Below are 1,153,433 nucleotides of genomic sequence, written 5' to 3'. Positions count from 1 at the left end.
CCCTCCAGGGCCCAGCTCCATCCCTACCAACTGCGGCCTTGACCAGACTGGTGGTCCTGCAACTGCCATTCCTCCACCCCCTTCACTCACTCCCTTCTGTTTAGCCTATTGGGCAACCACTCAAGGCTTCACAGAGGCTCTGGGTTGAGAAAATGACAACATACAAGTCAAAACAACAATCAGTGTGCTAAATAATCTATAGGACACATGGTTCTGCCACTCCATAGCCTCCCCTGGTACAAGTTCTTCAGGCAAAGAAGTCCAGGAAACACCCTTCAGACACAGGCAGAGCATTGGGGACACCACAGCCCTGGGTGATATCCAGTCTGGCAGAGCAATGGCAGGCAGGAGGTGGTGGGAGGGGTTCATGGACATGGTGGAGGGCTTCTCTTGAGCAAATCCAGGGGTATACACTAACACCCTGAGGGCTGGGAATTCATGGCTGCAGCTCCAGAAGATCCTTGAGGAAGTCCTGCTGGGGGTGAAGCCCACATGGACATGGCGTTCTGTGGAGCTCTGTCCACCCGAGCAAGATGTGTCCACCCGAGCTGCATCCTCCTGGCCCTTGTAGTGAGGACCAGCCAGCTCAGAGGCAGCCAACATCCTCAGAAGGTGCTAGCTATACAGCCCCTGCCTGTCCTCAAGGCTTCCTCAGGCCTGGAAGCCTTTCCTGTCCCTCTTCTCTAACAAGCCCCCATGCCTTGTTCATGACCTAGCTCAGAACTTTCTTCTTAAACCCAGGAGCCAACCTGAAGGGGCTGAAGTTATATAAACGATAACTTATAGCATAAGGATAAAGCAAGAAGTAATGAGTCTATACCAATAGAGGTAAATATTTGAAAAAGTAAATAAACAGGGGAGAAGGAACAGTTCTTCCTTAAAGTAGGATTATAACTACTAGGAATTAGAGGGCATGATGGAAATAGAAAACACTTGGCAAACACTCACCATTTTAGCTGTTTTAAGCAAGAATCATCAATAGAAACAAACACTCATGAGTGAAACTGTAGAGAAACAAGATGCTTACATTATCTCAAAGCACCTTCCCTTAAAATGGTTAGTAATTGCAAAGAGGAAAGTAGTCACTTTATGGTAGAAAAAAATGTGGCAGACTCCACCTTAGCCAGGTGATCAGAGTTAACATAATAAATAATAGAGCATATTGGCCGGGCGCGGTGGCTCAAGCCTGTAATCCCAGCACTTTGGGAGGCTGAGGTGGGTGGATCACGAGGTCAGGAGATCGAGACCATCCTGGCTAACACGGTGAAACCCCGTCTCTACTAAAAATACAAAAAACTAGCTGGGCGTGGTGGCTGGCGCCTGTAGTCCCAGCTACTCGGAGGCTGAGGCGGGAGAATGGGGTGAACCCGGGAGGTGGAGCTTGCAGTGAGCCGAGATGGGGCCACTGCACTCCAGCCTGGGCCACACAGCGAGACTCCATCTCAAAAAATAAATAAATAAATAAATAAATAAATAAATAATAGAGCATATCAACCTCATGTACCATCTGATATGATGCCCCAAGAAAGGCACAACATAAACTTCTGTGGTGCTCTTAAAAAATCCTGCTGAGCGTGGTGTCTCATGCCTGTAATCTCAGCACTTTGGGAAGCTGAGGCAGGAGGATCGTTTGAGTCCAGAAGTTTGAGATCAGCCTGGGCAACATAGGGAGACCCTGTCTCTATAAATAATTTAAAAATTAGCTGTAGCATGCTGTGGAGTATGCCTGTAGTCCCAGCTGCTCAGGAGGCTAAAGTGGGAGGATCACCTGAACCCGGGAGGCGGAAGTTGCAGTGAGCCAAGATTGTGCCACTGCACAGCAGCCTGGGCGACAGAGCAAGACCCTGTCTCAAAATAAATAAATAAGTAAAAAAAAAAAACCAAATTATTCACAACCTGAGGAAATACCAGCCAAATCCAAATTGAAGGACATTCTACAAAATAAGTGTCTAGTATTCTTCAAACGTTTGAAGGTCATGAAAGTGTAAGTTGAGGAGCTATCCTAGACTAGAGGAGACAAGGAAGCTTGGCAACTAAATGCTCTATGTGATCCTGGATTGGCTCCTGGTCAGAAAAGGACATTAGTGGGGCAATTGACAAAATTCAAATGAGGTTTGTAGTTAATGTCAATTTCCTGGTTTCGATGATGCATTGTAAATGTGTAAGATGTTAACATTTGGGGAAAGTGGGTGAAGGGTATCGGGAATTCTTCGTACTGTTTTTGCAACACTTATGTAACTCAGAAATGGTTTTTGACAAAACAAAACAAAAACCTTTCCTCTTCTGTCCAACTTCCCCAGAATCACTCCCACAGCTGTGAGTGTCACCTGCTCCTTCACATGTTGTATTGCTATTGTTTACACATCTGTGTCCCTCAGGCTTTGAGTTCTAGGACAGGAACTCTGTTTCTTCAATCTTCAACTTGGCCTCATTTTAGAAGTCATGTTTGGATTGAGGCCAGCTGTCCCTCTTCCGAACAACTCTCCACTCTACCCCTTCATTATCCCGCTGTAAAAGGCAGTGCTGTCCAGTCTGTTGCTCAGACCTAAATTGTAAGGGTCACAGTTGACTCCTCTTTTTGTCTTATCACACAGTGGGTCCACCAGCAAGTCCTGTTGGAATTCTGCCTCTAGAGTTTATCACCAACCAGACCACTTCCCTGTTCCTCCACCAGACCCCTCATCTGAGCCTCCATCACTTTGCAGCTGAACCTGAGCCTCACCTTCCCAGCCGGCTTTCCCCTGCCTCACCCTCAAGTCCACTTTCCATGGGGCAGCCAGAGGGATCTTTTCAAGGGGAAAGTAGGGTCTCACATCACTCTTTGCCTAAAACCACTCCCTGCCTTGGTTTTCCAGCAAGACCCGTAAAAGTCCCTACCTGCTCCGGGGCCCTGCCTTCCTTCTGCCCTCACCTTGAACCTGTCCACCCTCCCTCATCTGACTCCAGACACACACCTTCCAGCTTTGCTGCAGTCAGGGCAGGTTTGTTTACATCTCTGGAATGAGGATTTTCCTCAGCTCTTCCCACGGCCATCTCCTTCTCAAAAGTCAGGTCTCAGCCCCAGTGTCACCTCTTCAGATAAACCTTATCTGATCTGGTAGCCAAAATCCTGTTCTTCCCCTGACACTCTTTGTCCCTATATTAGTTTGTGGTGGCTGCTGTAACAAATTGCCACTAACTGAGTTACTTAAAAGCAACAGAACTGTACTGTCGACAATTCCGGGAATTCCAAGTCCAAGGTCAGGGTTGGTCCCCCAGGGGCTGTGGGGAGAATCTGCCCCAGCCGTCTCTCCTGGCTCCTGATGGTTTGCTGGCGATCTCTGGTGTTCCTTGGCTTATAGACACGTCGCTTCAGTCTCCACCTTCATCTTCACATGCATTCTTCTTGGCACATGTCTGTCTCCAAATTTCCCTTTTATAAGGACACCAGTCGTATTGGATTAGGGCCCACCCTACTGACTTCATTTTAATTTGATTACCTCTGTAAAGACCCTATCTTTTTGCACCACTGCACTCCAGCCTGGGCGACAGAACGAGACTTTGTCTCAAAAAAAAAAAAAAGAAAGAAAGAAAAAGAAAGATCCTGTCTCCAAATGAGTGTACTAGGGGTTCGTGCAGAACATGTAAAGATTTTGTGGGAACATAGTTTGACCCATAACAGTCTCATTTCCTTGTTACATTTAATTAACAGCCTTTATAATCATCTTTAAGTATGTTGTTTACTTGTTTGTGTTCGTATCCTATCTCCCCACACTATATCCAACATAAGTCTCCTCCAACCTCAATGCTTGGTGCTTTTGCTCTGCACAGGGGGAACTAGCCTATATTTCTACTGCATTGGTCAGGATACCTCGCTCAGGCTGCCCCAAATGAGAGGAACTAGTCCTGCCCTCATTCAGTTTCCACAAGCAGCCAATGGGATTGTTCCACATGCGTTACTTAGCTCAGTATCCAGCCAAAGGTTCGCAGCATCCAACCCTGGATCCAGCCATGAATCTCAGAGCCTCAGAAATGCCCTACAACATAGTAGATGCTCAGTAAACACTTGCTGAAGGAATGAAGGCTGCATGCAGTTTGGACTTTGACTCAGGTTGTGTGCCCTGCAGTCAGGGGCTTGTGCTGATAGTTCTAGGCAGCAGCTGTGGAGCTAGACTGCTTGGGTCTGCCCTTGTGCTGTGAGTTGTGGGCATGTTACTCTTTGCCATGCTTTCTCCAACTGTAAAATGGGGACAATAATAAAAGTAATAAAAGTATCTCCCTGTAGAGTTGTATGAAATGAGTTCACATATGCAGACAGAGTGCCTGGCTGATAGGTAGTGCTCCATGCTCACCCAGGCTTGATCTGAAATCTGAGAAATGTCCTGGTAGCCAAAGGAACCAAAGCCCAGAGAGGCTTGTTGGGTCAATCAGGGATGTAGAAGTTCCAGGTTTCTGCTCAGACCCCTGCTTCAGAATCCTCATCTGCCCCCAAGGAGAGAACAATTGAGCACTAGGGAGATTTTGACCATAAAAGCTTTTGTCAGTCACTAGCTGGGTGGACTTTGGGGTTTCACTGGTGCTTCTGGCTGATTGAGAAGGAAAAAGAGGATCTAACTCCTCTCACTCTTTCTGAACTCCTGCAGTGAGGTGTGGAGCTTCCAGATGACTCAAGCAGGACCAGTTCCTTGGAATCAGCCACTCTGGTTCAAAACCATCTGTGTTGCAACAGGCTCACTCAGCCACCCCCAGAAAAGCTGACCCACCACTCACTCAACTGGTTTCCTGATAAGTATGCCTATATATAGCCATACTTACAGAGCTTTGTATAGATGCATGCACTTGGAAACCAGCAAAGCTAAAAATACCCCCTCCTCATACTTAATTTACTTGTTTTCTGTAGGTTCCTCATTCTAAATTTATAGCTCAGGAGACTGGAAATTGTTGTCAGAAAGCAGTGACCTTTCTGTGGTCACGGGCAGGAGGGGGACCAGAGGACAGGCCCTGTCCGGGAAACTTGGGGATGAGGTCTCAGTCCCAGCTCTAAAGGCAACGTGTTGTGATGCTTTGGGATATCCTCCCCCTTGCAGGGCCTCAGCATCCCTCAACCAAAGGAACAACTGCATATGATGGTGTAAGGTGTTTCTTTTGTCCTTCTATTCATTGGCACCCAGCTTGACGTGCTAAGTGCAATTGTATTCAAGGGAAAACTCAATACAGATACACCAGAGCCATTGATTTCATTCATTCACTTGACAAATATTTATTGAGTGCTTGCTATGTGTGAGACAAAAATCTCTACTCTCAGATAACTTATAACTTACATTCAAGTCAGAAGAGACAAATAAGAAAAAAAATGCAGTAAGCATTTAGTATGTTTGATTGTGATAAATGTCATGGAGAAAAATCAAAAGGCGGGTATAGAGGAAGGGTGCAATTTAATTAAGGAGGTTAGAGAAGTCCCCACCAAAAGGTGGGGTTTTTTTTCTTTTCTTTTTTTTTTGAGATGGAGTATTGCTCTGTCACCCAGGCTGGAGTGCAGTGGCGCAATCTCAGCTCACTGCAACCTGTGCCTCCCGGGTCCAAGTGATTTCCCTGCCTCAGCCTCCCAAATAGCTGGGACTACAGGCACATGCCACCGCAACTGGCTCAATTTTGTATTTTTAGTAGTGACGGGGTTTTGCTATGTTGGCCAGGTCAGTCTCAAACTTCTGATCTCAAGTGATTTGCCCACCTTAGCCTCCCAAAGTGCTGGGATTACAGGCATGAGCCACTGTGCCTGGCCAAAAGGTGGTATTTGACTAAAGACATGAAATGAAGCTGTGCCCAGTAGTGCAGGGAGATAGCCACACAGATACAGGGAGGAAGGGTCCCAAGCAGAGGAGATACCAATGCCAAGGGCCACAAGGGAGGAGTGAGCCTGGTGGATTTGAGCCACTCTGTGGCTGGAGCAGAGTGAGCAGGGAGACAGTGCTAGGTGCTGAAAGCGAGAGGGAACATGGGCTGTTGTGATGACATTGGCTCTTACTCCGAATGGAAGGGGACACCATTGGAGGGCTGTGAGCTAAGGAGGGACCTCTGCTGACTTTCGCCTTCCCAGGGTGGTCTGGCGGCTGAGTTAGTTCACAGCTGACTGCAGAAGCACAAACGTGGAGGCCGAGAGACCTGTAAGGAGAGTATTGCAGACCAGGCAGGGGTGGTGGGGGAGATGGGGAGAAGCGGTCAGAATCTGTATACAGGCCGAAGGTTTTGCTGACAGATTGGGTGTGGGGATGAGAGTAACAGAGGCCAAGTGTGACTCCAAGGCTTTTGGCCTGAGCAATGATGGAAATGCCATGAATTCTAGTAGAGAAGACTATAGGAGGAGGAAAGATCAGGAGCTCTGTTTTAGGCCTATGAGGTGGGAGATACCTCTTCAACCTCCCTGTGGAGGCCATGAGTGGACAGTTGGATGAATGAGTCTGGAGTTCGGGAGAGGGTCTGGGCTGGTCATACACATTTGAAAGTCATCTCCATGTACCTCTACATGGTACATAAAGCCGCAGTCCTGGGTGAGATCGCTGAGATGGGCTGTGTGTGTGTGTCCAAGCACTAGCTCTGGGGCACATCAACATTCAGAGAGCAGGTGAGGAGGTGAGAAGAAACCAGCAAAGAGGGAGAGAAGAATCAGCCAGGGAAGCATGGGCTTCAGTTTGTCTGCAACAAACGGGGCCTTCAGGGTCCCCTCCCAATTTTTCTCTGGGATGTTCCTGGGACCTAGGCTCCTAACTTAAGGTGTCCCTTGGTGTGCTGGCATCCACAGCTGGTCACAATGAGGAGTGTGGGGAGCAGGAGGCTGGCAGCCCTGTTCCTTCTGTGGAGGGGAGAGGGCCCCAGGCTGATGGGACAAGGGGTGTGCTTCACTAGGGCTGGAGAGGCAGGAGCCGGCTTTGTCCTGATACTGCTTTCCCCCTTGGACAAAGAGAAGCTTAGGTTTTCTCTTGTGACAGAAACCAAAAGGGGAATAACTGCTTGGGTTATTAACCATGAACATAGTTCTGAGTGTTGTTAACAAAAAGGAGCAGAGTGGTCTCTAACGGATATCTCCATTCACTTCCCCCCAACACCTTGAGAATTTGAAAAACCTTTCTTCTTTGCCTGCCCAGACATAATGCCCAAGTCAGGGTTTTCCTTAGGACCTCTAGGATCTAATCATGGACAGAGCAGCTGGAAACAACTGGAGTGTCAGGCCTGCAGGCTTCTGGGACTGAGAGTGCCAGCTTGGCCCTGCCAGGGTCTGAGCCTGACCTGATCCCAAATGGAACCTTGAATTGTTTCTCAGTGTGCCCACACTTCAGCTCAGTTGGAAAGCCCTTGTCTTACTACCACTAATTAGTCACTTTCATTGCATACTTACTGTATGCTATGGTTTGAATGGCCCTGCCAAAACTCATGTTGAAAGTTAATTGCCATTGCAATAGTATTTAGAGGCGGGGCCTTTAATAAGTGATTAGGTCATGGGGGCTCCATCATCATACATGAATTAATGCCCTTATTATGGGAATGGTTTAGTTATCTCAGGAGTGGCTTTGTTATAAAAAGCATGCTCTCTCTCCCTTTCTCTCTCTTTCTCTCTCTTCTACACACATGTTCTCTTGCTCTTCTGCCTATTTGCCATGGGATGACATGAGAGGAAGACCCTTGCCAGATGGCAGTGCCATGCTCTTGGACTTCCCAGTCTCCAGAACCAGAAGTCATAAATTTATCTTCTTTACAAAATACCTAGTCTGTGGTATTTTGTTATAGCAGCAGAAAACAGACTAAGACACTGTGTCAAGCATTTGACATATAACACATTTTATCCACAAGAATCCAACTATAAAAGCTTACAATAATTGAATTCAGATACAACACAACTGACTCCATGCTCCACATCTCTTCTTTATTCTCACCATAAAGAGACTCCAAGTTTTGTGCAATTGAATTCTTTGGCTCTTACTTAAGGTGTTCTGACTGGGTTTTGGAGTATTGGTATCTTTTGCAAACAAGAAAACTGAGGCTTAGAGGTATTAATTTACTTGCCCAAAGTCACTCAGAAAGCTGGAGATTTGTACCCAGATATCTTGACTCTGTAGCCTGTGGGCTTCACCCTCCTGGCATAGGGCTCCCTTATGCCTCAGAAGTCAACTCACTTGACAGTTGGGAAAACCGAGGCCCACAGAGGAGAAGGCCTCTGACAGAGTTGAACCGGGCCCAGGAGTTCTTTTGTGGGCTGCCCACAGCTATTTAATGGAAACTCTTGAAGTATGCACCATGGGCATGACTCAGGGAGATGGTGGGGAGGTGGAGATACCACAGGGCAGAGCACTGGCATGGTGCCCCTGATGCTCAGTGGCCCTGTGACATTCAGCATAGGGCAGGACAGACAGGAACTCATCTGGGAAGGCAGAGATGAGCCAGTGGAAATCCTGCCCTTCAGCAATACACCAGCTGACCCTCCCTGAACCACAATGCGGCATCACACCTCCTGCCTTCCCCAACGGCCTCCCCACCACCACACCTGCCGAGATTCCAAGCACTTTTCAAGGCCTGGCTCTCTTGACCTGCTCTGGGAAGTATCTCCTCCCCGCCTGCCCCAACCCACCTCCCTGCAGCACTCAGAGTTGCTTCCTCTCCTTATTAGCGCATTCTAAAGGCCTTTCTCTATTGCTAGGCTCAAAATGAAAATAACAAGCAGCAGGGCTGATACTTGACTCCAAAGCCTGGGAGGAAGGTGGATTGGAGTTGGTAATGGTGGTGTGATCTGGAATAGTGGCAGTGGGAATGGAGGAGATGGCTGAGGCAGGAGTATTGAGGAGATGAAATCACCCAGATTTCAAGGGTGAGGAGAAGAAGGAAGGACAATGATAGCACTGGCATCTTAAGCCTGAGCAGGGGACAGCAGGAGTGCTACCAAGAGAAATGGCTCCTCCCAGTCCCTTTCCCAGCCATACCACACTCCATGGAGTCAACCCAGGCCTCACCCCAGAGCACAGAAGAAACTGATGAGGTGAGAATGCCAGAAACCAGGTCACAGAAATTAAAGAAATCCTACAGGGTTTGGATACATACATACATACAAACATGTGTGTGTGTGTGTGTGTGTGTGTGTGTGTGTGTGTGTGTGTGTGTTTAATCAGGTAGAAAGACAAAGAAGCTCTGTCTTGGCTTTTGGATTCAGTCTCTACTCTATCCACACACTGAGACCACAGCCGGGCACATGTAGGAACATGCCCTCCTTCTAGAGATCTTGTGGGGACACATTGAGGAAATGTATTTTCATGGCAGAAACATCTCTGAGGAACTCTGAGTTCCTTTTTCTGATATCCAGCCTCCTGCCCCATGTTCACTGAGGTCTGGCCTGTGGAATGTGGGGAGAGGGAGGTGGCCACTCCCGGGCCTGTCCCACTCACGGTAGCTTCCCGTGTGGCTCTCAGCCTTTTCCTCTTGTCTGGCCATAGGATGTCATTGCTCAAGTATGAGAAAGGGGAGTGTCTTCTCAGGTTGGGCTCCTGAATGACAGCATTTTCCCCCCACAACCAGGGTCAGCTACATCATGCAGTGAACTACATCAGATTTTACTGTGGGCCAGGCGCAGTGACTCACACCTGTAATCCCAGAACTTTGGGAGGCCGATGTGGGTGGATAATTTGAGGTCAGGAGTTTAAGACCAGCCTGGCCAACATGGTGAAACCCTGCCTCTACTAAAAACACAAAAATTAGCTGGGCATGGTGGCAGGAGCCTGTAGTCCCAGCTACTTGGGAGGCTGAGGCAGGACAATTGTTTGAACCCAGAAGGTGGAGGTTGCAGTGAGCTGAGACTGCGCCACTGCACTCCAACCTGGGCAACAGAGCGAGACTCTGTCACAACAAAAAGTTTTCTGTATTGTAGTAAGCCTCTGTAGTTTGGGGGTTTAAGCGTTATGTTACCTTAGAGAATATGGATGTTACCTCAGAAAGTATGGGGAAGTTTTTTAAGAACTATAAGATAGTATAGGACTATAAGGTATTTTAGACTGCTTCTGTTTTTAAATCCCACGTTTTGCAGTCTGAGAAGGCCGTTTGGAAGGGCCAGTGGGGCAGGTGACACCAGCTTGGGTTGTGCTAGGACCAGCGCTCCCCTGGGGTGGCACCCACTGGCTGTGTGAGATCAGCCATGTCTCAGAGCCCAGGGACCACTCAGAATCAGCCCCTCCTTTATTATGCCGATGAGCTCACAGAGAGATAGAGAGCCTAGGTCACGTGACACCTTCCCTGTTACCATGTGCTCACTGGCAACACGGATCCTTGTTATGGTGGAAAAATGACTGTGGAAGATTGTTGTAGCAATGGCTCCCAATCAAGACGCCTCCTTGTTTCTACATCATTGTGTTGTCCCTGCCCACACTGGCTCCGGGCTTGACCATGGGATTTGTTTTGACCAATGGAACGTCAGCACATGTGATAGAAGCAAAGGCTTGACAGGCACTGGTGCATCAGGGCTTGCTCCCTCTTGCTGCTGGGACCCCTTCTGCTATTGCAGGAAGAAGTCTGGGCTGGCCTGCTGGAAGGTGAGACCAGGGAGCAAAGACAAGTCAGGCCTGCTGAGTTCCACTAGTTCCCAGTTACTCTCAACCAAAGGACGACTTGTTCCCCCCGGGAAGATCTGGTAATGACTGGAGATATTTTTGGCTGTCCTACTGGCATCTAGTGGGCAGAGGCCAGAGATGCTGCTACACATCTTATAATGCGCGGGACAGTCCCCCCATAATAAAGAATTCCTGGTCCCAAACGTCAGCAGTGCTGAGGTTGAATAACCTGCCCTAGACCAACCAGCCCCCAGCTGACCTCCCAGCTGACTGCAGCCCTGTGAGTGAACCCAGGTGAGACAAACAGAAACTACCCAGCTGATGCCAACCTAAGAATTATGAGCAATAAGAGAGTGAGTGTTCTAAGCTGTTAAATTTTGGGGTGGATTTTTATGCAGTAAAAGTTGATACAGAATATTTGGCTAATGGATCTATCACTGGGAATTTCCATACACGTTCTCACTCTTCATAACTGGGAATGCTGAGGTGGCTGGTCTGTGTGCATGCACACTCCATCCTGTGGATATTTACTTGTTTGGTGCTGTCTGTTACTCCACCCAACCTCCTACTATTGTGGGCCAGTTACTGTACCAAGTACTCTATAAGTATTAATCCATATAATCCTCATGACAACCCCATGAGGAATTGTTCCCATTTTACAAATGAGAAACTGAAGCTCAGAATAACTCACTTGTAAGAATGGCCACATGAGGGTTTAGCTGTCTCTTACTTTTAATCAGTGAAATTGACCTATTCGTGAAGAGGCAGATGCTCAGAGTCACATGGTTCCTAAGTAGGGCCAGAATTTGGACGTCTAGCCCAGAGTCTATGCTACCTCCTGTCAGTGATGCTTCTTGGCCTCACTCTGTGCTCAGCCTTTTCATGGACTGGCTGCCCCTTCCCTACCCCAGCTGCTGCCTATTGGGAAGGCTTGGCCACTATTGCAGCTCCCAGATGGCCACAGGTGTACCTCTCTTGTGATACGTGTGCTTTGAAACAGCACTATCTAGAAGGGTGAGTGTGAGCCATGGTTCACAGGGTCAGACTCCAGCCTGGAAGCCCAGCTCCAGTGCTATTCACTGTGGGATCTTGAGCAAGATCCATAATGTCTCTGAGTCTGAGTTTCCTTGCTGGCAAAGTGAGGCCAGTGTTTACAATCAGGGTAGCACAGGACAAAGTCCCAGACACCTGTGATACAAGGCAAATAAGGGGTACCAGGTCCCTGCTTTCAGGGAACTTACAGTCTGATGGGGAAGAGAAACACGAAACAAGCACAAGAAGGTTGATAAGGGGCCAACCAAGTGTCAAGGTTGACCCGACAGGGTATGCGTAAGGATTAAATAGATAGCGATTGTTAATGCATTTAAAAATTGTCCAGTGGGGTGTGCTTGGAAGGTATAAGTGGAATGTAAATTCCAGGTTGCAGTGATTGATCTCTCTCTCTTTCTCTTTTTTTTAAGTGTTCATATGTAAAATTAAAAAAAAATATTTCCATAGGTTACTGGGGAACAGGTGGTGTTTGGTAACATGAGTAAGTTCTTTGGTGGTGATTTGTGAGATTTTGGTGCACTCATCACCCGAGCAGTATACACTGCACCCAGTTTGTAGGTTTTGTTTGTTTTGTTTTGTTTTGTTTTGAGATGGAGTCCTGTTCTGTCTCCCAGGCTGGAGTGCAGTGGCACAATCTCGGCTCACTGCAACCTCCGCTTCCCGAGTTCAAGTGATTCTCCTGCCTCAGTCTCCCAAGTAGCTGAGATTACAGGTGCTTGCCACCATGCCCAGCTAATTTTTGTATTTTTAGTAGAGATGGAGTTTCACTGTGTTGGCCAGGCTGTCTCGAACTCCTCAGGTGATCCGCCTGCCTTGGCCTCCCAAAGTGCTGGGATTATAGGTGTGAGCCACCAGGGCCAGCCCGCAGTTTGTAGTCTTTTATCCCTCATCCCCTTCCCATCCTTTCTCCTGAGTCCCCAAAATCCATTGTGTCACTCTTATGCCTTTGCATCCTCATAGCTTAACTCCCACTTATGATTAAGAACATACGATGTTTGGCTTTTCCATTCCTGAGTTACTTCCCTTAGAATAATAGCCTGCAATCACATCTAGGTTGCTGCAAATACCATTAGTTCATTCCTTTATATCGCTGTGGTTGATTTCTAAGTCCACGGCTGCGACCTTGCTCTTCTCTCTGGGGGCCTAGGCAGTGAAACAGAAAGAGGGGTACTAGTAAAGACATCCAGAAAATAAAAAGTAGCTTTTCTTTCAGAAAAGAGTGATAGCTCCTGTGATTTAAGCATTTCTCTCATTCTCTCTGATTATAATGGTGCTGCTGCCATTAAAGCGTAGCAGTTACCAGCCAAGACCCTACAGTGGGATGCTTGGGTTCTAGTTCCAGCAGGAACCTTGGGCAAGCACTTAGCTTCTCTGGACCCCAGTTTCTCATGTGTCAAATAGGGAGAATAATTGACCCTATCTCATGAGGCCATTGGGAGGATTAAAGGAGCTAAAGAATAGAACAACACATTGCATGCGTTGTTATCAAAGCATTAGCTGTTTTCTATTATTCTGCCTTGTTGCACACCCCAACCCTCAGCCTCTCTGAATTCTAAGAATTCTGTCTGGAAGAGGAGTGGCATGTTCCCTGCTGTTAAGGAGTCTCTCAGGCTGACTGTCATTTGTTCCTTTTAGGGGCCCTGGAACTTTCCCTCCTACCTTCCCCACACTCAGGGATTCAGCACCTCCTACTTCATTATTGCTATTATTAATCAAAACTTCAAAGGGAATGTATAATCCTGGTACAAAAATTGAAACATACAGATAAATAAAAAAAAATTAAAATCAGCCCCAATACCACCATCCAGAAAGAACTATGGTTAACATTTTAGAGTTTGTCTCTTTCTAGACATTTCCCCATTCAATACATTTGTTTAAATATACATGTACATATATTAAGGTCAAGGGGTCAGCATTCTCAGCCTTAGGCCTTCCATAGAGGCCTGTCCCTTGGGTGGGGCATAAGACCACTGTTGGCTGCTCGGAGCCCAGGACCTTGGAAGGTCAGGGGCAGGACCTTTCTGCCTGACTCCACTGTGCTCCCCAGCCCCCAGCTGAGCCTGGGGCTGCCTTCCTCCAGCTTTGCACGAAATGCCCATCTTGGAGCTGCTTTTGATCCATCCCCTGGAGGTGGCTTATTGTATGGGATGATTGTGTCAGAAGGAAAACCCTCCAGCATGTCCCTGGGCATGAATTGGGCCTTTATGTGAAGAGCCAGTCTCTGCGGAATCCTAGCTCCTCATAACCCGCTCTGAAAGCTGACTACGACATCACTGTTAACTGGCATGGAGGGGCTGGGCGGGAGGCTGCAGAATATCTGCTGCTTAACCGCCAGAGAACTTACTGACGAATGCAAGGGTGACATTCAACCAGGCTTTCTCGACTCCTCCCAAACCCTGGACAGTGATTTCGCTTTCCTTTTATACCCTGGAATTTCTCAGAAATCTTAAAAATCACAATGACTATAATTTAGTAAACACATATCCTGTGCCAGGCCCTTAACAGTCATTGTGTTCATTACATTTCATCTACACCTTATATTTCACTTATATTTCATCTTCACCTCCATTTTAGAAGGCAGATAAGGAAACTGAGGCTCAGCAAGACCAGTGGCTTGACCCAGGCTCTGCCACCAATAAGGGTTGCAGAGTGGGACTTGAATCCAGGCAATGACTCTCAGGCCCATGCCCGTTATTTTTGCATAAAAATTAATGTTATATTTTATTAAGGTGACCCATACCCGTAGTTAAAAAGCAAATAGGGCTAAAAGGCAGAGCAAAAAAACCAGCAGCTGACAGCCCCGACTCTTTGCCTCCTCTGCCCTGCTCCTCTGAAGCACCACTTTCCACTAGGCAGATGTCTTTTTCTGTCTTTACTTTAGATTTCTTTTTTTTTCTTTTTCTTTTTTTCCTGATGGAGTCTCACTCTGTTGCCCAGATTGGAATGCAGTGGCATGATCTTGGCTCACTGCAACCTCCACCTCCTGGGTTCAAGCAATTCTCCTGCCTCAGCCTCCCAAGTAGCTGGATTACAGGCACCCGTCACCACGCCCAGCTAATTTTCATATTTTTAGTAGAGACAGGGTTTCACCATGTTAGCCAGGCTGATCTTGAACTCCTGACCTCTGGTGATCCATCTGCCTCAGCCTCTCAAAGTGCTGGGATTACAGGCGTGAGCCACCGCGCCTGGCCCTATTTTAGATTTCAAAATGTTCAGTTAGGTGCCATTTCTCAGACAATTTTTTTTCTGGAATAAGTAAGACACCATCACTCCCTTTCCCATTTCTTACTGATTGCAATTTCCCCCAATTCCTTTATTGGGTCTATCAAAGGTATAGCAATAAAATGCCCCACTACTTATACATGCCATATAATTTACCAGTTCTTCCCATCTCCCGGTCACTTAGCGAGACTTCCCTCCCCAGTTCTCTGTCCTACTGTAGTAGCTGAGCTGGCTACTCTCTCCCTGCCCTGAGATTTTACTTATCTTTTGCTGCCCATGTTCCCGGAGGCCTTGGCTTCCTCTTTCATGACTTTGAGTTTTTGAGTCCTGTATTCCAGAAACGGTTTTATTTTCCCTTCATATTTGATAGATCATTTAGCTGGATATAAAATTCTGGGTTGAATTTTATATCTGGGTTGAATCTGAGTTGAAAATCATTTTCCTTCAGAATTTTGAAGGCATTTCTCCACTGTGTTCTGTTTATTGCTTCTGATGAGAAGTTCTATGCCCTTCCTGCTTTCATTCCTTTGTCTATTAGGTGTGTTTCTCTTTCTAGGACTTTCTGGATGTTCTTTTGATCATTTGGTTCTAAAATTTGATACTGATGTGTTCTGGTGTGAACCTTTTTTTTTTTTTTTTAAATCTCCCTGTACTGGACAGCTTCTATTAAAATTTTTTGCTTTAGTTATATTTTAAGCTTCAAAGAGCTTTCTTCTCTGACTGTTCCTTTTATGTCGTATTTTTCCAAGATTACTAATTTATAGCTTCCTTTTTGTTTTTTAAAGGTTTTTCTACCTGCTGTATATTGTCAGTGTCTGATTCTTCTGAGTCTTTTCTTTTTTTTTTTTTTTGAGACGAAGTCTCACTCTTGCCCCCTAGGCTAGAGTGCAATGGCACAATCTCGGCTCACTGCAACCTCCGCCTCCCGGGTTCAAGTGATTCTTCTGCCTCAGCCACCCGAGTAACTGGGAATACAGGCGCCCGCCACCACGCCTGGCTAATTTTTGTTCTTAAGTAGAGACGGGGTTTCACCATGTTGGCCAGGCTAGTCTCAAACTCCTGACCTCAGGTGATCTGCCCACCTCGGCCTCCCAAAGTGCTAGGATTACAGGCATGAGCCACTGTGCCTGGCCTTTCTGTTTGTTTTGACCTGTCTCATTTCAAATATCTGGTGATCCTTCATATTTAAGAGCAAGGAAGTCTTGTAGGCTGGTGAGCATCATAGTAGGGTGACCAGATGGCTAGAAGGCTGTTTTACTGAGAACTTTCAAGTATTATTTTGTGGAGATCTTTTCCTAAGAGTGGAGGATGTGGGTGAAGAAGAAGCTCAATCTATCTAGAGAAGAATCTTCCAATTGCCTGCCTGGAAAGGCAGTGACACCTAGCTGCTAGTGTTCTGGGAACAGCCAAAGAATCTGAGAGTCCGTAGTTTATATATATTTTTAAATTACTCTCCCATTTTTCAAACTCCTGCCTCACTGTCAAGCTGTGCTGTGACTAGTGTCCTGAGTTCCAGACCTGACTCACAGCATCTCCAGGTCAACTTCTCCAGATAATAAATTTCTGGTCTCTTCCATGTAAAAAGAGAGGAGGGGGTGGCCTCCTATTGTTTAGCCCTGGGTCTCACCCCTGCTTTCTGTGGTACCTGGTGCCTTTAAGCATCAAATTTTTGGAGATTCCATGGAGCACCTTAGTTCACTTCTCATTATACACTTCTCTTGTGTGCATGTGGGGTGTGACTTCCTCAGCTCTGTGCAGAGACTGCTCCTCTACCTACCTGCCTATCGATAAAAATGTTTGGAAGTCTTTCCTCCCCAGTGGTTGTCTTCTTATCACTTCATCCTTTTGATCCAATGGATTTATAATTCCATTATTAATGGTTTTCTTTTTGTTTGTTTGTTTTTTTTTTGCAGAGAGGCGAGTGAGGTGGGATTTGGAAAGATGTATCAGTTATCCATTGTTACATAATATATCATGCCAAACTTCGTGGCTTAAAGCAACTGTAATTTACGATCTCTCATGATTCTAGGAACTGACTGGGTGACGCCTTTGCTGGTTTCACCTGAGTTCATTCATACCGCTGCATTCAGTTAGCATTGGCTGGCCTGGAAAATACAAGTTGGTGCCTGTAATCCCAGCACTTTGGGAGGCCGAGACGGGCGGATCACTAGGTCAGGAGATCGAGACCATCCTGGCGAACACGGTGAAACCCCGTCTCTACTAAAAAAAAAATACAAAAAACTAGCCGGGCGAGGCGGCGGGCGCCTGTAGTCCCAGCTACTCGGGAGGCTGAGGCAGGAGAATGGCGTAAACCCGGGGGGCGGAGCTTGCAGTGAGCTGAGATCCGGCCACTGCACTCCAGCCCAGGCGACAGAGCCAGACTCCGTCTCAAAAAAAAAAAAAAAAAAAAAAAAAAAAATACAAGTTGGTCTTGTCCACATGATTAGTGATTGGTGCTGGCTGTTGGTTGGGGTTCCTTAGCTCTCCCCGCTTGGCCCCTCATCTTCTAATATGTTAGACTAGCTTATTTAAAGGGTGGTCTCAGGGCAGTGTTCCAAAAAGTTAAAGGCAACATCACTTCCCCTGAATTATGTTTGCCAAAGCAAGTCAGATCAGATTCAAGGCTTTTTATCTTAATGGGAGGACTGACAAAATCACACTGTAAAGAGGCTTGTTTCAGGAATAGGAGAAATTATTGCAGCTATCTTTGTGAAAAATCTGTAAGAAAGTGAGAAAAGATACATGTAGAATGTCAATCCACCACGTTTAGCGGGAGGTCTTCGCATGCTCTTTGTATTGCCTGTATGCTCATACAAGACCTTTTATAGAATTTTGTTAACCAAACCCTCATGGCTTTAGGTAGTTACAAATACATATACCACAACCTCATACTGGGGAAAGAAGCAGAACACACTAATTCTCATTAAAAGATTTGGAATTGGAGAAACTTGGGTTCAAGTCCCAGTTTCACTACTTATTAGCCTTATTATCTTGAGTAAGTAATCTCTCTGAGCCTCAACTTCCTTAGCTATAAAATGTGGTTTTGCAGCTGGGCACAATGGCTCATGCCTATATCCCAGCATTTTGGGAGGCTGAGGTGGGTGGATCACTTGAGCCCAGGAGCTTGAGACCAGCCTGGGAAACATGGCAAAACCCCATCTCTATGAAAAATACAAAGATTTAGCTGGGCATAGTGGTGTGCCCCTGTAGTCCCAGCTACTCAGAAGGCTCAGATGGGAGGATGGATTGAGCCTAGGAGGCTGAGGCTGCAGTGAGCTGCCATCAAGCCACTATCTCTAGCCTGGGTGACAGAGGGAAACCCTGTCTTAAAAAAAAAAAAAAAAAAAAAAAGGTTTTGCATATAATAAACGAATTAACATATGTAAAATGCATACTTAGCACACTGTCTGGCACTGGGAAAGGGATCAAATAATAGTAGTACTGTTAAGTGTTTTTCTTGGAGACAAATTCACATCTCTAATAATGTAACCACTGGAGATGGAATTTGAGAGTCTAATTTAAATCCAGGCTCCATCACATAATACCTTACAGGACTGCTGTGAGGATCAAATGAATTCAAGCAGAAAATGCACCTAGAAGCATGCCTGGCACATCACAAATGCTCAGGACATGCTTTGTGTGCATCCCTGATTTCTTAGGTCACGGCACCAAGCATGAGCTTGGCTCCAACAGGGCCATTGTGATGAATGGCACCTGTCAGGTGTGGGGTGCATTTTCTCCCACAGGGATCAGCCACAGTGTGAAAAGCCATTTTGTCTCTTCTTTAGGGTTCTTTGACCCTTTCTCACACTCTCAGGAGGTCAGCTCCTAGGTGTGCCTGTCTCTACATCTACAGCTCTGGTTATTAACCTGTGTCCTGTGGGTGAGCCTCATGGGGCTAAGATTAAAGGAGAAGTCAAAGGGATCTGAGAAAGAGCCAGAGGGGCTCTCCTGTCAGGGAGGGGGAGTGTGCTTCACAGTGAATGACATTACGGACCCCATTTCACTGCCTAGCCACCTGCTTTTGCAACCTGCCTGGCCATGAGCCATTTGGAAAATGTGGTTGACTAGAAAGGCAACCACCAGTGAAGGGAGCAGGTTCTCACCTTGTGCATACTACAGATATATTTAAGTGTCTGTCAGGCAGTCTATGTGTCCTCATCCTAACCTCTGGGTTTGGGTATATCAAAGAAATCCCTCATACTGCCCCAGGGAGCAGATGGGGAAGGATCAGATTTGTTTGGCGAGTTGCAGTGACATCTGTCTAAGATAACCCGCAATTCCGGAAGGTGTTTTCTTACACTGGTTCTTCTCATACAGTCACATTTATGACCAACTTCTAAGGCTGGAGATTTTTCTCATGAACATAGTGTTTTGTAGTTTTTAAGGAAAACAAACAAACAAACAAACAAACAAACAATAATCCCAGCAGAACTGCAACATCTGAGCTAAATCTTCTTGCCCCTGAAGTTTAGTTCTTTATCATCGTCCTCTTTTGTGACTCAAAGGCAGAGAGAAGAGAATTCACCCAAACACTTTGAAATATCTGTTGGCTGACCCAGTCCTGGGGAGGGCTGAGCAAATGTGGTGGAGAGGAGCAGAAGAGTGGCCTGGAGCCGCACTTGGGCATCCTGGGACACTTGGTGGCAAGCAGAAAGGGAATTCTGGAGCCCGTGGCACGTAGTGTGAGGTCTAAGCAGATCCACTGCAGGCACCACCTCCTCCCCTACTGGAGGCTGCCTGCCCTCTCCAACTGTCCTCACTTACCTGTGTCACTGGCCACCACTGACCCTCTGGTGGCGAGGTAACCAGACCCAAGGCAGCTGGGGCCAGGGTTCCCCAGTTAGCTGATGACCCTCACCGCAGGGATTCAGTGACTCACTCTGAATGAAGCATCATAAATTTCTTCCTAATAGCACACTTGTCACTGAACCATTCCAACAATTTGGCAGGGCAAGCCATTTGGCTCAAGGCAGCAGAGGTAATCCTCTGTTTATAAAGTGTCTCCTGCTGCGCACTGCAGAGGGGTGAGGACCACCAAGTTGACCTCACAACATCCATTTGGAGCTTGCACGATCATGCCCACTTTACAGATAAGGGCGTGGAGTCCCAGGGAGATCATATGGGAAGATTAGTGACTCAGGGCCGTCTGGGACAGACCCTGGCACCTCACCCCCAGCGGGTAGCACCGTGGAGTGGCTGGCAGCGGGGGCCTTGGCAGCAGACAGCTAGGGTTTGAATCCTGGCGCTGGGTGACCTCAGACAGGTTCCTTAGTCTCTCTAGGGTCTCCTTCCCTCATGTGCGCAATGGGGATAATGCTTAACTAATGGGGCTTACCTAGAGATTCAGCACAGTGCCGGCGCCCAGCAAGCGCCCCGAGTGGCTGTTTGCTGGCGTACGGTCTCCAGGCAAGCGCCACGTGCCTCCTGGTAGCTCACTCAGCACCGCTACTGGGCGCCCTGCGTGCTTCCTGTGGCACTCTATCCTCTGATTGCTCTTCTGAGTAAAGAAAGGTGGCCATCGACATTATATTAGTTAATACCCCCAGGGGGCATTTGGGGGAGGTATTATTAGCCCTAGTTGACAGGGGTGGGAACTGAGGCTGAGAGTTTGGGTGAGTTCTCCAAGCCCCCCCCCGCCCAGGGGCGTGCCAGAGCCAGGGTCAGACTGGGAATTCATTCCCCAACACAACAGTTCCCAGGGGAAGCCCATGGTCGGGGACCAGCTGCCACCAGGGAAGTTCTGGATGTGGCTAAGTATTTTTGTCGCTGCATTCTTCCCAGGTAGCTCACTCCCTGGACTCTGGACAGTTGCCAAGGAGGTGTGAAGGGGAAGGCAGAAGGAGGACTTCCTGTGGAGGGCGTAGGCCAGGCAATGAGGCAGCCGAGCTGTCGCTTCCGGAGCTGACATTGCACATCTCGCTCACGCACGCGACACTGCTGCAGACGAGGCCTCATGCCCTCCCGGTTTTCCAGAGGCAAAGGAGTCACAGAGAGCTCCCGCCCCTTGCCCCCGCCTTCCCTGGCGCCCACCTGTGCTGCTGCCCTACTGCCTTCCATCCGGGAGGATACAGCCGGCTAGGGCAGTTTGGAATCCACATCCAAGCCTAATGACCCTTCCCCACCACCACGGGCGCCGCAGCCCTCTCTTCCTGCAGCAGCCTCTGGTCCTCTCACCAAACAGGCCGGAGCCTCCTTCAGCTTCTGCGTTGGGGGCGGTTGTGGGTCAGGGAGGAGCCTCTCCTGCTTCCGCCACGCATCCTGGGGACACAGAGGTGGCATCAGCCTGGGACAGCGTCTTCAAGACTCCACACCTCAAGCCTCCCTCTGTAGGTCCGCCATGAAGCCGGGACTTCGTTAGAGGACCAGGCGGGTCCTGGAGCCGGCAAGGTCCTTGCAGTGCCCTGTCCCGCCGCAGCCTCCCAGCCCCCGCGGTGCCCCACGCCCCTCCATCTCCACGCTCCGAGCCGCGCGCCCCCGCCAGGTCCACGCTGACTGGAGGCGCCAGACCCAGCCAGAAACGTCGGGAGCCAGCGCCGCCAGACTGTGCTGGGCTCGGGCTGAGGAAGCTGAGGGGCCCAGTGGCTCCCCAGGCGGGCTCCTGTGAGGGGCTCAGGAGAGCACCCGCTCCAGTGGCGGCGGGCCCTAGATGCTACAGACCGCCCAGGGGCCACAGTTGGGCAGTCCAAGGCTGCCCGGCCTGTCACAAGATTTCAGAGCTGCTAAGGGACTGGCTTCCCCTGCTGTCACCGACACCCCGAGAGGGAGCTGCGGGGTGGGGGAAAGGTGTAAGCTTGGAGTTCCAGAAGCTAGGGTGGAATGTCCCCCCGCCCCGCCCCGCCCTCGCACGCGGGCCGTGTCTTTCCTCCGAGGGTGACCCTGGGGAGGTCCTTTCACCAGTGGGCGGTCTCCGCACAGCTTCAGAGCCTGTGACATGGAGGGCTGCTGTGGAGGAAGGAGCCTAGAACTTGCTAGACCTTCACACACACCCGCCCGGGAGCCTGGCCTCCCTGCGAAGCAGTCCCTGACATAGAAAAGGAAGGAATTAGCATAATCATCAATTACACTCTCTCCACTAGCTTCCCTGTGAAAATAATTTGCCGGTGCCCAGAGGCAGGGCTCCTCTAAACAGCCACCAGGTCGGGCGACGTGAGGCTCAGGGAATTGTGGAATCAAGCTAATTAAGTGGAAGCCGTCCTCCTGGGGCTGTGTGTTCCTGCGGCTCTGAACGCATCGTCTTACACACAAAAGCAACTCTAGAAAATGTGGAGAAGCAGGGAGTGATGCCAATGACGAAGATGATTAAAGGGTTGGAAAATGAGATGGACATCAGATTAAAGATCAAGGCAACTAGGACTGTTTAGCCGGAAGGAGGAAAAAATGAGGAGCAGGAGCAGGCAACTTAATCATCTCTTCCCGTGTTGCATGAAGAAGATACCCCTCCGCTCCTTTCCTCCCCGAGCCTGCGCTCTCCCGCCCTCACTCCCTGTATCTTTATCTCACGCATCTTTGTGTTCTATTTACTTTTCTCTCTCTCTTTTTTTTTTTTTTTCGAGACCAGATCTCACTCTTTCAGGCTAGAGTGCTGTGGCACGACCATCACAGCAGCCTCCAACTCCTGGGCTCAAGTGATCCTCCCACCTTAGCCTCCCGAGTAGCTAGGATCACAGGCATGCGCCACCACACCTGACTAATTATTAATTTTTTTGTGGAGATAGGATCTTGCTGTGTTGCCCAGGCTGGTCTTGAACTCCGGGCCTCAAGTGATCCTCCTGCCTTGGCCTTCCAAAGTTCTATTTACTTTTCAATTCATTTTGACCTGTATGGAGCATCTACTCTGTGCCAGACACTTTACCAGATTCTGGAGCTAACAATGATGAAAAGACAGGGTTTCTGCCTTGCGGGTCAAATAGAGAAACGAGTCCATAACCTTAAACTATGCATACTGTAGGACTGTAGTGCTTCAGATGCTACGGGAGCTCAGGAGCAGTGTGGGTTGCTCAGCCCTGTTTGGGCTTCAGGAGAGTTTGATGAGATGATGCCCAAGTGGAGACTTGAAGAATGAATCAGTGAGCCAGGTGAGGATGGGTGGGAAGAGCATTCTAGACAGCAGAAGCAGCCTGAGCCCAGAATGTCAAATGCAGTGTTTGAAGGCAACTACGGCTGGCCTTTACTGAAGCCAAAAGTAGAGAAGCAAAAAGGGTGGTTCAGGGTGTGGCCAGAGGGTCAGGCAGGGCCCAGATCCCAAGGTCCTGCACCCTGGGATAGGGAACATGAGCTTTATCTGGAAACCAGCACTTCCCAGAGTGTTGAGAATAATATAGGTTACATGCAGCGTTAATAAAAGTTCCAAAATAAATAAAAGGTGCTTCTTGGTAAAATAAGTTGAATTGACCTTGAGTTAAACCAGTGATTCTCCACTTAGGGCTGATTTTGTCCCCCTACCCCAACCCACCCAGGGGACATTTGGCAAAGTCTGGAGATATTTTTGGTTGTCCCAATTTGGGAGTGGGTTGCTATTGGCATCCAGTGGGAAGAGACCAGGGATGCTGCTTATCATCCTACAATGCAAAGGGCAGAACCCTACAAAAACTACTTCCCCCATCCTCAGGGCTCCCACAGCCCCTGCACAGGCCCTGCAGATTGTTCGTCTCTGTACTATCACGGTCTTTTTGCTGGTTGTTTCCCAGCAAAACATTAGGACTGTGCGGGTTCTAATGACTGGGTTCAGGTAGCCAGGATTTGGAGGAGGGCAGAGGAAGATGTGGAAGAGAGGACATCCTGGCAGGGTTGGATGGAGGTGGCTACACTGGGTGGAATCTGGCTCTTTGGGGATACTTCTGCCATCAGTGTTGGTGGTTGATTCTAGGGGCTCTTTCCATTTTAGCAGCCCCTCACCAGCTGTGCCAGGGGCTTGGGGAAATTAGACCTGACCCTGAGGAGCTGGCCAGGTCAGTTAGAGTCAGGGACCTGCTCTGTGCTGGGCACTGTGTGGGTGCTGAGAAGACCATCCTCTATGGTCAGCTTCTCCTGTTTAATTTTTCTTCCCAGAATCTTGTAACATATCTATTTTTTCAGTTGGTTTGCCTGTCTCTTCTCTCTCTCTCTCTCTTTTTTTTTTTTTTTTTGAGATGGAGTTTCGCTCTTGTTACCCAAGCTGGAGTGCAATGGTGCAATCTCTGCTCACTGCAACCTCCGCCTCCTGGATTCAAGCGATTCTCCTGCCTCAGCCTCCTGAGTAGCTGGGATTACAGGCATGTGCCACCACACCCAGCTAATTTTTTGCATCTTCAGTAGAAATGGAGTTTCACCACGTTAGCCAGGCTGCTCTCAAACTCCTGACCTCAGGTGATCTGCCCGCCTTGGCCTCCCAAAGTGCTGGAATTACGGGTGTGAGCTACCGCATCTGGCCGCCTGTCTCTTCTCTTCACTCCCTTCCCCAGCCCTGAATGTCAGCCCCATGAGGGCAAGGCTTTTCATCTGTTTTGTTCACGGCAGTATTCCCAGAGTCTAGAGCAGCGACTGGCATGTAGATTGTGCTCAACTAAAATTTGTTGAATGGGCCAAGCACAGTGACTCATACCTGTAATCTCAGTGCTCTGTCTCTATGAAACATTTAAAAATTAGTTGGGCATGGTGGCGCACGCCTGTGGTCCTAGCTACTTGGGAGGCTAAGGTGGGACGAGCTCTTGAGCCCAGGAGGCAGAAGTTAGAGTGAGCTATGATTGTACCACTGCTCTCCAGTCTGGGTGACAGAGCAAAATTCTGCCTCAAAAAATAAAAATAAAAGTAAAAACTGTTGAATGAATGAACGTCTGAATCCCTGTCCTGCTCTACGGCTAGCTCAGAGTGCCTGGTGCTGGGGTTAAAGTCTACCACGGCAGGAACAGGAAATTCCGAGGAAGTCTCCTCCTAAAACATGTAGCAGTTTTTCATTATCCAGAGTGATCATTCTGAAATTGCTTCAGGGGGAAAGATGTGGGAACTTCACACTTCCACCCAGGGTGCCCCCTCAACAATCTGGAATGATGGACTAACCATTAGCAGAGGGAAGAGGGGGCAGGACAGGATGATGCAAAAGGCCAAGCTAGCCGACCACCAAATGAAATTGTAGTCACTTGACAGGACAATGGCATGAGCAAAGGTCTCCTGCCTCCCGGAACTGTTGCCAAGCATTGTGACACACAGGCCTAATCGCATCTGAGTGCGGTGCTGCAGAGGAACGGCCCACGCGGCTGGCAGGGCTTCAGTCACTGCCTGCTTGCCTGAGGAAGCCCATGCATCACAATGGGGGCCAACAGGGCTCCCCAGTTACACACGGGGAGTGAGGACCAAAGCAGGAGAGCGAGTGCCTACTGGTCCCCTTGGAGACAACACAAGAAAATAAACACTTGTGGGTAGAAGCAGGTGTCCAGGCCTAGTCAAGGTTGCCAGGGAATTTTGTGCTAATGGGGATTCTGTTTACCCCGAAGGCAGCAGCTTGGGCTATGAGCAGAGCAAGGCTGTTAGGAATCTGGGTTCAAATCTCAGCTGACCCTCCAAGCTGTGGGTTCCAGGCTGCAGAGGCTAAAAATCTCCAGCTGTCCTTTTGAGCTTTGTGGCCCCAGGAAAGTCACTTATAAAAGGTGTGTGTAGGTGAAGGCAGGGCTTGTTATCTGCTCTGCTAAGCTACAGGTTTATTGGGAGGCTCAAAAAGATAAGGAAGGGTGGGTGTGATGGCTCACGCCTATAATTCCAGCACCTTGGAAGGCTAAGGTGGGAGGATCACTTGAGGCCAGGAGTTCAAGACTAGCCTGGACAACATAGCAAGACCCCATCTGTACAATAAATAAAAATATTAGCCAGGCATGGTGGTACATGCCTGTGGTCCCAGCTATGTGGGAGGTTGAGGTGGGAAGATCACTTGACCTAGGAGTTTGAGGTTATAGTTAGCCGTGATCCTGCCACTGCACTCCAGCCTGGGAAGAGTGAGACCCTGTCTCCAGAATTAAAAAACAATAATAAAACATAAATAAAAATAAGTTGAAAAAAAGGTAGAGCAAGAGGAAGGGCCTTGAACCCTAAAGTGTGTAGTGTAGGTGGGAATGAGGGGGATGCAGCAGTGCCCCCCAGGATGGGGATGCGCATCAGAAACAATGACAAGCTCCCTGGGGGTGGCCTTTGAGTTACCAGTGGGAACCAACTGGCTTTCATGCACACACCTCACCCGCAGGAGATGCCTTCTCAGTCCCTTGGGTTGTTGGAATTCTACTTAAGGCCTCTTTATGGACAACTCCCTGGAGGCCCAGAGACACACAGGTCATATGGGCTGTCTGAATGATTATTATAGTAATTTATTACATAGCGTATAATTTATAGTCGGCTTATAGTCATATAGCATTTTCAATTTGTCAAGCTCTTTCCCACAAATGTAATCCTTAAATAACACCAAAAGCTAGGAATTGTTACGCTCATGTTACAGAGCACAGTTTTACAGAGGCTCAGAAAGGATGGGTGAATTTTCCAAAGTCACACAGCCAGTTAGTATCAGAGACAGGCTTTGAGTTCAGGCCTCTGACTGCAGGTTAGCTTGGTGTTTGCTGTGTACATAAGACTGTTCTCTCCTTCCATAGTTCCATTCTCGCCTCCTTTTTTTTAGGGTCTTTGCTTTGGAGCCCACTTTTTTTGTTTGCGTTGTTTAACCAATCTCCCCTGACAAATCTAATCAGAACCCTCTTTCTGACGAGGACAGCCTGGAATACAGAATTCTCTCCGGGACAGACTACTGTTCTCAGAGCTTAGCCTGGGCAGCTTCCTCAGCTGGTGCCATGCCCTTGGGGTGGTGCACCTGGCAGGGCTCCTTACCTAGCCTGTGCTCCCTCTGCCAAGAGAACCTGCCATCCTCAGTAAGGCAGACATAATTATTCCAACATGTATAGATCGCCTGAGAAGGTGATTTCCTAGATCTCCCAGATATGAGATGATGAACACTCTCTCTCCTTAAAATCAGTACAGTCCACTCACTTCCCTGTGGAAAGGGAAGGAATTTTGCACTGGGATTCTGAATGCTAGGAATAAAACGAAGGAAAGAGAGCGTTAGTTTACAATAAAGATTAAAATACTCTCTGATGTTTAAAATAACTCTTCATATACTACCAATTAATTTCACAATCCATTACTACATTTATTCCTTACAATAGCCCTGTGAGGTATTATCAGCTCAATTTGAAATATAGGGGAAACTTTGGTTTAAAAGTGCATAGATGACTTGCCCAAAGTCACAAGGCTGACACACAATAGAGATGGAACAAAGACTTGGTTCTTCTAAGAGTCCAGGGCTTCACAGATGGCAACAGCTGTTACTTTCCGTAGGTGAAAAGTTATCAACAATAAATTCAGGCTGGGCGTGGTGGCTCAAGCCTGTAATCCCAGTACTTTGCAAGGCTGAGGTGGGTCGATCACTTGAGTCCAGGAGTTCAAGACCAGCAACATAGTGGGACTCCATCTCTACAAAAAATTTAAAAATTAGCTGGGTGTAGCGATGCATACCTGTGGTCCCAGCTACTCAGGAGGCTGAGGCGGGAGGATCACTTGAACCCAGGAGGTTGAGGCTGCAATAAGCCATGTTCACACCACTGCACTCCAGCCTGGGCAACAGAGTGAGACCCCATCTCGAAAAAACAAAAGACAAAATTCAAAGGTTGATTAAAAGTAGGGACTTCTTCTTTTTTTTTTTTTTTTTTGAGACAGAGTCTCACGCTGTTGCCCAGGCTGGAGTGCAGTGCCGCGATCTCGGCTCACTGCAAGCTCCGCCTCCCGGGTTCCCGCCATTCTCCTGCCTCAGCCTCCTGAGTAGCTGGGACTACAGGCGCCCGCCACCGCGCCCGGCTAATTTTTTGTATTTTTAGTAGAGACGGGGTTTCACTGTGGTCTCGATCTCCTGACCTTGTGATCCGCCCGCCTCGGCCTCCCAAAGTGCTGGGATTACAGGCCTGAGCCACCGCGCCCGGCCAAAAGTAGGGACTTCTAATGAGAATCGCTTTAAATTCCATAACATTATTACTTTTCTCCAAGAATAAGAAAATTAGGCTAAGGCATCTAACTGATGCTCACCACAAACCTATGATCCAATATTATAGCAGGTACATGAAGACGGATAAGAGGTATGTATTAAGAGACTCACCAGCCATTGCTTGATGTTGGGTCCATGGCCGTTGTCCAGGACTTTGACTTTAAGAGAGTCCGGGCTGGTGTTGTCTCTGAATAGTTACAGAGCAATACTCGGTTTCTTACCCAAATGTCCAGAGGAATTTAAGAATAAGTGTAAATCCGCCAGGCATGGTGGCTCATGCCTGTAATCCCAGCACTTTGGGAAGCCGAGGCAGATGGATCATGAGGTCAAGAGATCGAGACCACTCTGGCCAACATGGTGAAACCCTGTCTCTACTAAAAATACAAAAATTAGCTGGTCATGGTGGTGGGCTCCTGTAATCCCAGCTACTCGGGAGGCTGAGGCAGGAGAATTGCTTGAACCTGGGAATCAGAGGTTTCAGTGAGCCACGATTGCGCCACTGTACTCCAGCCTCGTGACAGAGCAAGACTCTGTCTCAAAAAAAAAAAAAAAAAAAAAAAAAATAAAGAAAAATAATAAGTGTAAATCACAGTCTCCACCTTTAAGGAGTTTACAATTTGTCAGGAAGGTAAGATTTATTATGAAATCTTTGCATGGTCATGTACAAAACAGAATGGAATTGAATGCTCATCTGCTTGGTACCTAGTCTGAGAAGGCTTCTTGAAGGAAATAGGTCTTGAGAATGGGTAGGACTTAGAGGGAGAGGAAGGAGAAAGGGTTTCCAGTCTGATGGAGGTTGAGGGTATACTAAGCAGCAGAAGGGTATTGGGGGTGCATGGCTCCCAGGGCCACCCTGCCCACACCCCTGGCACTCTGGTCATTCTGCATACGTTACTTGGGTCCTTGTACAAGCCAGGTTTTAACTCTCAGCCTTTGTACCTGCTATTTCCTCTTTTGGAAAGAGCTTCCCTCCCTTGTGTTTTTGTCCCCCATCTCTCATGCCTCATTTACCTGTTAAACTCTTCTCTCCTGCCACTTCAATTTCTATTCTACCACGAGACTGTCTCTGACCCACTGTGGTGCTTTGTCTTCCTCTTTGTGGCACTAACTGCGTGGAGCAATGTTTTGTTAGTGAGTCTGTGTCCTCCACCAGATCATGCCCCTTGAGAACAGAGACTTCTTTCTGTTAATTTTTGTATGGTATTTGTTGAATAAATATAAACAAAAGATGGAAATATTGAATGAATGAATGAGTAAGTCTGCAAAAAGATACTCTCGCTATAGGTTCACCTAGAATCAGTGGTGCCCTGGGCCACTAGATGAAATATGCCTAACAAATTGTACAGGATTAATGATTCTGCAATGAATGATCAATGAATTGACTGAGTTATATATACATGAGAGTGAAAACACATCGTCACTATTCAGCTGACTTGGTTGACATTTTTGTGTTAACCTTTTGCCTTGAAGTTGGTGAGGCCGAGACCTGGAGGATTAGGAGGAGTTCATCGAGGGTAGGGTGCAGAGCATGCTGAACAGCCTGTGCAGGGCCTAGAGGAGAGAAGGCATGGGCTCAATGCAAGTGGTTCAGCAGCAGCTCATAGGCCATGAGCAGAATCTGGAGAGGCAAGAGAGGAGGCCGGAGAAGCGAGCAGGGGCCAGAACTCCAAACGAATCCAACTGCTTCCTGAGGACAGTAGGATATAATTAGAACCTTTAATGTAAGCAGGGTGTGTTGTCATATTTTTTTTTTAAGAAAAGAAAGAGAACCTTGACTGAAATGTAAAGAATGGTTGAAGCAGAATAAGACTGGAGGCTGCTGGGAGGCTGGTTTTAAGGCTGTTGCAGAAACCTGGGTATGGGATGGTGGGGGCTGGACTAGGGTGGTAGCTGTGGGTTTGGAGAAAGGTTAAGGAGGTAGAATGGACACACCTTAGTGACAGTCAGGATTGGCGGGTGGTGAGGGTGCTGGTGGTGGGAGTCTAGGAAAAGGAGTCGAGGGTGATAATGCTAAGGGGTCTGGCTTGGGAAGCTGGGTGGATTTCAACTGAGAGAATCTGTGGGAAGAGGTACAGCTGGGATGAGAGGGAGGAAAGAATAAGTTATTTCTAGGAATTTTTCTAAACATAGGTTTTGTTGAGGGTCTTGATTATATGATATATATACATACACCTAGATGGTTTTCCAATTAGTATAATTGCAGTAATTCAATTAATTAATCTGGTTACTTAATGTAATTGAAATAGTATGCTTTTTCAATTAATGCAATAACTGTCTTTCATGCTATTATAAACTATACGCTATTATAGAATCTTCACAAACATTAAAGGGCAAAATGTAAATAAATATGTGCACTGTAAGAGAAAATGAGGGTTAGGGACACTGATTGAAGGGGTTCCTCTGCTGCACTCCTACAAGAGCAGGACAGCCTTAGCAGCCCACCCCCAGCATCTTTTGGGAGAGGCCTGTTCTTAGGACAGAGAGCGAGAAGAGCCTACAGTTGTACCCAGGAGGCCCCAAGGGCATCACTACAAAAGGGGCAGGGGACCCAGGGGGAAGTCAACCTCAGGAGCGAGGGCGGAAGGGGCTCAGGGGAAGATCTGTGACTATGAAGGGGATATGAAGAAAACTTTCCCAACTGACTGGCAAGAGAAAATGAGTGTCTTTGAAAGTATTCTGTAATATCAAAAACGGAATACAAATTTATGGAACTATCACTGTTGTCCACAATCAAAACTATCCATTTAAAACTGATGGAAATTTTCCTAGTATTCATCTGTAAAACAACAGGTATCATGAAGGAGACTTTTTTTATCACCTTCTCCTTTGTACCTTTTGAACCATTCAACTATATATATGTGTGTGTGTGTGTGTGTGTGTGTGTGTGTGTGTGTTATCTCCACCTCCTGGGTTCAAGCCATCCTCCCACCTTAGCCTCCGGAGTAGTTGGGACTACAGGCGTGTGCCAGCACGCCCGGCTAATTTTTGTGTTTTTAGTAGAGTTGGGGTTTCACCATGTTGGCTAGGTGGTCTTGAATTCCTGGCCTCAAGTGATCTGCCCACTTCCGCTTCCCAAAGTGCTGGGATTATAGGTGTAAGCCACTGCTCCTGGCCACAACAACAATTTTTTAAAAAATTCTGTAAATCAGTTCTCACATGCACTTACTCATTATTATTCAATCATGTAAAGACAAATCAGATCATCAGGATGTTTTGGAGTCAAGAAATCATAAAAAGAAAGGCAGAGATTATGTCTCACAGTAATTTTATTCAATGGAAAAGCATGAGGCCCATGCCTAGGATAACATTAGATGATCACATATTGAACTAAAAGTAAATGAGTCACAGTGGCTTTGCAGAGGGAAAGGGCATGGCATGAAATGGACAGGATTTAGATTCCAGTTGGGCTAAACTTCTTGGTGCCTCAGTTATTTTCATCTGTAAAATGAGTATAATTAAACTTTTATAAAGAAACATTATTGGACTCAACCAGGATAACCTCTGGGAAGCCAGCTGGCACCTGTGACCTACAACTCTCTGTGTGTCTGTTTGCTGAATCTTAGAAATAATGATTTTCATGTGCAGGAATGCTTCTGACCACAAATAATGGAGAAACCTGACGAGATGGCTGGGATAAATAGGGGCTTATTTTTCTCACTGTATAACATGTTTCTGGAGTCAGTAAGTCCAGGGCTGGGGTAGGGTGACCAATGTCCAGATTTGCCGAGGACCATTCCTGTTTTAGCATCTTGGGAAACCTCCACACGGTTGGTCAGCCTAGCAGTAATGGTCATCAGTTCACCATCAGGAACCAAGGTACTTTCTTCTTTTTCCCTTGGCCAGTCTGACTGTGGCTTGCTACCTCGTGGTTGCAAGATGACTGTTGCACCTTCAGGCATCACATCTGCATTCCAGGTAGGAGGAAGGGGGATGGCAAAAGGATCCAAGGCATTCTCTTAGAGAAGTTTACTTCTTATTCTGGAAAGAAAGTGTTCCTCAAAGACTTCCACTTATAGCTTATTGGCCAGAGTTGTCTCACTAGCTGCAAGAGTAGCTGGGAAATTGAGGTTTTGTTTCCACGCTGGTAGAAGAAGGCTAGGGGAGAAGGCCAGGAGAGGCTTTTGGGTGACCCCTCCGCAGTGTCTGGCCCAGCTCCTCCTCTTTCTCGCACCCAGCCACAGTGTACTGAACACCTGCCATAGGACCGGCACTGAGCTAGAATCTGTGATGGACAGAAAGACGAATAAACGCAACCCCCAGCCCGATTAAGCACATGACCTGCGACAAAGACGACTATGTCAGAGGGCAGCTGTGAGAGTGTGGGAGGTGCTGTGCTGCCAAATCTCCCTGAGATGCAAGTGTGAATGACAAGCTTGGAGGATTAGCTGGGTAATATTGAACATGATGTACTTTCCAATAAAGGTGGATCCCAAGATTTGAGGACAGGACTTGGCAACGAGAAAGCTTCGGAGAGAACAGCCAGCTGGGTGTGAGAAGAAGGAATGTGTGTGCAGGGGTAAAGCACCTCTCACCCCTGAAAATGACCAGGCTGGGGGCTTGCCGTGGCATTAGGGAGCCATTGTGAATACAACAGTGTGAGAACGGAGATCTGAGTGACCGTGGAGCACACCAGCATAGAGCCGCAAGAACTCCTTGTGGAGATGAGTCACCACCCACAAATGAAGAGTCCAAACCTGCCCTTGAGAAAAAGAAGACCAAACCTTTATCTCCTGCCTGAGGATCCTGCTGGGTGCTCAAGTCTCACCTGGCCTGGTTTCCTATCCTTTCAGCCTCTGATGCTAGCCCCCTCCTCGCTTTTCAACCTCTCTCTACTTCCCTAGCTCAGTTGCTAAATCCACTGCTCGGCCCAGGTCTGGCCAGCCTCTAAGCCAGGCAGGCCAGAGGCAGCAGCCTCAGTTGCCAGCCAGGGTTGATGCCTGATGCCAGCGACCCGCTTGGGTTCCTAAGCAAGCAGCAGCGTGCTCTGCCTCCCCTGCACTGGTACTGGCCAGGTCACAGCACAGATGTGGCTCTAACCCCCCCCCAGTAGCCTCAGAGCCACGGGAGCAGACCTGGAATTATCCTGTAGATTCTTCATGTGAACTCATGGAAACAGAAAAAAATAAAATAAAAAGCCCTCAAGGTAGGAGAGTTACTGTCATGTTGACCATGAGGAAATGAGGCCCAGGGAGGCCAGGTGAGCAGCTGGAGGTTACCTGGACACTCAGGGTCAAGGTCGGTGATAAGGTAAAGCCCTAGGACTCCAGATTTGACCCAGTAGTTGAAACAAACCCAAGAGTTGCCCCCTTTTTATTTTTTTGAGAATGAGGAAAGCTTTACTCAGAGCACACCTGTCCCCTTCTACATCTCCAGTGGTTCCTAAATTCTAGATCTGGACAGTATGAAAAATTCAAGTTCTTGAAAACTAAAAATCAATAATGCATATTTCCTTTGGACATACACAGATGTAAAAGCATTTTTTTTTTTTTTTTGAGACGGAGTCTCGCTCTGTCGCCCAGGCTGGAGCACAGTGGCTGGCTCTCAGCTCACTGTAAGCTCCGCCTCCTGGGTTCACGCCATTCTCCTGCCTCAGCCGCCCGACTAGCTGGGACTACAGGCGCCTGCCACCTCGCCTGGCTAGTTTTTTGTATTTTTTTTAGTAGAGACTGGGTTTCACCGTGTTAGCCAGGATGGTCTTGATCTCCTGACCTCGTGATCCGCCCGTCTCGGCCTCCCAAAGTGCTGGGATTACAGGCTTGAGCCACCGCGCCCGGCCAAAAGCATTTTTTTAAAGGACTGTGAGACTACGTACAAAGCTGATTGTACGTGGCACTTTTGGAGAGAGCCTTCTTCTCAGGGCCTTCTTCTGGGAAAAGAATCAATTCTCCGGCAGTTCTCTCACAAACTTTCTTTTTTGGTTTGATACCTAGCTACTGAGCAGTGGTTGAGGAGGTTCTTCCCACTTCAGGCTACTAGTTCAGAAGGGCTCCTCATTCCAGGGTATCCATCAAGCAGGGACTGCAAGGACGTCTGGGTGACCCGAGCCCTCTGTAGGGTATGGCCAGCAGGGACGAAGGGACCCGTCCCAGGCATTGGGTTGCTCAGAAGCTCACCAGACAAAGACCCCAAGAGGCAGCCAACAGGGAAGACCTTATTGTCCACTGCAAAGCCACATTCTGATGACAATAAAAGAACACCCATGCAAGAGCCCGTAAGACTGTAAGAGAAGAAGAACCAACATGGATTGTGCTCCTACTTGTGCCAGGCACCGACAGTACCAGGATGCCTTTGCTGAGGAGAGAGAGTTTGAGGAGTAACAGCCTTCTGTTACTGAGCAAAGGGTGGAAGCGGTGAGAACTCTTCATTCACTCACAAACTCTTCTCTGGTAACCATGTCTCATTTTGTGTGCACTTGCTGGTCTTTGTGTCTTCACATTGCATGCCGTGAAGACACCTCTATTAAAGCATTTTCATAGAGAAAAAAAAGAGGTCTTACATTGAGCATCTGATTTAATCTTCCCTAAAAACCTGCAGAGATGGGTACTATTATCCCCATAATATAGATGAAGAAACTGAGACACGGAAAGACTAGGTTATTTGCTCAAGCTCTCTTAAGCTCTTAACCACTACTCTATAGCTGCTTTGGAGAGAAACCAGAAAACAAAAAAGGGTGGAGGGGAGAAAACAAACACATACATTCCTCTCAATCATTATATTAACACTTGAAGGAAGGGAGTATTATCCCCACTTTATAGGTGAGGAAACTGAAGCTTAGTTAAAAGGTGTCCCGAGGTCACATAGCTGGTAAGCATTGCTCCACGTATGAAGTCCAAGCCTGTCAGCCTCCAAGGCCCAAAACCCCTGATTCCCAAATGATGATTTCCAGCCAGGGAACTATGCTTCAGCATAGTTGGCATTGGAACGAAACATCAAGCAGGGTTCACTGGACAGAGGTGGGAGGGCAGGCAGGCCATGCCATAGGCCTGCATCAGCAAAGTCCCAGGGTTTCAAAATGCATGATCTGTCTGTCAATAGATGAAAGGCACCTAATGACACATTCCTTTAGTACAGTTCTCACTGGACAATAAAATGCCACATCTCACTATTTTGAGATGTGAAAATGATTGCAAAATAAATATACATTGAACTCAGAATATGAAACTGTATATAATAAGATGCCAATTTGGTAGAGGGGTGTGTGTGTGTGTGTGTGAGAGAGAGAGAGAGAGAGAGAGAGAAAGAAAGACTACAAGAAAATCCACCATCTTGTTAAGTGGATTTTTCAGGATGTGAGGCTCATAAATGATTTTTGTTTTCTGATTTTACTTTTCTGTATCTCAAACACATCGAACGGTACCTTTACAGCTATGAAAAGAGATCTTATTTGCTTACAAAGATGCAAGGCACAGCTTTTTCCTGATACCATTGACACAGAAAGGATGAACCTCTCTTTATCCCATTGACCCTCCTCCTCTCCTGTCTTGCCAGCTCACAAGTTGATTTTCCAAGACTTTCCATTTGTGAGTTCTTGATGTTTAGTTCAACATCAAGGATTCAACATTCAAATTTGTTAAAACAATTTTGGTGGGAGTGGAAGAGATGATGTCCGATGTGATCTGCTTTGAAGACCTCAGGGAGGGCTATAATTTACCCACACCTGAAACACACATGTGAAAGCTTTAAGTTTCCCCGAGCTGTTCCCATCTGACCAGGGAAAAGTGTGGAATCCCCTGAAATCCTCAGCAGATCTCTGAGCACACAGCTCCTAAGTCTCATCCTGCTGTCTCTCTACCTCACTCTGCCCTTACATCACTGCCTGTGTAGAAAGCAAACCCTTAAACTCAAGTTGAAGTTGCTATAATTTTAAAAGCTTTTAGAGATAAAATCAACCTGGAACGTAGTGGTATGTAATGACAAAGTTGACAGTTGACTCCATTTACTTTCGTTCTTATGACTTCATTTCATATATTCCCATTTGTATTTGAAGGGGTTTATCACAGATGCTGTTATTTAAGTGTTATTAAAAAAAATTCTGGAGCTAAAGAAAAAGAAATCATATACAAGGAATGGCCACCTGGATTGACACAAAAAAGTTGTTCCAGTTTAAAAGTAGTCCTTGGTTTGACTTAAAAAGAATTCAAACATCCTTTTCCCCCTAGATTTGAAAAGTATGTCTCCTTCTCCCCACTCTGTATTTTTTAAAAGGTCTTGGGTTCCATTTTCAAAATAAGTTCTATATTTTTAAGGGTGACACATACCAAGTAACCAGAAACTGGCCTTGGCTTGGAAAACCTCCCAGTTCTCATCAACATGCAATCACTAGCTCCTTTCAGCATGATGAATACTATTGATTGGCTCAGATAGGCTTGTGACCCAGCAGGGGTATTAGACATTGGCTATAAAACATCTCCTTATGAATTTTTTATTGGCTTGAGTGTCTGGAGAGCTGGGCAGCTGCCTCCCTGAGTGCTCTCCCTCCCTCCTTGCTCTCCCTCCTCCTCTCTGCGTCTCTGGGCTGATGATGCCACTCTGCAGGGCCACGTTATTGGATCAGAGTGATTAGCTTTACAGCCTGTTTTTCCGAGTAGAATCCAATTTCTTTTTCAGGTGCAGTGGGCTTACGAGTAGTCATGTGCTTTTTGTTTTGCGATGGCATCACAGGATTACTAGAAGATGCAGTAAACTGAAGTCATTTCCCATTAGCCATACTCCTCGGGATACTAAGACAATGTGTCACTCTCCACTTGCAGCATCACAAGCACTTTTCAGAAGAAAGAATGCCTTCTGCAGCTCAAGGAGAAGCTGACAAAGAGTTGAATTTTTCATACTGTCCAAATCTAGAATTTAGGAACCAATGGAGATGTAGAAGGTGACAAGTTTGCTCTGAGTGAAGCTTTCCCCATTCTAGAAAAAGTAAAATAAAATAAAAAGGGGGCAACTCTTGGGTTTGCTTCAGCCACTGGGTCAAGTCTGGAGTCTTGGGGCTTTACCTTACCACCCACTTCAGTGTGAGCTTGATAAATCCTCAATAGGAGTCTCTGAGAGATTACCGAGGCTCTCAGACAAAGCAGACTCTCGAGAAGCATCATGGTAGGCACTGCCAAACACCTTGGCTCACGATTCTCATCATAACCACAAGAGAGGAGGAACAGTGCTCCCACTTTTACGCTGGTGGAAACTGAGTAGCTGAGAACCTCGGTAATCTCTCAGAGACTCCTATTGTGGATTTATCAAACTTACACTGAAGCAGGTGGTAAGGTAAAGCCTTAGGACTCCAGACTTGACCCAGGGGTTGAAGCATACCCAAGAGTTGCCCCCTTTTTATTTTTTTGAGAATGGGGAAAGCTTCACTCAGAGCACACCTGTCCCCTTCTACATCTCCATTGGTTCCTAAATTCTAGATTTGGACAGTATGAAAACTTCAAGTTCTTGAAAAATAAAAATCAATAATGCATATCTCCTTTGGACATACACAGATGTAAAAGCATTTTTTAAAGGACTGTGGGACTACGTACAAAGTTGATTATATGTGGCAGTTTTGGAGAGAGGGAGAGAAAGAAATGGAAAGGAGGTGGGTGGAGGTAAGGAGTGATTATGTTATTACAGGAAAATAGCACTTAGTTTTATCTGTAATGTTCTAATACTTTTTAAAAAGGACAATGTGTTCATGTTTTACTTTAATGATTGTTTTAACAATGTATATATAGAAAAAGCAAGTGTATCAAATAAATGATAAATTTTGAGTCATTAAAGAAAAATTCAAGTTATCATGTTTAGAAATGGGCTTTCTTCACAATAACACTTGTATCTAGGTGAAATTGGGTTAAAATAAACTTCAAGCACCAATTTTGGGGAGAAAATAAATAACACAAGGTCATTGGGTAGTCTGTGGAATGGAGAGGTTTGTGGTGATTGGGTACGGTGAATGACTGAGGGATTAACATGTGTGTATGACCTCCTTTCACATGTGTAGTCTTCTCTCTGGTTCTGCTTCCTCTGTAAAACATGATGGACTGTGAAAAACTCATAATGCAAAGTGAGGAAGAACCTTGAGTCTCTGTGGTTGACTATCCCAAATAAGTCTGCCCTCCTTACCTATGGGTTCTGCATCTGTGGATTCCAGCAACCGCAGATCAAAAATATTCAGAAAAAAGAGCACGCCTGTCCTGAATATGTACAGACCTTCTTCTTGCCATTGTTTCCTAACCAATACAGTATGAAAACTATTTACTTAGAACTTACGCTGTATTAGGTACATGTAATTACATTACATTAGGTACATGTAATACATGTCTGTATTACAAATAATCCAGACATGACTTAAAGTGTACAGAAGGATGTGCATTTTATATCAGGGACTTGATATCTGCGGATTCTGGTATCTGATATCTAAAGAGGTTCTGGAACCAATCCCCCGCAAATACCAAAACATGACTGTATTTTGCTGTACAAAGGAGAAAAAAAAATAAAGTAAAGGAATCAGGAAATGCCATGTCGTAAATGAAAGTGAGAATTCTTCCTGGTTTCAGTCTCTGCTAAGGAAATCCAAATCCAAACTCTACCTGGGAACCGTGGCTAGTTTTAACAAAGTGTATCACTCGTCTCATTCACAGCAACCTGCATACCTGAGCCATGAGGCTACAGTTACCAAAAACAACTATGCCAAAAGAAACTGTTCTTTGCATCTATCTCCAGAGTGCTTATCACCATAGCACAAATACACCATTTGTTCTTGAGCCATTGATATAAATTGCTTGGTAAGTTTGAAGAATAAAAACAAATACACACCCACCTAGTCCCTTCTACAGAGGCCACTTGAGATAAATACACTAAGAAGACTGTATTGTGTCTGCCCCTAGATATTAGGCATTTTCCTATAGCTGCTCCCTGATTTTATAGACTAAAACTCCCAAGTGAACAAGAACTTGTCTATTTCTAGACAGAGAGCTTCTAGAAGCTAGTTTCCAAGCCAGAGTGGATGGAAGTGTCACGTTGTGGATATTTCAAAACTCACGAGCCTGACCCCTCTGTTGGAGTGGTCATGATTTTCCAGACAGCAGCTGTTAGCCCATCCATTTCATGGTTATTACAGACTCCTTGGATGACAGGATCCTTTGCCATTCCTCTGCGAATATCTCATACTGATTACACAGTTTCTAAGCCCTCAGGACTTTTCTGCAAATTTGCACGTATTAGTAAATTTCTAATCAGGGAAGATGTGCAAAATACTGCATTAAACTCAAGGATAATCATTCTGGAATATCATAGTTGAAAGGAATTCCCATTGGTCCTCTAAATTGCCGTCTGCACCTACAGTCCTCAACCTCAGTGGACCTCCTTTTTCTGCTTCCCTTTGTTTTGCCCTCAGGAAGTAACAGCCCTTTGTAGAATTATAAAGTCACTCTTTATAACTATGCTCTCCATAAGTTTTGGAAGGCCTATTTTCCTTGTATCTTTAGGCTTTTCGTCATGGAGTAAACTGGACAAAGTTCAACCAGTTTCTTTAAAACTACAACTGTGATGATGAGGGCTACGTGGCAGGAGAAGGTCTGAAGTCACATGCATCTTTGAGGGACACCGTCCCTGGTCTCATGACAAAGATGACACAAGATGACAGGGCATGTGGGAAGGCTGTTTGTATCTGCCTTGCAGTCAGTGGGTGAGAGAGTGGGTTGATTCTGATGACTATGGTGAGCTTTTCCTTCCTCCTATTCTAAAAAGGTGAGTGGCCGGATGTTGCATGGTCTAGAAAGTGTCCTTCGCATGAATATCAGACATTGTGAAGATCTATGAAGACTGGATCTTATGAGATTGTATTTTTTTTTTATTTTGGTGGAAAATGTTTTCTTAACTAGTAGTGTGATCATGACACAGAAGTCTATTTCCACCTCCAGCTCAGAGAAATAGTGTGGGAGCAACATGGAAGGAGCAGAAAATAAACTTTTTCTTCAGGCTTTAAGGAAGGGTAGCTCCCTCCGCAGGTCAGCGAATGACTTTCAAGATCACTTTTGTAACCTCCTTTGCCCTTAGGCCCCTGCAGCCAGGCAATTTCACTGCCCACAAAAGGCAGTCCTCATGCTTGTGCTGTCTTCAAGTCTGTCCCCAGGCTGAAGGTTGCCTTCTCTTACTTATTCTGACTCCTTCAAACCAACCTTCAAATTCAGCTTAGGGATGGATACCTCCCCTTTTATTCCAGCCCCTCTTTATTCCAATTGAGAACCTGTCAGTATGAGGCAGGAGAATAGGGTTTGGAGACAGGAACATAAGGACTTCCTAGAACTAAATCAAATGGGAATACTTCAGCTATGACAGGAAATATCCTCTCTATTTACATAGGGCATAGGCCGAGTAAATAACTTTGTAACTTTACTTCATCCTCTTCGTTTATATAGGATGTACACCAAGTAACCACTAGAAACCTCTAGAGGGTATTTAAACCCCCAAAAATTCTCTAAGGGGACTCTTGAGCCCCTATGCTTGGGCCCATTCCCAGCCAGTGGAGGATACTTTCATTTTCAATAAATCTCTGCCTTTGTTGCATCATTCTTTCCTTGCTTTGTGCATTTTGTCCAATTCTTTGTTCAAAACGCCAAGAATCTGGACACCCTCCACCGATAACAAGTAGACTGATCCCACCATTAGGCAGAGACCTGATTCATCCCTCCCCCAAATCTTCCTTTACCCAGATACCAAAGCTGGCACAGAACAATGGTCAATGATGTTGGTGAACCCAGTTGATGAATTCTGGCTCCACCCTTGCCACAGTTCTTTTCCTTCCTCCTGTTCTAGAAAGGTGAGTGTTACATAGGTGGTCTTTTCCCACCTGCTGTCTCTTGTCACCCCTTTATGTCTGCACCTCTGCATCTCAATCCATAGCTCCCAGTCTCCGCTGCTGCTTTAGGAGGTCGTTAGCAAGTGTTTGTTGACTGGCTCTTGAGAACAGAACGCATCATGGGAAGTTACGTGACAGACAGATCCTAACCTGGACTGGTGTGTAGTTTCAATACTTTCGGCAAATTATTTACCTAATAATGGGTGTCTACAAAAACAACAAGTCAGACAACTCTATCTTTTCTCTCTCCTCCCACTCCTTCCCACCAAATTTCTTGAGAGAGTAATCTGTATCTACTGCCTTTATCTCACACCTTGTCCATTTAAATCCGATTTCACTTCCCATGCTCCCTCCACACTTATGCAAACTCTGACATTGCTCACATCTATGTAATAGCTTTTCCTGAATTTTATCCTTGCTAATCTTCCTAATGAGTTTGATGCAGCTGTTCACGATTTCCTTGAAAATTTTCTTCCCTTATCTTTCGAGTGACTGGAAAACAGTTTGCCTCTCACCTCTCACTAACTTACTTCTCTCTCCCTGTTGGCTCATCTGTGCCTTACTTAAAACACAGGTGTGTCCCAAGATTTCTCTTCAATTCTGTTTTTCTTCCTTTTCTATATTTCCTTTCTGATGATCTCAAGTACCCATACTATCTCAATTAACACCTCCATGCAGATGTTATCCTAGTCCAGATCTTTATCCCTAGGCCAAATATCTACAGAGTTCTAGTTTCAAATTTTCTTTTCTTTTTTTGAGACAGGGTCCCACTCTGTCACTCAGGCTGGAGTGCAATGGCACGATCTCAGCTCACTAAAACCTCCACCTCCTAGGTTCAAACCATTCTCCTGCCTCAGCCTCCGGAGTAGCTGGGATTATAGGCATGCACCACCATACCCAGCTAATTGTTGTATTTTTAGTAGAGACAGGGTTTTACCATGTTGGCCAGTCTGGTCTCGAACTCCTGACCTCAGGTGATCTGCCCTGTTCTGCCTCCCAAAATGCTGAGATTATAGGCGAGAGCCACTGTGCCCAGCCTGTATTTTTTTTTCTTTTAGAGACAGGGTCTTGCTGTATTGCCCAGGCTGGAGTGCAGTGGCACAATATGGCTCATTGCAGCTCTACTTCCCAGGCTCAGTGATCCTCCTACCTCACCTCTCAAGTAGCTGGGACTATAGGTATACACCACCATGCCCAGCTAATTTTTGTTTTTGTTTTTTTGTAGAGAGTCCTGTCATGTTGCTCAGGCTCATATTTTCAATTGTCTGCTGGATGGCTTCATCTAGATGATTCTCCTAGTCTTTCAAATGCAGGGGTTAAAATGAGAACAAATAATCTTGTCCCTCCAAGATAACTTCGTTATTTCCTCCTCCTAACTTCGTTATTAATATTTGTAAAAGAACATAAGCCGCTAACATTGAAATAAGGTTTAAAACAGAACATCTTTCACTCCTCCATCTCTCTTAAGCCCATATCTAATAAGTTGACTAATTACAGAGTCAACATGCATTCATTGAATGCCTACTATATGCCTGACTCAGGGGATGTAGTGTGGAAAAAATAAAGGAGAGAGAGAGAGAGAGATAAGGTGAGCTTATGGTCTAACAGGAGAAAGACATTCAGCAAACAATTTCACAAATAAGTTTATGACCACATATAAATAGTGCTTGAAAAGAAAGCTAGATGCTGCTCTGAGAACTTATTTTAAAGGCAGGACAGAAAAATTATTCTTTCACTTGATGAATATTTATTGACTGTCTCCTAAAGGCCAAGCACTGTCTGGGTGCCAAAGTGTCAAGCCCACCTCTGCAGTGCCTCTCAAGGCTTCTCCAGCACAGTACAGGTCCCTATTCCCTGTTCTTCAAGCTTCCTAACGGCCCCTCCTAAACGGTCTCTCCACATTTCAACTCAGCCCAAATGCCGCTATCAGACGAATATTCCTGTAAGGCTGCTTTCTTATATTAGTTGCAGTAAAGAATTCAAGGCTGAGCACTGTGGCTCACGCCTGTAATCCCAGCACTTTGGGAGGCCAAGGTGGGCGGATCACGAGGTCAAGGGATCGAGACCATCCTGGCCAAAACGATGAAACCCTGTCTCTACTAAAAATACAAAAATTAACTGGGTATGGTGGTGTGCCTGTAGTCCCAGCTACAGTCCCAGCTACTCGGGAGGCTGAGGCAGGAGAATCCTTTGAATCTGGGAGGCAGAGGTTGCAGTGAGTCAAGATCACGCCACTGCATTCTAGCCTGGCAACAGAGGGAGACTCCGTCTCAAAAAAAAAAAAAAAAAAGAATTCAAGACCTCATCTGAGGCCTGACCTCCCATCTTTCTTTCTGGTCTTATCTCCTAATCCCCTTTCATGTTTACCTGTCTTCCAGTCAAACAGGATTACTCCGTGTTCACAAACACATCCCATGCTTTTTTACCCAAAGTTATGCTTTCCACTTGGAATCCCATGTGGTCTGTTCATTGAAAGCCTTCTTTCCTCTTTCAAAGTTCAGTTTAATGGCCTTATAACTTAAAAATTTGTGCCTTATTCTCCCTAATATCTTGCACCAATGGCAAGGACTTCGTTCTATTTATATTTATAGTAAGTCTACTCACCACTCTGCACACAACTTGCAAAGGAACCTTCTCATTACAGATGCTTAATAAGTATTTTCTTATTTTTGTCAGTAATAAGTAAATGCTTATTGCTGACAAATAATTGTTGTCAGAAATGTTTTCCTAGTCATTTTGCATGCATACATTACAATATCTCTTTCCAACAGCATTGTAAAATCTTTTTTTTTTTGAGGTTGAGTCTCGCTCTGTTAACCAGGCTGGAGTGTGGTGGTGTGATCTCGGCTCACTGCAACCTCCACCTCCCGGGCTCAAGCAATTCTCCTGCCTCAGCCTCCCAAGTATCTGGGATTACAGGTGCCCGCCACCAGGCCTGGCTAATTTTTATATTTTTAGTAGAGATGGGATTTCGCCATGTTGCCCAAGCTGGTCTCAAACTCATGAGCTCAAGCGATCTGCCTGCCTCGGCCTCCCAAAGTGTTGGGATTATAGGCGTGAGACAACACATCCGGCCTGGATTTCAAAATCTTTAAAAACAGAGGCAATGTTTTCTTCCTTTCCCTTTGTTTTCTCCGTAGTTCTTAGTATAGAACTATAAATAGAGCAGGAATATAAATATTAGCCAAATGAACAACTGATAAGATACGCTTTTTCATAGGAAAATAAATATTACATTAAAATCCATGGCTATATTCCTCAGTTTAAGATAATGCCATTTTGGATCTTAGGAAAAGAAAAACCTATAGCTGGTATATTAACATCCACAAATTTCTTTTTTTTTTTTTTTTTGAGATGGAGTCATGCTGTGTTGCCTAAGCTGGAGTGCAGTGGTACAATCTCGGCTCACTGCAACCTCTGCCTCCCAGGTTCAGGAGATTCTCTTGCCTCAGCCTCCTGAGTAGCTGGGATTACAGACGCACACCACCACGCCTGGCTAATTTTTGTATTTTTAGTAGAGACAGGGCTTCACCATGTTGACCAGACCGGTCTTGAACTCCTGACCTCAAGTGATCTGCCTGCCTTGGCCTCCCAAAGTGTTGGGATTACAGGCATGAGCCACTGTGCCCAGCCTCCATAAAATTCGTTAGCTATTTTTTGGCCTTTGTAGTTTCATAAGCAACTATTGCTGCTCTACAAGCTATCACTTTTTATTGGCTTATTTTTTAACTCTATCTTGTTAAATTCCATTCTTGGTCCATTAAAAAAGTTATCTTGTGGCCAGGCATGGTGGCTCACACCTGTAATCCCAGCACTTTGGGAGGCTGAGGCGGGCGGATCACAAGGTCAGGAGATCGAGACCATCCTGGCTAACACGGTGAAACCCTGTCTCTACTAAAAATACAAAAAATCAGCCGGGCGTGGTGGTGGGCACCTGTAGTCCCAGCTAGTCGGGAGGCTGAGGCAGGAGAATGGCGTGAACCTGGGAGGCAGAGCTTGCAGTGAGCCGAGATCGTGCCACTGCACTCCAGCCTAGGCGACAGAGCAAGACTCTGTCTCAAAAAAAAAAAAAAGTTATCTTGAGTTTTCCTGATAGATTATCATTATCTATAAAGATAATTTTGTCTCTACTTTAAAATAGTTATATCATTTCTTTCTTTTTCTTATCTTATTGCATTGGTTAGAACTTCCAGATCAATATTTAAAAAATGAGAATAATAAGCCTTTTGCCTTAGTGGGTTTTTCTTTTTATTTTCCTACTAGCAATTATTATGTTAGCTGTTGGTTTGAAATAAACCCTTTTGAAAAGCATTTGTCTATTCTAAATCATGAAATCGCATCTAATTGTTTCTTTTTATATTAAAACTTTATTTGCACACTTATTAAATTGCTCTGTCAAACTGAACTACATAACTTAAGTGAAGTGGAGATTGGCAACTATTTGGTGATGGGATCAGTTATAGAGTGCCAAGCCAGATAACTTAAATCATGAGTCATTTGGTCTATCTTTACTGATAAAATTATCAAGAGAATTGGTGAACCTACATTAGCCTTTGTGCCATTTAGACACAAAATCTCTGGGAAAAGGTGACAAAATATGAAAATGCTCATGAATTCGCCTATCCTTTCATTCATCATCTATTCATTCATTTGATAAATATTTATTGAGTACTGCTATGTGCCAAACACTATTCCAGCATTGAGCTATAAGAATAAACAAGATGGCCGGGTGCAGTGACTCAGGCCTGTAATCCCAGCACTTTGGGAGGCGGAGGCGGGTGGATCGTGAGGTCTGGAGATTGAGACCACCCTGGCTAACACAGTGAGACCCTGTCTCTACTAAAAATACAAAAAAATAGCTGGGTGTGGTGGCAGATGCCTGTCATCCCAGCTACTCGGGAAGCTGAGGCAGGAGAATCGCTTGAACCCAGGAGGCAGAGGTTGCAGAGACTCTGTCTCAAAAGAAAAAAAAAAAAGGCACCAGGCACGGTGGCTCACGCCTGTAATCCCAGCACTTTGGGAGGCTGAGGTGGGCGGATCATGAGGTCAGGAGTTCAGGACCAGCTTGGCCAACATGGTGAAACCTCGTCTCTACTAAAAATACAAAAATTAGCTGGGAAAGGTGGCGTGTGCCTGTAATACCAGCTACTCTGGAGGCTGAGGCAAGAGAATTACTTGAACTGTGACCTGGGAGGTGGAGGTTACAGTGAGCCGAGATAGCGCCACTGCACTCCAGCCTGGGCTATAGAGCGAGACTCTGTCTCAAAAAAAAAAAAAAAAAAAAAAAAAAAATAAACAAGACAAAGTCCCTACTCTTGTGGAGCTTTCTGTCTAGAGAGGGCAAACAAATAGCAAGTTAACAAATAAGCGAACAAGATTTTTAAAAATAGATATTCACGGCCGGGCATGGTAGCTCACGCCTGTAATCCCAGCACTTTGGGAAGCCGAGGTGGGAGGATCACCTGAGGTCAGGAGTTTGAGACCAGACTGGCCAACATGGTGAAACCCTGTCTCAAAAATTAGTCTGGTGTGGTGGCAGGCCCCTGTAACCCCAACTACTTGGGAGGCTGAAGCAGGAGAATGGCTTGAACCCAGGAGGTGGAGGTTGTAGTGAACCAAGATTGTGCCACCGCACTCCAGCCTGGGCAACAAGAGTGAAATTCCACCTCAAAAAAAAAAGAAAAAAGATATTCGTAAATGCTATAAAGATAACAAAATAAAATGATATGTTAGAGAGTGACTTATGGAGATGGGATATTTCAGCAAAAGCGGTCAGAGAAGGCTTCTCCAAGGAATGATATTTGAACAGAGACCTAAGTGACAAGAAGAAACCAGCTGTGTAAAGATCACAGAGACACTGCAGGCAGAGGAAATAGCAAACGCAAAGACACTAAGGTGAAAACGATCTTGGCATTTTACAAGAACAAAGAGAATGATGAGGAGCAGTGAATGGAAGGAGAACAATAAAATACAAGGTTGGAGTGGTAGGAGGACCAGATGATGGTGAATAATTTGGATTACATGTATTCATGAAAAGAATTTTTAAGGATGATAGTAATACATTTGATAAGATGAAATACATTTAGAAAATTTACAGTGCAAATTATAAACACATAAAATTAACGGAATATCTTAAATAGACAGGAAAAATGCCCAAATAAGGCAAATAAGCTCTTTATTCCATTCTATTCCACAGCCAACTCTCATATACTTGTGTTTTGTCACTTTGAATGGCAACAAAGATTTGAAATGATAACATGCATACATTCCTGGGGGTAAAATTGCTTATGCAACAGATTGTGAGCCAAGATCTTTTTGACAGTTTAGTACGTTAGAGAGACATACTGTCCTAAACAATTAGCATGGGATTTCCAAAGCTGAGGAATCATATCATCCATACTAGTTGCAGTCTTCATGGTAAGTCAAACAGAACCACATGACTTAGTTCCTTTCTTTGTACTTTTATTGGAGAGAACCAGCAAATGAAACACTTTGTGCCCACTAAAGCTACCCCAAAATAAAATGTGTAACAATTGAACTTGGATGACTCAGGGTGGTCATTCTCTGCGTCTTGATTTAGAAGATGGGGCTATTTTGGGTTTGTCCTAACTGGTTGGTTGTTGTGGTCTCAGACCAGGCCCAGCACAATGGTCAAAGCAGTGCTTTGTCACATGGCACAGAAGCTTGTGCCCACAAACCTGGCAACCTTCTGTCCCTTTGTGAAAGAACATCGAATCCCAGTGTGGTTAGATTCTGCTGTGGCAGCCTCCAAAACGCTGCTCATGGCTTTGTTACATTGGAGTTTTAAAATTTCACATAGTGATCATGTTTTTGGAAAGAGCAACTCACCAGTGAGTTTTTCTGGGTTGTGGTGGTTGTCGTGGTGATCAGAACCAGACAAAGGCAGGAGCAGACTCCTCTACTCACATACGACGGGGAGCTCATCCCTCCTCAGGCAAGCAAGGCACTGGGCACAGGGCCTGGAATTAGAGCAACCCCTCAATGAAGGTCATCTGCTTGATTTTGGATTTCACATTTACCTAGCCCCCAAATGGATTAGTTAGCAGTCTGTAGAGCAGCTCCCAAACAGCATTCCACAGAACTAGGCCAGCCCATTTTTACTGGTCTCCAGCAAAAAGAGAAGAAACTATTTTTTGAAATAATTGAGTAAACATTCATGCATACATGTGAGATGGTTTAAAGTGATCATTGGTCACTTCTTGTGAACTGCCTTGACTCTGATATTTTTGTCCTGCCTACCAGGTTTTTCTTAAAGTTGACACACTCTGGCTTTTAATAAAGAATGTTGTTAGTGTATGGTAGCAATTGTTGGTTTAAATATCCTTATGTGGCAAAATTTAAGGGTAAAATATGGAAGAAAGTTTTTCTAATTATCTCTACGCCAATCTTCCCCCAATATTTTAAAATTTTACAGAGCCCAGCACTCTGAATCTGGAAACCCCTATCTGAATGGCTTCAGTCTCTAGTTTTCTGGTCTTACTGGTCCCTACTGTAGTATATGGGATGGGTAAATGCTTACTCCGTAGTCTCTTTACCAATTTACACCCTTTTCTGATGTGGTATCTTACAACTGAAAGCTGGAGACCGAAAGAGAGAGAAGGGGCATGCCAGGGAAGCAGGAATAAATAATGACTATTATTTATTTATTTTATTATTATTATTATTATTTTTTTTTTGAGACGGAGTCTCACTCTGTCGCCAGACTGGAGTGTAGTGGTGCAAGCTCTGCTCACTGCAACCTCCGTCTCCTGGGTTCAAGTGATTCTCCTGCCTCAGCCTCCCAAGTAGCTGATATTACAGGCATGCACCACCACGCCTGGCTAATTTTTGTATTTTTAGTAGAGACAGGGTTTCGCCATGTTGGTCAGGCTGGTCTTAAACTCTTGACCTCAGGTGATCTGCCTGCCTCGGCCTCCGAAAGTGCTGGGATTACAGGTGTGAGCTTCCACGCCTGGCCGACTATTAATATTAATATCACTAGTATTTATGTTGGTATTACAGAGGGGCAGAAAATAAGGCCAAATAAAATATACAGTTTTTTAGAATGATAAATATAGAAGGAAGTTTTTCTAATGAGTATATCAACTTGTGAGTGATTTGTTTTGTGATAATATGAACAATTTTTAAAATTGCATGCTTCTGTCCTTTCAACTTTTGCTGCCCTTAGTTTGCAAACATAAGTGGTACTTTAGACATTCCTTTCAAAAAATATTTAATGCCATAGGGCAAATGTAGATTTTCTATAATTAAATCAGTCTAAGTCACTGCTTACATGATACAGATGATAAATAAGAATGTAAAATAACAAAGTGGCTATTTTTGTCTTAGCAGGACTTCCTGGCCACAGTACAGGACTCTGAGGTGCAGGTCTTGCATTCAGCTAAGCCACTGCTTTGCTGTATCTCACTGAGAAATGGCTTAAGCCACATCTGTTCCCTGTTTATGAATTTGAGATAGTAAAATTTGTCACTAATGGTTCATCATCAGGTTGTTGATTAAAACAGATTATTAGAAACAATGGCCTTATATACTGGGAAGGCAGTTACTTGTGTCTTTATAGGTCTTATAGCTACAATACCATGTCTATAATAAATAATAGCATGAGGAAGACTGGGTCCGGTGGCTTACCCCTGTGAAGCTGAGGTTTGAGCTCATAAGTTTGAGACCAGCATAAGAAACATAGTGAAACCCTGCCTCTACCAAAAATACAAAAATTACCCTGGCATGGTGGCATGCATCTGTAGTCCCAGCTATCTGGAAGGCTGAGGTAGGAGGATCACTTGAGCCTGGGAGTTGGAGGTTGCAGTGAGCCATGATCACGCTACTGCACTCCAGCCTGTGTGACACAGAGAGGCCCTGTCTCAAAAAAAAAAAAAAAAGTAAAAATAAATAAATAATAACATAAGGAAAAATTAAAAATTTGGATTAATAAATTTGTAATGCTATTAATAACAGTTTTTATTTACCCTGCATTTATTATGTGCCAAGCATTTTGATAAGTGCTTTTTAAATGTTGTATGATTGGCCCTTTAGAATAACCTTGTAGGAAGGCACAATTACTACCTTCAACTTAAAATTCAGGAAACTGGGGCTTTTTGAAATAATTCCGCAAGAGTAACAAATGGCAGGCTGAAAGTCCTCTTGGGAGACAGGCAGCCCACCTGTTCCCATAGAGCAGTGTGACTCCCTCTGAATCTCTCTGTGTTGACCAGGCTAGTGAGTATGTATGTCCTCCTCCAACACCTAATAAGGCAATATTTTCCTTTTTCTTCCTCTAGTTCCTTATGTAAAGAATGTTTAATTTCCCTTTGTCTTTTGTCATTTGACTTTCATTTCCTATTTTGGGATTTCTGCTTCTCTCACACGGAGCCTTCTGTTCTGCCCTGCTTCATTTCTCTTCTTGGTGGATTTGACCTAAGTTCCAGTTTTTGTGCCTTTTCCTTTATGTTTCAGTTCCTTATATAGTCTGCACGAAGCCAAGTGAAGTTACCTTCTATGGCTGACATCCCTTTTCTGTTCACTGGAAGTTTTCTAGTTTTCCTGTGTTCTTTTGATACGTATATACTTATCTAAAAGGGGTTTCCTTTGGAGTGCTCTAGGTTAGACTTCAAAAAGAAGTTTCTGATTTAAGTGCTGTAGTGTATTAGAATATTTTACTGAGAAGGATTATAAAGTGCTTACAGGTTTTTTGTTTTTATAAAGAAAGAATAAACAATGACAGAAGGAAGACGGATGGAGGGGTTGGAATATTATCTTGCTGAGATGCAGAGGAAGGGAGAGAGAGAAAGAGAGAGAAAAATTGGTGGCTCTCACTGATGGCATTCTAGTTGAATTCTGGACTATTTGTACTATTTCAGAACACAGAATAATAGAACTCAGAAATGATCATTGTCACAATATTGGATATTTTGTTAGGTTTTGTTTGGTTTGGAAGTAAGGATGTTCCTCTACTCAGTGTGTTTTAGGTCCTTATCAGAAATTCAGGTTCTAAATGGTTCAATAAAGTGGCCATGGCAGCAGAGCACATGGAAACAAATACTGGGTTCAGGGCCAGAGACCTAGACCAAGTACTGGTTTTCCTGGTAATCAGCTGTGTGATCTCTAGCAAGTTATCTATCTTATCTCTGAGTTATCTCTGAGTCTGTTTTCTTCCTAGTATAATGAGTGGAAAGGATTAGATAACCTACTGCTAAACTTTTCATACACTATAGTTCTCAGTGTAACACATTTTCCCTCTTTCTTGTAAAAACTTGGAAAATTCTCATTACTAAAAGAAAGTTATCTGTGGTGAGGAAGACCATCAGTAACTGCAGCCTTGCCCTAGTTAGATCTTGGCAACTAATACTTCCAAGTTCCCTACATATGTGCGTATCAGCTATTTTCTAGAGAATGGTAAAATTCTGTTGTAATGTCCCTTCACAATTGTGATTATGTCTGAATCAAATACCTTGTTTAGAGGTTATCTAAACTCCTTTTCAGAAGACATACAGCAACATGTCACGCAGGTTTGTAGACTAGAAGCAATAAGCTATACCATATAGCCTAGGTGTGTAGTAAGCTATACCATCTAGGTTTGTGTAAATACACTCTAGCATACTTCATGACAAAGTTGCCTAATGATGCATTTCTCAGAACATAACCCTGTCATTAAGCGAAGTATGATTGTAATTGCATCACATCCTACACACAAGTCTTTATTTCATCCACTTTCGTTTATCTCTGAGCTACATTAACCAAAAAATTGAACATTACATTCCAAAGACAGCGCAAAGACAACTTAGTATCTCCCCACTTATTCCTGTAAAAGAAAACTTTATGAGTTTATCTACAGTTATCTATAATGTATTTTCTTATACTTTAATATCATTCTCATCACAGATGAAGAAAACAATAAAATAAGTTACACTATGAATACTGATTTTCTTAGATCTTCAAAGCCTCCTCTTCTTTCCTTTCTCCTAAAGCAGATATAAGAACAAGGTTAGTGCCTGCCCTGGGTTTTTCTAAAAAGTGCAAAAGAATATAAAATGAAAAAGTAAAAATCTTCTTTTTATTCCTAACCCCCAATAATATTTATCAGAGCTAACTACTATTAATATTTTCTTGTGTAGCTTTCCAGAATTTTCTAGGCATATGCAAGACCTAATTTTTTTTTCATTAATGAGATTATGTCATGGATGCTTATATGTATCTTACCATTTTTAAAAACAATTCATCTTGAAGATATTTGTATGTCATCACACAGGGAACAGGCTTATCTGCTAAAGTTCTTTAAAAAAAAAAACTAATGAGGCCAGGTGCAGAGGCTCATGTCTGTAATCTCAGCACTTTGGGAGACCGAGGAGGGCAGATCACTTGAGGTCAGGAGTTCAAGACCAGCCTGACCAACACGGTGAAACCTCATCTCGACCAAACATACAAAAATTAGCTGGGCATGGTGGCATGTACCTGTAATTCCAGCTACACGGGAGGCTAAGGCAGGAGAATTGCTTGAACCCAGGAGGTAGGGGTTGCAGTGAGCCAAGATCGTGCCACTGCACTCCAAGCTGGGGGACGTCTCAAAAAACAAGACAAAACAAACACCTAAATGAGATAATTCTGTATCATGATCAACACCAGATATGGGGTGCATTCTGCTCTCAAAAATATTAGTTTCCTTCCTCCCTTTCTTTAACAGAAGAGTCACCTGGATATGTATCGTGATTCTGGAGGATTCTATCATTCATGCGTAGACACAGATGTAGAAAGTCACAGAATCACAGACTTTCTGAGGGGATGGCTCTTACAGATTGCTTGGTTCAAGTGGCAGAGCCTGTACCAAAACCAAATCTTTGCTTTCAATTTGGTACTCTTTTAATCCTTTTTGTTTCTAATGTAATTCTGACTTGTATTTATTGTTTATCTTAAAAATTAAAGTATGGTATGTAATGGTGTTAGATGATGGTTATAAATCAGGTAGTATATGCTGCTCAAAGGAGACAAGTTTTAAATTTTCATTTAGAGAAGAAAGTTTTACAAGTATCTTTGTCATTTTGCAATGTTTGGTGTCCTTGTGTTTTACCTAGGGGTGTCTGTACCTCAAAGCCTTTAAAATGCTGATGGAAGGAGTGGAGATCCAGTGTTCAGGATAGAAAAGAGGTGGGTAAACATCAAGAATCCAGGAGAATGCTCTAATGTTGGAAAGGGAACAAAAGTTGGGAGCCACTTGAGGAGAATAAAAGGAATTATGGAAGGAGTTTGGAATACCAGAAAGCGTGAACAGTGATTTTTACATTGCATTTGTTCCAAAAAAACATTGGTTTGTTTGAATATAAGACAGGCAGGAGGAAAATCTGAAAAGTGAAATTACTCAATTTGATCTAAAAAAATTAATGAATAACAGATTGAGCAGCATTGCAGTGATGTAGAATAAGCTCTTTTGTCCTGAGGAGTCTAGCTTGTTTTCCTCCTCCAAGGGAGCTAACTGCCTTAGATGAGGTTAGGCAATCTATCACATGACTCAAAGTCAGGCGGCTCAGACTCCCATCTGAAAAATGGAAATTCTGAAAAACTCACGTTTGCATCATAATGATTTACTGAAGGCACAATAGAGCAGAGAAAAAAAAAAAAGACTTAAGGCCTAAATTTTGGCAATTCAAGTGGTCTGTTATTTAAAAGTCATTCAAAGCATAGAACTATAGAAGTGGAAGGAATCTTAAAGGTCATGAAGCATCTTCATTTTACAGATGAAGAAACAAACACGCACCCAGAGGCTAGTCTAGCTCTCACAGCAAGTCAGAGGAGCATGGGATTAGAATCCAAATCTCCCCAATCAGTGCCTGGGTTGTACTACTGAACTTCCACGCACAGAGCATTTATTTCCAGTCATCTGATGTTTACTCCATCCCATGGCAACACTCTCTTTAAAACAATGACTTTATGTTCATCTTTTCTCTCTTCTAATTGTATGAAATTACACATCTAACACAAAGGAATCAGAATCACATATCTTTACGTGAGAAAAGTGTTTAACGTACATCTAAATTATGTGAAAACACTTATTTTAGAAGTGGGAAAATCATGGCTGTCCCTTAAATCTTTCTGATCCAAGACTGTAAGGGTGGCATTGAAACATTCACATCACACACACACACACACACACACACACACACGCACACCATATAGACAGAAACAGACCATGCCTATTGGGTATAAAATAGAGAGTGTAGGAGAAAGGATAAGAGTAGAGAGTCTTATTTGATTCATTTCAAAATACTGCTGATTATAATTCACCTTTTGTAGTGATTTGCTAGTCAAAAACACTCAACAACAATTTACTGAGTGCTTTCTGCTTCTTAAGCACAAAGTATTCAAATATGAAAAGACATAATTTCCCATTCAGGATGCTCACAGTCTAGAGGAAGATATAAGTAAGTCAGGCAACAAGCAGATTTGGTGTCATATGCTAAAAGTACAGCTAACTGGACAGTTGATTTTTAGAAAGCAAAACCTTTTTAAACATTGTACTTAGCAATTCTTCAAATTTCCAGTTTCTAAAATGTTTTAGAATATTTTGTTTCTATTCCATCCACAAAATGAATTTAACACTGAGAAACTAAGTCAGTCAAACAAGGAGTAATATTGGTTCTCTCCATAATTAGATGACATAAATATATACAAGAGTCTTTAGCCAGTTAAATTGAAGCATTAGTATATACTTTTAAATATTGATGGAATTGTGGAAGGCAATGAGTCCGTTTTTTTGCTATTAATATCCTATGGCTATAGATTTACATACAAGTTAACTAATTGCTCTATTAGGTGGTATTTTTTACATAGCACAGAATTTGAGAGATTCTGGATGCTGAAAATATAAGGTTCAAACAAATGAAAATTATATATATATATATATGTATATATATATATATTTTTTTTAGATGGAGTCTCGCTCTGTTCCCCAGGCTGGAGTGCAGTGGTGCAGTCTCGGCTCACTGCAAGCTCTGCCTCCTGGGTTCACGCCATTCTCCTGCCTCAGCCTCCTGAGTAGCTGGGACTACAGGCGCCCGCCACCTCGCCTGGCTAAATTTTTGTATTTTTTTTAGTAGAGACAGGGTTTCACCGTGGTCTCCATCTCCTGACCTCGTGATCCACCCGTCTCGGCCTCCCAAAGTGCTGGGATTACAGGCATGAGCCATCTCGCCCAGCCTCTTTTTTTTTTTTTTTTTTTTTTTTGTAGAAACAGGGTCTTGCTATTTTGCCCAGGCTGGCCTTGAACTCCTAGCCTTAAGAGAGTCTCTCACCACAGCCTCCCAAAATGCTGGGATTACAGGTGTGAGCCACTACACCTGTCCCTTTTCTCTTTTTATTATGAGTGACATATGACAAAATGGCATATATTGTAGGTTGTAGGATGATGTTACTATTTTTTGGTGTTTTGCCCTCACAATTTACTCATTCATTCATCATTGGTTCAAAAAACAATTTTCTTGCTCAATTTCTCCATCTTGTTTCATTTTTCTCCATTGTCACTCTTTCTTTTCTCACTCTGAGAAAATCCAATATATGAAAACCTGTATTTACCCAAAAGAAAAATCAGAGAGTGATTATTCCCCTTGAGCCTACAGGCCAGTTTCAGTAACCTGCATCTCCATTCCAAAAGGCAATTCTTCTCTCCTCTACCAGGGGCAGCTGTGGTATTCTATTTAAAGGTAATTCCTGAAGATTTTGAGGGTAAAAAGATAAAGAACTAGCATTTCAGAGTGATGAGAGCAAGGTACAGTTAAATCATTTAATTAACACTCCAAAGCCTGGGTGCTTCTGTCTTGGGGTTATTGTTATCCCCTTTCCTCTCTCTTTACCTTTATGGAAGTGTCACTTTCCCCTTCATATTTGCTTTGTCTCTTTTCTCTCTTCCCCACTTTCATGGCCACAGTAAGGACTTGAAGTATTCTCTTTTTTCATAGTTGCTACATTTTATACTTTTTACTTTTAGTTTCCTCGAATTTGCTCATCCTTCTCTGTATTGTTCCAATTTTACTATACGTGCTGCCAAAGCGAGCACTACTTTTAGCTTTTCAACTAGTGAATTTAGACATTTATTATTAGGTAGGTGCAAAAGTAATTGCGGTTTTTGCCATTACTCTCAATGGCAAAATTACTGTTGCAATTACTTTTGCACCAACCTAATAGTTTTAAAATCAAACCAAACCAAACATAAAAGTGCTTTTTATTGCTCCATGGTCCCTAATGAAACTTTTTCTGTGGAATGATAGACATGGACGGGAAAGGAGTGCTTTAGGCCCTGCTTACAAGAGCAAACTCCTCAAGTGTGATTTAAATGATTCAATTAAGTGACTGTTTACAAACGTGAGGCTAGGGCTAAGGAAAACCGACTATATATGGTGGAACAGCCAGGGAGTCCTTAGAACAAGAAGCCTTTCCACCCCCAGGTCTGAAAAGGCCAGGAGAAAGAGCTCTTCTCAGAAGCCAGAGCGAGCTATAGTTGTGTGGGTAGCGTGACCTTAGGTAGAGGAAGACAGTCACTGCCAAACCAAGGTTGGCAGAGAGGGAGCCCCAAACTCAGTCTGCTCTGTTTGCCACAGTGTGGAGAAATTTTATTATAAAAGGCAAAGACGGAGATTGCAATGAGCAGCCTAGCTAATAATCGCGTAGGGCAATAATCAGGCAGGCCAATCAAGAAAAGGGCCAATCAAGAAGGGCCAGGCCCTGGTGGCTCATGCCTATAATCTCAGTACTTTGGGAGGTGGAGATGGGTGGATTGCTTGAGTTCAGGAGTTCAAGACCAGCCTGGCCAACAAGATGAAACCCCGTCTCTACTAAAAAATACAAAAAACTAGCTGGGCGAGGTGGCAGGCGCCTGTAGTCCCAGCTACTGGGGAGGCTGAGGCAGGAGAATGGCATGAACCCAGGAGGTAGAGCTTGCAGTGAGCTGAGATCCGGCCACTGCACTCCAGCCCGGGCGACAGAGCGAGATTCCGTCTCCAAAAAAAAAAAAAAAAAAATACAAAAAATAGCCAGGCATGAGGGCAGGCGCCTGTAATCCCAGCTATGTGGGAGGCTGAGGCAGGAGAATCCCTTGAACCTGGGTGGTGGAGGTTGCAGTGAGCCGAAATCACGCCATTGCACTCCAGCCTGGGTGACAAGAGCAAAACTGTTTGGAACAAACGAAAGAAAGAGAAAGAGAGAGAGAAAGAAAGAAAAAGAAAGAAAGAGAGAGAGAGAGAGAAAGAAAAGAAAGAAAGAAAGAAAGAAAGAAAGAAAGAAAGAAAGAAAGAAAGAAAGAAAGAAAGAAAGAAAGAAAGAAAGAAAAGAAAGAAAGAAAAGAAAAAAAGAAAAGAAAAGAAAAGAAAAGAAAAGAAAAGAAAAAAGAAAAGAAAAGAAAAGAAAAAAGAAAAGAAAAGAAAGAAAAGGGCAAGGGTCCCTTGACTCATCTCCGCTACTGGAATGGGTAAAATGACCAGCGGGTAAAGAAAAGAAAGATCTTCAGAGTCACTGGTTTTGGGGAAAGATGAATGAGTCCTTAGTTGAATAGACGATGGTTTGTGACAGGGTCTGGGTGTGGTGGACTTCTGGCCTCCTCTTCTGTGATAAGAGTTAATCTTCAGAGATTTGGTGACAACTGACTTCATCTTGTAGCATGTGTCTTTAGGCAGATGGAGGGAAACTCAGAGAACCTCTCTGTTTTGCAGTTTTTCAAGTGCCTTTAGATCAAAGTAATCAATATACCAAAAAATATATATATATATATACCAATATACATATTTTGGGATGGCATTTCCTGAACTCCTTCAATGGTGCTGGGGTTCAGAAACCAACATCCTAAAGTATGGCACTTTAACATGCTGAACTTCAGATGAAGCCTCTCAGGGTCTCTCTGACATGCCCCCAACCCTCTCTGCACTCGCTCTCCCAGAGCACAGGGCGAATCTGTTCTCTGAAGTTCCCTGATTGGCCTAAAGTCTGGACCCACCAAAGAAGAAAACAATTACCTGTGGTCCCTTCCCTGAGTTTTCAGTAACCAAACTCATATCACAGGAAGAAAAACTGAAGTTTGTCAACAAATCTGGACAGACTTTTGTCACAAATCATTGTCTGCTCTGCAGGCCCAACAGACTTTGTCTCAGGCCATTGTATGTTCTTCATGCCTATTGAATTCCCCAAAATTCATTTACTGCTACCCTAAAATCATCCACACTTCCCCTACCTCCCTTTCTCCTAAGAAGAAGGGTATATACAAGCATCTGTGCCCCATTGCGTGGTGGCATAATCACTCTGTGATAGTTCCCCTATGCATGCTAATAAGTTTGTATGCTTTTTCTCCCGTTAATCTGCCCTTTGTAAGTTGATTTTCTCCTTATGAAAAGAGAAATATTGAGCTAATTGGGCTTACTTGGTATATTAAATTATATGGGAAGCATTACCAAATAATAAGTAATGCTAACCTTCTTTGGATTATATTTGTGTGAATGTGTTATTAATATGTTTCAGAAATTATATGAAATTCATAGAAATTTGATAGGCTGGTATAACATTATCAGTCATAATTCTGGTTGCATGCAACAGAAATAACCAAATTTTCTTCTCAATTGTGTTATCATCATAATGAACTCTCATCAGATCTTTAACCATGAACATTTGAAGTCTTGTTATTCTCAGCTGGCAATTGTTTACTGTGATCTTTTTCCTTTCTCCCCTGTTTCCTTATGTCCTAACTACTTCCTTTTCCTTACAGGAAAATCCATGGAACCGTAATCTATGGATGGCTTTAGGTAAGGCTTATGCTCTAGCAAAAAACCAGAGCAACTGTTAGGCTTACGAAGATAAGCTAGTTTCCACTGAGGAATGATTTCAGTGGGGTTCCTGAGGGCCCACTCTTGGCAGTAGTAGCGCATCAGTCATATGGAATTTGAAACTAATCCATAAATTGGGGGAAAATCCTGGATTTTGTGGTTAACCAGAACTCCCAGAGGTTCAAATGGGCAGAAGTCATCCTTTGAAAGGTGGATGATAGCACGCATATATGTTTTTTGTTTTTTGTTTTTTTTCTTTTTCTGAGATGGAGTCACCCAGGCTGCAGTACAGTGGTGCCATCTTGGCTCACTGCAACCTCTGCCTCCAGGGTTTAAGCAGTTCTCTGCCTCAGCCTCCCCAGTAGCTGGGATTACAGGTGCGTGCCATCACGCCTGGCTAATTTTTGTATTTCTAGTAGAGACGGGGTTCACCATCTTGGCCAGGCTGGTCTTGAAGTCCTGACCTTGTGATCCATCCGCCTTAGCCTCCCAAAGGGCTGGGATTACAGGTGTGAGCCACTGCGCCCGGCCAGCATATATGTTTTAAGAAAAAATATTTACTGGAACATCATGTGGCTTTAGAGCTCCTTTTTGCTCAACTTGGAGGCTTGTATATAGCATTGACAAAACTGAATATTGTGCCTATCTCTCCCCTAATTTTGTTAGTAGAGGAAGCTTAACTAAAAACAAAGCTGACTGAAACTGCTGTTTCTTCAGACACTACCATCAAATACATGAAGGAAATTTCTTAAGGGAAAGGAACAAATGCTGTGTCCAGGGCAGCAGCTAACAGTTGGTTTGCAGGAATCCTGAGTGGTGGATGGCAAGCTTGGCTTAAACCCGGGAGGCAGAGGTTGCAGGTTTCTAATCTTTATGTTCTTCTAGTGGGTCTCCAGGTTACTATGGCTTGTGTTATTAAATTAATGACAAAACTGGATACTTATTTAAATCAGATCATTCTATAGCAAGCTGTGGTCCTTAATTTCCATCACACTTTGTTTTTTTTTTTAAATTTTTTAATTTTTTTGAGACGGAGTCTCGCTCTGTCCCCCAGGCTGGAGTGCAGTGGCGCGATCTCGGCTCACTGCAAGCTTCGCCTCCCCAGTTCACGCCATTCTCCTGCCTCAGCCTCCGGAGTAACTGGGACTACAGGTGCCCGCCACCACGCCGGGCTAATTTTTTGTATTTTTAGTAGAGACGGGGTTTCACCGTGTTCGCCAGGATGGTCTGGATCTTCTGACCTCGTGATGCGCCCACCTCGGCCTCCCAAAGTGCTGGGATTACAGGCGTGAGCCACCGCGCCCGGCCACCATCACACTTTGAATAAGGATTATGGCCAACTGGATTCAAATACTGTTGAACTGCCGATATTACTTACCTAAGCTTTGACTTGTTTGATTTGAATCAATTTGGTCCCTTGGAGCTCCTGTTAAGGAACACGCTGCAGTTTTTTGGTATTATTCTAAATACCAAATCCTATCTAATAGTCATCATGATAGTCCCCCCGGTGTGCTGTATCCTCTCAAGTCTTAAACGTTTCTATGCAGCCATCCATTGAGCATTGAATGATCTCACTTTGACTAGATCAGCAAGAATATAAAGAATTATTCAACTGATGTGATGCTATGACTTGTGAATTCCATATGGAGAACAAATAAGTCAATTTATGATGGTGACAGAGAGTGGCATGAACCAGATATGTTTTTTAGAAAGTTTTATTTATTAATTTTATTTAAAATTTTATTTTCAGGAATGGGATTGACTGCAAGGAAGCACGAGTGAACTTCCTGGGGTGATGGAAATGTTTTGTCTTGATTGTGGTAATGATTACATTACTATGTTTGTCAAAATTCCAGAACTTTAAACCTAAAAGGGTGAATTTTACTGCATGTAAATTATACCTGACTAAACATGACTTTTTAAAAAGGCCTGAAATCTTAACTACTCAGCTAAAAATAAAATAAAATAAAATATACAATTTAGGTGCAAAACAACTTTTGTTTTCAGGACTGACAGAGGTCCAATGATTGTATTTATTTATAAAGCTAATAATCCAATCCAATATATCAATATAAATACTTTTAAATAGGATATAAAAAGTTATGAGATTTTTAAAAATAAGGATTTAGACTGCAAAATATTTATTATGACTACAATGTTGCTGAAGCAATGCTATCTTTAAAAATATCTCAAACACAAAATAACACTCTAATGCTGTTAATCATTGCAATGATTTAAACTTCCAGAATATTACCATAATGCTGCTTATATTATATACTGAAAGCCCTATATTTAATAGTTAAAAACAAAGAATTATTTAATACCAGCTAGCTTCATTACTTGATAGATTAACTTGCTTGATAGATCAACATTACTTGATAGATTACTTGATGGATCAACCAGCTTCCTAAAACATAATTGTAGCTCAGCTTCTAAAAAAGGTGAAAGAAATTATTACATTCAACTGAACTAGATTTTAAAAATAAAGACTATCAAGAACATAGGAAGAGGTAATTAAATGATGGGTCCTCTTAAGGTTTCAATAGAAGCAAATAACATCCAAGAAACCATTTACGAAAAACTCACCCTCATAATTGCCTTAGAGACCAAAGTCACAATTTTACAGCCAAGATCTTTGGAAATCAGACAGGTCAGTGTGACGGTTAATTCTGTGTCCAACTTGACTGGATTATGGGGTGCCCAGATATTTTGGTCAATCATTATTCTGGGGTATCTTCGTAAGGGTGTTTTGGGATGAGATTAACATTTCAATTGATAGAATAAAGCAGAGTGCCTTCTATAACGTAGGTGGGCTTTATCCAACCATTTAAAGGCCTGAATAGAATGAAAAGGTTGGCCCTCCCCAGAGTGAGAGAATTTTTCCTACTTTTTAACTGTGACACGGGATTTTTCCTGCCTTTGGACTTGGACTAGAACTACACCGTCAGCTCTCCTAGGTCTCAAGCTTGCTTACCTTGCAGATCTTGGGACTTGCCAGCCTCCATCATTGCTTAAGTCAATTCCTTATAATAAATCATATAAATACACACACAGGTGTGCCTCAGAGATACTGCAGGTTTGGTTCAAGACTACTGCAGTAAAGTAAATATCACAATAAAGGGATCCACACAAATATTTTGGTTTCTCAGTACATATATGTTGTTTATACTACACTGTAGTCTTAAGTGCGCAATAGCATTATGTCTTTAAAAAGTACATACCTTCATTTAAATATATTTTCTTGCTAAAAACATGCCGACAGGGACATAAAGTGAGCACATGCTGCTGGAAAAAACGGTACCAACGGTACCCATTTGTAAATAACACATTATCTGCAAAGTGCAATAAAGTGAGACACAATAAAATAAGTCATGCCTGTATATCCTGTTGGTACTGTTTCTCTGGAAAACCCTAATACAACCTGCTTTCAAATCAATTTAAGACCCTCCTCCTATAAGCATTACATTGAGGCAAATGTGGTTGCAACTTTGTCCTAAAAATTAGGACAAAGAGACCTTTGTTGCTATATAACAATATAAAAAAAACAGTATGCCTACCTCTGGACGTATTTGTTACAAATACCAGTATTAGATTGTAACTGCCAATCCTTTAAAACCAGTTTTAAGATGGATATAAAGCCCTAAAAATCTTGCAGGTTCCACACTGACACCTGAAAAACTTCCAATTTACAAAGGCCAATGTGATATTTTTGGAAAACAAAGGAAAATGACACATACCAATTTCTGTCATTTATTCATGTCATAAATAAAGCCACCTTTATTCCACAACTCTTTCCACTATTTTTCTACGGCCAGCTTTTTTTAAGGTTATAGCCTTCAAAAACTTGAAATAGAAAATTTTAAGGATGCAACCATTAGAAAATGTTCCCATACTAACATTTAACATTCCCCGTTTATCATTATGTTTACTATCATGTAATTTCCAACATAATCTTATGAGGAGGTCAAAGGCTCTACGAAGAACGCCGTTTTACAGTCTACCTAGGGAGGCAGTGACTGTGAAACACACCACACCAATGACAGGAATGCGGGTCACTGTGACACGGCGGATCCCTCTGCAAAGTCAAAACTGCAGTTCACTTTACGCTGACAGAGCTTCTTTCCAGGACCCCCACCCCCACTCGAGGACAGGAGAGTGTCGATTTCCCAAGGTGTCTGGCACTGCTTCTTGAATATGCAGCTCTCATCTGGTTCCTGGAAGGTCATCCTGGTTCGCGCAGGACTCGGGACGGGGCGCTTGGCTTCTGCGGCACCCACGCTGGCTCCTCACCCGGTGACCTTCAGGCCTCTGAGCTTGGCCTGACCCTAGAAGGGCCACCGCCCTTCACAGCGGGCGGGCATGGTCCTTCCCATGGCCCCACCAACTGACGCGGTGGCCCCAAGGGTCCAGGCCCGCCCTTGCCCCACTCCCGCGGCGGGGCCCCCCACAGTTGGTCCCCGAGGGCCGCGCCCCGCTCCTGCTCGGATTTCAGCCCGCACCGCACCCCAGCCGCCAGGGAACCTTCCAGAACCCTGCCCCTCTGGCTTTCTTCCGAAAGCCCAGGGTCGCTGTCCAGGAAGAAACTTCGATTCATTTATTGAGCGCCGACTGTGTCCAGGGCCGAGGGAGGGGAGGGGTTTCCACGCGGGGAGACCCCTCGGTTCTCGCCTCGGTAAGCGCCCGCTTTCCAGCACCTCGAGTCGCCCGTGGGCCCCCACCCCTCGGGCTGGACCCGGTCCTCAAGGAAGACCCACGGCGGAGCAGGAATGGACGAGGAAAGCCGCGCTCCTTGCCCGCCTCGTCCCCTCTATCCGCCTTCACCTCACGGGACCCCAGGGAAGCCGCTGGAGCTAAAATTAGCAACCCGCGCGGCGCGCGCTCACGTGCGCGCGGCCGGGCGGGGGCGGGGAGCAAGGGGCGCGGTCCGGGTGACTCACCGGCTCCGCCCCAGTCGCCAAGAACGCGCTGACGTCAGGCGCTTCCCCGAAGGGTGACGTAAGCGCGCCACGGGGAGGCCGAGGCAGCTGATAGAATGTTCTGAGTTTCGATGCCTTAAAGGGACCAGGCTTGCTATCGTGAAACTTCTGGGGAGATGACTCCACTCACACACCTGCAGGCTCAGAACCCATCTTGTACCCTTTTATACTTAGAGAGTTGACTGTTGAGATGATGATGAACACGGTAGAACAACCGAGCCTAGTTGGAGGCTCTTTGAAGTCCCAGAACCTCTTCCTGGAAGCCCTCCTTGGTTAACCAGATGGACATCTCAGTTGCCCTCTGAGCCTGAAGCAAGTGTCAGGAAGAGTTTTCTATGGCCCTTGACTCTCTAACCCTTCCCTTATGGCGTCTCTGCTGTCTGATGCCTCTGCTGTCAGAGAAAAGCTGTAGTTTAAATATTTATTTTTGAATCCATCAACTTCGGCCAACTAGGCCCATTTATCACTGTTTCAACTGTGTCTAAACTGTCATTAGTGGTGTGACCAGAAACCAGTTAATATCTTTGGGTGGTAAATTCGTGGACTGATCTCCAAACCCTCCTACTATGCTAATATTGCCAATGAAGGTTTCCAGAGGCCAGGATCCTTGGCCAACACATCATTGTAAACAACATGACAGCCTTACAGGGAACTCACAGTTTACTGAGGTTTGCTCTGTGCCAGGTGTTTTCATGAGCCTCCGTCCTCCTGTCGTTTAATCCTCTTCTCTGAGGTAGGTACTGTCCTCCCCATTTTACTGATGAGGATAGAAATCAAGGCACGCGATTAAGCATGTTTCGCTGGGTCACACAGCTAATGAATGGCGAGATGGAAGTCAGTCCCAGGTCATCAGGCTCCAAAGTTCATGGTTTTGGTGATGAAGGTGGGCTGTGAAATGTGTGTCTTATTCTGTGCATGTGAGTCCCCTAGACCCAGCTTTTCCACTTGTAACACAATCTCAGTACCTTTCAGCAGGTAACCCGCGCCAGACCAGATCTCCAGAGATGGAGGTGGCGGACCTCAGGGCCCAGACACGGGAAGGTGTATGAGGAGGCATCGCATCAAGTGCCCACCCTGTGCTTGCAGAGCCTGACCATGAGCACCGCCTTCAGTTTTGCATCTTAGGCACCCCACTTGGCTCTCCATCCCAGCCCTGCCAGGCCCACCCTTGACTCTGTGTTTCCTTTCTGGAAACTCGAGAGGCCATTCTACTTAAAGAGTCCTCACCTGGCCTACCAGCGACCAGATGTGCCCAAGTGCAGAAGAAACACTTTGTTATCTCCTCTATCATCGTCCCCTCTCAAGCATAAAACAACATAAAGTTTCCCATCGGAACAGCATGATTGTGCCAAAAACAAATTAGAAACAACAACTACTTCGCAAAATTTTGAGCAAAGTGATGGTAACTGTGTCCTGGAAATGAAGCAAAGTGAGTGAGCCACTGTCACTGTTACCGTCTGACAATCACTACTGGTCCTTGGCTAACTATTGCAGCCCCTTCCTCAGGCTACACATGCCAGGTGTACCAGAAGCACCTTCCACCTCCAGCTGACTCCTGGGAGATGTTTAGAGCTGACTCCTCTCCCCACCTGCCCCCAGTCTCCAGCCACCAGCAGGCTCTCTCCTTGGTGTCCCCAGCTCCTGCCCCTCATACTGATAGAAGCATTGCCCACTGCTCTTCCAGTTCTTACAGGTTTCCTAGTGCCTGTGACCAAACACCTTGTGTGTGCTCCTCAGGAGAGAAAAACTGCTGGCAGCCTCAGGTATTGTTGGGGGTGGGGGGATGGGGGTTCTGTGGGGACAGGAACTTCTTCCTCTGTATTCGGGGTGGACACACACACACATGGAAACTTAGAGTGGTATGCTACCTCCAGGCCAACCAGGCAAGCCCCTGTTTTATAACTAAGGTCTAGGTGAGGTGGCCTCCCCGGGTCCTACGGCCTGTTAGGGGTAGAGATTTCTAGTTACTTGACTTCCAGCCTGCTTCTTTTCCATGGATCACACACACACCACTGTTATAAGATGCAGGTAGGACAAAGGGCATGAATGTGCATGGCAAATGGGAACATGTCATATATACGATGGAAGGGAAGACAAATGATATGAAGTAAATATAGACATGAAATCATAGGGAAGGATTGGAGAACACGATTTCTGATAACCACTGGCTATTCCCACTTCCTCTTTCCTTCTGCCTCCCACCTTGTTTGAAGACAGGTGAGCTGTTCCTCCTCAGACCCAGGAATCATTTCCCAGTGGAATGACACAGTGAAGTGGATTGCCATTTTTAAACCTTCAGTAATAAAGATCTTGTTTGTCATTTCAATTTTAATTTTTTATCTTCCAGTCTTTACTCTCCATCATTTCTTTATCCCAGAAGCCCCATTAAATGTCATTAAGAACCATAAATGTAACTGGCCACTAATGTGGAAGGATTGTGATCTCCGGCAAACAGCCCTGGCAAGCAAAAGAACAGGAATCCTGGGTCAGTGTCCAACTGTGCCTGTGACTCATTGTGTGACACAAAGCAAAGCTCCACTTTTGCGGAAGGAGAGCCATGGGGCAGCGAGACACACATGGTCTGCACCCTGACAGAGGTGGAAGGGTTTCCCTGCTTGCTGGAAGCTCGGGGGTCCCTGGTGGAATCCAGTTCCATAGTAACTCCTTAGCAATGGCCATGAGCTCTGCCTCCAATGGAGACACTACCATGGGTTGGGCTGGATTATGGCACTTGCCCTTCATGACATCATTCTCATAGGTTAGGAATGCACCCTGATTATTTCTAACTCCACTTTAATAACTTGTTCTGGATCTGCCCTCCAGGAATTTATTTGAAACTTTCATTCTATTTATATTTCAGCCTGTACAGCCTTTTCAGGCAACAAGTAGATTTACCATTTATGTAAAAACTCTTAAATTCTAAAACACAGGAAGTGCTGCATAATGGTTTGTTATAATAATAATCACAATAATTTGATATCTGTATTGTTACACATAACAAATATTATATTACAGTTTGATGATAATTATTCATGCAGATGGCCTCACAGGCTTCATATTTTCAACCACTCACTAGCTTTCTGTTTATCCCCCCACCCATCTCTCCCCAACCCCAATCAAAAAGAATCTCTTGGCTGGGAGCAGTGGCTCATGCCTTTAATCCCAGCACTTTGGGAGGCCGAGGCAGGAGGACTGCTTGAGCTCAGGAGTTTGAGACCAGCTTGGGCAACATAGTGAGACCTCATCTCAATTTTTAAAGATTTTTCTTTTTTTATATGGAGTTTTGCTCTTATTACCCAGGCTGGAGTGCAATGGCATGATCTCAACTCACCACAGCCTCCGCCTCCCGGATTCAAGCTATTCTCATGCGTCAGCCTCCCGAGTAACTGGGATTACAGGCGTGTGCCACCATGCCTGGCTAATGTTGTATTTTTAGTGGAGATGGGATTTCTCCATGTTGGTTAGGCTGGTCTCGAACTCTGGACCTCAGGTGATCTGCCCGCCTTGGCCTCCCAAAGTGCTGGGATTTCAGGTGTGAGCCACCACGCCCAGCCAGAAATTTTTTTAAGTGTCATAGTGAAGATAAGGGGCGGGGGAAGCATTTATTAATGGAATGAGGTGCTGTAATGGGTGCAACTCTGCGCAGAGACTTACCTAAACAGATTCAATGTCCTCTAAGGACTTGTTATCTAAGATGAACATATGGTAGGTGCTTGTCTTAGTCAATTTGGGCTGCTATAACAAAATACCATAGACTGGGTGGTGTAAACAACAGATATTTATTTCTTACAGTTCTGGAGCCTGGGGAATTCAAGATCAAGGTGCTAGCAGATTAGTGTCTGGTGAGGACTGGCTCCCTGGGTTACAGACAGCTGCCTTCTTGCTGTGTCCTCACGTGGCCTTTCCTTGGTGTTGTGCCTGTGAAGAGAGAGAGCTCTCCTATCTTTTCCTCTTCTTCTAAGGGCACTAATTCCATCATGAGGGCACCATCCTCATGACCTAATCTAAACCTAATGATCTCTCAAAGGCTGCACCTCCAAATACCATTAGACTTCGAGTTAGGGCTTCAACATACAATTTTGGAGGAGACACAAACATTCATTCCATTTATTCAGTGCTCAATAAATATTGGATGTATGAATGGATGGAATAAAAAAAGGTAAACCTGCGTGGTAATTGGATAGAAAACACATGGACATACAGTCATGTGCCACATGACGTTTCAGTCAATAATGAACCGCAGATATAACAGTGGTCCCAAAAGATATAATGGGCCAGGAGTGGTGGCTCACACCTGTTATCCCAGCACTTTGGGAGGCCAAAGCGGGCAGCTCACTTGAGGTCAGGAGTTCAAGACCAGCCTGGCCAACATGGTGAAACCCTGTCTCTACTAAAAATACAAATATTAGCTGATCATAGTGGCAGGTGCCTGTAATCTCTGCTACTTTGGAGTCTGAGGCAGGAGAATAGCTTGAACCCGGGAGATGGAGGTTGCAGTGAGCTGAGATTGCACCATTGCCCTCCAGCCTAGGCAACAGAGCGAGACTCTGTATCAAAACAACAACAATAAAAATTAAAAAAAAAAAAAAAGCAAAAAGATATAATGGAGCTCAAATAATCCTGTCATCTAGTGATACAGTTGTCATAACATAGTAGTGAAACGTATTAATGTTATTTTTTTTTTACACAGAGTCTTGCCCTGTCGCCCAGGCTGGAGTGCAATGTCACAATCTCAGCTCACTGTAAACTCCACCTCCCAGATTCGTGATTCTCCTGTCTCAGTCTCCCAAGTAGCTGGGATTACAGATGCCTGCCAACATGCGAAGCTATTTTTTGTATTTTTAGGAGAGATGGGATTTCATGTTGGCCAGGCCAGTCTCGAACTCCTTACCTTGTGATCCGCCCACCTCAGCCTCCCAAAGTGCTGGGATTACAGGTGTGAGCCACTGCACCCAGCCAACCTATTAACTTTTTTATGTTTAGATATGTTTAGATACATAAATACCTAACATTGTGTTCCTGTTGCCTACGGTATTCAAAATAGTAACATGCCATACAGGTTTGTAGCTTGGAGCAATAGGTTATACCATATAGCCTAGGTGTGTGGTAGGCTACACTACCTAGGTTTGTGTAAGTACACTCTATGATGTTGGCACAACAATGAAATCACCTAACGATACATTTCTGAGAACATATTCTTGTTGTTAAGTGATGAATGACTGTATATGACATTCTGGAAAAGGCAAAACTATGGAAACTAAAAAGATCAGTGGTTACCAGGGGTTGAGGAGTGGGGATGATGAACAGGTGGAGCACAGAGGGTTTTTGGGGCAGTGAAACTATTCTGTAGGATACAATAATGGTAGATTCTTGTGTTTAAAAATCTGCCCTAACCCATAGAATGTACAACACCAAGAGTGAACCCCAGCGTAAACTATGGATTTCATGTATGAATAATTTGTTAATTAGGTTAATTGATTGTGACAAACGTACCAGCTGGTGGGGGATATTGATAAAGGAAGTGGCTATACAAGTGTGGGAAGAGGAAGTCTGTGGGAAATTGAGTACTTTCCGCTTAATTTTGCTGTCAATCTAAAACTGTTCTACACAATAAAGCTGATGTTTAAGAAAGCCAAGTGAGGTGCTAACACCTTTCTGTAGAGTTCATTCCACTGTAGCGTTACACAGATTTGGGCTGGAATCTGAGCCAAGCCCTGTAACCTGGGGGAAGTTACTTACCCCTCTAATCTTAGTTTCTCTAACTTTACAGAGATTGTAATGCCTTCCTCAGAGTGTTTTGAGAGCTAAATGCAAAACTGTATGTAAAGAATCTAATCCAGCACCTGGATATATAGCATGGTAAATATATACAGGCCTCCTCATTCCTCCCTATGACTGTGATTCTTATCTATTCTGATGGCTACTATTTTCAAAGTCAGGCCAGGGCAAGAAAGCTGTCTTGGGTGAAAGTGTCTTCTACTAGAAAAGAATCTGTGCATGAGGGGCCTGTGTGTCCTCATTTGCTCATGTGTGTCCCCAGAGGTGCTGGCTACAGAAGGCCAGACATGCACTGGAGCCCCGGATCAGTGTCAAGCCCCTCACTCAGCTTTCTCCCGTGAAAAGGTCAGGATGATGGAAGGCTGTCATATTTAGATGATGGCTCGCAGGGAAGCCTTGGTGGGTTAGTCACCTATGATATGACATCATATTGCCACTCAATATAGTAACAGCTGTTGGTTGCTTTGGGGGGCAGAGGTGGGGTTAGCTTTAGTTGACCAACCATGCCTTGAGGATAAATTGGATGGGATCAGATGGGAAGATGTGACAAGAAGAGAAATCCTCCTCTATATAGGATGCTCTGCCATTTCCTAAGGATTTTCAGCACCTCGCCCCAAAATGTGAGTCTTGACTTTTTCTCTGGCTTTGGGGCTAAGTGGGAAAAATGTTACAGGAGAAAGGTGTTTGGTCAGGAAGCCTCCAGCTGGGGGAGTACCCATTGTGGCCCTGCTGGGTGGGTGACACCGGAAGAGGGGTGGGAAAGTGAGCAGTTCGGTGCATATGGCGCTCAGTGAAGTGATCTGAGGGATAGGGATCAAAAAGTCCAGGAGTTAGAGTGCTGCAGAAGCTCTAGGTTGGATTAAGGTTTTTACTGACCCCTCTTCAGGTTACATAACACCTGCGGGATGACCTGTGGCATCCCAGTGAGGCAGTGATGTGGTCTCGGTCTCATCCTGGATGAAACCGTGATTTGGGGATACCATTAGTCAGTGCTGTAGTCGATGTAAGGCATTGATTATTCATAATAGGAAGCAATTGGAGTTGGTTAACACCTTCCTTCTAGTGTGTTCTCCTTCTTGACTTTCCTACCTCTTCTGGGGCCCTTGTGTTTTGGGAATAGAATGCTTTGTATCAGCAGTGTAACATGGATAGGTTAACTGGATATAGGCTGGGTATGGGGAGAGCTGGTTCTTCCTGTGCTTAAACGGAATAAGTCCAGAGTGAGGGAGTAAAGATGTTAGAGAGGAAAAGCCCTGGAATGAGGGTCAAGAGATCTTGTTTGGCAGCTAGTTCTGCCAAGTAAAGGCTGTGTGACCTTGGGCAAGTCACTGTTTCTCTTTGGATTTTGGTTATTCCTCTCATCTGTAAAAACGTGTGCACTTGGGGTTCTTCCAGCCCCACTGGTCCTCTTCCATCCTTTAAATGTGGATCTGTGGTTCTGTTGTTGGCAGCCCAGAAAGGGCACAAGTTTGAGTGTCTGGCTCTGCCATTTGTTGTGCGACCGTGGACAAAGACACCCCTTCTCTGAAACTCAATTTTCCCATTTATAAAATATGGATTTTTGTGAGACATCAGTGAGGTAAGGAAGCTGAGAGCCTTTTCGGAGGCACGATGTGGATGTAAAGCAACACCCTGAGTTTGGACAGGGCAGGTGGAGTAAGGCAGGCTGAGGGGTGATGTTTGGGGTTACTGGCAGGTTGAACTGTGACCAGGGGCATAGATGGGGTGGAGGTCATGGTCAGCCAGGCCATAGAAACCCCTAGCCCTGTCCTACTCAGTTCTTGTTCCTTCCCCAGCAGCCGAGGGAGGGAAAATAGTTGAGAGGTTATAAATGACGCTGAAAACAGCTCACAGAAGTGGCTGCAAACTGTCTGAGGGGGTCATGCTGCCGGAGCAAAGCGTGTGCTGGGAAGCCATCCAGGGTTTGGGGACCCCTGAAAATTGAGCAACCTCCTGGTTCCCATTGGTGCCCAAGAGGATGCACCGTCTGCACTGCCTGGCATCACTTCCTGGGAAAGTGAAAACTCCTCGTACGGCGACTAATGGATCACGACTGAACAGTGACCAGAGTGACTTGTCTTGAACCGTCTCTGAGGGAAAGTCACAGATTCCCTAGAGAAAGTTTCCAAATTCCTGTTTATTCTTCACATAAACAGATTAACCTAGGGGTAGCGATTTTACTTAACTCTTCCTTTCATGTTGCAGGGAAAGTGAAATTGGCCACTTCTTTGAAGCTGTTCTTTGAGCCATAAATATAATTTCTCTTCCCACCCACAGAAAGGGGTTTTCTTTTTCTTTCTTTCCTTCTTTTCTCTTTTTTTTTTTTTTTTTTTTTTGAAGCCCCAGGCTCTGATACGTTCGGAGGTTGGCAGGAGGTGCAGCTGCCGTAGGAGCAGCATGTTGTCCCCCTGCTGACTCATCTGACATTAACATAATTATGTTTCAGGAGTCAAAGTGATTTTCAAACTATGAGTAATGCAGGGTGTTAGAGAGAGTGTTTACACGGCAGTGGGCATTTCAGCACACTCAAGTAACCAGCTGCTGCTAACAGCTGCAATGAGTGAAGGAATAAGAAAATGCTCTCAGGAAAAACAACCCTTCTGTCTCGTGTCCGTTTCTGTGCAAAGGATTCAGATGTCATGAAAGGCAGGTGAACTTAGAGTTCCCTAAGAACCAATTCAGATCTAGCATTGTTATCTGAATGCCTTGATGTCTGATCTTTTTATGGGGAAAAAAATGTCTTTATAGCTTATTTTCCATTTACCCAACTCTAGGGAAAGGTGGATTTAAAGACTTTAGCAAATTATTTATTTTTTATGATGTTACCAGTATTAATAATTATAATAATATTCTAAGGCTGTGCTGCTGCTTCTAAAACAGGAACAAGGACAAAACCCATTTCCCCCAGTTTTAAAGACAGGGGCAGAAGCCCATGGAGAGGGGTACTGGGGAATGTCTTCTTAAAGCGCCTTTGTCTCATTATTATGGGAAAAGTTCTGAGAGACATGGAGTGCAGTGTGCCAAGTATTTAGACCTCAGGAGCGAAAAGCTGGGCTCCAGTCCTGTTCCAGAACTGAGTATTGGAATGGGAATGCCTCAATTTCCTCATCTCATAGTGAGAATATTAATAACACTTTCTCTGCCTACATCAGAAAAAGAGCCTTGAACTTTTGTAGGGTAGGGACAGGGTCTGCCCACTACTGTAGCCCCAGTGTCTAACTTAGAGCTGTCACATAGAAGGTGCTCAGTAAGTATTTGCAGAATTAACGAATGAGATAAAAGCTATAAATGCCAGAGCTCTGCTCTTGTGGTTTGCTATTGCATCTAGCAAGGTGTCATTCTCATGGAGAGTGGTCAATAATTTTTTTAATGTGTTAAGAAAAAAATTGTGAACTAATTATACATTCACTTATACATAAGTTATTCATAAACAAATTGGTTATTATTTTGGGGCTACCAAGCTGAATTACACACAAAAGTATTTCTGTTTACTTAAGAATGTCTTTGATGACCAACACAATTTTATTAAGCCTTGTCCCTTGAGTATACATCCTTTGCATGCTCCACATTTGCGCCCTCATGGAAAAAGAAGGAGCCCCGGAGAAAGAGCACACCAAAAACATCGACCTACCCTGAACTAAGAGGCTCAGGTGTGCTTTTGTGGACTACTTGTATTGAGTGATCCCTTCATCCTGGACCCATTAATAATTATTGTTAGGCCTACTTCAAGCAGTAAATCTAAGCCAGTCCATTCACGGCAAATCAATCCAAAATGGCCGTTAAGGAGAGTCAGGATCTGTGGTCCCATCCCAAATATTTGAAGATGATGCCAGAAAGCAAATTTAGTGTGTCCTCCTGGTGACTGTCATTTGGTATTTCTGTCCTAGGCCAGTTCTCCAATGGGGTAAATGCAGGGTCAGGCATTTCTAATGTCTAAACCTCCACCGCTCTCTTTCTCTCAAAGTTGCATGTCCAATACAGTCGTAATTTCACCTCCCCAACTCCGTCGTTACTGTAGTTCATTAATGTTTGTTGGACCGGCATCCTAATTTGGGTGTGGACGACTATTCCTTAAGGCATCTCAAGTAAAAAGGCTCCTTACTTCTGATCCTGGTTTGTTTATTTTAAAAATACTTGTAAACAATTTAATACTAATTTAATAGTGTTTTTAAGTTAGTAGCAGGTTGCTGAAGGATCCAAATGTTTAACATATATTCTAAAATAAACATTGGCTGTTTAGAGCCGTTACAGAATAAACTTATTTGAATTTTTCCCCTAGTACCCTTTTCTTTATTTCTTCTACTCTTTCTTCTTTCCCTCTTTTCCCATCTCTCCCTCCATATTCCTCCTCCCTGCCTTCTTTTCTTTTTATTATCTTGTGTTTCATTTGTTTGTTTGTTGCTTTTGCTAAATGTCTTTCTAAAAAGTATGTCTGGAAGGAGATAAGAGAAACTAATTAAAGAGCCTAGGACGAGGTAGAGAGACTTTTCATCGTATACACTTTCTGACTTTGAATTTTTAATCATGGCAATACTTTTTGCCCAATAAAAAAGTTAACCAGAACAGAGTTGTACATCCTTCTTGTTTTCATTTTTCCACTTTTCTAATGCGAGCCTATTTCCTTCTTACTAGGATGAAAGACAGGAATGGCTTCCAAAGGGAAACGGGGAAAAGAGAAGGGAGACGGTAGACAGAAGCTCAATGCCTGTGTGTCCACAGTGGAGATGCAGGGGAAAGAGCTAGTGTAACAGAACCAATACATTTTTTTTGGCTTTTTTTCTTTTCATTTGAAATGTAAACATCTTCCCACTTCATTCTTTCCACCTCATAAGAATTCTTCTTCTTCTACAACATAATTTTTAATGATTGTACAAGAGTCCCAAGTTAATGTAATATTTTTGTACTGTAGTTTACCTTACTAATACTCTATGTTAAATATTTGGGTAATATCTGATTCATCAATATTGTAAATAGTACTGTAATAAACATTATTGTAGCTAAATCTACGTTCATGGCAATTCTTATTTACTTTAAATATATTTCCTCAAAAAGAATCAACATATTTCTCAAAAATAAATAAACTAAATAATATATGAATCATACAGTCTTTGATATATGTAGCTCTTGATGTAATTTTAATTTCTATAAACACAAAGAAATTTTTTCCATGTTTGTTAACTAGTTTATTTTCTGTTTATGAATCTTCTGTTCAGAGCCTTTGCCTGTACATCTGTTGGAATCTTAATATCTGCAGTGATTTAAAATGTTTTATACATATATAAGATATATCAACAAAGACCTCCCTATTATTTTTTTCGAATAATAATAATTCCCTGGCTTGACATTTACATTTGAATGGAAGTTATATTTATATATTTTTGGCACAGAGAGATTTTAAGATTTAAAGTAATCGAATCTGTCAATTTTTTTTCTGGAGAATGACTTTTTCTCATATAGAACTTTAAAAACTATTTCATATTTTCTTCTAATAGAAAACAGCCTTTTAAAGATAAAATTTCCATATTTTATGTAATTACAGGGAAATGCACAAATCTTAAATAGATCATTCAGTGAGTTTTGACAAATGACAGATGCATATGCTTTTCAAGATATAGAACTTAAAGGGTATGACTTTTTCAGGTGATGGTTGCACATATCTATGAGGATACGAAAAAACAATGAATTGTACCCTTTAAATAAGTGTGTTATGTAAATCATATCTACAGACCTTTTTAAAAAATAAAAATTACCATCATTCTGGAAAGCTTCCTCGTGTTCTCTCCCAGCCTGTCCTCACTCCCATACTACCTATATAGGCAACCACAAATTTTAGTTTTTTCATCATTAGTTTGGTCTGTTTTTGACCTTTATGTGGAATGGAGTCACACAGCATGAACTCTTTTGCATAAGGTTTCTTTGACAGCGTAATGTTCTTGAAATTCATCTGTGTTGGTAAGCTTCAGGAATTTGTGTCTTTTTGTTACTAAAAGTAAGCTTTCATTATAGTATGTCTATATGACAGTTTGTTTATTCATTCCTCTATTGATAGACACCAGGCTGTCCCCAGTTTGGTCCCATTATGAATAATGAAACTGTGAACATTCTTGTAAAAGTCCTTTTATAGACATATGCTTTCATTTTTCTTAAATACCTATGGATGGAATTTCTGGCCATAGGATAGATGTATACTTCATTTTATAAGAAACCACCAGCCTTTTCTCCAAAGGAGTTATACCATTTTACACTCCCACAAGCAATGCATGAGAATTCAGTTGCTCCAAAGTTTTGTCAACGTTTGGTGTTGTCAGACATTTTTATTTTAGCCATTCTGTTAGGTGTGCAGTAGTAGCTTATTGTAATTTAAATTTGCATTCCCTTGATAAAGTTATTGAACACTTTTTCATGTGCTTCTGATTTTTCTTTATTTTATTTTAATGTGTATGTATTTTACATCTAACTATGTCTATCCATCAAAAGTTATTTTGATTATGATTTGAGGTAAATCTCTAGATTAATTTTTTTCTAAATAATCAGTTAACCCAGAACAATGTATTGAATAATACTTTTATTGTTATTATATATATTTTTTTGAGATGGGAATCTCACTCTGTCGCCCAGGTTGGAGTGCAGTGGTGCAATCTCAACTTACTGCAACCTCTGCCTCCCAGGTTCAAGCAATTCTCCTGCTTCAGCCTCCTGAGTAGCTGGGATTACAGGCTCCCACCACCATGCCTGGCTAGTTTTTGTATTTTTTAGTAGAGATGAGGTTTCACCATTTTGGCCATTTTCATCTGGTCTTGAACTCCTGACCTCAGTTGATTCCCCTGCCTTGACCTCCCAAAGTGCTGGGATTACAGGTCTGCGCCACCGCGCCTGGCCAATACTTTTATTCTCTGCTAATTTGTGATGCTTTATTTACCATAGAGTTCTCATATGTACTGTGATCTCAGAATATCTATTCTATGTCTTGATATGTACATTTTTACACTTGTTCTTTTGTCAGTTCCATACTCTTATTTATATTTGCTTTTAAAAATGATTTAAGAGCTGGCAAGGCCCCTGTCTCATCATTCCTTTTCATGTTCAACATTTTCTTTGCTGCTGGGCGTGGTGGTTCATGTCTGTAATCCCAGCACTTTGGGAGGCTGAGGCAGGCTGATCACCTGAGGTTGGGAGTTGGAGACCAGCTTGACCAAGATGGAGAAACCCCCATCTCTACTAAAAATATAAAATTAGCTGGGTGTAGTTGTGCATGCTTGTAATCCCAGCTACTCAGGAGGCTGAGGCAGAAGAATGGCTTGAACCCCGGAGGCGGAGGTTGCGGTGAGCCGAGATTGCACCATTGCACTACAGCCTGGGCAACAAGAGTGAAATTCAGTCTCAAAAAACAAACAAACAAAAAAACCCCCACATTTTATTTGCTGTTCATGCTTAATTATTCTTTTGGTTGAACGTTAGAATGATTTTGTGAAATTCTGAAAAGAACACTATTGAGATTTTTATTGAAATTATATTGACCATTCAAATTAATTTGCAAAGCACTGATGTCGTTGCCATAAAGCTCAGTATTCAAAGCTTCTACATTTTCCAACAGCATTGTATAACTTTTTTATATGGGTCCTTCACATTCTCATTATAGCTTTTCCAAGGCAGTCCACAGAAGTTTCCAATGTCATCATTGTTGATTTTTGCTATTGTCATTTTATCTTTTCTAAGTTATATTTTCTAATTGGATAATAGTTCTATATAGAAAAGCAATGTAGCAAATTTCTATATACAAATTTTTATACAGAAAATTTGTATATACAAAAGGTACTGGCTTTTGTGTCTTTTTTATATTTAGCAGTTTTCTTGGGCTCTCATATTGAGTCTAATAATTCTTAGTTGAATTGTTCTTTTGAATTTCTGGGAATGTAATTATATCATATACAAATAATTACAAATCTATTTTCTCCCTTCCAGTGTTTGTGCATCTTATTTTTGTAAGTGCCCTATTTCATCGGTTAGAACTTTCAGGTCAAAATTTAGTAAAACTGGCAACAAACTATATCTTTGTTTTGATCCTGATTTTAATAATATTGCATTAGTATTTCATCCTTAAAGATGACTTTATTTGAAATAAACACTTTTTGTTATGTTAATAAAAGTTCTTAAATTTGTAATTATTTTTTAATAGGAACCAGCTGTTGAATTCTAATGTATTTCCTGCATTAATTGAGAATCTTATTTGGATTTTCTTTTTTAGCCTGTGGATGTCATATGTTACACTGTTGGATTTTAAAGATATTAAAACATAAAATTTTTTATTTTAGATTAAACCCTCCTTGGGTTATTTTCATACTGTTACCTGAATTTGGATTTTCTTTTCTACGTTCACAATTTAGATAGGTTTATTATCTTCTTTTTTTGAGCTGTCTTTTTCAGGGTTTTACATCAGGGTTATCTCTGTTAAGTAAATTAGATAAATTTTCCATATTTGTCAATGTTTGAAATTACTGAAACATAGTGATTACGTATTCCTTAGGAATTGAAAGATTTTTTTTTCCTATAAAGTTTTCTTTTTTTTTTTTTCCTATAAAGTTTTCTAGGCCTAGACACATTTTTTTCCTGGAGGGAAATCTTTCCTTTTTTTCTTTTTTAAGTTCTTCAGCCATGATTGGCATATGTGGGTTTTATACTTCTAATTTTGATAATGTATATATTTTCAGACTATTCATTTCATCTAGGTTTTCAGATTTAGAATTTATAATTTTGCAAAGTATTGTCTTGTATTTAAAATATCTCCTTATCTGGTGCAGAACCTCCCCTTTTTATTTTCTAATTTTATTATCCATAGGGTTTTTTTTCTTCTTTAGTTTCTCTAATATTTGTCTACTTTATTACTTTTTTAAAAAAGTGCTCTCAAATTAATTCTGTAAGTTTTCCTGTGTCCTAATTCAGTTAGTTTTGGTTTTGCCTTTAGTCTTTTCTTTCTACTGATTTCTTAGGGATTTTGTTGTCATTGCTGTTTTTATAAACTCTTGAGTTGAAAGCTTTTATTTTTCCTTTCCTTGAAAATAAAAACAAATAAGATTGTAACTTTAACTTTTAGTACAACTTTGACAATATTTCACACCTGTTGATATATTGTGCTCTTATTTTAATTATCTTCTAACTGCTGTGTTCTTATACTTTAATTTTTGTTTTGTTTAATTTTTGTTCTGTCCTTATGCTTTATTTTTTGTTTTAATTTCTATTATTAATAGCTAGTTATACTGCACTGTGATCAAATAATCAAGCTTATATAATTTTTGTTTCTTGAAATATTTCCCATTTTGGTATATTCATCGCAAATACTTCCTCCTGTTCTATAATATCTTTTCATTTTGTTTATATTGTCTTTTTTAACACATAGTTTTTTTGTCTTAATGTGATCCAATATATCCCTCTTATTTTATTGTTTGTATGTTTGTATCTTATATAAAAAATTTCTGTACTTGATGATAATGAGTGTATCTTCCTATATGTTGTTTTTTCTCAAGGTTGCAAAGTTTTGCTTTTCACATCTGTGTCTTTAATCTTTATGGCTGATGTGAGTGAGAATCTAATTTCACTTGCTCCCATATGGATAACCAGTTATCCGAGTTCCACAATTTCCTCCCGTTGCTTTGTGAGGCTATTTCAGTCACGTACAGAGCTTCCTCGTGTACATAGGATATTTATGGGCTTTTGTTCGGTTCCATTAGTCTATTTCTATTCCCTATGCCAATACTACCACAATCTTTTCAGTAAGTCTAAATATCTAACAAGACAAGTCCTGCTACCCTCTCTTCTTTTTCTTCCAAATTTTATTGGCTTTTCCTGGCCCATTCACATGAAATTTAGAATTAGCTTCTTAAGAATTGTGCCCATTTTGAGGATTTTTAATATGAAAATTTCATCAAATCTATAAACAAATATGGAGATGGCTAACATTTTTATGGGAATCTTGCGTGATACCACTGCACCAGAGGTGCCACCAAGATGGCTAACATGTTTATATTACTGAGTACTCTAATCAATAAACATAGTAATTTTCTCCATTTATTTAGATCTTCTTGTATTTTATTCAATAATACTATTATAGTTTTCTTCTTAGAGGTCTTTCATACCTTTTAACAAATTTATCTCTAGGTGCCATATAATTTCTGTTACTATTATAAATGGGATTTTTCCAATATATTTTCTAATTAGTTATTACTATTAAGAATGCTATTGATTTTTGCATGTTTTTTTTGTATCTAGCAACCGTTGCTGGATAGTTTTTAGTTCTAAGAGTACGTAAATGTTCTTGAGTTCTTTATGTAGACAATCACATTTTCAGCAAACAAGAACAGTTTCTAATCTTTCTCTTTTTCCATTCTTTTATATTACATCAGTTAAGAACTTCAGTATAATGCTGAATAGAGGCTTAGAACTTACATCCTTCTGTAATTTCTGACTTTAATGAAAATGTCTCTAAAATAGTACCAGTTAACATGATATTTGCTTGTAGAGTTTTGATGTATAGCCTTTGTCAGGTAAGGAAAATTGCCTTCTATACCTAGTTTACTAAGATTTTTAAAACCATGAATGAATGCTATATTCTGTCCATACCTTTTCTGCATTTATTGAGACACTAAAAAGATAAAAAATAAAGGAAAAAGGCCTTCCTTTTTAATTTAATAAGTTTTTGAATCTTGAATTATTCTTTCATTCTAGAGATGAAATTCCACTTGGTCATGATATTTTCTTTAAGGTTTTATATCTACATGAAAAATGAGATTAAGTTATAATTTTCCTTATTTGGATTGTCCCTGTCTGGCTTTAATATCTCAAAAAATAAGTTAGGAAATTCTCTTCCTTTTTCCCATCCTCTGAAAGAATTTTTGTCTTTTAAAGCAGGGCTTATCTATTTTTTAAAAATCTGGTAAATATTTGGGCCTGGTGTCTTCGGAGATGGAAGAACTTTTGATTAATAATTTAATGTCTTTAGTAGCTAAGGCTTTGTGCTGGTTTTATCTGAATAAATTACCAAATTTTAATTTCTTTCTTGAAAATTATTTATTTCTTCTAAGTTTCCATATTTATTCAGATGGAGTTAATAGTATTCTTTTATGTATTTTAAAATCTCCACTGTATCTATTTCTATCCCTTTTTATTCCCACTTTCTGTTTGTGTTTTTCTCTTTTTTATTGATTGTTTGTGCTCAGGGTTTATCTTTTTCTGTAAGTTGTTTTAAAAAACTAACTTTGTGTTTTATTCACCTTCCCTAAATATAATTTCTTTCATTCTTCTCTTATATTATTTTCCTATTTCTAGTTTGGATTTCTCTGTTGTTCTTGCCTAGTTTTTTAAGTTGAACACTTACTTATTGTGCTGTTTTTAATTTGTTTTTTCATTTTGCTTTTACTAGTTTTTTTCTTAAGTAGAACTTTACTTGTCCTTTTGACTACAGCAAGGACCTCAGCACTTTTTAATTACATGTGGACCCTGTTCCCCATCTTATTTTTATTCCAGAGTTAAAATTTTTAAAGATAAAAGTTATTTTTAAAAAATATTGTTTTTTTTGTTGTTGTTGTTTGTTTTGTTTTTTTTTTTTTTTTTTTTTTTTTTTTGAGACGGAGTCTCGCTCTGTCACCCAGGCTGGCGTGTAGTGGTGTGATCTCGGCTCACTGCAACCTCCGCCTCCCAGGTTCAAGCAATTCTCCTGCCTCAGCCTCCTGAGTAGATGGGACTACAGGCACGTGGCGTCACACCCGGCTGATAGATTTTGTATTTTTAGTAGAGACAGAGTTTCACCGTGTTGGCCAGGATGGTCTTGATCTCTTGACCTCATAATCTGCACACCTCGGCCTCCCAAAGTACTGGGATTACAGGCGTGAGCCACCGAGCCCGGCCCAAAATAAAATATTCTTTAGTAGTTCTTTAAGTGACAGTCTGTGGTTGGTAAACTGTCTTCATCTTTGGATACCTGAAATTCTTTATTTTTCAGGGTATAGAATTCTAGACTGATAATTGTTTTCCCTCTGCACTTTCAACTTATTACCCTTATTATCTTCTAGAATCTATTGATGTCTATGAGAAGGCTGCTATCACACTAATTTTTATTCCTTTGTCGATAAAATAATTTATCTCTTTAACCTTTTTTTAACTCACAGATAAAATGATACGTATTTATAGTGTACAATGTGATGTTTTAAAGTAAAATTATAACATGGAATGACTAAATCTACCTAATTAACATGTACATTACCTCACATTATTATCATTTTTGTGCTGGCAACACTTAGCATTCACTCTGTTAAGCATTTTTCAAGAATGCAATATATTCTTATTAACTATAGTCACTATGTGGTACAGTAGATCTCAAACTTATTCCTTCTAGCTGAAACTTTATATCCTTTGACCAACATCTCTTCAACTCACCAGCCCCACCCCCATCCTACCCCGACCACAGCCCCAGCTCTCGGTAACCACCATTCTGCTCTCTACTTCTGTAAGATCAACTTTTTTCAGTTCCCACATACGAGTGAGATCACATGGTATTTGTTTTTCTGTGCCTGGCATATGTCACGTAACATAATGTCCTCCAGATTCATCCATGTTGTGGCAAATTACAGGATTTGTTTCTTTTTTCACAGCTGAATAGTATTTCATTGTGTACGTATACCCCATTTTCTCTATTCGTTCATCTGTTAATGGCCACTTAGGTTGATTCCGTATCTTGGCTATTCTGAATAATGCTGCAATGAACATGAAGTGCAGATATCTCTTTGACATACTGTTTTCATTTCCTCTGAACCTATTACTCAGTAGTTGGATTGCTGGATCATATTGTAATTCTATTTTTAATTTTTTGAGGAACCTCCATACTGTTTTTCATAATGGCTGTTCCAATTTACATTCCCACTGACGGTGTGAAAGGGTTTACTTTTCTCCACATCCTCACCAACATTTGTTATCTTTTGTGGATAATAGTCATTCTGACGAGTGAGGTGATCCAACCTGTTAATTTACAATTATCTCTTTATCCACGGTGTTCTGCAATTCAATTGCAATGTATCTTCACTTCTAGAAAATTCTCAGCCATTATCTCTTTAAATATTGCATCACTGTCATTTCCTCTTTTCTTTCAGAATTTTTATTACATGAGGGTTGGTATCTATGAGAAGGCTGCTTGCTGTCAGACTAATTTTTATTCCTTTGTAGATAAATTCATTTAACTCTTTAATCTTTTTTAACTCACAGATGAAATGATATGTATTTATAGTGTACAATGTGATCAATCTTCCATGTCTCTTAATACTTTCTCATCTTTGCCTGCATTCTGGGTGTGTTCCTCTGCACCCTTTTCCACTTCACTAATGCCTTCTTCAACTTTATCCAGGCCAGAAATGTTCTATCTGGTGCATTTTAAATTCCAATGTTTATACTAATCATTTCTGAGGTTTTTTTTTAGTTGGATCTTTTTTCTACTTTTAACCGGGAGTAGAATCCTGTCCTGACTATTCACTTTGTTGGCTGTCTTCCTTAGCATTAGATTTCTTCATGTATTTTGAAAGCTGAGTTTGCCGGCTCATTTCAGGGGAAAGTGATGTTTGTTTGGTTTGGTTTTCTGTCTTTTTCTTTCTCACTCAGTGCTCATCCCTCCTTCTTCTCCACTATTGCAGTGGTCCACTCAGCCCTCCAGCTCCCCGACCCAGAACCAGAGTCTCTGGGAGCATTTCAGGGTTACTGCTGCTCAGTGATGATAGGGACAGAGCGGACCCAGTCGTGGACTCATTCCCAACCACCAGGCTGTGTCTGTGTCCTCCCACACCCCTAGGCAAGAAACTTCTAGGAGCTAGAGCCTCAGGCAACTCTCTGGAGTTTTTTTCTTTTTTTTTTTTTTTTTTTGAGACGGAGTCTTGCTGTGTCGCCCAGGCTGGAGTGCAGCAGCACAATCTTGGCTCACCACAACCTTTGCCTCCCAGATTCAAGTGATTCTCCTGCCTCAGCCTCCCAAGTAGCTGGGATTACAGGCGTGCACCACCACGCCTGGTAAATTTTTGTATTTTTAGTAGAGACAGGGTTTCACCATGTTGGCCAGACTGGTCTCGAACTCCTGACCTCAGGCAATCCACCTGCCTCAGCCTCCCAAAGTGCTGGGATTACAGGCATGAGCCACTGCTCACGGCCTTCTAGAGCCGTTTTATTTAGTCTTCCTTTCCAAGCTTGGGAAGCTCAGTTCCATGTACCTTCCCCATCATAAAACTCTAAGCACCACAAGGACCAGGGCAGTATATCTTTTTTTAATCACCATCGTATCCCCAGTGCATAAAATAGTGCCAACACATGGTAAACTGAGTCAATGAATGATGGCTAACATATCAAAAACTGAAGGACTGAACTTTTGGAGTTTAACCTGGAGCTTTGTTTACTCCCAGTCCCTCTGGGAAACAGTCAGCCTAGTACACAGCACAATTTATCTGTAGAAGAGAAGAAGTATTGGTGTAGGGATTAAAAGACCTTGGTTTCAGGGCTGGTTCTGCTCTTGCCTAGTTAAGCCACCTAATCATCCTAAATCCAGGATTCCTCTTCTATAAAATGAGCATCTCATGGAAGAATGACAATGCTGTATCCAGATGTGATGGCTGCTTCATTAGCCTGGGCTCAGAGAAAAGCAGAGCAGATCCCAGCCGATATGGAGTAGGGTGAATGAGAAATAAACTACCTTGGTTAAGAAACAGATTTGTAGGCCGGGCTCATGCCTATAATCCCAGCACTTTGGGAGGCTGAGGCAGGTGGATCACAAGGTCAGGAAAAAAAAAAGAAAGAAACAATTGTAGAGTTCTTTGTTACTGCAGCATAATTTAAGCTATCCTGATGGACACAATTACTTACTTGTATCCTTCTCAACAGAGTGTGAACTCTATTGGGAGGAGAATGCTTTCATTTTCACTACTGTTTTCTTTCAAATTTCTACTTTTTTTTTTTTTTTGAGATGGGGTCTTGCTCTGTTGCCCATGCAGTGGCACGATCTCTGCTCACTGCAACCTCTGCCTCCCAGGCTCAAGTGACCCTCCCACCTCAGCCTCCCGAGTAGCTGGCACTGCAGGTGCATACCACCACACCAGGCTAATTTTTGTATTTTTAGTGGAGACTGTTGGCCAGGCTGGTCTCAAACTCCTGAGTTCAAGTGATCCACTTGCTTTCACCACCCAAAGCACTGGGACTACAGGCGTGAGCCACCATACCTTCACTTGCTTATGTAATATGTGATAGTCATTCTTCACTCTATCTTCACTACTAAGGACAAGCATATTAAAATCCAGTTTTAATTACCCTACATTTGCAGCACTCTAATTTTCTGAGAAAATTGTGACATTGTCTAGGATTCCCAAAACTATAGTAATACATTTTGTTTGTTTATTTATTTTGAGACAGAGTCTCGCTCTGTCACCCAGGCTGGAGTGCAGTGGCACAATCTCAGCTCACTGCAACCTCCACCTCCCGGGTTCAAGTGATTCTGTCACCCCAGTCTGCTGAATAGCTGGGACTACAGGTGCCCCCCACCATGCCCGGCTAATTTTTGTATTTTTAGTAGAGACAGGGTTTCACCATGTTGGACAGGCTGGTCTTGGACTCCTGGCCTCAAGTGATCTGCCCAGCTTGGCCTCCCAAAGTGCTGGGATGACAGGCGTGAACCACTGCGCCTGGCCATAGAATAGTATATTTTAAAGTGCTATGGTACCTTTTCCAGAGAGGGATGGGAAGACAAAATTTTTGACTTGGATGTAATTTAAAGTTTTCATGAGGACATGCAACATGATTATGTGTCTCAGTAACACAGTGCTGCCTAAGGGCTGGCACGTGCGCAGATCTGCCGGCCCCTGCAGGACTCTTGGAGTTTCTGGTCCTGTGTCTCAGCGGGGATTCTGCTCTTATGCTCTCGGTGTACCTGACTTTAGTGGAAGTCCTAGCCACATTCCTAGTTTGCTCCCCTCTACCTGCTTGAGATGGAAAGTCCAAAAACCAAGAACTTTTTGAGTAGATATGTAAGAAGAGCTCAGCAGTACCCTGAGTGAACTGCATGAACCCCATGGCATTTCTTATGGGTGTTGTAGGAGTTTTATTTTGTTGTTGTTGACGTTGTTTTTGTCAATGGAAGAATGTTTTATGGAATTTAAAATACAAAAACTGTCTGTGGTTCCTTAGACACTTGCACTGCAATAAAATTATACTTTATCATATAGTTATTAATGGTTTGAAGAGAAATAAACAGCATAAGCAAAATATGGTCCATACTATGAAAATGCAAACCACACAATGGTGACTTTGATTTTCATAAAATGAAAATCATAAAATAATTACGGAGTACCCAAAGACATACTTAATATATACATGTGAAATATCTTACACACAGATATAATAAAAGTTTGTCAGCATTTTGATATTTGAGGTTTTCAGATACATGGCTTCTAGATAAAGGATATAATTGCATATTCTTAAGGAAATACAGTTTTATTATTTCAAGGAATAGACATCAGAACTCAGTTGATAGGATGCTATTTAGAGTCCTCTTTTAGTGAGTATAAAAAAGCAATTCATAACAAGCACATTGGTTTCTGAGTAAAATGAAGCTTCTGAAATGTGTGAAGAATGCTTGAAAACAATGTTTTGTAAGCCAGTGAAACATCTCCCTTCCCCTCACTTACAGGATTGCAAAATTTAGCAAATGAAAATATACCAGGCCCAGGTAAGCAGGAATTTCAAATAGAAACAAAGAATCTTTAGTGTACTATATCCCAAACATTGAGTGGGACAGACTTATATTTGCGGTTTATCTGGAATTCACACTTACCTGAGCACCCTATCCTTTATCTGGCAACCCTTCCCACCTCAGAAGTTAACCTTCATTGTGCACCACCTTTTGGAAAGGAACCAGGCCAGCCTCTGTAAATTCTGTATTGGTGAGCCCGTATTAATGCATTTTCTTTTGCACATTTTGAGGCTTATAGAGAGACTGAAGTTGCCAACCAATGGCTCTCAAACCCAATGCACCCTGGCAAAGCAAAGTAGGGCAGCCTTCAGAACTTCTCCAAGGGGAGGGCTGTGTGGGTTCTCCCCCACAAAGCTCTATTTTAGTCACAGTCATTAGTGCTGGAGAAAACACACACTGGTCATGAGATTCACCTTTTGCCATGTCGCAAGAAAGTCAGTAAAACAATGCCTGAAAGAAGGCTTGGGCTTCGGTCCCCTGCACTGAGCGCTCTGCAGTCCACCTTCTGAAACATGCCTGTGCGTCTTTTCCAACTGTCAAAGCTCCTGACATCTGTCCCGGCAGAGGGATTGAGCAGCACTTTAAACCAGAGACTGAGTGATTTCAGGCAAGTATTCCGGCCTTTCCATGAGACCTGTGCTTAGGAGAAAGGAGAAGAAAGGCCAACTTGACTGAGCTCTTGATAGAAATACATTTGCTTACTTAATCCTCATTAGCTCCCGCTGAAGTATGACTCTCAGTTTACACACCGAGAAACAGGCTCAGAGAAGTCAAGCCCTTGCCGAGTCACAAAATCAGTAGCAGAGCTTGGATTCCAATCCAGGTCTCTTGGGTTACAAAAGGCTGAGCCCTATTTCCATGCTGCCACCCTTCGTCTCTCTAGGGAAAGGGAGAGTGCTAAAGAATGCCAGGGTTATGGAATAGTCTAGAGGAAAACATAGACTGTCATGGGGCAGGCTCATTCCTAACCAGTTTCTGAGAGAAGAATATGAGGTATAACAAAATGAAAATGGGCTTCATAGCTAGACACTTCAGTGTCTGACGCCTGCCTCCACTGCTTTTTAGCTGTGTGACTTTGTTATCTAATTTCTCTCTCTGTTTTTGTTTTTGTTTTTGTTTTTGTTTTTAAGCAATGGCATCTCGCTATGTTGCCCAGGCTGGTGCAGTGGCTGTTCACAGGCATGCTTATAGTGCACTACTCTCTGGAACCCCTGGGCTCAAGTGATCCTCCTGTTTCAGCCTCCTGGGTTTCGTTTCTCTTTATCAGTCAAGATGCCAGCAGGAAATTGATGGCACACACAGCACGTTTAACTGAGGAGAGTTTAGCAAAGGGACTATTAACTGAGGCTTGGGCAGGATTACAGGAACCCACAGGGGATGGTGAAGCACTGAGGAACTAGTAATCGCAGAAAGCCATCACCACCCGGGCTTACGGGGCAAGAGGAGGGAATATTTTATTGGATCCTATTGAAAGCTGGCATCATGGACAAGAGCCATCTGACAGGGGCTGTGGCCCTGGAGAAACACAGCCACTGTCAGAACAATGCCCTGGAACAGAGGTCCTAACCTTGACCTCTCTCTTTCCCTAGCCAGGAGCACAGGTTATAAGTCTGTAGAGTTTAGCCCCTCAGGGCACAGAGGAGGGCAGGAAGTGGATGGAAGGGGTGGGGCATAGTAATTGGAGAATAACAACACTCCCGCTGGGCATCAGTTTCCTTTTTTTTAAAATGGGGATCATAGTATCTACCATGTGGCATTGTTGTAAAGATTAGAAATACATGGACTGACGCATTCAACAGGTATTTTCCAAGTACCTACCATATCCTGGGCTCTCTCCCACAGATACAGTGATGACCAAAACAGACCGTATCTCTGCCCTCATGGTAGGTGAAACGCAAGAAAGCCAGACGTTACATAAGTATTTACAAGGGGGAGGAGATAAAATATCACCTCTCACACACAGGGTACTCATAGTACTTGTAAAGAGCAGCTATAATTATTTCTTAAAGTCCCCCAAAGAGACCTATGCTGCATACCACTTCTTGATTTCTTACACCAGTATGTATTTATGAACAACTTTTACCATCCGGACAGATTTTCTCCCACCGGAATACAAAGTTCTGAGAGTCCTGAAAGCAGAAAACAGCTGTTACTCCCTGTGTTACTCAGGGTTCTCCAGGGAAACAGAACCAGTAAGACGCATGTGTATAAGATATTTATTGTAAGGGACTTGGCTCATGCAATTACAGAGATTGATGGGCCACTAGATCTGTAGTCAGCAAGCTTGGGGAGAGCCAGTGGTGCAGTTCCAGTCTGAGGCTGGCAGGCTCAAGACCCAGGAGGAGCTGATGTTTCAGTTCAAGTCCAAAGGCAGGAAAAAACTGATGTCCCAGCTCAAAGGCAGTCAGGCAGGAGGAATTATCTTTTACTTAGTCTTTTTGCTGTCTTCAGGACTTCAGACCACCGGATGAGGCCTACGTACACAGGGAGGACAATCGGCTTCACTTGGTTCATCAGTGTAAATGCTAAGGTCATCCAAAACACCCTCACAGAAACACCCAGAATCTTGCTTGACCAAATATCTGGGCACCCCATGGCCCAGTCAAGCTGACACATAAAATTCATCATCATGCTATGCTGGAGTTAAAATTCTTTATAAAGTTGCCCCTCACTTCCCCCTCCTGCCTAACATGGCCTCTCTTTTTCACCTGGAGTCTCTCCAACTGCGGCTCCCAGGCCACCTGTATGGAACTCTTGTGGGAAATTTCTGGTCACTCAGATCGCAGGACCCCAGGCAGGCTTTGTGTATGAGGATACCTGGGACAGAGACTCAGGAATCTGCATGGTAAACACAGCCCTGTGGCTGCCCATTCTCCAGTCCTGTGATCACCTTATGGTGTCCCCTCTCCAACCTGTCAGGTACCAAAAGGAGAAGAGAAACCCTACAAGATAAGATGTATTCTGAGGGCCGAGGGGGTGAGGGAGCCTCTAAGGGGACAGGGAGAAGTGCCTGAATAGTGAGGCCGATCCACAGGATGGTGAGAGGAAGGATTACTAACAGCCGGGGAGTGAAAGGCAAGTGGGGCTCCTGTGTGTGGCAGCTCTGGGGCTGCTGAGCCCTGGGGATGCAAAGGCGCTGCTGGGGCCTCCTGCCTGTCGACCTCTCCAGACTCAGCCTGGCTCTCTCTGCCTTGCCCCCATGGCCAGTCCTGGCGAACTTCCTTCAGTTCCTCAAACAGCTGAATCCCTTCCTGCCTCAGGACCTTGGCTGGTGCTGTTGCCTCTGCCCAGAGCCCTCTCCTTAGGATTCTCTGCTTGGCTGGCACCTTCTCCTTCAGGCTTCACCATCAGGGGAGCTCTCCGTGGAGGGGCCACCTCAAACCACCCCATCCAATGTAGGGGCTTCCCTCTGTTTCAGCACCTGTTTGCTTTCCCTGAGAATTTATGAAGATATGTGGCTTTAAACATTTATTTGTGTGTGAAGCAGGAGCAAGTTTCATAGGCCACATATTCATGTGTGCAAAACTGTAATAGATTATATTTTGTAATTCTTAAATTCTGAACCCTCCCTCTGTCACAGAAAACAGAGTCTTCTTCAGATAACCTCAGCCAAATGAAGGGTTACAGGGTCATTTCCGGTTATCGACCTAGGCAGATTTTCTCACATTCTTCCTAGAGGGGCTCTCAGTTCTAGGGGTGTGTGTGTGTGTGCGCGTGTGTGTGTGTGTAAAATGAGGGTTATTTTTGCCCTGGTGCCAAGAGAGAGAAGCACCTGCTCTAAGGTTGTTGCTCTTTGTCCACAGTGGCTTTGTTGGAGTGTGGAGTCCCCTGGGCCTTTGGTCATTGGCACCCATCCTCCTGACTTCCTTCCAAATGACCTAGGATCTGTTGTGGTCTCCAGTGGCCTTGGCATTCTCCTTTTCCCAAAATTGTTGGGTCCTGTAGCCTCTCTCGACCCTCCGGGGTCCTGCCCGTGGGCAGGGGAGGTCTTGGCTCCTCTTTTTGCACTAGACTGTGAGTCTGTCCTCAGCCCATCTGCCTGGATGCCTCACTCAGCCATGCCTCTTCTACCTTCACACACAGGCTTCTGGGGGAGGTCACCTGTGGAAGGGGGCTCAGGGAACCTCCATCCTGGGGTTCCCTAATTAGTTGTGAAGTTTCTATTATCTCTTGACCCAGAGCATGACTGGGGAAGGAGGACCCACACAGGCAGCTCCCTTATTTCTCCCTCTCCCCTTTCTCCCTTTTCTCCTAAGCTGGTGAATTTTTATTTGGGGCAAGTCAGTGGGAGGGAATACTCCTCTTAGGACATGGCACTTCCTTCCTCTTTGCTGCTCAAAGTGCAGAGTTAATGATGTAGCAGTGACTCCACGGGGCATCTTCAGGACCAAGCACAGTGCCTGGCATGCAGTAAGCACTAAAGGAGTATTTGGTGAATGAATGAATGACTACATCAGTATGAGTTTGCCATCTTGAATAATATTCCTGCCCTGAATAACTTTGGAGAACGTGCCAAAGAACTTCATTTGGTGAGAGTTTCCAATCTCCACCACAAAGTAGCTGTCGCCCGTGCCTCATGAGTGGACAGCATGAGCCCTCTGGAAGCCAGACATGAATTGACGTAGGAGAAAATAAACATGTGAAGCACTGAACTGGCAACAGGCTCCAGTTACCTTTGAATTTTATGGGAAGGCAAAAAATAGCCAACAGTTATCACGTTAAGCCTTAAAAAGTGACTTTGTGTTCAGGTCAGTGCTGCAACCTTAGGAATCCCAAAGATAATTGACGGGGAGCCAATTCTCAATTTTACCTAAGTCCCTGGAGGGCCCTGGGGAAAGTACAATGAGCAGCTTCTTACTGTGAAAGTGACACTGGGCTGGGCCCTCCACAGGGCAGAGGAGCCCTCTAGGTGCAGAGAAGTTCTGGGAACTTTCTGCACTGACCAAATGAACGTTTTTACTGACTCTGACACAAGTTTTGCCTTTTTCTCTTAAAGTGGAATGGGTGAGTTAGAGTGAAGGCGGGAGAAGAAGATTACATTTTGGAGAAGAGCTTCCAAGTTAAAAACAATGGAAGCTAAAAAATAGAGGAAAGTGATGTATTTAAAAGATTGTGTTTGATAGAATCCTGCAATAATAATGTCATGCTTAAATTACACATAATTGGTGTTCAATAAATGGTGGGGATGAATACATTAATAAATTAAGAATATTTGTACCTATGAGTTTTTATCTGCATCAGACAGACTTTTTGGAAAGCTGACCTGAGAACTAAAATATTCCTTTATGATGTTGTTTCTATGGGAAAATATGTTTTGCATTCCAAACAACTGACTTGTGAGTGGGATTTTGCAGAAGTCAGGATTGCTGCCATGGGGTTGGGTTATGTGACGCAAACCACAATCTCTAGTCTGCACCTCTTGTGACCAACCCACATGCTTAGAAGCCCACAGGCTGGACTCAGGGACGCTGCCATTGGTCAAAGGACAAAGTTTTGCTAACATGGAAATACCCCAGAATATGAACTTAAAACAGAGGGCAGAAAACAGCAGATAAAATCCAGCCTTTCCATTTGAAAGTCAGTTGTAACTTCAGTTAAAGCGAAGCATTAACCATTCATTCACACATATGTGTGTATCTCCTCTCTTTCTTCCCAAGTCCACTACAGGGATTTAAAAAATGAATTATCTTAAATGACAGAACAGGAAGACAGATAACAGCAGACAAGAGATGTCAACAGAATTGTGGAAAATGGGGAGTGTGGGATGGGGTGCCGGCACTTAGTTTAGCAATGCAGCAGTCTAAGCAAGGCACCTGCTGGGGCGGCAGGGGCAGGCGGGGCGGGGGGTGGTGCAGTCCCTCTGTAGACCCCTGTGAGACTCAGCATGTGGGGTGACAGTGATTGTGGGAGGTGAGTGAGAGGGGGGATGTTGAGATCAGGGAAAATTAGCCATTAAGCCTGACTCAAGAGGGCTGTCCTCAGTAGCTTCTTCTACCCCTGCAGCCGGGAGTCTACCCCTCTCGCCTTGAGAAGCTTGTTTTAAGGAGATGTTGAAACCCAACAGAAGAGGCTTAGGACTAGGAGACTCCAGGCAGGGCGTGGATTAGTCAAGGGGACTAATTGAAACAACACTTTCTCCACTCCCCACCCTGCTCAGAAATAGCCCTAACCCGGCATGTTTCCACCAGCTCCCACCAGGGAAAAGGTAGACCCAGTTGGCTCAAGAGTAAAGACAGGTTTACTGACATTGTGTCTACCAATAAAGAATCACATCTCATCACCCTAGGGTGTCACCACCGGGAGACATGATTCATTTCGCACAAAGAGCTTTGGATTATCTTTTTAGAGCTTTGGATTATCTTTTTAGCGCCCCAAGGCCTATCATGTTGGGGCAGCAGTAATTACCTTGTGGGTAGGATGAGAAGGACAATTACTCTCTTTTTAAATTTTAATTTACTTTTAATCAAAGTAATACATGTACAAAGCTTAAAAACTCTAACAATACTATAAGGCTTATAATGGAAAACAAAAAACAAAAACCAGTCTCCCAGCCCATACAAGCCCACACCTGATTCCCACTCCCTGAAGGCAGTTGCTTTCTATTCTTTTCACTGTTTCTTCTCCATATTTATCAATCATGTGTGTATACTGCTCATTTCCTGCTTTTTCCATTTGGACATTATTTATTTCTCATCTTGGACATTTTGAATTTTGATTTTTTCCTCCACCATCCACATAATCACTCCTTCAAATGCTCAAAATGATGCCATATTTTAGTCACCTTCATACTTGGCAATAACTTCCTTTTCAAAAATATAAGTAATACATGTATATACATTTTTTCTGTGAATATGAAGGCGTATTTACATTTTTAAAACAAAATTATTCTCCCAATCCAAAGTCATCTAAAATATAGCATCACTTTGAACATTTGAACCCAGATCATAAGAGAGAGTCTATTTTTCTGCTTTCACCAGGCACATTCTCCTTGAAGTGGCCATGAATGGTGACTGTGGCCGGGTGGAGAAATGTGATCCTAGCATACTCCTCAGCATCACAGCAATCCTGGGTTGACATAGTCATAATAATGCAAACCTTGTCTATTAGCTCTCCACTCTTAAAATCAACCTACCCACAAAGCAAGGAAGACATGAGAATGGAAACAGAGCTCATTGTAAATGTTTTCATTCTTGATGCAAAATTAAAGGTACAAATAGCAGACAATGGGAGCAAGCGAGAGACAGAAAGAAGGGAACTGTGCTGATATCCTCAGCTAATGTACTAGGGAGTCAAAAGTTACTTTCTAGATGGAGAAAGAAATAGAAGATTAAGTATATCATATAAGTGTACAGCGGAAACCCATAGTAGAAGTAAATTATAAATAAAAAAGTTGGGGGAAGGGAATAGGAAGTTATATTCTATTTTATAGAGGTGAGTCAAAAGAGTGCCTGTAATTCCAGCTATTCAGGAGACTGAGGCAGGAGAATTGCTTGAACCCAGGAAGGCGGAGGTGGCGGTGAGCCAAGATCACACCACTGCACTCCAGCCTGCGCAGCAAGAGTGAGACTCTGTCTCACAAAAAAAAAAAAAAAAAAAAAAAAAAAAAAAAAGAAGAACAAAAGAATGTCTTAAACTGACCAAGAAACTGTTTTTAAAAAGTCACATAAGCATATTTTTTGGAGTTAGGAAGTTCACCATCCAAATAATTTTAAAAAGAGGCCGTTAAAGGTAGTAGTCTCTGGCAGGTGGCATGTGTGTGGGGTGAGCCCTGCTAGTTTTCAATATAAACACTTCCTTATTATCTGATTTCTTTTCTCTTGTGCATATATTACTTTAATTTTTAAAATGTAACAGGTGGAAATACTCAAAAATTGAATTCAGTGTGAACACAGGAGCCATAAATGCAGATACTCATTTTTCAGTGGCCATCTGTATTATTGTGCCATCAGAAATTGCACATTTCCCGGGCACCACTTTGAGTGGTAATATAAGCTTAATGAGTCTCCTGTTGAAAGACTTACCAAGTTAGCATTGGATATGGGCAGCATTAGGGGAGCAGGATAATGTACTTTCATGGCTCTTACTATAAGGTAAGTGCACCAACCACATAGATGAGGAAGAAAGACTGCACGGAAGTGAAAAATATTCCTCTCTCATGGGTCTGGTTTCTTGTACATCTTTGCAAAGAACACGGCCCTTGGTAGCCTCTCCGTTTGTTGAAAGAATACAATTCATAGCAATACATACAAGACCATCCACCATCTGATCCCAACTTTCCCAGCTGCCTCTTCCCCTGTATCCTGTACCAGGGACATGTGGCTGCTCTCCCTTTCTGGAGAGAGACATACTCCTTTTTATGCTTCCTTATCTTTGCATATTCTGAGTCCTCTACTTGGAATACTTTTCCCCACCTTCTTAAGGGCATGTGTTAAGACCCCTCTTCCTAACGGAGCCTCCTGCACCACAGTCTCTCCAGTCTCCTTAGACAGAGAGGACCTTTCCTGAGTGTTCTCACCAGCCTGTGCCCTTCTGTTCCTCAACTATATTCAACAACTGCCACCAGGCTCCTCTTGCAAGGGGGAAAATCTAAAGTGATATCTTGGCTTTTTTTGAAAAAATATAATCCAGAAGCTCAGGAAACCAGCTGAGAAGGTCACTGGGATGTTCTGGCAAGAGCAGAGGTCGGGATGTAGTTTTGAAAACATAGGTGCTCTTTAGACACCCGATGGCCAAGGATTGGCCATGGGGAATGCTCTCCATCGCTCGGCCCCAGTCCATTGTGTGCGCTCCTCCAATCAGCTGGGCTCAGCTACGTTTGTGGGCAGATTTGCACTGTATTCATTTATCCTTGATAGTGAGGCATTCTGCAGTCATTTTTAAACTTTTTAATCATGGGAATTTGCAAACATACACACATAAATCCTCATATACATGAAATCCAGCTTTAACGATTATCAATACTTTGCCTATCTTATTTCATCTCCCCTTCCGCACACTTTTCTTTTATGGGGTGGTAGGGTAGGGTGGGAATTTTTATTTATTTTTATTTATTTATTTATTTACTTTTGAGAAAGGGTTTCATTCTATTGTCCAGGGTGGAGTGCAGTGGAGTGATCTTGGCTCACTGCAACCTCTGTCGGGTGGGAGTATTTTAAAGCAAATCATAGGCATCTCAGAGTATGTTTCTAACAGATAAGGACTTCTTTTAAAATTGCAGTACAATGTACATAACAGAAAATGTTCTGTTTTACCCATTTGTAAGTGTACAATTCAGTGGCATTAAGAACCTTCACATTGTGTGCAACCATCACCACCATCTGTCTCCAAAACATTTGCATCATAAACTGAAACTCTGTACCCATTAAACAATAACTCCTCATTTCTCCCTCAGCCTAGCCCCTAGTAACCACTATTCTACTTTCTGTCTCTGGATTTGACCATTCTGGACACTTCATCTAAGTGAAATCATACAGCATTTTAAAAAATCTGGTTTATTTCACTTATAATGTTTTCAACTTTCATCTAAGTATTTTATTCCTTTTAAAGACTGATAAGGGCTTTTAAGATAATAATCACAACATATCTAACAAATTTAATTACAGTTTTCTAGTACCATTGAATTAGCTAATCTAGATTCACATTTCTAAAAGTATGTCTTTAAATGTCCTTTTACAGTTAGTTTGACAGAATCAGGATCCTAACAAGGTCCACACACTATATTTGGTTGATACGTCTCTTAAGTCTATTTTAACCTACTATATTCTTTCTTCTTATTTTTCATGCCATTTATTTGTTGAAGAAATGAGGTAATTTGTTCTGTAGAATTTTCCTCATTCTGGATTTGGCTGATTACATCCTCAGCATTGTTTAACCATTTCCTCTATCCTCTGAATTTCACAAAAACAAATAGTCAGATCTAGGGGCCGGATTTCATTCAGGTTCAACCCCTTTGGTGGGCTGTGCTCTTTCTATTACATCACAACAAGAAGCCCTTGTATCTGATGGTCTCAATTCTTGAGATATTAAAACAGATCTATGGGTTTGGGTGCTGCCAGCCCAATACACCCATTGATAATATGGCATTTAAAAATAAGTGTTCTTGCTTGTGGTGGCTCACATCTGTAACCACAGTGCTTTGAGAGGCTGAAGTGGGAGGGTGGCTTGAGACTAGGCATTCAAGTCCAGCCTGGGCAACAAAGTGAGATCCCATCTGTACCAAAAAAAAAAAAAAAAAAGAAATTTAAAAATTAGCTGGGCATGGTGGCATGTGCTTATAGTCCCAGCTATTTAGGAGGCTGAGGCTAGAGGATCACTTGAGCCCAGGAGATCAAGGCTGCAGTGAGCTACTATGATTGCCCTAATGCACTCCAGCCTGGATTATAGAGAGAGACCCTGTCTCTTTAAAAACAAAAAAAGTGTTCTTAAGACTTTGTAAATGATTGTAAGCATACCTATGTGTCTGCGTCTCTATTTATATCAGTCACCATTCTTAGCCCTAGGGTTGTCTTTATTTTTCTGTAGATCTTTAGAACCTCCCCAAAGTCCCTGTTCAATCTGTGATGTTCAGTAGCCACTCCCAGAATTCCTGAGCTCTCAGATTTCACGTAAGATAGCTCCCTATTTCCAATTAGTCCTTGAGTTGCCTGCATATGGGTGCCCATTCAGGCACACACATCCACCTAGAAGGAATCGTCACCCACCCATCTTGGTAGCCTGCTCCAATGTCTGAGCACTCACAGAGCATCAGTCTTCCCTCGGTCTGGTCTAGCCCTCCCTGTGAAGTTGAATTCCATTTCCTCCCATTTGGGGCTCGCTGGAGCTGAAGAGCAGCTGGCCAGCAGCCCCTGTAGATGAGGCCTGGAGAAATGATGCATGAGGCTAAGACACATCCTAGGTAGTCTACATGCTTCATGAATGTAATGGAAGATTGGCAAGGACTATAACATGTTTTATTGTAAGTTTCTAGCTGGAATTCATTATTTTTCTTTTAAAATTAAATACAAATAACTTATTTATAAAAAGTAAATATTCAGAGACTATGAACTAAACAAACAGACAAACTAACAATTTTCCAGAGTTGGCATTGTGCTTATTTTGTGCCGTTATAAATAAACAGAGTCCTACTGGTGTCAGATTTAAAAAGTCACTCTACCTCTTACACATTTTGCCTTACTAGGGTGGAAGGGTCAAAGAGCAAGGAGGGAGAAGACAGAGCAAAGGCAGAGGGCAGAAGAGTCTCAGATGAGGGTGTCAGGGGGTACAGGAGAGCCTGGGTCTATAGACACAAACAGAACATGTTTTTGAAACTGCCCAGACTCTATTTCAATCTCCAGTCTGTAAAATGGAGATGAAGCGCCCTGCCTGACCCCTTTTTAGGGTTGTGGGAGATGCAGCCGAGCTAATGGGTGTGAATGTGCTTTGTGGGCTGAAGCTACTGGGCCCCTTACAGGCCTACAGGTCAGGGGAAAGAAGAGAGTGTTGCCAGCACCTGTGAGCAGAATTAACCCATTGGTTGACTGCCTGGCCACCTGGACTTAGCATGTATTGAACTGAATACATGTGCAGGGGCTCACAGCCATTCCGATTCTACAGACTGGTTAAGTTTCACAACAGAAATCGAGGATAATTGCAGGGTTGTCAATTATTGTTTTGCCATCTACTATTACAATTCTATTTATTTAAAAAGTAAAAGGATATTTTAATAATATCTCAACCACTAAGGATGGTAAGATGAGCAAAATAGGATACTTACTCCCAAGGAGTTAATAAAACTGTAGGGAAACACATGTATAAAAATATGTACATAAAGACCAAATAGATGTGTAGCCCCTAGGACTCTTTTGCTTGTTAGAAAAAAACAGTACAAAATGGCTTAACAAAAAGTGGGGACTTGCTGGTTCGTACAACTGAAAACTCTGCAGAAAATGTGGCTGCCACCCAGTTTGATGTAGAACCTCTTGACTCTGTCCTTTTTCTCCAGTTGCACATGGCAACCTCAGCAGCCCCAGGCTACAGCCCCTTGCCTTCAAGGCCAGCTAGTAAGCTGCCTCCAGCAGCCCCAGCCCTGTACTCCCGCAGCACAGTGGCTCTACATAGATCCTGAACCCCTTCCTGGACCCACCACAGTGGTCCCTGGCCTGGTTTGCTCTGACTGGTCACCCAATGCACAGGGACCAGAAATGTGAGGGGAGTGGCTTTCCCAGAGGAAAACTGGGAAACCATTACCTGATTGGGATGGATAGATGCTGAATGGCCAAGAAGCCAAAATATCCTCTAAGAACTATGGGAACACAGAAAAGGTGTGTCCATGGCTAGCTTCACAAGCCGGATGACCTGTTCAGTCCCACCCTTAACAGGTTTCACTTTGGCTTAATGCTTTGCTGTCACTGACTTGACATTCTCAATAATTTCTGAACAAGGGGCTCCCCATTTGCATTTAGTTAATAGGCCCCGCTAATTACATGGTTAGTCCTGGATGTGACTTAACATTATTTTACCTACACAAGGAAGTGACTTTGAAACTGGATTTTGAAAGATAAAATGAAACAGCAGTTTTGCAAATGGAAAGGTTTGGATGGCAGGAGGAGGAGGAAATTCTGTCATCGACAAGAATGTTGGATGTGAGAGGCTTGATGAGAAAGTGAAACCACTAGCGCCTCAAGCGGTTGGGGCTTAAAGTGCCTGTGGGGTGTGGCCCCAGTGGAGTGGGAACAAAATATTCCTTCAATGAATTAATATTCAACACAAGTGAAGTGAAATTTAACATAAGAAAAAATAGTTTATATTTTTTAAACCTCCGTGATTCCAAATGGCCATTACAAGATAACTCCTCTTTTCCGTCTCACTTTTCTACTGCACACTAAGGCTAACTTTCCCGTGTAACATAAGTGCCTACTGATCTTATCACTAGCGTGTTAGCAAGGTTAGCATTCCACTTCTGTGATTTCACCACCCAAATATTTATGAATCAGAGAGATGTTTCTAAGAACATGTTTTCCAATTGTTTACTTTATAACAATAATAGTGTGCTTTAATTACAAAGGTGACGTTTTACAACCTAAATAGAACAAGCCTCAGTTGTGTGGGAGTTCATTGCTTTGGTGATAAAAGAGAAACACAGACAGTGACTCAGGTGGAACATTTGTTTCATTTTCACTTTGTGTTTCCTTTGGTTCTACATGTCAGGACATGTAACAGAGCCAAGGCAGTGGAGTGCTGTGGGGAACGTGAAAGTTAAAGCTAACGCTCTGTATGTCAGAAAGAAAGGACAAGGTCCCCTCTCACCCACGGGCTCCCTTTCAAGGCCAATGCGAAGGGGGAAAAAGAAGGTGGCTTCCCTCTAGCACATAAATGGTGAACTAGTTAACAGTCAGTGTTTTGTTCCCAAATTCTTTAAAGGAATGCTGAAGAGATAACACTTGTTCTTCTGAATTGAGAATCTCTTTGAATTCTCACTGCTGTCTTATTTCCATTTAAATTAAGCCTAAGAGGAGAAATTAATGTTGGGGTATCTGCTAAGTGCCCAGTGTGGAGCCTCTTTCTGTCTTGTTCATTCTTGGATTTCCAGCTCTTTGAACAATGCCAGGCATGCAGTAGGCACTCAATACATACGTGATTAATAAGTGTATGAATTTATTCCTCACAGCACTTTTATGTAAGGAATAAAGTTGGCGGGGGCAAATTTTCAGATAAGAAAACAGAGACTAAGTGTTGGAAATTGAGGGAAAGAGGTGATTTGTCCAGCAAGGCACATCCAATACAGAGAAAATATGGGGCCTCCTCAGTGACTCACTTTTATGTGACCAGGTATGTGTCTCGTCTGTAGAACCTTGGTCAATAGGGAATGACTACAAGAAAAAAGGGGCCCTTAGAAAGTAATATCACCATCATGATCATCATCCTCATTATCATCGACTGTAGACACAGCGCTTACAATCACAAAATTGAAGAACTGTAAGGAATTTCAGAATTTATAATAATAGAAACTCCCATTTACTAATGTGTTGTTATATTCTGGGTACTGAGTTATCTCTATTTCTCTCTATATATATATTTAGCCAGCTAGCTATCCATCCATTTATCTATCTAGCAATCATCTATCTATCTTTTCACCCCCTGCCCCATATGAGCCTTGCAAGGTGGGTCATACTGGCTTTACGTTCAATGTCCCAGGCCAGCAAGTGGCAGAGGTTGAGACTCTTGCTGCCTTCTGGAGCCCTTCCCTTAGCACAACCTCCTTGACTAACACAGGAGGAATCTGACCCTCAGAGAGGGACCTCAGGTTTCTCAGTTAGTGCAGAACCAGAAATTGAACCTTGGCCCAGTGTTGTTTCCACTTACCACAGTGTTCTCAGTGTAGATTAGAACACTTTGGATTTCTTTCTGTTTCGCTTATGTAAGTCACTGTGAGGTTTAGCAGGACAAAAACTGAGCTTATTGAATATTAATTCATCATTCCCTCTCCTACCTTAGAAACGATTTTGTTTTTTCCTGGATTCCATCTTAGCCCCTGGCACATTGTAGGCGTTCAAGGAGTGCTTGATACATTTAATTAAGCTAGGATTTGATTTGGATGGAATCTCAGTCTTAAGCACCCCTTAATGGCAGGACTGGAAAAAAGTAGGCAAATACACTCTTTGAAAGACACACAGTAATATTAGTTTTTGCCTTCATGAAAGTTTATGCTTTCATCTTTTAACAATTAGCACAACCACACTATAAAACAATTGGAAAATTCAGAAATATATAAGTAGAAGAGAGAAAAGGTTACCCACTCATACTTCCAACAACTACTTTTAATATTTTATGGAAATTTCTTTATTTCCCTTATTCTATGTATTTTGTTGTTTATTTATAGCTTTTATTGAGTTATGATTGTTCTGTGTTGATATGTATCTCGTTTTTTAAAATTTATTTATTTTTAATTTTTATGGGTACATAGTAGGTGTGTATGTTTATGGGGTACATGAGATATTTTGATACAGGCATGCAAGATGGAATAATCACATCTTGGGAAATGGAGTATCCATCCCCTTAAGCATTTATCTTTTGTATCACAATCCAATTATACTCTTCTAGTTATTTCTAAATGTACAAGCAAATTATTTTGACTACAGTCACCTTGCGATGCTATCAATAGTAGGTCTTATTCATTCTATTTTTTTGTAACCTATTAACCATCCTCACTTTCCCCCACCCCCACTACCCTTCCGAGCCTCTGGTAACCATCCCTTCTACTCTCTATGTCCATGGGTTCAATTGTTTCATTTGTAGATCCCACAAATAAGTGAGAACATATGATGTTTGTCTTTCTGTGCCTGGTTTATTTTACCACATTTTCTCTATCCATTCTGTGCCTGGCTTATTTTACCACATTTTCTCTATCCATTCATCTGTTGATGGACACTTAGGTTGCCTCCAAATCTTGGCTATTGTGAACAGAGCTGCAACAAACATGAGAGTGCAGATATCTCTTTGATATACTCATTTCCTTTCTTTTGGGTACATACCCAGCAGTAGGATTGCTGGATCATATGGTAGCTCTACTTTTGGTTTTTTGAGGAGCCTCCAAACTGTTTTCCATAATGACTGTACAATTTACATTCTCACCAACAGTGTATGAGGGTTAACTTTTCTCCACATCCTCACCAGCATTTGTTATTGCCTGTCTTTTGGATAAAACCATTTTAACTGAGGTGAAACGATATGTATCTTGCCTTTAAAACTCACATTATCTCTACAGCATTCCTTAAGTTGTAACCTCTTTGTGAATATCTTTTAAAATAGTGGCATAGCACTGAAAAAAGACTTATTTAAATAAGTGTCTAGTTTGTCAATTCTCAATTATGCCAGGCTGAGGATCACTGGCTTTTCCTGGTTCTTGAAGGACAATTCCTGGTCCTCATTAATCACTTTATAAGAAAGCTAGCTGGGGCAAATATTGTTATCCAAAGCCTGAGGGAAAGCACAGATTACAGCTGTGAACCAGTGACGTAGATTTTCATGGTACTTGGTAATTATCTGTAAATTTCCAATAATCCACACTGACACTGACTCCTACATTACGCCTTAGGCCCCACCCTGGCTCTCCTTCCTCCCTCTCTCTCCTCTCCCCCCTGAGTCTTTCCATTACTTTGATATCCCCAACATGCTGATGGCTAGAGACCATTCCCTTCTTTGACATCCCATTGCTAAGCATTTTGTCCCAAAATGCACTTATTAGTCTCTTCTCACTTCTACTCCCTATAATACCCAATCAGTTCCTTCCCACCCCAATGCTATGCTATATAACATCTGAGATAGGGGGATTCCTCCCCTCTCCATCTACCCTAACAACGAAGCTGCTGCCAAAATCCAAAGATGTCTGCCTGGAAGTTTCCCCAAATCATCCCCTCCTGTTTTCCTCACCAGCCCTGCCTCAGGTGAGGCAACACTGCTGTACTCCCAAGACTGACCAGGTACCTGCTTAGGGTACCTGTAATGGGGAGGGCCCCCAAAAGTGAGGGAAGCCCAGCTTTAATGAAGCAATCCTGAATTTTTCAATGACAAGATCCAGGGGGAAAAGGCTCTTTTAATTTCAGTACGCATAAGAGCATTATGTTTTGTGAATAATTTTTATTTTGAGTGAACAACATATGAGAGTAGGGATACCACCATCTTCTCAGTTCATCCGGCCTCCGATGGCCTCACCTGACCAGTGTTGCAGCCTCCTGATGGCCCTCCATGGGCATCTTCTCTCCCATCCAGCCCACCCTCAGCCCTCTACCAGCAGTCTTCTCAAAAAACATCTGCTTGTGTCCATCTGCCACTGACAGACCCTGTGACCCCCTCCCTTTGTCTCTGGGGATAGAGTTCAAACTGATTATTACATCTTCAAAGCCTATCACACTCTGTTCTTCCCCGACTTGCTTCCCTAACGTCCCCTCTCTTTCATGAATACTCCTGCTCAGCAATTGCCTCACTGTTCTCCAAACACACTGCATGTTCTCTCCATTCTGTATTTTCATCCACTGAATGAATGCATATTCACTGTGGGTCTGGCATGTGCCTGGAACTGTGCAAAGAGCTGGAAATAAGGACAGAGATGAGTAGGGCACAGCCCCTTCCTGGCACTGACAGCCTCTTCATATGACTTTCTCTATGCCTGGAATGCCTGTCCACTTCCCTTGCCTAGAAAATGGTCAACTCAACATCCAGCTCCACAGTCACCTCAGCCATCAGCTCTTGCCAGCTCTCCTGGGCAGAGCCATCCTGCCCCACTTTAGCCCTTGCTGCATCAAGCTGTAACTATTTGTTGTCAAGTCTGTCTCCCCATGAGCTGTGAGCACCTGGAAGGCAGATATGCATCACTGTGTACCTGCAGCTTCTGACACCGTATCCAGCATATAGTTGGTGCTCGTTAAAATGTTGGAGGACTAAACATACATACATACATATATAATATATATATATATAATACCTACTATATTGCTGCACATCTGCTTCATGTATATTAATTTGCCACCTAAACAAGATTTTTAACTCCTCAGGTCAAGAAATGCTCTTGTATTGCCCTTCTATCCCCAAGGTGCCTAAGTAGACTGCTGAGAGCAGTGTCTGGTAATAGGACACAATTTTGATGCATTGATTGATAGGCATAAACTCACTGGAGTGACTCACTTTGCCCTCTGCCACTCTAGTTTCAAGTACAAGTTCATCATCTGATGATTCAAGTTCATCGTATTTTGGGAAAATAATAAAAGTCCAAAAAGCTCTATTCAGTTTACTCAGTCGATAACAGGGCTTATGTTTGTGGTTAAAGCAAATTATGAAATAATTGCAAATTTGGCAGAGGGGAAAGTATCCCTGAGGGCACAGGGATCTGGAATTTATTAAGCATGAATCCTCTGGGACATCAGGAGTAAGAATTTTCTGGTAAGGTCAACTCTAGAAGCATCTGTGCATTCAGCAGGACTTCGGTAAAGCGAGGGTGCTCATTTTCAACAAGGGAGGCAACGCTAAAGAAAAGTAAACACACGTCATGCTCTCTAAGATTCTGAGGACAGTATCGCTTAATATAAGTTTTGAAATAAGTCAGATCTGTGTTTAAATCAAGTGCCCACAAGCAATTTTCTTAACCTTTCTGTGCTTTGGTTTCCTCATCTGTAGAACCGAGATTAAAAAAAACCTACCTCACATGTTATTATAAGGATGAAATAAGATACTGGGTATTTTTAAAAGTGCTTACTATTGTGCCTGGCATGTAGTATGTGCTCAGTAAATAGTAATTACTAAATATGACCTGGCCACACATCAAGATTTTTAAATTTGTTTTCAAATCAGTCAGTAAGTCAGCCTGAGGGACAGAACTTTCCATGAGGGTCTAGACACTTTGGTGTCTCAGGTTTCCACATGACTTGGTAGCTTCAAGGGTAAGGCATGAAGAGGGAAAAATGTAATATTTATTTAATGGCACTTTTGAGGGTGAATTGTTTTTTAATTTTGGGGGTTATGCAGTAGGTGTATATATTTATTGGGTATGTGAGATATTTTGATACAGGTATACAATGTATAATGAAGGTGCATTGTTCGTTAATCCCATGATTAAGGAAACAGATATAAATGAGGAAATAGATATTATCCTCATTTTACAGGAGAAACTGAGGTTATAGGACCTTCTCAAAACAAAATAAGTGGTGGCAGCAGGAGGATTTGAACTCAGTTCTATCTGACCACAGGTTCTTTCTGCCATCCCTGGCTTCTACCCTGCACCACCCCCTTTTCAGCCCCAGGGATAGTATACCTTGTCAGCCACTAGCTAAGGATGCCCCTGAAATGTTTTAGGGTGCTCTTCTCACAATCAGCTTTTTTCACCTTGACCCTAATCTTAGCAAGAGCAGCATCTCCCCGGGCAGAGGGAAAAAAAGGGGTTCACGAGTCTCAATGGCTGCTAAGGTTCCTTTTGGTATGAGAATTTATGATTCTGACACCATGGAGAGCCACATTTCCTCTGTAAGCTCAGTTTTCTCATCCATCAAATGAGGGCCCTGAACTGCATCAGAGCATCCCAAGTTTCCCGTGAGCACTTGCCAGGAAGTAGTATGTATCGTGGCTGTGCACTCAGACTTGTGAGTCAGACTGCCTGGGTTGAATCCTGCTCTACTGCTCAGTAGCTAGGTGACTTCTGGCAAGTTATTTACCCTGTCTGTGCCTCAGTTTCCTCATCTATAAAATGGAGATGTTCACAGGTCCATCAAAGGGTGGCTACAATAATTAAAAGCATTAACTGTATGTGAAGGGCTTAGTACATAGCCTGGAACACCCAGAATGCTACATAGCAGCATTTTACACTTAGAAAGAAGGGAGGGGGCCGGACGCGGTGGCTCAAGCCTGTAATCCCCGCACTTTGGGAGGCCGAGACGGGTGGATCACGAGGTCAGGAGATCGAGACCATCTTGGCTAACACGGTGAAACCCCGTCTCCACTAAAAAATACAAAAAACTAGCCGGGCGATGTGGCGGGCGCCTGTAGTCCCAGCTACTCGGGAGGCTGAGGCAGGAGAATGGCGTGAACCCGGGAGGCGGAGCTTGCAGTGAGCTGAGATCCGGCCACTGCACTCCAGCCTGGGCAACAGAGCAAGACTCCGTCTCAAAAAAAAAAAAAAAAAAAAAAAAAAAAAGAAGGGAGGGAACTAATCCTCTCAAGATCCCAGGAATAAAACTTTTGGCAGCCGATGCTAAACCCAGAATGTATTTGATATCTTCTCTCTTTCCTTAGATCTATATATGTTTAATATAACACAACATTTTAAGGATTTTTTACTTAAGGCAGACACTCAAGTAAGAACTCCTTTGTTTATCTCATGGCCCTGGTACACCTGTGTGTGTGCTCATGTCCAGTTTGAGAAAGATGGAAGTGAATGACTTCTAGGGTCCTTTTTGCTATGGTGTCTTTTAGTTCTGAGAATCACCACCAAACATCTGCACCTGTTCAGGTGCAGACTGAGGTGACCAGCTACCTGGTAGCCACTCATGTCACCAAACTGGCATAGAGATGGTAGAGCTGCCCGAGCTACAGTGAGAATTTTGCCTGAAGGCACAGGGAGAAGCAGAGCCTGGCTGCACTAATTCTGTACCACTAGCCCATGCTGCAGACTACATTTTCTGTTTCAAGCTAGATGAAGAGAAAATAAAGGAGGTTGGGAAGTAGAGAGGGGCAGGGATTAAAAAAGAAGGAAAAAGCGCCTGCAGGATTTTTTGTTTGGATGTTAGAAAACAAGGAAAATGCACAAGTAGTCACAATCTTTGGGGGTCCTTCCATCTTCCACCATATATATGCCCTGTGTAGCATTTGAAGGTAGGCATCAAGACTCATTCTTTAACCCCGTTTAAGCATCCTGAGCAATGATGGTATTTGATGCCCCTTCCCTTATAAAAAGATTTAAATGTGTATAGCATTCAAGCAAAATATTAGCAACACTCTAAATTCTAAAAGTAGAGAAATGATTAAATAAATCATACAACATCCATTGGCAAGTTATGGTAATAAGAATCAGCATAGTGGTTACCTCTGGGAGGCAAAGGGGTCTAGTTGTTGAGTGGTGGGTTCCCAATGTGTTTTATTATCAAAATGTATACGTATATATGTGTGTGTTCTATGTAATCTTTTGCATATATGGTATACTTTATAATGACATATTTTTAAGAAGAAAGACCATATACCATTCGAGGTAACAAGAAAAAGAGCAAATTTCAAAGGTGCATGCAATATAAAATCGTAACTATATTTTACAATCATGTACATGAGAAAAAAGATTAGAGGGAAACACACTACAGTGCTGACAGTGTTGAGATTGTGGGTAATATTTTTTTCTTGTCTGTTTCCCAAATTTTCATAATGACAAAAAAATTATAGTAAAACTTTCCCCAAAGAAATCTTTTATTTTCAAATCACTTTCACATCTACTATCTCATTTGATTCTTACAACAACCTAGGGGGAGTCAATGCTAAGTAGTTCCGTTTTATAGACTGGGAAACTGAGACATCATGTTTATGACTTGTATACTCACTGTATACTTACTCAGTTGACTGGAGGTAAACCTGTGAATGAATCCCAGGTCTCCTGAGTCCTGCTAATCCCCTGACTTCCAGGACTTCATTTTGGATTCTGGGGTCTCCAGGATTTAATCTCTCAAATGGGAGTATCTGCTACCTGGGTTTTGGCCCTGTAGACCAAGGTAGATGTCTATGGTTGTTGATGATGGGCTACATGTAAGAAGTCCCCAGAGATGTAATCCATGCCTGGGGTGTTCTGCCACGCCCCTCTCTCACAAGGCACCTAGTCCATGGGGATGAAAACTCTTGGAAGTATTGGAGGTGGGAGAAAGGCTGTGTTTAAGTTGGACAGCATTTCTTAACTCTAGTTTTTGGAGGGGAAGAAAGGTTGCATAAATGGGTCTGCCCCTGTGGTATTCAGTGCCTTACCTATGATGTCTTCTCTCTCCCCATCTCTCTTAGGGAAAGTTGCCAGAGGCCCATAGGGTGGCTTTGGCAGAGGGTCCCCATTCAGGACCATCAGAGCTCAGTCCAAGGCTCCTCACTTCAGAAAAGTTGGGAGCCTTAGAAAGGGGGAGTGCCTTGCTCAAGCATATCAAAGACAGAACCAGACCCTGAACCCAAATCCCCTCCTCCTAGCCCAGGATACTTGGCAGGGCCACCCAGCATTGAGGAGAGCCCCAGGTGTGTGGTGGAGTTGCTGTGATGGGGAATGAGGACCGTTCTCATCGGTGTCTGCCTGGGCTCTCATTCCCACCCCCTTATGATTGTCATTCCTGGAGATCGCTCGACTTCATCCACTATTTGCCACTGACAAGGGGTACTCAATGAGTTCCTGGAGAGATTCAGGGGCACCTCAGAAAGCTTTTCTTGATTCATAATTAACTAATGATACCACTATTGAGGGCTGACCGGGTACCACATCCTCAGAGAAATGTCATAACAATTTTATGCATTAGGCACTATTGTTAGTGCCATTTTTCATTTGAAGAAATGACTTACTTAAGGTGACACAGCATCTAAGTGCTGAATCCAGAATCCAAGTGCCTTCCACACTTTGGTGCCTACTGTGTGATGCTGCACCTGTTTCCTGACAATGCCCATTTTGGACGCTATTAAACTAGCAGTCACCACATTCAAACTGACTTTGTAGAAAGAGTGGGCTTCAGAAACAGAATAAAGTATAAGAAAATCGACTCCACTCCCGTTTCAAAGCGAAGAAGTAGGTTGAGCTAGGCAGACAGGGCTGGTAGTACTCTGCCGCTCCTCTGGTGGATCTTACCTTGTGTTTCTAGCATTCTGGGTGCGAATACAGTCTTAGGGTTTACAGAACAGAGTAATGGGGCAGAGGAATGTGGGAAGGGATTGTGCACTGAACTAAGAAACTGCTAGAACCATTAAATATCTCGAACTTTTTTTTTTTTTTTTTCGCGTTGGCTCCCTGCAATGTTTTTCTGTTTAGATTTGGTTGCCACGAGTGGGCTGTTTTCAATTACCTAGTTCCTTCCCCTCCCCTTTTTTATTTTTTCCCTTCCTTTTGCACATGTCCCAGCATGAAGTCTCCAACTCTTATCTCACTCAGCAAAACATACCAAGGCTGATCCGAATGTGGATTCCCCAGGCCGTTCACCAGCATAAAACCTCAGCAATCTTCAAGTCTCTGCTTAACCGTCTTTCATTGAGGATTAACCCCTGAAATCACCCTAGCCAGGGCTTCCTTCTAAGGCAAGACAGCCATTCTTTGGTTTGCGTCGAGAGGAGTTTTGGTGTGGAAAGTTTTTCTGTGCGCTCCTCTGCATGGCACTGGCTGTGTGTGTGCTGAGAGTGCGCACACTGGACATTGGTGGCATTAACTTAAGTCAGGGTAAAATGAGGATGCAAAGGACTCAGATGTTGATCACTCTCCTGTGGCAAAGACCTCAGGGGCTCTGCCTTGCTCTGTTCTTTTCCAGTCTCAATTCAGCAGGCATTTCACGGTTCTCCTGGGGGCTGAGGGGAGGGAGGCAGGCAGGAGTAGCTTTTGTTTTCCTTGGATAAGAGTTTCATTCAAGTGGGAGTGGACTTAGTTCTCTGTCAAGATTCTTATCACTTTCAGGGTTGAGAATGTCAGGATCAGACTTCTGTGAACAGCGGACAGCATTTCTATCCAGGTGTAACTTGGAGATTCCAAACTAAGAGTAATTAGAATGAAGCAAGATTAATAAAAGGAACTGGAGGCACAATGGTAATAAAAATAACCCGACCAGGGTGTTAGGGGCTTCTCCCCCCACCCCAGTTACCCTTTCCTTCCCAAGGCAGAGCCCCTGACGTTTTGTGGAGGCCGGTCTGGCTGTTTATTTACTTGACGACCTAACTGGAATTTCCCCTTAAGGACGGGACCAGATCTCCACAGATTTGGCTTGCGTGTATTAATGGAATCATAGTTCAAGCTGTAAACTGGTGAAAGATTTCTGTTTCACAGCAGAAAAAGAGTAAAAAGCTTCACGTGTTCTCCCTCCTCTCCTTGCTTCATTTTATAATGGTGCTATTTATTCCAGGACAATCTATAAGTAGATAAAATAGCTAAGTAGAGATACCAAATAACTTCATTCAAACGCACAAACACTCCTCCATCTAATCCCGCCCGGTGTTCTCGGGGTTGCTCCGACACGCCCGGGGTTTACCTGCGCGCACTCCAGCGGGAGGGCGGGTTGTGGAGGTGTGCTGCGCGGCGCGCGGGGGTGAGGGCGTGGGAGCGGAGGGTGGGGCCGGGAGAGCCGTTACCAGGGCGAAAAGTAAAGCGAAAACACCCGCCCTGCACTTCCCGCGCGACGCCGCTGGAAATCGGGTCAGGTGCAGAGCCAGATCTCTGAGGATCCCGCGTGGAACCCCAGGGTTTCAGGGCCCGCCGGGGCGCAAAGACTTCCGAGGCCGCCCTCCGCGTGTTCCCAGGCCCATGGGGAGAGGGGTGCTCTGAGTGAGGTCGGGCTAGGCGGCGAGGAACCCCGGTGGGGGGAACTGGGGACTTCAAGTGAGACCCGGGCTCCAGACACCTCTAATTTCTACCCCAAATTACCAAACTATGACCTTCGGCCGCCTCTCTCCCAGAGGCAGGTGGAAAGGAGGTGTTTCTGCCCTTTGCCGTGCCCCCACACCCTGCGGCCGCGCAAGTCTCCCTCCCACGCAGGTGCGAAAGTCCCGGGCCACACTTATGTCCACAAATAGTCATCCACAGGCAGTCAAGAAGGTTACTGGTTCTGCCACTCTCTGAGGAGAAACTTGTGGTCGGGGAATAAGAATCAGGATATCGTTTTTAAGGTTTAAACCCAGTTCTGCTGAGGTCTCAGCGCGAATCTCGGCTACGGGGCCCCGCCTTTCCCGCCACCCTGGCTTGAGGGCAGAGGGGATTTCTGCTGCGGGTTCCGCCTGTGGTCAGTGCGTCCCCATTCCGGGCCGTCTGGTCCCAGTCCAGTAGGCTCTGGGAGCAGAAGAACCCGTGAAAGCTGAAGATGGGTTTTCCCTAAATATTGCCTGAGAGCGGGGCGACCCCCAGGCCTGGGCAGGTTCGCGGACCCCAAAGCACCTTCTCTTTCCCCCTAGTCCTGGCCACTGGCTTCCGCCCCCTCCTACGCTCCCACCGGGCTGCCTCTGATTCCTCCGGGACTCCGATCTTTTCACGCTCTTGTTGGTTTCACTGAGACGTTCTTGTCAATTTCAAACGCTTTGTGATTGAAAAAAAAAGAAGAAAAATCGAACCGATACGGTCCTACCACTCGCCCTAGTCTCGGAGCCCGGAGCTGTCCTGCGTGTGCGTCTATGTGGAGGGTCCGGGGCCGTGGGCTCCGGCGCACGGTGCCAGCAGAGGGCTGCCCTCCGCTTTTGTGTTAACCGGCGGGCTTCTCGCGGTCCCCGCCGCGGAGGTCACACCCGGCGGGTAACGGCGTGGATACACCGAAGAGTGACTTTGGACACCTTCCCCACATCACAGACTAACGCTTCTGCCCCTATTCTGTCCCTGCTAGAGAAGTAGGAGGCCAGTGGGGGAGGGGGTATTTTCCTGAAGCTCCAGAAAATGACCACGCATTTTAGAGAAAGGTCGTGCCCGCTTCCCAGCCTCACCTAGTCTGGGCTGGGGCCGGGACCCGCCTCCCCACCTTCCCCGCCCCCCCGCTCCTCAACCTAGCGGAGGGAGAGATGCCAGCGCGGTGGAGTCATGCCGCTGGCTTGGGCACCATTGGTCATGCCTGGAACACGCAGCAGCGAGTACGCACATCTGGCGGCTATCCCAGGCGACTCCGGTCCTGATATGGAGAGAGAGGGCGGGCTGGTGTGTGTCTCAGTAAGCGAGGCTGGGGGAACGCGCCTCGGCTGGCTCCTCCCCGAACTTGCATCACCAGTGCCCCCCCATCTCCACCCGCCTTCCGCCCCGCCTTGGCCCCTCCCCCACCCCCCTTCCTCAGCTCCGTTCGGCCGGTTCTCCCGGGAAGCTATTAATAGCATTACGTCAGCCTGGGACTGGCAACACGGAGTAAACGACCGCGCCGCCCGCCTGAGGGCTATAAAAGGGGTGATGCAACGCTCTCCAAGCCACAGTCGCACGCAGCCAGGCGCGCACTGCACAGCTCTCTTCTCTCGCCGCCGCCCGAGCGCACCCTTCAGCCCGCGCGCCGGCCGTGAGTCCTTGGTGCTCGCCCGCCGGCCAGACAAACAGCCCGCCCGACCCCGTCCCGACCCTGCCAGTCCTCCGGACCCTGGCCGCCCCGAGCGGAGCCTGGAGGTGAGCGCTGGAAGCCAAGGGAGTGAGCGCGACGAGGGCGGCTTGCCTTCATTCCCTTCGCGCCCCTCTAAGTAACCAGTCCGCCGACCCCTGACCCACCCCAGATCCGCGCCCCCAGTCTCCGGCTTGGAAATAACTCTGGCTTTAACTTCTTCTAAGCCACCGCTGCTCCTCGGCGCTTTGAAAAGTTTCCCGCAAAGCGAAAGAACTAACTTTCTCTTTTGACTTGGGGCGCGAAAGGTTCCTGGTGACGGAGGTCTGGCGTCCACTCTGCCGCCAGCCTGGAGCGCCGCTTCTCTCCGCAGACGGCGCTGGCTTGCGGGGCTGGGAGAGGGCGTGAGGTGGGTGGGCGGGTGCGCTGGGGTGTCCGAGGCTGCCCAGCTCGCCGTCCCGCTGCATCCCTCGCTTCGAGACACGGCACTGAGGGAGCCGATCCTTCCCGGGGTTGGCAGAGAGGCACGAAGGCGGGAGGCTTGCGGGAGGGCTGCCCCACGCGCCGAGAGGAATGAATGGGGAAGGGGCAGGAGGGCGGGCGGCGTCGCGTGCGCGGCCGCTGGGGGTCGCCCTGGGCACCCCGGAGCGCCGGCGGCAGGACCGTGAAGGCAACCCCGAGAAAAAGTTAGCTGGGATAAGTTTGGAAGTGGAGAGCGCTGGTGTCGCGCTGTCCCAGGGCGGACGACGGGAAGGGCTCCCGGCACCGGTTGGTGTCTGGAACCCGAGCCCGGGACTCCCACACACCTGGGACTCTCACTCTGGCTTTTCCTTCGGCCGGTCCGCGGGAGACCCACCGTGGCGGGGAAGCGAGGGTGTGGAGCCAGTTGTGCAGATATTTGAGAGAATGGCTTTGTGGTCTAGTGCCAGGACTCTGAGCGCTTACACTGCAATCGATGTCGTTGAGCCTCAGTATGCCGAGCCGGGAAATAGGGGCACATGGGCAGTACCGGCCCCCTCTGCGTGTTGGAGGGCACAATGCAGTGGTTGGACCAGATAACTGCTAAGGTCCTTTCTGTCTGGAGATTTTCAGATTCTAGGGTGGTGTAGTGGGAAGAAAAGGAGCCAGTGAGGGGACTTGAATGCTGTGGGTCTCTATCTAATGTCATTGACCGGTGTCCAGACAGTGGGGGAAAGGGGACTTTTCTGCAGGGCATCTTTTCCCTCACCAGTTTTCTTTCCACTGGATTCCTTCTCCTTCTGTGCTCCTCCTATCCCCATTTTTGTCTCTCATCTACTTCCTTTCCTCCTAAACATTTTCTTTTCCCTAATTTCATTGCAGAGGTCACATATGCTTTCTTACAAATAAAATAGTTACTAAATCCTTGATGAAGCCAGAAAAAAAAAAAAAAAAGGAGAGCCAGAAAATCTGGATGTTCTCTCAATGTACCCCTTTCGTTGTAGGTGACAGTCATATCTTCTGTTCGAAGTTTCTGTCTCCACAATTTAAAGTGAAGGCAAAAAATTGGTATTACTGTCCCCGTTGTTTTGCAGTTAGCATTGGTTGTAGAATAATGCTACAACATACAGGCTCCTGCTTTGAGGATATCCTGGTCAAAGATGGGATGTGGTGAGGATTGCAGTTACTGTCAGAATTGTTTCAGAGACAGCAAAGAAGGCAGCACTGGGGCTAAGTGCTGCAGTGCTGCACCCCCCGCAGTGGGGCTAAGATACAGCACCCAGCATCTGTGGCAGTGCTGGGAGCCTTCTTTCTCTCTCTCTTCCTCCTTGCCCTTTAGCCATTATAGAATTCCTTTCTCTCCATGGCTCTTTTCTTCGATAGCCCCTCCCTATCTCAGTCCTGTCAAAGTCTCCTCTGTGGTTGGTACCAAGTGCCAGGACTCTTGACCCCTTATCTACCTGGCTAATGGCTCTGTTCTCTGGTTGCCTTGTTGGTTGATCCCTTGAGGTGGTGATACCTATTGGTGATGGAGCAAAATGAGCAGTTGGTGGGTGGTCAGCAGCTTGGCATGGGATGGGCCACTCACCAGCTTTATGACCTCAGGCAAGTCATTTTTACCTCCCTGGACCAGTGTACTCATTACAAAATGAAAATCTGACCTAGATGATTCTAATATTGAGAGGGTGTGATTTCCATTAGATAGAGTCCATGATTCCTTTCTTTTTAAAATTGGCTGGGCATGGGACAAGGCCAGTGGCTTCAAGTGTTACCCAGCCAGGGGAGGAGGAAGGACATAGTCAAGATGCCACAGAAGCTTTCCAAGGGAGAAATGGTTTATAAGTGAGAATTGGTTTTCTTTCAAATATGTAATGGAGAAATGCTGGTGTCAGCAAATAGTGGGGTGACATCTACCTGGTCTGCGAAGAACTTGGGGTCAATCAGAGTACAAAAGAGGCTCTGAATGACCTGAATTTCTTGAAGGTTTTAGTTAATTCCTCACTAACAGGGCTTTGTTGAATTGATAACAACAGAATGAGTTTTTCCTGAAATGGAGAAGATGGAGTCACAGTAATAATGACTACCCAGTGTATATGTAAATCTCATATATCCTTCTTAACAGCCCTTTGGGGCAGGCAGTTTTGATCTCAAATTACAGAAGAAGAGAATGAGAGGCCCAGAAAGCCTAAGTGATTTGTTGGTGAGTGCTTAGTTTGTGATTGGCGCTGATAGGTTCAGAAACATTGTCTCTGGCCCTTGATGACCAGCTTTGCACCTACAATCTTCAAGAGGTCTGGGAGGAAGACCAAGATATGAAGAGTTAGTGAAAGGCCAGTATTGGCTTCCTAGTAACATAAGATGGTTAGCGAGCAATGCTTACTGGAAAGAGGATGAAAATTAAAAGTGAAAATTCAATGTAGCTGTAGCTACTAGGAAATAAAAATCTGGGAGCTGAATTTCCAGTTAAAGGAATACATGAGTAGTTTCACTTTCTTGAAAATGATGTAACTATCAATGATACAACATGATTTCTGATTGGAAATAATCAAGCAGAAACAAAATGCAAGTTCTTGGTAGCAAGTCTGAACAATTTTATGATCAGCATAGAAAGTCAACTCTGATCTGAGGTCCCCAAACAATTTTTTTCAATGATCAGGATGTTTGAGGATCTCAACTTTCTGAAAAATTGTCTGATGATTTAACTTCATTTCCTTGTGGGGACACAGCCTGAGTCTAGGCTGAATCATAACTCAAGAGACTGAGTAAAAGAATAACTAGAAAGTATCCCAAGAAGTTAAGCTTTAGCCTAGTGCCAAGAAAACCCAGATATCTACAGATACATCTGTTTTACTTTCTGAAAGACTTCTAACATTTTTACAACCATTTCTGTCCCCAAGTAAGCCCACCCAATGCTTTCCATAAAAGCATTCCATACCACTGACATTCTTCAGCTTCTTTCATTGGGACTGCTGACTTTACATAAGAAGAAGGGTCGGGATGGGAGTCACAAACAGCAGACCCCAAGCCCTGAGATCTCATTAATAAACCTAGTTGGGTGGCAAAATGGAACTACGCTCTACTGCAGTGAAATTCAAAGTACCATGTAGAAGGGAGCCATCCAGGCCTCCGAACAAAGACTAGCCCAGTGGTAGCTCTGAATGTCATCCCTGAATCACTCACTGGGTTTTTAATAAAGTTGGAAAGGGCAGGGAAACATGAATGCATGGGAGAATCTTAAGCCTCTGGCTTTAGAAGTCTAGTTTCTCAGAGTTTATTGCCTGACAGTGACAGGTATCCTCCCAGCATCCTAAGATTATAGGATTAAACTGAGAGAAGAACTTCAGTTCTGACTCATTCTTTGGGAAAAGAATTACATACATAGCCTGGGTTTCTTTGACTAGTCAAGGGCAGCTTTCATTGGCCTGGAAGTCTTGCCTCCATTGGTGTATGTTAGATCTCTAGGGGGAGTTGAAGTCAGGGTATTCTATTCAGAAGCCTTTGAGATCAAAGAGGGTGACCAGCCGCCCTCCCTCCTGGACCCCACAGAGCCTCTGTCAGAGAGCCAGCCCTGGGCTGGAGAGATCTCTGGGAGGCCTAGTAATCATGGAGCTCCTGGCCAAAGGAATGTTTTCCAGGGCATATTCATGTATTAGTTCCTCAATTCCTCATAGGATATTATGGGAAAATAGGGTGATTGTTACAAGCCCTCTTTAACAGAGGAGAAAAAGCCACTGGGAGGTACAATGATAACACATGATGGAGTAAGTGGGCTTCAGATTTTCATCTTCTGACCCTAGTATGAGAATTTTGTGGATAAGAGACCTACTTGCTCACACTCCCAGAGGGCAGGTAGCAAGCAGCCTGGGTGTGCACCCTGACATAAAGATTAGCAGTTCATTAAACAGAGTTCAAGTTATCCCCAGGAATCTCTACTTAGCCTCGCCTCCATCACTTCATTTCCAGGCCTCCCACCTACCTTAAGGCCTGTCCCCCAAAAATTTGCTCTGGTTTTTTGTTTTGTTTGTGCAATATAACATAATACTGGTTTGTTTTTGTAATGTGTAATAATATTTGTTCATTTTTTGCAATGTACAAATTAAGGGCATGAATCCTGGAGCCAAACTAACTTAATTCCAAATCCTGATGCTGCCCCATATTAATTCTGTGACTTTGGACAAATGACTTAGTTTGTCTAAACCTCAGTTATCTCATCTATAAAAGGGGGCTAAATCCTAACTCACTGGGTTCTCATGAGGATTAAACGAGATAGTGCCCCTAAGGTTTCTGGTATGAAGGAGGCACTCCTTAAATGTTTGAGACTTGCCAGAGGGCTTCTTCGCTGTCTGGACTGTGCTAATGACCACAGATCCCTGGTGAGAGGAATGCCCAGACCACACTCATCCTACACTCATCCCTACACTCATTGCCCCTTGGAAACCAACTGCAGGGAGGAGGGGGAATGGCCACTGCTGGAGGGAGTACACAGCAGGCCAAGACTTATGGGGGACTCTTCCAAATTGGGTCCGTGTAATTGTCACTATTTCTACTCTTTTTTTTCCTTTTGTCATCCTTTTGGGTTCACTGAGCTATAGAATAATAGAGGGAGATGAATTTAGCAACTACATCGCTGAAGCTTCTCCCCCGGAAGTTGGGCCCAAGCAATGGGAATGAGAAAGGTAATCTTGGACTATGGGGGACATTTGATTTGATGGCCCCATCCCCACTTCATTTATTCAGTTGGCTAGTGAGGCATGGCGAGTCAGGTGCTGGGCCAGGCTCTGGGTAAAGCAATGGTGTAGACTCAGTGCTGGCATTGGAGGAGCTCTCAGTCATTTACCAGACACAGACTGGGTCCTAGAGAGCTGAAGTGACTGGCTCAAGTCACTGCTCTTTAGTGCCAGAGCCAGCCCCCGGGTTCTCTGTCCCCACACCCAGCCTAAGTCTCTCCCTATACCACAGGTCTGAACAACTCCCACACAATACGGCACCTCACTTTTCTTTAAGGCCTTTTGCTTTGCCAACCTTAACCTTAAAAATCCAACTCCCCATCCCCTGCCAAAGTCTGGGGTGAAGAAACACACCTGGCTACAGTTACCTTTCTCATTCCCACTGCTTGGGCCCAGCTTCCGGGAGAGAAGCTTCAGAGATGTATTTGCTAAATTCAAGGATTCCCCACTTTGTGCTTTTACTTCCACTCACTGATAGTTTCAACTTGATGTCAAGCCTCTTTGCAAAAGAGGCTGAAAATGAGGTTACTCATGATTTTTAAAATGGCCTCACTGATTTTTAAAAAATGTTCTTCCTCTTTCAGGACTGTTTGAGGCCACATTTGCACATAGGCACACCAGCAAAAACTCATAGCTCTTGTGAATTCAGAGTAGCCTGAAACATCATCCCTAATACACTTCAAATAAGCATTTTGTTCATGTCACTGAGCTGTGTGTATTTTAAGAACCTGTTTTACTTAAGATGAGGATGGCATGAAACGAAAACAAAACAGAAACCCAATGGCTTATGGGACTTTTCTCTGAGGGTGGAGTTCTGGTGTTGGAGGTCTGGTGGAGGAAAGGGACTTGATCCCATGCCCCAGAGCCCCTGAAACAGTTTGGGTTTCAATGTGTCTTTCAGCAAAATGATGCTTCAACACCCAGGCCAGGTCTCTGCCTCGGAAGTGAGTGCTTCTGCCATCGTCCCCTGCCTGTCCCCTCCTGGGTCACTGGTGTTTGAGGATTTTGCCAACCTGACGCCCTTTGTCAAGGAAGAGCTGAGGTTTGCCATCCAGAACAAGCACCTCTGCCACCGGATGTCCTCTGCGCTGGAGTCAGTCACGGTCAGCGACAGACCCCTTGGGGTGTCTGTCACAAAAGCCGAGGTGGGTTCTACCACAGGTGTTCATTCTTTTAGCACATGTTTTGCTCACAGCCACTGTGTGTTGGGCATGTTCTAGGCAGGGGGCTGTTGTTGAGAGTGAAACAAACGAAACCCCTGCCCTCAGGGAGCTTACCTTCTCCTGGGAGGAGACAGACAATACATAACATGTAAATAAGAGATGAGTGCAAAGGAGAAAAAAGCAGGGAGTGAGGCAGAGAGAACAGGTAGGGGTGGGGTTGGTGGGTTTAAAAACTTTTCAGGCCAGGCATGGTGGCCCACGCCTGTAATCCCAGCACTTTGGGAGGCCAAAGTGGGATTATCGCTTGAGTTCAGGAGTTTGAGACCAGCCTGGGCAACACAATGAGACCCAATCTCTATAAAAATATTAGCTGGGCAAGGTGGTACATGCCTGTAGTCTCATCCACTTGAGAGGCTGAGGTGGGAGGACCGCTTGAGCCCAGGAGGTTGAGGCTGCAATGAGCCATGATCACCTCACTGTAGTCCAGCCTGGGTGATGGAACAAGACTCATTTTGCTTTTAGAGACGGTGTTGCTCCATCACCCAGGCTGGGGTACAGTGGGGTGATCACAGCTCATTGTAGCCTCAATCTCCTGGGCTCAAGCCATCCTCCTGCTTCAGCCTCCCAAAACACTGGGATCACAAGCATGAGCCATTGCACCCAGCCGGGGTTGCTGTTTTAAATTAGGAAGTCAGGGAAGGATTCACTGAGAGTGGCTTTTGAGCAGAGGTCAAAAGGAAAGGAAGAAGGAAAGAGGAGAGGGAAGAAGTCATATGGGTATCTGGTAAAAGAAATTCAGGGCACTGAGGTGGGAGTATTGGTGCCTGGTGGGCTGTGCAGTGGGACAGAGTATGGGGGTGGGAGATAAATAGGGGCTGGTCATATTGAGTCTTACAGACTATTGTTGTATAGATGTGGCCCTGTGCTCAGAGTGAGGTGGGAAACCACAGAAGGGTTTTGAGCAGAGAAGCAACAAGATTCAACACACACACACACACACACACACACACACACACACACACACGTACATTTTTTTTGAGATAGAGTCTTGCTCTGGCACCCAGGCTGGAGTGCAGTGGCATGATCTTGGCTCACTGCAACCTCTGCCTCCCAGGTTTAAGCAATTCTCATGCCTCAGCCTCCCAAATAGCTGGGATTACAGGTGCCCGCCACATGTCTGGCTATTTTTTGTATTTTTTTAGTAGAGACGGGGTTTCTCCATGTTGGCCAGGTTGGTCTCGAACTCCTGACCTCAGGTGATCCACCCGCCTCAGCCTCCCAAAGTTCTGGGATTACAGGCGTGAGCCACCATGCCCAGCCTTGATTTATATTTTTAAATGATCACCCTGGCTGTCATGTTGAGAATGGGCAGTAGGGGCAAGACAGAAGCTGAGTGCGCAGAAAGGAGGCCGTGGCAGGAATCCACGTGAGTGGGTGTGGCGGGGGGGCTGCGTCAGGAGGGAGCAGTGCAGGTGTGGAGAAGTGGTTGGCTTTGGATCTGACTTGAAGGTAAAGCTGATTTGCTGATAGATTGGATGTGGGGTATGAGAGAAAGGGAAGACTCAAGGGTGACTGAGTTTTCTGGCCAGCACAGCTGTAAGAATGGAGCGTCCATTTGCTGCTGAGATTTGGGATTATAGGGGTTAGGGTGGTGGCAAGAGCAGGAGATCTGTTCTATTCTGCACCCCTGTGGAGATGTCAAGCAGGCAGTTGAATATGTGAGTCTGGAGTTCAGAGGAGAGTCTGGTCTAGAGATAATAGAGTTGGAAATTATCAGCATATAGATGGCACTTAAAGGCCATGAGTCAGGATGAGGCCACCTTCTGTGTCCAGTTGTTCTGAAGAAGCATGGAGTGTGGTGGTCCCTATTTGTATCACTACTAGGACCCAAGCACCCAGACAGTAGAGCAAGGACCAGGCAGCCTGCCCCACCCTTCCCTGTAGCAGTGTTCACAGCCTTGGGACCAGGTGTTGCTCCAAGTTCACTTCTGTCTTACACACTTGCACTGTTCCACACTTGGCAACCTTGCATAAGACCCCTGGAATAATAAACATGGTGAGAAGTCTGGGAGGCGGCTTCTGGTGATGTCATAGTGGCTTAAGGATGTCAGAACTGAGGTTCCACCATTTTATTGGCCTTTTCCTCGTGGTGGCAAGTGGAAGTGTTTCACGCTTACTAAACTGGCATGACTGCAGCCTTTGGGCAAGGAGTAGTGAGACTGACCTAAAAGATGGTCCTAGTTCACCACTTGCAGGTGGCACCCCAACATGGGCCGATTAATGCCACTTTGGTTGGGAATGGGCTTAGGTGCCTTCTCTGCAGGAGCATCATGGGCTTCTCCCAAATTTGGGAAGCTGGTGCTCTGATGCTCCAGGTGAAGTCAGAGGTGAATGGGGTTTGCCCTTGGGTCTTAAATCGAAGAAGAGGCCGGGAGAGGGTGGCTACGTGATGATCCTGAGGTCGTTCCTGGTTCCCAAAGAAAGGAGATGTTTACCAAACGGAATCTGTTTCAGCTTTAAATGATTACAGTTAGTACCAATAGTTATCAATTTGCATATTATCCTCATCTCAAAATCCAAATGCATTTTCAATATTGGCTAACTTTTACTAATATATTGCTGGTATAATTTTAACTTTGATTTTTATTCTTCACTCACGTGTGTGTGTGTGTGTGTGTGTGTGTAGGGGTTTTCACACAAAAGTCTAGAGCTTTATTTTGTTGGGGTCCTTTAGCGCTAGCACTGGACCTTGTCTGCCAGCTTTTGCTGGCAGTAAAAGGCAGTGTATTTGAGATAGGTGGCATTTCTTACTACCCTTTAAATGTGTCCCTTTTGGATTTTATAGGTAGCCCCTGAAGAAGATGAAAGGAAAAAGAGGCGGCGAGAAAGAAATAAGATTGCAGCCGCCAAGTGCCGAAACAAGAAGAAGGAGAAGACGGAGTGCCTGCAGAAAGTAAGTGCCTTCTAGCCTTCCCCTTCCTCTCGCTCATGCCTATCCTCACCAGCTTCATGTGGCTGTCAGAAGAAGAGTTAGAAAACCCCTTACCTGGTTATAATTTCCCAAGAAGGGCCTTGTAGCTGGTAGCAGAAATGCCAGTTGCAGAATAAGGAGGTGGCAAAGCAGTAAACACAATGGATGTGACTGTGGATATATAAAAGCAGGTGTGTGAATTCGTCTGATGCCTGACTCCCAGCAGCCTCGGCCAGTTCATACATGTCCATCAGCTTCCAGGCTGCAGGACATGCCAACCCAGTTAAAGAGGCTTCACTTGACTGTTTTCCTGAGAAAAGGAAGCTGCCAGCTCTCATTTGGCTCACTATGAATAGCCTTTAATTAATCTCTTCAAACAAGTAATTTCCTTAATCCACAAGCAGTGGTTACATTTGCTTTGCATTCTTGTCTGGTTCCTAACTCTACAGTCCTTCTCCCTGGCTTAGCCAGCAAGCTGAGCCCCTGGCTGTGTTCAGCCGGCCCGCCTTGAGAGAGATAGAGCTTTTGCGGGTAGGCAGGGTGGCCGGTGGTGCCCAGCAGTCTTTCCAGTGGTTGTGTCCCTCCTCCAAATGTGGTTAGGCCAGGGCAGAGTCTTAACCCAGGTCCCACAGATCCCCAAAGGGTTATGTTGATTGCTTCAGGGGATCAGTGAAAATTAGGGAATTTCGTGTGTTGCCATATACATTTTTTCTGAGGAGATGAGCTTCTCATTGAGATCTGTGACTCAGAATCGACTAAGCCTCCCTGAGTCTGGATTTCTCCCCAGCTCCCAAGGCCCTTTTGGGTTCCAGAAGACCTGCATATGGGCTGTTGACTCATGCAAATGAGGTATCTGAACTATTGGTTCCTCTGCAGCTTCAGTATTAGTAGAGTCACAGGCCGCCTCTGTGGCATCACCAGGGCTTCTCTGAAGAAGAGGGTCTGCATTTTCCTAAACCTAGTGCTGCTCTCCCATCTCCCATCTTCCTCTCCCAGCTTGATGGGCCCCAGGGTGTCCCAGGTGCACCCCTGCATCCAGGCAGCAGTCCAGGCCACTCCCTCCTCACTGGCCCTTGATGCCTCTGTTGCTTGTCCCCCAGGAGTCAGAGAAGCTGGAAAGTGTGAATGCTGAACTGAAGGCTCAGATTGAGGAACTCAAGAATGAGAAGCAGCATTTGATATACATGCTCAACCTTCATCGGCCCACGTGTATTGTCCGGGCTCAGAATGGGAGGACTCCAGAAGATGAGAGAAACCTCTTTATCCAACAGATAAAAGAAGGAACATTGCAGAGCTAAGCAGCCGTGGTATGGGGGCAGTTGGGGAGTCCTCACTGAATCCTCATTTTATACCCAAAACCCTGAAGCCATTGAAGAGCTGTCTTCCTGTGTACCTCTAGGATCCCAGCAGCAGAGAACCAACAAGGCGGGAGGTCCTGAAATGACTCAGTGGGCCCTTCCCATTCTGCCCCAGAGTGGGTCTCGGACCAGGGCAAGTGCATCCTTGCCTCAACTCCAGGATTTAGGCCTTACCACACTGGCCATTCTTATGTTCCAGATGGCCCCCAGCTAGCGTCCTGCCTGCCTTTCATCTGGATTCTACAAAAACCAGGATGCCCACCCTTAGGATTCATGCAGAAGTGTCTGTACCTTGGGTGGGAGGGATGGGGCCATCTCCTTCACCGTGGCTACCATTGTCACTCGTAGGGGATGTGGAGTGAGAACAGCATTTAGTGAAGTTGTGCAATGGCCAGGGTTGTGCTTTCTAGCAAATATGCTGTTATGTCCAGAAATTCTGTGTGCGAGAAAACTAGGCAATGTGCTCTTTTGATGTTTGTGTCACACAACACTGATGTGACTTTTATATGCTTTTTCTCAGATCTGGTTTCTAAGAGTTTTGGGGGGGTGCGGGGCTGTCACCACGTGCAGTATCTCAAGATATTCAGGTGGCCAGAAGAGCTTGTCAGCCCCTGGAGAACAGAATTCTCCCAGTGTTAACACAAAATCCATGGACAGCATGATGGCAGGTCCTCTGTTGCAAACTCAGTTCCAAAGTCACAGGAAGAAAGCAGAAAGTTCAACTTCCAAAGGGTTAGGACTCTCCACTCAATGACTTAGGTCAGGAGTTGTGTCTAGGCTGGAAAAGCCAAAGAATATTCCATTTTCCTTTCCTTGTGGTTAAAAACCGCAGTCAGTGGAGACATATTTGGAAACCCCAGTCAGTGGAGCCTAGGTGGTGCCCAGGCTTTAGCATTATTGGATGTCGATAGTATTGTTTTTGTCATGTAGCTGTTTTAAGAAATCTGGCCCAGGGCGTTTGCAGCTGTGAGAAGTCACTCACACTGGCCACAAGGATGCTGGCTACTGTCTGTTAAAATTCTGATGTTTCTGTGAAATTCTCAGAGTGTTTAATTGTACTCAATAGTATCATTACAATTTTCTGTAAGAGAAAATATTACTTATTTATCCTAGTATTCCTAACCTGACAGAATAATAAATATTGGAACCAAGACATGGTAAACACGTGTTGTGTTGGTTTCTGTTCATTTAAATCTGTTGGTTGTTGAGATCTAGCCATTCCCTGCCTTTCCCTCCCCATTATGGGGGTTGCCTAGCTTTAAACTTCTCCAGATGTCATCCTTTGCTCTTTGGGGCATCACTAGATGGGATAGTTGACTTTCAGTCCTGTTCCTCAGTCTCGGGCACCTTATGCTCAATTTCTCATTGACAAACCCTGAAACACGGCACCAAACATATCCTTTAGATCAACAGTTTGGTGTTTAGAATTTTGATATAAAATCTGAATTGCTAGATACCTTAATTATTTTCTCAGAATGTACAAACACCTGAAACATACACCTACTGTTCAGCTTGAACCTTTGACCCCTAACATTCTGCCACAGAACTCCTCTCAGAGAGTTACTCACTTGAGTTACATCTGTTATGTCTAAATGTGTGTCTCATTGTTGGCAAATACATATCAGAAAAGAATGGGAAGGGGTACTGGAGGAAGAAAGAGAGAACCGTTTTAGACAGCATGGGTGTGATAATTCAAAGAAAGGTATTCCACTGAATTTCCTGGAATTTCCAGGGCATATGATTCCTTAGGCCTGCAAGAGAGCCAGGCCCCCTTGCTTTTTGTGCTTCTCTATAACGTTCACAGGCTAGACATAAAAACTGGCCACTTGCCACTGGTGCCATTCTTCAGAGAGTCACTGTCTTCATTAAATGTCAGATTCATTCGTGCGAATTCTGTGCCTACTTCTTTGACCTCATGTATGGTTCCTTTAAATGATCACTTATGACACAGGTGTCTTCATTTTACTCTCTTAATCGCACATCAGGGGTCTTTCCTAGTCTGTCAAGAGCCATCTGATGTTAATACCATTCACCATTTCTTTCAGGAGATAATCTATGTTCCTTTTCTTGGTGGAGGGGAAAACGTCCCTTGCATTTACCTTCTAGTTATGGGTAGAGGCACCAGCCACCAGCCATTATAAAACACAAGACAATTTGTAAGCTGCCATGGACAACAATGGATTAGAGAGGAAGGAAGTTGGGGGTGGATGGTGGCTGTGGCAAGAAAACTTGATGTGTATGGTAAGTGTAAATGAAGTTCTGTCACAAATGCATTAAAAATTGTTTTATGTAGCCAAGGTTATGTTTTGATACTTTAATTTTAAAAAGGATGATGACTATGCATTTACCATCAAGTTATTTCGTTTCTTTTGTTTCACAGTTAGAGGAAAGGGAAGGTGGGGGGATCTGAGAGAATAAGCTTAGATGGGGCCACCACCATTGTCAAGCACCCGGTTTGACAGTGTCTTTGCACCGAGCTGTCTCCTGTTGGTAGTGGTGATGTCACACTGCCAGGGTGTGGAAAGCCACCCTCCCTTCCCTCTCTTGCCTTCCACCTGCCCCCCTGGCTTTCCCTGAGAGCTGGCCTGATACCTCTTTCAGAGTCAAGAGCTTTTAAAGGGTTCTGGCCCAGGGCAGGAGTTCTGGAATGGAATCTTTCCACTTTCTGTTAACTGAAATACTATTTTCCATCCGTATCCTAATTTCTCCCCAGGGGCTTTGAATAAACCTTCAACACGCCAACCCATGTCAAGCTTTCTCCTCTCTTCCCTGTCCCATAACCTCTGGTTGGGTTCATGTACTGTTTCTTTGTGGAGTGAACAGTGTTTCCAATTAGAATCTGCCTGAAATGAGGCCACATTTGCCCACTGAGCATCCTGTGTTCTTATGGTGGCTCTCCAGAAGATTTTAACATGGTCTCATCAAACACTGCTTTCAGGAAGGAATTTACACTTAAAAGGACTGTTGAGGACTAATGCTAACAGAAGCTAACATTTATTGAGTAGGACAATACACTAAACACTTCACATGTATTATCTCATTTAATCCTCACAACAACTGCTATCCCCATTTTACAGATAAGGGAGTGGAGAGCTCAGTAACTTGCTCGAGGTCTCACAGTGGATCTTTCCAAAGCTGAAGCCTATGCTTTTTTTCAACCGCAATGGTTTCAAACAAGAGTATATACATTTGTGAGTGTGTGTGTAGGGGGTAAAATATACAAAAAAATTGCCATTGTAACTATTTTGAAGTGTACAATTCAGTGACATTAAGTACATTCACAATGCTGTGTAACCACTACTATCTAGTTTCAGAACTTTTTCATTGTCCCCAAAGGAAATCCTGTACCCATTAAGGAGTCACTCTTCATTCCCCTTCCTTCCAGCCTCTGGCAACCACTAATCTATCTTCTGTTTCTATGGACTTGCCTGTGCTGGATATTTTATGTAAATAGAATCATACAATATGTGGCCTTTCAAACAATATGGCTGGCTTCTTTCACTTAGCATAATGTTTTCAAGTGTCAGCCTAGTGTATTATGTAATAGTGCCTTATTTCTCTTTATGGCTGAATGGTATTCTGTTATATGGATACTCTACATTTCGTTTATCCATCAGTTGATAGACAGGTGTGTGTATGTTAAGAAAGAGCTAGCCTTTATCTTCAAGGACTAAATCTCTAAGGTAGGATTTCGGGCCTATCGAGCTGGGAGAAAAGACAGTTGGAAGCAGGGGCTCCTTCTCAGAACTTCCAGGGAACAGCTTGGAAATAACTTATTCCTGGGCTAGCTCTGTGGGCACGGCAAGGCAGGAGGTATAGTGGCACCTGTTCCCCATGGGTGTAAATGGCTTCCAAACTACTTCTGCATGGTAGAGAGGTGAGTAGAGGAGGGCCTTTGGTAAGCTCCCGGAATGTAAGCTCACAATTTCCATCCTACCCTCTTCTCCTGGCATTTCACAGGGTAGGGGGTAAGAAGAGGCATGGGGCAAACACTGGGGGCCTTGAGAAAATATCTGGGCTCCTTGACACAGGATGTTGGTATAAACATGATGGAGGGGAGGAATAGAGGTGGCCCCCCGGATAATTTAATCCCCAACTCAGCGCAGCCCCTTCCTGAAGTGGTTGTCCTGGATTCTCCATAACATGCACACACACACACACACAGAGAGAATTAATTATGCAACTTATTTGGCTTGCCCAAGCTTTTTTTGTAAGTTCTGTAGTAGTTCAGAAGGAAGACATTAAAAGCAGCAACACTTGTATTCAAATAATGCCTCCACTGCCTACAAGTTCTACGAATGTAGGTAAGTTACACAACTTCAGTGTTTTTACCTGTAAGATGAGAAGAGTTGCACTAGTATCAAACTGGAATGGAGTTTGATACATAGTATGGCACCTAGGAGAAGCAATCTCTCATGTTATTATTAAAGGTTGAGGTTATTACTAAAGTTTTCCGTTGTCAGCATGAACTGAGATCTTTATGGAAGAGTGGGCTAAGAACCAAGACTGCCAATTCTAGGTTAGAAAAAATTTTAAACCATGTACTCAGATGGTTCAAATTTATCCCATTATCTTGCATTCCTATAGACCCTGTCTAGTTACTGAATCTTTTGAATTGGGAGTGAGGAAAGGGAAGAAACCACACAACATTTTCTCATTTGAAAAAATTTTATTTTGGCACCCACTTGAGTACCTGGTAGGGTGGGGCTGTCCTCTGTGGGGGCAAAGGAGTATTAGTGAGGGGATCATGGCCCTGGCCTGGGGGATGACAACAAAGGGCTATGTGACAGCAACAGGTCACAAAGGGAAGCAGAAGATAAATATGGCCGCAAAGGGGGTTTAGGCAGAGAGGGTGATCACTTACTGTCACTAGGACTACAGTTTGTAGACTCTCAGGGAGAGAGACTACAAACTGTAGTTAAAAAAATCAGAGGTGGAGGTCAGGGGGTTAGACCCAGAAGAAAACCTCTCTGGAGCCCACCCTGCATCTCTACATCTTGGAAGAGTCTGCAGTTCAGGCACCCCACAGAACCCCCATAGCAATCATCTGTACTCCCACCCCCACCCCGGCCTCTGGGAGGCTCTCAGGCAACAGCAGGGGCCTGTGGGGTGGGGTGGGATTGAGAAACAAGCTGCAGAGCCATCTTTGTGACCCAGGAGCACCACTGGTCCCTCATCTGCCACCGAGGCCAAGGAAGACCCAGAGACCTGCCTCACCAGCCCTGCCATCGTGCTGAAAGACAGCCATGAATGGTGATTCTCTGCTGCCGTATTATACGGCCCAGAGTGGCTCCAGCATGAGCATGTTCAACACCACCATGGGGAGACTGCAGCGACAACTGTACAAGGGGGAGTATGATATATTCAAATATGCACCGATATTTGAGAGCGACTTTATCCAGATCACCAAAAGGGGAGAAGTGATTGATGTGCACAACCGTGTCCGTATGGTGACCATGGGCATTGCACGAACCAGCCCCATCCTCCCACTCCCAGATGTCATGCTGCTGGCACGACCAGCCACCGGCTGCGAAGAGTATGCTGGACACGGCCAGGCCACCAAGAGAAAAAAACGCAAGGCAGCCAAGAACTTAGAGCTCACCAGGCTCCTCCCCCTGAAGTTTGTACGGATCTCTGTTCACGACCATGAGAAACAACAGCTGCGCCTGAAGTTTGCCACTGGCAGATCTTGCTATCTGCAGTTGTGTCCTGCTCTCAATACACGGGATGACCTCTTTGCTTATTGGGAAAAACTAATTTACCTCTTGCGGCCACCTATGGAGACTAACAGCAGTACCTGTGGCATTCCAGCTGAAGACATGATGTGGATGCCTGTGTTTCAGGAAGACAGGAGGAGCCTAGAAGCCGTGGATCTTCAAGGAAAGGGGGATCAGGACCAGGTCAGCATCCGGAGCCTCCACATGGTCTCTGAGGTATGTGGGGCCACCTCTGCTGCTTATGCTGGAGGGGAGGGACTCCAACATGACTTTCACAAACCCACTAATGTGCTCAATGTATCCATCCCCAAAACATCTACGGAGCTTGCTGAGGAGCCAGCAACAGGGGTGACTAAAGAGGCAGCAGCAGCAGGGGCAGCTGCAGGGGCAGCAACAGGCACCGTAGCAGGTGCCTTGAGTGTGGCAGCAGCCAATTCTGCCCCTGGACAAGTGAGCGTAGCCATAGCTGGGGTGGCCACCATAGGTGCAGGAGGAAGCAAAAGCAACATGGCCATTGCAGGCACTGCCAGCATGGCTCCAAACAGCACAAAGGTGGCCGTGGCAGGGGCTGCAGGCAAGTCCTCAGAGCATGTTTCCAGCACGTCCATGAGCCTTTCCCGAGAGGGCAGCATGAGCCTGGCCATTGCAGGAGTAGAACTGACCAGCAGGACTGCTGCAGAAACAGACATGGATGCAGCAGCGGGACTTCCTGTCTCCACCCGGCAGAGCAAGAGCAGCCTGAGTGGACAGCATGGAAGGGAGCGAACCCAGGCCAGTGCTGAAGCTTGCAAGGAGGGGAGGGAAAGAAGGGAAAAGGACAAGGCTCTTGGAAGGAGTTCCCGTCGCCGCAGGACAGGTGAAAACCGCCACAAAACAAGGGGGGACAAGATTGCCCGAAAGTCCTCCAGCAGGTCCTCATTCAGCCACAGAGCCAGTAGAGATGACAAAAAGGAGAAAGGCTGTAGCAGCCCAGGGAGCAGCAGGCACGGGGACTCGCATAAAGGTGTCAGCCACACGCCCATCTCAAAGGAGTCCAGGACCTCTCACAAATCTGGGAGGAGTTTATCGACCACCAGCTCCGGATCCAGCAAGAGACTTGGCAGGATCAGCTCTTTCCTGAGGAACGTCAGAGCCAACCTTACTACAAAAGCAGTGGGCACACCACATGGCAGAGATGTGGACATCATGGCTAAGACGGTGGAGAGGAGCACCAACGTGGCCATCGCCGAGACAGCAGAAGGTGGCCAGGGGCTGGAGATGGTTGGTTCTATGACACCGGACATCATGAAGACAATGACTTTTGAAACCCATTAAATAAGACCCAGAGATGGAAGCTGTAAAGGAGCCCAGAGCTCATAGGAGTGTCCCTGGAGAGCCTATTCCAGCATTCTTTACTGCCATTTAAATAAAGAACCATACATCTGAGAGTGGCTTGCTGGCTGAATTTTTGTGTCCCACAGCCCAGCAGTGACCTCACAGTGGATTCTGTGATGTCAACTGTGCTGCAGCCTGAGACCCCAGGATCCAGTCAAGGGGAGCCCCACCTCACACCCATGCTCAGCAGAGCCTAGATGAGTGCTCCAGCCTTCCTCAACCTCTTCCTCGCTTTGGTTCGCCAGGACTATGGCTGAAAGTCTGGTTGGGAGCTTGGAAGCTCTACCTCCACCATCTCCCCATCCTTTTTATAAACTTGTCCCCCAAGCCCTGGAAGATACAAAGACAAAGCAAGAACAGAACTCTCACCCCCTTGCACTATTCAGCGGAGGGAGTAAGGGAGCAGCAGCATGTGTTGGCAACCAGAGCAGGGAGGAACATTGTCTAGACTTAGCAATTCCACTCTTAATTATACTCCCAAGAAACACACATGTTCCAGGAGACAGTCATGAGAATGTTTATAGCAAAATAATACTGGAAAGTGCCTAAATTTCTGACAACAGAATTGAGAGGGGTATATGCAGTGACAAAAAATGACAGCTACATATATTATATGCATAGATAAGTTTTGCTCTTTCAAAAACTTTAAAAAGCAAATTGCAGAATAAGATAAAATTCTACCTATAGGACAGTTCAAAAACAAGATCAAATACAAATAATATGTTACATATGTGATACGTGTTTGGTAAAACAAAACCAAGGGAGTGGGAAAAAATTCAGGACAGTGGCTTTCTCTGGGGTGGGAAGGCAAGAGATTGGATCAGGGAGGTGAACACAGTCTTTCAGTGGCATTGGGAATTGTTTTAGATCCTAAGCAAGGAGGTAGGTACAAGGATGTTTATTATTTTGTTGGGTTTTGCATTTCAATATTGAGTTTTGCATGTTAATACCTCTGGAATCAGAATGGTCCTACAATCACCGTGGCAGTTCTGATGAAGTTATTGCTCCAGACATATATTCGCCAATTCCTTCTCCTTAATGCTCTCATTTTTACGCAGGCACAAACGTGATCTAAGTCTGAAAGGCCCATTTGGTTAAGATTCAGATGTGAATGACATTATTACAAAAAGCCTTGGGAAAGAAAGAATGATATCCCTATTTTACAGAAGAGGACACTGAGGCTCAAGAGGGTAACTTGCTCCTGTCACACAGGGACCTTTGCAGATCTACCAGCCCACTTCTTTATGCAAAGACCTGCCTGAGACATGGGAAGGAAGCAAAACCAGCAAATCCAAGGAGAATCGGGCAACACAAGAACCTGAGACTTAGCAAGTTCCTACCACCATGGTCTAAACTTTATAGAGATGAGCACCAAAATTCCTGGATTGAGAGGAGGGAATGTGGGGGCAGGGGAGATGCCTGGTGGTGAGCTGCTGTGAGTTGGCTTTGGAACTTCAGTGAGCTCAGAGTCCTTAGTTGGCCTTATCTCAAGAGTGTCCAGACCACCCTTAAGCCATGTCTGGCTCCCAGGCTTCGCTCCCCAGCCTCTGCCTCAGCTAGAAACAGACCTCCCTCCTGGAATTCCAGGCTTTGCTCCCCACAAGGGACCGCTTCTGATGGGGGCTGTATCTCTTTGCAGCCCAGTCCTCACCCAGCTGCTAATAAAACACTTAAAAGCCAGGCCCAGAATGGTTTCTCCATACCAGATCTTCAGAAAATTTCTTCTGCTGGGATTCCAAAAGCAATTAAACCACACATGAGGTGGTTACCAGTTAGGTCACAGCATCCTTGCTACTTGGACCTCCATAGTTAATTCCTAAAGCTACTTTTGAGAAAAGTCACACACTTCATTATGAAGGTAAGGAGAGGTCTCTTCTGTCCATAGAGGGAATTGTAGGCATGAATCTAGGAAAGAAAGGGGGTTGAAAAAGAAAGAAGGCCCAAGACTTACACGCAGCCACCATTTCCTTCTGCAAAACAGGGCTCCTGACCCCAAGATGAGGAATTAGTGGAGTGAGTCAAGTTATTCTTAACAAAGGGGAGAACATGCCAAAGATTAGACATGAATTGGCTCTGTGAGGAAAACAACCTCAGAATCATTAACCCAGAACTCTAGAGAAGATTGGGGGGCCTGCAGGGAGATGAATTAATGGTTTACTCTCGACCAGCTTTTCCCTTGACCCAAGTGGGGAAATTACAAAAAGATCACATCGCATTCCTTTAATCTTCTGATTTCCACACAGGCAACTGTAGGTAAACACTGGTCTGGAAGACAAAAATGCAATACAAACATTTGTACAGCCCTTAGCAGTTTATAACACCCTTGAATTACGTGTTCTCTTCTGATTCTCACATCTCTCCATTTTGCAGATCAGGTTGTCTAAAGGACTTGCTCAAGGTGGGAGGTGATGGGGCAGAGGGAACAACTCCAGTGCAACAGCTTTTGGGCACCACCGACGTGTGCTGGCCACGGGTCCCACATGGAGGTACAGAGCCGGTGGAGGACACAGGACAGGCATATGTGTGAGTAATTATTGCAACTCTGAGTGATGGATACAATGACAGATGCATGTTTAGGGAACAGGATTTGTTCAGAGGAGGGATTTTGGGACACGGGTCAGGAAAGGCTTCACAGAGGAAGTGGCAGTTTTGAAGGATAAGTAGGGCTGTGTGCCAGGTGAAGAAAGAATGGGGAGCAAGGGTAAAGGTAGAGGAGGTGTGGAGTGAGGGGTGGAGAGAGGGAATTAGGCCACGGAGGAAAATGTGTGCAAAGTACAAAGACTTGAAACATCACAGTGTATCGGGGCGATTGTTGGGTAGAGGACCAGGGGAGAGGAGGGACACAGGGCAGGAAAATCAAGTAGCCAGATCTTGGGGCCGTGGGGTGCTGTGTGCATGTCCAGCCTTTAGGAGCCACTGGAGGCTGATGTCTGATGGCAGTGAGGGCTGTCTGGCTCCAGGGTGGAGACTTGATGGGCAAGGGGCTTCCTGGAGCCTGGGACCCTTCAGAAAGCCATTGCACTAATCCTGGCCAGAGATGGGAGGCCCTGAACCTAGCTGGCTGTTAGAAGACCGGGGGAGAGGGTCAAGAGGTGTTGAAAAGATGAAACAGAACAATTGGCTTTTCCATGCCCTGAAAGACAGAGCACACATGGGTTAGGCCTGACACTCTCCTAAAGGAGGCAGAACTGACAAAAGTGGAGACATCTTCCCTCTACCATGACTGTTGTTCTGTAAAGGGGGCGGCAAGCAGAGGAGCTCATGGCAAGCAAGGAGGAAGATGTTAAGGTGTGAGAAAACAGCTTCTAGACCCATGAGGGGCAAAACACAAGGATAAGGCAGCCGGGTGGGGCTGCGGGGCTTCAGCTCTAGAGACCTCTGAGAGTAGAGGAGGTCTCTACTCTCTACTCCTTCCTTTCTCATCTGCTGGGAGCTGGGTCAGATGCTCTCCCATTGAGCTCTTCTCCGCGGAGCATGAGTCGCCCAGTAGAGCCTCTGGTGGCCATGTGCTGTTACTGCAGGTCAGGGCTAGAAGGAGGGGAGCCAGGACTGAGGCTAAGACACAGTCACCCTTCCCCTTTTTCACACCACTATCAGCCTGGTGCTGATTCACTTGTAATCAGCTCAATCCCTCAGCTGGCGGCCACCCCTGAGCAGGCAGCAGGAGAGCTGCGAGCTGGTAAAGATGAGTCTCATCCAGGCAGTGTGGCTCTAGTCTCCTGGCAGTGAGGTGACAGAGCGTGGAATGGCCGCAAGACAGGTCCCCCGAGAGGCTGGGCTCCCATCAAGGGGACAATGAGTGACTGCCAAGAGTCGGGGTGGGGTGGAGTTAGTGTCAGGGTCCCTCTGCAGGCTGGTGGTCATTTGAGAAACACTTGTTGAGCACCTATGATGGGCCAAGATGGGAAATCAGGCACTGTGAAGATGCTGCCATACATAGCAGTAACACAAACCTAAGTAGGGATGGCTCTCGGGCAGCACACAGAAGGAGGCTTCGCTGAGAGGGGAGGTCTGAGCGGAAACAGCAGGCTGAGCACTCCTGGAAGAGGCTATGGCATGACAGGGAAAGAGAAGGGCTTGGGCGACATGGGTCTGTTCACAGATGGCAGACAAGCTCAGCGTGCCTGGGCGCAATGTGTGATGTGCTGGAGGAGAGCCGGCGGTGGGGGGTGAGCAGTGGGAAGAAGCATGAGAGTGTGAGGAAAATTAGGCTGGAAGGAGGATGAGCTCTGGAAGGGAGGTGGAACTGACTAAAGCAGAGCGCCTTCCCCCTGCAGGGACTGTTGGTTGTAAAGGGGACAGCAAGAAGAGAGGAGGCTCACGGGAAAGCAAGGAGGAGCGTATGGCTTTCCAGGTCTCCATTCCCTAATGCTGCATAACTCCCCTGAGTCCTGGGATTTTTCACTACCCAAATGGGAGCTATAGTGCAGGGGTGAGGGGTGTGCACAGCTGGGCTCTTCGAGAACAAAAGGTCAAAGGAAGCCCAGACTCTTCCCCTTTGCCAGTTTAGAGAACCTGAAATGTGTCATGAAGGCCCATGTCTTCCCCACACTCTCTAATGGGAGCTTTCCCACAGATGTGCCAATGTATTGATCTCTCTTCCCGGGGGCGGCTGAAGGATGAGGCCAGTCAGCATTGACCGCAAGGAGCCCCAACTGGTACGCCAGTGTGCCATTCCAATGTTGTCATTTTCTGCGTATGCCATGGTCTGCAAAGGGTTGGGAAGCATCTTCCTAGACATGCACACAACACAGTGCATGTGAACTATGAGGGCAGAAGCCAGGAGCAGCTGAGAGGCACCTTCCTTAAAGAGCTGGCCTGTTCCTCACAGCATCAGTTGATGCCAATCTTGTCACCCCTGTTTTCTCTTCCCACTGACATCGGCATAGCCCCAGAACCCTGTCTTAAAGCAATTTATACTGGTTCAAGGAGAGATGAGAAAAATGTGGACAAATATAGTATATTTTTCATAAAACTTTTCATAAAGTTAAATATATTTTTTAAAGACCTGTTCTGGCCGGGCATGGTAGCTCATGTTTGTAATCCCAGCACTTTGGGAGGCTAAGGCAAGTGGATCACCTGAGGTCAGGAGTTCAAGACCAGCCTGGCCAACATGGTGAAATCCTGTCTCTACTGAAAATACAAAAATTAACTGATCTGGTGGTGCACACCTGTAATCCCAGCTACTCAGGAGGCTGAGGCAGGAGAATCACCTGAATTTGGGAGGCAGAGGTTGCAGTGAGCCGAAATCCCGCCACTGCACTCCAGCCTGGGCAACAGAACAAGACTCTGTCTCAAAACAAAACAAAACAAAACAACCTGTCCTTTCCTTTGAGACTATGTCCTTCCTCCTGTATCTTACTGTTTTATTTTGAAGTATGACACACATGCAGAGCAGTGCACAGGTCAGAAGCAAACCACTCAATGGTATTTCACAAAGTAAGCAACCCCAGGCAGTTAGCACCCGGATAAAGAAACAAAACATCATGGCACACCCTCAGTAACCATCTCATGATCTCTTTCAGTCACTACTCCTAGGGGTAACCACTATCCTAACTTCTAACACCATAAATTAATGTTGCTTCCTTTTCCCACTACATATAAATGGAATCACATAATAATGTACTTTTTTGACTGTGGTTTCTCTCACCATCATGTTTATGAGATTTGTCCATGTCTTTTCTGGTAATAGTTCATTCATTCTGTTTGCTATACAACATTCCATGGTGTGAATATGGTACAATTTATTTATTCATTCTGCTGTTGATGGGCATTTGGATACTAAAACATCACTGCTTCTCACTTGACTGGAGCAAAAAAAAAAAAGAGAAAAAGAAAAGAAAAGATTACTGCTATGGACATTTGTACACAGATCTTTTGGTTAAAATGCTCATAAATTTTCGTAGGGTATATACTTAAGAATGGAATTGAATATATGCATATTTTCGGCTTTAGTGGATACTACCGAGCTATTTCCCAAAGTGTCTATGCCATTTTACGCTGCCCCTTGGCATATATGAGAGCTCTGGATGTTTCATATCTTTGTCAAAATTTGATAGTGTTTATCTCTTTCATTTTAGCCATTCTGGTAGGATGTAGTCCCTTTTCTCCCTTTTTCATGATAAAATGTACTTTAAAAAAATACAATATGGCCCGGCACAGTGGCTCATGCCTGTAATCCTAGCACTTTGGGAGGCTGAGGTTGGAGGATCACTTGAGCCCAGGAATTTGAGACCAGCCTGGGCAATATAGTAATGATATAGGAGTTAAGAAGAAATTGCTTAATTTCTTCTTACTGCGAGTCCTTGGTAAGGTTTTTCTTTTCATGAAAAGCAGTCCCAAAATAGTTTCTTTTTTTTTTTCTACAAAGAGCAGCCTGTAAAATCGAGCTGCAGACATAGACAAGCAAGCCAGAAGCTTGTACAGGTGAATGCCAGCAGTTGTGCCAACAGGAAAAAGCTACCTGGGACGAGGCATGTTCAAAATGGCAGCTCCATCTTCCCTTCCCTTTGTCAAACCACATGTGCAGTAAGGAGAAGACAATACAGCACCAGCCAGGCAAAGACCCCATTTACATAATAAGATTCCCCCAATACTATGTAAACATCATACTGGTCAAACCAATCTGTGAGCCCTACATAAATCAGACACTGCCTTCTCAAGCCTGCCTATAAAATCGGGTGTAGTCCACTGCAGGCTGGGTTTTCCCCTTTGGGAGGCCCTCTCTTTCAAAAGGGAGAGAGCTGTTCTCCTTTCTCTTTCTTTCTTTTTTTTTTTTGAGACAGAGTCTTGCTCTGTCACCCAGGCTGAAATGCAGTGGCGCGATCTGGGCTTACTGCAAGCTCCGCCTCCCGGGTTCACGCCATTCTCCTACCTCAGCCTCCTGAGTAGCTGGGACTACAGGCAGCCGCCACCACACCTGGCTAATTTTCTATTTTTAGTAGAGACGGGGTTTCACTGTGTTAGCCAGGATGATCTCGATCTCCTGACCTCGTGATCTTCCTACCTCGGCCTCCCAAGGTGTTGGGATTAGGGGTGTGAACCACTGTGCCCAGCCCTCCTTTCTCTTTCTTTTGCCTATTAAACCTCTGCTACTAAACTTACTCCTCGTGTGTGTTCATGTCCTTAATCTTCTTGGCTCCAGATTATGAACCCAGGTATTTACCCCAGACAACAACACTGCTTCAGTGAGACCTCATCTCTACTAAAAAAAAATTTAAAAATTAGTTGGGCATGGTAGTGCATACCTGCATTCCTGGCTACTTGGGAGGCTGAGGTGGGAGGATGGTTTGAGCCTGGGAGGGGGAGGTTGCAGTGAACCAAGATTGCGCCACTGCACTGCAATCTGGGTGGCAGAGTGAGGCTCTGTCTCAAACAAAAACAAAAATGATATGATGACCTACAGAAGATGGTGGTTTTGTACTAAAGTCCTTAGTGGGCAAATGAAAAGTTGGCTTCCAGATTTCTTTTTTTTTGAGACGGAGTCTTACTCTGTCGCCCAGGCTGGAGTGCAGTGGTGCGATCTTGGCTCACTGCAAGCTCCACCTCCTCCCAGGTTCATGCCATTCTCCAGCCCCAGCCTCATGAGTAGCTGGGACTACAGGTGCCTGCCACCATGCCCAGCTAATTTTTTGTATTTTTGGTAGAGACGGGGTTTCACTGTGTTAGCCAGCGTGGTCTCAATCTCCTAACCTCGTGATCTGCCCGCCTCCCAAAGTGCTGGGATTACAGGTGTGAGCCACTGCACCCGGCCTCCAGATTTCTTTTGAAATTTCACACCTCTAAAACCTCAAAGTCTTATTTATACATTTTAAAGGATTTTTCATTGCTGTTTGAAACAAGCGTTAACAAACGAACAAAAAAAAATCTCCTACCATCCTGTTCCAGTACTTTTAGTTTTATAAAAAAATCTAGGCACAAACACAGCAGGAATTTGGGTAGGGCTCAGCTAGGTGATTCTTCTGCTCCCTGTGGTATAAAGTGAAATTGATCAGTAATACTTAGCTGGAGCATGGGCTGGCCTGGAGGGTCCAAGATAGCTTCATTCACTTATTTGATAAGACTTGAGGGAAATTATTAGAAGGCAGGGTTCAGCTAGGATTGTCAACAGGAATGCCTATGTGTGGTTTCTCCAGCACAATGGCCTCAGGTGGTCAGATTGGCTTCCCTCAGAACAAACGTCTTAAAGTAACTAAGGGAAAGTTGCTTCTGACCAAGCCTCAGAAGTCACTTGGAATGACAACACATTTTGTTGTTCATGCAAGTCTTAAGGCCAGCTCAGATTTAAAGGGAGAGAAACTAGACTGCATTTATCTTGGTAGAGAAATGGCAAGGTCACATCATATAAGAGCATGTGGGATGGCAATACTATTGTGACTCTCGTAGAAAAAATACCATTTTCCACGCCCTCACAATCTATCCTGCCCCCTAAGAAAGTAAACCTGGCCAGGATGTATCTGAAGAGTACTGAGAAATTGCAGCAGACATCTCTATCTTTTGTACTTTCCTTAGCTCCCTCTTTTACACTCTGCCTTCTTCCCCCTTTTCACTTTATTTTCTTATTTCCCTTTCTTTCCCCAAACCTTTTAGTTAACTAAACTCATAAGGACATGTCTTAGTCCGTTCCTCCCCATCTCTCCTACACATCTGTAAATCTTTGATCCCTGGGTGACAGAGAGATTACTGAGATACTTAGACCCATAGTATGTCAGGCTTGGAAGGGGCTTGACTAATCCCAGATGCACTTTTACATATGAGGAAGTTGAGGCCTAGAGAAGGGACTTTCCCAAGGTCCTACTTCAAGTAAGTAGCAGAGTTCTGGCTAGCACAGCATAAAGCATAGCCTAGAGTGGGTCTCAAAGAATGTCAACAGCTTCCTTTCGGTTTCGAATGCCTGGAACTAAAGCTGCTTGTTTCCGTTTCACATTAATTGCCTCATCATTCCAATGTCTTTAGGCCTCTTGGTGAAGGAATGAAACTAATGCTAACAAGCCCCTGTGCCCAGAGAGGCCTGCCCCAGCCCTGGCTTTGGTCCAGTCTTCAGAGATGGATGAGGGGCTTGTGAATGGAGCAAGTTGGGATCAGTGCAACAGCCCCTGCATCCAGCCCCTGCATCCAGCCCCTGACACCCCCGACACAGCAGCTGCTCCTTTCTAATGCTGAAGTCCAGGGATTCTCTGAACTCTAACACCAACTGGCAGCCTACAGGCCACTTTTGAAATCATCTGGGCATCTAGAGATGGTGAATTTAGCTGATAATGACTGCGGTCAGGCTGAGGATAAATCTGAGGTGATATAGGCCAAGAAAACACAACTCTCTGGTCAGGCCCAAGAGGCAGCAACTCCGTCATGTTCAAGTCTGTTTCCTCTGATAACAGCTCCAAACAGGCGGAAGCTAAGGCTCAAGGTGGGGGTTGGGGGAGCCCTAGTGGGGCCACCAGACATCCCATAGCATTAGCGACTGGATCTTGAGAGGAAGATCAAGGCTGTGGTAAACAGAGGGGTTTGGCACTGTGCTCCAGAATCTGAATAGTTAATGATGTGGAGAATGACCTTCTAAGAAGCCTCTCAGAACTTTTTTTTTTAATCCACCAGCACATTGCTTTTAGCCGCAAGACAGCAGCTCTGCAAATCAGTGATAAGCTGAGAGTCCCACCTGGGTGTGCTGTCACCGTGGGGCCACAGTGAGAACCTCAAGGCTTCTGTGTGCCTGGGGCAGGGGGAGAAATAGTCTCCACGGAGGACTCTGTTGATAAGAAGGTACTGAAATAATTATTTTAATTAGTATAGCCTGCAACCTCCTTTAGGGGAGTGGCCGTGTTTCTGGGTATCCAGGTCTACCACAGTTTGCCACATATTAGGAGCTCCACAAATATTTTTTATATTTGTTATAAAGACCTTCTGGTCCTCCATCCAGGCATGATGGCATCCATACATCCCCTCCTTCTGGCCTCCTTCCAGCAGATCTCCGCTAGCTCTGACAGGAGGCCTAGGACAGGGAGAAACCCCACGAAGGATTTTTGGCTTCTCCTGGCCACAGATTCAAGACTAACAAACCCTCCCCAAGGGCCCTCCAAGGGGAGTGGTAGAAACAAGTTATGGAGGGGCCTGTGCCTTTCTTCGTGCCAGGGTCCCTCCTTCCAGCTCATGGATTCCTTCTCTCCAAAGAAAGGAAGGGGCAATTTCTTTCCCTTATACTCCCCTAAAAAAGGAAAGGAAAACTTAAAACAGGAAGAAACATCATTAAACCAGATGAAACATCATGAGCTAACAGTGCCATTTCCCAACCTGTGGTTGGCCAGAGCCTGAACCTGGCCATCATCCACACAGCCTGCTGCCGTGGCTGCAGCAACTGAAGTTGAAATTGTAAGAGCAGCTGCCACGTCGGGCACGGAGCCAAGCAATTGGGAGCCCATCCGGTGTTTCTCTCCAACCTCTGCAATCTTTCTATTGCATCTTATCAGGGCTGCCGTGTGTCATCATAGCCTGTACTGAGTGTTTCCTCTCTGCCAGCCACTCTTCTAAGAACTCTACAGGGATTATTGTGCTTGGTTCTTTCCCCACAACTCTATGAAGTAGGCATTATTGTTCCTATTTTACAGATGAGGAAACTGAGGCATAGAGGAGTTACAAGAACTTATCCAAGGCCCTCAGAGGTGGAGCCAGGATTAAATCCCAAAGGGGTGACACTGGAACCCACACTCCTGGCCCCACCATGGGCTGACTCTGCAAAATGCATGGCCTTAGGAGGCTTCCAACCTACACTGTGGTGAGTGGCTGGTCTACAGTCAGCAGTCAATAAGCTCCATGCCTTAGAGCACTGGGCACCATACCAGGTGCCACTCTCTCCCCTGGCTGGGGGACAGCTCCGTTTCTGCCGCAGACATTGCCTTTCCCTCAGGCACAGGAGTGTCTTGGCCACAGGGAAAATGAGTTACATGTGTAGGTAGTGCAGCAGCTTGTTACTTCTAGAAAAACAACTTGGAGCCCCATCTTGCTGTCATCTGCTGCGCCTGGAGTCACTTTCAAATCTGTCATCTGTACCTGTGGGCTCTTCGTGACACCTCAGACAGTCCCAGGACAGACCCCAGCAAGAAACCCCAGTCTAACATAACCTGTCTGGCAAAAGAAAATAGAAACAGGCCAGGCGCGGTGGCTCATGCCTGTAATCCCAGCACTTTGGAAGGCCGAGGCGGGCGGATCACGAGGTCAGGAGATCGAGACCATCTTGGCTAACATAGTGAAACCCTGTCTCTACTAAAAATACAAAAAATTAGCTGGGCCTGGTGGCAGGCGCCTGTAGTCCCAGCTACTCGGGAGACTGAGGCAGGAGAATGGTGTGAACCCAGGAGGCAGAGCTCGCAGTGAGCCAAGATCGCGCCACTGCACTCCAGCCTGGGCGACAGAGCAAGACTCCATCTCAAAAAAAAAAAAAAAAATACAAAATTAACTGGGAGTGGTGGCACATGCTTGTGATCCCAGCTACCCGAGAGAATGAGGCAGGAGAATTGCTTGAACCCGGGAGGCAGAAGTTGCGGTGAGTGGAGACTGCACCACTGCACTCTAGCCTAGGAAACAAGAGCAAAACTCTGTCTCAAACAAACAAACAAAAACAAACAAACAAACAAAAAACAAACAAGAAAATAGATACAGCCCCTGGAGAAACTGCCTGACCATACACTCTCTGCCTTTAAACAGAAACTTCCTAGATCACTACGTCCCCTTTCCATTCTCAACTAGCCATGCAGTGCTTGCCTGCTGGTTTGCCTCTACTTAACTCCCCCGACTCTTGCCCCCTCTTACCTCTCCTTTCTGGTTCTCCTGTTTCTACACTAGGGGTCCACTTCCCACGGGTTGTCTCAATCCTGAGTCAGACTCTCTGTCCTCCTCCTTCTACATCTGCTCCCACCCCTGTACCCAGCTCACTCCCTTTCTCCCACACTGTCTTTATTCCAATTCCTTGCTTTTTCCTGGCTTCCTTGCCTTTTTGCCTTTACCCAAAACCGAGGATCCCTCCTCACCCAACTCCTATCCCATCACACACAGCTCCCACACCTACCGCATAACTCTAATCCTCTCTCCTAGGCTCCAACACATTGAGGAGGAAGCCTCAGGGTCCAGACAACAGAGGACCCCCTGGCAGGCTTCTCAGTGGGCCCAGGGTGAAAATCTGCTGGCCAAAGGGATGATGAGACCTGTTTCTTACAACTCAGTGCTGTGTGCTCTGAGGCTGAAGCTGTCTTCCTCTGCCATTTCCCAGGGGCACAGAAGCTTGAGTCTTTTTGCATTAATTCCCTGGCTTGCTTTGACTCAGAGTCCAGCGTTTGGTAGCATGCTAATTTATGCAAACCAAATGCAAACGAATATAGAAAACTATGTGACCCTGGATTTACTGGAAATCAGAGTCTCCTCTTACAGGAAGACTTAGGGAAATTTTGGAATCTACTTCCCAAGAGAAATATTAAAATAGAATGGCTTTCAGTTTGGGGTCGGGGAGGGATGTGGCCAGAAGTCATTCAGAGGAAAGAGCATAGTCTGGGTTCCGTGTGCATCCTCTAAGCCACCCAACAGAAAGCAGAGGAAGAAAAAGCATCTGGCTGCCAAGCCTGTGCCTTCTTTCTCCTGTCTTGACTCTGAGCTCTGGTTTAGCTCCACGGCACGCCCGAGAACAGAGCCTGTGGGCTGTACTGCTTCTTTGGAAACAGGGGCATTTTATTTATATCTTACTTCCCATGACAGCACTTCACTATTCTCCTCTCACCTTGCATCTCCCTACACTGTCCCTTTTGAACTCGGCTCTCATTGGGTATGGCTGATCGAGTGCACAGTATGTTCTAGGACATTGTTCTGGAACCCGATCAGGGGTTGGGCATTCTGGAGGTTCCTATAAAGCAGGCCTCAGAGGCTAAGGGGCAGATCAACTCAGCCACAAAGGCTTAGGTGCCTCATTTCTTGAAGAAGGGAGAAAAGGACCACTCTGTGAAAGGACAGGAGGGATGAAGGTGGCCCCAGAAGCCTCAGCCCATTCTTCTGATCCAAAAAGAAATGTGCTGAACAGCCCCAAAATATAGAAACTGACCTCTTCTGGCCAGGAGCAGTGGCTCATGCCTATAATCCTAGCACTTGGCAGATCGCTTGAGCACAGGAGTTCGAGACCAGCTGGGGCAACATGGCAAAACCCGGTCTACAAAAACACAAACAAATTAGCCAGGCATGGTGGCACCTGTCATCCCAGCTACTCAGGATGCTGAGGCAAGAAGATCACTTCAACCTGGGAGGCAGAGGTTGCAGTGAACTGAGGTTACACCACTGCACTCCAGCCTGGGCAACACAGCCAAACCCTGTCAAAAAAGAGAAAGAAATAAAGAGAAAGAAAGAAAGAAAGAAAGAAAGAAAGAAAGAAAGAAAGAAAGAAAGAAAGAAAGAAAGAAAGAAAGAAAGAAAGAAAGAAAGAAAGAAAGAAAGAAAGAAAGGAAAGAAAGAAAAAGAAAGAAAGAGAGAGAGAGAGAGGAAAGAAAGAAAGAAGAAAGAGAAAGAAAGAAACAGAAGAAGGAAGGAAGGAAGGAAGGAGAAAAGAAAAAAGAAAAAAAAAGAAAAAAGAAACTGACCTTTTCTTAAAGATCTCAAGAGAAGGAAAGATTCTTCCAAAGTCTTTGTAATAGTCCAGTAGTTCCATCAGATTTTTTTACTCTGTTAACATAAATGCTTGATGCTGCATGGAAATCATTTTGTTCTGGTACTTTCCTCGAGGTAACTAGAGAACCACTGTTCCTGGTTATTCAGATAATAGCTCAGCAAAACCTTCACATATGTTGCGAAAAGACCTTAAGACAAACTCCCCCAAGATTCAGGGACCACCTTGCTGCCTCCCTGAGAGATCACCCAAACTCAACCCTCTACTCCCAGGGCATAGGAGCTGTGGGTGCTGATCCATATTCCCCTAATGACACAAAAGTTTGCTGAAGGCCAACTTTCAGCTAGTCAATATTTGGAGTTGCCCAGAGGAAGGAAAAACTGCTTATCTGTATATTTAAAATGGGAAGGACGCACTGGGTATCAAGCACGTCATGTATACTATTTCCTCTAAGTCTCACAACAGTCCCATGAGATCTGTATTACTCCCATTTTACAGATGAGTGAACTGAGGCTAAGAAAGTTGAAGTCATTTGCTCAAGGTCACAAAGCTGATGAATAGCTGTGGCAGAACCTTTTAATGCTCATTAGTATCCATTTTCTTCATTTTTAGACACATGCTCAACTACATTTCCTAGCTCTCTTGCAGTTAGGCAGGCCACATGACTGAGTTCTGGCCACTGAAATGGGGACAGAAGTGATTTTTTCCACTTTCAGGCCTGGCCCATAAAGACTTTGCAGATGAGCTTCCACTTCCCTTTTTCACATCACTATCTGGATGACCCTGGGTACCATGGAGCCATGTGATGAAGACGGGAGGAGTTTGGATCCCTGAATGACTACATGGAGCAGAGCACCCTTCATCCTGCCCTCTGCTCCCTGCACTGGACTATGACTTAGATGAGATAAAGTTTCACTGGGTTATGCCACTGAGAGTTTATCCTCAATAATAGCATGGTGGGGGCAAGATCTGAAACCAAGCATGTCAAACTCCAAAGACCATCTTTTCTCATTAAGCCATATAGCCACACAATATAGCAGAAATGTAAAAGTTAAACTATAAAATGTTATCTAATCTCACACTTCATGTCTCCCCCTCCATGCCTCTCCCATAACCAAGAACTAGATTCCTAGAACCAAGAACTTTAGATTCCTAAAGATTTTAGAGAAATTGCATATATAAAAACATAAAATCAAACAAGCAACTGATAAATATTTGTTGACTGCATACAACAACATGGGAGACAAAACTGCTTTTGTTGTTATTGGAGAGCTGGAGAAAGCCTTTCAGCATTCATGCCAAAAAGAGTCCTCTCCACCACCTTCCTCCAAGAACCACTTCCACCTGTGGCTCCATCCCATGGATGTGGAGCTATGAATTTACAGGACATGGAACATGGTTGTGGCCATCATGAAAGCCTACCAAAGCCATTATCAGTGATTGATAGCTCACCATTGCATCCTGTCATCCCTGCCCCAAGGCAAAGAGAGCTGAGTAAATGTCATATAGGGACTATACTATGATCATGATAAAAGAAACAGACTTAATCAACTTTCCCCCCACAGGCTGTCATTCTATCAAATATAAGCTAAAATTAGCCAGTAGTTTTGGCATGATAGAATCAGACCAATCTGATTTTGAAATGAGGGACAGGAAAAGGATTATTGGCAAGAAGGGAAAAATAAAGGGGAAAGGTTTTAAAATTTTTCCATTAAGATAGGAAATCGGCTGGGCGAGATGGCTCATGCCTATAATCCCAGCACTTTGGGAGTCCGAGACGGGCAGATCACCTGACATCAGGAGTTAGAGACCAGCCTGGCCAACATGGTGAAACCCCGTCTCTACTAAAAATACAAAAAAAATTAGCCAGGCGTGGTGGCAGGCACCTGTAATCCCAGCTACTTGGGAGGCTGAGGCAGGAGAGTTGCTTGAACCTAGAAGGTGGAGGTTGTAGTGAGCCAAGGTCGTGCCTGGGCAACAAGAGCAAAACTCTGTCTTAAATATATATATATATATATATATATGAAATCCTTTATAATTTACAGGGGCTAGGAAGATCTCTCCTGTTCCCCTCAAACATTTCCACCAAAGTCTAGGGAATAATTAATTTTTTTTCTTCTTTTTTTTTTTTTTTGAGACAGCCTGTTGCCCAGGCTGGAGTGCAGTGGTGTAAACACAGCTCACTGCAACCCCACATGCTTGGATTATGGGTGCTGAGCCACTGTACCCAGCGAGAGAACTGATTCTTGGTCTTAACACTTTGTCCCTCCCCCTTTAAATGCTGGGCTGGTCTCTCTGGAAGAGTAACCCACAACTGTCTTATTAATCAATTATGCTTTATTGTGATTCAGAACTTGGGGGGAATTAATATTTATTGAGTCCTTTTAATCTGCCAATTATGCTTTCAGGATCTTTAAATACATTGTTTTGGCTGAGTGTGGTGCCTCAGACCTATAATCCCAACACTTTGGGAGGCTGAGGCAGGAGGATTGCTTGAGGCCAGAAGTTCGAGACTAGCCTCGACAACATAGTGAGAATCTCTCTCTACGACAATTTAAAAAATTATCTAGGCACGGTGGCAGGTGCCTGTAGTCCTAGCTACTCACGGGAGGCTAAAGTGGGAAGATCACTTAAGCCCAGGAGTTTAAGGTTGCAGTGAGCTGATCACACCATTGCACTCCAGCCCAGGCAACAGAGCAAAATGCTACCCTTCAAAACAACAATAACAACAACTATATATAGTTGTTGTTGTTTTTTTTCTCAATTTTCACCTTTTACAAATGGGCAAACTGAGACTCAGAGAAGCTTAGTAATGGCCCATGACCACAGTGGCAGAAGCTGGATTTGAACTCCAGTCTGATTCCAAAGCCCTTGCTCATTGCACTATGCCAGTGTTTCTTTTTTTTCTTTTTTCTTTTGTTTTTGGAGATGGAGTCTCATTCTGTCAACCAGGCTGGAGTGCAGTGATGTGGTCTCGGCTCACTGCAACCTGCACCTCCCAGGCTCAAGTGATTCTCGTGCCTCAGCCTCCCAAGTAGCTGGCATTACAGGTGTGCACCACCATGCCTGGCTAATTTTTGTATTTTTAGTAGAGACGGGGTTTCACCATGTTGGCCAGACTGGTCTCGAACTGCTGACCTCAAGTGATCCTCCCACCTCGGCCTCCCAAAGTGCTGGGATGACAGGCATGAGCCGCCGTGCCCAGCCCGGTGTTTCTTGATCTAGGGTGCTCTTCAGAATCACCAAGGGGACAGTTAAAAATACAGATTCGTGGCCTTGGCCCCAGCCTCCTCGATCACTCTCCTGGGGGCAGGGCTCAGCAATCTGTGTTTTCCAACACCCCCAGATGCAAGTGGAGATGAGTCAAGTTTGGGAAATATCACACTGTGCTTTGCTGTGGGAAATTGGAAGAGGGTAAGTCGAGCGGGGATGGTGAGGGAATGCAGGGAGGAGGGAACAGAAAGGGACCATCTACAGTGCTGCTCAGGCCTGGCCCTGCTTAGACAGACACTGGCGCCTGTCCCAGGAGTTGAGCTCCTGACTGTGGAACCTGGGGGAAGAACCTCAAATCAAGAAACGGACTTTCCAGTCAGATGTTCTCCACATCTCTCCTGTGGAAAGGGGATACCATGAATGCAGAATTCAGCTGCGAAAAGTCATCTCCAGGCCTATTTTTAAATTCACCATAAATAAAGAAAGAAAAGCCTGTCAACATTCAAAATGTGCTAGTCCCTTTTCTGCTTCAACAAAACAGCCTTGATTTAGTGCTCACTACTTCCAAGCCTGTGACCACTAAGAGACAACTGGGATGAAGTTGGCTGCCACGCAGTCTTGGAAGCCAATTCATAAAGAATGGTGCCAAAATCGGGATGAGGGTACTGTTTGGGTGTGAGGAACTGAATGGCTACCTTAAAAAATTTTAGTATATTCTTGTATATACACAGGGGCCATAAGAGCTCGACTTGGGAATTGTAATAACTGCTGCCGTTTACTGAGAGCTTAACTTTTTACAGATACACAATCCCTTATCCACAGGTTGACCATATAATTTATCATGCAAACCAGGCAATTTTGAAAGTGTAAAGGAGGGGTGGGGGAGCTATCAATAATTTCACCAGGACTACAATTGTAAAACTGGGATGTATGATCACCTGATTTATCCAAAACCCTGCAAACGTGCTTCAAGTTCAGGCTTTTTTTAGATTTTATAAAGGTAATACTGTGTACATGCATATATGCGTATGTGTATACATACTGTATGTATGTAGGGGGATCCAGGATAGTACCTCATAATCAAACACATTATATTTCTGCAGCAAATGTATGAATATTCGCCCCAAATTGAATAGACACATCAGGTCAGATTCTGCTGACTAATGATTTATGAAAAATACTTTTTCATGAAAGTTTTCAGAGAAACTTGGAAAATTCTTTTTAAAATTGTGGAAAGGGCTTATGGACCTGTACCAAGAGATCTGCTAAGTAGCTTTAATTGCGTAGCAGAGACACTAGCTGTCCCACTGTAAATACCTTCTCCTTCTCCCTCGATACTAGAACCTCCAACTTGTGTTTGGATCCAAGGCTGTCTGGAGTAAAGACTGTGCTTCCCAGGCTTCCTTGAAGCTATGTGTGGTCATGTGACTAAGATCTGCCAATGAGATCTGTAAGTGGAAAGATGTGATCAGGGCTGGTAGTTACCCCACATGCCCAGGTAGAGATGTACCTGTTGTTTATAGCTGGCGTTCATTCTGATTAACTGAAACCCACGCCTTACTGGTCGTTAAATATTTTCAAAATTACTCCCTGTGTAAAACTTTTAGGAAGTCTCCTTAAAGGGACAGGCATGTCCTTCTGCCATCCCTCAACCTTACTTCCTGCTGGCTAGAATGTGGACTCTGATCACTCACTCCACTTTGGATCATGAAGATGAAGGCCACAACCTGGAGAGGATGAAACTGAAAGCTGGAAGGGTCCTGGGTCTTGGTGACTCCTTGGATGGCCTACCTTTGGATTTTTACATGAGAGAAGAAAACCTTTTTGTGTTAAGTCACTGGTCATTTGTGTTTTCAGTCTTTCTCAAAATAACTGTATGCTAGGGTTTGCTCTGACCATGCTGCTTAACAAACAACCCTGAAATCTCAGATGGCAATTGTATTTATTTCTCATTCAATAGCCTGCACGTCGGATGTTGTGGCTCTGCTTCAGACTGTGGGTCTTCGTCCTGGAACTAGCAGACACTCAGGACAAGCTCTCCCCATAACCCGGAAAGCTCAGGAGATGAAGCCAAAACACAAACCCATTTAAAGCTCCTGCTAGTGTTGCTCTCATATTCCATTGGCCAAAACAAGTCACAGGACAGCCTGACATCAAGGGGAGAGAAAATAGGGGAAGAGAGGATAAACACCTGCTGTTGATACACAGAATTGACACATGTGCAACCCAGGCCTACAGCTGCACAGGCACCAGGGGCTTCTGAGCATTCTAGGCTCCTTCCAGCCCTCCCAGCATCATGAGGGCGGAGTGGGGGGACCACTGCTCCCTCCCTGATCATGGCCTGAAATTCCAAGTGTTTGCCCCCGACCCTAACCCCGATGACACTACCAAGTAGGTGGCAACAGGAAAGTCTCTCTTCCTTTGACTGCCCCTCTCTACAGTCACCCCAGACCACACACCAGGCTGCACAGGTGTCTCTGGCAGTCTTTCCCAAAGGGGTGAGGGGAAATGTTAAAGATGGGAGCTCTGCTGCCTTACATTTGTGTGTCTCCCAAGGCTCCCCTTCTTCCAAACTTCCTTTGAGAATTTCTACCCAGTGGCTGTGTGCAGGTCCTTCCCACACGTCCAGGAGCACCTGGCACTTCTGGAAGTTTGCTCAGGAAGGAAATGCATTTCCTACAGTTCCCCAATAAACCTCTCCAGGGGCCTCATTGTCCAACTGCCAGGACCCACCCCCAATTCATTAATTGTAAGGTTTAGGGAGGGGATTTGGCAAATCAGCCTCAGCCACATCCAAACGCCTGAAAGAAAACACCAAGAGAAGTTGCGGGGGGCAGGGTGTATGTTGGGGATATTGCCAGTAGGTAAGTGGGTCTGGGGGAAGAACAGACCTGGAAGATTTTACCACTGACTATGTGACCTCTGGCAAACCAATCCCTTTTCTGGGCCTTTATTTGCTTTAGTGTTATTTTATTTGTTGAAAGAAGGGATTGCCTTTGATGGCATTTAAAGTTTCTTCTAGTTCTAACAGCCTGTGATCTAAGGAGTAAGGGGTGAGAAGGAAAAGACCAGCATATGGGTGCCCAGAGGGACACAGCATGGTGGGGGCTCAGTCACCCGGGGATAGCATGAGGCTGAAGTTCAAGTTCTTCAGTCCTTATCAGATTGTAGTCCTTAACACCAAGCTTAGCTTTACCTCTCAGCCACATTCAGGGCCATGGACTAAAGCCACAAAATTTGTGCACAACAGGGGCTACCTATGATGACGACTGCAGTATATATGGCACCCCCCAGAGTTAGAGCAGTTCTGGCCTCATCGCTCACAAACCTCAGTTCCAGCAACTCCAAACTACCCTCAGTTCTCAGCACACGTCATGGTGCCTTCCACAGTTTCCTTTCCCTGCTACACCGCTATCCCTCGATCTCCCTTCCCCTGCCCCCACCTTCCCCTGGCTATTGCCTACTCATCCTTCAACGTTCAGCTGAGCCTCCTCCCCACCCAGGTTCGGACCCCCTCTGCATCACTCCCTTATCACTGTACTCACTACACTGTATTGTAGCTATCTGCTGTGAACCTCTAACTACTGTCCTACTAGACTCTGAGCTCCCTTGGGGGCTGAGGGGAGAAATTGTGTCTTATCTATCTTATTTTATGCCCAATGTCTTTCACAATACCAGACAAATGATAAATGGGCAATGTTTGATGCAAGAACAAAGAAACAAACGAACTGGGAAGGAAAACTGAAAGGAATGTCACATGTAGATGGTATAGGCCACCTTTGTTTCTCCCCCACACCCCAGCTGCCACACATACTACATCTGTAGTTCAGTGAAATCATGTCAATAAACACCAAGGGTGAACAGTAACCTTTGAGCTAGGGAAAATAAATTGCCCGGGGAAGAAGCTTGTTGTCTGGTAGGCAAGAAAAGCCTTCCTTAGTGATGGTGGAGAAGAGAGCAAGGTTGGGGTGCAGGGTCGACTGGGGGCAGGATAGTCAGGAAAGAAGTCTTGAGGAGAGCAGGACTTGAGGGGCCAGTGGTGAGGAGGCTGGGTTTGGTGGGCAAATGGAGACCAAGCTGTCACACACCTGTGGCTTCACCAAGACAAGAAAGAGCCTGTGGCCTGGCCAGAGAGGGGGAAGAGGATTTCAGTTGGAAATCTGAGTATGAGGTGTATGCGAGCAGTGGGAGGGCTCCAGCTGAAGGGGACTGAGACGCAGAGGGACCCAGATGGCAGGAGCAGGTGGCGTCCCTCTGCTCCCTTCTCCCACTCTCCCTGACTGTGCTCAAGGTGTCCAGAGCTGCCTCAAGCCCGGTGGTCTAAGTAGGAGACTTGGTGATGCTCCCTCAGGGACTGGCTTCAGGAAGTTAAGTGGGCCTGATAATCTGGCGGAAATTTCTGTTTGCTTTAGAGAAGATGATTAAAATTGCCTAGTCACTGGATTTGAATACTCAAGAATGAGTTTAATTGAGAAGAGAATGTTTCTTTTTAGATGATGCAATAACTTCCATTGCTGGGTTTGTTTGCACCAAGGGGAAGAACTTAAATATCTGAAGTGTCTGAATTGTAGTGGTTGTTGGAGAGGATGTTTGACTTGTCCTAAGATGATGGCCGAGGTGGGAGCCAGGGCTGTCATGAAGTGTAAGGATTGAACCTTACCCTGAAATCTCCATCAAAGAGGTCACTTAGCACACATTAAAACCCATGCATTCACCTCAACATACCCTATGAATCTGCACTCTCTAGAGCCAGGAGCAGCCAGTTCAGGATTTTCACTGGCCTGGCACCCAGCTCGGGTCCCACTTCACTTCCCTTCGAAGTCTGTCGGCCGAGAGACGGCACTGTGCGCCTGCACATGTTTGGGCTGTGTTCGCCTGTGTGGGTGCAGGTGTGCACTTGCACATCGCTGGCTGTGCGTGGTCTTGCAGCATGCTTAGGCAAACCTCTCCCCAACCTGGGTCTGGGGCCTCAGACATAGTGAAACTGATGCTGTGCGAACACGTGTTTGATTCAGTGTAAATGGAGGTGGTGCAGACGAATTGAAGTTTTGCATCAATACAGTAGAACTTGCATAATCCAAGACCGCCTGTTTCTTCTCTCTGCCTTCCCCATCCAAATCATCCCCAAATCATCCCTGAGAAGCCTCTGCTCCCAACAGTGTCGTCCCTGGGGGCCTCCATCAGAGAAGTGTGTGGGAGAAGCAGGTGCAGATGACAGTACTCCCTAGTCCAGCTGCCTCAGAAACTATTCCTGGGGTCGGTGGCGTGAGAGACCCACCCACCACCACGTGTCGTGGGTGTCTGCCCCAGCACAGAGTTCACACCCAGTCCCCCGATGGACCCCCTTGTGCGGGGGTCTGGGCAACGCGTGGACTGGGCCACAGCCCGTGCCCCGAGCGAGTGGACTGCATTCTGAGGCACCTGCTCTACTTCTGCCCAGGCCAGGTGCTGTGGATCCAAGCACTGGGCATGGCCACAGCGAACTTTCCTGAACAAGTAGTACTCTTCCAGCTGATGCATGCACTGGCATTTATTATGGTTGGGCCAGTGCTGGAAGTGGAGATGTCTATAAGATGGTCATGAGGATAGGATGGAACCCATACTCTAAGAACACAAATAAGGCCATGGAAAGGCATATCGTGGGTATCTTCAAAGAGGACTTCTGCGGCGAGATCTTCAATGTGGCCATCCTTGGCTACCGCAGACCTGAAAGAACTTTGATTCTTTAGGGTCACTTTTTTCAGCAATTCAAGGTGATATTGAGGAAGCTAAGAAACGCCTACATTTACCAGAACATTTGAAACTTAAAGAAGACCATTTCTTCCAGGTTCCTAAAAGCAAACTAATGAATGGCCACTGATTAAAAAAAATCTTATTTATTCATTCACTGTATTCTAGTATTTCACTGCTTAAAACTGTCCAGTCTCACCTCGGTCATAGTTGTAAAATCAAACACTTTCCTGCAGCTGTGAACTAGTTTAAACAAAACAACTTAATTACTATCTTGTGCTTCAACTGTTAAATTATTAACAGGTTTCATTTATTTAAATACATAACAAGCTTTGTTTAAAAATCAAGATTTTCAAAATATGTTGATTAGAATGTACCACTAGAAGGGTATTAAGTGTCTTATAATGGAAATGAAATGTATGTAAGTATGGGCTAAAAGGCAAGTCACTAATTTGAGATGAGAACTATAGTTCTCATGGCAAAAACCCAGCATGTATGTACTTGTATAGCATATACTCCTAAACAGAGAAGACTTATAAAAGTAAATACATTAAATAGGAATTTTATAGTTTATTATAAGCCTAAGGGGAAAACTCCAGACTTTGTATTTGTGATATATGATGCATTAATATATTATTATAAGCATGAAGACATTTGTGAAATTTTGTTTTTTGTCATTTTCTTTTTTTTTTTCTCTTTCTGTCATTTATTTATTTATTGACACAGGGTCTTGCCCTGTCACCCAGGTTGGAGTACAATGGTGATCCAGGTTTATGGCAGCCTTGACCTCCTGGGCTCAAGCAATTCTCTCACCTCAGCCTCCTGAGTAGTTGGGACTACAGGGGAAGCCACTGTGCTCAGCTAAATTTTAAAATCTTTCTGTAGAGACAGGGTCTCCCTACGTTGCCCAGGCTGGTCTCAAACTCTTGGCTCAAGCAATCCTCCCACCTCAGCCTCTTAAAATGCTGGGATTACAGGCCTGAGCCACTGCACCTGGCTTTAGTCATTATCTGGGCAGTCACATCGTTGCACCATTTTCATTTCTGTATAGAGCTGCCTCAGTTCTAAGTGGTCTGGACTCCCTCTGCAGATCTTTATTGTTGTTAAGACAGTAAGATAAACTTTTTTAAATCTATAGATCTCCTTTTTGTTGGATAACACTTCTTTCTTCTTCAGAGTAGATATTCTTGTAGATATCTGTAAGACTTTAACATTTTTCTTGACTTTGATTTTTTTTCCTTTTTTAGGAAAAAGAAAGATACAACAGACTTCATCTTTAGGTTTCCTCAAGATTTAAGTGAACACATAAAAAAAAAAATTTAAAGGAACACATAGCCGTTCGTTTATATGTACCAGTTTCTTAACACACACACACACACACACACACACACACACACACACACACACTGCTTGTTTTCCCTCTAGCCTAAGAGCCAATTAAACTATAAAATACTTATAAAATTATTTATTGTTAATGTAACTATATGTTCCAGGACAAATCTAAACTGGTGTAGTTGTATACACACAATGTAATTTAATGCTAGTCTAAGAATGCTTGTAGCCTGAGAGAAAGGCATAGGTTTTGTTAAACAATCTTCATACTGTAGATTTTTTTCGTCCTACTGACTGTGATTTTTGGCCACTTGAGTCTTTTTGTTGATATTGGCAGAAAGTTGAAATCTTTGGATATTTAGAAAATTAAGATTACAGATTGCGTTGGGCCCCTTCAAACAGTATATTGCATTATTGTTCACTTTAGTAATAGATTTGGTGGTTGGTTTGGTGGAGGGATAGAAGTATATAGAAGGTAATTTTTTAAAATAATTCACTATGGATCATTTTTTTCCTAATCTGCATAAATTAATTTGAACTGACTTTAATAAAAATATTTTGAAAGTACATAGAAAAACATCTGAAACAGTTGTTGGACAAAAGGAAAACATGTATAAATTTAATTGGATTGTGTTTTACTTTTTGGTGTATGAATTTATGGTAAACAATGCAGCTTGTGGCTTTTTTCATTTCTTTATAGAGCTATGTAGAAAATATTATTTTTAATATTAGAAATCCTATACTTGAAAGAAGCCTCAATTATATGTGGCTTTATGAAGCAAAGTTAAAAATAAACATGAAAAATGTCAAAACATTTGTGTTTGTTTTGTCTGACTAGCTTGCTGTTAATTATGTTCTCTAAGTGTGTGAATGTTTTTTGATACTTTGTTGTCACCTTCCATTTTGTTAAACAGCCATTGCTTTTAAGATGGAATGGTGTGGTGCATAGAGGTTAGTAGAGGTTAGTTAACTGTATCTACATTTTTCAAAGTTTTATATTAATTATCTATTATAAGAAGTTACAAGGCTGGGCACGATGGCTCACGCCTGTTATCCCAGCACTTGGGGAGGTCGATGCAGGCGGATCACGAGGTCAGGAGATTGAGACCATCCTGGCTAACATAGTGAAACCCTGTCTCTACTAAAGCTACAAAAAATTAGCCGGGTGTGGTTGCGTGCACCTATAATCCCAGCTACTCAGGAGGCTGAGGCAGGAGAATCACTTGAACCCAGGAGGTGGAGGTTGCAGTGAGCCGAGATTGCGCCACTGCCCTCCAGCCTGGGCAACAGAGCAAGACTCTGTCTCAAAAAAATAAAAAATAAAAATAAAAGAAAAAGAAAAAAAAGAAGTTACAGTAGTGCCATTTTGATTAGTCTGAATGTTCTCAGGCCTTGAAATAAATTTTGACTAAGCAATTTTTTTTTCAGAGCAGGAGTGGAAGTTTATTTTAAAAGCTTTAGGCCAGTAAGGAAAAACAGGAAAGGAAAGAAGGAAAGTACAACTTGGAAGAGGGCCAAGCAGGCGACTCAAGAAACCAAGTGCACAGCTTGACATCTTGACTTGGGGGTTTGATTTGTTGGCATTCTTCCAGGATCTTATTGGGAAGCTGCTGATCAGTTTCAGGTGTTTTCTATCTAGCAGGAGTCTACCGTTCCCTGGCGCCAGCTGTGACCAATTATTACTTTAAACAAACTGTTAACAACCACCTGGCCATCACCTGATGGTTGCCCAACACTTTGGTGTGTGTGTGGTGGGGAGCCTTCTCCTGCCCTGCTCATACCTGACTAGCTACCTACTGTAACATTTACCCCTGCCTTAAGAGTCCAAGACCCCAAATCTTTGGTGGAAAGTGGGTGAAGTCCAGTCTTCTGTAACTGTTTCCTGCTGACGAGGGGCGGTGGTGGTTCTGTGAGTCTCAGCCTCTCACTGTCTAGGCTGAGATGGCTCCATGAGTTGCTGAAAGTGGTATCGAGCCAAGTCCAAAGAATACAGAAGCAGGATTTCGCCTAGGTCATATCCCACAATGGGCAGTCTAGAGGCCCCTGTAGAAGGTGATTCTTGAATATTGAGAGGACGGTGTCCCTTATTGAGGATCATCTGGAGCTTAATGGCCTTACTTTGAGGTGAAAAGGCATTACTTATCTTTCTGCTTAAAAAGGAACCTCAGATCTTCCAGGGACTCGCAAGCGTGTTCAGGAGCTGAGGGCATTGTTTCCAGCTCTGGTGTCTCGGAGCCTTTCCACAGCTTCACTCAGGTGTGATGTATCCAGCTGGCAAGCTCTGAGACTAAGTAACTTTTTAAATGTTCCTTCTAAGTCTTTTTTTGTTTAACAACTCTATTCTTATAATTCTTAAAATTGTGAACAACTAGCCACACTACAAAGTTAGTGGACATAGATAGTCATGTTATAATCAAAGTAAACTTACCCAGCTGTTAATAAAACTTGCAAAATCATATGAAGCATATAGTCATGAATTGCTTCCTGGTAATTAATCATGGTGGCCATAAGTCAGTCCAGCCATTGCTTTCCCATTTCCCAGGCCACAGGCTCAATAAGGGCTTTTCAAATTCCTAGATATTAGCTGGGCCATCTGGCTTTGTTTTGGCCGAGTAGTATCCAACTCCTCTTTCCTATTGGAGGGAAATCTTTTATATAAGGTCTTGGTGGGTGGCCACTTTGGAGACTAAAAAGGCCAAGCCCTCCTTCTCTCTGCACTCAGCTATCCAGGTCATACGCCTGAACCCCAGCCAGAGCCAATACTGTATTGCTGCCAAGACTTCAATCTTGAATGAGTGACGCATAGCCCAGAAGCACTAGAATTCTTCCACTGTGATGAGGAATCCACACCAAGCCACTCCGGCTAAAAGGCATTTATTGTGCTTCCTGGTTTTTTTCCAGACTGTTTCCTCCAGACTCACACCACACGTTTCTTCCAATAAATGTCCTTCCTGGTTACAACAACCAGATATTCTTGGTTTCTTGCTCCTGAACATGTTCCCCCTGATTATGGCAGGCACTGTTGGTCACCCAATGGCTGCTCCCCTTTCCTTTCTTTCTAATAGAACCCCAAGTTTTTATTTCTTCATATCTCTACCTGGCCCAAGCATAGGGACCATGACTGGTCAGTCCTATCGCCTTGTCCAGCGACAGGTCTAAGGTTAGGCCTGTGACCCAGCTCTAGCCGAAGAGACCTGAGGGGAAGCACTGGAAGCTTCTGGGAAAGGCTTTCCTCACTGATTGTCTTCCTGCTTGAGAAGCTGCCACATGAGAAGAAAAGCTTGGAGCCACTGCAGCCATCTTGCCACCACGAAGGAAGGCAGCAGCAGCCCTAAAGAAGGCAGAGGGAGCCTGGGTCCTTGATCTCTCAGAGCCACCACAATGACCCTGGAATCACCTCCCTCTGAACTGTGGATTTTCTGTGATGAATCGGCCCTTGTCATTTAGTTATCTTATACTAAGTGTTTTGTTATTTGCAGCCAAAACATTCTGAAAAACTGATTCTCTGAATTTCACTATTTTCCCAAATAATCATCTGCTGTTGGAGCTGGAAGAGATCTGGGAGATCTTTGAGTTTCTTTGTAATAGAAGAATCTGAGTCGGATATGGAGGCAGAAGCAGAGGGAGAACCCAGGCCTCCTGAATCTTATCTTGTGATGAGCCTTGCCCTATGGTGGTCTCCCCAACACCCTGAGGAGGTGCCCAGGACATTCCACAGGGAGCCATGGGGCTAGAGCCTGGATTCTGACATCTGAGAATCATGGGCAAAGGGGCAAATAAGAAGGGGCAGAGTGAGCCTCTGCTGGGCTTGGGCAAGGCTGTGGGCTGAGACACCTAAGATGCCAGAGTTGTGTTTCCAGCTCTTTCTATCAGGGCTCCTGTTATATGCCTGAGTGTGTGCATGTGTGTGTGTGCACGTGGGCACACACCAACCTCTGCCCTGGGTTCCACTTTTCAGCCTCCCTGAGTCTCTAGGATCTCCTGCTTCCCCACCAGCCTGGCAGCAACATCCTCTTCCTCTCATGGATGAGTCCTTTTTGCAGTTTCTGGTTGGTTTCATGCCCTTTCTTTTTTTCTTTTTTCTTTTTTTCCACTTTTTAGGGCTTTATGTAGAAAGTGTATATGTAAGAAAGTAAAGCCGTTTCCATTTACAGTTTACAAACTAGAACCAGTGGAGTTTGCCTTGGAAGCCCAGTCTGGGTAACCAGTCATGCCCAGGCTGGCACAGAGGAAATCAGCATTCTTCCTGTACACCTGTAGTCAGCAGGTGAGATGAACAGGGCTGAAACAGCTCTTCAGTGTCGATTTTCATCACTGTGAAATCACAACTGTATAAATTTCACCACTGTATGAATCTACATTTATAGAGTGAAATGGGAACTGCTTTGACAACAGTAATTGTGGGTATATTCAAAACCAACCATAATGGGAAAAAAATACAAGTGCATCAAATAAAGCCACAGTATTGTTTCAGAATACCATTTGGATAGAATGCATAAGAATGTATTACCACACACACATGCACGCGCGTGCGCACATGCAACTGAAAACCATGTTGCCCAGCCCAGAGTATTTGCACTTTATATGCAGGTGTATAAAAAATATATTGGGTACCTACCAGATGCTCACATCCTATAGATTAGTAGTTGTTCCCCCAAATCCAATGTAATTCAAGAATTCTCATTTTCAGGAGAAACATTAATTTGGGTAAACCAAGGATTTTTATGGTAAAGATGTATAACGACTCTCAACTGAATTATCCCTTAAGTATATTTGTGTATATGTGTATGTAGAAATACATTTACCTTCAATAGGACATAGTATTTTTATTTTTTAAAATGCAGTGTTTTTTTTTTTAAAGAAAAATTGCAGAATTTACTACACTAAACCCTTCACTTTTTTCACGCCACTTCACAATTTTTCCTACAGCTATGCCTGGACAAAGACAGCTCAAAGAAAGGCTAGGAATTCACTTCTGGGCCTTACAAAGCTTCAAAAGAGTGAACCAGATCTAGGGGGAACATTGATCCTGGATGCAGCTGGCTGACTGAGGTGCTGGTGTGCTGTTTCTTCAGAGGTTTCAGGAAGGCGGCCCCAGCCCAAAAGCACCCTTCCTTCACCTGGGAAGTCAGTGCCTGAGACTCCACCATTAGAGATACAATGCAAACCTTCCTGGGAGACAAAACTCCTCATATATTGCCTTAAAGTGAGTTTTTATGATCCTTTCAAGAGGGTCAATGTTGAGAAGAATCCAAGTGGAGAAAGGACCAGGTTGGTTGAGGGTAGCACCAAAAGATTCTCTTTTTCACCCAGAATAGGTGCTGCAAGTCTGTCCTGCTGGTGATGCACATACTGGAGAACAAGAGGGTCGTGGAGACAATTATGTAAACTTCCAGGGAGAAAAGCTGGGCAAGGGGAAGGGCATGGAGGTGGGTGGTCAGGTGTATCGGGGCATATTGTGGAGAGAAGTGTAAGAAGCATGTGGTTACTTTGGTAGTGGACACTAGAGAGCCATTGAAGGTTCTTAAAGAGGAGAGCGACATAATCCAAAAGCCAAATCTGATGGCTATGTGGACAGGATTGAATGGAGAGACTGGCATCAGGGACTCCAGGGAAGACATAATGAAGGACTGAACATGGCCATAAAGGAATGGTAGAAAAGTCACAAGAAAGGCACAAAGTAGAATCCAGGTGACCTTGTCCCCAAAGACTTGTAGGAAGAATGCTGGTTCCCTCACAGGGAACTAGAAACGGAGGCCAGGAAGCTGGTTTATAGGGAAGAAATACCGAGTTCAAGGTACCTGTAGGTCATCCAAGTGGAGATGTTATTACATCATTAGTATTGGCTGACAAACATTAAGAGATTACTCTCTACCAGGCACCATGCTAAGCCCTTCACATGCATTATCCCATTTAATTCTCATAGCATCCCAAAGGGTAGATATTTTTATCCCCATCTTACAGATGAGGACATTACAGCTCCAAGAGATTAAGTATTTGCCCAAGTTCCCACAGCTAATAAGAACCCAGGCCCCTGGCTCCAAAGCTCCTAACCACCATGAGGCCCTGGTGCTTGGGGAAGAGGTCAGAAGCTGGTCTGTGGCCACAGAGATGACAAGGGAGCTCTTAAGAATGGCTGGGACCTCACTAAGGAAATTCGAGAAGGAAGAGGAGAGAACGAATCTTTATGGCGTATCATTAGACAAGTCACTCAACTGTCACCATCTGTCAGCTAACCTTGAACGAGACCTCTAAGAGCAATTTCCCTATTCCCCAGGATGTAAATGGGGTTTGGAGTTGGCATTGACAACCCACTAACAACAGCTCACAAGCTCACTAGCAGAGTAACCCGTAACTCAGTGTGAAGGAGGCTGTTTGCTCCTTCCACCCTCTGATCAAGACAGCTTGTTTTTCTAAGTAGGACTTCTTTTCTGGATATAAGTCTTGGGACAGAACTTTGAAGCAAAATCTGGATGCAGAGGTGGAGTGGGATGGGAGGGAGCAGGTTTAGGGGTCACTGCACTTTTCAGTTATTCCTTGGGAGCTTCAGACATAGTCTGGAGGGTAGGGGGGACATTGACGAGACGAGAGAGTAGAGGATGGCCTGTGGAGGAAGAGAGGTGGAGGAGACAGAGGGACAGAGCATGAGGGCTCGAGGGAGCAGGGCCTTGGAAGCATTCGCCCTCTCTCTGTGCTCACTTTTATCCACCAGTTCCCCACTCTGTGCCTCTTCACTCTTTTTTCGTCTTCTAAAATAAAAGACATTCAAGGGAACACTTACACTGAACCCAAATTGGTTTCCTTTCCCTCCAAGCCAGGTGTCAGTGGCACCTTCCTCTCTTGGTCCCCCAGCACGATGCCTCCTCCTTCCTCATCCCATATCCCTTCTGGAGCCACATCCAGCCCAATTAACCTCAGAAACTTCTCCTTCATCAGGCTTCCCTGAACCCCATGAGGTGAGCCTCGAGAACTTGGAGAAAAGCTCCTACTCCCTTACCCCCAACCCCTCTTAGGACCTGGTGAGGAGAGGTAAGATGGGTGGGGGGTATAATCCCCGCTCAGCCTCCCCATCAAGTCTGTCTTCCACACTCCAGACCCCAGGGTCCAGCACACTTTGGGTTCCTGACACATGTTTGTGGAATGAATGAATGGGAAAATGGACATGTAACGAAGGATGCCAGAGCAGAGCCTGCTGAGTGGAGGAGGCTTCAGTGAATCATGGGGCTCTCCATGCCTCCAAGGCAAAGCTGTGAAAACCATTAGCTGCGAATCAAGTCCAGCAGGCCCAGAGCAAGCTTCAGTCGCCCTGGCTGCAGAGTTCACACCCTGAGCGCCCATCCCCAGACCAGCAGCCTTGCCTCCTACACCCAACTCCCCCAGTGAGATCTGGTCTCAGGCCTGCCTCATTGTCCACACAGGCCAAGGGTATGGGGTAGAAGCTCCCAGCAGGCAAGGACTTTGGCTTACTCACCTGTGTACCCCCACGGATAGGCTCACAGTAAGTGCTTAGTAAATACCAAATGAAGGAAAATAGAGTTATTTGGTGTTTGTTCTGGTCTGAATGTTTGTGCCCCCCCATCCCCCAAAAAACTCATATGTTGAGATCTTAACCCCAACATGATGGTATTAGGTGATGGGGCCTTATCAAGGTGATTAACTCCCAATCATAGGCCATTGGGAGGTGATTATGGTGGCGCACTCTTGAGTGGAATTAGTGCCCTTATAAAAGAGGCCGAAGAGGGACCTCTCACCCTTTCTACCATGTGAGGACACAGCCAGAAGGCAGGCTTCACCCAACACTGAATCTGTCAGCACCTTGACTGTGGGCTTCCCAGCCTCTAGGATAGTGAGCAACAAATTCCGGTTGTGTGTAAGCCACCCACTCTATGGTACTTCGTTACAGCAGCCTGCACGGACTAAGACACTGCTCGTTAGGTGCCAGCAACTTTAACACATAGATGTCACTCAAACCAAACAGCAGTTTTGAAAGGCGAGTCCTCCTGTGCCTATTTTTGCTGATGAAACTAACACAAAGAAATTAAGAGACTTCCTAATGGCTACCAAGTATTTTGGTAGCAGAGACCTGGCATTGGTTCAAATCAGGTCATTTTGCTCTTAAAGCCATGTTCGTTCCACCAACCATAAATACCCAAACCATCTGGGTTCTGTAGGAGGAAACTGAAAGAGAAAATCCTGGCGTCCCAGAGTCCACCCAGGTGTAGTGCGCTTCCCTTCCTTCACCCCACTTAGGAGAGGCAAAGGAGGCACGGAGTAGGGAAGGATGGCAGCTCCTCCCACATCTCCAGGTGGCTTGCTACTGAGGCCTCTCAGATGCCCGGCATGGGGGAGAAGGGGACTCTTCCTGAGACCTAGAGGTCCTGGATAAGGACTGATTGTCAAGGGTGAGCCTTCAGTCTACCCCAGGCCCTGATGGCCGCATCCTTCTGCCGGGAGCCATGCTCTGAAAGTACCAAGTGTTCAGTGGATGAGAAGAGAGAGCGAGTGAGCCTGGCAAGGATAAACCAATCCCCACTTGACCCCAAAGCAATGTGAGCTGGTTAAGAGAGTGAGCTTGGCCAGGAAAGTCAGTCAAGACAGAAGCCCTCAGCAGACAGCACCTGAGACAGATTGACATCAGCCCAGCCGGCCTCCACCAGCATGCAGAGGTGTCTGAGACGCACTCCAAAGGGCCCAGCTGGGTCAGCAGATTCCAACTGAGACTGTGCTCTGCCTTCCAGAGCTGTGTGCCTGTAAGCAAGTCACTCACCTCCTAATGGAGATCATGATGTACTTCACAAGATTGTTATGAGCATCGAAAGAGATGGGGCATGTGAGTGAATCCCTGCCCAACAAAATACATGGAATAAATAGAAAAAGGCATTCAACTAACATTTGTTAAATTGAACTGTTCTTATGTCTAGCTAGATGTGGGTTTCATAGTTTTACTTGACTGGATTTGGGTTGCATTTCCTCGTATGTCCTCATTTTCTCTTTTGATTTTTAAGTGGGGAATGACAATAAAAATTCATTGAAGGTCTAGTATGTGCTAGATTAGTCCTTCTCAAAGTCCGGTTCCTGGACAGATTGCACCAACATCCCCCGAGATGCAAATTAGAAGTGCAAATAAATTATGGAGCCACACTACGGTCCTACTGCTTCAGAAACTTGAGGTGGGGCCCAGCAACTCTTGTTTTAATAAATCCTCAGGTGATGCTGATGCACACTAAAACTACTATGCTAAGTGTTTTACATGAATAATCTCTTTTAATTCCATAAAAGCCTAAAGAGGTGGGAAGTAGAATCATACCCCTGATTTACAGAGGACAAACATGGGGTTTGGTGAGGTTAGTGGCCTGCCCCAGGTCCTCACCTGGTAAGGGAGCCCCAGGTCTATGTAACCCACACCACTGCCCTCTCCCCTCACTGCCTTGATGCCTCCTAGAAGTGAGATACTTTTGTTCCAAGAGGGCTTCCTGCAGGCAGATGTGGGAGCAGGAGTCACTAGTGACACTGGAACATTCTCCCGGGCTGATGGGTAGAATAGACAGCTATTTTTATTAGGTTTGCAAGACCAGCTGGACTGTTATCATCTATGGGACTAGGCAAACATCTAGCACTAGGACTGTCCCATTCCTGGGCTGGAGCTAAGAAGGCGTGGCTACTCGTTTGCAATATTCCCAGAGCACCTACCATCTGCTAAGCATGAGCGTCCACAACACTGAGACCTGTTGTAACCACTGATGATGATGTCGCCTTCAAGGATGGATTAAGTTCCTACTACTTGAAGGCACTGTGCCAGAGGCTTTACAATATATTCTCCTCCTGGTGTTATTATGCCCTTTAACAGATGACACCGTTGAGACCCAGAGAGAGGCGGGGACAACAACTTATAAGCAACGGGGCAGGGTTCTGGCCTGCATACTCGAAAGATGATTTCTTCCATTATGCTATCCTTTGAGAAGACAGGAGGGAGTAGGGGAGAACGGTGGGGGCTTCCAGCAAAAGGACAAGGCCCTCAGGGCCTGGGGTAGAACTGGAGGCCCACTCTTGACAATCAGTCCTTACCCAGGAGCACAGAGCCAGGCAAATCTGGTCCCAGCACCCATGCCCGCTTCCCCTCCTGGCTCCCTGACGCAGGAGAAAGCCCCCTGGGGCTCACTGCTGGCCGGAGAGCACCTGCCGCTGATGGGACGAGCTCCGGTTTTCCGTGTGCGCCAAGAGGGCTCAAGGCAGACCTGCCAGCAGCCACGAGATGGCGCTGAGATCCAGGAGACTCCGAGCGCTGCCGCCACCCTCTCCGAGGCTGCCCCTCGGAGGACCCAAGCGGTCGCGGAGGACGCTATCCCACTCCCCACCGGGATTCCTCTTCCCTCCCTCCTCCTTCCTCGCCCCCTGGCCCTGCGAAGAGTGGAGGCACCATCGGGGAGCCCTAGGCCCAAGGGCGGGCTGGGACTCCCCAGTGACTCCCAGGCAGCCCGGGGACAGCTGCTTCTCCCCTCCCCTGCCCTCCCTTCCTCTTTCCGTGGGCTCCTCCCCAGCCCTGCCGGTCAGTCCTGGGCCACTGCTCTCCCACAGCACAACTGAAGCAGCATCGCAACTCGCAGACTTAACGACTGCACAACTAAACATCAAAAATGAACTCTTCGTTAGAAGACATCCCTCTGCTTGAAAACTCAGCCATCGAAGTTCCCCCTATGTGTCAAAAATAAATTATGCGTAGGAGCCAGAGTCCTGTGCCTGGTGTCACCTCTCTTTCCCAAAGTCCTCTCGCACCAGGAAAACCATATGCATGTGCGTGGGTCCGCGCGCGCGCACTTGGAGAGGTAGAATTTTGAGTTGAAAATCTGGATCTACCATGAAAAATTGTGTGACACCAAGCAAGTTCTTTAGGACTCTTTGAGCCTCAATTTTCTCATCCATAAAGTGGAAATAATACTAGCAATCGCTTCATGGGCTGTTGGAAAAATTAAATACATCTAAACCATTTAGAGATGCTTTAACACATAGTAAGTATTCAGTAAATATTATTTCTTTTCCTCTGACAGTTATGGTGTGTGTCCATCATTTGGCATTCAATGCAGGCAGCCTTGTGTTTTTGGCTAATTTCTCCTATAGGACATCCCACCCCCAAGGGCCGTGTCTTGCATATCTGTATGCTCAGGAGCACCCAGCACAGGCTCTCGCCTGGTGCATAGTGATCAGAGTGGGCCATAGTGACCACCACAAACCACAGCCTCTGGCTTCAATTCTGCCTCCCTCCTGTCTTCTCTCAGGTGCTGGCTTCATGCACAGCCCTGCTGGCGCAGTTATCGAGTGTCCTCACCTCCACTTCTCTGCTTTGGGGCGGGTCGTGCCCAGCTTTGAGGTGGGTCGTGCCCAGCTTTGAGTGGTGAGAGCTGTAGCCTTTTGCTCTCTGCTAGGCCAGGGATCCCCTTCTGAGAGGATGACGGGGGCCAGGGTGGGGGGGATATGGTGCTTGTTTTGTGTCCTGGAGAGAGTGTGCGCCACATAAAGCCTGCTTGAGCAGAGGAGAAGAACCTGCCCCGACACCTTAGCCTTGACCCAGGTTCGTATGGTGTGAAGCCCTTGCTTCCGCTGTGATCGGGTCCAAAAGGTTAACAAGTCAATTTGTAGAGGTCTGTGTCTGGGAGTTCTTTGGGGTTTTTATTTGTGTCTTTCCTGACTCTTCTATCTCTGAGAGTCAGGTCTTTCCTCCACATCTCTGTCTTGCACTGCAGTTCCCCAGTGCGCAATCATTCCATGTGTGTTGACTGACTGCCAGACACATTGGCTCTGAAGGCTTTACCAAGCTGGCTCTCAGTCATATATATATTTTTTAAATTTTTGAGACAGGGTCTCACTCTGTTGCCCAGGCTGGAGTGCAGTGGCACAATCATAGCTCACTGTAGCCTCTAACTCTGGGGCTCAAGCGATCCTCTCACTTCAGTCTTCTGAGTAGTTGGGACTACAGGTGCCTGCCACCACACCTGGCTAATTTTTATTTTGTATTTTAGAGATGAGGATCTCGCCATGTTGCCTGGAGCTGGTCTCAAACTCCTGGGCTCAATCAATCCTCCCTCCTAGGCCTCCCAAAGCACTGGGATTACAGGAGTGAGCCAACACACCTGGCCTCAATCAGATCTTTAACACCCAATTTATTCAATTATGTCAGAGGGCCCCCTGCTGAAGCTGTTCACAGATTGCTCTGATATCATTAAAAAGCTAACCACATATGCAAATGAAGTGTTGGAGGTGTGAGGGTGGCTTGGGGTAGAAAGTGCTTCTGGTTCATCTAGGAAGGCTTCCTGGTGGGGGAAGGGCAGGGGCTGAAGTTGTCACTGAAAAGGATGCAGTTTGATACAGTGAGGGGGGTGGTGTGGTTTTAGGCCATAACCCTCCCTTTCCTGGTGCAGGTCCTCACATGAGTCATTCCAGAGTTCCCTTGCTGGTCACTGGGAACATTCTAGTGTGTGACCTCTCTCTGGCAACAAGCTGAGTTCCTGGAAAACAACAATCACCTCTACCCTCTTAACTCTTCCTTAGAAATCCTACTGTCTGCAGCTGGGAATGAATGGAATGAAGGTCAAGGATGAAGTAATAATCAAATACTGGGTTTTGGGTGCCCTGGTAACTATCCGGTTTCCAGTTAGAGTTCCTGGATGACATCTTCTTTCCGGAGGAAGACAGAGTCAAATGAGAAACGTGAGTTGAGCCCAGGGGAAAGGACCATCCGGGAGATGCCTGAGGGGCTCCAGGGCATGGTAATCTCTTGCTCAGCTGGCAGAGTGGGGATGACACGGCCAGCTGCTCTCTGGAGTCCTTGGCCTTCCTGTTTCCCTCTGAGGACTTTGAGTGGGGAATCTAAACCATATGTCTCTGATTCATTTACTGTGAACTCATCAAGTTGCAGTTTGGCAAGAGTCCTTGGATGTCTCGGAAGAGCTTTTGGTTTGGTTTCATTTGTTCTTTCTAGTGCTTTTCCTTTGAAATAGGAAGTTTATGTTTGCCAAAAATAAGTTGAAAAGCTAATTTGATATTGGATCAGAGCATAAAAAGAAATCAAGAAGATATTATCCTTTGTGTGTCCCTATTTTTAACTTTGCAATGCAGGCAAGTCATAGCTGACATTTAATTCTGTGGACTGGGCACTATCATTATCCCCATTTTACAAATGAGAAAACTAAAGCCCAGAGTGGTTAAGTAAATTGCCCAAGTCCACATAGCTAGTAAAGTGGCAGCTTTATCTACGTGCACAGTAGCATCGCCAAGGGCCCGTCATGCTTTTAGGGGCTTATGTAAATATTTTAATTTCTTTTAAAATCAGAAAAATGAACTTGATGTTGAAAGAGAATTTAACGTACTTGTCTTTCTACCAACACAGTCATATAAAGTTTAACTCTTTCAGAAGCAGGCACCGTCTTGAGTACCAGGGAGAATGAGAGAGAGAATGGAAGGAGCAGTGGTTGGGTGTCCACTGCGCTCGGCAGGGCTGACCACTGTGTGAAAGTGGCCCAGATGCCACGTCAGCCCCCTCAGTGAGGGGACTCAGCCCACACCCTAAGAGCAGACTATATTTAATAAAGTGCCACTGGGCTTGGACTAGGTAGATCACACGAGGCTTCATGAAGGAGCTGGGATTTGAGGAGAGGGTTAAACACAAAAGGATGGGAGAGTAGAGACAATTTGAGGAACGGAGAATTCCCTGTACTGGTGGAGACTGGGGGTAGCTGATGTAGAAGTTGTACTGATTATTCGTTAAAACTCAGTTTCTAAACTACTTTTGAATTGTATTTTGTTTGTATTTCACATTGAAGATCTGCATCTAGCTGTTACTTGTTTTCATTCTGTCAGTGATAATTAAAGCTCAATTGTTACTTAAACTCACAAATGATTATCTTCTGTAATAGAAAGGTAAACAGGACTTTTGCTTTTGTTCATTTTGTTATTTCCTGTTAGAGGTTAACTAATATTCATTCTTTAGCAGTTAATGTCTATATAGCAGACATAGATATAGCAGGTATAGATATTGCTGTTTAGCAGCAATAATTAGGAAATTGTCCAAAAGGTCATAGGAAACCATCTCACTTCCTTATTTTTGCACCAAAATGAAATACCAAACATTGCAGTGTGGTTTCCATGGAAGGGACTCATGGTTTACAAACAGTGCCCCTCAGAGATAGGACTTGATAAAGACGCCTTGGGGGACAAGGGGGTAGGCAAGGCGGGCAGGGAGTGGCCAGGGGGTGAGCAGCGGGTGGGTGCTGAGGTCTTTTTCCCTGCTTTAACCTGATCAGGCTGTTTACATATGTTAGGGTTTCTAGAAAATATTTCATTTTTTAAAAGGGAGATCCTTTGAAAAAAATAAATTTGAAAACCACTGCTATAAAAACTTTAAGAAAGTTAAAAACACTAGGAACTAGGTGGTTTATTTCTTTATTTCTCTGCCTATTCCGGGAATAACTTAAGATGGCTTATACAAATATTAATACAAATCATTCAGCAAGTTTTTTTAAGCAAAGCAGAAATGAAAAGAAGGAAAAATAGTGGTAGAGAAGTCAGACATCCCCAGGGCAAGGTTCATGCACCAATGTACCCGAGGAGGAGCAGGCCAGCGGGGCTGGGCGGCACAGGCTGCAGCTGGCAGGTGTGGTTCACAGAAGGGTCACGCAGACAGAGGCCATCCTCCCTCTGCAGGATGAGGAGACGGTGGCCTGGGCAGAGCCCTGATATCCTGTGGAAGCTCCTAGGATATTAGTGGGAGTCCCTTGGAGTTTTGTTTGACTTTGCAGAAGCGCGTCCTTCTCCATCCCAGCCACTATCTTTGTCCTTTCCTTCCCTAAAGACGCATAAACCATGGCAAGTGGAGGTCTCCGTCTGCCCACCCAGCTGTCCTCAGTCCTCTGGCCACACACCCTTCACACCCTAGTCACCCCCCCCAATCAAAAATTATCAAAAGCCAAATTTGATCATTTGTCTTGCGTTTACTCTGGACCAGGTACCGTTCCAAGTACTTCATACATTCAGCCTTCCATGTCTGTGGGTTCAACCAACTGTGGATAAAAAATATTTTTAAAAAACAAAACATCTGTACTGAATATCTACAGACATTTTTTCTTGTCATTATTCCCTAAACAATAAAGTATAACAATTGGCCGGGCGCGGTGGCTCAAGCCTGTAATCCCAGCACTTTGGGAGGCCGAGACGGGCGGATCACGAGGTCAGGAGATCGAGACCATCCTGGCTAATATGGTGAAACCCCGTCTCTACTAAAAATACAAAAAAAAACTAGCCGGGCGAGGTGGTGGGCGCCTGTAGTCCCAGCTACTCAGGAGGCTGCGGCAGGAGAATGGCGTGAACCCGGGAGGCGGAGCTTGCAGTGAGCTGAGATCCGGCCACTGCACTCCAGCCTGGGCGACAAAGCGAGACTCCGTCTCAAAAAAAAAAAAAAAAAAAAAAAATAAATAAATAAATAAATAAATAAATAAATAAAGTATAACAATTATTCACATAGCATTTACATTGTATTAGGAATTATAAGTAATCTGGTATTGATTTAAAGTAAACAGGAGGATGTGCATAAGTTAATGCAAATACTAAGCCATTTGATATCAGGGACTTGAGCATCTTTGGATTTTGATGTCCATGGAGACTGCTAGGTAAGTTACTGTGTGGTTTCTCCCTGAGTCATCAGGGCAGGGATGAGGTTGGAGGAGCGAGGTTTTCCTGCCAGTATTTGGGTTCTCTTTACCCAAAGAAACCAATCCCCCGAAGGTACTGAGAGACAACTGTATGTGTTAACACTTTTGATTCACACAACATCCCTATGCGTGTGATAATAGGTACTATTATCATCCCCATTTAACAGATCAAGAAACCGAGGTACAAAGAGGTTAAACAACTTGCTCAAAGTTATACGCCTGGTGACAGAGCCGAGATTTGAATGTAGTTTGGTTCTGCATTCTTTTTACTCTACCCATGGAGCCCCAATTTCCCAACTCATTACAGCCTGCTGGTTGCAGAGTGGGAAGTTACGCTGTCCCTGAGGCTGAAGTCCCAGGTTTTACCCTCAAGTGAGCTACTCGGTCACACCTTGGCCTGTCCTGTTTGGGGGCCACAGATGGCACCTTGCAGTCTGTCCAGTCATTTGTTGATATTTACAGATCCCAAAGAAAACCCAAGGTTTGAAGGAGTGAGGGCGCTCAAGGCAGGCTTTTCTCACAATAGAAAAGGCAGCAAAGAAGTAGGATATGCAAGACAGGATCTTGGTTGCTCTATGGTTTCGTCTTATTAATAATAATTAATATCATGACAGATATCACTTAGAGCCAGACACTGTTCTAGGCATTTTACATTCATGATCTTATTTAATCCTCAAAGCAACAGAGCAAGGTAGGTATTATTAGTCTCACTGTAGCAGGAGGAAATTGAGACCTAGAGGCCACAGTGAATTCATCTCTGCTTTTCCCCAGGCTATAGCACCCAAGTTTTCTATGTGGTCACCACCCTTGTGCCCTCTACACCCATTTGCACAGAAGCTCCTTCATGAGGGTTCTCAGGATCTGTATTTGCTTCTGTTCCTGCCTGTCAGTTCCTCAAAAGCCAAGGCTGTGCTCACTAGTTCTCTTCACGTCCTTCCTCTCTAACCCCAAGAGCCCTACATAAAGCTCTTGGTAAGGCAGGCTCTGGTTCGATGCTGGGCTTCACAGCTAGGATGACATCAGCAGCTGGCACTGCTGGTGGAAATGCAGAAATGGAGAAACAGTCAAAAACAGAGTGCCCTGATTCTTCTTCACCCCCAACAACTCCTAACTTGCATACATATGCATAAAGGATGAATCTGCCTTAAACACCCTAGAAAAATGCCTACCCTTGGGCGTCCAAGCCTCAGCCATGTAAATCATCATGCAAATGAGGCAGCAGCTGTGGGCCTGGCTGCCTGAACCATTTGTGTCCTCTCACACCTAAAGAAAACTCAAATACTGGTAGGAAAACCCCACTCCTCCAGCCTCATCCCTGCCCTGATGACTCAGGGAGAAGCCACACAGTAATCTACCTAGCAAGTTCCAGAAGCAGCCTCTTCACTTCCCTGCCAACCCTCCTCACCCACTTGCACCCCCACACAGGCAGGGGGAGGTGGTAATAAGCAGGCTCTTACCAGCTGTCTTTGCAGGGGCAGCAAAAATGATTGCTCAGCCTTGTTCAGGAGAACACACTCTCCCAACCCTGGCTTATTCTTGGGGGTGTGGGGCGTGGGAAGGAAACTGGTGTCAGGCTGGCCCAGGTCTTAGAAAAGTGTCATTCATCTGGACAGTGCACAGACTTTGTAACAACTTAGTGATGGAACCAAAGATTACTTTTGTGCCATTTATGAGGGAACTAATCTATAAGCAAAGGAACTCAACTATTTGCTCATTTATTCGATGTGTACATGAGAACACAATAAAGGAGAGCTTTTTTTTTTTTTAAAAAAAAAAACCCTAAAAATGGCTATTAGCATGAAGTATCAGCTGAAGCACTTTAGCCTGTGGGAGAGAATTTGGCATTTTCAAGTTGTTTCGAGGGTCTTGAGTTTAGTAAAAAAACAGACCTAGAAATTTCAAATAAGTCTTTTCTCTTTACTGAGGTAGATTCACAGAACCTCCTTCTTGTCAACCTCTGTCACTCTATGCAATGAAAATATATAGCCTTCAAAAAAAATAAAATAAAGGCACTTGTGTTTTACAATTTTAAAATAATTTACTTCTTCAAATTTTCAGAATATCTTCCCTACCTCAATTATTCTGAATGAATGAGATAACCCAAAAGAATGCTTTTATAAAGTGACTTTGGCTTTGGAATGTATTATTTGGGATATATTTGTAAGTCCTCTACGTTCCAAGTTTGGTCTGCAGACCAGCAGCATTGGCATCACCTGGAAGCTTGATTGAAATGCAGACTCTTCAGTTCCTGATTCTCCTGGGCCAGGAGCTGCAGTTTAGCAAGATCTCCAGGTGCTTTCAATGCACATTGAAGTTCAAGAAGCACCTGTTGGATATTGTCCTCATGGGCAATGACTTGACTTGCAGAGTTTTTGCTTTGCTCCCAATGATGCTAGAAGGGCTGGTTCTCTCTGAGCAAGTGGCAGTGTTCTGAGGACAGCTGGTACTAGACCTTGTTGGGGTTTGGCCTCAAAAACAGATCAAGTGGGTGGGTTCACACACCATAACCCTGGCAGCTGGCCTCCAGATCAGTAGGAGCAACAAGGACATTTCTTGAGCTACCTGTTGGATACCCCTTTCTTGACTTCAGGGGAAGGAGGAAGCCCTCATGAATCTCTTTGCAATCTTCTCCTGTCTCCACTCTTTTATATCTTCAGTATAACTGAGAGGTTTCAACAGTCAGGTAACCGGTCTTAAACTTCTTTTGTAGTAAATTTTGTATACAGCCTAGCACTTCCTTTAGAAAGCAGCATCTATTATAACTTGGTAGCTGATTCAAAACTTCAATATTACATCTTGTGGCATGTATAACAGAAAAAGAACTGGGAAAACCCTAAATGTTTACCAATTATTGGTTCAATAGATTATAGAATGTCCATGCCATAGAGTATTAGGCAGTAGTTAAAAAGAATAGGGCCTGTCTCGATGTGTGAACATGAGATAGTGTCCAGGATGTATTACATGAGAAAGCAAATACTGTTGTCCCTCCCTATCCACATGGGATTGGTTCAGGAACAATGCAAGAATACCAAAATCTGAAAGTGCTCAAGTCCCTTATATAAAATGATATATACTATTTGTATATAACCTATGCACATCCTCCATACACTTTAAATCATCTCTAGATTACTTATAATACCCAAAACAATGTAAATGCTATGTAGTGGTTGTTATACTATGTTGTTTTTTATTTGTATTATTTATTATTATATTGGATTTTTAAAATATTATCAATTCACAGTTAGTTGAATCCACAGATGTGGAATTCTCAGATACAGAGGGCCAACTGTATCTAGTATCACCTCATTTGTGCCTAAAAGAAGAGGAAACGGTCTTCATGTATAGTCTTTATGTGCACAGAATATTGCTGGTTGTATATCTTAGAACCTGGAATAGCCACTGCTTCTAAGTTAAGGGTATTTTTTTTTTTTTTTTGAGATGGGATCTCACTCTGTTACCCAGGGTGGAGTGCAGGAGCATGAACATGGATCACTGCAGCTTCGACTTCCTGGATCAAGCAATCCTCCCACCTCAGCCTCCCAGGTAGCTGGGACTACATGCCATCACACCCGGCTAGTTTTTGTATTTTTGGTAGAGACGAGGTTTCACCATGTTGACAAGGCTTGTCTTGAACTCCCAGGCTCAAGCGATCCACCCACCTCAGCCTCCCAAAGTTCTGGGATTACAGTCATGAGCCATGAAGTAAAGGGTCTTAAAGGTCGGACCTGGGAGAAGAATTACTTTCATAGTGTATTATTTGGTACTTTTGATTTTTTTAAATATAAATGTAATGTATATATTACATTTTAAATTCCCAAAGGATTATACAGTCATTTAAAAATTATGGTTATGAAGATTAATATGGCAGCATGAAAAATTTTTATGATGTAAAGTGAGAAAAGCAAACATCCGTAGTCAGTACATGCATTCCAATTTCAACTAGGTAAAAATAAGCAAATTTTAAAAAGACTTAAAAATGAACAAAATTTAAGAGTAGTTATGTTACAGCATTGGGATTTTCCATAGTTATAAAAATCAACTTTATTGATGTATGGTTTATATGCAAAAATGCATCTATTTTAAGTATACATTTGGAAGAATTTTCACAAATTTATATAGTCATATAACCATCACCACAATCAAAACACAGAACATTTCCATTATCCCAAAAAGTTTCCTTGTACTTTGTCTCATTCAATCCTGGTCTGCAATCAACGATGAGTTTTCTGTCACTATAAGTTAGATTTTATTTTCTGTCACTATGAATTAGAATCATATACTATGTACTCTTTTTGTGTCCTGGCTCCTTTTGCTCAGCATGATATCACATCCATCCTCTCCTTCTTCCTTAGAAACTGCATCCTGGGCAATATCCCCAGCTGAAAGATTACACTTCCCAGCCTTCCTTGCAACTAGATGTAGCCATATGACAAAATGATGTCCAATGAAGCATAAATAGAAAAGTCATGTGAGACTTCTGGAAAAGCCTCTGTAAAAGTGAGGAGCAGACATCCTTTTCTTTTTCTTCTCCTTTCTCTTGCTGTTGCCCTGGAATGTGGACCTGATGGATGGAGCTCTGGCAATCATCTTGGAATATGTAGTGACCTTAAGGATGAACAGAAAAGAAAATGAGCCTGGGCCTTTAATGACACAGTGGAGCTGCCCTCCCAGCTTGGCTCTCTTCCTCTTAGTCTGCTTTTATATGAAAATATATACATATCTTGTTTAAGCACAAATATTTTGGATTTTTCTGTTATTTGTTGCTAAAAGTAATTCTAATTGTTCCATAAGCCTTAATACATTTTTAAATTATGCATTTTTTAATCAAAAATTAAATTGTAACATAAAAAATAAAACTTTATATTAAGGTCTGACAAAAACCATTTAAGAAAAACATTACAGGCTGGGGGCGGTGGCTCACGCCTGTAATCCTAGCACTTTTGGAAGCCGAGGTGGGTGGATCACCTGAGGTCCATTCGAGACCAGCCTGGCCAACATGGCGAAACCCTGTCTCTACTAAAAATACAAAAATTAGCCAGGCATGGTGGCATGCACCTGTAATCCCAGCTACCCAGGAGGCTAAGACAGGAGAATAGCTGGAACCCAGGAAGCAGAGGCTGCTGTGAGCTGAGATCACACCACTGCACTCCAGCCTGGGCTTCAGAGCAAGATTCTGTCTCAAAAAAAAAAAAAAGAAAAGAAAAAGAAAAACATTGCAGACCAATATCCCTCATGAACATAGATGCAAAAATTCTCAGCAAAATATTAGCAAAATGAATCCTCAATATATAAAATGAATATGCATGACCAAATGAAAAGTTGACTCAGCATTAACAAATCAATCAATGTCTATAGTCCCAGCTACTTGAGAGGCTGAGGCAGGAAGATCACTTGAGCCCAGGAGTGTGAAGCTGTGGTGCACTATGATCACGCCTGTGAACTGCCACTGCACTCCAGCCCAGGTAACATAGCGAGACTTCATCTCAACAAAAAAAAAAAAAAAAAAAAAAAATCAATGTATTAATAATTCTCCACAGAATAAAAGAGAAAATCAAATAATCATCTCAATTGATGCAGAAGATGCATTTGACAAAATTAATATTCCTGTATGATAAAAATTATCAGCAAACTAAGAATAGACAGGAACTTCTTCAACTTGACAAAGGGCGAATCTGAAAAAAATTACAGCTAACAACATAATTGTGAAAGACTGAATGCTTTCCCCTAAGATAGGGAACAATGAAAGGATAACTGCTCTGAACATATCTATGAAATATTGTGCTGGAGCCCCTAGAAATGTTTAAGGCAACAAAAAGAAATAAAAGGTATAAAAGATAGGAAAGAAAAAGTAAAACTTTCTCTAATTACAGGTTAAAATGATTATCTACATGGATAATCCTATGGAATCTAAAAAAAAAAAAATCACAATCCTATAATTAATAAGAGAATTCAGCAAGGTTAAAGGATACCAGGGTAATATACAAAAATGAATATACTAGCAACAAACAACTGAAAATTAAAATTTTATAAATCCCATTTACAATAGCCTTGGAAAGCATGAAATATTTAGGGATACGTTTAATGAGTGATTTGTAAGACTTCTACACTGAAGATTATAAAACATAACTGAGGCTGGGCATGGTGACTTATGCCTGTAATCACAGCACTTTGGGAGGCCAGGGTGGGTGGATGGATTGAGCGCAGAAGTTCAAGACCAGCCTGTGTCTCGAACAAGGTGAAACCCCATCTCTATAAAAAATACAAAAATTAGCCAGGCATGGTGGTACACACCTGAAGTCCTAGCTACTCCAGTGGCTGAGGCGACAGAATCGCTTGAGCCTAGGAGATCATGCCACTGCACTCCATCCCACCTGGGTGGCAGAACAAGAACTTGTCTCAAAAAAAAAAAAAATCACTGAGAAAAATTAAAGAATATTTAAATACATGAAAAACTGTATCACCGTCTATGAATAGTGAAGACTCACTATTAGCAGGATGTCAGTTTCCCCCACATTGATCTATAGATTCAATATAGAATCTATATTCACACAATCCTGGGTGAAAACAGCTGGAGTTTTTAGACGTTGACAAGCTGATTCTGACATATAAATTTAGATAGAATTTTAAAAATAATACAATGAATCTAAAATAGAAAAAAATAAGACCAAGATTGTGACAGAGACACACATGAGGTTCTGCAATAGCGCAGAGGAAGAAAGAATAGCTTGATTAGGTGACTCAAGGGAGGCGCCTCAAAGGGGATGACTGAACAGCGCCGGTATCTGGGTGCTCAGGTAAGCATCTGAATTTTGGAAAAAAAAAAAACAAACTCCCTGCTTGATCCTGATTGAGAACTACAGGTTCAAACAAGGTGGTGCCTGTGGGGACAGAGAAGGGAGAGCAGATGGAAGAGAGGACGGATATGAACACCAACTGGACTTGGTGGAAGAAAAAAATCCAATTAACTCTGGTTTCCATCTTGGGCAGCTGGGTGGATAATGATTTCATATTCCAGGATTTGGGAAATGGAAAGCAGATTAGTTTTATGCATGGCAGCGGGGATGAGAGAGAGGTTGAGAGAAAAATGATCTCTACACACCCTCCAGAGAGCTCAGAAACTCAGTCCCCCCAAGTGGGTCCAGCAGGGCAGAGAGCTGGAGACAGGCTGACCCCGGCTGCCCTTTAGATTTTGCCTCCATGGGGCAGACCCTGCTGCTGAGAAAGGTGTGCTCTGAGCATTTGTTGGACAGCTGCTGAATCTTAGGGCTCTGAGCTACTATAAAGCAATTTTCTCCATGGTGTTGTTGTTTAGCATAGACTTTGTTAGCCCCTAGACAGTTGTCCCTCGGTTTAGAATGCCGGAACAAATTTGACCCGTGGAGTCTAGTTCCAGGATTCTACTCACATTGTTCCACTGAAGAGATTTTAATAAAGGGATATTTCCAGGGATGACAGCCGGGTTAGGGAGCTGACCAGGGATGTGGAGGCACCCAGGAGCTCTCCACAGTGGAAGCTATTACCACATGGAGGCCAGAAGGGGCAGAGGCACAGGATGGTATTACTGAGGCCCAGTGGAGACTGGAGCCATAGAGGAGGAGCTGGGCTCCTGGAAGAATGCAGCGACTGCCAGGCCAAGCCTCTGAATCAAGGGAGCGCAGACAAAAAATACACCCCATCACCACCCTCCTTACTTCTCAGTCTCCAACTGGTGCCTCCCACTGGCTAATGGTGATTGGAAGCCAGCGATCAGGGGAGCATGAGCAAAGAAGAGTGGCGAATGGACCAGGTGTGTGGGGTCAGGGGCAAGCAAGATACCAACACAGCCACACTGGAACACAGCCTGTGTAAAAGCAGGGGCATGGGTAACTCAGAGGAATAACAGAAAAACCATAGCACAGAAGTCAGGACTCTTGGATCCCCACCCCTACGCACACTGAGTGTCCTGGGAGGCATGCTGCTGGCATCTTAGGCCTCGACTGCTTTGGCTGCCAAATGAGTAGGCTGGACCATTCAGTTGAGTGAACACTGTGGCCTTCCACAGAGAGTCCCCCAACTCTGCTGTAAGTCAGCTGGCCCTCCCACCAAGCACAGACTGTGGCTCAACCCCAGGCAGACAGGAGTAGTGCTGGGCAAGGGGAGTGCCAGGGAGGCCTGGGACTGGCCAACATCTGGGACTAGAGTTGATGTTCCTTTTTCCAGCAAACCCATGGGACATGCAGAGTCAACCAGGGACTTTTCTTAAACGTACTTTTCACGGTGGTGAGGTACATTAAAAAAGAAACAAGAGTATTCATCTCCAGAGAGCAGCAGCTTCACAGACCTGTGTTGCTGTAGCTCCAAGTCCTGGTGCCCCCTGCTCAGTTCCTGATAACTGAAGATGAAACTTGAACAGCAAAAGGGAAGTCTCCTGTCTCCTATAGGGTATCAAATCCTGTTTCTAGATGGTTTCAGTTCTTAAAGATGCAGGATTCCATATTTTCTCACCCAATAAGCTGGAGGCAAAGAAGCTTCAGTGACCACCAACCACATTTGCACAGCTCTGGGGTGAAATGGGGCTGCACCGCAGAGCCTTTCTGGAATCCGGTTTGAAAGGGGGTCCCGATATTTCTAAAATGTGTCATCTTTCTCCTTATCAATGTAAAGAATTGGTCCAGGTAAGTGCACAGATTTGCTAAGTCAGCTCTGGGTCCCAGAGGGCCTCTTAGTTTTCTACAATTTTCTACCTTCCTAGTTTCTACAGGGTCAGATGCCTCACAGGAGCACATGCTAGTGTTTTCTTTTGCAGGTGGGAAGGGCCTGTTCACAATGGCTTCAAGGTCACTCACAGGCCGAGCTCAGGGAGTTGCTGGCTCCTTTACTGTGCCCCTGAAGTGTCCCTGGCCTCTGGGAGGACAGACAGAGACTGGGATCTTGCTGCCTTGAAAGTGTTTGGTTACAAATACATGTTCGAATATGTGTTCTGCAGTTTATTTAAAGAGGATAAAGGAGGGAAACAAGAACGACAAAGAGAAAAATAAGAAAAAGAAAAGGTGGAACAGGTGGTTAGTAAGGGTTCCCAAGCATGTGGAAATACATAATAAACAAAGAAGGTGATGCGTCCCCTGAGGAAGAGGAAAGGGAAATGCTACCACAAAGATTTCACTGAGGCCCAAGGCGTTTTTCTCCTTGAAGTCAGACACCAGACACTGGAAGAGGTGGATACAAGATGCTGTGGCATCTTTCACATCAGGACACAGTCATTTGTTTACTTATTTACTTAAATAAACAACAACAATATGGCCGGGTGCGGTGGCTCACACCTGTAATCCCAGCATTTTGGGAGGCTGAGGCAAGTGGATCATCTGAGGTCAGAAGTTCAAGACCAGCCTGACCAACATGGTGAAACCCCGTCTCTACTAAAAATACAAAAATTAGCCAGGCATGGTGGCGCGCACCTGTAGTCCCACCTACTTGGGAGGCTGAGGCAGGAGAATCGCTTGAACCCAGGAGGTGGAGGTTGCAGTGAGCTGAGATCGTGCAACTGCACTCCAGCCTGGTGACAGAGTAAGACTCTGTCTCAAACAAAACAAAACAAAACAAAACAAAACAAAACAAACAAAAAAAACCCAACCAATATAATGGGATGCATGCCGTGATTCAGAGTCAAGGGAAGCACATGGGAAAAGCCTCTAAGCAAATTTGTCAGAGATCACAGAAGTCTTCTGAGGAAGCAGCGTCTAGCCTGTGCCCTAAAGGTGCTTAGGAGTTGGACAGAAATGAGGGGGAGGAATAGCAGATAGGAGGGCCTACTTCGGGATAAGGCAGCCCAGGACAGCGGAACAGGTGAGGTGGCCCAGGGACTCTCTGCTCCTTGGAAATTACACAGTCAATACACGATGCCCTGACTTTCTCGGTGTCTCTGTGCATTTGGGGATAAATAAACATCTTCCAAAAACACTAGCTTCATTTGACACTGTTTAAAAATATGTTTTTAAAAAGGCAAAATCATGCTCTTATTTATATATGAAATATACAAGTGTTAAGACTTTTATTTATTGGAAATCATTAATCAATGAGGGAGCCAAGCGGTTGTAACCAGTTCAAAAGATAATCTGAAAAACAGGCATGTTTCCAGATTTGGAATATCAACATGAATGTGCAAATGGAGGCAATCTGGTCTTTCCAAGGGAGAGGAAGGAAAATAAATTGATCATCTACGGGAGGACATAATTTGCATGTCTATAGATAATGACTTTGCATTGTTATGAATCAGCTACAATTGACAGAGTTGTCAAAGCTCAAAGACACTGCAAGACTCTTATCAGATAACTTGAGGGGTGTCCTCTAGACAATGCATAGTTACCTCTTGCACATTTTCCCTACATGGCCAGCCTGTCAAATTCTCTTGCTGTTTGTCTCCTCTGGCCAGGACCACGGGTGATTTGTATACCCAACTCCTCTGTGCACACATGATAAATGAAGTAATCCTAAGCAAATATTAAGGACTTACACGGTAATGATGTAGAACAGATAGAAATGTGATGACTGTATTTACAGCATTTAAATGAAATTAAAGTTAACAACTGAAGAGATTTGTGTCCTGTGTCTATTTCTGTCTCACATCTCCATTGTCATCATCAGCCTATTGTCACTTTCATCACTGTTATTACAAGGCCTTTCTTAAGCAACGTCTTCGCTAATTTGTGGGAACTCCACATTTACAACAGGCAAACTGACCTCGATGATGAATTCTAGGAGCAAAGAAAGTAGGTTATGTCCATGCTCTTAAATGGGGAAACAACAATGAGAAATTCATATCACAAATATGAAAGTGATTTTGTAGGGGTTGGAGTAGGGGTAAAGGCTTAACTGGGATGAAGATAACTAGGGAGGGAGTACCCATTCAGTCAGTCAGTCACCCAGATTTTTTTTTTTTAGTGCTTACCATGTGCTAGGCATGGTGCTAAGCAACCAGGCATATAGGAATGAAGAAAACACTCTCTGACCTGTCGCTTACAATCTCAGTAGGCATGTTCCCTGTTCAGAACAGATGGGGAAAGCATTAGATTTCCTCTAATCAAAATGAGACAGGTCTGGAGGTGACATTTCAGAAGCAGTATGATAAGGGGGCCCTTTAAGGTGTATGTGAGCGAGGGATGTGTCTTTCTCTTGTGTGTCTTGTTTCCCCACGATGTACACAATGGGGACTTAACCTTTCATTGTTTGAACAATAATTTGTAAATGAATAACTAATCAGTATTTTAATTATTTTATATTATTAGCCTTTATTTTTATAAAAATTAGTCTATTGAAAGTAATATGGTTATTATTTATAATTTGCATAAATGATTAATATTTAGATATTTATAATTAATATGATTTATGATTAGCATAAATAATTTATTACTAATAAAGATTCCATATTCCAAATGGGAATTTGGAATTATTAGTAATTTGCAAATTAGTTGTAACAATTAAATAACTTCTGGGAGGTACTTTCATTTATTCTTTCCACTCTCAGCCTCAGGTTGCTGGCCGCCATTGGTGTTTCTCAAACTTTCTTGCTTTCTCAATTTCAGAAAGTACTGCCTGGTGAATTGAGCCTTCTCTGGGTTTGTGACATTCTGGAAGGTACTTTTTGGTCTTGCCATTAGCATGAAGGAAAGCCTAAGGAAGCTCTGTGAAAGCTGAGGATGCTTGGAAAATGGTCCTTCCTCTCAGGCTTCTGGGCAACAGTAATGATTACACATTGTCCAACAACCTGCCACCCTCAAGTTCAGACAACACAGGGGCCAATTCAGAGCACAGCAGAAGCTTATATCCTACACAAGGCAACTGAAAACTTAACCCAGTTCCAGATGAGTCTTGACGAAGAAATGAATAGATAAGCAGCAGGTTATTAAGGGAAATCAGGGAAGTTCCAGAGCCCATCTCTGGCCTTTCAGGATGGTGTGGTAGAATGCAAACAATGGACTCTCCCTCGCACTTTCCCTCAGAGCTGTGGTTAGAATTCTGGTCTAGTAGCCTTTGTTCAGATCTGTGATGATATTTCTGGTCTTCTTAAGAATATCATACCAGAAAAAAGTGATGCTAGAACAGCCAAGAGAGCAGGTGAGCTATTTCAAGGGGCAGTTTGTAATGAACATAGCCTTGGACTTAGGGTTCAAGCCCTTCAAGCGTACCATTCCAAGCGCACCACCACTGCTAAATACAAACTTTTGGTGTGGGTCACGCTAATGGCCATGATGTCCATGGTGGTGGTGTTGACCACACCTATCTCCTTTGTCTCACACAGATAAGGTGGGACACTTTCATCAAGGTGGTCCATTTCCAAATGGGCACTCCAGAAAAGTTCCCATGACTCCAAGCACACAGCAGTTTTCGGGCCTTGGTTGGCCACACCCTCAAACCTGAAATTATGCAGCATTACAGGAGTGTGGGGGAACTTCCCCCAGCACACCCTCTTGTGGATTCAGCAAAACCTCCCCAGGAGAAGGGATGAGTTAGATTCAGAGAACAATGATCCCCATTCCCTCCTTCCTTTTTCCATCCCTCTTTCTTTCCCTTCCTCCTCTGCATTCTTGCTTCTTTCTTTTTGCTCCCTGACTCTCTTCTACAAGCCTCCCTCATGCAGCACGGATGACCCTGCCAGGACTTCTTGGACCTCAAAAGTGGGAAGGTGTTTCACTGAGAGCTGGGGCCTCCCTTTTTTTTTTTTTTTTTTTTTTTTTTTTTTTTTTCTAGTTCTTGCTGGGGCAAAGCCCACAGCCCTGTGTCAGTAAATATCCCCCGGGTGGCGGAGACCCTAGCATTGGTGGGAAAGAAGAGAGGGGCTTTTGGGACTCTCGCTTTCCTGTCTGTTAGAGTCATCATTCTTTACCAAGATCTGGGGTCAAAATTGGGTCCTGACTACTGAATGGAAACCCCAAGGTTCAAGGCTGGCTGGTGCAATATAGGGCGGGATTGCGGACAGGAAGTGGTGTGACTGTGTGGGTGTGAAGGAAGGACTTCCTCCCTCTCTGACACTTTCTATGTCGAAGGGGCCTTTCTCAGGCTGCCTTCCTTCCAAACCCAGCAGGCAGCCACTCTGAGACTTGAGATACAGATGCCCAGCACAAGGCCTGGTGCCCAGCAGCAGTACAAATAGAACCATGCAAATCCAGTCCTCAGCAGCTTGTCTACTCCCCTAGTCCCTCCTGGAAGAATACAGCACCTTCTCATGCTTATACTCTGCAGAAGTTTTACTTTTTCAGGTAGGAGTAGCCCAGGGGACATTTGTTTTTCAGGACTCTGGTCCTGTCTCCAGTTATCTCAGAGGGGACGTGACCCTCAGCACCATGGACTGCCTTAGTTTTGGTTCTCTTCTTCCAAATGTATTGCTTTCACATTGAAAGTAGAGGCAGTCTTGATCCTCCCAAAATTCAAGCTCAACCTCAAGCTCAACACAGCAGCTAGGGAGGAGGACGCCTGATTCAGTGGCTAATTTGAATAAAGTTCTCGATCACAGATAAAGCAATTAACATATTGCAGCAAAGCAGCTGGATCTGGGAGATATTTAGGAGACACAATGGACAGGACTTGGTAGATTAGCTTGGGAACATAGAGAAATCAATAGGTTTCTAGCCAGGTGGGTGATGGACCCTTGATTAAATAGGTAAAAGCAGATTAAGAAGCATGTTTGAGGGGAAGACGATGAGATCATGAGTGTATCTTGGGCCACATTGAGTCATTGAGTGGGATATGCCGTGAAACATCCTCTGAGAGACACCTAACAGGCAGCTGGATGGATCCACAGGGCTGCCCCCTAGAGAGATAACTGGGCTCAGGATACAAATGGGAAAGTTATCAGCGTAGAGATAGATGGTGGCTAAGAAGAAGCAGGTAGAACAAAGAACAAAGGTAAAAGCCATTGTCATAGGCTGTTGGGAAGTAAAGGAAAATAAGACGTGAGATGTGACCATTAGATTTACTAACCAGAGCTTACTGGTAAACTCCAAGGAGGCAATTTCAGTGAGGGGGTGGGAGAAAAGGCTGGATCCTATGATAGAGCCTGACAGATATTCACCAAACCCAGTTCTTCCTCCTACTGAGCGCTTTGCTAAATTTCATTTCCTGACCTCCCTTGTAGCTGGATGGGGCCAGGTGACCGAGTTCTGGCCATTGAACTGTGGGGAAGTGATGCACCATCACCTCCAGGACATAGTCCTTAGCCTCATCCTGCATGGACCCTCTCCTCCCCAGCCTCCCAGCCAGAGTAGAGGGGCTGGGGGATGGCAAGGCCTTGAGGGTGCATAGCAAATGGAAGCTAGGGGACTAATGATTATGACGTGGAGCCAGGGGATTACCTGAGGTCAGGCTGGATAGGGCTTACGGATAAGCAGGCCAATGGGGCCAGCAGGCCTGGACACCCTGGAGTTAGCAGTGGAGTAGGAGAGCATACAGTAGAACAGCAATGACCACAAGGGTCAGAGCAGGTCAGTGGACAGTCAGGACAGCTGGATTTTGGAAGTCGGGTCAGTCAGAGGGGTCCACAAGCCTGAAGAACTTGGAAGTTCTGCAGGATCAGGCTGAGACTCCTGCAGGGCCACAAATTCCTGGAGTTGAAAGTCAGCAGCAGCAAAACTCCTGCATGTGCCAGGCACACACTTCGTATGTTCCTACTCACCACTGCAGAGACCCCTGCGGCCCCGGCTCTAAGTCCACCACCACAGACAGGGTGCTCATCTGAACCGTGCAGAAGGAAAAACAGGCCACATTTCGACACTAGCTGAGCCACACTCAGTTTACCTCCTTGTTGCATCAACCTGACTCAATTCACAGAGGATCAGGTGGGAGACCACCTGAGGTCTCAGCCTTGTTCTGCTGCTCACCCATGGGGGACCTTGAGCAATCTCTTCCCCTTGCTGCACCTGAGCCCCTTCTCTGCAAAGTGGAGGGGTCAGAATGAATTATTTTAATGTCTCTTGTTCTAAAATCTTGCATCATGCTTTCTGCCCCTGAACTCCCAGCAGGCATGAGTTCTGTTTGCTAATAGCAGCCTTCCAACACGCCTGACAAGGGCAAGTTTGCAGCCTTCGGCCTGTGAGTGTTAGAGACCAGGCAGGCCTCCAGTAGGAAGGGGAACTCTCCCTAGGAAAGGGGGCGTTGAGAGGAGTAGCCCAGAGTCAGCAAGTCCTTCACCCCTGGGAGGGGGCTGCCTTCTATTTCTTTCTTGTTTCTTTTCTTCTTTAACCTACATTTTCTTCTTTAATCTACATTTACAACCAAGCACTTTCCTTTCTGTTCCCATTTCTTGTTCCCTTTATGATGGAATGGCTCCACCCTCCAGAACCACCTCTCTTCCAGGGAAAAAGAGAATTGGAGGATGGGAAGTGTCTTCCCGGTTGGCTTTCCTTGCTGGGGCCAACTTCAACCTGGCTTGGTTCTGCTCTTCCCAAAAGACGAGTCGGGCAGACAGGGCTTTTTGAAAAGAAATTGCTCTTCTCATCTACCCAAATATTTGTTTAAATAAAGAGACAAATTTCTCCACTCAGCTGTGACTCAGACTAATACTAAGTTTCTCCCCTATCCTACACCTACTATAGAACAAGAAGGTGGCCTGGGAGTGGACTGTGCAGTTGAGAAAACCAACCAACGCAAGTCCAGCATGGGTGTGAGAGTTGGCCAAGGTGGAAGGCTGTGCAGAGCATGACAAAGACACGGGTCACACCCAGCATGTACCTTTGTGACCCAGCTGGGTCAAAGACTTCTGAAGGCCTAGAAGTGGCAAGGAAGTCCCATTGGTTTATGCTCCAACACAGCCCCCTAAAGCCACCTCCCCTGTCTGCCGTGGAGGTGGCTGTGGGAGAGTAGCCAGGCAGGGAAGCAAGACCCATGAGCCACAGAACACCCGGAGAAGACAGAAGATGACCTCTCCAGGAAAAGGAAGTGTATTGTGCCTCTAAATTCCAAGAACTGGAGAAGGGAGAGACAATAAGCATCTTTATTATCCAAATTCTAGAGGAAATGGCTCTGCATAACAGCAGAACCTAATAGCTGCCAGGGTGGATGAGAAGTCATTCCTGAGGGTGGCCTCCATGCTGGATCTGCACAAGGGCTCTGTGAGTCTTGTGCCTGTTGGATGCCGTGCTGAGCCCAGTCTGCAGGGGACACAGCTGGCTGGTCCTGGAGCTCCCAGGAGGAGGCCTGGCCACAGGTGCCCCCTGTATACAATTGTGAAGGGAAACCCTTCCTCCCTGGTATGAAAATGACCAAGCCTCCTTGTTGGGCAGAGGAGTGTCCTCGGCTTCATCGGGGCAAGCAGCCGGCCACGGGGTCTGGCCGGGGAGGCACTGGCACAAAGTTCAGGGGGCAGAGCAGCAGCGGACACATCTTCTCGTGCTCCTTCAGTGCCTCTGTCAGGTGCTTCAGCTCCTCTGTCAGCTTTCCGATCTCTCTCCGCAGCATGGTGTTTTCTTGCTCCAGGCACTCATATTCCTGGAGGAGACAAAGAATGGGCAACATCATTTCTGATGCGGTGTTCCCTTCCTCCGTCCTCCTGTGCTGCGCTGCTTGCCTCTTGCCCATGAAAGCTGTCTCATTACGCATGTCCCCTCCACCACTCAGATATTCAGGTATTTGTCTATTTGATGAGTGTCTCTCCCCTCCCACTGGGAGAAACTATTTATTGAGGTATAACTTACATAAAATAAAATGTATCTATTTTAAGTATGATCCAGTGAGTTTTGACAAATGTATACACCTGTGTTGATCAATACACAGAATATTGCCATCACTCCAAAAAGCTCCCTCATGCCCCTGTGCAGTTAGTTTCCCCAAATGCTGATGTGCTTCCGAAGATCTCTGTTGGGTTCACAGCTATACTCCCAGCACCTAGAACAGTACCTGGAACACAACAAATGTTTGTTGATTGCACTAACAAACGAAAACATCCCTTGCCTTGGCTTTGCTCCAGCACTCACCTGTTCAGTTTCCTCTCCATCAGAGTTTACAGAGGCGTAGAACTGCAGGGGATCAGAGAGAACCCTTAGCCCAATCCACACAATGTAGAAACCATCCATATCCAACTTGTTCTGGGCACTCCTGCCCTCAATGGACAGACTGTCATTTCTGGGCTGCTCTACTAGAAAAATCTTCTTTAGGGGCCAAGCATGGTGGCTCAAGCCTGTAATCCCAGCACTTTGGGGGGCCGAGACGGGCGGATCATGAGGTCAGGAGATTGAGATCATCCTGGCTAACACGGTGAAACCCCGTCTCTACTAAAAAATACAAAAAATTAGCCGGGCAAGGTGGCGGGCGCCTGTAGTCCCAGCTACTCGGGAGGCTGAGGCAGGAGAATGGCGTGAACCCGGGAGGCGGAGCTTGCAGTGAGCTGAGATCGCACCACTGCACTTTAGTCTGGGCGACAGAGCGAGACTCTGTCTCAGAAAAAAAAAAAAAAGAAAAAAGAAAAATCCTCTTTGCTGGGCATGGTGACTCATGCTTGTAATCTCAGCACTTTAGGAGGTCAAGGTGGGAGGATCACTTAAGGCCAGGAGTTTGAGACCAGCCTGGACAACACAGTGGGACCCTATATCTAAAAAATTTTTTTAAAAATTAGCCAGGCATGGTGATGCACACCTATAGTCCCAGGTACTTGAGAGGCTCCGCCAGGAGGATTGCTTGAACCTGGGATTTCGAGGCTGCAATAAGCCATGATTACAGCACTGTACTCCAGCCTGGGTAACAGAAAGAAAGAAAAGAAAGAAAGAAAGAAAGAAAGAAAGAAAGAAAGAAAGAAAGAAAGAAAGAAAGAAAGAAAGAAAGAAAGAAAGAAAGAAAGAAAGAAAGAAAGAAAGAAAGAAAGAAAAGAAAGAAGGAAGGAAGGAAGGAAGGAAGGAAGGAAGGAAGGAAGGAAGGAAGGAAGGAAGGAAGGAAGGAAGGAAGGAAGGAAGGAAGGAAGGAAGGAAGGAAGGAAGGAAGGAAGGAAGGAAGGAAAAGAGAGAGAGAGAGAGAGAGAGAAAGAAAGAAAGAAAGAAAGAAAGAAAGAAAGAAAGAAAGAAAGAAAAGAAAGAAAGAAAGAAAGAAAGAGGGAGGAAGGGAGGGAGGGAGGGAGGAAGGAAGGAAGGAAGGAAGGAAGGAAAGAAAGAAAGAAAGAAAGAAAGAAAGAAAGAAAGAAAGAAAGAAAGAAAGAAAGAAAGAAAGAAAGAAAGAAAGGAAAGAAAGGAAAGAAAGAAAGAAAGAAAGAAAGAAAGAAAGAAAGAAAGAAAGAAAGAAAGAAAGAAAGAAAGAAAGAAAGAAAGAAAGAAAGAAAGAAAGAAAGAAAGAAAGAAAGAAAGAAAGAAAGGAAGGAAGGAAAGAAAGAAAGAAAGAAGAGAGAGAGAGGAAGGAAGGAAGGAAGGAAGGGAGAGAGGGAGGGAGGGAGGGAAAAGAAAAGAAAAAGCTCTTATTTGTACTGATCCAAACTCTCCCCCTTTCAAATGTACCTATTGGGTTTGGTTCTATTTAATAGAACCAAACCTAGTAGATCCAATGCTTTTTTCAACATCGCACTTCTTGAAATGTTAGGATACAGCCCTGTACCACTTCCCTTTATGTATTCTCTGAGCCCAGTTGTCTCAGGTCCTCTGAGTTCCTTGCATCAGGCTTTTCTTTGCCCTTCTGGGGACCCTCACCAACACACACTCCAATTTGCCAGAATATCTCAGAAAATGTTGCTCCCAGGATGCAATGCATGGTTCTGGAGACCATGCCAAGGGTAAATGTGTGGCAGTGACCTCTCCTGTGCTGGGCCCAAGCTGCTGAGGATTCTCCCTGAGCCTGCAGAGAAATGCAAGATTTGTCTGCTGTGCTGCTTCTTTGTCTGTCCTTGGATGATGATGGATGATACGGGGCTTAAGGGTAGGGTTTTACATCCATCTCCACTGAATTTCATTCCTTATTTGGACATCTTCCAGCCCAGCAAAATTGCAAAATCTTTTTGAATCTCAATTGCATTGTCTCATGAATGATGATAGCACACAGCTTGAAGCCATCCACTAACTTAACACGCAGGTCTTCCTTTTCTTCATCCAAGTCATTAGTAAGTTCTACAATAAATAGCCAATAGCAGAGCTCTACGGCATGCCAGTAGAGACCCTCTCTAGGCTGGCAATCTCATTTAAATCTTGCTGAAATGTTTTCATTCATTTCTAGTTTATAGTAAGGCTTTGTTGTATCATGCACACCATGCATTTCCCAAGCTCAGGGCCCAATTGTGTTACTCTTCACACTTTCTCTCTGAGTAGTAATTTTAAGGGAGTATCACTAAAGAAATCTGATCTTATAGCCCCCAAAGACACATACAAATTATCAATCCTGCCCCTTTGCTCATGCAGTTATCCTTAACTGGACTGCCTTCCTCCTTTTCTGCGTGGGTTCAGCTCAAGCCCACCACCTCCAGGAAGGCTTCCCTGACCACAGTACCTACAGGAACCATATCTTTTATTATGTGTTCTATTCTATTTTGTATCATATTCAATCTCACTCATATTAAGTAATGTCTCTCCCCAAAGATCAGAAATGTAAAGGACCTAGGAACTTCTGCTACTCCTCTACCCCCGCCTGATGCACCACACCACCAGCATCCACATGCTCAGTGATTCCTCAGCCCTCATCCTCTGCTTTTTCTTTAACTCCACCCTTTCCTTTATAATGGACTCTCGGCATCTTCCTCCCTTTCAGAAGCAAGGGGTCTGGCGGGGCTGCCTGTAGAGTCTATCTGAGCCATTCCCCAGGCAGGCTCCCAGCGTGTTCTGGAGCACTCTCCAGGGCAGCAGGCTGTTCTGGGGCCATGTGGCTTCACCAGTATACCGGCCCCATTCTGCCTCCATCCTCCTCCCTGCCTCCCACTCCCAAGCCCTCATGCCCTCCTCTGGCCTCTGACAAGCTCTGGTTCTGGAGTCAGAATTCTGTCTACAAACCCAGCAACAAGCCCTCCATGGGCAAGGGGAGAATCTGGATGGGAGGATGGGATGGAAGCCGAGGCATCAAGGAAATCCTGCAGGCAGCAGAGGGAGGAGAAAAGCTGCAGCACACACACACGTCTGCAAACACACACTCACACACTCATACACACTCACACACATGCACAGAGTCACACATGTGTCTGCAAACACACACACTTTCATACACACTCACACTCTCGCACACATACACACTCACACACAGACACCCACACACTCACACACGTCTGCAAACACACACTCACACACTCATACACACTCACACACACGCACAGAGTCACACATGTGTCCGCAAACACACACACTTTCATACACACTCACACTCTCGCACACATACACACACACACAGACACCCACACACACACGTCTGCAAACACACACTCACACACTCATACACACTCACACACACGCACAGAGTCACACATGTGTCCGCAAACACACACACTTTCATACACACTCACACTCTCGCACACATACTCACACACACTCACACACAGACACCCACACACACACGTCTGCAAACACACACACACTCATACACACTCACACACATGCACAGTCACACATGTGTCCGCAAACACACACACTTTCATACACACTCACACTCTCGCACACATACACACACACAGATACCCACACACTCACACACGTCTGCAAACACACACTCACACACTCATACACACTCACACACACGCACAGAGTCACACATGTGTCCGCAAACACACACACTTTCATACACACTCACACTCTCGCACACATACACACACTCACACACAGACACCCACACACACACGTCTGCAAACACACTCACACACTCATACACACTCACACACACGCACAGAGTCACACATGTGTCCGCAAACACACACACTTTCATACACACACTCTCGCACACATACACACTCACACACACTCACACACATAGACACCCACACACTCACGTCTGCAAACACACACTCACACACTCATACACACTCACACACACGCACAGAGTCACACATGTGTCCGCAAACACACACACTTTCATACACACACTCTCGCACACACACTCACACACACTCACACACAGACACCCACACACTCACACACGTCTGCAAACACACACTCACACACTCATACTCACAGACACTCACAGAGTCACACGTGTCCGCAAACACACACACTTTCATACACACTCACACTCTCACACACATACACACTCACACACACTCACACACACACCCACACACTCACACACGTCTGCAAACACACACTCACACACTCATACACACTCACACACACGCACAGAGTCACACATGTGTCCGCAAACACACACACTTTCATACACACTCACACTCTCGCACACATACACACTCACACACACTCACACACATAGACACCCACACACACACGTCTGCAAACACACACACACTCATACACACTCACACACATGCACAGTCACACATGTGTCCGCAAACACACACACTTTCATACACACTCACACTCTCGCACACATACACACTCACACACACTCACACACAGACACCCACACACTCACACACGTCTGCAAACACATATTCACTCTCATACACACACTCTCACACATGTACACACACACACAGTCACACACTGTCACACAGTCACACAGTCATACATACACACACCTCACACACTCAGTCACACACACTCACAGACTCACATCCACACTCCACACCTTCACTTTCACATAAACACACTCACACACACTCCAGCCTGCAGCTGGAAATGCCTTCACTTTCAAGTAAAACGGGGAGTACGTTTGAGTAGTTCCAACATGCTAACATTTTAAGTAGATTCCGAAGGACAAGAAGCCCTCTTCCTTTGGTAGAATATTCCAAGCTGCCTTTCTACATATACTGAATTCCACAGCAAGAGGCTCTGAGCTTCGCGGCTTTGTCTCTGGAAGCCGTGTGCGCAGCCCTGTGGCCTAAGGCTTCCCTGAGGTCGCCTGCCCTCCCCCAACCCCTGCTCAGAGTCGTCAGAGCTTCCCGTCACAGGTGCCCCACGGGCCCCTCATCTGCCTTCTCCACAGGGACTTTCTCTTCCAGGATTTAAGCTTTACTTATAAATCGGCTGAGGGACTTTTATTGAGCTGAGAGAATAACAAGAGAAGAAGTCAAAATCTTTAGGTGAGACCAGTCCTATGAAAATAAAAAGAGGAGCTGGGAGGGAAGAAAGAAGAGGCCAGAGAACACCGAATAGCAGCAAAAGGGGGAAGAAATGAAACCCACCTCACACCCAGAAGAAATCCCTGGAGTAAACGCAAACAAAAAGCAAGCAAAGACCATTAAACCCTTCATTATTTCCAAACATATGACCCGTCTAGCTCTAATTCTGCCAAGTTCCAAATCCTTTGCTACAGGAGGGTTTGAGGTTGCTGTACTCCCTCTCTGGGTATTTGCCGGGACAGTTTCAAAGCAGACACCTAAAAATTAGAGGTGGTGAAATCACTGTGGATCCCAGTTCTGCCTCAGAAATGAAGCTGCCTAAGGCAGTGGATCTCAAGTAGGGCAACTGTGGCAGTCAGCAGGGGACACTGGCAGTGTATGGAGACAGTTTGGGTTATCACAGCTGGTGGGGGGTGCTACTACATCATGTGGCTAGAGGACAGGGATGCTGCTCAACGTCCAACAGCACAGAGGACAGACCCCCAACAACCAGGAATTATGCTGCCCCATGCATCAACAGTGTTGAGGCTGAGAAACCCTGTTCTGGGCATCTAGGAGCAAGTGACTGGGATCAAGGGGCTGCCTAGGGATACGCAGGGTCCAGGGTGCCTCTCAGGCTGAGGAAAGGATCAAGGACTGGTAAAGAAGTGAGTACCAGGGAGCAGAGATGACAACTATGGTGATAAGGAAAGAAGTAGGAACAGGCCACCAGGAGGCCACAGCCACACACAGACCCCATTTCACAAATTAGAAAACTAAAGCTCTGAGAGGTACAGTGACTTTTCCAAGGTCACACAGACTTGGGATCTGACTCCTAACTTCAAGGTCCACTGCAGCTCTCTTGTAGCATCAACAATTCTGCGTTTGGTTGGCAGGGCCTGGGTCCAGATTTCCCCATGATGGTTACCAGAAGTAAAAGGCTGTAAGATCTCAGTACTTTAGAATAAGTCTACTCCCAAGCCTTCACTGATGCACTTCCCAGCAGAAAAACTGTGTTACCAGCAAGGGCTGTACAAATGAGTGTCATAATCAGTTTCTAAGCCACACGGGTGCTGGCATGAAGCTTCCTCTTAGAACATGCAATATCTGAAAAAACCATGGCGACTACACAACACAATCACATTGCCCAAGTCATTCACCAGTTTGTGACATTTGGGGCTCCTCAGGATGGCACTGCTGCTTTCCTTTTCTGACTCAAAATTCTTTCTCAGTCTTACACCTTTGGGGTGTCTGGTCGAACCAGGCTGACCCACTTCTGAGCCACCCTTCAGCCTGGGTGAGAGGAGACCCTGCCTATTCACTTTGGTTCTCATTTGTCAGTGTGGACTTTGGCATGCGCCTAGTGTTCAGAGATGAATGCAGGTCGAAATCCCCACGGGAGGTGTGAGCGGGTTGGAGGGATGATTTGAAAGCCCACAGTGAACTCTGAGGTCTACAGACACATGTTAAGAACCACTTCTCATCACCGTAGTCCAACTGCCAGCAACCACTGCCCAGAAAACTCTATGTGAAGGGGAACCCCAGCCGCTGCCTCTCTGGCTTGGCCTGTGCAGCCTCTTTCCCCATCCTCCCCTCCACAGAGGTCTCGCCTTGACGGACACTCCTAGGCCTTTGGAGATGGAGAACAAGGAGGGGAGGGAGGTGGCCGAAAAACTCCTAAGAGCTGCAGTTGCAGCAAGTTTCTCAGGGCGTTGGAGGCAACAGAGGCTCAAGTGCTCACTTGAGCAGCACATACACTAAAATTGGAATGACACCGGGATTAGCATGGCCCCTGCACAAGGATAACATGCAAATTCATAAAATGTTCCACATTTTTTTAAAAACCCAGGAAGACGAAAGAGTAAAAAACAACCCAAAAAACCAGAGGCTCAAGTGCAGGTGGAGTATGTGAGTGAGGTGAGCAGAGAAAAGTGGAAACTCTTGTTGCCCAGGCTGGAGTGAAGTGGCGCAATCTTGGCTCACTGCAACCTCCGCCTCCCAGGTTCAAGCGATTCTCCTGCCTCAGTCGCCCGAGTAGTTGGGACTACAGGCACACGCCACCATACCCGGCTAATTTTTCTATTTTTAGTAGAGATGGGGTTTCGCTATGTTGGCCAGGCTGGTCTTAAACTCCTGGCCTCAGTTGATCCACCCACCTCAGCCTCCCAAAGAGCTTGGATTACAGGCATGAGACACTGTGCCTGGCCAAAAAGTGGAAACTTTAAACACGTTTGCTCCAAATATCCCCCCTCACGATATGCAAGAAATGCAACTAAAGAGCTTGAGTTACTTTGAGATATTCAGAAATGCAATCCCTGCAGTGTGGGATAGAGGAACAGATGAAGAAAGCCCTTTGGATGCACCACAGTCTCCAGGGAGCAGCAGGCAGTGGCTGTCAGTGGCTGTTTTCTGGGCCCTCTGGTGTCTCCCAATGAGCTGGCCTCACTCCAGATTTGAGGAGGAGGTTCCTATGCATGGTGTCCCCATGCTAGATTGGCCTGAGAGGTCCAGGGGTCCTAACGGGCTGTCATGACCAGAAGCAGTGTGCAAGGCGCTCTGTGCTCAACTCACTGGAGCTTGGCAAAAGGGTTCTTTACACCATTTTTAAACCAGATACCTTGCCTCCAATAGTAGATTTAATCATCCAATGATCCCTACAGTTACAATGCTTTCCTAGAAGGAACAGGGAAGGGATTACTCACATGGTGAGTAATGATTCAGTTCAGAAATGATGTTCCTCTGGTTCTGCAGAAGGTTTGGGATATATTTCCATTTTCCTAAGCCAGTTGCCTGCTTCCTCACACCCACTTGTGACCAGTGACACTTGTGTGGAGATAGTGAAGCTAAGGTGAGGGCTACAGCTCTGGGGTCTGTATACAGGTGGAGCCGCTGTCCTAGCCTCTTTGACCCTGTGTTTCTCAATAAAACTGGCTTTGCTGAGGTGATCTGCCAGTGGTGTGTAATCCTGACCCATTCCTTCGGCCCCACAGAGAGAGAGGGGAAGGGGGTGCTCTTCCATGGAGGGTCTGGGCTTCAGATCAACCCGCCCCATTTCTGGAAAGGGCAGCTGGCACGACTGTCATGCAACACAGTCTCTGGGTTGGAGAGCAGGCCAGGGACCCTACAGAAGGGGTCTCCACCCCACAGTTCCAAGAGGGATCAGATAGGGGTAAACGTGGCACCACTCTGAAGTTCCCAGGCACCTGGTTCACTCGGTTATCAAATGCAGCAGTGACAGAAAGTTCGAGAGAGCCAACGCTTCATACAGGTACTCTTCTTGATACTGTGGTCAAGTTCTGTATTTACATTACCTTCTGTGGTAGGCAGCATAATCGATCCACCCCTCATAGAAGTCTACATTCTACTCTCTTGAACCTGTGACTATGTCACCTTACATAACTAAAGGGACTATGCGGATGTGATTAAGAAGCGTAAGATGGGGAGACTATCCTGGATTATCCAGGCAGACCCAATGCAATCCTAAGGGTCCTTGTAAGTGAAAGAGGGTGTCGGGGAGTCAGAGAAGATGTGACAATGGAAACAGCACCAGAGTAACGCAGCCTGAGAAAGATGCGACTGGCCATTGCTGGCTCTGAAGATGGAAGGAGACCATAAGCCCAGGAACACTGAAGCCTCTGGAAGCTGGAAAAAGCAAGAAAACGAATCTTCTCCAGAACCTCCAGAAGGAAGACAGCCCTGCTGCCATCTTCATTTTGACCCAATGTGACCTACTTCTGATGTGTGATTGCCAAAACTGTAAGACAGTGTAAGATAGTAAATGTTAAACCACTCAATGTGTAACAGTTTGTTTCAGCAGCAGTAGGAAATTAACATCCTTTCCTTGGGAAATTCCAGGTTTCCCACCGACAGGCAAGGCATGAGATCTTCCTCCTCTCTTTGTGACCCAATGGCAATGCTTGGTATTTGTGAAATGGATCTACTTGACCGTGCTCCATGAAAGATCTTGTCCAAGATCTTGTCCTCTGGATACATATTCAGTCCAGACTTAAACTGATGTTTTTAAAACTAGTTTTTAAAAATATTAATGCACCTGGCTGGGACTAGGAGCTTCTTCAGGAGTAATGCCTTGGCCATCCAGCAGCACATGTGGTCTGAATATAGGGCCATGCACTAACTGGGAGCCACAGGTCCCCTCTGGGGGCTATTTTGGTAACATGATGCTAGAATCACAATTGCTTCAGGAGCAAGGGGGAAGAAAGAAAGGAGGCAAAGGGCATTACCATTCTTCTGTGGAAATTCTTCAGGATGAAGGCTGGGAGGGACCTTCCGTGACACTAGTCTAGAGATCCTAGCCTCCTTCGAGGGCCCAGCCTTCTTACTTCAGGAAAGAGTCTGACATTTATGATTCATGCCACACTGTGAATTTATATCGGAAGGCCACCTCTCTGTGGAGTATGTGCATTCTAAATTTGTTCTTTGTTCATTGTTAGAGTTTTAAGATTGCCCTTTTCCTCTCCTCTCCCCAACACACCTCAGAGTCTCCATGTTGCCAGTGCCCCAGAATGGCCTTGCTGAGACAAGCATGGCAGGAGACCTAGCACAATGCCTCATGCCTGTAATTCCAACACTTTGGGAGGGCAAGGCAGGTGGATCACTTGAGTCCAGGAGTCTGAAACTACCCTGAGCAACATGGCAAAACCCCATCTCTTCAAAACTACAAAAATGGCCGGGCGCGGTGGCTCATGCCTGTAATCCCAGCACTTGGGAGGCCGAGGCGGGCGAATTATGAGATCAGGAGTACGAGACCAGCCTGGCCAACATGGTGAAACCCCGTCTCTACTAAAAATACAAAAAATTAGCTGGGCGTAGTGGCGGGCACCTGTGGTCCCAGCTATTCGGGAGGCTGAGGCAGGAGAATCTCTAGAACCCAGGAGGCAGAGGTTGCAGTGAGCTGAGATTGTGCCACTGCACTCCAGCCTGGGCAACAGAGTGAGACTCTGTCTCAAAACAAACAAAACAAAAGACAAAATTAAGGGCAGAGGTGGGAAGATTGCTTGAGCCTGGGAGGTGGAGGCTGCAGCAAGCCATGATCATGCCATCGCACTCCAGCCTGGGCAACAGAGCAAGATCCTGTCTCAAAAAAATAAGAAAGTATGGCAGGAAAGAGCTAAACTAAAATCTTTAATTATGCACACCAACCCCGACAAAGACAAGAACATGGAACGGTGGCCCATTCCAATCAAAAAGATCCTCGGATGCTTTTGAGGCCAGTTCCTGGTATGGCGCAGCCCCAGGTCCCAACTGCAGGATTACGAAGGTGTACCCATGAGGGTGGAGGGAAAAGGAATGGCTTAGGATAAATCCTAGGCTTCTGATTTGAGTGATGAGAAAGATGGTTCGCTCCATTGACTACAGTTTGAAGACAATGAGAAGAGAAAGTCTCCGGGTAAATGGATAATAACACTCTTTTATGGATGTGGTACATCACAGCAGCCTGCAGTGGACCCATGGGGAAACAGCTCAGCAGACGCTGAAGTTATGGGGTCTAGGATCCAGGACAGAGGGCCTGCCTGGAGTAATCAATGTTGGGAGCTGATGCTGGGAGAGCAGATTAATAGATTAAGTCTCCTAGGGTGAGAAAAAAAAAAAGGGCAGAGTTTGAAACACTCGTCACCACCAACATTTAAGGAAATAGAGGGTAGAAGGCTAACAAAGAAATGGAGAAAAGAAAATTGGTGAAGAAGATCAGGAAAACTAGGAAATGTGGTCTTTTAGAAGCAAAAGAGGGGAAAGCTTTAAGAAGAGATGGGTCCAAAGTGTCAAATGTTCTAACAAGGTAAAGGATGATGAGACCAGAAAGAGGGTCCTTGATAAGGCAGTGCCAGGGCACAGGTGGCTGCAGTGGGAGCAGCTTCTGTAGGGGGTGTGTGTGTGTACATATGCACGTTGGGTACATGTGTGGATGTGTGTGTCTGTGTTCGCATATATGTGTGTCAGGTGGAGAGGAGGTAGCAGAAATTAAATCACAGAGGATTGGGGAATAACCAGGAGCCGGGGACACAGAGACAAGAGGTGTAACTACTCTTTTTTAAGAAGCAAGGAAGTTAAAGGATTACTTTGGAGGAAAAAAAAAAAAAAGCAAAACAAGAAGCAAGGATGTAAGGGAAGGAAAGAAATGGAGCAAGAACTTGAAAGTGAATCAGGGTCCAGAAGAGGCTTTGTTTTGTTTTATAATGAAAGAAACTTGAGCATGAAAAGCACCTGGTAGATGAGGGAGGAACGAACATGTGTGTGAGCAAACAGTGAGAACACCCTGGCAGAAATTAGATATGAGTGTTGCTGAAATCGTGATAAAGAGAACAGTGATGTCATCACCCCCACTCCCGTGCAAGGGCAGAGGTGGTGTGGCTCTCAGGTGGCTTGTCCCTACCATGGTCTCACCTCATGGAGCTTGTCAGCCTTCTGGGTCTGCTTCTTCCGACTTCTCTGAGCAGCAACTCGGTTTTTTTCTCTCCTTCGGACTTTCCTGTCATCATCCTCAGGGCTCTGGGGAAAAACATCGGGTGAGAGTGATGTCATGGCCCCTCGCCTTACCCTTCTCTGCCCTGTCTCGTCACTCAGCGTTGTTCACAGAGCTTCACCATTTGCTTTGCAGTAGACAGCAGCACTAGTTGCTACACCAATGGGCTCACAACAGCCCCTTGCCCAGGAGCACTCATCATGTGAGTGTGTGAAGTGTGTGGTGTGACTGCTGTTTAAAAGATGAGGAATAAGAAACTCAGAGGGGTTAAGGACCTTGCTCCAGGTATTACAGCCACCAAGTGGGTGAGTGGGAAGTGGAACTCAGGTCTGTTGGTCTCCAAACCAACGTTCATAAACCTCTAGCCCACAGGGCGTGTGCCTGGAAGAGCTGTGGTGTCAATGTTGTCCATCTGAGACTGGAAAGCTGGGCGGGGGCAGGGGGCGGTGGAGAGATCTGCTATCTGGAACTTGCTGTTGGGCGGTGGAGAGATCTGCTATCTGGAACTTGCTGTTTGCCAGTCCTTACACCACCACGCATGAAAGGTACTTTTGATGCTGCATGCAAATCATGATTACACTTATAACTAATTGCAACCACATAACTCTACCAACACACCAAATGATCTTAAACCCCACTGACAATGTACTCATTTGAACAATGCTTGGCTGACATTTTGTTTCAGAAGTCAGAGTGAATCAGAAAGCAAATTTTTGATGTGCCTTGAAAGCTGTTAGCTATACATAAGATTTAACCAAATTCAGTCAAATCCTTCAAGAGTGATCATGAAACAGGCAGGCGGGAAAATGTACCGACCATGGTAAAAACACTTCAATCAGCTATAGAAAACATGAAAAAGTAGAGCAGTATTTGCTTTCTAGAACCCCATGAGGAGACACCACCAAGCGGGAAAAATACCACACTTACAGAGTTTAAGAGCCAAGAGGTACAAATACAGGAAAACCACTCAGTTATTAATATTCATGGAATGCAAATATTAATAACACAAAAATGGATATTTTCAGTTATCATTTGATCTTGTCCTGTATTCCAAATAAGACACACATCTTCCCAAGTTACTACAGGTAAGAATTTTTTATAAGGGTATAAAAAAGAGAAGAATAAATAACATACATAGCAAATAGAAGCTTAAGGGAACAGAGACAAAGTATGAAAATACAGTCTTCTAGAGAGGCAAAGAAGTCTTGATAAACAAAACCAGAACATTACAGGGGAATATGTGGTTAGAAGACAGCTCTTTAGCTTTAGAATCACATCGATCCTAGTTTTGTCTCTTAGTGTCAACATGGCCTTGTGTAAATGGTTTAAATTCTCTAAATTTTCAGTTTTCTCATTTATTGCAAACATAATTCATTCATTCTTTCAATACGTATTAACTGAGCACCCACCATGTGCCAGACACTGTCCCAGACACTGGGGATACAAGCCCTAAACAAAGGGTCAGTGAACTCTGCAGACTTAGTGCTAACAGCCTAATGCTTAGGATTGGGATACGATGAAATGAGATTTTGTCCTAAAGCTCCCAGCACACAGTATGCCCTCAAGAAGTTACCTGCCTTTGTTGAAGTTCCTACTTAAAAAAATATGTATTCTGCATAGTGCTTTTCATGCCTCTGCTCTCCGTAATAAAAAAGTCACTAGCACAAGAAAGCAGCCTGCATACTGCCCTCGGGGAGCTGACTCTAAACTGGACTCATCACCATGATCACACCTGCCAACGCAGCAAAAACATTTAGTCAAGACAGAAAGAGGTGAGCAAAAGTTAGAGATAGTATTACGTTATTAATCGTATCTGATTCAATCTCAAAGATCCTGAGAGATCGATGTTATTATATTCATTTTACAGATGGGGAAACGGAGGGTCGGAGAGGTTAAACAAATTGCTCAAGGCTGCTCAGCCTGTGTGTGGCAAAGCCGAAGCCCAAACTCAGATCTCTGAGACACTCCAGCGTCACCTGATGACATGTGCCCAGCGCTGAATTGGGAAGGTGGGGAGTAAGGATGAAAAGACCCAGTCTTCGTCGTAAGGCAGGTGGCCAAGACCCAGGCAAAGTTTCCAGATGGCCGTCCCTGTGGCCAGCCTGGTCTGTTTCCTGAGTGCTCAGCTGTAAACGTTGCTAGGGGACAGCGGACTGGGAAGGGGCAAAGGGTTTCCACCAGCTGGGGGCGGAGTCGGCCCTTTGTAGGTCCCCCCGCCCAGGCTGACCAGTCCCGCGTTCTTCATTCCCGCGGCAGCCCACCCCCGGGGAAGCCCGGAGGGGCTTACAGGCACGGGCGGTGGGGTGGTAGTCGCTGGCTGCGCGAGGATGGGGCGGCCCCCAGGGCAATGCGGAGCCCACGTGCCTGGGAGCACCGGCCATGCCCGGCCCAGCCAGGCGTGGGCGCCCTCGGGCTTCTCCTCCCAGAGGGCGCAAGAGCTGGCGCAGCAGCCATTCCAGGCGCCGCGGACACTGTGCGCACGCCGGGGTCCCTGGCTCGCCCCCACGCCCCCACGCCCCCACGCCCCCACACCCCCCACACCCCCACGCCCTTACCTCTGCTTGTCTCCGGCCGCACCAGCAACCTCTGCACCTCCGCAGTCACCACCACGGAACTCCGGCACCCACCTCCTCGCCCCCCGCGGCGCGCCGGTTCCCCGCACCCCACGACCCTCCCTGAGCCTCCCGCCCTCTACCTGCGGCTGCGGCTGTGGCTGGTTCCCCGGCGCCGCGACGCTCCTCTGCAGGACGCTGCCGGCGGCCGGGAGCCCTTGCGACATGCCGGGCGCTCCTCCGGCCCGGCCCGCCAGCGCGCCCTGCCCACGGGGCTGCCTACGGGCGCTGTCCCGCCGCGGGCATCCTCGTGCCGCACCCACGGCCCCGCGCCAGCCCCGCCCCCTCGGGCTTCCCGCTCTCCCAGCTCCTCCGCGCGTGGGCCGGGTGTCCCAGCGCGCCAGTCCCGGCAGCGGTCCTTCCCGTCCCACTTCTGCCCCGCCCTCCTTCTCCCACCCCCGCCTCGTTTCCTCCTCTGCCCGCCCTCTCTCCGCACCTCGGGGTCCCAAATCCACCCCGGCTGCGACTTTCCGCCGGCGCCCCGCGCTTCGTGGAAGTCACGTGGTGGCTCTGAAACCCCAGAGGGAACGCGAAGCCCACCCACGCGAAGCGACGCCCCGGTGGGTGGGGGCCAGGGGGGCGCCATGCAGCCTTTGGGGTCCTTCGGCCGCTACCGGGGAACTCAGGTTGAGGAACACAGTGGGTGTTTTGGGGTCGGTGGTTTTTTCCCGGTCCCATCGCGGCATCTTCCTGCGCCTCAGCCACGCCCTGCGCCCGCCCCCCGGCGCGGGGGTCACAGTCCCGGGGCACTTTCTCCGCGGCGATCAGTCATCTGGGTGCCACTCTGGCTCCTCCAGCGGCCCAGGAGCCGCGGCTCTGGGGCGAGGACGCCGGCTTCACCGAGTCCCACCGCGCACCCCGAGCCACGGGCGCCCCAGGGACTCTGCAGGGAGCGCCTGCCCTTCTCGTCCCCGGTCCGCCGGGCTGTGGGAGGGAGCGAGGCGCGAGGCGGGGCGGCCCCGAGGGTGAATTCCGGGAGCGGAGGGTGGGCAGGCGGAGGGTGTCCCGGACAGAAACGGTGCCGGGCTTCCCTGAGAGCGAATCTGCCACGTGGGACGTCACTAGTGACACGTTTGGGGATTTGGAGCTGCCATGCCACGGTTAAATGGCCCAGATCCTTTTTCTCTTTCAAGATTTATCCACTCCTGCCAAACTGGGGACCCGGTTGATATAGGGCAAGTCCTTGTCCACCTGCCTGCCAGTCAAAAGATGAGAAGCCAAGACAATTACACGTGGTCCTAGCAAAGGAAACACTAGCGGCCACAGGCTGTGGTCTGCATGCTGTGAGCACCGGGAAAAATAACCGCGATTCGGGATGGGCGGGTGGGAACCAGACCAGAAGGGCAGAAGTGCCTACCAAGTGTGGTCGCTTGGGTCTTCAGGTTTGTGGCCAGCAGTGGGCATCGGGGACAGGCATTTCCGATGCCTTTTTAAATCTTAAATGAGTGCACGTGCCCCCCGCCAGGATTTAAGACCCACTCTTGCAAAAGCTTTGGGAGAGCTTGAGTGAACTTGGCTTCCTGGCGGCAAGAAAGCAAACTGAGATTCTTGTCTGTGTGATCAGAAGCTTCGGCCAACTGAGAGGTAGGGAGGAAGACAGAGGGCGGACGCAGCCCTTTAGAGGTGCAGAGCCACACTCACTCCACACCAGCAAAGCTGCGCAGCAGAGCCAGCGTAGGGCTACGCTGGGTTATCTGCTCGGATTAATCTTCTCATCTCCGTTATTTCATCACTCAGCTTAACTCGTGGTTGCCCCAGGACTATTTTGCATCCCACAAGGTACCCACACAAGGTGCTTAGCATAGCACTCTACATACACTCAACGGGTGCTCAGTATATGTATTGCACTCGGTCAGCTGAGAGCCCTCATTCCTGAAGCACTAAAAGGACTCTACCGAGCTAGGAAAACCTCTGGGTCAAGGAGTTACCATTTTCGGAAGTGATTTCATTCTCCAGTGTTGTTTATGCACGGAAAGGGCAAGGTAGAAACACCTCGGGAACATTCCCATGCACTCCCATGCTTTATTCTAGTCATACCCACTTTTCTCACTGAACATCACATTTTAAGTCCTTTGGGGCTGCTGCTTCCCTGTCTCTTCCCAGGGAACCTGGAACCATGCCCCAGCACACACGAACTCTTTATATAGGCATAGTCTACTGTCTTGTGTTACACAAGGGTTTCTTCAAATATATTTAGTCTTGGATAACTAGTTAGCACTTAGGATAGAGATCAATGTAAAGATCATACATCAAAATGAATGGATTAAATAGCTAGATACAGAAATGAAAATCAGAAAGCTAAAGCAGAATTAAATTCTTCTTTAAGTCACGAAGCATAGGCAACATAGTGAGACCCCCATCTCTACCAAAAATTAAAAGAAATCAACTAGCGGAGTGTGGTGGTGCACACCTGTAGTCCCAGCTACTCAGGACCCTGAGGCAGGAGGATCACTTAAGCTCAGGAGTTTGAGGCTGCAATGAGCTATGATTGCACCACTGCACTCCAGCCTGGGCAACAGAGTAAGACCTTATCTCAAATAAATAAAATAAAATAAAATAAAGTTGTGGAGATAAGAAGAGAGGATTTTAAAAGAACACATGTAATAGGAGAAATTGACTTGATAAGATCTGAACTATATAAAAGCGCTAAATTGTTTTAGATGACAGTATAACCAGAAATGTAAAACAGATTGAATAAATACAGTGCATATGAGGAAGGGTTAATATACAGCCCATGAAAAAAAATAAGAGTATTTAGACAACCCGCAAAGGTAAATTGCAGTAGGGACCTGAAATGGCATTTCCCAGCAGAAGAAATAATCAAGGAAAATAGACATAGGAAAATACATATTAAAATAAGAATCCTTTTTAAATTAGCAAAATAAAAAGTAGTAATATCAAATGCTGGCGAGAGTATGGTGAAATTCGTACTCACACGTTTCACTGGCTTCATTGTAAACTGGCACAAACCTGCTGGAACGCAGTTTTACTCTCACTTTCAAGAACCATAAAGCAGTCATCACTTTTGACTCAATTTTCCTACTACTAGAAAATCATCCTAGGAAGATCATTGAAAATACTAGGGAGAGAAATACTATATGCACTAAAAGTTCATAATAACATTTTAAGAGTGAAAAATGTAAGCAACCTAAATGTCCAATTATAGTTGGATGGCTAAACAAAACATGTTATTGCCACAGGATAGAATGTTATGCATCTTTAAAATTACAAGCATGCAGGCTGGATGCAGTGGCTCTCGCCTATAGTCCCAGCTACTCCAGAAGCTGAAGTAGGAGGATCATTTGAGTTCAGGAGTTCAAGGCTGCAGTGAGCCATGATTGCACCACTGCGCTCCCGTCTGAGCAAGAGTGACACCTTGTCTCTTTAAAAAAAAATTACAAACATGCAGACAAATTTGCCACATGGAATGTTTATTTGATCTGAAGAAAAAAATCAGGATACAAAAAGTACATATATGACAGGAACAGTATGTACGAATGTATGCATATGAGAAAAGATTGGAAGAAAACGTACCCTGATGGTAGCCTTTCTCGCATGTTCACATTATAATTTCTTTTACCTGTACTTGTTGAAAAATTGTTTTTATTTTGTTAGCATCTTAAAACATTTCATATGTAAAAGTGATATAAATATATTTATATGGCACTAAGCTCATTGACCGCACCAGAATGCCAGCACTTCTCTGATCGTTTGCTCTAATAACAGACTTTTCCTTGCTTTTCTGTAATATTTTCTGGTTTGTTTTATTCTCTTTAGTCAGAAGGAGAAAAAAATGAAGAAAAGATAAAGAATAAGCATTTCAAATGTCTCCTTTTCTTCTACCTTTTATTTTCTTTTCATTTGTATTATTTTCCTTGAACCAGGAAGAGAAATTATATGATTTGGCAATTTCTGATTAATACCACAATTACTCTGGATTACATCTTTGGGAAGGCGGGGAGGAGGTGCCAGAGGTTTATAGCTCAGTGACCAAACCCTCTGGTGATTCACTTCACAAAAGACAGCTCTTGATAAAAATGCATCACTCCAGTGCTAGCAAACACTGTCACTAGTTCACCTTTGCTCTTCTCTTTTAGGAAAATTGGCCTTTCAGTCATTGTACTCTCATTGCCCTTCCTTAGAAGGTGGTCCTGTGGGCTGCTGGTGGGGATGGAGAATAGAACGCTGAAGGCAGAATCCGCTGTGTTTGCCAGAAGTCAGCCACTGCGTGTCAGGCCCTGTTCTAGGCACTGGGATACAGCAGTGGACAAAAAACCATCCACACCTCCCGGAGCTCTCGTTTCAGCGGAGGAAGGCAGACAATAAACAAAATTTAGTAGTGTGTCAGAGGGTGGTACATTTTATGGCAGAATACAAAGCAGGGAATAGGGACCAGGTGTGGGGAGAGATGCATTTTTGAACAGGGAGGTCCAGCCAGGCTTCTGTGAAGGAGGTGAGAGAGGGAGCCCTTTGGATACCTGGAAGAAGCGGTCCAGGCTGCACCAACAGCAAATGCAAAAGCCCTGTGAAAGCCTGCCTGGCCACTCCAGAAACTGCAGGAGGCTCACGTGGCTGAAGCGGAGTGAGGAAGGGGCGGAGGCCAAGAGATGAGGTCAAAAAGGCGGTAAGAGCCAGGTCTTGCGGAGCCTCCTGGGCTACTTGCTTTTACTGGGCATGAGATGGAAAACACTGGAAGCCTTTGGGCTGAGGTATGACGTGATCTGACTCGAGTTTTTTATGAGATTGCTTTGGTCACTCAAAGAACAGACTGAGAGGAGCAAGGAAGAAACAGGAAATGACAGCAATAATCCAGGATAGCTGGGATAGGGGCTTGGAAGATGTTGGGAATGCGGAGGCCGAGGCAAATTTGCCAGGAAGTTAAAGAGCTTAAGCTTCAGGACACCTCACTTACACAGGCCCCTGTCATGACAGCTCAGAAGGGGCCATAGCAATGTGTCCACATGGTGATATGTTTTAATAAAATTCGCAAAAACAGGATATTTAAACCCTAAGCTGTGAAGGCCACTGTTTTTCACCCCAACATCCCCCAGTCTCTTCATATCTAGTGGTATTGCAATGGCTATGGACATTTGAGGGACCCAGCAAAGGAAAGTTTAATCAGATATGTTAATATAGTAGGGTATGTGGGTTTCAGGAACTCCTGTATACAGTCACGTTTGCTACACATTTTGTATGGCCACCAGGAATATTCCAACTGCCCACTGTGCTAACTCACTCGACAACATCTCTTGTACTAAGACATAAATATATCCTATACTGCCCTGCACCAGACATATATGTATCAAGGTGGTGGAGGGGAGCCCCAGAAGCAGTCTGTGAAAATCCTTCAAATCAACATACGTGCTAAGTTCTAAACAGAAGATTCATTTCTTGTTATCTAGTCAAAACCAAATTATCTCCTGTCGGGAATGAAAGCAACAATACGACTTATACGATTACAAATTGCATTTTGAAAAACCCAGAGGGTTTTTTTTGTTATCTGGAGTTGCATATTTGAAATTTTAACCGCTATTGGAAATGTGTTGTGAAACATTTGTTCATATATGAAGAGCACCATCCTTTTTCATCTCTAAATGTATGTGTGTGTTAAAGAACTGAAAGAAAAAACCTATGTAATTAATGAAATGTAAGAAAGAGCTAAGGATAAACAATTAAAATCAATAGAAATGTGTCTGATATTAATAAACAATTTGTAACATTTCAGATTATACTAGAAGCACTGGTTTATTCGGAGAAAAAGATAAATGTCAAATGGAAGCAATGAACAGGATTTTGGGTTGTTTGATGATTCGATAATGAGGAAGGATGGATCATATAAACACAACGGGAAAATACTTACAATTATTACTGCTCTCAGCTGAAATATTGACACTGATGAGGATAATACCAAGCTCATAATATGCGAACACAATGAGGACATTTATAACAAATTGGTTAGTGAGTGTCATCAATTCTAAGAATATTTAAAATGAATCACTGGAAAAGAAAAATATGAAATACCCTGAAATGTTACAACTCATAAATTAAAAAAAGGTTTTTTCCAAATCTGACAATTCTTTTTGTCTGTTGTTGTTGTTGTTTTTGAGATGGAGTTTTGCTCTTGTTGCCCAGGCTGGAGTGCAATGTCGTGATCTTGGCTCACCACAACCTCCGCCTCGCAGGTTCAAGTGATTCTCCTGTCTCAGCCTCCCGAGTAGCTGGGATTACAGGCATGAGCCACCACACCCAGCTAATTTTGTATTTTTAGTAGAGACGGGGTTTCTCCATGTTGGTCAGGCTGGTCTCGAACTCCCAACCTCAGATGATCCATCTGTCTCGGCCTCCCAAAGTGCTGGGATTACAGATGTGAGCCATAGGGTCCATATTTTTATACTTGGTCATACCTAATAGTACAATCTAGAATCAATTGAAAAGCATAGAGAAGAAAAAGATTCTCCATAATCCAAGCATCCACACAGAGATAACTGCTAATATTTTATTGCATTCCCACTTTTTTTTTTTTTTGAGACGGAGTCTCGCTCTGTCGCCCAGGCTGGAGTGCAGTGGCCAGATCTCAGCTCACTGCAAGCTCCGCCTCCCGGGTTCACGCCATTCTCCTGCCTCAGCCTCCCGAGTAGCTGGGACTACAGGCGCCCGCCACCTCGCCCGGCTAGTTTTTTGTATATTTTTTAGTAGAGATGGGGTTTCACCGTGTTAGCCAGGATGGTCTTGATCTCCTGACCTTGTGATCCGCCCATCTCGGCCTCCCAAAGTGCTGGGATTACAGGCTTGAGCCACCGCGCCCGGCCCCCACTTCTTTCTATGCAAGTATATACTACATATGTACTTATATGCATGAAAGCATACTCTAGGCCAGGCACAATGGCTCACGCCTGTAATCCCAGCACTTTGGGAGGCCGAGGCAGGTGGATCACCTGCAGTCGGGAGTTCGAGACCAGCTGACCAACATGGAGAAACCCCATCACTACTAAAAATACAAAATTAGCTGGTCATGGTGGCACGTGCCTATAATCCCAGCTACTCGGGAGGCTGAAGCAGGAGAATCGCTTGAACTGGGGAGGCAAAGATTATGGAAAGCTGAGATCGCGCCATTTTACTCCAGCCTGGGCAACAAGAGCGAAACTCCATCTCAATAAAAGAAAAGAAATCATACTCTAAGCTGCTTTTTCACTTAGTGTTATAGAGCATCTTTTCATGACAATAAATATACATCTGTCATTATTTTAAATACACAGTTTCCATAGCAGAGATATGTCATAGATGGTCTAAGTCCTTACTATTCTGTTTTTAATTTTTACATATGATGAAACATCATTGTTAATATCATTGTACTCACATATGTCTGCACTTGTCTGATTATGGCCTTAGGGGTTTTTTAAAAATTATTTTATTTATTTATTTATTTATTTATTTGAGATGGAGTCTCGCTCTGTTGCCCAGGCTGGAGTGCAGTGGCACAACCTCTGCTCACTGCAACCTCTGCCTCCCAGGTTCAAGTGATTCTCCTGCCTCAGCCTCCCAAGTAGCTGGTACTACAGGCACCTGCCACCATGCCCGGCTAACTTTTGTATTTTTAGTAGACAGGGTTTCACCGTATTTGCCAGGGTGATCTTGAACTCCTGACCTTGTGATCTGCCAGCCTTGGCCTCCCAAAGTGCTGGGATTTATTTTTTTGAAATGGAGTCTCACCCAGGCTGGTGTTCTGTGGCATGATTTTGGCTCACTGCAACCTCCACTGTCCTGGGTTCAAGCAATTCTCCTGTCTCAGCTGCCCAAGTAGCTGGGATCACAAGCACACGCTTTCACACCCGGCTAATTTTTGTATTTTTAGTAGAGACAGGGTTTGGACATGTTAGTGAGGCTGGTCTCGAACTACTGACCTCAAGGAATGCAACCTCTTCAGCCTCCCAAAGTGTTAGGATTACAGGAGTGAGCCACCACACCCAGGCAAGCATTAGGTTTAATCACTAGGAATAGAATTGCTGAGAATAAGGAATATTTGTATTTTCAAGGTATTGGACACATATTACCAAATGGCCTTGGAATTAAGAGTCCTGCCAGCACTGTGTGAAAATCCTACTAATTAGGTAACATTTTTAGGTGGGCTACATTTCAAGATCAGAAGAACTCAACTTGTTTCTCAGATCACTTGTTGAATCTTGATGAAGAAGAAGAAAACAGGAACAGATAAATACACGATGGGGACCTCCCCACCCTCTGCCCCCATCCAACTTCCACAGGCAGTTCTACATTGACTCCCTGAGGCTGTGTCCCTGGATCCCAGGATTTCCCAGGGGCCAGGCAACCCAGGCTGACTCTCTCAGTTCTGCAGCCTAATCCAAAATGCATCACATTTGCTCCATCCAAACTTCTCAGCAGGCTTCTCTCTCCCACTTTCACAGAGGAGAGACTACGAAGAAAGCAAGTCAAACCTGGGTGTTCATCTCACCTCTGCTAAAGAATGGGGGAGGGACTTGGGGGAGAACACTTAATCACATTAGGTCAGGTTATTATCCTCTTACTTCTATGCATTGCATTGGTTATGGAAAAGCATAAAGGAAAAAAGAAAAATCTGAAGGAGAAAAAAGTGGGTGCGGGGGGAGAAGAAGACAGTAAAGAAGGTATTCATGGTGGGATGCCAGCAAGTGACTCTACCTGGGCCATAGAAAGTTCTGGAATAGACACTGGGAAGTTTAAGTGACTGGTTCTCTGTTCTGGTGTTCTCCCTCTCTCTCTTTCCCTCTGACCCTCCCTCCCTCTCCTTCCCTGTCCCCAAGGAGACCGACCTTTCTCCTGGGCCTCTCCTGGGATATCCCGACATCTCAGACTCAGCATGCTCATTAAGTTTATTATCAAACCGAATACGTTCCTGTTCATGCACCATCCCAGGGACCTGTGCCAATGGCTGCCCACCACCGGGGCAGAGGGCATGGCCACATTTTCTGTGGACCCCACACTCAAGTCTCTATAGCTACAGCACCTACTCTGGGGCTGAGCCAGGTTTTGTGGGGCCTAAAGCTGATACTACTAAGGGCCGCCTCTTTAAGAAAAATCATTCAAATCTAGATATTCAAGTCAAATGTTAAGTAGAATGAAAAAACAAATCTTATCAAAATATTGGAAATATAAAATTCCAGAAGATTGCATACTTTTTTTTCATTAATGGTTAACACACTCCACTGTGTCTGTTTTTGGCGGCGCACTCTTTGAACACCTCTTCACATAACAATGCTTTTGAAAGTTATTTTTATAGAGAGAATAGAAAGATAACTCTTGGGATTAAAATTGTATTTTTGATATTCGAGATTACATAAATCATGTGATTGATTCTACCCAGAGATAGAATCTCTGGTGCTGTTCACTCACCAAAATTCAGGAATTCTGATCAATGCTGTTTTCTATGATTGCCATCAAAGAGTATATGCAGGCCAGTCACAGTGGCTCACACCTGTAATCTCAACACTTTGGGAGGTTGAGGCAGGAGGATTGCTTGAGCCCAGGAGTTCAGAGACCAGTCTGGGCAATAAAGTGAGACCACATGTCTCCAAAAAAAAAAAAAAAAAAAAGTCAACAACTTACCCGGGTGTCGTGTGGCACACAACTGTGGTCCCAGCTACACAGGAAGCTGAGGCAGGAGGATCACCTGAGCCCAGGAGGTCAAGGATGCAGTGAGCTGTGATTGCACCACTGCACTCCAACTTGGGTGATAGAGCAAGACCCTGTCTAAAAATAAAATGTTTTTAAGTATATGCATTTATAATTGTATCAGCTACATTGTCAAGTGTATCCCAGGCAACTGAGAACTTTTTTGCTATTTAGGCTTCCATGAGAACAGAAGCCTAGACCAGGCGTGGTGGCTCATGCCTGTAATTCCAGCACTATGGGAGGCCAAGGCAGGTGGATTACTTGAGGTCAGGAGCTCGAGCCCAGCCTGGTCAACATGGTAAAACCCCGTCTCTACTAAAAATACAAAAATTATCTGGGCATGGCGGCAGGTGCCTGTAACTCCAGCTACTCAGGAGGCTGAGGCAGGAGAGTTGCTTGAACCTGGGAGGCAAAGGTTGCAGTGAGCCGAGACCGTGTCACTGTACTCTAGCCTGCGCAACAGCGAGACTCCATCTTTAAAAAAAAAAACCAAAAAAAACACAATCCTACATTTTCATGTAGCTATTGGAAGCCTCTGCCACCAGCTAACTTCCACCACATATATTTCAAACCTCCACTGCCCGCTTACTTCTGGCTTTGGCACTGCATGACACGTTCATGTCCAATCATCTCTGGCCCTACACCTCAACATCTCCATGCCAGGTAAGTTGGCTTAGTGTGTCAGTGTGTCCAGAATTGGTGGATTCTTAGTCTCACTGACTTGAAGAATGAAGCTGCAGACCCTTGCGGTGAGTGTTACAGTTCTTAAAGATGGTGTGTCTGCAGTTTGTTCCTTCAAATGTTCAAATGTGTCTGGAGCTTCTTCCTTCTGGTGGGTTCGTGGTCTCGGTGACTTCAGGAGTGAAGCTGCACACCCTCGAGGTGAGTCTTACAACTTATAAAGGCGGTGTTGACCCAAAGAGTGAGCAGCTACAAAATCTATTGCAAACAGCAAAACAATAAAGATCCCACGGTGTGCAAGGGCGGCAGCTTGCTTTTATTCCCTTATCTGGCCCTACCCACATCCTGCTGATTGGTCCATTGTACAGAGAGTTGATTGGTCCACTTTACAGAGAGGTGATTGGTCCGTTTTGACAGAGTGCTGATTGGTGCACTTACAATCCTTGAGCTAGACACACAGTCACAGAGTGCTAGTTAGCTAGATACAGACTTAGCTAGATACAGAGTACCAATTGGTGTATTTACAAACCCTAAGCTAGACACAGAGTGCATTTACAATCCTTGAGCTAGACACAGAGTGCTGATTGGTGCACAGACAATCCTCCGGCTAGATATAAAAGTTCTCCAAGTCCCCATCAGGTTCAGGAGCCCAGCTGGTTTCACCCAGTGGTTCCTGCACTGGAGCTGCAGGCGGAGCTGCCCGCCAGTCCCGAGTGGCACCTACATTCCTCAGCCCTTGGGCTATCGATGGGACCAGGCGCCACGGGCGGCGCCCGTCAGGGAGGCTCTAGCCGCGTGGGAGCCCACCACAGGGGGAGGAGCTCAGACTTTGCGGGCTGCGGGTCCCAAGCCCTGGCCCGCTAGGAGGCAGCTAAACCCAGCGAGAATCTGAGTGTCGCACCCGGGCCAGCAGCTGCAGAAAGCCCCTCACTGCCCTGGGCCAGCGGCACCGGCTGGCGGCTCCGTGTGCGGGGTCCGCGGAGCCCGCGCTCTAGGGAACTCGCACTGGCCCGCGAGCGCGGCGCGCAGCCCCGGTTCCCACCCGCTCCTCTCCCTCCACACCTACCTGTAAGCAGAGGGAGGTGGCTCCGGCCTCAACCAGCCCAGAGAGGGGTTCCCACGGTGCCGTGGCGGGCCGAAGGGCTCCTAAAGCAGCGCCAGAGTGGATGCTGAGGCCGAGGAGGCGCTGAGAGTGAGGGCTGCTAGCACATTGTCACTTCTCATTAGGAGTATGTATCCTGGAAGCTTCGCTTTCACCAGTATCCTAGCAATAGCAACTCTACTCCCAAGTGAAACCCAAACTCACTGCATACCAATTCAACTCCCCTTCATTCTCTCAAAAACGCCCATGGCCACCCATGCCACCTGCCCAGAAAGAATATATGTCAAAGGGAAAGCTGGAGTGGAAAGAGACAGCAGTCTTAATTCGTTGTAGTCAAAGTATCGTTCTTTTGCAAATTTTGCAAAAAAACTTTTTGTCCCAGGGCCTGGGAAGTGGCTTTAAGTGATGGGTAGGCTGAAGCTTAAACATTAGTAGCTTCACAGTGAGTCCATCTTCACTTCTATCTTCACAACATCTGTATTCCTCTTCTTTTCATCTCCCTTCCTTCCTTCCTTCCTTCCTTCCTTCCTTCCTTCCTTCCTCCCTCCCTCCCTCCCTCCCTCCCTCCCTCCCTCCCTTCCTTCCTTCCTTCCTTCCTTCTTTCATCTGGGCCACAGCAACAGCCCTGTGACAGGCCTTCCTTCTGCTCTCAAGGGCCTCTGGACCATCCCAAATTTGTCATGTGACTCCAGAGTTTAAAACCTTTCCATGGCTCCCCCTTTGTCGCCAGGATGTAGCCCAGCAGCTCTGCTTGGCCTCCAGGGCTTTCTCTAGAGACTTTCCCTTCCCCTGACTCGCCTCATCCTCATGCTCATGAAATAGAACGACTGCTTGGGAACCTCCAGACCACACCAAGATATCTCTACTCTCTATGGCTTTTGTTTTTCTCGGTCCCTCTTCTTTTCTCTGCGCTTATCCCTTCCCCACCCCTAACTCAGTAGGCTTCATGAACATGTACTCCTCCTTCAAGAAGAAGTAGCTTCAACATTTCTCCCTCCAGAAAGCTTTTCCTTGACAATCAGATAGAATTAACCACATATTTCTTTTTTCCACTACCCTACTTTGTTGTAAAGTTTTAAAATTTTTGTTTTTATTTAATAAGAAATATATGTGAAGGAAACAAGTACAGAAAACATTTTTTAAAAATAAATATATTAATGCATTCCCAGAATAAAATGGAATTTATTACAGGTAAATTGAAAGTGATCAGCACTTTCTTTTCTTTTTTTGAGATGGAGCCTCACTGTGTTGCCCAGGCTGGAGTGCAGTGGTGCAATCTCAGCTCACTGCAACCTCTGCCTCCCGGGTTCAAGCGATTCTCATGCCTCAACCTCCTGAGTAGCTGGGACTACAGGCGCCCGCCACCAAGCCCGGCTAAATTTTTGTATTTCTAGTAGAGACGGGGTTTCACCGTGTTGGCCAGGCTGGTCTTGAACTCCTGGCCTCAAGGGATTAGCCTGCCTCGGCCTCCCAAAGTGCTGGGATTACAGGGGTGAGCCATCGTGCCCAGCTATGATCATCACTTTCAATCCTGGTCATTAATTTGGTGTGCATCCTTCCAGATTTTATATTTTTTATTTTTATATATACACACACACACACACACACACACACACACACTCCTCATTTACAAATCTGTCTCCTTCTCCCAGATTACAAACCATATGAGGAAAAAGCAATGTCTTCATTAAGCTGGCCGCTCCCAACCCAGTGCTAGCTGTGGTAATAACCAGCACTAGAAATGATGGCATTGAAGCACAGACAATTTAAGAAACTTGCCCAGGTTACCCAGAGAAGTGACTGGGCTGAGATTCAAACTCAGGCAGAGCATGCACTTAATAAAGTTTTAATTGGTCAGTAATGAATACATAGTCATGTTGCAGTAAATAACATTTGGATTAGTAGAAGAGTTACCCCAAAAAGAGGTTCAGCACATACTATCAAAGTACACATGAGAATGTTTAATGATTTCTACATGCATCATGGTGGCATACTTCAAAAATCAAGAAATTATCATTATATTGTTTTTGACACAGAGTCTTGCTCTGTCGCCCAGGCTAGAGTGCAGTGGTGGGATCTCGGCTCACTGCAGCCCCTGCCTCCCAGGTTCAAGTGATTCTTGTACCTCAGCTTCCTGAGTTGCTGGGATTACAGGGGCATGCCACCACGCCTGGCTAATTTTTGTATTTTTGGTAGAGACAGCGTTTTGCCGTGTTGGCCAGGCTGATCTCGAATTCCTGGCCTCAAGAGATCCACCCTCTTCGGCCTCCCAAGGTGCTGGGATTACAGGCATGAGCCACCGCACGCAGCAATAACTTATTTGTTCTTATTTCCCCCAATTTTGTTTCTAAGGGAGAGGTGCCTAGCAAAAACGTGTTTTTGCTAAAGTCGTGCAATGCTGGTTTCTACTGAAGCCCTAAATGATGTCACACCATAGGAATTATAGTAGTGTAGTATCTGAAGAGGTTGCTCATTAATTCTGTTTTAAACTATGAATAAGATACGTGTCATTTGTGATGTACTTAAAAAAATAATTTCACTCATTTCCAGTAGGACCTACTACCACCTACAACTAATTTGCATTTCCTTGGATCCATTTCCAACTTCTTGTGCCTGGCACAGAGCTGAGTTCACAATTCTGGTCACACATCTGCTGAGTGAATAAAACCACAAATGACTTCTACGGGCAGCAGATTTTCTTAGAAAGACACTAACAACTTTGGTGGTCCTCCTAACACTCAAAGTGGATGACTGGGGCTGTTTCAAGAAATCTCTTTTCTTTCTTAACAATAGCCCGTGCTCTTTGATAGTTTAGGGCAGAAAGAGCCTTAGGCCAGTGGTTCACGCTTGTAATCCCAGCACTTGGAGAGGCTCAGGCAGGAGAATTGCTTGAGCCCAGTAATTTGTGATCAGCCATGCAACATGGTGAGACCCCATCTCTACAAAAAATTGGCACACACCTGTAGTCTCTGCTACTTGGGAGGCTGAGGCAGGAGATCGCTTGAGCCCAGGAGTTGGAGAAAATGATCACGCCACTGCACTCCAGCCTGGGCAACAGAGACTCTGTCTCAGGGAAAAAATAAATAAATTAGCATCTCAGTCTTCTTTTCAAAAAAAGCAGAGCCAGTTTGTTATTTCCCTCTAATAGACCTCATGTAGGCAAAATTGAATTAACCTTTATCCTTGGTTCCTGATACTCTGACATCGTTGTTTCATGAATGTACTTCTTGTGTTTATTTATTACTCATTTGCTTGTTAATAATATAACAGACATCTCTAAACCCATCACCTAATCCAAGAATCAGAACACCGACAATCCCTTTTATTTATCTCTGTTCTCTTCACTATTCCAGCGCCTTTTCCCCCATCTGACTATCCTAAATTTTGTGTTTATACTTTTGTCACTTTTTAAAAATTAAACTTTTTTATTTTGACATATTTGTAGATTCTCTTGCACTGAAATCCCACATGCCCTATACTCAGTTTCCCCCAATGGTAAAATCTTGCAAACCTGTGTTCCATATGACATCACAATCAGAAAGGATATTGACATTGATACAACCGAGACACAAAACGTTTCCATCACCACAAGGATCTCTCCTGTTGCCCTTTCTTAGTCACAACTGCTTCCTGCTCATGCTTTGCCTACCCGCTCCTTTACCCCTGGTGACCACAAATCTGTTCTCCATTTCTGTAATTTTGTCATTCAAGAACATGATACAAATGTAATCCTACAGCACATAACCTTTTGAGATTGGCCTTTCTTCACAATTCTCTGAAGATTTCACGGAAGTTGTTGCCTGTATCAATAGTTTGCTCCTTTTTGTTGCTGAGTAGTATTCCATATATGGCATGGATATACCACAGTTTGTTTAACCTTGTCAAGGACATCTGGGCTGTTTCCTAGTCCTTGGCTATTACAAATAAAACTGCTATAAACATGTGTATCTGGGCATGGTGGCTCATGTTTGTAAGTCCCAGCACTCTGGGAGGCCAAGGTAGGAAGATTTCATGAGCTCAGGAGCTCTAGACCAGCCTGGACAATATAGTGAGACCTTGTCTCTACTAAATAAATAAATAAATTAGCCAAGCATGGTGGTGCGTGTCTGTAGACCCTACTCAGGAGGCTGAGGCAGGAGGATTGCTTGATCCTAGGAGGTGGTTTCAGTGAGCCATGATCATACCACTGCACTTCAGCCTGGGCAACACAGTGAAACTCTGTCTCGAAAAAAATTTGTGTACAGAGTTTTGTGTAAACATAAGTCTTCATTTCTCTGGGATAAATGCCCAAGAGTGCAACTGCTGGGACACTTGTTAGTTGAACATTTAGTTTTCTAAGAAACTGCCAATGTGTTTTCCAGAGTGGCTGTATATTTTTAATTCCCACCAGCAATATGTGAGTGATACAATTTCTCTACATGCTCTCCAGCATTTGATAGTGTCATGATTTTTTATTTTATTCATTCTGATAGGTGTGTAATAACATCTTACTATGGTTCTAAATTGCATTTTCCTATTGACTACTAATGTTGAACATCTTTTCATGTGTTTATTTGCCATCCATATATGCTCTTTTGTGAAATGCTTATGTCTGTTGTGCATTTTATAATTATGTTGCTTGCTGTTTTGCAGTTTAGAGTTCTGAGAGGCTTGCTTTTTTCAAGGTCTCATTCTTTTGCCCAGGCTGGAGTGCAGTGGTGCAATCACGGCTTGCTGTAGCCGCAGTCTCCTGGGCTTATGTGATCCTCCCACCTCGGCTTCCCAAGTAGCTGGGACTATAGCTGTGTGCCACCACTCCTGGCTAATTTTGTTTTGGTTTTACTTCTTGTAGAGATAGAGTCTCACTATTTGAACTCCTGGGTTCAAATAATCCTCCCGCCTTGGCCTCCCAAAGTGCTGGGATTACAGGCATGAGCCACCATGCCTAGCCAAGAGTTCTTTATATATTCAAGATACTAATCCTTTGTCAGATATATGGTTTGCAAATATTTTCTCCCACTTTATAGCTTATCGTTTTACCCTTTTAACAACATCTTTCAAAAACCAAACTCTTTAATTTTAAAGAATCCCATTTATCAATTTTTAAAAATGAATGATGCTTTTGGTGTCAAGTTTAAGAACTCTTTGCTTAGCCCTAGATCCTGAAGATTTTCTCCATTTTTTCTAAATGTTTCGGTTATACATTTGATATTTAATTGTGTGACCCATGTTAATTTTTCCATAAAGCATGAGACTTAGGTGGATGTTCCTTACTGTTTTGTTTTGGTTTTTTTGTTTTGTTTTGTTTTGAGACAGGGTCTCACTCTGTTGCCCAGGCTGGAGTGCAGTGGTCTGATTTAGGCTCAAACTGCAATCTCCGCCTCTTGGGTTCAAGAAATTCTCATGCCTCAGCCTCCCAAGTAGCTGGGATTACAAGAATGCACCACCACACATGGCTAATTTTTGTTTTTTTAGTAGAAACGGGGTTTTGCCATTTTGGCCAGGCTGGTCTTGAACTCCTGACCTCAAGGAATCTACCTGCCTCAGTCTCCCAAAGTGCTGGAATTACAGGCATGAGCCACCACACCTGGCCAGTTGTTTGTTTCTTTTACCCATGGATGCTTAATTGTTCTAGTACCATTTGTTGAAAAGACTTATCTTTCCTCCTTGAATTGCTTTTGCCCCATTGACAAAACTCAGCTGGCCATATTTGTGTGAGTCTACTGGGTTCACTATTCTGTGTGTTCTTGATCTGTGTGTCTACCTCTCTGCCAATATCCCACAGTCTTCATTATTATAGCTATATAAGAAGTCTTGAAATTGGATAGACTGATTCCCTCTACTTTCTTCTTTTTCAAGGTTGTTTTAGCTATTCTAATTCCTTTGGCTTTCCATATACATTTTAAAATAATCTTGTGTGTATATATTTTGGGATTTTACTTACTGGGATTTTGATAGAAATTACTTTAAACATGTGTCTAAATCTGGAGCAAATTGGCCAGATTGAGTCTTCCATCCATGGACATGTTGTGTCTCCTCTTTATTTATATCTTAGACATCCTTCATCAATGTTTTGTAGCTTTCAGCATGTTAAGTCCTATACATGTTTTGTTAGATTTACACCCAACCACTTTTTGTTGAGTGATTGCAAATGGTATTGTATTTTTATTTCTGTGTCCACATGTTCATTGCTAGTATAGAGAGACACAACTGATTTTTGTAGGTGTATCTTATGTCCTGTGACCTTGCTAAACTCATTTGTAAGTTCTAGGAGTTTTTGGTGCATTCCTTGGGATTTTCTGTATAGCCAATCATGTCTTCTGCAAATAGGACAGTTTCAGTTCTTCCTTTCTGATCTATATACTTTTTCTTTTATTTTCTTTCCTTATTTCACCAACTAGAAATTCCAGCACAATGTTGTATAAAACTTCTGAGAGTGGACATTTTTGCCTTGTTCCCGATCTTAGACGGGAAAGCATTCCATCTGTTATCATTAAGTATAATAATATTAGCTGTGGGGGTTTTTGTAGCTGTCCTTTATCAAATTGAGGAAGTTCCCCCTGTATTCCTACTTTTCTGGGAATTTTTATCATGAATCATTGTTGATTTTGTTTTCAAATGCTTTTTCTGTATCAATTGATATGATCATGTGATTTTTCCTCTCTGGCCTATTAATATGGTAGATTACACTGATTTTCAAAAATTGAACCAGACTTCCATTGCTGGAATAAACTCTGCTTGGTTATAAATTGTTTTTCTGTTTTATTTTTTTTTGAGATGGAGTTTTGCTGTTGTTGCCCAGGTTGGAGTACAATGGTGAGATCTCGGCTCACTGCAACCTCTGCCTCTCAAGTTCAAGCGATTCTCCGGCCTCAGCCTCCCGTGTAGCTGGGATTTCAGGCATGCGCCACCATGCCTGGCTAATTTTGTATTTTGTTTTTAGTAGAGATGGGATTTCTCCATGTTGGTCAGGCTGGTCTCGAACTCCCAACCTCAGGTGATCCACCCACCTCGGCCTCCCAAAGTGCTGGGATTACAGTGTGAGCCACCATGCCCGGCCATTTTTTTTTTTTTTTTAAATATATATGTACTGCTGAATTCTATATATTGCCCAAATCCTTTAGCTGTAATAGGACTATTAAAATTATTTCATATTAGGTGAGTTGTGATAGTTTGTGTTTTTCAAGGAATTGGTCCATTTGATCTAAGGTGTCAAATCTATGTGTGTTTCATTGTCCTTAGTATTCTTTTATTATCCTTTTCTTATCTGCAAGTTCTCTAGTGATAGTCCCTGTTTCATTGTTGATATTAGTGTCCTTTGTCTTCTTTTTTTCCTTGTTGATCTTGTTAGAGGTTTCATTGATCTTTTCAAAGAATCAACTCTTTGTTTCAGTGGTTTGCTTTATTTATTTATTTTTTACCAACGTCATTGCTTTCTGCTTTTAACATGATTTTCTTATTTCTGCTTGCTTTGGGCTTATTTTGCTCTTCTTTTTCTAGGTTCTTATGGTGAACGTTTTGAAACATTTTGTGCTATAAATTTCCCTCTGGCACTGCTGTAGCACAAATTTTGATATATTGTGCTTTCATTTCCATTTACTTCAAGGTATTTTATAAGAAGTTTCGCCCGGCGCGGTGGCTCAAGCCTGTAATCCCAGCACTTTGGGAGGCCGAGGCGGGCGGATCACGAGGTCAGGAGATCGAGACCATCCTGGCTAACACGGTGAAACTCCGTCTCTACTAAAAAATACAAAAAACTAGCCGGGCGAGGTGGCACATGCCTATAATTCCAGCTACTCCAGAGGCTGAGACTGGAGAATTGCTTGAACCCAGGAGGCAGAGGTTGCAGAGAGCCAAGATTGCGCCATCGCACTCCAGCCTGGACAACAAGAGCGAAACTCCGTCTTAAAAAAAAAAAAAAAAAAAAAAAAAAAAAAAAAAGACTATGTAGGACTCTAAAAGAGATATTTTCAGAAAAAAATAAAAGTGACAACACCAGTGATAATGTTAACTATGAAGAAAATTGCATAGGCCAGGCGCGGTGGCTCACGCCTGTAATCCCAGCACTTTGGGAGGCCGAGACGGGCGGATCATGAGGTCAGGAGATCGAGACCATCCTGGCTAACACGGTGAAACCCCGTCTCTACTAAAAAATACAAAAAACTAGCCGGGCGAGGTGGCACATGCTACTCGGGAGGCTGAGGCAGGAGAATGGCGTAAACCCGGGAAGCAGAGCTTGCAGTGAGCTGAGATCTGGCCACTGCACTCCAGCTTGGGCAGCAGAGCGAGACTCTGTCTCAAAAAAAAAAAAAAAAAGAAGTTTCTTTTGAAACTTCCTATTTGACCCATGGATTATTTAGAAGAGTGTTATCTTGTTATCCTCTTACCTTTCTGTTATTGATTTCTAGTTTCATTCCATTGTGGTCAGAGAATACACTCCGTATGATTCCAATTCTTTTAATTTATTGAGGTTTGTTTTATGGCCCAGGATATAGTCTATTTTGGTATATATTTCACGGGTACTTGAAATGAATGTGTATTCTTCTGTCATTGGGTGTTCTATAAATATAGATTTGATCCTGTTTGTTGATGATGTTGCTGAGATCTATAGACTTGCTGGTTTTTTTGTTTAGTGGTTCTATCAACCATTGTCAGATTTCTTCATTTTTGCCCATCTAGGAAGTATAAAATCTTATCTTATTGTGATCTTAATTTGCATTTCCTTGAGTTCTGGTGAGATTGGTTATCAAATTATATTTTTATCCCTAATTGTACTTTTAAAAATATATCAATGATACTTTACCAATGATACGAGGTTAATGCAAAAGTAATTGCGGTTTTTGCCATGAAAGTAATGGCAAAAGCCACATTACTTTGTACCAACCTAATAATTATTCAAATGTATTGCTTTATTTTTCCTTATTTTTTTTCCTGTTTTTGTTTTGTTTTTGTTCTTGTTTTTACATATGTAGTGACCTCTGCCAATGGATCTGAATAGAGATGGGTAATTCTTCTTGTGTATCTCTATCTGGGACAGTACTACAAGCAATTAGACACATACTTAGGTCAAAACCCTTCAATTATTCCCCATATTGTGACAAATACAATCCAAAACTTTAGGCTGACTTTTAAGTTGTATATGGCACACTTTAAATTTACCTAATCCAGCTGTGTCAGTGCCTCCCTGTTTCCCAGCTCAGCTTGTTCCTGCCTCCACACTTTTGGCCATGTCATTTTCTTTGACTACAATGCTGTCAACCAAAATCCCATTTGTGCTGTAAATGTGGCTCAAATGCTCCCTCTATGGAGACTTTCTTGATCATTCCAACTGGAAGTGATTGCCTTATTCCTCTTAACAACTAATTATAGAACATCTGTAGTGTAATGACTGCATGGTTTGGTATCATAATGCACACATCTAGGAAACCACTGGGTGGTCTCAGTGATTCAGAACAGAAGTGTCTTATTGTTTCTTTATATCTATTTTATTGGCTTGTAGGCAAAGTGCCTCTCCTTTATTAATATTCTTTTTTTTTTTTTTTTTTTTTTAAGATGGAATCTCACTCTGTCGCCCAGGCTGGAGTGCAGTGGTGCAATCTCGGCTCACAGCAACCTCCGCCTTCAGGGTTCAAGTGATTCTCCTGCCTCAGCCTCCCAGGCAGCTGGGATTACAGGTGTGTACCACCATGCCCTACTAAGTTTTGTATTTTTAGTAGAGACGGAGTTTTGCCATGTTGGCCAGGCTGGTTTCGAACTTCTGATGACCTCAGGTGATCTGCCTGCCCCGGCCTCCCAAAGTGTTGGGATTACAGGCGTGAACCACTGTGCTGCCTGGCTTCTTTTGTTAATATTCTAACTCATGTAGTGAACATTGTTAAAATTCCATCTCAAATGCCTATATCCACCAAAAGTGTTGTATCGGGCAAACTGCCAACTTGTTCAGCAGAAATATTACTAATATGATAGACTGGAGGAATAAATTATTCAGAATGCTGATAAACTCATGCTATGAAGTGATTTCCACATACATGTCAATTAGATGTGGGAGATGAACTATCAGTAGCAAAACAACTGAAAAAATGTATTTTATATGTGTATTTATTTATTTTAGATTCGGGGGTATGTGTGCAGCTTTGTTACATGAGTAAATTGTATGATGCTGAGGTTTGGGTTTCTAAGAATCCCATCCCCCAAGTAGTGAACATAGTACATGATAGGTAGTTTTTCAGCCCATTCCCCCTCCCTCCCCTACTCCTTTTGGAATCCCCAGGGTTTATTGTGTCCATGTGTACCCAATGTTCATCTCCCACTTATAAGTAAGAACATGGTAATTCGTTTGATTTTGGGTTTCTGCATTAAATTGCTTAGGATAAAGGCCTCCAGTTGCATCCATGTTGCTGTAAAGGTTGCTGTAAAGGTTGCTGTAAAGGATGTGATTTCATTCTTTTTTATGGCTGTATAGTAATCCGTGGTGTGTATGTAGCACATTTTCAATATCCAATCCACCATTAATGGGCACCTAGGTTGATTCCATGTCTTTGCTATTGTGAATAGTGCTGTGGTAAACATATGAATACAGATAGCTTTCTGACAGAATAGCTTATTTTCCTTTGGGTATATTCCCAGTAATGGATTGCTGGATTGAATGCTAATTCTACTTTTAGTTTTTTGAGAAATCTCCAAACTGCTTTCCATGGGAGCAGTACTAATTTGCATTCCCATCAACAGTGTATAAGCATTCCCTTTTCCATGAAACCTCACCAAAATCTGGTTGTTTTTACTTTAATAATAGCCATTCTTACTGGTATGAGATGGTATCTCATCATGGTTTTGATTTGCATTTCTCTGATGATTAGTGGTGTTGAGCATTTCAAAAAAGCTATTTTAAAAGTCTGGCTTTTGGCCAGGTGCCGCGGCTCACGCCTGTAATCCCAGCACTCTGGGGAGGCCGAGGCAGGTGGATCACCTGAGGTCGGGAGTTTGAGACCAGCCTGACCAACGTGGAGAAACCTCGTTTCTACTAAAAATACAAAGTTAGCCAGGCGTGGTGGCGCACGCCTATAATCCCAGCTACTCAGGAGGCTGAGGCAGGAGAATCGCTTGAACCCAGGAGCCAGAGGTTGCGGTAAGCCGAGATCACGCCATTGTACGCCAGCCTGGGCAACAAGAGCAAAACTCTGTCTCAAAAACAAAGTCTGACTTTTATTGTGAGTCAAAGTGGGCAACACTCCACTGAATTTTGAACTTCTGTATCTTCAAGCTAGTTAGCTCATGGCAGATTTTGGAGTAATTATTGTTAGCTGATAATTTCAGTGGTCTGCATCATATAAAGGGATTTACAAAGAATAAGTCTAAATACACCTTTATATCATTATTATTTTATTATTATTATTTACAAAGTTCCCAAGAGCTCGAATGTTATGTCATTTTTTAAAGTAAGTGATATCAGGCAAGTTTCATACAACATATCTATATATAAATGTAGCCATGAATTTTTATATTTTGCATGGGTACAATTTTACATACCAGGCAATTCCAGACTTTATTAAAAATTAAAGCATAAATTTTTAAGTCACAGAAGACTAGAAGAGATTCCTAAAAACAGAGATTCTCATCTTATTATAAAAAGGGACATTACAGAAAATTTAAAAATTTAGAAAACAGCAATGATAATTATTGATCATTAATAATAAATTATTATACATTTAATTAATAGTTAAATAATTAAGTTATTGTTACCACCAATAATCCGTTTACCCAGAGACAACTGCTAATAACATAGATCTTAGAGAGATTGTCCTAAATCTTTTTTGGTTTGTGTCTAGGCAAGAGTATACCTGAGGTTTGGTTTCTGTTTTTCTTTTAATGAAGGACTCTGCACTGCTTTCAGCGTTCTAGAACTTAACAACACTGATGATTGGCAGTTCTTTGTGTTTATTTTTGGTCCCACACATTGTTCTTCAAACCCATTTCCTCTTGTTCTTTCCCCAACAGAGGCAGAGAAGCACTGGCCTCAAGCTCTGCCTATGATTTTTCTACAGAACTAAACTACCGTACCTTAACCTGCTCTCCTCAGGGGTGAATCAATTCAGTGTCTTTCCTCTTGGCATGTGAGTCTCATTCTCCAATTGTTTTACCACTTTGGGGCATCCCTTGAACCTTCTGAGAGGCTGAGCGCAAGGCATATTTCTTCTAACAACTAGCTCACTTTATTGACATTCACCTACCTGAAAGCAGGAAGCTGGATCAGATAACTTTGGGGGCTTCCTTTCAGTTCTGACTTTATGTGGGCCCTCTTGGGACCTGGCTTAGGATTCTGCTTATGGCAAATATTTGGTAAGTCTTACTGGTTGTATGACTCATGAGTGTGGTTCCCAATAACAGTCACAAAAAAACAGTAAAAGCAGTTCCAGGAATTTGCTGGTTACTCAGTAGTGGTGGATGCAGCAGGGAAAATAATGCTGGCTTGCTGCCCATTTCCTAGCCACTTCTCCATATATGCACCTGGTCACAGAGGGATGGTCCCAGAGACCGTATGACAGACCCCAGAGACCCCAGGCAATGTGTTCCCTAACAGGGAGCGTGTCCTGCGGATTATGTTCCTCAAGGAGCTCAGGCTTCTTAGGGGCAGCTTTTACTCAGCTTGGAAGGGAGCATCTAGGTAGAGGGACTCACTCAAGTGGACTCCTCATTTGCTCGTTTCTTTCTAAGGAAGCCACTTTTAAGTGTGATGGCATTGAGACTGTGTATTGCTGCACCCCAGTGCCGGTGAACCTATGAAATACAGCCGTGCTCACTCTGTGCCTCACGTGGAATCTCTCCAGAAGTAACTGGGAAGCCAGAGTGGGAGGGAGCCCTAGCAGTGGAGTGATGGGGCCAAAACGATCATCTTTTGAGAGCTCAGGCTCCTCAATATTCAACCTTTGCAGAGGAACTCAAGGCCTTTACTTTTGCAGAAAGTGCCTGGACTAGTCTGTCAAACACCTTCCAAAATTGGCCCTTTATTCTTTGGAAAGTTATTCACCCCTCCCCTGTTATTCATCTTGCTCTTGTGCCTCTGACGTTTTATTTAAGCTCATACCACTTGCTGAGAACACCCCCAATCAACCCCTATCTTCTCTTATCATTCTCAGGGTTCCTGAAACTACTTCTTCCAGGAAGTCTTCCCTGACTAAGAAGAACAATGAAACTTCCTGGCTTCCTTCTACACTAACCACTCTCCTTAAATAACTCCTTTTCTGTTTTCACAGAACATAAATGCTGCAATTTATTTGTTAGTTTAACGCGTGTTTTTAGACTCTCAGGAAAAATGTACTCACAGATGATGACTTCTGAGAAGTAGGATGGTGACCAGCTTAATGTGCAAATGACCCCAACATATCAGCAGCAAAGGCTGTTGCCACAGGTGTGACTTTATAAGTAATTGCTCAGACTTTGCCTTCAGAACCTGTTCTATATTTCCAGTGGTGCTGCTTGTATGTGCAACATTAGCCAGATCCTTCAGTTGTATTCATTCAACAAATGTTTATTGAGAGCCTTCTATGAGCCAAGCACTGTTAGGTACTGGAGATGTAGTGACCATTGAATTTTTCTTTGAGAAATTTTATTTTTACCAAGCTCCCAAGAGCTAGAACTTTATGTCATTTGTAAAGTAAGTGATTTCAGGCAAATTTCATATAACACATCTATATATAAAAGTCACCCGGGCTGCAGTGCAGTGGTGTGATCTTGGCTCACTGCAACCTCCACTCCCCCCACTCCCCCACCCCACCTGCCAGCTCAAGTGATCCTCCCTCCCAAGTGACTGGGACCACAGGTATACACCACCACACCCAGCCATTTTTTTTTTTTGTATTTTTAGTAGAAATTGGGTCTCACCATGTTGCCCAGGCTAGTCTCAGACACCTGAGCTCAAGTTATCCACCCACCTCAGCCTCCCAAAGTGCTAGGATTACAGGCATGAGACACTGTGCCCGGCTGAAATTTTTAAGATTATTGTAGTGGACCACCAATTTGGTGGCCCACACTGAACTATTTCTCTAAGTATTTATACCCTTATGTAGTCCCCTACCCCTCTTGAATCTGAGCTGGCTGTGATCTGCTTTAATTAACAGGATACAGTAGAAGTGGTGTTGTGCCAATTCCAGGGGTAAGGCCAAGAAGAGCTGGCAGTTTCTGCTTTTGTGATTTTGAGATCCCTTAGCTACCATGAGCAAAGACCTGCTACTCTGCTGCAGAAATCATGTGGGGAGTCCACTCTGAAAGGGAGTGGCCCTAAGACTACAGGGAAAGGGAGAGAAGCTCAGACATTCCAGTATCCCAAAGAACCCAGTCTCCAGCCAACCCAACTGAATACAGACACGTGAGTGAACACCAGCAAGACCAGCAGACCATCCAGCTAAACCCAGTTCAGATTGTAGAATTGTGGGCAAATAGCCATTTGGTTGTTTTAAGCCACTAGTTTGGGGTTGGTTTTTTTTTTTTTTTTAAATACGAGCAACTGGTAACTTAAACATCTCATCACTTCTGAAGACAGGCAAGGAATATATGATCTTCCAAAGCAGTTTCAAGATACTTTAATAGAATACATGTTTAGACATTTAAAATCAAGCAGAGGCCAGGTGTGGTGGCTCACACCTGTAATCCTAGGCATTTTGGCAGGCCAAGACCGGAGGATCATTTGAGCCCAGGAGTTCGAGATCGGCCTGTACAACACAGTGAGACCTCGCCTGTACAAAAAAAAAAAAAAAAAAAAAAAAAAAAAAAAAACCCTAGCCCATATCAAGTTCTTAGATAAGAATTACCAAGTCCATCTTCCCTAAAATAAACTATGAAATTAATGCAATCCCCCAAAATTACCAACAGGATATCCTTGGCATCTCAGGCAAGCTGATATTAAAGTTCATATAGGGAAATAAATAAGCCAAAGTAGCCAGGAACTTTATGGAAAAATAGTAATAACAAGTGGAGGAAGATAGTCCTAAGAAAAAATAAATCTATCATGATGCTATACAAGTTAAAGCAGCACGGTATGAGCATATGAAAAGAACAAGCTAGGAATAGATGTAAATATATATTCGATTTTATTAGATGAAAAATGTGGCCTCTCACATCAGTGGAGTGAAAGAAGTACTATTCAATAAATGGTGTCAGAACAGGTGGTTAACTCTCTGGAAAAAAATGAAAGGATCAGATGTCCCCCATAAACGACTACTCTACTCAGTAGGAAGAAAAAACCCCACAAAACAATAGCATTAGTTCAGTTCAGAAAATCCAGTTCAAGCCAATTATTCAAACAGTTTTTGGGAGGTAACACTGTCTCTATTGGAAGACTTGGTATTTTTCAGATTTCCCTGCTCTTTATCAAGATGGCATATGGGTGTAGGGAGAAGAAGAGGTGCTGGAGCCATCTACCCAGGTCCCTGTACTCTCTCTGGCTCTGGTCTCCATAGCAAAATGCCCCTGTCCACCTTGTCTCTGGGCACATCTGATGATAACGTCTGTGGCTGGTTTATTGAATTTGCTCTGGGCTTGTGTCCCCCACCGACCGCCTGGCTCATCTCAGCTCCCAGCGGCACTGCGTTACCCCTGAAGTTGGCTCCTCTTCAATGTCCAGACCGGTGAGCCACTCTGCAGCCCTCAAATACAGGATGTTTGGGTCACTCTCCATGGTGTCCGGGAGAGACTGCCGGCCACTTCGGTGGGCTCCTCCCACAATCCTCCACGTGGCACGTGGGGATCTCCAAATGCCTTCTGTGCAACAACAGAGCCGAGGCCGGTCCCAGGGGCTGAATGGTGTCCCTCCCTCTGATGGACACCAGCACAGCATGGACTTTCCTGTCCTGTCTCTTCAGGGTGGGTGCAGAGCACGGAGACAGTGTGCTTCCCGGCTGTGTCCTCTCAGAGACCCTCCAGTCCGGTCTACTCCAGCCTTAGAGATGACTGTCCAGAGAGGGAGGGCAGGCTCTGGGTCACCCAGCTTCATCCTCTTCTTCTTGCGCAGTTCACCAGAGGCAGAAGGGATGAAGGTTCCCCCATCCCCTTCTCTCCTAGACTGCCCCTAGAGCTAGTCCACCAGGCCTGGCTCCTAATGTGTTAAATGGGGGTGAATGGAATTTAGAAAATCTCTTTTTCTGAAAACTATACATGGCTTTCAAGACTTGCCTTGAGACTCAGAGCTGTTTCACAATCCTTTGTTCCAGGCAGGGTCCAGGATCCCCTTCCAAATTACTGAGGGGCAGTGAGCCACGGTGCTAGGTACATGGCAGGAAGGTCAGGAAGCTCCCTTAACCAGGGAAATAAATACCGGTGAAGTTAATGTTTCCAAAACATTCTCCTTGTAACAGACACTATCTAAATTTGGAAAAGTGATACAATTTCAAGCAGCAGTTAACTAAAACGATTCCTTTTGCAATTTAGGTTAATATCGTAACTATGCCACTGGAGAGAAAAGACAATGAATTAGACATGTGGCACATACTTCTCTCAAAAACTGTATGACTCAGTTGTCTGGAAGTTGTTTTGTAACCTTCTTAAATTCACACATCACCAATTCAGAATTTATTATAATTATAATCCTGAACAGTCAGGACTGTTAACTTCCCACTATGAAAGAATGACTAGCTATGATGATTTATATTTCCCAAGAAATTAACAGCAAAAGTTCATATTTAACCTCATTAAGATAATAAATTGCTTTAAACAACTTTGGGAACTTTCTTAGATGCTGGTATTACCTGGTAATATTCACTATTCGTTAACTGCTGGGAAATTTTAAAATGTTTGTTGATACTCTCTGTCGCTATGTGTCATTGAAAAAACATAAGAAGAACCAGCGAGGTCGCTGTGGTGTAGTGGCGAGGGCGTCTGAGACTCTGGACGAGGCCTTTGCTGTGAACCACAGAGAGAAGGTGGAAGCAGAGCTTGCGGTCAGAAGGCCTCGCTCTAATCTACACGGTCTATGGACCATTGGGAAGGTGGCCAGGCACTTCCCTTCTCATCTCCACCTCTTTCTCATGAAATGGGCATGATAATAGCCCTTAATTCATGGATTGCCTTGAGGATTAAAAGAGATGATGCACGTGAAGCTTTTAGCATGATCATGGCATGTAGTAAGCACTCAATACATGGTAACTACTGGTATTATATTGCTATTACCTTCAGCAAATAAGTTGATAACATTATATACATAAACATTTATTTAAAGTATTTTTGTACAATTCCGGGCATAAAGTGGATTCTTTATATGCCTGTTTTTAAAATATGCTGTTTTAAACACTTCTACAATTCACGCTATTTATTAATGGCCTTTTACTCAATCTGGGACACTATTACAGTTGTGGCTTTACTCAATCTCTTCCTTTTCTTTGGGTAACCTTTTATGTTGAACTACCAAGAGTAGATGAATCGTGAGCTCATATAGCTGGAACAAATCTGACATTGTGGGTTTGTTCAAACGATTTTTTCAAATCAGATTTACAGAGGGATATAAATGAGAAAAGGAGTTTTGTGTTAGAAAAAAAATGGTTTCTGAGAATTCTGAGGCTCTGATCTGATGAGTGAAAGGAACCACAGGCTTATCTGCACATCACATATACCATTTGATGAGATCTCTGGAGAATGGAATACCTTCACAGACAACATTGGGGATAAATCTGATCACGGTCCCCTTTGTTGCCACATTTCACAGTTTCTCCCTTCTCTGTTTCCTCTCACTCTGACTCAAGGAGGGCCCTCAGCGCAGAGAAAATTAAGTCTAGTGTTTGCAGGAAGGCAAGACTGGGAGTGCTGGGGGTGGCAAGGCCACAGAGTCCACCACTCTGGCAACAAGCAGTGTTTATTTGTGTCTTTGAAAGTTTGTTCCCTTTGAATATGAAAGAAAAAGAAATGAAGAGTAATTTTAGTAGGAGGATTTCTAAAGAAGCAGTCATTTGTCAATCTGAAATTTTTTTTTAAAGGAAGAATTCTCAGGTTGGGCTTACAACAGAAATAAATTGCAGTAAGTGTTAAAACTTGCCAGTCAATTACAGGAATATCTTAGTGTTCCATCATAGTTTCTAAAACCAGACAAAATCATTTCTTGCAAGCAGCTAATTCCACAGAAGTTTCCAAACCCATGAGTTTCACTCTCAGGTTCCCTCTAGGAGCAGAAATGCAGGTTTGCTTGGGCTCCTAGCCTCTTCCTCAGCTCCCTCTTTTCCCTCTAATGGATCCCTAGATGCTACTGAGGGCTCCCGTAACTGATGGCAAATTGCTTGTGGGCAGCGTCTGTGCCTTGGTTTACAGGTGTACATCCACACAACTCTAAGCACAGTATTTAGATTCATTGAGTATCTGTGTAATAAAAGGTGTGGCTATGAAAAATAATTTTACATGGCTGGGAAAGATCCTGAGGCTCTGGGGCTGGGGTGTGTGGGACCTGGAGCATGGGTGGCCTACAACTTTGCTCATTTTTATTATTCTGCCAGTGTCATCCCCTCATTTCTACACTTCCTCAGGATCAGAGGCAGGCACACAGGGCATAGACAGATATGACAAGTCAGAGAGAATTCGAACACTTATTTTAACCTTTTCTTCATCAAATTTTTGTCAGAGAAGGAAATGAAGCAAGATACCAAGTTCAAGGCCTCCTCTGTTTTCCTTTTTCCTATGTGCTCTTCTGGTGGAGATGGCTCAAAAGAAAAACAGCTGGAACATGGAAAAAGCAATGTAATCAGCTGGTGTTGCAAAGGGCAGTGATGCGTGGATGAAGGGGTTGCTGGGGTGACCCAGCCAGCAAGGACCCTGAGGGGGCAGGTAACCAGAAGCTGCCTTGTGGAGAAACTAAACCTCCAGAAGGAATTTTTTTTTTTTTTTTTTTTAGAATGAAATGGGCTGGGCGTGGCAGCTCACGCCTGTAATCCCAGCACTTTGGGAGGCCAGGGCGAGTGGATCACCTGAGGTCAGGAGTTCAAGACCAGCCTGGCCAACATAGCAAAACCTCATCTGTATTAAAAATACAAATATTATCCAGGTGTGGTAGCGCACACCTGTAATCCCAGCTACTCGGGAGGTTGAGGCACGAGAATCTCTTGAACCCGGGAAATGGAGGGTGCAGTGAGCTGAGATCGCTCCACTACACTCCAGGCTGGGTGACACAGACTCAAAAAAAAAAAGAAAAGAAAAGAAAAGAAGAATTAAATGCTCAAGTCTCAGGTATTTATGGACTGGTGAAGAGTTGCATAGAGGGTGGCATTCCCATCGAGGTGGCATCAGGTGCATAACTGGACAAAAGAACTCTACTGCCATCATTGTAGAAGATGTGGGTCACAAAGCCACATGAATGGGCACCAAGGGAGGTCTTAAAATCTGCAACTCAGTATAAGCCCAAAGGCATTGGAGCCATTCTCTGAGTAAGGCTAGTCAAGGTGATGATACAAATGCCCAGTCTTTTACACAGGCACAGGAGTCAGCTGGAGCAGAAGGCCTGCAGGGAGAAGTCGAGTTTTCTTCTCTAGCTATCCCAGGCCACCCAGAAGCCAGAGGATGTGACCAAAGGAAAAGGTGATCAGAAGGCAACCATACCTGCTAGCACTGTGACATCACTGAGGGATGTCAATGCCATCCTCTGCTCTTATGTCTTGCAGGGGTATGGGAATTAGACCTACTTCTAGTAGCCTGGAGACTCTGGAGTCCTAATTCAGGTCAGTTTCCCAGTGATCTGTCCTCAGGTTTTTACCTCTCCCCTCCCCACACTCACCTTCTAAGTTCAATTAACTAATGTAAATGCCACAATCCATTAATGTGTGAGACTGTGATCCAGTGAAACTGACAAGTTAGAAATTTGCAATATGAACTCATTCATTCAACTAATATTAGTGGGGATCCCATGGGCAGAGTACAAGCAATGTAGAGACACAGCAATGAATTACAAGGGATTCTTCACCCCTGAAGCTTCAAATGAATATAACATTACTTTTCTCAAATCCTTTCATATAAAATCCCCAAGAACCCCCGTCAGTGGTTCTCTAGAGAGAGATTGTTTTTTTCAGTTTTGTAAACAGAGGCTTTCATAATATAATCTATTTGCAAAACAAATGGTCAGAGGGGAGGAAAAAAAAAAAAAAAACCCCAAAGAAAGCAAAACTAGAATTATCAGCCAAAAACAGAGAATAGAAGTCTTATCTGAAATATACTGTGATAGGCCAGGTGCAGTGGCTCATTCCTGTAATCCCAGCACTTTGGGAAGCTGAGGCGGGAGGATGGCTTGAGCGCAGGAATTCAAGACCAGCCGGGGCAATATGGCGAGACCACATCTCTAAAAAAAAAATAAACTAGCCAGGCACGGTGGCACGCGCCTGTGTTGAAACCCTGAGAAAGCTTCTGAAACCCTGAAAAACCTGAAACCCTGAAAAACTGAAACCCTGAGAAAGGTTCTAGGGGATGATTTGTCTCCTAATTCTCAATGATATGAAGAGTGAAAGATAGTGAGTAGGTCATTCATGTTAACTTGTATTTGTGAGACAGTCCTACAATGATTTTAAAACCAAATTTATTTTCCCTTAATTACCATATGCACTTAATTTAAAAAAGCAAATCTATAAGGTTTCTATCAAAAGTTATCAGTCCCTGGCCCACTTTCCCCACCTAAGTTCATCCATGGAGTTAATACTTCCCACTTTGTCAGCTCTTTATTCTGCTACACTAAATAATATCCATATTGTATGATCTTGAATCAGCTTTTTAGACATTATCCACTGACTTCCAGTTGTGGTGGATGAAGATTTCACTCCCCAACACTGCCATGTCAAAGCTGGTGTTCAGACAGTCACACTGTTACAACCATATGGATTGCACTGGTTGGCACAGAAGCCTCCTCAGTATCCCTGCCACTCTGGCTGCTCCAGCTCCATGTCCTCGGACACACTACACTGCCCCAGGACCCAGCAGCTATAAGGGTCTCCACACCCCATCTTAGTGCTCTAACCAATGTCCATCTGACCGTTCAGTGCCCATGCTGTACTAATTGCTAATTCCCATCCTTTAGCCTCCCAGTGTAATTGCCCCAATTTTTTTTTTTCTGAATTCAGATTCAGGGTTTTTATTATTATGGCTATATAAATATTGTTCACTGGAGAACTAATTTGTAACCCTGATTACATTTCTTTTTTTGTATAGCTTTCTGCCTTTACTGTAGTGAATAATTGCCTGATTTTTTGTTTCTTTGAACATCTTAATCATATTACAAAATATCTCCTTTATGCAATTTTCTTTTTCTTTTTTTTCTTTTTCTTTTTTTTTTTGAGACGGAGTCTCGCTCTGTCGCCCAGGCTGGAGTGCAGTGGCCAGATCTCAGCTCACTGCAAGCTTCGCCTCCCGGGTTCACGCCATTCTCCTGCCTCAGCCTCCGGAGTAGCTGGGACTACAGGCGCCCGCCACCTCGCCCGGCTAGTTTTTTGTATTTTTTAGTGGAGACGGGGTTTCACCGTGTTAGCCAGGATGGTCTCGATCTCCTGACCTCGTGATCCGCCCATCTCGGCCTCCCAAAGTGCTGGGATTACAGGTGTGAGCCACCGCGCCTGGCCTATGCAATTTTCTTCATAGTTAACATTATCACTGGTGTTGTCACTTTTATTTTTTTCTGAAAATATCTCTTTTAGAGTCCTACATAGTCTTTTTTTTTTTTTTTTTTTTTTTTTTTTTTTTTTTAAGACGGAGTTTTGCTCTTGTTGTCCAGGCTGGAGTGCGATGGCGCAATCTTGGCTCTCTGCAACCTCTGCCTCCTGGGTTCAAGCAATTCTCCAGTCTCAGCCTCTGGAGTAGCTGGAATTATAGGCATGTGCCACCACGCCTGGCTAATTTTGTATTTTTAGTTTTTGGTCAGGCTGGTGTCGAACTCCCAACCTCAGGTGATCTGCCCATCTCAGCCTCCCAAAGTGCTGGAATTACAGGCGTTTAAGCCACCGCACTCGGCCTACATAGTCTTATTCCAACCTGGTCTGCCTATTCTCCAAATCTGCTGATTAGTTAGTAGCCTGTAGACTTGAGTGTGCTGTGTTTTGGGAGCCTTAGTTTCCCAGATCCCATGGCTGCTTCTTTTTTGGCTTACCCTTTGTAATAGAGCACAGCCCCTGGTAGAACCCCCAAACGGGATGCCTTGAAGGTAATTTTTTTTTTGATGCTTTGCATATCTGAGAGTATCTTTTAGCTAATCATGCACTTGATTATTAGTTTGTGTATAAAATCTTAGGTTGTAAATCGTTTATGCTGAGAATATTGCTCCAGATGCTTCTAGATTTTAGGATTGTTGTTTAGTAATCTGATACCATTCCAATTCCTCTTGGTATTCCTCAGGTCTGGGAATGTTTCTTGTATTATTTCTGTTTCTTTACTCTCTTTTTACCATCTCAGTCACCCTTTTAAAGTGTATTGTTCAATGGTTTTCAGTATATTCAACAAGCAGTCATGAATCACCATAATCAATTTAGAGGATTTTCATCACCCTCAAAAGACATCCCAGGCCAGGCACAGTGACTCACGCCTGTAATCCAGCACTTTGGGAGGCAGAGGTGGGTGGATCGCTTAAGCTTACAAGTTTGAGACCAGCAACATAGCGAAACTTCATCTCTACAAAAAGATACAAAAATTAGCTAGGCATGATGGTGCGTGCCTGTAGTCCCAGCTACTTGGGAGGCTAAGGTGGGAGGATGGCTTGAGCCGGGGAGGCAGAGGTTGCAGTAAGCCAAGATAGCACCACTGTACTACAGCTTGGGCAACACAGCAAGACCTTGTCTCAGGAAAAAAAAAAAAAAAATCCCATACCCATTAGCAGTCACGTCCTATTCCTTCCACCCTCTCCATCTTTCCAGCCTTAGGCAACAACAGATCTAGTTTTTGTTTCTGTATATTTGCCTGTTCTGGACGGTTCATTGAAATGGAGTCTACAAAAGACAGCAGTCTTTTGTGAGAGGATTCTTTCACTTGGCATGTTTTAAGGTTCATCTACACTGTGGCATTTACCAGTACCTCATTTCTTCTTATTGCCAAATAATATTCTATTGAGTGGATAGTCAGATTTTATTTATCCATTCATCAGTTGATAAACGTTCAACCTGCTGCTACAAACATTTGTGTGTAAGTTATTGTGTGAGCATGTTTTCAATTCTCTTAGGTTTAGAACTTGGAGAATTGCTGGGCCATATGGTAACTGCATGATCTCTTTGATAATTTTGACTCTGCTGCTTTTTCTGCATGCTCTCTCTGGAATGGGTATCAGTTAGACTTTGAACTTTATGAACTTCTTATCTTTATTCTTACTTTTCTAATTTGCCATTTCTTAATCTTTGTGTTTTAGTTTTGGGAAAATTTCATTTCCTCTCCCAGCCCTCCCACTGAATTTTTATTTCAACTTTCATATTTTTAATTTTCAAAAACTTTTTCTTATTTACTGATCATTATTTAATAGCATTCTGGTTTTCTAAACAATGTATGATTTTCTCTTCTTTCTGGGAGTACAGTCATCATTCTGGGATTTTGCTTTGTATGTATCTGTTTTCTTTGAGTTCCTTTATTCTCTTTGGTTTTTGTTTTAATTCACTTAGTTAACCACTATGCATCCAGGGCCCATCATGTGCCAGCAATTATTCCAGGTGGATGGAACAAAGATTCCTGCCATTAAGGGACTCACAGTTTCTTGGTCTGTCTTTGATGCTGGAGACTCTCCTCAAATATTTGGTGAATCCATTTTGTGCATTTTTAAAATATAAAACTTACATAAAATAAAGTACAGAAATTTTAAGTGTATAGTTCAATAAAATTTTACATATGTATACAGCCATGTGAGCACCACTCAGATCAAGATAGAGAACGTTTGGCTGACCCAAAAATGTTTCCCATGCCATTCCTAGTTAGTATCTCCCCTCTCCCCAGAGGGAACCACCATGGCTTAGTTTTGCCCATTCTATGATTCCATACACAGTATGTATTCTCTTGTGCCTGACTTTGCTTCTTTTATTCACTATAGTATCTTTGATATTGATCCACATTGTTATAACAGTAATTTGTTCTTCTTTATTCCTATATTTCTTCCCTGATTATTTGCTTAAAACATTTCAAGACTGCTCAAATGGCACCTCTTCTACAAAGACTTCCATGACTTCTCCCCTAAGTTCCACACATACATCTATCATACCATTTGCTGCATGGCATTATCATTGTTTGCACACTCATCCTCTTCACTGGAATATAAGCTTCCTGAAGACAACACTTGCCCTGAGTGTTTTCATTTCCTTTATCAAAAGAAGGAATAACAGTGATCATAGAATACTCATATGTGCCAATTATTAGTCTAAGGCCTTCACATTATGAACTCATTTACTTCTCAGAATAACACTATGAGGTAGGCATAATTATTATCTCCATTTTGCATATGAGAAAACTGCAGCACAGACAGGTTATGTAACTTGCCCAGTGTCACTGAACTAATAATGGTAGAACTGAAATCTGAAAGCAGATGATCTGGCTCAGAGTCTATGCTCTTTAAGATCTCTGACTTTTGATCATGGACAGGTTAAGTAACTTGTCCAATGTCACTGAACTAATAATGGTAGAACTGAAATCTGAACCCAGATGATCTGGCTCAGAGGCTGTGCTCTTAAGATCTCTGACTTTTGATCTGAGCAGGTGTCCAACTGTATGTGTTGAACAGATGAATAAATGAACGAAGGTGGATAGGGAAGATAGGTGTTCAATAGAAATCAAACAAATTCAGTCTTAGAAAAAAAAAAGTACATCTTACAAGATAAAATCATACTGTTTGAAGCAAATAAAAAATTTGATTTTATTCACTTTGTCTTCTACAGAGCCCAAGCCATAAAGGGCCAGAGAAAGAGGTCTAGGATAAGATTTTCTGTGGGCTTGTGTTTGTGTCCCCCCAAAATCCATATGTTGAAGCCTTAACTCCCATGTGCCTGTAGCTGTATTTGGAGATGGGGCCTCTAAGGAAATAATTAAGGTTAAATGAGGCCATAAGGGTGGGGCTCTGATCTGATAGAATTAGTGTCCTTGTAAGAAGAGACACCAGAGAGCTTGTACTCTGGCTCTCTCCACATGCATACACTGAGGAAAGGCCATGTGAGGACATAGTAAGGAGGTGGTCATCTACAAGCCAGGAAGAGAGCCCTCACCAGAAACTGCATTTGCCAGCACCTTCTCATGAACTTCTAGCCTCCAGAACTGTGAGAAATAAGTATCTGTTGTTTAAGCCACCCAGCCTGTGGTATTCTGTCATAGTAGCCTAAATAAACTAGTGTAGATTTTGGTACCAGTTTTCAGAAACCAGCTTTGACAGTGTTCTCTATTCTTTGGGACTAGATTTAACCTTCTTGTGTTCTTCTTCTTCTTATTTTGAGACAGGGTCTCACTCTGTCACCCAGGCTGGAGTACAGTGGTGCCATCTTGGCTCACTGCACCTTCTGCCTCCTGGGCTCAAGTGAGCCTCTCATTTCAGCCTCCTGGGCGGCTGGGACTATAGGTGTGTGCCATCATACCCTGCTAATTTTTGTATTTTTTGTAGAAATGGAGTTTCACTATGTTGCCCAGTTGGGCTCAAGTAATCTGCCCACCTCAGGCTCTGAGAGTGCTGGGATTACAGGAATAAGGCCACCGCACCTGGCTAGTTCTTTTCTGAAAGAGAATTTTAAGACCCTATTCAATCCAGTCTTCTTTTTATCATAGATCAAGATTTGATTTTCAATTTTCTCCTTCAACCTTTCCAGTTCCCTAAAACTACAGACTTTCTTGCTTTTAATCCTCTTAGCTTACTAGTTCTTGGCCTATGCAGAAATGCAACTTCTCCTCTTACACAGTATACTTATTCAATATTATTACTGCTACTGTTCATGCTTTTCTTAGTCAATAATGCTAATACGTACTGTCTTTCCCAGTGGTATTTCTATTTTAAACTCTGCTATAACTGTGGAGTAAAACTTTGGGCTCTCAAGAGGATTTCACATCTCAGCTGTCTGCCTGGGGACTTTAAAATATAACCATTTTTTAAAAAATTATAAAAATTTCCAACACAAAGTAGAATATATTCATTACACAGATTCAACATACAGGATTTTTGTCACATTTCCTTAATTGATTCCTTTTCTTGTTTCTCTGCTGAATATTTCAGAGCAAATCTATCACATCATTTAAAAACTCTATGTAGCACAATATACCTCACTTAAAAGGGAGGAGGGACCATGTTCTTACATAATCAAAATGCAATTAGCTCATATAATAGAATTAACAATAATTCTTTTGTTTGGGGACCTCTGAAGTGAAACAAATCATACAGAATTTTAATACCATAAAAACGTTAGCACTGTAAGAATAGCAACATATTATGCAGTTTTAACTGCAGTCTAGTATGTTCAGAAACGCACGGTGCTGACCCACCCTCCAACTGAAGCTGAGCTCAGGAATGCCTAAGACAACTCACAAAAATACACAGCATCAAGATCAGTCTTTGTACATTATTTTAATGAAAAGCACGTGGCTGTGTACAAATATACAGATCTCAAATGGTAACACTGAAACACAAAATGCAGTAAAGTGGCTTTGTAAGTTTTCTTCGCCGAGACACACCTTCTGGTGACTTCTGGTGAATCGAAGTCTGGTGAATTTATGATTATTAACATAGAATAAGCAAGAGAAATCCAGATTTTCCAACCTCATGATCAGTAAATTCATTTGAAAAATGAATGAAGGTATCAGAGTCATCAAAAGGGGAAACAGTTGGTAGGTTTGATGGCCCTGCCTACACTGTATAATGTAAGACACACAATAAGAGCTATAAGAAACTACAGTTAAATGTTAGAAATAAAGGCAATATCGCTTTCTCAGACTTCTCCCAGTGATTATATACCTGATATATAAACATCTTCAAATGTAAAATAGTTCAATAACACAATGATACTTTGCCAGTGTATTAATCTGATATATATTTTGAACTGGAATGATCTATAAAGAAAGAAATAAGAAACCCTAAAAAGAAATCATTAGTTCCAAGTCAAATTATGTTAATGGCCTATAGAAAAATGTGTGGGCAGGAAACATTGGCTACATGCCAATTTTTATTTCAAAGAGTAATGTTGCACAAATAATAGTCATCGTTGTCTTACACAACAAAAAGTCCTAAAATTAATCTCACAAACCTAAATGAGCCGAACATGAAGTAACAAAGTCAAAGCCAGTATTATCATCTGCACATTAATTTGACAAATCACACTACATCTTTAAAAAAAAATGCTGCATCTGCTGCTGCGCAGAACTGATAACTACTTTTCAGCATGTAAATGAAAAATCGTTATACAGCTCTCTCTCTCTCTTTTTTTTTTTTCCTGGAAAGATGTATACCAGGGAAACACAACAGAATTTGTTACTTGTTAAATCCCACAAAAGCTACAAGGGAGCTGAGAGTTGATAGCACTTAAGGACAGTAAAAGGCTGCACTTTTAATATTTTTAATACCCACTGATGGGCTTTGTGTCAATATTTTTTAAAATGCTTTTTATTTACAATAGATAAAACAGCAAGGAAATACAATATTATATCATATCCCCGCACAGAGACACTGTATTTGTATAAATGAATCACTAGTAAAAGAGTTATTTCTTGTTTCAAATGAAGTCTTATCTAGGTATTAATTAGGCTGTAATCTAAATGTTGATGGCGCCTATTTTCAACTCCCAAAATAAACAGAAAGAGCTCATGTATCAAGATTAATTTTCTTTGGCCGCAATGGATACCATTTTCTCTGGGGGCAGTCTTTAGTTTGCTTTCTTTTCAGTACCACATCAGAGGTTTTCCTGGAAGCAGTCTCTGTTGGTGTGGTTTCTATCTGTGTTATAAAATTCTCAGGTTTAGCATCTGGTTTCCTATAACAACCGGAAAAGACTTCTTGGTGAATCCTCTGGAGGTGGATAACAGGCTGCATCCTGAGAACTTGGGAAAATCCCTCTCCTTGTTCAATTAATGCAGGCAAGGACTTCAAACAAACAAACAAACAGTAATATTCAACATTAATCTCAGGCTGAAACACAGACAAAGATGGACACAATACTCTAATTTTTTTTTTTTTTTTTTTGAGAAGTCTTGCTTTGTTGCCCAGGCTGGAGGGCAGTGGTGTGATCTCAGCTCACTGCAATCTCCACCTCCCAGGTTCATGCGATTCACCTGCCTCAGCCTCCCAAGTAGTTGGGACTACAGGTGCGCACCACCACACTTGGCTAATTTTTGTATTTTTAGTAGATGTGGACTTTCACCATATTGGCCAGGCTGGTCTTGAACTCCTGACCTCAGGTGTTCTGACTGTCTTGGCCTCCCAAAGTGCTTGGATTACAGGCATAAGCCACTGTGCCCTTGCCGAACTAGGCTTTAAATGCTGGATCGTAGGTTACTTATGTGGGCAACCTGCTTAGCCTTTCTGTGCCTCAGCTTCCTCATCTACAGAAGAAATAGCAGTATCTGTCTCACAGGATGTAAGGATTACACGAGGCAATACATGTAAAGCAGTTGGATGGAGCCCATACCAATTATTCAATACATTTTAGCTGGTATTATTATCCAAAACTGTTCAGTGAATTGCTAACACCCAGAACACAAAAATATAATCAACCTTTAAAGAAGTCAGGAATATTACCTGGCACATAGTAGGCACCTGATAAATGGTAGCTATTCGGAGTGTTACTGTTGCTTAATACATTCATTAAAGATTTAAAAGACCGCTGAGAATCCCTGTTACAGCAGATTAAAAAACATGAATGTTGAATGCAAATACCTAGCCATACATTTTGTTCATTTTATAATTTTTTAGCACATAGCTTTTACCTTCATGGCTTCATTGATCTCCTTTGCTACTGTTTCCCCTCTGCATTTCAAATTTTCCATATGAGGGGCTGCAAAAAATTGTCAAACAGTATTTTAGGTTTTTATCTAATAGCAAATCATGAAAGGCATATAGATGCTATCTGGACAAAAATCTGCTAGGATGATTCACCTCAGCTTAATCTTTCTTAGAGTGAGACCATTATAATAATAGAGTAAAACTAAAAGTTATAAGCATAAGATGGTAGACAAAATTCTATTGTGAGTAGTCATAACACTGTGTGCCCCTAAAAGAGAGTTCAATATTCATTCTATACATTACCTACCACTATGTTTAACATCTTTGAGCACTATCATCACATTTTAAAATAAATATAACCTAATACTTTTTATATTACTCTGAATTTTATAAAAGTAACATATATTTGATCTTAGAATATACAATCACACTGCATTGAGATCATGCCTAGATGGGATTAATCTGGAACAGATTATCAGTAATATTACTTTCTCTTTCCTTACTTCCTAATACATATTTTCTTCTTCCAATCTTTGTTATAAATGTTTATAGTTATTCCATAAGAGAACTGCATATTCAATGATACAGAAGGATAAAAATGTTACTAAAACTCCAAACAAAACTGAAAATAAGAAAAAATCATTCCATTATGAAATGATCTATGAATTAGTTTTTAGAAGAGTAGTTCTCATTAGAAATTTATTAGAGTCAAAGTAAGTATATAACTACGTCAGGAGGGTCACAGTTACGGGCTAGAAGAGAATGGTCAATAAGCCAGGCAAAATATTTCTTTCATAACTGCTCTTTTTCTTTTCTGACTTGTCTTAGGTTCATCTTTAAAAAGTGAGAACACATTCAGAGAAATGGAAATGAACCACAAAAACAGCTTACTGAAAGAGGGCACTCAAAGGAGACAGACAATGGAAACAGGATAATCTCAGAAAAGGATTTTTTTTTTTGGTATCAGAAATTTCCTTGGCCATTTGGTGAAACCTATGAACACCTTCTCAGAAAAATTTTTTAATGTGTTTTTTAAATTGAGGTATAATTTATATACAGTGAAATGTATAGACAGTAAGTTCAGCATTCAATTGACAAGTGTATACCAAGACACAGGACATTTTCATCACCCCAGAAAGTTCTCTTGTGCCCCATTCCCCATCAATTTTCTCCATAAGAAGCAACCATTTATCTGATTTTAATCACTATATATTAGTTTTGCTTATTCTAAAATTTCAGAATGTTTTAAAATAAAATGTAAAATGTAAGTAGAAAATTATGATAGGTAATACATGTGCTTCTTTATTGATAATTTAAATAAAATTGATGGCATAATGATTACCATAATATAAAAACAATGAGTGTAAACAGTGTGAGGTATCTACAACAACAGAAAATGAAAATATCTGTGGCTTTAAGTAACAGAAAGAAAGTTAGTGATACTGATAACATCACCACTATTACCTTCATTCAAAATGGAAGGAAATGCTAAATTTCAGTTTGAGGCTAGTAAAAATAAAAATGTACTTTTTTTCCTATACAAGTTCACAGGAGGGTCCTAAGGACCCTTGCCTTGGAATATCATAATTTCTATTATTTACGATTTGAGGAGATTCTCCAAAAGTACGCAGGGGCATAACAATTGTTAAATTTTCTCTGTGGTATGGCAAATAAATAATTCATCCTTTGGTTCTCCTGTGGCAATATGGATTCTAGCCAGGCCCACACTTACTCTCTCTTCAAGCTTGCACACTTGTGTAGGAGCTATCCATTCAACGAACATTTATGATATATCTTCCATGGGCTAGGCTTATGATATGGTTTGGATCTGTGTCCCCACCCAATCTCATGTCGAATCGTAATCCCAATGTTAGAGGTGGGGCCTGGTGGGAGGTGACTAGATCATGGGGAGATCTCCCCCTTGGTACTGTGTTATGATAGTGAGTGAGTTCTCGTGACAGCTGGTTGTTTAAAAGTGTGTGGCACCTCACCCCCAAAGCAGCTTCCTCCTGTTCCATCCATGTGAGATGCTAGCTCTGCCTTTGCCTTCTGCCATGACTATAAGTTTCCTGAGGCCTCCCAAGAAGCTAAGCAGATGCCAGCATCACGCTTCCTGTACAGCCTGCAGAACTGTGAGCCAATTAAACCTCTTTTCTTTATAAATTACTCAGTCTCTGATATTTCTTTACAACAGTGTGAGAACAGACTAATACAGCTGAGCAGTAGATACTTACAATAAGTAAAAATGGTCCCTGCCCCTCAAGGAACATTCAGTTTAGAAGAGAGAAACACACAGGAAGTTCTTCAAAATTAGCTCAAACTTTTCCTGGGTAGTCTCATGTTTCCATGATCTCAGTTAACACATACCTCACTTCCTGCCTGTATGGACCCTGCCTTGCTACAGGCTCCCACTGGGTCCTGCACAGTTCTAGTACAATGCCTGGAAGACATCATTGCACTAATTTGTTTAGAATAAATTTCTCAACACTATCAGACCCAACCCAACACCGCCCCCCACTTCAGAACATATTTTGTAAAGATCCCGTTACTATTCTAAAGCAAAATTCATAGGTAATATTTCTACACATATAAATAGAAATAAAGGAAGAAATAATATTCATCAAAATATGTACTTAATATGTTTAAATCTGCTCAGACCCAATTATACCAGAAAACATAATGAAGTACTCTCAGACTTGGGCCTACTTATAGTGAGTAAGCTTGGACTTAAGAAAATTTACATTTGAAGTCATTCTATACAGAAAACAGAAGATCAGAAGTATGGATGGAACTTGAATAAAACTTAATGTTACATAAGAAATAACAGATTAGATTTATTTGAATATAAGACAAAGAAAAACTGAAACAAAGATAACATAAAGACAAAGTACTGACTGTTGAAATGGTGAAAATTAGGATGTACATTATTTCTACAAATGAGATGGCCTTATTAAAAGTGCAGTGTCAAAATTATTCTCTATAACATGAAAAAGTGCAAGATTAAAGTCTAACAGAAAACATATCTCCTGCTTCAAAATTCCCATAATTTAGACTATAGCCAACATACACATTAACTTAAAAAGACTTCAGAGATCATACTGTCAAAAGGCGACGAGAAATAGAGGATGGATTAGGCAAAAATATTAATATAAGAAACTATAGAGATGATACGTGGCTGACTTCTGTAGTTAATCTGAGTAAGACTCAAGACAGGCAATTCAAAACTATAATTAGAATACTTTAAACATTTTAAATCTTCACATAATTTCTTATCATTGTGGTACAAAAATATAATTTTTAATATTTAGTTTGACAATAGCAAATATACCTAAACCACTTTTGCTTTAAAAAAAATGAGATCCCTGTATTTTGTGTGCTTCTGTTAATTCAGTAACATCTGGTTCTAGTCCTAAGAAAAGGAATCTCGAACTTTGTTACATATTTTCCATCAGCTTTGCTGCTTTTGCAATAACTAAATACTGCATTTAATTAAAATCCCTTTTAATTAAAATTGTCAGAAATGCTCTAAGTAATTCAATGTCATTAGGAAAAAAGAGGTATGAAAGTCTCAATTGAATCTAAAACATTTACTAATTAAATGCAACTCTAGCTGCAAAGATTTTTGTTTAACTTTGTGGTTTTTTTTTTTCTTCTTTTTTTTGAGACAGAGTCTCCCTCTGTCGCCAGCAGGGCGTGTAGTGGTGCGATCTCAGCTCATTGCAACCTCCGCCTCCCCGGTTCAAGCGATTCTCCTGCCTCAGCCTCCCGAGTTGCTGGGACTACAGGCACGCACCACCACGCCTGGCTAATTTTTGTATTTTTAGAAGAGACAGGGTTTCACCACGTTAGCCAGAATGATCTCGATCTCTTGACCTCGTAATCCGCCCACCTCGGACTACCAAAGTGCTGGGATTACAGGCGTGAACCACAGCATCTGGCCTATTTGTTTTTTTTTTTTTTTAAGCTCAATTTTCCCTTCCTCCACATGTTCATTAACAGGTTCCATGTCTACTTCAAATTCATGTGTCTCTTACTCTTAAATACCTTGTACATACAATCTTTAAATATAATCACCCTATCTTAAAAATAGCATGCATAGGAGTGACAGCATCAAAAATGGTGGCATAGGAGATTCCAAAGGCCCATCCCTCCACAGAAAAAAGCTGGCAAAATGTGTCACAATCAACTTTATCAAAAATCTGGAAAACAGTCGAGGGTTTTCACCAATCAAGAGAATGTTTAATCAAGGCAAGAGCAAGTGAAATGTGATAGGAGAACTTGGTGTATTTTAATTTACCCTTGCCCCATTCCCTTCTCCCTGGCTCGGTGGCAGTAATTCCCAGAGTGGGTTACTGGTGCTGGAGATAACAGAGTAGACTCTGCTCTCAAAGAATTGTTTTGTTTTGACCTGGTGAGTGGCTCTCTGAAGGACTAATGTAAAAGGCTTGCCTTTATTTCACCTGATTCGGAACTCTCTCAGGGTGGAAAAGTAGCTACTTGGAGGTTATCTGTTAAAAACATTGAAAGGTAATGAACCAGCAGATGCAGCATGGAGCACAGGAAATCAGTTGGGGCAAACAAACTGCTTGCTGAAAAGCTCCAAACAAGCAGGATGGGAAGGCAAAGGCAGTTATGAACTGCCTGGCTGAGAGCTGAAGGCATATCCCAACATACATCTACAGAGTTTAATGTTTTGTTTTGCTCCAGGCATTTAAGGAAATCTCTGACAAATCACTAGCTGACCACTAAGCTAAGGGAATGGAGACTTCAGTGACTACAAACAACAAAAAACATAATATTTCCAAAAAAGGTTTAGAAAAGTCACTAAACAACAACTCACAACAAGCAGCAACGACAAATCCTGGGAAGATGGAATAATCTCATTTCTAGAGTTACCATATTCAAATATTTAAAATGTCTAGATTTCAACAAAAAATTATGAGGCATGCAAAAATACAAGAAAGTATGGTCCATTCACAGGAAAAAAAGGAAATGAACAAACTGTCACTGAGGAGGTTCAGACACTGGACTGACTAGATAGACAAAGACTTTCCATTAACTATCTTAAATATGCTCAAAGAACTAAGAAATCCTAAATAATGATGTGTCTCACCAAACAGAGAATACCAATGGCAGACAGAAATTATAAAAAGGAACCAAAAAATTCTGGAGCTAAAAAGAATAATAACTGAAATGAAAAACTCAGAGGGGAGATGGGGAATGTTCAACAACAGATCTGGGCAGGCAGAAGAATCATGGAACTTGAAGGTAGGCCAAATGAAGTCTAAGAGATCTGTGGACACAATCAAGCCCATCAACACATGCATAATAAGGCCGGGTACCATAGCTCATGCCTGTAATCCCAGCACTTTGGAAGGTCAAGGCGGCCGGATCACGTGAGGTCAGGAGTTCGAGACCAGCCTGGCCATCGTGAAACCCTGTCTCTACTAAAAATACAAAAAATTGCTGGGCGTGGTGGTGCATGCCTGTAGTCCCAGCTACTCTGGAAGCTGAGGCAGGAGAACTGCTTGAGCCCGGGAGGCCAAGGTTGCAGTGAGCCAAGATTACGCCACTGCACTCCAGCCTGGACAACAGAGTGAGACTTCATCTCAAAACAAACAAACAAACAAACAATATATACATATATGCATATGCATAACAAGAGTTTCAGAAGGGGAAAAGAAGAGACGGGGCAGAAAAAATATTTGAAGAGATAATGGCCAGTAACTTCCCAAATTTGATAATATATGCATTTACACACCCAAGAAGCTCAACAAACTTCAAGCAGAAAAACTCAAGGAGTGCCACATCAAGACACATAATAATCAAACTGCTGAAAGCCAAAGACAGAATCCTGAAAGCAACAACAGAGAAGTGATTCATTACATATAAGACATCCTCAATTAGATTAACAGTCAATGTCTCATCAGAAACTATGAAGAACAGAGCAGCAGGAGGATATGGTTAAAGTCCTAAATCTGTCCATGAAGAATTCACTATCTGCCAAAAATATCCTTCAAAAATGAAGGTGAAATTAAGACATTTCGAGATAAAAATTGAAGGAATTGTCTGGGCATGATGGCTCATGCCTGTAATCCCAGCACTTTGAGAGGCTGAGGTGGGCAGATCACTTGAGCCCAGGAGTTCCAGATCAACCTGGGCAACATGGCGAAACCCCATGTCTACCAAAAATACAAAAAAATCAGCTGGGCATGGTGGCGCATGCCTGTAGTCCCAGCTACTCAGGAAACTGAGGTGGGTGGATCACCTGAGCCCAGGGAGGTTGAGGCTGCAGTGAGCTATGATGGCGCCATTGAGCTCTAGCCTGGGTGACAGAGAAAGACCCCGTCTCAAACAAACAAACAAACAAACAAACAAACAAAACAAAACAAAAAACTTAAGGGAGTTCATAATTAGTACACCTGGACTACAAAAGTGCTAACAGTGTGTCAGGCTGAAATCAAAGGATGCTAGACAGCGCCTTGAAGCCACACAAAGAAATAAAGAATACCAATAAAGGTAACTACATAGGTAAATATAAAAGTTAGCATTACTGTATTTTTGGCTTGTGACTTCTCCTTTTTTTCTACCTAATTTAAAAGACGAATGCATAAAACAACAATTATAAATCTACATTCATGGATATACAATGTATAAAGATGAAATTTGTGACAATGACAACATAAAGTGGGAGAAACAGAGCTGCATAGAAGCAGTTCTCTATACAGTATTAAAACTAAAGTGGTACTAATTCAAACTACATTGTTACAAATTTCAGATGCAAATTGTAATCCCCAAGGAAACCACTAAAAAAACCCTAAGAATATACAGAAAATAATAAAAGTGGCACACTTCAAAAAGCTCGATTAAACAAAATAGAAGACAGTAATGGAGGAATTATGGAAGTAAAAAAAGTACAGAAAACAAATACCAAAATGGCAAAAGTCCTTCCTTATCAGTAAGTGTAAATGGATTAAACTTTCCAATTAAAGACCAAAGTTGGCAAATGGATACGAAAGACATGATTCCAACTATATTCTGTCTATAACTCACTTTAGATCCAAAGACAAACACAGGGTGAAAATGAAAAAATAAACTAAGATGTTCCATGCCAAAGGTAACCAACATCACACAAAACAGGCTGTAAGTAAAAAACTGTTACAAGAGACAATATACTGATGAAAGGGCCAATCCATCTAGAAGATCTAACAATTATAAACGTCTACCTGACAACAGAGCCCCTAAATATACAAGCATACCTCATTTTATTGCACTTCACAGATACTGCATTTTTTACAAATTAAAGGTTTCTGCAACCCTGTGTCATGCAAGTCTTATCAGCACCATTTTTCCAATAGCATGTGCTCATTTCATGTCTGTGTCACATTTTGATAATTCTCACAATATTGCAAACTTTTTCATTATAATATCTGTTATGGCTATATGTGATCTTCGATGTTACTACAATAATTGTTTTGGGGTGTCAGCTTTATAGCAGAATGGCACCTGTATGACAGCAAACTTCATCAACAAATATGTGTGTTCTGACTGTTCCACTTACCAGTTGTTCTTCGACCTCTCTCTCTCTCTCTCAACCCTTGGGCCTCCCTATGTCTTGGGACATAACAGTATCAAAGTTAGAATAATTAACCCTACAATGGCCTCTAAGTGTTTGAGTGAAATGAAGAGTACAGGTTTCTCAACTTAAAAGCTAGAATGATTAAGTTTAGTTAGGAAGACATGTTGGAAGCCAAGACAGGCTGAAAGCTAGCCCTCTTGTGCCAATTAGCCAAGTGGTAAATGCAAAGTAAAAGTTCTTGAAAGAAATTCAAAAATCCTAGGGCCCTTGTGAATTAGGCTAAATTGACTCTGCTTGTGTGCTATAAATTGAACAAAAAAAAAGCCTAGATGACGGCACACTTGTTTACAGCATGGTTTACTGAATATTTTAAGCCCATTGTTGAAACCTACTGCTCAGAAAAACAGATTCCTTTCAAAATATTACTGCTCATTGACAATGTACCTGTTCACTCAACAGCTCTGATGAAGATGGACAAGGAGGTGAATGTTTTCATGCTTGTTAACAAAACATCCATTCTGTAGCCCATGGATCAAGGAGTAATTTAGACTTACAAGCCTTCTTATTTAAGAAATACCCTTCATAAGGCTATAGCTGCCATAGATCACGATTCTTCTGATGGATCTGGGCAAAGCAAATTAAAAACCTGGAAAAAATTCACCATCTTAGATGCCATTAAGAATATTCATGATTCATGAAAGGAGGTCAAACTACTGACATTAAGAGGAGTTTGAAAGAAGTTGATTCTATGGATGACTTCGAGTTCAAGACTTCAGTGGTGGAAATAACTGCAGATGCTGTGAAAACAGCAAGAGAACTAGAATTACAAAGTGGAGCCTGAAGGGATGACTGTTGCAAGCTCATGATAAAATCTGAACAAATAAGGAGTTACTTCTTATGGATGAGCAAAGAAAGTAGTTTCTTAAGATGGAATCTACTCCATCTGAAGATGCCATGAACATTGCTGAAATGACAACAAAGGATTTAAAACATTATATAAATTTAGTTGATAAAGTAGTGGCAGGGTCTGAGAGGACTGACTCCAGATTTGAAAGAAGTTCTACTGTGGGTACAAATGCTATCAAATGGTATCACATCCCACAGAGAAATCTTTCATGAAGGGAAGAGTCAATTGATGTGGCAAATTCATTGCTGTCTTATAAGAAACTGCTTAGATGAGTTGCACAACTTTATGAATGTGCTGCCAGTGAATCATACAGTTCAAAATGATTAAAATGGTAAATCTTATGTGTACTTTGCCACTGCCACAACAAAAAATAAGCATCCATATGTGTGGTAGTTAGCCTTCAAGAGGGCCCCTGTGGCCAAGTGCGGTGGCTTAGGCCTGTAATCCCAACACCTTGGGAGGCTGAGGTGGGTGGATCACTTGAGCCAGTAGTTCGAGACCAGCCTGGCCAACATGGCAAAACTCCATCTCTACTAAAAACACAAAAGTTAGCCAGGCATGGTGGTGCGTGCCTGTAGTCCCAGCTATGAGGGAGTCTGAAGCACAAGAATCGCTGGAACCCAGGAGGTGGAGGTTTCAGTGAGCTGAGATCACACTGCACTCCAGCCTGGGTGACAGAGCAAAAAAAAAGATGGCCCCCAGTGATCCTGCCTTGTGCAGGGTATTCATGCTTCCTTGTGCAGTCCTCTCCCACAGTGTACTAGGTCGACCTGCATGACCAGTAACTAACAGCTCAAGTAATAGTAAATCACTTCCAAGATTAGGTTATAAAAAAGACTACAACTTCTGTCTTGGGTATTCATTCATTCATTCATTCATTCTCTATGCCTTTCAGATCATTCATCCTGCGAGAAGTAGGCTGACACGTTACAAGAAGTTTATGGAAAGGCCCACGTTGTAAGAACTAAAGTCTCTAACAACCAGCCAGGGCTGTAGGAACCATCCACTATAGGAAAGTGGATTTCCTACAGTCCCAGGTGAGCCTTGAGAGATTAACTGCAGCTCCAGATGACATCTTGACTACAACCCTGTGAGAGCCCTATGCTAGCACTATCCAGCTAAGCTGCTATCAGATTAATGACCCTCAGAAACAGTAAGAGATAACACATTTATTGTTTTAAGCAGCTCAAACTTGGGACAATTTGTTAGGCAGCAATAGATAACTAATACAACATGAGAGCAATATATTTTCAAAGGAATACATTTAGGCCTATCTGAGGTAGAAATAAAATTCCTAGTGAGATTTATTTTCTTTTTTCTTTTTTTGAGACAGGGTCTCACTCTGTCACCCAGGTTGGAGTGCAGTGGCGCGATCTCGGCTCACTGCAACCTCCGCCTCCTGGTTCAAATAATTGTCATGTCTCAGCTTCCAGAGTACCTGGGACTACAGGCGCATGCCACCATGCCTGGCTAATTTTTGTATTTTTTGGTAGACATGGAGTTTCACCATGTTGGTCAGGCTGGTCTCGAACTCCCAACCCCAAGTGATCCTCCCACCTTGGTCTCCCAAAGTGCTGGGATTACAGGTATGAGCCACTGTGACCAGCCTTACTTTCAAATAATATATGATTGTAGATAAATACTATAATTTCTTCACTTCAATGTGATTTATACCATCTTCTTGCAGTTTCAAATATATCTAATGATATGATAACATCTGTTAAACTTTTACTTATCACTCATTGAATATTATGTAATATAATAACACTATAAAGTGTTGTTAGGGATATGGAACAACTGTAACTATCATACCTGCTGTTAGAAGTATAAATTGAAATAGCCACTTCAGAAAACTTTTTAGTAGTAGCTAGAAAAGCCAAACATATGCCTACATGTGACCCAAAAATTCTATTTCTAGATATATATCTATGAGAGATGAGTATAAATGTGGTAATAAGGATGTTTATAGTAGCTTTATTCATATAGCCAAAATCTGGAAACAAACCAAGTGACAACAGAAGAGAAGAGATAAATTGTCTATAGACACACAATGGAATACTACAAAACAATAAAAAAGAACTTCTGCTACACTCAAAATGTGGATGACTCTCATAGAAATAACACTGATTTAAAGAAGGTAACACAAGAATGCATACTGTATGATTCCATTTACATGACGTTCAAGAAAAGACAAAAATCTATGATGATGTAAGTCAGAATAGTGGTTATACCTGGTAGAAATGGTATAATGACTAAAAAGGGGCATGGGAAACATTTTGGGGTACTGGAAATGTTATACAGGGTATCCATAAGGCTGGGGAACAGGATAAATATGTGTTAGTTACATTTTCAAATAATATGCTCAATATCTTTTTCTTCAACCTCAATATATTTTGCAAGTAAAACACTTCTAAATTTAAAGCAATGGCCCCAACTGTGAATATTTTTTAAAATACAATAAACACACTGTTTTCTTTATGGTTCCAGGTTTTTTGGACACTCTGAATTGTATTTATTGTATATGTGAAAACATAATAGGCACAGTATTTAAAAAATATAACCAATACACTGTTTAAAAATAAGTTTATCCTATATTTTCCAACTACACAGATACTCTATTTCTAGATCATGGTGGCAGTTACATGTGTGTAGGTATATGCATGTATATAAATTCATATTGTTACATTTACATCATAAACTGTACATTATATGTTATTCTGTAATATATGTGCACACACACACAAAAATGAACAAAATATTTCTTAACATTTAATATGAAAAGTTATCTTTTATGAATAGGGTAAGGTAAAATATTATTCTTCATTGTTATTACATTGTTTACATTACAAACTTTACAAAATAATCCATCACTTAAGGGATTCTGGGTTTTTTTTTTTTTTTTTTTTTTTGAGACAGGGTCTCGATCTGTCACCCAGGCTGGAGTGCAGTGATGTGATCACTGCTCACTGCAGCCTCAAGCTCCTGGGCTCAAGCGTCTCACTCTGTCACCCAGGCCAGAGTGCAGTGGCACAATCATAGCTCACTGCAGTCTCAAACTCCTGGCTTAGCCTCCCGAAGTGATGGGATTACAGGCGTGAGCCACTATACCCAGCCTACACTTTATTTTTTAATTAACAGCACTGATAACTATATTCACTGATTTGTGAAGCCTCTCATTAGGATTCTTAGAGACTAAGCGCTATCAATGACCAATACAAAGAATTCCTAAAATATCTCATGCTACCTTAAAAAGAAAGTTGTCTATAAACTCACATTGCTGAACAATAGCTGTTTTCTATCGGTTGTACAAGCAATGACAATGTAAAAAGTGCTGAGTAGTTTGGGTTTGTGTTTAAAATGAAATTAGGTCCTAGGCTGAATAATTATAAACATATTTTAACACATGAATGTCTAGTGAGATATTCTAAAGTTGTGCTGGACATATGAGACATCTAGTACGCCTGGCCCCTGACTACAAAGTGCCAGCTATACTTTCTCATTAATACGGCAACCAAAAACTTTCTTTCACTTTTTCAAAGGGTCCACTAGAGGGCAGTACTAACTCTAGTGAGAACCCTGGCATTCTTACTTACCTTCCAGAACTCCCTTGGGAACGGGAACCGCATTCTTTTAATCTTAGAATCCCTAATGTTGAACAGAGTGCCTGACGTGTACAGTAGGTGTTTACAGAGTGCCTGACGTGTACAGTAGGTGTTCAATAGTCGTGATGGACCAAGGCTATGAGAGAGGGTGCCATGGAGGCACAAAGGAGGGGAAGATCAATCTAACAAGGGAACTGAAGGGAAAGGGAAATCTTCATAGGTTATGTAAGAAAATTGCCTTAATAGAGGATTTGGTGCTAGGTGAGCTGGGGGTCTGTTGGAGTAGGAGGTGGGTGGTAGAGGAAGTGCTACATCAAAGACAAGAGAATAAATCAAGAAAGAGGAGAAAACAGGAAACCAGGAAACACCATTCAAAACATGAGAGAAGGAAGGGAAATTCCCAGGATGATGATGAAAGGAACAGGCAGGATAAAAGTTTTGCACCAGGCCTAGACAGCAGCCAGTCCAGACTGCAATAGGAAGATGGAGGGCTCCCAGAGAAGTATCTCCAAGGAAAAGAAAAAGTTTAAAAATGGATTTGAGAGAAAACCTTAAGTGTTTGCCATATTGAGATGAATTTTACAGTTCTGTCAGACACAACAGAAAACAAAGCAAATAGAAAAATACCTGTAATCCCAGCACTTTGGGAGGCAGAGACAGGTAAATCACCTGAGGTCAGGAGTTTGAGACCAGTCTGGCTAAACCCCGTCTCTACTAAAAATACAAAAAATTAGCCGGGCATGGTGGCAGGCGCCTGTAATCCCAGCTACTAGGGAGGCTGAGGCGGGAGGATGGCTTGAACCCGAGAGGAGGAGGTTGCAGTGAGCTGAGATTACACCACTGCACTCCAGCTGGAGTCACAGAGCAAGACTCTGTCTCAAAGGAAAAAAAATAATAATAAAGCAATTATTGTTCCAAAAGGGGTAGAAAGCTATTCAAGAAAGAATACACTCATAGTAACAATTATCTGACTCAGGAATAAAATAATAATAATTACCTGGCTCAGATTGAAGAACACTTATACAGTCATAACAATGTAAACATGAAATACTACTACTGATTTTTTTTACAAGAATGAGAGATTATAAGTGAAGCTACTGAGTATAGATTATTCATTTGAGAAACTTAAGTTATAAAAGGAACAAGGGTACAAGGAAGAAAAACACAGTGGCATGAAAGCTTTCCCTACCTGTTTCATGGACAGCCCATTCCTATAGTAGTATGGGCTGACATACGTTCTTAATCAATCTTACCCAATTTTAGCAACCCTGGGAGGCAAGTGGATTTCATCAGCCTCCTTTTGTAGATAAAGAAACAGAAGCTGAGAAATGTATCTAGACTTGAATAAGAACTCACATCTCCCTCCTAGAATCCAAAGCACACGCTCTTCTACATTCTATAACTTTCTAAAATATTGCTTTGTCAGGAATTATACTGTCCTCATAAGAATGTAAGTTAACTAACGGTAAAGTTAGCTTCAACATAATGAAAATCTCTTGAAATAAAAATAGTTGTGCCTGGTAAAGAATTAAAACATTAAAACTCTAGAACAATTATAGAGTTAAATGTTTTAACTATTAACTTTATGGTACCTTTTTTTCTTTTTAGTTAAATGAATTAAGTCCTTTGCATTTAAAACTAAGTAGCACCAATAATTTTATTAATAAAACCATTTTTTTAAGACAAAAGAAAGAAAACACACACAACTAAAAATGGTCACTAAATATATTAATATATTGTCTGTAAATGCATGAAAAAGCCATTTTCCAACAATATCTGCTTAGGAAATTTCAAAATACATATACTTTTCACTCCTTCACTCAAGATTATTCTAAATGATTTTTTTCACATTTTGCAACTAGTAAGAGCATACAATACTCCTGATACACAAGTACGTGACTTAAGACTGTCTCACATACAGATGGCTGGTCCATGCCATGCAGGAGATGGGATGGGCTTTCTCGAGGACCATTCTCAATGCCTTCTCTCTAGCACCTCATGACACCACTACTTACCCTTCTCACCACCAACAATGGTGTTAAAGGAGCCAAACTATTCCATATAAAATCCTACTTAAATGCTGTATAGTGGAACTAATATGCATCTGAAATATGATTTTCCTAATTTTTCATCATAAATGTATAGTATTTTAGCTACACTATAGATTAAGGTTTAGTAAGCCTGTAAAGGGTTGCTTAGAAACATATTTATTTGTTTATTTATTTATTTATTTGTACATTTTTTTCCCAGTAGGAAATGTATGTCAAATTCCAAAACTCAGACTTATATGAATTTTTAAAACATAACTATTTGTGAGTGGCTACCTGTAAATATTGTGACAGTGGCTTAAGCAAGACAGCATTATTAGGAAAGAAGAGGAACTGCCTCTGAGTCCTCTGCTTGTAGGGTCAGCAAAAGAACTGGAAGTATCATTAAGTTTACCATACAGAAACTTAAAATAGCTCCTTGCCATCGCTACGTGTTTAGTGAAGGACAGGGAAAAAAGGGAGTCTCTTCAGTTAATTTCAAAGAACTTTAAAAAAAGACAATATGGAAGCAATTTTTCATTACAATAGAATTATAAAAGGTTGTAACTGTCAAATCAGACCACATCTTATAGGTAGACAGCTCATTAGTAGATTGCTATAAGGATATTTTTAAAAAGAGTTCGCTCTTAAAAATGTGGAAGTTAGGCACCCTTGAAAACACTGCCTTCCCTAGTCACTTGCTTTCTAAAACATAGGGAAATGAAAAAGTGGAAATGAAAGATTGAGTAATCAACCTAGTTTTGCTTTCAGGTCACTGTACTGACTAAACTTGGAAACATGAACTTGCAAAAGCCTGCCCAAATTCAGAAATTCAGCAAAAAAAACCAAAAAAACAAAAAAAACAACTAAGTGAGTACTTCCTTTCTATTTCCAACGTATTTTATGAATACAAACAAGCAAACACGCACAGCATCGGATGTGTGGCTTCTACTGGTTTCTAAAGAGGTAACTAAGCCATTAGAACCAAGAATTGGAAAGCAGCATCCCTGGTGAAAATGAAACCAAAAACTCAGCAGTGATTTATGATTTTCTGAAATATAACCCTTTGCTACAATTTGTAGAGATGTGTTGAACCCATTTGCTCACTAGATGAAATCCTCTGCAGCACACCCTCCCACCTACACCTCACCACTTCCTTCAGTACCATGTTGCACCTCTCTTAAGGCACACTTTCCAACTCCTGACCCTTGCTTGTATTATCTGGCCTCAGCCAAGTTTTTGACATTGTCTTGCAATGCTCCTTCCCTCTATTACTCACTCCAAAACAGCTTCTGTGGTCTTTTATTTCATGAATATCAAGCTCATTCTTGATTTAAGAACTTTATTCTAGCTCTTCCCTCTGCTTGACAGCTCTTTTTCTTGATCATCACCAGATAAATTCCTTCCTGTTAGTACCTCAGAAAAGTGCTTCCCCATCACCTAAACACACCACCCTAAAGCACTGATGTCACTTATTTATTTTTATACTTATTGCTTTTCTTCTCCCACTAAAATATAAACTATAGAGTAAGAACTTTGTGCTGCTCACTAATATTACATCTTGCACATTGAGAACAGTTCTGTCATGCTGCAGACATTCAATATATACAACTGAATGGACAGATGAGTAACAGTCACTCACAATGTATTTATTGGGCACGCTGCTATATGCTGGCTACGTATAATATAAATATAATATTAAAAAACTCATGGAGCTTTCAGTTTTGTGAGAGAGCATAAACAAGAAAATAAACACAAATACTTACAAGCTATAACAAGTGCTATTAAGGAAATAAACAGGTGTCACCCGGGGGGAGTATTTTAATGAGGGTGGTTAGGTAAGATCTCTCTGAGAAGCTAACATTTAAATGATAAAAGAAAACTGGGAAGATGTCAAACTTGGGCGAGGGGGCATGCATGTGTGACAGCGAGGCACTTTCAAAGAACTGAAACTCTGGCAGCAAACAGGAAAGTGCCTGAAATAAATCTGGAGAGGTAGGTAGTGGCCAGATCACCTAAGGGAATGCTAAAACTCTACAGTTTAGGATTTTAAGCAGAGTTTAGGATTTTAAGCAGAGGACTGAAAACTGATTTGCATTTTTAAAAGTATCTTAAACTTCTTAGTCAAGTTGATTTCAGAAGTTCATAAAACTCCCTTCCTTTGTCCAAAAGCATCAGTGAATATAGAAAATTAAAATGACATATCCTAAAGCATACACAAAATAAACATTTCAGTGAACCAGAAAAAAGGAAAAGAGAAAAAGCTGCAAGTCAGGCTAAAGCTGCAGGCCTACTGGTAGGCAGAAGTAGCCAGGAATTTGCCTCCTACAAGATAAAAGGTGTTCAAAGTGCTCCAGAGGAACAGGAAACAAAGAGTCAGCTTCACTGTTTGAATACGAGGGCTAAGACAGAGTTTAACCACCCTGAAAAGGAGGCTGAAAAAAACTGCCACTAACCTGCCTGGCGCAGGGGGTCACACCTGTAATCCCAGCACTTAAGGAGATTGAGGTGGGTGGATCATGTAAGGTCAGGAGTTTGAGACTAGATCGGGGTGTCCAATCTTTTGGCTTCCCTAAGTCACACTGGAAGAATTGTTTTGGGCCACACATAAAATACACTAACACTAATGACACCTGATGAGCTAAACAAAAAACACATTAAAAAAATCATGTTTTAACAAAGTTTACAGCTGGGCATGGTGGCTCACGCCTATAATCCCAGCACTTTGGGAGACTGAGGTGGATGGATCACCTGAGGTCAGAAGTTTGAGACTAGCCTGGCCAACATGGTGAAACCATGTCTCTACTAAAAGTACAAAAATTAACTAGGCATGATGGTACATGCCTGTAATCTCAGCTACTTGGGAGGCTGAGGCAGAAGAATCGCTTGAACCTGAGAGGTGGAGGTTGCAGTGAGCCGAGATCGCTGCACTGCACTCCAGTCTGGGCAACAGTCTCACTCTGTCTTAAAAGAAAAAAAAAAAGAAAGTTAGTTTACAACTTTGTGTTAGACCACATTCAAACTGTCCTAGGCTGCATATGGCCCATGGGTCACAGGTTAGACAAGCTTGAATTAGATCTTTTATTTATTTATTTTCCAAGATGACAGATAAGAGGCAGTGTTAGCATGCCTCTCCCGCTTGGAAGGACAGAATAGTGGCTAGAGAGTCACACTGTGAATTTTCTTTTTTCTTTTTTTTTTTTTTTTTTTTTTTTTTTTGAGACGGAGTCTCGCTCTGTCACCCAGGCTGGAGTGCAGTGGCCAGATCTCAGCTCACTGCAAGCTCCGCCTCCCGGGTTCACGCCATTCTCCGGCCTCAGCCTCCCGAGTAGCTGGGACTACAGGCGCCCGCCACCTCGCCCGGCTAGTTTTTTTTGTATTTCTTAATAGAGACGGGGTTTCACCGTGTTAGCCAGGATGGTCTCGATCTCCTGACCTCGTGATCCGCCCGTCTCGGCCTCCCAAAGTGCTGGGATTACAGGCTTGAGCCACCGCGCCGGGCCTGAATTTTCTTTTTTCTAAGAACGACCACAGGAAGATGGAAAGAACCCACAAACCCGTTGAAAGAAGCAGCAGGCTGGAGCCTACTGCACGAAGACAGGTGAAAAACTAAGTTCCCAGAGTGTAAGCAGGAGAATGAGCATGTCTCGGAGCACACATCCCCACCTGAAACTCTGAAAACCCAGACCATGGGAGAAAGCCTTAACCCTACCTAGAGCTGGAATGGATTTAGTCTATGTGAAACATAAAAGTAGATGCAGCAGCATGAAGTGCCTTGTAGGCATTCCCAGTCTCTAGCATGAACCGAGGGAAGCCATTCCTGACTGTATCTCATGGGGCACTCAGAGAAGCAGTCAATGAGTTCAGGGAGGGGTCATAGGGTGAAAGAAGCTCCCACGTGAATTTTGTAATATAATCTTGAGTAGGGATGAGCTCTCTTGAACAGAACCCACAGGGTGAGTGTAAAGACATGAGCAGAGAAGCTGGGCATCCGGCCTTATGGGCAGATGGAGAGGGGCATGGTTATGGCCTTGGGCAGGTCTGAGTTCTGTGCGCAGACTGCCTGGATCTAAATCCAGTGAGCGAAGTACTGCGGGAATGAGACCAGCCTCACCAACTGTGAAAGAGCTGGGTGAGGCTCACTGTTGCCCACTACTCTCCACTCCCTTTGGGAACTCTTCTATGCAGCAGATGCAGTTAATTACTCTCTGGAACATTATCCCAGGAGCCTGAGGTCTTAAAGAAGTTCTAAGAGAAGTTCTGAATCTTGAAACAAAAGCTCTGACATGAACCTAAATAGAACCTCCTGAAAGCATACATCTCACGGGGCCTAAAAAACAATAACAGAATGAAAAAAACAAAGTATCTAGGTAACAATTAACATGATGAATAGAACAGTACCTAATATTTCAATATTAACATTGAATGTAAATGGCCTAAATGTTCCACTTAAAAGATACAGAATGACAGAATGGATAAAAAACCACCAACCAAATATCTGCTCTCTTCAAGAGACTCACCTAACATAAAAGGACTCACAAAAATTTAAGGTAAAGGGGTGGAAAAAGACATTCCACACAAATGGAAACCAAAAGTGAGCAGGAATAGTTATTCTTATATCAGACAAAACAGACTTTAAAGCAACAACAGTAAAAAAGACAAAGAAGGATGTTATACAATGATAAAAGGATTAGTCCAACATAAAGATACTATAATCCTAAATTTATACGCACCTAACACTGGAGCCCCCAGATTTATACAATTACTACTAGATTTAAGAAATGAGACTGACAGCAACACAATAACAGTGTGGGACTTCAATATTCCATTGACAGAACTAGATAGATCAAGACAAAAAGTCAACAAAGAAACAACAAACTTAAACTATATCCTAGAACAAATCAACTTAACAGATGTTTACACAACATTCTTCCCAACAACTGCCGAATATATATTCTCCTCATCAGCACATGGAACAGTCTCCAAGATAGGTGATATAATGAGCCACAAAATAAGTCTCAATAAATTTAAGAAAATCAAAATCATATCAATTATCTTCTCAGACCACAATGGAATAAAGCTGGAAATCAACTCTAAAAGAAACTCTCAAAATTATACAAATACATGGAAATTAAATAATCTACTCTTGTATAATTTTTGGGTTAACAATGAAATCAATATGTAAATTAAAAAATTCTTTGAAATTAATAGTGACACAACATATAAAAACCTCTGAGATACAGTAAAAGCAGTGCTAAGAGGAAAGTTCACAGTGTTAAATGTCTACATCAAAAACTCTGAAATAGCACAGACAATTTAATGTCACACCTCAAAGAAATAGAGAAACAAGAACAAATTAAACCCAAACCCAGTAGAAGAAGTAACAAAGATCAGAGGAGATCTAAATGACACTGAAACAAATAAACAAGCAAAAAATACAAAAGATAGCACCGGGAGCGGCAGCTCACGCCTCTAATCCCAGCACTTTGGGAGGCTGAGGCAGGTGGATCACGAGGTCAGGAGATCGAGACTATCCTGGCTAACACGGTGAAACCCTGTCTCTACTAAAAATACAAAAAAAATTAGCCGGCTGTGGTGGCGGGTGCCTGTAGTCCCAGCTACTTGGGAGGCTAAGGCAGGAGAATGGCGTGAACCCAGGAGGCAGAGCTTACAGTGAGCCGAGACTATGCCACTGCACTCCAGCCTGGGCAACAGAGCGAGACCCTATCTCAAAAAAAGAAAAAAAATACAAAAGATAAATGAAACAAAAAACTGATTATTTGAAAAGATAAACAAAATTGATAGACCATTAGCAAGATTAACCAAGAAGAGAGAAGATACAAATAAGCTCAGTTTACGGTGGCTCACGCCCAGAATCCCAGCACTTTCGGAGGCCAAGGCAGGCGGATCACTTGAGGTCAAGAGTTCGTGACTAGCCTGGCCAACATGGTGAAACCCTGTCTCTACTAAAATACAAAAATCAGCCAGGCGTGGTGGCAGGCGCCTGTAATCCCAGCTACTCGGGAGGCTGAGGAAGGAGAATCGCTTGAACTCAGGAGGCAGAGATTGCAGTGAACCGAGATCACACCACTGCACTCCAGCCTGGGTGACACAGGAAGACTCTGTCTCAAAAAAAAAAAAAAAAAGAAAAAGAAAAAAAGAAAGAATAAAAAGAAACTGGAGATATTATAACTGATGCCACAGAAATACAAAAGATCATTCAAGGCTACTATGAACACCTTTGTGTGCACAAACTACAAAATCTAGAGGAGGTAGATAAGTTCCTGGAAATATATAACCCTTCTAGATTAAATCAGGAAGAAACAGAAACCCTGAACAGACCAATAACAAGCAGTGACACTGAATCAGCAATTTTTTAAATTGTCAACCAAAAGAAGTCCAGGACCAGCTGAATTCTATCAGAGAATTCAAAGAAGAATTATCACCAATCCTACTAAAATTATTCCAAAAGGTAGAGAAAGAGGGAATCCTCCCTAAATCATTCTATGAGGCCAGTATTACCCTAATATCAAAACCAGAAAAGGACATAACAAAAAAAGAAAACTGCAGACCAATATCCCAATGAACATAGATGCAAAAATCCTCAACAAAGTTCTAGCTAACCAAATCCAACAGCATGTCAAAAAGATAATACATCATGATCAAGTGGTTTCAAACTAGGGATGCAGGGATGGTTTAACATATGCAAGTCAATAAATATGCTACATAACATAAACAGAATTAAAAACAAAAACCATATGATCATCTCAACAGAGATGGAAAAAGCATATGATAAAATCCAGTGTCGCTGCTGGGCAGAGTGGCTCATGCCTGTAATCCCAGCACTTCGGGAGGGTGAGACAGGAGGACCACCTGAGGTCAGGAATTTGAGACCAGCCTGGTCAATATGGTAAAATCCCATCTCCACTAAAAATACAAAAATTAGCACACCTGCAATCCCAGCTACTCACGAGGCTGAGGCAGGAGAATCGCTTGAACCTGGAAAGTGGAGGCTGCAGTGAGCCAAGATCGCACCACTGAACTTCAGTCTGGGAAAGAGTGAGATTCTGTCTTAAAAAACAAACAAAAAAAAAACCACAAAAAAACCCAGCATCTCTTTATGATAAAAACCCTCGGCGTGGTGGTTCATGCCTGTAATCCCAGCACTTTGGGAGGCCGAGGCAGGCGGATCACAAGGTAAGGAGATTAAGACCATCCTGGCCAACATAGTGAAACCCTGTCTCTACTAAAAATACAAAAACTTAGCTGGGCGTGGTGGCGGGTGCCTGTAGTACCAACTACTAGGGAGGCTGAGGCAGCAGAATGGCGTGAACCCAGGAAGCGGAGCTTTGAGTGAGCCGAGATCGCGCCACTGCACTCCAGCCTGGGCGACAGAGTGAGACTCCATCTCACACACACACACAAAAAAACCCTCAACAAAATAGGCATAGAAGAGACTTACCTCAAAGTAATAAAAACTATATATGACAAACCCACAGCCAACATCATGTTGAATGGGGAAAAGTTGAAATCATTCCCGTTGAGAACCAGAACAAGACAAAGATGCCAACTTTCACCACTTCTATTCAACATAGTACTTAGCCAGAGCAATCAGACAAGAGAAAGAAATGAAGAGAATCCGGAAGCCAAACTGTCACCGTTTGCTGGTGATATGATCATATACCTTAGAAAACCCTGAAGACTCATCCAAAAAGCTCCTAGATCTGATAAATAAATTTGGTAAAGTATCAAAGTACAAAATCAGTGTACACAAATCAGTAGCACTGCTACACACCAACAATGACCAAGCTGAGAATGAAATCAAAATAAAAAACCCTTTTTACAACAGCTGCAAAAACAAATACACAAACAAACAAAAACTTAGGAATATACTTAACCAAGGAGGTGAAGGACCTCTACAAGGAAAACTACAAAACACTGCTGAAAGAAATCACTGATGACACAAACAAATGGAAAACATATCCCATGTTCATGGATGGGTAGAATTAATATTGTGAAAATGACCATACTGCCAAAAGCAATCTACAAATTCAATGCAATTCCCATCAAGATACCACCATAATTCTTCACAGAACTGGAAAAAACAATCTTAAAATTCATATGAAACCAAAAAAGAGCCCACATAGCCAAAGCAAGACTAAGGAAAAAGAACAAATCTGGAGGCATTACCTGACTTCAAACTGTACTATTAGGCCATAGTCACCAAAACAACATGGTACTCGTATAAAAATAGGCACACAGACCAATGGAACAGAATAGGGAACTCAGAAATAAAGCCAAATACTTACAGTCGACTGATCTTTGACAAAGCAAACAAAAACATAAAGTGGGGAAAGGACACCCTATTCAACAAATGGTGCTGGGATAACTGGCAAGCCACATGTAGAAGAATGAACCTGGATCCTCATCTCTCACCTTATACAAAAATCGACTCAAGATTGATCAAAGACTTAAATCTAAGAACTGAAATCATAAAAATTCTACAAGATAACATTAGAAAAACTCTTCTAAACATTGGGTTAGGCAAAGAATTCATGACAAGCAAATGCAACAAAGACAAAAATAAATAAATGGAACCTAATTAAACTAAAAAGCTTCTGTAGAGCAAAAGAAATCATCAGCAGAGTAAATAGAAAACCCACAGAGTGGGAGAAAATATTCACAAATTATGTATCTGACAAAGGACTAATATCCAGAATCTGTAAGAAACTCAAACAAATCAGCAAGAAAAAAAAAATAATCCCATTGAAAAGTGGGCAAAGGACATGGATAGACAATTCTCAAATAAGATATACAAACAGCTAACAAACATATGAAAAAAATGTTCAACACATCACTGATCATCAGAGAAATGCAAATTAAAACCACAATGAGATACCACTTTACTCCTGCAAAAATGGCCGTAATTAAAAAGTCAAAAAACAATAGATGTTGGCATGGCTGTGTTGAAAAGAGAACACTTTCACAATGCTGGTGGGAATGTAAATTAGTACAACCACTATTGAAAACAATATGGAGATTCCTTAAAAAACTAAAAGCAAGACTACCATTTGATCCAGCAATGCCACTACTGGATATCTACCCAAAGGAAAATAAGTCATTATATGAAAAAGAGACATGCACACACATTTGTAACAGCACAATTTGCAACTGCAAAAATATGGAACCAGCCCAAATGCCCATCAACCAACTAGTGGATAAAAAAATGTGAATCCTACTCAGTCATAAAAAGGAACAAAATAATAGCATTCACAGCAACCTGGATGGAGTTGGAGTCCATCATTCTAAGTGAAGTAACCTAGGAACAGAAAACCAAGCATTGTATATTCTCATGTATAAGTGGCAGCTAAACTATGAGGATGCAAAGGCATAAGAATGAGATAAAGACTTCAGGGACTCTTTGGGGGAAAGTTGCAGGGTTGAGGGAATAAAAGACTACATTGTGGGTACAGAGTACACTGCTTGGGTGAGGACTGCACTAAAATCTCAGAAATCACCACTAAATAACTTATCCATGTAACCAAAAACCACCTGTGACCCAAACACTATTGAAATAAAATTTTAAAAATATAGACTAGATCAAGCAGAATAAATAATTTCAGAACTTCAGTACTCAAGAGACTAAGGCAGGAGGATCCATTGAGCCTCCCAGGAGTTCGAGGCTGCAGTGAGTTATGATCACTCCACTGCACTCTAGCCTGGGTGACAGAGTGAGACCCTGTCTCAAAACAAACAAACAATGACAATAAAATGGAGGAGGAATTTTTTTAAAAAATGAAGAAAGCCTAACTGACATTTGGGACAGCATAAACTGGCCAAATATTTGAATTCTGGGTATTGTAGAGGGAGAAGCAATGGGTAAAGGAAAAGAAAATCTATTTAACAAAATAGTAGCTGAAAACTTCTCAAATCTTGCAAGAGATATACATATACAGATACAGGAAGCTCAAAATTCTGCAAATAGATTGAATCCCAAAAGGTCTTCACCAAGACACATTATACTCAAACTATCAAAAGGCAAAGAAAGATATTCTAAAAACAGGAGAGAGGTTTAAAGTCACATAGAAGGGAAGCTTCCTTCAGACTAACAGTGTATCTCTCAGCAGCATCATTAGAGGCCAGGAGAGAATGCAATGATATATTTAAAGTGTTGAAAGAAAAAAATCTGTCAGCCAAGAATATTATTCCCAGAAAAGCTATCCTCCAAAAATGAAAGAGAAATAAAGTCTTTCTCAGACAAGTGAGGAATTCAATATCACTAGACCAGCCCTCCAAAAAATGCTTAAGGAAGTTCTACATCTGGAAGCAAAAAGACAGTATCTACCATCATGTGAAAACACATAAAATTATAAAACTCACTGGAAGAACAGACATACAAATGAGAAAGAGAAAAAAACTCAAATGTTAGCACTATAGAAAACCACTAAACCACAATGATAAACAATGAGAGAAAGGAACAAAGGATATATAAAACAACCAGAACTCAACTAATAAAATGACAGGAATAAGCCCTCACATATCAATAATAATAACCTTGAGTGTAAACAGATTATCCACTTAAAAGACAAATAATAGCTTAATGGATAAAAAAGCATGGCCCAACTATATGCTGCCTACAAGAACCTCACTTCACTTGTAAAAACACATACAGACTAAAAGTGAAAGAATGGAAAAAGATATTCCACACAAATGGAAACCAAAAGTGAGCAGGAGTAGCTATACTTGTATCAGATCAAAGAGATTTTAAGTCAAGAATAGTAAAAAAGGACAAAGGAGATCATTACATAATGATAAAGGGATCAATTCAGAAAGGGGATATAATAATTCTAAATATATATATACCCAACACTAGAACATCCAGATTAAAGCAAATATTATCTAAAGAGAGAGACATCAACACAATAGTAGTTGAGGACTTCAACAGCCCACTCTCAACATAAAACAGATTATCTAGACAGAAATACAACAAAGAAACATTGAATTTAAACTGCACTTTAGACCAAATGGACCTATCAGACATGGACAGAATGTTTCACACAACTGCTACAGAATATACATTCTTTCATCAGCACATGAAACATTCTGACATACAGGGATAGGTATGTTAGACCACAAAACAAGTCTCAATACATTTTAAAAATTCAAAATCAGGCTGAGCACGGTGGCTCACACCTGTAATCCCAGCACATTGTGAGGCCGAGGTGGGCAGATCACTTGAGGCCAGGAGTTCAAGACCAGCCTGGCCAACATGATAAGACCCCGTCTCTACTAAAAATACAAAAATTAGTTGGGTGTGGTGGTGCACACCTGTAATCCCAGCTACTACTTGGGAGGCTGACACATGACAACTGCTTGAACCCAGGGGGAGGAGGCAGCAGTGAACCAAGATCACACATGCCACTGCACTCCAGCCAGGGCGACAGAACGAGACTGCCTAAAAAAAAAAAAAAAATTCAAAATCATATCAAGTATATTCTCAGACCACAACGGAAAAAAAAGTACAAATCAATAACAAAAGGAATTTTGGAAATTATACAAGTACATGGAAATTTAAACAACATGCTCCTGAACAACTGTGTCAATAAAGAAACTAAGAAGAAAATTAAAATATTTCTTAGGCCAGGCACAGTGGCTCCTGCCTGTAATCGCAGCACTTTGGGAGACTGAGGCAGGTGGATCATCTGAGGTCAGGAGTTCAAGACCAGCCTGATGAACAAGGTGAAACCCTGTCTCTACTTAAAACACAAAATTAGCTAGGTGTGATGGCACATGCCTATAATCCCAGTTACTTGGGAGCCTGAGGCAGGAGAATCGCTTGAACCCAGGAGGCGGAGGGTGCAGTGAGCTGAGATCGCGCCATTGCACTCCAGCCTGAGTAACCAGAGAGAAACTCTGTCTCAAAAAAAAAAAAAAAAAAAAAAATTAGCTGGGCATGGTGGCCTGCACCTATAGTCCCAGCTACTTGAGAGGCTGAGGTGGGAGGATTGCTTGAGCCTGGGAGGTCAAGATTGCAGTGAGGCTATAATTGCACCACTATACTACAGCCTGCGTGACAGAGCAAGACTCCATCTCAATAAAATAAAAATAAAATATAAAATAAAATAAAATAAAATAAAATTTACAGGAAACACAAATGGAATAGAAACATAGTATATAGTTTCCAAACTGAGAAAGAGAAAAAAAAAACGAAAAAGAAAATTCAATCAACACAATAGAAGGCAATAAAAGGAAAATGGTAAAAAAAAAAAAAAAAAAAAAAAAAAAAGAAAAGAAAAGAAAAGAAAGAAAGAAAACAAAAACCAACAACAACAAAAACTTTGATACAGTATTTGGAAACTAAAAAATAGAGCTGAACTATGAAAGTTCTACATGTCAATGCTTGTGGTATATAGCTAAATCAGGACTTAGAGATAAATGTGTAGCCTTAAATGAATTTATTAAAAAATAAGACAAAAAAATGAATTAAGTGCTCAATTCAATAAACTAAAAATAACAGGAACCCCACAAAAACAGGAGGATCATACTAAAGATCAGAAATCAAGGAACCAGAAAACAAACAAACAAAAAAATTAGAGAAAGGCCACAAAACTAAAAGCTGACTCTCTGAAAAGACTAATTAAAAAAACCAAACACACACACACACACACACACACACAAAAACCTAGGCTGGTGCAGTAGCTCATGCCTGTAATCCTAGCACTTTGGGAGGCCAAGGCAGGAGAAGAACTTGAGCCCAGGAGTTCCAGACCAGCCTGGGTAACACAGTGGGACCCCATAGCTACAAAAAAATTTTTTAAACTAGCCAGGCATGGTGACACATGCCTGAAGTCCCAGCTACTCAGGAGGTTGAGGCTGGAAGATCACGTGAGCCCAAGAGATTGAGGTGGCAATGAGCCATGATCATACCACTGCACTTCAGCCTGGGTGGCTTCAGCCTGTCTCAAACAAAAAATGGAACCTAGAACAAGATGTCAAGAAAAAAACGAACAATCTAAGTTAGTCCCCCTGTAGAGGAATGGACAGTGGCATATTCATAAACTGGAATACTATATACAATAGCTAAATGAAAAGACAGCTCTGTGTGTACACAATGTTGATGGAGAAAAAAGTTGCAGAATGATATGATCAGTATGATACAATTTATATAAAAACGTAAGTCCCATACATTGTTTATGGATATGTATCTATAAATTAAGTATAAAAACATGAATAGCAAGGATTTACCCAGCTTGAGGATTCTGGTTATACTTCTGAGGTAAGAGGGAATGAAATGGAATAGTGGAAGACACAAAGAAAGTTTCAACTATATCTGAACATTTTAGTTGCTAAAAAGGTCTGAAACAAGTATGACAAAATGTGATTAACACTTAAATATAGGTGGTGGGAACAGCTATGTTCATTATGCTGCATTCTTTATTTTCTCTATGTTTGAACTATTTCAAAGAATAAAATAAATCACTCTGCCCTATGTATGCAGAATGAAATGGAAGAGAGCAAGAGTGAAACAAGAAGACCTTCTAAGAGAGCATTTGTAGAAATCCTGGCTAGAGTGATGGTAACCTAGAATAGAGATGGCAATAGCAAGATGAAGAGAAGTCAACGAATGTGAGATTATATGAAGAACAATTTATGAGACTTATTGATGGACTGGGTATGAGGAGCTTGACAGAAGAAGGAATCAAGGTTAACTTCAGCTAAAGCAACATGTAGGTATAGATGCCACTTACTCAAACAGGGAAAGCTGGGAAAGGAACCAGTTAAGGGGCATGAAAGAATCCTGTTTTATGTTCATCTTTTATTTCTCCTACTCAGACATAAGCTCTTTATGGGGAGAATCTGTCTGCTTTATCTTTGTATTCCCCAAAGTTCATAATGTAACTAAATTGAGTCAATGTTATACACACTGCCTAGTTTTGAAAAACTGACAACCCTCTTTAAGAGTGTCAGTTTTCAAAGAAATTTTGTATCACTTAATATCATAATAAAGGAAAAAAAAACTTTCAAGAAGTTCCCACAAAAATTTTCCTATGCTGCTGATTCAGACTTTTAAGGCCCACAGAAATTTATGCTTTCCACTTTCTTACTAAGCCATTTTAATCAGTTTCATATGATTCTACCAGTTCGGTAGATTATAAGGTATACAATACTATAATGTATACTGAAGGGGTGGCCTGCCCCTCCACACCTGTGCGCATTTCTCGTTAGGTGGAACAAAAGACTTGAGAAAAGAAATGAGACACAGAGACAAAGTATAGAGAAAGAAAAAGTGGGCCCAGGGGACCAGCGCTCAGCATACAGAGGACCGGTCTCCGAGTTCCCTCAGTATTTATTGATCATTATCTTTACCATCTTAGAAAAAGGGAAGTGGCGGGATAATAGGATCATCGTAGGGAGAAGGTCAGCAGTAAGACATATGAATAAAGATCTCTGTGACATGAATAAGTTTAAGGAAAAGTGCTGTGCCTTGATATGCATATGCAAACATCTCCATAAACCCTTTTAGTGCATACGTCCCACCTTCAGCCCTAAGGCGGTTTTCTCCATTGCCCAGGGACGGGCAGGAGACAGATGCTTTTCTCTATCTCAACTGCCAAGAGGCCTTCTTTCCTCTTATATTAATCCTCCTCAGCACAGACCCTTCATGCGTGTCAGGCTGGGGGACGATTAGGTCTTTCCCTTCCCACGAGGCCATATTTCAGACTATCACATGGGGAGAAACCTTGGACAATACCTAGCTTTCCTAGGCAGAGGTCCCTGCGACCTTCCGCAGTGTATGTGTCCTGGGTACTTGAGATTAAGAGAATGGTGATGACTTTTAACCAGCAAGCTGCCTTCAGGCACTTGTTTAACAAAGCATATCCTGCACAGCCCAAAATCCGTTAAACTTTGAATCACCACAGCACATGTCTCTTGCAAGGCCAGGGTTGGGTGTAGGGTCACAGATTAACAGCATCTCAAATACAGAACAAAATGGAGTCGCTTATGTCTACTTCTTTCTATATAGACACAGTAACAGTCTGATCTCTCTTTTCCCCACAGTATACTATTATAAATGGGATGCAATTTATAATAGCATTATTATTACACAGTATATCCTTATAAACTACTAGTTACGTATTGTTTTGGTTATATAGTTTATACAGTCCCTTATGCGGTTTGGTTATACTACAACCTTGATAAGTAGGCAGGACATTCTGTAATATTTAGTGCAGAGCTGGAATTCACGCCAAAAGCATCAGACGGCAAATCTATAATTCGTCATTTTACTAATAATGAAACTGATGCTTGAAGAAGTCAGGTGACTTGGCCAAAGATATAAAGTTAATAACTGTAAGCTAATTTTGCTGTCATTAAGGAACTGATGCTATTCTAAGCTTGTTAACGTTATGAAAATACATAATGAAAAAACTCAAAATCTACCAAAAGATAGATTCTAATTCTTTTGCTTACTTTTGAAGTCTGAATCATATGATACAGAAGATTCTTCCACTTGTACTACATAATCAGAACAGTGAAAGTAAAATCACATTTCAAAGGATAATTTAACTAAGTGTGTTTTCCCTAGGATAAAAAGGTAACTAAGTTTCTTTAGAGGGAAATTAACTGTATCTAAAAAGTAATACTTGAGTATATCATAATACCACAAGTTTCAATTACTGTTTTTATGTTATTCAAAACCAAAACAAGTATATGTCAACCACTGCATATTGGCAACTACCCCTTTTTAGTGAACCATGGAAATTGATAAGTGTTAGGTCCTAGGTCAATTTTTAATGTCAAACACAGTAAGTGATGTGATTTTAATCAACTTCAGAGTAGCTTAATGCTTATACTTCCCCCCCTCCTCGGTTTATCCCATTAGCTTAAGATATTTGGGAAAGGTGGAGGAACATATTAAAGAGTAATTCAGAATTCAACAAAGTACTCAAAGCTTTAAGTATAAATATCCCATATAAATAAATCGGGGATTTAACTGTTTTATCCTAAGAGTTTAGAAATGGCATTTTTGAGTGCCAAAGGGAAATTCCAAAAGGACTCTTAGAAAAACTGTAATAAATTTTTAAATGTGAGAACACAGTCATTTGAAAATATACATAATCTACATTTTTAGCAATGCTAGGTCTGTTGCTGGATTTACATAAATTTGTTTGTGTCAAGTTTCTTTCTCCCTGTTGTATGGGATACATCTAAATGGAAACAAAACTGAGTTCAAAGGCATAATGAGTATACTTATCTCTTCTTAAATTCAATATATTTTTATTTGATTTTAGAAATAATGAGAAACCAATGATGGTGACTGCACCAGGTGTGACACTATGAGAGAATGCCTTAATAGTATAGCTTTGGCCGTAATGCAAAGATTGGAAAGTACAATTACAGAGATAGGAGGGTATTAGAAGTTAGAGATGGGTATGTGTTATAATAGTCTGCATCAGGTGAGAACTTTACAAAAGCTAAGATTCCGGGGTAACACCCCTGGAATTCTGAGTCAACAGGTATAAAGCTAGTCCTCTTAATTCTAGTTGAAATGCTAAACATCAATAACTTGTAGGAAGTTAAAGCATCAAAGGGAGAATATCCTTGATGTTGATCCTTTTAGAAGAGTATCAGAAACCCATAAAAATTATAAGCAGATGCTTCATTTTTACCACAAATGGATACCGACTCACCTGGATCAGTGTCATATTTTAGGTCCAGTGGATGTACAACAGGGTGGTACTGCTTCTAAACATAACATAAATTAAAACAGATTTAATCACTTAATGCTTCATATAAACATCTCTTTCAGCTAATATGGCAAATATACTAGAATAAATAGTACCATTCTTTTGAGGAAAAAAATTAAATCCTACTGTCTGCAGGGAAGAGAAGGAGAGAAGGTAAAACCAGTCAAACTAAGTCTGAATTATGTCTTTTACAGTACTGCCACCTACTGCATACACTGAGAAGTGGCACCATAAAAAAGTATCAGAAGAAGCAATCAAGCAAATTAAAAGCACAGAGACTGAATGTTATGTTTAAAGTACAGGGTAGTCTCCAATTGTGAACTGACTATGTTTCAAAAGTTCATTCAGGACAAGCGTTTGGAACTCAAAATGCATATTTCCATGAAAACTTGGTTCTAAAAGGTGGCGAGGCTACATTACCACCACACTAACCTATATATCCTGTGACACACTGAAATTATAGTAGCAGAATTACTGGCACAGAATCTACAATTCAGGCAAAAAGAAAGAGGAAAATGCTCTTCCTTATTCTTGTCCAAAGCCAGCAGAAGCCAAAAAGGTTAAAAGAAAGAAAACAAGAAGAAAAAAAAGGTCTTCTGCCAGCTGTGGTGACTCACACTTGTAATCGCAGCACTTTGGGAGGCCCACGCAGGAGAATGTCTTGAGCTCAGGAGTCTGAGACCAGTATGCGCAACAAGGAGGGAAGAAGGGAGGAAAGACACAGGGCATGGCAGGGCAGGAAAAAATTTTAAAAAGGTCTTTGGTATCCTCACCTCATCCATTTTGCACTGCTTTTTAAACTACCATAGCAGTACCTCACCTAGGCCAACCGTCTTTCTTTTCTGCAATATGGATGACTAGCTTTGGGGGCTTGGGGGCAGTGGGGCAGTAACAAGCGAGACACTGAAAAATACACTTTGAATGTTTTTCCTGAAAAAAACTTCCAAGTAGGAGGGGTGGGGGAAGTGATGGAATGGGGTATTTGAGAACTGCTATAAAAAAAAGTTAAAAATTCTGCTCATGAATATTGTTTTTCACAGAATAACTAATATGTTTTAGATACAATATTAAACCAGGCATATAATGCCCTGAAACAATCCTGAAACCGAGGCAACTAGAAGATTTATATGTGAATGTTTATGTACTAATTTCAAAAACTAAAGGCAATAGTATAGCATAATCGAAACACAACATGTACCTCACTGGAGGGACAATGCTATTCCCAGCAAACCTCCCCTCCCTACCAAGGGAAGATTTGGGTCCAATTTTCATGTGGATTTCCTATTTCCTACTGATTATTTTACCAGATTTCCTAACAAATCTGAAAAGATGAGGGTGTGATATGGTTGGTCACTGGTATCTACAGTAATTATAAGAAGGAAGTCTATGACTCTGCTTGTCTAAAAAGCTCATGCCGAAGGAGCTGAATTCCTGGTCTTGTGACCCAGATAGTTATGATTTTTGCAGCAAAACAAATTACGCCCAATTCATAAAGCAAATTTCAGCGTTATGAACAGGTACTAAAACAATCTCATCATCAATTTAACTAAAGGGCCTTCCAAAATATACAAACATATAAATATATGCCAAAAACAAACGACAAACAAAGAAAAGTGTTGAAAGAAAAGCTTCTTTTTCCATCCTGGTCTCAGAATCATAAAGTCATTGTCAGTCTTCCATCGCCAATTTCAATTTTAACCACTCACTATATCTTTCATTTTTTTCAGTTTTGAACCAGTGTGTTCAAAACACAGTATAGTATGACTATACTATGTCATAGTACAATTTGGAAGAGGAAAGTCTTATAAGAGACAAACAATACTAATTGAGGCAGGAAAGAAAAAGGCAACAAAATGTCACTTATCTCCACATAGAGCCTTATATTTTAATGTTTTTATTGTGGTAAAATATACGATAACATTTTAAAGGCAAATCATCTTACCAGAATTTCTTGTTTTGCTTTTATGGTTTTGATGACACATTCCAGGATCTTTCTGGGATACTGCTTACGTTTTGTGGCTATATCTACTATGATTTCATCAAACTGATCTTCAAGTACTTTGATGTCAGAATCTATTTAAGAAAAAAATATATATATAAAAAGTTCCCTAAAACTCATGGTTTATATTCTGTATGGAAATGTGCTATAAACTAAATTTAGAAAACACAAAATAATAAAGGAAAACAAATATGGCAAGTTAATGAATGCCCCCACTTCGGTGATTAATTTATTTATGCATTGAACAATCAATTATTGAACATCTATAAGAAGCTAGGCCTAAACAAGAGAAATACAAAGATGAGCACAACATGATTCCTACTCTCTAAGAGTTCACAGTTTGCTGAAAGAAACAACAGGTAATTGCAAAGCAAACTGATAAAAGCAATAGAGGTATGAACAAAATGCCATCAGGACACAGAACAATGGAAAACTGGGAAAGGTAAGACTTTAAAGAAGTAACATTTGAGCTTGAAATAGAAGTGTAAGTCCAATGGATAAAAAGTGGTAGGGGGAAAAAAGGAATAAAGAGAAGCATTTTAGGCAGTGGAAACAGTATTTGCAAGATCCTAATCTTTGGAGACCTGAGAAAAGTTCTAAATGGCTACAGAATAAAGGAAAGGAAAAATGGATGATAAAATATATAAGAACCAGGCTGTAAAGGGTATTTAATATCAGGGATGCTAAGAAGTTTTGACTTATCATGTACTGATCCAAAGCTATGACAGTAGCAGTGAGTGGAGTAACTAGATCTGAAATAGGACTCAACTGGACTGATGATAGGAAAAACTGAAAGATACAGTGAGTTTAGAGTTTCTTTCATTTAGCTAACTCTACTTTCTCATATGCTTTTTCATGTTTTAAAACAGTGATTCTCAAACGTTAGAAGAAACACCTAACGAGTATGTTAGGAGTACAGATTTCTTTTTTTTTCTATATACTTTAAGTTCTAGGGTACATGTGCACAACGTGCAGGTTTGTTACATATGTATACATGTGCCATGTTGGTGTGCTGTACCCATTAACTCGTCATTTACATTAGGTATATCTCCTAGTGATCCCTCCCCCCTCCCCCTACCCCACGACAGGCCCCAGTGTGTGATGTTCCCCACCCTGTGTCCAAGTGTTCTCATTGTTCAATTCCCACCTATGAGTGAGAACATGCAGTGTTTGGTTTTCAGCAGTACAGAATTTTGATTCAGTAAGTCTGAGATGGGGCCCAGAAACGAAGCACCCTAGATGAAAGGAATGTAGGTGAGCCATCTAACTTTATTTTGAAAATCATTTTAAACAGTAAAAATATTAAGTAATTACAAATACTAAAGAGCTAAGTTTTCAGGTTAAATGGTCCTCATATTGCCCTTTTGTGTCAAAGTCTATGCTAGAAATGGACTTACTTATTTTATTGATCACAAGCTTTATTAGGAAGAAATCTAACATCTGAAACATAATTTTTTGAAACATTTTGAGAAACTGCTGATATGTTTTGGTATATACATATCAGATAAAGATAATCAAGTATATCAAGTATAGTCTTTCATTCATGTAACAAATATTAACTGAATCCCACTAAATTAGTTCGAGGTACCCTTTTTTCCTTTTTCTTTCTCTTTCCTTCCTTCCTTCTTTCTTTCCCTTTCCTTCCCATTCATTCTCCCTCCCTTCTTCCCTTCCTTTCCTTCTTTTCTTTCCTAGATAGACACACAGATTGATTTTCAATAGCTTTTGGGGTACAAGTGGTATTTGGTTACATGAATGAATAGTACAGTGGGGAAGTCTGAGATTTTAGTGCACTCATCACCCAGTAGTATACATTGTGAAAGTACCCTTCTTTTGAGGGCAAGAAATAACAGTTATCTCTTACTTTGAATAATTATTTATATAAGCAGCCCTCCCTAAATTTTCATTTATCCATTGAAAAAGTTAAATAATTAGCCTGAAGAAAAGAATGTACTATTTCACAATTAGTACCCAAAAAAAAAAAAAAAAAAGTCTCCAGGAAAATCCTTTCTTAGCACCACCCAATGATAAAGCTACAACTAAAATGCATAACAAAATTTGAACAGGAGCCAGGCGAAGACCCGTAATCCCGACACTTTGGGAGGCCAAGACAGGCAGATCACCTGAGGTTGAAAGTTCGAGACCAGTCTGGCCAACATGGTAAAACCCTATCTCTGTTAAAAATACAAAAATGAGCTGGGCGTGGTCGCAAGCACCTATGATTCCAGCTACTTGGGAGGCTGAGGGATGAGAATCTCTTGAACCTAGGAGGTGGAGGTTGCAGTGAGCTGAGATCGCGCCACTGCACTCTAGCCTGGGTAAGAGTGAGACTCTATCTAAAAAGAAAAGAAAAATTGAACAGGAAAGAATTATTCATTAATTTAATATATTTCATAGGTGTCTACTATAAGCCAAGAGTTGAGAACAAGATCAGGCGCAGTGGCTCACATCTGTAATACCAGCACTTTAGGAGGTTGAAGCTAAGAGTTTAAGACCAGCCTGGGCAGCATGATGAAACCCTGTCCTCTACCAAAAATACAAAAAGTTAGCTAGGCAAGGTGGTGCATGCCTGTAATCCCAGCAACTCGGGAGGCTGAGGCACAAGAATCACTTTAACCTGGGAGACAGAGGTTGCAGTGAGCCAAGACTGTGAAATTGCACTCCAGCCTGGATGACAATGAGACTTCATCTCAAAAAAAAAAAAAATTGTCTTTTTAAGGAGCCTTCTACAAAGATGTAACCATATCCTTTACATGGTACTTGTATAACTTAACTTCACACTTTCAAGGGTATTTCACTATTCACTCTAGAGATCACTTACAAAAATACAACTTGCTTTGTAAATAATTACAGAAATTCCCTGGGCCTCTTTTGTCATCTGGAGATAGCTCTACGGTATTTTCCAATAAACTATTGACAAAGAAGATTACTGAAGTAATAATCTCAGTTCTTTTTTTTATTTTTATTTTCCAGCCCAGAGGTCTTTTATTTATTTATTTATTTTAACACCTATTATGCCATAAATTCATAGGAAATAGGTTCCAGCAGCTCAGGCTCCTTCCCATTGGTTCTCACAAAGTGTGCTTCTCTGGGTGGAGCAGGCTGGCGCTTCAGTTGAACCCAGGTACCTTTCTCTTTGGCTTCTTTCTTTTTCTGATCATTTTCCTTCACGCATTTCAGGAAGCTATATCAGCTCTTAGAGTGCTTAATATGCTCAATACGCACATTAATTCTCTTGACAAGAATCTTGCCCTTAACTTGTTTGTTTACAACAATGCCAACAGCATGCTGGGGAACATTGTAGACTCTTCCAGTTTTGCCATGGTAACACTTGTGGGGCATTCCTTTTTGAACAGTACCCATTCCCTTGATGCTACGATACCACCTTTCTTATAGATTCCCATATACGTGGCCAAAGGAACAACTCCATGTTTTCTAAAAGGCTTAGAGAACATATATCGGGTGCCTCTCCTCTTTCCCTTTGTGTTCATCATTTTGGCGAATTATTGGAAGATGGCAGTTCCGGCCGAAAGATAATCTCAGTTCTTTATTATTCCCCTAGTAAAGAACTTCTTGAAAATAAATAACACTAAATATGGAGATTAAAAAACAGCATTCAAAACAAAATTAGCTGCAAAAATAACCCAGTAATTAATAATAGAAGGAAAAAGTCACATACCCATAAAACAATTATCTGAAGCTTCCTGCCATGCTTGTCCATTAATGCTGATATTCTCTTGCACAGCTGATTCAAAAGTCTGCAATAAATTCACAGTAGTCAAGTCACTAAAAATAATTTTAAATACTAAATTCAAACGTTTTGGCAAAATAACACTTCCAGATTTGTGACAGAGGAAATAAAGAAAAGTAGCAGAATAGCTATATTCTTTTCAATGAAGATTCCAGTTCAATCATTGATTCCACCTGCACTTTTGGTCTCATAGCCATTATGCTACCCAAGAGAAAATCTGATACAAAAATTTGGAATATTCTTATAAACAAAAAAAAAGTTCCTAGAATGAAAAAAAAATCTAACAAATTTAGGCTCAGTTGAATCTCGGGAGTATAAGTACTACATATGCTGCTGAATGACTGTTGATGTTAACAAGAGGAAAAATAAACATGCTTAAAAATAAAATTAATTTATATTTTATAAAGGGCTATATTTTGGAGAGATGAACACTTATGTAGGGATGAAATGACATGAGATCTAAGATTTGCTTTAAAATAGCAAATGTAGGCCAGGTGCAGTGGCTCACGCCTATAATCCCATCACTTTGGGAGGCCAAGGCAAGAGAATTGCTTGAGGCCAGTTCCAGACCAGCCTAGGCAACACTGTGAGACACCCTTCTCTACCAAAAATTTTAAAAATTAGCCAGGCACAGGTGCACATGCCTGTAGTCCCGGCTACTTGAAAAGCTGAGGCTAGAGGATTACTTGAGCCCAAAAGTTTGAGGTTACGGTGAGCTATGATTGCCACTGCACTCCAGCCTGGGAGACAGAGGGAGAAGCAACTGTAACAAACTTTTGACAACTGTTGAGTTTGGTGGTGGATATATGGGTGTTCACTGTACTAAACTAATTTTTTATAAGGTTGAAAATGTTCACAATACATTAAAAGATAAAGAACTAAAAAACAAAAACAAACAAAAAATAGACAAATTGGCCTTCATCAAAATTTTTTTTAAATAATGAAGGACTAAAGGAATTTGGCAGTACACATTTCCTATTAGCCAATAATTTCACTTCTAGCAATGTATCCTAAAAGACTACTCTCATAAAAACACAGAGAGAATGTGCTAGAAATGTTCATTTCAGCACTGTTTGAAATTTTTTTAATTGTGGGAAAAAACCTAAATTCAAAATTAGACAAGTTAAATAGACAATATTCATACCACACAGTACCTAAAAAGAATGAAGACAATCTCTACATAACACTAACAAGTTATAGTCAGACACGTTTGGTTTCAAAAAAGGCGAGTCAATAACAGTTCATCAGCACGACACTATTAATGGAGACAAACATAAACAGAGAGAAAGAGGTAAAGCCACAGAAAGAGGGTATAGAAAGTTTTCTCTCCCCAGGTACTCTCCAAAATAGTACATTATGTCCTAGAAGGAAGAGGGCTGGGGAAGGGGAACTCAAAGAAGAATTTTGCTTTATGCTATTGTTTGAATTTTTTATGAGCATATATTTTGTACCCTTTGTATAATTAAAAATAACATAAACCAAATGACTGATAATTATAAGTTAAAGTACATATTCTACATTTCAAAGATTTCATAAAGTAAATTCCTTATTTTATGGTTTTGTTTTTTGTTTTTTTTTTGAGATGGAGTTTCACTCTTGTCAAGCAAAGCAGGCTGGAGTGCAATGGCACAATCTTGGCTCACTGTAACCTCTGTCTCCCAGGTTCAAGCGATTCTCCTGCCTCAGTCTCCGGAATAGCTGGGATTACAGGCAAGCACCATCACACCCGGCTAATTTTTGTATTTTTAGTACAGACAGGGTTTCACCATGTTGGCCAGGCTGGTCTCGAACTCATGACCTCAGGTGATCCACCCGCCTCAGCCTTAAAAGCGCTGGGATTACAGGTGTAAGCCACCATGCCCGGCCTATGTATGTTTTAGAAGTACTTTCAAGAATTGCTGAGAAAACATATTGTCTTTGTAATATTCATTGCAGACTGCTACCAATACTGTTTTTAAAGAAAATCTGCTACTTAATATGCAGTTTTAAACAGAGTTACAACATAAAACTTCTGCTTTATTTAAAATAAAACACAAGTGAATTCCTGTGGTAGTCTAAGCCCTGGAAACTTAATCTTATAATTCACTTTATCATCCCACTAAATAGGATATAATAGGTTAAGCCAAGTTCCTCTTTTTCTGTAAGATACCTAAATGTTTTAAATACCTTAGCACTTCCTAGAATCAGACAAATTCTAAGATCATTATACAACAAAAGTCTTCTCCCAAAAAAAGATGTCCTGAGATATATCCCTATTCTTGCCTTGCTTGCAAGGAGGGAATGACATAAGAGTCACTATATACAAAACTACATACAGAGTCACAACCCAGGAAGTATTTCTTCATTCTTCCACTTAACCTTTTTTTTTTTTTTAAGTGTTTCTTCATTCTTCCACTTAGCCTTTTGTTTTGTTTTGTTTTTTGTTTTTGAGACGGAGTCTTGCTATATTGCCCAGGGTGGAGTGCAGTGGCACGATCTGGCTCACTGCAAGCTCCGCCTCCCTGGTTCACACCATTCTCTTGCCTCAGCCTCCTGAGTAGCTGGGACTACAGGTGCTTGCCACCATGCCCGGCTAATTTTTTATTATTATTATTATTATTTTTAGTAAAGACGGGGTTTCACCGTGTTAGCCAGGATGGTCTCGATCTCCTGACCTTGTGATCTGCCCGCCTCGGCCTCCCAAAGTCCTGGGATTACAGGCGTGAGCCACCGCCCGACCCCTTTTGCCTGTTTTAGAGTGAAAACATTTTCTTTACAAGACTAAAATACGTTTAAAAAAATTGTGTTGGTTGAAAACTTTACTATCTACGATCACATATTTGCCCTTATACCGCATTTCCCCAGCCTTTCTTAAATATTTTTGCAAAGCCCTGAAAGTGGTAGTTTTTTGGGAAGACAAGAAAGAAAGGGATTGTGTGCTTCCTTATAACAGGCATCAATCTACTTATAGGTAGGGGAAAAAAATTAAAAGCTCATAATACAACACATTGGTGAGTTATGAAAGACCACAGCGCAAACATTAAAAATAAAGGTTAATAGGCCTGGTGAGGTGGCTCACGCCTGTAATCCCAGCACTTTGGGAGGCCAAGGCGGGCGGATCACAAGGTCAGGAGATCGAGACCATGCTGGCTAACACAGTGAAACCCTGTCTCTACTAAAAATACAAAAAATTAGCCGGGCGTGGTGGTGGGAGCCTGTAGTCCCAGCTACTCGGGAGGCTGAGGCTGGAGACCGGTGTGAACCCGGGAGGTGGAGCTTGCAGTGAGCCGACATCCAGCCTGGGCGACTGAGCGACTCAATCAATCAATCAATCAGGCAAAAGGAAAGACCAAATGCTGGTTGGGTGAATGGCTGACTTCCGGAATTACCCTTTCCAGGAGAATTCCTCATTGTCTAGGGCTGCATTGTCCAACAGGTGAGCCACCAGCCACTTTGTAGTTACTGAGCACTTAAATGTAGCTAGTTCAAAAGATGTGCCATAAATGCAAGACACCAGATTCGAAAAAGCTTAGTACGAACAAAATAATGTAAAATATCTCATTCATTTGATATTATTACATGTTAAAATATCTTGGATTTATTGGGTTAAACAAAATGTTTTATATCCATTAATTTCACCTATTTCTTACTTTTAGTTTAAAACTACATAAGGATTAGCTTGCCTTGTATTTTCACTGCACAGCGCTGGTCTAAGTAATTAATAAGACCCAGCTGATATTAGCATAGATTCCTTTCTCCCCTCGCGTTTCTCCGACTGGTTCTACAGTAGTCTGGGGCACCGTTAATTCTGCCAAGGCCTGGCGTGGGATCTTTCTGAATCCTAAGATCCTGGGTGTTGGGTAAGGGGGTGATAAGTAAAGAAGTGGCTAACTGGTCCCGTACCCACTGCGCATCTCGCAGCGCGGGCTCCCGAATCTCCTCCGGCAGAGCGTCCCCGAGCTTTTGCACAAAGCGGCCGCACAGTTGTAGCATTTCGGTCACAGCCCGCTTCGAGGTGCAGCGCACCCGAAAGTCCTCTCGGGGAGTGGCGGAGACCAAGGCCTGACTCTCTGTCCCCGTCGCTAGCTCCTTGTCCCATGGGGGGTCAAGGACCACCAACTCAGAAGACCCCGCCATTTTTCGTCTGAACGAGGGGCGGGGCACTCTGGGAGCGGAAAAGTGGGTTTCCACTGGTGTAACTAGCATGCATCCGGCTGGAAACTCAGGACGCTGCAGCTGAAACGTTCCGGCTCCGGCTCTGCAGGCGCGTCTAAGGCCGCGGCCGCGGGGGCGCAATGGGAGCGGCGCGCGTAGGGTTGGTGGACTGTCACTGCCACATCTCCGCCCCGGACTTTGACCGCGTATGTGAGGGCGATACGGGGCCCGAGGGAGCGGGGATGCCCCCGTCCTTTCCCCTCGTGTTATCTTTGCTCTCCTCCCTTGGGATGAAACCCCATATCCCCCGCCCAGACCCTTGTTTATGGCCATATGACCTGCCCCTCATTTCCCTATTCCCTATTTAACCTCAGACATACCGATTTTTTTTTTTTTTTTTTTTTTTTTTTTTTTTTTGTGATTCAGTCGCGGTAAGCTATTTCCACAAGGCTTTTGTTTGCTCTTCTGAGTTCCTGAAATCGTTCTCCCACCTGCCCTTGGCTGGCCTGTTTTTTCTCTCGGGCATGTCACCTCCTGGCTGAGATGCCACTTTTCGTGGGAAGCGGTCCTCGAAACGCGTTCAAATCCGGGAGAGGTCGGGCGCGGGCTCACGCCTGTAATCCCAGCACTTTGGGAGGCCAAGCGGGGCGCGGCGCATCTCCTGAGTCTAGGAGATCGTGACCAGCCTGGGCAACATGTTGACACCTCAGTCTCTACAGGAAAAAAAAAAAACAAACAGAAATTAGCTGGGGATGGTGGCGCTTGCCTGTGGTCCCAGCTACTCGGGAGGCTGAGGTGGGAAAATCGCTTGAGCCCAGGAGGTGGAGGTTGCAGTGAGCTGAGATCACGCCTCTGCACTCCAGCCTGGGTAACAATGAGACCCTGTCTCAAAAGAAAGAAAGAAAAAGGGGGAAGGGGGAAGGGGAAGGGGAAGGGGGAAAAATTTCACAAATGGAGGAGAGAGGCAAACAAAAAAAATACATGGCCGGGTGTGGTTGCTCTCACTTGTAATCCTAGCACTATGAGAGGCCGAAGCGGGTGGATCGCTTGAGCCCGGGAGTTTGAGACCAGCCTAGGCAATGTGGTGAGAGCCTGCCTCAATTAAAATAATAATACACACATAAAATCAGTTACAAACTGTTTTACCCATTACATGGGAAACTAGAGACTAACAATAGAGGAGTAAGGGGGGTTTTATTTCAGGGGGAAATCCTCCCAGGAGCTGACACTTAAGGCTGAGAAGACAAGGAGCCACCCAAGCAAGGGGCTGAGTGTATGCTAGTTAGGGAAACAGGTTGCAGGCCCCCAGACAAGCTAGAATTTGGCACATTTCAGTTGCCAAAAAGCTGAGTGGAGCTTGATGAGCTAGAAAGAGAAAGGCATGAAACAAAACTGGGGAGGTTTGCAGGGGATAGATGAGGTGGGTCAGTAAGGAATTTGGATTGCATTTGAAGCACAATGTGGATTCATTAAAGGGCTTTTTAAATTTTTTATTTATTTTTATTTTTTAGATTGAGTCTGCCTGTGTCCCCCAGGCTGAAGTGCAATAGCACGATCTCAGGTCGTTGCAATCTCTGCCTCCTGGGCTCAAGCAATTCTCCTGTCTCAGCCTCCCAAGTAGCTGGGATCATGGATGTGCGCCACCACGCCTGGCTAATTTGTATTTTTTGTATTTTTAATAGAGACAGGGTTTCGTCATGTTGTCCAGGCTGGTCTTGAACTCCTGGCCTCAAGTGATCAACCCTCCTTGACCTCCCAAAGTCCTGAGATTACACAAAAATGGATAAGCATGATGCTATCAATTTTAACACCATTTTGCTGCTGTATGGCAAATGGATGGAGAAGAGTGGAAGCTATAAGACTAGTTAGGAGGCTTTTGCAGTATATAGGCAAGAGATGTTGGCTGTTGGTACTATGATGGTAGCAGGTGAGTTTGAGATAAATACATGGATTCAAGATACATTTTAGAGAGAGAATCCACAATAAGTACTGAAGAATTGAATGTGGATAGCAAGGGAAAGGGAGGAATCAAGGATGACTCAGATTATTAGCTTGTGCTATAGGGAAGATGGTGGTGCTGGTTTACTGAGAAAAGGGAAGACCAAGGTCTGAAGTGGAGGTGGGGAGGTCAGCAGAAGGAATAGGTTTGTGAAGAGAAAATGAAGATTTATGTTTGGGGCATATTGGGAAACCTAATCCCATGCAAATGGAGATGTCATAATTTTTTAATGTGAGTCATAGGTTCAGGAGAGAATTATAAGCTAAAGATAAAAACTAGGGACTCAGGCTGGGTGTGGTGGCTCACACCTGTAGCCCCAGCACTTTGGGTGGCCGAGGTGGTGGATCACCTGAGGTCATGAGTTCAAGACCAGCTTGGCCAACATGGTGATACACCATCTCTACTAAAAATACAAAAATTAGCTGGGTGTGGTGGCGGTCGCTTGTAATCCCAGCTACTCTGGAGGCTGAAGCAGGAGAATCACTTGAACCTGGGTGGCAGAGGTTGCAATGAGCCGAGATCGCACCATTGCACTGCAGTTGGGAGACAAGATGAAACTTCATCTCGGAAGAAAAAAAAAAAAACAAACAAACTGGGAACTCAGCATAATGATGATATTAAAACCATGAGAGGAAGTGAGATCACTCAAGGCACGTGCAGAAAGAGGAGCAGAGGTTCTAGAATCCGGAAAGAGGAAGGGGAGCCAGTCAAGGAGACTGAAAAGTAGCCACCAATGAGAGAGTGGTATTGCAGAAGCAAAGAGTGGAAACCATTTCAAGAAGGAAGGAGTAAGCAAATGAGAGATTCTAAATGCTACTGAGGAGTAGAGTAAGATGAGGACAGATAAATACCCTGTATATTTGACAATAGAGGCTTCTGTTTTAGTGGTGGGAACAGAAGCCAGACTTTACTGAGAGTAGGAGTAAACAGGAGGTGGGTCAGTGTAGGCTCTTTGCTTTCCACTACTCCATTCGTTGCTATCATTGTCATTCTTTGTGATGCCCCAACTGCATTGACATATACAGTCCAAGATTAGTTGCTTAGTATCTAAAATAATGGTGATTTCTTATGCTTGTTTTAGGATTTGGATGATGTGTTGGAGAAAGCCAAGAAGGTAAGTCAATATTTGTAATTGCTCTTTTGGTTTTTTATTTTAACTATCATTTCAAGCAAAAACAGCTTGAAATTTAGATATACTACCTTGATGTTGTTTCAGTAGTTTATAGTAAGTAGCATTTTTTATTTTTATTTATTTATTTATTTATTTATTGAGATGGAGTCTCGCTCTGTCACCCAGGCTGGAGTGCAGTGGCGCGATCTCAGCTCACTGCAACCTCCACCTCCCAGGTTCAAGTGATTCTCCTGCCTCAGCCTCCTGAGTAGCTGGGACTACAGGCACGTGTCACTGCACTCAGCTAATTTTTGTATTTTAGTAGAGACAGGGTTTCACCATGTTGGTCAGGCTGATCTCGAACTCCTGACCTCAGGTGATCTGCCCACCTCGACCTCCCAAAGTGCTGGGATTACAGGCGTGACCCACTGCAACCAGCCAGTGTTTATTATTTATAATTAAAATAGAGACAAGGTCTAACTATGTTGCCCAGGCTGGTGTCAAACTCCTGAGCTCAAGCAATCTACCCACCTTGGGCTCCCAAAATGCTAGAATTATAGGCATGCGGCACTGCTCCCAGCCTAAGTAGCATTTATTAAGTGTTTGCTACATGCCAGACACAGAACTAAGGCCTTTCTCGACTTTACCTCATTCAATGTTTCACAGCAACCTTCTGAGGAAATTACTAATTTGTAGCCAACCATTCCCCATTTTTATAGATGAGGAATCTAAGGTCTAGGGATTAGTAACTGGTCCAAAGACATATGCTAGTGAAGTGATGGAGACGAGTTAGTCTGAATTCAAAACATGTTCCTATAGCTACCATGCTCAACAGCGCTATGGAACAAATTGGTCCATCTTTCAGTTTTTAAATTCACATGATTCTGGAGATCTGGGTTATATTATGAAAGTTTTCTGAAATGTTTTGATTTGCTTAGAAAAAGTATTTTTTTTTGGAAGTGTTTATGAAATTCACTGTAACTAGCATTCTGTGACCATCTCAGAAAATAATACAGCTAGAAATGGTTGTAGTGCATTTTTACATACAGGTAACTTTCACTGTGGCACTTAATTAGGAATGTGGGCTTTGGACATATATAGACCTGATGACCCTGAGCAAGTTATTTGACATCCAGAACTCTGTCTCCTGATCTATACAGTAGACTACAGCCTACTTTACAGGTTTCTGTAAATTAAATGAGGCAATATTTATATTGACTGAACATAGGGCTCGAAACATAGTAAATACTCAATGATAGCCCTTCTGATTGTATTGATGAAGCATGGGTGAACAAGGATAACTAAAATGCAGAGAAAACTTTAAATTTTGATATATTAAATGTATATTGTTTGGAACTCTATTCTTTTTTTTTTTTCAGGCCAATGTTGTGGCCCTTGTGGCAGTTGCTGAACATTCAGGAGAATTTGAAAAGATTATGCAACTTTCAGAAAGGTGCTACTTTTAATTAGGATTTTAAAGGGTTGCTAATAAGAACACAGTTATGACATCCAGTTTATAATATCAAAGATCCATTTTTAATGAGAATAAAGAGGAAAAAGCATTTTAGCATAGCCCTGAAAAGAGATTATTTTCTACTCATTCTTTTTTTTTTTTTTTTTTTTGAGAGATGGAGTCTTGCTGTGTCACCCAAGCTGGAGTGCAGTGGCGCAATGTCGGCTTACTGCAACCTCTGCCACCTGGTTTCAAGCAATTCTCTGCTTCAGCCTCCCAAGTAGCTGGGACTAAGGCATGTACCACCAGGCCTGGATAATTTTTATATTTTTTGTAGAGACAGGATTTCACCATGTTGGCCAGGCTGGTCTCAAACTCCTGGCCTTAAGTGATCCACCTGGCTCAGCCTCCCAAAGTGCTGGAATTACAGACATGAGCCACCATGCCCGGCCTCTACTTATTCTTTAGAATACATTGTAATATACTAGTCTACTGTTCTTGCTTTCTCAATTGGTTCTACATTTTTAGGTATAATGGGTTTGTCCTACCATGCTTGGGTGTTCATCCAGTTCAAGGACTTTCACCAGAAGACCAAAGAAGTGTCACACTAAAGGTAACAGTCATACAAAACAGGAACCATTAAAAACAAACAAACAAAAGAATTATTTGACTCAGTAATCCTCCTCTTTCTAATTTATATTCTCAGGAAATAATCCAAAAGAAGGAAGCACTACCTTCTTTAACGAAGATATTTGTTGCAACATTATTCGTAATAGAGAAAAAGTAGAAACAGCCTAGAGGTTCAGAAATAAAGGAATCATTAGTTAAGTCGTAGAGTGTTAAATGTAATGCATTTATAGAAAATGAGGATTATAAAGTGTATATAGCACATGGAAAATGCTTACTGTATAATATAGGGAGAAAAGCAGGATACCAAATAGCGTATTCACTATGAGTGACATCTACATAAGCATATATTCATAAGGAAAAGACTGGAGAGAAAACACAGAAATGATAGTAATTGTGATGATCTGTTAGAAATATGTGTAACTTTTTTCACTTTTTTTGGTACTGTAGTCATGTTGCTTTGGCAAAAAAAAGTGATAGAATATCTAGAAAAAGAAAGATACAAATTCAGAGGTGCTATATACTATTAGGGAACAGATGAGTTCAAGTAAGTAATATTATCTTTGAACATAGAACCATTGTTACAGGATTGCTCTCCAGCTATTAAATTGCACTGATTTTGTACCCGCTCTAAAAACATCCTACCCGCACGGTCTCACTGACTCACAATAGTCGGTATGTCTTATATTTCACACTTGTCTCCTGACTCAGCATCAGGAAGATCCACAGTTTCATGAGTGCTTTATTGCATAATGGGCTTGATAGCACCATTTCAAAGAAGTAATGACTTTTTGTTACCTATGAATAAATTGAGATATAGTGCCATTTAAAAAATAATCATGTAGGCCGGATGCAGTGGCTCATGCCTGTAATCCCAGCACTTTGGGAGGCTGAGGTGGGTGGATCACGAGGTCAGGAGATTGAGACCATCCTGGCTAACATGGTGACACCTTGTCTCTACTAAAAATACAAAAAATTAGCCAGGTGTGGTGGCATGCACCTGTAGTCCCAGCTACTCAGGAGACTAAGGTGGGAGAATCACTTGAACCCAGGAGGCGGAGATTGTAGTAAGCCGAGATTGCTCCACTGCACTCTAGCCTGGGCAACAGAGTGAGACTCTATCTCAAAAAACAAAAAATAATAATAATAATAATAATGTATCTCTGTTCCTATATTAAGATACCTTAGGTAGCTCTACTTATTTCAAAATAAAATTCATGACCGGGCGTGATGGCTCATGCCTGTAATCCTAACACTTTGAGAGACCGAGGTAGGAGGATCACTTGAGCTCAGGAGTTCAAGACCAGCCTGGGCAACATGGTGAGACTCCATCTCTCAAAAAAAATAAAATAGAAATAAACAAAATAAAATTCATTCATTTCAGGTAAAAATGTTTATCCTGGAGCTATCCTGAATTGTTAAATATAATAAAATTAGCTACCTTGCCAGATAGTCATAATTCTACAAATGTGGAATCATAGCAAGGCAGCGCTTCTTTCATTTATGTGGGGATTTATACTAATAGACATTCATTTAGTTAGGTAGTCAACCAGTGTGTACTGAGCACCTGCTACATGCCAAGCACTGCTGTCAGCACTGCAGACCCAATAATGAGTAAGATCCCTCTCATGGAAGCTAGATTCTAGATGGTGCAGACAGACAGTCAACAATTACATCAACAGGAAAACTTTTGATAGCACTAAGTGCTTTGAAGACAGTAAAACAAGTTTATGTAGTAGGTGTTGTGGATGCTGGTTGTTAGATGATGTCATCAAGGAAGGACTCTGGTAGTGACAATTGAGCTGCAACCTGAATGTTACAAAGGAATTGGCCATGCAGAGAGAGGATCAGGGTGTTATATGCAAAGGAAACAGCAAAGCACAAAGGTCCTAAGGTAGGAATAAGCTCAGTGTAGTCAAGAAACAGAAAGAGGGCTGATATGGCTAGAGGAAGAGAGGAAGTGACAGTGGTAAGAGGGATGGGCAGAGATCTCATACAGGACCTTGTTGGATTTTAGTTTACATGCAGTGGAGGGTTTAATGTGAGAAGTACCAAGATGTAATTTATGTTTTAAAAAGATCCCCTCGGCCCTGGCAGTAAAATGAGTTTAGTGAAGAAAAAAAAAAGATCCCCTTAGCTTTGGTATGAAGAGTAAGTTTTGAAGAGGGCAAAAAATGAAAAGGGGAAAAGGGGAAAAAGTTAGAAGGCTACAAATGATGGTGGATTAGACCAGAGTACTAGCATTGGAGGTACAGAAATGCCTGGGTTTGGCATATATTTGGCGTTAATGTAGAATTGATTGGACTGCTTAACTTACCAAAGCAATTAATATGCCAACAGTATGATAGGTACTTCTTTTTTTTTTTTTCTTTCTGAGATAGAGTCTTGCTCTGTCACCCAGGCTGGAGTACAGTGGCGCCATCTCGGTTCACTGCAGCCTTTGCCTCCCTGGTTCAAGTGATTCTCATGCCTCAGCCTCCTGAGTAGCTGGGATTACAGGCATGTACCACTACACCTGGCTAATTTTTTGTATTTTTAGTAGAGATGGGGTTTTGCCATGTTGGCCAGGCTGGTCTTGAACTCCTGGCCTCAAGTGATCCACCTGCCTTGGCTTCCCAAAGGGCTGAGATTACAGGTGTGAGCCACCATGCCCAGCCGATAGGTAATTCTTGATTATCAAAGCAGATATGAACCCATCAAATGTTGTGATAATCCTCTGGAATAGACTAGAGATGAGCAGAGTTAGCCCTGTTTTATTCCAGTTGCACTTGTAGTCCATACTGCAGTTTAGTTTTCTCCTGCTAATTAGATTATAAACCCCTTTAAAACAGGAAGTATGCCTCTTTGCACGTTTACAGGCTTCTAAAATATGTGGTACAAAGCTAGGTATGTAGTAAGTATTCATCAAATTAACTTGTTTTATAAGATGAATTGCCTAGCATCACACAAATCCTTTTAACATATTCCTGAATTAATTAATTCTTGCAATAAATATTATTACCAGGCACAGTTTAGGCACTGGGGATGAACCACAATGAACTGTGGTGAACCACAATTCACTGGTGGCATTCTGCTGCCCCTCCATGCAGGGTATTCGCTCTCTAGTTAGCTACTGTTTCTACTTGTTCCACTTCACTAATTTCTGTTAAACACCTGATCCCTGTTCTAAAGGTTCTGAAGAGTAAACATTTTCTATAATAAAAAAATCTATTGTAATTATTTAAAATCATTCTGAATAAATCTCTTTGCTTTGATCCCTTTTGCCCTCCTTCCTTCTTTCATTCATTCCCTTTTTTGTCCCTTCTTCCATTCTTCCTTCAGCAGCATGGTGGAAACAGCATGCATGAGCTTTGAAGTCAGAGGGACCTGGCCTACGGACTTCTGTGATCTGTGGCACATTACTTACCTTCACCAAGTCTGAATTTCCTCATTTGTAAATGATAAATAATTATATAGTAGTATTATGCCCAATCATAAAGTATAGGGGTATATAATATTTTTGTACAAAAACTGTAATAGGGTGGGGTGCTATGGCTGACTCCTGTAATCCCAACACTTTGGGAGGCTGAGGTGAGAAGACTGCTTGAGGCCAGGAGTTGGAGACCAGCCTAGGCAACATAGCGAGACCCCATCTCTACACAAAAATTTAAAATATTAGCCAGGCATGGTGGCACATGCCTGTAGTCCCAGCTACTCAGGAGGCTGAGGTAGGAGAATCATTTGAGCCCAGGAGATCAAGGCTGCAGTGAGCTATGATCGCACCACTGCACACTCCAGCCTGAGTCACAAGCTGAGACCCTATCTTTAAAAAAAAACAAAAACACAAAAGTATAATAGAACCATTAGCTGTTAAGGAACTTAAGACCTTCTGAAGGGAGTGGGGATAGAACTGAGGGCAGAAATAGACCTATAAATAGCCTTATAAATATGTTTACACCTACTAAAATGAAATGACAAAGACCACACACGCAAATGCATTTGTACATATTAAGTAAGATGAATTACATTCTACTATTAATTTTTATTTATCATTCTTGACTTGCTGAAAGCTTCCAAATCTATTTTATTAAGAGTTTGAATAGTCTCACTATAAATCTGTTTTGCTTTTTCATAGATAATACATATTCCAAGAGGCATGGTTTTTTCTTCATCTGATCTTCCTCCAAGCATGTAATTTCTGTGACTCAGGCTTTCTAAGTGTTAGACATTTCCTGGGTGATTTCTCCTACTTCTCCAGTCCCTCTGAGATCTCAGAGACATAGAGTAGTTTGGATGTGTGATATGGAAAAAGCTTTACCTAGAACTGTTTAACCTACTCAGCTTGTTGTCAAATAGCTTTTCTGACATCTAGGGTCATATACCCATCATTTTTCATGACAATGTTAATTCTTCTTCAAGTCTACTAGAATGTATTTCAAGTCTACTAGAATATATTTCAAGGCCTTAACTTATCCTCCTTCATCTTTGTTCTCTCTCATAGTGATAAAATCTACTCCTGTTCCTCTATCATCTGCTTTACCTTCCTTTTCTTAATTCTGTCTTGTTCTGATTATCCTCAGGAGAAATACTTTGCAATCTATAGATCCTGAAACTAAAATGTGCAATATAGTCTAAAAGGTATCTAGAAGCAATTTTCCATATATTTGTTTTCCCTACCTAAGAAGGGAACCCTCACGGGGCAAATTATCCTCAGTGGAAAAGGTAATATCATTGAAACTAATGGTGCACAGCTACTTCAATATTTAACAAACATATATGAGATACTCATTGTTTATATTGCTGGGCATTTAGGACAAGTAGTCAAAGCAGGACTAAAGACAAATGAAATCGGTGAAAACAGTGCAAAGAAAGTATGGGATTATTATTATAAACTCACCAACCAGACGAATTCTAAGGGGAGAACACAATGCAGTCGCAAAGCTCACATGCAAAGATGACTCCCTGGTGGTTTGCCTCTCTCTTTCTTAGTGATTTCAGAATGTCCAAATGCCTCCTAAATGTCAGGAAATACCCCCTAAACAGAAGGCAATGTTTAAGTGGTGCTCTTCATAAAAAGTCATATTCTTGTAACCTGAATGGGTATGGGATATGTTTCTACTCAAATTTACAGGTAGAGGTACTCACCATTATAGAAGGATTACTATTGCTAGTTCGTTGACTGCTTAAATGGATTAAATGTATGTAAAGCACCAGGATAGTGTAGCACCTAGCACATAATAGGAGCTTGTGAAATAGCAGTTCCCTTCTTCCATTTTAACAATTTTACTTTTCTTCTCCCAGGATTTGGATGTAGCTTTGCCCATTATCGAGAATTATAAGGATCGGTTGTTGGCAATTGGAGAGGTAAATACCCACTAGCTGATCAAACGACTTCTAATTCAGACTTCTATATGATATATGAAAATAATTTTTAGTTCAGTATTGGTGATTATAACTGACTTGTATAATTGTGTTCACCCCACTTAGCCAAATAATAATTTGTTGATACTTCTTTAATAAGCAAGAAAGCTTGGGGATGAAACAATCAAAAGCCTTGCCATAGACCTACCTTAATTGGAGAAAAATAATAGCACTTCTAAATACTTTGCTTTCTTTTCTTGTGCTTAAATATGGGTCCTTGCTCTGGTGAGTTAATATAGTATCTATAATTCTTCATAAGTAATTTAGAAACACACTTTAAATGGGCTAGAGTTTGTAATTAAAGAATTTTTTATTTAAATATTTATAATTGTGATTTTTTTTTTGAGACAGAACCTTGCTCTGTCACCTAGCCTGGAGTACAGTGGTGCAATCCCAGCTTGAGTGCAGTGGCACAATCCCGGCTCACTGCAACCTCCACTTCCCAGGTTCAAGTGGTTCTCCTGCCTCAGCCTCCTTACTAGCTGGGATTACAGGCATGCACCACCAACCCAGCTAATTTGTTTGTATTTTTAGTAGAGATGGGGTTTCACCATGTTGGCCAGGCTGGTCTTGGACACCTGGCCTCAAGTAATCCACCCACCTTGGCCTGCCAAAGTGCTGGGATTACAGGCATGAGCCACCATGCCTGGCCAATTGTGAAATATTTTTATTACTTGGTAATAAATTCCATTTTTAATTAAAGACAAAAGATAAGAATAACACTTAAATTCAAAATATAGATTATAGAATGCATGCCAAAATAGTCCCAGGAGAAGGAGTCATCTGTAGTCTGTGCCATCCAATATAGTGGCCACTTAACAGCTCCTGAGCATTTGAAATGTGACTGCTCTGAATTGAGATGTGCTATAAGTGTAAAATACACTGTGTATTTCAAAGTTTTAGTACCAAAAAGGAAAAAAAAAAGACTGGGCATGCCTGTAATCCCAGCACTTTGGGAAGCCAAGGCGGACTGATCACTTGAGGTCAGGAATTTGAGACCAGCCTGACCAACATGGTAAAACCTTGTCTCTACTAAAAACACAAAAATTAGCTGGGCGTGGTGGCGGGCACCTGTAATCCCAGCTACTCAGGAGGCTGAGGCAAGAGAATCGCTTGAACCTGGAAGGCAGAGGTTGCAGTGAGCCAAGATTGCGCCACTGCACTCCAGCCTGGGTGACAGAGCCAGACTCCATCTCAACAAAACAAAACAAAACAAAACAAAGGAATATAAAATAACTCAATATTTTATATTGGCTACATGTTTAAAATAATAATATTTGGGATATATTGGGTTAAAGTATCTTAAGACTAATTTCACCTGTTTTTGTGAATATTTTTAATGTGGCTACTAGAATTAATATTTTTATGTGGCTTGCTTTTCTGCCTCACATTATATTTCTATTGGATAGCGTCAATCCAAAGATCTCTTTTGAGGTTCCTTAAACCTAAATATGTAATATCTTTTATTTTTCTGCTCTAGGTTGGACTAGATTTCTCCCCTAGATTTGCTGGCACTGATGAACAGAAGGAAGAGCAAAGACAAGTCCTAATCAGACAGATCCAATTAGCCAAAAGACTAAATTTGCCTGTGTAAGTTAATTATTTTTTTATGTTAATAGCTATAGAGCAAATTAAATAATGATCAGAGTTCTCCTGAAATGGAACTCTACATTTATCTTTCTCTGAACTACTTTAGTAGATCAAAAACACTACTTTCAGGGTGGTACTTAAAAGACATGTTGTTGTCGTTAAACAGAAATGTGCACTCACGCTCTGCTGGAAGACCTACCATCAACCTTTTACAAGAGCAAGGTATTTCATTTCCTGAGAAAAATAGGCCTAATGTTCAAGTTTGACAATTCCAGTTTATGTTCTCACAAAGCAAGCCATGTTTTAATCTGATTTCTTGAAGGGCAGGGACAAGAAGGGGGGTGAAAAAATCATCTAAGATGATGTTGCAGGTCAGGCTATTGTTTACACGGTTTTCAGTGTAATTATCATATTTCCCAGGCCCAGACAGATTAAATGAAAAGTTGAATAAAACAATTTATGTCACTGAATTTAAAAATTAGCACCTTCATAAAAAACAAAGCAAAGCAAAATTAGCAGCTCCAGTTTCTTTTATTTATTTATTTATTTGTTTATTTTTTGAGACAGAGTCTCACTCTGTCACCCAGGCTGCAATGCAGTGGTGCAATCTCGGCTCACTGCAACCTCTGCCTCCTGGGTTCAAGCAATTCTCCTGCCTCAACCTCCCATGTAGCTGAGATTATAGGCACCCACTATCACACCCAGCTAATTTTTGTATGTTTAGTAGATCTAGGGTTTCGCCATGTTGGCCAGGCTGATCTTGAACTCCTGACCTCAAGTGATCCACCTGCCTCAGCCTGCCAAAGTGCTGGGATTACAAGAGTGAGCCACCGTACCCAGCCTATTTTATTTTTTGAGACACAGTCTTGCTCTGTTCCCCAGGCTGGAAAGCAATGGCACAATCTTGACTCACTGAAACCTCCACCTCCTATGTTCGAGCTATTCTGCTTCAGCCTCCCAAGTAGCTAGCAGTACAGGTGTGCGCCACCACACCCAGCTAATTTTTGTATTTTTAGTAGAGATAGGGTTTCATGATGTTGGCCAGGCTGGTCTTGAACTCCTGACCTCAGGTGATCTACCCACCTCGGCCTCCCAAAGTGCTGGGATTACAGGCATGAGCCACTATGCCCGGCCAGCAGCTCCAGTTTCTTAATCAGCTCAGTCAGCTGATTAATGAGGAAAAGGTTAAAAAAAGAAGGGCTATCACACAGCAATCACATTGGGTCACTGTTTTGTATGTTTTCCAGCTGCTGCTTCAGAAATGCAGAATTTACAGAAATGCAGAAATACAGATTTTGGCCATCATATATAAACACAGTCTTTTTGGTTTGTTCCTAAAGTAAATTTACATCTTATAGCATTATTTTTCAATATTTTAAAGGTGCCATCTACAGTAAGAAATATAGTTTATTTTGAGACTCATATTCACATAAAGAAAGCTAACAAAAGTTTAACAAGCAATCCATATATGTGTATGTATAGGTATGTGTGTGTGCTACATACACACACATATATACATCTAAGCACTCATTATTGGTTGTGACCTACTAAGTTGGTTTCATAACTTACTTATGGTCATAACTCTCTAATGGTCATTCATACCATTTGAAAAAACTCTGTCAAATAATAAAGTAAATGTAATTGCCTGCAACTAGGAATCAGTGATGAATAGTTCTAAAGTCACTGAAAGCATGATTTTTATGCAGGCTGAGCAGCTACCCTTTCAGAACTGGGGATAGTTTTATGAAGCCCACTCTATGGAATTTGTGTCACTTAGTTCCCCATTTCTTCTTTCACTAGCATTTTTGTTAAGATAATCCATTTGACTGCCTAAAAACCTCCTGTGAGAAACAATTAGACAGCTCACAGACTTCTAGAAAAGATCTGATGGTGCAGGAAATTTATATTTGTCTTTAAAATTGAATATTTCTCCTTTTTTTTTTTTTTTTTTTTTTTTGAGACTGGGTCTCACTCTGTTGCCCAGGCTGAATTGCAGTAGGGCAATCTCTGCTCACTGCAACCTCTACCTCCCGGGCTCAAGAGATCTTCCCACTTCAGCCCCACAACTAGTTGGGACTATGGGCACACACCACCACACCCTGCTAATTTTTTGTGTGTATATTTTTAGTAGAAACTGGGTTTCACCATGTTGCCCAGGCTGGTCTCAAACTCCTGAGCTCAAGAGATCCTCCTACCTCAGCCTCCCAAAGTGCTGGGATTACAGACATGAGCCACTGTGCCTGGCCAACATTATTGAATATTTCAATTTTATTCTGAAGATTAAGAATTTTCTCTCTCTCTGTCTGTCTGTCTGTCTATCTATCTATCTATCTATCTATCTATCTATCTATCTATCTATCTCTATATTTTTTTGAGATGGAGTCTCGCTGAATTGCCCAGGCTAGAGTGCAGTGGTGCAGTCTCGGCCCACTGCAACCTCTGCCTCCCGGGTTCAAGTGATTCTCCTGCCTCAGCCTCCCAAGTAGCTGGGATTACAGGTTCCCACCACTACTCCCAGTTAATTTTTTTGTATTTTTAGTAGAGATGGGGTTTCACCATGCTAGTCAGGCTTATCTTGAACTCCTGACCTCAGGTGATCCGCCCACCTCGGCCTCCCAAAGTGCTGGGATTACAGATGTGAGCCACCACGCCCGGCCTATATATATTTGTATTAGTTTATTTTTTGAAACAGAGTCTCACTCCAATGCCTAGCTTAGAGTGCAATGGTGTGATCGCAGTTCACTGCAGCCTCGACATCTCAGGCTCAGGTGATCCTCCCACCTTAGCTTCCTGAGCAGCTGGGACTATAGGCCTGCACTACCATGCCCAGGTAAATTTTGTATTTTTGTAGAGACAGGGTTTCACTATGTTGGCCAGGCTGGTTTCGAACTCCTGGGCTCAAGTGATCTGCCTGCCTTGGCCTCCCAAAGTTCTGGGATTACAAGTGTGAGCCACTGTGCCTGGCTTAAAATTTACTGTATTTTTATTCTACTCTTTGAACACTGTACATTTATCCACCCTTTAGAAGTTATAAAACCTCTTGTTTATATCCTAGTGACCAACATTTACTTAAAATTTCAGACTTCTGTTATTTAATTGGATTAATGGGAAATAAAATGGAATTCTGCCTTATCTTTCATTTTTGAAAGGTGCTGACAAGGTACTACTGCATGCATTTGATGGTCGGCCATCTGTAGCCATGGAAGGAGTAAGAGCTGGGTACTTCTTCTCAATTCCCCCTTCTATCATAAGAAGTGGACAGGTAAATTTTGTCATTGAAACTCATCTAACACTTTATGAAATAAAATTTAAAGCATGAACTTTTATTACATACTTATGATACTATTCTAGTTACTTTACAAAAATTAATCTTAGGTCTCTACCTTACATATATATAAAAATGAACTCAGAAATTAATCAAAGACTTAAATATAAAACCAAAATAAGGCCAGGCACAGGGGCTCACGCTTGTAATCCCAGCACTTTGGAAGGCTGAAGCGGGTGGATCACCTGAGGCCAGGAGTTTGAGACCAGCCTGACCAACATGGTGAAACCCTGTCTCTGCTAAAAATACAAAAATTAGCTGGGCGTGCTGGCATGTGGTTGTAATCCCAGCTACTCGGGAGGGTGAGGCAGGAGAATCACTTGAACCAGGAGATGGAGGTTGCAGTGAGCCGAGATCAAGCCATTGCACTTCAGCCTAGTCAACAAGAGCAAAACTCCATCCCCCCAAAAAAAAAAAAAGTGGCCGGGCGCGGTGGCTCAAGCCTGTAATCCCAGCACTTTGGGAGGCTGAGACGGGCGGATCACGAGGCCAGGAGATCGAGAGACGATCCCGGCTAACACGGTGAAACCCCGTCTCTACTAAAAAATACAAAAAAACTAGCCGGGCGAGGTGGCGGGCGCCTGTAGTCCCAGCTACTCGGGAGGCTGAGGCAGGAGAACGGCGTAAACCCGGGAGGCGGAGCTTGCAGTGAGCTGAGATCCGGCCACTGCACTCCAGCCTGGGTGACAGAGCAAGACTGAGATCCGGCCACTGCACTCCAGCCTGGGTGACAGAGCAAGACTCCGTCTCAAAAAAAAAAAAAAAAAAAAAAAAAGTAAAAATTCCTAGAGGAAAACAGGCCTTCATTTGTGTGACTCCTTGATTAGGCTGTGGCGTCTTAGATAGGTCATTAAAATTGTAACCAAAGAAAAAAATTTATTGGACATAATCAAAATTTAAAATTTTCACAATAAAAAATTTAAGACTTTTATAATTCAAAGTACATTATCACAAAAGTGAAAATACAACCCTTAGAAAGATAAAAAATCTTTTCAAACCATGTATCTGATAAGGGTCTAGTATCTGGAATATATAAAGCACCATTACAACTCAATAAAAAGACATAACCTGATTAAAATATGTGCAAATTATTTAAATTAGATATGTCTCTAAAGAAAACATGCAAGTGGCCAATAAGCTCATAAAAAGATGCTCAACCTCATTAGCCATTATGGAAATAGAAATCAAAGGTACAGTGAGAGATACCACTTTATGCCACTAAGTTTGGCAGTTCCTTAGAAACGTAATAAAATTACCATGTGACCCAGCAATTCCACCCCTAGGTAGTTACCCAAAAGAGATTAAAACATATGTCCACACAGAAACTTGTATATAAATGTTTATAGCAGCATTATTCATAGTAGCCAACAAGTAGAAACAACCTAGATGTCTGTCAGCTGATGAATGGATGAATAAAACGTGCTATATCCACACAGTGGAATATCAAGTCATAAAAAGGAATGAAGAGGAATAAAGTCATGAAAAGAAATGAAGTACTGAATCATGCTACAGCATGGATGAACCTTGAAAACACTATACTAAGAGAAAGCGACCAGATAAAAAACCACATCTTGTATTATTCCATTCAGTGAAATGTCCAGGTGAGGCAGATCTGTAGACACAAAATAGATTAGTGGTTTCCAGGATTTTGAGGAGAAGGATAATAGGGAGTGACAGCTAATGGGTATGGGGTTTCTTTTTGGGGTGATGAAAATATTCCAGAACTAGATAATGGTGATGATTGTACAATTTTGTGAATATAGCAAAAAACACTGAATTGTATACTTTTAAAGAGTGAATATTATGGTATGTGAATTACAGCTTTAAAACTTAAAAAACTAGGCTGGGCGCAGTGGCTCACACCTGTAATTCCAGCCCTGTGGGAGGTGGGCAGATCACAAGGTCAGGAGATTGAGACCATCCATACAAAAAATTAGCTGGACATGGTGGCAGGCACCTGTAGTCCCAGCTACTTGGGACGCTGAGGCAGGAGAATGGCGTGAACCTGGGAGGCGGAGCTTGCAGTGAGCTGAGATCACCCCACTGCACTCCAGCCTGGGCGAAAAGTGAGACTCTTTGTCTCAAAAAAAAAAAAAAAAAAAAAAAAAAAAAAATTAGCCAAGTGTGGTGGTGTGTGCCTGTAGTCCCAACTACTTAGGAGGCTGAGGTGGGAGGATGGCTTCAGCCCAGGAGATGGAGGGTCCAGTGAGCTGAGAATGTGCCACTCCACTCCAACATGAGTGACAGAGCCAGACTCTGTCTCAAAAACAAACAAAACCCTTAGATTTATAAACATAAAGCTTTGAGTGCCTTAAAGTGGATGTTAGAAAGAAACACTGAATGTGATGAGGGTGGAGAAACAACAGAAATCACTTCCTTGTCAATGTTGGCATGTGATAACAGATGTTTGGATTTCTGCTTGCTGGGTATACCTCATTTTTGCTGTGGTTACTATTTTTTGATTTCCCTAGAAGCTTTGGATAACTTCTAGGAATTAGTGTTTATATTTTAACATAACTTTTAGTAGTGGAATTATGAGAACATCCAGTTAGCATTTATCAATTGAATTGTTTTTTTGAAGCAGAGTCTCACTCTGTCGCCCAAGCTAGGGTGCAGTGATGTGATCTTGGCTAACTGCAATCTCCGCCTCCCAGGTCCAAGCGATTCTCCTGCCTCAGCCTTCCGAGTAACTGGGATTACAGGCATGTACCACAATGCCTGGCTAATTTAAAAATTTTTTTTCCCACTCTTGTTAGGCTGCAGTGCAGTGGCGTGATCTCAGCTCACTGCAACCTCTGCCTCCTGGGTTCAAGTGATTCTGCCTCAGCCTCCCAAGTAGCTAGGATTACAGGCACCCGCCACCACGCCCAGCTAATTTTTGTATTTTTAGTAGAGATGGTGTTTCACCATGTTGGCCAGGCTGGTCTCAAACTCCCAACCTCAAGTGATCAGCCTGCCTTGGCCTCCCAAAGTATGGGATTACAGGTGTGAGCTACCACAACCGGCCTATCAATTGAATAGTAAAAAATAATTTTTTTTTTTTTAAATCCCAAAGTATGGGATTATAGGTATGAGCCACCACACCTGGCTTAATTTTTGTATTCTCAGTAGAGATGGGGTTTTATCATGTTGCCCAGGCTGGTCTTAAACTCCTGGTCTCCAGTGATCCACCCAGCTCAGCCTCCCAAAGTACTGGGATTACAGATGTGAGCTACCACAACCGGCCTATCAATTGAATAGTAAAAAATAATTTTTTTTTTGAGGCAGAGTCTCACTCTGTTGCCCAGTCTGGAGTACAGTGGTGCAATCTCGGCTCACTGCAACCTTGCCTGGCTAATTTTTGTATTTGTATTTATATTTTATTATTTGTTTATTTTTTTGAGACAGAGTCTTGCTCTGTTGCCCAGTCTGGAGTTCAGTGGCATGATCTCGGCTCATTGTAACCTCTGCTCCTGGGTTCAAGTGATTCTTCTGCCTCAGCCTCCTGAGTAGCTGGGATTACTAATAGGCGCCCACCACCATGCCTGGCTAATTTTTGTATTTTTATTAGAGATGGGGTTTCACTATGTTGGCCAGGCTAGTCTCGAACTCCTGACATTGTGTTCTGCCTGCCTTGGCCTCCCAAAGTTCTGGGATTACAGGCGTGAGCCACCACACCTGGCAATTTTTGTATTTTTAGTAGAGACGGGGTTTCACCGTGTTGGTCAGGCTGGTCTTGAACTCCTGACCCCATGATCCACCCGCCTCAGCCTCCCAAAGTGCTGGGATTACAGGCGTGAGCCACCGCGCCTAGCCTAAAGCATAAATTTTAAGTTCTTGCAGAATAAAATGGATTGTTAGCATGTCAATTTAATGCTCTTTTTCTTTATTTCTCATGTTTTAAACTTACCTGCTTTTTCTTTAAGAAGCAGAAACTTGTGAAACAGTTGCCTTTAACCTCTATATGCTTAGAAACAGATTCACCTGCACTAGGACCAGAAAAACAGGTAAATAGTTTTCTAATTTCTATATTATTTAGATTGTATCTTTCATTTGAGCTCTTTTCAATTTAGCTATGTTTCTCATTATAGTGTAAATACAGTGGAATCCTCATATAGTGCTAGATTAAGGGCTTATATTAAGTTTATTTCAGGTCTTTCTAAATATAGCTGTTGTGCTCCAGAGAATATTATTTGATAATGGAGCATGTCCTAATGTATGTAATAATAAGAGTCAAACCAGTATAGTAAAAAGTACAGTGTATGCAGTCAGAAAGACAAATTCAAATCCTCTTGTCTACCTACTAGCTGACTTTGGGCAAGCTACTTAATCTCTCTGAAACTGCTTTTTCATTTATAAAATGTGGGTAAAATAATAAATACATTAAAATATTATGGTGGGCTGGGCACGGTGGCTCATACTTGTAATCCCAGCACCCTGAGAGGCCAAGGCAGGCGGATCACCTGAGGTCAGGAGTTCGAGACCAGCTTGACCAACATGGAGAAACCCTGTCTCTACTAAAACTACAAAAAAATTAGCTGGGTGTGGTGGCACATGCCTCTGAAATCACACCTACTCAGGACGGTGAGGCAGGAGAATTGCTTGAACCCGGGAGGCGGAGGTTGCAGTGAGCCGAGATCGCGCCATTGCACTCCAGCCTGGGTAACAAGAGCAAAACTCCGTCTCAAAAAAAAAAAATTATGGTAAGTACTATATGACGTATGTGAAAGTGCCTAGCAGTATCTGGTATACCGTAGGTACTCAATGAATGTTCATTTTTCCTCTTTTAGTTAGCATGTTATAATGAAGTTCTATTTCTTTCAATACAAGTATTGATACAGTCATGGGTTTATTTATGATCTTTGCTGTTAGTATCTCTTTTTGTTATTGTAAGCCACAAAGAATCGTAGTTTAAATTTCACTCTCTTTAATATTACTACTATTTTAAATTATAATTTTCTGAAAGTAAGCCACAGTATATGCTTTATTTGCTTTAGGCAGTACCTATTACAATGACCTCCCAATGTGCAGTTTAATAAGTGCCTCTGACTACCCATCAGATCTGTGTCTCTATGCCTGCCAAATTCAGAGAATTAGCACTCAAAATTTAGAGGTTTGGGACCAGTAGCAATTATTATCAGTTTATTCAGAAACTATGATTATATGTGATTGCAGTGTGAGTTTTACTAATTGATGTTCAATAATTTTTTTTGTTTTGTTTTTTGAGACAGGGTCTCACTCTGTCACTCAAGCTATAGTGCAGTGGTGTGATCACAGCAACCTTGACTCTCTGGGTTCAGATGATTCTCCATCAGGCATGTGCTACAATGCCTGGCTAGTTGTTTTTGGGTTTTTTGGTTTTTTTTGTTTTTGTTTTTGAGACAGAGTCTTGCTCTGTCGCCTAGGCTGGTGTGCAGTGGCGCGATCTCAGCTCACTGCAATCTCTGCCTTCCGGGTTCAAGCAATTCTCTTGCCTCAGCCTCCCTAGTAGCTGGGATTACAGGCTTGTGCCACCACACCTGGCTGATTTTTGTATTTTTAGTCCAGATGGGGTTTCACTGCATTGGTCACGCTGTTCTTGAATTTCTGACCTCAAGTGATCCGCCTGCCTTGGCCTCCCAAAGTGCTGGGATTATAGGCATGAGCCACTGCACATGGCCATTTTTATATTTTTTGTAGATACGAGGTTTTACCATGTTGCCCAGGCTGGTCTTGGACTCCTGGCCTCAAGGAATCCTGGCCTCCCAAAGTGCTAGGATTATAGGCGTGAGCCACTGTGCCTGACCTTTATTTTTATTTTCTTTGAGACAGGATCTCACTCTGTGGCATAGGCTGGAGTACAGTGACACAATCATAGCTTACTGCAGCCTCCACCTTCTAGGCTCAAGTGATCCTCCCACCTCAGCCCCCACCTCCAGTAGCCACCCAGGCTGGTCAATTACATATTTTTATAAATCAGCTATTATAAGAATGTAAAGCTGGGTGTGGTGGCTCACACCTGTAATTCCAGCACTTTGGGAGACTGAGGCGGGTGGATCACCTGAGGTCGGGAGTTCGAGACAAGCCTGACCAACATGGAGAAACCCCGTCTCCAATAAAAATACAAAATGAGCCAGGCGTCATGGTGCACACCAATAATCCTAGCTACTCAGGAGTCTGAGGCAGGAGAATTGCTTGAATCAGGGAGGCAGAGGTTGCCGTGAGCCGAGATCACACCATTGCACTCCAGCCTGGGCAACAAGAGTGAAACTCCATCTCAAAAAAAAGAAAGAAAGAAAGAAAGAATGTAAAATATAGAGGAATGGGAAAGTAGAGGATCACACTAGTTTTTCCTGTTTTGGTGTAGGACAGAATGGTACAAAATTGCCACTTTGATTAGTATAAAATGGAAGGAAAGGACCTAGCATTATTCTTCCTAAACAGGAATAAATTTTGATGGCCGTTGTAAGTCAGTTTTATATTTATATTTAGTTGATTTGACAAAAAAATGTGAGTTTTTGGCATAGTGCCTTGTGCAAAGTAGGTACCAGTTGAGAGCATCCCTAATCTGAACATCCTAAATCCAAAATGCTCCAAAATCTAAAACTTTTTCATCATCAGTGTTGCACTACAAGTGGAAAATTCCACAAATGAGTACTTAACAAAACTTTATTTCATGCACAAAATAATTTAAAATACTGTATAAAGTTACTCTCAAGCGATGTGTGTAAGGTGTATATGAAACATAAATGAGCCCAGGCACAGTGACTCATGCCTGTAATCCCAGCACTTTGGGAGGCCAAAGCGGGCAGATCACCTGAGGTCACGAGTTTGAGACCAGCTTAACCAACATGGAGAAACCCTGTCTCCACTAAAAATACAAAATGAGCCGGGCGTGGTGGTGCATGCCTGTAATCCCAGCTACTCGGAAGGCTGAGGCAGGAGAATTACTTGAATCCAGGAGGCGTAGGTTGCAGTGAACTGAGATTGCACCACAGCCCTCCAGTCTGGGCAACAGAGAAAAAAAAAAGAGAGAGAGAGAGAAATGAATTTGTGTTCAGAATTGGTCTACATCCCCAAGATATCTTGAGATGCATATGCAAATATTTTTAAAATTCTAAATTTGAAACCCTTCTGGTTCCAAGCATTTTGGGTAAGGGATACTCAACCTGTACTCAATAAATATTTTTTGATAAATGAATTTCTTAACCGCATATTATTTTTGTTAAGTAAAATGTGTCTGTTATAGAAAGTTAGAAAACACAGAAAATCATAAACAAGAAAATAAATCATCTACCACCCAAAGGTTACCACTATAATATAGTAGCTAAGTCCATAAACTCTGAAGTCAGATTGCCTGGGTTTAAACCCCAGCCAGGCTACTTACTAGCTGTTTGGGATTCCTTCTTATCTATGAAAATAGGGATACTATTAATAATAGGACCACAGAGTTATTTTGAGGATTAAATGGGAAATTCCGTGAAAAGCTTAGAACAATGCCTCATCTACAGAAAACACTAAAGTTTGTGTGTTCTTTCAGACTTTTTTTTTTTTTGACATAGTCTCACTCTGTCACCTGGGCTGGAATGCAGTGGCACTATCTCGTCTCACTGCAACCTCCGCCTCCCGGGTTCAAGCGATTCGCCTGCCTCAGTCTCCCAAGTAGCTGAGATTACAGGTGCCTGCCACTATGCCCAGCTAATTTTTTGTATTTTTAGTAGAGACAGGGTTCACCACGCCAGGTTGGTCTCTAACTCCTGACCTCATGATTTGCCCGCCTCGGCCTCCCAAAGTGCTAGGATTACAGGCGTGAGCCACCACGCCCAGCCTTCTTTCAGACTTTTTTATGTTCATTTATGTATGCACATATATTTCATAAAAACAGGATTAATTTGGACATATTATTTTATAACTGATCTTTATGTGGTAAACCTCTGTATATATATTTTTTTGTTAATTTTTTTTAATAGAGACAAGGTCTCACTATGTTGCCCAGGCTGGTCTCATACTCCTGAGCTCAAGTGATCCTCCCACCTCAACCTTTCTAAGTGCTAAGATTACAGGTATAAGCCACTGCACCTGGCTGAACCTCTGTGTATATTAATAAACATACTTTGCTTCATCATGTTTAATAACTGCATAATATTCCAGTATGTGAGTTTACCATATTTTACTTGATATTGGTCATCTAGATTGTATTATAAACAACATGATTAACATAAATCTTTGTGCCCATTTTTAATTTTTTTTTTAGGCTACATTACCAAAGTAGGTTTTTTAAATTTTTAACAGTAATGTTATTCCTCTGAACATTATCATCCTGAGTAGATGCTTATTGATAGTAACTATAATAATTTATTTCATCAAATCTAAATGCTACTGATTGTAGAGGCACCATTGTTTACCATTGTTTTATGACCATTAAGACAGAAAAAACACTGCCAGTTATACTATGAAATACCACTGAATCTAAATGAAATATACTATATCAATTTCAGAGATGTTAAAATAGGGGAGGAAATGCATCTTAGAATCAGTGAAACACCAGTACATAATCTATTTCATCTTTCCAATACATGTTGGCAATTCTTGAATCAAACTGTCATGTAGCCTGTGAGGTAGGCGGCCAAGCAGCAGAGCAGTGACATTTTACAAGCATTCACGTAAGCAACAAACCAAAGGACAGTTAATCCATGTGTCAGGCAGGTTACCAAGTGTTCACTGTTTGCAGACTTCTTCATGTGCTAGGAGCTAGGGACTTCAATTGTTAATACCTCAGGGTTCTTTTCAGGAGCGGCGTAGATTTACAATCAACATTGCAGCCATGCCTCCCTCCCAGCCCTCATCCCCATCTAAAAAGGAAAAAAAAAAAAAAGGAACCCATCAGTTGTTTTTACCAACTCATTTTCTTCTGTTTTATCTATAGTCTCCAAGGATCTGCTTCCCTTCAGTGTCATGTTTAACAGGGTGTGTCTGCTGTCTTGTTTCAGGTACGGAATGAGCCCTGGAACGTTTCTATTTCGGCAGAATATATCGCCCAGGTGAAAGGGATCTCAGTGGAAGAAGTGATAGAAGTGACGACACAGAATGCATTAAAACTGTTTCCTAAGCTCCGACACTTGCTCCAGAAATAGCTTCAAAACCATCCATTACAAAATCTAATCAACTGCAGGGGGCAGCATTTGAAAAATAGAAATGTTCTGATGAAGAATCTGAACTAATTAGAAGCTGTTTTATAGGGTTATAGAAGATTATAATTGTAGAGAAATATTTCTCTTAGAAATAAAACTGGTCTTGGATCCTGAAACCCTGGGTTCTGATTCTAGCCTTGTGCTGCTTTTCAATTAGCCGAGTTCTAGCAGGATATTGGGAAAATACTGCTACTTCTTACATTGCCCTTTTATATAGAACCAGCATCTGAACTGAAACCATTGCTTCTGGGAATGGGAAGGGTGGCTCCCACAGGAAAAGTATAAGCACTCCTGTGATGAGAATGGAGTAGGCGAAAGTATGGTTTTTTGTTTGTTTTTTTTTTTTAGATGGAGTTTCGCTCTTGTTTCCCAGGCTGGAGTGCAGTGGCACGATCTTGGCTCACCTCAACCTCTACCTCCTGGGTTCTAGCAAGTCTCCTCCCTCAGCCTCCCAAGTAGCTGGGATTACAGGCATGCACCACCACTCCTGGCTAATTTTGTATTTTTAGTAGAGACAGGGTTTCTCCATGTTGGTCAGGCTGGTCTCGAACTCCCGACCTCAGGTGATCCGCCTGCCTTGGCCTCCCAAAGTGCTGGGATTACAGGTATGAGCCAATGTGCCGGCCTAAAGTGTGATCTTACCACCTAATTTTCTTCCCATAGGATTTAGCCAGTGAAAGGAGAATGTCTGGTTTTCTCTGCTATCAGAAATCTCTTTTCTAGGTTTGTAAAATTGAACTTTTAGTACTTTGACTTATTTCTCTTTAAGATAAAAATGCATAAGGTTTTTACACTTATCTTAGATTTTTGACTTACAAGGCCAATGGTTTAAACAATCATTACTAAATACCAAGCCCAATGTTTAGTTAATACACCAATTTTAAGTTGTGGTCCGAATTTTGTCAACATATTTAGAATGTAAATGGCATTATTTAAAGTGTTTCTTACTTCTCTGTGAATAGTAGTATTTTGTATTTTTAAGTTTAAAAATGTTAGTGTAAGCCAGGCACAATGGCATTCGCCTGTAGTGCCAGCTACTCAGGAGGCTGAGATGGAAGGACCCTTTAAGCCCAAGTTTGAGTCAGGCCTGGGCAACATAGTGAGAACCTCTCTCTAAAAAAGTCAATAAATAAAAATCTCAAAAAAATTAAAAATCTCAGGTGTAAAAACAGTTCTGTAGATAGATGGTAGTGATGGTAGCACATCAATGTGAAGGTATTTAATGCCACTGAACTGTGCACTTATAAAGAATTAAGATGATAAATTGTATGTTATGTGTATTTTACTACAATTTTTTTTAAATATAATTTTAACAGGTGTAGTCAATATCAAAATTTGGGTATTTAATCTTGTTAAATTATATAAGCAGCAAATGCTGGAAAAAGTACCTGTCATAGAAAAAAATAAACTTCCTAAATCAATGTGATTTTATGAAATAGATCTTCAATAAATATTTTGAAATGAATTCATTTATCGAAGAATCAAAACTAGGGCAGATTGTCCAAACCAGACTAAGAAACAGAATAGGGTATTTTATGAGGTATTTCATGACTCATCAGCACGATTATAAATGAAATTCCTACATTTAACAGGAGATTATATTAAAACCAGACTTTTAAGCTCTCTTCCAACTCTTATTTCTTTTTCCTGTTTCCTACCTCCTGTACACATACCCTTTGTCAGACTCTTACCATTAAATCCTTTAAGGTTCAAGTTAAATTACTTCATCTCGCCTCATCACCGCAGCCAGACATGATCTTTGCCCTCTAAATTGTTTAGCCATTTTCTTCATTTATTCATCCATTTGTTTGTTTCAATTATTAAGCCCCTCCTATAGGTTGCCCACTAGTCTAGGTCCCTAGGTTACAAGGAGGAATAAGATATGGTCTTTGCTCTCAGTTCACAATTTAATCAAGGAGATAACCAACTGGACAAGTAATTTCAAAGCAATGTTAGAAGTGCTATTGTTAGAGGAACTTCTGCTTACCAGGCCTCTGGTTTAATAAAACATGACTAGAGGCCGGGCACAATGGCTCACGCCTGTAATCCCTGCACTTTGGAGGCTGAGTTGGGCGGATTACTTGAGGTCAGGAGTTCAAGACCAGCCTGGCCAACATGGCAAAACCACATCTCTACTAAAATACAAAAAAAAAAAAAAAAAAATCAGCCAGGCATGGTGGAACACACCTGTGATCCTAGCTGCTCAGGAGGCTGGGACATGAGAATCACTTGAACCCAAGAGGCTGAAGTTGCAGTGAGCCGAGATCACACCACTGCACTGCAGCCTGGGTGACAGAGCAAGACTCTGTCTCCCCCCCGCCCCCGCCAAAAAAAAAAAAAAAAAATTACTAGAATGACCCCGTCTTAAAGTGAGTAGCTAGGCCCTCACAAGGCGGTTATATTAATACTTATGGTCTGAAAATAGCCATAAGTATTATAATTCCAAACTATTCGCACATGTAATCCTAACCCTTTGCGAGGCCGAGGCAGGTGGGTCGCTTGAGGCCAGGAGCCTGGTCCACGTGGCAAAACCCCATCTCTACTAAAATATTAATATTTTAAAAATCTGGGTGTGGTGGTACATGCCTGTAGTCCCAGCTACTCAGGAGGCTGAGGCATGAGAATTGCTTGAACCTGGGAGGTGGCAGTTGCAGTGAGCCAAGATGGCGCCACTGCATTCCAGCCTGAGCAACAGTGAGACTCTCTCAAAAAAAAAAATTACGGTCATGCAGGACATCTCCCACCAAGCCTGCAGAATGTCCAGATATCCTGAGTGCAGCCCACTTCACTCAAAGATAACATTAATGAGTAGGCTTAGTTTGAAGGATTAATGTTTATTATAGTACCAATAGCCTTGACCTTTAATGAGCATATCCGCACATTCCAAGTTTAATCATAGCTCCTTATAGTTTCTTCTAAGTAGAGACACTACCCAAGGACAGTGTGTTCCTCCTGCTTTCTGAGGACTGGCTACTCTCTCTTTTTTTGAGATGGAGTCTTGCTCTGTCGCCCAAGCTAGAACACAGTGGCACAATCTCAGCTTACCGCAACCTCCGCCTTCTGGGTTCAAGCGATTCTCCTGCCTCAGCCTACTGAGTAGCTGGGATTACAGGTGTGCGCCACCACACCTGGCTAATTTTTGTATTTTTAGTAGAGACAGGGTTTCACCATGTTGGTCAGGCTGGTTTCAAACTCCTGACCTCATGATCCGCCCGCCTCAGCCTCCCAAAGTGCTGGGATTACAGGCGTGAGCCACCGCGCTCAGCTGGACTCGCTACTCTCTAACAGAGTAGTTCCAATAAACTTGCTTCCTTCACTGTGCTCTGTGACTCCCCTCCAATTATTTCCTGTGCTAGACCCAAGGACTGGCCCTTGGAGTCTCTTTTCCAGCAACACTGTAGTAATGTACAACAAAGTACTATAAACCAATTCGTTGACACTTATCACATAATGCTTTTGACTATAGCTACCTTGTGTATGCGTTTTCCAACTTTAGAAATTGCAAGCCTTTTGAGAACAAACCAATTTTGGTTTGTTTTTGCATCTTCTATATAGTCTGAAACAAGGCCTGCAATATGATATGCTCTCAATTTTTTTATTTTTTATTTTATTTTTTTGAGACAGAGTCTGGCTGTGTCACCTAGGCTGGAGTGCAAAGGCGCAATCTCGGCTCACTGCAACCTCTGCTTCCCGAGTTCAAGCGATTATCCTGCCTCAGCCTCCCAAGTAGCTGGGATTACAGACACCCGCCACCACAACCAGCTAATTTTTTTGTATGTTTAGTAGAGACAGAGTTTCACCATGTTGTTCAGGCTGGTCTCGAACTCTTGACCTTGTGATCCGCCCTCCTCGGCCTCCCAAAGTGCTGGGATTACAGGCATGAGCCAATGGTGGCTCAAATATTTTTAAATAAGTGAAGGGAAGCAGTAAGTCTTAAACTGACTACAATTGAGAAAAATATTTTATCTTTCAATCTGCTCTTTGGAATGGATATTGGATATTATATACCTTTCCACAATTTTTTTTTTTTTTTTTTGAGACAGAGTCCCACTCTGTCACCCAGGCTGGAGTGCAATGGCGTGATCTCGGCTCACTGCAACCTCCACCTCCTGGGTTCAAGTGATTCTCCTGCCGCAGCCTCCTGAGTAGCTGGGATTACAGGCACCCACCACCACACCTGGCTAATTTTTCATATTTTTATAGACAGGGTTTCACCATGTTGACCAAGCTGGTCTCGAACTCTTGATCTCAGATGATCCGCCTGCCTCAGCCTCCCAAAGTGCTAGGATTACAGGCGTGAGCCACCACGCCTGGCCTCCTTTCCACAGTTTTTTGAGAAACATATTTTTCTCCTTTAACTTGTAAATCTACTAAATACCATCCAGAGATTTCCTAATGTTGAACCATTCTGAAAAATAGGAATAAACTCTTTTGGCCTGGAACAAGTCTTTCTGCATTCTATAGGAACATCCTCTCTCCTCAACTGAAAGGCAAAAAGGGATCTGCTGCCTCCCTTCCCACACACCCCAGCATATGGTGACCTTCCTTACTAAAGAAAATGGTTCTTATTCTAGCTCTTTTTTCTTTTTTTCTTTTTTTTTTTTTTTTTTTTTAGGTTAGAGCAGAAGTTTAATAAGCGAAAGGAAGAAAGCCCTCTGGATCAGAGAGGGGTCCCAGAAAGATGGGTTGCCCTCTTATTCTAGCTCCTGTCTTTATTTGAGTAAGAATCAGATGAAATTGTATTCTTCTTTAAAGAAGTGTTATCAGCTCTTTTCTTTCATTATTGTGCAACTAAGAGTTCATTTAATCACTTTGCTGCTTGCTCTTTACCTCTGGTTCACTATTCTCCTTCATAATCCCTTCCGTACTTTGCTATTGTACATTTCCTTCCCCTCTCCAAGCCTGCCTTCTAAACTAAACATAAAGAGAAATCCTGTTTTCGCATGGTCAAGCGACACTCATACTTTAGAGTTTAATTTCTTGCCTTTGCCCTTTCTTGCCCTTTTGTGCTTTTGACAGAATACTTCAAAGCAGCATATGTGAATTTTCATTTCATTTATAGGATCGGAGTAACTTGGAACGGGTTTCCAGAGACTGTTCTATGCTTGTTAGAGCTTAGCTTTTCAAGCATAGGCAAATCTCACTGTCCTTTATAAATTATAACAAAGTCAGTACTGATAATTACAGAGTCAGTCAAAAAGATAAAATGGAAAGAGATGAGATAATTCAAGGATTACCAGTGCTACAAGTTTAAACATAGGACTCCAAGCAAACATACCCTAATAAGACCTCCTGAAACCCTTCCTCTTTGGCTAATTCTGAAACACACATATCTCCAAAAAAGATGACTTATTTGGTGAGCATTCCTGTAATTCATGAAAATCTGTAGTATTTATGCCTTAGGTATTAAAAATGGTACAAATAACTTCTCATTTCTCAGTTCAGTAGTTTAAGTTATACATATTGAGGCTGGGTACAGTGGCTCATGCCTGTAATCCTAGCACTTTGGGAAGCTGAGGCGGGCGGATCTCGAGATCAGGAGTTCAAAACCAGCCTGGCCAACATGGCGAAACCCTGCCTCTACTAAAAACACAAAAATTAGCTGGTCGTGGTGGCATGCACCTGTGGTCCCAGCTACTCAAGAGGCTGAAGCAGGAGAATCACTTGAACCCAGGAGGTAGAGGTTGCAGTGAGCCAAGATTGTGCCACTGCACTCCAGCCTGGGCAATAAGACATAAGACGAGATTCAGTCTCAAAAAAAAGTTGTACATGTTGAGAACCATGCATAGCATGTAAGAACAGAAAGTGCTAAGAGCCTAATTCGTGCACAAGACTTTTCTGTGGATTACTTCTGAGGCCCAAGTAATTTAAATTGTATAAATTCTTCCAGCTAATGTGTTGTACATTTAGAACTATAATACCCTGACTTCCATCCCAGCACTGTTTTCTGAGTATCACAATGCCTCCCAGTCTGCTATCTACATGAGCTTAAGTGACATCCTTCACAGGCCATCCTTAGAATATTGCAAATCAGGAACTCTGAATTGGGGGGCTGGCTTCTGAGTGTATAGGCAATAAATGAGGGAAGTATAAGGGATGGAGAAGGGATCTTGCAGTTCACATGGATGGACATTAGACAGGTTTGTTGTTTTTGTTTTGTTTTGTTTTTGGTCACCCCATATATGAGTTCCCTTTGTGTGGGGAATGCCTCACCTTATTAAGCAGAACCTGCTTCCCACTATAGAAGTTAAAACCGCCAAGCAATCACTTTCCAGCCTCTCTTGCAAACAGGACACTGATTTTTAAAAGCCAGGACTGAGCATACTCCATGCTCACAAGCGTGGGCAGTGTGGCAGGGATTTTAATGGCAATATTCTGAGCCTAGTTTGCAGAAGTTGGCAGTGTTAGCCACACAGTCTATGCCCAGTGTCTGTGGCAGTGGAGTCTCTATGGTTTTTGTTTACTGGCATGAGTTTGTTTTGTCATCCCTCCTAGAGATTTTATGAACTATTCAATATCCTTCAGTAAATTCCTTTTCTGCTTAAATTAGCCAAATTTGGCTGGGAACAGTGGCTTGCACCTATAATCCCAGCACTTTGGGAGGGCACGGCAGGGGGATCACTTGAACCTAGGAGTTCAAGACCAGCCTGAGCAACACAAGGAGACTCTGTCTCTACAAAACATTTAAAAACTTGCCAGGCATGGTGGTGCATGCCTGTGGTCCCAGCTACTTGGGAGGCTAAGGTAGAAGGATCGCTTGGGCCCAGAAGGTCAAGTCTATAGTGAGCCATGATTGTGCCACTGCACTCCAGCCTGGGTGACAGAGCAAGATTCTGTAAAAAAAAAAAATTAGCCAAATTTGGTTTCTGATGCTTGCTTTTTTTTTTTTTTTTTTCCTTGAGACAAAGTCCCTCTCTGTCTCCCAAGCTGAAGTGTACTGGTACGATCTTGGCTCACTGCAACCTCTGCCTCCCGGGTTCAAGCAATTCTCCTGCCTCAGCCTCCTGAGTAGTTGGGATTACAGGTGCACACCACCACGCCCAGCTAATTGTTGTGTTTTTAGTAGAGACGGGATTTCTCCATGTTGGTCAGGCTGGTCTCGAACTCATGGCTTCAGGTGATGTGCCAGCCTCAGCCTCCCAAAGTGCTGCAATTACAGGCATGACGCCCAGTCATGATACTTGCATTTTCAAGAACCCTGTTTAATGAGAAAATCAATACCCCGAAGTAGTTGTCATCAAGAGACCCTTAGGAAAATGAAGGAAAATAGGAAAGAAGGAAGAGAGGGAAATCTGGCATTGGTTATATGGCCTGCATAGGTCTCCAGGCAGCAAAATTCCAATTAATTTAAAGGATGTGACACTGGAAGGCTATGGAAGATGCTGATCAAACTTGTGAAAGCATTTTAAATTCTTATGGCAAGAAGGATACGTATTGACTCGGGGGCAACCAAGGGATGCACTACAATGAACATTTTTTAATATTTTTGGTTCTACTTTTCATATAATAAAGTGAGAAAGCCCTCATTTTATGAGGCAGAACCCATCTTCCACCCTAGAAACTGAAAATGCCAAATACTTACTTTCCCAGTGTTCCTCACTATTATGGCAAATACATGACTTAAGTTCCACCAATCAGAGGTACACAGCCCAGATTTTGAGTCAGAAGCCAGGAATATAAAGAAACCAACTGCATGGGACTTTGTGCTGGTGTGGGAAGTAGCAACTGCACCCATTTTCAGAGGCAGTAGTGGCATTGATCCTAGTAGCTGTATCCAGTGTCCCAAGGCAGTGAGTCTTCATGGACCAGCCCTGTGACCTGATTTGGAGCACTGTTTCTAGCTCTATAACCTACAAACCTGGTTTTTGACCCTCTTGGAGATTATGTGAGCTACCTAATATATTTAATAAATTTGTATGTTTAAATTAGTCAAGGTTGGTTTCTGTTTCTTAAAACTAAACTCTGACTGATAGAGAAGGCAATCAGTCCACAAAATTCCACCATTCCTAAGATCAAAACTTACCTTCCTCTCTTTCACTCCCATCTTTCATGTATTTTGAGGCTTCTTTCTTGATTTTAAAATGTCAGGATAGGGAATAAGAACTTTGAATTTTCCAGGAATTGCTTAACCTCAACCCCAGAGATGGTCTTGAGCCATTAAACCCTTAGGGGTAGTTATGCCTTGCAATTCATCAATAGCCACAATTCACTGCTTATGTAATACTCATGTCATTATAAAAAGCCCTCTTGTTGAGGCCAGCAGTGGTGGCTCATGCCTGTAATCCCAGCACTTTGGGAGGCTAAGGTGGGAGGATCACTTGAGATAGAGCTCTAGACCAGCCTGGCCAAATGGTGAAACCCATCTCTACTAAAAATACAAAAAGTAGCCAGGCATGGTGGGTGTGCCTGTAGTCCCAGGTACTCAGGAGGCTGAGGCACGAGAATCACTTGAACGCGGGAGGTGGGGTTGAAGTAAGATGAAATCAAGCCACTGCACCTGAGCCTGGGTGACTGAGCAAGACTCTGTAAAAACAAAACAAAACAAAACAAAACAAAAACCCTTTTGTTGGAAACTCAGAAGAAAAGTCAGGAGTCAGGAATTAATTTGACCAGAAAGAATACACCCACTGGAATCAAACAAAGGATCGAGTCTGAAATTGTAGCCTAAAACCCCACACAAAATAAGTCCTAGGGGAACTTCTCCCCAATCCCCAAAGGTCACAAGAGATCTCCAATAACCCCATTTACCAAGGTTCCTCTCTGGATTTGAGGTATGTCACACAGCTACCTCTACCACCACAACGAAGCTTGTCAATGCAATACTGTCACCAAACAGAAATTTACTGGACTGACGAACACATATTATCAGGGAAATCCATTTTAACAGGGGCCTTCTGAAATCAGTAGCTTCCTATAGAAGGACTCTACATGCAAATATCATTTGAATCTGCTTCCTCTCACTTTCTTATCTGGAACCCAAATGGAAACGTTTATTATTAATAGAAGTTAAGAAGCCTAAAAGCGATCATTGAAATATCTAGTTTCTTGTCTGTGCCAGGGCAGCACGTGGTCCACGCGAAGCAATAGAGATGCTCAGGCTGTGCCCTCAGGGACCAAATGGGAGAGAGCAGCATCTGTGGGGACAGAGAACCCAGACATCAAGCTCTTTGGCAAGTGGAGCACCCATGATGTGCGTGCAGATCAATGACGTTTCCTTACAGGATTACACTGCAGTGAAGAAGTATGCCGAGCACCTGCCTCACAGTGCAGGGCAGTATGCTGCCAAACGCTTCCGCAAAGCTCAGGGCCCCATTGTGGAGTGTCTCACTCACTCCATGATGACACACGGCCGCAACAACTGCAAGAAACTCGTGACCTTGTGCATCGCCAAGCATGCCTTCGAGACCATTCACCTGCTCACAGAAGAGGATTCTCTGTAGGTCCTGGTGAATGCCATTATCAACAGTGGTCCCCAGGAGGACTCCACATGCATTGGGTGAGCCAAGCCTGGACCATGAGATGAGAGGCTGTGGATGTGTCCCCATTGTGCTGTGTGAATTAGGCCATCTGGCCGTTGTGCACAGGCACTCATGAGGCCCTTTGGGGCAGCCCCAAGAGAAGAGAAGAGAAGAGAAGAGAAGAGAAGAGAAGAGGAGAAAAGAGAAGACAAGAGAAGAAGAGAGAGGAGGAGAGAGGAGGAGAGAGGAGGAGAAAGGAGGAGAGAAGAGGAGAGAGGAGAAGGAAAGAGAAAGAGAGAAAGAAAGAGAGAAAGAGAAATAAAGATCTAAAGCTGTGAATAAAATAGCAATTTGGTTTTTTTCTTGGGGGGGTATGTTTTTTTGTTTGTTTGAGATGGGATCTCACTCGACAGATGGACAATCCAAGCTGGAATGCAGTGGCACCATCTTGGCTCACTGCAACCTCTGCCTCCCTGGCTCGAGCCATCCTCCCACCTCAGCCTCCCAAGTAGCTGGGACCACAGGCACAGGCCACCATTCCTGACTAATTTTTGTGTTTGTAGTAGAGTCAGGGTTTTGCCATGTTACCCAGGCTGGTCTTGAACTCCTGAGCTCAAGCAATCATCCCACCTCAGCCTCCCAAAATGCTGGGATTACAGACATGAGCCATTGTGGCCAGACACAAAATTTGTTTTTATTTAAATATTATTAATTTATGTTTAGGGATGGGCTCTTGCTGTGTTGCCTAAGCTTGTCTTGAGCTCCTGGCCTCAAGCAATCCTCCAGCCTCAGCCTCCCAAAGTGCTGGGATTGCAGGCATGAGTCACCACACCCAGCCACAAATAGCAAATTTCTTACAATTCCTCCAGAGTGCCAGTCAGCCTTGCTCTTTACTAAATTTCCCAGAAGCCTACCAAGGCTGCCCTGTGGATTTCCTGAGTCACATCGTAGAGCTGAGATAATGGGTTTCATGTGGGGCCCCCTCTACTCCTCTCTGGTTCTCAAGGGCATGGGTAAGGCTAGAGTCCATCCACCCCAGTGGAATTCAGAGAGAAGGGAATTGGAAATCACAAGCTTTGGCCTGGGTCTTTCAGATGCCAGAGAATCCCCCAGTATAAGGTAAAGGGTTATTCTGTGGGACAGCTTCTGTGATGGTTAATTTGATGTGTCAACTTGGTGAGGCTACATTACTCAGCTAGTTGGTTAAACATTATTCTAGATGTTTCTGTGAAGATATATTGTAAATTAGATTAACATTTAAATCAGTCGACTGTGAGTGAAGCACATTACCCTCTGTAAAGTGGGTTGGTTTTATCCAATCAGTTGAAGGCCTTAGAAATAGAAAAAGACTGACCTCCCCAAGCAAGAAGGAATTCCGCCAGCAGACTGCCTTTGGGCTTTGCAGGGAGCCAGGGCAGAAAAGGAGGAAAGTGTCTGTGATTTAGTGCTACTGAGGAAACCCATGCATTGACAGATTTGAAACACTCCTGGGAGTGGGTAGAGAGAATGTGGACTTTCTGCCATTTCAGGTAAGGTCAGAGTCCCAACAGATATATTGTCTTGTGACTCTTGAGTTTCTGGTTTTAGCCTGAGACTGTTGTAGGGTGTATAGAGGAGGATAAAGTAGAAAATGCCTAAGGTGGTGTTAAAAATGCAAATGCTTGTTCCCCAGTGCCACGAAGAAATAGCACTCCAACATAAATTTAATTTTCTCAGCAAGGCAATTTTTACTTTCTGCAGAAAGGGTGCCCCTCACAGATGGAACAATGGCAAGAGCACACTTGGACAGGGGAAGCGAAGGAGTTCTTATTCCTGATGCAGGTAGTCCCTACTGCTGTGTTGTTCCCCTATTGCCTAGGGTTGGACAGCACAGTCTAAGCTAATTCCGATTGGCTATTTTAAAAAGAGCAGGAGTATGAGCTGGAGTGGCAGGGTGAGTAGTTTGGCGGGAAAGATGGTTAGGAACAGGTGACTAAAGGTGACTTAGGTCAGAGTGGGTGACCAGGCATGACTCAGGTCAGAGCAGGTGACTGGAATGAGTCAGGATGAAGCAGGTGACCAGGGGAACAGATGTGAACTACTAACTAGGACCAGCAGGAAAGTTGTTTACTGAAACTAGAGGCAAGGGGGGGAAGAGAACCAGGAAGTTAAACTTTAAAATGGAGAATCAAAGAATAAGAGAGCTGAACATAATAACCTACTTGGCCGAACGTGGTGGCTCACGCCTGTAATCCCAACACTTTGGGAGGCTGAGGTGGGTGGGTCACTTGAGGTCAGGAGTTCAAGACCAGCCTGACTAATATGGTGAAACCCTGTCTCCACTAAAAATACAAAAATTAGCCAGGTGTGGTGGCACATGCCTGTAATCCCAGCTACTCGGGAGGCTGAGGCAGAAAAATTGCATGAACCCAGGAGGAGGTTGCAGTGAGCCAAGATTGCGCCACTGCACTCCAACCTGGGTGACAAAGCAAGACTCCATCTCAAAAAAAAAAAAAAAAAAAAAAAAAACAGGCTGGGCGCGGTGGCTCACACTTGTAATCCCAGCACTTTGGGAGGCCAAGGTGGGTGGATCACGAAGTCAGGAGATTGAGACCATCCTGGCTAACACCGTGAAACCCCGTCTCTACTAAAAATACCAAAAAAAAAAAAAAATTTAGCTGGGCGTGGTGGTGGGCGTCTGTAGTCCCAGCTACTTGGGAAGCTGAGGCAGAAGAATGGTGTGAACCCAGGGGGCAGAGCTGGCAGTAAGCCGAGATCACACCACCGCGCTTTAGCCTGGGCAATACCTCCAGACTCTGTCTCAAAAAAAAAAAAAAAAAAAAACATGCTAACATACTGATTCTTTGAAGAGAAACTTGGGGTTCATTATATTTAACAGTGGGATCAGGGTGAGGGAAGGTTTCTAGAAGGAGGTGGTATCAAATTAAATGTTGCACAAATTGAAGTTAGGTAAAGAGGAGGTAACAGAATAAGGCAAGTTCACAAGTAGAGAGTCACAAGTAGTTCTATAAAACCAGAGGCACACAGAGGAGGAGGGTGGATAGGGTTAGAGAGAGCTGAGGTTAGAGAATGTGTTAATTGTACTGTCCAGCTAGGTGTGGTGGCTCACATTTGTAATCCCAGCACTTTGGGAAGCTGAGGTGGGAGGATTGCTTGAAGCCAGGAGTTTGAAACCAGGCTGGTCAACATAGCCAAAGTAAAAATATTAGCTGGGCATGGTGGTGCACACCTGTCTTCCCAGCTACTTAGGAGGCTGAGGTGGGACAATTGCTTGAGCAGGAGAGGTTGAGGCTGCATTGAGCCATGATCACCCCACAGCACTCCAGCCTGGGCAACAGAGTGAGACCCTGTCTCAAATAGAAAAAGAAGAAAAAGAAATGTACCGTCCACACCCTGACACTCCTTTACCACCTATGTGTTTATTTCCTATTATTCATCCCAGCTAGAGCCAAAGAAATAATACTGTATTTGATAGTCTTTATTTGAACTTCTGAGTGTGGGGAGACAATTCTCTACAGGACTTCCATGTTTCTGCACATCTAGGGAGCAGAGGCACTGACAACCTTTGTTCCAGATAATCTCTTTGGAAGATCGTGACCCTCTGGAGCAGAGGGCAGGTCTGTTTATCATCCACTATAATGAAGATAATGTCTCCTTCTGGGCAAAGGTTGGGTTTCTTTAAGCTCAGGATTCCTCAGCTATGAGGCACAACCTCCGCGTGTGTGGCATCTACCTGGACATCTTCACATCGCCCTGTGAATCTTGAGGGAGTGGGGGAGGGCAAGGGGAACCAACCCGAACATGAGGCTTGTGTTCCTTGCTGTGCTCTAAGTAGTAAAATCCTTTGCCTCTGAACCAGGAGCCGCATGTCTTCTATAGGTACCCATGACTGCCATGCCAGGATAATCCTTTACAGTTCTTGACACTAGGTATTTGCTTTAAAACAAACAAAAACAGGCCAGACAAAGTGGCTCATACCTGTAATCCCAGCACTTTGGGAGGCTGAGGAGGGCGGATTGCTTGAGGCCAGTAGTTAAAGACTAGCAACATGGCGAAACCCCATCTCTACTAAAAATACAAAAATTAGCATGGCATACCCTTATAATCCCAGCTACTCAGAAGGCTGAGGTGGAGAATCATCTGAGCCCGGGAGGTCCAGCTGCAGTGAGCCATGATCATGCCACTGCACTCAAGGCTGGGTGACAGAATGAGACCCTGTCTCAAAAAAAAAAGAAAAAAAAAAGGCAGACTTTCGCCACGTTGCACAGGGTGGAGGGCAGTGGCTATTCACAGGCATGATCCTAGCACACTACAGCCTTGAACTCCTGGACTCAAGTGATCCTCCCACTCCAGCCTCCTGAGTAGCTGGGACTATAGCTATCTGCCACCACTGCCTGGCTAGGTATTTGCCTTTTGGGAAGTGAAAAATTAGCTGTAGTTCTGTGTTGTTTATTATGATTTTTTTATAACATATTCTCATGGTGGATGAGTCTTATCCACACTGTGCCCTACTATATAGTTCTGGCTGACATAGGGTTTTAAGCCAGCTGACTTATCCATATCCCTTCAAATATCAGAACGCTTTGGCTTTCTATGAATCTGAGCTTCCTGTGGAAGTAGAGGGCAACCAAAAAAAAAGTGAGTGTCTTATTGAAATAAATACAAATGCCAAGAAGCTCTGGGTTCCAGCCCAGGCAGTGCTCTGCTTGGCATATGGACTAGGTTCTTAACCACATAAAGGAACATAAGCCAAGTTAAGATTTGAAGAGGCTCATGCCTGTAATCCCAGCATTTTGTGGGGCTGAGACGGGCAGATCACCCACGGTCAGGAGTTCGAGACCAGCCTGGGCAACATGGTGAAACCCCATCTCTACTAAAAATACAAAAAATTAGCCTGGCATGGTGGCACACACCTGTAGTCCCAGCTACTCAGGAGGCTGAGATGAGAATTGCTTGAACCTGGGAGACAGAGGTTGCAGCAAGCCAAGATCACACTACTGCACCCCAGCCTGGGCAACAGAGCGAGACTCCGTCTAAAAAAAAAAAAAAAAAAAAAAGATTTGAAAAGACTGTGATCCAAGAAGCAATGAAACAGAGGTGATAATAGCCAAACAGGATGTGGCCATGAGATAATTCTAACCATCACCACTGTGGGGATGGACAATGTAATGTAACAGAAAGCCCTGTCTCTAGGCACCTTATATTAGCCTCTCAAATATCTCCTTATTCAAATCATCAAAACTATAACTTTAACAGAGGAAGTTAATCTATCATTTAGAAGCAAGTGTTAACTTTTTAGCCTTCAACCTGATCAGTGGGGTTGGTCAATATATTCCACTGAGTTATAGAAACAAATATAAACTACTATTTAAACATTTTAGATTACTAAGGAGAAGATCGCCCAGGCGTGGTGGCTCACGCCCATAATCCCAGCACTTTGGGATGCCAAGGCAAGTGGATCACCTGAGGTCAGGAGTTCAAGACCAGCCTGACTAACGTGGTGAAATGCCATCTCTACTACAAATACAAAAGTTAGCTGGGCATGGTGGCATGAGCCTGTAGTCCCAGCTTCTCAGGAGGCTGAGACAGGAGAATCGCTTAAACCCAGGGGGCGGAGGTTGCAGTGAGCCGAGATCGTGCCACTGCATTCCAGCCTGGGGAACAGAGCGAGACTCTGTCTCAAAAAAAAAAAAAAAAAGTTGCAGGGGGGAATCACTGTAAAGTAAACTCTTAGGAATTCATCTTTGAAAGTATCTAAAAAACTCAAATCCTCTCTTCAAATCATCTAAGTCTAAATAACAGAACGGAATGAATAAAGATGTAATATGTTTTATGTGACTTAATGTTTTTTGAGGGATCTAGTGAATACTTTTGTTTAGTTTTGTTTATAATTAATAATTTGTAAATAATTTAGGCACACTGACGAAGAATCAAAGAGAAGGTATTTCTGTGTGTCTTTGTCTCTGGAGATGCACTTTATCCAAATATGGCATTATCTGAAAAATAAAAAATAAAAAGTATTTGTTATATAACTTATAATACATTTCATGGTTTTTAAAATAACCCTGGAGGGCAGAGTATTGTGTTTCAGATACAGGAACTATGGTTTAGAAACACCAAATGGGCCGGCCGCAGTGGCTCACACCTGTAATCCCAGCACTCTGGGAGGCTGAGGCCGGTGGATCGCCTGAAGTCAGGAATTCGAGGCCATCCTGGCCAACATGGTGAAACCCCATCACTACTAAAAAAAATACAAAAATTAGCTGGGCGTGGTGGCACACACCTGTAGTCCCAGCTACTCAGGAGGCTGAGGCAGGAGAATCGGTTGAACCCGGGAGGCAGAGCTTGCAGTGAGCTGAGATCACGTCACTGCACTCCAGCCTAGGCGACAAAGCGAGACTCTGTCTCAAAAAACAAACAAACAAAAAATTAGCCGGGTGTGGTGGCGCACACCTATAATCCCAGCTACTCTGGAGGCTGAGGCAGGAGAATCGCTTGAACCCCGGCCAGCAGAGATTGCAGTGAGCCAAGATCAGGCCACTGCACTATAGCTTGTGACAAAGTGACAGAGTGAGACTCAATAAATTAAAAAACAAAACAAAAAACACCAAATGGCTGGGCACAGTGGCTCCCGCCTGTAATCCCAGCACTTTGGGAGGCTGAGGCAGGCAGATTGCTTGAGGTCAAGAACTTGAGACCAACCTGGGCAACATGGCAAAACTCAGTCTCTATTAAAAAAATACAAAAGTTAGCCAGGCATGGTGGCACAGGCCTATAGTCCTAGCTACTCGAGAGGCTGAGAGGTGGGAGGATCGCTCGAGCCCAGGAGGTTGAGGATACAGTGAGCCATGATCACACCACTGCACTCCAGCCCCAGTGACAGAGCAAGACTCTGCCTCCTAAAAAAAAAAAGTCAAATTACTAAAAGCATGATAGTATGCTTTTAGTATAGTATCTTTATTTCATTGGGTAGACCCAGATAAACAAGTTTAAAAATAGTAAATGTCAGCTGGGTACAGTGGCTCACGCCTGTAATCCCAGCACTTGAACAGAGGCAAATGACAGAGGCAAAACTTGAACCCAGGTGTTTTTCATTCTATGTATTTAAATAAACTGCCCCTCTTTTGGGCTCCACATCTCCAAGTGGAAGATTGAAAAGAGGACCTGGAAATCTCCAAAAGAACTTCTTTCCTAGTCTTCACGTCATTATTAATAGAAGCAAAGAGGAGCTCCCAGAACTCCAAATACTCTATGAGAAATCTGTAACATTCCTTCCCCTCAACACACAGGCCTCCCCACCAGGTTAGACCACCACTAGGTTCGACCATCAGGACTAATCTCATTTTGTCCCTTATCCCTGTTTACACTGGACTCCTCAAGGAACCCAGGAGTCCTGGGTCATCCCTCACGCCCTGCATAGTAATAGTAAGTTCTATGGGCAGCAATACACCCTCCATCCAACACTTCCTATCCCCCACCCTGCTGTTTTCTGTTTCCCCATAGCTCTTACCCATTTATCACTATCTGATCTGACATTTACTTTTTTTTTTTTTTTGAGACGGAGTTTCGATCTTGTTGCCCAGGCTGTAGTGCAGTGGTGCAATCTCTGCTCACTGTAACCACCTCCTCCCGGGTTCAAGCGATTCTCCTGCCTCAGCCTCCAGAGTAGCTGGGATTACAGGCGTGCACCACCATGCCCGGCTAATTTTTGTGGGATTTCATCATGTTGGTCAGGCTGGTCTTGAACTCCTGACTTCAGATGATCCACCCGCCTTTGCCTCCCAAAGTGCTGGGATTACAGGCGCGAGCCACTGTACCCAGCTGACATTTACTATTTTTTAACTTGTTTATCTGGCTCTACCCAATGAAATGTAAGCTTTTTTTTTTTTTTTTTTTTAAGAAATAGAGACGGGGCCTCTCTAAGTTGCCCACCCTGGTCTCAAACTCCTGGGCTCAAGGGATCCTCCTGCCTCAGCCTACCAAAGTGTTAGGATTTCAGGCGTGAGCCAGCACACCAAAACCTAAGCTTTCTGAGGTAAAATTTTATTCATCACTGTATTGACAAGCACATAGAAGAGTGCCTGACATAAAGTAAGCACTCACATGTATTTGTTGAAAGAATAAAGAGTAAATGAGTGTTTCTTCCTCTCGCACAGGTATGCAAAGGAAAAGAATACAGTGCCTTCCAATTCTTATGGAATATGTCCAGCAAAATATACTGTATTTTTTTTTTTTTCTTTTGAGATGGAGTCTCACTCTGTTGCCCAGGCTGGAGTGCAATGACGCAATCTTGCCTCATTGCAACCTCCACCTCCCGGGTTCGAGCAATTATCCTGCCTCAGCCTCCCAAGTAGCTGGGACTACAGGCATGTGCCACCATGCTTGGCTAATTTTTATATTTTTTAGTAGAGACGGAGTTTCACCACGTTGGTCAGGCTGGATAAATATACTGTATTATTACTGTCTTGCATTTCTAAAGATTATTCCACAGCAACCATCTAAGGTTGCTGCGAGAAACTCTTAAGTTTGTGAGCCACTGCCCAAGGACATAGCTATTGGTCTCGAGAGGAATGAGGTAAGTTCTACCACTACTTCTGGGAAAGTATATTCCATATCCCAACATTTATTCAATCAGCCAGGAAATGTTTCCTCAGTTCCTAATTTGTGCTAGACACTGTTCTAGGGACTGAGGATAAAGTAGTGAAAAAAGCAGATACCATCCCTGCCTTCAAGGAGCTTGGCCTTCATTAGGGAGTGATAAACACTGTGGTAAAAAAGAAAGCTGGGTAAGGGATTGTAGAGTGTTGAGGAGTGCTGCTTAGATAGGGTGGTTTCTTTTGTTTATGTTTTATTTCAGTAGTTTTTGGGGTAAAGGTGGATTTTGGTTACATGGGTAAGTTCTGTAGCGGTGATTTCTGGGATTTTGGTGCACCCATCATCCGAGCAGTGTACATTGTACCCAATATTTGGTCTTTTATCCCTCGCCCCTCTTTTACCTTTCTTTCCCTTGGGGTTCCTAAAGTCCATTATATCATTCTTATGCCTTTGCATCCTCATGGCTTAGGTCCCACTTATAAGTCAGAACAGACAATATTTGGTTTTCCATTCCTGAGTCACTTCACTCAGAATAATGGTCTCCTGGCAGGGCGCAGTGGCTCAAGCCTATAATCCCAGCACTTTGGGAGGCTGAGGTGGGTGGACCACTTGAAGCCAGGAGTTTGAAACTGGCCTGGCCAACATGGCAAAACCCTATCTCTACTAAACAAACAAACAAACAAAAATAGCCAGGCGTGGTGGCAGGCAATCCCAGCTCCTTGGAAGGCTGAAGCACTTGAACCCGGAGGGCAGAGGTTGCAGTGAGCTGAGATCACGTCATTGTACTTCAGCCTGGGTGACAGAGAGACTCAGCTTTCACAGAATTGAAGAGAGTTAGGGCCTTGCTCTGGGTTAGGCTTTGGCTTAAGGAAATGTTGTGGCTGGGTTGATCTGTCCAGATCACTGAAACTTTCTCCCTATCGGCAATAAGGCTGTTTTGCTTTCTTATCATTTGTGTGTTCACTGAAGGAAATTTTTAATTTCCTTCAAGAGTTTTTCCTTTGCATTGATAATTTGGATAAATGATTGGCACAAGAGTCCTGGCTTTTGGCCTATCTTGGCTTTTGCCATGCCTTCCTCACTAAGCTTAACCATTTCTAGCTTTTGATTTAAAGTGAGATGTAATACTTCCTCCTTTCATCTCAGGTGATCTGCCCACCTCAGCCTCCCAAAATGCTAGGATTATCGGCATGAGCCACCGTGCCCAGCTCTAGAGTTATTTTTGAATAAAACGAACACATGACTCTTACAGATGAACTCTAAACACAGTGGAGAATTTCAGCTTTCTACACCACACTGTATCACACTCTACTCCACTTCCTGAGAGCACTGGGGAAGGGTAAAGTCACAGCCACATCAAATAAGTGAAATCTCAAATGTGGTGATTCTTTTGTTTCTGATCTAAATTAGTAACTTGTTGGTTGTATTAGATATGGTTACACACCCCCTTCTCTTTTTTTCAAATAAATTAAAATATGCTATCTCAGCTACCTGCCTAGACTAAGAAACAAGTATTCACAATGAAGGTATTTATCAGCTCCCCTTCTTCCTTCTATAAAATAATACCACCACCATCACCACCATGCCATCCCCTGCCCCCAACAACTTTCCTCCAGTTTTTTTTTTTTTTTTTTTTTTTTGATAAGGAGTCTTAGTTTGTCGCCTGGGCTGGAGTACACTGGAGTGATCTCGGCTCACTGCAATCTTCACCTCCAGTATTCAAGCAATTCTCCTGCCTCAGCCTCCCAAGTAGCTGGGAGTAAAGGTGCCTGCTGCCATGCCCAGCTAAGTTTTGTATTTTTAGTAGAGATGGGGTTTCACCATGTTGGCCAGGCTGGTCTCAAACTCCTGACCTCAGGTGATTCGCCTGCCTCAGCCTCCCAAAGTGCTGGGATTAGAGGCGTGAGCCATTGTGCCCAGCCCCTCCACATTTTATTAGGGCTTTTTGTATGATGTGTATTATCAAAAGGATCTCCACTGCACCTCAATTTTGCACATGAAATGTGTGTAAAGGCCAGAAAAATTGATGAGATAGCAGGTTTCTGAAGTTTTTGTGGTCTATTGTAATTACTGTAACAACTCTTATCAAAATGTGGTTCTCAGGCCATCAGCATCAGCATCACCTTAGTCTGCTGAGAATGCAGATTTCCAGGCACCTCCTTAGAGCCTACTGAATGAGATGGCTTGAAGCTGGGGCCTGGGACTCTGTATGCATAAAAAAATGAGAGTCTCTGGTCTATAATACATCTTACAATCCACCAGCCTGTTTAATGACACTTTTACCTTCAAATAGATTGCCTTTATGCTATACCAGGGCAATACTCAGGTACCTCTTTCAATCCCAGAAATTATTCCTAATTCTTAGGAATACCTACAAATCCTTCCTATAAATTGGTTAAGAATCGTATCATAGGCCAGGTGTGGTGGCTCACGCCTGTAATCCCAGCGCTTTGAGAGGCCGAGGCGGGCGGATTACCTGAGGTCTGGAGTTCAAGACCAGCCTGACCAACATGAAGAAACCCCGTCTCTACTAAAAATATAAAAAAATCAGTCAGATGTGGTGGTGCATGCCTATAACCCCAGCTACTTGAGAGGCTGAGGCAGGAGAATCGCTTGAACCCGGGAGATGGAGGTTGCGGTAAGATGAGATCGTGTCATTGCACTCCAGCCTGGGCAGCAAGAGCAAAACTCTGTCTCAAAAAAAAAAAAAAAAAAAACACAGTCCTATCATAGGCTGGGTGTGGTGGCTCATGCCTGTAATCCCAGCACTTTTGGAGGCCGTGGTGGGTGGATCACCTGAGGTCAGGAGTTTGAGACCAGCCTGGCCAACAAGGTGAAACCCCGTCTCTACTAAAAAATACAAAACAATTAGCCAGGCGTGGTGGCAGGCGCCTGTATTCCCAGCTACCTGGGAGGCTGAGGCAGAAGAATCGCTTGAACCCGTGAGGTGGAGTTTGCAGTGAGCCGACATGGTGCCATTGCACTCCAGCCTGGGTGACAAGAGCAAAACTCCGTTTCAAAAAAAAAAAAAAATCCTATCATAACTTCTTACTTTTTGGTGGAAAGTGCTTTCTCTCCGCGTGAGCAAGGAGACTCAGCTTGACCCAGGAGCTCCTGCCACTGTCGGGAATAGGCTCTTTGGTTGTGGTATGAGTAAAGGACTGACAGGCACTCGGGAAGTGCCTCTTTTGAACTCTCAGTAAGCTGACTTGATTGCTTCGTTCCACCAAGCAGTTGGATTCACGCTTTTTGTTTATCTCCTCCAGGAGATGTTGTTTGCTTACTCCATGTTTTTTAATTATTTCAATGGTTCTGTTTATAGATGCCATTATGCTCACAAACCAATTGTCAAGCGATTCTTGCTGTCCTACAAACAAAAGAAAAAATACTTTTGATTGTCTTTTTGACTCAGAAGCCAGTATTCACAATCACGTTGACCAGTTTCTCTTTTTTCCTTCTATACAATAACATCACCACCCACCACCACCAAGCCTCCCACCCCACGCTTCAATTTTTTATGTACTTTTTTTTTTAGACAGGGTCTTGCTCTGTCTCCCAGGCTGGCACGCAGGGCATGATCTCAGCTCACTGCAACTTCTACCTTCCAGATTCAAGTGATTCTTGTGCCTCAGCCTCCTAAGTAGCTGGAATTACAGGCTTGTACAACCATGCCCGGCTAATTTTTCTGTTTTCAGTAGAGATGGGGTTTCACCATGTTGGCCAGGCTGGTCTCGAACTCCTGGTCTCAGGTGATCTGCCTACCTCAGTTTCCCAAAGTGCTGGGATTACAGGTGTGAGCCACCATGCCCAGTCAGCATACCTCACAATTTTTTTTTTTTTTTGAGACGGAGTCTCACTCTGTCACCTAGGCTGGAGTGCAGTGGCTTGATCTCAGCTCACTGCAATCTCCGCCTCCTGGGTTCAAGCAATTCTGCCTCAGCTTCCTAAGTAGCTGGGATTACAGGCATGCACCACCACGCCCGGCTAATTTTTTTTTTTTTTTTTGTATTTTTAGTAAAGACGGGGTTTCACCATATCGGCCAGGTTGGTCTCGAACTCCTCAACTTGTGATCCACCTGCCTCGGCCTCCCAAAGTGCTGGGATTATAGGCATGAGCCACTGCGCCCGGCCACACCTCACCTTTTATTATTGTTTCTTAAGGGTTTTATTTTTTGTTTTTTAGGTTTTCTTCAAGGGTAAGAAAGGTTAAAAAGGTATGGTAAGAGGATATATTATTGTTTTTGAAAATTATACTATGCATTGTTTTTTGCTTTTAGAAGCATTTATTATTTCTTCTGATTATAAAAATAATACATGTTTATTACATATATTAATAATGTAATAGATAAATAATACATGTTTAAATACATGATTATAAAAAATGGGATACATATTCATGGTAGATAATTAAGAAAATACAGAAAAACATAAAGTAGAAAAGTTAAAATTACTCTTTTTCCAGAGACATCCATTAATATTTTGGGTATTACTTTCCCAATAAGTATCCAAAGGGATTTTAATTTTAAAAAGTGGTGGCCAGGCACTGTGGCTCATGCCTGTAATCTCAGCACGTTGGGAGGCCGAGGCGGACAGATCACGAGGTCAGGAGTTCAAGACCAGCCTGGCCAACATAGTGAAACCCCGTCTCTACTAAAAATTAGCCGGGCATGGTGGCAGGCACCTGTAATCCCAGCTACTCCGGAGGCTAAGGCATGAGAATCACTTGAACCCAGGAGGCAGAGGTTGCAGTGAGCCAAGATCACGCCATTGCACTCCAGCCGGTGTGACAGTGTGAGACTCCATCTCAAAAAAAACAAAGTGACCAGGCACAGTAGCTCACGCCTATAATCCCAACACCTTGGAAGGCCGAGGTGGGAAGATCACTTAAGCCTGGGAGGTGAAGATTGCAGTGAGCTGAGATTGTGCCATTGCACTACAGCCTGGGTGACAGAGCAAAATTTGGAAAGAGAGAGAAATATTCAGAACTGATAAATGATATAGTTCACAGTCTCAAGAAGCTCAAACAATAGGAGTCAGGATTTTTAAAAAGCCCACGCTGAGATTACAGTGAATTTAAAAAGAAAAGAAAATCTTAAAAGCAACCAGAGAATAAAAGGAGGGGCAATTGAACCAACAGCTGACTCCTCAACAAGCAAAAATATAAGCCAGAAGACAAAGAAATGGGGCCTGGTGTGGTGGCTCACACCTGTAATCCCAGCACTTTGGGAGGCTGATGTGGGTGGGTCACCTGAGGTCAGGAGTTGGAGACCAACCTGGCCAACATGGTGAAACCCTGTCTCTATTAAAAATACAAAAAAATTAGCCGGGCATGGTGGTATGCACTTGTAATCCCAGCTACTCAGGAGGTGGAGGCAGGAGAATTGCTTGAACCCGGGAGGCAGAGGTTGTAGTGAGTCAATATCATGCCACTGCACTCCAGCTTGGGCGGCTGAGCAAGACTCTGTCTCCAAAAAAAAAAAAAAAAAAAAAAAAAATACATTCATTATCACCAGTCACTAGGAAAGTGTAAATCAATACTATAATGAGATATCATTAGATACCACTAGAATGGCTGAAATGAAAAAGATTGACCAAACCATGTGTTAACAAAGATATGGAGGACCTGGAATTCTCATATGCTGCTAGTGAGAATGTAAAATGGAGCAATGTCTTTGGAAAATAATCATGCAGCTTCTGAAAAAGTTAAATATACTCCTATTATTTGATCCATTCTTAGGTATTTACCCTAGAGCAATGAAATTCTCCACACACACGTATAAAGAAATGTATCAGTACATATGAAAACTAACTCATTAATTTCATCACAGCTTTCTAAAAAACTTTTGTTTTTTTTTTTACACAGCTTTATTTTTATTTATTTATTTTTGAGACAGGGTCTCTTTCTGTCACCCAGGCTAGAGTGAAGTGGTGTGACCATGGCTTACTGTATCCTCAACCTCCCAGCCTCAAGTCATCTTCCCACCTCAGCCTCCCAAGTGCTGCGATACAGGCGCAGGCCACCACACCTGGCTAGTTTTGTTTTTATTTTTCATAGAGATGAGGTCTCATTATGTTCCTAAGGCTGGTCTTGAATTCCTGGGCTCAAGGGATCCTCATGCCTTGGCCTCCCAGAGTACTGAGATTACAGGTGTGAGCAGAGCCACCAGGCCCAGCCCAGAGCTTTATTTTCATGAGCCAAAAAGTTCTAACAATCCAAATGTCCATCAACAGCAGAACAAATAAATTGTGGTATATGTACACAATGGACACTGAGTTATAAAATATATTTATATATATATAGTATGTATATAATATATTCCTTTTACCTGAGATGCTAATTCATCAATATATATATTTTGAGTTGTGTTCATATATTGTTGATAAACACAATATTATGGCTGAATCTCTAAATAACTAGGCTGAGTTAAAAAAAAAAAAAAAGCCAGACAAATCAGAATGTATAGTGTATGATTCCATGCATATAAAACTCTAGGAAATATTAGGCTAGGCATGGTGGCTCACACCTGTAATCCCAGCACTTTGGAAAGCTGAGGAAGGAGGACTGCTTGAGCTCAGGAGTTCAAGACCAGACTAAGCAACATAATAAGACCTCATCTCTACAAAAAATTCAAGAACTTAACTACGTGTGGTGGCACCTGCCTGTAATCCTAGCTATTCAGGAGGGGGGTACAAACAACAAACAAACAAACAAAATTAATTTTAATTTTAAATTCTTTTGTTTTTATTTTGTGTTGTTTTTTTGAGACAGAGTCTTGCTCTGCCGCGAACGCTGGAGTGCAGGTTCAAGCGATTCTCATGCCTCAGCCTCCCAAAGTAGCTGGGATTACAGAGGCGCGCCACCATGCCCAGCTATTTCTGGTACAGGCGTGAGCCACCGCGCTCGCCTGTTTTTGTTTTGTTTTGTTTTGTTTGAGACAGAGTCTCCCTCTGTCACCCAGGCTGGAGTGCAGTGGTGCAATCTTAGCTTACCGCAAGCTCCGCCTCCCGGGTTCACGCCATTCTCCTGCCTCAGCCTCCCCAGTAGCTGGGACTACAGGTGCCAGCCACCACGCCCGGCTAATTTTTTGTATTTTGAGTAGACAGGGGGTTTTACCATGTTAGCCAGGATGGTCTCGATCTCCTGAGCTCGTGATCCGCCCGCCTTGACCTCCCAAAGTGCTGGGATTACAGGCATGAGCCACGGTGCCAGCCCCGCGCTCGCCTTTCAAATTCTTTTATTTATTTTTTATTTTTTTATTTTTTTGAGACAGAGTCTCGCTCTGTTTCCAGGATGGAGTCCAGTGGAGCGATATTGGCTCACTGCAACCCCCGACTCCCTGGTTCATGTGATTCTCCTGCCTCAGCCTCCCCAGTAGCTGGGATTACAGGCATGCGCCACCACACCCAGCTAATGTTTGTAAGTCCTTTTAAATTCTTTTGGAGTGGGAGACATCATCTTTCTTTTTTCTTTTTTTTCCTTTTGAGATGGGGGCCTCATTCTGTCACCCAGGCTGGAATCCAGTGGCATGATCTTGGCTCACTGCAACCTCTGCCTCCTGGGCTCAAGTGATCCTCCATCTTCAGCCTCCTGAGTGGCTGGGACTACCACAGGTGCGCACCACCATGCCCAGCTAATGTTTTTGTATTTTTGGTAGAGACAGGGTTTCACCACATTGCCCAGGCTGGGCTGAAACTCCTAAGCTCAAGCGATCTACCCACCTCAGCTTTTCAAAGTGCTGGGATTACAGGTATGAGCCACTGTGCCTGACATTAATTATTCTTTTTATTGCTAGACTTTAGGTTGTTTTCAGTTTATTTTTATAATAATGCTTTGAAACACATTGAAGTGACAGAAATCACACAAACACACATTGTTTTAGGAAAGCTACCAGAGCCATCAATTTTTCATTCCTAAATAAGCAAAGAAGAGAGGTACCATTTTTTTTTTCTTTTGAGAAGGAGTCTTGCTCTGTCGCCCAGGCTGGGCATCACTCCGTCTCAAAAAAATAAAACAAAATAATAAAATATAAAAAGGTCAGTCGGTCAATTGCTTGTTTTTGTTTGTTAGTTTTGAAATGGAGTCTCACTCTGTCACCCAGGCTGGAGTACAATGGCGCGATCTTGGCTCACTGCAACCTCTCCCTCCTGGGTTCAAGTGATTCTCGTGCTTCAGCCTCCTGAGTAGCTGGGGCTACAGGTGTGTACCACCATGCCCAGCTAAATTTTTTTTGTATTTTTAGTAGAGAGGGGGTTTCACCATGTTGGTTGGCCAGGCTGGTTTTGAACTCCTGACCTCAAGTGATCTGCCTGCCTTGGCCTCCCAAAGTGCTGGGATTACAGGCGTAAGCCATCACCCCCAGCTTGAGTTAATTTATATTTTGTTAAAAGTCCATTTCGGCCAGGCGCGGTGGCTCAAGCCTGTAATCCCAGCACTTTGGGAGGCCGAGACGGGCAGATCACGAGGTCAGGAGATCGAGAGACGATCCCGGCTAACACCGTGAAACCCCGTCTCTACTAAAAAATACAAAAAAAAAAAAATAGCCGGGCGAGGTGGCGGGCGCCTGTAGTCCCAGCTACTCGGGAGGCTGAGGCAGGAGAATGGCGTAAACCCGGGAGGCGGAGCTTGCAGTGAGCTGAGATCCGGCCACTGCACTCCAGCCTGGGTGACAGAGCAAGACTTCGTCTCAAAAAAAAAAAAAAAAAAAAAAAAAAAAAAAAGTCCCTTTTAGGCTGGGCACGGTGGCTCATGCCTGTAATCCCAGCCCTTTGGGAGGCCGAGATCAGGGGTTTGAGACCAGCCTGGCCAACATGGTGAAATCTGGTCTCCATTAAAAATACAAAAATTAGCCAGGTGTGGTGGCAGGCACCTGTAATCCCAGCTACTCAGGAGGCTGAAGCAGGAGAATTGCTTGAACCCAGGAGGCAAGAGGTTGCAGTGAGCCGAGATCACGCCATTGCACTCCAGCCTGGGGAACAAGAGTGAGACTTGGTCTCAAAAAAATAAAAATAAAATAAAAGCCCATTTTATAGGTGAACTGCAAATAAAACATCGATGCCTTAGTTAAAAGTTCACCATGAAGATTGCAAAATTCAAACTCTTAATTACAAGCTGCCTGACAACTGGAGCTAAATAAAACAAAATAGACACAGTAATAGAGTCTAGTGGTACAAGCATATTTTTTAAGTAAAAAAGATTTGATTAATATTTTACCTGTGCTGCCTCCTAACTGTATGATCTTGTTTAAGTTACTTACCTTCTCTGGGCCTCAGTTTCCTTATGTGTTAAATGAAAATAATATCCAGGCCAGGCACGGTGGCTCGTGCCTGTAATCCCAACACTTTGGGAGGTCTAGGCAGGTGATCACCTGAAGTCGGGAGTTCGAAGCCAGACTGGCAACATGGTAAAATCCCACCTCGGCCGGGCACAGTGGCTCACGCCTGTAATCCCAGCACTTTGGGAGGCTGAGGCGGGCATACCACTAGGTCAGGAGATCGAGACCATCCTGGCTAACACGGTGAAACCCCATCTCTACTAAAGATACCAAAAAAAAAAATTAGCCAGGCGTGGTGGTGGGCACCTGTAGTCCCAGGTACTCCAGAGGCTGAGGCAGGAGAATGGCGTGAACCCAGGAGGCGGAGCTTGCAGTGGGTCAAGATCATACCACTGCACTCCAGCCTGGGTGGCAGAGCAAGACTCCGTTTCAAAAAAAAAAAAAAAAAAAAAAAAACCCCGTCTCTACTGAAAAAAAAAAAAAAAATCACAAAATTAGCCAGTGCAGTGGCACATGCTTGTAATCCCAGCTACTCCGGAGGCTGAGGCAGGAGAATCGCTTGAACCCTGGAGGAAGAGGTTGTGGTGAGCCAAGACCACGCCATTGCACTCCAGCCTGGGCAACAAAAGCAACACTCTGTCTCAAAAAAAAAAAAGAAAATAATATCAAACTCACAGTGTCATAAGGACTAAATGAGCTAATAAATATCAAGAGCTTAATACAACCAACCCTCAGTAAGTGGTAACTTTATCATATTAAATAGGCACTTTGAAAAAAGTTTTGTTCAATTCGATAAGTAAATAATTTAGTATTTTCTTTTCTCCCCAGTTTCTAATCTTGTTTACTTGCTGTGTGACTAGAATTGGCTACATAATTTGTAGGGTCCAGTGAAAATAAAAATGCTGGACCCTTTATTAACAAACAATGGAGACGTTCAAGGTAATGACAGTAAAACTTTAAGCCAATTGTGAGACCTTTCTGAGCAAAGGGCCCTATGTGCCTGTTTGGGTCTCATGCCTGTGAAACTGGTCCTGTGTGTGATATACGAACAGGCCAATTTCAACTGCTAATTTATCCAATTTTACAATCTCTTAAATAGAGAAAGTAATATGTTTAACTCATGACTTTGAAAGGTCTGGTCCAAAAACCAGACAAGTCTTACAGGTTAGTTCAGGATCTGCACCTTATCAACCAAATTGTCTTGCCTATCTACCCCATAGTGCCAAACCCATATACTCTCCTATCCTCAATACCTCCCTCCACAACCCATTATTCTGTTCTAGATAAACCTAGCTGACCCCATAAATCCTAAATCCTTTCCCCACTCCCCTTTCTATTCCTTAAAAAACAGCCCTAAAACCTGCTCCCACATTAGCTCTCCCTAACTCATCCCAACTTTTTCATTACACACAGCTGAAGTGCAGGGCTATGTGGTTGGACTTCTTACACAAAAGCGGGGACCACACCCTGTGGCCTTTCTGTCCAAACAACTTGACCTTACTGTTTCAGCCTAGCCCTCATGTCTGCATGCAGTGGCTGCTGCTGCTTTACTACTTTTAGAGGCCCTCAAAATCACAAGCTATGCTCCACTTACTCTCTACAGTTCCCATAACTTTCAAAATTTATTTTCCTCCTCACATTTGATGCATATACTTTCTGCCCCCCAGCTCCTTCAGCTTTACTCACTCTTTGTTGAGTCTCCCACAGTTACCATTGTTCCTGGCCCGGACTTCAATCCGGCCTCCCACATTATTCCTGATACCACACCTGACCCACATGACTGTATCTCTCTGATCCACCTGACATTCACTCCATTTCCCCGTATTTCCTTCTTTCCTGTTCCTCACCCTGATCACACTTGGTTTATTGATGGCAGTTCCACCAGGCCTAATTGCCACTCACCAGCAAAAGCAGGCTATGCTATAGTATCTTCCACATCTATCACTGAGGCTACTTCTCTGCCCCCCGCCCACTACCTCTCAGCAAGCCAAACTCATTGCCTTAACTCGGGCCCTCACTCTTGCAAAGGGACTACACATCAATATTTATACTGACTCTAAATATGCCTTCCATATCCTGCACCACTATGCTGTGATATAGGCTGAAAGAGGTTTCCTCACTATGCAAGGGTCCTCCATCATTAATGCCTCTTTAATAAAAACTCTTCTCAAGGCTGCCTTACTTCCAAAGGAAGCCGGAGTCATTCACTGCAAGGGCCATCAAAAGGCATCAGATTCCATTGCTCAGGGCAATGCTTATGCTGATAAGGTAGCTAAAGAAGCAGCTAGCATTCCAACTTCTGTCCCTCAGGGTCAGTTTTTCTCCTCATCAGTCACTCCCACCTACTCCCCCACTGAAACTTCCACCTATCAATCTCTTCCCACACAAGACAAATGGTTCTTGGACCAAGGAAAATATCTCCTTCAAGCCTCATAGGCCCATTCTATTCTGTCATCATTTCATAACCTCTTCCATGTAGGTTACACGCCCACTAGCCTGTCTCTTAGAATCTCTCATTTTCTTTCCATCTTGAAAATCTATCCTCAAGAAAATCATTTCTCAGTGTTCCATCTACTATTCTACCACCCCTCAGGGATTGTTCAGGCCCCCTCCCTTCCCTACACATCAAGCTCGGGGATTTGCCCCCTCTCAGGACTGGCAAATTGACTTTACTCACATGCCCCGAGTCAGGAAACTAAAATACCTCTTGGTCTGGGTAGGCACTGTCACTGGATGGTAGAGGCCTTTCCCACAGGGTCTGAGAAGGCCACCTTGGTCATTTCTTCCCTTCTGTCAGACATAATTCCTTGGTTTGGCCTTCCCACCTCTATACAGGCTGACAACGGATGGCCTTTATTAGTCAAATCACCCAAGCAGTTTCTCAGGCTTTCGGTATTTAGGGCTCCTGGTTTTACCTCAAATCGCCACCCTTAAGTCTCTCTTGAAGTGGATAGAAGATCTTCAGTGGCAAGGTACGCTCCATACTTTCACCCTGATGAAGTCCTATTCTTTACTTTTATACTCACTCTTATTCTGGCTGCGATTCTTATGCCACCCTCTACCTCTCCCCAGCTTTCTCCACCATACTATCAATCTCACTCTCTCCTAGCTGTTTCTAATCCTTCTTTAACAAACAATTGCTGGCTTTGCATTTCTCTTTCCTCCAAAATCTCCGAGGCCTGGACTTACTCACTGCTAAAAAAAGAGGAATCTGTATATTTTTTAATAGAGAGTGTTGTTTTTACCTAAATTAATCTAGCCTGGTATGTGACAACATAAAAAAACTCAAGTATAGAGCCCAAAAACTCACCAACCAAGCAAATAATTATGCTGAACCCCCTTGGGTGCTCCCTAATTGGATGTCCTGGGTCCTCCCAATTCTTAGTCCTTCAATATCTATTTTTCTCCTTCTCTTATTTGAATCTTGTGTCTTCCTTCCATTTAGTTTCTTAATTCATATAAAACCACATCCAGGCCATCACCAATCATTCTATACAACAAATACTCCTTTTAGCAAGCCCACAATATCACCCCTTACCCCAAAATCTTTCTTCAGCTTAATCTCTCTCACTCTAGGTTCCCACGCTGCCCCTAATCCCAGTCGAAACAGCCCTGAGAAACATCGCTCATTATCTTGCCATACCACCCCCAAAAATTTTTGTTGCCTCAACACTTCACCACTATTTTGTTTTGTTTTTCTTATTGACATAAGAAGACAGGAATGTCAGGCCTCTGAGCCCAAGCTAAGCCATCATATCCCCTGTGACCTGCACGTATACATCCACATGGCCTGAAGCAACTGAAGATCCACAAAAGAAGTGAAAATAGCCTTAACTGATGACATTCCACCATTGTGATTTGTTCCTGCCCCACCCTGATAGGATATATTTCCCCCCCCAGCCCTTAAAAAGATACTTTGTAATATCCTCCCCACCCTTAAGAATGTACTTTGTCCACCTATCCTAAACCTATAGGAACTAATGAAAATCCCACCACCCTTTGCTAACTCCTTTTTCAGACTCAGCCCGCCTGCACCCAGGTGAAATAAACAGCCTTGCTGCTCACACAAAGCCTGTTTGGCGGTCTCTTCACACGGACGCCCGTGACAAAAGGGGCTTTGAAGAGCTGCCCAAAATAGCTCAGTTGGGAGAGCATTAGACTGAAAGGGGCTTTGAAACTGTTTTTTCTTTTTTTTTCTTTTTTCATTTTTTGAGACAAGGTCTCACTCTGTCACCCAGGCTGGAGTGCAGTGAGTGACTTGATCACAGCTCACTGCAGCCTCAACCTCCTGGGCTCAGGGGATCCCCTCACCTCAGCCTTCCAAGTAGCTGGAACTACAGACACACACCACCATGCCTGGCTAATTTTTGTATTTTTTGTAGAGATGTGGTTTCACCATGTTGCCCAGGCTGGTCTTGAACTCCTGGGGTCAAGTGATCCTCCTGCCTCAGCCTCCCAAAGTGCTGGGATTACAAGCGTAATTGTGCCCAGCCCAGGTTTTGAAAATATTAAACATGTATATACTGTAGACCCTCATTATTCATTGATTACATATTTGCAAATGTGGTTACTCCCTAAAATGTATTTGTTACCCAAATAGCACTAGTAGCACTAGCCTGGGAAAATGATCAAAAGTATGGTTTCTATTGAATCCATATTGCTTTTGTGCCATCGTAAAGTAAACAATTGTATGTCAAACCATTGTGAGTGGGGGGCCAGCTGTATTCTTTCTAGGAGCAATGGTTCACTATTTGCTAATTTAATGTTTGTGGCAACTTTATAGAATATATGATATATATATAATATAAATGTTATGTATATTTATATGTAAATACATTATATATACTTATATATAAATACATTGTATATATTTATATATAAATACATTATATTATATATAATGTATATATGATACATTGTATATTTATATATAAATACATTATATACTTATACATTACATATATTTATATATTATATATACATTATATATTTATATATACATGTGATATAATTATATGCAAATATATATATTTATATATTATATATTTATATATTATATTATATATTTATGTTATATATAAATATATAATAATGAGAATTGACTGTATGAGAAAATACATTACTATTTCTACAGGTATATTATTATAAATTACCTTTAACATACTAACATACAGCAACCCAAAGCGTGTTTCAAGTCCACTGGTGTGGATTAGCCCACTGGGATGCTGCCTTGGTGATGGAATATTCTGATCAGTGACATTCCAACTTTGTTCTAGTCATAGAAGCCTGGTTAAGAGAGATTCTGGAGTCAGAGAGATCATTTACTTACCAGCCAGGTGACCTTGGATAAATATAAATTACTTAATCCTCTTTTTTTTTTTTAATTTAATTTGGAGACAGGGTCTTGCTGTGTCACCTAGGCTGGAGTGCAGTGGTGCAATCAGTTTCATTATGTCGGCCAGGCTGCTCTTGAACTCCTGGGATCAAGCGATTTCTCTGCCTTGGCCTTCCAAAATGCTGGGATTACAGGTGTGCATCACCAGGCCCAGCCATTCGACCCTCATAATATTGGTTTCATCATCTGTAAAATGGGGCTAAAGATATTGCTTTCACCAAGCTGTGTGTTTATATGTGTGGTAAGTGATGAGGAGGGAGTTGAGATTACATTAGGAATGCGTGTAAAGCTTTTTGCATTGTGCCTGGCATGAATTTAATACACACACTGATATGTTTTCAGCACATACTCCGCTTGGTGCTGTTGTGGATACTGGGGACAAATGGGTCCTTGCCCCCATGAAGAAGAGTTCTAATCTAAGGATTCATTGTAAGTACTCAGTAAGTGGTAGCTACTTTATTGGTTTTATTAAAACTTTATATTTTACATGGGGAATTTGTTGTCATTGTTCATTTTTGTTTTATTTTGGTTTTCGAGATAGAGTTTCACTCTTGGCACCCAGGCTGAAATGCAGTGGCACGATCTTGGCTTACTGTAAGCTCCACCTCCCGGGTTCAAGTGATTCTCCTGTCTCAGCCTCCTGAGTAGCTGAGATTACAGGCATGCGCCACCACATCCGGCTAATTTTCTATTTTTAGTAGAAATGGGGTTTCACCAAGTTAGCCAGACTGGAACTCCTGACTTCAGGCGATCTGCCTACCTTGGCCTCCCTGGCCTGTTTTGTTTTTCAAGACAGGATCTCACTCCATCGGACAGGCTAGAGTTCTGTGGTGTGATTGAGGCTTACTGCAACCTCAACCTCCTGAACTCAGGTGATTCTCTCACCTCTGCCTCCTGAGTAGCTGGGACTATAAGCGTGGACCACCACAACTGGCTAATTTTTAAATTTCTCATAGAGACGGGATTTTGCCATGTCGCCCAGGCTACATGGAAAGTTATTTTATTCATATGTTTCTTTTGTAAGAAGAGGAGGTCTCCAGTGTTTGTTTTTGTTTGTTTGTTTGTTTTTAATCTTCAGGTCACTCTAGAATGTTTCCAATGTGGAGGAAAGGGGCAGGGCAAAACTAACTGACTAACTCACTACATGGCAGAACAGCTCAAGAAACAAGCTGACTCAAGAAATTACAGATCATTTATAGAGCCATTGCTGCCTTCAAAGGTGGGCAGTGCATTTTTAAAAACACATTTATTTATTTATTTTTTTTGGTGGCAAGGTCTTGCTCTGTTGCCCAGGCTAGAGTGCAGTGGCATGATCTTGGCTCATTGCAACCTCCATCTACAGGGTTCAAGCCATCCTCCCACCTCAGCCTCCCAAGTAGCTGGAAGAATAGGTTTGTGTCACCAGGCCCCGTGAATTTTTGTATTTTTTGTAAAGACAGGGTCTCACTATGTTACCCAGGCTTGTCTCGAACTCCTGAGCTCAAGCCATCCTCCTGCTCAGTCTTCCAAAGTGCTAGGATTACAGGCCTGAGCCATGGCTCCCAGTCAACACATTTATTTACTTTTAGGAAATACAGTATAGTTCACATAGTTAATGTATAACTGCTTTCACTACATCTTGAGAGATTCAGGAAAGTTCTTGCTAATAATAAGGCCTAGCATGGAACTAGGATGTACTTTGCATTTGTATAACCCAGGTGGAAGAGCACACATAGGCTAAAGAAACAAACAAAAAAACCCGATAAAAGAACAACAGGGCCCAGCCAGGGTGAAGGTACCTTAAGGCAACAAGAGAGGGAGGAAGGGGCTTCCGAGAAGCAGGGAAGGAAAAAACTTCAGAAATAAGTGTTAGAGTTCTGTTGCAGTGGCTCACTAATTCCAGCACTTTGGGAGGGTGAGGCAGACAGATCACTCGAGGTCAGGAGTTCAAGACCAGCCTGGCCAACATGGTGAAACCCCATCTATACAAAAAACACAAAAATTTGCTGGGCATGGTTGCATGCACCTGTAATCCCAGCTATTTGGGAGGTGGAAGTGGGAGGTTGAATCTGTTTAGTAAATTGGGGGCTTAGAATATTTCATTTTTGGTTTACAAGGGCTTGAGTTCTCCTTGTGGCCTGTCTCCATATGGAATTTCCTCTAATTACAGTTTTCAGGAGCTATTTGATCTCTCAACTCTAAGCATACAGACCCCTTAAGACTCCTCTGTAGAGAAAGGTTGGGTTACCCACAAAGGGAAGCCCATCAGACTAACAGCAGATCTCTCGGCAGGAACTCTACAAGCCAGAAGAGAGTGGGGGCCAATATTCAACATTCTTAAAGAAAAGAATTTTCAACCCAGAATTTCATATCCAGCCAAACCAAGTTTCATAACTGAAGGAGAAATAAAATCCTTTACAGACAAGCAAATGCTTAGAGATTTTGTCACCACCAGGCCTGCCCTGCAAGAGTCCCTGAAGGAAGCACTAAACATGGAAAGGAACAACCGGTACCAGCCATTGCAAAAACATGCCAAAATGTAAAGACCATCGATGCTAGGAAGAAACTGCATCAACTAATGAGCAAAATAACCAGCTAATACCACAATGACAGGATCAAGTTCACACATAACAATATTAACCTTAAATGTAAATGGACTAAATGGTCCAATTAAAAGACACAGACTGACAAATTGGATAAAGAGTCAAGACCCATCAGTCTGCTGTGTTCAGGAGACCCATCTCACATGCACAGACACACATAGGCTCAAAATAAAGGGATGGAGGAAGATCTACCAAGCAAATGGAGAACAAAAAAAAGCAGGGATTGCAATCCTAGTCTCTGAAAAAACAGACTTTAAACCATCAAAGATCAAAAGAGACAAAGAAGGCCATTACATAATGGTAAAGGGATCAATTCAACAGGAAGAGCTAACTATCCTAAATATATATGCACCCAATACAGGAGCACCCAGATTCATAAAGCAAGTCCTTAGAGACTTACAAAGAGACTTAGACTCCCATACAATAATAATGGAAGACTTCAACACCCCACTGTCAACATTAGACAGAGCAACGAGACAGAAAGTTAACAAGGATATCCAGGAATTGAACTCAACTCTGCACCAAGCGGACCTAATAGACATCTACAGAACTCTCCACCCCAAATCAACAGAATATACATTCTTCTCAGCACTACATCGCACTTATTCCAAAATTGACCACATAGCTGGAAGTAAAGCACTCCTCAGCAAATGTAAAAGAACAGAAATTATAACAAACTGTCTCTCAGACCACAGTGCAATCAAACTAGAACTCAGGACTAAGAAACTCAATCAAAACCTCTCAACTACATGGAAACTGAACAACTTGCTCCTGAATGACTACTGGGTACATAACGAAATGAAGGCAGAAATAAAGATATTCTTTGAAACCAATGAGAACAAAGATACAACATACCAGAATCTCTGGGACACATTTAAAACAGTATGTAGAGGGAAATTGATAGCACTAAATGCCCACAAGAGAAAGTAGGAAAGATCTAAAATTGACACCCTAACATCACAATTAAAAGAACTAGAGAAGCAAGAGCAAACACACTCGAAAGCTAGCAGAAGGCAAGAAATAACTAAGATCAGAGCAGAACTGAAGGAGATACAGACACAAAAAACCCTCCAAAAAATCAACGAATCCAGGAGCTGGTTTTTTGAAAAGATCAACAAAATTGATAGACCATTAGCAAGACTAATAAAGAAGAAAAGAGAGAAGAATCAAATAGATGCAATAAAAAATGATAAAAAGGATATCACCACCAATCCCACAGAAATACAAACTACCATCAGAAAATACTATAAACACCTCTACGCAAATAAACTAGAAAACCTAGAAGAAATGGATAATTTCCTGGACACTTACACTCTCCCAAGACTAAACCAGGAAGAAGTTAAAACCCTGAATAGACCAATAGCGGACTCTGAAATTGAGGCAATAATTAATAGCCTACCAACCAAAAAAAGTCCAGGACCAGACGGATTCACAGCCGAATTCTACCAGAGGTACAAAGAGGAGTTGGTACCATTCCTTCTGAAACTATTCCAATCAATAGAAAAAGAGGGAATCCTCCCTAACTCATTTTATGAGGCCAACATCATCCTGATACCAAAGCCTGGCAGAGACACAACAAAAAAAGAGAATTTTAGACCAATATCCCTGATGAACATCGATGCAAAAATCCTCAATAAAATACTGGCAAACTGAATCCAGGAGCACATCAAAAAGCTTATCCACCATGATCAAGTGGGCTTCATCCCTGGGATGCAAGGCTGGTTCAACATATGCAAATCAATAAACGTAATCCAGCATATAAACAGAACCAAAGACAAAAACCACATGATTATCTCAATAGATGCAGAAAAGGCCTTTGACAAAATTCAACAGTCCTTCATGCTAAAAACTCTCAATAGGCCGGGCGCGGTGGCTCACGCCTGTAATCCCAGCACTTCGGGAGGCCGAGGCGGGCGGATCACAAGGTCAGGAGATCGAGACCATGGTGAAACCCCGTCTCTACTAAAAATACAAAAAATTAGCCGGGCGCGGTGGCGGGCGCCTGTAGTCCCAGCTACTCAGGAGGCTGAGGCAGGAGAATGGCATGAACCCGGGAGGCGGAGCTTGCAGTGAGCCGAGATTGCACCACTGCACTCCAGCCTGGGCAACAGAGCGAGACTCCGTCTCAAAAAAAAAAACAAAAAAAACAAAAAAAAAAAACTCTCAATAAATTCGGTATTGATGGAACGTTTCTCAAAATAATAAGAGCTATTTATGACAAACCCACAGCCAATATCATACTGAATGGGCAAAAACTGGAAGCATTCCCTTTGAAAACTGGCACAAGACAGGGATGCCCTCTCTCACCACTCCTATTCAACATAGTGTTGGAAGTTCTGGCTAGGGCAATCAGGCAAGAAAAAGAAATAAAGGGTATTCAGTTAGGAAAAGAAGTCAAATTGTCCCTGTTTGAAGATGACATGATTGTATATTTAGAAAACCCCATCATCTCAGCCCAAAATCTCCTTAAGCTGATAAGCAACTTCAGCAAAGTCTCACGATACAAAATTAATATGCAAAAATCACAAGCATTCTTATACACCAGTAACAGACAAACAGAGAGCCAAATCATGAATGAACTCCCATTCACAATCGCTTCAAAGAGAATAAAATACCTAGGAATCCAACTTACAAGGGATGTAAAGGACCTCTTCAAGGAGAACTACAAACCACTGCTCAGTGAAATGAAAGAGGACACAAACAAATGGAAGAACATACCATGCTCATGGATAGGAAGAATCAATATTGTGAAAATGGCCATACTTACCAAGGTAATTTATAGATTCAATGCCATGCCCATCAAGCTACCAATGACTTTCTTCACAGAATTGGAAAAAACTGCTTTAAAGTTCGTACGGAACCAGAAAAGAGCCCGCATTGCCAAGACAATCCTAAGTCAAAAGAACAAAGCTGGAGGCATCACGCTACCTGACTTCAAACTATACTACAAGGCTGCAGTAACCAAAACAGCAGGGTACTGGTACCAAAACAGAGATATAGACCAATGGAACAGAACAGAGTCCTCAGAAATAATACCACACATCTACAGCCACCTGATCTTTGACAAACCTGAGAAAAACACGAAATGGGGAAAGGATTCCCTATTTAATAAATGGTGCTGGGAAAACTGGCTAGCCATAAGTAGAAAGCTGAAACTGGATCCTTTCCTTACTCTTTATATGAAAATTAATTCAAGATGGATTAGAGACTTAAATGTTAGACCTAATACCATAAAAACCCTAGAAGAAAACCTAGGTAATACCATTCAGGACATAGGCATGGGTAAGGACTTCATGTCTAAAACACCAAAAGCAATGGCAACAAAAGCCAAAATTGACAAATGGGATCTAATTAAACTAAAGAGCTTCTGCAAAGCAAAAGAAACTACCATCAGAGTGAACAGGCAACCTACAGAATGGGAGAAAATTTTTGCAATCTACTCATCTGACAAAGGGCTAATATCCAGAACTTACAAAGAACTGAAACAAATTTACAAGAAAAAAACAAACAACCCCATCAAAAAGTGGGGAAGGGATATGAACAGACATTTCTCAAAAGAAGACATTCATACAGCCAACAGACACATGAAAAAATGCTCGTCATCACTGGCCATCAGAGAAATGCAAATCAAAACCACAATGAGATACCATCTCACACCAGTTAGAATGGCAATCATTAAAAAGTCAGGAAACAACAGGTGCTGGAGAGGATGTGGAGAAATAGGAACACTTTTACACTGTTGCTGGGATTGTAAACTAGTTCAACCATTGTGGAAAACAGTATGGCAATTCCTCAAGGATCTAGAACTAGAAATACCATATGACCCAGCCATCCCATTACTGGGTATATACCCAAAGGATTATAAATCATGCTGCTATAAAGACACATGCACATGTATGTTTATTGCGGCACTATTCACAACAGCAAAGACTTGGAATCAACCCAAATGTCCATCAGTGACAGACTGGATTAAGAAAATGTGGCACATACACACATGGAATACTATGCAGCCATAAAAAAGGATGAGTTTGTGTCCTTTGTAGGGACATGGATACAGCTGGAAACCATCATTCTCAGCAAACTATCACAAGAACAGAAAACCAAACACCGCATGTTCTCACTCATAGGTGGGAATTGAACAATGAGATCACTTGGACATGGGTAGGGGAACATCACACACTGGGGCCTATTGTGGGGACGGGGGAAGGGGGAGGGATGGCATTGGGAGTTATATCTGATGTAAATGACGAGTTGATGGGTGCTGACGAGTTGATGAGTGCAGCATACCAACATGGCACAAGTATACATATGTAACAAACCTGCACGTTATGCACATGTACCCTAGAACTTAAAATACAAGAAAAAAGAAAAAAGACTCCTCGGTAGTAGATGCTCTGAACGGTGCCAGGGCTAGGAAGGAGGTCTATTTTTTTTTTTTTTTTTTGACTCAATTCTTTCATCAGAGTTTCAGTGAGTTCCAAAGTAGTGAATGAAGAGGAAACATGTGAAGCAGTTGCACAGTTTTTTCAGAGTAAATCTGGAAATGAAGATATTAGTTCCTACAAGTGGGAGGGGTGAGCAGAGGCAGATTTACCATGAAGTTAATATGAGGGTCTCTGAAGGCTTGTATCTCTCTCTACCTCTTTTTTTTTCTTTTTCTTTTTTTTTTTTAAGATAAGCCCTCACTCTGTTGCCTAGGATGGAGTGGCGTGATCTCAGTGGCGTGATCTCAGCTTATTGCAGCCTTGACCTCCTGGGCTCAAGCAATCCTCCCACCTCAGCTTCTCAGGTAGCTGGGACTACAGGTATGTGCCACCACACCCAGCTAAATTCTGTTATTTTTTTGGTAGAGAAGGGGTTTCGCCATGTTGCCCAGGTTGGTCTTGAACTCCTGAGCTCAAGCAATGCACCTGCCCCTGTCTTCCAAAGTGCTGGGATTACAGGTGTAAACCACCACACCCAACCTCATTTTAAATTTTAATTTTGATGTTAGTTTCTTAAATAACACCCCCATCCCCAAATTAAGCCTTTAGGCTCTAAAAACCTGGATCAATTCTGGATATGGGAAGTGGGGTTGAAGAGAGATAGTATGTTTCAATTCATTCAAATTAAGCAATTAAAAACTGTAAAAGAAAGTAATAGTTTTAAAATTGCTAGTACTGGCTGGCTAATTTTGTATTTTTAGTAGAGACAGGGGTTCACCATGTTGGTCAGGCTGGTGTTGAACTCCTGACCTCAGGTGATCCATCAGCCTCTGCCTCCCAAAGTGCTGGGATTACAGCTGTCAGCCACCTTGCCCAGCCTGAATCTCGTGATCTTTAAAGCCAACATGTCAACTAGCTAATGTGATAAATTAAATAATGCCCAAAGGAATAAGAACCAGATGTAACATGGAAAATTTAGTTGTGATTTGACATTGGTTATATTTAAACCACGCAACAGGTAAATTTTAAGCAGACATGAAAGGCAGGATCGGCCTTAGCAAATCCTCAGAGATGTTTTAGGGCAGGAAGCTCTGCTGTTGCAGAATTAAATCTCTAGTAGCTTTACACAAAAATGTACAAATAGTTTCCATCATCTTCCTGTGCCACCACAATGGTGTGCATGAATGCCAAAAAGAGACCCAAACGCCAGGTTCTTATCAGGTCATGCTCCAAAGTCATGGTCTGGTTTCTAACTGCGATGATGAAGCATTGTTATATTGGTGAATTAAAAGTCATTGATGATCCCAGAGCTGGGAAAATTGTTGTGAACCTCATAGGCAGGTTAAACAAGTGTGGAGCGATCAGCTTCAGCTTTGATGTGCAATTCAAAGATCTAGAAAACTGGGCCGGGTGCAGTGGCTCACACTTGTAATCTCAGCACTTTGGGAGGCCGAGGCCTGCAGATCACTTGAAGTCAGGAGTTCGAGACCAGCCTGGCCAACACGGTGAAACCCCATCTCTATTAAAAATACAAAAATTAGCTGAGCATGGTGTGGGCACCATAATTCCAGCTACTCAGGAGTCTGAGGCAGGAGAATCTCTTGAACCCGGGAGGCGAAGGTTGCAGTGAGCCAAGACCTCGCCATTGCACTCCAGACTGGGTGACAAGAGCGAGACTCCATCTCAAAAAAAAAAAAAAGATTAGAAAAGTGACAGAATAATTTGTTGCCATCTCACCAGTTTGGTTTTGCTGTACTGATGACCTCAACTGGCATCATGGACTGAGAAGAAACAAGACAAAAACATAGGAGAAAAAAATCCTGGGACTTTTTTTTTTTTTTTTTTTTTTAGGAATAAATAAATACATACAAATAAAATGTCTCAATGGAGGGAAGAATACATGTGGGAGAATTCTGATTTCCAGCCTTCCCCTCTACTCCTCCATTTCCAACTTGTTCTTTTTACAGAACAGAACCACATAGCCTCTGCTGCTCAGGGGGACAAAGTCTGGTGCTAGTAGGAGTAAACTGAAGGCAAGGCTGGCCAAATCTACCCACCTCCCCATGAAACATTACGGATTGCATATCCAATAGCATTGTTCTGGTTTGCATCTTAACCTCTGAGGCTCGTAAACTGTGGGAAACCTTTGTTCAGGGACAGCTACATCACTCCTATTAGCATCTTGGACCTTGGCTCCTGGATGCTGTCCAGGTCTCATATTGCTGAAGTCTTACTTATTCAGATCTCTCTGACTTGGCATCCCACACCCATAAAGTAGCTCAATCTCATCTTGACTCCTAGCCAAATGATGCTCCCAGCAGTATCTTTTTTGACAGAGATTAAGGTTCATTCTATGTTATACATCCAAACATTTGATATAAATTATGATTCATGTTTAAACTGGTTAATAAGTATCTACCACTGAAGCCAGAGAAAGAAGACAAGATTAAGAAATTAGAATGGCGGCCGGGCACGGTGGCTCATGCCTGTAACCCCAGCACTTTGGGAGGCTGAGGCAGGTGGATCACCTGAGGTTGGGAGTTTGAGACCAGCCTGACCAGCATGGAGAAACCCTGTCTCTACTAAAAATACAAAAATTAGCCGGGTGTGGTGGCAGGCACCTGTAATCCCAGCTACTTGGGAAGCTGAGGCAGGAGAATCACTTGAACCCAGGAGGCAGAGGTTGCAGTGAGCTGAGATTTCGCCATTGCACTCCAGCCTGGACTCCAAGAGCAAAACTCTGTCAAAAAAAAAAAAAAAAAAAGAAAGAAAAAGAGAAAGAAAGATATTTCCCTCCCTCCTTCCCTTCCTTCTGGAAGTTTGCAAGACTTTTTTTTTTTTTTTTTTTTTTTTTTTTTGAGACAGAGTCTCGCTCTGTCACCCAGGCTGGAGTGCAGTGGTGTGATCTTAGCTCACTGCAAGCTCTGCCTCCCGGGTTCAAGTCACTCTTCTGCCTCAGCCTCCCAAATAGCTGGGATTACAGGCGCCCACCACCACACCTGGCTATTTTTTTGTATTTTTAGTAGAGATGGCGCTTCACCATGTTAGCCAGGATGGTCTCGATCTCCTAACCTCGTGATCCACCTGCCTCAGCCTCCCAAAGTGCTGGGATTACAGGTGTGAGCCACCGTGCCCGGACAAGATTTTTTTTTTTTAAGAAACAGATTGCACGTGGTGGTGGGCATCTGTAATCCCAGCTACTTGGGAGGCTAAGGAGGGAGAATCGCTTGAACCCAGGAGACAGAGGTTGCAGTGAGCCGAGATCGTGTCACTGCACTCCAGCCTGGGTGACAAGAGCGAAACTCCATCTCAAAAAAATAAATAAATAAAAAATAAGAATTTTTAAAAAAAGATTTCCTTCCTTCTCTCCTCCCTCCTTTTTTCCTTCCTTCCTCCCTCTCTCTCTCTCTCTCTTTTTCTTTTCCTTTCTTTCTTTCTTTCTTTCTTTCTTTCTTTCTTTCTTTCTTTCTTTCTTTCTTTCTTTCTTTCTTTTTCTTTTCTTTCTAATTTGGAACACAAACACTTTATTTAAATGCATATCTCAATTCCTGTGTGGCCGGCAAAAAATAAAATAAAGGAGCAGGTCATGGCACAGCACTCTCACGGACCAAGTGGTCGAACCCAATATTCAAGACCCAGTGAGCAGCCAAGCTCAGTGCAACCTCCAGGCCTCTCGCTCTGACTCCAACAGGGTGAGCACACAGCCCTTACGCACAGAGCCTTTTACACTGTGGATGATGGAGTGGCTTGTGTTGTCCACAAATTCCTGCGTGTACTGCCTCTGAGAGCTGGTTCTGCCCAGGACTGTGGTGACCCTGGCCAGCTAGACAGGCTGCACGTGGCTGGTGTCCATGATGGCGATGCAGCAGCAGTTGGGAGGAGAGAAGAAATACATTCCTTTACAAAGCAAGCAATTATTTAAAATATTCACGGTAATTCAGTGCTCATTAGCTGTACTCAGTAAATATTTATTGAACACCTACTATGTGCTAGGTACACAAAGTACACTGGTTACAAATTCTTGAAAAATAGTAGCGGTAGCAAAAAGCCACAAAACTTTCAGCCCTGCCCTTACAGAACTCACATTCTAGTGGGCAGGGAGAAAATAACCGGAAAAAGGACCAGCACAATGGCTCATGCCTGTAATCCTAGCACTTTGGGAGGCCAAAGTGAGCTGATCACTTGAGACCAATCTGAGCAATGTGGCAAAACCCCATCTCTACAAAAAATACAAAAAGCACTCAGGCTTGGTGGTCAGCCGAGAAGAGAGAGAGAGAGAGAGAGAGAGAGAGAGAGAGAGAGAGAGAAAGAGGCCGGGTATGGTGGCTCAGGCCTGTAATCCCAGCACTTTGGGAGGCCAAGGTGGGGGGATCATGAGGTCAGGAGTTCGAGACCAGACTGGCCAATATGGTGAAACCCCATCTCTACTAAAAAAAAATACAAAAATTAGACAGGCATGATGGTGCAGCCCTTTAATTTCAGCTACTCAGGAGGCTGAGGCAGATGAATCACTTGAACCTGGGAGGCGGAGGTTGCAGTGAGCGGAGGTTGCAATGAGCCGAGATCACACCACTGTACTTCAGCCTGGGTGACAGAGCAAGATGAAAGAAAGAAAGGGAAGAAAGGAAGGAAGGAAGGAAGGAAGGAAGGAAGGAAGGAAGGAAGGAAGGAAGGAAGGAAGGAAGGAAGGAAGGAAGGAAGGAAGGAGGGAGGGAGGGAGGGAGGGAGGGAGGGAGGGAAGGAAGGAAGGAAGGAAGGAAGGAAGGAAGGAAGGAAGGAAACTAGAAAAAATAAGTAAAAATATAGGACATTTTAGGTGAAGGTAAGCACTAGGAAAGAAAGAAAAACAGCAGGGAAGGGATGTTGGCGGGGCGGGGGGTTGGGGGTGGCAATTTATACAGTTTGGCCAAGGAAGACATTATAATGCACTTATTCCTTAGTTTAGAACATGTAGCATTTCACCTGTACCGAGAGATGCCTGAAATATTTCATACATGACCAAAATAATAATGTAAGAGGCAATAAAAAAGTGCAGGGTTTTAAGGTTCTAGATATCAGCACTTTTTAAGATTAAATGCATGGTAAGAACTCTTGTACTATATACACCTAGTTTCAACTTCAATTTAATAACAAATTCTTTGGGGTCTCTTTCTTTTTTTTCCCGAACAAAGCTTCCCAAGAAGCAGAAGGGTTGAATTTTCTCTAGTCCAGGAAGACCGCAAGGCTACTGTGCTCCGGATAATCTCGTTTTTATTTTTTTATTCCCCAGATCGCAAGACAGTGTCTGGCACATACCATTCAGCACAAGTTTGGTACCTGGAACCCACTGGACCCACTGAATGTGCATGTCCAATAACTATTAACTACATGTGTTGGTCCAAGGGAGAAGGTCGAGCAACCAGATCTGCTCCATCACAGCCCATCTCAGTCGCTTCATTCAAGTCAGCGGGGTGAGGTTGAGGGGATTCCAACTTCACAAGGGCAGATTTCTCATGGATTCTCTTTCTCTGGTTGTACTGGAACGCTTTCTGGCGTTATTCCTCTGCTGGGACAGTATGAATTTATGAAACGTGGTCCTGTCTGCCCTAAAGCCAGGGTCTCACTGAGAGGGACAACGATGCTGGGGCGAGAATAAAGTTCGTCCCGGGCCTGCGTACGGTACAGCAACCTTGGGAAGCCCTTGTGGAGCTGAGGGTGATGCCCACTTCTTTGTCTCCCTCATTCTGTTTCGGTGGCTCTCTCGTTCCCAGTTCCAAGCTGCCCACTTGTTAGAGAAGCCACTGCTTACCAGGTATCTGGTTTAATAAAACACAGCCAGAGCGACTGCATATTAAAGTGAGTAACTAGGCACTCACAGGGCACCTATAAGGTTAATGCTAAAGGTCTGAAAATAGCCGCATTCTAAGCTGACCAGCAATTATAATTACACAATATTTATGACCATACAGGACTTCTCCCACCAAGTCTGTGGAATGTCCAGGTGTCCTAATTTTTTTTTTTTTTTTTTTTGACAAGGTCTCACTCTGTCACCCAGGCTGGAGGGCAGTGTGTTGCTATCTCAGCTCACTGCAACCTCCGCCTCCCAGGTTCAAGTAATTCTCCTGCCTCAGCCTCCCGAGTAGCTGGGACTACAGGCATCCATCACCACGACTGGCTGCTTGCTTTTTTTTTTTTTTTTTTTTCAAATAGATGGCATCTCAGTATGTTGCCCAGGCTGGTGTCGAACTCCTGGGCTCAAGGGAGCCTCCTGTCCGGCCTCTCACAGTGCTGGGATTACAGAAGTGGCCACTGAGCCCGGCCCAGCCCTCTACTCAGAGATAACGTCAATGCGCAGGCTTAGGTTGAAGGATTAATGGTCATTAGTGCACCAACAGCCCCTACCTTTAGTGGGCACATCAGCACATTCCACGTTTAATCACAGCTCCGCACAGTTGCCTCTAAGTAGTGACACTACGGAAGGACGGGAGTTCCTCCTACAGTCTGAGGACTTGCGACTCTGTAACGGAGTAGATTCAAATAAACTTGCTTCTTTTACTGCGCTTTGTGACTCGCCTCCAATTCTTCCCTGCGGTAGACCCAAGAACCCTCTCTTGGGGTCTGCATCGAGACCCCTTCTTCCAGCAACACAACCCGCGGGGCCGCCTCCCGCCCACCCTCAGGTGCAAAGGACCCCGGGCCATGCATTCTTCCGGGCAGGAAAACGTCAGCAAGTGCTCCCAGCCCGCTTTCCTCCCCTGCTTCCCTCAGTTCGCGCCCGGCAGCTCCCCGATTGGCTCTCGCGCCGGGCAAAGGTGCGCGCTGACTGGCCGGAGGGCCGTCGTCATGCGGGACGCGCGACTCTAGGGGCGGGACCAGACGAGGGGTGACTGCCGCGCGGCGCCGGGGAGGACGCCTTCACCTGTTCACACTGCAGCGCGGATTGCGGTTCGTGGCGCGCGCCACCGGGGAAGGAGCGGTGGGCCGAGGGGGTGGAGGTGGGGTCCCAGGAGGACCTCGGGCTGTGGACCCGGGGAGCGGAGTCGGGGAGTGGGGCGGGGGAGCGAGGTGGCGCCCGGGAACCAGGGATATGGCGCGGCCAGACGATGAGGAGGGGGCGGCGGTGGCGCCCGGACACCCGCTCGCGAAAGGATACCTCCCGTTGCCGAGGGGCGCGCCAGCTGGGAAGGAGAGCGTGGAGCCGCAGAACGGGCCCAAAGCGGGCACCTTCCCGGTGAACGGGGCCCCCCGGGACAGCCTCGCTGCCGCCTCGGGAGTTCTGGGCGGGCCTCAGACTCCGCTGGCTGCAGAAGAGGAGACCCAGGCCCGGCTGCTGCCTGCGGGCGCCGGAGCGGAGACCCCGGGGGCCGAGAGCACCCCGCTGCCCCGGACGGCGCTCTCCCCGCGGCGCTTCGTGGTGCTCCTGATCTTCAGCCTGTACTCGCTGGTAAACGCCTTTCAGTGGATTCAGTACAGCATCATCAGCAACGTCTTCGGGGGCTTCTACGGCGTCACCTTGCTGCACATCGACTGGCTGTCCATGGTGTACATGGTGGCCTACGTGCCCCTCATCTTCCCGGCCACCTGGCTGCTGGACACCAGAGGCCTGCGGCTCACCGCCCTGCTGGGCTCCGGCCTCAACTGCCTGGGTGCCTGGATCAAGTGCGGCAGTGTGCAGCAGCATCTCTTCTGGGTCACCATGTTGGGCCAGTGCCTGTGCTCCGTGGCCCAGGTGTTCATCCTGGGCTTGCCCTCCCGCATCGCCTCAGTGTGGTTTGGGCCCAAAGAGGTGTCCACAGCTTGTGCCACCGCCGTGCTGGGCAATCAGGTAAGGACTGGAGTGGTAGATGAAAGATCCTTAGAAGACAGAAAATGTCATAGGCAGTGAGAACTATGGCCTGTGTGGATGAACTGCCCCAGGAGGTATTTGTCCATAAAAGAGGAGATAAGGCCGTTAAATAGACTTCCGGACGGTCTTGGATTGAAGAGGGCTATAAATTTCTTTGTAAGGACAGAATTTTCCAAACCACCTTGTCATCTTGCTTAGAAAATTACCTGTAAAATAATTAACTGGGCCAGGTGCGGTGACACACACCTGTAATCCCGCCACTTTGGGAGGCCGAGGTGGGTGGATCACTTGAAGTTCGGAGTTCCAGACCAGCCTGGGCAACATGGGGAAACCCCGTCTCTATTAAAAATACAAAAATTAGCCGGGCCTGCTCGCAGGCACCTGTAGTCCCACCTACTCAGGAGGCTGAGGCAGGAGAATCTCTTGAATCCGGGAGGTGGAGGTTGCAGTGAGTGGAGATCACACCTTTGCATTCCAGCTTGGGTAACAGAGTGAGACTGTATCTCAAATAATAATAATAATAAACTGTAACCATAATAATAATAATAATTAACTGTATTGGCTTGTTTATGCCTAACAGAAAACTTGTCAATGCAGTAATAAACAAGACTTGGGTAGGTATTATTTTTGTCACCAGTGTATTCTTTGTGAAAGGAAGGTATTGGATTCTGGAAAGATTGTTTCCATTTTGAGAGGTCATTGTGAACAGCTCCCTTTTAATTTCATATATTAACAGTCAGCACAGTGCCTGGCACATAAAGAACACGTAAATGACTGCTAACTAACAGTTCTGGGCTGGGCGTGGTGGCTCATGCCTGTAATCTCAGCACTTTGGGAGGCTGAGGCAGGCGGATCACTTGATCAAGGCCAGGAGTTTGAGACTGGCCTGGCCAACATGGCAAAACCAAATACACAAAAATTAGTGGCGCATGGTGGTGCATGCCTGTAATCCTAGCTACTCAGGTGGCCGAGGCCGGAGAATCTACATGCTTATTGCTTTATAGTCATTTCCCTAATCTAAAAGTACAGAAGATGGAGTGGGTTGAACTATAGTTGTTTGTGTGTCCAAAACAATTTATGACTGATACTTGAGTTGATTGCATCTGCAGGTTTGGACAGAAGCTATTATAAAGTTTTTTTGTTGTTGTTGTTTTTTGTTTTTTTGAAGAAATGGGGTTTCTCCATGTTGCTCATGGTGGTCTCGAACTCCTGAGCTCAAGCTCTCTGCCCACCTCTGCCTCCCGAAGTGCTGGGATTACAGGTGTGAGCCACCACGCCCGGCCATGATTAGATTCTTTTTGTCACACATCTCTCAGTTTAAATTCATTTTAAATATTCAGTAGCATTTCTTGATCCCATTTAGAGTTGCCCAGTCACTCTCTTTACATTATTTTAATTCTCCTTATAGCACTCATCCCTGTCTTATATGTTATTGTTTACACGTTTATGTCACTTACCTATTACTGTTCTCCCATCCCCACCATTAGATTGTAAGTTTCATGAAAATAGGCATGTGGTCTGAATGTACACAACTGTATCACCAGCATTTATTACTCTCCTTAAAACCATGTGGAATAAATAAAGGAGCTTCAGACTCATACGGATACTGGCCAGCTGGGTAGTCTACTTGGATATCTCATGGGAACACATCACTCAAAATTGCTTTCTCCTTGCACATTTCCCTTTATCTCTAATGCCACTGTCTTGGTTTGGGCCGGAGCTTGCTAATTGTCCTCCCTATCTGTAGCTCTTGCCCTATTCCCTCTGTTCTCCACATTCATCCATTGTGGTCTTTTACATGTGTGAATCTGTTCAGGGCACATCCTTACTCCTGCAGTGGCTTCCGTTGTCCTTAGGATAAAATTCAAACACTAATGCAACATATGGTACCCTCCAGATCTGCCTCCTGCCAGCCCTTCTGCTTTATCTGTCTCCACAACCCCTGTCCCCACAGACGTATGCTTTCTCTGCTCTATGCAGAACTATGCATACTTACAGTTTCTCACAAGGTCATGCCCTTTCCCGCCTGGCCTTGTATGTAATGTCCTATTGGCTTGGAATATTTCTTCACTTGACTAACTCCAATTTCTTATTCAGATCTTTGGTCCTCCAGGAACTTTTTCTGAACCCCATTTCTTTTTTTTTTTTTTTTTTTCCCGAGACGGAGTCTTGCTCTGTTGCCCAGGCTGGAGTGCAGTGGCGCAATCTTGGCTCACTGCAAGCTCCGCCTCCCGGGTTTACGCCATCCTCCTGCCTCAGCCTCCCGTGTAGCTGGGACTACAGGCGCCCACCACCGCACCCGGCTAATTTTTTGTATTTTTAGTAGAGATGGGGTTTCACCATGTTAGCCAGGATGGTCTCGATCTTCTGACCTCGTGATCTTCCCGTCTCGGCCTCCCAAAGTGCTGGGATTACAGGTGTGAGCCACTGCGCCTGGCCACCTGAACTCCATTTCTTTTACTTCATTCTTTTTGATAGCTGAATAATATTTCTATGTAAGGTGCTCCCCCAAAGTACTCTCTTAACTACCATGATCATATGTCCCAGTTTGCCTGGGATAGTCCAGGTGGTACACCTGTTGTCTGGTATAATTACTAATGAAGTCCCTTTCATTCTGAAGAGTGTTCTAGATGGATAGTAAATTACGTGGTCTTCCCAGTCTTGGCCCTCTTTATGTCTCAATCACAGTTCTGTATTACCACACTGTCTTGTAATTATCAGTTGTATTCTCTCTATTCAGCTTTTTGTAAGGCAGCAAATGAAATATATGATAATTGTGACTCTCTGTGCCTCAGACTCCTTTCTTGGGCCCTTTCTCTTCACACCCTTCCTTCTAAAAATCTTCCTCCTAAAAACCTTCCTTCATTGAACCTCCTAATAGTTTGATTTTAATTCTTGTTGTGATTATGATATTTAGCCATATTTTTTGTTGAGGTAAAATTCACATAACATGAAACTAACCATTTTAATGTGTACAATTCAGTGGCATTTAGTGCATTTACAGTGTTGTGCAACTGTTACTTCTATCTAGTTTCAAAACATTTTTATCCACCCCCAAAGAAGACCCAATACCTACTAAACAGTCACTTCCCCACCATTGCCCCCTCCCCTAGCCTGTGGCAAGTACTAATCTCCCTTCTTTTTCTGTGGATTGACCTGTTTTGTTCTGGATATTTCATATAAATGGAATCATACAGTAGGTGACCTTTTGTGTCTGGCTTCTGTCACTTAGCTTATTTGCAAAGTTCATCCATGTTGTAGCACTGTATCAGTACTTCATTCCTTTTTAATAGCTGAATAATTTCATTGTATGAATATACAACGTTTTGTTTATCCACTTATCTGTTGATAAACGTTTGTGTTATTTTCACCTTTTGGTTATTGTGGTAATGTGAATAGGGCTGCTATGAACATTCATATATAATTATTTGTTTGAATTTCTGTTTTCAGTTTTTGGGACATATACCTAGAGGTATAATTGCTAGGTCATATGGTAATTCTATGTTAAACTTATTAAGGAACTGCCAAACTGTTGTCTGCAGTGGCTGCACCATTTTATAGTTTCACCAGCAGTATTCAAGGGTTCCAATTTGTCCACATTCTTGCCAACACTTTCCTATTGCTATTATTATTATTATAGTAGCCATGCTACCTGGTGTGGAGTGGTATCTTATTATAGTTTTGATTTGGGCATGTTTTCAAATGTTTATTGACCATTTGTATATCTTCTTTGGAGAAATGTCTCTTCAAGTTTTTTGCCCATTTTTAAATTGGGATATTGCTTTTTTGTTGTTGAGTTGTAATCGGTATTTATAGATTCTGGAAGCTATACCCTGATCAGATAAATAATTTACAAATACTTTCTCATTCTGTAGGTCATCTTTTGTCAGCCTTATTTTGCATATTCTTATTCCCCTTTTGTAGGCATCTACAGGGCAAGGACTGTATATTACACAACTTGATAGCAGCATCACTCAGATGGTAGGAACTCAGTAAATGTTTTTTGAATAGGAAAGCTATTGGTCAGCAATTTCCCTTTAACAATACAATAGTAAAAAAGACATTGGAACATAGTAGTTTAGGCTGGGTGCAGTGGCTCATGTCTGTAATCCCAGCACTTTGGGAGGCCGAGGCAGGCAGATCATGAGGTCAGGAGTTCGACACCAGCCTGACCAACATGGTGAAACCCCGTCTGTACTAAAAATACAAAAATTAGCTGGGCGTGGTGGTGTGTGCCTGTAATCCCAGCTACTCAGGAGGCTGAGGCAGGAGAATCGCTTGAACCTGGGAGGGACAGGTTGCAGTGAGCCGAGATTGCATCACTGCCCTCCAGCCTGGGTGACAGAGTGAGACTTTGTCTCAAAAAAAAAACAAAACAAAAAAACAACAAAAGAACATAATAGTTTAATTTTCAAAGCACCTTTATAAACACCAGCTGTCGGCCGGGCGCGGTGGCTCAAGCCTGTAATCCCAGCACTTTGGGAGGCCGAGACGGGCGAATCACGAGTTCAGGAGATCGAGACCATCCTGGCTAACACGGTGAAACCCCGTCTCTACTAAAATACAAAAAAAAATTAGCCGGGCGAGGTGGCGGGCGCCTGTACTCCCAGCTACTCGGGAGGCTGAGGCAGGAGAATGGCGTGAACCCGGGAGGCGGGGCTTGCAGTGAGCTGAGATCCGGCCACTGCACTCCAGCCTGGGCAACAGAGCCAGACTCCATCTCAAAAAAATAAATAAATAAAAATAAACACCAGCTGTCCTCTTTATGTTCTGTTAATTGCCAGCATTTACTTTTTTCTCTAATGATAATAGCTGTTAACAAGACTATGTGTTTTTCAGCTTGGAACTGCAGTTGGCTTTTTGCTACCACCAGTTTTAGTACCCAACACACAGAATGACACAAATCTCCTGGCTTATAATATCAGCACCATGTTTTATGGAACATCAGCTGTTGCCACACTTTTATTTATTTTAACAGCAATTGGTAAGTGAATTACTTTCCCTAAAGCTTAAATGAATGCATGATAGAAATTTGAGGATGACTAACTCTGGAAATTTTTGTTGCTAATATCTCAAGTGTCATATGCTTGTTTCATTCTTCCATGCCCTGTCTTACTTAGGTAATGAATGCTACAACCCTAGGGATGTTATGGCCCACTACATCTGTTTTCACATCGTAAAGGGTTTGAGGACTAATTCATTTATCTCTCTACTAACTTTTCTTCTTGGTAACTGTTGGTTTCAAATATATTACCTGCCTCCTTTTCCCATATTCGCCTACATGATCTGCATCTTATGCCTTTTATGCCTACCTAGCCAGGAAAAAGTTCTTGCCATACTTTGAAGTGATGCCCGTAGGCTATGGTCTTTCTGGTAATGCTAAATTCTCCCAAGGATTTCCAATTTAACAATTAACTGGATCTGAAAATGTTGACTAGTGAATGGTCCTGGGCAGCAGCTGTTCAGCAGAATTTCAAACTGTGGCAACTATCTACTTGTTAGGCCACTCCAGCAAAGCACGGCTGCCACCACCCGTCACTGAGTCCTCTCGTCTGGGCCTGTCTCTTGAAGCAGTCAGTCAAAATCAGCTGCAAGCAGCCATCATCAGTTTGGAAGAAGCTTTGGGAAGGTCTGCTTTTTAAAGTTTATTTTTAATGGGAAACTTTTGATTTCAGGGAAAAGGATAGGTAAGGTTTATTTAAGTAATATAGCTGCTAGCATAACTATAATATTGCCCTTTAGGCACTCATATCTGAAATTGATTTGAAGAGGAAAATAACTAATAAAGTTGGAATGCTATCTTTTAATCATTCAAATTTATAATTTCAATATAGCTGGAGTTTCAAAATTTTTATACTCGTTTTTACAATGGCTATAATAGTAATGGAAAATTCATATTTTATGATCTCCAGATATAAAATCCTTAGTTTTCAAAGAAATGTATGCTGAACATTCTAGAGTGTTTGAATAGAGACTGCCTTGGTAGATGAACTGCAGGATCCAGGTACAGGAAGGTCAGCCCACGTACTTAATTTCCCTTAATATAATGAGCAGAATGTTCTCTTGGTATCATATGAAGTATTCCAACATGTCTAATCTACTTATTGGTTTTTGTTTTCAGTTAGTTAGGGAATGGCATATTTGTGATGTGCAGACTACTAAAAAGGACACATTATTCCTATCCTATTTTAGCAGTTTAGCAAAGTTTTAAAAGAAATTTGTATTCTTAAAAAAAAAAAAAACACCAAAATTATTAAGTCTACTTTTCTGGTAGCCATGTTTGATTTGCTAGATGAAATAGGAAATACATTTTGCATAAACGGACCTTCCATTTGCAATAGGGAATTTTTTTTTTTTTTTTTGATACAGAGTCTCGCTCTGTCACCCAGTCCAGAGTGCAGTGGCATGATCTCAGCTCACTGAAGCCTCTACCTGCCGAGTTCAAGTGATTCTCCTGCCTCAGCCTCCCGAGTAGCTGGGCTTACAGGCATGCACCACCATGCCCAGCTAATTTTTGTATTTTCAGTAGAGACAGGGTTTCACCATGTTGGTCAGGTTGGTCTTGAACTCCTGACCTCAAATGATCCACCTGCCTCAGCCTCCCAAAGTGCTGGGATTATAGGCATGAGCCACTGTGCCTGGCCAGCAATAGGGATTTTTAAAGTATAGAATTCTCTTTTCTTTTTTTTATCGAGACGGAGTCTTGCTCTGTCACCCAGGCTGGAGGGCAGTGGCGCTATCTGGATTCACTGCAATCTCTGCCTCCTGGGTTCAAGCAGTTTTCATGCCTCAGCCTCCCTCCCTGGCATGATAGGCGTTTGCCACCGCACCTGGCTAATTTTTTGTGGGTTTTTTTTTTTTTTTTGAGACAGAGTCTTGCTCTGTCAGCCAGGCTGGAGTGCAGGGGTGCAATTTCGACTTACTGCAACCTCTGCCTCCCAGGTTCAAGGAATTCTTGTGCCTCAACCTCCCAAGTAGCTGAGATCACAGGCGCATGCCACCATGCCTGGCTAATTTTTGTATTTTTAGTAGAGACAGGGTTTCACCATGTTGGCCAGACTGATCTCGAACTTCTGACCTCAGGTGATCCACCTGCCTCGACCTCACAAAGCGCTGAGATTACTGGCGTGAGCCACTGCACCCGGCCAAAATTCTCTTTCTTTTGATTGCTTTTGTGTCTTCACATAAATTCCAGTTTTCCTTTTTTTTTTTTTTTAAATCCTCTTCAATTGCTTGTCTCAGAAAGAAGTGAGAAAGTAAGAGGTTGCATGTAAGATATCACAAAATCATACATGTGATGTGTGTATGTTTAAACTGCTACAAATATAAGATTTTTACTTGTTGAAGGAGGGAGACCAAGAATGTTATTATAATAATAGGTATGACTATTGGCATATTACCCTTTGTTATTTGAGAAATTAAAAGAGAGAGCTAATTATGTACTTAACTAATTATGTACTCATGGCCTACAGGTAGAGAATGGAAATAGAAATGAGGGGAAAATAAAGGGGAAAATGCCTTTAAAAAAAGGCTCTTGGTCAATTTTTGCTTGGAGGACTCTAATTTTAATTTTATGATCCCAAACATATTATAAAAGCAAGATAATATGTAGTTGTGATATGAAAGTCTTAAGTTGAAAATTGTGACATTTAAATAGAACATGTACTTGTTTTCCTCGTTCCCAAATATTTGCTGTTGAGCAAACTTTGGATTATTTTAAAAATCCATACCAAATAAAGTTCCTTAATTACTAAAAGGTGGTTTTACTTCTCTCTAAATTCTACCCATAGTTACTTTGGAAGTCCCACCAAATTCTTACAAAATAATTTAATTTTGTTAAGGTTTTTCAGCAATGTGACATGTACTAAATTGATAGCAGTCTACTTAAAATATTGTCTCAAAGGTTCATGCCATGTAATTCTGTTCCTTTCCCTCATGGAGCTTATATTGAGTATAATCCATCTAGTGTTTCCAGGAATTAACCCAAGTATTCCACTGAATTTCACACTAATACTATTCCTATTAGGAGAACTCTATTATATCCTCAAATATTTGGTTTGTTGATATGTACCAAACGTGTTTAGAGGCTTACTACATGCTGTATATCATTTAATCCTCATGACTCTATGAGGAAGGTACCAATATTATTCCCATTTTATAGACGAGGAAACTGAGACACAGAATTTAGTTAAATCTAATTTGTCCAAGGTCATAGTAAACACTGAAGGTCAGATTTAAGCCTAGACAATTTAACTCCATATATAAAAGTTACAGATAAAAATATATCATTTTAATTTTTACTGAGCCTATTTTTTGTTCGAATTCAGATTCTTGCATAAGTGGTAATGCTATTGTATTTAAAAGCTGTTCTTGTGCAGCAGAGCAGTAAACTATGTCATTTAACTCATGTGTCAATTAAAATACTTTCCTGTCAGGCCGGGCGCGGTGGCTCACGCCTGTAATCCCAGCACTTTGGGAGTCCAAGGCGGGTGGATCACGAGGTCAGGAGATCGAGACCATCCTGGCTAAAAGGGTGAAACCCTGTCTCTACCAGAAGTGCAAAAAATTAGTCGGGCGTGGCGGCGGGCGCCTGTAGTCCCAGCTACTCGGGAGGCTGAGGCAGGAGAATGGCGTGAACCCGGGAGGCGGAGCTTGCAGTGAGCCGAGAACGCGCTACTCCGTCTCAAAAAAAAAAAAAAACCTTTCCTGATTCACTAAATTGAGTGGATGACAGAAGCCAAAAGTAATCACAATAAAAATATTTAATATTAATGTACTTAAACACATAAGCATATAATGTGTGTATAATTTTACTTTTGATTCTTTTTTAAGAGATGGGGTCTCACCCTGTCACCCAGGCTGGAGTGCAGTGGCACAATCTCAGCTCACTGCACCCTCGATCTCCTGACCAGACTCAAGCAATCTTCCTACCTCAGCCCTCTGAGTAGCTGGGACTACAGGTGTGCACCACCATGCCTGGCTAATTTTTATATTTTTTGTAGACAGGGTTTCACCATGTTGCCCAGGCTGTTCCCAGCTTGCCTTGGGCTCCCAAAGTGCAGGGATTACAGGCATGAGTCACCATGCCCAGCTGCTTTTGATTCTTAATTCAGGATATCTATAAACTTTATTTTGGCCGGGCGCGGTGACTCACGCCTGTAATCCCAGCACTTTGGGAGGTCGAGGCAGGCGGATCACGAGGTCAGGAGATTGAGACCACCCTGGCTGACACGGTGAAACCCCGTCTCTACTAAAAATACAAAAAATTAGCCGGGCGTGGTGGCGGGCGCCTGTAGTCCCAGCTACTCGGGAGACTGAGGCAGCAGAATGGCCTGAACCCAGGAGGCGGAGCTTGCAGTGAGCTGAGATCACGCCACTGCACTCCAGCCTGGGCGACAGAGTGAGACTCTGTCCGCCCCCCCCCAAAAAAACAAAAACAAATAAACTTTATTTTATTTTATTTTGAGACAGAGTTTAGCTCTTGTTGCCCTGGCTGGAGTGCAGTGACGCGATCTCGGCTCACCGCAACCTCCGCCTCCCAGATTCAAGCCATTCTGCCTCAGCCTCCTGAGTAGCTGGAATTACAGGAGGGCGGCACCACACATGGCTAATTTTGTGTTTTTAGTAGAGACAGGGTTTCTCCATGTTGGTCAGGCTGGTCTCAAACTCCTGACCTCAGGTGATCCGCCTGTCTCGGCCTCCCAAAGTGCTGGGATTATAGGCGTGAGCCACCATGCACGGCCCGGCTGCATACTTTTAACAGAAATACATTTAACTTAGTCTGTAAGAATTTCAAGCTCCTGAGGTAGTCTCTGATTTTTTTAAATAAATATTCGTCCAAAAAAGACAATATATTTTGTGTTGCACTTGATAATTACAGAATTATTTTACATATATTGTATCATGTAATCTTCATAACAGCTTGTTGTTGTTATTTACATTTTATGGATGAGAAAGCTGTAAAGGCGGGAGACAGGGATTTACTTCCTCAAAGTCATACAGTGAGCTGAGGCAGAGCCAGGATTCAAACATTTATTTGTCTTTTAATAACCTAATATATGTAATATATGCCTGAATCACACAGGGACAAATAATGAAATTTTAAAAATGTTAAAATATGATTTTAAGAAGTAAAAGTGGCCCTAAACAGCAATAGATTTACAACATATTCATCACAGGGGGAAAAGTTTGAATGTGGTGCTCGAGAATATTTTGGCTACTTTATAAGACTAACGCCAGAAGTGGAGAATAACTGCTTCAAATAATCAATTGTTTTATTGGTGCAAATTTTGGTTGGGAGAAGACAATAGAAAGCTATTATTTTTCTGTTTCAAAGGAGAAAGAAGAAGCCATATTTCATCCTTTAAAAGTAGCAGCTAGGCGTAAACAAGGTCATAGATCTGTGGCTTTTTGTTTCTCTTTCTTCAAGTAGACTTAAGTTCGACTTTCCTACAACATGTAGCTGGTAAATACAGGCTCGCTTTTTGCCAAAAGATAGTTTGACTTCCTGAAACTAAAAGATAACTCTTGTATTAAAAAAAAAAAATAAGTGTAGTGGATTTAAAGACTGGTAAGAAGTCTTTTCATTTTTGAGACACAGTTTCACTCTGTCGACCAGGCTGGAGTGCAGTGGTGCGACCTCAGCTCACAGCAACCTCTGCCTCCTGGGTTCAAGTGATTCTCCTGCCTCAGCCTCCCAAGTAGCTGGGGTTAAGGCGCCCACCACCCCTGGCTAATTTTTGTGTTTTAAGTAGAGACAGGTTTTTGCCATGTTGGCCAGGCTGGTCTCCAACTCCTGACCTCTGGTGATTCGCCCGCTTCAGACCTCTCAAAGTGCTGGGATTACAGGCCTGAGCCACTGCGCCCAGCCAGAAGTCAGAAGTATTTTCATTTTTGCATTTCAGTTCAGATTTGAGCCATTTAGATTTATTTTGCCATGGTAAATAAAAAAGTAAGAGACTTAAGATTCATTAAGTACCCATGACTACCTAGTAAGCATAGTTTTTACTTTCTGAAACTTCGTTTTATAACTATATGAGTTCTGCATTACCAATCTTAGTAAAAAGAGATATTTCCTATCTGATTAGGATACAAAGAGACTCAGAAAAGGACAACAGACATCCTAACAGTACAAGATCAGATAGAATGAAAGGAAGAGGAGGATTTGCAACTTAAACCTTTTATGTGTACCAGCCTTCCAATGTAAGGATATTAAAAAGTAAATATTTATGAGTTATATCTCCACTTTAATTAGTTGTGAGATCTGTAAAAATAGAAGTATATTTTAGTTTGGTAAGTTTTAGTTATATCACAGTTAATGTGTTGGTCAGCAATGAACTGTAATTTAAAACATTTTTAGCAGCAAACGGGAAAATTAGAGAATTACAGTATTTCATGGAAATTTTAAGGGTCGTTTCTTACTTTCCCAGTGATTGTTTCTCCCTGGCTGGTTTTCAAAAGCATTTGGGGAGTTTTGTGTTTAAAACAGTTTCTTTGGCTTCATCCTGGAGTTTCTGATTCATTGAGCCTTGGGTAGAATCTCAAAATCTTTATTATTTTTAAATTTCCAAATGATTCCAGTTGATAGGTCCATCAGATATAACCCTCTTTCAAACTACAAAGCAGGTCTTCCTTGTTGGAAGAAAGAAATAGCCAATTAAAAAAAAAAAAAAGAAATCCTAATTTCAAAATGTTTTTTCTTACTGTCTGGCTGAGGATGGCAGAAAAATCCTAATTTCTAAAAAAAATTCCTAAACAATGTTATTTTCTGATTCCATTTACCTTCTTTTTTCTTTCTGTTTTTTTGTTTTGTTTTGTTTTTTGAGACAGCCTCACTCCGTTGCCCAGGCTGGAGTGCAGTGGCACAATCGTGGCTCACTGCGACCTCCACCTCCTGGGTTCAAGTAATTCCTGCCTCAGCCTCCCAAGTAGCTGGGACTCCAGGCATGTGCCACCATTAATGCCTGGCTGATTTTTGTATTTTTTTGTAGAGATGGGGTTTCACCATGTTGGCCAGGCTGGTCTCAAACTCCTGACCTCAAATGATCCACCTGCCTCGGCCTCCCAAAGTGCTGGGATTACAAGTGTGAGCTACTGTGCCAGGCTTCTTTTTTCTTTTTGAATTTACCCTGTTTCATCAATCCCGAGGTATACTTTTTTCATGAAATCTCTGAAATCAAGATGCCTTTAATAATCAGTGGCATCTAACATTTGTGGTAATTGAGACATGGTTATGTGAAAACCTTCTATTGATACCTGGCAAGATCATTGACTGCAAGCATTAGAGTATTTTAGATTCAATGAAGTACAGTATTTTCCTACTATTGTAGTTAACAATTTTGAGACACTTTAAAGTTTGGAGTCAATACAAAGACTAGATTTTAATTTCTGCTGTACCGTATTTTAGCAGTTCAGCCCTTCTGTAAATAGTTTTTTGTGTTTTTTTGTTTGTTTTTTACAGACAAGGTCTTGCTTTATCACCTAGGCTAGAGTGTAGTGATATGATGATCCCAGCTCACTGCAGCCTTTACTCCTGGGCTCAATGAAGTGATCCTGAAGCGATCCTCTCACTTCAGCCTCACAAGTAGCTAGGATTATAGGTGCATGCTGCCATGCCTAGCTAGTTTAAACAATTTTTTTCTAGCAACAGTCTTGTTCAAGTGATGCTTCTACTTTGACCTCCCAAAGTGAGCACCATGCCTGGCCTATGAATTAGTCTTGACTTCTGGTTAGCCTAATCCTAAAGAAATCTCTCTATAGCCATCTTTTGTGGAAAGTTGGTTGATCCTTTCCTGCACAGCTAAAAGGTGGTCTCTAGATGTGTGCCTGGGATGGCTGTGAAATTTCTAACTAGAAATGGACAGTGCTGAAACTTACAGTATCAGACACCATATACTACACTTTTATGTCTCTTAGCTCTACCCCTGTCCTTTCCATATGCAGCTCAAGTGAGTTAGTAAGACCTAGCTCTGCTTCCATGAATCCACCTGAAATTTTTCAATCCCAGAGGTGCAGTTGGATCAGATGATAAACTTTATATCAAATTTCAGAAGAAAATGGTTACTAACTCAAGTCCTTTAAAAGTTCAATAGTATATTGGCTTCCTCATATCTGATTTTTTATTTCTCTCTTCTATTTTCCTTTTTTTTTTGGAGAGAGGGTCCTGCTCAGTTGCCCAGGCTGGAGTGCAATGGCGCAATCACAGCTCACTGCAGCCTTGACTTCCCAGGCTCAAGGGTTCTTCCTGCTTCAGCCTCCCAAAGAGCTGGGATTACAAGCATGAGCCACTGTGCCCAGCCTTCATGTTTATCTCTAATTACAAATTGAACTGAATTTAAAAGTAGAGTTGTTGAATATTTGATGTAGTAAAAATTAGTCTTTCTTAGGTAAATAGAATAATCAGTCAGCAAGGTTGTGGCATGTTATTGATGGTTTTGCAGTTCATTATGTGAAATTGGCCATATCTCTGAGTTTTAGTCAGTTTCAGAGAACTGAGATGACAGTGTTATACTTCACTTAGAAATCAGTGAAAATGAAAACCCTCACCATAAAAGACTTATACTACCTCTTTAAACTTAGACTGTATTCTGTCTGCTCACTAAGGAAGATACATATAATTAATTACTTATTGTAATATATAACAACATATCATACATATATTAAATATACATAATCTTTTTATATATATTCTCAGCCTTCAAAGAAAAACCTCGGTATCCACCAAGTCAGGCTCAAGCAGCTCTTCAAGACAGTCCCCCTGAAGAGTACTCCTATAAGAAATCAATAAGAAACCTGTTTAAAAACATTCCTTTTGTCCTTCTGTTGATCACTTATGGTAAGTGGTTTTCTTGTACTTTCTTTAATGTCTGTGTGAGCCTTTCAGCGTTGTGAATTCTTTTCATTTAACCTAGTGGTTTGAACTTCAATGAGATTGGCCTGTTAACTCTATAGCATAATCATGAATTTAAATTTTAAACTAAAAGCAGAAAATCCAGGATGGATCTTCTTACATGTTTTTAAAAATAATAATTTTTAAAAAGTAGTTTTTGGCCAGGCATGATGGCTTACGCTGGTAATCCCAGCACTTGGGTTGGCCGAGGTGTGTGGATCACTTGATGTCAGGAGTTTGGGACCAGCCTGGTGAACACGGTGAAACCCCATCTCTACTAAAAATACAAAAATTATCTGGGTGTGATGGCACACACCTGTAATCCCAGCTACTCGGGTAGCTGAGGCAGGAGAATCGCTTGAACCTAGAAGGCAGAGGTTACAGTGAGCCAAGATTGCGCCACTGCACTCCAGCCTGGGCAACAGAGTGAGACTATCTCAAAAAAAAAGAAAGAAAGAAAAGTAGTTCTCAAATAGAGAAACTCAGTCTTCTTTTGTGAGTTCTCATGGAGTGTTTTAGGCCATTTGTGAACTATAGTTATACTTGTATAAGCATGTGGGAAATGCTATCAGCAATACCTTTCTTTGACACTGCAAGCTGGCATCTGTTTTGACTTCTCAGTCAAAACTAGACATTAAGGAACTCACCTTAACCCGTTTTGACATCTAAGAAAATTCTCTCTCTCCAGATCTTTCAGGATAGCTGACAGGTATTCATCCTGACACTGTACGTTTGACTACAGACACCAACACACTTGGTTTTCTTCAGAGTTTTCTGACAGTTCATTCTTTGTTTCTTGTGTTAACACCATTTACGTGAACACCAGCACTCCCTATTTCTGTCTGTCTTGCCTCCAGAAATCACTCACTGCTATTCTCTGTTTCACATTTTTTGGGGATGCAAACCCTGGTACATAAATGTTTTACAAGTTATAGCAGATTAAGTCCTGACCTAAACTATTTTTACCAGGATTAGTTCTTTTTTTTTTTAGTAGAAATTACTCATCACCAAAGTTGAACATTTAATCTAATAAATTCCTATATACCTATGTCCTGTGTATGCCATCACCCCGCTTCAACAGTTATCAACATTTTGCCATTCTTGCTTCATCTATTTCCTCCCTTTTTTTCCTGGAATGTATTTTTTTGAGACAGAGTTTCACTCTTGTTGCCCAGACTGTAGTGCAGTGGTGCGATCTCAGCTCATTGTATCCTGCACCTCCCAGGTTCAAGCAATTCTGCCTCAGCCTCTCGAGTAGCTGGGATTACAGGTGCCCGTAACCACACCTGGCTAATTTTTCATATTTTTAGTAGAGATAGGGTTTCACCATGTTGGCTAGGCTGGTCTCAAACACTTGATCTCAGGTGATCTGCCCGCCTTGGCCTCCGAAAGTGCTGGGATTACAGGCGTGAGCCACCACGCCCAGCCTTTCCTGGAATATTTTAAAGCAAATCCCAGATGCCGTATCATCTCATCCTTATATATTAATACTTTTGCATGACATAGTTCGTTTTCTTAATTTTGCTGGTTACCTTCTTGTTTAGGTTAAACCTAAAATTCCTAATTAGATACAGAGAAAATATAGTGGCTTATTGTTAAATAGTAGAGCAAATTAATTTCTTTTGCCTGTCATTTAAGGTGGCTGTTTTCTTTTTTTTTTTTTTTGAGACAGAGTCTCGCTCTGTCACCCAGGCTGGAGGACAGTGGCGCAATCTCGGCTCACTGCAACCTCTACCTCTCAGGTTCAAGCAATTCTCCTGCCTCAGCCTCCCTAGTAGCTGAGATTACAGGTGCATGCCACCATGCCCGGCTAATTTTTGTATTTTTAGTAGAGGCAGGGTTTCACCATGTTGACCAGGCTGGTCTCAAACTCCTGACCTCGTGATCTGTCTGCCTTTGCCTCCCAAAATGCTGGGATTACAGGTGTGAGCCACCGCATCTGGCCTGGCTTTTTGTTATCACTCTTTTATCACTCATTTTCCCAATACAAAATTCTCTTTCAGCCACACTTATAACTAACCCCTGTCACAGACATACACAAGCACACACACACAGACACATCTCCACATGATATACACTGTTAATTCTAGTCTCTGTAATTTTGTGCCAATATTTCTTTTACTGGAAATGTGCTTCTTTTTTCTGTAAGCAATCCTGCAAGAGCTAGCTTAATCTTTGCCTCACTTATTGTTCATTTTGGTGTTCATTCTTTTATTTATTTATTCCATCAATAGCTATCAAATACCAACTAAATGTATAGTAGTGCTCTAGATGTTTTGTGGCTAGAAAGAGGCATGATACATGATTTCTGTCCATAGGAAATTGATCATCTAACTGGGGAGATAATATAAATGTCCGAAAAGTAAGCAACATTACAGTTGGTATTTATCAAAAGGATAACAACACAAGATAAGTTGTATGGCAAGTGCATGCTGAAGGCCTTCATTGAGACCTATCATTGAGAAAGGATAAATGAAGGGAAGGCCTAGGGATGGCAGGGAGAGTCTCACAGAAGGGAGTGGTTGAGCTGGGCCTTGAAGAGTGGGTTGGATTTGAATAGACAAAGGGGAGGAAGAAAATAGCACCAGCGAGGGTGTTAGATTGTGCCTTCAGTGAGCACTCAGGTATCTGTGGAGTTTTGGTGTCTTTGTACCACATCGCTTAATGCTTACTGGGGCTGGGCACAGTGGCTCACGCCTGTAATCCTAACACTTTGGGAGGCCAAGGTGGGTGGATCACTTGAGGCCAGTTCAAGACCAGCCTGGCGAACATGGCAAAACCCCGTGTCTACTGAAAATACAAAAATTAGCTGGGCATGATGGTGTGCACCTGTAGTTCCAGCTACTCGGGAGGCTGAGGCAGGAGAATCACTTGAACCCGGGAGGCAAAGGTTGCAATATGCTGAGATCGTGCCACTGCACTCCAGCCTGGGTGACGGATCAAGACTCTATCTGAGAAAAAAACAAAAAAACAAAAACCTTGATTATATATAAATGATTAAGTTAATTGCAATATCGGTTTTGTTGGTTTCTCACTCTGTCACCCAGGCTGGAGTGCAGTGGCGTGATCTTGGCTCACTGCAACCTCCACTTCCCGGGTTCAAGCGGTTCTTTTGCCTCAGCTTCCCGAGTAGCTGGGACTACAGGCAAGTGCCACCACACTTGGCTAATTTTTGTGTTTTTAGTAGAGATGGGGTTTTGCCATGTTAGCCAGGCTGGTCTCGAATTCCTGACCTCAGGCATCATCTAGGTATTAAGCCTAGCATCCATTAGCTATTATTCCTGATGCTCTTCCTCCCCCAAACCCGAAATGTCCCAATGTTTGTTGTTTCCACCCTCATGCACCATGTGTCCATCATTCCGCTCCCACTTATAAGTGAGAATGTGTTGTATTTGGTTTTCTGTTATTGCCTTAGTTTGCTGAGAATAACTGCTTCCAGCTCCATCCATGTCCCTGCAAAGGACATTTATCTCATTTCTTTTTTTTTTTTTGAGACAGAGTTTCACTCTTATTGCCCAGGCTGGAGTGCACACAATCACGGCTCACTGCAACCTCTGCCCCCCAGGTTCAGGTGATTCTCCTGCCTCAGCCTCCCGAGTAGCTGGGATTACAGGCACGTGCCAACATGTCCGGCTAATTTTTGTATTTTTAGTAGAGACAGGGTTTCACCATGGTGGTCAGGCTGGTCTCGAACTCCTGATCTCAGGTGATCCACCTGCCTCAGCCTCCCAAAGTGTCAGGATTACAGGCATGAGCCACCGCACCCGGCCTGATCTCATTTCTTTTTGGCTGTATAGTATTCCATGGTGTAAACATACTACGTTTTCTTTATCCAGTCTATTATTGATGGGCATTTGGGTTGATTCCATGTCTTTGCTATTGTGAATAGTGCTGCAGTAAACATACATGTGCATATATCTTTATAACAGAATGATATATGTTCCTTTGGGTATATACCCAGTAATGGGATTGATGGGTCAAATGGTATTTCTGCTTTTATATCTTGGGAATTGTCACACTGTCTTCTACAGTGGTTGAATTAATTTATACTCCTTCCAGCAGTGTAAAAGTGTTCTTTTTTCTCCACAGCCTCGCCAGCATCTGTTGTTTCTTGACATTTTAATAATCGCCATTCTGACTGGCATGAAATGGTATCTCGTTGTGGTTTTGATTTGCATTTCTGTAATTACCAGTGATGTTGAGCTTTTTTTCATGTTTGGCCACATGAATGTCTTTTGACAAGTGTTCATGTCCTTTGCCCACTTTTTATTGAGGTTGTCTTTTTCTTGTAAATTTAAATTCCTGTAGACTCTGGATATTAGACCTTTGTCAGATGGATAAATTGCAAAAATTTTCTCCCATTCTGTAAGTTGTCTGTTCACTCTGATGACAGTTTTTGTTTTGTTTTGTTTTGTTTTGTTTTTTGCTGTGCGGAGGCTCTTCAGTTTAATTAGGTGCCAACAAATGAACTTTCTGAACCTGATAAAGCTTATCTACAAAGACCCTATAGCAAGTATTATACTAAAGGCAAACGTTAGAGCCATTCTCCTTAAGAATCAATAAGAAGTATCCTTAAGGATATTTACTGTCATCACTTCCGTTCAACATCTAACTGGAGGTACTGGCTGGCTCAATAACACAAGAAAAAAGAAATAAAAGGCATATGAAACAGAAAACAGATGTTATTGCTCATACTATAATTATGCATATCAGAGGTCAGCAAACCGTGACCCATGAGCCAAATCTGGCCATTGCCTGTTTTTATATTAAAGTTTTGTTTGTCTACATATTGTCTATAGCTGCTTTTGAACTACTAGGGCAGAGTTGAGTAGTTACATTAGTTACATCAGAGACCATATGTCCTACAGAGCTAACAAAGGTTTGCTACCTGATGCTTTACAGAAAATGTTTGGTGATCATCCATCTATTAAAATAATATGAAAGAACCTAGAGACAGCTATTAAAACTAGTAAGAATGAGTTAGCAAAGTTACTAAATAGCTGACAATGTGAAAATATCAATTGCATTCCTATGTATTTATAAGTATTGTATTCCTATGAAAGATATCTTTTATAATAGCAACTAAAACTATAAAGATATCTTAGAATAAATATACCAAAAGAACTTCATAGAGAAAATTATAAAACATTGAAAGGTATAAAAGGAGACCCACATCCTAGGCAATGTGGCAAAACCTCATCTCTACAAAAAATCCAAAAATTATCCATTCACGGTGGCCTGTGCCTCTAGTCCCAGCTATTTGTGGGGCTGGGGTAGGAAAATCGTTTGAGCCCAGGAGATCAAGGATGCAGTGAGTTGTGTTTGTACTGCTGCACTTCCAGCCTGGGCGACAGAGTGAGACTCCATCTCAAAAAAAAAAAAAAAAGAAAAGAAAAGAAAAGAAATATATTTCCACAATTGTCACATAATATTTCATGTCACTTCATGAACTGGTAAATGACACACTTTTAGTATTCTCTTTATTATTGTAAATATCATGATTTAACATCATCTTTATTATTGTAGGTATCATGACTGGTGCCTTTTATTCAGTCTCAACATTATTAAATCAAATGATATTGACATATTATGAGGTAAGCTTCTGCTTGTGTCAGATTGCATGCCTGGCCAAGAATTTTTCTTTAGCAATATAACTGTCGTTAGCAGGGTCATGAGATTAAGGATTATGACATTGTTGCTATCAAATATTTACATTTGTTTTAATTGAGAATATATTTGTTAAAAAATGAAATTTCCACAACTTTAGAGATCTGATTGGCTTTTATTATCGATTCCTTTATCGGACAGCATCCCATCTAAAGATTTAGAAAGGTACTGATGAGCTGAGCAGAGGAGATGGGCTTTATAGACAGAAAAAGACTGAAGAAAGCAGAAACAAGGAGCAAAGAGCAGATTCGTTGTTACAAAGTTACTTTCCTTATAGGATTAAAACAAAGGGGACTGGGCCCCATCTGACAGGTTGCTTATGAATCTCTTTTTTTTTGGAAAAGTGGCCCATTTTAAATTTCGGTTTGATTATGTGGCACCTAGCGCTAGTGACACTGTTCTGTGTGGTCTGGTCTGTTGGGTCTAGTGTGGGAGCTCACTCCAAAACAATGGCCTCCTATCATTTTAATTTAACATATTTAATCCAGTTTATAAAACACACAGTATGGCCAGGCGCAGTGGCTCACACCTGTAAACCCAGCACTTTCGGAGGCCGAGGAGGATCACCTGAGGTCGGAAGTTTGAGACCAGCCTGACCAACATGGAGAAACCCCGTCTCTACTAAAAATACAAAATTAGCTGGGCGTGGTTGCGCATGCCTGTAATCCCAGCTATTCGGGAGGCTGAGTCAGGAGAAACGCTTGAGCCTGGGAGGTGGAGGTGGCGGTGAGCCGAGATCGTTCCATTGCATTCCAGCCTGGGCAATAAGAGCAAATCCCTGTCTCAAAAAAAACAAAAAACACGCCAGACGCTGTGGCCCACACCTGTAATCCCAGCCAAGATAGCACCACTGCGCTCCAGCCTAGCGACAGAGTGAGACTTCACCTCAAAAAAACAAACAAAAAAAACCACACAATATGGAAAGCAGAAGTTACTATCCCTGTGATGATACCTAAGTTTATTTTTAGGAAATAATATGATTGGTTATATGGAAAAAGACAAAACATTTTAAGGGAACTCAGCATAAATATAGATAAATAAATATCAAGTTCCGATTGACGTGTCTTTGCTTTTGAAAGGGTAAAGCAGTTGTACTATGTAAAAGCTATCGATTAACCACCTTTTGAGACATCTATACAGTGTCATACCTTGCTTAGTGACAGAGATACCTTCTGAGAAATTCACTAGGCAGTTTCATTGTTGTGAATATAATACAGTGTACTTTATTGTTGTGTGAGTATAATACAGTGTAGTAGGCTACACCATTAGGTTTAGTAGGCTACACCATTAGGTAGTAGGCATACCTAGGCTGTGTGGTATAGCCTGTTGCTCCTAGGTTACAAACCTGTATAGCATGTTACTTTACTGAATATTGTAGGCAGTTGTAATACAATGGTAAGTATTGTGTATCTAAATATATCTAAACAGAGAAGGTAGAATAAAAATATGGTATTATAATCTTACGGGATCACTACTGTATATATGAGTCAGTGTTGAGCTAGATGTCATCATGGAACACATGACTATCTATACTTAAGAATCCTCGCAAAAATCATTGTACTTCTAACCATAGAGGATTAAGGAAATTTTTCCTTTTTTATTTCTTCTATTATTTTAGGCTTCTTTTCTTTTTTTAAAATGTAATGCTTATGTATATTCTTTACCTGCTCTCCCCTCCCACCCTAACACATGTACTAAATCTTCCTACTGTGTGCTTAGTTTAATTATTTTCATTGACTATGAAAAGGTGTGGGAATGTGAAGAGTCTGAATTAGTTAATCCATTTATTTGATCAACTTCTCATGCAAATTGTTTTCAGGGAGAAGAAGTCAATGCTGGAAGGATTGGGCTAACACTAGTAGTAGCTGGAATGGTGGGCTCTATTCTTTGTGGCTTATGGCTGGATTATACCAAAACATACAAGTAAGTGAAAGTAAATACATGTATGGTGTGTAACCAAAGGTATTTTGATTTTAAAAGACAATTTGCTTTTTATTTTAAGAAATTTAAAACATGTTATTACTTAGATATGGATTCTAAACACTAGTAGGTTCTCTTCACTTAAGTGTTTCAATCCTCTATGTATTGTATTATTTTATTGGTCACATTTATGTCAATTTTGAGAACTTGGATACCTTATGAATCCCTTCTTTCTAACAATACTCATACCTACCACTTCAGAAGGAATTATTTCTATTCTAAAAAGAGCCAATTCTGAGAAATATTTGACTTTTGATAGACTTTGTCTTTTTTTTTTTTTTTTTTTTTTTTTTAAGGTGGGGTCTCACTCTGTCACCCTGGCTGGAATGCAGTGGTACCATCTTGGCTCACTGTAACTTCTGCTTTCCAGGCTCAAGTGATTCTCCCACCTCAGCCTCCTGAGTAGCTGTGACCACAGGTGTGCACCACCGCACTCAGCTAATTTTTTGACTTTTTGGAGACAGGGTTTCGCCATGTTGCCCAGGCTGGTTTTAAACTCCTGAGGTCAGGCAGTCCACCCACCTCAGCCTCCCAAAGTGCTGGGATTACAGGCAGGAGCCACCATGCCCAGCCTATCTTGTTCTTTTCTTATGTTGTGGGCTTAAATACAAAAACAAAAAAGTAATTATTTCCGATCAAAAAATTATCGTTGAGCATAAGGCTTTATTTTACTAAAAACTTTTTGGCTAAAGTACCCCCAGACTATAGTACCAGTTAACTGTAATATAATGCATAATGTGAAAGTGCTGGCTTGATACAATGTCTTACGCCTGTAATCCCAGCACTTTGGGAGGCCAAGGTGGGTAGATTGCTTAACGCCAGGAGTTGGAGACCAGCCTGGGCAACATGGCAAAACTCCATCTCTACTGAAAATACAAAAAGTAGCTGAGTGTGGTGATGGGCATCTGTAATACTAGCTACTCAGGAGGCTAAGGAAGGAAAATTGCTTGAACCCAGGAGGCAGAGGTTGCAGTGAGCTGAGATAGCATGCCACTGGACTTTAGCTTGGGTGACAGAGCAAGACACTGTCTAAAAAAAAAAAAAAGAAAAGAAAATATATTCTGTTAATTGTACATTATATGGAGCCACCAAAATGCTAATACCAAAGAAAATAAATGATACCAACTGGGAGACTAAGAAAGGGTTTCAGAGGCAGCATATTTTGCTCTGGGAGTTAAAAGAATCACCACATTTTTTAACAGGCCAAAACTTCCCCCTGTACTTGGAAATGAATGAATGAAACTATTAATGAATAAGTGAATGAAATATGGAACTGTGTCCCGTGCACCTTTCAAGGCTCAAGATATATTTGATATTATTAGTCTAAACCCTACCAAAAATATCTCTAATCTTGAAATTCTCCAAGATAATTTTTCCATAATTTAAGACAACACTTACCTTAGCTTCATTATTGTAAACTGATAGCTTAGAGTGAAACCTACTTGATTTATAGATGAAGGAAGCATATGTAAAGGATTAAATTCCTTAAGTTTTTCATCCATTATACATTTAGAAAACTTGATAGGCATAGACGTGTGTTCTTTGCCACTGTGGCTTTCTTCTCAGGGTAACTGCCATTCATTCACCAAACTCCTGTTGTGTGCATCTCTCTTAGATGAAAATTATGGCAAGCAGTATGTGATCCCTGTTGTTAACATGTTTGTGGTCTAAATGAAGCAAATAAGGCATTCACATGTGAAAAGTTAAATAATATAACAAACTAAAATAGATGTCATCAGTTTTATAGTACCAAAATGACAAAGGAATTTAGAAGAAAGAGAGACCCTCATAAGCTGGTGTGGTTCTAGAAGGCATTTGGAAGAGGTAGAATTTGATCCGAATCTTGAAATGTGAATAGGGAACTATCCCATTTGGTGGCATAAAAATGATTTTATTCATAAAAAAGTGTCCCCGTCTGAGCATTCGATATGGTGTGGTTTTGTTTCCTGATGCTGCTGAATCTTAAATTAAAAATGCTTTAAAATTTATGCTTTGGTGGATACATTTTCCATAGACAAGAAGGGGTGAAATTTGAAAAACAAAGATTCATTACTGAACAGATAAGAGTGATGATTTTTATATGTCTAGGAGAATTAGACAAAATACTAACAACTTTGTTGTTTTTGTTTTAGACAGACTACTCTGATAGTTTATATTTTGTCTTTTATTGGAATGGTTATCTTTACTTTCACATTGGACCTTGGATACATTATCATCGTGTTTGTTACTGGAGGGGTGCTTGGGTAAGTATCAGATGTGTTTAGGAGGAGTGATAGCATGCTGTTATAATTCTGAAGTATTATTACTCTGGTCTCTAATTTTTTAAGTTCATCCAAAGGTTCTTCAATATTTTAAACTTTAAGGATTCATTCTGTGCATATAAACGTGTAATTCTTAAGAACTATTAAAATTCTTTAAAATTGGTTTTTGGTATACCATAGGTTAACAAAATGGATAAGCCTTACTTAATCTGTGTAAGTTTATTTGGTTACAAAGACAGTTGACTTACAAAACTAGAAGTAAATTTTTCTCAGAAAAAAATTTGGTATTTGTTGCTTCCAGTTCTGTAACCTTGAGCTGATTCGTCAATAATAATAGTTCCTTACTTTGACATAGCAACTTCAAAATATTCACTTATTTGGTCATTAGAATAAGCCTGAGATGCAGAATGATTACATCAGTATGTGATTGTGACCTTCTGATAATTCTTTCTATAATTCTGGATTTATTTTCCTAGCTTCTTCATGACTGGTTACCTCCCTTTGGGTTTTGAATTTGCTGTTGAAATCACTTACCCTGAATCTGAAGGTACTTCATCTGGTCTTCTTAATGCTTCTGCACAGGTAAACCTCTGATTTCTGTAAACCTGAGTTGATTATTATACCAGATATTCTAGTGAGTAATGAGTTTGACCATGGTTTTATTTGTTGTTGTTGTTGTTTTGTTTTTTGGAAATAGGGTTTTGCTCTGCTACCCAAGCTGGAGTGCAGTAGTGCAGTCATGGCTCACTGCAGCTTCAAACTCCTAGGCTCAAGCAATCTTCCCTCCTCTGCCTCCAGAGTATTTGGGATGACAGGTGCACACCAGCATGCCCAGCTAAATGTTTTTTGTTATTTTTTGTAGAGAGGAGGTTTCGCCTTGTTGTCCAGGCTGGTCTCGGACTCCTGGGCTCAAGCAATTCGCCTACCTCAACCTCCCAAAGTGCTAGGATTACAGGTGTGAGCCACTGTGCCCAGCCTGACCATGGTTTTTGTTTAATAATTCAACTTTTCAATGAATGTTTCTAGAAAACAAATCGTATAAACAATAAGTTAAGAAAAGTTCTGGTGAAAACTTTATACTTGTTTTAAATAAGTAAACTTAATAACAAATTATTTTTCTTATTGTATTTTAGATATTTGGAATTTTGTTCACATTGGCTCAAGGAAAGCTCACATCAGATTATGGTCCTAAGGCAGGAAACATTTTTCTCTGTGTCTGGATGTTTATAGGCATCATTTTAACAGGTAAATTAGGGCGTTTGCCTGGCAAAAGGACTTGTGTCATGTGTTAATTTTCATGTATATTGCTTCTCAATAGCTTGGCAGAACTCAAGGGGAAAAAATGAGGGAAAAAGCAGGACATTATTTGTTTTCTTCTAAGGACATGAATCTATTCATTTTGCAGATTTCAAATTCAATATAGTTACTCTGCATAGCAAGCAAAACTGTTGTAAAAAGAGTAGTAAAGGCCTGGTGCGTTGGCTCATGCCTATAATCCCAGCACTTTGGGAAGCAGAGGCGGGCAGATTACTTGAGGTGAGGAGTTTGAGACCAACCTGGCCAACATGGCAAAACCCCATCTCTACTAAAATTTGCCAGGTGTGGTAGCGCGCACCTGTAGTCCCCGCTACTTGGGAGGCTGAGGCAGGAAAATCGCTTGAACCCAGGAGACAGAGGTTGCAGTGAGTCAAGATTGCACCAGTGCACTCTAGCCTGGGCAACAGCAAGACTCTGTCTCAAAAAAAAGAGTAGTGAAGACCTGGAGTTGGGAAGACCTGGCCTCAAATTGCGATTCTGCTGCTCACTGGGAGTGTGACTTTAGACAGGTTGCTTAACCTCTCACATCCTCCTTTCCTCATTTATATAATAGAGCGTTAAAGCCTGCTTTATAGGGTTACCGTGAGGATTAATTGAAATGGTTCATGAAAAGTTCCTAGTGTCTGGCACCTGGGACGTGCCTAACACGTGTTTCTACTGTTACAATGTGGTAGAGGTGGTAAGCAGTCAAGTGGTAGTGGTGGAAATAGTATGTGGAATCCTTAGCTAGTGCTTATACTTCTCAGGTATAGTCGTCATAGACATGGGCAGGAAAGAAAATAGTGCTCAATCTCCAGAGAAAGAGAATGTCACAGAATTTTTATCCATAGTTTGCCCATGCACATGGGTGTACAATAGATTTGGAAGCAAGACTTATGTTCAGAAGTATTTCCAGGTGCATGCTGGCTTGTAGTATTATTTTACTTTGTGAATTTCCTTCTGTATCCCTTTACCATCGTGAGGGACAGAAGCTTTGTATATTCAGAAGAGATTATAGTCAGCCCTTTGTGTATCCCGTGGGTTCTCCATCTGTGGATTCAACTGTGGGTTGAAATTAATTGGAAAAAAAATGGATGGTTGCATCTGCACTGAACATGTACAGACTTTTAAAATGTCATCATTCCCTAAACATTATAGTATAACAACTATTTACATTGTATTCGGTATTAGTAATCTAGAGATGGTTTAAGTATGTAGGAAGATGTGTATATGTTATATATAAATACTACCCAGGGGGGTCCAATCTTTTGCCTTCTCTGGACCACATTGGAACAAGAATTATCTTGGGCCACACATGAACTACTCTAATACTAATGATAGCTAATGAGCTAAAAAAAAATTGCAAAATATCTCATAATGTTTTTAAAAAATTTATGAGTTTGTATTGGGCCACATTTAAAGCTGTCCTGGGCCACATATGGCCTGCAGACCACAGGTTGAACAAGCTTATACTACACCATTTCACATAAAGGAATTGAGCATTCATGGATTTTGGTATCTGAGACGGGTTCTTGGAATCAGTTCCTTGCAGATACCAAGAGAGATTGTGCTTCTTTGATCTGGTTATAACTTAGTTGGAGGACAGAATCTATCAGAAAGATGTGAATCAGAATTTCTTCTACTGTTTGTTGAATACCTGATCATTCTTTGTGAAACCTTCAATATGAAATCTCACCAGTGATAAAGATTTTGGATATACACAACTACCTAAGGTTGCTCACTCATTGTTTTATGAATGATAGGAACCTGAGCATTCATTCGTTAAGCTAAAGGAAAGTGAGTGTAGTCTGGTTCCTCAAAGAAAAAGCATCTTATCACAAGGGAGTTTTTCCCCCTATCCAATTAGTAAAATGAAACATACAAAACTGTGAAATATGTAATATATTAACAAGATATTAAATAAATATGTAATATTTAACTATTCTTTCATAAGTAATTCCATGTTGGTTATTAACTTCTAGGCAAGTACTATATCTTATCTAAGACTATTACTATTGGCTGGACATGGTGGCTCACGGTTATATTCCCAGCACTTTGGGAAGCTGAGACAGGCGGATCATTTGGGGTCAGGAGTTCGAGACCAGCCTGACCAACATAGTGAAACTTCGTGTCTACTAAAAATACAAAAAAATTCAGCCAGGTGTGGGGGCACACACCTGTAATCTCAGCTACCTGGGAGGCTGAGGCAGAAGAATTGCTTGAACCTGGGAGGCGAAGGTTGCAGTGAGTGAAGATCACACCACTGCACTCCAGCCTGCACAACAAGCGAGACTCTGTCTCAAAAAAAAAGTATTATTGTTATACCAAAGAAGGGAGCAGTTTTGTAATCCCCTTTCAAATTACTTTTACAAGAGATTCATGAATACTAATTTAAACAAATCAAGTCTTGAAAAATAAGAAGTGAGAATAAATCTTTAAAATTAGTTTTACATTAATGCTTTTACCATCTTAAATGCTAATTAATTTCTCTCATATGTTGAGTATTTTACTACAGAGCTTTATTATTATTATATCTGTTATGGTCTTCTGCAATAGTGATCTTTGGTGTTACTATTGTAATTGTTTGGGGCCATCATGAACTACACCCATAAAAGACAGCGAACTTAATAAAGGTTTTGTGTGTTCTGACTGCTCCACTGACCAGCCATTCCTATATCTCTCTTCCCCTTGTTGGGCTTCCCTGTTCTCTCAAACATGCAATATTGACATCAGGGTCCTGATTAATACCCCTGAATTAATATCCCTACAATGGCCTCTAGTGTTTAAGCGAAAGGAAGAGTAGTAAATCTCTCATCTTAAATCAGAAGCTAAAAATGATTAAGCTTAGTGAGGAAGTCATGTCAAAAGCCCAGAGAGCCCAAAAGCTAGGCCTTTTGCACCAAACAATTAGCCAAGTTGCTAATGCAAAGGAAAAATTCTTAAGGGAAATTAAGAATGCTACTCCATTGAACACACAAATGATAAAGCACAACATCCTTATTGATATGGAGAAAGTTTGAGTGGTCTTGTTAGAAGATCATACCAGCCACAACATCCCCGGAAACCAAAGCCTAATCTAGAGCAAGGCCCTAACTGTCCAATTCTGTGAAAGCTGAAAGAGGTGAGAAAGTTGCAGAAGAAAAGCTGGAAGCTAGCAGAAGTCAGTTCATGAGGTAAGGAAAGAAGTTGTCTTCATAACATAAAAGTGCAAGGTGAAGCAGCAAGTGCTGATGTAGATACTGAAATAAATTATCCAGAAGATCTAGCTAAGATTGTTGATGAAGGTGGCTACAATAAACAACAAATTTTCCATGTAGATGAAACAGGCTTATATTGGAAGAAGATGCCATCTAGGACTGCCATAGCTATAGAGGAGGAATCAATGTCTGGCTTCAAAGGACAAGCTGACTCTCCTGTGAGGGGTTGATGCAGCTGGTGACTTTAAATTGAAACTAATGCTTGTTGACCATTCTGAAAATCCTAGGGCCCGTAAGAATTAGGCTAAATTTGCTCTGCCTAAGCTCTATCAATGGAACAATGAACCTGAAACCTGTAGTTGATAGTACATCTGTTAATAGCATGGTTTGCTGATTATTTTAAACCCATTGTTGAAGCCTGCTACTCAGAAAAACATTCCTTTCAAAATATTACTGCTCTTTGACCAATTCACCTGTTTACCCAAGAGCTCTGATGAAGATGTACAAGGAGATCAACGTTGTTTTCATGCCTGGAAATACAGCATCCCTTCTGCAGCCCATAGATCAAGGAGTAATTTCAACTTTCCAGTCTTATTCTTTAAGAAATACATTTCAAAAGGCTGTAGCTGCCAGAAATAATTATTCCTCTCTTGGATCTGGGCAAAGTAAATTGAGAACTTTCTGGAAAGGATGCACCATCCTAGATGCCATTAAGAACATTCTTGATTCATGGGAGAAGGTCAAACTATCAACATTAACAGGAGTTTGGAGGAAGTTAATTCTCATTCTCATGGATGATTTTGAGGGGTTCAAGACTTCAGTGGAGGAAATAGCTGCAGATGTGGTGGGAATAACAAGAGAACTGGAATTAGAAGTGGAATATGAAGAGGTAACTGAATTGCTGCATCTCATGGTAAAACTTGAACAAATGAAGGGTTGCTTCTTATGGATAAGCAAAGAAAGTGTTTTCGTGAGTTGAAATCTACTAGTAAAGATGCTGTAAATGTTGAAATGACAACAGAGGATTTAGAATATTATATAAACTAGTTGATGAAGCAGTGGCAGGATTTGAGAAGATTGACTCCTATTTTGAGGAAGTTTTGTGGGTAAAATGTTATCAAACAAGTATTGCACACAGAGAGATCTTTCATGAAAGGAAGAGTTGATTAATATGGCAAACTTCGTCACTGTCTTACTTTAAGAAATTGTCACAGCCACTCCCACCTTTTAGCAACCACCACCCTGATCTGTCAGCAGCCATCAACATCAAGGCAAGACCCTCTACTAGCAAAAAGAGAACTTGCAGAAGGCTCGGATAATAATTACCATTTTTTAGCAGTAAAGTGTTTTTTGTTTTGTTTTGTTTTGTTTTAGATGGAGTTTTGCTCTTGTTGCCTAGGCTGGAGTGGAATAGCGCCATCCCGGCTCACTGCAACTTCTGCCTCCTGGGTTCAACTGATTCTCCTGCCTCAGCCTCCTGAATAGCTGGGATTACAGATGCCCACCACCATACCGGCTAATTTTTGTATTTTTAGTAGAGATGGGGGTTTCACTATGTTGGTTAGACTGGTCTCGAACTCCTGACCTCAGGTGATCCTCCTGCCTCAGCCTCCCAAAGTGCTAGGATTACAGACATGAGCCACCGTGCCTGGCCAGTAAAGTGTTTTTAAATTAAGGCATGTAGATTGATTTTTTTTAGACATAATGCTATTGCAAACTTTAAATAGACTACAGTATAGTATAAACATAACTTTTTATGCACTGGAAAACCAAAAAATTTGTGCAGTTTCGTGATCTCGGCTCTCTGCAAACTGCGTCTCCCAGGTTCAAGCAATTCTCCTGCCTCAGCCTCCCTAGTTGTTGGGACTACAGGTGCGTGCCGCCATGTCCGGCTAACTTTTTGTTTTTACTAGAGATGGGGTTTCACTGTGTTAGCCAGGATGGTTTCAATCTCCTGACCTTGTGATCCACCTACCTCAGCCTCCCAAAGTGCTGGGATTACAGGCGTGAGCCACCGTGCCCAGCAATATTCACTCTTGTGGTGATCTGTAGCTGAACCCACAATATCTCTGAGATATACCTGCATTCCCTTCTGCCTAGAATGTCTTCCTCTCCTCTTGTCTGCTTGACAAGTTATTACTCAGTTTTTTCCAGTATCAAGTATGTCTTCTCTGGAAAGCCTTCTCTAATTTCCTTTGGCTGACGACATAGACTTTTTTGCTCCCACTTCCCCACCATACCTTGCAATTATCATACACTGTTATACTTGTTTACAAGTCAAAGTTTCCCTAGATGGGAGAGTCCTTTCATAAAAAGAATTACTTTTTATTTTTGTATCATTGGTTGCTAGCATTCCCGTGTTTGTTCGATAATGAATGACTTACTAATTGTTAACAACTTCAGAGAGGTACTATTATTTTTCAGGCTATTGGGATGCTATTAAATATCATGACACTACAGTGTATTAAATTTGACAATACCAAGAAAGACTTTGAGCTGCTTTTAAAAAAATCTTCACAAAACAGTTTATAGTAACTCCATTGATGCCTCTCTGTTTCAGCATTAATCAAGTCGGATCTGCGAAGACACAACATAAATATAGGAATTACAAATGTTGATGTTAAAGCTGTAAGTAATGAATATTTTTATGATTATACTGTTGAGAAGTATGTATAGAATAAATGTGAAACCATGTTTTTTTATTTAGCTATTTTTCCCCCGAGTCAACTGTTGATCTGTTATAATAGGATATGCCAGATGCTATACATTTTTAATCTTCTGATTATTTTTATAGGTACCAGCTGACAGTCCCACAGACCAAGAATCAAAAACGGTTATGTTGTCCAAGCAGTCAGAATCAGCAATTTGAAGAGAAAGGAAAAGTTACTATCCTGTAGTAATTGGGGACAATGTGATCATCCTTGGAGAGATATATGAGCACCAAGACTGGGTTTGTATGTGGTGGGGGAATAGACACACTTACTTGAAAATTACCATATGAGCTCTAAATGCGTAATTATTATTTTGCTTAATTGTTAATTTAAGGGAAATTTTCTTAAAATTCTTCTGTTTACATCATGTTAACACTATTGTTTATCTAATCAGTATCCAGTTTTTAGTCTTATATTGTATCTGAAAGTAAGCTTCTTGACATTTACTTTTTAAAAGTCGATGTTTTTCTTTTTTGTAGAAAATGGAAGCTTAGAAGACTTTTTAAAGTGATAATATGGGGTGTTCAGTCCCCATAAGATATAATAGTTCATGCAGTTTATATATTAAAATATCCAGTGGAACTAAATGTACAATATATTCCTAATTGGCTGCCTTTTCACTGTGCTGACCAACTGTTCAAGCCACTTCATATGAGTACAACATACCAACATGACACTACTCACCCACAAAGGACAGCATTGGGATCAGGCTTTCAGATGACCTCTACGATTTTTCCCATTTATTGTACTCTTGTTACAAAGTACTTCTTAACACATGCAGTCAAATGGCTACAAAAACTATTCTGTGTACAGATTCTACCCAGACTTTGGTCTTAGAATTATGTTCTCATTAAGGAGCCTGGTTACAGGCTCGTTCTGTCTTGAGTTCTGTTCTGTGCTGCCTTTCTATCATGGATAAATGCTAACACTGTATTTTTTTCATTTCAACTTGAGATAGAGTAGTTTTGTACCCATTGCCTTTTTTTTATTTTAAACTCTCTTCTTTCTTTTTCCTGATGTGTAACTTTCTAGTAAGACAATTTTATCATATATGTTACTGGCTATTTCATGTTTTCTTGTATCACATCCTATATTTTGCTTTGAAGATTCCTGAAATAAGGAAATCTGTAATAACTTCAGATAGCCTACATGTCTCCATTTAGTGGAGATCTCTTGAATGCTGTTTGAATTCTGCAGTATCATTTTTATGACCATTCTCCTTTGAGGAATACTATTCCCAGGTACATGCTCCATCAGTGTGCCAGGGAGTGGATTCTTTTCTTCACTGCAGCGTCATCACACTGTTGGAGTTGTCTGCTCTTTTACATGCTCAGGTAGGGAAAATAGGACCAAATATATTTCCACAGTGCCTATCACTGTGTTATGTTTACAGTGAGAGGTTAAGTATTGTTGATGTCCTGACTCTGAGCTCATGGGGAGTATCTTTATAGTAATGACATTTGATCAGCCATAGAATTTACATTATGTTCATATGCACCCAAAAAAGCTAGTCAGGTAATGAATACCCTTGAAGTGAATAGCAGTTTTGATTTAGGCAGTGTGTTAGGCCATCCTTGCATTGCTATAAAGAAATACTTGGGCCAGGCGTGGTGGCTCACGCGTATAATCCCAGCACTTTGGGAGACCGAAGCGGGTGGATCACCTGAGGTCAGGAGTTCAAGACCAGCCTGGCCAACATGGTAAAACCCCATCTCTACTAAAAAAATAAATAAATAAAATAAAATAAAATAAAATAAACCAGGCGCTGTGGCTGTGGCTCATGCCTGTAATCCCAGCACTTTAGGAAGCCGAGGCAGGTGGATCACGAGGTCAGGAGTTCAAAACCAGCCTGGCCAAGATGGTGAAACCCTGTCTCTACTAAAAATACAAAAATTAGCCGGGCGCAGTGGCAGGCGCCTGTAGTCCCAGCTGCTCAGGAGGCTGAAGCAGGAGAATCACTTGAATGCGGGTGGCAGAGGTTGCAGTGAGCTGAAATCATGCCACTGCACTCCAGCCTGGGAGATAAAGTGAGACTGTCTCAAATAAATAAATAATACCTGAGGTTGAGCACAAGCATGATGGCTTACACCTATAATCCCAGCACTTTGGGAGGCTGAGGTGGGTGGATTACTTGAGGTCAGGAGTTGAAGACCAGTCTGGCCAACATGGTGAAACCCCATCTCTACTAAAAATACACATACACACACAAATTAGCTGGACATGGTGGCACACACCTGTAGTCCCACCTTCTTGGGAAGCTGAGGCATGAGAATTGCCTGAACCTGGAAGGTGGAGGCTACAGTGAGCTGGGATTGCACCTCTGCATTCCAGCCTGGGTGACAGAGCAAGACTCTGTTTTAGGGAAAAAAAGAACAGAAATACTTTAGACTGTGTAATTTACAAATAAAAAAGGTTTAAGTGGCTTACGGTTCTGCAGGCTGTGTAAGCATGGCACCAGTGTCTGCTCGGCTTCTGGAGAGCCCTCAGGGAGATTTACTCATGGTAGAAGGCTAAGTGGGAGCAGAGATGTCACGGCGAAGCAGGAGCAAGAGAGCGGGGAGGTGCCATACACCTTCAAACAACCAGATTTTGTGAAAACTCACTCACTACTGCAAGAATAGCACCAAGCCATGAGGGATTCACTCCCAGGACCCAAACACCTTCCATTAGGGCCATCCTGCAACATTGAGGATTACATTTCAACATGAGATTGGAGGGACAAGTATCCCAACTATATCAGGCAGAATATATGCATTGATATATATTGAAATTATAACATTCTTTATAATCAAGTTACTGTAAATTATGTAGAATCTGACCCTGGGGAATGTGTTACCTTAAGAATTTGACTAAGAATCAGGAACTCTGTGTCCATGTCCTGGATGTGTTTCTGTACGTTCCTATAACTCTGGACAAGTCGTTAAACCTCTCTGGGCAGCATTTTCCTCATCCATGAAATGGATGTGTTCAGTTTGATCTCAAAGATCTTTTCAAAATATTAAATGCTATTAATCATGGAATAGACCAAATTATTATATCACAGGAACTTGAATCCAGCCAGAGAAAAATTCTCTGGACAACAGTCAGTTGAGGGTAACTCAAGCAGAGTATGTCCAATCATTACTTCTTTTGATATTTACGTTACAGGTAAAAACAGCCAAAAATATATTTTAAGGTCTCTCCCCAAATAATTGTTTTTGTTTTTAAACTATCAGTGTTGTTTAAACTAATCATGTACTTGTTGGGTTCCTGAGGTTTTGAACAAATTACAAATGAAATTTAGAATACTTTATTTCTGAAAAGCATACACATATATGTTTGTGTATTTTTCCTTGTTAGAAAGGAGGTGAAATATGTGACAGAATGCAAAATGAATTGATAATTTTTCTGTATTTTGAGTGAAAGTTGTCTGTAATATGTCAAACAATGTTATAATTCTACAGTAATATGTGACTTAATGACAGCTATATTCTGAGAAATTTGTCATTAGGTGATTTCATCATTGTGTGAACATCATGAAGTGTACTTACACAAACCTAGGTGGTAGAGCCTACTACACACCTAGGCTATATGGCAAAACCTGTCACTTCTAGGCTACAAACCTGTACAGCATGTTCATGTATTGAATACCGTAGGCAATTGTAACACAATGGTATTTGTGTAATCTAAACACAGAACAGATAATACATTGTGCTACAATGTAACAATGGCTGTGGCATCACTAGGTGATAGGAATTTTTCAGCTCCATTATAATCTTATAGGATCTCTGTCATATGTGGTCCATTGTTGAGCGAAACATGTGGCACATGACTGTATGTCATATTTTCGGAAAATGGAATAGGTAATCATCACTTGTGTGAATTTTAATCAAATGATTTAGGAAAGAAATTGGATGTTTTAAAAGCTGTTGCATTTATTATAAATGTCACAAATACAGCTCTTGCCTATTGAGAATGTTGGAGAGATGTCTTTAAAAAATGTTTGTATGTAAAAATGTGTCTGTATGCAATAGCTCGAAAAATGCCTGTGTCGTAAGTCATTACTCATGTTCTAATTTTTGCTCTTTGTACTGTTTATCTGTATGCTTGTTCTTCAATATTTCAGACTCAAAATAAATTTATTTTTTTATGTTAATTTGCTATGACTTTTTGAAAAATTCTGATGCTTAGGTACACATGGGGAGTTTAAAGGGATTACAGACTTTCAGAATGGGAATGAGGGAATGAGGTAGTGCGTGGAACATAAAATAGGGAAACAAAGTCTACCAGGATCAGGGCTAAAATAGATACTAAAATATTTTATTCCTCTAAAAGTAACTTTAGAGAGTGATGTTAGCACGATGACAGAATAGGAGCTTTGTGTCATCATTCTTCCACAGAAGCACTGATTTTTACCAGTACTTTCAGATGATAGTTCTTTTGTAGGAATCCAGAAGTCCAATGTAGAAGTTCCAGCACACCCTTGGAGTAGAAATATCTGAGAATAAATGCATTAAAGAAAGGAAAAAGAACATTTTCACTTTATCTGCATCACTCCTCCTTGAAGTTGGCAAGAGAGACTTGCCAACTTAGTGGCAAGAGAGACTCCCCTCAGTCCACGATTTCTCCCCTAGGAGAAGGTGATAGCATAGTGAGTGAGTGCTCAGCCCCTAGCTGTGTGGGATGCTGCCTAAGAACCCTACCTCTTTCTTGCCCCAATTAAAATACTGAGGTGATTGGCATAGCTAAGTGTTGGGAAAGGCTGGGAGGAGGGAAGAAAGGCTCTGAAACCTGCTTAGCACTCGACAGACTCCATCAGGAAGCATACACACCAGCCACTGGGATACCTTGCATATGGACCTCCCACATGACCCATGGCCACCCCAAATGCTCTGTGCACCTCACCCCCATCTCCCTGAGGCTGGCTTCCCAAGCATGCCACATTGGATGGCAACTGCAAGCATCAAATATAGAGACAGATGGCTTGATTGTGGAACTGGAGCAAGGTACACAAACTTGAGTACTTAAGGGCACCACCCTGGGGGAAACAAATAGTATGCTGTCAGCACCTGGCCTGGCTTTGTGGGATCTAGAGAAGGCATAAAACTTCTAAGAATCCCCTGCTGCAAGTGGGAACGGGTTGTGGAGCAGGTGAATCCACAGGAAAGGTAGGAGAGAGCCTCAGAATTCCTAGCCAGGCAGATTGATGAAGGCATTTCTCTCCTGAAGCTAGTCAATTAAGACTGGAAGAAGTGATTTTCTTCAAATGCAAGGATAGAAATGGAAGACTTCAAGAAAACAAACAAAAAATGGAAACATGATATCACCTAAGGAGCACAATAATATTACAGTAACAAATCCAAAGAAATTGAGATCTATGAATTGCTTGACAATAAATTTAAATTGTTTTAAGAAAATTCACTGAGCTATAAGAGAACAGTACACAACTCTATGAAATCAGAAAAACAATGCATGAACAAAATGGAAGTTCAGCAAAGAGACAGAAATAAAAAACAAATTCTGCTGCTGAAGAATACAATCAGAAAGGAAAAATGCAATAGTCAACAGCAGATTTGATCAAGCAGAAGAAAGAATCTGAATTCCAAGACAGGTCATTTGAAAATATCCGGCCAGAGGAGAGAAAAAGAATGAAAGGATTAAAGAGAGCTTATGAGATTTATGAAACAACATTAAGAGCTAACATTTGCATTATGGAAATAATAAAGGAGAAGAGAAAGAAGGAGCAGAAAGCTTATTCAATAAAAAATGGCTGAAAGCTTCTCAAATGTGGGAGAGACACAGACATTAAGGTATATGACGCTCAAAGGTCTGCAATCTGCTTCAACCCAAAAAAGACTTTGCCAAGACACATTGCACTCAAACAGTCAAAGTAAAAGAATTAAAATTTTTTCCTTTTTTTTTTTTTCTCTTGAGACAGAGTCTCACTCTTGTCCCCAGGCTGGAGTGCAGTGGCACGATCTTGGCTCACTGCAACCACCTCCTCCCAGGCTCAAGCGATTCTCATGCCTCAGCCTCCCAAGTAGCTGGGATTATAGGCATGCACCACCATGCCTGGCTAATTTTTTGTATTTTTAATAGAGATAAGGTTTCACCATGTTGGCCAGGCTGGTCTCAAACTCCCAGCCTCAAGTGATCCACCTGCCTTGGCCTCTCAAAGTGCTGGGATTACAGATATGAGTCACTGTGCCCAGCCAAAAATCAAAGAGAATTTTTATATATTTATTTTTATTTTTTAATTTTTTTGATTTTTAACAGCTTTATGAAGATATAATTAACATACCATACAATTTACCTATTTAAAGCATATAAGTTAATTTTATACTTTTTAAAAATTTTGTTTATAGTATAGTCACAGATGTATGCAACCATTACCACAGTCAACTTCAGAGCATTTTCATCACTTCAAAAATGAATCCCTTACCCCATAGCTATCACTCCCCTATGCCTTCATCTACCACCTCATTGATTCCTCAAGGATCTAGAACTAGAAATACCATTTGACCCAGCCATCCCACTACTGGGTATATACCCAAAGGATTATAAATCATGCTGCTATAAAGACACATGTACACATATGTTTATTGTGGCCCTATTCATAATAGCAAAGACTTGGAACCAACCCAAATGTCCATCAATGATAGACTGGATTAAGAAAATGTGGCACATACACACCATGGAATACTATGCAGCCATAAAAAAGGATGAGTTCATGTCCTTTGTAGGGAGATGGATGAAGCCGGAAACCATCATTCTGAGCAAACTATCGCAAGGACAGAAAACCAAACACTGCATGTTCTTACTCAGAGGTGGGAATTGAACAATGAGAATACTTGGACACAGGGTGGGAAACATCACACACTGGGGCCTGTCGTGGAGTTAGGGTGAGGGGAGAGGGATAGTATTAGGAGATGTACCTAATGTAAATGACGAGTTGATGGGTGCAGCACACCAACATGGCACATGCATACATATGTAACAAACCTGCACGTTGTACACATGTACCCTAGAACTTAAAGTATAATTTTTAAAAAATGAAAAAAAATAATAAAAAAATTTTAAATAGAGATCAAAGGAATTTTTAATGCAGCACAAGGAAAAAGAAGCTTATCACATACAAGAGAGACCCCATAGGCTATCAGATTTCTCAGCAGAAACCTTGCAGGCCAAGAAAGAGTAGGATGATATATTCAAAATGTTGAAATTTAAAAAACAAAAATAGGGCCAGGCACGGTGGCTGATGCCTGTAATCCCAGCACTTTGGGAGGCCGAAGTGGGCAGATCACAAGGGCAGGAGATCGAGACCATCCTGGCTAACAGAGTGAATCCCTGTCTCTATTAAAAAATACAAAAAATTAGCTGAATGTGGTGGCGGGTGCCTGTAGTCCCAGCTACTAGGGAGGCTGAGGCAGGAGAATGGTGTGAACCTGGGAGGCAGAGCTTTCAGTGAGCCAAGATCGTGCCACTGCACTCCAGCCTGGGTGACAGAGCAAGACTCCATCTCAAAAAAATAAAATAATAAAATAAGATAAAAATAACAAAAAAAACCCCTGCTAACCAAGAATACATTACCTGATAAATCTGTCCTTCAGAAAAGGAAAGATTAACTTTCCCAGACAAACAAAAACTGAGGGAGTTAAATCACCACTAGACCTACCTTGTGAGAAATGCTAAATGGAGTTCTTCAAGCGGAAAGAAAAGTATGCTAATTCTAATGCTAATATGAAAACATAAAAAGGTATAAAACTCTCTGGTAGAAAAATTTTGACTATACATATATAGTCAAAATCAGAATATTCTAATATTGCAGTGGTTATGTGTAAATCATTTTAATGCGTGTACAGGCTAAAAGACAAAAATATTAAAAATAACTAGCTTTGGTAATTCATTAATTGATACACAATATAAAAGGATGAGTATTGTGACAGCAAAAGCATAAAATGGGGGCATATAAAAGTGTAGAGTTTTTGTATGTGAACAAAGTTAAGTTGTTATCAGCTTAAAATAGACAATAAGATGTTTTATGTAAGCCTATTTTAACCACAAAGCAGAAACCTGTAGTAGACACACACAGCTAAAGAGAAAGGGATCTGGCCGGGCGCGCTGGCTCACGCTGGTAATCCCAGCACTTTGGGAGGCCCGGAGATCAAGACCATCATGGCTAACACGGTGAAACCCCATCTCTACTAAAAAAGACAAAAAAATTAGCCAGGTGTGGTGGTGGGCGCCTGTAGTCCCAGCTACTTGGGAGGCTGAGGCAGGAGAATGGTGTGAACTTGAACCCAGGAGGGGGAGCTTGCAGTGAGCCGAGATCGCACCACTGCACTCCAGCCTGGGCAACAGAGAAAGACTCTGTCTCAAAAAAAAAAAAAAGAAAGGAATCTAAGTATACTACTAAGGAAAATCATCAAATCACAAAAGACAGCAAGAGAGGAAGAAAAGAACAAAGGATCTTTAAAACAGCCAGAAAACAATTAACCAAACGCCTATAAGTTCTTACCTGTCGATAATTACTTTAAATGTAAATGGGTTAAATTATCCAATCATAGACATAGATTGGCTACATGGATTTAAAAACCAAACTGTATGCTGCTTACCAGAGTCACTTTAGCTTTAAAGATATACATAGGCCATAAAGGGATGGAAAGAGAGAATCCATGCAAATGGAAACAGACATAGAGCAGGGTAGCTTTATTTATTTATTTATTTTTGAGACAGAGTCTCACTCTATCACCCAGGTTGGAGTGTAGTGGTGCAATCTCTGCTCACTGCAACCTCCAACTCCTGGGTTCAAGTGATTCTCATGCCTCAGCCTCCCAAATAGCTGGGATTACAGGTGTGTACCACCACACCCATCTAATTTTTATATTTTTAGGAAATGGAGTTTCACTGTGTTGGCCAGGCTGGTCTTGAATGCCTGACCTCAGGTGATCCGCCCACCTTGGCCTCCCAAAGTGCTGGGATTATAGGCATGAGCCACCATGACTGGCCAAAGTTAAGTCCATTTGGTCTAAGGTGTAATTCAAATCCAATGTTTCCTTATTGATTTTGGCTGGATGTTCTATCCATTGTTGAAAGTGGGGTACTGAAATCCCCTATTAATTCTACTGCTATCTATTTCTCCTTTCAGATCTGTTAATATTTGCTTTGCATAATTTTAGGTAGTCCACTGTTGGCACACACACACACATGCACATACAGCTTGTTAGATCCTCATAAAGAATTGACCCCATTAAGGCCAGCCACGGTGGCTCATGCCTGTAATCCCAGCACTTTGGGAGGCCAAGGTGGGCAGATCATGAGATCAGGAGATAGAGACCATCCTGGCCAATGTGGTGTATCGAATATTCCATTTAATAGCACAGAATATACATTTTCCTCAAGTACATATGGAACATTCTCCAGGATGGATCATATGTTAGGCCCAAAAGAATGTCTTTAAAATACATTTAAATAAGAAATACAATTGAAATAATCATATATTCCTTAAGACATAATATCATATTAAGCAACTTTTCTGATGCTTACAATGATAGGAAATTACACAACTACATATTATTTCACAATGATAAGAAATTACCCACCAACAGAAGGAAAACTGGAAAATTAAAAAATATGTAGAAATTAAACAACAGATTCTGAACAACCAATGAGTCAAAGAAGAAATCAAACAGGAAATCAAAAAATATTTTGAGACAAATGAAAATAGAAATACTTTCTATTTCCATTACCATATCAAAACTGATGGAATGCAGCAAAAACAGTTCAAGGAGGGAAATTATAATAATAAATGCCTATGTGAAGAAATATCTTAAATAAATCACCTAACTTTACACCTGAAGGAACTAGACAAAGAAGAACAAACTAAGCCCAAAATTAGTAGAAGGAAGGAAATAACAAAGATGAGAACAGAAATAAATGAAATGTAGACTAGAAAAATAATAGAAAAGATCAGTGAAACCAGGAGTTTTATTTTTTGAGAAGAAAAACAAAATTGATGAACCTTAGAGTAAGAAGGAGAAGTCTCAAATAATTGAAATTGTAAATGAAAGAGGAGATATTACAACTGATACCACAGAAATACAAAGAATCATAAGAGACTATTAGGAACAATTGTACTTCAACAAACTGGATAACCTAGAAATTAATACATTTCTAGAAACATACAACCTACCAAGACTGAGTCATGAAGAGAGAGGAAATCTGTGTAGACCAATAACAAGTAAGTAGATTGTATCAGTAATCAAAAATTGTCCGTAGAAGTAAAACCTAGGTCCCAGTGGCTTCACTGGTGAATTCTACCACACATTCAAAGAAAATAATACCAGTCCTTCTCAAAGTCTTCCATAAAATTTCAGAGGATGAACACTCCAAACTAATGGTCAGCATTACCCTGACACAAAAACCAGTCAAGGACACTATAAGAAAATAAAACTATAGACCAGTATCCCTGATCCTCAACAAAATACTGGCAAACCAAATTTAACAACACATTAAAAGGATCATACACTATGATCAAATGGGATTCATCCCTGGGATATAAGAATGGTTCAACATATGCAATTCAATAAATGTGATATACCATAAGAGTAAAAATTATATGGTCACCTCAATAGATGCAGAAAAAGTATTTAACAAAATTCAACACCCTTTCATGATAAAACCTCAAAAAAAATAGATATAGAAGGAACTTACCTCAACACAATAAAGACCATTTATGAAAAGCCCACAGCTAACATTATATTCAATGATGAAAAAGCTGAAATCTCTTCCTCTGAGATCCAGAACAAGGCAAGGAGGTCCCCTCTTACCACTCTATTTAGTAGGATTGGAAGTTCTAACATGAGTAATTAAACAAGAAAAAGAAATAAAAGGCATCCAGATCTGAAAGGAAGAATTAAAATTGTCTCTGTGTGCAGATAACATGATCTCATGTATAAAAAACTGTAGAGATTCTATGAAAAAACATTTAAAAATAATAAATTCAGGAAAGTTGCTGGATACAAAATCAACATATGAAAACTGTTGCATTTCTATATACTAATGAACTATCTGAAAGACTAAGCAAAAAATTTCATTTACACTAAGATCAAAAAGAATAAAGTACTCAGAAATAAGTTTAATCAAGGAGGTGAAAAATCTGTACAATGAAAACTACAATGCATTGATGCAAGAAATTGAAGACAAATTAATGGGAAGATATCCCAAGGACATGGATCAGAAGAATCAATATTGTCAAAATGTCCATACTACCCAAAGCAACCTTAAGATTAAACACAGTCTCTCTCAAAATTCCAATGGCATTTTTCATAAAAATAGAACAATCTTAAAATTTGTGTGGAATCTCAAGAGAACTTGAATAGCTAAAGCAATCTTGAGAAAGATCAAAGCTGATTCACATTTCCTGATTTCAAATTATATTTCAAAGTTACTGTAATCAAAACAGCATGATCATGGTACTCTCATAAAAACAAACATACAGGCCAGTGGAACAGAAAGCCTAGAAATAAACTCATACATATACTGTCAACTAATCTGTGACAAGAATACACAATGTGGAAGGGATAGTCTTCAATAGATACTGTTGGGAAACCTGGATAACTACATGCAAAAAAAAAAAAAAAAAAGGAATTGGATTCTTATATCATACACAAAAATCAACTCAAATGGATTAAAGACAGGGCAGGTGCAGGGGCTCCTGCCTGTAATCCTAGCACTTTGGGAGGCCGAGGTGGAAGGATCACTTGAGCTGGGAGTTTGAGAACAGCTTGGGCAACATAGTAAGACCTCGCCTCTACCAAAAAAATTTAAAAATTAGTCAGGTGTGGTGGCACATGCCTGTAGTCTCAGCTAGTCAGGAAAGCTGAGTTGGGAGGATCACTTGAGCCTAGAAGGTTGAAGCTGCAGTAAGCCGAGATTGCACCACTGCACTCCAGCCTGAGTGACAGAATGAGACCTCATCTCAATAACAACAACAACAACAATAACAAAGACTTAAATATAAGACCTGCACTCATAAAATGTGAGGAGAAAACACAGGCATTGATGAGCAATGATTTTTTTTTTTTTAATATGACACCAAAAACAGAGGCAGCAAAAGCAAACATAAACAAGTGGGACTAAACTTTTAGCATAGAACAGTAATTTTACCCACCACCACCACCTTTGCACCATCATTGCAAATGTCAACACAGTGAAAAAGGTATATAGCTTCTTTGTATTATCATGAAAAGAGTTTGGACATTATGGATTTCCTGAAAAGGGTCTTGCTTCTAGAAAGGAGAATCTGGCTATCACTGCAATGATCAATGATTGACAATCTGAGAATATAGAAAGAATAAAGAGTAAGGGAGGATCAAGGATCAAAGGTAGGTGGAACATAAAGGAGGTAGGTGGAACATAAAGAGTTAATGGAGACAAAGAAGGAGCCTAAGGGAAAGAAAGGAAGAAGAATTTGGGTGGTTTTATTAGTGAGGCCAAAGAGGAGAGAACTGGTAGCTGCAAAGGAAGATACTACCTCTGTGTAAAAGGAAAGTTATAAAACTTTCCGTTGTCATGCCATTTAAATTATAATTAGTATGATATTTCAGGATAAAGTTTCCAACATTATTTAGTTTTACAAACAGCTAAATATTTGAGGCAAAAGGCATGGAACTGTTTAAAATATAAAATAATAACATGGCATTTTATCTGTTACTAGTTACCCTATAAGAAATAGGAACTTTAAAATTTAAGACCTTTCTCAGATCCCATTGAGAATCACTAAAATTTACATTTGGATTTTCAGTGGGAAAAACGACTTCCATCCAGAAAAAAAGATACCTTTTTATTTTCAATAGCAGGCAAAGAAATCTAGGTAAGTAACACATTTCTGAAGTCAACTCTTTCCTGTAACCCACCTGCTAGTGTCAGCTTCCTGTCCTCACCACACTGCCCCTCACTTTCTGCAAGAAGAGTGGTCAAACTAACAGGTGACAGCCCACCCTGAAGTAATTTCAGGGCCCTTGACAGGATCCCATGCCTGGAAAATGCCTTTATGACCTTTCACTGGAGATACAATATCTTTGGGTCCCTAAAGAGAGATAAGGTTTCAAAGCACAGCAGACTACCAAGAGGGAATATCTCATCTTAAATCTGTGCTAGTATCTGATGGCTGTCCTGCGAGCAGGTTTGAATAGGCCTGGAGGCCCTATAGCCTTGAGAAAGGAGAAGAGGACGGCACAGGAGAGAAATTTAGAAAGGACTCCTTAAAATAAGACATATGAGCCTCATTTTCCATTTCGAGAAGTGACGTATTAAGCCTTTGCTTTATCTTGTTATATGTACCCATTTGCACTTTTCCCTTTATCTAGATTATTTTAACCCCCTGATGAAATGGTAACTGTAGAGAGAACAACCTGGAGGAAACCAGTGGAAACTTGATTTCTGGTTGGAGCCCGTAGGTTTTGGTTGACAAATGCTGCTTGAGTGTACCTCTCATTCCCATAATGAGGAAAACATTTGGTTCTTCCAGGGATGAACTGGCCCAAAACTCCCTGAGATAAAATGATACATTAAATTTTTATAAAGTTTCATAATGCATAACAATTATAATGAGGCTGAAATAGGAGTGACAGTGCTTTCTTTTTCAGTGAAAAGGCTGAATCCTTCAAAACATACTTTGACCCCAAACCAAGACAGACAAGCTCTGGGTCATTCCAGCTAGGGCAGAATTTGTCCATGGCCAGAGCTTTCTATTGTGTCATCAGGAGCTCAGAATTTAAAAAGATGTCCCTGGAGAGGCTATACACAGCAATAGACTCATTCTTTGCAACGTTATTCAATACTTGGTACTCTTATTCATAAGGTAGTTTCCTTGAATGGTTTTCTTCTGTTATTTATGTGCATTATCTCACTGCCTCAACTGTACCATGAGCCCTTTGAAATTATTCATTGGCCAGGTGCTGTGGCTCATGCCTGTAATCCCAGCACTTTGCCAGGCCGAGGCGGGTGGATCACCTGAGGTAGGGAGTTCAAGATCAGCCTGACCAACACGGAGAAACCTCATCTCTACTAAAAATGCAAAATTAGCCAGGTGTGTTGGCACATGCCTGTAATCCCAGCTACTCGGGAAGCTGAGGCAGGAGAATCGCTTGAACCCGGGAGGTAGAGGTTGCGGTGAGCCGAGATTGCGCTATTGCATCCCAGCCCGGGCAACAAGAGCAAAATTCCATCTCAAAAAACAAAAAAAAAGAAAGAAAAGAAAATAAACAAAGTATTCATCATGGATTACAGGATAAAAACATGGTCTTTCGGGGGCTCGAAGTCTTAGGTTTGAGACCTATTTATGATCTTGGGGAAGTAACTTAAACCCTATGAATTTCCGTTTCCTCCTCAATTAAATAGGACAATATTTCCTGTTTTGCAGCTTTGTGGCGAGCGTTAAATTTAAGCAGAAAGCACACAGTAGGTCCTCAATGAATCAGATCCATTATGATTCTCATTTTAAAAAACAGTGTGAATAGGAACTTGCTGTTGATAACACACACTTGAGAAGCAACAGCCTGATTTGAAAGAACCAGTGTTTGAACTTGACGTTTTTTGTTTGTTTGTTTGTTTGTTTTTTGAGATGGAGTCTCGCTCTGTCACCCAGGCTGGAGTGCAGTGGTGCAGTCTTGCCTCACTGCAGCTTCCACCTCTGGGTTCAAATGATTCTCCTGCCTCAGCCTCCTGAGTAGCTAAGATTACAGGTGCACGCCACCACACCCGGCTAATTTTTGTATTTTTTTTCAGTAGAGATAGGGTTTCACCATGTTGGTCAGGCTGGTCTCGAACTCCTGACCTCATGATCCGCCCGTCTTGGCCTCCCAAAGTGCTGGGATTACAGGTGTGAGACACCGCCCCAGGCCTAAACTTGACGTTATTTATAAGCAGCTGCCAATAAAATTATTATTATCCCAAAATATTGTCACTTGCATGTGCATGTGGGTACAGTGCTGAGCACTGTGCAAAGATGGTGAAACAAAAATGAATTCAGAAGATACCTGAATTCAGGGGAAATATGGGCAAATGATATGGTAGCCAAGGGATTTGGACACCAAAAGAACAAAACTGAGTTGCTTTTATGAGCAGGAAAAATGGTTCCTATATTTATTGTGCAATCCTCAACAAAGGAAATTAAAAAACAAATTTTTTGTGGTGAGGGGGTTGGGGGTGTTGAGGATAAGGGACAGGGATGTGCCAGCAAGCCCACTACCCATACACAACTCAATTTTTGTTCTCTTTTAGTTTATATGCATGCATAATTTTACATAAGAATAAAGCAATTTCTATATTTAACATAAGACCATAAGCATTTTCCAATTGTCCTTTTGAACCGTTATTTTACATAACCACATAATACTGCAATAAGCTGACATAACATCATTACCTAATGCTTGTCTACTTGTGGACATTTATTCATTTACTTATTCAACATTGAGCATTTAGAATTTTGTCAGTTTGTGGTAGCAGCTGGAAATGCAAAGACAGTGTTCCTCTTTCAAGATGCTCAAAGACAAGAAAAGAAATCATTTCAGTCCACAGCACTTGCCAAGAGGACATACACGTGCAAATGAAACGGGAGCCCCAGGGGGACAGCGGCCCCTCCTGCTAGACACAGACACGCAGGAGCAGACTCAGTTTTCAGTGTTGGAATCAGACAAGGCTTTTCTGACCGTTTGAGCAGAGGATTGCGCTGCGCAGGAGGCCCCCGTTTGACTGTTTTATGCCCCTTATGCTTCTCTGTCCATCCCAGAACTCATTCTCACCTTCTAGTTTGTCAAAATACTCTCTCATCTCCTTTCATCTCAGATACAAAAGACAGGCAACAACCTCAAATATAATCCCAGTTGTATTTGCATTTTAATGTGATCTAGGCTGAATAGATACAGCTCAGCCAGCCTCCATTGTCCAGTAAGACAAACGGGGTGGGGTTTTGGCTCTCCTTGTGTCCTTAAAATTACTCTGCCTTAGACCAGTGCCTCTTTGGCTTGCAAGTACATCTGACTTTTTCTAAGCCCTGAAAATCTGGCAGCTAGACCCTGACCTGGCACTGTACCTGGAGAGAGCCATTTCCATTCCACAGATGGGCAAAGCACCCTCTCTACTGGTCATGTCATGAACTGTTACAGATTCATTGCTGAAATTTCACTGGATTGTGGTGAGGGGGTTGGGGGTGTTGAGGATAAGGCACAGGGATGTGCCAGTTCATTTCAGACATATCATGAAACCTGTAGCAGTCACTTGCCCCAAACACAGACACGCACACGCACGCACACAGAGACCTGCCACTGCCTGGATGGAAGGTCACATTGCATGGGGCAGTGGTGAAACATTAGCCATCAATGACCTTTCCAGTGACGCAGGAAGCCAAATCATGGGATGGTCTATGCGAGAACAGCCCAGTGACTCAGCTTAACTGGAGGTAGAAGTTGTCCAGGACACCACTTCTGTGAAATGGGAGACAGCATGCTGTTTTTCACCAAAGGCTGCTCCTTTGTGTAATCCCTTGGGCGCCCTCGGGCTGTGCTGCTCCAGGCCCCACCCACTGGCCCAGTGAGGGGCTCCCTTCCACAGGAACCCCTCAGTCACACCCGCATGCTTTCTCCATTCCCGGTCCCCGGGGACGAACAAGCAGGAAATGGCGGCCCTGCGCTGAAACAGCAGATGCACGTGGGGCAACAGGATTTGGACACGGTGTTAGCCTTGGAGCCAGGTTACTTGGGAATCTGTGAAAACAAGCTCTCCAAGTCTGGAGAGATGCTCTCCTGTGCCTGGAAGAGTGAAAGCACCATTCCTCAGCTCAGCGTTTCTCCCCCATTGTATGCTTCTCGGGGAGAAAAGGACACGATTTTCACACACACACACACACACACACACACACACACACGAGTACTGTGTATTTCTGCAACACTGGGGTAAACGGATGAGGCCTGTGAGTGGAGCCCCAGCATGATCTCCAGTACCCCACCTCCTGCCTCCCACCCCAGGGCCGAGGGCTCGCTACATGGCATCCGTTAACCCAGAGGTTCCCAAAGCTGTAGCTGCCTGGGAATCACCCGGAAGGCCTGTAGGAACACAGTAGGTCTGAGGCGGGACCCAAGACTTTGTATTCCTAACAAGGTCCCAAAGAACCCTGGGATCTTGCTGGAGCTGTTGATTTGGGACCACACCTTGAAAGCATCGTCCTGCAGTAGCTGCCCCAGGCAGCCAAGAACAGCCACTGCCTCTCCCCACCGTGGCTCCGTGGCTCCCGGGCTGTCCCAGAAACACTCCCTCTGGCCTGATTGGAAAGATGACCGGGCTGTTCTTTTCTTTACGGAAGGCTTTTGTATTTCCCCCATGAAGAGGAACAATATAGAGATTGGGTTTCCGGGCAGCCCGGCTGTTCCAAAACCGTGGGTGCATCTGTGACTGTGGTGGGGAAAGAACACAGATGGTGCTGCCAGGCCGTCTCCAGACTGTGGAAGCCACAAGCCACCGGCGTCTGCTTCTGTGGAGAAACAAACTTCAGCCACCCACGGGCGCCCCCGCACGGGCCGGGCTGATTCCTCGAGAGTGGCTGGCGCTGGGCCTGCCCAGCACTCTCCCCTACCCTATCCTTACCTTCCTCCCCTCCGCTATCCTCTGGGGCAATTCAGAAACGGTAGGGTGGATGTGAGAAGGGAGTGGAGGATGGGGAAAGGCAGGTTGGAAAACCTGGCCTCGAGGTAATAAAAGTGATTTCCCACCTAGTGAAGGCAGCACTGACATCCGCTCCATGCAGTCCCGGGATGGCCACCAAGTGAGGGAGCAGCAAAAAGGAGAAGACGCAGGGAAGGAGAGAAGAGGCTCTGCCTCCCAGACTGCAAAGGAGATCCACCGCTTCCAACTGAGAGCATTCCTAGGCTTCAACCACAGCCCTCGTTCTTCTGAGAGAGTACAGGCAGGAAAGACAGACGTTCACAGTCTTGATTTTTTTTTTTTCCTCCAGAAATTACCTAGAGATCCCCAGGACTGCCATGCTGGGCCAGACTCACAGGACACTACTTCCCTGAATTATTCGCTTCTAGAACTATTGATGATGGGTTCGTCTAACCCTTCCTTGATTTGTTTGTTTCCATTATGTTATTTATAAAGATAATGGGTTGTATGATAAAGACTTCTTTTTTCTTCTTCTCTCTTCTTTTTTTGGGAAGGAATCTCGCTCTGTCGCCCAGGCTGGAGTGCAGTGACATGATTCTCGGCTCACAGCAACCTCTGCCTCCTGGATTCAAACAATTCTCCTGCTTCAGCTTCCCATGTAGCTTGGATTACAGGTACCCACCACTACGCCTGGCTAATTTTTGTAGTTTTAATAGAGACAGGGTTTCACCATGTTGGCCAGGCTGGTCTTGAACTCCTGACCTCAGGTGATCCACCCATTTTGGCCTCCCAAAGTGCTGGGATTACAGGTGTGAGCGCCCGTGCCCAACCTTCTTTCTCTCTTTAAATTATCTCTTAAAATTGATTCTCTCCTTTGGGTGTTCATCCTACAAGTTGATTATGGAATTGGTTCATTTATTCTTTCAACACACACCTAACAGCACTTTGGGCCAGGGGTTGGGGTTGCAGAGCCAAGCAAGACCTCATGCTAGCTCTTTTAGCCTAGTGAGGACAGACATGTGGAGAACTTCAAAGGTGAGAAAGTGGTAAGGAGGGGCCACACGGCACACTGTGGCACATTAGCGAGGACGGCTCTGTGGAAGGGTGAGCGTGCTGGGGAGGGAGTGATGGAGAAAATGGCATGGCAGAGCGGAAGTTTGGGCAGAGTCTGATGGGGCCCCCACCTGTCCCCCTAGTGAGACCTCTTCTAGTTTTCTATCTTTTACCACAGACAGGAGTTTCTGCCCTTAGCAAAAGCTGCAAGTGCATTTAAAACCTGACCTCCCCAGTCCTCCTTTTTATCTCGGGTTTTCTTCCTGCACTGTCTCAGCTGACTCTTCCCAAAGGACTCTTGGCTGATAAGTTTCATGCATTCCTGTCGCTTCCTTATCCTCCAAAATAAGGTGGGCTCTTTAGAAATGGGAAAGAGTCTCTGGAATTTGAATGGTTCATAAGAAGTCTCTTCTGGGCAGGGGACCAGATCTCATGACAGTTCCTTTCCAAGTGTGCACAACAATAAGCAGGAGTGCTTATAATTAAAAAAAAAAAAAAAAAAAAAAAAAGACACAGATCGCTCAAGCTCACTCCCAAAAATGGATTCCTTAGACCCAGGATGGGGTCCTGGAATTTCATTTTTCACCAACATCCCCGTGTTCCTGCAATAATTGGGCAGTGGCCACCTTTTGAGGACTACTGACTCATTAGAATAAAGCCCTCAAGTTTTGAAGGCTCTGGTCACCTATTCAGAGGACCGCCTGGGCTGTTGATGAGTAGGGAGTTTCCTCCTGAAAATAGTGCTCTGGGGGCTTGGCAGATCTGATGAAGTCCCTGGCTTGGGAAGAAGCCCCCAGGCAACAAGCTGGTGCGTGGTCCAGGGCTGGGAAAATGCTCATTGGTGACTCTTCTGCAGAAGGGGTCCCAGGGGACATCATTCACTGTGCCATCAGTAAGCAATGCTGGTCGGGCTCTTGGGATCCTTCTGTAGGAGGGGCTAAGCATATTCTCTGTCTGTGGAGAGCATGACAGTGCCTGAAGGGCTTCATCTTCATCTGCATGATCTCTTTTGACCATTGCAACTACAGCATGAGGGAGGCAGGCTTTGAGTCACGTAACCAGTGGCAGCACCAAGAGATATGTGGGAGGGGCTCAGTATTGCCCTGGTTCCCAGTCACCAAGGCTCCCGAGCCGTCTCTAGTTAGCTTATAATCTAAGCAAAAGGTAAGTCTACTGAGATATCTTGTTGGGCTATACCTAAATGTTTGGAATGTCTATTTTATACTGAGTGTGCCTAAATGTCAGCAATGTTATCATGACCTAGAATTCAATTATGAAAACAAACCATAAATAGAATAATATTGCTTGCATTTGATGTTCATACTGTTTCTCTGAAGAACTGAAGACTCACCTGTACCAGATGTATTGGTGTAAAAATAATAAACAATCTGTAATAAAAAGAAATGGCAAAGCCAAAAAAAAAAAAAAACAAAAAACTAAGCAACAGAGTGTGCCTGTGCTTCCAAACCATTTTCTGGCACCCCACTCCCCTTCTTTAGGGCACATTGGTGTTCATAAGTGCCTCCTATAAAGAAGACTGGAGCCTCACTCAAACAACCATTTTGCAGAAAAGTAAACTCAGACCCAGGCTTACCAAAAGATGCATGACTAGAAAAGAATTGAGTCGGAACGAGGGCCCCACTCTTGAGATTCCCAGGGGAGGACTTTCCTGTCCCATTCGGCTTCCTTGGGAAAGGGAAGGTTGGATCAACCTTGAGCAGGGAGTGGCTGGCAGCAGCCTCAGCCTCAGGCAGGTGCCAGTCCATCCCCACGACACAGAGGGATGCCTTCAAGGAGGAGTCTGCGCCGATGACCAACCTGAGGGCATCAGATGTTTGCTGTCTTCCACCTGGCAGGGAACTGCTGCTGGCTCTTCTGCCTCCCAAGGCCTGAGACACGATTGCCTGGATTACTCCATGGAGCTGGGGCCTGTGCAGACCCTCAAGAGAGGTCTTTTGCACCCAACCTGTTGGGCAGCCACCCTGGTGCCCTCAAAGTGCCCCCTTTTCTGTGCCTACCTCATCTTCGGGGCCTCACAGTGAGGATCTGGCCAGTGACAGGGGCTGGGGAAGACACACCAGGGTAGAGAGGTGGACGCTCTGGGCTTCTCTGGTTATGATGATGACGATGGCCAGACTGGTGATTCCCAAACTGGAGGGTCCTTGGGATCTTCTGGCAAGGCAAAAAGCCAGCATGCCATACCTACCAACTCCTGAGTCAGATACCAGGAAAGAACCTAAGGTTATCTATGTCAAGCTCTTTGATGACAATTTTGTGTTGGATAAAGTTTAAAGCACAAATCCATTCATGCTTTCTCATGTTTATTTTAATGACTGTTAAGTACTTTCAAGTCTGCAGCTGGAAATGTATCTTTAAAAACCACCTTACTTTTGAGTGATCTCTACTCTGAGGGGCTGTGGCCCATGTGGTGCACCCAGAACAGTAGGGCATCCGAGGACCACCATCCCAGGCTCACAGGGGCTGGGCACCGGCATCTGGGGCTCGTGACGGCCGAGCTGCCGAATGCTGCTACAGGGGCCCCATCCATCCTTCCTCTGGATGAGCTGGGCAGCGGCTTTGCTGCTCTTTCTGCCTCCCATCCCAGGCTTTACTCTGCATCCTCAGCTTGGAGTTCTGTGCTCTCCCAGAGAAGAGAGGACTCTGCCTGCCCTGCTACCGCCTGAGGATGACGGCAGCATTTTGAAGCCTGGCCCCCGGACGGGTTCATCGGTCCAACCACAGATGCCTCTTCCACCCAGCTGTGCCGCCTGGTCCCTATGAAATGTAAAAGTAGGTGGGTTCACCCTTCTGGAACAGACTTTGGGTCTGGCTCTGGGCTGGACTCTAGTTCAAGTCTTAAAAACTGTCCAAGAGGCAGACCCAGGTTAGCCCCATGCTGGGCACTGTGGGGTTCCCAGCGCCTTCCAGAATCTACTTCCTAATCTACGTGTTATCATTGTTGCCACCTCAACCCCAAGTTTGTCCCCAGAGCTGGAGGCTTGACTGTTGTTCACTTAAAGGCCACTGGAGGGCAGTCAGAAGCACTTCCCCATTTGCACCCTTCCCTTGGGCCTCATCCATCCCCACAGCAGGGACTGTCAGATCTGCCTGCACCACAATCACCTGAAAGTCTTTTTTTTTTTTTTTTTGAGACGGAGTCTCGCTCTGTCGCCCAGGCTGGAGTGCAGTGGCCGCATCTCAGCTCACTGCAAGCTCCGCCTCCCGGGTCTATGCCATTCTCCTGCCTCAGCCTCCCGAGCAGCTGGGACTACAGGCGCCCGCCACCTCACCCGGCTAGTTTTTTGTATTTTTTAGTAGAGATGGGGTTTCACCATATTTAGCCAGGCTGGTCTCGATCTCCTGACCTTGTGATCCGCCCGTCTCGGCCTCCCAAAGTGCTGGGATTACAGGTTTGAGCCACCGCGCCCGGCCTGAAAGTCTTGTTCAAATGCTTTTGTCCTGTCTCTTACTTGCCGTGTGACTTTGGGCAGGTTACTGACTTTTCTGAGCTGAGTTTCTGAGTTAGCTGGTGTGGGAGGGGGCTGAGAGTTTGCACTCGTAAGTTCCTTAGTGATACGGCTGCTGTGGATCAAGGAGGGCATCAGAGGCTAAGAGTCCCTTGCAGGCTCCTGGGAGCCTGGCAGCCTGGGATTGTGCTCTCCTTGTCTCACAGGAAGCAGGTGGAGGTGGCTACGGCTCTCCTCCCTAGAAGGTTCCTCTACCAGCTCCACCCTTCAACATCCCTTGTTGCTAAATCCCTAGGGCGCCTCTCCACCAAAGCCTCCATGGCCAAACAATGAACCTTTCTCCAACCACAGGAGCTCAATAGAGGGTAGATGCCCTTGGAGAGAGAATAGGAAGAAGAGAAAAGTAACTGGAGAAGGCCAGAGAAGGAGACTGGAGCAGTGAGCCCCACACACGGACAGTGGCCCTAGAGCAAGTTGCAGACAGCACAGCCACCATGAGTCTGGGCGCCTGAGATGGGAGACAGTCTGGCCCACTAAGAAGACCCTGGAGGTCGAGTCCTAGAGGCCCCTGTCTTAGTCTGTTTGGACTGCTATAACAAAAATACCGTCAACTGGGTGGCTTATAAACACCAGCCATTTCTCTCTCGCAGTTCTGGAGACTGAGAAGTCCAAGATCAAGTTGCTGGCAGCTTTGGTGCATGATGACAGCCCATTCCTCGTAGAGGCTTCTTGCTGCATCCTCACATGGTAGAAGGGGTTAGCCAGCTCTCTGGGATCCCTTTTATAAGGGCACTAATCCCTCATGACTCCCTAAGAAACCCACCTCTCCCTACTTTCACACTGGGGGTAAGATCTGAACATGTGAATTTTGGGGGAACGTAAAATTCAGACCACGGCGGCCCCTCCTGCACTTCCTCCTGGGTACCTTTCCCAGGCACCTGTGGCATACGACTGAGTTCTGGCTGGTGGGATGTGAGTGGAAATGATGCCACTCCCTGGCCTGCAGAGGCCTTCTGTGTGACTCTGTACTCACTCCCTCATGTGGTGTGTCACTGGGATGTCAAAGCCCTGCGATGCCTCAGGATTCATGCCTTGAAGATGATGGCACCTCAGCACCCTAAATGGTTGCATGAAGCCCAGCACCCCCTCCCCAGGCACATCAGACTTTACATGAGAGAAGAGTGAACTGTTGAATGAAGCCACTGGGATTTCAGGGCCTACCTCTTACAGCATCTGCCATTACCTTAACCAACATATCAGCCCCATGCTCTGATGGGAAATGAGAAAGAGCAGATACCACCATGACATACTTCATTAGCTTCATCACAAGCACATTTAACATCTTCTGCTCCAGGATAATAACAGTCACCACGAACTGAGTGTTGATCATGTGTCAGCCTTTCTTAGTAACTGCTTTGCCTGTATTAATTCAGGCAATTCTCTTCACAACAGTCTAAAGGTTAGTAAAAGGTGGTGCTATCACAATCCCTGTTTTGCAGATGCAAGCTGAGTTAGGTGGCTGGGTGCTGTTAGATATTGTGCCCAAGGTCACACAGCGATAGTCTCTAGTAAGAGGCCATCTGTCTCTAGCCCTCACGTGCTAAACTACACCATCTGCTCCCCAAAGATGCAAGGCCCAGTCCTCAACTGTGAGGAGCTTATGTTTCAATTGGGAAGACCTGATATATACCTGGGAGCATGAATTTGGGATCAGGGAGCAGAATTTTTCTGACCCTACTGTTGCTTGCTAAATTCAGACGTATATGACCCTAGAGTTGAAGGAGGAAAGGAAAATGAGATTAATGGGATAAGGACAGGTCCATAGTAACCTTAGGGATTTGAGAAAATAATGTACAAGTTTGAAAAAGTCTGTGTGACTCACATCCCCAAATTTCCCTTTCCCTTCCATTCTCTGCACCACCCTGCACACTTCTTTAAGTTTATGGTTTCAGGTCTCTCTCAGTAGTTGAACACAGGAGAGAGTCCTGTTGTATCCCTGGAGCCTACAACAGTGCCAGGCACATAGTAGATGCTCAGTAAATATTTGTGGAGTGAATCAATGGGGAGAAACAGTTGGCTGGAACTTGTCAGCTACTTCCCATCCACTCGGAGTCTCAAATCATTGAACCTTATGGACCGTGGAACACTCAAGAAGCCATTTGGTCCATGCTTTGCTTCTGCTGAGGACTGCCTGCCAGCCACCCCCTCTTTCCTTTTCTTAAAGACTTAATGAGGCCGGGTGCGGTGGCTCATGCCTCTAATCCAAGCACTATGGGAAGCCGAGGCAGGTGGATCACATAAGGTCAGGAGTTTGAGACCAGCCTGGTGAAACCCCATTTCTACTAAAAATACAAAAATTAGCTGGGCATGGTGGTGGGTGCCTGTAATTCCAGCTACGTGGGAGGCTGAAGCAGGAGAATTGCTTGAATCCAGAAGGCAGAGGTTGCAGTGAGCTGAGATCACACCACTGCATTCCAGTCTGGGTGACATAAGCGAAACTCCATCTCAAAAAAAAAAAGACTTAATGAATGTCAGGGCTGATGGAGACCTTTAGATACTATCCAGCTGTGCTGTGGACCCCACTCCTAAAGATTCTGATCGAAACAGTCTGGGTTGCAGCCTAAGCATCGAGAGTTTTTAGCAGCTCCCAGGTGATTCTAATGTGCAGTCAAGCTTTAGAAAAAGGGATGTCGTTCAGCCCCCTCCTTTTCTGGACCAAACTTCAGAGAGGGGAGGGGCATGCCCAGGATTATCCACGGATTATTGACGGGGCTGACCCCAAATCCAGCAAATGCTGCTCTCTACCCAAAAGGCATCTCCATTATCTGTCCAGAAAATGCATTTTAGGGTCTCCTGGCTCTTTCTGTAGAAGGTTCTTCTTTAAGTCACATCCTTCAAGCTTTTCCTTGATCTGCCCAGAGTAGATTTAGTTTGAATCCAGCAGAGAGTGCAGCTTCACTCAGGTCCTCCCCGCTGCTCAGTGCTGTCCTCCCTTTAAAATTCTGTGCATAGCTGGGTGCGTTGGCTCACGCCTGTAATCCCAGCACTTTGGGAGGCCGAGGTGGGTGAATCATGAGATCAAGAGATCAAAACCATCCTGGCTAACACGGTGAAACCTCGTCTCTACTTAAAATACAAAAAATTAGCCGGGCGTGGTGGCAGGTGCCTGTAGTCGCAGCTACTCAGGAGGCTGAGGCAGGAGAATCACTTGAACCCGGAAGGCGGAGCTTGTAGTGAGCCGAGATTGCGCCCCTCCACTCTAGCCTGGTGAGAGAGCGAGACTCCATCTCAAAAATAAAATAAAATAAAATCCTGTGCATTGATGTATTCAGTTTCTCGGAGAAGTCTCCAATGATGTACCTCCTTGGATGCCTCACTCTGCTCTACCTCTTTGTCCCTTGCCACTTTGTTTCTGGCCTTCCTTCCTCCACCTGGCCTCTAACCCATTCGTTCTTCTTTGGGCTAGTCCCCCCCAGATCATCACTGCCCCACTGAGCTGCTCCCCAGCAAGACCTGGAAATAAGTGAATTTTTGCCTCCTCATTTTTCACTCCTTCATCCTTTTGACTTCCCTCCGGCTCTGCAAAGGGAGGGCTGGCCCCAGAGGATCCAGCTCTGTCTCCCTCACAGCTGGCAAACAGCTAACTTGAGTCATGGCCTTGGAACACAAATAATCTGTTCTCATTTATTTAAAAAATAAAACAAACAATCAGCAGCCAAAACAACACACTGATAAAGGCTTTGGTGAAAGATGATCCAGAGCAGATAAACTGATCCTTAATCAGCAGTGCGGTAAATAAAACCCCTCTCGGGGAGCCTTGCTGAGGGTATTTTGGGCAGCCTGGAGAGTTTTTAACCCTCATTAGCCCCAACTAAAAATGGACCCACTGGAATTTCTGCACCCAGCTATTAAGCATTGAGTAGGACTTTGAGTGTGTTATTACAAACGCTCTTACTGATTTTGCCTCCCAATCCCTCATGAGCAGAGGAGGAGGCTGTTTTGTGCCTGCCTTCCATGGGTGAGATCACTGCTGCTCTCACCCCTTCCTGACAATTTCTTCACCTCCCAGCCATGCCCTTGGGCTCGGTAGAACACCTCCTGCTGCCTTTTAGAACTTTGCCAATCATGGCTGGGTATGGTGGCTCATGGCTGTAATCCTAGCACTTTGGGAGGCTGAGGCAGGAGGATCACCTGAGGTCAAGAGTTCAAGACCAGTCTGGCCAACATGGTGAAACCCCATGTCTATTAAAAATGCAAAAATTAGCTGGGCGTGGTGGTGGGTGCCTGTAATCTCAGCTACTTGGAAGGCTGAGGCAGGAGAATCACTTGAACCCTGGAGGGAGAGGTTGCAGTGAGCTGAGATCATACCACTCCACTCCAGCCTGGGCAACAGAGTGAGACTCCATCTCAAAAACAGAAAAAAGAAAAAAAAAAAACCAAACTTTGTCAATCATGTCTATTTCAAGCATAGTACAGCCAATAAAACCAGGAGTCAACTGTACGTACATAGCTCAGACACCTAATGATGTATGGAAAGCATAGGTTCAATGTCTCTGATACACAGCAGAAGTTCTATGTATCATGGAGAATTCATTGTTCACCGGTTGCTTCCCTCTGCAGCACCTTATTTAATCTTTATGGAACTCTTGTGAAGTGGGTGTTACTGCACCAACTTTTAAAAGAGGAAGCAGACTCAAAGACATGTGGCATGGCCAAGTCTACTGCTTGCACTGATTATGCCTTAAAACAAGTCTGCATCATTTTGGTTCTCATTTCCCCAAAGGCAGGGACTTAGCATCTGCATGCAAGAATAATGCTGAGGCCAGGCGCAGTGGCTCACACCTGTAATCCCAACATTTTGAGAGGCTGAGGGGGGCAAGTCACCTGAGGTCAGACGTTCAAGACCAGCCTGGCCAACATGGTGAAACCCCGTCTCTACTAAAAATACAAAAATTAGCTGGGCGTGGTGGCAGGTGCCTGTAATCTCAGCTACCTAGGAGGCTGAGGCAGGAGAATCACTTGAACCTGGGAGGTGGAGGCTGCAGTGAGCCGAGATGGTGCCACTGCACTCTAGCCTGGGCAATAGAGTAAGACTCCATCTCAAAAAAAAAAAAAAAGAAAGAAAAAAAGAATAATGCTGAAAGCAGAGAATGATGGCCAAGGGGAGAGGCAATAAGAGAAAGGTGTATAGAAAAATAATCTAGCCCAGAAAGGACAAAGTGGCCACTGCACACTGAGAAGTCCCATAGATGTGTCTTCATTGGCCTGTACACTGTTTTGTGGTGGAATTCCTTGCTAACAGTTGAAAAACCAGAACAATTCCTAAAAAGATCCAGATGTCTTGAAAAACTGTAGCTCTGAGAACAGGAGGCACTTGGCCAGCGATTGGTTGATGCTGACCAGAGGCTGCCTCTCTCTCTTTTTTTTTTTTTTTTTGAGACGGGGTCTCATGCTGTTGCCCAGGCTGGAGTGCAGTGGTATGATATTGGCTCACTGCAACCTCCACCTCCCAGGCTCAAGTGATTCTCATATCTCAGCCTCCTGAGTAGCTAGGACTACAGGCGTGCACCACCACATCCAGCCTGGTTTTTTTTTTTTTTTTTTTTGGTATTTTTAGTAGAGACAGGGTTTCACTATGTTTGCCAGGCTGGTCTTGAACTCCTGGCCCCAGGTTGATCTGCCTGCCTCGGCCTGCCAAAGTGCTGGGATTATAGGCATGAGCCACAGCGCCTGGCCAGAGGCTGTCTCTTTCTAAGGGGGCCTGCCCTCTCCAGTTTGCCACACCCCCGTGCAGACAACTTCGCTTGTTTCTTTATCCATTGCCTCCCTGTTGACATCTGGGGCTATGACCCCTGATCTATTTCCACCCACCCCTTTTCTGTAAGAAAAACAGGACCCTGAGAGATGAAGAGACCAAAATCTAAGGCAAACGGGTGAGTTTGAGAAAGCTACTTAGCCTCACTATGCTGCAATTTCCTCGTTAATAAATGGGGAATATTGATAGTGCTTGTATTAGGCTGCCATAACAAAGTGCCACAGGCCGAGTGGTTTAAACTAGACATTTACTTTCTCGCAGTTCTGGAGGCTAGAAATCCACAATCAAGGTGTTGGCAAGTTTGGCTTCTGATAAGGGCTCTCTTCCTGGCTCGTAGATGGCCACCTTCTCACTATGTCCTCACATGGCATGTGTGTGGAGAGACAGAGAGAGAAGGAATGTGAGGGAGAGACAGAAAGAGAGGCACAGTGAGAGGAGAGAAAGAGCTTTGTGGTGTCTCTTCTTACAAGGACACCAATCCTATTGGATCAGGGCTCCACCCTTATGACCTCACTTAACCGTAATTACTCCCTTAGAGGGTCCATCTCCAAATATAGTTGCTCTGGGGTTAATGCTTCAACACATGAATGTGGGGTAGGGGAGGGCACACAACAGCACCCTTTCCTAGGGAGGTTGTGTGAGGATGGAGTGAGTCCGTGAGAAGCACGGGAACGATGTCTGGCATGCAGTACGTTCTTGGTGAATGTTAGCAATAATACATGCTGGTCATATCGAGGGGAAGGGTTTTCTCCTGAGCCTTTTGCAGCACCTCTTCTGTCAAAAGATGTATTTGTCCTGGGTGCTCACTTTGCTCCCCAAATAGCTGCCATCTTTCATGAGGCCTAGAAAAGTGTTATGATTAAGAAAGACCTGTTGGCACATTTCTTTCCTTTTGTTTTTAGACAGATTTTCCCTCTGTCAGCCAGACTGGAGTGCAGTGGCACGATCTCGGCTCACTGTAACCTCCACCTCCTAGGCTCATGTGATCCTCCCACCTCAGCCTCCTGAGTGGCTGGGATTACAGGCGCCCAGCACCACACCGGGCTAATTTTTGTATTTTTAGTAGAGACAGGGTTTCACTATGTTGGCCAAGCTGGTCTCGAACTCCTGACCTCAAGTAATCTGCCTGCCTTTGGCCTCCTGAAGTGCTGGGATACAGCCTGTTGGCACATTTCTACTGCTGAACCTGTTCCTCAAACCAGATGCTCAGGGAGGATCAAGAAAGAAGGTTGGATGCCCTTCTTATAGAGCCATGGGCTCATGGTCTCAATCCAGTACATCAAGGAGCAGATTCAGCCTCTGAATGTGCTGGCGCTGACAGTCTGAACACACCAATGCCTTGTTTTCCCTCACGTATTATTCAGCCCTGTGACGTCTGATCTGTTTTTCCCTTTTATCTCTGTGTGTAAAACACCCCCAGAAGGCATGGGGTATGTGCCAGTGTCCTGAAGATTGGGGATGCATGAGATAGTCTCTGTCTGTTCCCCAAATCCACTTTCTTCCCTGCTCTGTGCACAGGAGGCTGCCCTCAGGGGGGCTGGGCTCCTGGGGCTCCTGCCCTTGCTGGCTCCTGCAGGCCTGGGTGGGAGAGCTTTCCAGATGTTTCCAGTCCTGGCTGCTTCCCCATCCTTGGTGTTTCCCTTCATCCTGCCTATACCTCTGTTAACATTCCATTCACAAAGTTATTTCACTTACACCCTTTTCAGAGTTCCACCTGCACCCTGCTTGCCCCCTGACTGATACAGGAGGAATCTGAGCTGTATATAGTTTTCTGGGGAATAGTGGAGAAGTCTGAATTCAGATAATGCTGTTCCATGGCCAGACATGAAGGGGATACACCCATTGTGCTCAGGGAAGAGTTTCCGACTCTAATTTTGATGACTATTCATAATACAAATCCTCTGGCATTCACTAAATAGGTAGGGCGGCTACCTGCCTTGCCCAGGACATTGCAGGCTGAGCTGAGACGAGCAAGTATAGCTCCCTTCACAGCACGCAGGTTCCCAACCCTTCAGAAACTCCCCAGTGTGGCTCCTGTACAATCCCAATGCCATGCCTCCAGCTTAACTGCTTGAGGTCTTGCTCATCGGACTGGACAGGCCTATAGCAGTGAGTTCTCATTTCCCTTGGAATAAAGATGCTATCTTATTAAGCTCATTGCATTTTTGTCTTTCTGAAGTGGCAGGGAGCCCAAAGGGGGAACTTCCTCACACCACCCCTGCTGTCCCAAGGCATCCGGCAACAGCTCCTCTCTGTATAACTCTGTCCAGGAAACCCCCGCAGAGGCCAGGCCGGAGCAGCTGCAGGATGGCTGCTTTCCTGGGAAGGGCAGGCACAGAGCCTGTGGCTGCGCTGTTAAAAAGGTGACAGCAGGTTTCTCCCTGAAGGCTGCCATTGTAAGAGAAGGCAGTCATTTTACAGCAGATGATCCTCTTCTCTGGACAAAGAGGAGCTGTCATCCAAGAAAGGCTTAAACTTCTGCTCCCTCTCGCCAAATGTCCTCAAAGCACCCTAGAACCCTAAACCTGCAGGAAGGACCATTATCCAGGCCCGAGGCTCTCCAGTGGATTACTCAGATCCTAGTTTGGCTCTTTGCCCTGGCCGTGGTCATTTAGTTTCTAATTCTCTACCATTTCTCCCCTCCTCTGGCATCCCCCCTCCAAGAGATAGATGAGAAATGTAGATGAATCTGAAATTCCAGGCACTTCCCTTGGAGGCAAAAGTTTGAAGCAACAGGGCAGTACAAACTCTTTGATCATCAGGATGTCTGGGAAGTGCCTGTTATTACCATTTAAATCTATGTTCTTCCTGCTATTAAAAAGGAAAAGAAAGACAAGGAAACAGGAAATAATTATATTAAAATGATTTGGTCTAATTCTCAGTCCTGACACTTACTAGTTACATTACCTTGCAAGTTACATAAATTTTTAAACCTCAGTTTCTTCTTTTGTAAAACAGAAATAATATGTATCTCACAGGGTTATTATAGTGGATATTTATTATGTATTTTCAGTCCCCGCCCTTTAAAACTTTTCATTTTGAAATAATTTAAAACTTACAGAAAAGAGGCAAGAATAAGAATAGTACAAAGAACACCCCATATATCCTTTACTCAGTTGCAAATGTCATGCTCCTTTTTCTCTACATATTTCAGTGTGTATTTCCTACAACTAAGAATATTCTCTTATATCACTAATGTCATTAATAAATGGATAGTTACTAGTTAACATGAATACAGTATTTTTTATCTAATCTAATATGTATATTTCAATTTTTGTCAACTGGTCAAATGATATCATTTATATTTTTTCCTGCGGGTCAGGATCCAGTCTATGGTTATCTATTACATTCAGTTATCTTTCTTCAGTCTTCTTCAGTTTGAAACATTTCTACAGCTTTTGTCTTTTATTGCATTGATAGTTTTAAAATATGCAGTTTTTAAAAAATATAGAACGTCCTTATTTTGGATTGGTCTGATGTTTTTTCATGGTTAGATTCATGCTATGGATTCTCAGCCAGAATATTGCATGGGGAATGTTGTGTTCTTCTCAGGACATCACTTCTGTGTACATATCATGTCCATCTGTCCATCAACAGTGATGTTAATTTTGATCACACGGTCAAAAGTTACACCTGTTGTATTACTATTCGACTGAATAGTTACTATTTTTCCCCTTGCAACTAATAAGAAATCTGGAGGAAGACACTTTAATATCATGCATAGCCTACTCTTCATCTGAATATCCCCTCTAGATTTAGGATCCGTTCCTGATTCTTGCCTGAACTAATCTTTATTGCAATGGTTGCCAAATGATGATTTTCTAACTCTAGCACTCTCTCCACACTGGCATTGTACTCTACACAAGGATCTTCCCTTCTTCCCAATTTGTTTGTTTATCTATTTATAACCAATATGGACTTATGAATTCCTATGTTTTTCCCCAATGGTTTGTAATTCATTACTGTTGTTATTTTACACTAAAAGTGTCCCAGATTTGAAGCTAACTCTTTGTCCTTGTGCCTTTGTGAAGTGCCCTTATTATTTTTTAAGCAGCTAATTTCTGACAGAATAGGATTGTGATAGTTAATTTTGGGTGTCAATTTGACTGGGCTAAGTGATGCCCAGATAGCTGATAAAATATTATTTCTGAGTATGTCCATGAAGTTATTGCTGGACAATATTATCATTTGAATCAGTGAACTGAATAAAGCACCTGGCCCTTTTCAATGTGGGTAGCATCATCCAGTCCTCCAAGGGCCTAAGTGAAACCAAAAGTTAGAGGGAAGGTGAATCTGCTGTCGCTGTTTGAGCTGAGATGTTCATCTTTTCCTGCCCTTGGATGTCAGTGCTCCTGGTTCCTGGACTTTTGGACTCAGGCAGGGACTGAGACTATCAGCTCCCCAATTCTCAGGCCTTCCGACTTGGGCTGAATTATACCACTTGCTTTACCAGTTTGCCAGCTTGCAGACAACAGAACATGGGACTTCTTGACCTCCATAACCATGTGAGCCAATTCTTTTAATAAATAGCCTCTAATATTATCTCTACATAACCTGTTGGTTCTTTTTCTCTGGAGAGCCCTAATACAAAGGCAATCTGGGTTCATTCTGTGTTTACCCTGCACCAGCCATGGAACTGGCCATTTCTTTATTTTCTTTTTCTTTTGAGATGGGGTCTCGCTGTGTCACCAGGCTGGAGTGCAGTGGTGCAATCTCAGCTCATGGTAACCACCGCCTCCCGGGTTCAAGCAATTCTCCTGCCCAGACTCCTGAGTAGCTGGGACTATAGGCGCGTGCCACCATGCGTGGCTAATTTTTGGATTTTTAGTAGAAATGGGGTTTCACTATGTTGGCCAAGCTGGTCTCGAACTTCTGACCTCGTGATCTGCCCACCTCAGCCTCCCAAAGTGCTGGGATTACAGGCGTGAGCCACCGCGCCTGGCCCTGGAACTGGCTATTTCACCAAGGAGCCCTGGGTTTTGTTTCGTTTTTTGATGGGTGGGGAATGGCATTTAAAAACCAAGATATGGGTTCCAGGCTTGCTCATTGCTACTGGGGCATCTTTGCTTCTTGGCTATTTCAGCATATGGCACTAGTAAATGTACATATATAATACATACAAACATGCATAAATATGTAGATATATACATGCATCTATACATATTTTAGAAATGAGTTCTTATCAATACCTACAACTCCAATTCATCCTACAGGGTTTCTTTTTTTCTAAATTTTAAATTTCTTTAAAAATTTCTAATTCTGCTGCTTGACTCAGAGCCACAGGGTTTTGCTTTATTTTTTCTTTTGTTTCCCGTCATTCCATATTTGTATGTCTCTTCTCCCATAGTGAGAACACTGTCTCCCAACAAAATCAATATATTTACTTATTTGTTCAACCCTATAAGACATCTAAAATAGTTTCAGAATTGTGCAACCTCTTTTTTAAATGTATTTTTTTCATATAAAAACCCCATAATGGGATGCATCCTCTTTTGAACACACTCTTTTTATGTCTGTGGAATTTCCCACCATGTGAGTCTAAAAAAAATCTAAAAAACTCCCTTCCCAGTCTTCTTTGTAGATAGGCACAAATAAGTTACCTGGGTTCCACCAGTCACATTCACCCGTGTGGGATGCTGGTCCACAATAAAGCAATGGGAGGAAACAGGCTCTGCCCTAAACATCTATTTACCTGGTGAGAATGGCTGATGGCTGAAAAGTCTGGAATTCAGAGCCCACTGAGTGTGTTAGGTGGAGCTCTACACAGAAATGGCACTAGAGGTGGCAGTAAGGGCCACTCCAGCAAAGTCCAGTTGGAGGCAATGCAAATTGCGTGGTCTAGTATCAAAGGTGGTAGCAGAAATTCCTCATCAGTCTAGTGCTGAAATATGGTTTTGGATATTGACCTTGGAAGCTTAGCCTAAAGCATAGTTCTCTAGTCCTACCAGAAAATCTGTGAGCTACTCAGTGTTCTTTAATAAGTAATATTTTTTCCTACATGGGCAAACAGAGTCAGCTTTGAAGCTTATTATGAATAATTCTGCCCTGTAAATTTTTCTGATCACGGGTCAGTTTCCTCCAAAAATTTTACATTTGTTTTTCTTTATTTTGTTGTTATTTTTTTCATTGAAATGGGGTCTCACTCTGTCACCCAGGCTGGAGTGCAGTGGCACCATCACAGCTCACTGTAGCCTCAACCTCCTCAGGCTCAGGTCATCCTCCCAGCTTAGCCTCCCAAGTAGCTGGGACTACAGGCACGCACCACCATGCCCCGCTAAGTTTTGTATTTTTTTGTAGAGACATTGTTTCACCATGTTGCCCAGGCTGGTCTCAAACTCCTGGGCTCAAGTGATGTGCTTGCCTTGGCTTCCCAAAGTGTTGGGATTATAGGCATGAACCACCACACCCGGCTTTGTTTTTCATTTAAATAATTAACTCACCTGGAATTTTAAAACTTTCTTTTCTTTTCTTTTTTTTGAGATGGAGTTTTGCTCTTGTTGCCCAATCTGAGTGCAGTGGTGTGATCTCGGCTCACTGCAACCTCCGCCTCCTGGGTTCAAGCGAATCTCCTGCCTCAGCCTCCCAAGTAACTATGATTATGGTGATGCACCACCATGCCTGGGTAATTTTGTATTTTTAGTAGAGATGGGGTTTCACCATGTCAGTCAAGCTGGTCTCCAACTCCTGTCCTCAGGTGATTCACCTGCCTTGGTCCCCCAAATTACAGGCATGACCCCACCTAGCCTTAAACTTTTTTTCTTAAGGCTATGTCTTAACCCAGGTTCCCTGAAACTTGCTTCTCAAAGTGGGGTCCTCAACTAGCAGCATCAGGGACAGCTTATTAGAAATATAGAAGCTTAGGCCTCACTCCTGACTCACTGAATCAGAATCTGCATTGTAATGAGCCCCCTAGGGGATGTAAAATTTGAGAACCACTGCCCTAAAAATAGTGTCTGAAGCAAGGATTAAGTGCTGATGCTTTATTTGGCGGGTGTTAACTCAGAATAACAAGATTGGGAAAAAAGAGAATTGAGGCAAGGAAAACTAGAAGTAATGCATGGTGGTGGGTTTCTACTCTGGCCTCTACTTTATTTTTTTTTGAGATGGAGTTTTGTACTTTATAATGAGCCTCAAAAGACACTGCAGGTTGCTTGGCAGGAGTGCACACTTGACCATGTGCCAAGTGTTTGGACAGGGTGTATGGAGAAACCACGCCTAAGAGAAATCCACCAAAGGAGGTAGGTGAGGGAATTATCCTCATGAACTTCCCATATCCTGTTTCCCAATGGTTGCTCCACAGGGGGTTAACCCTTATGCTTCTGGGTCATGTAAGTCAGACCCTTTGGTGGCCATTCAGAAGCCAGATTACATATCCTGTTGCATAGTATTTTATCCAAGTGTGGAAGTGGCAGGAGGAGCCAGAGAGTGCATCCACCAGCTAGTCACTCTGGTTATACAACAGCAGCCAGAGAGAAGGGCCTGGGCAGTGGGACTGGGTGGAGCTGGTTGGCTACAGCCACAGTCAAGGCCAAAGAAATCTGAGAAGACGTCAGAAGACATATCCAATACAGCTTACCCATTCGCCAGTCAGAAAAGTTGTGTGGGGTAACATGCCGATGGATAGGACCTTCCGTAAGCTTTAGATGGTGGTGTTGGTTGAAGCCCTGTAGACAATGAAAGCAAACTCATATATGCTATACATATTGATTCTGGTAAAAATAAATCATTGCCCCAGAGTAGAAGGCATGGCTTTCCATTACAGATGGTTCTCACATGAGAATATGGAGCTGCCATTCTAAAAAAATAAAAAAATAAAAAAATAAAACTCTTCACCTCTTTTCTAAGAGAGGAAATACAAATCCTTTTATTTATAAAGTTCCCTTTAAGGTTGTGGCCAGTTGCAATTTTCTGGAAAGCCTAATGGAAGAGACAGATGTATCAAGCTACAGAGGGCTTGATTCAAGCTACCGTTACTAGTTCTAAGGCCATAATTGATATTCATCATCTCCCTTCTCCACCACCCATGCTAGACTTCCCTCTTGTCCAACACTTCAGCTGATTCATCTAGATTGGTTGCCTGATTGGATGATCTTCATACCTAGGGGAGGAGGTAGGGATCTGAAGCTCTTAGTTGAACAGCCCTTTCTGAGTTATAATTGCTTTACCAGGAGTGGAAGTACCAGGAGGTATCTCAGTGAATCCCCTGGATTGCCTGCAATCCAAGAGGAATAATCCAGGCTGCTAAAGGTTTTATAATTTTTTTGGAGACAGGGTCTTGCTCTGTTGCCTGGGTTGGAGTGCAGTGGCATGATCATGGCTCCCTGAAGCCTTGCACTCCTGTGCTCAAGCGATCTTCCTTCCTCAGCCTCTTGAATGGTTAGGACTATAGGTGTACACTACCATGTCCAGCTAATTTTTTAATGTTTCTGTAGAAACAGGGTCTCACTATGTTTCCCAGGCTAGTCTTGAACTCTTGGGCTCAAGCAATCCTCCCATCTTGGCCTCCCAAAGTGCTGGGATTATAGGCTCATTCATGAGTCTCCACACCTGGCCAATTATTATAATTATTGTACTTTAACTCCTTTCTTTGCCCACCAACTTGCAGTGCTCAAGGCAGCCAGGTAAGTAGTTACAGCTTCCAGGTCAGTGGAACCTGAGTGTGTGCCCTCACAGAGATATCTCCCGGGAAACCAGAACTTCTAACATAAGAGTCCAAAGTTCTGGGAACAAAAAGCAAAAATTCCTCAAATGTATCACTGGGTGTAAGAGTGAAAGGGGCCACTTCTACTTCCATCCCTTGCTTTCTGGATTCATCCTTTCTAGTCATTACAGATTAGTACCATATATTGGTCTTTAGTTCAAAGAATATTATAACCTGGAGGACTGGGCCACAACCCTGTGAGATGTTGTCACCTCGTTTTGCCTTATCTGAGTCTCAACAGGCTTTTCCACAATATTATCAGGTCAGCTGCTCTTGTGTGTTTGGTACATGGTAAGGCCAGTAGACCACGGTCATCAGCCCATTTTCACTCCCTCTTTCACCATAAAATAGCTCTCTTGTTTGGAGGAAGTGTTGCATGGGTTAATATGTCAATGGATAAGGTGTCTATGAGCTCTCAGATGGTGGTACTTCTGAAGTCTGTGGCAGGAAAGGCAAACCCATGTATTATGTTTATATTAACACGTGTTTATATCTTACCCCTTGTGTTTCTACCTCACCCCTTGGTAGGGTGACCATAGGTGGCAGTTTGATTGGGATGGTCCTGGTTTACACCCACGGGTATTTACCCATTGTTCCTGTGTAATCATGACTAGCATTCCTTTTTGCTCTCAACAGTGACCCAATTTGGACAATAAATTCTGTGGTGTTCCTAGGGAAAATCCCTTTCCCTAGGAACACCATGCTATGTTAGCCGAGCACCATGAGTCCCTGCAGAGAAGGTCATCCTGATTGCCCCTCTACCTTGCTGTCTGTTGTGGTAAGTATGGTAAGTATGACTGCCTTGTCCTTTATGGTGAAGTGCTCCCGCCTGGCCCCTGCAATTCTGGGATTTTTATCATCTCCGCTACCAATAGGGAACTCAGGTCCATAGCAGCCTTTTCCTTAGCAACAACTCTGGACTATAAGGAGAGCCAGTACCACCCAGTGCCTCCAAAAGCCTCCTCCATGGTGCATTCTTTTTCTTTTTTTTCTTTCGAGATGGAATCTCACTCTGTTGCCCAGGCTGGAGACTAGTGTGGCATGATTTCAGCCCACCGCAACCTCTGTCTCCCGAGTTCAAGCAATTATCCTGCCTCCGTCTCTTGAATAGCTGGGATTACAGGCGTGTGCCACCAAACCCAGCTAATTTTTATATTTTCAGTAGAGACGGGTTTTTGCCATGTTGGCCAGCCTTGTCTCGAACCCCTGACCTCAGGTGATCTACCCACCTCTGCCTCCCAAAGTTCTGGGATTACAGGTGTGAACTACCGTGCTTGGCCGATAGTGCATTCTTTATTGGCTTAGCAGGGAGTGTCCTCTGGGCCAGCCCAGGGCAGGTGGTGGGTTCTTGAGCCATACCTAGGAAACATTTCGAATACTCCCACCTCCCTGAGTCTTCTGACTCCTTCCTCAATAATACACAAGGAAATCTGGCTTCTCCACTTTATTTATTGTAGGCCATTGCTGGGACCAGGCTTTCAAGAACCATCCCAGAAAACAGCTAAGACAAACTCCAGCCTTCCCTGCTGAACATTAATTCTCGTGTTCTGTATGTGTGTATTAGCCAGGGTTCTCCAGAGAAACAGAACTGATAGGATATACACACTGATATATAAGGGAATTATTATGGGAATTGGCTCAGGCAATTATGAAAGCTGAGAAGTCCCACAATCTGCTGTCTGCAAGCTGGAGAAACCAGAGAAACTGGTGATGTAATTCAGCCTGAGTCCAAATGCCTGAGGACCAGGGTGGCTAATGGTGTAATTCTCAGTTCTGGGTCCAAAGGTCTGAGAACCAGGGTGGCTGATGGTGTAACTCTCAGTCCAGGGCCCAAAGGCCTGAGAAAAGGGGGTGGGGGCAGCTTGGGTATAAGCCTCAAAGTCTGTAGGCCAAAGAACATGGAGTTCTGATGTCTGGGAGCAGGAGAATATGGATGCCCCAGCTCAAGAAGACAGAGAGAGAGTTTGCACTTGCTTTGCCTTTTGTTCTATGAGGGCCCTCAGTGGATTGAGTGATGCTTGCCCATATTGGGTGAGGGCAGATCTTACTCAGTCCAGGGAGTAAGATCTGGGTAACCCATAACCCTGTCAAGTTGACACCTAGTCAAGTCCACACACATTTCACAATTCCTGCCAGTCCACATTAGCCAAGCTCTGCAATATCTTTGGCAAGTATGCTTTTTTCTCCCTGGAGCAGGGCATTTTCTTCCCAGTATGGGCTGTGCTACAACCTGACTCTGGTATTGTTGGAGGCAATAAAGGGGGGAGCCAGGTCTTGAGGAGAACAAGTCATGGGGAAGGGGGTCTTCCTTGGGCAGGAGACTTCAGGGCATTTGAATGGTCATGATGCTCATTAACTCTGATATCCCTATCCCAGGTCTCAGGGTCCCACTCTTTTCCTATCTGGGCTCTCACTTGGAAATGGCAGCCTGTCAAGGGCATGCGTTTAGTTTCCTTTGCCATTCTGCTACCCTTTGATCTTGGGCTTGATTTTAAGAGCCTATCCTATGACTACAGGAAATAAGACTCTCAAAGTTTCCATAGAGGCTTTCTGGCTTTAAAGCATTGCATGACTTGGCTCCAAGCCTGCTATTTTTTGTTTCCAGGATCTCCAATGCCTTATAATTATCATTGTTTCTGAGCTGATTATCACAGCTACTTGATCTTCCAAAGTCTTGCTCTCCATACAGTTTACTCCAAATAAACTCAAGTGAAAGCTATGGTGCTATTGCATATCAGGATTATCACCATCTGCCTTAGAGAGTCTATATTGATTTCAGGAAGGTGAGCTATACAAACCCAAAATTTATCTTGAGGATTTGCTTTCTAGAACTAGTTGTGGACCCAATTGTCTTAACTCATTTTCTCTAGAAAATAGAATCTGAAACAAAGATTAAATGCTGATTGGGAAAGCAGACAGAGAGAGTAAAAATGGAAATGACATTGGCTAGGATGAGAAGCAATGCAAGGTGGTGTGTTATCATATAGGCAACTGCTTCATGACCAGTGGCAAAGAGCCATGGCAGGCTACTTAGTAGCTATGTCTGCTCAGCCATACAGGACATCTCTGGACAGGCTGTTTTGGAAAATCATAACTCAGTTCATAGGAGGGAAGAAAGGGAATTTATCTGACCAGCTCCCTCCTGGTTTGTTGGTTTTTATTTTTATTTTTATTTTATTTTATTTTATTTATTTACTTATTTTGAGAGAGTCTCACTCTGTCCCCCAGATTGGAGGGCAGTGAGTTAATCTTGGCTCGCTGCCACCTCCTCCTGCCAGGTTCAAGCAATTCTCATGCCTCAGCCTCCCAAGTAACTGGGATTACAGGGGTGTACCACCACACCAACCTAATTTCTTGTATTTTTAGTAGAGATGGTGTTTCACCATGTTGGACAGGTTGGTCTCAAACTTTTGGCCTCAAAATGATCCACCTGCCTCAGGGTCCTAAAGTGCTGGAATTACAGGCATGAGCCACCGTGCTCGGCCTCCCTCCCATCTTATTTCTCATTGGTCAATATGCTCCCCATAGGGAATTAATTCCCTAGGTGGCATCCTCCAGCTCCTCTGGCTGCTCGGAAGCCAGATCCCACATCCTGCAGTGTGGCATTTCATCTGAGTCCAGAAGTGGTGGAGGACCAGAGACTCCAGACAGGTGGCTGTCCAGCCTTATTGTGCAGGAGCAGCCAAACGGAGAGTTGAGCACTTCTGGACAAGTGACTAGTCAGTTGCAGGTGACTGAATGCACAGATCTAGTTGGCCATGAAGGTAGCTGTGGAGCCAGGAGAAAGGCTAGACCTAAGGAATGTGAGGCAGCACATGGGATGTGTCTGATACATTTATTAATAAACTATTAATACACATATTGTCTTTGTTTTATATGGAAAAGGTCAAACATTCATAAAAATTGAGAAAATCGTTTAGTGACTCTCTGTACCCATCTTTTAGTTTCAACAATTATGATCATTTTACCAACTGTTTTTTTACTGCAACATTGTAAAGCAAGTCCTAAACATTGTGTCATTTCATCCATAAATATTAATTATGTTTCTGAGATTTTACATAACCACTATGTCACTAATAAAACTAACAAATTATCAATAGTTTTGTAACATTATATAATGCTTAGTCTATATTCAGATTTCCTTAATTCTCTCATAGGAGTTTGTTTTATTTTGGTTGGTTTTGGTTTTATAGCTGTTTATTTGAAATAGAATCAAAGCAAAGTCCACACATTACGTTTGGTTGCCATGTATCTTAAATCTTTTCAGTTCTATTTGGTTAATTCCCCACCCCATCCCACACTTTTGTTTCCCCATTGCCATCAGTTTGCCATTGATTTGTTAGAGATAGTGTAACATTTGTCTCACATTCTGAATTTGACTGATTGTTTCCTTCTGGTGTCACTCAACTGTTTCTTCTATCCCACCTTTTAATTTTTTTAATTTTTTTTTTTTGTATTTTTTTTTGTAGAGTTGGAGTTTCACCATGTTGGCCACTCTGGTCTCAGACTCCTGACCTCAAGCAATTCGCCCTCCTCAGATATCCCTTTTAGTTCCTAAAAGTTGTTCTTTAGATCCAGACACTTAATTATAGGTTCAATTGTGTTTTTTTAAGGCAAGAACACTTCATAGGTGCTACTGTGTACTTACTATGGCACAACACCATAAGGCTCATAGTGATGATGCTCTGACAAACTCATGTGGAATTAATTTTCTTATGTAGTGGGAGGTAGGAATCCAGCTTCAACTTGGTTGTGAGGCATGATAGCTTTTATACATTGCTGGATTCCATTTGTGGATATTTTGTTTAGGATATTTTCAGTTATGTTCAAAGGTAAGATTATCAGTAATGTTCCTATCTTGTACTTTCTTTGTCTTATACCAAGATTTTACCAGCTTAATACAATTAATGGGGGACTGGTTCTTTTTCTATTTTCTCAAAGATTTCATAGAGGATTTGTTTCTTCAATATTTGATGTGACTCAAGTAAAACTCTCTGGGTCAGGTGATTTTTTTTGGAGGGTAAATTTTAATAGTTACAGGACTACTAAGGTTTTCTATTTTTTCTCAAGTCAGTTTTGAAAATATGTTTCCTTAGAAATTTAAATTGTTAGCTGGGTGCGGTGGCTTACTCCTGTAATCCCAGCACTTTGGGAGGCTGAGATGGGTGGATCACCTGAGGTCAGGAGTTCGAGACCAGCCTGACCAATATGGTGAAACCCCATCTCTACTAAAAATACAAAAATTAACTGGATGTGGTTGCGGGTGCCTGTAATACCAGTTACTCGAGAGGCTGAGGCAGGAGAGTCACTAGAACCTGGGAGGCTGAGGTTGCAGTGAGCTGAGATCGTGCCATTGCACTCCAGCCTAGGGGTAAGACTCCATCTAAAAAAATAAAAATTAAAATTGCTTTTTGTTTGTTTTTTGAGACAGGGTCTCACTCCTGTTGCCCAGGTTGGAGTACAGAATACAATCACAGCTCACTGCAGCCTTGACTTCCCGGGCTCATATGATTCTCCCACCTCAGCCTCCCGAGCAGCTGGTACTATAGGCACATGCCACCATGCCTGGCTAATTTTTGTTATTGTTTTACTTTTACTAGAGATGTGGGGGGAAAAAGAAATTTAAATTGTTGACTTTGTTTTCAAATTCATTGGCATAAGTTTTCATAGTATTCTATTTTCTTTTTAATCTGTCATATCTATAATTTCTCTTCCAACTTCATTTGTTTCTATTATTGCTTAAGTCATTCCTCTTTTTTCTTATTAGTCGTATCAGAGGTTTTGTTTTAGCTCATTAGTCTTAGTCTTTAAAAAAAAATCAACTTTTGGTTTTGTTGATCCTGTCTCCCATAACTTTCTTTCTTTTTTTTAAATTTATACCTGTTCTTTTATTATTTCCCTTTTTATTTTCTTTAAGTTAATTCAGTTGCTGTTTTGTAACTTCTCATGTTGCATGCTTAACTCATTACTTTTTAGCCTTTCCTATCAGTACTAGAAGTGGGATCCTAAACACGTGATCCTATCACAGTGATATGTTGGCACATGACAAGGAAATACACATCATAGGCTGGGAATATAAGAACCTAGGTTATGTAGTAACAAAACACTTGGTAAAATGGCTGCTTGCAGTGATTTGATTGCAAATCTGATCAAGTGCCTGATACTGATTCAGTTGCTTCAAAGGAAGTTGTTGGAAAGAGCCAGTGTTAGCATGTGTTGGTTGCCTTTTGCTTTGTTTAGCAAGATTTTTATATAAAGAGATAATCACTGGAAAGAATTGACTAATACATGAAAAATGGAAAAGAATGGACTGAGCGCAGATATTTGGGGCTTTCTTGTGTTAGAAAAAAATTGCTTTTAGACCCCAAATACAAAGTAAGACTGATAAAAGTTTTGAGTGACTAAAGCCAATTAACACTTTCTAAAAAAACACAAAGTGATTCAGTCTATGGCAAAGATTGGATTGGAAGTTGAGACTTCTCACTCAAGCCTATTATTTCAGATGGCCTCAAAATAACCATTATTAGGTGAAACAGAAAGGCATGGGGACAAGGAAATTAATCAGGCTTGGGAATTTTATTTAAAAGAGAAATTTGGATGTGCTTGTTGGCATATGGAGCTATCTAGAAGCAAGTAAGTTAGAAGCCTACTAAATTTGTAAGGAATCGATTAACCAAAGAAAACACAAATGCACCTTTGAAAAAGGCTTCGACTATTTAAACTTCAAATTAACTCTAAAGTCCTTAAATTCACACCACTATGGCATTGGCTATAAGAGTTCTGCAGCCCCCCAAGGATGTAGCTACTTCAGATGTGTCCATAGAAGAACCAGAGAGCAGAGTGAGGGGCCATGATAACACAGGATAAAGAATCTTTCCAGAACGCAGAATCAGGGTCTAATGAAGGAACTTTCCCTATCCTTTGGTCAGACTTTATAATGCTTGTTTCTCAGGGTGTAATTGATAAGTTCTAGTGACTTTTTTTTTTTTTTTGACAGAGTCTCTGTTGCCCAGGCCAGAGTGTAGTGTTGCAATCTCCACTCACTACAGCCTTGAACTCCTAGGCTCAAGCAATCCTCCCACCTCAAGGCACCTGAGTAGCTGGGCCCACAGGCATGTACCACCATGCCCAGCTAATTTTCTGTGTGTTTTTTATAGAGACGGAGTTTCGCCATGTTGGCCAGGCTGGTCTCAAACTCCTGGACTCAAGTGATCCGCCCACCTAGGCCTCCCAAACTGTTGGGGTTACAGGCGTGAGCCATTACTACTCCCAGCATGCATCTAATTTTAGTATCTGAAGTTTTTAGAGATTTAACTCTAGTTGTGTATGCTGACTCTTGGTTTTGGTGGCTTGCTTCCTTGTGACTTGGTAATTTTTAGACATGGGTTTCTCTTTGCCTGAGCTCTTTAGGATTACTTGTGGGCCTGGGTTGAGGATGTGTTTATCCAGAGAAGATGTATATTTGCTGCTTCCAGGCACCTAAGGACATTATCAACCTGGCACTATTTAAACATAATTTTTCAGCTTGGGTTTTCCTGAACTATCTAGATAGTGTAAGTTAAATGCAAGGCCAGACAATATAGTTACAAACTCTTGAAGGAACCTTTTTTATTATTATGTTTTTTTCTATTCAGAGCTGAGGCTGAAATGGACATTTTATTTTTGTGGTTTTCCTTTGTTGGCTGGACCTTGGGCCAATTATTTAACCTTTTCCAGTTTCAATTTAAAACTTACAGCATATATTTCTTGTGAGCATTAAATGACAGAATGCAGGTGAGGTGCTTAGATTGTGCTTGGCATAAAGTACTTGATAAGTGTCACTTTTTGGTTTGCTCTTTCTATGGCAAAACCTAGATCCAAACAATTAGAAATGGTACAAAACAGACCAGGCATGGTGGCTCACTTCTGTAATCCTAGCACTTTGAGAGGCTGAGGCTGGTGGATCTCTCAAGCCCGAGTTTGAGACCAGCTTGAGTAACATGATGAAACCCCGTGATATGACTTGGATTTGTGTCCCTGTCTAAATCTCAAGTAGCATTGTAATCCCCAGTGTTGGAGGAGGGACCTAGTGGGAGGTGATTGGGTCATGGGGGTGAATTTTCCCTGTGCTATTCTCGTGATAGTGAGTTCTCATGACATCTGGTTGTTTAAAAGTGTGTAGTACCTTTCCCTTTGCTCTCTTTCTCCTGCTCCAGACAAGTAGGATGTGCCTGCTTCCCCTTCACCTTTCACTGTGATCGTAAGTTTCCTGAGGCCTCCCCAGCCATGCTTCCTGTACAGCCTGTGGAAACATGAGCCAATTAAACTTACTTTCTTTATAAATTACCTAGGCTCAGGCAGTTCTTTTTTTGTTTGTTTTTGTTGTTTTGAGATGGAGTCTTGCTCTGTCGCCTGGGCTGGAGTGCAGTGGCACCATCTCAGCTCACTGCAATCTCTGCCTCCCGAGTTCAAGCGATTCTCCTCCCTCAGCCTCTTGAGTAGCTGAGATTACAGGTGCGAGCCGCTGTGCCTGGCTAATTTTTGTATTTTTAGTAGGGACAGACTTTCACCATGTTGGTTAGGCTGGTCTCGAACTCCTGACCTCGTGATCCACCTGCCTCGGCCTCCCAAAGTGCTGGGATTACAGGCGTGAGCCACCGTGCCTGGCCTGGCAGTTGTTTATAGCAATGTGAGAATGGACGAATACATACTGTCTCTGCAAAAAAAAATACAAAGAAAAAATAGCTGGATGTGGTGATGTGCACCTGTGGTCCCAGCTACTCAGGATACTGAGGTGGGAGGATCACCCGAGCCTGGGAAGTCAAGGCTGCAGTGAGCTGAGATTGTGCCACTGCACTCCAGCCTGGGCCTATGAATAGGTGACAATTCATGTGATTCAGATACTTCCATGGAATATATGCAAAATAGCCTTTAGGGAAGTGAGAGATGAAGAAGCTATTTGATTTTTCTGGGACCTCCAGGAAAGACGCTTAAGTTCCTCATTTGGCATTCTCTTCTGTGGTCCTAGAACACCACCAGGTTTGCTAAATCTCATGATTACAGAATATTAGTGTTGATATTTAGTGAAAAAGTCAGTTCACTAGTTCAGTGCAGTGGTAACATTCCTCATCAGGATGATCATAGGCCCTAAACAAATGGGCTGAACCTCCATCAGTCCCATGTGGGTATCAGCCTCATATGGGGTATATTAGTTTGCTAGGGTCGCTATAACAAAGTGCCACAAACTGGCCAGGCGCGGTGGCTCATGCCTGTAATCCCAGCACTTTGGGAGGCCGAGGAGGGTGGTTCACCTCATGTCAGGAGTTCGAGACTAGCCTGGCCAACGTGGTGAAACTCCGTCTCTACTAAAAATACAAAAATTAGCAGGGCGTGATGGTGGGTGCCTGTAATCCCAGTTACTTAGGAGGTTGAGGCAGGAGAATCACTTGAACCAAGGAGGCGGAAGTTGCAGTAAGCTGAGATTGTGCCACTGCACTCCAGCCTGGGTGACAGAGCGAAACTCTGTCTCAAAACAAACAAACAAACAAACAAACAAAAAAACAAAGTGCCACAAACTGAGTGGCTTAAACAGAAATTTATCATCTCACACTTCTGGAGGCTGGAAGTCTGAGAGCAAGGTACTGGCAGGGCCAGGCTCCCTCTGAGGGTGCAGGGAAGGGTCTGTTCCAGGCCTCTCTCCTGGATTCTGGTAGTTCCTTGGCTTGTGGCAGCATCACTCCAGTCTTCACACGGTGTTCTCTCTGTGCACATGTCTGTCTCTGCATCCAAGTTTCCCTTTTATAAGGATATCAGTCTTACTGGATTAGGAGCCCAATCTACTCTAGTATGATCTCATCTTAACTAATTACATTTGCAACGACTCTATTTTTGAATAAGGTTACATTCTGAGGTGCTAGGGGTTGGAACTTCAACATATGAATTTGGGGATGGGGACGCACGACTCAACCCGTGACTGGGTAGATCTTCCTCTGTGCTGTCAGTAGAGGCAGAAACAAACTCTTCCTGTTCCTGTGTGCCTCTGCCCGCCTACTCCTGTGCCTCCCAGCTTTTTCTCTTCCCCTCCATACACCCATGGCTTGTTTGAAATATACATGCCTTTCCCTGGGCAGCTGCAGTAATTTCTCAGTCTTGACTCCCAGGCAGTAAAATGTCTGGGAACAGATGTCTCCAAATCTGTTTGTGTCACTGTCTCAGATTCAGATGAAGGCCCAACTTACATGTACCAGGCACTTAGCAAGTGTTACCATGCTAGGCACTTACCTTACCTCTCTGTCCTCATAACATCCCTCTAGAGTAGTATCCTATCTTCTTCATGAGGAAATTAAGGTTCATAGATGTTGAGTAACTTACCCAAAATTGCACCATCAATAAATAGCAGAACTAGAAATATGAACCATCAGGGTAGGATTTTGTCTTATTTCTCATCATGATAGCAGCTGGCATTTGAATAATGAGATCTTATCTGAATCCAGTTCTTCTCATTCCAGACTTTTCCACTACGCTTCCCTGCTATACCAGTAGTTATGCCAACAAATACAAGTGGCCCTTCTCTCAGAGGTTGAGAATCCAGTCACCAAGTCCTTGTTCAAACTGCAAATTGGCCTTGTCCCACTGTGTGTATATGTGGCTGTGTCAGTCTTACTAACTACCAGAACATTCAAAATCCTTAATCTAACTGGCCTGGGTTCACTGGAGTGTCATATAACACAAAATACACAAGGAAATGAAGAACAAAGTTGGCCTGCCCATGCAGCCTAGTGCAACTGTCCAATGAGAAGCAATTCTGAAGAAGAGAGCCCTTCTGCCTGACAATGCCCTTGCTGAGACAGCACAGTTCACTTCAGAAGCTTCCTTACCAGCTCTTCGGAGAAGTAGCAAAATCTCCTGACTATATTCATGTGCCATGCCACTTGTCTCTCCACGCCATCCCACTGCTAGGGAAGAGAAGAAAAGACAATTGGAATATTGGAGATGAACAGCAAAAGCTCTTCCCTTCAACTGTCAGGGAGTCCTGAGGTGCCTGGAGTCAGGAAGATGAACTGATAACCCTCTCAGGTCCCCAGGACTTTAATTCAGGTAAAGCAGGATGCAGGCTCTGGCTTAACAGGGTAACTGTAGGAGCTCGGACTTGACCTGAGTGGGGACACTGGGAAGTGATTCCAAGGAAGATGACCCTTGCCAGACATTCTTCGATGTTCACCAACTGGTCTGTTCACCTGAGATTTGAGAGCTCAGTTTTCTCCAGAGGGACTGTCAGGTCAAATCCTCATTCTCTGCATACAGGTCCGCATCCTGAAATTCTAGTCTCCTGGACTTGAAACTCCTGGGAAATGTGGAGAAAAGGGTGGATTTGAGAGGTGAATGCAAAAAGAAGGGAGGAAGAATGTTCAAGATGAGAAAATAGATTAGTCTCTGAGGCATGTTTTCTGTTAATCAGGAAATGAAAACTGAGGCAATTATATAGTGAGGGGATAATTTTCTTTCACTTCTTGCTTTTTCTTTCCAGGTGTTCTTCTTGCAGACAAATGAGTCAATTTCATGAAGAGACAAATGAGCCATTTCCTTTGTCTCTATGAACCTAAGGTATTATTCCCATTATTTATTTTTGTTTTACTTTTAGAAATGGAGTTTCACTCTGCCAACCAGGCTAGAGTGCAGTGGTGTGATTGAACTCCCAGGTTCAAGCAATCCTCTCACCTCAGCCTTTAAAAAAAACTTTAATTTTAATTTCAATAGTTTTGGAGGTACACGTGGTTTTTGGTTACATGGATAAGTTCTTTTGTGGTGATTTCTAGGAATTTGGTGCACCCATCACCTGAGCTGTGTATACTATACCCAATATGTAGCCTTTTTTTTTTTTTTTAGACCGAATCTCACTCCGTCGCCCAGGCTGGAGTGCAGTGGTGCAATCTCAGCTCACCGCAACCTCCGTCTCCTGGGTTCAAGTGATTCTCATGCCTCAGTCTCCCGAGTAGGTGGGATTACAGGTGCTGTGCCACCACGCCCAGCTAATTTTTGTATTTTTAGTAGAGATCAGGTTTCACCATGTTGGCCAGGCTGTTCTCGAACTCCTGACCTCAGGTGATCTACCCACCTCAGCCTCCCAAAGTGCTGGGATTACAGACATGAGCCACCCCACCAGGCCCAATATGTAGTCTTTTATCCTTTGCCCTCCTCCTCCCCTTCGTCGCTCCCCCCACCAAGTTCCCAAAGTCTATTATATCATTCTTATGTCTTTGCATTCCCATAGCTTAGTTCCTACTTATAAATAAAAATATTTGGTGTTGGATTTCCATTCCTGAGTTACTTCACTTAGAATAATGGCCTCTAGCTTCATCCAAGTTGCTGCAAAAGACATTATTTCATTCCTTTTTATGGCTGAGTAGTATTCCATGGTGTATATATACCACATTTTCTTTATCCACTCATTAGTTGATGGGCACTTAGGTTGGTCCCATATTTTTGCAATTGCAAATTGTGCTGCTATAAACACACATGTGCACGTGTCTTTTTCATATAATGACTTCTTTTCCTTTGGGTAGATACCCTGCAGTGGGATTGATGGATCGAATGGTAGTTTTAGCTCTACTTCTAGTTCCTTAAGGAATCTCCATACTGTTTTCCATAGTGGTTGTACTAGTTTACATTCTCACCAGCAGTTTTAGACATGTTCCCTTTTTGCCACATCCATACCAACATCTATTATTTTTTGACTTTTAAATTATGGCAATTCTTGCAAGAGTAAGATGGTAACTTTTTGTGGTTTTAATTTGCATGTCCCTGATAATTCGTGATGTTGAACATTTTTTTCATATGTTTATTGACAGTATATCCTCTTTTGAAAATTGTCTATTCATGTCCTTTGCCCATTTTTTGATGAGATTGTTTTTATCTGGCTGATCTGTTTGAGTTCCTTATAGATTCTGGATACTGGTCCTTTGTCAGATGCACAGTTTGTGAATATTTTCTCCCACTCTGTGGATTGTTTGTTTATTCTGCTGATTATTTCTTTTGCCGTGCAGACCCTTTTTAGTTTAATTAGGTCCTGTTTATTTATTTTCATTTTTGTTACATTTGCTTTTGAGGTCTTAGTCATGATTTCTTTGCCTAAGCTAACGTCTAGAAGAGTTTTTCTCATGTTATCTTCTAGAATTTTTATGGTTTCAGGTCTTAGATTTAATTAAGTCTTTGATCCATTTGGAGTTGATTTTTGTGTAAGGTAAGAGACGAGGATCCAGTTTCATTCTACATGTCTGCTTCAGCCTTCTGAGTAGCTGGAACTACAGGCGTGTGCCACCACATCTGGCTAATTTCAAAATATTTATTTATTTATTTATTTATTTATTTATTTATTTAGTAGAGACAAGGTCTCGCGATGTTCGTCCAGTCTCTAATTCCTGGCCTCAAGTAATCCTTCCTCCTCTTTCTCCCAAAGTGCTGGGTTTAAAGGTGTGAGGCACCGTGTCTGCCCTATTCTCATTATTGAATCTATAAAGTCCTTGGCATAGACTCTGTCTCAGGGAGCAGTGCAGGGCTAAGTCCAGAATCCAGGTCTTCTCACCCAAGCCCTGGCTCTCAACTACCCTTCAGGGGTCTCTGCCCTCCTGTGGAAGAGAAGTTCCGGTTCCATGACAGGCAACTTGTCAGGGTAAGCATTCAGAAACTGATCCGCCCTCAGTGGCTCTCTGACAACTGTCTTCTTAATTCAAGGTTCACTTAGCATAGCTCTCATAACTGCTTCGCTCAGAGCTGGCCAGCTGACCTGCGGTTTAAAGAGAAAGGATGCTATGGCCAGGATCCTCAGTGTCACAAGAGAGGAAGTCAGGGAATCACAGAACCTTACAGCCAGAGCAGACCCTGGAGGGCGGGAGGTCTGCTCTCATTTCAGAAAGAGAAGCTAAGGCGCAGAGCAGGGAAGTGGTTTGTCCAGGGTCACACAGCTGAGCAAAGTGACAAACCTGGACTTGGAGCCAGACTTCAGGTCAGCAGTCTGGTGCTCTTCCCACCTCAACCTGCTCTCCTCTTTCTTAAAGAAAAAGAAAGAGAAGGCGTTTCAGTAGTGAGTGTGGGATAGCCACCCACTTCACCATGATTTGGAAGCATCTCTCCATCCCTCCTCTCACTGGACAGCTGTGGCAGAACAGTCAGGGCCTGCCTGACCTCTTGGGTTTTATTGTCTCCTCTCAACTTGGGCTTAAAGGGACTTTATTAACCGTGACTAATACCAGAGGATCCAAAGCTGCACCCACTTGTTAATTTTGAGGAATTTGTAAATGCAGGTTTGAAAAAAGATTTAATTTTACGCGTAGGTATGAACAGCCCCTCATAATCCCGGGTAGAGGATGAACCACTCATCATTCCAGGTAGAGGCAGGTAAGTGTGTCCAGCGTCCCTCAGGGAATGCTGTTCTGATGCCAAACCCTCTGCTTCCTCGGGGTCACTTCTTGGGTGGTTTTGTTTCTCCTCTGCTTCCACAGTTGCAAACCCTCGAAGTGCCACGACCCCTGGGGTAACTCGATCTTAAGTCCCATGGCCAAACGCTCCAGCCCGCGGGGCTCCCAGGACACGACAGCGATCGGATTTCGCGTGGCAGCCAGGCTCCCCCTACTCCGGTCCCCTCCCGCCAGGGAACCCCTGGAGCCAATCAGAACGTCGCGGAGCTCGGGGTTGTAGAGTCCCGAGCCCAGGACCCGCCCCTCTTTGTTGCGGTGGCCAATGGACGCATTCGGAACATCGGCGGCTGCCCGGGTGACTCGGTTATATGTCACAGAATAACATTCGAGAATGGGACATGGAATGAGGCGACGGCCGCAGCAAGCCCCAGCAGCCCCAGCCCCAGCCCCAGCCCCAGTCCCAGGCCCAGCAGCAGCAGCAGCAGCAGCAGCAGCCCCCACTGTCCCGCCGCCCGGAGAGGCTCTGCAGCCATGAAGCCGACCGTCCCGAGGTAGGATACTGGAGCTGCCGCGAGCCCTTCCTGCGCTCCGCCCGCCTGCAACCAGTCCCTCCCGGTGCTAGGCGCTGGAACTCGGGGAAAAGGGGGCGGATGGAGCTCTTTCCACTAGGTCCCCGCCGGGGTCCGGGAGGGCTTCCTGGAAGAAAGCGGGCCGCCTTGCAAGCCAAGGCTGCTGCAGCGCCCTCGCGCCAGCCCTGGGCGCTCACGTGCCGGCACGTTAGTGGCTGCGCTCCTCTCTCGGCCACATCTGGGGACCTAGGAATGTGTGGAGCCTTGCGGGAACCTCCTGTTCCTTCACGCTACACAAGCTGTCTTTCTTCTCCCCACACCTTGCGCTCCGCATCCCCCACGCTCCTTGTGCCCCTCCATCCCCAACCCCCGGGGTTTAGATGTGTGTGAAGCTTCGTAGCACATTTTGAGCTGCCTTTCTAGGTAATAGCAGGGCTGGAAACCCGTCATCGATTCCCAGGGAGGTTGTCAGCGTGCAGGGGGAAGCGGGGGGTGTCGTGGAGACACTCCGGGGCCCCTTACTCGGTTCCTCTGTGGGTCCACTTAGCTGTGGTGTCAGCTGTGTCTCCGCTGATTTCAGGCACCGCCGGTAAGCAGGGAGTCTCCGCGGAGCTCCCGCCGCCGCTCCCCCTTGGCGCGTCCTGCCGCAGCAAGAGGCATGGAGAAGGCCGCCCCTGCGGGGCGCTGATCCCCGCGCCGCGCCCGCGCGCACACGCCCCCCGCCGCCGCCGCCGCCGCCGCGCGTCCCCAGTACTTCGCTCCCCGCCCAGGCCCCACCATGACCGGCTCCGCGGCCGACACTCACCGCTGCCCCCACCCCAAAGGCGCCAAAGGCACCCGATCCCGGAGCAGCCACGCGCGGCCCGTGAGCCTCGCCACCAGCGGGGGCTCGGAGGAGGAGGACAAAGACGGCGGGGTGCTGTTCCACGTTAACAAGAGCGGCTTCCCCATCGACAGCCACACCTGGGAGCGCATGTGGATGCACGTGGCCAAGGTGCACCCTAAGGGGGGAGAAATGGTGGGCGCCATCAGGAACGCCACCTTCTTGGCAAAGGTCAGTGGCTTCCAGGGCGGGGTTGGGGGTCTGGGGGTAGGTAGGCAAAGAGGGGACCGTTTCAGCCTCTACATAGCAAATAGAGGCAATCTCCATTTTCCTGGTCCTGCTACAAACTCCTTCCTCTCCCCATTTCTCCCTGCCAGCCCTTTTCTAATTGAGATGTTTAGATTGGAAGCCTAAGAAATGGGGAAGGGAGAGGTAGTGGGCTTGCTATCCTGGGACTATGTAATTGGATTGTGCCAAGGTGTCTTTGAACCTCCAGCCAAACTCTATTATTTACTCACCCCCACATACATCCTTCTTCAGCAAAAGCTAGAGCCAGCAGGTACCAGCGATGCCAAAGAATGCATAGACCTCAGGGATCCCACTCTGCTTGTTCTCTTTAGAGTGTCTTGCTCCTCCTCTGCTCCCCTCTTCCCCCAGCAAATGATTTATTAAGCTGTGAATGAATTTGAAATCAACCAGTCAGACTTCTCAGTGTGAATCATTTCCAGACTTTTTGCCAATTTTTTTTCTTTTCTTTTTTTTTTATGACAGTGACTTTCACCTCTGAAACTTGCAAAACAGTGAACTCTCTCTCTCTCTTCCCAGCTTATTTGGGCTCCAAGAAAAAAGAAAGACTTTTGGCTGAGACTTAAAAGGGACTTTCCAGTACACATGATGAATTAGTCTCACTGGATAGAAAAAGAGGCTGAGGAGTGAAACTCTCTTTTTGCCTTGGAGAGAAGCCAGTGAGCCATTTGGGTTTGGTGGCTAAGGATATCGTTACCGAGGGAGGGAGATGTCCCCTGGTGGGAGTAGATATGTTATATGAAACATCAAAATGCAAACTGGGGAGAAATGCTGCCGAGCCTCGGGGTTATAGCGTGACGGATGGTTTCCCCTGGACCCTGGGGACGCTGGTACAGCTGAGAAGATTCCTGGGCAGGTCTAGGAATGCCAGACTTGAGACCCGGAAGGCCATCTGGTTGAGTCCCCAGCCTGGTGACAGCTGAGCATCTGAGCCTGCAGGCCAGAAAGCTGTGTGTGTCCTTGGGGAAGTGACAGAGCCTCTAAACTTACTGCTGCAGTCAGTTACAGTGTTCTGTTACTCTGCTGGTCAAGGAGATCTTCATTGTGCCCAGCTAGAATCTTGCCTGCTTTAGTGTCAACCATAATTACCCTTGCTGAGTTCTTGAACATGAGAACAACCTTGTTCCTGGTTTGCAGTTCTGACTTGAGAATTGAATTTTTCCTCCAGTGAGGAGCCGAGAGCCCTTAAACTTGGAAGAAAAGTGACCACAAGGAAAAACACGCCTGTTCCTACTGTCCCATGCTGCCTTCCTTAGTAGCACCAGCACCAACCCTGCCTCTAATTGTGCTTTCATCCTTCCCCCAACCATGTATGGGGGCAGGTGGGGGGGTGCATTCTCTATGTGGGAATCATGGAATTTTCCTATTTGTAGAGACCAGTCTCCCACCTCTCAACAGAATCCCCTCCTCTTTCTGAAGACCTCTTGGGAATGGGGAGCTTGCTGCTTCCCAGGCAGCTGATCTCAGGCCTGGCCAGAGTTGACTGTTAGGAAGCTCATAGACCAACCATAAATCCTCCTCGCAGCACCCTTCCACCCCCAAATCACATTTCATCACTGATTATTGTGTTGCCTTTGGAATCAGGGCAGAGCATTGGCGACTTCCTTTGCTACTCACAGCACCCTTGAATGTTATGAGAGAGTGCTCTTAGGATGGAAGGGACTTGGAGTAAACATCAAGGAACTGAATCCTAGTCTTGCTTGTATGACATCCAGCCCTTGTGCCTCACTTAAGTGAGGTCATTCACTTAAAATCTCTGCCCTTAGTTTTCTCATCTATAAAATGGGAATAGAGCAGACTTTGTAAGTTCTTTCCAACTCTAAAATCTCATGATGTTATGACCCGTGAGTCTCCAGGTCGCTAATGCTGATCTGTGTGATGCTAGAGGTCCACTGGACTATGAGCCCTCAGGACTGTGACTTTTTCTATCATTCTGCTCTGCTTCTTCCTTTAGACTTCTTTGTCCACAGATAGCTCCTTTTGCCCTTTTCTTTTTTCTTTTTTTGGAAACAAGGCCTTCCTCTGTCACCCAGGCTGGAGTGCAGTGTGTGATCATGGCTCACTGCAGCCTCAACCTCCCAGGTTCAAGCAATCCTCCCACCTCAGCCTCCTGATTGTAGCTGGGACTACAGACACATACCACTCAACCTGGCTAACTTAAAACAAATTTTTTTTGTAGAGACAAGGTCTCACTGTTTTTCCCAGACTGGTCTCAAACTTCTAGGCTCAAGCGATTCTCCTGCATTGGCTTCCCAACGTAGTGGGATTACAGGCATGAGCCACCGCGCCTGGTCTTTTGCCCTTTCTTATGTGTCATAATTCCCAGACCAACTCACCCTCCTCCTTCTGAGACAATTCCTAGTTTGTCATTAGTCATTTGCAAGCACATATGAAACACAGTATTCTAAATCATGTCTGAGCAGTTTAGAACACAGACTGCTACTTCCTGAGACCTGTACCTGATTTTTCCATTATTGTAGCTGAATGCTGTGTTCTTAAGAAAATGTTCCCTTTTTTTTGAGATGGAGTCTTGCTCTGTCGCCTAGGCTGGAGTGCAGTGGCGTGATCTTGCTTCACTGCAAACTCCGCCTCCCGGGTTCAAGCAATTCTCCTGCCTCAGCCTCCTGAGTAGCTGGGATTACAGGCATGTGCCACCACACCCCGCTATTTTTTGTATTTTTAGTAAGACGGGGTTTCACCATATTGGGCAGGCTGGTCTTAAACTCATGACCTCATAATCCACCCACCTCGGCCTCCCAAAAGTACAGGTGTGAGCCACCGCGCCCGGCCAGTCTTCCCTTTTTTATACAGTGGCCATATCATATTGTACTTTTCATAGTAACTAAAAGGTCACATGAAAACTGCTTCCAAACCAGGAATCCCCAGCCCAAATGTGGACAGTCAGCTTTTTGGCCCTAAATATAAAGAACTGAACATTTCTCTTACATTGCATCTTAATGGTTGGTTCTCTATCCCCAATCCTATCATGGTATCTCCCCTGGCCCCGACATTCCCCAAGCCCTGACCCCTGCCTAGGCCTTAACATGGGAAGAGCCTCAAAAGCTCCCTTTTCCAGGGGCTACTCCTCTGGGATTAGAGGATTGTTCCTGTGCTCAGCTTGGCAGACTCTTTCCTCTGGGGTCGAGTCGTTTTCTCCATCAACCAAATCAATATCTTACTGAGGAATTGGTACAGAAGAAGGGTGGTAGGGTGGCAGCAGTGGTAAAAGCTTGGTGGGCTTTAGGGGGATCAATCATTTTTGGCCATTGACTATAGACTAAGAAGCAAAAGAAGTGGATGGGGGAGGTTTTCAAGGACCTGCATGGAGGACTAAATGACACTTCCTTTGACTACAGGACATTCCCTTAGCAGCCATGGTAACTTCTGCCTGAAGGGTCCAGATGTCCCCTCCTTGCAGGGATTCCCCTGCTTTGAGATCCTCCTTCTAAATTTGTGACTCCAGGCCTCTCCCCTGGTGGTTGTTGGGTCTGAAGATAGCAATTGACCAGGTCAGAGGCAGGATTTTTTCAGAGAGACTTTAAGGAAATAGCAAGAGTCAGTTGGAGGATAATAGCAGATGGGAAGCGAGGCTCAGAGAGAGTGGCCAGCCCCGAAAAAAACAGTGGACATTCTAGGAAAATTCTAGGGCAATCCTCCTGTTTCTTAACAGCCTGGAACTGGACTCTACTTGGGGCAGAAAACCAGGATGGATTCAGCAAGAAACAGCAGTCAGTTTCTTGCAGACCCCACTTCTTGTGTCTTACTCTCGTGTTGATTCCCAGTTGGAAAATAATTCACATTTAGAGGACTGAGTTTCACCTGAGTGAAGACACGGGAGTGTTTGGTACTAGAGACCTGGCTGCAGTCAAGGGCCATCCCTGCCCGCTGCCAGCTCTTGCGGGCAGCTCCTTCCCTCCCCAGTCCTGGATTGAGAACCTTCTGTCTGTCTGTCTGTCCTGCACCTCTGTCCCACAGATTCCTGGCTGCCTCTGTTGCAGGAGCCTGGGGCTCATCCTGGGCTCGAGGGTGCTGTTTTGTGCTTCTCTTCCCAAGCTGCCAGAGAAGATTCTTCTGTCTGGTGCCTGCATAGTGTTTTCAGAGTAGGGATGACAAAAGGTTTTGAATTCTCCTTGCTCTTGTTAAAGATTCCTAGTGCCTGGGGTTCTTACTGCCTCCCTGGCTCCTTTCCTGGTCTTTCCCTTCTCTCCCGCACGGCAATGTCAGTTACACAACTGTGTCGGTCCGTATCACTGACAGGTCAGTTGTGCTTCACAAGAACAGAGTGGAAGAGAGGCTCCTCACAAGAGCTTTGCCTGTGGTTTGTTTCATTATTCTTTCTCTTGAACACCATCTTTCTGTCCACTCCACTCCCTCCTTGTGTCCCCTAGCCCCCAAGTTGTCTGGGGCCTCCAGCCCTAGAAAACAGGCGCAGTGCCTGTGTGAAGAGGTTCGTTTCTATCTGTTTCCTCTAGATTCTGCCTTCATCAGCCTGGCCACGGCTGTGGGGCTAATGTAGGCAGCAGGTGGTGAAACCCTTGAGGGGAAGGGCACAGACAATCAAAGCTGGAGTTTCAGGTAGTACAGCAGTTAATGAAATCTGGCAGGAAAATAGCATGAGAAGGGACTCTGTGGGCCCCAGTCACGAACAGAAAAAAGGGATGTGCCCTGGGCTTTTCCTAAAAAGGTTGTACCAATTTATGTTTGCCTCGGTCCTGTAGGAGAGCATCCTTACCAGCATTGGGTATCTACATTTCAGCATGTTTTTGCTAACTGGAAAGGTGGAAAATGATGTTTTGCAGTGGCTTTAATTTGCGTTTCTTATATTACTAGAGCACTTAAACAATTTCTTCAAATATTTGGTTACTATTTGCTTTTCTTGTTTTGTGAATTGTCTTTTCATGGCTCTTAAAATTGTGGAGAGAGAGATATATCATGTAATTTACCGTTTTTAAGTGTACAACTCTGTGGCACTGAGTACCTTCACATTGTTGTGTAGCCGTCACCACCATCCATCTCCAGACATTTTTCATCTTCCTAACTGAAACCTTGTACCCATTCAACACTGACTTTCCGTTTCCCTCTCTCCCCAGCCCCTGGCAGCCACCATTCTACTTTGTGTCTCTATGACTTTGACTACTCTAGGAACCTTATGTAAGAGGAATTATTCAATATTTGTCCTTTTGTGACTGGCTTATTTCATTTAGCAAAATGTCATCAGGTTTCATCCATGTGATAGCATGTGTCAAAACGTCTTTCCTTTTAAAGGCTGAATACTGTTCCATTGTATACCATCGTATATTCCGTGGGATGCCACATTTTGTTTATTCATTAATCTGTCAATGGACACGGGTTGCTTCTGCCTTTGGGGGCCATTTTTAGTTTCACTGAGGCCTAAAGAGTTTTCTTGTCACTTTGCATGAACGCATAATGAATTAAGGATATTAACTCATTGTGATCAATGCATCCCCAGGGAGCAGTGAACGTTTTCATCCTCTCCGTTAAGGTGGGAAGGTATCTTCATGATGTGAAGCTCCCAAGTTGAGTGTCCAGGGACTCTGCTGCTGCTGATTCTGTTTTCCAGTTCCAGAAAAGTATGGATCATTCAGGTTTCCCCAGCCTAGACCCCTGACAATATATTGGTGATGAATAATAACACAGCTTACACTTTTCTTTTTTCTTTTTTTGAGATGGAGTATTGCTCTGACACCCAGGCTGGAGTGCAGTGGTTCAATCACTGCAATCTCCGCCTCCCAGGTTTAAGCAATTCTCCTGCCTCAGCCTCCCGAGTAGCTGGGATTACAGGCGCCCGCCACGACGCCCAGCTGATTTTTGTATTTTTAGTAGAGACGGGGTTTCTCCCTGTTGGCCAGGCTGGTCTCAAACTCCCGACCTCAAGTGATCCACTCACCATGGCCTCCCAAAGGCGTGAGCCACAGGGCCTGGCCAACACAGCTTACACTTAATGAGCACCATATGCCAAGTCCCAAGCTGCCTACTTTTGCATTAGGTCATGTAATGCTTACAACCAGCTTGGAAGGTTGGAAGTAGGTGATACTATTCCTATTTTATCAGGAAGAAAACAGAGGCTTAGAGAGGTCATGCAGCTTGACCAGGGCCCACAGCTAGTAGGTGGCAGAGCAGGGCTTTGGACCTGGTTGTGTGTGTCTCCTAATGACACTCCAGGAAGCCCACCTGGTTTACAGTCCATGGCCAGTGGGAATGTTGGCAGCCCGAGGCGCTGGCTGGAAGTGGACCCTCCAGGGTAAGCCCAGCCATCTCTCCCAGACATCAGAGTGAGCTGTAGCCTATGACATCATTCCGTCTGCGGTCTCTGCACCTCCCTACCACAGCCCTGCCCCCAGCTGGGACTTGGGGAATGTATACGTTTGTCCTCCCAATGGGCAGGAAGTGTGGCCACAGCTCCTGCACTCAGCTCACAGCCAGGCTGAGGTAACCATGCAGCTGTTTTTAAAAGCCCTCGGGCGCCATCGGGTTGCTATTCTGAGGACCAGCTGCCGTAGGCTCCCACCCTGCCATCTAGCTCTTGTGGGCTTTGTTGGGCTTGACGGGGGTTGAAATAATTTGGTGGTCAGTCCTTCAGCAGACTCTTGAGCCAAGTCTTACTGGCTACAGCAAGGCTCTGGCCTAGGGACACCTCTCTGGGGATCTCTTAGGTGGCTGGTGATTCTTCAGGGCGTTTTCCCACGCTTACCAGCTTTTCTATTAAAGAGGTTTAGACTGTGTTTTTCTGTGCAGAAATGTTTATGTCTTTTGTTTTGAGACAGGGTCTTGCTCTGTCACCCAAGCTGGAGTATGGTGGCTCATTTATGGCTCACTACAGCCTTGACCTGTTGGGCTCAAGCCATATTCCTACCTCAGCCTCCTGAGTAGCTGAAACTACAGGCCTGCACCACCATGCTCGGCTAATTTTTTTTTTTTAGTGATGGGGTCTTGCCATGTTGCCCAGGCTGGTCTTGAACTTCTGGGCTCAAGCGATCCACCCACCTTGGCCTCCCAAAGTACTGGGATTACAGGCATCAGCCACTGCGTCCAACCTGCGTATGTCTTCATAAACTAGAATTCCCCTCCTCTCTGCCTCTGCTCCTGGGCTTTCTCTCCCGTTCATACAGGGCCTAAAGCTTGAAACACAGGAGGTGCTAAAGACATACTTGTTCGCGTCTCCCCTTCTCTCCTCACCTTGTGAAATCTCTGGCACATTTTTTACATAAAGCACTTTCTAGTGTATGTTAGGGCAAACACACAGGATACACTTTACATTTTGACTTGCTTTGTGTGTGTGTGTGTGTGTGTGTGTGTGTGTGTGTGTGTGATGGGAACAAATATTCAATGTTTTGCCCCCGAAATGACACTCCCAGACAGAAATGTGATTGATTTGGGTTGACATGTCATACACAAAATGGAGCTTGCAGAATAGCTGTGCTTGAATGGGCACACACACTCACATTCACACGCACATTCACGCACATTCACGCACACACACATAATACCTTGGCTGTAATGCAGGAAGTGTGATTCTGATGAGTTTCCTTCCAGCTGACGAGGCAGTTGCTGTGAAGTAGGACATTTCAAAGCCAAGAGAGAATTGAGGCAGTGAGAGGAAAGGAATGTCAAGGAGCATTTGCAGTAAGTGCAGCCAGAGGGGTGGAAGTATGGAAAGAGCCCGATGCCCAGGCGGGAGACAGCGTGCCCTCAGCCTCACACTGGGGCTGGTGCCTGGAGAGCCAGGGAGAGAGCCTCGAACAGCCTTAGGCAGTGTCTGGCTCTGCTGCCTGGCCTGGCTGCCCAGGGCCATCCCCGTCTCCCCAGCGGAGTCCCCTTCCATCAGCGGAGCACCAAATCCCCAGGGCCGCCCTTGCCCTGTTTGCTCTGAGGGTGAGTGTCACCCGTCCTCAGGCCCTTTCTGCTTCTCCTTAAGTGGCTTGGCCTGGAGGAGCCTCATTTCTCCTTCCCAGCAGCAGCACTGCCGGAGCCCCACCCACGTGGGCTGAGATTCTCTGTCACCAAGGACCTCAGGAAGACAGAGGTCAGAAGACCGAGAGACATATAGGGGAAATAAAGCAAAAAACAAAACCAACCAAGAAAACCCCAAACCGTGCCTGGCTTTTCAGCAGTGACTCGACTGGACGTCCCTGTCTGTTCTTGCTCTCGGCCTTCAGGATAGGGCTGCTTCCCCCTTTCCAGTCCTTGCCTGCCTTTGGTTCTTTCTCTTCCTGGCAGGGATCAGGACTTCATCTGCTATGTTGTAGACATTCAGGGAGTGTTGACTGAGGGGCAGACTGGGAGGTGAATGTGTTGATTGAGTTGCTATGAGGGGTAAAGTGGTAAGATGACTCATGAGTCAGAGGAGCTGCACTTGCCTGGGGAGAGTCAAGGCAAGAAGAGGGATCTTCCCTAATCCATCTGGGATAGGACTCAGGGAAAGGGACACACTGGGCATTGCAGGGAGGGTGGTATTGAGATGTGGCACTCTTGGTGCCATGTTGCAATTTTCTAGGGCACCGTTCACTTTATTTATTTATTTATTTATTTATTTATTTATTTAAATTTTAGAGATGGTGTTTCTCCATGTTGGCCAGGCTGGTCTCGAACTCCTGGACTCATGAGATCCACCTGTGTTGGCCTCCCATAGTGCTGGAATTACAGACGTGAGCCACGGCGCCTGGCATCCATTCACTTTATATTCTGTGTAAATGTGGCCCTGCAGTAGAGCACTTGTAGTGGATCACCACTGGCCACGCAGCAAAAGGTGTTATGCAATCATTGATGAAGTGCTTTCGTGCCCGTCCTGGGCCAGGCTCGGCGGGGGACACGATAGAACGTGGTCCTTTGCCTCAAGGAGGCGTTAGGCTCCTGCAGGGAAGAAAGCTGTATTAACACAGCACGGAGGGCCATAGAGAACCACCATGACTCAGAGGGAACTCAGAGAGGGAGAGCGTCAATGAAGGACTCACTGTTCCCGGGAGACCTCATGGAGGAGGCACTGCTCAATCAGGTGGCCACGCCAGGGTGACCATGTTGCCATTGGCTCTCAGGAGCACCTCTCTCTTTGGTGGCTTCAGCCCGCTGCCTGTCCCCAGAAGCTGGGCCCCAGAGCGCCTCCTTAATAAACACTTCCTCTTCTCTATTTCTCTGCAGCCTTCAATACCCCAGGTCCCAAACTACAGGCTCTCGATGACGATCCCAGACTGGCTCCAGGCAATCCAGAATTACATGAAGACCCTACAGTATCCTTCCAACCAAGGTCTGAGCACACCCAGCCAGGGGACAGGCATGGTGATCGCAAGCCTGGTGGCAAATCTGTCCCCAGCTGGTCATCAAAAGCTCTCTAAGGTTGGTGAGGCCAGGCATGGAGGGATGCCCCAGGTGGGAGTCTAGAAAGAGTGTGCATGGAGGATGTAATTGCAGTGACCCAATGGAGCAGGCTGGTCCACCTTGAGTCCCTCTGGCTTCTCTTTCTCCCTCCTCTTCCCTGTCCTTTCCCTTTTTCCCCTGAGCACCTCTCTTCCTTCTATCTTCTCTTTCTCCACTTCCTTCCTCTTGGTCATCTTTGTTCCCCTCCTCCTGTTCTCCTTCAGTGTCTTTCTTTTTTAGATGAAGACTTGCTCTGTCACCCAGGATGGAGTGTGTTGGCACACTCTCGGCTCACTGCAACCTCCACCTCCTGGGTGCAAGCGATTCTCCTGCCTCAGCCTCCTGAGTAGCTGGGATTACAGGCGTCTGCCACCACACCTGACTAATTTTTGTATTTTTAGTAGAGACAGAGTTTCTCCATGTTGGTCAGGCTGGTCTCGAACTTACCTCAAATGATCCACACGCCTCGGCCTCCTAAAGTGCTGGGATTACAGGCGTGAGCCACCACACCCAGCCCTTTACTGTCTATTGCCTTCTTCCCTTCTACTCTTCCATTCCTTTTCTCTTTCTCTGTTTTGCCCTCATCCCTAACTGCTCATGATCTACAAGAGGCCCACCTGGTGCTGCCTTTGTTTCCCCAGGTGACCCAGGCTGGTGACCTGCTCAGTTCTACATGAATGGTTAGGCTTCTACAATTGGGGGCCCTCTCCCCCAACTTGAGCTTGAGGAAGACCTAAGAAACTCACTGGGTTCAGTCCGAGTTCAGACCAGCCGGTTTGGTCCGTTTCTCCTCCGCATCTGCAGGTTGTTTGTAGTCAGGATTAGATCAGTTCCGAGGACTCCCACGAGCAACACTGTAGGGACAGGGGGGCAGGAGTGGATGGTCCACCTGCCCCTTCTGGCATTTTATAGAGAGAGGAGTCAGATGGGAAGCTGGACCCCAGCACACTGTCCAGGAGGTCAAGCTTCTGTGGACCGCTAGCCTTCCTCCATAAATGTATAAAACATAGCCTATTCTACAAGGTCCCGGGCACACTGACCGGCTTCCTGTTTGTCTGTCCATACCCAGCCCTGAGGCAGAAAGGATTTCAGGGGACACTGCACACATGCCCCACATGTGCCAGAAAAGCCCGTCCATTCTATGTTATGGCAAAAATCTTCCGGGTGGATTTTTGTGTCTTCCCTGCAGGGACCAAACACTAGCACCGCCCCCCCTCCCAGGGCTTGGTATTACTAGATCGGAAAATACCAGTTTCTGCTCATTTGGGTCGGGAGATGACTTGATTGGCTTCTTTGTTTTCACTTCACAGATCATCAGCTCCCCAGCCGGCATCTTCCCAGTAAATCCTAAGGCAATATTAGGAGGAGCAGGTAGCGCCAGTCTCCAGGAGTGAGGCTGGCGGCCCTGGCCCTTGGAAGGCTGTCTGGTGTTTGTGCTGATGCCCACCCTGGGACCCACATGGGGAGTTCCATGTGGTCCCGAGGCACCAACTCCTGCCAGAGCAGACCCGGACCCAAGAGCTGGCCCTTTCTGGATGTGACTGACTCCTCATAGACTATTCTAGAAGGTGACAGCAATTAGAATGCCTCCCGCCTCTTTTTTTTTTCTTTAACTTAAAAGTCAACTGATTATAGGCTTTAAGACTCCCCACTTTTTTTTTTTTTTTTTTTTTTTTTTGAGACAGAGTCTCGGTCTGTCACCCAGGCTGATGCAATCTCGGCTCACTGCAAGCTCCACCTCCCAGATTCATGCCATTCTCCTGCCTCAGCCTCCCGAGTAGCTGGGACCACAGGTGCCCGCTGCCATGCCTGGCTAATTTTTAGTAGAGATGGGGTTTCACTATGTTAGCCAAGATGGTCTTGATCTCCCGACCTTGTGATCCGCCCACTCCAGCCTCCTAAAGTGCTGGGATTACAGGCGTGAGCCACCGCACCTGGCCTAAGGCTTCCCTCTTCTATCTAGGACATGGTCTTCACAAGGATCATCTGGCTGAGAGTTAAGAGAATTAGCCTAACTGGGAATGCATTGATAGGGGCAAATATGCATGTGCTTTACATATCATTTGCTCACACTGCTGTAAACCTGTCAGCACATTATCTGCCACCTTTTCATGGTTGTCCTGAAGGATCTGCTTTTCGATTTTTCTCTTCTCTGACCCATTATGACTGCAAAGGTCAATGACCAACAGCATCACTGACTACAGAGAGGGCCAGAGAAGGGAAGCACCAGCAGGCTGTGGGGACCTGCTCCCGGCCCCCTGCCCACTGGGGCCACTGCACGAGGAAGGCAGGGCACCCATTCTTCTACCTGCTGACCTGACTTTTATTTAGTTCCTTGGGACTCCCTACTGCTTTGTCCTGGACACAGTGACAGGTGCCAGGATATGGGGACTGGTTGGCGTCAGTCCTGACTGTGGATGTGCTCAGCTGGCAGTGGAGATAGGAAAGGATGAATCCTGCTTTCCCCTTGGACATCCTCAGAGCAGCAGCCAACAGGAGTGCTGGTGTTGCACGGGGTTCTGGAGAGAGAGGTGCCACATGAGCTCTGCTGGATTGGGGGAGAAGCCTTCTAACAGCAAATTCAGGCTCAGTGAGTATCTCCCCCTCAGGGCATGTTTAGAGCAGACTTCTCCCCAGCCCACTTTCGGGGGCTCAATGATTAAGGAGCCGAAAGAAGACGTTCAGGTACACTTTTTAAAGTTATTTTACTATATGCTTGTCTCACTTGATACACTAGATGTATAAATTGGATATGTGAGCAGAGGAAAGTTGGGCATAGAAGTGAATTTTTGCCAACCGAATTCTGCTTTATGTACCAGGAACCTCATTGCTTGTATAAATTTTTGGTGAGGTAAAGAAATCGCTTCACAATGAGAATATTTAGCCCTTCATTTTTGTCTTTTACCTCTAGGATCTTGTATGTTGTATGCTTTAAAAACTGGGCAAGCCTGTAAGGTTAGTTGTTGTTCTTACGGCCCAGGTCAGTAACCCTCAAACTGGTGATCTTCAGAGGCCCCCCAGCCCCTCAGCCTGGAGCTTCCTGCTCAGTCATCTAAGGTGAGGTAACTCTGAGTAGCATCTGGGGTTATGAACCATGGCCTGAAGTCAGACTCTCCAGGGCTGGACCCCAGAATCTTCTTATACCGAGCTCTTCAGAGGGTTATGTGTGCTTGTGTCTGAGTGACCAAGCACAGCTGTGCCAGGAGAGGAATCCCAGCCCTTTTCAAAAAGGAGGGATCAAAGTGTTTCCAGGCACCCTTGTCACTGTGGGGCACCCATTGACTCTCCCACACCCACCTGACCTGCAGCAGCTCTGGGCATGGAAGTTCAGGCTTCATTAGCACCTTCCCGATGTGCACTTTTCCTATAGGCTTTTGTTCGAGGCAGAAGAGCAAAACCTACAAAGCAACTTCTCACTAGACTCAGAAAAATAAAAACCCAGCCCTCAGAGAGCACAGCATCGGGAAACTCTTCATCTCCTTCAGAACAACTTGGTGCAAGCTGGTCAGTTCCTGAGACCTTCTGGGTAGTCAGCTAAATCCCAGATAGTCAATAATGGTGCAGCTTCTCAGATTTAGTAATCAATGCCAAGTGCCAGCACAGGCATGAAAAAAAGTGACATCGCCACAGTAAGCCCTGCTACAGAGTCTGTGCACTACAGAAAAGCCCTATTGCTGTCAATCCACCCTTTCATCCTTGCTTCCATCCATCCCCATCCACCCTTCCATTCCATCCATCCACTCATTCATCCATCCATATATTCATCCATCCATTCATGTATTCCTCATTCATTTAGTAATATTTGTTAACTTGCATATGTTGGATTTCTGCCAGGTTGTTTTTTTTTTTTTTTTTTTTTTTTTTTGAGACAGAGTCTCACTCTGCTGCTCAGGCTGATATGCAGTGGTGCGATCTTGGCTCACCATAACTTCCGCCTCTTGGGTTCAAGTGATTCTCCTGCCTCAGCCTCCTGAGTAGCTGGGATTACAGGCCCATGCCATTACACTTGGCTAGTTTTTGTGTTTTTAGTAGGGACTGGATTTCGCCATGTTGCCCAGGCTGGTGTCGAACTCCTGACCTCAGGTGATCCACTCACCTCAGCCTCCTAAAGTGTTGGGATTACAGGCATATGCCACTGTGCCTGGCCTTCTGCCAGGTTTTATGGGTGATATAAAGATAATGAAAGAACAGTTCTAGCTAGGTATGGTGGTGTATACTGCTACTTGGGAGGTTGAGGCAGGAAAATCACTTGAGCCCAGGAGTTCAAGACAAGCCTGGGCAACATAGAAAGCTCATGTCTTAAAAAAATTGTTTTTTGGCCGGGCGCGGTGGCTCAAGCCTGTAATCCCAGCACTTTGGGAGGCCAAGACGGGTGGATCACGAGGTCAGGAGATCGAGACTATCCTGGCTAACACGGTGAAACCCCATCTCTACTAAAAAATACAAAAAACTAGCCAGGCGAGGTGGCGGGTGCCTGTAGTCCCAGCTACTCGGGAGTCTGAGGCAGGAGAATGGCGTAAACCCGGGAGGTGGAGCTTGCAGTGAGCTGAGATCTGGCCACCGCACCCCAGCCTGGGTGACAGAGCAAGACTCCGTCTCAAAAAAAAAAAAAAAAAATTGTTTTTTAAAAAAAGAATAGTACCAACTCTCGAAGAGCTTGTAGTCTACTAGGTGAATTAAGACAAATATTCAACTACCCAGAATACAGAGCAGATTGAAAAGAGCTAGTATAAAGGTCTATGGTACTTTGAAGCACAAGTTAGAAATTAGATTTCCAGGGCAAGATAGTGAGGAGTTAGAGGCTACTGGCTACCTTCCGGGTGCTGGCGACTTCTGAAAAGCCCTCACATCCTCATCTCATTGAGAAATCAGAATGCATAGCTTTCTCTGCCACATTACTGGGACCTTTGGAGTTTTCTGTCACTTTCCCTTTACATACTTTACACAGATATAATCACACAGGGACCCAGTTCTTTGAAATTAGGAAAATGAGACCGCTGAGTGGGTAAGTGGTGCATGATCTATGGGCCAGATGACCTCTCTCCTACCCTCAAGCTGCCATCTTGCTCTCCCAACCTCTATTCCCGTAGCCCAGGGCTCAGGTATCCTAGTCTGTAAGGGGTGGAGGTGGAGGGTGCCCCAAGGCCAGGTTGGAGGTGGGACTGAGGACTGAGCTCAGTGGTGAATTCTAACTCCCAGGATGGAGGAGGCTTGTAAACTCTGCCTCATGAGACTTCCTTTATTTGTTCTATTGTAATGCCCTCTGTCTTGGGACATTGGGAGGGTGCTATGGAATACTGGCACTAACTCCAGGAATTAACTCTTGTGCTTTGGTGCCTTCCTGTGAGGCGACTTCTCCCTTTTCCCTCTGTGCTCCTGCGTGGTTCCTGGTGTGGGGATAGGCATGCTGATGGATTGACAGACTGACCCGAGTGTGTAATTAAATAGGTTCTGAGATCCTCTGCTGTGCTCTATCCTACAGGTTAATGGAAACAGCAAAAGAAATGACGCGAGAGTCCTTGCCTATCAAATGCCTTGAAGCTGTCATCCTGGGCATGTATCCTTTAAGTTATGTATGCTTAGTTTACTGCATAAATGGTGGCTTCACAATGGGGCTGGTTGTGCCTTTAACATTGTAAATCCACAGAGATGATTATCTCCTTTGAGGAAAGTGTCAGACTCCTCTGGTTCCTCTCTTTAACTTCCACCATGGAGAAGTGAACCAAATCAATGCTTGGCTTCTTGGACCAATATTAGTCTCACCTGTGAGCTGCAGCCTCCATCAGGGCCAGCTCTCAGGCCAGTGACCTTGCAGACTCACTAATACTCACTAATCACAAGGAGAATTCTAACTTGGAGCGACTACAGAGAGTGCGTATGTGGCTGTTCTTTGCATTAATATGACATTGCAGCAGGAAAGACAGTCAAGGGGAAATGCAATCAGAGCCAAGAGTGCTAGTATCCAAACCCATCTCCAGGGAAAAGTCTTTGAAAATTCAGTGATGTGATCTCAGCTCCCTGCAACCTCCGCCTCCCAGGCTCAAGTGACCTTCTGACCTCAGCCTCCTGAGTAGCTGGGACTACAGGCACATGCCACTATGCCCAGCTAATTTTTTTTTATTTTTGTATTTTTGGTAGAGATGGGGTTTCACCATGTTTCACCAGCAGGCTGTTCTCAAACTGCTGAGCTCAAGCGATCCGCCCACCTCAGCCTCCCAAATTGTTGAGATTACAGGCAGGAGCCATCGCGCCTGGCCTGTCTGGAAAAATTCTAAGAGTGGCGTGTGGAGGAGGCCAAGCTGTGCTAGTGTATCCTGACCTGACAGAACCTCCAGCTAAAACAAGGGTCTAGCTTCTCCCAAACTTTCTGTTCCATTTTTCACCAGACTCCTGGCTCTTCAGCCTGAGAGGAATATGGTGCAGAGAAATTGTGATGGCATCAACATCTTGGTGGTGATGGCAATTGAACACGATCAGATAGAAAAGCAAAGACGCTCCGAAGTCCTATGGGATGGATGCTGGAAGGGACAGTGGAAAAGGAAATACTGCAAGACAGGAGCTTGAGAGATGGTCCCAGGCAAGATCAGTTAGGTCCTTGACCGCTGTGCTGAAAATGACTGTTTTCCAAAAGGCAATGGGCAACCCAGATGAAAACTCTGAAGCAGAGGTGTGGCGTGCTTCGGTATGTGCTCTAGAGATGTAGTTTTCCAAAGGACAGGCTGAAGGGCAGATTGGGGAAGGCTGAGCTGGATCAGCAAAGCCCGTTGGGAGCTGTTACATGAGGGAATGGTGAGGCTAGACTGATGGCCCTGGGGATGGGAATGGATTTCAGGGAATGTGTTTAAGAGCTATCAAGGAGATAGAATGTATAGGACTTCTAGGCCAACTAGATACAGGAGTTGATGAGGAAGGAGTCAACAACTCCAGGTTTCTGAATTGGGCAATTGACTGCGGGATTATCGGGAGGAATGAGAGTGGCAGAGAAAGGAGAGGCAGACCTGAACTAAAACAGTGCCAGTGAAGGTGGAGGGAAGAGATGGAGGCATATATCATCACCACCACTGGGGGACTGCTTAGATAGGAGTTACTGGAGAACGGCAGTGACTCCATATTTCTGGCTTGCATGATAATGCCATAGTCCAAGGGAAGGACTTCAAGGAGAGGATTAGATTTAGGGAGAGGTGAGCTCAGATTTGGACATGTTAAATTTGAGGTGCCTTGTGGGATGTCGGGATGAGGTATTTGCAGTGTGGAGCTCACAGAGAAATCTGCACTGGAAATGTGAATTTAGGAGCTGTGATTAGGGGGTTGTGCTTACTGTTCAACAAGTGAGAAGAGAAAAAGATCAAAGATGAAATCAGTATTTTTTTGGTCTAGTTTGGCACAAAGAGCCCATGAAAGAGACTTAAGAAGGAAAGTCAGAGAGGTAGAAGGAAAATCAGGAGAGAAAGGAGATGGAGAAGTGAGTATAAGGACATGTGGCTCAAAATTAGACTGGGGACAGGAGGATTGGTCGAGTCTGTTTTCTGGGTCTCCTGGACATCTTTGTGGGAAGGGGAATCTCTGAGTCTTTCTGCAGCCTGTGGAAACACTTGCAGGCCTGATCTGAAACAAGATTGACCACAGGTGCCTTGGCTGACATTTGAAAAATGGAAACTTGAACCTTACTGAGGCCCCTCTCCAACCCTCCTGTCATCCTCCTCCCAGTTTCCCACAAAGGAGATGAAACATGTGCCTGGGGAACCCAGCAGGAGGCTGGGAATGGGGGTCGGGGCAGCAGATGGCTCAGGGCCCCAACCCTTTAGTGGCAGGAGTCAGCCACAGCTGTTCAGCGAAGCCTCCTGCAAGTTTAATGGAGGCAGACAATTGGCTGGGGATGCGCTGGTGGACGAGATCGACGAAGGGGAACACAAGCCCAGGCCCTTCATGGGGTGGACAAGCTAACTTCAGACTCTTTGTTGAGGTGTGTCTGAGTGCCTCTGGATTTAGGTCATTGAAATGACCACCTCCCTTACACAATAGTCTCATCCCTGCACAATTTTATACATTCGAACATCATGCCATTGGAATCACCCACAACCTTTTGGAATTGTGGGGATAGACCCAGGAACAGCCTTTGAGCCTGTCCAAATCAGAGACAGTGTGCTGGTGGTTTTCCTTTGTTCTTATCCTTCTGACATTTCAGAAAAGTGTGGGAAGGTGGAGAGCTTCAGTTCACACTGCTGAACTCAGGGAAATTTGACTCTTGCACACAGACAGGAAACACAGACCCGAAATCTTCTTCTTCTTTTTTTTTTTTTTTTTGAGACGGAGTCTTGCTCTGTGATCCAGGCTGGAGTGCAGTGGCATGATCTCGGCTCACTGCAATCTCCACCTCCTAGGTTCAAGCGATTCTCCTGCCTCAGTCTCCCGAGTACCTGGGATTACAGGCGTGTGCCACCACGCCCGGCTAATTTTTTGTATTTTTAGTAGAGATGAGGTTTCACCATGTTGACCACGCTGATCTCGAACTCCTGACCTCAGGTGATCTGCCCGCCTCAGCCTCCCAAACAGACCTGGATTCTAAAGGTTACAGCATCTTTGTCTTTTTGTGCCGGTCATCATCCCCGGGTCCTGCTTTCCACTCGGGGATAGTGAAGGTTATGAATGGGGTCATCCGTCTGTGTCTCCCACAGGCCCTTCTGCAGGTCCTGGCTCAACAACTTTGAAACCGGTTGGCTTGGCTGCTTGGACACCTGTGTCCATCGGCCTGTCGTTCCTTGCTTTCCCTGTTTTTGACTTTAGCCCAGAGTTTAGGATTCATTAGTGCTGAGCCACTTCTTTTTATCTTGCTTAAGGACATGCGCATGCTTTTACATGCATGCTAGAGAGGTAGACCTTTGCTTCCAAATTATCTTGTGAACTATGGCAGGTATTTTAGGGGACCTCACTGGCCATGGTGGGGCTTGCTAGTGGTACTAAAGCACTGTGGTTTATTAAAGTAACAGGTTCATTATGAGAGGCAGGTTAGGAATAGCCCCAGGAGGCTGGATGCTAGAAAGATGATCCCGGGTTTGGCACTGCTGCTCCCACTTCCCTGGAAAAGCTCAGGTTACTTCCCTGCCTGCCTCCATACTACCTCGCCACCTCCCTCTCCATTCCCAGTTGCTCCAGGTCCCAAGGCTTTTCCAATTGACGTCATGATGGGACAAATCCTCGAAATCAGTGACTCATGACATGAGGGACTGGTGCTCTCTCTTGTCTCCTCCCCACTTCTCCACCTGGCTGACTACTTATCCTGTAAGACGAATTCCAGTGTTACCCTGCTGAGGCCCCTCCTCTGTCCACCCAGAGGTTGCTGGGCTTGCCTTTCTTATAGCACACATCACATTGTGTTTTGGTTTTTATTGTGGTAAAATATTTATAACATAATTTACCATTTTAACCATTTTTAAGTGCACAGTTCAGTGACGTTAAGTACATTCATAATGCTCTGCAAAATGACCACCATTCTGACCAGGCGCGGTGGCTTGCTCCTGTAATCCCAACACTTTGGGAGGCCGAGGAGGGCGGATCACCTGAGGTCAGCGGTTCGAGACCAGCCTGGTCAACATTGTGAAGCCCCGTCTTTACTAAAAATACAAAAATTAGCCGGGTATGATGGCGGGCACCTGTAATTCCAGCTACTCAGGAGGCTGAGGTAGGAGAATCGCTCGAACTTGGGAGGCAGAGGCTGCAGTGAGCTGAGATCACGCCACTGCACTCCACTCCAGCCTGGGTGACAGTGTGAGACTCTGTCTCAAAAAAAGAAAGAAAGAAAGAAAGAAAGAAAGAAAGAAAGAAAGAGAGAGAGAGAGAGAGAGAGAGAGAAGAAAGAAAGAAAGAAAAGAAAGGCCACCATTCCTCCCCAGAAATGAAACCCCAAAGAAAGAAAGAAAGAAAGAAAGAAAGAAAGAAAGAAAGAAAGAAAAAAAGGCCACCATTCCTCCCCAGAAATGAAACCCCATGCCCGTTAAACAGCACTCCCCAGTTTCCTCCCTCCAGCCCCTGCCCACCACCGTTCTACTCTCTGTCTCTGCACTTGCTATTTCAGGTACCTCAGATGAACGGAATCATACCATATTTGTCCTTTTGTATTTGGTTGATTTCACTCAGCATGTCTTCAAGACTCATCCTGCCCATTGCAGAATTTCCTTCCCTTATGAGGCTGAATAAATTCTATGGCATATATACACTACATTTTGTTCATCTCTTTATCCGTCGATGGATATTTGGGTTGCTTCCACCTTCTAGCTGTTGCAAATAATGCTGTTCAGAGCATGGGTGTACAAATATCTGTTGGGGTCGCTGCTTTCAATTCTTTTGGATATGCACCCAGAATTGGAATTGCCAGGTCCTAGGGTACTCCTGTGGAATGATTTGAGGAATTGCCATACTGATTTCATTGTGTGCATTCTGAGTCCATCTCCCACCAGACCTCCGGGGAAGGGCTGTGTTCTTATCTTTGGCTCCATAGCCCTACCTGGCAGGCTGTCGGGCACAGCAGACACTCAGGGTTAAGTGTTTGTTACACTGACTTAAGCAGCTAAGGAATGCCCTTGTTCCAGCCCCAGAGAACTTGCCCCAGAAAGCAGCTAGGAATTTACGTAAGAGGACTCAGAAGGATGTGATTTCACTCCCTAACTGCCAGTTGATCTCACATGATAAAGTGAAGAGAAAGCAGGTACAAAACATTTTTAGAGAGTGGAGCCATCCGTGATTAAACCGAGGGCAGAGGGTGAGGCTGCTGCCAGTGCTGTGGATGGGTTCTGTCAGCATCCTTCCCTTCAGGACACCTGGATTAGCTCTGCACCGAGAGCAGTCCTTTTAAGTGTAAGGCAGTGCGCATCCACAACCTAAGGTTCATTCTTTCTGTAAGCATTAAACAAGCCCGTCTGTGTACCAGGCCAGTGCTGTGCCCAGGGAATGCCAGGATGTGAGACACAAGCCCTGCCCTCACAATTGCAATACAGGATGGGTAAGCACCAAGTGCCATGAGGGCTTTTGTGTGTTTTGGAAAGATGATCCCAGGCTTTTGCTGCGGCTCCCCCTTCCCTGGAAAAGCTCAGGTTATACTCCCCTGCCTGCATTCACACTTCCTTGCCACCTCCCTCTGCATTCCCAATGGCTCCAGGTCCAAAGGATTTACCAATTGACTTGGGGCGGGGCAGGGAGCAAGAATACCTAAGCTAGGACGAGGAAGGTCAGGGAGGCATGACACCCAGGAAAGGAGAAGGGATGGTCATGAGGCTGTTCCAGGCCGGGATGCAGCCTGTGTGAGCCCTAGGAGCAGAGGAAAAAGTGCCTTGTTTTGTTCTGCAGGTATGTAATTACTGAAGAAAATGACAAGTTTTTCTTTTTGTCTCATATTAACTTGGTTTGGATATACAACATATAGTAGATAGTCAAAGACAACAAGCGAATGCTTTACAAAAGGATTAGTCTGGAAAAGTTAGATGTGGGCCTGCGCAGAGGCAGGGAGATGGACTCACTGACCCCTGTGAGACACTTTCCCTTCCTGTACATCCAGGCTCCGAATTTTCAAGGCCTCCTTTCTCTTCCTTGACTCGGATTGTCTAAGCTACTTAACCAATGGACAGCCTTCCATCGAGCGGTTCCCCATCAGCTTTAAAACCTACTTCTCAGGAAACTACTTTCACCACGTTGTACTGGGGATTTACTGCAATGGCCGCTATGGCTCACTGGGTATGAGCCGCAGGGCTGAGCTGATGGACAAGCCATTGACTTTTCGGACTCTGAGTGACCTCATCTTTGACTTTGAGGACTCCTACAAGAAATACCTACACACAGTCAAGAAGGTCAAGATTGGACTGTACGTCCCCCATGAGCCTCATAGTTTCCAGCCCATTGAGTGGAAGCAGCTGGTCCTCAACGTCTCAAAGATGCTGAGGGCTGACATAAGGAAGGAGCTGGAGAAATACGCCAGGGACATGAGAATGAAGGTGGGTGCTGGGAAGACAAGGAAGCCATGCAGGAGAGCTCTTTTCCCATTCCTTTCTCTCCGCCTCTTGCTCCAGGCATCATTTTTCTAGGATGGTCAAACATTTCTTGAGGTTAAAGTCTCTCTTTGCACGTACTACTGCAAAGAAAACCATATAAAATCAGTTTAGATGTGACATTTAAAATAATGTCCTGCAATTTCTTCTATGAAATCAGATCTAAAGTGTTAGTCATTTTATACTGAAGCTCTAGTTTGTTCTGTTTTGTTGATGTAGTAGGGTGACCAATTGTTCCAGTGTGCCTGGAACTGCGGGCCTTCCCAGGACAAGAGATTTCCAGTATTAAAACCTGGAAAACCTTACATGCTCGCCTTATATAGACTATACTCATACGTCCCTCTTCCCTCTCTCAGTTTTACCTCCAAAGTGATGTGATTCTCGCTTGTCCATGTCCCTCCAGGGCTTCTGCAGTCACTAAGAGAAAAGGATTATGCTGACTTCAGGCCTGGCTATGTTTAGCACTGGTGGACTTGTCATGTTCAGTCTGCAGGACCTGGAGTGACGATTCCTGGTCAATTAAAACCATTCTGTCATGTGTGTGGGATGGGAGCATCAGAGGAAGAACAAGCTGGTTTCTGGGGCAATGTAGATGGGACTTTGCCTTCATGAGGAGAGGAACTTGACAAGCAGATAAACACAGCCCCGGTGTGGGGGCTGAGGCACTGGGCCGTGTTCCTCTCTCCACACGGCACGGGGCACAATGTGACCATCTGTATTCCGTCTTAGAAGTGGTGCCCTTGCTGCTTGACAGTACAGGACGAGAGAGAAACGTGTGTGTCTCCAACCTCCTTTTTTTAGAAATCTTCCTGCTCAGTGCCTTCTAATCCATGGCGTCATGATTGGGCTGGGGGTGTGGGATGCGGTGCTGGAAGAAGACGTGAGGCTGGAGATCCTTTAGGAACCAGGGTGATTAACTCCTCACATCTCCTTCAGATCCTGAAACCTGCAAGTGCCCACTCTCCGACCCAAGTGAGAAGCCGGGGAAAATCCCTGTCCCCCAGAAGAAGACAGGCAAGCCCCCCGAGGAGGCTCGGCAGGCGAGACAAGTCGTGAGTAATATTTCCTCTTCCCCAACTCAAAGCCAAACATACACATTCAAGGGGTTGTCCTGGCCCATGGGGACAAAGCTGTGTCTTGGGCCCGGCATCTGAACCAGACAGCAATCTCCAAGAGGACTGCCCCTCATTCAGGGGACGTCTATGGAAAAGGATCCGCTGTGCACATCACCCCCATTGCCACTTCTGTGCTGTCAGTTGCACACACAAATGGAGGGATAAGTCCTAGGCAGAATGAGGTGAAGAATAGCCTGAAATGCAGGCAGCCCGGAGGGAGCTTCGGACTTAGAATTAGGAAACCTGGGGCTGGAACCGGCTCAGCTGCTTGGGGATGTCTTTGTTATCTTTCTGGGCATAAGTTTTTCTCACCCATAAAATGGGATTGTTAGAATTTATGAACTCTCCTAAAATTCTGTAGTCCTCTGTACCCAGCAGAAAGTGTGATAACCATCAGTGGACGGTGGTGTCAGAAACACCCACCAGCTCATCTTCTTCCTTGGCTAACTCTACCCTGTCCGTTTCAGCCCTGAGGCCAGTGATCCCACGTCTACTTCTTAGGTCAAAATAACCCACTTAAGCAATGACAGATTGGAGATGCTGGGGATGCCCAAATTCACCAGTGATTATCTGCTGGCAAATATTTGAACGATAGCCATCCTGGGAAAAAACACTGCTTTTCTAACAGTAGCAGCATGCTGTGTCACCCAGCCTCTTGCCATGCTGGGACCATGTGGCGCAGAGCACAGCGGGGCTTGGTTGAATCCCAACTCTGTCACATGTTAGTTGTGCAGCTGGGCACATCCTTCCTCCTCGGGGAGCCTTGGTTTCCTCATCCATGAAAGAATATCAAAATGCTCTCCTCACCTATCTGACAGGGTGGTTTGTAAAGATCCAGGTAGATGATGTAACGAGAGTGACTTGTCAACAGTGAACTGTGTTCACACAAGCACATTATCATCGCCACATCAATCCTGTACAGTGAGCAGGGAACATTTTACAAGTTTTGTTTTCAGGTGAAGAAACCAGGACCCAAAAAGGGCTTGTTATCTTGTAAGTTCTGTACTGGTCAGTGGGAAGTGGGGCTGAAACCCAGCTCATCTGATTCTGGGAGGTGGCAGGGCAGAGTCGGGGAGGGTTCTGTTTTCAGAAGAACAGGAGGGGACGAAGTACTTTCATTTCCAAGGATGGTTTTTTACTTGCCCCATTCCACATCCTAAAGCCAGTCCTGGGTTCAGCAGCTACTGCCACGAGGGCCTTGGTGACAATGGCTGTCGTTCTGTGCTGGAAAAGAGGGTGTGAAGCAGTGAGAGGTCACGTGTTCCCGGTAGCAAGAGAGGCTGAAGATGAGAATGGCTTCGGCATAGGTTTGTCCTTGTAGGGAGCAGGATGGCTTCCGACCTTTCACACGTGGCCTCCTGACCCCAATCCTCCCCCTGATGCTAGCCACTGCCCTTGACCCTTGACCCTAACCTTAGCCCTTACTCTCTCTCTCGCTTTGATTCAAACATCCATTAATTGCTGTCGCTGCACAAAGTAGTGGTTGTCTCAGAGGACTATGAACATAGAAACCCTTCCCAGAGGGTCATTTAGCATAGAGTGAGTGATCCAGCAATAGCAAGCTGCTTATAAAACAACTGATTTTGTCTGATTTATTATCTGTTTTGCCCAAGGAGGGCTGAGTCATTCCCTGAGGAGCTCCCAATCTTCAGCAAATGTCGAGCAGTCTATAAAAGCCTGCCCTTCCCTTTAGATTCTAGAATCCAGAGCACATGAAGGCCCAAGCATTCCGCCTGGCCGTGGATTCCTGCACAGAATGGCGGCTATTGATTTTGAAGACTAGTTCTGGTGGATCCATTTTACTCGGATCCACAGGGACATTGCATTCACAGGGCCATGTTGAGTCTTTAACCAGGAAATGTGACCATAAATGCGAGGGGATGGTAAAGATCCTAGAAACCATGGTAACAGGATGATGTCAGGAGTCAGGAGGTGGTGGTGGCTGTTTGGGAAATGTGGAGGAAGGAGAGTTTGAGTTTGGATGATGGAATGTGGAGTGCATCTTTGACATCAGGGGAATTGCTGAAAATGCAGACCTGGAGTTTGAGGAAGCTAGGGGATAAAGGTTGTATTGGAGCCATCTACTTAGAATTGCCAGTTGAAATGACAGCCAGATAAGTCTGTGAGCAAAGAAAGTAGAGAAAAAAGAAATGGCTGGACGTGGTGGTTCATGCCTGTAATCCCAACACTTTGGGAGGCTAAGGAGAGATAATTGCTTGAGCCCAGGCGTTTGAGACCAGCATGCCTATGCCACATAGGGAGACCCTGTCTTTACAACAACAACAGATTAGCCAGGCATGGTGATGCATGCCTGTAGTCTCAGCTTCTTGGGAGGCTGAGATGGGAGGATCTCTTGAGCCTGGCAATTCAAGCCTGGATAGCGCCATTGCACTCCAGTCTGGGCGAAGGAGTGAGGCCCTCTTAAAAAAAAAAAAAAAAAAAAAAAAAGATGACGAGGCCCTGAGGAAGCCCAAGAAAAAGAGGCAGAACAGAAGATGGAAAAGGAACAGTCAGAGAGGGAGAGGATGGATCAGGACTGTGAGCGCACCTGCACCTGCAGAGGACAGCTGTCAGAGTGCAAAGCTACCGTGAGTGCAAAGCTACCTTCTGGTGTTGGGGCACCACTTGCCCTCTGCCCTCCTGCCCATCTGGCACACCAGAGTGGGCTGGGAATGGGGAGAAAGACCAGGGAAAGGGAGTGGTCACCTGAGGTCAGGAAGGAAGACCTGCAGGAAGAGGGCGACTCTCCTCCTGCCTCGCATGCCCCGGAGTGGACCCCAGCCCCACTGGGGGAAGCACAGAAGCACAGAGGTGATGGCTCATGGCTCAGCAGTGAAAACATAAGCTTTTCAAAAACGATGAGAAGTGGCTGCAACAAGGTGAGGAGGGGTGAGTTTCAAGGGGGAGAGGGGAAAGTAGTGGGGGAAGGAGAAGTGCTATGGACTGGGGTGACATTTAGAGAGGCAGTGTTGAGAGGGCTGAGGGGCTGGAACCAGCCTGGGAAAGGGAGTGAGAATGAGAGCTGATGGAGCTGATGCAGGCCAGGATTCGTTTTTCAAGAAGGAGCCCTGAACAGAGATGCAGCAACCTGATTTCTGACTCCAACTCTGCATGAACCAGCTTGTGGCTTTGAGCAAGCTGCTTCTCTGTGCCTCACCTGTGTAAGGGGACAGGGGACTTAGAGCAGATTATTCTAGGTAGTTTGTAAACTCTGTAGAGTTCCCCTGGGGCTTTTGTCTAGAATTGGAAGAGACCAGAGTGTCTTTGGACACATAGACAAAATAACCAGGAGAAAGAAATGAATGTTCAAGAACAAAGGGATTAATGGAGCAAGATATATGAGCAGCTGGGGTCAGATGGGATGGAAGGCTACAGAGAGGGCTTAGAAGGTGGTGGGTGGGGGAGAGGGCAGGAGCAAAGGAAGGGGGGACATTAGGGAGAGCTTGACATACATGAGGAGGTAGAAGTTGAAGGACTGTACCTTAAGTGGCCTTTATCCTGCCGTGAAGGAGTTGAAGAAAGGGCCCAGCTGAGGAAAGATAGATCCTGCAGTCCTGTTCTCAACTCTGAGTGTGCACCAGCATCACCTGGAGGGTCTGTTGAAACAGAAGACTGCGGACCCCTTTCCCAGAGCTTCTGAGTCAGCAGATGTAGGATGGAGCCTGAGAACCTGTGTTTCTAATGATGCTGATCCTGCTGGTCCGGAGACCACACTTTGACATGTACCATTTGCTTCAGCCGCAGGCCTCCCCCTGTGTTTGATGAATCAGAATGGGAAAACTGAGTTGGTGGTTGACCCTAAAAAATAACAGTCACTGGCTGAAAGTACTGGGTCTGTTGAGAGGGTCAGATAAAGCCATTGGGTGTGATTTAGGGGCTCAGCCTTGTCCAGTGTCACCTGGATCTCTGGATAATGAGGTTGTGGAGGCGAAGTTAGGGGGTCTGACCCTGCGCTGGCTCCCATGTTTGGGCTCCAGTGAAGTCATTCTGGGAGGTGCCCACTGGTCACTCTCCTGGGGGCCAGACGGGGCCTCCGGTCCTTCATCCCCTAGGCCATGCCCATACACTAATCTCTGACTACTTTGTCACGCAGCCAAGGCAAGTGAGCACCCCTGCGCCTGCAGAGGACAGCTGTTAGGCTGCGCCAGCTGTGAGTGCAAAGCTCTCCCGCTCCCCTCCTACCCCGCTGGCACATCAGACTGGACCTGGGAATGGGGAGAAAGACCAGGGGAAGGGAGTGGTCTGTCACTTGAGGTCAGGAAGGAAGACCTGCAGGAAGAGGGGAATTCTCTTCCATCACCCTCCTCCCTTCATGCCCCAAAGTCCATCCCAGCCCCCCGTGGGGAAAGCCCCAGGAGCACGGAGGTGATGGCTCATGGTTCAGTGAAATCATAAACTTTTCAAAAAAGGTGAAGAGTGACTGCCACCTGCCTCAGAATCCCCCTGACTCATGCCCCAGCCCCGGAGCCCTTCCTCCCAGGTAAACATTGATTCCCAAAAGTCCTCCTTCCTAAACTGCTCCCAGTAGGTCAGAGTCTTCGGGGTTTTTTTCCCCACAGCTAGGGCCGAGTGGCCTTGGAAGAGTTTGACCATCCACAGAGCCCAGTTGGCTTGCAGGTGCCCGTGGACAATTTTGTATGTGCAAATCCAGTAAGGCCATGGTTATTCTTGGTGGCAGAAACCCCTGCCACTTCTTTTCTCTCTCTCTAGCGCTTGGAGGTTGGGAGGGAACCCTAGAGGGCGCATATCTCAGCTGAAGTTTCGAAGGGATTGAGGTGTTCCAGGAGGGAAGATTCTCTCCCTAATTCCTCTGAAACCTTGACTTCTGAGTTGCAGGGCTGGGGAAGGGATTGCAGGGGCTACTGTGTAGGAGGGGGAAGAGAGGTGCGGGACGTGAGAATAAGAAGGGCTGTGAGAAGCCACAAGAACTGGAGCGCCAAGCCCCAGCTTCCCTCTCTAGATTCCAGCTCCTGCCATTCTGCCACACTCCACCCAGGGCGGCCGCATTCCTGGAGGTATGTTTGGAGAGAGGCAGCCCCTCAGCTTCCACCCGTGGCCTTCGCCAAGCAGGCTTTTCTCCAGGTAATCTTGCTTTTGGCGAGGAAATGAGAAAGTGACAAATACGGTCTTGACCCAATCACTGCACAAACTCCGGGAATCTCACTGTAAGATGCCAGGACTAGGGTTTGGTGACTCTTGTCGCTGTGCTATTCTGTCAGCATTACATAAGGCCATCGCGTCATTTCTAAATGTGTTGGGTGTCATAAGGAAGCCTGGGAGGGGCCCAAAGGGTGGAAAATTACCATAACAGGCGAGAGGCCCATCAGCTGTGGGGTCCCAGTCCCTGTCTGCCATGGATAATTTTAGTGGCATTATATCCCCATCCACCTCCTCCCTCCAGCTGGAGCGACTTCCAGCCTTGAATTCCTCTCCATTTTTGCACTTGTCTAAATAATCCCTTTTGAAAGAAGGATCAGTGTCACTGGGTTGACAAGAATCAGCTGAGTGGGAGGGCAGGTGAAGATGACTGTGTAGCATCTGTTGAGACCAAGTTTCAAGGGGGAAACCAGGACTCCCCCACCCTTCCACCCACGGGTCCTTTCTTACACTCCGCTCCCCTGGGAGTGTTTAAAGCACCTACTACACTGAATTGTCAAGTTTTTTCCTGTGGTTTGTAAAGAGGAAGGGAGAGGGAGGTTGCGATTCATGTTTCAAAGGCCATCTGTGAACTTAAACCAACTGCTTCCCAGCCCTGGGCCTCGGAACCCTTGCAGCTGTTCACTGAGGGGTGTTCCCAGGGGTTCTCAACTGGGTCAGCTCTGGGAGAGGAGGGTTAGAAATGTGGTGGGAGGTGGAAGTTTTTGCTTCTCACATCTCGGTAAAGTGAGGAAGCTCCTTGTTAGGGCCGGGGGTCTGAGACGTGAATGCCCCGCAAAGCCCAGGACCACCCTGCCCAATAAAGAACCGTTCCACCTCAAATGCCAACAGCGCCCTCGCTGGGAAGCTTCAGCGCTCTCTGAGGTCCTTTCCATTTCTGACAGTTCATGACTCTTGGCTTGCTGCCTATGACCTGGCCCTGGGCGAATTGGAGTGAGCAGATAGCGATTTTCTGGTTTTGCAGCCAGACTGACCATGTGGAACATTTTTCTCAATTGAGGCCAATGTTCCTGAGGACCCATGAGAACCTCTTCATCTTCTCTCCCCTGTGTGGCTGCTTTTTCCCGCTGTCCCTCCTCCTGTTTTCTTTGCTGGTCATCTTTCTTTGCCTCCCCTTTTCTTCCTCTTTGATTTCCCTTCTTCATCATCAATCTCTGTGGCAGTTCATGGCTCCAGTAGGCTCTGTCTGCCCTGCTGGACACCCTGGGGGTCCCAGAGGTTAGTAAGCCCTGAAAGCCCATCTCCTTTCACTGCAGGGCCTCTAGCTGGACAATGGGATTCCTGCTCCATTCTGTCAGGAAGGATTACGTATGTCCAGACATCTGGTTGAGTGAGGGCAGAGGTTGTTTTAATGAGGTCATCGAGAAAATTTGATTCCATGGTCTAATCACATTGACTGGTGCCCAAGAAGTAATTCTCCTTAGATCCCAAGTGAGAAATATCCCCAGTGGGAAAAGGAGATTTCCTTAGGGTGGAAAGTAGAGGGAATCAAAAAAACAAAACAAAAACAAAAAACAAACAAACAAACAACACTAGGAAGGCTATGAAGGGAAAAGCTAAACCTCCAAGATGGTGAAGGGGCAGTTTCTACTCCATTGACTGCCTGGTCAGTTCCCCCAGGGAAATTCATGTGGCCCAAAGTCCCCAGGGATGCTTGATGGAGTGATGGGCCTCATCAGAAAAGACCACCTCAGACAGAGCGAGCCAGGAGCCTCTGTGAGCTCCCCAGGGTCACACAGGGTCAGACAAGGGCAGACAGGGTGAGGTTTCCTAGAGCTGAGGGGTTCTTGTCCCAGAAAGGAGAAGTGACATCAGAGCCTGGAAACTGTGCCCTGGAATCTCCAACAGTTGGCCTATGGCCAGAGTCTCCTGCCTGGGGAGAGCTCAAAGGGATGGGCACCGGCTGAAAAATCTCTTCTGGGCCGAATCCGTCTTGGCTGAGGCCTCCGTTTACATAGCAATGTCAGCTGTCTGCCCTGGCAGCTGCCAGCAGCGGTGCCTTCCATTCAGGGAAGCAAGGAATGTGAGGGAGGAGCGGACTGGCCTGGAATGAGGGTGACCGGTGTGAATGAACCTTCCTTCATCCCTGTGTCGGTCTAGCTGAGGCCATGCTGTGCCTCTGCGGCCTACCCAGATAGGCAGTGTATGCTAAATCGGGGCCTGGTCTGACCTGATTCCGGCCAGACTCCACAAGAATGGGGGCCCTGGGGTCTTTGCTTAAACTTGTAAATGCTGGGCCGAGAGCACCCCTGGTTTAATCTCTTCCACACTCTTAACATCGGGATTAAGAGTCTAACGGTAGAGTGGCACCTTTCCCACACATCCCTTCCTGGACTCCTGAGCCTGCAGGCTGTACCGCCAGTCTGGCCTTTGTATTTCTGTGTGAGGGTGAGCACCTGCCAGCACATGTGCCCAGATATGGCCCTCGGTCAGAGATGCGGAAGAGAGACTGGGTGGTTGAGGGAACCTGGTGAACTTCCTCTCCTCTTCCTATTTCTTTTCTTAAACCTCATCTCTTCCAGATACACTCCTATGCATGTTCAGCCTTGGGATGTGTTGATGTCTCCGCTCCATCACTTTCTGGTTCTGAGGCTTCTTGTGGTTGCACAGATGGCACCATCTGGTCAGGCCGAGCTCTTCCTCTGCACCGAGGCTGCCTCAGAGTGTGAAGGGCTTGGTGTGCAACTGTCAAAGTTGAGGTAGCAGTGGCGGAGACTAGTAGGATTTTTCACAGAATAACTTCTCTGTGGAGCCACCACCCTGCTCTCCCCAGCCTACCTCCTGCTTTGAGCAGCCTCTGTCCACCTGGCTGCGGGAATGCAGACCGTCATTGGGGTTAAGCGTAGCCTTGGGGTCAGGCCATCAAGCTTTCACCCTAGCTCACTCTGAGTCCATTCACTTCACAACAGGTGAGGCTGGGACTATCCCCTGCGTGCGGATATCGTTCCTCCTGCAAAGTGAGTCAAAGGAAAGTTTTCTACTCTCTTTCCCCTAAGACAAAATGTTGCCTGAGAATCTTGAAAAAAGAAAATTCTTTCCTTTCTTTGCCTTGTTTGGAGGAGGATGGCAGGGGGGTGAGGTTGGAGAAATATATTAGTCTAAAATAATAACCCTGGATCCGATGAGAGGTTCTGGGCAAGTGCAGACCCGGCTGAATCATCATCCTAGTGCTCGTGTTTCTTAAAAATAAACCCCCTTGCAATATTCTAATTATAGCTGGGGGAGCACTTGGAAGAGGCCTCTCTACACACAATAGCTCACCCAGCTCTGGTCCTGAGATGAGCTGGCAAGGACTGAACAGCATTTCTGGCTGGGCCCCACAGGCAGGTGGCATGCTGTGATAACCTACTTCTGCCCTATGCCAGCCAAGGAAATTGCAGCCGTGGTTGCTGTAAAAGAAAAGGATTTCATCTTCTGGGCAGTTCACCAGGAATCTCAGTTTAGCTCATTTTCTGCCAATATTAGCCCTTTTCTTCTCCTGGGTTCTGGGTACTTAGTGGAAGGCCACGTGGCAGGGGTGGGGATACAGAAGAAGATGACCTAGTCCCTTTCCTTTGGAAGCACTCAAGCTGTCGATGCATTCAGCTTAATGAGTAGGCAGGTTCTCCACATGGCTGTCAGGGGTAAAGCACACCCGCTCCAATACAGAAAATAAATGTTCTTCCTGCTTGTTAATTCTGAAAATGTTGTCATGGTAACTTGAATCCCTGGCTTAGGACTTTGTCTCTAAAATAAAATATCCCATGATGAAAGTAACAGATGATTCCCTATCATCCATTTACATGTTAGTGAGAATTTGATTGATAGGTACATATTCCGCAGTGGGATTCATAGATGAATTTCCTTGGTCCCTGCTTTCAAATTGTTCACAATCTCTGAGGCAGGGGTAAGGGTTATGAATTGGCAGGATTCTTGAACAGATGTTGTCTTAGTCCATTTTGTGTTGTTGTAACAGAATACCTGAGACTGGGTCCTTTATAATGAACAGGAAATGTATGTATTGGCCCATGGTTCTGGATGCTGAGAAACCCAAGATCAAGTGGCTGACATCTGGTGAGAGCCTTCTTGTTGCCCTGTCCCATGACAGAAGGGCAAAGGAGGGAGAGAGGAAAGAGAGTAAGCACGAGTGAGCAAAGGGGCCAAACTCATTCTTTTATAAGAAACCCGCTCCTGAGAAAACAACACTAATCTATTCATGAGGGTGATGCCCCAGGATCCACACACCTCCCACTAAGCCCTGCCTCCCAACCCCACTGCACCGAGGATTGAGTTTCCAAAGGATCCACACCCCTCCCACTAAGCCCTGCCTCCCAACCCCACTGCACTGAGGATCCAGTTTCCAAAGGATCCACACACCTCCCACTAAGCCCTGCCTCCCAACCCCACTGCACCGAGGATCGAGTTTCCAAAGGATCCACACCCCTCCCACTAAGCCCTGCCTCCCAACCCCACTGCACTGAGGATCGAGTTTCCAAAGGATCCACACACCTCCCACTAAGCCCTGCCTCCCAACCCCACTGCACCGAGGATAGAGTTTCCAAAGGATCCACACACCTCCCACTAAGCCCTGCCTGCCAACCCCACTGGACCGAGGATCCAGTTTCCAAACCCATGAACTTTGGGGGACACATTTAAGCCACAGCAAATGTACCAAAGAAAATGACAGAGCATACAGAGCAAGTAGTGGATTGTGACGGTAGGGAGTCAGAAAATAAGTCCTGAAGTAAGTGACATTTGGGATGGCCCTCTAAGGATGAGGAGATGTCAGGGAGAGCATTCTAGACAGGAGACAGCATAAGCCAAGGTGCAGAGGCAGGAGTGGCCATGGTGTCCTTCGCAGATGCTTGGAAAGATGCTTTGAGCTGGCAGAGGAAGGGGGAAGTTTGCATTGTGGTTAAGGGTGTGGGCTCTAGATTCTGGGGACCAACTCTGGTTCCAACGCCTGCTAACTGTGTGACTTTGCTTTGAGCAAGTTCCCTACCTTTCAGTACCTCCATTTTCTCTTCTATAAAATGGACAATACCAGTATCAACCCCATGGGTTATGGTGAGGATTAATTAATCCACAGAAACCTCTTAGAACAATGCCTGGCACATCATTAAGTGCCTGAATACATAAAAGCTATTTATAATGGTGATTTCCTGGTACCTGGAAGGCATGGGAAAACTGGTGCAAGTGCCAGGGAAAGACTAAAAAAAAGAGTCCAAAGGTTCCCAAGTTAAATTTCATCTATTTTCAAAGGTGCCAATAGCAGAACACAGGTAATGGTAGAGTGAAGTTTAAGAAACACATGAACTACAAAAAAAATTTATGGACTGAGGGGCTCCAAAGTGAGGAATTAAGGCAAGTGGCCAGAAAGTGGCTTCTCAAGGAGGTGGCAGGCCTGTGGCTAGTTAGCTACAGTGATCCCAGTGAGCCTCCATGACAGGGATGAGCGGGTGGGTGTTGTTTTCTCCCTGAGCCTACCCTGTAGGCTCTCCTGGCCACTGACTTTCCAGGATAGACTGTCCGGCACAGGACTGAGAGAGAGAACAGGTCAGGGCAGATCTAGTCCAACAACTTGAAAATACTATGAAGCTAGTGTCTTATTTTCTTATATGAAGGGCAGCATATTTAGAGTTTCAGAAGGAGGAGAGGTGTGACTTGGTGTTGAGGAAGATGCCAGGCCAGGAAGGGAGCATATGTAAGAAAGCTTCAGAAACTGGGATGAGCTAACTGGTAGGTCCTACAAGGACCATGGAACAAGCATCTCTTGTTAAGCACATGCACTGCTTAATTTTCAGAGACAACAGGAGATTTAAAGAGCTACCATGGCTTAGGTCCTACATAGTTTGCAGGGTTACAGGGAAGAAGACTGACTCTTAGAAGTGAGTGTGACTCCTGACTTCATTTGGACTGTGGCCATTCCTCCCGAGTTAGAACTTGCTAGGAACATGTTCTCCATACTCCACACAGTAACCTTCCTCAGGTTGACTTAGCACCCACTATTAGTGGAACAGATTTGGCTAAGGTTGGGTGTAAGCTGTAGCTTAAACATAATTCACTTTTTTTTTTCTTTTTTTGAGAAATTCCAGCCTGCATTTCCAGGCTGGAATGCAGTTGTGTGATCTAGGCTCACCGCAACTTCCACTTCCTGGGTTCAAGCAATCTTCCCATCTCAGCCTTCCAAGTAGCTGGGACTACAGTTGCACGTACCACATCTGGCTAATTTTTTTGCATTTTCTTTTTTTTTTTTTTTTGTAGAGATGGGGTTTCACCATGTTGCCTAGGCTGGTCTGAAACTCCTGGGCTGAAGTGATCCTCCCTTAGCAGCCTCCCAGCTTGTAGTGCTGGTACTACAAGCATGACCCACCGCACCAGCCATGATTCACTTTTATGTAAAAGCAGCTCAACAGAGGTGGTGGAAATGGGCTTCCTGCTGCGCTGCCATCTTTAGAACCCATCTCTTTTTTTAAATTTTTTGAGACAGAATCTCACTCTGTTGTTCAGGGTAGAGTGCAGTGGCGCATCCTTGGCTCACTGCAACCTCCACTTCCCAGGTTCCAGCGATTCTGCCTCAGCCTCCCGAGTAGCTGCGACTACAGGAATGCACCACATACCCGGCTGTTTTTTTGTATTTTTAGTAGAGATGGGGTTTCACCATGTTGGTCAGGCTGGTCTCAAACTCCTGACCTCAAATGATCCACCCACCTCAGCCTCCCAAAGTGCTGGAATTACAGACCTAAGCCACTATGCCCAGCCCTAGAGATCATCTTGAGGTCCCCACTCCAGCCATCACTTCCATGTTCCCATCAGTAGGAAGAACAAAGGAAAGAAAAAGTTGAAGGGCACATATCAGTTGTCTTTTGAAGACATGTCTGCTAACTGCCACACCACACTTATATTTAAATCTCACTGGCTACAACTTAGTCTGAGGCCATGCCTGGGTACAGGGAGGCTGGAAGATAGACTTTGTATTCAAGGCAGTTATACACCTAGCTAAAAGTCAGGGATGGGAGACGGGGGTGTTTACTAAAGAAGGGAAGAGTGAATGTGGAAGGGCAACTAATAGACGCTGCCACACACAGATCGTTAGATAAATCAGTTATGAAAATCATCTAATACAAATGTAGTTTATATCTGGGTAAGAAATATATGCTTGGCTGGGCGCGGTGGCTCAAGCCTGTAATCCCAGCACTTTGGGAGGCCGAGACGGGCGGATCACGAGGTCAGAAGATCAAGACCATCCTGGCTAACAAGGTGAAACCCCGTCTCTACTAAAAAATACAAAAAACTAGCCGGGCGAGGTGGCGGGCGCCTGTAGTCCCAGCTACTCGGGAGGCTGAGGCAGGAGAATGGCGTGAACCCGGGAGGCGGAGCTTGTAGTGAACTGAGATCCGGCCACTGCACTCCAGCCTGGGTGACAGAGCCAGACTCCGTCTCAAAAAAAAAAAAAAAAAAAAAAAAGAAACATATGCTTACCTAGTTACAAAACCAGGAACGCTAGTGTGGAAATAGTATTTTACTAGCTCTAGGAAATGACCCGCATTTAATCTTTTTCTAAAGCAAGGAATGCATAGGTACTGCAGGTTTATCCTTTTGCCATATCCTGCAGGCAAATTGAATTTTTGATTGCTGAATTTTCTACAAGTGGGGCACACTGCGGAGAAGTGATTTACTTTTCTAACCACATTTTCGTCAGGCTGATGCTAATGTATGGGGAGTCTACTTGAGAAAGTCTCAAATTAGCTATTTGTAAAGATGACACCACCTCAGGCAAGGAGACAAAATGGAGGCTTCACTTCAGGCTTTATGAGAGAACCAGATGCATATGGACTCATTAAACCTGACTTGTGTGTAAGAACCCTGGTTCTCTCCACATTAGTGGGCTGAGGGCTAGGGTTGGAATATAAGTTTGAATCCCCAAGCAAATGTGTGTTCCTTTTCCTGTCAACCCAAGAATGGTCCTCATAGTGTCCTCTGGGGGCCACTCCTCCAGGCCTGTAGTAGTGGCTTTGTTTAGGGGAATGGCTAATCTCCAGGGCATGCAGAGGCTGGAGGACACCATCCCCTGAAGGCCAGAAGCCTTGAACTCTGATACAATGAGCTGTAGTCTACACACTGAAGTGTAGGGATTTCTACTGGCAGTCAGCTGTGTTAATTAGCATCATGTGTATGTCCCAGGCACCATGGGGAGACACACAAAGAAATAAGAGGCATAATTCCTGATCGATAAAGGAGGGGACATGGTCAAGCTAAGAAATAAGGCTCATGCAACAGATAAGTAAGGTTACAAGTTATTTGAGTAGGGCCTAGTCAAGGACGGTTTCTTGACCACCTTGAGCAGTCAGGTTTCAGAAGGGATGATCAGACTGTTGATGACTGTTCCTCCCCATCTGAGAGAGAGAGAAAGAGAGAGAGAGAGAGAGAGAAAGAGAGACAGAGAGAGAGTAGTGGAATTGCTGGCAGAGATTAATGCCATTTACTGAGCTGTGCTTTAGATAGAAGCTAGCTGTTGATTTCTAGTTCTATCAACATTGAATTAATTGGACCACTTTTATGCCAGGGATAAACCATTAGCTGTTAGGAAATCTTTCAAGGGCATCAACTAAGAAAGCTTCTAACAATTACGTTTTCTTTTTGGTCTGTTTTTTTTTTTAAATACTTAAGAACAAGGTTTGGCAGGGTGCAGTGGCTCATGCCTGTAATCCCAGCATTGTGGCAGGCCGAGGCGGGGAGATCACCTGAGGTCAGGAGTTCGAGACCAGCCTGACCAACATGGTGAAACCCAGTGTCTACCAAAAATACAAAATTGGCCAGGTGTGGTGGCGCGTGCCTGTAATCCCAGCTACTCGGGAGGCTGAGGCAGCAGAATCGCTTGAACCGGGGAGGCAGAGGTTGCAGTGAGCCAAGATTGTTCCACTGCACTCCAGCCTGGGCAACAAGGGCAAAACTCCGTCTCAAAAAAACAAAAACAAAAACCGACGTTCATGTGTAACCTAAACATGTCTTTTTCTTGCAAAAATGGATGTGAAACTTTTGAATTAGAACTCACTAGCCATACTGAACATCCTAATCTTGATTCATCTCAGTTCTCTCTTATCCAAGGTGAGAAGAGGCTCATTAAGAAATGGAAAAGTTGTAAGACACATTGTGAGATTGTTTAGGCATAGTTGTATTTTGGAAGTCATTTAGGATGCATCTTTAATGAAGAGAGATGATGTGCGACTGAATGTTGTATTTCCCAGCTTGAAGTACTTTCTCACATGACTTTGCATAATTGCTTAGTTGTAGTTTTATGTTGGAAGTGACTTTAGCATGTTTTTAGGGAAGAGATGTTTCACCACTGTTTCCACACTGACATGCTTTTTCAGATGAATCCTAAGATTCACCTTGATTTTATACATTTAAGCCTGGAACATTAACCCTCTCCCTGGGAATGTGAGTCGTCTTTGATTCCTTGGCTTTCTCCAGGGCACATACACTAGGAAGCCAATGTTTCAAGGAGAATTCGACTCCGATTGTCGGCTCTACTGTAGTGTATGTGACTTTTAGATCCTTGCAAGGTTCAAGGGTATTGGGTTTCAAAAGTTTTAGTGTGACCAAATTCAGGCTTAAAGCTGCAAAAGCTCATTCAACACTCTGAAAACTCTCCTGAACTCTACACTGAAAGTCTGTTAAAATGTTCCTTAAAACCTTTAGAGGTGGACTTAAGAACAAGAAGTAGAGTTGTGAGCTAAGACTAGCAGGTTGGGGGAATGGGAGGATGAGGCAAGTATCAGAAGGATTAGGAAAACCGAATAGAGGCCCTTGAAAATGCTCAGTTATCTTTCTTTGTCCCATCCTCTCTCCTCCACCTATTTCTGTCTTTTACCCTTAGGCCTGCACTGCCTGAAAAGAAGGTGGCTGATCTAAGCACTCTGAATGAAGTGGGCTATCAAATCCGAATTTAGCCAAGCCATACCGGCCAGCAAGAGGGTTTCTGTGGTGCTTCTCTCTGCACTTTACCCAGCATCTTCAGGAGGAACTGCAACTATTTATTAAGAACTTGTGAATTTTATTTTTAAGGATTCACCTGGAAATAGAATCTGAGTGGGTGGTAACCATTAGCTTTAAAAAATTCACTAAGAGGCACCATGAAAATGCTGAAGTAATAAACCCCACTGGGGTTGGACTATGTCCCTCACTCAAGATCTTAAGGATAACAACCATAACTGTAGTTTTATATTTTTCCATTTACCTACTTTCTTTCACTTGCTTTGAACATTATGCCTCACCAATAGTAAATGTTCATGAAATAATCTCTTGAACTTTTGGTATAGTAAGGTAACTCAAACAGTATTACTGTCTTTTTCAGCAATAACAGAAAGCAAAAATGGGTGGGTTTTTTTTAAGCAGTTAATATTACCTCAGCATTTTGACATCAGATATGCAAACTTAATGGCGTTTTGTTTTTTTATATTCTATTTATATTCTTTCCCCAGTATTTCCCATGGGGATCTCCACAAGCTTGAAGTTTTTTCCTGGTGCACACACATGATGAGATTTAAGGTATTATATGCAAGTGTTTTACTAAAAAGCACTGAAATTCTTCTGGCAATACAAGAACCATTTTCAGGATCTTGGAGTTACTTCCTTCTTAATCTTTCTTAAAGCATTCACTGATGTTTTTTCAAAATGAAACAAAAATATCACATTGAGAAGCTAGTCTATGTTCTGTCACTAACATTTAAACTTTGCAGACTCTAGCAAAAAGCACAAGAGGTCATGTACTATTATACAAATTTAGCAGTACTGGATTACCTCTGGACACTAACACACTCAGGCAAAGAAACCAGGAGTGATGATCAGGTCTTCAGAACCAAAAAACCTTTCTATTCACATTTCATCTGATTTTTAAACTGAAGCAGGCTTTGATTCTTCTGAAGGACGCAAAGAATCAAACTAAGGGAGGACTCACTGTTGTTAAAGATGTGTTCTGATGTCTTATATTAAGACCAAATGTGACATAATGTGATTATCTTCCAGTACTTTGCTTTTACCTACCACTTCATGACATTTTAGGAATGAGTATTGGAAAATATAACGAATTAGAAAAGCAGCACTTTTTTTTTTTAATGGAGAAATCTTCAGTCCAGTGTTAGACCTTATAGTGTGATTCAGTCCCTAAGCACGGAATGAATGTCTGGCCTGCATATGGTAGTTACAGTGTAACCTCTGGCTGCAGACCACAGAGGACAACCCTAACAGCATAGTCTTGTATGGTATAAATATCAAGAGTACAGCTTCGATTTCATTTGCTTTATCTTAGCAACAATGCCAACTCAGGAGACCAGACAGCCGATTTCAGTGAAGTCTGGTAGTCAACAGATGTTATTTCAGTCTCAGTGCATGTCTTCTGGCTTTCTTTGACTGAAGGTGTCTATAGGAAGGAAGTTAAAAAAATATATCCTCATTGAGATTCTTTACCAATTCTTTACAAGATTTCTGGGGGTGACAGGGAAAGCAAAAGGACTTCATCCTTTAGCTATGTGCACAAGAGCTTACTTTACCCTAAAAATCAGTATTATTAATGAAAAGTACTGTTTTCTTAAAAAAAGAAGTCTAATGTCATGTAGATGAACAAGAACAAGGATACATCTCCATTAGATTAAAATGTAGCACAGGGTTAAAAATTCTCAGTTTAATCTCTTTAAGAACAGTATTATCAGAGTTTAAAATGAGTTCTCTCTGTCTATCTTCACACAGCAAACCCATTTGCAGCCTCTTGGTCACATGTATTCAGATGTTTGAAATAGTGAATCATTTCATTTTCATTCTAAAACAATACTGACTTAAACATATACCTTCTGTTTGTCAATCTGAAACTTGCTTACATCTAGTAAGTACACCTCTTATAACACTGCATCCATTCTAAGAGTTGGAATTTATTTTTGCCCAAGTATTAAGTACTGTTACATCTAAAATACAGAATGTCAAATGGTTGCATAGCTTGTTTCCCACAACAAGGAGGAAAAGAATAGGAATACAAACTCTGTAATATGCTGATATAGAAGCCTTAGAACTGCCAACTGGCTTGATGGTTCAATTAGTAAGCTAATTTCTCCCACACCCGCTCCCGCCCCAAAGCAAGGTTTAGTCACACAAACATGAAAGTACATTTAAAATGTCCTTAGTTGTCATCCTACTTTTATTGCCTATGGAATATGCTAATTTCTTAAAAAAAAAAAAAAAAAAAAGGGAAATGCACCAAACCCCTAAATTCTAGTGCAATAATTTAATAAAAAAAGACAAACAAACATGTTTTGTGCACCCCCCTCCCAAAGTTGATTTTAAGACTGGCTAGAATTCAAAATATAAAAAATAAAACTGAAGTGATTTGAAATCGATTTTAAAAAGTTCTTAGTGCAAGAGAAATTTTATGTTTAAGCCATCATGGCAATATATGCAAAGTTTAAATGAATGACAGAAATCTTGATTTTAGACTGTATGTTGTGCTGTTTTGAGTACACTTTATTTCAGAAAGTGATATTTAGTATTTTCTATACACTCTGAAATCATGAGCATTTCACTTTTTCTAAGTCAATTATTTCATAAGGATTTTATTAATAGATATTGGTAAATAGAACTTTGGAAATCTTAATTCAGAATTCTTACTATACCTGAGGCTTTTGTAAGCTATAGTTTTATGTACAACCTTGTACAGTTTTTTTGACATACAATTCAGAACTTTGTTTATTCTCTTGGACTTTGTTCTGGCCAATACATTTTTTTTAAATCTTTAAGAAGAACTGTGATTGTTTTAGTGGGTATTTTTCTAAGTAAATGAAAACTTGTATAATGGTATTTTAGAGAATGCCAGATAAGTGCATGTTTCGAGTTAATGTTTTTCTCATCACTTGTATGTTTCTAACACAGCATGGGACTTTAATAAAACCATCCTGGAAACTTAACCATTGTTTTTCTTCTAAATATGTAAGTTGCAGCGGGGCTCAGCGGCTCAAGCCTGTAATGCCAGCACTATGGAGGCCGAGGCGGGTGAATCACCTGAGGTCAGGAGTTCGAGACCAGCCTGACCAACATGGTGAAACCCCGTCTCTACTAAAAATACAAAAAATTAGCCAGGCATGGTGGTGGGCACCTGTAATCCCAAGTATTTGGGAGGCTGAAGCAGGAGAATCGCTTGAACCTGGGAGGCGGAGGTTGCAGTGAGCTGAGATCCTGCCGACACACTCCAGCCCAGGCAACAGTGCAAGACTCAGTCTCAAAAAAAAAAAAAAAAGAAAGAAAAAAAAGTAAGATGGTGTGATTTTTTTGGGTCATCGTATTATATACTTATTCTAGTGAACCTGTTTATCATTCTTTCACCCTTCTTTCACAATCTGCAGACTCTATATTAAAAACTACTCTATTACTCTATTTTGACACATCTCAATTCACTCATCTTTTAGCACCACCCTAAGTAAAAATGGCTGAAAAGAGCAATGAAATAGTTTAGTAAAGGCAATAGGACAGCTTATACATCTCAGTATACCTACCACAAAACCTTCAGGCACAGAAGTATGAGTATAATAGTTTATTACATAACTTACAGGTACAAAGTGCAAATGACTTGACGCCTCTCTTTCCCCAATCCCTTGAACTCTCTGGATCTCAAACTTTCTTTAGGAAAGCAAATGGTTAAAAGCAGACAGTAGCTGAATTACAAATAAAGACAAGATTTCAAACATGCATATTATCTTGATAGCAAAATGTACAGTAAAACCAAAATTTCATTACTCCACAGTTTACCTTTCCATTTAAAACTTGTATAGTATAACACTTGAGACTGAGAGATTTGGTTTCAGGCATTAACCAGATTTAATTGCTTTTGGCAGGTAAGTAGAGGCTCCGGCAGAGTTACCAACTATTCTGGTCAACAAAAGTAAAGACAAGTGGATAATTATTTTTAGTGGAGCTTTAAAAAACCTGTGAGAAGCTCACATTGACTTTCTGGCCTCCAGTCCACAAAATAATACTTCATTTGATAAGCTAAAGTAGGGAGCAATTTTATGGATTAACTCTATCAAAGTGAAGCACATGAAAAATGGGCCAGAATATATTAATCAGGATATAAAAACTTTTCACAGAGGTTTTCAGGGATGTTCGTTTGTTAACAATGACCTATATGTAATAATGTTATTTGTTAATAAATTCACACAACACAAGGCAGTAATTAACTAATGAATTTTCATTTTTCTTTTCCCCAGTACTAAAAAGGGGATTATTATACTATCAAATTATACTATCATTATAATTTGATAATGTCTGTATCTGCTAATTAGGGCACATAATATTCTGTAAACTACTACTATAAAATGTGGGAAATCTTGGAACTATAGTTAATACTGCAATTAAAATCTCCCCAAAGGCCAGGAGTGGTGGCTCATGCCTGTACTCACAGCACTTTGGGAGCCTGAGGCAGGTGGATCACCCCTGAGGTCAGGAGTTCGAGACCAGCCTGGCCAACATGGCGAAACTCCATCTCTACTAAAAATACAAAAATTAGCTGGTCGTGGTGGTGCACACCTGTAATCCCAGCTACTGGGGAGGCTGAGGCAGGAGAATTGCTTGAACCCAGGAGGCGGAGGTTGCAGCGAGCCAAGATCGCGCCACTGCACTCCAGCTTGGGTGACAGCGTGAGATGCCGTCTAAAAAACAAAAACCCCCCCCAAAGTGAGAAATTAAATATTTAAACATATTCAATTACAATTTTTACTAGATAAATCTTATAATCCACATGCCTTCTTTGAGGTTTTCATCTGTTTTTTTAAAAATAATTATAGCAAATGCTTTAGTACAAAGACTTAGTCCAAGACTATTATTATTTTCCAATTTAAGGTGAAGCATTCTATTAATAAAACTCACTGTAAAAACATTTATAATTCAGTGTAAAATTACTACTTAGTAAAAATGTATGTAATTCCTTGTTCCTACTGTCTACAAAAAAGGAAATTTCCACTTTTTATGTTTTAAAATCAATTCAAACACTTGTATATAGGATTTATTAAACCTACTCATAACCACTTCATAGAAAGTGTCAGCACCATCTCACACTGGTGCATCACTGTAAAAGAAAACATTTTAGAAACAAAACCACTAAAACCAACAGTTTAATGACTATTTACAGAGTATTAGGACTCCAAGTTAATATCTTCCCACTAGAGTTTTACAGGCTTCCTCATATTTCTGAGGCATAACAAAAACAATTTTATAGCTGCCATTTTGTTCCAAAGACAAATTTCCTAATAAAATAAATTTCTACAGAACTGGTTCAGTAAAATAAAATCTCTCTCCTAACCCAGAGATCTTAAAACTGAATTTTTAAAAAATGCTGCCAGCTGCAGTGGTTCACGCCTGTAATCCCAGCACTTTGAGAGGCTGAGTTGGGCAGATCACCTGAGCTCGGGAGTTTGAGACCAGCCTAACCAACATGGAGAAACCCTGTCTCTACTAAAAATACAAAATAAGCCGGGAGTGGTGGCACATGCCTGTAATCCCAGCTACTCGGGAGGCTGAGGCAGGAGAATCGCTTGAGCCTAGGAGGCAGAGGTTGCAGTGAGCAGAGGGATCGCACCATTGCACTCCAGCCTGGACAACAAGAGTGAAACTCCATCTCAAAAAAAAATAATAGTAAATTTAAAATAAATAAATAAAAATGCTAGGGAAACAAAGGTATATCCCCAGTCTCTGCCTCTATTAAGCCCACCTCTGTCTGTTCCAGGGTGAAAGAGTGAGCTTTACACGTTATGCTGACTTACATTTCCCAAACATTTCCCCAACACGATGCAGGCATATTACATGGCTCAGGACAGTAATATGATGGATTAAGCATTCTGTACAACTTAAAAAGCATCATCAAACCTCTTCAAAAACAAACTAAACAATGGCTGGTTGGGTACCTGTGAATGACCCAAGGATTTCTAAGATAAACTATTTAGAACTCAATAGAGGGGTCTCCTAAGGAAATCAAGCCTTCTGGAAAGAAACCGCTTATAGTTTGCAAGAACTCAAAGATATTTTGGATCCACTACAGAGCTCACCAAAATTTATGAAATGAAATTTTTTTTACAAGCAGACAAAGGAAGATGCATTATATTTAAAAATCACTGTCAATTTTACTAGGATTTAGAATACAAAACCTTTACATCTCTTTTACAATAAAGAGTATTTAGATCTCACTTGTCAGAAAAATATTTTTCATTATTAAAAAAATTGTTATAAAGTTGTTTCTTCTGATACAGAGTTTCAAAGCATCTAACATAACCTCCTCAGAAACTCCACAGTGCAAAAATAAACAACATGCATACACTTAAGAACTTTACATTCTTTGAAAAACAATACAAATTGGAAAGAAAATTAGTATGTGATCAAAGAAGTCAGAGCTCAAGTCTGAACTTTGCCAATAAAGGCAGATGATCTGAAGAGTTATTTTCATTTGGAAGTCCATTAACAGTCCATAAGTCTTGTTCTGTAAGAAGTGACAGTCTAGCTAGAAGTTTCAAGCCACCAACCAAAGCAACTTCAGCTCCTAAAGAAGCACATAGATATTTAGTAAAACTGTCAACAGGTTATTGTAAATTAATCATACAAGTCTTTTCTCCAAATACATATAGAACTTGAGGCCCCTCCAGAAGACTAAAAACTATGAAACAGTTTTTAGAATATTTAAGCTTAATATTGAGTTATAACCTAATTGTAATTACCTAACACACAGCAGTTTGAGATACTGTTTCTATTTCCAGCTCTGTAACTGTAAGCAATCTTTAGAAGAAAATATAAATCAAATACTTAAGAATGTTAAGAGTAATTTGTGATTGACAACTACATAAGAAACTCATCCAGCAACCATTCTGTAGTTGCATAAAGCCAGAGATACCGGGCCACAGCCCTGCAGAAGTTTATAAGGTGAATGGAGAATAAATTAGTATAACTTAGTCCCGAGTCAGCACCCACAGAAGTAGAGTAAAAGATGACACGCTCTTATCGTTAAGAAATTTGAAATGCTATCATGGGGAGGGGGGAGGGGGGAGGGATTGCATTGGGAGTTATACTTGATGTAAATGACGAGTTGATGGGTGCAGCACACCAACATGGCACAAGTATACATATGTAACAAACCTGCACGTTATACACATGTACCCTACAACTTAAAGTATAATAATAATAAATAAATTTAAAAAAAAAAAAAAAAGAAATTTGAAATGCTGATCGGTAACACTCTCCCGCCACCTAGTGAACTTCTGTCAGCATGACAACTATGAAAACCTTACTATAAATTCAAAGCAGCAGGCATATTTTGTAGAGTAGATCTAGTGGCAGGGGTAAGTCATCTCCTGAGTGTTACTAATAAGGTTATTCCCAGAAGGAGGGGGGAACAAACAGAGGGGAAAAGGGTAAAGAACAAGAAGCATTAAAAAAAAATGGAAGAGAAAAAAAATGAAAAACTCAGAAAAGAAAAAGCTGCCCACATTCCAAAGTTTTCTTAATGATATTTTTGTACTTCCAGTAATCTTAAACTGCATTTTCTTCTCCACTTTAAATCCTCTGGCTAATGTTTAAAACCTGATTTTCATTGAGGCGCACAAAGAAAACTTTTATCACCTTCACTTTTTGAAAACACCTAGTAATAATATAGACTTTTCTGACCGAATGTGGAGGCTCATGCCCGTAATCCAAGCCACTCTGGGAGGCTGAGATGGCCGGGTTGCTTGAACCCAGGAGTTCAAGACCAGCCTGGGCAACATGGTGAAACCCTATATATATATATATATAAAGTATATATATATACTTTTCCTCTTCAGAAAAATCCAATATTCCAGAGTCAACATGACAGCATAAGCTGTGTTGCTGGCAGCGTAACTATGGTCCTCCAATGAAGGCAGCATGCCTCCGTAAAATTTAAGCACAAAACTATGATGACCATTAACAACATACTCAGTTCCTGTCACAGGAAAAACAGTAAATTTATGGCAAGTAAAAAGAAAGGGCAATATGAAAGATCTATAACTCAGAGGCTGACTGGAACTGGAGGGTAGGACTGATAATGTAATTCTTGGTTAATAATTTGCTTGGATGTGTTTTATTGCCTCCCTCATATGCAAGTAATCAACTGATTTATTCAAAGATATTACCAATCTGTCTATTTCAAAATATTTTTACCTTCTAGATCTAGAACTTCAACTGTATGTTTAGAGAGCTTTCTTAACTTTAACCTTGAGGTTTTAGCTACTGTGCTCTCTAGCAGAATTTAAGATTACATGCATTCCTTACCTGGGTGCCCAGCAACATCTTCCTTTTCTGCAGAGTAGAAAATATAATCCACAGTTATGGCACTTCGGGAATGACAAGTGGTCACTTCTGGAATTCCAGTGTCAGGAAAGTAATGTGAATAAACAGATGACAAGCTGAAATGGTGCTGTAAATTTGAAGATAATCTAAATAGAAAAGAAGAAGTGTTTAGTATTCAAGTTTTTTATAACTTCAAGAATTCCTCCTATCTGAAGTTCTTTCATTTAATTTCTAGACTAAGACCAGACATTAGGACAAGCTTTATTTAAATAGACCATATCATAATTTAGTATTAATTTACTTATGCAGTGATATCTAAAACCCATCAATAAAGCCATCATAAATGTGGCTTAAAAAAAAGCTCTATAATTTACATACTAATGTGTTCATTATTTATAACACGTGTGAATGCCTCCACTTACTAAAGAACCTGTATTCTAAAACAGCGTAGAAGTTTCATTGTGTTTTTAAGAAAGAGAATCAAGGGGGTCTTCAGGAACACTATTTGGAATCCCCTAGACTTCTGATGACAGAGAGGCCATATTCTAATTTTTCTTGCTATGACATATGAGATAATTTTGTACTGCATCTTAAAACAGCTTCTCTAATGGTTTATTACATTTGCCCCATGCACAAATATAATGCATGTGATGTTATGAGTAAAAGGTTTAAAGATAATTTTCTAGTGATACTTTATGAATCATAAGGATCTTTTACGCCTTGAAGGAAAATACAATTTTGAAAAACTTATCCAACAAACATTTACCAAACACCTTCTAAGTTCTAGGCACTATCTCAGGTGCTGAGAATATGTAGATGAAGATGTTTCCCTTGCTTTTAAAGTGTTCATCTGTCAGGAACAAAGGTAAATCCTTAAAAATGCCCTCTAAGTTTTAGCAACTTTTTATGTCTAAGGATCTATAATATTAAACACAAATAGGGCCGGGCGTGGTGGCTCACACCTGTAATCCCAGCACTTTGGGAAGCCAAGGCAGGAAGACTGCTTGAGCTCAGGAGCTCGAGACCAGCCTGGGCAACACAGTGAGACCTCCTCTCTACAAAAGAAAAAAAAGCTAAGAAAATTAGCTGCACATGGTGGCCCATGCCTGTGGTCTCAGCTACTTGGGAGACTAACGTAGGAGAATTGCTTGAGCCCAGGAGGTGGAGGCTGCAGTGAGCCAAGATCATGTCACTGCACTCTAGCCTGGATGACAGTGAGACTGACTCTCAAATAAAAATAATAAATAAAAATAGGTCTTCTGCAAACTGTTATTTTACTATCAATTTTTCAGTTTACAGATATAAGCTATGCATATAAACACTCTGTATGTATATATAGATACTAAAAAGTATCTTTTTTTTTTTTTATGAGACAGAGTCTTGCTCTGTCACCCAGGCTGGAGTGCAGTGACGCAATCTCAGCTCACTGCAACCTCCGCCTCCCAGGTTCGCACCATTCTCCTGCCTCAGCTTCCCGAGTAGCTGGGACTACAGGCGCCCGTCACCACGCCCAGCTAATTTTTGTATTTTCAGTAGAGATGCGGTTTCACCATGTTAGCCAGGATGGTCTCGATCTCCTGACCTCATGATCCGCCTGCCTCGGCCTCCCAAAGTGCTGGGATTAAAGGTATGAGCCACTGTGCCCGGCTTTAATTTTTAGATAGACACCAAGGGCAAGTAAAGTATCTGTTTTATTTTTTAAGATTATTATTGTTATTATTTTGAGACGGAGTCTTGCTTTGTCGCCCAGGCTGGAATGCAGTGGCGCGATCTTGGCTCACTGCAACCTCCACCCCTCTGGTTTAAGCAATTCTCTGCCTCAGCCTCCCTGGGATTACAGGTGCCTGCCACCACGCCTGGCTAATTTTTTGTATTTTTAGTGGAGATTGGGTTTCACCATCTTGGCATTACTGCTCTTGAACTCCTGACCTCGTGATCCACCCGTCTCAGCCTCCCAAAGTGCTGGGATTACAGGTATGAGCCACCACGCCCAGCCAGAATGTTTTATTTTTTTCTTTTTTTTAAAATAGAGGCAGGGTCTCACTGTCTTGCCCAGGCTGGTCTCAAACTGCTGGGCTCAAGCAATCCTCCCGCCCTGGCCTCCCAAAGTGTTGAGGTTACAGGCGTGAGCCAACACGCCCAGCCAGTATCTTTTTTCATATCCTATATTGTTATAAAAAGATTTAAGGATTACTCAAAACTAAGTACTTGTTAGATTAGCCTCCTTATTAATCTTATTCAAAGAAGTTTTTACTCTATTGAAAGGTTTAATCATTAATTTTTAAATACTCATTTAAAAATTTTTTTAAAAACTTGCTTCCATTCTTACTAGTTCTTATTTATGTAGTAATATTTTCTCAAAACAAGGTATACAAAATAAAGATTGAGAGGCAGATAAAATGAATGAGAATTTGTTCCTAAACTTAAATGTTAAAACAAAAACCTATAAAGTAGCCACAATATAAAACAAGCAAGATATTTCAAGAATCTCCCCAAGATTTAAGTCTCTGTCCTGTTTTATTAACATGTATCCATTTCTCAACCATAGCCCCAAATATTCCTATTTCTTTAATGAAGAATCCCAGCATCTTTACCCCTCTGACAATCTTTTCCTACAGTTCAAGAGATAAATTTAAATGATCATCTTTTCAACTGGCATATTCATTTTTGGATCAATTCTCTTATAGACAGTTTTGAGATTTAGTAAATCAAAGACAACTAAAGGTCCTCTTGGTATCTGAGAGATATGTTTCTGTGATCTTGACCTTTGTTTAAGTATGTGAATTTCAAAGAGTACTTGAGCTGGTCCAGGTCCACAAACAAGCTGTTTCCCTTCCTAATACTACCTAGGCACTTAACTATGTTTCAAACATTGTGCTTTATATGCTTTGTCTCATCTAATCCTCACAACAACCAGAACTACAGACAAAGAAACTGAACCTCAGAGATGTTAAGTTTCTTGCTTAAAATTATTCAGTTAAAACACAGCAGAGTCAGGACTGGAACTCAGGCCTATTTGACTTAAGGGCCGGCACTCTTCACCAGCATGGAATATTATCACCTTAATTTTTTTATCCAAGTGATTTTTGAGAAATGAGTTTTTTATTCAACTAAAGTTAGCAAATGTATCCTTTTACTTTCCAGAACTCACTTTTCAGCTGTCACTAGGACCTCTGTTTGCTTCAGTTGTGTTTGTGTCAGATCACTGTCTGTAAGAATAGAGGAAAATATATTAATTTTATTAATATAGTTTTGTTCTAGTTTGCCTTAATACCATCATCTTACTCCAGAAACAATATTTAAGACTTATCTAGGTTAGAAAGATGCCTAGTTACATGTTTCATTCTGGAATCTATATATTTTGATGGCCTCCAGAATTCGGAAAAATAAAAAAATGCAAACAATTCCAAAGCAACATGCAAGTAAATCATGCACAGATAATTCTGGAAGTTCAACTTTAAAAAGGTAAATTTAGAGGTCTTAAGAATCAATAACTATATATTTTTATACATGAATATTCATCCCTGGGATTTTATCTTTTTAAAAACTTAAGTTTTATGTCTTCAAAGGGAACATGATTACCCAGCAGACTGCCAAAATGTATTACAAACACTTACCTGTCTTTTCTACTTTTGGTACCTGCTGTACCTCATACACACAGTTCTGTGAGATACCTAGGTTTGGGGGCCAAATTGGAATAGATAAAATTCTTTGTCCCCGTGAAGACTGTTCCTGGCCAGATACCTAAACAAAATTTCAACAGGTATCTTAAGTGAAAATATTTTAAATAGTTTATGAATTGAAAAGTTTAGGTCTTAAATAAAAGGTAATCCAAAAGTGGTAAATTATTACCCTTTATTCATTATATTAAGTGATTCTTTGGCCTTATAAAATCTTCTTTTCTTCAAATACAATTCAGAAAGCACTTATCATTTACATAAAAATGACAATCTTTTTCCCATACATGTTTTTCTTTAGTTTGGACATACAAATGATCTATCGCTTTGGACTAATACTACTCATCCTTTTTTACTACCAGCAATATAGTTCCTATTGTATCAAATACAGGCATGCTCAGAGATACCGCAGGTTTGGTTCCAGGCCACCACAATAAAGTGAGTATCTCAATAAAGCAAGTCACATAATTTTTTCAGTTTCCCAGTGCATATAAATTGTGTTTATACTATACTGTAGTTTATTAAGTGTGCAATAGCATTATGCCTAAGAAAATACATACCTTAATTTAAAAATACTTTATTGTTAAAATATCCTAACAATCATCTGAGCCTTCAGTAAGTCATCATCTTTTTACGGGTGGAGGGTCTTGCCTAGATAATAATGGCTGCTGGCTGATCAGGGTGATGGTTGCTTAAGGTTGGGGTTGGCTGTGGCAATTTCTTAAAAATAAGACAACAGTGAAATTTGCTGCAGCCACTGATGCTTCCTTTCATAAAAGATTTTTCTGTAGCACATGATGCTGTTTGACAGCACTTTATCCATGGTAGAACTTTTTTCTTTTTTTTTTTTTTTTTTTGAGACGGAGTCTCACGCTGTTGCCCAGGCTGGAGTGCAGTGGCGCGATCTCGGCTCACTGCAAGCTCTGCCTCCCGGGTTCCCGCCATTCTCCTGCCTCAGCCTCCTGAGTAGCTGGGACTACAGGCGCCTGCCACCGCGCCCGGCTAATTTTTTTTTTTTGTATTTTTAGTAGAGACAGCGTTTCACTGTGGTCTCGATCTCCTGACCTTGTGATCCGCCCGCCTCGGCCTCCCAAAGTGCTGGGATTACAGGCTTGAGCCACCGCGCCCGGCCGAACTTTTTTCAAAATTGGAAACCTTGCCAATGTTTTATCAACTAAATTTACGTAACATTTAAAATCCTTTGTTATCATTTCAGCAATGTTCACAGCATCTTCACCAGGAATAGATTGCATCTCAAGAAAATACTCTGCTCATCTATAAGAAGCAACTCCTCATCTATTTAAGTTTTATCATGAGATTGAAACAATTCAGTTAATTCTTCAGGCTCCACTTCTAATTCTAGTAATTCTAGTTCTCTTGCTACTTCCACCACATCTACAGTTACTTCCTCCACTGAAGTCTTTAACCCCTCAAAGTCATTCATGGGGGTTGGAATCAACTTCTACCAAACTCCTTTTAATGGTTATATTTTGACTTCCTCCCATGAATCACGAATGTTCTGAATAGCATTTAGGCTGCTGAATCCTTTCCAGGTTTTCAATTTACTTTCCCCAGATCCATCAGAGAAATCACTTCTATGGCAGCTATAGCCTATGAAATGTATTTCTTAAATAAGGAGACCCGTAGATACAAAATTACTCCTTGATTCCGGCTGCAGAATGGATGCCGTGTTAGCAGGCATGAAACAACACTCATTTCCTTGTACATCTTCATCAGAGCTCTTGGGTGACCAGGTGCCTTGTGAATGAACAGTAATCTTTGGAAAGGAATCTGTTTTTCTGAGTAGTGGTCTCGGCAGTGTGCTTAAAATATTCTATGCCATAAACAGATGCACTGTCATCCCCAAACTTTGTTTTTCCATTGATAGAGCAGAGGTAGAGTGGATTTAGCATAATTTTTAAGTGCCCTAGGATTTTCAGAATGGTTGACCAACGCTGACTTTAAATAACAAGCTACATTAGCTCCTAACAAAAGAGTCAGCCTGTCCTTTGAAACCAGGCACTGACTTCTTCTTTCTAGCTATGAAAAGTCCTACATGGCATCTTCTTGCAACAGAAAGTGGTTTCATCCACATTAAAAATCTATTGTTGGCCAGGTGCGGTGGCTCACACCTGTAATCCCAACACTTTGAGGGACTGAGGCAGGAGGACTGCTTGAGCCCAGGAGTTCGAGACCAGCCTGGGCAACATGGTGAAACCCCATCTCTACCAAAAAATATTTAAAAATTAGCCCGGCATGGAGGCATGCACCTGTAATCCCAGCTACTTGGGAGGCTGAAGCAGAATCACTTGAACCCAAGAGGCAGAGGTTGTAGTGAACTGAGATTGTGTCACTGCACTCCAGCCTGGGCAATAGTGTGAGACTCTGTCTCCAAAAAAAAAAAAAAACTATTATTTAGTGTAGCCACCTTCATCAACGATCTTAGCTAGATCTTCTGGATAACCCACTGTAGCTTCTACATCAGCAGCACTTGTTGCTTTACCTGCACTTTTATGTTATGGAGATGGCTTCATTCCTTCAACCTCGCAAATTAAACTCTGTCAACTTCCAACTTCTTTTCTGCAGCCTCCTTATCTCTCTCAGCCTTCATAAAATTGAAGAGACTTAGTGCCTTGCTCAGGATTAGGCTTTGATTCAAGGGAATGCTGTAGCTGGTTTGATCTTCTATCCAGACCACTCAAGCTTTCTCCATATCAGCAATAAGGCTGTTTTGTTTTCTTATTATGCCTTCATACACTGGAGTAGCACTTCTAATTTCCTTCAAGAACTTTTCCTTTGCATTCACAACTTTGCTGTTTGGTGCAAGAGGCCTAGCTTTTGGCCTCTCAGCTTTCAAAATGCCTTCCTTGCTAAGCTTAATCAATTCTAGCTTTTGATTCAAAGTGAGACATGTGAGTCTTCCTTTTACTTGACCACTTAGAGAGTGCTGCAGGGCCATTACTTGGCCTAGTTTCAATATTGTTGTGCTTCAGGGAATATAGAGGCCCAAGTAGAGGGGGAGAGATGATTAGTGGACCAGTCAAAACACACTTATCAATTAAGTTCATCATTTTATATGGGTACAGTTCATAACACCCAAAACCATAATAGTAATATCGAAGATCACTAATCTGGGATCAACATAACAGATGTAATAATAATGAAAATGTTTGAGTAATGCAAGAGTCACCAAAATGTGGCAGAGACAGGAATTGAGCACATGCTGTTGGAAAAATGGCACCGATAGAGCTGTTTAAGGCAGGGTTGCTACGAAACTTCAATTTTGTAAAATGCAGTATGGTTGAAGCTCAATAAAGCAAAGCACAATAAAATGAGGTATAACTGTACTAACAGAGATTAACTTTTACGAAATTTTAAACTATCTGAGCATGGTGGCTCATGCCTGTAATCCCAGAACTTTGGGAGGCCGAGGTGAACCTCCAGATCACCTGAGGTTGGGAGTTCGAGACCATCCTGGCTAACACTGTGAAACCCCGTCTCTACTAAAAATATAAAAAATTAGCCAGGTGTGGTGGCGTACGCCTGTAGTCCCAGCTACTTGGGAGGCTGAGGCAGCAGAATTGCTTGAAACTGGGAGGCAGAGGTTGCAGTGAGCCAAGATCACACCTTTGCACTCCAGCCTGGCAAAAGAGCAACTCTCCATCCATCTCAAAATAATAATGATAAATAAATAATTTTAAACTATCACTGAAAACTCTAGTGGTGGAGAGCTTATTTTGGTAAATATACTGAAGATCAAATGATCTAAAGTAAGGAAAGGAAAGCACAATAAAAATAATTACATGAGCTAAATTGTGCTAAGCTAAAGAAAATATTTATTATTATACAAGGGAAACTTATATAATAAATGTTGAATTACTATTTTGCCCACATCCAGCTTTCCAAATTCTATCCTGCCACCTTGTGTTACTTATTTGTGAAGTATCCATGTCTGTCAATACTTTTTTTTTTTTTTTTTGCTGCCTGTTAATTCCTCCAAGCAGTATGTTGCCACAGACAGATGAAAGAGATGAAAATCAACCAAATGAAAATAATTATTTATTAGACGTGGCTGGGCACAGTGGCTCATGCTTGTAATCCCAGCACTTTGGAAGGCCGAAGCGGGTGGATCATGAGGTAAGGAGTTCGAGACCAGCCTGGTCAACAAGCTGAAACCCTGTCTCTACTAAAAATACAAAAATTAGCCAGGTGTGGTGGCGCACACCTGTAATCCCGGCTACTTAGCAGGCTGAGGCAGGAGAATCACTTGAACCCAGGAAGCAGAACTTGGCAGTGCGCTGAGATCATGACACTGCACTCCAGCCTCCAGCCTGGGTGACAGAGGGAGACTCCATCTCAAAAAAATAAAAATAAGAAGTCATGGAAAATCAGTTTGATAAAGTGAGGGTACTGGATCATCCAAGGTTTTTAAGCAGCCAGGTAATGACTATCTTCACATTATCATGAGCAGAGCAACTATGTCCACTTCCTACTAACAATGGAGCAAGCACTTACCTTTCCTATGGGAAGTCCTTCATAATTCAATTTTCCTTCCTTTATAAAACTATATAGTGGAGAACCAGGAACAGAATTAAAGTCACCACACATAACAATAGGGCAGAAGCTGCCATCTTTCTGGTGGGCAACACTGGAAATCTCTGCCAGTAGCATTGCCAATTGGGTCAGCTTAATATCACCTCGCCTTGGATTATACAACAGATGGGTATTTGCTACACAGATCGCAGGAGAGGCAGCACATGCAATTTTGGGCTGCAAGAGTAAAACTAATCCAACATTGTCTCTGTCCAACAGAGAAATATCAGGGCGGAAGAATTCCACTGGGTTCACTGACAAGAGTGAAAATTTGGAATGTTTGAAGCAAATAGCACAGCCATCAGGTTTCCTTCCTGTCCGCATCTTATATTCACAGTGATAACCTATAAGAAACAAATGAATTTAAAACAAATGACTGCTTTTATATATTTGTCAAAACACAGCTCACCTGATACTTCTGAACAATGTTTACCAAACTGTATTCTGCAAAACATTAGTAATGTAGGATGTCAATAAACATTGGAATAAAAAACGTTTGACACTGGGTCTATTAGTAATGTAGGATGTCAATAAACATTGGAATAAAAAACGTTTGACACTGGGTCTAACAGGCCTCTTTATATGCAGACTTCAGCCCTTGATATGCTAATGTGTATTATCAGTCTCCCATTGCCATCCTAGTAAAACTTGGTCAAGGCAATAACAGTAAAGCCTTTCAATAATCTATTCTCACACTCTCTCCACCCTATATTCCTGATCTTTTTGCTTATAACTCCTTCCCCCTCACTTCATTCCAACCTCGCTGGCCTCCTCACTTGCCTTAACACACTCCAACCTCAGGGCCTTTCCCTTGCTATTTCTGTTGCCTAGAATGTTCTAAGCATAGCTTATTCCTTCACCTTCAAATATTTGTTCAAATGTCACCTTGTCTGATCATTTTGTTTAAAACTGAAACCTCTCCCATTCCACTTTCCTGCTTTTCTCCAGAAAACTATCATTACTTAATATGCTATTTACTTATTTATTTGGTTAGCCTTTCTCCACTAGAAGGTACACTCCAGATGAGGGAGAAATTTTTTACATCTTTTTTGCCCAGTGCTATATCCTCACTCCCTAGAATAGTGCATGGTATATAGTAGACACTCGAAAAAAAAATTGCTGAATGAAGGCCAGGCGCGGTGGCTCACGCCTATAATCCCAGCACTTTGGGAGGCCAAGGCAGGCGGATCACGAGGTCACGAGATCAAGGCCATCCTGGCTAACACGGTGAAACCCTGTTTCTACTAAAAAACACAAAAAATTGGCTGGGCGTGGTGGCGGGCGCCTGCAGTCCCAGCGACTAGGGAGGTTGAGGCAGGAGAACGGCATGAACCTGGGAGGTGGAGCTTGCAGTGAGCCAAGATTGCATCACTACACTCCAGCCTAGGCAACAGAGAGAGAGTCTGTCTCAAAAAAAAAAAAAAAAATTTTGCTAAATTAATGAATGCAAAGCAGGCACATTTCTCAAGTATGTGGGACCACAGATAACTTGTTTCTAGAAGTGTTTATCTGTCAAACAGGTTTTTGGCATCTATCCATTAGGTAGACACTGGTAGGCACTGGTATTATAATGATGAAAGAGACAAAATGGTCCCTGACCTCATGGAGCTCAGAATCTAATAGGTCTAGAGGTGGATTGAACAACTCCTAGGAAAGGGAGTTACTAAGAGATTCTTACACATCTTTCTGTTTGAATTAAAATTATACTCCAACACAAAAGTTTCCAGAGAGTACCTCAACCTTTTCCTGACTCTTTGAAATCAATTTTTTAAAATTAAGATTTTTAGCCAAAATATGCCACACATCTTTGTTAGCAAGTTATAACTTAACGACACATGAATTTTCAAAAGTAAATTTGGCTAAGATGTAAGTTACATTGCCTTGTCTCTATAAAAAAAAATTAAATAATTAGCCGGGCATGGTGGCACACATCTCTAGTCCCATCTACTCAGGAAGCTGACATGAGAGGATTACTTGAGCCCAGGAGGTTGAGGCTGCAGTGAGCCATGATTGTGCCACTGCACTCCAGCTTGGGCGACAGACTGAGACCCTGTCTCAAAAAAGAAAAAAAAAAAAAAGAGTTACACTGTACCCAGTGATTCCAAACTTGGCCTAATCTCTGCTCCATAATGATCTTCTTGAACTTCTTGCAAACAAAGTACCTTGGAAGAAAAAAATAGCTTGAATTAGAACACAGAGATGCAACTATGAATTTCCTGGTGCTTTTATCTTAAAATATCTAAAAGCTGGCTTCTAAAATTCCACACCTGATAATAATTGAAATAAAAGACATCCTTTTTTCTTGTTATAGATCTACCAAATTAATGTTTCCGAATTTTGATCAATCTCAAAACTCTGGCCCTCAATCACATGGAGCTCCCTTAGTACTCAAAATTATTATATTCTAAAGGAAATATTCTTAGCTTACATGTCAGAATATTTTTTCGGGTTTTACGTGTTCATTGGTACTATCAGGTCTTAAGAGGCTGATTTCTTTGAATGCTATCAGGTAGGTGACATTTTTGCATGAATTACTGAAACTTTAAATCAAAGTTAATATTTACTGAATACTTAATATGCTGCCAGTTTCTGTCTCAAAACTGACCCATACTTAAAAACGTTTTGGATCCTTTTTGAAAAGTTAGATGATTATTCACACCAGCAACCACTAACAAATGCCTCTCTGAAAGTCATACCTTATTAAGACTTATTCCATCATTATTCTTAAACACATTCCTTTCTTACCCCACAAACAAAACAGAGAAAACCATTTAGTTCATAAATGCACAAATGAAACATGTAACCCAACTTTTTCTTTTTCTTTTTTTTTTTTTTTGAGGCAGAGTTTCACTCTTGTTGCCCAGGCTGGAGTGCAATGGCGCAATGTCAGCTCACCACAACCTCCACCTCCTGGGTTCGAGTGATTCTCCTGCCTCAGCCTCCTGAGTAGCTGAGATTACAGGCATGCGCCACCAAGCCTGGCTAATATTGTATTTTTTAGTAGAGACGGGGTTTCTCCATGTTGGTCAGGCTGGTCTCGAACTACCGACCTCAGGTGATTCGCCTGTCTCAGCCTCCCAAAGTGCTGGGATTACAGGCATGAGCCACTGTGCCCGGCCCCAACTTTTTCTTATGTGAAGAATTTCAATAATATTTTGCACTTACGTCTGCATCAAAGTGTTTAATTTCTTTCAGAATATTGGGAAACCTAAAACTCCAGTGTAATACTGGCCGCCGGCAATGTCTATAAAGGTGAGAGTTATCTTCCAGTAAATCTTGTGAAAGTATATTATAGGACATCACTGAAAAGTCAAACTTGTTCTCACTGTCTTCACATTTGGGATCAACATTTTTGTCTCCTAGGATCTTCGTTTTCTCTTTATCATGGCTACATATATATTCCCAATTCCGCTTTATCACGCCTGTTAAAAATATATTGCACAAATATAAGGAATTAATCAAAAGCAGACCATACAGTTTCCCACATATATGTATTTTTCAGCCTCTTAAAAATTCCCATAAGCAAAGAATAGAATGTTTTTCCCTAGGAAGTGGCAACATAGCACTGAATAATTAGAACTGTTATCAAATTGGTAAAAATGTGGTAACACAATATACTGACTGACCAACAGGTTTAAAACAGATTTAAAATAATCTTGCAAGTCATTCTGGAGGCTGAGAATACGTGCTTATAAAGCTAAGACTATACGGAGGTTGTGGTTTCTCACTTCTCTACAGTTAAGAAGCGGCTCTGCCACAGATGTGATTGACACTTTTATAACTATAACAACATATTTGTATGTCAAAGTTGGCTTTTCAATAAGATGATTTTACACTGTATTTTATTCCCTATTAGTGGGATAAGATCATCAAATGATTAACTAAATTCCAGTAGCAACCCTTAGTTCAGAATTCTAGTTTATACATGAAAGAAGCGTATATCATGGCAATATATGGAAGAAGTTTTAGTGTTTAAAACACTAAAGTGGAACATGCAAACAAAATAAACAAAAGAAATCTTTTAAATGTACAATAAAGAAAAAGTTAAATATGACATAGCTACAGAATGCTACTAAATGATGGCTAACCAACAAACCTAGCATGCAACAACCAGAAATGTGTCACAGTTCATATTCTGCAAACACATCATGCATTCTGCAAAAGTGATGAAAAGAGAATTAAAAAAATGAGACTTTGCAATCATAGGCAGTCCCTGACTTAGAAATAACCACGTGTGTGATGTGTGTCTGTGTATTCACCTTTGATCTTGCCTCCTACATCCTATCATTAAAGAGGATGCTCTTATTGCTATGGAAACCATGAAGAGAAACACGGAATTTTTAGAGAATTTATGAGCTCAAAAGAAAGAGAAAACAAAAAATGGGAAGAACATGGGAAAACAGATTTGGAAATGGACTTCTAAGTATGATTAAATAATATAAAAAATTTCAGTCCTAGAATATCTCCCTCTATCCTGCAAAGGTTTTCACTTCACTGGAATACAATGCCTAGAATTCCACCAATCAAAAATTAAATTGAAGTTAAAATATCCTATACACTTATACAGAGGGTGAAAGAAAGACTAAAAGGAAATACACCACTTTTTTTAAGAGTAGTTATCTCTGAGTGTTAGGACTGTGAAATATTTTTGCAAATCTTCTGCACAATACATTTACAATCAAAATATCAATATGCTATGTAAAAACGCCAATGAAGTAATCATTTTAAAGTATGATTAGGCCGGGAACAGTGGCTCACGCCTGTAATCCCAGCATTTTGGGAGGCTGAGGCGGGTGGATCACCTGAGGTCAGGAGTTCGAGACCAGCCTAGCCAACATGGCGAAACCCTGTCTCTACTAAAAATACAAAAATTAGCCGGGCGTGATGGCTTGTGCCTGTAATCCCAGCTACTCAGGAGGCTGAAGCGGGAGAATCGCTGTGACCCGGGAAGCAGAGGTTGCAGTGAGCCAAGATCACACAACTGCACTCCAGCCTGGGCAACAAGAATGAGGCTCCGTCTCAAAAAAAAAAAAAAAAAAAAAAGATAGAAAGAAACAAAACCAAATGAAGAATTTTGCCTAGAGCCTATCCTATGCCCAGGAAAGGAAACTATTCCCTATCATTCACTGAAGATAGGAATCCTACCCCCAATAGCTCAGAACTAAGGCTAATTGTACAGGCTCTGCAGAGCCACTCAGGTTTGTAACAAAACTTCTATAGGGAAAACAGAACTGATTGGCTGGGCACGGTGGCTCACACCTGTAATCCCAGCACTTTGGGAGGCCGGGGAGAGCAGATCACAAGGTCAGCAGAGCGAGACCATCCTAGCTAACACGGTGGAACCCTGTATCCAAAAAAGTACAAAAATTTAGCCGGGCGTGGTGGCAGGCACCTGTAGTCCCAGCTACTTGGGAAGCTGAGGCAGGAGAATGGTGTGAACCCAGGAGGCGGAGCTTGCAGTGAGCCGAGATCGCGTCATTGCACTCCAGCCTGGGCAACCGAGCAAGACTTCCTCTCCAAAAAAAAAAAAAAAAAAAAAAAACTGATCATGTGTAGAACACAATTCATTCATAAACTGGAGACTGTCTATGATGGTTTTAGCCAAATCAAAGTCTTCTTACGTATACAACATGGAAAGGGTTCTAGTCATGCAAACAATATATAAGCTATCATCATAGATGGAGCACTACCCTGGTGTCACTGCCATATAAAATATGAAAATTAAGGTCTAAAAACCTTATTCATATTCCTTATAAAACATGCACATGTAATGGCATATAAATGCATTAAGATTTTTATTGTCCTGGTCATTAAAGCTTGTAACCAACTCTTTTTGCAGTTCCATTTTGTAAACAACCAGGACCATTAGATTATCTGGTTAATACAGTGGCTTTCAAACTTCTACAGCTTGTAGAACCCTTCTGCATTACTTTTCATGTCATGGAACACCAATCCCTGGCATGCTGGGACTGGGGCTGGGATGATGGGGTGAACACACATTTTATACTGACCACATTTGCTTTTAATAAACTTACAGAAATGTGTTCAAATGTGAGGGTTCCATGGAAGACAATTTGAAAACCACTGATAGAGTGGATAGTCTCTGCCTTCATATGCTTCACAACATAAATTCACACTACAAAAGCTTATATACCTTCCATATCAGGAGGAACAAGGTGATCACAGCAGAGAAGACAGATGAATCAAAGAAAGTAAGCAATAGGCCTGATCGGGTTTTTAGGGTGCCTAATTACAAAGTCATAATTGTATCACACAAATCCTTCAAATACCACTTTAAAGTGATAGGCAAGTTAGCAATGCTGTTTTCTTGATTGAAAAGTATTAGTGAAATATCGGAAGTCACAAATATGGCTTAACGAAGAGCATTTTCCTTATTCACAACACCTAGGAAGAATGGACATATAGAGAGTCAGGTTGTAATCAAACTTTATGAGTAGGTAAATGTAATTCCCCATCCATTAAGGGAAAACACCACCATAATTTTCTGAGTACCTACTACGAAGCCAACAGTGTGTTAGGCACTTTGACATACAGTATCTCATTTCATTCAATAGACTTTCAAGTAGGCATTATTTTACAGGAAAAAATCAAGGAGCAAAGAGGTTAAGTAAGCTGTCCAAGTTCACATAATTAGTGGTGGGGCAGAAAGGAAAGCAGGGAGTGGTTCCTCAATCAATGCTTATGTAGCTATGCCACAGCTCCATCTGAAAGCACCCCAGATTTATAAGAGGCTAAACAAAAGAGGAGTGTGCTGACCTGATGAACAAATTATATGAGTGAAAAGCAATTTGGTATCATCATACAGCCCTAGATTTACAGATCTTAGGATTGTTTTCAGAAACCTAATTTTAATGCCTCTAAATACACCTTTCATTCATTCAAATATTTCTTGTTTATCTCCCTATGCTGTGGTTAAGTACTATACACAAACAGATTTTCACTTTTGGATAGTTAAGAATTTCTACAAGTGTTTGTTTTTTCTGACTAGGTTCTTTGTAACTGTGTAGCAATAAGTTACACATTTATTTGCATATTAGCTTAGCAAAGTTGATTGGGACCCAGCTGAAGCCTGTAGACTACTTTCTGATAACAAAACCAGAGGGAACCTGAAGAGCACTAATTCTAGCTTTGACTTCCAGACGAGACTCACCTTGAATGTCTTCCTTTGACAAACTTATATATCAGCTCCCTAAACATTAACACCCACACAGCCTTCTCTCAAATATCTTCAGAGGAATTATCTTCACTGAAAATTATGGTTCAATAAGAAAGACAATTCCAAATCCAAATTCTACCTAGACATCTCATTTATACTTTCAGGAGATGGGGTTGTGGTGGGGGCAAGACTGGCAGCACAGAGGGAGTCTAGTGAATTGTTCAGAGTAGAAAGAATATGAAAAAATAGAAGTAAATTAACACATTTTTAAAAACTGTTTCTCAAAGTGGAGTAAGATGTAGTTCCCCTTCTAAAAGGTAATACTTCTGGCAAACTCTCAAGATTTTATCTATGGACCCCAATTTGAGATATACAGATTTAATAAACAAAAATCTTATCCTATAAGACCATGTCTTTCATTTATGGTTGCTTCCATTTATGAGTCCTTTTGTCTTACATAAAAACGGTGGCTTAAAAATGAAAACACTAAAATTTTTTTAGATCTTTAGACTTCTAAGCATATAGCCATCAATTTCTAAGAAGTCTAAGGGCTTTTGTTTCAAAAACATTGGATTTAAAAATTATCCTTAAATAAAACTTACTTTCGTAATCTATTTCTCCTTTCTCTGCCAATCTTATTCTATCTGTAGACTCATTTCTATTTTTACAGCCAGAAGTACACAATTAGTTGAAGATAAAAATAAAGACTTCATTTAAGGAAGAATTCATTTTTTCTTTTATCTTTTTTTTTTTTTTTTTGAGACGGAGTCTTGCTCTGTCGCCCAGGCTGGAGTGCAGTGGTGTGATCTCGGTTCACCGCAAGCTCCGCCTCCCGGGTTCAGGCCATTCTCCTGCCTCAGCCTCCTGAGTAGCTGGGACTACAGGTGCCCGCCACCTGGCCCGGCTAATTTTTTGTATTTTTAGTAGAGATGGGGTTTCACCGTGGTCTCGATCTCCTGACCTTGTGATCCGCCCGCCTCGGCCTCCCAAAGTGCTGGGATTACAGGCGTGAGCCACCGCGCCCGGCCAAGAATTCATTTTTTTCTAACATAAAACTACTGGCTAAAAATCAACACCAAATACCTCTAAAACCTTAGGAGGTTTAAAGGATTAGATATGAAAGTTTCAATTTAGTCTATCACTTGTATCTATTTCTACACCAAGATAAATGTCACCTTTACCTTGGTGTTTTCTTCGTTTTGATGAAGGCTCATCTCCCTCAGCGTTCATGACGTAACTAGAGAGATGAATCAAAGATGTCTGGCTCAGGTTGTCAGGTCTCCAGTTACAGTACTGGAACTGAGTTCTAGACTCAAACAAACAGGGTGGTCTCCAATTTAGTGAAAAATGCCTACTACTGAAGTATGGGTAAGGAGCTTGATAGTAATGTCCAGGCCACCTCATACAACTAGAAATATGTCTGTTCCAGCAACACCTTTGTAGATTCTCCCACGGTGTAGTCCAGTCTCTGCCCAGACTCCTCGAGTGATGGGGAAACATGGGGTATCTAAAAGAAATAAATACACTCCTTGAGGCACCACTTTTTGTTCAGCTATAGTTTACAAAATCTAAGCCTATTTCCTCAAGGGAAGATAATGTCTAATATTTAAAATCTGACTAATATTCTAAATCTGTGAAGGATGAAGGGGAAACCACCCATGATTTACCTATTAGCATCACTATCTCAAGACTCTCGTCCTAAAAAACCATTCATGGTATTCTGAATACTTAACACAGCATGCCTCCCAGGCTCCCAAAACACCACATACCCCTCAAAACGTACATAGTTCAACTGAGAGATGAATCAACTATCAAAATGATATTCTGAGTAGCTTTCAAGCACCTAAAAAACTCAATGAGAAAATAAAATACACAACAAATATTATACTGAAACCGAATAAGGAACTCTTACCACACTACAATCAAAGTAAATCTCTCCTCCCACGTGGAGTGATAACAAGTTTCTGAACAGTTTTTTATACCAAGGGCAGATTTTTCCAAACACCTGTATAAGCTAGGAAAACAAAAGCCTATCCACAACTTCATAAATTCACAATACTACTTCTCTTACTAATCAACAGGTGGATAATTTATTTTTCCATTCTTTTTTAAGCATGATTCTCCTTGGGGGAAATGAAAGACGATGGGGATTACTAAGAACGCACCAACACTCCAAACCAACAGCTTCAATTTAACCCACCATCCAAAATATCTCCAAAGCGGCGCTAACATTTTTAATAGATAATGTTGCTCTCAGGCTCTCAGGAGACATTTCCGCTTAATAAAGCACCATGTTCCTCTCACTACACTACTTTGGCAAAATGTTAAGATTCTGAGGACTTCTATTCTTTCCTCCAAAATTCTTAACAGCCACATTTCTACCACAGCATCAATAATGTGCGCTCCCATTCCTAAGGGAATTTTGTTTAAGTCGCATTTACTGTTATTTAACTTTATACGCTGTTATTTTCGTTTTAACAGCATTTAAATTTTTATTATATATTTTTACAGTTTAAGTATTCCCTAGTTGTTCTCTAAAATCAACTTAATTGTAAATCTTTAAAGGCATAAAACATGGGTATCTTACACTGCTTTGTGATAACTCTGAAAGCCATAGGAATTTGGGCACATGGTCCACGCATTTTCTATCCCAATAAGCCACTGTATTGAAATACAATACTTGTACTACAACAGTTATTCTCTATATTTGCAGTTATTTATTCAGACTTTTTTTTTTCTCTTAAGATGTTAAGCTCCTTCAGGGCCAGAACCGTCTTATTCATTTTAATTCCGTTCTCTTCACAAGTGCCTAGCACAGTGCCTGGCAAACAGCTGGTACTCAGGAAACATTGTTGAACTGAATTACCATGAAGTCCCAGGCCTATGGGAGTTAAAACCAAATCCCCATCACTTATGCAATAATACATGCTGTGTTTCCAAAGCGTGGTGGGTGGTACACGAGTCGGTTTCATAGAGTACACAATTAAATTACTTGATTGTAATATCTAAATATTTGTTAGTTTATTAGGAAAAAACATAATCGCACATCAAATCCAAGACTGCTGACACTGCTTAGGGCGAAGCTAATGTGGGCCGCACCTACTGAAGTGCTTTTTTAAAAAACTGAGTCAATTTAAAGAAAAATATCCAGTAAATAAAACACGTGGAACAAGAACTTGGCCATAACAGTAGGGATGACATACAAGTGACTAAAGTTTGAGAGACACTAACACATCAACAAAAATCAAGCCCCTCCTGGGCGTGTGCCACACGCGCGCCTCCAGGGCATCAGGACGCCGAGACCTACTGCGGAGAGGCGGCCTCCCCGCCGACGCTCGGCTCCCGGGACGGTGCTGCGGAGTGTGGGGAGCAGGCCAGCGCTGCTCTGGAGGCTGGGCTGGGGGAAGCGGGCCAGGGATCCAAAGCCACCGGCGCAAGCCTGGCCAGCGGCCCAGGAACTCCGCGCCAAGACCCCAGACTTCGTTGGCCCAGCGTGCGGGTGGCTGCGCGCCGGGTTTACCTATCCCTCTTGGTCTCTGGAGGCTCGTCCCGGATACACCATCGCCCAGACCCTCTTCCTCTTCCTTCCTCCCCTAGCCCGCCCCGCCCCGGGTTAGTCCCGGACGCCCGCCCGCGCCCTCAGGCCGCCCGCCCCCTCTCCTCCCTCCAAGTACCCAGCCCTACTGACCGGCCTCTTCCCACCACACAGTGGCCGTAGCCCTTCCTCACGCAGCGCCAGGCTTCCATCTTCGCCCTCCGCGTGCGTCCAGTTCCCAGGCCCCGGGTTCCACCTCAATCTCTAAACCGATGCGGTGGTCTAAAGTACCTAGGGAACCCCATCACTCTAAGTACCGACTCCAGTCGCGGCTGCAAGGCATGCTGGGAGGTGCAGTCTCGCAGCCGGCCGGCCTACTCTCCATCTTGCGCAGTGAGAGTCCCTGAATGCCTTAACCCGGAATTCTGCCCAAAGAGCATGCGCAGAGCGTGGGAAGCGCGAGCAACCATTTCTGAAGAGGGCAAAACACCCGACCTTCGTCTTAAAGGAACAGAATGAAATAAACTTTTTTTTCCTTTTTCTTTCTTTCTTTCTTTTTTTTTTTTTTGAGACTAAGTTTCACTCTTGTCGCCCAGATTGTAGTGCAATGGCATGATATCGGCTCATTGCAACCTCCGCCTCCCGGATTGGCTGCCTCGGCCACCCAAAAGTAGCTGGGATTACAGGAATGAGCCACCACACCCGGCTAATTTTTGTATTTTTAGTAGAGACGGGGTTGCACCATGTTGGTTAGGCTGGTCTCGAACTCCTGACCTCAAGTGATCCGCCCACCTCGGCCTCCCAAAGTGCTGGGATTACAGGAGTGAGCTACTGCGTCTGGCAGAAATAAACTTGCTTAACAGGACTAGCTGAGGAAATAACGTGTACACAGCAGTGAAAATTTTTAATTGCCTAAACTGCAGATTCCCAGCTGAGGCTGAACAACGCATCCTCTGGGTGCCCATGGAACTGAGGTACCACAGAATTTTGCAATTAATTTTGCGGAAGCACAGCCATAGCTCTCACTTTAAAATGTACGTGTATGTCCTGTGTGTCCACCTTTATTAAATGTAGTATAGGACTGTAGATTGTTGGAAGACATTATTTAAGTGGAGACCCCGCAAGAAACAGAAAGAAACCGAGAAAGAATAAAGTGTAGAGAGGAAAAGGATACTAGAAGGCAGGAGCACTGCTTTTATAGGCTTTTTGAAACAGTGGTAGCTTCTTGGGAAGGCTTTTCTTACCCCTGGTGCTTAAAAGGAAATCAAGTGTATTTGGAAAAAACCCTTTCCCTCAGTATGTAATTGATTCTTGTTATTTACAGTAGTTAGGTTCTGTAACGTTGCTGGAAACACTGAATTAGTAAATACTGAATCATTGCTCCTAAGGGAAATACAGGATTAGGATCCAGTAAGCCTCTGGTCGCATTTTCATCAACTTTATACACAGTTTTGTTATGTATGTGTTTCCGCTTAAAGACATCTTATTTAATATATATTGTTGATTCAGTAACATTGAACTCAGTCAACAGCATTATAATTCATACCTCAACAAAGCTTACCTAACACTGCTATTTTCTCTGCAAGGCTCATGACAGCCTTCTTGTGCTTAGGAGCACTATACAGCACAATGCTTGGGGACCATTTTAAACAGCGACATCAACAAAAAGTACAAAAACGTGAAAAACGTATCACTAAATGGAATGTGAAAAGGACACTTGGTCCTGATGGCTTATGCCTGTAATCCCAGCAATTTGGGAGGCCAAGGCGGCTGGATTGTTTCAGCTGGGGAGTTTAAGATCACACTGGACAACATGGCGAAACCCCGTCCCTACTAAAAGTACAAAAATTAGCCGGGTATGGTGGCTCCAGAGTTTGAGGTGAGAGGATTACTTTAGCCCGAGAGGGCGAGGCTGCAGTGAGCCAATGTAGTGTCACTGCACTCCAGCCCGGGCAACAAGGGACACTGTTTATGGTATAGTATGAGAGCTGAAACAAGAAGGCAGAGGCTGCCTTGTTCAGCCTCAGCTGGGAATGTGCACTTTGGGCAATTAAAAATTTTTCCTGCTCTGTACATGTCCAAGAATACATGGAGGTTACAGATAAATTTTAGCAAGTAGGCAAATTTGCAAATATGGAATCCACAAATAAGGGAGAAAGACTGTATTTCTGTTTTATACTGCCCTATTTTCTAGTTGTACTCACAATTTTGTAGTTCATTAAATTAATTGACTAGTTTACTGTATGTCTTGTCTCTATAATGAGATTGTAAATAACTTCTGAGGAAAGACCATGACTCATTATTTCCAAAATTTACTTGACCTAGTGCTGTGCTAAGTATATATTATATTTTATAATATATATTTAATATATAGTATATGAAATAAAATATAATATATATTTACTATATATTAGTAAAAATATTTTGAATGAATGGTTAACAGTGGGCCAGAACTTAGGGCTTGTGAATGTCCAGAAACTTTTTCCTTTAGCATATCCTAAAAGGTAAGGAGCAATGTAACATTTTAAAATAAGTAACATTTTTAAATAAGTAAAATAAATTAATAGATATCTTTTCATGCAGTGTTGGAATTTGGGGGTTTATCTGATCCTAAAAGATATTTGCCTTTATCTGGACCTAGACTATTGCAAAGATTAAAGTTAACTTGCAGGGTGCTTATGGCAGTGCAAATGATTCTTGTCTATGGACTTGTGAAATAATTCTACCCGGATGGGGGGTGAACTCTCCACCTCTATGGAAAAGCCAGTTTTGGCCGCAGGCAGTGACTCACGCCTGTAATCCTAGAACTTTGGGAGGCTGAGGCAGGCGGATCTCGAGGTCAGAAGTTCGAGACCAGCCTGACCAACATGGTGAAATCCCGTCTCTACTAAAAATACAAAAATTAGCAGGCGTGGTGGCGCGCCTGTAATCTCAGCTACTCAGGAGGCTGAGGCAGGAGAATCTCTTGAACCCGGGAGACGGGGATTGCAGTGAGTTGAGATTGCGCCACTGCTCTCCAGCCTGGGTGACAGAGCAAGACTCCATTGCAATAGTAATAATAATAATAATAATAATAATAATAATAAATTAAACAACAACAAAAACGCCAGTTTTGCACCATTTGCAAGTTCAGTATTTCTGATCTGTAAACATGTCTGCTCTTTGGATTCTCCTTTGAACAGGTGATAGCATCTGTCTGGTTCACCTATTTAATGAGTTAAATAAAATGGCTGGGTGCAGAGGCTCACACCTGTAATCCCAGCACTTTGGGAGGCCGAGGCGGGTGGATCACTTGAGGTCAGGAGTTCAAGACCAGCCTGGCCAACATGGTGAAACCCCGTCTCTACTAAAAATAGACAAAAATTAGCCAGGTATGGTGGTTTATGCCTGTAATCGCAGCTACTTGGGAGGCTGAGGCATGAGAATCACTTAAATCTGGCAGGCAGAGGTTGCAGTGAGTCAAGATCGCACCACTGCACTCCAGCTTGGGCAACAGAGTGAGACTCCATTTGAAAATAAATAAATAAATAAAAATAAAATGACTGATGTGTTCGTATTATATCTGTTTGAGAGTCATTATTTTACTTTTTTTTTTTTTTTTTTTTTGCAAATTATCTTTTAAAAGTTCAGTAGTTCCCACCAAGATGCCCAATGTATTCATCTGACAGGTGAATTTTATCACTGGAAAAGTACACTTCATGGGTTGCCTGAATCCTGGCAATTTTCTTGCTGCCAGAGATAAATCTAAAACTGCAAAAGAATGTTGCTGAGTCTTTGTTTTCCTAATCTTTATTTTCTTCTCCACTAATTGTGTGTTTTTCTTTGGTTTGTACAAGCATACCTTGTTTTATTGTGCCTCACTTTATTATGCTTCACAGATACTCTGTTTTTCACAAATTGAAGATTTGTGGCAACCCTCCCTTTTGCAATTCTGCTGATAACCATTTTTCCAGCAGCATGTGCTCACTTTCTTTCTCTGTGTAACATTTTGGTGATTCTCACATATTTCAAACATTTTCATCATTCTTATATCTATTATGGTGATCTGTGATCGGTGGTCTTTGATGTTACTATTGTAATTGTTTTGGGGCACCACAAACTGCACCCATTCAAGATGGCAAACTTAACAAATGTTGTGTGTGTTCTAACTGCTCTACTGACTGACCAATCATTCCCTGTCTCTCTCCCTGTCCTCAGGCCTCCATATCCCCTACAAAATATTGAAATTAGGCCAATTAATAACCCTATGATGGTGTCTAAGTGTTCAAGTGAAAGGGTTACACATCTTTAAATCAAAAGCTAGAAATTATTAAGCTGAATGAAGGGATGACAAAAGCTGAGATAGGTCCAAAGACAGGCATCTTGCACCAAACAGTTAATGAAATTGTGAATGCAAAGGAAAAGTTCTTGAAGGAAATTAAAAGTGCTACTCCAGTGTATGAAGGCATGATAAGAAAGCAAAACAGTCTTATTGCTGATACAGAGAAAATCTGAGTGGTCTATATAGAAAATCATACCAGTTACAATATTCCCTTAAATCAAAGCCTAATCCGGAGTAAGGCCCCAACTCTCTTCAATTCTATGAAGGCTGAGAGACGTGAGGAAGCTGCAGAAGACAAGTTGGAAGTTAGCAGAAGTTGCTTCATGAAGTTTAAGGAAAGAATCTGTCTCCATAACATAAAGGTGCATAGGGAAGCAGAAAGTACTGATGGAGAAGCTGCCGCAAGTTATCTAGAAGATCTAGCTTTGATTACTGATGAAGGTGGTTACAACAACAGATTTTCTGTGCAGATGAAACAGCCTCTGTAGGAAGAAGATGCCATCTAGGACTTTCATAGCTAGAAAGAAGTCAATGCCTGGCTTCAACGCTTCAAAGGACAGGCTGACTCTCTTGTTAGGAGCTAATGCAGCTGGTGACTTTAACTAGAAGCCAATGCTCACTGATCATTCTGAAAATCCTAGGACCCTGAAGAATTCTGTTAAATCTACTCTGCCTGTTCTCTATCAATGGAAGACAAAGCCTGGACAACAGCACATCAGTTTATACCATGGTCTACTGAATATTTTAAGCACGCTTTTGAGACCCGCTGCTTAGAAAAAAAGACTCTTTTCAAAACGTTACTGCTCATTAACAATGCATCTGGTCACCCAAGAGCTCTGAGTTGAATGTTATTTTATCCCTGCTAACACAACATCCATTCTGCAGCCCATGGGATCAGGGAATAATTTTGACTTTCAAGTCCCCTTATTTAAGAAATACATTTTCTAAGGTTATAGCTGCCACAGAAGTGTTTCCTCTGAAGGATCTGGAGAAAGTAAATTTAAAACCTTCTAGAAAGGAGTCACCATTTAGATACAAATCTTCTGGAAAAGATTTACCATGTTAGATGCCTTTCAGAACATTTTGATTCATGGAAGGAGGTCAAAATTTCCACATTAACGGGAGCTCGAGAGAAGTTGATTCCAGCCATCATGGTTTGCTTTGAGGGGTTCAAGACTTCAGTGGCAGAAGTAACAACAGATGTAGTGGAAATAGCAAGATAACTAGAATTAGAGCTTGAAGAGGTGATTGGATTGCGACGATCTCATGATAAAACTTGAACAAATAAGAAGTTACTTCTTATGGATGAGCAAAGAAAGTGGTTTCTTAAAATAGCAGCTACTCCTGGTATAGATGCTCTGAACATTGTTGAAATGACAACAATGGGTTTAGAATATTATATAAACTTAGTTGATAAAGTGGAATGAGCATTTCAGAGAATTGACTCCAATTTTGAAAGACATTTTCTACTGTGTATAGAACGCTATCAAACAGCATCACATGTATGGAGACATCTTTTACGAAAGAAAGAGTCAATCTATGCAGCAAACTTCAGTTTTTTCTAAGAAATTCCACAACCATCCCAATCTTCAGCAACCACCAATCTGATCAGTCAGTAGCCATTAACATAAAGGCAAGACCCTCCACCAGCAAAAAGTATTATGGCTTGCTAAAGGCTTAGTTGATCGTTTGCATTTTTAAGCAGGAAAGTACTTTTTAATTAAGATACATACTTTAGGCCGGGCGCAGTGGTTCACACCTGTAATCCCAGCATTTTGGGAGGCCAAAGTGGGTGGATCACTTGAGGTCAGGAGTTCGAAACCAGCTTGACCAATATGATAAAACCCTGTCTCTACTAAAAATACAAAAATTAGCAGGTGTGGTGGCATGTGCTTGTAATCCCAGCTACTCGGGAGGCTGAAACAGAAGAATCGCTTGAACTTGGGAGGCAGAGGTTGCAGTGAGCCCAGATCCTGCCATTGCACTCCAGCCTAGGCAACAAGAGTGAAACTCTGTCTCAAAAACAAAAAAAAGATACATACTTTGCTTTTAGACACGATATTATTGCACACTGAATAGACTACCGTATAGTGTGAACATAACTTTTATATGCACTTGGAAACCAAAAATTTTGCATGACTTACTTTATCGCAATGTTTGTTTTATTGCAGTGGTCTGGAACCAAACCCACAATATCTTTGAGATATGCCTGTACATGGCCAATAAGTTATTTCCCTCTGTTGGGAGCAATGATTAAGAGTTTGGTTATATGGTCTAACCATTTGGTGATCTCTATAAAAGGACTAGTGGTTTACAGAGATATAATTTCTGTTGAGTGAGAAACAACAGAAAACCTGGTATGTTATTTTTATTTATTTGTCTATTTGCCTATTTTGAGTTCAATTCAAGAATTTTGTGCCTATTGGAAGGAGAACAGCTCATTAATATCTGGTCTGGTGAGTTTTCGTGTTCCTGTGTTTACTCTTGACCCATGGTTGAAATGGTAGAATTGAAGCTGTAAATTCTCCATATATCTGTCTGTGTGTCTGTAATTTATAAACATCTTTATACCTCTCTATGTGAGTATAAGATATTGTCTTGCCTCTGTAAGTTATTACTAATTAAAATCTAGTTTATTTTTGTCAAAGGATCTCTGCTCTGATTGGCTTATAGAGATAAATAAGCTTATATAAATTTAATTTCTATAAACTTATATAAATTTAATTTCTAAAATTACCTGAAAATAAGTAAATCAAGACATTCCAAATGTAATATACTTTAAAGAAAAATAGACGGCCGGGCGCGGTGGCTCACTCCTGTAATCCCAACACTTCGGGAGGCCGAAGTAGGCGGATCACGAGGTTGGGAGATCGAGACCATCCTGGCTAAGACGGTGAAACCCTGTCTCTACTAAAAATACAAAAAATTAGCCAGGCGTGGTGGCTTGCGCCTGTAGCCCAGCTACTCAGGAGGCTGAAGCAGGAGAATTGCTTGAACCTGGGAGGCGGATGTTGCAGTGAGCCAAAATCATGCCACTGCACTCCAGCCGGGGCAGGAGAGTGAGACTCCGTCTTAAAAAAAGAGGGCGAGAGAGAGAGAGAGAGAGAGGGAGGGAGGGAAGGAGGGAGAGAGAGAGAGAGAGAGAAAGAAAGAAAGAGAAAGAAAGGTATATAGAAACTAACTCAGAAATATTTAAAGAATTTAAGCTTACATCATTAAGGTCAATCTGTAGTGAAAGGTGATTTCTTTTTTAGAAGTAGTGTAATGTTAATAAGAAATGGGTAGGGAGAAACATTGATTTTAGAATACCATCCCACCATAACTGCATACCTCGCCAGGGATTGAGACAATGAAGAAGGGTGGGCAAAAAAAAACTCAGAGACCAAGGTCTCTGCTAAAGAGAAGGCAAGTATTTTGGACAATCACACGGAAATTCATCTACTACGGATGGGATTCAGGAACTTGAATTGGCTGCGGTGTGGGTAGCCAATATGGCAAAAGTATGAGTTAAACCTCACTCAGAAGGACTGAGGTTTGAAAGAAAATGGAAGTACTTCAGAACTCACATTTCTATGAAATGGAGAGAGCTTGGACACTCTCTGGAAGTTGTTCTCCCTGGCAAAAACTAAAGTAGGTAAGACTGTCCTCTCTTCTACTGGTATTGCCAGAGCTGATTACAGAAAAGAGAGGAGGATTGAGAGGTACAGCGGAATGAAGTCAGTGTGTCTCCCGTCCTGAGAAATAAATCACTAGTGGAGGTACTTTCAGAGTGTGACCGAGATACAGGGAATCTCATTAAGGACTGTACAACTAGAAATAGAGAAGGCTAGAGCTACTGAAATGTGACAGAGGATGAAACTCAGCATATGAATTTTTCAGCAAATAGCAGAGACCCTTAGAATTATCTGAAAAGTGATTGTTTTTCAGATCCCTGAGCAGGAGAGTGACCATTTCAGCTATCTGGTCTAGAATATCCAGATTGACTCAGGAGACAAGGCAGAGCCAGGTTTATGATGGAGGAAAAATCCAGAACAGACTAGAAAAGAAACATTTTATTTTGACATGCCTATATGAGGCCTTCATTAGTTTCTACAGGGCAGGAGTCACAAGTTAATAGCACAACAAGAGGCTGGGTGCAGTGCTTCACACCTATAATCTCAGCACTTTGGGAGGTTGAGAGTTCAAGACAAGCCTGAGCAACATAGTAGGACCGTCTTTAAAAAAATAAAAAGTAAATAAAAATTAGCTGAGCATGGTGATGCACACCTGTGGTCCCAGCTACTCAGGAGTCTAAAGCAAGAGGATCACTTGAGCCTGGGAGGTCAAGGCTGCAGTGAGCTATGATCATGCCACTTCCCTCCAGCCTGGGTGACAAAGTAAGACCCCATCCCTGCTCCCTCTCCCGCACAGAAAAACCGTTAACAAGAGCCTAGCACTTAGCAATTTGTTAAATTCCAATTTAAAAAATCTTTCCAGATACTATTAAAGTTCTATCTCTATACCAGATGGACGCCAATGACATTTGCAAATTCAAAATTCATTCACTCAGTCATTTATTTATTTATCCCCACACCTAGTTTAAGACATAAAATATTACAAATACAGTTGAAGCCTTGGCATCCATCTGCAAACCCTTTTCCCTCCATCTCCCAAGATGAAACTACCATCCTAAATTTAGTGCTTTTCATTCTCATGTGTGCCATTATATATTTTTATGTGTGTATTATAGACAATATATAATAATTTTATATAATATATTTATAAAATATATTTATATAATTACCATCTATACTACATATAGATGGTATCATACTCTGTATCTTTCTCCAACTTGCTTTTCAGTCTCAACATTATGTTTTAAGATTTAACCATGTTTTTACCTGCAATTCTGGTTAATTCATTTTTCACTACTCTACTATATTCCAAATACAAATAACAATTTATTAATCCTTTATTCTGCTTGATATACATTTAGTATTTCTCCTCCTTCTCTCTTCCTTCTCATGCTCTCTATGCTAAGACCTTGATGAATTCCTCAGTTCTACTAATTCACTAATTTTTTCCTTAACTGAGACCAGTCTACACTGTATTTTGTCTATTCAATTTATTTCAATTGCTATTTTTTTTTATTTCCAGGATTTCTTTGTTGATTTTTTCTGCATCACCCTTTTTTGTTTTATTTCTGCTTGCTTTTATGATTCCTTATTCTTGGCGAGTGTCTCACGCCTGTAATCCCGGCATTTTGAGAGGCCGAGGCGGGCAGATCACGAGGTCAAGAGTTCGAGACCAGCCTGGCCAACATGCTGAAACTCCGTCTCTACTAAAGATACAAAAAATTAGCTGGGCATGGTGGTGCGGCGCACCTGTAATCCCAGCCATTTGGGAGACTGAGGCAGGAGAATTGCTTGAACCCGAGAGGCGGAGGTTGCAGTGAGCCGAGGTTGCACCATTGCACTCCAGCCTAGGTGAGAGGTCGAGACTCTGTCTCAACAACAACAAAAAAATTCCTTATTATTTTTTTCTTTTAAGTCTCTCAAATGATACTACCCACGCTTGTTTTTTGTTTTTGTTTGTTTTTTTGTTTGTTTGTTTTTGTTTTTTTGAGATGGAGTCTTGCTCTGTCGCCCAGGCTGGAGTGCAGTGGCACCATCTGGGCTCACTGCAAGCTCCACCTCCCAGGTTCACGCCGTTCTCCTGCCTCAGCCTCCCGAGTAGCTGGGACTACAGGTGCCCGCCACCATGCCCGGCTAATTTTTTTTTTTTTTTTTTTTTTGTATTTTTAGTAGAGACAGGGTTTCACCATGTTAGCCAGGATGGTCTCGATCTCCTGACCTCATGATCCACCTGCCTCGGCCTTCCAAAGTGCTGGGATTACAGGCGTGAGCCACCGTGACCAACCCTCCATGCTTGTTTAAAGCTCATTTGCTGATTATTCTGTTATGTTCATTTTGTCTGGAGTAAATTTATCTTCCCTATTTTGATTTTGTTGGTGGCTGTTCTGAGTGTGAATTTCTTCATGTGTTTTGGAATTTTCATGTGCAAACATCCTGTTTAGGAGATTTTTATTTTTTCTCTCTATTGACCCTGTTTGTCTTAATTGCCTCCATTCCTCCTCAAGGGACTCCTAGACCAGAATCAGGTCTTATACTGGTGGCTTGGGTCTGTCTAGCTATGCTATCAGAGATGTTACATTTCCAGTCTGTGAGCTAGTGGATAGCTTGGCCCAGGTCCTGGATGGGAAGCTGTATCCCTTTTCTCCTGCCTCCCTAGGCCATGGCTATGGAAGTAGTCACTGCAGCACCTTTCAGCCTTTCTTCATGAGTAAAGTGGCCCTTAGTTTCAACAGTGAGCCTGAATCCATCCCTTCTCTTTCTTGGGAAGACTTTTAGTTCCTGTTAGCTTTTAGTAGCAAAATTCCTAGATAGGAGGCCCAGCATGTCTCAGCTTTGGTGTTTCTGGGCCTTGAAAAAAGTTAATATTGCTTTTGAGCATGATGGTGTTTTCCAGTTCTGTTTTGTTATGATTTCTCTTTTTATATTTTTATCTCTCACTGCTATGTGTTTGGAGCAGAGAAGGTCTTCAATGCAAGCATTTAAGTAGTATCTTCACTAGAAGTACAAATATACAGTATTATGTAATATCCAGAAATAATTTCTTTATAAGCTGAAAGTCTGTTCCTCAAGAATTATTGAAATGTAGTGTAGCACAGTAAAATGGGAAGACTTTTTTTTTTTCTTTTTTGAGACAGAGTCTCAAAGCTGGAGTGCTAGTGGTGTGATCTCAGCTCACTGCAGCCTTAACCTCCTCATCTAAAGCATTCCTCCTGTTTCAGCCTCCCAACTATCTGAGCACCACTATGCTTGGCTGATTTTTTATTTTTTTGTGGAGACAGTGTCTTGCTATCTTGCTCAGTCTGGTCTTGAACTCCTGGGCTCATGCCACCCACCTCAGCCTTCCAAAGTGAGCCACCGCACCTGGCTGGAAGACTCTTGAGTCAAATAGACCTCGGTTTTAACACAGACTCTGACGCTTCTCAGTTGTGGCATTGGGCAAACATATCACCTCTTTGGTCACAGTTACCTGCAAAATGGGGATAATAGTACTTATAAAATATTATGAAGATGGCTAGGCGCAGTGGCTCATGCCTGTAATCCCCGCACTTTGGGAGGCTGAGGCGGGCAGATCACAAGGTCAAGAGATCGAGACCATCCTGTCCAACATGGTGAAATCCTGTCTCTACCAAAAGTATAAAATTAGCCGGGCGTGGTGGCACGTGCCTGTAGTCCCGGCTACTTGGGAGGCTGGAGCAGGAGAATCTCTTGAACCTGGGAGGCGGAGGTTGCAGTGAGCCAAGATCGCACCACTGCAGTCCAGCCTGACGACAGAGCAAGACTCTGTCTCAAAATAAATAAATAAAAATGAAGATAAATAAAATGATAGATGTAAAGTACCTGTCAAAAGATGCAGAGGGGCAGAAATATTTGTTTTGTTTTTAAAAATCACATTTATGTGCAACTTTTTTCATCACATGAACTTGATTAATAAAGTAGCATAGCCGGGGGCGGTGGCTCATGCCTGTAATCCCAGCACTTTGGGAAGGCAAGGCAGGTGGATCACCTGAGGTCATGAGTTCGAGACCAACCTGACCAAAATGGAGAAACCCCATCTCTACTAAAAACACAAAATTAGCTGGGCATGGTGGTGCATGCTTGTAGTCCCAGCTACTCGGGAGGCTGAGGCAGGAGAATGGCATGAACCCAGGAGGCGGAGCTTGCAGTGAGCTGAGATTGGGCCACTGCTCTCTAGCCTGGGCGACAGAGTGAGACAACATCTCAGAAAAAAAAAAGAAAAATAAAGTAGTATATAATAAAGTAGCATATAATGAGTAGATAATATACATATAACAGAACTTTGTGCTGTTCTGTTCCTTTGGAAAATAGTACAGAGAAAAATTAAAAACAGAAGACAAAAATTATATAAAATGAGATGTAATATCATATAGATTCAATACTTAAGAGAAGTATCTATGTGATACTTTCAGATTTTTCTAAAAAGTTATCTATTTTGGTTATTGTACATTAGCATACTCCTTTGGAAGACTGATGTTAATCTTTCTGTCCATCAGGAAAATGAGTATCCTTTGTTAAATAAAAATTTCCCCAGTTAGCAGTTACATAATCATATATACATGCTGATAACATGTATATATAATTATAGGGTATAAAAATTACTTTGCTCTTTTCTTCTTAGTCTGTTTTGTATTGCTATAACAGAATACCTATGGGTAGTTTATAAAGAAAAGAGGTTTATTTAGCTCACAGTTCTGCAGGCTTGGTTCAAAAACATGGCACTACCATCTGCTCAGCTTCTGGTGAGGGCTTTAATGTTGGCTCAAGGCTTGGCAGAGAAGGTCAAAGGGGAGGGGAACATGTGTAAAATCCCAGGGGCATACTGGCTTTACAGCAATTCACTCCCATGGGACCTTCCCACAAAAATTAATGCAGTCTTGTAAGACTGAGAACTCACTAACTATTTCAAGAGCTGCACCAAGCCATTCATGAAGGATCTGCCCCCATAACCCAAACACCTCCCACTGGGACCCACCTTCTAACACCACCATATTGGGAATCAAATTTCTTTTGTCTATTTTTTTTAAATTATTTATTTTTTGAGACAGGTTTCATTCCCATTGCCCAGGCTGCAGTGCAATGGCATGATCTTGGCTCACTGCAACCTCCACCTCTGGGGCTCAAGTGGTTTTCTTGCCTTAGCCACCCGAGTAGCTGGGACTACAGGCACACACCACCACGCCATGCTAATTGTATTTTTGTGGAGAATGGGTTTCACCATGTTGCCCAGGCTGGTCTCAAACTCCTGAGCTTAAGCCATCTGCCTGCCTTGGTCTCCCAAAGTGCTGGGATTTGTGAGCCACTGTGCCCAGTCATGGGAATCAAATTTCAGCATGAGTTTTGGAGGGGACCACAGTACCTCTTATAAAACAGAATTTGGCAAAATATAGATTGCAAGGAAAAGCTAAAAAATAAGGATGAAAAGCCCATTCAGAATGTCTCTCAACTCCCACACATGTACTTGTACTTCGTTCTCAGCCTCCAAATCCTGGAAAACGTTCTGTATAACCTACCAACTCTTTCAATAAAAATATCCCAGGTTGTCATGGTGACATAGTTTTTCCCCTACAGAACCTTATAGTCTGTTATGGTAGTTTCCTAATTTTTTATGGTTATGGACTTCTTTCTTTCATTTTGGTACTGTTTCTCATTTTTCCAGCTGAATATTATATCTAGGCTTGCTGAAGTGGTAGCAAATTATAGATTTAATTTGAAGCAGGGCAGATTTAACCAATGCTCTTATAGTTATCAGTAAGTCAGTCTGTAACGCTGATAGAGTACTCCGTGGGTATGTGTTCTGCAGTGGTCCTTGATGAAAACATCATAACACTTAGCCCTTGCTAGAATGTCTCATTTCTTTCTCTAACATGTGTAGGCTAAGAACTTTTGATGTCCAGGCTTTTAAAATGAAGAACAACGATAGAAATTTGGTAGTCAGGATATAAAATTTAAGTTAGCCCTTCTCTTTTCTCCATCCCTAAACCCTTCTTTTTTTGTCACCCAGGCTGAAGTGCAGTGGTACGGTCTTGGCTCACTGCAACCTTCGCCTCCCTGGTTCCAGCGATTCTCCTGCCTCAGTCTCCGGAGTAGCTGGGACTACAGGAATGTGCCACCATGTCCGGCTAATTTTTGTATTTTTAATAGAGACGGGGTTTCATCATATTGGCCAGGCTGATCTCGAACTCCTGACCTCGTGATCTGCCTGCCTCGGCCTCCCAAAGTGCTGGGATTACAGGCGTGAGCCACCGTGCCTGGCCAACCCTTTCTTCTTCTCAGCCCCAGAATGGGGCTTTGCAGATTTGTGACAACTTACACTACAGAGACTTGTGGATGTTATGTAATTGAGCTCATCTCTAGCAGATGACCTTAGTGCCTGGTCCAGTTTGTTTTAGGGTTCCTAAAATGGTTTTTCTGGGAAGGTATTAAGGAGCAGGAGCCAATCTAAGGGGCTCCTTAGACCCAGGAAAGAATGAAGAGGCTGAGCAATGGAAAGTCAGAGGAGAAATGAGAAAGTTGCATGTAAGAAACAGCAAAAGTGCTTTCTGTGATTGTCTGATACCCATTTGAGGAGAGAAACCATGTCTATTGTTTGTTAAATAATGAATGAATAAATGGCTATTTGGTGGTCACGTATTCTGCCTCTGCCCATGCCAAAGCTAGATATTGATCTGGAAGTAGTGTATGTTCTTGAGGACGATTAACATCAAGGAGTAAGGTATGTATCCTTTTGTTCCTTTTAATGAATGTTTCATTTATTGATATCTAAACCTTGGGTGTCTGGAATACTGGAGGTTAAAAAAATGATTTAAGGGACTCTTTGAGTTATTATAATATTCTGAAAAAAATCTAATAGAAATTGAAGAAAAATTCACAGCCATAAATCAAAAGTTCACCAAAACCTCAAGTGTCTTTGTTTTTGATTGATAACATACAAGCTTAATATGGTAAGACTTGTTATTCTGGTCAGAAGCTCAGATCTGTCAATGACTTCAATTGGCAAAGACAAAAAAATGATATTATTATAATATATTTAATTTAGTTATACATTAATTGCCTTTTATTTGTGATTCATTAATCTGGACAGCCTTCGTTCTACAAAATAGAATTAGAACTTTCCGCCGGGTGCGGTGGCTCACGCCTGTAATCCCAGCACTTTGGGAGGCTGAGGCGGCGGATCACAAGGTCAAGAGATCGAGACCATACTGACCAACCAACATGGTGAAACCCCATCTCTCCAAAATTACAAAAATTAGCTGGGCTTAGTGGCACACACCTGTAGTCCCCAGCTACTCAGGAGGCTGAGGCAGGAGAACCGCTTGAACCTGGAAGGCGTAGGTTGCAGTGAAATGAGACAGCGCCATTGCATTCCAGCCCGGGTGACAGAGCAAGACTCTGTCTCAAAAAAAAAAAAAAAGAACTTCCATTGGCCAATAACAGAAAAATGGGGGCCAGGCGCGGTGGCTCAAGCCTGTAATCCCAGCACTTTGGGAGGCCGAGACGGGCGGATCACGAGGTCAGGAGACCGAGACCATCCTGGCTAACACGGTGAAACCCCGTCTCTACTAAAAATACAAAAAAAAAAACTAGCCGGGCGAGGTGGCGGCGCCTGTAGTCCCAGCTACTCGGGAGGCTGAGGCAGGAGAATGGCGTAAACCCGGGAGGCGGAGCTTGCAGTGAGCTGAGATCCGGCCACTGCACTCCAACCTGGGCGACAGAGCGAGACTCCGTCTCAGAAAACAACAACAACAACAAACAAACATACAAACACCCAAACAAACAAAAAAACAGAAAAATGGATTTTGTAAGATGGGAACAAGGAAACAAAACAAGAACAATAGAAAAAAAAAAACTTGGCCAGGCGTGGTGGCTCATGCCTGTAATCCCAGCACTTTGGGAGGCTGGGACGGGTGGATCACCTGAGGTCAGGAGTTCGAGACCAGCCTGGCCAACATGGTGAAACCACTTGTCTACTAAAAATGCAAAAATTAGCTAGGCATGGTGGTGCACACCTGTAATCCCAGCTACTCGGGAGGCTGAGGCAGGACAATCGCTTGAACCCGGGAGGTGGAGGTTGCAGTGAGCTGAGTGGAGTACAAGCACCCTTGTACTACAGTCTGGGCAACAAGAGTGAAACTCCATCTCGGGGAAAAAAACAAGCAAACAACAACAACAAAAAACCTAAATGGTTAACATCAGGTTCCTTTTATGTAAAGGATAAAGTAGAAGAGACTTCCTTGCTATGATAACTCAGTTAGACTAGAATCTCTTGTTTTCAGAAAAGAAACTGGTATTATTTGGAACCTATCTACTTCCTTAAAGTTTCAATTTGGATAGGTGGCATTGAGGATGAGTGACTCCATTTTGGTTTGGTTTGTTTTGGGCCCATTGCAGGAGCTCAGTTCAAACGACGACCTTTCGTAATCTTGTTCAACAATTCTTCCCTTTTTGGTCAGGCTCTCTCCTAGGTGGGAGCGTGATCAAAACTTAGGGTGTTAGTGCTACTCTCAGTTACCACCACTCTGGGTTTCCAGTCTCAATACACCATTCATAGGTTACAATGTCCTCATGATCATACATTTCTTTGTTCCAGCCAAAAAGAGATTATTTGACGTTTGATGGATGACTGCATGCAAACATTTAAAGCTTTTGAGAGAATACAGCATACCAGAGAGACTTCTATTATGATTATCAGAAGAGTAATCCAAAAGTTTGGAGTATGCACTTGAGCCAGGGTCCCCATGAACCAAACCAACCAAAATTGATTAAATCACAGAGCAAGCCAGATGAGAAGTCTACTCATTTTAACCAAGTAGCCTGTTTGTTAATTTTTGCAAATGAGGCTCTACAATATCTGATGTATTTATCCATGTGCAACAAGAAATGTCAGCAACTGCACAGACTCATCCAATTCATTTAGCAGATAATCTAGCATCCCATGACAGGGTTAAATTAAAACAGGGAATGAGAACAAGTGGATCCAGAAGTTTAACTCTATAAGAGAGACCATGAGTACAATTTGAAAAAAACAGTGGCATTAGGGATGTTGCTAAAGTTAGCCAATGGGTGAACTAATGGATCTTTAAAGCCATATAAAGGTTCAGGTTTGACATGACAGATCCAGCACTTCTAGTTGCCTGCAGAAGCTACTGATTGTGAAATTCTAATTACAGCATCATCCTGCCAAGTGAAAGAGGTAGGTGTAAGCAAAGAAAAATTAAGAGAGGGAGGAGTCTCATTACGATGGGGAGTCTTTTCTGATGTCTTGGGAAAAGCTGTCCAAAGCATGAAGTCATCAACCTCCCATGGCCTTCTATAATTTTCATTTAACAGTTGTACACTGTCTTATATCAGCATTCACCATTTCATAATTTCTAGAAATATGTTTCCGTCATTTTCCATGTTCATTAACAGATCCAAATACGTTTAGCTTCTTTATACTGTACAAAAACAAGATGCCAGTATATATTTTTAAATTCTTTTTTTTTTTTTTTTTGAGACGGAGTCTTGCTTTGTCACCCAGGCTGGAGTGCAATGGCGCGACCTCGGCTCACTGCAAGCTCCGCCTCCCGGGTTCACACCACTCTCCTACCTTAGCCTCCTGAGTAGCTGGGACTACAGGCACCTGCCACCACACCTGGCTAATTTTTTGTTGTTTTTGGTAGAGACAGGGTTTCACCATGTTAGCCAGGATGGTCTTGATCTCCTGACCTCATGATCCGCCTGCCTTGGCCTCCCAAAGTGCTGGGATTACAGGCGTGAGCCACCAAGCCCGGCCTATATTTTTAAATTAAGTTCAACAATTAATGTTTCAGTATTTTAACTTACTCAGAAATGACTCAGACATTTCATGAATATCTATCTCATGTAATATAGCTAAGCTTTCAAGTTATGAAAAAGAATTCTGTAATTATTACATTAGCCTAATTTGCTCATTCTTACCAATCATGTTTGAATTGCTAATGGCAAACTTCAGATGATTGCCATGATCACTTTTTAACAAGTCAGGCAAGTATCAAAAATATCACAGAAGCAAAGAAATGAAAAAGTTAAGTATGATTTTTCCCTCTGTTTTTCTTTCATTAATGACATGCATTAACCAATTTATTTTCATCGTGTATTCAGCTCCTAAGTTGGATTTATAGTATTATGACCTTAACCATCTAGGAGATAAAACTTGTTTGACTAGTAAGTTTATGTTTTAAAACTGCATGCTTGGGCCAGGTGCGGTGGCTCACGCTTGTAATCCCAGCACTTCGGGAGGCCAAGGTGGGCGGATCATGAGGTCAGGAGTTCGAGACCAGCTTGACCAACATGGAGAAACCCTGTCTCTACTAAAAATACAAAAATTAGCTGGGTTTGTTGGCAAATGCCTGTAGTCCCAGCTACTCAGGAGGCTGAGGCAGGAGAATTGCTTGAACCCAGGAGGTGGAGGTTGCAGTGAGCCAAGATCGTGCCACTGCATGCCAGCCTGGGCAACAAAGCGAGACTCCATCTCAAAAAAAAAAAAAAAAAAGACAGCTTAGAGCGAGCATGTAGGTCCAAATATCTCCAAAACTCACCTGAGTGACAGGGCATCCATTTCTGCTAAAACTGGATTTGATGTATTTTCCTCTAATTTGGTCTTGAGGTTGTCTCTGCAGAGCGGCTATGAATTCTAGCCCTGTCCTGGTGGAAAACCAAGAGATGTGGTCTTGGATATTTACAGTATGCCTTTCATGGGATACTTCTTTATCCTGGAAGGCAGCCTAACACCTAAATGACTGGTCTGCAATGTGTCCCTCTGAAAGGAAACTTGTTTATACTGGAGATGCCTATGTGGCTCCATGACTGACCTGTGTCCAGTTTATTCCTATCGTGAGAGCCACTTTCTAGGACAGCCCTGACCAGAAGAAGAGTTAGGCTCAGCTGTGTCAGCCAGGCGAGACACAGAGGCAGGCGCCTGTAATCCCAGCTACTCAGAGGCAGAAGAATCGCTTGAACCCGGGAAGTGGAGGTTGCAGTGAGCCCAGATCATACCACTGCACTCCAGCCTGGGCGACAGAGGGAGGGAAAAAAAAAAAAATTAGCTGCGCGTTGTGGTGTGTGCCTGTAATCCCAGCTACTCAGGAGACTGAGGCAGGAGAATCACTTGAATCTGGGAGGTGAAGGTTGCAGTGAGCTGAGATGGCCCCACTGCACTCCAGCTTGGGCAACAGAGTGAACCTCATTTTTTTTTCAAAGAAAAAGAAAAAGCCACTTGTATTTTTTTTCCCAGGACTGTCATAAAGTACCACAGACGGGGTGTCTTAAACGATAGAACTTAACTTTCCCATGATTCTGGAGGACAAGAAGTTCAAGATCCAGCCTGGGTGACAGAGCAGTACTCTGTCTCCAAAAAAAGAAAAAAAGTTAAAGATCAAGACTGGGTGCAGTGGCTCATGCCTGTAATTCCAGGCGAGGCAGGAGGATCATGAGGTCAGGAGTTTGAGACCAGCCTGGCCAACATAGTGAAACCCCATCTCTACTAAAAATATTAAAAAATTAGCCGGGCATGGTGGTGGGCCTCTGTAATCTCAGATATTCAGGAGGCTGAGGCAGAAGAATCATTTGAACCCGGGAGATGGAGGTTGCAGTGAGCCGAGATGGTGTCACTGCACTCCAGCCCGGGTGACAGTGTGAGAGTCCGTCTCAAAAAAAAAAAAAAGAAGTTCAAGATCAAGGTCTCAGCAGGGCTGTTTTCTTCTGAGGGCTTCTCTTCCTGGCTTTTAAATTTACTAATACTAATTGGGGTACAACATGCCCAAAAATGCCTATCGTCTGTGTCTTCAAATGGTCTTTCCTCTGGGTCCTAGTTTCCTCTTCTTGTAAGGACATAAGTCATATTGGACTAGGGCCCATCCATATAATTTCATTTTACCTTGATTGCCTCTTTAATGGCTCTATCTTTAAATACAGTCACATTCCGAGGTACTGCAGGCAGAACTTTTCAGTATATGAATTCTGCGTGGACACAGTTCAGCCTATAACACCATCCTAATGAATGTGAATGTGTAGCTCATTGTGGTTTTGATGTACATTTCCCGATGACTAATGCTACATCTTTTCATGTGCTTATTGGCCATTGGTATAGATTCTTTGGAGAAACATTTTCAGATCATTTGCCCATTTTAAAATTGAGTTATTTATCCCTCTATTGTTGGGTTGAAAGAGTTCTTTATATATTCTGGATACTAGACTCTTGTCAGATACATGATTTGCATATATTTTCTCCCATTCTGTGGATTCTCTTTTCACTTTGACAGTGTTCTTTGACACACAAAGCTTTTAATTTTGATGAATTCCAATTTATCTATTTTTACTTTGGCTACCTGTGCTTTTTGGTGTCATAGCAAACCATTTCCTATTACAAGGCCATGAAGATATACTTACATTTCCTTTTAAGAGCTTTATGCTTTTACCTCTTACATTTCCATCCTTAATCTATTTTGAGTTAATTTTAGTATGTGGTGTTAGGAGGGGTCTAAGTTCATTATTTTACATGTGAATATCTAGTTTTCCCAGCACCATTTGTTGAAGACTATTTCTTTGCTCTCCCCATCTCTCCTTCCTATTGATTGCTCTTTGTTGAAAATTGCTTGACTGTAAACGTATGGATGTATGTCTGAACTCACAACCCTATGCCATTAGCTATGTAGTTACCTTTATGCCAATATCACGCTGCTGTGATTACTGCAGCTTTGTAGTGAGTTTTGAAATCAGGACATGTGGATTTTCCGATCTTTATTAAGATTGTTTTGCTTTTCAGAGTCCTTTGCATTTCCATATGAATTTAAAGATCATCTTGCTCCTTTCTGTTAAAAAAAAAAAGTTGAAAATAGGGATCGCACTGAATATGTATTCAATTTGGGGAGTATTGCCATCTTAATGACTTTCAATATTTTATTATTTTAGGTGTACAAGCATTACATTTCCTTTGTTAAATTTATTCCCATTAGCCAGGTGTGGTGGCGCATGCCTGTAGTCCCAGCTACTTGGGAAGCTGAGGTGGCAGAATCGCTTGAACCTGGGAGGAGGAGATTGCAGTGAGTTGAGATTGCACTGCTGCACTCCAGCCTGGATGATACAGTGGGACTCCATCTCAAAAATAAATTAAATAAATAAATTTATTTCCAAGTACTTTATTATTTTTGACAGTATTTTAAGTAGAATTATTTTCTTAATTTCATTTTTGGATTGTTCATTGTTAGAGTATAGAAATATAATTAATTTTCATATAGGGGTCTTGTATGTTTTAACTTTGTTTAAACTTATTCTTTGGCTCTAAAAGCTTTTTGAGAGTGTGTGTAGATTCTTTAGAGTTTTCTATATATAAGATCATGTTGGCTGGGTTTGGTGGTTCACGCTTGTAATCCCAGCACTTTGGAAAGTTGAGGTGGGTGGATCACTTGATCCCAGGAGTTTGAGACCACCCTGGGCAACATGGCAAAACCACATCTCTACAAAAAATATGAAAATTAGTAGGGCATGGTGGTGCGTACTTGTAGTCCCAGTAACTGGGGAGGCCGAGGTGGGAAGATCACCTGAAGCAGAGGTAGAGGGTTGGGGGAGATGAGAGGGTGGGTTGAGGCTTCAGTGAGCCATGATTTTAAAAAGACAAACAACAACAACAACAACAAAAACTAAAAACAAACTTTGGCTGGATGCTGTGGCTCACACCTGTAGTTCCAACACTTTGAGAGGCCAAGGCAGGCAGATTGCTTGAATCCAGGAGTTCAGGACAAGTCTGGGCAACACGGTGAGACTCCGTCTCCACAAAAAAATACAAAAATTAGCTGGGCATGGTGGTGCACACCTGTAATCTTAGCTACTTTGGAGGCTGAGGTGGGAGGATCACTTGAGCTTGGGATGTCGAGGTTGTGATGACTCAAGATTGCGCCACTGCAGTCCAGCCTGGGTGACAGAGTGAGGTCCTGTCTCAATTAAAAAAAAAAACAATCATATCTTCTGACAATAAAGATTGTTTTACTTGTACCTTTGCAACCTGGATGGCTTTTATTTCTTTTTCTTGTCTAATTGCCTTGACCAGAAGTACCAATACAATATTGAATGGATGTGGAAGAGTGGACATCCTTGTCTTGCTCCTGCTTTGGGGGAAAGCTTTCAGATTTTCACCATTGAGAATGATGTTACCTGTGGGTTTTTCATCAATGCCTTTTTTCAGTTTCAGGAAGTTCACCTTCTATTCCTAGTTGGTTGTGTTTTCTTATCATGAAAGGATGTTGGACTTTGTCAAATGTCTTTTCTGCATCTGTTGAGATGATCCTGTATTTTTTCCCTTTATACCATCAATATGGTGTATTACATTGATTTATTTTCATATACTGAACCAACTTTGCATTTCGGGGATAAATCCCACATGGTCATGTCACATAATCCTTTTACTATGCTGCTCGATTTGGTCTGCGAGTTTTTAGTTGAGGATATTCACAAGGAAATTTTTTTTCTTGTGATTATTTGGCTGTGTTACCTGGGTAATACTGGCCTCATAAAATGAGTTGGAAAGTATTCTCTTTTCTTCTTTTATTTGACAGAGTTTGAGAAAGACTGACATTAATTCTTTTTAACATTCAGTTTCACTGAATTCATTGGAAAAAGCTTCTAATCCTAGGTTTTCGTTTGTTGACATTTTTTGATACAGACTTAATGTCTTCACTGGTCTATTCTGGCTTTTCTTTCTTCTTGAGTCAGTTTTGTCTTTGTCTTTTGTTCCTTTAGACGTGGTTTTCTTTGGCTTTTTGGATGTATTTAAAATAGCCAATTTAAAATTTTTGTCTAACAGGACCAACATCTGAGCTTCCTCATGGACATAGGTTTTAACTGATTGCCTTTTTATCTGTGTATATGGGTCATACTTTTGTTTCTTAAAATGCTTCATACATTTTTGTTGAAAATTAATTATTTTACTTGTTCTAATATGACAACTCTGAAAGTCAGGGTATCTCTCCTTCCCAGAGTTCATTGTTAGTGCTTATTGTAGTAGTTGTTTGTTTAGTTTTCTGAATAATTTCGTTAAGTCTGTTATTTGTTGTGCATGGCCACTAAAGTCTCTGTTCTGTTGGCTTATTAATTAGGCAGAGATTGGACAGCAAATGATTGGACAGTGATTTCCTTAGATGCTGGAAGCAAAAAAATAGCTCCCAGTCTTTGCAGAGAGGCCTCATTTTTATTTTATTTTATTTTTATTTTTTATAGCGACAGGGTCTCACTATATTGCCCAGGCTAGTCTCAGACTCCTGGGCTCAAGCGATCCACCTACCTCAGACTCCAAAGTGCTGGGATTACAGGCATGAGCCACCATGCCTGGCCTTATTTTATTTTTCGTTTTTATTTACTTATTTATTTTGAGACACAGTCTTGCTCTATCGTCCAGGTTGGCATGCAGTGGCATGATCTTGACTCACCACAACCTCTGCCTCCCAGGCTCCAGCAATTCTCTTGTTTCAGCCTCCTGTGTAGCTGGGACTACAGGTGTACACCACTATGTTGGGGACCAGCCTCAATACCACCCGTAGGGTACTCGAAGTCTGGTGGTGACAAAGGAATGAGAAGAGACAGGTTAAGAGTCTGTAAAGGTGGGAGCCAGGGGGCCAGTTGCAAAATGGAGGCTGCAAAAGGTTCAGAGCTCTGGTCTCTATACTATTGATTAAGTACAATTACTTAGATTTAAGAAGCAAATGTTTAGGGCGAAACAGTGAAAGGGTGGCAGTGTGTCATAGGCATAATTTATCGCAATAGCTGTTTAAATGAATCTTTTTTGTGCTCAAACAGCGTATCTTTAACTTATCGGAGAGTAGCTAGTGGGAGCGACTTAACTAGGAGCCTGCATGTCTGTCTACATTTCAGTGTTTTAAAGGAGTGTCTTTCACTTTGAAAACAGTGTTTACAGATAAGAGAGCGGGTCTCGCTCTGAGCATGGGAACATGATGGCAATTAGGAGGCTTTCCTCCTCAGAGTCCTCTTGTGGCTTTCTATGACTTATTGTCTCATATTTTTATGGCCAGTTTATACAGGCACCCCATAAGCCCTTTTCCCGCATGAGAAGAGACAGGTTAAGAGTTTATAAAGGTGGGAGCCAGGGGGACAGTTGCAAAATGGAGGCTGCAAAAGGCTCAGGGCTCTGGTCTCCACACTATTTATTGAGTACAGTCACTTAGATGTTCACGGTGAAACAGTGAAAGAGTGGCAGTGCGTCATAGGCATAATTTAGAGCAATAGCTGTTTAAATGAATCTCCTTTGTGCTCAAACAGCACATCTTTAACTTATCGGAGAGTAGCCAGTGGGAGCGGGCTTAACTAGGAGCCTGCATGTCTGTCCACATCGCAGTGTTTCAAAGGAGTGTCTTTCTCCTTGAACACAGTGTTTACAGAGAAGAGAGCAGGTCTTGTTCTGAGCATGGGAACATGATGGTAATTAGGAGGCTTTCTTCCTCAGAGGCCTCTTGTGGCTTTCCATGACTTATTGTCCATATTTTTATGGCCAGTTTATACAGGCACCCCACAAGCCCTTTACCCAACACCACTATGCCCTGCCAATTTTTTTTTTTTTTTTTTTTTTTTTTTTTTTTTGCATTTTCTTGTAGAGATGGGGCCTCACTATGTTTCCCAGGCTGGTCTCGAACTCCTGGGCTCAAGTGATTCACCTGCCTCAGCTTCTCAAAGTGCTGGGATTATAGGTGTGAGCCACTGCACCCAGCAGAGGCCCTGTTTTTATGCAGGTGTACATCTTCAACACTCAGCCAGGCAGTTTACAACCCTGCCTTAGCCTTCTCATCTTGCTTGTCCGGAGCTTCAAGGTTGGCCAGATGTGAAAGCTTAAAGCCTTCTCAAGTCTTTCCTGAGCATCCGCATAGCTCTGGTCATGTGCATGGTCTTCTAGATTCTCAGGAATATATTGGAACTTTTCAAGGCCCTTATTCTTCCAAAGCTTCTCACTCTCCAGCCTTTTCTCTCAAGCTTCTTGGGCAGTTGATTGTGTGCTCAGCTGTCATCCATTACTTCAGGCAGCAATGACAAACACATTTACCTATAAATATTGTGGAAAAATGTCCCCTGGTTAATGGCTTCAGCATTGGGACAAGGTGAAGATAAGCCTTTTGAGTTGGTTTTCTGAAAGCCACCAGACAAATAAGACCAAATATTTATTTATTTATAGTAATCATTACTACTTTATAAAAATGAGGTCTCTTCTCCCTCAGAACTGGTTCTAGGAATGTTGGCTGTTATTTTCAAGGATATCCTTGAGCTGAGGAGCAGGGGATGGGCCTAGGGTAAGTCAAAATGCCAGAAAGTTTGCTGTTCTTAGAGATTCAGCCTATTTTCTTTTTCTTTTTTTCTTTTTTGAGACAGAGTCTCGTTCTGTCGCCTAGGCTGGAGTGCAGTGGCGTGATCTCAGCTCACTGCAACCTCCGTCTCCTGGGTTCAAGTGATTCTCCTGCTTCGGTCTCCTGAGTAGTTGGGACTACAGGTGCCCACCACCACGCCTGGCTAAGTTTTTGTATATTTAGTAGAGATGAGGTTTTACCGCATTGGCCAGGATGGTCTCGAACTCCTGACCTCATGATCCACCTGCCTCGGCCTCCCAAAGTGTTGGAATTATAGGTATGAGCCACCGTGCCCGGCTGAGATTCAGCCTATTTTCTTAAGTAAGTGCTCCTGGGTTGCTGTAAGCTTTTGGTTAGTTTCCAGAGTTCTGAAAGAGTTAATACTGAGAGTTTTGTTAGGTTTTTCATAGTTTATGTGGAGCAGTGAACTTTTGGAGATCCCCCCCCAACAAAGAATCAGTTTTTGGTTTCATTGGTTTTTCTTTATTGCTTTTCTCTATTTCGATTTCATTGTTTTTCTCTTTTTTAGAAAATGTTATTGAGTTATTACTCTTTTGTTTATGTTTTTTTTCCTTATTCTTGCTCTCAGGGTTAATATATTTTTTTCTAGCTTTTTTTTTTTTTTTTTTTTTTTTGAGATGGAGTCTCGCTCTGTCGCCCAGGCTGGAGTGCAGTGGCCAGATCTCAGCTCACTGCAAGCTCTGCCTCCCAGGTTCACGCCGTTCTCCTGCCTCAGCCTCCCATGTAGCTGGGACTACAGGCGCCCGCCACCGTGCCTGGCTAATTTTTGTATTTTTTTTTAGTAGAGACGGGGTTTCACCGTGTTAGCCAGGATGGTCTCGATCTCCTGACCTTGTGATCCGCCTGTCTTGGCCTCCTAAAGTGCTGGGATTACAGGCTTGAGCCACCGCGCCCGGCCTCTAGCTTCTTAAAGTAGAAGCTTAGTTCATGATTCTTCTTCTTGTTTACTATAAGCGATCAAGGTTATACATTTCCCTCTAAGCACTGCATTAGCTGTGTCCCACACATTATGACATGCTCCCATTTTCATTCAATTCCAAATATGTTTAAAAGTCTTTTGTCATTTATTTTTGATCCAGGAGTCCTTAGAATTGTATTTACTTTCCAAATATTTATGAATTTTATGGGTAACTTTCTATTATGAACTTCTAGTTTAATTCCCTGAGGTCACAGAGCAAATCCAATTTATATTGGTTTTAAAGAATTGGTTAACATTTACTTATTTATTTACTGAGATGGAGTTTCATTCTTGTTGCCCAGGCTGTAGTGCAATGGTACAATCTCAGCTCACTGCAACCTCCGCCTCCCAGGTTCAAGTGATTCTCCTGCCTCAACCTCCTGAGTAGCTGGGATTACAGGCATGTGCCACCATGCCCAGCTAATTTTGTGTTTTTAGTGCAGACAGGGTTTTGCCATGTTGGTCAGACTGGTCTCGAACTCCCAACCTCAGGTGATCCGCCCCCCTCGGCCTTCCAAAGTGCTGGGATTACATGCATGAGCCACTGTGCCCAGCCTGTTAGCATTTATTTTATAGCCCAGGATATGGTCTGACTTGTTGAATGTTTTCCGTACACTTGAAACAAACATTTTCTGCTACTATTGAGTGGAGTGTTCTATAAATGTCTATCAGGTAGAGTTGGTTGATAGAGCAGTTCAGGTTTTCTGTATCCTTATTCATTTATTTGTTTACATATTTAGTCAATTACTGAGAGAGGAGTGTTGAAATCTTTTTTGTTTTTTTGAGACAGAATCTCGCTCTGTCGCCCATGCTAGAGTGCAGTTGCATGATCTTGGCTCACTGCAACCTCTGCCTCCCTGGTTCAAGTGATTCTTGTGCTTCAATCTCCCAAGCGACTGGGATTACAGATATGTGCCACCACACCTGGCTAATTTTTGTATTTTTAGTAGAGATGAGGTTTTGCCATGTTGGCCAGGCTGGTCTTGAACTCCTGGCCTCAAGTGATCTGCCCACTTCAGCCTTCTAAAGTGCTACAGCCTTCTAAAGTGCTAGGATTACAGGCATGTGCCACCATGTCCGGCTTGAGTGTTGAAATCTTAACTATAATTGTGGATTTATCTATTTCTTCTTTTAGTTCTAATGGTTTTTGCTTTTTACATTTTTAGTTTTGTTATTAGGTATATACACATTTAGAATTGCTCTGTCTTCTTTATGAATTGAATTCTTTAAGTTTTGTCCTCGTTTATTCCTGATCATATTTCTTTGTCTTAAGTCTTTCTGGTAGTGTTTTCGTGGCACACGTTTTTCCACTTTTTAAATTTTTTAATCATTGGTATCTGGTAAATCAAAGAAACTCAGAGATCATGGAGAGGAAGTTGCTAAGGATGATCTCAAGTACCTAACTAATGTAATTAAATGGAGAGTAAAATCAGTCATGGAGATAGAAATAGGCGTATGAGGGGAAAAAATGTTGAGCTTTTGATTTGTTCTGTTTCCAGTCGTAGATATATAATAAAGATGTAAGTAAAGTGAGTCAAGTCGTGGAAGAGAGATATGCTGGGAGATAGACATTTGCAAGTCAGTGGGAATAAAGAACAAAGGATCAAAGACAAAATCTTGAGAATACTGAAAGTTCTTGGAAGGAAGAGAAACCAGCAAAAGAGACTGAAAAAAGAGTGAGTTATCTGAGTATAAAAGAGAAAAGAGAAATAATGCTGACTCATGTGCTAAGAACACAGAAAAGTTTTAAAAAGGTAGAAATGGTCAGAGACTTTCAAAATCCAGAAATATTGGGCAAATTGAGGTCATTGGAAACGATTTTCAGAGCGGTTTCAGAGTAGCAATAAAGAGGTGAAACCAGATTGAATTGGACATGGGAATAAATGGGTGATGATGCAATATTGATGTAGATTACTTTAAAATCAACTTAACAAGGCCGGGCGCGGTGGCTCAAGCCTGTAATCCCAGCACTTTGGGAGGCCGAGACGGGCGGATCACAAGGTCAGGAGATCGAGACCATCCTGGCTAACATGGTGAAACCCCGTCTCTACTAAAAATACAAAAAAACTAGCCGGGCGAGGTGGCGGGCGCCTGTAGTCCCAGCTACTCGGGAGGCTGAGGCAGGAGAATGGCGTAAACCCGGGAGGCGGAGCTTGCAGTGAGCTGAGATCCGGCCACTGCACTCCAGCCTGGGCGACAGAGTGAGACTCCGTCTCAAAAAAAAAAAAAAAAAAAAAAAAAAAAAAAAAACTTAAACAACTTTGACAGTGAGTGGAAGGAGAAAGAAAGGAAGAAAAGAAGGCAAAATGAATAATGCCCTTTACTCCCTTCTCACCTGGCTAACTCCCATCTCTCTTCCAACATTCAGTCTTCTATCAGAAAGCTTTAGGCGATCTTTCATTCTGAATTGGTGTGATCTGTAGCACTCCATATATACATTCACCATGGTACTTATCACAATGTATGTCTTTACTTTTCCTACTAGATGGTACTTGAGAACAGGCACTATCTACTTTTTTTTTTTTTTTTGAGAGAAGTCTTGCTCTTCTCCCCCAGGCTGGAGTGCAATGGTGGGATCTCGGCTCACCGCAACTTGCTCCCGGGTTCAAACGATTCTCCTGCCTCAGCCTCCCAAGTAGCTGGGATTACAGGTGCCTGCCACCACGCATGGCTGATTTTTTGTATTTTTAGTGGAGAGGGGGTTTCACCATATTGGCCAGGTTGGTCTCAAACTCCTGTCCTCAGGTGATCAGCCAGCTTCGGCCTCCCAAAGTGTTGGAATTACAGGCATGAGCCACCGTGCCCGGTTGGAGAACAGGGACTATCTTTGTAACTCCAATGCCAAATTGGCATCATGTGGGGCACATAGTAGGTGGTGAATTCAGGTTTAATGAATGACTAATAGACCGACTTAGATATATGTAGGTTGAAAAGAAGGAGCCAGTGGTGAGAAAGAGATTAAACATACAGAAAGGAGATTTGGAATGTCATTGAAACAGTCTTAAGGTCGGCCAAAGTGGATGGGATTCAGATCACAGGTGCAGTCATTGGTTGTAAAAATGAGCAAGTGATATGTGCACATCTCAGACTGGTATGGAAATATGAGAAGATGAAGGAATTGGTACTAACGGTTATAGCTGCTTCTTCCTCTTCTTTTTTCCTTGTAAAGAAGGGTGGTGGTGCAGAGAGTAGGGAGGCAAAAGGAAGAGGAACAGAGTCTTTAGGATAAAGGCAAAGACTTGGAATGAGTATTTTGGGGAATGAAAAAGAACTCCAATCACAAAAAGATAAAGGAATTGCCAAGCGTTGATAACAACCTCAGCTGAAATTGGAAACTGTAGCGAGTGGCTTGGAGAGTTCTAGTGACATACATATTTTTTTCTTTCTTTTAGCCAGAGGCAAACTCCAGATTTTCGAACCTGAGGGGATTTTAAAAAGATTGATACTGGCTTGGGAGCTTTTTGGGTTGGGAGCTTGCCGTGTAGATGTGTTACAGAAAGGCGCTCAAGGGAAGGAAATTCGTCTTAGAAAGAAGTAAGGAATATGTCTCAGAGAATGAGATGTTGCTGTGGGTATATAAAATGATAGACCGTGAATAGGTAAGGAAAGAAGGTGCTAGGCTATGGTATCTCTCCATCCCTTCACCACTCCACGTAAGTTTGTACTACGGCGGGGCGGAGGCAGGGAGGATCACACTCTCCCGGTGTGGCGTGGCTATACCAACTCTCACACAATCTAGAAGGTGACAGAGCTAGCGTACAAGAAGTCGTCTTTAATGGAGAGGCTTGAGGTCTCTGCAGTGACGGGGATGGCAGCGTGACCCCTTAATCTTCAACTACAGGCCAGTCCCAGTTGCCCCAAAGGGGTTAGAATCTAAGCGGGTAGTCTCCCCTCCCCCTAGAAGCGGGAGACGGCCTGGCCCGGAAGCTTCTTTGCTGACCCGGAAGCAGAGCTGTGCCGCTGAGGCGCCGCCGTGGAGCCGCCTTGGAGCCACCGCCCCCTCGCCGCTTCGCCGCTGCGTTGGGGAACCGGGACCGCGGCGGCGCCGGGTTGCCCTGATGATCCCGGGCGGGCGGTGGCGGCGGCAGAGGCGGCGGGAGGATGACCTCTTACCGGGAGCGGAGTGCCGATCTGGCCCGTTTCTACACTGTTACCGAGCCCCAGCGACACCCGAGGGGCTACACAGTATATAAGGTCACCGCCCGGGTGAGTGCGGGTGTCGGGCTGGGATAGGAGCTTGGATTGGGTCCTGAGGATCTGGGATGGGGACCCTGGTGTGAGGGTACCTGACTCTGGCTCAGAGCCGATGGTGGGACTGGGTGCTGCGCCTACTGGCGGGACTTGCGTGTCGGAGGTTGGGATTTCTGGAGTAGTGGCTGAGTGTGGTATGCCCAGGGCTTCACGGTAGTAGGTCGTGGTAGAGTCTTCTTTCTGGGGGTGGGGTAGTCAGTGGTCGATGGTTTTAAATTGATGACTCAGTTCCCATGCCGTTTGGACTTTCTCTTCTGAGTTCGCAATTTGCAGAAGTGGTTTTGCTTGCTCCAGGAAGATAATGCAGATTTAAAAGTGTTAATTTATGTGTTCTTTGGCTTATGTAATATAAGTTGTTTTTTCTCTTGACCTTTATCAGGTTTGCTGTGAGGTAGACAGACTCTTGGGACAGATGTCAGTGTTAGGCCACCAACCTAGGAGCTGTGGATCCGAGCTTTGTCAAACCCTTAACTTTTTCACGTTTTTCAGTAGGAGACGTGAAAAAGATCTGCTGAGGGTGGCTTGTGTGAGCTACCATGAGGTCACATTTTAAAGTTGGGAGGCTCCTTTACATCGACTAACTGGTCCAATTTTTAGTAATCACTTTATGTTTCATTGCTTTTGCCTTGAGTTTTAAAGAGAGTCTGCATCTTCTAGGAAAGTAAGAATAAATTAAAATTAAATAAGTATATATGTATGTGACATATGTGTGCATGAATATGTGTATAGCAGGCATTTTGTACACATCACCCAATTTAATTCTCATTTTAATGATGAGGAAACAGATTAAAGGAAGTTTAGTAACTTACCCAACTTTACATTGCAAGGCAGTAGCAGATCTGCCTGGGATCCGGAACCAGTTTTGCCTGACTCCAAGTTATATAAAATGTTAAGAATTAACTTTATCATTATCAATTTTTAAAGAGGAGAGGTACAGATTAAGTAATAATAGTTCAATATACATTTGGAGGATGTAAAGTAGGCCTTCAGAAGAATCTTTTTTTTTTTTTGAGACAGAGTTTTGTTCTTGTTGCCCAGGCTGGAGTGCAATGGCTTGACCTTGGCTCACTACAACCTCTGCTTCCCGGGTTCAAATGATTCTCCTGCCTCAGCCTCCCGAGTCGCTGGGATTACAGGCATGTGCCACCATGCCCGGCTAATTTTTTGTATTTTTAGTAGAGACCCCGTTTCTCCATTTTGCTCGGGCTGATCTCGAACTCCTGACCTCAGGCCATCTGCCCGCCTTGGCCTCCCAAAGTGTTCATGCCGGTGGCGTGAGCCGCCGCTCCCAGCCTGAGAAGAATCTTAAAGGTTAAATAGATTTAGATCAGTTTGGGGCATGGGAGTAGCACGTGGTGTATGGAAATGGTGCACAGTTCAGATAAATGTGAGAAGGAGGTATGGATGAACATGTCTGTATAAGGATAATGAGAAGATCCGACCTGCTGTTGCCAATTGCTGTAAGGAGAATAGAGGGAAGTTTGTTGCTCCCTTTTTGCACAGAAGGTTGTTATATGGGTGGAATGTTAGTTTCAAGTTGTGTAAGAAATTTTGTGAGATTGAGGGGCCCTTATTATACCACTCTTGAAACCTTTCTAGTCATTGGGCCCTTTGAAATTCCAGACTTAGTTTCCTAACACGTAGTGTATGAAATCAGAACAGTTTTCAATATATGTAATGTTTCTCTCACAGCATCCTACTTATCCCTTAATTTAACAAGAAAGTTATATTGTATTTAGTTGCATGTCTATGTCTCTTAGTGGATTTCGAGCAGTTCTCTATCATTGACATTTGTTTCTGCTTATATCGAATAATAGATAAAAGAAGATGCATGTTCATGGCACACAGTGCCTGAAAAACATTGTTGAATGTTTTCCTCTTCATTGTACGCAGCATACCCAATAAATGTTTAGATCCACGCACTAAATACTGTGAGGGACATAAGGCTGAATAAAACATGGATCTTTCTTTCAAGGATACACGTAGTAGAAGAGAGTTTAGTATACTTAAAGAAATGTGATATAACACAGGAAGTTCCAGCAGACACTACAGAAAAGGGCTGTGGGAAGACAGATTGCTTCTGGATCAAGAGATTGGGGAATATGTACCAATCAAGATAGTTGAAAGAGGGGAAGAATCCAGAAAAGGAGAGGGTGTGAAAGGTAGACAGTTGAAAGGGCAGAGTCCATAAAGACCTGGAGGTGTGAATGTGTGTGGAACTTGAATTGGAAGCACTGAGTATAATTATTTGTATTGTTACTTTACAAAAGAAAAGGTTAACCAAATGCAGATTTTTTTTCCCCCAAGGTGTAATCTCGCTCTCTTGCCCAGGCTGGAGTGTAGTGGCATGATCTCGGCTTACTGTAACCCCGCCTCCTGGGTTCAAACGATTCTCCTGTCTCAGCCACTCAAGTAGCTGGGGTTACAGGCGCCCCCCACCATACCTGGCTAATTTTTCTATTTTTTGTAGAGATGAGGTTTCGCCATGTGGGCCAGTCCGTCTCGAACTCCTGACCTCGGGTGATCCACCCGCCCCAGCCTCCCAAAGTGCTGGGATGACAGGTGTGAGCCACCGCACCAGCCAAATTCAGATCTTAAATATCTGAAGCTGTGACCTATTTACTGAACTAAGTTTTGACAATATAAACTAGAAGATAAAGTAGCACATTGCCTTAGAACTAACCAAATTTATATATATGCGTATTACATATTGCTGTGGTTATTTGAACTTGAAAATTGCACACACTGCCTTTTTTCTTCCCGTATATGTTTATGTCTTCATTTATTGCTTATGTTACCCATTTTGTTTTTAAAATGTAACGTCTGAGAGTCAACATGGAGGCATACTTTCAAAATAACTGTGCTTAGTATTATAAAATATTTCTTGAGAGTTAAGGAGAAAAACACCTTTTTTCAGGATAATTAACTAGGTAAATAGTGCTCTCCTGAGAGAACTTCATGAGATAAAAATTAAGAATGGCTTCTGTATATTTTCTACTACTGGTTTACTTCTAGCTTCAAGGAACAATTTTCTATGTTTTTAATCCTTGCAGGGTTATTTCTGTAGGAGTAGAGTTTTAATCATTGGAAGTACCAGTGTTAAATTTTGGATAGCAAAAGAGCTTTTTCATCTTCTTAAATCTCCTGTGTGCTTTTTTGCAGTTCTCTGAAACCTGGCAAGCTTAGATGATTTTGAGGCCAGTTACAAGCATACTAACAGATTCCACAGTTAAACTCTGTATTATTTTTTAATTTTTATCTAGAATAAGTACCTCTATTCAGAATTGGAAAGTTATTTCATAAGTTCCCTTTGATTCTTTAGTTGAAGGAGACACAAGTGTACGAGAACCATCAGCAGTGTTTTCAGTTATTTCATGCTAAGTGTACAAAATTCTCATATTGTAGTATAGATTTCTCAGCAACAGTAGGTGAATGGCAGTTCTTGCCTGTATTCATTTCGTGAGTATAAAAATTATGTTTTTATTCTCGAAAGACAGTGCTGCAGTATAACTTATTTTGTTTACATTGAGTCATAATTTACATACAGTAAAATTCACCCATTTTAAGTGTCCAATTTGATGAGTTTTGACAAATGTATACAGTTGTGTAACTACACCTTGTTCATCACTGCACAAGTTTCCTCATGTTCCTTTACAGTCAGTCACTCCCCCTCATCCCATATCTCTAGGCAACCACTGGTTTGCTTTCAGTCATTGTAGATTGGGCTGCATTTTCTAGAATTTTGTATACAAGGAATCATACAGTATGCACTTTTTTTTTTTTTGGTCTGGCTTATTCCACTCAGTATGATTATTTGAGATTTATCCATGTTGTTTTGTGTTTCATTCCATTTTATTGCTGACTCATATTCCATTGTGTGGTTATACTACATTTTATCTGTTCACCTGTTGGATATTTGGGTTGTTTCCAGTTTTTGGATATTATGAATACAGCTATTATGAACATTCATATACAAGTCTTTGTATGGACATACGGTTTTATTTCTCATGATACCACATGCCTTTGTTTATGTAGCTTTATACTAAGTTTTGAAATCAGGTACTCTAAGTACTCTAACTTTCTTTCTCAAAATTGTTTTGGCTATTCTCGATTGTTTGCATTTGTGTATAAAATTTAGAATCAGCTTGTCTGGTTTCTCCAAAAATACCTGTCCGGGTTTTTGATTGGGATTATATTGAGAATGTAGATCAATTTCAGAAGAATTGATATCTTAACAGTATTGTCTCTGAGCCATGAACATATATATCTCCCCTTTTATTTAGCTCTTCAGCATGAGCAGTGCTTTGTAATTCTCAGAGTACAGTCTTGCACATATTTATTTTTGTTAATTGATCTTTTTCAGAGATGGAGGTTTCACTGTATTGCCCAGGCTCGAGTGCAGTGACGCAATCATAGCTTACTGCTGGTGGAACTCTTGGGCTCTAGTGTTACTCCCTCCTCATTCTGCCACCTGGGATTGTGGGCACAAGCTACCTCATTGGCTTTGCACATATTTAAAGTATTTTGAGTCTATTTTGAAACCAGGAGAATGTATAAATCCTCATTTTATTATACATAGCTAGTGTTTGTTGAGTAATAACAGTAGACACTTACATGGCGCTGAGTCAAGCAGTTTATATTAAATTAAGACGTTTGTCACAGGGGCCCAGTGAGTAGGTGCCGTTATCATTTCCACATTTTCAGTGAGGAAGTTGAGGCACAGAGACATTTAGTAACTTGTCCAGGGTCATCTAGCCAGCAAGTGGTAGAGTCTACATTTGAACCCAGGTAGACTGGTCCCAATCACAGTGCTTTTAATCCTAATGCAATGCTGCCGAATACCTGTATTATAAAACACTTTTCATTAGGTGCTGTGAGTGTGCATATGGGGACACCTATGTGTCCCCACAAGGGCATTACTATAGTTTGGCAAAAGTGATGGATACACATGAATAATAAGTGACTGTGATGATGTGAACAAAGGGGAGTAAGGGAATTAATGGGAAGTACTGAGCTTCACTTAAGTCTGAAAAATTACCATTTCCAAAGCTTCAAATCAAAACACTATTTATATTGCTTGGAGGGAACCTGTCCTCAATTCCTGACCATATTCTTGAGTAGCCTGCTTGTGCCTGGGAAAGGAATTATTTGTAGTTTCCAAATTAGGCTAGAACACTATGTTCTTCCATATCTCTCTGTTAGATGCCATTTTCCCTGTCTGGAATACTCTTTCCTTTTGTCTTGGCAATCTCTGCTCATCTCATCTCAGGTGTCAGCTATACCCTGTGTTCCAGAAGCTTTTTTTTTTTTTTTTTTTTAGGCGTTGCTCTCTGTATGTCTTGTATCTCCTCCATTATCATAATGTATTTGTTTGACACCTCTTCTGATGGCAGACTCTATTCTTTTTTGAGAGTCTCACTCTGTTGCCCAGGTTGGAGTGTGGTGGGATGATCATGGCTCACTCTAGCCTTGACTTCACAGGCTCAAGCCATCCTCCCATCTCAGCCTCTCTAGTAGCTGGAACTACAAGTACATGCCCCCCTGCCTGACTAATTTTTGTAGTTTTTTAAGAGACAGGGTTTCACCATGTTGCCCAGACAGATCTTGAACTCCTGAGCTCAAGCGATCCAGCCGCCTCGGCCTCCCAAAGTGCTGGAATTACAGGCCTGAACCACCGTGCCTGGCCGACTCTGTCTTTTTAACTGTGTATTCTTGGTGCCTAGCACAGAGCCTGGACTATAGTAGGGATTTGAGGGTAGGCTGGAAGGAGGCAGCTCTTTGCTTTTCAAGTGTTGATTTTTAAATTAACATACAATAAAATTGACTTATTCTGTTGTATAATTCTTTGAATCTTAACACGAGTTTAAATTCATTTACCACCATAATCAAGAAACAGAAGTTTCATCATCCCAAAAAACTCCTTCATGCTATCTCTTTTTCATACCCTTCCCCCTACCCCTTATACCCTGGCAAGCAGTGATCTATCTCTACAACTATACTTCTGTCTTTTTGAGAATGTCATGTAAATAGAATCATACAGTATTTAGCCTTTTGAGACTGATAATTTGCCTATTTTTTTTCTTTGGGTTGTTTGTTTTCTTACTCTTGAGTTTTGAGAGTTCTTTATGTTCTGGGTATCTTTTTTGGGGGGTCAGATATGACATTTGCAAATGTTTTCTTCTGATCTAGAGCATATCTTTTCATTCTCTTAAGTACCTTTTTTTTTTTTTCCCCTTTGAGACAGAGTCCCTCTGTTGTCCAGGCTGGAGTGCAGTGGCATGATCATGGCTCACTGTAGCCTTAACCTTCTGAGCTCAAGCAATCCTCCCACCTCTCAGTCTCCTGAGTGGCTGGGACTACAGGCATGTGCCATTGTGCCCGGCTAATTTTTGTATTTTTTTAAATAGAGACCCAGTTTCACCATGTTGCCCAGGCGGGTCTCAAACTCCTGGTCTCAAGCAATCTGCCTGCCTTGGCCTTCCAAAGTGCTGGGATTACAGATGTGCACCTGGCCTTTTTTTTTTTTTTCAGAGATGGGGTCTCGCTGTGTTGCCAAGGCTGGAATGCAGTGACTATTTGCAGGTGTGATGATAGTGTGCAACAGCCTCGACCTCCTAGGCTCAAGCGATACCCACCTCAGCCTTCCAAGTAGCTACGACTACAGGTATGCCACTGCACCCAGACAGTATCTTTTGCAAAGCACAATTTGTAATTTTGGTGAAGTCCAGTTTATCAATTCTTTCTTTGGTGAACCATGCTTTTAGTGTCATACCTAAAATCTCTGCCCAACCTGAGGTTACAAATATTTTTCCCAATGTTTTCTTCTAGATAACTTACTGCTTTGCATTTTATATTTTGCTCTATGACCCATTTTGAGGTTTTTTTTTTTTTTTTTTTTTTTTTTTGTGTGTAAGGTGTAAGGTTTGGGTGAAGGTTCTGTTTTTGCCCCTGGTTGTCCCATTGCAACAAAGCACCATTTGTTCAAGAGACTAACCTTTCTTCATTGAATTGACTTTACTCCTTTGCCAAAAGTCAATTGACTATATATATATGTGTAAAGCTGTTTCCGGATTCTCTTATTTTGTTCCATACCATACTATATTGATTATTATAGCTTTATACTAAATCTTAAAATTAGACAATATTGTTTCTCCAATTTTATTCTTTTTCAGAATTATTTTGACTACTCTAGTTCCTTTGCTTTTTCATATATATTTTAGAATCAGTTTATCTATAGCTACAAAAAATCCTTTTGGGATTTGATTAGGAATGCATTAAATCTGTAGATCACTTTAGGGAAAAATGGACATCTTTTCTATGTTGAATCTTCAAATCTATGAACACAGTATGTCTTGCAATTTATTTGTGTTCTCTGATCTCTATCAGCATTTTGTAGTTTTGAGCAAATTGATTCTCTATATGTTTTGTTAGATTTATTCCTCACTATTTCGTATTTTTGTAGCTATTGTCAATAGTATTTTTAAAAATTTTGGGTTTGAGCTTTTCTTTGCTAGTATATAGAAATTTGGTTCATTTTTGTGTTGCCCTTATATCATGTTGACCTTTCAAACTGACTTACTAGTTCTAAGACTTTTTAGTAGAATTCTTGTTTTTTTCCTGCATAGACAATCTGTGTTGTCTGCCAAAAGGCATAGTTTTATTTATTCTTTCCAATGTGTATGTCTTTTATTTCTTTTCCTTGCTTTATTACACTGGCTAGGTACTTCTAGTCCGCAGTCTTGAATAGGAGTGGTGAGAGTAGACTTCCTTGCCTTGCTCCTGATATTAGGAGGAAAGCATTCAGTCTTTTATCCTCTAGTATAATTTTCACAGTAGAGTTTTCGTATATGGGAGGCTGCATGTTTTATTTATTTTTATATATATTTTTTGAGACAGAGTCTCACTCTGTCATCCAGGCTGGAATGCAGTGGCGCTATCTCAGCTCACTGCAGCCTCCACCTTCTGGGTTCAAGTGAGTCTCCTGCTTCAGCCTCCTGAGTAGCTGGGATTACAGGCATGTGCCACCACACCCGGCTATTTTTTTTGTATTTTTGGTAGAGACAGGGTTTTGCCATGTTGGCCAGGCTGGTCTCCAACTCCTGGTCTCAGGTGATCCGCCCACCTCAGCCTCCCAAAGTGCTGGGATTACAGGCGTGGGCCACTGCGCCCAGCCTGCATGTTTTAATTTTTAGTTTTGTTAGCTTTTAAATTTTAAAGTAATATATAGTCATACACATTTCAAGCAATAATTTAAGTCACTTTAAAGGAAAAAAAAGAACCTACTGAATTTTAAATCCTTAACCTGTTAGGATTACTAACAAATGTCTGGTATTAAAGCAGTGGGAATTGTTAGATTTCAGTTGTTAAATCAGTAGCTTCTTGAAGATTTCTTGAATAAATACTTAGTTTTGGCTTAATCTGGAGATATTTTCAACAAACAAAATAATCATAAGGATATGGAGGGCAATTAGTTTGTTGTAAAATATATTTATGCTTAAAATTTTTCAAAACTGGCTCTCAAGGTGTCTTGTGTTTTCTAGAGTTTAGTTTTATTCTACTGTTCCTTTGTTTTTGACTTGTAATATTGTTTAGTAGAAAACTATCTAATATACCAAAAATTTCAATAAATGGAACTTAAAAAATGTAAATCATTCCGATTTCATCTTGTTTGTTGACAACTTGATCTCAGATATTAAGATTTTATGTTAAACTGCAAACTTTCTTTAACATTAAGGATTTTGATTTTCCTTGAACCTTGATTGGAAAATAGTTTAGAATATTGCTATAACTGATAAAACTTGAGGTGAGAAAAATAACTTTAGCAAACATTATTGAGTATCTAGAGATAATTTGCAGTTTTAGCTTCTTTATTCTCCCTGAGATTTTGGGATTTTAATAATATAGAAAGCCACAACTCCTTACCGTCTTTGGCGGTTTGGACTTTTATAACAAGATACTGTAGACTAGATGGCTTCAACAATAGACGTTTATTTCCCACTGTTCTGAAGGCTGAAGGCTGGGAAGTCCAAGACTAAGATGCCAGCAGATTTCTTCCTGATTTGCATACAGCTGCCTTCTTGCTGTATGGTCTCATGGCTGAGAGAGATCATTGTCTTTTTCTTGTAAGGGCAGTAATCCCATCATGAAGGTCCCACCCTCATGACCTGATTACCTCTGGAAGGCCTCACCTCACATCCAAATCCATCACCTTGGGGATTAGAGTTTCAACATGAAATTCAGTATGAATTTTAGGGGGAACACAAATATTCAGTCTGTAGTACTTTTGACATAATGCTTTCATGAAAACTTGTTAGAAAGGTGAATGTCTAAAATTTGTCCCATGGACTTATCTATCTTATATGGGAGTTCTGTCACTCCAGAGAACTAAAAATTATAAAATGTCTAATTATGGTTTGTGCAGGTATTGCCTCTTGGGTCCAGACTGCCTGGCTGGTGGGTAATAACCAGCCCAAATATTCTTGCCAACCAGTGCCACCTGTGGCTCTGCAGGGAAAAGCGGGAGAGAGGAACTGAGATACAGGTGGTCGTGAAAGGGAGGTTGAGTTTGGTAAGGTAGCAATTGCCTATGTGAGTTGGGTGCTTTGACCTACTTTTCCTGCAAGACTTGTTTTTTGTTTTTAAATGTATGAAGTACAGTTTAAATATATCAGTATATTTACATGAAAAGTATGGATTTTATGAAAGTTAATGTCTGAAAATCAGGACTGCTTGTATTATAGTGATGAATGTACCACTTGGTGTACCTAATCACCACAAGGAGAAATATTCAGAATAGTGTAGCCTTCCATTTCTGCGTATTGTACTATTCCTGTCCCACATTCAGAGATTGATATCTTTGGAAAATGAAGAGTGGACATGTTTTCCATGTTTATTTGTACCTTGACATTTAGTGTAATTACTAAGTATTACTTTTGTCACTTTTTTTTCTTAACTCTGCTACCCTAAACTAGCAGCTGAACAGTGATAGTGAAGTAGCCCTCAGAAGACTTGATTACAATACTTTGCTCATGAAAGTAGCTTCTTAAATTTTATATTTAACTTCTTATCAATACTGGTTTCTAAAGGGGCTTGTTTTATCTTTTTTTTTCCTAGGAAATATTATAAGATTGAATAATTTTTGTAGTTTTGTTTTCTAGTACAGGTTGAGAATCCCTATTCTGAAAGTTTGAAATCCAAACTGCTCCAAAATCTGAAACTTTTTGAGTGTCAAAATGATGCTACAAATGTAAAATTTCACACTTGACATCATGTGATAGGTTGTAGTCATGCAAACAATTATTAAAAATACTGTATAAAATTACTTTTGGGCTATGTATATAAAAGTATATATGAAACAAATAAATTTTGTGTTTAGCCTTGGGTCATATCCCCAATATATTTCATGTATGTGCAAATATTCCAAAATCCAAAAAAAAATGAGACTAATCTGAAACAATTCTTGTCTCATGCATTTTGGAAAAAGGATATTCCACCTGTAGCTATTATTTGTTAGTCTTAACAAAGAATACAGCTTTTTGTATATGTCTGAGTTAACAGAGTGATTTCTAATCATCGTTATGGTGATAGTGGTAATCAGATAAGAGAGTGCTTTTGAATCTTTTTTTTTTTTTTTTTGGACGGAGTCTCGTTCTGTCACCAGGCTGGAGTACAGTGGTGTGATCTCGGCTTACTGCAACCTTCGCCTCCCGGGTTCAAGCCATTCTCCTGCCTCAGCCTCCCCAGCAGCTGGGACTGCAGGCACGCCCCACCACACCCAGCTAATTTTTGTATTTTTAGTAGAGACAGGGTTTCACCGTGTTGGCCAGGATGGTCTCGATCTCTTGACCTTGTGATCTGCCAGCCTTGGCCTCCCAAGGTGCTGGGATTACAGGTGAGCCACCGCACCTGGCCAAGACAGTGCTTTTGACTTTTAAGGAAACCTGGAGATATTTATTAAGAAGAAGATAGAATAAGTTAGCATACTGGAAACGATTTCAGAGACCCAGTGACAATGTGACCTGTTGATTGTTACGGAACTGACTTAGGCCAAGCCTCAAAGTCTGATCTTTGTTTTCAGAATAGGCAAGGGGGCTGACTTTGGGTCTTTTATTTTACTTTGGTTTAGTACTGAGCTGGCAGAACAAGCAGTTCATGGGCAGTGCCAACACCCTTATTAAGACCCCATTCATTTTAGTTCCAAGCCCCTTGTTTTTTTTTCTGCTTTTCCAAAGTGGTTCTTCAATTTCTGTATTTTAGTTGACTTATAAGACACAGGGTTTACCTAACTGTAATGCCTATAGGCATTTTGTCAGAGATATTTTGTCAGGAATATTACCTGAATACTTGGAATTTCAATCTTGAGGAGAGCCAATTGACTTATGTTCTAGAGAGAGCACTTTGGAGTCATGGAGTTGTGAGATCTGGTCCTGCCTCTGTTATTTGATTGAGTCTATTTTCTAGGTCTTTGGTTATTTCATCTTACCAAGCATGGTTGTTGTGATTATTGAATAAAGTAGAGTATTTAATTTCTTAGCACAATAAGAGATAGTTACTTTTGCTGTGAGACATTGTTTTTCTAAATTCATAATTTGCTGTTCATGAACATAGGCAGATGGACTACAAAAATTGTGGTAGTATTTCTCTAGTGCTTCAAATTTTAGTAGGTGTTGTACTAAATAATGAGATTGATAATAATAATAAATAACATAAAAATAAAAAGTTTATTGGCTAGATGTCTTTGGGAAATATTATGTGTCTTCCTTTTGGGGATTTACTAGGCATATTAGTGTATTAAAGGGTTGAAGAATTATTCTGTAAACAACATTCCCTTCTTAAACAGAGGTAAACTGAATTGATTATTAAGCCCTTCCTGTGAGATCACTGATTTTAAAGAATACTGGTATTCCATGTAACATGGTTTGTGAAGCACTGCTGTTGGGTAATACTTTTTAAAAATTTTTTGTATTTTTAGTAGAGGGTAAAGTAATACTTTTTAAGATGACTTGGTGATAAATTTCTAAAAAGCAAGAAGCTTTTCAAGATACATAGTACTAACTGAGTCCGTGGCAGTTAATGCTTGCAGTGGAAATTTGTGAACTTTATTTTTATTTTTATTTATTTATTTTGGGACGGAGTTTTACTGTCACCCAGGCTGGACTGCAGTGACGCGATCTTGGCTCTCTGCAACCTCCACCTCTCTGGTTCGAACAGTTCTAGTGCCTCAGCCTCCTGAGTAGTTGGGACTACAGGTGCATGCCACCGCACCTGGCTCATTTTTATATTTTTGGTAGAGGCAGGGTTTCACCTTGTTGGCCCGGCTAGTCTTGAACTTGTGACCTCAGGTCATCCACCTGCCTTGGCCTCCCAGAATGTTGGGATTATAGGCGTGAGCCACTGGGCCTGGCCAAATTTGTGAACTTTTTTTTTTGAGACAGTTTCGCCCTTGTTGCCCAGGCTGGAGTGCAATGGTGCGATCTCAGCTCACTGCAGCCTCCACCTTCCGGGTTCAAGCGATTCTCCTGCCTCAGTCTCCCTAGTAGCTGGGATTATAGACGGATGCTGCAACACCTAGCTAATTTTTGTATTTTTAGTAGAGATGGGGTTTCACCATGTTGGTCAGGCTGGTCTCAAACTCCTGACTTCAGGTGATCCTCCCACCTTGGCCTCCCAAAGTGCTGAGATTACAGGCATGAGCCACCGTGCCCGGCCTTTGTGAACTTTTCTTTTTTTGAGATGGAGTCTCGCTCTTTTGCCTAGGCTGGAGTGCAGTGGTGTGATCTCAGCTCACTGCAAGCTCCGCCTCCCAGGTTCATGCCATTCTCCTGCCTCAGCCTCCCGAGTAGCTGGGACTACAGGCACCCGCCACCACGCCTGGCTAAGTTTTGTATTTTTAGTAGAGATGGGATTTCACCATCTTGGCCAGGCTGGTCTTGAACCCTTGACCTCGTGATCCACCCACCTCAGCCTCCCAAAGTGCTGGGATTACAGGCTTGAACCACCACGCCCGGCCCTTTGTGAACTTTTAATGAAAACAATCACTGTTTTAAATTCCAACTTTTGTGGACTTTATTTGTTGAACTTTATGACAAACTCTCTTGAAATTTTTCCAGAGAAAAATTACTGAGTGCTAACTCAGTTTTACTCATTGTCAGTATGGTTATATTCTTCCCTCTGATTTCTGATTGATATTCTTATTTTTCATTAGCTTTTCAGTCACGGAAGATAATTACACAGAAAGAATTGTTACTCATGGATGTTTGCACTCAATTCACATTATCCTAACCATTTTGTGGTTTTGGTTTCCATTTTGGGGGACACATTTGTAAAGTATTTAAATGAGATGACACATTTGGGAATACTGAATCCCTAATAGTGGGGTACTAAGTGGTTGAAGTTGATAATGTATTTGGGAAGTGATTGTATTTTTATAATGCAGTTGCATAAGAATCAGACCTAGTATATTCTCCATTGTACTGCAGTACCTGGCAGCAGAGTAGGCACTAATATGTGTTGAATGAATAGGTGAAATAAACAAAAACCTAATGGTGATGGAATTTTATGGAAATAAGTAAACTTCATTATTGCTGAAAATACCACAGATAAATAGAGGGAGGCAGTGTAATATAGTGGAAAGAGCACTAGACCAGGAGTCAGACAGTCGAGGATCTCATTCTGACTTTGAAGGTGAATAGCCATGTGACTTTAGACAGGACTCTGAATCACTTTGTTTTCTTATCTGTAAAAGGGGAAGTCATAATAACTACTCCTGCCTAACTCATAGGTTGTTGAGAAAATGAAGTGATTCATTAATATAAAATTCTTTGCAAATGTAAATGTACAAAGTCAAGTTTTCCCTATGCCTAGCACAGTGCCTTGAACAGTATTAGCACAAATATAGACTGTTAATAATAAAAAGGAGGCTGAAATACAAGAGTTTAAAGCTGATTCTTGGAGTGCTCACAGAATACTAGGGGGCAGAAGGATGAAGAATAACCTGCAAAAGAGAAGCAAAAGCACCAGAGAGGAAAGAGGAGAATCAGGAAAGTATAACCCTGTACTTTTAAGACACAATTTTCATTAAGCTTTAGGCTTGTCAGGTAATACCTGAGTAGCTTTTGCTTTGATTTTCCAAACTCTGTCTAAATTTCCTCCTTCTTTGTGAAGTATTTGGTGGGCACAGAGTAGTTCCTTTTGTAAGCCTAAAATTAAAGACCTTCACTTAGATAGTTATACTTCAACTTTGATTTTCTGTATATTGCTTAATAATCATGAGTTACTTTTGTTACCGAAACACAGGGGTTCCGTCTAGGTTCTGCTGCTTGTCACACAGAAAGCAATCTCTGAGACAATGAGTATTGCTAAGGAAGCCGGCTTTAATCAGGTGCTGCAGCCAAGGAGATGTTCAGATCCATTTCCCTGACTGACTAAAATTAGGAGTTTATATAGCAGGGAGGAAATGTGATTATGTATGAGAAAACAGGAACTACGGAGGGTTAAGGAAGCCATCGTGACAGATGAAAGGTCTGGCATCTCATTGTTTGGATGCAGTGATCTGGTGAATTTCAGTTCATTTGATGCTGTAAAAGGAAAATAAATCTTGGGGCCCCCAAATCACTAAGCTAAAGGTAAAAGTCAAGTTGGGAACTGCTTAGGGCCAACCTGCCTCCCATTCTCTTCAAATTCACCCCTCGGCTCACTGAGATAACAATTAATACATACCAGATTGCCTCATTTGGAGAGACTAATCAGAGACTCAAAAGAATACAGCCATTTGTCTTTTATCTACCTGTGACCTGAAAGCTCCCTCCCTACGTCGAGTTGTCCCACCTTCACCTCGAGTTGTCCCACCTTTCTGGACTGAACCAGTGTATATCTTACACATATTTATTCATGTCTTATGTCTCCCTAAAATGTATAAAATCAAGCTGTGCCCCTACCACCTTGGGCACATATTGTCAGGATCTCCTGAGGCTGTGTTATGGGCGCAGATCCTCAACCTTGGCAAAATAAACTTTCTAAATTAACTAAGACCTGTCTCAGATTTTCGGGATTCACAATGTTAATACTTTTTAAGAAGCCTGAAGGCCCTTTCCTGAAGGTAACTCTGATAAAACAAATGTTAAGTTTCAAGCTTTAATACCAGAAGGGTCAGTTTCCATGTTTATCCAAAAAAACCTGTCCGTGGGACTGTTGGGTCAGTTTCACTTTTATTATCAAGAAGATCGTTAAAAGTCTTACATCACTAAACCATGACTGGTTGACTGCTTTTGGGATGCCACTTTGCTCTGCAGAGGGAGGATGCAGTGTCATGGGAAGGATCTAGGATGAAGTGTTTCCCAATCTGTTGCTTAGCACACTACTGTTCCCTGAGGTATGGAAATACATTTGGGAAATACACCCTCCTCCGCTCTGCACTTCCCTCCCACCCCACCACTGTTACCACTAGATTGTGAACTCCAGGAAGGAGGGGACTTGCTCACCAATGTAATTCAGCACATAGATGTTTGTAAACCACTAAGAGGACAGCTGAGAAGTAATAATCAAATTTTTTATTTCTGATAAGATGATTTTAATATTATGGCTGTTGTTAGGGGATGGCTAATGTGTTTTTGTTTGTGCAGTACACATGTATTTGATTTCCAGGACTGGCTCATCTGAAGAACACCCAAAATGCGATACTTCTAATATGTACACCAAACTAAGAAATAAGTTCTTCCGTCTCAAAAAGATCATTTGCTTCTATTAAGGAAGATTATTTAAAATAGTTAAGATACCTTAATATATTTATAAATTCAGGAAATGTATTAAATTGAGAAAAACATAAATTGTGAAATTTTAAGTACATTTGAATAGATCTTCCTGTGAATGATCATTTGTTATTTTTGGTGGATGGATTATTAGTGGATTGGTTATCCATGACTTTTCTTCTCAATACATTTCATAAAAATGTAAGGAAACGGCGGGGCACAGTGGCTCACGCCTATAATCCCAGCACTTTGGGAGGCTGAAGCAGGTGGATCATGAGGACAAGAGATCAAGACCATCCTGGCCAACATGGGGAAACCCTGTCTCTACTAAAAATACAAAAATTAGCTGGGCATGGTGGCACATACCTGTAGTCCTAGCTACTTGGGAGGCTGAGGCGGGAGAATCGCTTGAACACAGGAGGCGGAGGTTGCAGTGAGCTGAGATCACACCACTGCACTCCCCAGCTTGGGCGACAGAGTGAGACTCTGTCTCAGAAAAAAAAAAAGAAAGAAATGCTTATAAGAAGCAAAATTAGTCATACTATGTGAAATACTATACTTTTAGAAAGGTGTGTGTGAGGGGACAGGCTGGTATTTGAAAGTAATAGTTAAAATCAAATATTTGGGCCGGGCGCGGTGGCTCAAGCCTGTAATCCCAGCACTTTGGGAGGCCGAGGTGGGTGGATCACGAGGTCAGGAGATCGAGACCATCCTGGCTAACATGGTGAAACCCCGTCTCTACTAAAAAAATACAAAAAACTGGCCGGGCGTGGTGGCGGGCGCCTGTAGTCCCAGCTACTCGGAGGCTGAGGCGGGAGAATGGCGAACCCGGGAGGTGGAGCTTGCAGTGAGCCGAGATCGGGCCACTGCACTCTAGCCTGGGCCACACAGCGAGACTCCGTCTCAAAAAAAAAAAAAAAAAAAAAAAAAATCAAATATTTGAATAATATATAGTTGTTAGTTACCTGTTGTGGTCTCTAATATTAAATCTGTGTTGTCTAATTTGGTAGCCATTAACCACCTGTAGCTATTTTGATTTAAATTTAAATTAAGGCCTGCAGTGGCTCACACCTATAATCCTAGCACTGTGGGAGGCTGAGGTGGGAGGATTGCTTGAGCCCAGGAATTTGAGACCAGCCTGGGCAACATAGGCAGACCCCCATATCTACCAAAAAAAAAAAAAAAAATGTGTGTGTGTGTATATGTATGTGTATGTGTATGCGTGTGTATGCGGACTGTGGTGTTGTGTGCCTGTAGTTCCAACTACACAAGAGGCTGAGGTGGGAGGATCAGTTGAGTCCAGGAGTTTGAGGCTGCAGTGAGCTGTGATCCTGCCATGGCACTGTAGCCTGGGTGAGAGAGTGAGACCCTGTCTCTTTAAAAAAAAAGTTTTTTTTGAATTAATTTAAATGAAATAAAATTAATGTAGTTTCTCAAAGTAGCCATATTTCATGGGCTCAGTAGCCACACACATGTGGCTAGTCGTGGCGGTGTTGAACAATGCAAATAGAGAACATTTTTTTCCATTATCACAGAAAGTTCTATTGCATAGCAGTGTTGTATAAATTAATGAAAATTGCTACAAGATTTCACCAACTTTATATATTCTGAAAGTTGGAGAATAGAGCGCAAGATACTTGTTCTCCAGAATTCTTAGGTGGGACCTTTTACAATGGTTAACCTGTCTGGTAGGGGACAGAGGAAACTTTTAAATTATAGAGTTCTTGCTATGTTCTTATTTGTTGTTCACAACAGCCAGGCCAGGCAGTTAGTATTATCTCCATTTCATAGATGAGATCAAACCTGTAAGTGGAGGAACTGTAATTTGAACCAAGGTTTGTCTGAGTGTAAATCCTCCATTTTTTGTTCTTGTTTTGGACTTTAGGGGTGGTGCTGAATGGATTCTAATCCCTAGTTTGTGGTGTATTGTCATTGGCTATCAAAGACCCTTTTCTTCCTCACACTCATAGGCAACCATTTTAATGCATGTTTGATTTATCTTTTTAAAAAATTTTTTTTAAAGTGAAAGCAAGTTTATTAAGAAAGTAAGGGAATAAAGAATGGCTACTCCATAGGCAGAAAAGCCCGATTTATCTTTTTGTTTATTTTTGCAAGATACACCATTGTAGCTTCAAAACTGTTAATTTGACACTTACATGGATGGTACTGTGTTATATAATCTGAGATTTTCCTAGTTTAGGATGCTGTTCGATGATTTAAACACCTAGCCTTTTCAAAAGTTTTGTGAAAAAAATCATTTTACCTGGTGTTAGACTTTTTGGCCTTTGTAATCAGAGAAGTCTGAAAGAATCTCCTGTTTTCCTCTTTGCTTAGGGAGTATTGATAGAAGGATTATTTGTCCCTGAATATTTGTAAATAATTTATATTACTTTTGTTTTCTTCATCATTAGGCAGCTAGTAATTACTTCTCATACTTTTCACATGGTGTGTCTGAGCATTGTAGCTGCTTTTTTTTAATTGAAATTTTTATTGTGCTAATTGTAGATTCATATACAGTTGTAAGAAATAATGTAGAGCGATTCCTTGTACACTTTGCCCAAATGCAGCTGCTTTTTATGCTTCTAATTTGTATGTAGGCTTGCTGGGAAGGGGAGATGTAAACAACCTTGTTAGAATTATGTTAATTAAGAGTAAAGGCCGGACACTTTTTCTTGAAGAATATAGTGAATATATGAACTTTAGCATGTGGACTTACTTTTAGCTGCTTTTTTGCTTAATTTTTAGTATTGTTAAAATAACATTTTTAGCCAAATTAAATTTAAAGAGTTTAATTGAGCAAAGAATGATTCACAAATTGGTCAGTCTCCTCAGTCAGTGTAGGTCCAGAGAGACTCCAGCACAGCCACGTGGTGGAAAATTTATGAACAGAAAAAGGAAAGTGATGTACAGAAACCGAAACTGAAACAGCTGCATTCGTTCCAACTAAACATTTGCCTTATTTGAACACCGTTCGAACAGTTGGCCCCCTTCGGCCAAAACTTGGTGATTGGCACCAGAGTAGGTTACTGTCTTTTTACACATCTATTTACATATCTGTTTCTCTGTTCATTATGTACAGAGAAACTTTTAGGCCAAACTTAAAATATGTAGCCTAAGGGAGGTAACTGGATTTCACAGTATGTATTTCAGATAGTGAAGTTATTATATAGCTGAGTTTTGGATAAATGATATAGTTTTTTTTTTTTTTAAAGTAAATTGAATTTTTCATACAAATACTATTGCAGGTTAATTATACAAATATGAAATCTTAAATTTTGATAATGATTAGAGATTTCTATGTATGTTTTGTTTTAGGTTGTTTCTCGAAGAAATCCAGAGGATGTCCAGGAGGTAACATTTATATGCAGATTTTATTTTATGTATTTGATAAAAATTTAACTAAATGCTTTTTTGAGAAGATCGCCTGAATCATTTATACATCAATCTCTTTTTTTCTGAGACGGAGTTTTGCTCTTGTTGCTCAGGCTGGAGTGCAGTGGCGCGATCTCGGCTCACTGCAACCTCCACCTCCCAGGTTCAAGTGATTCTCCTGCCTCAGCCTCCTGAGTAGCTGGGATTACAGGCATCTGCCACCACGCCCAGCTATTTTTGTATTTTTAGTAGAGACGGGGTTTCAACATGTTGGCCAGGTTGTTCTCGAACTCCTGACCTCAGGTGATCCACCCGCTTGGCCTCCCAAAGTGCTGGGATTACAAATGTGAGCCACTGTGCCCGGCCTGTACATCAGTCTTTATATGTTTGTGTGAGAATTGTCTTCAGTTCACAAAACAGTAGCTGAAGTGTCCTATTTGAGACCTACTAAAGTGTTAAGTTTTAGTAGGTGTTAAGTTATATAAATAAGAATTTAATGAATTATGGTGCTGTTTACTAAGTGATAATTGTTCTGGTAACTGGTGTTTACAAGATGTCAGTATCACTCACGGGTCCCTGTTTACCCATTTCAAGATCATAATGCCTGTGTGATAAAAAGTATTTGGTAACTAATACTTATTTTAAAGATTCTAACAGTAAATTATGGGTCTCCAACTACTTTCACTTTTATGTTGAATTGACATGTTGACATCTTGGAAAACTGCTTTAGGCATAGATGTTTCTTTTTTTAAAACTTTTTAAGTTAGTACTTTTGCAGATTCTTCTATGCATTTTTTCCTTCTTTCTGTAGTGATACCAACCTGTTATGTTTTGCTTAAAATTGTGGAATTCTCTATTTGTATTTACTTTGCACTTGTTGTACATCTTTAGGAATCCTTACCGAGGAACTTGCTGCATTGAATGTTTCTTGATTTACTTTCATTTTAGTCCCTGCTCATTTTCACTAAGACTAGAAGGAAATATATTGGAATTTTTTCCCCTTCCCTAATGTGTTTAAAACAGATACTTTAAGTTTACAGTGCTGATTCTGCAACAGTGTTTTTTTTTTTTCCCACAATTAAATATGAATGTCTTTGGGTGGTAGGTTCTTTGTGTTTAGCCACAGGTCTCACTACTCTACAGAAAATACCTGGCTTGATTCATACATTTAAGGTGACTGTTTGGTACTGGTTGGTATGAGTGTGTGGCCCCAGGTTTAGATAATATTTAATGTTTTTTTTTGTTTTTCTTTCTTTTTTTTTTTTTTTTTGAGACGGAGTCTCGCTGTGTCGCCCAGGCTGGAGTGCAGTGGCACAATCACTGCAAGCTTCACCTCTTGGGTTCACACCGTTCTCCTGCATCAGCCTCCCAGGTAGCTGGGACTATAGGCGCCCGCCATCACGCCCGGCTAATTTTTTGTATTTTTAGTAGAGACAGGGTTTACACCATGTTAGCCAGGATGGTCTTGATCTCCTGACCTCGTGATCTACCCACCTTGGCCTCCCAAAGTGCTGGCGTTACAAGTGTGAGCCACCGCGCCCGGCCGATAATATTTACATTTTATACGTTATCATTTCTGGCTATGTCTGATTTCATAGTTGTTTTTGTCCTATGATTTAAAACAGATATATTTTTATACAAAAATTAGTTGGGCACGGTGGCAGGTGCCTGTAATCCCAGCTACTTGGGAGGCTGAGGCAGGAGAATTGCTTGAACCTGGGAGGCAAAGGTTGCAGTGAGCTGAGATCGCACCTCTGTACTCCAGCCTGAGCGACAGAGCGAGATTCTGTCTCAAAAAAAAAAAAAATAAATAAAATAAAATAAATAAATAAATAAATAAAAAGAAAAGATTTAATACGATTTTCCTGAATTTTCCTGATGGGTTTTAAGACAATTCCTTCTCCATCAGGAAACAGGAAGAATATTGTAATATTGTTATTTTGAAAGAAATATATATATATATATATGTAGCAGTGAAAGTAATTTGCACTGTTGATTAAAGTACTTTTCTGTCTTGTATCAATTGATGAGTGTGAACTATTCTTTAGATTTCTAGTTTACAACTCTTAAAATTGAAAATGGGTGTATTTCCTTTGAATGCATTGTCTGATTGCTGTGCTGTAGTTTGTAGCTTGATGTTCCCATTTTCCAGGGAGAATCCTGAACCAACCTATCCATGAACATACTCTCTGCCATTTTCTTAGTCCTTTTTTCGGGAAAACTCTTTTATAATAACAACTGTTGGTGAACCTTTCATCAGAAAACTCTTGTAAGTGTCTTTTAGTTAGACAATTGCATGGTTCTTTGTTAGAAGTGGTATAAATTTTTAAAAGTCTTCTATTTAGTTGGCTTCTGAAAATATAGAATGATCTTGAAATTATAACAGCACTTTTTTTAGTTTCCCATTTAGTGTATTTAAACATTGGAATTCTCATTTGGGAGAGGAATTCACCACGTGGAGTTTGTTTTTCACTTCCTTTCACTTTCCCTCTCCATTAACTTATTCATGTGTTACTGCTTTAGACTATAGTAAGGCTTCACAAGGGCTAGTGAGGACTAGATGTACTGATAGTTCAACCAAATGTAGGGCTAGTAATACACTAGCCTTATAAAATGGGAGAAATTTTGTTGTTTTTCTTTTATCTATACCTTGGCACATGCCACCACATATCACTGTTTTCTTCCTAAGAATGCTGAACAATCTGTGGCCTCTCATTCAGTAGATTGTGTAGAACGTGAATAGACAGCAGAAAAGTGAAGAAGAGATGGTTTTGCTCCCCCTCACCCTTTTTTAAACAAATTAACCTACACCTGTTTCTTTCTACAGGTAGAGTATTTCACTGGTGAAATTTGGGGAAGGAAAAGAACTGAAATAGGACTTTCTATGTATTATGTCAGAAATCTCTAACTTTTAAATCCTTTTTTAAAAAATAGTTTTATTATATATTTATTATTTTTATTTATTTATTTCTTGAGATGGAGTCTCACTGTGTCACCCAGGCTGGAGTGCAGTGGCGTGATTTCGGCTCACTGCGACCTCTGCCTCCCAGGCTCAAGTGATTCTCCTGCCTCAGCCTCCTGAATAGCTGGGACTACAGGCACCCGCCACCATGCCTGGCTGATTTTTGTATTTTTAGTAGAGACGGGGTTTTACCATGTTGGCCAGGCTGGTCTCAAACTGCTGACCTCAGGTGATCTCGGCCTCCCAAAATGCTGTGATTACAAGAGTGAGAAAAAATCATTTTAGAAAATAAGTACACACTTATATATCAATGAAATATATCAAGGGAAAGGAAAGGCTCTTGAAAAGAGGGAAAAGAAAATTCGTAAGCAAATAGTATGGTAGTGCTGTTGATTGTAAGAAGAGATAATCCAGCAAATTTTAAATATTAATACTATGCGAGAGTGAAAAGGACAAAGTTAATTCAGTTGGTGGTTCTGTAAAATACAGGAATCTAAAAGGTTTTTGGTGTTATTAAGTGTAATTATCTGAAAAGGAAACATTTATATAAAAAATATTTAAGGGAATGTTTTTAATGAAAATTAAGCTTTTATTAAATTTGTATTTTTTATATGGTTATCACTGAATTAATATATCATTGAGACTTTTCTTCAGAGTGATTTTAATAAATAAGGAATTTGTGGAGACTTGGTTCAGTAAAGAAATAGGTGTTATAGACCTATTTTTCCCGATGGGAAAGTACTGAACATTAAATAGAGAAAATAATTTCTATATGTGTCTTTGAGGACTTTGTGTGGTCCAGATATGAACATCACTACTTGCTGTTGTAGTGGAAGTATACTTTTGTTCACTTTTGTATTTTGAAGATTTCTGGAAACTTCGAAACTCAGAAGGAGTAAGAAGACAAGGAGGCAGTGGATGTGACATTTTGCGATGCTGTTAGGTATTTTGGTTCTGCAGCCATAGGGTTGAGAAGAAGGAATATGAGAGTGAATAAATTAGGGCATGGTGAAGAAACACAGATTCTCATTTGGGGGTTCTAATTCTTGCTCTGACAGACTATCTACTGGTTCATATACCATGGTATTTTAATAATTATCATGATTAAATTGTTGAATTTTGCTCCTTACGTTTCTCTTGCAGTATTTAAAAAAGACCTTAACTAGAATAAAAAATTTATCTGCAAATCTAATTGTTTCCATGAGCTACAGTCTTTTGAATAACTTTCATGTCCAGGTCATAATGACCTTAACCTTATGTAATGTCCAGTTTATAATGACATTTACTTTATATAAGGTACTGCTTACATAAGCCCATCAACCATTTCTCCTTTAATTCATTGGCAATGTAGTATGATTGTAATTTGTTATATTTTAAAAATATAAAAATAACAATTTTTTGTTCCCATCATGTCATTGTTAGAATCCTCACATCTCATTGCACATGCTGAGAAACCTTTCCTGAGTGATTACTGCCTATCTGTTACTGATCTTTTAATCTACGGGTTAATAGGTCCTGCTCAGTTCTTGCTCTTCAACCCTAAACCTGTCTATCTCATTGAATAGCTCCAAGCAGCTCCCTCACGAACTCCTAAGTTAAATGTGTTGAAAATTAAACCTCTTTCTTGCCTTGGAACTGCTGCTGCTTCCTTGCTGTTCACTTCAGGGCATGGCACCACCATTCTGTAGCAAAACTTGCTACACAGCTATTTATTCTTCAGTGTTCTTCAGTTTATTTATCATTTTAGGCAAATACTGAGTATGTACTTTTGTTTAAAAATTGCCTAAATTAATTGCCTTCATTTAGTAATATATACTTGACATCTCACTCTCCTTTTAGAAACTTCACCCCCAGTTCCCTCCCCCCCCTTTTTTTTTTATTTTTGTCAGTCTACTGACCACTTCCCTTCAGGACTCTCTAAGGTAGTAATTTTTGTGAAGGCTTTTCAGACATACAAGGCTGATTTAGGTACTACATCTGCAGCACTCTTGAGCTGCCCCTCTCAGCATTTTTCAAGCCGTCTTATGATGTTGTTGTTTTATGATGTGTTGGCTTATTCTTCCTAACTAGGCTGTGAACTGTTTGAAGACAGGGCCTGTATTTCCCTTGTTTTCATACTTTGTGACAATATGATGCTTAGTGGAAAGTAGGGCCATAGAAATATTTGTTTTGGTGACTCTTTTTGTTGTTGAGTAAATGAATACAAGGGAAGCATCAGGAGGAAGCAGTTTTTGAAAAATGAATTCATATTATAGTCTGCCTAGCCTCCTATGATTATAACTGTATTAAAAACAATAAACATTAAGGTAGAATTTTTGGCAGCATGAAAAAGCTTGCTGAAGAATTTTATACATGCAGAGAGTAGGTTTTTTGGCAAGAATCTCTTAAATCACACCTGGTTACCTGCTTGACCTGTTATTTGCTCATTAGCCTTATACTCTATTGTACATGAAAAACTTGTTAGAAAAGTTTGTTAGAACTGAGATGATTAAGCTTTTCAGAAGTAAAGACCCCAGTATCTGAAGTAATGGGATTTAAAACTCAATTTTACCCTATTTTCTAGAGATTGAGGGCTGAATCTGTGATATCAAGGCCATGTTTCAAATCCTTTTTCTTTACAAAGTTTTTTGTTTTTTTAAATATAATCTGAGTAAGGTTAAATAATAATTCAGACTAATGAAGGAAAACACACTTTTACATGTTGTCTAATCTAGGTGATTGTTTTGTTTTGTTTTTTAAAATATACTAATTTTAATGATGTTCTGGTCAGGATTCAGCTTGCCTGCAGACATCTTATTACTAGTGTAAATTAAGATTTATGACATGAAAGTCCACGTTAATTGCTTACTGCATAGCTATTTCTTCAGTGTTACTCAGTTTATCCTTTTAGGCAAATACTGAGTATGTACTTTTGTTTAAAAATTGGCTAAATTAATTGTTTTATCTTTATAAATGTATTATTTTGAGAAAGAATACATGTTTTGACATCTAACTCATTTGTAGGCCAATTGTAATTGGTTTTTGAGCAGATGAAGTGACATTTTATATAGAATACATCTTCTCCATATTGGGTTGAATATTTTTCCAGTGTGAATAAAACCATACTTGTTTAAAATGAAAATTTGAAACCAAAACAGAATAGTTTGAGGAAGAATTCCCACTTTACATGTAATATATTTTCACTTTATTTTTTTCGTGCCCCTGGTCAGCAGAAATCTGCCTTGTATTTTTAAAGCAAATACTATTAGTTAATTTCAGTCTGTTAATCATATTGGTTAGGACATGAGTTTGTCTTTGCATGACAATTTTGAATACTTTAATGAAAAGATTATTTGTTGTTCAGATATCTGAGCCTAAATGATTATGAGATACACGTTTAATTTTTTTCTCTCTTTAGATAATTGTATGGAAGAGATACAGTGATTTTAAGAAACTACACAAAGAACTATGGCAAATTCACAAAAACTTATTCCGACATTCAGAATTGTTTCCTCCATTTGCTAAAGGAATAGTGTTTGGTAAGTGATTATTTTGAAATTGTAATTTAAAAAAGTGATAATTAATTTTGTATATATACTGAACTCTAACATAACTACACTGTGAAGTCAGAAGCCCCTTTGCTTATTGAGATAATTCATATTGTTCAGCAAGCACTTGAAATTGTCTTTTCTTGTTCTTGTTATAGTTTTGTGTACCCAGAATATATTTACTTTTCCCATCTGTGAAACAAAACAACTTCAGTTCCAACCAACCAAATAACCCTGTAGGAACATAAGAAAAGGTGATATTCAATTGTTCTTATTAGTTTTAAAATTCTTTCTTTTTTTAAAATTGTCTCATTTTATATGTTTCCCTGACACCTTTCTTATAGTATGAATGGTATGGTTTTCTAGTATTTGCTTCTTGCAACTTCTTTTTGATACCTTAGTATTCTTATTTTTTATTTTTAATTTTTTTTGCCTCATCAGTTTTCAAATACCTAGGTAACAGTTTTTTATATTAAATTTTGTGTGTCAAAATAATTGGTGTAGTTTCTGTCCCCTGTCTGGATTTTGACTGGGAATATAGAATATTCATGTGTTTTTTTTCTATAACTCTAATGTAAATGTTCTTATATGGACAGCATTTTTTTATTTTGAAATGGAGTCTTGTTCTGTCACCTAGGCTGGAGTGCAGTGATGTGATCTTGGCTCACTGCAACCTCAACCTCCTGGGTTCAAGTGATTCTCCTGCCTCAGCCTCCCGAGTAGTTGGGATTACAGGCACCTGCCACCACGCCCAGCTCATTTTTGTATTTTTAGTAGACATGAGGTTTCACCATGTTGGCCAGGCATGGTGAAACTGACCTCCTCACCTTAACTGGTCCGCCTGCCTTGGCCTCCCAAAGTGCTGGGATTACAGGCATGAGCCAGAACATTTTATCCTATTACTTTTTGCAACCAATTTCTGCATATGGAATTGCAGAGTGAATGTATATGCACATTTATTTTTCAAACGAGACAATTTTTTTCAGGTTATGAAGTAGTATATGCAAATAACTCAGATGGTGCAGAAAAATACTTAAAACTTAAATAGAAAGAAATTCAACAATAATATCATCTCCTAGATAGTATAATATTTTGGCATATTATTCTAGACTGTGAGTGTATGTGTGTGGTGTATTTTTGTGCTTATGAATATGTGTATGCCTTTTTACCCATCTATGTATAGAAACCTCAAAAATGGAATCTTGCTATGTATGATTTTGTAACCTGGTTTTATATAACAATATATATATTTTTTCTTTTTATATGACAGTATATTATGATTGTCTTTTCATGTCAATAAAAAGATCTACATTACTAATTTTAATATGTACATAGTATTCCAGTTTTTGAACTGATTTATTAACCAATCTTCTACTGGTATATTACTTTTGGCCTTTTGCTGTTATAAATAACACCACAGTTAATATTCTTATTCATACATTACTGTGCTGGTGTACAGTAGGGTGAATTCCTGGGAGGAGAATTACTCATTCAAGGGGTCTGCATATTTTTGAGACTTTTGATGCATATTGCCTCATTGTTTTAAATAATTGTAACAACATTGTCCTTTATGCATTGGAAAAACTTTTAAGTTATTATTATTATTATTATTTTTTGAGACAGAGTATTACTCTGTCACCCAGGCTGGAGTACAGTGGTGTGATCTTGCTCACTGTAGCCTTGACTTCCTGGGCTCAGGTGATTCTCCTACCTTGGCTTCCCAGGTAGCTGGGACTATAGGCGCACATCACCATGCCTGGCTAGTTTTTCTATTTTTGTAGAAATGGGGTTTCACCACGTTTCCCAGGCTGGTCTTGAACTCCTGGGCTTAAGTGATCTGCCTACCTCAGCCTCCCAAAGTGCTGGGATTATAGGTGTGATCCACTGCGCCTGGCAGATAACTTTTAAAGAGGCATGTGGCTAAGTAAAATAAAAACAAAACACAAGACAAAGGTAGTATTGAAGAATGTACAATAAAAACAAATTTCCTGCTCCTTCCCTCCACCCAGTTTTGCTTCTAGACATAACTGAATTTTAATCCTGTTTTTTGTTTTTCAAGTACTTATTTATGTATCTGTAATAAGCCTATACCATTTTTTCTTTTCTTTTTTTTTAAAGATGGAATTTTGCTCTTGTCGCCCAAACTGGAGTGCAGTGGAGTGATCTCGGCTCACTGCAACCTCTGCCTCCCGGGTTCAAGCGATTCTCCTGCCTCAGCCTCCCAAGTAGCTGGAATTACAGGCACCTGCCACCACACATAGCTAATTTTTTGTATTTTTAGTAGAGACGGAGTTTTGGCGTGTTGGGCAGGCTGGTCTCGAACTCCTGACCTCAGGTGGTCCGGCCTCCTTGGCCTCCCAAAGTGCTGGGATTACAGGTGTGAACCACCTCGCCTGGCCCATTTTTTCTTGATTTAACAACTTTTACATATCTATTGACTCACTACTCTGGTGGGTATTTAGCTTGTTTACCCTGTTTCTCTGTATTATTACATAATGTTTTTAGTTCTTCTATTGACTTTATTTCTCGTTCCGTAACTGTGGACAGTATCATTTGTCTAAGATGATTCTAATAGCATTTTTGATCTTCCTCCTACCCCTTCAGCTCTCTTCACCACTTAACATTTGAAATCTATACTTATATTTTAACATTTGTCAAAGGTGGTGATATTTATATTCTCTTTATTGGTTATAATTAAGCTTGTAATGTATAGAATAATTCTCAAAGCTGGAATTTAATAAACTTCATTTATAACATTATTATTTTTTGAGACAGAGTCTCACTCTGTCACCCTGGGTGGAGTGCAGTGATGCGATCACACAGCCTCCATATCCTTCCACCTCAGCCCCCCGAGAAGCTGGGACTACAAGCACGTGCCACCATGCCAGTCTAATTTTTGTAATTTTTGTAGCAACAGGTTTTCACCATATTGCCCAGGCTGGTCTTTAACACCTGTGCTCAGGCAATCCTCCTGCCTCAGTCTTCCTAAGTGCTGGGATTATAAGCATGAGCCACTGCACCCCGCCTTATAATGTTATTATGACAGAGCAAATATTGTTCATTATAAAGTCAGGTAGTGTACCACAATTACCTTTTGTTCTGCAAGTTTCGATAGTTACAATTACTGTGCCAACATAAGAAAAATGTGTAAGTGAAGTCTCTGTTTTCCTTATACTACATTAGGAAATTGAAATCATGCTACATTTTAGTTTGCTAAATATTTGGACTATGCCTTTTGTGATAGCCAGCCTCCAAGATGGCCTCCTATGATTCTCATCTCCTGGTATTCACACCTTTGTGTCTTCCCTTCTGTCTTAGTCTGTGTAGTGTTGCCACAAAGGAATACCTGGGGCTGGGTAACTTATAAAGAAAAGAGGTTTATTTGGCTCATGGTTTTACAGGAGGTAAAAGATGCATGAGGCCTCCATCTGCATCTAGGAAGGGCCTCAGATTGCTTCCACTCATGGCAGAAGGGGAATGAGAGGCCACCACATGGTTAGAGAAGGAAACGAGAGAGAGGAGGAGGTGCCAGGCTTTTTCCAACAGGTTTAGTTCACGAGAACTAAGAGTGAGAACCAGCAAGCCAGTCATGAGACATCCATTCCTGTGATCCAAACATCTCACACCAGGCCTCACCTTGAACATTGGGGATCAGATTTCAATGTGAGACTTGGTGGGGTCAAACACACCATATCTAAACCATAGCACCTTCCCAGATTGTACCAGGGTTGGTCTGTGTGACCAATAGCAAAAGTGATGATATATCTCATTCCTGAGATTTGTTTATAAAAGACTGTGGCATCTCTCTTAAGGTGTTTTTTTTTTTTTTTTTTTTTTTTTTTTTTTTCCCTTTCTCTTTCTCATAACTTGCTCTGAGGGTTACCAGCTTTTCCTATGGTAAGAACATTGTGGTAGCATATGAAGAGGCCCACATGGTGAGGAACAGGGGCTTCCAGCCAAAAACTAGTAAGCATGAAACCTGCCACAGCCATGTGAATGAACTTAGGAGCAGATTCTCCAGTCCCAGTTGAACTTCGAGATGACTGCAGCGTTGACTTGACACTTAACAGCAGTCTCATGAGAGGCCTGAGCTAGAGCCACCCAGCCAAGCCACTTTTGAATTTCTGACCCTCAGAGACTGAGTGAGATAGTAAATGTTTGTTGTAGGCTACCATGTTTTGGGATAATATGTTACACAGCAATAACTACTTAATAGACTTTGTAACAAAACTGAAAATGTGGAGAGTGGTTTTGAAATGAGCTGTGGGCTTTGAGGAGAGTGTTGGTAAGTGCCTGAAGTACCTTGAAAAAGTGATTAATTGGGCCTGGCGCGGTGGCTCATGCCTGTAATCCCAGCACTTTGGGGGGACGAGGCGGGCGGATCACGAGGTCAGGAGATTGAAACCATCCTGGCTAACATCGTGAAACCCCGTCTCTACTAAAAATATAAAAAATAAAAAAAAATAAGATTAGCCGGGTGTAGTGGCTGGTGCCTGTAGTCCCAGCCTACTTGGGAGGCTGAGGCACGAGAATGGCGTGAACTCGGGAGGTGGAGTTTACAGTGAGCCGAGATCGCGTCACTGCACTCTAGCCTGGGCGACAGAGAAAGACTCTGTCTCAAAAAAAAAAAAAAAAAAAAAAAAAAAGAAGTGATTAATTGGAGCCTCATGGTATTTGGTAAGACTGCAAGTGAGGATTCCCAAGGAAGTTAGGTAAGTGTTACTGGAAACTGAAGGGAAGATCCCTCTTATGTGGTTGCAGAAAGTTTAGCAACATTGTTGCCTGCAGTTATGTGGAAAGTTGAAAATGTACCAAAGGAACTGGGTAAGCTAGCTGAAGAGATTTCCACCCAGAGTATTTATAGTGTGGTGCTTCTTGCTGCTCATAGTGAAATGTGAAAGGAGAGAGAAACTAAAGGAAGGATTGTTAAACAAAAAGGACCTGGGACTTGTTTTGAAAATGCTATCTTTCTGGATAGCAGAGAGTACTAAAATTAAGAAATGACTTCTGAGCAAATGTGGCCTAAAGATGAAGCCCAGTGTGAACTAAAATGTTTCTTAAGACCTCAGAAAGATTCAGTCAGACAAAATGCTCTCAGTAGAGATTAAGGTTGTGCCTTGCAGATCCTCTCAAATAGGGCTTCGTGGAAGTGTAAGCCTCAGCCAGCTCAGTAGAAGCCAAAGCTACAGAAGGGTTTAACTTGAGATTTGTGGCTATCACTTTTGTCTAATTGAGTAAACCCCAATAAGAGTCATAGGTGACCCCCCGCCAAAAGTTAAAAGTATATATGCAGAGAGACTTTCGTCTCCCCCAAATTTTACTGGCAGGAAGGCTAAAAACAATGATGAAGCCACACACCTTGCTCTTTTTCATCGAAAAGGAGGTATGACTCAGAGGGTGGAACCAGTAGCTCAGAGGGCAGAACCATAGCCTTGGAGAATTTATTCCCAGCCCGTGAGCCTTAATCAGAAACTTCTAACATTTGCCCTGCTGGATTTCAGAATTACTATGGACCCATTGATTTCTTTGGGGCTTGCATGTACCCCCCTTTTTGTATAGGAATGTCTATAGCAGTTATTCCATGCCTATCCCACTGTTGTATATTGAGTGGGTAGAGGGGAGATAACTTGTCTATAGTTTCACAGGTTAGGAAGATTGTACTTAAGGGGCCCCTCCTAGGGAATGACACCTGAAGAACCTCAATCACACATGGATCTGACTTACATGATGAGATCCTGGACTTTGAATTGCTGCCATAATGGGATGAGACTTTTGGGGACCTTGGGAGGAGGGTGAGGAGATCTTGTATGTGGGAGGAGTGTGAATCTTTGAGGGCCAAAGAGTGGTCTGTGTTGGCCAGCTTCCAAGATGGCCCCCAGTGGTCTCTGTCTCCCGATATTTATGTTCTTGTGAAGTCGCCTCCCACATTGAACCAGGACTAGTCTGTATGACTAGTAGCATATGCAGAAGGGATGTTATGTCACTTCCAGGATTAGGTTATAAAAAAAGACTGTAGCTTCCATCTTGTGTGCTTATGCTCCCACCTCGCCTCCAAGTGTCATTACATGTTTTGGGGAAACTGGTTGCTGTATGGTGAGAACACTCAGGCAGCCTGTGGAGATGAGGGATGTTTCAAACTTACAGAAAGTTGCAAGAAGAAGAATAGTACAAGAACCCCTGTATACTTTGCAGCCAGATTCACTTATTGTTAAGCTTTTATCCCATTTACTTTATCATTTGCTGGTGTCTCTCTCTTTCTCCTTCCCTTTCTCCCTTTCCCTCTCTTCCTTTGTCTCCTGTCTCTCTCCCTCTTCCTCTCTCTCCCCCAGCACACACATGTAAAATATATGCACATAATTTTACATTATTTTAAGTTTTAAATTTTTAACTTCTCTTTTTTTGAGGCAGGGTCTCACTTTGTTGTCCAGGCTGGAGTGCAGTGTCACAGTCATGGCTCACTGCACCTCGACCTCCAGGGCTCAAGTGATCCTCCCACTTTAGCCTCCCTAAGTGCTGGGATTACATGTGTGAGCCACCACACCTGGCCATAATTTTTTAATGAGTTATTCCAAATTATATTCCAAATTTCATGTCCCTTTACTCCTAAGCACTTCAGTTCTTCACTAAGAAAAGGGATATTCTGTTACATCGATGAAGTTCAGTTATCAATTTGAGTAAATTTAATGTTGATACAATACATTTTTATAATTTACCATCTGTATTCCAATTTTGTTAGTTGACCTTTTAATGTCATTTTTCTTCTTTCTGGTATAGGATCCATTCTAGGATTGCTATTTTACTTAGTTGCTGTCTTTAGTCTCTAATCTGGAATGTTAATATAGCTGTTTTTTGTTTTTCATTATATTGGCATTTTTTTTTTTTTTTGAGATGGAAGTCTTACTGTTTTGCCCAGGCAGGACTGCAGTGGCGCTATCTCGGCTCATTGCCAGCTCTGCCTCCCGGGTTCAAGCCATTCTCCTGCCTCAGCCTCCTGAGTAGCTGGAACTACAGGCGCCTGCCACTGCGCCCGGCTAATTTTTTATATTTTTAGTAGAGACGGAGTTTCACCATGTTAGCCAGGATGGTCTCAATCTCTTGACCTCGTGATCCACCCGCCTTGGCCTCCCAAAGTGCTGGGATTACAGACGTGAGCCACTGCGCCCGGCCTATATTGGCATTTTTGAAGAATACCTTCTCCCTCTCTATCCATATCCTTTTCCCCGCTTTTAAAGAGAGTGATCCTCATTTTAGGATCTCTGATGTTTTCTCATGTTTTGTTCTAGGTTATGAATTCTTCTTGGCTGGATACTACATAGGTGTCCTCAGAGTATCTCATCTGAAGGCACGTGATGTCTGTCTGCGCCTCATTAGTGATATGAATTTATGTCACTTGGTCAAGGTATTGTCCAGGTTTTCCACTATGTTAGTTTCCTGGGGCTGCCGTAACAGATTACCATACACTTGGTGGCATAAAACAATGGAAATTTGTTTTCTCACAGTTATGAAGTCCAGAAGTCTGAAATCGGTACCACTGGGCTGAAATCAAGGTGTTGGCAGGGGATGTCCTCTTTTCAGAGGAGAGACACTATTCCTTGCCTCTTTCAGCATTTGGTAGCTGCCTACATTCCTTGGCTTGTGGCAGCATTACTTTAGTCTTCAGGGCCCTCAACTTCAAGCCTCACTCTGCTCCATCTTCATATTTCCCTCTTTGTGAAACTTCCCTCTGATTTTCTTATAAGGACATTGTGAGACATTTAGCGCCCATCCAGAAAATGAAGGATAATGTCCCCATCTTGAAATCCTTCATCATATCTGCAGATTCTTTTTCCAAAAGTAATATTTATAGGTTCCAGGGATTGGCTTTGGGGGACCATTTTTCAGACTACTATATAATGTATATTCATTTTTTTTTCTTTCTTGAAGCTAATAAGTAACCTTTGGGGAGACATTTGTAAGGCCATGAAAACATCTTGCTCTTCTACAAAATTATCTCCTGGATTTAGCATCCATTGATGATTCTTGCCTAACCCAATGTTTATATGATAGTTACAAAATAATGATTTTCCAATTCCTGTACTCCACCACCTTGCTATTACCCTTCCTTCTCCCTTTATCTGTGTCTGTGTTTATGCATCTACGTTTGTCTTTGTATCTATACAGCTGTGTATCTGTATCTGTATATCTATATATTGTATCCATGAATCTGTCCATCTATCCCTGATTGATTTGGACTCACTTATCTTTTTTTTCCTAGTAGTTTAGAATTCATTAATACATTTAATTATTTTGATGCACAAATTGTCCCAGCTTTGATCAGTAGGAGCCCTTTTAAGCTGGATTCTGTGTCCTTGTAACTTCCTTTCATCCTGTTTTCTTTTTTTTTTATTCCAGCACTTACTATTTTTAGGCATAACAAGATGTTCAGTGCTCTTCTTGAGTTTATTCTGCTCCTGCCCCGAAATCTGCCATTTCTTCAAGGAACCCTGGTTGCTTTTTGTGGATAATGGTGTTAAAGACTATGCTGCTTCTCAGTTTATTGTATTTTGGCTCCAAATCCAACCTTCATTGTCTTGTTAGACCTCCTTTTCCAGCTGGTATGGATGAGCTTAGTCAGTAGAAGGTGTTGGATGGAAACTGTAGGAAGTAGGGTTTTGGTGTGCTTCTGTTCCTGTTTGCTCTGTGTTGCCAGTGGCATGTGTGGGATGCCTGGTGGTACTCATCCCCTAGGAAATTTTGTTGTCAGTTACTGGCTGTGGCTCCTTGACTTCCTGGATCTGCTGACACCACAGCAGAGTTTCCTGCTTGCCATTCTCGGCCTGTAGTTCCTTGCTCATGAAGTTTGACCCTCCTAGTATTATATTAGAACAGCTATGTCAGGGGCAACCAGTGGGTTACAGCCACATTGCCTCCAATGAGATCTGAATTCTAGCTTTGGGGAGGAGGCACCTCTTTCAGGTATTTCCTTTGGTTCTCCTCCTCAACCTAGGCATTCATAAGAGTTGTCTTTTATTTCCTCTTAGTAGTTAATACTTTGTAAATAGTTAATACTTCTTTATAAGACTCCCTGTTCAAATTGCTGTGTGGATTTCATTTTCTATCCGGACCCTAGCTGCTACTGAGATCACTATCTGGTCAGTAGTTATGCTCCTTGCAACTTGCTTCTAAGCTTCTTTTCAACAGCCAGAGTTAGGAAATGTAATACATTTATCTATATGCATAGGTATAGTGCACACATTTAAACATACCTCTAATTTCAAACCTCATGTACATATATGTATATGTGCACATGTATTATATAGACATACATATATTTTAGAATTGTTTATAATACCTTTAGTGAAACAACATTTTATATGTTCAATTATATATTTAGTTCTCTTTGTACTGTCCTTCCACCCCCTGCTTCTGGGTTTCTGGTCTTGACTAGAAATGTCTCCTAATGCCTACATGTTTTACAAGATGATTATTACAGTAATAATTTTAAAAAAGTTTAAAAAATGATTCTTGAGGAATTTATATTTGAACAGAATGTCAGATGATGTTTCACTTTCCCTTTTTTTTTTAACAGATGAACTTATAAGATCACTTGTTAGATAATCCACCTTTTTCTCAAAGAAGTTGAACTATTTATTATCTTTGTTATGTATAGACTTCATATGCGTTTTCACTAATTAAAGATTTTCTCTTTTGTGGCATTTATGTGTCTATTCTTATATAAATACCTATTTCTATATCACGTTGATTTTTGGGCAGTGGCTTTACAGAGTATGTTCTGATAGCTAATACCAGCTGTATTTCTCATCAACATTGGGGAAATGGTTGCCTTTCAAGATCAGTCTGGAGTTCGTGGGGCTCCTATAGTGATAATTCTTGGTTCTAAGAGGCTGTGCCAGTTATCCCTTTATTGCTTCTTAGCTTCAAATCTCTTCATTTCCTGCTTGGTTAATGGTAGGATTCTTTCAGTATTTTTTCTTTATGGTGAATGCATTGTTAAGCTTAGCAACGGAGGGCACTCCATTGCTAAGGTTCCAGGGATTGGCTTTGGGGGACCATTTTTCAGACTACTATGCAATGTATATTCATTTTTTTGAGTATAGAGGGCTTGTCTTCCTTCTTCCAGAGTCCTATGGATTTTTTTTTCTTGCTCTTTTTGCATTGTTGCCAGAGCCATTCTGCCTTGGCCACGCAATCTCTTGGTAGGCTTGCAGGCTCAGCCCGTTTGGTGATCACCTAGCTAAGGACACCAAGGTGCCACAGGCCTATTGGAGACTGAGTTACTAACTCTCTGACTCCTTCTGTGTGCGTAGATTTGTCTGTGTATCTGCCCATCAGCTTTGGCCTGCTAGCACCCTGCAGAGTTGTTTTCTGTGTCCCCTGTTCCCCCTCCCTGGCAACAGATTTTGAACCCTAGACCTGGTTGCCCTTCTGGAGAGTGGGCTCCTAATAACCCCCTCTCCTTCTACATGCCTGTCTGCTAGCCTTGGCCTGCTTTAACCGCAGAAAGTTGTTTCCTGTGGTCTTCCCACTACAGATACTAGGTCCCCCAGGACTTGCATTATCTTGCTGGTGAGTTCGTTCCTCACACCATGACTGTGTGCTCACCTGCCAGCCTTGGCATGCTTGAATTCTGGAGGAGTCTTTCCTGCTTTTCTGGCAACTGTGGTTCAAGGTTGGCCCAGGGAACCTAGCAAACTTTTTTCCCATCCAGTGGCTGCAGCCACACCTTCTCTACAGAGATCCGAATCCCACCCTTGGAGAAGAGTTCCCCTTTCTAAGTTGTTCCTTCTTTGGGTATTCTCCCTCACCCTAGGATATTCTTCAGAGTTCTCTTTTTACCTTTATTGTTCACCCTAGGATATTCTTCAGAGTTCTCTTTTTACCTTTATTGTTACTCCACTCTCATGACTAAAAATTTTTTTTTTTTTTTTGACATGGAGTCTTGCTCTGTCGCCCAGGCTGGAGTGCGGTGGTGTGATCATGGCTCACTGCAACTTCCACCTCTGGGTTCAAGCGATTCTCTGACTTCAGCTTCCCAAGTAGCTGGGTTATAGGCTACCATGCCCAACTAATTTTTGTGTTTTTAGTAGAGACGGAATTTCGCCATGTTGCTCAGGCTGGTGTTGAACTCCTGAGCACAAAGTGATCCGTCCACCTCAGCCTCCCAAAGTGCTGTGCTGGTATTACAGGTGTGAGCCACTGCGCCTGGCCTCATTTTTTAATATTAAACTTTTCCGTGTTCAAATTACTGCGTGGTTTCTGTCTCTTGGTTGAACCCTATATTGATACTCTGATTTAGGAAGAGTTCTGAATGATCTGAAGTGATTCTGAATGACCTGTTTCCATTGGCTGGTAGTCTACACGGAACAGAGGTTTCTCCAGGCTGATTGCAGGATTACAATAGTCACTGAACTCGACACTTGCTTCCTCAGAATGTTTTACGTTTTACACCTCCTTGAGATTTGGGGACAAGATACAGAGAATCTTACATAGTATAGCAACATCAGTGGCATTTGTGCCAGAATGAAGTGATCATCAAAAGCTTATTGCTACAATTCTTTAATTTTAACAAATATTTAATAGTAACAATTTATGATTTTTTAATATCTTGAGATATATGTAGTAGCAGTAACTTGGGCACATAATAAAAAGAAAAGCATTTATATTTTCTTATGTGAAAGCAATTGAGGGATGTGGGCAACAGGTCAATAGCAGTAGAGCCATTAGTTTTGATGGGGTCTTCAATCCATTCTGTTCCCCTACCAAGCATTAGGGAGTTTGTGAACTCTTACTATTGTAAGCTGTTAGCATGTGACTGCCTGCTTATGGCCTTTAATCTTATACTCCATGGTGCTTCACATTTCTGTTTTCTCTTTTAGTTACTATCCAATATCAATGGTTCCTTACTTTTTTTTCTTGATACCTTTCCCATTTAAAGATGTATGTGCTCTTTGCCATTGCAACTACTACTGCTTTTGACCACCATTTTGCTTTTTTTTTTTTTTTTTTGAGATGGAGCTTCGCCCTTGTCACCCAGGCTGGAGTGCAATGGTGCACTCTTGACTCACTGCAACCTCCGCCTCCCAGATTCAAGCGGTTCTCCTCCCTCAGCCTCCCAAGTAGCTGGGATTACAGGCACATGCCACCACGCCTGGCTAATTTTTGTATTTTTAGTAGAGACGAGGTTTCACCATGTTGGCCAGGCTGATCTTGAACTCCTGACCTCAGGCGATCCACCTGCCTCAGCCTCCCAAAGTGCTGGGATTACAGGCGTGAGCCACCGCGCCTGGCCCCATTTTGCTGTTAAGGTGCCTGGCAAGCATGTTTACATGCCAAAAATCTATTACCTCATACTTTTATTTTGCTCAACTTATTTTTCAAGTATTTATATGTCAGGCACGGTCCCACATGCTGAAGATACATTCATAAGACCGAAGCAGTCTCTGGATCATGTAGCTATTAATAATCTTTGACTAATTTCAGTCCAGTTATCAATTATCTAGAAATTTTATGGGCACATTTAATTCAAGAAGCTTTCTAAAAATTGGTACTGAGGATATCATGATGCAAACAGCTCCTCTAAGAAACTTAGAGTCTTATGGTTGAAGAAGTGAGCATTGGATCCAGAGTTGAGAAAGAGAACTGTTTGAGGATGTGGTATCCTCACTGTCAAGTTTTTAAGACTTGTGGCACTCTAAATGTGAAGATGAAGATAATTTTAAGAAGTCATCAGTCTGAGGAGTTTTAAGAATCATGGTTCTTAACCTACAGCCAGGATTGTTTTCTTGTGTTCTAAAAGTAAGAACCCTCCTTTGCTCTTTAATTATAATTTTCTCTGTTTCTCTTTGATTCCATGACAACACCCTAAGCTGCGTGATCCAGAGACTGCTTCGGTTTTATGAATATATCTTCAGCATGTAGGACTCTGCTTGACATATAAATACTTGAAAAATAAATTGAGCAAAATAAAAGTACAAGTTAAGATTTAAAAGGTAGAGTAGTTATAGGTGATGATGTCATCGGAAGTCAATCCCAAGGCCAAAATTAAAATGTTTGATTGTACCTAGTATGGAGCAATAGATATATAACAGGAAGAGTATAAATTCACACAGTTTCTTTGGAGGGCAATTTGAAATAAACCTTTTCTATTCTGTTTTTAATTAATTTTTATACACATCTATTCTCATGTCTACATGGGAGATATGTATCAATGAGTATTAGATGTTTTGGTCTTAGAATTGCTCTTTATATTCTTAAAAATTATTGAGGACTTCAAAGGACTGTTGTTTATATGGGTTATAGCTATTAATATTTACCATACTAGAACTTTTAAAAAATGTATTAAATAAAATTAAAAAATATACTACATGTTAACATAAAAGGACCTTTTTATGAAACATGATTCTTCAAAGCAAAAAAGAAATAGCAAGAAGAATACTGTTGGTTTACATTTTTACAAATCTCTAATGTCTGGCTTAAAAGGAGATAACTGGATTCTTATATCTGTTTCTGTATTCAGCCTGTTGAGATATGTTGTTTTGGTTGAAGTAGATGAGTAAAATTCAGGGTCACACAGATAATGCAGTTGAAAAAGGGATTTTTTTTTTTTTTTTGAGAGGGAGTCTCGCTCTGTCGCCCAGGCTGGAGTGCAGTGGCACGATCTCAGCTCACTGCAAGCTCCGCCTCCTGGGTTCATGCCTTTCTCCTGCCTCAGCCTCCTGAGTAGCTGGGACTACAGGCATCCACTACCATGCCTGGCTAATTTTTTTGTATTTTTAGTAGAGACGGGTTTTCACCATGTTAGCCAGGATGGTCTCGATCTCCTGACCTTGTGATCCGCCCACCTCGGCCTCCCAAAGTGCTGGGATTACAGGCGTGAGCCACCGTGCCCGGCCCGGGAGGAGGGTTTTAATACCATTTTCAGATAATTAAAGGTATTCTTTGATACACCAAAACGATGTGTGGTAATTTCATGAAGGCTAGTTGCATTGTGGAATCAGAACCCTATAAATGAACCTTACTACTTTGTTACATTACAATCCATTTGTCTGTCTTAGATTTGAATATATCTTTTACCTGGGCATGAGTTTGTAACATCACGTGTTGGTCATTTGAAAAATGTTGGTTTCCTGAATTATGCAGATTTTGTAAATGCTTACCCATTTTATTATACAGTGTTAAAAATCATTAATATCATCACAGATTTCTAAAGAAGAAATTTTAAAGTATTGGGAAGCTGTCAAGCTCACAGTGGTTTGACAGCTTGAATTTTATCACTGATAATATTACTGTTGGTTATTTTCCTCGAATTGTTAGCCCCATGTTTATGTTTGAGAAAATGTCTGTCAGATATCCAAATCTGAATAGTTATAGTTTGTTTCATTTCACAGAATTTAAAAAAGAAATGTTCTCAAGGGTTGAGATTTAATAAAGTTAATAATTTTTACTGCTTTATCAAGGACATTCGAAGTGAAACTGGCATGACTTTTTTTTTTTTTTAATATGAGTGAATGGCAGTAAGGAATATAATGATTGCAAGTAAGTTTACTTTGGTGCTGTTGCCTTGATTTCATGCTAAGAGGTCAGCAGTTTTATTACCATTGCTTTTAGACCATCAGTGCAAATGTTAGTGCAATAAAAAAATGCAACTGCTTTTGTAGTATTATTATGAAAATGGTTTGACCTTGTTGATTGCCTGAAAGGCCCTTCAGGGACTACCTGCAGTCTGTGGATGACTTGTAGAGAACACATGTGCACACATATATACCCATACACAGTGTGTTTATTGCAGCATTCAGTAGAAGAAAACTGAAAATTGAGTGTTTCTCAATCTATGATTATATGGATGTGCCATAATTTAGCCAAGTAATAGGATTCTGGGGCCGTTTGAAATACACCTGTATGGGCCAGGCACAGTGGCTCACGCCTGTAATCCCAGCACTTTGGGAGGCCGAGGCGGGCGGATCACGAGGTCAGGAGATCGAGACCATCCTGGGTAACACGGTGAAACCCTGTATCTACTAAAAATACGAAAAATTAGCCGGGCGTGGTGGCTGGCGCCTGTACTCCCAGCTACTCAGGAGGCTGAGGAGAATGGCATGAACCCAGGAGGCAGAGCTTGCGGTGAGCCGAAATCGCGCCACTGCACGCCAGCCTGGGCGACAGAGTGAGAATCCGTCTCAAAAAAAAAAAAAAAAAAAAGACACTTGTGTGGAACAATGTCCAAGATATGTTTTTAAGCTAAACAAATGTTGCATATAATGATGTTTGGTAAGATCCTGTGTATGTGTAAATAAACATATTTGAGTCATACCTATACACATTTGTATAGTGTCTGTCACCTCTGAAGGAATGGTAGGAGGGATATTTTTACTTTTTGCATCGCACTTTGTATACTGTGGAATGTAGCACATTTATCTTTAATGTTGGAGGATACATAGCTGGCTTCTTAAAAAAGAAGCTTGTCACTGGGTGAAAGAGACTGGCTTTTAAATTGGTTGAAGTTCTTAGCTGTTATTATCAGCTGCTAATGGATTATCTTAAACTTTTCTCCACATCCTTCCATATTACAGAATGAAAGTTTCTTATTAATCTTAATAAGTAAGCAATTTATCTCTTTTAATAAATGGTACAGTCCATTTGTAATATTTGATAACTGTAATTAACCTTGTAGGCAGCAGCTGTGGTTGTGTGGAAGGAATTGTTGGTTAATAATTTTTTTTTATGAGGCGGAGTTTCGCTCTGTCACTCAGGCTGGAGTGCAGTGATGCCATCTCGGCTCACTGAATCCTCCGCCTCCCGGGTTCAAGCAATTCTCCTGCCTCAGCCTCCTGAGTAGCTAGGATTACAGGTGCCTGCCACCGTGCCCGGCTAATTTTTGTAGTTTAGTAGAGATGGGGTTTCACCATGTTGGCCAGGCTGGTTTCAAACTCCTGACCTCAGGTGATCCGCCTGCCTCAGCCTCCCAAAGTTCTGGGATTACAGGTGTGAGCCACTGCACACAGCCAATCATCTACCTTTTTATAGGTCCTCTTACATTAGTAAGTAAACTTCAGCAGCAAAGGAGTCCTATTGTAATTTTACATATCATCGAGCTGATGTACTTATTGTTCTAATGGTATGGTGAGAAGTACTTATTTTTTGCAGTCAGATAGATTTAGACCCATATCTTTTGTTAACTATTTACCACCAGTGTGATCTTACACAAATTAACATCTGAGTCTAGTATTGGTAAGGTAAGGATAATACCTTACTGTTGTGACAATTATATCTGTATTATATTTAGCTCCATGCTAGACGCATATCAGCTAATGTTAGCTATTACCTGTTGCTCAGTGAGTTTGCCATTCCCTAACATGCCTTACTCTCTTGTGTCTCCTTCTTTAGTTTTGTGTTGCTCCACTGTGGAGTTTCTGGTTAGGCTTTCAGAAGATGTCTCTTCTAGGAAGTTTGGCATGCCGCTTTTCAGCTGAGTTAGCTGTTCACCCTTCCTGGTTATTCATCTCATCAGTATAGCACTTAACTCATGTATTTTTCTCCATTTTGTTTTTAAATTGACAAAATTTCAAATTTACGCTCCACCCCCCACCAAGAGAGTAGTATAGTGAACACATATATACCTTTTTTCCCCAAATTCACGGATTGTTAACATTTTGCCACGTTTTCTGCATTTCCGTCTCTATGTGTGTATTTCTCATTTTTTCCTGAACCATTTGAGAATAAAATGCAGACATTATGATATTTCATGCCTACTCCCCATATTTCTGCTATGATCATAATACCATATGGCACCTATGAAATTTAACATTGATGCAATATTATACAATAGGCAGTCCATCTTCAGATTTCTGTAGTTGTCCTTGAAATGTCCCTTTTAGCTTGTTTTTTTTTGTTTGTTTCATAATCATGCCTCTCTTGGTTTGTTTCTTTAATCTAGAATAGTCCTTATTTTTTTTCTTTTTGATTTTTCATAACACTGACATTTTTAAAGAGCGTAGAACAATAGTTTTGTCAGTTTCACAAGCTATATCTGTCTGATTGTTTTCTCATGAATAGATCATTGTTTGTTATATCTGTCATCAGAGTATGACTTCCTGTGAGAAAGAGACAGGCAGCTCCCAATAGCTAAGAACTGGCCAGGCACTATACTGGTTTGACCTTGGTGTTTCTTAGAGTTGGCCTGGAATTCACAGTTAGGCTGTGTTGTTCTCCGATTGAACACAAACAATTTCATAGAACATGAACATTAGACAAGATCACTCCATGTCCTTGGATGACAACAAAAACAAGACCATCCTGTAGTCATGTCTGAACACAGACAAAAACATAAACATCGTTCAAGTCACAAAAATGGTCAAATATCCTCATTCTGGTTATAATGAATGACTACTGCTTCTTTATAAATCAGCCTTAGCCTTGCTTCATTTTTCCTGCTTCATAGTAAGGTATATTAAAAATCATAGAATCATAGAATTAGAATTGAGAGAATCATAGGATTACCTCCACTTCCTGACAGCGTCCAATCCAGGGCAGAACCCCACGTTCTTGAACCCTTCCCAAAAGTAGCTAACACAGTCCAAAGCCCTGTAAGTCCTTTCTGATACCCTCTTGGTGAAATGCCCCAGTGTTCCCAATGGTATGTATTCTCCTTAGTTGCAAGAAGTAATAAATTCAGCTTGTTTAACTACAGGTATGTTCCTGGTGCAGTTTGGCTAGAGAGAATTTAATGCAGAGAATCTTGACCTCTCTTTCTTTTTACTTTGTTAATGAACTTTTGATATAGTTAAGATTCGTCAGCGTTAAGCTTTTCTAGATAATTTCATACTGGTCAAGTATAAGTTTTAGTTCCATGAACTAGCTTTTGATGACTAACGTGCATTTTAAAAAAGTTGTAAACTCTGCTATTTAGGAGTTGTTCTAAATAATAAAAACAACATAGGGAAGATTCCAAAACAGGTTATAAATCAAACAGAGAGGCTTTATTTCTAGTGACTAATGAGCTTAGTTAGAATGTTCGGATTTAATTCCCTCCTCTCCACAGCTTTTAATGAACCATTGTTGGGTGATTGGGGGTGGGGGAGTGGTTTATATATATTATACACACACACACAAATATATAGGTATACCTCAGAGATATTGTAGATTTGGATTCAGACCATCACAGTAAAGTGAGTCATACAGAATATTTTGGTTTCCCAGTACATATAAAAGTTGTGGTTTATACTGTACTGTAGTCTGTTAAGTGTGCAGTAGCACTATGTCTTAAAAAATATACATACCTTAATTAAGAGATACTATATTGCTAAAAATGCTAATTTTCATCTGAGTCTTCAGTATGTGGCAATCTTTTGCTGGTGGTGGGTCTTGTCTCCATGTTGATGGCTGCTGACTGATCAGGGTGGTGGTTGCTGAAAGTTGTGGTGGTTGTGGCAATTTCTTAAAATAAAACAACAATGAGATTTGCTGCATCCATTGACTCTTCCTTTCACAAAAGATTTCTCTGTAACATGTGATGGTGTTTGATAGCATTTTACCTGCAGTAGAACTTCTTTCAAAATTGGAGTTAGTCCTCTCAAATCCTGTGGCTGCTTTATCAACTAAGTGTATGTGACATTCAAAATCCTTTGTTGTCATTTCAACAGTGTTCACAGCATCTTCACCAGGAATAGACTCCTTCTCAAGAAACCACTTTCTTTGTTCATCCGTAAGAAGCAACTCCTTGTTCGTTTAACTTTTATCATGAGATTGCAGCAATTCAGTCACATCTTCAGGCTTCTCTTCCAGTTTTCGTTCTCTTGCTATTTCTACCACATCTGCAGTTACTTCCTCCACTGAAGTCCTGAACCCCTCAAAGTCATCCATGAGGGTTAGAATCAACCTAAAAAATCTTATTAATGTTGGCTGGGTGTGGTGGCTCATGCCTGTAATCCCAACACTTTGAGAGGGCAGGGTGGGTGGATCACTTGAGGTCAGGGGTTCGAGACCAGCCTGGCAAACATGGTGAAAAATTAGCCAGACGTGGTGGCACTTGCCTGTAATTCCAGCTACTCGGGAGGCTGAGGCAGGAGAATTGCTTGAACCCGGGAGGCGGAGGTTGCAGTGATTTGAGACTGCACTACTGCACTCCAGCCTGGGTGACAGCACGAGACACTGTATCAAAGAAAAAAAAAAAAGTTGATAGTTTTACCTTCCCCCATGAATCACAAATGTTGTCAATGGCATTCAGGATGGTGAATCCTTTCCAGAAGGTTTTCAACTTATTTTGCTTAGCTCTGTGAGATGAATCACTTGTATGTCATCTTTAGCCTATGAAATGTATTTCTTAAATAATAAATAATACATCAATGTTGGGTAATTGCGGGTGAGGGAGAGGCTTATATATATTATATACACACAGAAATATATAGGTAAATAAGGAGGATTGAAAGTACAAAATTACTCCTCGATCCCTTGTACTGCAGAATTGATGTTGTGTTACCTGGCATGAAAACATCATTAATCTCCTTGTACATCTCCACCAAAGCTACGAGTGAACCAGATTCATTGTCAGTGAGCAATAATATTTTGAAGGGGCAGGGCGCAGTGGCTCACACCTGTAATTCCAGCACTTTGGGAGGCCAAGGTGGGTCTATCACGAGGTCAGGAGTTCAAGACCAGCCTGGCCCTGTGAAACCCCATCACTACTAGAAATACAAGTTAGCCAGACATGGTGGTGTGCACCTGTAATCCCAGCTACTCAGGAGACTGAGGCAGGAGAATCACTTGAACCCGGGAGGCAGAGGCTGCAGTGAGCTGAGATCACACCACTGCACTCCAGCCTGGGACAGAGTGAGACTGTCTCAAAAAATTTTGTTTTGAAGGGAATCTTTTTTTCTGTGCAGTGGGTCTCAACAGTAGTCTTAAAATATTCAATAGATCATGCTATTAACAGATGTACTGTCATTGAGGCTTTGTCTGTTGATGGAACACAGGCAGAGTAGATTTAGCCTAATTCTTAAAGGCCCTGGGATTTTCAGAATGGTCAGTAAACATCGGCTTCAACTTAAAGTCATCAGCTGCATTAGCTTCTAACAGAAGACTCAGCCTGTGCTTTGAAGTGTTGAAACCAAGCATGACTTCTCCTCTCTGGGTATGAAAGTGTTGGATAGCATTTTCTTGCAAAAGAAGGCTGTTTTGTCTCCATTAAACATCTGTTCTTTAGTGTAGCCATCTTTGTCAATGATCTTCGCTAGATCTTCTGTATAACTTGAAGCAGCCTCTACAGAGCAGCCCTTGCCGCTTCACCTTGCACTCTTATGTTATGGTGATGGCTTCATTTCTTAAACCTCATGTACCAACCTCAGCTAGCTTCCAACTTTTCTTTTGCAGCTTCTTCACCTCTCTCAGTCTTCATAGAATTAGAGAGTTAAGGCCTTGCTCTGGAGTATGCTTTGGTTTAAGGGAATGTTAGAGCTGGTTTACTTTCTCCATATCAGCAATAAGGTTGCTTCACTTTCTTATCATTCATGTGTTCATGGGAATAACGCTTTTAATTTCTTTCAAGAACTTGTTTTTTGTATTCACAACTTGGCTAACTGATGCAAGAGGCCTGACTTTCAACATTTCTTGGTTTGTGTTATGCCTTCCTTACTGAGTCTTGCTCTGTTTCCGACGCTGGAGTGTAGTGATATGATCATGGCTCACTGCAGCCTTGACCTTTGGGACTCAAGTGTCTTGCCACCTCAGCCTCCTGAATATCTGAGACTACAGGGGACTACAGTCATGCTACAGGCATGTGCCACCATGCCTGGCTAATTTTTTTTTTTTTTTGTAGAGACGGAGTTTCACCCTGTTACTTAGGCTGGTCTCAAACTCCTGGGCTCAACTGATCAGCCCACCTCAGCCTCTCAGATTATTGGGATTATAGGTGTGAGCCGCTGCACCCTGCCTTATTTCTAGCTTTTGATTTAAAGTGAGACACCTGTAACTCTTCCTTTCACTTGAACACTTAGAGGCCATTGTAGAGGTTAGTTGGCGTCCTTTCAATATTATTGTGTCTCAGGGAATACAGCGGCCTGAGGAAAGGGAGATTGGGTACAGCTGGTTGGTGGAGCAGTCAGAACACATACAGCATCTATCACCTAAGTTTGCGTTTTATATTCTTGTGGTTTGTGGTGCCTCAAAACAATGTTATTGTATTGCAAATGCCAGTACCAAAGATTACTGATCATAGATCACTACAACAGATATAACAATAATGAAAAAGTTTGATTGTGACATTTACCAAAATGTGACACAGAGCCATAAAGTGAGCACATGCTGTTAGAAAAATGTTGCCACAAATCTTCAGTTTGTGAAAAATGCAGTATCTGTGAAGAGCAGTAAATTGAAATTCAATAAGATGAGGTATATAATGTTGCACAGTAAACCTTGGGAACAATTTGTTCTGCATTTTCTGTGTTTACCTATAATTTTTCTACTCTGTTCACAGGAAAATAAACATTGGTACTATGAATGGAAATTCAAAGCTGCAGTAGGAGAAGCACCTGATTATGATTTCTCATGTTGTCACAGCCTTTCAAGTGAAATTTTGATTATGTTGAAGGATACACAAGTACAGAGTAGTTGCAAGGTTATTGTCTGTCATTAGGATGACTATTGAATCTTGCTACTTTTTTGAAAATTTTCAAATTAGGTTGTCTTTGTTAAATATATTAGTTGTAGAAATTATTTCATTAAAATTCATCTGTGTTTTTTCATTTATGCTACCAGTACTATTTTTTCTCTTTGTGGTGGACTTTATTTATACAACATTTTATTGTGAAAATTTTCAAGCATATAGGCAAGTTGAAAGATGTGTACAGTGACATTTTGCTATATTTTCTTTATCACATATCTCTCCATAATCTGTCTTGTTTTTATGCATTTCAGCATGAAGTGCAGATACCAGTGTCCTTCACTTATAAATACTTGAACATATTATCATTAATAAGAGTTCAATATTTGTTTACATTTTGTTTAGATAAGTTTACATACAGTTAAATGCACAAATCTTAAGTGTCCCATCGTATGTGTGACAAACATATATCTATATAACGCAAACCCCTATCAAGATATAGAGCATTACCAACACCTAAAAGTTTGCTTCTTGCCCCTTCCCTGTCAATCCTTGCCCTCAAGCTCCCTAGAAGGAACTTTTTCTACTATATATTACTTTTGTACGTCCTGGATTTTAAATGGAATCATGCCGTACAAACTTTTTGTATCTGGCTTCCCTCCTGCAACATGTTTTTGGGATTCATCCATACTATTGTGTTCATCAGAGGTTCATTCCTTGTTATTGCTGTTTGGTTTAAATGTACCACAGTCTGTTTATCCACTGTCCTGTCAATGGGCACCTGGAATATTACCAGTTTGGGGCGATTTTTAACTAAGTCTATGATAAGCATCTTTATGTGGATATATGTTTCTCTTGGGTAAATAGCTAGGAATATAATTTCTGGATCATAAGATAGGTGTATGTTTTATTTTATAAGAAACTAAGAGACTTTCCAAAAGTGCTTGTGTCATTTGATATTCCCATCAACAATGTATGAAATTTCTGGCTGCTTCACACTCTTACCAACATTGGGCATTATTAGCCTTTTTAATTTTAGCCATTCTGGGGCATGTGCAATGGCATCTTATTGTGGTTTTAACTTTCAGTTCCTTGATTACTAATAGGCTAAAGATTTTTTCACATGCTTATTAGCCACTAATACATCCTTTTTTTTTTTTTTTCCCTGAAGTATCTGTTTACATCTTTTGCCTATTTTGTGGGGCTGGAGTTCTTTGTATATCTTAGATACCAGTAGTTTGATGTTTTGCAAATGTTTTCTCCCAGTCAGTTGTTTGTCTAATTCATGTGTTAATGGTCTCTTAAAAATTGTATTATTATCAGGAAACGGGAAAACATTGTTTCTTTTTAGATTCAGCAGGTGCATGTGCAGGTTTGTTACCTGGGTATGTTGTGTGGTGTTGAGATCTGGGCTTCAAATGAACTTACCACCCAAATAATGAATATAGTACCCAATAGATAGTTTTAAAACAGTTATCTCCCTCTTTCCATCCCCACTTTTGGAGTTCTCAGTGTCTGTTGTGCCCATCTTTGTGTCCATGTGTACCCAGTGTTTAACTCTCACTTATAAGTGAGAACATGTGGTATTTAGTTTTCTATTCCTGTGTTAATTCACTTAGGATAATGGCCTCCACCTGCATCCATGTTGCTGCACAGGACATTATTTCATTCTTTTTTATGACTGTGTAGTATTCCACGGTGTATATGTACCACATTTTCTTTATCCAGTCTGCTGTTGATGGGCACCTAGGTTGATCCCATGTCTTTACTATCATGAATAGTGCTATGATAAACATGAGCGTGCAGGTGACTTTTTGGTAGAACGATTTATTTTTCCTTTGAGTATATCCCTAGTGATGGGATGGCTGGGTAAAATGGTAATTTTATTTTTAGTTATTTGAAAAATCTCAAACATGCCTTCCACAGGGGCTGAACTAATTTACGCTCCCACGAACAGTTTGTGAGCATTCCTTATTCTGTGCAACCTCGCCAGCATCTGTTATTTTTTGACTTTTTAATAACAGCCATTCTGACTGGCGTGAGATGGTGTTTCATTATGGTTTTGATTTGCATTTTTCTGATGATCAGTGATGTTGAGCATATTTTCATGTTTGTTGGTTGCTTGTGTGTCTTCTTTTGAGAAGTGCCTGTCTGTTCATGTCCTTTGCCCACTTAATACCATTCTTCTGTTGTTATTCTGAAGTATTTTAGGAACAAAGAAATGAGCATGTTCCTTTATCCTATTTGTTCTGATGATAGGATTCAATGTAATTGAAGCTTATTTAATGCATAACGCTTTATTTTTGGTTGTGCACTATTCTGAAAAAAATGTCTCAATTCATATCTGCTTGTCAAAGTTTAGTGGAATAGAAACAATAAATCAATAGAAGTACAAGAAGATATGCTTTTGGCATTTATTCCATTGCTTAAGTGTTTTACTTTAGCTGAATGGGGAAGATTAAAGCCTCTAATTTTTTTTGTATTTGTTTCAGATAGAAATAAGATCTTTTTAGGGTACTATTAAATATTAAGAACACTTCCGTTAAGATTTCTCAACAAGTAGTTAATGCATTTAAAGATATTCTCAGGTAGTCTAGTGGGTCGAAGCATAAAATAATGTGTGCATTTTCTGGGTTACTGTTCTAAGCTTTTAGATGTTTACGCAATTATTAATATTAATTTATAGGCACTTGAATTTACTTTTTTAAGGGATAAATATGTTGTACTATAATCATAAACACTGATTCATACTTTCTTATTTAGGCAAAATAAGGAATAATGAGCATTTAATCTAGCTGACCAGTAGATTTTTTCCTAAGATTAACTCATTTAGATTGTTTTCAAGCCAGAGAATTGGTTTTACCTATTGGGGCTCTTGCAAATTTGTTTCTAGATAATATTAGTGATAGGTAAGTGAGTAGTGTCATTTTAGATTTGGTATTGTTATTGGGAGGGTTGAATTTAATTAATTGTCGCACTTGAACTGAGAACTAACAAAAACAAATGTAGCATAATGGATTTTGTTGAGTTTGGTTATTTGTGAGAAACTTAAGATAGAAGTCAATTTCTTCCTCATGGCAAAAGGTTTGGAGGTAGCCTCAAGCGTGGCAGCTGCAGTGACCCGGAATCCAAGCTCCTGTCTTGTTGCCCTGTCATTTTTTAATGAGATGTAGTCTTGCTATGTTGCCCAGGCTGACTTGAACTCCTAGGCTCAAGTGATCCTTCTGGCCTCAGCCTCCTGAGAAGCTGGGATTATAGGTTTGCACCATGCACCCTGTTTGTGTCATTTTTAACCTTCCACTTCTTGGTTCTTCTTGGAAGGGGGAAGGGACGAAGAAGAAAAGGAGAGAGAGGTTGTATGTCATTTGTCTTTTAAAAAGATTTCTGGGAAGCTACAGTATAACTTGTTTATATGCTGTTTGCCAGAACTTAGTTTATGTGTATGTCTAACTGCAAAGCAAGCTGGCAATTACAGTTCCCCCCACTCCGCCCCCACCCCTGGGCTGTCATGTACCCATTTGAATAAAAATTGAGGAAGAAAGCAAGAACAAATATTTGGATAGCAGTGGACAGCCTATTCTATAGTAAGTAAAGCAGTATACAGAATGTTAGGAATCCTCTAATTGGTTGCCACTTGCCTGCTGACCTTTATTTTGTCCTAGGCTCTTTCAGGACACTGGTAAAAGTTATAGACCCTATCCTTAGAAAAATGCACCTGTGTATATATATATGCATGGAATTCTGTGAGATTATTGTCTCTGGAGCCCATCCATGAACCATTGCCTAAGAGGTTGTGTATGGATCCACTGTAAAGATTTCCTGTTATAGGCTGGGTATGGTGGCTCATGCCTGCAGTGCAATCCCAGCACTTTGGGAGGCCTAGATGGGAGAATCACTTGCATCCAGGAATTTGACATTAGCCTGGGCAGTGTAGTGAGACCCTCTCTCTGCAAAATAATTAGCTGGCTGTGGTGGCATGTGCCTGTAGTCCCAGCTCCTTGGGAGGCTGAAGTGGGAGAATTGCTTGAGCCTGGGAGGTTGAGGCTGCAGTGAGGTTGAGATCACTCTGGGTGACACAGTGAGACTGTGTCTCAAAAAAAAAAAAAAAAAAAAAGAAGATTGTCTGTGATAACATTTCACTCTAAGTCAATTATTTATTTATTTTTACATGGCTTTTAAAAGTTTTTATTATTCACTCACACAGTCAATAAAAGTTTGCTAGCATGCTCTGTATTTTAGTCACTATGATAGAACTTGAAGATTCAAAGAACTGTAATATGCTGTTAAATGCTTACTGTGTGCCTGGTAGGGAACTGGGAACCTTAAGTACATTATTCATTTCCTACATTTTACAAAAGGAAATAATCTGCCTGAGATTTTACAGCTAGTGAATGATAAAGGTAATGTTTGAACTCAGATCCTTTTAGTTATCATGAAATAGACACTTAACCATAAGCATGAGACACACTGGGCAGAGGATATTTTAGTGGTTCAGTTTCACTTGCCAGTCATATAGGCACTTGCCTTGCCTATATAACTAGGAATCTCTTTATGCCTCAGTTTTCTGTTAATACTCTGCAAAGGCACTTAAAATGTTTAAGTATGTGATGATGCTACGTTTCCGATTTTGTATTTTTTTATTGCAATCAGTATGATACATGGCATATGATAAATGTCAACTGGTAATCTAATCTAAGAGGACTACAAAATGATCATATTTGAAAATGTCTTATCAACATTCAAATTGTATATATCATTTAAAAATTCTATGGAAACCACCTTTTGATCACCTTGTAAAGCAGAACTGGCTGGTGCTGTATGTGTGTTCTTTTTTTCTCACAAGCATGCTGTTATGTATGCTGACAGCATCACACATGGAATTTAGCATAAAAGCTTTTTGCTTCAAGCTGAGGTTTTTGACCCCACTGATAATACAGATGTTCTCATAATTTCCTCTCTTCAGCCCCTTTGTAAATCAAAAAGAGTAGAAAAGGGAAAATTATATGAGTAATTACAGTATTAGATTACTATAGAAAACCATTTCACTTCTTTAAAATTCTCTTTTCAACTTTAGTTTCAAATCACCAGCTTCTTAAATGGTAACTTTCTTAAATTGACAGGCTCTAAATTATGAACATACCGTTTATTTATCAGTTGACACCTTTGCCTCTTGTTTTATCAGAAACATTTTCTTTTCTAGCGAGAGTACTGCTGATTCTAATTGTAGAGATTAGATTTGACTTCAGAAGTTTGCATAATAAGCAAAGCAACTAAGTGATAGGCCTGCTGCTACTTTCTGATCTGTGGACATAAACTATCATAAACCAGTTTTTGATCATTCTTCCCTTAAGAGTTGATTCTTATTTAATTGTAGGGCGATTTGATGAAACTGTTATCGAAGAGAGAAGACAATGTGCTGAAGACCTGCTACAGTTCTCTGCCAATATTCCTGCTCTTTACAATAGTAAACAGCTTGAAGATTTTTTCAAGGTTTGGTAGTCTTTCTGGAATATTTTCTATTTTATTAAATACTTTTGTTTTGTAATTCATAGTAAAGTAAAATAAAAAATACCATTTACTTTTGAATTTCGTTATTCACTATAAAAGTAGAAATTAATAGCTCTATAATAATGCTTATGGCATATCTCCTATTTCTTGTTTAGAAATTTATGCTTTTTTTTTTTTTTTAAAGGAACTGATTCTGCTCTATTGCTTAGCCTGTTGTTCAGTGGCCATTGACAGGTGTGATCATGGCTTACTACGGCCTTGAGTCCCTAGGCTCAAGCCTCCTGTTGCCTCAGACTCCTGAGTATTTTTGATTCATGGATCTTAAAAAATTGATGCAAAGAGCTTAGAGATTATTTAACTCACTCTGTCATAATTGAAATACGTTAAAAAAATGAAGTATCATGAAACTCCAGTACTTACCTTTACTTTTTGAAGTGTCTTTCAGTGGCAGATTACTCTTGGAATATAAGCCACTGTAAGTCTATATTAAATTTGTTATAATTGTATTGTCTTGGATAAAGATATAACAAAAATATAAAACTGCATAGTTTTAGAGAGCAGACCAGTGCAAATTATATTGCTGGAGATGATTAGATATTAGTGTTTTAAGTTCCTAGACATGTGATGCTTTCTTTTAAGTTTTCTTTTTTTTCCCACCATTTTTAATAATAATTTTCTAATTTATTTTGAACTGAATCGATATATGTTGTCAGTTGATATCATTGTATTTAATTACCACATTTTTCCTGTTGCATTGAGTTAGCCTTCTAAAAAAAAGAAATCTAAGTGATTGTGCTGTAATTGTTTTTACTTCTTTAACTAAAATCTCACTTGTGTAAGTTAAATTTCTTAGACTCTATAACCAGTTATATGTATGAAAGGTGGAATATTTAATTTTTCTGATTTTAGTGGATCTACACAGATTATTTATTTTATTTGTTTGTTTGTTTATATATTTATTTTTGCCAGTGCTTCGTCACCCAGGAATTTATTTTTTATGATCTGTTTCATCTACTGAAGAAAGTTCTTTTGAAAGACATTGCAAATTTACAGTAATAGAAATAATGATAGTAATAGAAGAGTAAAAATAACATTTCTGATGATTGACCGTGTTGCTTAATTTTTCACCATTCTGCAAATTAGGCTGAGATAATAAATGTGGTTTCTGCCTATGGCCCTATGCAGATCTTTAGGATAAAGGCCAAGTCAAGTTGATAGAGTATTTAGCTCTTTGCTGTTCTTTGTTACAATTGTTTCTATGTGTCAGGGAGTATGTTTTTTATGGAAAAAGACTTTATTATTAAACAAGAATATTGCTTTATAGAAATTGTGAAAAGCTGTCATGCCAATTACCACATGCCATATGGCTAAAAAAAATTAGGCATTATGGAAGTCCTTTTGAAGACTTTAAACAATTTAAGTAAAAGTTACGTGTTCATTGTTATTTTTTCTGGATCTGGGAATTGGTGATTGTAATCATTGCTGGAAGTCGCTGGGAAATGAGACTGTCAGTTTCAGGGTTTGTGAAAGGTTGGACAGTTTAAGAGAAGTCAAACTAATCTTGGAAAGTATCTTAGAACTTTCTTTAACAGTGTGCTAGGCAGGAACAGGATACTGATTTGGGAATATCACAACAGTGGTATTCAGTCATTTTAAATAGAGGTAATAAAGCAAGCAAGAAAAAAAAACAAAAACAAACAAACAACCAAACAAAAAAAAACAACTTGTTCCATTAGCTTGAACAAAAAAAAGGTATTTATTTCTCATATGACAAGATGTATGAGTGAGGAAGGTAGTCCAGGGCTGGTATAGAGCTCAGTAATGTCATCAATGACATAGGTTTCTGGGTTTGGGTGTGAAAGGCAAAAGGCCAAAAGAAACATGCCAGTTTTTAAAAGCTTTCCCAGAAACATGATCTAGAGATAGTCCTTCTTAACATCTCATTGGCCAGAACTGGGTCACATGCCCATCCTTAATTTGAAGGAGTCTGGGAAGGTGACTCTTAGCTTTCTAGTTCTGATCATGGATGAAGGTTGTGGGGAAGGTTTGGGGTAGCTAATTCACAGGGTGTGCTATAGTATCATAGTTTATTTTTCTCTTTAGAGACGTTGATGATGCCACATGCAAATGACCATATAGCCACTTGCTTACAAAACTTTACTTACTTTAAAAAACCACATATGTAAGAGTAGAATGAATAGTATAATGAACTTCTATGACTCATTGCCTGGTTTCAGAAATTATCAGTATATTGCTAAACTTGTTTTATCTACACCTTTCCATCCCATACTCTTCACTGGTTGGTTATTTATTAGTATTAGTACAGTTACTAATTTTAAGTGTATAATTCACTGATTTTCAGTAAATTTATAGAGTTTTGCACCTGTCACCAACATCCAATTTTATTTTATTTTATTCCTTTTTTTTCTCCCCGGGACGGAATCTCGCTGTGTTGCCCAGGGTAGAGTGCAGTGGCAAGATCTCAGCTCACCACAACTTCTGCCTCCCGGATTTAAGCAATTCTTCTGCCTCCACCTCCCGAGTAGTTGGGATTACAGGAGTGCACCACCATACCTGGCAAATTTTTGTAGTTTTAGTAGAGACAGAGTTTCACAATGTTGGCCAGGCTGGTTTTGAACTCCTGACCTCAAGTGGTCCGCCTGCCTCGGCCTCCCAAAGTGCTGGGTTTACAGGTGTGAGCCACTGTGCCTGGCCAGCATCCAATTTTAGATCATTTCCATTACCTCACTTCTGTGTCTGCTTGCCAGCCTGGGGCAACCAGCTTGTTCTGTCTGTAGATTTGCCTTTCCTCATCATTTCAAATACATGGAATTACACAATATATGAGCGTTTTGTTCACAACATATGTATATAGGTTTCTTTCACTTAGCATAATGTTTTTGAGCTTCATTCATGTTATGTATCAGTATTTTGTTATTTTATGTTGTGAAATGTATTTCGTTGTATAGATAATACCACATTTTCTTTATTCATTGATAAATTCATGGACATGTTTGGATGTTTCTACGTTTTGGCTGTTATGACTAATGCTACTGTGAATATTTGCATACAAATCTTTGTGTGGATATATGTTTTCATTTTTCTTGGGTGATTCCTGAGGAGAGGAATTGCTGGGTCTTACGGTAAGTTTACGTTTTTAAGAAATTGCCAAACTGTTTTCCAAATGGAAAATAGCCAGTAATGTCTGAACTTATCAGTTGTTCCACAGCCTCACCAACACTTGGTATTGTCTGATTTTTTTAACTGTAGCCATTCTAGCAGGTGTGCAGTGGTATTTCACCATAGTATTAATTTCAGTTTCCTAATGGCTAATGATGTTGAGCATGTTTTCCTATGCTTTTTGTATATATCTTTGGTGAAATGTCCATTAAAATCTACCCATTTTCTTGATTAGGTTGTCACTGAGTTGTAAGAGTTCTGAATATATTCTGTATAAACAGTCTTATCAGATAAGTGATTTGTAAATACTTTCTCCCCAATCTGTGTAGCCTTTTAGTTTTCTTAATGGTGTCATTTGAAGCACAAAAGCTTTTAGCTTTGATGACGTATAATTTATATATTTTTTTCTTTTTTGGGTTATGCCTGTCATACCCAGGACTTTTCGAGTATCCCAGGGTCATGAAGATTTTCTTCTGTGTTTATTCTTAGAAGTTTTAATGTTACAATTAGGTCTATGATTCATTTTTAGTTCATTTTATATATGGTGTGAAGGAACAGTCTAAATTCATCTTCTGGTATGTGTATATCTAATATTCTGAGCATCATTTGTTGAAAATACTATCCTCATTGAATTGCCTTGGGACTCTTGCTGAAAATAAATTGACTGTAAATATGATGACTTATTTCTGGACTATTGATAAGTTCTATTAATCTGTGTGCCTGTTCTTATCCTAATACGATACTGTCTTGATTACTGTAGCTTTTTAAGTATTGAAGTCAGCTAGTGTAAGTTTGCCTACTTTACTTTTTCAAAATTGTTATGACAATTTTGAGTTATTTGAACTTCCATAAAAATTATTAGTGTCAGCTTATCCATGTGAACAAAAAATTCTCATAGAATTTAAAAATTATTTTATTATTTTACTTTTTTTTTTTTTTTAAAGAATTGGGGTCTCATGTTTGTCACCTAGGCTGGGATGCAGTGGCACAATAATAGCTCACTTTAACCTCAAACTCTTGGGCCCAAGGGATCCTCCCACCTCAGCCTCCCAAGTAGCTGGGACATGCACCACCACACCCAGCTGATTTTTGAAGTTTTTGTAGAGACAGGTTCTCATTGTGTTGCCCAGGCTGGTCTTGAACTCCTGGCCTTAAGTAATTCTCTTGCCTCAGCCTCCCAAAGTGCTGGGATTACAGGTGTGAGTCACCACACCTGGCTGAAGGTATTGGAAACACCTGCTAAAATCCTCCAGTTTGATGCTTTCCCAGCTGAGCTATTTTGGCTTGCTCCTCAGAATTCTGATTGGAATTGTATTGAATCTGTAGTTGTTTGGGGAAAGTTGTCATTTTAACAATATTATCTTGCAATCCATGAAAATGAAACGACTCTACATTTATTTAGATATTCTGTAATTTCTTTTTCTTTTTTCTTTTTTCTTTTTTTTTTGAGATGGAGTCTCGCTCTGTCGCCCAGGCTGTAGTGCAGTGGTGCCATCTCAGCTCACTGCAAGCTCCACCTCCCAGGTTCACACCATTCTCCTGCCTCACCCTCCTGAGCAGATGGGACTGCAGGCGCCCGCCACCATGCCTGGCTAATTTTTTTGTATTTTTAGTAGAGACGAGGTTTGACCATGTTAGCCAGGATAGTCTCAATCTCCTGACCTCATGATCCACCTGCCTCGGCCTCCCAAAGTGCTAGGATTACAGGCGTGAGCTGCTGCACCTGGCCCGATATTCTGTAATTTCTTTAAGCCATGTTTTGTAATTTTCAGGGTGTAAGTCTGGAGCTTCTTGCCTTAAACTTATTTGTAAACATTTTAATCTTATGATGGTATTTTGAATGAAACTGTTTTTTTTTCCCATGTAGTAGTATGTTTTAATGGTTCATTGATGTTGTATCATGCGTCAGTACTTTATTCTTTTTTGTGATTGTGTAATATTCCTTTGTGTGGCTATGGATATACCACATTTTGTTTATCTACAATGTGTGTGGGTGCATATTTGGATTGTTCCCCTTTTGGCTATTATGAATGGTGCTGTTATGAATATTGACATGTAAGTTCTTGTGCAGATATGTATTTTTGTTTCTCTTAGATATACTAGGAGTGGAATTTAGGTGGGAGGTTTTTTTTTTTAATTAGAGATTTAGAGGGTGTGTATGTGTGTACATATATTTATGGTTTTTTTTTGAGATGGAGTCTCACTCTGCCGCCTAGGCTGGAGGTGCAGTGGTGCAATCTCGGCTCACTGCAAGCTCCGCCTCCCGGGTTCACGCCATTCTCCTGCCTCAGCCTTCCGAGTAGCTGGGACTACAGGTGCCGGCTACCACGCCTGGCTAATTTTTTTTTTTTTTTTTTTTAAGTAGAGACGGGGTTTTTTTAAGTAGAGACCATCCTTGTTAGCCAGGATGGTCTTGATCTCCTGACCTCGTGATCTGCCTGCCTCGGCCTCCAAAGTGCTGGGATTACAGGAGTGAGCCACCGCGCCTGGCCACATATATTTATGTTTTGAAGGTTCACCCAGGAATTTTGATTTATTTATATTTGCTATTTCATGAGTCATAGTCCTTTTAATTCTTTAATCATGTTTTCCTTTGATAATTTGAACATATTTTTAATAGCTGCTTTGAAGTTTTTGCCAAGTCCAACATCTTTGTCCCCTCACAGATAGTTTTGATTGACTGGTTACCTCCCATGTTTGGGTCACATACTTTCCTGTGTCTTTGTATGTCCTGTAATTTTTTTTTGTTGTTGTTGGAAAATCTGTATTTTGGATAATATACTATAGAACCCTAGATTCTGATGTTCTTTTCTCCCTGAGGATTCTTGCCATTTTACGTTAGTGTGTTTAGTAACTAGCACTTTTTGTTAATGTGTTTAGTCTGTAGTAAATCTGTGGAGTCCATTTCCTGTGAAGTGTGTGACTGCTGATATCTCTGCCCAATATTTAATTTTAATTTTATTTTTAAGCCAGGCTATGTAGGGGTTAGACCTGTGTCAGCATAGCTGTGTGGTCAGCCAGTGCTCGGTCATTGCTTGTGCTTAAATGCCTGTGCATTATATGCTTTCCTTTTAATGCTGATGATTTTTAAATGTGTTTTCAAAGTCTCAGCTGTTTTAAAATTTGCCCTGGCTTTTACTTCCTCTGAAGTCTCGAATTTCCTCTGTGCCTGGGCACTGTCTCATGGTTTGCCAGGTATTCGTGGATAGCTTGACCCCTCTCTGGTCCCTACATAGATGGGTAGTGAGCTTTATGAAGACCCCCTGTGGCTATGTTATTTTTCTGGATCTCCCTACTGTCTGGTCTTTTCCTGACTGCAGCGTCAGGCGTGCTGAGCCATCACTTTTCCTTGCTGTATGTTTGGCCCTGAGATTGCTACTATTATTGACAATAATATTTGGGGTGGATTTTTATTTTTTTCTGTGCTTCAATCCAAATCATGTTAGCCTCCTCAAAAGTGAACCTGCTGGTTTTCTTTTTTTTTTTTTTTGAGACGGAGTCTCACGCTGTTGCCCAGGCTGGAGTGCAGTGGCGCGATCTCGGCTCACTGCAAGCTCCGCCTCCTGGGTTCACGCCATTCTCCTGCCTCAGCCTCCTGAGTAGCTAGGACTACAGGCGCCCGCCACCGCCCCCCCGCTAATTTTTTGTATTTTTAGTAGAGACGGGGTTTCACTGTGGTCTCGATCTCCTGACCTTGTGATCCGCCCGCCTCGGCCTCCCAAAGTGCTGGGATTACAGGCTTGAGCCACCGCGCCCGGCCTAATCAGTACGGGTTGAACCTGCTGGTTTTCAAGACTTGCCTTGCCTTTATGTAATTACTGTCACCACCCAGCTGGCATGGGGGTTGGGAAGAACCGAGGCAAGAACATCACAGACTTGCATAGTTCTTACCTGTGGTTCCGTGGTTTCTCAGTAGCCACTGTTTCATTTGCTTTATGCTTTTAGTCAATTTCCAGAGCCCTCAATGGTGGTTTTGACAGATTTCTCCAGATTTATAATTGCCTTTTGGGGAAAGCATTTGCTGGATCTCCTAACTTCACTATACCAGAAGTCCTTCCCTGTTAGACTCTTCATTAACAAAAAAACTTTGAGATACTATGTATCCCAGAATTTCTGTGAAATTTTTTTACTGCATACTCAGAAACACCCAAAAGGTTATTTTTGAATTAGAAATTTAAAATTAGGATTGTGGCATTATTTTACTGCTACATCCCTCTAGTTCCTGTATAACGGTTTTTGTTGTGTTTCATTAAATATTTGTTCTTTACTATTTATTTTTTATAACAGTGTTTGTTAAACTAGGTAAATAAAATATTTAGGATTATGAGCTAAAACGTTTTGCATTTTAAATTTTACCTTACAAGATCTTATGTTAACTAGTAAACATTTATTGAGTGCCTACATTGTTCTAAATACTTTGTATTTTTTATTTTGCATGAAATATGTAAAATAAAATAACGTCTTAGTTAGAAGACATTTTATAGGTAGGTAACTTAAATCGCACACCTAGTGGTAGAAGAGGTAGTTGATGGTTGAAAGATACTTTCTTTTAGAATTACCTTTGTCTTTTATCATTCTCTAGAATACTTGAAAATCTTAATTTGGTTTGGATGTTGTTTAAAAGATGGTTTAGTCTACAATAGATACTCTTTTTGCATTTTAAATTTTATCTTACAAGAAGATCTTATGTCAACTAATAATAAACACTTATTGAGTGCCTACATTGCTCTAAATACTTTGTGTATATTTTTTATTTTGCATGAAATATGTAAAATAAAATAATGTCTTAGAAGACATTTTATAGGTAGGTAACTTAAATCGCACACCTAGTGGTAGAAGAGGTAGTTAATAGTTGAAATATACTTTCTTTTAAAATTTATTTTGTCTTTTAACATTCTCTGGAATACTCGAAAATCTTGATTTGGTTTGGATGTTGTTTAAAAGATGACTTAGTCTACAATAGATACTCTTTTTGGAGAAAAGTTCAAATATAAGCTGTAATCTGAATATTGTAATAAAGGGTAGAATAAAGTAATACACATTGTTGTTCCTAAAGAGAATAATCATTTTTAAAATTTTAGTTCACATAACACTCAGGGAAGTAAAATTTGGTAATTTGACAGGGACCATTTCCAATTTCTATTCCTTAAAATTAAGTTGACAGAGAAGGGACTTCTGATTAGGTAAAGATAGTCGTTAATGGCCGGGCGCCATGGCTCACACCTGTAATCCCAGCACTTTGGGAGTCCGAGGCAGACGGATCACGAGGTCAGGAGATCGAGACCATCTGGCTAACACGGTGAAACCCCATCTCTACTAAAAATACAAAAAAGTTAGCTGGGCGTGGTGGCGGGCGCCTGTAGTCCCAGCTGCTCGGGAGGCTGAGGCAGGAGGATGGCGTGAACCCGGGAGGCAGGGAGCTGAGATCACGCCACTGCACTCCAGCCTGGGAGACAGCAAGACTTCGTCTCAAAAAAAAAAAAAAAAAAAAGAAAAAAGATAGTCATTTAATTTTTTTGTGCTGAAGTAGAGAGAAAATGGGGGCTTGTAATTCTTTTGAGCTTTATTATTCTGTTAGTAGCGTTTGGAGGGATAGAACTGTTGGTAGAAGGTAGAAGGGAAGATATTAAGGAGCAGAAGAGCTATTGTTTTAATTACTTAAGGATTATAAGCTCTTATATCGTGATTGGAGCATTCACTTCATAAAGCCATAGCACAACATCATACCACCACTACTTGTCTGATGATCATTCTCTAGCTGCATGTAGAGTAAGATAACTTTTTGAGGCGTGAATTTGCAAACCTAAATAGGGAATTAAAATGATGGCCACATAGAGAAATCAGTTTTCTATTTTTTTATATCTTTAAAAGATATCTCTACTGAAAGTACCTTAATTTTTTTTTAGTTTTACCTATAATTGTATACAAGTGGTTCTCAAACTTTAAATGGCTTCTCAGATCACCTGAGGTGCTGTGTGATATGTTGTAGGGTATAACGATAAAATTCAATGAATTCCTGATGGGCCATCATTTATCACTAATTAAAATGACCAGTCCCCAAGGATACTGAACAATATTCTTTAGTTCATGTTTTTTTTTTTTTTTTCCTTCTTCTGCATTTGCTTAATGAGTACTTGGGTAGAGTTAACATAATATACTTTTATGAAAAACCACATATTATTTTAAACATGATAGTATTCCTATTGAATTTTAAAATAATAGTGTATTTCTAGAGCAGTTTAGGTTTATAGAAAAATTGTGCAGAAAGTACAGAGTTTTCTCAATATCTCTTCTTCCCCCGCAGCCCCCAGTTTCTGCCATTAAATATCTTGGGTTGGTGTAGTACATTTGTTACAGTCGATGAACCAATGTTGATATACTTATTGATTTTTTTGAAAACGCTTGTCATCTAGTTTAATAGATCAGTATAGTCATTTCTGTAAATTTTTACACATACTTAATTGGGATAACTGTTGTTAATTTAGTATTGTTTATGCTCTTAATGCTAATGAAGCACAATTGCTCTTATCTTTTTAGGGTGGAATAATTAATGATAGTTCTGAATTAATTGGTCCTGCTGAAGCTCACTCAGATTCCCTCATTGATACCTTTCCTGAATGTAGTACAGAAGGTAAGAGATTTTAACTTTTTTGCATTTTGAAGGTTTTGATTGCAGAAGACTATAAATCATATCTGCATTGCAAAAACACAGATGTATATAGGAATTTGAGGGTATTTCACTGACTCTAAGATACCTTTTTTCTTCACATTTTACTGTCACTGATATTGGGTGCATGATATTGGGTCAGTGATATCATATTTATTTGACAGCTTTTTGTCTTAGTGGTATATAAAATAATCCTCCAATTAATGGCATCTTAGAGGTGATGAAATGTGTAATGAGTAGTTCTGAATTTGTATTGTCTAGTGTAAGAATGCCTTACTTGGCTGGGCATGGTGGCTCATGCCTGTAATCCCAGCACTTGGGGAAGCCCAGGCGGGTGGATCACCTGAGGTCAGGAGTTTGAGACCAGCCTAGCCAACGTGGTGAAACCCTGTCTCTACTAAAATAGAAAAATTAGCTTGGCGTGGTGGCAGACGCCTGTAATCCTAGCTACTCGTGAGGCTGAGGCACAAGAATCGCTTGAACCCAGGAGGTGGAGTTTGCAGTGAGCCGAGATTGCACCACTGCACTATAGCCTGGACAACAAAGCGAGACTTTGTCTCAAAAGAAAAAAAAGAAAAAAAGCCTTACTCATTTCTTTAGCGCGTCTGACTTTTAGACAATTAATTTCAAGACTGGCTTTAGAGATTTAGTCATTTACCCAGAAAGAATAAACCCTAAGGCAGTTTTAGTGTTTTTGATAAGTTTTTAGATAAAATGAGTCTAAATCAAATTTTAATCACTTTCATTCAAGAATGGTTAATCTCTTGTTTTATTCCTCTATTAAGGCACACTTGAATTTATAGGAAAATTAAAATATGTACATTTCAGCCTTTGGATTTCTGTAACTAGTTTTTTTTCAGGGAAGGTTACGGTATTAAAAAAAGATTTGGGGGCAAGGGTAGGAGGGGTTTTTAAAATCAAAGTAGCTAGTTAGATTTGTTTTAGCTGGCTTAGTTTGGTTTATTAAAGGTAAAATAATAGACTAAATAGTATTTCTTATCTCGGTAAGAATTTATGGTGGAGGAGGATGCTTTATGAGGATGAGGTAGCCATCATCTCATTGTAGTGCTGTTTTTGTGAGGGTATGTACTCTGTCATACAGCAGCAGCCACACTGACGTAAATCTGTTACAGTAAATTTCCATCGTGATTTGGTAATAGCAACATGTTCTTATCTATTATGTGGGCTGATGCACTTACATTTTTTTTTCTTTTGGTACTACCATGTTGAGAAGTGGTTAGCTTTTATTGCTTTTCATTGTATTTTCCATTGACTTAACATCTATTTATTTAAACTTTGTGTTCTGTGTAATGCATGGGGCCCACATGCCCAGGGGTCTTCATTGAGTTCTCAATACCTTTGACTCCACCCTGATTCTGCCAGGGTCATAGAAAAACATTGTTGACAGTAATTTTACTTTATAATCTATTATGGTTTTTTTTGGGGGGGGGGGGTGGTGGTAAAATAATCTTTTTTGTGACCTATTTTAATCAGAGATCCTTGTGAAGGTTTGGAAAATCTAGTGCCTGCTTGGGATCCCAATGTGATTTTAATAGAACTAGTTTCTTTGGAAGGTAACTTTTCCGGATAACCTAAGCTGGCTGTTGCCTCAGTTTCTCTACTCCTGAGAAAGAGGAGTACCCATTTTCCACTTGATTCCATACTGATTCTGTGACACCCAATACAGAACAAGTAGGAGAGTTAGAAAGATTTGTAGGAGAGGCTGGGCATAGTGGCTCACGCTTGTAATCCTAGCACTTTCGGGAGGCCGAGGCAGGAGGATCACTTGAGGTCAGGAATTTGAGACCAACCTGACCAACATGGTGAAACCCCGTCTCTACTAAAAATACAAAAATTAGCCAGACAAGGTGGCTGGTGCCTGTAATCCCAGCTACTTGGGAGGCTGAGGCACGAGAATTGCCTGAACTGTGTGGGTGGAGGTTGCAGTGAGCCAAGATCATGCCACTGCACTCCAGCCTGGGCAACAGAGTGAGACTCCGTCTAAAAAAAAAAAAAAAAAAAAATTATGAGAGTGTTCAACGAAGAGTACAATAGTCAGAAATGCAGAATGTTTCTTTTCTCTGTTTTTTTGATAGAAGAATCAAAGGTTTTGTGATACGGGAGTAGTTATATTCTTCTGATACCTACTGTAAGCTTCTGTTACTAGGTGGGAGTCAACCATGGTGAGAGAAGAGTATCTCGGGAGCCTATTTTAGTGTAAGGCAATCATGGATGCAAGCTCTGCAGAGATCTTTCTGTTCTTTGCTGTAGTCTAGGCCAGAAGGGGAGAAGCATAATTATTAGGAATGAGTTTGCTTGGGATGGTATTCTAAAATATCGATGGCTGTTCAAGGTGAACAGATGGCTGTATTAATGCTGAAGGAGACACAACCTAAAGCCAGGGTCAGCATGTAGTTTATTGTCCAAACTGGGACACTTCTGAGAATTATAGACAGTGCTATGAATAGTTATACCAAGGCCACAAACATGACACAGGACAGCCTCAGGCAAATTGAGCTGTAAGGGTGACCCTTCCTAAAGCAGTGGTTTCAGAGTTTACCTCTGAAGTTTCAAAAAGATGTGTTTTCTTTGGAAGGATTTACCTTTTAGAAATGTGCTTTTATGAGAGAAAGTGGGGCCAACATTTCTGTTAAAAACACAGAAAACGACTTATGACATCTAAAAAGAATGTTGACATTTTATCCTGTCAGTGCGGTTTAGTTTTTCAACTACGTTACCATCTCTGAAACACACTGTGATCCATGAAGAATGAAAAACATGGAACTGGAAATGCTGTTAATGGTTATGTTGTTTTTCTCCCCTCCCTTTAAAAGTTGTATGCCTGGCAAATTAATCCTGCGGAAAGATACTAGATTGATAAATACAGATAGATCAAAGTGTCAGATAGCTTGCGAATTCATTGTTATTTGATAGGGAAAATGGCTTTTAAATATCCTGAGGTTATTTGGCATAGTGGGAAAGTGGAAGATATACTTAATACCAAAAGGTCTGCAAACTCTGGAGACAACCAGGGAGAGGAACATCTAGTAGTAAAAGAGCAGGAAAGTCAGCAGCCAGCCAAGCCCCACAGGTATGCAGCAAAATGGAGGGTTGTTAGAGGGATCGTGGTGACAAATGCTTCGGTTTTGGATTTAGAGCTAAAATGTGAGAAAGTGATTCACCCCTTGAAAACTTCTCTAAGTGTACTGTTTTAAGCCGTGTTTTAAAGGTGGATTGTCATTTTTCATATTTGTGAATTAGCTAGCTGGTGGAGTAAGCCGGAGGGGGTAAATCTTAATATATAGTCTGCTGTTTCAATGTTCTTTAGTTACAGTTAGAGTGACATGGCAAGTTGATCACTTCTCAGAGAACAGATGTAGAGGTGAAGTGATCATTATTTTTGTTAATACCTTAAAAATGCAGTCGACAGATCCTAATATACTTTGAAATGAAAGTTTTCTGGGGAAAACATGAAGATCTGGATTTCTGTTTATTTGTTTTGTGATAGGGTCTCACTGTGTTACCCAGGCTGGGTACAGCCTTGATGTCCTGGGCTCAAGTGATTCTCCTTCCTCAGCCTCCTGAGTAGCTGGGACTACAGGCAGGCACAACCATGCCTGGCTAATTTTTCTTTTTAAAGTTTTTGTAGAAATGGGGTCTCACTCTGCTGCCCAGGCAGGTCTCGAACTCTTGGATGCAAGTGTTTCTCCTGCCTTGGCCTGCCAAAGTGCTGACATTATGGGTGTGAGCTACTGTGCCTGGCCTGTTTTTTAAAATCACGGTTACTTTGTAGTAGCATGGGATAGAGAAACCCCTTTAAGGTTTTGTAAAAAAATAATTTGGTGATAAACTGGTAAATATATTTTGTTTAATATGAAATCAAAAGTTAGGATATTATTTAGTAGGTTTTTAAACAAAAAGTTAATACTGTTTTACATTTTAAAAATGAAATCCTGGTTACTCTTTATCTCCTTTGTTCAAAGAAGTTAAACTATATTTTTTCCAAGATGAAAGAAGATGTAATTTGTTGCTAACATCTTATTTCCATTATGTCTGTTTCAACTTACGTCTTTTCCTTGAATTAAATTTAGCTGTGAAGTTACTAGGACATTTGTGGAAACCTGCCCAAATCGGTGCTTATCAGTTGAGCTCCTTGACATATTTCTTTCACCTGTTGGCCTTTTTGAAGGGCATAGATTGCTTCACTGCCATGCTGGCCTCGATATCAGAGACTTGGATATTGGTATAGTCTCATGTGGTAACCTGTGTCATTTCCTCTTCCTAACACATTACTTTTCAGTTTGAGGAGGGACATTTTTTCTGGTTCATGCAGCAAATGAGAGAAAATAATTAGGTGATTGTAACCATAAAGAAAAACTGAGTGATCAGCTTATTATATGTAGCAGATCTTAAGAATGAATATACTTAAATGTCTTCTGGAATAACAAAATCTACCCCCACTTTTTTTTGGCTGGAAATTGTGGATTAAGAACTCCCCAAATGCTTGTTGTAACAATTGGAGAGATACGACAGGATCTATTAAACTGTCTTGAGTTAACCGTTTTAAAGTAAATGAAATGTACATTTTGAGGATAGCATCTATTGCTGGTCTTTGCAACGGATCCCTTAAATGACATTAAGCTCAAGATTTGTATGTTTATTTGATGGCAGGTGGGGGTAGATTTTGTTATTCCAGGAGACATTTAAGAATATTAGTTTTTAAGATCTGCTACATACAATAAGCTGATCACTCAATTTATCTTTGTGGTTACAGTCACCTGATAATTCTTTCCCATGTGTAGATAGACATGAAGATTGTGATTAAACTGTGTTGAATTGAATAGTGTTGATTATATTCAAAGCAGGGGTTGGTCTAATTGGAAAGGTGTATAGTTATTTAAGTTTGAAAAAAATCTTCTGGGCCGGGCGCGGTGGCTCAAGCCTGTAATCCCAGCACTTTGGGAGGCCGAGACGGGCGGATCACGAGGTCAGGAGATCGAGACCATGCGGGCTAACACTGTGAAATCCCATCTCTACTAAGAAATACAAAAAAAAAACCTAGCTGGGCGAGGTGGTGGGCGCCTGTAGTCTCAGCTACTCGGGGGGCTGAGGCAGGAGAATGGCGTAAACCCGGGAGGCGGAGCTTGCAGTGAGCTGAGATCCGGCCACTGCACTCCAGCCTGGGCAACAGAGCGAGACTCCGCCTCAAAAAAAAAAAAAAAAAAAAGAAAAAAATCTTCTGTATCAAAATACCATTATGTCTTATTATTTGTGTTGTTTTCATTTAATAGATTTAAACTTTGACACTTTGAGGAAGGTTATTTTAAATAGGAATATTTGTCACATGATTGGTTACTTAATAACCTAAATCTATTTTCAAGACAAACTTAAAGCCTATTTACTACATGGTGTAGTTTAAGCTGACAAAATATAGAAAGTATTAAATATTAATTTAAATGTAAATGTATAGAAAGTGCAAGTAATTTAAATTAAAAGTAAAATTAAGTGCAAATGTCCACTAGGTGGCAGCATGAGAACTCTAAATCTTGTTACTGGCATTTTTCTAGGCCCTTTGGTGTTAAGTATATTAGAATATCTCTTGCATACTCAGCTGAAAGACATTCTGTTTTCTGTTATGTGCTTATTTGCCCAACTTAATTTTATTCTCTGCCCCTAATTGAATTTTCTTTGGTAGTGGAGCTTGACAAAAAAGAACAGGTCATTTGTTTTTTTCCAAGATAACCACAAATGAGAATGTACCAGTGTGTGTAAATTATACACATGACACCGATGATAAATATTGGCTCTTAAAAATTCTAGGGCTATTGAGGATAATATTGGATATTAGGAGTTTGGGGGTTAGGTGGAACAAATAACAGAATATTCATGGTATGCCATGGGAATCATTAGAAATGATATACCTAAATGTCTTATTTTACAATACAGAGTTTGAATTTCAGAGAAGTTTAGCCATGTGCCTAAGGTACTCCAGGTATTTGATAGCACTTACAGAACCATATTTTGAAATTAAGAGATTCCATTTTATGGAGGGGAGGCAGGGAGAAGGCATATTTGGTATAGAAAATTCAGCATGAGCTACTTGCGTACTGGTAATGGGCTTGATATCCTGCAGGCTAGAGAAAGTTATGGAGAGTAGCAGAGTACAAAGTTCATTTGGTAAAAAATGAAGCCAAGCAGTGGATCTTTATTATGATAAAATAGCAGTATTAGGGTTGTAATTAAGATTGCTGTGTTGTTTTCTGGGCTTATTTTGTTGTTTTTCCAGATCTGTACGAGATATTCTGATGCTCTTTCCATACGTTTTCAAGGAACTGTAGACATGACCCAAGAACGTTATAAAAATGTGAAACTTGAAAGGAAACGTTCTTTTTTGTAACAATAGCTATTACTAAATGATGAATAGGGAATCACATACAGGAATCTTAACTAGCATTAAGCTTTAGATTTAGGTATTCACTTAAAATCATATTTATAAGGGCTTCTTTCTTAATGGAAACTGATATGTGTGTCTTCTACCTTAGGGTAACCTTTGTTCTGCTGGCTAGATAACTTGCTTTGTGCATGGAGCATGAGTCATTGCTACTAGGAAAAATAGAAATTCCTTTTTGTTGACTATGGCAATATTTGAACCTCAGGGCTCAGTGAAAGCTATCAGCTAATAATAATGAGGCCATGTATTTTATATATAGTCACCCATGAGAGACCACCTGTTGTTCTAAAGGAAACCGATCTCTTTTTACAGATGGTCTTCAAATACAGATTTCTGATAGTTTATAGTATAAAGATTTATTCTATGGCAACTCAACCTGTTCCCCTGGGGCCTGTCTTTCAGAGATGGTGTCCTAGACAGATTTCACTATACTGCCCTACTCTGAGCAGTTCAAAGCACAGAGGTAAGGGTAGGTAGGTGAACTGGGATGCTAAATAAACGCCTATGTCTGTAGCTGCTTTTTAACAAGTCACCTGGGGCCCTCTAATAGCCCTGAGACTTGAATTTCTGTGATACGAACCTGGAGGCAGAACGCTTTCATAGAACCTTTGACTTTTTCCCCTTGTATCACTTCCAAAAAAAGCTTAGGTTTTTGCCTTGATGGTGTTGGTGAAGGATGCACCTTTTACTCTTGCGATGGCCCAGAGGGCCTCTTTAAGTATGGGGTTGACTTCAGGTTGGTTTAACTTTTGACAAATAGTCTCTATATTATATCAAATGTCAGTGGTTGCCCTGCCTTATCCACAGTATCCTTCCTACCTAGACTGAGAACCTGTCACTTGCGTGTTGCTCCCTGTATCTTACGAGTTAACTTTCTTTCTGGGCTTTAGGGAGCTAGTTTGCGCTTCGTATGATACTTACATGTAGTTTTGTATAAAATAAGTTGAATCGTAGTGTGATTTCTAGGAGTTGAACAAGCACTGTATTAAGCAGATGTGTTAACTATATAATATAAATTAGGCATTGAATATTTACATATAATGTGTTTATAAATAAGATTCATTGCTGTGGTGGTGAAGGGAATTTTAAAATGTTATCTTCCTTGAACTGGCCGGAAAATACTTCATTGAGAAGAAGAGAATTTAGAAACTGCTTAAATATGGAAGAGAAAGATACCAGTGAGTACTAGAAGATGATTAGTTGCATTGTATGGTCGAGGAGATATGGTAGGGTTAGGCTTTTCAGGCATGGTAAGGTGCAGCTTCAAGAGGAGAGTTAAAGGAATAAGGTGGGCAAGGAAGAGGTGTCAGGGGTTTGCCTGCTTTAAACAGATCTGTCTTTATACTCATGTCTAACTCCTTTTTTAAGTTTGGAATTCTTGGCACTAGCTGATGGTTGATCCATATAGGTTTATATTTCACAAATGATGCCTGTATAACTTTCTTTTATTCAAATAAATTCCCAATGTTGGCCCCTGATGCATCTCTTTTGGTATCTTTCAGATACTGAGCTTAAGGGCTTACCATACACAAAGTATATTATTAAAATCTATATTATAGAATTACCTGTAATCTTACCATACACAGAAAATCACTGTTAATAGTGTGTCTTTCAAGCCTCTTTTGTATGTGTGTTTGTTTTTAAAGTAGAATTATAGTATACATACTCATTTGTAGTTTGTTGTTTTTGCATAATATATCAAAAAGACACTTTAGCATTAAATATTCTATAAAATGATTTTAATAGCTGTATAATATTTTGTCATAAGGAGGTATTATAATCTATTGTTAGGAATTTGTTATTGCCACCTTTTTACTAATTTTTGTGATGGACAGATGGACATTCTTGTATGTAGATCTGTTTTCTACATTTCTGATTGGTTTTGGTATAAATTGCTGAATTTCTGGGTGAAAGAAGCAATTTTGCACTTTGGATATGCATTGGCAAATTGTCCTCTAAAAAGGTTAAAATAAATGTCTTTTTGTTTATCTTTGCTTCTTCTGGTTTGGCAATATAAATTTCTCTTTTTTATCTGCTGGGGTGTATGTGTGCTTGCTTTTAAAGATGCTGAATTAAGAAATTATTTAGAATTTAAAAAGGAACACTTTGTATGGAATGTTTATTTACTTAATCTTACTGTCTTTCTCTCTAGGTATTTTAATGGTCTTACTTTTTTGATCTAATCTCATTTAATTATGATTCTCATTGCTAATAAAATATGATTTGAAAAGTAAGAGGAAATATGACTATGGTACTAGTTTTTTGTGGTCAAAAGCCAAGAAACAGAGTATACATAACTTTGCCCTCTTGCCCTTTGGTGTTATTGTTATTGTTAAAAGGAAAAATGGGGCAAAACATGAAACAGAACAATGTGATAGATGGTGTGAAGGTTGTAGTGACAAGACACCAGAGAACAGACAAAAGAGATCTCTAACACAGCATTTCCTTTCTTTTGTGATTAGCTATATAAACCAGAACTTTTTTCAACCTTATCTGTTTATTAGTTTCAACGGGCTAGGTTATATATTGGCATCATTTTAGGAAATAAGTTTACATTGAAATACGTAACATGTTTAAAATGATTTAAGAAAAATCTCATAAAATTTATATATATTTCTTAGGATAATAGATAAATAACTTGGATTGCTATAAAAGATTCTTATTATGAAGTACTGTTACTGTCTGTATGGTTGAAATGTCAGAGAACTGAAAAGATTTTCACTAGGCTCAATGAATCTCATTTGAGATTGTCGGTTTAATGAAATCTGTTGCTTTTTGGGAATAGAATTTGTTCTTTTTGGGCATTCTAAGGACTTGAAAAAAGTTGAAAATGAGGATATATATTGACAAGGTACCAAAGCGGCATCTAAAGCTGATTAGAAATTTGGGCTTAGTGGCCAGTAACATGTTTTTACCCTAACTTACTTTATTTGATATGAAGTAGGCAATTTGAATTTAAAATAGGGGTTGGCAAAACTATGTTCTATGGGCTGAATGTGGCCTGCCACACCTGTTTTTTGTATGGCCTGAAAACTAAGAATAGTTTTTGCATTTTTAAATGGTTAAAAAAATTAAAAGAATATGATTTTGTGATTTTGTGATGGGAAAATTATAAGGAATTCACACTTCAATGTCTAAATAAAGTTTTACTGGAACACAGCCGTGCTTATTCATTTATATATTGTCTATGGCTGCTTTTGCACTATAACGGCAGTGTTGAGTAGTGACAGAGACCACATATGGCCTGCAAAGCCTAAAATAATTTACTTTCTGGCCCTTTATAGAAAAAGTTTGCTGATCCCTGATCTAGAATTGTATAGTCTAATTCACTTTTAATTTTGATTTAGTATATAATCCTGAGGAAATCATTTTCTTTTTAATTTTTTTTCTGAGAAACTTGGCAGATAACGTTCAGTGGTGAATGCGGATCTCATAGTTATTTCTAAACTAGTTTTTATATAACTCTGTTGTCAATCTTATTTAATGATATAGATCACTGACTCTCAAATGTAATCTTCAGATCTCTGGGTGTTTCTGAGATATTTTCAGGGAGTTCATAAAGCAAAACTATTTTGATCATAATGCCAGAACATTCTTTGTCTTTTCACCCTGGTGACATTTGCCCCGATGATACAAAAGCCGTGGTAGGTGAAACTGCTGTGCTTGGGCATGAATCAAGGCAGTGTCACCAAACTGTAACAGTACTCATTGCACATACTTATAAAACCAATGCTAATTTTTCCTAAGTAGTAGAAACTGTTAATTTTATTAAATCTTAACCCTTGTTACTTGTCTTTTTAATATGCTGTGTGAAAGAACGAGAATTATACATAAAGCACCCTGCATCCTGAACTACCATGGTCGTCTGGAGGAAAAGCACTTGTGCAGTTGTTTGAGCCATTGGCTGAACTAGCTGGTTTTTTCATGGGACACCATTTTGCTTAAAAGAACAATTGACAAACTGTCATTATTCAGACTTGTGTATTTGGCCCATTTTTTTCTTGAAAAGGAGTGAAGTTAGCTGACACTTAAAGGAAAACAACTGATATTATTTGTTGCCAATAATAAAATTGGAGTTTTTGATTCAAAATTAGGATTTTCCGATAACCTCTATCTGCCACTTTGGGTTTGACAGTTTCCCAATACTTAAAGAATGTTCTGATGAGATTAGTAGATAATGAAATGTTGACATATGATTTTTTGGGATAATGAAATGTGCTGTCAACATTTGGAAGATCTTTGTAACTAAAGGAACGAATATTTTCAGGATGACCAATGGGTGATGTTATAAATTCATGCACAGGTGAAAGATCCATTCAGTGTGCAAGAGAGACCAGTGGATTTGAATGTAACAGAAACAAAAATTTCATTCATAGGATTTTATATTCCACATTACAACTAAGCTTTAAAAAACTGTCACTTGTTGAGTTTTGGTGTAGTATCAGGGAACAATATTCATAATTATTTGAAAAGGCTAATACTTGTTTCTTTTTCAGTTACATTATCTATGTGACATTTCCTTCATATCTTTCATCCGAAACAACATATGACAACAGATTGTGAGCAGAATCAGATATGAGAGTCTAGCTATCTTCTGTTAATCCAGACATTAACAAGATTTACAAAAATGTGAAACAATGCCACTTCTTTCACTAACTTTTTTTGTTTTTGAAAATATAGTAATTTTTCATAAAAATTATGTTACCATGTAATGGGGCTTTAATGCTTTATTTTAAACATTTCTAGACTTCTTTTCTAAATATCAATATTGGTATTTAATAAATATTCACAGATACAATTCACATGAACAAAAGCTTTGTAGAGTCCACAATGATTTTGAAGAATATAAAAGGCAGTCCTGAGAGCAGAAAGTTTGATATGTATTATAGATCATGCTCGTTTACCATGATGTCAGTTATATGAACTAGGAGAAGGAATTTTCACTGCTAAATAATTCAGTAGCACCTATTACTTATTTTTTGTCTGAAAACTAAGGTGGAAAAATACCTTTCCAAAAGCTTATAGAAGAGGTTAAGATAAAATGTCTAAAAATTCAGTCTTTAAGAAATGCTAAATAGTATACATTTTCCAGATATGGATGGCTACCTAAAAGCACACTTCTGAGGATGCATTGTATAGTTGTTATATAGTTACAGGTTGAGTATCTCTAATCTGAAAATCTGAACTCTGAAACACTTCTGTCCCGAGCATTTCAGATGAAGGATATTCAACCTGTTTATATAATTGTTATAAAAGTTATAATATAATGATAGTCTATTATGCTTTATATGCATTCACTCTATTCCTCATTTAAAGTCTTACATAATGAGTAATACTATCAAGTAACCTGCTATTGGTCACATAATGAGTTTTAAGAGCTGGAGCTGGGCTTGGTGGCTTATGCCATCTAAGCTACTCAGGTGACTGAAGTAGGAGGATTGCTTGAGCCCAGAAGTTGGAGTGCAGCTGAACAACATAGCAAGGTGCTGTCCTCAAAAAAAAAAAAAAAAAAAAAAAGAGAGAAAGAGAGAGCACTGAGATTCAAGTACTTTTTCCTTTATCAAAATGCTATTATTTATAGCAACTGTGTGTACAGGCAGCAGTTTTCTGTAAATAGCTTACGGGATCTTGTGGTAAAGGTTCTTTTTGACAACCAAACTAGATAAAGATTTGTCTTCAATTTTAGTTTGATGATTAAGGCAAGAAGTTGTCTTCCAGAGTTACAGAGAGACAGTAAAGTGAATGGACTAAGCCGAAACAAATTGCTAGACACTGACTTCCATCAGTAAATTACAGCCTTCCAAATTGACTTGGATAATACGAAAAATGAATAATTAGTATGATTTGTATTCGTTTGGCTGATTCTCAATTTAATATCTGTTTACTATTGTGATCATATTTCTAGGCTTCTCCAGTGACAGTGATCTGATATCTCTTACTGTTGATGTGGATTCTCTTGCTGAATTAGATGATGGAATGGCTTCCAATCAAAATTCTCCCATTAGAACTTTTGGTCTCAATCTTTCTTCGGATTCTTCAGCACTAGGGGCTGTTGCTTCTGACAGTGAACAGAGCAAAACAGAAGAAGAACGGGAAAGTCGTAGCCTCTTTCCTGGCAGTTTAAAACCCAGGCTTGGCAAGAGAGATTATTTGGAGAAAGCAGGAGAATTAATAAAGCTGGCTTTAAAAAAGGAAGAAGAAGATGACTATGAAGCTGCTTCTGATTTTTATAGGAAGGGAGTTGATTTACTCCTAGAAGGTGTTCAAGGTATGATTTTATGTATATTAATATGTTTTGGCATGCTCTTTTGTTGGTACATGGGAAAAAATTACGTACATATATCTTCTGTTTAGTCTTATGGAAATAATACTGAAAATGAGAAATTACTGAAGCTTAAAAGACCTATGTATGGGTATATACTTTAAGTTCCATGAGATGTTAGACATTATTGGAGGTGCTTAACCCTCTATTTTTAATCAATTAATCCACAAAAACAGGATTTAAAAAAAAAGTCAACATGTCTCGAAGTCTCTTGTATGAATAATAATCTTTCTTTTCTGACTTGAAAAGGCAGTGTTTTACTGGCCTTCATCTCTCTCAGGAGTAATTCACAGAGATTCTTGATGACCTGAAGAGACAAAATGAAATGGATTTTTAAACTAAGAGCATAAAAGATTCTTGGGTTTGCCTACTATTCTGTTCTCTGTAATTGTAGTAAATTCTCATTTAATTAATGGAGGTGATGTGGGACATGTAGAGCTGAATGTAACTGAACATCCATATATAGAACTTACTTTTTTGAAGTATTAGCTATTGTTTTAACCCTTAAATTTTTCCTTATAGAAGCAGAATGAAGCATTCTGCGTTTAGTTACATGACTTTTTAGATGCAGTATTCAAAGATTGATACTGACATTTTTCCAGTGGTTTCATTTACAGAAAATCATCATTTTCATTGTTCTGTGGTCTTGGATTTGTCAGTACCATTCAGATTATCAGTCTCCTGTATTGCTAACATTTTTTAACTACAGTACTTCTCATTATGCCTAGTATCCTGTAGTCCAGAAGCCTTTTGTAATTTCTGGAGTATAAACTTTCAGTTTTATAAAATGGTGTACCTGCCTGTTTATGGAGGGTCCTAGCTGCTTCTTAACCAGGATTTTGACCATTTCTCTTATTTTTAGGTTTCACGCCCACTTCCTGATGCCAACAATTCCTGAATTTTTGGAGAGTTTTACCATGCCATGTAAATCAGGCAACTCTCTTGATTTTCTTTCAGTAACCTCTCATCCATCTACCTTTTTTTTTTTTTTTTTTAAATTATATTCCCATGGCAGCTTTTATATTCTAAAATTTTGTCGCTGTTACCTTCTCAGTTTCTTTGTCCTTATGGGGTTTTGTCTTAAATAATTTTTTTGACTGCCGTGTTAGTAGAGTTTCTGGAGGGAGAATAGCTAAAGAAATGTGTTCAATTTGCCATCTTCTACTGGGAATTCAGATTTCACAATTGCTACTTAATTTTGGTGGGCCCGAGGATCAAACAGCTATTAATGTTTTGTGTGTATAGCAATAAGAGGAGCTGGAGTCTTGTTTCTTTTTTCACTAGTTATTGTCTTACTGAAGTTGCTGATATAACTATTTGGAACCTGTTAACACAGTTTCAAATAATTGATTCTAAATTCATTTCTCATTAATTTTGTCATCTTGATATGATTATATAATAGCTATCACTTTTAAGGTTTCTAATTGATAATCTAATTTTGAAGTTACTTGTTTTCCTGCTTTGATGGAAAGATCATTTTCATCCTAATTTTATTTTTCAAATGGTTTTATAATGTTAGGTTTTTGTTTTTTTTTTTTGAGATACAGTTTCATTCTGTCACCCAGGCGGGAGGGCAGGGCAGTGGTGTGATCTCAGCTCGCTGCAGCCTCTGCTTCTGGGGTTCAAGTGATTCTCCTGCCTCAGCCTCCCTAGTAGCTGGGACTACGTGTGTGTGCCACCATGCCCGACTAATTTTTCTATTTTTAGTAGAGACGGGGTTTCACTTTGTTTGCCAGGCTGGTCTTGAACTACTGACCTTAGGTGATCTGCCTGCCTCGGCCTCCCACGGTGCTGGGATTACAGGCGTGAGCCATTGCACCCGGCCATCTGTTGGTTTTTTTGTTTGCTAGTGGAGCATTCTGGTCTTAAAGATTATTCATTTTTATTCTTTGCCTTAACTCTTATTTTAGGTTGGGAGTTTAAAATCGGTATGAGTTATAAAAAATTCCACTCTGACATTTTTCCATTTCTTTTCAGATAATTATGTGCTAAAACATCACTGGTGTTTAATTGACAAATAAAACACATCAGTGTGGTCAGTGTGACATTTTTCTAAGTTATTTGCATTTAATCTTAGAACATTTCATAATGTTACCACTTGATGGCACCAGAAAAATAGAAATCTGTGCTTCAGAATGAGAATTATAGATGCATGTCAGAAAATAACAAATAATGTGTCATTTGGTTAGTTACTTTGCTGATTATGGTGGTGAATTATTTCTCCACTAGAACTTGATACCAAACCTACTAGACTGCTATCGTAAGGAGCATTACCATTTAAACATATATCTCCTATTTAATGCATGTTTGTCTTTTTGAAACCACAATATCCATTCCTGCTCTGGATTGGTTTCTGTTGTTAATGTGTCACAATTCCAGAAGTTAATAACTGACTAAATTGATTTTAGTCTTTTATTGTTTATTCATAATGTGATCAATTTTTATTCAGACAAACTATGGGAACCACAATCATAGAAATCTAATTTTTAACCGGTATATAAAAGAACCTTTGTTTCAGTCCTCTTGGTTACACATTTGACCCTGTGTCAAATATAAGGTCAGGACAGTGCTTCCAGTCCATGGATTCTGTACTAGCATACTAGTCACCATCTGACAGACATATGGACATTATCCTTCAATTTCTGGGGAAACTGGGGGCTCTAGTTGTGAGCTTGATTTGACCTTTATGCTCAGAAGAGATGTTTCCTTGGGTGAAGTTTGCTCTAGGGTGACAAAACTATTAGTTAAATATCTCTATAGCCAGTAAAACCTATGAATCGTTTAAATTGAACTCTTCATAACATTTGTTCTTGTGACCTTTATTGGCATGGATTGGCATGCCTTATAATAAAAAAAGTATTTCTGGATATCTGATAATTCAGAGAAAATAATCTTTCAGAGCTAAGTAGTGCTTTATACAAAGATTCTTGTGGGTTGGCAAATTTTGTTATTTTGTTACTAAACTATTCATCCTAAAGAAGTTTATCTGGGTTGTTAGTAGGTCTGATAAAGATGGCTTGATGTTTTTCTTATTTAACTGGTATTTGCACAGCTGAGACCACATGCAAAACACAATAGCAACAGCTCTCTTTGCCCATCCGGCAGAGAATAAGTATACCCTGATAGTGGTAACTTTGAATTCTCTTTGAACCTGACACTTCACTTACTGCCTTTTAGAAATGGTTCTTGGAATGAAGGTACTGTCTACTCTTCTAAATTCTCAGGTCTTTCTGGATTTAAGACAGAAAATCCAAAAGTCAGAGTTGAAGGAATCAACTTGAATTTTTTTTTTTTTTTTTTTTTTTTTTGAGACAGAGTCTCGCTCTGTCACCCGGGCTGGAGTGCAGTGGCCGGATCTCAGCTCACTGCAAGCTCCGCCACCCGGGTTCACGCCATTCTCCTGCCTCAGCCTCCTGAGTAGCTGGGACTACAGGCGCCCGCCACCTCGCCCGGCTAATTTTTTTTTTTTTTTGTAGTTTTTAGTAGAGACGGGGTTTCACCGTGTTAGCCAGGATGGTCTCGATCTCCTGACCTCGTGATCCGCCCATCTCGGCCTCCCAAAGTGCTGGGATTACAGGCTTGAGCCACCGCGCCCGGCCTCAACTTGAATTTTTGAAAAGGATGTTGCAATATATATCACACTTTCCTGTCCATCTTGTTTATATATTACTGAAAGTGGCTGATATGATTAATCTGTGTGTGGGCTTATTGGAGTTGTTGTGATAATATAAAGTGACAAATGGATTACATAAAGGTATTAATAAAATGTTTAAGTAATTTATTACATGCCTGTCACTGTACAAGGTATTTTTCTTACATTATTTTTAATCTTCAAAAGAATCCTGTAAGTTGAACTATGACTGGCCATACTGGACTTTGTCTAAGGACACCAACATTTAGAGGGTGCAAACATTTAATATAATGATTCTAAAAGCTTGGCACCTAGTTAGCAAGAATAATTATTTAAAACAGGAAGCTACCAGATGGCGAGCATTGTTAGTAACACCCATCTGTGGGCTACATTATGAATTACAGAGTTGATTTGAGAGCTGGTTTTGTGTAGTTTGTTCCAGGTGCCAAAAGTACTGGTTTGATGTCTTTGTAAGGTAAATGTTGTGATCCCTGTTTTATAGGTGGAGAGAACTAAGACTTACATAAATTAAGCAATTTGCTCAAGGACACAAGCCAGTAAAAGTTGAGCTACAATTTTAATCTAGGCCTTTTGTGAGCCTTAATCGTGTCTTCTTCGTATTGTGCTGTACTACCTCTCACATGTTCCCCCTAATTAGGTTAGCATTTTAAAATGGAGAAGTGGGAAATCCTCTCCATTGTCGAATATTTGAAAACTTTCTTATTTTGAGTATTTGTCATTTTTCTTTCTATCGATTTGTTTGTTTTCACTCAGCCATCTATTCGTCTAGTTGATCGTTCAACAAGTATTTATTTCTTATATGTACCTGGCCCTGTAATAGGGAATATAAAATGGTTATTTTCTAAAAATATAAAAGAAAATTGAGCAGTGGCCCTTCAAGAAGAGATGTTTCTGTTAATAGCATGCTAAGATGACCCATGATTTTGTATTGTATATCTTGTTGAAAATATCTGGTAGATTTGCTGCCGTAGTCATACCTGTTGCTTTTCACTTAACTTGATGTTAATGCCCCACTTAAAAAATGCCCCATTATTTCCCCCTGCCTTTCTCACTCTTTTTCTTTTCTTCTTTTCTCATTTTCTCCCTTCCCCTCTCCTTCCCTTTTACCTCCTTTCCCCTCCTCTTCTCTTCTCTTGCATACATTATGAGTGAAATTTCATAATATATTTCTGGATATTGTTGATATCCAGTTTTTCTTTGAAGATTTTATTGGTATTTTTGACCAGAGAGACTATTTTTAATATTAGTACTCAGATAAGAGATGCAAACATTTTCATTCTGGTAAATGGTATAATAAGCAGTACCAAACCATTTTTTTATAGTTTATTCTTGGGTAGATGTGTGCTAGGCTGTCAGGGATGTCCAGATGTATTTCAAACACCATGACCTTATGTGGAGCTTGGACCATTGATTTATTCCATGAATAAGAGTTATTCAAATATTTAGAAACCCAAAGGATAAAGTTTTTGGCTTTGGAAATAGATGGATATATGAAAAAGGTAGTAAGTTTAGGTTTCATAAAGGGAAGCAAGTCATATAATTTTGGTATTTAGGGGATCCTAGAACCAATCCCCTGTGGATACTGAAGGGCAACTGTATAAGATTATATTCTGAGAATAGAGGTAGTTTTCCTTCTTCCTTTTCAATTTGCATGGCTTTTATTTCTGTTTCTCACCTAATGCTCTGGCTAGAACTTCCAGTACAATGTACAAGAACATTGGGAAAGCAGACATTCTTGTCTTGTTCCTGATATCTTAGGGGGAAAGATTTCAGTCTTACCATGGAATATGATGTTAGTTGTTGGTTTTTCATAGACGCCCTTTATCATGTTGAAGAAGTTCTATTCTATTCCTAGTTTTCTGTATGTTCTCTTGCAAGGGTGTTGGATTCTGACAAATGCTTTTTCTACACCACTTGAAACAATCACATGCTTTTTTTCTTCTTTGTTCTGTTAATGTGGTATATTACATTGATTTTCTTATATTGAACCACTCTGGAATTCCTAGGATAAATCCCACTTGCCACAGAGATTTTTATCTTAAGTTTGAACCCAGTTGTGCCTTTTGGTATCTCTTATGTATTTTGTTTATCATTGTAATATAGTTGGAAAAGAGGGACTGCTTATTGAGGTATGAGCCTTCTATCCGTCTCCATCTGGAAGTTAGAGATCTTATTTTTCAATAGGGAGGAGTATTAAACAAATACAGAATATTTCTTATTTTATTTTAGTTTTTCCTTCAGTTGTAACCTGTGACCTGAATGTCATGAAAATTTTCTGCAGCCTTTTCTGTTTTAAAATAAAATGTGTACTTTTCACTATGGTTTAATAATTTGCCTTAGTTGAGAATTTTTCAGATCTTAACTGTTTTGAAACTGGCTAGAAGGAAGCATTTTAAATCAGTCTAATTAAGATTTTTAAAAATAGAGATTTGAAATGATTTAAATATGCCACTTAGTCTTCTGTCTTCCCTCCTCATCAGCATTCTGTTTTTTCCTTTCTTCAATTGATCCAGGAAGTGTCTGCCAATAGGAGAAAGCAGTTACTAATGCAGTGAACTCAGAAGGAACTATTTCATAGGTTCAGAGAGAAGACTTTAGATTCTGTGTTCTCGATATTCACAAATGAAAAGAGTTGCTTTTTAAATTAGCCTATACTCAGGTAATTCTCTTTCAGGTTTTGTGTTAAGACTAGATTTTCAGCTCCAGGTAGCAAAAACCTAACCAACTCAAAGAGGCGCATATAGAAAACATTGTTTTAGTCCATCTGAAAAAGAGTGTTTTATTCCACATGAATGATTACATATAGTTCAATTCAGGTGTTCAAGAAATGCCAACAGGTCTGTCTTTTTATTTGCCTGTCTCCGTTGCCACCCTGTACTTGCTATCCCCTTTCTCTTGTTTGATTTTGTCTTCATGGCATGAAAGATAACCCCCGACTAGCTCCAGGTTTACAAAGACTTTGTCCTCAGGATCCTGGAGGAAGAGGGTATTTTCCCTCATAGCTCCAGTGAAAGCCCCAGGGAGGATTGGCCTGGCATGCATCACATAGCTTTCACCTCTGTCTTTGTAACCTGATTAGGCATAGGTTATTTGGTCGTCCCTGGGAAGGTGGACAGAGCTATCCCTGATGAACTGCATGAACTGAACAGCATAACCATGGAATGTGGAAGGAGTGGATCAAAACGAGGAAGGGATGTTATGCAGAAACAAACAAAACACATTGAAATGTTATCTTCTGCTTATCTGTCATGGCCCAACAGTGCCGTTTATTATCCTTTCTCCCCTGGCCTTAAAAAACAAAAATGATTGTTTTGGTTGTTCATGTGTATTCTCTTGTATGTTTCTTAGATGATAATTCTCTAGAGAACAGGCATGATATCTGTTTTTTAAAAACTTTTAACGAAAGTATAGTATATATACAGAAAAGTAAATATCGTAACCATATAGCTGAATGTATTTTCACACACGTGACACTCCCATGTGACTGGCATCCAGATCAAGGAGCAGAATTTGACCAGCACCCTAGAAGCTTCCTCATCTCCCCTCTTCAAAGGTAATTATTATTCTGATCTTTAACGGTGTTGAGTGGAAGAGGTCTGCTTTTTCTTTTAAAAAATATTTTGGAGAAGGAGTCTTGCTATGTTGTGCAGACCATCTTGAACTCCTGGCCTCTAGCAATCCTCCTGCCTCAGCCTCCCAAAAAGCCAGGACTTCAGTGTGAGCCATGGCACCTGGCTCAGGTCTGCTTTTTTCTATTCCCATTCCTTACAAGGGCAGGGTTCCAGTTTTGAGAACCTGCTTTCTGTTGTTTCCACCCTCTTCTCTGCAATTTCCATTATGGATGATGATGATGGGGAATGGGTCGGGGTCTTGTTTCTCTTTTATTTCTGTAGGATCCTGACCTTTCTCTCATTTTCTTCTTTCCCTTTGGCCTTTTACTGCCACATCTTGAAGAGGTATCACTCATTTTCTATATATCTGATTTTCCCCAGTAGGAAGGCTTTACCAAGGCTCTCACTTTTTATTTTCTTCACTTTCAAGTCTATAAAGCCTGTTTTTTATTTTTAAATTTTATTTATATGTTTATTTTTTTGAAATGGAGTTTCACTCTTGTTGCCAGGCAATGGCACAATCTCGGCTCACCACAACCTCCGCCTCCCAGGTTCAAGGGATTCTCCTGCCTTAGCCTCCCAGGTAGCTGAGATTACAGGCATGCGCCACCCCGCCTGGCTAATTTTGTATTTTTAGTAGAAACGGGGTTTCTCCATGTTGGTCAGGCTGGTCTCGAACTCCTGACCTCAGGTGATCTGCCCACCTTGGCCTCCCAAAGTGCCAGGATTACAGGCGTGAGCCACCACGCCCGGCCAAAGCCTGTTTTTTAACTATCAAATGCCAACCTGTGTTGGTTTAAGTTCAATTTGCGCTCTCTCTCTCTCGCTCTCTCTCTCTCTCTATATATATATATGTGTGTATATATATATTTTTCCTTCCTTCCCCCACCCACCAAGGAATCTCTTAAGCTTTTCTTTCTCTGGTCACCACATCCATTGGCCTGTAATGGGGGGCCCTGGGAGTGCTATTGTAATTTGGTTTGTTTTTCTATTTACAGATAATCCAAAGGTCATGGTATCTTTGTTTCCTAGTGGTGCTGAAAATATGAGTCATATGTGGATTTATTTGCACTCTTGGTTTTTTGTTTGTTTCTTTTTTTTTTTTTTTTGAGACGGAGTCTCGCTGTGTCTCCCAGGCTGGAGTGCAGTGGCGTGATCTCGGCTCACTGCAAGCTCCGCCTCCAGGGTTCACGCCATTCTCCCGCCTCAGCCTCCCAAGTAGCTGAGACTACAGGCGCCCGCCACCACGCCCGGCTAGTTTTTTGTATTTTTAGTAGAGACGGGGTTTCACCATGTTAGCCAGGATAGTCTCGATCTCCTGACCTCGTGATCCACCCGCCTCGGCCTCCCAAAGTGCTGGGATTACAGGCTTGAGCCACTGCGCCCGGCCTTTGTTTGTTTCTTAGAGGTTATGTGGAGACATCTGAAATTTGGTGGCCACTGTTGTCCTCTAGGCCCAAGAGTTCACACAGATTGATTTCAGAATGTTCAACAACTTTTGTATGCCTAAAATAAACTTTACTTTGTTGTGATATGCATTATCCTTTTTATATCTCATTGGATTTAATTGCTAATATTTATTCATTTATGTACAGGCTTACCTTGTTTTGTTGTACTTTGTGGCACTTTGCAGATTTTTTTTTTTTTAAACCAAATAGAAGTTTGTGGCAGCACTGTATTGAGCAAGTCTTTTGGGGCCATTTTCTTTTTTTTCTTCACAACTTTCATTTTAGGTTCAAAGGGTACATGTGCAGGTTCGTTACACGGGAAAATTGTGTGTCACAGGAGTTGATGTACAGATAATTTTGTCACCCAGGTAATCAGTGTAATATTTGGTAGTTAGTTTTCCAGTCCTCACCCTCCTCTCACCCTCTACCCTCAAATAGGCCCCAGTGTCTACTGTTCTCTTCTGTGTCCATGTGTGCTGAATGTTTAGCTTCCACTTGTAAGTGAGAACATGCGGTGTTTGGTTTTCTGTTCCTGTATTAATTTACTTAGATGATGGCCTTCAGTTCCATCTTTTGTTGCTGCAAAGGCCATGTTCTCATTTTTTTTTAAAATAGCTGCTTAGTATTCTGTAGTATATCTGTACCATATTTTCTTTATCCAGTTCACCATTGATGGGCATCTAGCTTGATTTCGTGTCTTTGTTATTGTAAATAGTGTTGTGATAAACATGTGTGCATGTGTAAAGACATGTGCATGTGGTAGAATAATTTATATCTTCAGGCATATACCCAGTAATGGAGTTGTTGGATTGAATGGTAGTTCTATTTTCAGTTCTTTGAGAAATCTCCAGACTGCTTTCCACCAGCAGTATATAAGAATTACATTCCTACCAGCAGTATATAAGGATTCCATTTTTTCTGCAATGTCACCAGCATGTGTTATTTTTTGACTTTGTAATAACAGCAATTCTGACTGGTATGAGATGCTGTCTCATTGTGGTTTTGATTTGCATTTCTCTACTGATTAGTTATATTGAGCATGTTTCATATGTTTGTTGGCTGCTTGTATGTCTTCTTTTGAGAAGTGTCTGTTCATATCCTTGCCCATTTTTTAATGGGGTTGTTTTTTACTTGTTGATTGGAGTTCCTTATAGATTCTGAATATTAGACCTTTGTCAGATACATAGTTTGCAAATATTTTATCCTGTTCTATGGGTTGTCTGTTTATTCTGTTGATAGTTTGTTTTGCTGTGCAGAAGCTCTTTAGTTTAATTAGGCCCAGTTGTCAGTGTTTTTGTTGCACATGTTTTTCGAGTCTTTGTCATGAAGTCTTTTCCTGGGCTTATGTGTGGAATGGTATTTCCTAGGTTTTCTTCTACGGTCTTTATAGTTTTAGATTTTACTTTTAAGAATTTAATCCATCTTTAGTTTTTATATATGGTAAAAAGTAAGAGTCCATTTTCAATCTTTTGCATATGGCTAGCCAGTTATCCCAGCACCATTTTTTGAATAGGCAATCATTTTCCCATTGCTTGTTGTTGTTGGCTTTGTCGAAGATCAGATAGTTATAGGTGTTTTGGGTTCCATAACCAAGAAATAAAGAAGGGTTTCATTAGTTTGTGTATCTGTTTTTGTATCAGTACCATGCTGTTTTTGTTACTGTTGCCTTGTAGTATATTTGAAGTTGGGTAGTGTGATGCCTCCAGGTTTGTTCTTTTGCTTAGGATTGCTTTGGCTATTCAGGCTCTTTTCTTATTCCAAAGGAATTTTAGAATTTTTTTTCTTATTCTGTGAAAAAATGTCATGAATAGTTTGATAGGAATAGCATTGAATATGTAAATAGCTTTGGGCAGTATGGTAATTTTAGTAATATTGACTCTTCTATCCATGAGCATGGAATGCTTTTCTATTTGTTTGTGTCATATCTGATTTCTTTCAGCAGTGTTTTGTAATTCTCATTGTAGAGATCATTTACCTCCCTGGTTAGCTGTATTCCTAGGTATTTTATTATTTTTGTGGCTGTTGTGAATGGGACTGCATTCTTGATTTGGCTCTCAGCTTAGACATGATTGATGTATAGAAATGCTACTAATTTTTGTGCAGTGATTTTTGTATTCTGAAACTTTGCTGAAGTTGTTCATAAGATCTAGGAGCCTTTGAGCAGAGACTGTGGGGTTTTCTAGGTGTAGTACCTTGGGAAGAAAGATAATTTGACTTCCTCTTTTCTTATTGGATGCTTTTTCTTTCTTTCTTTTTTTTTTTTTTTTTTTTTTTTGAGACGGAGTCTCGCTCTGTCGCCCAGGCTGGAGTGCAGTGGCCGGATCTCAGCTCACTGCAAGCTCCGCCTCCCGGGTTTACGCCATTCTCCTGCCTCAGCCTCCCCAGTAGCTGGGACTACAGGCGCCCGCCACCTCGCCCGGCTAGTTTTTTGTATTTTTTTAGTAGAGACGGGGTTTCACCGTGTTAGCCAGGATGGTCTCGATCTCCTGACCTTGTGATCCGCCCGTCTCGGCCTCCCAAAGTGCTGGGATTACAGGCTTGAGCCACCGCGCCCGGCCTTTATTTCTTTCTTTTGCCTGATTGCTCTGCCTGGGACTTGCAGTACTATGTTGAATAGGAGGGGTGAGAGATGGCATCCTTGTCTTGTTCTGGTTCTCAAGGGGAATGCTTCCAGCATTTGTTGATTCAGTATGATGTTGGCTGTGGATTTGTCATGGATGACTCTTATTAAAGGTATGTACCTTCGATGAGTACTTCATTGAGGATTTTTAACAAAAAGGGATGTTGAATTTTATCGACAGCCTTTTCTGTGTTTATTGAAATGATCATGTGGTTTTCATTTTTAGTTCTCTTTATGTGATGATCACATTTATTGACTTGCATATGTTGAACCAACCTTACATCCCAGAAATAAATCCTACTTGATCATGGTAGATTAGCTTTTTGATGTGCTGCTGGATTCGGTTTGCTAGTATTTAATTGAGGATTTCTGCATCTTATATTCTTCAAGGATAGTGGTTTGAAATTTTTTTCATTGTGTCTCTGCCAGGTTTTGGTATCAGATGATGCAGGCTTTATAGAATGAGGGAGGAGTCCCTCCTCCTTGATTTTTTTGTGTTTTTTTGGGAATAGTTTCAGTAGGATAGGACCTCCTTTTTTTTTTTTTTTTTTTTTGAGACAGAGTTTCACTTGGTGCCCAGGCTGGAGTGCAATGGCGTGATCTTGGCTCACTGCAACCTCCCCCTTCTGGGTTCAAGTGATTCTTCTGCCTTAACCTCTCAAGTAGCTGGGATTACAGGCGCCCATCACCATGCATGGCTAATTTTTGTATTTTTAGTAGAGATGAGGTTTCATCATGTTGGCCAGGCTGGTCTCGAACACCTGACCTCAGGTGATCTGTCCGCCTCAGCCTCCCAAAGTGTTGGGATTACAGGCGTGAGCCACCTTTGGCCACCTCCTCTTTTTTATACATGTGGTTGAATTTGGCTATGAATTCATTTTGTCCAGGGCCTTCTGTTTGGTAGGTTTTTAATTACTGATTCAGTTTCGCAACTTATTATTGATCTGTTCAGATATTCAGTTTCTTCCTGGTTCAGTCTTGGGAGGTGGTATGTTTCCAGGAGTTTACCCATTTCTTATAGGTTTTCTAAGTTTGTGTGCATAGAGGTGTTGGTAATAGTGTCTGAAGGTTTTTTATTTTTATTTTTTGAATTTTTGTGGGATCAGTAGTAATGTCCTTTTGGTCATTTCTGATTGTGTTTATTTGGATCTTTTCCCTTTTTTTCTTTTTTAGTCTAGCTAGAAGTCTGTGAATCTTATTTATTCTTTCAAAGAACCAACTTAAAAAAATAGTTTGTGTGGTTTTTCTCATCTCCATTGCATTCAGTTCTGCTGATTTTGTTTCTTTCTTTTATTTTGCTACCTTTGGGAGTGGTTCTTGTTCTTCAGGTTTCTCTTGGTGTGACATTAGGTTGCTTATTTGAGATCTGACTTTTTATTTTTATTTATTTTTATTATTTATTTATTTTTTGAGATGGAGTCTTGCTCTGTCCCCCAGGCTGGAGTGCAGTGGCGCGATCTCGGCTCACTGCAAGCTCCGCCTCCCGGGTTCACGCCATTCTCCTGCCTCAGCCTGCTGAGTAGCTGGGACTACAGGCGCCCGCCACCGCTAATTTTTTGTATTTTTAGTAGAGATGGGGTTTCACTGTGGTCTCGATCTCCTGACCTTGTGATCCGCCCGTCTCGGCCTCCCAAAGTGCTGGGATTACAGGTGTGAGCCACCGCGCCCAGCCAAGAGATCTGACTTTTTAATGTAGATGTTTAGCACTGTGAACTTTACTCTTAACACTGCTTTAGCTATGTCCCAGAAATTCTGGTATGTTGTATCTTTTTTTTTTTTCTCTCTCTTCGTTAGTTTTGTTGGGTGGAGTGTTCTGTAGATGTCTGTTAGGTCTATTTGGTCAGATGTTGAGTTTTGGTTCTGATTATATTTGCTGATATTCTGCCCCAATTATCTATCTAGTTCTGTCAGTGGAATGTTGAAGTGTCCCAGGATTACGTGTGATTATCTAAATCTCTTTATAGGTCTCTATGAACTTGTTTTGTGAATCTAGTTGCTTCATTGTTGGATGCATATATATTTAGGATAGTCAAGTTTTCTTGTTGAATCAAACTTATGTAATGCCTGTCCTTGTCCTTTTTGATCATTGTTGATTTTAAGTCAGTTTTTTTTGGAATGAGAATGGGAACCCTGCTCTTTTTTGTTTTCCATTTGCTTGATAGTTCTTTCTTCATTCCTTTACTTTGAGCCTGTGGGTGTTACTGCATGTGACATGGGTCTCTTGAAGATAGCATATAGTTGGGTCTTGCTGTTTATCCAACTTGCCACTCTGTGCCTTTTAATTGGGGCATTTAATCTGTTTACGTTCTTCTGGTTAAGAACCATTACTGGGGAGCTAGTGCGGTCTTTTGGATGTAAGGAGACGCTCTGGCTCGTAGAGTTGCTAGAGTTCTTGCACTGGTTCTTTCTCATCTGTGTGGGCTGATCTTCCTTTAACTGTGGTGTAATTTGAGTATGGTCAGTTGGCTTTATTTCTGGATGTTTTCGGGTGGATGAAAGTTTGTAAAGGGTCTTTGCTTGTGGCTGAATTCTTGGCATTGGTTTCACAGGGTTGCAAGTATTTTTGATGTTGAAGTTTGGGCTGCCATCCAGTGGATGGCGATTAAGCAAACACTACCCTGATCAGTCAGCAGCCAGCAACATAAAGGCAGTATTCGCTCTACAAGCAAAAAGATTGCCACTTACTGAAGGCTCAGATGATCATTAGCATTTTTTAGCAATATTTTTAAATTAAGGTATGTACATTGTTTTTAAAGACGTAATGCTATTGCACACATAGTACACTATGAATGGTGTAAATGTAATTATTATGTGCACTGAGAAACAGAATGTGTGACTTGCTTTATTATCATATTCACTTTTTTGCAGTGGTCTGGATCAGAACCTACAATATCTCCAAAGATATGCCTGTATATGTATTTTTATTTTTCATAGATTGTGTATATTTAGCAAATTTAAAAGTAAGTTAAAGGCATCATGGCCTTTACTACCCCTGTGTAGTTTATATCTCTAGAATATAGGGTCATTCTTCTTCATATCAACAATGTATTTATGATACTTAACATATTCTATGGGAAGGATTTTAATAGTAGATTCAATTTCTTTAGTAGATATTCAACTATTGTATATATTTCTTCTTTCGTGAAACTCAGCAAGTTTTATTTTTCAAGAAATTTGTCTATTTCACATAAAAGGTGAAATTGAATTGTAGAAGAGTTTATAGTATCTCCTGATCTTTTGGATGTCTGTTGAATTTTTCTGGATTTTGGTTGTTTGTTACATATTGTTTTCTTAGTCACTCATGTTAGCATTTTATCAGTTTTTTAATGTTCAAAAGAATTAACGTTTATTTTGCTGTTCTGTGTTTTCTGTTTTACAGATTTGTATTCCTTTCTCTCCTTCTACTTACATGAAGTCTGAGCATTTTTTTTATTTTTGAGTTAGAAGATTACATCTTTGAGTTTCAGCCTTTTTTTCCATATACATTTAGGCTTATTAAATTTTCCATTAAGTATTTGTTTAGCTACCTCCTATAGATTTTGATATGTCAAACCTTAATTATTATCAGTTCAAAATATTTTTCATTTTTTGTTTTGATTTTTAAAATCTCATTTTATTAGTTTTCTATTGGTGCTATAACTACTTAACATAAACTTAATGATTTTTGAAACAAATTTTTAATTTTATGGTTTCGTAGGTTAGAAATCTGACATGAACCACACTGGGCAAAAATCATGGTGTGAGCAGCACCTTTTTTTTTTTTTTTCCCTGGAAACTGCACATAAAAATAACTGTTTTCTTGCCTTTTCTAGCTTCTGGTGGCCACCTGCATGCCTTTGCTTATGGTCCCCTTTGTCCATCTCAAAGCCAGTAGTTTTGCATTGCTCTGACCATTCTTTCATAGTTACATTTCACAGTGATCCTCAGCCAGGAAAGCTTATCTGGTTTTAAGGAGCTATATGATTGGATTGGGCTCATGTGAATAATCTAGGATAATTGCCCTATATCAAAACCCTTAACCTTAATCACATTTGTAAAGTTTCTTTAGCCACATAAAATAACATAGACACAGGTTCTGGGCTTAGGGCATGAACATCTTCAAGAGTCCACTCATTATTCTGCCTCCTGTACCTGTGAATTACTTAGAAGTATGTCATAAATAGCATAAGCGTATTGTTTAATTTTCTGGCAGTTGGAATTCTTTAGTTTTTTATTTTTTAGAGACAGGGTCTTGCCTTGTTGCTGAGGCTGGAGTACAGTGACACGATCATAAGCTCACTGTAGCATCAAACTCCTGAACTCAAGTGATCCTCCCACCTTAGCCTTCAGAGTAGTTGGGATTGCAGCTGTGAAAAAATTCATAGAAATGGGAGTCTCACTGTGTTGCCTAGGCTGGTCTTGAACTCCTGGCCTCAAGAAGTACTCCAGCCCCAGCGTCCTGCAGTGCTGGGATTATAGGTGTGAGCCACTGCACCTGTCCCCATTTCTTGACCTTTCTAAGTCTACTTTGCCAGCTTCTTCTTCCCCACCTGATCTTTAAATGCTGAAATTCATCGTGACTTGGTTATCAACCTTCTTAGGCTCTTTACCCTATTCTCCTTAGGTGATTTCAGGATTACATACTTTAAACTGTCTACAACAGCAGTGTACAATAGAAAAATCATATCAACACATATGTAATTTTGAATGTTCTAGTAGTCACTTAAAAAAAAAAAAGATTTAGGGCCGAGTGCGGAGGCTCACACCTATAATCCCAGCACTTTGGGAGGCTGAGGCAGGCAGATCACGAGGTCAGGAGATCGAGACCGTCCTGGCTAACATCTCCACTAAAACCCATCTCCACTAAAAATACAAAAATTAGCTCAGCATGGTGGTGGGTGCCTGTAATCCCAGCTACTCAAGAGGCTGAGGCAGGAGAATCACTTGAACACGGGAGGCAGAGGTTGCAGTGAGCTGAGATCATGCCACTGCACTCCAGCCTGGGTGACAGAGTGAGACTCCCATCTTTAAAAAAAAAAAAAAAAATTTATACTGCTGACCAAGATGGGTAACTAAAAATACCAGACAATATATTTAACAATGATTTTCAAGACACTGGGTATCAGGTAATGAAAGACTGATTTCTGAGAGGAAACAAATGAAGTTAGGCTCACAATTGTCTCGGGTTGCTGTCTTGAATTTCTAGGTTGTGGTGCAGGGAAAAGTAAGCCATTTGGATCCTGGCAGAACCTCTGAGTTAAGAAGATGAAGTTGAGAGGCTAGGAAGAATGAAGTTAGAGTTTGTAGTTAGAGCTGGCAGGATACGATATTTAGAATTATTGCCTGATGTCCAGTGTCTTGTCTAGAGGAGAGATAATAGTACAGAGATTGGTAATGTCTCCTGGAATATACACGGAGTACTCATTAGTGTATGCGTGTGGGGAAGCTATTCAAGACCAAAAAAGATATCCCAAAAGGATTACGAGACTCAATTCTGGTTGCTCACACGGGGCTGGGAATAGTGTCTTCCTAAGAAGTAGTCTCAGAAACCTCAAGTATGTGGCATTAGATAGAATACGTAGAAGGAATAATAATACTGTGGAATAATAATTAGGCTCATTCCCACAAGACTTTAAAAAATATATAATTTTATTTTTTTTCGATTGTTTGGTAGGTACATAGTAGGTGTATATATTTATGGGGTGCGTGAGATGTTTTGATACAGGCATGCAATGTCAGATAAGTACATCATGGAGAATGGGGTGTCCATCCCCTCAAGCATTTATCCTTTGAGTTACAAACAATCCAATTACATTCTATGTTTTTTAAAAATATGTACAATTAAGTTGTTATTGACTATAGTCACCCTGTTGTACTATCAAATAGTAGGTCTTATTCATTCATTCTGGGTTTTTTTTTTTTTTTTTTTTGGTATATGTTAACCATCCCACCTCCCCGCAACCCCCAATTACCCTTCCCAGACTCAGGTAACCATTCTTTTGCTCTGTGTGCTCATGAATTCAATTTTTTTTTTTTTTTTAATATTTAGATCCTACAAATAAGTGAGGACATGCAATGTTTGTCTTTCTGTGCCTGGATTATTTCACTTAACACAATGATTGTCAGTTCCATCCATGGTGTTGCAAATGACAGGATCTCATTCTTTTTCATGGCTCAATAGTACCCTGTTGTGTATATGTACCATTTTTTCTATATCTGTTCATCTGTCAGTGGACACGTAGATTGCTTCCAAATCTTGGCTATTGTAAATAGTGCTGCAGTAAACTTGGGAGTGCAGATATCTCTTTGATATACTGATTTCCTTTCTTTGGATTATATACCTAGCAGTGGGATTACATTTTGTTTTTTTTTTTTTTTGAGACAGAGTCTTGCTCTGTCGCCCAGGCTGGAGTGCAGTGGTGGGATCTTGGCTCACTGCAACCTCCACCTCCTGGGTTCAAGCAATTCTCCTGCTCATCCTCCTGAGTAGCTGGGATTGATTACAGGCACCCGCCACCATGTCCGGGTAATTTTTTGTATTTTTAGTAAAGATGGGGTTTCTCCTTGTCAGCCAGGATGGTCTCATCTCCTGACCTCGTGATCTGCCCGCCTTGGCCTCCCAAAGTGCTGGGATTACAGCTGTAAGCTACCATGCCCAGCTGTGGGATTGCAATTTTTATTTTTTTTTTGAGGAACCTCCAAACTGTTGAACTATGTACAACATAGTGCTTGTACTAATTTACATTCCCACCAACAGTGTACCAGGGTTCCCTTTTCTTCACATCCTCACCAGTATTTGTTATTGCCCATCTTTTGGATATAAGCCATTTTAACTGGGCGGGGATAATATCTCATTGTAGTTTTGATTTGCATTTCTCTGATGATCAGTGATGTTGAGCACCCTTTCTTAAGTCTGTTTGCCATATGTATATCTTTTGAGAAATGTCTGTTCATATCTTATGCCCATTTTTTGATCAGATTATTAGATTTTTTTCCCTATAGAGTTGTTTGAGCATCTTACATATTCTGGTTATTAATCCCTTGTGAGATGGGTAGTTTGTAAATATTTCCTCGCATCCTATGGGCTGTCTCTTCACTTTTTTGATTGTATCATTTGCTGTGCGGAAGCTTTTTAACTTGATGTGATCCAATTTGTCCATTTTTGCTTTGGTTGCTTGTGCTTGTGGGGTATAACTCAAGAAATCTTTGCCCAAACCAGTATCCTGGAGATTTTCCCCAATGTTTTGTTGTAGTGGTTTTATAGTTTGAGTTCTTAGAGTTTGAGTCTTTAATCCATTTTGATTTGATTTTTGTGTATGGCAAGAGATAGGGGTATAATTTCATTCTTCTGCATATGGGTATTCAGTTTTCCCAGTGCCATTTATTGAAGAAACTGTCTTTTCCCCACTGTACGTTCTTGGCACCTTTGTTGGAAATGAGTTCACTGTAGGTGTGTGGATTTGTTTCTGAGTTCTCTGTTCTGTTCCACTGATCTATGTGTCTGTTTTGATGCCAGTACCTTGCTGTTTTGGTTACAATGGCTCTATAGCATAATTTGAAGTCAGGTTATGTGATTCCTCCAGTTTTTTTCTTTTTGCTTAGGATTGCCTTGGCTATTCTGGATCTTTTGTGGTTCCATATAAATTTTAGGGTTGTTTTTTCTATTTCTGTGAAGAATGTCTTTGGTATTTTGATCGGGATTCCATGGGATCTGTAGATTGCTGTGAGTCATATGGACATTTTAACAATATTGATTCTACCAATTCATGCACATGGAATATTTTTCCATATTTTGATTTCCTCTTCAGTTTTTTTTTCATCAGTGTTTTATAGTTTTCATTGTAGAGCTCTTTCACTTTTTTGGTTAATTCTTAGATATTGAATTTTATTTGTGACTGTTGTAAATGGGATTACTTTTTAAATTTCTTTCTCATATTGTCCACTGTTGGCATATAGAAATGCTGATTTTTGTACAATGATTTTGTATCCTGCAACTTTACTGAATTTGTTATCAGTTCTAATAATTTTCTTGTGGAATCTTTAAGTTTTTCCAAATACACAGTCATATCATCTGCAAACAAGGATAATTTGACTTCTTCCTTTCCAGTTTAGATGCCCTTTGTATCTTTCTCTTGTGCGATTGCTCTAGCTAAGACTTCTAGTACTATGTTGAATAACAGTGGTAAAAGTGGACATCCTTCTTGTGTTCCTGATCTAAGAGGAAAGGCTTCAATTTTTCTGCATTCAGTATACTATCTTTGCATCTGTCATATATGGCTTTTATTAGGTTGAGGCATGTTCCTTGTATACCCAGTTTTTTGAGGGGTTTTATCATGAAGGGACATTAAATTTTATCAAATGCTTTTTCAGCATCCGTTGAAATAATTATTTGGTTTTTATCTTTCTGTTGATATGATGTATCACATTGATTGATTTGCATATGTTGAGCCATCTTTGCATCTCAAGGGATAAATCCCCTTGGTCATGATGTGTGATCTTTCTAATGTATTGTTGAATTCAGTTTGTTAGCATTTTGTTGAGGATTTTTGCATCAATATTTATCAAAAATATTGGCCTATGTTTTTTTTTTTTTTTGATGTGTCTTTGTCTGGTTTTGATATCAGGGTAATATTGGCCTCATAGAATGAGTTTGTAAGTATTCCCTCCTCCTCTATTTTTCAGAATAGGTTGAGTAGGACTGGTATCATTTCTTCCTTAAATTTTTGATAGTATTCAGCAGTGAAGCCATCAGCTCTTGGGCTTTTCTTTACTGAGAGACTTTTTACTGTGGCTTCAATCTCATTATCTGTTATTGGTCTGTTCAGGTTTTGTGTTTTTTCCTGGTTCAATCTTGGTAGGTTGTATGTAAGTAGGAATTTGTCCATTTCTTCTAGACTTTCCAATTTATTGACATATAGTTGCGCATATTAGCTACTAATGATCCTTTGAATTTCTGCAGTAACAGCTATAATGTCTCCTTTTACATTTCTGATTTTATTTGTATATTCTTTTTTTTCTTAGTTTGGCTAAAGGTTTGTCAATTTTGCTTACGTTTTCAAAAATCGATCTTTTCGTTTCATTCATCTTTTGTATTATTTCAGTTCATTCATTGCTACTCTGATCTTTATTATTTTTTCTACTCATTTTGGGTTTGGTTTGCTCTTGCTTTTCTAGTTCTGTAAGATGCATTGTTAGATTGTTCATTTGAAGTTTTTCCTCTTGTTTGATGTAGGCACTTGTAGTTGTAAACTTCCCTCTCAGTATTGCTTTTGCTTTATCCCATAGGTTTTGGGATGTTGTGTTTTCATTATGATTTGTTTTAAGAAATTTTCGGTTCTTTTCTTTACTTCTTCATTTACTCACTGATCATTCAGGAGCATATTGTTTAATTTCCATGTATTTCTGTAGTTTCCAAAATTCCTATTGTCATTAATTTCCAGTTCTGTTGTGGTCAGAGAAGATCCTTGAAATAATTTCAATTTTTGTTGAATGTTTTAAAACTTGTTTTGTGACCTAACATATGGTGTGTCCTTGGAAATGATCCATGTAGTGAGGCAAAGAATGTGGATTTTGCAGCCCTTGGATGAAATGTCCTGTAAATATCTGTTAGATCCATTTGATCTGTAGTATAGATTAAGCCTGATGTTTCTTTGTTGCTTTTTCTGTCTGGAAGATCTGTCCAATGCAGAAAGCAGGGTGAAGTCTCCAGCTATTATTATATTGGGGCCTATCTCTGTTGTTAGCTCTAATAATATTTGCTTTATGTTTTTGGATGCCGCAGGGTTAGGTGCAGATATATTTAAAATTGTTATATCCTCTCACTGAATTGACCCCTTTATCGTTATATAGTGACCTTGTTTGTCTCTTCTTATAGTTTTTGTTTTGAAATCTATTTTGTCTGATACAAATATATCAGAAAATATTTTTTAGTTTCCATTGGTGTGGAATATCTTTTTCTATCCCTTTATTTTCAGTCTGTTTGTGTCTTTTTAGGTGAAGTGTGTTTCTTGTAGGCAACAGACTCATGGGTCTCGTTTTTTCATCCATTCAGCCAGTCTATGTCTTGATTGTAGTTTAGTCCATTTGCATTCAATGTTATTATTTATAAGTAAGGACTTACACTATTTTATTTTTTTCTGGTGGTTTAGTGGCCTTTCTTCTTTCTTTCCTTCGTGTCTTCCTCTAGTGAAGGCAATAGGGTTTAGTTTCTTGCTTTTTATTTTTTTGTATGTACATTATATGTTTTTTTGTTTGAGGTTACCATGAGGCTTGCAAATATATCTTAAAACCCATTATTTTAACTTGATAACAACTAACACTTGTATAAACAGACAAGCAAAAGGAAGACTAATAAAAACTCTACACCTTAACTTTGTCCCCCAGCTTTTAAATGTTTTGTTGTTTCTATCTTATTGTACTGCCTGTGTCTTGAAAAGTTACTATTTTTCGTTGGTTCATCATTCAGACTTCCTACTTAGGATAAGAGTAGTTCACACACCACATTACAGTGTTACAATATTTGTTGTTTTTCTTTGTACTTACTGTTACCAGTGAGTTTTGTACTTTCAGGTGATCATTTATTGCTTATTAATGTCCTTTTCTTTCTGATTGAAGTACTCTCTTTAGCACTTCTTGTAGGACAGGTCTGGTATTGAAATCTGTTAGCTTTTGTTTGTCTGGGAAGGTGTTTATTTCTCCTTCATGTTTGAAGGATACTTTTGCTGGATATACTCTTCTAGGATAAACATTTTTTTTTCCTTCAGCATGTTAAATATGTAATTCTTAGGAAGGCTTTCCAGACATTTGAAAGGACTTGCGTGTTGTGATCTAAGCTGTTTCTGCTTTAGGGCTCACCACAAGCCTGGTAACGTTATAGTTCTTTCAGACTCTTAGAGGCACCAGCTACTTTGATGGTCTTGGACAAGATCAGGGAGAATTCTCTTGATTACCAGTCAGAGACTCTTGTTGTTTCCTTATTTTCTCCCAAACACATAAAGTCTCTCTCTCTGTTCTAAGCCACCTAAAGCTGGAGGTGGAGTAACATAAGCACCCCTGGGGCCCCTACCACTATGACTGCTCTGCGTCAGACCTGAAGCCATTACAGTGCTGGGTCTTGTCCAAGGCCTGTTGTAACCACTCCCTGGCTACTGCCTATGTTTGCTCAAGGCCCTGGGGCTCTGCAGTCAGCAGGCAGCAAAGCCAGGCAGGCCTGTGTCCTTCCCTTCAGGGTGATGAAGTCCCCCAGCCCCTTCATGGATATAGAAGTGCTGTCGGGGAGTCAGGGACTAGAGTCAAAAACCTTAGAAGGCTACCTGGTGTTCTGTTGTATTGCACTCTTGTGGCACTCAAACCACAAGATGCAGTTCTTCCCACTCTTCCCTCCATTTTCTGAAGGCAGACAAGCCCTACCCCATAGCCACTCACCCCAGGCCTTAGGACTGCTGCCAGAATACTGCTGGCATTCTCTTAAGTCCCAGGGTCTCTTAAGTCAGCTTGTTGTAAATGTTGCCTGGACTGGGACTCACCCTTGTGGGTAGTGGGCTCCCCACTGGCTCAGGGCAGGTCCAGAAATGCTGTCTAATAGTCAAGACCTGGAATTGGGATACCTTAAGTGCCCGCTTGGTGCTCCACCCTTCTGTGGCCTTGCTGGTATCTAAGGTACAAGACGAAGTCCCCTTTACTTTTCCCTCTGCTTTTCTCAAGCAGAAGGAGTTTTACTCTGTAGTCACCACAGCTGGTAATGTGCTGAGTCTCAGCTAAAGTCTGCAAGTCTCACAGGCTCGCCTGAAGCCGTCAGTGTACCTGGCTATCGTCGTTGTTGATTATTCAGGGTCCAAAGGCTCTTTAGTTAGCAGGTGATGAATGCTGCCAGCACGAGGTCCTTTCTTTAAAGGCAGCAGGTTCCCTTCTGGCCTAAGGTTCATCTAGAAATGTCGGGGAGCTAGGACCTGGAATAGGGACCCCACGACTCTGACCAGTGCCCTATCTTGCTGTGGCTGAGGTAGTTTCCAAGATGCAAGACAAAGTCCTCCCCACTTTTCTCTCCTTTCCTCAAGTGGAAGAATGGCGCCTCTTTTGAAGCTTTGAGCTGTGCAGCCTGGGGTTCAGGGGCTGGTGATGCCAGCCCTCCCTTGACTGCCTCAGGTGGTGTCTCAGTATGCCATGTGTCCTCCTGTCCACTGTCTCTGGGCCTAGTTCAGTACCAAGACTCGCCTGTAAGTTGCAATCCTTATGGTCTCAACTGCCTTTCAAATTTACTTGGAGACATAGAGTGCAGTAGCCCTTGTTGGTGAGGTTTGCAGGCACTCAATTTCTGACCACTAGGATCAGCGATTCCCCTGTGGCTAGAGTTGGTTTAAATGCTCCCATCTTGGGTAGGTGTTTTCCTTTTTGCTCTAACAGGACAGCAGTTGCTGTTCAGTACCTCACAGTTGCTGTGTTCTCCCTCCCCCAGACGCTCTCACAGACATCTCTGAACCATGCTGCTGCTGCTAGGGGTGGCAGGGGTGGCGTCAGCAATTCAGGACGGCTTTTTTTTTGTATCTTTTCCGTGCCTCTTTCAGTAATATGAAGTTAAAACCAGGTACTATGAGTGCTCACCTGATTTTTGGCTCTTATGAAGGTGTTTTTTTTCTGTGTAGATAGTTGTTAACTTGGTGTTCTTGTGGGCCTGGAGATGATTGGTGGAGCTTTCTATTCTGCTATCTTGTTCCACCGTCCCCACTCTCTGAAATCGTAAAAGCAAGACCTAAAAGGATCAAACTATGTTCAAGAACAATTACTGTATCCTAGAACAAAGCTTAAAAATATTGATAGTAGTTAAAAAAAATCCACCACCCAACACAGTAAAATTCAAAATGGATGGCATGAAATAAAATGTTACCATTCATGCATAGAAGCAGGAAAAATACCCCCTTAATTGAGTGAAAATGAATCACTCTGATCCTACCAGGAATTGACATAGATGTTAGAATGATCAGACAAGGGCTTTAAGTGTTGTTATAACTTTGTTTATTATCTTGAAAAAGTGAAGTGGAGACATGGAAGAATTACAAAAGACCAAAGTGAACTTCTACAGGTAGTAGCCACAGTGTCAGAAATGAATACAAAGGTTGTGATCTGTGGCAGATTAAATTTTCCAGAAGGAAAGATTAATGAACTTGAGGACATAGCAATAGAAACTATCCAAAATGAAACAATGAGATGAAAGTATTTTTACAAATTTAAAAAAAAAAAAGTACTTCACTGAGCTATAGAACTATTTCTGTATATGGAACTGGGACATGTGAAAATGGAGAGGGGGAGACAAAATATTTGAAGAAATAATGCCTGAAAGCTTTCCACATTTGATAAAAACTATTCATAAGTCCAAGAAGTCCGATAAACCCCAAGCAAAGAAACATGAATACTACACCAAGGCACATGAAAATCAAATTGCTCAAAACCAGTGATAAAGGGAAAACCTTAAAATTAACAGCAGGCAGAAGAAAAAAGACAATTCATGTATGAACACACATATGAATGTCATCAGATTTCGTGTTGAAAACAATGTAAGAAAGATGACAATTAATCGTTCTGAGTAGAGAAAAAGGTGGAAAAAACCTGTCAACTGAGATTTCTATACCCAGTGAAAATATCTTTAAAAATAAAGGCAAAATAAGGAATTGTTTGGGAGTGATGAGTATGTTCTGTTTTCTCTTTGATTTCCTTGGTCAGTCTACCTGAAAGTTTACCAATTTTATTGATCTTTTTGAAGAATTAATTTTTTAAATTTCATTTGTTTTCTCTATATTTTTTCTATATTCTGTTTCATTTTTTTCTCCTTTCCCTGTTTTCTTTTATATGGTTTGCTTTTTATTTTTTAGAATTTATCTTAAGAGGTAAAAGCTTAGGTTATCGTTTTGATATCTTGTTTTCAATGTTGGTGTTTAAAGCTGTTAGTGTCCCTCTAAGCACTGCTTTCACATTCCATACATTTAGATATATTGCTTTCATTTTCACTCAGCTTGAAATAATTTCCAGTTATCTTTGTTTCTTCTTTGATTCATGTATTTTTTTAGATACGCATTCTTTAGTTTTCAAATATATGAGAATTTTCCAATTTTTTATTGTTGATTTCTAGTTAATTGTTATGGTTGGTGAATATAGTTTGCATGACTTTAATTATTTTACATGTGTTGAGACTCGCTTTGTGGCCTAGTACATGGTCTGTCCTGGAGAATGTTCTATGTGTGCTTATAAGGAGCACATACTCTGCCGTTTTTGTGTGGAGTATTCTGTACATTCAGAATTCAGGTTGGTTGATAATACTGCTCAAGTTTTCTACATTATTACTGATTTTCTGTCTCTCTGTTCTAGCAATTATTGAGACATCTCTGATGAGTATTGTTGAATTGTCTATTTCCTTATTTCTGTCATTTTTTGCTTCATCTGTTTTGGAGATCTGTTAGTAGATACATGCATGTTTATAGTTGTTATAGTTTCCTGATTAATACAACCTTTTAACATTATAAAATGTCTATTATTGTCTGTGGTAACTTTTTTCCTTAAAATAGATTTTGTCAGATATTGATATAGCTGTCCTCTCTTATGACTACTTTTTGCACAGTATGTTTCCATTTTTTGTATTTATAACCTGGTTGCTGCTTTGAACCAATGTGTATCTTCTATAGACCGGATATAGTTAGATCCTGTATAGTTTTTTTAAATCCAGTCTTAGAAATAAGCTCTGCTTTTGATTAACATGTTTAATTTATGTACACTTAATGTTTGACAATGTATAGAATTCAGCCATTTGAAATGGCATTAGTTAAATACATTTGTAGATGTGTAAGCCGGGTAACTCAGTATTGTGACTTCTTGCTACTCTCACCCTGTGTTTGGTTACTAGCCTTAACAGGTAAGATCTGTCTTGTTCTCTTGCCTTGTCTTGGCAATGTGTTTCCTATTCCAGCACCCTTGAAACTAGGGCTCTGTTCAGTTTTGATCAGACCCACCTACAGATTCCCCAAAATAACCATTTGACCTAAAACTCAGGCTTGGCAGCTGGGAAACTCTCATTTAAGTTATTATAATACTTTTCCAATCTTTGTGGGAACAAGGTGGGGATAGACAGATACCCATAACATCACAGTAGCTAATATTCAGGGAAAGCAAAGTTTAATTAATTTTAGTTTATTCTACTTACAAATGGAGTAGCTCAATTTAGAACAGTTTGTATCAAAACAAAGAGTTAAATAAACTTGGACACATAGGGCTACTTTTCCAGTATTTTTTTTTTAAACTTTTTTTGAAAACATGTAGACAGAAAGTCGTGTTCCCTGAAAGTTGTTTATTACCAAAGTTTTTCTGTGCTAAAACTAGTAGTCACAGATATGTAAAAAATTGCCCTCTTTTTTAAGGAAGAGAAGGAACCCTAGAAAACTAGTGTAGGTTTGTAGTTCTTCCTTAATCTTAGATTTAATTTGCTCTGGAAACATAGAACTTTAGAGATTACTTACCTGGGGACTTCAGGAATGTCCATCTGGGAATGATTATTGGTATACACTATTACTTATTATATAATAGTAGTAGTAGTAATAATGGTTATGATGATCTCTCATGTAGTGAGAACTCAAGAAGGACAAAGTTCATATGCAAAACAGTATATTTGCTTTTTCATTTGTCATTTCAAGATATATATATGTTTGGTGGATCTAGATGGAATGGATTTTATATCATTAAAAAAAACAATGAACCCTTAAACTTCTGTTGATACTCAGGAGACTTAGTGTACTATAGCCTATTGGCATAAAGTGCTGAATTTCCCACAGGGTTACCACGGGGGAAGAAAGTCTGGATGAGTAGTTTCCTGGCATATGCTTCTTAAATTGTTGGCTATTTTGGTGTCAGATTTTATGTTGAGAGTTTTCATGTTTTAATGACAAAAATGTTTACTGGAAATTATAGCTTGGAAAAGAGAGCCACTTTCCTGCTTCAGTAGAAAGCTAGGTAAAGCATTGATGTAGGGTAAAGTAGCTGTGGAGTTTTATATTCAGATTCTATGAACAGTAAACAGAGCATCTAAAATAACCACTTGCACATTGCAACAAACACATCATCATTTGCTTAAAAAAGAGTTATAATTACAGTTGACGAAGCATGGACACCATAAAAAATGCATTAGTTTGGCTTGACACATTAATTACCTGTTTTTGCAGATGTTTTTATGTATTGTTGTGTGAACAGTTTACAAAATAATTACAGGAAAGTCATATGGAAAATAAACTAAGTGGGTGGTTTCTCATCTAAATATTTTCATTCATGTGAATCTGTGAGGCACAGCTGCTCTATAGCAAAAGCGGAGAGACAGATGAGGATTCTCGAAGTGTTTTTTATTAGCTGATCTCTGTCATCAGTATCACCACGTTTTTATATCTTTAGCAATACAGTTTAAAAACATTTGAGATGGCTGATTTATTCCCTGTGATTACTGAAAAAATTTTTGATTCTGATCAGAAGAAATGTGATTTATCTATGATTATTTTAAAGTAAACCAAATGAAACCAAAAAACCCTAAATGAAAATCTATTATTTTAGTACTGACAGGGTATTAGGCACCTTGAGAAAGAGTTGATTGTTATTTTGTAATTACTTGAGTTATGCAGTTTTATATTACTTATAGCTTGTTATATCTTTATAATTAAAGTTTGTCATGTGTAAATTACACAGTTCTGCTTATTTCTTCTGTCTTATGAAGTATTAAAACTGTAAATCTGCTTTTTCTCAGAAGCATACTGTGTTGCCATTAGTGTTCTCAAAATGGGTTTCATCTGAAAAATAGCCAGGTCATTATACAGAGATATTTTACCTTTACAAAATATTAAGGGACACACCTTTCAAAATTATAACTGTCAAACAATAAATAGATAGCTTTTTAGACACCATTCTGTTTACACAGTGGTTTATACTTACTTAGAGTATCTGTGCTATATTTTCCTCGTGTTATGACAATTTTTCGTAAAATTAAATCAAAATATAGATTCTCTTTTTAGTCCAATCATGCTTCTTTTGGACTGTGTTCACCTGTATTCCTTTTGTTTGCATTTCAGCTACACAGATGATGAAGACCATAATTAAAGATACTTTCCCGGACATGCATTTTACGTAGCTATTGTTTAAGTTAGAGAAAGGCACTAAATTATAGAAAGAGGTAATTGATACATCAGTAGGCATGAAGGTATTGTTATCAGACCTTATAATAGTGGTGGCAAGTCATATACACCATGGAATACTATGCAGCCATAAAAAAAAAGGCTGAGTTCATGTCCTTTGTAGGGACATAGATGAAGCTGGAAACCATCATTCTGAGCAAACTATCACAAGGACAGAAAACCAAACACCGCATGTTCTTACTCATAGGTGGGAATTGAACAATGAGAACACTTGGACACAGAGCAGGGAACATCACACACTGGGGTCGGTCGTGGGGTGGGGGCATGGGGGAGGGATAGCATTAGGAGAAATACCTAATGTAAATGATGAATTAATGGGTGCAGAAAACCAACATGGCACATGAATATATATGTAACAGAACTGCACATGTTGTGCACATGCACCCTATAACTTAAAGTATAATAAAAAAAATAATAGGCCGGGCGCGGTGGCTCAAGCCTGTAATCCCAGTACTTTGGGAGGCCGAGGCGGGTGGATCACGAAGTCAGGAGATCGAGACCATCCTGGCTAACACGGTGAAACCCCGTCTCTACTAAAAATACAAAAAACTAGCCGGGCGTGGTGGCGGGCGCCTGTAGTCCCAGCTACTCGGAGGCTGAGGCAGGAGAATGGCGTAAACCCGGGAGGCGGAGCTTGCAGTGAGCCGATATCGCGCCACTGCACTCCAGCCTGGGTGACACAGCGAGACTCCGTCTCAAAAAAAAAAAAATAATAATAATAATAGTGGTGGCAAGTAATTTATACAATTATCCATTCATTTGTTTAACAAAATTTTATTGAAGGTCTTCTACATGTAATGTTCTATGACAGTGCTGAGACGACTGTAAACATTGAGATGACCGTGTGCCTGGAACATAGTAGATAACTCAGAAACTATTAGGCATCTTTTAAAGGGGATAGGAGGGGCAGGAATAAATGGTAGAGAACATTTTCACTCTGGTGGCTTGTATAAAGAAAGTTAATTGTTGGGGAGGATTTTCTCTGTTACTCTGAAATTGTTTTCAAATGTGATATAGTCTGAGAGTATTACTTGACTCATTGTTTTTGGAGACAAAGTCTCACTCTGTCACCCAGGGTAGAGTGCAGGGGCACCATCTCAGCTTACTGCAGCTTCTGCCTCCCAGGTTCAAAGGATTCTCCTGCCTTAACCACCTGAGTAGCTGGGATTACAGGTGTGCACCACCATGCCCAGCTAATTTTTGTATTTTTAATAGAGGTGGGGTTTCCCCATGTTGGCCAGGCTGGTCTTGAACTCCTGACCTCAAATGATCCACTTGCTTTGGCCTCCCAAAGTGCTGGGATTACAGGTGTGGGCCACTGTACCTGCCCTCATTCTTTGAATTGTTTAAATATGGAGATATATCTGTTCATGTTAATAGCCATTTGAAGAAAGATGGAATGGAGTCTGTTCTAATTCTGATGTATTAATACACTAAGTCAATTTAATTTTTAAGGTAGAGATGCATTAAAGGAGTCTGAAACTTCATGGGTTGAGAATAATAAACTGCTTGTTATCAGTAATTCTCTTGATCACTTTACATCATTTCAAAGGAAAAATATGGGAATTAATATCATGGCATCAAGAAAACAATTACTGGACTCTAGATTCTTCCGTAGATTTGCTGCTTCTCTTAAGATGTATCTTATGGCCAGTGAAACAATGAGCAGAATCCTTTTTTGGGGGTCAGGAGACTTTCCATATTTAACAGTATGGCGGACTAAAAATTCATAATGTACGTGGAGTTTCATTTCCAAATTTTCTCTGATTATATTTTTATTCCTTCTTATAAGGAAAAATTTTAATTCCTTAGTTTTGGCTCTTTCTTTTTCCTTTGATGTCTGTCATTAGCTCTTTGTGATGTTTTAATCTTATTGTTTTATAAGCCATTTGACTTTAGAACAAGAGAAACTTAAGGGACTGCTATTATTATTATTTGGACAAGAGTTTGGACTGCAAATTATTATTTGAGTTTCTCATCACTAAGAGACTGGCCATTTTTATTGCCTGGCCAGTATCTCTGTCTGTTGCCCAGGCTGGAGTGCAGTGGTGCCATCACAGCTCATTGCAGCCTGGAACCCCTGGGCTCAAGCAATCTTCCCATCTCAGCCTCCCCAGTAGCTGGGACTACAGGTGTGTACCACCAGGCCTGGCGAATTTTAAAAATTTTTTTGTAGAGGTGGGGTCCCACTGTGTTGCCCCGGCTGATCTCAAACTCCTGGGCTCAAACCATCTTCCTACCTCAGCCTCTCAAAGTGCTGAGATTACAGACATGAGTCACCATACTTGGCCAGCAATGTTATTTTGAAGGGAGTAAATAAGTCTTTGGATTCTGTGTTTAAAATTGCATAACAAGGAAAAATAGGTTAGGGAGCAGAAAGAAATTGTTGAGTCTAAAAGAACACTGTCTCTTTAGGTATTTAACACTGTATGATATAATGATGTATAATATGTGTTTTCATTTAGTGTTACTGATAGCAGAAAAACTGCTAAACATCATTGAAACAATCATAACTGAGGCATTGCTTGGGCATCAATATTATGACTTTTGCTTTTACTATTCTTTGGTGGCTCTCTGAATTTCTAGGGGTCACATGAAATTGGTTTTGAAAAAACATTAATAGGGGGTTGACTAAATGCAAATGGAAATCAGATTCCCTGACTAGTTCATGTTATACGTGGAAAGGCTGATGGCTTCAGAGTTGTGGTAGACATGTAGAACTATAAATTACTGTTCTTCTCAAGGTTGCCTTTTGTTGTCAGAACACTTAGCATAAGGCAGAAATGGTAGGCTGTACCTGAAAAGAACAAAACACCATTAAACGTAATAAATCAGCACTTAAAAAAAACTAACTATAACTACCAAGGCCATCTCAAGCGTGAGTTTTCTTTTATGTGACTAAAGTTGTTAAAAAAAAAAAAAGAAAGCAAAAAAGCAGCAACAAACAGAAACTCAAACCCAGTTTGATTTGGATGTTCTTTCTGTTGTGATAAATCTGAATGAAATCAAGCATGCTCGACTAAGCACAGGGCCCACTGGGAGAGTATTTGTGGTGTAGCGAAATAAAAATAAGAATATAATAAAATGTGACTAAGTAGAGTCTTACGTGGGGATTAAGTTCTGTGCATGTGGCAAAAATCAAATAGAGTCAAAATACTCTTAATAACCCCTTAAAATTTCCCATGAAACACAGATACAGACACATTGTCTTTCAAGATGTTTAAATTGGCTTGTTCTTCCTCCAGCATGGCTTTTCTTTTTTAAACAAATGATGAAGCTGTTAGTTATATTCTTTTTAGTGACTAAGGGTAGAATTGGAAGAACTATTTTTTATTCTAGGTTGCTAAATGAATTTTATTAGTTCCATGAGTAAAAATGCCCCTTGATTTTTTTTTTTAAATGGGTAAATGAGAAAAGGCCATTGTTTTCCAAATAAATATTTGGGTAATAAAGATGTTCAAGAGACTAGTTTTTTCCAGAAAGGCCTATTCTCTTTTATATGGTATGACATATACCTCTTTGTAGCTCCAGTTCTCCTGTATGTTTGTCTGTTGTCTTTGTCTCTCCATTCTGATTCCACTTTGTTTTGTTGCCTGACAGGCACCTTTCTCAACTTCTTATGTTTATTTCTCTGTATCTTTGTTTCCATACTCACCTGTACTTCTCCCATGCTCTGTATTTTTCTTGTTCTATTCAGGAACAGTTGAATAATCAAATTTAAATTCAGTTACAGTACTTTATATTGAAAGGTAGCTTAAGATAGTGGCAAGTACCCTGAAGTATGGTGTAAGACCTGGTTTAGGTTCAGGCTCTTAAAGTAACTGTAACTGAGAAAGACATTTCACATTCTTGAGACTTAATTTTCTTATGAAAGAAAATAATATATTTCTTATAAATAGAATGTAGTATAATGAAGGGTACCAAACGGTGATGGCTTCTTGGATAAGTTAGAATTTCTGGATTCCGTTATCTGTATACCATGCCTTCTATAAAACTTTCCTTAGTGACTGAAGTCAGAGATGGTGCACTGAGAAACACAGGATGGGTAATTGAGTGTTTCTGTAAATTTCATCAACAACTTTGGATTTTCTCCTCACATCTACTCAGCCACTCCCTGTCAGAGATCACACACTATTAATCACCCTGTATGATCAGAAATTGAGAAGGTGAAGAAACACAGGTTGTCACAATCCACATTAAGACATCTTTTATGATACACCAGCACTTTTTAACATAAAGGTTATTGAATAATGGGAACAGTTTTTCTTTTCTTTTTTCTTTAAAGACGGAATCTTGTTCTGTTCCCCAGGCTGGAGTGCAGTGGTTCATGCAGTGACATGAGCATGGCTTACTGCGGCCATGACTTCCCGGGTTCAAGTGATCCTCCCGCCTCAGCCACCCAAGTAGCTGGAACCACAGGTGCGCACCAACATGTCTGGCTGATTTTTGTACTTTCAATAGAGACAGACATGGGGTCTTACTGTGTTGCCCAGGCTTGTGTTGAACTCCTGGGATCAAGCAGTTCTCTCACCTTGGCCTCCCAAAGTGCTGGGATTATAGGAGTGAGCCACAGCCTAGTTTTTCTTTTTTGAATGCATAAGTTTTTTTTATGCTGAATGCATAAGCCCAGTAGAAATTCTTGCTCTAGCTGAATGATTAACAAATAATCATTGTGGACTGTGTGTGTGCGTATTTTAAAATGGAGAACAAGAAATCAAGCAGATTAGAGTTAATTAAACATTTTTTAGTCAATTAAAATCTGTTTAAAGTCACATTTGTCAATAATTTGACTAGTTAGAAATATCCTGGAAATCTATAGAGTCAGCTTTTTTTTTTTTTTTTTTTTTTTTGCTGATGCTGACAAACCTGAATAAGCATCCAGGAGCAGAAATCTTCAAGAGATAGTTTTTATTCTTGAATGCTGCTATTGATCAGCAGTGATGATGACCTCCTTTTAAGGGACTGATGAGGAAGAAACCATAGTATTTACATATAAGGTTACTTTTGTTTTTTTTGAGACCGAGTCTCACTCTGTCGCCCAGGCTGGAGTGCAGTGACACGATCTCACTTCACTGCAACCTCTGCCTCCCGGGTTCAAGTGATTCTCCTGCCTCAGCCTCATGAGTAGCTGGTATTACAGGTACCCGCCACCATGCCTGTCTAATTTTGTGTTTTTTGTTGTTGTTGTTTTTGTTTTTTTGAGATGGAGTCTCTCGCACTGTCGCCCAGGCTGGAGTGCAGTGGCGCAATCTTGGCTCACTGCAAGCTCTGCCTCCTGGATTCACGCCATTCTCCGCCTCAACCTCCTGAGTAACTGGAACTACAGTTGCCCACCACCATGCCCAGCTAAGTTTTTGTGTTTTTAGTAGACCAGGATGGTCTCGATCTCCTGACCTCGCGATCCGCCTGCCTCGGCCTCCCAAAGTGCTGGGATTATAGGCATGAGCCACTGCACCTGGCCTATATATAAGGCTACATTTAAAAAGCCTTTCAGTATTTCCATCACTTCATTGTAGTTTCCTTGGAAGTGGAACCACCATATTCAGCAGGAGTTCATTTCAACTTCTGGCTTCTGGTTCTTGTTTCTCTGTTGCTATGGAGACTGCCTAGAAAGTGGCAGAAAAACCAAAAGTTTAAAAAATAGTAATTTGATTATAAAATATGGCTTTAACTCTAGCTTTAACTAGGTGTTCCATATCTTGGCGTTTTCGAATTCCAAATTATTTTGTGAGATGAGTTGATTTTTTTTCACGAAACAAATTTTGAAATGTTATTAAAGCTTAAATACACTGAATTTAAAGGTAAATTGCCATAGTTTTTATTATATTTGAGCCTAAGGTGAATCAAAAATCTTAAATGGGGATTTAAATTAGGGCTTGGAAGGCATAATCTGAAATGAGAAGAGCTAGTGAGAATGGAAATAGCAGACTCTAGACACAGTAAACCCTAAACCAAAGGACTAGTATTATGTAGAAATAGTGAATAGCTGTTATTATATGGCATGTTTATCTTCAAAGTATGTTATAGTTATTTAAGTGATTTTCACAGAAGATACTCATTTTTCAACTGAGTAGAAAAGCCCTCTAAAACCTTGCATTTAGGAAGTAAGCAGATTGTAAGGGTAGAGGCATTTTAATTGCGGGTTGAGGAGTTGGAGAGTTAATAAATAAATGTAGATGGTTCCACGGTTAAAAAGCAATAGAATTTTTTCCCCCACCAAGACCAGTTATATTTGTGAATTCCTCATGAAAGAGAGAAGAGATGGAATTGTAATGTAAAAGGTGTGAAAGGAAAGTTATTTAGCAAAATTGCAATCCCAACTTTGTTGCAGCTTTTCGCTGAGGTCTGTATTTAGTCAAAATTCTTTGGTTTGCATGTGCGGAAATCCAAATTTGAACTACCTCAGGGAAGGAAGGGCAGGAATGTGGCTTTGCCGATGCCAGTTACGTTAGAGGAATGTAGGTTCACCTGAAAACACTGGGATTTCTTTCTATTTTCCTTTTAAGTCTCCCATATCTGCTTTCTGAGTCAAGTTCGTTTTTTCACATTGGCCTTTTTTTGCATTGGCAGAAACCGGCTGTTGGCAGTTCCTACTCCTCTTATTTACAGCTTGAATAACAAAGACAGTCCAGTTTGTGTTGTGCTAATTCCCCCCTTCTTAAACTGTGGCCAGGAGGATAGGGTTCTATGATTGGCTCAGCTTGTGACTAGGGGGGCCCACCCTTGGCTAAATGGACCTTGGTGATTAGAGGGACTGACATCTGAAACAAGAAAGCAGCTTTCATTCAAACCACCTGGTTAGTGATGGGGGAAGAGTATGATGGGAAGAAGAAAGGGTCATTTCCCCGGAAGCAGGAGGAGATGCTGTTCCAGGCAGAAATAAGAAGAGGGTTCTACTAGTAGTCTTTTGGGAGAAATTATCTCTTTTTTATAATTCATTTCACTTCAGTTCAGCAAACCAGGAAACATTATTTTGTAGGATTTGGTTTTTAGAAAAATCCAAGGTTGTAAACACACACACACACACACACACACACACACACACACACACACACACACACACACACCATCTGTTGCATTTGGTCCTATTTGTTGAGTTGCTTAGCTGTATAATGTCTGGACTAGGGCTAGTCTTTTTATCTTCAGAGCTTTTTACAGATAGACATTTCTTATATATTTGACTCCTACTAAAATACGTCAGATTATCAATACATACTTAAATAGGAGAATGTTAGAATTTGGATAAATGAAATAATGGGGGGTAATAGTTAGACTTGGTTGATATTAATAACTTTCATGTCTTTTCCAATTTTGAATATCTCTTCTTTTCAGTTAGAAACGTGAATAAGCTGCACATTGGGTACAAGGAAGTTAATTTTCAGGTTGAACTGAAGAAAGGTTATTTTTTACATGTTTAGATTTTTTTTTTTTTTTTTAGGAGAGTCAAGCCCTACCCGTCGAGAAGCTGTAAAGAGAAGAACAGCTGAGTATCTCATGCGGGCTGAAAGTATCTCTGGTCTTTATGGGAAATTTCAACTTGATGATGTATCTCAGGTATGTCTCATATTTTGTTGTGTATTTTCTTCAGTGATTTTTTGCTGTCTAGTCTGTCAGCTTTATTTGTAATTAGAATGTTATAGGATTTTGATTCTTTGAATTTTATTAATAATTTTCATAAAGGTTGTTGGTAGAAAGAAAAGCATTATAGCAAACCACCAAAAGTGGAATAAAATGAGACTTGCTTTCTCCTTTTCTTGGTCTTTTATTGGTTTATTACTGTACCCTTAATTTTCTCATCTGTAGATTGAGAGTAATTTATACTGTTGTGATATCTATTTGTATTTGGACTTTTTAAAGTTAGATTGTGATTCTTATATAATTGTTCTCCGGTTTTATTGATTCATGTTAAAACTATTCATTTTAAGCATTACTTATACAAGTATATGCTATTGGTCACTTGGAATTATAAAAGCATAATTCTAGCAGGGATAGTTAGGTTATTTGGGACTTCCCCTAGACTTGTCTAAGGCAGATGAATGCTGAAAACATTAGAAGCATTGCAGGTTATTATTGTTTTTATGCTGTATCAACCTGGTTTTGGCAAATTTCTGGAGGAAACTTTTCTGTTATTTTTTTCTTTATATCAAACTAAGTTTTTCTGATGCAATTTAAGAATTGTGTCTTCTGGAGATGGGAAAAAGGGTTTAGTTTTTTTTTGTTTTTTTTTTTTTTTTGAGATGGAGTCTCAGTCTGTCCCCCAGGCTGGAGTGCAGTGGCACGATCTAGGCTCACTGCAAGCTCTGCCTCAGCCTCCTGAGTAGCTGGGACTACAGGCGCCACCACCAGGGCTGGCTAACTTTTTTGTATTTTTAGTAGAGACGGGGTTTCATCATGTTAGCCAGGGTGGTCTCGATCTCCTGACCTCGTGATCCACCCTCCTCGGCCTCCCAAACAGTTTGTTGTCTTAATTGATCTAAGAGTCAGGCAGCCTTGTTCATATCCAGTTCTGCCACTCGAAGTCATGGAAGATTGGACAAGATGCTTAATCCCACTTCTGAATGTCAGTTTCTATATCTGATTAATGAGAATATGGTAATTTTTTGCTGGGTAGTTACTAGGATTAAATGAAGTAAAAAAAAATCACTCATGTGGATTACACAGATACACATAAATCAAATGCCTCTCTAGCACAAAGATCAGCCCATAAGCCAAAAACTTACGTTTTAGCCTCATTCTTCATTTCCCGTTCATGTACCGCCTTACATGCTTTTTCCCACACATTTTTATGCTTTGTATACTTTTTGAAAATGATAAGATAGCAGTTATCAAAACTGTACTAATCAGTGTAAGACATTCTGAGAATTTCTTCTATTCTCTATCATGGTTCTTTTAATTATATTATTAAATTTACTTCCTTTTTTGGCATTGAATTTTATCTTTTTAAGTGGAATATTTATGTGAACATTACTTTTTCCATGGGATTGGCAACCTTCCTCCTGTGTAGTACTAATGTGTGTATACTCAATTTCATTTTGGGTGGGGGCATTAATAAAAGCATTAACATAATTCCCTGTGAACTTGTTTTACTAAATGCGTCTTATAAATATTCTAAAATTTGTTTTAAATTGTTTACTTTTTAAATTTTTTTTTTTTTGAGATGGAGTCTCACTCTGTCACCCAGGCTGGAGTGCAGTGAAGTGATCTCGGCTCATTGTAACCTCTGCCTCCCGGGTTCAAGCGATTCTCCTGCCTCAGCCTCCCGAGTAGCTGGGACTACAGGCGCATGCCACCATACCTGTCTAATTTTTGTATTTTTAGTAGAGATGGGGTTTCGCCATGTTGGCTAGCCTGGTCTCGAACTCCTGATCTAAGGTGATCCACCCGCCTTGGCCTCCCAAAGTACTTGGGATTACAGGCATGAGCCACCGCACCTGGCCACTATTCTAAAAGTTTTAGGGATTTAAAATTACCAGTATTCTATTCATTCTTATAACATTAAATTTGAATGGTCTACCTATACTTACTTATGTAATCCTCCCACTTTTGCATTCCTGTTAGTTTCCTATAGGCATGTCTATGAAGCAATAATTTCTTAGGTAAATAAGTATGTTGAGCCTCCTGTATAGTTTAGACTAGAAGAATAGAACCATGAAGTATATCAGTCAGAATTTCTTCAAGTATAACTGCTAATGAGAATAAAACAGAAGAGATCTAATATAGGAAAGGTGATTACATTTGATTATACACTAACTCATTAAGCATCTGTTAAGACTGTATATAGAATCAAACTAAATATACTTTGGAGTTATACAAAAGATGATGACACAGCCTGCTCTTGCAAATCCTGTAGCATAGTTGAGGACCCATATATGTACATAGTTGAGCAAACAAAGTTACACTGGTAAGAGCCATGTAGAAGAATGGAAAATTCTATCAGAAAGGATAAAAAGGGGTACCTTCTGAATCTGATTTGACATGTAGGATTTTTTCAGTTCTTAGGCAAGGAGGCTAGAGGAGAGTAGGCACAGTATTTTTCTCTCATGGTAAACATTTGCTTTTTAAATTTTCCTTTTGTATGTTATTTTGTTAAGCCTGGCCCTTTTTCGCCAAGAGCATGCTTGATTATTTTCTTATGTATAATTTAAAAGTCTTTCAGAGGATTGTTATTAGCTTGGTGCATTTATTAATCCACTTCTTTAACCATCTTTGGGCCTGAGTTTCAACCAACATGATGAGAGGATTTGTATAAATGATTTCTAAGGCCCCTTTAGCTCAAATTTGGTGCAAAGCAGATACTACTTCTCTCTGGAATCAGTGTGCAAACATTTCTTTCTAGCCTGGTTGATTAAGACAATAAAGGAACCCTTTTTTGCTTTTTAAATTTTTGTTAATTACCGTTTTCTCCTTTGATACAGTCTGTCATGACTCCTTCCACCCAGGTTTTCTGTGATGTTTTAAGTGTTTGCTTTATTGAACTTTAGAGATCCTTATATAGTAAATACAAAAGTTCTAAGTTTCCCAGTCATTCACGTTAATGTCTTTTTTGCAAAAGTACAGAAAGGATAAAAAGCACTCTCTTACTCTTTTTCTTCATTGCTTCATTACTAAAAGGCTCCAAGAAAATTTAGGAGCAGGTTTCAGAAAAAAAAGAAATGAGGTTTTTTTTGAAGTAAAGGTTGAATCTTAACTGAAGGAGACAGATTTCTTTCTTTCTTTTTTTTCTCTTTTTAAAAAATAAATCTTAGGCGACACTGAATGATTTAAGAATTAATGTTAAAAGAGGCTCTCCCTGGAAAAGATTTAGAATAGTTTTTTGCTTTTTTTAGCTGTAGGAGTTTGAAACTCTGGATCAAATTTAGAAAAATACAATAAATGATCTAAATTTAGAACAAAATATTGTGTAGTTTTAAAAGTGTGGATATGTTTTTATGCAGTTACAAGGTGTGAATGAAAATTAATATGTAGAATGTATACCTTTCCTGAATATTTGTAGATTTTGAATGCAACTGATATAATAATACTGAAAGTGTTTTTCTATTGTGCATTTTGTTTGCTTGTATTATTAATTGATATTATTCCATTATTCCTTAGAAAATATTTTAAATTTGCCCTCACTGAGACATTTGCTTAAGTCAGTAATAGGTCTGCAATTCAGTGTCAGGCTTGAAATGTGACCTAGTGCGGCTCAGGAGACTGGGTATTAGGGTTGGTAGATTGCCCATGAAAGTCTTTGCAAAGCCAGAAATTCATGGATGAAGCCAAATTCAGGAGCTCTGGCATAATTAGACATTAGAGTTCAGAGTGTGGTTTCTTGATACACTCTTTGTGGTACTTTCCTTTTGCCCTTGATTGCTTATTTTCCCACAATAATGGTTACTCTCTCTCAGGTTATTTGAGGAGTAAGTAACCTTCTTTTAAATGTGGTTGGTGAACCAGCATCATCAGCATCACCTGAGAGCTTGATGGAACTGCAGAATATCAGACCTACTGAATCAGAATCTTCTTTTTAACAAGATCATCAGGTGATGCACATACACATTAACATTTAAGAAGTACTGCACCAACAGATTGGGAAGAATAGAGAGAGCTCATTGAGAACAGGAAATAATATCAAGTGAAAAAGACAGTGGGCAGGCTGAACAGCAACTTCAAAAACAAATCCCCAAACAGAAACAGAGCCTTTTAAAGAATGTACAACAGGCCTGTAATCCCAGCACTTTGGAAGGCTGAGGCAGATGGATCACTTGAGGCCAGGCATTCGAGACCAGCCTGGCCAACATGGTGAAACCCCATCTCTACTACAAATACACACACAAAAAATTAGCCAGCTGTGGTGACACATGCCAGTAACCCCAGCTACTCAGGAGGCTGAGGCACAAGGCTGTCGTTTGAGCCTGGGAGGTTGAGGTTGCAGTTAGCTGAGATCGTGTCACTGCACTCCAGCCTCGGCGACAGAGCGAGAACAACAATAGTAAGTAGGTTCTAACTGGTGTGCCAATTCTAATCCATGAGTAGTGGCTGCCAGGAGCATTGTATTGAGAAGAGTTGTGAGACTGTGGGATTAGCAGAGATTCCTGCCATGGACTTGACCAGTTGAACGATATGTACTTGCCACCTCTGCTTTTGAAGATTGTTGGGTCATCATGTATTCTTGTCTCTTCCCTTGTCTCTCTTTCCATTTATACCAGGTATAGATGAATACAACTATTCTTTGCCTCTCTGGGCATCTTCTGCTATAATAGCTAATAAATATAAGTGAAAATCTTACTTTTCCATTAAGGAACTCAATTATATTACCTAGAAATACACTGCTTCTCCCATCGCGCTTCATAGCGCAATGGGCCGAATTTCACCTAACAACATTCTTTTATTTCATAAGTAAGATTTAATCCTCTCTTATCTATTACCTACTTTTGCTAACCTTGCTGCGTCTCAGTTTTCTCATCTAAAAAAAAAAGTTGGACTTGATCTCTAAGGTCTCTTTCTGCTCTTAAAATTTTGTGGATATGTATGTCCTTTTGCCATCTGAAGAAAGGAGTAGATCTATAGGATTCTACCCAATTTAAGCACTACATATGAGAAATACAATTTTTTTTATTGATGATTTTATTTCATGATCTTTCTTTGTTCATTTCTGTGATCTCAAGCTTTTATAGATGGTTAAAGTAGAAAGAGAACTTTAATGATCACTTTGCCTTTGGTCATTTCCCCTTCAATTTCCCCATTCACGTCTTTCCAAGAGTAACCTTACTAAATCACTGTTTTCATTTGGTTATTTCTCATAGAAAAACTTGTTGTCTAGACTTCGGAGACTGTATAGTCAAGACTTTTCTTCTTGGCATTCAAGGCCTGCGAAAACTGACCCTAAGTGTATAATTTTATTTTCTTCTGTTCTCCAATTTGAATAACTTTTCCCCACCAGGCTAATGCTTTCCAGTTGTATACAGTATAGAATAACTTTTTCCTAATCTAATTTCCACTTAACATTTAAAATCACCTTTATCACAGTTTTTCATACACTAATGACATATTTGTGTAGTCCCATATTTTTAAGATAATGTTTTATTGTTACTTAACTTTTCATGTATTTGTCTTATCTCCTCAAATAAATGGTGCACTTCTTGAGGTTAGACTGGGCCTTTTGATAATTTATAGCCCTTTCAGTTATCATGCACATAGTTGGTGCACAGTAATTATTTGTTGAAAGATGCGATAGAGATTTTGTAGTTTGCTTTCTTTGCTCTTAAATTGCCAAAGTGAATCAATAACTTTCTTTGGAAACCGAAAGAAACAGTGACATCTGTGAATAAGAAGATATAAATAGGAGATAGGGATGTTGGAGATACTTGGCCATATTTTCTAAGACAAATGTAGTGGACTAAATATCATTTAAAGTATTATTTTTTTTCCCTCCTTACAACTTTTCCTTAGCATTCCTTTTGCTAAAATCACAAACAGTTCTTACTTGTTCTTGTAGCAAGAAGCAGCAGCAGAAAAGAATTTTTAATTTTCAGAATGTGTTGGTTAGTAAAAGGACTGCAAGCTTTAGAATAGTAGTTGGAGTTCTTCCACTGTCTCTCTTTCTGACCACAGACAAACACTCCAGCATTCTGAGAATCCCTTTATTCATCTGTAAAATGGGAATTATATAATACTAACTTCCTGTAGGTACATCGCCTGGTATGGGGTGAAGAATAGAGATGAAACAATGTAAATGAAGATAGAAAAGACTGTTTCTACTGGCCGGGTGTGGTGGCTCATGCCTTCAGTCCCAGCACTTTGGGAGGATGAGGTGGGTGGATTACCTGAGGTCAGGAGTTCGAAACCAGCCTCACCAACATGGTGAAACTCCGTCTCTACTAAAAATACAAAAATTAGCTGGCCATGGTGGTGGGTGCCTGTAATCCCAGCTACTCAGAAGGCTGAGGCAGGAGAATCGCTTGAACTGGGGAGGCAGAGGTTGCAGTGAGCCAAGATCGAGCTGCTGTACTCCAGCCTGGGCAACAAGAGCGAAACTCCATCTCAAAAAATAAAAATAAAAATAAAAAAAAGGCTATTGCTGTTACATGTTGGTTACATTATACACTGAATGACTATAATGAATATAATGTTACATTATACACTGAATGAGTATACACTGAATGAATATAATGAATGCTGTTATATTATAACACTAAAACACCTTGCTAAATGTTTGTATATCCCTAAAAAGGTTCCCCTTAGTTTAAAGGTTATTATCTAGTCTAATTGTCACTATTATGCCAACTTTTTCAAACATCTTTAAGAAATAAAAAGTCTCTTTTAAAACTTAAACACCATTTCACGTACAGTTAAATTATTATTTTCTTGCTAAATCTATAAACAAAACAAAAATGGAAAACAATTAGAATTGCTGCTTTTAGAGAATTTCACAAGTGGTAGTTTTCCCAGTTGTAAGTGACACCTAATTTTCCAAGATTCCTTCCTTTCTCCCTGCTCTCCTCATTTCTGCTCTCCCTCATATTTTCCAACTAAATACTAGCAATATGCAAGGCACTGTGAATATAGAGATGAATAAGACACATTTTCTGTTCTCAAGGAGCTGCCTGTCTGGTGATGTTGGTCTGTACAGGGACAAAAATGGTATCTCAGTAATTCCCTTACCATGGTGTTTGATCAGGATATTTTATCTTCAATTCATAGAATCAGAATGTTTCTTCTGTATTCTAATAGATTTTTGATAGTAAGAAGGTCTGCTTTAAGTATGTAATAAGGCTTTGTGTCTCCTGTTGTCCTTTGCAGCATCACCATTTTAATATAGGATCAATATAGCAGTATTTTATAGTTGTAAATGTCATATGGAGGTGCCCTTAGAATTTGTCTAATTTAATGGCTTATGTTACTGATAGAGAAAAACTAAAACTAATAAATGGAAGTTGGGATTATTTTAAAATTGTGTGCAGAATTTAAATGTTCCTTCCTATGTTCACTGATTTTTTAAATCTTTTTTTTTGTGTAGCTAACAGACTGTTTTCCACATCACAGATAGTCAAATATTTGAAGAAAAGTTTCTTTCTCTTGTAAATCATCTTGTAAGCAGGCTCTGTTTTAGTGATTATTGGTTATATGATGAAGCTTCTTAATTTTTCACCATTATTGGTAATTTTTCTGGTTGAATTTGGATGGACCAGTCCCTCTGAAAACACATAATACATAAAGTAACAATCATAGAACTGTAGCTTCATGATGAGAGAGAATGACTTGTGCCCCTCCCTACCCATGTGTGCTTATTATTATATTATTTTTAGTTCCCCCACTTCCAAATTACTGTTGAGGTGTCTGGGGTAAATATAATACTGGGATTGATTGTTGGCCCAGTTATCCATTTGTTACAAAGTTTTATGATAGCTGTATGGTCTGAATTGAGTTATTGCTGTAGAAACTGTCAGCTCATTAATTTTTCTTTTAAAAAATTTTTTCAATGTTATGATTTATTTACTTGCAACTTTTTTCTTGCTTTTTCTTTTTGATTTTCTTTAGTTTTTATTTTTAAAAATTTTATATTACAGACAAACAGAAACTTCCTCCTTTCATCTTTCCATTCTCTGATTTATGATGAATTTACTTTCCTTTGGCCTGGCATTTGCTTCAGCAGGCAGCCTTCCTTCAAGTACCTCCCTGATTGATGTATAATCTTTGATATCTTCCATTAGCCTCCAGGATCACTAAGTTCAAGGCCCCCTTGGAACCTAAGGAGCCCTGCCGAGGAGCTGAAGGCCTTCAGAGTCCTTGGGGTGATTGACAAGGTAATTCTTCAGTGTCTCTTCAAGAGTTCAGTCATAAATCGACTGCATGCTGACATTCTGTCTTTGAAGCTTTGGATCTTAAGGATATGAAACAAAAGGAGAAAATGACTCAAATGCATCTGCACTTTAAAATAACAAAAGCAGAAGAGAAAAAGCTTTTATCTGAGCAATTCATGTAAGGTCATGCAAAATATATTTGAGCTAAAGGAGAAGGTGCATATTTGTTGGCATTCAGTTGAGTAAGGGATTTGGTTTTATAAAAGTGTTATAGCAGAGTAAAGATGTACTTTGTGTTTAATTACAATTGTGAGCCAGTAGTTGTTCAACATTAATTAATACAGTCATTTTAATGGTCAAAAAGAAAAGTGGAATCCCCTTATAACTACCATTTATTGAGCACCTACTATGTGTCAGACCCTATATTAGGAATTTTATATGAAGCAACTTAATCTTTCTTACAATTTTATTTGCATCTTGGTGGAAAAGTGATGTTTAGGGCAGATTAAATAACTTGGCCCAAAGTCACATAGCTAATTTAGGATGGTGCTGGGATTTGAATATTAATTTTTGTGACTCAAAAGCTGTGCTTTTTCTAGTACACTAACCCCTCACTTCACACACACGTGCATTTTAATTTTGGGGGTAAAAGTACTGGCCTCACAGAGATATCTGCCATTGTGTATGTGCAAATTTGGTGACATCTCACACCAAATGTTAACAGTACTGTTCCTATCAGATGATTTACAAGTGTAAATTAAAAGCCACGGACAACAAACTATGTTTTAAGTATATTTGCTCAACCACCGCTTTACCATTCAAAGTAAGTAAAATGCTTTATTTAATATTAAGGGATAGGTTAATTTAGATATTTTTTCACCATTAACCGTTTTTATGAAGCACCTTAATGTTCATTTTTAACTTACTATTCATTGAGTATTTGTAAAGTATGCATGTGAGTCCATGCTAAAATTGAACAATATGTAGTATTCTCTAGCAATTTAGACAGTAATAGTTTGAAGCATTCCCAAGGGTACATTAAGTTGGATATTATATAAAACTGTCAGTGTCTTAAGTTCTGGCAAGGATCATTTTTCTCAAATTCATGTTACTGAATTTTGAACTTAAAAAATTCTAAGCTGTAGGATTTTTCTTTTTTTAAGAGCCTGAAATATTTCCATAACCATGTTTTCTGTGGCTTTTCCAGTTTGGAAAACATTCAGTTTGAGAGTAGATGAAGACAATATAGTAATTGAGTAGTTTCTAGGTTCTCAGATTTCTTTGCAGGCAAGTATACCTTCTTGAGGAACAGTGTCTGCCCCCTCTCTTAGCTCTATTTCTTTGACAAAGTATGGCCTTTCATTGCTATACTATAAGTGTAAGTAAGTTACCTTGTAGTCCTAGTAATAGCTATTAGTCTCTCAGGTTTGTTTAAATAAGGGCTCTTGGCTGGGTGCTGTAGTTTACACCTGTAATCCCAGCACTTTGGGAGACCGAGGTGGGCAGATCACTTGAGCCCAGGAGTTTGAGACTATCTGGGCAACATGGTAAGACCCTGCCTCTACAGAAAAATAGAAAAAGTAGCTGGGTGTATAGTCCCAGCTACTCGGGAGGCTGAGGTGAAAGGATCCCCTGAGCCTGGGGACTTTGAGGCTGCCGTGAGCCGTGGTCATGCCACTGTACTCCAGCCTGGGTGACAGAGTGAAACTCTGTCTCTAAATAAATAAATAAATAAATAACCAATAAATATCAAGTCTTTAAAAAAAAAAAAAAGAAAAGAAAAAAGTCAGGCGTGGTGGCTCACGCCTGTAATCTCAGCACTCTGGGAGGCTGAGGCGGGTGGATCACTTGAGGCCAGAAGTTCGAGACCAGCCTGGGCAACATGGTGAAACCCTGTCTCTACCAAAAATACGAAAAATTAGCCGGGCATGGTGGCACACACTTGTAATCCCAGCTCCTTGGGAGGCTGAGGCAGGAGAATCACTTGAACCCGGGAGGCAGAGGTTACAGTGAGCTGAGATTGTGCCACTGTACTCCATCCTGGGTGACAGACTGAGACTCTGTCCCCCCCCCAAAAAGAAAGAAAGAAAGAGAGAGAGAGAGAGAGAGAGAGGGAGGGAGGGAGGGAGGGAGGGAGGGAGAGAGGGAGGAAGGAAGGAAGGAAGGAAGGAAAAGAAAGAAAGAAAGAAAGAAAATAGAAGGACTTTTGACAGTGGAAGAATTCCTAAGTTCTGCTGAGGAATAATTTGGTACCTTCTTTTCTTACTCTGTTTAGCTGGGAAAGGTATTTGGTGTTTAGAAGGTGACATTTAACTTTTTTTTTTTTTAATAATTAACAGAATCTCACTCTGTCGCCCAGGCTGGAATGCAGTGGCACAATCTTGGCTCACTGCAGCCTCCACCTCGTGGGTTCAAACGATGCTTCTGTCTCAGCCTCCTAAGTAGCTGGGATTTACAGGCGCACACCACCATGCCTGGCTAATATTTTCTTTTGTATTTTTAGTAGAGACAGGGTTGCACCATGTTGGCCAGGCTGGTTTCGAACTACTGACCTCAGATGATCCACTCGCCTCAGCCTCCCAAAGTGCGGGGATTACAGGTGTGAGCCATGGTGCCTGGCCTAATTTTTCTTAGTAGAGATAAGGGAATATGTATTTGGGGAATTAAGAAGCTTTGGGAATTAATAAGTCTTTAAAATTTGTAACATATTCCTGTAAAAACATAAGTAGGTATAGGCTGGGAGCTGTGGCTCATGCCTGTAATCCTAGCACTTTGGGAGGCTGAGGTAGGCAGATCACCTGAGGTCAGGAGTTTGAGACCAGCCTAGCCAATATGGGGAAACCCCATCTCTACTAAAAATATAAAAATTAGCTGGGCATGGTGGTGGGCTCCTGTAATCCCAGCTACTTGGGAGGCTGAGGCAGGAGAATTGTGTGAACCTGGGAGGTAGAGGTTGCAGTGAGCCGAGATTGCGCCACTGCACTCCAGCCTGGGCAACAGAGCCAGACCCTGTCTCAAAAAACAGAGAGAGAGAGAGAAAAAAAAAGCAGGCATATTTTTTGAAAGTTGAACTGTTTTTTTAAAGATAAGTTACTTTCCATTCTACTGAGGACTACCTAAAATTTGGGTTTTAGAAACGAAGTATAGAAAAGAAATGTTGAATAAATTCAAAAGGTTAGAAAATACCCCGGTTATATTGATCTAGTCCTACAGAACACAGTTTCTTTGATTCTGTTTCATTACAGTATTTGTTTTTTATGAGTTATTTTGAGTGTTATCTATTAACCTAGGAAAAATACGGTTCTGAATTGAACTGCGTTAGGATTAGTATTTCACAAACTTTTATGTAGAAAAAAAAAAGCAGATTTTTTATTAATATCTAGACTATAAGCTCTGTGAAAACAAGATTGTGTCTTTCTTGGTCACCACTATGTTCTCAGTACCTAGAATCACTTGGCACATAATGGGTGCTCAATAAATATTTGTTGAATAAAATAATCAAAACTTAATTAATTTTAAGTATATATAGAGTGACACCTACTGGTACAATATGAGACTGCTATCTGGTACCTTTGTATGAGGTGACAACTCAGGAAGTGTTTACCCAGAGGGATAGTAATTCCATAGCTGTATGTTGATCTAGTATTCAAAGAGAAGTAAATGACTTTCTGCTTTTGAATTGGGATTATAAAATCCCTCATTAAAATAGATACACAAAAATCATATATGAAGCAGGATGCCTGGTTTCTCTGTGAAAAAGGTAGTTAGGGAAGAGACTTGCATGTTATGTCCTCATAGGATATAAGTAGAACCAAATTAGTACAAATTCAGGAGAAACAAATTACTGCTCATGAGAAATGCCTTTTGAGAATTAGCATATTGACCAAAGGCATACTGGAGTCCTTTAGATCTTATGAGTTTCTTGTCATTTGAGACATTCAGGTAAAGGCTGAAAGATTGATTGTTGGGATGCTATATAATGAACTGGATGGAATTTTACATTAGATAACTTTTAAATATTTCTTTGATCCTGCAGGTTTATTTACACAGTCTTTGTGTAGCAATAGCAGGGGAGAGTAGAAATTAGTGGAAAAATATTATAAGTTTTTATAGACACAGGTGCAATTCTTTTTATTGTATGTGTGTGGTAAGAATATATGGGATGCGCTCATATTTGTATGTGTATAAAGATTGTTTATATATGATAATTTGTAATTGGGTTAGAAGAGTCTAGATTGGTAGTTTGACTGGTAGTAGAATGCTCAAGTGCTAAGAGAGTTTCCGAGAAAGGTCACTGTTGTATAACTTCTCTATAAAAAGTATAAAGGAGCCCATAGTTTAGTATACAGTAATGTACCAATGTTAGGTTCCTGGTTGTGATATTTAATTCGAACTATATAAGGTGTCACCACTGGGAGAAGCTGGGTGAAGGGTACACGAGACTCTTTGTACTGTTTTTGCAGCCTCCTGTGAGTTAAAAAAAGAAAAGCGTAAGGGGAACATTGATTACTTGAAACCCAGGGTATACTAAGATTTGATTCCCTCATGGCCAGTTAACTGTTCTGGTTTCTGTGTGGCCTGAACCATTCTGTGTGTACATGTGTGTATGGCATTCACAAGGAAGATCGGTGAGGATCGTGTATCTGGATTGCCAAAATTGCCACTGAAAAACTACTTAAATACGATGCTTTGCAAGTCATTGTTATAAGAGATGCCACACATTTTGTAAGTCTGTGACTATTTGCTAGGTCAGATGCCTTGGCATTTTGTAATCAAGATAGCTTCCCAACTTTATCTGATGCCTGCTAGGCAGAATTCTTAAGCTCACTTGCCATTGGAAAAATGTAGGCATTTCTATTTTGGAGCTAAAATATAATTGAGAAAATGTGCGGAAATTGCTCAAATTGAGTAGCTGTTTAAAGATTGGTACTTATTTTTTGAGGTACCTAAATAATATCTTCTCTGATAATATGTGGAAAAATCTTCTGTATTTGGAACACAGAAGCATCAATATTTGGGTATTTGCTCATTCAGGGAACACTGGATTGAAGTGGATTAAATCAAAAGGACATAGCACAACATTTTTTAAGTGCTAAAAGGAAAGAACTATCAACACAGAATCTATATCCTGTGAAAATGCCTTTCAAGAATTAAGGGAAAATAAAGGTATTCTCAGATGAAGAAATGCAAAGAGAATTTGTTGCTGATGAGCCTACCCTAAAAGAATAAAGTGCATTCTCTAAACAAAATGGAAACAATACATGCAAGAATCTTGTCACATTAGGAAGAAAGAAAGAACATTGGAAAGGGTCAAATATAAGTAAATACAATGGACTTCCTTTCTCTTTAGCTTTGGAAATTATCTTTTATGGTTGAAGCAAAAATTCTAACACTCTCTGATGTAGTTCTAAGTTTATGCAGAGAAAATATTTAAGGCAATTATAAATGTGGGAGAGTAAAGGGACATAAAGGAAGATAAGGTTTTTATGCTTAGCTTGAAATGGTAAAATGATGATACCTGTAGACTGCAATAGGTTATGTATATATAATATAACTAGAACAACCACTAAAAAGCTTTTTAAAGCATACACTAAAAAATGCTATATAGGCTGGGCGCAGTGGCTCACACCTGTAATTCCAGCACTTTGGGAAACCGGGGCGGGCAGATCACCTGAGGTCAGGAGTTTGAGACCAGCCTGGCCAACATGATAAAACCCTGTCTCTACTAAAAATACAAAAATTAACCATCATGGTGATGCACGACTGTAGTCCCAGCTACTCATGAGGCTGAGGCATGAGGATCACTTGAATCTGGGAAGCAAAGGTTACAGTGAGCTGAGATCATGCCACTGCACTCCAGCCTGGGCAACAGAGTGAGACTCCATCTCGAAACAAACAAACAAACAAACAAATAAACAATACTATAGATAAACCAAAATGGAATTCTAAAAAATGTTCAAATATCCCACAAAAATGCAGGAAAACACAAACAGAACAAACAGAACGCAAAAAATAACTGCAAACTTAATCCCTAACACATTATAAATATGCCAGTTAAAAAAACAGAGATTGATATTGGATTAAAGATATGACCCAACTTTATGGTATTTATAAGAAACTCACTTCAAACATAATATAATGATATATATATGTATATCATGGTGTATATATCATATATATTATTAATACAAGATAAAATATGCTTCATACTAAAGAAAATTACGAGAGACAGAGAAGACATTGGATAATGATAAAAGGGCAATCTACCAAGAAGACATAGCAATCCTACAAATGAGTGTACAGACATCAGAACTGCAATATGAAGCAAAGGCTGATAGAAAGTGAAAGGAGAAATAGGCAGTTATAGTTGGAGACTTGAACACTTTGTCTGAAAAACTGATAAAACAGAAAATTAGCAACAATACAGAAGAACTCCATAATACCATCAGCCAACAAAATGTAACTGACTTTTATAGAACACTGTACCCAAGAACAACAGACTACACATTCTTTTTCAGTGCCCATGGAACATATACCAAGACAGACCATTTCTAGGACTGAAAAACCTCAACAAATTTGAAATTATTGAAATCATACTGGGTGTGTTCTCTGACCATATCTGAATCAAATTATTAATCAGTAACATAACAGGAAACTCTCCAAATACCTAGAAACATAGTTATACTCCTAAGTAATTCATGGGCTAAAGAAGAAATCTCAAAGGGTATTAAAAAAAAACCCAAAACGTATAGTTGAATGAAAACAAAAGCAGAACATATCAGAATTTATGGGACACAGCTAAGCCAGTGTTCAGAGAGAAACTTATAGCACTAAATGATTATGTCAGAAAATGGGAAAAATCAGATCTAGGTTCCTAACTCAAAAGAACTAGAAAAAGAACAAAATCTAAAGCAAGCAGGAGGAATGAAATAAAGATAAACAGCAGGAATCATTGAAATTGAAAATAAAAACAAAAATTTTTGAAACATAAAGCTGGTTATTTTCAAAGATCGATAAAATTGACAAACCTCTAACAAGAGTGACAAAAAGAGAGAATACACCAATTATTGCTGTCAGGAATGAAACAGGTGTGGATCCTGCCTACATCAAAAGGATAACAAGGGAATACTACAAACAGCCCTACACACGTAAATTTGATAATTCAGATGGAATGAACCAATTCATAGAAAAATACAAACTACCACCCAAAATAAAATAGATAATTTGAATGGCTCTTTAACTATTAAGGGAACTAAACTTAAAATACCACTAAGATGAAATCTTGAGGCCCAAATAGTTTCACCAGAGAATTCTACCAAACTTTTAAAGAAGAGTCAATACCAGTTCTACACATATTCTTCCTGAAAATGGAAGAAAGGGAAACAGTTTCCAGTTCATTTTATGAGACCATTATTACTCTGATATCAAGACATTAGAAGAAAGAAAACTATAGACCAATATTCTCGTAAATGAAGATACAGAAATCTTCAACAAAATATTAGAAAATAGCAACAAAATCCAAAATGAATTCGATACCATGAATTTATTTAAATTCATTAATTTCATTAAATTCATATTACATTTATCTTTTCAAGAAAACCAACTTTTCATTTCATTGATCTTTTGTATTTTTTTGTCTCAATTTGATTTATTTCTGCTCTGATCTTTATTTTCTTCTACAAATTTGAGGTTTGGTTTGTTCTTACTTTCTAGATCCTTGAAGTACATTGTTAGATTATTTGAAATTTTTCTTTTTTTTAAAAAATGGGCATTTATTGTTGTAAACTTTTCTCTTAGTGCTGATTTTGCCATATCCCATAGATTTTGGTATGTTGTATTTCCATTTTCATTTGTTTCAAGAAGTTTTTACAATTTTCTCAATTTCTTCGTTGACCCATTGATCAGTCAGGAACATATTGTTTAATTGTTTAATTTCCATGTGTTTCTGTATTTCTGATGTTCCTGTTATTGATTTTGAGTTTTATCCCATTGTGGTCCAAAAAGATACTTGACATGATTTTTTAAAAAATGCGTTCATACTTATTTTATGGCCTTTTTGTGGTCTGTTCTATAGAACGTACCATGTGCTGATGAGAAGAATGTGTATTTTCTAACTGTTGAGTGAAATATTCTGAAAATGTCAGTAGGCCTATTAGATTTAGTGTGTAGTTTAACTCTGTGGTTTCTTTGTTGATTTACTCCTGGATGATCTGTCCATTACTGATAGTGGCAGTTAGAGTCTCCTATTATTGTATTGCAATTTGTCTTTTCTTTATTAGATCTACTATGTTTGTTTTATATACTTGGTTTTATAATCTTAGATTTGTAGTCTGTTTTATCTAAGTATAGCTACTCCTGTGCTTTTTTGTTTTCCAGTTGCATAGAATATCTTTTTCCACCCCTTCACTTTCAGTCTATGTGTCTTTATAGGTAGGGTAGGTTTCTTGAAGACAGCATATAGTTGGGTCTTATTTCTTTATTCAGCCACTCTATGCCTTTTAATTAGAGAATTAAGGCCTGGCACAGTGGCTTATGCCTGTAATCCCAGCACTTTGGGAGGCCAAGGTGGGCCTTGAGATCAGCCTGGCCAACATGGTGAAACCCCATCTCTACTAAAAAATACAGAATGTAGCCAGGCATGGTGGCACATGCCTGTAATCCCAGCTACTTGGGAGGCCAAGACAGGAGAATCACTTGAACCCAGGAGGCAGAAGTTGCAGTGAGCCGAGATTGTACTGTTGCACGCCATCCAGCCTGGGTGACAGAGCAAGACTCTGTCTGGAAAAAAAAAAAGAGAATTAAGATTGTTTAAATTCAGTATTGTCATTATTATTGATAAGTTAGGACTTACTTTACTTTTAACAATCCTTTTTTTTTTTTTTTTTGCTTCTGGTTGTTTTGACACTCCTGTCTTTCTTTTTTTCTTCCTTTGTGGTTCTGTCTGTCTTTGTGGGTAAGTACTTTTTTCTGGTAGTATGTTCTAATTTGTTGCTTTTTATTTTTAGTGGGTTCTTACAAGTTTTGTTCTGTGGTTAGCAGTTACCATGAGGCTTACAAAAAATACTTTATAGATATAACAAGAGACAGTTCATCTTAGGTCACAAATAATAAGAATAGAAGCAAAGGCAAAAAAAAAAAACTACACAAAAATAATCTGCAATTTAACATCATCACCCCCACATTTTGACTTTTACTTGTCTCACTTTAAATTTTCTATGTTACCTGTTCTTAACAGGTTGCTGTAGCTATTATTATTTTTGATAAGTTTGTCTTTTGGGCCTCATACTGGAGTTAGGAGTGGATTTTGCATCACTGTCACAGTAGTATAGGATTCTGGGTTTATTTATATACTTAATTTCACCAGTTTAAAAAAAATTTTTTTCCCCTTCAAATTGAAGAACTCCCGTTAGCATTTCTTATAATGTAGATCTGATAGTGGTGAATTCTTTCAGCTTTAGGTTGTCTGAGAAATAGTTTCTGTCTCCTTCATATCTGAAGTATAATTTTGCTAAATACAGTATTCTCGGATGGCAGTTTTGTTTTGTTTTGTTTTGTTTTTTTTGGTTTTTTAAGCACTTTGAAAATGTTGTTTCACTCTATTTGTGTGTCCATTGAGAAGTCTTGACAGACAATGTGGAGGTCTTTTATATGTTATTTGCTTCTTTTCTCATGCTGTTTTTAGAATCCTCTCTTTGCCCTTGACCTTTGAGAATTTGGTTATTACATGCCTTGAGGTAGTCTTATTTGGGTTGAACCTATTTTGTGTTTTGAAATTTTTTTGTATCTGGATATGTATATCTTTTGGAAAAATTTCTGTTATTTTTTTGAGTAAGCATTCTAGCCCTTGGTGTTGCTCAGCTCCCTCTTGAACACTAATAATTCTTAGCTTTGGTCTTTTGAGGTAATTTTTTATATCTTATAGGCAGCTTCTTTCTTTTCCACTCTTCTTTTTTCTCCTCTGATCATGTATTTTCAGATAACCAGTCTTTGAGTTTGCCAATTCTTTCCTCTGCTTCATTCATCTTCTTTGAGAGCCGCCAGGAAGTTCTTCAGTTCAGCAAATGTGTTTCTCAGTTCCAAGACTTCTGTTTGATTTTTTGTTTTTGAGACAACGTCTCACCATATTGCCTAGGCTTGACTGCAGTGGCACAATCATGGGTCATTTCATCCTCTGTTGCCTAGGATCAAGTGATTCTCCCATTTCAACCTCCTGAGTAACTGGTACCACAGGCTTGTGCCACCATGCCTGGCTAATTTTCGTTTGTAGATATGGTGGTCTTCCTGTGTTTCCCAGACTGGTCTTGAACTCCTGGGTTCAAACAGTTCTACTGCCTTGGTTTCCCAAAGTGCTGAGATTATACCATGCCTAGCCTCTGATTTTAAAAGATTATTTCAATATCTTTTTAAAAAATTTTCCCCTTTTTTTTTTTTTTTGAGACAGGATCTCACTCTGTCACCCAGGCTGGGGTGCAGTGGTGTGATCTTGGCTCACTGCCGCCTCCACCTCCCAGGTTAAAGTGATTCTCATGCCTTAGCCTCCCGAGTGGCTGAGACTACAGACATGCGCCACCATGCCTGGATAATTTTTGGCATTTTTAGTAGAGATGGGGCTTCATCATGTTGGCCTGGCTGGTCTTGAACTCCTGACCTCAAGTGATCCACTTGCCTCGGCCTCCCAAAGTGTTGGGATTATAGACAGGCATGAGCCACTGTGCCTGGCCTAATTTTTTTTTTTTAATTTCTTTGATAAATTTTTGAGTTGCTTTTCTATGTTATCTTGGAGGTCACTGACTTTCCTTATAACTACAATTTTGAATTTGCGGTTAGAGAACTCACAAATTGCTTTCTTGTTAGGATCAGTTGCTGGATTTTTGTTTTGTCCTTTTGGGGAGGTCATGGTTCTCTGTTTGCTGTTGTTTCTTGTGGGTGTATTTTATGTCTTTGCATTGAAGGATAGTTATTTATAGATATTTATGGAATAGTTATTTATTCTAGTTTTTTTTTTTTTTTTCTGTCCGTCTTGTTTTGGTTTCTCTTGGATATATTTGCTTAGTGAATCTTTGCATCTAGCTCACTGCCTCTTTTTAGCTCTAGGAGGTACCTTAAGCTTGGGTTGACCTCGGCTCTGGTAAATGATCGGAGTGATGCCTGCTCTGAAGGTGAGAGGTCCCAAAGGAATTAGGCTGGCGGTGTGTTAAGGCTAGCTAGAGCTTTGTGCCTAGGAGTCCAGCGGAATATACCTCTTCTGCTGAGCAGCCACTCAGATTGGGCACCTCTGTTTGCTTAAGAGCAGAGCAGACTTTCCAGGGTTGGGGATGATAGTCCCACCTCCCATCTTTGTCTCTACCTGTTCTCAGGAATATTTCTCCCTTTAGGCAGTCACGATGCTTCCCATGGATTAAGGTGGGGACAGGTCTCTTGCTTGGGAACCCAAGATGTTGGGGAACCTAGCTGACCACCTCAGTCTTACCTTTTCCAATATAGAAATATGAGTTGGGTGGGGGCGGGGGCGAGATTTTCTGCTTGATGCCAGGCAGAATGGAGGGGGAAGGGTGTCACAGATGTGGAGGTCTGATTCCCTAGCATCTGTTCAGAGTTGTTTTTTGTTTGTTTGTTTGTTTGCTTTTTTCTTACTTCTCTGTGGCCCCAGGAATTATCTCATTCTCATATTTGAGTTCCAGGTAAAAATCTTGGCACTTGTATATTTGTTTGTTTGTTTCTTTGTTTGTTTTTCTATTGGAGAAGGAGGAGTGAAAACAGCTTGTACTTATATTTCTGTGTATAAACAATGCACACATAAATCTGGAATAAAAATACAATACAGTTTATAATAATATTGAATTAGTAGGTGTAAATATAACAAGACATACAGAACTTTTATGCTGTAAATTTCATAGCATTGATGAAAGAAATCAGAAGTCTGAATAATTGGAGAAATATATTCATTAGCAGACTTACCATAGATGTAAATTCTTTCCAAATTGATACACAGTTTTAAGCACCGTTTCTGTCAAAATTTCAGCAAGATTTTTTAAAAAATGTAAATATAGACCCAATTATTCTAAAACCTATTTAGGAAGTTGTAGGAACTATAATAGCTAAAATAGTTTTCAAAAAAGAGTAAGGTGGGAGAGTCACTCTGTTTGATTTCATGACTTTACAGTAATCCAGATTGTGTGGTGTTGGTATAGAGACACACACATAGAGAATAGTATACAAAATGTAGAAATAGTCCCACAAATATGGCTAATTGATATTTGACATAGGTTGAAAGCAGTGTAATGTAGGAAGGTTAATATTTCCAATAAATATTGCTATAGTAATTGGGTATTCTCTAGCAATAAAAGTGTACCTTGGCCAGGCATGATGACTTACGTCTGAACTCCCAGCACTGTGAGAGGCCAAGGTGGGTGGATCATTTGAGGTCAGGAGTTCAAGACCAGCCTAGCCAACATGGTGAAGCCATGTCTCTACTAAAAATATAAAAATTAGCCAGGCATGGTGGTAGGCACTTGTAATCCCAGCTACTCAGGAGGCTGAGGCAGGAGAATCGCTTGAACTCAGGAGGCAGAGGTTGCAGTGACAGTGCATTCCAGCCTGGGTGGCAGAGTGAGCCTTTGTCTCAAAAAAAAAAAAAAAAAAAAAAAAAAAAAAAAAACACTAGTGTATGTTGACATATCCTCACACATCTTTAATTTTTTTTGTTTTTAATTTTTGTGGGTACATAGTAGGTGTATGAATTTATGGGTTATATGAGATATTTTGATACAGGGATGCAATGTGTAATAATCACATCAAGGGAGATGGGTATCCATCCCCTCAAGCATTTATTCTTTATGTTACAAATAATACAGTTATATTCTTTTAGTTATTTAAAAATCTACAATTAAGTTGTTATTGACTATAGTCATTCTGTTGTTTTAGCAAATTCTAGGTATTACTCATTCTGTTTTTTGTACCCATTGACCCTTCCCACTTCCCCTTCCCAACCCTACACTATCCTTTCCAGCCTCTGGTAACCATCCTTCTACTGTCTATCTCCATGAGTTCAATTATTTTAATTTTTAACTCCCATAAATAAGTGAGTACATGCAAAGTTTGTCTTTTTGTGCCTGACTTATTTCACTTAATGTAATTTGACCTCAGCTTCCATCCATGTTGTTGCAAATGACTGAATCCCATTATTTTTTATGCCTGAATAGTACTTTGTTTTGTATATATACCACATTTTAAAAATCCGTTCATCTGTTGATGGACACTTAGGTTGCTTCAAATCTTGGCTGTTGTGAATAGTGCTGCAATAAACATAGGAGTGCAAGTATTTCTTTGATTTATTGATTTCCTTCCTTTTGGGTATATACCTAGGAGTGGGATTGCTGCATGGTAAGGTAGCTCTATTTTTAGGTTTTTGTGGAGCCTCCAAACTGTTCTCCATGGTGGTTGTACTAATTTAGATTTCCACCAAGAGTATGAGGGCTCCCTTTTGTCCACATCCTTGCCAGCATTTTTTATTGCTTGACTTTTGGATAAAGGCCATTTTAACTGGGGTGAGATGATGTCTAATTATAGTTTTGATTTGCATTTCTCTGATCAATAATGTTGAACAGCTTTTCATATGCCTATTTGCCATTTGTATGTCTTCTTTTTAGAAATGTGTATTCACATCCTTTGTCCATTTTAAAAATTAGATTATTAGAGTTTTTTCCTTTAGAGATGTTTGAGCTCCTTATATATTCTGGTTATTCATCCCCTATGAGATGGGTAGTTTGCAAATATTTTCTCTCATTCTGTGGATTGTCTCTTCTTCACTTTTTTTATTGTTTTCTTTGCTGTGCAAAAGCTTTTTGCTTGATATGATCCTGTTTGTCCATTTTTGCTTTGATTGCTTGCACTCGTAGCGTATTACTCAAGAAATTTTTGCCCATACCAATGTCCTGGAGAGTCTCACCAGTGTTTTCTTTTAGTTTCATAGCTTGAGGAATTAAAGTCTTTAATAATCAATTTTGATTTGATTTTTGTATATGGTGAGAGATAGGGAGTCAGTTTCGCTCTTTTGCATATGGATATTCGGTTTTCCCAGCATCATGTATTGAAGAGATTGTCCTTTCCCCAGTGTATTTTCTTGGCACCTTTGTCAAAAATGAGTTCACTGTAGATGTATGACTTTGTGTTCTCTATTTTGTCCCATGATCTTTGTGTCTGTGTTTATGCTAGTACCATGCCATTTTGGTTACTATAGCTCTTCAGTATAATTTAAAGTAATGTAATGTGATTCTTCCAGTTTTGTTATTTTTGCTTAGGATTGCATTGGCTATTCTGGGTCTTTGTGGTTTCATATAAATTTTAGGATTGCCTTTTCTATTTCTGTGAGGAATGCCATTAGTATTTTGATAAAGATTGCGTTAAATCTGTAGATTCCTTTAGTTAATATGGTCATTTTAACAATATTGATTCTTTTAATTCATGAACATGGAATATCTTTCCCTTTTTTTGTGTGTCTTCAATTTTCTTGCATCAGTGTTTTATAGTTTTCATTGTAGAGATCTTTCACCTTTTTGGTTAATTCCTAGGTATTTAATTTTATTTGTAGCTATTTTAAATGGGATTACTTTCTTGATTTCTTTTTCAGATTGTTTGCTGTTGGCATATAGAAACGCTACTAATTTTTGTGTGTTGATTTTGTATCCTGCAATTTTACTGAATTTGTTTATGAGTTGTAATAGTTTTTTAGGGGAGTCTTTAGATTTTTTCAAATGTAAAATCATATCCTCTGTAAACAAGGATAATTTGACTTCTTCCTTTTCAATTTTGATGCCCTTTATTTCTTTCTCTTGTCTGATTGCTCTAGCAAAGACTTCCGGTACTGTATTGAATAATAGTGGTGAAAATGGGCATCATTGTTATATTCTAAATCTTAGAGGAAAGGCTTTCAGTTTTTCCCCCATGCAGTGTGAAACTAGATATGGGCCTATCATATATGGTTTTTATCACGTTGAGGTAAGTTTCTTCTTCTTTTTTTTGAGATGGAGTCTCGCTCTGTCGCCTAGGCTAGAGTGCAGTGGCATGATCTCGGCTCACTACAACCTCCGCCTCCCAGGTTTGAGTGATTCTCCTGCCTCAGCCTCCCAAGTAGCTGGGACTATAGGCATGTCACCATGCCTGGCTTATTTTTGTATTTTTAGTAGAGACAGGGTTTCCCCATGTTGGCCGGGCTGGTCTCGAACTCCTGACCTTAGGTTATCCACCCGATTCGGCCTCCCAAAGTGCTGGGATTACAAGTGTGAGCCACTGTATCTAGTTGAGGTACGTTTCTTCTATCCCCAGTTTTGTGAGGATTTTTATCATGAAGGGATGTTGAATTTTGTAAAATGCATTTTCAGCATCAGTTGAAATGATAAGAGTTTTGTCTTTCATTCTGTTGGTATGATGTATGACATTAATTTATTTGCATATGTTGAATCATCCTTGCTTCCCTGTGATAAATCCCACTTGGTCATGATGAATGATATTTTTAATGTGTTGAATTTGCTTTGGTAGTATTTTGTTGAGGATTTTTCCATCAGTATTCATTAGACATGTTGTTCTATGATTTCTTTTTTTGATTATCTTTGGTTTTCATATCGGGGTAAAACTAGCCTCATAGACTGAGTTTGGAAGTATTCCCACCTCTGTTTTTCAGAGTAGTTTCAGTAGGACTGGTGTTCTTTAATTGTTTGGGATAATTCAGCAGTGAAGCCTTTGGGACCTGGGCTTCTCTTTGCTGGGACACTTTTCATTATACTTTTGATCTCATTACTTGTTATTGATCTCTTCAGGTTTTGGATTTCTTTATGGTTCAGTCTTGGTAGGTTTTATGTCTCTAGGAACTTATCCATTTCTACTAGATTTTTCAATTTATTGGCACATAGTTGTTGTTAGTAGCCACTAATGATCCTTTGAATATCTGTGGTGTCATTTGTAATGTCTTCTTTGCATCTCTAATTTTATTTCTTTGGGTCATCTCTCTTTTTTTTTTTTTTTTTGGCTGGCTGAGGTTTGTCAATTTTGTTTACCTTTTCAGAACACCAACTTTTTGTTTTGTTGATCTCTTGTATTATTTTTCTCATTTCAAGTTTATTTCTGCTCTAATCTGTATTGTTTCTTTTCTTCTAATTATGGGTTTGGTTTGCTCTTTTCTGGTTAAGATGTATCATTAGGTGGTTTATTTTACATTTTTCTTTTAATTTTGATGTAGACACTTCCAGGTGTAAACTTCCTCAGTACTGCATTTGCTGTATCCCATAGATTTTGGGATGTTATATTTCCATTATCATTTGTTTCAAGAAATTTTTCAGTTTTTTCCTAAGTTTCTTTGTGGATCCATTGGTCATTCAGAAGCATATTTCTTAATTTCCGTGTATTTCTGTAGTTTCCAGAAATTTCTCTTCTTACTGATTTCTAGTTTCATTCCATTGTCAGAAAAGATGCTTCATATTATTCCAGTTTTTTTTTTAACTGTTTTAAGACTTGTTTTGTGACCTACCATATGGTCTGTTCTTGAAAACGATCCATGTGCTGAGGCAAAGAATATATTTTCTATGGCCATTGGAAGAGTGTTCTGTAAATACCTGTTAGGTTCATTTGGTCTATAACACAGATTAAATTTTGTTTTTTGATTTTCTGTTTTCTTTTTTTTTTGAGTCAGAGACTCGCTCTGTTGCCCAGCCAGCAGTACAGTGGCACGATCTTGGCTGACTGCAACCTCTGCCTCCCGGGTTCAAGCAATTCTCTTGCCTCAGTCTCATGAGTAGCTGGGATTACAGGCACATGCTACCTTGCCTGGCTAATGATTTTGTATTTTTAGTAGAGATGAGTTTTTACCACATTGGTCAGGCTGGCCTTGAACTCCTGAACTCAAGTGATCTGCCTGCCTTGGCCTCCCAAAGCACTGGGCTTACAGGCGTGAGCCACCATGCCTGGCCTCTTTGTTGACTTTCTGTCTGAAATATTTGTCTGATGTTGAAAGTGGGGTATTGAAGTCTATATATTTTTTTTAGTTTTTATTTTTATTTTTTCTGATGGAGTCTCGCTACATCGCCCAGCCTGGAGTGAGTTGTCAAGATCTCGGCTTACTGCAGCTTCCACGCTCAAATGCTACTCCCACCTCAGCCTCCTGAGTAGCTGGGAGTATAGGTGCGCACCACCATGCCTAGCTAGATTTTGTATTTTTTGTAGACATGGGATTTTGCCATGTTGCCTAGGCTAGTCTCAAATTCCTGGATTCAAGCAATCTGCCCATCTCAGCCTCCAAATGTGCTGGGATTGCAGGAGTGAACCACCATGCCCAGCCTACAGCTATTATTGTTTTGGGGTCTATTTCTTCAGCTCTAATAATATTTGCTTTATATATCTGGGTGCTCCAGTGCTGGGTGCATATATATTTACAATTGTTATATCCTCTTGCTGAATTGACCCCTTTATCATTATATAATTACCTTTGTGTCTTCTTATAGTTTTATCTTGAAATCTATTTTATCTGATGTAAATATAGCTAATTGTGCTCTGCATGGTGTCCATTGGTATGGAGTATCTTTTTCCAGCTCTTTATTTTCTGCCTGTGTGTCTTTATAGTGAAGTAGGTTTCTTGTAGGCAAAGGATCATTGGGTCTTTTAAAATCCATTCAGCCACTCTGTATCTTCTCATTGGAGAGTTTAGTCTGTTTACATTCAGTATTATTATTGATAGTTTAGGACATACTTCTGCCATTTTGTTTTCTGGTGATTTTGTGGTCTTTCCTTTTTTCCTTTCTTCCTGTATTCCTGTTAGTGAACATGATTTTTCTCTGGTGGTTTGATTTAATTTCTTGCTTCTTATTTTTTGTGTATCTATTATATGTTTTTTGATTTGAAGTTACCATGAGGCTTGCAAGTACTGCCTTATAACCCAGGGGTCCCCAACCCCTGGGCCACAGACAGGTGTTACTCCATCGCCTGTTAGGAGGAACCGGGCCTTACAGTAGGAGGTGAACTGCAGGCAAGGGAGCATTTATCACCTGAGCTCTGCCTCCTGTCAGATCAGTGGTAGCATTAGATTCTCGTAGGAGTGCAAACCCTATTGTGAACTGTGAATATGAGGAATCTAGGTTGCATGCTGTTTATGAGACTCTAATGCCTGATAATCTGAGGTAGAACAGTTTCATCTCAAAACCATGCCCTAAATGTGCCCCCTGCCCCCAAGAGAAATTGTCTGAGGTGGAACAGTTTCATCCCAAAACCATCACCCCCTCTAGTCTGTGGAAAAGTTGTCTTCCATGAAACTGGTCCCTGGTGCCAAAAAGGTTGGTGACTGCTGATTTATATAACATTCTTAAAATGACAAAATTATGGAAATGGAGAAGAAATCTATGGATGCCAGTGTTTAGAGATGGTGGAGGAGAGAAGGGTGTGTGTGTGTTGGAGGGTGATTTTCAAGGGTTAGCAGCAGGGAGAGGTTTGTGGTGATGTAACACTTGTTTTTTAATTTTCTAGTTTTTTTTGTTTTTGTTCCTTTTGGAGAAAAGGCAAACACATTTATTTAACAAGAGAATCACAGAGTGATTGTCCTGATGGAACACTTCTGGGTCTTGATTGTGCTTGTGGTTATGAGAATGTATACATTTGATAAGATGCCATAGAACTATTAATATGTACACACATAATTTTCTGTTTGTCAGTTTTCTGCCTGTAATAGTATACTGTAGATACATACGATGTAGCCCTTAGGGAAAACTTAATGGAAGGTACATGGGAATTTTCTGTACAATCTTTGCAACTTTCTAGTGACTCTACAATTATTTCTGAAATAAAAAGTTTTAAAAATTTGCAGTGTGTTTATTGGTCTGTCTTTTAAAATTATTTCAATGGTTTTTGGAGAACAGGTCGTGTTTGGTTACATGAATAAGTTCTTCAGTGGTGATTTCTGAGATTTTGGTGCATCTATCACCCAAGCGCTGTATACTGTACCCATTGTATAGTCTTTTATCCCTCACTGCCCTTCCAACCCTTCTCCCGAGTCCTCAGAGGTCATTATATCATACTTACACCTTTGCGTCTTCGTAGCTTACCTCCTACTTATGAGTGAGAACATATGATGTTTGGTTTTCTATTCCTGAGTTACTTCACTTAGAATAATGGTCTCCAACTCCATCCAGGTTGCTGTGAGTGCGATTATTTTATTCTTTTTATGGCTGAGTAGTATTCCATGGCGCTCGCGTGTGTGTGTGTGTGTGTGTGTGTGTATATGTGTGTGTGTGTGTGTGTGTGTGTATACACCATATTTTCTTTATCCACTTGTTGGTAATGGGCATGTAGGCTGGTTTCACATTTTTGCAATTGCAAATTGTGCTGCTATAAACGTGTGTGCAAGTGTCTTTTTCATCTAATGACTTCTTTTCCTTTGGGTAGATACCCAGTACTTGGGTTGCTGGATCAAATGTTAGTTCTACTTTTAGTTCTTTAAAGAATCTCCATACTGTTTCCCATAGTGGTTATACTAGTTTATGTTTCCACTAGCAGTGTACAAGTGTTCCCTTTTCACCACATCCACACCAAAAATTATTATTTTTTGATTGTTTAATTATGGTTATTCTTTCAGGAGTAAGGTGGTATTGCATTGTGGTTTTGATTTGCATTTCCCTGATAATTTGTGATGTTGACCATTTTTTCATATGTTTGTTGGCCATTTGAATATCTTCTTTTGAGAATTGTCTATTCATATCCTTAGCCCACTGTTTGATGGGATTATTTGTTTTTTTCTTGCTGATTTGTTTGACTTCCTTGTAGATTCTCCATATTAGTCCTTTGTGGGTTACGTAGTTTGCAAATATTTTTTCCCCCTCTGTCGATTGTCTGTTTACTCTCCTGATTATTTCTTTTGCTGTGCAGAAATGTTTAGTTTAACTACATCCCATCTATTTATCTTTGTTTTTATTACATTTGCTTTTGGGTACTTGGTCATGAAGCCTTTGCCTAAGCTAATGTCTAGAAGAGTTTTTCTGATATTATCTTCTAGAATTTGTATGGTTTTGGATCTTAGATTTAAGTCTTTGATGCATCTTGAGTTGACTTTTGTGTAAGGTGAGAGATAAGGATCTGGTTTCATCCTTCTACAAGTGGTTTGTCAATTATCCCAGCACCATTTGTTGACTAGGGTGTCCTTTACCCACTTTATGTTTTTGTTTGCTTTGTTGAAGAGCTGTTGGCTGCAAATATTTGGCTTTATTTCTAGGTTCCATTGGTCTACATGCCTTTTTTTTTTTTTTTGAGACGGAATTTTGCTCTCATTGCCTGGGCTGGAGTGCAATGGCGTGATCTTGGCTCACCGCAGCCTCCACCTCCTGGGTTCAAGCAATTCTTCTGCCTCAGCCTCCTGAGTAGCTGGGATTATGGGCATGTGCCACCATGCCTGGCTAATTTTTGTATTTTTAGTAGAGACAGGATTTTTCCATGTTGGTCAGACTGGTCTCGAACTCTTGACCTCAGGCGATCCACCCGCCTCGGCCTCCCAAAGTGTTGGGATTACAAGCGTGAGCCACCGTGCCTGGCCTCTACATGCCTGTTTTTATACCAGTATTATCCTGTTTTGGTAACTACAGCCTTGTAGTACAGTTTGAAGTTGGGTAATGTGATGCCTCCAGATTTATTTTCTTTGCTTAGTCTTGCTTTGGCTATGTGAGCTCTTTTTTGGTTCCATATGAATTTTAGGACTCTTTTTTCTAGTTCGGTTAAGGATGATGATGGCATTTTGATGGGAATTGCACTGAATTTATAGATTGCTTTTGGCAATATGGTCATATTCACAATATTCATTCTACTCATCCATCAGGATAGGATGTGTTTCCATTTGTTTGTGTCATCTATGATTTCTTTCAGCAGTGTTTTGTAGTTTTCCTTGTAGAGATCTTTCACGTCCTTGATTAGGTATATTCGTGTGTGTGTGTGTGTGTGTGTATGTATGTATGTATGTATTTTTTGCATTTGTTGTAAAAGGGGTTGAGTTCTTGATTTGATTCTCAGATTGGTTACTGTTGGTGTATAGCAGTGCTGCTGATTTGTGTACATTGATTTTGTATCCCAAAACTTTATTGAATTCATTTATCAGATCTAGGAGCTTTTTGGATGAGTCTTTAGGATTTTCTAGGTATATGATCTGTCTGTTTTGTCTGCTATTGGAGTAGTTACTCCTGCTTACTTTTGGCTTTAATTTGCATGGAATATCTTTTTCCATCCCTTTTCCTTAAATTTATGTGAGTCCTTATGTATTAGGTGAGTGTCTTGAGAACAACAGATACTTGGTGGATTTTTATTCATTCTGCCATTCTGTATCTTTTACATGGAACATTTAGGTCATTTACATTCAATGTTAGTATTGAGATATGAGGTATTGTTCTATTCCTAATGCTAGTTGTTGCCTGAAAACTATGGCCTTTTTTTTCATTGTGTTATTGTTTTATAGGCCCTGTGAGATTTATGCTTTAAGAAGGTTATATTTTGGTGTATTTCAATGTTTTGTTTTAAGATTTAGAACTCCTTCTAGCATTTCTTGTAGTGCTGGCTTGTTAGGGCACGCTCTCTCAATATTTGTTTGTCTGAAAAATACTTTATCTCTCCTTCATTTATGAAGCTTAGTTTTGCTGGATACAGAATTGTTGGCTGATAATTATTTTGTTCAACAAGGCTAAAGCTAGGACCCCAATTCCTTCTGGCTAATAGAATTTCTGCTGAGCTGCTTTTAATCTGATAGGTTTTCTTTTATAGGTTACTTGATGCTTTTGCCTCACAGCTCTTAATATTGTTTCCTTTGTCTTGACTTTAGATAACCTGATTACTATGTGCCTAGGTGATGATCTTTTGCAATGAATTTCCCAGGTGTTCTTTGAGCTTCTTGTATTTAGATGGCCAGATCTCTAGCAAGCCTGGGGAAGTTTTCCTGGATTATTCCCTAAAATACGTTTTCCAAACTTTTAGGTTTCTCATCTTCCTCAGGAATGCCAGAGAGTAGTAAGAGGGAGGAAGGAAGAAAAGATACAAAATGTCAAAACTCAAACGGGAAGAATAGACTACTGAGTAAGTGTATGTCTTTTCAAGAAACTGAATCAATAATTAATAACCTTCCAAAGTAGAAAGCACCAGGACCAGATGGTTTTACTGTTGAGTTTTACCAAACATTTACAGAATAAATTGTATCAGTTCTCTACAATCTCTTCTAGAAGACAGAAGTAGAAGGAATACTTCCAACTCATTCTATGAGGCCAGCATTATTCTATTACCAATTTTAAAATTTACCCAAATAAAATTAAAACTTCAGTTCCCTCAACATACATCCACCCAAGACTGAACCAGGAAGAAGTTGAATCTGTGAACAGACCAGTAACAGGTTCTGAAATTGAGGCCGTAATAATTAGCCTACTCTACCTCCCTACCAAAAAAAGTCCAGGACCAGACAGATTCACAGCTAAATTCTACAGATGTACAAAGAAGAGCTGGTACCATTCCCACTGAAACTATCCCAAAAAAATTGAGGAGGAGGGACTCCTTTGTAACTCATTTTATGAGGTCAGCATCACCCTTATACCAAAACCTGACAGAGATACAACGAAAAAGGAAAACTTCAGGCCATTATTTTTGATGAATATCAATGCAAATTCCTCAACAAAATACTGGCAAACCGAATCCAGCACCACATTAAAAAGCTTATCCACCACGATCAAGTAGGCTTTATCCCTGGAATATAAGGTTAGTTCAACATATGCAAATGAATAAACATGATTGATTCATCACATAAATGGAACTAAAGGACAAAAACCACATGGTTATCTCAATACATGCAGAAAATGCTTTTGATAAAATCCAACATTTCCTCATGCTAAAAACTCTCAATAAACTAGGTATTGAAGGAAGCACCTCAAAATAATAAGAGCCATCCATGATAAACTCACAGCCAACCTTGTACTGAATGGGCAATAGCTGGAAGCATTCCCTTGAAAACTGGCACAAGACAAGGATGCCTTCCCTTGCCATTCTTATTCAACATAGTATTGGAAGTCTTGACCAGGGTAATCAGGCAAGAGAGAGAAATAAAGGGCATTCAGATAGGAAGACAGAAAGTCAAACTATCCCTGTTTGTACAGTGCTATATCCAAAAAACCCCATAGTCTCAGCCCAAAAGCTTCTAAGCCAATAAACAACTTCAGCAAAGTCGCAGGATACAAAATCAATGTGCAAAAATCACTAGCATTCCTATACACCAAGAACAGTCAAGCCATGAGCCAAATCCAGAATGTAATCCCATTCATAATTCCCACAAAAAGAATAAAATACCGAGGGATAAAGCTAACTAGGGAGGTGAAAGATCTCTACAAGGAGAACTGTAAACCACTGCTCAAATAAATCACAGATGATGCAAACAAATGGGAAAACATTCCATGCTCATGGATAGGAAGAATCAATATTGTTAAAATGGCATACTGCCCAAAGCACTTTATAGATAATGCTATTTCTGTTAAACTACCATTGAGATTCTTCACAGAACTAGAAAAAGCTACTTTAAAATTCATATGAAACTAAAAAGGAGCTTGAATAGCTAAGGCAATGCTAAGCAAAAAGAACAAAGCTGTAGACATCATGCTACATGACTTCAAACTATACTACAAGGCTACAATAACCAAAACAGCATGATACTGGAACAAAAACAGATACACAGACAAATGGAACAGAATAGAGAATCCAGAAATAAGACTGCATACCTACAACTATCTGATCTTCGACAGACCTGACAAAAACAAGCAATGGAGAAAGGATTCCCTATTCAGTAAATAGTGCTGGGATAACTGGCTAGCCACATGCAGAAGATTGAAACTAGATTCCTTCCTTACACCATTTTCAAAAATTAACTCAAGATGGATTAAATACTTAAATGTGAAATACAAAACTATAAAAACTCTGGAAGACAACCTAGGTAATACCATTAAGGACATAGGCACTGGCAATGATTTTATGTCAAAGATGCCAAAAGCAATTGCAAAAAAACAAAAATTGACAAATGGGATCTGTTTAAACCAAAGAGCAAACTTTAAACTGCACAGCAAAAGAAACTATCAACAAACAGACAATCTACAGAATGGGAGAAAGTTTTGGAAACTGTGCATCCAACAAAGGTCTAATATCCAGCATCTATAAGAAACTTAAATTTACAAGAAGAAAAAACAACCCCATTAAAAAGTGGGCAAAGGACATGAACAGACACTTTTTAAAAGAAGACATACATGCAGCCAACAATCTTGTGCAGGAACAGGAGACCAGATACCGCATGTTCCTACTTATAAGTGGGAGCTAAATGATGAGAACACTCGGACACACAGAGCAGAACTACAGACACTGGGGCCTGTCAGAGGGTAGGGGGTGGGAGGAGGAATAGGTTCAGGAAAAATAACTAATGGGTACTAGGCTTAATACCTGGGTGATGAAATAATCTGTGCAACAAACCCCCATGACACAAGTTTGCTTATGTAACAAACCTGCACATGTATCCCTGAACTTTAAAAAAACAAACTTATGTTCATACAATATCCTGCACAAGGATGTTTATAGCCACTTTATTAACAATTGCCAAAGTGTGGAACAACTAAGTTGTTCTTCAGTAGGTGAATGGGGAAATCAACTGTGGTACATTTAGACAATGGAATGTTACTTACCGGTAAAAAAGAAATGAGCTATCAAGCCTTAAGACTTGGAGAAACCTTAAATGCATACTACTAATTCAAAGATGACAGCATGAAGAAGCTTTATATTATATAATTCCAATTGTAGGACATTCTGGAAAAGGCAAACCCTTGGAGACAGTAAAAAGGTTAGTAGTTACCAGATACTGGGCAGGAAGTAGAGATGAATGGTGGAGTGCAGAGGATTTTTAGGGCAGTGTAACTATCCTGTATGCTAGGATGATGGATTGTCCCAATCTATAGAATATACTACAGCAAGATAGAACCCTAACAGAAGCTGTGAACTTCAGATGATAATGAGTCATTGGTGTAGGTTCATCAGTTGCAACACATGTGCCACTCTAGTACAGAATGTTCTTAGTTGTGGAGGTTGTGCGTGTTTGAGGCCAAAGGAACTTATTACTTTCTGCTCAACATTTGTGTGAATCTAAAATTGTTCTAAAAAATGAAGTCTGTTTAAAAGGAGAAAAATCAATACAGTCACTAACCATGTTTGGTGAAAGGCATGTAATACCTTCAACAGTGTGCCTTCATCTAAAATTGTAATACTATAGTTGATGTTAAAATTTTAAGAGATATAGGAGAAATTTTGAGCTGAGTGTCCCAGACAGCGGGTTAGCTTTTCCAGATGTGGGACCGACCACTGTAAATTTCTGGGTGGTTTTTAGTTTGCTTGGGGTCAAAGTCTTAGGATTACATATTATGTGTACACCATGCACAATTCTAAGCTCTCTACACACATTATTTAATGCTCTCAATCAGTTTTCTGATTTAAAAAAACCCCGAAGGCAGAGAGCTTAACTGTTTTGTATAAACACCCTAAGTTACATATCAAGGGTTTGAACTCAGGTCTCTTTCCAAAACTGTAGCTCTTTATCATTATTCAGAACTGAATTTCTGTGATGATTATAACATTTATATTCCTTCTCAACTTACTGTATTACAATATCATTATTCATTAAACTTCCTTTAAAAAAATCAGTGTGCCCTAATTAACAAATTTACAATATGAATAATAGCATTTAGAAAAACTACAGCAACTGGGCGTGGTGGCTCATGCCTGCAATCCCAGCACTTTGGGAGACTAAGGCAGGTGGATCACTTGAGATCAGGAGTTCGAGAACAGCCTGGCCAACATGGTACAACCATGTCTCTAATAAATATACAAAAATTAGCCAGGTGTGGTGATGGGTGCCTGTAATCCCAGCTACTCGGGAGTCTGAGGCAGGAGAATCACTTGGACTCAGGAGGCAGAGGCTGTAGTGAGCCAAGATCATGCCACTGCATTCCAGCCTGGGCAATAGAATGAGACTCAGTCTCAAAAAAACAAAAACAAACAAACAAACAAAAAACACACCAAAAAAGACAGCAGTCAAAACCCCCTACAATGACAAATAGGGTTAATTGAATGGCTGAGCTAGGGTCATATTTTATCCTTACTAGACACCATCATTGCATGTTTTATAAATACCTTGATGCTTTCCAACCATTTTAAAAGACAAACATATTTTAATTATGATTATATTTATTGATTAAAAAAATTAAAAATGGGAAGCATAACATTATTATGCTATTCTAAATTATTCTCTTTAACGGTCTCATAGTTTTCTACTGTGTACTGTGGTTTATTTAATTCATTCTCTTTAAGGTTGTTTTCCTATTTTTTTTCTGCCTGTGATGAATATTCTTAGAGGTCAATCATCTTCTATTATGTTTTCTTTAGTATATTTTTTCAGAGTTGGAGATTATGGGTCAAACAGTATATATGCATATTTTAACCTCTCCAGAAATATTACACTATTTTAAACTTCTGCTAGTAGTACAGATTGAGTCCTTTATCTGAAGTGCTTGGGACCAGAAGTGTTTCAGATTTTGAATTTTTTCAGACTTGGGAGTATTTGTATTATGTATATTTACTGGTTGAGCATTCCAAATCCCAAAATTTGAAACTCAAAATGCTACAATGAGCATTTCCTTTGAGTGTCATGTCAGTTCTCAAAAAGTTTCTGATTTTGGAGCATTTTGGATTTTGCATTTTCAGATTTGGGATGCTCAACCTAGATGTGAGAAGGTTTACTTCCTCATATCCTTACTGACAACATCTGCCATTTACTGATGAAAATTTGGATTTCACTATCATTTTAATGTGCAATTTTAATTGCTATTAGGCTGTATTTTTAAAAATTTTTATTGACTGTGTGTCTTTTATGAAATGCCTATTTTAAGTCCTTTTCCTAAATTTTTTTATTAGAGGTTTATATGTTCTTACTGAATCTTTAGGAGCTCTCTCTTTATAAGAATATGTAAACTTTTGTCTTGAATATACAGGTGTATTTTCCTTCACAACAAAAATTTTCTGTTTCTTATACATTCGTTGTAGAAAAATCAAACAATAAGCTAAAAAAGGATATAATTCACCTATAACCCTGATACCTACTGAGAATTATTTTTACATTTAGATGTATACTCCTACTGTCTTCTTTCTGTGCATATATACACTGTTAAGGCCCCATTAGCCTGTGTTTTCACATAAGGCCATAATGACATTAACATATAAATTATAAAGACTTGGTAGCTTTTACCTGTTAATAGTGGGATGTCCTTTTCTACCTTTCCCATCCCGTAAGTATTTCTGAGAGTATGGTCTCAAATAAGTTTGAGAATGAATGTGTGTCTGCTGGAAGCTCCTGTTCTTCCACCATTTTCCAGTCCTCCAGAAGTTTCCTGATGGTCCCATGTCTGAATTAGACACCCGTCTTCTTTGTTGCAGTTGCACCTGTAATTCTTCAGCAGAGCCCTTCTTAAACTGTTTTTAATTGGCTGTCCTCCATGCTAAACTTTAGCTCTTGTAGAGCACAGACGCTATCTGCTGTGTTCATGGTTTTTCTTTATGTCTGATATCTGTATGTACATAACAGGCATTCAGTAAATATGTGTTGAATTGACTGTTGTTGAATTTTAATACTCGATTGGAGGGTTAGACATCTTTCTCTTTGCACACTTTCCCTTCATATATCCAAGTATATATATATGATGTCAATTTTTTTCTTTTATCTTTTTATTCTTTTCCTTTATGGTTTGCCTTTGGTGCTATTAATTAGTTTCTTTTTAATAACCCGAGAGATACCTTTTTGTATCCTTTCTTTATTTGTAGTACAATAAAGTTTGTTTTCCATGTTGGTATTCCTGAAAAATCTCACTTTAGTATTGTTAGAGTATACTGGAACAGATGATATAAATACCTCTAAACTCTCACTTATAGCAGCCTAAATCTGCACATGTTGTAAAGAAAACGTTTTTTAATAATTTGCCAGTGAACAATCAATGAACAATTTCTAATTTAATTGTCACTTTTTTTTTTTTTTTTTTGAGACAGGGTATGATTCTGTCACCCGGGCTGGAGTGCAGTGGCATGATTACGGCTTACTGCAGCCCCGACCTCTTGGGCTCAAGGAATCCTCCTACCTCAGCCTCTCGTGTAGCTAGGACCACAGGTGTATGCCACTATTCCTGGCTAATTTTTTTTTTTTTTTGTAGAGATAGCATCTTTCTTTGTTGTCCAGGGTAGTCTCAGTCTCCTGGGCTCAATGAGATTCTTCCACTTGGCTTCCCAAAGTGCTGGGATTACAGGCTTGAACCACAATGCCTGGCCTCACTTTTTATAATATACTTAAATGAGTTTGGTGATTTTAAGAGTACCCTAGCATTTAGCACATGAATACGTCTCATTTCGATTAGTGGCCAAAGTATTTTTGGGCATTGTGAGCATTTTACCAATCCCGGGCTGCTTATGGTATGTTATAGTATCAGGTACCTTTTTTTGGATCCGTGCTCTAAGTAGAATTGTGTTGTATACCTTGCTTAGTCCATTAAATTTTTACCTGTCTGAGGATCAACAAGAAAAAGTCAGAATGTACTTTCTACTTTTTAATATACTCTATTGACTCAGTACACAGCCATGGTGGGACACTTGAGATGTTCTGCTGAAGACAGTTATTACATATTGAGATTCTGGAAGGACAGCAAGTTAGATAAAGATAACTCATGCTTTTAAGAGTCCCGTGGAACTTCAGTCATTGTGAAGTAAAGAAAGTGATAAGGTAATAATGCATGAAGCAGTTTGAGTCACTGTGATGTGGATGGTGGGAGGTAGCCCTCTTAATCAAAGCTTTAAGAACGACCAGGAACCTAAGGAATAGTTACCTATACCACCAGATTATGCAGATAATGTTGATGACAACAAACATATATTTTATATATATATATATTTCAAAAGAATGTAGCAGTCCCATAGGTTTTATATATATGGAATCAGTATAGTGTTTGATTATAATTAATGATATCATCTTAAGGACTACATCTAATATACTTATTTTGAAAATAAGGTGCAACCACATATTTTTGACATAAATTATAGTTATTTTTCTTCAATTCAGTGCTTTGATATTTTATTCTGTATCCCTATCAGTTAAGTGTATATATTATTTAAAATTAAGAGTATACAAGTTAAATATCTCTTACTCGAAATGCTTGGGACCAGAAGTGTTTCAGATTTTGGTGTGTTTTTTCTTTATTTTGGCATATTTGCATTATATTTACCAGTTGAGCATCCCAAATCCAAAAATCCCAAATCTGAAATGCTCATTGGAGCATTTCCTTTGAACATCATATTGGTGCTCAAAAAGTTTTGTATTTTAGAACATTTTGGATTTTGGATTTTTAGATTTGGAATGCTCAACTTGTATATACAGTACATTCTATACTTGCATTTGGATACTATATTTGGATTTGTGGGTGTTTTTATTCCAAAGAGCTCAACTTCTCTTAGTATTTAAAGCATGGTTTCCTAACATTTTTAGAGATAGCATTGTATGGACACTTTTATAATAGGACAACCTTTAAGTAATTTTGAAATAAAAGGACTAGTTTCCTTTTACCTCCTAGGGCTTGGGTTTTATAATCTTAGGATTAGAAAGGGCTTTAAGGTTATCTGACCCAGTGCATTACAGATCTTGTGGTCTATCTACAGTGCCCCATTAAATGGCTCTTCAGCTTCAGGGCCTTTTATTTATCAATTTAACAAATACCTTTTGAATGCTGCCCTGGGGCAAGCACTGTGTTAGGTGCTGGACATATTACAGTATATCAGACATGGTTCTTCTTTTTAGTCTAGTTGGAAAGATATAAGTAAATATATAAATTGTAAAGCAGCACAGAAGAGGCCATAAAAAAGCATGAAAAAAGACAGAGCCACTTAATGTCACAAAGTCATTTCATTTTACACAGTTCAAAGTCTTAGAAAGTCCTTTTTTCTCTTGAGCCAAATACTGCTTCTTTAGGTCTAAATACTGCCCTTCTCCAGTGACCATCTTTCAGTTATTTCAAGATAGTTAGGTTGTGTTTCTGATTGGTATTGTTTTTGTGTTAATTTCTTTAAAATTTTATCTTGCTAAAAATTGGCCTAAATGACAATTTGTTAAATATTTTTGGGTATTCCTTGTATACAGTTTTTTTTCTTGGGGTTAATATATTGCTTCTAGGACCAGGCGTGGTGCCTCACGCCTGTAACCCCAGCACTTTGGGAGGCCAAGGTGGGCGGATCATGAGGTCAGGAGTTCGAGACCAGCCTGGCCAACATGGTGAAACCCTGTCTCTACTGAAAATACAAAAATTAGCCGGGCATGGTGCTGTGTGCCTGTAATCCCAGCTACTTGGCAGGCTGAGGTAGGAGAATTGTGACTCCAGGAGGCAGAGGTTGCAGTGAGCTGAGATCGCAACACTGCAATCCAGCCTGGGCATCAAGTGAGACTCCGTATAAAAAAAAAAAAAAAAAATATATATATATATATATATATATAGCTTCTGTGGAATAAATATGTCACCCCAAAATATACTGCTTTGGCATGTTTTGAGATGGCTATTCGGAAAAGCTACAGAAAGAGGAGTAGCTATGAAAAACTGTCCATTTGTTGGGGAGATTTGCATCTCTGGTAGAAATCCACACTAGGAAAGTAAACAGCAGACAGAAATGGACTTTCTTTGAGAATCCCTTGTCTGCCTTGTTTGGATTTAGGAAAAAACTAACTCTTAGGAAAAAGAGACTGAAGGTCTGACACTGTTGAAGGTGTGACAGAGAAACTTTTTCAATAGGCTACCATCTATTCTTTCTGAGGGCTGCTACCTGAGAGATTTCATTTGCAATAAAAAATAGATTTGGTTCAGCTTGCGTTTCCTCCCCTCACCCTTCCACAACTTGTAAGCTACCTTCCCCCACCCTGGAACTCCAAGCCCCTGACTCTTTTCTGTATGTATACAAACTTTAGTCATTTGACCCTTCTTAGAGTCTCATATTTTGTGTGGCTCCCCTGTACATGTGCATGTTTATAAATTTGTATACCTTTTTTGTTGTTGTTGTTGTTGTTGTTTTGTTTTGAGACACTATCTCACTCAGTCGCCCAGGCTGGAGTGCAGTGGTGTGATCTCAGCTCACTGCAACCTCCTCCTCCTGAGTTCAAGTGATTCTCCTGCCTCAGCCTCCCAAGTAGCTGGGATTACAGGTGCCCACCTCCATGCTGGCTAATTTTTCTATTTTTAGTAGAGACAAGGTTTCACCATGTTGGCCAGGCTGGTCTTGAACTCCATACCTCTAGTGATCTGCCCACTTCAGCCTCTCAAAGTGCTGGAATTACAGGCGTGAGCCACTGTACCTGGCCTTGAATACCTTTTCTTCTGCTCATCTGTCTATTGTCGGTTTGTTTTATAGACTCAAATTATCAAACCTTCAGAAGGGGGAGGAATTAAAATTTCCTTTGCTCTTATACATGACTTTTCCCCCCATTTGCTGTATTTTTATATGTATTCATCTCTATTTTCCAACCCTCTGAGAGAACTTTTAAAATATCTCTCAAGTACCGACACCTCAAATAATCCATCAGATACGTGGTTTCCTCAGAGCCTCCTCTTTTGGATTCTTCATTATTCTGCTCAAGTCTGCATTGGTTTCTTCTCTTGGCATACTACCTAGCTCTCCTCTTTATACTTCCACTTTTTGTTATTCTGGGAATCTCTTCATCAGTCTTCTGTATTACTTTTCAATTCCTGATTCTTTGTGTGTGACTTGTTTTTCTCCTCCTCGGCCTTTCTCTTTGGAGGCCTGTAGGATTTTCTTTTCGTCCCTGGTGTTCTATAATTTCACAGTGGTGTTGCAGTGTGGAACTCTTTTTCATTTTTTGAGCTGTGCCTTTGCTCATCTTTTTTCCATTTGAGTAACAATCTAGATGTTTTGTTGAGAGATCAAACAAATGTCAGTATCTGTGTGTTTTATCTCTTGGGCCAATTGGTTTTCTCAGAGAAGAACATCATAATCTACTTAGGGAGTTAGTTTAAGACCAGCATCATTGTGGGAGCCCAGTGGTGTAAGCAGGAATGATGTCCTCACCATTTGGTGTACAGGTTTTCACATAATGCCTCTGTTTTCAGTACCACTCCTCAGTCCCACCTTTAGCTGTTTGTAGTACCTGTCTCATTCCACATCTTCAGAGGTTGAACCTTTAGTCTTCTGCTTGTGTGGAAAAGGGTGGCTATCTCGCTGGCTGTGCAGTGGCATAGAGTGTATATACTTTTTTCATGTCTTCCTGTTTTTAGGAGATAATTTCAGGATATGCTTAAAATCTAAAACCTTTTCACAGTTTTAAGGATAAAGTTTAAACTTCAAGCTAAGCCTATAACGTTCTTTGTGATCGAGTCCTTCCTTTCTCTATTGGTTCTTAACTTGGTTCTTCCCCTTCTGGATGAACTAAGACCACACCACAACATGTTATGTTGCTATAGCCCCGTGAAACTTGGAGGGATACAAATGCATCACATTTCACAAGTGATGTACCCCTCTACCTGGAGTGCCTTCTTTCCCTTGTCTTCCTCAATTTCTTATTCTTTTTTTTTTTTTTTTTTTTTTTTTTTTCCTTTTTAGACGGAGTCTTGCCCTGTTGCCCAGGCTGGAGTGCTGGAGTGCAGTGGCACCATCTCGGCTCACTGCAAGCTCCCCCTCCTGGGTTCACGCCATTCTCCTGCCTCAGCCTCCTGAGTAGCTGGGACTACAGGCGCCCGCCACCACAGCCGGCTAATTTTTTGTATTTTTAGTAGAGACGGGGTTTCACTGTGTTAGCCAGAATGGTCTCGATCTCCTCACCTCGTGATCTGCTCGCCTCGGCCTCCCAAAGTGCTGGGATTACAGGCGTGAGCCACCGCGCCCGGCCCAATTTCTTATTCTTAATTGTTGTTTTCTCTTAGTAGCCCCCCCTTGCTTTCATCTGCTGTCTGATTTAAATATCTTTTACTTGTATTCTTTTACCACCTCAAACTTACCTTTGATAGTGTCACCAGAAAGGAATATTGATCCAAACCCCAAGAGAGGATTCTTGAATTTTGCAAAAGAGAGAATTCCGGGTGAGTCCGCAGAGTAAACTGAAAGCAAATTTATTAAGAATGTAAAGGAGGCCAGGTGTGGTGGCTCATGCCTGTAATCCTAGCTCTTTGGTAGGCTAAGGTGGGTGGATCGCCTGAGGTCAGGAGTTCAAGACCAGCCTGGCCAACATGGTGAAACCCCATTTCTACTAAAAATACAAAATTAGCTTAGTGTGGTGGCACATGCCTGTAATCCCAGCTACTTGGTAGGCTGAGGCAGGAGAATGGCTTGAACCTGAGAGGTGGAGGTTGCAGTGAGCCGAGATCATGCCATTGCATGCCCATCTGGGCAACATGAGCAAAACTCTGTCTCAAAAAAAGAAAAAAAAAAAACCAAGGAATAGAAGAATGCCACTCTGTAGGCAGAGTAGGAGCATGGGCTGCTTGACTGAGGATACTTATGGTTATTTCTTGATTATAGAAACTGAATAAGGGGTGGACTATTCATGAGTTTTTTGGGAAAGGGGTGGGAATTTCCCAGAACTGAATGTTCCTACCCTTTTTAGACTATATAGGGCAACTTGCAGGGATTGCCATGGCATTTGTAAACTGTCATGGTGCTGGTGGGAGTGTCTTTTAGCATACGAATGCATTGTAATTAGTGTGTAATGAGCAGTGAGGACCACCAGAGGGGACTTTTGTCATTATATTGGTTTTGGTGGGTTTTGGTCGGCTTCTTTACCGCATCATGTTTTATCAGTGGGGGCTCTGTGACCTGTATGTTGTACCAACCTCGTGTCTTATCTGTGACTAAGAATGCCTGACCTCCTGAGAATGCAGCCCAGCAGGAGTCAGCCTCATTTTACCCAACCCTTGTTCAAGATGGAGTTGCTCTGGTTTGAACACCTCTGACAGTAACATTTATCTTTATTGTACAGTAGTTTTTGATGTTATTTCTGTGCCTTTTCCAATAAGCCTTCAGATTTCTGAAGTATACTTGACCAAGTATACTTGTTGAGTAAGTTTGAAGGTAACAAAAAGAGACGAAATTGTGTCTTAACATTTCAAATAATCTGTAAATCTGTGCCTCAAAATATATACTTGAAGCATCAGAGCAAGAGGATATTAGAAACTGAAAACTGTCCAAACATTCCTGCTTGTCCTGTTTCCACCGTTTCTCACAGAGTATACCTGTAGATTGTTGACAGAGTACTTTGTTGCAGTCGATGAACTTGTCAATTTGAGAATGAGTATTGTGCCTTTGTGTTTCATATGTGCTTTAAAACATTTTGAAATTTTTCAGAACATGAACACATTGTGTTCTTATACTCAATAAATTTTCTAGGTCATTTAAAAATACTGTTAAATTTTAATCAATACCAGAAGTTTGGCTCCATCTGCTACAAAAGTACAAACTCGTTAAACACATTTTAAAATAATAACATTTAAAGTTTCCTTGCCCTCGAGGCATTTTCTTCTGAATTGGAATCAGGCTACCTTTGACATTGGCAGCTTAGTTGGTTATGTATTGATTGACTTGAGAATGTTGTTTCTGTGTCTATTATCATTATGAGAGAGCTTTTATTAACTGTCTGACTACATACTGCCCTAATTCTATAAATGAGAACTATGTGGATGTATTTGGTGCTTTTTAGGGACTTATTTTAAGCGTATTTATAGAGCACATCTAGCAGCAGACAGAAAATATTAAACCAGGGTATGAATGGACAGTGAAATAGTTTACGTCAACATCAGAGTATTTGGTTTTTCTAGCAAATGCAAATAAGAAGCTAAAGCTAAATACAATAGACTATACTTTTAATTGAATTAATTTTCATCTAAATTTAACAGTGTCAAGTTATCATCCCAAGTGAACTTCAGAATTCAAACTAGAAAAATAGAATAAATGGATTCATTATGGGATTGAATGGCATGAGCTGAACTTGGGCCTATAAACCCAGAACTTTAGAGTTTTAACCTCTCTTTAGCATAATCCCTTTATGGCCTTGGGCAGATTCTTCACAAAAACAGAAAACAGACTATCAAAATGAGAATGACAAAGGTGTAGAGAGATCTAGCTTTTAAAGCATTTGGATCTGAGAAGAGCCTCCTAAGTGGTTGTTTTTTCTAGCTCTTTAGCAATTCTGTTTTAAACCCAATTTCGCTGTCTTTTATATTCTGCCTTCTGCTGTATTTATATCCATTTTCCTTACAAAGACACACCATGTCCTTTGGAAGCAGGTTTTATGAAGTAATAGATGTATAGGCCTAGAATTTGAAAAATTATACAAAGTAAAATTTTTTTTACATACATATAAAAGATATTTCTTTGGTAGGTTTATTGTTCACTAAATCATTAACTTCACACTTTAGTATGAGACGTCATTGAGGAATGGCTCACGTTCATTGACACTTGGCTCATATGAATATGAGAGATTTTAAATTTGTGTTTGTAGTTTATTTATTGGAGAATAACCTGGATTTTGCATCACTTTAGTGTAGGACTTGTTTTAGTTATTTGTGTAAAGATGTGTAACCCAAGGATCTGGCCAAGTGATTTTTAGATGGGAAGTAGAGAAGCGTTTTGTTTTTTAAGACTGTTTTTTGAGGGCAGTTTTGGGTGACAGCAAAATTGAGAGAGACAGAGTTTTTCCATGTGCCCCCTTGACCTCACCCATGCATAGCCTCCCCTATTGTCAACAGCCCCCACCAGAGTGGTACATTTATTACAACTGATGACCTTTCATTGACACATCATAATCACTTACAGTTCATAGTTTATATTAAGATCATTCTTGGTGTTGTACATTCTGTGGGGTTGGACAAATGTATAATGACATGTATCTAGCATTATAATATCATACAGAGTATTTTCACCACCCTAAAAATCTCTGTGCTCTGCCTATTCATTCCCTGCCAACACGTGTAACCACTGATCTTTTCTATCTCCACAGTTTTGCCTTTTCCAGAATGTCATATAGTTGGAATCAGTATGGAATCAGTATGTAGCCTTTTCAGATTGGCTTTCTTCACTTAGTAATATGCATTTAAGGTTTCTTTATGCTTTTCATGACTTGACAGCTCATTTATTTTTAATGCTCAATGGTATTCTGTTATCCGGATGACCCCAGTTTATTTATCCATTCACATATTGAAGGATGTATTGGTTGTTCCAAGTTTTGACTATTATGAATGAAACTTCTGTAAACATCCATGTGCAGTATTTTCAGCTCCTTTGAGTAGAGACCAAGGAGTGTAATTGCTGGTTCATTTATGGTGAGAGTATGTTTAGTTTTGTAAGAAACTGCCAAACTGTCTTCCAAAGTGAATGTGTTATTTTGCATTTCCACCAGCAATGAATGGAAGTGTCTGTTGCTTTGTATCTTTGCCAGCATTTGGAGGTGTCAGTGTTCTGGATTTTGCCAATTCTAGTAGGTATGTAGTGATATCTTGTTTCAGTTTGCACTTTCTTTGTGACATACAATGTTGAGTATCTTTTCATATGCTTATTTGCCATCTGTATATCTTGTTTCGTGAGGTGTCAGTCTTTGGCCCATTTTTTAATCAGGTTTTTAAAATCATTAAGAGTTCTTCGTATATTTTGGCTAATGGTCCATTATCAGATGTATCTTTTATAAATATTTTCTCTCTGGTAGTGGCTTATTTTCTCATTCTCTTGACACTGTTTTTCATGGAGCATACGTTTTTAATTTTAATGAAGTCTATCTTATCAATTGTTTCTTTCATGAGTGGGTTCTACCTTTGATATTATATCTAAAAAGTCATCACCATACTCAAAGTTATCTAGGTTTTCTCCTGTGTTATCTTCTAGGATTTTAATAATTTCATGTTTTACATTTGGTTCTATGATCCATTTTGTTAAGAGTGTAAGGTCTGTTCTAGATTCACATTTTTGCATGTGGAAGTCTAGCACCATTTTTGAAAGGGCTCTTTGCTCTGTTGTATTCACTTTGCTCTTTTTTCAAAAGTGAGTTGAGTGTATTTATGTGGGTCTCCTTCTGGGCTCTCTGTTCTGTTGCATTGATTGATTTGTCTATTCTTTAGCCAATACCACACTGTCTTGATTACTGTAGCTTTATAGGAAGCCTTGGAGTCAAGTAGTATCAGTCCTCCAGCTTTGTACTTCAGTATCGTGTTAGCTATTCTGGGTCTTTTGCATTTCTACGTAAAGTTTAGAATCAGTTCATTGATAACCACTAGAAAAGCATTTAAAATTTTTCTTTATCTTTAATGATCCTGATATTAGTCTGTCAAAAAAACTTTGCCAATCATATTTCACTGGCCCTTGGAGGAATGAAACAATGTAGGAATGGCTAGCTTTTGAATTTTAAGTAAATTTTATTTGTAAATCTGTTTTAGTACTATCAAAATATGCTTATTTTCTTTTTCTAATATTATTCATAATCTATTCATATCTTGGAAGATAAACTTACTCTGGTAGGATTTGCTCTGTTTTCAGCTATTATCACAATGACAAACTATGATTTTTAAAAAACCATCGTACTTACCCAAATTATTAAGTATTTATAGGTATAAATTGAATTCACATGGAATATAACACACAATACAGTATTGTGTCATAGAAGCTATTGATATTGACATTCAACAGGCTATGTTTATATTAATCAAGTTTAAATATAGGGTAAGCTAAATGTGCTTTATTACTTTTATTACTACAGTTTTTATGGTACATGAATGTTTAATAATGCCCTATTTTTAAGTTAGTTTATAACTAATTCTCTGTGGAAGCATTGAAGAATCTTTAAAAATCTGGATTAAGATCAGAATTAACACAAAACAATGCATCTGTTGCCATTTTATTTTACTTTTTTGAAATGGAGTCTTGCTCTGTCACCCAAGGTGGAGTGCAGTGGTGTGATCTCACCTCACTGCAACCTCTGCCTGCCAAGTTTAAGTTATTCTTGTACCTCAGCCTCCCAAATAACTGGGGTTACAGGCATGTGCTACCTCACCCAGCTAATTTTTGTATTTTTATAGAAAGAGGGTTTCGCCATGTTGGCCAGGCTGGTCTTGAACTCTTGGCCTCAGCACTCTGCCCACCTCAGTCTCCCAAAGTGCTGGGATCGCAGATATGAGTCACTGTGCCCAGCCTTCTGTTGCCATTTTAAAACTAAGAATTAAAAGATGCTTTTGTGTAATTTTCTAGAATATATCTTCTATACTTATTTTCTTCTAACTACATTTAAAATACATTTTAAAAAGCAGAAAGCAAAGATGAAGTCTAAGAAAATTTCCTATGAATACATTTATTTTACGATGAATACATGCCAGTTATTCAGTTAGAACTGAATATAGTTAGATTCTTGAGATTCTGTTTTTAAAAGACACCACAATATTTTGTTTTTATATGAGGTATTATGGGAAACATGATCATTACCTTAAATATATGGCATCAGGTTTTTAAAGTGGTATTTTGCAGATTTTGTTAAATCTGTCTCAAAGTCTATTTTCTCATGTTATGTTTGAAGTATGGGTATGATAGTACCAGAAAAGCAAGCCTTTCAAAACACAATACTCTACTTTTGTGACTCCATAAAAAATACAATCTTTATTATTATCCATAGACTGAATAAAACACCTTACATTTTATATTTCATTTTATTCACCGTAATCCATATTTTCAATTAAATTGCAGGTGATTTTAAATATGACTAGACTTTTTTTTTTTTTAAATAGAAAGATCACATAATGACTTAAATCTATTCCATTAGGAGTAGTATTTCTCTTGTCTTTTTGTTCAGCCATTGGAGTCCCCTGTGACCTTGGGTACTTTTTCCATAGGCTAACTGATGGTTCATGATGTTCTGTATTTTCTGGTAGCTTGCCTGTTGCCTGCCTCTGGGTTCGTCATCCCCCTTATGCTGACTTAGGCAGTATTTCTTCAGTCTGTTATCTCGGGGCTTTGATGCATATGTTCTGAAGGTGGCCACAGTGACTTTGGGTAGCAGCAGATGGTAAACCTTCAGGCTGCCACCGGCTAAACTGGTGCTAAGTTGGAAAGTTAACGTTTGATGAAGAATCAGTAGTGCATATGAAAGAGCTTTCACTGCTGAAATATCTTTTAATTAAAAATTAGCATACTAAAACCTTTGTGAATGTCTGGGAGTTTAAAGAAATCTACAATTCGTTGTGTTCTTATAGAAGTAGTTATTTACCAGTTTAGTCTTATGTTACTTATTCTTCCTAACCTGGTTCTTTTTCCTCTGTTTCTGCCCCAGTTCCTTGGTAGTTAAGATAAATAAGATAACTACATAAATTGAAAAATAGGATGCTTTTAGGAATCCCAGGTATTTGAATAAACAGTATATTTTGAATTATGGCATTTTGGATTTTAATAACTATGAAGAGATGTGGATTTTAAGTACAATCTTCATATAATTCTGGTAGATTTGGTCTGTTTTTTTCTACCTTTGAAGGTATTTCTGGATCAAATAGGAGCCTGAAGAACTCAACCTGCCTCAAAGAGATATTTCATTTTGTTCTAAATTAGTTGGTGATTCTTGACTCTGACATTCTTAACTTTGTTAACTTTGCAGAAATTGATGCAGTGACTTCTGATGAGCTAAAGCTGTAGGCGCAACATATTTTGCTTTTGGAGTTACTGAGCAGTGGGTACAGGGAACATTGCTAACCTTTTCGGATTATTTGTTCACTTCATGATAATCTGCTATATGGGAAGTTGTAGCACAAATAAAACATTGGTAAGGCTCCAAAGGATTTTCTTTGTTACCCATAAATCTTAGGGGTACCTTATATATTTTTCTCAATTTAAAATGTATCCTTGAGAGTAGTAGCTGAAAATATCTTTTAGACTGGAGTTATAAGTATCCATGTCAAATTTTACTCATTAAGCTTGCATTTTCATCAGTGGAAAACTTACGAAACCAAAGACAGATTGGTTTCATGGCATAACATGAGAGAAGTGTCTCTGCATGGTCTGTTCATGCTGATGCTCTTGATGGTGCAGCTTCTGATGGACTAACGCTGTAGGAGCAACATCTTTTGCTTTTGGAGTTGCTGGGCAGTGGTACAGGGAACATTGCTGGCCTTCTGATGCCAAAGAAAGAGAAGTTAGACCGCAGTTGGGAGAATTCTTGATATTAAAGGTTGCCGAGTACTATTCCTTGTTTTCTAGTAGTTGCATTTTTATAAAGATGCCTCATGAAAATAATGTGTGGAATTAAGAGTAGAAACGCATTTTGGATGTTTTAAGAATACAAAATGAGTTTTATTTTAGCAGAAAATACGAATAACATTTGATAATCATGCATGGTGTTAGGGGAGGAAAGCAAAGTTTTAATGCTCTAGGTTTGTTGTTCAAAACCATTTCTATACAAGGATATATAGCTGGTAAAGCTTTTGTAAATTTTCCCATCTTGTTAAAAATTCAGATCTAATACTAGTCAAGTATGGACTATTTTTGAAAGAGAGTATAGTAAGTGCAATCATGTTCATATGAAAATATGTTGGGAAAAACTCTTACATGCAAAATCGGGCTTGTAATATTTTCTCTAGTTTCTTTGTTGTGTTGATTTTATTCTTTCTGTTATCATTATTTATATATGAATTACCAGGAGCATGACTTAACACAGTTGATATCTCATTCAGATTATAAGCAGCAAACACAAATCAGATTATATGCGACACCATTAAGGGATGCTCTGTGTTTGTCCTGTAGTCTTTTTTTTTTCTTTTTTTCAATAGTTTTTGGGGTAGTGGTGGTTTTGGTTACACAGATCAGTTCTTTAGTGGTGATTTCTGAGATTTAAGTGCATCCATTACTCAAGCAGTGTACCCTGTACCCAATACGTAGTATTTTATCCCTCACCCACCTCCCAACCTTCCCTCCTGTGTCCCCAAAGTCCATTAGATCACTCTTAAATGCCTTTGCATCCTCATAGCTTAGCTCCCACTTACGAGAACATATGGTATTTGGTTTTCCATTCCTGAGTTACTTCACTTAGAGTAATGGCCTTCACCTTCATCCAAGTTGCGGCAAAAGACATTATTTCATTCCCTTTTATGACTGAGTAGTATTCTATGGAGTATATATACCACATTTTCTTTATCCACTCATTGGTCGCTGGGCACTTAGGTTGGTTTGGTATCTTTGCAGTTGCTAATTGTGCTGCTGTAAACATGTATATGCACGTGTCTTTTTCATATAATGACTTCTTTTTCTTTGGATAGCTACCCAATAGTGAGATTGCTGGATCGAATGGTAGTTCTACTTTTAGTTCTTTAAGGAATCTCCATAATGTTTTCCATGGTGGTTGTACTAATTTTCTGTAGACTGAAGCATTATTTTAACTAGTATTAATTGTTCTGGAGTCCCATGAAGTAACTGGCACCAAAGTAGAGATAGCCGTTCCCTCAAATTACCCAAGTAATCTTTCTTTTAAAAGGAATTGGAGCTGAAGTTATTTTCAGGGACTTCCAAACTTCCATTGTCAACATTTAAATTAAATATCTTAAGATTCATGAATGGGGAGACACTTAATCCCCACTGAAGGGAACTCTCCACACTTCTTCACCACAGTCATAGTTTCTTCGTAGTAGCATATCTCTTTTCTCCATATTATTTTTCTTTCTATGCTTAAAAATAATCATCATTTGATACTTTTGATGTACCCCTTCTCCCTCTTTTCTTTGCAAAGATGGTTGCCTACTTAAATATTACTCCTTTCTTAATTCTAGTTAACAAATACACTCTAACCTGTAATCAGTTGGAGCTTTTCCTACTACTATTATGAAAGAAAAGTGGGCAAGTTTCACTGTGCTGCTGGAATTGAAGAACAGATGAGGCTAATCCTTAAGGAATAAGTTGTCTGCTTCCCCTCCCCTCGCACCCTCGCTCAAGTTAGGAGCTGTTATTTCATGTATTAGTATGGGCAAAGATGAAGTAATCTCTTCTGTTAGACCATATGCTAATATAGGGCTGATAAGTAAGTGTGAAAAATGAAAGGGAGAAACACACTAATTGTATTCTTTCAATAAGGTATGCTATCCAAGATAATTATTTCATGACAGTTTTAGTTATAGTACTTGTTTTATCATGAAATAAAAGATGGTTTTAGGAGGCTTTTATTGGAAAGACAATTGTATCAAGCTAGTACAAATTAGATTTTTGTCTTTATAAAGGTGAGCAAACCCATGAGCAGTTTTTAAATTGATGTGTTCTAGTCTACAAATGAACAAATTCTGTTTGAGGGTTAAAGAAGCTATTATTTTGTCCTTTATGCTGACAGTTCCATTACAGATTGGCCTACTGTTGGCATTAAAAGAAATGTTTGGCTCCTTATGATCTTTGTGCATGCAACTATAATATTAATGCAGCACCATAGCACTGTTCATTAAGAAATGACTTTAAATGAGGTTGAAGCGTGTAAATTTGGAAAGATACAGATGTTAAATGCAGTCGTTTCTCTTTGTGTACAGCTGTATGGCTAATAATTTCCAAGCGGCTAAAGCTCTTGTTAGCAGGAGTGCTGGTGTGTTAAGAATGGCTCTATAAATAACTTTAAGAACTGAAGTTGAAGGTGCTTCTTTTAAAGACTATTGTTAACTAAACATTATTGCCAAACAGATGGAAAGCATTCACCAGCCTGATGTTTTTGGATCTAATTATATTATCACCAGCCCTGTACGGCTCAGTTGAAGAGGTGTATCCAGAGGCCAATTTATAATCATTTAGCCAACACCTGTTTGGGAGAAATTGACAGTCAAAGGGCACATTTTTAAAAAATCACATATGTTCTTGTGTTTATTGCCTCAATGTGAACGTTGTCTAGTTGCACACAAACTTCATAGGAGAAGAAAATATAAACAAAGCGGCATTTCCCAGCCTTGTTTATCCATCTTAATTTGTTTTTTTTTTTTTTGGGGGGGAGATGGAGTCTCACTCTGTTGCCCAGGCTGGAGTGTGGAAGTGGCATGATCTCAACTCACTGCAGCCTCTGCCTCCTGATTCAAGCGATTCTCATGCCTCACCCTCCCGAGGAGCTGTGATTACAGGTGCCCACCACCATGCCCGGCTAATTTTTGTATTTTTAGTAGAGACGAGGTTTCACCATGTTGGCCATGGCTGGTCTTGAACTCCTGACCTCAGGTGATCCATCCACCTTGGCCTCCCAAAGTGCTGGGATTACAGGCATGAGCCACTGCGCCCAGCCAGTTTGACCTTTTTATCTGATCTGCTTCATGCTTCATGGCTAAGTGAGATGAGTAAAGAGGTATCACTCCTGATTTATGCAGGTATATTTTGTTGAGTCAATTAAGAGGCTTTTTATAGGGAGAAGTTCTTTCCTTTGGTTGTACAGCTTCCATGCCTTTTACCTAGTGAGATGTGTTCTACTTCATATAGATGTGTCTTGTTCAAATAGAATTGGCTTTCTGGTAAGTGACTTAACAGTTGCACCTTATATAGGCTGGGCGCGATGGCTCACGCCTGTAATCCCAGCACTTTGGGAGGCCAAGGCAGGCGGTTCACAAGGTCAGGAGATCGAGACCATCCTGGCTAACACGGTGAAACCCCGTCTCTACTAAAAATACAAAATTTAGCCAGGCGTGGTGGCTAGCACCTGTAGTCCGAGCTACTCGGGAAGCTGAGGCAGGAGAATGGCATGAATCCGGGAGGCGGAGCTTGCAGTGAGCCAAGATCGTCCCACTGCACTTCAGTCTGGGCAACAGAGCAAGACTCCGTCTCAAAAAAAAAAAAGTCACACCTCATATAAAAACAAATGAGACTGAAGAAACACTAAATGTCTTCACAGATTCAACAGATGTTCAAAATATGTTTATTGAGCTCTCCTTTGCAGAAAGAGGGCCATGGTGCCTCCTTTTACATTCTTGGTATGTTGATTTAACTCTTAAAGTTCACAGATGTGTTTTCATATTTTGGAGGCTCAAGATTTGTGTTGATTATAACTCAAAGGGCAGCTATGGAAAGAATAAGTCTATCCCATCTGAAAAATAATAAAAGTCAAACCCTTTGTTTCAACTGATGATCCCACTATTTCGTTTTAGTGTTTTTCCTTCTTCTGACATATTTTACTATTGAAAGGCTTATATATGTCACCTCTATTTTCTTATCACTCATTATTAACTCCGTGCAATCTGGCTTTTATCCTCAGCAGTTCACTGTACAATGCTGTATTGAAAGTTACATATGACTTCCTAACTGCCCTAACCAGTGATGGTTTCTTAGTCCTCATTCTTCATGGCTTCTCCCTGTTGTTTGGCATAGATTACACTCATCTTAAGCATCCTCTTTCTCTGTCATCTGAACCACCGTGTTTTCTCTTTGTACTTTTCTCACTACACTTTTGGTTATTGTCATATTTACTCACAATATTTCAACTATGTATATTTTCAAAATTCAGAAATAAATAGTATAGCTTAGCAGTTAAAGAGAAAGAAACCTGGAGCCAGACTACCCTCTACCACTTATTATCTTTGTGAGTATGGACAAAGTCCTGAGGTTAAAGAAGTTCCAGTGTTTCAGAGTGCACTCCAGAGAGGTACAGTTTTATGTTTATTTCCTTATCTGTAAACTTGATTAATAAAAGATACCTACCTCTTTGGATTGTTGAGAGAGTTACATGATTTAATTCCTTAAAGCCCAGCACAGTGCCTGAAATAAAGGAAGTGTTCCAGTGGGATCATTCTTGTGTCTTTAGTTTTTATCTTTATGGAGAATGCTCAAATATAAATCATTAGTACCGACTTATTTTCTAAGCTCTATTCCCATGTCGTCATCTACCTTACAAACTTTTAGACTTGAATTCACTAACCATATGTTTATTAAACATTCACTGTGTGAGAACAGTGTATTCTGTGATAGAATAATTTTTATGCTATTGGTTTTCTATTGCTGTCATAACAAATTACCACAAAGTTGGCAGTGTATAACAACTAAATTATTAAAGTTCTATAGGTCAGAAGTCTAACACAGTTGCTGGTTTGAAATCAACGTGCTGGCAAGGCTATATTCCTTACTGGAGGCTCAGGAGAGGAATCTGCTTCCAAGCTCATTCAGGTTGTTGACTGAATTCTGTTCTTTCCGTAGAGTTGTAGGACTGAACTCTGTTTCTTTGCTGGCTGTCAGCCAAGGACTGCTCTGTACTCCTAAAAGTTGCCTGGGTTCCTTCTTAGGCTTGCTATGAGATCCTAGAAGCCTCTCTTCAGTTCTTGCATGTGGGCCTTTGCACCTGAGAGCCAGCAGCCATGCATCCCTTTCATGTTTTGAATATGATTTTCCTTTCAGCCATATCATTTCTGTGCTTTGCATTTCTTTTTGTAGAAGATAGTTCTCTGTTTTTGAAATGGATTCATATGATATTTTGGAACCCACCCAGATAATCCAGTGTAATCTCTCTGTTTTAAGGTCCCTACCTTAATTATATCTGCAAAGGCCTTTTTGCCAGTAACGTAGCACGTTCACAAATGCTGGGGATTCTTAGGGTATGAACATCTTTGGGGCCCATTATCCTGCCTTATCGCATGCCCATAAAGAGCTTGAAGTCTCATTGGGAGACAGACCCCCAAATTGAAGGGTTAGAGATGCTATAATAGATGTTGGTGCTGTGTAAAACAGCAGAAGAAAGGAAGAAAGTAGTCAGTGTTGCTGAGAGAGTGACATTTGTGCTGCGTATGGAAAGATGCATACTTGTTTGATAAGTGGCTGGGGGAACATTTCAGGGAAAAAGAAGCAATAATAGTGATAGCAGTAATAGCAACTGGCTGTACTTTTATAAGATTATCTTACTGAAATCCTCACATTTGTTAGATACTGTTACCGACCTTTATAGCTTCTACATAATAAGAATGTCTATGTCCACAAGAAGACATGTCTGTAATGTCTTTTAATGTAGAATAGGATGGTAAAATTATTTCACTGGGCCAGACCTGGTGGCTTATCCCTGTAATCTCAGCACTTTGAGAGGCCAAGGCAGGTGGATCACTTGAGCCCAGGAGTTCAACACAAGCCTAGGCAATACAGTGAGACCCCTGTCTTACGAAAAAAAAAAAAAAAGATTCATCCAGGCATTGTGGCACATGCCTGTAGAACCAGCTACTTGGGAGACTGAAGTGGGAGGATCGTTTGAACCTGGGAGGTTGAGGCTGCAGTGAGCTAAAATCACACCACGGCACTCTAGCGTGGGTAGCAGAGTGAGACCCAGTCTCAATGAAAATACAATAAAACAAAATAAATCATTGACTTGTTGGGAGGATTAATATGGATTACACATGGGTAAAGTATAGCACATAGTAAATGCTTAAAATATGGCAGATTAGAGAATAGAGGGTGGATAAGAGACGTGCTTAGGAGGTAGAATTGATTTGATTGGTTTAGAATTGATTCTAAATACTTGGTATTTAGAAGGTGATCAGTGTGTAATTGTTGAATACTGGATCAGTCACTTGTTCCAAAGGTGGGAGACAGGAGAGAGTTCACAGTAACTTAGACCACTGTTTCAGAGCATGCATGGAAGATGGTCTTACTTAGTACTATAGGAGGAGAAGCAGGCTGTTTGTGTGTTTGTTTGGTGAAGGCAGGGCCTTGGGAAGAGGATATGAGGTACCTGTGAGAATACTGTATTGAAATTAATGGAAATTTAAGTAGTGTAGGTCAGACACTCAGAAGACAAAGATGAAGTTGTCACTATTTTTTCAACTTGATTATCTAAAATGGAATTTTCCTTCTTCTCAAACTGGTTTCCCATCTCACCTTTCTGTTTCTTCTCACCTTTTAAAAATTCTTTATTTTTTTCAAGCTTAACATCTTTTTTTCCATCCTTAATTTCTGTCTCTCCTTATCCAGTGGTGGGCTGGTAGATATTTGACAGCTCTCTGGTAGGGTGAAGAGGCTCATTTGCAGTGTTTGCTGATTTCTGTAGTACAAATCCTCCTCCCATGGCCAATTTCAGTCTGCGGCTGCTTTTGTTGTATAATGACAAAGTTGAAAAGCTGTAACAGAGACTGCATAGGACTGCAGAGCCCCAAATATTTACAGTCTGGCCCTTTAAAGAAAAAGTTTACCAATCTTTGCTATTGTAGTATTTCCAAAATAATAAAGCCTTCATAGGGTGGGATGATTTCATACTTCTGTTAATTTATTTTATCCATCAAGATGAGGGGTGGGAATGAGTAGTTTAAGGGGGCAATGTGTGAGAGGTTATGAAGGGTCTTGAGGTCATTTTATGGGCTTAAGCTTTTTCTCTCAGTGAGATAAGAAGAGTGCCATGTTCTAACTTACGTTTTAAAAAGAAAACCCTGGCTGCTGCTTTGAGGATAGACCACAGGGCAGCACAGATGATAGCCGGGAGGTCAGTTGGGACACCGTAGTTACAAGTTAGGTAAGAGTTGGTCTTTGCTTGAATCAGAGTATTAACTGTGGAAATGGTAAGGTGAGTTCAGATTCAGGATACATTTTGAAGACAGAGCTGATAGGATTTGGTGGAAAGAGGTGTTAAGGTGAATCCAGGGTGAAGTGGTACCAAAAGGATGCCTTAGGCTAGACCCTGAGTTATTGAGATCACATTATAGCAAGTTGCTACATAGGAGATTTTAGGAAAAAAATTGAGACTTGAACAATTTTTTTGAACCACTTCCTGTTGATCATATATGTTCCAAGAGGGAAAACTCTGTTTAAAATAATATGTCTTTTACTTCTAAGAAATACATTTTAAAATACTTTAGGAAACAGGAATGTTTCTAAAATATGTCATTTTTAGAAAAGGAAACCATAATAAAACCTATTTTGGATAAGGTTATTTTGATTCTATAATTTGCCAACTTAAAAAAATTATTCAGAAATGAACAATTTTGGGGAGGGGATTAAATTTCAGCCCTGCCCCACTCTTAAAGTTTAGTTTAAAGCTAAGAGTTAATGTTTCATTGTATTGTTAATAAATTATTACTCATGTCTTTTATGTAGGTTTTACTTGTAATGGACACAAGGACAGAACAGACTTTCATTTTAAAAGTAAGTAAAATTTGTAGCCAGGTGCGGTGCTTATAATCCCAGCACTTTGGGAGGCTGAGGTAGGCAGATCACCTAAGGTCAGGAGTTCGAGACCATCCTGTCCAACATGGTGAAACCCCGTCTGTACTAAAAATACAAAAATTAGCCGGGTGTAATGGTGGGCGCCTATAATCCCAGCTACTCGGGAGGCTTAGGCAGGAGAATCGCTTGAACCCAGGAGGCAGAGATTGCAGTGAACCAAGATTGTGCCATTGCACTCCAGCCTGGGCAACAAGAGTGAGACCCTGTTTCAAAAAAAAAAAAAGAGTAAGTAAAATTTGTATGTTTAATGAATTTAAAATTTTAATTTCAAATTATGCTTCTGAAAGAAAATATTTTAGTTAGTATTTAGTTAATGCTAACTAAGTAGTTAATATTTCCCCCTTAGGTTTTGAATGTCCTTTAATGTTGTTTCTGGTGATATTTATTTACCTTTTTTTTTTTTTTCTATCCTTCCATCATGGTTGATAGCATGCATTTAACAATTTTTTTTTGATACAGAGTATGGAGGAAATAATTTGGATAAATTGAAGAACCATTTCGTGTTGTTTGAATGTGTAGTGTGTAAATACATCTCAAGAACATTTTTTATAATCGTGAAGACTACACACAGTCTCACCTTCGATTATCACTACAGTTCTTAAGAGCTAAAATTTTGCCTTAAAGTCTTGTTACAGGTATTTTGGGAAAGCATTATCTACATTCCTGGTCCTCTTTTTGATCTAAATTCAATTTTGATTCTATGCATAATGTAATTTATAACTAAATTAATCAGGAGAGAAAGAACCCTCAATTTTGAAATTTTGAAATTGTGTTTGGAATGGACTGTGCTAGTACATATTCTGAAAATATCCTAATTTAAGCATTTTCACAGCATTCAGAAGATGAATTTATTAATTTTATATTTCTTTTTCTGATGCTTTTTCTTTTGCTGATAAGGCATGGCAGTAGGTCACATTGACACATACTGAAACACGTGTGTGTGTGTGTGTGTGTGTGTGTGTGTGTGTGTGTGTGTGTGTGTGTGAATATACGTTATCATTGACATTTCCCCAGTTTTTAAAAACAGAGTATGACACCAGAAAATAGACAAACCTTATTCCTTGTAAGAGGACTTAATATTGTTTGTACTTCTAGGGGATGGGATTTTAAAATTGCCTGCTTAATCTAAGAATACCTTTTATGTCTCAGGAGTTTGCATTGGTCTTACAATGTCTACTGCTTTAAAGATATAGATAAGTAAAATAAAGCTTAAGAAAAGGTCACAGAGAAATAACTGTGTGTCATCCTGATGACTTAGTTTGAGAGCATCTCTAATAAAAACACTGACCCACGTAATTGATTTTAATGGCAGCTTTGTGGCATCTTCCTTCTCTGGATTCACGCCAGATGCCATCAGCAGAGCCTCCAGGGACTGGGGGGCATAGAGCAGCAGATGAGTGGTTTCTCTGAAGCCCAGAGTAACTCGGATAGATTAGTTTGGTTGATAAACACAGAGCACAGCAGGCTCCAAAGGCAACTGAGGATACAACTGACCTTTTTGTTCTCTGTCAGGGTCTAAGGAAAAGCAGTGAATACAGCAGGAACAGAAAGACCATCATCCCCCGCTGTGTGCCCAACATGGTGTGTCTGCATAAGTACATCATCTCTGAGGAGTCAGTATTTCTTGTGCTGCAGCATGCGGAAGGTTGGTTTGTAGTTTGGATTGTTTATGCAGTGAAGAATGTCACCTACTTAGCTTCCAGTTTCTCTCTGTCATTTCATGAGCAGATAGAATATATGAAACATGTTTAAGAAACCATTTCCTATTCCTCTGCTCTACCTCCCTACTTTGAGTTGTGAGGGAAAATGAAAACCCAGGTGAACAGCAGATTTCATGTGAACTATGGTACCATTTGTAGATTTACTTCACTACTTACTTTCTCATGAAATTTACCTAATATAATGAGAACTTTAATGTGAATGTGTGGTAAGAGAGCTAGATTTTATTTTAGTGATATTTTGTTCGCTTGTTCCCTGCTGAAAGGATACATTATGTTAGATGACTAAAATGAAAAGCATCCCCTGAAGAATTAATTAATTACCTCCTTCTTTTAGAAGTCAAGGGTGTTTGTTTAACATTTGACGTTACCTAGTTATTCTGATCTGAGTTTTTATGAATACAGCCATTGGCATCACATATGGGTACAAAGCAGAGGCATAGTTCTCTGCCTTCAAACTGTTTATGAAATTTCAGCTCTTTTTAGAGGGAACAGGTGGCAAAAAATATTATGTTTTGATTTTTTTTTTGTCCTTTAATACCTGAATTTAAATAAATAGTTTTTTATTTAGGATGACTGAAAACACACATAAATATAAATTCACTTAATACATATTGCCACTTGACTTTTAAGAGGTGTTCGTAAAATAGTAAAAAAATTTTAATTGTTTCCCATATTTTGTGAAGCCATTATTTTTATATAACTATTGTACTTTACTAATAGGCATAACATTTGTATTTAATACAATTTTTTAGGAAAAGAAGTCAATGCTTTCTGGAATGAGGTCTCATATGATTAACGAATGCAAGATTTTTGATGGGGGCAATAAACAATATTGTTTATTGTGAAGTATAGCACAAGATAACTACAGATGGAGGGAAGACCTCCATATGCAGTATTTAATAGGAAATTCAGAAGGGGCTCTATGGTCTCTCAGGTATTAAGAGAGTTAATTGTGTGTGTGAATTGGATAACTAATTCACCTTTGTTCAGACATTATAGACAGCTTTTATCTGAGGATACCAGTGCATTACAGACATTATTGAATTAGAGGTCATGTCATCTGATAGCGAAATACAGCCACCTCTGGTGTGGAACAAAATAACTTGCGTAGTAATAATCCATAATAATTTAGAACAAGGTCAGTAGGATGAATGTAATTATAGTCAATATTCTATTACCCAGTGTGGATTATTCATGTTGGAGATTATCTATGGCAAAATTTTCAATCTTAGCTTACCTCTGTTATTTGTAGCTGTATCTTCCTCTTCTTCCTCTTCCTTTTCCTTCTCCAAATCATTTTTCAGTTTTTTTCTACCATCTTCTCACTATCCCTTATACCTCTTGAAGCTGATGTTTCAATTGATTTTACTTGAATAGTGTGGAAAATTTTTATAATCTTTTAAAGTCATAGACTTATGACTTTTAAATTTTCTACTATTTTAGATCCCTCTTTACTATTGACCATACCTGACTTTGGTCACATGACCATAAAATTTGTCTCTTTTGACCATTCATTTTAGGTGTCTATTGTTTAATTTTAAGATGGTTTTATAATATAAAGATAGTAAATTACAATGCAAATAGAGACTCTGGATTAATTAACTATTCAGTAAATTTATTGAGCATGTACTGTATAGTAGGCTGCTTTTTAGGTGAACAAGACAAGAACATTCTTTTTTTTTTTTTTGGTTGGGGGTGGTCAGGGTCTTGCTGTGTTTCGTAGGTTAGAGTGCTATGGTACAATCATAGCTCACCGTAACCTTGAACTCTTGGGCTCAAGTGATCTCCTGCCTCAGCTGGGATTACATGCGTGCACCATGTAATCCCTGGCTAAGGTTTTAAAGTTTTTGTAGAGATTGGGTCTCTCCGTGTTGCCCAAGTTGGTCTTAAACTCCTGGCCTCAAGCGATTCTTCCGCCTCAGCCTCCCAAAATGCTGGGATTGCAGGTGTGAGCCAGCACGCCAGGCCTGAAACTTAAATTCTTGTTGTGAAAAGTCAAACAGAAAAACAAAAAGCAAGAGAACATTGGATAATAAAAGGAACTATACAGATCTATTTTTTTTTTTTTTTTGAGATGGAGTCTCGCTCTGTCCCCCAGGCTGGAGTGCAGTGGTGCCATCTCGGCTCACTGCAAGCTCCGCCTCCCGGGATCATGCCATTCTCCTGCCTCAGACTTCTGAGTAGCTGGGACTACAGTCGCCCACCACCGCTCCCGGCTAATTTTTTTTGTATTTTTAGTAGAGATGGGGTTTCACCGTGGTCTCGATCTCCTGACCTTGTGATTCGCCGCCTCAGCCTCCCAAAGTGCTGGGATTACAGGCGTGAGCCACCGCGCCCGGCAGGAGCTATACAGATCTTTAACAGAGGGAGATCTAACAGATAACAACTGGGGGACTATGTTGAATTAAGTAGTCGAGGGAGCCCTCTCTGAGAAGGTGGCATTTAAGAGAAGTTCTGAATGGCAAAAGAAACAATCATTTGAATATAAGATACAGGTACAGGGATGAGTGTAAAAACAAACTTGGGATGTTTGATGACCAAGAAAGGCATCATTTGGTTGGAATGGAGCAGAGCGAGGACAACGTGAGGCACTTGTTGGTACATGAGGCTGTTGGAGAAGTAGACAGGAGCCTTGTACAGCAGAGTAAGGACTTTGGCTTTTATTCAAGTGCGTTGGGAAACCATTGGACTTCTTGAGGGGTGACACAATCTGATTTACATTTTAAAAAGGTCACTGGCTCTTGTATGGGGAATGCGTTGTAGAAAGGTAAAAATAGAAGCAGTAAAAAGGCTAATACTGGAGGCTAGTCAAAAGGTGCTGCTGGCTTAGCCTTCTGGGGCACCAGTCGAGATGTTTGAGGAGAGAGTCAATGGGACCTGTGATGGATTTGAGATTAGGAAGAGGAAAATCTGCAGTAATTTCTCAGATTTGGCTTGAGCAGTGCAGTGAACTGGGTGATGAACAGTGTGTTTTCTTTTACACATCAGTGACACCTCCGTAGATTAGGAAGTTGGCCTGTGTCATAGAAAAGTAACTTTTCATATGTGCGAATAGTTATTACTGAGAAAGCAAACCTTGAACAGTTGTTTTCTCCATAACATGAATGCTTTGAATATTTATGATTTGTAGATTTAGCTTTCCATTGCTTACAGAACTACTCATGATTTATGTGAGTGTCCTGGACTCTTTCTTTCCGTTTTTAATTCATTTCATTAGAAATGTATTGAGTGCTTGCTGGGACACAGGCATAGTTCTAATTTGGCAGTGAACAAAACAGAGGACTTTGCCTGCATGGAGCTTACATTACATTACATTATAGAGGCAGAACAGACAATAAGCAAATATTTAAGTAAATATATGACAGATGGAGGTAAATATGCTATGGAGAAAAACTAAAGGAAAGGGGAAGGGAATGCTAAAGGGATGAGAAGGGGTGGTTTGCTATTTTTATATAGGGTGGTCATCTTATTGAGAAGGGACATTTGACCAGAGACCTTCAGGAAGCGAGAGAGGGAGCATTGTAGATATGTAAGGAAAGGATGTCTTGGCAAGAGAAAACAAGTAGGTCCACAGGCTTAGAGGCATTTGTGTGCTTGGTGTTCAAGAAGCAGCAGGATCAGTGTGGCTGGAGCAGAACAGAAAGAGCGGTAGGAAGAATGCTTAAAGAAGTGAGGAGGCAGGCAGGCACATCCTGTATAGCATTATAGGCCACGTTAAGAACTGGACTTTTATTCTAAATGAGCTAAGACATTATTGGGTCATGCTGAGCAAAGAATTGATGAGATAGGGATCATTTGCTGCTTGGTGGAAAACAGAATGTAGGAGAGCAGAAGGAAAAGCAGGGAGATCAATTTGGGAGTTGTTGCAGTACCCCAGGTGAAAATGCTGATGGCTTGGACAGGGCATTAGTGGTGTAGGTCAGGGGTCCCCTGGCCACAGACAGGTACCTGGAGGTGAGTGGCGGACAAGTGAACATTACTGCCTGAATTCCGCCTCCTGTCAGATCAGCAGTGGCATTAGATTCTCATAGGAGCACAAACCCTACTGTAAACTGCACATGCAAGGGATCTAGGCTGTACAATCCTTAGGAGAATCTAATGCCTAATGATCGGAGGTGGAACAGTTTCACCCCAAAACAATTTCCACCCTCACCCCCACCCCTGTCCCCGTCCATGAAAAAATTGTCTTCCATGAAACTGGTTCCTGGTGCCAAAAAGATTGGGGACTGCTGGCATAGGTGGTGAAGAATGGTTATTAGAATCTGAATGTATTTTGAAGGTAGAACGGGCATGATTCTGTCTTACATGATTTCAAAGTTTTTGGCTCAAATAATTGAGATAATGTAGTTTCCATTTACTAAGCTGTGGGAGAAGTAAATTTAGAAGGAAAATCAGGGATTCCGTTTTGGACATGTGAATTTGGGATGCTTATTAAATATTCAGGTGATGTTGAGTAGAGAGTTAGGATATATCAGGCAGGATTTTAGGAGAGAGGTTTAAAATGTTTACGATTCCTTTTAATAAAGCCCTTTCTTAAACTATTTGAGAGAGAAAGGTGGGAAAGCAGAATGTATTCAGTCAAGGCCATGAGAGTTTAAGTTTCTCAGCTTAGGGATTATGTAATATTCATCATCTGTATGATGAATTAGTAAAATACTTGGTATTTAGAAGGTACTCAGTGTATAATTGTTGAATACTGGGTCAGTCAGAGAAAAGATGAAAGACCAAATTAAAAGACAGAAGTTGCAAACGTCTCTGACTGTGGATATACAAAATAGAAAGGAGGTAGAAAAGAATTTCTCTCCAAGTTACTTAAGGCCCCAAGAAGTAAAATGATTCTCCTTTTATTAATTAGTTTTCTAAAATTATAAAACTAACTTATAAAATAAATTCAAACAAAATAGAAGTTTATAAAGTAAAAATAAAAATTATCCCTCCCTATTCACTTTGTTGCCTAGACCTATTCCCAAGAAATAGGCACTTTTTTAACGGTTATCATATATCTTCCAATAACTTTCTATGTTTATAAGCATTCACTCCCTACCTGTCTGTTTTTAAAAAACTTAAATGGGTGTTACATATTGCCTTGAGCTTGCATTTTTTCCCCCATCTTAACAGTGTACCTTGGACGCCTTTAATATAGCAGTATATTTAGGTATGTATTAACAGAGGCAGTACAGTATAGGGATTAAAAATAAGCACTATGGAGCCATGCTGTGTGAATATAAATGCTGGCTCACCATTACTAGTGTGACTTTGGGCAAGTTATTTAACCTTTCTGTGCCTCAGTTTCCTCATTTGTAAAATAGAGATAATATTAATTACCTACCTTATAGGGTTGATATGAGGATTAAATAGTTGTATATGTAAAAGGCTTAGAATAGTATCTGGTACATGGTAAGCACTATGTATTTGCAAATGGCTGTTATTGATGTTTACATTGTTTCCAGTACTCAATATAAATACATGTATTTATACATACATGTTTTTGTTTGTTGTATTTTTTGAGAATTATATGTAGGACAGATTTTTTTCCACGTTGAATTACTTGGCCAAAAGATGATTTTGATTGCTGCAATAGCAGTGTTTTGTCATACATATGAAATTTAAGTACTAATTCTGACCAAGCAAATTAACAAACAAACTTTGCAATCTTATAGAAAACCAATAGATTTAAAATCTGAGGAGAGACAAAGAATTTTAATTAAACATTATGAATTTTTAGTTTTATATCTTAAAATGGTTCAATATCTACAATTTTATGTCCTTCAAAAAGACTTAGAAAAGTATCATTTATAGTCCCAAAATTAGACAAATTTTAGGCACTTTAGTAATAACAGGTTGTTTTTTAAGGTTAATATATGTCTTTGGAAGAACATATGACCCCCAAAATGACGTTATACTTATAGATCCTTATAGATTCTTACTTATAGATTATTTTCCTTGAAAGGTTTTCAAAAAAATTGTAAAGATATTATCTTTCTATAACTCAGTTTAATAAATATTTATTTAATACCTGTTTTACAAGCTAGATAGAATCCTCTGCCTGCAGCTATTAAGACTTTTCAGTCTCGTAAAGGAGATAATAAAAGCATAAAAGTAATATTAATATGATGTTGTAAATGTCATAAAGGGTATGAAGGTGAATGATAGAGGATTCAGAGAAGATATATATTGCGTCCAGTTAAGGGATACAAAGAAATTGGTAAAAGAAAACAGATTCTGAAGGACCTTCAAGAATAGGTAAGATTTTCACAAGCAGATACTGGGGAAACTATTAGGAAAAAAACATTCCAAGTGTAAGCGTGGTATGAGGAAAAGCCCATCATGAATTCTGTGTTGAGTAGGGGGAGAGGACCAAATCATGGGTTGGTAACTGTATTACTCAGGAGTTCAAATGCCTGTGCAGAGTTGGTACATGATTCAGTAGGTGGAGGGAATTTGACTTCTTGAATGCAGAAATGGCATAAGATCTGTGCTGAAATAGAAGATTAATTAGGCAGCAGTTAGTAGGGTAGAATGCTACAGGAGGGACTTAAAGTAAGGATCTAGTTGTAGTTATAGCATTATCCCCAAAAATGAAGACTTTAAGTACATTGAATTTTAGATTTCAGTAGTTTATTCAGGTGGAATTGGCCTAAGAGTGAATGGAGCTTTTCTTAGAACTTTATTAAAAGGTACCGTTCCTTGCTGATCAGTGGCACTTTACAGATGCAGGTACTGCTTATACGGTACATCTCATCATCTGATTTGACAAGCAGTGACTTCTATGTCGTGCACATTGTGTAGGCAATAGACATACAAAGATGAAAAAGACTTGATCCTTTCCTCAAAGTAGTCATCATCTAGGAGAACTGAAAACCACCCAAGACATTTATTTGGATTGCACACAGGAATCTTAGGTTTAGGTTCAAGCATTGTTAGACTGACACAATGTAGGTATTTGTGGTAAGACAATGTGAGTATTGTTGTCAACAGACTAAAGAATATAGACTCAATGCATAGCTCCTTTTAAACTTCAGTTGAAATATGGGGAAATGTGAAACACTGAATATACTCTAAAGAGGACAGAAAGCATTAGCTAAGAAAAAAATGAGAGGAAAAAGTTAAATGCCATAATGTCCTGTACCACTAACTGTTATCAAAGTGGGGAAGATGACACAAAAATTAGCTGACTGTGGTGGTGCATGCCTGTAATCCCAGCTAATTGGGTGACTGAGCAGGAGGATAACTTGAACCTAGGAGTTGGAGGCTTCAGTGAGCTGAGATCCCGCCACTGCACTCCAGCCTGGGCTACAGAGTGAGACTCTGTCTTTAAAAAAAAAAAAAAAAAAAAAAAAAAGTTAAATAAATAGAATAGGGAAGATGGTTAACTAGATCACTGCTACAAAGAGGTGTATGAGAATTCTATGATTAATATTATGACCATTAGCCTTTATTGAGCATTTTTTCTATGCTAGGTACCATGTCAGGTGCTATATGTATTAATTGAATTTCTTGAAATGAAATGTGAAGTAGGAAGAGGTATTTTTGATGTTTCCATTGACTTTTTTACACGTGCAGTTGACTGTCAATTATTATTTTCTGGTTTAGGTACCCTTGGCATATGATGTTAATGATTACACTAAATATGTGCTGAAGAATTGTCTTCTTTATATGAATAGAGGGATTTATTTTTAACACATCGTTCTTTTTAATTTTTATTTATTTATTTATTTTTATTATACTTTAAGTTCTAGGGTACATGTGCACAACATGCAGGTTTGTTACATATGTATACATGTGCCATGTTGGCCTGCTGCACACATTAACTGATCATTTACATTAGGTATATCTCCTAATGCTATCCCTCCCCCCTCCCCGTACCCCACAACAGGCCCCAGTGTGTGATGTTCCCTACCCTTTGGCCAAGTGTTCTCATTGTTCAGTTCCCACCTGTGAGTGAGAACATGCAGTGTTTGGTTTTCTGTCCTTGCAATAGTTTGCTCAGAATGATGGTTTCCAGCTTCATCCATGTCCCTACAAAGGACATGAACTCATCCCTTTTTATGGCTGCATAATATTCCATGGTGTATATGTGCCACATTTGCTTAATCCAGCCTATCATTGAACACATCATTCTTAATTTTTCATTTCTTTACAACTGCAATTCTGTCTCCACAAAGTATACTTCTGCAGTTACTGCTTTTGAGATTTCTGAATCAAATTTAATTAATTATTCTTTCTTATAATACTGTTCCTAGTCACTACTGTTATAGCAGGTTTTTGATACTTAGCTATAATTGTTTAACATAAACATTATAATTGACAAAAGGGATTGAGGTGTTTTAATGGTTAAAATAAGATGAAACTATGGTGAAATAATAACTACAAGTATTGCTGGTAAAATACTGGATTTTTTTTTTTATTTCTCTGATTTACATGAAAGTGATTTTTATGATTTTAGTTTTAAAGATATATGTCAGAATACACAGTCAGAATTTCCATAACTTGCTTCATTAATGGTTGCCCAATTAATCTTCCTCAGTAGCTTTACTTATACAACATATTACATATGTGGCAGGGCATAAAAGGGGAAATATATTATTAATATGTTATTTATAAAGGCATAATTATATGCCACATGCCAAATTCCTCCATTCCTGGACTGGACATTTTCAAAATGGAATAATAATATTGTTGATTTTTTCCCCCCATTGTAGTATACAATTTAAACAGCACTTATTTATATATTTCCTTCTGACCAAGGGGCCATGCTTGAAAAAATTATTATATAAACAGAGCAGAACATAAACAGATGCTTCTAAGACTAAATGATATTTAACTTTAGAGTAGAATTTTAGCTGTGAAATTTCATATTAGTGTGTGTTATAACTAATTTCCCTTCAAAGGAAGAAATAGGTTATCACTTAAAAAAATTGATATCAGGAGATATGCTTGAAACCATACTCACCATTCAGCAATAACAAGCATTTTATTAAATATGCTTATCTTATGGCACACTTGATATTAATGAGTATTATTGACTTGTTCTGATTGATTTTTTAAGATAGCTTTTGCTTTTCTAATGGCTTAAATAAATAACTTAATTTGGAGATGTTAATACTTTTGTTTGTTTTGTTATACTTGTTCACAGGTGGCAAACTGTGGTCATATATCAGTAAATTTCTAAACAGAAGTCCTGAAGAAAGCTTTGATATCAAGGAAGTGAAAAAATCTACACTTGCCAAAGTTCACCTGCAGCAGCCAACTTCTAGTCCTCAGGACAGCAGTAGCTTTGAATCCAGAGGAAGTGATGGTGGAAGCGTGCTTAGAGCTCTGCCTTTGAAGAGTAGTCTTACTCCAAGTTCTCAAGATGACAGCAACCAGGAAGATGATGGCCAAGATAGCTCTCCAAAGTGGCCAGATTCTGGTTCGAGTTCAGAAGAAGAATGTACTACTAGTTATTTAACATTATGCAATGAATATGGGCAAGAAAAGATTGAACCAGGGTCTTTGAATGAGGAGCCCTTCATGAAGACTGAAGGGAATGGTGTTGATACTAAAGCTATTCAAAGCTTCCCAACACACCTTGCCGCTGACAGCGACAGCCCCAGCACACAACTGAGAGCTCACGAGCTGAAGTTCTTCCCCAACGATGACCCAGAAGCAGTTAGTTCTCCAAGAACATCAGATTCCCTCAGTAGATCAAAAAACAGCCCCATGGAATTCTTTAGGATAGACAGTAAGGATAGCGCAAGTGAACTCCTGGGACTTGACTTTGGAGAAAAATTGTATAGTCTAAAATCAGAACCTTTGAAACCATTCTTTACTCTTCCAGATGGAGACAGTGCTTCTAGGAGTTTTAATACTAGTGAAAGCAAGATAGAGTTTAAAGCTCAGGACACCATTAGCAGGGGCTCAGATGACTCAGTGCCAGTTATTTCATTTAAAGATGCTGCTTTTGATGATGTCAGTGGTACTGATGAAGGAAGACCTGATCTTCTTGTCAATTTACCTGGTGAATTGGAGCCAACAAGAGAAGCTGCAGCAATGGGACCTACTAAGTTTACACAAACCAATATAGGGATAATAGAAAACAAACTCTTGGAAGCCCCTGACGTTTTATGCCTCAGACTTAGTACTGAACAATGCCAAGCACATGAGGAGAAAGGCATGGAGGAACTGAGTGATCCCTCTGGGCCCAAATCTCGTAGGATAACAGAGAAACACTATGCTCAGGACGATCCCAGGATGTTATTTGTAGCAGCTGTTGATCATAGTAGTTCAGGAGATATGTCTTTGTTACCCAGCTCAGATCCTAGGTTTCAAGGACTTGGAGTGGTTGAGTCAGCAGTAACTGCAAACAACACAGAAGAAAGCTTATTCCATATTTGTAGTCCACTCTCAGGTGCTAATGAATATATTGCAAGCACAGACACTTTAAAAACAGAAGAAGTATTGCTGTTTACAGATCAGACTGATGATTTGGCTAAAGAGGAACCAACTTCTTTATTCCAGAGAGACTCTGAGACTAAGGGAGAAAGTGGTTTAGCGCTAGAAGGAGACAAGGAAATCCATCAGATTTTTGAGGACCTTGATAAAAAATTAGCACTAACCTCCAGGTTTTACATCCCAGAGGGCTGCATTCAAAGATGGGCAGCTGAAATGGTGGTAGCCCTTGATGCTTTACATAGAGAGGGAATTGTGTGCCGCGATTTGAACCCAAACAACATCTTATTGAATGATAGAGGTCAGGAACTTTTGCAAATGCATTTCTTTTTATTCGCTGTTGCTTCCAATTAACTGAGTAGGCGTTTTATCTTGTAATTAGTATCTTCATTTCCTGTCTAGAGCTTCATTATCAGTGCAGCAAATTCACCCCCAGTAATAGCTTCTAGTACTTAATGATGCCATTATTCTTAATGATACTGTTTTTAGCTACAAAAGGAGTAATTACAGTTCACTTCTGCAGAAAATGGAAGAGAAAAATGTTTTGATTTCTCCTGTCGTTTTGTTTTTAGGACACATTCAGCTAACGTATTTTAGCAGGTGGAGTGAGGTTGAAGATTCCTGTGACAGCGATGCCATAGAGAGAATGTACTGTGCCCCAGGTTAGAGCAATCTCCTAAAATGTTTCACTTGAAAAAGTGATTCGGCAGCTCTCATTTCTTTATAGAAGTTGTATTTTTGTATCTTTTGCTAGCAGTTTACATATGTGTTGGATTGGGTTATCTGTTTAACCCTTCAAAAAAAGAAAATTTGGGGCTGAACCAATTAAGTAATTCATAGGTATATATGTGTATGTGTGTCCATATATTTATTATTGTTAAATGAGTTTATATCTCACTAAGAACTGCAGTGAATTCTTAGAAATGTCTTAGCTTCTTAGTGTTTACAGGGACCTTTAAATACCCTGAGCCTCTTTAGATTCGTGATTTTTTTCTTTCTTTCTTTCTTTCTTTTTTTTTTTTTTGAGATGTATCTCACTCTGTCATACAGGCTGGAATGCAGTGGTGCTGTTATGGCTCGCTGCAGCCTCCAACTCCTGGGCTCAAGCAGTCCTGTTGCCTCAGCTTCCTAGTAGCTGGGACTACAGGTGTGCACCACCATGCCTGGCTAATTTTTTTTAAAGCATTTCTTGTAGACATGAGGTCTTTCTGTGTTGCTCAGGCTGGTCTAGAACTCCTGGGCTCAAGGTGCTGGGATTACAGGTGCATGCCACTACTCCTGGCTAATTTATTTATTTATTTATTTTGTAGAAACAGGGCCTTGCTGTGTTGCTCAGACTGGTCCTGAACTCCTGGCCTCAAGCAATTCTCAAGCAACTCCTGGTCTCAGCCTCTGGAATAGCTGGGATTACAGGCATGAGCCACTGGCAAAATGGAGGTTTTAAAAATGCAATATGATTTTAGTGATGTGCCAACCTGGCATTTTATGAGATTTTTGTAGACATAACAGTTTTATCTTGCCCTTACTGTATTGTCTTTATTTTTAAAAAATTAGAGATTTATTTAATAATAATTCTAATAATTTATTCTAAAAATTTAGATTTATTCTAATAAATAAAGCAAAATTTATTTATTAGGTCTTTTACTGACAATTATAGGTAGCGTAAGCATATGAATTGCATTTGAGTTGGTTTTTCTTAGTCATCAGTGCAGATGAGGCTGTGTTATGAATCCAAAGTTTGTTCACCTTTTGATTACCGTTTAGCCTCTTTGGATGGCCAGAGTCACTTCACCTGTCACCCCATTGGCCTTCAAAGGAGTTTCAAGCTGATTTTTTTGACATAATCTGCTTAGGTGTTGATCAATATAGTATTTAATACTTACCAGCTAACTAATGTACTGATGCTAACCTTGTTTCTCTGCATAATGGGAAGTGACGATAATAAGGATTAGAAGAGCTAGATTGTTTCTAGTTACAACTTTCATTGTTAAGAATTATTTCCGCAGTAGAGAATACCAAAGTTTTCCAGCCTATAAAAAAATATCCCAAAACGTTCCTGAAAGCAACTGTTAGGGTTTTGTTTTCTTTCCTCCTTCTTCCTTCAAATTAAGACTGTTTGGTTTTTATTTATTCTTAGACACAATAGAGCACACCTACATTTTTTTTCTCAGATAGATAATGTGATGCTATATTTTGAAATCATATTAGTTAATAGGATAAAAAATTTCATGTTGAATTCACTTTATTACAGTTACTTGATTAAGAAAAAACCAGATCCTCCCCACTTTCTAATTTGATAAGAAATAACATTTTAGGTTCCAATGTACTTAGAAATATATTTGTTAATTATAATGAATTTGAAAGTTTTAGAATCAAACTTAATTTTGGAGTTTTTTTGAATCAAGCCTGTTACATCCTAAAGTGAAGTCTGATGGTAACTATATAACAAAACCAAACATTTATGGAATATTGTTTAATATTTGTAAGTAGCCCTTATTTCTTATTTTTGTTATTACTTTCCTTTTTTTCCCCTGGTTCCTAGTAAGTGTATATATTGTTACTTATTGGAAACTATCTGTAAATTTGTGCTTGAGCATTATAGCAGATTATTTTTCTTTATTCTCAAGCACAGTCAGATTTACTTTAATGTCCATAACATGTTGGTATCCTGAGAGTTTTAATATGTGTAGAACAGAACCATATTACATTCATCAACAGATATACACTTTCAATTTCATATACTGGAATAAACCAAATTTAATACAGATCAGTTTCTAAGTTCTAATTTTTAAGCCTTGTCCCAGAAATTACAATTCTCTTAGTTGACCAGCAGGTGGCAGTCTACCATTAATGGATTTTGCTGTCCTTTTCTAGGTTGTCCTTCACTAGCATTTGAAAAAAGCTGTAGTCTGAAGAGGTGCTTTGTTGTCATTATTTGCATAAAAGAATTGTGCTTCCAAGCTTTGTGAGTTGCAAAAGTGTTCTAGTGTTATGGCATGCTTTGTGAACAATGTGGAAAGGCTTTCCATTCATTGGGCCTGTTAATTTTAGCAACTAGGTAAAACAAAACAAGTAATGGCCTTAACAGAAAAGTAACACCAGTGTTCTAATTAAGATGACCTTAAATCTAGAGAGTTATAGAACTCGGTTAAGTCTATGTGCTCGCACCCCTCACTTACAACTCAAGGGGAATTAGAGCAAAAATGTGTGAATTACTGTTTGCCCCAAAAGTTCATAGCAGTGCTACTGATAAATCAAAACTACAAATAGGTTTTCCTTTCCTCGAAGGATGGAAGCAATGCTAATATGTTAATATTTCAATGCTTAAAAATACAAATCAGTAACTACATGGGACATAGATTGTTTAACCACCTTTTGATCTACCCTTAGGAACACCAAGAGTTGAAGTAATTTCCTCTCATATGATCCCCTGCCTCTTACTTCCCAAGTCTAACCTTAGTATTATTGTCCAAGTAACTCTAAAGCATGTTAAGCAGCTGATGTTTGGTTAGAAAGAAAAGTTGTCACAAGATTACGATGAGAGCAACTCACTTCTGTTTAAACAGTGTGCACCCTCTACCCTGCCACTTCACCTCCTGGGAATCCTTATCACATATTTGTCCTGAAAACATTATCCACCTGCCCTGTACTTTATAATATCAGCAGTGTATCTTTTTATCTTGTGGATGATGTGCCTTTATATTTTGAGAAAAATTTCCAGTAACAGATTCGATTTGCATGGACAGAAACTTGAGCAAATGCCAAACTAGCAGGGGGGCCATTATTCTGCTCTATAAATAAGTTTAAAAAAGAAAAAACACACACACAGAAACCTGTGAATCAACATGTTTTGGTCTAATTGAGGGGAAAAGCAAGACAGATAAATTTTGAAATGCAAATGATCACCTTCTGTTATTTAAGTATAGTTTCTGCCAACTTTGTGATCCTAGATTTTAAAAAGTCGTAATTATTTCAACAATGTATACTCCCAAGGATGCCCAAGATTCACAAGTGTCTATAACAAAACTGAGAACTTTTTAAAAAGTTGCCACTTTTTTATATTAAAGAAAACAAATCCAACAACAAAAAGACAAAAACCACGGAGCTTTCTCTGTCTACATCTGTGAAAAAGCCAGCGCATAAATGGCTGCAGCTGCAGACCCATCAAGAGGGTCTTGAGAATACGAATTCACTGATCAAACCCAGCCCTGTTTTCAAAGTAGAAGCCATTCCTTTTAGGTTCACTTTGTATCCTTAGATTATCTAGGATGATTCTCTAGAAAGGTTTTATTTTAAATAAACATCATTCATGGTAAATGGGTTCCTTTCATACCACAGAAACACAGAATGGAGTTCAGGAAGAGAAAAGGCAAAAGAAATAGTCCACAAAGTAGGAACAGATTGTATAGTATGACAATGTAAATATAACACTGTCTGGTTTCCACATTAGGAGACTTTTAGATACTTTATTAGGATACTTTTACACAGGTTCTTCTATTTTTTTGTTGTGAGAGATTAGAGAATGAAAACTGGAGTAAATTGGTTATTTTTCTCTGGAGGACTTTCTTTTGGTTACTCTGATTTTATATCTGTTTTTACACACATAAACACAAAAGTTTTAGCCAAAAGATTTTATGTGCTTTATCATTTGATTTATTAACTTATGATAAAGAATAAACCTTTGGTTATAGTGTTTTAAGTATAAAGGAAAAATAAAATGTCAAGAAAGTATTTTTTTACCACTTTTTTTTCTTGACTCTTATCATTCAAAAACGGCTAGAAAATAGAACCTGTACTACTAAGCATATAAAATACAAAAAGGAAAACTGATTCTGAGGTGGGAGGATTGCTTGAGGCTGTGAATATGAGACTGCAGTGTGCTATGATCATGCCTGTGAATAGCTACTGCACTCCAGCCTGGGCAATATAGCAAGACCTTGTCTCTTAAGCAAAAATATAAGAAAATGATATTTGAAAGCTTAATATACGATCTGAGACAAGTGCATAAAATTATTTGTGTTAGTTAACCTAATATAGTCACTTAAGTTTCCCATTCTAGTTTTGAACAAGTTGATATGGTATCCTATCAGTATGTGTCCTTCACTTTTATTTTCTGCCCCATTATGAGTCTTTAATTTGAAATGCTTGAAATTTACATTAATATTTGTCATTGAATACTTTTCAGACTTGAGGATTTATAGGTGCATATATGTGTAAATTGAAGAAGTCCAAAAGGCTTTTCACTGCAGCCCGATCTCCATGCTCCCAGATGTCAAATGACAGCTTTGCTTCCTCTCTTAGGCAATTTCACACTTGGAAACAGCTCACAGCTGACGGTAAAAAGTGAAACATAGAAAAATCATGCTGAAAACTATCTGTAAAAATTCAGTTTTAGAGCATGACATTTATTGACTACTTTTCTTTGTTCTTCTAGCCTGACTTTATCAAATAATCCATGAATATGTTTTGGGGAATAGTTTCCCCTGCCCTTCTCCATAAACATGCTTTCCGTGGCATTTGTTTCTTTATAGGCATGGAGCTCCATGTAATAGTTATGTATCTGATAATTAAAACTAGGACTCAGACCATGGATAGTTTAAAATATCTTGAGGCTTTCAGAAGTTTTTAAGGTTTAGAACATTTACACAGAATTGAGAACTACCAAACCTGCATATTGTCCCAGATCAGGTATAAACTCATTGCTTGACCTCGGGAAATTTATTTAAGACTTTCTAGGCCTCAATTTAACAGTAGTAAAATAGATTTGTTGGGTGTAAGTAAAATCACAGATGTCAGATCATCTGACATCCTCCTTACACAAAATGTACTCAAAATTGAAGTTTATCTTATTAAGGCAGGCTTTTTCCCCCAAGGGTAAATACTGATTTCTTATCTAATGTTAGTAGAGTTAAAAAGTTATTTCATTTGGATGACTTTCTGAGTATATATTTTTACTCATTTATAGAATTTGTACATAAAGTATATCATGTGGAAATAAGGGATTTATGGAAAATACTTTCATTTAGAGGAATGATGCCAAAACAACTTTTGTTTGGGGTGAAAGTTGAATGTCAAGATTCTCAACAAAGAAAATTGTTTAAATAAGAAAGAAATATTTAGATATGAGAATTTATGGGACCTGGATAATTTCAGCAAACATGAGAAATCTAATTTTAAGAATGTGAGATTGATAGGGAAAGCAAATAAATATAGATGTATATTTCAAAATAATAATGACATAACCAGGAGATACTACTTTTTTTCCTAAAACAGAAAGAAGGTGGCAGCAAGAGGAAACTATAGGAATAATTTTGAGTAAAATATTTATGGTTAATATTTAAATATTATGTTTCAGACAGTACTGTTTTATTTACCCTTAAGCAAAACTTCAGCAATAGCTAGCTCTCTTGTACATAGTATTTTAATGTTTTCCTTGAATGATTAACAAGTATGTTTAGTTCTTTGCCCTCAGTTTTTATCATCAGAAAAACCAAATCTGTTTCTTCTTCAGGAGAACCAGTTAATATTTCAGTTTGCCATAGAATAGTGACGCTTTTCCACTGAAGAAAATTTCTTGATACACTTCACCACTGTATATCCATGAAACTTGTAATATGAGTATAGAGTACAAGCAAAAAAGGCTTCAAGTTAATGTAAGTCTTACCTTGTCTAGGCAAGGCCCTTGTGGTGCAAAGAAGATCAAAGGATCACTTTAGGAGGACTTGGGGGTCTAGAACCCTGGAATCCATGGGCCAGTCACCATCACATCTCAGTTAAGGTTGCTCCATATTGAAAGAGACTGGTCTGAAATCATGAGTCTCCTATCAGGCCAGAATGTGATATGTCTCCAGTGGTGAGAATGAGACAAAGTAAGAGTGAAGAATTCAGTCCCTGTTATTTGGCATCTTAGCAACTGACGCATTAGCACATCCCAAGAGAAGTTCAATGAATTGATGTTTTGATACAGAAGAGGTGAAAAACAGTATCTCTGTACATTTCATAGTACGACCTGATATTTGGAGTGGAGGGTTTATGTCAAGCTTTAGATTAGATTATTAAAAGTAAGTTAATCTTAACCTTTTATTTACCCCAAACCTTTTTCTTGATGATCTTGGGCAAATTTCTTTTTCAGAAGAGGAACATGAGACTAGAGACTTATAAAGTATTAGCTACAGTGTAATGCTTTTTATTTTTCATATGTCAATTGACTTTCGTCAAACTATTCAGTAATTGGCCTTACCACTGCGTTATTATAAAGAAGAAAGTGAACTGTCTTTTGCCTCTGATGTTTAACAAAGATGTAATGCTGAGTCTCAAACATTATATACCAGAGCAATTGACTAACTACTTTTATCAAATCATCAGTTTCTGTATCCCATAACATTTTATAAATTTTAATCTCCATTAGGTTACCAGGTCTTAGTCCTTCTAAGCAATTCTTCACAAATTCTTCCTTCAAATAAATGTTTTAAAATGCTAAGGTTTTAAAAAATGAGTGAGGATAAGGCAAGTAGGATTTCTGAAGCTCCTTTAATAGCAGTGCATGTAGCTCTCTGCCTAACACAGCAGCAGAGCGGCAGAGAGAGAGCAAGGGAGCGAGAGAGCTATGCCTGCCATTCTCACAATTTTCAGTTAGCCTTTTTCTCATCAATCAACTGTAATGGCTTTGGTTGGGTAACACTATGACACCCGATGGCTCTTCAGAATGGAGTTGTGATATGATCAATGGAAAATGGAGCATGCTGTTAGTTTTTTCCTACTAGAAATACAGGGTGAGAGAGTAAGCAAGATTGTTTAGAGCTCAGAATTATAATTATAATCAGTCAACCAGAAGTCATGTGGTAGTTACTCATTTCTTATTTTATCTCACAAGAAAACCGTATAGTAATGATACCTATAAACTCCCTTGAACAAGTATTCTTGGCTCTGGAGTGCTGAATCAAGTGGAATTAAGGCGTTTTGACCCAAGTTGTACAGATAATTGCAGGGAAGCTCAGAACATGGTTGCCAGGTCACCACGACAACAAGAAATTCAGAGCTAGGTGGTGGGAGAAAAGTGGAGTTAGATATATAGCCAAGCCTAGCCTGAACTAGCTGAGTGTGGTCCGCACTCAGGTCCAGTTCCCCGCAATACAGCAGGCCCAGGGGTTCAGGTAATTGAATTACCTAAAAGCCAGCTGAATAAATAATGAGGTGGTGGCAGGAAGCGAGGCTAGAGACCGAGGTGAGCCAAAACGAATGTGTGTAGGGTGGAGCAGCACCACATCTCCCCTGTCACCTTGCAGCACTGGGAGAAGAACGGGGCCCCAGCTGCTGCAGACTTCTCCCTCTGGACAGTGCCAGTCTCTGTCGCTGGTCTTCTTTGGATAATACGCTAATTAGAGTAATGTGATTCCAGGAACTTTCAAACAGTTCGTGTACCCTGCTCAACAAATACGGCATTTGAATAAGCAATTGAGTACAATGCTGGAGGACTTTATGGAATAGAGAATGGATAATTAGGCAGTCAGTGTTTTCTGAAATAGTATAAAATAAGAAAAAAGGAGCAAAATGCCCATTTGAAAGGATGGGCTAGGAAATGAAAATTCCAGGCTCTAGTTAGTCTGTCACCTAAGAATGAAGATCTGCCTCGGAAATGTGAGGCTGTAGGGAAGTTTCTTCTGTCTGACTTGACTCATTTCAAGTACAAGGCCCCTGTGAACAGCTTTGCATCTTTGAACTTGTAAACTTTAAGCTATTAAACTTTGATATTTTAGTTTATAACTATTAAAGGAGCATTCCAAACCTGGAATTAAAATGAAATCTTATTGTCATAGTTGCTATGGCTTTTAGTTTTGCTTTTGGTTGTAACATTTTCTATTGTCATATACAAAAACTTAAAAAAATTTGTCTCTATATTTAAAATAATACCCCGGCTAGGTAGCGTAGTTGTCCTACAATGCATGTAATAATGAATTTGTTTTTGATAACATTTAAAAAATATTTCTAATTGATACAAATGATCTCACCAGCTCACCAGCCGGATAGAACCAGCTTACAAATTTGTGGCACATTTTATGGAATTAGGTGCCTAAATTCCTTTAATTAAACAGGAATAGAAAAAAACCCTGAGTTATCTCCCGGTTCTGTCTTCTTTATTCCCCCAGGGTTTTTCAGCTTTTTTTTTTTTTTTTCCCCGAGACAGAGTCTCGCTCGGTCACCCAGGCTAGAGTGCGATGGTATGATCTCGGCTCACTGTAACCTCCACCTCCTAGGTTCAAGCAGTTCTCCTGCCTCAGTCTCCCAAGTAGCTGGGATTACAGGCGGCCACCACCATACCTGGCTAATTTTTTGTACTTTTAGTAAAGATGGAGTTTCACAAGTTGGCCAGGCTGGTCCTGAACTCCTGACCTCAGGTCATCCACTCACCTGGGCCTGCCAAAGTGCTGGGATTACAGACGTGAGCCACCGTGCCCAGCCCAGCTTTCTTTTCTTGATGTAGCGCACGCCACCTATGCCAGAGCAAACGGTACCATCCAGAGGCAGTCATTGTGCTTTGCATGGGGAGCACTGGAAGGTGTCCATTCCACCACCCGAGTTTAGGCTGCCTTCATCTCTTGCCTGGAATAGTGTAGTCAGCTGACTGGCCTCCACTCATCCTCTAATCTTTGTTTCTGCCTGCGGCTGAGTATGCTTTAGATAATGTTTTAAACTTTTTAACCTACAACTTGTAAAAGTGCAAAAGAACTTGATGTAGATCTGCATGCTCAATGGAACGTAAAGAAAACGAATGTGATGAGGGCTTTGGTGGTGCTTTGAGTGCCTTGAATGGACAGTGCTACAAAATACAAGATTGATATATTTATTCAACAAACATTTATTAAATGCCTCCTGTGTCCCAGGCACTGTGCCTAGGAGCCAGAAATAAAAGACACAATTGGTATAATATTGACCGTTACTTTTGAAGATTTACATGAAAAGGAGTCTACCCAAACAGAAGAAATATACAATTGGTTAACTAGGATGTTAATAGACCTTTATAGGTGAATAGTTGTATTTATAGAATGGTAATTTTCTGAGCTAACAAAAGACATGCTTAGCTGTCCCCCTTCCCACAGTTTAGTTCCATATATTGTTGGATACAAAAAATGCTTTCTTCTGTGTTTCTTTCTCTTTGCTCTTTAGTCATCAGCTGCAGTGGAAGACTAATGCTCAGCTCCTGCATAGAAAATCTTTATACACAGCAAGAGCTGGTGAGAGAAATGGACTAGGATTTTGTAATTCTAGTCCCTTTCAATTAGCAACAGATGCTGCAGGGAAAGATTGTCTGTATAGGAACACAGTACTAATGTTTCTGTGCCCTAGCTGACATGGAATGCTCATTGCAAAAGAAAGATGTTCTTTTCCTTGGTCAAAGTTGTCACCAATGACAGATTAGATTTTTTTAACCTTTCTCCTAAATCCATTTAATGAAGTCTGACTCCCTTAGAAGAAAGTTAAATTCTTGACCAATTGTAACAGCATTTCTAATTGAACACTTAAAGAATTTATAGAAAGTTTAGACATTCCAGCTTCCTTTCTGATAGAATAAAGGTATACATTGTGCTTAATTTTAAGGTTATAAGAATTTGCCTTTGTTCTTATGTTGTCTTATTTGTTCCGTATGGTTTTTTTTTTCCCCAAAAGAGAGCTTTGGAATCCTTAAGGTCAAATATTTAAAGTGAACATTTTTATTATTTTGAGAAAAAGAATCCTGTGGCATTAGAAAACTATATTTACCTTTCACCTCCTTCCCTAGTGTATTTACTACTGATTATCATTTTAATGTATTGTGTGGATCTTGTGGCCTTAAGATTGGCCTGTCATTCTGATATTTGGATAAAGCATTATGTTACTTATGTGATAAATTCTTCCAGCATCTAACTATTGGTTTAATTTGAGTATTACATAAACACTTTATTTACAACGATTGCTGCTTTTTAACTAAATTTATGTGACTTCTTAATAACAGTTCCACAGTTGCTATAACTTTGAGAGTGAAAAGAAATGAGGCTTTTAAGATTCTATTCATTTAAAAAAGCCTACTTAAGAAAAATAGCTTAAGAGTTCTAAATTACAATAGAATTTCTCTATAAGTGAAATTCTCTTCTAAGAAGATTCTGAACATACTGTATTTCCTTCTGTTTCATGGGGAGAGAAGATACCAACAACGGAGCATATTGCCAGAAGGAGGTTATGGACTTGTCTCTGGGAATTTTTGGAATGGGGATGGGTAACTATATTGTTAGTAAAGGTGAAGTGAAGAATTAGATGATTTATGTGGTTCTCCTTTAGTGGAAAAACCAGGGAACTGAGTCAAATGGCCTCACCAGTCTGATGGTGTGTCTTAACATGTATCTGTAAATGTGGAATATCAAATTCCCTTATTAAGCATTTTAACAGTGATGTCTTCTAAAGAAAAGCAAATTCTGAATTTGGGATGTTGAAAGCCCCACAATTGCTTAAAATGCAAGATGCTTCATCTTTATAAAACTTTATGGAAACGTTTTTGTTTAAAGCTTGAGTTTAACTTGCAGTTTCTAGTTTTCTCAATTTTGTATACAATTTCCAGTATAGTGTTAGATCTGTCTTTGGTTATTTTTGCATCATGTCTGACAAATCTATGCAGTTTAAATTGTATAATCTTAAAAGGCAGTGCCTGTACCCTTAGATAAGCATACATCATGGAGCATACATCATGATTTTAGTATGTTGGAATCACATAGTCTCTCCAATGTCTTCCAAACTTCTTCAAGTCTGAGAGTATGTACTGTTCTTCTTTCCCTTCCTTTCTCATCGCTATATAGACATCTTATGGTTGAGTTCAAGCTTTCTGCTTTTTTGCTCCTTTACTTTTGGATGCTAAGATTATTATAGTTGCACGTAGGGTAAACATTATTATTTTGGCTGTAAGAGGGAGACTTGGAAGACTCTGAATATCATAAGGACTATAAAACTTTGTTATTCTGTGTTTTAGCAAGCTCTTTGGCAATATGGGCTACCAAGACAGCATTATTTTTCTGAAAAATATCTTGGCTTATTGAAGAGTGTTCTATGAGGTGTTAAACATGAGTAAAGCAAAGGTAGGCAAAGCACATTTTATGTTGTGATATCTTTGTTTTATTTAATCTTGTTTATTCACTTGTGAAATATGATAGTTTGAATCATTAGTATGAATCAGTAAGATTCTGTGTTGTAGTTAGAGTATCAGAATACTGAAGTGAAAGTTCTAGAATTTGACTCAACAGTTTGCACATGTTTGATGTCCTTAAAAATTTATGGATGAGTTGAAATTTAATCAGGAACTGATTCTGTGTCTCCATTACATTAAAAGATGATAATGGTTAGATTTAGTGACCCTGATTCATTTCACTTACCACCAGGTAATTAGTCTTTTAGGGAAAGAGAGGAGTGGCTGTGTATAGAAAAGAGAAAAGGAAGAAGATTGAGGAATGCTTGCTCATCTTAGCATAATCCACTCTTTGGGCATCTTAGGTTAATGGAGGGAGAAGAAGTTATGAGAAAGGCTCATGAGTGCTTTTGAAAACACTTTCAGGATCATAAAATTACAGATTATAAGAGGTTGAAAGAATGTTAGAGGTCTGGCTGTTCTCATTTTCAGAGAAGCGTAGTGATATACTCAGCCAAGCTCAAACAGCAGCATAACCAGAGCCTTGGCAATACATCTGTTTGACTTAAGGATAAAAATCCAGGATTCTTTGATATCACCATCTCTTTTTGAGTTTTTATGGGAATAAACTGAGAAATTATTTTCTGAGGTAATAGTTTATTTTTCTCTGATCATGTTTCTTAATGCCCGTAGTGTGCCACTGCACTTGTGGAGAATAAGGATATTGTTTTCCCAAGACTAGAAATTGCAATTATAGAATGTAGTGGTAGGGAATGGGGCATGCCCAGAAACTTAACACCTTGTGTTTTATAGGAAAAATGTTTTGAAAATTGGCACCAAAAAAAAAGTGTTAGAGTTTATCCTTTAAAATATTTTTCTAGGCCAAACGTGGTGGCTTATGCCTGTAATTCCAGCACTTTGGGAGGCCAAGGCAGGAGAATTACTTAAGCCTAGGAGTTTGAGACCAGCCTGAATAACATGGTGAAATCCTCTGTCTACAAAAAATAAAAATAAAAAAAATTAGCCAAGTGTGGTGGTGCATACCTGTGGTCCCAGGTACTTAGGAGGCTGAGGTGGGAGGATTGCCTGAGCCCAGGAGGTCGAGGCTGCAGTGAACCGTCATCCTGCCACTGCACTCCAGCCTAGGTGACAGAATGAGAACCTTAAAAAAAAAAAAAAAAGAAAACAAAACAAAATGTTTTTCTGCTTGTTTCCAGAGATTTTTCAAATTTGAGGTAGGAGTTAAAGGGGATTTCTCAGCTTCGCTGTGTTATTCTTTTAAAATAGCCTCAGAGACTTACATGGTATTTCTTTTCATTCTCTACTTTTGATTTTAGGCACATATACCTGATGTTTGTAGTAACTATCATGTTGCTTTATATATAAATCAGTGTTGTTGGTTTATGCTTAGGTTTTTTTATATAGAGTTTGCAAGTAAAGTAGTTTTAGAGTAGTGGTCTTTGACAGCCACACAACCTCAGGTTTCTTTTTGGCAATATGGTTTCAGTGTATATCTTAAAATTTTTAATCTAAGAATTACTGATATTTAAGGATCTTAAAAGGGCAACCAAATAAAGTCCTTTGTTCTGATAATTGAATTTTTTTTTTCTGTTTTAACACCTATAAAGAAGAAATTCTACAAGTACTTACCTTCACCTGTTCTCATATTTAAGCTTCCTAGCTGTTAGGAAGTTCTTCTTTGTATCTTACCTAAATACAGCCTAAATACAGAACTCTTTGTCGTAGCTTAGAGTCATGTATGCAAATCAAGGACAGTTGGTCGTGATATCAATTTCACATTAATTAATGAATCCCTGCTTGATATAAAGTCATTTTGAACAGTTTCAAGCTGCACTGTTAAGGGGATGGATTTAAAAATTGTTCAATGTCTTCTTTTCTGGTTTCCATGAAAAACCAATTTACCTTTTTACAGTTCTTATCCTTCTCTATTACTCCAATATGATTAAAGATGACATTCAGCCTAGCTGCCTTCATAGTTTCAAAAGCAGTTTTTCTTAGATGGGACCAGCAGTCTCCTTAGACCTAAGTGCTGTTAGAAAGCTGGACTAATCATATCCAAGAGGAGGCAAGAAAGAAAGTCAATGGGGAGGAAATGAAGCAGGCTGTCTGTGGAAGAGAGAAGAGATGAAGATCCAGGAAAGATGGAAAATGGGGAGTGACAGAGGTAGACTGTGGTTGACAGCACTAAAGTGTCTCCAACAGTTATCTCAGGTGCCACTTGGTGTCTTGGACTAGCCTAGCAAGCCCACTGAAGAGTGGGAATATAAGTAAACTTTGCAGGGGTGTCCAATCTTGTGGCTTCCCTGGGCCACACTGAAAGAAGAATTGTCTTGGGCCAAATAAAATACACTAACACTAATGATAACTGATGAGCTAAAAAAAAAAAAAAAAAAAAAAAGTCGCAAAAAAATCTCATCATGTTTTAAGAAAGTTTACAAATTGGCATTGGGCTGCATTCAGCCCACAGGCTGTGGGTCCACAGGCTTCCTCTAGGAGATTCTTAGGTCTCTTCCTGCTGTCTGTGTTGCCTCCCATTCAATTGGGGCTTATCAGACACTGTGGCAATCCACATTTGGAGCAGTACATTGGTCGTTATTTACCTGTTAAGGACCCTGGCAGAAGATTACTTAGGGATTTCAAAGCAGCATAAAGCCTAGTTCTTAGACTCTGCAGTTGAGCAAGTTCACAGAAACCAATACAGGAATCCACCTTGTCTGTCTCAGGAAGTGCCTCTCAAATTTTTCTACTTATGTACTTGACTGTAGAGGTGATATGAAATGAGTATCTCAGGGGACCAGTGAAATAAGATTCTGAGGTTTCTTTGAAGTCTTTTTATCTTGCACATCCATGCAAATTTTACATTGTGTTCCATAATAGGTCTTATTTATTTTAAAAAATAGTAATTGTAAAACAATACTGCATCCCCTCCCCATATACAAGTCTTTGAGACTCAGGAATATGCAGTGTGCTTACCTTGTGGCTTCAAGAACACACTCCCCCTACGCCTCCCCACTAACACATTTCGTCTGGGGTGCATGTTCCCTGCAGTGGTGTGGAAAACAAACAAACATGTAGCTTTTGAGGATCTAGGCTACATTGTTGATGGCACTTTGAACCTTTTGCTGAATTTAAAGGGTACCTTTATAAATATGTTAGCCATTGATTAGACAGACCCATCTGGGCAATCCTCTGCTCAGTTTTAATGGGGAACCTCATGAGCAGAGACTTAAGAATGTGGCTTCAGTCTAGAGCTCCTTAGCACGTGTTACGAAACCCTATAAACCATCTCATTAATTTTTACATTTCTTGAACCTAACTGGATCAACTGTCCTGCTTCTTCCTGGACACATAAATACAATATTCTCTCCCAAAGTCACCATACCCAAATAAGTTCTTCCATAAGGTTGCTTAGAGATTGTAAATAATTCCTGTAAAGTGTTCAATACGGTTTCTTACATGTAGTGAACAGCCAGGAAACGGTAGCTGCTATATTATTATTGCTGCTATCATTATACAATGTGTACCTACTGTGAACAAAGCAGCATTATAAATGGAAAGTTTTTAAAACTGATGGCTGACAGATAACTTTGGATCTTGATGTAAACAGGTAAAACTTTTTTTTTTTTTTTTTTAATATGGAGTCTTACTCTGTCGCCCAGGCTGGAGTCCAGTGGCGTGATCTTGGCTCACTGCAGCCCTTGCTTCCTGAGTTCAAGTGATTCTCCTGTCTCAGCCTCCTAAATAGATAGGACTACAGGTGCGCACCACCACACCTGGCTAATTTTTGTATTTTTATTTTTTATTTATTTTTTGAGATGGAGTCATGCTCTGTTGCCCAGGCTGGAATGCAGTGGCGTGATCTCGGCTCACTGCAACCTTTGCCTCCTGGGTTCAAGCAATTCTCCTGCCTCGGCCTCCCGGGTAGCTGGGACTACAGGCGCCCACCACTATGCCTGACTAATTTTTTGTATTTTTGGTAAAGACAGGGTTTCACCATGTTAGCCAGGGTGGTCTCGATCTCCTGACCTCATGATCCGGCCTCCCAAGTGCTGGGATTACAGGCATGAGCCACCACACCCAGCCTATTTTTGTATTTTAGTAGAGATGGGGTTTCGCCATGTTGGCCAGGCTGGTCTCAAACTCCTGACTTCAGGTGATGCTTGTAATACTAAGAAGTATACACTGTTTGTGATATGATTTAAAAAAATGGAGTAAATGAAATTCTTGAACAAAATGATACTTAAGAAATAAAACCACTAACTAGGAGGAAAACTGATTATAGCTTCACATTATTTAACAATGTGGCCAAGGCATAGAATTTTGTGGAGGAATAGTGCCTAGTAGAGTGCTTAGTTTATGCTGCTTCATGTGTGTTGGTTGAATGAATTTGATGGGTTGATACCTTATTATGGAAGCCGAATTGTATATATATACCTGATTAAGCAAGAAATTTGAATGTTATCTAATGGTCAGTGAGAATTTTGAGCAGGGAAATGATGTCATTCATTGCTTGTTTTAGACTGGAAGGAAATGTACAAAAGGTTATATTTTATGATAGAACTATGATAAATTTCCCTTTTACTTTGCTAACATTTCTAAGAACACACACCCTTTATAAAGTCTAAGAGTACACTTCCAAAGGTGATAGTGGCTCCCTGTGAAATGGGAATGGGGGTGAGGGCAATGTATTTGCATCTGGGAGGGGTAGCATATGTACTTTGAAAGAGAGCATCCAGGGATATGTCCTTCATGAGTATCATTATTGTAGAGAATCCTTGAGTATCAAATCATAGAACTCCTAGAGCCCCTCAGCTCTAACCCTCATGTTATAGATGAGATCAAGTGAATTTCTTGACTCAACTCAGGACTCCTGATTCCTAGTTCATTGTTCTTTTTCATGCATTAAAGTTGTGGAAAAAACCATGCAGGTGAACAGAAGGGAGGATTGGTTTACGTAGTTTTGTCTTCCCTGCTCCAGAGTAACTTTTCCAGCGAGCCTCAATGTTTTCATATCATCTTGCTGTACTTTAAAAATTTAAAGATTTGTATCAATTACATATTCATGTAGGTAATAAAAAAATCTCGCTGGCCGGGTGCAGTGGCTCATGCCTGTAATCCCAGCACTTTGGTAGGCCAAGGCGGGTAGATCGCCTTAGCTCAGGAGTTCGAGACTACACAGGGCACATGGTAAAACCCCGTGCCTACTAAAAATACAAAATAATTAACCGGGTGTGGTGGCGTGCAACTGTAGTCCCAGCTACTTGAGAGGCTGAGGCAGGAGAATCGCTTCAGCCCCAGAGGTGAAAGGTGCAGTGAGCCAAGATTGCGCTGCTGCACTCCAGCTTGGGCTACAGAGTGAGACTCCTTCTCAAAAAAAAAAAAAAAAAAATCTAACCACCGCAGAGGCAAATCAGTAAAACATCTTGTCATATTTTCTTACCAGTCTTTTTTCTAAATGTATACTTTAAAAATTAGAATTGTATTGTTTTACAGCTTTTTAAAAAGCTATTGTTTTATAGCTTTTTATATGTTTTTATATACAAACATTCACTTAAGTATATGTAAGTGTTTTTTTATTTTATTTTTTGTTTTTTAATTTTTATTTATTTATTTATTTTTTTGAGATGGAGTTTCGCTCTTGTTGCCCAGGCTGGAGTGCAATGGCACGATCTCAGCTCACTGCAACCTCCGCCTCCCGGGTTCAAGTGATTCTCCTGCCTCATCCTCCTGGGTAGCTGGGATTACAGGCGCTCGCCACCACACACGGCTAATTTTTATGTTTTTAGTAGAGATGGAGTTTTGCCATGTTGGCCAGGCTGGTCTTGAACTCCTGACCTCAGGTGATCCACCCGCTTCAGCCTCCCAAAGTGCTGGGATTACAGGCGTGAGCCACCGCGCCCAGCCCTATTTAAAATGGTTATGTAGTAGTTATCCATCATACAGATGTGCCACAACATATATGATTAAATCTCTATTGTTAGGTAGTTCTCAATTTTTCAAACAAGCAACTGTTTTATAAATGCAAAGAGTTCTAAGAACATTAGGAGACTTCGAGTCATTCACTTACTAGTTTGAATTAGTTAATAATCTCCTTTCTTTTTACTACCTAGTTGAGAGCGGCTAGTTGGAGAACGGAAACTGTGATTTGGCATGAAGCACTTTAGGAAGAGGGTGGGCTCAGAAAGGGCTGTGAAGGGGTAGAGTTCCATATAGGCTGTTTGAACCTCAGAAAAAGGGATATAGAAAAAGGTTGCTGAATGGAGTAATTTCAGTGTTTTGCATAGGAATGACTCTTTTTCTGGTCCATGTGACTTTTGCTTTAAGATTATTGCTCAAGCTATTTTGTAAGTTTGGGGTTCTCCCACACAAATAGATTGACTAAGCACTAGTTAAAAGGCTAGGCATCTGAGTACCACTTACATGTTTTACTTTCCAAGTTCCAACCTAACTACTTATAAACTCGAAAATAGTTACGAATTGTGGGTTACCTATAGTCAAATGGTAGATTTTTTTTTTTTTTTTTTTTTACTCAGTTGGAAATGAAAGGGCAGGTATTGGCAAGGCTTAGGGACTAATTTAATGCCATTAGGAAAGCACAAGATAACTTAAGGGCTAAAAGCCTCAAAAAAAAAAAAATGGTGAAATGAAGAGTTGTTGCTGATTGGTGCAGGAACCTGAAAGATGACACCTGAAAACTCAAATTACATTTCAGGAACTTGTGCTGGCGAGAGATAGGGATAACACAGATAAAAGTGTAATTTGTAGATACTCTAAAATCCTTTATCTTGGCCAATAGTTTCAGCCATGGCTTAAAATAATATATCTATCTGTACTTTAGCAAAATGGGTAGATTTGCATTTCACATGTTCCTCCTTTGGTTGAAAACAACTGATTACATAGGAAAGGGAAGATGATACTCTAAACTAGGTCTTCATTCTGCTACAATATGACATTGGACAGGGCATTTCATCTCTCTGCTTTCTAACCTGCAAGTAAAAGGATAATTAATATTGGTTTAGATAATTTTTAAAGTTTCTTTAGAACCTGAAGAATCTTTATTTCTGAAACAAAAATGTCACCCATGAGGTAGAATTGGCTATACTTTCTCAAATGTAAGAAATTAAGCAAAATGCTGATCTAGTAGGTTCACATAACTTTTAAGTAAAGCATCTTGAAGGTGTCCCTCTATCAACTGAAGAACAAATGTCTGAGTTTAATATATGACTGCATCAAAAAAAAAAAAAAAATGCAACCACAGTAGGTGACCAAAAGGATAAGTAACTTTCAGGAATTTTGAAAGCCCAGTAGTATTTAGTATATGCCCTCTCAGCATTAAAAAGGTCACCTTGCTAATACATGTTAATTTTGAAAGTTTAATTGACCTTTGGAATTTTAATATCAACCTTTTTTGGTGTGTTTAGAGGTTGGAGCAATCACTGAAGAAACTGAAGCCTGTGATTGGTGGAGTTTGGGTGCTGTCCTCTTTGAACTTCTCACTGGCAAGGTAAGCAGGGACCTGGACGTTTAATAAATTTACTCAGATGCTACCTTGATTTCAAATTGAGAACATTAGCCTTCACCCTTAGTTTTTAAATCAGGGACTAAGCAAGAAAAACTTTGATACCGAAAGCAGGTAGAGAAATGCAAGTTTATCAAGATTCCAGATTTTTTTTTAAAGTTGGATTGCATTACATTGAATAAATTGATGGTAAAATTATTTTATGTCACAATATTTCATAGTGAAATATGACTAAACCTTTTTCTTTTAATTTTCCATGATTCAGCTTTAACAGGGTCAAATCTGTAAGGTTTATGTAAGGATGTATTAAAATTCTCTGGATGTTTTAAACATCTTTGTCTGAAACCAGGAGGGAATTCGTATTTAAGAAAATTAATGTAGATATTAAAGTTAGCATTATCTTTTTCTCAGTACCATAAATTTTTCTTATCTGTTCTAGCTTAAGGACAGAAATTATACTCTCAGATGAATGACTTTTGAGTATAATGTTTGAGTTAGTAGACTTTAATAAAGTATTGTGCAGATTGCTTCCTGGGAAGAAAACAGAGGAAAGGAACAGTTACGCTTTTGTAAATAGTCATCTACCTACGTGTGTAGATAATACTGACCTAAGATTGTTGGAGAGTTTACAAATCACCTTTACATACATTTACACTGTAAAGCGCTATATATGTATGTAAAGTATTATGACTAACAAATTCTAAACTTTGAAGAGTTTTTAAAACATTAAAACATTTTAAAGGGATCAAATCCCTTTTTAGTTTTGTATAATTTAAGCATTTCTATAATATTCTGAGCCATTAATTTTATAACCAAGGACGATGGGACAGTAGCATAAGCTTATGATATGATCATGGTGATTGTCTTCATTTCAGTTAAAAGTTCTATAGGCTCATAGCCCTCATCCTAAACAGCTTAGGCGGCACTGTGTTGATTACTACACCTCCAGTTAAAATGGTTGTTGAGCTCTCTGTACTTGCTGTCCATAAATCCTATGATATAACAAAATACGATGTTATTTGGGATAAGAAGTGTGCCTGATTGATTGTTTCAGACTCTGGTTGAATGCCATCCAGCAGGAATAAATACTCACACTACTTTGAACATGCCAGAATGTGTCTCTGAAGAGGCTCGCTCACTCATTCAACAGGTAATTTAATTGACCTATTGGCCAGGTTTATCAACCATGCAGATTAGCAGAGCCCACACCTCCAAAACCTTAAAAAGAGATTAGTTTGGAGCAAGAAAAACCCATTTAACCTAAAACAAAGATGCATTCAGAATTAATACTGTATATTTTCAGGCTTTTGCTATCATCAAAGTATTGATTGGGTCAGAGAGTATAGTTAAAACTTCTTGGTATTAATTTTTTTTCCCAAAATTCAGGACTCACGTTTAGTCAATTCTGTATATTTGTATAACTCTGTGATTTGAGTATTGCTTTTAGCTTGTCTGGGGCTGCTCTAATTTTGCAGTTGCATTTTGTAACCTTCTATGAATGGCTGTTTTCAGTTTTTAATTCTTATTTATAAATTTACTCGGGTTATTTATAAAGCTACTCAGGTAGCTTAGGAGGGGCATATTAGAAAATCTTGTCAAGTTAGATACTTCATCATTGGTGGAACTTGGGCATTGGTGTCAATGATTACATTTCTGGTGGCTTTGAAGAAAGAGACCATTGATAATTAAAGTTCAGTATCCCAGAGAGAGGCTTGGAACTCCAGTGAGCTGCTTAGATTGATTCCCCATACTTAAATTACTCCTCTAGTTTTGTGTAGTGAATTTTGCTGAGTATATTGAGGGTTGTTAGTACTCTGGTGTGACAGGCCCATTGCTGGGCTATCAGCTGGAACAAGCAGGCCTGGGATCCTTATACTTTGATGAAAAATATAATGGAAAAAGTTATTTGAAAAAGATCAAGAGCTAAAATTATGTAATGAAACGTGGATTTTTTTAAAAAAATCAGGGAAAACAAAAATTGAAAGAAAAAAGGGCAGGGGAGCGTATATTAGGAAGATAATTAACTAGTATTCTCTTGAAGAGTGATTTTGCTTTCATTCAACAAATATTATATACAAGGCACAATGCTATAAGCTACAAAGGTAAGACACGTAAATAACCATACCACATGGAAATTGATAAAGGCTGTCAAAGAGTTTTAAAAAATACTATGGCAAGTCAAAAGAAGGAGGCAGATATAATCAGTGGAACGGTAGTATTAGGGAAAGTTTTCGTGGAATGGACGCTACTTTTGCTGGGCCTTAGAATTTCAGCATGGCAAGGCAGGATGTGGGGAGAACAGTCTTGGTGGAATGAATGGTTTGAGCAAAGGCAAGGAAGGAGTCTGAAAGACCCAAGTTTAGGAAACAAAAGTTTGATTTATCTGGACTAGAGAGATAAGTAAAGATATGGGTAGTAGGTGAGCATAAAAAGATAAGTTGGAGTTCTCTTATGGGGTTCTATCATCACAAACACAAGAATAGAGTGATAATATTTAATTCATTAAAATTTGAGATTTGGCCGGGCACAGTGACTCATGCCTGTAATCCCAGCACTTTGGGAGGCCGAGGCGGGTGGATCACGAGGTCAGGAGATCGAGACCATCCTGGCTGACACAGTGAAACCCCGTCTCTACTAAAAATACAAAAAATTAGCCGGGTGTGGTGGTGGGTGCCTGTGGTCCCAGCTACTCAGGAGGCTGAGGCGGGAGAATGGCATGAACCTGGGAGGCGGAGCTTGCAGTGAGCCGAGATCACGCCACTGCACTCCAGCCTGGGTGAGACTCTGTCTTAAAAAAAAAAAAAAAAAAAAAAAAAAAAAAGAGATTTGGAGTTTGTGGAGAAGAGTAAAAGGTTTAGAGTTGTACTTCAGGAAGATTAATTTGCCGAGTATGTAAACTATAAAGAAACAATCAGGTTGGAAATGCTGAGATGAGAATACCTAGAGCACTTTAGATTAAGAGGTAATGAAGAGATACATAAAACATTTCATTCTAATGGGAAAAAAGAGCAGCTATTCATTTGATTTCATCTTATTTGTTGTGGCACGAGATAAATTCAAAGTATTTTTTAGTAAATAATTTAGGAAAGACTAGCAACTGCTATTTTTTTGTTTCTCTTCCTTAAAGAAGTAGTCGTTATTATCTAATACTAAAAATAGAATTCCCCATAATAAGTTATCAAGTTCTGCTTTTGTCTTTATTAGAAGTTATGTTGTAAAGGAATCTAGGCTTAAGGTATGGTAAGTCTCCAAACTCAGATATGTATAGCTTATATAGTAAATCAGCATTATGTCATTGGCCTGCCTAAGGAAACTACCACTCATGTTGAGGAAACATCATCAGGAAAGGGAAAAGGGGTCTCTTGGCATGATTAGCAATTTGTCATTTTGACTTTCCTTTTCCACTACCTCACAGGTCATAGAGGTCACTTTAAAAAAAAAATCACAAAATGATTTATATGGAAATAATTCTACTTGGGGGAAATTTTCTCCTCTTTGGTCTTTAACTCCTTGCTTTCTTGTTAGATTTCATAATCCCCGTACCCCTGGTTCATTTATCTGTCCAAGTCAAGCGAATGGTGCCAAAGTAAACATAATTACATTTTAAATGCAATCTTAAAAAAAATTCCTCAGAGCATGTATGTTTGTGCTTTAGCATGTACATTAGTTAATTATGACGCAGTTGCTTGGTCAGTTTTAAGAAATTTTGTGAGGAAAAGACCAAAACAAATGTTTTGTGCCCTCATTGCTCAGCTCTGTTGCCTGTTCTTCAGGAGAAAGGAGGTTGGCAGCTGCTGTCTTGGATTCATTAACTTGAATGTGCCACTGGCTGACATTTTCTTAAGCAGTAGAATCTTTCTGTGACCTCTCTTGAGATGTATTATAGCCTTTAAAACAGCAGAATAAGCAAGATAGTCATGGTTAAAACAATTACACTTTTGCCTATAGATTTATACTTGCAATTGTATAGAGGAGTTCATGAACCAATTAAATTGACTTTAGTAAAAGTCAAAATATGAACCTTTAGAATTTCACATTTAAAGTAACATTTTAGAAAGAAACCAGTTGTTTATAATGAAGAAGAAAGAACTTACATGTTTATATGTTTCCTGAAATACTAAATATAATGCTGTCATTGCAGTTAATTCTTACAAATATTTGAAATGTTAGATTTATATTAAAATGTTTGATGCCTTCCACATTTCAGTCAGTAGACATAAATTGTCTGATTGTAAAAGTGGATTTGATACACGTAGGATATTCCTATGATGTTTGTTTTATAACAATAGCTTTTCTCTTAACAAATCGTAGCAACTACTAATATAAAAATTATTTGAGCAATTAGGTTTAATAAACAGTGTAGTATGGTTCAGTTTGAGTGCTAGACATAATTTCAAGTAAAAGACTGTTAGTATAGTCTTTTGAAGTGTATGCTTCATTCCCCTTATGGATTTAGTTATACCCAAGTGAAGTAATAGATTCTTAGCATTTGCAGATCTCACTTTCATGAGGCAGTGTAATGTTGTTAAGGCATGGATTCTGGAATCAGAATGCTTGAATTCAAATCTTGTCTTTGCCACTTACTACCTGTTTGATCTTAAACAAGTTACTTAATTCCCCTTTTCTTATCTATAAAATAGAGATAATAGTAGCTATTCATAGAGTTGTGAGTTAAATGAGTTAACCTGTCATAACCACTTAGAATAATACCTGGCATGTGGTAAATGTCGTGTATATCTTTGTTAGCATTACTGATGGGACAGTGAGGAACATTCATGACACAGTAATTTGCAATTTGATGAAGCATATATTGGAATTATAGGGCTGCTAATGAAGAATGAGGCTACTGCTATTGGCATAGGTCAACAAAATTCTAAAAAAGTAGTGGACTGGCATATAATAGCAAACAATTGATACTTATCATGCAAATAATTGAATTAATCATGAATGAAAGAAAAATTAGAAATAATGAAAAAGAAAGAGAAGAAATAGAAGTTTTGGTTAACGTCCAAGAGTGGAATTTCCTGTATATTGGATTACAAATATTGTAAATAAATAATTTAATATTTCAGTTGCACTTGACTACATTCTGTGGAAAAAAATATTTACTGTGAGTATTCTTAAATTTGAGTGGCTGTGGCTTCATAAGTTAGTTGGCAGAGTTTCTTTCCCCCAGAAAGTATGAAATTAGACAGATTTGGTGAAAAACCTATCATTTCAGTGCTCTGGAAATGGATCAAAGGATACAACAATCCGAAAGGTATTTATGCTTAAAAAATAGCTGAACTGGCCAGGCACGGTGGCTCACGCCTGTGATCCCAGCACTTTGGGAGGCTGAGGTGGATGAATCACCTGAGGTCAGGAATTTGAGACCAGGCTAATATGGTGAAACCCTGTCTCTACTAAAAATACAAAAATTAGCTGGGCATGGTGGTGGATGCCTGTAGTCCCAGGTACTCGGGAGGCTGAGACAGGAGAATTGCTTGAACCTGGGAGGTAGAGGTTGCAGTGAGCCTAGATCGTGCCACTGCACTCCAGCCTGGGCAACAGAGTGTGGCTGTGTCTCAAACAAACAAACAAAAAACAGCTGAACTCTGGGAAAGAAGAGTGGGGACTCTTGACTCAGGGCTGCTTTCAATCTCCCCTTCCTGCTTGATCAGGTGCAAAGGTTTTGCCAGGGTGGGGTAAACCATGAGGACTGATCCTGAGGCTGCATAAATGTGCACAGGAACAGGGAATGGGCCCAGCAGAAAGTAAAATCCAGGGCAGATGTGGTTTTGTGGCCTAAACTTTGAGTGTGTTCTCCTATGCATTGACAGAGAACAGAAGCTTGAAGGGCTGAGATATTTGAATACAACCTCTGTTCAGTCATTGGTTGACCCATAAGCTATGCAGACACAGGGGTGACCCTGAGAAAGCCAGCTTTAAAAAGAAAAAAAAATGTGGAAAGTTGTCAGCAGCTGCACATTACAGTGCAGTGAGTGGGAAGGGAACTTAGCAACTTTACAGATCTAACTGAAACAAGTTACCAAACAAAGAACAAACAATCCAACAGCAATGTTAAACTTCATGGGGAAAAAATCAGACTCTAGAGTTGCTAAAATATGCTATCTAAAATGTCCTGTTTTCAGTGAAGTGTAATGTAAGACATACACAAACAAAAATATATGTCCCATATTCAGAAAAAAAAAAAAAGCAATCAGGAGAAATTGTCTCCGAGTGTACACAGACAATGGATTTACAAAGACTTTAAAGCAGCTATTGTAAATATTTCCAAAGAACAAAATGAAACTGTGTTTAAATAATTAAATAAGTGACAAAAATGAATCAACAAAGAGATTCTGTAATAAGGAGAAAGTATATTTTAAAAAAACAGAACTAAGTAGAAGTCACAAGTTGAAAAATACAATAACTGACATGAAAAATTCACTAGAAAAAAAAGAAGTAGCTAACAGCAAATTTGAGATAGAAGAAGAAAGAATAAATTAACTTAAATTAATAGAAATTATTGAATCAGAAAAATAGACATAAAAATTGGAAAAAATGAACAGACTATAGAAATCTGTAAGACAATAGCAAATGTACCAGTATACATATAATGATAGTTCCAGACGGAGAGGAGAAAGGGAAAGGGACAGCAAAAAGAAATAATGGCTAAAACTTTCCAGATTTGATGAAAAGAATTAACTTACACATCCAAGAAACTCAACAGACCCTATATAGGAAAATACAAAGAGGTCTACACTTAGACATATTTAGACATATCCACACTTAACCAAATTGTTGAAAGACAAAAACAAGAAAATTTTGGAAGCAGTAAAAGGAAAATAACTTACATAGAAGGAAGCATTAATGTCTAACTAATTATCAAAACATGGAGGACAGAAGATTATTTAGAGTGACACAAAGTGCTGAAATCAAGAAGCAGCAGTAAACCAAGAATTCAGCAACATTATCCTTCAAAAATGAAGGTGCATAAAGACATTCCCAAATACAGAAAGACTGGGAGGGTTTATTGCTAGCGGAATTGCCTTACAAGAAATACACAGGAATTCCTTCAGGGTGGAAAGAAATGACGCCAGGTAGTAACGTAAGTCCAAGGAGGAAATGAGGAACACTGAAAATTGTAGATATGAGTTCATAGAAAAGACACTATATATATATATATATAAAAAATATATATATATACACCTACATGCAATTTTATCTTTTAAATAAAATATATATATACACACACATATATATATATACATTGTCTATTACTAAATTGTCTGTTTTTCCTTTCAATTCAGTTCAATTTTGTTTCCTATATTTTGAGGCCATTAGTGCATGTACATTTGTAATTGTTACAGCTACTCATGTACTATCACTATGAAACATTTGTCAGTCCCTATCTTACTATTAAGATAGATAGTAGATCTGCCTTAATACCCATTTTGTCTGATATTTAATATTGCCACTCCAGCTCTTCTGTGGTTACTGTTGGTATGGTTTATCCTTTTCCATCCTTTGTCTTTCAATCTGTTCGTGTTTTTTAATTTAAGGTGTGTCTCTCACACACAGAAGATCCACCTTAACGGAATCGGTCTTTGGTTTGGCATGCTTAGATATTCGCTTTATTGACATGGTGGGTTTATATTTGCTATTTTGCTACTTGTTCTAGATTTACTGTCTTATTTGTTCCTCCTTTACTGCCTTCTTTTGTGTTAAATGCTTTTGCTGTACCATTTAGTTTCTCTACTAATTTTCTTTTTTGTTTTTAGGGTTTCTTTTTTATTTTAGTGGTTGCTACAATATGCATCTTATCACTTAATACATCACTTATCTTATAAGATCATTTACTTCAAAATAATAGTAACTTTAATTTAGCAAAAGGTAGAAACTTTGCTCCACCATAGCCCCCTTCCTTTGTCTATTATTGTCATAAATATTTAGATATTGTTTCTATATGTGTTAAACCCAATAGCATGGTTTTGTAATTCTTGCTACATGCAATTTTATGTCTTTTAAATAAAAAATATGTACATGTATATATATACATGCAATTTTGTCTTTTCAATAAAATATATATACACATACATATATACATACATTTTATGTCTTTTAAATAAAATATATATACACATACACATATATACATATGTATGTATGTATACATATACATTTGTATGTGTGTATTTATTTAAAAGACAAAATTGCATTTATATATTTTATTTAAAAGTCGTAAAATTGCATGTGTATATATACATGTATATATATATTATTTAAAAGACATAAAATTGCATGTAGCAACAATTATAAAACCATGCTATTGGGTTTAGCACACATAGAAGCAATATCTAAATATTTATGACGATAATAGACAAAGGAAGGGGGCTATGGTGGAGCAAAGTTTCTGCCTTTTGCTAAATTAAAGTTACTACTGTTTTGAAGTAGATAAATGATCTTATAAGTGATATATTAAGTGATAAGATACATATTGTAGGGATACAGCAACCACTAAAAAAAACAAAAATCCTAAAAACAGAAAAGAAAGTAGAGAAACTAAAATGGTACAGCAAAAAGCATTTAACACAAAAGAAGGCAGTAAAGGAAGAACAAATAAGACAGTAAATCTAGAAAACAAGTAGCAAAATAGCAAATATAAACCCACCATGTCAATAAAGTGAATATCTAAACATGCCAAACCAAAGGCAAATTCCATTAAGTTGGATCTTCTGTGTGTGAGAGACACACCTTAAATTAAAAAACACGAACAGATTGAAAGACAAAGGATGGAAAAGGATAAACCATACCAACAGTAACCACAGAAGAGCTGGATTGGCAATATTAAATATCAGACAAAATGGATATTAAGATAGATTTACTAGGGACTGACAAATGTTTCATAGTGATAGTACATGGGTAGCTGTAACAATTACAAATGTATATGCACTAATAACGGCCTTAAAATGTAGAAAACAAAATTGAACTGAATTGAAAGGAAAAGCAGACAATTTAGCAATAGTAAGTGGAGGCTCAATACTCCATTCTCCATGGTTTATAGAAACCTAGCAAGGACATTGAAGACTCGAACAAGCTGTAACTGACATGTATAGAACACTTCACCCAGTGACTGCAGAACACACATTCTTATCAAGTACACACAAAACAATCTCCAAGAAAGATCACATGCTAGGCCATAAAACAAGTTTCAGCATTTAAAGGGATTGAATTCATACAATGTATTCTGAATTACATTGTACACTGATTATAATCACCATAACAATCAAAGTAGAAATCAACAATAGGAGGAGATCTGCTAAATCCACAAATATTTGAAAATTAAACCGTATGCTTCTAAGTTTTGTATGAGTTAAAGAAGAAATATCAAGAAAAACTAAAAAAAGTTTTAAATGGAACGAAAAGGAAAACACAATATATCAAAATGTATAGGATGCAGCTAAATCAATTCTTGAGGGAAATTTATGGCTTTAAATGACTATATCAGGGGAAAAAAAAGGAAGGTTTCAAATCAAAATCTTAGCTTGCACCATAAGAAACAATGAAACAAAGCTAGATGTGTTGTGTGCTCCTCTGGTCCCAGCTACTTGGGAGGCTGAGGTGTGAGGATCACTTGAGTTCAGGAGTTCAAGACCAGCCTGGGCAACATGGTAAGACCCTGTCTCTACATTTAAAAAAAGAAAGAAACTATGAAAAGAAGCTGTAAAAACCAAAGTAAATCCAAAGGAAGCAGAAATCAGTAAGATAGAGAACAGAAGAATAAGAGAAAAATTAAAACCACAAGGTAGTTCTTTGCAAAGATCAGCAAAATTGGGAAACCTTTAGCTGGTTCCAAACTGTGCATAAAAAGGCAAAGGACCTATAATGTCCAAAACAATTTTGCAAGAGAACAAAGTTGGAGGACTTACGCTACCTGATTTCCACACTAACTGTAAAGCCACCGTAGTTTTAAGACCACAGTGTTTTTCTAACAAATGGCACTGGGAAATTGAATATACACATGCTACAAACAAAATGAACTTAGACCCTTCATATTATTTGCAAAAGTTAACTCAAAATAGATCGTATATTTGTATATAAGAGTTAAAGCCATAACAATTGTAGAAGAAAACAAAGGAGAAAATCTTTGGTGTTGGGTTAGGCAAAGAAGTATTAGATGTGATACCAAAAGCGTGGTCCATAAAAGGAAAAGTTGATAAAGTAGATTTCCTTAAAATTAAAAACTTGTGTATTCAAAAGTCACCATTAAGAAAATGAAGACAATAGGGAAGGTGTGGTGGCTTATGCCTGTAATCTCAGCACTTTGGGAGGCCATGGTAGGAGAACCTCTTGAGCCCAGAAGTTTGCGACTAGCCTTGACAACATAGCGAGACCCCGCCTCTATGAATAAATAATAAAAATATAAAAATTTTAAAGAAGGAAAATGAAGACAAGTCACAGACTGGGAGAAAATAGTTGCAAATCATTTATCTGATAAGGGACTTATATTCAGAATATATAAAGAACTCTTATAATTCAGCAAGACAGACAATTCAGTTTTAAAATGGGCGGAAAGTTAGATATTTCACCCAGAAAGCTATTTGAATGGCTAACGAGCACATGAAAAGATGCTCAACATTATTAGTTGTTAGGGGATATAAATTAAAACCATAATAAGATACTACTAATATCAAGAGAAGGGCTGTTATCAAAATGACAGTACCAAGAACTGAGGATGTAGAGAAACTGAAATCCTCAAACTTAAATGTTTGTGAGAATGTAAGATGGTACAACTACTTTAGAAAAGTTTGGAAATTTTATAAAAAGTTAAACATAAGCTCATTCTGTGACCCAGCAATTCTACTTCTAGGAATGTAACCAAGAAAAATGAAAATATATGTCTACACAAAGACATGTACATGAATGTTAATAGCAACATTATTCATTATAGCCCCAAACTGGAAAGTCCAAGTATCTAAAAACTAGTGAATGGATTAATGAAATGTGGTACATCTAAACAATGGAATACTAAGAAAAAGGAGTGGACTGTTGATACTTGCTACAATGTGGATGGATCTCAGAAACATAATGATGGGTGAAAGAAGGCAGCAGCAAAAGACTACATATTTTATGATTTCAATTATATGAAATGTTCAGAAAGGGCAACTTTATAGAGAAAAAAGGCAGGTCAGTGGTTGCTGAGGGCTGGGGATGGGAGTGGGGATTAACTGTAGATGGCATGAGGAAGCTTTTTAGGGTAATCAAAATGTTCTAAAACTGGATTGTGGTGCTAGTTGCACAACTCAAAATTTACTAAAAGTCTTCAGATTGTACACTTTATAAGGGGTGAATTTTATGCTATATAAATTATCCCTCAGTAAAGTTAACACAAAAATTTGATATTATTAAACCACAAAATTTTTTTACGTATTTTACACTCGTGTCCTATTTCTGAAGAAACCAAAACTTGTTTCATTCATTAGATTAAATTATTTCCTTTGTGTCAACTATGCCAAAGACTAGTAATTTTGGAATACTAAAAAGCATATTCACACTTAGGTAAAGTTTAGTCTCAACACATACATAGTTCATTAGGGATCGAAAGATTTACTGTGCTTCCCAAATTTTCTAATCATGGAGGAAGTAACTGGCTATCTCAGAATCTAGTGTAGTATCTAGTTAATGTCATGGTGTACTTTTGGGGTAGGAAATTGATAGGTATAGCTATCCTATTATGCTCTATGAGGATGAGGGAAACAAAGGAAGTTGCTCAAGGCCATGTTTCCCATCAGTTGAAAAGCCATAAACTCAGTTCAGGTGTCTCTCACACCCCACAGCTAGAGTGGTATTAGATATAGCTCCCTTTCAAGAAAACATGGTCATTTGGGTATTAATCAAGACTTTGTTACCAGGGTTGAATTTAGAAGTTGTTTCCTTTCAAATACTGGTTTTCCTTTGATTTGCCAGTTGGATTCCTGTTACTCACTCAATCTATTTTTTTTTTTTTTAGCTCTTGCAGTTCAATCCTCTGGAACGACTTGGTGCTGGAGTTGCTGGTGTTGAAGATATCAAATCTCATCCATTCTTTACCCCTGTGGATTGGGCAGAACTGATGAGATGAATGTAATGCAGGGTTAGCTTCACACATTCTGAGCACCTCCGTGACAGGCATCTCCAGCACTGAGGCACCTCTGCCTCACAGTCACTTATGGAGCACCAAAGCATTTGGATAAAGACCGTTATAGGAAATGGGGGGGTGGGGGGAATGACTGAAAGAGAACAATTTGTTTACAATTACAAGATATTAGCTGATTTTGCCAGGGGCTGTTATATACATACCTGCAACCAAGGTGTGATCTGAATTTAGTCCACATTCAGTGTTGCAGATGAGTTGTAAAGCCAACCGAAAGAGTTCCTTCAAGAAATTCTTCTGATAGGAAGCTGTAAGTGTGGAATGAAGTTTTACTTGAAAGGACCTTTACGTGGCAGCTAACAGTGCTTTTTGCTGACCAGGATTGGTTTATATGATTAAATTAATATTTGCTTAATAATACACTAAAAGGACTTCATGAACAGCGTCATCAGCGCAACTTAAAAGTGAGAAAAATAGGATATACATATAATTTCTGACGGAAAACCTGTACCCTGATGCTGTATAATTAATGTATGTTGAATGTGGTCCCAGATTATTTCTGTGGGAAGACACTCCATGTTGTCAGCTTTGTACTCTTGGTTGGTACTGCTTATTTAGAGAAGGGTTCATATAAACACTCTGTGTCTTCAACAGCATCTTTCTTTCCCCGTCTTTCCATTTTCTGCACCCTCTGCTTGTTCCCTCATATTCTGTTCTTCTGACTCCTGCTAACACACATGCAACAAAAAAGGGAAGGAAGTGCTTATTTCCCCAGATTGTGTAAGGACTAAGAAATCATGATGTCAAATAAACATGGTGAAACATTAGATCTCTTCTTCATTTAATAACCCTCCCCCCTTGTTTTTCTTAAAGAAATGCCTCCATTCCTTTCCTTGTGAAATATTATCAGTTTCTACCATTGCTTCTCATGCTTGACTTTGTTTTACTTTTTGGCTTGGTATACTAAGAAGCAAAGGATCTCATCTAAATGGAATTGAATGGCAGTCCTAGTTTGTTACTTTGGTGATGAGATTTTCAGATTTGAACTAATCTATTTGACATGATTGTAGAAAGAATGTAAGTATTCACACATCTCCAAACATTTGTATTTGTTACTTCTTTTTGTTGCTAAGGTAGCTCCTGTAGTTATACATTGTTGCAAAAATTTACAAATGTTTTACAAGTGTTAACGTCTGTTTTTTTTTTTTTAAACTTTAGCCAAAGAAGAAGTCACTATTTCCAAGTTAGAAACCACCAGAAATAACTGAAATTTTCGATATGTTCTAATCTTCTTTGTATTTTTGAGATCTGTGTGAGAACCCACCCCCACTCCAGGAGCATCTGTACAGCTTCCATCTGCCATTGACCAGGTCCTCTCATCAAATTAAATGGAACAGAAAATGCTCTAGTGAAACAAAGGAAATGTGCAAGCATTTTTCCTTTTTCTATTATTCTATTTCCCTTTTTCCTTTTTGGCCCCCTTATAATCCAAGCCCCAGCTGAAAGGCTGCAACAACACCAGGTTGGGGAGCAGGTCACCAGGATCATAGTTCAGTCAAGATGACATCACTCTCTGGAACTAGATTTCAACTCACTAGTCCCCTGGCCTCATAACAGGAACTTATGCAGGTGAGACACAAGAATGACTTCCTGTGTAGGACTAGTAGGAAATCTGCAAGTACTTAGAGCTGGCCATTACAGAACTTCCTTCCAGAAGTGCCCTGTGACATGAAAGTAGGACTTTACAACTAAGATGAAGATCCCTGCCCTACCACATGATTTGAGTCTCTTGGATTCAAAGAACATTAATGTCAACAGATGGTTACCATGTCAGTCTGTTGACAATTCCATTGCTTCGGTTTCTCCCCCTTTCTCTCTGTATGTTTGGTTGGAGCTTGTGCTTAATGTAAATACATCATTCATAATTAGAATGGACATGAATTATTTTAGTAATAAACACAGGATAAATGACTTTGGGGTGATGAACCAAAGTCTGTTTTTATTTGATGATGTGTACATATTTTAAGCTGTAATTCTGTGATTGGTACTGATTTTTATGGTTGGTTTTTTTATATTTTGTTTAAGCAGAGGAGTGGAATATGGGGTCAAAATCATGCAAGAAGTTGCCATGAGTGTTTCTTATTTGATTTTTTTATTGTGGTAAAATATACATAACAGTCACCATTTTAACCATTTAAAAATATACACTTCAGTAGTGGCATTAAGTACATTCACATTTTTGTGCGAGATCACCACTATCCATCTCCAGGACTGTTTCATCACCTCAAATGGAAACTCTGTACCCACTAAACAATAACTCCTCCCCATTCCACACTCCAGCTCCTAGCAACCACTATTCTACTTTCTGTCTCTATGAATTTAAATGTGACTATTCTAGGTACTTCATATAAGCAGAATCATACAATATTTGTTTTTTTGTCCTGGCTTATTTCACTCAGCAAAAAGTTTTCAAGGTTCGTCCATGCTGTAGTATTTATCAGAATTTCCTCCCTTTTAAGGCTGAATAATATTCCATTGTATGTATTACACATTTTGTTTAGCCATTCATCTGTCAATAGATATTTGGATTTTTTCTACCTTTTGGCTGTTGTGAATAATGCCATTATGAATATTGATGTGCAGATATTTGTCTGAGTCTCTGTTTTCTGTCATTCAATTTTTTGTTTTATTTTTATATGAAATTACCAATATCATTCACTATTATTCTACCGTGATCTTTATAGAAGGGTTTTTCCAGATAGACTGCAACTACCATTATGGTGCAGTGCCACTTATTCTAAGATATAGTATAAAAATCTACTGTTTCTATGTCAAAGATGGATAAGTTAAGCTTCCCAAGAGTGAAAAGAATGTCATCATTTTAGCAATTTAACTGTGACACGAAATAATACTATTTGAGACATGGACCTTTTCAAATTACTTGTTATAATAACGTTTTTTTAAAATTTGATGAATAATAGTTATGTATATTTATGGGGTACAATGTGATATTTCTATACATGTATACGTTGTAGAATGATCAAATCAGGCTAATTAACTTATCTATCACCTCAAATACTTATCATTTTTTTGTGGTGAGAACATTTAAAATCCACTCTTTTAGCCATTTTGAAATACACAATACATCGTTAACTGTAGTCACCATGCTATGCAATAGATTGCCAGAACCTATTCTTCCTGCCTAACTGAAACTTTTACCCTTTGACCAGCGTCTCCTCTTACTTCATTCTCCCCTGGCCCCCAGCCTCTGGTAACCACCATTTTACTTTCTACTTCTATTAATTAACTGAACTGTTGATAATATATTTAAACCTATCTTTTAAACAGCTACAATACCTATTGTGTTTTGACCTTCATGCTTTTCCTGTCTTCACTTACTTCAAGGTCAGTGTGAACCAAGATTGACCTTTGCTTTCAAATGGTGCATGTACTGAAAAGCATAAAATGTATAGATAATACTCATGCTATAACCAGTAACACTATATTAGAGCTCCACATCTAGTATGCCTTGATTGAATTCACTTGCCCACAAGTTTGGAATCCAAATAGAAAGAGGTCTGACTAGAGCCCCGAGATTCTGCCTCCCAAGGGCTCCCCAGAGCATATTTATTGGAATCACTTAGGGATCTCTTTCTAGTAAAGGCGAAGGCATAAAACTGATCATCTTTTTTCCTTAGAGGAGTTGATTTAAACTCTGGTATATCTAAATGGTCTGGGCAATGGAGCCTGGAATTTATTTCAAGCTCTGTCTTCGAGAATTGTGCAATAATGCAAAGTCTTAGAGTGGTGTCCTGGTCATGTCTCTGTGACTGATTAGCCATAGAACCTTAATCAAATAACCCTCTCCTGGACCTGTTCCCTCACCTGTAGAATGAATGGGTAGATGAGTTCTAAGCTCTCCATGTATGTGATGGATTTTCGGTTTTTCAGAGAGAGCTAATTTGATAAAACAACATTATAGGAAAGGCAAGGTTAATGAAAATCTTGAATTGGTACTTAACTGTTTTCTTATTGTTTTTCTAGTAATCCCAGATGCTTGGGTTGCTGCCGTACACCTGCTCAGTAGCATAGCCCTTGGCGGTTATATGGTTATAAAAATTGTATATAAAATGAGATATTAAAAGGTTATTTCTCATTCAGTTCTACACTGGAAAAGGAGAGTTGAAGGTCCAGATAGCAGTACATAGAGGTGAGAGGAGGTGAGGGCCACACCTACATTTGCCTATTTCCTAGACCTTTCTCAGTAACTATGGTAGTATTCGTACACCTGTTGCCCTCATCTATCATATTTTGTGTGTTTATTTGACTCAGTCCTTTGGCAGGCATAATCAGATACTTTCTGATTATGGATCAGAAATGGATACTTTCTGTTCCTATTTAATGCAGAACATTAACCTCTACCAGTCTAGGTAATTTAGATTTTTGATTATTTTATGTCCACTAGGCTCATTTTAAGGATTTCATATTAAGCCCTCATATTGAAGGGTTACTGAATGGCAGAAGCTGTGAAGTCAGCTATTTCTACATAAAGTTGTAAACAGAATAGCAGCAGGGAAATGGAAAGCAAAGTACTACAAGTTTTTGTGACTCAGCATCACTTACTCTCTCAAGGACAGTAAATAGGAAACCGGAGAGCAAGCTTCCTTTTTGGTAAGATTTATGATTCTGGTGGTGATAATGTAGTCAGATGGTATGGCCTTGTATTTTTGGTCCCTATCACATGATTTCCCCCCTTGATCTAGCTGTCTCATCCCAGGGAGGAATGGAGGCAGAGAGAATTTGTGGCGGTGTAAGAAAGAAAGTAACCTGAGTGAGTAAGTTGGGCCAGGAAGATGCAGCACAGCACTTGGCAGCATGTTGGCCTAGGTACCTGCAGCAATAGAGAACCACCTTTGTTGATCTGGATTTAAAGTCTAATTCTTTGTTCTTCCCCAAGGAAGAGTGAGGCAAAAACTGAAACTATTTCTACTATCCCAGGAAAAGAGATGGCCAACCTGCCTTTTAGGAAAGAATTAATTGACGTGCTTATCCTAAGTCAGTTCTATCTCCCTCTCCTTGCTAAAGACAGCTGGTACAACTGGTAGTTAAGGCAGAGGCCATGAGTGTTTGCAGAGGGCTGCTGTGATTTCTTTTGGGCAGGAATGCCTCTTGATGTGGTAGGAAGGAATGACAAATGAGCCAGCTTTGAGGCACATTTAGAATTGCTGGCATGTTGTTTTTGTAAATTTCAAATTGAAACATATCAAAAATTTCATGTCAACTCTGTTGATCAAATTCTTCCTAAAGCTGGGTGCAGTGGCTCATGCCTGAAATCCCAGCACTTTGAGAGGCCAAGTCAGGTGAATTGTTTGAGTCCAGGAGTTTGAGGTCAGCCTGGGCAACATGATGAGACCCTGTCTCTACAAAAGATGCAAAAATTAGCTTGGGCACAGTGGCGTGAACCTGTAGTCCCAGATACTTGGGAGGCTGAGGTGGGAGAATTGCTTGAGCCCAGGAGGTCAAGGCTGCAGTGAACCATGATCACACCACTGTACTGAGCAAAAGAGTGCGACCCAGACTTTAAAAAAATAAAATAAAAATAAAAAATCTTCCTAAAGTTTGGGTATTTGGTTAGGAATCCACAAGACAGATGTTTGATTAACCCCACCAAGAGGCACATGTCAAAAGGGACTGTAGAAGAATTTCAGCCTGTTGCAGCGCCAATATGACTGAACTGTGTTGTTGCCCTTTTCATGGGATATGCATATAAAATTGATCCAATGGAAAACAAGAAGAAAAGGAGAGGTAATGTTTGCAAGACATTTAAGATAATTTGTAGAACACTTGAGTCTCTCAGGATTGTCATAGGAAGAAAATGTGTTAGATATTTGAAGGGTCTGTCTTTAGCAAAAGGATTCTAAATGACTAAGAAAACTTCTTTAAAATTGAACTCTTCCCCCGACCGTGTGCTTCTACTGCTCTCTCATTTCTTCTTTCTCTCTTCATCCCCTCTTCATCCACCCCTCCCTCCCATTATGGGCTTCTCTGGTCTCTGAACAAAAGATATGGCACCTGCCTTCAAGGATCTTATAAAACACAGGGGAAAGAAAGAAACATAAATAATAAGTAGGGCAGAATGTGGCAAGTGTTATAAAGTACAACTGGAGTATGGTGAGCATACAAAGGAGAGATCTGAGGAGCTGCAGGAAGCCTTCCTGTATAGGAGCAGGACCTTGAAGTGTAGATAGGATTTTTAAACATAAGAATTTTTTTTCCTTTTTTTATATTTTGTTTGGAGAGAAGGAAAGTTCTCGGGGGGACAAAAAGACTGTTGTGTATAAAGGCATGGAGATGGGAAAATGGAAAACTGTACGTATTCTGTTTTGGCTGGTTCGTAGATAACGTGAATTGAAAAGGTAGGTTGGGGCCAGGTTAAATGCCATGCTGAGACATTTGGACTTCATTCTCTAGGTTGTGGGGAACTAGTGAAGGTTCTTGGAGAGCTGGCATTATTGCAGCGTACAGTTAAAGAGATAATTTTAGCGTTAAAATGGAGAATAAATTGGAGAAAGAGAGATTAGAGGCAGGGAAAGCAGTTTGGAGTTACTGCAGAAATTCAGGCAAGAGATAAAGTCCGGAGTTAAGGTGGTAGAATATAAATGAGAGGGTACTTAATCATACTCGTCTATTTCTCTCAAGTGTATAGAGGTAGAGTATTCCTATCAAATAATTGCTTTCCCTTTTTCTTGAAGTCAGTTTATACTGGGAGATTATGGACTGCGGTTTGTAAAATCACCCCCAAGGAATCACCAGAGAGAGACAAACCAGGAAAGCTTATAACACTTTTCCGCCCATTGGTTGATAATGATATTCACTATTCAGAGCTTAAAACCCCTGGGTCCCAACTCACTCTTTGATCATTTTGTGGCACTTTTTCCCACATTTTGCTTTAAATAGTTGGTTTGCTTTCTATTTGGATAGTGTTCTGATCTTTGCTCTTAGAAGACATTACATCCTGCCAGGTGACTTCTCTCTTTGTACCAGACCTCTGACATACATTTAGCTTAGCTCAGTGGTTCTCAAAAAGTGGTCCCCAATCTGGGTCAAGGGAATATGGATGATTTTTCCTTTTCTTGCAACTTTTCTTTAAATTTGAAATTATTTCCAAATAAAAGCTTTAGGAAAATTAAAAAAAAGTGATCCCCAGATCATCAACATTAGGATTACCTGGGAATTAGTTAGAAATGCAAATTCTTGTCCTCATCCCAAACCCATTGAATTGGAACTCTGAGGGCTGCCACAGCGGTCTGTGTTTTAACAAGCCCTTTCAGATGATTCTAATGCTTGCTCAAGTTTGGGAACTATGGCTTTGTTTGAATCCAGGTTATCGCCTCTGCCTTGCCTGATCATGGGCAGCCTACCCTGTGGTATATGTTTTGAGTTTGGAGACATTTTCAGTGTTGATCATATTTCCTAGGAAGCTTGCCCAGGAGTCCTTGTGTCAGTGGGAAAAGGTGATAGGAGAAGATAGATAATGAAGACAAGGAGGAAGGGAAAAGGCAAGGGGATCAGGCAGTTGGCTAAAGAGAAAATCAGGGGGCAAAATGAAGAGCACTTGGGCAGTAGTTCAGTTCCCCCAAAGAGATTCAGGCAGTCTGTCAGAGTTACTTGTAATCAATAACTCACCCTTTATAGACAGCTTCTGTTATCCATTTCAGAAATAGATGGCATAAACATCAAATTGTAGTTATAATTCCTTTGATGACTTGTGTAGTGTTGGGTTTTCTGCTCCTTCTTAAGCAAAACCACAGTGGAAATTCAGTATTTAGTCCCTGCGTTGTTCAAAATCTGAATGCAAAGAATCAAAACCAAGTTTGGGAAAGATACCAGAATGTTCTCATTGGATTCTGACCTTGTAGCGGAGCTGCTCTGTGTTTTCTTTAAAACTGGGGAACTCAGCGGGGGATGGTTTCTGGGTAGACTTGGTTTTACCTTTTAAAAACGGACTTCGTAGCAGTAAAGTGAAATTAGATGTTTGCTGAAGGTTAAGTGTGTATGTGTGGGGTGAGGGGAATGTGGGTGATTATCTTTCACTTTAAATTATGGATCTTTTGTTTGTAAAGGGCCAAGACTATTAGATGAGATTTTAATAAAATATATTTTGACCTCTCAATGGGCACCTGCAAAATGTTTATAGATAATCTTATGTCTTTAACAGGTGGGATTTCAGAGTCAGCAGTTGCTTCATCTGTCTCTATGCTGTGCCTGGACTCAGCCTTAATAATAATGTGCTGTTCTTTTTTTAAAGCGACACTATTGCCAAAATTGCCATTTGATAGAACAGGCTTTGCCCTGCTTTTTTCCAGTGGTCGGCAGGGATTCCCACTAAATGTCCTTCCCCTCCCCTCCCGACCCACACACACACTGATTACGACCAGAGGCACACTCAAGTGTTTCTGGTTAGGAAATGTAGTATCTGGTGAACAGAGAGAAGCCAGTTTGACCCTAGGAGAAGCAACCCTCAGCTGGTAAATGACCTTAGGGGCTATTTCCCCCATCTTCTGACTGCAGAGGCCCAGGTGCTTTTCACCATATAGTCTGTCTCTTATTCTCACTTGCGCATATACCTGTCTTTCAAGTGTAAGGCTCCGAGTAACTCTTCATAAACATGATATGGGGGAAAGGGGACACTGGATATAATTTGCTATTTTGAGAACACGCTTTTTATTGTCATCTCTTCCTTCAAACCCTAAACTGGGGTTCAGCCCACCCTTTCTGGGCCATGCCTCCACCTAATGTGATTAGGGCAGGGCCTGAAGCCTCTGTCAGGCTGGTACTTCCTTACTAGCAGAAGTCACAGCAAGGCACAGAGCTGCCTTTTGCCCGCACCCCATTCCTGTGATCAGAACACCCCTGATCATACCTTTCCAGATTATAGACTGTGATTTGTATCTCGCCCTTGCCGTTTAGTTGGCCTTGCTGGCACTGGTAAATCTTGGCACCCAGAGAGCAGGGAGTGACAGCCATCCTGATGTTGCCACTCTGTGTCCCTCTGCTGCAGATTTAAGCTATATCCTGTAGCTTATCTCCACTGTGGGCTATCATGGTTTGAGGGAAAGGAGGGGAGAGCAGTTGCTGCCTGCTGCAGCTGTCTCCTTTTGAATCAACCACCCCCACTCCCCAGGTGCCAAAACAACTCGCTGGGTTTAGAATGCTCCCGTCTCTACCTCTCCCGCCCATTGCAGCATTGGTAGCAGCTTTCCAACGAGTCTTTTGTTGTGGAAGCTCTAAATCCATGGTAGGGAAATTACCAAGAGACTCTTCCACAGTCTGCCCTCCCTCCCCTTGCTCCGTCTCTTTCTTTCCTTCCTTTGTCTCCTTCCGTAGCTAGGGTCAGAATCCCTAGCCAGACTGAGAACATGGTTGCTATTCCAGGACCCAGATGCCAATATGTGGCAGCATCTGGCTTATTGGCAAGCATTGCCGGCAGTTGTGCTGGCTGCTCGTAGGCCTGTCATGTGGCTGAGCCTGCTGATGGGGGCCCTGTCACAAAACGGAGTTTCTTTGAGAATATGGTTTCAACCAAGGAGCCCACTAGAAAACAATGAGCTGCACGGAGAGGACATGAATTATTGGGCAGGGTGACTGCGGACTATAGCTTTGATGCTGATCCTGGACCTGTTTTGCAAAAATTTCTGTTTCATGTTGTGGAGACGGCTCCTTGTGTAACCTTACCTTCTTGTGCTGTTAGTGTTTCAGGTGCCTTAAGGCATGGAACTCCTTGAAAGAGAAACACAAATCACTAAAAATGTTGAGATAAAATCCTGCTCCTCAGAGGCGCCTGCTTGGCACAGGGAGCGCATGATAACAGCTTGCTTTAGAAAGGTGACATTTCTGCTGAAGGCTGAATAATAAAAAATGCATTTTAAAAACTCAGCTCTTCCGTGTCTTCTGATGGTTGACTTTCGGAGTGAAGGCCATTTCTTCCATGCAAAGGGTCTTTTCGAGGCTAGCCTCTCTAGCCCTCAAGCATGGCCATATTAACTCTTGTCATCATTGATGAGGCTCGGGAGCTTTTAAAATTAATTAGCACATAATAAGGCTTTAAATACTTCTTTCAAGGTGCAAACACTGAGTGCTCTGAAATGTATCAAACACTGTCCAAGGCATGGAGGGATAGAGACAGAGATGAAGAACACAGGGTTTCTGCATTCGAGGATGCAGGTTATTGGTGACCAGATTACATATGCTTTCGTTATTTTGTTTCTATACAACCTGTTCAATTAGGGCAAGTGATACGCTCTGTGTTTTACAAATGGAGAAACTAAGGTCCTAGGAAGTTGACTTGTTCCAGTTGGCATGACCAGCTAATAAGACCTGTGATTGGAAACTAGGTGGTTGTAGTTCTGCTTCACTAAGTGGATGTACATTGAATTCTTGGTTATAAATTCCTAATGGCAGGAACTGTGTCTAACTTTCTGCAACTCTACTCACAACTAACAACCTCCAGTTGCTCGTACATCTCCCCAAACACGTGCACGCTATAATACAGGAACTCTGCGACACTGAGGCCTGTGACAGACTGAGGGAAGGAACCAAGAAGAAGCAAAAATTAGCTCGGATTAAAAGATGCGCTGCTGCTCCAGCTGTTGCTGGGAAGATAGTGAAGAGGGCAGTAGCATACTGCCCATGTAATCCCCCATAAAAGCATACAGAGCAACTGGATAGCAAAATAAATTCATAGACAACATTTGCAACAAAACTAGGTGACAAAACACGAATCCCAAAGTGCAAGCAGTTGGGGATGAAATACCTGTAGCTGCAAGATTTGCATGGTATGTGAGAGAGGAAAGGAAGCAATAGTGCAGCTTCTAACTTGACCTGAGAACAGGAGAACCCCAAACAGCCAACTGGTGTTCACTGGGAAGCTCAGTGGCCCACTTTGAGAGCAGCAGCTGAAGGCGGAAGGTGTTTTGCCCACTCTAACACCTGGTAAGTGCTAAGAGCTCGAGAGAGGGGGATTAGAGGCCTGACCTTTGAACTCTCAAAATTGACCTGCCAGCACTGCCTTCTAGTACTGGGCCCTACACTTAGGAGAGATTGCTGGGAGTGGAATTAAAAGGGAACAGTCTAGGGACAAGAAAAGGGTCCAGAACAAAGGAAGGGAAGAGCAGTTGGGAAATTTCCAAAAGCAAGATGTCATGCTTTAAAAAACCACCAAAACAACAGAAGAAGGAGCTTGGTGAAGTTAGAGATTTTTTTTTAACCCACTTTATTCTCATAGTTTAGAAAAGCTAATTTCACGTAAAAATGCACAGCAGAAAAGAATCAACATTAAGTGCCACTCAAAGATAAGAAAAAAGAGAAATAGGAACAGACTACCTTTACAAACAACGGGAGCATTCCAGAAACATGTGTTCACAAAACAGAGTAAAACCAATAATTTCAAAATGAACTGAAAGATATTTTAAAAATGATAGAAGATATGAACCAAGAAAAATTAGAAAGCTTAGAAATGAGTTGACAACTCAGGAAAAAATTAGAAATTAAAGAAAAATATTATTTCAGAAATGAAGACTAAATTAGAGGGCAAAAAAGTGAATAGGCTGGATACAGTGGCTCATGCCTGTAATACCAACACTTTGGGAGCCTGAGGCCAGTGGATCGCTTTGGCCAGGAGTTTGAGACCAGCCTGGCCAACATGGCAAAACCCTGTCTCTACTAAAGTACAAAAAGCCGAGCATGGTGGTGCACACCTGTAATCTCAGCTACTCAGGAGGCTGAGGCACAAGAATAGCTTGAACCAACGAGGTAAAGGTTGCAAGATCTTGCCACTGCACTCTAGCCTGGGTGACAGAGTGAGACTCGGTCTCAGAAAAACAAAAAAGTGAATAAACACAACAAATATGAATCAACACAAAAGAAATAAACCTTAACAGAAATATAAGTTGAAAAGGAATTAAAAATTTTTTAAGTAAAGAGGATTCAAGAGAAAGTGCCAGATATTGAAGTGGGCAAAGAAGATGGAACTTGTTTAGTAGATCACAAAGAAAACCAAAGCAAGGGAACTGAACTAATAAGAATTTGAGAAAACTTCTGAAATTTAAAAAAAAAAGAAGCGCCATATGAACAAAGCACACTGCATACCTGGGCGTGTTTACAGTATGACTAATACCAAGAAAAGAAAAAAGTACTTTGAGCTTCTAGAAGAAAAAAGCACATTATTTACAAGGGAAAATGCTTCTAGTTGCACTTCTCAACAGCATTTTATAGAAGGGCAAAAGTAAAAGAACATTTAAAATAATGAAAACCAAGGATTTTATATCCAGCAAAACTGACTTTTAAGTATAAAGGGCACGTGTGGTTATCAACATGCAGAAACTCAGAAAGTATTTTTCCCTGTCTTAGTTTGGACTACTATAACAAAGCGCCACAGACTGGATGACTTACAACAAACATTTATTTCTCACAGTTGCGGAGGCTGCGAGTCAGATAAGGGTGCCAACACGGTTGGGTTCTGGCGAGGGCTGCCTTCTAGGCTGCAGACTGCTGACTTGCTGTGTCCTCAGGGGAGAGCAGAGAGAGGAAGCAAGCTCTCTGTGACCCTTACAAGGACACTAATCCCATTCATGGGGACTCTACCCTTATGACCTCATCTATCCTAATTACCTCCGGAAGGCTCCATCTCCTAATACTGTCATATTGGGGGGTAGGATTTCAACATGAATTTTGGGAGAACACAAACATTCAGTCTATTGCAGTTTCCACGAGTTATTCGTAAGAAACCTAGTAGACAATGTGTTGTAGACAACTGAAATGAGAAAGACATCAACATACAAACTTAAGAATTAAAGAGTTACCTGTAGAACTACGACTAAAGGAGGACTAAGAAGCAGACAGTACAGTGTGTAATGGCTATATGCTCTGACCATGTAATAGAACTGCTTTTCTTAATGGAGAAAGTAGCAAGAGTATATGCAAACGATTTGCAATGTTTTTGGTAATCTTTGTGGTGGTGGTATTGTCATTCTGAGATTTGCTGTGTCCTTGGTGTCCTCACAAAATTCCTATGTTGGAACCTAATACCCAGTGCAGTAGTATTAAGCTGTGGGGCTTTGGGGGAAGTAATTAAGTGATAAATGGGACTAGCGTTCTAATAAAAGAGACTGAAGAAAGCTGCCTTGCCCTTTCCACCACGTGAGGATGCAGCAAGAAAGCACCATCTTTGAAGCAGAGAGCAAGCCTTCACCAGATGCTGAATCTGCTGGCACCTTGGTTCTGAGCTTCCCATCCTCCAGAACTGTGAGCAAAAGAATTAAGTTGTTTTTAAATTACCCAGCCTAAGGCGGAACCGTCTGACGTGGGACAAAACAGGTACGTAATGTTGGAATGTCATAATTCTGCCATTTCTTCTTCTTTTAAGAACCAGAATAAAAGAGTCTGATGTCGAGAAGTGGTTATGTAAAAACTGAGTATTTAATTTGAATAGAAAGTCTCAATATAAATGTATGAGATATTTTTTATCTTTGAATCAATAATATTTCCTAGTTTATCCTACTGAAAGCCCTTAGGAACAGTGTCCAACTTAACAGAGAGTGTGTCTAGAACCCAGATTGTGGTTTTGAAATAACTTTTATTCTAAAAGAAATTAGGGCTTCTTGGAGCAATAACTGTGGTGCAGGAAGTTTACAAAATGAAACAGAAACATTTTATAAGAGATAATACAGAAACTATCAAAGATTTTTGCGGACATGGCGAAAGGACTCAGAGCCTCTTACTGGCCACAGATGGGTCAGTTTGACCTTCAAAAATAATAAGAATTGATACATCCTATATATTTAAATTCACAACTTGATAACGATATTAAAAGGAATTGATCAACTTTGGAGAATTACAGGGAACCAATTCACTCTCTTGAAATCTGGAAAATAAAGGGATTCAAACATTTATCCTGATTTTTTTGTGAACTATACCACTGAGTATCTAAATGATGAGAGGTAGAGTGTCTTTATAAAACTATTCTGGCTACAGAATGAAAAAAAAGTGATAGAATATTACCATTTTGCAATCTTCAGTGGATGGATACAGGCATTAAGCATCAATGGTTGGTAAGATCACAAAAAGAAAGACAATCAGACAGGAGCTTCCTATAGTATTGCCAGACACCACCTTGCTAAAGGCATACAATCTGGGTTTGAAACTGACGTGGACTGAATTGCCAGCTTGCAGGAAATACAGAAGGCACAGAAACATGTTGACTGCCACCATAAACATGCAGTTGGCAACAGACACTGTGGGCAACTATAGGACAATTAGTCTGGGTTCTTTAACAGATAATTTGTAAAGAAATGAAAAGTAGGTAAGAGAAACCAATAGATTAAGAAAGAATTGAAAGATATATTTTTAGGAAGTGAAAGACTAAACAATAGGATCTAGAGATGCATATTTGGGTGATAAAATGATTTTTAAAATGCACAGAAATGAGAACTATAACAGGATAATTGGTAAGTTGGGGGAAGGAAGGTTATTGGTTGGGGCACATGAAGGAACTTCTGGGGTGCCTATACAATGTGTGTGTGTGTGTGTGTGTGTGTGTGTGTGTGTATTTTTAAGTGGAAAAGATAAAGGCATCTGGATGCTGGCTATCTTGTCTGTTTCTCAGACATCATTTCTACAGGGCTACTGCTAGCCTTTATTGGTATCTTTGTACAACTTAGGAAATGACCACCCTTCCTCAAGGCATTTACTGCTATTGGCCAGTAAATATAAATCTACAATCCCTAGGATGTAACAAGTGCCTCTTTGATGGTGTCCTTGTGCAGTGTACAGCATGTACAACTTTATGAAATGGACTTGGGTCTCTTTGATGGTGTCCTTGTGCAGTGTACCACATGTACAACTTTATGAAATGGACTTGGGTCTCTTTGATGGTGTCCTCGTGCAGTGTACCACATGTACAACTTTATGAAATGGACTTGGGTCTCTGGTTCAAGCTCATCTCTGTTCAATGTTATCAAGGAAAGGAATTTTTTTTTTATTGGTTTTTGCAAGCACCATTTTGTTCTTTCAAGAACTTTACGGCAATGCGATTTTGCAATCCAGTGGGATACAGAAAGCGCTCTTCTAGCTAGTATTTCTCTTGCTCATTTTAGCATGCAGTATCCCTGAGGTAGAATTAAGTACTTCCTGAGATGTTATGTAGTATTACAAATGTTTAAGATGGCTGGCCGGCTGCTGAGGCAGGAAGTTCCATGGCATACCCCTGCTGTGGCTAGCACCATTGGGACTCTAGACCTCATCTTGGCTAAGTCTAGAACTTGATTCACCATAATTAATCCGATTCAGTGAGATAGACTCACATTGACAAAAGTTCAAAAGATGTGATATAAATCAGAATATCTGTTTATTAATCTTTCATAATAATAGTAACTGCTAAACGAACCAGAGTGCTCATATTAGCCCTGTTTTCTCCGTACTAGGCAGGTAGCTCTGAAGCCAGGATGTTGTGTGGTTTGCAAAGGGAGGTGGATGATCCTAATGGTTGGTGACATTCTCATCTTATTCTGTTCCACCCATCTCTACTCCAGGGAGATACCTGCCAGCTGGACCAAAACACTTGTGTCAACCGTGTCAACATTGTGCAGTGCACACACTTACACATTCTTACTTGCTAGCTTATCTTCCCAGACTTCATTCTGGGGGAGGAAGGGAATACCATCCCAGTCAGCCTGAGCATCTGGGTCAACCCTAGTGATTAGTGGCATGACAATTGAAGCAACCAGCTCACCTTGCATACAAAGAATTTCAGGTACATGAATCTAACCCACATGGAGCACTTTCCATAGACTAGACAAAAGAAGGAACCAACAATGGTTTCTGATCTTAAGTAGCTTATGGTCTAGAAGGGACAGATTCAAACATTCCTTTCCCATTTTTATTAGGTTCCTGCTCTTAACTTATAACCTAGTAGGGCCAGATTTAAACTTTCCTTGCTTACTTCCACTAGTTGATACCTATAGTTATATGGTGTGATTGAATCAGAGAAAGCCATAAAATAAAGTTAGGCTTAGCTTGTGTCTGGACTATCATAAAATTCACATTATTGTGTTTCTGTCTAAGTAAAGTTTCACTGAGTTTCTTTCCTTAGGTGGTTGTATAACAGGACTGAACTATACCTGAACTCAATCCCTACATTTTATCAGATTGGATTGGATCTATTGGATCCTGCTGGATGTAGCCTTATCAGGTAGAAGCCTGCTGTTCAGTTCTGTATTTAGAGAAACAACAGAAACTTCCTGTGCGAGTGGCAAAGTACCGAGAGACAGGACTTCATCTCTCCACCCTTCCTTTAATGCTGTAGGTCTGTGTGATTGGGATTGGCTGGTTGTTTGTTTGTTTGTCTGTTTTTTTAATCTGGCACAGAACATGGAACTCTTAGTGCTGCTGCTTCAGGTTTCCGAAGCGCATCCTACTCTGAACGTGGGCGATGCTGGTCTTTGAGCCCCCTGCTGTTCCTCAGGCGCCCCCAGCCACAGCCACAGGGCCACTGTATTATCTTCTCACACGCCTGGCACCAGGTCTGGAAACATAGTATCTAAAATTAAAGAGTTCTTTCCGTCCTGGAATTTTGAACTAACCTTTGGAGCTCAAATGAGGGCTGGATGGTGACAGCAAAAGAATTAATCTGGGGAGTTAGATGCTCAAAAAAAAAGAAACAAAGACTTAAAGATCCCAACCCTTAAATATATTGGACCTAGAATGGAGATGATTTATGTATATTTTGGATTTAAAAGAGTTTTGTAAAGAATTTTTTTTTCCACGACTTTTTGGTTTAATTGCCTGGCATGGTGGGAAATCCCAACACAACAGCGTGGAACTGGGGCGTGAAAAGCAGCGAGTGAAACGGATTTATGAGGCCCATAAATAAAAATGAAACTCACTTCATTGTCCAAACTGAGTGGAAAGGCACATCCATCCCAATTCAGATAAATGGCAGAATGGGACACGCATAGGAGAAAGTTCTTTCCATTTTAATAAGGCAGGATAATGGGTGTAGCATAACTGAAGAATTTCAGAAAAAGGGACATTTCATTTTGCCCGACTTGACCAAGGAGGCATGTTACTTCTGTCTACCTATGGGGAAAATGTGCTTTTCCAAAAAGAATTACAATGAACTGCATATTTAAATCATGCCTCAGGCCGGGCACAGTGGCTCACGCCTGTAATCCCAGCACTTTGGGAGGACGAGGCAGGCGGATCACTTGAGGTCAGAGTTTGAGACCAGCCTGGCCAGCACGGTGAAACCCCATCTCTACTAAAAATACAAAATTTAGTTGGGCGTGGTGGCGCATGCCTGTCATCCCAGCTACTCAGGAGTCTGAGGCAGGAGAATCACTTGAACCCAGAAGGCAGAGGTTGCATTAAGCTGAGGTCACGCCACTGTGCTCCAGCCTGGGAGACTGAGCAAGACTCTGTCTCAAAATAAATAAATATATATATATATATATATATATATATTTTATATATATATATATTAAAAAACATTCGATCAGTCATGCCTCAATGGGCATTTTCCTGTAAAGGCAATAGCAGTGAAAAGGATGAGAGGCAAAGGCCAAGGTGAGCCACGTTAGGCAGTAGATCTTCCTGCTTCTGGAATTTGGGGTTGTCAGCCTTTTACTGTTCTCTCCTGAGATGCACATTGATACTTAACTGTTCTTTGAAGGCTGTTTATTTCTGTACAAATGGATAGGTAAGACTGAGGTGAGGGCCAGCAGTGAACAGCTATATTTTAAAAGGCGGGGAGCAAGGAATGATACAGGCTGCCTGCACGTTGGGTAGCAGGATGTTTGTGTTCTGTGGCTCCTCAGTGATGTGGAAGCCTCTGCTTCTGACTCCACATTGATTTCCAGCCCTTCCTTCTCTGGTATGTCAATTCAGCCTATTCTCTTTCCAAACTAAATTCCTAGGGCGTTTTTGTTGTTGTTGTTGTTGTTTTTGTTTTTTAGACTTTTGTTTGTAGTTTTTTGCTGGTCCACTTTCAGTCTTTTCCTCGGTCTAGTTGTGACAAGGGCAGACATGCAAGCTGGTTGCTCCATAGTAAGAGTCTGGTCACTAGACAAGAAACAGGAAAACCCCAGGGTGCGTGAGGGACCCAAATGTAGGCATGAACTTATTGGTAGGACATGAAAACCCACTTCTCATTCACTTAAACATTTGACCACCTGTCTTGTACTCATCCTGTTAGGCAGGTAGATGATTCAAAGATAAATTAGAGCTGGGCCCCCTCACCCTTCAGCCATCTCACTGCAAATGGCAGTGTTTACTTCCTCCTTCAATTTCCACCAGCACTCCAGGCCGCCAAGAAACATGTAACCTAAGTAAAAATGAGATGTTTACCTTGAAAATATGGCTTCCAGGCAAGTTCTTTAAGCCCTTTCCAACTAGATTGCTCCCTGAGCCCTGCTTAAATAGCAACTCTGAAGCTACCACAGCTTTACCAGTATCCACTGAAAAGGTACTCCGGCAACTAAAAGACCACATAATCAAACCATTCTCTTCATCCATCTCTCTGGTCATGTATGATGCAGGGTTTAAATTCAGGCTAAGAAGAAGGGTAGATTCCTTCCAACTTCTTTGTGTGAGGTTCTGGAAGCATCCTACCACCTTTTTGTACTTTGAGGAGAAACCGCCCCTCTCTGAAAGAGGATGAAATCTCTTCACCTGCTGCCTCTCGCACTTTATCTTCAAGAACTGACCTTACAGCAACTTAGCTAACCTGATTCTTTGAAACATTTCTGACGCAGACTCCTGGAATTGATCTTTCTTGTTTGGTGTTCTATCCTTGGATCCTTAAAGACTGTGACTGCACAGGGTTCCTCGCGTGGTGAGAAGTTGACTAATTAAATGACCACAACGGGAGGTGCTTTACTGTCAGGTAAAGAAAAATATGTGTCAGTGAAATGGGGAGGAGTCTGCACTGAAAATTGGAGCCCAGAGAGACCAAAGTCGGCGTGTTTGCAGCACTGCATAAGGAAGAGGGACTCCGTGTGCGGGAGTCGGAGTGAGTTGCTAACAATAAAGAGGTTCCGTCTTGTGCAGTGAGGATATTCCTTGCGGCGGAATCCTCCCACACCATTCTGCTTCCCTCTTCTGATTTTGTGTTCACCAAGGAGACTTCTGATTAGTAACCCAGCTTCCTTTCATAAACACATTGACATTGGAAAGATCACCTTGATAGCCTGGGAGCTCCAAGCTCCAGCAAGGGAATATCTGAACCCCTTCATTATAAATTAGTAAATTAATATGCTGATTTATTGTTTAATCACATGTGAATTTGGTTAGAAAAAGGTCATCTCTAAGAAAATCCAGTGTCTGATTAGTAAAGTTGAGCATCTGGACCCCGTTGCCTCAAGGTGCTTGAGAAACCCTTTCCTGCGACACGCTTCCTAGCATCTTCATAGGTGCCTCCCCAAATTCCAGCACATCTCCCATTACCTTCCACTCCAGGAGGAGACCGTGCATCAGACTGTGTGCTGGTTAGGTTGAGGGTTTTTAAAGATTTTATATATTTTTTTTCCTCCTTACCACTTATGATAGACAGTGATTTTCTAAAAGCAAGTGGAATAGAGGCGGTAGGATTATGCAAATTCACATAATTATTAAGAAACAAAGGAAGAACTGCAGGCCCTCTTAAACCATGATCGGGTAATTGTTCTGATTTGTTGGTGTAGACTTGAATAACACCTCTCTGACCAATGAGGGCTCCCCCACAATGTTTCCTACAAAAGGGGAAAAAGAAAGGAAGTCACTGTTAAAATCAGGCAAACCTCCTTTTTGAATCACTCTGACATGGATGAGGGAAAAACCCAGAAGGAAAAAAATGTGAAAAGTTTACTTCAGGTTTAGAATTTCTAATTCCACCACTTTTGTGTGTGTGTGTGTCTCTGTGTGTGTGTTGTTGTTTGATAGACATGACAGCATCTCCTCATTATTATGGAAAATATAGGGTTGGTGGTAATTACTATCTGAATATGAATGGGAGCAGAAGTGGGCATAGCCTGCACTGGCCTTTCTTTGACAAGGTATAACTTTCTTCTGAATTTCTGTGTTAATTAATGCTTATTTAAAAACCACTTTAATTGGTAGTAAACACCTCAACTTTTTGTACTCATTAAAATGCAGCCATTGATGTGTGATGGATTTTTTTAAAGCTTAATTAACTTTCCTTCTGTATATATAACCTATAATAATGACAAACATATTGGGAAAAAATTACCCCTGCTTTTTCCCCCTTTCTCTCTACCCCCATTATAAAGACATTTTTAGCTGTGGATGCCTCACTTTGTTAGGATCAGATGCCATTAATTTGGCATTTTTGAGAAGAGTAGGTGGCAGGAAATCAAAGCTTTTTGAGACATTGGTCATTTCTAAACCAAATACTCACATATCTGCTGGGGAAATAGGCTATTTTTCTCTTTTCCCTTTTTTTAAGTAAAGTTTCCTGCTTGAGCCCAGGAGTTCGAGGCTGCAGTGAGCTATGACTGCACCACTGCATTCTAGGCTGGGTGACAGAACGAGATGCTGCCTCAAAAAGAAAAGAAAAGAAAAAGTTGAAAGAAACCATACCCCAGGTGACTCAAGACTTAACTTGAGTATCTTCTTGGAAAATATCAAATTTTAAAGATCTTCTTGGAAATCTTTTCTTGGAGTTGGTTGTAATTATGTAGGAACTGAGTAATGCATCCTTCTCCTTTAGGAGATACTATTAAGATACTATGACTATCTTAGAGAAAATTTGGAAAATAGTAAACAATTCTTAATCATCTGACTACCGTAACACAATGACAGTTTTTAATTTTTCATAATCCCCTTGCATTCTTTGTCTATATTGGGCTTGAAATTGCTAACCAGTGAAACCACAGCTGATGTGGAAGGAAAGCAACTGGAGCACCATTAAACAGCAGAGCACTTTATTCAGATGCCAAAGCATGAGAAGACCTTGAGAGAGTGCTCTGCCTTGGGGAAGAAGAGCAATGTTTTTATAGACCTTTAGCAAGAAAAGTTCGCTGAAGCTCAGCTAATTTTGGTAGTAGTTGATCAAAGATGGTTCTCACAAGAGGAAGAATTGATCTTGTAGTTTACCATCCGTGGGATGAGAAATCTGAGTTTTGCCAAGGAGGGTGGGAGAAACAGCTGCAAGGGGTCACAGTGGAACATTGTCAGTCATTTAGGGCCTCTCATCTCTTGGTCAATAGAGAGGCCAAATCTCATAATTTGATCAGATTTTGGTTTGTTCACTCCTCCAAATACATAACTGATGTCAGTTGCAGTCTCAGGCTCATTGGCAATGACTCCTATTGGATGTGATGGTGATTTTTGCCTTCATAGTTGAATTTCAGTCATTTTTGAGTGAGTAGCTGACCAGAGCATTTAAGAGTCTGGAGAGAGCCCAGTCAGTGACTGTGGGACAACACCTATTAAATGAATTACCAGAAGGCCTTGGATAATGCCCATATTCCTAGATAGATCCTGCCCTACCTAGGATCAGCCAGAACAGTTCCATGCCCAACCCAAAGAGAAGAGAAGTTTGATATTAATAAACTCACCTAACACTTTGTTCATCTTCTTGACTTACCAAGGTTTAATCTCTGATATCCAGGATAGCATAGTTATGGGAAGGAGTTTTAAGAATCTTATTTGTTAAAATAAAATAAAATAAAATAAAATAAGAAGCGTTTTCAAAAATGCTTCTTTTCCTTCTTTCCAAAATTATTCTTTCTCCTTCTTTTCAAAACTATCTTTTTGAAGGCATTGGTTTAGTGACAATTAAAGGTATGGCACTCAGTGGCTCCCTGTGATTGGGGGTCTTGAACTGGAGGTCATGAGCAAAAGCATTCCATGTCTAGCTGTCTGCTACTTGGTTTGAAATCCTTGGAAAGCTGTCTCCTTTGTGATGCCATTTGTTCCAGAATAATTCTGAAATCAGTTTTAGATATCCTGTCAATGTGGAAGTTCAGGATGAGGGTGTGCATCTTGGGAAACAGGAATCCAATGGGATGACTTCTTGGAATTTTACTGCAGTATTTGTATTTTATGTTACCTGATAATGTTTCCTCCAAGAGGTGCCCCTCGGGTGTAAGACCACGACCAACAGGAAGTAGATAAGGCAACTGTGATATTATCATATAAAGATCAGAGTAACCCTGGAAGGTAAGGTAGTTAATGATCTCTAAGATTGGGATGTCTTCTTCCTTTCCCAGTTTGTAAGACTGGATTTTTGATGTGAAGGATCTCAGGGAGAGCTGCCAAGATATCTTGTCGTATGTTTATGCTCTTTTTATATCCATTATGGTCAAATTTTGCTTCATATATTGGATATAGTTTTGGAAATCAAATTACTTGCTAGAGACTAAGGAGCTCAGAATATATGTTCCAAGGACAATTCTTAATTCTTTAAATGAATTTTTGTTTTTCCTTGCTAGGGGTTGGGAAGTCCTTAACTAGATCATGCAAATCTGATCTTGACCAAGGATTAAAGTTAACATGTCATTGACCTTGAAGGTGACCTTCACTCCAACTTATATTAGGAAAACATTATGAGGATATATTGTCCAGTGAGAGGGACATGTTTAGGAAGGGGCAATGGAGGAGAGGAAAGAGGATCTGGAAAAGGAGGAACAACAGAGCAAGAGGGAAGAGGAAGTCGAGATTCAGGGAACTGGAAGGGGGCCAATGTGCAATTGATTGTGTTAGGAGAGGGAGAAGATAGTTCTAAGTTTAGATTTTAGATCATCCAGGTTTTTATTAGCTTTTCTTAAGGAGGCCTTAAAGGAAGCAATTTTAGAATATTTCTCTTTCAAAGGCTTTTTTATACCAGTAAAAAAAAAAAAATGCCAGTCATTGAATATTTGGAATTTTGAATCAGTTGTAAAGTGCCATGCAAATGGATTATCTTACTCATATCCCAAATTGATCAGATTGGCCACTGAAGTTCTAAATTGTTCTTGGTAAAATTCCATCAAAGCTTCAAATATTTGGTGCTATTGGCATCATGTTTGTACATGTAAGAAGCCAGACAAAGACTTGGCGTTTCATTGAATAGCTCACGATTGGCCCTCAGAATCTCGACAATACACACCCATATTGTTGCTGAGAGCCCTGAGTTAAGAAACAAATCGAATGAAAGTTTTTCACCAAGGATAATTAAGAGGAAGAACAAAGGCTTAGGTGGTGCTTCAATGCAAAGAGAGCCAAGTACTAGTTGGGGGCAGGAATTTACTGTGCAGTCCCTGGGACTTACAGAAGAGACTTAGGGGTCTCTTGCATTCTCTATCCTCATCAGAGTGGCTAAGCTGTTCAGCAGTGGGTCCAGGCAGTGATTAGTGTCTTGGCATCAAAAACTGTAGAAGATAATCAGCCAGAGCATCATTAGCATAAACCTTTGTTCTGAATGCTACAGCATGAGAAGACTTTAAAGGATGTTCTGTCTTGGGGAGGAAGGGTAGTATTTCCAATAGAGTCAGAGTAAGAAGAGCCAGCTGAAGCTCAGCTGTTTTGGGGACTAGTTGGTCAGAGATGGTTCTCAGAAGCAGGAGGGATCATTCTTGCGGTTTAGCAGCCATTGGTTGGGCAGTTCAGGCTTATCAAAAGGGATCAGGCAGACAGTTATGGACTAAGGTCAAGTGAGGGTCAGAGTGAACATTTTTAGTTCTTTAGTTTTTTTAAACAAAGGTGCTTACTACAGTGACAAAAGAAGTCACTAGTGTGATGAGTAAAGAGTAAGGCGGGGAAGAATCTTCCAGGTGGCCCTCTGCTCAGAAGTTGTTTTCTTTACAAAAGCAGAGGAGGTTGTTGATTCTTCCTTTCTTCTTGATGCGCCATCCCCATCTCTACCCTGCTTGTCTCATAAACCAACCAAACCAGCAGGGAAAAATGCAGTCGTATCTAAGCAGCAGCAGATGACAATAGCTTGCAAAGTCTTAAAGAGGGTGCTGCTCAGGACCACACCTCCTTACACTTCCAGAATGCCACAGTAATGAACCAGAATAGCCCACACCCTTGCAGACAGAGGACTGAGAACTCACACAGACTGATCATGTAGCTTCGCTTAAATGATGCCTGAAAACAGGTCTGCATTGTTTGGTTGTACTACTAGGGCCATGCTACCACGTGAGCATTTGCTTATGGAATGTGAGAAATACAAACCAGGAACAGGCCTTGTTCATGTACCTGTGTGTGAACTGTGGCCTAGCCACTCAAAGTATGTGAATCTGAACACAAATGTCCATTGCGACTACCCAGTCCAGGCACCTCTGCTTAGTCACTGAAAACAGTCTCTTTACCTTTTATAGGACAAAGTCAATGCAAAGGATTAGCCAAGAATACTTGAGTCCACATGATGGAAGGAACTGGATGCCATTTAATGAATAAGTAATTTAAGCATAAGTATACATACCTAGAAATAACTATATGTGGTTTGGGCTTTTATTTTAATGTGTGTTTTTTTTAGAGACAGGATCTTATTCTGTCACCCAGCCTGGAATGTAGTGATAACCTCAAGCTCCTGGGCTCCAGCGATCCTCCCTCCTTGTCCTCCCAGGTAGCTAGGACTACAGGTGTGTACCACCACACCCAGCTAATTTACAAAAAATAATTTTTTTTTTTTTTTTTTGGTGGGAACGAGGTCTCACCACCTGCCCAGGCTAGTCTCAACCTCCTGGCCTCAAATGATCTTTTCACCTCCCAAAGGGCTGGGATTACAGGTGTAAGCCACCATGCAGGGCCCTAAGGTTTGGTTTTGATGTTAATTTCCTCTTCTTCTTCATGAATTCGTTGGCTAAGAAACTGCTTCTTTCTTAGACTTTGCATTACTCATCTCCATTGAGCACTGCAATCCCTGCTTCAAGCTGAGCGTCCCCAGACCAGTAGCCACAGGGTGAGGTTCAACTTAAGGGCATCTTCAGCCTGGCTGCAGGAGCTCAGCCACTGTCCTGAGACTTTGCTTCAGCATCATGCTGGGAATTCCTGAATTTCGATGTCCCACGCCTTCATCTTCTACGTTCTAGTAACTTCTTGAATAGGAGTGCGTAGGAAATACATTTTTTTGTGTGTGTGTTTTGCCTAAATGTATATACTTCCTTCAAATTTGATAGTTTGGCTAGGTATAGCATTTAAACTGTAACTATTTTACTCAGAATTTTAAAGGCAATTATCTTGGATTCTATTTCTATTTCTGACCCTTTGGCCAACCCTTTATTTTTTTCCTTTTTGAAAGCTTCTAGTATTTGTTCTCAATGCTCATTATTCTAAATTTCCCAATCATGAGCCCTTAGTAGGACCTTTCAACCTGGAAACTCATGTCCTTCAACCTAGAGACTGTTTATTGTATTACTTCTTATGTTTGCTGTTTTTTGGTGAGTTTCTGTTAGCTAAGTTTGAGCCTTTTTGAGTGATCTTTAAATTTTTTTCTTTTCTGTTTTTTATCTCTGCTCTTTTTATTGTTCCTTGGAAATTTCTTCAACTTCATCTTCCAGTTTTTCTATAAAGTTTTCTTTCAGCAATCATCTTTTTAATTTCAATAATTCTTTCCTTTTCTTTGAATATACCAATTTTATAGCATCTTATTCTTGTTTTATTAATGTAATTTTTTATCTTTTTAAGGAGAGAGAAATCACCGTTTTAGTTTTTATTTTTTCCGTTTTCAGCGTGATTCCCCCTATTGTTGTTATCAAGTGCTGTGTAACACATTTCTCCCCTCCTCTCTGAAACTTCATGGCTTACAGTATCATTTATTTTGCTCATGAACTTTCAACCTGAGTGGGGCTGAGCAGGTTCAGCGCATCTTTGATCTATTCAGTGTCAGCTAGGGCTGGAATCACCTGAAGTCTTCTTCCCTCACATCTGGTGTTTGGTTTGAACACATTCCAACAGCTGGGGCATCTGTCTCTAGCAACATGTGGTCCCTAAAGCATGGAAGCTTCATGGGAATCAGACTTCTAATTTGATGATTCAGGGCACCTAAGATGTGTATCCCACGAAAGCAAGAGCTGAGTGAAAGCTGCATTCTTGTATGACCGAGCTGCAGAAGTCGCATAATTGCCATTTCCCTTTTTCTGTATTGCAGTGCTGTCCAATTAAAATATACTGTGGCTGGGCGCAGTGGCTCATGCCTGTAATCCCAGCACTTTGGGAGGCCAAGGCAGGTGAATCACCTGAGGTCAGGAGTTCAAGACCAGCCTAGCCAACATGGTGAAACCCTGTCTCTACAAAAAATACAAAAATTAGCTGGGCATGGTGGCATGCACCTGTAGTCCCAGCTACTTGGGAGGCTGAGATAGGAGAACCACTTGAACTTGGGAGGCAGAGGTTGCAGTGAGCCGAGATGGCACCACTGCACTCCGGCCTGGGCAACAGAGTAAGACTCCATCTCAAAAAAATAAAAATAAATAAATAAAATAAATAAAATATATCATGAGCCACATGTGCAATTTCAAGCTTTCTAGTGGCCACATTAAAATGTAAAAAGAAATAGATAAAGTTAATTTTAATAATATTTTATTTAACTTAATATCACTTAAATATGTACTGAACAGAAAATCGTTAATGAGATAGTTTACATTCTTTTCTCATACTGTCTTCAAAGTCCAGTGTAAGTTTTGTACTTACAACACAGCTCAATTCAGATGCTAAATTCTTTTTTTCAGATGCTGAATTTCCAGTAGTTAATATGAAATATAGTTCTGCCAAAACAATAAAGCTAGAAGAAAAACACTTTACATTGCTTCAGTTTTTAGATTTAAATTATTTAGAATTGAATAAAATTATTATTTCAGGTCTTCAGTTGTAATAGCAACTTTTCACTTACTCAACAGCCACATGTGCCTAATGGCCACTGGCAACCATATTGGGTGGTGTGACTGCTAGTTGAAGTCCCACGTAGATTCAAGGGGAAAGAAGATAAACTCCAGCTTTTAATGGGAGAAGGACAATGTATTAAAGAAAAGAAGCAGAAGTACTGTGGCTGTTTTTGGAAAATGCAATCTGCCACACCCTCTAAGTTTCCCTTTTCCCCTGGTTTATTTGCTTTGGTCTCTATATTTCATGGTAGAGACTTTCCCCAAATGTGTTCACATTGAGACTGAAGCTCTTCGAGGTTGATTGGAGGCTGCATGTAGGGGGGAAGTCTGTCTTTGGTAGGCTTCATGAAGGGTGATTGACAGGGGCCAGGTCATCTTGCTGGGAACTCACCACAGGTCAGCATCTGCTGGTTGTTTCTCTTAGGTCAGTTTCTTCTGAGAAGGCTCAGCCGGTCTCCTTAGGGTATATAAACGTGGTTGTCAGTGTTCTGGAGGCAGAGGAGGAGGCAGAGACAGTTTAAATGTTCACCAAATGTCATCATTTTAGTAAAACAACTTTCTGGTGTCTGTACCAGAGACTCTCTGATCTAATTATGCAAAGAATCAACCTCCCAGGGCTTGCTGGGTTGGGAGGAGCAGTCTCCTGACGGCCACAGGTAGGGTGGGGAATCAGCGGATCCTCTTCTTCATGCTCCACCCTCACCCTGCCTCCTGAGGAAAGTCCCTGAGCCTTCCTGGGGCTCTCTACTGTGATGCAATCCCATATCAGGGGCACCCCTTCCACAGGCTCTTAGGGTTCGTGCTTTTTCCATTCCGCTAAGCCAGTGATCATTCATATATCCACTTTGCATCCACCAAATATTTGGAGACATCTGTTGTCTGCTGTCTTCTCCTCTCCTGTTTTCTTTGTCTTTCATGTATTTCTTTGCTTATTATTTTAGTGGGATTCTAGGAGAAAGCAGAGATAGCCTAATATGACAATGCCCACCAGAAGGAATGTCAAGGCCATTTGGTGCCCTAGGACTTCTAGCTGTTGAGGTCAGCAATTGTGCTGCTTTAAAAATAAAAAATTAACGTGAAATTTCACTATAAATTACACATTACTCACTACAGACAATGGACAACAGTCAGCCAGTCGATAAATAGTAAGCAACTAGTATATGCCAAGCGTTGTCAGCGTTCTGGGGATAAGGTGGTAAACAAGGCAGAAAAGGCATATAGTCCAGTGCTTCTCACATCATCTGGAGATTGGTTAAAAATGCAAATTCTGTAGCTGGTCATGGTGGTGCATGCCTGTAGTCCCAGCTACTCAGGAGGCTGAGGTGAGAGGATTGCTTGAGCCCAGAAGTTCCAGGCTGCAGTGAGCTATGATTGCACCACTGCACTCCAGCCTGGGTGACAGAGCAAGACCCATTTACTTATTTATTTATTTATTCATTTTATTTATTTATTTGTGAGACAGAGTCTCGCTCTGTTGCCCAGGCTACTAGAGTGCAGTGGCACAATCTTGGCTTATTGCAACCTCCACCTCCTAGGTTCAAGTGATTCTCATGCCTCAGCCTCCTGAGTAGCTGGGATTATAGGTGTGCACTACTATGCCCAGCTAATTTTTGTGTTTTTAGTAGAGATGGGTTTCACCATCTGGGCCAGGCAAGTCTAGAACTCCTGGCCTCAAGTGATCTGCCTGGCTTGGCCTCCCTAAGTGCTGGGATTATAGGCATGAGCCACTGTGCCCGGCAAAGACCCCATTTATAAAAATAAAAATATAAGAATATGGAATTCTGTTTCAGTAAATCTGGGATAAGGCCTGAGATTCTACTTATAGAGAAGCCTTTCTCCTTTATTCCCCTCCGAGTTAACCCAACCTCTGAGTGCTTCACTCTCAGTGTGAACAGAGGAAAGTCTCTAATGTGAAAAATGAATTTTATTACAATGCTTACTAATATCCTCTGCCTGTCTATGCTTTTAAAATGTTTTTACTTGGCCAGAAGTTGGTTAGTGGCCTTTTGTAGGTTTCTGCACCTATTGTGTTCATTGGCTCCTAGAATCTCAGGAATGAAAGAGACCTAAGAAGCCACATGTGGGCACAGATTTGACCCTACGCAACCCCTATCTGTCCTAGTGGCTTCAGTGTCCTTACAGACATGTGTCAGTAAGATCAAGACTGGGAGAAACTCAGGGACAGACCCCATGTGACATGCTTCTTGGTGCTTGGCACACTGTAAATATTCAGGAGCTTATTTTTGTATATATTATATATATTACTCTATGTATTTTGTATATATTTCATCCACTGGACCTTTGATACTTAAAACATTGCCCATGTACCAGAAACATTAACATCATCTGACAGCTTGGGAGAATCTCAGTCCCTACCCCAGGTCTATAGAAACAGAATTTGCATTTTTAACAAGATCCCCGGGTAATGTGTGGGCACACTAAAGATTTGAGTAGCGCTTGACTGTATGCCTTTTCTGCTTTGTTACCACAAAACTCTGTGAGTGCCGTGACAGTGTCTGGTGTATGCTGGCTGTTTTGTATTTGTGGACTGGCTGACTGCTGCTCGTTGCCTTAGGTCTTCAGCAAGCCAGGCTGCAGCTGGAAGAAAGGGATCTCCAAGTCAGTTTCAGGATGAGTGCGGAGAGGAGAGGATAAAGACGTCCTTGCTTTGTGCCTGGGATCTGTAACTTATTTGGAAGCCTCGGTAGTGAAAGCTAGTACTCCCTCCAAGATTCATCTTAGGATTTTCCCATCTGAAACTGACCTTTGGGATCTCTCCGTTCCTTCGGCGATCCTAGAAACTTGACACCATCTGAGACTCCTCCCAGCTCTGAGGTGACTTGGACATTAGAGCAGATGTCATGGCTGTGTGGATGCCTGGACTCCAGGGCGTTCTCTCTGGTGGTGCAGGAGCTGTTTCTGGGGACTGGAATGTGGGGCCTGGCTCTTCCCCAAGCATGGTCTGCACCCTGGCTGTATTTCTCCTGACAAAGGCACTAGGGTAGGACGTATCCAACCCCCAGAGAGTTCAGCACCTTCCTCCCAGCCATGCTGAATTATTTCAAGAATCCCCCATGGTTTTCTTCTTCTCAGGATTTCGAGTGATCTAACTTGAGGATAGCTTTATACTACCAAAAGATTTTATACATAATTTAACAACGAGGCTCTGAATAGTGTTATAATAATATTTTATTTTATTAATAATATATCAACTGAGAAATATAAAAATAAAACATCCCCTCAATAGAGCCATTGTACCGAACATTAATGACCATTGCCTGAATTGCGTTTAGAAGGTATAGATGCTTGAGCCAAAGCCTTCCTTAACCCAGGACATACTCTGGGATAATTAAGATCATTGAAGCCTCATTACGAATATATTTTGCTTAAAATAAAAATGCTTTCTCTAATTTAAAATAATACATATTAACTAAAGAGAATTTGAAAAACGTAGAAACTTGCAAAGAAGAAACAAAAATCACCATAACTCACCACTCAAAGATAAGTGTTGGTAATACTTTAAATCTATTTTCTTTTAGTCTTTTTTATGCATATTATGTATTATTATATAAAATTGAAATTACTCTGTATAGAAAATTTTGCATCTTTTTTTTTTGAGACAGAGTTTTCTCTTGCTCTTGTTGCCCAGGCTGGAGTGCAATGGCGCGATCTCGGCTCATCACAACCTCCAGGATCCTGGGTTCAAGCGATTCTGCTGCCTCAGCCTCCCAAGTAGCTGGGATTACAGGCATGCACCACCATGCCTAGCTAATTTTGTATTTTTAGTAGAGATGGGGTTTCTTCATGTTGGTCAGGCTGGTCTCGAACTCCTGACCTCAGGTGATCGTCCTGCCTCAGCCTCCCAAAGTGCTGGAATTATAGGCGTGAGCCACCGCGCCCAGCCAATTTGGCATGTTTTTATTCACCTAACATTATGACAAACATTTCCACGTGCCACTAAACATTCTTTGAAAATATCATTTTGCTTTACCTATAGTGTTCTATTACATGGATGGCCTCTGTTTTTGTTGTTTGTTTTTCAATGACTCCTCTTTTGCTCGTCACTGAGACCATTTTCAAGTTTTGCTTTTATAAGTAATGCTACAATCACCTTTCCCAGAACCTGTCTTTGGGAAACAGTCTGAGATTCATGCAAAATCTTTTTTTTGAGAGAGTCTTGCTCTGTTGCCCAGGCTGGAGTGCAGTGGCGCCATCTCAGCTCACTGCACCCTCCGCCTCCCAGATTCCAGTGATTCTTGTGCCTCAGCCTCCCGAGTAGCTGGGATTGCAGTTGTGTGCCACCACACCCAACTAATTTTTTATTATTAGTAGAGATGGGTTTCACCATGTTGACCAGGCTGGTCTCGAACTCCTGAGGTCAGGTGATCCGCTTGCCTCAGCCTCCCAAACTGCTGAGATTACAGGTATGAGCCACTGTGCCCGGCCACATGCACAATCTTTATTACTGGATCAAGTTGGGATTTAAGCTTAAGACTCTTGCTGTATATTTGCCCAACTGGTATCTGAAATAAGTTTCCAGTTTGCTCTGGCTTTATGGGACCAGTTCTTTGAAAAGCGCAGTGTCAAAAACCCCAACTCCGTTCAGCTGAGTGTTCTGCCTAGCTCATTTTCACTCAGTGGAAGGGAGATGGTGCCCATGGCTGGGCGGGAGGGAGGTATCAGAACACAGAGTAGAGGAGTGGAGAAGAGTTAGGAGTAAAGGCTAGGGATTCAATTAGATGGCATCAGTGTTTCTAGTGTCTAAGGTAAGGACAGATCCCACTGGCCAAACATATTACTATAAACTTCCCAGTAATGAGTTTCTCTGTCCATGTTTTCTTGTCCTTACCAGCTCATCTCTCTGTGTGCCATGCCCTTTCCATTTCCACCTCTGTTTTGTACCAGTCGATTTGCTTTTTCATCAACTGACTTGACCGTGTAACTTCTGAAAATCTAGTCACCACTCCTGAATTACTGTTGGCTGAGGTCAGGAGACAGGCACTCCACTACAACTGACAGACCTCATTCATTACTGTTATTAGGATAAGCTAGGTAATGCTAGGGTAACAACACCCAAATTTTAGTGCCTTTGTATAATCAAGTTGATTTCTCATTCAGGCAGCTCTCCTTCAATGGAGAGTGTGGCTTGATGAGCCAGTCTGCTTGGATTTCATGGCACCTTGATCTTAAGACGTGATTTTTGGGATTACCATAGCAGGTGATGAGAGTACAGAAAATTAAGCATTCTCTTAAGTGCTTCACTTTGGAAGTGACACAGTTTTTGTCAAAACTAGGTGCATAGCCTCACTTAATTGCCAGGGATCAGGAAAATGTGATCCTCTGTATGTCCAGGAAGGAAAGAAGCTGGACATATTGGCAAGCATTATGTCCACCTGAATTATCAAAAACACCCTTAAACTATATTCCAAACACAGTAATTAGAGAAAAACATCATTATTAAATATATGCAAGCAGCATTGATAAATAGGGAATGATGAGAGCATCCATTATGTAGGCTTTATGTTTCCAACAGAATTTGTTTACAAATATGTGAAGCTGTACGCCTCGTGGCGAAAATAACTGCATCAAATTAACCTGGATGTCATAATGGAGCTCAAGGTAACCCAGGAATCTACTAATATTTCGAGATACAAATTGCATCACTTAAAGGGAGAATGTTATGATTTAGCTAATTGGGAAAGAATGGCAAGTAGGTTTCTATTTGCATGCCACCTCTACTTAATTGGTTGTAGACTGCTTGGAACTCAACTGCTGTGTTGAGAAGGACTCTACAGCAGCACTTAGGCTCAGTGGGGAAGAGCTCAGCCGTCCATTCATTCATTCAAAGAGTATTTACAAAGCACTTAGTAGGTAGTAGGCACTATACCAAATGCTGATACTTTCAGGCCACATGGAACTTACAGTATCAATATCATTTAGCAGCGTCTGTCCTGGGACGTGTGCTTATCTGTGTGTGTGGTGGGTTAGGGAAGTAAAGGCACGTTATTTACATCATATTTCTACCTCTGAGCTAATTTGACTGTTCAGTGGTCAGTTGGTGCCAGATCTAAGTAAGAGAAGTAATTGCTAATCTGCTGTCTTTCACAGGCACTCGCATAAGAAGGATGCTGGTTTTCAAGGGTTTTCCTCTTGTCAGAATGAATCCCATAGAACTAACCATATGCTCCCTCCCTATGACATGTGAAACTGAAGGCGTAAGGACGTACCATCTCCCTTTATGTTTCTCTCTGCCTAGCTCATTCCTCTGGCTTCTATGTAAAACTTTGTGTATTTTCATTCTTGAAGTGCCATATCCTATTTCTTGACACATAATTTTCTCTTTTCTTGAAAACTTAAGCTAGCAAATGGAAATGATATCAGTATGATTCTTTAACCCATCCCTGGACAGGAACAGGAGAACTGCCACCTTTCCTTTTCAGTTCCTTCAACAGAAGTGATACAAAGACCAGCGGGGTCTCCCAAGGGGCATCTTCTCAGCCTGGGCCCTGGAGTGGCTTCTCCATAGTATCTGTACAGTGAAACTCAAGTGGAATGGTACACTGCACAGAGAGGGCTGCACCAGGACCGACATGGTCAATTTCCAGTCTCCTGTCTTTCCTTGTTCTCATCAGCTTACCTCTCTTTTTCCCCCCAGTCTCCCTCATTCCAGACAGCACAGTATTTGCTTGGGACCCTCTCATGGCCTGTAGTGGGCAGCAAGTCAAGGACTGTGCCAGCCTTGAGCGGTCACAGGGCTGTTTAATTATATTGGGCTATGGCCAAATTTAAAGAGAAAGAAGAGGCCAGGCGCGGTGGCTCACACCTGTAATCTGAGCACTTTGGGAGGCTGAGGCAGGCGGATCATTTGAGGTCAGGAGTTCAAGACCAGCCTGGCCAACATGGTGAAACCCTGTCTCTACTAAAAATACAAACAAATGAGCTGGGCGTGGTGACGGGCGCCTGTAATTCCAGCTACTCAGGAGGCTGAGGCACGAGAATCCCTTGAACCCAGGAGGCAGAGGTTGCAGTGAGCTGAGATCAAGCCATTGTACTCCAGCCTGAGTGATAGAGTGAGACCGTGTCTCCGGAAAAAAAAGAAGGAAAAAAAAAAAAGAGAGATAGATAGAAGAAAAACGAATCTATTTCTAAAGAAAAATAGGAAACACACCTTTACACATTTTTTTCTTCTTCTTTATTATCTCTGTACCTATGTAATAAATATGATAAATCTAGGAACAGGTTATACAAAACATTTTCTCCATTGAGACTCACTGAATATTTAGCATTTATAATTATAATAATATATGCAACCATATTTGGCACTAGATATTAAAACACCAATGTCTATCTTCTAAAAGCCATTTCAGACCAATTATGGAAAACTTTTTGAAGCTGATTGTTTCATTGGCTTAAGGATCCTTTATTCTCTAAGTATTCATGATCCAGGTCCCCACTTGCGCAATTAAGGAAAAGTCATTCTAACAAGTGACCACTTATAAAATCAGTCGCTACTCGAACATCTCTCCCTGTTTCACACGAAAGTTTTAACCCTGCCCATTGGGTCAATATCTTTTACATCTTTGGCTTTCAGATAATTTCAGGGTGCGAGAAACATTTGACAACACTAAGACAAATAAAATGTAAATGGATGAAAAAGTAAAATTGCAAATCTTGCAGAAGACCCAAGCTTTCATAAAGTTGTCAGTAGTGATTACAGAACTGTTGCAATCATGGGCAAAGCATTTGGCAACTAGAGATCTGGCAGAGCTGGATTAAGTAAAAACTGAAGGAGAGACTGGTGGCTCACGTCTGTAATCCGGGGAGGCAGAGGTTGCAGTGAGCCGAGATCACGCCACTGCACTCCAGCCTGGGGGACAGAGTGAGACTCCATCTCAAACAAACAACAACAACAACAACAAAACTGAAGAAGATAAATGGAAATGGATAAGGACAGTATAGATGTTTTCTAAGAGAAATATTTGAGCCCTAAGAACACTGATGTAATACCCAAGTATTTAAAAAATGATCTGCTGTGTAATCTTACTGTGTGGCAAAAATGAAGTGAAAAGTGTCAGAGTTCATAGGAACTTTAGACATCGTTAGTCCAGCTGTCTCGCTTTTGAGATGAAGAAGACTTGGAGAGGTTGAACATGTTGCACAAGCTCAGGAAGCTAGTGAAGCGCAAGACTGGAGCTTGGGTCGGTCTGCTTTGCCAATTCTTCTGGTAATTCCAGCCAGAGTTGTGCTTGATTCCCCTCTTCTCTTATTTATTTATTTATTTATTTATTTATTTATTTATTTATTTTCTTCAGACAGAGTTTCCCTCTGTTGCACAGGCTGGAGTGCAATGGTGAGATCTCGGCTCACTGCAACCTCCGCCTACCGGGTTGAAGCGATTCTCCCGCCTCAGCCTCCCGAGTAAGTGGGATTTCAGGTGCCTGCCACAACGCCTGGCTAATTTTTGTATTTTTAGTGGAGACAGGGTTTCATCATGTTGGCCAGGCTGGTCTCGAACTCCTGACCTCAGGTGATCCGCCCGCCTCAACCTCCCAAAGTGCTGGGATTATAGGTGTAGAGCCACCGCTCCCAGCAGATTCCCCTCTTCTCATTCCCGCATTCCACCTATAAGCAAATCCTGGTTGCCCCTCTTTCAATGTATGCCTGGATCTGACTCCTTCTCCTTTCCCTGACTATCCCCCAAGCCCATCCTCGGGTGTCCTGCATCTGGCTTCTGGCAGTGGCTTTCTAATTGGTCTTCCCATTCCCTTCCTTGTCCCTGTGTTGTCTGTTCTCCACACAGCAATCATCGTGACCCTTTTAAAACAGGTCAGACCTTATTCCTCCTCTGCTCAAACCTTCCAGTGGCTTGTCATCTTCCTCAGAATAAAATCCCAGGTCCTCCCAGAGGTTATAAAGTCCAACCAAATCTGGCTCCTGCTCACCTCTGTGATGTCACCCGTATCTCATCCTCCCTCTCTGCGCTCCAGGTATCTGTCTCCTTTTCTGTTCCTCAATTCCCTTAGCATGCTTCCTCCTCATGGCCTTTGCACTTTTTTTCCCTCCTCCTGGAAGCCTCTTCCCTACATAGCTCCCTTCCTGCTGGTTCTTTCACAGGTACGTAAGCTATTTGAAAGAGCACCCTACCCCATCACCCTTTTCTACTTAATTTTTCCTCATAACAAAAAGAATCAATACCTGAAATGATATGTATTTATGTTTATTACCTGCCTTCCCCTATCAGAATCTAAGTTCTATGTTCATCGTATGTTTTCAGTGTATTCATCAGGCATTGTATCTCTTTTGTTTGCAGGCACTGTTTGAACACGAACGTGGTCAATGCTGAATAAGTAATTCTTGAATAAACAAAGAAATAAATAGTATGAATATGGAAACGAATAAATTTTGTTATGTATATTGGGGTTTCGTGTAAGAATTTGTATTAAAAGTCAGTCTGTTTTGCCCAGTGGGCTGGTGGCACGTGTTTCTGGCCGTCCTCCGCACTAGCACATTGTCGGGTACTGCATGGATCCATCCCGAGCTCTGCTCCTGTCCCCCCTTGCCAGGGTGAAGCCTCACACGGGGAACCAGAAGGCCATCTGGGTCCCTGGTTCTCAGGTTCTAGGTGACTCAGTGGGGCAAAGTCATTCGTTCAGAGCCTCAGGATCTCAGGGTTAGGAGGGTGCTGGGAGTCTCACTCAACCAGAGCCACTGGGGCTGAGAAGAAATATCTTACATGGGAGAAGGACTAGTTTCTTTTTTTTTTTAGATGGTGTCTCGCACTGTTGCCCGGGCTGGAATGCAGTGGCACAATCTTAGCTCACTGCAAGCTCTGCCTCCCAGGTTCACGCCATTCTCCTGCCTCAGCCTCCTGAGTGGCTGGGACTACAGGCGCCTGCCACTACACCCGACTAATTTTTTGTATTTTCAGTAGAGACGGGGTTTCACCGTGTTAGCCAGGATGGTCTCAATCTCCTGACCTCGTGATCCGCCCACCTCGGACTCCCAAAGTGCTCGGATAACAGGCGTGAGCCACCGTGCCTGGCCAGCAGTGCTCTTTCTGTCAGGGTTTACATATACGGTTTCTGGTCTTTTGGCCCCGCTGGTCATACTCTTGTATTGTGGCCAGAAGGGAGGGTAGAAATTTGGTCTAAGTCGTCAGACTTGTAGTGGGAAAAGAGGTTGAAATTCCTGGACAAAGTCAGCCTTCTTGAATTTCTTTGGTGTGTACATGTTGGGGGTGGGTGATGGGGGTGAACATTTGGGGTGTAATGGGGGGCTGTGCAGAAAATGGATGCTTCCATGTAAAGGGACTGTGCTGTTTGGGGATATTAGCTTTGAAAGTTTGAACAACATTTGAAGACTGATGATTTTGAACATTATTATCAATTAGCACTGGAGAAGGGAAATTTTGGGGCTGTGTGAGGTGGGGAGATGGGGAACTCCGCCCACAGTAAGGGCAGTTCTTAGTGCCAAAGGAAGTTAGAGGAAGTTAGGCCAAGCCTCAGCAGGATCTTTTTTTTTTTTTCCCCCCCAAGATGGAGTCTTGCTCTGTCGCCCAGGCTGGAGTGCAGTGGCGTGATCTCGGCTCACTGCAACCTCCGCCTCCTGGGTTCAAGTGATTCTCCTGCCTCAGCCTCCCAAGTAGCTGAGACTACAGGTGCCTGCTACCATGCCAGACTAATTTTTGTATTTTTAGTAAAGACAGGGTTTCACCATTTTGGCAGGATGGTGTTGAACTCCTGACCTCAAGCAATCCACCTGCCTCAGCCTCCCAAAGTGCTGGGATTACAGGAGTGAGCCACCGTGCCCAGCCATCAGGAGGAGCTTCTGATTCTGCCCACCAAGAGGGGCTTGGGGCACCGCCCAGTGCAGGGGGGCAACTGCACCCCACGGGCAGGCTGAGTAGCTCTCTTCTCAGGGGCGCTTAGGTGTCTGGGAGCAGAAAACGACTTGAGGTGACCCGTTTGACTTTTCTAATTCTTCGATTCTGGGTTATTTCCTTAATTTCGGAGTCAGCAACACAACTCAGTTTGGTGGCTATTGATCTGAGAAACTGGCACCCGGAAGGGGATTTTCAGGGCAAGCAGCTTCCATCCTAGCTCCGGTCCCCTCCTCCACAACAGAACCAAGTGAACTGGAGAGTTCAGAGTGATGCTGCAGCTCCATCTCCTACCCTTGGCTCAGTCCTGTAAACACTTGCCTATCTGTGCAGTGCGGCATTTCTCTTGCACTGTGGAATGAAAGTGAGCCTGGCCCTTTCCTCAAACCTCGGTCCTGATTGAAAGACGAGTGAGCCTACGAACTGCCATCTCCGGCAGCTTCCCCAGCTCCACAATATGAGGACAGGGTAATGATGTCCAATTTTGCACACTTCAGATCCATTAGTAGCAATTACCTTTCTCGAGGTGTTTTGAGTTAGTTTTAACATAGCATTCTTACAGTTGGTGGATAATGACAGTAATAATGTACACAACATTTTCAAGTCGCTGTTTTTAGCTACAATAACACCATTAGTAGGTTCTGTTTAACAGATGCATTTCATGCTAAAAGTTAAGGTTCTCATGATTCCTTTCCCTTCCCCCACATAGACCCTTAACTGCTGTTTTATTCAATGAAGATTTTTGCTCTGAAGTTTCAGAGATGTTTTTCTTTTTCTGAGTCTTCCTATTGAAACCGGATGGTTATGTCGCTGGTTTGATCTAGAATCGTTAATTGTTTTGCTGTTCTTAATTATCTGTTCTTTTCATGACCTGCCAGGTGACCCAGAAATCCAAAGCTCACAAAAATGAAAAATACATGTATTTTCCAAAACTCGTGCAAGAGCCTGTGAGAGATCAGCAGGTTCTACACGATGCCTTCAGCCTTCAAGGCAGATAGGTGGCCACCAATCTGCCCAGAGGAGGCAACTCTCAGAAGGGAGGTGTCAGTCTCTTCTAGTTACTTCAGTTGAGGTGTGTGAGTTTTGTTTTTTTTAACTCCCCTAATAATACAGATTTGTGTATTCACTCCTCCCTCCCCTCTCCCCCCACTCCTCCTTGAAGCCATCTCTGAGCACCCCAGGGACCAGGAACTCTTCTGTCAAGCCCTGCATTTTCATTGTTTATGTCCCTTTTTTGACACTTTCCTCTATGCCACTTCCTTCCATTCTTGCCATTTCTCCTACTGTTTCCTACACAGCTGTTTTGGTTTTGTTGTGTCCATTTTGCAGTCAGTCATTTGTATGTGCCAGTCATTTGTATGTTAGTTTGATAATGCTGCTGCCACAAAGTATCACAAACTGGGTGGCTTAGAATAACAGAAACTTATTCTCTCCCAGTTCTGGAGGCTAGAAGTTTACAATCAAGGTGTTGGCAGGGTCCTGCTTCCTCCGAGACTCTGGTCAGGAATGTCGTTTCTCGCCTCTTCCAGCTTCTGGGGGTGGCCGTTGGTCCTCGGCCTTCCTTGGGGAGGCTGCACACTCCCGCCTCTGCCTCTGCTGTCACGTGGCATCTGCTGGTGTCTTTGTCTTCATATGGCATTTTCCTCTTCTTGTAAAGGACACCAGTCATATTGGATTAGGTCCCATTCTAATGACCTCGTCTTAACTTGATTACATCTGTAAAAGCCCTATTTCCAAATCAGATCACATTCACAGTTACCAGAGGTTAGGACTTCAACATAGCTTTCTGGGGGACCCAATTCAATCATACCCCATCCACCCTACCAGTAAATTGTAGTCTTCTTGAAGCCCGGAGTGTTTGGTGAACCCCCTTAGGTAGCATTTCCTAACACCTTGACTATGGAACAGCAAGAGTGGAATCCTGAGATTCTTTTTAAAAGAGAGTGTCCTGTTGTCAAATGCATTAGAGAAACACTGTTCCTATGCCCTGACCTGGGGACTTGAGATGCTCACTAGCCTACTAAAGGTTCTGAGGAATCCTGTGAAGACACCTGATTAAGTCAAGGTTATTTTCACTAGCTTTTTGGACCATGGTGGCTTTTTTTTTTTTTTTTCCCTTCTTCTGGGTTTTCTCTATTAGCAGCGATGAAAATACTTTGGGGGAAATAGGCCCATTAAATGCTGTTATGAATTGCCCAAAATGAGGTAAGCAGAATAATATGACATTTAGTTGAGCAATTTTTTTTATAACATGAAATGGGTGCTGAAGAATAGGAGGGATTTTTTTTAAAGACTTAATTCTGAGAGATACTCCAGTTCAGTGGAGAGGTGGAGAGAATGGCTGCGAGTGCCCCACGTGCAGCCTCCTCTCCTGGCCCTGTAGGCTGTGCTTCCTCGCTTGAAAGTGGAGACAAGCACAGGTCTTAAAAATGGGCAGCGCATCATTACTATTCGAACCCCGTAATTCAACCACAAAAATCAGTGAAGTCAGTGAGTCCTTCTGCTACTCTGTGCTTTCAATCACAATGATTTTAAATGATGTGATAGAACAGCAAGCTGCCTGGGGAAAACTTGATTTTCTGCTTACATTAAAAGGAACATAACACTGATAATTTTCTAACAACAACAACAACAACAACAAATATTCTTTTTGACCCTTTCAATAGCATGTGAGTTCTTCATCTGTCTTTTTGGCAAAAGTTGAATCCCAGGTGGACTTCTTAGCAAACCTGTGAGGTTGTTTCCCTTCCCTCTCTGTCATTGGTATGATTTGGGGGGCGAATTCATTTTGACACTAGCCTGAGCCAAACCAAATTAGGAAGGTCAATCTCCTGGCAAAAATGCCACACATTATATCATAAAGCCAAATAAAAATGGTTTTTAGAATCACGGCTGTTTCCTCGTTTAACATAAAACTGATGTATTTATCACACATAGATACTAAGGGCTATTTCACAAGAAGGATTATTTGTTTTTTAAAATACACAGCTTGGAATTCATTACAGGTTCTCTTTAAATAGCAAATACTACTGGTATATTTCAGTTAAGCTTTAATATTTGATATCAGCACCAATTTTCAGATCTATATTAGTATATAGGAGAGAGTGGTTAAGAGCATGGGTTTTTAAGTCAGGCAGACCTGAGTTCAAATCCTGACTGGCTTCATTCCTTGCTGCCCCCTATGGGCTTATACAGATGACTCACTCTATTAGCCTCAGTTTTCTTATCTGTAAAATGGGACTCATGATACCTGCCTCAAATGGCTACTGTGAGAACTAATGAGATAATGAATTTAAAACTCTGTTCCTGGTACGTAAAGATTTTAGCTTAATGCCCAGCATGTATATCATTTGCCACTGTTATTATCTGCTACCTTATAATCATTTGCATTTTTCATTCATTTAAGAAATACTTATTTTTTGTGACAAAGGTGGTATTACTTCTTTATTCAGGAGGTGATATTATCAGGCTCTGTGTACTCACACATATCTCATCTGGAATTGTAATCCCCATAATCGCCACATGTTGAGGGAGAGACCTGGTGGGAGGTGATTGGATCATGGGGGCAGTTTCCCCACGTTGTTCTTGTGGCAGTGAGTGAGTTCTCACGAGATCTGGTGGTTTTATAAGTGGCAGTTTCCCCTGCTCTCCTCTCTCACCTGCCACCATCTAAGATGTGCCTGCTTACCCTTCGGCCATGATTGTAAGTTTCCTGAGGCCTTCCCAGCCATGCTGAATGGAATTCATTAAACCTCTTTTCTTTGTAAATTACTCAGTTTGGGGCAGTTCTTTATAGCAGTGTGGAAGTGGACTAATACAGTCGGTTTCCACTCAAGTAGGGTGTTTAGTCTGAGGAAGAGAATAATGACCAATGCAGGTTAAACCATGCCTAGATAATATTACCAAATTGGGATGATATCTAAAAGGCATTTTCTGGTGAATCTGATGATTTTAAGAAATAGTTATTGAGTGTCTATTATGTGCTAGGCACTACTGAAATTGCTAGGGATATAAGAGAGAACAAGCAAGTTCCTGGCCTTGTAAAGCTTTCATTTTAGGGAGAGGCAGATGATGAACAAATTAATAAGCAAATAGTGTGTCATGTTCTGAGGATGGCTACAGAGAAAAATAGAGCAAGGTACGTAGGGCATGCAGTGTGTGTGTGTGTGTGTTGGAGGGGAGGTCTGTGGGTTATTTTTACACAGAGTGATTGGGGGGGCTCATTAATAATGTGACATTGGAGTAGAGACAGAAAGGAAATGAGGAAATAGATTTCAGGCACAGGGAGTGGGGAATGCAAAGGTCCTGTGGTAGGTGTGTGCTTGGTGTTATCTGAGAAGCTACAGAAAGCCAGCATGGCTGGGGCAGAGTGAGCCAAGGGGAGGATCATGGTGGGGGTGAGGTCAGAGAGGGAGCCTGGCAGGTGAGGGGGTCTTGTAGGAGCCGTAGCAGATTTGGGCTTCTATTCTGAGGGAAATGGAGCCACTGGTGAATTTCCAGCAAAGGAGCAATAAAATCGGACTTATGTTTCAGAAAGACCAAGCTGGCTACTGTATTGAGAATATATGAGATTAAAATACAAATGTAACTTGGGGGTGTGTGTAAATCGAGATAACGGGCTCTCAAAGAAAACTTTCTGAAGAAGGCGTTCTCTGATTCATTGCTTGCCTTTTTCTCCTTTCCCTAGCCCCAATTCCCTATTGTACATTCTCCGTCTGTAGCTGCCCATTTCCCAGGGCCACTCAACGTCACTGATGTTGAGAACAGTGTCATAGTTAGCTCAGGCTGCCATAAGAAAAAGGTAGGTTCACTCTGAGGCTTCTTCTTTTGGTTTGTAGACGGCTGCCTTTTCACTCCATCCTCATACAGCAGAGAGAGAAGGAGCAAGCTCTCTCACGTCTCAAGGACATGAATCCTATCAGGGATCCTATCTGGGATCAAGGCTCCACCCTGATGACCTTCCTTAACCTTCATCACTTCCATAAAGACCCCATCTCCAAATATAGTCACATTAGGGGTGGGGCATCAATATATGAATTTGGGGAGGGGGACAAAAACATTCAGCCGATAGCAGGTAGGAAGTGCCATATTCAATAAGTTCAGTTCTTTTTACCACAATGAAGAGTGTGGCATTGAGCTAAAATGAAATCTATCACCTTTCTCTTAGGAGAAACCCAGCGGTCACCATTATTGGTCATACTGAGGCATAACCTAGTAGTAGAGTCGTGCCAGATGTGGTAGCATCTACCAGGGGATTGAGAGCTGGGGTCCAGGAACGTATCCCATGGGTCTCCATGAGATGATTTATCAGATTTCACTTCAACATGAAGGGCTTTAGGAAGAAACGGTCACCTGCATCCCCTGAGCAGGACTGTCCCAGGCAACTGTGCATGACACAGAGGCACCTGCCTCATGGGGCAAGTAGGGCTGAAAATCCAGCCTGGGCACCTCCTGCCCAGCTTTGTGCCTACCTGGGAGGCAGGGGCTATGTTCGCCTGGAGAGGGATATGCTTTTCTGATTCACAGAAGTGCCTGTGGGCCAGCAGCTGTTTCCTTACTGCAAGTGTCTGATTGAACATCAAATAATGTCTTCTCTGTCCTTAGAAGAAATTTCTCTCCAGTGTGAGTATCAGACATCGTTTTGGTTCCTTTGGACCCCTGGATTGTTTTGTCTTATGGATATTTACAGCTGCATTTTCCTCTTCCTATGGACTGTTAGCTTAGAGTTAAATTAGAGCCTCCCTGTAGCAAGTAGATGGGAGTTCATGGCAGGCATTTTCTGGGCTAAAGGCCCTTGTCTTGCAGGATTCCTGGCCTCTTGAAGTGCAATGGGTGGTCTGGGATACCCTGTAAATTTATTAATTTGATGCGCTGCTTGGACTGCATCATAAATCAAGTTTTGGTCTCCTTATTTTGGGGGGTTATTATAAATTTGTATTCATTTCACAAATATTTGTTGAGTTTCCGACTATGTGTCTGTATTAGTCTGCTTTTGCACTGCTAATGAAGACATACCCAGGACTGGGAAGAAAAAGAGGTTTAATGGACTTATAGTTCCATATGGCTGGAGAGCAAGTGGAAGGCAAAGAAGAGCAAGTCATGTCTTACACGGATGGTGGCAGGCAAAGAGAGAGCTTGTGCAGGGAAATTCCCCCTTCTAGAACTATCAGATCTCATGAGACTTATTCATGATCACGAGAACAGCAGGGGAAAGACCTGCCCCAATGATTCAATTATCTCCCACAACAATATGTGGGAATTCAAGATGAGTTTTGGGTGGGGACACAGCCAAACCATGTCACTGTCCATAGTAGGGATGAAGACGACAGGCTAGGGCTCTCTCCTAAGGAATCTGCATGCTAATTAGGGAGGCTTAGACATTTCTCAGGTAAACAACTATCAGGATAGTTATAGGTTGGGACAAGTGTCATACAAGAAGTGAGCAAGGTGGCTGGCTGCAGTGGCTCACACCTGTCATCCTAGCACTTTGGGAGGCCAAGGTGGGTGGATCATCTGAGGTCAGGAGTTCGAGACCAGCCTGACCAACATGGTGAAACCCCATCTCTACTAAAAATACAAAAATTAGCCGGGTGTGGTGGCAGATGCCTATAATCCCAGCTACTCAGGAGGCTGAGGCACGAGAATAACTTGAAGCTTGAACCTGGGAGGCGGAGGCTGCAATGAGCCATGATTGTGCCATCTCACTCCAGCTTGGGTGACAGAGTGAGGCTCTGTCTCAAAAAAAAAAAAAAAAAAAAAAAAGAAGCAAGCAAGCAAGGTGCTGTCATGGAGAGTAACTGAGGATGTGTGTTGGAGGAAAGGAGGCTCTTTAGACAGAGTAGGCAAGGAAGACAGCTAAGAAGAGAATTACTTCACATAATGTAAATTAAGCCCTTAGCTTGATCCCTGATGTGCGGTCAGCTCTCAGTTCATAATAGTTACTATGGTTATTATTGCTGTTGTCACCTTTCCCTTATTATATGCTGCACAATGCGTGAAGGCAAGAAGAACACATTGCCAGAATTTTGAACAAATGATGAAGACTTTGCAGATGTACCAGTGCTGGATCGTTGGGAAATTTCAGTTCATAGTAACTGAATTTAACTCTTTCTATCTCGAAAGACAGGCCTTGCTTGTCTGGTGGAACTATGGAAATTTGCTATGCATCTCATCATATTGGAGCTATGCATCTCCTAATTTGAGCTCTCTCTCCAAACCAACATCTTTAAGCATCAATCTGCTGTACCTACCCAATATCTTAAAATCTGGATTCTCCTGATGGTTATTGTAGTGCAAGTTTCAATTCATGTCTATTCAGAACCTAATGCAATTAGATCCAGAATTAATTTGGGGGCAGTGTATAGCTCAAGGCCCTTCTTTGCAGAGATTATATTCCATGTAGAGTAGAGTCATTAAACAGACAGAAATATAGCCCCTCTAACTTAATCTTTTGATCCCTCTCTGAGCTTGTAGCACAGTCAGCGAATGTAGCAGAAGAGGGAAGAATAAGGGCGTGAGGCTGGGAGTTTTGGTGAGTATAACAAGTTCACTGTAGTTTTAAGAACACTGAAAAGTACCAGAACTAACCTGGTTGAAGAACTTGGAAAAGCAGAAGGCCTCCATCTTGCCCACAACTCAATGCCTTCCCTTGGTTACCTAAGGGAATGCACTTATGACTCTATTACCCAGCAAATTAGGAGAGTGATTCAGTCAGGTATATTTATCATGAAGAGAACTGAAGATAATTAATACACTGCATTGAATGCAAATTGCACCCACAGCACTTATCTCATTTTCAATTAGCACAAATGTTACAGCACTGCGGGCTTGTTATGGTTTTACCATGGGCTGGGTAATTAATTTCTGTGAGCCACATATCAGGCACCTGGTAATGCCGTTTATTAATAAATGTCACCCCAGGTATTGGTTTGTTAGAGGAGGTAAATAAATGGAATGTGCAGTTGTCTGCCCTGTGCAAATCTATTTTTACACCTCACTGAATCTTTTCACTTGTTTGTTTATTGACTAGAGTGACTACTGAGATTACAATTGCAAACAACGGAAAATCCCCACCCTTAATGTGGCCTCGAAGGGGATTCCTTTTCTTCTCCCTCCGGGATCATCAGGCCAGTGAGTAGAGTTGCTTTAGAATGCATTTTCCAGATAAGACTCATGGGGGTAGAGTTAGAAACAGGGGACTTCTGGGGAGCCAACCCCACCTGACCTCAGCCTCACTCACTTATGCCGTATTAGGCAGGTGTCTCCATCTGTGAGTGTTTGGGGAGCATGAGATCGTACAGGCCCTTTTATGGGCAGACTGTCCTATTCCTCGTTTCGGCCCCCTTTCACCTGCTCTGTTTCTTGTTACAGTCTTAGCTGCCGAGTCTGTGCCATGCGGGCCCCTGACAGTGTGGGTAGGACCTGGGGGCTTTGGAAAAGGGTTGGGTGTTGAGCAGAAGTCCCATATTTTTGTGAGATTTTCTACATTTTTCAACTTGCGTCCTCTCTCTCCATATTGGCAGGTGATATTAGAATTTCTTGTCAAAAAAAAAAAAAAAAAGAAAAAAACAACTCTAATTAGCAATTTTTTACTACACATCAATGATGGACCAGACAGCTTTCAGAGCCTTTCAGAGGGTGATGGGCTCAAACTTCATTTTATCAAAGCCGTTGTGATGGTATCAGTTTTTCTGGGTAGACAGTTTCTTCCTTTTGTCCTGAATCATCTGAGACCTTAATCAGAAATCAGCAATTCCCACCCTATATTTTGAATTTTGTTGCTCCTTGAGGTGTTCCCTTGAGTATCCCATGAGAAGAACCACTGTGATCTGACTAACCGAGTTAATACCTGTAAAGCACTTACCACAGTACCTGGCACTTAATCAGTACCCAGTGACGTAACCATGGTTGGCATGATTGTAGTTTTTATCAGTATTAGTTCTCTCATTTCATGTGGCCTAGGATCAATATTAGTATTGCTCCTGTTGGGAAAGACTGGCAGAAAGTGACCCTTTATTAATTATAGCAGATATTTATTGAGCACCTACTATGGGCCAGGCACTGATTTGATGCTGCTGATAAAATAGACAAAAATCCTGGTCCTAATGAAGTATACGTTCTATTGGAGACAAGAAATAAATAAGCAGGGCGTAAAATATGTAGTATGTCAGAGAGTTTGAGTGCCATAGAGACATCAGATAGGGAGGAAAGACAGGAAGTGGAAGGGGTTTCCGTTTGAAATGGGACACTTAAGGGAAAGCCTTACTGAGAAGATGCCATTTGAGCAAAGACATGAAGGAGCTGATGAAGCTAGCTGTGGGATGTCTGGAGAAAGAGCTTTCTAGGCAGAGGCACAGGAAGTGTAAAGGCCCTGAGACAGAAGGATGCCGAGGGCCTCAAGGAGGCCAACAAGGCCAGAGTGGAATGAGTGAGGGGGTAGAATGAGAGGGAGCCTCAGAAGTTGTGAGGGCTGGCCCGGTGTGGTGTCTCATGCCTGTAATTCCAGCACTTTGGGAGGCCGAGGTGGGAGGATCACTTGAGGTCAGGAGTTCGAGACCATCCTGGCCAATATGGTGAAACCCTATCTCTACTAAAAATACAAAAATTAGCTGGACGTGGTGGCGGGTGCCCATAATTCCAGCTACTTAGGAGGCTGAGGCGGGAGAATCGCTTGAACCCGGGAGGTGGAAGTTGCAGTGATCCGAGATGGCATCACTGCACTCCAGCCTGGGCAACACAGTGAGACTCTGTCTCAAAAAAGAAAAAAAAGTTATGAGGGCTAGGTCAGGGAGGCCCTAGTGGGAGATTTTAAAAACTTTGTAGTTCACGATGAGATAGGGTGCCACAGGAAGATTTTGGGCAGAGCAGGTACATAATGTGACTTAGGTTTTAAAAGGATCATTCTGGCCATTGTTTTGGAAATAGACCACAGAAGACAGGGCAGAGCCAGGAGACCAGTAAGGAGGGTGTATTAGCTTCTAATTGCCACTATTAACAAATTACCACAAATGTAGTGGCTTAAAAACAGTACCCGCTTATTATTTTATAATTCTTGAGGTCAAAGTCCTAAAATCAAGGTGTTAGCAAGATTGTGTTCTTTCTGAAGGCTCTAGAGGAGAGAGTCCATTTTCTTGACTTTTCCCCTTTCCAAAGACTGCCAGAATTCCTCAGCTCGTGGCACCTTTCTCCATTTTCTTTCTCTTTCTTTCTTTTTCTTTTTCTTTTTCTTTTTTTCTTTTTTTTATTTTTGAGACAGAGTTAGGTTCTTGTTGCCCAGGCTGGAGTGCAATGGCACCATCTCAGCTCACTGCAACCTCCACCTCCTGGGATCAAGTGATTCTCCTGCTTCAGCCTCCCAAGTAGCTGGGATTATAGGTGCCCACCACCATGCCTGGCTACTTTTTTTTTTTTTTTTTTTAAGTAGAGACAGGGTTTCACCATGTTGGTCAGGCTGGTCTTGAACTCCTGACCTCAGGTGATCCACCCACCTCAGCCTCCTAAAGTGCTGGGATTACAGGTGTGAGCCACTGTGCTGGGCCTCCTTCCTCTGTTTTCAAAGCCAGCAGCATAGCATCTTCAAATGTCTCTCTTTCTCTGAGTTCTGTTTCTGTCACCCCATTGCCTTTTCTGACTCTGACCCTCCTCTTTACCATATAGAGACCCTTGTGATTATACTAGACCCACCCCATAATCCAGGATCATTCCCTTGTTTTGAGATCCTTAATCACATCTGCAAAGTCCCTGTTGCCATGTAGGATAACATATTCACAAGTTTTGGGGGTTCAGTTGGGAACATCTTTGTAAGGCCATCATTCAGACTAGCACAGAGGCAGAAGCACGAATGCAGGTGAAAGATGAAGGTGGCAGGGGCAAAGATGATGAGAAACAGTGGATCCTGGTGATGTATCCCGCTGCCACACATCTTGGACCAATTTCAGTATGGAATCTTCCATATTATCTGGGCCTGTGGCAAAGGCATCCCCCTTTCCGTAATCATTTCAACTGATTTAGTGTCTGTTCCTCATCCCAATGGTTCGTGCACAAACTAAGGAACCATAGACAGTTGGAGTGGGAAGGGACCATAGAAGCTATCAAGTCCCTATTGCCCCTTTATAAATTCCTACTTTTTCTTGGGGCCATTGAAAACTTATTGGAAGTTTTTCTTTTTTCAAGATTTTATTTTTTTTTAGAGCAGTTTCAGGTTCATATAGCAAACCTGAGAGGCAGGTATAGAGATTTTTGATTTACTCCACGACCCTACTCATGCATAGTCTCCTCCATTGTCAATATCCCCCACCAGAGTGATACATTTTTTACAATCAATGAACCTACATCAACACATCATAATCATCATAATCATTAGGGTTCACTCTTGGTGGTGTACATTCTATGGGTTTGGACAAATGTTTATTGACATGTACCCACCATTATAGTATCATACAGAATATTTCCATTGCCCTAAAAATCCTCTGTGGTGTAGTTTTTACTAACTTTATCTGTTTATTCTTTTATTCATTCATTTAGCATTTACTAGGCATCTGCTGAGTGCACTGCTCTGTGCTATAAAAGCAGAAATAAAAGATATAAGAGTCATGATCTTTATCTCCAGGAGCTTGCAATGCATTTGGAATCAGAGAACAATTATAGAGCTAAATATAAGTAAGTGAAAAATCAAATGTTAAGATTTATGCATCAGTACAAAGGGAGTGAGGAATGTGGAGAGGCTTTTTGGAGGAAGTAACAGGTCATGGATTTTTATTTTGTAATTGGGGCCAGTCAGAAGATTGCCAGCTTTTCTTTTTGCTAAGAATGGGCATTAGAATAATTCTTACCATATCTTATTGCCTTTATTTCATTTTAGGTAGGATATTTAAACATCCAAGATTTAAAAAGGACATGATCTGAGGATGGAAAGTCCTTGATCTTGGACTCCAAGCTTCCAGAACTGTGAGAAAATAAATGTCATTGCTTAGGTCTATTGGAAAATACTGGTCTCTGGTATTTTGTTACGGAAGCCCTAGCATACTAATACAGACACTATTCAACCCAGTATAACGCTTGATATGCTTTTTTTTTTTTGAGAAAAAAAAAAAAAAAAAGCTTAGATAACCCAACGTTTGATGGAGGAATTCCAAATGGATTTCAAGATGTCTGTGTTATACCTGTACCTTTGTTACCATTTGCTTCATATCTATTCTTACTTATCTTGCCGTGCTTGGCGGGGAGGGGGTTGGGGGATAGTGAATGTTTTCACACAGGAAGCTGTGAGATGGCGGCACCCAGCTATACATTCTGCTTAGGTGAATTACGGATTTGCCACATTTAGAGTTCTCTTGAGTCTCAGGTTCAGAGGACATGTGTACACATGGGGGTCAGATATATGAGGGGAGGGCTGCCGTGGGGTAGGGGCTCTAACAGTACCGTTTTCCCTGCTCCTAGCCTCATTATCGCTCTCCAAGGACCTCGATCTCACCCAGGCCAGCCCTGCCCCCTTTCTGCACCCAGTAAACATTGCCGGCCTGCTTTCTCATGAATATGGATTTCCATCATCCCTCACTGTAGGGATAGATGTTGGGGGCAGAGCTGTTGATTACATTTCCAGCCAATCATTGCCCATTAGCAGGGAAGAGCGGTGGGCATTATCCCTCTTCAGCGAGGAGCCATTTGCATTTGGTTGGACCCCGCTTTCTTTCTGAGCATCTACGGACCCTCAGCGCACTCAATTACTCCGGCATCCGGCCCTTCCTCTTTCGCTTTCTAAGTGTCTTGATTGGATTGGCCAAATAGCTTGGTGCTAACTACAGCTGTTTAGCATATCCCTGGGTGGAAGGTGATAAGGACCGCAGGGCTTGAGTTGGCTGTAACCTGCAGAAACATATACCTTTCCCTTTCTGCCCATACTGCCTTCCGCCCTCCTACTGAAAGAATCCGCAGAGGTTTGCAGGGAATAGCCCCAGCAGGCAGTACGGTACGGGCTCCATGCACTTTGCATCTTTTGGGGAGGTCCCTCCTTCTAGAGTTCTCTGTCTCGTGTTCTTGTCCCCCGGAGATGTTGGTTTCCCGACTGCCCTGGGGGGCCTGAGGGGTCTGGCACGGATAGATGGTAAGTTTCTCCTACCACTTCCGCTTCTGGGAAAGAGGAAGGAAGTGGATCTAAGCAGAGTCCTCTGGGAAAGCAGGTCCCCTCCCTACGGGAAGTTCCGGCAGCGCTCCTGGGCCCTATGGGAGAATTGGAGGCCTGACTTGGGAGACAGGCATGTTTCTGTCCTGCTCACAAACCTTGGTCATCAGTAACCTGTGAAGACAACTGAGAATGACAGAGGGTCTCCTTCTTTCACAGGATCATATTATCTTCAACTCCCTTCTGCTGCCCATGTTCGCCTGGAAAGCCCTCCTCCAGAGTCAGAAACATTTGTTTGCTCTTGTTAAGGCTGGAGCCATTTCCCCTCCCTCCTCAGGGCTTCTCCCACCCCTCAGCTCCCTCTTCTTCCTTGTTACTAGGGATGCTGTTTTGTTTTCTTTTCCTCTTCTGTTTTGCCCATTCAAGAAAATGAAAGTGAGCACCTGAGAAAGAGCGGGAGGCAGAGGGGGAAGAGAGACTGTGAGCACCAAATGATCTGAGCCTGATAGAGGAAGGTTACCTGTGTGTTTGTCAACAAGATGAAATAAATAAGAGAAAAAAGAAAAAAGAAAAAAAAGACAGCAGTCAAAGGCAATCAAATATGTATTTAATTAAAGCAAACATAAAAATAAAAGTTACATGTTGAATCAATAAACAGCACTTTTTTCTACATGCATTTTGAACAAGACAGATCAGAATCTTGCATGATGAAGACATAATGTGTCATAATAATTAGGAACACAGACAAAAGAACAGCTAATCAGCATGCAAATGTATGCAGTTCTGGTGATTCAGATGAGGCAGATTTCTACCTCTTTTTTGCTTGATTCATCTTCATTGCTAATCATCTGAAGGCTGCCAAATGTTCACTGACACTAATGTATTATAGGTCAAGAGAGGCAGGTCTTCACCTATTACCCCCCCAAACAATATGCTTCCCTTCCCTGTTTCCTCTTCAGGATTTTCAGCAATCACTGCCAGATGCAATCAGACTCCTTGAATAGGAGCAACTGAGGCTTGTTTGTGGCTCGGATTCATTAGAATCAGGAGGCTGAAGAAAGGAATAAATTACTTAATTGCACAAAAAAGTTGCAGCCAAAGTGATGGTGAGAGAAACTGATTGTGTAGATACGCATTAGGCCACTCTTGGAATGGGGTGTCTTAGAATAGCTGGTAGTTTGGCCTCACAGATTCAGACAGATTTGGGTGTCCTCCAAAACAGATGGCTCCACATACCATCTATTCTTCTCTTTGTCAGGTTTTACCATTTATTTGATCTTGGTCCCTCTCTGATGCTGGTTGTATTAGTTGTAACACAAATATGCATTCAGATCATATCCATTTAGTCTGGCCTCTCCCAACTTTTGTTCTTCCTCTTTTTTCTTTTTCTTTTTTTTTTCATTTTCTTTTTGAGAAGATGGTCAAGTTGAATTAAACCCTTGTTGTCCAACTCTTGAATGCTCCTTCACATGAAATGCAGGAAATGGGAAGATTGCACAGGCCTGCATTGCGGGGGTGTGAGCCCTAGACTGGAGGGAGGAGGAGGGAGAAGCTGCTCAAATGGGGAAAGAAAGAAAGAAAGAAGCTCTATTTTCCAACCACAGGGATACCTTCCTTGCCTCAAACTAACTCTTAATCCGTTAAAAAAAGCACAATATTAACCAGTGTTGTTCATACACAACCAAGGAAGAAGAAACAAAACCATGCAGAGCAGTCTCACAAATGCTTCCTTCTCTTTTCTCTGGCACTGTGGCATGTCCCTCCAGCCATGGGGCCTCTGACTCACACATTCCACTCAGGTTTTTGGTCATGTGCCCAACTTGCGGGTGGTCTTAAGGTCTTGAAGACGGAATTTCATTTTCTCTGTGAAGTTCCTGCATTGCTACTAGTTGTGTGTACGTGTGTGTTTGTGTGCGTGTGTGTGTGTTTTGGGGATGGGGTTGGGAAGAGGGAGGGAAAGCTTCAGTACAAGACAAGAGACACTGACAGGGAAGAAACTGGGAAATAAATTATTATGATTTATTTCTGTTTGGGAAGAAAAAACATTCAGAGAGGTAACTTTTCTACTACTATTGAAAAGTAATTGGCAAAGTGGATTCACCCAGGTTTGTTCTGACATTTCTCTATCCCACCTCCCTTTGCTTTGCTCTTCCCTCTGCCAGACAATCCTTTCCCAGATCGTTCCAAGTCTTGGCGGTCTCATCAGTTATCTGCTCGTCAATCCCATGATGTGGTCCTCAGAGGGGCCAGCTCTGCCCTCCAAAAGTCAGCTGGTGCTCACCTGTTCACCCCATCTGATTCTTGGGACTACATTTTTATTCCCTCTGTAACTCTTACCATTATCTGAAATTTATCTTTCTAGTATGATTTATTTTTTAAATTTACATGTATGGTAGCTGTTGCCCATGTTAGAAAGTAGGTTTCTTGAGAGCAGGGCAGGATTGCCTGTATGTTTCAACTCCGTATCCCCAGTTTCTACACCTCTATCTGGCTTTCAGTAGGCATGCAATACATTTTTATTGTTTAAACAAGTTGCTTCTGAAACCTAACGCTGCCTAAGCGTCCTGACACATTAACGGTTGACTGTGAAAGGTTACCTAAGTTACTTTGCTGTGCTGTGATGCCATAACAACGCTTCCTGGAGGCTAAAATGTAGGCCATTGTTATCCTTAAGCTACAAAGACATTTTGCCCAATTCACCTCTCTAAGTTTGGTGCTCATTGGATGGGTGACCGTGGGGCTGACTTCACAGAAAGGAAAGACATTTGTTTTCCTGAATTCATTGTCTGTGTTCAACTTAGTAGGAACTGGGAGTCAGCCATTATAATAATATATATATATATATATATATATATATATATATCTCACACACACACACACACAAAGTCAGCTATATATTTCTGTATGGTCCTTTAGGTGTGGGTAGGAACCACTGAGAGGTCTCAGCAGTGTGAGAAAAGTGGGGAGAGAGAAGAGGAGGAGAATGAAAGGAGAGAGGAGAAAGGAAAGACGTTCTAGACAGTGGGGGTTAAGTGGGCCCTGTGTGACCTGACACACTGTCCGGTGTCATTTACTGCCTTATTGCAGACACTAGAGGACACTGTAAATGGACCCCACAATGGCTGGAATATGGAGTGAAATGCCAGGGGGGTCCCTTTTAAGTGCTCGGACATGGGTTAACTGCTTTTTCTAGGAGCTGAATAAACAGAGAGGGTCACACAGAAAAACATTTATTTCTCTGTTTTGATCATGCCCTTTTAAAGTACATGTTCTATAGATCAAGATTCCAGCTGCTAGGAGTTCCCTCTCCTAGCCCTGAGCCCCCAACCAGGGCATCGTGTTAGTGGTACCTTTCTTCAGAGAAGTGAAGACGTTTTTTTCTGCTGGTTAGAGTATCGCTTTGATTTTATTTTATAACAAAATAAAACAAATTCTTCCTTTTCTGGGAAGAATTTTATTTATTATTTTTCTCAGTCTTACCATCGGAATGATTCCTTTCTTCCAGGAAACTCAGTGAGGCGTCTTCCAATGGCCTTGATCCCATTTCCAACTGCAGGGGACCCGTGGAGTCACAGACTTGTTGGGGGTGGGAAGTGGAGTAGGGTGCAGGTTCTGGGTGAGCAGCTCGGCTCTGGGCATTTTAATTCCATGTGGAGCTGGCAGGGAGAAGGCCAGAGCAGGCCCCAGACCATCTAATCCCTTATCATGAGGGCCCCAGCTCCATGCCAAGAACTCGACTTTTGGAGAATGGCAGTTGTCTTGGGGGAGGCTCTCATCTCTGCAGGAAGCCAGCAGGCAGAATGGACACCACCAGATAGAGCCTTCTGTAGCCCGTCCAGAGGCATCTGATTATTCAGTTGATTTTTTTTTTTTTCTGGTCCAAATAAGCCTCATATCCCTTCATCAGAACAAAGCTGAACTTTCCCAGTCCCCGGCTGGCGGAGATAGCTGTCTTAGGCTCCTTGGAAAAAGCTCCATGGTTACCTTTCTTTCCCATTTCCTTAGATCTTTTTGTTTGTTTGTTTGTTTTCTTTCTCATAAAGTAAGAAAGACATTCTTCTGCGCCTTGGCAGACAGCTGTCCGCGGTCCTTCTTCTATTGGGGTCTCACCGTTGGCCCCCCAAACCCCTCCCAGTCACAAAGTGACAAATGCTCCTCCTACCCTTCCTTTCACATAGGAAGGAACTGCTCTCTGAGCCGGCAAGTGAAACCTTGGCACTCTCTCAAAGAAACCTGAAGTGAGAAGGGTTCAAGAGGGAGGTCGCTTTGTGTGGAAAAGCTCCCGCCACAGACCTCTCCACCAGCCTGGCGGAGGGCCTCCCGCAGGGGCACCGGAGAGATGGAAGCCCATTCACACTGGGTATTGTGTCCACCCTGGCTCCTTAGCCATTACTGTAACTTTAAACAGCTCAAAGAAAAAGATTCCCATGGGATACAGGAGAAACCTATTCCCATCTCCCCTCCCATCCATCTGTGATATGGACTTGGGATTTTAGTCCCAAAATGCTTTATTTCCCCTCATCTCCAAGTTGGATTACCGACCTTCTATCTGTAAATGCCACCAACTGGCTTCTCTGTTCATGTCTCAGGGTTAGCACAAATACACATTTATTGCGGGGTACTAGGATATGAGATAATTCAATCAGTGTTCTGTTGGAGTCTAGTAAGGAAGAGAGACGTGTGAGCAATGATCTTACAGTGCTGAGACAGGTGGCTGGATGTCTGTGGCTTATGCCAGGAGCTCCCTAAGAGAAGCTCCCCTTTGTACAGCACCTAGTCTAGACCCATGTGCAATAGGGGTTGTCAAAGGCTCATTGATCTTGGTGAGTGATGGTGAGCAATGCCTCCACCCCTTCTTTGGCTCAAGCGTAGGGAAGTTGGTGTTAAAACTGAGTTAGTGTGATCACTGGAACAATGGAGAACCACCCTGAGCCCCTTCTTATTTTACTCATACAAAGTGGCAACCAGCGTGGAGAAGTGAGAAGAAAATTTCCACAAACTCGTGGGAACAGCGTGCTGTCCACTTTGCTCTCCACGATCACTCCTTTTATTGAGAAGGTGAATGGTGAGGAGTCCATGGTTTAAGTGACCGGCTCTTGGATTTAAATGTTTTCATTTTCTCCTAGAAGGAGAACTTTTCATGGCACTGGTGGCTACTCTCAGAAGGTGATCACTAAAGCAAAAGGAGATCAGATCTCTGCTGAGCCATTCACAACTCAGGCCATCTGCTGGAAAAGCAGAATGAGAAGGTGGCATTTTATCCTGGTGCATGGAAGAAGGGAGAAAGAAGAGGTTGCGGTGGTTGGCTTTTTGCTAGTAAAGAAAAAAATAAAGAGAGAAATAAGCATTTAGCCATGCATTGTACATGGTTAGAGGTGAGCCAGTGCCCCTTTCTGACGGCTAATGTGCTGGCCCAGGAGACTTGTAAGCTAAAACTTTTCTATCTGTTGATTTAATGATGTATGGAGGATTCACATTTAAAAAGAAGGTTAGAGTCGTTGAATTCTAGGTCCCCATCCAAGTCTTAAAGTTCTGCTGGTCTATGAGTTAATCAACAACATTGGGTACCCACTCTGTGCAGGTGGGGTCTTTGTGCTGGCCCTCTCACCTATGGGTGAGCACTTTTCTCTAGTGGGAACTGAAAACCTAGATTAAGAAATGAAAGTAGTATGGTAAAGAGCATTGGGTGGAGATAAAGCCATTTTAGTTCTGGGTCAAAAGCCATTTTAGTTCTGATGGGTCAATGGTTAATTGAGTCACTAGTATGAATGGGCCTGGCCAGTGCCGGTGCAGAGATACAGGGATGAAGGAGATGAATGGGGGCGTGTGGTCAGCCTCTGTGAGGAGGCCAGGCCTAGGTAGAGCCAGGCCTCTGCACCTGCGTCCTGTGCACTGCTTGTCTGTTGCTCCACGTCTGCAGATGTTTGGGGGCTGGTAGGCCCAGACCTAGACCGGCAGGGAGAGCTGCCTGCACAGGGAAGTCGGTGGCATTGCTATTATTTAGTTTTGAAGGAGGCCATGACTTTGTGTGTAAAACAGAGGTGAAGAGGCCAGGGTCCTTTTGTGTGGGCCAGGGCCTACGTCACCCTGCAATTCTCTGAAGACTCCTGAGGAACTTGTCCCCGCAGCTGAGCTCATGGCCTCTCTGCTGGCCTCCTCTCCCTGCCCGCCCAGGCTGCCTTTGTTTTGACATCTTTTTACTCTCCTCTCCATGTTTCCTGTTTTTGTGGATCTTCCCCTTCTGCTGTATTTTTCCTGTGTCTGTTTGGGCTCCCAGATGTTGTGGCCACTGGTTATTTTGGTAACTATCTGGGGCATCACAAGATCTTAAAAAAAAAAAAAAAAAAAAAGACAATGGAAAAATCCTATATTGGAAAAAAAATTTCCATACATGTGTCCCAGGTTGGATAATAGACCATCCCAATGTTTTAGATGCATAGCTTGGGTGTTACAAGGACAGAGCCAACCAACTGAAATGTAGTCAAATCAGTTAAAACATTCACAGTTCTGTCATTTTATGCCATCTCCCTGGGGCCCATCATGGCACACTGTACATCATTGGCACCCACAAAACTTTGGTTGAATTCAATGTATTAAGTGCTGTACCCTCTCTGGAGATATATTTTTAGGTAGGAGCGTTCATAGACCTTTTAAAATACTTTTTCTCCATTAGCTGTCATTTTGAAAAAGCTGTTGATACAGTGATCCAATCAAATGGCAGTGGAGGGCATGCTTGTCTGTATATGCAAAATAAAAGAAATGCCACAGAAGACATATGCTGCTCGGATGGGGACTCTAATCCATCTCTGGCAGCAGGACGGCCAGCAGTGCCCAGGAATTTGGCCTGAGAGAGGCCTATATAGGAAGAGTCTCATTAGCGAATTCGGTGTGGGCCAGATCCTGCAGGTAGGTAAACTGTTTGCTTCAACACCATTTAGTCAGCTTCTCTGCTGGTGGCTGTGGCAGAGGCACAGCTGGGTCGTGGGTTCCTTCTAGAGTGGAGGGGGTGTCTTCTCTGCCCTGACCACAGATCACACTTCTACCCAGAAGGCCGACCTCAGATGGTGCTGGCAGGACAACTTCTTCCTTATATACCACCTTTTCATACCCGCCGCAGGGCAGATCCAGGCATAACTACTGATGCGTAACAATTGATGAAAATGATACAAGCCCCTCAGTGGCTTTTCTGACCACCGCATAGTTAGGAGGAGGGAACATGGCTTGGATGGAAAGAAACTCAGGGTTCCAAGGGGCCAAGTGGCACAGCTGGTAGAGCAATGGGCTGGACGCCAGATGGGACTTCTCACCAGGTCTCTTCTTGTTCGTGAACACCCGACTCCACATCCAATCAGTGAGAAAATCTTATTGTCTCCACCTGCCAAACTATTTCTCAAATGTGTTTCTTTTCTTTCTATTCCATCCATAGGTGACTCTTGGGCTAACAGTTACATATTTAGGAGAAATAGCTATTCTGGCATTTCTCTTGTGAATGGGTATAAACCATCAAGTCTCTACAACAGGAAGGAGCCAGCCGACTGGTCTTGTATATTCCTTGTCATTTTTATGACCACAGTTCCTGGTTATTGTTTCATGTTTAGTGGAAGCATTCATGTCCATTCCTATAGACATACGCTGATCTACAGAACGATCAACCCCAGTGATTTCTCCAGCTGTGTGGAATTGTTGTGAGGTGCTCAGGGTCAGGTTTTGGTGCCTCAGGTATGGTGTAGCTGGGGGACTGTTCCTAAGCTCTGTTGCTATGTACCTGTGGTGCCGCGTATTGCAGGTCAGGGACATTTCGGTAACAAGAAGGGCTGGCTTTTATTTTATCTTATTTTATTTTATTTTTTGAGATGGAGTCTCGCTCTGTCACCCAGGCTGGAGTGCAGTGGTGCGATCTCAGCTCACTGCAACCTCCGCCTGCCGGGTTCAACAGGAAGGAGCCAGTCAACTGGTCTCGTACGTTCCTTGTCGTTTGCAGGTAGGTAAACTGTTTGCTTCAACACCATTTAGTCAGCTCCTCTGCTGGTGGCTGTGGTAGAGGCACAGCTGGGTCATGGGTTCCTTCTAGAGTGGAGGGGGTGTCTTCTCTGCCCTGACCACAGATCACACTTCTGCCCAGAAGGCCGACCTCAGATTCTCCTGCCTCAGCCTCCCAAATAGCTGGGATTGCAGGCACCCACCACCACACCTGGCTAATTTTTGTAGAGAAGGGGTTTCACCATGTTGGCCAGGCTGGTCTCAAACTCCTGATCTCAGGTGATCCACCCAGCCCGGCCTCCCAAAGTGCTAGGATTACAGGCGTGAGCCATTGTGCCAGGCCAGGACTGGCTTTTAAATAGTAACCAGAAGAAGCACTAAGTGGAGAACTTCAAGAACGGGATTGGTACTTCCTGGGCTCCAAGGGGGCAGTGACTGGAAACCTCTTCTAGTTTCAGGATGATAATAATCATAACAATAGTAGCATTTGCTGAGGTCAGGCTCATGTTAATGATGCTTCACATGAATGAATGAAATTTAGTCTTCACAACAGCATCATAAAGTACAGTCTATCATCTTCATGTTATGGATGAGGAAACTGAGACACAGAGAGGTTGATTAGCTTCCCCCAGGACATACAGGTGCTTCCAAATTTTGTCAAATTTGGGAACACCTTTATTATATTCTTCTCATATATTATTCTTAAATACCGCATGAATTGATGATATTAGGAGAACTCCTGGCAGCCATTTCAACACTAGGACCACCAGCAGTAAGTACTCACAGGATTGTGGACCATACAGATATATCCTGCAAAATCCAAACGAAATGTATCAGCAACTCAGCTTTTCCTTAGCTGAATCCCCAAAACACCCTCAGCCATTCCTGTACCATCAAAGTGGAAGTAGGAATGAAAGTCAGAGTGGAAAGAGAGAGGTCTTAACCAATTCAGTCGAAAATAGCTTATTTTTGCACATTTTATGAAAACGTATGCTCATGTGAACACATTGCGAGGTCTCCTCCCAGGGCCTTTGACAGGGTCTGCCTGAGGGTGGGACTCTGAAGCTTCTGCTTATTAACTGTACAATAAATTTGTTCCTGGCCCTAAGGTAGATATGGGAGATGTAGATCTCTCTTTCTCTCCTTTATCCATCATAGCTATAGACATCTATATTTATCTATCCATTTCCTGTATCTATCTAGAGATAGATATATTTCATATCTATATATACATCTACATCTCTCTCTCCCTGTATATGGTAACAGGATGCACACTGAAGGTGTTGGATGGATGTCTGCCAGTCCTGTTGGATACTGCTGTGACAGAGATAAAGCCTCACTTGGAGATAATGTGAAGTCCTTTGTGATGTTAAGGCTTAAATCAAATGACTTCCCCGCCCCATCTCTCCCCAAAACAATCCTGTTAGACCGGGATTATTATTCCCATTTTGCACACGTGGGAGCTAAGGCTTAGAGAAGCACACAGGGGGAAGAACCAGCTCTGACAGTCATTTTTCACTCATATGAACTAATGATGGCTTGTATAGAAAGCACAAATAAGGATCACATTTCATGGCCTCAAGAGGATAGGATGGCAGAAAGCTTATAGCTCCTTAGGAAGTGAAGTACATAATAATAGGTTGTTGTATTAGTTAAGATTAGTTGGGACTGTGAGTGGCAGAAGTCCCTGAATAACAGTGGTTTACATCAGATGGATCCTGATTTCTACTGATTTCTCACTAATGTGAACGTCCAGGTAGCTGGTCCACTGTCATCAGGGGTCAACTTCTATTTTATTGCTTTGCCATCCTCAACACGTACTTCTAACTCATGGTCCAAAGTGGCTGCTATAGCTCCAACCATGAGGTCTATATTCTAACCAGCAGAAAGGAGAGAAGGGCAAAAGAAGACACATTTCTTCTCCTTAATTACACTTACTGAGAACTGTGTATATGTGTGTTTCCACAGACATATATGCACACACCTGCCACTCCTATCTACAATCCCATTGGAAAGAACTTGGTCATGTGGCCACACCAAGATACGAGGGAGATTGAGAAATATAGGTTTTATTCAAGGCAACCGTGTTCACAGATAACGCTGTGACAAAGGGGCAGAGCTGATATAAGGAGATAGCTAGCACAATTGTCGTGTGCTGTATCTCATCATATTTTGCTTATTATCTTCCCAAGAATATTGCATTCTCTTTGAAGTCAGGGATTCTATTCTGTATTCATCCACAGAATTAGAGAATGTGAAAAGGCCAAAGAGGTGATCCAGTTTAGTGATTTTCAAACTTCTTTTTATCAGTATATTTCATTTTTCAAAGGAAATTTTTTAGGAGACTCCAATATGTAAGACATGAAAGCAATATATTATCAAAAGTAATTTCATGAATTCAAAGTTATAGCATTTTCTTCTTTTAAAATCAACATGGAGTCAAGTTAAAGGTTCTAAAGTACTAATATTTGCTACACAATACATTTGAGTGTGTGTGTTTCCACTGATTTATAAATAGCTTAAAGTTCACTTCTAATAATTAAATTCAATACAATAGCTTCAGAACCCCTTCAAACCTGAGCTTGAAAACAGCCAATCTAGTTCAAACATCTCATTGTACAGCAAGTATTGTGAGGCCCAAAGTGGTGAGCTGCTTTGGTCAACATCCCAGAGCTAGGCAGTGGTGGAATGTGGCTGAAATCAAGTTTGTGAGTCAACAAGTATGGGCTAAGGTTCCAACATTGCACAGGTGCCAAGTACTTCTTATTAAATCCCTCTATATTGCCTAGAAGACTGCTGGGTGCAGAGAGGCTGCTCAGTACATATTTGTTGGTAAGAGAAAGACTTTTTCCATGATGATGGGGTATGTTTACTTAAGGAGAACAGAGGCCCTAAGGGTCATAGAGTCATTATTTGGTATGGAGGGAATAACAATACGTAACATTAGTTTGGCTCTTTATATATTCATAAAGTGTGATCACATATCTTTTCCAATTTAATCCTTTCAAAACCTATTAAATAATTAGAGCAGATATTATTCTTATTCCCATTTTACAGGTGAGGAAACTGAGGCTCACGGAGTTGAATGAGTTGCCCGAGAATACAAGGCAACTGAGTGGTGGAGCCCGAAGCCAAATCTGTGTTTTCTGGCTCCAAATCCAGACCTCTGTTCTTTGTTGTCACCCAGCTCGTTGAGTTTTTCATACACTTATTTAGACTTTTCCTGTGTTACACAACTCTAAGGGGATACCATTCCCACTGTAAACTAAGGAGTTATGTTTTGGTCTATTTACATAGACCACAGTGGTATCTTTGGCATTGTGCAAAGCGGTGACAGTATCTCTCTCTACATTGGGAGTTCTTTGAGTGAGGACATTATGATTTATTTATCTTTGTATCCCAGGCACCTGGCCAGGGATATCAATTGATGTTGTTGAATGAACTGCATTGCATGACTACAGAGTGCAGTAGGTTTTCCAATAATTTAATTTGTGTTCCTTTTTGTCTCTTTAATCAGACCATAGGCCTGGAAAGGACAAGGGGTTAAACTTTGCCCTCTTCCCTGCATCCTAAGTCCCACCCTCCTCATTCTTCCAGGCTTAATACAGGCTAAGGCTCAGAGTTCTCACTCAGCCAGCCTGCGTTATTTCAGCAGCATCTGCAGTGATGTGCTTAGATCTGAACTACGGCCAGAAGACCTGTATTTCAATCTCTGTCTCATCATTAACAAGATATATGGTCTTGGGGATAGTTCTCTCCTCTGTAAATGAAGGAGATGCTCTACCACTGTGTATGGTTATCATAGTAGATTGTGTGTGTTCAGTTCTGTGCCTCTAGTCAGCGTTGATTACATGCTATATGAACCCCACTCTGTTGGCTTATGGAGGACAAAGGAGGTACGGGCAGCAGATGGGTGAGGCTGACTGATTTGACCCTATGTTACTGCACTCAGGGAGTGATCATTAGATTCCATGACATTTCTCCCAGTATCTCATGGTCACTGTGGTTATTGATGTTGATGCTCTTCTTGGTGATGACTGGACCCATCTGATTGATTCCTGGTATATTGCATACATCCACTTACTCATTTTTTCATTCAACAGATATTTATTGTCTGCTGTGTAGCAGGTATATTCAAGGGGTTAGGGATGATACAGTTCCACACAAAATGGGCCAAGTCATTGCCTTCGTGCAGCATATCATGCTGTAGGGGAAAGAAGAAGAGATATGCAAGAAGCAAAGAAACACAAAAGTATGCAATATAGTAATATAGGGTAGGGACAATTTCTCTGAGGACAGTGAAGCGGGGCTAGTGAGGGGTGAGGCTGTGTGCATGTGTAGGAGTGGTGTGTGTGTCTGTGTGTGCATGTCTGCATGTACGGGTGAGAGTGTATGTGGGACCATTGGGAAGGCCTCCTTGAGAGGTGACCTGAACCAAGAGGAGTGAACTCTGCAGTTATTGGGAGAAGAGCTGAATTCCTAGGTTCTTGGGAAATGTTTCCTTAATGTTAAATAAATAATTATGAATGAATCTTGGGCCTACTCTGTCCAAATCTCACTTTGCTTTCACATTGAACCTCACATCAAGTCCAAACACCTCCAAGGGCCTTCCCAGCATGAACTTCACTCTCCCCTTCATGTGATTATCTCACTACACCACGGGGCCTGGATTCTGATTCCCTCCTGCCCTTGGCCTCTCCAGGCCTGTCAGCTTCATGCTCCACTGATCTCTTTTTCCTGGGCATTCTTACTGTACTTATAGCCTACACTTCATAGTTTGCACATTCTTTCTTTCTTTTTCATTCGTATTTGTTGGATTTGTCTCTTCAACTGAGGCTTAGTAGTTTTGGAGTGAGTTATGTTTTAAACTTCTGTTGGATCCTCTGTGGGACCTACCACAAAGCTAGGTCCATAGCAGGTGTTCAGTAAACCTTGGATATTGACTAACTGAAGAATTATTTTCTTCTCCAAAGGAATAGATTGGAGGTAAACCTGATGTGGTACATTGGGAACAATGGCACAGACTTCTCCCATCAAGATCTGGCATCTATTTTCTCAGTCGTTGAATCTGGGCTGGCTTTGTGGCATGTTTTGACTAATAGAATGTGTGGTAGAAGTGATGTGCAAGTTGTGGTCTAGAAGTCTTGCAGCCTTTTTTTTTTTTTTTTTCATTTTGAGAGATGAGGTCTCACTATGTTGCCCAGGCTGGCTTTGATACCCAGGGCTCAAGGGATCCTCTTGTGTCAGCAAGTAGCTTAGAGTACGGATGTGTTCTCCCATGTCTGGCTCCTTGTACCTTTTGCCCTTGGGCTGGAAATGCTTCCCACCCTGAACATACCAAGGTAGCTTAGTAGAAGATGAGAGACCAGGGCCAGGCGCGGTGGCTTACGCTTGTAATCTCAGCACTTTGGGAGGCCAAGGCAGGTGGATCACCTGAGGTCAGGAGTTTGAGACCAGCCTGTACAACATGGTGAAACCCTATCTCAACTAAAAATACATAAATTAGCTGGGTATGATGGTGCATGCCTGTAATCTCAGCTACTCGGGAGGCTGAGGCAGGAGAATGGCTTGAACCTACGGGGCAGAGGTTGCAGTGAGCCGAGACCACGCCATTGCACTCCAGCCTGGGCAACAAGAGCGAAACTCTGTCTCAAAAAATAAGAAAATAAATAAATAAAATGAAGAAGAAGATGAGAGACCACATGTAGACAAATCTTGGCCATCACAGCTGTGGCCCCAGACATGGGAGTGACGCTCGTTAGGAACAGTTGATTCTGGTTCAGACCAGAAAGATAACCCTGCTGAGCGTGGTCCAAATTGTCCATCCACACAGTTAGGAGCTAAATAGTGTGGTGTTGCTTTAAGCAACTGGGTTTTGGGTGGTTTTCTCTGCAGCATGCAATAAGCGATCATTCGGCGAGACCATTCTGGTAGCATGGCAAAGTAGTTCTAGAAATAATCCCTTGAACTCGGATTACATTTGTAATATACTTCAGATCTCTTTCATGTTCATCACCTCATTTAATTCTTACAGGATTATTTGAGAAGACAAGCAATCGTTATTGTGCCTATTTTACAGATCAGGAAATTAAGGCTCACGGAGGCTGCCTTACATGTGCTACTTGGAAGAGGATGTAGGATTCAGCCTACTGTGATGTGGAGGTCCCAGGATGCATGGTGGCTTTTCCTGTTGAGGTCAGGTTAGCCCTGAAGGCAATAGCCTGAGTTAGAAGGAGAAAGCTGAGAGCTGAGGGCCTCACTCTGAGGCTGCCTGTTTTTTTTTCTCTCAAGACAGAGTCTTGCTCTGTCGTTTAGGCTGGAGTGCAAGGGCGTGATCTTGGCTCACTGCAACCTCTGCCACCTGGGTTCAAGCAATTCTCCTGCCTCAGCCTCATGAGTAGCTGGGATTACAGGCATGTGCCACCACACCTGGCTAATTTTTTGTATTTTTAGTAGAGATGGGGTTTTGCCATGTTGGTCAGGCTGGTCTTGAACTCCTAACCTCATGATCCATTTGCCTTGGCCTCCCAAAGTGCTGGGATTACAGGCGTGAGCCACCGTTCCCGGCTGAAGCTGCCTGTTTTCATGAGCCCTGTGATCCTGGGCTTCTCTCACCTCCATGTAGGAAGGTTGCATAATGAGAAACTCATAATGAGGCTTAGCAAGTCCTTGTTTTTTCCAGAGTAGCTCAGAGCTTCTGCTTTGCTGCTGGATTGGGTTGCTTGTGAAGGTTTCTAATTCGGGGTCTTAATTTTTGTAAAGCGTGAATTACAAGAAGTCAGAAGAATGATGCAAAGAGCATTTAATAATGCACATTCACAAAAGAAGTGGTGTAACTACATTAATTAGGCAAGTCTTGCGTAAAGATGCAATGTAATTATATATTTGAGACAGTTAATTAGGGAGCTACTTGGAAATTTCAGTGAATATTAAGGTAATTATACATAAATACTATAACCATTAAGACTGCACCCATAATGAAAGCAATAACTAATTACATAAATAACAGCATACTTATGTTTTTACATTACCAACACCTAACAATGCTTCCTCTCCCCCGCCTCCCTTCACCATGCAAATGGCAAGTCTTTCATTTTTAACTCAGATATTCTTGCAAATGGTTGGGAACAATGACCTTTCCTCTTCTTTCCTCTATGTTGACAATGCTGGGCCTGCTGTGGAAACTTCCTGTGAATGGACAGAAGCGTGAGATGTGAGGGCAGGCGGGGCTTGCCTGACTCCACCTGTGTGACTGGGGACAGGAATAAAGCAGGGCCAAGCCGTGTAGTGGCTGGAGAAGGACAAGGTGGGACCACGGTCAGAGTTAAGCTGACTCCAGTCCTACCCTGCCCTTTATCAGGTAGTTGAACCACCTCAGAGAAATCACTTAGCATTGCTGAGCCTCAGTTTCCTCATTGTATTGAATGGGCATAATAGTAATCCCTGTGTGTCAGGGCTTTCATGGACAACAGATATAAAACCATCAAATGCCATTCTGTGTAACTGGCCATAGTTTGTCTTTGAAGCTCCTGCTCATAGACCTCTATGCCTTTTGCTCCTCTCAGCATGTCCCTTTTATCTTCATGGCTCTCAGATACCCACCAAGCTGCCTATACCACCTTCTCAATTAAGAACAGCTTTTATAAAATGATCTGGAGCTCATTCATACTCAAGTGTGACTGACTGATGACTCCAAGGATTGGGAGTAGGTGGATGATTGAGTATGTTTATATTGTAATAGGAAGCAAAGTCTTCAGCTACTGCCCTACGTATAAAATTCCCAGGCAACAGGTAGTTAATGAACTGTTTGGACTCCAGGAGCACTTCTGGGCACTCATGATATCTCACCATGTAGGAATTTGTTCTTTCACATGAGAGAGGCCACATAGAGTGGTGGGTAAGAGCATGGAATAGGAGTCCCAGACACCTGGGATTAAGCTCTTGGCTCTAGCATTGGCAGACTACTTAGTCCTTCTAATAAGAATGAAAATGCTAGCATGTATCGATCAGTTACTATGTTGCAGGGACTGGTTTAAGGACCTTACTTGTATTAACTAATATTAACTAATTTAATCTTCATGAGAACCCTGCAAGGTACATGATATTATTGTCTTTGTCTCATGGATAAGAAAATTGAGGCACAGGGATGTTAAGTAACTTGTCCCTCCCAGGTCACATAGGTAGTAAGAGGAGGAGCTTGGATTTGAATCTCAATGCTTGGCTCTACAGCCTGATTTTTCTGCCATCTTCAAATGCAAGATGTGGCAATCATGATACCGACTTCATGGGGTTGTGGTATTATTTGAGATAGCTTGGGTAGAGTGCTTAGCTCATTGCTAGCACATTGTAAGTACTCTATTCTATCAAACTTTGCCTCTTGGCCCAAGTGTCAGTGCATGTTCATTTCTCCATTTGATTCTTCTCTTGGCCAGGCAGTGTCTCCCATGCTCCTCATTTCCCACTACCTTCCATTGTTTATAGCTTGGTCAATTTCTCACCAAGTTGCCTTTCCTGCTTATGTGGAATGTGGACATAAGGGGTGAGTCAGATTCCACCTGATCTACCAGACGAATGGTGCCCTTTCAAAGACATTCAAAAGGGAAGCCACCTGCTTGATCTGATAATGCTGCCATTACCCAAAGTCTGACTGACAGTGTCCCCTCCTGTCACATTTCCTGATTCCTTGGAATTCACACTTCAGTTTTTACTGGAGAAGTTTCATCGTCTTGTGTATTGACCAGATTTATATATGAATTGCTTTTAACTCTTTTGAGAAAATAAAACAGACCTTTCCCAGCATGGTAGGCAACAGCAGTATTTGGTACAGAGAAACTTGTTCTTTTAAGACATGTGGATGGTCTGTCCAGAATAGAAAAAGGCTCTTAGTATATGGCTCTTAGTACCTCAGAGTGAAGCTTTTCTTAATTTGGTATGGGCTGGGGACCAGCCTGTTTACATGTTCCCTTCCATGTACCCTAACTATAGCCATTGGCCAGCCTTTCCGTACAGTCTCTGTTTGCAGCCATTTTTTTTTTCACGCTATCAGAAGAAAATTGTCTCATTCAGTTATATTTGACTTTTAACACAAAAGTCTATGTGATTCCATTATTCATAAGTGAATAATGAGACACCAGACAATCTCTGGATATTTGGGAAAAATCATAAAGCACAAAAGAGAAGAATTAACAGATAGAGATGATCCCAGAGAACACAGATAATTTAGAGAGCAGAAGGGGACTTAAAATTTTTTTTTGGCTGGGCGTGGTGGCTCACATCTGTAATTCCAACACTTTGAGAGGCTGAAATGGGCAGATTTCTTGAGGTCAGGAGTTTGAGACCAGCCTGGGCAACATAGCGAAACCCTGTCTCTACAGAAAAAATACAAAAATTAGTTGGGTGTGGTGGTGCACGCCTGTGATCCTAGCTACTCAGGAGGTGGAGGTGAGAGGATGGCTTGAGCCCAGGAGGCTGTGACTGCAGTGAGCTGTAATTGCACCACCTTACTCCAGCCTGGACAGCAGAGTGATAACCTGTCTTAAAAAAATTTTTTTTGTAGTTGAAATACAAGACAATATTATATTGTAAAATAACTACTGCTTAAGAAAAAGGAGAAATCAAAGGACAAGAAATAATTTTTGGAATTGAAAAAGTGTGAATAGTAAAATAAACATTTCAATAGGATATCTGGAAGATAAAGTTGAAAAAAACTCCCTATTTATAGAGCAAAAAGAAAAAAAATATGAGACACAATGAAAAGTTAAGAGGTAGAGATGATGAAACCAAGAAATGTAACCTCCACTCAATAAAAATTCCAGAAAGAAACAACAGAGAAATGAAGAAAAGGAAATAATGAAGGCTGAAGAGAGGAACTTAAACATTTTTTTCAATGTGGTATATATATACCATGGAATACTATTCAACCATAAAAAGGAACAAAATAATGACATTCGCATTGACCTGGATGGAATGGGAGGCTATTATCCTGAGTGAAGTAACTCAGGAATGAAAAAACAAATGTCGTATGTTCTCACTCATAAGTGAGAGCTAAGCTACGAGGATGCAAAAGCATAAGAATGACACAATGGACTCTGGGCATTTGGGGAAAGGGTGGGAGGGGATGAGGGATAAAAGACTACACATTGAGTTCAGTGTACACTGCTCGGGTAATGGGTGCACCAAAATCCCAGAAATCATCACTAAAGAACTTCATGTAACCAAATACTACCTGCTACCCAAAAACCTAATGAAATATATACAAAATGAAAAAAATTAAAAAGAAGATTTTTTGGGGGGAGGAAAAGTATTGTCACTGAAAGAAAAAGAATCAGATTGCCACTCCATTCACCTCACAACACTAATTCTAGATGAAAATGGCATGATACCCTTCTACTTCTAAGGGAAAATAATTTTGGCCCAAGATTTCTATACCTAGACAAACTATCATTCAAGTGTGAGGTCTAAATAAAAGCAATTTTCAGCGATGGAAGGATCCAGAAATTTTATCTCACACATGGCTTTTCTAAACAAAATAAGACAAAACAAACAAACAAAACCTTCAGCATGTAACCCATAAACTCAAGAAAAAAATTGAAGAAGGGGGAAGATACAAAACCCAATTCCTAGAGAGCATCAGGAACAGATCCCAGTCTGCCAGCTGTGCAACAGGCCTAAAAAAAACAATCAGTTCAAGTTAGAAAAAGGAAGTCATATAACTCCAAGAGGAATGTTTTTAAGAAAAAAGTAAATTTTATTCACTAAGTAGTATGATTGTAAACCTGCAATATCCTATGGATATGATTTTTAAATGCATATTTCTTCTCAAAAGATAAAAGAAGAGAATTTGAAAATATTAAGAAACATATAAAGCCATCTTAAAAATCATGGTGCAAATATGAAGTCAGCTAAAATATGGCATAATTTTGAGTAATTCTATGTACAACTTTTTCTCATGGTACTTACCATCTTTTAACATTCCTTATAAGTTACCTACTTATTATGCCTTTTTTAAATTATTTTTTATTTTTTTTTGAGACAGAGTCTCATTCTGTCGCTCAGGCTGGAGTGCAGTGGCGTGATCTCAGGCTCACTGCCACCTCCGCCTCCCGGGTTCAAGCTATTCTCATGCCTCAGCCTCCCTAGTAGCTGGAACTACAGGTGTGCACCGCCACACCTGGTTAATTTTTGTACTTTTAGTAGAAACAAGATTTTGCCATGTTGGCCAGGCTGGTTTTGAACTCCTGACCTCAAGTGATCCACCCACCTCGGCCTCCCAAAGTGCTGGGATTACAGGCATGAGCCACTGCACCAACCTATGCTTGTTTTTTATACCCCAACTAGAATGTATGCTCCATGAGGGCAGAGAGTTTAGCCTATTGCATTCATTGTTGTATCTTCTGCACCTGGAAAAGTGCTTAGCACATAGTAGCCACTCCAGTATTTGTTGAATAAATGAATGTATTAATAAAATGCAAATTCTTTTGACCTGATTTTTAGTATACTTTTCTTCAAGTTGTACATGTTTAATGACAGAGGGTCATATATCTTCCTTTGGAGTTCTATTATACTATTTGGTTTTGCAGTGAATAATATTTGCCTCAACTTAATATTGTAAATACAGTTTATTTATTCAAGAATAAATTATTTTATCGAAATATAATCTACATTCATAAATCATAAGGACACAGTTTGATGCATATTTACACCTAGATCAAGAAACAAAACACTACCAGCATCGTAAAAATGTCCCAATTACCTTCTCAATATAATGAAGTTATTTATCTTGTCTTTTACTTTCTTGAACATAATAATCATAGTTATTTCAAAGTTCCTTTCTGATAACTCCAACATTTAAACTTCCTTTGAGTCTGTCTTTATTGTTTGCTTTTTCTTGTAGCTTTGGTCATTTGGGCTTACCTGTTGTTATACCAAGTAATTTTTTATTGAATCCTGGATATTACGAATGAAAAATTGTACAGATCCTCTGAGGCTCTGTAGTTTCTTCCTCCAGAGGTGGCAGACAGTTCACCTGAATACAGACTAGAATGAAGTTTGTTAGAAGCTAGGCTTCATTATTGGTAAAGGCAAGTCTATTTTGGTTTGCCTTAACTTCTAGGGAATTGTCTTTCAGATGTCTTGAATGACTGGGATGTTTTCCAGGGCTCCTCCTTTTTGATGGGCCCTGAACTGCAATTTTATTCTTCTAGCCATGTGAGGTGGCTTAAAACTCTGCTTAGATTCTCAGACTTAGGGCTGACACTTTCTGTTCTGTTCCTTTGACACTCTGCTCCTTGGCCTCTTGCCTGCAGCTTTAAGAATTGGCAGATACTTTGAGGCTAAAAGTGGCCTGGGCTTTCTTCTGCACTTCTTTTCTTTGTGAGATCTTGGCTCCTCAAATCCTTCTGTCTTAGCAGCTGTCTAGTGCCTTCAATTGTTTAAATAAACTTTTTATTGTGTAATAATTTTAGCTTTACAATAAAGTTGCAGAAATAATATAGAAAGCTCTCATACACATCCCACCCTAATGGTAACAATATCATGGGCACATTTGTCAAAACTAAGAAATCAACATTGGTACACTACTACACTACTATTAATAAAATTTCAGACTTTATTCCAATTTCCTCAATTTTTGCATTATATTTAACAAATGTATTTTTTTCTAAAGTCCAGCTTTTTAGTTATTTTTGGCAAGAGGGCTGATGTATTATAAGCTAATACATCACAGCTAGAAACAGAATAATTAGAAAAATACTATTTATTTGTTTTAAATTTTTAAATAATTAACCCATAGATAAGGCATGGAAGACTTAAAATTGGACATTCAACATTCTAAAGATAACTGGTAGAACAATAAAAAACAATGTCACCAACAAAACTCCAGAAATAGATACGAGGTAGGAAGTAGTATTACGGAGTAAATTTTTACATTTTTTCATAGAGGAGAGTCAATTGATACTGTCAAGTTCATAAATCAAGATACAGAAGTATAAGAATTATGATGAAAATGATCATAAAGACAGAAAGTAGAACTGAAAGTGGTTATCTCTGAGTAATGGGATAGAAGCTGGTGAGGGTACAAAAATTCTGCTTTTCTTATATTCTTGTATTATTTTCTTATACTCAGGCTGGTTTGTTAGTTTTTTTTTAACCATAGAAAGCAGAATCTGTGTGTACTGACATAGTATAATATGTTTAATACATTGTATTATTGTATTATTACAATACAAATATGATACTATTTACATAAAAACTCTATGTGCACATGTAAATGTGCAGTGTGATTTTGTAAACATATCTGAACTCTTATGCTTCTTTCTTATGAAAACAGCACGCCCTTGTCCTGTGAGTTTAGCCTGCTTGTCTCAGGAAGAGGATGAGACGCACATGGAGCAGAGGCTTCCTTTCTTTCAGGAAATTTGGGCTGAATCAGAATTGCCTAGTCCTCTCTTACCACTAGTGGAAGTTAAGAATAATTTTACAGTGATGACAAATTTCTCATAATTAACAATAAATACCAGAAAACAAAGGAATAATACCTTCAAAGGGCTGAGTGACAATAGGCATTAACCTGGCTTCCATAGCCAAAACCCCCTAGTATTTGAGATTTGAGGTGACACGTAGACCTTTTCACAGGTACAAAAACTGGGAGAATTAACCCTCCAAGACCTTTCCAGAATAAATTAGTAAATATACTTCAAAGGAAGTGATCCTAGCAAGGAGCTGGATGCAAAACAGGTGGTGAAAATGAAATTAACATTGATTGGTAATAAGATTAATTATTGTAAACACTTTTTTTCTTTATTTTACAAAAGATCTGACAAGAAAATTTGTTACTGCTTTTCAGGAGATAAACAGTTCTTGGTTTATTTTAGAGGAGATTAGAGACCTTAAACAACTTCAGAATTAGGAAAACATATAGTTATGTATGTATATGAAAATGTATGGATTGGCTGGGCACAGTGGCTTATGCCTGAAATCCCAACACTTTGAGAGGCTGAGGCAGGAAGATCACTTGAAACCAGGAGTTTGAGACCAGCCTGGTCAACATAGTTAGCCCTGTCACTACAAATATTTTTAAAAATTAGCCAGGTGTGGAGGCATGCACCTGTAGTCCTGGCTGCTTGGGAAGCTGAGGCAAGAGAATCAGTTGAGCCCAGGAGTTCAAGATGGCAGTGAGCTATGATCACAGCACTGTGCTCCCTCCTGGGCAACAGAGTGAGACCCTGTTCCTAAAACATAAACAAATAAAATGTATGGGTAATTAGTGTAATAGTATAAATAAAAGTCTAGCTTTCAAATCAGCAGAAGAAAAATGAAAGAGTAAAGGAAACTTGTAGGAGGTGGGAAATGGGAAAGATAAGGCAGACATGACTTAACCCCATCTGCAAAGTGCGCTTTGCCATGCAGTAAACGTATCACCAGTATGGCAATAGGACGTGGCCATCTTTAGGGGTTATTAAGCATACCCCAGGAACGTCAATGCAGAGACTCTGAGGTGAGAAGCTGATTGGCATATTTAAGGAGGTCTGTGTGGTTGGAATGAGAGAGGAAAATGGGAGCTGCTCATGAAGGGCCTGATAGACCCCACTAATGACCTCAGCCATCTCTTTACTGGGCCTGAGGGTGGATTTTAATATGCTCAAAGTCACTGAATGTGAGAACCAACTGGGGAGCTTGTTGAAATGGACATTTCTGGGCCCAAGAGGTTTTGATTCAATGGCTTTGAGGAAAAGCCCCAGAGAGATATTTTCTAAAGCATCCCAGATGCTTTGCAGTGGGATCAAGCTACGGCCTATGGCTACTTGCACCAGATGAAAATGACACAGAGGACTGAGATAATAAACATAAGAAAACTGTTCAATTCTTCTTATCTCCATGGCTGTTTTCATTCCTTTTGCCATTGACTCATTTTGGAGTGGGGGAGGGGATGTAATTCTGGCCAATGAAACATAGAGACAATGTCTGAGTGACAATAGGCATTAACCTGGCTTCCATAGCCAAAACCCCCTAATATTTGAGATTTGAGGTGACATGTAGACCTTTTCACAGGTACAGACAATGCAAAAAACGTGGGACTTAGCATTATTAAGTGACTGAATTAACCCATCCTGAACTCACCTATCTTAGGATGTTCTGTTAAGAGAAATAATAAATTCCCATACTCTTTAAGGTTAATTTGGGTTGGAATTTCTACAAGTTGCAGCTGAAACATTCCTAAATGATATGGCAAGACTGGGCTATAGGTTTTTCAAGCTGCTCCATATTCTCCTTATGGGTAAAATAGGAAAGCTATAGCTCCTTGCTTCTTCTCTCCTCTGTATAACAATAAACCCTATGGAGCAGGCTTATAAATGGATTCAATGAGATAATCTTTAAAGTGCTTAGCACAGTGTCTGGACAGAGTAAGTGTTTAATAAGAGCTCTTTGAATTGAATGAATGAGTGAATGGGTGACCAAATTTGTTGAAAGGCTGTAGGTAAACATGGAAATAACATAGCCACATACTAGTCTTCATTTCTAGGTGTCTCTTTCTCAAATCAAGATTGAAGATTACTTTGGCTTTCTTTGGCAACCATCCTGTTGCTAATCATTACTCTTTTAAAAATAAATTTCTATCAGTCTAGGAAAAAAGAAGTATCTGCTTGTTTATACATTTTTATTCAACAGATGCAGGTCTCATGAATGTTTTTTCCTTTCTAAGTAAAGAGAAGAGTAAATTATTTTACCTTTATAAAAACTACAGAAACACACTTTGAACATAACCCAAAAATATTATTGACATTTCTAAGTAGTTTCCTTTTCCCTTCTTGTTTTCCTAATCCTCTGCCCATACGCTATCCACTGGTCACTTCGAGGGCTGATGTGGGGGACGGTAATGCATGATCACTGAGGCAATTCAGGGCAGTGAAGAGAAATAGGATGGATTTAGGGTATATGACATAATACTTGGGTGCATCTTCAACATGCTTAGGCAGCATCCTCACTTTCCACACCCTGGGTTTGCTCAGGTTGCTGGACACTTTGCAGTTCACTGTAGTTATAACAGGCAGAACTCAGGCTGAAGTCCAGTGCTAAAGTTCATCAGACACTTAGGAGGATCACAGATGGGCAAACAGGTCTTGAAGAACAGGAGGATAATTCATAGTTACTTCTTGTTTGAACCCAGATTTGTGAGACCTGAAAACTTTCTCAAACACAAAAGCAGAGACCACATGAGAAACAATCAATATTGTATTTCAGCATTTCAAAAATAAATTGGGAAAAACAGGCCTTCTGTCCTTTGGAGTGAAGTTGCTTAGGATGTGCTGTGCTACTGGACCTGGAAGTCACGATCAAACTTGACAGGGCCATAAGCATGTGCTAAAGACTGGAATTATTAACATTTCTGTTCCCAGAGACAGAGAATTTCCTATGGTAAATATCAACATTTATGCTGTGTGTTAGACTGTTTTCATATTGAAGGTTGTAACTCTATATCCTGCCTTCTCCCATATCCTGTCTCACCCAACTCATAGCTGAGACCACCACTTGGTGGTCCGAATACTCCTTTTAATCCCCAGGGGTTTGGGAACTAAGCAACTTGGGAGGCATGGATTTAGACTCCCCAGGAAAAGTCATAGGATGGCATATCACTTCATTCTACCTGGCTAAAACCTTCATCCTGGATTCTGTTCCTTTGCAGCAGCGTGGGGTGACGTTATGAATCAGAAAGTTCCTGGTTCTCTCTCTCTCACTAATTAAAGCCCTACATCTCTCAGGTCACATGTGGATGGAAAGCAAATCAGAGATCAATCTTGCAGCCTTGCAATGGAAACAGACCTGGTTCTTTTTGTCCATCACATGCATGTGCAGTGGGTGGCATTCTGATGTTTTGAAAATCAGAATGCTTCTGTGTAAGTACAGAATTCTCTTTTATCAGCAAAAGAGCTATCGAGGAGTCCTGATAAATAGGACAGACACTTCTGGGGCCAATGTGGCAGTGTGTGTGTATTTGCGTGTGCGTGAGATGTGGGGGGTGTGGGGCACTGCCTCTGAGAGTGTTAGAATCAGATTTCCCAAAAGTGGACACCTGGAAAATCCTGTGCCATATTGGCTATTGCTTCTTAAGGATGACATAATAGAGCTGGAAGAGATCCAGGATAGGGCAGCTGAATTAATTAAAGAGTTGGAATGATTGTTAAAAACACTTTTTTTTCTCAGGTTTTAAAAGTAATACGTATTCGTTATAGAAAATTTGGAAAATATTCAAGGCAAACAATAAAATGAAATTATATGTTATCTTGCCACCCAGAGATAATTTAACATTTTACTCAATTGGCTTTTAGTCTTTTTTCTTAGAACACAAACATATGTGTTGCAAAATTGGTATCATATATATGTATGTATAGTGTATATGTTTATATTCACCTATATTTATTCATTCACACACCTATATAAAATTTTATATCCTATTTGGTACATGTTTTGTATATGATTGGGTATATGTTTTCCTGTCATCAAATATTTTCTAAAACGTTTTAATGACTAATGTAGCAATTGATGGGTCTACAAAAACATACTTGATGATTTTTACATTATTTAGATTTAGTTTATTTTTAGATTATATTTAATTAAGTATATGTGCATATTTACTTTCATAATTAACACTGAAATGGAATGTTTTCCACCAAAATCCTCGTGGGCATTTCTGATTATTTCCCCAGGATCAATTCTTAGATGTCAAATTACAGTGCTAGGTTTTAAACACTTTTGAAGTTGTAGCTAGATTTTAGTAGACACACAAAATGAATTTAGAAGCTGAAGATTTGTCAGCATGAAAAGCTAACTGCTGAACGGAGGCGCAGATGAAGTCTATAAAAGAGCAAAAGGCTTTAATTGGTCGAGTAGAGATTTGCTAACCAAATCCAGAAATATTGCAAATACACAGCAATTTTTGGAATTCCATGAGGGTAGCCTTGGAGCCAATGCAAAGGAGGTGTGATTTGCTTGGCAGAGAGAAGATCTGTGCATTTCTTTGCCTTGAAAAGGGGCAACTGTCTAAAAATATAGATAGATTCTGCAAGATTTTCGGTAATGGCTATGTGAATGGAGTTTTGTCATTATGAAGTCGTATCATCAAGTACCCAGAACTGAATGTTATAGTCACGGCACATGGTCGTGAATGTGTATTCTGGCTGTGTGGCTTGGGGCTGAGTGAAGGGACCACAGGGTCTCTGAAGCCCTGGTACCTGGTACCTGGCAACTGTAACAAAAGGCCAGAGGTGACTTCTGGAACTCTAAAGGTGGAAGCAGAGGTTGATCTTTGGGAAAGATTCTTCTCTTTTATTTTGGGAGGGGGCATCACTTTTGTGAGTCCTCTTAGCCATGTAGAAGGGATTTAACTATCTACTTGGTTTTCTTAGGGCTGAGTGAACCAAATGTACATATTGGCATGCCGAGTATTCTGTTTATTAATATCAAATACTATTCCAGGCTGGAGGTGGTGGGAGGACACTTGAGGATTTTTTTTTTTTTTAATGAGGAGATTGGTGACTTTCCCTTATGGGCTGGGAGAGAGAGTTTTGGGGGAAGAGCTATGGAGGGAAGAAGCAAGGCAAAAATTAGCTCCAAATGTATTGAAATTGTTTCAGTATTCAGTATCAGTGTCTCCATTTCTTCCTTCCTTTATTCCTTTATTTATTTATCTTGTAACTGCAGGTGCAAGAAAAATTTTCAGTGTAATAAGCTCTGTGTTCATTGATGAGCAAAACAGAATGTGCATGGAAGTGGTGTAAAAGGTGCAAAATGAACTGAAGTGTTCTTCAATATTCTCTACTGTAATTCTAAAATGTAGAAAAACCCGTTTTAAAAATAAAATATTATAAAAGCTGTGTATCAGGTAATAAGTACAAATTATTAATTGAAACTTGCAAATGATGAAAAATTAAATATGTTTGCTTTAAAATTTATCCTCTAAATTTTGTGTCTTGTGGGAGGGGGTACTGGTGGTAAGACAGGCTCTGGGAACAGAGAGTTTCTCAGGGGCCAAAATATCGTAGGAGGCAAGGGGAGTGAAGGTCTCTTTTCCCAAGAAATTAGATGAAGTAATCATAGAAGGTAAAGGAAACACATACTATAAAGATAGGCTCTTTGAAGCTTCTCAGTTGGAAGGAGGCTTCTACGATTTCTGTCTGAGATTGGGCAAGAAAACAGATCCAAAGGTGACTGTCAATCTGAGTTTAACCCAGTTGTGTTTGACTATGAAGTCTCCCTATGATTGATCTATGATTAATACTAACTCTTGGCTGGGTGCCGTGGCTCACACCTGTAATCTCAGCATTGGGAGGCCGAGGCAGGAGGATTGTTTGAGGCCAGGAGTTCGAGACCAGCCAGTCAGGCATAGTTAGTGAGACCCATCTATATATATCTAAATCTATATCTGTGTCTGTGTCTACCTCTATGTCTATATCTATATCATCTATATCTGTAGAGAAATTCTCTATTGCTGAAAGCCTCACTAAGTTTACTCCTCATTCTCACCTCCATCCTTTGGTACCACTGTTAGAAACAGAAAGCCTATTTGGATGATTAAAGAGACACGGATGACAACAACAACAACAACAAGAACAACAGTAAGAAGCTAACCCTGGGCATATCCCAGTAGTCAAGTGGGTGTAGACAAATGCAATTCTGGACCTATGGATGCTTCTACCTAAGATCAACACCTATGGCATTGACAAGGTATGCAAGAAGGTGTGCAAGATATGTACTGTGAGGAACATATGCTGTCTATTTAAAAATCAGTCAACCAACTTATATTTGCTGAGCACCCTTCGAGACCCCAGGTGAATGCATGGGGAGAAATCAGAACAATGTGAGAGGGGAGGGCTCTCCTCCGGCATTTACAAGGCAACATCATTGGGACTTCTAAAGAAATGAATGTATTCACTCATACTGTAGAATTAACAAATGTATTATGTGTATTGTCTATCTCCACCAGCTACAATGTAAGTTCAGTAGGGTGAGGATCTTTGTCTTGTTTTCCCCGACAGGGTCTTGAGCAATGCTTGGCCCAGAGTTGATGTTCAGTATCCATTGAATATCTACTGAGTAAATGAATGCCTGGGTATGCTTCTCCAAGAATGCCCATCCATTTGTACTTATAAAAATAAGTACACCTATATCTCACTTAAAATGTGCCAGGCACTGTTCCAGCCCTTAACATATCTTAGCTCATTTGATCAATCCTCTGATGTAACTACTAGTATTATCATTCTAATTTTATAGAAGAGGCAACTGAAGCAAAAAGGAGTAACTTACCTGTGGTAACCCAGCCAGTAGATGCTGAAACAGACTCTAACCCAGGCAGCCTGGCTCTTACATCCATTATCCTCACTATCACTTTGTTTTCCTTCTCTAGGACTTGAGTCCAAGGTGTCTACCAGCACAAAGGTGCATTCTGTGGCTGTGAAATAGCAAAGGGAACTTGCCTAGTCCTTTCTGGCTCTTTCTACCTAGGAGGTTGCCTTTAATGTTTCTTTTAGCCTGACTGCATAATCAGCCTTTCTCAGGGCTGTGCTCTTATTATGAGTCAGGCATATGTATAAGCTTTCCATCTTGTTGGGAAGATGAGACACAATTGCAAGCAATTTTTTGGTAATATATAGCAAATGGAGTCACCATGAGAAAGGGACAAAAAGAAATGTTGTGGAAATTCAGAGGAAGGTGCTATTGCTTCCCTATGTTGGGTTCAGAGACATGGGAAAATGACGTGGAAAGGCAGAGGGAACAGCCTGAGCAAAGGCACAGAGGGCCGCCTAAGAGGATCCTTTGTTAGCTGCTGCTCAGAGTCCCTCACAGACAGAACCCTTCCCAAGGACCAACAGAAAGTCCATTAAGTCCTGGTGTGTCTGCCCTTTTGGCAATGTAAGAATGTGTCTAGCACATGGGTTCTGAGACCCTTACCTCTCTTGGCACCATTCCTCTCTGGGACCCATTGTCAAATTACCTTGAGCCTCACTTTCCTCATATGTGAAACAGAAGCTAATAGGGTCTACCCTAAGGGCTTGTTGGAAGAATCCAAGTGGTCACGTAGACAAAGCCCTTAGCATCACCTGGAACCATGAGTGCTCAATAACCTTGCTGCTCTTTTCCACCCTAGTTGTCTGAGTGCTCATAGGTGACGATGGTAATGATCCCCTGCACTTTTGTAGAACTCAGGAATTAGAACCCTCTCATGTGTATGAACTCATTGAAACTTCACAACTGCCTACCTGCCCTGACCTGGGAAAATCATTTTGTCACTTCTTTCCCCAAGAGATATTTTTATTCTGATGAGTCAATTCAGGCTGAAGTGAACACTAAGGGCCATTTTCTGTTTCTTATAACAGAATACCTGAAACTGGGTAATATATAAAGAAAAGGAATTGATTTCTTATAGAGGCTGAGAGTCCAAGGTCAAGGGGCTGTATCTGGTGAGGGCCTTCTTGCTGGTGGGGACTCTGCAGAGTCTTAAGGCAGTGCAGGACATCACATGGTAAGGGGCTGAGTGTCCTAGCTCAGGTCTCTCTTCCTTTTCTTATAAAGCTACCAGTCCCATTCCTGTGATAACCCATTAATTCATTAACTCATTAATCCACAAATGGATTATAATCTATTCCGTTAGAGCTTTGCCTTCATGACCCAATCACCTCTTAAAGGCCCCACTTCTCAATATTGCCACATTGGGGATTCAATTTCAACATCACTTTTGGAGGGGAAAAATAGTCAAACCACAGCTAGCCCTTGGCAAGAGAGGGAAATCAGGCCAGGCGCAGTGGCTCACACCTGTAATCCCAGCACTTTGGGAGGCTGAGGTGGGTGGATCACCTAAGGTCAGGAGATCGAGGCCAGCCTGGCCAAAATGGTGAAACCCTGTCTCTACTAAAAATACAAAAATTAGTCAGGTGTGGTGGCATATGCCTGTAATTCCAGCTACTCAGGAGGCTGAGGCAGGAGAATCACTTGAACCCTGGGGCAGAGGTTGCAGTGAGCTGAGATCCCGTCACTGCACTCCTGCCTGGGAGAGAGAGTGAGACTCTCTCACAAAAAAAAAAAAAAAAAAAAGAGAGAGAGAAGGAAATCAGAAGGGATTGGCTGAAGGGGGCTGGTGGAAGAAGGCTGGCAGGATGTACAAAGTGGTGTCATTTTCAGGACCAGCTGGAAGGGCCCATTCTTGCTACACCCATGCCCCCGGGCAGAATCGGGAGCTGTGGGGACTGCTTGGATCCACCGGCCTTAGACGGGGTCTATACACTAGCGCGGGCGTGGCGCAGTTGAAGGGAGTGTTTGCAATCTGATATTCTCAATTCTCAGGGAGACTCGGAAGTCATTTTTTGTGAGACGCGAGACACATAGCATCTTGCAAAAATCACGCTCCGGAGTAGATTTGCATAAATGAATGTATTGTATTTTTTAAAAAATTATGAAAGCTTTAATTACCTAAACTTGAATTAAGTTGTCTCTTGCAGAACACACAAAGTATTAACTTATTTTGTACTTGGCTACCTTTTTGATTTCATAAACTGGATGATCTTCTATGTAATTCTTGTTTCAACTCAGCAACAACACCTCAGAGATGTTTTCAAAGTAACAAATATTGTGTGGAGTACTTGCTGTGAGCCAGCACGACTTATTATTTAAGAGCAGAGACCCTGAGAGCCAGGCTGTCTGGGTCTATTCATGATTCTGCCACTTACTAGCTGTTTAATCCTGGACAGTTATTTAACCATCTTCTGCCTCAGTTTACTAATCTGTAAGACAGGTACCTATGTCATAAGGTTGTTATGAGAATGAAATGGGCTAATATGAATAAAGTGTTCAGAACAGTGCCTGCTCATGGAAAATATTCAGTACAGGTCAGTCTGCTTATGTGTTGGACACTGGGCCAGGAGCTGGGGATAGAAATCCAAAGATAGACAAGGTTCCTGAATTCTTCGAGCTTACAGTCTAGTGGAGAAGCGAGAGAGGTGGCAATTAGTCAACAATGGGGGCGATGTGTGGTATAACAGGGGTGGTACAAGGTGCTCTAGCAGGAGTAATTACAGGCTTCTGTAGATATGCTGGATATTTTCTTTTTCCCATCTTGTTAACATAGACTGATTTGTTTAGCATCATAAATCCCCAGGATTGAAAAGAGTTTTCAAAGGTCACTGGTCCATCTCAGTGACCCAGGTAAAACCTGCCACCAGGCCGGGTGCGGTGGCTCACCCCTGTAAACCCAGCACTTTGGGAAGCCAAGGCGGCGGATCACCTGAGGTCAGGAGTTTGAGACTAGCCTGACCAACGTGGTGAAACTCTGTCTCTACTAAAAATACAAAAAACTAGTGGGGCGTGGTGGCAGGCGCCTGTAATCCCAGCTACTTGGGAGGCTGAGGCAGGAGAATCGCTTGAACCTGAGAGGTGGAGGTTGCAGTGAGCTGAGATGGCACCACTATACTTCAGCCTTGGTGACAAGAGCAAAGCTCCATTTCAAGAAAAACAAACAAAATAAAAGCCTGCCCCCAGATAACATCAGGGACATGTCTGCTTCTTTCTCTGCCTTCATCACTACACCGGAAGCTGCTAGCCCTGCAATTTACATCCTGCCAGCTTTTCTCAGATCCCTCAGCCTGGTGCATAGTCTAGCTGGTTCTGGGTCTGCCTAGATGCACCAGGAAGGGTGAGAGGGGGTAAGGATGTTGGAATGACTGGCAAGTTGGAGCAGGGTTCTGTGGATCACAGAATCATAAAAAATTAGAATCGGAAAGCATCTTAGAGATGGGTCCATGCAGACTTTTAATTTTGTGGGTGAAACATCAGACCTGGGGCAGTCAGGTGATGCACTGAAGGTCTGACCAGCAGGGTTCTGGGCCAGGGCTAGCGTGCAGGCCGCTGGCTCCTTCTATGACCACAGTGGTCCTCTCACTAGGGCCACCCCTGGTCTGAGTTGTGGAGAGCAAAGAAAGTGCCATTCACGTCATCTGTAGGGCTTGCACTTGGAATTATTTTTTCAGCATTCAGATGGGCCACACTGAGGTTGGCTCCATGTGTGGCTAAATGCACGGTAGGGAGAAAGGTGAACCAGGTTGTGGATTCTGGCTGAGTCCAGAAACAACTTGGCTGGCTCTTGTGTGCCGGGACCCTCTTCCTGGGCTTCCACAGGGTGGTAGAGGTGTTACAGCCTGGTGTGAGGCACACAAATAAGCTACCTTGTGGTCGTTCTTATTGCTCACTCGGCCACATACCTAAAGATGCCCCAATTTACAAAGATACACTCCAGGAATAAGATCTTTTCTATAATGACAACTTGGAGACGACGTTTTCTTCTCTACTGCAAGCTGGTCATGGGGTCTTTGCTGTTGTTCTGTTACTCTTTTGAAACAAACAAAAAGCTATTGTGGTTGTGGGTGTGTCTGTGACAGGGCAGGCTTTGGCTATGAAGGGCGATGGAACACCCTCTACAGTTGCCTGTGTGCACAAGTGTCTCTCTGTGTGTTTGAAACTTGCACCCAAATGATTGACAGATGGTAAACTATTTTAAAACCTTTTTTTCCCCTTTTTGCATGCATCCTTCACCTGAGGCTTGCTATATTGCCAAGGTACCAGGCCTGGATCAGAGATGTCAGGTTTGAGAACTGGAACCTGTTCAAGGAGAGCCATTTGTGCTGTGGGAGAGGGGCACAGCAGAGATGAGGATGGAGTTGGGCATCCAGATGTTTGCTGAAAGTTTCCAATTGGAAATACAGTGGACTACAGTGGTGAGGGATTTATGCTGCACTTGGAAGAACATCATGGAGAGTTAAAAGAAATTTTGCACATTTTTTCTCAGCTATGTAAGGGTAGAGTGCCTAATACCTTCACATCTCCAGCTGTGAAATGGGCCCAGGCACTCTACCATATGCTAGGCAACATTCTTTTTTTTTTTTTTTTTTTTTGAGATGGAGTCTTGCTCTGTCACCCAGGCTGGAGTGCAGTGGCTTGATCTCAGCTCACTGCAAGCTCTGCCTCCCGGGTTCATGCCATTCTCCTGCCTCAGCCTCCAAAGTAGCTGGGACTACAGGCCCGCCACCACGACCGGCTAATTTTTCTATATTTTTAGTAGAGACGGGGTTTCACTGTGTTAGCTGGGATGGTCTCAATCTCCTGACCTCGTGATCCGCCCGTCTCGGCCTCCCAAAGTGCTGGGATTACAGGCATGAGCCACCGCGCCTGGCTGCTAGGCAACATTCTAAGTGCTTTACCCCATTTACTCTTTTTTTTTTTTTTTGAGACGGAGTCTCGCTCTGTCACTCAGGCTGGAGTGCAGTGGCCGGATCTCAGCTCGCTGCAAGCTCCACCTCCCGGGTTCACGCCATTCTCCTGCCTCAGCCTCCCGAGTAGCTGGGACTACAGGCGCCCGCCACCTCGCTCGGCTAGTTTTTTATGTATTTTTAGTAGAGACGGGGTTTCACCGTGTTCGCCAGGATGGTCTCGATCTCCTGACCTTGTGATCCGCCCGTCTCGGCCTCCCAAAGTGCTGGGATTACAGGCTTGAGCCACCGCGCCCAGCTTACTCTTATATCTCATTAATTCTATGAGATAGAATTGCTCCCTTTTACAGATGAAGAAACTGAGGCACAGAGAAGTTAAGTTACCCCAAGCCACACAGCCAGATAGGCTAGATCCCAGGAATTTTGAGTCAAGTCAGCCCTCTTTCCTCAACTGCCATGCCATGGGCGAACACGTGGTCAGGAGATGAGTAAGAAGATCACGTATATATCCTTAAGTCCTGGGGGCACAATTGGCTCGTGATGGTTAATTTTGTGTCAACTTGGCTTAGCCACAGTGTCCAGATATGTGGTCAAACATTATTCTGGATGTTTCTGTGAGGGTGTTGTTGGGTGAGATTAAAATGGAGGGATTTTGAGTAAAGCAGATTGTCCTCCATGGAGTGGGTGGGCCTTGTCTAATCAGTTGAAGCCCTTAATAGAACAAAAAACACTGACCTCCCCCAAGCAAGAGGGAGTTCTGCAACAGACTGCCTTTGGACTTGAACTGCAACATGGGCTCTTCCTAGTTCTTCAGCCTGTTGGCCCACCCTGCAAATTTTGGACTTGTCAGCCTCCATAACTGTGTGATCAACTCCTGATAATCTCTCTCTCTTTCTCTTTATCCTGTTGGTTCTGTTTCTTTGGGAAATCCTGGCTAATACACGGCTCCATAGCATCCTCATCTGGTCATCACAGCATTGGGCCACATCTGTCAGCAGCATCCTGCTCTAGGACTAACAATTCATTTCTTGGTCTCGTCTACCCAGGTACAGAAGTCTGTTTCCTTGGTGGGTCAGTTAATCTCTCTCTGACTCTTACTCCTGCCCCTACTCTGCCTATGTATCATCATTCAACTTATTAGGTTCTGACGTCACTTTCTTCACGTCCCCTTGATCAGTTAGAATTCACTCCTATTGTAAGTAGCTGAAAACCTGCCACAGTAGTTTAGTGAGCAAGAGGTTGATTTTTCTTACATCACAAAAAGTCTGGTGGTACTTAGAACATATCTAGCGCTGGGCACCTGCTCAAGGATGTCAACAAGGACCAGTTCCTTGCATCTTCCAACTCTGCCGTCATTAGGGAAGACTTTGGTCTTCATGGTTGCAATATGGCTGCTGCATTTCCAGGTGTTGTGTCTGTGTTCCAGGCAGAAGGGGCCTAGCAGAGAAGGGAGAAGTGAGAGAAACAAAGGGCAAAATTTCTCTATTCTTTAGCCCTTGCTCCTTTTTTTTTTTTTTTTTCCCTGGTGGCATGAGGAGATTGAGGGAGGGAAAACCTCTGCATGAACTTCTACCTACATCTCATTGGCCAGAACAGTTTCACATTGTTTTCTTTAGCCACAAAGGAGGCTGAAGTTGAGTATTTTGCTTTCTGGCCTCTATAGCAGAGGAAATCAAGGGATAGGTGGGTCAGTATATGGCTATTTAGTGCAGAGATTGGCAAGTGTTTTCAGTAAAGGGCTAGGTGTTAAATACTTTAGGCTTGGTGGGCCATACAGTCTTTGTTATGCCTACTCAACTCTGTGGTGTAGCACAAAAGTAAGCACAGAAAATGCATAAACAAATGGATGTGGCTGTGTTTCAATAAAACTTTATTTACAAAAACAGGCAGTGGGCTGGATTTGGACGATGGGCCATTGTTTGCCCACCTCAAATTTAGTGATTCGACCTATATGTAATATCTGCCACTGCACTCAAATATTTCAGTCAAAAATATTTTCACAAATTGAGGTACAGCACCCCTGAAAGATGAGAGTGGGGAATGGATATGATATAGTGGAACTTGATCTTAATTGATACAAAGTTTTCTTCTGTCATGCTAAGGAGTTGGTACTTTACCCTCTAGGCAGAGGAAGAGGTCAGAGAAGATTGGGTTGTGGTTGTGGTTGTGGGCGGTGGGTTCACAACTGCGGTGATCCCAGGGTTGACTCTGATGGCGACAGCCTGGTAGAGGGACCCTCTCTTCTGCATTCCTCACGGCATATCCCTCTTTAAACCACAAGTCTGGTCAAAGAGGTGACCAGGGGGCGCCAGCTAGAAAAGAGAGGGTAGAAAATGCTGTAACTAAAAACCTAAGACTTCAGCTGGGTGTGGTGGCTCACGCTTGTAATCCCAGCACTTTGAGAGGCCTAGGCGGGCAGATCACCTGAGGTCAGGAGTTCGAGACCAGCCTGGCCAATGTGGTGAAACCCTGTCTCTACTAAAAAAATCACAAAAATTAGTCAGGCATGGTGGCGGGCACCTGTCGTCCCAGCTACTCGGGAGGCTGAGGTAGCAGAATTGCTTGAACCCAGGAGGTGGAGGTTGCAGTGAGCTGAGATCGCACCACTGCACTCCAGCCTGGGCAATAGAGTAAGACTCCATCTCAAAAAAATAGAAAATAAAAATAAAATAAAAATCTCAGGGTTGAATGGGCACATAGGATTCATTGAGCACCATAAATATCTGTTTCCATATTCTTGAGCAATTTGGTACCCAGAGAATAAAACCAATAACATGTTTGGATTTAGGGTTAGAGAAATCTTCTCGAATTTTCCTAGCCTCACAAAATTTCACAACACTTTACCTTTGCAAGTGCAGAACCAGTATTAAGACAGTATGCATTGGGTAATCTCACATCAAACCTTTGTATTTATCATTAAAAATGTGGCAACATCATTGCAGTCATAAACAGAGTTACCAAGGAAACCAGTTTATCATAATTAGCTATTTATTCCCTCTTCTTTCTCTCTGTCTCTCCCCCTTCTACCTGAGCTTTCTTTGGGCTGAAAGGTATGATAAGCTGTTATCAGCCTGGGCTCAGTGGCTAATTAGGTCCTAATATTGATTCATAGAATTACACTGCTCTTTTCCATAACTATGCTGTAGTGCATTGTCTGTGCTTATTAAAAATAGACACAGTGATGGAACAATTGGTTTATTATGTGTTTTAAATAGTCATAATAGCTCTTTCCCAGGGGAGTGGTATATCAAAACCCGACAGACAGAAGATAAAAACTTTCGGCCTACAAAAGACTTGTGGCTCTTTCTCTTGCATTAGGAAGTAGTTGTGGAAGGAATTTTGCTTCCTGGATGGGGCTCCCAGTCCAACAGGCTTTTTCTCATTTTTTTTTGTTGTCTATTATAATAGAGAACACGAGCTAATACCCATATTCCACACCGATGTTCTAGAGCAGAGGTCTGCAAACTTTTTATGTAAAGGGAGATATAGTAAGTATTTTAGGTTAGTGAGCCGTATGCACTCTGTCCTAACTACTGGACTCTGCCTTTTATGGCAGGAAAACAGCAACAGACAATATGTAATGAATGGGTGAGATTGTGTTCCAATAAAACTTTATGTAAACAGGTGGCAGGCCAGATTTGGCCCATGGATTAAAGTTTGCAAACATCTGTCTAGAGCCTTGGTCTCAAAGGGTAGGGAATTAACTTGCATTTGGGCCCCCTAAAGTGGGAGCAATACCTGGAGAAGGCTAGACGAGCCACCAGGAGCCACCAGGAGCTCCTACTGGGCTATCTGTGGGGATCTCTCCCGGCTTGTCCATCTCTCATTAAGAGGGGTGGTTTCTCACAGTAATCCCCCCACAGAAGGGTGGACTAGGGACCAGGTAACCTGGAGTAGTTCCTGACTTGAATGCTTAACTGGATGACATTTTCTCATCTGTAATGCCCTCTACCACCTGTCCCAAAGAGCTGCGAGACACACAGAGATAATGAATGGGAAAGGACTCTGTGAACTGTAAACTGTAAACCACCAAGGAATAGAAACACAACAGCTGTGGCTACTAACATATTGCTTGATAAATTGAGTAGTTTCTTTCTGGGTCCCATAGCAGAGGAAATCAAGGCAAAGGTGGATCAGAATATGGCTGTTTAGTGCACGGATTGGCATATGTTTTTGGTAAAGGGCCAGATAGTAAATATTTTAGGCTTTGTGGGCCACACAGTCTCCATCATTCCTGTTCAACTCTCGTTGTAGCACAAAAGTAACCAGAGACATCGCATAAATGAATGGGTGTGGTTGTGTTTCAATAAAACTTTATTTGCAAAAGCAGGCAGTGGGCTGGATTATAGAGCAATCACAGAGTTGCAGAATGGGAATGACCCCTTCAGGTGTTAGTCCACCTGGCATCTGGGTCTTGAGCTCACTCTTTACTACCCTTCTGGGAAACTGTCCACCTTGAGTTTTAATCCTCCAGAGGCCAAGTTCATGATCTTCTTGGCTGATCTGTTTTCATACAGTTTTGGTTGTCAGAAATTTCTTGCTGTTTCTCAGTCAAAATCTGTCTTTCTGTATCTCCCCCCCATTTGTCCTAGTTTTATGCCTCAGCATTTTCCAGAACTATTAGATTAATCTCCTCTTCATATGACAGCTCTCTGAATATTTGAAGATAGAGGTCATAGTCTTCAAGTCTTCTCCTCACCAGGTTAAACATCAGCAGTTCCTTTAACTGTTTCTATATGATATGGTTTTGACCTTTCACCATTCAGGTTGCTCTCTTCTGCACAAGTTTCAGTTCCTCAGCATCCCTCCTAAATGCTATATCCATTGTCGGTGACAATATTTCATGCATCTTCTAACTAATATAGAGTAGGATTGTAGCCACCTTTGTTCCAGATTCAATGCTTCTGTTAATGCAGCCTAAGGTCACGTGTGCTTTTTGGGTAAATACATCACAGTGCTGTATTTTACTGAGTTGATGTTGACTGAGATTTTAAGTCCTTTTCTTGCGTACTACAAAGTCATGGCTGCCCCATCCTGACTAGTGCAGAGTCAGGATGATTTGGATTTCCAGTAAAAATCTGTTGGCTGTTTTGTATTCAAGGTCAAAGTGCTTTTGAATTGAGATTACATTTCTTTTCGATCTTAGGGTAGTCTGTGACTTAATGAGAATGCTGACTTTGATGTGAAATCAACCACGTCTTCACATAGCCTACCATGAGTTCTGCTGTGGTTGAAGATACAGCCTCTAAATCAGTGCTACTCAATTTTTACTAGTCTACAAAAAGATAAGGAGCTTACCCCAGAATGCAAATGAAAGCATTGTTTCCTTCATTGGGAAAGTCTTGGTATGGATAAAATGTCAGCTGAGCTAAACATGGTGTTTCGTGACACAGCTGATTTGCAGACAGCAGATAAGCGGGGGTTCTCAGACCACACATTATGACTAGTAGGGCTCTAAAGGACTCTGTAAGATCTTGATTGAAACTCTAACTGGCTTAAGGAGGGTAGATAAGAAGAAACATCTTCAGAAATAGTAGAGAGGATTATGGTGATTAGATAAAAATTAGCCTTGAGATTCAGTCTAAGTTAGGATCCTAATGGGAAACCTCTTCAGTTTCTTTTATTTCTAAAATTAGGGCTGGATTTCAGTGATTATTCAATGCACATCTGTTGATCTCTTAATCTGTGAGAGGCATTGAGCTAGGAACTGAGGGGTTACAAATTTAACTAAGATATGGCCAGAGTCCTGGTTGAGGAGTCTTAGATGCAAACGAGTAACAAATTGTGGCATAGGCCGCTAGTGGCCTCCTCCTACATAATTCTCTCCTTTTACCGCAGGAACAGAATGCTGATGGTATTCACAGCAGCTATGTCCTCAGATAAAAGACCACGTATTTCAGCCTCCTTTGCAGTTAACTTAATCGTGTGATTTCCAGTAATCATCTCACAGCATGAAGGGGCTTTAACGATGGGGGTTTTATGCTGTAGTGGTTTTGGGGCAGAAGGGCAGAAGGAACCCAGATCTCTGATGACTGTGGAGCCTCCAGTCCTGTCTAACTCTGGGCTTCTTTTACACAAGAGGGTAGATCCTTGTGAGTTCCGCTCCTGCTATACACAGCTGAACCTCATCCTAAAGTGATAGAGAATTTGATTCTTAGGGAGGGGACTCCTATAAGTAACATAACTTAATGTGCACTATTGACTCAGGGGAGGAGATGGGAAGGCAGATATTTAGAGCTCGGGTTTTGCAAATTAGAAATCTGGGGACCCTTGCTGTGCATTGTTAGAGCATTCGATTGAATTGTTGCCTATTGTAACTGGGAAAGCAAACCATAAGTTGACTGAAGCTATAGCTTTAGGGGAAATGGCAGCAAAAATTCAGAGTGACAGCAAGAGTGTTGGCTTGCTGTCTCCTTCTTACTCCTTCTAGCAAAGTCCTGCAAAACAGAGCTGGCCAGTCTGCGGACAGATATGGAGAGAAGTGCTGCTTTGCTTAGGAGGTGTTCTCAGCCTGCAGCCTGCAATCTAAGTTGATTGAGATTCCTAGAATCTGAAGCTTTGTCAGTTTTTATGTTGCAAGATGAAGTAGGAGTTATTAATATGTAGTATCTCCAAACCAACACCTTAGCAGGAAATAAGGCTGAGGTCCACCATGGCAAAGTCAGAGTTAGGTGTGTTATCTTCCACGGTTGCGTACTATCTGCCTCTGAACTTACTTTATGTTAGAGATTAAGTCCTCATCTATAAGCTTCTGAGATTTGGGATTTTCTGCTTATATAGTAGAACTTGATCTTAATTGATCCAAAGTTTTCTTCTGTCATGCTGAGGAGTCAGTACATTACAGATAAGACCTGAGAAAAGTGGGTTGGGGAAGGTAAGGAGTAGGCACCTTCTAAGATGGTTGAAGTTATAGGGCATGAGCGAGATTTCTTTTCTCATACCTTCCTGCGCCTTGGCTTGTTGGTATCCTGACATTCTACCATTACATTCCTATTCCTTTAATTTTCAAAGGCATTTCAGATGTTGAAAGTCTCTTCCTAATGAGTTTCAAATACCAGAGTAGGAGATGGACACAAGAATATTCTAGCACCTGACAGCTACCAAAGACCTCTGGCCCTATGGGGCCGAGGTCCTGGGGGTGGGAGGAGCACTGAATGGGAATGGAAGGGATGTCACAGAGAAATGCAGCCAAGCTCACAATTCCACTAAAGGCTGGTGCAGCCTAGCATGCCGGGATACTGGGATGTGTTTCTCAGTGAAACCCATTCTTTAGGGCTGAACCTGCGTGGTGTCAGTGAAGTGGAATTTGATCCGTGTAGACAGCTGATCTGGACATTTTTGGCCTGGATTATTTGTTTGGCTGTCTCCACTGATGAAATTAACTGGATAATTGCCAAATCTCTTCTCAGTTGTGCTCCCCTAGGCAGCTGGTGCGGTCAGCAGGATGGGGAGGGAACCTCCAAGGACAAGCCAGATTAGAGAATTAGCACATATTTGCGACCTGGTCGACCCAGGGAACTGTCCATTTAATCAGGGGTGAGAATTGAGGGCCTGGGTTGGGGGGAAGTGAGAGCTTCAGCCCTCCTGGCTTTATAGGCATGAAGATGCCACAGTGGTCCAGCCTGCATTTTCCTCAAGAAACCCTCTAGGCCAGCTTGTAAGACAGTGCCAAATTTGTCTAGGAGAACTGCCCTAATTCTGCTTTCACTCACTATGGTGCCTGTGTTGAGGACATAGGCTTTGAGACCATTGCTTTCTTATCTCAAAGCAATTGCAATGTAGGAAGATGAGTTTCTTACCTCTAGGGCCAAGAAAAGCTCAAAAAGATGCTGTGTAAAAGACAGGGAAAGAGCTCTTCTTTCTGTTACCTTCTTCTCAGGGGTGGTGGGACCCCAGGCTCTAGCTTGTACTAAGACACTTTGGACCTTACCTGTTTCTCTGTTTTTTTTTTTTTTTTTGCATGCATCTTGTCTCCACAGCCAGGATGCATCTTTAACAACATGATGTTTTGTGGGTCTCCTCAGCACCTAGTGGAACGTCTGGCACATAATTAATGCTCAGTGAGCTGGCTGGCCAACTGCTTGATTCGATAAAATTTGTTGGGCACTTACAGGCTTGTGCACTTTGGGAAGTATAAAATGGTCAAGCCTAAACTGAGAGCCCCCAGTTTCACGGGGCAACACATGATTACAGTGCAGTATGCGAAGAGAGAGAATAGCTTTCAATGGAAGAGGTATGGGGATATTAAATGGAGTTGGAGGCCAACATGCTCTTACTGAGCCAGAGCCCTGAGAGGGCCGAGGAAGCAAGGGAAGTGTTACTAGTCCCATTCAATAGATGAGAAAACTGAGGTTCGAAGAGATGTAATGACTGACTTGCTCAAGGTCTTGCTGCTAGCGTGAGTTGGAGCCAGGATTTATACTCAGGTTTGCTGACTCTCTTTGTAGAGAGACTCTACTCTAGACTGGCCCTCTTCTAATGGATTGCATCTTGGCCTTTGGGGTTGGGGACAGGGCAGTGGCATTGAGTACCAGAATGGGGCAGAGATGTCAAACTCATGCCCCATGACCTGAAGCAGTCTGCAGATGGGTTTGCTAGATTCATACAGTGTGGCTGTTTTTAATTGTAGTAGAATACACATAACATTGATCACTTTAACTGGTTTTAAGTGCACCATTCAATAGTGTTAAGTACATTCATATGGTTGTGCAGCCAATCTCCAGAACTTTTTCTTCTTGCACAACTGCGACTATACCCATTAAACACCAACTCCGCCTTCCTCCCTACTGCCAGCCCCTGTCAACTATCATTCTACCTGCTGGCCCTATGAATTTGACCACTCTAGGTACCTCCTGTAGGGTAGGAACCAGAGTATTTTTCTTTGTGTGTCTGGCGTATTTCACTTATTATGATGTCCTCAAGGGTCATCATGTTGTTGCATGTCAAAATTTCCTTCCTTTTTAAGGCTGAATAATATTTCACTGTTATGTAGACAGCACATTTTGTTGATCCATCCATCCGTCAATGGGACTTTTTGGTAGGTTCCACCTTTTGGCTGCTGTGATGAACATAGGTGTGCAAATAACTGTTCAAGTCTCTGTTTTTAATTCTTTTGGGTATATACCCAAAAGCGGAATTGCTGGATCATCTGGTAATTGTAGGTTGAATATTTAGAGAAAATTGCCATGCTGTTTTCCATAGTGGCTGTGCCACTTTGCATTCCCACCAACAGTGCACAAGGATTCGAATTTCTCCACATCTTCTTGTTACTTTCCGGTTGTTGTTGTTTGGTTTTTGTTTTTAATAGTAGCTATCCTAGTGGTTGGCCAAGATTTAAAAAAGAAGATATTTTACATAATGATTCAGATCTCTGGCTTCACTTTACAAAATAAGAAACCCTGTCACTTCTGCATAACGTAAATCTGCTGGGCAGAGGTGGCGGCCTGCACTGAAATGGGGCACAGGCTTTCCAGTTAGCTGCTGAGCATACTCACCTCCTCCATTCCCGACCTCACCTCTCCAGGCATTTGAACTTGTGAGTCTGGGGGAGGGGGACCAGGATGCCCACTCCCTGCTCACCATCATCCTGGAGGGTCTTCATGAACATACTCCAGTAGTCACAGGACTGGATGGGAGTCAGAAATCTTGAGCTGTCTGTCATTCCACCTCTGTGAGTTTGGGCAAATCACTTCACCTCTTCCTTACTGCAAAATGGAGTCCTGCCATCCTTGCTGTGCAGCTCCCAGCAGTTCCGTCGTAATGTACACAGGCAGCGGAAGTGGAAGCTCTTCATAAACTGTTGACTGAAAATAAAGGATAGGCTGCTTGTTGTGAGGAATGAATGGGTGGGGACTGTGCAGGTGGGTGCTGCTGAGAGAGGAGTGTCTGCCCGCACCACTTGGGCCGGGGCCTCCAGCCCACCTTCTAACAGGACACCTGAAAGTGGTTGTTAACAAGCATAAGCCCAGCTACTGGGCAAATGCCCCAAATGTTTGCCTTCAGATCCATTGAGAAACCACTTATCAGGCGAAGATGTAGGTGTAGGAGGCTCCCCGAGGCCTTTGTTAACAGGCCCTTTGGTCCTGCACATAGATGGGCCTGGCCCCACGGGATTGGGCATCTGCGTGTGGCCCATCCTGTCGAGGGGGAGCAGGCTGGGTGTCTGTCCGTCTATCCTAGCTTTTTTCTGTGAGTTAGGTAGCAATTGCTCTCTAACCATTTCTGTTGAACTCCCTCTCTTGGGAACTTCTGCTTTGTCATTTAAAATAGTTTGGGAACTTCAGATTTAGCCCAGTGTCAGAGCAGTTTATTTGTTCTGTAGGCGTTTTTGTTTTTAAAATTCATGACAAGTTCCTTGCAACATGTTTTATTATATTTTCACCACCTGTTCTACCTTGGGGGTGGTATTAAAATCTGGGACCATCCATCTATCGCTCTTTTTTTTTTTTTAAGTTTTCTTATTTGCCATTTATATGTGTCTTGCAAACATACACACAATGTGAATTTAAATATAGAAGGATATATATACAAATATATACATATTTAATATATATAAATTATATATTCCCCTCTCTCCCCTTGTGCCTTGATTGGCTTTAGACTGTGGTAGTAATGTTGAAGGTGTATGTTTGACAGGCTAATTATGGAGTTTTAAATGAAAAATTTGTAAAACAAATAAATACTTAGAAAATCCTTTGCCAGTGTGAAGTGCTGTCTCTGTGAATATTAATAGTGAAAAAATTACCACAATATCTAATCCTCTAAAGAAAAAGCATTTGAAAACTTTACAGCGTCTTTCAGCTTCCCCTGAGGTTGAAAAGGTGGGGTAGCGTGCCCATTTTTACAGATGGAAAAATCAAGTCTTTACACAGATATTTAACAAGGGTAGCTGGAGGGCCAGTGTTGGAGGTGACAGCCCATCCTCAAAACCTGTCATCCATGCAACTTTCTGAACATTTTTCTATGTTAATTAGGACAAGGGACCAGGACATATTTAGAGCACTATGTGCTATTTCCTTTCTCTAAAAATTGAAGTACGGCACAATGCATTTGGGTTTAATGATGGTCTTATTTGAGCTGATGGATCCAGCTGTTCCTGAAGCCTACATTTTTCAGTTATGTATGTCGATAAACTACTTTTGAGTTTCTGTTACGTGAAATAAAAAATAAAAAATCAGAACAAAACAACAAAAAAAGAAAACCCATCCATCAGTAACCTAAGCTGTCAGAATTAAGGTTTACAACATATTATGTATTTGACAATTTAAAAAAATGGGAGGGGGCATATTATTATCTCCATTTCTTAACAGATATAAAACCAGATATCCATACAGAATATCCTATTGCTTATAAAAGCAGACAAATAAGTATTTAGGGCTCAAAAGAAAGCAAGCTTCTCTTAGAAGAAATAAAAAGTAGCCTATTGCACCTTCCATAACATCATTGGAAAATATGTATCTGGATCCTTAACATGATGCCCTATCATGTCCCCTTTGCTGATAATTTCAAGAAGGATCTGTTTGTGGCATTTAGACAGTGAATTTCCCTTTATCGCCACCGAAACCAGAAGCTTCCCAAGGGCAGTGAGGGAGACTTCTGCATCCTTCGAAGGCTCCTGCTTTTCCTGTTTCATAGAGAGGTAATCTGTAGTATTGCATGACTGGTAAAATAGGGAATAAGAGTGGTATGTATAAGTAGAATTTGCAGAGTAACATCTTGGAGCAAACATAAAGCCAGGATCTTGTAATGGTTAAGAGCATGGGCCTTGGTGTCATGTGAACCTAACTGAAGCAAGTTATTTGACCACCTTATGTATCAATTTTTCGATGTATAAATGCGAATGCTATGGTTGATAGTAAATGCTCAATAAATGATAGTTATCCTATTATTTCACAAAAGTTCAATCAAATAAATCTGGATCAGTGAGATTCACAGTGTTCATTAGTATATTTAAAGAACTGAAGACGTCCTCCACTAAAGCAAACTGATTACTTTTGTTTATCCCAGTGTTTTCAAATCTGACTTAACATAAAATACTTTTCTCTTAGGCTATTTTTCTGCAGAACTAAGGTCCAATGTAACACACTTTGAGAAACCCCAGGGGTTGCACCCTCTAGTAATTGAGGGGGATTCATTAGGCCACCACTAGGGGGTGTGCCAGCCAAGTTTTCTGATTCTTGGTGAGAAAAGAGGGTTTGCTCTGGGCTTCCAAAGAATAGATCTTTTGAAAGCTTCAGTGGAGAGGGAGGGCAGGCCAGGAGAGTCCAAAATTCCAAAATGGCAATGACTTTGAGAAGCAAGGGAAGAAAAGAGACGTGGTCACACCACGTGGAAAGGTGGGAGAAGTTTTCCTGCCCTTTCTGTTGAGATGTACAAATGGCTGACCTTCGGCTAATGAATCAGTAGAGATCTCAAAATAGCTGGAATGAGACATGTGGCCTGAAGACCAGGTCAGGACTAGGCTGGGGACAGAAAGGGAAGGGCCTGCAACAGAGCTCCAGAGGCCTCTGGGAAGGAGGCCTTGGCCCTGGACCTCCAGGAACCTGTGTGATGGGGAGGGAAAATTTAAAAGGTGAACAGTTTCCAGGATTTTTGATTTCTATGTCTCATATATTTACTACTACAGCGACAACTGCTGCTACCACACACACACATATACACACATACATACACACATACACACACACACACACATATATACACACATACACACATCTACACATATATACACACATATACATACACATACGCACACATACACACACGCATACACACACATACACACACATACACACATACACATATACACACATACACACATATACACATATATACACACATACACACACACATATATACACATACACACATACACACACATATATACACACATACACACATACACATATATACACACATATTTAATAAATACATATTTTCTGATAACTTAAGGTTTTCTCTTAACCTTGTGCAAAGTGTGTATATCTGTTGTAAGTGAATTGATGTGGTAGATTTCAAGGTGAATGCTGAATGCCGGATAATAACAGTGTTCATAATAGAGAATTTGGGGGAAACACAGAAAAGCAAAAAGAAATCACTTGCCATCGGATCCCCACCCCCAAGAACATGTTGAGGGATATAGGAGGTTGTGTAAGTAATTGGGCATTTGAGGGAGCACATATTGGTTAGGATTCTTTTGGTTATGAGTGACAGAAATCCAATTCAAAGGACCTAGATAGAATGGCGGCTTGATTATAAGGGTCTGGGGTTGTCTGTCTCATGGACCCCAAGGGCAGAAATGTGGCCAGGGCTCAGAAACAGCAAGACAGGGGGACTATGTGTTGTCAGGACACTCCTTCTCTAACTCTTTCTTCCTCTCTGCATTTGCCTCCTCCTCGCTCTACTTTTATGGATTGGCTGCTGGGGGGGTCTCTGGCCCACAGGGCCAGACACATGGGCCCACAGCTGCAACTACTAGGCATGCTGTCCTAACATTTCTGCTGCTGGAAAGAGAAAGACTCCCTCAGTTCCAATTCCAGAATTACTGGGGAAGGAGAGAATTGTCCTGGTTTGGGTCAGATGTCCACCCTGGACCAATCAGCTGTGGCCGGGGGCCAGCCATATTGTGTATAATGGCTCCTCTTGTGACAACTCTGTGTGTGTGTGTGTGTGTGTGTGTGTGCATGTAAAGTTTCCAGAAAAGCTGGAAACAAGGACAGAGAAAGTAGATACTGGCAGACAAAACAATATTTAGCACTGTATATGTTTTCCATATTTGTATAACTGAGATTAAACTGTATGTAAATGAACCTTGTTTTTAGCTAAACGTTATGTCATTAGCATTTCCCCAGTCCCTAAAATCTTTGTAAATTGCATTTTGAATTATTGCATTGTATTCAATAATTTGGATTTACTTAGCAAATTCCCGATTGTTAGGTATTTAGGTTATTTCCATTTTAAAAAAAATTGCATACTTAATAATCTTGAGGTGTAAAAAATTTCAGCTATCATTAGTAATGTGATGGTGGAAGACAATTTTCCTGATTTCATGCAAGAATTAGGTACATCATTGAGAATTTTTTAAAAAAAGGATTTGGTCCCACAGTTCTTCATCCTATTTCAAAATTGATGCAAACTGTTCCTCTGATTTCACCTGCTGCTCTGCCTCTCTTTCCCTTTCTATCTTTCCCCATGCCAGAAATGGCAATGGGAGTTGATGGTTGAGCAGTGCAGAGAGTGGGCAGACAGACAATTGGGGGGTCCCCTGGGGCCCCAGGTTTGCCTTATCTCTGCCTATTTTCTTTCTGGAAATAGATCTAGGTAAAGTGAACCATACAAGTAAACCCTGCTACTTTGTAAGGAATAATCAACACCCCCAAAGTTAGGCATCTCAGGAATAAGGCTCTCTTCAGATGAGGCAGGAGGAAGTAGTGTGAGATAATACAGGACTGGAGACAATCAGGGAGAAGAAGAATGAGGTGGAGAGCTTGGGGTCAGGGGGACTTCTCAGTCTGTGCAACATTCCTGACCACCTTGCACTGAGGACCAAGTAAGAGTTGCCCGACCACTAATCTGCCACATTCTCCTCTGGGAAGGCAAGTCTGGGAAGGTCAGTCTTGGGATGCTGGTGGTTTTCAACATCCTGTGACTTTTCCCAAGTTGGAGTTAAACATTTGCTCAGGCTGAAAAGTGCTTTAAAGGTCCTGAGACTTCCTGAACGTGGGGGTCGTTGGATGTTTTCTAGTGGAGAGGAAAGAATTCCTGAATGCAATAACCTTTTCTCCTTAGCTGCAGGGAGTTTAGACTTTTTGAAGGAAGTTCCGTTGAAATTCACAAGAGAGGGAAGGAAAGTAAAAATCATGCACTACTCTGTGCTGCATGCTTCCCATCGATTTGATCTTTCCGAGGTTTGAGCCGGGAGTACCCTAAACAGTGCTCTCTGTGTCAGATTCACTGGTCGTTTAGAGCTGCTCTATTGTTTCAGGTGATCTGTGTTTTGAGGAGAAGGTGCAGAATGTCCTTTGTCATTGTTTTTCTGCATTTTCTAACACTTTCTATTTGTGGAATACTATGGTTTTTATTAGATATTCCAGTTCCTTCTGTCCTGGAGTGGCTCCAACTGATGTTTTATCATTCTTATTTGTTTTGAATAATAATAAGTGAATAATAATACTAAATGCCATGACTCCAGGAGGTGGAACATTTCTCAAGCTGGAGCTGTATTTAATTTTGTTTTGGAAACTGCTAAAATCATTCAATACAACAAGGCTAAGAGGTGCTACATTTCTGATTGGGGGTGGGAAAATAGGGAAATAAAAATATTCCTGCTCAGTTTGGGAGGCAGAGAACTGGCAGCTGAATATGTTTCTTTTCTTCGTGGGGAAGCCCTACCTCTGAGCTTGAGAGCATCTCGACAAACCTTGAATAAATAGGAAAATCCTACACACTGGGACTCTAGTCCTAAAACTTGGCATTTGGGGATACCGGTTTATACTTTGACATGATCTAGGGAAAAAGGGTTTGGCAAGTAAAGAATAATGCAAATAGCAGAGCAGGAGCAAGGTTTAAGCCCCTTAAGAGACCTATTTCCCCAGCACCTGTTAGGGCAGCTCTGAGGGCCCTCCACCCGGCAACCTTGGTTAACGGAGGCATTGACGTCTGAGGAACTGAGTTACGCTGTTGTAAGCTGATAATTGCAGTACCTACCAGACAACCACAACTATCACTTTCTCCTAATTTAGCTCTCCCTCTGAGTAAGTAAAACTGTAGTTAGTAAAATAAAAATAGAGTTCTAGAATAACTGGCTTTGTTCAAGGAATTATGCCACGTGGCTTTGCCTTTTTGTTCTGTTTCCCCATCTGTAAAGAAGGGATGATAATGGGTCCTCCTTATGGGACTGGTGGGAGGATTAATTCAACTCATTGGTTAGAAAAATGCCTGGCACGAAGTAAGTGATCAATAAATACATTTAGTTATTTGTTTCGGGAGGGGCAGGCACATAGCCTGTGCTTGCTAAATTGCATTCGTGTTTTTCTCGTCTTGATATAATAAGTTAGTGCTCCCTGAGCCGAAGGCAGGGAAAGTGGGAGAGAAAGTTTGGAAATGTGTTGAAAAGGAAAGAGGAAACTGATGTTTACTGAACCCAAACTATGTAGCAGGTACTGCCCCACCCTTATTTTATTATTTTATAAGTAAAATATGGATATGCATATCCATATTTTATATATCCATATTTATTCATTTGTGAAATGAATGTGTGAGAATAAAGGACAGAATATTTTGTTTCCTTTAGAGCTGAGAAGTGAAGAATCTTGCCAAGCAAGAGCAGCATGTGCATAAGAGAACCAGGCCTTAGCCCAACATACCCTTCCTCCCACGTCCATCCATGGCTGCACCTCGCAGGCCACCTGCCATGTTCATTCTGGAGAAAACACAGCTTGGTGAGTGATTTATGCTGGGATCTGATAGAGATCCTAGGCCGGGCTACCCTAGACAGGGTGGCTCATCAAGAGAAGGCTGAGGAGGAAAGACGTCCCTGCGAGGGTCCTAGGGGAGAAGTGTGGCAGTGGCCAACTCCCAGGTTCTCAGCAAGGGTGGGTGGTTGTGTTCAGATGGTCCTATTGTTGTCTAACTTCAGGCAAGACCCTTGACCTTTCTGAGCCCTGCTTTCATTCTCTGGGAAATGGGAATGAGACCGCCTTACAGGCGTTAAAGGACTGTTAAAGGCCTGGTACATGTAGGTCTTCAATTGCTATAGGTTGAATTCTGTCTCTCCCAAATTTGTATGATGAAGTCCTAATCCCCAGTACCTTTAATGTGACCTTATTTGGAAATAGATTTATTACAGATATAATTAGTTAAGATGAGGTCACATTGGAGGGTAGGCCCCTCATCCAATATGATCCATATCCTTATAAAAAGGGGAAAATTGGAGACAGACCCATAGGGAGGGTGCCATGTGAAGATGAAAGCAGAGATTGAAGTGATGTGACTACAAGCCAAGAATGCCAAAGATCGTCAGCAAAACAGAAGCTCAGGGAGAGGCCTGGAACAGATTCCGCCTCCGCCCCCAGCAGGAACTCATGCTGCTGACACCATGATCGTGGACTTCCAGCCTCCAGAACTGTGAGACAATAAGTATCTGCTGTTTGAACCTCCCAGTTTGTGGTACTTTGTTATGGCAGCTCTAGCAAACACGTACACCATTGTCATCTTTGATAACCCTGTGGCCCCTCCTCTCCCTGTCCTCCTGGTGCCTTCCTCCAAGGGTATCCTGCGCAACCGGAGCAACTGCTTGGAGGGATGCACGAAGGAAATGCCAAAACCACAGTGAGGTCCTGTCTCACACCAGTTACAATGTCTGTTATTACAAAGTCAAAAAATAACCGATACTGGTGAGGTTGTGGAGAAAAAGGAACGCTTTCACACTCTTGGTGGGAGTGTAGATTAGTTCAATCATTGTGGAAGACAGTGTGGCACTTCCTCAAAGACCTAAAGACAGAAATACCATTTGACCCAGTGATCCCATGACTGGGCATATACCCAAGGAATATAAAGCATTGTTATAAAGATACATGCATGTGTGTGTTTATTGCAACACTATTCTCAATAGCCAACACATGGAATCAACCTAAATGTCCATCAGTGGTAGACTGGATAAAGAAAATGTGGTACAGATACACTATGAAATACTATGCAGCCACAAAAAGGAACAAGATCATATCCTTTGAGGGAACATGGATGGAGCTGGAGGCCATTATCCTCAGCAAACTGATGCAGGAGCAGAAAACCAAACGCTGTATGTTCTCACTTGTAAGTGGGAGCTAAATGATAAGAACACATGGACACCACGAGGAGAACAACACACAATGGGGCCCACTGGAGAATGGAGGGAGGGAGGAGGGAGAGGATCAGGAAAAATAACTAATGGATACTAGGCTTAATACCTGGGTGATGAAATAATCTGTATAACAAACCCCCATGATATACATGTTTACCTATGTAACAAACCTGTACATCCTGTACATGTACCCCTGAACTTAAAATAAAGTTAAAAAAAAGAAATTTGCTAAAATAGTAGATATTAAGCGCCCTCACCAGACACACACACACACACACACACACACACACACACACGGTAACTATGTGCAGTGACAGGTGTATTGATTAATTGTATAATAATTATACAATGTATATATTTATCAAATTATTACATTGTACACCTTGAAAATATATAATTTATATTTGTCAATTATTCCTTAATGTGGCTGGAAAAAAAAAACGAAAAGAAATGCGCCGCAGGGTGAAAGGACTGGGTGCTGCGACCAGAGCAGTGATGATTCTCCTTCCTCGTCTCAGTGTTTCCGCCACCCGCAGCTCAGCCTGGGCAGAGCGTCTGCCCACCTCTCTCCCTCTCCTGTCTCGGGGCTCCTGTTCTACTCCTCTTCTGCCCACATCTTCTCTTCATGCCCATCTGTGCCGTGGGGTCTTAGGGAACACCATTTCCAGCCCCAGCAAGGCGCCTGGATCCACCAAACAAGGACGCCTGGCTTGGCGGAGGGATCACAGGAAATTGTCATGACAACTCGTAGGGCTTGGGCAGTGCTTCTGCAAACTGCTTTCTTAGCATTTGGCCTTCGGAACAGTCACAACTGGGCAGAGAGATACCTGGAACAGGCTGGGTTCTTGTGGGACTGGGAAGAGGGTGTGTGGCCAAGCAACGAATAACTTTAAACAAGCAGGAAGCAAGATGGTGGGATTCTGATTTATTTAAAATTCTGTGTGGAGGAGTGGGAGAGCAGACACCGCATCTCCTGGTGAGGCTTGGGAAAAGTCCTGGAGCACAGTATTTTTCTTTCCTCCTCGCTCCTTCTTTTCTTTGCTCCCTGTCCTCTGTGCGTTGCTTTCCTCTCCTCCTTAGCGGGGTGTTTATGGGGCCAACCTTATGTTGCACCTGCCGAGTCCCCCCATTAATCTGATCTAGTTCCCAACATGTGATTTAGGGGTGTTGTGTGCCCTGAATGAGAGCAGGAGGCGGGCAGGAGGAGAGAGAGGCAGCGGTGGGGAGAAACCCCCATTTGATCTGCTGAAACGCACCTTAAGAGCAAACCCATCCACATTACTGAAGGTATCAGCTGGGTCCTGCCTACAGTTATGTCAAACAAAGTGTGCTGCGAAGTGCCAACTCTCCCTTTGTGCTGTGACACCGAGAGCTGCCAAAAGATATTAAAAAGCTTGCATGAACTAGGTGATGGCAGCTGTAACTATCTAAGTTATTGCCTGGCAGCTGCAGCACTGCCTCGCTGCTGCTGGCCGCCTTTATAGTTGGTTCTCCATTTGTTTGCCCTTTCTCTAGCAACCGATAGCACCAAGCCTGCAGTGGGCTAGTCGCCGCCCCAGCCCCCTCGCGCCTGCAGGAGGGGAGACTTGCAGCGAGCTGAGCTGCATGGAGAGACACCCTCGTGCAGCTTCTGTGAGAAGTTGTGTTTTTCTTGGCTGGGCCCCAGACTGGTTTTGCATCGGTCAGCTCGACTCCAAGGAACCTTGGACGAGGGAATGGCAGAGAGGCGAGTGTGCACACCCAGGCGCACACACCAAATGCCGCTTTTGTGTGTGTGTGTGTGTGTGGCTTTTTTTCCTTCCGTGTTGGCTCTGATTGAGCTAGAACAATATCGCCAGCTCCAAGCCCTGCCAGTCCTACATCTGCTCCCTAAAACCTCCAGCAAATAAGAATACGGTGGGGTTGTTTAACCAACACTTACAATATACACACTTTTCAGCTTTTCTCCCCCTGGGTTGCCCAGGCTCAGAGATCTGGATGCTGGTGGCAAAGGGTTGAGAGATAAGGGGCTAATGATCCCTGTGGGCATCTGTCTCTGAAGCCTCCTTCTCTGGCATGTTGATCTGTGGCATAAAATACGTTTCATTGTCATGGGCTTCGGGGAAGGTGTCTGTACGGCGAGCTGGTTTTTTGTATTCTTCTGTTGAGTTTGGTCTTTTCAGCTGTCTGTTAAATAATTCATACAGCTCATGAAAGTAATATTTCTGGGATGTAGGGGGTTCCATTTTTCCAATTCCCTTTCACTCCATCTTTTTTTTTTTGAAGCGGTTGTGGGGAGAACTTGGCAGGCGTGGCCTGGGTGGTATAATAAAACCTTCTGTCTGTTCCTCTCACCTCTCCAGCTCACACTGGGAGGGCAGGAGGGGTTGCTGACCTTCGAAAGGCCAAACCAAGGTCAAGCCTGAGGTTTGAGTTTGGTTTTCATCTCAGAGTTCAGCCATCAAAGGGCACCAAAGGTATGGGCCATTTTCATCGCTGTGCTGGACACCCGTTCGAGCCATTTTCTTGTGGGGAGGGCCTCTCCTTTCAGTATCCCTAAGTGCTTGCCCGGTGCCCAGCATGGGGCTTTGCCCCTGGTAGATAATGACGGTCTGGCAAAATGGATTGAGTTGCGGCCATTTTGGTGGAAGGCAGGACTCGGTACTCTTAACCGCTGTTATCATGGTCAAATCAATCGAATAACGGATTGGCCAGTTTTGTTTGTCTTCGTGGGTTAGATCGGCACTCAGCCTTTGCCAGTGCGTAAGCGAAGCCTCTCGTGTAAGAGCGAAATCTCCTCCTTCTTGCCCCACAGAGCCTCCAAGCTGGGTTGCGTGTCCCGCTGAGTGCCGCCCACCCCCGCCGTCTGCACTATATTGTGTTTGTCTTTTTGTCTGTGACCCTCCACTACACTGAAAGTACCCCCGGAATGGGGACTAGGTCTACCTGGTTCACTGGTGATGGAATGTGACAGGATATTTTCAAAATTAAAACAGGCTTTCATGGAGTCATCTGCAACCTTCCTGAAAGTCTGAGGTGAGAGGGGCGTTTCCTTGGGGCCCTCCCATCCCACCAGAAGCCCCCTTTATCTTGGATCTCCACAGCCCTGAGAGGGCTCTTTGGGAGGTCTGTGCCCAGGCAACATGACCTGTGTGAGGCCCTTCCCTTGAAAGTAGACCTTTGGAATAACTGCCCATTTGCTGGTTGTGTGCTCTGGGGCAAGAATTTCATATCCTCACCAGTAAACTCTATACCCACTTCGAAGAATTAATTGGGAGGTATTATGGACTAAATATTTGTGTCCTCCACCCCAGATTCATCTGTCGAAGTCCAAACCTTCAGTATGACTGTATTTGCAGACGGGCCCTAAAGAAGGAATTAAGGTGAAATGCAGTCTTATGGGTGGGGCCCTCATCTGATGGCATTAGTGTCCTTATAAGAAGAGACACCAGAACACTCCTCTCTACCCCCACCCCTACCCTTCCCTGCATGCACACACACACAGGGAAAGGCCATCTGAGGACATAGTGAGAAGGTGACTGTCTGCAAGCCAGAAAGACAGCCCTCATGGGAAACTGAGTCAACTAGCACCTTGATCTTGGACTTCCCAGCCTCTAGAACGATGAGAAATAAATATCTTTTGTTGAAGCTGCCCAGTCTGTGGTATTTTGTTATGAAGACTGAACTAAGACAGGGGAATTAATCCATATAAAAATATAAATCTCAGCATGGTGTTCGGCACATAGTAAAGAAAATCATGAAGGTTTGACGTTTTTTCTCGAGTATCTGTGGTCTGGGAGGTCAAGGGCATGCGACCAGGAGGAAGCGGGGTGAGGGACCGAGGAGCCTCCAGGTCTGTGGTTTGGGAAGGGCCAAGATGTCTTTAGATGAATCTTGGCAGACTGTGGAGGAGGTGGGGTGGTCGGAGGCTTGCATGATGGTTACGAGGCCTGTGGAGGGCAGAGGTGAACTGAAGCCTTTCTGACCTGGGCTCCACCATAGGAAGGCGTGGAAGGCAGGAGGGGACTGTGGTTTATCAAGGGCTGACTGTCACCAGGTCTTTGCCCAGAGCCTCACACAGATGCCCCTACCTGGCTCTCCACTCTCCCTCCCCTAGGAGGCCACCCCATCTCCATTCTACAGACAAGGAAATGCCTTGGGTTTCAGACGAGGAGAGCTGACACTCACTTCCCACTTGCGGGTGTCCAGGTACGGGTATATTCTCACTCAGTTCTCACAACTACCCCACAGTACATTTTTAACATCATCCCCATTTCATAGGTGAGGACACTGAAGCAGAGTGCTTTTAAGTGACATGCTCAAAGTCACACAGTTAGTGGTGCTGGTGCAGGGATTTTAAACCCAGGCAGGAGACTTTGGAGCCTGTGCTCAGGGTCATATGTTTTACTGCCTAGAGGGCTGAATAATGGGTCCAGATCTCACATTGCTGGACTGGAGTTTAAACTGGGTTCTACCTGGATTCCAAAACTTCCCATGATGTTATACTGCTCTGGAGTCAGGAATGTAATTCTTAATAGTGGGGGTTTGCTGCAATGACAGCAGCAGTAACATTAAAAACAGAAGCCTGTGTGGCAACAAATTGGGCACAGAAGAACATAGCAGTGTTTGCAGGAGAAGGTTGTGGGTTCATACTCACAACATCCTCAGGAGGTTGGTGCTATTATTATTCCCATTCTGTAGGTGAGGAAACTGAGACACAGAGAGGTGAAGAAGCTTGCCCAAGGCCACACGGCTAGTAATGGTAAAGCCAGGATTTGAACCAAGGTGGTCTGACTCCTGACTCCATCCTCCTAGCCATTATACTATGCTGCCTTCAATGGAGATTTGAGACTATATGGTGACATTGACCTGGTGGAGGATTTTATAGGCAAAATAAAGAAGATGGTATTGCATTTCTCCTCACTAGCTGAGGACTTGACGGAGTGGGGATTTGTAGATTGCATATGTCCTGTGTGTCCAAGAAACTGGTGGCATTATGGACCTATGTACTAACTTGGAGGGGTTTCCTCTTAGTTCCGTGCTGACTGAATAGATTGCTATTGATGACAGTAGACCTCACCAGCACAGGTGCACTGAGTTGACAATTTGGGGCGTTTTCCTGAGGCCTCTATTTCACTTCCTTAGACACTACAGGGCTCTGTGTGGTGTGAACAAGCCCTTCAGTGCTGCTACTGTTCACAGGTGCTGAGCTCGGCTGGTGACCTTCCAGGAAGACAGCGCGGTTAAGAGTGGAGGCTGCTGGGATTTGAATCCACTCAGTTATTTACTGGCTCTCTAATTGTGGGCAGGTTACTAATCTCTGTGTGTCTCAGTGCTGTAGTTTGAATGTTTGTGCCCCTGAACCTCATGTTGAAGTCTGATCCTCAATGTTGGAGGTAGGGCCTGGTGGGAGGTGTTTGGGTCATGGGGGCGGATTCCTCATGAATGGCCTGGTGCTGTCCTCGAGGGAGGGAGTTCTCACTCCAGTCGTTCCCTGGAGAGCTGGTTGTTAAAAAGCAACTGGCACCTTTCCACTCTCTATTGCTTCCTCTCTTGCCGTGGGATCTCCGCACATGCTGGCTCTCCTTCACTCTCCCCATGAGTGGAAGCAGCCTGAGGCTTTCACCAGATGCCCAGTCTTCCAGCCAGCAGAACCATGAGCCAAAAAACTCTTTCGCTTTATAAATTGCCCAGCCTCAGGTATTCCTTTATGGCAAATGAACAAAGACACTCAGTTTCCTCATCTGTGCAATGTGGGTTGTTACCATACCTCCCTCTCAGGGCTGTGATGAGGATGAGATGGATGAAGTGCTTAGAGCTTTGCTTCGCACACAGTGCCCATATTACTGTTCTTGCTGCTGTTTGTATCCCAGCGGGGCTGGCTGTCTTGTGTTTATAGCTGACTCACCACTGTGGCTTGAAGGCTTTGCAGGTCTTCCTTCTACATCCAGGAGGGATGCCGCTAACTCACCTGTCCTCTTTCACGCAGCCTCTTCGTCACTGATGGCAGATATTGGGGGACTCAGCAGGGATTTTGGATGCAGCAAAGTCAACTCCCTTAGGTCTCCTCTATGGCTCTGTGGAGCTGAGATCTAACCAGCTGAGGGATCAGTGGCTGGCTGCCATATGTCAGAGCTGAGGTCAGAGACCCTGCCTGGCCTGGTCCTTCAGTTCACCTCTGGCTCTTAATGACTGTGGAATTGCTTGTTTTCTCTGGTGTCAGAAGGTATCTTTGTCATTTTTTTAAACCATCTCCATAGATGTTACAAGTAAAGTCATCAAGGCCTTTAGACACAATGAGAGGAAGGGATCTGAGGGCAGAGAGTCAGCTCTTGCATCTTTTTCTCTCAAAGTACCTTAGTACCAACCAACTATTGCTAGAGCGCCTTTTGTGCAAGTCTTTGAGAACACAATATGGACAAGCTGGACACAGCACCAGCCCACAAAGAGCTTTCAGCCCAGTAGGGAAGACAGTTCAACAACCATGAAGAGGATGTAGAGAGTTAATCAGGGTATCCCAGACAAAGCTCTGCTGAGACTTTATCTGTATCAGGGTTGCTGGAGGGAGTTGTATCCATATGCCAGACCGACTCATGTTTGAGGGAATCTTATGGCATTTTCTGTCTTAGTAATAATAAGCACATTGTAAGGTTTTATAAAACCCATAGGTTTAAGGTTTTCATTTGTATTGTAATTGCCTTTCAATTGCCTGTGGCCAATTTTTAGTCCCAGACTGACCTATCACCATCACTTCTGTTTTCTTAAGTCACCTGTGCAGCCTGCCTGGGGACTCCACTTTGCATATCAAATTTGTCCCATTCAACACATATTATTGATAATGAGCCTATTGTGCACCAGGCCTGGAAATTGAAAGCTTCAGTTCAAAGGACTTTACTATCTTTTCCTGAAAAGTTGAGCCTATGTTGGTTTTTGTAAATCTGATATCTAATGTACTAAGAGAGTTTACTTTTTAAAGGAAACTTCAAATTTAGTGTTTGAGTTTGTGTACCTTGAGTATTTTTAGAGTGGGACATACATGCATTCTTATTAGCAGGAGTTAAAGAAAATTAGGAAGACAATGACATAGAATTCTAGAAGTGGAGGGACCTAGGCAATTATCTGACTCAACCTCCGGATTTTTACAGATGAGGTGATTTAGACCTTGACACAAGACATAGATGTTTCTGGTGGCTGAGCTGGCAAGAGGCAGGACCCAGGCTCATTGTCCGTCACTCCTTCCTGTGTGCCCTGCTCCTAAATGAGTTGTCTAGTCTGTCTGGGTTATCTGTTGGTTTGCCTTATCTGTTCGGGGTTCCTAACCTCAGTGTGAGAAACTGACTCTATCATATTTCCATCAAACCAGCATGGGAGTTTTTAATCTCAGGCTGAGTTGTCTGCCCAACTGCTGGCCCTCCTGGGCCCCATTTTGGGCACTCTCCTTCCCCCTGGAGCTTGTGTGTGGAATTTCAATCCTGCTGCGACATTTGGCTACTTGAATTCACTGATCTCCAAGAGCATGCATGACACTGACAGACCCTCCCTCTTGTGCCCAGAAACCCCACTAAAGGAGCAAGGACAGATGCCGCCACCACCGCCGTTGGAGAGGGGAAGTCATTGAACAGAAGGGCACAAAGACATGGCACACGAAGCCTATTGTCCTTGCTGTGGCCATGCGGGGCACCTCAGCGCCTGTTCTCCTGGGCTGCTACTGCTTGAGGCATGTGGAGCACGGGAGCTGGATAGGCATGTGGCCCTGGACGCTGCCCCTCCACTCAAGTGGGGGCCTGGCTGGGGGAAGGAAAGAGCCTCCCACATTCTTCATGCAATTCTTCTTCTATTTTGCATAGACAAGTATTGACTTTGGGAACCTGACTCTGGTTGCAAATGAAAACCTGAGGGCTTTGGTGAGGTGAGGGATGCACCAGGAACAATAGTTTCTTTTCAGGGCGGCCCCATCTGGAGGGGAGACTTGGACTTTGGCCATCTCCTTGTCACCCCTAAATTGTCTCCCTCGCTGGGACCCTATGCTAGTTCCGGGCAAGGTGCAGTCACAAGGCGGGAAAGGAGGAGGAGATCACCCTGGGAATCACTTCCCAAGGACATCAGGAGATGCTGATCTTCAGTGGGGGCCTGTAAGATGATGACTGCCCTGGGGACGGGAGGGTACAGAAACAAATAAAAGACAAGACCAAACAAAGAGAGTTCACTTTGGCTCCCCTGTCTTCTTTCAGATGAGGGCTGACTACCTGGGTGGTGAGAGCTAGAGTTAGGACGAAGGGGAAGGGGACTGGACTGCTCTCTGCTGATTTTCTTTCTCCTTCTTTTCGTAGGGAGGGGGGTTTGGGGAGGAATAGTGGGGTGACAAGAAACTTGTTGAAGGGAGCTGTGCAAACAATGGCTGGTGCATGCCAAAGCTGGCAGTCAGTGGTTCTTAATGTTTGAATGGAAGTGGCTGGAGCTAGCTTTTTTTTTTTTTTTTTTTTTTTTTCCACAGTCAGTGTTGCCAAGAAAACAAGGAGTAGCTGTTTTAAGCATTTACAAATGGTAATGTACCAACAGCTGGTCTCAGTCCAACCGAGCTATTGTAGGGGTATTAAAAAGACAGGCCAGAGTTGGAGATGTACTGCCAACCTCCCTTGCAGAGTTGGGGAACATTTTACTTGGAAAAAAAAGGTCTTATATTCCTGCAGAGATCGACAGGACGGTTCTCCTGTGGAGTCAGTGCCTTGCTTGGCAGAGGAGGCAGCGCGGGCAGGCCAGCCAAATGCTTGGGCGACAGGGAAGCGTGGAGTCTGTGGGCTTGCGGCGGATTTATCAGCGTAGCCATGCCACCTCCCTGCTCACAAGAGGCTCATGTGCACATGCGTGTGGACATGGCTGTCTTGTGTGTCTGCGTCCGCGTGCACACTGATGGCGGCTTGGGCATGGTTGTGGCAGCAGCAAGACCAGTGTCATCCCCGAGGCCCGGGCTCCAGGTCCCCACGTGCTCTGAGTCTCTGCTCTCTCCTGAACATCCGTGGCTCCTTTCCCTTTCTTTTTACCCAGGCCAAGAAGACGAAAGAGAAAATCTCATGGAAACGCTGCCTTCCTTTCCCTCTTTCCCAGTACTCTGCCCTTTAATAGCACACAGAGGCACCCGAGCAAGGGGAAATCTGGGTTTCTCTCCTGCTCTTCATCTCAGCCCTGAGTCTGGGGTGTTCTTTAGGGTTTTTTCTTTTTTCTTTTTTTTTTTTTTTCATCTCAGGAAATTGTAATACACAGAGCATGCTTCTTGGCTAAATGTAATTACCAGTGGCCCTGTGTTTATGGATGAGGCATGGTGGAAAGTAATAGAAAATGATTATTTTTCGTACTGAAGGCCTTCTTTATTAGTGGTGCGGTAGGGACGTCAGCTGCCTTCTCTGAATGGCAATGCAATGTTTTGCTTTCCCCAGCAAGATAAACGATCTTATTTGTTGATGTTTGCTGCTTGAGATGACATTTATGTGAAATAAAAGGGACCAAATTAATAATAAAAAAATGATTAGCCAGACACAAATGAAAAATGTACATCTCTCCCCCACCCCAGTTAAGTTGTTTGTATTTACATGCTATTCACAAATAATGGCAAAATGCCCAATAGTTGGATGGCGAGGGTTTTTTCTTTTACAATCATATGGCTTGATTCCGTTTTCCAGATCTTGTCTGAGAGCTGCTATTTGAAATAAAAATGTTTGCATCCATTTCCTCATTAATCCTTCCGTTGTAATACAACCTGCTGCAGAGAAATGGCAAAACAGATGCAACAATGAAAATTAAAAGGGATGGACACTTAGCGTGGGCTATAAAAGCTGCTAACCATGTAGGAAGGAGAGAGGCTTTTGGACAGAAAATATGGCAAATGATAGAAACAATCATCGGACTAAGAGTTTGCTATTTGCAAAATTCTGGTGGGACATTTCTCTGCTTGTAACGGCTGGAGGATCACTCCTGAGTTTAGTGCACACCAGAGAGAGTGTGTGTCTGCTTTGCCTTGAGGCCTGTCTTCAATATTTGGTGCATCCACCCATCTGGTTTCTCATTGGGCTGGAATTTTCTCGACACAAACAAGCACTATGCAAAGGATCTATAGACCTCGTGTTTTGAGGGCTCTGTAGTTTTGCCTGGAAATATTGCTTCCTGCCCTCCTGGGAATTACAGACCCAGAGCAAAGCTGGATTGACCTTGATCTTTATTTTGCAGCCAAATACATTATATTCTGGGAGGCAAAGGGATTTATAGCATGTGTGGGGGCAAAGGGCCATAATTCCATACTGCTCAAACAACTGGATACAGAGGAAAAAGGAGGTCCAAGTGGACTTTTTTGGGTATATGTGATACCGATATACATCATTCTAGTGTTTTTGTTTTTCCCATCTAATTGTCTGATGTTACCTCATGCCTACACTCAACTCCTGAATTCACTGGGATTTGGGGTCATATGGAGATTCAGTAGTTTTGTGCATACTTATTGAGCATCACCTGTTTGCAGTCTGGGAGTAACAGAGGGAAACAAAGAAAGGCAGAAATGTGGTCTTTGCCTTGTACAGCTTAAAAACTTCCTTGTAGAGACCTGATTGGAATAATTAAATACACAGAAAGACAAACAGCCAACTAGGGCCATGCACATGGGAGTTGATGAGTGAGACGTGAGATGAGAGCATGGCTCTTGGGGCGGGTTGATTGTGGCTACATCTCCCCATGCAGTACTGAGAGCAACAGATCAGTACAACTTGTTGATGGATTGATCAAACCCCGACAAGTAAACTAAACAAGCAGATGAGATGGAAGTCCGTGCATGTGGAACATTTGTTAAATGTGTCAGACCTTGAGTGACTAGCTTCTGGTTTGATTGACACATTGGAATAATTTTTTGGTCAGGGTGGATGTGCAGTTCAGACCTGTCTGGTAGGCCTAGGAGAGGAATACAGATGGTAAAGAGGCTCTGGACATGGATCAAGTGTTCGCTCTGCCACTTACTGTTTAAACATCTTTGGCTTTAATCTTTCAGTGCCTCAGTTTTTAAATCTGTGAAATAGGTAGAATCATAGCACCTATTTTGTAATTTCACCCTAGGGATTAAATGACAGAATATATCACAGTACCAAGCACCAAACCAAGTATGTGCCCAAAAATGTTCGTGCAAAGAATTATTTTTATTCTATATATCTTTTATCTTCATTTTTGCTTCTATTCCTGTCTAAGATGCAGGGCCAAATATGGGTTAATTGTCCTCCTTAGGATCATCCTTGACAAGGAAGATTCTTGTCTTTCCACTAAAAGGGAGGCCCACTTTGAATGATGTAGCTGAGGGCAGGAAGCTGGGCTGCATGATCTCTCATAATCACTCTTAGCAATTTGGTTTTTGAATCTTTTGCATTCTTCTGCTTCAAAAGCCTTAGCAGGGCTTGGCCATAGGGGAGTTGTGCCTTTTGGTGAATTGGTAGGCAGGAAGTGGTTAATTAGGCACAGCCCCCAGTATAGAAAAAGTCCCACCTATGATGTAGTTGGGAATCTGGTTCTGTTGAATCATTACATGTAGATTTTTAAGCAATTTTATCAGCAGAACCGATGGTCTGCTCCTGGTGCTGTTGAAACTTACCATCACTATGCAGGCAGCACTGCGCATGCACAGCTGCTGAAGAGTGTGAGTAGGGAAGGCAGGAGAAATAGTAACACAGCACCTATAACCCGGTCTCAAATGGTAGAGGCTGGCAAACAGTGGCAGCAAAAGCACCAGGGTGGCACGGTACAAGCAGAGATGGATTGGCAGGCGGGAAGAGGAGGGTCAGGGCTGGAGATACTGCTGTACTGCTTTTGTCAAGTAAAACTTTAGGGTAGATTATAGGAAAAGGAACGGAGTCATCCTTATTCTCAACTTAGATGTCAACATTATCTCGTCACACATGGAATTAAAGCTTCCAAAATGTGGATGGGCATCAACTCATGAACTTCTCAAGAACAAAAGCCACATCTTATTCATCTTGTATTTATTTCAATGCCACTTGCCTTCCCTGGCCCAGAGTTTCCTCCTGCTATATGTGATTAAATGCTTGACTATGTGAGTATTGCACATGTGTAGTGTGCCAAGGAAAACTACTCCCACAAACTGACATTATCTTGCTGAGTTTGGATTCAATACCAATGCATGCATCTTCCAGAGCCCGGAGGAAATTCAGGAATTCTGATTTAACTGATATTTATTTGGTCAGTTAAATCATTTCCAGAGCAAGTTTCTGTACCTAAAGTGCGGATGTTGGTGTACGAGAGGGCTAGCTGGCTCTTTCTTTTCATTTCTGGAAAGAGAAATATGTGTGAAATTCAACGACATCTGCTGAAATTCAAACATATTTTTATTTATTCATGGCCATGATCAGGGCAGAACCTCTAATTTCAACCAATAATTAGACTTGACAATAGATGTGGAAATAAAACATTTTTGCTGAATTCACTTGTCATTCCTCCCTGCTGTAGCTGGTGTAACCCAGATGTCAGCTGTCCCTTATTTTTCTCTTCGAGTGTCCCCTCCCTCAACCCCCTCATACTAATGCATTAGTGAGCCTCGTGGCATGTACTGAGGGTCTCATGGGAGAGACACAAGAGAGGGCTGACATTGCATACTTCACAGTCACCCACTTAAATATCTCTGGGGGTCCAAAAACAGTTTCTTGGAGATATTGGTGCTGCCATTCCACCAAGAATCCCTTTTTCTTTCTCTCTTGATCTACCCGGATCAATAAGTTTTAACCCTGTGTCTTTTCTCCCTTCACTCCCAAGTTCAAATTCCTCCCCTTGCTGTTGTGGAGTTTTTAATCTCACTCTCAATGTATCACCATCCTGCATGCTCCTGCTCACAGGCAATTTAAAGACCTTCTGAGCAAAAAAGACCAACTATCTTTTTTGACTTGACTAGCATTCCTTCTGGAAGGACTTGGATAATCACCATTTTCCACGCTGATGATCCAAGCATTTGTTTATGCTTTTTGCTATTTGGTCCTTGAAATGACTATGAGATTGTCATATCTGCAGAAAGTCCTTGCTAGCCTTTTCCCTGAGCCTTCAGGGGAATGGTGAGGCAGGAGCCAAAAGGTAGGAAATGGGGAATAAATGGGATTGAGTAAGGGCAGACAATGGTTTCAGGAAGTTTGCTTGTGAAAGTGAGGAGAAGGAGGAGGACCTGGGAGTGGGATAGAAGGTCAAGAGAAGCTTGTTTAATAAAAATGGAAGATCTCAAGGCATGTTCAAACACTGATGGGGAGGAGCAAGGAGACAGATGTAATGGAAGGGAGGCCAAGGGACATGAGGCTACGGACAGGTAGGCTGCGAGGTTGGAGAGGATGAAGCGGGGTACAGAGGAGGCTGGGTGACCTCATGGCAGCGTAGCTGAGTGCAGAGTCCAAAGTTCTGTCCTGGAAGGGGCTATGCTGTTGGCTGTTGTCATTGCTGTTCACCATGTGGATTCCTGGAGCCTGCCTGAAAACCTGGTCTGCGAGCTCCCTGTGAATTAGCATCTTTTGCAGGGGTTTTCTGGATCCAGCTCATGCTCGTGCCAATGATTAAATCTTTAGGAAGTTTGCAAGCCAGGTATTAAACCATTAGTAGTTTGAAATCGGCCATGGGGAGGGAGTATTTACACTACAGAAATTAGCAATGCTGGCAAACTAGGGCATTCCCACTGTGAATGCACCCCCACGCCCCCCTACCATCCACCCCACCTCCACTGCCAGCCTCGGAATGCTGGTTGCGACATTCAGCCTCTCGGCACTGCTTTCAACTCTTGCTCCTTACCTCCCTCAATTTGGTGCACTGCTCTACACCTCATAGCAGGCATGTGATGGCTTTGCTCTTCTGTACCTCAGCTTCCTCCTCTATCCCCAGGTCTTTGCAGCCTGGGAAGTCAGGTGGAAATGGGCTGTGCCTGAGCATGGTCTCTGAGAGGTGTTGGATGAACATCACAGGGGGAATGGCTGTATTGGGATGTTCATGGGTGCTTTTCTGGAAGACATTCTCCTCTGTGGATATGCTCTTACTCTCTCCACCCACTGGCAAGTCTAGGAAACTTTGGCTTGTTTTCTTTCTGTACTTGCATGTCGGAGGAAGAGGAATTTTCCCCGCCCTTCCCAGCTCCACAAACTACACACACAGAAGGAAACAGTGCAGCTGCCCCTCGTGCTGAGGCTCAGTGCACCATCAGTGCAGTGGCAGTGTGGAACTTACTGACAGGCATGGGCTTCTAGAAACAGTTCTGTTCTTCCCAGTTCTCTAGCAGAGTGGCTGTGCTCCTTCCCACCCTCCTTCCCCTGCTGCAGCTTCCCGCAGCTGCTTTTGCCCTGGCTGCCATTGGCCAAGAGCAGGTGTTGGGAACCCGGAACATGGAATGTCATGGGTCTGTAGTCCAGGGAGTATGGTGGAGGAATCCCAGCTTTGGAGCCCCACATATCTGGGATTGAGTTTGGCCTCTGGTGGGTGATTTCCTGGTGTCCTTGGGCAAGATATTAAATATCCAGCTGCAGCATTCTCCTCTGTGTAGTGAAAGATTAGATGTGATCATGTTTGTAAAGAGTCTGGCACATGGTAAGATCTCAAAGAGTGTTGGGTGAAGGGTCAGTGGGCAAGATTAATTATGAATTCAATATTGCATTTCTTTAGGAAACCTTCCTGGACTTCTGCTACTCCCCCCTACTCACTAGTCACTTGATGCCTCTGACAATGCCCCTTGTCCATTTGCTTCATTGCATGCTGACACTCAAGGCTTAACACATTTTATGGTATAAGAAACTGGGCAGGCAGTGAGCTGGGAGCAAGAGTTAAAAGCAGTGGTTTTCTGCTAACTGTCTAACAACCAGCATCCCAGGGGGAAAAGGCCCCGGTTTGTAGCCATTGCCAAGTTCTGTAGTGTAAATACTCTTCTCACCATGTCTGATTTCAAGCTACTAATGGTTTAATACCTGGCTTGCAAACTTTCTAAAGATTTAATAATTGGCATGAGCCTGAGCTGGATCCAGAAAAGCCCTGGAAAAGATGCTAATTCACAGGGAGCTCGCAGACCAGGTTTTCAGGCAGGCTCCAGGAACACACTTGGTAAATAGCAATGACAACCAACACTCAAATATATTTCAGAGTAGTTACAAGGCAGCACAAGGCAGTACAAAGAATCCATTTACATTGGATGGTATTCCATAAAAAGGAAGGCTCAGAACGGAGTCTGGGCTCAGAACGGAGTCTGGGCTGGCATTTCAGATGTGAAAGGATTCAGGATTCGATAGAGGGCAGGTAGATCTTTAAGAGGAGACAAATAGCATTGGCAAAGGCTTGAAGGCGAAATCTGAAGAGTCAGGCTTAGGGGTGGGATGGGAATAGCATGGAGAAAGATCATACAGTGAGCTGGGGGCTTAGATCTTGGACTCTTCAGCCTGAGAAAGGCAGTTTAGAATATTGGTTGCATCACTGATACCTGGGAAGTTTATCACCTCTCTGGGCCTCTGTTTCCTAGCACTGTCAAGGGGAGATGCAATCTACCCTTTAGTGATGTTGTGAGGATTAAATGAGCTGATGATGGTAGAACGTGGGCATGGTGGTGTCTGGAGTCAGTGAGGGCTCCGTGAAGGGTGTCTGTTACTACTGCCACCTGCCCAGTCTCTCCCTCTCTAGGCTTCAGTGTCTCCAAGACCAGAGACTGCACCTTCCATTTCTTTCTTCTTCCTGCCTGGCACAGGGTGTGGCACACTCTGGGTGTCCACATACTCTGACTGAGGACCCATCTCTGGGCCGAGGCTGGACCACCGGACATGTGTGGACGGCCTCCCCTCCCTGCCCTTCCCTGCACTGGTGTCAGGGGGCAGCTTTGAAAGGTTTGGGTTCACTACCTTTTTTTGTATGGTGGAGCCTGTTACTTCGAGAGTTCCAGAGAGGCTGCTGCCCCTTGAGCCCCTTCCTTGTCTGTACATGCTCTCCTCTGTGCAGCAGCCTTAAGGAAGGGGCTGCTGTGTGGAGGACCTTTTGTTTGTTCCATACGCGTTTGCGGAGCTCCTGCACCTGGCACTGTGCTCATCGCTGGGAAGCAAGAGGAATACGACACAGATATCCCTCAGGGTCTCAGCTGACAGTGGGGTGGGGCCTCAGTTATAAAGCAGCGTTTACCTGCCGTGATAGAGGCGTGCATCCATGCCATGACGCACGTGCAGCGTTTACGTGCCGTGATAGAGGCGTGCATCCAGGCTCCACGTTGTGCCCTTTAAAGAAAGGTGCCCTTCAAGTCCTTTAAAGAAAATCCATGTGTAAAATCTATCTACATCTTTTGGGAAAGGTCCACTAAAAGTGCCCAACACATCAGATAAAGTATTGATGTTACTAAATGGTTGAGAATTCTCACGGTTCAGCAGGTTCCCCCGTCTCCCATCGTGGCTCATTCTGCTGCATATAAGCACCTGGAAGTCCACTGCTTAGGTGATCCGACTCTTGACATCAGTTAGCATTTGGCAGAAGACTCTACCCTTACTTTCTTCTCCTTTCTCCTGCTTTTCTTATGTTTTGTACCATTCTCCTTTCTTTCTTAAAAAATTCTTTTCCCCCCCAAACCTTTAAAGGACTCTGCTAGGCACCACTGAGCCCCCGGTGGTTCTTAGGGTTAAAGAAATTGTTCATTTCTAGTTAAATATTTTTTTGCACTGTTTTCAGCCTGCAGAACAAAGTGTTGGTTCCAATTTGCCAGTAGGCTTGCATTCCACCAAGAAGGAGGATCTGTCATCACCAAGGGTGGTCCTGAAAGGATGGGGAATCTGGGGTGTGAGGGCTGCTGAGGCTAGCTCAAGAGTCAGGAACACACACACACACACACACACACACACACACACACACTTTGAGTTAGGGCAATCAGAATCCTGGAAGGCTAGCAGATGATCTGAAATGTTGGAGGTCAAGGCAAAATTGTGGAGAAGAAACCCGAAAGACATTTAAAAAGCAAATGGACTCAAGCTTCAAAGAGCTAGGCAGGGGAACTACTCATGGGTAATCAGAGCCAATGGGGTCAGGTCAGGGGCAGGAGAGGACACCGTTTGGAACATACACTCTGGGGAGCCTTTCATACCAGGCCATTCCCATCCCAACAAAGCATCCTCTGTTTCCTGCTGGAGTGAATCTGCTCAGGCCATGGAGACTGAAGGGCCTGGGCAGTGCTAGGCCGAAGGGGACCCATGGATGGAACACAATGACAAAATTGACAGGGGTACAGAGAAACTTTAATCAGCTTTGACTGTCTTCTTCTTTTTTTTTTTTCTGAGATGGAGTCTTGCTCTGTCACCCAGGCTGGAGTGCAGTGGTGCAATCTCGGCTCGCTGAAACCTCCACCTCCTGGGTTCAAGTGATTCCTCTGCCTCAGCCTCCTGAGTAGCTGGAACTACAGGCACCCGCCACCATACCTGGCTATTTTTTTTTTTTTTTTTTTTTTTAGTAGAGATGGGGTTTCACCATGTTGCCCAGGCTGGTCTTAAACTCTTGAACTCAGGCAATCTACCTGCCTCGGCCTCCCAAAGTGCTAGGATTATAGGTGTGAGCCACCGTGCCTGACCTCATTAGCTTTGACTTTCATTTTGAACCCTCTTTTCAGGTTGGTGGGTGACTGAACATTTTTTTATAGTAACCTGCCATGCTTCAAACAGAAATATGGCACCACCTATCTGTTTCATGGTGGTGAAGACAGGCTATTTTGGCCTGTGTTTTTCATTCGCGGGAGTAGGTTTTGCTGAGCCTGTCACACTTCCTTTTCACCTGAACTGTGACCCCAGATACATGTTTGCCATGCTAGACTCAAAGAACTTCCTTTATTTATTTTACTTTTGACGTTGCAATTTGTGTAATTGCTCATGTTTTCTCTTTTTCCTTGGAAGCTCAGGACCAAATTGCAGTGCATGTCTAAAAGTGTGCCTATTAGGGCATCATTTTATTTATAATTCACCCTTGGCTTTATCCTATTTTTTTCTCCTATATTTTCTTTACTCTAATTTCCTCACTTAATTTTCCTAATCTCTCTGTGTATATAATCCTCCTCAATTCTTTGAGACATCAGACTTAGAGTTAAATAAAAGTCATCCCCATAATATTCTGCCTCTAACACTGAATAAATGTCCATTTAGAGTCTATAGGATGGCTTGCAAATCAATGCATGAAATCTCAACAAACAACCTTGGGCCCTAAGGTTTATATATGGCTATATATTAAATAAAGACAAGTGCCTGTCCTCAAGAAGATTCTATTCCCAAGACATAGACAAAACAGATAAATTCAGGTTAATAGAACTGTTTAGCTATAAAATTATAGAGGCACTGTCAAGGGAAAGGCTTCACTTAGTTCTTCATTCAGCCAAGAAATATTACTGAGTACTGACTACGCATGAAGCCCTGCTTATGCCCTATGCAGCAATGTTGAGCAAGATATAGTCCCTGCCTTCCAGGAGTTCTACTTAGTAGGGAAACAAGCGAGAAGGCAATTACAATATGTGTGATAAAGCCATTGGTCCACACAGGCAGAGTGCAACTCAGTCCTGGGAGGGAGTGGACTAGAGCAGTTTTCTGGAGGAAGTAAGTTGTAAGACTGTGCTAGCAGACAAGTGTAGAGTTGAGTACATCCCTGGCCTCTTCCAGAAATATGTGAGACTTAGCTGTTGTGCCTTGAGTGAGTCCAGCAGTCTCTCGTCACCTACCATGGATGAATTCTTGCTTTACTTAAGGAGGTGAATGTTGACTACAAAACTGCTTAAACTCCCGGACTTCTCTGCTTGAGGGCAGCATGGCTTTCCCTAGCTGCACTGAGAGCCTCCCCTACCCCTGCCACTTCTTCTTAAAATATATCCAGATCTCGAACTAACAGCACATGGGCCAGTGGGTGCATGAAGCCGCCCACCCTCTCCTCCCCTGCACCAGACCATCTTGGTCTTTCAGTCCGAAGAGCTAAGCTAACTGCCCGGTGCCCACTGCCTTAGAAGCTCGGCGATGAATGGCAGGCACTAAGATGTCCATCGCTGTTGGAAGAAGGGAGCTGGGGCGGGCCAAGATGGCAGATGGCTTAGAGTGGCATGCTGTTTTCAGGCCCTCTACCTTTGTAGCCTGTGCCATTTGAAGCTGCCGGTTACTGTTTTTAGCTTGGCTTGACGAGAGAGCTTTTGTTGTCACTCAGGAATGCAGGGTATTTTTAGCGAAGAGATTCTGCTTCAGGCATGGGCATTGTGTTCTTCCAATTACAGGCATGGCCGAGGAGGGCCGGGCGCCGAATCACTTGAAAGATCAGCAGGCTCAGCTGAGAAATTCATAGAAAAAAGAGGTGGGCGGGGCTGCATAACCAGAACCCTCAGGTCTTGTGGGATTTATTTTATTTTATTTTATTTTAATCTTGTCTCCTCGTTCCTTCTCAGAACTGACTGCTCAGGTGACATGGAGGTAGATCCCAGGAAGGAAGGAAGGGAGAGCAGGAACGAAATTGCCTGGGGGTTGAAGAGCTACCAAAGAGGAACTATCAGCCACAAAACTATATTTCTTGAGTTCAACCATAAGAGAACAGGTGGTAGTGAAATGAAAGTTGCAACGTTTCCCTTAAACTTGAAATCAATTTATAGTTATATATATACGTATTTTGATTGATTCAAAAGAATGACTGAATGAACAAATGTTTTCCCATCCATTTATTCATTGATGCTATAGCAATGTACAATTTTTGGTCTGGAAGATCTATGGATCATCCGGCTTAATCTGTTTCCCTAGTTTTCTTCCCTGCCCGACCCCCCGGTTCCCACCCCTTCCAGAGATGAGGAAACTGAAGCCCAGAGAGGTCAGGTGACTCGCGCAAGGTCATACTAATTAGCAGCAGCTTTGGAACTGGAACCCAGGTGTCCTGACACCAAGTTCCCTGTTGTTCTATGTTTACATTGTTGGAAACATCTATGTTGCCTGCCTTTTTTTTGTTTTTCGTTTTTCTTATTTGAGACGGAGTCTCGCTCTGTCACCCAGGCTGGAGTGCAGTGGCACAATCTTGGCTCACTGCCACCTCTGTTTCCTGGGTTCAAGCAATCCTCCTGCCTCAGCCTCCTGAGTAGCTGAGATTACAGGCATACGTGCCATCATGCCTGGCTAATTTTTGTATTTTTAGTAGAGATGGGGTTTCACCAAGTTGGCCAGGCTGGTCTCAAACTCCTGACCTCAAGTGATCTACCAGCCCTGGCCTCCCAAAGTGCTGGGATTACAGGTGTTAGTCACTGTGCCTGGCCCCTTTTGTTCCTTATCTTAATGAACAAATCAAAATAACAAATCAAAACAGACAGCCTGAGACAGGAAGTGGGCTGAGGATTGGGTCCAGGGCCGTGCTTAGAGCCTTGGAGCCATGAGAGTTTTTCAGACTTCCTTCTTGGCTATCTGTCTTGGTTTTCCTCTGCTTGGGTAGGTATTTATTGAGCACCTATTATGCCAAAGGCACATGCTGGGTACGTTCACATGGATTATTTTGTGAATTACTCACAACAACCTGCAAGGAAGGCATCAGACCTGTCTTTTGAGATCTGAATATTGAGATGCAGAGGGACTAAGGGGGTTTGCTCAAGATCAATGACAGCCAAGTGGCCGAGCCAGAATTAAAAGCCAGGTCTGTCTGCCACAAAGACCAGGGCTCTTTCCACTGACACCCAGATGTTTTCACAATACTGTTGGGGCTGAGTTGTTTGGAGTTGTGGTCACTATGGTGGGCCCCCTGACTGGTGGAATGTGCTGTCTGTGTTCTCCTGCAACCTGAATTTTCACGGAGCCTGAAGATGGAAGTGTGGGAGGAGATGCCGTGTGCCCCATCACACTCTTAAATACTAATAAATGAAATGTCTCCTTTCCCCACTGGAACTCTCTCCAGAGTGGGCCCAGCCTGTTCTACCATCTCCTTCCTTGGGCCTTCAACTTTGCTTCACAGCTGCGATGGTACCCCGGAGCTCTTACCATTGTGTTAGAGCTCTTTTTGTGTATATTTGTCTTCTGAGTGTATTTTTTAGTTTTATTTTTACTTATTTTGTTTATTTATTTTTTTTTGAGACAGGGTCTCACTGTCTCAGGATGAGACACCACCCAGGATGGAGTGCAGTGGTGTGCTCATAATTCATTGCAGCCTCTATCTCCTGGGCGCAAGTGATCCTCCAACCTCAGCCTCTCGAGTAGCTGGGATTACAGGTATGTGCCACCATGCTTGGCTAATTTTTAAATTGTTTTGTAAAGATGAGGTCTCACTATACTAACTCAGCTGGTCTGGAATTCTGGCCTCAGCCTCCCAAAGTGCTAGGATTTCAGGTGTAGGCCACCACACCTGGCTTGAGTGTATTTTTAAAAAATTCAGGTTAGTATAATCGCATGAGTGTTTATCAAATTCCTCCCAAGGAGCCAGGAGCGGTGTCACAGACATGGCTCTTTAGATCTCATGACAGGACTGGGCCTTGAGCCACTCACTTATTCTTTTAGCAAACATGGTGCCAGGCAGCCTCAATGTGCTGACAGTCTAGTAAGGGAGGAAGACAAGGACCCGGGTGACCAGGCCTCTTAGACGCCGCCAGCTGGTGGTGCAGGAGCTGACACTGCCTTTGGCCGCTCAGAGGCCATGGTGCCTCCAAGCCCCAGAAGATACTCACATACCCGCTCCTCAACCTCTTCAGAGGGCACAGCTTCCACATTAGGCTTTGTCTGTCTCCCATAACTTACCCGTTGCACACAGATTCCAACATCCCATTTTAGAACCCTGATGATATTCAGGGTCCTAAAATGACTCTGGGAATAATGAGGAAAACTGAGATCTAACTTTTCACAGGTAGGGAGGTTCCAGGTAGAACAGGAGAAGGAAAGCCCTAAGTTCCATGGGGTTAAGAGATGTATCTGTCTTGTTCATTTTTATATCCCAAAATCCTGCTCTGGTGCATGGCAAATACGTATGATGTTGAATGAACTGGTGTGTGCCTGAGAATGGATTGATTTATTGGGTTCTTCCCAATAAACTCATAAGGAGATCTACAGGTGTCTGAAGAGTTGAATATTGACATGTTGGAAAATAACAGAATGCGCTTGAGATCATTCTGGATTTGAGAACAGATCATAGGGTAATTAAAAAATACACTTTTTAATTAAAAATATTTTAAAAATATAAAACATTAAAGAAGCTGGCTATCTTGTGTTTGTTTCTGTGTATCCACTCGCCACGCTTTTCAACTCTCCTCTCAACTCAGGAGACTTTTTGGGCCTTCTGGCTTCTCACTGGGGAGTCCTGCTGAGAGACAGAGGGAAGAAAGTGGGTGAGATCTGGGTATTTTTCCTGGCTCTCTCCCTAAGGGATGCCCTAAGGCTGTGTCTAGGACTCTCCTTTTTTCTTGTAGCTACCCCCTCTACCTTCATCCCTTCAGGTGGAGGATAGTAACAGCCCCTCTGTTACAAGCCTTGGCTATGACACCAATGCCTTGTGACTTCTCTTTACCTTGCCCACGCTTTAAAAATGATGAAGGTCCTATGTTAGACCTTCATCAAATTAGGCTGATTTGAGTGTACCATCTGTTTGCTGTTTGCAGCCTTGATGAAATAGGTGCAGCTCCTCATAGCATGGACACTCATTGAGGGTTCCTCCTAGCTCACCCTTGTTCACATGCTCCTCCCATTTCTTAATTTTCTTAATAGTATGTGAGCTAGTTGGTTCCACCAAATATGTCAGTCGAGATGGAGGTGCCAGTTCATTTTTATAGATGCATAAACACTAATCTGGGGGAAAAGGTGCAGTTCTATCATTCTGACACACACCATCATACCCCAAATTAAATAATTTAGAAATAATCCATGTAGGGGTGAGGCCTGCCCTTCCTATCATGAGAAAACTGAACTGGAGAAGGGAGCCCCCTTCTCTCTCCTAACTGGACCTCTCTGTCTTAGTTCAGATTCCCATGAGGCAGAGCTTACCACCGGGATTGGGGTACACCTGGCTAATTGGAGGCTACCCTAGGAAAAGGCAGGTGAGGGAGGCTGAGTAGAGTTGAGAAGGCCCTAAGCAAGGATGTGGATGGTCGTGGGGGCTGGGATGATCTTAGCTAGAGTCCTGCCTCAGCCTGGGCCATAGGGAGCGCCTGCACATAGATAACACCAGTGAGTGGGGCCTACTTTGAGGCAAGGGAGCTGCCTTTGCATCTTCATGTCAGTCAGGTATTGGCTGTGGACTGCCTTTGGGGAGGGGGTATACACTGGGGGTGAGGTGGCTGCTGTTCTGTTGAGGGAAGTTCTTCGAGCAAGGAGGCAGCTGTGGGCCAATATTCACAGCAGCTGGGGGATGAGAGCACTGGCCAAGTAGAGAGGACCTAGCGGGGAGCTCCAACAGTGTGGATGCTACAGGATTCTCCTTAGCTGTGTTCAGTGAGAGATAATTACCAGTATTTTCATTTGACAAATCACCAAATATTTTTTATCTTTTTTATTCTTACATTCCTCCCCTCCCTTCTTTTCTTTCATCCTTCCACAAACATTTAGTGAATCCCTGCTACGTGAGGACTAATGGGACATTCAAGACACTGTCTCCTCCTAGGAGGCTGTTTCTGTCTCATCAGGATGCCCGGACCTGCCACGCCAGGTGACGGGTGAAGCAGCATTTAATTGACTATTCGCTTTTGTTTCTGTACCTAGAGGTCAGTGAGGCCTGGGATTATTTCAAGGGATTTAAAGGTAAAACTACATTTCCAAAGCCACCTGTGAACTGACAGGTGCCAAAGATGGCACCCAGGGCCTCCCATTTCCCCTTCACTGGATTCTGTCTTTTTTCTCAAATGATACTGATGGAAAACAAATGCTGTGTTCAGTTCACACTCCTACTTAATTCAGTTCCTTTCAAGCCATGCAGAGTTTCTGTTTCAACAAAAGCCTCCATAGGGGTGACTCTGCAGATCCCCTAAAACAATGGGGTGGGGACAGATTGTGATGGAGTGAGGTGGAGGCACAAACGCCACCTTTCAATTCTGCGGCGTAACCCAATGCCTCTTTCGGCTCTATCTGTGGGATGAAACCAGGTGGAAAAGCGAGGGGGAGGAGACTATGGCAGTTTTGACCTATTCAAGGCATGTGGAAAAAGGATTCTTTCTTCACCTGGGAAATCAGTGTGCACTTTTGATGCAATCCATGTCTATCTATCCTTTTAGTGCCAGTAGGGCTACCCATTTGGGCACTAGAACCTCAGGCCAGGTTGATAGGCATTGGGATACGGAGGATAGAAATCCTTCAAGGCAACAGGATTTTCTCCAGGTTCCCTGGCTCGAATCCACTGAACCTGTAATCAGCATCTCCAAGTCACAAAATGTCGGGTTGGAGCCGCTGCCATTGGAGAGAAGGGGAATTGGCACTTGCTTATTGTCCATGGCAGGGATCCTGAAAGGTTCCTGTTTAACATTTTATTTGCATTAAAAAAAATTCGCCAGCATCCCTGAGGACAGGATTCAGTGCCTGCGTGTGTGGTGTGCATGGGTTAGGGTGGTGTGGTGGGAGCTTCCATATCGCACTGAAATCGACTCCTCAACAGCAGCCATTTTCAACAAGATCCCTGTGTTTGCTTGGCAAAATCCTGGATTGGAAAAACAAAAGCTTTTCCTGCCAGATTCCATTAATTTCAGCAGCAGCAGTAGCAGCAGCAATCTGGTTCTTTCGGATGAATGTTTGACAAGAATGGCCAGGAGTGAGGTTCGGGAGACTTGTGGGGTCTTTTTCAGTGAAAGTCTGGGCTCTTTCTGCCCATCTTTCCTCTTCTATAGGAACATGTGGCCAGACAGAATGATGGGCATGTTAGTCTGTGACATGCCATAAGTAGGTGGGTATACAGGAGGGCTCTGAGAGAGGCAGGGATGTGGAAGAAATGGGCAGTGTGGGGCCATGGCAGTGAGGCCTCCTCCGACCCGGCTAAGGGAGGAGTCAAGGGTCACTCCTCACCTGCTGGGGCTGGAGAGCATCCAAGGGGCCTGGTGCTGGAAAGTGAGACCACAGGGTGAGTCCCGAGGTGTCTGCCCTCTGGGGTCGCAGCACACTGCCTGGAAAACAGGAGCTGCCTAGTCAGAAAAGCTGACGCAGATGGAGGGGCCAGTGACCCAGAGTGAGCAGGAATGGGGCTGGTGAATTTCCACTGGCTCCACAGTGGGGTGGGTGTGTATGTGACCCAACTGGAATGTTTAGGAGTCTGGTGAGCAGGCTGCAGGAGGGATGCGACCCTGAGATGCTCGCTCATAGGCATAGGCCTAAAAGCTGGACCTGAAGTTTGATGATGGTAGCAGATAAGGGGCTATTTGCTCAGTTTATTTTTCAATTGCATTTTTTTCTTTCCTTTTTTTTTTTTTTTTTTTTAAAGATTTTTTAGATTTTCCTTTCCTTTTTTTTAGATTGTGATCAGAAACTTTATAGAACCGGGAGGATCAATGCGCATGTGACTAGCCACATGAACTAATGAAATGGCCACCAGACTTTCCCTGGAGGTCAGAGGAAAGGTGGGATGGGAGGCCCCTGGAGAGGTGGAGATGCTTGTATGTAAAGAGCTCCTTGTTTTAGCAGCCCTAGAAGAAAGGGCACTGCTGGATTAATCACTTCCCTGACTTATCTGCTTAATCACAACTCTTCTAATGGATTGCAAGTGTTGAAGGGGTCATATAAAAACAAACAGCCAGCAACAGCAACCCCTTCACCCTCTACCCCCCAAATATCTGACAGCCCTTTAATACAGCACTAAGCTATAGTGACGGGGATGACTTAGGAATGATGATGAGGCAGCCCTACTGATGGAGTCATTGCTATGGCCCTTTGCGTTGGGCTGAGTGTCGTGCCACATTGTCACACTGAGTCCTTGGCTGATCCTGAGAGGGCATGATTATTGTCATTTTTACAAATGAGAGCACTGAGGATTGACCTTAACTTCCTAAAGTCACATAGGGCCGGGACTTTTATCCAGTTCGTTCACTTGCAAGGCCTGGTGGGAGCATCTCAGAGGGTGAGGGAGTCTTGGTGCTGAGGTGCCTCTGCTGGCCCAGGTGAGGGAGAAAGGAGCCTGGGCCCCAGTCCCCAAGGTCCTACCCGGAGGCCTGACATCCTACAGGTCGACTCACTCTACCAAGTGCCAGTGGTTGAATCCCAGGGCTGCATCTGGGTTTCTCACTGGATTTGGGACTTCTGGGATATAGAGTGTATGTGTACATTACACACACACACACACACACACACACACGAAGAGAGAGAGAGAGAGAGAGCACGCAAGCGAGAGAGGGCACAAAGGGCAGCATGATTCTTCGGAGTAAATTACTTGGGAAGCCCCTATACCCCTATGGAATGGATAAAAGGGGGCCTAGGTTTTGCTTATTCCCTTCTGTGTAAAAGTGAAAGTGAAGGACTAAAGGAAGGAGAAGAAGGGACTGAGAGTGAACGGAAATCATCCCTGACATCCACAACCACAATTTGGAAGGGTCTTAGCACTACCTGAAACAGCTTGCCTGTTGTTGTCCAAGGCTTTGACAGGTATCCAAAATGAAAGCAGACTGTGGGAACTTTATTTTTTCTGAGACATTGAAGATGCTTAATAAACACCCTTTGATTAACTGACTACTCAAGATTATGGCAAACATATTATGCATTTAACATTGGTCCTCTGAAATACATTTTTTGTTCTAGTGTTTCGGAGTCTTCTTTGTGAACATCTCATTTTCAAAGTAGGGCTCTTTTTGCCTTGTGTTGGTCTACGTGACTTTGGCCCTTCAAGATGAGTAAAAGGTCCAATGGGCTGCATCGAAGAGATATATGTTGTGGCTGGACTGTCCATATGATTGCATGCATTTTTCAGGTGAGTGAAACCTGATCTGCTACAATATAACCTCCATGAGGTAAGAACTGTGTTAGTTTTGTTCATGGTTGTGTACCTGGCCCTTAGAGTAGAGCCTGGCACATAATAGATGCTTAATAAAATTTTATTGAATGAATTCCCATAACTACAGATGTGGAAGCTCCATAGTGACCTGAATCTGAGTGTCCTCAAGGACTCGCCTTTTACTGCTGGAAGCACAGGGAGACACCAGGACATTCATTCTTCTGTCCTTACAATGTGAGAACATGCCTCGCTCTCTCTTAAACTTGGAAGTCTTTCCCCAGTCTAGCCACAATCAGGCTAGATGACAATGGCTAGTAGAAAGCTCCAGGTTAAAGTCGCACTCAGCAGATGGTCCATATGCCAGGAAAAAATAGTGCTCTTGTGTAGCTCACCATGATGCAGGGCCTCACACCCCTTCACTGCTGACTGGCAAGGTTGGTAGCATATCCCTATATCCTTTTGGATGTTTCCATTGATCATCTCATCTTCCAGGCTGTGAGGGTTAGTTTTACGTATCAACTTGGTTAGGCTGCTGCAGTACCTAGTTATTTCATCAAATACAAATCTAGGTATTGTTGTGAAAGTGGTTCATAGATGTGATTAACACCTAAAGTAAAGGGGGTTACTCTTTGGATGTAAAAAATTTGGATGAGCCTCATCTAATCAGTTGAAGACCTTAAGCCGAAACTGAGGTATCCTGAGGAATTCTGCCTCAAGACTGCAGCACCAACTACCGTCTGAGCTTCCAGCTTCCTGACCTTACCTACAAATTTCAGACTTATCTGCCCTATGGATTTTGAACTTGTCGGTGCCCGTAACTGCATAAGTCAGTTCATTGGAATCTGTTTCTCCATACACACATATGCACACATACACACACATATTTTCATGATTTCTTATGGAAGGATTGCATTATTATTCTTGTTCAGTAACCACATTTACGGAGCACACAGTGTGATATCTAGCAGAGGCATATTCTGCACTGTGCCATATACTACAGAGGCAAAGGAGGAAAAATCGTGGCTTTCCCTCTCTGGGCCTTACAGAACAGTGGAGGAATATTGCATCTCGTTGCTCCTGTTCTTTGGTGTATCCCCTCATAGCACAGATTTTTCACTGGAAGGTCTTCCTGTGCTCAAGAGGTGAAGAACTTCTCCTTCAAGGCCTCTTTAGAGGCCTCCTGGAGCTGCTTGAGAAGGTGGAGAGTGGAGGAGTGATGTTGTAAAGAGTGCGTTGGAGTGGATTCACCTCCGCTTTCCGTTCAACCCAGTGCCACGTGACTATTACTGCCTTTCCAGAGCAGGTCCCATGCTTGTCCTCTAGAAGCTCATGCAACCAACTAAGTGCAAAAATATTAGGTTGGTGCAAAAGTTATTGCGGTTTTTGCCATTACTTTCAATGGCCAAAACCACAGTTACTTTTGCACCAACCTAATATGTTGTGGGGATGCTGTGACAGATCACGGGCAAAGTGCTAAGGAATGTGAGGAAGGGGAGGTGGTTCTGACTGGGGAGGGCCAGGTATGCCTTTTCAGAGGCTCTGTTTTAGTTGGTTTTGGATGAAGACTCACCTTTGGCCAGAGGGGCAAAGACAAGGGTGTGGAGACTGTTTGTGAGGGAGGCACAGAGGCAGAAAAAAAGCATGAGGCAGGTTCAGGCAGCTCAGAAAGTATGTTTAGTATTCAGCTTAGCTGATTTGTGGTTGAAAGAAAAGGAACACCAAGTGTATGTGGACCTGAACAAGAAAAGAGTTGAATTGAAAGTTCAGATTTGGGATCATGTGCAAAGCAGAATGACAATACTTTGTGAACGGGTGCTGTTTTCCATTTCTGTTCAGTCTGCTCAGTGGCTCCAATATGTTTAGTGCATGCTCTGTGTAATAGAGCTGGGTCTGTCATGTTCCAGGAACTGTTGAAATATATAAAATTGAATTTATATAGGGTCCTACCTTCAAGGAGCTTATAAGCCAACAGGGAAAGACATTGTTTATTATACTACAGTGTTTTAATTGCTGAGCTGGGTGCAGTGGCTCAGTCCTGTAATCCTAGCCACTTGGGAGACTGAGGCAGGAGGATTGCTTGAGGTCAAAAGTTGGAGGTCAGCCTGGGCAACACAGTGAGAGCCCCGTCTCTAAAAAGATAAAAAGTACTAGCCAAGTGTGGCTGTAGTCTCAGCTACTTGGGAGGCTGAAGTGGAAGGATTGCTGGAGCCCAGGAGTTTGAGGCTGCAGTGAGCTATGATCATGCCACTGCATTTCAGCTGGGCAACAGAGTGAGACTGTGACTTAAACAAAACAAAACAAAACAATGGAGAGACTTGAGCATGTTTAGGATGCATACCAATGGAAAAGAGGCAGCAGAAAGGGACCAAAGAGAGAGGAGAGGGGGAAAATGATGGACGGAATGTGGCCCCTGGGGAGATGAGAGGGGGTGAAATCCAGAGCCCAGGTGGAAGGGTCTGCCTCGGATGGGAGGAGGGAAGCAGAGGGAAGGAGAAAGGCCAGGCTAAGGTGGAGGCAGGTCAGTGATGGGGAGGAAGCTTAAGGAGTGCTTGTTCCAGGGCCTCCAAAGTTTTTGTGAAGGCGATGAGGCTAAGATCCACTGAGGGGAAAGTGGTAGCGGAGGGGTTTTAAGGAGAGAGAAAATATCAAGAAAGGTTGTTGAAGAGGATGGAGAGGGAGGACTTGGTGGTAGGATTGAATTTAGAGATTCATGGGGAGTCCAGATCAAAAGATGCTGTGGGTTTCTCAGCCTCAGCAAGGTAGTTTGATGGATGCCAGTTCAGACTTTTTAAGTTACGGACACAGGCCTCACAGAGAGTGGTGAGGAAGTGATTGAAGGGGTGGACTGTGAGGTCTCAGAAAGGGAAGGATGTGAAGCCAGAGGGAGCTGATCAATGGAGAGAAATTAACTTGTCAGGGACAGAAAGTGCCAGTGATTTTTTTTTTAAGGGAAATTGAGGAAAAGGATAAGAGATCAGAGCAGGGGATTGACTTTTCAGACTGAAGATGTTGAAAAGATAAGATGAGGGTTGGAAGGGGTCAGAGTCAATGGAACGGAGATGATCAAGGGATATAAGGCTGAAGCATCAAAGGGTTGTCCTTACACCTGTGAAGTCCCCCGGGATGATGGCAGCACCAGGATGGAGAGGAAGGCACCAGATAAGCAAGGAGGGGTGACAGGAGGTTAGACCACGCAGCCTCCATCCTGATGGCTGCCATCCACTCATCTCTTTTCCCACCCTGCTCATTCCCCTGTTGCTTGACTCACTAGTCCTGTCTTTATGGAAGCCCTTCTTAATATAATGGTAAGGATTTCCAGATTTTAGAGGCTTAGGGAAGTCACACGAGGAAGAAGCACAAAGTAGCTGTGAGCACAGGTGTCTGGCAGAGGTGAAGACTCACTGGGCCTAGAGGGAGGTGCTGTGGCATGAAGTTGTTTCTGAGTTGCTGCAGACCCTTGGGAGGTGACGTCCCTCATCTCTTGTGATATAGTATACCATTGGCTTTTGCTCAAAGTTGCAGAGAGAACATTAGAAGTATTGCTTTTGGGCCTTTGTAGAGCTCAGACTTGCCAGGTTGGAGGGGGTGTTGTGGCTTGAATTGGATGGGAGACACTGGGATTCTCAAGGCTTTCTGATTTTGGCCAACATCATCGCTGAGTGGAGAGGGAAGATGTGATTGGCTTGTGTCCTGATGGATAGATGGCTACCATGGGCATCCAGGCTGATAGAGATTGGTCTTGAGTGGCTGGGTGGGTTAGCTGATGATGCAGCAAGCCTTCAAGGTGGCATGTAATTAATTGCTGAAGCGGGTGGCACAGATGGATAGTGCTGTAGGTTCTCAGGCTGAAGTGGTCAGAGAGGAGTTCCTGGGGGAGCTGGGCAATTAAAAATGGGTGCATTTCTACAGCCTGGGTGTGGAGGTGAAGTAGGATGGGCACAGCTGGGGGCAGTGCTTCAGAGAAGCCAGGGACTGCATTAGACCTAAGGGCTCCTTTCTGGCTGCTGGCTGCTGCACCAATGGGCATGGGGTGAGAGTATGGCAGCCCTCCTCTGGGGATAGCAAGAGGCTTGTTGAGTTGGTTACGCTGCAGATTGGCACAGTGTATCATATTGGCCTTCTTGCGTATTTTGTGGGTGTTCAGAAGTCTTTTTGCTCACTTCCAATGTTCCCACTTGTTTTCATAGCAGGTACAGAATGGCTGCCACAACCAACCATCCCTGGAAGCCTGGTTGGGCAGAGGGTGGGCCTGCTCTGCTGCCCATCATATTGTCCTGCTGAGACCACTAAGTTCCCTTTTTATGTACCTGACAGGCCGTGGTATGGCATTCCTCTCTATCAGAAAAGTCTTTATTAAGTTCCATCTGTGGAAACTAATTCTAGTTTAAACCATCTGTCTTAGATCCATCCTTCTCTATTAGAGAAAGAAGGCTTCACAATTAGAGCAAGGAAGTAGAAAAGGAGAGAGGGAGAAGACATTTTTGTGCCATTTCTTTGATGAGGAAACTGAGCGTGCTGGGCACCCAGCCCGAGGAAGCAGAAGAATGGTCTAGCTCCTGACCATCTTATGTCACGCCCCAAATGACCCTTCCCTCTCTGCAGTGGCTTCTTGACATTTCTGTATATTTCCTGGTTAGGGGCAATTCACACATTTTGTAGCGGTCCCTGCTTCCCCCTTCAGAAGCTGTATTGGGGGCAGATGTGCCCTGCCTGTCTCTTGGTATCGATGCACAGGCAAGTGATGTAGTCTTGGCCAATTTGATGGACTTTCAATCTGGAGAGAGCAATGAACATCCAGTGGAGTCTTGCATGTCCAGTGGGTGACAGGAGTGGCCCGGGGCCACTGGCCTGACTGTACCCAAGGATGCGGTGGTTGCGTCCGTAGCTCCTGCCTCCTGCTCTGCAAGTTCGCTGCTCCTCTGTTATTCCCGTCACCTCTGTGAGCTTCCCATGCTCCTTCCCACAGATGTCTTTTCTACTGAAGTCTCTGTATTCTGCTGGCAGTCGAGAACACTCGTTGAGAAGCACTCCCCCCAGTCACAGTGCTCTTTCTCCATATTCTTAAATTCAGCAGCCTTTGGTCAATGTTCTTTGACTGACTTGGGTCTATAATCTTTTCTTCTTAACTATGTTTTAAGATCCTTGAGGATCTTAAATATGTTAAACATTTTGTCTTAAGAATGTCTGTCTCATTTTGTTTGCTCTGTAAATGTTCATTGAATGAATGAATGAATGACAATGTGGTGGAGTATGTGTATTAGTTATCTACTTTCAAAAATTTTTAATGGATGCATAGTTATGCATGTTTATGGGAAATATGTAATATTTGGATACAAGTATACATGTAATGATCAGATCAGGGTAATTGAGGTATCCATCACCTCAAGCATTTATCATTTCCTTGTATCAGGAACATTCCAATTCTACTCTTTTAGTTATCTTGAAATATATAATAAATTATTGTTAATTGTAGTCTCCTTAGTTGTCTATTGAGGCACAACAAATACCCTAGAACTTAGTGTCTTAAAACAATAATAAACACATTATCTCACAGAATTTCTAGGAGCTGGGAGTTCGGAGTAGCTTAGCTGGGTAGTTCACTTAAATGGTTGTACTCATGGTTGCCTGGGGTTGCAGTCTTATGAAGACTGTGCTACATTTAGAGAATCTACCACCAAAATAGTTCACTCATGTGACTGGCAAGTGTGAGTGCTGGTTACTGGCAGGTGTCCTCAGTTTCTATCCATGCATACATCCTCACTGGGGTACTTGAGTATCCTTATAACATGGCAGCTGATTTCCCCCAGAGCATACGAACCAAGAAAGTACACAGCAGTAGGTGGTATCTTTTATGATCTAGCTTCAGAAGTCACACTTCTTTATTTCTGCACTATCCTGTTGGTTACACAGGTCAACACTATCAATGGAAAAGACCACACAGTGCATAAAGACCAGGAACCCAGAGTCACTGAGGCCATCTTGGAGGCTGTCTCACAGCATGACTCAAAAAGACAGCCAGAAATGGATCCGCGGGATCAGGGCATAGCTCAGTGAGATACTTAGGATATCACAGCAGAAGCTAAAAATGATGTTGGCCTGGCTGGCTCTGAGGATAACATCCAGGAAGTCTGTGTGTCCTCTGTGGTTGACCTTACACAGGGGTCTTCACTTTCAGTTTTCTGACGTGGTGAGACCTAATGACCATCTCCCCTCACCCCTGCCATTCATACTCTGATTTTGACAGGCCTGGAGGTGGGGATGGGGAAAGGTGAGCTGAGTAGAGTTGGGAGGCTTCTATCAGAGGGACCTTACCAACGCCTTTCACTCCCAAGAAACTTTCCTCATAATTAACTCCTCTTGTTATGATGGTGCCAAGTTCATTTCTTGCTGTCTGGCTTTAAGAAGGTGAATGGATTTAATAGTGTCCTCCCTCAAAATTCATGTGCACCTGGAGGTTGACTGCACATGTGACCTTATTTGGAAAGCAAATAGGGTCTTTGTAGATATAATTAAGGTAAGGATGAAAATGAGAACATACTAGGTTGAAGTAAGCCCTAAATCCCATGAGAGTGTCCTCACGAGAGAGAGAACAGACAGCCATAGAGCAGGAGGTGATGTGAAGAAGGAGGCAGAGGCAGAGATTGGGGTGATTCCTCTACCAGCTGAGGAGCACCAAGGATTGCCAAAAGCCACCAGAAGGTAGGAGAGAGGCACGGAGCAGATTGTCCCATAGAGCCTCCAGGACGGACCAGCCTCTTCTGAGCACCTGCATGTTACACTTCTTGTCTTCTGAGCTGTGAGTGAATAAATTTCCATTGTTTCAGGCCACCTGGTCATTTGTTATGGGAGCCCTAGGAAACTCATGGATAAATGGAGTAAAAATAAAATCTCTGAAAGATCTTCTAAGACCAGTCATGATTTAGCTGGAAGCAGGAGGGGGTTTTAGTTGGGGGGTGGGGTGGGGGCAGAGGTGGTCTTTTTCCATAACTTGAAAAACCTCAGGACAGCATGTTCACCTGGGGCGTTAGGACCAGACCTTCCTGCCTCCCCCACACAGTGGTCCTTTGCACAGCGAGACCACTGGGATTGCTGATGTTTTGGGGTGGGGCTGGGGGCCAGAGGGCTTAGTATTGGCTTCTTCACTGAAAAAGGTAGAGTGGCAAAATGGGACCTATTCTATCCAGTTACCCATTCACTGGCTTAATCAATGAATCATCCACTGATCAATTAACTTATTACTAACTCAAGGTTTACTATGAGCAAAGCGGTGCCATTTATTTCTTCCCTTTTCTTTACTGCGTCTACTTCTATGTTTCATCCAGGGGTCAAACACTTTTCCTAAAGCTGATACTGTTCCAGGGAGGTGGAAAGAAGCTGCTATTGCAGTTCATACCAACTTAATCATAGTATTACTAATGATCGGATGGATTTCTCAAGAGGGTATTTGCATTTTGAAAGTGGGATCTGGAAAGCTCCGTAATAGCTCTCCGGTGCTGGGGCTTAAGCTTTGTTGTGGTGAGGGTAAGTCTTCTTTTTTCCTACAGCTTCTCATTCCTGGAGCAATGAAGACTTAGTTCTGCTTTGAGTCAGTTGGTGACAAGCTAAAGGGGTCTGCTTCTCTGTACAATCCGAGGTGGGGCAGGACTGGGGTTGGGAACAAGAGAAATTGTAGGAACCATCCCTGCCCTTGGGCAGCTTCACTTCCAGCCCCTCAAGGGAGAAGCGGTAGGGGTAGGGTAGCTCAGCCCAGGGCTTCCTCCTGGAGTAGAGTTGACCTTGAGAGGGGCAGCAGTGTCCCCAGTCCCTTCCTGCGGGGTTCTTTAATGCCAATCTGAACAGTCTGGAAATGGAATCCCTGGAACCCCTCCCTATCACCATTATTATAATAAACTCCAGGATTGTAGCTGTGGAGCCTCGAGCTTCAGGAATGCAGCCTGTAATTACCTCGCTTCTAAATGCTCATGGTAATGGAAGATGAAGCCTCATGCATCAGACCAGTTAAATTGCTGTGCGACTTCGTCACAATTTAACTCGGCAGATGACACGCTCAAACTTGGCAAAGGGAGACAATGTGAACTATTGGGGAATTGTTAACTTACAGCACAACCTGGAAATTGTCGCAGAAGCCTCTGGAAAGGAGAAGTCAGCAAAATCTTGGACCACGAGCTGATTCCTCATGACCACCTCCCCTTTGCTTCAGACCTGACCCTGTGTTGCCCGGGGTGAGGGTGTTGAGGTGGGTGTGAAAGTGCCCAGCGGGGATCTCCCAGGCTTCCACGCATGTCCCTGGCACTCTGCTGGATGCTGAGGGAAGAATGCTGAGGACAAGCGCATGCCCGTCTTTATCCTGCAGGAATGTGCTCCCATGAGGGCAAACCCACTGGCCTCTGTTTCACAGGTCACTCTAGGCACACTGCAGACCTACAGATTGAAGATCTAGGGCTTCACGGTGACTGAGTCATCTTGCCGTGGGACTGGGCGGATGATGGAAGTGTAACAGAGAAAGTGATCTCTGAATTGGACATTGGAGAGTGCATAGGATTTGGGCAGGCTGAAGGGCGAAGCTAGAGAGTGACCAAGAGGCCTGGCTTGACCAGCAAAGGCAGACTGTGAGTAGTGTGGCTGGATAGTGCTGTGGGAGGGCGGGTGAAAGGGGAGCGTGGAAATCAGAGGGAACTGGGGTGGTAAGCCGGGGCTGGGCTGTGAGGCCAGATTCACCCCTTTCCCAAGGAAATGCTTCCAGTGAATTCACAAATGCAAGCCTCCCCTGTCACAATCCCACTGCCACACACAGACCCTGGTGTCGTGCCTCAGCTGGGACTGAACATGAGCCGGTTAGGCTGGGGTCCGCTATGCTGGGCAAGGGCCTGAGAGCAGAAGGATGGTGCCAGAAACCAGCTGGCTGGCTCCAGAGACCCTGGCATTGCCCCTCCACTCCCTCTTCGTGCCATGCCCTTGAAGAGGGACTGGGGTCTGCACATGGTCATTCCTAGCCATGGTTTGATCCTCTCCTCTCCTCACTCACCTCCCCTGGCTTATGTTCTGAAAGGGTGAGCCTCAGCTCCAGAGAATTTGACCTTGGGATGAAAAGCCAGCCGCAGGAGGTTTGCAGGTGGACTGCAGCTGGCCCTGTGCACTTTGGGGCAAAGTGCTCCCCGGGGTCTGTTCTGCCTGCCAGGAACAGATATGTGATGTGGCACTTCCCACAACCCCAGGGATGGGCTACTGTCCCTCCTCAGAGGGCCCATCGGGCCCTCATCGACGTCACCTCCACGGTCTTTCCTCCTCCTCCTCGCTGCCTCTCTTTCATTTGCCGGGCCCCAACTGCTTCCAGAGCTCCTTATACATTTGCTATGAATCTTTATTTCCAGATTAGTCACCATGCACACAAAATGGAGCGTCCCTGATTTGAGGAGCAAAAACAGTGATTACTAGATTGGTTCTCTCTCACAGAATGTGGAGGAACAAACAATGCCACACAATTTTAGTTTGTATAGCGTCTTTCAAACCACGCAATGCCCCGGGCACAGCGCGGAGTTGCTGTAAATAATACAATAACCAAGATAAACATTCTAAAAATCTTTGCATCGAGCTTCATTTTGTCCTGCTATACTCAGCCAGGGAGGCTGGAAGGAAAGAGATGGGGAAAGTGCAGCCCCCAGACCCTGGGAGAAAGCCAGTGGGGGCTCAGTGTGCGGCTGGAGGGAGGCAATGTGGGAAGGGAGGGGGGTGGTGGGAACTGCAGTCAGAAACAGCTGTGTTCAAATGGGGTCGGGGATGGTGAGACTAGTGGAGAGGTAGGTTGGGGGGTGCGGGATGGGTCAAATAAAGTAGGCCTGCTTTTGGGCGGGCTCCCTCATTTGGCCAGGACTAGGGAGAAGTCAGGGTAGAGGATGGACAGGAGAGGTTGCCCTTTTTCTGGAGGGCTTTATGCTGCCATAGAGCACACACAGGTCGGTTGGGTCTTGGCTGTTTTATTAACATACTTTATGACTCAGTGTTGTTTCCCTGAACCTTAATTTTTCCATGAGGCAGGTGATACCAGTCATTAAATTCCCTTCCAGACCTGATGGTCATTTATTCTGTAGCCCCCACAAATTCCCATGGTGTGACACTGTCAGGGGTCCCGGCCATACACCCTCTGACTGAGGGGAAAGGACTGAGCTCCCCATCCCCCCAGCTTCCACTGGAGCAAACCCCCAGCTCCCACTCCTGGCCTTACTCTTGGAGCACGAGGGTGATGCTGAGAAACGTGATCGTGACCTTGACTGAATGACCAGTCTGCATTTGAATCTTCCTGTGTCATGTGTAACACAGTGTATGTACACTAAATGGGGGTAGTGATTCTTAGTATTTTAATTACTGGTGATGGTGACTTGATCCCCTGAGAGGGAACACAGCTTCACCCTGAGGAGAGCATTTGGGGATCAAGGGTGAGGTTGCAGGGGTGCAAGGAGAGGCGTCTGGGTGCTCTGGCCTGCTAGACCCACCCTGAGCACAGGGCAGTGGCTGCCTCTGGGATGGGCACCTGGAACTTGCTCTCATTTTCAAGTCGTTGGAGCTTTGTTCAGCGGTTCTTCCTAATTTGGGTGAAGTTCGCCATATGGAGAGCAGGGAACAGTGTTAAAAAAGCTTTCACACATAGATAGCGCAGCACTTTCTCCGCTAAATGAGGACTCTCTTCCCCAGTACAGATTTCACACGCGATCTCCAGGGTGTTGAGTTCCCTCGTCAACAGGGGTGGAGTTGTTGAGGCTCTTGGAGCCATTGTCTCTGGCTGGCGGGGTCCTGTTCCGACCCCAGGAGAAATCCCATCTTCTTTTTCCTCCCCCGGGGTGAGCGTTTTCTAGTCCTCTCAGGTGAAACAGCTTTGCTTCCAAGGCCAGGCGGAGTGTGCTCAGCTCCCCCCAGCTGCAGGCAGCTGGGCTGCCAGGCCCGGCTCGCCGGCTCGCCGGGGTCTCCCGGGGCTCCCTCTGGATGCTGCTCGTGTTGCGTTTCCCGTCTGGAAGGGAGCTGGATTGTTCTGAATTGAGCCGAAGCTCCCAGTTACCCAACCCATGCACATTCTCTGGAACTTTCTCTCTCAGCCAAGACATCTGCCACGTGTGACTCCCTGTCCTTCTTCCTCTATGCCCCGCTGGCCTGACTGCCTCAGTGCAGTTACTTTGGCTGTTAAATAAACCTCTCCATGTGTCTTCCGGAGGCTGAAGTGTGCTGTTCTTCACCTCCCATGATGCTCCTCCTAGAGGTGCTCCAGAGCGCTCCCCATCAGCCAGCAGCACAAGGTCCCATCCAAGTTGTCCACATCGTCTGGCTTTGTCTACTCTCAAAGGGGCTGCCGTTAGCTTGGATCAGTAAGCAATTTGTTGGGCCTCAACTCTTTACTTGGTGACAAAAATAATGGTGGTAATTAGCCATTGATTGAGTACTTACTATGTGCTGGGTCCTGCCTAGTATTATCTCATTTTCTACTCACAATAACCAGGCATGATCTGTTTAACAATCCTGACTTAAAGAGGAGGAACCTGAGAGGCGGAGAGGTTAAGTGACTGGCACAACTAGTTAGTGGCAGAGCTGATGTTCAAACCTAGATCTACAGACTCCAAATCTGTGCAATTTCCTTCAACCTACTGCCCCCGTCTGTCTTAGTGCTGACATTCAACTGCAACCAAAGATGCCCTACCCAGGGGTCGGGGGCAAAAACGATGCACAAATAGAACTGAAGAATGAAACTAAAAAGGGGTGTGGGAGGACAGCTAGAATTTTTCTAGGCTGGCTGGCTTTGTGGAATGCTGTCCTGTGTTGGGAGAGAGAAGTGAGCTGTGTGTGTCAGGGTCTGTGGCTTTCTTCCAGTGGAAATCTGCCACCTACATGGGTTTGGCTGTCCTTGGCGCCCCTGCACAGCACAGCAGGGTCTGGCTTTGCCACCCTGTGGGAGGAAGAGGAGCTTGAAATTGTTTTTGAGATATTTTCATTGATTTTCTTTAATGCACGGAAACATTTCCATTCACACATGAGCTTAGTTGATGCGGAGAAGAGAAAAGATTTGACACAAATTTGGGGGGCTGGGTGGAGCTCAGGGAGGGAGCCTGAGTGCCTTGTCGATTGCTGTTCAATTTATCAGTATTTTCCTGGAGTTCCTTTGCAAAGCCCTCTGTTTAATCTCACCACTGCGTGGGGAATTGGAAGAGGAAATGTGGCTTCCCGGGTCCCTTGGCTTCCAGATCTGTTTAAGCTGGGCAACTCGGCCCCTGCTCTGTTTGAACCTGTGTGCTGAAACCATAGCATCAGAGGTGTCCTGGTTTTCTCAGAAAGCATGTAGCCTTCAGGTTAGAGTTCTAGGTTCCCAAAAGGAAAAAGTAGGGGAAAGTGGGACAGCCATGCATTGTGGGGTATGGGATGTGATGTGAGGCCCAGAGCAGGGATGCGCTCCCACCTATAGTTTACAATGGAAACAACTCTACACTGTCAAACAGCTGTCAGGACGGCCCATGAAGCTCCAAAAATGCTTACAGACCAGACAAAAAGACAAAAGCAAAGCATCATGGATTCGGTTCTTAAGGAGACCTATCCTGGTGGAGGGTAGTGAGGGTGTGAGTAGGAGCAGGGATGGCAGGAGAGAGGAAAACTGGAATCCCAGCTGTCTGCCTCAGGGCCCCTTCCTGAGGGCCGCGAGAGTCCCCAGGGCCCACAGGTGAATGTCCTCAAAGCCTCAAAGAAGGCTCCTCCTCAATTTCCCTTGATTGACCCCTGTATTAGTTTGTTTGGGCTGCCATGGCAAAGTACCATGAACTGGGTAGTTTACGGGTTTACTCTCATACTTCCGGAGGCTGGAAATCTGAGATCAAGGTGCTGGCAGGGCCATGCTCCCTCTGAATGTGCAGGGCAGGCCCCATGCAGGCCTCTCTCCTGGCCTCTGGTGCTTCCTTGGCTTTATGGCAGCATCACTCCAGTCTTCACACAGCATTATTCCTGGGTAATGTCTGTCTCTGTGTGCAAATTCCTCCTTTTGATAAGGACACCCGGTCATATTGGATTAGGGCCCATCCTAATGACTTTGTTTTCACTTAGTCACCGCTTTAAAGACCCAGTTTCCAAATAAGGTCACATTTTGAGGGACTAGGGGTTAGGATTCCAATATATCTTTGTATTTTTCTTTTCCTTATTCTATTTTTTACTTTTTTATTTTTTTGAGTTGGAGTTTTGCTCTTGTTGGAGTGGTGCTATCTCAGCTTACTGCAACCTCTGCCTCTCGGGTTCAAGTGATTCTCCTGCCTCAGCCTCCCGAGTAGCTGGTAGGTATTACAGGCGCACAGCACCATGCCTGGCTAATTTTTTATATTTTTAGTAGAGACGTTGTTTCACCATATTGGCCAGGCTGGTCTCTAATTCCTGACCTCAGGTGATCCACCCGCCTTGGCCTCCCAAAGTGTGGGGATTACAGGTGTGAACCCCTGCACCTTGCCCTCCAACATATCTTTTTTGAGGGGGACACAATTAAATCCTAATAGTCCGTCTTTTCATTAGGTGTGTGTTTTTCAGTTAGCTGCCTGTAAAATCTGAATGAGACCAAACAGTGTAGGGAGAAAAGCATGGGTTTGACATCCATATAGGGCTGTGTTCTAACCCTGGGGCTCCAGTTTGCTAGCTCTATGATGGTGGAACACCCACCCCTCAGCCTCTCTTACCCCTGCTTCCTCCGTGGAAATGACTGGTCGAATCTCTCTTTCATTGGTTGAATGTGAGGTTGAATGAACTAAAGGGCCTGGTGTGGTACCTGCTACGTGGTAGGTGCTCCCAACAGTTCTGTGAGGCACAGAGAAAGGTCGTTACCATCCCTGCTTGCAGATAAGGGCGCTCAGGCTTGGAGATGACCTGACCTGGAGGCAGCATCACAGCCATCTCTGTCAGACCCTGGGTCCCTGTCTCCCTCTGCCTAGTGTGGTAATTGTGCCAACCTCATGGGATTGCATTTACTATTTATGCATTTTAACCTTACTTCTTTCCTTGCTAGACCCCAAGTTCCTAGAGGACTGTGACTAAACTTACTCACTTTTTTTGGTATTATTTTTTATTGTTGCAAAATATACATAAAAGTTACCATTGAAACAATTTTAAAGTGTACAGTTCAGTGGCACTAAGGACATTCACATCACCACTGTCCAACTCCAGAATTTTTTCATCTTCATGAACGGAAACTCTTACCCATTAAACACCAACTCCCATTCCCTCCTTCCTCCAGCTCTCTTCTCTGAATTTAACTTCTCTAGGTGCTGCATATAAATGGAATTATACAGTATGTGTCTTATGTGACTAGCTTATTTCACTTAGCATAATGTCTTCAAATGGTTCATCCATGTTGTAGCACGTGTCAGAATTACATTCCTTTTTAAGACTGAACATTCTATTGTAGGTATATGCCATATTTTGTTTATCCACTCATCTGTCAATGGATATCTGGTTTGTTTCCACCTTTTGGCTATTTTGAATAATGCTGCTATGAACATGGGTGTATAAATGTCTGTTTGAGTCCCTGCTTTCAATTCTGAAAACATACAGAAGTAGAATTGCTGGTTCTAACCTCATTTATCTTTGTATTCTAAGGGTTGATTATAGTATCTATAAAGTCTTATTACTAATTAAGTGTTTGTTGAATGAATATGTTAAGGAATGAGTGATTGGATGAGTTGTTGGATAAGGAATGAAACAATGAAGAGGAACCAGGCAAGGAGAAAGGGAGTCATCCTGACAGTGGGCGCCATGCAGTCCATGGACTGTATTAGAAGGAAGGAGAAAGGAGTGGTCAGATTTTGCAAGAACTGTCCAACACATCGTTTGTATTGATGCCATATTACACCTGCGAGGATTCAACCAAGACACCTGCTTAATGCTTCCCTCAAAAAATTCTTCCAGAGGTAACAGAAGTACCAAAAGGTTGATGCTCTTGCTCAATTACTATAGTGACCCAGGACACATTAGAAATTAGTCTGAAATGTTAGACTTGCAGGGAACAGCCCTGAAGGCCTTTCCACCCACAGACAAACCTGGAGTCTCACCAGCAAGGCATCCCTGTGACTTCTTCAGGCAGCTACTCCCAGGAGCTCTGCAGACCTGTGCCTACTTCATGTGTATCTTCTTGGCCTTGCAGAACCAGCTACATGCACTGCCCACATGACCTTCTCCTTTTCCATCTGACATGAATGTCATGTGGCTGAATGTGATTTTATTTGTTTTTCTTTTGTTCAGAGCTGAGGACAAACTGCCCATCTTCCTCCGAGCCCTGGATGCTGGGAGGCTGTGATTGGCAGCAGCCCAGGATGAAACAGAAATGCGCCTCAGGTAGCAGATCTGCCAGAAAAATTCTGGCCAGTCTGGGCTCATTTCACCCCATTCTTGATGGCAGGAGTTTTGTATTTCTCTGGGCAACTCCCTCCTCTCATCCTTCCACCAGCCCCTAAGAAACTCAAGTCCCAGAGGCAGCAGCATCAGATCTGAGGCTTTCTTCTCATTTTGTCAGCTCATCGCCCAGATTTGGCCACCAGTTTGACAAGGAGAGTACCCGGGAGGGTGGCTCTGGGGGGTGAGGATGTCGATTGCAAATAGCTCAACCAAGGCTCACTGCTGAAAACTCTTTAAAAACTGCAGCATCACGCCGACCTTCTCTCTCTAGGTAGCCGAGAAGCCGGCAAGAGGGAAGGACTTCTTTTCTCTATCAAGCCACTGTTAGTTCCAAGTGTTAGCAAATGCTCATCTTGAGGCAGTTTCTTTCCTTATTTTGCTGTTAAAGTGGGAGCCTTGGAGGGGGAGCGGCAGGGGACTGGTGGGGAAGGCAGGCCCAGAGGGGAGGCGGCGGGAGGAGGGGGCATGGGCTCGGTGAATAGCGAGCTCAAGAGCTCTTCTGCACAACGAGATTAGCGCGATGTGAGCATTTCCATGCCAAGGTGCTAACGCAATAATACACGCGAGTTTGCCAACTTTTCAAATTGAATGTATTTGATTATTTGCTTTTAATTAGTGTGAGTTTTGGAGTATGTACAGGATTGTCAGGGATACATGCAAAGCCTCCTACAGCCCATGAAGCCTCCCCTTGGTAAAGACGGTCCGGGATTGTTCTTTTTTAGCTGTGGAGAATGAGATTTAACAGCTCTGTTAAATGTTTTAGCCCATTTCCATTGTGCCTCTGTTTCAACCTATTGGCAAGACCAATTGAAGTGAGAAAATAAACCTCTTATCTGATCTGAATGCTGAGAGCTGCTCCTAAGAAGAATTTTCCAACTCAACTTCGGCTTTCTACGAACATCCCTGTTTTGTTTTTGTTTTGTGTTTTCTTTTCTTGTTCTTTCCAAAGGTGGCTGTTAAGCTGGCTTTCTCTCTTTTCCCTTCTCTATAAGTACATTTGAGGGAACATCTACACACATGAAAAAAAAAAAAGTGGATGGCAGGAAGGGAGAGGGGAAGAGATGGGTTTAGGTAACTTAGAAGCATTTCGAGAGCTCTTTCTAGCTGCCAAAGGCTTCAGAGCATTGGAGGTTTGTATCTTTCCACATGGCGCTGCTCAGGGTGGCTCATGCCCTTGTGTTACTCCAGGGGATAACGAGGCCATGGGCCTGGCCCAGGCCAGTGAGTGGTCAAGTTGGATTTGAGTGTTAGTGCCCATGCTCCCGTCCGCACCCTGATGGACTGTGCTCTCCTGGCTGGAATACCAGCTACTGCGACTTTCATTTTGTTGTTGTTTTATGCAGGATTTCAACCTCTCTTTCTCTTGGGCATTTTGCAGGCAATGGTCATTTACCAAAATAAACCCAGTCCTTTTGTAGGCCCAGACTTCAAGAAGCAGGTTGAGGTGTAGCAGCCCCTTCCTCTCCTTCTTCCCCGCCTGTTATATTTGCTCAAGAGAAGAAGATGTTGTGAGAGATTTCGTCTGCCAGCACCGCTCTCCTCCCAACCTCCTCAGGCCTGTGCCTCAGCTTGCCTCTGCCCCAGGGCACTGGGACATGGACAGAGGCTGAAGCCCACCCTCGCATGGCCGGCCACTTTGTCCCTTCCTGCCCCAAGCTCATGTCGCTGTTCCAGCAGCTCACCAGGGCCACGGAGGAGCCGCCATGTAGCAGGGAAGCAAGACCCCTCATCCACATTCTGAGGACGGCCGCCCGCTCACCCATTACCTACACAATCTCTCAGTTACATTAAAAAAAAATCTTTCCCCCCCTTAACAATAGAGAGGAACAAATGGTTGACAAATAACAACAGCAGCAGCTCTCCAACAAAAGCACGCAATTATTACAATTATACTATCCTTGATTAGGCTGCCATGCATTGCATTTCAATGTAATTGATGTTGTAGGTTGACACATCGGACACCAAATATTCTCGCCTGTCCCTTCTCTCTTTTGTTTCAGAAGCTGATTTGCATTTTCTATGCTTTTAGTAATGAAGACTTAGCACTTTTCCTCCATTAGAAAAAAAAAGAGAGATACAATAATCTGCAACTCGGCACTTGTTTAAGGATTCTGACCCTCGAAAATACCACTTTGCTTCACACATTAGCTGCTTACAAAGAAGGAAGCTAATGTATCATCTAATTGGGCAAACCACTGCATCTGATTTCTCTCAATCAGACTATTAGCTTCGTAATTACCCATCTGCCTCGTGTGGAAAAACGGCAAGGCGCACACCCAGCTAATAACGTTCTCAAGAGCTCTCCACCACAATGAGAGGAGGCGACGTGGAGGGATATGGTCTCTAACCATTTCGGTGCCAAGGTGGCCACACAATGCAGGAGGGCTTTGCCAACCTTCCCCCGCCTGAATGTGTTTAATTATTTGTCTTTAATTAGTCAGAGTTTTTGGGGTCTGTTCAGGATTGCTGTCCCTGCTGCTGCTGCTGCAGTGGCGGTGGTGGTGGCCGGGGCGCTTGCTGAAGGATGGTGACCAGCGGAAGGCGGGGAGGCTTCCCGTGGCCTCAGCAGGAGACGCTTGGGTTGAGGGAGGAATGTCCCCGAGTTTGGCGGGTGTCCTCGAGAGAGAATAGAGATTCTCCCAAGATTGGAGTAGAGTGTTTTAGACCTCTTTTTGTTCCTTTCCTTCTTCTTCTGTCGTTGGGCCCCCTTTTGCCCCACGTGGGGGAAGGTGCACCCATTGTGGCAGAGAGAGAGTTAACCTGAGGATGAGGACATCAGTGGTGGCCTCGGCACTGCCGGGGTGTGAACGTTCTGACTTCCAGGTGACCCCTCCAACTGGCTGTGGTTTCTCCTGGCTCCCTTGTGTCTGGTATTGTGTTCTAAACACGCTTTGGTTCAGTTTGGCCGCGGGAGGGCTTTTCTGCAGTCTGAATGAAGTTGTGAGTCCTGGGGCAGGTTGTGAAAGGCCTTCTTTTCTCCTCCTTCACAACCTGGGAGAAGAGGCCGGGCCATCTCATGCCCTCGGGGACTGGGGTGGTCAGCACGTGGGTGTATTTGGGAAGGCAAGTGGGGCCAATTTTGGTGCAGACTCAAGTGAGTTTTTGGGGTCTCTTTCCCCCTCAACTAGAGTAGCTCAGCCATTATTTGTATATTCTTCTATGTCAATTTTACTTGAATAAAGGATTACGACTAAGATTTTTGAGACCAACTGGACACATATGGTTCGGCTACTAATGCCTAATGACTTAACGTCTATTTCAGGTTCACTGAGCTGTGCCTGTTGGGATACCAGTATTCACTCTCTAATGATTGGTTAATTTAGCCCATCACTGCTGCCATTTAAATAGGCTAGCATATCAAATGGAGTCTTTTGGGGCTAACACAGTGATGTGTTTTGCTTTTGTGTATTCTTTTGTAGTCAACATTTATGATATGATCTGAAAGACTCTGTGCTAATTGAAAGTCTTATATACTGAAGTATTAGACTGAGAACAGACATTTACATATTCGGTCTATCATCTAGAAAAACATAAAATAAAACCCCTACCATGTGTGTGTTATGATGACAGGCCCTCTAGCTACTATGTATGCTGGATGTAGCTCCTGTCTAATAGAGCTTTGAGTTATAAACAAAAGGCAAGTTTGTTCCTTAGGCAAGTAAGAGCCCAAGTCTCAGGAGTCATCTGGTCTTGCTAAATGCTCTGCCATGTTGGCCAGAGTTTTTCCATGTGGATGCATGGCACAAACTCTCCCACCTCAGCCAAACCACTGCCATCTTATAGTGCTCAGGCTTCCAGAAGTCAGTTCTTTTTATCTGTTTATAATATTGCTTTGAAAGAGTTTTGATTGATCTGTGATATTTTCTCTATAAGAAAACTGGGGACCTTAAGAGCCATATGTACCTCTTTGTGTTTTGGAATTTTTGGAAGATGCTGTCACTGCATCATACAGAACCTTATTTTTATAAAGACCATCTAAGAATTTTTTGTAGGTCTCTGTTTAAGGAAAGGTATGGCTTCCCTTGAACTGTACGCACACCCTGTGTTTTATGACTGATCATCTTTTCCTCTTTGCTTTGGCTAGTAGGAAGCTCAAAGGCCAATTTTAGCCCATATCCATAGGCTTGATAGGACTAGATGGCCTATATTTTATGTGTTAATGTCACTAAAACTTTATTATTTTTCTGTCCATTTGTAATCATATTTTTTTGCTCTGGCTTCTATAAATATTTATTTTTCTTAAATTGTTTTGAATTATTATATGCATTTTTGTATAGTATCTAAATACTTGGTGGAAAAATGTCCTAGTGCAGAGACCAGAGAGGTTAAGTCATTTGCCTAAGTCACACAGGAATGAATGCAGTCAGGAAATTTTTCTTGTGCCAATAGCAGGTTTTTCCAGATGTTCTCATGTTAGCTATGAAATCTGCTAAAATCAGCTTACCTTGTGATCGGCTATGACTTCTTAATTTATCTTTGTCAAGGTTCACATAATTTGTTAGCCTCCATTACAGCTTTCTTACTCTTCCCTGAAAGTCTAGGATGCTAAGCAGTAGGAATCCATTCAACAACATCCAGGGACTGAGGCAAAGGAAAAGATACTCTCATGGCCTTCTGTGCTGCGGGGTTGACTTCCTGGTCTTCACAGTTGTGGTACCTGCCATCCCTTCTGTTATACTTTGAGAAGTCATGGTTTGCCACAGCCTCTGCATGGCCTTGAGGTCGAGGTAAGAAGTGACTTCCTCTCTCAGGGAGGAACTCCAGAAGACCAGGGAACAGGTTTTCTGCCTCAGACTTTTCAGGAGCCTCACAGAGGCTGCCTCCTTTCAAACCAAGTTATATGAGAGAGTCTGGGACCTGTCAAACAGTTGCCTGGACATGCTCTCATTTTAGCTCCAAATGTGAATCATCTGTTTAGGGTAGGCCTATAGCAATCATCTTTTATTAGTTTTTACTTACTTTTAGCAGAGTCATTCTCCAGAGGCTGATATGGGAGACCTTCCCTTCCTTTCCCTTCCTTCCTCCCTCCCTCCCTTCCTTCCTTCCTTCTTTCCTCTCCTTCCTTCCCCTCCCTCCCTCCCTCCCTCCCTCCCTCCCTCCCTCCCTTCCTTCCTTCCTTCCTTCCTTCCTTCCTTCCTTCCTTCCTTCCTTCCTTCCTTCCTTCCTTCCTTCCTTCCTTCTTTTTTCTCTTGCTTTCTTGCTTTCTTTTTCTTCTTTCTCTTTCTTCTTTCTCTTTCTTTCTTCTTTCCTCTTTCTCTCCCTCTCTCTTTCTTCTTTTATAACTTTATTTGACAATCAGCAGCGATTAGTTCTCATATCCATTGACTGTGTAGATTTTTCAAAGTGGTGACAGGTGCATAGGTAACCAACACACAGAACTTGCTTGCTGAACCTTCATCCTCATTATATTTTCTGGACAACCTCACGTGGACACAGTATGGGACACTCCTCATTCCTTTGGCCCAGGCAGCTTTGCTGATTCTGGTGTCGATGTGCACATCTGGAATTCCCATCTCTTTCACAGCAAGTTTCTGGATCTCTTTGAATGCCCAAGGGCCACACTTCTTGAGGTCCACTCCATGGCTGCCCTTGTGAATGTTGATGGCGTGCTTCCTGGTCACCACCTCATTGACATCAGAATAGTCCCTTTTCTTCTCACTACCCTTTTTGTAGGAGCTGTTCTGTTGTGCCCAGGTTGGAAAAAAAAAAAATCTGGGAGTTTATTTTCGAACACCTCCCCTGAAGTAGGATTTTTTTTTTTTTTTTCTGAGACAGAGTCTTACTCTGTTGCCTAGGCTGGAGTGTAGTGGCACAGTCACAGCTCACTGCAACCTCTGCCTCCTGGACTCAAGTGATCCTCCCACCTCAGCCTCCTGAGTAGTAGCTAGGACTGCAGGCATACACCACTGTGCTCAGCTAAGTTTTGTGCTTTTTGTAGAGTTGGAGTTTTGCCATATTTCCCAGGCTTGTCTCTAATACCTGGACTCAAGCGATCCACCTGTCTCCTAAAGTCCTGGGATTACAGGTGTGAGCCACCATACTGGGCTAACATTTCTGGAGTGGAGAAATGCTAGCAATTGTTTTTGAAATTGCTCTTTCCCTCCCTACCTTTTTATTAGAAAATGTTCTTTGACTGTTGGCCTTTTCATAAGTAGAATACTTTTGAGAATTCAGTATCATCACCTCTTCCCCACTCTCATAGACCTGAGAAAAACTGGACACTTGGAGGAGATACTATGAAACAGACCCCAAAAGCAACTCTATAATGAATTCTAGTCTGAATACCTCTCAGGAAGTTCTTCTTCATCTCCAACCACTATCCCTCCTATTGCATTTTATCTGGTTTCCTCTAGATCTTTCCCCAGCGGGGATGAGCATCATGCTAATACCCAGATAATTAGAAAGACAGCCAACTTTCAGTGGATTATAAGTAGATTATGTGGCAGTTTATCTCTGGCAAATCTTGCTTTCCTCTCTTAGTTAACATCTCTGTTGCTTACTTAATTTCTTTATTGCTTTTATAACCATTGCCATCTGCTACTGAAATTGGAGTTCAACAGGAACTAGAAGCTTGAAACTTTTAAAATGAAAATAATTATTTTGAGGTCTGGGGAAGGTAGCAATCATGAAGGAAGGGTTAGCTCTGCTTAGACTGATCCTGGGCTACCTAGCGCCAGGTGAGCCTTTGCAATTACCTAGTCGTCTTCCACTGGCTTACTGACGGGAAATTAAGGCCTTGATCAGGTAACAGGCTTGTCAAATGTCACAGAGCTACTTGGAGGAAGTTCTATTACAAAGACCCAGTTCTGGGTCCCTCTCAAGTCTATCATGATTCTTACTTATCTGTCTTAAAGGTGAAATTACCCATTTCCAGCATGGAATGTATTGAGCAGAATTGCATAATGGGACAGAGCTGAAAAATGAGGTAGTTCTTAGTTTCCCAGCTCCTCACGTAGTTTTTCTTCAGGGTGCAATTTCATGATTTTGTGTGCAATATCATGAATAACTAGGACATCAGATCTCCCCATAAGAAAAAGCAAGCAGAACCAGAGACTGTAGCACATATATACCACAACGATTTGACATAAGGAATTATTTTGTGTTTATCTACTGTTTGGATTACCTATGTGATGACTCTCTTGCATTTCTGTGGATGATGAGGAATTGGTGTTATTTATGCCTTCATGTAGGAGTCGAAATATGTGCAACATCCTCAGCATCTGGACAAAGTCCAGTCTGTATTTTTTTTTCCCATCTGCTCCTGGTATTTTAAGTAAAAATGTTTGTATCTGCATCCCCCAAGCCCTGTTGTAAATTGTAAACCATGCCATTATATCTGGTAAAACCACAATGTCAAGCAACAATTCACAAAGCCACAAAGATTCTCTGGAGTAATTTTCCTGTTCTCATTGATCAATTTTATATTTTCCCCTTGGCCATATGCACACATTAAATGGCACTAATTCAGTGAGAAAACTCATAAGGGATAATATTTCAAGTGGCACAAATGGCAGCAATGCCTTTACAAGTATCTGTTTTATAATTGCCTCTGCACTCTACCTGAATTCGCGCTTGCCGTTGTTTCAGTTGAGTGAAAGGGACACAGAAATGGGTTGGGGGTGGGGGAGTGCGGGAAGGGGGAGGAGAATGTTTTAGTTAAATTAGGTGTAAAGCCAGGAAAATCTCAAGTCAAAAACTGTATGGCTGCAATTATTTCTTTCTTCTGGTGAGAATATTTATTATCTGCTCCTAAGGGATGACAGGTGGGGAGAACGGGCCAGCATTGCATGGGTGCATACACTTGAAAAGCCCCCCTTCACGACTTGATGGCAAGACTGTATACAAGTCATCGATTTCTTATTTGACATTTTTAGATTTTTTAATGATATTTTTTAAAGTAAACTTTTAGGTTCAAGAATAATAAGTATACAGAAAAATACATAATTCATAGTTATATGAGATTTTTTTTGCAAAGTGAATATATCTGTGTAACCAACAGGCACATCAAGAGGCAGAAACTTAGCGGCTGTTCACAACACTCCCTCTTACCCTTTCTGGTCATTATCCATGCTCCCCTAAAGCTAACTAATATTCTGATTTCTACTGCCGTTAATTCATTATTCAGTATATATTATTTTAGGTCTTGCTTCTTTTATTCCATGAACATTACATTTGTAAGATTCATTCCGTTTTCAGTGTATGGCAGTATTTTGTTCATTTTCACTGCTCTATTGTATTTCATCGTGTGTGTGTTTGTGTGTGTGTGTGTGTGTTACTATTTATCCATTCTATTACTGATAGACATTTGTGTTGTTTTGAGTTTTTGGCTTTTATGAATAATAGTGTTATGAACATTCTTGTACGTGTGTTTTAATACACATTGTGTGTATTATGTGGGCATGCACTACAGATGAAATTGCGGATTTATAGGGACTATCTATGTTCAGATCTATTATAGTGGAGATTTCCAAACAGTGTTTCAGAGTGGTTGGACTAGTTGACAACAGCAAGGTATAAGAATTCCAGTTGCTCCACACCTTCACTAGCATTGAGTATTGCCAGTTTTATTTAAAATGGCAGGGGTGTACTGTATCTCACTGCAATTTCAATTCTCATTTCCCACATGCCTAATGACAATGATCACCTTTCCATGTGTTTTTGAGAAGTGCCAGTATAAGTCTTTGCCCATATTTTAGAAATTGGGTTCTCTACTTTTTTGATTTGTTGTTCTTTATGTTTTCTAGATACAAGTCCTATGCACACTTGTGTGCACACACATATTTATTACTATTTACATAGCAAATATCTTTCCCCATTCTGTGACTTGCCTTTTCACTCTCTTAATGCTATATTTTGGTAAGCTTTAATCCTTAGTTTTAATGAAGTACAATTTATAGTCATTTCCTTTATGGTTATTACTTTCAGTTAAAAAACAGTTACTTATATTCAGTGTGATAAATATATTCTCTTATTTTTATCCTCTAGAACTGCACTATCCAATTCAGTAACCACTAGCCTTGTGCAGTTATTTAAATTTCGTTCAACAGTTTTTTTGGAGTGTAAATGACACACAATAAACTACACATTTTAAAGTATACAGTTGGATGTTTTGACACATGTACACCAGTAGAACCATTTAATCAGGATAATAAACATAACCATCATCCCCCAAAAGGTTCCTTGTGTCCCACTGTAATGGGACAACCTCCCATCTCCCAACCTTTCACAGCCCCCCATCTTTAGGCAGCCACTGATCTGTTTTCTGTCATTGTAGATTAGTTTGTTTTTTCTAGAATTTTACATAAAAGAATCATACAGCATGTAATCATTTCCTTTTTTTCTGGTCTTGCTCCTATCAGCATAATTATTTCAGAGATTTATCATGTTGTTCAGTATATTGATATTTCATTTCTTTTATTGAGTAATTTCCCATTGTATGGGTGTACTACAATTTGTTTATTCACCTGTTGATTAACATTTGTGTTGTTTTCAGTTTTTAGCTATTGTAAATAAAGTTGCTATGAACATGTATGAATTTTCTATTTCTGTCATAACAAATTATCACAAATCTAGTGGCATGAAACAGCACAAATTTATTATCTTAAAGTTCTGTAGCTCAGAAGGCTGATATATGTCTCACTGGGCTAAGATCAAGGTCTCAGCAGGGCTGAATTCCTTTCTAGAGACCCTAGAGGAGAGTCTGTTTCCCGGCTTTTTCCAGTTTCTAGAGGTTAACCACACTCCTAGCTCATGGACTGCTTCCTCTGTCTTCAAAGCCAGAAATATTGCATGTCTCTGATTTGTCTGATATGATCACATCTCTCTCTGACCACAGCTGGGAACAGGTATCTCTCTGCTTTTAAGAACTCTTGTGATTAGATCAAGTCTACCCTCATAATCCAGGATAATTTTCTCACATCAAAGTCAGTAACCTTAATTACATCTGCAAAGTCCCTTTTCAGTGTAAGGTAACATATACATAGCTTTCAGGGATTAGAGTGTGAACAGTTGGAAGATTGGTGTTGATTATTTTGCCTATTCCAAATTGTCCTTTAGTTTCCCTTAGGTAAATACCTAGGTTTTAAATGGCTGGATCATACAGTGTGTGTTTAAACTTTTAGAAAACTGAAAAATGGTTTTCCAAAGTGGCTGTAATATTTTACGTTGCCGTTATCAATTTATGAGAGTTCTAGTTGCCCCATATTCTCACCAACACTTGGTTTTCTGTGTTTTTGATGATAGCGGTTATAGTTGGTGTGTAGTGCCATCTCATTGTGACATTAATTTTAATTTCCCAAATGATTAATGATGTTGAGCACTGTTTATGTGTTTGGATAAGTATCTAGTCAAATCTTTTGCCCATTTAAAAAATTATTGTTTGGTTATTATTATTGAGTTTTGAAAGTTAGGAAAATGTTATGGACTTATGTCTGTTATCAGATATATGACTTATAAATATTTTCTCCCAGTCTGTGGCTTGTTTTTTCATTCTTTTAAGACTGTTTTTCAAAAAGCAGACAATTTAATTTTGAGAAAGTCCAATTTATCAATTTGTTCTTTTATAGAACTGCTTTTGTTGTATATCTAAGACATTTTTCCCTAATATATGTCACAAAGATTTTTTGTTACCTTTTTTCACCATATATTAGTGTTTGTTTTTTCATTTAACAACATGCAGATAAGCAAAAAAAAAAAAAAAAAAAAAAAAAAAAAAAAAAAAAAAAAAAAAAAAAAAAACGAAAACAAAACAAAAAAAACCCACTTACTCATTCGGTTAACATTTATACTGTTCTCTCATTATTTGTATAGTTGCTATTACCATCTGGTATCACTTTCCTTCTGCCTGAAGGACTTCCTTTAACATTTCTTGGAGTACAGATATCCTGGTGATGAATTGTGTCAGCTTTTGTACTTCTGAAAAAGTCTTTATTTCATCTTCAGTTTTGAAAGATAGTCTTGCTGGGTATAGAATTCTAGATTAGCACCTTTAAAAAAAAATCCCCTTAAGTATCTTAAAGATATTCCACTATTTTATGATTTGCATTGTTTCCAATGAGAAATCTGCTACCATTATTATCTTTGTTTCTCTTTCTCTCTCTCTCTTTTTTTTTTTTTGAGACAGAGTGTCGCTCTGTCACCTAGGCTGGAGTGCAGTGGCATGATCTTACCTCACTACAACCTCCACCTCCTGGGTTCAACCAATTCTCCCACCTTGGCCTCCTGAGTAACTCAGACTACAGGTGCATGCCTCCACACCCAGCTAATTTTTGCATTTTTACTAGAGACAGCATTTTGCCATGTTGGCCAGGCTGGTCTCCAACTCCTGACCTCAAGTGATACACCTGCCTCTGCCTTCCAATGGGCTGGGGATAACAGGTGTGAGCCACTGTATCTGGCTATCTTTATTTCTCTACATAACTGACTGTTTTGTTTTTCTTCCGATTGCTTTTAAGATTTTCTCAGTCACCGGCATAGGACAATTAGAATACAATGTGCCTTGGTATATTTTTTCTGTGTTTCTTTTTTTGGGGATAGTAGAATGTTTTAAATTTGTGGGTTTATGGTTTTCATCAAATTTGGAAATTTTTCAGCCATTATTTCTTCAAGTAATTTTTCTCTTTCTGCCTCCTCTTCTTTTACAATTCCATTTACAGCACTCCTATAATTAAGCTGCTTAGAGTGGTCCCACAGCATACTCATGCTGTCTTTATTTTTAGAAAATTCGTTTTTCTGTGCTTCATTTTAAGTAGCTTTTATTGTAATGTTTTCAAGTTTACTAATATTTCTCCTGGAACATCTATTCTGCTGTTAATTTCATTTAGAGTATTTTCCATCTCAGACATTGTAGTTTTCTTTCTAGAAATTTATCTTTTAAAAAATATCTTCCAGTCCTCTACTTAAATTTTGTACATGTGGAATAGTGATAATAATCATTTTAATGTTCTTGTCTGCCAATTCTAACATTTGTGTCAGTTCTGGTTCTGGTTTGAATAATTTTTATCCTCATTATTGTTTGTTTTATCCTGTTTTTGCATAACTGATAAATTTTTATTTTATGCAAGACATTGTAAATATTGCCTCATTGTGTACTAGATATTTTTATATTCCTATAAGTATTCTTAGACTTTGTTTGGGGAAGTAGACAAGTTATTTGAAACAGTTTCATGCTTTTCAGTCTTGTCTGTAAGCTTTGTTAGGCAGAAACAGAGCAGTGTTTAGTTTATGTTTGCTCATTAATGAGGGAAGGCTCTGTGAGTACTCTACCTGATGCCCGGTGAATTATGAGGTTTTCCAATTTGGCTGGTGGAAACAGGTACTATTTCAAGCTTTGTGTCAATGCTGAGTACTGTTCTTTCTAATCCTTTCTTATGGTTCTTTCCTGGGACTTGAGTAATTTCCTGACACACATGCTAATTAGTTCTTTGTTAAATACTTGATGGGAACTTGTGCAGATCTACAGAGTTTTCTATACACAGCTATCTCTCTGCTCCAACCCCCACCCCATACTCTTTTCTGCCAACCCTAGCAGCCTTGATTTCCTTGGAGTCTGAATTCCATCTCCTCAACTCAGAGAGTCCTCTGGGCTCTACCTGAGTTCCCTCCCTGCTGCATATTCTGGAATGCTCTCAAGGCATTATACTGAGGCAGTTGTAGGGCTCCCCTTGTTTGTTATTTCTTTCAGGGATCACTATTCTTTGTTGCTTGATATTGTGTTTAGACAAACTTTGCTTTATAGTTTTGTCCTTTTTGGGAGTTTCTCAGGTAGAAGGGTAAAGCTGGCTTTCCAGTCCCTCTGGGTTGAATGTAACAGTCTTTGTGACAATTTAAATTTGAATTATTTTATAAGTGAAATAAGGTAAAGTAAAATTAAATAAAAAATTCAGTTGTTGAATCACAATGACTGCATTTTGAGTGTTCAATAGCCATATGTGGTTAATGTACAGCATTGCACCATATAAATATAAGACATTTTCATCGCCATAGAAAGTTTAAGTGGAAAACTCTGTGATAGAATTATAATTTATTTATTTTACTAAAAGTACCTGGTTCTATTTTTCTGTATAGTATAAATTAAGAGTCAGGATAATACTGTTTTTTCAACATGGATGTCCAGATGTGTTGTTTATCCTTGACTTTTGCATTTATACTAAATACATCAGTTCCCAGAGGGAAAAAACATTCTGGGATATTGATTGGAATACATTGAACCTACATATCAACTAGGGAGACCTGATGTCTTTAAAATTTACATTCTTCTTATTTATGAATATGGTTTATTCCTTTATTTGTTTAGACATTCTCTAATTCTTCTCAGTAATAATATTTTATAGCTCTCTTGGCAAAGGTCTTAGACACTTTTCAACAGATTTACTTCTAGGTATTTGAAATTTTAGTTGTTTTCATAAATAACATAATTTTCAAAATTTCATTTTCTAATCTTTTGTTTCTAATATATAGCAATGCAATCCGTTTTGTAAATTGACCATTTATCAGTGGCCTTGATGAGCTCACTTATTTGAGTATTTTATCTGTGGATTATTTTTGGAATTTGTAACCAATTACGGATAATGAGACTTTTATATTTTCCTTTCAAATCTGTAGACTGTTTATGTGTTTTTATTGCCTTGTTACATTGACTAGGACCTCTAGGAGCCCATTGTTAAACACTATTCATGTGTTTAACATGGATAATAGACATCCTTATTTTGTCCCTGATCTCAGAGTAAAAATCTTCAATATTTCACTATGAAAGTATGATGTATGCTATAATTTTTCAAGGATCTCCTTTATCAAATTAAGGAAGTTATTTTTCAAATTTCTAGATTGCAAAGAATATTTTTAAAAATTATATACAGGTGTTGGATATTGTTAAATACTTTTTCTGCATCTATTGAAATGGTTATATGTTTTATTCTTCATCTTTTTGGTCAATGAGATAAACTACATTGATTGATGTTCAAATTCTAAATCAACATTGTATTCTTTGAATAAAATTATTTGGTTGTAATGTAACTTTTTAATGTATCCCAGGATTCTTTTTGCTTATATTTTTGTTAGGACTTCTGAGTTTATAAGAGATAACAGCTTGTTTTTTTATCCTTGTGATGTGCTTGTTTGGTTTTGCTACCAAGGTTATACTGGTTTTACCTTATAAGTTTCGAAGAGTTGGTGTAAGATTGGGGTTTCTTTCTTAAATGTTTAGAAAAATTAACAGATAAGGATATCTGGGTCTAGAATTTTCTTTGTGGGTGAGTTTTAAACTATCGATTCAATGTACTAAATAGATACACACTATTCAGATTTTTGATTTGCTTCTGTGTCAGATTTGCTGTATTGCTCTTTAAAATTAATTTGTTGATTTTACTTAATTTTTCTGCCTTTTGCTTTATTTGATTATAATTTGCTTTTTTTTTTTTTTAGCTTTTTGACTTGAGTGCTTAGATAATTAATTCTCAGCCTTTACAATCTCCTAATGTGTGAATTTAAAGCTTAAGTTTTCCTCTAAACACTGCTTTAGTTGCATTTTACAAGTTTTAATAATATATTTTATATTTCATTCAAAATATTTTCTGATTTTCATTTTGATTTCCTCTTTGACTTATATGTTATTTATAAATTTATTTCAATTCATTTTTTTAACTGTGTGCCTGTTTCTTTATTTTCTGTGTATCTATCTTCCAGTTGAATAACTTCTTCTGCTATATCTAATCTGCTGTTCAACTCATCTCTTTAGTTCTTAACATTTGTAATCGTATTTTTGATGTGTTAGAAGTTATATTTGATTCCTTTAAAAATAATTTTCTGGTGACATTTCCATTTTGTCATCCATTTTCTTGAACGCATTAATTATAATCATTTCTGATCTATGTCTGATGCCTCAAATATCTGGATCATTTGTGAGTCTGTTTCTATTGTCTGTTTTTTCTCTATAGTCTCAGTCATTTGGTCTTATCTCTTTGTATGACTCATAATTTTTGATTAAGTGCTGGATATTGTATATGAAAAATCATGAGTTTCTGATGATATTATTTTCCTTTAGAGAAGATTTAATTTTCTTTTTTTGATCAGTAATTAGACAAGGGCAAATTACTCTGAGTCAATTGTGAATTGAGATGGTGCAAGTCAGTTTCAGGTGTACATGAGTTAGTTAATTTCTAGTTTCCCTTTCTGGCATCTCAACTGAAAGTTGGGTATCTAATTGAGGCTCCTCCTCTTTAGTGGGCCTCATATTCTACTTTGTCTTTATACTAAAAACAGCTTACAAAATTTTTTCTTGCATTTGTAGCCATTTAGTACCTATTTTCTACTTGAATTCTCAGCCTCTCATTCAAGTACAGCTTAGGATTCAGCAAATACTTCAACAACAAAAGCAATAGAAAATTTTGATCTTATTTCTTTGAGGCTCTCGTTTCTTTGGAATCTTGGTTTCTTAAGTTATAACTGCCTTGATATACCTGAATTTCAACTTTTGTATTCCCAACACCATGGGGTTTCCAAATGCTCTAGGTCATTGCTAGTGGCTCAGCCTCTGTGCCCCATGATGTGAAATGGTATATGCCCTTACAGGAAAAAGCAGCACAGAAAGTCTAGCTCACTTTAATGTGTGCTTCTCATTTCTCCAGGATCTCAGATCCTCAAGTCTTAATTTTTGCTCTCTGATGCCCCACCCCCTACCCAGGTTTTATAATTCTTCTCGGCAGAGACATTGGTTTGATGCAAGCAACTCATCCATAGTTAAATTGATTAATTTTCTTACTAAGAGTTGCTTATTCTTATTGGAGAATTAAGAAGGATTTATTGGTGTGAGCACTGACTCCAAGTGGTTTAAGACAGCTAGCAAAGGCATAATGTGTTGTTGTGGTTTGGGTTCAGTGGAAACAGATATTGAGAGAGGTTGAAGTGCCAGATGTTTACTAAGGAGCAGCAGCTGTGAAAGGAAGGGGCAGGAAACAGGATTGAAAAGAGGGAAAATTTGAACTCAGAGGCAGGCCTCACAATGACTCAACAAGCCTGGCAAGGAAATGAGAATAAATACTGACTGTCAAAATTATCTTGTGCTTCTCTGCAACCATGGCAGACCCTGAAAGAGCTGACAGTTGGTGGCTGTTTCCTGCCTGCACTCCCCATAACTAGGCAGCAAATTCTACCTTGAAGGGGCATCTGGGTGGCACACCTCTTATTTCTACCACAAGTGGTGACAGGAGAGCACAGGACATGTTTCAAGGAGAGGATCAGGTGAGGCCTTGGAGAAAAATTCATGGAGATCAAATACAGGAATAGTTAGTGATGCTTGAGTAGGGCAAAGGGTTGTTCTCTTATATCAATCGAATGGGTATAAAATAGTTTCATTATTATGAACCCTTCATAAAATGATTTTTATTATCTTGTTACCACTTTTACTGTGTAATTATGGGGTACAGATCAGCCAGAATTATTTGTAAGAAGGGGTTAGTGAATCAATACGAGACCAATGAGAGAGGTAGAGATGGAGCAAGAATGGGAGGAGGAAAGAGAGAGAAAGAGAGAGAGAGAGAATATTAATGAGGCAAGTGATGCAATAATATGCCATTAAGCTATTGGTTAATGGCATTAATTTATTGAAAGGGGCTTCTACACCAGCCTGTAGAAAGCAATACCTATCTCCTGCTGATGGTACATAGCGACAGTTTTCTGTTGGTTTGATTATGACATGCCTTGCCTTGTTCATGAGAGAATTACCTTCCATTGGAATGTTTTTATTACGTGTACAATTAGATATATTGCACAGCAAGGAGGTGTGAAAAAATCTTTACTAGTTCCATTGTGAAGTCAAACGCTTTCCATCTTCCTTCCCTAACTCCCTACCAGCTCAAAAATGACAAGCACAGCTGGCAGAAGCACTACAAAAACAAAAGTAGTTATTGAGCATCCTATGTGTCAGGCTCAGGGCTAGGTGCAGAAGACTTGAAGACAAGTCACAACCAAATGATGTAAGAAGATTCACAAAGAGAGAGGCAAGGATATGGGGAGGTGGATGTGAAGACTTCTTTCTTTCTCTTTTCTCTTTTCCCCTAGGTTGAGAACTTTGTAACTCAATTCTTTCTAGGCTTAAAAAGTTTTGGGGAGGTGCTAGGTTTGAAATGCAAAATGTTAATATAAACAAGTAACTATCTTATGAACGCTATGATTAAATAACAGTATCATAAAGCTATTTTTGTGCTCATTCCAATGACCTGGGGAAAAACAACTTTAGGTATACGTATTAATGGAACTTGGGCAACAACGGTTCCACATGATACAGTTTTACTCTTTCCTAATTCATGTAGCAGTTTCTCTAGAGAAGAAAACATTTGGATGGTGCCTGCTTCTACAGAAGCCAAGGAAGGTGGAGAAGACAGCTGAAGGGTGAAGGATCTCTCAGGTTAGTTATCATATAGTTTTCTCATCAAGCATGTAGTGAGTGTAAAGTACAATGCCACATTAAAAAATAATTGAGATAAGGTCTTGGCCCCTGCCATGGTATGTGTCTGGTCTGGGCACTCCCCATAGCTCAGCAGAAAGTCCTTCCTTGAGGGGGCTGGGGGCACATCTCTTATCTCTACCACAGGTGGTAATAGGATGGGTGATAGGTGGGGGAAGGAGGCCATACAAGCAAGTGACAGCATTATCAGGCAGATGGTGGCAAGTCATTATAGAACTCCATTATCTCATAACACTGGGTGCTTTGCACAAACCAAGTTCAAGCAAGAGGAGAAGCCTCCTCTTCTGTCAAGAGACAGAAGCCTCATGGAAAAGGTGAGATTTGAGTTGGCCCTGTCAGAATGGGTAGGACAGGCTTCTTGTAGCATTTCTCACAGATGGCGAGTGTTTGCAGATAATAGCGATAATGACTACATTTACCTAGATCTTACTACAGGTCTGTCCCTGTGCTGAGGGCTTCCTACCCGTTACCCTAGTTAAGCCTCATAGGCATTGTGTGAGGTGGGTAAAATTAGCATCCTTATTTATAGAGGGGAAGCTTTGAGAGCTCAGACTTGGAGCAGCCAGAGCAGACTGGATGCATGTGAAAATTGCTGAGGAACTTTGAAAAAACACTCATGTCTGGGCTCTCCCCTGTTCAAGTGGAAGCTAATCTGTAGAGATCAGCTCCGGCCATCTAGCATACACAGCTCTTTAGGGGATTCTGATAAACAGGGAGGGTTAAGGAATTAGCTCATGTAGAGTAAATTCAGTGCTATACTTAGCATAGGCCCCTTTAAACAGTATTTTAAAGGTATCAGCCGTTGTATAGGAAAGTCTAAGAAATTCTCTTTAGCCTAACACCCAGTTTAATAAACACCACTGATATACTTAGAGTTCCTCAGCTTCATCTGTCTCTCTCTCTTTCTTTCTTCCTTCACCAGGGAGTCACTACCTTGAATTTTGAGTTTTTTATGTATTTCCTTAGTCTCTTTTAAAAACTGACTTCCTCTGTAACCACCATTATATTCTCTGCTTCTATGAGTTCAATTGTTTCAGGTTCCACATGTAATTGAGAACTTGTGGTATTTGTCTTTCTGTGCCTGGCTTATTTCACTCAGTGTCACTCACATTGTTGTAAGTGACATAATTTCCTTCTTTTTAAAGGCTGAATAGTATTCTTTCAGGTGTATATACCACATTTGCTTCATCCATCTGTTGATGGACACTTAATTTGATTCCATAACTTGGTTATTGTACATAGTGCTGCAGCAAACCTTGGGTGCAGACATGTCTTTGACAAATGGATCTCAGCAAAGGCTAAAGAGTGTGAGGAGGGGTGAGATGATGGTCAAAGGGAACAAAATCTCACACAAGAGGAATATGGGTTTTTTGAGTTCTATTGCATAGTGTGGTGAATATAGTTAATATCTGTTATAGAGTATTATACATTTCAAAATTGCTGAGTAATTTTCAAATGTTCTCAACACAAAAGATATTAAGTATTTGAGATGATGGCTATGTTAACTAGCTTGATTTAAATATTCCACATTGTATTTACAAATTATAGCATTACTTTGTACCCAAAAACTTATAAACTTTCAAATTTCAATTTAAAAAGAGGCTGACTTCTCATCACTTCCGTGGGAGGAGACACTTTGCCATGAGTAACAGTGGCTCTTTAAGATGTGATTTTGAATGTGTGTGTGGGGAGGTAGGCATGTTCCTTAAGGGAAGACATACCAGAATCTCTTGGAAAGGAACTTTGTCTGATTTGGAAAAGAAAGCCAGGCAATTCTGACACTACCCCAATTCCTAGGAGTGCCTCTCCAATTACGGTATTTGTTCATCTGCTCATTATATATACCCTCTGCTCCCATAATACCACATAGCCCTTTTGAAGGCAGGGACTTTATCCTATTCATAATTCTACCTCCTGTGCCCAGAACAGTGCCCACACTTAGTAGGCACAGACATTTTTTTGATGGAATGAAAGAATCACTGAACCATGAGCTTCTTAACAGTTGGGAGCTTTTAAAATAATAAAGTCTAGCAGAAAGGTCAAGAACATGAATTTTAGGGGTAGAAAATTTGGACTGGGATCCCAGCCTGCCACTTCTGATCTGTTACATGTCTTGGGCAGAGCTCCTCAACCATTGTAAACCTCAATTTCCTCATCTGTAAAGTGGAAGCTGCTCCTGAATTGTAGTGTGGTGAGGATTAACTAACACAATGCATGTATGTGAAGTGTACTAAATGAAAACAGTGTATGTGAAATTTGTTTTGCCATGGTGGTTGGCAGGTAGCCAGTGTTCATATTAGCGTTAGCTATGGTGGTGGACTTCCATGGGGTTGTTTCTGTACACCTCTGTTTTCCCGGGAGCTGCTCTCTCAATATCCAAATGGCTCCCCTGTGGACTCTATGTTCCTACATGGCCTTGTCCCATGGTCACACTTAGCTGTTTCCTTCCAGGCACTTGATCCATCTGGGGCAAATCAAATTGGTGCCCTCTGGCCACAGTTCAGGAGTGGGCACCCAAAACCTATTGGACCACTGGACTCCTTTCCCAAGTTTTTTTTTTTTAAGACTTGCAACAAGAGCATTGGGGTGTCTCTTTATCTCTCTGGTAGCTGACACTTAATTAGATGGAGAATTTAAGAACTATTGGTGGCCATGTTTCTTACTAGTAAGAATGAAGCCAACATTCTGATAGAAGCGGAGGTTGGAAATGGAAACAATTTGGCAGACTAGGAGTCCTGTACTATGCTTACCTGAGATCCGGCTACTTTTCTACCTTTCCTAGGTTATGATGATGGCAGAGTCAGCCCATATGGTGCCACTGTGTAACTTGAGGGAGTCTTTATTTCTCAAGATGATGCACTTTTATCTGTCAGAAAACTGTCATATCATTTGAACATTGTTGGGACAAGACACATTACTGTCATCTAAAAATTTGTTATAGTCCATATACAAACCTATGCTGTCCATGATGTCCACATGTCACTTTGTAGGGCTGTACAGTGTACAACCTGCACAACTCATCACAGTGGTGCTATACATTGGACAAGCTCCTTCTTGGCCTTTTGGATTTCTGTCCATTTTAGCCAGGGGTCCTAATTAATACTTCAAAGACCATGCATTTTGTCTATATGGAAACGTGCTGGGCTGGGTTCTTGGGCATTCCTTTCCTTTAATTGGGAGACTGGCTGGGGGTAGCTGTCAGGTGGAGGTGAGCTGTTGGAAGTTTCGCTGTGGCCAGGTGTGGTGGCTCACGCCTGTAATCATGGCATTTTGGGAAGGTGAGGTGGGCAGATTGCTTGAGCCTAGGAGTTTGAGACCCGCCTGGGCAACATGGCAAAACCCCATCTCTACTAAAAATATTTTAAAAATTAGCCAGGTGTGGTGGTGCATGCCTACAGTCCCAGCTACTGGGGAGGCTGAGGTGGGAGGATCACCTGAAAGCTGCAGTGAGATCGCGCCACTACACTCGAGCCTGGGCAACCGGAATGAGACCCTGTCTCAAAAAAAAAAAGTTTTTGTTGCTTTGCCTTTGCCTTTTGAGCTGCCATAACAAAGTATCACAAACCAGTGACTTAAGCAACAGAAATTTATTGTCTTTCAGTTCTGGACGCTAGAAGTCCAAGATCAAGGAGCCAGCAGGGTGGTTCCTTCTGAGGGCTGCGAGGGAGAATATTTTCATGCCTCTCTCCCAGCTTCTGGTGGTTTGCTGGCAATCTTTGGCATTCCTTGGCTTGTGGCAGCATAATTCTAATCTTTATGTGGCATCCTCCCTCTGTGCATGTCTGTCGGTGTCCAAATTCCCCCTTTTCATGAGGACACCAGTCATAGTGGATTAGACCCACCCCGATGGCTTCATCTTACTTGATTACCTCTGTCACATTCACTGGTGCCCAGGGTTAGGATTCCAGTATGTTTGTGGCAGGTGGGGGGCCGGCACAGTTCAACTCATCACACTCTCTTTGGGATGTTCCTTCTCTGATGTGGGGTACGGTGACCCCAGTTAAGCTGGTTTCTACATTACTGTTCCCTGGGCTAAACTGGAGTCTCCTCCATGTGAGCTGCATTTCAGAACTGCATATGCCTCAGGTGCAAAAGCTTTAGTGATAACGTCTCTTTCGTTTTCGTTATGAGTATCAGTCATATGAGTGAGATTTTAAAAATGAGGTTGGTCCAACTGGTACCCCATCTGTACTAGAAATACAAAATTAGCTGGGTATGGTGGTGTGCACCTGTAATCCCAGCTACTTGGGAGGCTGAGGCAGGAGAATCACCTGAATATGGGAGGCAGAGGTTGCAGTGAGCCGAGATAGTGCTATTGCACTCCAGCCTGGGCAACAAGAGTGAAAACTCCGTTTCAAAGAAAAAAATGAAGTTGGTGGACTGTGGGCTCACTCACATACCTATTTCTTTTTAAACTGCTTTATTAAGATATAATTCACATACTAAAAAATTCACCCATTTACAGGGCACAATTCAATGACTTTTCGTTTATTCACAGTTATACATCCATCACCACAATCCATTTTAGATTTTCATTACCTCAAAAAGAAACCCCATGCCACTTAACCATCATCCCCAATGTCCCTATCTTCTTTTCCTGCAACCCTCGGCAAACCACCAATCTGCTTTGACTCTATGTTTGCCCTTTCTGGAGAATTCATAATCATACAACATGTGGCTTTTTGTATCTGGCTTGTTCGACTTAGCATAATGTTTTCAGGGTTCATTCATGTTGTCTCATGCATCAGCACTTCATTCTTTTTATGGCTGAATAACATTACATTCTATGGATATATCATGTTTTATTTCTCCATTCATCGATTAGTGATGTTAGGGTTGTTTCTAATGCTTCTGTGAACATTCACGTACGAGTCTTTGTGTAGACATATATTTTCGTTTCTCTTGGGTATATACCTAGGAGTGGAGTTTCTGGGTTGTGTGGTGACTTTATTTTTAAGAACCAGAATCCTTATCAATACTCCCAAAGCTGATCATTCCAAATCTACCCACTACTGTGTATGTTTTTCTTTACAGAAGTAAGTGACATTCTCACCTTATTTATCTTTTCAGTGGCTGGGGAAAGCAGCCCAGGGAGAAACTGATGAAATTCAGGAAGTCTAAGCAGGAGGGAAGGGGAGGGGACTTAGAGTGCAGGAAGCACACAGCAGGGTCAAGCTGGCTGCATGTCTGGAGGGACAGACGCGAGAGAGGAGGAACAGGCTAGCCTATGCTTTACTGGGAAAGCAAAACACAACAAAACGGGAATCTGAAGTTGCTGAGGAAGCCACACCCTCGTTATTGTGGCCCACACTTTCTCCTGGGAAATGGGGACTGGAGCACAACAGAAGGCAGAATTTTGCTGCAGACTGACTGCTAAGTGGTCGGTTTCTGGCTCCAAGTGCCAGGTACCCCTCGCATTCACAGTGCACAAAGCCGTCTCAAGGCTTTCCTAATGGGAGGTGTTATCTCCATTTTACAGACTGAGAAGCGCCGTGCACGGAGGAAGCTGGGCCTTCCACCCCCATGCCTCCTCCCACCCTTGGCGGGCACAGGGTGAGTCAGTGGTGGCACGAACGCAGTCCAGGTCCTCTGCTTCCAAACTCGAGCTTTATCTCCCAGACCGTGCTGCCTCTTGGAGCCTTCTGGAGAGGATTGTGCTGTTGAAATGAGTATCGTCCAAACTTTGGAGTCTGGGCTTCATTGTGCTGTTGAAATGAGTATCGTCCAAACTTTGGAGTCTGGGCTTCAAGGGCCTGCATGACTTTCCACTCCAGCTTCCAGTCACGATCATTCCTCATGTCTTCCCCACGAGGGTGTCTACTGCTGCAAAGGGAACCTGCAAATGACTTGCTTGCTTTCGTACATCCGGGCAAGCCTTTGCCCACACCCCAGATTTCTCTTTTCTATCCATTTTATTTAACTCCTCCTGGAGTTATTTAAATAAAAGTATATGGACCCTGAATGACACATAAGAGATTCTTGATTTATTTTTAAGAAATTGCCTCATGTAATGATGGGAGTTGGCGAGTCCAAAATCTACAGGGCAAGCCAGCTAGAATCTCGGGCGGGAGTTGATGCTGCAGTCTTGAGATGGAATTTCTTCTTCTGCGTGAAGCCTCAGTTTTTCTCTTAAGGCTTTCAAGGATTAGATGAGGCCCATTTTCATTACTGAGAGTAATCTTTACTTAAAGTCAGCTGATGGTAGATGTAAACCATAGCCACAAAACACCTTCTCAGCAATACCCAGACGAGTGTTTGATTACATATCTGGGTCCTCTAGCCTCACCAAGTTGACACCTAAGCCTGACCGTTACACTCTGTCATAGGAGAGTTAGGAGGATGAAGTCAGATACTGCGCAGTAGCTGGCACATGGTAAGCACTGATACCTTATTATTACTGCTGTGATTTTAATTTTTGTCTTGCTTTTTGGTCTGCTACTGATTCAACAAAAGCCCTGTGCTGCTTTCCTAGGTATTTGCCACTCGGATACATCACATCTAATGGGATGTTTGTTTGCTATGAAAGCAGGATTTAAACTGTGGAAACACAGTAGTAGTAGGCTCCTGGAGGGCAAGCAGTGATTTATACATAGCTCAGAATAAATGCTCAATATATATCAAGAAATGAATGCATAAGTGAAAACAAAGTCCTTTGAAGCATGACTTAGGTCATTGCTGCCCAGTACACATATGATACCAGTATTTTTTTTTCTTTTTTTGACAGAGTCTCTGTTGCCCAAGCTGGAGTGCAGTAGCACAATCACAGCTCACTGCAGCCTGGAACTCCTCAGCTCAAGCAATCCTCCTACCTCAGCCTCCTAAGTAAGTGGGACAACAGGCGCTGCACCACATTTGGCTAATTTTGAAATTTTGTGTAGAGATGGGGATTTTTCCTTGTTACCCAGGCTGATCTCAAACTCCTGGCCTCAAGCGATCCTCACACCTCGGCCTCGTCACACCTCAGCCTCCCAAAGTTTTGAGATTACAGGTGGAAACTACTGCATCTGGCCTGTAATGCCAGTTTCATATGTAACTTAAAACTTCCTAGTAGCATATTAAAAAAGAAACAGATAACAATACCCAAAATATTGTTTCAACATGTGATCAATATAAATATTATTAAGTGGACATTTTACATGATTTTCTCAGCACATGTGTTATACTCATGGCATATCACTATTCAACCTGGCCACATTTCAAATCCTCCATAACTGCGTATGGCTGGTGGCTACTGTGTTGGATGACTTGGGTTTAGCTGAATGTTTCTTCAAGTCTATTTCTTAAAGAATTGCATCCTAATCAATGGGGCTCAGGTTGGGGTGGGCCCTACTTTAGGACAATCGCTGAATACAATTCCCAGACTTATACCTTCTTGTTCCTGGGTTGTTTATAACCAATCCTCGGGAAGATAAAAATAGAAATGAAAGTTAGCATTTAGAAAGTTTTATAACAATTGACACAGTAATTTTACATTCATTGAATCCAACAGTTGAAAAAATCAGGAACTATATTATGTGTTTTTTTGTAATTTAATTTTTTGATAAATGCATGTGTGTTGTATTTTTGAAATTATCCATGCTGGACATGGGGGCTCATGCCTGTAATCCCAACACTTTGGGAAGCTGAGGCAGGAGGAGGATTGCTTAAGGCCAGGAGTTTGATACCTGACTGGGTAATATAGTGAGAGGTAATATAAAGAAAAATAAAAAAATTAGCTAGGTGTGGTGGCATGTGCCTGTAGTCCTAGCTACTTGGGAGGCTAAAGCAGGAGGATTGCTCAAGCCCAGAGGCTCAGTGAGCTATGATTACACCATTGCATTCCAGCCTGGGTGACAGAGTGAGACTGTCAAAAATAAAAAGAAAAAAAAGAAAGAAACTATTTGTGGTAGAATTAAAATAAATAAAAACTGGCCTTTCAGCAGAGGCAGTCTGAGCAACAGTTCTAGATGATGGATGGAAGCGGAGTCTCTGGGGGTGGGTGTTGGGAATCTGTGTGTTTTTTGCAACCCCGGGATGATTCTTAGGCACACCCAAGTTTGAGCCTTCTGCAATTAGACCCAAACCCCCAAGAAATATAGACCTCATTTTATTTTCCCTCAAATTACTGTGTCCAGAAACAGAGCCTCTGGCCTGGGCGGGTCTTCGTAACAAGGGCAGCTCTGCTGACTTCAAAGACCTGGTCTCAGCGCCGGTGGGGAGCTCTGTGCCACCCGACATCCACGCAAGCCAGAGCATGAGTCTCACAGAGTCCCGCTTCTTCTTGAGACCCTGTGTGAAGCCTCTAGGAGAGTGAGATTTTCAAGGTTTTCTCTGATCCCTCACACAGAGAATAAGACTTTTCAATCTCCATCTCTTGGAGCAGACAGGCAATCTGTTACAAAAAAAAAAAAAAAAAAAAGGAAAAAAATCTCTAGAGCTAAAGGAACTCTATTTTTTCTTGTCCTTGCTCAAAGCTTTTATAGAACATCTTGAGCTTTCAAAGGCAGTGCGTGTATTGATTTTTTGTCCCTGACCCCCAGGGTTCATTGCTGCTGTGTTTTGGGCTAAGGCTCCCTATAGAAATCCCAGTGGCCTCAACTCGGGAAGTCTTGGTGATTGGATGATATCGGAAGCAGTTTCCTTATATAAACCATCACAGATGTCCTTTGTAATTTGTCATCTTCTCTCTCTGTGAGGCTTTCCTCATAGGATCTTTGCTGTGTGGCTTGAAACTTTTAAATCAGCCTTCAGGCCAGAATTTCTGCAGCGAAATGGAGGCGTTTGCCTCTGCTGTGCTGCAGTGGAGTTGTTTGAGGTTCTTCCAGTGGAGTTGTTTTAGGCTCTGGGACCCGCCCCATCAAGCCCCAGGACCCACTTAGAGATCGATTTAGTCTCTTCCCACAAAATTTCAATATGCTATTGTGTTAATCTGCAAGGGCTGCCACAGCAAAAGACCACAGACTGGGTGGCTTAAACAACTGACATTTATTTTCTCACCATTCTAGAGGCTAGAAGTCCAAGATCAATGTGTTGGCAGGCTTGGGTTCCCCTGAGGCCTCTCTCTGTGACTTGCAGAGGCTCCTGTGTCCTCACACCGCCTTCCTTTTATCTCTCTGGTGCTCCTAGTGTCTCTGTCTCTGCCTCTTCTTAGAAGGACGCCAGTCCCATTGGATTAAGGTCCCACCCTTATGCCCTCATTCAACCTTAATTACCTCTTTAATGGCTGTATCTCCAAATATAGTCACTGGGGCTTAAGACTCCAACATACGAATTTTTGCAGGACACAATTAAGTCTATAACAACCACTAAGTTGTTTTCTGCTTGTTGCTCCACTTTCTCTGCATTCTGGGTTTCTGACGGCTCTGTCTCCCGCCTCTACCATGAATGTTTGCTTTGCACACCATCTCTTTCTGGAGGTCAGCCTTCATAGCTGTGTTCTATTCTGCCCGTGGTGACATTGCTGGCTTTCAGAAGAGTGTTTTGTGGGCAACAGTAATTTTTATTAGAGATTGCTCTTCACCTCCTATTCTTCAGAAATTATTCCAGGCTTTATTTAAAACCTGATTTTTGTGCATGCAACACCCATTTCCTTGCTCTTCTCTCCTGTGGAGACCTGTTTTCCCTTCCATTGCCCCAGATTCAGTGGGAGAACAGGAACTAGTTGCCTTCATGTTTGCAACTGCTTAACCTCTCTGTGACTCAGCTTCCACTTTGCAAAACGGAGCCGATAGTACCTGCCTTATGAGGTGGTTGCCAGGATTAACCGAGAACCTACTTAAAGAAGGGTAAGTACTTAGGACAGCACCTGGTATGTAGAAAGAACGCAATATGTGTTCACTATTACTGTGGTCAACTTTTTTTTCTTCCCCAGCAATCAACTAATCCCTAGTAAGTGATCCTTGGTTTGCTATTGTATCTTCTCAAAGCTAGCAGGTTTCATCAAAGACTAGCAATAAACTAAGTTTGTAGATTTTTTTGTGTGTGTGTGGATAACCATATTAAATTACTTTCCTAATTTACCCCAAAATTAGTACCATCGGGTGGAATGAAAAGTCTAATTCAGGCAAATCTTTGAACTAATCCAAGTGGAATGCTCTTACTCTTACCTGCACCAACCTCACCCTTTCCTGTGTGGGTCCCTGTGGTGGCTTGTCCTCCTCCTCTCTCCACTTGTCTAAAGCTGACCCATCTTGAAAGACCACTCAAGGTTCCTCTTAGAGTAAGTGCCATGGAGTTTGGTCCTTTGTCTCCTGCAGTCAGGAGTTAAATTTTATCCTTATTTTGTGGAACTCATAGAACTTATCTCTGGACTGATCACATAGTAAGTGCTTCAGAAATATTTGTTGTCATGACTGTAATCCCAGCACTTTGGGAGGCCGAGGCAGGTGGATCACCTGAGGTCAGCAGTTCGAGACCAGGCTGGCCGACATGGTGAAACTCCATCTCTATTAAAAATACAAAATTAGCCGGGCATGGTGGTGTGTGCCTGTAATTCCAGCTACTGGTGAGGCTGAGGCAGGAGAATCACTTGAACCCGGGAGGCAGAGGTTGCAGTGAGCTGAGTTCATGCCATTGCACTCTAGCCTGGATGACAGAGGAGACTCTGTTTCAAAAAAAAGAAAGAAATATTTGTTGGTTAACTGGCTGTTGATCACAACCATCAGATTATCTTGGGCAAGTTTATTGGGAAAAATACTTACCTAGTTCACATTGAAAAGAGCACTCACCCATGGGTCAATTCTAATCCCCCATTCTGATTCTTCTAATGGGGTGATAGCCCACTGAATTCAGAATTTGTAAGGGAGGAGAAAACAGTTGTCACATTTCTACATTTCTCACTAATTCGGTATTATAACTAAATATAGTGTTATTTAATGTTCTGAAATAGGTCAATTTTGGAGTCATTTTAAGGAAACCTATGCATTGAAGCTTTAGTATTTTATGTGGGTCACCTGGATTCTCAGTGAATATGAGAAAATGAACCAAATACGTTTTAAGCAAAGATTCCTGGTAGATTTTACTTCCTTGGTGTCTTCAAGCTCAACTTATTCCAGGCCTGAAGGACATGGTTTAGTCCATCTGCCCAGTTGACAGAATATTGCATACAACAGGGATTCCCCTTTCTCCTTTCTTTCTTTCCACGGCAGCTTTCACCTGCCTTGTTGTCTTCTAGGTTCCCATGCAGTGGATGTGGGGGAGGTCGCATGGCCCCTGAGTCTCCACTGACTTCAAGGCCTGTTTTTCTAGAGTGTTGGGAACGTATTCTACCATCTCATGAGGCTCAGCTCCTATCAGCAACATGAAGGCTAGTTGATCTCGAAAGTACTTTCCATTCCCATTAGCTTGTGATGTTGAAAGACACAAGATCAGCTTTCCTGGAGTTTCTCTCTGACGTGAACCAAGTAAACCTGATCTGGGGCAAGAATCCAGACCCGGAACTGCCCCAAAGGCTAAAAGGTAAAGGTCAGGGGAGTCCCAAATGGAAGGCTTGCCATCACTCATACCATCCCCAGGAAATCCCCTCTCCAGCAGCCTGGTGCTCCAGCCAGGGTGGCATCAGCTGCTATTCCAGGAGAAGGCAAAGCTTCCAGATGAACAAGTCTCTTTAAAAACACCGGGGCTGACGGTGTGATAGCCCACTCAAGAGCCAACAGAACAGCTGCAAAATATGATAAAAATCACTTGAAAAGTTCATTGATTTTTCAGTAAAACTGCAAATCCTTCACTTTATAATAATTGTTCCCTCACGCTTTCGAATCTTGTACTTGAGCTACAAGGGCGTTTAGGTCAGGCTGCATTCAGCAAACGGGCCGGGAAGACAATGGCGCATGGCTGAAAAGACACTTTAATCATGAGCTAATTTACAAACCAAAGCAAAACAGACTCGGGCTTTGTCTAAGATTATTAGAAGATGTTAATTCTGTGTTTAAATTATTTCTCTCACTCCTCTCTCTGAACTCATAACTAGAAAAAAAAAAAAAAAAGGAACATCAACCCTATCTCACCCTCCCCCACGTCTTATCTTCCTAATTAAATTTTGTGACTTGGCATCCACGGGTGGGTGGGTTACTTTTTTCCCTTTCTTCTTTTCTCTCTGAGGACAATGTACTTGTTATTCAAATTCTTATTGCTTCTTGGTGTGAGCTTCTAGCACCTAGATAAAATGGCTGTTAAGTCTTTCCTCCGCACATTTTCTCTAGGTCCAGAAAAATAATGAAATAACTTGGTACAGAGTGAGTTTCTCTTGGACCTGCAATACAGCAGATCCCAGAGCCCAGTAGAGGCCGTGGCCAGCACTGTCCACTGCACCACCTCCACAGCACAGAGACCTCCTCGGTAGCAGGCTCAGCCCTGTCCTGTGCTGCTGGCCCCACCCTCCTCCCAGGCTGGCGGGATCCCACAGCCAGGATATAAAAATACACGAGCAAACAAACCCCAAACTGGACTAACTCTCAATTATCTGCATGAGTGAGGGCTAATCCAATATTCATTTCTACTTGGCTTTGGAATGCCTTGTATGATTTGTACAGGACAGATTTACCTGGCCGGTTCCGCTGTGCTCGGGTGAATAGTGTTAGCATTTCCAATCTGTCCATGGATTACTAGTGAGGATAGCACCCTGCTAACATGCTGGTGTGGAAGGGAAATCAATTTGGGAAGGAGCCTCTGACAAAGGTAATCCACGTATGGTATCACTGAGCTGGCTGCCCTCCCATCATTTCATCTCATGGCCATTTCGCCTTGTTATTCTCATCCACTGAAAGCATCTGGGTATACTCCAGTATTCTTGATGCATTTCTACTTCTGGATGGGAAGGAGAGGCGATTTACCAATTGATTCATTTATTCAATAAATAGTTATTGACTATCTCCTATACATCAGGCACTACGCTAGGGACTGGGGAAACAACTCTGAAGTCATCATGGAGCTGATGGAGCTTACACACATATGAGAAAGATAATCATGCCCACAGACACTTATGAGTGTGGTAGGGGTTGTGATGGGAGAGGAGCAGGCTGTTCCAGGATCACCTCGTGGGGCCACCAAATGGAGACTTCTTGGGAGCACAGCAGAGACTTTTAAGGAGAGGAGAAATGTCACCTGAGACCTGAAAAACAGGTGGGAGTTGTTCAGGAGATTTGGAGGGAGGGTGTTCTAGGCAGGGAGAGTACCTTGTGCTAAGGACCAGGACAGGTGAGCACCAGAATAGTGAGCCAGAGACCATGAAAAGCAATTAGCATGGTTGGAGCTCAGTCAGAGGCTGGAGGCGCAGGAGGAGATGCTGGAGGTTTGGGAGCTTAGGACGGGTCTTGTAAAAACGGTAAGCACTTTGGGGTAACAGTAAAAAGTTGGAAGTCGCTGAACAAGTCAGTCCCTCTGTTTTACAGGTAAGTAACTGAAGAACTGAGGATGGGAAGAAACCATAGTAGTTTACCTAACCAATAGAAACCAGTAGCATAACCAATTGGTGGTAATGCTGGGACTAAATCCAAATACAGTTGACCCTTGAGCAATACAGGTCCTTGTCTGAACTGTGGCAGATCCACTTATACATGGGTATTTTTCAAAAAATACATTGGAAAATTTTTTGGAGATTTGCAACAAGTTGAAAAACCTTGTGGACAAACCGCATAACCTAGAGATATTGAAAAAACTTTGTCAAATAATAAAAAGGTTTGTCATGAATACCTAAAATATATGTAGCTAATAGTCTGTGTTAATCCACTATGTTATTGGCATGGCTTCTGGACAACAGTAGGCTATGAGTAATTACGTTTTGGGGGAGTCAAAAATTTATTAATATATGCAGATTGTTGACCACATGGGGGGTCAGCATCCCTAATTTCTGTGTTCAAGGGTCAACCGTATCTTAGAGTCCTTCTGCCATAGCTGCTTACAAAGACCATGCTATTTGAACAAAGGACACATGAAATTTATTAATATGAATATTCTTAGTGGATATCAAATAATCTGACACTCCTTCAAGGGTTATTTTAAAAATATTTAATATTTTTAGAGGATAAGGATAAACTAGTTTTCTATTAACAAAATTGCACATTTTTCTTCGTGTTCAAAATAAGGGAATTAACCTCTCTGATGCAATGTAACAATTTAACATATTTGGATTAATGTTTTTTTCTGTCTAAACTTATACCTGGAAGGTGTTGTGCACACACAGGTGTAATTCACAAAAATGTGGCTAGACAGTCTTGATAAATATATTTTAAAATTTTTTTTTCTTTCCCCTGGCATGTATGTAGACAAAAAGAATTCTGACTTTTCAAATTCTTTTCCTTTTTTTTTTCTTGGTGTGCGTGTGTGTGTGTGTGTGTGTGTGTGTGATTTTTCTGAAAGAAGCAACTTATTGGGAGGCTTAATAAAGGCCTTCAGATTTAGATAAAACAAACCACTTGCTAGCTAATCAGAACTGCACCTGAATAACTCAGTTTCCAAATTCTAGCTGATTGAGACAGGTGCCTTCAGAGGCACGCCCTCTGGCTGGTGGTGTCTCTTAGCCTTGCACTAAGCAGATCACACTGTGACTATTAAAAATACTCGGCAGAGCGAGGTCAGCTCTGGCGGGAACTCATCTACTTTCGCCAGACTGGGACCAGTTTATCCTTTGTCAAGGAACCTGAGTTAGCTGGCAACATTTGTTTGATCTACTTTAGCAGTGCCTCGGATTGTTTTTCAGCAGGTGCCTCAGGGAGCTTCCAGGCCGAGAGGACCTAGTTAATCTGGTTCTGTCTGACTCCTATGTAGACACTGAGTTTGAGGGGAGAAAGCCAAATTTTATTCCTCGCAGAACCTTGAAAATTTTGGGGCAACTCAGAGTGATAGAGAAAATGATGGAGGTGACAGAAAAGATCCTAATTAGAACTTCAAAGGAAATTGAGTGCTGGCTGTCCTACATCCGTTTCCCCGCGAGGAGGTGGAGGGAGAGTGTTGGTGATTCAAATGAGGAATGGTGGTGGATTGTAGCCAGGAAATTCATAGTGGAAATAGGATAAGTCAATTTAAGAACATTAAAAAGTGGACTTGACAGAACTTGGTGACTGGATTTGTAGAAGGAAGGAAACGTCAGGACAGTGCCTACATTTCTTATTTCAGCAACTTGGTGGATGGTGATGCTAGACCAAGGTAGGAAAGAAAAGAAGGCTAGATGTAGGGGACAGGTACTGAGTTCTGTCTGGACATAGGGAATTTCAGGCACCTACAGTATATCCTCAGTGAGATGTCAAATAAGTTGATGAGTGGATGGGTTCTAGTGCGGGAGCTGTGGCCAGGTGAGAAATATAAAATTGAGATGTCCTTCACATACAGGAGGTGAAGGAAGCCTTGGAATGAGATTATGCAGAGAGAGTACAGATTAAGTGGAATGAAGGACCCAGGACAGAACCTTGATTAATAGCAGTTCTTAAGGAGGAAGACATGGAATATAAGCTACGAAAGGAGATTAAGGAGACAGAAATTGACCAACAGTAAGAAGCAATTCTGAATATCTGTCTCATTGTCTTTTATTTTTATTGATAATTTTATTTATTTTTACCAAGAAATATTGCAGATATTTGAAAAGGCATGGACCAGAAAATTATGACAGACATCCATGAAACTCTACTGCTTAAACATAGTTGAAGGCCCCTTGGGAGCCCCTTCCTCGCCACTCTCCCCACCTTACCCGTGGGGTAACCTCTTTTGTAATTCCAGTGCTTCTCCTTAGACTTTCATGGCCCCTCATGCCCTTACAACTGCTATACCTGCTTAGGTGAACCCAGCCTGTGCCATCAGAGACCCATAGCCAATGAGAAACGAGGCACTGTGTATCACACATGCCTCATTCCTATTGGCACATGGGGTCAGGGATTAGTTTTGTGCTTAAAACTGGCCACGGAGTGTGCCTCCCATGGAGTGTGCCCTCCACGCAGCATGTCTTCTTGTTGGGCTGCTGCCTTAGTCTCCTTTGGTCTGGAGGCCTGGCTTCCTGTCTAGTTGAAGAGGCTGGGTCCTTGTATTTAATATATATTCATACATACTTTAATACAATAGACTCTTGACATACACAAAAGATACAGCCTGACCAGCCTCTGGCTGTATCCTGCTTCATGTTGGATAAACCTTCCAGGAGGCATAAGAACGCTACCTGTTTGGCAACTGGATATTTGTTATTCTGATGTCTGTCCTGAACATATCTTCATTTGTCCCCTTTCTTCAGGTATTCTAATTCTGACTGCTGGTCTTCCTTAGGCCCACTTATACCCTACTCTTATCTGCCACATGAAGGTCCCAGTAAGGCTCATGTCCTAGCTGGGTGGATTGAGGAGTATTAAACCTATTAATTTATACACTTTCATGATTTACAGACATACAGTGGGGCAATGGGTAATTCCTTTCAATTTGCCTATTAAAATATTCTATAAAGCAGTTGCTATTCCATAAACAATCACTTAAATAGACCATAATAATACACCTTAAAAATCATGCAATAATTCCATTTTTAATAACTCCCCTTTGTAACATTGAAACTTGTCTTCCCTTCTCTACCTACCCCTTGTCCCACAACTGATCTGTTAAGTACAGAATTTTGTATGTAGTTTCTTAACGTGGCTATGAATCTCTTTTTAGCCCAAGAAAGCTTGTCAATATTTTTGGGGAGTTTCATATTTCATTTCTAACTCCTTTTGAGATGGCAAAAGTTTCTAAATATCCCAAGAAGAATCTGGGCTAGGACTCAAGAAGGACTTCCTGACACAGGAAGGTTGTAGAATGTTTCGTTTAAAATAATATAATAGTAATAGTTTTAAAAGGGGAGGGGAGAGGTCACCCTATATCTGTGAGGGCTGGAGGGAAGAGTTAAATGACTTCTGAAGGTCTGATTCAGCCCTAAGATTCTTTGATGTGATTGTTCTGTTCTTTCCAGCTGTCTGTCTTTGATCCAAGCTTTGCCTGCTGGAGCTGAGCTCCGAGTGAGAAACTTCCAGCTCCACACCACCCTCGGCAACCCAGGACCTTGAGCCAGCTGGCTGACCGCGCTCTCTGGGGATTCCACGCCAGGGCTGATTGGCTCCTCTGATTTGCTTTGACTGTTTGACTTCCAGGGAAGGCCGATGGCAGGTGGAGCTGATGAACCCCTTCCAGGGATCTTCTGCCTCCATTAGTTAACTCATCAGGGACTTCCCGGGCATCCTCTCACTGAGCAGGGACGCGGTCTGCCTTTTACCTTGTCCCTTTCACACTCACTGGTTATGCATGGTTGACTGGGCAACTCACTTCTGCGACTGACCATCTAGTTCAGCCACCGGAGCTCAGCTTGATTTCCAAGTCCTAGGTATGGTTCAAGTTAAGTAGAAGCCTGTTTAATTCCTTTCTGAGTACAAAGCGATCCAGCAAGTGGTGTATTCTAGATATAGTGATAACTTAATTGGCAAAAGAATGTTAAATAATGTGTCTGTTGCAAGGAACAATTGGATCAATAACTTAATTGCTGAGTTCATACATATATAAATGCAACAGACTCTTGAGATACACAAAAGATACAGTCTGAGAACCAAGTGCTTCCCCAAATTCATAAATATGAAAAAATTTTTAAGATTCTTGGCTTACTCCTCAACCACATTCCTGTCTTGTGACTTTTCAACTTCTGTGAACATTTTACCTCTGATTCAATGAGATTTTTATAGCAGTAAGTGTACTTCCAAAAACTATTCTTAAGAAATAATATCAACTTTAATTTTAGATCCAGGGGTGCATTGTGGGTTTGTTACATGGATATATTGCATGATGCTGAGGTTTGGGGTGTGAATGATCCCATTACCCAGGTAGTGAGCATAGTACTCGGTAGTTTTTCAGCTCTCGGCCCCATCCTCCTTTCCCCTCTACAAGTCACTAGTATCTATTATTGCCATCTTTATGTCCGTGTGTACCCAAAGTTTAGCTCCCACTTATAAGTGAGAACATATGGTATTTGGTTTTCTGTTCCTATATTAATTCACTTACGATAATGGCCTCCAGCTGCGTCCGTGTTGCTGCAAAGGACATGATCTCATTCTTTTTAAAGGCTGCATAGTATTCCATAGTGTATACGTACCACATTTTGTTTTTAATCCAGCCTACCGTTGACGGGCACTTAGGTTGATTCTGCGTCTTTGCTATTGTGAATAGCACTGCAATGAGCACACACAAATGCCTGTGTCTTTTTGGTGGAATGGTGCATTTTCTTTTGGATATATGCCCAGTAATGGTATTGCTGGGTCAAATGGTAGTTCTGTTTTATATTCTTTAAGAAATCTCCACTCTTCCTATTTGAATACCCTTTATTTCTTTCTCTTGCATGATTGCCCTGGCTAGAACTTCCAATACTATGTTGAATAGGAGTGGTGAGAAAGGGCATTCTTGTCTTATGCTGGTTTTCAAAGGGAATGCTTCCAGCTTTTGTCCATTCAGTATGATATTGGCTGGGTTTGTCATAAATAGCTCTTATTATTTTGAGATACATTCCATCAATACTTAGTTTATCGAGGGTTTTTAGCATGAAGGGTGTTGAATTTTGTCGAAAGTCTTTTCTGCATCTACTGAGATAATCGTATTTTTTGTCATTGGTTCTATTTATGTGATGGATTATGTTTATTGATTTACGTATGTTGAAACAGCCTTGCATCCCAGGGATGAAGCCAACTTGATTGTGGTGGATAAGCTTTTTGATGTGCTGCTGAATTCGGTTTGCCAGTATTTCATTGAGGATTTTCACATCGATGTTCATCATGGATATTGGTCTGAAATTTTCTTTTTTTGTAGTGTCTCTGCCAGGTTTTCGTATCAGGAAGATGCTGGCCTCATAAAACGAGTTAGGGAGGAGTCCCTCTTTTTCTATTGTTTGGAATACTTTCAGAAGGAATGGTACCAGCTCCTGTTTGTACCTCTGGTAGAATTTGGCTGTGAATCCATCCGGTCCTGGGCTTTTTTTTGGTTGGTAGGCTATTAATTACTGCCTCAATTTCAGAACTTGTTATTGGTCTATTCAGGGATTTGGCTTCTTCCTAGTTTAGTCTTGGGAGGGTGTATGTGTCCAGGAATTTATCCATTTCTTCTAGATTTTCTAGTTAATTTGTGTAGAGGTGTTTATAGTATTCTCTGATGGTAGTTTGTATTTCTGTGGGATCGGCAATGGTAACACTTTTATCACTTTTTATTGTGTATATTTGATCCCTTTTTCTTTATTAGTCTGGCTAGAGGTCTATCTATTTTGTTAATCTTTTAAAAAAACCAGCTCCTGGATTGATTGATTTTTTGAAGGGATTTTTTCTGTCTCTATCTCCTTCAGTTCTGCCCAGATCTTAGTTATTTCTTGTCTTCTGCTAGCTTTTGAATTTGTTTGCCCTTGCTTCTCTAGTTCTTTTAATTGTGATGTTAAGGTGTCGTTTTGGATCTTTCCCCCTTTCTCCTGTGGGCATTTAGTGCTATAAATTTCCCTCTAAACACTGCTTTAGCTATGTCCCAGAGATTCTGGCACGTGTGTCTTTGTTCTCATTGGTTTCAAAGAACATCTTTATTTCTGCCTTCATTTTGTTATTTACCAGTAGTCATTCAGGAGCAGGTTGTTCAGTTTCCATGTAGTTGTGAGGTTTTGAGTGACTTTCTTAATCCCGAATTCTAATTTGATTGCACTGTGGTCTGAGAGACTGTTTGTTATGGTTTTCATTCTTTTGCATTTGCTAAGGAGTGTTTTACTTCCAATTATGTGGTCAATTTTAGAAAAAGTGTGATGTGGTGCTGAGAAGAATGTATATTCTGTTGATTTGTAGTGGAGAGTTCCGTAGATGTCTATTAGGTATGCTTGGTCCAGAGCTGAGTTCAAGTCCTGAATATCCTTGTTAATTTTCTGTCTCATTGATCTGTCTAATATTGACAGTGGGGTGTTAAGGTCCTCCACTATTACTGTGTGGGAGTCTAAATCTCTTTGTAGGTCTCTAAGAACTTGCTTTATGAATCTGGGTGCTCCTGTGTTGGGTGCATATATATTTAGGATAGTTAGTTCTTCTTGTCGCATTGATCCCTTTACCATTATGTAATGCCCTTCTTTGTCTCTTTTGATGTTTGTTTGTTTAAAGTCTGTTTTATCAGAGACTAGGATTGCAACCCCTGCTTTTTTTTTGCTTTCCATTTGCTTGGTAAATATTCCTCTATCCATTTATTTTGAGCCTATGTGTGTCTTTGCACGTGAGATGTGTCTCCTGAATACAGTGCACCTACAGGTCTTGACTCTATCTAATTTGCCAGTCTGTGTCTTTTAATTGGGACATTTTGCCTGTTTACATTTAAGGTTAATATTGTTATGTCTGAATTTGATCCTGTCGTTATGATGCTAGCTGGTTATTTTCCCATTAGTTGATGCAGTTTCTTCACAGTGTCGATGGTCTTTACATTTTGGTATGTTTTTGCAGTGGCTGGTGCTGGTTTTTCCTTTCCATATTTAGTGCTTGCTTCAGGAGCTCTTGTAAGGCAGGCACGGTGGTGACAAAAATCTCTCAGTGTTTACTTGTCTGTAAAGGATTTTATTTCTCCTTTGCTTATGAAGCTTAGTTTGGCTGGATATGAAATTCTGGGTTGAAAATTCTTTTCTTTAAAAATGTTGAATATTGGCCCCCACTCTCTTCTGGCTTGTAAGGTTTCTGCTGAGACATCCACTCTTAGGCTGATGGGCTTCCCTTTGTGGGTAACCTGACCTTTATCTCTGTTTGCAGATGACATGATTGTATATGTAGAAAATCCCATCGTCTCAGCCCAACGTCTCCTTAAGCTGATAATCAACTTCAGCAAAGTCTCAGGATTCAAAATCAATTTGCAGAAATCACAAGCATTCCTATCCACCAATAATAAACAGAGAGCCAAATCATGAGTAAACTCCCATTCACAATTGCTACAAAGAGAATAAAATACCTAGGAATACAACTTACAAGGGATGTGAAGTACCTCTTCAAGGAGAACTACAAACAATTGCTCAAGGAAATAAGAGAGGACACAAACAAATGGAAAAACATTCCATGCTTATGGATAGGAAGAATCAATATCATGGAAATAACCATACTGCCCAAAGTAATTTATAGATTCAATGCTGTCTCCATCAAGCCACCATTGACTTTCTTCACAGAATTAGAAAACAGTACTTTAAATTTCATATGGAACCAAAAAAGAGCCCATATAGCCAAGAAAATCTTAAGCAAAAAGACCAAAGCTGGAGGCATCATGCTACCTGACTTCAAACTATACTACAAGGCTACAATAACAAAAACAGCATGGTACTGGTACCAAAACAGATATGTAGGCCAATGGAACAGAACAGAGGCCTCAGAAATAATACCACAAATCTACAACCATCTGATCTTTGATAAACCTGACAAAAATAAGCAATGAGGGAAGGGATTCCCTACTAAAGAAATGGTGTTGGGAAAACTGACTAGCCATATGCAGAAAACTGAAACTGGACCCCTTCCTTACATCTTACACAATAATTAATTCAAGATGGATTAACGACTTAAACGTAAGACCTAAAACTATACAAACCCTAGAAGAAAACCTAGGCAATACCATTCAGGACATAGGCATGAACAAAGACTTCATGACTAAAACACAAAAAGCAATGGCAACAAAAGCCAAAATTCACAAATGGGATCTAATTAAAGTAAAGAGCTTCTGCACAGCACTAGAAACTATCATCAGAATGAACAGGCAACCTACAGAATGGGAGAAAAATTTTGCAGTTTATCCATCTGACAAAGGGCTAATATTCAGAGTCTACAAGGAACTTAAACCAATTTACAAGAAATAAACAACCCCATCAAAAAGTGGGCAAAGGATATGAACAGACACTTCTGAAAAGACATTATGCTGCACAAACATGAAAAAAAGCTCATCATCATTTATTAGAGAAATGCAAATCAAAACCATAATGAGATACCATCTCACAGCAGTTAGAATGGCAATCATTAAAAAGTCAGGAAACAACAGATGCTGGAGAGGATGGGGGGAAATAGGAATGCTTTTACACTGTTGGTGGGAGTGTAAATTAGTTTAACCATTGTAGAAGACAGTGTGGCGATTCCTCAAGGATCTAGAACCACAAATACCATTTGACCCAGCAATCCTATTATGGGTATATACCCAAAGGATTATAAATCATTCTATAAAGACACATGCACACATATGTTTATTGCAGCACTATTCATAACAGCAAAGACTTGGAACCAATCCAAATGCCCATTAATGATAGACTGGATAAAGAAAATGTGGCATATATACACCATGGAATACTATGCAGCCATCAAAAAGGATGAGTTCATGTCCTTTGCAGGGACATGGATGAAGCTGGAAACCATAATTCTCAGCAAACTAACACAGGAACAGAAAACTAAACACTGCATTTTTCTCACTCATAAGTGGGAGCTGAACAATGAGAACACATGGACACAGGGAGGGGAGCATCACACACCAGAGCCTGTTGGGGGTTGGGGGGCTAGGGGAGGGGATAGCATTAGGAGAAATACCTAATGTAGATGATGGGTTGATGAGCGCAGCAAACCACCATGGCAGGTGTATACCTATGTAACAAACCTGCACATTCTGCACATGTATCCTAGAACTTAAAGTATAATTTAAAAAACAAACTTCACACTGCTTCAGATACCAATTTGCAAATTGCTTTTATTTGCATGTGTATACATGTAGACATATGTTTCTGCATAGAGGCCTTATTCTTATTAGGCCAGCACTGAATTAAACGTTTACTTTTTACTTCATTTCAAACTTTTTTTCTTATTAAGATTCATCACTGTCCTCCTAAACTTGAATTTTTATTTTTAAATTCCTAAACAATATGTGTGTTTTTTCTTGTTATACATTCAAACAACACAAAGCCGAAGTTCCTTCATATTGCCAACCTGATCCCATTTTTCTTGCTAGAGAGTCAATGTTGAAAATTTGGAGTGCTTCTTGTGAGCCCCAAGGGCTCATCCAGCAGAGTTCTAAGAGCACAGACTCTGGGGCTTGTCTGCTTGGGCAAGTCGTAGGCTCTGCTTCGGTTTGAATCCAAGCCCCTCACTTACCAACTGAGTGATTTGGGCAAGTTACTTAACTCTATGCCTCAGTTTCTTCCTCTGCAAAAATGGAGACAATAATAGTACCTATTTTGTAAGATTTTCATGAGGGTTAAAAGAGTTAATTTGTGTAAAGCACTTAGAACAGTATCTGGTATACAGTAAGTGCTCAAAAGTATACATATATGTATATATACATATTTTAGAAAATTGTGTTTTGCATACATGGTACTATACTGTTACATATATTTTTATTGCTTTTTAGAAACTTTCCATGTTAGCATAATTAGACACTGTATAATCCCTCTCTTTGTTAAACTATTGCGTAGTTTTTGTTTTGTTTTGTTTTGTTTTGTATGAGATGGAGTTTCGCTCTTGTCACCTAGGCTGGAGTGCAATGGTGTGATCTCGGCTCACTGCAACCTCTGCTTCCCAGGTTCAAGTGATTCTCCTGCCTCAGCCTCCCAAGTAGCTGGGATTACAGGCATGTGCTACCATACCCAGCTGATTTTTATATTTTTAGTAGACACAGGGTTTTGTCACGTTGGCCAGGCTGGTCTCAAACTCCTGACCGCAGGTGATTCACCCTCCTCAGCCTCTGAAAGTGCTGAGATTATAGGCGTGAGCTACCGGGCCTGGCCACCACTGCATATTTTTTCATTGTATATATGTAACAATTTGTTTAGCCATTGCCTGTTGATGGATATTCATACTGTTTTAAATTTGTTGCTATTATAACAAAGCTGCAATGAATACCTTTGTACCTGCCTTTTTTTGTGTATGTACATGGATGTGTTTCTTTAGGGCAAATACTGAAATGTGGAATTACTGGGTTATAGGATAAACGTGGTGGTAGTGGCTGTGTGTACGTTTGCTATTTTGGACTTATTATTCTTGCTTTAAAATATGTTTAATATTTACCAAAAATATTTACCTTTTCTGGCATTATTTATCCTTCTTGCACTTTGTGCTTCCACTGGGGTCATCTTTAGCTCAAATAACTTCCTTTTGTGTATTTTGTACTGCAGAAGTGCTAATGATGAATTTGCTCAATTTTTCTCAGCTTTGGCTTGTCTGAGAACTTTTCTTTTTGCCTTTGTTTTTTGAAATTAAACTTTCTTATTTGAGATAATTGTAGATACATGTACAGCTGTAAGAAATAGTATGGAGGGATCTTGTGTACCTTTTACTCAGTTTCCCCCAAAAGTAAACACTTGCAAAACCATAGTACTGGAAGCTTGAGACATTCACCAGGATCTGTCTACTTTAGCTGGACCTGTATCTCAGTATCTCCCTAGCAGTACATGTCCTCTGAGCTCTCTGATCAGCTTTTAGCTTCCCAGCATATTCTCTGCTAGGGTTTTTGAGGTCTTGCACTCAAGAGTTGGCCAAACACTCAAAGTGAATTTTATGCTGAGTTTTTGGGGCTCCTTTTCAGTCCCTCCTCCCTGAAACTCTGCGCCCCCCTTGAATTCAATCACTGAGGCAACTATTAATACTATTCTGTTTCCTCTAACCAGTGATCTGAAAAAAGTTGCAGTCAGAGAGGTAATAGGCTAGCTAGATTATTCTGGGCTTTGTAGGCCATTTAAGCCACTATAGGCCATTGTAGTCGTTGATATCAGAATAATCAACATTATAAATGGGTGTTAATTTGGGAGATGTATACTGAGATAATTATATTGATTTCCCTTTAATGTATGAATGTGGTAGATTACATTAATAGACATGTAAAAGCTCGTAGAATAAAGGGCTTTTGATGATTATTTTTTAGTATGCTGTTATTAAGTTTGCTAATATTTTCTTCAGGACTTTTGCATGTCTGCTTACAGCTGGTATTGGCTGATAGTTTTATTTTCTTGTGTTGTCCTTGTCCCGTCTCAGAACCAGAATTATTCTAGCTTCATAAAATGAGTTTAGTAGCTTTCCACCCTTTTTTATGTCAGTATTTGATATGAATTGGATAGTTTCTGTTCTTTGAATGCTTCATAGAATTTTTCAAAGTTTATTGGTTTATTGTTTATTTTTCACACTGTTATAATTTATACTTTCCATAAAATCATATTAATCTAGTTTTCAAATTTGTTGGCATAACATTGTACATAGAATTCTCTTATAATTAAAAAGTTGTAGCCATATTACCTTTTTCCATTTACTTGTAGCTTTCATTCTTTTCTTGATCAGACTCAGTTTATTTTATTTTCAAAGACTTAGCTCTTAGTTTATTGATCAGCGCTTTTAAAAAATATATTATCTTCCATCAGTTTCTGGGTGTATCTTCCTTAATCCTTTCTGCTTTATTTGGCATATTTATTTTTCCTTTTCTAGATTTTTAAGTAGTTTATTCACAATTTTAGTTTCTATCAAATGCAGTTAAGGCCATAAATGTTCTTAGGATTCATTTAGGGTGCATGCCATTGATTTTGGTATGTCATATTCTGTTTGTTTTTCATTTCAAAATAGTTTGTTATTTGCAGGTTTATTTTTTTAAATCATAGATATTTTTCAGAAATACATTTACATTTCTGCTGCATATTTTTATGGGTAGAGGGTGCTGTAGTGGATGGTGTAGTGTGCCACATAGTTCTCTCTTTAGGACTAAGACAATCATTCTCCCAGGTGCAGGGAATGTCAGCTGCTAATGGGTCACAGCTGAGTCCTTCTTTAGGCATTGCCCTCAGCCAAAGGGAGCCGCTCACCCAAAGTCACACCCCTTTCCAGGGCAGCTTACATCCATGACTGGTTGAGGGGTACAAAGGCCTTACCTCCATGCCTCAGTTCGCAAAAACTTCAAGGGCAGTCCTAGATCCAGAATTATTTGTAGGATCATCCAAGACCCCTGTTGCTACTGTACTGTTGTTCACCTTCTCCCTCTGTCCAGTTCTGCTCTGCCTTCCTCCCCCACCCGCTCTCTTCTGCAGGTGTTGCTCTAGGGAATATTACTCAAAACCCTCCTGTTCACAGCTATCTATCTCAGAGTTTGTTTCCTGGGGAACCTGAACTTTGACAGGGCTATCTTGTGGTTGCTGTTTCTAATGTAATTTACATTAGTGAACATTTTTTCCGCATGCACAGGTAGGAGAGTTTCTATACCTGGAAGTAGAATCACTGGGTTAAAGGGCATACACATTTTCAGTTTCACCAGGTATCACTCTCTAGTTTCCTGATGCGGCTGTGCCTGTTTCCCTTCCAGTCAGCTGTGTATTTACATCCTTGCTGACACTTTGTTACCATCCTTTTAATGTAGCTCTCACAGGTCACTCTAGGTGTATCTCTCATAAACAGCTGATAGGTAGTTTTTTAAAAACTCGTTCATTGTGTATGTACCTTTAATAGACTAATTCTGGATGTTGACTCCCATTAGTTTTTTATTAAAGAAATACAATTAACTTTTTCTAGTTCAAAATATAAACCATGGGTTAGGAAACCTGGACTCTAATCGGTATTTTTGCCTACAATGAATTCTGTGGCCTAGATTCAATTTCATCCTCTCTGGACCTCATATTTTCTTCTCTATTAAATATGTAAGTTTGAGAGACTCTCCTAGGCTCCTCCCACTCTGACAGCTAGTGATTCCCAGGCTCAGTCCCCATCTCTTCTTCCACCACTGCCCTCATTCCCCCATTGCCTATACTGAAGTCATGCCTTAGAGACCATCCTTGCTCTTCTTAGAGAAAGAAATATTTTGCTTCTCATGGTGATTAGGGGATTAGAGTCAGGCTTTCGGTGGGAGAATGCACAGAAGTGGGGAGGAAAAGATTGTGATGAATTTCTTCATTCTCGTTGATACTGCTTCTCCCTACTTGTCCCCCACAACCTCCACCTAACTCAAATTCTTTTGTATTTCCCACTTACTGATCTAGAAACAATGCTCACCAGTTCCCATTCCATTGTTTTTATTTATATAGTTATATTTTGTTTGAGATGCCATGCAACCTAAGTAAAAATCTTTTAAAAGTTAAGATTTTAAAGGGGTCAATATTTATTGAAAAAAATTTGTTGATACTATTTTGTTAAGTATGGGAATACAAGTTGAATGAGACTCTGTCTCCCTACCCCAGAGTACACAGTCTGATGGCAAGATTGGGCAAACATGCTTGAATGAATAAAAGCAAACACCAGGAGCATGATCTAGAGAGAGTGCTTTAGGTGTGACCAGGAATGAAATGCTTACCAGTCCTGGGGTGGCCAGAGGAGCCCTCGCTGAGGAGAATGGAGTCAAGCTGGCAACAGAATGGCAAAGAGAAGGAGGGGATGAGACGCTATTATCCATTCTGTTTCTGGTTATACATTTGTACATGTTTAATGCTTCATGCAGAGAAATAGACGCTAAATACACAACTTTTCAAGATGCTCTAAGGCCCTTGGAATCTGCTCCAGATAAGACCTAGTGTCACTCTTAATGTATCTTTATCATTAGCAATGCAGTTTTTCTGGTTCAGAGTCTTAGACTCCCCTCTCCTGAGATTTCGGGGTTGAGATAAGAATATATGCAAGCCCATAAGAATGTATGGGCTGTGGTTTTTCTGACAGGCAGGTCATTGGTTTCATATGTGAAGATGCCCAGTCAACCATGAACCTAAATAACCATGTGTCCTGTCTGCTGACTGGAGGAAAGCAGTTATCCAATTTAATAGAATATTAAATTGGCAGGCCTAGGAGCCTTAAGGAGGACTATGAGCCTTAAAGAAATGGGTCCAAGCCAATCTATCAATCTTTTTTTTTTTAAACTAGCTTTAGATTTTTGTTTTATTTTTAATCTTGCATCTGTGGGTGTGAAACTCCCTATTGGCAGCAGAATTGACTGCCTCTGGGCAGATGTCTGTGTTCCCAGAGCCTACTGACAAAGGGGTAAAGAAGGAAGTGGAGATACTGAGAACTGATTGAAGAACATATGGAAGGAATCAATACACATTATACCAACTGAATTGGAATTCTAGTGACCGAGCACTGTTTAAACAAAATGGCTGGTCAGTTTTCATCTTGGATGGAAATGTCATCCAATAGTTCCCTTACTGGGAATAACGCCACAAGCAATTATAGAAAATTGACTTTATACCTGAATTCCCAAATGAAAGGGAAAAGTTCCAGGCACCTGAATTCTCAAACGCACACAAAAATATTGAGATGAAATGATCTGGAACAATGTATCATTGAACTGTGTTCTTTGAAGCAATACATCAACATGTGTGAAAGTTCTTTATGTAAACAGAAACCAAGTGCAGTGACCAATCTAGATGGGATTAATCAGGGAAGATTTGCTAAAGATGGACTTGACATGTGATCTTTTGGTTCTTGTTTTTTGTTTTTGGCAAATGAAATAGATTGGGATTGAGGATAGGGGTATAAATTTCACGTGGTAGGATTTGCTCCCTTCAGTGGTGATTTCAGACCACAGAGATCCTCTTCTCTTCTCCATTTACCTGAATTCCCTGCATCCATAGCCTGTAGGTTGCAGGAAGGGAGAACATATTCCAGACTATTATTTTCTAGGGCTCACTTCCATGTGAATTGATGAACGAGGCTTCTTGGTGCATTCTTTAGTGTTAATTTCCCCGCAGATTTGTATTTCATTTCCTGTGTGAACATATCAATGCGTCAATATGCATACATTTTCATTAAATGGCTTTCAGTGTCATTATACACCCATGTAATGGCATTAAAGGTAAACAATTATGAAGAAAGAGAACACTTCATTTGTTCTCTCCTTTAAGATCAAAAACTAGATTACCTTGTTCTCCTAACAGGTGAAAGTCCTTTTGTTCAACAAATTAGACATAAACACATTACTTCCATTTCAGGCTATTTTGAAAGGCTTTCCCCTCTGTTGCCTTTCCCATCATTTGTGTTTGAGGTATAAGGTTAATTCTTGATCATAGGCACTAATGAGTGGAACCTTATCTCGCGTAACAGAAAATGGCAGATAATCCAAAAGATATTTTTTATTTGGCTTGGAATATACGTGTATTCTTACCTTTGAATATAGGAATGTTTGACATTCCAAAAATTTATTTCAAACTAAATTAGGAAGCCAAGTTGGGAAGACTTAATGCTGCTGCAAATAAGAGGCTACGTCCAATTTCTAGTCCTGCCAACCTCAATTAATTCTACCTTGCAACTCACTTCAAGCTGTGGAAAAGCATGAAGGACTCTCAGGCTCATTCATACATTATTCTTTGTTCTGTGAAACCTGTGCTGAAGCAGGGAAGGGGTTAAATAGATCAGTTTTTATAGGTTTCCTGAAGTAAAGAGAGAGACTTGAGAAATCAACAGAATTGTGGTTAATACAAACTTAAGAATTAATCCATAAAGAACATCTGTCTCAGGTTCCAGCAGGAACTTTCCAAATATAGTGGTTAATCCAGATCAATACATTGAGTTTATTATGCACTAGACATGCTGGTTGTTATAGTGCATATAAGATTAAAAAAGAAGCAAACAGGCAAATAAACATCTGATGCCTATGAAGACTTAAATGATCTAGCTCGTGCCTATTCAACCTCATCTGCCCCTGAGTGCCCTTTGTTCACGATGTGCCAGCCCCACCAGCCTTCTCTTGTTTTCTTGAATGTACCAGGTCTTTCTTGACCCTGGGCCTTCATATGCTTGACTTCTGCTGCTGGGAGTTGCCCATCACTCCTCACATGGCCGACTCCTTCTCTTCTAGGTCTCAGCTTACTTAGCAACACCTCAGAGTAAGCTTTCCCAGCTGCCCTTCCTAAAGTATATGACCTTTGTGATTTGCTGTCTTGGTAATCCTGCTGTCCCCTTTAATGCCATTTTGTTTCCTTTTGTCTTTGTCCTTTACTGGAGTGCAAGACTTATGCAGGCAGGGACTTTCTTATTCCGTGTTGTGTCTCCAACTCCAAACACAGCCTGGCTCAGAGAGATGCAGGATGTATATTTAGAGTCAATCAAAGCTGAATAAGATCTGATATAAAAGAGCTCACAGCTGAGTGGCGGTAAACCTGTAAACAGTAATTACTGCAAATTATTTCAAAAGTTACTGTTAGCTTAAAATTTAAAAAATGGCACTACTGATTTTAAGGATTTTTAAAAACTGTGTTCTTTGATTATAAAAAGTTTTAATTTTTGTCTCATGTATATGCCTATCCGTCCTTTTCTCCTCACTACTGGATTATTTTGAAGCCAATCTAGGCATCACATGAGGGATAGGACTAGGGGGAGGAAAGAGGTGCCCGGGGTACACATGGAAGGGAGGGAGCCCCGATTTGCAGGTGCTGACCCTGCCTTCGCATGACTTAAGGACCTAGAGTGAGGCCGCCTTCAGTGTCACACCCCAGGCTCCTCACTAGCCTTTCCCAAGCCCTGACATCATGAGTCCTGCATCATATCAACAGTAAGTGTCTAAGTGTGCATGTGTCTCTGTAACACAGACACACTTTAGTTTTAAAAATCACATAACTACATTACCATTATCACACTTAAAAATAACAATTTGTCTTTGGGAGGCCAAGGCAGGAGGACTGCTTGAGACCAAGAGGTTGAGACCAGCCTGGACAACATATCAAGACCCCATCTCTATGAAAAAGCATTTAAAAATTAGACTAGTGTGGTGATGCATGCTTGTAGTCCCAGCTACTACTCAGGAGGCTGAAGCAGGAGGATGGCTTGAGCCTACTCAGTTTGAGCTATGATCGTAGCACTACACTCCAGCCTGGGTGACAGAGTGAGACCCCATCTCTAAAGCAAAACAAAAGCAAAGCCAAAAAAATCCCAAACAATTTCTTATTGTTATAAAATAGCCAGTCAGTATTCAAATTTCCCTAATTATTTCACAATACCTGTTTAGGTTGATTTGTTTGAAGGATCCAAGCAAGGTTCACATGTCACACTTAGTTGATATGGCTCAGAGTTTCTTTCAATCTGTTGGCTTCCTCATCCTTCTTTTCGTTGCTATTTTTGTTTTGTGTTTTCCTTGCAATTTATGAGTTAAAAGAAAAACAGGTGATTGGTTCTGTAAAGCTTTCCACATTCTTAATTTTTCTGCGTGCAAAATTATGGAACACATTGTGTTTCTTCTACCTCTAGCTTGTCCTGTAAACTGGTAATTCTAGTGGTTTGACTGGATTGAATGTTTCACAAGGATATTTCATGGGTGATGTTCTGTGCATCCAGCCAGCCTGGTTGTCTTCTTGTTTCTGATGTCAGTAACTATTAAAGAGTATTGCCTGGATTCATTATTTATTAGGGTTACAAAATAGTGATATTCAAATTTTATTCTTCCTTTATTCCAGTCAGCTAGAATACTTCTTTTATTCTTATTTTTATTTATTTATTTTTAGAGATGGGGTCTCACTGTGCCACCCAGGCTGGAGTGCAGTGACACAATCATAGATTGCTGCATGCTTTCACCTCCTGGGTTCAAGCAATCTGCCCGCCTCAGCCTCCTGAGTAGTTGAGACTATGGGCATGTGCTACCTACCACTCCTGGCGAATTTTTAAACTTTTTGTAGAGGCAGGGTCTTTCCATCTTGCCCAGGTTGGTCTTGAACTCTTGGCCTCAAGTGATCCTCCTTCTTCAGCCTCCCAAAGTGCTGGGATTACAGGCCTGAGCCACTGTGCCTGACCTGGAATAATTCTATAAAGAGAAACACCTCCTCATCAACTATTGCTTCACACAGAAAAGAAAAGTAAATGCTTAATTCTTTCCCTTTATGTAACAGTTTTCAGAACCAGTTGATTTTCTTTTATTCTTCAAGGGTGACCAGTGAGAAGAAGGAGGAAGAGGTGGCGGCGGTGGTTTTTGTGTGTGTATATCATGAGGAAATCATGGATTCATTCTGTTTTTGGTGTGTTTTAATAAAGTCCCAACTTTTTGCAGTTGGAGCCCCTTTAAGTGGGCACATGAGTCCATTTAACAAGATTCTAATTGTCTTTCTTACTGTCTGGTATAATGAGGCTCCAGGCTCATCTTGTGTATTTCCTTCCCCAGACCTAGAATCAGTCATTCTGCCATGGAACTCTGGGGTTTTTTGGGGAAAAATTATATTTAGAAACCAAAATCTGAGTGTAAAAAGATTTAAATCCAGAATCCCAAATGTCTACTTCCGTTATTGATACACTTATTTATTAAAGGAATATGGTTCACAATCTTTGATAGTCTAAGGCACAGAACAAGTAACCAGTAAGAGTTGAGGTCAGCGGAAAGAGAAGGACGACATCAAGTCCAGTTTTTCCCTCTACCTTGTCTTAGCTTCCCTCAGTGTCATCCTCCTATCCCAAGTCTCTGAGCATCATGAGAAGCCAAATGTTTCCCTTTTCTAAACAGAATTGCTGCTCATCTATAAATAGTTGGGGTGGGAATGAAGTTGGGTGTAGAAAATTGACTAAAGGGCCACTGAGAAGAAAATTCAATTTTTCCCCATTTAAAAACAAAGTGTTCCTCTTTCTGTTTTTCTGCCTTCATTTTTTCGGATTACGGATACCTTTCTTTTGTGTTCAACCCCCAAAAAGGAATGCAAAACTTTGCATCCAAGTATATCAGAAACTTGTGGAGATGGTGAGGGCAGGGACAAGAGTTGGCAGCCACAGCAATCCTTCTCTATTTCGACTTGGAGCTGGAGAGAGGGTTTCCAAGAGACCCAGAACTGGCTCTGTCTGCTCTGAGTGTGTCTGCACCAACATAGCTATAGGACTCTACAAGGTGTCATATCCCCAGGGTCAGGAGCGGCATCTCAGATGGAGGGAATATAGCCACTCTTCAAGCTGCCTGGAATGACTTTTGTTGTTATTGTTTCAGGGCAAAGCCATAATAGCATTTCTGAAAGTGGAGTGGTTGCTTCCTTTATTGTTACTCGATATTTCTTAGTTGGTTTTTTTCTAGGATGCTTTTCCACAAAACTTACTGTTCAGAGGCAGACACAATGGAAATCAATTGCTAATTAAATTTGTGTCTAAATTAATAAATCACAACTATTCAGATCATATCTGTCTGAATAATTTCTATTATGGTGAACATAATTGTTGGATTCAGCATTTAATGAACCATATTGTTAGGTAAAATTCTTGTGACAATTGGGACTAATAGAATATATTAACCTTTATTCTTTCCAGCTTGACATTACATTGGACCATGTTAACATGAAAACACCTGGAAGAGTTTCATCGTTAAGTAGCCATTGTGACTCTCCTGGCCCTCTGATGGAGCCCGTGAGGCTTTGGGAAATTAGCCATGTTTGATGTTTGTCAATGGGTGTCCTTATCTACAATTAGTTTTTAGGGCCTTGGTTCTATGTGCACATGTCTTCATGAAATGGAATCTCTACTATGCTCAAGAGCTGGAAAGCACTATCAAATGTTGACAATTTCCTTGGAGCATCCATGTAGAGCATATTCTAGGTTTTGGGCCCCAGGAGATGAGTATGAAGTGGAATGGCTATAGAAAAAAATTAACATGAATCTTTTCCCTGGGGAGTACATAATCTAATAGAGAAATCAGAAGCGCTTTATTAGTAAGTATAAAGGACATCCATGCCAAATAAATCTATAAGTATGTTCAACTAAAAGTACCACTTAGGACTTTCAATCTTCTGCTGCATGTAAACATTTTAGATTATGGACTAAAATAACTCAGTCTTCCCAAACCACTCAGGATTCATTTAGAGAAATTTTTATAGACAAGGTAGCAGAGGTTTAAAGAATTAGGATCTAGCAGGCAAGAGTGGGAACTGCATTTCAGAAGGGGGGCACAGAACTAGATCTGCCTGAGTAGACAATGAAGGAGTCACTGACCTCAGGCCTATCCTCAGGTTTGGAGGCAGCTGCCTTCCAGCCCCTATCTAAGAACCAAGCACTTCCCTCTCTCTCCTTAAGGAAGCAACTAGGAGATACCCAGCTGCTTCTCCAAAGCTGGTCTTCCAGGCTGTGGTTTCCTCTCTCCTTGTTATCCCCCATTTTCCTTCCCAGCAGTCTGTCCTTGGGTCCCTGACTAATTTTAGCTCAGCTGTTCCTGGGCTCGGGGTAGATGGAGCAACTGCTCCTATCAGTCTGCCTGGGATTGCTCGGTGGACGTCAGCCATGAGCTGGGTTCTCCTTGGCCCGGATCCCAGTTCCCAAGCAGAACTGAGCCTGGGGACAGCCAGCAGAAGGGACCTGAAGCTTGCAGTGAACAGGTGCTCTAAGTCCTGGTTTCCGAGGGTGGACACAAGACTATTTCATGTGTTTGATTATAGGAGTAGGAAGAGGGACAGGGAAAAATTCATTCCTGAAAATAGTGCAGGTTTGAAGATGATGTTCTCCCAGCTGCTTTTTCAAAGCCATCAGAAACGGCATATGGGAGGTGGGAAAATGAGGTGCAATTTATCAAGCAGGCTGAAGGGGACCTTTCCAGGACACAGTAGGTATTTCTGTTTGGGTGCAAAAATATTTAGTTTTGAAATTATTAAACAACATCATCTTGGTGATTTTATCCTTTTGGTAATCTGAGCAGAGCACATATGTAACTGTGTCTGCAAATTACTTTGGAAAATGCATATTATTTACTTGTTCTGAAGAGGCTCTTAGGCTCGTTGTCTAAATAGGAAATTTGGATCTAATAAAATGAGGCTATTACAGACTCCCAGGCAAATAATAACAGAGGCTAATACCTTTAAAAATTAAAATAAAAAAAAGGTCATTGGTTAGCTATGAGAACAAAGTTCAGTGTAAACCTTCACAACTAATTTCTGTCTTTCCCATTTCTCTTCCTTTAACAACGTCAAGGCAAGCCCCTGGATACAAGAAAGTTCCCTCCCGACCCCCAGCTCTGAGAAACAGCTGAGGCCTCTAGGCAATAATCACCAAGAATGTCTCCCATACGTGGGGCCTCATGGAAGCTGTGAGGAGGAACAACTGGATATATTCTGAGGGTTGATTCTGGAAGCATTTGTGCTAGCAAAGTGAGTGATTGCGGGTCCGTTTTATTGGACACGTACTTTGGGGAAGCAAGGGGCCATGCCATCTTGGACAGACTTCTTACCCCAGCACTGTGGGAACCTGTGAGGCACAGTGGTGTCTGACTTGGAGAAGATTTCTGCTATGGGCCTCCTTTTCCCACTCACCAAACTTTGGTGCAATTTTCCAAATGTAGTCATCAGTGTACCTCGGGGGTCCAGAAGCTTGACTTTTCTTCATTTGTCTCCCGTGTCAAAGGCATATTTACTAAGAGGGGCTTTAGGACCCTCTGGCTGCATAATCTTTTTTTCTTTCTTGAAATTCCTGTTGCATTGAAACGTCTATAGCTTGGGTGCGTGCTGTGCCCTGCTCTTCTCTTCTCTGCACCTGTGTTTTATCACCTGCAAACTAAGCAGAGGCAGCCTTTCCTTCTCTCAGAAGTCTTATGTGAAATTTCAGAGGGTAAAAGAATGGTGCCAGTGGAGCTGCCTGGCTACATGCAGTGAGGAGCGTCCCTCCCAGCCCACGTCCCTCCCGCTGCCTCGCCCTCGGTCACTTCGGGGGTCCCCAAGGTCCACGAGGCCCTGAAAGTTCAGGGTTCCAAGGGTCACTGTTTGAGCTTCCAGGACTAGATGACTGCCAAGTCTTTCCAGCTCTAGAGTTTGGGGGTTCTAGCTATTTCACCAGGAAATGGCCATCTTTGGCCTCCATATTGGCTCTGATTGTATGACGGAAAAGAGAGGGTGAAGCCTCTGGCTCTTACCCTTTTGCTAGTTTACCCTCTTCAGATAGAAAGTTTGAAACCTTGGAGTCTCCTAAGCCAGTGTATTGAGCTGTACGCTTGGGGGAATCTTCTCCCACATGGCATATTCCCTATTGCAGTGGGGTGGCCTGGGGCAACATCCACATCTTTTCCCTGGAGAGGGCCCTCAGCGGTGCCTCATATCTGTGCCCCACAGTGGCTGGTGTGACTGGTGCGCTTTGAGGCGTGGCAGGATGCTGAGAGAGAGGCCCTCAGGAAACACCCAGCAAAGAAGCAGACCTCACTTTCTGGAAACTTCCCCTTCTGTAAATCTCAGGCATCCTCCTTGGAGGACTGAAAAGACCAGTATTCCTCGGGAGGATCTTGATCGGGCTTGGCCCCCTGCTTGGTCACATGACATGCTGGCTGCTTTCCTCTAGAGCCCTTGTTTCCTAAATGATAGTGGATGAGAGATCAAATCTGTCCCACACAGGTAGTCGTTGCCATCTTAATATTTGTTAAGCTTTTTGATTTAGTGAGGAGTTAAAGTCATATCAGGTCACAAAACTGCACATTAGATCTGCTTCATGAAACACTCTGAGTGAGTAGTTTAACTCATTTATTTCACCAGCTTTAAACCAATGTAGCTGAAGAATTGCACCTCCCCTTTATAAATCTTTCCATTTATTTCTGGCTCAGGTTTATGGGGAGGGTGAAGACCTAGCCTGTTCAGCCGTTTCACTCATGCCATAGAAACCTGACACGCTGTGCTTACAGTGGTGAGCAAGCCCAGCTCACACATGATTTAACTCAGCCAGAGAAATTTCACCCAGGAAGCTGGAGGAATGTGCTTTGCAGAGAGGACTTCCTTTGGTGTTGGAGACTCACCTGTTCCTTACCCTTTTCTCTCTTCTGACTGTTGCCCTTGTGCTGTTTTCCTGTTTGCCACTTTCACTCCACCAAATCCAACTAATTGAAGGGAAATTTAACCATCAGAGGATTTACAGAGAATCATTGCAGTTTGCTCTAAGAGACAGGGCTTAGACTTACATAATAGGGTTTAGGACTCACGTAAATTAGGTCAAGAAGAATCCACGTTGTGGCCATTCTCAATTCAACTCCATTTCTTATTCTTCCTCAGGAAAGGAAATTTCCAAAGAGGGACACAATTACTCTCAGCATCTTTGGCAATCCCACTGGGTGGTGGTGAGACCTTCCCTCTGATGAAAGTTCCCAGTGTCATCCTGAATGACTCTGTGGTGCTGAACTTGGCAAGGACAAACCCTCTCTGGCTGCCTCACCTGTCCTAATGTGGTCTAATGTAGGGCCAGTACACAGGCTCTTCGTATTTCTATTTTTAAAGATATTTAAAGTTTTATGTATGATCTAATATAACTTTTTAAAAATGTTCCAAGGATATTTGAAAAGCATAAGTATTATGTTTTACAAAGTTCAAAATCTTTTTATTAAATTGGGCTTACAATGGAGATCTTCAAATCTGTTATACCCTTATTTATTTTTTATCTATTTCAGCTATTGATTTTTTTTTGAAAGGCAAGTTAAAATCTCCCACTATTATGGTCTTCTTAGCATTTGGTTATATTTCTAATAGATTTTACTTTATACATTTCTCTGAGGTTTTAGAAGTGTAAATGTTTATGATGGTTATATCTTTGTACCTTTCATCACTAAATATCAATCTTCGTTTTTTAAAACTTGTAGTTACTGATCTATATTTCTGATATGTTTTTCTTTAAAACATTTTATTTGAAAATGAAAAACAAAAAGCAAGCCACAAAGGATAACATAATAAAACCCAGATACCATCTAAAGTGAACAAATGTTAACACTTTCATATGTGCTTCAGATTTTTAAAAAATTAATAAGCTTTTTAAAAGCAGTTTTAGGTTCACAGCAAAATTGCGTGGGAGGTACAGAGCTATCCCCTCTCCCTGCATGTATAATCCTCTCTGTCATTCACATCTTATGTTACTATGATACATGCTTTATAATCAGTGGGCTAACATCGACACATGACCGACTACAGTCTATCGTTTACATTAGAGTTCACTCTTGGTGGTGTATATTCTATGGGTTTGGATAAATGTATAACATGTATCCTTCATTATAGCATCATACAGAGTAGTTTCACAGCCCTAAAAAATTCTCTGGGCTCTGCCTATTCTTCCCTTCTTCCCTCTAACCCCTATCTTTTTACCGTCTCCATAGTTTTGCCTTTTCCAGAATGTCTGAATAGTTGGAATCAAACAGTATACCGCCTTTTCAGATTAGCTACTTTTACTTAGTTACATGCATTTGCTATCTCCATGTCTTTTTATGACTTGATAGTTCATTTCTTTTTAGTGCTAACTAATATTCCATTGTCTGAATGTACCACGCTTTATCCATTCACTGATTATAGGACATCTTGATTGCTTCAAAGCTTTAGTAGTTGTAATTAAGCCGCTGTAAATAACCTTCTGCTGGTTTTTGTATGGATATACGTTTTTAACTCATTTGGATAAATACCAAGGAGTGTACTTGCTGGATTGTATGATAAGAGTATGTTTAGTTCTGCAAAAAAGTTGTCAAACCATCTTCCAAAGTGGCTGACTGTACCATTTGCATTCCCACGAGCAAATGAGTGAAAGTTCTTGTTGCTCCAAAGCCTCACCAGCATTTGGTGTTGTCAGTGGGTTTTGGCCATTTTAATGGATGTATAGTGGTATCTCATTGTTGTTTTAATTTGCAATTTCTTAATTATGTATGATGATAAGCATCTGTTCATATGCTTATTTACTATTTGTGTATCTTCTGTGGTGAGGTGTCTGTTCAGGTCTTTTGCCCATTAAAATAAATTTTTGTTGAGTTTTAAGAGTTTTGTATATTTTGGAAGACAATCTTTTATCAGATATCTTTTGTAAATATTTTCTTCTAGTCTGCAGCAGATTTGCTTTTTAAAGAATAAAATATCACAGATGAAGTGTAAATCCCCCGTCGTTTCTTCTCTAGTCCAATTCCCTTCTATTTCTCTTCAGAGGGAACAATTCTCATGAATTTGATGAGTATTCAGTCTCGACATTTAAATATTTTCTTTTATATATTTTATATTTTGTAATCACTAATAGTCATGTTGTGCATGAAAAATGATTTAAAGGTCTCACACTGCAAATTACAAGACTTCATTCTCTATGTTTTTAAAAGATCTATGCATGTTAATACGTACAGATTTATTATTTAATATATTCTATCACCTGAATATATCACACTTCATATCCACTCCCTTATGTTGGGCATGTGAAATCTTTTTAACTTTTTGTTCTTATTAACGAAGCTTCAGTGTCTCATTGTACTTATATGAGAGAGATTCTCTAGTATATGAAACTAAAGTGGAATTTCTGAGTTATAGGATATGCAGAGTCTATCTAGCTGCACTAGATATTACCAAATTTATCTTCAATGTGGTTGTGTCAATTTACACAAGTGGTGTGTGAAATTTCTATTTTGTCATATTCTTACCAGTAATTGATATGGTCAGGCTTTTACATTTTGGTTAGTCTAAGGATGGAAACTGGCATCTTGTGTTTTCATTTGTTTTTCTAAAGTGCGTCTCTCCGCTTACTTTTGAGGCAAAATACTTGTATATATTGGTCGTTTTCTCATTTAACTGCCTGTTTTCTATTGTTCTGTTTATTTTTATTGATTTATAGGAGTTATTCATGTATTTTGAATATGAGTTTTTATTGTCAGAGGTAATGTTAAAAATATGAAACAAAAAAACCTGAAACACCAGTATGGCATGAGTAATTATCAATCAAAAGAAATGCCATATCCAGTTAGAACAAACTGAATTCACAAAGAAGTTCTTTTATTTTTCTTCTAACATTATAGAAATTTGTTTCTTTACATTTAGATATTTAATTAAATAGAATTTTTAACATATATATAATGGGAGAAATAGAATCTTTAACAAAAATAAAGTATTTTTCCAATCTCACTTAATGGTTTGTTATTTCTCTATTAATTTTTATGCCTCCTCTATTTTATACAAAGGTACCCTATACACTGGGTATGTTTCTGGTGTTCCTAATTTATTCCATTGATTTGTCTGTTTCTCTGCCAATAACATACTGTCTCTTATTGTTAAGCCACGATTTTATAAAGAATTTTGATTTTTCATAGAGGAATCTTTGTTCTTTTTCTGAAGTATCTCGAATATTTGTGGACATTCATTCTCCTGCATAAATTTTAGAATAGTGTTTAAATTTCTAGGAAACATTCTGTTGGCATTTTGATTGGAATTACATTGAATTTAAAGAATAATTTGAAGAGGAACGTTTTCTGATATTTAGTTTTCCTCACCATGATCGTGGTCATGATCTCTCATCATTTATTCCAGTGTTATTTTTACGTTCTTTAATAATACTTTATGTATTTCTCCCCCTAAAGTTTTACATGTAGTTTGTTAGATTCACTTTGGTAGGGACCTGTTCCTAAGATTCTGTGTATTTTTGTAGCCATTGTGAATTCTGTCTTGTTTTTCGTTACATTTTCCAATTGGTTATCACCTGTGGTCAAATGCTATTGATTTTTGTGTGCTTATACACTTAGCAATCTTGATGTACTTCTTATCTGTTCTAAAGTTTATCTGCAAATAATGACAAGTTTGTTTCATTCTTGTCTTATTGTTTTGGCTAAGACTTAATATCAGGATACAATTATAAAGGAAGGACTAAAAGGAAATTTTCTTGATCTGATAAAGGTCATATACCAAAAATTACAGCACATATCACTTTTAATGGTAAAATTTTATAGTAAAAGTTTTGATGCTTTTCTATTAAAGTCAGGAAAAAAGAGTCCCCATTCAATCTCCTATTACTCCATATTATATAGTAAGTAGCCTTTTTGGCAGATAGGTTCTTATCAAGTTAAAGGAATTCTTTTCTACTTCTAGATAGCTAAAAATCTTTTGTGAATGGTGTTTAATGTTATAAAATTCATATTCTGTATGTGTTGAGATAACTGCATATTATTCTTCATTAAACTGCTAATATGGGGTATTAGAAAAGTCTGAAAATGAATCAACATTGCTTTATGAGACAGATCCTTCTTTGACAATGACATAATTTTATATACCGATGGATTCAACTTGCTGAATTTTACATTTGTTTTCTATTTCATTTGTGAGATTGGTCTATATTTTTCTTTTTTGTTCTGTCACTTCTTGTTTGCATTATCAAGGCTATGTTAGTCTCATATAATAGAATGAGTGTGAAGCACTCTCCTTTATTCCATTATTCCATTTTTCTTTAAACAAATTGTGTAAAATTTTCTGTCCCTGAAGATTTGGTAAAACTAGTTTATGTGATGTCAATTCTTTGAAACTATTATCTAGAGCACAGTCGATTGTAAATGTTCCATGAAAAGACAAGAAAATCTAGGTGTAAACAAGGCTCTTTGAATTGTAATGAGATATTTACATTGAAGTTTTAATTGATGCAGGAATGTAAGATAGACATTGTGTGCCGAAGTGAAGTGTCCCTCTCAAACACAAATTTTAAAGGAGGTAGACCATGACTCGTTTCATGAGTCTTAGGCTCTTTACTCAGGAATCATGACTGTTATATTTAATTTATGTGTTGTTCTTTTTTCAATATGTTGGGTGTTCTTTATTGGCCCTAGTAAGGTTTTTCACCTAAAATTTTATTTCACCTGAGGGCATTAATGCTAAGTCAGCTTGATTTTGGTATTTGTCTAGTATATCTTTATCTCCTGTTTTGTTGAAACATGTTATTTTAGTTTGGGTCTAGATCTTTTAAGCAGAATAATAGCTGGATTTTGTTGCTCTTGCTAACTTTTAAAATCCAGTTTGAGATTTCTGTCTTTTAATAGACTAAGAATATACTATGATTGTACATAAATTATAAATTATATTTACAAGTGATATAATTTGTATATTTGTCCCCACCCAAATCTCATGTTGAATTGTAATCCCTAGCATTGCAGGTGGGGCCTGGTGGGAGGAGACTGGATCATGGGGGTGGATTTCTCGTGAATGATTTGGCACCATCCTTGTAGTGCTGTCCTTGTGATAGCGAGTGAATTCTTGCAAGATCTGGCTGTTTAAAAGTATGTGCACCTCCCTCCCTCTCTCTCGCTCCTGTTCTTGCTATGTGAGACACCTGCTCCTGCTTCATCTTCTGCCATGAGTAAAAACTCCCTGAGTCCTCCCCAGAAGCGAAGTGAATGCTGGCACCATGCTTCCTGCACAGCCAGCAGAACCATGAGCTAATTAAAACTCTTTTCTTTATAAATTACCCAGTCTCAAGTATTTCCTCATAGCAGTGCAAGAACAGACTAATAAAACCGTCTTGCTTTATTTTTGTTTATCATTTATTTTTCCTCTCTTCTGATGCTCTTCTTGGTTTGGTAAAGTATGAAATTTTGTTTTATTTTGGGTTCAGTCTCTTTTCTCTGCCTTTACAGTCACTTTTAAATTCTTCTTTTGGCCCATGGAGAGGCTTATTTAGTCTTTTTAAACTTAATTAAACTTATAACATTCTGTAGTCGGAGTAGAGTAAAAAGTTTAAGCATTTTCTTTTTGTGTCATTTTATTTTGAATATATATTTTGTAAGGAGCTTATATTTAGCATTGGCTTCATTTTTTTTTTTTTCAAAGTAACTTGAGAGTTTTTTTGTTTTGTTATTTTTTTGAGATGTAGTCTTGCTCTGTTGCCAGGCTGGAGTGCAGTGGCGTGATCTCGGCTCACTGCTACCTCCACCTCCTGGGTTCAAGTGATTCTCCTGCCTCAGCCTCCTCAGCAGCTGGAACTAAAGCCATGTGCCATCACACCCAGCTAATTTTTGTATTTTTAGTAGAAATGGGGTTTCACCATGTTGGCCAGGATGGTCTCGATCTCTTGACCTCATGATCTGCCTGCCTCAGCCTCCCAAAGTGACCTTTGTTTTCTAATAAGGAAATGTAAACAACTGCCTAGTGTTTTTTGGGATAAGTGTTATGTCTGGTATTGCTCCTGTCTTTTATTAGTCTTCTGTTCATTATGTATTTTACTGTCCATCTTTCCATTTTCCTAACTTTTGTTGGAATGATATCTCTTTGTTTTCGTTCTCCATACCTGCACAAAGTGATCTGGAATTTTAGCATCTGAGTTGTATTCTAGCGAGAATCTTTATTATATACATTTTAAGCAAAATTTTAAATGTACCTTTTTATTTTTTATTTTATTTTTTTTATTTTTTATTTTTTTGAGACGGAGTCTCGCTCTGCCGCCCAGGCTGGAGTGCAATGGCCGGATCTCAGCTCACTGCAAGCTCCGCCCCCCGGGTTCACGCCATTCTCCTGCCTCAGCCTCCCGAGTAGCTGGGACTACAGGCACCCGCCACCGCGTCCGGCTAGTTTTTTGTATTTTTTAGTAGAGACAGGGTTTCACCGTGTTCGCCAGGATGGTCTCGATCTCCTGACCTCGTGATCCGCCCGTCTTGGCCTCCCAAAGTGCTGGGATTACAGGCTTGAGCCACTGCGCCCGGCCTGTACCTTTTTAAATGTTAAAGTTACAATCACGGTGGAAGGGGAAGCAAACATGTCCTTCTTCACAAGGCATCAGGAGGCAGAAGTGCTGAGCAAAAGGGGGAAAAGCCCCTTATAAAACCATTAGCTCTCATGAGAACTCATTATCATGAGAACAGCATGAGGGCAACCACCCCCATGATTCAATTACCACCCACTGGGTCCCTCCCATGACATGTGGGGATTATGGGAATTACAGTTCAAGATGAGATTTGGGTGGGGACACAGCCAAGCTGTAACACAATATGGCTAAGCAGTATTCATTTTTATGGATATAATACAATTTGTTTATTTACCACTTAATGGATATCCCCCCAAAGTTTTGGACATAATAAATAAAAATGCTATGAAAATTTATGTGCAAGCCATTGTATGTACAAAGTTTTGAAATTGATGAGCCATATAGCAAGTGTATATTTAACTTTGTAAGACACTACCAAACTTTTTCAAAGGGGTTTTCAGTTTTGTATTCCCAACAGCAGTAGAAAGTTCTATTTCTTCTTGAATGAGCTTTGATAGTTTGTGTCTTTCAAAAGATGTCACATAAGTTGTAGGCTATGGGAAAAGCTCCTGGCCCCTGTTAGCATCTCTGCAGCCAGTGGATGCAGCTCCTAGCATAAAGAGTGACTCCTGATGAGAAGGTAGCAGCAGAGTTATTGGCTTCAAACAAAGTCCCAGAGGGAAGCTAGGTGGTTTTGGAAACTTCTCATTTGGAGTGAACTGTCCCTTTTTCTAAAATTCTTTGCCTGGCAGAGTCTTAGACTTTCCTCAGGTGTGGTGAGAGTGTGAGCAGGGCCTCTAAAAATCTGACATAGAAGAAGGGTCTCTTCCAGGTGTAGAGGGGATAGGCCAGTGGCAAACTTTCCTTCTTATTCTTAAAATGCTGTCTTCCTAGAATCCAAAATTTCAAACATATGGGTGAGACTCTCTCCTTATTTTTCAGTAATGTCACAAGATTTTATTTTACACTAATTGAATGGCCTCAGGGAGAGAATTAAGAAGGAAGACAATCCATGATATAATTTTATCACCATCTTCCTAGAATTCTGTCATTTTACCTCTAATATCTATCACTGCATAACCAGTTACCCAAAATGTAGCAGATGAAAACACCAAAATTTATTATCTCCCTTGGGTCAGGAATCCAGGTGCTGCTCAGTATCTTTCACAAGGTTTCCATCATGGTGTTGGCGGGGCTACAGTCATCTGAAGGCTTGAATGGGAAGGATCTTCTTCCATGCTCGCCCACTTGGCTATTTGCAGGTCTCAGAAGATCTGTGTCCAAGCTCGTTTATGTGGTTATTGGCAAGCCTCAGTTCCTTGTCATGTGGACCTGTCCACAGGGTTGCTTCACAACATGACAAATAGCTTTCCCTGAAGAAGGTGAGAGAGCGAGCACCCCCAATGTAACCACTGTCTTTTCATGGCCTCAGTTTGAAAGTGATATCCACCAGATATGTTCTACTTTATTCACTAGGAACAAGTCAGCCAATCAACCTACATTAAAGGAATGAGGATTGCACAAGGGTATGAATATCAGGAGGTGGGTATCATGTACCTTCTAAGTTAATTGTTTGTCCTCCAGTGTCTTGGTTTAGGTTTGCTCAGAAGCAGATAGTGAAGAAAGGATTCAATTGCAAATAGCTTTTCTTGGGAGATGATCCCAGAAACTCTGACAGCAAATGGAGAAGTAAGCTGGGAAACATAAGGAAGCCCATTTTCTTTTTTCTTTTTTTTGAGACAGGATCTTATTCTGTGACCCAGGCTGGAGTACACTGGCCCAATCTTGGCTCACTGCAACCTCCACCTCCTAGGCTTAAGTGATCTTCCTATTTCAGCCTCCCAAGTACCTGGGACTACAGGCACATACCACCATGCCAAGCTAATTTGTTTTTTATTTTTTGTAGAGACAGGGTCCCACTAAGTTTCCCAAGCTGGTCTTAAACTCCTGGGCTCAAGCAATCCTCCCATCCTGGCCTCCCAAAGTGCTGGGATTGCAAGTATGAACTACTGTGACTGGCCTAAGGGAATATTTTCAAACCAGGTACTATTCTGGGCAATTATAAGCTCAATCCTGCTGGGGAACTCTGGAAAATGGTGCAGAACATGCCACAGTGTTCTCCCAACCAATGAGTGAGGAAGTTGTGGGATTTATCTACCAACTCTCTATCCATCATTGATTGAGGACTGCTTTGGGGAACAGTAATTCTGTGGCACTTCTGCTTGCCCTGCATATGCTAACAGTATAATCTCCCACCCCTAACCTGCCACCCCCAATCCTTTCTTTCTATGGAGGTAAATGCTGAAAGGAAACTGATGGGACACCAACAATGTCTGCTGTAGCCAGCTAGAATGCAAGCATCACAAAGGCAAGAACCATATTTCCATCATTTCCTCTATACTGTGTCAGCATTATCTAGCATATTACCCAAAACACATTGTTGCTCAAGTATTTGTTGAAAGAATGCAAGTTGCTGCTGATGGTACCATGAAGGAACTCAGTGCAGTGAGGAGACAGACTTGCACACCATTAACTATAAGACAGCAGGATAAGTGCTATCTTGTAGATATTCATGGGGTGCTATCAGAGTCCAGGGCAGCAACTCTGCCAGCAGTTGGAAAAAAGGTTAAGGAAGGTTTCACACAATAGTAGATGTGTATGCTAAGGCTTGAAAAATGAGTAGGATTTTGTGATAGGATTTTATTGGTCAGATAATACATGAAGCAGTGCAGGAAGAAAAAAATGGGTGGCAGGGTCATTTGTCATTTACAAAAGGAGAGCATAGGCACTCTGGATCCTCTTGCTCTCACCCTTGTGCTTCCTCTACTAGAGAAGTTTCATGCAGCTGAGGCTCTTGCTGCTGTCTCTGGGCCACCATCTTGTCCATGAAGTAATCATCAGCTTGATAGTCTAAACATGCATGAGTTCACTCTCCTTTCTCCTTCCCAGCAGGCACGCACACAACACAGTGGTTTCAAGTCCTTTTGGCAAAGATAATCTTTTCTTGATCTTTGAAAAGGCAGGTACAATATATATATACACATATAACAAATATTTTCTTTATGTATTTACTGTTTGTAGGAAGTGTAACCCTAATCCAGCATTTATTAAAGCAAGACAGGATTTATTAAATTGGTTCAAGTTTATCAAATATGTACAGATCTTTACATAAATTAATTTGCTTGTTAAATATTTGTAAAATTTATTAAGACTTTGGAGAAACTTAAATACCTGAGCTGCCCAGTTTACTTTGGCTTGATTTTATTTTTTTATTTTTTATTTTTTTACTACCTAAGGGACCGATGAGGCTTTAAAGTACAGACATAAGACTCTGGATGGTCAGGTAAGAGAGGGCCAGAGAGCAGGTGTCACCAGCTGGGACCTGACAGGTAGGCAAAGAAAGGTGATGTTTGAGTACTTTTGGGTGAACCTCTCTGTTCATCAAGATACTATATACAATAACAGAAGATACTGTGTTCATTAAGCCTGGTGGTGGTGGGGACAGTGGGATATGCCCACTGTGTGATGACATCATAAGAGGCCATGTCAGGATGGAGCTGGAGCCTTAGACTCCTTTCTTCCTGCTCATTAATTAAACAATTTATCGAGCTGCTGCCATGTACCAGGCATGGGTCAATGGACTGGGAATACAAGGTAGTGAAGATATGGGCTCAGCTTACAAAGAGTGAGAAACATAGGCCTATATATAAAAGTTTTAGATCTGTGTTCAAACCCTGTCTTCACCATTTACAGCTCTCTGGCCTTGAAATTAGATAATTATATAGAACTGTTGGACGTTCTAATGTATTCTAGAGAATATCTAGCTGAGTGGTCATCCCTGCCTTCTAGCTACATCTGGTCAATCAGTTCTGAAATTTCCACCACCTTGAACACCTGAACATCTTTTGGGCCCATGTACTTTGATCTATCACCACTGCTTCCACCTGGTCTGAGCCAGCGCTGTCTCTCCTTATAACTACAATAGGCCGGGCATGGTGGCTCATGCCTGTGATCCTAGCACTTTGGGAGGCCAAGACTGGTAGCTTGCTTCAGCTCAGGAACTTGAGACCAGCCTGGGCAACAGGGCGAATCACCATCTCTACAAAAAAATTAGCTAGGTGTGGTGGCCCATGTTAGTAGTCCCAGCTACCTGGCCGGGGTGGGCGGGGGTGGGGGTGGGGGGTGGTAGGCGGGGCTGAGGTATGAAAATAGCTTGAGTCCAGGAGGTTGAGGCTGCAGTGAGCCCAGATACTACTGCACTCCAGCCTGGGTGACAAAGCGAGACCCTGTCTCAATAAATGAAAACTAACTACAATAGTTTTCTCTGTGGTCTTCCCAAACTCATTTTTGTTGCCTTCCAATACATTCTTAAAATAGCAGCCTGAGTGATTTTTTTTTTAGGCCCAGGAATGATCATGCCATTTCTTAGCTCACAACTCTTCAATTCCTTCTCAATCCTCTTAGGACAAAATCCTACAAGGCCCTGCTCAGTATGAGCCCCACATCGGGGCATAGTGGTTAATGCATCTGGAATCAGGCTGCGTGGGTTTAAATCCTGGCTCTGCTACTTTGTGCAAGGGGGTCCTGGGTAAGAGATGTATCCTCTCTGGGCTCCCAGTTTCTTCATGAGTCATATGGGGATGCTAAGGGTATCTAAGGTTATTGATTATGTGAGATGAGACAAGTAAGGCACCTAGAATTGTACCAGGAATGTGGTAAGAATGTGATGTTATTACCTTTCCTACCTTACCTACACATGCTTGCCTTCCTCCATTCCTTCTGCTGCCCTTCTCCATCTAGCCTCTGGCTATTGGTCTTTGATGATGCTGTCTCTAATCCTATCTCCCTCCCCACTCCTTTGATTACATTCTATTAATCCTTAGGTTTCCATTTAAGAATCATGTACTCAAGGTGGCCTTCTTGATTCCTTCCCTAGACCAGTTTCTCTCTGTGTGCTTATAGCACCTGTATCTTTCTTCTATAACACTCTTCACACTATGGTCACCTAAACAATCCCTGTCTTCTTGGCAAGAGCCAAACTCCCTAAGTCAGGGGTGCCGTGCAGCTGTTCACCATCATTCACCATCCTCAGTTCATGCATGGTGCCTGGCACATAGCTGGCAATGGGTGGCTGTATTAACACAATGTAGCTGAACTGTCTACGACATAGTATAACATGCTACAACAGGACCATTATAAACTATTATGGGAGCACGGGTATTTGCCTCCTAGAGGTTCAGCTATGTCCAAAAATGCAAAGAGCATCCTGCTGGGAGTTACTGACAGATATCTAGCCCTTCTCCTAGGCTTCCCAGTGGCAGGAGGTGGCAGCAGGGTTTTATTTGGTAGTGTTGGTGGGCTGTCTATCACAGCGTCTGTTTTTTAATGTCAAGCAGATTTTGGCAACTCTGAGATTAAAGAGTGAACTTTCACAAGAAAAAAAAAGGACTCAAATGTCCTCTAGAGTAGACTGACCCTAAACCCCAGGGAACTGAAGCAGGAAATATGCAAATTGCTAAGCACCTGGACATTGCGGTTAGAGTCTGAACTCTAAGAATATTTCATTTCCTGCAAAGTTGCAACTAAAAACTAATTCTGGAATTGGGAATCCCGTTTGTCCCAAATTGACATATGATCTTTCTGAAGATTCCAATCTTTATTTGAAATGGTTGAGTTTGGCTGGGGCTTCTAACACTTTACTCACTTTGGAGCTCTCTGCCTTGTGAACTGTCCAAAAAAATTAGTAAACAAATACATACATACTCTAGAAAAGTGTAACACTGGAGTGTGTCTTTTGATGATTCATATAATTGTCCCCAAATTAAATCTGAATTGAAGAGCAGATGGGTTTTTGTTCTCTTTTCCCCTTAACATGATCACACCTGTTATAGTGCTGTTTGCAAGAAGGTATTGGAGAATGTGGAAGTTTATGCTCTTAGGGATCCTAAGCTGTAGCCAGGGAGCCGGAACATACATACATGGAAGAAAAACAAAATCTCAAGAAGTCCCCTGGTAGAGTAATGCAGTGGGAAATAAGCTACCTAATTTGGCAGGACATTTCAGAGGGAGTGATCAGACTTGAGTACAGTTGCTTAAGGAGGGCTGCTGGGAAGAAGGAGAATTTTGAGTGTCATTCTCCGTATGAATAGTTGGTACCCTAGGTGTGAAGGAGATTCCCAGGGAGGGCCCAGGTGGGCTGGATGGGAGGTGAACAGCAGGAAAGCCTGCAGCTGAGAGTATCTAATGGGAGTGTGGGTTGTGGGGCAGGGACATAATGCTTAGGAATCATATGCAAGCTGGGTTTGTGGATGATGTCAGAGATCTAAGAATGGAAAGGGCTGATTTTACTCTGGGCCCAAGCATTTGTTGAGCATCTACTTTGTTCCAGACCATAAAAGAGATGCCAAGGATACAAAGAGCATAACACGCCATCCTCACTTTGGAGGAGCTCACAGTTGAATGAGCGAGACACAGGAACAAAATATTACACCACAGTCTGTTGCAGCCTAGGATATAGGGTGTGCAGTGGCAACTCAGGGAGGCAGGGACTCAGAAACAACTTCATAAAATAGGTGATGTAGCTGAAAGATGCATAGTTATCCCACGCATAGAAAAGCATATTGGGCAAAAAATAAAGGTATCTCAGTGGCTTAGAATTCTAAATGAGCCTAATATGTTCAATGGAAAAAGCAAGAAGTTTGGCGTGGCTGGAGCTTTCAGGGCAAAATGGAAGTTATTTGGACATAAAGCTGGAGAAGAAGTTTTGGGGCCAGATGGAGACACTCAGCCTCTATGCTGCAGGCAGAGGGGCTGGTGGGAGATCTCAACAAGGAAGCAACAAGTTTATTTCCAGGATAAGAGTTCTGTAAATGCTGTGAAGCATGAAGTGAAATCAGACAAAACCCAGGACAAAGACTGTAGTTAGTCTCTGAGTTAGGGGTTTGTGACAATCCTGGCAACAGAGTAACAGTGGGCTTAGAATGGGCTGGGCAGTGAGGATGGATAAGGGGTTATTTCTAAAGACTCATTGGGTGTGGTTTCTGCTTTTTTTCAGAAGAAGCTCTTTCACTTCTTTTCCCATTAATGTCCTATTGAATGAAAACTCAGGTCCCTTTCCTTCAGCCTTCACCTCTCTTTCCCCTAGGGACATTGAAAACGGCTCAATATGGCAACACATACAATGAATCCCACTCAGTGGTAAAGCAGAGCTGAGGTGGGCTCTCAGTGGTGCCAGCTGAAGAGTCCAGCATTGTTTCATGCACATTTGACTTGCTAGGAGGGGCTCTTGGAGGCCAGTCTTTTCTGCTTCCCTCTTGACTCCGTGTGAGGTGAAGCGGGCCTCTGCTTCCTCTGCCTAGACATCCATTCACTCTCAGGCCCATTGTACCTGGGTGTCAGACAATGGTTCGGCTTCCAGCACGGCAGATGGCCCCTTCTAAAAAGGCCTGGAGTGCTCTGTGGTCACCAGAGGAAGGGGAGATGTGTTGGCTGTTGGCTGCCTGGACAAGGCCATACTTTGCCTCCCTGGCTAGGATGGGTAGTTCAAGATGGCAGGACTGTGAGTGGTGCAGAAGTGCAGTGAAAGAATGAATTGCTCTCAAGGGCATCTGAAAAGCTGCTTGCTTTAAAGAGGATCTGAAAAGGTGGCAGCAGGTTTGCCTTTGTCTTTGGGATTGAGGAGGGGAGTGTTCTCTAGAGAGGGGAAGGTCGCAGAATGGCTCAGATAATGGCTGCGTGGATAGGACCTCACCTTCTGTTTCTCACCTTCACAGACTTTTCAGCTGGACTTACTCACACAAGCAAAGCAGAGGATCCTGGAAACATTGTCCCCAAAGTGCTACATGGTGGGAACTGGAGCAGAATTGGTCTTGTTCTAGGGCACAGTTTGGAGCTATGTCGTTTGAGGAGGAACTGAGATGCTCCCCTTGCCCACTCCAATGTTCACCTCCCAGCCCTGTGGTGGTGGTTAGGCACTGAGGGCAGTTGTTAAAATGCTGCTCTTACCTGGAACAAAATGTGTCTGTTATCTGGCAAGGAGGCCCATTAATCTATCAGCAGCCATCAGTGCCTCCCCATTAAGTAAGTTATTAGGCTGGTAGAAACCAGGGGCCTGAAAGAAGGCTTTAATGAAGCGGCCAGGTGCAATGGCTCATGCCTGTAATCCCAGCGCTTTGGGAGGTTGAAGTGGGTGGATCCCTTGAGGACAGGAGTTCAAGACCAGCCTGGTCAGCATGGTGAAACCCCATCTCTACTAAAAATACAAAAATTAGCCAGGTGTAGTAGTGTATACCTGTGATCCCAGTTACTCGGGAGGGTGATGCGGGAGGATCACTTGAGCCCAGGAGGCAGAGATTGCAGTGAGCTGAGATTGCACCATTGCACTCCATCCTGGGCCACAGAGCAAGACTGTGCCAAACAAATAAACAAACTTTAATGGGGCACCTGAGTCAGGAGCAAAGACTTGCCTGTGAAGAGGGTGACTCCAGGTGAGACTCAGAGCTGGCGAGCAGGTAACTGTAGGGTAAATGCAGCTGAGAGCAATAACTTAAGCATAGCCTTAGAATGACCCTGTGTGGCAGATGCACCTGAATGTGTGTTCTGAGTTAGGAAATTTAACAGTGGCCAATCCAGAGATTTGTTCCTTGTTCATAAGGAACATCTGAGTCCCCAGCCCATCTAGTGGAACAGGGGCTGAACAGGGGATTGAGTCCCCCCCGTTTTGGGTTGAATAAAAATCACCAGGTGGAGGTTGTTAGGGGGAAGGTGTTAAATGGAAACACTATATATAAACTGCATGCTTTTTGCAAGTGACTGGCTTTCCTGCCCAGCCTGCTGCCACTGAACTGTATGTAAGGTGGTTCTTCTATTCAGCCCACTGTCAGTGGGCTCCCTCCGAAGCTCCCAGCAAAACTCCATTTCTTGTTTGCTGGCTCAGAGCCTCTTCTTTGGCCTCTTAAAATAGGGGTTTGGCATGACACCATTGTGTGCATAGAGGAGGCATGGGGAGGAGAGCAAACAGACCCCAAAGTAAAACTTCATCTACTTCTGAATTTTGCCTAGACCCCACCCAGGTGGCCACAGGCGTGGATTCGCAGTTGCGCTATCTGCATTGGAGCCCATCTGCTGCTTTTCCTTGGACAATGGCTGCCCGTTTAGGGTTGTGACCCAGGAGTCGCTCTGGTTATCAACTGCGAGAGCTCAAACGGACACATGAAAAGCAGCTTTGTTTAGCGTCCTTGACATAACTAACCACATATTAACAACAGAGCCTTGTGGTATAGAGGCTCCTGTTTGTTCAGAATCTTAATAGGTGGGCTTTGTGCACACGGATTTCTAATACTGCTTACCCTGTATTTTAAGTCAAAGAGGGTCTTTGTGTGAAGGATTCTCCACCTCCTTTTCCCTTCCTACAAAGGAGATAAGTGTTTTCTCTCACCTTTCGTGACTTACAAGCAGCTGAATAGCACTTGTGGTGTTTGAATGTCATATAATAGGCATTGTCACCGAGAGAGAAATGTCCTTTTCCGTGTTTCTGAGCACTCCTGTGCTTACTCTCCCTCTTACGTGTGAGCTCTCTCTCCCTCTTTATAAACTGGCTGTGAACAATTCTGTCCCCATGTTATTTTAAAGCTTGTATGTCCTTGGAATGCCATGTGGGAACTGCTGTTCCCCTGGGAGACCATTTTGTGTCCAGCTCCTTCAGCGGACCCCAGCCAGGCCTCTGCTGAGCATGTGACCGTTGGGTAGAGGGCTGCTCTGAGCTGGTTGATGTGATTTAAAAGTGGAGCACATTCTAGAAGAAGTGAACTGTGAAGAAAGGAAGACTCAAGGAAATGCATGCTGCTGCTGGAGATTGTGGTGACGGTGCTTGTGATGTTGGAGGTCTAAAATGCAAGAGGAAACGTTATTCATAGTCAGTCACATCCTGTATAATACGAGAGCCTGGTTCTGTAGGAACATAGGAACATCTGACTCCCTTGTCCATAAGGTTTGTATTTAAGTAGCTTCAGAAATGAAGTTAGTGGCAGTTTGCGCTTAGTTATAGGAATATTCAGTTGCATGAAGCTTATGACTTTGGGTTCCTTATTAACGTCGTAAAGTCAGAAATGGGATGGCTGGAAAGTTAACAAGTCAGGATCCTTGAGTTTTCTATTTTGGTCAAGTTGTGCAAAAATAATTTTAAATGTTTAAAATGGTGTCTTTGTTCAAAACAGTGCCTGGCTAATAGGCTCAGATATAGCTCTCACCAAAGATCTACTGAAATATTTATACACATTAAAAGTAGAGAAGTAGACAAGTAAGGGCCAACGTTTGAAGTAAAGCTATACTGACCATAAAAAAGGACTGCACAGACATTGTCTTGGCCACATGAAAGACAAATGTTGTCTTGGCCACATGAAACAAAGATAATTGGGAAAATGGTAGAAATGTACTTAATGCTCTTCCCTTCCCTATGTCTCTGGAGCTTGACTGTATATAAGTGCCAACCTAAAATGTAGATACTAGGGGAGTTGATATCTTCTCTTCTCCTACTGCTCCCCACGCTTCATCATTTTACGACTAGTTGAAGTCAGAGCTGCCTGCCAATAACTTTGTAGGAAACAGAATGAGGGATTGTGGAGGAGACACATTGTATTTGAAAGACCTTACAGGGAAAGCACTGTAGGGAAATGCAGAGAGCAAGTGTGTTCTAGAGAGAAGTGTGTGCTGGAAATCATGGCATGTCATGTCCTCCATTTCAGAGGTTCAGGAAACTGGACAGGGATTTTATAGAATAATGGTTCTTCAAGTGTGGTCCTGGATCAGCAGAATCACCTTGGAACTTGTTAGAAATGCAAAACTCAGAAATCTGGGTGTAGAGGCCATCAAGCTGTAGGTTAACAAGCCTTCCAAGCGTTTCTGATGCATCGTAAACGTGAGAACCACTGTAGTGTATGATGCAGTCATAGGGAGTAGGAATTAAATATGAAGTTATACACATTAGCCTGTCCCCTGGCTACAGAAATGGTTGGGACTAGGTTGTCACACACATGTAGAAAGGGACTAATGCAATCGATTCATCATGTCTTTTGACAGACTCTAAGGGCAGATATGGTTCACTTTGTTCAAGGACAAGTAAGTCTTATTAAACTACTGTGAATAAAGGAAGACTCAAGGAAATGCATACTGCTAAGAATTATCAATGTCAGATCCAGATTTAAAATTCAAAAAATTCTTTGACATTTTCAATAAAGAACAATTCAACATGAATAAAAGCAAAGTCCGCAGGATGAGGTAAAAAGAAAAATGTAGAGAAACGGAAGGATAGAAAAAAAGCCCTAAAATTTTAATAGCGGTACTTAGAAACAAAAGGAGGCAATGGAGAACACTAAGTGGTACATTGGAAAGTCGTATTGTTTTGAGAGACAAATGTTTAAAAGTCTCTATAAGGATGCAGAAGGAGAAATATGCTCAAAAATATGAGCAAGAAAATGATCGAAGTGGATAACAGGATAACAGAGAATGGAGAACCAGAACATTAGTAATTGGTGCCTTTGAAGTAGAGGACAGAATAAATGGAAAAGAATAAAACCCAAGTGTATAAATATGTGATAAAATTTTTTTTGAACTGAAGAACTGAAATCTACAAGAGGTATCTTGTAAAGGCTGACTATTCCAGATAAAACTAATGAAAAGAGAGCCACACATAGACATCCTGAAAAAAAGGTAAATTTTAATGATAATTTTAAAGTCCTTTGAAAATCACATAGATAAACTAGATTATCTACAAAGAAACAAAAGTACACTTGATTTAGACTTCTTAGCCACATTAAATTTCAGAAAGTAATAGAAAAGGATTTTGAGGGGGAATAGTTGTGATCAAGAATTTACAGCCCAGGCTTGTGGTCTTTGAAATATAAAGGTAACAGAAAAACAGCTTCAAATATACAAGGTTTAGAAAATACATCACATAGATGCATTTTGAAAGATTATTCAAAGGTGTTCTACTGAGGGAGTCTTTAGAGAGCAACATTAAAAGTTCAATAATAGTAAAAGGGAACACAAGGTATTTATTGTGGGCCAGGCACTGTCCTGAGACACATTAACTGATTTAAACTTCATACAACATTATGAAGTGTGCTCTCCTAATATGCTACCCCCCGCCTTTTTTTTTTTTTTTTTCTTTTTTAAGATGGAGTCTCGCTCTGTTGCCCAGGCTGGAGTGCAGTGGCACAATCTCAGCTCACTGCAGCCTCCACCTCCCGGGTTCAAGCAATTCTCCTGCCTCAGCCTCCTGAGTACCTGGGATTACAGGCGCATGCCACTGTGCCTGGCTAATTTTTGTATTTTTAGTAGAGACAGGGTTTCACCATGTTGGCCAGGCTGGTCTTGAATGCCTGACTCAGGTGATCTGCCTGCCTTGGTCTCCCAAAGTGCTGGAATTAAAGGTGTGAGCCACCGCACCTGGCCCTAATATACCCATTTAACAGATGGGGAGCAAAAGGACAGAGAAGTAAAGTAACTTACCTAAGGTTACATGACCAGTATTTGAACTCAGGGAATATGGCATTAGAGTCATTCTCCTAATCATTATTCTCTACCACCTTTCTTTTATAAAAGGCTGGTTGTAACTCCAAAATTAAGGAATAAATTACTTTTTAAATGCATAATTATAAAAGTGAATACAAATGTCTTATTCTTAAAAGACATAAATACAAACATAATACAAAGTAATTGTAATAATCTAGAGTTTAAAACTTGGATAATATAACCAAATACCAAGACAATTATTTTTAGTACTCTCTTAGAATTGTTTTTAGCATTAAAAAAAAAAATCACAACCCTTCCTTGGGTCCTAAATTTCTGACCTTAAATATGAGGAGCTCAAAAGATACTTTTCATCTCTGAATCTGGCAATTAGGGAAATACACACTTTAGCACACTGTTGAAAAAAACAAAAAAGTAACAGATACTAGAAATAAAAACTAGAGAAGTAAATGTGAAATATGTGACAAATATTAGAAAAAAAGACCAAAATGAGAAAACAAAAAGAATAAGACAAAGCAAAAAATGTCAGACCAAATATCTCAGCACAAACAATAAATATAAATATGCTAAACCTACTTATTAAAACATAAAGTGTCTCAGAATGGGTTTTAAAACAAAATATGCTTTGCAAGAGACATCTATAAAAAGTGACAGTATGGCTAAAAATGAGTGAATGGGCAAAGATATATTAGGTGGATGCAAACAAACACAAAAACAAATGATCTTTTGTATTAAAACAGAGTGAAAGGCAGAAATCAGAAAGCATAAGAAACTTACTTTCAGGCCGGGCATGGTGGCTCACTCCTGTAATCTTAGCACTTTGGGAGGCCGAGGTGGGTGAATCATTTGAGGTCAGGGGTTTGAGACCATCCTGGCCAACATGGTGAAACCCCGTCTCTACTAAAAATACAAAAATTAGCCGAACGTGGTGGTACATGCCTATAATCCCAGCTACTCATGAGGTTGAGGCAGGAGAATTGCTTGAACCCCGGAGGCGGAGGTTGCAGTAAGCCAAGATCACACCACTGCACTCCAGCCTGGGTGACAGAGTGAGACTCAGTCTCAGGGGAGGGAAAAAAAGAAAAGAAACTTACTATCAGTGGTGTTTTGGAGCTTGCTCCTGAGAGCCAGTTAGTTGTGTCCATCTTGCCCCAACTCTGAGTGCAGTGACCTTATATCAATAACTTGGAAATTTGCCACAGTGGAAGCATTTACACCACAAGGGCTGCAAATGCTGCAAATCAGGGCTTTTCAATTATTTTCTTCAGACCCAGTTTATCAGCAAACCACTTGTTACCGTATAATGATGAACAATAAGATTCACAAAGGAGATATGCATTATATATTTCTATGCATCATGAACATTGTATTGAAATCTACAAAGTTGGAAATACCATAAATCAGCAGAGAAAAATAGTAATAATCAACTTCAATGTTTCTTCTTTTGACTGAATGAGTCATCAAACAATAAACATATAGAGGATTTGAATTATATAAAGAATTTGGTTGATTTAATAAATATGTTTGTATTGAACAGTGTATGCTATAGCATATGTTCATTCTTTTCCAGCATCCATGCAACCTATATGCCTCAACTGAGAACCTCAACAAACTTTGCAGAGCACACGTGGTACAGGGTGTTCTCTGGGACCATAAAGTAATAAAAAGTTGAAAGTTTAACTTAAGAAAAAAAAAACACTTGGAAATTTTCTCCAAACAACAAATAACAATTAAATTCCAACCAAACCCAAAATTAAGAAAATAACACAGCCTCCCTTAATAGCTTCTAAATCATATGAGGATATTACGATTTCAATTACATATAATTTAGAAAATAACAAGAACACTGCATATCCAAACACATTGGATGCAACCAAAGCAGTAACAGGATTAAAATTCATTGTCTTAAATGGTTTTAGTATTAAGACTTAATGAAAATAAATGAACTGTATTTTAGCTCAAGAAATTAGAGTTAACAAAATAGTCCCAAAGAAAGCAGGTTGAGGGAATTAATTTTAAATAAAAGAAGAAATTAATAAATTCTCTAACTGTAAAAAAGGAGTTAGTAAATAGTTCCAAAATGCAGGATTTTGAGAAAACCAAATATTTGTTAAGATTTGGAAAATATAATAAAGAAAAAGACACATTAATGTAGGAATCAGGAAGAGATATAACTAAACGTGTAGAAAAAATTTAAAAATTTTAAGAAACTACTGGTTAAAATTCTGTGCTAATAATTATAAAAGTTGTGTCAAGATATACCTAAATAAACTAATGACCAAAAAGGTTGGGAAAGTTTTCCAACAGTTGTGTGAAGGGGGAAAAAAATGCTGAAGATCTTTTTATGTTGATTGTTTTCAAACTGTTGAAGAAGAGATATTTCCTATGCTTTTAAATAACTTCTAACCATGAAGATATTTCGAAAGTTTGGAATTTCATTTCCTGGGTGAACATTATCCTATACCATATCTGACAAAGATAACAACCAAAGTTAACAACTAATTCCTTTGACATTATACCCATTATGAATATATATGATGAATAGATGCTAAAAGACACATGAGTGATGTATTAGCAAATAAAACCCACCAGTAAGTTAAAAAATACATTACGGCCAAGAATTTTCATTCCGGTTATACAGTAGTTTTTCCATATTAGAAAATCTCTTAATATAATTAATCACAATAGTTCAGATAAAAAGATACCAAGAAATACTTTCATAAAATTAAGCAACTTGTCCTAAGAAGTGTGTTTTATTTATTTATTTATTTATTTATTTACTTATTTTTTCTTTTTGAGATGGAGTCTTGCTCTGTCGCCCAGGCTGGAGTGCAGTGGCACGATTTCGGTTCACTGCAAGCTCTACCTCCCAGGTTCATGCCATTCTCCTGCCCCAGCCTCCCAAGCAGCTGGGACTACAGGCACCTGCCACCACGCCCAGCTAATTTTTTGTATTTTTAGTAGAGACAGAGTTTCACCATGTTGATCAGGCTGGTCTTGATCTCCTGACGTCGTGATCCGCCTGCCTTGGCCTCCCAAAGTGCTGGGATTACAGGCTTGAGTCACTGTGCCCGGCCATAAGTGTGTTTTCTTCATATGCTGAAGATTCTTTTTTTTTTTTTTTTTTTTTTTTTGAGATGGAGTCTTGCTTTGTCACCCAGGCTGGAGTGCAGTGGCATGATCTTGGCTCACTGTAACCTCCGCCTCCTGGGTTCAAGCGATTCTCCTGCCTCAGCCTCCCAAGTAGCTGGGATTATAGGCACCTGCCACCATGCTCAGCTGATTTTTGTATTTTTGGTAGAGACAGAGTTTCACCGTGTTGTCCAGGCTGGTCTCGAACACCTGAGCTCAGGTGATCCACCTGCCTCAGCCTCCCAAAGTGCTGGGATTACAGGCAGGAGTCACCGTGCCTGGCCAGATTAATTCTTTTATATCGACATTCAGCATCATAAACAGTGTTGTAACACTTGAGGAAGGCCCTTTAAAGATTACGATGCCTGTTCCCACTTCTATTTTGTAATTGTTCTCTAGTTGTAGAAAAAGCATAAAAGAAGATAAAGAACTAGAGGTATACAACTGGAATGGAGTTGACAACATGATCGTCATATTCATGTCACTTGGCTACAGGACTACGTTTCTGAGAATGCATCACTAGGCGATTTCGTCATTATGTGAACACCATGGAGCCCCGGTCCCCAACCTTTTTGGCACCAGGGACTGATTTCAGGGGAGACAATTTTCCCATGGCAGGTGGGAGTGGTGGGAGAGTTGGGGGATGGTTTTGGGATGAAACTGTTCCACCTCAGATCATCAGGCATAGTTAGAGTCTCATAATGAGTGCAAGCTAGATCCCTCGCATGCGCAGTTGACAATCGTGTTCCGCGCTCCTGTGAGACTCTTCTGCCACTGCTGATCTCACAGGAGGTGGAGCTCAGGAGGTAATGCTGGCTCGCTCACTGCTCACCTCCTGCTGTATGGCCCGGTTCCTAACAGGACATGGACTGGTACTACAAACCTGTACAGCATGTTACTGTATTGAAAAGTGTAGGTAGTTGTAACACAGTGAAAAGTATTTGCATATCTAAACATAGAAAAAGTACAGTAAAAATACCATATAAGGGATGAAAAAATGGCACACCTGTATAGAACACATTCCATAAATGGAGCTTGCAGGACTAAAAGTTTCTCTGGGTGAGGCAGTGAGTGAATGTTAAGTGAATGTGAAGCCCTAGGACATTACACTACTACAGACTTTAGGCTACACTAAGTTTATTAAAAATATTTTTCTTTCAATAATCAATTACTCTTAACTTACTGTAACTTTTCAAAACTTTTAAATTTTTTACCTGTTTCTTTTGTAATAACTTAGCTTAAAACACAAACACATTATATGCTATACAATTTTTAAAAATATCTTTATTCTGTAAGCTTTTTCCTGTTTAATTTTTTTTTAACTTTTTAAACTTTTTTGTTAAAAAACTAAGACATGAACACACATAGTAGTCTTGGCCTACACAAAGTCAGGATCACCAATATCACCGTCTTCATTTTGCCCCACTGGAGGGTCTTCAAGGGCAATAGCACTCATGGCACTGTCATCTCCTAGGATCACAATGCCTTCATTTGGAATACCTTCCCAAGGACCTGCCTGAGGATGTTCTATAGTTAACTTAAAAATATATATATATAAGTAGAAGGAGTACACTTTAAAATAGTGATAAAAAGAATAGGACAGTAAATAAACAAGTAACATAGTTGTTTATTATTTCAAGCATTATGTACCACACATAATTGTATATGCTAGACTTTTATATGACTGGCAGCGCAGTAGTTTTGTTTATACTATCATCACCACAAACACGTGAGTATTGGGGTTGTGCTATTACATTAGGACAGCTAAAGGTGATAGGAATTTTTCAGCTCCATCATACTCTTATAAGGCCACTGTTATATATGTGATCCTTTGTTGACTGAAATGTCTTTATGTGGTGTGTGACTATTTTCAGAAGATATGATTATACATCTAAACATACGAACAATAAAATAAAAATATTTTAGAATGAATTATGGGCTTCAGAAGGGTGCCTGTATGTAAAGCAAACAAACTATTTGCTTTCATATCCACTGTAGAATATATAAGAAAACAGAAAAAGTCCTGTCAACAATAGCAGCAAAATTTATAAAATACCTAGCAATAAACTTATTGAAAGAAAACTATAAAGTATTGTTGAAAGGCTTAACCTGAGTGAATGGGTGAAAATAATCAATATTTAAAGAGATCAATAGTCTATAGATTTAATCTGATTTCAATTAAAATTTCCAAGGGATTATATTTGAAACATAAAATGATTCTAAAGTTAACTCGATGATTACATATGAAATAATAATTTAGGACTGGGGGAAAACCGAGTAAGACTAGGTTTGCTCTACAAGATATAAATGTATTACAGTGGTTGAATAACTGAAGTAATAATTGGAAGTTTGAATACATGAATGAATGACATCTTAAGTTATTTTGAGAAAAACAAAAGATTGTCTATAAATTGTGTTTTAAAAATTTGATTGCCATGTAGAGAAAAAATTATGTTTTCCCAATTCATTTCATAAACACATTCCCAGGTGGATTAATGGTTTAAAAGTAAAACATGCAAGTATTAGAAGAAAAAATATATATATGTATGTTGACATAATCTCTGGTGTGATGAAAGTATCACAGATTAAAAGGCATAAACCATTTACTTTTCTAGTACTTGTTTGGCACTTAGTAGTCTTATAAAGAAAAAAATGCCAGCCTGGCAAACATGGTGAAACCCCATCTCTACTAAAAATACAAAAATTAGGTGTGGTGGTTAGCACCCATAATCCCAGCTACTTGGGAGGCTGAGACATGAGAATTGCTTGAACCCAGGAGGCGAGGGCTGCAGTGAGCCAAGATTGCACCACTGCACTCCAGCCTGGGCTACAGAGTGAGACTCCATAAAAAAAAAAAAAGAAAAAAAAATTGTTGGATTTTAAAATTAAATTTACAAAAACTACATTTATTAATTAGCAATATTTATGGTTAATAACAGAAAAACTGATTTAATCTATCTTAAATAGATACTGATTTATTTATCTCAAGCAACATGCAATCTGCAAGTCCGTAGTCAAGCTTGTAGCATTACTCAGGAAATGTGGACTCCCTCCATCCTTCCATTTCCTGTTCAGTGTAGAGCTCTGTCCTCCTAGAATTTAACTCATGGTTGCATAATTGTTGCTGTACCCCTAGGCTCATATTCATTTTCCAGGCAGAAAGAAGGCATACAGGCAAAATACCTAAGAGGCATGCTAGTTGAGTCTATCCCTTATTTTTAAAAATTCCCAGATTATTTCCCAGCAACTTTCATTAATATCTTTTTGGCTGTAATGTGTTACATGATCACTCCTAGCTGCAAGAGTCTGGGAAAATAGTGCCTTCCATTCTCTATCTTAGAGTGAGACTGGGGTGACAGATTGAGAATGGCTTTTGGATGTCCAATCCACGATAAACAAAATTGAAAGACAAGTAAATTGGGAAAAATATTTGTGTCATATAAGACAAGGATAATATCCTTAATAAATAAAGAGCTTCTAGAAATCATTGAAAACAAATCCAGTAAAAAATGACATAAATAAGACATTAATAAGATATAAAATGGACAATTTATGAAATGTTTAGGATCTCCAGTAATCCATCAAATATAAATTAAAACAGATGATCACTTTTTATGTATCAAATTTACTGAGTGACAAACCACTGTAAAAATTCACAATAGGAGAGTTGGTTTAATAAATTATGGTTCATCTATAAATCAGGAAAACCATGTAGTCATTAAAAATACATTTTCCTAGATTACATGGAATATGTTTAAAATATATTTTTAACATTAATATTTCCATGTGTCAAAATATGAAAAATCATTTTACAAAATAACATAAACCATGAGAGTCCACTAAAAATTAATGGAAGAAAGATGAATATTTAGTGGTTATCTTTGGATGACAGAATTATGGATTGGTCTTTATTTTGTTCTGTTCTACTCATTTTCGTTTTTAAAATATTCTATAATAAATGTGAATTACTTTGGTAATAAAGCCAATAAAATTATTATAATAAGTATGGATTGAAACTGGAACAGAAATAGAGAGCCAGGAAAGCATATGAAATTGAGGCTGATCAGAGTAGGCTTAATTCTGCCTATTCCTGTAATCAAGCGGCTATCTAGTTATGATGTCTGCTTTCTTTTTTGCATATGCTCTATTTTCCTCTTTCTAAAAAGTGGCTTTTTTTTTCTTTTGTATTCTCTATGTCTTTTCTTACTTCACAACGTTTTTTTTCTTTATGGCTGTTCCATCTCTTTTACTTTATATGTTGCAGCACCTTTGTAATTTTGGTTTGCCATGCATGGTCCTTAACTCTACCTCTTGGCCTTATAGTTTCACCTGCCACAGTGAGCTACATGATTCTTTTCATGTTTCCTCAATTTGAATTCCTGGGAGTGAAAAATCTAGTTAGCCCAGTCAGTCTTTTCACAGCAAGCCATGGTAGAGATAGCTGATAACTTGTGGCTCTGTTGTCCTTAGGTCAGGTATCCACACTGGTTTAATCAACAGAATCTGGGTAGGCAGGAGTGACCATGTGGTGCCAAGCATGGTGACAAGGCATTCCCCTTCAGCAGGGGCTCTGGATAAGGTGCCTGTAGCAGTCACTGCTGTCACTGTGATTGACATATGTAGTACACTTCACCCCTTGCCTGCTCTCATACTTATGCTTATTCTCACATCATTGTTCTATGAAAGATGTTCCTGCCTATTAACAGTTACTTATCAAACATAAAACCAAAAACATCCTCATTCTATTTATATATCTAGAGATTGGGCCATTGCAAAGTCTGCTTGCCAAAACTAAAACAAGAATCTTCATGCAAGAGATTGAAAAAATGAACAAACAGACAAATAAAAATTGATGACATCCAGCATTAGTTAGGATATGCAGAAACTGCATATCCTTGTATGGTGCCAGTACAAGTGTGAGCTGCTAAGACTTTCTGAAAAATAATCTCAAAGTATCTATTAAAATTACAAAGCTTTATTCTAATCACCCCACTACTAGACTCTATTCTGTAGAAATAAATGTATCAGTATAAAAAATATGTACAAGGATATTTATATAGCATTGTTTTTGATAAAAATCTGGAAACGATCTGAATATTCGTCAAAAGGGGAATACATTAATACATCGTGATTTATGTGGACTCTTATGAACTTACTAAATAGAATGAATTAGAACTATACTTATATATAGAATGGTTTTCACATATTATGTTAAAAATGCCAGGTATATACAATTATGATAATTTCTTTTAAGAAGGTATTTTTTTGAGCATAGAAAAATATAAAGGGAGGTGGGTCCAAGATTTACTGAATATAACAGAAACAATTCTATCATTGTCAAGTGGTTAACTGATTATATTTGTTTCTTAAATAGATTTTTGTTTTTCTTTGAGTTTATAATTGCTTTTTTTGCATTGTCTGCCTTAATCTTATCTTTACAATTTTTTTTTAACTTCTCAAGCATGATATCAAATATATGGAATTCCTTTTTTATTGTGATTCCTCCCTTCTGGTGTTCTGTTTCCTACTGTCTTATCCAGATGTATTGTTCTCTATGTGCCATAGTTGCTATTCTGGGCTTTACTTCACTTTTCTTTCATGCCCAATGTTTTCTAAACCCCACAACTTTCCCTTGTGTTACTCTTTTGTCTTGCTGGAGCACATCCTCAAGTAATTGCCTAGTACAGGGTGTGGGAGATAAACTTTTAGAGTCTTTGCACATCTGAAAATGGCACACTTAGGCAACAGTTTAACTGGGCACTAAATTCAATTTCCCTCAGAATTTTGAAAAGTATCATCTTTTCTATTATTTTCCATCATTTAGTGTTGCTTTTGGAAAATTTGATGCCAGATTTATTCTCATTTCTTTGTAGGTAACTTTTTTTCCCCCTCTCTCTGGAAGCTTCTAGAATCTTCTAATCTTTAGAGATCTGCAAAACTGAGTATCTAACATAAAATTTCTTATTTAGGAAAGGAAGGGAGGTGCCCTTTTCCCATTGTAACTTGTCTGATATGGTGCACAGCATTCATCTGCTTTGTGATCTTTACCTCATTCCTAATCCTGTGAACCAGAGTTGGGGCCAAAGCCACTAAGTTCCCCACAATCCTCATCTAGAGGACTCAAGATCTGGGTCGCTGGAGTCTATCAATGAAAGCCCAGTGTTTATCACTTACCTAGCCTGTGGGGCTTTGTTTCCCTTCACCCTGTCACTGTGCAATATCCACTTCCACTTACCCCAAGTATCCCCTGAGATGCTATTCTGTGTTCCATGAATGCACCTCACTCTCCCCAATTCAGGACTGATTCCAGCTGTAGACAGGCTCTTTCAGTTTCAGGAAAAAAAGAACCACTCAGACTACTGTGGGCAGAGGAAGGTGGGTAGCTCTGAGGATTCTTGTGTGTTAGAACTGAATCTCTGGCCAAAGGACCTCTTGAATGTGTTATTTCCCTGTCATGGGTCACACAGCCTCTCTTTGATAGTGCCTGTGCTGCCTTAGAGCCAGATTGTCTGGATTCGAATCCCAGGCCTACCATGTGCCAGCTATGTGACCTTGGGCAATCTGCTTAATCTCTCTGTCCCTCTGTTTTCTGATGTGTAAAATGGGAATAATAACAGAACTTCATGTTTTTGTTGTGAGGATTAATTGAGTTAATACATGTAACAGATTGAGCACACTGGCTGGCACATCATAAGTGCTCAATAGCAATACCTAACATGCCAGCACATACACAGCACTCATCATGGGCCAGATGCTGTTAGAGGTGGAAGAACCAGCCCAAGGTAACACTGCTAGGAAAAGGACAGACTGGGGTTCAGACCTGGGCAGGCTGCTGCCTGGGTTCATGCTCTTGACCACTGCACTCTACAGTTGTTTTGGTTTCTCTACCTCATATTTCCTACCTTCTATCTAACTGTGACTTGTTTTGATCCTTTGTGGTCCTTATTCTACTTCATGGCTTCTCTCTTTATGCATGTTTTCTGCATATGTTTGTTGTCGTCAAATCAGGGGCCCACATGTCTACCCAGCTGGAGCCAGACTGGGGTAGAGAGTTGCTACTTCAACAGTAACTGTGACTGGGGTACATTATCTCAGAATTTGCAGAAGCAGCACCACCTGGAGTGGCTTCACTATCAACTGCCTGATTTTTCTTTAATCAAAGAGAGAGAGAGAGAGTGAGAGACTCAGTTTCTGTTTTGTGTCAGGCCATCCTGTAGCTTATTGGCTGGCATCTGCATTTGTTTGTTGTCCTTGAATCAGGGGCCCACACATCTACCCAGCTGGAGCCAGAGTGGGGTAGAGAGTTGCTACTTCAATAGTAACTGTGACTGGGGTAAATTCTCTCAGAAGGGGCTCTGAGGGCAAGATGGTGCCATGCTTGATGGGGACCATCTTGTACTACAGTAAAGACTCTCGGCATTGCTGTTGTTTCTTCTGAAAATGAGTCTCCTACATTTGTACCTGGTTTTGAATTAGTAAGTAACAAGATGAAGGAAATGGATTTTGTGCATGGAGGAATGCCGATAATGGTCTTTTAAATTTCAGGATGTGGTTGTGATGGAAACTAAATTTTAGGGCAACACCCATACCAGATGAGATTAGTTATTTGCAGAAGCAACACCATGTCTTAACAGACTGGAGATGCCATGATTGTCCAAACTCTCTCACTAAGTATCAGACTGTATTCTCAGAAAGACAGGTTGACATTAGCAATCATTTAAAGTTCATTTAACTTTTCACTCAGTTACTCATTCAACATCTATGGGTCACCCACCAGGTCTAGCAGAGGGTGGAAGATGACCCCGATGACTTGTGCAGGTGAGTCACTAAAAAAGGAGTGAGAAAATAAACACCTGTCTGTTTTTACTGAACCCAGTCAATCCAGGAGATAGAGAAAGAGACAGAGATGGAGGTAGATCTGGGTATCAATGTATCTATGTCTGGTAATTATTCTTGGCCATCAATATAATGATTTGTAATTAGTTGGCAAGTAATGTGGTTTCGATGCTATAACTCAACAACGATGTGGCCTTAGATCAGTCCCTTATATTTAAAAAGGAATAATAATTCCTGGGGGATTTTAAAAGAATTAGCGATAATAGATGTCCGGCTTGGTGCCTGAGTGCTATTACTTTTAGGCAGCATTTTCCCTGGAGTGGAAAGTGGCAATTCATCCCATTCCTTTTGCTCTTACTTTATGTTCATTAAGCAACTTTCTGACACATAATTTGCTCATCTGAGGCAATCATTCCAGGAGAGAGTGTTCTGAATGACCAATATGAATAATCCTGTAAGATATATCTCCCCTAGTAAATTGATAAATCAATGAACGTATCAGCATTCTGGTTGGCAAATTAGGCTCCTGCTAATTTGGTTACATGAGTAACTTCCACAAGTACAACCTATTCCAAGTGAACAGGTTCAGTCACGTTTTAGGATCCCCACATTTGAGGACTGGAGTGGCAGCTAACACTTGTCAGGTACTGCCAACCCACAGGGCCAAACTCAGCATGCAACCTGCCTGGCTCTGGTACTCCTACCTGAAAAGGGACCATTGTGTTGGCAACACAGGGTCGGGGGCTGAAACAGAGAGACCCTGGGAGCAGATGCCCAGGTTAGGCCTCTTGCAGTTGACCTGGTTAGAGGTAAAACTGGCCTAAACTAAGGTGGTAGCAAGGGGCATGGAAAGAAGGAAAAGGATACATGCAAAGAAAGTGGGGCAAATTGGAGATAGTTTAGAAGCATAACTTTATAGAGTCTGAGATGATTCAGGTCAACCCTCTCATTTTTTTACCTGTGAAGCATGAAACTTATCAGGTGCCTGTGGTCCCATCCACTGCTCAGAGCCCTGGTGGACACACTGCATTGCGGGCCTCCTGAATGGTTCTATTATAGCATCGAGTGTTTTGATCAAACACATTGCACAATAGCTGTCTCAAGTATGCCCAGGCATGGCTTGAGCTATGGATACATATGCTGAGTGTATTAATCAAGTTTAATAGACCCCAATGTTTGAAACAATGCCTTAAATTTTTTTTTTCAGAAACTGCACAGAAGTGCAGCATTGTACAGCAAATAAAAGTATTGCTACAATGCCTGTAAATCAGAGCTTTAAACTATGTTTCAATTATCCTTCTATTATCCAGCTGGTATTTAAGCGTGTTTATTATTCAAATCAGCAGCGAATGTGCTGCTGTTGTGTAAACAACTGTCAATTGCTGAAACAATGATTAGGAGGCACCATCCCTTTCAGGTGTACTTAGCAGTACTTATACCCCAGCCACTTGTATTTAAATATCATGTAAACACAATGCTTGAGTGACTACTTTCACTCCTGTTCCCAATGCCTCATGCCAATTCTATTACATTAAGAGGGAAATCTATTAAATTTTTCATTTATACACATCCGTACACTGTTTTTACCCATTGTATCATTAAGGCTTGGATTAATATAATAGATATGCTGAGAGATACAGTGTGCATTGAAAAAGCCTGTTCAAAATAAAAGCCAATTTCTCTGCATTATTTGGGGGTGTTGGAAGGCTTTTGTGAAAACAATGCAAAGAAAATGATTTTCTGAATAAAAAGCATGACATGGAGAAAAGAAAAATTTGGCCCCCAGAAAGAGCAATCTTGAACCTTTATTAGCTCCATTACCAATTCAGCACAGAAAAAAGTGGAGAGCCAGAAAATAGGACATTTGTAAAATGAAGCTGTGTTGCTTTTGAAGGTTCTCTGCCATCACCGGTAAGGGGTGTATGTGTGTGTGTATGTGTGTGTTGGGACAGGAGTTTGTGGGTGATGGTTGCTGGGCAGAGCTCGAATTTGCTTCTAGGCTATGCTCCCAGTAAGTTTTTCCTTTTTTTCTTAAGCCTCAATTTCCACATGTAACCCAGGAAGACAACATTTTAAGTACAATAGTTTTGTAAGTGAGGAATCATTATCTGATCAAATGATTGACACCACCAGGGTTTTCATGTTACCTGAGGTGTGTCTTTTGGGGGCTCAATAAATTGTTGTTGATTGGTCTCAGTTGCTAACCGGCAAATGATATCTACTCTGTTTAGCAGGTGGATGCTGGAGAGAAAAGGGTAATGGCAGGATCTTGACTTGAGATTGGAAATTCTAACTCAGCAAATTCATGGATAGTGGCTTGAGTACTTAGTAAAACCTCCCAGGTGGGTTGTAAAAAAGCTGTGCCTCATCCTTGGAGGTGATGTCATGATGTCCAAAATACTACCTTCTAATTGATTTTGAAATACAAATTCCTAGTTCTTTTGAATCCATAATATGTAAGGTAACTATGTAATTTATCACACAATTTGGGACATTTTGGTAGTAAGGTGTATTTAATAATTATGCTGGGACATCAGACGTAAACCAGCACTGTCCTGGGCAAGCCCAGGTGATCACCCTGAAATCACGCGGCTAAAGACCAAATCTGACTAAGACTTAAGGCAAGGAAGGAGAATGAAAAACTAGCCCCTTGGGGGTTCTGTCTATACCTGTCTTTTGAGGTTGGTCATTGCTTTATCTTTAAAGAAAGATAGTTGATCCTTTTTTTCTCTTCTACGAATCCAGAAAGGCAAATAAATTCTATTTTTATAAAACAGTAAGTGGAAATTCATTCGTACATATTAGATAAATTAGTGAATGATTGTTCAATTTTCAAAATAATTATTCCATAATGAAAAGTCTTCCCTGACTCCTAGCCGGCAACCTGTTTTTGTATGGGATTTAATTTCTTGAAGCTTTGCCTAGAGTGTATCTGTTGCACAAATGCGAAGTCTTTACACTTCACATAACTTTAATTTCTTAGCAGCCACTTAGGCTCAGTCAACAGAGTCAAATAATGACTCTTGGAATGTACACATGTAGAATTGAACCAAGAAATGCCAATTCTTAGGTATCAAAGGATAAGCAGTACCTCGATTAATACATTTTATAGTGTTCTCCCCTGCAGCAGACACAAACTTTAATGCTAGCATATGAAAATCATTTTTGTGTGTTAAATAACCAGTTTTGGTACTGGTGTCCTGTGATTCTTGCAGCCATTTTTACCTCTTTTATTATGTTGATAGATGTATCTCTTTTATTGAAGCACATGCTCTGAAATTTTTTTCATTGAATGAAGATGAATGTCAGTAAGTTTATACATTTATCAAACAGCAAGATATCTGGTCTCTTTCCCATCTGGGCAGACTGATTCTCACAACTCTGTCTCCAGTATCTTTGATTGCCTGTTTTCTAACAACTTCTTGGGTCCTACTTACGATAAGGTGCTAATTCATTTACTTGAGGGCTAATTGCTGAGGGGATGGTGGAATAGCATCATTGTGCCTTTTGATGTAATGCACAGCAGTCAAGGTAGAGGCCTGCTTCAACTGCATGCTCTGTTGTATCCTAAGTCCCAGGCATTACCTGTACCTGTCTTTAAATAAGTTTTCCTCCATTATGTACATGTGGTAATTCCTGGTACCAATCACCAGATCCTGAGTACTTCCAGTAAGCCCTTCAGTGTCCCCAAATGCCTGACTTCTTTAATCCAAAAGTTAGATCCACTTTCATCTTTGTCATTTAAGCTCATCTGATGGAGGTTAAGTACTGTGTAGTTTGTTTTTGTTGTTGATAAAACACTGATAGAGTTTCCATGGAGGTATACTCTATACTCCCTAACTTAATGTTGTCAAACTCCAGGCAGAGTTTACTGGCCAAATCATAGGCTATAATGGGCTAGTTGTAAAAATAACTCCTTGGTTTTGCGGTTACTGAGCAATATAAATTGTGGCTGACAATTATTCTGTGTCTGTCTCTTTAATGGGGTTTAGTGGCTCTGTGAGTCTGGTTTGACCCTGCAGTCATGGTCTCCAGTTCAAGTCCTATTTTCTCTAGGAAACCATTTCACTGTTTGACTCTACCCAGATCCTCCCTGAATTCGTAGGAGCCACAGTTTGTCATGTCCAATTCTTTTACTTAACTGTATTCTACCATCATTTGATGCTGTTTTCCAGACTTTCCTTATACTATATAAGCCCTTATTTGTGTGGAGTGGGGATGCCTTTTTACTTCTCTGACTGCTTTGGTGCCTACGCCAGGGCTGAAGTCATAGGGAATTAATAAACACTAATTGAGCCAATATTGATTGAGTACTTACTGTGCGCAAAGATCGGTGCTTAGTACTGGGGGAAGGAAACAAATTCCCTTTCACCAGAGGGGTTTCCAAAATAGGAGAAATCCAAAAGAGAAGTGAGAACAGACACCAGATTTTAAAGTCATGTAGCAGGACTTCAAAGGAATAATATAGAAAATGGAGCTTTGAGATGATACAGCTCAACAACAATCTTGTTGTATAGGATTAGTAAATCTGTTACGAATTTTAAAATGTTGAGGAATGTTTTTTATTTATTTATTTATTTATTTTTTTTTTTAGAAATAGGAATGGCTTACTAGCCTGACACAAAGACCAAAAGTTGGGGGCGCTATTCTCCTGAAAGACTATGCAAGCGTGTGGAAGCTGTGTGCCTTTGGGAACCGGCTCTTGGAGGGCAGGGGAGATGGTGCCCCCATGGCCCTGCTCTGGCAAGCCGGGGCTGGCCATCCAGCAGCATTGTGGAGCAGCAGCCTGAGCAGGCACTGACATTTTTGCAGATGGTGTTGATGGTGGGGGTGGGAAGAGGTATCTTGTCAAGCCAACTTGTAAGCATCGCTTTGGAGTTCCCTGAAGCAAGTGGGGAAATGCTGATGTAGGGATGGGATTCCTTCACCCCTCTGCTCTGAATCCTGCAGCAGCCCTTTATTCATTTCAGAAATATGGCCAAAGTCACAATAAGGCCAGTATAATCAAGGCCCCTGGCACCCCTCTGTCTTCACCTACTCTCCCTTCTCCAGTTACGCAGACCTCCTTACTTTTCCTCCAATGAGCTAGAGACTGTCCTGCCCATGCCTGGATTTCCTTCTGGTTCATACTTGTTTCTTCAAGCCTTTGTTTAAATGTTACCTTCTCCCAGGAGGTGTCCCTCCACTATTGTCCCTCCCCCCAGCATTCCTGATTCCCCTTCCCTGGCTCTATCATTTTCCAGGCACTTGTCACCTTCTAATATATTATATCATTTACTTCTTTTTATGTTCGGTCTGTCCACTAACGTAAGCTCCATAAATGGTACAGAGTTTTGCCCATTTGTTCTCTGATAGGTTCCTGCAGCCAGAACACCACCCGCTATGTGCTTAGTAAGTCTTTATTGAATGACCGAATGAGCATGTGAGGCTTGACGAGATAGTGACAGCATGGCAATAGTCACCTTTTAATGGTACTCTGACTTCATTTGCACTTTTAGATGTTTACGCTTGGGGACATTCATTCACAATTGTAATGAGGCTCTATCTTCATTCCTGATTGATTTTTGAAGGGTCTGTCTTAAGACATCACTTAAAAATTCCCTGTGTCTTTGGAAATAATTTATGGTTTGCAAATCAACATTTAAGTGCTCAGATCCTGGCAAGGAACTTCAGAGTGAATATCTTTATTTTTTTTTCTTTTCTTTTTTTTTTTTTTTTTTTTGAGACGGAGTCTCGCTCTGTCGCCCAGGCTGGAGTGCAGTGGCCGGATCTCAGCTCACTGCAAGCTCCACCTCCCGGGTTCAGGCCATTCTCCTGCCTCAGCCTCCGGAGTAGCTGGGACTACAGGTGCCCGCCACCTCGCCCGGCTAGTTTTTTTTTGCATTTTTTAGTAGAGACGGGGTTTCATCGTGTTAGCCAGGATGGTCTACAATCTCCTGACCTCGTGATCCGCCCGTCTCGGCCTCCCAAAATGCTGGGATTACAGGCTTGAGCCACCGCGCCCGGCTGAATATCTTTATTAAAAGAGAAAGCCTTCGGTAACTTGAACAATTGCTGCCTTCACACGAGGAGCCAAATAAATCAACCTTTAGGGAAAAACATTCTTGCCTCAATTTGGGGTCTTTTATAAACTGAGAAGACTCAGCCGTTTCTGAGTGGCTGTAATAAGAGTCACACAGCTCTCCCAGCCTGCTACTTAAGAAGCTGTTAATGGCCATCTTATTAGCCCATTAGTAACTGCTTTAGCCCATTAGTCGACATTTAGGTGGTACAAACTGCTGGAGTTCCAGCAGGATTAGGGTTGGTGGACTTCAGTGCTGCGAGTCCGTGCTTTGGCAAATTATCTAAGTGGGTAAGGGCAGATTTCCTTATATGGCGTTTCCTTGTCATGAGGCACACCTGTGCTTCATTTTCTATCTGGGGTGAAATTTTTATGGCAATCATTTGAGAAGAAGTAGTGTTGTCCTTGTAAACTACAGAGACTCAACTGCCAAAGACCTGACCATTTACCATCTATCTCTAGTTGCCACCCAGTTACCCTGCCAGGACATAGGAATTCGTTCAAAACACTGGTGACAGAGGAGATGTGCCCAAACCTGGAGGGGTGGCCTCTGAGTCAACTAGAAAAAGTCAGCCCACCTTGATTCTTTGATCTGTTTTGTACCTGTGGTAGGAAGAATGGCCCTCTCAAAGATGAGCATGTCCTAATCCCTGGAACTTGTAAATATGTTATCTTACATGGCAAAAGAGACTTTATGGGTGAGATTGGTCTGAACTATCCTGGTGTGCCCAATGTCATCACAGGGTTCTTAAATATGGAAGAGGGAGGCAGAAGAGGAGGTCAGAGTGATGCAAAGTGATGAGACCTCCATGCTGTTGCTGACTTTGAAGATGAAGGAGGAGGGCCATGAGCCAAGGAATGTGGTGCCTCTAGAAGTGGGAAGAGCAAGGGAAAGGATTCGTTCCATAGAGCCTCCAGAAAGAAACTCACTCCTGCTGACCCTTGCTGTTAGCCCAGTGAGATCCGTTTCTGACTTCTGACCTCCAGGGCTACCAGATAATAAATGTGCTGTTTTAAGTACCACATTTGTGCTAATTTGTTATATAAGCAGCAAGAAAAAATTAATATAGTACCCAAGGTGGTCAGGGGACTTTGTGGTAGAACTATTGAAGAAAGAGCTAGCACAGTTCCTTCTCTTAAGGGTTTAGGGTGGCAGAAAATAGGCACAAAAAGCAAAGACTCTACAACAATTTTTGGAGAGTACACAAACTTTAGCCTCCCAATCTAATCCCATTCTCAGGGACTGATGGCATTAGCAGGAGAGAAGAAACAAATACAAAAGCAAGCAAACAGACACAAAACCCAAACTTGTCATTTGAGTGCCTGGCATGCACAGCATTTTAACAGAGGAGGATAAATACATTTATACCTGAAATAGCTTGAAACACAAAGATATATGATCAAAAGCAACCATCACAAGAACAAGATAATAACGTACAAAGTGGAGAAGTGGTGCAATGACACAAAGTAATACTGATACGCAGCTTTATCAGTGAATATGTACCATTCTAGCCATCTTAATAGCCATGGGTAGAATAGATTTTGTGATGGAATCTTGCAGTGGAGTGCTCACATACATTGCCAAGCGCTGTGTCTCCATGTTGCTTATGGTTTGTTGATCGTTCTCAGCCAGCACATCCATTTAATTAGCCCTGTGCTGTTTCAATAGTTTTCTCATTTCCAGTCATTCTTCTGATTCTTTACTGTTCTCAGAATGCCTTTGACATTTCCTGGTTGATTTTGGTCTTAGATTATTTTGACAAATCCTAAAGTGTCTCATTTTAATTTCTTTGTGACTTCTCAGCATTCTTACACCTAATTCACAAACTTAAAATCAAATTTTTAGCCTTTGATTAATAAATAAATGCTGAGGAATGCGTATATTCTTCTAAGTAGTCTTTGGCATTGTAGTAAGTTCAAACTGATCATAAGTACCTGACATTGCACATGTAAAAATTCCAATTTTTAAAAAACCTCCAGAGAAGTCTATGTTGTGGTCATAATGGGTTGAATGATGGCCCCTAAAATATATGTCCTTGTTCCCCAGAACCTGTGACTATGACCTTATTTGGAAAAAGTCTTTGCAGATGTAATTAAGTTGAAGTTCTCAAGATGAGATCATCCTGGATTATCCAGTGGGTTCTAAATCCAATAACAAGCATCTTCATAAGAGACAGAAAGGAAGACACAGATACGAAGCAGTAGACCATGTGAAGATGGAGGCAGAGATTATTGTGATGCTGCCACAAGCCAAGGAACACCTGATGCCACCAGAAGCTGGAAGAGGCAAGGAAGGATCCTCCCCTAGAGCCTCTGCAGGGAGCCCTGCCCTGCTGACACCTTGATTTTCAGATTTGGCTTCCAGACTTTAAGAGAATTAATTTGTTCTTTAAAGTTGCTGATGTTATGGTGATTTGTTATGGCAACTACTGCAAACTAAACATCATAAAACATCCAGCACCTACCTGTGACCTGTTAATGTTAGCATTTGTAAATAACTGGACATGGCTTTTTTGAGATCATTGGATCACTGGACCACACTCATCAGCTGGAATGAGTGTATGAAAAACCTCACCCAGCTGAACCTTTCAAAAATACCCTTCAGTGTTATGCATATATAGATGGTAGATACTGATAAAGGAAATAGTGCTTTTTCACATATGTGTATCCATGTGGGGCCATAGAATGGGGATGAGTTTATTTAGGAAAGGATGATTGTAGGTGAGTTCTGAGTAAGACCTGCACATCTACATCCCAGAAGGAGAAGAAGGGAAGGGATATCCCAGACGACCCATTCATTTTGTAAGAAAATTTAATTACTGGCTCCAGGAAGCATTTTCTCTAAATTTTATATAACAACTGCATTCTCAGCAGATAGAGGGAGGTAGACCTTGGGGCAAGCAAGTGGGAAAAATAACCTATAAAGTGTGTTCACAAAATATGACTGTTATTCCACCCTGGAACTTAATAGAAATCCTTTGACTGTTGTTCTGCAGTCAACAAGACTCATCTAATTGGTGACCATGGTAACAAAATCAGGTCATACGGAGGTTCATGCTGAGATCAAGCATATGTAGATCTCCTAGTTCAAATATACACAAAGATAAGAACCTGTTGGTAAGAGTCCGTAATGTTAGGTTGAGGATGGGCTCTCCCACACCGAGCTTATAAAACTGAGAAAATGGTCATTTGTTTGCAGTAGCCATACGTTTTGCAGAAAAGAAAGAGGTTTTTCAAATTCACTGGGGGGAAAAGATAATTCAGAAATGTGAGACCAGAATGAGTGCATAGATGTTGCTTCATGGATCTGTGTAATTTACTCCCTGGGGTTTGTAGTGTGTCTGACTTATATTTTAGACATAATTAAGTAATCAGCAGTGTACATTGTAAAATGAATGTTTAGGCTGCTTGAGGTTAAATTTTCACAGCCATAGCAGCTGCGTGGTACTAGAGACCACCCCTCCCCACAGCCAAATCCTCTCCCCTGCATACAGTCAGTTATTTAAAATCTGTGAATGGGACTAAAATTATTTCCACAGTCACAATTTTTTCAGCAGATCTAAAGAGCAGCCACATGGTAACCACTGGATACTGGATGACTGCACTTCATGCTAGTGAGCATTGATTGTCAGCTCTGGCTCAGTAGCTGAAGTGACAATAACAATATCAATTGTAGCATAAATAATACTTTTATTTATGTGGGATCTCATATGAACTCCAGAAAAGTCTGTGAGCTAGGAGGTTTTTCCCACACTGCAGATGAGAATACTGAGGTGGTGAGAGGTTACAGTTTTGAAAGATCACATAGCTTCTGCCTTTTAAACGTGGAATAAAGGATTAACATCTTTATCTTGAGCTATGTATGTAAGAGATCCAAACCAATGGTTCTTCCTATTCTCTGTCCAAACTTTGTTCTATTCCATTACCTGTCTCCTTCTTGCTCTTAATGACCCTGCCTCAGGGTATTAGTCCATTTTCACGCTGCTAATAAAGACATGCCTGAGACTGGGTTTATCAAGAGAAGAGGTTTAATGCGTTCACAGTTCCACATGGCTGGGGAGGCCTCACAATCATGGCGGAAGACAAAGGAAGAGCAAAGAGACTTCTTACATGATGGCAGGCAAAAAGAGAGAATGAGAGGCAAGCAAAAGGGGAAACCCTTATAAAACCATCAGATCTCATGAGACTTATTCACTACCATGAGAACAGTATGGGGGAAACCACCCCCATGATTCAATTATCTCCCACCAGGTCCCTCCCACAACATGTAGGAATTATGGGAGCTACAATTCAAGATGAGATTTGGGTGGGGACACTGCCAAACTATATCACTTAGTGACCCTTGAAGGGACACATGGGTGAGAAAGGAACTTAAAAGGGCTCTTTTCTTTCTTTCCTTTTCTTTCCTTTCTCCCTCCTTCCATTCTTCCCTTACCCTCCCTCCTTTCCTTCCTTTCTTCTTTTTATCAGACTTGACCCATACTCACTTTCCATCCCTACCAAACCCATGAGAAGATAAGGTAAGAAAGAGGACAGGTAGTTGGTGAGGGTTGATTTAGAATGGTTGTCTACTTGAACAAAGTAAGCACAAACCGAGGGATTCATTTAGGTTTACTGGTGGATTTTCAAAAAGATGAGTGTGTGCTCTCTTTCTTAAAACAAAACAAAACATAACAAACATTTATTTATTTTTAAATTGCCAAATAAATAGTTGTTTATTATAAAAAACATTCAAATGTTAGGGACACATAGTAAGAAAAACATAGAAGTCCTACCTCTCCATTCGTACTCCCCAGAGTAAACCATTGTTAGCCATTTGAAGTGTATAGTCTTAGATTTGTTTCTATACTTAGTGTGTTGTATATAATATATGGAATATATGATATGAATACACATTTTAAAAGCAAATTATCTTCATTCTATATGCTCTGTTCTACAATTTGTTTTTTTTTTTTAACTTAGTGATGTATTTTTTTCATATTAGTGCATGTAAATCTACCTCATTATCCTTTAACAACTGAATATTACAGGCATACCTTGGAGATAGTGTGGGTTTGGGTCCAGACCACCACAATAAAGGAAATTACCACAATAAAGCAAGTCACATGAATTTTTTGGTTTCCCAGTGCATATAAAAGTTAATGTTTATACTATACTGTGGTCTATTAAGTATGTAATAGCATTATGTCTAAAAATGTACAAACTTTAATTAAAAAATACTTAAAATTGCTAATGATAATCTGAGCCTTCCATGAGCCAATCTTTCTGCTTATAGAGGGTCTTGCCTTGATGCTAATGGCTGCTGACTAGTCAGGATAGTGGTTGCTGATGGTTGGGGTGGCTGTGGCAACTTCGTAAAAAAAGGTAACACGGAAGTTTGCCATATCCATTGATTCTTCCTTTCACAAAAGATTTCTCTAGCAGGCAACACTGTTAAATAGCATTTTAACCACAGTAGAATGTCTTTCAAAATTGGAGTCAATCCTTTCAAATCCTGCCACTGCTTTATCAACTAAATTTATGTAATATTTTAAATTCTTGTTGTTATTTCAACAATGTTCACACCGTCTTCACCAGGAGTAGATTTCATTTCTGGAAACCATTTTCTTTGCTCATCTGTAATAAGCAACTCCTCATTTATTCAAACTTTATCATGAAATTTTAGCAATTCAATCACTTCTTCAGGTTCTCTTCTAATTCTAGTTCTCTTGGTATTTCCACCACATCTGCAGTTACTTCCCCACTGATGTTGTGAGTCCCTCAAAGTTATCCATGAAGGTTAGAATCAACTTCTTCCAAACACTTGTTAACGTTAATATTTTGACCTCCTCCTGTGAATCACAAATGTTCTTAATGGCATCTAGAATGATGAATCCTTTCCAGGACGCTTTCAATGTACTTTCCCTGGATTCATCAGAGGAATCACTATCTATGGCAGCCTTACAAAATGTATCAAATAATAAGACTTGAAAGTCAAATGACTTCTTGATACATAGGCTGCAGAACTGATGTTATGTTAGCAGACATGAAAACAACATTAATCTATTTGCACATCTCCATCAGAACTCTTGAGTAACCAGATGTATTGCCAATGAGCAATAATCTTTGAAGAGACTCTCTTTTTTCCTGAGCAGTAGGTCTCAAGAGTGGGCTTAAAATATTCAGTTAGGCCATACTATAAACAGATGAGCTGTCATCTTGTCTTTGTTGTTCCACTGATAGTGGGCAGGCAGAGTAGATTTAGCATAATTCTTTCTTAAAGGCCCTAGGATTTTTAGAATGATCACTGAGCATTGGCTTCCACTTAAAGTCACCAGCTGCATTAACCCCTAACAAGACAGTCAGCCTGCGTTTTGAAATTTTGAAGCCATGTATTAACTTCTCTCTAGCTGTGAAAGTTCTAGATAGCATCTTCTTCCAATAGAAGGCTGTCTCATGTACATTGAAAATCTTTAGTTGAGTGTAGCCACCTTCATCAATGATCTTAGCTAGATCTCCCGGATAACTTGCCACATCTTCTAACAACAGCACTTACTGCTTTACCTTGCACTTTTATGTTATGGAGATGGCTGCTAGCTTCCAACTTTTCTTCTGGAGCTCCCTCACCTCTCTCAGCCTTCAAAGAATTGAAGACAGTAGGACCTTTTTCTGGATCAAGCTTTGACTTAAGAGAATATTTTGGCTTGTTTGCTCTATCCAGACCATTAAAACTTTCTCCGTATAAGCAAGTTGGCTATTTTGCTTTCTTATCATTGGTGTGTTTACTGGAATAGCACTTTAAATTTCCTTAAAGAATTATTCTTTTCATTCACAACTGGGCTAGCAGTTTGGTGAAAGAAACCTAGCTTTCATGCTAGCTCAGCTTTTGACATGCCTTCCTCACTAAGCTTAATCATTTCTAGCTTTTGCTTTAAAGTGAGAGATACACAATTCTTCCTTTCACTTGAACAATTACAGGCCATTGTAGGGATATTAATTGGCCTAATTTCAATATTGTTGTGTTTAGGAAAGGGAGAATCCCAAGGAAAGGGAGAGAGATGGGGGAGCAGCTGGTCAGTGGAGTGGTCAGAACACACACAACTTTTATGGATTAAGTTCACCGTCTTATATGGGCACGGTTTGTGCTGCTGTAAAGCAATTACATTAGTAACATCAAAGATCACTGACCACAGTTCACCATAACAGCAATAATAATGAAAAAATTAAAAATATTAGAATTACCAAAACATGACACAGAGACATGGAATGAGCACAGGCTGCTGAGAAAATGGCACCAAGAGAGTTTCTTGACACAGGATTGACACAGACCTTCACTTTCTAAAAAACACAATGTCTGCAAAATGCAGTAAAATAAAATGGAGTATGCCTATAATACACAATCCACAGGGTTGTTCTAAAAATTAAATCAGGTAATGCACAGAAAATCTTAGCACTGTGAACACAGGCTCAGTGAATGTTTGCTGCTGATGTTGTTGTTGTTGTCATTGTTATCCTTATGACCATTACTTTTTATTATTAGTTTCAAAGTTTAGTGGGGGTTACAGAAATTAATCAAATATAGGCACAGAAAGTGTAATTCAAACTGCTGTAAGTGGTAAGTAAGAAGCACCATTAGCAGAAGTTACTTACAGTACTTGAGAGTGAAAACCTGCAACCCAATCTAATCAGGGGATTGGAAGGGGCTTCACTGAGGAAAGAGCCTTGGTTGGAGCTGAGAACCAAGAGCTGCTCCTCAGGCATTCACCAGGGAACAGGGGTAAGACTGAGCAAGGCACACACATGTTGCAGGCAGAGGAGACTGCTTGTCTAACACCCCTCAGACAAGTACAAAGTCACGGCAGGAGGCTGATCTCCCTAAAGATTGTTGGTGACTCCCAAAGAGTGTAGGACAGAAAGAGGAAGCCTGGGGAGGCAGAAAAAGGGGAAGTATGGTCCTATTATGTCAGAATGAGGTTGAGAAAAGACTTGGGAGAACCAGCTTTTCTGCCCACAGCAGGTTCATGGCTGCCGGAGACGCCCAACGTAGCTCCACCATGATCTGGAACTCACAAGCCACTTGAGTGCCAGCAGAGCCCAGGCATGCTGCCAGACCTAAGAATAAAATAGCATTGTGCATTTCCTTCCCTGCTCCTCACCATCACCCAGAAAGCAGAGGCCCTGTCCTACCCAAGGCCAGGCAGCTCTGTGGTGCTGTCTGACAAGGTCACGTGGATCTCATCAGCCAGGTCTCCTACTCCCTCCAGAAGGAGCAGCCAGCCCCAGTCCCAGCCCAGGGGCCTGAGCCTCTGGCTCAGCAGATCGACTAACTTCACTTCTGAGAGAAGAACTCTGAACTGAGAAACAACACTTGAGACTTTCCTTCCAAGCTTCATCTAAAGCCCTTGGAGACCCTTCTTCTGTCATTGAGGACCTATCTCTCCAGTAGGGAAAGTATGGGCTTCAGAGTCTCAAAAACCAAAGTACATATCCTGTCTCTGCCACTTACTATAAAGGCTCAGAATGCTGAGACTCAGTCTTCTCGTCTGTAGAATGGAGTTAATACCACCTACTCACAGGACTATCCCACGATGATGAAACAGATCACGTGTGCAGAGCACTTCATGCAGTGCCTACCACTTGCACCTGATGGCTGCTCCTATGAAGCAGAGCTATTCCTATAAAGTTGTTTGATCTACACATGGCAAGAGCTAATCACCTTGGAAAGGTAGAGCTAACAACCCCCCACTTTGAGCCTCTCACAATTCTCACTAAATTTTCTCCTACATTACCAGCAGTGCGGTCTTGGGTAAGTTACTTAAACCACTTTTTGCCTTTTCTCATTTGCAAAATGTGGATAACAAATCCTATCCTATAGAATTGTTAGGAAGAGTAAATGGCTTAACATAGGTAAAGTGCCTGACACCCAGTAAATGTTATGATGATAATGATGATTTTAACCTGAGCTATAAAGAGATTCCTCTGGCTGCTATGAGGGCAAAGTGGAAATAGAGAAGCTACTTAGAAGTGTATTGTAATAAACCAGGCAAAAGCTGGTGGCTTTAATCAGGATGGGAACACTGTAGGTGGAGAGAAGCACTTGGATTCTGGGTATGTTTTGAAGGTAGAGAGACAGTATTTATTGAAATATCAGCTGTGGGGGTGTAAGAGAAAGAGAGGAATTAAGGATGACCCCAAAGTGCAAGGCTTAGCAATCAGAAGGGTGGAGTTGCCATTTACTGACTAAGGTAAAGCAGGGTTAGGGAGGAAATCAGGAGTTTTGATGTTATGTGCAATTAGATGTTCAATTAGTGATATCAAGTAGGTGGCTGTATGTAAAAGTCTGGAGTTTAAAGAGAGGTACCAGCTGGGGTTATAATACATTTGTATTTAAAGCCAGGAAACTTAGATAATCTTATCAGAGACTGGGATGGATAAAGAGAAAAAGTCCCAAGGTAGCCTTCAGACTCTGCCATACTTGGAAGTCAGAAGGTGAAGAGAAATCCACCAAGAAAACAAAAATGAAGTAGCCACACGGTAGGAGGAGAATAGGGAGAAAACATTGTCTCAGATTACAAGTAAAGCAAGGGTTTCACGGCAAAAGAAGTGGTTATGATTGTCAGCCCCGGCAAATTCAGGGCTGATGCCTGAGGACGATAAGGACTGAGGACTGACGCTGCCCTTGGACAACGCGAGGGGGCACTGGTTTCTTTGAAAGGGTTTTCTTCAGTAGAGTGATGGGGGGAAGCCTGAGTAGATTGGGTCCAAGAGACAGCAAGAGGACAGAAAGTGGAAATAGTGAGTATAAATGACTTATTTAAAGAATTGTGCTGCTGATAGGGAAGAAAGGGTGGGGCTATTCTGAAGGGAGATGTGGGGTCCAGGGAGGGTCTTTGTTGATTTTTAAAAAATGGGAGATACTATGGCATGCTTGATTGCTGGCAAAAATAGTCCAGTAGAGCGAGAAAACTGCAGGAGAACAAAAGGATAATTCCAGGAGTGATGACCTAAAATAAGGAAGAGAGGAAGGCACAGATTACTTGGGGGAAACGCAGGTAGATGGAAAGGTGTGATAAACTGAATGTTTACATATTCTCTTCCATTCGCAGTATTTTGTCAGTGAACCAAGTTGATCACCAGAGAGTCCAGAGGGTTGTTGGAAAGTGGACAGATTTGAGCACATGTGATATTGTTGGTTGGGAGCGAGAGAGTGTGCTGGATGAAGGAAGTGTAGTAGACAGGATTGCTGGGCATACTGAGGGCCCACTTGAGCTTGATTAATTAAGAACTTAGAGTAAAGCAGTCAGCATGGTTGATGTTTCACCCCAACTAGGTTCAGCTGTCTGGGTGAAGCATAGGAGGGGAGGAGAATTGAATTTAACTGGGGCTGGAATTTTGCCCAGCAAGCATAGCGGAGGGAGATTGGGTGTGAAAAATGAAGGTATGTGTGCTCAAAGAATAAAATCTGTTGGAGAGAATGATAGCTTAGAAATCATTCTGACACAGCGATCTAAAATCAGGGTTTCAGTCCTGATTCTACCATTAAAACTGTGTGAACAAAAGTCCTCTGCTCCCTGAGCCTCCATTTCCCCATCTATAAAGTGGGGATTGTAATCTACGTCATAGGACAGTTAGGGGGACAGGATGGACGTAAAGGCAATTTATGAAATTGAGGCAAAAGCTTTATTTGGAAATACTTTTATTAGCCTAATTTGTGTTACTGTTTGTTCTTAAGAATAATAAAAATTGCATTTCTTTAAAACAATGCTCCAGATTTAAAAATATTTCTTTAGTTTAGACTAGCAACCCTGCCACAATTGTATGACATCCTGAGGTTTTCTGGTACTGAGCCAATTCATTGGATGGCTTAATCGACATCTGTTCACAGCCTCACCCCATTTGTCAGAAAAAGATTCCTTGGGCAAGTCATTGGAGAAAGAGTGGAAGGTGCTGTAAATATGAATAAGACTTGGTCCCAAAATTTGAGCAGCTCAAAACCAAATGAATATTTGGAAAGTCTGCATTTGTAAAGCTCATAGACATCTGGAATAGCATCTCTTTAACTTGCTTTGCCTGGTGACTACCTGTGCACAACGCAGAGTAGGGTTAAGAGATGGGTCAGGCACTGCTCCTGTGGAAACGTTACAGTTAGTAGTGTTTTACGGTTTATAAATCATTTTAAATTCTGGTCTTGTTTGATCTTTGCAATTATCTGAAAGTATATAGAACAGAGAGGTTTAACCTGCTTTATAGAACAAGGAAACTGAGGCTTGGCTAGAACCCCAGAGTCAGTAACAGTTACAGTGACAGGGTATGCTTCCCAGACCTACTGTCTTTCCATGATCTCATGGGATTTGTGATTACAATGAGACCAGAACCCAGACTTCAGTCCTACAACCATTGGGTGGGTAGCATCATACTAAGGAAGCTTATATGCTATTGGAGAATATGGAGAGTGCTCCAAAGAAACTGAACACAATTCCCAGAACATTCCCATTCTGCAAATCTTCAGACCCTTTTGATGTTTTCATTTTTTTTAGCTTTTCTTTTTTTAAAATTTTAACTGACACATTGTAATTGTACATACAATTGACTGACCCCCCACGCAGTCGAAAATCTGCATATAACTTTTGACTTCCCAAAAACTTAATTAGTAATAGCCCACTATTGACTAGGAGCCTTACCAATAATAGAAATAGATGATTAACATATATTTTGTATGTTATATACTGTGCTTTTATAATAAAGTAAGCTAAAGGAAAGAAAATGTTAAGAAAACCATAAGGAAAAATATATTTATTATTTATTAAGTGAAAATGATTCATCATAAAGGCCTTCATCCTGTTGTCATTCCACTGAGTAGGTGGAGAAGGAGGAGGAAGAAGAGGGTAGGTCTTGCTGTCTCAGGGCAGAGGCAAGAGAAAATCCGAGTATAAGTGGACCCACACAGTTCAATGCTGTTGTACTAGTCTGTTCTCACACTGCTAATAAAGACGTGCCCGAGACTGGGTAATTTATAAAGGAAAGAGGTTTAATTGACTCACAGTTCAGCATGACTGTAGAGGCTTCAGGAAATTTACAATCATGGTGGAAGAAGAAGCAAACACGTCCTTTTTCATATGGCAGCAGCAGGAAGTGCCGGGCAAAGGGGAGAAAAGCCCCTTATAAAACCATCAGATCTCGTGAGTACTCAGTCACTATCATGAGAACAGCATGGAGGTAACTGCCCCCATGATTTCATTACCTCCCATGGCTCCCTCCCACGACACATGGGGATTATGGGAACCACAATTCAAGATGAGATTTGGGTGGGGACACAGCCAAACCATATCAGCTGTGTTGTTCAATGGTCAACTGTATTCATGGGAGTATGATTTGATTTTTTGGTACAATGTGCCCTTGACATTGGGAAAAAAGAGTAGAAAGAGCACTGGCCCCAAATTGTGAAATATGGGTCCTCATTCGGCTCCTTCCACTCTCTGTGGCTTTCTCCTCTTTTCATGCCTTAGTAGCAGCATTGGTAGTATGAAGATGTTGATTTAATGTCATCTCAGATCCTGCCAGCCCTGACTTCTGTGGTTCATCTAGGCCTGCTCCCCTCCCCTTGGACAGGGTTTCACCCTGCATCCTGCAAGCAGCCTCATGATTGAGAGGCCAGAGCAACAAATAAACCACAGTGGGTCTGGTTTACTGAAGTGTTGAAGGAGAAATGTTTGGGTGCTGTTATCCATGAGCACTTCAGAAGTCCCTTGGAAAATACCCTGGTGACTTCCGAATCAGGGTAGGAATCAGGTAGGAATTTAATTAAAGCATTCATTCATTCATTCACTCATTCAAGTGATATACAGAAAAGTTTTGCCTATGGGCTAGACATTAGGAACTAAACATTGGAACCTCATCCATGAGCAAAATCAGGCACAATTTTTGCCTTTCTCGAGCTTATGATCCACTGGAAGAGACAGACATGAATCAATTAATAACACAAAGAGTATAAAGTTACAACTGTAATAAGTGCCATAAATGGGAAGTGCACAGTACTTTAAGAAAATATAATGGGGAAGGGGGTTTGACTTAGTTAGGGGATCATGGGAGAGCTAACAAGGCAAAGAAGGAAGAAGAATGTTTCAAATGAGAAGTTTGTGGAGTGTGGAGCCTCCATGGTGGTAGGGAATGGGATGAATTCATAGTCTATGAACAGCCAGAGTACAGGAATTGCTGAGGGCAAGGGGAGCATGATGCAGGATGGGACTGAGATGGAGGAGCCAGACCAACAGTACTTTAAAAAATGTTTTTAATATGTGCATTTTTTAACCTGGCAATTTCAGCTCGAAGAAGTGATCCTTGTACAAGTCTTCAAAGTCATACACATACACACAGAAACACATACAAAGATGTTTATTCAAGCATGAACATTTGGAACTTTTATTCCCATTTCACAGATAGGGAAACTGAACTTGCATAACTTATTCTGGTTCACCCAGCTACTCAGTGGGGTTGCCAGGCTCTGGATGCAGGCATCTTGACTCCAGGGCTTACTTTAAGCTTCATGAGAGTCAGGACTGTGTGTGTTTTAGCTCACCATTGATCCCTGGCATGAGACCCACAGTAGGAATATACTAAATGTTTTGTGAATTGAATTGATTTCTGGTAGGCCAATTTCTCCTCTGGGTCTCCTGTGGAACTGAAAGCTAGCTTTTGCTTGAGACTGGGAGATTCATCCCATCTATTCTATTTTAGCACCTTCTGTACACCTTAGAGCTTTGGGGCCCCACATTCTATTGCAAGTCCTGAGCATCCAGGAACAGCCCCTAAAAGAATTTTCCTCCACTTCTAAGACTAGCTCTTTCATTTTCATCTCTTGGCCCATCCCACATCTCTTTTTCCATCACCCCTACCTTAGGAAGCAGGCAGGATTTTGCCTGTGCATTTCCTTCCAGTATTTTGCTGCTGCTGCTTTTCTTCTTCACCTACGTCATCCAATACTTAGGGCAGTTACTCAGGGAAATGCCTTGGGCACCTCTGGCATACCTGAATTTTCTCTCAGGCTTTCAGCTATAGACGTAAGATCCTGTTGCTATATATGACATTCCAGCTTCCAGGTCTGTCACCAACTACGTCACTTAACCTTCAAATGCAATGGGCCTCCACTAATGTAGCTCTCGTAGAGTCAGAACAGCTAACCAAATAGAGTTCTCATGGCTTCTCATGTTTCTGATGCAGACAAGGCTCTCAGCATTAATAAATGCATCCACAAGCATGGCCTCTTCCTGGAATGCATATGGTCCTACTTTCACAAGGGCCTTATAGCAGGAGGCGGACCTGACTCTTGAAGCTGGCACATGAGTGCTGGCCCAACATGGAGGGCAGAGATCCATTAACATCATGTTGCCCCAGATCTGCTTGCTTGGGGCTTGCTTGGAGCCTCCATCTGTTTAATTTGAGCTCCTTTCTGCCTCCTGACCTGAGAGCCTGAAAGGCAGGACAAGGCATGCCTCGTGTCACCCTCACTCTGCTCAGTCCTGCCACTGATGCTTTGCAGACACAGCAGAATAATGAACAAGAGAATGTCAAGAGCTTTGGGGAGGAATGTCTTGTGTATACAGATTGGACATTTAGATCATGAGAATTCACTATATATGTTGCTTGCTAATTGTTATTTTTTTGAGGCAGCTGGTTTGGAGGACTTGGAATGAAGGAATAGGAAGACATTGCTGAGCTGAGGCGGGGATGGAATTCAGAGCCGAGCCATTATTGGAATGAGGCATTGACATGGTAATGCAGAGATTGAGGGGTGCCTTTTAGAAAGGGAACCCTAGTTCCCTCCTCTCCTGTTTCCATCTCTTTCTCTTCCTGTCACCCGCTGCCAAGCGCCCCCCCGCAACTGTTCTTGAAATTTCTTCTGCTATTTAGTCCCATGACCTATTCCTGGACTGATACCTGTAGTATATTTTGGCCCCTGAAACACCTTTCCTATTTGGAATGCAGAAGGAAGACAGGACAGGAGAGGAAGCTTTAATGTGACAAGCACCTACTCTGTGTCAGGCACCACCCTAGGCACTTCGCTTGTGTTGTCCAATTTCATTCTTGTAACAATCCAAGGAGACAGGTGTGGTTACCCCCATTTTTAGAGATGAGGAGACTACGGCTTGGGTAATGTCAGTAACTTGCTCAAGGTCAGTGGGTCAATAAATGGAGCTCAGCGACATAACCACTTCTGCCTGACTGTGAGCTAATCTCTTGTCCTTGCTAGAAAGCAGCAATTCTCCGGGACAGCTGGACGAGCGAGAAAGCAGAAGCCTCCTGATGACTTAGACATATCAGAGTTTAAAACATTTTGGGCTACCAGTGGAAAGAAGTTTCCTAAACTCAGCATGGCCTTCTCTTTTCCTCTTTTCTCTGGCTTGGAGATAAGGCTGTGTATGTATTGAATTGTACCTGTGCTGCGGTTTCCCAGCTGGGCACCTTCCCCTGAGTGGGCACAGACTAACATTAGAGGACAAAGAGCCACTGAGCAATTCCAGTGCTGGACTTAGGTATGGTTCTGAAACTCACTGACCAAATCTCCCTAAGTTCTATCTGTCCCCACAAGGAAACCCAAAGAGGCTGGTGCTTGGAGACTGTCATCTCCCCCTACCCTCGTTCCCAGCTCGAGTATGCTTTTCTTGGCACTGGAGAGTCAACAGGTGTGAACAAGTGTACAGAGACCTGGCATGCCAGGGCTGGCAGTGCTTATGGCCTTCACTCACAAGAGATGGCAATTGCCACCTTCTGCAGGCTGCCCATCAAAACACATTGTTGCCTGGCACCTCCATAGGCTCCAACCAACTTGGAGCGGGCACCAAGCCATCCCAGCAGATGGGCAGAAGGGGTGGGGAGCGGCCAAGGCAGCCCCATCCTGAAGGTGCATAAAGTGATGGTGGGGAGGGTTTGATTTCCAACTGCGGATGCATTAGGATAACTCTCTCCGTCTTAGATTTATAGGTCAGGAGTTAAGGGGGAGGGGGGAGTGGAGGGGGGCTTACGGTTTAGCCCACACCCAGCTGGCTGGGTTGGTTTTCTGGAGAAAAAAAAAAAGTCGCTTGGAACCCATTGGAATATTGTGGCTTTGACTTTCAGGGCCTTAAAAGTAATTTGGGAAATCAGGGAACAACACTGAAGATAGTAGGAGATAAAGAAGGACAAGAAAGGATCCTAAAAAGGTTTCTGCTTACTATGAACCCTCTTCCTCCCAATTCTCCACTGCACCCCAGCTATGCTAACAGTAGACTAACAGAATCCTCCCTGCCGCCAGGCCATGAGACCCTGGCTGGAGCCCTTGCCATGGGTGGTTGGTAACACAAGTGAGCAGTTATCTCAGATCTAGGAGCAGGCTCTTTGCAGGCCTTCAGAGGGGGATGTACAGTGTCCTATTGCCCAAGCAACTGCATCATGGATTTGGGAACTCAAGGGGGTGATTGTCAGCATGTGCCAATGTCTCGAAAGAATCACCTAGGCCTGGCCTACAGAGACTGTGGGGAAGGCTGTTGAGGTGGGCAACAGCCATGCAAAGGTTCCAAGAGAGGAAAGTGTGTACCTGGAGCAGCTTATAGGCCATCTGGGGAGAGCAGAGGGAGAGTGAAAGGAAGTGGCAGAAAGTGAGGCCCAAACGGTGTTACACAGGACCCCGATGCTGCCTAGGGAAGTTCAGTCTTCACTTGCAGGCAGTGGGAGCTGTGGAAGGATTTTGAGTACAGAGTGCTTCGATCAGAGCTCTCCCTGAGAAATTTGGAAAAGGCGGCAACATGCAGGAAGAGCCAGAACCAGGGAGTCAGTGTCCAGGGGCTGCCATGATGGTGCACGCCAGACTGAGGCCAGCGGCAATGGAAATGGAAAGAAAAGGTGAGTGGGAAGTCCTTCGCTAGGATGCACTGATGACAGGCTGATAACTTGGACAGAGGGAGGAGCAAAAGAAGACTTTTGAGAAACTGAGAGAAGAATGGTGCCATTAACAGAGAAACGAGAATCAGGAGGTTCTAGCTTGATGGAAGGTCTGTCATGTGGGTCGCAGGAATCAATATGGTACATATTATCTTGTACTATTTGTAGGTTCTTGTGATCCAGGCCATTCCTGTCTCTCTGGAAGGAACATGGATAACTGTAACTTTCTGTAGCGATTTATTATTCTCACAAGGAAACTAACGTTCCTGGTAAATGAGAACACACAGAACTCTCCCAGGCCTGAGCTTCAGCTGCCCCATTGTATTTCTGTCCAAAGTACACTCTTCACTTTCATACAAGGTTTTTTGGACTACCCTCACTTGAAAGCCAGCCTCTCGTTTCCCTGAAACGTTCTCTCCACTTCCACACGTTGCTATGATCTTTTGGTTATCATGTTGAATAATTTACAGTCTCTGCCAGTCTGAAATTACATGTGGGGCTGCTCTGTTTGTGGCCTACCCAGCAATTAGCTACACACCATTTTATCACTGCAATTACACTGCAAAGGGAGAAAACAGTCCAGCCATTTGTCCCAGGGGAAGCTGAGGAATAACAAAGTCTCAACACTGTGTGCCTAGAGGGGGCCAGTCGGTCAAGGAAGGGACCTGGAGTGGCACTGAAAGTCTCATCCAGGCAGACTCCTTCCGTGTTCTGTGACTTGCCCACCTTTCTCAGATACGTTCTTTGGTGACCACAGAATCTTTATAATATCTCTTTCCAGGATAGCAAATAGGTTTCATTTCTTGCATAATGTCTGAAAAACTGACAGTGGCTGCCTGGCGTATTGTCTTGGAAAAGAATTTTAAGCTTGTGACTGGACTCAGTGGAAGACAGTGCTGTGATCAATTAGTGATGTCTGTCACAGACAGAGAATGGGAAAGGAGTGATTGCTGTGTATCTGAAGTCTCTTATCCAGGTCAAGCCTGACTTTTAAAAGATGTGAAATTTAAGGCCTAGAAAAACATAGAGCCTTATTGAAGATTATAAAAGCTAACATGAATGTTTAGTATGTGCTAGGGAGTATTCTAAACACTTCCTATATAGTAACTCATTTAATCCTTACAACGCCCGCTTGGTGTTCACCCTCCTTTTATAGATGAGGAAATAGCCACAGAGAGGTTACCAGGCTTCCTAAAGATAGAGTAGAAAAAGGAGCGAGTTTTCAAATCCAGATCGTCTGAGGTAACCTGCATCCTTCAACCGCTGCTCTTCTGCCTGTGTGCAAACCACACAGCTCCTTAGCAGTGGGGCCCAGGACTCAGGTCTCCTGATTTCTAGCCCAGAATTCTTTCCTCCCATGGAAATATGAACTGATATGCTTCCCAATGCTCAAAACTTGGGAGAAAAATAAAAAATAGCATTAAGAGATGAACAATTTATTATTTAGGGTATGCCTGGCACTGTGCTAGGAATTGAGCAGTCAAAAATAAGTATTATTCACTGTCCTTAAGAAGCTCTTACTTCAGAATAGAAAAGGCTCTTCTGAAGTCCCACTTCATGCATAAAGTCTTTGCCTGCTACAGCTACCCTGATTTCAGAGCCTGCTGGTAACATTCTCCTCCTCCATGCTCTCAGCGTCACTACCACTTCCTTCCCCCCAATCATGGTTAATCTTACGATTAAGTTCGCACTGAGGACATATTATATCAACACTGAAAAGAGTTCTAAGGTACCCTACATCCTACTGACACCGCAAACTGTCTAGTGGTTTGACATCAGGGGGATTTGTGCATTTTGCATTAAGAAAGCTGATCAGCTTAGGTCAAACAGGCTCCATATGGAGGTTCATTTTATTAATTCCTCTTTAGACATTGGGCCCATGGCTGTGTTATCAGTTCATTTATTTATACCACATCTCTTTTCAGGAAGAATCTGAAGTGGCCATATACAATAAGGTGGGTGGAACAGAATAAAACTAGAAAAATCTTGGCTGAGACAAAGAGAAGGCAAATATTGCCAACCACACAGGTTAAAACAGTTGTGATGCAGCAATAGGTTTGGCGTTGAGCTTCCAAGTGGCCAGAAGAGAATGGAAAGCAGAGTAATACAGCTTTCATTCTTGGAAAGGAGAAAGTGTAATAACACTGCAGGGCCCCCCACCTCATCTAAGTCTAGAGACATGTATTCATCACACCTGCCTGGGGCCCTGGGAGTCCCTCAGTCTGATATCCTCTGTGGCTTGTCCTCAGCATAGTATCTTTGCAGATTGCCTCCCTCTGACCCTTACCCCACTGGAGTTTTTCTCTTAATAAAACAGGTAATCCCCAGGGTATATAGGATTCAGGGTATGTAGATCTGTGGCTTGGCAATGTCTTTGAGGAGCCGGGTTCTTCCCATCTTTCTGCTCTGCCATTCTTAGAGCTGGCTTTCTCCTGACCTGGTCAGGAAAGGGCTGCAACAGCTCCAGGCAACCACTGACAACAATGCCCAGGGAAGCCAGAGAGACCATCTCTTCCTGTGGCTCTCTTTTAGGCATGAGAAGTCCCCCTCTGTGTCACTGGCTAGGATCAGGTCACATGCTTATTCCTGAACCAATCACTGTGGAATAGGATTGCCCTTAGACCAATCTGAGAGCTGGGGGCGGGGTGATAAGAGGCTCCTGGCTGCCTGCGTTTACCAAGCGAGGACAAAGCTGAGGTTCTTTCGGCCTGGAAGAGGAGGGAAATGGATGCCAAAAAGGCAGCCAATAGTGTTCCCTTCACTTGTCAAATACTATAAACACTTTTTTTTTTTTTTTTTTTCTCCAGTCTGTGTTTTAGGAGGCATCTGCTAGAGGCATATGTAAGATGAAGCCAAAGAATCTGGCAGATAGTTCTGGACGTTCCTATCAAGTTCAGGGTTATCAAAAATGATACAAAGTGTTTCGGCCCTTCAAGTCTGTTTATGCTACATAAAACAGAGTAAACGATCCAAAGCGGCTGGAGGATGATTTTAAAGGGAAAAGCCTAAAATAACAGCTCCCCTTTGAAGGTTATGTTACATAATACCTTCTGGGGGCTCAGTGTTATTCTAGGCACTGGAGCTGCAGTGGAGAAAAAGATAGTGTCCCTTCTATTACGGAATTTATGTATTGGGCAGACAATCAGCAAATAAGTAAATGAGCAAAACAATTGCAAAGCATGCTAATGAATATAAACGGCATGAGGACAGAGGTCTTTGGTCTGTGGTGCATGGTTTCCAGTGCCTAGGACAACACCTGGGGTATAGTGAGCCTTCAGCAAATACTGAATAAATTAATGAACAAAGAGTAAGACAGGAAAAGTGGGGCAAACTCATCCTACCTTGATAAAAGGTGTGCTGTTGAATGTGTGTGTTTATACCTTGGGCCTGGATGGCGGACGGTTGGGTAAGAGCAGATGGAAATCATATGAGAGCTAGCTGCCATCTTCTTTCCTCCTTGACATACGCAGCCTTTGCTCCACTGCCCCCAACTAGGAGGCTGGTGTTATGCCAAACCCCTGTTAACCTCAATAGGGAGGCACCAGGTTCAAGAGGCTGAAGAAAAGACCCAGAGCCAGCAAAGGAGGCATGGCGTTTTATTAGGGGCTCATATACAGGGGAGAGTCCAAGGGGGGCAGGCTGAATACAACTACCTGATATACAGAATTGGTCCAGTGGTGGTGGGCTAGACACGCTATCTGCCTTCCTGCAATCCACTGGTGGTAGACTGGACAACATATCCACCTTACATATGGTCCAGTGGCAGTGGACTGGACAGACGAGCTGCAACTGCTTGCAAACAGCATGCAGTTTATATTAATATTTTCACTTCAAACCCCCCCCTTAATGGCCTCCCCCTGGCAACCTTCATATAATCCAAAACTCAGGGCCTCAATTCTCTGTACAGCTGTGCTCCAGGCAATAGGCAGGGGCTCAGATGTTCCTCATAGACAAGGAGTGAATCTCTGGGTTGGCCACTCCTGGATTCCCTAGTTTGGAAAACACTTTCAGGTGAGTCTGCCATACAGGGCCAATGCATTCTAAGGCTATGCTTAAGTTATTGCTGTTGGGAGCATTTACCCTGCAGCTGGTTTGCATAATTGGAAGGGGGTTGGACTTGAGAGTTGGAACGCTGGCTGTAACCTTAATCTCGGCATACTAGCTGTGTGTTGTCCAGTTCTCTGAGCCTCAGTTTACTTGTTTGCAAACAAACCTGGGATAATAACATTCATGTCACAGGTGTGTTATGAGGACTCAATGAGACACATTATGTGACAATGCCTGTTGCTTGACACAGAAACCTTTGTAAACGTGGTCCTTTTGTCGTCTCACCTACCAGGAGTCTGAGCTGGAGTCCCAAGTGAGCTTCTTTCCTCTTAATACAGTACAAGCCACCACAGCCCGGTGGTAGTAACCCAGAATTCTAGGCCCACAGGGAATGTGGGTGTGTGAGTTTGTGGGCAAACTGACTGCTGTGTTTGGGGGCAATTAGATATTTACCTCTGGGAGCTTCCCATAACTTTCATGCTTAAAAACGTTCTGACTGCTTGTGATGTTCAGATTATTGATGACCTGCAAATGAGGTTCCAGGTGCTTTGCATAAATCTATCAGCTCTCATGAACTTGGTCACGTTTTGGCTTTCTCCTTTGTTAGAAGAGATTAGATATGAAGAATAATAAGGCTGGGACCTCACTATAGGAGGGAAGCCTCAGCCTCTGATTTGGGGTGGATCCACCTGAAGCAAGGGAGTCCAAGGGGGAAGAGAGCATGGTCCTATCAGGAGGAACTGGAACTCCCAGCAGTCTTTCCTATCCCGACATCTGACCATTAACAGGGAAGGTCAGCTCCCTCCCAGGTCCTTAGCAGGAATAACTTCCTTCCTTTGAGAAGATCCTTGGCTCCCTGGTTTGGTGGGTCAATAAACCTCGGCTTGGTCAGATAACTGAGGAGGAAAGAAATGTCAACCCTGTGGCAAATTTGCAACGTTAAGTCCTGGGCCCAGCATCTCCTTCAACCCTGGATGTTTTAGGATTTTTGATTATGACTCTTCTAGGACATACTCTCTTGTTCTTTGGGTAAGAAATATCTTATTAGGTAGTACAGAATCAGAGCCTAGCTAAGTCTTACATTGGCTTGAGGAAGACAGGAAGAAAGCCTATCAAATGGTCCCACCTATGCTGAGGGAGCAGTGAGTGTGGCTGTGGGTGGTGTGTGTGGTGGTGAATAATGGCCTGGCAAGAGGAGGATTTCAAGGTAGATTGAGAAAATAATTTCACAGAAGCAGTAGTGCTCTAAGTGCCCTTCTGGGAAGAATAGGGCTAAGTTGCTGTAAGGATGAGGGAAAGGTGTTTCTGGAGCAGAAGGTCAGCTTGGGCAGAGGGTGCCGGTAGGAATGAGTTTGTTTTGAGGAGGGGCAGGAGGAAAATGACGGTACCCATTGAATATGAGTTTACTTTGTGCACTAGTACTCGTCCTGCCTCTGAAGAACTTGCATTTTACTGGGGGAGATAGATAGACATTAAACAAGGCAGGAATAAGTAAAATACTTATGGGCTATAATCATCCTATACATATTTTGAAGGAAATAGAGAGGGTTCTGTGATAGAGAGTGCTAGGGTTGTAGTTTACAGTATGTTCTTATATTGACTATTTCATCTATACCACAAGTCTTTGATGGAGCCAAGACAGATATTATTATCCCCATTTTACAGATGAAGTGACTTTGAAAGTTGAGGTGACTGACTAAAGGACACAGTCCTCGGCTCTTTTGCAATGTTGGGTAACTGAAGATGCTCAATGAATGCCTGACTATTTATCAGGCTTCCTATTCTAGCATGCAGTCTGCGTGAAGGCAGGCCTGTTTCTTTTTGCTCCCTCCTTGGTAAAACTGCCAGCTTTAGAACTCTCATCTCAACCCTTGATATCCATCTAGCTTCCTGGAGATGGGCTACCCACTAGAAGTCAGCGACCAGAGAAAACCTCCACTTCACAAATGTACATTGACACTGTAAGCAGTGGAATAAATTGGCCTGGTTTCACTGCAGAAAAATAAGCATATTCTGAAATGATAGAAGCTCCCCGTCAATTAGGGAAATTAACATCCCTCTCTGTGGTTGGTGCTGTTGTTGCACTTCATTTGCCTGACTCAAAGCACAGCAGTTTCTTTTCCATGAGACGTTCCAGTTGGAAGGTAAATAGGATTTTTGGGGTCTTCTTTCTGTGGGTCCTGCTCCAGACTGGGCTCTCAATTCTGCCTGTGGTGTCCTCACAGAGTGAGATGGGAGGCAGATGCACACTGGGGAAAATTGTGGTTGTGCTATTTGGAGCAAGTAATAATAGACATAGTAAAGCACAAATTAAGAATTGTTCTTGCACAACATGCTCAGCTGTCTCTAGTGAGGAAGAGCGGGAGAGTAGACCTACTGGACTGGATCCATTGGATCAATAAGTCCCATTGGTTAAAATGATCGGGGCAAAATGATTAAGAGATCCGAATTTCAGTTTACTCAGTAAGAAAATACAGGCATATCTCAGAAATATTGCAGGTTCAGTTCCGGGCCACTGCAATAAAGCAAGTATCATAATAAAGCAGGTCACACACATTTTTTGGTTCCCTAGTATGTATAAAAGTTATATTTGCACTATGTAAGTCTGTTAAGTGTACAATAATATTTTGTCTAAAAAAAGATGTACATACCTGGATTAAAAAACACTTTAATGCTAAAAAATGCTTTCCATCATCTGAGTCTTCAGTGAGTCATAATGTTTTTGCTGCTGGGGGATCTTGCCTCCGTGTTGATGGCTGCTGACTGATCAGGGTGGTGGTTGCTGAAGATTTGGGTGGCTGTGGCAATTTCTTTCTTTTTTTTGTGAGGTAGGATCTTGCTTTGTCATCCAGGCTAGAGTGCAGTGGTGCAATCATAGCACCTGTAACTTCAAATTCCTGGGCTCAAGTAATGCTCTTGCTTCAGCCTTCTGCCTCAGCCTCCCAAATAGCAAGGACTACAGGCATGTACTACCGTTCTTGGATAACTTTTAAAAAGATTTTAAAAACAGTGTCTCACCATGTTGTCCAGACTACATGAGCAATATTGATTGATTGATTGATTGAGTCAGGGTCTCCCTCTGTCACCCAAGCTGGAGTGCAGTGCTGTGCTCTTGACTCACTGAAACTTCCACCTCCTAGGCTCAAGTGATCTTCCCATCTCAGCCTCCCGAGTAGCTGGGACCACAGGTACATACCACCATGTCTGGCTGATTTTTTTTTTTTTTTAAATTTTTGATAGAGATGGGGTTTTGCTATGTTGCCAATGTGGGTCTTGAACTCCTGAGCTCAAGCAATCTGCCTGCCCCAGCTTCCCAAAGTGTTGGGATTACAGGCATGAGCCACCATGCCTGGTCGCAATTTTTAAAAATAAGAAAACAATGAAGTTTTCCACATCAATGGACTCTTCCTTTCACAAAAATATTTATCTCTAGCATGCAGTACTGTTAGATAGCATTTTACCCACAGTGGAACTTCTGTCAAAATTGGAGTCAATCCTCTCAAGCCCTGTCACTGCTTTATCAACTTATTTTATGGAATATTCTACATCCTTTTTTTGTCATTTTGACAACATTCCTAGCATCTTAACCAGGAGTAGATTCCATCTCAAGAAATCACTTTCTTTGCTCATCCATAGGAAGCAACTCCTCATCCATTTAAGTTTTATCATGAGATTTTGCAGCAATTCAGTTACAGCTCCAGGCTCCACCTGTGATTCTAGTTCTCTTGCTAGTTCCACCACATCCACAGGTCCTTCCTCCACTGAAGTTTTGAACCCTCAAAGTCATTCATGGGGTTTGGAATCAACTTCATTCAGACTCCTGTTAATGTTGCTATTCTAACCTCCTTTCATGAATCGTGAATGTTCCTAATGACATCTAAAATGGTGAATCATTTCCAGAAAGATTTCTATTTACTTTGCCCAGATCTAATAGAGGAATTACTGTCTATGGGAGCTCTAGCTCTGTGAAATGTATTTCTTAAATAATAAGCCTTGAAAGTTGACTTTACTCCTTGGTCTATCAGCTACAGAATGGATGTTGTGTTAGCAGGCATGAAAACATAAATCTCCTGTATATCTCAATCAGAGCTCCTGGGTGACCAGGTGCATTGTCAATGAGCAGTAATCATTTGAAAAGAATAACCTTTTTTTCTGAGCAATAGGTCTCAACAGTGGGCTTAAAATATTCAGTAAATCATGCTATAAACAGATGTGCTGTCATACAGGCTTTGTTTTTCCATCCATAGAGCACAGGCAGAGTAGAGTTAACATAATTCTTAAGGACTCTAGGATTTGTGAACATTGGCTTGTACTTAAAGTTACCAGCTGCATTAGTTCCTAACAAGAGAGTCAGCCCATTTTTTGAAGCCAGGCATTGACTTCTTTCCGGTTATGAAAGTCCTAGATGGCATCTTCTTTCAATAGAAGGCTATCTCATATGCATTGAAAATCTGTTGTTTAGAGTAGCCACCTTCATCAATGATCTTAGCTAGATTTTCTGGATAACTTGCTGTAGCTTCTCCATCAGCACTTGCTGCTTCACCTTGCACTTTCATGTCGTGGAAATGGTTTCTTTCCTTAAACCTCATGAACCAACCTCTGCTAGTTTCCAACTTTTCTCCTGCAGCTCCCTTATATCTCTCAGCCTTCACAGAATTGAAGAGAGTTATGGTCTTGCTCTGGACTAGGCTTTGGCTTAAGAGAACGTTGTGGTTGTTTGACCTGCTATCTGGACTACTCAACTTTTCTTCGTTTCAGCAATAGGGCTGTTTTGCTTTCTTATCATTCATGTGTTCACTGGAGTAGCACTTTTAATTTCCCTCAAGAGATTTTTTTTTCCATTCATAACTTGGCTAACAGTTTGGTGCAAGAGACCTAGCTTTCAACCTGTCTTTGACTTTGGACATACCTTCCTCACTAAATGTAATCTTTCATCCCTAGTTTTTTATTTAAAGTGAGAGACAGGAAACTCTTCCTTTTACTTGAACTTTTAAAGGGCATTGTAGGGTTATTAGCTAGCTTAATTTCAATATTGTTGTGTCTCAGGAAACAGGGAGGCTGAAGAAGAGGAAGAGAGACAAGGAATGGCTGGTTAGTGGAGCAGTCAGAAGGCACACAACATTTAGCGATAAAGTTTGATGTCTTATATGGGTGCAGTTCATGGAGCCCCAAAACAATTATACTGGTAGCATCAAATATCATTGATCACAGATCACCATAACAGATATAATAATAATGAAAGATTTTGACATATTGTGAGAATTGCCAAAATGAGATACAGAGACACAAAATGAGCACGTGCTGTTGGAAAAATAGCACCAATACACTTGCCCAATGCAGGGTTGCCACAGACCTTCAATTTGTTAAAACAAACACAAACAAACAAACAGCAAAACCCCATGGTGTCTGCAAAGCATAAAAATGTGAAGTCCCATAAAAGAGGTATTCCTTATCCATAATGCTCACTGATTGAAAAAAAAATCCACAATGCCTGAGACTATCCTTTGAGGAAACTTACATTTAATAACCACAAACCATTAAAAGCCCTGGGTGAATCTTGGAGAACACAGAGTCAAATAAGACAAAGGACACATGTTCAAGGAGTGCTGTGTCTAGTGGGAGAGACAGCTGTGTGGAGACTAGGAATGGTATATGACCCATTGCACAAGCTGTGTATTAGCAACATGGGCCAGTGCTCCATGAATAGACAGCATGAAAGGGAGGGCTTGGGCAAAACTTTATTGGAAAGGTTATCTTTGAACATGTGCTGCAGGCTAAGCAAAAGTTTGCCAGGTGGAGCAGGGGATCTCCAGTTTTGGGGTCAAAGCTTCATGGAGGAGTACCTGAGCCTAGAGTAAGTTGTGTTCTTGAGATTGCTCCCTTAGCCCTCAACTTTGGGACTTTGTCTTCTTCCTTTCTACCTTGTTTGCCTCCCTCTGTGGATAGGGAGACACGATTTAATACGTTTCCGTTGAGAATGTTGAAAGATCAGGAATAATTGATCCACTTATAAAAGTCTCCATGTGAGGACAGTGACTCTGTGGCACAGCATCTCCTTCGCAAGTCTATGGGAGGCATTGCTGATTACCTTGGTATGTTGTCTGCTGAGCCCTGACTCAGCCCCTAAATCTTTCTTACCACAGTGTTCCAGGAAGCTTCCACCAATCTGAGTCAGCAGGTGAGGGAAAAGTTATTTGCTATGTCCATTCCAGTCACTCTTCATTCATCTTGTTGGGCACATATTTTCTGCAGGGAGCAGAGTCCCCCTCCTGCTGCGGAAGAACAAGGACAGAGCCAGTGTCCCCATCTTCAGAAGGATGGGATAGGCCATTGCAGTGAGTGGTATAACACAGGTGGCATCCCCAGAAGTAGAAATTCCTATCTCCAACTTTGGTTGTGTCCTTTCTCTCTCAGTGGTATGCTGCTCTTTCTCTCTAAATTTTTGACTTTGAGTCCTCTTCATTCTCCCTGTGTGAGGCATCATGAGCTACAGAGATGATGAGAGGTAAAACAAAAAAACTAGGCATGCTGTATAACTTGAGAGTCCCTTATTGTCTCAGTCTTAAGGGTTTCTTAATGTCTTCAGAGCAACAGGGCAAGCATTCAGGACATAGTTAAGAAAGTATGCTATTTCAACAATGTGTATAGATTCTGTAGTAATTTTTAACACCATATAATAGCGATTATTTTGAATGCTATTTGCTAGGTAATACATGATTATGTGCCAGCATGAGCAGGCAGTTAAATCCCACAGGTAATTCATTGGAAAGTTATAGCTTGGGTCCCCCAAATTTCAGGTGAGGAGGGGGCCACGCAAACCAGCCCTTATGCTAGTGGGACAGGAGCTTTGCTAATGCTCTCTGTTAAGGAGAATGAGGAGCAGGGACAGCTGACCTGGGGCAATAGCTGGATGATAAAGATTTGTATGACCTTCAGGAGAAAGGGACAGCAAATAAAAAGCCAAAGAGGAAAGTGAGAATGGCCCATTCAGGACTGCAAGACATTCACATGGGTATAGCCAGAGGAGCTAGGAAGTGGCTATGGAGAGCCTAGAGATGCTCATAAATGACACTGAGTCTTGTTGAAAAGTTGGATTGGGCTTGGCTGTGAGGGCAGCGATGAGCTGCAGAAGCAGGTGAGCAAGGAAAGGTGTGATGGCATCACTGAGGCAGCAGCAAAGGATGGATTGGAGGCCAGTGGCATGGAGTCCTTTTAGTGACCCAGATGCTAAACAAAGGTAGAGGCAACAGGGGAGGCGGAGGAAGAATTTAAAACACAAGAAGACAGAAGACAGGGCAGGATCTGCTAACTGACTGTTTTGGGTCTATGTGGGAGGGAGAAATCACCCATGGCTTCCAGATTTCCAGCTTAGGTTGGGATTTGAACAAGGAGGAAGTATTCAGATTGAGGTGATGGCTAATAATTGGGGTTGGGAGGATCCTTAGAAGATTGAAGTCCAACTTCCTGATTTTAGCCATTATCCATGCCAAATTTAAAGCACCCAGGATAAATGAGGATGTATTTAATTCAAAAAGTGTAGCAGAAGAGATCATCCCTTTTCTCTTCCTTGGGAAACCAACCCAGCTCAGAACAATTCTCCCAATAAAGAATTGCTCTATCCTTGAGTCCACTTTATTCGGCTAGAATTTTTTTGAGATAATTATGTGTAAGTTACTTCAGGGTTCCAGTCTTTTTCCTGTTCCTGTTTTCTTTGCTTCTTGCAGACATAGAGTGTAGACTTGGCTTAGGGATGGCCGTGACAGGAAACTCCAAGGACATATTTTAGAAAAGATCCAACTTAGCTGCTAAACTTTCCAGCAGCACTAGAATGATTAATGAAGGGCTGAGTAACCCATTTCAGTGCATTATGTCTGGCAGACACTAGTTCATCATCTGCAACATATCCAACAAAACACATCAATGCACACACACTCAAAGAGAAGGACAAGTGTGGAAAGAAAAAGGAAGAAAAGATGATAAGCAGAGGAGGAGGGGAAGAAGAGAAGGAGAAGAAGAAAGAAATGGAAAGAAACAGAGTAAAAACATATCACATAAGGTTGGGTGGAAGGATGGAAGGACTGACCTGAGAAAGAGCAGAAGGGAAGCCTGCAGAAAGTGAAGGTGAGAGAAGCCTTCCACAGCAGGAGGTAGGGGGAAGGGAGAGTGGTACTTGTGACCCAGGATGGCAGAGTGAGGTCAAAGAGAGAGTAAGGACAACCTCCAGGAGACATTTGGCACGTGATTACAACACTAGCAGAAACGTCATTCCACAGATTACTAGGGGTGACTCTTTATACACTTTCTATATAAAGGAATTTAAAGATATAATGGCTAAGAAAAATAAAACCCTAGAATGTGTCTCTGTTGCCATTGCCAGCTCAGGGCATGCTGTGGCTGTTTGCTCCAGTCATCCTTCCGTGACCCCTTTGCGTATTCCCTCTTGGCACCTTGGCCTATCTCCCTCCCGTGGAGCTGTATATTGGTTATCCTTGCGCACAACATTTTTCACAACATACTTTGTCCTGGGTTCTGAGGAGCCTTTGAGTTTAGGCTCTGCTCGCATCTCATGGTGGCCCTTTCCTCCTCTGATGTCAGCCTCCTGACCTCCCACTTCTGCACTGTGGTTCTCAGAAAGCTTATGTGGCCCCCTTCACTATTCACCTTAGATGATCTTCTCTGTTTAGAAGGTATTCTCTTTTGGACTCCTCTCTCATTCCTTCTTGACCTAGTCTTTCTGTCTCCAAAGAGAACATTGGAAGAGCAGTGGAGCAAAGTCAGAAGAATGTGGCCAGTTCATCAGCATCACACTTGGTATCTGAGTGTTTGAGGACTTTGTGGCAAAGCACCACAGACTGGGTGGCTTAAACAACAGAAATGTCTTCTCTCACAGTTCTGGAGGCTGGAAGTTCAAGATCAAGGTGTCTATAGGGTTGGCTCTTTCAGGGCTGTAAGAGAGAATCTGTTTCGGCTGGGCATGGTGGCTCATGCCTGTAGTCCCAACATTTTGGGAGGCTGAGGTGGGCAGATCACCTGAGGTCAGGAGTTCAAGACAAGCCTGGCCAACATGACAAAACCCCATCTCTATGAAAAATGCAAAAAAAAATTAACTGAGTGTAATGGTGGACCCCTGTAATCCCAGCTACTTGGGAGGCTGAGGCAGGAGAATTGCTTGAACCCAGGAGGTGGAGGTTGCAGTGAGCCGAGATCAGGCCACCAGCCTGGGAGTATCAAAAAAAAAAAAAAAAAAAAAAAAAAAAAAAAAAAAAAGAGAGAGAGAGAGAGAGAATCTATTTCAAGTCTCTCCTTGGCTTGCAGATGACATAGATGACAATCTTCTCCCTGTGCCTCTTCACATCATTTTTCCTTTGTGAGTGTCTCTCTCTGTGTCCAAATTTCCCCTTTTTGTAAAGACACCAGTCACATTGGATTAAGGTTTACCTTCATGACCTCATTTTAGCTTGATTACCTCTGCAAAGACCATATCTCCAAATAAGGTCACATTCTGAGGTACTGCGGGTTAAGACTTCAATGCACCATTTTGGGGGACACAATTCAACCCATATGAGTATCTTAGATTGCGTGGGCTCTGTGAAGAAGAGATCTGCTTCCCACATTCTGCTCTTTCTCTACAACCAACACAGCTTCCCCCACCCCCAAACTATTACCGTGCTGTGCACACTCAGTCTTCTCTTGTGTCTGTTCCTGGACAGCTCTCAGGCGGGGGCTTCTTCCATGGGATCCCCATAGCCATGTGCTTGATCCCAATGAACGCTTCTTTTATTCAGGAGTGTTGTAAATGTCTCCCCCGTAATCAGAACACATGAACTAAAGAGCAATATATGAAATGTACTGTTTTTTGGGTAGTAATTTATTTATTCAACAAAAATTTGTTGAGCACTTCCTCTGCCAGGCACTGTGCTGGGAACTAAGTGTATGGTGATGAGGGAAGCAGACATCGCCTCTCCCTCATGGAATTTCCTTTCCATAGGCACAAAGCTGATCACTCAGTGGAGTCTGTTCTCACCATGAGAAGAATATTCTACTGTCAGCAGGCAGAGTGAGGATGGAGGCATCACTGACTCACTTGGCTAGATCCATGTGGGCAGTCTATGTTCATGGACGAATGGATAAGTAACTGATCCAAAAGAGGAGGGAGAGTTTGAAAAAGGCTTCTCATTGCATAGAGACCCAATGTATCTGTAGATAGATGTGGCTGTACCCAACATATGTTATTACATTTTATATGTATAACTAATGAGTCCTTGTGCACCATAAAAGTTTATCCTAACTTCTCTTAAGTGTATAAATTTAGAATTTTATGTGTTAGGATTTTGGCAGTGTGCCCAGCTGAAGCTGCATTATTTAAAAAAAAATATTAATCGGCCTAATTTTTAGAATAGTTTTAGACTTATAGAAATATTGAACAGATAGTATAGAGAGTTCCCATGTCTTCCTCCTACCACCCCTGACACTATTTCCCCTGTTATTAACATTTTGCCTCAGTATGGTACATTTGTTACAATTAATGAATCAATATTGATACATTATTATTAACTACAGTCCATCATTTATTTCAGTTTCCACGGGATCAATTATTTAGATCTTTGCCATGGCCTTGGCATGCACACGTGGGTCTAGCTAATGTTCTGTTACTGTCCAGGATCCCATCTAGGATACTACATTACATTTATTTATCCTTAGGTTCCTCTCCACTGTGATAGGTTTGCAGACTTTCCTAGTTTTGAGAAATGGTGCTCAAGTCTATTGTAGTATGTTCCTCTGTTAGAATTTTTTTTTATTAGACTGAGGTTATGGAGTTTGGGAGGAAGACTGCAGGGGTGAAGTACCATTTTCATCACATCATAGTAAGGGTACCTGCTATCAGCATGATTTATGACTGTTGATGCTGACCTCAGCCATACTCTTTTAATAAATAAAATAGCATATCCAGATATATTTTTACATGTGAGTCTGACTTTAAAGCCTTATAGATTGATTTTCCTGTTTCCAGATTTTTTCATTATATTTAACATGTCTAAATGCTTCTACCTAGAAATACATGCCACAGGCAGTATCGATGAAGGTGAGAATGTGGAATAAAAGAAACTCTTATACCGTGCTAGGGAGAGTCTCAAATTCTGCCACTATTTTGGAAAACCATTTGACATTATCTAGCAAAATTGAAGATGTTCTGTCTCAATAACAAAAAGAACCACTCTTATAGCATGCATCTGATGTAGTTTGGATATTTGTCCCTTCCAAATCTCACACTAAAATTTGATCATTAGTGTTGGAGGTGGGGCCTGATGGGAGGTATTTGGGTCATAAGAGTAGATTCCTTATGAATGATTGTCCTATTGGTTGTGAGAGAAATCTAACTCTATTAGTTCCCACAAGATCCAATTGTTGAAATGAGCCTGGCACCTGCTCCTGCCTTTTTCTTCTGTCCTTCCTCTTGCCATGTGGTTCCTGCTCCCCTTTACTTTCCACCATGAGTGGAAACGGTCTAAGACTCTCACCAGAAGCAGATGCTGTTGCCATGCTTCTTGTACTGCTGGCATAACTGTGAGCCAAACAAATCTCATTTATTTACAGGTTACACAGCCTCAGGTATTCCTTTATAGCAACACAGACTAAGACAGCACTCTAGAGAAATACTAGTATATATGCATCAGGACATGTGTACAAGGATTTCCACAGAAGTATTGTTGGTATAGTAAGTGCCAAAAAAGTAGAATTAGCCCTCATATCCACCAGAATTGTTAGGTTGATGCAAAAGTAACTGCAGTTTTTGCAAGTAAGTTTGCAATTAAGTAGAATGCATAAAAATATTGTGGTGTTGGGAACTGAACAATGAGATCACTTGGACTCGGGAAGGGGAACATCACACACCAGGGCCTATCATGGGGGGGGGGGAGGGATTGCAGTGGGAGTTATACCTGATGTAAATGACGAGTTGATGGGTGCTGACGAGTTGATGGGTGCAGCACAGCAACATGGCACAAGTATACATATGTAACAAACCTGCACGTTTTGCACATGTACCCTAGAACTTAAAGTATAATAATAAAAAAAAAATTGTGGTGTATTTACATGATACAAAGTTATAGAGCAGTAAAAGTGATTAAACTACAGAAAAGTGATTAAACTTTCAATGTGGTTGAATCTTACAGATATTGTGTTGGGCAAATAAATTTTAGAAAGCAAGTTAGAAGACATCTCATTTATAGAAAAGTATATATATAAATGAATTTCTCATTTATAGAAAAGTAGAAAAAATAGGCAAACCCACACAATATATTTTGTAGTGATGCATATGTGTGTGGTGAAACTATGAAGAAAAGCAGGCTGGGAGCAGTGGCTCATGCCTGTAATCCCAGCACTTTGGGAGGCCAAGGCGAGCAGATCACGAGGTCAAGAGATCGAGACCATCCTGGCCAACATGGTGAAACCCCATCTCTACTAAAAATACAAAAATTAGCTGGGCATGGTGATGCATGCCTGTAGTCCCAGCTACTCAGGAGACCGAGGAAGGAGAATCGCTTCAACCTGGGAGGCGGATGTTGCAGTGAGCCTAGATCGTGCCACTGCACTCCAGCCTGGTGACAGAGCAAGACTCCATCTCAAAAAAAGGAAAAAAGGAAAGCAAAGAAATGGTTAATGTAAATCATGGATAGTGGAGTAGGAAGTAGGACTAGGATGAGGAGGGACACACAAGTATTAGTAATATTGTATGACTTAATCTAGCTGGTGGGCTCATGGGAAATCATTTTATTATAATTCTTGGAACTGTACATATATGCTTTATATATTTTATTGTATTCAATATATATTTCATAACTTTTAAAAATACAAAGCCATATGAGAGTTGTAAGTTAAAGTCAACTACAAATAAAATACTGTTAGAGCAAATCAATATAATCCTGTTTATGGGAGGGAAACTCTCACTGACTGTGAGATCCCCTTAGACTGTATCTGTCTTGCTTGCTCCAGCTCCTACCACAAAGGGAGGCTGAATACATGCTTCTGGTGGCTCCATTTCCCAGAATGGGAGTCCCCCAAAGTCCTTAGGCTCAGGAGATAGAATGTGCCTCCTTAGAATTTATGATCATCCCTCTTAATTTTTATGTGTGTGGTGCAGTGAATCCAAAACCAACTGGGACATGACCTCTGGGGTGCAGAAGGCAGGGACCCCTCAAGCAATGGATCACCAAGGCCGAGAAAATCTTAGGTGGTGAAGGAAGGCCCTCGGTGGAGAGAGAAATCACTCCATATAGACTAACCGAGGAAGGCTCTTGGAGGAGCTAGGGTATTAGCTGGATTGTAAATTATTGGTTGTTTTAGATTAACAGATGATTGAAGAGTCAAAATCCTTTTGATATTATTTACTTCTTTGTTTTCTCTTTTGGGTCATGTCCCTTGCTAAGGTCAATCATTATCAGAAGGAGTATAAAGAAGTGTCAGTGAAAAATGTTCTCTTCTACGTTTTAATTCATCAAAGTAGGGCAAGAAGGAGGCAGGAGTTTTTCTTTTCTTTTCTTCTTTTTTTTTTTTATTTTTAAATTTTTTTGGTAGGCAGGGCATGTTAAGGAAGGAACAATGCCTCTAACAACATCTCCTGTCCATCTTTTTTGTTGGTTTCAGCAGCTTCAATAGAAGTGTGACCCTGGGCCTGTTACTCTCTAAACCTCAGTTTTCTCACCTATAAGAAAGAGGATAGCAATACTATTTCTGGGGCTCATCATCAGCACCACCCAACTCCAGTGGCTGTTTTTATTGTTATCTGAGAAAATACTAAAATAGGTCCCAAACCATTGCCAGTTTCACAGAAGCAACCACCACACCCAGGTTTGCTTCTACTTAAGCTTCTGGGGTATTCAGGTCAGAAGAGAGAGGGCAGTGGGGAGAGGGGCATCAGGAGATAAGGGTCCGAGGGGTGCACAGCAGGCACATGAGAGCCTGAATGTCATGGTTACTTTTCCATTGAAATAGTCATAATTGTGTGCTGAAGTCATTTAAATAAACAGCTCTCATTTACTGAAGTTCTATTTTAGGACCTATGGCACCAATGCCCTAGTGTTGTCCAATTTACGGTCTTGGCAAGAAGCAATGGGAGGCACAGGCATAGATATTATGAAGTGACATACATGAGTAACATTGTGGTGTCAGACCCAGGGGGAAGAAACACTGCATCTATTTTTGTTTCTTATGAAATCGACTCAGAAGAGATCCTCTTTCCTCAGGCAGGTAAGCACATTATTCTCCTAACAGGCTTTCTTTTCCCTGTTGGTAGGGAGTAGGTCATTCACTTTGGAGAGGTCCTCCTTTTTTAAAGAAAAGTACTAAAGGACATTAATTGAGATCATTTCAATATGTTAATACATCGATTCGCTTCCCCAGTGCATCCCGAGACTGCAGACTGAAGCTTGCCTCGCCACTCTGTATGCACTGGATCTCCACATCCGAGGCTTATCATAAGCAATTATCTTACCCAAATAAAAAATGAAAATGGAAAAGTTAAATAAATAACAGGACATCTTGATGGAATCGCAGTAATGCTCATCTTGGTTAACATTAGCCCTGACTTTTGGACAGCTCGATTTGTTAATACGCTTGTCCTTTGTTTAGGCATCTATCTCTGTAAATCTCATGACTTTCCAAAATGATGGATGGTAACCACCTCTGCTCCCCCCTAAAAATACATTCTCCAGGAGACCGGAAAAAGCAAAATGGGCACCGTAACCCTGACCTGAGTGTTGCTTCGATTGGAGAAAAAGCTCAAAACTGAATTCACCTAAAAATTATTATGGTTTTCTCCACAACGGGTTCAGCATTCTGCTGTTCCTGGGTTTCCTGCTAGGTTACAGAGCTCTGCCCGGGTGCACCAGTCAGGCCTCAGTGAACTTGAACTGAAAACTGTAACTTGGGGTAGCAGTCAGGTTGGGTCAGGTTGGGCTCTGGCAGCAAACCACCCTAAACCTCAGGAGCTGAACTCTGCAGAAGTTTTTATTTCTTGTTCATACAAAGCCATAGGTGCTGCAGAATAGCCACAACAATTGCCCTCCAGGTCTCCAGTCCGACATCCAGACTGCTTTGACCTTTTAGCATCTCCATCCCAGTATGCACTTATACTGTGGCCACAGGAGGGACAGAGAAGCCTGGAGATTCAGGTACTGCTGATTTAAGGCTCTGGCAAGGACATAGGCTGTTTCCATTTACATGTCATTGCCCAGAACTGGTCACATGTTCAGCCCAGCCAAGAGAGGGAAGGAAAATGCACCTGGAAGTAAAGGAGCCCTTCACATTGGTACCTGGGTAAAGTCTAAGTGCTCGGGAACTTTTGACCACTGGTGAGTCATTTCTCTCTACTCTCCACGAATGTTGGTATCTTGACCCAGGTGTCAGCCATCTGGGACTTCCTGTGTTCTACACTTCTTAAGCACAGTACATGTATGTATATGTATGTATTTGTTAGAATAGTTTTAGGTTCACAGCAAAACTAAGCAGAAAGTACAGGGAGTTCCCATATACATTGCCCAGACACAGGCACTACCTTCCCCACTATCAATACCCAGCACCTAAGTGGTACGTTTCCTACAGTTGGTGAACCTACATTGACACATCACGGTCACCCAAAGTCCATAGTTTGCACTGGGGTTCTTTCTTGGTGTTGCACATTCTATGGATTTGGACAAATGTACAATAGGTATTCACCATTGTAGCATCATACAGAGTATTTTCATCACTCAAAAATTCCTCTGTGCTCTGCCTATTTATCCCTTTCTCCCACCAACTCCTGGTGCCCACTAAGCTTTTTATTGTCTCCGTAGTTTTACTTGTCCAGAATGTCACATAGTTTGGAATTATACAGTATGTAGCCTTTTTAGATTGGCTTCTTTCACTTAGTAATATACATTTAAGATTCCTCCATCTCTGCGACTTGACAGCACATTTCTTTTTAGCATGGAATAATATCTCACTATCTGGATGTACCACAGTTTATTTATCCATTCACCTTGAAGGATATCACATTCATTTCCAAGTTTTGGCAATCATAAATAAACCACCATAAACATCTGTGTGCAGGTTTCTGTGTGGACACAAGTTTTCAACTCCTTTGGGTAAATACCAAGTGATGTCATTGCTGGATCATGTGGTAAGAGTATGTTTAGTTTTATAAACAAACAAACAGGCAGAAAACAAACCACTGACAGACAGTCTCCAAAGGGTTTGTGTCATTTTGCATTTTCACCAGCAATGAAATAGAGTTCCTGTTGCTTCGCATCCTTGTCAGCATTTGGTCTTGTCAGTGTTTTGGATTTTGGCCATTGTAATAGGTGTACAGTAGTATCTCATTGTTTTAATTACATTTCCCTAATAACATATGATTTTGAGCATCTTCCATATCTTATTTTCCATCTATATATCTTCTTTGGTGAGATATCTGTTCATTTTTTAAAACAGTTATTTTCTTAATATTGAATTTGAAGAGTTCTTTGTATATTTGGGTAACCATTCTTTATTAGATATGTCTTTTGCAAATGTTTTCTCCCAGCTGTGGCTTGTTTTTAATATATATTTTTAAACTGACATAAAGCCTCAGTCTCCATGTGGCACTCAATATTACCATCAATGCCTCTGAAGATTTTTGGAAGTGGAGGTGCTTATATTTTTCTTAGTCACTTCTAGCTAGAATTTCCTGTGTCCAGTGAATCTTTGATCACTACTCTGAGGAAAGCAGGTGCAAACATGAAATGTAGCCTGCTTTTTCTTGTAATTCCTTTCATCTCCCACCCCTCTTTCTCTCCCTTCTACTTTCAAGCACTACTGATCCACTCAGGTTTGGGGCATGGGAGAGAGGTTGCAGTATGGTACCCCATGATGGTTTAAAGTGTAATAGCAGATATTACCATTCTTTTTTTTTTTTCCTTTTCTTTCCAACTTTTATTTTAGGTTCAGGGGGGGTACATGTGCATGTTTGTTACATGGGTGAATTGTGTGTTGCAGAGGTTCAGTGTACAGATAATTTTGTCACCCAGGTAATCAGCATAATGCCTGATAGGTAGTTTTTCAATCCTCATTCTCTTCTCATCCTCTCCCCTTACATAGGCCCCAATGTCTATTGTTTCCTTTTTTGTGTCCATGTGCACTCAATGTTTAGCTCTTACAAGTAAGAGCTTATGATATTTGGTTTTCTGTTCCTGTGTTAATCTGCTTAGGATAATAGCCTAAGGATGTGATTTCATTCTTTATGGCTGCATAGTATCCCATGGTGCATATTTACCATATTTTCTTTATCCAGGCCACCATTGATAGACATCTAGGTTGATTCGATGTCTTTGCTATTGCAAATAGTGCTGCAATAAACATGTGCATGCACGTGTCTTTATGGTAGAATGATTTATATTTTCTTTGGGAATATACCTAGTAATGGTATTGCTGGATCAAATGGCACCTCTATTTTAAGTTCTTTGAGAAATTTCCAGACTGCTTTCCATAGTACTCAATGTACTTTCCACAGTGGCTGGGCTAATGTAGAGCCCTAGCAGCAGTGTATCAGCATTTCCTTTTCTCCACAACCTCATCAGCATCTGTTATTTTTTGACTTTTTAATAATCGCCATTCAGACTGGTGTGAGATACTGTCTCATTGTGGTTTTGATTTGCATTTCCCTAACGATTAGTGATATTGAGCATTTTCTATATGCTTGTTTGCTGTGTGTATAACTTATTTTGGAAAGTGTCTGTCCAGATTCTTTGCACATTTTTTTGTGGGGTTGTTTGTATTTTGCTTGTTGATTTAAATTCCTTATAGATTCTGGATATTAGACCTTTATAGGATGCATAGTTTGCAAATATTTTTTCCCATTCAGTAGGTTGTCTGATTACTTTGTTGATAATTTATTTTGCTTTGCAAAAGCTCTTTAATTAGGCCCCACCTGTTAATGTTTGTTTTTGGTTGCAATTGTTTTTGAAGTCTTCATCATAAAGTCTTTGCCAGGGCAGATGTCCAGAATAGTATTTCTTAGGTTTTCTTCTATGGTTTTTATAGTTTTAGGTTTTACATTTAAGTCTTTAATCTATCTTGAGTTGATTTTTGTATATGGTAAAAGGTAGGGATCCAGTTTCAATCTTCTGCATATGGCTAGCCAGCTTTCCCAGCACCATTTATGGAATCGGGAGTCCTTTACCCATGCTTGTTATTGTCTTGTCGAAGATCAAATGCTTATCAGTGTGTGGCTTTATTTCTGGTTTCTCTAACATGTTCCATTGGTCTATATGTCTGCTTTTGTACCAATACCATGCTATTTTAGTTACTATAGCCTTGTAGTATACCTTGAAGTCAGGTAGTGTGATGCCTCCAGCTTTGTTCTTTCTGCTTAGGATTGCACTGACTATTTGGGTGCTTTTCTTTGGTTCCAAATTAATTTTAGAATTTTTTTTCTAATTCTGAATATCATGATTGAAATTGTTCAGCCATACCCAGAACCTGGAATTCTCAGCTGCCACCCTGTTTTTCTATTTCCATGTTGCATGTTGCACTTTTTGTACCTGGTTCCTCTCTCTTTTACATCTTCTGAATAGTCTCCAGTCTCTGAATCTCTTGTTTAACCACTGTTCTGATTATAAGTACAGAACAAATTTCTCTTATATCCTGATGCAGAGATATTCATTCAGTGCTTCGTTTGCTCTGGTCTCTCCTTTTAGAACATACTCTAGGGTCTGTCTTTTAATACTCAAATGGTCCATTATGCATTTCATTATAACATAATAAGTTTTAATAAATTTTTTCCCACTCAGAATTTCTACTGCTGACTTGGACATACCCCTCCCTCACCTTTATAGAAGAATCCTGACAAATATGATATAAGGATAGAATTTTTAAAAGTGCAAAGTATAGAAAACAACATTCATGAATGAGCCTGTGTGACTAGCTTTGGGACTGGGAAGTGGTATTTCATTCATGATAGCCATTCATAAGCACACCCATTCATAGAAGAAAGCTCTCATCATAAAATCAGGTGTTCAACTTGGTTTAAGGACAGTTTACCCAGAAAGTCTTGCTAAGATCATCCAAAAGTCTACTACAAAGAACAAATGTTTGAAAATGTTGCAACTCGAAAGTGCCATTGAAGAGTCAGAACAAACTAGGGCCCCACTTCCCCCATGCCTGCTCCCTCCCTGGCAGCAAGGCCCTTGGCAGTTGACAGTGTTAGCAAGGGAAGCACATGGCAGAGCTTTTAGGTAGTGCTGCTGAAGATATCTATCTGTTAAGAATGTATTTCTGCCATTTTATGCGCTTTGTAGCTCTGGGAAGTTCTGGGGATTGCTTGAATATTTCATTATTGCTATTTTGTTTGTGTTTTGTTTTTTTAAGACAGAGTCCTGCTCTGTCACTCAGGCTGGAGTACAGTGGTGGATCTTCGCTCACTGCAGCCTCGACCTCCCGGGCTTCGGGTGATCCTCCCATCTCTGCCTTCCGAGTAGTGCTATTTCTTCTTAATGTTTGTATCAGTTGGTTGATTACTAGTCGTGAATAGTAATATTTCTTTTTCTTTCTCTTTCAACAGGCTGTAGTGCTGTGCTGGGTACTGTGAAGTGTGTTTACTCTTAAGTGTATTTAGGAATCCAAGGAGATACTATTTTGGATTTTCTATAAACTAATTTCACTTAACTCTCTCCAAGTAAAATCAACAGTTTCTTTCTATTCTACCACAGTTTGTTTCTCTTGAACTCTTTTTTTCTACTTCTAACCCTTTCCCTGGCTCCTTTTCCTTCATCTTTTTCTCTAAGAATGCTTGGGAAGGTTGGCTTGGAGTTTCTTCGCCTCTGTGCCCAGAATGGGGTACGAGACTCCATGTCTTCAGTCCCCTTACAACTTAATCTCTTTCTTCAAAAATCAGAGACACTGCCTAGAATTGCGTGAAGTCTTCACTGTTGGTGACATAATTTAAGATGCTGTGAGAAGAGAACTAGAATATTTGACACCTTGTAGTTGAATAATCCAATAAATCATTGAGTATTTATTGGATGTTTTTACCACTAGGGTAAATATTTTGTCCTTAGTCAAGTTTGAGTTGGGATTTTAAGACAAGAATGTGCATATTTTTCCCATTCTGTTGCTGTACCCTGCAATATGTGGGGAGGAGTTGGAAGGGGAGGCAGACTGGGTTGAAAAAAGGTGGAGAAGCATGTAAAGAATGGGGTTTATCTGTATTTATTGAGCTTTACTTTTTTAAGCCTTTTAAGGAAGAGTGGAAAGAAATTAGTGATAGTAACAATAGTAAATTATTTAAGTGTCTAGTATGTAACAAGCACAGCATTAACCTATACAAGCTATTGCATGCAATTTGAGAAGTTAAAGAACAAGGGCTGTTAAGATTGATACAGAGGGAGCAGGCTTACCTAGGCTGCTGCTGCAGAGAACAGAAGAACAGAATTGGTGGATGGAACTTATATTAAGAATATGAATAAATTTTTAAGCAGTTATCTTTGCCTGATAATTACTGGGCTTCCCTGGAGGCAAGTGATCTTTTGGCTACAGATTTAGAGGTTTGTCCTAAGGACTGCTAACGAAACAAGCCAGGCATCAGACATTATCATCCTCTAAAAAACATTGTTTTAAAAGGTATTGCTTAAGTTTCATTGTCCACCTCGAGCCATGGTAGAGAATGTGCTGAGGGAAAGCCCCAAGCACACACAAAGGCCTTTGCCCTCTGGAAACTCTCAGGTCAGGAGGCTAACCCCGAGATAGAGGGCATCATTCATTACTTCTGTCATATTTCCATTATAGATTTGTGGAGCCAGTCATGGAGCTCATTTAATCCAGGTGGGGTGGGGGGTTATTCCCTCTCTCAGAATTGGGACGGTCTTCCTAGGACTGAACAGTGGGAGAGAGGAGCATTCTCTAGGAATTGATGGGCAGGTAGAGGCCTGTGGATCTATTGTGTGAGGAGTCCCAGGGATGGAAGTAAGAGAATGAGATCAGCACTGTCTTAGACCCAGACTAAACGGCTCCTCACCTTAGCCCTCTACTTTTAGGGGCCTGCTTCAGCCATCTTCTGACTGCTTCTCTCTCTTTTTTTTTTTTTTTTTTTTTTTTTTTTTGAGACAGAGTCTCGCTCTGTCGCCCAGGCTGGAGTGCAGTGGCACGATCTCGGCTCACTGCAAGCTCCGTCTCCTGGGTTCAGGCCATTCTCCTGCCTCAGCCTCCCGAGTAGCTGGGACTACAGGCGCCCGCCACCGCACCCGGCTAATTTTTTGTATTTTTAGTAGAGATGGGGTTTCACCGTGGTCTCGATCTCCTGACCTTGTGATCCACCCGCCTCGGCCTCTCAAAGTGCTGGGATTACAGGCGTGAGCCACTGCGCCCGGCCCTGACTGCTTCTCTATGCAAGGTAAGGCATCCACAGGATGAAGGACGAGTGCCCACTCTGAGCTCATACCTCTCCGCTCCCACTTTCTAGTGTATGCTCTGAGTTCAACAACCCAGAATTCTTGAGTTTCCAGGTCTGGCATCACCTTTTTCCTAAGTCAGGCCTCCAGAAGTCGGAAGACACACAAAGTCTTCATGCTGGCTACAGGGCAGCTGTTTGTAGAGGGCATATTTGGAGCTTGGGTATGTGGGCTGGAGCATCTGCATGTGTGGGAGGCTTGTGCTGTGCAGGACATAGCCATGCTGGAGAGGGAAGAAGAGGCAGGATGGAACCCTGGGATTAACTCCATACCTCCTTGTCCAGTGCAGAGGTCTAAGGAGTGTGAGAATTCGAAATGTGAAACTGGCCCTCTAGGTTGATTTGAAGGTATTTATGAGGCATGAGGATACAAAATATTTTATTTAATATGTGAGTATTTTAATATGTTAGCTTGATATATGCTAGACCTGGAGTGTGTGGTCTCCATTTGTACTGTGGCTCTAGGCATGCCAGTGTTGTCTCTCCTCCTTAAGGTTATTGTTGAGGATTTTCTTTTAGATGTCATTGTTCATGGGGCAGAGGACAAAGGCAGTGGAGATCTGGCTGCCTCTTTCCACTGCATCCATCAGACTCACTCTAATCAAAATGCAATAAAAATCCTAACAAATAAGGCTGAGCGCAAGGAATTGTTTCTCAATGGGTTTGGTTTGTCACGAGGTGCCCGTCATATTTTGTGATATGCTGCTCATGTTCCCTAATTCCCCTAACCCTCTCTGATAGAGAAGGAAAACTTTTTAGAAGGATGAGTTGCAAGAGAGATCTGCCTATCTGCATCCTTCCATGTTACACATACACACACGCACATATGCACACACACGTACATGTTAGTGAGCTTCCTTTTCTTCCCTTTCTTTAAACTTGAGAGGCTTTACAGAGGCTTTTCTTCCACCTGTTTGCATCAACTACATAAGGGGCTTGCAGTGAGAGTTGCTATGGCACATCTTTGCAGATAACAGGAGTTGGCAGGTGTTTTTTAATTAAAGAAATTCAGGTTATGAAAAAGATGTCATGGGTAGAGAGAATGGGAACTTGCCAACCACAAACCCCTGCTCATGCTCACTCAGCCCTGGCTTGCGGCATCTGCCTCTGGATTCCACAAAATGCCATTGTCAAGAGAGGAAGGGAATAAGGAGCAGATGTAGGTATCAGGATGCTGCCAGCACCTGATTGTCTACCATTTGGGGTATGAGGCCAAAACGTGAATGATCTCTACATCCGTAGCGAGCACAAAGTAACACTGTAGCCAAATGTTTTGACTTCTTTCTTTCACAAACTACCCATTGGAGCTTTTCAGGCCTTTGAGTCTTCTTCTTGACTCTTCTTCCCTGTCTTTCTGGCCAATGACAGCAATGGAAATCATGTACTGTTAAAATAAGTTTAGACTGAAGCTGCCTTCTGACATGTTTTAAGTTTGGCCTAAAAGTTTCTCCATACATAGTGGACTGCACCCTAACTGGATGTGTAAACAGACTGTAACCTATTCTTGTGCCAATCACTGAGTTTTAGCCAGTCAAAGGTGGCCCACTTTTTAAGCCATGTTAAATAAGGCAAACACGGAGCTGTAACCAATCTGGCTGTTTCTGCACCTCGCTTCTGTTTTCTGTACATCACTATCCTTGTTCTGTCCATAAATCTTTTAAACAATGCAGTAGCTCCAGAGTCTCTCTAAACATATTGTAGTTCAAGAGGCTGCCTGATTCTTGAATCTTTCTTTGATCAATTAAACTCTGCTAAATGTAATTAGTCTCATTTTTTCTTTTAACAGTACAAAGAACAGAGAAGCACATATCTTCAAGTCCTGTACTTCTAGGAAACTCTCTCTGGTTGATATAGCCAGCAAAACCATCAAATTGAAATCTTCACAGGAAAGTTGGATGCCCTCTAGCTTCATCCTTCACTTTGCCATTGAGGAAACAGAGCACATGGGAAGGAATTGACTTGCTCAAGGTCTCCCACTGAATTAGCGACCGAGCTTGGTCTAGAACCAGCTCTCCTGACTCCTGGCCACCACACTGCCCCGTGGGGACCCTTTGTTCTGAAGCTTGGATAGCCCTTTGGAACCATGCAAATTAGCATTTGATTGAATGTTGTCCTTTGTCAGCCCTCCTGTGTTAGTATCTTGTTATATGCCCAACAAAAGTTTAAGTGTGACTGTGAGGGCCACAACATTTAAGTGCGTACAGAAGTCAGTTAGATAAAATAAATTGGCAAATGAACCAGTTGAAAACAGTGGAGAATGATAGGACCTGTAACATACTATAAGATACATGCCTCACCTGAAGGCGTTTAAATGATACATGCCTCACCTGAAGGCATTTAAATAAGAACAAAATTTGGACACTATGCTGGCCAAAAAAAACATCTCTAGGACACAGTTGGCTTTTGTACTGCAACCTTTGCCCGAGGGCTTGGGACTTTAGTATTGTCTAGGCATGTAGATCAGCACTGTTGGATGGAAAAATAATGCAAGCCTATTCTATATGTAATTTAATTTTTTTATAGTGACCACATTAAAAAGTAAACACGATCAGGTAAAATTAATTTTAATAATATATTTTACTTAACCCATTATTCCAAAATACCATTTCAATATGGAATCAATATAAAAATTATTAATGAGCTGTTTTACATACTTAGGCTTTTTTTCATACTAAGTCTTTGAAATCCAATGTGTATGTTATAGCAGGTATTTTAATTCATCCTTCTTATAAGTTACTTATAGTATTTCATGGATGCTGACAGAAGAAATGATGAAACTCTTGGTTCAGAGATAAAGGACTTTGTTACTCATGACACAGCAAGCAACATGAACATCGACATGTTTGCTTTAGTTCCCCTGGTCTCCTGTAATAGGCAAAATTCTAAATGGCCCCAATGATTCCCAGCCCCTGATACACACCTACCTTCTTCCAATTATTTAATCAAATGCTGCTGTAAAGGAATTTTTCAGATATAATTAAGATCTCAAGTCAGGTAACCTTAAAATAGGGAGATTAAGTAGATGAGCCTGACCTATTCACCTGGCCCCTTTAAACCTGGGTTTAGAGGTCAGAGACAGAGAAATCAGAAAGATTAAAAATGTGGCAGAGAGTTGACAATACGAAATTCTCCATTTCTTACTGTCAAAGAAGACATGGCGTCTTTGACATGGAGGGGACCATGTAGCAAGGAATGCAGGTGGCCTCTCTGAGCTGAGTGTGGACCCTGCTGACAGCCAGTAAGGAAAATGGGGACCTTGGATATACAATTATAAGGAATTAAATTCTGCCAACAACCTGTGTGATTGTGAAAGTAAATTTTTTCCCAGAGCCTACGTATGAGAACACCGCCTGGCAATATTTTAATTTTAGCCTTTGAGACCCTGAGTAGGGAACTCTGCCTGGCCTTGTGACTGACTATGTGACTATGACCTAATAAATGAGTGTCATTTTAAGCTGCCAATTTTGTGATAATTTGTTACTCTGTGATAGAAAACGAATGTAACTCCCCCCACCAAATCTCAGGAGGATGATGTAAATCCTCCTCAGGCCCAGATGAATGTGGTACATGAGGTGGATTTGTGTCACAGTCGGGGGAACACTGAGCTTGTGTAACTCACCCTTTCATAGTAAGCAGTGGGCAAGCCTGCTTTTTGCGCTAAATGGAGATACTAGCTCATCCTTCCATGTTGCTACCACATTGTACAGCATAGCTGCAGAAGGTACCAAATAAATATTTGTTAAGAGGTTGATTGGAAAATAGAGAGTTGGGCTCTATGGTCCCTCATTAATATGATTGATGCCTTTCCTTGAAATTTATAAACTGGCAATGAAAGAGAGGTTAGTTGATTAGGGGCCTACATATAGGATTACCTCAGAGCAGGGTCTGGTCACTAGTCTCAAATATATGTGTACTCCGGAGTATTATCTGCTAAAGCAGTGTTTCTCAACATTTTTATCCCCATGACTCCCCTTTATAGAGCCTTTGAATAATTTTTTCCCAAATTGTGTTCCCTTCCCATGAAATTTTATACCACAGATATACTGTATATCTATTTATGTGCTGTGGTTCTTTGGAAAGCCATAAACCATTGTAATAGCTGATTTTTTTTGACCTTCCAACTATGCTGAACCAAATTTTGCCCTCTTGGGGTAATATTACCCCCATTGAGAATGGATGTTCTAGAGTCATATTTATCAAACTCACCAGAAGCAGGCTGATATTTTAGTTAAGGTGGAATTCCTTCCTATGTCATTTATACAGTGATGCCCTCTGGTATGTCAGGTGTTCAGAGCAAAGGGATGTTAGGTGTATGCAGATGAGGGTACAGAGAGCTGGGCTGCCTTACCACCACTGCCCTGAGTCCAAGCTGTCCACAATGTGCCACTCTCCTCTCTTTTCTGGGATCAGTGCCCTTTTCTTTGGGGTCCACTTCGGACAAACAGTGAAGCATTTTGGGTATTTGGGTCCCCTTCACTCACCCATTAATACATACCCAGCCCCACTGAGCAGCTCCTTTTCTCTAAAATATTTTTGAGAGCAGATAGCCCAATTCAGCTTTGAGAGAGTTACTTTGTCCTTTGGAACAGTGGAAGGGAAACTCTACCTGGATATGTCTACCCCAGGAATAATATAAAATATAATAAGCCAAACTTTCCAGATGAAAGTACTTTTAAATTCCTGGAGGTCAGTTGTTGGGAGTACAAGCCCAGTAGAGTCAAGGTTGAATGACATCAAAGGATATCATTCAATATCCTTTGAGGCCAGATTCCTTCTTTCTGTTGTAGAGCCACTAATTTTAACTTTGACCTTGAGCAGCATCTATAAAATGCTAGCTGTTGGTAAAATGAAGAACTGGGCTTGGCGATGTCAATTAGTTGGATGAAGACTAGTATTGTTAAAGGTCTTATGCTCTGTCTTGGGATGTGTTATGCAGTTTACTTAGAAGTATGCTTTTGAGGCCAGGTGTGGTGGCTCATGTCTGTAATCCCAGCACTTTGGGAGGCCAAGGCAGGTGGATCACGAGGTCAGGAGATGGAGACCAATCTGGCTAACACAGTGAAACCCCGTCTCTACTGAAAACACAAAAAATTAGCCGGGCGTGTTGGTGGGCGCCTGTAGTCCCAGCTACTCGGGAGGCTGAGGCAGGAGAATGGTGTGAAGCCAGGAGGCAGAGCTTGCAGTGAGCTGAGATCATGCCACTGCACTCCAGCCTGGGCGACAGAGTGAGATATCATCTCAAAAAAAAAAAAAAAAAAGCATGCTTTTGATATCATCAAAGACTTTTTATAATGAACTTTTAATTTATTTGTATAATGGTCAGGGCATTTGATCTATTTGATACCCAGTTTTAGTATTGAAATTTGCTTTGCAGCCCAGCATATGATCAAGTTTTATCAGTGCTTTATATGTGCTTAAAAATAATATATTCTATGAAATTTCCTGAAAAGTTCTGTTTCATAGAGACAGTCTCACTCTGTCACCCTGGCTTGGGTACAGTAGTGCAATGAGAGCTCATTGTAATCCTGAACTCCTGGGCACAGGTGATCCTCCCACCTCAGCTTTCTAAGTAGCTATGACCACAAGTGCATGCCACCATACCTAGATAAGTTTTAAATTTTTTGCAGAGACAAGGTCTCACTATGTTGCCCAGGCTGGTCTTGAACTCCTGGTCTGAAGGGGTCCTCTTGCCTCGGCCTCCCAAAGTGCTGGGATTACAGATGTGAGCCACCATGGCTTGCCCTGAAAAGTTCTTTATATGTCTTTAAAGTTTGTTAATAGTGTTGTTGAATCTTCTATATCTTTATTCATTTTTCTGTCTGCCTGATTTACTCCTTGAAAGAAATATACTACCTCTTACCATATTGCTGGATTTGTCAATTTCTCTTTGAAAGTCCATTAATTTTGTTTCACGTATTTCAGAGTTATGTTATTATGTGTATAGGCATTTGCAATTGTCTTATTTTCCTGATAAATTGTTCTTTTTAACATTATAAAAAGCCCCTCTTTAATAATTCTTAAAGTCTATTTCATCTGATATCAATGTGGTGACATCAAGTTTCTACCAGTTGATATATACCTACTATATCTTTTTTCCATTCTTTTACTTTAATATTTTATGCTGCTATAGTTTAGCCACATCTTTTGTACAGATTATATATCTGATTTTTTAAAAAGCAATAAGAAAATCTCTGTCTTTTACTTTGGAATTTTAGTTCACTTATATTTATTACAATTGCTGATACATTTAGATTTATTTCTCCAAAGAGTTTGTGTTTCCCACTTGTTGTGGTTAAACTGGTTAAACTTTTTTTTTCTTTTACTCTTCATTCTGACTTTATTTGGAGTTGATAAAATTTTATTTTCTCTATACTAATGATTTTAAGGTTTTTCATTTTACCTCTGTTCTTTAGAAATAAACGTAACATTATATCATAAAGACTTGACTTGGAAAATACTATCTAGGATTGTGTTGTACATTTCCAGGGAGTACCAGTCATGTTTCTAGATTGTTAAGGAGTAAGGCCTTGAGTTATACCTGCCTTCAAAAAATACAAGAAGCTTAAAACATTTTAATTCTAATCATTTCTTTCCATCTTCATATGGTTGGCCAGTATTTTCATTGCTCTTTACTTTTATACACTCAATTAATTATTATTTTTATAATTATTCCTACTGCAATTTTTCATTTATATTTACTGATAAGTTTACCAATTTCTTTGCTTACCATTTATTTACTCATACATTAACCAAGTTTTTGTGCTTTTTTTTTTTTGTATTTTGCTTTTTCTTTCTGGATTCAATTTTCTCTTTGAGGGAAAGTATCATAATAGTTCTTGCATTTATTACTGTTAGTAATAAATTCTCAGATTTGATTGTCTGAAAAAGTCTTAACTTACCTATATGTTACATATTTTCTCCTATATGTGTTGTATAAAGTATAACACAAAATCATTTTTAGTCATTATTGTGCCTTCACTCTTAAATGATAGGTTAACTGGGTATAAAATTCTGGGTACACAGGCATATTTTTTCTCAGCACTTTGAAGATATTAGTGTTTGTTGTTAATTTATTGCTTCCTAGCTCTGAAACCATCCTTCTTTGCCACACTTTGTGATATTGGACCTAAACTCTGTAGATTACATTTCTCTCTTGACAGATGGCTTAGTGTTAGGTTCTGCCAATAGAGGGCACAAGAGGGACACTGAAAGCCTGGGAAAAGAAGGCAGAGGGAACTTTGTTCCTTCTGGTGTTCTGTTTTATAGTTCAGCAATGAGCAGATCAGGGTGTAGGTGTCTTGCTCATTTGTGGTGTCCTTCAGTCAGTTTCTTTGTTGCCACATTGGAAAGTGGCTCTCAGCTCTCATAGCTCGGTAGTGGTCAGTTTGTCACCATATCAACAGACACCATGTTCCTATGACAACTACCCCTTTTCCTCAGAGGTCTAAATTTCAACTTTGCAGGATCCCCCTCTCTGAGATTTTTAAGTTTCTTCTTGTTCACTTTTCTCTCAGTCCAAAGGTTAGTAATTTCTTTCTGTGGTTCCTACCTCCCTATACCTTATGGTTTGCTTTGCCCAGTTTGATGGTTAACAACCTTTTATTAGTTAAAAATTCATGATAATAATTTTTTCGTGTTTAAGTTACTGATATGGCTTTAGTCTCCATACTGGACCCTGACTGATGAAATATTACTTTGTTGTTTTCTGTTTTATCGTGTTGCTGTTCAAAAGTGTGTTGTCAGCAAAAGTTGTTAATAGACACTTCATAAAGCAAGACATACTACTGGCCAATAAGTCCATTAAAAAGGTGTTCAACATTACTAGTCATGAAAGAAATTTAAATTTAAAACACAGTGACGTACTATTAAACTTCCACCAGAATGACTAAATTTTGTTTTTAATAGTGAATGTTGGCAAAGATGTGTAACAACAGAAATTCATATATTAGAAATGTAAAATCGTGTAACAAATTTGGAGAGAGGGATCAGTCTCTTATAAATGTACACCTACCTCATGACTTAGCAGTTCTACTCTTAGGTATTTAGTAAGAGAAACAAAAAAATACATTCACAAAAAGACTTGTTCAAGAAAGTTCACAGCATCTTTATTGACAACGTCCTTACAGTAGAAAGAGGCCAGATGTCAACCAGTAGGATGGATGAATAAATTGGGGTGCTCATATAATGGAAAAGTACTCAACAATAAAAAGGGATGAACTACTGGTACGTGTAACACCATGGATGAATCTCAAAATCAGTATACTAAGTGAAAGAAGTCTTATACAAAAATGTAGAATTCCATTTATGTGCAACTCTAGAGCAATAAAACTAATCTACAGTGGAAAAACTTTAGAATAGTGGTTGACTTTGAAGGGAATAGGGATGGATTTTGACTAGAAAGGGACACAAGGGAATTTTCTGTGGATGATGGTACTACTTTATATGTGATATGTGTTTGAGTTGCATACCAGTGTACACTTATGATTAGTATATTTCATTGTATGCAAATTTGATATAAAAAGAAAACATCTCAAACAAATATTGAGCTTCATTAATTAAATCCTTGCTGAAAGATTTAAGAAAAAGTGTAGGCTAGGTGCAGTGGCTCATGCCTGTAATCCCAGCACTTTGGGAGGCCGAGGCGGGCAGATCACCTGAGGTCGGGAGTTCAAGACCCGCCTGACCAACATGGAGAAACCCTGTCTCTACTAAAAATACAAAATTAGCCAGGCGTGGTGGCACATGCCTGTAATCCCAGCTATTCAGGAGGCTGAAGCAGGAGAATCACTTGAACCTGGGAGGCAGAGGTTGCAGTGAGCCGAGATCATGCCATTGCACTCCAGCCTGGGCAACAAGAGTGAAACTCCGTCTCAAAAAAAAAAAAAAAAAAAAAAAAAAAAAAAAAAAAAGAGAGAGAGAAAGTATAGAAATGTGTGTAATTTGCTGTGAAACGCACACACACAAACACCCCAAATAACAGAGCAACGAGAAAAGCAAATGAGAGATTGTTGGTTGAATGCAGAGATGGATAGATATGTGATAAAGCAAATACAATGAAATGGAGTAAAATGTTATTGGCAGTACATACATAGTGTTTATACAAGTGTTCACTATGAAATTCTGTCAACTCTGCTCTGTGTTTGAAAACTTTAAAATAAAATTTTGGGAAAAAAGAACTGCTGCCAGTCTAACAATTATTCCTTTTTAAAAAGTAACCTGTACTTTATCCATGGTTTTATTGAACATGTTTTCTTTGTTTTTTTGTATTCTGAACTTTCACTGACATGTATTTAGGTAGACTTTTAATGCTCTCAGCACTCATACGGTTACTCCTTTTTCAATTCTTGGAACTTCTCAGCCCTTATTTTATTTTACTTTTTTGGATATTGCCTTTTTTCTTTCTGGATTTTCTACTAACTCTGTGTGAAATTTCTCAACCTATCATTCTCATATTTTACTCTCTTTCTTCGCATTTCTTTGCCTCGCTGTTCTGCAATTTGGGTGCCCTCAATTTGTGTTACAATTTGGGTACCTTCAGATCTTTCATTCCTCAGATTTTTCAGTTTACTGACTCTCTCTTCAGCTATGTCTAGTCTGTTGGTTAATCTATGACTATTTTTTAAAAATTTCTAGAAATTCTCTTTAATTCCTTTCTCAGTAAAGTTGTCATTTAATTGTGTTGTCTTTTTGATTCTTTTAAATGTTTAATCATTTTAAACATTTATTTTTAGCTGAATTCTGATAGTTTATTTTAAGTAGATGTTATCGGGAGTTAAAATTCTGCTATTTGCTGTGTCTGCTGACTCTTTTGCTCGTTGTGGATTGCTTCCTTGTGTGCTCTTTTTTTAAATTTGGATTGTAATGTATGGTTGGTGGACATTTATCTGAAGGACCCCTCTAGCTTGAGAAACATTATTTCCCTTCAGAGAAATTTTCTTGTTTGTTTTTATCAGGCACATCAAGGTAATGGGTCCTAGTAACTTTTTATATTAATTTCTAGAACATGCCTCTAGAGTAAAGTTGAACTTCAGCCCATATGAAGTCATACCTGTGATCATGTATTATCAGAAGAGACTATTTTTTTTTCCTCGTCCAGAGCCTAGTATGAGACAGCTAAGCTTTTTGATCATCTTTCTGAGTTTGAATGTGGATTGTGAATATTTCATCCTTCATCTAAGGAAGTGCTGCAAGGCTTCTGGCTTTATATTGGGGGGAAATGAGATGTGCATTTCACTTCTTTGTATCATGTGGGCTCAAGACCTAATGTCCCGACTCTATGTGGACATTTACACTTAAGCCCTTACATGACACAATCCGGCAGCTCTCCCACAGGTAGCTGCAGTATCAGCTCTGGGGTTCCTCTCTAGTTTTCAGTTCTCCCTTTGTTTTGGGTCTCTGGAAATTTCTCTCACTTTCCAATTATTGCTTTTAAAAGAAGGTTCATTATAACCTATTCAGCATTTTCTAGTTGTTTAATATTTGGAGGGTCTTGAAGTAATCTGATCTCACACAATACCAGAAATGAAGGTTGTATTAGGCATTTCACTTGGATTATTGTATTAATTCTTCACAACCCTGTAATATATGTATTATTATTGCAGGAAATCCAGCTGTAGAGGGATTAGCAGCTTCTCCAGGTCTCACCAGCCAGTAAGTGTAACGGAGTTTGGGATTCTCCCAACGTTTGAATGATTCCAGTGTTTAGGCTTTTGTTCCCTTGTCTTGCAAGGCTAGAGAAACCCATCCCTGGCCTGGGAAAGTTATTCTACCTGGGTCAGTAATGTCAGTAAACTTGTCCTGTAATAACCTCATTTCTGGGTATGTCTTTGAGGGGGCTTTTGGGTTTCTCCGGTTGCCTGTCAGGTCGAGCTTGTGGACTGGCTGGAAGAACAGCATTTGATGTCCTATATGGGACCACTACCAAGTGACACTCTGATAGCTGACAAGAACACTCATCCACAGGAACATGGGACTCCTCTATTTCATGCTGATTTTTGACTAAGTTTTACTTAAGTCACTTGCTCCTAATAATAAATCTGAAAAATGATGAGCCTTCTATTTGACTGTGAAGACAGAGTAACCAGTTGCTCTGGTTTGCCTAGGATAAGGTATTTCCTGAGACATGGGACTTTCAGTGCTAGAACTGGGAAAATTCTGGGCAAACTAGGATGTTATTTGCTCTGCAGATCGCTCTGGGGTGTCGTTAACCAGATCAGTGCCAGTCTTTTCAATGGGAGGCTGGACTATCCTCTGGTTTCCAGATTTCCCCGGAGATGAAAGGAAGGGAGCTTAATGGTGAGAAGAGGAGTACAGAGGACAGAAGATTCATTTCAAGGACATATGGAATAAAGTAAAACTTCATCAAGTATTTCCCAGCTGCTCCTAGTTATACTCCAATAGAAGATGGAGCAGCTTAGGGGGGGACAAAGAGTCAGACCAACAGGTAAGGGAACTACCATTTATAGAGCATGTTCTCCAGGGCCAGGTATTTGGTTAGATTCTTAGTCTGTCTCGTACCATTTAACTGTAGCTCTCTGCAGTAGACAATATCATGCCCATTTTAAAGAGGTGGAAACAAAAGCCTTGCAAGATTGTCACTTGCTCGGTGTTACAGGTTAGCAAATAATGATACCTGAATTCAAACCCAGAGGGGCCTGACTCCAAAGCTGGGACTTTTTCTCCTTGACTGTGGTAAGGAAACAGGGACTTATGCTCCATATTCAAGTGCTGATTTAGGGAATCGTGAGTCAAGGAGAAAAGATGGAAAAGAGGCAGACTCTGCAAATTGTCCTGGGCCTTGCCAACTATTACAAGTGGGAAGTAACAGCCATGGCCACTGTTGTAGCAGCACCATCAGGCCTGAGAGATCCAGGGAAGTGGGAAGGAGAGCACAGAGTGCCCTCAACCAGCACCTAACTCTCTTTCCCCCCTCCCCAGTATACTTTTACCCACTATAGCATTTGGGTGGAGTGGTCAGGGACTCTGGGCTTGGGAATAAAGTTTTCACTTCCCTTTGGCTGTGCTTTTCCTAGGTACTCAGGCAGGCAGTCTCAGTCGTTCGATGCCTTGGTCTTTGCTCCTTGCTGTTGGGTGCCTTGCTGACTGGTCTAAGCTTGTGAGCTAAAACCTAGTGGGTCTTAGCTCTACCTTAGGTCTATCATGTTTCCACTTGCTCATCTTCAGAAAAATAGCCTTCCCATTGCCTGTCTGTTGCATCATAAATGCTGTTTCAATATTAAGCATTATTAGGGCATCCTTGCCTAACAAACACATCCTAAGGATCCAGTGATCAAGGCTGCTTTTAAAGGCCTCTCCTAATATTTACTTACCCAGCTTCCTTCTATAATCTTAGCTCTGTTTTTCTGAAACAGCTGCATCCAGAACAGAAGGCTCTTTTGTGTAAACTCGTAAGTCACCTGTACTTATTTTGTGTATCCAGGGCTGTTATGCTCAGCAGCAAGCTATTTTTTTTTCAATAGGAGTTAGTGTTTGATATAATAGATTATTACATGTTCAGCATATAAATGACTAGGTCTTGAGAAACAAGAAATGAGTAATTTTACTCTGAGGTAATATAACAACTACTGTGGAGTCACTAAAATCAAGTAAATAGATCATTTGTGGTCAGGGCAGAAACATGGAATTACTACCTGAACAGCATTCAGCCATCATTCCCTCATTTAATCGTTCAACAAACAGGTATTGAGAACTTGAGGTGAGTTTGAGACGTTTTCTAAGTGTTGGGCAGGGCTACAAAGAAATCTAAAGCATACTGCCTCAAGGCGATCAAAGACTTCACCCAAATTCTTTCCACAGGAAGTTAATTGAAGTCATTGTGCTCTTTGATTGATACATGTAAGAGCAAGGGAAGTGGCTCTCTTAGAAAGCAATTGGACTTGGAGCCAGGTATGCGAGGGGTAACCTGTACAGTTTTGCTTAGGAGGGCGTGGAGTAAGGAAGAGAAGGTAACACTGTTCAAACCCTGGCGACTTTACCTAAGAAGGCTAGTTACGATGCAGAGCTGGGGAGCCTGTGTGTGTAGGAAACTCAGCTCTGTCACTTATTAGCTGAATGATTTGGGGCAAATTACTAAATCTCATTAAGTTCCAGTTCTCTCATTTGCCAAAAGGGATAATCATAGTATTAACCTTAGGGTTATTGTAAAGATTAAGTGAGATTGTGTATGTGAAATGCCTGACATGCTGTAATCACTCAAAAAAAGAGAGAGTTGGGTGCCACTGACCAAAGGGAGCATTCTACTCTGCTCAGAAGACCAAAGCTCTGAGGGTCTAATTCTGCCCTTGTTACTGACCCATGCCCCAACTGAAAAACAGACCCATTTCCTCATGGTTCCTGAAGAAGCATCCACTTTTGCAAGAGAGTTGTAGCAATCATGGCATTCTATGTCCAGGATAGAAGAACATGTGCTACCAGTTTTTTTAATCCCCCCTGGGAAACACTTCATTCTTTGCCAGTGAGGAACTTTTCATTTCCTCTATAATTGAAACAGGACCTCTGGGTCATTGGGTGAGTCTCATCTGGCTTGTGAGTCACCCAGAGCAGTTGTCCACTTTTTATCAAATGAGTCAGGAATGTATTGACCCAGGTCAAATGATGTGGAGGGTGAGAAATTATCTAATGAATCTGAACAACCCAGCCCTACCCTCGCACCACTTGAGGGACACAACACCCTTCCACATTGATCCCATCTCCTCTTCCTTGTCACCGTGAAGCCAGCCTAACCAGAAGGGGCAGACCAAATTGGACTTCTTTTATTCCAGCACCAGTGAGTAAAAGATGCTATGAAATATCTCTTTATGTCGGAAACCAAAGTTAGAATAATGTCATACTCTGATAATTAATACTATCAGGCTTGACATCAGAATATGTTAAATAAATCAGTCTTTAAATGCATATGTGTCTCTCAATTATAGGTTTTTGGTTTAATAATTGCTTTACCAAAGAGATGAATTGCCTCAATATTCTGCTTGCTTTTGCCTGTACAGATGTGGCCTTTATAGACAAATATTAAATAGAAATACCCTTTTCTTCCCTGTCTCTATCTGTAAAATGGAGAATTTTTTTTTGGAATGATATTTAAAGGAACTTGTGAGACTGATTTGACTCGACTGATTTTTATTGGGTATCTTCTCAGCATAGGGAACAGAGCCAGCCACTGAAGGGGACACAGAAACAGCTTTGCCAGTCCCTGCCCTTAGGGAACTTACATCTGGGAAGGGAAGGGGCTATGATAGGTCTGGGGGCAATAAGAGAGGGCCTTGAGTTGTCAGCATTCTCAAAACACCTTGTAGATGGCTGGGTCTTGGGAAGCAGAGAGGAGATAGGGTAGAGCTTTCTGGGTCAAGCACATGGCACAGATGGGGAAGGATATAAGGAAAGAAGGGGCCTCAGAGATGGCCACTCCCCAGGCTTTCTTAGGGACCTCAGTGCAAATAGTTCCCTGGATGTTTACAATCTCTGTGTCCCTTTTGCTCACTTCTCAGCAGCTCAGTCTGGCTAATAAGTGATGAAGCCATATTTGTAAGGTTTGTTTGCTGGACTCCAAAGCTGATGCATCTGGGCATCACGCCACAGTTCTTAGACTTAGGGCAGAGCAGAATTACTGGAGGCACTTTTGAGATGCAGAATTCAAAATGTCACTTTAGGTCCTAACTAGTACCTCAGGGTTGAAGCCTGGGGCAGTGCTCCCCAAACCTTATGAGCACCCGAGCCATGAGGATCTTGCTAAAATGCCATTTTGGATTCAGTGGGTCTGAAGGAGGGCCTGAGATTCTGTATTTCTTACAAGCTCCAGAGAATGCTGATGCTGCTGGGCCTTGAACCACTCTTAGAGTCACATGGCCTTGGGGTTTCTGAATTTCTCCAGAGGTTGAGCATCACTGCACTGATTTCTGTGACGTTTCGTTTAGGCTTCCCTAGATATGGATAACATCATCTTGAGGGGATGCAGAGAGGCAAGACAAAATCAGGATGGGGCTGGGCCATGGAGTCCAAGTCAGTAGTGAGTTTCAAGGTGGAGGGATGGGCAGACATAGCTGCCTGCTTCAGAGAGGTCTCGCAGGCCAAGCCCCATAGAAGGGAGGGCTGGAGCTGTGATTCCATTGCTGACAGATCCCACACGCGAGACACTCAGGACTCACTGATTAAATCAACGTGTTCCCAATGCAGGAGGAAAATCCCAGGTTTGGAACTAATTTCCTTCTGAGGGGCTATTCCTCCCTTCCGCAGGATAGACACACATAGATGTGCTCAGAGGAAATAACCTGGTGCTTTGAAACAAACCCACATGAGGGAAGCACATTCATCTTTGATAAAAAGATGGTTCTTCTGATTTTCTCTGGTTCCCAGACTGGGGAAATATTATTATGTTCCAGTTATGTTGAAATGAAACACATTTTAAAGTTTTTTTGTTTTTTGTTTTTTTTTAATAATGGAAAGGGCCGGTTATCTAAAGTGAATATAATTTCTTTAAACAATTTTAAAAATAAACAAATTTAGGTTTTTTTCCCAAAAAAAATCAGGAAATAGCTTCATTGTTTGAGTTTAGATATAATTAAACCATTGATTTGGCCTCATTAGAAAGTAAATCTTTATCAAAGAATTGGGGCCATTGTGACAGGAGATGGATGGTAAGGAGATGCAGGTTTTATCCAAGCATATACTGTTAATTTCCTTATAAAGAGATAAAAATTGGGATAAGTGAGTGGCCCCACTAGGAAGTGTAGCAAATGTCTTCTCATTTTCCTAAGAGCCCCCATCTTGGTAATATCGTGTTGCTTAGGAACTAACAAAAACATGTCTCTGTGTGTGTGTTTCTCTCATTCTCTCTTTCTTTTTTTTAATGGTCCCTTTGTGCCCTGATATTTTTCCAACTTGGCAGCTGTGAGGAAAAACAATGTGATTTGGTTAGATGCAGCCTCCCGCTCTCAAGTCTGGAGCAGAATAGATAAGAACTTCTATGTCAGAATACAAAGTTTACTCAGCACCAGTCAAAAGCTTTTGATCTTGCCTGCCCAATCTGGCCTCGCATCTTTGAAGTTCTATTACACATGCTAGGGTTCCGTCAATAAGAAACAGACCTTTCTTTCCCCTGCTAGTTAAAACATCTGCCTCCTGGAAACGCCCCGCATTAAAGCCGGCCACAATCGTTCCAGGGCTTATAGACACCTGGGTTTTGCCACATTAATAATGAGAAGAGAATGGTCTAAGGAATGGAAGCCATTGAAGAAAACCGTTAAGGATGAGGGGTGATATTTTCTCATTCCAAGATTGTATGGAAAAAGACTCAGCTTGGTTGGGACTCTCATAAGCAGAATGACTGACCAGGGCTGCCTTTTCCTGAGGCTGTTTATACAGTGCTGTGTATTCATGTTATAAGTCACATGTGATCTGCACTCTTTATCTGGGGCATTAGCCATTTCACAGTGAAAAGGAGCAGGGAAAAACAGGCTCATCGGTTTGTAGTGTCACTCTTTGCAATGTCATTTAAACTGCTCGGCAAATGGCTTATTTGTCAAAGAATATTGCTTTTTCCTGGAACAAAACCCAGTTACTGATTGTTGAAACCTATGGATATCAGAAATGATATCAAGATGTGCTTCTGTTGCTACACGGTGGTGCCCTTTGAAGGGACAGAGAGGTGGGGGTAGGACAGCCTTTGTTCCTGGAAATGAAAGCGTCTAAACAATAGATTGTATGAAGAACTTCAAATGCCAGGCTCTATGCCACAAACTCTAGCTTGCAATAAAAGCCTTCCTCTCAGAGAGTCCAGTTAGGGAAATGCCAGAAGTGAGTGAAGGTCCAAGGAGTGGTGATGATGGGCAGGTGGCCAGACAGGCAGATAGACAGCAGACCAATGGCTGATAGTCCCCGGTGGCCAGTGCAAGCCCTGACCCTGTGGCCCTAGATTTGTGGCATCAGCTGTCAGAAGGGTAAGGAGTGCAAGTCAGAAGGAAAAACAACCTGGATCCATCCCTCAGAAAATCTTTTCCAAAATGCTGAGTTCAATATGCAAGTGGCAGAAACAGGGCAAGTTAGTGTGTCACGAAACTACAAAATCATTGGACAGATAAGTTATTCTGGGGCAGTGCTAGCATCCCCTTTCTATCCCTCTTTCTTTCCTTGATAGTGTCTTTCATCTTCTCCAATTCCTAAGGCTGGTGCCTTCTTGCTCTTCATTTCTCTGTTTTTCCCTCCCTCCTTCCAAACTCTGATATCAATTTGGAATCTGATCAGCTTACCAATTCTAAGAATAAATAACTAGAAATGTTCAATTGGTCATTACCCCAAGGGCATTTTCGTTTTAAGAGAAGACAAAGACACATCAAAGAAATGAATCTCTAATGGTGGAATTTTAGTCATTGATGGGCCAGAACTTCATTGTCCTGGAATTATACCACGGAGGGTCTATATTAGCCTTGCTGAGGAAAGATAAACATCTCTTTCCTTTAGAAAGCTTGCAATCTAATAAGGAAGAAAAAGCAACAGATCCAAGAATTCTTATTTGAAACATTTATGAGATAAACTAGGGCATGGTCACATAATGACACAGTTAGTTGAAAGGTAAATGGCGAGGAGGGACAAGGCAGGCTTGGTCATATCTCCCTGCTCGTGATGTCAGCAGTTCTGACCCAGATTGTAGGGATGTGGTAACATGGTGGGAAGTCGAAGGCCCCAGAAATGGCCCGGCTTGATTTGGTGTTAGAGTCAAACTATGGGAGGTTGCTGGGTGAAGGAAGGGAAACGAGGACCCTGATCCCCATGCTTGGGGTGTGGGCTGGCAAGACTGAGTCACTGTGGACTCCTGCCTGGAGAAGAACACAATGGTGTCCATGGCTGGTGAGAGCCATTGTGCACAGGCTGGCTGGATTGGAGGAGGTGGAGTGAAGGGCAAAGGTGAAGAGACTGGCTGGGGAAGGGACTGGAAAGGTGTGAGGTATGGTGGTTGGGGGCACTACTGTATAGCTTGACTGCCAGCTTAAACCTCAGCTCTGCCATCCTATGTGAACTTGGGAAGGTTATTTAGCCTCTCTGAATCAAGGAGCTTTCCTCTGTAAGATATGGATGATACTAGTATCTGTCTCTTAAGGATCTTATGATGATGTCATGAGTTTATATGTGTGTATTTATGTATATATGTATGTAAATATATATATACATTTTATATTTGTATATATGTATTGTATATACATATTGTATATATGTATATTACATACATATATGTATGTAAATATATATGTAAATACACACATATAAACTCATGACATCATCATAAGATCCTCAAGAGACAGATACTAGAATTATATATATTTATATATACATATATATTATTAAATATATAATATATATACACATATATATTTTATATATATATATTTAATCATGTGAAGCACCTTGATGTGTGCCTGGCACATGGCACTTGCTATGTTCATGTTAACATTTACAGCTGTTATCCAAGCATGGGGAGAGGAAGCACCTGCCCTTGGCATCCACTAGGGTGATGCTGGTAAAACAGGCAATACGACCTGTAAGAGGATCTTTCCATAGTCCCAGGTGATATGGTTTGGCTGTGTCCCCATGCAAATCTCATCTTGAATTGTAGTTCCCATAATCTCCATGTGTCATGGGAGGGACCCAGTAGGAGGTAATTGAATCATGGGGGTGGTTACCCCCATGCTGCTGTTCTCATGATAGTGAGTGCGTTCTCATAAGATCTGATGGTTTTTTAAAGGGCTTTTCCCCATTTTGCTTGGCACTTCTCCTTGCTGTTGCCTTGTGAAGAAGAATGTGTTTGCTTCCCCTTCTGCCATGATTGTAAGTTTCCTGAGGCTTCCCTAGCCATGCTGAACTGTGAGTCAATTAAACCTCTTTCCTTTATAAATTACCCAGTCTCAGGTATGTATTTATTAGCAGCGTGAGAACAGATTCATACACTGGGAAATGACATGGGGACTGGCTGAGGAGGGCAGGTCCCCCAGAAGCATGATGCAGGATGTACCCTTGTCAACAAAAGCCTTTATTTCACTACATTCTACAGATAACTCATGGAGGAATTTAGCACCCAGCTCAGTTTGAGGATGATGATTTTCAGTTCTGTCCTCAAATTCCCACTTAGGAAGAAAGAAGGGGGCACAATCTGCAGCTGGACACAAAGAAGTACAGGTTGTAGGATCTGTTTCCCAAGAGTAAAATGGGAATTGTTTGACCCTCCCTTTCCAAGACTGAAGTGGATTGCCAGAAGCTCTGGAGTGGTTTAGGTGGGACCTTGTTAAAGGGTTGGGTGGAGGGGGCACAAGTTGGATAGTGGCACACATACAGTTGGCTCTCCATACCCACGAGTTGTGTTGTGCATCTGCCTCCAATGATTTAACTAACCGTGGATGCAAAATAGTCTAAAAAGAACCTCCACAACAATAAAAATAACAATACAACAATAAAAATAATACAAATTTTAAAACAATATGGTATAACAATTACTTACCTAGTGTTTACATTGTATGAGGTAATATATGTAATGTAGAGATGATTTAAAATGCAGGTATACCTTGCATTATTGAGCTTTTCAGATACTGTGGGTTTTTTTTTTTTTTTTTTTTTAACAAATTGAAGGTTTCTCACAACCCTGACTTGAGCAAGTCTATTGGCACAATTTTTCCAATGGCATGTGTTCACTTCCTGTCTCTGTCACATTTTGGTAATTCATGTAGTGTTTCAATTTTTTCATTATTATTATATCTTTTATGGTGGTGTGTGATCAGTGGAGTTTGATGTTACTATTGTAATTGTTTGGAGACACCACAAACCAAACCCATATTAAATTTAATCAATAAATGTTGTTTGTGTTCTGACTGTTCCTCTCCAGTCTCTTTCCCTCTCCTTAGGCCACCCTATTCCTGGAGACACAACAAAATTAAGATTAGGCCAATTAACAACCCCACAGTGGCATCTTTGTGTTCAAGTAAAAGGCAGAGTGGTACATCTCTCACTTTAAATCAAAAGCTAGAAATGATTAAGCTTAGTGAGAAAGGCACATCAAAAGCCAAGACCAACCAAAAGCTAGGACTCTTGAGCCAAACAGTTAGTCAAGTTACAAATGCGAAGAAGTTATTGAAGGAAATTGAAAGTGCTACTCCAGTGAACATGTGAATGATAAGAAAGTGAAACAGCCTTATTGCCAATATGGACAAAGTTTGAGTGGTCTGGGTAAAGGATCAAACCAGCCACAACATTCCCTTAAGCCAAAGCCTAATCCAGGGCAAGGCCATTGATATGTTTTGACTGTGGCCCCACCCAAATCTCATCTTGAATTGTAGATCTCATAATCCCCACGTGTCATGGGAGGGACACTGGTGGGAGGTAATTGAATCACAGTGGTGGGTTTTCCTGTGCTGCTCTAGTGATGGTGAATAAGTCTTACAAGATCTGATGGTTTTAAAAAGGGTGGTTCCACTGCACATGCTCTCTTGCCTGCTGCCACGTAAGATGTGCCTTTGCTTCTCCTTCACTTTCCACCATGATTGTGAGGCCTCCTCAAGTCATGCCACGTAAGATGTGCCTTTGCTTCTCCTTCACTTTCCACCATGATTGTGAGGCCTCCTCAAGTCATGTGGAACTCTGAGTCCATTAGACCTCTTTTTCTTTATAAATTACCCAGTCTCAAGTATTTCTTCATAGCAGTATGACAGTGAACTAATACAGTAAATTGGTACCACAGAGAGTGGGATACTGCTATAACAATACCTGAAAATGTGGAAGCAACTTTGGAACTGGGTAACAGGCAGAGGTTGAAACAGTTTGGAGGGCTCAGAAGATAGGAAGATGTGGGAAAGTTTGGAACTTCCTAGAGACTTGCTGAATGGTTTTGACCAAAAAGTCCAGGCTGAGGTGGTCTCAGATGGAGATGAGGAACTTATGGGGAACTGGGGCAACGGTGATTCTTGCTATGCTTTAGCAAACAGACTGGTAATATTTTGCCCCTGCCGTAGAGATCTGTGGAACTTTAACTTGAGAGAGATGATTTAGGGTACCTGGTAGAAGAAATTTCTAAGTAGTAAAGCATTCAAAAGGTGACTTGGCTGTTCTTAAAAGCATTGTTTTATTCATTCACAAATATATGGTTTGGAATTGGAATTTATGTTTAAAAGGGAAGCAGAGCATAAAAATTTAGAAAATTTGCAGCCTGAATATGTGAAAAATCCATTTTCTGAGGAGAAATTCAAGCCGGCTGCATAAATCTGCATAAGTAACGAGAAGCCAAATGTTATTCACGAAGACAATGGGGAAAATGTCTCCAGGGCATGTCAAAGGCCTCACGACAGCCCCAAGCTGGGAGGCCTAGTGGAAAAAAATGGCTTCCTGGGCCAGGCCCAGGGCTTTGCTGCATTGTGCAGTCTCAGGACACGGTGCCCTGTGTCACAGCCATGGCTAAAAGGGGCCAACATACAGCTCAAGCCGTTGCTTCAGAGGGTGCAAGCCCTAAGACTTGGCAGCTTACACATGGTGTTGGGCCTGTGGCTACACAGAAGTCAAGAATTGAGGTTTGGGGACCTCCACCTAGATTTCAGAGGATGTGTGGAAACACCTGGATATCCAGGTAGAGGTGTGCTGCAGGGGCAGAGTCCTCATAGAGAACCTCTGCTAGGGCAGTTTGGAAGGGAACTGTGAGGCTGAAGCCCCCACACAGGGTTCCCACTGGGGCACTGCCTAGTGGAGCTGTGAGAAAAGGGCCACTGTCCTCCAAATCTCAGAATGGTAGGTCCACTGACAGCTTGCATTGTGCACCTGGAAAAGTCACAGACACTCAACACCAGCCCACGAAAGCAACCAGGAGCAGGACTGTACCCTGAAAAGTCACAAGGGCAGAGCTGCCCAAGACCATGAGGTTCATCAGTGTGACCTGGATGTGAGACATGGAGTCAAAGGAGATCATTTTGGAACTTTAAGGTTTAATGACTGCCCCACTAGATTTTGGACTTGCATAGGGCCTATAGCCCCTTTGTTTTGGCCAATTTTTCTCATTTGGAATGGGTGTATTTACCCAATGCCTGTACCCCATTGTATCTAGGAAGTAACTAACTTGCTTTTGATTTTACAGGCTCATGGGCAGAAGAGATTTGCCTTGCCTCAGATGACACTTTGGACTGTGGACTTTTGAGTTGATGCTGAAATGAGTGAAGACTTTGGGGGACTGTTAGGAAGGCATAATTGGTTTTGAAATGAGAGGACATAATACTTGCGAGGGACTGGGGTGGAATGATATGATTTGGCTGTGTCCCTACACAAATCTCATCTTGAATTGTAGGTCCCATAATCCCCATGAGGTAATTGAATTATGGGGGTGTTTTTCCTGTGCTGTTCTTATGATAGTGAATATGGCTCACACGATCTGATGGTTTTATAAATTACACTTCCCCTGCACATACTCTCTTGCCTGCTGCCATGTAAGATGTGCTTTTGCTCCTCCTTTGCCTTCCACCATGATTGTGAGGCTTCCCTAAGCCATGTGGAACTGTGAGTCCATTAAACCTCTTTATCTTTTTAAATTACCCTGTCTTAGGTATTTCTTTATAGCAGTATAAAAATGGGCTAATACAGCCATAACTCTCTTCAATTCTATGAAATCTGAGAGAGGTAAGGAAGCTTCAGAAGAAAAGTTAGAAGCTAGCAGAGGTTGATTCATGAGGTTTAAGGAAAGAAGCCACCTCCAAAACAAAAAAGTACAAGGTAAAGCAGCAAGTGCTGATGCAGAAGTTAAGTTGCAGCAAGTTATCCAGAAGATCTAGCTAGATAAATGATGAAGGGGACTATACTAGACAACAGATTTTCCATGTAGACAAAACAGTGTTTTATTGGAAGAAGATGCCATCTGGGACTTTCTTAGCTAGAGAGGAGAAGTCAGTGCTTGGCCTCAAAACTTTAAAGCACAAGTTGACTCTCTTGTTGAGAGCTAATGCAGTCAGTGACTTAAAGTTGAAACCGATGCTCATTTGCCATTCCAAATATTACACAGCCATTAAGAATTATGTTAAATCTACTCTGCCTCTGCTCTATTAATGGAACTACTAAGCCTGGAAGACAGCACATCTGTTTATAGCATGATTTACTGAATATTTTAAGTCTACTTTTGAGAACTAGTCCTGAGAATAAAAGATACCTTTCAAAAGGTGACTGCTCATTGACAATACTCCTGGTCACCCAAGAGCTCTGATGGAGGTGTACAAGGAGATGAATTTTGTTTTCATGCCTGCTAACACAACATCCATTCTATAGCTTATGGATCAAGACTTTCAAGTCTTATTATTTAAAAAATACATTTTGTAAGGTTATATCTGCCATGGATAGTGATTCCTCTGATGGATCTGGGCAAAATAAATTAAAAACCTCCTGAAAAGGATTCATCATTCTAGATGATGCCATAAAGAACATCATGAGTCATGGGAGGAGGTCAAAATATCCATTTTAACAGGAGTTTGGAAGAAGTTGATTCCAACACTCACGGATGACTTTGAGGGAGCCAAGACTTCAGTGGGGGAAGTAGCTGCAGATATGGTAGAAATAGCAAGAGAACTAGAATTAGAAGTAGAGCCTGGAATTGCTGCAATCTTATGACAAAACTTGAATTAATGAGGAACTGCTTGTAATGGACGAGCAAAGAAAGTGATTTCTTCAGATGGAATCTACTCCTGGTAAAGATGCTGTAAACATTGTTGAAATGGTAGCAAAGATTTAGAATATGCCGTAAACTTTGATGATAAAGCAGTGATAGGGTTTGAGAGGATTGATTTCAATTTTTACAGAAGTTCTACTGTGAGTAAAATGCTATCAAATAACAGCTCATACCACAGAGAAATCTTTCATGAAAGGAAGAGTCAATTGATGTGGCAAATTTTATTGTCTTACTTTAAGAAATTGCCACAGCCACCCCAACCTTCAGCAACCACCACCCTGATCAGTCAGCAGCCATCAACATAGAAGCAAGACCCTCTACCAGTGAAAAGAAGACAACTTGGTGAAGACTGAGATGATTGTTAGCATTTTTTTGCAATGAAGTATCGTTTAATTAAGGTGTAGACATTATTTTTTAAGACAAAATGCTATTGCAAACTTAATGGACTACAGTATAGTGTAAATGTCACTTTCATATGAACTGGGAAACCAAAAAAAATTCATGTGATTTTCTTTGTTGCAATTTGCTTTGTTGTGATGGTCTGTATCTCCAAAGTATGCCTGTATACAGGAAGAGGTACATAGGTTATTTGCAAATCCTACATGATTTTATATAAGGGACCTGAGCATTTTTTGTAAATGTTGGTACCAGTTGGGGTCTTGGAACCAATCCCACATGAATCCTGAGAAAGAACTGTGCCTGGGCTGTGTTTCCTATGGCAGGGCATAGTGACATGGCCCTGGAGAGTAGTTCTGGTACCTGAAGACTTCACTTCTGGCTCACAGCTCCAAAGCACCAGTGACTGGAGTCCAACTGACTCCCTCTGGAAGAGATGCAGCCTCACCAGATCCACTTCTTTTCCCGGCCTGGCTCTCTCTCCCTTTTTATTCCCCTTTTGTCATTAAAATGACATTTTAATGTTGCATTCTTCCTTAGTTGCTAGTAAGAGTCTATCATTCTCTCTTCTTCACATTGTTTTGGTTCACAAGACATAGTCTCTTCTGGAGTTGAAAGTTCAGAAAAAGGAGACATGATGTTTCAGGAGACTTGTAGTCCCAGTCTGATCCCAGGAAGAGCTCTAGAGCTGGGATTGTATCACAGAGGTTGTTCTGCCCAGAGGCAAGGGGGATGGGCTCGAGAGCTGCGGTTGTTACCCATTGGCTCCAGGTACTATTCCTGCCACGTGGAAAAATGCCCAGGCATCTCCAGGAAAGGTGGCTCCAGCCAGCCAAGGACAGCTTCTAGAAAAGAGTGCAAGTGGGAGCTCCTCAATGCCAATATCTGCAGCAAGCATGAAATGGAGCCCTGCATATCAAAGGGTGTCTACACCCTCATAAGAGACCCTTCTTCTACTGCTGTCTACTTCAGTTTTAACTCTCACCATCAAGTTTTTGCATTCGCTGGTATGCTTTTTCAGGCTTCTGTGCCTTTCCACATGCTATTCCTTGTGCTTGAAGTGGTTTTTCCACCTTTCTCCTGATTATGATTTCAGGTGCAGCTAAAATGTCATTTCCTTTGTGGAGCCTTCCTCACTTCCTCCAAGCAAAAGCTGATCCGTCAGATTTCCTCTGTGACCCACAGCATTTTGTACCTGCCCACATTTTAACATTGAAAATGTTCCTTTTGCTTAGTTTGCTATGTATTTGTGTACCTAAAAACTTTGGCTCTTAGAGATCAGGGACCTTTTTTTAAAATTCATTTTTGAACATCCAATGACTGTCCTGGCACGTATTCTAAATACATGCGAAATAGGAATTTATTGAATACATGAATGAAATTGCTGCAGCTGAAAGGTAAAGGAAACTTCTATTTCTCACATAGGGTGCCACCTGTCTGGGTGATTTGAGATAAGTAGTTTAAATCCTCTGTGTTATAACTCACTGTCTGTAAAATATGTGAGCACTTAGATACTGCCAGCTAACCTCTGTTCTCCAGAGGCTTCACCATCCTCCTGCCAAGCAAAAATGAAACCCAAGCAAAGATGGCCTCTGACTACTACTTGTCAAAACACCTAAAATCCTTACTGACGGCATGTGGCCTCACTGCTATCCTTTGTCACCAGGATCACATTATCAATGGTGAATATGTCCTTAAAACACCAGGAACATTTAAAAATTGATATAAACATTTTAAGTATGACATTTACCTCTTTATTTAAAAAGTTAGCTTTATATAATCAATGGGGCTTCTAGAGTTTTAAAGTAGAAAGGTTAGTTTTGGGGTGAAAAGCACAGTAGAAGATTGAAAACTACTCTGGATTGGGAAGAAGAGAAGGGAGCAGAGAAGTAATTTGGCCAAGGCCCCATAGCTAATAAATGATGGTGTTTTTTTTGAACTTAAAATCAGTTTTACTGAGTTATAATTTATTTACAATAAAATACACTCATTTTAAATGCACAGTTTGATGGGTTTTGACAAATGGATGCACTTTTGTAACACCACCAAGATTAGGATGTAGAACATTTTCATCACCCCCAGAAGTTTCTGTAAGCCCCTTAGCAGTCAGTTCCCCCTCACCCATGGTCTAGATTCCAGGGACCTGCTTTCTGCCACTATAGATTAGTTTTGCTTTTTCTAGAATTCATTTAAAAGGCATTACACAGTATGTAGTCTTTTGTGTCTGGATTGTTTTCACTTAGCATATTGCTTTTGAGATTGGTCCTTGCTGTTGTGTGCATCACTAGTTGTTTGTTTTTATTGCTGAGTAGTATTCCAATGTGTGGACGCTCACATTTGTTTATTCATTTACCTGCTGATGGACTTTGGGTTGTTTCCAGTCTGGGGCTATTAAGATTAAAGCTGCTATAAACATTCATGCACAAATCTTTGCATGAACATGTTTTTATTTCTCTTGGGCAAATACCTAAAAGCAGAATCGCTGGGCTGCATAGTAAGTGTTTGTTTAGTTTTATAAGAAACTGTCAAACTGCTTCTCAAAGTTGCCGTTTCCTATGGCAAGCAGTGTAGGAGGGTTCAAGATGCAGAGCTTGGTTCTGAGCTCTACAGATTGGGAGTCCACTTGACTGGGAAGCCCTGCTCTTTTCTACCATGGACACTAGATCTATTTGCAAATCTGGGTGTATGTAAGAATAATTCAGACAGCTTGTTAAAAATACAGATTCCAGGCCAGGCATGATGGCTCATGCCTGCAATTCCAGCACTCTGGGAGGCCAAGGTGGGCAGATCACCTGAGGTCAGGAGTTCGAGACCTACCTGGCGAACATGGCGAAACCCTGTCTGTACGAAAAATACAAAAATTAGCTGGGTGTGGTGGTGTGTGCCTGTAATCCCAGCTATTCAGGAGGCTGAGGGAGGAGAATCCCTTGAACCCGGGAGGCAGAGGTTACAGTGAGCCAAGGTTGCACCGTTGCACTCCAGCCTGAGTGACAGAGCAAGACTCCATTTCAAAAAAAAAAGAAAGAAAGAAAATTACAGATTCCAGGACCCCAACCCCCAGAGTATCTGATTTGTAGGTCTGGAGTGAAGCTTGGGAATTTGCATCTAGATATGGTTTGGCTGTGTCCCCACCCAAATCTCATCTTGAATTTTAGCTCTCGCAATTCCCACGTGTTGTGGAAGGGACTTGGTGGGAGATAATTGAATCATGGGGTGGTTTCCCCCATACTATTTTCATGGTAGTAAATAAGTGTCGTGATTCCGATGTTTTTTAAAGGGGTTTCCCCTTTCACTTCGTTCTCATTCTCTCGTGCCTGTGCCATGTAAGACGTGCCTTTTGCCTTCTGCCGTGATTGTGAGGCTTCCCTAGCCACGTGGAACTGTGAGTCCATTAAACCTCTTTTTCTTTGTAAATTACCCAGTCTCAGGTATGTCCTTATCAGCAGCATGAAAATGGACTAATACGCATTGTTAACAAGCACCACAGAGGCTGTGGATGCTGGCAGTCCCTAGAACGCTCTTTGAGAAACTGCTATGTGGTTCACCAGATTTTCCAGAGAAAATCCCCCCAAATAGGGACATCTGGTATTCTAACAGAGAAATGGCTGCAGTTAACAAATGCCAACATCTGGCTGGTCCAGCTGTTTCTATATCACCGTTATCTATGGATGCTCTGGTGCAGAGAAAAATGACACCGAATGGTGGATAATTTTCAAATCTTCCTCAAGTGACTTTGAAATGCATGTTTATCCTCATTTTTTCCCTAATATTATGCTCTAGGAATTTATGTTAGGAAAAGAGAGAGGCTATATTTTAAGAAGAAAACTCAGGAATTGCAGGGAAACTGTTTAATTTCCTTCACTGCTTAATTTTTTCAGGACACCAACTACATGCTTTGAGAAGACGAATGGTTCTCTGGTATTTTGTGCAGAAGAATCTTCCAGGGCATGTGTTAATATGGAGATTTGGGGGCCAGGTCCCACCAGAAAACTACAAACCACACTTTGAGAAACACTGAAATAAACCACTGTTTCTTAGTCTCTCTAGGGCAAAAGGCAATGGTCGACTGTGTGGGTTCCAAACCTTTATTAAAAAAACAAACAGAAAGTGGATTTTTTAAATTCATAGTTTTCTTAGTATTAGGGCATGTGAGTAAGAAACTGGGACTTACATTCAGATCTGAACTTGAACTTCAGCTGCATCACTTGCTGTGTAACCTTGGGTTAGTTCTGTAATACCCTAAGCCTCAGTTGCCTCATCTGTAAAATGGCAATTGTAACATCCACTTCATTTACCCTCCTTAATTTTCAAAGGCTGTGGAGGTTAATTGAGAGCCCACCCAGAGCCTGGCATCCAGCTAGTGCTCAGTGAGTGTCAGGTGATAACAGCAGTGCTACCTGCTCTCATTCCCCAGCCCCATGTTGGTCTATGGCTGTGGATGGTGAATCCTCATCACACAGATTTTCCCTCTGCAGAGGCTGGGGCTCCAGGGATGCACAGGGGTCAGCCTTTCTCCCCTGAGAAAGGAGTGCTTGCTAAAATATTTACTCCACACCCTCCTCCCCTGCTCCCAGAAGAATGAAAAGTGTTCCGCCCCCACATCCCACAAGTCCTCAGCCTATTTCTCCAGTGAGACAGAGCTTATTGCTACTTGTCACTACTTATCTGATCTCCAAATAACACAAAGGCAACTCCTGCCCAGTCTGAAGTCCTGATCCCACGTGACCTTCAGACACCAGGGTGTGAAAGTGTGAGAACAGCCCAGGCAGGTGCAAGGAATCTGTATTTTCCCAGCTCTGCCTCAATCCCTGGATGGAGTCCCACCTCTATCCTGCCACCTCTGGGGACCTCACACAGCTGGGTGAATGGGGTGTCTCTCCTCCTGAGGCCTCCCAACTCCAGGAGACCGTCTGCAGTGGAGATGGCAGCACACTCTCCTGATCTCTCTACCCAGACACATGGCACGGCTTAACACATGGCATGGTATGGCTAAGGGTCCCATGCAAACAAAGATGGGGTGTCCAGGATGGTCTTCAGATAAGGGTCCAGGAGCTCTGTATTCTCAGGGCTTCTCAGCTTCAGGTGGAGAGGGGATATGCCGAATTGAGAGCAAGGGGTCCTACCATCAGAATATGACTCCATCTTCCCCTAGCCTGTTCCCTGCAGATACCAGCCCTCAGGTTTCTTTCTTGACAGTTTCATCCGGTTTCTCCCGGAGACCAATCTTTCTTTGGGATTCTTTGCTCCCTCTCTGAGGTGCATTTCCCTCTCCTCCCCTCCCGTTTGCCATCCATGGTGACCTTGGCATGTCTGCCAACACTCAACATTGTGAGGCTTTATAAACCTCATATCTCAGAAGGGGCTGACATTACATTACAAGAGGATCTGTAAACCTCCCCGGGATGACTGATGTCTTTTTTAAACAACAGACCAAGACTTCATTTAAATTAGTAACATGGAGATTAGAGGCGCTCTGTCAGCCCCTGGCTCGGCCACACCGCGACGCTGGGAATATCAGTCACATGAAAGCTGTTAAGTTTGAGATGGAAATAAATCTGGGAGCCTGTAAAAACTGTCAGCAGGTCAGGGAAGTTTATGAACTCTTGCTGTATCTAATCATAAATCATCAGAATAAGCTAAAACTGAGAAGAAAAATGTCCTCTTTTGTAATCTAATGCTGTCTGTTAGGGCAATAAAACTCAAATGAAATGCATGCATTGCAATTTTTAGCTGATACTTTACATTATTAGCAAAGTGAAGGAAGAGACTCCAACTTAAAAGAGTGAGACAGATGAGGAGAAGGGCACCATCCTTCTAAAGCTCCAGGCTCTTCATCCTCTGACTTTGTGATCTTTCCTCCCTTCCCACCTCCTCAGGCCTCAAAACAAGGAAGTAGGTGATATGGATCCCAGGGACTTGGGTGCTAAGTGACAGGCAGTGAAAGTGTCCTGGGGGTGACCTTGAGATGGGTCACGTGGTCCAGTCTCTGCTCCCAGCAGGGGTTCCCACACTGGCCTTATTGACCCACTTCACATTCCCACACTTTTGGGCTGCAGAAGAAGGAAGGTGTGTGCCAGCCAGGCTCAGGTCTCCAAACTTTCTTGTTCTCATTAGCCTGGACATGTGCCCTAATCACCCAAGCCCTTCGGGGGTGACTCACTTCCAAGTGAGGGTTTTTGGAGACTCCTCTGTATCCCTGGAAACCTTTAGCAATAACTCATCTATTCCGCACCTTTCTCCCATGATCTGCAATGTTTGATGTTGAGGTTTACATTTTGCCTTTATTTTCTCCAGGACCTGCCCAGGGATTGACAGCACCTGAAGCAGGCATGAAAGTTGGGTGAGGAACAGGGTTGTTTCATCCGTGTCCACTATTTATTGAGTGCTAGATCTGCGGTGGGTGCCAGAGACCCAAAGGGAAATAAATTAATGCTCTTTCAAGGGTGGGGATAGAGGGGAAGGCAGGGCAGCCCTGGATTTCTACTATAAAAACCAATGGTGGCATCCAGCTTGCTGCAGCCTCTTGTTGGTCTTTCTGAACACTGGGAAAGTATGAAAGACTGGAGATGGAGCGGGGCAAGAGGCACAGAGATGCCTGGGAAGATACCTTCAAGAAGATGAAGGGTTTTCATGGGGTAGATGGTGAGCTGCTATCATCCATATCTGCAGATAACTCTCCAAGAAGAACGGGCCTAACCTAATGCTTTGGCTATTGTAGACATTGGAGTGTTTGATACATAAAAAATGAAATAATTAAATGGATTTAAGGTAAAGCAGCTGAGATTTTGATTAGCTCCAGAGTAAACTTCCTAATTTTTGAGATATTCAAACATTGGAATAAGTGGACCTGGGGAGCCTGAGAAGATTATCCCTGAAACTCATCCAGAAAATATTGAATGACCATTTGCATGGGATTAGACATCCTCCTGCAAGAAGGCAAAAGTCTGAGCAAGCAAATCTCTAGAAGTCCCATTGAGTGTTATCTCCCACCCTCAACTCAGCCAAATTGGAGGGTGGAAAATCCTTCTCCAACCAGATGGTGTCTTTGTCCAATCCTGTTGCTATAACAAAATACTTAAGTGTGGGTTTAGAAACAATAGAAATGTATTGTTCACAGTTCTGGAGGCTGAGAAGTCCAAGATCAAGGCACTGGTGGATTTGGTGGCTGCTGAGGGCCTGTTCCTTATAGATGGCACTTTGTCCTCTTGTGGTGGAAGGGGCCAATAAGCTCCCTCAGGCCTCTTTGTTTTGAGACAGAGTCTCTCTCTCTCTCAACCAGACTGGAGTAGAGAGTGGCACAGTCATAGCTCACTACAGCCTCAACCTCCCAGGCTCAAGTGATCCTGCTACCTCAGCTTCCTTGAGTAGCTGGGACTACAGTTCTCTTTTATCAGGGCACTAATCCCATTCTTGAGAGTGGAGTCATCATGACCTAATCACCCCCTGAAGTCTCTGTCTCTCTCTCTTTTTTTTATTTTTTGAGACAGAGTCTCACTCTGTCACCCAGGCTGGAGTGCAGTGGCACAATCTTGGCTCACTGCAAGATCCACCTCCCAGGTTCACGCCATTCTCCTGCCTCAGCCTCCTGAGTAGCTGGGATTACAGGTGCCCACCACCATGTCCAGCTATTTTTTTTGTATTTTTAGTAGAGATGGGGTTTCACTGTGTTAGCCAGGATGGTCTCAATCTCCTGACCTTGTGATCTGCCCACCTCGGCCTCCCAAAGTGCTGGGATTACAGGCGTGAGTCACTGTGCCCAGCCTCTGTCTCTTAATACTATTGCACTGGATCTTAGGTTACAACATATGAATTTTGGGGTACACAACATTAAGACAATAGCAGGGGGCGACATCTCCCATGTACCTGCCCCCCAAAGCATCATCTTACTGAGCTCTAGTCACTGATGCTGTGTCTTCTCTTTCCCCCAATGGAAATAAAGGGCAGGTCCCTCTGCAGGAGGTGCATTAGCCTTGGCTTGGGGTAGGGCTTAGCATAGCAGGTGATAATCTCCACTAGCTCTCTCACTGGAGTGACACACGTGAGCCTTGTAAAGGGTGAACATCTCAGAGCAGACACCCAAAAGTAAACCAAATGAGAGGGAGATCCAGAGACAGACAGCGTTCTTACAGATCTCTCAGGAGCATGAAGAAGTAGTTCCTGGAATAGCAGCCCTATTCTGGCCTCTTAGAGCAGAGGAGAGAGGCAGTGGGAGGCCTAAACAGGGACTTAGTGCTCTGGACCCCCTCCCTGGTGAGTCACCTGAGGGCTCTGAGGAGGTCTGGGACCCCTGAGCCACACCCCTCTGCACTTGCTTAGCTCTAGATGTTTCCTTTAGGCAGCATGTGGTTCAGAAGAGAAAATCCAAAGGGAAATTCGCCATTATGGCTGTGTCTCCTTCTATTAACTGCCACATGTAAGTTTTACTTTAGCTTGTTGATGGACCTAGGAAGAAGGCTGGTCAGTCAAGGACTCTTCTCTTACTTCTATAAGTGGGGAAACAAAGACCTTGCTTAAGAATGGCTCTAGGGCCACGCGCAGTGGCTCATGCTTGTAATCCCAGCACACCTGAGGTCAGGAGTTGGAGACCAGCCTGGCCAACATGGTGAAACCCCGTTTCTATTAAAAATACAAAAATATTAGCCGGCCATGGTGGTGGGTGCACGTAATCCCAGCTACTCTGGAGGCTGAGGCAGGAGAATCACTTAAACCTGGGAGGCGGAGGTTGCAGTGAGCCAAGATTGCACCATTGCACTCCAGTCTGTGCAACAAGAGTGAAAATCTATTAAAAAAAAAAAAAAGAATGGCTCATCAGCAGCACAATCATGAGTGAAATCCAGGTCTCTTTGCCCTCAGATCATCATGTTTTCCATTACATTGTACCACCATTAGCCTTCTAAGATTCTGTTGGTCATACAGAATCAGAGAATAACTGTGAGCTGAAGAATAGGAATTGGCCCTGCTCCCCAGAGCCTGAGGGTTATCAGGCAATGGGCTGAAAGATGGGCAGTAAGATGGAATTCACATATATATTTTGTGGGCATGTGTTTTGCCTCATTCTTGTGACAAAAGGTAGGTGTGTGTGTGTGTATGTGTGTGTGTACGTGTGTGTGTGTGGAGCAGCAATGAGGGGGAGAAGATAACATTACAAAATGTAAATTTTTGTGAGGAATTAGAGAAACTTCTAGGACCTTCATGACTTGAGAAGACATGTTACTTGAGAATACATAATACATTATTACTTACATTAACCAATATTGTATTTCCTGGGGATAGACAAGAAAAATGGGTGCTTTACCTCTAGGGAATGTAAAATATAGAAGAGCAATCTGTTTATGCACTGGAGGTTGGGAGAGAGGTGGGTGGAGGGATACATCAGAAACATCAAATAGGAGGAGGAAGAGTGCCGTTCCAGAACAATACTTCTTTATTTCCCATCTTAAGCTGTAAAAAGACAAATTTCCTGTTTATTAAAATAAAACTGGACACCACTCTGGGACTGCAATGACACCCACAAACACCGGTTCCAGACTCTTCCGCTTGTTTGTGTTGACATTTAAGGTAAACGCCACCATTATCTGTATTATTCACAATGACACCAATGTATACATGTGGCCTCACAGACCCAGACACAGGCTCATGGGTCAAATAACTTCTTTTCCTTTCAGCAGAAATTTCCACCTCCAACCATTATACCTCAGAGTGAATGACCCATGTTGGGTTAATGACAGTGATTTCCTCTTGTAGCCTCCCAAACACAGTGGATACTTGCTCTCCAGTCCCTACCAGAGCATCAGGGCAGAGGAAAAGGTGATGAAACAGCCTCTTGTCCATTTCTTCTCATTGTTGTGGTGAGAGGACATTCCAACCACGTTTCCGTTGCAAAGGGCGGGCAGGAGAAAGAAGCAGACAGGCACACAGGTGTCCCCTTCCTTACCACGGATGGCTGGGACACAAACCATCAATTCCTCCTCAGCTGCTTTTGGAAGCCAGTGGTTTTGCCGGACCAGCCCAGCAATTCATGCCTTGCTTAGGACATCATGGCAGCAGCTCTGCTAACTTTTTGCAGGATGCCTTTACCAGGGGAATCATAGTGAAGCCAGTGTTGAACAGAATGCTTATAATTTGACATTGAACTGTGTGGCATTCTCAAAATTCAGCTACTTTTGATGTACCAAAATGATAATTTCATAGGTTTTAACTTAACGATGTCTGAAACTATGTGAGCCTTAGCCTAGTGGGGCTCCCACATTTTAGTGATCCCTGAAGAATCACTAAATCTGGCAGAATGCCCAGTTCCCCAAGAATTTTGTTATATTGAGGATTTCTTTTTCGCTGTTGCTGTGTTTTGTTTTATTTAGTTTTAAAATACCAGTAAGAAGAGTAGAAGTGAAGAGAGAAAAAGAGGTGGAAAAATAATTGTAGAATGTAGATTAGTTATAAATGGCAGGTAGCTTAAGATTGCCTGAGTTATGAAAATGATAGGAAGTGGCAAAGGATCACTTGATTAGAGGAGGAAGGCAGTATCACAAAGTAAACCAAAAAGACTTGCCCATTAAGACAGGCTATGAAGATGGGATGAAGGGCTTAGGGATAAAGGATTTTCTGCCCCTCTTTGGTCATGCTCTGGAGCAATATCTTGGGGCTATGCCATGAGCTGATGGGAGTCAACGTGAGGGACTTTGCTGCCAGCTGGTTCCCTGTCTCCTTCAACTCCTTTCTTCCAGAAGTCCAGTAAAAAGTGGTTGTTCTCCCTCCATTATAAAGGGTTTTTTCGCCACCAGCCAAGTAAATGAGGTCCAGTTGAAGAAGACAAGGTAACACAATAGAAGACAGTAAGACCAGCCATCCAAAGCACTGGTTTTACATGGATTTGACTTTGATGGAATGAAGGGTCAGCTTTTCACTATCAACATGTGTCCACTTTGTCAGGAAGGGCCTCCTTGGGTGAGAGAATCTTGCTGCGCAGTAAGTGGGCTCCTGGTTTGAGCCCACCACTCCTGGTCTGATCTTTTCAATTATTTTGGCTGTTTCTTAGCATTGATAACTGACAGCTGGTCATAAGACTTTACTTTTGAAGAATTCTAATACTTACATTATTTTCCTCTCATTTGGCTTTATAACTTTCATTTTCTTGGCTCTGTTCATTATTTATTTCTCAAATACAGCACTATGCCAAGAGCAGAAATACGATTTTTGCCCTTGTGAAGTCAAATACTGAGATACATATTGAGTAAAACAACAGAGAATTATTAATTGCTTTAAGTATTCAGAGTCTGTTTGTACCCTGCCCCTGTCAGCCAGGGTGGCCACGTGGATGGAGTCACTGTGACTGCAGCTGGACAGAGACATTTTTCGAAGGACAACCAAAGCCACTGTCAGGATAGACAGTTCAAAACCAAGTGACTGATTCTGAGGCTAGACTGTGCGCCAAGGAGGATGGCATACATACCTGAACAAGAGAATAGATGTTGGTTATTTTTTTCTTTAAAATATGGATGTTCAAATTTTTATAATTAAATCTGTTGTTCATTTGTGGTTTCTTTCATTGCTTTTAGGTATAAAGGCTTCTTTCCCATTCGTATATTTAGAAAACAGATACATATCCACCTATACTTTATTCTAGTTAAGAAAATGTTAAGCTGATATTGGCATGTTTAGGGGATATCCTTGCACAGCCATGGAGAAATGCAGGTTGGTGTGCAGGGGCGAGGCGAGAGAAGGGTCATGTGTTTGGACCACGTCTGTCAGTCTAGGAGTGAGTGAAGTGGGGCTGTGGGCTACATCCCAGAGCGAGACTCTTTCAGGGTATCCAGAGACGGTAATGTGAAGAAGGAAACAGCGTAGTCAGGCAAGAGGACCTGGGAAGAACATCCTAGAAACCAGGGAAGAGGAGATTTGACAAGAGAGGAATAAATCTCCATGCTTAGGTTCAGCAGGACGATCCATGTCAGATATTCCTTGGGAAAGGAAGGGGAAACCGAAGATCAGAGGGGCTTCATGACTAAGTCACTCAGACCCTCAGTGGCAATTTAGGTCCACCTCTCAGTGACAGAGGCAGCTCTGACTTCTAAAGGCTTTGGGAGTCCATGGGTCTGTGTCACCTGGCCTTGTGCAATACCAAGAAGCCCAGAGCTGCTCTGACTGAAGGACCCACTTATTTTGTTGTTGTTAGGAAAGATACTCATAGAACAATGTAGTAAATAAGCAATGTAAAAAGTGAAGGGCAGAGCAGGACTAAGGTCAGGCAAATGTGGCACCCAGGGTAGAGTGTTTAAAGAGGCACTTGCCTGACTCAGAGTGAGCGGCTCCTAGAGAAGTCTCCTTTCAATCTCAGGGTTGTTTGAAAAAAAGAAACAAAAACCAAAACAGAGTGATGACTTGTCTTGAGATATTAGGTTGGCGCAAAAGTAATTGTGAGTTTTGCCATTGCAAGAAATGTAAATACATAAAAGGAAAAAGTCCCACAACTTTTAGAAACACAGTCTGACCAGCCCAGGAGAATAACCATGTGAGGAAGCGTATCTTTGTCCTTCAGAGCTGCAGATATTGCCATGACTCCTCTTTTGTATTTTCTAGAAACGGAAAGAGAAGGTGTTGAGGAAGTCACACTCTCCAACAGCGCATAAGTAGGAAATTACCAGCTAGTTAAAAGAGTACGCCACCTTGCATGTACAAACAGAATTTCTTTCTGTGTGAAGTTGCTCAGCCCATCCAAAAATTGAACCTGTTTTTAACTCATCTATCCAGGGTGTTAAACAATCTAGAGTTATATCTTAGTTCCAATCCCAGTTCTGCTTATCTATGTGACCTGGGAAAAGTTACTTTCTCTCTTTGGGGCCTCAGTTTTCCTGTCTATACAATGGGTCCACTGGACTGAATGATCTTCAACATCCCCCAATCTGCTTTTAGGTAGATAAAATATGAGGGCAAAATCAGAAACTCTCCTGGAAAACTATGAATCTGGGGACTCAACATTTTAATGTATAAAATACATTATTTTAGGCCAGGTGTGGTGGCTCACACCTGTAATCTCAGCACTTTGGCAGGCCAAGGCAGGCAGATCACTTGAGGTCAGGAGTTTGAGGCCTGTCTGGCCAACATGTGAAACCCCGTCTCTACCAAAAATACAAAAATTAGCCAGGTGTGGTGGTGCATGCCTGTAATCCCAGTTACTCTGGAGACTGAGGCAGAATAATCGCTCGAACCTGGGAGGCAGAGGTTGAGGTGAGCTGAGATCATGCCAAAACAGATGTCTGGCATAAAATGTAAAAATGTAAGACTATGTCTCACATTTAGAATCTAGTGATGTCTTAGATTATTGTAATTTCCCAAATTTCACGGAATCAAAATGTATAGTGTTTCATTTTTCCTGTGTGGTATTTATCAGTGGGTATGTAGCTAGAAGATGAGGGTTGTGTATTCTTGTTTTTGGACGTTTACAATTGCTGGTTGCATTTGTTATAAACAGCTCTATTCTACTTGGGGAGCTGGTGATCAACAAGGCAGATAATATTTTCATAATATTCAAAAAGACTAATGTTGTGAAGACAGCCTGTTGAGGGGGTCTCTGTTTTCTTAGCAGCTTCACATTTTCCTGCAGGCTGTCTCCCATCCAGGCTCTTTTCTTTGTTGGGTCTGTCCTCTGTTCCAAGCACCAGAAGAATCATATCCAGTCATTTGCTAACACTGGAGAAAAAAAAAAAAAAGAGAGTGTCACTTCTGGTAGAACGAGGGCGAAAAAAAAACATTCATGGCAAGATTTTCTTTTTCCATATTTCCAAACAGTGGGGGCAAAATAATGGAATGTTTGCCTTGAATTTTGTGTTGCTTTGGCTGCAATGAAGAGATAGTTTCTTGAAGGCAAAAATCTGTCTTTTGTCTTATTATTGCCATCTTCAATCACGGGAAAATCTGTTCTAGCTGGCGGTTTTGCATTATTACTTTTTTTGCCCTCAAATCTGTCACTTGTACCAATTGTGGAGTTTTTGGATTGAAGTGTGGATTCGAAGGGCATGGTGAAGAACATGGCTGTGACTTATGAAATGGATCAGAATAACCTGCCTCCTCTCCCTTCATTGTCTCCTCTTCACAGAGAGGTCGGGGAAGCCCTGACCTGGCTCAGGTGCTCAGGATCCCAGCTATAGGATGAAGAATGCTGACATGGTTTGACTCTGTGAACCCAACCAAATTTCATCTCGAATTGTAATCCCATGTCCAGGGAGGGACCTGTAATCCCCACGTGTAGAGGGAGGGAGTTGATTGGATCATGGGGGTGGTTTCTCTCTTGCTGTTCTCATGATAGTGAGTTCTCATTAGATCTGATGATTTTATAAGCATCTGGCATTTCTCCTGCTTGTGCTTCCCTCTCCTGCCGCCATGTGAAGAAGGTTTTTGCTTCCCCTTTGCTTTCCATCATGAGTGTTAAGTTTCCTGAGGCCTCCCCAGCTATGTGGAACTGTGAGTCAATTAAAAGTCTTCTTTATAAATTACCCAGTCTCAGGTATTTCTTTGTAGCAGTCTGAAAATGGACTAATACAGGTGCCCAGGCTGCATCCCAGAAGCTCCCTCTTAATAGACAGAAAGTTCAAAACAGTCCACACACCACAGAGCTTGGAGGAGGCCCCTCTCTACCCTTTTGCCTTCATCAAAATCACTTTTTAAATGAACAGACAGGCATGAGGTATTGTCATTTTGGTAATTCCATTCTGGGAAGGTAATTTGTTTTTCTAATCAGGCCTATAGGGGGAACCAGAGATAGATGCACTTGAACTCCTTCCCTGAACCCATTTCCCTGAAACCCTCAGGTCTTCCCTTAGCCTTTTCTTTCTTCTCTACAAAGCCCATGGTGACAAGAGAGGTGCCTGTTTAAGGAGGAAGCAAAGCTGGAGCTTTCCGCTGTCTATCCCCACCTTAAGATCACTGGGAATCATTTCTAAATCTCCACCAGCCCCACTTCTCCCCACTAGCAAGAGGTTCACCAGAACTTTGACTGGAATTTCTCATACTTTAAAAATAAAAAACGATAGGGTGCATGTTTTTGAGAAGATTACTTTCCTTGATGCAGTAGTCTCAAATGTAATAGCTGGTTCATATTAGCCACTCAGTGGTAGTTGTTATGTGAATGAACAAATGAATAAGTGGTAGGGCACCGAAGGGTCCTAAGTATTAGCTGACTTTGTAAGAAGCCTGAGAAAGATTTGTGGCATCCCAGGCTGGGAAGGAGGATGAAACAGTGGGGTTTGCCTATGAAGCACTCTGAGTGAAGCCATGCTTCGCCAGATGGAAGGAAGTTACTAGGCAAGAACAAGTAAATGATCCTCATTCCTGGCACCCTGGCATGGTGCCAGATTCAGGGTTTTCAGAAGCAGGTGAAAAAGTTTGACAAATCAAGTTGATTTCCTTTTTCCAAAACAAAGGTCTGATTCAGTCAAAATGAATTAAATTTGAGGCAGTGGTTCATATTTACCTGTATTTGATTTAAATGTTTGTGTGTGGGTGTGAATATATATAGTTCATGTGTCTTAAAGAGTAAATATATATATATTTATTATATTAAGAATAAATATATACTTATTATATATTTATGTATTTATAAAATTTATATTTAAATATGTACAAATGTATAAACATATTTAAATATATTATATATTTATATTTGTATATATTATATATTTACTATATATGAGATATAAATATATATTTATATGCTAAAATATAGAAAATATATAATATATAAATATATATTTCATATATATTTTATTAAAATATAGAAAAAATATATTTATATTAAATATTATTATATTTATATATCATCATATATATTTATATAAATATATATGAAATATATCATATATTTTATATATTTATATAATATATATATAAATATATTTATATAAATATTTCATATATTTATATAAACATTTCATATATTTATATAAACATATATTTCATATATTATATAAATATTTCATATATTTATATACATATATTTCATATGTATTTCATATATGTATATAAATATTTAATATTTTTTATATATGAAATTTTTATATATTTATTTATCTATATTTTTATATATTGCTTATATAAACATATATTTCACATATTTATATAAATATTTCATATATATTTATATATTTCTTATATATTTATATAAATATATATTTCTTATATATAAATATATTTCTTATATATTTATATAAATGTATATTTCTCATATTTATATAAATGTATATTTCATATATTTTATATAACATATATTTATATTATGTATTTATTAAAATATACATATTTACTCCTTAATAGGAGATATATATCTATATATTTACTCCTTAAGACACATGAAAATGTCTCAGATGGTTAAGGACTAGGAGCAACCACAGGTCTCAGGGCCTTAGGAGTTAGGATGGAGAAGAAAGCTCCTTTCCAGGTGCAGCAGCTTCTGGACCACGCTGCTCCCACACTTGGCCTGGGGTTGGAAGGTTGGGACTAGACTGTGTGCTGGGAGCACAGGATGGAGGCTGTGGGTCTGTTTGCTGATCTGTTGGGTCAGTGACAGCTTCATTCAATGTCTCATGTGGCTCTCTGAGGGTGAAGCTCCTTTGATGACAAACTTAATGGTGTCCGAGGATTCTCAGAACTTCATACCTCCACAGTGGATTCTGTCCTCTCTCTATGATTCTTTGCTTGTTTAAATGGTCATCTCCATTTAATGCTATATTGAGTTTCTAAGGGACTGGAGAAAAATTCTCATTCCTTCAAACAAAACTTCCAGTCTTTATTTACTCTTTCTTTCCTTCTTTTCTTTTCTCTTTTCTTCCTTCCGTTTTTCCTTCCTTCCCCCTTTCCCTTTCCCTTTCCCTTCCCTCCTTCCCCCCTTTCTCTCTTTCTTTCTTTCTTTTTTTTTTCAGAGTCTCACTCTGTCTGTCACCCAGGCTGGCTAACTGCAACCTCTACCTCCCGGGTTCAAGCGATTCTCCTGTCTCAGACTCCTGAGTAGCTGGGATTACAGGCACTGCACCCAGCTAGGTTTTTTTTTTTTTTTTTTTAAAGTAGTGATGGGATTTTGCCATGTTGCCCAGGCAGGTTTCAAACTCCCGAGCTGAGGCAATCCACCTGCCTCGGCCTCCCAAAGTGCTGGGATTACAGGCGTGAGCCACCGCACCTGGCCCCATCTGTCTTTCTAACATAAAAATATCTAAATTCAATGGAAGAATAACATTTTATAGTCTTCTGTGGGGCTCTTCAGGATCCCCAAGAGAAGAGGTTTTCTTAGAGTTGATGTTTCAATTTTCTGGGGTTTTCTATTTCCCAGGTGATGACCTGAGGCTCAGATCAAAATTAAGGTCTTTGGGAAGCAAAGATTTACCCATTTCTTAGCCAGAGGTAGCAGATGCCAAGTAAAACTTGCAAAGGACTTTTCTCATTAGTTTTCTCTAGCTCCCTTGCAGCCTTAGAGTTTGAGGGCTTTATTTCATAGAATTTTCCTAATGGAGAGAGCAAGAGGTATCCTTTGTATTTTCCCCATGGAGATCAGAGCCATGAGGTCTCTTGGTATGAGAGTTCTTGCAAGTACAGAGGCTTAACTGCAGTGAGTAAAGATGATATGGTTTGTGGAGTTTGAGAGATCTCTGACACTCTCCAGAACCGTGTCCTGTTGTGTTAGTGGAACCTCCAACTATCTGATAATGACATTAACTTAACACATGCTGTAGCTTCCAAAGCACAGCCAGGCAGATTTACCTCACGAAAACCCAGTATTTTGTAAATGAAGAAATCTCAGACATAGCTTGTCCAAAGCCACACAGCTGGCTGGAGACAGAGTCAGGGTTCAGAGCCAGGGCTGCTGGCCCCAGACCCTGTGCTCGGTCACTAGTTCAGAGATTGCTGTCCTGATGCTGCTACTGCAACTGCACCATGTGACCTCACCCCCTGGGTAACCCTCATCAGACACCCAAAGCTTCAGAGGTCGTTTGAGCACTTACTGCCCCTGGGGAGAGAGTAAACACCTGGTGGTGAGCAGAAGTTAGGGACCGGGAACCGTGAGAAGAGGTGGCAGCAGAGGTGAAGTCAGGTTGCTGGTCTTTTATTTTTTATCCTTCCTATTTCCAAGCTGGCCTTTATGTTACACCTAACATCCAGCGGCTTCATCTCCTACCTTCGAATGATTGACTTTTTTTTAGAAGTTTTCTTTTTTTTTTTTTTCTGGCTGGGTGTGGTGACTCATGCCTGTAATCCTAACACTTTGGGAGGCTGAGGCAGGTGGATCAATTGAGGTCAGGAGTTTGAGACCAGCCTGACCAACTGGAGAAACTCCGTCTCTACTAAAAATACAAAAATTAGCTGGGCATTATGATGTATGCCTGTAATCCCAGCTACTTGGGAGGCTAAAGCAGGAGAATTGCTTGAATCCAGGAGGTGCAGGTTGCAGTGAGCTGAGATTGCGCAACTGCACTCCAGCCTGGGCGACTGAGTGAGACTCCATCTCAAAAAAAAAAAAAAAAAAAAAAAAAAAAAAAAAACCAGAAAAAAAAAAGAAAAAAAGAAAAAAGAATTTTTTTTTCTGTTTCCCCACTCCACCCCTAATTGTTGACTTCCCGTGTTTGTAGAGAGAACCAAAGTAATTGGGGAGATCAATTTCTCCTATGACTTTGGTCTGTATTGGGAAGGGTTATTACTATAAGTGGCTTTTATTTTTGTTTCTTTTCATTAAGGAAATCAAGGCAATACTTTTTTTTTTAACTTTAGAAAATACAGAAAAGTAGAAAAAAGAAAATGACAATCAGCTAGACTCTGCCCAGTTAGATAATATTTGGTTATATATCCTTCCAGGCATTTATCAATTTTTTCTTCCTTCTCTGCCATTTCTAACTATATATACTAAACAGGAATTTCATTTTACAAATTAGATTGCAGCTTGCTGTTCCAGCTTAGTGCACGTGATTTAAGGAACTTTCTCATATTATCACATGGGCTTACAGAACATGGGTTTTTCATGCTGCATAGTATTCCTCACTGCAGTCTTACCATCAAGTATTTATTCCCTATTTGTGGACATTCAAGTTGTTTCTGATTTTCCCTGTTATCAATAAACTGCACCCTCTCAGCAAGTCCTTGTGGTTTGGTGCCTGTTCTTGTAACTGGGCTCCTGACTTGTTCTGTGTCATTGAACCCCCGCCCTGTGCCCCATTTCTGGGAATTGTGTCCCTGCTTGGTTTCCTGCTCAGAGCCTCAGTTCCTTCCAGGGACTGAAGCCCTGTCCCTGAAATCCAGTATCTCTCTGTTGCCAGACCTGCAAGGCTGCCAGACCTGCCACGCGGGCTGCCGACACCCTGACTCTTGCCTGCTACCCTGCAGCCCTGGGGCGACCATCTGCATGGTCTCATTCCTGTAGCATCACCAAATCCTTAGATCTTAATGTTCTCTGCTCAGGCCTGATCCCAGCCCTTGGAGGCCTGGGAATAGGAGGAGAGATAGTAGGGCAGGACTGTGGGGCTGAGGAAGGGTGGGCAAGTGTGTGAGTCAGTGGGTGAGGGTGGGGGCAGTAGGAGATGGGAAGGGTGGCTTGCACTGGGGGACTAAGAAATAAGCACCTTTGGACAGTTTCTAGTTCTCCAACTCATCCTGTTCTCTCATATCTTGTTTTTGGCTATCCTGTTGCTTGGTCTGGAACATTCTTTCCCTTCCTCTAGGCCCAACTAACAAATCCTTCTCATCCTTCAGGTCTTTGCTTTGATCAGAAGTTCTCAAACTTTCTCTGTTATGGTGCCTTAGCTTCTCGGTATTTTTTTAAATTGCACTTCGAGGTCAAAAGAAATCCCGAAAGTTACTGTCATTATGCAGTTAGGGCTGAATAATGTACTCGGTATTTATCCCCTCATCACTTAGTAGCCGTTTGAAAAACAACTCTCACAAAATGGACGAAAATAGAGTTTTAAAAATTCATTCCTAAAAAGTCACAGATTCTTACTCATGGAATGGACAGAGCTACTGGGCCCTGCACACCTTCTCAAGTTTTGGAATCATGACACTGCACTGATTTTCACACTGTGCTTTTTTTTTATCCCAGCAACTGCTGAAAAATCAGCTTTGTGGATGTAACACTGTTGGACAGAATGTTCTGTGATTTAATGTTGAAATGCACACTACTGCTAATGTGACCCTAAAAGACTTAAACAACCCCACTAAGCCACTGTGAGGTGGTTGTGCTGGTCTGGGCTCTTTGGGCTCACCATTATGCACTATCTGTTTACATGTCTCTTTTGTGTTAATTGTAACCCCATGAGGGCAGGGACCATGTCTGTCTTGTTCATCTAGAACCATATTTGGCACATAGTAGGTGCTCAATGAATAAACACTCATGGAAAGGCAATTTCTCCAGCCTGGCCTTTAGAAGGCAAGGTTGGAGGAGCTGGAAGCAAAATAGCTGAAGTGCTGGGTTTGGTGACGGCAAGGACGACACTCCCAATTTCAGAGGCTCTGGTGGATAAGGAGGGGAAACGACCAAGGTTACACCAGAGGACGTGTGCAAGGGAGCCAACGCCAGGTGCTGAGAAGGATGCCGCCGATTACAGAATGAGGTTGAGGGAGTGCAAACCATGATAAGAAAAACCCAAGGAGAACTTGAAAAGAAGATTGCACAAGAGGTCAAGAAGATAATGAGAAACGCTCCCCGTACATAAGGAACGTCTGCTCAGGGAGGATGGTGGCAGTGCCCCTTCTGAGACAGAGCAAAGGCAATTTATTGACAGACATAGTTTCTGAAAATTAAATGGATCTTTGCCTTGGTATATTCACAAAAGAAGGGCAGAGGACAGATCTCACAAAGACACAAATTTCCCAAGGGATGGAGAAGAAATATCATGGAAGGCATGGAGGGTGGATGAAAAAGAGAAAAAAAAAAACCCTCTTATTTTTGTAGTGTGGCTTCTGACCTTCCAGGGCTGGCAAACAGGGTCCAAATGGGACATCAAATGAGGAAACCAATCTCTTATCACTGGCCCTGCTGGCCCCAAAGCTGCCAACTGTTCGGTGCCCACATCAGTCCACAGGGACTTATTTTGTCACATTCTGTTCCTGGGTCTGAGGCAAACTGCTCCAAACAGGCTTCCTTGCCAAGTCAGGGCAGTGAGAAAGCCATGTGTTTGAAGTTGCTATTAGTGTCTTCCTCAGCTGATTTCTATAAGGGATTGTTTTCCGGTAAAGGAGGAATAAGGGAAATACTTAAACAATAACTGCTCTGAGTGAGTGTGTCCAGGGAAATCATTATCTCTTATTGTGCCAATAAGTTTCAAGGCAATGAGCCAAGCTGTTTTCAAGCTGGAGCCTCAGCTACAGCTCGGAGGTCAAAACCTGCACCAAAAGGGAGTTCGTGTGAGATGCCCCCTGGAGACGCCCAAACTGCCAGAGGCATGTTTGAGACCAACTGTTTTCCTCACTGTGGGGATCAAGGTTTTAAATTCTGTACTTCCAGGAGAGAACAGATATTATCATAATAATGATAAAGGATAAGAACTGATATTACTGAGCCCTTGTTCTGTACCAGGCATTGTGATAGACACCTTGTGTATAATCTCATTTAAAACTCGGTAAGCAATAATGAGAGTATGATCATCTCCATTTACAGATGAGGAAACTGAAGGCAGGATCCACCTGGGTTTGCTTGTTTACAAAGCTTAGGTTTCACCCATGCTGTGATGCTGGGACATCCACTCAGCCTAGCTAGTATTCCCACTTCCTGAGTATGTCTTACGTGCTCAGCAATGTTTTCAGGAAGAATGAGGCATGCTCTCCTCTGCAACTTCTCTCGAGGAATTTATTGGGAAGACAAAACTAACTCAGAAGAAACAAGCATAATATTAGGTGCTGAACTGGCGAAACCGGAAATAAGTACAATTTCAGTAAGAGTGTCAGGGTGTGGCAATATTATTACAAATTGGAAAATCATCCACAGATTTTAGAAAGAAAAGAAATGGGATATAAGCCCACAGAACAATATAGTCTTAGAGTAATAAAGGATTTGGATATCTTGTGTAATTTTCCCTCTTTTACAGAGGAGGAAATGAAGGCTCAGAATGGTTAAGTCACATGGTTTCACTGGAAGAGAGGTGTCTCTAGTGGTCTGTATCCCAGCATTTACTATTAACTCCCAAACTATCTCGTGACTTCCAGCCTTCCTCCTTAAAGTTGGAGAATATGGGAACCAATAAAGGCCTTCCCTACCACTCTACATGAAGTCTGTGTGTATTATGTGAGAGAAAGAAGGCCAGAGGGAGCACGTGCCAGGGGAAAACATTTAAGATGCTAGCCTGTTACTTGGCAGTGTTTTTAAAACAATGACAATTGCAATTACACACACACACACACACACACACACAACAAAAACAAAAACAAAAACAAAAACAAAAAACATGTAGCTTTGTTTCCTTCTCTCAACTTTCAGAAGTATTGAGTGCATGTTGGGGATTGGGAACTCACAAGAGTTCTCATATGAATTTGCAGATTTTATTTCTAGTTAGAGTAAGGTATCTGGCTGGACTTGCCTGACTTTTCTTCTAGTTTTAGTTTTCTAATACTTAGAGGGGCTCTTCTCAGTTCTCCCATCCATGGATCGTGGTGGGCTTTGCTGACAGGAGAACCCTGTGGCTGTTAACATGGTTTGATTCGCATCCTGATTCAGTCCCCAAATGTCTTCCGGATTCAGAAGTCACATGCAGGACATGTTGCCTTTGGAGGTTCCTTCCCTGGGTTAAGTTTGTCAACTCCTTGTTAAAAATGAAGACTCTTAGAGGGTAAGTGTTTGGGTGAAGTAATTGATCAGAGCCTCTCCCAGGAAGCAAGAGATAAAGTACCTGCCTGGTGAAGCCTGGGAAGGGACGTGGGAAGGGATGTGGGGAGGGAGGTGGGGAGGGAGGTGGTGATGGTGGCCCGGGATTCCACAGCTCACAGAGGGCCATATTTGCACCTGCTGTGGGGCCAGGTCCCAGCAGGGGGAAGGCAGGTGGGTGTGCTTGGCTCTTTTAAAAGCACCCATGTTGCTCCCCTGTGGAAGCACATTCCTGGTGGCCCCCTAAAGAGGCAGCTTCACAGTTAGGATGAGGCCTCCAGGGCTGCACTAGGGAACCCAAGTGTCAGAGGTTCTAAGGGAAATAGTGCTTGGAAAGCAGGATTCCACAGTGGCAAAAGGCTGGAGGGTTGTGTGGGGATGACGTCAAAGGTTACTAGGCTATCGCTTCCTCGTGGAAACATAAACCTGGACAAATGACAGACATATTGAGATTTTTAAGCAAGTTCCTGATTATAAAAGTTAATTCCTGATCATTGTAGGAAAAAACAAAACAAAAACATAAAGGAAAAAAAGTTTTTATCCACATTTTCACCAGACATAAATCACCAGTTACTACTTTTGTGATTTTACATCTTTTTAATATGTGCATTTGTATATGTATATTTTTATAGAACAGTCATACTATATAATTTTGTAGCTTGCTTTCCAATTAATATTGTATTAAGCATGTTTCACTAAATTTCTTCATTAATGTAAAATGGGTTCATTAATAGAATTTAGATATGTTTATCCACATATGACATAGATGTATCATTCATTTGACTATTTCTTGGTTGTTTAGCATTTAGGCTATTTTCATTTTTAGGTGTACAAATATTTCTCAACATTTATAATTTTTTTACACTAAACTAATGAATGTGGGATTACTGAAATACCGAATGTCAATTTTTTAGTATGCAGTAGAAAAATAAGAACACAGAGAAGAAATTGAAATGGAGGAGGAGAATTAAAATCATCCTTAATTCTACTATCCAAAGCAGGTCCATTCCTAACATTCTCATGATCTGAGGCAGGAGTATAAGTAAAGGTGCATCTACCACATATAAATATCTAGGAGTTCTAAATCCTACAAACAAAGTTTTAAATGAAATATTTTCTATTCTTACCTTTGTAACAGTCTAGAAGTTCAGGTTCAAATGAAGAACTCAGACTCCTTGAAGGTCCTTGAAAGAACGCAGTGGGATGTGGAGACCTGACCTCTGGCCTTGGCCACCTCCTTTCTCATCTCTTGTCTCCTAAGTCTTTGTCCGCATGCCCAACATGAGAGGTTTGTGTTGCATGTGTTGGCACTCAGTTCCATGTGCCAGCTTTGTCCACACCCCTGCAAACAACCCCTTCTTGGCTAACTGTTGAGTTGGGGAATGCACACCAGCAACACAATCACCCTCAGCAAGAGGTGGCTGGAAAGAGGCTTGTGCATCCCTGGAGCTGGTTTAACAGTGCTTTGAATTCCACGGAATTCCAGGTGCTGGGGGCTACAGTGTGCAATAGGAGGAAAATGGGCTAGGGCATCAGGTGGGTTTATCCCTTTGGCCTCGCAAAGCCCTTGCCCTGTGGAGAGAAGCAGGTTGGAGCAGGGTCAGAGTGAAGCCATCTATAGGTTGGTGCAAAAGTCATGGTGGGTTTTGCCATCAAAAGTAATGGCAAAAACCCGCCATTACTTTTGCACCAACCTAATAAATTACAGGGATGGATCCATGTCTAGGGGTGATATAGATCCAAAGAAAACCCAAAATAAAATTTGAGAGTAAAACCTTCCAGATGCTTTTCTACCCTTTCCATGAGATTGCTCTGTATGTTATTTTATAATTTTCTGTTAAAACCAGTGATATTGTAAACATATTTCTAAGTTGAGGAATATATGTGCATGAGTACTTTCAGTCAGATTTTTTAAAGTGTCTTCCAATGTGGTTTTACATTCTCATCAGCCATACCTTGTCTTAAACCATGTCTTTGTTTACACTGAGCATTTTAATGTTGTTTCATTGGTCACATGATAAGCAAAAAATGGCATTTTACTGTGGAGTCACAGTGAGGTTGCACCTGGTTCCGTACGTTCCTGAGCCAGTTTGTTTTCTATTTCATGCACCAGCTCTTCACATCCTTTGTCTACTTATTGGAAGCCATTCCAAATGTGCATTCGAAGGCCTGAAGAAAGGAGAAGTGATGGCAGACTAGTGGTGGAAACTGATAAATGATGGATGAGGAGCTGAGGATGCCCCATCCCTGTTTGGTCAAGAACTATTGCTTTGCCTGAGAGCACTGAGACGTGGAAGAGTCCCCAGAGGGAAACCAGGGAAACGAGTCATCTGTTCGCAAGAGTGAGGAGGAGATTTGGCGGAAACCTCGACCATCAGGGACACGAGATCTGCCTCCACAGAGGAAGCACAGGCAACTCGTATCCTGACCCCTGGCCATCTTAGGGCTTCCTATATAATGATTCAGCCCTTCTCCCTCAGGAAAATATAATTTGGCTTGTGACCTTGAAGTTTATTCCTATCCTGGAAGCTGATTATAGTCTGGAACACACTCCCCAGGGCAGTAATTGTTTAAGGGGCTGCCCTCATCCTGGATGACAGGAAAACAATACATTACATATGTCGGCTGACTACACATATGAGCAATTCAGGTAGGAAAACATCATTCTCTGAGGGTCAGTTTGCTCCAGTGGGACATATTTGTTTTTGCAAGGATTCAACTGATCAAGTCAATTGGAGTCAACTGCATTTGCTCGCAGGAACAATGAAGACCCTTTCCGGTTCTTGAGTCCATCTGCTGGATACATAGACTCAAGTGACATCCAAATGTGTGAAGCATTTCCCATTTCTGATAATTTTTTGAGGGGGTTGCCTATGTGGGGTTACACTATAAATGCTTGTATAATGCCTTATACTCATTGCATCATGTGTGAATCTAAGCCATGCTTCCCAACAATATTGCAAGCTTTTTGGGGGCTGGTCTTCTGTCTCTTCTATTCTTCCTCAGTTTTGGTGGTAGTGGGGCCAGAGGGAATACTTCTTTGCCACCTTATTTTCTTTTATGTGGAGGGAACAACATTTTGTAATGCTTCTGGCCTCTCTGTCTCTTCTCTAGAGACTGGAATTCTTTTCTAAGAGAGCAGGAATAACCCATCTGCTTGGTAAATTTGAGATAAATTTCTTCCATCTTCTTCTTGGGAGCTAGCTGCCCCCATGAAGCACATGTTTTGGTCTGCTCACCCCTGCTGCCGTTTTTACAGGGTAGCCTCCACACATGTGTTTGTTGGGGAGGGGTGAATAAGGAGTACACCTGAAACAGGAATCATCCAGCCCACTCCCTAGGACTTGTCAACTAACTCTGCAATGGAGTATTTCCTAACGTGTGCTTCTAATGTTCTTATTCCACGAAATGACAATAGGTGTTATCCAGGAAAGAGGAGGGATCTTAAGTAGCCATGTAAATTTGGGAAGAGCTATGTCAAAGTTAAACTTGGTACACACCACAGGACTTCTCAGAGCCTTGGGTGTGCTAATGTGCATTTTGTGTCTTGTATTTAGTTCATGAAGCTCCTTGGCAAAGTTGCTCCTGTGACCTACGCTTATATTCCTCATTTCTGTCCTCAAGCCTTGAATGATTCTCAGAATACACTGCGAAAGGCAAGAATTTATAATTGGAGCCACTAAACTGGAATCTCACTGATAATGGTGAAATGTCATCACTATTATGAGGTGTGAAATAGGTGGGAGAGAAGGTGGCCAATGGCATTTATAGTAGAGTCTCCTTTCTGGAGAAACCTCTGCAACAGAGGGGCTGAGAGATGAGGTAGTAAGCCTGTGATGAATTTTTGCAGAAGCCAGATGGATAGACCAGGCCACAGTCAGATACAGAGGAGGAGGGAAGACACAGCTTCTGTCCTTAAGGTGCTCTAAGCTGAGTGAGAAAATCCCTAGGTCAGCAGCTCTCAGATGTGGCCCCTCAGCCAGAAGCATCAGCAGCACTAGGAACTTGTTGGAAAGTCTGCAGAGTTCAATTAGAATCCCTGCATCACACCTTTCTATGATTAATTACTCAGGTCACAATTTAGTTTCAACATGAATTTTGTGAATTAAAGGATTTTAGAAATTTTGAGACCATATGACATAGGGGTAAGAGCCTAGAGCCTGAAATAGAAGGCCCAAGTAAAGCCTCAGTGGCTGGGGGTGCTTTGACTATTCAGTTCACTTTCCTCTTCAGTAAAGTAGAGAGATTAATGGCTACCCTCCATGGTTTATGAGATTATATAAAAGGTAATTGAGAAAATGTACGTAAAGTTGCTGCAACAACTGTCAAGTGTCTCACGTGTGTAAAGACAGATTTTGAGTCAATACTGTTTGAATCTTATTTTGGCAAAATGTAGTCCATTTCTCTCCAATTAATTATAGTCTCAGTATAAATCCAAAGTTCTTTTGGATCCAGGCATAGCTTTTACCCTGAGACTTCATATTAAAATAACCACTTGGGTTTTAATGAGAACTCTGGGGGCTCCTTCCTTTCTAACATACATCATGAAGTACATTTGCCTCGGCAAGGGAAGGTGTATATGTCTTTATCCACTTGCTCTTCTTGTAACCTTTACCTTCTCCTTCAGAGAATAAAAAGAAAATGTATTTTCTGCCTTTTTAATACCATTTTCCAAACAGAGCCCAGTGTGATGAGAATTGAGGAAATCAACACTTCTTTCCCTTGGGATGGTGACTCTCATCGCTTTTATGTCTGTGGGCATTGCATTGATTGCCCATGTCATCAGCAGTTGTAACTGACTCTTTCCCAACTCCCTCTCCCCAACCACCCAAGAAAACATTTGCTGTGTAGAATTCATTAAGATGTCAGTACATTTTCACTGGACCAGTCATTATTATGAATGAAGGAAATGAACAAAGTTGGCCTTGTGAGTAAGAGGAATCAATGGCGCCTGAGTGGAATAATTTTGAGATAATTTTCTCTGTCCCAAAATTGCACCAGCATCACTTGTGCTGGACCTTCCACCACTAGATCACTCCTGCTATAGGTTAATCTTTGTCGTTTCTGCTGTCCACTATGAAAAGAAAGCACCAGTTACGACCTACCTCCTCGTGTGGATTAGATTTGGGCTAGAGTAAGGTTTCCTGGAGCAGTGTGCCAGCTCCAGTTAACACTTAAGACACGCTGAGGCAAAATATTTAAAAAATCTTTTTAAGGCCCAGAAAGGGACTGTGGTGGGCATCAGACTCTAGCCTCTTGCCTACTTTATGAAACACTATCACTGGCCTTAGAACTGGTACCATAATTGGCAGTGTCCAGTCTTGCAGTAAAAATGCACCTATTATCCTCCCCTTTCTTAAGATCCTCTAATGGTGAACTTAAAGGCAGAGGACTCCACTTGCAAACAAAGGCTTGAGGAGTAACTCTGAGCTTGTTGCCCATGTGACCACAGTGCTTCAGTGTCCCTGTGCTGAAGTCGCACAGTCTGGGCAAAGCAGGGCAAAGGGCGAGTAGGCTGGGCCCAGACAGGAGACTCCCACCTCAATTGCCCAGGTAGGACTATTCTTACATGTACCAGGAAAACCACCCTAAGGTTAGTGCAGCTGGTTCACTCACTTAAGTTTGCTGTGCCCCATAAGCTTTCATGTTTCACCAGATGACAACAGGCATTTTTTCACAGCTGCAAGGAATGAATGTCCAAGACAGCAGAGCATGGACTTTTACTGGGGCTGGGTGGAGGAAAGATCTTCCCCTCTGATATGAAAGATGACCAGTGAGGGTCTATTTGATCCTTATTATTTCCGGACATGTGTCTGTCACCAGACAAGTTCACCAAGTCACAAAGCCACTGACTAGGTACAGCCACTTTTATCCACAGCTGCAATAGTAGCTGAAGATCCTGCCTCCTAGAGAGGTGCAGTGGCTCACCCAAAGTCACGCAGCAAAATAACAACAGTCCTAGAGGTAACATCTAGTCCTTGGGATCCCTATTCTAGTTTTTCTAGGAATTACATGGATGTGAGGAGACCTAGACCAGGAAAGGTGCCCCCAGGGCAAGAAATTTTGAGAGTCCTGTGCACCACTATGGCTTCTACAGAGGGTGAGTCCAGAAGACCAATAACCCAGCTTAAAGGAACAAGTTAACAGTTCACCCCTAATTCTGAGAGCTACAACTTTGATGGCAGTGCCTGACTCTGTTGCAAAGCACCTTTACTGTTTTTGCTCAAAACCAGAACTCCGAGGGTCTCTTTGGCAGTAGAAATTAACATCCTCCTCTACCGTCTTATCTGATGTTTTGTATAACTTGTTCCAGTCGGTCTGCCTCATCTCAGCATTATTCCCAATTCCCAAACTCCTGGAGGGCAGAAATCACTTCTTTATTTCTTGGTTTCCTGTGTCCTTGTCCTTGTGCCTTGCTCTTAGCAGCTGTTTCCTTTTGAATGATGGCAATTGGAGAGAGCTGGTCAGCTTGGAAGAAGTGTCCCACGCTGTCCTAGAAGTTTGCCATGGCAGAACCTGAGTCAGGGGCAAGACTGGGCCCTTTCAGCCTGTGGAAGAGGAGCATGCAAACCTGCAAGATTGTGAGCCACAGGAGGAGATGCATTTTATTTTATTTTTTATTTATTTATTTTATTTTAATTAATTGAGACAGAGGTCTTATGATGTTGCCCGGGCTGGTCTTGATCTCCTGGCCTCAAATGATCCTCCTGCTTCGACCTCCCAAAGTGTTGGAATTACAGGCATAAGTCACCATACCCAGCTGGAAATAGATTTTATATCATTGTGTGTGTGTCCCCAAAACCTAATGACACCATACCATTCCTGTATGTGATGTACTGACACTTCTATTCCATTCTATTTTGTTAAAACAATTGCTATTTGTGACCTGGTAAATTGATTTTATGTTGCACTGACAGGTCACAGCCACGCAATTTGAGAAACACTGCCACAGAGAACACACCTTCAGCTCCCCTGAAGGGATATGGGGAAGTGTGGGAGGCTGTTAAGGGGAGAGGCTGCAGTTTAGACAGCCCAGGCGGGCTGCTTCAGGGGCTCTGGAGCCAGCAGCACATGGAAGGAATAGTACATGGGCTTTTGCATTGGCCAATGTCCTTGTTATGTGGATAAACAGAAGACACCAGCCTTCAGTGCCTGCAATCTGCTACCTTTCAAGAGCTTTCCAACTCAGCCTGAGAGAGGAAGGAAGGAACGCTTGATGAGAAAGAAGACAGCCACCTCCTCTGCCCGACATGCCTTCAGCTCTGCAGGCTGGATGTGGCTGAAGCTTTCTTTTGCCAACAGGAAGCCTGTTAAGAGCAAGACATCTTGCAGAAGGGCCAGGATGGAGGATGAATGATTTGGTGGCGCTTGGCCCCCAGGCAGCCCTCCTCCCTAGCTGGTGCCTCCCTCCATCACTGTGTGTTCCGCAGAACGCGCCATCTGGGGGCCTTGTTGCAGGAGGTGGCTGGGACTTTGCAAGCCAGCTGAGCTGCTGCTAAGACAGAATGTGTCCCTGTGAGAATGTACACGGAGTCCAGGGGGAGGCATACAGCCTGCTTCCCTTTGAGAAGGCTCTGCCAGTCTCCATGGGGACTTGAGAGACCGATTCCCTACAGGGGGTGGCTGGCAGAGGTTGGGGGAAAGCATGCCACCTTAGTGACTGTTCTAGGGGAGGGGTAGGTAGAGAAAATGATTTCTAAAAGGAAGGCCAGCCAGTTGACCAACTCTAGTTCTCCACCCAAAGTGGGCAAAGCCCCTTGTGGGACAGGTGCTTGAATGAATCCTTTTGTACTGTGTATCCCTTCTCCTCCCTCACAGCAATAGGCTGGAGTTTGGGAAAGGGCATGATTGGGAAGGCAGTGTAAGCAAAGTGCAAGGCATGGCCCCAGCTTCTAAGGAGCTTACACTCGAATCAGAAAAAGGATATTAAAAACAGGAAGCTATTAGTGCACCGTACATGAGAGAATGTAAGCAAATGCTGTGCTAAGTGGGGCAGAATGTAAATGCTGCAGATCAGGAAGAGGAGGTCTGTGGGGGCTGAGCCGGTCAGGCGCTTCTTGCAGAGGCATTGGTGGGAAGGAGGGAGGCCATCTAAGGGCAGGGCAAGGCAGCAGAGGCCTGGAGCTGGAGTCCAGAGGATGAGAAGCCTGCTGTGCTGGGCACTGCTGATACATGACAGGGAGTAAAGAGGTGTTGGGCCGGAGGTCAAAGCAGTTGCTGGAGACCCTTGATGCCCAACTGATAAATGTCCTTAAGGAATTTAAAATCCAGAGCCTAGCTGAGCATGGTGGTATGTTCCTGTAGTCCTAGCTACTTGGGAGGCTGAGGTGAGAGGATTGCTTGAGCCCAGGAGTTTGAGGCCAACCTGGCAACATAGTGAGACCCTGTCTCTAAAAAATAATAAAATCCAGAGCTAGGTAACATAGTGGCGTATATGGCACACACAACAGGTATACATAGCATAGCATGAGGTGGGTATCCAGGGTGGGCAGGGGATACCTGTGGCAGGAAAGCTACTGTAGGAAATCTGATGGGACTGGGATAAACTTCCAGAGGCTCAGGGCATTGAGAGCACCTGACCCAGAAGGGCAGATCTCTGAGCAGCAGCAGGGCATGATAAAGAGACCATGGGTTCTGGAGGCAGAAAGGCCTGCATTCCTATCCCTGCTCTGCCAGCTTTGAGCTGTGGGACGTTGTTAACCTCTGTGGAGCTCAGTGTCCTCATTGGTAAGAAGGGACGCAGCACAATAACTCATGTGAATCACCTATCACATGTCAATGTGACAGGTCTGACACATTCTTAGGATAACTTTTGTTAGTTTACTACTGCATTTCTATTTCTTTAGCCTGGCCCCTGTCTCCTAAGACAAAATTACAGGCTGCTGTCAAGTTCACTCCTTCTGGCAGTCAACCAGGGCTATGTCACATGGGATCACTCCATGGTGGCTACTTGGCATAATTTCCCTTCTGTGCTGGCAGGTGGGGGGTGTCACCACATCTGATGACAACCATATTCTGCCAGGTCCCACTGCCAGGCACCAGAAATGGGCCCCACTAAAGTCAATTGTGTTTGCTTTAGCCAAATGTATGTAACTGACACCAGGGATAGGAGAGGCCATGTGAGGCATTAACCTGGATGTGGAGATGGAAGGAGGGACATCAACCTGGCCTTATTCTGTTAATTTGAAATGTACTAAGGGCCTTCTCCAGCTTAGAATCGTGCTACCTCTGTACTGCTGTATTGGGGACACAAGCCATTTACCCATCAGATAGTTAAACATTGGAAGCTTATTATGAGTGGGTTATGAAAGCATAAATGCTTTAGATAATCCATGAAAGAGGATTTTATTTTTAAGGGGAATGTTGAGTAGAAGACTCACATGCTCTTGTGAGAGATGAAAGTATGTCCCTCAGTAGGGACATACTTTCCTTACCCACAGGCATTGTTGGTACCTGCACCATCCTCACTTCTGAGGGACCTGTTGAGTGGCTGTTGATAGTGCTGACCACTTGGTTCACGAGAACAAAGGCATTTCACTGTCCTAAAGCCGAGGATGGAAGGAAAGAGATACTCTAAAGAATGAGATTTTTCTTATTGCTCTAGCTCTATGTCTCCATCAAGGAGATTTAGATAGAGGGGTCTTCTCAGAATGAAAAATGTTAGAGGGGTTGAAAATTAGGGAATTGCTATCTGCAGCCTTGTTTCTTTGGGGAATTGGTTCTTCCTTGTGATTTATTTTCCACTTTGATATATTTCATTCATTCATCCCACAATTCATTTACGACATTTCATCAACATGCCACTGTGAAAAACTGGCCAACTTAATTTTTTTTTTCTTTAGCACTTAAAAAATTTCCCCAAGTTGTTACATGAGGTTGTTTTCCCTTCCAAAAAGTGTTTCTTTATTTGAAATGGATTGTAAAAAACAATAAACTGGAGGATAGGAAAAAAAAGAGCTCTACAATGATCCCAGTGTAACTTACATTTAGTTAGCAGCATGAATAATATCAAAACAATGTGCCCGATCATACCCACAACTCCTTTGAGAACACTGAATGAGATCACGTGCATAAAAGCACTTTGGCAAGTATGGAGTGCTCAGGAGGGGATTTTCAGGGAGCAAAATGGGAAGCTCTCAGGCTCAGGGGTCAGACACCTGGGTTGAAATCCTGACTTCATTACTTGCTGACCCTGTGACTTTTAGGAAGTTATATATTCCTATAAGTTGGGCGTTATGCATGTAGTGAGGTGTTTAGGATACTGTGGGTGCAGTGAATGGTAACCATTATTATGCAAAGGCAAGGCATTACTATAATCACTAGAATGATTATTATTATTTTTATTCAGCCTTGGAATGAGTCATGTGGCCTTTCTGCAACCTTCTTAATGATATTTCATTTGGGTTAATATCAGAATGAGATGGTATTCCAGGACTACTGATGTTAGTGGGTGGTAAGGTCAAGGAGTGCAAAGTGTCAAGAGGCAGTTCTTCAAGGTTAAACCTTGGCAGGGGAAAATGGCTGAAGTGGCCCAAAATTTAATTTTTCTGTAATTGAAAACCCTTATGGCGAGTTGACTTTAGTTCATAAAAGTTTGTGTCACTTGCTATATACCAGGTTGGAGGGATACAAAAAATAAACGTCAAGAGGTACCTGACCAGAGGAGGTAGATGTGTAATCACAGAATAATGTGGGGAGTGCGCTGATCGTGAGACACACATGGCTTGAGTAGAAGAGAGCAAGGACATATAAATCCACAATAGTATGTTCTTGGTCACTAGTCACAGAAAACTTGAGTAAAGATGGCTTAAACAATAAAGAGATGTATTATCTTCCATAGAAAGAAACTCTAATTTAGGAAAGCTCAGAGTTGATTAGTGACTCAACAAAGACCCAGGTTCTTTTTATCTTCACTCTGTCATCCTCACTCAGAATGCTCAGAATGTTATCCAGATCTTCTCATGATCACAAGAAGGCTGCAGTAGCTCCAGGGATCACATAACAACAGATTAACATTCCAAGGACAGATAAAGGCCTGTATCTCTCATGTGCATCTCTTTTTAAGAGTGAAGAAAACTTTCCTAGAAGTGCCTACTCTACACAGCAGACTTCTCCAAACATTTCTGAATCAAGTTACCTGGCTGCTTATAAAAAATAACAGCAAAGGGAAGGACAACACCAAGAATTGCATTTACATCTATTAAAATCCATGCATGCCATTGGGGGCAAGAGGAGACCTTAAAGTAAAACTGGAGCTTTGCCAGCACTAAAGAAAATAAATGTGGGCTTTTAGATAGGTAGCCAAGAGAGTCTGCAACAGCATTTCACTGATTCAGCCTTGGAGACAGTGGGGATTAGGAAGGTCTCAGGAGGAGGTAATACCCGAGGTGAGACTAAAGGCTTGCTACTCAAGGTGTGGCCTATAGGCCAATACCAACGGCATAACCTGGGAGCTTGCTAGGAATGCATATTTTAGATCTGTCCCAGACCTGTTGACCCAGCATCTGCTTTTTTGCAAAATGTCCAGGTGAACCATATATGCATTGACATTTGAGAAAATGATATAAAGCATGAATGGAAGGCAACCAGGTGAAAGAATCTGAAAAATAGAATGCAGGTAGGAAATAGAAGAGAGAACTACATGAATAGAAGTAGTAGAGGGCAAAGTAATATAGTACTTGGAGTTAACCACAATGAGCTTAGGGTTGTGAATTTTTAGATGTAGTTTCCAATTTTTTAAGTGTTCAGAAAATTTAATCCATCTAATATTACCAATGTGAGTATAGCACTAAGTAAGTAGAAGAACTAACATTGACTGCCTACTGTGTTCTAGTCACTATCCTGATGTTCTGTTTGGTTGTCATCTATAGTGCTCTATAGGTTGTTCCATTTGTGTATGGCTGCTTAACAAACTACTTTAAAACTCTGTATGTTAAAACAACCACAATTTTATTATATTTCCCCGATATTATGGGCCAGAAGTTTAGGCAGGGCTCTGCTGGGTGTTTCTTCAGCTTTACATTGGGGACACAGCTGGTAGATGGGCTGGTTTCTGGGGTCCAAAGTGGCTTGACTCACATACCTTGGTACCTTGGTAGAGGGACTGGAAGCCTGTGTTCAGTTGTGCCCCACTTCTCTTGTGGTCTCATTGCCTCTCCATGTGGCTTCTCTACTGAGGAAATCAATCTTCTTGGCTCAGGGCTCCAAGAGACTAAGATAGCAACTTCCAGTTCTCTTCAAGGGTGGGCCCAGAACTGGCAAATTTCACTTCTGTCCCACTCTACTAGCCAAAGTTGTAACAGGCTAGCCCAGAATTAAGAGGAGGAAAGAATAAAATCCCACCTCTCAATGGAAGGAATGTCAATGAATTTGGAGCCATCTTCGATTCACCACATAGACACTAATTCATTTATTCTCCCAATAACCCTGACGTAGTTGTTACATTTTTAGTTTGCATGTTAAGAAATGGAGACACAGTATGGTTAAGTAATTTCCCCAAGGTCAATGATTAGTAAAAGAAAAAGTCAAGGTTGGAATCCAGCTCGTTTGACTCCACCATACCTAACCACTGTACCATTACTGCCTCTCCGTAGGGAGGCCGTACTTACTAAAGAATTAGAGTATATTTCTATAGTTTTAAACCACAGGGAAGAGCCACTTCACAGCCTCCCATTGGCTAACTCATTGTCCACAACACATGTGTTGAATAGCACACTTACACTCTTAATACCCTGGTTTGGGCCTCACATTTTTAAAGAGCTTTTGATCTCTTCTTTCTGTGTCCAGTAAGTAACCCTAGCCCAGGTGCAGAGGATCCAGCAGCAGATTAAATGCATTTCAAATAATGAGGAGACAAAACCCTGCCTTCTCTGCCCCCACTACTCTCCTGGATTGTTGAAGGATTATTTACTGTGTTTGCCTTGACTTGAGCTATTTAATTTTTCCAAAACAGATGCAGCCGATTGATTAATGGCATTGCCCACTAAAAGTCAGAAATGTCAGAAAGACGCGGAGAAGCCAGTGTCATTCTGGATTAGAAGAATAGATATGGCTGAGAAACAGGGACCCGTGCCAAGTATTCTTGAGGCTAGGAGGTCATGTGCCTCTCTTCTGCTAAGAGACAGATATATATAAGGGCAAGGAAAGCAGGAGTTTGTCGGTGGTGGGTGGGTTGGGGATGGCTAGGCATGTGCTAATAATTGGATGGATCACATGATACCTAAGTCACCTCAAAAGAGGCTTAGTTGGTGAAGGTGAATTAAAGTGTTCGGAATTAAGGACATTTCTTCAAATATTCCCTGATGTGTAAAAATAGACTGAAGGAACTAATATGTATGATGAAGAGAGAATTGTGAGGTTAGACTGACCTCTGTTCAGAGGGCTTTTGTGATTTGCTAGAGAATAGTTAAGAGCAGGACCAGCTATATAATTTGTAGGGCCTAATGCAAAGTGAAAACGTGGGGCCCTTTATTCCAAAAATACAAGGTATTTTAAGACAGCAACTGCAGAGCATTAAAGTGTGGGCCCTTCTGAACACAAGCCCTAGGTAACTGCGCAGGTGCCACACCCTGAAGCCAGTGCTGGTTAGGAGAACGTGATGCCCTATTTCTTTTAAGGATGGTGCAGCAATGAATGAATCTGACGAGGATCTGAAGGGCTGGCCCCGGGTAAAACTGTGGAAGGGACAGCCTGTTTGGGATCAGTGTGTTAGCTCTGTCTACGCCCCTTCCTCTGCACCTCTAAGCCTCTTCCTTCTTGTTACCTGGAGTTCCCCAATTCTCTCCTCCATCTCTTCCCCTCAGAAAACCTGCCCATAGGACAGGATCTAAAAAGGTTCCAGACACTGAGATGTACATGATGAAATATTTGAAGTGTTCCCCCTACGTATTTGTACTTTCACCGATATTTAAGCCTCAGGAAAAAGCAATAATGGAATTTTAGGCATCACCCTGCTCAGGGACAAGTAATGTCTTTTTTTTAAGCTCTGAAGTTTGTGCAGCACCCTTGAGATCACACTGTTATAGGCATGTACTTATTTTCCCAGTTGTGGAGGCCAGTGGCTTTCTGCTATCGGGGGCGTTTATCCCTGAGAAGGCAAGTTGCAGCCTCCTCTTTTGTGAATTGGAACTGGCAAGACCCTTTCTCCCATGTCAGTGGGCTGGACAGTAGGGCATGCTTAAACAATTCCACAGGAAGTATCTACAGACTAAATTCCATTCGGTTGCACATTTGTAGTCTCAGTGTCTCCCTCCATCCCTGCCCCTCCCGCCCCAGTGCCCACTCAGCTGTTTCACAGTGCACAGCTCACGACTCCTGAGCTGCCCTTTCCTTGACACTCTCTCTGAATACCAGCGGCACCCCTGCAGTCAGCTGCACATATGTCCCTGGGCATTCCCTCCCCCTGACCCCTATAGGCACTTGATCCTGTGGGGGTCTTGCTGCTAGAAGGGACGGGGCTGGGAAGTCACCTCTGGTCACCCCAAACTAGGCTTTGCTCCCTTTCTCTTGAACCTGCTGTGGCTTGCTTGTCCTTTCCCAGGCTTAATGTCAAAGGAAACGCCTTCTAAAACCACAAACCACTAGGGCCTCCCTTATTTCTCAGATTGACTTGGCTTCTAGGCAGTGGTTGTGGCCTACAAAGCCACGGCGTGAGTCCAGGAGAAAATCATTTCAGTCGCGTAAGGCCAGACAGCAGCTCAGCCTCACAGAGGAGGTTAATAATAGGGCCCGTCCTAGAGGCAGTCCAGGAAAGCCTTTGGAACTTTCTATCTTCAGATATGCCTCGATCGATCCATTCAGAAGCATTTTGTTCTCTAGGCCCTATCTCTGTGGCAACCTGGCTGTAGAAGGAAGACGATTGCTGTTCTGGTTTTGAAACATCGGGCATGACTGTTTTAGGGTTTGAAGCCAAAACACATGGAGTAAATGAAAACCTCTGACTCACCAGGAATCACTCTTCGTTTTCAAACACATCAATCAGTCTGTCAACAGCATTGACTGAAGGTCTATTCTGTGAAGAACCATGGATGGGCACTGTGGGGAGATTTGCAGAACCGTGTATTAATAGTTTCATTCATCCATCCATTTATCTCGCCATTTAACTCAATTTAGTGAATTGAGTCAATCAGAAATACCCACTGAGCCTTACTAGCCACAAAACCCTGCCCTCGAGGGATGCCAGAAATATAAAGAGAGATAGCAATGTATAAAAAGTCACCCATAAGCGCTTACAGTCTAATGAGGGACTGGTGGCAAAGGCAAATACATAAATAGATAAGACCAGGCAAACTATGACAAATATAACAAGAGAAGTTGACCAGCAGTATTTCAGAGATTCAGAAAGGGAGTTGTCATACTGAGTTGGAAGAATTACAAAATGCAGTTCCTTATTAGGAACTCATTATTAGGCATATTAGCTATTCAGTAAGTGTATGTTGAAAATTGTCAAATAAAATAGGCTTGGATATGGGTTTTAGAGGTCTACCAGGAAATTAATAGGCAGAGGCAAGGGCAAGGCAGAGGTACAGTAGGTGGCAGACTGCTAGCAACACATCCGCTGAGGTCTGTGGAGGGCAGCAAGGTGCTGTGTGTATTCACCTGTCATCTTTCCTTCCATCCACCCGCCCGAGATGTCTCACTGGGCAGTGAGGGGCAAAACCAGGGTTTCTGATGGACACTGAAGAAGCAGTGAGGTTCTAGAAAATATTTGCAAGCTAAGAAGCAGCATTGTGTGTGGGGAGGCAACAGAATAGAGGTGTGATGGTTCACTGGAGACTTCATTACAGATGGGGAAGTGGTCAGAGGTAGAATGAAAACCTCATTCTGCCTGGGTAAGCAGACAAGGAGGTTGGATATCGATGCTGAGAGGCGACTACTGAGGCTCTGTGACCTAACCTCCAGACAGGCACTTGGGCATGGCACTAACTTTAAAGGACTGGCATATGATGCTACCTACATACTAAGCACTTGCTGTGTACTCAGCATTGTGCCGGGTGAGAAAAAGATCATTTCATATTTGGAGTAAATGCAATGTATGAAATGTTTGTATGAAATGATCCTTGTCCTGACAGAGCTTAGAATCCAGTTGAGCAAGCTAGGATGACTAGAAAGGAAACAAGAAGAGGAGTCTATGAAAGCGATTGCCAGAGTGTACACGGAAGGGCTGAATGAGTTGCGGGACTTGAAAGGATTAACTGCAGTCCAAACTCACTTCATAAATATTGAAGGGCTTCCTGGTTGCAAAAGCACTCATGGAGAGAGCTTATTGGAGGAGGTGAGATTTGAACCAGCCTTTCAGTAGTGGCTAGTCAGGGATGTCCAGGCCGGATGGTCAGGCCCGGCTGGGGAACTCTGCTTCAGCCTACAGCACTGCCCATAGGCCCAGCCACCCACTGCGCTTAATAACCTAGGAGACTGAGCAGGTCTAAGGAGGCTTCTGGACCTGTGGTGCACAGGATCCCTCTTTTTGCTGTGTTCTCACTTGGTGGAAGGGGCGAAGGAGCTCTCCGGGGTCTCTTTTATAAGGGCAGTAATCCCATTCATGAGGTCTCTGACTTCGAGACCTAATTGCCTTCCAAAACCTCACCTCCAAATACCATTACATTGGGGATTAGATTTCAGCATATGAATTTGAGGGGGGACATAAACATTCAGTCTATAGCATAGATTAAGTATGTTCCCTCTTAAAAGTTATTTATTTTTTATTTTGTTTTGTTTTTTCCCAAGACAGGGTCTCACTCTGTCACCCAGGCTGGAGTGCAGTGGTGCGATCTCTGTCACTGCAAACTTCCGCCTCCCGGGTTCAAGTGATTCTCCCACCTCAGCCTCCCGAGTAGCCCGCCTTGGCCTCCCAAAGTGCTAGGATTACAGGTGTGAGCCACCATACCTGGCCAAAGGTTATTTATTTTTAAAATACAAGTAATATAGTAATAACATTTCAGTGTAAAAAAAGAAAAAGAAAAAAAGCAGTTTCTTTAGATGCTTTCTATTCCACCTATTCTCACAGAAAGTCCTGTTCCTGATTCATTGTATGTCTTAGAGACTTTGTACTACATTTTCATACGTGTGTACGTATGCAATATTCTTTTTAATATATAAATGGTAACATGCAGTATGGAATGATTTGCAATTTGCTTTTGTTTCCCCATTGACAAATACGTCTTGGGGCTCCTTCTATGCCAAAAATAAATAAATAAATAAATAGATTTGCTGTATTCCTCTTACAGGGTGTATTGTATTCTAGTGAATAGGTATATTTTCTTGCCTGTTCCTTTACTGATGAACTTTAGGATGTTTACAATTTTTTGTGATTACAAACAATGTCAGAATGAAGATTCCTGTAAAAACCTCATTGAATATGTGTATGAATGTTTTTCTACACAAAAATTATAATCACTGGGCCATGAAGTATATTTAATATTCTAATAGGAAAATATTCTTTTTAAATGACTTACCAATTTAGTCTTCCACCAGTAGCCTTCTAGTGTATTGATTTTCCCCAAAATCTTGTCTTGATAAGTGTGTTGATTTTTGCTAATCTAATGGGTATAAAAATGGGGCTTCTCTGTTTTTGTTTTAAGTTAAAATATAAAATTATTTTTTTAAAAAGGGTCTTTTTGCCATACAAAATTATATTTTAAAAGTATTATACAGTAAAGTTAGCTGTTTTCTTTTTGATGTACAGTTCTAGAAACTTTAACACATGGACAATTAGGACTCTCTCTCCCCATTTCCAACCCCTGGCAAACACTGATCTCCATCATTATAGTGTTGTCCTTCTGAAAATGTCACATAAATAGAATCATACAGTATGTAATCTTTTAAGGTTTGCTTCTTTTATTCGGCATAATGCTTTAGAGATTCATGAGACTTGTTCGATAATATCAAGAGGTTTTTTCCTTTTTGTTGCCTAGTAATATTCCACCATACACTTTTATCAGCATTTATTTATTTATTCACCCAAGGAAGGACATTTGGGGTGTTTCTAGTTTTTAAAATTGTGGATATAGCTGCTGCAAACATTTGTGTCAGGTTTTTATGTGAACATACATTTTCATTTCCCTAGAGAAAATACCAAGGAGTATCCCCATTCCAAGATGGCCAAATAGGAACAGCTCCGGTCTGCAGCTCCCAGCATGATTGACGCAGAAGATGGGTGATTTCTGCATTTCCAACTGAGCCTCCTCCACTGGTGATACCCAGACAAACAGGGTCTGGAGTGGCCCTCCAGCAAACTCCAACAGACCTGCAGCTGAGGGACCTGACTGTTAGAAGGAAAACTAACAAACAAAAAGGAATGGCATCAACATCAACAAAAAGGACATCTACACCAAAAGTCCATCTGTAGGTCACTAGCATCAAAGACCAAAAGTAGATAAAACCACAAAAATAAGGAGAAACCAGAGCAGAAAAGCTGAAAATTCTAAGAACCAGAGCACCTCTTCTCCTCCAAAGATTGCAGCTCCTCGCCAACAACGGAACAAAGCTGGATGGAGAATGACTTTGATGAGCTGACAGAAGTAGGCTTCAGAAGGTTGGTAATAATGAACTTCTCTGAGCTAAAGGAGGATGTTCGAACCCATCGCAAGGAAGCTAAAAACCTTAAAAAAAGATTTGACGAGTGGCTAACTATAATAAACAGCATAGAGAAGACCTTAAATGACCTGATGGAGCTGAAAATCATGGCACGAGAACTACGTGATGCATGCACAAGCTTCAATAACCAATTTGATCAAGTGGAAGAAAGGCTATCAATGACTGAAGATCAAATCAATGAAATAAAGCGAGAAGAGAAGTTTAGAGAAAAAGAGTAAAAAGAAATGAACAAAGCCTCCAAGAAATATGGGACTATGTGAAGAGACCAAATCTACGTTTGACTGGTGTACCTGAAAGTGACAGGGAGAATGGAACAAAGTTAGAAAACACTCTTCAGGATATTATTCAGGAGAACTTGCCCAGCCTAGCAAGGCAGGCCAACATTCAAATTCAGGAAATACAGAGAACACTGCAAAGATACTCCTTGAGAAGAGGAACCCCAAGACACATAATTTTCAGATTCACCAAGGTTGAAATGAAGGAAAAAATGTTAAGGACAGCCAGACAGAAAGGTCAGGTTACCCACAAAGGGAAGCCCATCAGACTAACAGTGGATCTCTCGGCAGAAACTCTACAAGCCAGAAGAGAGTGGGGGCCAATACTCAACATATGTAAAGAAAAGAAATTTCAACCTAGAATTTCATATCCAGCCAAACTAAGCTTCATAAGTGAAGGAGAAATAAAATTCTTTACAGACAAGCAAACCCGGAGAGATTTTGTCACTACCAGGCCTGCTTTACAAGTGCTGCTGAAGGAAGCACTAAACATGGAAAGGAACAACTGGTACCAGTCACTGCAAAAGCATGCCAAAATGTAAGACCATCAATACTAGGAAGAAACCGCATCAACTAATGGGCAAAATAACCAGCTAATATCATAATGGCAGGATCAAATTCACCCGTAACAATATTAACCTTAAATGTAAATGGGCTAACTGCCCGAACTAAAAGACACAGACTGGCAAATTGTATAAAGAGTCAAGACTCATCAGTGTGCTGTATTCAGGAGACCCATCTTAAGTGCAGAGACACACATAGGCTCAAAATAAAGGGATGGAGGAAGACCTACCAAGCAAATGGAAAGCAAAAAAAGAAGAAGAAGAAAAAAGCAGGGGTTGCAATCCTAGTCTCTGATAAAACAGACTTTAAACCAACAAAGATCAAAAGAAGCAAAGAAGGCCATTATATAATGGTAAAGGGATCAATTCAACCAGAAGAGCTAACTATCCTAAATATATATGCACCCAATACAGGAGCATCCAGATTCATAAAGCAAGTCCTAAGAGACCTACAAAAGACTTAGTCTCACACACAATAATAATTGGAGACTTTAATACCCCACTGTCAATATTAGACAGATCAGTAAGACAGAAGGTTAAAAATGATATCCAGGACTTGAACTCAGCTCTGCACCAAGCAGACCTAATAGACATCTACAGAACTCTCCACCCCAAATCAACAGAATATACATTCTTCTCAGCACCACATCATACTTATTCCAAAATTGACCACATATTTGGAAGTAAAGCACTCCTCAGCAAATGAAAAAGAACAGAAATCACAACAAACTGTCTCTCAGACCACAATGCAATCAAATTAGAAATCAGGATTAAGAAACTCACTCAAAACTGCACAACTACATGGAAACTGAACAACCTGCTCCTGACTCACTACTGACTGAATCATGAAATGAAGGCAGAAATAAAGATGTTCTTTGAAACCAATGAGAACAAAGATACAACATACCAGAATCTCTGGGACACATTCAAAGCCATGTGTAGAGGGAAATTTATAGCACTAAATGCCCATAAGAGAAAGCAGGAAAGATCTAAAAATTGACACCCTGACATTACAATTAAAAGAACTAGAGAAGCAAGAGCAAACACATTCAAAAGCTAGCAGAAGGCAAGAAATAACTAAGATCAGAGCAGACCTGAAAGAGATACAGACACAAAAAACCCTTCAAAAAAATCAATGAATCCAGAAGGTGGTTTTTTGAAAAGATCAGCAAAATTGATAGACTGCTAGCAAGACTAATAAAGAAGAAAAGAGAGAAGCAACAACTAGATGCAATAAAAAATGATAAAGGGGATATCACCATGAATCCCACAGAAATACAAACTACCATCAGAGAATACTATAAATACCTCTATGCAGATAAACTAGGAAATCTGGAAGAAATGGATAAATTCCTGGACACATGCACCCTCCCAAGACTAAACCAGGAAGATGTTGAATCTCTGAACAAATCAATAACAGGCTCTGAAATGGAGGCAATAATTAATAGCCTACCAACCAAAAAACGTCCAGGACCAGACAGATTCACAGCCAAATTCTACCAGAGGTACAAAGAGGAGCTGGTACCATTCCTTCTGAAACTATTCCAATCAATAGAAAAAGAGGGAGTCCTACCTAACTCATTTTATGAGGCCAGCATTATCCTGACACCAAAGCATGGCAGAAACACAACAAAAAGAGAGAATTTTCCACCAATATCCCTGATGAACATTGATGCAAAAATCCTCGATAAAATACTGGCAAACTGAATCCAGCAGCACATCAAAAAAGCTTATCCACCACAATCAAGTTTGCTTCCTGGGATGCAAGGCTGGTTTAACATATGCAAATCAATAAACATAATCCATCACATAAACAGAACCAACAGCAAAAACCACATGATTATCTTAATAGATGCAGAAAAGGCCTTTGACAAAATTCAACAGCTCTTCATGCTAAAAACTCTCAATAAACTAGGTATCAATGGAATGTATCTCAAAATAATAAGAGCTATTTATGACAAACCCACAGTCAATATCATACTGAATGGGCAAAAACTGGAAGCATTCTCTTTGAAAACTGGCACAAGATAGGGATGCCCTCTCTCACCACTCCTATTCAACATAGTGTTGGAAGTTCTGGCCAGGGCAATCAGGCAAGAGAAAGAAATCAGGGGTATTCAATTAGGAAAAGAAGAAGTCAAATTGTCCCTGTTTGCAGATGAAATGATTGTATATTTAGAAAACCACATTGTCTCAGCCCAAAATCTCCTTAAGCTGATAAGCAACTTCAGCAAAGTCTCAGGATACAAAATCAATGTGCAAAAATCACAAGCATTCCTATACACCAATAACAGACAAACAGAGAGCCAAATCATGAGTGAACTCCCATTCACAGTTGCTACAAAGAGAATAAAATACCTAGGAATACAATTTACAAGGGATGTGAAGGACCTTTTCAAGGAGAACTGCAAACCACTGCTCAGTGAAATAAAAGAGGACAAACAAATGGAAGAAAATTCCATGCTCATGGATAGGAATCAATGCCATCCCTATCAGCCAACCAATGACTTTCTTCACAGAATTGGAAAAAACTACTTTAAAGTTCATATGGAACCAGAAAGAGCCCGCATTGCCAACACAATCCTAAGCCAAAAGAACAAAGCTGGAGGCATCACACTACCTGACTTCAAACTATACTACAAGGCTACAGTAACCAAAACAGCATGGTACTGGTACCAAAACAGATATATAGACCAATGGAACAGAACAGAGGCCTCAGAAATAACACCACACATCTACAACCATCTGATCTTTGACAAACCTGACAAAAACAAGAAATGGGGACAGGATTCCCTATTTAGTAAATGGTGCTGGGAAAATTGGCTAGTCATATGTAGAAAACTGAAACTGGATCCCTTCTTTACACCTTATATAAAAATTAATTCAAGATGGATTAAAGACTTAAATGTTAGACCTAAAACCGTAAAAACCCTAGAAGAAAACCTAGGCAATATCATTCAGGACGTAGGCATGGGCAAGGACTTCATGAGTAAAACACCAAAAGCAAGGGCAACAGAAGCCAAAATAGACAAATGAGATCTAATTAAACTAAAGAGCTTCTGCACAGCAAAAGAAACTACCATCGGAGTGAATAGGCAAGCTACAGAATGGGAGAAAAATTTTGCAATCTACCCATCTGACAAAGGGCTAATATCCAGAATCTACAATGAACTTAAATAAATTTACAAGACAAAAAACAGCCCCATCAAAAAGTGGGTGAAGGATATGAACAGACACTTCTCAAAAGAAGGCATTCATACAGCCAACAGACACATGAAAAAATGCTCATCATCACTGGTCATCAGAGAAATGCAAATCAAAACCACAATGCGATACCATCTCACACCAGTTAGAAAGGTGATCATTAAAAAGTCAGGAAACAACAGATGCTGGAGAGGATGTGGAGAAATAGGAACACTTTTACACTGTTGGTGGGAGTGTAAACCAGTTCAACCATTGTGGAAGACAGTGTCGCGATTTCTCAAGGATCTAGAACTAGAAATATCATTTGACCCAGCGATTCCATTACTGGGTATATACCCAGAGGATTATAAATCATGCTATATAAAGACACACGCACACGTATGTTTATTGTGGCACTATTCACAATAGCAAAGACTTGGAACCAACTCAAATGTCCATCAGTGATAGACTGGATTAAGAAAATGTGGCATGTATGCACCATAGAATACTATGCAGTCATAAAAAAGGATGAGTCCACGTCCTTTGCAGGGACATGGATGCAGCTGGAGACCATCATTCTGAGCAAACTATCACAGAGACAGAAAACCAAACACTACATGTTCTTACTCATGGGTGGGAGTTGAATGATGAGAGCACTTGGGCACGGGGCTGGGGAACATCACACCGCGGGGTCTGTCGTGGGGTGGGGGGCAGGGAGAGGGATAGCACTGGGAGAAATACTAATGTGGGTGATAAGTTGATGGGTGCAGCAAACCAACATGGCACATGTATATCTATATAACAGGCCTGCATGTTGTGCACATGTACCCTAGAACTTAAAGTATAATAATTTTTAAAAAATGGAAAATACCAAGGGATAGAGCAGGATTACTGGTTGAAATGACAAATGTATATTTAACTATAAGAAACCATGGAACTATTTTCCAGAGTAGCTGTGCAATTTTGCATTCCCACCAGCAATGTAGGAGACTTTCAGTTGCTCTGCATCCTCACCACCTAGCACTTGGTAATGCCAGTACTTTTTATTTTAGCCATTCTAATAAGCATGTAGTGGTATCTCATTGTGGCTCTTTTTTTTTTTTTTTTTTTTTTTTGATAGGGTCTCACTCTTTTGCCTAGACTGGAGTGCAGTGTTATGGGCTTACTAAAGCCTTGACCTCCTGGACTCAAGTGATCCTCCCTCTTCAGCCTCCCAAGTAGCTGGGACTATAGCTGTGCACCATCACACCTGGCTAATGTTAAAAATGTTTTTGTAGAGATAGGGTCTTGCTATATTGCCCAGGCTGGTCTACAACTCGTGGGCTCAAGCAGTCCTCCTACCTCGGCCTCCCAAAGTGCTAGAATTACAGGTGTGAGCCACTGTGCTTTGCCTCATTGTGGCTTTAATTTACATTCCCCCAATAGGTAATGATGTTAAGCATCTTTTATTCACCCTATAGATACCTTCTTTGATGATATATTGTTCAAATTTTTACCGACTTTTTAGCTGGATTGTTTTTTTTCTTACTGTTGAGTTTTGAAAATTATTTAAATGTTTTGTTTGAACTGTTATTTGCAAATATTTTCTCCCAGTTTGTAGTTTGTCATTTCATTCTCAGAGCAAAAGTCCTAAATTTTTATAAACTCTAATCTTTCAGTTTTTCCTTTATGGATTATCCTTTAGTTTTTGTGTCTAAGAGGTCTTCACATAATTCAGGTCATGAAGATTTTCTCCTACGTTTTCTTCTGAGAAGTTTTGCATTTTAGATTTAAATCTATGATTCATTTTTAGTTACATTTTATATAAGGTTGAGGTATAGGACAAGATTGTTTTGGGTTTTTTTTTTTTTTTGCATATGAGTGATTAATTGGTTCAAAACCATTTGTTGGAATACTATTTTTTCTTTATTAAATTGCTTTTACACTTTTGTCACGTATTAGATGGGTAAATTGGTATGGGCCTGTTTCTGGTCTCTATTATGTTCCATTGATCTATTTGGCATCCTTTACCAATACCATGTGTTTTGAATACTATAACTTTATAGTAAGTATTGATATCATGTAGTTAGATTTCCTCAACTTTATTCTTTTCCCAAGTTGCTTTGCCCATTCTGGGTCCTTTTCATTTCTATATGTATTTTAGAATCTGCCTACCAATTTCTGCAAAAAGGCATACTGGGATTTGGTTGGTACTTGATTAAATCTATATGTCAATTTAGGGAAAGTCAGTATCTTTAGTATGCTGAGTCTTTCATGTCATGGATATTTTGTCTCTCCATTTATTTAGGTCTTCTTTGATTTCTTTCATCAGCATACAGTTTTCAGCATATATACTCTGTGCATGTTTTGTAAGGCTTATACCTAAGTATTTCATTTTGTTTGAGCTATTGTAAATGGTATGGTTTAATTTCAGTTTCCAATTGTATGTCATTACTATATAGAAATACAATAGACACTTTTGTGTTGACATTGTATCCTGTAACCTTGCTGAACTCACTTTTCTCTAGGAGGTTTTTGGTAGAGCCCTGAGATTTTCTATGCAGGTGATCATGTCATCTGTGCATAGAAACGGCTTTATTGGCTTCCTTTAAAATCTATCTGCCTTTTATTTCTTTTACTTGCATTATTGCACTGGATAAGACTTCCAGTATGATGTTGAATGAGAGTATTAAGAATGGATCTCCTAGATGGACATCCTAGTTTTCTTTTCAATCTAGGGAGAAAGGTTTTTGTTGGCAAGGGCTGGCTGGGGTGGAGCAGGGAGGGAGGAGAATCTTTTACCATTAAGTATCAAGTTAGCTGAAGAGTTTTTTGGGGATTTTTTGGTAGATATTCCTTATCATGTTAAGGAAGTTCCCTTCTCTTGTTACTTTACTGAGGGTGTTTATTATAAATGGATGTTGTATCTTTCCTGCATCTATTGATAAGATCACATGGTTTTTCTTCTTTAGATTGTCAACATGGTAATTATCATGACTTATTTATGAATATTGAATCAGCTTTGCATTCCTGGAATAAACTCTACTTAATCGTGGTGATTTTTTAAAAAAGATATTGCTCTATTCCATTTGCTAATATTTTGTTGAGATTTTTTTCATCTCTGTTCATGAGGAATATTGGTCTATAGTTTTTTTTTTCTTGTACTGTCTTTTTGTGGTTTGGTATTAGTATAATATTGGTCTTGTAAAATGAGTTGGAAAGTATTCCCCTTCTATTTTCTGCAAAAGACACTGTAGAACTGGTGTTATTTTTTCTTTATTATGTTGTAAAATTTTCCAGTGAATTACATCTGGATCTGGAGATACTTTTCTGAAAGGCTTTTAACTACAAATTCAATTTCTTTGATAGTTTCAGGATTTTTTGGGATATCTACTGTTACCTACTTCATCTTGAGTGAGTTGTAGTAGTTTGTGGTTGGTAAAGAATTGGCCCATTTAATCTACATTGTCAGATTATCGTGCATAGAGTTGCTTCTGTATTTCGTTATTTCCTTTTAATGCCTGTGAGGTCTGCAGTGATATCCCCTATTTCATTCCTGATATTGGTAATTTGTGCCTTCTCTCTCTCTCTCTCTCTCTCTTTGTCAGTCTTCCTAGATGCTTATCCATTTTAGTGATTTTTTTCTAACAGTATGCTGTTAGTTTGATTGATTTTTCTCTATTATATTTCTGTTTTCAGTTTCATTGATTTACTCCCTTGCCTTTGTTATTTACTTTCTTCTGCTTGATTTGTGTTCTTTTTTTTTTTTTTTTTTTTTTTTTTTGCTAGTTTCCTCAAGTGGAAGCTTAGATGATTTATTTGATACTTTTTTGTCTTTCTAATACCATATAGGCATTGTAGTGCTATACATTTCCCTCTAAACACAGCTTTGTCCCCTAGATTTTCATGTGTTGCATTTGCCTTTTCATGCTGTGTCACTGAGACTTCCTTTTTGACCTACAGATTATTTTTAAGTGTTTTACCTTGCCAAGTGTTTGGAGATTTTCCTGTTACCTTTCTTTTTTTTTTTTTTTTTTTCTTTTTCTTTCTTTCTTTTTTTTTAAATTATAAATCTCCCTCCCTATCTCTCTCTCTCTCTCTCTCTCTCTCTCTCTCTCTCTATATATATATATATATATATATATATATAAATAAACTCCATATAAAACATATATATTCTTTTGGCTGACTTTTTTTTATTATACTTTAAGTTCTAGGGTACATGTGCACAACGTGCAGGTTTGTTACATATGTATACATGTGCCATGTTGGTGTGCTGAATCCATTAACTCGTCATTTACATAAAGTATATCTCCTAATGTTATCCCTCCCCACCACCCCCCAACAATAGGACCTAGTGTATGATGATCCCCTTCCTGTGTCCAAGTGATCTCATTGTTCAATTCCCACCTATGAGTGAAAACATGTGGTGTTTGGTTTTCTGTTCTTGCGATAGTTTACTGAGAATAATGGTTTCCAGCTGCATCCATGTCCCTACAAGGACATGAACTCATCCTTTTTTATGGCTGCATAGTATTCCATCGTGTATATGTGCCACATTTTCTTAATCCAGTCTGTCACTGACTGATGGGCATTTGGGTTGATTCCAAGTCTTTGCTATTGTGAATAGTGCCACAATAAACATACATGTGCATGTGTCTTTATAGAAGCATGACTTACAATCCTTTGGGTATATTCCCAGTAATGGGATTTTTGCATCGATGTTCACCAGGGATATTGGTCTAAAATTCTCTTTTTTTTGTTTATCTCTGTCAGGCTTTGGTATCAGGATGATGTTGGCCTCGTAAAATGAGTTGGGGAGGATTCCCTCTTTTTCTATCGATTGGAATAGTTTCAGAAGGAATGGTACCAACTTCTCCTTGTACCTCTGGTAGAATTCGGCAGTGAATCCATCTGGTCTTGGACTTTTTTTGGTTGGTAGGCTATTAATTATTGCCTCAATTTCAGAGCCTGCTATTGGTCTATTCAGGGATTCAGCTTCTTCCTGGTTTAGTCTTGGAAGAGTGTAAGTGTCCAGGAAATTATCCATTTCTTCTAGGTTTTCTAGTTTGTTTGTGTAGAGGTGTTTATAGTATTCTCTCATGGTAGTTTGTATTTCTGTGGGGTTGGTGGTGATATCCCGTTTATCATTTTTTATTGCATATATTTGTTTCTTCTCTCTTTTCTTCTTTATTAGTCTTGCTAGCGGTCTATCAATTTTGTTGATCTTTTCAAAAAACCAGCTCCTGGATTCATTGATTTTTTGGAGGGTTTTTTGTGTCTCTATCTCCTTCAGTTCTGCTCTGATCTTAGTTATTTCTTGCCTTCTGCTAGCTTTTAAATGTGTTTGCTCTTGCTTCTCTAGTTCTTTTAATTGTGATGTTAGGGTGTCAATTTTAAATCTTTCCCGCTTTCTCTTATGGGCATTTAGTGCCATAAACACACTGCTTTAAATGTGTCCCAGAGATTCTGGTATGTTGTATCTTTGTTCTCATTGGTTTCAAAGAACATCTTTATTTCTGCCTTCATTTCGTTATGTACCCAGTAGTCATTCAGGAGCAGGTTGTTCAGTTTCCATGTAGTTGAGTGGTTTTGATTGAGTTTCTTAGTCCTGAGTTCCAGTTTGATTCCACTGTGGTCTGAGAGACAGTTTGTTGTGGTTTCTGTTCTTTTACATTTGCTGAGGAGTGCTTTACTTCCAACTATGTAGTCAATTTTGGAATAAGTGTGATGTGGTGCTGAGAAGAATGTATATTCTGTTGATTTGGGGTGGAGAGTTCTGTAGATGTCTATTAGGTCCACTTGGTGCAGAGTTGAGTTCAATTCCTGGATATCCTTGTTAACTTTCTGTCTCGTTGCTCTGTCTAATGTTGACAGTGGGGTGTTAAAGTCTCCCATTATTATTGTATGGGAGTTTAATTCTCTTTGTAAGTCTCTAAGGACTTGCTTTATGAATTTGGATGCTCCTGTTTTGGGTGCATATATATTTAGGATAGTTAGCTCTTCCTGATGAATTGATCTCTTTACCATTATGTAATGGCCTTCTTTGTCTCTTTTGATCTTTGATGGTTTAAAGTCTGTTTTATCAGAGACTAGGATTGCAATCCCTGCTTTTTTTTGTTTTCCATTTGCTTGGCAGATCTTCCTCCATCCCTTTATTTTGAGCCTATGTGAGTCTCTGTATGTTAGATGGGTCTCCTGAATACAGCAAACTGATGGGTCTTGACTCTTTATCCAATTTGCCAGTCTGTGTCTTTTAATTAGACCATTTAGTCCATTTAAATTTAAGGTTAATATTGTCATGTGTGAACTTGATCCTGTCATTATGATATTAGCTGGTTATCTTGCTCGCTAGTTGATGCAGTTTCTTCCTAGCATCGATGGTCTTTACATTTGACATGTTTTTGCAGTAGCTGGTACCAGTTGTTCCTTTCCATGTTTAGTACTTCCTTCAAGATCTCTTGTAGGGCTGGCCTGGTGGTGACAAAATCTCTAAGCATTTGCTTATCTGTAAAGGATTTTATTTCTCCTTCACTTATGAAACTTAGTTTGGCTGGATATGAAATTCTGGGTTGAAAATTCTCTTCTTTAAGAATGTTGAATATTGGCCCCCCACTCTCTTCTGGCTTGGAGAGTTTCTGTCGAGAGATCTGCTGTTAGTCCGATGGGCTTCCCTTTGTGTGTAACCCAACCTTTCTGGCTGCCCTTAACATTTTTTCCTTCATTTCAACTTTGGTGAATCTGACAATGATGTGTCTTGGAGTTGCCCTTCTCGAGGAGTATCTTCGTGGCGTTCTCTGTATTTCCTGAATGTGAATGTTGGCCTGCCTTACTAGGTTGGGGAAGTTCTCCTGGATGATATCCTGCAGGGTGTTTTCCAACTTGGTTCCATTTTCCCTGTCACTTTCAGGCACACCAATCAGACGTAGATTTGGTCTTTTCACATAATCTCATACTTCTTGGAGGCTTTGTTCATTTCTTTTTACCCTTTTTTCTCTACACTTCTCTTCTCGCTTCATTTCATTTATTTGATCTTCTATCGCTGATACTCTTTCTTCCAGTTGATCGAGTCAGTTACTGAAGCTTGTGCATTTGTCACATAGTTCTTGTGTTATGGTTTTCATCTCTATCAGTTCTTTTAAGGTCTTCTCTGCATTGATTATTCTAGTTATCCATTCATCCATTCTTTTTTTCAAGGATTTTAGTTTCTTTGCACTGGTTATGTAGTTCCTCCTTTAGCTCTGAGAAGTTTGATTGACTGAAGCCTTCTTCTCTCAACTCGTCAAAGGCATTCTCCATCCAGCTTTGTTCTATTGCTGGCAATGAGCTGCATTCCTTTGGAGGGGGAAATGTGCTCTGATTTTTTGAATTTTCAGCTTTACTGCCCTGCTTTTTCCCCATCTTTGTGGTTTTATCTGCCTTTGGTCTTTGATGATGGTGACATACTGATGGGGTTTTTGTGTGGGTGCCCTTTCTGTTTGTTAGTTTTCCTTTGAACAGTCAGGACCCTCAGCTATAGGTCTGTTGGAGTTTGCTTGAGGTCCACTCCAGACCCTGTTTGCCTGGGTATCAGCAGCGGAGGCTGCAGAATATAGAATATTGCTGAACAGCGAGTGTTGCTGTCTGATTCTTGCTCTGGAAGCTTCATCTCGGGGTGTACCCTGCCGTGTGAGGTGTGAGGTGTTGGTCTGCACCTAATGGGGGATGTCTTCTAGTTAGGCTACTCAGGGGTCAGAGAGCCACTTGAGCAGGCAATCTGTCTGTTCTTAGATCTCAACCTCTGTGCTAGAAGATCCCACTGCTCTCTTCAAAACTGTCAGACAGGGGTATTTACCTCTGTCGAGGTTTCTGCTGCTTTTTGTTTAGCTATGCCCTGTCCCCAGAGGAGGAGTCTACAGAGGCAGGCCCCCTGTTACCTTTCTTTTACTGATTTCTAGTATAATTTCATCATGGTAAAAAAATAGACTTTGTATAATTTCTATTTTTGTAAGCATGTTAATGCTTATTATATGACCCTAGATATTGTTTCTCTTGGTGAATGGTTCATGTTCATTTGAAAAAATGTATATTCTACTGGTTTTTGTTAATAATTTTATCCAGTTCGTTGATGGTGTCAATTAGCTCTTCATTATCCTTGCTTTTTTGAACTTGCAACTATAATTACTAATTTGCTTATTTCTTCTTTGATTTCTGTCTGGTTTTGCTTCATTATTTGGGAGCTCTATTGTTAGGTATATACTCATTTAGAATTGTTATTTTTTTTGGTGAATTGACACTTTTAGAAAAATGTAATGTCTCTCTTCTCAAATTTTTTTTTTAAACCTGACATCTACTTTGATATTCTTTCTCTTTTACCATTTGTTTCTAGAGTGTTTGTATTGCTCTTTCAAGCACTTTCATAATTGCTTTCAGCTCTTTGTTAGATGATCTAATATCTGCATTTTCATCTCCTTGGTGTCTATTGTCTTTTTCTATATTAGTTAATAATTTTATGGTTTGCCATATACTGAGTAATTTTGGATTGTATTTGTAGTATTTTGAATATTAAGTTATGAAAGGCTGAGCTTTGTTTGAATTGTATTAGTGTTGTTAATATTTTTGTTTTAGTGGGTAAATTGGTTATTAGAGTTAGACCTGAAGTTTAAATCTGCCTTCTGTAGATTGTGGTTACAATGTCAGTTCTACTTTTAGTTTTGCAGTGCTACTCAGTTCTGTCCCGTGTCTGTACTACCAAGTGGTCATTCTGGGACCTGGGTAAAGGTCTACTCATTAGCTCAGTTTTCAACGTCTTCAATATATTTTCTTAGGATTAAATCCAAGCATTTGTGGGTTGAAGCTTAAAGATTCATTAGGTCACTGTCCTGAGTTTCTCCCTCTGTGATCTCCTCAGTACATCCCAGTTCTCTAGGGTGTCCATTCTTGTCCCCCATTCAGAAACCATTCACTTCTACAGTCACAGTGTGTCTGAGGCAAAGTGATAGAAGGACATCACCACTGCCCCACCTACCCCTACCCCCTCCAAAAATAAATAAATAAAGCAATGAAATTTGTCCTTATCTTCATGGAACTTCTGCTCCACTAAATAAAGAAGAAAGTTATCCTCCCTTTGAGTTTTGGCTCCTGAAGGCTACCATTGCTGCTATGACTGGGGGCTAGGGCCACCACCACAGGAATGTCTGGTGGGAGTGCAAGAGAATGAAGCAAAAGGAAAGAGAAATATAAGAGTTTACCCCACTCTCTCTGAGCTTTAGAACTTCCCTGACTCCTTAGGTGAAGACTAGAGGGTTTCTCCTAAAGCTCTTCCTACCTAGCACAGTGCTCATTTCAGATTTTCCAGCTCAGTTAGGCCAGGTGAACACAAGGGACAAAAACTGATGAACTTATTGCTAGTTTGATAGTACTTTCATTTTTGGTGCCCATCCCTGGTCCACCAACTGCTATTTATTTTACAGAGTCCTCTAGTGGGCCAGACATTCTGTCCAGGTTTTAGAGTTGCATTCAATTGAAGGAAAAACATGGTGTGTATTTGCTTTATCTTACCTGGAACCAGTTTTCTTACTTTGTTTTAAGGTATACTTTTCTGATTACCAGTGAGATTGAGCATCTTTTATTATTTAATATCATGCATTCTTTTCTGTAAATTATATTTATATTTTTGCATATTTTATTATTATTATTTCCAGGAAAGTACTAAGAAGAAAGTGCCTATTTCAATGCCTGCATTGTTTGCTTTTTTCTTATGAATTGTAGGAGGTTTTTAATCCTGAATATCAAGCCTTTGATTATTACCTATGTGACAAATAGTTTTTACCATTATTTGTTTGTTTGTTTTGGACTTAAATTGTTATTTGTTAGTGTACTTTATTGTAATGAAGAATGTAAGTTTGATAAATTAATCAAATTTATCAAGTTTTTTGGCTTCTGCTTTTGTAACTTTATTAGAACAGACTTTTTAACTCTAAGTTCACAATCATATTCATCTGTTATTTGTAATACTCTTAAGTTTATTTTCTCACACTTAGAAATTTTCTGCATTAGAATTTATTTTTGTGAATGATGTATGGTATGGAGATAGCTTATTTTTTTCCCAAAACATTTCATCATTTTTCCAACACCATTTATTGTGTATCTTTCATCTGCTGATTTTATCAAATACTAAATTCCCATATATATAGTGCTTAGTTTTAGAACTATATTTTATTTCATTGATGTATTCATCTATTCTTTCAAAAATATATTATTTTAATAAATATGGTTTTCTAACCTAATTTAATAACTAATGGGTCAAGGACTTCTTTGGCAATTTTTCTTTCTCAAAATTATCCTAACTATTCTTGGTATTTAATATTCTCTCATATGAATTTTAGAGTCAATTTGTCAAGCTACATAAACAAATCTTTGGGAATTTGACTAGAACTGTATTAAATTTACAAATTAATTTGAATCTTCTCATCCATGAACACCTTCATGTATTCAAGTTTCTTTTTATGTTCTTCAGGAAAGAAAGCTTTATAGTTCTTTTTTTTATGAAGGTTTTGCATACGATTTATAAGGTATCTACCTAGATATCTGATAGTTTCATTAATATTTTGAAGGGTATTATTTCTGTTTTGTTTTATGTTTGGTTATTGTAAATACATGGGAATGTTGTTGATTTTTGTTCGTGCTTATCTGGTATCCAGAATATTACTAAATGTACTTAGGAGTTTCAGCAATTTTCAGTTAAATCTTTTAGATTGCTTTGATGTTTGATTATATTTTCATAAGTAATGACTGTTTTTATTTCTTTTAGTATTCCCCTCCCTCCCTCAACCCCCTTTTCTTATTTTGTTGTGTTGACTAGAATATCAGTATAGTGTTAAATGAAGTTAGGAGAGAAAAGGCCTTTGTTTTATTCCAATTTTGTTGGAAGTTCTTCTAAGTTTTACCAGTAAGTATGATGCTTGCTATAGATTTCTAGTAGTTAGCATTAATCAAGTTCAGTAAGGTCTTTTGCATTTGTGTTAGCTAATAATTATCAAAATAGATATTAAATATAATAGAATGATTGTTCAGGATTTATTCAGATGGTTGTAATTTTTAAACCCATTAATTATTTTCTAATAATGAACCATCCTTGCTTTCCTAGGATAAACCATACCATGTCATGATGAATTTCTTTTATACAAAGCAAGATTCAATTTGTTAGTCTTTTATTTAGAAGTTTTGCATCTATATTCATAAATGAGACTGGTTTATAAATGTTTCTTATAAGGCTTTTATCTAGTATTGATGTGGGATTTTGTCTCACTACAGGGCATAAATATTTTCAGTTTTATATATATCCATCTAAAAACATTTTACGTACATGCAAGCAAAACCATATATGGATATTTTAAAATATACTTTATCTTTTAGAGCAGTTGTATATTCACAGTAAAACTGAGCAAAAGGCACAGATTTCCAATATTCCCCCATTCTCACATATACGTGGTCTTCCCCATTATCAACCTCCCCCAACAGAGTGGTACATTTGTTATTATCAATGAACCCACGTTGATACATCATCATCACCCAAACTCCATAGTTTACATTAGGGTTCCATCTTGGTAATGCACTTTCTATGGGTTTGGAAAAATGTATCATGACACATATCCACCATTACAGTATCATACAGAGTAGTTTCACTGCCCTAAAAATCCTCTGTGTTTTGTCTCTTCATCCCTCCCACCCCCCATACCCTGGCAACTACTAATCCTTTTACTGTCGCCATCCTTTGCCTTTTCCAGAATGTCATATAGTTGGAATTATAAAGAATGTAGCCTTTTGAGCTTGGCTCCTTTCATTTAGTAATATGCATTGAAGTTTCCTCCATGTCTTTTCATGACTTGACAGCAAATTTCCTAGGAGTGGAATTGCTCAGTCAAAGGGCATATGCACTTGGGATTTGGATAGATTTTGCTAAATTACTCTTCATAGAAGTCATACAAATGTACACTCCCACAGGAGTTTTAAAGATCTTTTTACTCATACGCTTTCCAACGCAGAGTTATCAAACCTTTTGATTTTTGGCAATCTGATCAGTACAGAAAGGAGGTACTTCGGTGTAATTTTAATTTGCATTCCTTTTATTGAAGGGCATTATTACTAGCTAAAATTAGACATTTTGCAGAATCCCTTTTAGACAGAGGGTGACAATGTGGTATTTTTCTGCCAACGAAAGGTAAGAAAAAGTGATTGGGTATAGCTTCCAAGAAAGTAATTTAAGAGGAAGGGAGGTTGTAGACTCATCCTAGCAAATGCCTTTTTGGCTTTCCTCTCTTCCCTCCTTCCTGTCTGGTATGTAGTAAACACAGTGCTGATGGTGATGAGCACAGGCTGAAGATGATGGAGCAGAAAGAGGTGGGTTGCTGAGTATGCCAAAAAGAACGTTTTTGTTTTTTGTTTTTGATCTTGTGTTTTTGCCATACCAATTCTATTCCTAGTGCTCTGAGAGCCAAGGTGTATTTTGGGCAAGCAGAAGGTGACAAGGTAAACAAAAACCATTACAGGTGAGAAATTCATTGGCAAGTATTTCATAAAATCATCCTGACCCACAGGGATAACGACACTAGTTACCCGCTAGGGCTGTTGCAAGAATTAAGACTGTGTATGTAAAGGTGTCCGAGCCAGACAGAGGATCCTTAAAATGTAGCCACTATTACCATCATTAGCTGTTGTCTCTGGGGTTGTAATTCCCCTACCCCATGTCACCTACTTGTCCTGGGTAGGGTCTGTACCTCTCCTGAATTATATATGAATAGCGATGATGAAGTGTTAGAGACAGAGGGAGGTGCAGGAAGTCTCAGGTTCATGGCAATAGCTCCGTTTTCTTAAAGGCTTTGATGCAAAGCCTCTGATACAATTTGTTAGTCCACCCAACCCTGCAAATCAGAAATTGAGTTTGTATTTGATCAGTTTGGCTGGGCCACTGAAGCTTCATGTGTCAACAGCAGCACTGAATATCGTCATAAAGCTCTCAGATGCCCAACCCCCTGCTCCAGCTTCTGGTTCACACCTCCCAGGATCTTGAACTGGAAAGAAATCAGGCTACACTTCTGGAGGTTGTTTCTGGGTCTGAAATTGTCATAGACAACCTGGTCATTCTTTGGAAACAGTAACCCTGGTAACTTGAGAGACAGAGAGACAAATATAGCAGCATTTGCAGCTGAAGTTTTTAAAAAATCAGTTTGTTTTGCATACATTTTCTGTTAGCATATAAAGCATAACATAAAATGTTGTGTATATTTTAAAGCAAACCTGAAATTTTATAGCTTGTGATAAACATTAAGAAAGGGCAGCACCCCCGAAAGGGATATAGATACCTTGGTTAGTTTGGAGAGGTCTATTTAGTTGTGAGAAGCTAGGCTTTGGGGCTAGTGTAGTGTGTTGAAACAAAAAGGAATTAAATTATCTAATTATCAAAGTGAGAGCAATTTGGAAATTTCTGCCTGGGGTTGGGAGTTAGACTTTGGAAGAAGAGATGGAAGAAATAGTCTAGAGACAGGAGTGTGGCCTGTAGAAGAGGATAGAAAGTAGAGCCTGAAGGCCAATGGCCACTGAGAAGTATCTTGCGGGGAGAAATGCCTAGTGCAATTTTCAGACAGGGATTCCTAGTGTTTAAATTTAAGTTGATTCCTGTTATGTGTGGTGCCATCAGCCCCTTACTATTAGTCTAGGTTAGATACAGCTGTTTTCCTGCGGAATTGACTTAGAAGAATTGCACTCTACACTTGGGACCACCTGGAACAGACAGAGGCAAGAAAGAAACACTGTGGGAGGCAAGATGCAGAGAACGAGCAGCCATTGACCCCTGCAGGGCAGGACGAAGGAGCAAGAGGAAGGAAATAGAGCACCCCCTAGCCTGCTGCCTCCCTGAGCTCCCCTGAGGTTATCGGGGGTCCTGGGGAAGGCACTGAATCCCCCTCAGCACATGGGATAGAATCTGGAGTTAGTTCACCTGGTTATAAAAAGTGACTCCTGAATAATGTGTTTGCATCATATATATATATATAAAATATATATATATAAAATACATATATATATATATATACACACACATTTTTTTTAGACAGAGTCTTGCTTTGTTGCCCAGGCTGGAGTGCAGTTACATGATCTCGGCTCATTGCAACCTCCACCTCCCAGGTTCAAGCGATTCTCCTTCCTCAGCCTCCTGAGTAGCTGGGATTACAGTCATTCATCAGTACCGCCCATAATACACGCCAGCTAATTTTTGTATTTTTAGTGGAGACGGGGTTTCACCCTGATGGTCAGGCTGGTATTGAACTCCTGACCTCAAGTAATCCACCGCCTTCGGCCTCCCAAAGTGCTGGGATTACAGGTGTGAGCCACCACTCCTGTTCAGCATCACAATATTTTTGAATCATGATTTGAAGGAGGTTGACTTTACTTACGGGGTCCTTGCATTGTGACAACAAGTGAAAATGTGTCATAAATGGCCAAATCCCAATAGTGGCTCACATCAAGAGGGAATGGCTAGAATTTGTTCTTCACTTCTGTAAATAAGGTTTTTGGGAGAAAATACATTAATCCTTAAATTACTATTATTCCAGAAATAATATGAGTGAATTAGGCTACTTATTTTCAACTGAAGCGATCCTTAGACAGAAAGTATTGAGACCTGTGTACCGATTCTTGTTCTACCAACAACTGATGACCCTAGACAAGGCGCTGTAACCTAGCTGAGCTATGTCCTCTGTAAAATGACAGCAGTTATTCTAAATAATCCTGAGGTTCCTTTCAGCTCTCACTTTCTAGGATTTAAAAACATTATAGCAGAAACCCAAGTTTGGGTAATCCATTAATCCAAAGGCTCCCAAACATTTTCTGTTCACAGTGTCCCTCGTGCCTTAGGTACTTTTCTTTCATAGCACTCCTCAGCCAAAAGAAATACCCCAAAGTTCCATTTGTTAAGTGACTAGGTCCTATGTCCTAATAATTTAGTAGCCATTTGAAGACACAATACATGCCAACAGAAGGAAAAAGTGATCATTTTATTTCATCCCTTTATAAGCACGTTTATTTACTTGTGGATGGGTATATCTGTTGAGCACTGCACAACTTCTCCAACCTTGGAGTCAACCTGGACCCCACCCCTCTCATTCCCTGCTCCACACTGACATTCACTGGATACTTGCGTGTTACCATGGCAACCACCAACAACTTAGCTTTGAAAAAGATATGATGTCATTGAAAATAATGTAGTATCATTTATTACTTTTTTTTCTATATCACAAGTCATCAAGCAAAGCACCATTTATTTTGAAACCATGAACTACCTCAAATAGTTTGTGTTGTGTCTGACAGGTGCTGCGGTGCTTCCCTAAAAAGTTAAAACTATCCCACAGAACCCTGTGAGTCTGCTGCACTGTCCTTGAGTGCCTGGGTACATTTTGGGAACTATGGCTTTAAGCAAAGTATGGGGCGTCTGTCCCGTTTTTTAATAGAGCCATGTGCACCTCCCTGTTGCAGACATTTTCAGACTCTCTAGACCAACCACAGAGTAAGATAGTTTGCATAATCTTGGTGCAATGTCTGCTGAATTCTGGCCTCCTAATGAGTAATATAATCATCCAGGTGATGACCTACCTGTGCCCCAGTGTCAAGTTTCCTGGTGACATTCCAGAGACCAGAGAGTTTCATCCTAACTCCACTGCACCCACAAATCCCAGGCCACCCACTGGGCTTTGTAAGCCCTTGGAGCTCACCATCACCCTCATCTGAAACCCTAGGGTCTGAATCTGCAGTCACCCCCTCCTACCTATCAGTAGGCCAGTCCCTTGCTCCCATCTGACTTGCTGTTTGACCTCATGGGGATGGGCCATCTCCTGACTAATTTTTTTGTTAATGTCCTCAGGAGGCTCCACTTCTCTTGCCAGTCGTATGAGATATCACTGTAGCCTTCTTCTCCCGGGCATCCTCAGTGTCTTCCCATCTTCACATTCTGTCCTTACCATGACAATCCTACACAACTTCATCCTTGGATTAGTCTAACCATTTGCCTCATGCCAACATTCCACAGTTTCTCCACTCTCCTCTCTCATCCCAGCCTCTCTTGCTCAGCAGATAACCTGCCTTATAGCTCATAGAGGAAATTCACGCTCTCAGGAACACGCACTAGGACACGGTCTTCACCTACAAACGCTACCTTTTGTACCAACCCTCTCACTTGCCTCACCTCCGCAGAACTCCAGGCTTGGAGGAAGAGGCAGCATCCTCGGGCTGACAGCTCACCATTGCCCTGGGCTCTTGGTCCCATCCCTTTCCATGATCCCCAGACCAGCATCTGGCTCTGCCGGGTGGTTTCTCTCCCTCTCATATTCCCAACTTCTCCTTTTTTACTGGTTTCTCCTATACAGCCTATGAGCATGTTCAAGTCTCCTACTTAAAAAATAAAAAGAGTCTCCAACAATATCTCTCCAGTAACTAATGCCTGATCGTCTTCCTCCCATTGGCGGACAATTCCCTGAAGAGTCCACACTTGTCTCCTCTGCTTCTCAACAGCCTCTGGGCCCCTGACTCTCCTCTCCAGCCTCAGTCTCTCCTCCACTCCGCCCCCACCTAGCCCTCTGGCCACAGGAGCCACAGGCCATTCTCAGAAGCGGCTGTGCAGTCCTGCTTTGATGCTATTGTTCCCTGCTCTCCCTTTCTCCCTTGCCTACCTGGCAAGCGGCACTTATTTCAAAAGGTCCTCTGGGAAGCCTTTGCGAACCCTCCCTCCCCCGCCCACCAGGTAGAAATGGTCACTCCTCCTTTGTGTTCTCAGCTGTCCTTTGAGTCACAGTGTCTGTGACGGTTGACTTTCCATGTTGTCGTGCTTTTCTCCAACAATTATAAGCTCCTCGAGAGCTAGGACTGTGTCTCAATTATACCTGCCTTCCTAGTACCAAGCACACCTGACTCGTCTCAATGACTTGAGTTCAGTGAGGGAGCAAATGAAGCTTGTACAAGCATAGAGAATTCTCGCTATTCATGGTGGTGGCGACAGTGGGAGGATCTGCCTTGTCATGGTCCTTGTAACAGACATTTGATCCCGAGCAATATCTTCTAGATCTCTTGGCATTCACGGGCCCTTTATCTATGCCACCTCATTCTTCCTCACAGCAACTCTGAGTGGGTATTATGACCCCTGTTTTACACATGAGGAAACTGAGGCTCAAAGAGAAGAGGTGAGTTTGGCCTTGTCATACAGCCGATTGTAGTGGACGCAGGAGCCCAGCCCAGGTTTGGTCCCTTTCTATACATCCAGGCACTCCCTACGTTGCCCAGCCAGAGGATGCTTACTGCCTGTCACCTCCATTAATTGTCACCCTTTAGAAACAGGATTAAGATGCTGAGTTAGAAGCAAAAGCAGTAAGTAATGCATTCACACCTCTGTAGACTCATACACACTTGTGTGTTATCAGTGATGATTGGGGCCCTGGATTTGTGCAACAAATATCACCTGTCCAGTGGCTTTATTTCTAATTTAGTAACTACCATGCCTTTAACTAAATAGTCAGGCTTAGTGAGATGCTAGCCTTCAGCAAACTATCAGCAGCGATCCCCTGTAAAGCCTTTTAACACTGCTCATGGAGGCACAAGCTCTCTCCCTCATTTTTCGTGACACACTCACTCAGAGAAAGAAATCTCTAAGTTTACACCATCTGCTAGCCTCTCACCTTTCAGCATTTGCACCTACATCCCCATCCGGGCCCCCTCTGCCAAGAGTTTCTCTTTTACCAGCTACAGATGAATGGAAACCTGGGGAGGAGAGAACTCTTTGGGATTGGTATCTGTCCCTGCAAGGAAACTTGGGCAAGTCTCCCTTGCCTCCTGAGCCCATCAGCTCATCTTCCCCTCCCCACCCCATTCCGTTTTTGTTTAGTTTGACCTTGGTCACTGATGACAAGGCTTCTTTTCCTGCCAAACCAATCAATAAGCTAAACAGACAGAAGATGAGTATTTAGAATATGGGAAGCCAAACTCAAACACAGATAGGTTATCAGCCTAGCCCAGAGCAGACTTCTGAGCAAATATTTCATTAACAAATTTTTCATGGCAACTTGCATGTTAAAAAAAAAAGGGGGGGGAGGGGAGAGGGAGAGAGAAAGAGAAAACATGGTGGGGGTGGGGTGGAGGTGGGGAGAAAGGGAGAGGCTGGCTGAAGCCCAGAAGCTGAATCGCCCTCCTAGGGAGTGTTATTTGGGAGTGTGAGGCAGAGAGTAGGGAGAAAACTGGGATGCAGAGAGAAGACCCCTAGAATGGGGAGCCCTATTTACTTAAGACCTTTCAACTTCAAATCTACCTCTTATTGCAAGGCTGGCCATGTGATTCATCTTCGACCATCTCCACAGGGGTGGGGCAGGCTACATCTCCCCAGTAAAAATCCCAGACAGGCAGTCAGCAACTGGCAGGTAGAGCCTGGGCTGGGCACCTGGTGGGGGAGACTGGGAGGAGAGAGGAGATGTGGTCCCTAGAAAGCCCCACAGAGGAGCTGGAGAGCCACAATGAACACAAACATAGACAATAATAACAAAGGCAACTGTGTATCAGCCCCCACTGTTTTAGGCACCCTTGAAGGCACTTCAAATATATTGCATCATTTAATCCTCGCAACCAGGCCCAAGACTGCAGTCAACACTGGTACAAAATGCCCATGGGTCCATTCTGATGGCTCAATATTTTGAATATCATGCCCTGTTCACAACAACCCTAAAAGAAAGGCACTTTGATTTTAATTTATAGATGAGATGCTTGAGGTTCAGAGAGATTGAGACACTTGTTCTAGTTTGCACAGCTGGCAAACTGAAGAGGCAGAGTCAGGGCTTAGCCAGCCTGACTCCAAAGGCAAGGAATTTTCTGTTCCTTTCTATTGCTTCCCTAATACTTCCAAGAAAAGGTTGGAAAAATGTGGAATTAGTAAGGTTCAACTCTTGTAGGCAAGTGCTGAGAGCAGGAAAGAAGGAAGAGACTGAATTTTCAGCTCCTTGTGTGCCGAGCTCCTTCCCACGTGGCCTGAGCTCCTGCCTTCATTTGGATTCACGTGGGTATCATTCAGGCCTCAGTTCACGGTCACTTCTCAGAGATGCTTCCTGACTCACCCTGTACTATTTGTTCTTATTGCTTTCCATTTTTCCTTCAGCATACTTATGCTAATTAATTGCTTTTAATTTGTGCTATTTGTGTAAATTAGCACATATACTAATGAATAGTAATTTTATAATGTCAATTTATAAGTATTGAATGCTAATTAATATCTTTGTATGTAATTTATTGATGAATGTCTTCTCGATAGACTGGATTCATAATAATAATGATATTAACAATAACACTAATAGCTAGCCTCCATTCAGTGCATTCTACATGCGTGGCACTGTGTTAAGGGCTTTATATATGTTAACTTCTTTAATCCTTTCAGTGGTCCTGTGAGGTGATGACCATTAGTGTCCCCATTTTACAGATAAAGTAACTGAGGCACACGGAAGTAAGGGAACTTACCTGTGCTTCTTAGCTAATGAGCGAGTGACAGAGCAGGATGTGAATTCAGGTGGTCTTTGGTCCCGGCATCCACACTGTTAACTGTGATATTGGGCAGACTGCAAAACATGGTCACAAATTCATATAAATACACCTTAGGGGTGGAGTCTGCTTTCTGACCTCTGGAATCTGGGGTGCTCATGGGATTTGTTTTGACAAGCAAAATGCAACAAAAGTGATGTTACATGAATTCCAAGGCTAGGCCATAGGCTTTGCAGCTTCTGATTCCGTGCTTTCAGAATGCTGTGCTGAGACCACCCTGTGAAGAAGCTGGCCTGGCCTTTGCCTGCATGTGAGGCCACATGGAGGAGAACTGAGGTACCCCAGCCAGGAGCCTGTACCAGATGTGTGAGTGCAGCCATCTCAGACTCTGCAGCCCAACCAACCCTCCACCTGAATGCAAGCACACGACTGGGCCAGGCAAAATCGGCAGGGAGACCAGCCAGCCCACCCTCAGGGTCATGAAAATGTAATAAATCATCATTTTCTGAGCCATGAAGTTTTGAGAAGGTTTGTCATGCAGCAAAGGCTAACTCAGCAAGAACTGTCTTATTCATGCTGTATCCCTAGTGCCTAGCAAGATGTCTGGTACATAGCACTTTGACAGTAAAAATGTATTGGCAGAGTGAATAAACAGAAAAGAGATTGAACCAGGGAGACACCCTGGAAGATGCTGGCTAACTTTACAATATATCATAGAATACAGCCCATGTGATACATTCTGAAATTCTGGAATAGAAGATAATTTAAAAACACTAGCATTCTAGGCTGGGTGCAGAGGTTTATGCCTGCAATCCCAGCACTTTGGGAGGTCGAGATGGGCAGATAGCTTGAGCCAGGAGTTTGAGACCAGCCTGGGCAACATGGCAAGATCCCATCTCTATTAAAAGTACAAAAAGTTAGCCAGATGTGGTGGCACGCATCTGTAGTCTCAGCTACTCAAGAGGTGGAGGTGAGAAGATGACTTGCTCTTGGGAGGTAGAGGCTGCAGTGAGCCATGATCATGCCACTGCACTCCACCCTGGGGTGACAGAGAAAGATCCTGTCTCAAAAAAAAACATTACTAGCATTCTTAATTTTCTGTAGTTTCTTTCAAGTTTGTATCAGCTTAATTTCAGAGTATGTTATAAAGTCATTTGTTGACATTTAAATTTTTCTTTGTGTTCTCTTCTTTCTTAGGATCTTTAACCTATCATTTATAATTTATAAATTATCTTAATATAATTTATAATTTATCTTGATGTAAATTCATGTTTGTTTGTATAATTAATTGATCAATATCTATCTCCCCCTTAGATTGTAAACTCTGAAAGGACAGGGACCCTGTCTGATTTTGCTTATGGTTGTAACCCTTGTTCTGGCTCATAGCAGAATGGACTGAATTTAAAACATGGGTTTCTTTATTTTAATTTCTAGTTTCCTTAGGTTGGTATTAAACTCTAATCTGCATTTTCACATTTTCCTGCTTCAATTTTGAATCAGAGAACGGTAAAGGCGATAGGGACTTAGAACATCTCTTTTCCAGGGAAGTAAAGTTCAAAGGATAGCGTACCACCCGTTGTCACACAGCTAGTTTATAGCAGGATCAGGACTTGAGGTCATGTCTTCACTGGCCACTGATTTTGCATTCTTTCAAAGTGGGTAGACCCTACAGCCCCCATTGTACAGATGGGCAAACTGCACTAGAGCCGAGGCCAGATGGCAGATTACTTATCTCTCAGCTGAAGGCTGTCTTCATGTGCCCAAGCTGACTCCAGGGTTAAGCTTCTGACAGCTCCAAGTATTTTTTTTCTCTTTTATGTTGCTCTCAAATATATTTCTATCCCTGTTAGACCATCCCCCTTGTTCCCATTTAACCTGAGAAAGTTAAACCCACTTTTGATCATTATGTGAAAATCTGAAGCAAAGTGCTTCCTTCAAGGCAGATGTTTGGAAATGCTTAGCTGCAGGCGTTCAACTTGTCAAGTAACTTTTCAAATGATGAAAAAAGGGGAAATGTAGGTCAGAAAGCAATAAACTATATTCACATCCAATATATCCTTCTGGTTAAGGAGGCGACTTTGAATCTCCACCTTTTACTAAAATGAAACAAAAATCCAAATCCAACCTAAAGCATTACAGCTTTAAGTACTGAAAGTATTTATTGTTTCTATTCAAGTAATCCAAAAGCATAATCTCAAGAACATCCATGCTCTAGGAATGTCTCAAAACACCAGGATTTGATGTGATTCCTTTATCCACATGTTTGTAGAAATGATTCAGAATGGCATGAGGGGAATTAAAGATTTATTTTTAATATCTGAAAAAGTCATATTTCTAATATGACTAACAGTGAGCCTTAAAAATGTGTCCCCAGTTTTTGTCGCCTCTCTGATTTTTCTCATTATCATTTCTTAAATAACAGCTCTACTCCAAATGATCAGCCTGTAAGTTTCCAAACATAAATATTTAGGTATTGGAAAGACAAAGCGGGTGAGGTACTTTCGTTGTAACACTGATATTCACGTCGCCTTCATTTCAAGAGATGACTTTCACCCACTGAGTAAACTATAAGCAAATCTCACAAAAGATCGCATCTTTTTTTTTTTTAAATTTATGGGGAAGAGATTTATTACAACAATGGGGAGCACAAGTTCTAATTCCAGGACAATTACATAGCCCTCAAAGTCAATATACGATGCATGAAATGGGGGCAAAATCTCTGACAAACTGTCCAAGTGTCTCAGCCTTGCAGAGTAGTGTGATTTGCCTTTGAAGACCTTGGTGTGTTTCTTTTTTTTGGGAAAAAGTCTCATTCTGTCACCCAGGCTGGAGTGCCATTGTATGATCTCGGCTCACTGCGGCCTCCGCCTCCCAGGCTCAAGTGATTGTCATTCCTCAGCCTCTCGAGTAGCTGGGATCACAGGCGTGTGCCACTTTGCTCAGTTAATTTTTGTACTTTTAGTAGAGACAGGGTTTCACCACATTGGCCAGGTTGGGCTCGAACTCCTGGCCTGAAGTGATCCACCTGTTTTGGCCTCCCAAAGTACTGGGATTACAGGCATGAGCCACCGTTCCCAGCCTATGGTATGTTTCTATCTGTCCCTTAAATCGAGGTGAGTAACACCAAACATTCCACAGTTAATGTGTTCGTTACCCTGTGTTCAGACATCCAACATAAGATGTTCATGTGAGTCATGAACATCTTATCATTTGAAGGCCTCTCCTTCATCCATTATCCCCTCACTTGTGGAAAAGGATATTCTAGAACATGCTAGATTTTGTGAGTTGACCAAGTTTACCTGATGGAGAAGATACATTTCAGATTCTACTGGCAGAGAGAAATTCAAAATTAGGTCATCTCATGGCTACAAGTTGTATCTGTAACAGAAACTAAAAGGTCTCGGAGATCATACACATTTTCCTGGTGGAGAACCCTCACTTTCAAGGGACCTGCTGTGAAACATTCTTTACACTCAAAATAAAAAATATATATACTGAATATTTCTATGGAAACGGAAGTTTTGATATAAAATAATATACAGTAGCTGGGTTAAATCTAAGATCTGTGCTCCCCCCAGGATGAATATATGTGATTTTAGAGGATGACCGCCTGTGTATTGTGATGTTAAGGAAACTCAGAAGTCCTCCCTAAGCCTCTAAATCTTTCAGTTTGCTGTTTCTTGAAATTGATGTATTAGAATTCAGTCTCTATTTTAAGTTTGGGAGACTTCTGAAATACACATGCTTCTTTTTTTTCTTCGGCTAGCATTTATGTGGTGGTAACTTCTTGCCAGGCATTACTGTAATGCTTTATGAATATTAATTAATCCTCCCAGAAAGCTTCTGACTTAGGTACCAATGTTGTCCCCATTTGCAGATGAGGAACGTGGGCACAGAGAGGCCACGTAACACAAAGAAGGTCACAGAATCATATGTGCACCCAGGCTGGCTGCCTTCCCCAGTACACTGCACTGCCATCTCAGTCTGTGGCAGCACCAGGCAAAATGATTTTAGGAATCTTCCCCCAGCCTAGCACAAGGCTGGGGAGGGAGAAGGGGTTAGAAGATTACAAAACGTGACCACACTGGGCAGAAATAAAGTGGATGGGTAGAAAGAGGTGCCTAAAACAGGATGAAAAGAACAAAAGAGAAGGTGTGAATAATGAAGACAAAATTTGCTTATATCTGAATTACAACAGCAGTGGAGGGAGAATTGTCACAATGATCACCCTTGGAATCACAGGTGGGACCCTTAGTGATAGAGTCCAATCCCTCCTTTTTACAGAAGAGTCAAACAGAGACTGACAGAGCAGACTGAAGACAAAGGAAAGGACGTTTCTGAGATTTCACAGCTGATCAGTAGGCAAGCCAGGACTGTGCTCCATTGCCCTGATTCCGGGTCCAGGGTCCGTTCCTCTGAAAGCATTCTTATGCGCTCCATTTCACTGAGGGACTGGAGGAAGCTCAGCAAAAAGGAACCTTTTTTCTCTCTGTGCTTTGCCTTGTAAATGTTTGCTGCCTGGATGGTATTTGGTTAGACAATGACACAGTGTAAGAGAATGTTCTTCCAACTATTCACAAGAATCATTTCCTTATAGATATATTTTCTGGGAAGAGAGCAGTACCTTCTTCTCTACCTTACATTACTTTTTTGGGAGCAGATAATGCAGCAGAGGCTAGAAGCAGAATTCACACTATCCCATATCAAAAAGATACTATGCGTTTCCGAAGAGCATCAGAGGGGCCAAGTGAAACCATGTGGGCTGAAGAGAGGGAAGAAATGATGAACACAGTTGGAAATGAAAAGTATTCAACTATAAATTAACATAAACCCAGGGGTCATCTTGCATACAGTCCTAGCAATAAGAGACTCCACAATGTGTATGAACAAGTGAAAAAAAAAGTAATCAAAAGTAAGAAAGAGACATATGTGAGGCATTAAACATCGAGTACAGAGGCGGCCAGGGAAGATTACTGAACAAAGTCCAGGGAGTGTAAAAAAAGATAAGGAAGGCAAAGGTAGTGAATGAAAAGAGATTGCACTGAAGGTTAAGATGAATAATGGGGAAAATTTCAAGTGTGTAAGGAACATAGGGGTCTTTGAAGGCGACAGTTGGATGGTGAAGAATTGGAAGGGTAATTTATTTAAAAAGAGGTAGATGTAGCTAAAAAAATAAATAATGTAATTATTTAATTATTTTAAAAATTAAATTTTTTTTTTGCCTTGGAATTCTCAGAAAGATGGGGGACAAATGTTAGAAGCAGACATGCATTTCCTAAAAGAAACCAGAGAAACTAAAGAAACAATGAATAACACGATTACATCACCACAAGAGATCCAGAAATTAAGACTTGGGAAATAAAGTGTCAGAGAATTCAATTCCAGGCAGAACATATGCAAACACAGGTGAATAATGAATAACAGGAACTTAAGAAATGAGAATTTGAAAAACCAAACTTTTGGGGGGAAAACAATTTCATGATAAATGATTGGTGCTATTTTTTGCTGCTGTTACACCACTAGAGTCATCTTCTTAATTTCTCTCCCTCTTTTGCCTCCCAGTTTCCTTTCACAGATATTTATTGAAAGCCTGCTAATTCTAGACATTAAGCTATATTTTGGGAGGTACATGGATGAATAAGATATTGTCTATGGCCCTGCCTTGGGGAGTTTGCATTTTGGTAGAGTGGACATACTGTATCAGGAATGTTTGTATGACTCAGCCACATACTGAGGTACTGTGAGGGCTGAGGGGTGCAGGAAATAGAGGCTCTGGAGGTCATTTTGAATTGGGACAATCAAATTCCACCTGTAGGGAAGAAATGAATGATGTAATGCTTGTGCGAACTGTAAAGAACAGTCCTTCCAAAGTGTTTGGTTTTCTTGTGTTTTGTGTAATGTTTAAAGAGCCAGATATGAGTGGTGTGGGTTACTCAGAGGGAGACAGTCTAGGAACCTGTATCATCATATTCGTTATGTGGGATAACTTCTGCTAATGCTTGGGGGACCTGCTTGTATATGAGCCTGGAGAACTGGTTGTGTTACCGATCCTGAGATCCGGGGAGGGGGTGACATTTGGCCCACAGGGAAAGAGGTGAGGTGGCTGAGTTGAGCACTTTTGCCCTCCTCCAAAGATTAAGGGAAACCCTGCAGCGGTTGAAGAGCAGCACTGAGGGGGCAGAAGGAGGATCAAAGGTGGCCAGTAAGGACAATAAAACTCCAAAGTGCTTGGTTGAAGAGAGGCAGGTAATTTGATTATCCAATTCAGTGTAGTGACAAATAAGGTAATGAGGCTAGGGACAAGAAATCTAGAGGTAAGACAGATCTTCCTTGGTCATGGGCAATAGATTTGAGAGGATAAATCCGAGTGCACAGGTAGATAAAATGTTAATGTCTTTGGCAACAGGTTCTGGAGCAATAAAAGAAATCAAACGTTATTCTGGATTGCATAAATAGAGGGACTGTGAACAAGTCCAAGGTAATTAGCTCAGAGTTGTAAAAGGAAATGGTGAGTAGTGTTTGACCAAGGAAACTGGGGGAAATGCTTGCTAAGGCTTTCTCATCCCCTACTTTGCTCTTTCCATTGCTTTTATTCACTGAATTTAACCTTGACTGGGGTTCTCTGCATCTCCAGCCCTCTGCACCTGAAGACAAACATGTATTACATGTGTTAGTAAGACTAACTCATTCTGCTGATTTATTTATTTATTTATTTATTTTTTTGAGACAGAGTCTCCCTCCTGGGTTCAAGCGATTCTCCTGTCACAGCCTCCTGAGTAGCTGGGATTACAGGTGCCCGCCACGACACCTGGCTAGTTTTTGTACTTTGAGACAGCATTTCTCTGTGTTGGCCAGGCTGGTCTTGAACTCCTGACCTCAAGTGATCCACCCGCTTTGGCCTCCCAAAGTGCTGGGATTACAGGTGTGAGCCACCATGCCTGGCCTCAGCTGATATTCTTATAGGGAGGAAGGGCTGGAATGAGAAACTTGGATCACTGAAACCCTGCTCCAGCCTGTTTCTGATACGCTGTCCTAGGAGCCAGGTACCTCATGCCATCCAAGAATCCTTCCTTTATAGCACTTTTCAATGTTATAAAATATAGATTCAAGGAACCAATGATTGATTTCTTATTCACATACTGTCCTCTATGACTACCAGGTACCAAAGAATATTTTCTCAGAAAGAAAATAGTCATCATCAAGTCAACTAAGTTATTATTTATTAGTGACCAAAAGGGAAGTTGCTACAATGTTTAAATTCAAATAAAAACTAATGACTCTTCCTTCATGGAAGAATTTCTCTTATATTCAGGGTTTTTTTTTTTTTTTAACTGCTTACTGGCATAAATGTTCAATTTTCGATTTGTTACAATGAAACTCTCTTAGCATTTATTCCTCAAACAATAATTATGTGTAAATAGGCCAGAGGTGCATATGTGCCTGTAAGTGCATACCGTTCCCAACAGCAGTCAAAAATAAATACCTTTGGATCAATCAGGTTTTAAAAAAAGAAAATGATAGGGAAAAGGGAAGTCGTTTATCTAACCTCAGCCAAGCTATCATCTACATTCCTTGTTTACACCTGATAATACATCCACAATTAAGCATTTAACTTATTCCTTTAAGGTCAGGTTGCAAAGGAGTCAGGGCATCAGGAAAAATTTCACATGGGAAATTCACTTTATACCTACAGCCGGGTGTGTGTCTTGGCTGAGAGAACAAGCTGTCTCAGGTGTGGTGGCCCCTAGGTGTTCTGTTGGAGATCTGAGGTTACTGGTTTAATATTAGCTTTGGGCATATTAGCTTGGCTACAGGAGCCCCTAAAGCTACCCTCTCTCTAGGAGGCAAGTTTATTTTGTAATAAATGTGTGAGGGACATGTTTAGATAATTCTTTTAGTTGGAGTGACAGGGAGGAGGAACGGGAAGGGACTGAAATTTTAATGTAAACCAGTATTTCTAGGGAATGTAAAAAATGTCCAAGTTTCATGTCCAGAAGCTGTAGGGGATTTTAATGCCAGTGAGTTCATTTTAGACTCTACCCTCCTCATTGGAAGGCCTCCGGGCACATGTCTGGAATGTAGAAGGAAAGGCAGTGATATGCTTCACCCATGAGTGGAGCTCCAAAATCTCCATATAGAAAAACAAGCCCCAATTCGAAAAACCAAAATCAGTCATTGCTCATGTGCCTAATTTATTTATGTTGTACCTACTATGTGCCAAACCAACTGAAAACATTGTGGAAGATTCTAGGTAGCTCATTTTAAGGAGTATAGAAACACAGATGCATGTATAAAAGTAATTCAAATACACTGAAAGCTATAATATTAATGAAAGAATGGAATGAGAGACTCATGCCTACAAATTATGGTTTATTTGTCCCTTTATTTACTCTTCATTTTATCACACACCAATCTTACAACATAACTGTGCCCAAAAATGACAAAGTAGTTTTGCAGAGAAAGCACCATTCTCCCAGTGTATGCAGTAGGGCGATGAAATAATGCAACTGGTTTTATTTGAGCAATGGAACAAATCCTTCCCATTATGATTGTGTCATGTGCAAATTCACCAGTCGTTGAGTCCTGCAGCTAGATTCTAGAGGTCATTTTGCCTGTAGAGACAAGCCCGGCTAGTGAGGCTGTGTGCTGTATTTTGAATTTTGACAGCAGAAGTTTCCACAGCCTTCTCGAGTTGTCTATTTCAGCCTAGAACTATTGTCATCTCAAGAAAAGTGTTTGTATATGGTTGAAGTCCCTCAGCTATTGGTTAATTTTATCTCAGCTTTCAGACCCCAGAGCTTAAGCTGCCTCCTTTTTTTCCTGCCCTAGCAAATGGGGAATCCTTTGCCAGACATGCAGCCTTTTTTGAAATTACAAATAAGTCGATAACTGTAGGACTGACCCAATTACTGGTGCGTGAACTGGGTGAGCCCAAGCCATGTCCTATTGTAGAAACCAGGGGCTGGTGTCAGGATCTCAGGTAGAGAGAAGTTAAAAGCAACACACTCAGCTGTGTGCTGGGGTGATCTTGCCTGGAAGTCAGTGGGGTGGAACGGACTGGGCGAGCCTCCTTGTCAGGCCTCCAGCAGCCCTTTTCAGAGTGCGAGCAGACCTTACAAAGAGGCACTGACCTCGCCTTTCAGATGACGAGCATCTCGCCATGATAACTAACCCCAAGGGGATTTCTTTACAGTGATGTATGGTAAAGGTCAGTCTGAATCAGGAGGAAGTCAGAGGCGGGGGAGGAGTTTAAGAAATGCGGTTGTATGACTTTTGAGAGCACACGATAACTCAAGTACACAAACTGAGTTCTGTTTGGTATCGAAAGGACCTCCCTGAATGAAACAATTAAGGATTCATAAAGAAGACACATCAGCCATCTTACACAAATAGTGTTTATAAGGATGTAGGACTTAGATGAAATTATTTTATGCTATTAAATGTGGTAGATATCCCCTTAAAACATTTAAACTTGCAATTTATGCCAGTTTATGAGGCATGAATTTGCTTAAATAAAAGTAAATTTTCTAGATGGTTAGAAGGATCACAAATTCTAAAATAGTGGCGATTGAATGAATGAGATATCACTATTTTCATGTTAAGGTTCTGACTAGCTACATTCAGAAAACCCCTAAAAGATAGATTCTACTGAATTCCTATTAATGTGGCTAGAACTGGACTGAAATTTGTAAGAAAACACTTATCGAATCTCTTACTGGTATAAGTAAGGTATGTTGGAGGGAGAACCCAACATTTCTAGATCTTTCCCGGAACTCCTTCTTATGACCCTCACTCCCCTCAAGACACACTTTAAAGGAATAAATGGTTTCATGGATATGTGAGGAAGGTAAGGGGTAAATAATAAAAAATGGCTCTCAGGTGCTTGGCCTGTGTGCCTAGGCAAAAAAAAATAGCAAAATCTGAAATACCAGAGTAAACTTTTCCTTTTTCTTTTCTTTTTTGAGACAGGATCTTGCCACGTCACCCAGGCTGGAGTGCAGTGGCATGATCTCCTGCAACCTCTGCCTCCCAGGTTCAAGCAATCCTCCAACTTCAGCCTCCAGAGTAGCCAGAATTACAGGCATGTGCCGTCACACCTGGCTATCTTTTTTTTTTTTTTTTTTTTTTTTTTTTTTTTTTGTATTTTTAGTAGAGATGGGGTTTCACCATGTGGGCCATTCTGGGTCTTGAACTCCTGGCCTCAAGTGATCCACTCGCCTCAGCCTCCCAAAGAGCTGGGATTACAGGCATGAGCCACTGCACCCGGCCCAGAGTTAACTTTTCTAAAGCATGACTTTAATCATATCTCACCTGCACACAGATGTTCTATGGCTCAAGATTCCCCACCAAATAGAGTGAAACCGTCAGCCTGGGTCTCTTCATTTCCCATCTCATCAGCCTCCTGCTCCCTTTAAGTAACCTCAACTCCAACCAAACTGGTCTATTTCCCAATGCCCAAGCTCACTATGGTCTTTTCCATCACAGCCCTTTTACTAATGATCTGCCTCTATTTTTGCCTGTCAAAATCTTTGCTTTCAATCCGATTCAATTTGATTCCTTCGTTTAGTCACTTATTCAATCCTGTTCATTCAGAAACCCTTCCATGAGTAGCCACCAACTGGTGAGTTACAGCGTCTGAGAAGCATTCCCTGAATTTCCCAGCTGGAAGTAGCCTGTCCACCTCGCTAATATGTTAGTGTTTTATACCACTCCGAGGTTTATTATAGGCTGCAAGGCAGGTCCTAGCTCTGCCTAGTGCGCTGTCTAAACCTCTGTTGCCCCATCTGTAAACTACTGGTTCCTTTCTCATGGGATTATTGGGTTCTTGTGAGGATTAAATGTATGCAAAGTGCTTAGCATGACATCAGTGCTCTTTGGGTTACCTGTTATTGTTCTTACTATTACTAGCTATTGTGTTTTTATACCTCATTGAAATCTCATTGAGACAAGAGCTGTGACTTACAAACCTCTGTATCCCCTTTAGCACCTGTCTCTCAGAGAATGTTTACTTCAATCATTTAAGCAAGTTTGTTTGGTTGCAAGATGCAGAGACCCTCTTCCATTACCTCAAGAGATGAGTGTTGATTCTAAGACACCCCTGGACTGGAATTGAGAACTCATCAGGTTCCTGGGCTACCTCTTGCTCTTGCAGTATTTCAGTTTCTCTCTCTACATCTATTCTGTTTTCTTTTCCCTATGAACGACTTCTGCTGGTGACTTAGAGTCAAGACACCCTAGATGATTTTCTAGGTCCACTGCTAATATGAAGGGTCCCTTGTTCAAAAAGCAGAAAAAGCCACCATTAAAGTTATTAAATTTTCTTTCTTTATCCCTCTCTGTCTCTTTCTGTCTCCACCTATTTGCTATTCAATATTATCCTTCCTTGGGCATGGAAATACTCACAGGGCAGGTGCAGACTCTCACAGGTGCCTAGGCGCCTGGCCCTGAGACTTGGCACTCACAGCTGGGTTCTCCTTTCTTGCCAGGCACCAGACAGAAGCCATTCTGCACTAAGGGGTGAGGAAGTCAAGCCAGGCATCCCTCCTTCCCATGAGCCCACAGCTGCAGTCCAAGGCAGACAGGCAATCCCCAGGACCCAACGGAATTGCAACTTACACGCATGGTGCACTAGGTACATAGATCAGGGGAGGGCCAAAGACCTGTTCCACTGAATCTCCTACCAAATGAGCCGTGATGTGGCAGCCTAGGGCAGGGACAGCAGCCACCTCACGCATGTGTAGATGCCGCAGGTCACAACAGCCCGACCTTCTCTGGCCTGCACCCAGCTCCCTACAGCACACAGGGCAACTCCCCACAGCACACTGATTGCTGGGTGGTGTGGGGAGAGGCAGGGGAGGAGAAGGTAGAAAGAAATGAGGGGGAGCCACTCTGAGAACATGGGGCAACAGGGGGCAGCGGGAGGCAGGACTGTGGCTGCTGAGACTCCAGCCTCAGGAGCATGTTCCATTGTCACATGGAATTCACTAACAAAACCCACGTTTAAAAATAAAAGAAAGCATTAAATCCAAGCCTGGGGCCCTTGTAAACACAGGCCCTTATTTGACCACTGGTCTCATGCCCATGAAGCTGGACTTTTTTAAATGGCAGCATACACATGAAAGAGCATTAATGTCTCAGCCTAGCTCTCTCTACTATGCCCCTTCTGCTGCAGCTGCTACTGCTAACAGGTTTATTCTATCAGTTTCCAAACAACAGGTAACTAAAGAAGAAATCTGATTGGCCCAACTCTTGTTCATTAGTTTTTTGTTTTGTTTTGTTTTGTTTTAATAAACTACATAGGTTGCTGGACAGCCAATGGGCTGGCTACTGTGGAATCGGTGCCTCTGCCTGGCCCAGTCACAAGAAGCCTGGACTGCAGATTCATGTTGCATGGCCTCCTTGGTCCACTACTTTGTGGGGCTGATGAAAGGATAGCAAGAATTAAGATCTTTAGTATGGTGTTGAATAAATATATTTGAAACAGTGATTCTGATTTTGTAAAAAATGAATGAGACCTGTAAGTAGCAATGTTTTGTTGCTGAATTCATAGTTATGCTTTATATATGAAAGATCTTATATATATGAAAAGGATGAAATGTTTTTGTTAAAATGAATACTTCGGTAAACATTGTATTCAGTCATTTATACTGGCTGCCATGGATTTTGTCTGAATTAATGAGGTTTTGGATCATGTGAAATCATGGGTTTTATAGAACATACTTTAGAGATTATCTTATTCAATTCTTATCATTTTACAGATATAGAATGCATTAATTAGGATATGACAGAATAGGGCAATTAAAGCATAATGCCAAAGCCAGGAAGAATAAAGGAACATCTTAATAAATAAAACTGTGGAAACAAGCAAAAAAACAAAAACAAACAAAAAAACACATTTTTCTACGTAAAAATAAAAAAAAATCTAACAAAAGTATCCAAAAAGTAGATAAAGAGGTTAAGATCCTTAATGTAGAAAATATTCAAATAAGCAATAAGGGAAAAAAAGTCAATAGGAAGGTGGACAACAGGCATAGACAATTTACACACACACACACACACACACACACACCCCCATGAATACAAATTGCCAGTAAAATGTTCAACTTCATTAAAAAAAGAAATTAGAATATAATTTCTATTAAAAATAAATTAAAATTAAAACAACAATAGGCATAATTTTTCTCTCTGTTGGCAAAGATGAAAAAGAATTATAAAATCCAAATCTGATCTATATGTTTATATGAAACAGAATTACTCGTGTGTGCGAAAGGATATTTTGGAGCAGCCTTTTGAAGATCAACTTAACAATATTTATCAAAATACAAAAAATACATGAGTTTGACCCTAAATGTTTTCTTCTAGGTTTGACGCTAAATAAACCCATATATATGTGAACAATGGTATAGGTACACAAGGTTTCACTACACTGTTGTTTTTAAGAGTGACAAATCTGAAAATCTAACAATCCATTAATAGAAGGAAGGTTAATTCATGGTACTTTATTCCATGCTATAAAATACTGTGTAGTAAATACAAAGAATAAGAAAGACTAGTATGTACCATCATGGTAAGACATCCAAGTTATATTGTTAAATTCAAAGAAGATAAAAAAACCACTATACTGTAAACCCATCATATTAAAACTTTTAATATATAACTATATATTTATTAAATATTATATACAATAATGTAAAATATATAATGTTATGCTACAATTTTATAAGATAGGAATATTAGCCACAACCCCTTCTCGGCAGTGGGTTGTGAGGGTAGCAGCAGATAGTCCCTGCTCTCAAGAGCTTACAGTCTAAGAGAGAAAATGAAGCTGGCTGGGACCTCAAAGGATAAACAATATGGTCCAGGGTGTTCTTAGGTACTTATTGAATGAAGCATTTCCATGCTCACAAAAACTCTCAGAAGTAAATATTTTATTCCCATTTATCAGATGACCAAACTGAGATCTGTCTAGAAACACAAGGTGGTGCTAAGTACATGACCAATTATCTCCCCAAGTCCTTAGCCAGCCAGAATTTCACAACTTCCACATTGCATGGTCCTGGCAGCAGCAGTCCATCACCCCCCTCAGTGCAAAAGTATCCCAGACATATTCTAATTACAGACAGTATTTGCAGTTTTCCCATATTATCTGATGGATAAAAGCTCTAACAATGGAATTCCTGGGACAAATGATGACATATTTAAAGGCATTTGATATATACTAATGTTTACTTATCTAATTATATTTTATAAAAACTAGTTTTTCTGTACATTTTGCCAGCCAATATATATTTTGTCAAGTTACAATGTACCTGGAGCTCCCAAAGGGCATTTTTCTAAGTGAGTGCCAATTTGCATGATCACCAAATACACAAAAGCAGGAGAAATAAATCCAGGGGTGGCACAAGCTAAGGAGAAACCAAAACAAGCCTGTTCTTGCGGCAAAGTAGTTAAACTGTCTTCTTAAGCTCACTCTAGCAGAGTTATTGCCGCTTATTCATAAGGGCACTGGCAACAGCTGTTCACCTGGCCAACCAGGCTCTCCAAAGGAAGATCTCCATATGTTGCAGGGAGACGCACGTGAGCTGGTTCTTAGTGAGACGTGTCCTTGTTTCCCAGTTCGTGAGTGATGGGAAGAGAAAAGCCCAGACGCAAGATGTATGGAGGAGAAGCCTCTTCTTTGTTTTCCAGGGTTCAAAGGGCTCACTCCTACGTGGTTTCATCAGTGAGGTGGGCAAACAAAACAGGTTTGTAAGTTACACTTTGATTGTTGGGCTTGCCCAAGTCCCAGAAGCAACAAGTGACAGAACTGGGGCTGGAACCCAGGGCTTCCTGAAGGATCTTGTTGCTGTACGTGTTGGGTGAAATACAAAAGAAAAAAAGAAGTTCTGTGAAGTTACAGCAGAGAGAAAATGGGAGGGAGTACAAATTATCCTGATTTTTTGCAAATTTTTATATATAGGCATACCTCAAAGACATTGCAAGTTTGGTTCCAGACCACAACAATAAGGTGAATATCATATTAAAGGGAATCACGCACAGTTTTTGGCTTCCCAGTACATATAAAAGTTATGTTTACACTATACTGTAGTCTATTAAGTACGACTTAATAGGAATAAGGCATTGTGTTTTTTAAAAATGTACATACCTTAATTAAAAATAATTTATTGCTAAAAATTGCTAATGATCCTCTGAACCCTCAGAAGGTGGGAATCTTTTTGCTGGTGGAAGGTCTTGCCTTGATGTTGATGGCTGTTGACTGATCAGGGTGGTGGTTGCTGAAGGTTAGGGTGGCTGTAGCAATTTCTTAAAATAATACAATGACGTTTACCACATCTATTGACTCTCTCTTTCACAAAAGCTTTCTCTGTGGCATGTGATGCTGTTTGATAGCATTTTTCCCACAGTAGAACTTCTGTCAAATTGGAGTCAGTCCTCTCAGACTCTGTTGCTGCTTTATCGACTATAATAAGTTTATAGAATATTATAAATCTTTTTTCATCATTTTAACAATGTTCATAGCATCTTCACCAGGAGTAGGTTTCATCTCAAGAAACCACGTTCTTTACTCATCCATCGGAAGCAATTTTTCACCTGTTCAAGTTTTACCACAAGATTGCAGCAATTCAGTCCCATCTTCAGGGTCTTCTAATTCTAGTTCTCTTGCTATTTCTACTACATCTGCATTGACTTTGTCCACTGACGTCTTGAGTCTCTCAAAATCATCTATGAGCGTTGGAATCTACTTCTTCCAAACTCCTGTTGATATGGATATTTTGGCCTCTTCCCAAGAATCACGAATGTTCTTAATGGCATCTAACATGGTGAATCCTTACCAGAAGGTTTTCAATTCACTTTGCCCAGATCCATCAGAGGAATCACTATTTATGACAGCTATAGCCTTACAAAATATGTCTTTTAAATAATAAGACTTTAAAGTTGAAATGACTCTGTCAGGCCTCTGAGCTAAATCTAAGCCATCATATCCCCTGTGACCTGCACGTACACATCCAGATGGCAGGTTCCTGCCTTAACTGATGACATTCCACCACAAAAGAAGTGAAAATGGCCCGTTCCTGCCTTAACTGATGACATTACCTTGTGAAATTCCTTTTCCTGGCTCATCCTGGCTCGAAAGCTCCCCCACTGAGCACCTTGTGACCCCCCCACCGCTGCCCACCAGAGAACAACCCCCTTTGACTGTAATTTTCCTTTACCTACCCAAATCCTATAAAACAGCTCCACCACATCTCCCTTAAGCTTTATTGCTCACACAAAGCCTGTTTGGTGGTCTCTTCACACGGACGCGCATGACATTTTGGTGTCGTGACTCCGATCGGTGGGGGGGACCTCCCTTGGGAGATCAATCCCCTGTCCTCCTGCTCTTTGCTCCGTGAGAAAGATCCACCTACGACCTCGGGTCCTCAGACTGACCAGCCCAAGGAACATCTCACCAATTCTAAATCTGGTAAGTGGCCTCTTTTTACTCTCTTCTCCAACCTCTCTCACTATCCCTCAACCTCTTTCTCCTTTCAATCTTGGCCACCACACTTCAATCTCTCCCTTCTCATAATTTCAGTTCCTTTCCTCTTCTGTTAGAGACAAAGGAGACGCGTTTTATCCATGGACCCCAAACTCTGGTGCCGGTCATGGACTCAGGAAGCCAGTCTTCCCTTGGTGTTTAATCACTCGGGGACACCTGCCTGATTATTCACCCACATTTCAGAGGTGTCTGACCACGCAGGGATGCCTGCCTTGGTCCTTCACCCTTAGCAGCAAATACCGCTTTTCTGGGGAGCAAGAACCCCCTGACCCCTTGTCTCCCTGTCTCTACCCCTTCTCTGCTTTTCTGGGGGGGGCAAGAACCTCCCAACCCCTTTCTCGCTTTTCTGGAGGGCAAGAACCCCCCGACCCCTTATCTCCACGTCTTGACCCCTTTCCTGCTTTTCTGGAGGGCAAGAACCCCCCAGCCCCTTCTCTCCGTGTCTCTACTCTCTCTTTTCTCTAGGCTTGCCTCCTTCACTATGGGCAACCTTCCACCTTCCATTCCTCCTTCTTCTCCCTTAGCCTGTGTTCTCAAGAACTTAAAACCCCTTCAACTCACACCTGACTTAAAACCTAAATGCCGTATTTTCTTCTACAATGCCACTTGACCCCAATACAAACTCGACAGTAGTTCCAAAAAGCCAGAAAATGGCACTTTCGATTTTTCCATCCTACAAGATCTAAATAATTCTTGTAAAATGGGCAAACGGTCTGAGGTGCCTGACGTCCAGGCATTCTTTTACACATTGGTCCCTCCCTATTCTCTCTTCCCAATGCAACTCGTCCCAAATCTTCCTTCTTTCCCTCCCGCCTGTCCCCTCAGTCCCAACCCCAAGCGTCACTGAGTCTTTCTAATCTTCCTTTTCTACAGACCCATCTGACCTCTCCCCTCCTCACCAGGCTGAGCTAGGTCCCAATTTTTCCTCAGCCTCCACTCCCCTACACTACAATCCTTTTATCACCTCCTCTCCTCACACCCGGTCTGGCTTACAGTTTTGTTCCGCGACTAGCCCTCTCCTACCTGCCCAGCAATTTCCTCTTAAAAAGGTGACTAGAGCTAAAGACATAGTCAAGGTTAATGCTCCTTTTCCTTTATCCGAACTCTCCCAAATCAATTAGCGTTTAGGCTCTTTTTCATCAAATATGAAAAACCCTGCCCAGTTCATGGACCGTTTAGCAGCAACCCTGAGATGCTTTATACAGCCCTAGACCCTAAAAGGTCAAAAGGCCGTCTTATTCTCATATACATTTTATTGCCCAATCCGATCTCAACATTAAATAAAACCCCAAAAATTAATTCCAGCCCTCAAACCCCACAACAGGACTTAATTAACCTCGCCTTCAAGTGTACAATAATAAAGTAGAGGCAGCCAAGTAGCAATGTATTTCTGAGTTACAATTCCTTGCCTCCACTGTGAGAGAAACCCCAGCCACATCTCCAGCACACAAGAACTCCAAACGCCTGAACCGCAGCTGCCAGAGGTTCCTCCAGAACCTCCTCCCCGAGGAGCTTACTACAAGTGCCAGAAATCTGGCGACTAGGCCAAGGAATGTCCACAGCCCAGGATTCCTCCTAAGCTGTGCCCCATCTGTGCGAGACCCCACCGAAAGTTGGACTGTTCAACTCACCTGGCAGCCACTTCCAGAGCCCCTGGAACTCTCTGACTGACTCCTTCCCAGATCTTCTCAGCTTAGCAGCTGAAGACTGACACTGCCCGATCGCCTCAGAAGCCTACAGGACCATCACAGATGCTCTAGGTAACTCTCACAGTGGAAGGTAAGTCCGTCCCCTTCTTAATCAATACAGAGGCTGCCCACTCCACATTATCTTCTTTTCAAAGGCCTGTTTCCCTTGCCTCCACAACCGTAGAGGTATTGACGGCCAAGTTTCTAAACCTCTTAAAACTCCCCAACTCTGGTGCCAACTTGGACAACATTCTTTTATGCACTCCTTTTTAGTTATCCCCACCTGCCCAGCTCCCTTATTAGGCTGAGACATTTTAACTAAATTATCTGCTTCCCTGACTATTCCTAGGCTACAGCCACACCTCATTGCTGCCTTTTCCCCCAGTTCAAACCTCCTTCGCATCCTCCCCTTATATCTCCCCACCTTAACCCACAAGTATAGGATACCTCTACTCCCTCCTTGGTGACCAATCATGCACCCTTACCATCTCATTAAAACTTAATCACCCTTACTCTGCTCAATGCCAATATCCCATCCTGCAGCATGCTTTAAAAGGATTAAAGCCGGTTATCACTTACCTGTTAGAGCATGGCCTTTTAAAGCCGGTAAATTCCCCTTACAATTCCCCCATTTTACCTGTCCTAAAACCAGACAAGGCTTACAGGTGAGAGAAGACCTGTGCCTTATCAACCAAATTGTTTTGCCTATCCACCCCATGGTGCCAAACCCATATACTCTCCTATCCTCAATACCTCCCTCCACAACCCATTATTCTGTTCTGGATCTCAAACATACTTTCTTTACTATTCCTTTGCACCCTTCATCCCAGTCTCTCTTCGCTTTCACCTGGACTGACCCTGACACCCATTAGGCTCAGCAAATTACCTGGGCTGTACTGCCGCAAAGCTTCACAGACAGCCCCCATTACTTCAGTCAAGCCCAAATTTCTTCCTCCTCTGTTACCTATCTCGGCTTAATTCTCATAAAAACACACATGCTCTCCCTGCTGATTGTGTCCGGCTAACCTCCCAAACACCAATCCCTCTACAAAACAACAACTCCTTTCCTTCCCAGGCATGGTTAGTGCGGTCTGAATTCTTACACAAGATCCAGGACCGTACCCTGTAGCCTTTTTATCCAAACAACTTGACCTTACTGTTTTAGCCTACTAGCCCTCATGTCTGCATGTGGCAGCCGCCACCGCCCTAATACTTTTAGAGGCCCTCAAAATCACAAACTATGCTAAACTCACTCTCTACAGTTTTCATAACTTCCAAAATCTATTTTCTTCCTCCCACCTAACGCATATACTTTCTGCTCCCCGGCTCCTTCAACTATACTCAGTCTTTGTTGAGTCTCCCACAATTACCATTGTTCCTGGCCCAGACTTCAATCTGGCCTCTCACATTACTCCAGATACCACACCTGACCCTCATGACTGCACCTTTCTGATCCACCTGACATTCACCCCATTTCCCCATATTTCCTTCTTCCCTGTTCCTCACACTGATCACATTTAGTTTATTGATGGCAGTTCCCCCAGGCCTAATCGCCACTCACCAGCAAAGGCAGGCTATGCAATAGTATCTTCCACATCTGTCATTGAGGCTACCACTCTGCCACTCTCCACTACCTCTCAGCAAGCTGAACTAGTTGCCTTAACTCAGGCCCTCACTCTTGCAAAATGACTATGCATCAATATTTATACTGACTCTAAATATGCCTTCCATATTCTGCACCACCATGCTGTTACCTAGGCTGAAAGAGGTTTCCTCACTATGCAAAGGTCCTCCATCATTAATGCCTCTTTAATAAAAATGCTTCTCAAAGCCGTTTTACTTCTAAAGGAAGCTAGAGTCATTCACTGCAAGGACCATCAAAAGGCTTCAGATCCCATCGCTCAGAACAATGCTTATGCTGATAAGTTAGCTAAAAAAGCAGCTAGAGTTCCAACTTCTGTCCCTCATGGTCAGTTTTTCTCCTTCACATTGGTCACTCCCACCTACTCCCCTGCTGAAACTTCCACCTATCAATCTCTTCCTACACAAGGCAAATGGTTCTTAGACCAAGGAAAGTATCTCCTTCCAGCCTCACAGGCCCATTCCACCACAAAAGAAGTGAAAATGGCCTTAACTGTTCCTGCCTTAACTGATGACATTACCTTGTGAAATCCCTCTTCCTGGCTCATTCTGGCTCAAAAGCTCCCTGACTGAGCACCTTGCGACCCCCCCCACCCCTGCCCACCAGAGAACAACCCCCTTTGACTAATTTTCCTTTACCTACCCAAATCCTATAAAACGGCCCCACCCCATGTCCCTTCGCTGACTCTCTTTTCGGACTCAGCCCACCTGCACCCAGGTGATTAAAAAGCTTTATTGCTCACACAAAGCCTGTTTGGTGGTCTCTTCACACGGATGTGCATGACAGACTCCTTAATTCATGGGTTGCAGAATGTGTTAGCAGGCATGAAAACAATATCCCTCTTGTATATCTCCATCAGCTTTTGAGTGACCAGGTGCATTGTCATTGAGCAGTAATCTGCTGAAAGAACCTTTCCCCGTCACGCCCCGCCCCGAGCAGTAGGTCTTAATAGTGTGCTTAAAATATTCAGTGAACCATGCTGTAAACAGGTATGCTGTCATTTAGGCTTTGTTGTTTCATTTCTAGAACGCAGGCAGAGATTTAACATAATTCTCAAGGACCCTAGGATTTTCAGAATGATCAGTGAGCATTGGCTTCTACTTGAAATCACAAGCTACATTAGCCCCTAACAACAGATCCAGCCTTTCTTTTGAAGCTTTGAAGCCATGCATTGACTTCTCCTCTATAGTTATGGAAGTCCTAGACAGCATGTTCTTCTGATAGAAGGCTGTTTTGTCTCCATTGAAAATCTGTTGTTTAGTGTAACTACCTTAATCAGTGAGCTTAGTTAGATCTTCTGGATAACTTGCAGCAGTTTCTATGTCAACACTTGCTGCTTCTTTATGAACATTTGTGATATTAAGACAGCTTATTTCCTTAACCTCATGAACCAACCTCTGCTGGCTTCTAACTTTTCTTCTGCAGCTTCCTCATCTCTCCTAGCCTTCAAAGAATTGAAGAGAGCTAGAGGCTTGTTCTGGATTTGTCTTTGGCTTAAGGGAACATTATGGCTTGTTTGGTCTTCTACATAGACCACTCAAACTTTCTTCATATCAGCAATAGGGCTGTTTCGCTTTCTTATCATTCATGTGTTCACTGGAGTTGCACTTTCAATTTCTTTCAATAACTTTTCCTTTGCATTCACAACTTGGCTGTTTGGCCCAAGAGGCCTAGCTTTTGGTTTATTGTGGCTTTCAACATGCCTTCCTTACTAAGCTTAATCGTTCTATCTTTTGATTTAAAGCGAAAGACATGTTACTCTTCCTTTCACTTGAACACCTAGAGGCCATTGTGGGGTTATTAATTGGCCTAATGTCAATACTGCCGTGTTTAGGGAATAGGGAGGCCTGAGGCAAAGGGAGAGAGAAAGGGGAGTGGCCAGTTGGTGGAGTGTTCAGAACACACAGATTTATTGATTGAGTTCACCATCTTATATGAGCACAGTTTGTGGTGCCCCAAACCAATTGTAGTAATAACATCACAGATCACTGATCACAGATGACCGTAACAGATGTACTGATAATTTAAAAGTTTGAAATATTGTGAGAATTACCAAAATGTTACACAGAGATGCAAAGTGAGCACATGATGTTCAAAAATGACACCGATAGACTTGTTTCGTGCAGTTTCCACAAATCTTCAATCTGTAAAAAACACAATGTCCGTAAAACGCAATAAAGCAGAGAGCAATAAAATGGGGTTTGCCCATCATTCATCTTATTTGATTTATCCTATGATACAAGCAGACAGGTTTGATTACAGAAGCAGTTCAGAAAGTTTGTGTAATTTGTTCAAGATTCCGACTGCTGATACATGGGAGAGCCAAGACCAGAATTCAATTCTTCTAACTCCCAAGTGCAGTACTGTGTTGCCATGGAGTCTGAAACCCTATAAGGTTCAGACTTTTCTCAGCCCAGTCTTGCCCTCCCCTGGAATGCCTGTCGGGGGTCTTCCAGCCTCACCTAGGGATCCTGTGGAATGGTCAGTGGAGTACAGGGAAAGGAGTCTAATGTCGTATTATTATCCTGGATCTGCAGTCCCAAATTGCTCAGGAAACTTGCTATGGGTTTTAGTTTTGTCATCTGCAAAATGAAGCGGGTATTATGCACCCACTCCATCCTACAGGGGGCATTGAAGGCTTGGGAGCAGAGTGTGCAAATCCTTTGAGGAGGTCCCTGCGCTGTTCCTGTAGGTGAGAGAGGCTTCCCATTTTCTGTTATTTCAACTCATCTGTCCTTAACAGTGGATGCTCCCCTCAGCCCCAAGCCAGAGGGAGGGGACTGTGCCAGTCTGTGGGATCTGGGCTGCTGTTCCTTTGGGAACCCTTTTGGGCAGCCTGTTTTCATTGACTGTCCCAGGCAGGCTGCCTAGGGGGCTGTTTTGCTGGAAGAATGAGCACTAGGGGGAAGAGCAGCTCCACAGGTGAGCGACAGAGACAGCCAGCTCAGAGCCTTTAAAATGAAAAGTGTTCTCTTGAGAGTGTGCAAAGATCTGATTTGTGATAGATCAAAGTCAGGAAATGCATCACTCCTCCAGAATCAAAGGCTCCTTGCTCTCAGGAATAGACAGCAAAGATTCCTCTTGCAAGAAGAGCTAAGCATAACAATAGAGTGGCTGCCACCCTCCCCCAGGCCAGGATAGGGGCCTGGCTGTGTTTGCAAACATCTGCACCTGGGCTGCACCTGCCAGGCAAGGACTGACCTGGAAGCTGCGAAGTGCACCTGCTCTTCTGATTTCCTGTTGTTCATCAGTGGTGGGGATGGGTTGCACTGAACCTTGAATATCCTTCCTTTCTCCATTTGGGGATTGGCTGAGGATGTGGCAGGGCTAGGCAGCCTCCAGTTCCAGCACTTCTACTCATTTCCTCTGTGACCTTGGGCAAGTCACTAGCTCAATTAGATTTCCTCAACAGTCTTGTGGCTTCAAATCTTCTGTTTTATTCCCTCTCAGGGGTTTGGTGAAGGGTTCCATTCTGAGCTTCAGTCAGGACAATGGGTGGGACTTGCTTTGTGATCAGAAAGGAGTCATTCATGTGGCTTTGACTGGAAAGCACAGAAAAGAAGGGAGAACACCCAAGCCCTCCACAGCACTCAGTTCCAACCAGAATTTTTTATTCATCAGTGAAGTTTTATTCAGCCATCCATTAATGGACATCTAGGTTATTGTAGTATACATATACAACGGAATAGTATTCACCCTTAAAAACAAGAAATTCTGTTATTTGCAATAACATGGATTAACCCAGAGGCCATTATATTAAGTGAACTAAGCCAGGCACAAAGAGACAAATACCACACGATCTCACATATATGTGGAAATTTAAAAAGTCAAACTCATAGAAGCAGAGAGTCAAATAGTGTTTACTAGGGGCTGGTGTCCGGGGGTGGAGGGGAAAGGGGAGATGTTGGTCAGTGGGTACAAAGTTTCAGTTACACAGGAGGAGTTTTAGTGATTTATTTCACAGTATGTTGGCTACAGGTAAGAACAATGCATTGAATATTTCAAACAAACTACAAAAGAGGATTTTGAACCTTCCCCTCACAAAGAAATGATACGAGGCAAGCAGATCACTTGAGATCAGGAGTATGAGACCGGCCTGGTCAACGTGGCAAAATGCCATCTCTACTAAAAATACAAAAATTAGCTGGGCATGGTGGCGCATGCCTGTAATCCCAGCTACTCGGGAGACTAAGGCAGAAGAATCAATTGAACCTGGGAGGTGGAGGTTACAGTGAGCAGAGATCATGCCACTGCACTTTAGCCTGGGCAACAGAGAGAAAATCTGTTTTAAACAACAACAACAACAATAACAACAAAACAAAAACAAAGAAATGATAACTATTCAAGGTGATAGATATACTAATTAACCTAACAAAAACAAAGAAATGATAACTATTCAAGGTGATAGATATACTAATTAACCTGATTTGATTATTTCACAGTGTATGTAAGTATTGAAACATCACCTGTGCCCTATAATATATATGTGATTATTGCTTGTCTATTAAAAATAAAGCTAATAAAAAGAGAAAATTGAGGCTAGCAAGAGTGATGGTCCTTGGCTCTCCACCCCAACCCTACCCACACAGGTCACTTTAGCCACATTCATTCTTACTTTTACTATCCAAGGATAGGGTGTTCCTTCTCTTCCTCAAAGCTTCCAGGATGCCCTAAACTGCACTGTCTCCCACATCTCCAAAACCTTGTTCCACTGGTCGTGTTCAACCTCTTGCCCACCTGGCGAGCCTTCCTTTCAGCCTGGGAACATACTCAACATATCCTCTCCTGTAAATGAAGCAAACTGAAACTCTTCTCCACACCCATATTTGGCCACAGCCTGATCTCTTTTCTCCCTTTCTCATCCACTCTTGAAAGACTTGTCCATACTCTGGGCCTCCATTTCTGTATTTCACATTCTCAAACACATTTCAATCTGATTCCAGCCTTCACTACTCTACTGAAACTTCTCTTGACAAAGTCATTGGAAAATCTTAATTTCCAAGTTCAAATCTTTACCACACAAGACCTGTTTGCTGAAAGTGAGACAGTGAAAATGCCATTCTACTTCAGATGTTAGATTTTCTTAGCCTCTGTGATTCCATGCACCTTTGGCCTTCCTGCTATCTCTCTTATTACCCCTTTATCTTCTCTGTGGGGACCTCTTCTACTCACTCATAAAATTCAGCATTCTAGAGTTTTACTCTACACTTTATCATCTAGCCTTATCCACTCTTACTGAGTGTTTCAACTCCCACATATAAACTAAGAATTTTTCAATAATTATTTCCAGTCCAAAGCTTTCCCCTGAGCTTCACACTTGCATAACCAACAGTGGGCTAGATGTTTTTACCTGGATGGACCATTCAGCATATCCAATACTAAACTTATCATCTCATCCCCAAACATTTTCTTCACCATTTCCAATCTCAGTTGTTGGCATTTCCATCCATGGTGTCATCAGGCCAGAGACCTGAGAAACATCTCCCTCCACCCAAATGCCATCAAACTTTAAATGCCTCCAGTTGTACCGTATAAGAAAAATGATCAAAATCTGTCCCATCTTCACTATCTTTCCTACCCCAAACTCTGGGAGAAGAGATAGAGTTCTACATGGGAGGGCTTTTGAGGTTCCACGTTAAGAATATGTCATGGACCTGAAGCTACAAAGACCAAAGTTTCCATGTGACTCTGATTTAGAGCCTCTGAGCAGGGTGGACAGCAACTGGGATTCATATAGATCCATAAACACAGCAGCTCAGTGAGATGTCCCACACTATTATTCCCAATGGAAACAATTGCTTCTACTTTCCAACTGTCAGGAGATAAGCTGGAATAAGTCTGGAGTAGTTAAGTAGTCTCTGGATTACACACAATCAGATATTCTAAAAGACAGTGGATTCAATTGCTTCTCCAAGATACTGCCTAGATTTTTAATGTTGGTAAACCTAATCAGGGCTGAAGAGAAAAAAGAGGTGAATTTGTCAGCCAGATAGGAACAAGACAGACATGCAGAGCTCAGATTAGAGATACTGCAGTGGACATTAGCAGTTGGAAGTGATGATGGTTTGACTCCATAACTTGAAGACATACTCCTGACGGGTGTGATCCCAGAGCATGAAATAAGTGTTCTCCGATCAAGGTCAGGAACTCTTACAAGCACTATCTATAGAAATTCTGAGGCCAGAGCGCCTATCCCATGACCAGCTATAGAGCCTCAAAGAGAGAGAAATAATTTTTAGTTCTAAGGGAAATTATCTGCCTGTGTTATATGGTTTCAGAATGTCCTGGAAAACCTTCTCCTCTTAAGCCTATAGCTCCATTAGAATAGCATCTACCATTTCGTGTGAATTGGGTTTGTTTTTTCCCTTTCTTCAATCTTATACCTTTCTTTTAAAGAATAGTTATTCTTTCATTTTAGTAATTTCAACTTGTCTTTTTGGTTCAGGGAGTACATGCATAGGTTTGATACATGGGTATATTGCATGATGCTGAGGTTTGAGATATGAGTGATTCCATCTCCTACTCTCCTAAATAGTGAGCACAGTACCCAATAGTTTTTCAGCCCTTGACTCTTTCTCTCCCTACCCCTTCTGGCATCCCCCAGTGTCTATTGTACCATCTTTTTTATTTTTTTTCCTTTGATACACAGTCTTGCTCTGTTGCCCAGACTGGAGTGCAGTGGCATGATCTCAGCTCACTGCAACCTTAGCTTCCTAGGGTCAAGTGATTCTCTTACCTCAGTCTCTGAAGTAGCTGGGACTACAGGTACATGCCACTACACCTGGCTAATTTTTGTATTTTTAGGGGAGACAGGGTTTTGCTATGTCGGCCAGACTGGTCTCGAACTCCTGATCTCAGGTGGTCCACCCACCTCAGCCTCCCAAAGTCCTGGGATTACAGGCGTGAGCCACTCTGCCTGGCTTGTACCTTCTTTATGTTTGATTATAAGTACCCAATGTTTAACTCCCACTTTTAAGTGAGAACATGTAGTGTTTGGTGTTCTGTTCCTATGTTAGTTTGCTTAGGATAATGGCCTTAGGATAATGACTCCATCCATGTTGATGCAAAGGACATGATTTTATTCTTTTTATGGCTATGTAATATTCCACTGTGTATATATACACAACATTTTCTTATCCAATCCACCACTGATGAATGGCATCTAGGTTGATCCATGACTTTGCTATTGTAAATAGTGCTGTGATGAACATACAAATGCATGTGTCTTTTTGGTAGAACAATTAATTTTCTTTTGGATATATACCCAGTGCTGGGATTGCTGGGTTGAATGGTAGCTATATTTTACTTCTCCAAACTGTTTTCCCCAGGGATTGAACTAATTTACATTCATACCAACAGTGCATAAGCATTCCCTTTTCTCTGAAGACTTGCCAGAGTCTGTTATTTTATTTATTTATTTTTTACTTTTTAATAGTAGCTATTCAGACTGGTATAAGATGGTATCTCATTGTGGTTCTGACTTTCATTTCTCTGATGATTTGTGATGTGAGGCATCTTTTGATGTTTATTAGCCACTTGTATGTCTTCTTTTGAGAAGTGTCTGTTCATGTCCTTTGCCCATATTTTTAATGGGGTTATCTGTTTTTTGCTTGCTGAATTGTTTAAGTTCCTTATAGATTCTGGGTATTAGACCTTTGTTGGATGCATCATTTGCAAATATTTTCTCCCATTCTGCAGGTTGTCTGTCTACTCTGTTGATAGTTACCTTCTTTGGCTGAGCAGAAGCTCTTAAAATCTTTAAGCTCTTTAGGTCCGACTTGGAATATTTGGTTTTGTTGCAATTGCTTTTGAGAACTTAGTCATAAATTCTTTCCCAAGGCCAATGCAAAGACTTTCTCTTAGCACCTGTCACATGCTGCTCTAATCGTTGGTTATCATTCTGTCTCCTAGCTAGTAGAGCCCTTGGAGTCCTCAGGAGGCTACTAGTCATTCATCTTTGTGTCCAGAATGGTGTCTCCTAGGTTTTCTTCTAGGATTCTTATAGTTTGAGGTCTTACATTTAAACCTTTAATCCAACTTGAGTTAATTTTGGCATGTATATGGCAAAAGGTAGGGGTCCAGTGTCATTCTTTTGCACACGGCTAGCCAGCTGTCCCAGCCCCATTGCTTATTTTTGTTGGTCTTATCCCTTTCTAAGGTATCCTGTATACTGCTCTTAGAGTGGTCTTTCTAAATTATATGTCTAGGCCGGGCACGGTGGGTCACACCTGTAATCTCAGCACTTTGGGAGGCCAAGGCAGGCAGATCACCTGAGGTCAGGAGTTAGACACCAGTCTGACCAACATGGTGAAACCCTGTCTCTACTAAAAATACAAAAATTAGCTAAGCATGGTGGTGGGCACCTGTAATCCCAGCTACTTGGGAGGCTGAGGCAGGAGAATCGCTTGAACCAGGGAGGCGGAGGTCATAGTGAGCTGAGATGGCACCACTGTACTCCAGCCTGGGAGACAGAGCGAGACTCCATCTAAAAGAATTTTTTTAAAAAAGTATACATCTAATATCATATTCTTCTCTAAGGCCTTTCACTGATTTCCTTTACCTTTCAGATAAAGTTTTAATTCAGCTAAACCTATTACATCCTTTGTGATCTGACGTCTACATTTCCCTCTAGCTTGCCTTCCACTTCCCTTCCTCTGGAACTCTTACTCCAGCTATATTGAAACACATGCAGTTCCCTGAGAAGAACATGCATGTCTGGGTTTCCATACCTTTGCACATGTTATTCTCTCTTGCTGTAACAAATTTCTTCTTGCTAATGTCAAAAATCAGCTTTGGTATCTCTCTTTACTCTCTCAGCTGGCAAGCTCTGTGTCCCCAAAGCACCAAGGCCCCTCCTCTTCACACCTGTCACATGCTACTCTAACTGTGGCTTATCATTCTGTCTCCCAGCTAGTAGAGCCCTTGGGGTCCTTTAAAGGCTCCTAGTCATGCATCTTTGTGTTCCAGTGCTTAGGAGAGTATCTGTCATATAGGAGGTGCTCTACAAATGTCTCACAGCAAGCTTTGTCTGAGGAATGGAGAAAAAAAGAAAGAAACTGCATACGTGGGAGGAGAAGTCCTCATGTCAGACGGGAGGAGAGAATGCCTTCTGAGAATGTTTTGCTTTATAGTTGAGTTGGGAGTTGAACTCTAATTCAGCAATGGACAGATGACTCTATATTTCCTGGCCCCATTGGCTTCAGGTACACTCAGTCAGCTGTTCACACTGCACCAAGTTACCTCTTCATTGCCCAGCCTTCCATTTCACTTTGCACTTTTGAATGAGGGCAACAAATTTGACAATGTGGAGCTACCTTTAAAAGTGAAACTAAAAATGGGGGCATGCCCCTTCTTCTCCAACCAGACTTCTTTTCTGTATACCCCATCCTACCTCCTTGTACACCTGCCCACCTCTCTGTGATCAAGTTTTAAAATGCATCAATAAAATGTCCCCCAACCTAAATTGATTCTTCTGCTAATACACAGTGGCAGCTTTTAAATACAGGAGGCTCCAATTGTCACTTTCAATCATAGGCTCTGCTGAGGGAGACTTAGAAGGACTTAATCATCTTAAGAAAACAAACAGGCCCTCTGCTGAGGAGCAGCATGCCGACAGACAGATAGATAGGAGGGAGGACAGAAATTGGCATGCCCAGGATCCTTCCTGTGATCCATATGATGCAGTTCCAGCACTTACAGACCAGGTCCCAGAGAACGAAACTGACAACTCGACATGCCCCTTATCCTTTCCAATTAGCATCTAGTTCATGTTCTTTCTCTCTTGCTTTCTCCCTCTCTAAGAGCATCTGGCCCTTTTAAAGGAACAAGGTCTCTTGTTGTTACCTATCCAACTCTCACTCCTCACCTGAACTGGTCCCAGACTATCAAAACTTAGAATGTGACAGCTGAAAAGATCTAGTCCACAAGAGGTCTAGTCTAGTACCCTCATTTTACACGTGTGGAAGAGAGTTCAGCTTGGGAGAGCCATTTATAAATGGCCAGATAGGCTAGAGTTGAACCCAGATCTGCCAATTACCAGCCCAGTTCTCTTCAGCTTCTCAACTGGCTACATATTAGCATCATCTGGGGATCTTAAGAAGAAGAATAAAAGGAAAATTAAAAAAACTTGTGCCCAGACCCTAGGCATAAGTAGACTTTAGGAACTCCCCAGGTGGCATTAATGTAAAGCCAGAGTTCAGAATCACTGAATGCACGCAATTTCTTTCCAGACTCTGTTCAGATTCACTGGGCACTGTATGTGGGGGGGAGATGTAATTAGGGAGAAGAAAGCTGGGTTGTTGTATATTGAGAAGCAGAAATTAACTCTGTAAGATCTTTTGGCCAGGCTCGTTGCGGTGGCTCATGCCTGTAATCCCAGCACTTTGGGAGGCTGAGGTGGGTGGATCAGGAGATCAGGAGTTAAGAGACCAGCCTGGCCAAGATGGTGAAACCTTGTCTCTACTAAAAATACAAAAATAATAATAATAATAATAATAACTGGGCGTGGTGGTGGGCACCTGTAATCCCAGCTACTCAGGAGGCTGAGGCAGGAGAATCACTTGAACCTGGGAGGCAGAGGTTGCAGTGAGCCAAGATTATGCCACTGTACTCCAGCCTGGGCAACAGAGTGAGACTCTGTCTCAAAAAAAAAAAAAAAAAGGAAAAAAAAAAACATATTTTGGCCAGACCAGAGATCCCTAACTAGGGATGTTTAATTCCCTCTGAAGGAGTTTCTTGTTTCGTTTAAACCAGCACAGGGCTATCAACCATTTTTTGCTGGGCATGGAACTTGGTATTAGGTGTTATTAATTTGGTGTTATTAATTGTGAAGACACAGACAAAAGGACACTGGCCCTTCGTTTCTGAAACAATAGATCGCATATTATTTAACAAAATAACTTAAAATCTTTACAAGGAAACATGTGTTCAGAAGCTTGTAGACACACTAGCCCCTGGGTTAAGCACACAGCTGCCCCAAGGACCATGAATTATTGGCTTCTTAAGCCCAAGGCGTCATTGAGGGTCCTGCTCACAGTAGGCACTCCATAAATGCTTGCTGGACTGAAACTCTGAGCCTGAAGCTAAGGAAGGACCTGGCAATAAAAACGATCTAATAGAACAGTTAGGAACTGTCATGAGTTAGCCCATCTGTAAGGTCAGAAGCTCCCCAGAGGGCAGCTAGGCATGTGCCCGAAAGCAAACTTCCCACACCTGGCTGATAATAAGCCTCAGCTGGGGATATTCAAAATACCATATAGATTCTTGATCTGGCCCAGACACACTGAGTCAGAGTTCCTAAGGGTGCTACCTGGAAATCTGCATTATTTTATAAGTGTCTTGGGCAATTCTGATCGTCAGGTTTGATAACTTCTGCTTGAGGAAACTTTAAGCCTGAACTTGAATCACCACATAGTGAAGTGATTTAACCTTTACTTGGGAGTCACACTGACTAAACTAACTGATTTCTGTCATGATGTGAAAACTTCCTGGCTGTTCCTCCTCAGCAAGTCACCCTAACTCTGTGAGCCCATTCTGTCATTTGTAAATCTGCAAAGGGTGGCTCTAATGTGGGTAAAACACGGGCACAATTCCTGGCAGAAAGTAAGTGCTCAGTCGTTGAAAGCTATTGCTATTTGAGCTTTCCTTCCATGTTGGAGAATGGGTCTCAGTGGCCTGAGGTCTAGGGAGTTGGAAGGTGGGTCGTTCCCTCTCTAGCCCTGGTCAGTTCAAGACAGATAACTGAATACCAGGGGAAGGAAGTGAGAACTTTCATTTTAAAAAGTGTCTTCCAGTATAAAATGAGCCAGGTAAAGTGCTGCAATCTTTGCTCTCCTAGCACTCATTGGCAATGTGATCTGGCAAGACCTTGAACTTCTGGGTTTCAAAATCCTTTTGCAAAATGGAGATAATTCCCTATGTCCTGCCATATTCACAGAATCCAGGATGATTAAAAACACACCAAACCGCAGTTCTACCTTGTTTAAACAGATATTTATTGAATGCTTGTGACAGTCAGGCTTCGTGCTAAGTGGTGTATGTGCATTATTTCATGCATGCCATGGCATTATCAGTAGGTTCCAAGTTGCACCCATTGTATAGTACAAGCAAGGCTTAGAGAAGACAAGTAACTCAAGGTTACTGATAGGAGGTGAAGCTGGCATTCAAACCCAGGCCTGTAAGACTTCAGACTAGACAGATAGCCATAACCACTATGGTCCTCATGTCATCACAGCCCACCAGAGTTCCAGACCCCATCATGTTCCTTCTCAAATTAAATCTTCCCATTGGCCAGGAATGCTAAGTATCATTTTCTTCCATGTCCAATTCAGGCTTGAATCCAAGGCCTTAGCTTTTCTATTATCCTACTGCTTTTTCCCATGGCAAGACTTAAAACCTAAAAGCAGCATGTTAAAGAGAGCTTGCTACATAGGACTGTACTTCAAGGAATTCTCATCAAATCAACTTTATGAATTCAGCTTTGTACATTCATTAAAAAATAACACAGCCAGCTGTTTTGATTTGCTAGAGTGCTTAGTTGTAGATGTGCCTCCATTTAGGAAAACTCAGCATGTAAGACTCCGTAGTGACAAAACAGGTATATTTAAAGGTGAATAATTACACATTATAGAATGATTTTCTTTAATTTTTTTAAGAGTTCTCTAAATTTGTTTCTTTTATTAAATATTTGTCAAAGAGACTGGAGTGGAAAGAGGGAGGCAGAAAAATTTCACATGTTAAAGAATGATCCAGAACATCTCTAAATAATGATGAGAGTCGCTGGAAACAGGGGATCATGTTTACCCAAAGAAATCATGTTATCTACAACTTTTCAGGAACACGACTCTTGCACAAAGAGAAGTACACCTGAAGCTTCTTGATGTTGAATCAGAGGTTACAACATAGACTCAAAGGGCTGGATTTGTGCCTGTTAAGTAAAAAACAGCACGAGATGTGAATCAGTCGATATCCCTCTAGTGCTGAACACTGCCTTCTGAGTCACAGCCTGGCTCTCCTGGTCCAGAGATCTGTTTCACGGGAACCTGAAAACCTGCCAAATCCATCACCCATGATGAGCAGGTGAGCTGAGGGGCCCCTGATTTATGTCAGACCATCCTAGGGGCAGAACTGCCTTGCACAAGGACTGTCAGAACTGATCAATGAATAAATGAAGTCACTGACCAGGGGACGGCTCACTCTCTTCATTTTTAAGAATTTTGCAATGAGAAAATCACTAAGATCCATGTTAGGACCTGATAATATTAGCCTAAATCCCCTCTTTTATACTCTTTTTGGGGCTCGGGAGGGGGAAGGAGGGAAGTATGTAAGGCAAGAGATTTTGGACTGAATATATCTTCCAAGGTGAGTATATGGGGTGTATGCTGAGTAGGACAGGTTTGAGATGCTGCTCAGGGACTTTCTGAAGTTGTGAGGCCCTGATCTGCATGGGAAAAAACCAGACATGTTGCACAGACACTCATTTGTCAACTTCCTCTGTGACTGGGCTCAAAATGGCTGTGTAAATAACTCGCCAGGGAGGATGGCAGAGCAAAGCGCTGGCAGTTATTGTGCTATGAAATATGCATTAATTGCATTAAACATTCAGTCTGAAACTCAGCGGTGAGGCCCTTTTTGTCAGTTTTTATAGTGCGCAGACAGACAGACCAGGATGCGGATGGCAATGGCCTTCTGTGTAGACCCTGACGCTGTAACACCCTGAGCCGCTCCTCTGATGTTCCAGGCGTGGCCTGTGGCTTCCTGTTCAGCAGCATGCTGCTAATGAGGCCAGGGTCACTAGCTCTCGCTCCCTAGGAGCCCCCACCTCTGCTCTGTTCCCCAGACACTGCCTACCGTGTCTTGAATCTCAGCCAGTCATCACTCGTACATGTCTCTGGTCACCGTGGGGCTGGGTGTGAAGATGGAGGGCTCAGCAGAGTCTGTCCCCATCGGTAGAAAACAGCCTTTCCTCTAACAAGGCAGTTCTCGCTTGGATTTGATTATTGCATTTGAAAACCCAAGGTGTGCTTTATAAGAGGAAGAAACCATGTCAAGGGATAAGAGCCAAATGTGTAAGGATGCCTTTGAAGGGAGATAATGGAGAGAGAAAGAGACACGAGAGAGGGAGAGAGAGGGTGATAAATATATAGATGTGCTGTTATGCCTGTAATCCTAGCACTTTGGAGGCCGAGGCAGGAGGATCACTTGAGCCCAGGAGCTCAAGACCAGCCTGGGAAATGTAGTGAGACCCTGTCTCTACAAAAAATTTTAAAAATTAGCTGGACGTCATGGTACATGCCTATAGTCCCAGCTACTTGAGAGGCTGAGGCAAGAGTATTGCTTGAACATAGGAGTTTGAGGTTACAATGAGCTTTGACTGCACCACTGCACTCCAGCCTGGGTGACAGAGGACTGTCTCAAAAAAAAAAAAAAATTAAAAATTAAAATACATGTGTATATGTGCTGGAAGAGTTGAGCATTAAGATTTGGAGTGCCTTTGATCTTTCTGTTTCCATCAAATTCAACACAAGTCTCACTCTGATATTCAAGGTCCTCTTCAATAAGTCCCAGCCCAACTTTCCTAGGTTTGCCGTCCATGGTTTCCCTGCTCTAAGCCATACTGTAGCCAAACTGCATGACATGTTTCCTGAATTTACTTTTCTGACTTTCTGCCTTTGATTGCCATAGAAAGACCAGTCATCCTGGTTTGCTGAGGACAGTACTGGTTTTAGCACAGAAAGTGGAACACCTCAGGAAACACTTCAGTGCTAAGTACTCCAGGTCAGTTGGTCACCTTACTGTTCCCTCTGCTTGCAGTGGATGGCCTCTCTTTCTACCTCTGTGCCTTTGTAAATCCTGCAAAGTCCATTCTTCTCCATCACTCATTTTATAATTTTTTTTACACTGATTTATCTGCATCCACAAACTTCTAATAAACATCCTTCATTTATGCTTCTCTCGCTATCCCAGCATTCATTCAACCAACATTTATGGAGAATGCATAGATGTCCTGTCTTCTGCCAGGCACCCTGCCTGCAGGGAACTCACAGTCTGTGGAGGGAAATGGTAATTCAGTACTTATAATAGAGTGGAATAAATCATTAAAAGGGTTATTCACAAATTAAGAGGAAAGTGAAAACTGTCAAAGATAGATCAGAGATTTAGGACTAGAAAAATTGCTGAAAAGTGAGGTAAAGTTCTAAAAATTCCGAAAATTCCTTGTAGATCTGAGGTCTTCATTGTTAATATCTCCTCACTAGCATTATCCATACGGTAACTGGAAATTCTTTTGAGTTCACTCATAATTCTATTTGTGAAGGAAAAAATCCATGCTTTTTCTTAGTGCAACAGTAATATATGGTAATTTTGGAAAATTTAGGATATTATACATGTTTATGGGTGTTTTTGGGTGCATGTACTATAGCATCACCCAGGGATAACCACTGTTCACATTTTAGTATATAATCTTCCAGATTTTATGTGGAAATGAAGATACAGATTTTAAACAAAATGAGATTTTACTAGACATACTGTTTTATAACCCAGTATTAACAACAGACATCTCCACACACTTGTGTGTGTGAATACAAACATCTGCAACATCATTTAAAATAACTGCATATACTTTATCACATGGGTGTTTTTCATTTATTTAACTATTATCGAACAATTAGATCATGTCTCATTTTTTACAATTACAAATAAGACTGCAATAAACATCCTTCAAAATACATACAGTATTTGAAAGTCCTCTGTAAACTGTAAAGTGTTCCAAGCAAGTAAGTTCATCATGCTGATTTCTCTCTGGAATTTCATCTGCGTCTGCCTGGGGACTGTTGGGGACCGGAGTCTCTCTAGTTTGTTTTTGAGCTAGGCTAGGAACTGAATCTCCTCAGTTGCTTCCTCTCATGATTTTCCTAATGGGCATGACTCTCCATTTTCCTGAGAAAATGTCCTTGTCAAAATGTATTTGTCCTAAGGATGGACAAACTGTATTTGTCCTAAGGATGTTAGAGAGAGGGGGAACACACCTACCAAACCCTTTGTTATGAGAAATCCCTATCTTGAGGTCCCCAGGCTAGTACTCTTTTCACAAAATACAGCCTAGAAAAGTACATTCCTCCTCCTACCCTGCCCAGCACCCTCAGCAGGTCCTCATGGACGGAGAAAACTCTGTAGGTATAAGCCCAGCAATTTAGCTCGACTTGGAAGGGCCCAAGAAACTGGTTAGTAAACAAAAGTGATTTTCCTTAATCAGGGCTGGTCACACGTGAGAGCCCTAACTGCCGGAGTTCCACCTGCTACTTCCTAAGCCTCCTCATCCCCCTTGCCCCACCCTCTAGGGACCTTGGCCTGGCCCTTCCCAACTCCCCGTTCCCCACCTGTTGCTGTGATTTCTTTGGTGGTGGGCAGGGGAAAGAGCCTCCCTGAAACCAAATATTGGCCAGGGGCAGAGCCAGCCTCCCTCCCTCCTCACCCTGGGAAAGCTGGCTCTGCACTGGGAAATCCTCGCTAACTGGAATTACCTGGGGCACCTTTCCCAGGCACCACTTTATAGCCATAACGAAGAGCCGTCTTTCCAGCACCATGTAAAGGAAGAAGACCCTGATTTACTAAGACCAGCCCAGTTTCAGCCTTGAAGCATGTAGGGTTGCTGCATATTAGATTTTGCATGCGTTGCCCTGGCTTTTCCTTCCAAGCAGTCCAGTCTGCTTACTATTCCCTGTACACACCCTACTTATTCCTGTTTCATGTCTCTGCCGATGCTAGTCCCTTGCCTCAAATACACTCTGATATTTATAAATCTTTTTCGCTTAGCATTTCAAAAGGCCTTTCTGTCTATGATCTCATCCATTTGGATCATATCATGATCCCCACAGCAACCCGGGGAGCTTTTGTTATTACTATTATTTAAATTACTATTCCCTGTTACATTTGAGGAACCGAGGCCCAGAGATGCCCAATGACTTGTTCAAAGTCACATCAGTAGTCACAGAAAGAGCAGGAATTAGACCAACGACTCTGTGTCTTCAGTCCTGGTGTTTCTTCACCACCACCCACTGTGTCCCCATTACACCTAAAACACCTCACTAGGTGCCTGTGCCCATCTCAACCCCTGTAGTTGTTTTTGCCTGCACCTGTCCATCATGTCCATCCCTGTTAGGTTACACTACTCCACTTTTTGCTTGAGGAACCATCCCCATGCCCTCAGGTCATGTGATTTTGGTGGACTGACCTCATCACTTCGCTTAGTGAGTGAACACATAATCAGAGCTAGCCAATCAGAGCAGTCCAGGGCCCCCTGGCCATACTGATTGGCTCAGAGGAGAACACGTGACCAGCCAGCACAATGGGGTGCAATTGCAGGTCCTTTTGCTAGAGTTGTCTGGAAAGAGACTCTTCCTGTTGCAATTTCTAAAACTGCAGAATGTAAGCATGGAGTTTCTGGGCCACCACATGGAGATGCCTTTCTGAGAATGAAGCTGACAAAGAGTAAAGCAAAGAAGTTGCAAGACAGCTAAATCCTGAAGATGTTACTCAATTCATTGGATTCTGCATTGCCCGAAGCCAATTTGAGTCAGTTCCCAAATGCTGGTTTTAGTTGCATTTCTGTCACTTGCATTAAAAAACAGAGCCTTAAGGAATTCACCCTGCCCCCTCCTTTTGGAAATTCTCCTTTTATTTCTTGCTTCTATATCTTCTCCTTGTATGGTCTGCCCACCTGTTGCGCTGGATGAAAATACTGTCAACATTACATGCTTGAGTCTTCTTCCTGCTTTGTTATAACCAGTTTGAAGACAGGAACTGTGCTAATTCTCTTCTTTTTTTGTATTTGTGCAGTAGAAGGAGCACAGACTTTGAAATCGGAACACCTATAAGTTCTACCTCTATCACAAGATGAATGGTCTTGAATGGATAACTTTAATTTCTTCTTACAAATCATTTTTAAAATCTGTAAGATAAGACTTTAGACTGGGCATGGTGGCTCACACCTGTAATTCTAGCACTTTGGGAGGCCGAGGTGAGAGGATCAGTTGAGGTCAGGAGTTCAAGACCAGCCTAGCCAACATGACAAAAATCCCTCTCTACTAAAAACACAAAATGAGCCAGGCCTGGTGGCACGAGCCTGTAATCCCAGCTACTTAGGAGGCTGAGGCAGGAGAATCACTTGAACTTGGGATGCGGAGGTTGCAGTGAGCTGAGATTGTGCCACTACACTGCAGCCTGGCTGACAAAGCGAGACTCCATTTCAAAAAAAAAAAAAAAAAAAAAAAAAGATAAGACTTTAAGCATAAAAACCTACCTTGCACATTTATTATAACTGTCAAATAAAGTAGCATATATGAAAGTCCTTTTCAAACTGTTAAAATGCTAGTTATTCCACTGTAAGGGATTACTTAAAACAGTGTCTGGCATAAAGTAAGCACCCTAAAAGTGTCTGTTAAATTGAAAACTAAATAAAAATAATTTTTAAATTCAGCTTTTGTTTGTTGCCATACATTGCTTAAATCCTGTGCTTTAAGAGCAGGTTGATGGCAAATTGGGAACAAGCATTTAGATGCCTCAGTGATTTTTTTTGTTTGTTTTGTTTTTGCAAATTTGTGCCTAGGGTTCCTCATTGGCTCTTCCGTTTTCAATGAGACCACACACAATAGTGGCTTGAGCACTACCTTGTAAGAGCTGGTTTTGGAGAGGAGTTAGACTAGGGAGTGTCTACCATCTTAGGCCATAATTGCTCACTCCCGCCTCCTAGTTTCAACCATTTACCAGCCCTCCCCAACAATAAAAAAGTACAAGCAGAGAAATAAGATCAGCTTAGGACATTGCCTGCTGGAAGACATTCATGCATTTCTATAGCCTTTTTGTAGGCCTTCTTTGGCAGTCACAAAAGCTTTTACATGCATATTTGGACAATGCATGGTGGCCTTAGCTCCTTGTTGGTTCCAGCTGAGAAAGAACTCCTGAGTTGGAAACTGAGGTCAGTATAGTTCAAAGGCAAGCTCCTGGTAGCCTGGCCCTCTTTAGATTCCTGGTCACTCACCCATCGACCCAGGTGAACTTCACTAAGAGAATTTGAAAATGCCCCAAGGAAATAGTTTTGCTAAATCATTCTGTTTAGAGAATCAGGAGAAATGAATGCCTAAACTTGCCATCATGGTTCATGAACTTCCTTATTTCTTTAAAATGCTACTAATTTTTGAGCACTTATCTGTGCTAGACCCCATAAATGAGCATATAACATGTTTTTATGTGTTTAATTCTCAACTTATCTCCCTAAGGGAGGTTCCATCATTTTGTTACCTAAAAGGGGTCCTGATCCAGACCCCAAGAGTGGGTTCTTGGATTGCATGCAAGAAAGAATTCGGGGCAAGTCCATAAAGTGAAAGCAGGTTTATTAAGAAAGTAAAGGAATACAAGAATGGCTACTCCATAGCTCCCTTGGGGCTTTTGATTGGCTATTTTTATGGTTATTTCTTGATTATATGCTAAACAAAAGGCGGATTCTTCAGAAGTTTTCTGGGAAGGGGGCAGGGATTTTCCGGAACCTAGGGTTCCTTTTCCTTTTGGACCATATAGAGTAACTTCCAGATGTTGCCATGCATTTGTAAATGGTCATGGTGCTGGTGGAAGTGTCTTTTAGCATGCTAATATATTTTCATTAGCATATAATGAGCAGTGAGGATAACAGAGGTTACTTTTGTCACCATCTTGGTTTTGGCAGGTTTGGGCCTGGTTCTTTACTGCATCCTGTTTTATCAACGAAGTCTTTGTGACCTGTATCTTGTGCCAACCTCCTATTTTATCCTGTGACTAAGAATGTCTAATCTCATGGGAATGATCCCAGCAGGTCTCAGCCTTGTTTCACCCAGACCCTATTCAAGATGGAGTCGCTGTGGTTTGAATGCCTCTGACAATTTCCCTGTTATGGAGAGGCTTAAATAACTCACAGAAGGTCTCATTGCTAGTGAATGGAAAAGTGGGGTTTTAAACCTCAGGGTTTTTTTTATTCTAGTGTCTAAGCTTTTCCCGTCTAGTATACCTGTTTATTATGAGATTCCATGATGTCCACACCCACTTTTTAACAGCTTAAACACCCCCCTTTTAACAGCATTTTTTGAATTATGTCTAATATCACATACATGTACATTTATATTTATACAATATCATAATTTATCAAGATTAGGAATTGAATTCTATTTCTCTCTGCATTTTGAGCAGTGAGAACCATAGAGGGAAATGCCACACAATGGTAGATAGGTGGATGGTTGGAGGAATGAGAAATATACAAGAGGGTCTCTAGTCTCAAAGATTTTACAATTTAGCAGGAGAGAAAAAGCATAAGTATATGGAAAACTAAAAATTTTAATAAGAAAGTCCCTAATACAACCATGATTGTTTATCAATAATCATGGGGACTGATAAACTTATTGTTATCCTCGAAGGGTAGAGAGAGAGATGCCTTTGGGCTGGTTCACACCAGAGTATGTGCTTAGTGGTTGCTCTTTGAATTTTTAGTTCTGATTTCCTATTTCATTCTTTCTCTGTGATGAGGAACACAGTGGCCTCAGTTCTATCCAGCATCCACACCCCACACCCTTAGCGGGGAAGACGCTGAGTAAGCGTTGGTTTATGAAGATTGATGACCACTCTCAGATTACTCTCAGTCGGTGTGGGGCCCTGAGCTTCCTCAATTTTCATTTAATTAGCTTCCCCCTTTCTTCAGCTTTGCCCAGGGAAAGATAGCTCTTGTTGTCTCTAAGAAATGTTTTGCCAGTCCCCACCCTTTTTGAAGCCACCCTGTGGAATGTGGAGGCCTTGGTTAGAGAGGAAGTAGTCAGACTCCGTCTCAGTCTGACTCTCCTGTACCCTCCCACTTCCTCCTCCCCAAGCTCAATTCAAAGTCACTTCTAGTTGTCTTGGCTTTATCCTACCTGGGACAGTCCTCAGGTTCCCAGATGTCATAAATAATACTTATATCACGTCTTTTATTGTATAAGCACAACTGAACTTCTTCCTCACTCTCCACCCTCCTTGAACTATCTCTGATTCTCTGATCTTTCAGTTCCCACAGCTGGGAACAGTCCAGGAATTACTTCTGAACATGCGCCGATCAATTTGTTTTTACCTCTCCAGGTAGGGAGCAAGTAGGAAGGAATAACCAAGTTGCCTCTGTTTCCAAAACTTTCTAGAAAATTGGCAAGTTGCTAGACCTAATAAATAAAAGCCGCCTCACTGTGATAATAGCCTGCCTGGGATGACTATCCCAACCGCTTCTTACATTCAACTCCCCCACACTTGCCATCTTGCTTTCCCTCTCTCTGGTTCTTAAAATAATGTATCTATGATATGAAATTCTGTTGATTCCGGATTCAGCCCCAAGTGCAACTGTGAAGCAAGGGGAGTTTTCTTGGCAGCTTCTTGCCTGTTCTGAAGTCCTCCATTCCATACACTCAATGACCCAGGCACCACACCACAGTCACCACCTACTGTGTAAACCTTCCTAGTCTGTTAGTAGGAAAACAGATTTTCAGAAGCTGGGGATTTCCCCAGGAGTATAGTCTACTTTCCTTCTAACTAACAATACTTTTTTTCACATTGCAGGAGAGAGAAGGGGAGAAAGGGAGGCTCGAGAGAAGCGGATAAGAGTGGGTTTCATCACCTTGCAGGTGAATCCAAGTAGCATAATTCTTCACAGAAATGTTACTCTGTGTGTTGAAGACTCCTTTTCGAATGTTCACTCTCTTCTGGGTTCCTGAAAGCAGTCAGAGGAGGGATCCCCCATTAAGCTGAAGCTCTTCTCTTCCCTCTTTCTGGATGTTAGAGGTAGAGCTGGGTCAACCCTGGCACAGGTGGCTGGACACTGGTTGGAAGGGAGGAATGACCAAGCTCTGTGTGTGTCCCAAAAGTCACTTCTCTTTAGTCTCCTTTTCAACTTTGGTACTTCCAAAGCACCACCTCTACTCCACCCCACCCCACGCCCCTCCTCAGCCCTTAGGGCTAGCTCTGGTGGTGCTTTCAAGGACTTCCAGCTGGCTGAAAGGGTGTGAATAATCCACCTTTTGTTTAGCATATGATCAAGAGCAAAACCCCCAGTATTGCTTAGAAGCCATTTTCTGCCTCTTAGGTCTTCTCCCCACAGGTATTTCAAGGTCTGTGTTCTCACACCGCGCCACATGAGAGTCAGTCCAATTCCATTCTATCAAACTCAGGAAAGCCCTCATTGGGCACATCTAATGATGAGTTATGTAAGGCAAGCTCCAACTTCTCAGAGCTTTGTTTTCCTCATTGGCAAACTGCGGACTAAATCAGAGGCACTCAGATTCCTGTGTGTAGGAAAATTGTTTGAGAGCTGTTGAAAAGCAGATTTCAGGCCTTGATGCCAGGATTCTGTTGCCATAGTTCTGCTGCAGGGCCTAGGACTCTGCATTTTAAACAGACTTCTCAATCATTTTACCATAAATCTGGAGAACACCTTCTGAAGAACGCATCTGGGGATCAATGTACACCCACTGACATACACTCACTGTTATGGTCCAGGGACAGGAGTGCAGTCTTATGGAGTCTGGTTGCTGTTAGACTTTCCCAAAGAGTCCCCCTTTCTCCGCTCCAGTTCCACATTTCCAAGCACTCATCCTGCAAGAAATCTTCTCTAAGCGTGGCGCCCAGCACCTCACCCCTGCATAGCCCACCACACACAAGCTGGCTCTTGTGCTCAGTGCTTTCTGTGTTTCCTTTGCACTGGTTCGAATGGCTCCTATTTGTCCACTGCTTTCAAAGGCTTTTGGATGGTTCAGCTTATGTATTTATCATGTTTCTCTAACTGGCAGCAAGGTCCTCAGGGACATCTATTTCTTCTCTTTTGTTTCTTCCCACTGTGCTCAGAACAATGCTCAAGACAGATATTCTCTATTTGTT

At 41.7% G+C, this 1,153,433-nt stretch overlaps 11 protein-coding genes, 1 long non-coding RNA gene, 1 other non-coding gene and 2 pseudogenes across 47 annotated transcripts; 9 read left to right on the top strand and 6 right to left on the bottom strand.

The window, feature by feature from the left end:
• Positions 1-52,804: 52,804 nt before the first annotated feature.
• On the top strand, positions 52,805-60,503 carry LOC126948633 (uncharacterized). Its single transcript, XR_007723503.1, has 3 exons — positions 52,805-52,876; positions 58,470-58,506; positions 60,278-60,503. It is a non-coding gene; the product is annotated as an uncharacterized LOC126948633 (long non-coding RNA).
• Positions 60,504-69,763: 9,260 nt separating this feature from the next.
• ATF3 (activating transcription factor 3) lies at positions 69,764-123,604 on the top strand. Of its 3 annotated transcripts, none has more exons than XM_050780714.1 (4): positions 69,764-69,901; positions 117,852-118,095; positions 120,959-121,066; positions 122,185-123,604. In XM_050780714.1, exons 2-4 carry the CDS (start codon positions 117,856-117,858, stop codon positions 122,380-122,382), a joined length of 546 nt encoding a protein of 181 aa, XP_050636671.1. In that variant the 5' UTR covers positions 69,764-69,901; positions 117,852-117,855; the 3' UTR covers positions 122,383-123,604. The 3 variants fall into 3 exon arrangements, with proteins under 3 accessions (XP_050636671.1, XP_050636661.1, XP_050636681.1); XM_050780704.1 differs by lacking the exon at positions 69,764-69,901 and adding an exon at positions 111,490-111,832; XM_050780724.1 differs by lacking the exons at positions 69,764-69,901; positions 117,852-118,095 and adding an exon at positions 118,638-120,500.
• Positions 123,605-127,266: 3,662 nt separating this feature from the next.
• GARIN4 (golgi associated RAB2 interactor family member 4) lies at positions 127,267-129,584 on the top strand. The gene has a single exon (XM_050780688.1). It carries the CDS (start codon positions 127,689-127,691, stop codon positions 129,471-129,473), a length of 1,785 nt encoding a protein of 594 aa, XP_050636645.1. The 5' UTR covers positions 127,267-127,688; the 3' UTR covers positions 129,474-129,584.
• Positions 129,585-185,086: 55,502 nt separating this feature from the next.
• BATF3 (basic leucine zipper ATF-like transcription factor 3) lies at positions 185,087-201,096 on the bottom strand. Of its 2 annotated transcripts, none has more exons than XM_050780663.1 (3): positions 200,795-201,096; positions 197,668-197,772; positions 185,087-185,594 (listed from the first exon to the last, which is right to left on the bottom strand). In XM_050780663.1, the coding sequence occupies exons 1-3, from the start codon at positions 200,942-200,944 to the stop codon at positions 185,406-185,408; spliced, it is 444 nt and encodes a 147-aa protein (XP_050636620.1). In that variant the 5' UTR covers positions 200,945-201,096; the 3' UTR covers positions 185,087-185,405. The 2 variants fall into 2 exon arrangements, with proteins under 2 accessions (XP_050636620.1, XP_050636629.1); XM_050780672.1 differs by lacking the exon at positions 200,795-201,096 and adding an exon at positions 200,442-200,776.
• Positions 192,999-193,102, top strand: LOC126944680 (U6 spliceosomal RNA). Its single transcript, XR_007722154.1, has one exon. It is a non-coding gene; the product is annotated as a U6 spliceosomal RNA (small nuclear RNA).
• Positions 201,097-238,851: 37,755 nt separating the features above from the next.
• NSL1 (NSL1 component of MIS12 kinetochore complex) lies at positions 238,852-281,398 on the bottom strand. The gene is made up of 6 exons (XM_050761846.1): positions 281,152-281,398; positions 277,198-277,276; positions 273,462-273,592; positions 271,463-271,517; positions 240,641-240,708; positions 238,852-239,798 (listed from the first exon to the last, which is right to left on the bottom strand). The coding sequence occupies exons 1-6, from the start codon at positions 281,383-281,385 to the stop codon at positions 239,520-239,522; spliced, it is 846 nt and encodes a 281-aa protein (XP_050617803.1). The 5' UTR covers positions 281,386-281,398; the 3' UTR covers positions 238,852-239,519.
• Positions 274,626-277,175, bottom strand: LOC126937971 (60S ribosomal protein L21-like; annotated as a pseudogene).
• Positions 281,399-281,454: 56 nt separating the features above from the next.
• TATDN3 (TatD DNase domain containing 3) lies at positions 281,455-307,483 on the top strand. Of its 6 annotated transcripts, none has more exons than XM_050761871.1 (10): positions 281,455-281,609; positions 284,484-284,516; positions 285,893-285,966; positions 286,495-286,579; positions 291,874-291,936; positions 293,474-293,583; positions 293,750-293,805; positions 296,733-296,845; positions 300,817-300,894; positions 305,857-307,483. In XM_050761871.1, exons 1-10 carry the CDS (start codon positions 281,544-281,546, stop codon positions 305,998-306,000), a joined length of 822 nt encoding a protein of 273 aa, XP_050617828.1. In that variant the 5' UTR covers positions 281,455-281,543; the 3' UTR covers positions 306,001-307,483. The 6 variants fall into 6 exon arrangements, with proteins under 6 accessions (XP_050617828.1, XP_050617820.1, XP_050617858.1 ...); XM_050761863.1 differs by having other exon boundaries at positions 300,814-300,894; XM_050761901.1 differs by lacking the exon at positions 296,733-296,845 and having other exon boundaries at positions 300,814-300,894.
• Positions 307,484-315,093: 7,610 nt separating this feature from the next.
• Positions 315,094-315,724, top strand: LOC126937975 (40S ribosomal protein S5-like). The gene has a single exon (XM_050761941.1). The coding sequence runs from the start codon at positions 315,147-315,149 to the stop codon at positions 315,495-315,497; it is 351 nt and encodes a 116-aa protein (XP_050617898.1). The 5' UTR covers positions 315,094-315,146; the 3' UTR covers positions 315,498-315,724.
• Positions 315,725-321,328: 5,604 nt separating this feature from the next.
• On the bottom strand, positions 321,329-1,122,249 carry SPATA45 (spermatogenesis associated 45). Of its 3 annotated transcripts, XM_050761957.1 has the most exons (4): positions 1,122,240-1,122,249; positions 352,165-352,245; positions 327,163-327,472; positions 321,329-321,511 (listed from the first exon to the last, which is right to left on the bottom strand). In XM_050761957.1, exons 2-4 carry the CDS (start codon positions 352,177-352,179, stop codon positions 321,492-321,494), a joined length of 345 nt encoding a protein of 114 aa, XP_050617914.1. In that variant the 5' UTR covers positions 352,180-352,245; positions 1,122,240-1,122,249; the 3' UTR covers positions 321,329-321,491. The 3 variants fall into 3 exon arrangements, with proteins under 3 accessions (XP_050617914.1, XP_050617931.1, XP_050617925.1); XM_050761974.1 differs by lacking the exon at positions 1,122,240-1,122,249 and having other exon boundaries at positions 327,163-327,477; positions 352,165-352,522; XM_050761968.1 differs by lacking the exons at positions 352,165-352,245; positions 1,122,240-1,122,249 and adding an exon at positions 338,536-338,641 and having other exon boundaries at positions 327,163-327,477.
• On the bottom strand, positions 349,279-350,406 carry LOC126937995 (40S ribosomal protein S28-like; annotated as a pseudogene).
• On the top strand, positions 352,625-388,743 carry FLVCR1 (FLVCR heme transporter 1). 2 transcript variants are annotated; one of them, XR_007719893.1, is made up of 11 exons: positions 352,625-353,587; positions 358,448-358,592; positions 367,302-367,442; positions 373,023-373,090; positions 374,983-375,086; positions 377,276-377,386; positions 377,881-377,986; positions 378,538-378,649; positions 384,458-384,525; positions 384,692-384,847; positions 385,088-388,743. XR_007719893.1 is itself a non-coding variant. In XM_050761747.1 (10 exons), the coding sequence occupies exons 1-10, from the start codon at positions 352,850-352,852 to the stop codon at positions 384,764-384,766; spliced, it is 1,668 nt and encodes a 555-aa protein (XP_050617704.1). In that variant the 5' UTR covers positions 352,625-352,849; the 3' UTR covers positions 384,767-388,743. The 2 variants fall into 2 exon arrangements, 1 of the variants encoding a protein (XP_050617704.1); XM_050761747.1 differs by having other exon boundaries at positions 384,692-388,743.
• On the top strand, positions 436,008-477,314 carry VASH2 (vasohibin 2). Of its 2 annotated transcripts, XM_050761825.1 has the most exons (8): positions 436,008-436,228; positions 436,827-437,300; positions 446,532-446,620; positions 451,696-451,752; positions 452,230-452,304; positions 458,347-458,728; positions 459,719-459,834; positions 474,914-477,314. In XM_050761825.1, exons 2-8 carry the CDS (start codon positions 437,025-437,027, stop codon positions 474,984-474,986), a joined length of 1,068 nt encoding a protein of 355 aa, XP_050617782.1. In that variant the 5' UTR covers positions 436,008-436,228; positions 436,827-437,024; the 3' UTR covers positions 474,987-477,314. The 2 variants fall into 2 exon arrangements, with proteins under 2 accessions (XP_050617782.1, XP_050617790.1); XM_050761833.1 differs by lacking the exons at positions 451,696-451,752; positions 452,230-452,304.
• Positions 478,598-502,762, bottom strand: ANGEL2 (angel homolog 2). 6 transcript variants are annotated; one of them, XM_050761763.1, is made up of 9 exons: positions 502,499-502,762; positions 499,992-500,317; positions 494,799-495,055; positions 493,726-493,795; positions 491,556-491,977; positions 486,981-487,107; positions 486,515-486,572; positions 483,346-483,509; positions 478,598-481,603 (listed from the first exon to the last, which is right to left on the bottom strand). In XM_050761763.1, the coding sequence occupies exons 1-9, from the start codon at positions 502,555-502,557 to the stop codon at positions 481,452-481,454; spliced, it is 1,635 nt and encodes a 544-aa protein (XP_050617720.1). In that variant the 5' UTR covers positions 502,558-502,762; the 3' UTR covers positions 478,598-481,451. The 6 variants fall into 6 exon arrangements, with proteins under 6 accessions (XP_050617720.1, XP_050617730.1, XP_050617723.1 ...); XM_050761773.1 differs by lacking the exon at positions 502,499-502,762 and adding an exon at positions 502,042-502,390; XM_050761766.1 differs by lacking the exon at positions 502,499-502,762 and adding an exon at positions 502,118-502,390.
• Positions 532,572-745,548, top strand: RPS6KC1 (ribosomal protein S6 kinase C1). Of its 18 annotated transcripts, none has more exons than XM_050761634.1 (18): positions 532,780-532,840; positions 551,947-551,982; positions 554,156-554,272; positions 558,363-558,483; positions 560,611-560,942; positions 579,959-580,099; positions 585,459-585,574; positions 595,310-595,403; positions 607,796-608,158; positions 644,174-644,289; positions 652,428-652,520; positions 700,638-700,685; positions 702,279-702,411; positions 711,624-713,219; positions 713,491-713,580; positions 732,509-732,591; positions 733,661-733,756; positions 744,599-745,548. In XM_050761634.1, exons 9-18 carry the CDS (start codon positions 607,867-607,869, stop codon positions 744,707-744,709), a joined length of 2,658 nt encoding a protein of 885 aa, XP_050617591.1. In that variant the 5' UTR covers positions 532,780-532,840; positions 551,947-551,982; positions 554,156-554,272; positions 558,363-558,483; positions 560,611-560,942; positions 579,959-580,099; positions 585,459-585,574; positions 595,310-595,403; positions 607,796-607,866; the 3' UTR covers positions 744,710-745,548. The 18 variants fall into 18 exon arrangements, 16 of the variants coding, with proteins under 16 accessions (XP_050617553.1, XP_050617559.1, XP_050617565.1 ...); XM_050761649.1 differs by lacking the exon at positions 532,780-532,840 and adding an exon at positions 532,879-539,549; XM_050761623.1 differs by lacking the exon at positions 532,780-532,840 and adding an exon at positions 551,099-551,649.
• Positions 1,122,250-1,153,433: the final 31,184 nt, after the last annotated feature.

The sequence above is a fragment of the Macaca thibetana genome, chromosome 1, assembly GCF_024542745.1.
Source record: "Macaca thibetana thibetana isolate TM-01 chromosome 1, ASM2454274v1, whole genome shotgun sequence".
Lineage (NCBI taxonomy): Eukaryota > Metazoa > Chordata > Mammalia > Primates > Cercopithecidae > Macaca > Macaca thibetana.
Note: the sequence above shows the minus strand (reverse complement) of the source record. Positions and strands in the feature narration are given on the sequence as shown.

Coding starts and splice junctions, on each gene's coding strand:
- ATF3 (XM_050780714.1), top strand. CDS start 117,856: ATGATGCTTCAACACCCAGGCCAGGTCTCTGCCTCGGAAGTGAGTGCT. Junction 118,096..120,958: donor TGTCTGTCACAAAAGCCGAG/GTGGGTTCTACC, acceptor TGGATTTTATAG/GTAGCCCCTGAAGAAGATGA. Junction 121,067..122,184: donor AGACGGAGTGCCTGCAGAAA/GTAAGTGCCTTC, acceptor CTTGTCCCCCAG/GAGTCAGAGAAGCTGGAAAG.
- GARIN4 (XM_050780688.1), top strand. CDS start 127,689: ATGAATGGTGATTCTCTGCTGCCGTATTATACGGCCCAGAGTGGCTCC.
- BATF3 (XM_050780663.1), bottom strand. CDS start 200,944: ATGGCGCCCCCCTGGCCCCCACCCACCGGGGCGTCGCTTCGCGTGGGT. Junction 197,773..200,794: donor GGTGGATTTGGGACCCCGAG/GTGCGGAGAGAG, acceptor GTTTTTCCCCAG/AGCCCTGAGGATGATGACAG. Junction 185,595..197,667: donor AGGCTGACAAGCTCCATGAG/GTGAGACCATGG, acceptor TGTCTCCTCCAG/GAATATGAGTGCCTGGAGCA.
- NSL1 (XM_050761846.1), bottom strand. CDS start 281,385: ATGGCGGGGTCTTCTGAGTTGGTGGTCCTTGACCCCCCATGGGACAAG. Junction 277,277..281,151: donor CGCTGCGAGATGCGCAGTGG/GTACGGGACCAG, acceptor AATTTATTGCAG/ACTTTTGAATCAGCTGTGCA. Junction 240,709..271,462: donor AAAATATGACACTGATCCAG/GTGAGTCGGTAT, acceptor AATTTTTTGCAG/CCCCTCATATGGAAAATTTG.
- TATDN3 (XM_050761863.1), top strand. CDS start 281,544: ATGGGAGCGGCGCGCGTAGGGTTGGTGGACTGTCACTGCCACATCTCC. Junction 284,517..285,892: donor TGTTGGAGAAAGCCAAGAAG/GTAAGTCAATAT, acceptor TTTTTTTTTCAG/GCCAATGTTGTGGCCCTTGT. Junction 293,584..293,749: donor AAAAGACTAAATTTGCCTGT/GTAAGTTAATTA, acceptor GTCGTTAAACAG/AAATGTGCACTCACGCTCTG.
- LOC126937975 (XM_050761941.1), top strand. CDS start 315,147: ATGCTCAGGCTGTGCCCTCAGGGACCAAATGGGAGAGAGCAGCATCTG.
- SPATA45 (XM_050761957.1), bottom strand. Junction 321,512..327,162: donor AAAGCACTTTCCACCAAAAA/GTAAGAAGTTAT, acceptor TTTATTTTTCAG/ATAATGCCATATTTGGATAA.
- FLVCR1 (XM_050761747.1), top strand. CDS start 352,850: ATGGCGCGGCCAGACGATGAGGAGGGGGCGGCGGTGGCGCCCGGACAC. Junction 353,588..358,447: donor CCGCCGTGCTGGGCAATCAG/GTAAGGACTGGA, acceptor TGTGTTTTTCAG/CTTGGAACTGCAGTTGGCTT. Junction 377,987..378,537: donor TTCTTAATGCTTCTGCACAG/GTAAACCTCTGA, acceptor ATTGTATTTTAG/ATATTTGGAATTTTGTTCAC.
- VASH2 (XM_050761825.1), top strand. CDS start 437,025: ATGACCGGCTCCGCGGCCGACACTCACCGCTGCCCCCACCCCAAAGGC. Junction 437,301..446,531: donor ACGCCACCTTCTTGGCAAAG/GTCAGTGGCTTC, acceptor ATTTCTCTGCAG/CCTTCAATACCCCAGGTCCC. Junction 446,621..451,695: donor AATTACATGAAGACCCTACA/GTATCCTTCCAA, acceptor TACTTTACACAG/ATATAATCACACAGGGACCC.
- ANGEL2 (XM_050761763.1), bottom strand. CDS start 502,557: ATGGAAGCCTGGCGCTGCGTGAGGAAGGGCTACGGCCACTGTGTGGTG. Junction 495,056..499,991: donor AAAACGAAGAAAACACCAAG/GTAAAGGTGACA, acceptor TATTTTTAACAG/GCGTGATAAAGCGGAATTGG. Junction 483,510..486,514: donor GTCCTAGTGACAGCTGAAAA/GTGAGTTCTGGA, acceptor TTTTCTATTTAG/ATTATCTTCAAATTTACAGC.
- RPS6KC1 (XM_050761596.1), top strand. CDS start 532,736: ATGACCTCTTACCGGGAGCGGAGTGCCGATCTGGCCCGTTTCTACACT. Junction 558,484..585,458: donor TGCTAAAGGAATAGTGTTTG/GTAAGTGATTAT, acceptor ATTTAATTGTAG/GGCGATTTGATGAAACTGTT. Junction 702,412..711,623: donor TGTGCTGCAGCATGCGGAAG/GTTGGTTTGTAG, acceptor ACTTGTTCACAG/GTGGCAAACTGTGGTCATAT.